General features: G+C 39.9%; 6 protein-coding genes, 1 long non-coding RNA gene and 1 pseudogene across 33 annotated transcripts; 5 read left to right on the top strand and 3 right to left on the bottom strand.

Moving 5' to 3' along the window:
- Positions 1 to 11,746: 11,746 nt before the first annotated feature.
- APBA1 (amyloid beta precursor protein binding family A member 1) lies at positions 11,747 to 252,615 on the bottom strand. Of its 6 annotated transcripts, none has more exons than XM_067744212.1 (14): positions 252,497 to 252,588; positions 97,635 to 97,739; positions 92,203 to 93,468; positions 53,400 to 53,495; positions 49,090 to 49,129; positions 45,037 to 45,182; positions 36,108 to 36,140; positions 35,018 to 35,104; positions 34,202 to 34,387; positions 30,307 to 30,486; positions 28,609 to 28,821; positions 18,459 to 18,578; positions 16,363 to 16,503; positions 11,747 to 15,579 (listed from the first exon to the last, which is right to left on the bottom strand). In XM_067744212.1, exons 3-14 carry the CDS (start codon positions 93,397 to 93,399, stop codon positions 15,508 to 15,510), a joined length of 2,511 nt encoding a protein of 836 aa, XP_067600313.1. In that variant the 5' UTR covers positions 93,400 to 93,468; positions 97,635 to 97,739; positions 252,497 to 252,588; the 3' UTR covers positions 11,747 to 15,507. The 6 variants fall into 6 exon arrangements, with proteins under 6 accessions (XP_067600313.1, XP_067600311.1, XP_067600314.1 ...); XM_067744210.1 differs by having other exon boundaries at positions 252,396 to 252,523; XM_067744213.1 differs by lacking the exon at positions 97,635 to 97,739 and having other exon boundaries at positions 252,497 to 252,615.
- Positions 252,616 to 268,582: 15,967 nt separating this feature from the next.
- PTAR1 (protein prenyltransferase alpha subunit repeat containing 1) lies at positions 268,583 to 316,718 on the bottom strand. Of its 2 annotated transcripts, XM_067744196.1 has the most exons (7): positions 316,560 to 316,718; positions 306,546 to 306,715; positions 296,749 to 296,815; positions 287,731 to 287,835; positions 285,462 to 285,675; positions 280,018 to 280,322; positions 268,583 to 277,873 (listed from the first exon to the last, which is right to left on the bottom strand). In XM_067744196.1, exons 1-7 carry the CDS (start codon positions 316,643 to 316,645, stop codon positions 277,531 to 277,533), a joined length of 1,290 nt encoding a protein of 429 aa, XP_067600297.1. In that variant the 5' UTR covers positions 316,646 to 316,718; the 3' UTR covers positions 268,583 to 277,530. The 2 variants fall into 2 exon arrangements, with proteins under 2 accessions (XP_067600297.1, XP_067600298.1); XM_067744197.1 differs by lacking the exons at positions 296,749 to 296,815; positions 306,546 to 306,715; positions 316,560 to 316,718 and adding an exon at positions 292,284 to 292,424.
- Positions 316,719 to 316,743: 25 nt separating this feature from the next.
- Positions 316,744 to 509,401, top strand: CFAP95 (cilia and flagella associated protein 95). 14 transcript variants are annotated; one of them, XR_010945002.1, is made up of 10 exons: positions 316,764 to 316,918; positions 322,220 to 322,326; positions 344,671 to 344,840; positions 376,900 to 377,008; positions 393,719 to 393,837; positions 394,708 to 394,767; positions 421,181 to 421,238; positions 439,840 to 440,063; positions 465,407 to 465,543; positions 509,076 to 509,401. XR_010945002.1 is itself a non-coding variant. In XM_067744200.1 (9 exons), exons 3-8 carry the CDS (start codon positions 344,830 to 344,832, stop codon positions 440,029 to 440,031), a joined length of 549 nt encoding a protein of 182 aa, XP_067600301.1. In that variant the 5' UTR covers positions 316,764 to 316,918; positions 322,220 to 322,326; positions 344,671 to 344,829; the 3' UTR covers positions 440,032 to 440,063; positions 441,967 to 444,745. The 14 variants fall into 14 exon arrangements, 10 of the variants coding, with proteins under 10 accessions (XP_067600302.1, XP_067600305.1, XP_067600301.1 ...); XR_010945001.1 differs by having other exon boundaries at positions 509,057 to 509,401; XR_010945003.1 differs by lacking the exon at positions 439,840 to 440,063 and having other exon boundaries at positions 509,057 to 509,401.
- A 41,738-nt stretch (positions 509,402 to 551,139) lies between these two features.
- On the top strand, positions 551,140 to 734,191 carry MAMDC2 (MAM domain containing 2). 6 transcript variants are annotated; one of them, XM_067744190.1, is made up of 16 exons: positions 551,145 to 551,321; positions 569,313 to 569,457; positions 571,063 to 571,186; positions 571,525 to 571,641; positions 648,979 to 649,250; positions 650,791 to 650,875; positions 653,988 to 654,125; positions 668,495 to 668,751; positions 672,541 to 672,634; positions 678,610 to 678,753; positions 681,795 to 682,060; positions 700,962 to 701,055; positions 702,740 to 702,892; positions 727,536 to 727,795; positions 732,938 to 733,022; positions 733,161 to 734,191. In XM_067744190.1, the coding sequence occupies exons 2-16, from the start codon at positions 569,455 to 569,457 to the stop codon at positions 733,223 to 733,225; spliced, it is 2,157 nt and encodes a 718-aa protein (XP_067600291.1). In that variant the 5' UTR covers positions 551,145 to 551,321; positions 569,313 to 569,454; the 3' UTR covers positions 733,226 to 734,191. The 6 variants fall into 6 exon arrangements, with proteins under 6 accessions (XP_067600295.1, XP_067600294.1, XP_067600291.1 ...); XM_067744192.1 differs by having other exon boundaries at positions 551,146 to 551,321; positions 571,528 to 571,641; XM_067744191.1 differs by lacking the exon at positions 551,145 to 551,321 and having other exon boundaries at positions 569,299 to 569,457.
- On the bottom strand, positions 654,549 to 670,051 carry LOC137227782 (uncharacterized). Of its 2 annotated transcripts, XR_010944999.1 has the most exons (4): positions 669,905 to 670,051; positions 661,394 to 661,662; positions 656,233 to 656,352; positions 654,549 to 654,803 (listed from the first exon to the last, which is right to left on the bottom strand). It is a non-coding gene; the product is annotated as an uncharacterized lncRNA (long non-coding RNA). The 2 variants fall into 2 exon arrangements; XR_010945000.1 differs by lacking the exon at positions 654,549 to 654,803 and having other exon boundaries at positions 655,852 to 656,352.
- Positions 734,192 to 743,928: 9,737 nt separating the features above from the next.
- SMC5 (structural maintenance of chromosomes 5) lies at positions 743,929 to 855,774 on the top strand. Of its 2 annotated transcripts, XM_067744187.1 has the most exons (25): positions 743,929 to 744,222; positions 749,193 to 749,334; positions 757,653 to 757,705; positions 782,916 to 783,078; positions 784,092 to 784,226; positions 785,784 to 785,924; positions 787,552 to 787,713; positions 788,514 to 788,585; positions 807,893 to 808,148; positions 811,070 to 811,224; positions 815,796 to 815,909; positions 824,927 to 825,021; positions 825,659 to 825,791; positions 828,453 to 828,626; positions 829,931 to 830,100; positions 832,493 to 832,616; positions 832,953 to 833,075; positions 846,194 to 846,319; positions 848,789 to 848,833; positions 849,279 to 849,374; positions 849,842 to 849,946; positions 850,162 to 850,281; positions 851,961 to 852,140; positions 852,217 to 852,312; positions 853,469 to 855,774. In XM_067744187.1, the coding sequence occupies exons 1-25, from the start codon at positions 744,026 to 744,028 to the stop codon at positions 853,610 to 853,612; spliced, it is 3,321 nt and encodes a 1,106-aa protein (XP_067600288.1). In that variant the 5' UTR covers positions 743,929 to 744,025; the 3' UTR covers positions 853,613 to 855,774. The 2 variants fall into 2 exon arrangements, with proteins under 2 accessions (XP_067600288.1, XP_067600289.1); XM_067744188.1 differs by lacking the exon at positions 848,789 to 848,833.
- LOC137228267 (ferritin heavy chain pseudogene) lies at positions 811,814 to 815,744 on the top strand (annotated as a pseudogene).
- Positions 855,775 to 873,990: 18,216 nt separating the features above from the next.
- LOC137228349 (small ribosomal subunit protein uS8-like) lies at positions 873,991 to 874,410 on the top strand. The gene has a single exon (XM_067745476.1). The coding sequence runs from the start codon at positions 874,003 to 874,005 to the stop codon at positions 874,408 to 874,410; it is 408 nt and encodes a 135-aa protein (XP_067601577.1). The 5' UTR covers positions 873,991 to 874,002.
- The last annotated feature ends 1,016 nt before the right edge of the window (positions 874,411 to 875,426 follow it).

Here is an 875,426-nt window from a genome sequence, read left to right as displayed (position 1 = left end):
TGATTTCCTCTTTTCTTTCTTCAGTGATCTCTTGGTTATTTAGTAACGTATTGCTTAACCTTCATGTGTTTGTGTTTTTTATGTTTTTTTCCCTGTAATTGATTTCTAATCTCATAGCATTGTGGTCAGAACAGCTGCTTGATATGATTTCAGTTTTCTTAAATTTACTGAGGCTTTATTTGTGACCCAAGATGTGATCTATCCCAGAGAATGTTCCATGTGCCATTGAGAAGAACATGTAATCTGCTGTTTTTGGATGGAATATCTATAAATATCCATTAAATCTATGTGGTCTATAGTGTCATTTAAAGCTTGTGTTTCCTTATTAATTTTCTGTCTGGATGATCTCCAATGGTATATGTGAGGTGTTAAAGTCCCCCGCTATTATTGTGTTACTGTCGATTTCCTCTTTTATAGCTGTTAGCAGTTGCCTTATATATTGAGGTGCTCCTATGTTGGGTACATATATAATTGTTATATCTTCTTGGATTGATCCCTTGATCATTATGTAGTGTCCTTCCTTGTCTCTTGTAACATTCTTTATTTTAAAATCTATTTTATCTGATATGAGTATTGCTACTCCAGCTTTCTTTTGATTTTCATTTTCATGGAACATATTTTTCCATCCCCTCACTTTAGTCTGTATGTGTCCCTAGGTCTGAAATGTGTCTCTTGTAGACAGCATATATATGGGTCTTGTTTTTGTATCCATTCAGCGAGCCTGTGTCTTTTGGTTGGAGCATTTAATCCATTCACGTTTAAGGTAATTACTGATATGTATGTTCCTATTACTGTTTTCTTAATTGTTGGGTTTGTCTTGGTGGGTCCTTTTCTTCTCTTGTGTTTCTCACTTAGAGAAGTTTCTTTAGCATTTGTTGTAGAGCTGGTTTTGTGGTGCTGAATTCTCTTAGCTTTTGCTTGTCTGTAAAGCTTTTGATTTCTCCGTCAAATCTGAATGAGATACTTGCTGGGTGGAGTACTCTTGGTGGTAGGTTCTTCCCTTTCATCACTTTAAATTTATCATGCCAGTCCCTTCTGGCTTGTAGATTTTCTGCTGAGAAATCAGCTGTTAACCTTATGGGAGTTCCATTGTATGTTATTTGTCATTTTTCCCTTGTTGCTTTCAGTAATTTTTCTTTGTCTTTAATTTTTGTCAATTTGATTACTGTGTGTCTCGGCATTTTTCTCCTTTGGTTTATCCTGCCTTGGACTCTCTGTGCTTCATGGACTTCTGTGGCTATTTCTTTTCCCATGCTAGGGAAGTTTTCGACTATAATCTCTTCAAATATTTTCTCGGGTCCTTTCTCTCTCTCTTCTCCATCTGGGACCCCTATAATGTGAATGTTGTTGCGTTTAAAGTTGTCCCAGAGGTCTCTTAGGGTGTCTTCATTTATTTTCATTCTTTTTCTTTATTCTGTTCCATGGCAGTGATTTCCACCTTTCTGTCTTCCAGGTCACTTATCCATTCTTCTGCCACAGTTATTCTGCTACTGATTCCTTTTAGTGTATTTTTCATTTCAGTTATTGTATTGTTCATCTCTGTTTGTTTGTTCTTTAATTCTTCTAGGTGTTTGTTCCTTAATTCTTCTAGGTCTTTGTTAAGCATTTCTTGCATCTTCTCTATCTTTGCGTCCATTCTTTTTCCAAGGTCTTGGATCATCTTCATTATCATTATTCCGAATTCTTTTACTGGAAGGTTGCCTATCCCCACCTTATTTCGTTGTTTTTCTGGGGATTTATCTTGTTCCTTGATCTGGTATAAAGTCCTCAGCCTTTTCATTTTCTCTCTCTTTCTGTGAATGTGGTTTTCCTTCCACAGGCTGCAGAATTGTAGTTCTTCTTGCTTCTGCTGTCTACTCTCCGGTGATTGAGTCTATCTTAGAGTCCTGTGCAAGCTTCCTTATGGGAGGGACTGGTGGTGGGTAGAGCTGCGTGTTGCTCTGCTGGGCAGACCTTTAATCTACACAAACCTCTGGTCGAGGGGACTAGTGCCTGTGTTCTGGTGGATGAGGCTGGATCTTGTCTTTCTGGTTGGCAGGTCCACGTCTGGTGGTGTGTTTTTGGGTGTCTGTGACGTTAGTACGATTTTAGGCAGCCTCTGTGCTAATGGATGGGGCTGTGTTCATGTCTTCCTAGTTGTTTGGCATAGGCTGTCCAGCACTGTAGCTTGCTGGTCATTGAGTGGAACTTGGTCTTGGCATTGAGATGGAGATCTCTGGGAGATTTTTGCCGTCTGTTTATTACATGTAGCTGGGAGGTCAGTGGTGGAGCAATGTTCTGAACTTGGCTCTTCCACCTCAGAGGCACGGCCCTGACACCTGGCTGGAGCACCAACAGCCTGTCATCCACACGGCTCAGAATAAAAGGTCAAAAGAAAGAAGATAAAATGAAATAAAATAAAATAAAAGTTATTAAGATAAAAAAATAAATAATAATTATTTTAAAAAGTTAAAAAGTAATAAAAAAGAGAAAAGGAAGAGATCAACCCAACCAAAAAAGAAATCCACCAATGATAAGAAGAGCTAAAAACTATACTTAAAAACAAAAAAAAAATCGGAGAGAAAGAACCCTAGGACAAATGGTAAAAAGAAAGCTATACAGAGAAAATCACACACAGAAGCATACACATACACACTCACAAAAAGAGAAAGAGAGAAAAAAAATATATATATATCGTTGCTTCCAAAGTTCACCTCCTCAATTTGGGATGATTCGTTGTCTATTCAGGTATTTCACAGATGCAGGGTACATCACGTTGATTGTCGAGATTTAATCCGCTCCTGAGGCTGCTCCTGAGGCTGTTGGTATAAATTTCCCTTTCTCTTCTTTGCACAGCTCCTGGGGTTCAGGTTTGGATTTGGCCTCGCCTCTGTGTGTAGGTCGCCTGAGGGCGTCTGTTCTTCGCTCAGACAGGACGGGGTTAAAGGAGCCGCTGATTCGGGGGCTCTGGCTCACTCAGGCGGGGTGGGAGGGAGGGGTACGGAGTGCGGGGCGAGCCTGCGGCGGCAGAGGCCACCATGACGTTGCAGCAGCCTGAGGTGCGCCATGCGTTCTTCCGGGGAAGTTGTCCCTGGATCCCGGGACCCTGGCAGTGGCGGGCTGCACAGGCTCCCGTGAGGGGCGGTGTGGATAGTGAGCTGTGCTTGCACACAGGCTTCTTGGTGGCGGCAGCAGCAGCCTTAGCTTCTCATGCCCGTCTCTGGGGTCCGCGCTGATAGCTGCGGTTTGCCCCACTCTCTGGAGCTCGCTTAGGTGGCGCTCTTAATCCCCTCTCCTTGCGCACCCCGAAACAATGGTTTCTTGCCTCTTAGGCAGCTCCAGACCTTTTCCCGGACTCTCTCCCGGCTAGCTGTGGCGCACTAGCCCCCTGCAGGCTGTGTTCACGCAGCCAACCCCAGTCCTCTCCCTGGGATCCGACCTCCGAAGCCCGAGCCTCAGCACCCAGCCCCCACCCACCCACGCGGGTGAGCATACAAGCGTCTCGGGCTGGTGAGTGCCGGTCGACACCGATCCTCTGTGCGGGAATCTCTCCGCTTTGCCCTCCGCACCCCTGTTGGCTGTGGTCTCCTCCGTGGCTCCAAAGCTTCCCCCTCCGCCACCCGCAGTCTCTGCCCGTGAAGGAGCTTCTAGTGTGTGGAAACCTTTCCTCCTTCACAGCTCCCTCCCACTGGTGCAGGTCCCATCCCTATTCTTTTGTCTCTGTTTTTTCTTTTTTCTTTTGCCCTACCCAGGTATGTGGGGAGTTTCTGGCCTTTTGGGAGGTCTGAGGTCTTCTGCCAGCGTTCAGTAGGTGTTCTGTAGGAGTTGTTCCACATGTAGATGTATTTCTGATGTATTTGTGGGGTGAAAGGTGATCTCTACGTCTTACTCTTCTGCCATCTTGAAGCTCCTAGATCTAACCATTTTTAAGTGTAAAGTTCTGTGGCATTAGGACATTCCCACTGTTGTGCAGCCATAACCACCACCCGTCTTCATGACTTTTCCCATCTTCTCAAATGGAAATTCCATACCCATTAAACAAAAACCCCCCATTCTGCCCTCCCCCAGCCTGTAGCAACTACCATTCTTCTTTCTGTCTCTATGAATTTGTCTTCTCTAGATATCTCCTTAAAGTGAGGTCATGAAGTATTTGTCCCTTTGTGACTGGCTTATTTCACTTGGCATAGTTGTATTAAGGCTTCTTCCATGTTGTAGCATGTGTCAGACTTTGCTTCCTTTTAAAGGCTGTATCATATTCCATTTTATATGTATACCACATTGTTTATTGACTAACCCTTTGTTAGGTACTTGTGTTGCTTCCATTCTGACTATTGTGTATAATGCTGCTATGAACATGGGTGCCCAAATATCTGTTCGAATCCCTGCTTTCAGTTCCTTTTCTGTGCTTTATTTTTCTGTATAGCATTTATTATCATCCAACAGTTCTCCTTCTACCCCCAACTAGAGATGCAAATGATTTTTGCTTAGAAAAGATAATCCCAAAGTTATAGTTGTAGGTCCTTAAAGGACATACCAATTATATCTAACCTAGTAATTTCATTCTAATTCCTTTTTTAAAAATCTGTAAATACTTAGTTCTTCAAAATACTCTTTTGAACAGCTTTACCATCTTACTTGTTTCATCATAAATAATTAATAAATCTTTAATGTGTTCATTCTATATTTGTATGAGTTAGATTTTTGTTTTTTAATTATTTATTGAATATAGTTGGTTTACAATGTTGTGTTAATTTCTGCTGTACAGCAAAGTGATTCAGTTATACATATATAGATATATATAGATATATAGATACATTCTTTTTTAATATTCTTTTCCATTATGGTTTATCACAGGATATTGAATAGAGTTCTCTGTGCTATACAGTAGGACCTTGTTGTTTATCCAATCTATATATAATAGTTTACATCTGCTAACCCCAACCTCACACTCCATCCCTCCCCCAACCCCTTCCCCCTTGGCAACCACCAGTCTGTTCTCTATGTCCATGATTCTGTTTCTCTTTCATAGTTAGGTTCATTTGTGTCATATTTTAGATTCCACATATAAGTGATATCATATGGTATGTTTCTTTCTTAGTATGATAATCTCTAGTTGCATCCATGTTGCTGCAAATGGCATTATTTCTTTCTTTTTTATGGCTCAGTAGTATTCCATTGTATATATACCACATTGTCTTTATCCATTCATCTGTTGATGGACATTTAGGTTGTTTGCATGTCTTGGCTATTGTGAATAGTGATGCTATGAACATAGGGGTGCATGTATCTTTTTGGATTATAGTTTTGTCTGCATATATGCCCAGTAGTGGGATTCCTAGATCATATGGTAGTTCTATCAATATTTTTAGTTTTCTGAGGAACCTCCATACTGTTTTCCACAGTGGCTGCACCAACAGTGCAGGAGGCTTCCCTTTTCCCTCTCCAGCATTTGTTACTTATAGAGCTTTTAATGATGGCCATTCTGACTAGTGTGAGGTAGTACCTCAGTGTAGTTTTGATTTGCACTTGAGAGTCAGATTTTTGACTTTTAAAATTATGCATTGACATTCCAGAAGTGTTTACTAGGAACTAAAATCTGCATTTATGGAAAATTAAATGAATTAGTAGTTCATAGTGCTCTACAAGCAAGCTAGGCTGGGGCTGCAGGTGTGCTGGTGTCCCCTGAACTAAGTGGAGACACCAACAGCATATACTCTCACAGGGTTGGGGGCCCTCCTGAGTCGTGGCCACTGCTTGTACAGTCCGGGGACATGCAAATCCTGGGGGAGCTTATGAAGACCTGGATCTCTGGGGCCCCTGATCCTCACATAGTCCCCACGAGGTAGATGCCATTTTGCAGATGAGGAAGCAAGCTCCGAGGGGTTAAGTAACTGAGATCGTGGTATAAGGGGAAATTAGAGACGAAAGACTAAAGTGAAAGTTCTGTGATGGTTCTCAATGAATGGTTCTGTGTGCATTGCAACGGTTGGGTGGATTTTTTCTCTCTTCTGCAGTTGCAGCAGAGATAAAAGCTGAGAGGGGAAAGCATGAGGTCTTATCTGTGGTAGAGGCAGCCTCAGCCACGGGGGCAGACACCACCCGCAGGGGACAGCACACCTCCAGGGGGCTTGCTTAGAGGTGCCAAAGAAGAGGATCCATCACCAGCTGCCGCTCCCACGTCATCCTGGCGACATGAGGATCGCGGCAGGGTGCTGCCATTCGGGGGAGGGCAGAATGTAGGAAAGGAGGTCGTCTTTACATCCCTTCTTCTCATGGGGTGAGGAAAGAAGTATTTCTCCTGCCCCAAGCCAAGGGAGGCGAACCCCAAGAGGATCACTTGTGAAGTTTGGGTGCCCCAGCCCTCCCCCCACACTGGTGACCATCTTATCTGAGGGACTGGCTGGTGGAAAGCATTGTTGGTGGAGACATGGTTCATGGGATGGCCAAGTGAGAGAGGTCAAGGGTCTCTGGCCACATGTCCTCTGAGGGATGAGGGAAATGGATGTCACACGAGTTTGCTGGCTGATGGGACTGGGGGCTGCAGACTTGCTGGGGACACAGATTGGGTTGAGGATGTGTAAACTTTAGAGTACTGTGGCCTGAGGGGCCAGTGGGAAGATGGGGTTGAGGGCTGGAGGGACCCCCAGTGCCTGGGGACTGCTCACCGTTTGTCTACGTGGAGTCCCTAGTCAATGAACTGGATCAGCAGAAGGACCCAGACAGGGAGAGGCCTGTGACCTTTCCAAGCCCAGCATCTAAAGTTGGGAGATCTCTGCCCAGCTCCCACCCATGACCTTTCCTTACAGGGGTCATGCAGAGAGGGAGGGAGACGGGGGAAAGCTAAGCCCCGCCCCCAGAACCTGGAGCCAAAGTCTAGCCTGGAGTTGGGGCAGCTCTTTTCTTTTTTTAATTGAAGTATAGTTGATTTACAGTGTTGTGATAATTAACTACTATACAGCAAAGTGATTCCATTATACACATATATACATTTTAAAAATATTCTTTTCCATTATGGTTTATCATAGGATACTGAATATAGTTCTCTGTGCTCTACAGTAGGATCTTGTTCTTTATCCATTCTATAATAGCTTACATCTGCTAACCCCAACCTCCCACTGCATCCTTCCCCAACCCCCTCCCGCTTGGCAAACACCAGTCTGTTCTCTATGTCCATGATTCTATTTCTGTTTCATAGATAGGTTCATTTGTGTCATATTTTAGATTCCATGTAGAAGTGATAGCATATGGTATTTGTCTTTCTCTTTCTGACTTACTTCACTTAGTATGATAATCTCTAGTTGCATCCATGTTTCTGAAAATGGCATTATTTTGTTCTTTTTCTAAAATAAATTTATTATTTTATTTTTTGGCTGCTTTGGGTCTTCATTGCTGCATGCAGGCTTTTCTCTGGTTGCGGTGAGCAGGGGCTACTCTTTGTTGCGGTGCGTGGGCTTCTCATTGTGGTGGCTTCTCTTGTTGCGGAGCACGGGCTCTAGGCGGGCAGGCTTTAGTAGTTGTGGCTCGTGGGCTCTAGAGTGCAGGCTCAGTAGTTGTGGCACACGGGCTTAGTTGCTCCAAGGCATGTGGGATCTTCCTGGACCAGGGCTCGAACCCATGACCCCTGCATTGGCAGGTGGATTTTTAACCACTGAGCCACCAGGGAAGCCCCATTTTGTTCTTTTTTTATGGCTGAGTAGTATTCCATTATATACATATACCACATCTTTATCCATTCATCTGTTGATGGACATTTAAGTTGTTTCCATGTCTACGCTATTGTGAATAATGCTGCTATGAACATAGGGGTGCATGTATCTTTTTGAATTATAGTTTTATCTGGATATATGCCCAGGAGTGGGATTGCTGGATCATATGGTAACTCTATTTTTAGTTTTCTGAGGAACCTCCATACTGTTTTCCACAGTGGCTGCACCAACTTACATTCCCACTAGCAGTTAGGAGGGTTGCCTTTTCTCTACACCCTCTGCAGCATTTGTTGTTTGTAGACTTTTTAATGATGGCCATTCTGACTGGTGTGAGGTGGTACCTCACTGCAGTTTTGATTTGCATTTCTCTAATAATTAGTGATGTTGAGCATCTTTTCATGTGCCTATTGGCCATCTGTATTGCTTCTTCAGAGAAATGTCTGTTTAGGTCTTCAGCCCATTTTTGGATAGGGTTGTTTGGTTTCTTGTTGTTGAGGTGTATGAGCTGTTTGTATATTTTGGAAATTAAGCCCTTGTTGGTCGCATTGTTTGCAAATATTTTCTCCCATTCTGTGGGTTGTCTTTTTGTTCTGTTTATGGTTTCCTTTGTCGTGCAAAAACTTGTAAGTTTGATTAGGTCCCATTTGTTTATTTTTGTTTTTATTTCTGTTGCCTTGGGTGACCAAATTAAGAGCACATTGGTACGATTTACATCAGAGAATGTTTTGCCTATGTTCTCTTCTAGGAGTTTTATTGTGTCATGTCTTACGTTTAAGTCTTTAAGAGGTGAGGCAGCTTTGATTGAGTAGGAATTGAGGTTTGCAAAAGATAGAAACCTGGAAAGAAAACAGTGTAAGAACCAAGAGACCAAAAAGTATAATGATGAGTTCATCAGCTGTGACAGAACGGGAAGTCCTAGCACAGTTGGGAGCCGTTGGAAAAATAAACATAAGTCTTTGAATTCTCTGTGCCTCAGTTTCCTCATCGACAAAATGGGCATACTAGTGGCATCTACCTCTTTCAGGTGCTGTGAGGATTAACTGAGTTAATCTGTGTAAAGTGCTGGAACAGTGTCTGGCACATAGAAGGTACTTAAAGACAGGCTGTTGGTCATTTTTCAAGTTGTAACTTCTCCACACATCAGTAAGATGTGTTTTCTTTCTGATTTCCTTGACAGCAGGCATCCTATGTGGTGAGATCTGCCTTCTGTGAGAGGGGAGAAAGGAGGGGAGGGAGCCCCTGGGGCCAGGCTGCATGACAGCCAGAATGGACACAGGCTGCAGGACAGCCAGAATGGCCACATTCTTTCAGCAGCCCTAACTCATGGACCCTCAGGAGCTGGGACTAGGCTTTATAGAGGGAAGACTGGGCAGTTGTGTCCATAGAGGAGAAGCATTAAGGGCATTTTGCTTTAGAAACATGGCTAGATACTCTGTGTTGGGGAACTGGGTGCCCCAAGCCCATCATTGGCAGCAGGGAAGTCATGCCCAGCAAGCTTAAAAAGCAGAATTGTAGAGAGCACCACAAGAGCCTTCAGCCAGGCCAAGCGGGGGAAACGGGACAGGGCAGAGCTTCCCTTCCACTATCCACTTAACCAAGGCTACCTCCCCTATTGGACATTTCTTGAGGGAGGTAATTAACCTCTATTTCTCTTCCTTCCCTTAGAAGTCCAGAGGGCTCCTCTCTCCCATTCAGAGTACTCCAGGGAGGCTGACAAGACTGTGGAGTATCGGCTTTAACAGGTGACACAGCCTATTAGGTTTTTTTTTTTCTCTTATACGTAAGTTTTCTGAGTTGTGGTATACAGATGAATTTATTTTTTATTGGGGTATAGTTCTTTTACAATGTTGTGTTAGTTTCTATACAGCAGGTTCTCATTAGTTATCTATTTTATATGTATTAGTGTATATACATTAATCCCAATCTCCCAGTTCATCCCATGCCCCCCTTTCCCCCCTTGGTGTCCATATGTTTGTCCTCTACATCTTTGTCTCTATTTCTGCCTTGCAAACCAGTGCATCTGTACCATTTTTCTAGATTCCACAAATATGCGTTAATATATTTGTTTTTCTCTTTCTGACTTACTTCACTATATATGACAGTCTCTAGGTCCATCCACATCTCTACAAATGACTCAACTTCGTTCCTTTTTATGGCTAATATTCCATTGTATATATGTACCACAACTTCTTTATCCATTCATCTGTCGATGGACATTTAGGTTGCTTCCATAACCTGCCTATTGTAAACAGTGTTACAGTAAACATTGGGGTGCATGTGTCTTTTTGAATTATGGTTTTCTCTGGATATATGCCATTATTACTCAACATAGTTTTGGAAGTCCTAGCCATGGCAATCAGAGAAGAAAAAGAAATAAAAGGAATCCAAATTGGAAAAGAAGAAGTAAAACTGTCACTGTTTGCAGATGACATGATACTATACACAGCCACCAGAAAACTACTAGAGCTAATCAATGAATTTGGTAAAGTTGCAGGATACAAAATTAATGCACAGAAATCTCTTGCATTCCTATACACTAACAACGAAAGATCAGAAAGAGAAATTAAGGAAACAATCCCATTCACCACTGCAACAAAAAGAATAAAAATGCCTAGGAATAAACCTACCTAAGGAGGTAAAAGACCTGTACTCAGAAAACTATAAAACACTGATGAAAGAAATCAAAGAAGACACAAACAGATGGAGAGATATACCACGTTCTTGGATTGGAAGAATCAATATTGTGAAAATGAGTATACTACCCAAAGCAATGTACAGATTCAATGCACTCCCTATCAAATTACCAATGGCATTTTTCACAGAACTAGAACAAAAAATCTTAAAATTCGTATGGAGACACAGAAGACCCTGAATGGTCAAAGCAATCTTGAGGAAAAAAAAAATGGAGCTGGAGGAGTCAAACTCCCTGACTTCAGAATATACTACAAAGCTAGCGCAATCAAGACAGTATTGTACTGGCGCAAAAACAGAAATATAGATCAATGGAATAGGATAGAAAGCCCAGAGATAAACCCACGCACCTACTGTCAACTAACCTATGACAAAGGAGGCAAGGATATACAATTGAGAAAGGACTGCCTCTTCAATAAGTGGTGCTGGGAAAACTGGACAGCTATATGTAAAAGAATGAAATTAGTACACTCCCTAACACCATACACAAAAATAAACTCCAAATGGATTAAGGACCTAAATATAAGGCCAGACACAATAAAACTCTTAGAGGAAAATATATGCAGAATACTCTTTGACATAAATTGCAGCAAGATCTTTTTTGACCCACCTCCTAGAGAAATAGAAATAAAAACAAAAAATAAATAAATGGGACCTAATGAAACTTAAAAGCTTTTGCACAGCAAAGGAAACTATAAACGAGATGAAAAGACAACCCTCAGAATGGGAGAAAATATTTGCAAATGAATCAACGGACAAAGGATTAATCTCCAAAATATACAAACAGCTCATGCAGCTCAATGTCCAAAAAACAAACAATCCAATCCAAAAAATGGGCAGAAGACCTATATAGACATTTCTCCAAAGAAGACATACAGATGGCCAAGAGGTAAGTGAAAAGATGCTCAACATCACTAATTATTAGAGAAAAGCAAACCAAAACTACAATGAGGTGTCACCTCACACCAGTTAGAATGGACATCATCAGAAAATCTACAAACAATAAGTGCTGGAGAGGGTGTGGAGAAAAGGGAACCCTCTTGCACTGTTGGTGGGAATGTAAATTGATACAGCCACTATGGAGAACAGTATGGAGGTTCCTTAAAAAACTAAAAATAGAAGTACCATACGAGCCAGCAATCCCACTACTGGGCACATACCCTGAGAAAACCGTAATTCAAAAAGACACAGCCTATTGTGTTTTACAGCTGTGTTGGTTTCACAGAACCTGTCCGTTTAGGAAATGGTTTCTGGGCTGTGAGCAGGTCCCACGGGATGGGTAGGAGGTGGCCTTTTGGGACGACGACATCTTTCCCCCACTTACAGTTTTGTCCCTCCCCCGAAACAGTTAAGACACTCAGCCCAGGCCAAGAGGTGAAGTTCTTGTTTATTGTTGCAGCAACTCTTACAGACATTAGCGTTCAGTTAAATAAAGGAAGAGAACACATTAAATACATCACAACCCCCAAAACGGTATGGAGGAGGGGAGGGAGGGCCAGCCCGGTGACCAGACTGTCAGAGGAAGTACATTCAGTGGGTGTGCGGCATCAACATTCCAGGCTCACGTGTATATAGATCTTATTTATATATTTATTTATATTTATATATAGAGATCATTGAGTTTTGTGTATACAAAGAACCATATTGTTACAAATACAATACTATACTTCTCCCAGCGCTTTACAATAAGCTCTATTTCACCCTCTTTACAGAACAATAGTACAAGTTCATACTCTAGGGACTGCTGAATATGTACACGGAATTTCCTTCCCACACGGTCCTCACGACTGCCTTGATGGAGGGTCGGGACGTAAGATCAGTGTCGTGTGCTCAAGTCGGACTCAACCAGGGAAGGAGCAGACAGACATGAAACTCAAACCAGCAAGTGGCCTTGTAAGTGGGAGAGTAAACACACCTAAGAGGAGGTGCCCTTGGTTGTAAACATTGTTAACAGCCTCACCGCTGGGCTGAGGGACCCAAGAAGGGCGGGTGGGTCTCTTCTGCATGCGGACGGGGTGACGGGTGTGAAAAGGGGTGGTGGGAGTGATGGGGAGGTAGTAGGTTACTCTGGGACTCTCTGAGGCCAGTGCTGATGGGCAATGTTCAGAAAGCAGACCCGGCTGCAGGGACTCGGAGTCCAGTGCCCCGTGATGGGCTCCAGGCCTGGAGGAGCCGCTCCAGTGAGGGGAGCAGGCTCCAGGCATTGGTCTCTGGGGGCTTCGTCCTCTCGTGAACCCAAGGCTGATGGTGGCTCCCTGAAATGCTCACATTTGAGAAGGCAGAGGCAGGGTGGGTTCTGGTGCATCCTGGCTGGACCAGGAGGGGTCGACGGATCTAGGAATCTGTCCCCAAAGCTGAGTCACCAGCATGTCCTAGCCAAGTGGCAAGAGTGGCTTTCTGCCCGGGGCCATGTTTGGGAAGGCTGTTCTGTACATAGTCTTCCCCATTACATGGGGTTTCAGATATTTACATATGTAACTATTTCAGATATTTACATATGTAACTATATATACTGGGATGTCAGAAGGGAAACAGACCACCACTTCCCGTGGGACTTTCAAAAACAGTTACTATTAAGATTCTGGCTCCTTGGTTAACTTCCAAAGGTGGGCTGATTCCCTCCATCCAGTGGGAGCAGGGAAAAGAATACACTACAGCCCTCTGAACCTGGACCAAGCTCCGGAAACATTCGCTATCTGGGCGTGAGGAGCCACTTTTACGAACACAGAGGTACGTGGTGGGTAATCTTATGCTGAAGTGTTAGCCTTCTAGGAGAGTTCACCACACTGGCCTTTTCAGCACCTGTCAAACTTCCCAAGATTTTTGTGCAGTAGCAATAGAAAGTATATTCTGTCTCTTCTCTCCTTTGGGTGAAGAGCCTTATATAATTATGTGGGAGGCTGCCCAGGGACATGCTGGTGGGGTTCCCGTCCCCTGGCCGATTGCGGGGGCTCGGAATGGGCCCTCGGGCAGGCGGCTCAAGCGGTCGCCCTGGGAGCGGATGGCATGAGCCTCTCTCCAGTGACTCCCCAAGGCTCCTCATGCCTGAAAATACCACCCAGAACGCTTCATTCCTACTTTACCCGCTCCTTCTGGCAAAGGAAAGATGAACTTAGGCCTCTTTAGTATTTAATTATATGTCATCAGACACTACGGTTTGGTAAATGGAGCTGAGGTTCCCGGCTCCTCACGTTTGCAGTGGGTCAGCCTTGGGGCTGGTCTCCCAGCAGCATTCAGCTAAGTGTCCTCAAAAGTCAACCAGGGGTCCCAGACTGCCCAGCCCGGAGAAGGGGCAGCCCCTTCCTAAAGGGGACATGCGGGCAGCACAGCCACTCTTCAGCAGGGCCTGTCCCACGGTCACACTGGGAGTCCAGCCACTGACGCCACTGAAACAACCGGCTTTCCTGACTCTAAGCAGAAAACTCAAGATGGCACAGAGATCCCAGGGGCACTGACCACACAGCTCTCTGGCACAAGTATCTTGTTCCCAACCTTTTCATATTCACTTTCTCCCTCCCTGAAATCCCTCCATTCGACATATAAACCCATACTGTCCAACACGTGCTCACCGGGTTCCTATTTCCATGGACACAACATAAATGACGCAGATGTTGAGAAGAGGGACTATATTAATATCACAAAATATATTAGTTTCTCTTCCCCTGTCTTTGCAGAGGTCACGAGCAAAACAAAACAAAAACCAATCCAAGCCACACCCCACCCACATGAAAACAAAATGCTCTTTGGACCAAGAGTAAGTGAAAACTGGCTCAGAATCATGATATTACTAAAACATCTGCACCAAACTGAGACAAAACCCATGGGCATGAGGCACCTGATAAAACACGTAATGTTCCACACCAAATAAAAGCTTTTTCAGGCCCAGGAGGCAGCAAGATGTTTCTGGAACACATTTGGGGCTTCTTAGGCATCGCTTGAGGTCATGATTGTCCCCTTAGTTTTGTGGTTTATATACTGTTCTGGGCCCTCAAATGTCACATCCTGCCTCATGGTCCTGAGTGGAGAACAAGGCTGGTCCCACCTTGGGCCAGGAAGCATAACATGATTCCACCGGGCCTCATCTTCAAGAGGAACAGTCCATCGCTCCCAGACTCCCAGTGTGGGATGTGTGTGTCGGGTGGAGGCACGAGGGGAGTCCACCAGAACACTTCTAGCCAAGGCGGTGCTGGCAGGGCCAGGCCTCAGCCTCAGAGGGGCGGTTCTCTCCAGACAGGGCTCACCAGTCCCTGCAGGCCTCACCTGCTGGGGGAAGGGGCCTCACATGGAGGTGACGTGGGTTTTCCAGGGGCTCTGGGTACCTCACTGGCGGAAGGGAGGAGGGAAGGCTGAAATATATGCAAGTGAGACCGTGTACGTACGTGTGATGTAGGAGGCAGGAAGCACCTGCCTGTGTTTAGCTAATGGTTGCTAACCTTGGGAAACCAGGGTGCCCTGGGAATCGCCCAGTTCTCTGCAACACGAAGGTATTCTTGTCCACGGCAGTTCCCCTTCTATCCTGGGTGAAAAGGTTTGCATTAGAAAACACAATTATGTTGAAACTAAAACTACAGAAGAGGCATAAGGTTGGCTCAGAAATTCTGGGCAGAAATAATGTATGATGCCCCATGTACATGGTGGGCAGGCATATCCGTAAAGACACGGGCTGGTCCTCCCTGTTACTACCATATTCCCAGAAATTGACTGGAAGAGAGCAGAGATCAGTGGTTGGATCATAGGCACTGCTGAATCAGCTTCTTCACCACCCCTAGGAGTTCCTTCTAAGAGGTCTGCACCTCTTGGGAAGGGAAGATCCTTCCTGAGCGGTGACAACCCTCTTCAGGACCCCCAAGGGCCCTTCAGGATGGTCCTGGGCAGATTCTGGGTGGATACTGACTGCTCTCCAGCCTCAAGGGAGTGCATACAAAACTTCCCTGGTGCTAAAAACAACAAAAAAACCAAACTAGAGAGAGACAGAGAAGGAGGTCTCTGTGGATTCTTTTCCTTCTGTGTCAAACCGAGTGCTGGGTATGAGAGGGGAATGTCTCAGTGGGCACACAGATGTAGCACGAGAAACACAACCACAAGTGAGGAGGGTCCTCCATGCATGCTGCCCGGGGGCGGGGGCGTGGCTTCAGATGTAGACGGGCTGTTCCTGGGCCGTCAGCAGTCTGTACATGGCAGCCGGCATCGTCTTCATGTGAATCTGAGGGCAGAAACGCACTTTAGCGGGGGGACCGAGGCTCTGAGAGCTGTGTGGGCACTGCCCCAGGGCTAGCGGGAAAGGCGGCACCTCTTGCCGTGGGACGCCTTTGAAGGTACACCCCTCATCCCCCCACCATTCCTAACAGGGGCCTGACCCAAGTGGCCTCCAGGAAGTACGGAATCCATGGGCTTCTAAAAAGTTAGGGTTGACAGAGAGTGGACAATGAAAACCAGGTAAGGTGGTTTATTTCCCAAAAGCTCTTGCTCTCACCAGGCCTGTTTTTTTGTTTTTGTTTTTTCAAAAGGACAAAACCCTTAAAACAGTAGGACTGCTGTGGGGTTTTGCTGCTCCTGCCTCCCTCCCTCCCCCCGGCAGGAAATCAGCCCCAGAAGAGCTGTTCTGACCCCTGCCCAGCCATACCAGGGAACTGTCTCTGGGGAGCTGTTGATTAGATTTGAATCTGACTTAAAATCTTCCAGGCATATTTGGCAGGATTAGCTGGGAAAAATGGAGAGAACTTGGGCAGCTATGGCAAGAAGATGCCCAGATTGGAGAACTAAAAAGAGGAGGTGGGCAAGTGATGCCAGAGGAGAAGGCTGAGGGTGACGTGACGGGATTTTGAGGAGCAGCTCTAAGATAACCACTCGTTACCAGGTTTAAATTCTGGTCCGAGACAGACTGTTCAGTGTGGAGGTGTGCTGAGGACAGGGAAGGACACTCAGGAGGGCTTCGTGGAGGCGGCGAGCGCACCAGGGGGACCCCCAGCCCCCGACTCTCCCTTACCTCCCCAACAGCATTGGAGAGGATGTGCACGATCTTCTCGTGTGGGGTGGCGACCACGCTCTGCCCGTTGATTTCAATGATGCGATGTCCCACGCGGACACCTCCTCTCTCCGCTATTCCCCCTCGCATGAGGCTGCAGATCTATCAGAGTCAAAGGCCAAGTTACCCACCCTGGCCTGCATCGCCTGCTAGGGAACTGGGTGGGGGTGGGAGACTATCTTTTCTAGAATCCCCCATCCCCAGCACTGTCATCTCTGAGGAGCTGCCATGGTCAGGCTGTGGACATTTACATCTCTTTGTTTCTTTTTATAAGAGCTAGGACTCTGGATGCCCAGATGGCCCCCTTGTTCTCGCACTCTGCACAGGGGACGCAGCACGTCACTGGATTTCGCGGCACAGTGAATTCTGAGTGCTTTTCATCCCAGCTCGGTCTTGGTAAAAAAAAGCTGTTTGGGCCTGTCACAGAGCTGCCAATGTTTTCAAACTGTCAGCCTGTGTAACACAGTTTAGTATTATCTGGGACTCAAACACTGAACTGTGTAATGCTAGCAGCCCACTTTTTAGGGTCACAGTTACCTGAGTTAAAATGGGGCTAGAACCTGCTAGAATCCCACTTCGTGTTCCAAAGTGTGGCCAGCTAGAAGGCAGAAGCTCCCTTTGGCTGTCCCAACTCAGTGGTTCTTGTTCAAACTGCCTCTGGCAGAAATGATAACATGGCTGGTTTTCGTCTCAGTGCAGCCAGGCACTGCGGTGGGCAGAGGCTGCAGGCTGGGGGAGGGCTCTGGGCTCAGTGCTGCAGGCTATAGCCACCCCTACCTCACACACAAAGCAATCGGAATTTCCCAAAAGAACGTGGTTTGAATTTACAGAGCTGACTTTTTCACTCCTGACTGTACCTTTCTTTAAAAGCCTATGCAGGGGACTACCCTGGCGGGGCAGTGGTTAAGAATCCGCCTGCCAATGCAGGGGACACAGGTTCGATCCCTGGTCGGGGAAGATCCCACATGACGCAGAGCAACTAAGCCCGTGCGCCACAACTGCTGAGCCTGCACTCTAGAGCCCGCGAGCCACAACTACTGAAGGCCGCACGCCTGGAACCCGTGCTCCGCAACGAGAAGCCACCGCATTGAGAAGCCCACGCACCGCAGCGAAGAGTAGCCCCCGCTCGCCGCAGCTAGAGAAAGCCCGTGCGTGGCAACGAAGACCCAACGCAGCCAAAAATAAATAAATAAAATAAATTTATAAAAAAAAAAATTAAGGGAGGAAAAAGAATAGGGCTTTTCTATCTGCAAAGATGAATGCAGAGAGAAGGAGGGCACATCCAAAATCTATAATATCAAGAAGGTTACAGATTTGTCACCAAAGCCCAGAACTACTATGAGTCCAGAACAAGGCAAACCAGGACAAAAAGGGAGTAGTCTTGACTATGGAGTTTGTGTTTGGGATGAAGAAAAAGTTCTGGAAATAGCACTGATGGACACAACCACTTTTGGAATGTACTTAAAGGCACTGAACTGTATGCTTAAAAATGGTTTAAATGGCAAACTTAATGTTGTGTATGTTTTATCACAATAAAGGGGAAAAAAAAAGGAAGTATTTGAAGGCAGACATCCAGGTGATGAAAATACTCTTTATCTCCCAAGTGCCAAATTCAGGTTAAAAAGGCAAGGCAGAGATCATTCAGGCATAACCCACAGGGCTGCGTTCTCAGTCTGGGCTGCACTGGTATCACCAAGGGTTTGGAAGCCCAGCCCCCAGGGTTCTTCGCCCACCGCCCTGGGAAGCTGCTGGCTGGGGGCGGTTGGGAAGGTGCGTACCTCAAACTGTCTCAAGCTGGCAGCTGGGAGGGTCACCCTGCGCATCACAGAGTCGCTGGGCTCTGGGGCACATGGATCTGGGAGGGTCCCTCTCTTCCCCCACAGAAGGCACAGAATTCTCTGCCCATGGAGGAAGTGAGTCTGCCTTCAACCATTCGTCCCTTCCTTGCTGGATTCTTTCTGGAAAATGACCAGCTTTCAAGAACAGCCCCAAAACCCAAACCCTGGGCCGCGGTTTCGTGTGTCAGACGTTTGGAAAAGGTGTGGGGTTGCACTTACGATTCCGTTCTGGACACTGAACCCCAGCTGGTAGCGAAGGTCTGGTCTCCTGATCAACACGGTGGTCACTGGGGGACACCTCACGATATTCAGCTTGACCCGGGCCTGATTCTTCAAGCCCTGAAATGTGAATAAAGCACAGGGGATTCGATGACCACTGATGCCAACAAGAGAGAAATGCAGACGGCACCAAAGGCAAAAGATGCTGCACGGAGCCTCGGTTTCTTCGTTGACTCCACAGTGCCCCGCGTCCAGCCTGATAGCGCCTGCGTCGGAGAGTCCAAGCTAGATTCTGTCAACCTAGGGGAGAAAACCATTAGGTTTACGTGGAGCCCTTTTAGCCCACGCAGAGACCAGTTTCTGTGGGCAATGTCTTCATTTGGGGAAACGGGCTGCATTCAAGGCATCTGAAAAAGGCGATCGTCTGTGCAGCTAAGAGGAAAACTGCCACATGTGCATTTTGGCTTGAAAGATGAAGGAGGCACAGTCTCTCTCCTGGTCAGGTGGGAGACAAGCACGAAAGGAACTTTTTCTCTGAAACGCATACTCGTAGCAATTCCTCCTTTTCTAACAAAGGACAACTAATTCACACAACAGCCCAGTTCATCAGGGCTTGCTGTCTCTCGCCCCTGGTGGTCCTGCTTCCCCATTCTCTCTGCCTGTTAGGGATTCTACAGTTTATCGACATTCCCACGAGCATCTGGGGGGAAGCAGGGCACAGAGGCAGGACTGCAGTCAGTGAAGGCCTCCTTGGGAGAATGAATAGGGTGGTAGGACCAGCGCTGGTGGAGAGGGAAGTAGGAGGAAATAGGGCTTAATGGTCATCTCCGATTTCATGCTCCCTGGTAACTCGTCCCTCCCTCTAACTTGGAATGGAGTACAGAGGCAAAATTGGTTTTTAAAGATAAAGAGGGACTCCATCTGGTTTCTGAGCCTATTTAGAGAGCTTCCTTCACCCCACTCTGATCTAAGCGGAGCTCAGGCCTGTCTTCCTGCCCCTTGAACACACGCTCAGCAGGAACCAGAGCCCGGGTCTGCACAGGAGAACCCCTAGAAAATCATCACAAAGCTACGCTTTCCCTCATTCAGGCGGTGGGAAGCTGCTTCTCCTGCTGGTCCCGCCACCGACTTGTGAGCCTCACCCAAGAGGAAGGTGCCAGACAAAGGTAATTCAGTCCCGAAATGAACTCTCCCCGCCCCCCGACATCTCCCCAGCCTGCGTGCTCTGCCTCAGGCAACTCCCACTTGCCAGATGGTCCAGACCAAATGGCCAACAGCAGGTGCTTTCCAGCCCGCTTCCATCATGGCACACAGGGAAAGGGCCAGCGTAGAGAGACCACACCGCTTGTGGCTGGAGGCCCTGCTTTGAGAGCTGAGGCGGGGAGAACTCAGCACTCCCGTCTGATGCCTGTCCCACTGCACTCCCAGCTCGCGAGGCCAGCTGATTGGGAAACAGCGCCAGGCCTGCCAAGGTCCACTCCTCCAAAGGGCCAGAGCTGAGGCGAGAAGCTCTTTCTAAAAGACGGTACTGTGGGGTGAGTGGACAGCCTCTCCACCAGCAGAGGAGGGACAGGCAAAGGTAGGCTCTATTCCACCAAGTCCGTCATATCCCCTGGAGATGCCCCCCTCACCCCCCTGCCCCATCAATTCACAGACCGGTCCAGTGTGTGCCCTCTATCGGCGAAGTGGAAAGAGAGGCCCGGGAGGACAATGACAAATCAGTTTCAGCCCGAAGGGTGATCGCCTCTTAGTCTATAAATAGAAATCTGTAAATTCCACAACCACTGTGGCCAACTGTCACCCTCCGACCAGTCTGCAAACACTCTCTCTGCGGGAGGTCAAGACCTCTGCTTCACATTTTACGGATGAGGACGCAGACGTGGACATTAAACCTGCCTCGTCTGAGGCTCAGTGGGGTCCGGACGGGGATAAGGGAGCCTCTGCCTTCCTCACAAGCACCTTGGCAAGCAGAGAGGTGAAAGTGGTGTTAGATGACTTTGGTGCCCACAGAATTTGTGGCAAGAGTGTAACTTGCCCCTCTGAGTGGCAGGAGGGACCCACACACCTTTCGCTTCTAAGTAATGAGGATACACTCTAGACTGAGGGATGGCTAGGGGCTTTTTTGGCCCCTATGCTCGGCCAACAGGTCCTCAAAGTGGGGACACCCCACACCAGCAGCACCAGGACACTTTTGTTAGAAATGCAGGGTGGGGGCAGGGGGTAAATTAGGAGGCTGGGATTAACATATACGCACTACTATACACATAACATAGATAACCAACAAGGACCTACTGTATAGCACAGGGTACTATACCCAATATTTTGTAATAGCCTATAAGGGAAAAGAATCCGAAAACGAATGTATACACACACACACACACACATATGGATAAATGAATCACTGTGCTGTACACCTAAAACTAACACAACATTGCAAATCAACTATACTTCAATTAAAAAAAAAAGCAAGAGTCTGGGGTCCACCCAGACCTACAGAATCAGAAACTCCAGGGGTAGGACTCAACAATCTGTGTGTTAATGAGTCTTTCCGATGACTTGATACACACTTCCTGGCGATACACTCCATTTTTGAGAACTGGTACAGACCACTGCCGCAGAACAATGAACTCACATGCACTCAGGGATGATCAGAGTCAAAGATGTCAGTTTACTACTCATACCTGTGGCCAGTGTGCTCCATGAGAGCATGGGCTAGCCATGCCAGGGGGAGGGTGACAGAGAGCCAGTTGGCCTGGTGCTCAGTCAGCCACCCCCATGTGTGTGAGCACCCCTAAGGTCACTGTCCATTAAAACCCATCCTGATGACGAAACTAGCCAAACCACCTGTCACTGCACGCTGACTCTTGCCGGGCACCGACCTGGAGTCACAGGAGCTGTCTCCTTTAATCTCCTTGACAAACTGGCAGCTCTAATTATGCCCATTTTATAGAGCAGGAAACTGCGGCTTCACCACTCACCCAAGTTCACCCGCAGCAAGATTCTGTCCCAGGTCTATTTGTATTCAAACCCAGAGCATTTTCGCCTACACCATGATTCCCCATATAGATAATGGGAGGGTGTGTGTTATTCATGAGTAAAGCCTACTGGACAGAGAAGCCAGGGAGAGTGACAGAAGGATGAAGCTGTGCCCCCAGCCTTTTCGCCCAGCCTTGCATGGGGCCGTGTTTTTAGTTTACTCGCCTACCTGGCGAGACTTCAGGGCTCTGGCTCCCTGGCTGCCCCACTTCCTTTGGGTGATTCCAGCTTGTGCTCTCAACGTGTGAGTTTTGAGGAGGTCAGTTTAATTCCCCACCCCCAGCTGTTTCCTCAGTCTCCTGAGTTGCTGTTTTCTGCAGGACTGGAGCCTCCCAGCGGCTGTGATTTGGCTTGTGGTGACGTGTGTGCACTCGCAGGCAGCTGTTACCAGCATCCCTCCGTGGTTTCTGAAACAGCTCTAGGAAACTTCTCCGGTTCAAGACATGTTTTCAAATGAGAGCGACAGAATGTGCCGAGGGCGATTCTCCTGGGGGGAAGGAAGTCTGCGGAGGTCCGGGCCTCCCGCACAGTAGCAGGTCCCGTCACCCATGCCCACGGGAATGTGCTGGAATTCTTCCCCTAACAGTGGGACCAGCGGGGCTGGGTGAAGAGGCCTCTGCTTGGTCAGGAGACCTGGGCTGCAGCTGTGTTTCCTCCACCACAGCCCGGAGGGCCTTAGACCCTCTATTCCACCTTCTACCTCAGTCTCCACATCTTCAAAACAAATGCTGAAACCTACTAAGAGCTCTTCCACTTCTAATTGCTACGATCTCAGCCCTTGTTATGCATTTTTATTCTTTCCTAAGCATGTCTGCTGACAACACCACATCTCAACCATCATGCATCAGAAACAGCTATTTCTAACATTACAAATCGGCTTCTCTTTTGGGGGTGTTGCTCAGATACCATTCGTGCATATATTTCTTTTTCCCTTGAGAGCCCCCTCTTTATCACTCAATCAGTAGCTATGTATGGATCACCTGCAATGTGCCAACACATGTGTTAGGCGCTGGGAGTTGGTGGAGCCAGGCCTCCGGGAGCTCAGGGGAGGGCTGCGGGCACAGGCAGGGCAGCCAGAGTCCATTCCCCTTTCTCTCCCCACATCACAAACTACAAGACCAGGAGTGTGTGGGAAACAAGAGCAAAGGATGATGAAAATAAGGAGCATGTTGTCAGAAACACAACCCTCCAGATAGAGCTACCCGCTTTAAATGTTTGCACCTATGAAACACTGGGGTTGTTCAGGTATGTCTGTGAGATACAGGAAGACCTTGGAGAGCTCCTGAAAAGCAAGAGAATGACTCTATTTTCTCTGTTACCTAAAAAGTCCACATCGCTCCGGTGGGTTCTTTTGTGTACATTGATTTAAGATGCTGATTTGTCCCTCAGTGAAAGAATTTCTAGACTGGGGATATCTGCTGCAAGACGAAGCCCAGAGAGATGGCAAATCTGAAACAACCAGACCACGCACTTGCTCTGCTGTTCCCCATCAATGCTTCAAGTTGGGTCCCATTAACTCGGATTTCTCAGCTGCCACTTTATTGGAGGTGCCAATTAAATAAATGGTCATTTCGTCCCCATGACAACAGTGGAATGGTGTAGCAAATTAAGAAATATGGTGGGAGGAAAGAGTAGGGAAGAGGGAACGGGAGAGGAGAGAAGCCAGAATGGTCTCTACAGCAACGGGAAAGCAGACCCGTGATGATCCTGTGGAAGGTAAGGAAGCGGTGCTCTAGTTTCAAAAAGAAAACAAATCTGGAGGGCAGGACCGTAGAGGCGATGGCACGAACAGGCGGTCTGCTAACATGCTTTGCCTACCAGTAATTATGCTTTAGGAACTATGACAGGAAATATAAGAGCTAGGGAAGAAAGAAAATAATTCAATACCTGTAATCTATTCTAGAAACATACTCTATTCCCTATAACCAGGGGAGAGAAAAGGTCAACATGCATTAAAGTGGCAAGATGCAGAACACTCGAAGCCCATTATTGGCGATGTCATCACCGGGGAGTTTGTTGAAAATGCAGAAGCCCACCCCAGACCTGCCGAATCAGAACCTGCAGTTTACTAAGATCCCTGGGTGATTCAATCAAAGTCTGCTAAGCACTGATTTTCCAGGATGAGAGCTGCTCGCTAAATTCATCGCAAGGAGCACTGACATAACACTGAAACAAGCGATACTGATGGGAAGCCTTGAAGAAGCCCAGAATGCCCCCCTGCGGGGGCCTAGGGGTGAGGGTAGGGCAGTGTGAGTACCTGCTCAGGGGCAGGCAAAAAAGATGTTTTTACAGAACTTAAAAACAAGGAGACAACCCATTAAACGTCTTCTTCGGTACTGGCAATTCTAGCTGGAATCAGTAGGAAGATTCTCGGGGTGGGGGGAGAAGGGGACAAGGCCAATCACCCTTTTCTATTCGACAAGGCAGCGCATCCTGCAGTGCTGAGAAAGGGCAGCTGTGTCCCGCCTGCTAAGTACTTCTCTGCCGAGGGTGGCCACAGAGGTGCTGGCTTTCTTCCTCTCCATCTTCATCAGTTACATCTCTTTCATCACCACATGGCCTTTTAATTTTCCGATTCCAGAGAGACTCCATTTATAGACATCAAAAGTCAGCTACTCGTGCAAACAAACCTTTTCCCCTTAGGAAACTGCTCAGACAGTGCGCCAGTTGCGCCCTGTGCTAGTCTGTTTCCACCTTGATGTGTGATGCACTGGGCAGAAGACCAGTCCCCGTGTGGTACCAGGGGAAGGCAGGCCATGGGTCTCACAGCCTCCCTCACCTCGTCTGCCTTCTTTGTGCAGAGGCAGGGAGGGGTGGACGCGGATCTGGACCCCGTCAGCTGGGGTGTCCTGGGCATGCCGTCTGCACCTTCTGAGTAGCTGATGACTCATCTGCGAACCGGGCATTTGCCATCACCCTCCCTCACAGGCTGTGTTTTATGAAGAGGAAGGGAGGTGACCAGTGCCAAGGGCTGGGCACTGCCGGGCAGGTGTGTAAATGGGCTCAGGCATGCAGCCTTGCCAGTCCTCAGGAAGGTCTGCTTATTCCCACCCAGGCCCCAGCCCCACCTGCGCTCAAGTTATCCTCTCTTCTGGCTCCTCCTCCCCAAGCCTTTCCAGATGTAGATCAACTCCCCCCCCACCCTCCCTCCCTCACCGACCTCCCTTTCTCCAGATTTCTCTCCCACACCTGAACTATCTCCCGCAGGCAGGCTTTCTCAATCTATTGACATTTGGGCTGGATAATCCTTAGTTGTGGGGACTGTCCTGTGCATTGTAGGGTATCTGGCAGCATCCCTGACCTCCACCCACTGGATGCCAGTAGCATCTCCTTCTCCCTAGTCGTGACAACCCAAACTGTCTTCAGACATTGCCAAATGACGCCCGGGGGGTCAAGGGGTCAAGATCCCCCAGGTTGAGAACCACTGCCCCAGGGTCTGACCACAGACACCGCTGGAACGATATCAGGGTGGCCGAGTGACCTGGCTGCACTACTGACACACTGTGTGACCTCGAATGATTATATCATCTTTCTGTGCCTGTTTCCTAACTTGCACAATAGTACCTACCCTACAGAAGGCTGCTGTAGGGTTCTGCGAGTGAACACACACATTCTCAGAATGGTCCAGGCGCACAGCACTCAGTCACTGTTATTATCAGTCCTTTCATTCCCTTCTCCCCATCGAGGCCAAGCTCCTTAGGGTGCGGATTGTGTCTGAGGCATCTCTGGCTCCCATGGCCCCTCGACAGTTCTCACACATGCATCGGTGTTTAATAAGTAACTTGCTCCCTGGTGTGAGAGGGCATCTGTGAACCTTGGCATGTGTGAGTGAGAAGCCAAACGTGGGTGGGTCCTTTCTCCCTACTCCTGGCCCTCCCTGGCTTCTGCACATTATCACACCATCAGATCAGCCTTCTCAGGCTGGCTCAGACCTGCCTCTCCCAACACAAAGCCAGTCCACCATCCATCAATTCCAGAAGAAACTCCCAAAGGCCACTTTCCTTTCTGCTATCCACCTGAGTCTAACTCCTCCTTCAAGGCCCACCTTAAAAATCAGGTAGGGCTTCCCTGGTGGCACAGTGGTTGAGAGTCCGCCTGCCGATGCAGGGGACACGGGTTCGTGCCCCGGTCTGGGAAGATCCCACATTCCGCGGAGCGGCTGGGCCCGTGAGCCATGGCCGCTGAGCCTGCGCGTCCGGAGACTGTGCTCCGCAACGGGAGAGGCCACAAGAGTGAGAGGCCCGCGTACCTCAAAAAAAAAAAAAAATCAGGTAAGATTTTCCGCTCCCCCACTCCAAATGCTCTTAGCATTTCACCTCTATGTTGCCATTAGGGCCCACTGAACCCTTTCAATTATAAATTATCCTCCATGTGCATACTGTCATTCTGGCTTTTTAAATTTTTATTTATTTTTTTCATTCTGGCTTCTTCACAGTTCAGCTCAGGCTAACAGAAGCCCAATTAAACATGTTTGAATGAATATACATGTTCAAACTAGGACCTTTAATCTTATCTTTAATGTATGTTAAGCAAGAGGTAGAATTTATTTATAACAAAAAGAAATGAGCCCAAAAAGGACTATTTCTTTCTGGGTGTGATTATCTTATGAGGATTTAGATTTGTTTCATTAAAAATAAACAGGCAGGGCTTCCCTGGTGGCGCAGTGGTTGGGAGTCCGCCTGCCAATGCGGGGGACAGGGGTTCGAGCCCTGGTCTGGGAGGATCCCACATGCCACGGAGCAACTCGGTCCGAGCGCCACAGCTACTGAGCCTGAACTCTAGAGCCCACAAGCCACAACTATTGAAGCCCGTGCACCTGGAGCCCGTGCTCTGCAGGGACAGAGGCCACTGCAATGAGAGGCCCTCATACCTCAACAAGGAGTGGCCCCCGCTCGCAGCAACTAGACAAAGCCCCCACGCAGCAGCGAAGACCCAACCCAGCCAAAAATATATAAATAAACTTAAAAAAAATAAACATGCAAAACAAAATGAAAAGACAACCTACAGAATGGGAGAAAATATTTGCAAACAATATGACTGACAAGGGCTTAATTTCCAAAATATACAAATAGCTCACACAGCTCAAAAACAAAAAAACCCAATCGAAAAATAGGCAGAAGACCTAAACAGACATTTCTCTAAAGAAGAAATACAGATGGCTAATAGGCACATGAAGAGATATTCAACATCACTAATTATTAGAGAAATGCAATCAAAACTACAATGAGGTACCACCTCATACCAGTCAGGTTGGCCATCATTAAAAATTCTACAAACAACAAATGCTGGAGAGGGTGTGGAGAAAAGGGAACACTCCTACACTGTTGGTCAGATAGCCACTGTGGAAGACAGTATGGAGGTTCCTCAGAAAACTAAAAATACATAGAATTACCGTATGATCCAGCAATCCTACGCCTGGGCATATATCCCAACAAAACTATAATTCAAAAAGATACATGCACCCCTATGTTCATAGAAGCACTATTCACTATAACCAAGACATAGAAACAACCTAAGTGTCCATTGACAGATGAATGGATAAAGAAGATGTGGTACATATACACAATGGAATACTACTAAGCCATAAAAAAGAACAAAGTAATGCCATCTGCAGCAACACGGATGCAACTAGAGATTATCGTACTAAGTGAAGTAAGTCAGAAAGAGAAAGACAAATACAAAGGATATCACTTATATGTGGAATCTAAAATGTGACACAAATGAACCTATCTATGAAACTTTAACAGAATCACAGACATAGAGAACAGACTGGTGGTTGCCAAGAGGGAGGGGGTTGGGGGAGGGATGGAGTGGGAGGTTGGGGTTAGCAGAGGTAAGCTTTTATATATGGGATGAATGAACAACAAGATTCTACTGTATAGTACAGAGAACTATATTCAATATCCTATGATAAACTATAATGGAAAAGGACGTATTAAAAAAAGAATGTATATATATTATAACTGAATCACTTTGCTGTATAGCAGAAATTAACACAACATTATAAATCAACCATACTTCAATAAAAAATACTGATAAAAAAACAGGAAAAGGAAAGAAAAAAAGATGAATTCCTATATAACATAAAAAACAAGCAAAAAACGCAACGAGGTAGACCTGTCTGGCCTATACACTCACCTTGACCTCCCCTCCATCCCAGGGCCCTTGGCCAAGGATGTTCTTTTGTGATTTTCTTCTGCTTAGAATAACTATTCTATAAATTCACATTTATTCTCTCTCTCTCTTTCTCACACACACACACACATACAGAGCTATATTCTAGTTAACAGTCTTTCAGGAAACCCCAAGGAACCAAAGAAAGTCATAGGATCCTAGTCTGCCTGTACCACACTGCTTGGTACAGAGCTGGCAGGGTCTACAGATACTGTAGTGAAGGAAAAATATACTTGTTCCTACTTCCCATGCAATCAGTGAGTTCCAATGCACTCAAGAGACTACACATGGATACTTCATTTCTAAGAAAATCTAATTTCTTGCCCTCAAATACTCATATTCAATTTTCCTTTAAGTAGCTCTTCTCAGCCTCACACAACAGTATCAATTCAGGCTGAACAAGAAGTAATTATGTTCAGGTTTTAGAAGGCGTATACAGACTGTACCAGTTTCCTTCCTTCTGCGTGGCATGTGTGGATCATGTTACGCAGGCTCTGGGGAGGATGCACTCACCTGGATCACAGTAAAGGAAAGTGCCCTGGGATCTGAAGCATTTCCATGATTTGTAACAGGGATGGCAAGTCATCTCAAGAACACCCAGCTGACTATAAGTGATTGTCTTGATTACTGAGCTGAGGAAAATTCTGTTGAGGCTGAGTGGGGACTTAATGGGACAGAATGCTGTGACTGATTAGTGATGTCTGCGAGGGCATGGTGTTAGGGAGTGATGCTATGTGAGCCAGATATACCATCCCTGAAAAAACAATTTCAGGGAGGAATTGGTAAATAGCAACTTGATGGTAAACAACCCAAGTGCAAGTCCATGCCTTTTGTATTTGTGTCCTTCTCAGTGCCTGACACTTAGAATACGCTCAAATGTTGATGACTTCATATCACTTCAGGTCTACAAGAGAGGTTGATTTTTCCCATCTCCAGTTACCTTAATAATGCTCTGGCAGGTCGACAGAGGCAGGCCCACCAGGCTGGTGCCATTTATGGACATGATCTGGTCCCCAATATTCAGCTTCCCCGATTTCTCCGCTGGGCCTCCGTGCATCATGTTGGCTATGATCACGGTTGGCAAGATGGATCCCCAGCCAGACTCCACAATCACCACACCTAGGATTTCCCCTTTCTGCTTCTCTATGAAGACCTGAAAGGAGGAAAACATGTAGAAAGCCTGAATCAGCAACCATCCAGGGTAGCAACAGAAATCAAAGCATTTTCCCTATTCCTGTCTTGACTAAACATGACAGACATTTCCCTGATGACTCCAACCCAAATGCGTCCTGTCCTCTCTATATTCCATGGCATATATTACCTTGTTTGGAGATAAGATCTTTTCACAGGCAGTCAAGCTAAAATAAAATAATTAGGGTGGGTCCTAGTTCAATATGATTGGTATCTTTACAAAAGGGGGAAATTTGGACACAGAGACATGCACAGAGTGAAGACACAGGGAGAAGATGACCATCTACAAGCAAATGAGCGGCCTGGAATGGATCTTCCCCCTCAGAAGGAACCAACCCTGCGGACACCTTGATCCCGGGCTTCCAGCCTCTAGAACTGTGACACAATACATTTCTGTTGTTGAAGCGCCCCCGTCTGGGGAACTTTGTTACGGCAGCCCAAGCACACTAACACACCTCCGTCTGACCTTGGTGTCAATAATTGATTAGTACAGCCTACAAAGGCCTGCCAGCTCTTTTGGCTCTAGGTGAGACAAGGTCCGTCCTGCGATGTGTGAGCTGGAGCTTCCCTTTGGATCAGGATGATGCTCGTCTCCAGCAAGGCCACATTCCTCCCTGGCATCCCCAACACCCTGCCGCCCACACTCACTTTTTCCTGGGTGCACCCTTCCCCCAAATCCCATGTATAAGAATTCCCATCTCAGGCTCTGCTTCCAGGGAGCCTAGGACACTTAACATTCATTAGTGGATAGAAGGATCACTTTCTCACACCTAGTGGATAAAGTCCAGGCCCCCCACCACAGCTGGACTCTCAAGCCCTCCAGTTCTGACCCAAAGCCTGTACTGGCCTCTTCACATCCTCTCCTATGCACAACCCCTGCTGCAGCCTGGCTGCCTCATTCGTGGCTCCCCAGACAATTCCTGAGCTTTCGGACCCTCATGCTTCTGTTACTTCGGCTCAGCCCTCTGCACTCCTCTACACTTTCCAAAGAATACTCAGACCTCAGACCAGATCAGATGGCCCCGTTTTCCTCCAGACACTCCTGCAGAGCTCGGTCCCTGGGGGAGCACGGCACTTATCATCTGAGACCTGAGAGCCGAGATCGGCTCCAATCCGCCAAGTACAGCTGTCTCTGATGAGTGCCTGTACCAGCACCATCATCTAAAATCTTCTGTGCCCTTTCCTAGACTGTGGGCTTGGTAAAGGGCAGGGTCCAGGTCCCGTCTGCCTCTGGAACCCACCCCAAAGTCAGCTCTGGATTGCAGGAAGCAGACGACGCCCTGTCTCACTGGCCACGGCCCTCGGCTGCAGTCTTTATCGGGCCTCATGTGAGGTGAGACAGAGATAGGCCTGAGCTCACTCTTCAGCCCAGCCACTCTGCCTTCACTTCTATCGCGGGTGGGCCCGGCTGGCCCAGCTCAGAGAACAGCTTCTGGAAAGTACCTACATCTTTGCAGTTTTCCGACTTGGAGAAGTGGATCAGGTCATCGTTGTACATGTCCTGGGTGTTGAGCAGGTCACTGTATTCCTTCTGGCTGAGATCTTCGGGGTTAATCCCGTTGGCCCTGAGGAACTCCTGGTATGCCACGCTGAATGCCTGCCCGATGGACTGTGCAATCAGCTGAGCCTGGAGCGGAGCCGGAAAGGGGAGACGGGGTCAACAGGGCAGCACTGCTGGTGGGCGACCTGGGTCCCTCAGGACTACAGAGCCCTAGGCAGCAGCTAGCCCAGTGGGTCGCCATGGGGCAGCAGTGCCTGCTAGAGGTCATTTTCAAAATTAGTGGGGACAATTTTGTCTATGACAATGGTCCTGATGGAGCTCCTGGCATTTGATGGACAGGAGTCAGAGATGCTGGACCTACTGCCGTGCAAAGGACAGTCCTACACGGGACGAGCTGTTTTACATCCTGCACAACTTTCAAATATCCCACTGGACCTTCATGTACATATAACAACTGTGTCTAAAGGCTGGGACTCAACTCTAATTTATATAAAAACACAGGACTTTAGTTGCACGCTCTAATACATACTGAACAGTCCCAGAATACAACTATTCCGTAAATTGAGAGAAGACGGTATTTTGTTTTGTCCAACACTTTACCACGAGTAAGCTTCATGACTTTGGAAAATCATCAGCATCAATGCTATTCGTGAGATGTGGGTTGCCAGTAAATCACATTCCCATCAGCCTGCACACTGGCCGTAGAGCATGGTGGTTCTGCATGTGTGTGTGAGTGTGTGTCTATCAACCTATTTTATTTTATTTAGCTTGCTTTCCTTTTATTTCTCCTTTGTGTTATATTTATGGCAATACTTTGGTTATTTTGTGAAAATTTTTTCAAAAAGGGAGGTTATATTATCTATGAATTTCATTTCATTCATATTATCTACGGATGGGACATCACAAATTATTATGCATTTTCCAGGTGAGGAGATTGCGGCCAGAGACGTGAAGGAACCTGTTCAAGGAAGGTCACACCGCTCACAGGACAGGAACTCTGCTTCTGTTGTTCTTTCTCCTGCACTGGGCTTTGATAACCTTTCCCTGCATTAATTAACCAACATTACAACCTGGGAGAGACACCAGCAACTGAGCCTGTGCTGTGTTAAATGCTGCAGAAGCACCGTCACATAAATCCTCACAGCAAGTCTAAGATTAAGTATGACTGGTCCATAAGCCCTCATCCTAAGCTCTGAAGGCAGTGTCTCAGAATTCAGAAATGTTCACATTTTAGAAAGGTAACAGGGTGCATTTATCATACATTGTGTAAAAACCCCATTAGAGCCTGGAGAAGTGCCTAAACACAGTAACGTTCCTGCAACAAATGTGTAAGATTCATGGTAAGCTGGACAAATCCTATAAAGTGTCTCATGGCAGCTCAAAGCAGGTTTATCAACCAATTGAGTACAAAAATCCCTTGTTTCTCAGAGCTCTGAGACTTCGGATCTGTTTTCTTTGCTCCCATTGGGCAGATCAGGAAAACGAGGTTGAGAGCTTAAGCTGGGGTGGGGATGGGGGCTGAGAATCCTGGCAGCCTGATTCCGGAGCCCACCTCCTGCCCACCACTGGGACTGCTGCTCTAATAGTAGTGGGTAGAAAGCCCGCAAAACAACAAAAAGCTCTAGGGCAATGTTTCAAACACACACAACTCTAATCTGCACTCCTCCTTTCCCTACCTTTGATAATTTTTGCTGAAAGCAGCTAATTAACTGTGTTATCAGAAATTTCTGTGTGGCTGGCAGTGGGGAAAGAAATGCTCAACTTTTCTCACTCTGAGGATCTGGTGACGTCACATGCCACAAGTCACATCAAGGACCACCATGCTGCCTCCTGCCGAGGCCTCACCGAGGGCATCAGAGGCTCGTGTGAACAGACGAACTAAAAAAAGTGTGTCTGAGAACACGGCCAGCGGTCCTCCCGACCGTCACGTGTGGATGCACCGGGCAAACACACACAGGCTACTTATATCTCTGCCGTGTCCACCTGAGCCGCACGGCAGCCCATTCTACAGAAGCTCAGCAGCTGCACAGCCTGAGCTTCTGCAGAACGGGAGACGGGATCCACAAACAGTCCTCCCAGTTCTGCAGGCCATGCTCTCCCCCTTCTGTCCTGGGCTTTGGAAGCAAAGCAGTAAGATTCCCAGGTCCACTCTTGCTTCCTCATTCTTCCCCTTCATCATCTTCCCCTACAGACCCAAAGGAGCCCCAAGGGAAAGAAAGCCCTCCTTAGGAGCACCAAGCCAGAGGGAGGTGGCAGAGGGTCGTACCGGGACCCTCACGTCTGGTGAGCAGAGCTAACGCCACCTTTTCACGGGCCTGCAGAACACATGAAACTTAAGATTCTAAATGTAACTCCTTTGGAACTTTCCGAGAACCTTCTAAACTCATTTTCTCCCAGTTTGCAGGTTTGGCCTCAGTTTTAAAGGAAAAGCAGGGAGAATGGCCAGGACAGGTGCTTCAAGCTCTCTGCCTTCTCAGTGACCGTGTCCCTGGGACTGCTTTCTAGAGAACCAGACAAGTAAAAGATGGTACAAAAGTGTAAGCGTCTCCTCCTGTCTGTGGCTACAGCCATGTCAGCTCTGTTTCCCTGGAGAAAAGCAGCTCGCCTCAGACTCCTAACTTCTCAGAGGAAGGCCATTTAAAGCAGCTGCATGAACACTCTTCTGGAGAAAAATGGCCCCTTTTAAGGAGCCAAGGCTACTGTAGGCAATTTTCTTTAAGTATATAAGGGTTCCCTGCTCAATATGAGAAATACAGCTTATTCCACTGTGGCAGGAGGAAAAGTTAGACCAGTCAACGGCACCAACACGGCCCTCTCGGGGAGGCTCTGTAGTTCAAAACCATCGTGGGGGGAATTCCCTCGTGGTTCCGTGGTTAGGACTCTGTGCTTTCACTGCCGAGGGCCCAGGTTCAATCCCTGGTTGGGGAACTAAGATCCCGCAAACCTCATGGCTTGGCCAGAAAAAAAAAAAAAAAAAAAAAAGCAAGGCCCAGAGCGAGTTTCCAAGGCCTGTTGAGCTTTGGGGGAAGCACGGTGCTAACACAGCTTGAAGCCTGGTGTTCTCGCCGGCAGTTCTAGGGACAACTGGGTGAGAAGGCTGAATGGAAGAATGGGCCCCACCTCTGTTGTACGCTGACTTCCTCTGCTGACCTTATCACCTGGAGAGATGGGCGTTAGGGATCACTAGCTTTGTGACTGGAGGAGCAGCTGGTTTTGCTAAGGAGTGGGTGGCTGGTGCTCTTGCCATTTGATGGGAAGGGTCAGGGATGCTAACTTTCCTGTTAGGAAAGGGCAGTCCTGCACATTCAAGAACTGTCCTCCCCAAATGCCCTAGTGGCCAGGTGAGACCTGTTCGGGCCCCTGTGGGTCTGGCTGAATTCTTCCCACCCTTCTGTCCTCTCTAGTGGCTTGTCTCCTTGCCTTTCCTCAACCTCTATCAGCAGGCCCCTGTCTCAGGGCCTTTGCACCTGCTCTTTCCTCACTCTCAACTCTACTCAGGTCTCTGCTCAAATGTCACCTCAGAAAGGACTTTGTTCATCACTCTACCTGAAATAGCCCCTGGCCCCTCTATCCCTTGACCTAGTTTTTCCTTATCAAACCTTCCACTACCTAACTTTGTATTAAGTATATTTATCTATCTATTTTCTGTCTCTCTACAAGCTTTACAATGAGTGTCTTGTCTATTTTACTCAGCCTTATATCCCTAGCACTAGAACAGTGCTTGACACATAATAAGTGCTCAATAAGTATCTGTCTTACATATGATTAAGGTTCTGAGAACTAGAGGGAACCTGGCCACCCAAGGGCAGCCCAGATCACATGGAAGGGAGGCCGCCCTTACGTCCTCAGATTCAAAGACGTGGCAGATCATCTTGTACTGCCTTTTTCCATCCTGGGATGGGTGGGAGGCTTCCACGTTCTCCTGGGAGTTGGAGCGGGGCATCCGCCTGCGGGCCATCAGCACAACGATGTTCCCGATGTCTGCAATGTAGGAAATGGTCCTCAGAGGGTGGTCCATCATCGTCTCCTGGAAGGCAGCAGGGAGAGGATGGTATGTCCAGTGCGGCATCGAATGACCCATGAGACAGCCTGCCACCCCACAGCCCAGCCAAGTGCGGTCCACACGTGGGAGCTCGCTGCAAACACCCTGTTGGCAGACTTACACGCGCCCACCCAGGCCTGGGAGCAATTCCCTTGGCTTGTGATAACCCAGAGCAGGAAGTGGTCTGTAGTATGTGAAAAGGAATTTCAGTCATTTTACAACCAGTAGAATCTCTGGTGGGGAAGTTAAAAAATAAAAAATCTGCATGTGATGACTGGATGATTGTATTGTGTGTGTGTGTGTGTGTGTGTGTGTGTGTGATTTTAAACAAAATTTCTTAAAAGGCTAGTTTGTTCATGAATCTTCTGATAAAAACTTATGAGAATTATTAGCCAACAATATCCAAGGCTTATTTTTTCCTTTGATCTTGAATAGCCCCAATCCTCCCTACCAAGTCCCCTCCCATCCCCCAGCCCGGCAGCAGGCACTGCATACACCACCTTCTAGCTTGTGTGGAAGCCAGCATCTGGGGACAGCTGCTCTACAGACAAGCGCACAGTCTCCTAGTTGTCATGCTAAGCTTCACCCCCGAGGAAGGTGGGAGCCAGCTAATACCTGCGTGTCAGCGTTCAATACTTTGATTCTCTGGGTAGAAATGAAGAGATCCACTTCGGTCATTGGCTGAGATTCACCTTCAGGGGCCTGAGAAGGAAAACGCACCGAGAGAAAGCTCAATACGTTACTCTGACCCAGGTGCGTGCAAGCAAGGTTAGCTCATACACAGAGGCATTGAGACACAGTCACCAGAACAGCGATGCAGACTTCAGAACTAGACCGCCAAAGCTGAAGGGACCACACAGAGGATGACACGGGGACGGGAGTGAGCATCTCCAGGTTACAGGGGGAAATGCGGACTCTTCCTTGCTTCTTCCGCCATGGAAGCAGTAACTGTAGTAGATCTGACTCCATGAACAATGATCGTGAATGGCACTGTCTGCAAGGGTTTCAGAGCCCAACAGATTGAAGGAACAAAGGGCAACTGACTCATACCCCCAGGACCTTGGAGAAGTCAGAGTTTGCTCCTGGGGGACAATGCTTACAGCAGGTGCAAACAAGGCAGCTGTGGTAAGAGGGTCTTCATGTTCCCACACACCACACACCACAGAAGCAGTACCTACTCCTGAAGCTACCCCAGTAAGAGTGAGCCCCAATGCCTCAGTGTCCCATGGGTAACTCATAAGCACCTAGAAGCTTCACAACCAAAAAAGCACATTAGTCTGATTCACTCAGGGCTTGACTCTGCACACGTGTGGTTATTAGCGAGTTTTCTTTTTTGCATCCAGCAATCTGACAGATCCACAAATCAAACATGACTAGAATTGAGCAGACCCAGGTCCCTGCCACGTGAATGCTCCTGAATGGTGGGCACTTGCACACTACTGCAGGATCCCTTCAGCATCCCCAATCTGCTCCCTGTCATTCCTCTGGAGTGAGATGACTAATGAGCAACAGAAAACAGCCACTTTGGGCAACTGAGTTTTGAGAAACGTTGGCTTATGGGGCGGTTCAAAAAGAAATCTGAACAAAAACTTGCTGGATGCAGAAAACAAAAACACGAAATAAGAAAAAAGGCAAAACGTAAGTAAATGGGAAAAAAAAAAAAAACAGGCATAACACCAAGCTGATGAAGTTGTTTGTACTGCACCTTCTTCCTGCTTTTGGCTAATTTCTGGGCCATCTGCTTAGCATGGAACAAACAGAGACAGGAGAACAGTTAGAAAAGAATTTGCAGAGACTCAGTTGAAAAGGGAATCAACAAACTAATACTGACAGTGGTATAAAGCATTTCTGTGGGAGGAGGACTGGCTTAAAAAAATCCCACTCTATAATCGATTTCCTAGATCAGAATTTAGTAGCTGCCAGGAGTAGTAGTAGGAAGGACACGTATTGAGGTGCTTCTTACACTTCACTGCAATTGATGTTTTCAAAGAACCAACTTTTGATTCTGTTGATTTCCTTTACTGTATGCCTGTGTTCTATTTCGCTGATTTCAGCCTGTACCTTTATTCCTTCTTTTTTCTTTGGCTTCAGTTTGCCAATTTTTTTTCTAGCTTAAGATGAAAACTTAACGTATGGATTTTCAAACTTTTTTCTTTCCTGATTTTATATAAAACTATGAGCCTCCTCTAATCTCTGCTTTAGCAGTATCCCACAAATTTTGATGTTGCAATTTAATTATTTCATTCAAAATACTTTCTAATTTCCACTGTGATTTCTTCTTTGAACATTATTTAGAACTGTGTTCTTCTTAATTTTAATATACTTGAAGATTTCCTAGTTATCTTTTTGTTACTGATTTCTGAATTGTTCTCCCTCTTTCTCTCTAGTAATACTTCTTGCCTTAAATTTGTGTAACATTAATAGAGCCTATACCTAACTAGAAATGGATGTAATATTTATTCAAGAGAGAATAGTTGATAAAAATAGAAACTCTGAGGCCAGACTGTCTAAAACTGAATTCTGGCTCTGCTACCTACTAGTTGTGTGACTCGGAACAAGCCACTTCATGTCTCTGTGCTGCAGTTTCCTCAACTGTAAAATGCGGGTAAAAACAGTATCGACTTCATAGGGCTGTTTTGAGGATAAAGTGAATACAGTTGACTCTTGAACAATGTGTGCGTTAGGGGTGCCAAAACCACCGCAGGGTCAAAAATCTGCATATAACTTACAGTCAGTTGGCCCTCTGTATATGCAGTTCGGTTCCTCTGTATCTACAGTTCCACATCCTCGGATTCAACCCATCACAGATTCAACCAGTCTTGGAACATACAGTACTGCAGTATTTACTACTGAAAAAAACCCACATGTAAGGGGACCTGTGCTGTTCAAGGGTCAACTGTATATACAATGCTCTCAGAACAGTTCCTGGTGCATTATAAGCACTCTATTTGTGTTTGCTCTTATATGATCATGACGTTAGATGATTATAATCTGCCTATGTCAGGGTGCAACCTCTTGGCTTTGGTAGGGCTTGGTACATATACACAGATCTTACTCAAATGATGGTGAGTCAATGGCCAAACCATGTAACTGCTGTGGGGATGGGGGTGGGGTACAGGGAGAGCTGCTCCCTCACATCCTTGGTACTCACCTGGTGGGAAAGCTCTTGCTCTCAGCAGCGTGTCATTATTTCATTAGTGACTACATGTGTTGTCTGTACTGCCTAAACTCGATGAGTCAGCTATCCAAACACCAAATGGCTAATCTTGGTGCACCAGGAAACTAGGGCAGCCCCACTCCCACAGAGCCCCCCCACAGCTTGTACTGCTGGTCATGAGTTCGAGGTGAACAGCCTACTCTGGAAAAGTCTGAAGGCAGCAACTGCAAGCATCATCCTAACCACTGTGCATGACGGTGGAAATACCCGCACATCTGAGGAGTGGCCCTGTGCTGATGCTGTGCCACAGAGATTACTGGGTGGAATCTCAGCGTTCTGCCAGGGATGCTCTGATCTGCACCAGTTATAATCCTCAAGATAAACAACTGCTGTGAGATCCTAACATCTGTTTGTCTTCTACTACCTCCCCTGAATGCTATGGCAGTAATATATAAATTTCCATGATTTTTGATACCAAAACTTAATAGCTATTGGTCAAAATTCTTCACTCTCAGGAAGAGTGATCTGAAAGGGCCCTTTTCAAAGGAAAGTAAGTCTGCCACCCATGGAATGCCCACATTCTGTTTTTTACTGGAATGGGTGATGAGGAAGAGAATCCAAAGGCAAACTGAGTTTCATGAAAGGCATTCTGAGACAATTTTTATGAAGCTAAAAATATTTTATGCACTTAGAGTGACACCACCTTTAAATCGCTTATGATATTCAAGTGCCCTGAAACAAAGTAAAAATTTAGACATAACATTGGAAATGATGATGGGGTTGGGGTCAGAATGAGAAGCTGGAACAGCAGAGAAAGGTCTAAGAGAGCCTTAAGGCCAGGATGCATCTTGAAGCAGGGAGTGACAACATCCATTTAAATCCTCGTGTTTCATGAGACTGATTATGGCTTACCACCAGCAGGCTGTGGTGCACAGGACATACTGCAGCACCGTCCATCCTATCACTCGATCTGCAATGCGTACTGGGTATCTGCTGTTCTTAAGACCCTTCAAGTTTAGTTATGCCGGGGATCCTCCTGGCTATTCTAGCTTTTCTTTCCCCAGCTGACATTTACTGAGCACTTGGTATATGCCAGTATCCTTCTAAGCATTTCATGTGTACCAGTGTAAAAGCTTACAACAACCCTGTGAGGTAGGCGCTACATTATCCTCATCTTTCAGGAGAGGGAACTGAGGCACAGAGAGGCTAATTAACTTGCCCGAGGTCACACAGCTATTAAGTGGCAGAAGAGATATTCAAACCCTGGAAACCTCACTCTATATTCCAAATTGCTACTGTGCCATCTGGACAAGTTTCTCATCTATAAACTTCTAAGGCTGTCTGTAAAATGGGGGTAATGATACCTACCTCACAGGATTCCCCACCCCCTCCATTTGGAGGAGTAAATGAGATCGTGTACGTGAAGGGTCTGCTACCAGTGTCAATATCGTCTTTATCAACCACAGACTTCAAGTCAGATGGGAAATCAGATGGCTTAGACAATGCTACACTGATAGAAATTTTCATTCTACAATTAAATCATAATTTTTAACGCTTAAGGAAAATCTCTCTATAAAAGAATGGGAAAATCTGATCTTTTGGGGCAGGCTAGTAAAGACAGAATAATATTTGATAATGCATGCTTCTTACAAAAATGCATGGACCAAAAAATATCAAAACGCCATTTGTGAGCTTCACAAATGGAGAAAGAAAATGGAGACAAACACCACACTCTGCATGGACATGAAGCAGTTTCTACGGCTCAGGCAGAATTTAGCACATCACCCCGTCTTCCCGCTGAGGAGCAGAGAATGAAGTGGGAATGAGGGTGGAACAAAGCACGGAGATGTAGTGAGAGGAAGGGAGGTGAGTGAGCTAGCTGCACTGGCTTCCCGTTTGGTTCTCTAGGTAGGGTTAAGGCAGGATTCCCACCCTGGGCTGGGGTGGGGGGCTGTCTCTGCATAGTGCACTTTTTTTTTTTTTCCGGTATGCGGGCCTCTCACTGTTGTGGCCTCTCCCGTTGCGGAGCACAGGCTCCGGACGCGCAGGCTCAGCGGCCATGGCTCACGGGCGCAGCCGCTCCGCGGCGTGTGGGATCTTCCCAGACCGGGGCACGAACCCGTGTCCCCTGCATCGGCAGGCGGACTCTCAACCACTGCGCCACCAGGGAAGCCCCATAGTGCACTTTTGATACTGATAGCATGTAGGGCAAAGCTCTCTCCAGAATATTTCCCTAAAACATGTTTAAAAGAATCCTCGCAACAAGACGTAACAGGTACCACCACAGCGATAATGTATTCTGCGTTCAAGTAATTGTGGAAGCTTCTGGTTAAACAAACTGAATTAAATTTCCTCAGTACAGGTCTTCTCAGAGCCTTTACTAGGAAAACACATGTGGCAAATACCCAAAAAGATCCGTTTGGCAGCGTTTCTTGCGCTTATTTGCCAATGGAACCCCATCAGCGAGAAGCATTCGGCTTGCCCGGAACGTGCAGAGCACAGCTGGAGAACAGAGGCTCCTTCAGGCTGGATGACCCACCCGTCTCTCAGGCAGTGACTCCCAAACTATAGCATACATCACAGTCTCCTGGAGGGCTTATGAAAACAGATTCCTGGTCTCTACCCCCATGAGTTTCTGACTGGGGTGGGGCCTGAGAATCTGCATTTCTAACAAATTCCCAGGTCCCACTTTGAGGACCATTGCTCTAATGCATTTCTAAATCATATGGGAAGCTTCCTGGAAGGATATTACTACTTCTCAAAAATTAGGAACAAAGGCAGAAAGAATATATTAGGGAGGGTGCAAAGATGAAAAAAAAAACTTAAAAAAAATGGCAGATGTCCTGTAATTCCGCTATTGCATTCAGATGCACCTTATTTCTTACATTTTGGTGGATGGAAATGTCTTTTAATTTCAGATTCCTCAGCCTGCCTTGTATTACTGTTACCTAAACACTCTTCTTGGCTCCCTTATTAAAATGCATGTTTCTCAAGGTCAAGGAATTGGTTGATTTTTATCTCCTAAGATGCCTATCACAGGATCCTGCACAGGGACAGTTTGCTTTTTGAGCCAAATTCATATCTAGCCAAACCACAACTCCAAATTCGCCTCCCATTTTGGCAAATAAACCTATAAATTCTTCGTTAAATTAGGAAAATCATAATTCTTAAGACTCCAAGTGTAAATTCAGTATCATTATTCAATTCCAGTGCACGGTTGCTGCTATGTGAGTGACAGGCACCATGTAATTGACGGACAGACCAGAAATTAAAGCCTGCTTTGAAATGGAAACCCAAACGTCAGGTTCAGTGCTTGCTCAGAAAGAAAGCACCAAAAACACACAGCCACGACTGGACTCCTGGTGAGGTAGGTCTCACTGGCATCCACGTCAGGTCAAACAAATAATGCAGGCAGAGGAAAGAGAGGGGCAAGATGGGATCCCTGCGGGGAGGAAGGGAAGAAGGAATCGGAAAAAGAAAGGAGGAAACTCCTCTGTCTCTGTGCAGGTGAGACCACCAAGCCAGGAATTACTCATCAGTTTGTGGTGAGGTTATTACTGAATGGACTTCCAAGTAAATTTTTCCCCCTTCCTTCCTGGATGGACGTGGCTATAAACCCTGCAGCCTCATTCTGTTCTGCGTGTCTCCAGAGGTGGCCCAGAGTAACTCACTCCTGAAAGGGCAGCCTCTCTTTAGGAAAAAGCGTGGTACCACCTCCCTCAGAGAAGGGAGCTTGTGTGGGCACCGCAGTGCACGCTCCCCTTGAGACCACCTGAGTGATCTGGAGAAATGCTCTCGGCCCCTCGGTTCCCTGTGCACGCAATGCAGTCTCTGTGCACGATTCTGACGGTAACTTTCTAGGGGGCGTGGAAATAAACCATGGGTTCTAGACGCAGCCTTCTCCACTTACAATTTGAAAAAGCGTCAGGCTGGGTGTAAAGGCAAACAATCTGACAGGCGTTTCAATGGTGTAAAAGGAACATGAGGCAGAAAATATTTAATGTTAGGCAACAGTTCCTTCAGATGCAAGAAGCACATTGTGAAACGATACTTATAAATGAAATGCAACCATTTAATCTTACTACTCTATAATGAATTCCTCACACTAGAGTAATTTGCTGTAAAAATAAATATACGTTTTCCAAATGCTTTCTCTGCTCTAGGCAGGTCTAAAATGGATTTATAATCAGAGAGCCTCTGTGTTGCCTGTTCTGATCGACAAAGCCATCTAATTTTTTGTTCAAATGACCTGTGGAACTTCTGGATACCAATCCTTTGAAGATTCAAAGTAAGCTTTCTGGTTTTTCACTAGGGAGCTGCACTTTAAAGAAGGGGAAAAAACACTGTCAGAAACCACTGTGGAAATCAGAAAATGCACAGAACACTTGGCACTGGGCAGGATCTGGTACTGGGACGCGGCGTCTTTCCTAAGCGCTGCTCTATGTTCAGGTGATGCGTCTGTGCCTGCTCTCCCCTCAAGGTCACTGAGTACACATACGTGTCACAGGGCAGGGGAAAGACAGAGAGACTCTAGCTGCAGGAGTCAAGGGCACCTGTCAGGAGGCCAGTAAACAGAACCTAGGAAAAACTCATCTAAAAGCAACGTGCAGTTTTTGGTCTCAGGGGTCTTCAGTACTATCTGGGGGTGGACTGTTGCTTTCTTCTGGAGGATTTATCTGAATGGGCCCTGGTAGTGTTCCTTGACAGGGAAGTGCTCTGGCATTCTGGAGGAGATAAATCTTTGTCATGTGGCTCCGTTCCGGACATTACAGGGTATCAAGTATCTCTGGTTCTGGCCACTAATGCCAATATAAATGTCCCAGACACTGTGACAACCAAAAGCACCACCCCATTTCCAAACACATGGTTCTCTGACCGGGGTCCCTGTCTGTCAGAGAACCACGCCGGGTCCTTGCATGCCCACTGACCCTGGGGGAGCTAACAGTACCACTAACCTGGGAAACTAAGTGCTGGGTTAAGAGTTCAGCTAAGTTACTCCACGGTATTACTGCCTCCGCGTCCATTTGGTTTGGCCAAGCAGCTGGCGTGGGCCTTAAAATGACATTGGCTCCTTCACGCAAGCAAATGCTGTGGAGAGCAGCCCGCAGAGTCACGTGCAAATGGAAGCTCCTGAAAGGACCCCCTCGACGGCCCTTGTGAACAAGTCTCCCCCAGCCTCCCAGGGCCTTCCCCGTTGGCGCCCCTTAGGTAAGACCCCCATGGAGCTCACCAAAACCCCATTTTGGTTTGAAGTGAACAATCCGGCCTTAGTCTGGCAACCTCAAAGCATTCCACCCACAGACCCCAATAAAGAAAGGCTTATGCCCAGGTCCTGCCTTGACCTCCCCACGTGGCCCCTCCAGGTGTGCAGGTACTTCCTCCAGGACCTGTGAGTCATAAACTTCTCTATCTCAATTTCTCTTGTGGCGTTTTGCTCACCATCTGGCGCCCTGGGGGTTTACCTAGCAAATGTTAATGTACCAAAATCATAACATGTTTGGAAACTGTGGGACAGGAGGGGTCAGAAGTACGTCCCTAAAGACTATGTTTTTAAAGTTCTCTGCTCTGTAGGAAATAAGGCAGGACAATGCCTGAAAAGCAGCTTGTTCTCTCAGAGAGGTTTGTGTGTTCTCGTTCTGAACGTTGTGCCTGGGAGATACTAAATTAAGATGGAGAAGGCTGTGGGGACATCTGTGGGTATTACTGTCACCTCTTTATGATAACGGAGACAGTGAAAAAGAATCAGGCCAAGCTTGGATGGGCAGCTCAACAGGAACCTGATGTTCTACCAGCAGCATTATTGAGTCTGAAAGATGCGGAGGGCAGGAAGGTCAGCTTGATACATTGTCAGGGAGTTGTCTTGTTGGGAGTCGCAGGATAAGATGCATCTCTGGGGGTAAGATGTAGCTGTAAATTACTCTCTGGCTTACACATCCTAATTCCTAAAAGGTCGATAATATTATCAAAAGTTGCAGTGTGGGCTTACTGTGCTGTGATGGGTAGTGAAGGGAAGGGCCAGCGCTGACCTTGTTTAATATTCAGGGCATGACACAGCCTGGGCATGTGAATAAGATGGGAATCAGCCCCGACCGGAGGACCAGAAGCACGGCCCCTGCTGTGTGACCTCTGTGACCTCCGTGGTTGCTGCTCTCCCCTCCCTTGGGCTTTCAGGCAGCATCTCATCTCTCAAGGTCTCTCCGCACTCCTGTGGCCCTCAGTACCTGACACCCCTCTCTCCTCCTCTGGCACCCCCTGCACGTGCGCTGGCTTGATTCACTTCTCATTTGTGCTGCTGAGCTTCAGGGTAAGGATCTCACTTTACAAATCGCTATTTTCCCTCCCTCAGGGGACCTCGCACAGCCTTGCACTCATAAGTGCTTGAGAAATATTCTTCCCTTGATGGAGACAGTAAAGGACTCTCACGTATGGCCTTCTACTCGTGCTTCTCATTCCACATGCCACACGAAGCCCAGGATGGAACTTGGGGATGTGTGAGAGAGAAGACATGAAAAAGGGACTGGTCCCTTGAGGAGGGAGTTGATTCTGGCCAGTGGACACCAGACAGAACCAAATCTGGGAAGTCATAACCTATCCCAAGTCACTCGAAACACCCGGCTCTGATTTCAACGGTGATGCGATGCCTGTGGCTCTACGTGGGAACAGCCTCAGGGGCTCTAGGTGCTGGTGGCCCTTAATGGCACTTGAACTACGTGATGGCACCATGAGGGCCGCTGTCGCCCTTGGCTTGTGCGTGGTTCTAGGTGGCACTAGCATCGTGGTGGAGAGTCTAGAGCTCTGCATTTCCATGGGATCAAACCAGCTCTGGCCGGTTCAAACTAGCTGTGAATGATTTAAACTAGACAAAAGTGCTTCTTCAGGGATCAAATAGGCTCGCTGCTTTTAAATCCTGATAAGGCAGATTCAAACAGGTTATGACTGGTTTGCACTGAGTTACCCTTGCACTGACTTGGTTCAGACTAGCCAGGGTAGATCTGATCAAATGGCTCGTTTTAGGTGAAGCAAGCCAGTTCAGTCTAGCTTGAACAGGATCAACCGGTTCGAATGCAACGACAGCTAGTTGGAACCACACTGTATCACGGACGTTTTAGTCACTGGTCTCTAACTGTACAAGGAAATACGGTGATATAGCTCTCACATATTATACTGGAAATATAATACTTACAATGTTATCCTTTCTCACCTTTTCAACTTTTCAAAGCTTATCACTTTTTCCTCAAGACGGGCCATTAAGAACAACCAAATTATGTAGCATTTATACATCAGGACTCCAGCATACTTTGGAAATCTTTTTTCCGTTTAGAACTGTTGGCAGGTACGTGTATAAGCACTGCCTGCCACGTCACCTCAATCTCCTCTCCTCTAAGCTCGGGTCGTGAGGTGTGGGGTGAGAACTACGGCCAGCTCAGGCGCCCACATCTGCCCGCCGCCCCCCTCGGAGCACACGGCGCCCCCTCACCTTGATCCTGCTGACTGCTTCCTGGGCCTGCATCATGCGCACGTTTTTGGAGGGGGTTTTGTCTGAGAGAAGCTGGGTGGAGCCCAGGTAATTGGCAGCAAAAATGATTCCATCGATCAAGTCCTCAGGGTCACAAGGTCCAGGAACTGTTAACACACAGAGCCACAGTGGTGAGTGAAGCCACGCTCTACCCCCCCGATCACACCACCTCTCCCCCGCCGCTCACCTCCAGCACAGGTGGGCCAGTTGCAGAGACCCCTGAGCAGGTGCAACCACCTGCGACTCTGGAGCATCTCTCTGGTCTACCTTCACTCAGCCCTCATTTGCAAATAGAAGGAACAATTTCTTCCTAGAGAAGCTTATTTCACCCAGTCCATTTATTGTGAGAAACAATGTGAATATTTACTTAAACATGAAACATAAAATTCAGTGATAAAGAATGTTGTTTTGCCTGTTAGACTGCGAGCTCTTTGGGACAAAGAGCTCGTCACAGTCATCTCTGGCTGTCCTGTGTCTAGTCAGTGTCTGTCACCGAGTGGGTATCAAATAAATGTTTGCTGGACAGATGGTTAGGTGAGCAGAAGGCCGTCTTATTAGAAAAACTCATTTTACAGCAGTTCCTTTACTCGCCACCCATGCATATCGCCCCCTTCCATCTTATCCATAATGGGGGAAACAAATTTTATAAATCAGAAAAATGAGTATTTGTTGCCAAATGTTTGGATTCCCAAAATAGCCTCTAACCTGAAATCTGCAAGACAGGTGACATTACCCTAAAGCCATGGTCTCATGCTGCTAACCTTGCTGACTCACAGGCTACAATGTTCCCGGCCTGCGTCTACATACGTATCAATTCCAAGGAAAATTGGAATTTTCTGTTCTCATTCACCAGCCTTTTAAATCAAACCTTAGTTTTAAATATTTAAAATGGGGGCATCTGATTCTAACCACAATCACCTGTAAACCCTACTGGAAATTAAAACATGTTTCAGAATAATATATAACTTTGCAACAGATGTGCTAAGAAAGGCATTTTAATTCTGCAATGAAAATATACGTATTTTCTTTGGCTTGAATGCCATATTTGGAAAGACTAAAATATACTTTTTAACCCACTGTTAAAACCTCAGCGTCGTAAATTAGATAACTTGAAATGGAAACAATTTGCTTTTTCCTTTTGGAGAGCTAATCTGAAATGGTTTTTATCTTTATCCTTACACATCCAGCTCATCTTGAGCTTAAACAGCTGCTTCCCACGATAAGCTACTTATCAGGGTACAGCCTTAAAGTAATCTATTCATTTTCCTAAAACCAAGTTGGTGGTGGAAAAAAAGAAATTTAACCATGTTTTAGGAAAGGCCTTCACAAAGCGTGTGTGTAGTAATTAAGTCAGGAAACCTGTTCGTTTTCTGATTCTCAGTCTTTCTGAGACTCTGGATAAACACTGAGTGATGCACAGCCACAGCTGCCTCCACCACATACCAGTCACTTACATGCTTCTCAACAGCTACACCCTTCCTACCCTGAAGCTTTTATAGATGCGAGAAGGATGCAGGTCATTTACAATGTACAGCTTTAGGTATACAGCAGGGAAGCGCTGTCAAACTGAAATAATACCTGGACAAGTTTGGATCCACACTCTGCCTTGTAAAAAGTAAGAGATTATCAGTCTTCTCTCAAATTCCAGCGATAGATTTATAATGTTACAGAAACATAATCATTTTTGACAACCCGGTATTGAGGAAAAAAAGGTCTCACTTGGAATAGCAACTTTTAAAAAGCTTCCATTTATTTTGTGAAAATAATGAATGTTAAAAGAAAAACAGGGCTTCCCTGGTGGCGCAGTGGTTGAGAGTCCGCCTGCCGATGCAGGGGACGCGGGTTCGTGCCCCGGTCCGGGAGGATCCCGCATGCCGCGGGGCGGCTGGGCCCGTGAGCCATGGCCGCTGAGCCTGCGCGTCCGGAGCCTGTGCTCCGCGATGGGAGAGGCCACAGCGGTGAGAGGCCCGCGTACCGCAAAAAAAAAAAGAAAAACAAAAATGCAACATCTTCTCTATGGAACTTCCTATATCATGTATTCGTAAGTGGATTTAGCTCTATTTACTGAAAAGGGTCCTTCTTTAACCATAATGAGTATGGATATGCAGATATACTTAAAAGCAATCCAGATAATATTTAAGTGACTGTATAAATATCAGGCAGCCAAGAGGCAGAAATATTGGACCTAAACAAATATATATTTGAGATATGATCTTATGTCAATTATCCTCTGGGGAAACTGACTAAAATCAAATGTCACGGTATTACACTCACAAAAAAACAGCCCGAATTTCCTAAGTTCATTTTAGGCTCAGTGCTACTGGATTTTTTAAAAGTTAAAAAAAAAAAGTTATAATGGTCCTAAGTCAAAGAATTGCAGGTTTTCCTTTTCAGTGATGCCTTTATGCTGCTCTGTGGGTGAATGAGCACACACGTTATATCTTCACACTCATGTTAATGCCGAGCTTGAAAATCTCTAGGCCTAGAGGAATGGATATGAAGAATAGTTTTGACTATTCTGAAACAGTCAACTTCTGAAAACCCCCCAAGGTACTCTTGTGGAGTTTTGGAGCTTTGCAAAGATGGTGGAAATAATTTCCAAGTTACTCAAGAAAGAAACCTGAGTAACAACCAAACCTATGAGCTTGTCCTGGGCTTCAGGCCCAAGGGTTCAGGTAGGTTTATGAATCCAGGTAATTCATTCTTGGGCAGTGGAACACATCAACAGTTCATGCACAGGATCCAACGCCCAGACACGATGTCTGGGCATCCTCTGGCCCCCGGAAAATCCTCCTTCAAGGGAATGACAATCTACTCTGCCCCCCAAATCATCTGCTGTCCTCCCTGGTAGAGGATCAGTAGCACGCTCCAGTTGTGTGGCCTGACCTCAAGCTGGGATGTCTAGCCTGGATTGAGTTGTGGCCCCACCAGGCTTGTTGACAGGATACATTTGTGCAGTGAACAACCTGCACAACCATGTGTGGCAGTACTGCATCAGATTTTTTATTTTAGGTTAATAAATTGTAATTTTATTATAAATGAATTGAGAAGTCAGAGGAGGGTGTTAGACAAACATTTACATAATTTGTTTAGCATTAAAAAACTACTTTGGAGGGTTCTAAGAAGATGGTAGTAGTAGCATAGTTTTTTATTCTCTCTTAATCACCACCTAAAACAAAGAAACTAGATAGGGAAACCAAAGACCACTGGAATATATTTACAACAAAACTAGGTGACAAGATATTGCCAGGAACACCAAACTACAAGCAAATTGCCAGAATCCATAGGACCTGCATAATATCAATATTTGTGTGGCAGAAAACAAAGGTACTGCATCGGATATTGATTACAGGGAGAATGGTGGAGTCAGACTTCTGGTTCCCAGCCTGTCTCTGCTACTTAACTGTGGGATCTTGGGAAGGTTGCTCATACCCCGCATGCCTCAGTTCTCTCGTGCATAACATGGGGATAATGATAAAACCCACTTCACAAGATCAACGTGAGGATTCAATTAGTTATTACATAGAAAGTGCTTAGAACAGTACCTGGCAGACAGTAAGAAAGAGCTTGATAAATGTTACTATCACTAGCTCATCCAAGCAAGAGACGGGAATTACTGGGAAGGTCTTTTTATTTATTTTTTAAATGAAGAGCAAAATTCTCCCTTAGTTAAACATCATTCCCATTTGAATGGGCCTTGATGGATGCAAGAGGTATATTGGACTAGAGATAAGGAGACTTGGGTTTTGGATCCAATATGGCCAGTTCTAGGCTGGGCAAAGCCCCCAGCCTCAGAGTCTCCTGGACAGAAACAGCAAAGGCAGGGAGGAGGGTCTTTGAGAGGTTCATGGCTACTGCTGTTTTAGTCTAAGATTCTAAGACTTAAGACTGAGAATAGGTGACTTTGTGGTCTCTTTTCCCCACTATCGTCTTACAGCCCAGGGCTTCCAATACCCAAAATGCTAGAAGATTCATGAATGACTCAGTGTTCAATATTTCCTTCTCAGCTCTTACCTTCGACGTAGGTTGGGAATGAAGCCAAGCTTTTTCTTGACTGCAATTAAGACAAAGAGGTTTCAAAAAGGGCAAAGCATGATGAAAAATGCATTAACACAGCCATCTGTGCAACAGGAAAAATAAATACATCACCAATGACAGATATTAACCAGTTGTCAACCATTTTTGGCTACAAAAAGTGAAGTGTGAATAAACATACGCATTTATTATTAAAGGTTACCCAAAGCCCAGAACCACCCATTCATATTTTAGATAATCTAAAAATCCTACATTCTGCAATCAGAGTGATGTCTGTCATCTTAAAAAATAACCCATGGACCAAAATTCATAATCATTGATAGCAATAAGAAGGACTCAATTTGTATTCTTAAGAATTTGGGTGTCTAAGTGAGAAACTGCTGATTAGTAAAGGCACCAATGAAATGATTATATGCTAAAATTAAGAATTCCCTTTGAGAATTTTATTCCACTTTATGTCTTTGCTGCACTGATCTCTAACTGTGCTAAAAATGATTGCTACAGTTTTTATCTCTTCCTTTCATCCCTTACTGATGTATTTTAGTGTAAAAAAAATCTATTACATAAGTTATTATTGTGTTACCTTAAAATAAGAACCCAATAAACAAAGAGGTAATTTAAAAACCCTGGAATTTCTTATACTAAGTAAAACCTCATAGCAAAGGTCAGTCTCCCAAAGCATCCTTGGAAGTGGATGTAATCAGCTAGAAACCTTCTAGAACCTGATTGGATGGCAGTTTAAATGCTAGCTCTCAGAGGAGCAGTACTTACCAGTTGGTTCCTTTCACAAGCAAATGTCCTAGAGTTAACTCTCAGTGGAATAAGAATAGGTAATTCATTCCTGCTCTAACCAGTGACAGAATTTGCAGCTGGTATGTCTAGGGCAGGGTGATGAGAGCATTACAGGAGAGTGGAGAGCTAACGTAAAAGACAAGAGTCCCTAAAATGGGCAAAATCAGGGTTTGCATGGCCAAGGGTTACCTTCAAAAAACCTAAAGATTTTCATTGCCAAGAATCTACCAGGTGTTAGGTGATCATTTCAGAACAAGACTACCTAGTACAACATAGCTACTCAGTAGGTTGACTTGAATTGATGGTATACTCTGAGGTGCCTAGTGGACTCGAAGACTGAAGGCCCCTAGATGATGGCTGGTATATCATGGGAAACAACTCCATATCATAGTACTTTATACAGTGCTCTTCACTTGGAAGATGGGAATGGCTAAGGAATGATTAATTAGTTAATATTTGCACAACATTCTAAAAAATATTAGTGTTAATTGTTATGTGAAAAATTGGAGGCAGTCGAAGAAACCATTTTAAGACTCTAAACTCAATCCAGGACAATGACAAGAATTCAACACTAATCACACAATACACAATGCAGATCAATCTCAGTAAACCTGCTGCAGACGTGCTCACTGGGATGAAACGGTTCCTCACACCAAAGAGGGTGGGTTTCTGGTTTCAGAAAGGATCACCTTTAAAGAAACTAAGGACACAAGATCACCAGGAATGAAAAGTTACTGGCTGCTAATGTATTTATGGAAAGAGGCACACCTACTGAAAGCCAAGATTATGTGGATAGGAGAAAAGAGGACTCCAATTTCAATGGTGCTTCACCTTAATTTTACTTTCCATTTACTCAAGTGAGACGACAGGCCCAGCTGAGTGCCTGTTGGCTTAAACTCTGTTGCTTTAAGGAAAAAAATCCGTAACTTCATGGTATGCAGATGAAAGCTAGCTTCTTCATAAGAGCCAAAGACTTTTAGATTATTATTCCCCAACCATTTCCCTGTCCTTGCCCTCAGCATCTAGGTAGGGGCAATGAGGGCTTTACTTCATCTAATCAAAATGGTTTAGCCTCCAGGTACAACCAAGAAGCCAATTTATATTTATATTTTCTTGGGCTATTAGATTTAGATTTTAGCAGATGCTACAAAAGAATTGCTTTAGTCTATGGCTCTAAAAGCTGCTGTTTTACTTAAGAGTCACAACGGAGGGCATTTGGTACATTCACTTATTCTCTATTCATGAACTCATGACTGGCTTTCTTTAATCTCTGGGGTAGTCAATTTTTCTTTAAAGAGTTTTGTGAAACGAAAGAGTCTCTAATCTCTAATTATTGCACACAAAGAGGATTTTCATCGTTATTTCTAAAGATATGCAGAAACGTGTGCCAAATTGAGAAACTTGCTTATTATATCTGATGAATAATCAAACGCTGAATATTCAGATGTCTGATTAGCCCTGTGTTTTCCCACATGTGGACAGAGATGAACATTAGTTGATCCTTAACATTCAAGAATTAATAAAGCCACATTCAAGAACTTAAAGGCCAAATCTTTGGGATGTTCCAGGAGGTCACATAAACCATGTGTAGAGCCCAGAGGCTTGAAAACTGCAATAATAACATACAAGCTACCCTGTCCATTCAGTGTGTGACCTGCAAGTACTCTTCATCGCAGGGATAGCAGATTCTGGTGTTAAGAGCCTGGGCTCTCTGGAGCTCTGGATTCAAAACTTGGCCCTACCACATGTGAGATCTGAGACCTCAGGTAAGTTACTTAACCTCTCAGCTTCCTCCACGAACAAATGAGGACATTAATTCCTACCTCGCAGAAGTATTTTAAGGACTGAATGAGATACTATGTGACTTGCTTGGCCTGGTGCCTGAATGCCATAAATGCTCAAGAAATGGTAACTCTCATTACTGTTATTATCACTGTGGCTTTTCTTCTTGCCATTTGTTCTTACCTATTCGTGTGCTATGAATAAAGTACAAGGTGACGTTGTAGGATGCAGGGCCAGCAGAAACCGTAAGCCCATTACTCCTGTTCCTGTGGCCTGATGAAGACCAGAGAAGGACAAAGCATATTTCAAATCTAAATTCTAATGTTGGTGCCGTTTCAGAGAAGGTCTCCTCATGTTTTTTGGTTTAATATGAATAGATTAATGAAAAAAATACTTCTCCCCTGCATGAATATTTAATGGCAAACGTATGTGAATTCAATGATATTTTAAGGGTAAATTTTAACTAAGACTCCTTTTAGAAGCGATCTGCCACTCAGGTTAAAATGGAGGTCACTTTCTTCCATTGAATTTAATGGAAAATTATTAGCAAAAGGAAGGAAAAATGAGACAATCATTCAATATGTGGTTTAGCTCTTTAACGCCTGTCCTCAGTGTTGATTAGGCAGCATCTATATTTAGAATGAGCTGAGCCCACACACAGATGATGGTGCAGGCCAGTGTTTACCTGTTGCTAGTTCATAAGTAGGTGAGGGTAGCAGTTAGTCAGGTGCCAAAAGACAACAGGTGCTGGAGAGAGCAATGGCTCCCTCTCAGGGGAAAAACACCTGCCCGTTTCTAGCCCCAGAACCCTTAGTGGGAGCAAAGCAGCATCTTCTCTCTTCAATATTCTCTGCCAGTGCTCAGCATGGCCTCCATCAGTAGGGTGACCATACGATTTGCTGTCCAAAGAGACACTTTAAGGCTGCACTGTCCAGCAGCCCCTAGCCACACACAGCTGTTTAAGTTAATTTAAATGGAATAAAATGCAAAATTCATTTCCTCAGTGCCACTAGCCACACCTCAAGGGCTTGCTAGGCACACGTCGTAGTGTCTACCATATGGGACAGTCCAGAAGTAAAACATTCCCTGCATCACAGAAAGTTCTCCTGGACAGCACTGCTGCTTTCAAACGTGAGACGGGGTGCTCACCAGGTGTACTGCTTGGACAACAGGTGTGAACCGGGACCACCCCAGGTAAGCCAGGACAAGCAGTCATCCTGTTGTCATGAAAGATATTTCACTTGGGCCTGAAATAAATTAGTATTTAAGAAACCAGCCCATTTCCCAAACCACAGAGCAACTGTAATGCCGTGGCACTGAGGCTCATAACAGCTCCAGGAAGGATGCTGCTAAACAGAGCTTTTGATGTCCCACGTCCAAGAGAACCTTCTGCCATCATGGCAATGTTCAGTAATCTCTGCTTCCAGTACAATAGCCACTAGTCGCGTGTGGCTGCCAAGCCCTTGAAGTGTGGCTAGTGTGCCTGAGGAGGTGACTTTTTCATTTTATTTATGAATTAAAATAGACACCTGTGGCTAGCGGCTGTCAAATTGGATGGCACGGCTTTATCACCGAATTCCACGCTGGAGAGATCAGAATTTTTCTCCGCAGGGTAATCTGGGTCAGCAGCTCTGTGGGAGGCTGGAGAAAGCATAAACCAGAAACGGAATAAGACATAACGGGCTGATGGCTTTTGAAACAAAATGGTACCCTACCTCTTTATTTGTGGAGGCTTCCGTGGGGTCACTGGGATGAAGGGGTGTGCTCGAAGACTCTGCACCCAGGGGTGAGGAACTGCCAGGAGACGGGGACTGGAACACAGACAGCAGAGGAAATCACAGTGAGCATCACAGAGTGAGGGACTGGGTGAACCGCCCAGCCCTGGGGGACACAGAGGTGCACATATCTGAAGCACATTTCAGCAGTGAGAAAACTTTCTTGGAAAGGAACTGCCAAATGTACATAGAAGGCTTGGATTTGTCGAGCTTTCGTTAGATTCCTGCCCTGTTTCCAAAGGAGCCCTTACAGTTCAGCCTCACCCGGCCCCCCACCTTAGGCCAAGGGTTCAAGCATTGTGAAAGCTGAATATCAAACTTAAAGCCCTAGATGAGTAAAGCTAATAGTGATACTCAAATGTTTCCATTTTTAAAACATTTTTCTTACTGAGGGAAACAAAAGACTTTGGGTGCTAAATGTCTTATAAAATCACCTGCCCAAGATTACCTGAAAGGAAAGGGAAAAATTAAAACATGAATTTTTAAAGAGGCAGCTGGGACTGATTCTGATGACTGGAAACCACACCCCCTGTGAAATATTCTGTCTGATATAATCCAGAGGCCACTGAAAACACAGAGATATTTCGGCATCCAAAAAACATTACCTTGATACTCTTAGAAGAGTTAAAAAATTCTTTGTTAAATGGTATGTTTAAAAATAAGGCACAGAAAAGGTTTGGAAAGCATAGTCCCCAACCTGGTGATGGGCTCAGGCTCCCTGTGCAGGTCCTGCTTGAATGGATTTGAAGCTCCAGGCCAGCGCCCTTTAAGCCCTGCTGACTGAATGACCAAAGAAAGAAAACAAGCACAGGGATGGGAATAGTGCAGGCGCTGAAAACCCTCCCCAGCTGATTCCCAAACAATTCTGCATGCTCCTGAAATCTGGGGGGATGAAGAGAACCTTCAGGTGGGCCACAGGGATGCTTACGAATTCTGTAGCCATGGTCCTCTGAGAGGAAGAACATGCAGCTTCACAGTCTGTTGGTGATGTTTGATAGAAGGCATAAAACCGAACCCAGTCAAGGACCTATTCTCTGAGGAAGCGTGGGGCTGTGAGTGAGGAGAGGTATGTTCTGGGTAAAGAAAGCAAAATCACACGAGCAATAGCTAGAACCTGCTTCTGACCTCTGGAGACTGAACCTCACGGGGAAGCGGAGGCACAGAGACATCAGTAATACACCTCTGCGTGGGAAGGGAGAATGTCCCACAGAGCAATGGTGCTCAGGAAGGGAGGGGGCACGTTCACATACAAGGGGGGCCCCAGCAAGCACTGTGTGAAATCATAAAAACAATAAATCCTTTCCAAAGAGTCTTAATGACAGGAAACACCAAATGAACTGAATGAAGCATGATATGGTGAAATGCAGTATTACGCACACAGATGTGGTACCATCCCAGTCTATTGCTGTGAAGCCTGGATTTGTTTCCCATGAGCCGATATACCTGATCCTGAGCAGGGAGGTGAGGACCAATGAGTCTCTTCAACAGTCACATGCAGAAATCAGCTGCTCCGCAGTTAAGTCAAGAGGATGAGCATTAGGGTAACATCAGACACGAAGTACCCAAGCCCCACGGTCCCTGGACACAAGAAAGGTGCCCCGTGTGCCTTTAAAAAGAACACACAGAATTTTTCATTCGGCACCCAAGAGAGTTGGTGGGGACTTGCTGAGTTAGCTCTGTGTCTGGCCTACTCAAAATTAATGTAGTCAAGTTTTCATGATAATTTAATGCCTTTAAATTTTCCCAGTTTTTCAAACTTGAAGAGCTTCCTTGGACATTTATGTCTATTTTTCCCCAAGTAATTTTCTCTGTCACAAAAATTTTAAAGGTCTAGTCCCTGGGGAAGCTAGAGCAGCTGCTTTTTCTTTAATTGCTTGGTTTGAGAGCCATGTATATCACCTTCGTTGAAAAAAATAAATGCTCCCAAAGTATCCCACAGTGCCTATTTCTCTAATTATTTTCTGTTGCAAATCTTCTGAAAATGGAGTCTTTGCAATGTTGTGAGCACCAGGTCATCGCCAGATGATGTGAGAAGACAGATTATCTGGAGAGCAGGCTGGGATGCAGAAGAGGCAGGTCAGACCCCACAGTAAGGCTCGATGACCAGTCCCAGGCGTCCACCATGGGACACTGGAGAAGAGGCACAAATGTGACTTTGGTGGGTACTGCTCTTACCGAGGTTCTCAGGGGACCCACACCAGCCTTTATCAGGCGGCGCTTCCCCTCAGACACTCATGCCCCAGCCTTCTGCATGCAAATGAGGCCCCTTGTGCTTCCTTCTGTTTGCATGTGCCGTTACTGACCTCCACCTAGAGAGTTCTCCCTCATTCTCTCCTTCGAAAGCACTCATCTTGCTGAAGCTTTCTCAGACTCTATTCAAGGTATCATTCTCCCCTGATGGCATGTTTCGGGTTTTGTAATTATCTGTTTATGTGTCTGCCTCCCCTCTCCCAAGAACTTTCCAGAGGGCTCTTGTCTTATTCATCTTTATAATCCAAGTTCCTAGCCTTGTGTCTTATAAACAGTAGACACCCAGTAAACATTTACTGAATAACTGATGTCAGTGGGGTGTCCAGCCTTACCATGTTTTCCAACTCGTACAGAAAGCAGTCAACCACTACTCTCTTGCATTTTTTTAGTGATCAGTGGTAAGCCTCTTTCTGATATAAGACCTCTACGCTGTTATGTGTAGAATGTTACATCTGCATTTTGAACTAGAGAAGTGGCCTTTGCCTGTGAAGACTCAGACCTTAGCTCCAGCTAAGCTCCTTTAAAGCAAAAACTGTCCCCAAACAAGAGAGTACCCTACCTGGTGGAAGCCCACTACCCACCACACCATTGCTGACAAAGTCAAGGTGGACAAACATCTTCAGAGAAGACACAGGCTCCATGGAGCCCAAATAAGGGTGTTAACATCAATTCAACTTCTGCCTTGTTATATGCTCAAGAGTGGAGAGAAAACCAGAAATTGGATAATACTTTTTATATTTCAAAGATGTACTGGAGGCAAAATTTAACCAACAAAATGATGCAAAAAATAAAAACTATCATTACATATTTCTGTCTGGAGTCTCATGCCTTCTGGGTTACCGAACAGATATTCAGTTTTAGGCAAATGAGACCAAGGGTGGGAAGCAAATGTGGGCTTGGAAATTCACAAAGGTAAGTGCCACACAGGGTGTCTCTAGGGAGGTAGTGTTCAAAGATGACTCAACAATTCCCTGTGTTGGTAATTACAGGAGGTCTCCTTAAGCTCAACAATATGTCTTCTGCAAATTATGTTCCAGCAGACTTCCCACAGCTCTGGGGTTCCACAAAGCAGAGCTGTCAGTCTTAAGACTTAGGCTCTTCAATGCCAGGACAAGAGATGGACAGTCCCGATCTTACGCCTAAGGATGCAATAGCATCCCAAGGGAAAGCCAATCATTCATTTTCATTCCAACTGGACATCTCCTTGGGGCAAACTAACGGCTGGTGGTAGAGGTGAGAGACAAACAGTTCCTGGAATTTTCAGGCTATGCACGAAGGGGAAAAAAACAGTGCACAAATAATTACTATTAATTTATTCCTGCAACAGACATTTCAGTGCCTCCTTGTGTTCCTAGCACTGGGCCAGGGAAACAAAGAGGAAAACGATGTTGTGGTTCTGTCCCCCACTCCTTTCCAGGTAGTGGGAGGAGACACGTAAAGTCAGCGTCGTGCCAGGTGGCTAGGATATGAATCCATACATAAAGACACAGGGTTGGGAGGGTGTCTCTCTGCAGAAGGGGAGGGGTGTCTATCAGCAATGCTATATTGGGAAGGAATTGCTTCAGTTGAATCCTGAAAACGGGATGGTATTCATGCAGCAGGATGGGATGGGATAGGGAAGAGGTGGAAGGTACTAGAAACAGAGGCAGGGAGGGAAGCACAGCTCTGCAGGGAAGGGAGAGAGGAGCTGAAGGGCAGGGACGAGTCACCGGAGCCCCACTTGGTGACAAACTGCCTACTCTCTGCCCAGAGGGTATTTTCTTTGTGAGCCACTGGCCTACTGTCCTCATGGAAGCAGCACAATGTAGGCACTTTAATAACTATTTCCTGAATTAAGGTGGAAAATCTAGAGGGTTGAGGGGTTTGCTCTTCCCTTTCCCTTAATCCTCTTTCATCCTTGGACATCAGCATGAAGAGAAGATTACCACCCAGAAAAGTTGACAGGATGGTAATAGGAACACCCCAAAACCATGGGTAAAGGGCCCCTGGCTCTTTCCAAACGGGCAGCATTCTTTTCAGAATGGCCTAAGGACTGAGGCAGGACTGAGAGTAAAGCTGTGATCTGGAGACGTGTACAGGGATCTTGAAAGATTTTTGGAGGAATTCCAGTCAAAAGACACAAAAAAGTGAGTCTGACCTGGGCCATTCACTCATTTATTTAACATGAAGTACAGACAGTGTCTGGGGAGCCCAAATCCCTGACTGTGCCCAAGGAGCTCCTGACCTAGCAGGGCAGACAGACCCACAAACAAACGCAGTGTGTCCTCCGTAGCAATGTCTCTGAGTCCCTGAGAAAAATAAAAGTCACCATAACATAAAAACAGCCGCTATGGAGCTGACTACTCGCAAGGTTAGTGTCCACCTTAACAGCCTCCCTCCAAAACACTAGCATCTACCTGGTCCATGTCTTTGTCAGCTGGTCTCTGTTGACTGTTGGGACCATCTGGCATTTCTAGGCAAAATCAAAACAAAACAGCAACTGCACTGCAGAGTAGAAGTGCAAATACTGCAAAAATAAATAAAGAACAAGCAGAATCTCAGAAAGCTGAAGGTGGCAAAGTTGGAGAACTGCTCAGACCCACTATGGACCATTGAAAAGTTGGTGGAGTTACACCAGTTAACAATTAAGAGAAAAATGGAAGGATGACAATGTTAGAGGTGCTTTAAAAGAGCATGATCTGAACATCTGATAATAAAGAGAGGCCCTTGGCAAAACAGTCTTTAAATATTTCTGCTGAAATGGTCCTCCTTATGATTGAAAGGACTGTTTCTGATCATGCTGTGCAAGTCATGTGTGAATTGAAGGCAGTTCTTCTATTGTACGATTCAATGACTTTTTTTGAGAAAAATTACAACTCCCCAAGTCAATACTTCTCTTCTAAGCTCATACAACTCAATGACAAAAAACCAAACAACCCAACTGAAAAATGGGCAGATCTAAATAGACATTTCTCCAAAGAAGACATACAGATGGCCAAGAGGCACATGAAAAGATGCTCATCATCGCTAATTATTAGAGAAATGCAAATCAGAACTACTGTGAGGTACCACCATCATTAAAAACTCTACAAATAACAAATGCTGAAGAGGGCGTGGAGAAAAGGGAACCCTCCTACACTGTTTGTGGGAATGTAAATTGGTGCAGTCACCATGGAAAACAGTATGGAGGTTCCTTAAAAAAATAAAAATAGAGTTACCATATGATCCAGCAATCCCACTCCTGGGCATATATCCAGACAAAACTATAATTCAAAAAGATACATGCACCCCTATGTTCATAGCAGCAATATTCACCATAGCCAAGACATGGAAACAACCTGAATGTCCACTGACAGATAAATGGCTAAAGAAGATGTGGTACATATATGTGGTATGTACCATACAATTCCATGTATATGGAATACTACTCAGCCACAAAAAAGAATGAAATAATGCCATTTGCAGTAACATGGATGGACCTAGAGATGATCATGCTAAGTGAAGTAAGTCAGAAAGATAAAGATAAATAACATATGATATCACATATGCGGAATGGAAAATATGACACAAGTGAACTTATCTACAAAACAGAAACAGACTTACCGACATAGAAAACAGATTTGTGGTTGCCGAAAGGGAGAGAGAGGGAGGGAGAGATGGACTGGGAGTTTGGGATTAGCAGATGCAAACTATTATATATAGGATGGACAAACAACAAGGTCCGACTGGGATCAGGGACAGGGAACCTATATACTCAATATCCTGTAATAAACCATAATGGAAGAGAATATGAAAAAGAATATATATGCATAAAAATCACTTTTCAGTGCAGCAGAAATTAACAGAACATTGTAAATCAACTATACTTCAATAAAATAAATGAAAAAATACTTCTTCTCTAAGAATTCACATATAGATGAAATTATAACCAACATGTTGTTAGTCAAAAGATAAACTAAGCTTATGTTTGTAAGTTTTTAGTACTGTCTTTCAAGGTAAAGTTCTAATCAAATCCCTTTCTCCCCATTCTTACTTGAAACTTTGGTCTTTGTTGTAAGTGAATTAATTTTAAGTAGGCCTTTGAAGGTACACTTAACATAGGGATCCTTGGGACACCCCTCCCTCTCCTCTGGTGGTTAAAATGTGACATGACAGCTGCCATAAGAGTCAAGAGCAGGAGGGAGGAGAGACCATCTGGGTCAAAGAAGGCTTCCAGTGGAGGAGACACAGCCTTTCCTGCCACAGTGTCTGGTACTTGGAAGGCCCTGAACAAAGCCTGTTGGTTGGCAGAAGTAAAAAAAAAAGAAAAAAAAGGGCTTCCCTGGTGGCGCAGTGGTTGAGAGTCTGCCTGCCGATGCAGGGGACACGGGTTCGTGTCCCGGTCCAGGAAGATCCCACATGCCGCGGAGCAGCTGGGCCCGTGAGCCATGGCCGCTGAGCCTGCACGTCCATAGCCTGTGCTCCGCAACAGGAGAGGCCACAACAGTGAGAGGCCCGCGTACCGCAAAAAAAAAAAAAAAAAAAAAAATCAATTCCTAAGACACTGTGTCTAGTCTTCAAAGCCATCATGACCTGGCTTTCCAATATTAGGGTCTATTTCCAAAAGTATAGGTGATTACAGGGAACACAAGTTAACATTTCTCCTTTGAAAAAGATTGGCGTTTTATTTTGTATTGTGGCAGAACAAGTAAAATTGCAGCTGAGGTTTCAGGATACCGAAGGGGTTAACTGTAACTGCTCAAGCCCTAGCATCTGGCAGAGCTGAGTGTGAATTCTGGCTTTACCACTCACAGCTGAGGCCCTGAGCAGGTTCCCAACCTCTCTGATTCTCCTGACAATTGAGGAAAACAGTAATTACCTGCCTCTTGGGATTGAGGTGAGGATTAATTGGTGACAAAGCACACAGAGGGTCAGCTCAGTGCCTGGGCACACACAATGCACTCGATCAATATTGAATAAGTCTTTTAAGATCCCAACAGTAACAAAAGTGATTTCACCCCTATGGGAGAGTGTTCACAAGGACAACACATACCCACTGGGATGTTTTCTTCATCTCGTTTCCTTCCTTATTAACATTTTATTCATGAATAATATTAAAAAGCACACAGAAGGCTCTATAAAAATCATACCACAAAGATTTTAAGTTAATTTGTAAGCCCCAAGACTCTTACTTATATACTGGCAAGAATAGCTCATTACTGGCTATGGTTGGGGGGTATACACGATGGCTGTATGCAATTTCTGTCATGCCCACAGTCTCCCATTCAAGGTCGGAATATGAGGAATATGAGGGCTGAGCATGAGGCTATTATGGTGATTGATTTACAAAACAGAATCGTGTGCATATGCATTGCTCTAGTGTTAGTTGAGAACACAGCTTATGTATAACCATGACACACCGAGATACTCCACTGTTTAGGACGCCTGGTGAAAGACCCCAGCCAGCTCTAGCCAAGTTTAACAAGTCTCAGTACCCGTGGATCCAAGTACACATTCCCTCCAAAGGAAAATTTCACTGCAACGAAGGCTAGATATGGAGCAACTCACAGAACCTGAGAATAAGTTTATTTTTAAGGTCACCAAGCAGTCGACATACTACATGTGACCCAAACACTAAGAACTCATGAACCTTCTTCACCAGTGTTACAGACTGTGTCTCCCTCAAACATATATTTTGAAACCCTAGCCCCCAGTGGGATGGTATTAGGAGGTGGGGCCTCTGGGAGTTAATTAGGTCATGAGGGTGGGGCCCTCATGAAAGTGATTAGTGCCTTTATAAGAGAGACAAGAGAACATGCTTCCTCTTTCCCTGCTCTCCACCCTGTGAGGACACAGCAAGACGACAGCCATCTGCAAACCAGGAAGAGAACCCTCACCAGAAGCTGACCATGCTGGTGCCCTGATCTCAGACTTCCCAGACTCCAGAACTGTGGGGAATAAATTTCTGTTGTTTAAGTCACTGGGTCTATGGTATCTTGTTACAGCAGCCCAAACTAAGACATCCAGAGGCTTCTCACTAAGCACCTATTTACTCTCATTTTTAAAGACAGTTTTAACAAGCTCTGAGCAATTCACTCCTCAATTCAAAAACTTTAGTGGTTCCTTTTTGCTTAAAGAATAAATCTTAGACTCTTTACCTTGGCACTCAAGGAATCCAAGGATTGGCCTTAATTTCTTTACCATTTTCTACCCTTCCAGTTCCTATTCTCTGTCGTCAAGCCAAACTGAACTCCTTTCTGTTCCCTGTATATAACCTGTGAGTTTCTGCTCAGAGCCTTTGTTGATGCTCTTGTCTGAACTCCACATGTCCACAACACACCAAAGGCCCATTTCAAATGTTAACTCTTTCATGAAGTCTTTCCAATTCTCTTAGGTGAAAGGAATCCCTCTCCTATGAGAGCTGCTTGTATTTTATCTGTGCCATTCTTATGGTGCATCACTTTCTCTCTTATATTTTATAAAATTCTAATGCTATTGAATAATATTTTAATTACAATATTTTAATAAGCACCATGAAGGCAGGATTTATGATTAATTTACATTTTCTTCTTCAAGTGCTTAATACGGGATTCCCCATGAAATATACAACGGGAGTTCAATAAGTGTGTTGAATACATGGAAGGATGCATGAACACCAATCCTCTAGTATCAGAGGAAAAAGGACACACAAAAAGGAAACAGGTTTATATACACAGTAGGTTCTGGACACATGCAGCATTGCACTTATGTGCTCATGTGGAAGTTTGTACCCACATATAGCTAGGGTTCTCGTCCATATTTTTTTTTAATTTTACTGAAGTACAGTTGATTTCCAATGCTGTGTTAATTTCTGCTGTACAGCAAAGTGATTCAGTTATACATATATAATTCTTTTTCATATTTTTTCCCATTATCATTTATCACAGGATATTGAATACAGTTCCCCGTGCTATACAGTAGGAGTTTGTCCATCCTATACATAAGTTTGCATCTGCTAATCCCAAACTCCAATTCATCCCTCTCCCCACCCTCCTACCCCTCATCAGCCACAAGTCTGTTCTCTATGTCTGCTCTTTACTCTTTTTTTTTTAAGGCTGATTTTATTTTATTTTTAACATCTTTATTGGAGTATAATTGCTTTACAATGTTGTGTTAGTTTTTGCTGTATAACAAAGTGAATCATCTAAACATATACATACATCCCCACATCCCCTCCCTCTTGCATCTCCCTCCCACCCTCCATATCCCACCCCTCTAGGTGTACACAAAGCACTGAGCTGATCTCCCTGTGCTATGCGGCTGCTTCCCACTAGCTATCTATTTTACATTTGGTAGTGTATATATATCCATGCCACTCTCTCACTTTGTCCCAGCTTACTCTTCCCCCTCCCCATGTCCTTAGGTCCGTTCTCTACGCCTGTGTCTTTATTCCTGTCCTGACCCTAGGTTCTTCATAACCAGTTTTTTTTTTTTTTAGATTCCATATACATGTGTTAGCATATGGTATTTGTTTTTCTCTTTCTGACTTACTTCACTCTGTATGACAGACTATAGGTCCATCCACCTCACTACAGATAACTCAATTTCGTTTCTTTTTATGGCTGAGTAATAGTCCATTGTATATATGTGCCACATCTTCTTTATCCATTCATCAGTCGATGGACACTTAGGTTGCTTCCATGTTCTGGCTATTGTAAACAGTGCTGCAATGAACATTGTGGTACATGACTCTTTTTGAATTATGGTTTTCTCAGGGTATATGCCCAGTAGTGGGATTGCTGGGTCATATGGTCGATGTATTTTAAGTTTTTTAAGGCACCTCCATACTGTTCTCCATAGTGGCTGTATCAATTTACATTACCACCAACAGTGTAGGAGGGTTTCCTTTTCTCCACACCCTCTCCAGCATTTGTTGTCTGTGGACTTTCTGATGATGGCCATTCTGACTGGTGTGAGGTGATGCCTCACCTTTACTAATTCTTGATCACGGTCTGTCTCCCTTCTTCGGCAGATTCTGCTTGCACGTCTGCACCCTCAGATGATTAGAGTAGTCTTGCAGACACAGCAGGAACAAGTGTGCTCAAAGGTGGTATTTCATAGACCGTAATCAAGCATTTGGCCATTCAAGTCCTGTCCAGCCTGAACATTCTGATTCCATTCCCTTTTCTATATGGACTTTCAAAGGTGGGGGCATTACTCAGGGCAGGCCACAGTACATGCTCTAGTTTTCCTGGGAAACTTCCATTTCGGGGGCTGTATGGAGCTTCTGTGCTTCCTGTGTCCTCACACAGCTTTTTCACTGTGCATATTGGTTTAAACAGCATAATCCTTTTTCTCAAGTAAATGTACATTGTTTTCCTCACTGATCTAAGGTGTTTTAAATTAACCTACTCCATGTTACAATTATTTAAAAAAAACAAATATATGATTAGTTTCTCCTTGCTCCAAGATATGTTTGTGCTTCTGAAAATTGAAACTGCTGAAGAAACCCATAATTATTCACTCTCAATTCAAACTATATTATCAATGCACGTTTGTATTTCCTTAATGTGGTGAAGCAGAAAAGTTAGCATAGGCATTGTAGGGGCAAAATTATGTCATTAAAATGATAATAGCCTGGGCCTAATGAAGTATTTTATATACACATTTATAATGGATTCAATTAATACCAATGGAACATTTTGAGATAACTGTCAGAATATTCTATTTCCATCCTCTTTTCCCACAGGGAAAATGCTCCCATTCCCATCTCCAAGTCTCTTAAACCCATGGCAAGGCTGTAGTGTGAAGTTCCGGCCCACCTCGTAGCTCAGAGAGAACCTTGCACTGCAGCAATCTCCTCAGATAGAGGCTGCTTTCATCTTGGGGGGACCACACAGATCACTCATTTTACCACCATCTAAAGGGCTCCAAGCTTCTGAAACCATGTTCTTAAAGGCAAAAAAGAAAAAAAAATCCACAAAACTGACTAGTTAACTATTAACTAGAGTCATCCCTGCAAGGTGGGATAACTTATCTGATAAAGTTGATCTATAAACCGATGTTATTTTTTCCCAAAAATAGCCTCACTGTATTTATTGGAAAGGTATTACAACTTGTGATGGACTCATTTATGGAGGAAGCCTGCTATTCATGTCTCCATCTAGGTCCATATTCCCTGATGGTTCTCCTACACTGGCTTCCTCAGGCCACATTGAACGGTGAGAGGAAAACCAAAGTGACTGTTAGTTTGTATTGAGAGATGCAGCTAAGAGCATACTATTTGCTGTAATAACACATTATCTGCTAAGAACAATAATAGCTACCATTTGCAGATGGATTACTATGTGCCAGGCACTGTACAGGGTTCACTGTGCCCATTAGTTCATTTATTAGCGAAACAGTTCCTAATGTGCAAGGCACTAATCTCCATTCAGTTTCATTAGCATCATGGAAGCAAAAGACACGACATAGGGCCAAGAATTAGAGGCTACAGTGCCCAAAGGAACTCATTTTCACAGCAAATAACAATGCCACGCTGTTGGAGAGGAAGCAAAGTGCACATCTTTCTAAGTGATCAAACAGCCTTTTCTCTTTTCAGGTCATCTTGGACTTGTGAGCAACAGGCAAACCTGATTACATTTCTTCCCGTCCTATTCCTATTCCAGCTCTGTTCACTTACTCCTACTATCAAGGGAAATGCAGAGAACGCACAATCTGACAGGACTAGGAGAAGAAAACCAAGAGCAAAGCAGCAAACATAATTTTGAAGCCCGAGGATCCACCTACCTCGTCTTCGTGACACTCAAATTGGTACATCCAAAAATTCTCCATCTTTACTGGTATTCTTTGGGTAGAAGGGCCAGCTCTTGTGTGTCCACTTGTGAGCTGAGGCTAACTCCTCACCTCAGTGTGTGTCTGATGGATTGTTTCTAGTGGTGTTAGATGTTCCCTAGTCAATAATGCAACTTGTAACAGGAGACGTGACCACATCCCAGGGTGTCTGACCTAGCTGCATTAACTAACCCCTGGGTGCCCAATGTCCCCGGCAGCCGTGCGTCACTGGTGTAGCATCATCACCTGATGTTTCTGAGAAGGGGCAGACGTACCCCTTCTGGCAGCAATGCCTACTATTTCTGGGGAAAAATAAACTCGGTTCTGAGGTGCTACCAGAAACTTTCACACACTCTATAAACTCTGCTGCGTTTACAGAACCTGTGAAAAAAGCATTTAGTTCATGTGGATGGAAGGAGTGGGAATTGGGAAAAAGACGCTCTCTTAAAAACCTGCGTCAGAATGCACCTGGGCATGTGGCCAGCTGAGGCCTGGGTCTCTGGGGGCACAGCATGCTGCAAGTGGACCCTCCCTACCTCTTCACACTTGCTGAACATTCTTGTGCTCTAACATCCTTGCACGTCAATCTGAATAAGGGGAAATGGCAAGCCAGATACACAAATACAAAAAGAAGCTGTCCCCAGGGTCGGCATGGTTTGACCCAAACCAATAGGTAATCCCAAACTGGGTTTGAGAGCTGGACCGGGTCTGTGGTTCTCAGAAAAAGTCAAGACAAATATGAGTGGAACTGAGCTGGAGGGAACTAATGGAAACAGAGGTGGGCAGGGTAGTTCTGAAGCCTGACGACAGGAAACAGAGAGACCTCCCAGAGCCAACGTACCTCTCAACCAGCCATGGCAATGGGGGAGCACGTGGGTGCACGAGACGTGAAAGGCACAGAACATTCAAGACACTCGTTGTAACAGATGGCTTCGGCCTTCCTTCTCACCTAACTCTTCATGAGACATGCTGACAGGTCTCTCTCCCTGAGTCTACCTGATGAATTGTAATAGAGTCAAAAGGTAGAAAAAAGAGAAGCAAAGGACCTGAACAATACACAGCTGGAAAACCCACCCATGCTAAGTGACAGTTTCCTGCGCTGTGGACAACTCTGCAGGCCAGACCAGAGAGAGAGGGTCCTCGGGGCTTCTCTGTCCCTCCTCTCTTGTTCTTGTGTTTCTGACCGCTCTGCGCGCAGCCAGACTGTACCTACTATAATCTGGGTCAGTGTGATGCGATTCCTGTGGCTGTCAGCCCCATTCAAGGAAGCTTTTTCAAAATGGTGGGCAGTGCAGGAGGTATTTCTTCTGAATTTACAGCACTGGGCATCTCTCAAGACACTGTCTTCTTTCCATGAATTAGTTAAAAGATAGAAAGCCTCTGGCTGTTGACTCTCAAGTGTCCAAATTAAATAGCCCCTACCACTGAACTCTCCCTGGCTCATGTGTGAAGCCATTTTCTCCATTAGCACTCTTAAAAATTGCTTTGGTTTGGACTCATGAGCCACTCAGGCCAGACTGAAGCCATCAGAATCTTCACTGCTGCTGTGGAAAGCTTGTCATTTTTTCAGTTATTAACCAGAGAACCACCATCACACATAAGACTGAAAATCACCAGAGAGACTGCAAAGAAAACAGACCTTCTGGAAAGTTACAGAAAGCATCTACACAGTGTTCTGTTTGTGCAACAGAATCCAGAATTCTTTCCCTGGCTCTCTTCATTCTTTCCTTCCTTTTAATGTTCAATCTGCACCTGAAACCTGCTTAATTATTCACCACGGCCTTCTCCAGACCTCATCCATAATGGATAACACCTGCGACTCAACCCGCACCCCCCCCCCCCCCCACCCCCCCGCTCCCGCCACGTACACAGCAAGACAGCGGTTGAGATGGGAGCATAAAGAACAGGTGCCACACCCCACAGCTGAGGGAGAAGTCAAGGCCCCAGGATGCCAGCCAGCCTCAAGGCCTGTTCTCTCAGCACCGCAAGACCCCCTAACTTGGTGCCTCTCTACCTCCTTTTGCGTCATGGCGTACAGAGAGATGACAGCGTTGGGACAGCACGGGGGGTCACCCGGAGAGGGTCTGGAGCCCCGAGTGAAGCTGCCGGAGTTGAAGGCAACATAGCCGGTGGTCCAGGTTGCCCCTGTCTCCAAAATCCAGCTGGATCATTGGCACAGCGGTTGAAAGCTCCGCCTTAGCTTATGAAGGACTCTTTACAGGAAATTCTCTGGGCTCTGGAAGTCCCTTGAGAATAAAGTTAAAATCCTTCTACTTAAGGATCCACGTGGTCGTGCGTGTTCCTTCAGGACAAAATCCTTCCTCTTTCCCATTTCCACAGGCCCTTCTGAGCCCTAACCTTCTCTGACACAGCCGCCCGCCTCACCTCGGTGCTGGCTCACACCCCGATTCCCTTTTCCACCACTTTGGCTTCATTCTCTGTCAGTCATGTCAGGATCTGTAGATCTGCCCATTCCCAGCCAGACAACAAAATTCATACAGCCTAGGAGCTGGGAATGGCTGACCAGGTCGGCTGGGGGTAGGAGGAGGCCAGCAGCTGCTGTGTCCTCAGGCTTTAAGCCCAGCAGCTCTTTGCTGGCACAAGGTAATGACGAGACACCAAATGCGGCAGGTGGACTTCTTGAGTGGCCCCTGTGACCCGCAGCTTCTGGTGTTCAGGCCCTTGTGTAATCCCCTTCCTGGGGAGGGAGTGTGGGCTAGTGACTTACTCTAAGCAACAATAAAATACAGCAAAGGATGTCACTCTGTGATGGGAAGTCACAGTCCTTTGTAACCCATCTTGCTATCAGACTCAGCCTTCTTGTCCGGCACACTTCATTAACACAAGCTGCCAGGGAGGAGAGCGCCCAAGCGGCAAAGAACCTAGGAGGCCTGTGGCCAGGAGTCACCTGGGAACTGAGGTCCTCAGTCCAACAGCCCAAGAAGAGCTGAATCCTGCCAACAAGTGCATGAGCTTGGGAACAGGGCTTTCCCCAGGTGAGCCTTAAGGTGACTACAGGCCACTGACACCTTGACTGCAGTCTCTGAGAGGCCCCAAAGCAGAGGACCCGTTAAGCCATGCCAGATTCTCGACCAAAGAAACTGTAAGATAATCAACATGGCTTGTTTTATGCCGCTAAGTTTTGGGGCAATTTTTTTACACAGCAGCAGATTTTACACAGCTGAGACACTAACGGCGGCTTCAGAGGGAAGCCTCAAGAACAGAGAAGACCTGAGGTCTGGCTGAGGGCTCAATAAAGAACTAGCCTCGAACAGATCATAAAGTCTGCACAGGTAGGCCCTGTGTCTGTTTTAGCCAGAGCCTGCATCTCCGTGGCTGCTGTATCCCTGGTGTCTTGCATGGTGCCTGAGCTATAGAAGGAACTCGGAAGTATTTGTTAAACGAGTGGATGATAAGTTGAGAGACTTTCAATTTGTGATGAGATAAAGTAGTCACAACTCTCTTTGGTTCACTGACAAAACTAAGAAGAGTGTGGCTATGTGGCCAAGCCCTATTTCTTACTCATAGACAGTGTCCTATATGTAGCCTGTACTCTATTAAACCCAAAAGTGTTAGCAAGGGAACAACTGTAACAGCTCAATCCAATCACTCTATGACAATTTGCATGGCAGATGGTTAAGAGCACATTTATTCCTCTGATATCATTCATTTGTCTAAGACGAGCTTTCCTATTGGCTTCTGAGTTCTATTTAGCAAAATATCCTGGGGCCCATTTTTGCTGTCCTGACATCAGATCCTTTGGTTCTAAAGTTATGCTTCTGGGTAAGTTTCTGGGATGTTAACCTAGAGGGTCTGCCAGCCCCCCTTTTCTAAACAGTATGAACCATATAACAGAACAAAGTTGGTTTTAGAGCCAATACTGGGATACTGGGATACTCTTCCACAGCAGGCTAGGAGAACACTCTGAGTTAAGGCTGCTTGGGGTCTAGTCCTTTTCAAGCCACAAAAGGACACAGAATGGAGCTGACTATCCTAGGAAAACACTCCTCCCTGCCCCCCCACCTGCCAAGAATCACATTCCAGCTAGGAACTGCTCTACTCAGGGAAATCAGGCCCCAACAGAATACATATTCATTCTAAAGTCTGTCTGCTTGACTGCAGATCTCATTTCAACTCCATCCTTTGCTATTCAGATCCTGGAAAAACTATGGCTGGCCAGAGCTCCCTAAGGAATGTGGATTGGCAAAAGGACCTCTCAGAGAAGGATACCTTAACAAGAATCCTTCATGAAAACAGAAGCCTTCAGCAGCAGAAACATTTTTTTTTTTTGGTCAAAAACGGTTCTTTTCACTCACCCCTGTAAGCTTGACAACACAACCATAACAGGATAAGATGCTGCCAACAAGCCTTAATGAATTAGCATGTATACTTGACCTTGGTCAAGAGTTTCCCAGCAACAACAACAATCCATGTAGGCTGATGTTGGATTCAGGATAGAGGGAAAGGGAGAGAGGATGGGGGGAGGTGACGTCAAGGAAACCAAGGCTCAGATGAAGCCAGGATGCTTCTCCACCCTCATTACATCATCTTTCTCCAAAAAAAATAAAAACTAAAAAAAAGAAGGTGGGCACAAAAGTGCACCTGATCAGGGCAGGTGTTAACATCAAGCCCTCACATTTCCCAGGATTTTAGCAATATCTTCCTCTCAGCAGGAAAGTGGCTGGTTTCTGTCTAAGAAGTGTTAGTGCCCAAATGGTTTCCTCCCTCAAAATACTTTCACCAATTGGTCTCTGGAACTGGGGATGCCAATAAAAGGTAAATGTTATGTTAAGGGGGTGGTGCATACTGCCATTATCACTAGTTAGCAGTTGAGTTTGACTTAATCAGACCAGCCCTGCAAAATAAAAGCTGATACTAAAGTGTTGCTCAGAGTGGAACTGGAGACCCTAGGTTATTCAGAGTGCCTGACCAGATGGGCAGTACCGTGAGGGCATGGGAGGGATGTGAGTGCTGGGGGAAGCAGAAGGGCAACACCAGGCTGGAGAAAGTGAGGAAGGGGTGCTAACAGCCAACTCCTCTAGTTCAGTTTGCCACTGACCAACCCTAAATGTTAAGTGAGTATTGACCTACTAAGGCAACTAATACACCAAACTTGTGATTCTGATTTCACATTTCCAGGGAGGACTCAATATCTGCAAAACCATTTTTGCTCAGCCATTCTGGGAAATAAACCTGATAACTTGTTTTACTGATGAGGAAACTGAATCTGAGGAAGAAAGGAGGTGAGCAACTCAACGTAGCTGCAGCAGGTCGACGATAGAGCTAAGATTTACATATAATGAATGCTTACTGAGCACCAGCGTTGTGACTTCCTCTGAGTTACAAGAGGAGGAAAAGACACTATGCCTTCAATAGACCTGACAGTGACTTACAGAGGCAAGAGGCGAATGCACGTGAGACAAGTAGAAAGACAGACAGTAAAGAATCAAGTTTTAAACTGTAGTTTGCAGTTTAAGTTGGTGGTTACCAATTCTGACTGGGCCTCAGAAATACTCATGATAAGACCCGACCTCCAGAGATTTTAATCAGGAAGTCTGGAATCTGGAATCTATCCGTTCAAAGACTGGGGCCCTGACTGCACTGAATACGAATGGGATCTGGTCAGAAGGGAGAGCCAGTGTGGTAAGGAGTGGGGTATGGAGGCAAGTCCGCATAAACAGAAGCAGATGTAGAATTTGTAAGTACAAGGCCAATGAGTAAGCCAATGCAGGGCGGGGGCGGGGGATCCTTACATGCCCAAAGCGCCATCTGGTCTCGGTCCAGTGGGGTCTGCCTAGTCATCCCTGAAATCCCATGAGGAAATTACTGCCTGGAGGAATCTGCCTTTGCCCAAGACAAAGGGTGTAGACATCTTGGATAATTTGTGCTCTAAAGCTGTGAAATGTGTCACGGACCATGATTGGTAGGTCAAGGCTGCTGGGTCACATGCCCCAGCTATTTTCAGGTATTCTGTCTGTGGAAACTGAGGCCAAAATGCCCAGCCTGGCTCCAAACCTCCTTCAATCCATTCCCAGACTTCGTCCGTTTCTGGTGTCCCACGGGCAGGATGTGACCAACTAAAGAGGTCAGCCAGGCACACCAAGTGGGCAGCTGAGTGCCCGTTGTCTTCCTGTGCAAAACACGGGAGAGAGAAATTGCCAGTGGGACTCTTCAGGAGAGTGAGGTGGCCTTTGTCAAAAAAACCCAACATCCTCGCCATGCCTGCTCTCCAGTGAAAACCTGTGTTTCAAAGAAAGTGGATTGATAAGCTACCTCTTTGGATTAAGGACATGTTGTCAGATACACCTGTAATGGGAGTATTTCCCATTTTGAAGATGATCCCATTTACAGATAAATCGCAATTCATAATTCCATGGGCCCAGGATTTAACTGGGTTACATATGGAATTCAATTAGCTATGATCTATCCGCTCCCCTCCCTGCACCTTCCCTTCCTCCCCTGTACAGCCCCAGTCCACTGACAGAAAATACCGAGAGCGTACAGTTGGGAGAACTAACACAATGGTTTCTAAAGACTCCTGGGAAGTTTCCTGAGCTCCAACTTATTAAGCGAGCATGTGAGATACCCAAACCATGGCCCTGCGTGCTGCGTTGCTACCTGGAAGGTGACAACAAAATGCTCTCTGGCAAAATCATGCAGTTCCTTCCCTGCAGTTCTCCCCACATTCCTTGACACAGCTTCACATACACACTGACTAGTGAGCCAATCCATTAAAAAGTTGAGAAAGATTCCTCTTGGGAGTGGGGTCAGGTCAAGAGAAAAAATTGGAGCCTGGGGGTTAAAAAAAATCAATCTTTCCCATCACGTAGCTTCATTCCACGCAGCACAGAGAATTGGAGACCTCGCGTTCTGCTGTGCAGATCATCAGACTGGTTTGTGCCAGTGATTCCAATATGGTGATGCTCTGATGACAGTGGGGAGATACCTGCCTTGCCCTGTAAACAGGGCTGGTCTGGAGCTGAACTGACAGGTGATACTCAAAAGGTGAGTTAAAATAATCAGGAATACTTCAAATCCAGGAGGAGAGAGCAAAAGCACACATGCTCCTACCTCCTTTGGCATTTTCACGATTGAAATAAATTACATATTTGCTCTCTGATAGGGACTTCCAGGTCAGGCCTTTTCATTTCCAAGTTGTAACAGTAAGACTATTACATGTTTAAAAACATTACCCTGGTCACATCAGGTCCTCACAGTTCACAGAAAAGTGAATTTTTTTAAATTGACAACACGGTTCTGTTATTTAGAGCATTACTCCCCATTGCCAAGGATATGGCCATTTACCGCTGACCCTAAGTTGCAGAAGGGGCCGTTATATGTACCCTACCATGGCTTATGGCACCTTGAAAACATTTCATTTTTAAAGTACAGACCATTAACCTAAGTGAGTATACAAACCTGAGGAGAAATCAATGCATCCACTTTGACCTCAGCAAACATCATTCTCACTGCAGCTATTCGTATTCTAGCTGCCATCCTTCCCATGTATGTTCAGCAGTTTCTAAACTCTAAGCCCATTAGCAAACCCACAGTTCCTGAACTCTTCAGGTTATTCAGTGTCAAGATGCAAATCCACTTACCAATTAGGGTTCTTCACCTTAAGCAGTACAGCCCTATCCTTGACCTACTTCTTACCTCCTTACTCTTATGTGTGTAATATAAGCCAAATGTAAGTGTGTGTGCTTAGTACATACACAAACACAGCATGAAATTAAAATGAAAAACTCAGAACACTCAGCTCACCATATAACAGTTAATAAAGCAGTCACTTTTAAATTGTGCACATAATATACAGAAGTGTTTGCCTTTCTCTGTTTTTTCAAGAATATGGATGATAACATTGAGACAATCCCTTTGTACAGTTAGTGATCTCTGAATAACGATTCCAACTCTTATTTTTTTTTTTTTTGCGGTACGCGGGCCTCTCACTGCTGTGGCCTCTCCCGTTGCGGAGCACAGGCTCCGGACGCGCAGGCTCAGCAGCCATGGCTCACGGGCCCAGCCACTCCGCGGCATGTGGGATCTTCCCGGACCGGGGCACGAACCCGTGTCTCCCCAATCGGCAGGCGGACTCTCAACCACTGTGCCACCAGGGAAGCCCCCAACTCTTGTTTTTTTAATAAGGCAAAGAGATACAGAAATCGAGTTTTAAAAGTCAAACAGTACTATATGGCTTATGGCAAAAACTGAAGTCCCTTTCCCTACTCCTCCCCACCCCCTTTTAGCATTTCTTCTGGTATTTACTTCCACATCATAAATAGGGTGTTTACACTGCCTCTCCTTGATTTTTCAATTGCAGACATTATTTCTTGGCTTCTACTATAAAAGACTAGGATTTACCTATTTTATACTATACCTTCCCTTATCCTCTCAATATTCCCATTTTTGGTTAATCAATATTCAGTGTTTGCATGCTGAGGACTACACACGTGGTACTCCCTGAGGCGCATGCATTACATTATCACATTTCGTGCCTGCATAACAATTGTTTTCAGTGAGGTAAATAGCTGCATTGTTTTTCCATTTGTTTAGTTTTCTGTGTACTGATCAATAATTTATGCCAAACTCTCTAAGACAATCTAAGATTCCTCTTAGTACAAACATATTAGAAAATCTCAGATGGAGACAAGATGGAGTAAAAGGACTTGAGCACACCTCTTCTTACAAAACACCAAAATCACAACTAACTGCTGAACAAACATCAACAACAACCCCCCCCACAGAACCTACTTAAAAAGATACCCTACATTCAAACACAAAGAAGCCACAAGAAGACATTAGGAGGGGCGCAATCACAATAAAATCAAATCCAATACCCACCAGGATGGTGACCCACAAACTGGGAAATAATTATACCACAGAAGTTCTCCAACAAGAGTGAAAGTTCTGAGCCCCACGTCAGGCTCTCCAGCCTGGGGGTCTGGCAGTGGGAGGAGGAGCCCCCAGAGAATCTGGCTTTGAAGGCCAGCGGGATTTGATCACAGGAATTCCCCAGGACTGGGGGAAACAGAAACTCCACTCTTGGAGGATGCACACAAGGTCTCGTGCATACCAGGACCCAGGGGAAAAAGCAGTGACCTCATAGAGACTGGGCCAGACCTACCTGCTAGCACTGGAGGGTTTCCTGCAGAGGTGGGGTGCAGCTATGGCTCACCATGGGGACAGACACTGGCGGCGACAGTTCTAGCGAGTACTCATTGGCGTGAGCCCACCAGGAGGCCACCATTTTCTCACCAAGACCTGGCCCCACCCAGCAGCCTGTAGGCTCCAGTGCTGGGACACCTCAGGCCAAACAACCAACAGGGTAGGAACACAGCCCCACCCATCAGCGGACAGGCTGCTTAAAGTCTTCCTAAGCACACAGCTTCCTGCTAAACACACTGCTTGACAGAGCCCTGCCCACCAAAGGGACAGGACCCAGCTCCAACCACCCGTGGGCAGGAACCAGTTCCTCCTACCAGGAAGCCTGCACAGCCTCTTAGAACCCGGGCAGACAGCAGAAGCAAGAAGAAATACAACCTGCAGCCTGCAGAACAGAAACCACAATCACAGAAAGACAAAATGAGACAGCAGAGGAGTATGTCCCAGATGAAGGAACAAGATTAAACCCCAGGAAGAACAACTAAATGAAGTGGAGATAGGCAATCTATCTGAAAGAATTCAGAGTAATGATAGTAAAGATGATTGAAGATCTCGGAAAAAGAACAGAGGCACAGATCTAAATGTTTAACAAAGACCTATGAAAACTAAAGGACAAACAGTGATGAGCAATATAATAACTGAAATGAAAAATACACTAGAAGAAATCAATAGCAGAATAATTGAGGCGGAAAAATGGATAAGGGAGCTGGAAAACAGAATGGTGAAAATGACTGCCACAGAACAGAATAAAGAAAAAAAATGAAAAGAAATGAGGACAGTCTAAGAGACATCTGGGGACAACATTAACTGCACCACTATTCATATTATAGGGGTCCCAGAAGGAAAAGAGAGAGAGAAAGACCTGAAAAAATATTTGAAGAGATAATAGCTGAAAACTTCCCTAACATGGGAAAGGAAACAGTCACCCAAGTCCAGAAAGTGCAGAGAGTCCCAGGCAGGATAAATCCAAGGAGGAACACGCCGAGACAAACAGTAATCAAATTGACAAAAATCAAAGACAAAAAATATTAAAAGCAACAAGGGAAAAGCAACAAATAACATACAAGGGAATTCACATAAAGTTATCAGCTGATTACTCAGGAGAAACTCTGCAGGCCAGAAGGGAGTGGAGTGATATATTTAAAGTGATGAAAGGGAAGAACCCAGAACCAAGAATACTTTACCCAGCAAGGTTCTCATTCAGATTTGATGAAGAAATCAAAAACTTTACAGACAAGCAAAAGCTAAGAGAATTCAGCACCACCAGATCAGCTTTGCAACAAATTCTAAAGGAACTTCTCTAGGCGGAAAAGAAAAGGCCACAACTAGAAACAAGAAAATTACGGATGGAAAACCTCACCACTAAAGGCAAATATAAAGGCAGGAAATCATTCGCACACAAATATGATATCAAAACTAGGAATTGTGAGAAAAGGAGGGCACAAATGCAGGATACTGGAAATGCATTTGAAATTAACAGACCAGCAACTTAAAACAATCTCGTTTATATACAGACTGCTTTATCAAAACCTCATGGAAGGGGCTTCCCTGGTGGCACAGTGGTTGAGAGTCCACCTGCTGGTGCAGGGGACGCGGGTTCGTGCCCCGGTCTGGGAGGATCCCACGTGCCGCGGAGCGGCTGGGCCCGTGAGCCGTGGCCGCTGGGCCTGCGTGTCCGGAGCCTGTGCTCCGCGACGGGAGAGGCCACAGCAGTGAGAGGCCCACATACCGCAAAAAAAAAAAAAAACCTCACGGAATATCTACGATACACACAAAAAGAAAAAGCAGTCCAAATACAACATTAAAGTTAGCCACCAAATCACAAGAGAACAGAAGAGGTAGGGAAGAAAAAAAGACTTTGAAAAACAAATCCAAAACAATTAACAAAATGGCAGTAAGAACATTCATATCGATAAAATTACCTTAAATGTAAATGGATTACATGCTCCAACCAGAAGATACAGACTGGCTGAATGGATACAAAAACAAGACCTGTGTATATGCTGTCTACAAGAGACCCACTTCAGATCTAGGGACGCATGCAGGCTGAAAGCGAGGGGATGGAAAAAGGTATTCCATGCAAATGGAAATCAAAACGAAGCTGGAGTAGCAATACTCATATCAGATAAAATACACTTTAATAAAGACTGTCACAAGAGACAAAGTAGAACATTACATAATGATCAAGGGATCAATCCAAGAAGAAAATATAACGATTGTAAATGTATCTGCGCCCAACACAGGAGCACCTCAGTATATAAGGCAAATACTAGCAGACATAAAAGGAGAAATTGACGGTAACACAATAATAGTGTGGGACTTTAACACCCCACTTTCATCCATGGACAGATCATTCAGACAGAAAATCAATAAAGAAACACAGGCCTTAAATGACACATTAGACCACATGGACTTAATTGATATTTATACAGCATTCCATCCAAAAGCAGCAGAATACACATTCTTTTCAAGGGCACATGGAACATTCTCCAGGATAGATCACATCTTGGGCTCAAATCAAGGCCTCAGTAAACTTAAAATTGAAATCATATCAAGCATCTTTTCTGACCACAATGCTGAGATTAGAAATCAACTACAAGAAAAAAACCCTAAAAAACACAAACACGTGGAGGCTAAACAATATGCTACTAAACAACCAATGGATCACTGAGAAATCAAAGAGGAAATTAAAATATACCTAGAGACAAATGAAACTGAAAGCATGACGGTCCAAAACCTACAGGGTACAGCAAAAGCAGTTCTAAGAGAAGTTTACAGCAATACAATCTTACCTCAGGAAAAAAGAAAAATCAAAACCAACCTATCCTTACACCTAAAGCAACAAAAGAACAAACAAAACCAAAAGTTAGTAGAAGGAAAGACATCATAAAGACCAGAGCAGAAATGAATGAAATAGAGAGGAAGAAAACAAAAGCAAAGATCAATGACACTAAAAGTTGGTTCTTTGAAAAGATAAACAGAGTTGATAAACCTTTAGCCAGACTCATCAAGAAAAAAAGGAAAAGGGCTCAAATCAATAAAACTATAAATGAAAAAGGAGTTACAACAGACACGACAGAAATTCAAAGGATCATAAGAGACTACTACAAGCAACTATATGCCAATAAAATGGACAACCTGGAAGAAATGGAAAAATTATTAGAAAGATACAACCTTCCAAGACTGAACCAGGAAAAAACAGAAAATATGAATAGACTGAAATTGACACCGATTTAAAAAAAAACTTTGAACACACAAAACTCCAGGAGCAGATGGCTGCGTGCACAAATTCTATCAAACATTTAGAGAAGAGTTAACATCTATCCTTCTGAAACTATTCCAAAATATTGCAAAGGAAGGAACACTGCCAAACTCATTCTATGAGGCCACCATCACCCTGATACTGAAACCAAAGATACCACACACAAAAAAGAAAAGTACAGGCCAATATCATGATGAACACTGATGCAAAAATCCTCAACAAAATACTAACAAACCAAATCCAGCAATACATTAAAAGGACCATACACCATAATCAAGTGGGATTTATCCCAGGGATGCAAGGATTTTTCAGTATCTGCAAATCATTCAGTGTGTACACCACCTCAACAAATTGAAGAATAAAAACCATATGATCATCTCAATAGATGCATAAAAAAATTCTGACAAAATGTGACACCCATGTATGATAAAAACTCTCCAGAAAGTGGGCACAGAGGGAACTTAATGTAATAAAGGCAATATATGAGAAACCTACAGCAAACATCATACTCAATGGTAAAAAGCTGAAAGCATTTCCTCTAAGATCAGGAACAAAACAAGGATGTCCACTCTTGCCACTTTTATTCAACATAATTTTGGAAGTCCCAGCCATAGCAATCAAAGAAGAAAAAGAAATAAGAGGAATCCAAATCGGAAAAGAAGAGTAAAATTGTCACTGTTTGCAGATGATATGATACTACTCATAGAAAATCCTAAAGATTCTACCAGAAAACTACTAGAGCTCATCAATGAATCTGGTAAAGTTGCAGGATGCAAAATTAATACACAGAAATCTGTTGCATTTCTATACACTAACAACAAAAGATGAGAAAGAGAAAGTAAAGAAACAATTCCATTTACCATTGTGTCAAAAAGAATAAAATACCTAGGAATAAACCTACCTGAGGAGGCAAAAGACCTGTACTCCTAAAACTATTCATATAAGATGCTGATGAATGAATCGAAAATGACACAAACAGATGGAAAGATATACCATGTTCTTGGACTGGAAGAATCAATATTGTCAAAATGACTATACTACCCAAGGAAGTCTACAGAGTCAATGAAATCCCTATCAAATTACCAATGGCATTTTCCATTGGAAAAATGAAACAAAAACAAAAAATCTTAGAATTTGTATGGAAGCACAAAAGACCCCAAATAGCCAAAGCAATCTTCAGAGAAAAATGGAGCTGGAGGAATCAGGCACCGTGACTTCAGACTATACTACAAAGCTACAGTCATTAAAACAGTATGGTACCGGCACAAAGATAAATATAGATTAATGGAAAAGGACAGAAAGCCCAGGAATAAACCCACACACTTATAGTCAATTACTCTATGACAAAGGAGGCAAGAATATACAATGGAGAAAAGACAGTCTCTTCAATAAGTGGTGATGGGAAAACTGGACAGCTACATGTAAAAGAATGAAACTAGAACACTGTCTAACACCATACACAAAAATAAACTCAAAATGGATTAAAGACCTAAAAGTAAGGCCAGATACTATAAAAACTCTTAAACAGAAACACAGGCAGAGCACTCTGACATAAATTGCAGCACTATCGTTTTTGATCCACCCCCTAGAGTTATGAAAATAAAAACAAAAATAAACAAATGGGACCTAATGAAACTTAAAAGCTTCTGAACAGCAAAGGAAACCATAAACAAAACAAAAAGACAACCCACAGAACGGGAGAAAATATTTGCAAATGATGTGACCAACAAGGGATTAATCTCCAAAATTTACAAACAGCTCATGTGGCTCAATATCAAAAAAAACCAAACAACCCAACCAAAAAAATGGGCAGAAGATCTAAATACATATTTCTCCAAAGAAGACATACAGATGGTCAAGAGGCACATGAAAAGATGCTCAACATTGCTAATTATTAGAGAAATGCAAATCAAAACTACAATGAGGTATCACCTCACACCGGTTAGAATGGCCATCATCAAAAAGTCTACAAACAATAAATGCTGGAGAGGGTGTGGAGAAAAGGGAACCCTCCTACACTGTTGGTGAGAATGTAAATTGGTACAGCCTCTATGGAGAACAATATGGAGGTTCCTTAAAAAACTAAAAAAAGAGAGCTACCATATGAACCAGCAGTCCCACTCCGAGGCATATATATGATGAAAAACATGGTTGGAAAGGATATATGCACCCCAATGTTCACTGCAGCTCTATTTACAACGGCCAAGCCATGGGAGCAACCTAAATGTCCATCAACAGAAGAATGGATAAAGAAGATGTAGTACATATATACAATGGAATACTACTCAACCATTAAAAAGAATGAAATAATGCCATTTGCAGTGACAGGGATGGTAAGTGAAGTAAGTCAAACAGAGAAAGACAAATATCGGATGATATCACTTATACGTGGAATCCAAAAAAATGACACAAATGAAATTATTTGCAAAACAGAAAAACTCACAGACTTAGAGAATGAATTTATGGTTACTGGGGGGAAGGGTGCAGGGGAGGGACAGATTAGGAGTTTGGGATTGACATGTACCCACTGCCATATTCAAAACAGATAACAAACAAGGATCTACTCTCCAGCACAGGGAACTCTGCTCAATGTTCTGTAAAAACCTAAATGGGAAAAGAATTGGAAAAAGAATATATACATGTATATGTATAACTGAATCACTTAGCTGTACACGTAAAACTAACACAACATTGTTAATCAACTATACTCCAATATAAACTAAAAAATTTAAAAAGTAGTATATCCTTCAAAGATAAAAAAAGTTCTAATTAAATACAGATTTAAAATATTAAAAAAAAACATATTAGGAAATCTCTCATTTCCACCATTTCTGGAAACCTTCTACCTGGAGCTCTCCAAGTTCTGGTCCACCCTAGACTGGCTGATGCCTTGTCCTGCTACATGGTTGTCATCTCCTCCCCCATCACCCTGGGCATTGCTTTGCCTGTTTCTCCTGTTAGATTCCATTTCCCAGATCCCATCTTCTTTCTTGAGTTTGATTTACACACGCATTTTGGGGAAGCAATCCTTTAGTAGCTTCCTGAGAAAAGGTGCTTGGGAGGTAAATTTTCTGGGACTCTGCGTAACTGAAAATATCTTTATTCCACCTTCACACTTAATTGGAAATTAGACTGGGTGTAGGCCTCCCAGTTTCCAGTGTTGCTTTTGAGGAGTCCATCACCATTTTGATTCCTGATCATTTGTAACCTGTTTTTACCTCTCTGAAAGCATGAAGGATGTTCTCCTTCTACCTTCTGTTCTGAAATTTATGTGGATCTTTTCTTTATTTCACTGTTCTAGGCACCCAATGGAATCTCATTTTCTTCCATTTTCTTTTTTTTTTTTTGCAGTACGCGGGCCTCTTACTGTTGTGGCCTCTCCCGTTGCGGAGCACAGGCTCTGGACGCGCAGGCTCAGTGGCCATGGGCCACAGGCCTAGCCGCTCCGCGGCATGTGGGATCTTCCCAGACCGGGGCACGAACCCGTGTCCCCTGCATCGGCAGGCGGACTCTCAACCACTGCGCCACCAGGGAAGCCCGGCCAATGGAATCTTTTAATCAGGCAACTCTCATGTCCTTTGCTTCCAGGAAACAGTCTTTCACAATATCTCAATTTTATCTATGTTCCTACTTCTTTCCATCCATTACCTTAATTATTCTACTTTCTTGAAGATCTCCTCTACTTTGTCTTCTAAGCTTCCTACTAAAGGATTTAAAAAATTCCTGCTGGCATTTTTTAATTAAAAATTTTTGGGGACTCTGGGAGGGCTCACGCCAGGGAGTGCTTCCCAGAACTTCTGTTGCTGTCCTTGTCCCCACTGTGAACCACAGCCACCGCCCACCTCTGCAGGAGACCCTCCACTGCTGGCAATTCCCTACACCAGGAAGCCTACACAACCCACTGAACCAACCTTAGCCACTGGGGACAGACACCAAAAACAACGGGAACTACGAACCTGCAGTCTGCAAAAAGGAGACCCCAAACACACTAAGATAAGCAAAATGAAAAGACAGAAAAACACACAGCAGATGAAGGAGCAAGATAAAAACCCACCAGACCTAACAAATGAAGAGGAAATAGGCAGTCTACCTGAAAACGAATTCAGAATAATGATAGTAAAGATGATCCAAAATCTTGGAAATAGAATAGAGAAACTGCAAGAAACATTTAACAAGGACCTAGAAGAACTAAAGATGAAACAAGCAACGAAGAACAACACAATAAATGAAGTTAAAAATACTCTAGATGGGATCAATAGCAGAATAACTGAGGCAGAAGAACGGATAAGTAACCTGGAAGATAAAATAGTGGAAATAACTACTGCAGAGCAGAATAAAGAAAAAAGAATGAAAAGAACTGAGGACAGTCACAGACCTCTGGGACAACATTAAATGCACCAACATTCGAATTATAGGGGTTCCAGAAGAAGAAGAGAAAAAGAAAGGGACTGAGAAAATATTTGAAGAGATTATAGGTGAAAACTTCCTTAATATGGGAAAGGAAATAGTTAATCAAGTCCAGGAAGCACAGAGAGTCCCATACAGGATAAATCCAAGGAGAAATACGCCAAGACACATATTAATCAAACTGTCAAAAATTAAATACAAAGAAAACATATTAAAAGCAGCAAGGGAAAAACAACAAATAACACACAAGGAAACCCCCATAAGGTTAACAGCTGATCTTTCAGCAGAAACTCTGCAAGCCAGAAGGGAGTGGCAGGACATATTTAAAGTGATGAAGGAGAAAAACCTGCAAACAAGATTACTCCACCCAGTAAGGACCTTATTCAGATTTGATGGAGAAATTAAAAACTTTACAGACAAGCAAAAGCTGACAGAGTTCAGCACCACCAAACCAGCTTTACAACAAATGCTAAAGGAACTTCTCTAGGCAAGAAAAACAAGAGAAGGAAAAGACCTACAATAACAAACCCAAAACAGTTAAGAAAGTGGGAATAGGAACATACATATCGATAATTACCTTAAATGTAAATGAACTGAATGCTCTGACCAAAAGACACAGATTGGCTGAATGGATACAAAAACAAGACCCATATATATGCTGTCTACAAGGGACCCACTTCAGACCTAGAGACACATACAGACTGAAAGTAAGGGGATGGAAAAAGATATTCCATGCAAATGGAGACCAAAAGAAAGCTGGAGTAGCAATTCTCATATTAGACAAAATAGACTTTAAAACAAAGACTATTAAAAGAGACAAAGAAGGACACTACATAATGATAAAGGAATTGATCCAAGAAGAAGATATAACAATTGTAAATATTTATGCACCCAACATAGGAGCACCTCAATACATAAGGCAAATACTAACAGCCATAAAAGGGGAAATCAACAGTAACACATTCATAGGAGGGGAGTTTAACACCCCACTTTCACCAATGGACAGATCATCCAAAATGAAAATAAATAAGGAAACACAAGCTTTAAATGATACATTAAACAAGATGGACTTAATTGATATTTATAGGACATTCCATCCAAAAACAACACAATACACATTTTTCTCAAGTGCTCATGGAACATTCTCCAGGATAGATCATATCTTGGGTCACAAAAAAAGCCTTGGTAAATTTAAGAAAACTGAAATCGTATCAAGTATCTTTTCCGACCACAACGCTATGAGACTAGATATCAATTACAGGAAAAGATCTGTAAAAATACAAACACATGGAGGCTAAACAATACACTACTTAATAACGAAGTGATCTCTGAAGAAATCAAAGAGGAAATCAAAAAATACCTAGAAACAAATGACAATGGAGACACGACGACCCAAAACCTATGGGATGCAGCAAAAGCAGTTCTAACAGGGAAGTTTATAGCAATACAATCCTACCTTAAGAAACAGGAAACATCTCGAATAAACAACCTAACCTTGCACCTAAAGCAATTAGAGAAAGAAGAACAAAAAAACCCCAAAGTTAGCAGAAGGAAAGAAATCATAAAAATCAGATCAGAAATAAATGAAACAGAAATGAAGGAAGCGATAGAGAAGATCAATAAAACTAAAAGCTGGTTCTTTGAGAAGATAAACAAAATTGATAAACCATTAGTCAGACTCATCAAGAAAAAAAGGGAGAAGACTCAAATCAATACAATTAGAAATGAAAAAGGAGAAGTAACAACAGACACTGCAGAAATACAAAAGATCATGAGAGATTACTACAAGCAACTCTATGCCAATAAAATGGACAACCTGGAAGAAATGGACAAATTCTTAGAAATGCACAACCTGCCAAGACTGAATCAGGAAGAAATAGAAAATATGAACAGACCAATCACAAGCACTGAAATTGAAACTGTGATTAAAAATCTTCCAACAAACAAAAGCCCAGGACCAGATGGCTTCACAGGCGAATTCTATCAAATATTTAGAGAAGAGCTAACACCTATCCTTCTCAAACTCTTACAAAATACCGCAGAGGGAGGAACACTCCCAAACTCATTCTACGAGGCCACCATCACTCTGATACCAAAACCAGACAAAGATGTCACAAAGAAAGAAAACTACAGGCCTATAACACTAATTAACATAGATGCAAAAATCCTCAACAAAATACCAGCAAACAGAATCCAACAGCACATTAAAAGAAACATACAGCATGATCAAGTGGGGATTATCCCAGGAATGCAAGGATTCTTCAATATACGTAAATCAATCAACGTGATAAACCATATTAAAAAATTGAAGGAGAAAAACCATACGATGATCTCAGTAGATGCAGAGAAAGCTTTCGACAAAATTCAACACCCATTTATGATAAAAACTCTGCAGAAAGTAGGCATAGAGGGAACTTTCCTCAACATAATAAAGGCCATATATGACAAACCCACAGCCAACATCATCCTCAATGGTGAAAAACTGAAACTATTTCCACTAAGACCAGGAACAAGACAAGGCTGCCCACTCTCACCACTCTTATTCAACATAGCTTTGGAAGTTTTAGCCACAGCAATCAGAGAAGAAAAGGAAATAAAAGGAATCCAAATTGGAAAAGAAGTACAACTGTCACTGTTTGCAGATGACATGATACTATACATAGAGAATCCTAAAGATGCTACCAGAAAACTACTAGAGCTAATCAATGAATTTGGTAAAGTAGCAGGATACAAAATTAATGCACAGAAATCTCTGGCATTCCTATATATTAATGATGAAAAACCTGAAAGTCAAATTAAGAAAACACTCCCATTTACCACTGCAACAAAAAGAATAAAATATCTAGGAATAAACCTACCTAAGGAGATAGAAGACCTGTATGCAGAAAATTATAAGACACTGATGAAAGAAATTAAAGATGATACAAATAGATGGAGAGATATATCATGTTCTTGGATTGGAAGAATCAACATTGTGAAAATGACTCTGCTACCCAAAGCAATCTACAGATTCAATGCAATCCCTATCAAACTACCATTGGCATTTTTCACAGAGCTAGAACAAAAAATTTCACAATTTGTATGGAAACACAAAAGACCCCGAATAGCCAAAGCAATCTTGAAAACGAAAAATGGAGCTGGAGGAATCAGGCTCCCTGACTTCAGACTATACTACAAAACTACAGTAATCAAGACAGTATGGTACTGGCACAAAAACAGAAATATAGATCAATGGAAGGAGATAGAAAGCCCAGAGATAAACCCACGCACATACGGTCACCTTATCTTTGATAAAGGAGGCAGGAATGTACAGTGGAGAAAGGACAGCCTCTTCAGTAAGTGGTGCTGGGAAAACTGGACAGGTACATGTAAAAGTATGAGATTAGATCACTCCCTAACACCATACACAAAAATAAGCTCAAAATGGATTAAAGACCTAAATGTAAGGCCAGAAACTATCACACTCTTAGAGGAAAACATAGGCAGAACACTCTATGACATAAATCACAGCAAGATCCTTTTTGACCCACCTCCTAGAGAAATGGAAATAAAAACAAAAATAAACAAATGGGACCTAATGAAACTTCAAAGCTTTTGCCCAGCAAAGGAAACCATAAACAAGACCAAAAGACAGCCCTCATCATGGGAGAAAATATTTGCAAATGAAGCAACTGACAAAGGATTAATCTCCAAAAATTTATAAGCAGCTCATGCAGCTCAATAACAAAAAAACAAACAACCCAATCCAAAAATGGGCAGAAGACCTAAACAGACATTTCTCCAAAGAAGATATACAGACTTCCAACAAACACATGAAAGAATGCTCAACATCATTAATCATTAGAGAAATGCAAATCAAAACTACAATGAGATATCATCTCACACCAGTCAGAATGGCCATCATCAAAAAATCTAGAAACAATAAATGCTGGGGAGGGTGTGGAGAAAAGGGAACACTCTTGCACTGCTGGTGGGAATGTGAATTGGTACAGCCACTGTGGAGAACAGTATGGATGTTCCTTAAAAAACTACAAATAGAACTACCATATGACCCAGCAATCCCACTACTGGGCATATACCCTGAGAAAACCATAATTCAAAAAGAGTCATGTACCAAAATGTTCATTGCAGCTCTATTTACAATAGCCCAGAGATGGAAACAACCTAAGTGTCCATCATCAGATGAATGGATAAAGAAGATGTAGCACATATATACAATGGAATATTACTCAGCCATAAAAAGAAATGAAATTGAGTTATTTGTAACGAGGTGGAAGGACCTAGAGTCTGTCATACAGAGTGAAGTAAGTCAGAAAGAGAAAGACAAATACCGTATGTGAACACACATATATGGAATTTAAGGGAAAAAAATGTCATGAAGAACCTGGGGTAAGACAGGAATAAACACACAGACCTACTACAGAATGGACTTGAGGATATGGGGAGGGGGAAGGGTAAGCTGTGACAAAGCGCGAGAGTGGCATGGACATATATACACTACCAAACGTAAAATAGATAGCTAGTGGGAAGAAGCCGCGTAGCACAGGGAGATCAGCTCGGTGCTTTGTGACCACCTAGAGGGGTGGGATAGGGAGGGTGGGAGGGAGAGAGACGCAAAAGGGAAGAGATATGGGAACATATGTATAACTGATTCACTTTGTTATAAAGCAGAAACTAACACACCATTTGTAAAGCAATTCTACTCCAATAAAGATGTAAAAAAAAATTTTTTTTGGAATGTTCTTTTTTTAAAATGGCATCCTAATTTAGTGGCTCCCCTATCTTCTCCTACCCTTCTGAGAATACTGATGAATGTTTTATAGTTTTTTCCTGCTCTGAGTACTGCCTTTATTTCTCCAAGTTCCTTTTCCATTTGCTTTTTTTGTGTCTTTGTCTTTCATGTTAAGAGATGTTCGTCAAATGTCCGGAGATCCTTGGATATCCACTCATATTTAACAGTGGGTCCCAAAAAGCCTGTTGGAAGGTCCATGAGCAGCAGTAACCTTCACTGCGTGGTGATCAGGTAGGGAACCAGATTTTATGCTGGAAAAGCCCCAAACATGAGTAACTGTAGGTACCTACTCTTGCGTCTTTCTGTTTCCTCAGAGAGGAATGTTCTAATCTCCGGCTGGGGCTGGGGGCTGCGAGGGGGTAGGTTCTAAGCCTGATGGCTAAGAATTCCAAGGCTTTCTCAGAGTCTCACTGCTTAGTGGGTCCTGTGTTCCATAAGGTACCCCTTAACCCCTTTTTCAGCTGTGGCTAGTTCCAGCACTTCTCTGGTTCACCCTCTCTTTACAGTAAACCTCCCACCTTCTGTGGGGGGTGGAGGAGAAGTGGAAACTTGGTGGCATGGGCTGGAGAAGGGATTTGGAGTCTAATTTCTCCTGTGACACACCTTCAAACAATCCTCTTTTGTTTTTCAGCCATACTCCTGCCATCGGCGGTATCTGGTGTCTCAAATTCCTTAGCCTTTCTTGGGGGTCCCCGGCACAAATCTTCACAGAGTAGGGAACACAGAAACCTCATCAGTGTATGAGTGAGAATCGATCAGGCTGTGCTGTGGCAACAAACCACCCCAAATCCCCAAGGCTTAAAACAACAAAGGTTGCTTCCTCTCTCACACTACATGTCCACAGGGGCAGGAGAGAGCCCGGCTCATCACGGTCACTTGGGACCCACACGGACAGAGGCTCTGCCATCCTGTGACACCGCCATCTTAACCTGAGGCTTCAGGGGAAGAAGGTGCTCTGAGCTGCTCCTGCCTAGAAGCAACATCACATTTCACTGCTCCCGTTTCACTGGCCTTGTCTTGCTCCTAGGGTATGAGGAGGTGCAGTGCAGTCATCCCTGGGCTTGAAAGCAGAGGACAACTGGCAATATGGGGGAGGGGCACTAATGTCTACCACAGCCAGTCACCACTATGGTGTTCCAAAATTTTGTTGTTCTCATCTGCTGCTGTTTCTTCTGTCTCCTGGTGATTGTGGCTTTACGTATTTTTATTATTTTACTGTCATTTTAGTGTAGCTTTTTTTTTTAATTTTGTTTTATTTATTTATTTTTAAACAGCAGGTTCTTGTTAGTTATCCATTTTATACATATTAGTGTATGTATGTTTAGTGTAGCTTTAAGAGGGAGCAGTGATAAAGACCAATTCAAACTGTGCAACACACTACTCCAAGTAGCCAAAACCCTCCCATTACGCTGTGTGCTTGCTCCCATCCATCCCTTTGATTCCACCCCCGCTCTGTTCTCTACTCAGAGTGAGTTTGTTGCCTAAAGAGAGACGGGTAGGCTGTGGAACTTTTCAGAACTGGTCATTCATTAACAATACTTTTCAAGAAGGGGGCTGGGTGGTAGTTTTCAAACATATATCTAGAAAAGAGCCTTTACTAGAAGCAAAGCATTTATAAATACTTTTTTCAAAAAACAATTATATTCACTCACTGCAGAGCATCTAGTCTATGTTCAATAAGTCCTTGCTAACGAGCAATCCTATTTTCGCATTCTGTAGGATTCACTTGCAAACAGATGCCAGTTTCCTCCAAGTATGAGAAAAATGCTAAAGGTCCGAGTGAATTAAAAGGAGTGTTTAGAACTAACAAACGTAAGGTAGATAGCTAGTGGGAAGCAGCCGCATGGCACAGGGATATCGGCTCGGTGCTTTGCGACCACCTGGAGGGGTGGGATAGGGAGGGTGGGAGGGAGGGAGACACAAGAGGGAAGAGATATGGGAACATATGTATATGTATAACTGATTCACTTTGTTATAAAGCAGAAACTAACACACCATTGTAAAGCAATTATACCCCAATAAAGATGTTTAAAAAAAAAGTAGTGTTTAGAGCAGATTTAGCTATCAGCAGATACCTCTGGCAAGTAGTAGTACAGGTGGTGTTTATTACCATCTATTTGCATAACTGTAGTTTCTGATGTTGCTATTTTGAGAACATGCTGCTTCTGTAACAAGAATTCCAGGGCCCCTTTTCCAGGCCAGTTGACCAAAACCACAGTGGGAGAGCCCCTTCCATGAAACCACACCTATGGTTTAGGTCTAGGTCTCTAATTAGCTAGGTCTCTAATCCATAGAGCTAACATGGGGAAACTACCCAGATGATACTTGTCCTTTAAATCAGTGGTTCTTAATTTTTTACATACTCAAGAATCACAGGGAGAATTTACAAAACAAAAACAAACAAGGAAAACAAACCTAATGAACAAAACCCCAGATCACTGGACCCCATCTTAGGTATTCTGGTTTGGAAAAGAAAGGTAGTAATTTGTATTTTTAACAAGTACCTTCCAGAAAGACTTCAGGCCACGTGGCTTTTAATAGTGCTTTTCCATTTTCTACAACAGTATACACGGAATGAGCATTCAGTAAATATTTTTTGATGCTGAGGAAGAAATCCACAGAATGTATGTATTTCCCCCATGATACCATCAAAGAGGTAGCAAATGAAGGTCTTTCCGATAAATGTGGCATGACCGATGAAATGCAACCCACAAATTCAAATGGCTTAAAGACAACTGGTGGAATATTTTAAAGCACAGGTCTTGGGGTTTGCTTTGTATTAACTATTCATAACCCAGAAAGCCCAACTAACCAATTTCTTAGTGTCAAGTTGAATTTCTGACTGGATGGGTTTCTAAAGCATCACCCAATATTCTGGAATCAATTCTACCTCCTGAATGAAACATCTTGCAAGAGGGTTAAGCTGTTTTCCTAGTTCCAATGGATAAAAGCAAGCCCCCAGCCCTAGTGGAGGCTGGGTGATGGGTTCATCGCGAGGCTGCAGGGAACAGGTGGTTAAGCTAGTAGTTTCATGGAGCTGGTGCAGGTGAGAGAGCTGAAGGAAGAGGCCAGCATCTGGACCGAATGCTCCCGCATCTTTTTCTCGGATGGCTTTCCAAGTTTCTAAAAAGGATGTAGAACCCGGCCTCTTGACAGCTCCCTACTTTTAAAAACCTGCTCCATTTCCACTACATTTGCAAAATACTTGCTGCACTCCATCCCTCCAAGCCACAAGGAACCTGGAGACAGCGGGAGGTCACCGACAATTCTGCACGTGAGTGCACCTATTTTTAACTGTTTGACTGTGAAGCCTGGAAAGCAGAGGGAGACACCAAGCATGCTAAACTAACTGACCCAATGCCGCCCCCTGGCTGGGAGGATGCAGATCCCTTCCCAACCCATTTCCAACCTTGCCTTAAAGGTGCCAGCGATTTAATCAGCTAACAGCCAATGCTGACTGTTACTAAAAGAGCAGGCGAGTGATACCTTTCTGACCTGCATAGCCCTTTACCTATTTAAGTAAAATGAACAAACAGCTTCCAATAATTGTTTCTCACTCCAACAGATATACCGAGAAATAGGCTGGTGCAATCATAAAATGCAGAATTAAATGAAACCGAATTTAACCACTTGACCCTTCTTTTACTCCAAGCTCGCATTTTAAACGAAAGTGCTTAAAAAAAATGAAAGTGCTTAAAAATTATTCAAGAGAATGGAAAAGTAAGAGTCAGAGGAGAAAGAGAACCTTTAGAGCCAGGTAGTGGGGGTAAAGGTTAGCCTTCTTGATTTATTTTGAATAGACTGTGGTGACACTCAAGCTTGCCGAGTTATCAAATTTCTTAGGTATTTCAAACACAGAAAATAAAATGCAGACAGGGCAGCAATAGCTTTCTGTAGCTCTTCACAAGAAAGTGTATTTCAGTTCAAAAACATGTCTTTTGTGAGGTGAGAAGGACACTCTGGTACCACCAGAGATGAAAACTAAGCCCTTCCTGAAAGTCACAGTGAAAAAACTGCAGACACCCCCAAAAGGCAGAAGGATTTCCTTGATTTCCTTCAAAGAGGCCACACTATCCATCCCAAACTTTTAAGGGTTGCTTTAAGGCAGTGGTTCTCAAATTATGGTCCTGGGACCAGCAGCATTAACATCACCTGGGAACTTATTAGTGACAACGTTGAGTTTCACCTGAGCCCTGAGATCCTGGAAAACAGCAAAGGTTAAGGGCTCCCCTCCCCTCGTTTTGTGTTCTGGAAATGGCTTAGGCAAAGAACCTACCTTCCCATTAGATTTGAGTAGCTCACAGGTGCCCCCTTGTTTACCTAGGACAAGGCCAGACACAGCCCCTCCAAATTTACATTCTTTGCCTGACAAATGGTTAGTTGAACTGCTGATTAATCAAGACAAAATTCTTATTAACCAGCCTTCGATGAAGCTCCTCGCCTTCTTCCAGGTCCTTGAACTTTGGCCAGCTTCCCACCCCTACTCAACAGCTCCTCCTGGGAATAGGCTGATGTCAGGTTAAAACACTCTTTCCTGGGCAATGCGTTCAAGCCGTGCTTCATCCCACTCCCTCACACTTTGTTCTTCCAAGCCTTGTTTACTCCTCCCTCCAAAAGAACCCCCTTTGTGCCTAACTCTAGAGACGCTTGCAGATCTTAGAGGTTCTGCTACTGCAACAGTCCCCCTTCCCCTGTTACAATAGGACCTTTCCCCTTTGCAATAATGCTTTCCAAGTCTCTCCTTACTCAATCCAGACCTGTTTTTTTATTTGACGTTAGAAATACAAATTCTCAGGCCCCACCCCATACCTTCTAAGTGGGAAACTAGGGGATGGGAAGCGGTACGCCTGGAAATCAATTTCTGAACAAGTGCTCCAGGAACAGTTTGAGAACCACTGATTTACGGCAACCTCTCAACACTTAACTCCCTCCCACCTGTGTTTCACTCAGGCGCGCTTAAGCACAAGCTGTTTCTGAGCATCCCCACAGATCGTTTCTCTCATCAAGTCATTTCCCAATGACAAACGATGCCACCGAGCGCCCGTCTCCCCTCCTGGCCGCGCGTGGAGCTGAGCGAGCCTGAACCCGCACACACTTACATCTCCATCCACCGGCCTCTGGTCGTCACAATCCCTGGTGGGACTAATGTCCTGGCGCATGACCCAGATGGGCTCTTTGGGCTCGTCGGGGGTATAAGGCGAGCGTATGGTCCTGGTTTTCACCTCCTCGATGGCCTCCTTGATGTCCTTGATGGCCAGCGAGATAGCATCCCTCTTCTCCTTGCTGTACCGCTGCACCGCCTCGCCGCCAGCCGCCCTCTGCTGCCCCGCCGGCGCCTGTAGCCCGGGGCTGTCCGGGCGGCCCCCGCCCGGGGTGGGGGCGCGCTCCAGGTCCTGCTCGGCCTCAGGCATGTCCTCGGCCGCCTTGTCGAGGCTCTGCGAGCTCATGCTCTGCTTGACCTCGGCCACGATCTGGTCGATGTCCTCTTCCTGCTCGTAGCTGTCCATGCGCGGGTAGGGCGCGAACTCGGCCTCCTTCTCGGGGCTGTCGGACTCGCCGTCGGAGCGCTCGTCGTAGTGGTGCAGCCGCGCGCCCAGGGCCTCCTGGCGGTAGGCGGCCGCCTCGTCTCGCTCCTGCTCGTACAGCCGCAGGCCGTCGCGCGCGTCCAGCTCCGGTGCGTCCCCGATTTCCTCGTACACGTGCTCCTGGAGGCCCCCGTAGTCGGCGTAGGGCTCGGCATAGGGCTCGTCCTCGCCGCGGTGGAAGAGCCGGTGCGTGTAGACGTAGCCCGAGTAGGCAGCGTTCATGGCCTCCTCGTGCTCCAGCGAGTGGAAGTGCAAGTGGTTGGGCAGCGCGCGGCGGTGCGTGGCCTCGGCGTGCTCGGCCTCCGCCTGCTCCGTGTACTCCTCGGCCTCGGGCCGGTACTGCACTGCGTACGCGCTCTCGTCCTCGGGGTCCTGCGCGCGCTCGGCGTCGTAGCCCTCGCGCGCTGCGGCGATCACGTCGCCCTCGGCCGTGTCCGTGTGGTTGTGGAAGCCACTCTCCGTGCTGGCGGAGCGCGCCAGGCACTCCCCGCGCTCTTCCTCCTCCTGCTGCTGCTGCTGCGGCTGCTGCGGCCCGGGCTGGGCGCGGAGGTCCTCGACGGCGCGCCCGCGCGGGGGGCGGCCCGCATGGTGCTGCTGCTGCTCCTCCTCCACCTCCGGGTGCTCCAGGTCGGCCTCCACCGACTCGTTCACCTCCCCGCCTGCCGCCTCGTCCGTCACCTCCACCTCCGCGGCCGCCTCCAAGTGGTTCATGGTGGGCGTCGGCGACGGCTGGGAGAGGGGCTGGGCCGGCTCACTGCGCTCTCATTCTGCCTCACCCGGCTGGAAAAACAAGAAGGGGGGAGGGGCTATTACGTGGTTCAGACTGTAGGCGGGAGCTGAGTACCAAGATACCATAAAAACAGCTGTTATTGATCCCATCTGAATCTCGGTCAATTCAAAAGTGATTGCAAATTAAGCTCAGCCTGAGAGCACATAGTTCATCTTCTTCGTAGCACGTGTCGTAATTTGTAATTACATATCTCCTTGTGTAATTGCTTACTGGCTTTCTCCCTTCCCCACCCCTCAGACTGAGAGCCTCTTGAGCCGTTAGTTCCCCACCATGCTTACTATTCAGGTTCTGTTTCTGATGCATATGAATAGAGAGTACTACCAAATTGAATGAGACAATTGACACATTTTCCATCTGCTAAGGGATAAATCTAAGTTATACTAGAAACGATTTTTAAAATAAGTTTCAAGGGAAAAAAATAATCTTGGAATGTTTTGGATCCGTTGCTGTCAATACAAATTCGCAGCCATTCTGGGGGAGGCTATCAACCATCAATGGGTTCTCGTCCTGGCACTGCTGGCTCTGTTGCCTCCGGTTAAGTGGCTCAATTTTCCGGACCTCCACCATGAGGCTGGACTCATTTCCTATAGCAGGATGTTAACACCTATTACCTAGATAAGAAAAGACTCCGTGGTCAAATAAGTCTGGGAAATGCTGACTTCGAGTTGACTTTTCATTGTGAATATTCAAGGGGAGGAAGATACAGGATGCTCGGTTCACAAACTTGTTTGACTGGGAAACACTTTTTTCCTACAGGCCAGTGTTCTGACAAATGCACTTAGAGAAATACAGACTAGCTAATTTCTAATACTCACTTCCCTCATACACCCTGGATCTACAATTCTTTGATTCTATGAATGAGCATTACAGCTGATATTGGATAACACGCTTATTTCTTTAAAATATGGCTAGGTCTCTTTCCCTATTTTCAGAGGGACTTGCAGCTAGAGACACAGCTTTGGTTTCAACCTCTCTCATTCTTATCACAAAATAGCTTTATAGCATAATCTGTGTGCAATGTATGGAAATAAACACAAAAGATGTAAAGAACAGCAAAAACAAGCAGGATCCCTATGATTTCAAGACATTTATGGTAAATAGGTTCAACATGTGTAAACTTTTAGGGACTTCCCTGGTGGTCCAGTGGGTAAGACTCCGAGCTCCCAAGGCAGAGGGCCCAGTTTCGATCCGTGGTCGGGGAACTAGATCCCACATGCATGCCACAACTAAGGAGCCCACATGCCACAACTAAAAAGATCTTGCATGCTGTAACTAAAGATCCCGTGTGCCGCAACTAAGACCCGGCATGGCCTAAATAAATAAATATATTTTTAAAATGTGTAAACTTTTCTCATAGTGTTCTTTTGGTGAGCTCATCTTACAAATGGACAAAAGTGGGAAGTGAACTCTTTAACGTAATAGCAGAGAGCTCCAGGAGGACCAGGAACATCTGATGGACTCTCTCATGTTTTGATGCATTATATTCTGCTCAACTCCCACCACAATGAAAGCAATTTCCTTCAGGCACTATGACAGTCCCAGCAGTAAAGGAGGCCATTTGGAGCTACCAAGTTCATCTTAAAGCAGAAGTATCATCTTTCTCCCATTCTCTGATGGATCCACCACTGACTAATACTCACTAGAAAGCAATTGTGGTTTAGCAGAGATGATCAATCCTTATTGCTTCCTTCCTTGATAAGAGTCCCACTTCATACAAATTAGACCCTGTCTTCTTTGAAAAACTGTGGCCTCCTCTCCTTTAACCCCTGAGAACAGTGACTGTGAACTAGGTATAAGAAAGTTTTCCAAGTACGAGTCTCCATTCAGACCAGATGGATGGTTAACGCACTGAACAGAAGAGGCAAATGCTGGTGCTGAGGGCCCCCAGGTTAGGTGGCCTCCAGCGGATCACGCAAAATACAAAACAAATATTCAGTTCAATACAACACATGGACGACAACAGTCTATCCAAGTTTCCTTTATAAGGACTCTCTGGAAAAGACAACAGATAAAAACCACACTCATGTACAAATCTAAGTCTGCTGAGCACAGAGAAAGCATTCACTGGGAGGGATACCAAACATGCCAGATACTTCCCGGGGTACTGTTGCCCTGCAGTGTGTCAGCTGTGTGTGCTTAGTGTTAGCAATGCAACAACCACCATCCAAAACACCTGAACCAGCCAAAACTTCATGATAACCATGTGCAGAACTGATCAAAGCACTGTCCTCAGTGAAAATGGCATTTTCCCTTTTCACTTTGATAAAAATCTATCGATATATGCATCAGAAAGAGATTTTAGTTTATTCTGGGTTAAAATTGCATTTGACCAGCACATGGTACCATCTCATAGAGCACTGATCCAAAGGAAATGAGATTTCCATGCATGTCCGTACACTGAGTTATGGTAAACAAAGTTACAAGAAACCACTACTTTAGGGAAAAGTACTGTCAAAATAATGCAGTTTTGCTACACTGGGTACATTGTCCTTATACCCCCTCCCCCGGCCTCAGGGGAGTATTCCCGCACGCATGGAGCATTTCTATTTCACTCACCACCGTGGTTTCAAGAATATAGTTTGGGTTGCGGTGTTTGCGGCATGTTAATTAATAACAGACATCGATTTGAGGGATTTCTCTAGGACAAAGGCAACTCCCAACTTTTAAAGATGGAGCTGACGTTGGTGGTCGGGTCCATCAGTAGCGCACGAGAGGATGGTTCCCTGTACCCTGGCAACTTTGGGGGTGATATTTATTTAAAAACCCCACTGAGGCTATTTTGAAAGAATCCAAGGTTATTGTGTGTATAGAGATTGGTACCACCTTTTTGAAAAGCAATTTGGCAAGATGAATTAAAATCTTAAAAAGGTAATATACCTTTGCCCCAGTAACTCTACTTATAGAAATCTCAAAGGAAAAACTCAGATGTGGACAAAGATGTTTCTCACGGTATTTGCTTAAAAAGTAAAGATTATAAACGCTAACTATTAAGCGCTAACATTAAGTACGAATAAGTACAGTGCTAATAAGCGTGTTAGCATCATATTGCAGTTCAGGAAGGTGTGGGGCTTCTCTGGCTGGCTAGCTCCACCTGGAGTTCCCACAGCACTCAATCTCAACCTGCCACAGCTGAACATCTCAGCTCCCAAACCTGGCCCCGCCTCCTGAATTTCCTGTATGGCTGAAAGGCACCACCAAGTCCCCAGTCCAGGAATCATTACTGAGTTGTCTCTTTCCCTAACTTCCTTCCCCAGACTGAGGACCAAGTCCATTGTCTTCATAGCTCTCGCATCATCCTCGCTGCCACTACCTTGTCTCGGTCCCTCTCGCCTACAAAATTTCCTTCACTAATTTCTCAGTCCCCTCCAGTCGATCCTCACCTCACTATGAGCCAACCTGCTCATCTTTCTAAATGCAAATCTGAATCCCATAGCCCTATTTCTCAAACTCTTCAGCGATCTCCCTCCAGTACATAGTACAGATGCTTAGCTGACTATCTACCAGACATTACTAGGCATTTGCCACATAACGACTCATTTAATCCTCACACTAGCCTATGAAGAGCATACTCTTCTATCGTCTTTAGAGAGATTATTGTCAGCTCTTTTAAAAATGAGGAAATGGAGGCGGGTGGTGTTAGATGATTGCCTAGGTCACACACCTGCTGGCGGAACTGGTGTCACCCCCCCCCCCCGCCCCTGCCCCCTGCCTCTAGGCTCTGGTGCTTGAGTCCTACTACTGACAAACAGGGCCCTTGGGCCACATCACTCCTCCTAGCCTCATCTTCACGCTTCACCTCCACCCTGTATTCTAACACCCCGAAGTCCTGACACTAGCCCTAACTGCCTTCCCTCTCCTCAGCACATTTTTTTTTTTTTTTTTTTTTTTTTTTTTTGCGGTACGTGGGCCTCTCACTGTTGGGGCCTCTCCCGTTGCGGAGCACAGGCTCCGGACGCGCAGGCTCAGTGGCCATGGCTCACGGGCCCAGCCGCTCCGTGGCATGTGGGATCTTCCCGGACCGGGGCACGAACCTGTGTCCCCTGCATCGGCAGGCAGACTCTCAACCACTGCGCCACCAGGGAAGCCCGACCTCAGCACATTTTTCACCTAACTTTTCTTTGGTGAATGTCTTATCTTCCCCAAAGCAAGTTCATACCTAATGAATGTCTATTACGTGCCAGCCTCCAGGCAATATTCTGGGCGTAGAGGCAGAGCAGTGGCCAAGCCAGACAGGCTGTTCTGTTCTCAGGAAGCCACCATTCTAGTTCATGGGAGTGGAGGGAAAAGAGAGGGGAAGAGACAATAATTATGTTAATAAACAGAATAACATCAGGGAACAAAAAGTCTTATGAAGAAAATGAAACAGGGTAATGGCAGAGAAACTGACCGAGGAGAGAGGGCCTCCTATAGTGGCCAGAGGAGATGATATGGGCACTGAGGTCTGAATGATAAAGAAAGAGGCAGCCAACTAAAGATCTGAGGGCAGGGCCTTGAGGTGAGAAAGGACTTGCTGTGTTCAAAGACAGAAATAGTGTCTGTGAACTGAGCAAGGGATGATGTGGTAGGAGATGAGGACGGAAAGTTGGGAAGGGGCTAGCAGGGCAGGGCCTGGTACATCATGGTAGAGTTATTTCAAGTGCACTGGCATGCTACTGGGGGGGTTTAAGCAGGGGAGTAATAAAGCCTGATTAACCCCTCCCATCATCCTCACTATCTATCTATCTATCATATTATGGCACCTGTCATTCTGAGTAGCAATTCTTTATAAATATGAAGTCCTTGAGAAAAGGGGACATGTCATTTATCTTTGATTCCCCAGTGCCAAGTACAGAGGGAACATAGTAGGTAGTCGGTAAATTCTTAGTGATTAGAAAGAAAATAATTATCCTCCCACTTCCCAATATCAGGGGCCTTCTGGACATTGGCATGCCCAGCCTTTGGAGAACTCATTTCTTCTTTCCACCTTGAATCTTTACCGATCTCATCTGCCCCTGCGAACTTCTCCACCTTCTTCTGATGCTTTAAGTGCCCAAAGAACTCCAGTGATTCAACCTCTGCCTATATTTGAGGGCGCTGATCCAGTTGGCATTTATTGGATATGTACCAGGCACTGTGCAAGGCAAGGGGGATGCAAGTTTCTAAACCATGATCCCAGCCTTCAAGGGCAGACAGCTTTGGCGATTATAATACCTGGTGATGAATGCAAAACAGAAATAGGTTCCAGCTACCAAAAGAAGCTAGAGTTAAAACAACAACTGCATCACCTTTGTGAATCATGTGAGGGCTACTGTTCTTATAGGTTCTGGATTTCATAGCTCGTAAGCATCCTAGGAACTGAGGCCTAGGAGAGGAGTGCCATCATCCAGCCAATGTTCTTGACTATGACCCATGTGTCACCGGAGGCTGGGAGAGTAGAAGGGAAGAGTTACAGCTGATTGAAGAAAATCCCTCCCCTTCTACAAAAAGGCTGGATGACCTGGAAGACACAGGCAAGAGGGTCTCCTCTGCAGGAGCAGCCACACGACATGAAAAGGAGGTGCTATGGCATCTTGGATGCAGAAGTGAGGGAATCCAGGTTGTGGTGAAGCACAGGTGGCTTTCTGGCTCTTGGTTCTGGAATGTTCCACAGCTGAGTTGGAAAAAGTGAACAGAGGGAGGGAACTCCACTGCAGTGCACCATTTAGAAATAAAAACATTTCATGATTCAGCAATTGAATCCAGGTAGCTCGTAATGTTAGCTGAGGCTCCTGTTGGTTTGGCATGGATAGAAGGGGAGGCTATCATTACTTTGGTTGATCTGTCCTTAAGAAGTTGTTAATAACAATTTCCAATAGACTGTTTCTTTTAACACATTCAGAAGTAGTTTTAGAAGGGCCTGACTGAAGACAAAATGAAATGTAAAAAAGAAAAAAAGAATGACACCAGATTATTAACCTGGAGAGTATTGTGTGAGTATGGGGAGGGGGTGGGGTAGTAATGCAGGTGTAGGGAAAACACATGAAGGTAGAGAGAAGTGGGAAAAGAAGAAGAAAGTCTGTACTAGCCATTCTCTCCTCTGAGAAAACTAGAATGAACAATATGATTCCATTTATATAAGTTTTTATATTTTTGCAAATATTTAAAGTAGTACAACTACCTCCTGTGGACTTAATGAATGTTACTTGTCTTGCCCTGCTGGAGTTGGAAGGGAAGTTCTATTTCTTCGGACTGCAGCCTATCCTAATCCACCTGCGCACATACTGTTCCAGTCAACATGACGTCTGCCACCAAGCCACTGGAGGGGCCGTCTATGACACTGAGACTATTAATTTCCATAACAAAAGCTGTGGTTGCCAAACAAGATTATGCCCTGGATGTAGTGGGCATGCAAATGTGCACACACACACACACACACACACACACACACACACACACACATGCAATCTGCATAGGCTGGGAGATTAGTGGTTCTCATTAAAAAAAAAAAAAAAGATGACAGAATAGGAATACCCAGGTATTCTTATCTACCTTCCCTAGCCTATAAATGTGTTTCCCTTCCATGAGTTAGATCAATCATAAAACATCTACTAGGGAATCCAAAGGACATCAAGAACCCTACTCAAATCATCAGCTCTTCTAAACACAATACATCTATTTATAAGAGTAACATATAAAAGACAGAAATAAAAAAGACTAGAGTTTATTAAAGCTTAATCTCCTTTGAATCATTTGGAAATTAAATTTAATGATACTGGGAGCCAAGATGGACACAGAACACATTGCACCTTCCTAAAATCATTACCAGTTTAAATAGGCTTACATGGTCAGAAAAAGCCTCCTCACACAGTTATCTTGCCTCAGCAAACTATCATTTTGTTTTCTCTGATATCCTTATGCCTGAAATTGTGAAGCATGGCCTGGCAGATAGTTTTGGTAATGGTTTCAGAATGAGTTGAGTACCAGATGTCAACCAGACTGAGGTCTCTGGTTGGACCTCAGGACTGTGTCCTTGACCCTGTCTAGCTTTGATGAAGACGTGGGGGCTGGACATCTTGTTTCCCTCTTCAGATCCACTCTGCACCTTCCCCACCCTGCTTGTGCCCTGCGAGGCTGGCCTCTTTGGGTTGCATCAACAGCTCCCTGTTGCTCTGGCTTCTGTTTGGGTTTGGCCAGTGGAAAGCTCTGGTGGATCTGTCCCTTGATCCAGTGATCTGGGTTCTTCACCTGTGGACAGACTGACCCAATGTTGGCTGCCTCACCACCTTGGATACCCTATTTTCTGGATCAAGAGTGCCAACGGCTTGTCTGGATGGCCACTTGTTGATCCCTTAGAGATAGTGGACTGCCTGCTGGACTACACTTTTGTCCATACTGCACCTGGATTTGCCTTCTAGCACCTGCTCAACACAGGTTGGTGGGTCCTGGTCCTTCTCAACTAGCCATTGTAGACTCTTTATTTGCATGTTTCAAGGCCACTGCCATTGCTCAAAACACTTTGGCCACTCCTTTATGGGAACAGCTTTCGAAGTTAATTTATGGGGTTTGAAGTTACCAGCAAATTGTTCTCAATATTCTATTCTCATATTTAGTCATATTTGACTTTTGACTCCAAAGGATTATCCTCTACCTTATTTACAAGAGTTGGCTATAAATGGTGCTTATTAGTTTTCAAATACCACATTTATCCCTAAGGGATCATCCTGTCATTCACTATCCTTAATGAGGTATTGTAGTAGTGTGGGGACAGGTGTGGGTGACATACTGCCTGAATTTGCATCGTGGTTTCATCACTTACTAGCTCTTTGACTCTGAATAATTTAATCACAGAAAATATTCCAATTCTACCATCTCTAAAGTGGGCATAGTAATATTGGGTTGACCAAAAATTTCGTTCGGGTTTTTTCGTAACATCTTACGAAAAACCCGAACGAACTTTTTGGTCAATCCAATAGTACTTACATCACATGGTTACTGGATGATACAAGTTAATAGATATACTACAAGTTAATATTTTATATATATGTATAAAACTTAGAATCATGTCTGATACATTTTAAGGGCTATTTAACATTCATTAGTGCATTTTCTGCACATACCATAGTTAGTATTTAACAGATCAATATACTGTTTTTAAAAAGCAAAAAAAAAAAAGTTAATATAATGACTAGAGCACATGGTACATTTATTATTACCCTTTCCTAAATAAGGCTACGTAGAGGTGGAAAACAAGCAGTTAAGCTACTTTTAATCCATTTTGAAGTAAGGCTCGGCATAAATAAATCCATCAAATAATCACAAACCCTGTACTATGTGTAGGCCAGTGATATACGTGGTGTTTTACATACTGTATTTCTAACCCTCACAGCAGTCTCAGTGGAAATTATTATCTCCAATTGCTAATTTTGAAGCAGAAGCTAAGACAGCTTAAATAACTTGTCCAAGGTCACTCAGAGCCAAAAGGAGTGGAAGTGGATCCCTCTGGCTTTCGCTATTCTTCCTATTACATTTCACTGTGCCCAGAAAGTGATGCGATTGATTTTTTAAACAAACATCTAAATTGGTGTAATCCGTTTTAGAATAGTCACCTTGGCAGACTCTATACTTCCATGTTCCAAGGGCACTGTCTTTGCTCAAAATACTTTGGCCACTCCTTTATTGGAACTGATTTCAAAGTTAATTTGAGGTATTTGAAGCTACTAGCAAACTGTTTTCAATATTCTATAGTCATATTTAGTCATATTTGATTTTTGACCTCAAAGGGTGCCATCCAAATTCATCATCCACCTCTTTTACAAGATTTAGCTGAGAATGCTGCTTGATGTTCTCCAAATATCAAATCTATCCCTAAAGGATGAAGATATGTGACAGCCAAGATTATTAAAAAGAGTCTATTCAGGCTCTGAAGTCAATTCCAAAAGAAGGCTTTAAATACTGTTTTGGCCAGTGGCCACATCTTTCACATATGCTTTTATCCTTGCAGAGTGAACAGAGGGACAGAGGCCATTTGGAAGAATACATTCTTGTGTGATGGCTACAAAGTCAGGTTCATTACTTTCGTCCACCTTGAAATCTGTATAATTGTGGCTAACACTGAACAGTCAGGAAAATTAATTCATCCACTTGGATTAATTCAGCCATTCCAACCTCAAAGCTCTATCACAACCCAGCCTTTGATTAAAGAGAAAATTCTGAATTTATGCAGACTACCTTATTGTCTGGCTCTTTGTCTAACACTTTAACAGTCAAATCATTCATTTATTACTCTGATTCCAATAAAATACATGAAATAAGCTTAAGGCAATCATGGAAACTCAGAGGGGAAATCTTGTAAATTTTATAAAAATTCAAGGCACATTCTCTGGAAATCAAAGCCGATTAAAAGTCTATCTGAGGACTTTCTGGGTGGCACAGGGTTAAGAATCCGCCTGCCAATGCAGGAGACACGGGTTAGATCCCTGGTCTGGGAAGATCCCACATGCTGCGGAGCAACTAAGCCCATGAGCCACAACTACTGAGCCTGCGCTCTAGAGCCCGCAAGCCAAAACTACTGAAGCCCGCGCCTAGAGCCCATGCTCCACAACAAGAGAAGCCACTGCAATGAGAAGCCCAGGCACCACAACGAAGAGAAGTCCCCGCTCGCTGCAAATAGAGAAAGCCCGCGCGCAGCAAGGAAGACCCAACGCAGCCAATAATAAAAAAACAAACAAACAAATAAATAAATCTTTTTTAAAAAATAAATAAAGTCTATCTGAATTTCTGTGAAATGCCCCTGGTTTAAAGTCAGACACACCTACAAAATCCATATTTACTGAGGGTTACACAAAATAGACATTTTTCCCCCATTTCAATCCCTTTTTTCATGCCCCTACATAACTTCCTTTCCTCACCCTCCACTACATTTACTATCTCTGTTGCTACACTACATTCAGGGGTACTAAATCACCCGTTATAATCAACCTGGACCATTTTCCTGATATTTCAGTTATTATATAGAAAGCCATGCACACGCCACATTTTAGTGTTAAAGACAGTAAATTTCTAAAATCAGTTGAGCCATGTTAGTTTTCAGAGGCTCATTACTTCATCCCGCAAAAGGAGATGGAAATGGGGGAAATACCAGGCTAAGGATGAGTTGAACAGTAATTCATTAGAATGTAGTCCTTCCTTTGAGACCACATCCCCTCAAATTTACCGCTACTGTTACTTTTACAAATTATTTGGCTCATTAGAAAGTCAGTTAACTTCCTTCTCTCTATTCCCTCAAGTTTTCTGTAACTTCCTTTAGCATTTTCCTTCCCAAAATTCACACCAGAATGTCAGCCACAATCCTAATTACAAAGCTTCAGATTAAGTTCCTGTTTCTGACATTCTTCTTATTCACAGGTCAAGAAAGCAGCGTCAGGTATGCTGGCCACTGTCCGCAAACATCTTTTCAGTTATGCCTCAAATCTGATATGCAAGATGATTAAAAACAGCTGTATCCCGGAAGGTTCACTCCCTGACAATTCAGCTTCACAGCTCCCAAAGTACAAAATTCATTAAGCAACTATTAGGTAGCAACATTGGGGATGACTTGAATTTGAAGTTGATGAGCCAGCAATCCCATATTGATTCAAAGCCTCCCTCGACAATCAACTCTCTCAATTTGGCCACATTAGCAAAAAGTTAACAGGGAAAAAAACATATGTGGGGAAAGAAGAAAACTACTTTCTCTTAAAAGTGACTCAAGGATAGTCTGGAAACTCTTGAGTTCATTGGACATGTTGACTAGAATATAAAGAGGTAGAGTATCTGTAACTCTTTTTCTAGTTAACTGATTTCATTTAGGCCCCAGATATACCAGTGAAATTCAAACACAGTTTTGCTAGGACCCAGAGGCTTTTAGTCACCTCAAGAGAAGACATGAGTTTCTCCAAAGGAAATTATTTTTAATTTGTTTTATTAAAAAATAATGTGGATTTTACTAAAGATCTCATAGGGAAGACTGGAGTGAGAGACTACATTGTGCATCACACCCATTACCCTCCCCCAACCTCATCGATTAATTTTTCCCACATCTTGCTTTCTGTCATCAGCTATAGGGCTTCCCTCTCTCATGAATTTTCCCCTACAGTCCTGAGTCTTCATGGTTCTTGTCCCTTCCTTCGGGATCACCACAGTCCAGTAGAAATATAATGCAAATCAAATACATAATTTAAAAAATTCTAGTAGTAACATTTAAAAAAAGGTAAAGAAAGTACAATTAATTTTAATATTTTATTTTACTTAATATACCCAAAATATTATTTCAACATATGTCCGATATAAACAATTATTACTGAGACAGTCTGCATTCTTTTTTCCCTACTAAGTCATCAAAATCCAATGTGAATTTTACACTTACAGACATCTCAGTTAGGACTCAATAGCCACATGTGGCCACCATACTGGACAGTGCAACTCTAGATCTTCCTTTTGGGCTTCCTAAACTCTCTCCTTTTCTTCTGCAGAACAATTTAGCTGTGTTCAAGCTCTTCCAAAAGCATGTAACGTCACCCTCCTCCATCACCCTTTTCAACAAACAAAAGACCCTTCAATTATCAGAATTTTCCCTCCAAATAACAGGAGATTATGAACAAATAAGTAAATGAGTGAAAAGCCTGATTGTTGCTGTGACCTAGAGCCAGAAGTCCCATACTGCCTGTTCTTTGGTCTCTCAAAGGGACTGGTCCCATATTCTTCCCTCCTCCAAATTTCACTGCTGTCCTTTAATCTCAGATCTCTTTGGACGCTGAGGCCAGTGTTGCTGTACTGCTCCTTTCCCCTCTCGACCACTCCCAGCCTCACTCTCCCTTTCCCCTTCTGTCCCCCTCACTGATAACACTCAGGGTCATGGCCACAGCACCCAGGAATCTGTGCTAACCTGTGCACCTGTGCTAACCCACAGCACCCCTGCTCTAGAGAACGACAGAAGTTGTGCGAAGATTCCTCAAACAGGCAGTGAGGCTCTGGGAAAGCCAGGTAAGTAAGAACAGAGGGAGCACTTTTCTCTCACCTGGAGGAGTAGTGGGAAGAGGAAAGAGAACCCCAGGTACTGGGGAATCAAGTTAGAGGCAGTAGAGCATAGCAGTTAAGAACACATGCTAAGTCACCCTGCCTAGGTTCAAATTCAGTTCCAACACTCACTAGATATGTGACCGTGGGCAAGTCACTTAACCTTACATGCCTCAGTTTCCTCTTCCCTAAATGGGGGTAATAACAGCACCGACCTCATAGTGTTACTAGTTAAATAAATGTGTTAATATAGCACTAAGAACAAGAATAAAAAATATACTTGTCGACCCACAGAATGTACAACACCAAAAGTGAACCCTAATGTGAACTGCAGACTTTGGGTGATAATGACGTTCAATGTACGTTCATCAGTTGTAATAAACGTACCACTCTGGTGCAGGATGTTGTTAATGGGAGAGACTACGCATGTGTGGGAGAGGAGGCATATGGCAACTCTCTGTACTTTCCACTTAATTTTTCTGTGAACCTAAAACTGCTCTAAAAAATAAAGTATATGAAAAAAATTCCATTATTTAAATATTTATGTAAATATGTATTTAAAATATAATTTATATATAAATATGTATAATTTATGTTTGTATAATGTATATGTTTATACGTATATATAATTTATATATGCATATATGTATTTAAAATATACTTTATATTATACATGTTATATATATTATATAAGTAAAATATATATAATTAAATATATATGTGACTACTGTATATAAATAATACAAATATATAAGATATTTAGATATATTATATATAATATAAATATTATATAAGAATATATAACGACACACATATATATCAATACATATTTTATTACTTAAAATATGCAAGCAAGGCTGCTCCACTTTAACAAAACTACCCCACTAGCCCTCACTGACGCTTAAGTGACATTGTGGTTGGCCACAACTCTGCCACTGCCCTATCACTGTCCCAAATCTAAGACCCAATGAACCCAGGTGTGGGTAGCAGGAACCTGACTGGCACAGAGAGCCACCTCCTGGCCACCTGGCTCAAAGGCTACCCTGTAATGTGTGTGTAACTGCTATTTCTGGAGCCTCCTACAAGCCGGTGCCCACACCCTGGGCTCCTGGCTCACAAAGTGCCTGCTCAGACATTGCAAGCACTCAGCTCACATCTGCCCTGTGACCTCCCAACACGCAGCGACCAAGCTTCACTCCTCCAGCTTGCACTCTGGTGAGCTGTCCTGCTTGCCCACCTCACGGCAGCTGGCGTCAGCTTACAGTACTAGACCTACTCACACCCGTGCAGCTCCAACTCAGGAAAATCATACCTGTGAGCACCAAGCTGTGTACTGCCCTTGATTTGCAACCGTAAGTTCTTACCACCTTTGCTCATCTATCAAATGGGTCATCGAAGGGCAATTTGAAAGTATCTATCAAAATTACCACTCTGAAGAATTTATGTATACATTCATACACAGGTGTGTGAAATGACTTACGTACAACTCTACTTAAATTACTAAAGCATGGTTTGCGTTCACAAAAGACTAGAAACAAATAAAACTGATAAAATAAATTATAGATAGATTTCTATAGAACCTAGGCTGATTCTTATGTACAGATAATAGAAAGAACTCTCTGATATATTAAATTAAAGCAAGGTCAGAACAGTGTATAATGAATATAAGAGGAGGGAAAAGAATACATATGTGTGAAAGTCTCTGAAATGACAAAAAACTAAGACAAGTACTTATTTCTTTCGGGGGTGGGGTGGGAGGATGAGGGGTGAGAACTGGGTAGATGGGGGACTTTTCAACACATGCATTTTTGTACTTTTTTTTTTTTATAGAAGATGTTGGGGGTAGGAGTTTATTTATTTATTTATTTTTGGCTGTATTGGGTCTTCGTTTCTGTGCGAGGGCTTTCTCTACTTGTGGCAAGCGGGGTCCACTCTTCATTGCGGTGCGCGGGCCTCTCACTGTCGCGGCCTCTCTTGTTGCGGAGCACAGGCTCCAGATGCGCACGCTCAGTAGTTCTGGCTCACGGGCCTAGTTGCTCCGCGGCATGTGGGATCCTCCCAGACCAGGGCTCGAACCCGTGTACCCTGCGTTAGCAGGCAGATTCTCAACCACTGCACCACCAGGGAAGCCCCTGTACTTTTTAATGTTTGAACCATGAACTTATTTCAAAAAACCCTAAATATGTAATGAAATTAATAACCTATTCTGCTTAGCTTGTGGGGATGGTGACTGCTTTATGAACTGTTAAGTGCCTGGGAAAATTTATCACCCTTTTTGTTGAGGAGGGCTTTGTGGTGGGGCTGATGAGCTGAATCCCTATAAAAGCTTTCTCTTCTGGTACTGATGGAGATTTCTCATCATGAGGCAGATTCCTTGCTACCACACTGTCTCTCAACCTCTGTTTTTCTTTAGAGTCTCACTATTCAAGTTTGATGTCTCTGTGACAGATTGCAGGGGTGGCTGTGGTGAAAAGGACTTTAAGAGTTGCTATACTTATGTGGGAACTTCTAGTCCAGGCTGTGGTCACTCTGACCGCACTCCAGAAACTCAATATGATCAGTTCACTGATGGAGAGAATTATAAAGTAATAAAAATTTAGAACAGAAAAGGTTGGCAAAGCCCAACAAGTCCCTTATTTTACAGATAAGGATACCAAGGAGTGGACAGGTTACATAACCAGTTTGAAGTCACACACGTGTTACTGAAGCTGCTACCAGGGAGCAGCATGTTGCCCGGTCTCTTTCCACACCTCCTTCCACTGTCCCATTATAACACTGATTTATTAATTTACAAAGAGGACACCCAGTTACAAGAGACAGATATACTAAGTAAAAGGAAATGATTATAAAAAGGTGCTTGGTTAAATGATATCAGAGCAAGGGAAAGGAATTAATATTCAAACAACTCAGAGCAAATCTGATCAACACACCATCCTTTCTATCTGCAGGGCACTTGACTTTGCAGTGTCTGGAACCCACATGCCCTTCTGAGGAGGTGCAAGGTGTACATGTCATTTATACATAACTATATGGATACAGAGTGTGGCAGAAACGGTTTGTTGCCCACCAAAAATTTGAGCTCACCCTTCATGACATAGAACTGTCACCAAGAACTACCTTTACAAGCCCTCCTGACATCTAGATGGGGCCATGACTAGTTCTCTCCAAGGGAGTGAAAGTGGAAGTGAGGATGTCCTTTGGGGGCCAGGTCATTTAGGAAGTGAGTCTGCCTTTTCCATACTCTCCTTCCCCATTCATGCTACATGCAAAAGAGTCCAAGACCTGCAGGATATCACAAGAAGGATAGAAGTGGCCTGGATCACAAGAAGAAAGTGGCCTGGATCCCTGAATTGGAGGAAAACTGCTTACTGACCAGAAATAGCCTTCATTGGACTGCAACTGTTAGTAAATTAACTTTTAATGTGTTACGACAATAAAATTTTGGAGCTTGTTTATGTTATTCTAATCTGTGCACAGGGACATTTCAGTGAGACCTCAAAATAAGTCATTACCTCTCAGCTTTAAAAAAGAATCATTGAGGGACTTCCCTAGTGGCTCAGTGGTTAAGACTCCACGCTACCAATGCAGGGGACCCAGGCTCGACCCCTGGGCAGGGAACTAGATCCCACATGCATGCCACAACTAAGAGTTCACATGCCGCAACTAAGGAGGCTGCCTGCTGCAACTAAGACCCGGCGCAACCTAGTAAATAAATAAATATTTTTAAAAAAAGAACCATTGAGTAACAAGAGGAAAAAAATATCCTGTTACTATTTTTAGTTCTTCTAAGGCTTACTTCCTTAACTCTACAAAATATATCACAATTTACTGACTTAATAATTTAGACAATATCTATTGACTTCCTGGTATGAAAGATGATGAAAGATGAGAATTTAGTTCACTTAATCTCTCCTTTTCTTGCTGTCTTCCAATGTGTAATAATTATATTTTTATTGGTTACATTTATAGCTTTAAATACCACCTTTTTAAAAAAGAAAGACTATTCTTAGAGCAGTTTTAGCTTTACAACAAAATTGAGAGGAAGGTAAAGAAATTTCCCATCTACTCTCTGCCTCCACACATTCATAGCCTCCCCCATTATCAACATCACTCACTAGAATGACAAAGTTTTTGTATTCGGCCTTAAAGTGCTTTGATTCTGCCCTTATACTTGACTATCATTGGGCATATGAATTCTTAGTTCATAATAATTTTTTTCTCATACCATGAAGTCATCATCCTATGTGCTCTAGCCTGTCCGTGTGCACATGAATCACCTGGGATCTTGTGAAAATGCAGATCCTGACTGGTGGGTCTGGGGTGGGCCTGAGACCTGCAATTCTTTTTGTTGTTTTAATAAATTTATTTATTCATTTTTGGCTGCATTGGGTCTTCGTTGCTGCGCGTGGGCTTTTTCTAGTTGCGGCGAGCGGGGGCTACTCTTCCTTGTGGTGCGCGGGCTTCTCATTGTGGTGACTTCTCTTGTTGCAGAGCACGGGCTCTAGGCGCACGGGCTTCAGCAGTTGTGGCACGCGGGCTCAGTAGTTGTGGCACGTGGGCTTAGCTGCTCTGCGGCATGTGGGATCTTCCCGGACCAGGGCTCGAACCCGTGTCCCCTGCACTGGCAGGCGGATTCTTAACCACTGCACCACCAGGGAAGTCCCTGAGACCTGCATTTCTAATAAGCCCCCAGATGATGATCTTGTCTGTGGTCGGAGGCCCGTGCTTGAGCAATGAGTTTCCAGCATTTAATGCTGCTGATGAGAAGGCTGGTATGAGCCCAATTCAATCCCTCTTCAGTTCTCTCTCTCGGGTATCTTTTAACATATTGTGCTTATTCTTAGTGTTTGTAAATTTCAGAGGATGAGGCTTTAAATTTTTTGTTAATCATTGTCCTCTGCTCTTGGTCGGCTGTTTCAATCTTAAGGTTTGTGTCTTTCTCCAGTTTTGGGGAATTTTCAATTATTTCCTTGAAAATGTCTTCCCTTTCCCCCTGGCATTCTCTCTGGATTTACTTTTTGAGACTCCTATTGGTTAGATGTTGGAGCCTTTTCTTTTTCCAGCTCTGTTGAGGTATAATTGAGATAAAACATTGTATAAGTTAAAGGCGTGCAACATGTTGATTTGTTAACACTTTGTATAGCAAAACGATGACCACTATAATATTAGCTAACACCTCCATCATGTCACATAATTAACATTTCTCTTTTTGTGGTGAGAATATTTAAGATCTACTCTCTTGGCAACTTTCAAGTATATAATACAGTATTATTAACTATAATAACCATGCTGTACATTAGATCTCCAGAACGTATTCATCTTATAACTGGAAGCTTGTTCCCTTTGGCCAACATCTTTCCATTTCCTTCCCCTGCCCCGCCCCTTCCCCCAGTCCTGGCAACCATCATTCTACTCTTTATTTCTACGAATTCAGCTTTTAAAGATTCAACTACATATGATGTCATACAATATTTGTCTGACTTATTTCATTTAGCACAATGCCCTCAAGGTCCATCCATGTTGTCACAAATGGCAGGATGTCCTTCTTTTCATGGTTGAATAATATTCCATGATATATATTATATGAAAACATAATAGATATAGAGAGACAGATATAGATACTTATCTGTATCTATCTAGATTTCTATATATCTTTATCTATCTATATCTATATCACATTTTCTTTATTCATTCATCCACTGATGGACAGGTAGGTTTTTTCTATATTTTGGCTATTGCGAATAATGCTGCAATGAACATGGGAGAGCAGAGATCTCTCCAAGATAGTGATTTCATTTCCTTTGGGCAAATACCCAGAAGTGGAATTGCTGGATCATATGGTAGTTTTATTTTTTGAGGAACCTCCACAGTGTTTTCCACAGTGGCTGTATCAGAGCTTTTGGACTACCTTGACTTCTCTTTTCTCTACTGTCTCTATTCTCTTTTCCTTTTTTTCTCTATGTCTTCATCTTATTTTCCTCAAGACCTTCTGTTGAATTTCTGGACAGCCTATCTTTAATCTCTAAAAGCGCTTTCTTTTTCTATTACCTGATTTCATGTCATTTTTAAATGGATATTATGAATTCTTGGATCGCTCTGAACATACTAATGAGAGCTGTTGTTTGTTTGTTTGAAGTTTCCTGTAGTGTCTTTGCTTCCTCTAGGGTCTGTTTTTCTGTTTACTGTGGCCTTTTCTCTTTCATGCTGCAATTTTTTCCCCTACATATTTGGTGATTCCTGTCTGTTCATACTTAAGAATAAAGGATGAAGTAGATGGTGCGAGTTTTCCTCGATGTTGCACAAAATTGTTTCCCCTTATTTACTCTCCTTAATAAGGTCAACATATATATTGTTTATATAACCATTTTCTTATTAATGATCATTATGTTATTTCCATATTTTTCCCATACAGTGTTTCAATAAACATCCTCATAGATATATATCCATAAGGGCTGATACAGTTATTTCTATGAAATAAATTCCTAAAAGTGAGATTGCTGGTTGGAAGTAATACACATTCTAAAACAACTTTTTATTATGGAAAATGTCAAACATGTGGAAAGCTAGAGATAATGGTATAATTATTCTCTTAATTTGATTGAGAGGATGCAAAAACTTGCAGACATGAAAAAGGCTGGTCTTAATGTATCTATACGTCTACCCACTTGCACCCCTCCTCTTGGACTATGTTGAAGTAAATGCCAGACACCAAATCATGTCATCCAAATGAATACAAGTTCACATTTTAATAGATACAGCTGTAACCAGGCAGGACCTTATGGGGCCTCCCAGGGACAGACGCCCCCTGCCCCGCCCACTCCTCCATCTGTTTCCTGCTTGTGGAAAAACTTTAGCCTCCTACACCTTCCCCAAATTCCAAAGAATAAACTTAATCAGAGAAGTGAGAAAATGCAGAAACAAAGGAAAATAGTCAAGCAAGACAAAATAATAATAGTTTAGCCATTAAGCAAAGTCAAGTACCTTTAGTTCTCCTCAAAGGCTATAGATAATACTCCGAGCCATGTCCTTTGAGCTGTTTTGCAGATACTGAAACCCCCACCAGGTGGAAGAAGTTAACTGCATGCTGACCACAAGCATGTAGAGCCCCAGACTGACTGGAACCAGAAGGCTGATGATATTGACTTCTAGTTACCTCACTACCAACCAATCAGAAGAATGTCCTTGAGCTGATCACATACGCTGAAACTCTCTCCCTCACAGTCTTTAAAAATCTTACCTGGAAAGCTATCAAGGAGTTCAGGACTTTTGAGCATTAGCTGCCCCATGCTCCTTGTTTGGCACCTGCAATAAACGCTGCACTTTCCATCACCACAACCCAGCAACAGTAGATTGGCTTTACTGTGCTTGGGTGAGTGGACCCAAGTTGGGTTTGATAACGCTGCCAGGTACTTCCCCCTGAACTTTAGTAATTCCCTTCCAACTCCAAGGAATTTCAATTTTTCTACATGTAGCCATGGATATATGTATTCTTTTTTTCTGTGGGGAGGGGCATACAGGAAACAGGAAACATTCCTCTCTTTTCTTCCCAAATTCTGAACCAGCAAAGGGATATAGGAGCCACACAAATGGAGATTTTAAAATGTCATCTGAAAAGCTGGATTGGATGATTTGCCTTTATATTTTCAGCCAAATTGTCTTACTAACACTTCACCTCTGCATTAAATAAATGGACCTCAGGGAGTCACTGGGATAGCGGTCAACCACAGGTGTCCCCCACAGGTGTCATGCCTGCCGGGGGAAGCTTGCCATATGGCTGGGAGCACATCAGAATACCCTATCATAGCAGGCAGGCAGGCAGAGCTGGAAAAGAGACCCAGATGGCACCAATCCAACACAGTTTCCTTTCCCAAATTCATGAAACAGTCCTCCTCTTCTGGAGAAAAGGGAATGAGGGGCAGGGAGAGGGGCCACCAGTGTTATTCTACAATGAATCACGAGGCAGGGAAATGGAGTTCCCCCCAAGATGTTATCAATATATTTCATTTTTGCCAATCTGATAGGTTGTGTTTTACCTTGAGTTTCCCTGACAACTAGCAGAATGGTCACTTTTTCATAGGCTTATTGGTCATTGCATTTCCTTTTCTGTGGACTGCCTGCTTTTCTATCAAGTCCTTTTCTTATGCACTTGGAGGAGGATTTTTTAAAATATTAAGAATATTAACCTTTTTACTGTCACACTGTTGCAAGTATCTTCTTCCAGTGTATCATTTGGCTTTTGACTGGACTTATAGGTTCTCTTTCCATAGAGAAACAAAATTTTTATTTAGTGATGCCACTCAGCAGAGATGAGGGCTGCTTTGCTGTGATGAAATACTACAAAAGAATCTCGGGCATTTCAGGCTTATTGACAATACTGTAAAAGCCCATTGAAAAAGCATGAAGCCCCCACCCCCACCCTTTTTTATTGATGCAGTAAAAAGACATGCTATAACAGCTTTTACCTTTTTTCCTTGCTTGACAAGGGTAAGCTCATTAAAATCTACTAGCAGTTCCCCAGCTATCCATATGTCATCTGGCCACTTACATGGGCAGAAAATTGTAAAATCAATTTAAACAGTTTGGGAAGTGAATGAGGTCACTTCAAAATGATTTTAATCTACTGCACTAATTGCACCTAAAGTGCCTGCACACACTTCTCCCAATTTATAATTCCAACTAAGGGTTGACATCTTTAAAATAACCTTGGCAATACACCCTGGAGGGGGTGGGAAGTTTGCTGATTTTCCCTTCCTCATCTGTAGGTGAAAAGATCTGCTTATATCCCCAGTCCGTGGAATTAAAGTATAAGAAAGGCGCTTAGAGCTTTTCTTAGCCAACCTCCCCACTTGTTTAAGAAATGAGAGGAAGAACTAAAATGTCTGTTCCACCTCTCTCTAGGAGCCATCCCTAACTTCCTTTCTCACCCCCTAGCTGGCTCAGGGGTCTGTGTTATTAATCTCTGTAGCCCTCACACCTTGCGCTGTGTCTGACATATAGTAGGACCTCAAAGGAGTTTGTTGAATGAGTTTCCAAGACTACACAGTTAGTGTCAAAGCCCCACTGGTTCCTGGTTCAGGACTCCTTCCCCTACTGTAAACTCTCCAGACTCTGGAGTAAGAAAGATCTGAGTTGGAATCCTGGCTCTGCCCCTTACAAGATGTGTTCCCATGAGCAGGGTTATTAACCTTTCTGAGACCATCTCTTGGTTTCTCCTTTCTCTTTTTTAGTTCTGTGGTAAGCCAACTCCAGTCAGGCTCTCATCCCTACTGCTCCACTGAACAAGCTTTTGTCCAGGTCACCCACAAGTTCCATGCTGCACAATCTGTCAGTGATTGGCCTTGACTGTTGGGCAGCACTTGAAACAGTGGATCACACCCTCGCTAAGCACTCTCCTCTCCTGGCTTCCAGGGGACCATTTTCTCCTGGTTCCCCTCCCTGGCTGCTCCTTCAGCATCTCATTGGCTGGTTCATCTCCCAGGTCTCTCCACATTGGAGAGCTTAGTCCTTGGACCCTTCTCTTCACCATCTACCGCAGGTGATCTCATGCAGACTCATAGCTTATAAACCATCTATACAATGACAATTTCCAAATTTATCTTTCCAGCTCAGACCATTCCCCTGGACTCCTTTCCACACCACCTACCTCCTTGACATCTCATCATGGGTATTTGGTAGGCATCCCAAAATTATGTCTAAGAACAAACTTCTGATTTCTACTTCTAAACCTCTTCCTTCCACCATCTTCCTCATTGCCCTTCTTTCAGTTGCTCAGGCAAAACCCTGGCATCATCCTTAAATCCTTTCTCTCATATCCTATATCAAATCTGTCAGCAACTCTGTCCTTCCTCCCTTCAAAACAGATCAAGAACCAACCAAGCACTTTCACTCTCTCCACTACAACCACTGCCAGTCTTATCCAGACCATTCAACAGCTTCCTCATTGGTGTCCAGGCTTCCACAATCCTGCCAAACTGTAAGCAAGATCACGTATCTCCTCCAATGATTTCCTGTCTTCTACCAAGTAACCCCCCAAATCTTTACAAAGACCTACCTTATTCTATCTGGTCCCCACTGCCACTCTGGCCTCAACTCTCAAGCTCCCCTCAGCTAATATCTGCTCAGCCATCCTAGCTTCCTTCCTATTCCATGAAATGCCAACATGTTCCTTTGCACTCTCTGTTCCCTCTGTCTAGAATGCTCTTCCCCCAGATAGTTGTATGGCTCATTCCTGTCATTTCCTCATGTTTCCTGCTCAAATGTCACCTGTTAAGAGCAGTTCTTCCCAACAATCTATATAAAATAGCAGTTCCCCCATCACTATCTGCTCACCTTACTTTCTTATTTCTTTCCCTTTTTATTATTATTTAATATTACTATATTTCTTACTTTTATTACTTTATTCTTGTTTCTTCATAGCACTTTTCATCTGACATATTACACATTTGTTTATTGGCTTTCTCCCCCACCACTACTATGTTCCCATTGTCTGGAAGAGTATGTGATAATTAACAAGTGCCCGATAGATTTCTGAGTGAATGAATGAACAAGCTTTTATTTAGTAAGGACTAAATTAATGTATGTAAAACATTTAATAGAGTATGGGCACAGGGTGAGTTGCTCAATAAATTAGTAATAAAAACATGGAAAAAAAGGAGAAAAGTTTGACAGCATATGTTTCCAGCAGAAGGGTAGATATGCTACAGAAAAGAAATTTATTAATAAGCATGCTATCTTTTATTTTCTTTTTAGTTCCAAATCAGAGTTTGTTGCTTGAGACTAAGATGACCACACATCTCTGATCCTTGCGACAATCCCAGTTTATACTCTTTTTTTAAAAAAACAGTTTTACTTTTATAAAAATAATTTTATTTTTGAAAATAGTCTAAAAATATAGCTATTTATAATAAAACTGATCAATACATATGTCCAAACATTATATAATTAATAAATAATAGATTTTATTTTTTTAGAGCAGTTTTAGGTTCACAACAAAATTGAGTAGAAAGTATGTAGAGTTCCTACATACCTCCCTCCTACTCACCTCCCCCCAACCAAGCCTCCTCCACCATTAACATCTCCCACCAGTGTTGTATATTTGTTACAATCAATGAATCTACATTGGTATGTTATTATTACCCAGCATTCATAGCTTACGTTAGGGTTCATTTTTAATATTGTTCATATTATGTGTTTTGATAAATGTATAATGACATGCATCCATCATTATAGTACCATACAGAATAATCCCCTAAAAATCCCCTATGCTCCACCCGTTCATCCTTCCCTCCCCCTTAACTGCTGGCAACAACTGATCTTTTTATTGTCTCCATAGTTTTGCTTTTTCCTTAATATCATACAGTTGGAATCATTCAGTAGGTAACCTTTACAGATTGGCTTCTTTCACTTAGTAATATACATTTAAGGTTCCTCCATATCTATTCATGGCTTCAGAGCTCGTTTCTTTTTAGTGCTGAATATTCTATTGTCTGCATGTACCACAGTTCATTTATCCATTCACCTACTGAAGGACATCTTGGTTGCTTCCAAGTTTGAGCAGTTATGAATAAAGCTGCTATAAACGTCCATGTTCATGTTTTTGTGTGGACAGAAGTTTTAGACTCCTTTGGGTAAATATCAAGGAGCGTGACTGCTGGATCATATGTATGGTAAGAGTGTGTTTAGTTTTGTCAAGAAACTGCTTAAGTGTCTTCCAAGAAAATCTATATAATTTTAATTATGCTTAGTGCTTCCTTTTATTCTCATGTCCAAGTTTTATTCAATTTAAATTGAATGGTCATTCTATTTAAGACAGATAATCTCTCCTGAATTATAGAAAAACAGTATTTCACCCCACTATAGTGTTTCTGTAGTTGTATTTCTTGGAACCAAATCAAAATGAATCACAAGTAGCAATTAATCCAAGGACTACTGGGGAGAGCAGAGAGGGCAAGTGAACTGGCTCTCATTTTCCTTGCGGGGGAATCAGGACAACGAGGTGAAGAGGCTTCTGCAGGCCCGAGCCAGCCAGCTGCGGAGCAGGAGTGCAGTCAGAATCTCTGCAAACTCCATTAAACGCACCGTCGTCTCTAGACCAAAATCTTCTTTTATTGTCCAATTAGTTAGGGTCCCTCAGCTCCTAAGGATGGCACTCGATGGATTTAAAATGGAAGTGTGGCAGCCCTGAGAGGGACAGTAGTCGCTAATTGGAGATAGGCCCCCGACAGGTCTCCGAGCCTGGGCTGCAGGCTGGGCTGGGATTGCCCCTCCTGGCCTGTCCTACACAGCCTGCACCATGCCTGGGCTCCTGACTGCTGTGTTGGTGCAAAGAGGTCTGGCAACCATTAGAAAGTGGAGAATCATGGGGCTGAAGAAGTACTTGATGCTGTACCCTGCTGCCTTTCCAGACTGCTCCACTGCTTTGGCCACTGGGCTTACAGAAGCAGCACCAGCAGCACCCCTCGGCTGTGCTAACACACCAAGTGCACAGGCCCCAGGCCAATCAACGGACGGTACTTCCTAGGTTCCAGGAACTCTTCTATGCACTTAAATATTATTTAACCCTCATACCAACTCTAAGAAGGAGTTATTACTCATCTTCAAATTAAAGAGGGGAAACCAAGGAACATGCGGGTTGAGTAACTTTTCCAAGGTAACAAGGCAGGTAAGCAGTGGGGCTAGGATCTGAAAGTGCACAGTCTGGTTTGTTCCAGGATCTAGTCTTTTTTTTTTTTTTCGGTACGCGGGCCTCTCACTGCCGTGGCCTCTCCCGTTGCGGAGCACAGGCTCTGGACGCACAGGCTCAGCGGCCATGGCTCACCGGCCCAGCCGCTCCACGGCATGTGGGATCTTCCCGGACCGGGGCACAAACCCGCGTCCCCTGCATCGGCAGGCGGACTCTCAACCACTGCGCCACCAGGGAAGCCCCCAGGATCTAGTCTTAATGACAAAGGTACGTGTCCCTTCAATGTGCCCGCAATGTCCTGAATTTTCCCCAGTTAACCTAATGGGTTAATTGGATCTCTCTGTCATCATTTCTTCCATTCAAGGGAGTATTTTACAAACAGTAAAAGCATATTAATTTGGATCCAAGTAATTTGACATAAATTGCAGGCTTCTCAAACTCAATTCCCTTCCCTATAAAACAGGGGTAGATACGGTATTGACATTTGTTGCAAGAATAAGATGAAGACATGTTTATAAAGTGCGGCGTCCTTGTATCAAGAAGCTGCCACAGTAATACTAGCTTCTACTATTATTTGATTGTTACTGTTATTTTTAGGCTGAAATGGAACTTTCCCTTTGCAATATATAGGAAGAGAGTTTGTTAAATGCGGCAAACAGTACTTTTAGAATTTAAGGTACCTTTAAGGGATATTTTAAAACACTTTAAAAGCATTTGCTCTTGTGTCAACCATCAGCAGGCAATTGCAAGCCAGGCTTAAATATTGCTCATGGCACATTACAAAGGACCTCTTCTTATTAACCCTTTGCTGGCCAAGTTCCTGTTACTAAACAGAGTTGAAAGTAACACAAGGTCAATTTAAATATTCTTTATCAATCAGAATGGACTTTCTACAAATTTACTATATCATGCATATAAAACACTTCCGTGCAGTAAGGTATCTATAGACAAATTCATGACGAGAAAAACAAAGGAGGACTAATAAAATAAAATTCATGTGTCGAGCTTCCTGTTGACCATCACAGCCAACACTCACAACTGCTCATATAGTCTCTCAGTCCAAACCTAACCTTATACACAGGGCTCCTCAACTATCTTCCATAAAGGGGACTCTCGCACAAGAACAGCTTTACTAACAGTGCCCAGTGATTGAAAAAGACACACAATGACCAAAAGACAGGATTAATTCACTAACACATAGAAAGGAATTTAAATTGTATTAATTGTAATAACATCTACACACAATTAAATACCATCTACACCCATATGCTCAGGATATACTATTTATTCAGTCTATGGAGAAGGCTTGTTATCTGGGTGGATGGTTTCAAGGAAGGACCCATCAATAAATATGAGTTTCTACCCTCCCACCTGCCGTTCCCCACCCAGGGCCTTGGCCCACAGGTTGTAAAGCGATGTTTTGTTCTTCAGTCAGACTAGAAGACACCTTTTGGGGTCTCTGTGCAGCTTATCACAGTTCTACCTTCTCTAAAACTGCTTTTTCATCATCCACATGTTCCTAGGGGTTGGCCTTTGTTTGTCTCATTTATTCCACTGGACCTTAGCCAAGTGACTAGGGGTGAGTCCCTTACCCATGATAGGTCAGAGTTCTTTCTGCAGAAATTTAGAAATGGGACCAAGACGTTCCAGTTCTAATCTGGGCTGGCTGCATGAATGGAAGAACAAAAACCAATTTAGTCATCTTGGACAAAAGGGGCTTCGTAGAAGATGTGCTAACTGGCACAGAGAGACTGAAACTGAGAATCAGTAGATGAGTGAGGCAAAAACAAAATGCAAAACAAACAATAAACACCTGGCTGGATTCTTGCTAGCTTTCCAGTCCCTCCTGTAGCCAGGCTGCATGTTCTTGGGATCCATAAGACACTATATGTTCTTGACATACAGATGGCCAATAGGCATATGAAAAGATGTTCAACATCGCTAATTATCACAGAAATGCAAATCAGAACTACCGTAAGGTATCACCCCATACCGGTCAGAATGGGCATCATTAAAAAGTCTACAAATAAACGCTGACAAGGGTGTGGAGAAAAAGGAACCTTCCTACACTGTTGGTGGGAATGTAAACTGGTGCAGCTACTATGGAAAACAGCATGGAGGTTCCTTAAAAAACTAAAAATAGAGCTACCATATGACCCAGCAATCCCAATCCCGGGCATATATCCAGGCAAAACTATAATTTAAAGAGATACATGCACCCCTACGTTCACAGCAGCAGTATTCACAATAGCCAAGACATGGAAACAACCTAAATGTCCATGGACAGATGAATGGATAAAGAAGATGTGGTACATATATACAATGGAATACTGCTCAGCCACAAAAAAGAATGAAATAATGCCATTTGCAGCAACATGGATGGACCTAGAGATTATCATACTGAGTGAAGTAAATCAGAAAGAAAAAGACAAATACCATATGATATCACTTATATGTGGAATCAAAAATATGATACAAATGAACTTATTTACAAAACAGAAACAGACTCACAGACATATTTACAGTTACCAAAGGGGAAAGGGAGTTGGGGAGGGATAAATTAGGAGTTTGGGATTAGCAGATACAAACTATTATATATAAAATAGATAAAAAACAAGGACCTACTGTATAGCACAGGGAACTATATTCAGTATCCTGTAATAAACCATAATGGAAAAGAATATGCAAAAGAATATACATATATATATCTGTATCTGAATCACTGTGCTGTACACCAGAAACTAAAACAACATTGTAAATCAATTATACTTTAATAATAAAAAAAGACACTACATATTCTTTAAATATATCTTCTCCCCACTTTCTTCCCTCCTTAATCTAGTTGCCTTGGTTTCTATTAGTTATGACCAATAGCTCTAACCAATACAAACAGGATCAAGTTGGGCAGGAGACATCTGCTAATTCAGGTAAGGTGCTTGCAAATAGTCATAAAGCATTGCATCTTGTTTTTAAAAAAAATTTATCTGGTGTTTAGTCTCTCTCTCCCTTTAGATTCTGAATGCTCTGATGGCAGAGACCAAGCCTCCACTACAATGAGGAACCCTCAGGGTGCCTTTTGTAATGTACAGTGTAGGAAGCCCTCTGTGAATTTGCATTCATGATGATGATTTTTCAGTGTCCTGAATCTTACCATTTGGACTCAGATGTGAATTTAGTTTCGATACTAAAAAACCCCAGAATTTGAAAACAAGATATTTAAGTCAATTAAGTTACCAATAAACGGCCTTCAACACAGGAGCTTTGTTTTTTTTTTTTTGCCACACCACGCAGCATGTGGGACCTTAGTTTCCTGACCAGCGACTGAACCCGCACTCCCTGCAGTGGACTGCCAGGGAAGTCCCCAACATAGGGGCTTTTAAATGTCATAGAAGATCCAGGTCAAAGTCATCACCTCTTCAAAGAAAAGGAAGGCATTTGAAGAGAGACCTCTGCTCTGCCTGGTGGAAACACTCTTTTTATTCCTCTTCAGTTTATAAATTTTCTAAAGCATGTTGATCTTTGAAATTATACAAGATACATTTACCTTTAAAAGTTCATAACTTGTACTGAGAATTCTTCAGTCCTTCAGATGGAGGAAGCAATCTGAAAACAAGGATGTCACTTATTTGTACTCTTTGGTCTAGATTCCATTTCATCATCATAAAAATCAGCATTTTGCTCTAAAGGTTAATCCACGAGACTTAGAAAATCTGAAATCGTTCTGACCAGATAGTTCACTACAGTAGCAGAGCAAGTTATTCTTATTCAGGGGTCAATCTACTTCAGTTCTGTGAAGCAACTGTTGACGACAGATTGTGGGCTGCCTTTCCTGTCCCCAATTCTATTTCTCTAGGAACTATTCCTACCCAGGGACTCTGCTGAAAGGACAGCCTGGGCCGCTATGATTTAACTAGAGGAGAAGGTGGAGAGAGCTGGAGGAGGTCAGAGAACCACAGGGCGACGCTTGCTAGTGGCGTCTGGAATCACAGATCATCCCCAGGGCCTGGCCACCCTCATCTCCGAGAGGTCCCTCAACTTCTCCTTCATTAGAACCAGCTTGAGTGACCTGCCCAATCTTAGGGGGAGGGAAGCCTTGAGAAGGATAATCTTACAGTTTTTCCATGTTAAATACACATCACAGGCAAAGGAAAACAATTTTTGTCCTTTTTTCGCATCATATATTAGGGGTTCTTTCAAAATATTAAGAAATAAACCTTACGAAGTGAGGAGCAAGAGAGAGCAAATGGCTTAGAGTCAAAAATATAAATAAGGGGGCTTCCCCGGTGGCGCAGTGGTTGAGAGTCCGCCTGCCGATGCAGGGGACGTGGGTTCGTGCCCCAGTCCGGGAAGATCCCACATGCCGCAGAGCGGCTGGGCCCGTGAGCCATGGCCGCTGAGCCTGCGCGTCCGGAGCCTGTGCTCCGCAACGGGAGAGGCCACAACAGTGAGAGGCCCGCGTACTGCAAAAAAAAAAAAAAAAAATATATATATATATATATATATATATATATATATATAAAAGGATTTGGGGTCTGTAAGAAGACTGCTAAACCACTTTGTGCCTCGGTTTCCTGAACTGCAAATGAAAACAATGCCAATGTCTGACCCACCTGCCTCATGGGGTTATTCTGATAATAAAATGAGATAAAAGTGAAAAAGATATTGCAATTAAAGGTATTAGATGTACATTTATACCTACTTTTGCTTTGAAATCATTTGATAGAGTTAAATATATTAAGAAAAGGTTATTTTTCACAGTTCATTTCCTATCGGTAGGGGACACTTCTGAATCTTGTGATAATCTTTAGAGTAATAATCAATTGTTAGAACACAGAGACTAGTGAGTAATTCAATTCAGCTGCTTAGAAACAAAGGACCTTTTACTTCCTCCCCCCTCTAACTCTGCCACTGGCATCTTTTTCTCTCATAGAAAAGAAATCTGGAAGTGGGCAGTCCAGGGCTGGTATGGGGGTTCTGCAATACTGTTGAGGACTTGACTCTTTCTCCCTTTCCAGTTTGTCTTCCTTAGGGCTTGTCTCTCATCTACAACTTTCAAGATGGCAGCCTGAGTGCCTGTCGTCATGTCTACATCCAGGCAGGTAGATGGGGCAGGGCATCGAGCAAGAGGGGGTGTGTATCAGCTAAGTTGGCTCCTTCTGTTTTTTTTTTTTTTTTTTTTGCAGTACGCGGGCCTCTCACTGTTGTGGCCTCTCCCACCGCGGAGCACAGGCTCCGGACGCGCAGGCTCAGTGGCCATGGCTCACGGGTCCAGCCGCTCCGCGGCATGTGGGATCCTCCCGGACCGGGGCACGAACCCGTGTCCCTTGCATCGGCAGGTGGACTCTCAAACCACTGCGCCACCAGGGAAGCCGTAAGTCGGCTCCTTCTAAAGAGCTTTCCTGGAATCCCTATCCAGTAATTTCCATTTATATCTCAACCAAAAATGTGTCACACTGACCACCTCTACCCGCCAGGAAAGCTCAGACCCACAGATTTTATTGTTGTTTGGTTTGGGGTTTTGGCTGTACCCCTTGCTACCCCCAATAAAACCTGGTTTCTCTTAGTAATTAAGAAGGAAAGCATATTGAGTAGGTCTCTGTTATACCAGTAATTGAGAATTCTGGTTACTAGAGTGTTAATTTTATTCATTTTCAATTTCTAAGAAAATTTAAAGCTGGTCATCTTGGCAATATCCTAAAAGAAACAAAGCTTCACAGCCTTGGCCAGGGTCATGACCACAGGGCTGGAATGAAATCTAAGCTTTCCCCATCCCTGGCCAAGTGCTTTACTCAGCAGGGCACCTCATGTCTGGCTTCAAATACAATTACCATGTGAGTTTCCTACCAATTTAAGAGCCAGGATCAGCAGTGTGGTCAGCAGAATAATGGCCCCCAAAGACGTCCATGCCCTAATCCCGGGAACTTGTGCAGATGTTACCTTATGTGATGAAGGGACTTATAGTTGTGATTAAAGGAATGGACCTTGAGATGGGAAGATTAACCTGGATTATCTGGGTGGGCCCAACCTAATCACTTGAGTCCTTAAAAACACAGAATCTTTTCCAGCTGTGTCACAGAGATGAGATAGAAGATTGGAAACTTGAGGGACTGGACCCCCACTGCTGACTCTGAAGATGGTGAAGGAGAGTCGGCATGAGCCAAGGAATGAAAGTGGCTTCTAGAAGCTGGAATGGGCGGCAGCTGCTGGCCAGTGCGGAAATGCAGACCTCAGTCCAACAACCTCGAAGAACTGAATTCTGCTGACAATCTGAATGAGCAAAGAAACGGATCCTCCCCCAGAGCCTCCAGCAAGGAACAGAGTCCTACAGACACCTTGATTTCAGCCCCGTGGGACTTGTGTCTGTGTCTGAATTACAGAACTGTAGATAATTTTTGTTGTTTTAAGTTGATAAATTTGTGATAATGTTACATCAGCAACAGGAAACTAGTACAAGTGGGCTGACAGTCTTCAGACAGAGGCTGCAAGCCCTCCTGTAATATTTTTCATATTTGTAAGCAAGCTTATAAATGTCTCCTTACCTGCACAGGAACAGCTTCTGACAAATTAACAGGTGGAAGCCATTAATGGGTAAAAGGTGGTGGGGACACCTGAGCTCTCAAGTATTAGAAGAGCCCCATCTTGGGCTTCCCTGGTGGCGCAGTGGTTGAGAGTCCGCCTGCTGATGCAGGGGACATGGGTTCGTGCCCCGGTCCGGGAAGATCCCACATGCCGTGGAGCAGCTGGGCCCGTAAGCCATGGCCGCTGAGCCTGCGCGTCCGGAGCCTCTGCTCCGCAAGGAAGAGGCCACAACAGTGAGAGGCCCGCGTACCGCAAAAAAAAAAGAAGAGCCCCATCTTAATAGTAATACAGGCAGCACACACCTTCATTCATTTAAATAACCTCTGGAGCACACAGATGCTGGGGCCAGGCAGGTAAATTAAATGAATGCAGCTGTAGGTGTGTTTGTTTGAGTGGAAGGGACTGTGGCATGAACTGGACAGCATACCATGTCCAAAGACCATCAAATGCAATTGAATTAAAACACGACACCAGCCAAACAACATCCACTTGAGGGCCAGATTCAGTCCCTGCATCACCATCAGTTTCTGTTAGGGCCACCAGAGGGAGCAGAAAGCAGTGAGAAGATAACATGGGAAGAAAGGGGTAAAATGGGAAAGATAAGGTAAGAAATAAGAAAAAGGAAAAGATGAAAAGAAGTAAAACCCTGGAAGGAAAGGGACAGGGTCATATGCCCTTGGAGGCAGCCTGGTGCCACCAACATTTGGCCACTGGTGTCCCCAGGGCCAGCCATGTTAGCACATCCTGCTCATTGGTTGGCCCCCCTCCTCCCCACAAAGCCTTTGGTCCTTCTCTTTGAGGCAAACAAGGTCATTTTACTTCAGATCTCATCTGGAGAAGAAGTAGCTGACGTCTCCTTTGTCACAGCAGCTGCTGAGGCAGCAAAGCAACTGAAGCCCTGAAATGCCCAGGGTGGTGGTAACCAAACCTCTCAAAAAAAAAAAAAAAAAAAAGCACAGAAGTAGACGGGGCTTGTCTTCACAGTGGGCAAGGTGAAGGAGAGCAAGGAAATCACAGGGACAAAACTCAAATGTCTACAGGAGCCAGGCAGGTAATGTAAAACGAATGGAGCCAGCCAGGTGTATGAAAAAGCAAAGCAAAATATGGGGCAGCGTGTGGGCCAACACCAAACACGGCCAGCTGCAGGCCATTGCAGGCTCTCCATTTGCAATCTTACCGTTAAAGCAAAACACGGAGATTAGTGGGAACAGGCTGTCAGTCACCCTGCTAGACGGGGGTTTGGAGGAAGAAGGGGCTATGTCCTTGCTGTCATTGTCCAAACACCCAGCGCCGTGCCTGAGACACTGTAGGTGCTTTGAGGAGTGTTTGCTTAAGACAATAACTATGTCAAGGGTAACTGTCACCAGCTGAGGCCTCTGCACTATTTGTCCTCTTGTATTCTGCCACTCTCTTGTCCAAGGGTGTCTAAAACCCACGGATATTTCACTTCTTGCCATCTTCATCCAATGAGTCATCAACTTCACACCTTGTCAGGAGTCATGACATGGTCTCTAAATTTTAATTCCCCCAATTCTTTTACAACTTCTCATAAACCCCTCAGTGGTCTTGGCCTCACTGGCCTGTAAGTGCCCTCTTGTGGTAAAAGAGGGTAACTGCAGAGTTAAGCACCTTTTAAATCCAAATAATTCAATTCACATCAATTCAATCTATTGTTACAAAGTGACTGTGGAAGAAGTGAGAGTAAAGAACTTTTAAAACAAGTTTGTAATAATAAAAAAAAGGAATACCTTTACTTGAATACCAACATGGAAAGGAGGCTGACATTAAGACAGAGGAGAAATAATTTTTTTTTAATAACTTGCTTCCCAGAATTGATGCAAAAACAGAGTTTTTCCATCATATGTTAGGCTTCAGATTCTAAATATCTGGCATCAAATTTGGAATCTGGTATGCATAAGATGTAAGATGCATGTCATTTAAAGTCTCTGAGACTCAGTTTCCACATCTGAAAAATGGGAATAATAAGTATACCTGTCTCACTGACTTGGTTGTTATGAGGTCCAAATTAGATGAGGCACATGCAGGATTTTCTATATTGGACCTTATACTCTTTGGCTCATGATATACTCTCATCATTACTCCTTACACGGCCTGTTTTTATTTATGTAGCCACTTAGTTATAAATAACATCATAAACTGTACTTGTAACCTTAAAGTGCTACACAGATATTAATTTCTCAGGGATTGAGGAATAAAAATAATAAACTCTGTGACAAATGATGCAGTTTATATCCACCAGCCATCTTTCCATAATACAAAATGGGTCAGACTGATTTCTTCTTCCCTTTTAAATGCTCTCTGAAATTTTCCTCCTCCTCTTTCTCAACTTGGGCCATTCGTTTGTTTTATTTTTACCTCTTCTGGACTCAGTTTGTTCCCATATTGTTTTATAAGTGCCCTTCGATTAATTTGCGACTGTAGATTCTTATTGGGAATGATACAGGGGGAATTCATGTGTTGGTAGAGGGTTGGTCAGATGACCATTTTCATTCATGCAACCATTCATTTTGCAAATATTTAATGAGCTCCTAGTATACGTGTGGCATTGTGCTAGGTACTAGGGATACAAAGTAAATAAAACAGACAAGATCCTTGCCCTCATGGATCCCATATTGAGGAGTTTACAAGTAATCAAATATACATACTGTGAGTTCCGAGAAGGACTGTAAAGGGAAAAAACAAGGATGAAGATACACATGAGAGAGTAAGCGCACAGTTACCTGGGAGGAAAGCATTCCAAACAGAGTGAACAGCAAGTTCAAAGGTCCTGAGACAAGAGCAAAGAGGAGCATACTGCCCCCCCCACCATGTGTAACTAACTTATTGGACACTTTCGGTGTATATGTGTAGGTACACTCTAGGTGTATATGTAAATATGTATAATATATGATATAGATATTATATATGCATATAGGTATATATATAATACATATATGAATAACTTAAAACTTTAACAGAAGTTATGTTAAATCATTGGCTATGAGGAAAAGTAGTGTTGACATATTCTACCTTTAAGTAATGTTCATTAGACACACAGTTTTTAAAAAGAAAAACGTTTGGAAAAATAATTCAATGGACATCTTTTGGATCTCTAACCAGCTATTAGGCCTTGGTGACAGATTCCAGGGGACGAGGTCACAGCTGCTCATAATGCTGCCGAACACTGTGGCTCATAGCAGATTGTGAGGTTTTAAAACTTAATATTTAAAAAATAAAATAATATAAATTTGTTTTTTAATTTTAGCATACAGAGTTTCAGAATCAATCTTTTTTTTTTTCCTGATTATTTTTTCCTGCAACCGTTAAACTATTTTGTTACAGAAATAAGTCTGGGTGACCTTTCATATTCCTGGAACAAAAATCTTAATTACTCGGTATTATGAAGTTCTGAATCAGGGAAAGACAAGGCTTTTGAAAGGTTCCATGAAATCTCTTTTAGTGCAAAACCTGTGTACCATGAAATGGTAAATCTGAAACATTTCATCGTTCCTTTTCATCTGTGCTGTTCAGATAGATGCAGGCTTTCTCTTTCTCCACTTCCCTTAATTCTGTAAACCTTTAATGCCTATTCTGTGTAAGGCATGGTGTCTGTGATTAATGTAGAAATGGGAAGCACATGGCAGAGGCCAAAACAGAATTGTTGAGAGAGATTTAAAGAATTACCACGTAGTTCCCTGTGGACAGAAAGCTAGGGGTGGGGATTCCTTCAGAAAAGTGGGGGAATGTCTAGAAAGATTGAGAAAAAAGATCATGAAAGGCTTTGAACACTACAACAGAAGAAGTTGCTTACAAATTTTTCAGTCAAGGTTTTTAAGGAAAAAAGTGAAATGACAGTGTTGACTTTGCCTTCCAGATGATCTTCATAAGTTGGGTGTTTATTCTATTTAGGTGACACCTGGATATGTCCCCACACCCCTTGCTTGATTCATTGCGTTTCTCTCTTCCAGTCTCAGAAAAAGCATACCACAGAGCAAAAGGAGAGTAATCAACTAATGGCTCACTCTTTATGCATAAAATGAAGATGTCCTGCATGAAAATCAATTTACTTTGAGTTCAAACACTCTCATATTCAACTCTGAGTAATTTATCCTCCTGCTTCTCCCATGGAATTTAACAAACCCAAGATGGGAGGATGAATCTCCAACATAACTTGTCCTTTTCTTTGAACTGAACTAGCGATTCATCCAAAGAAACATTTAAAAGCAATGTTCCTTCTAAATTTAAACTTCTGGCACTTCAGGGCTGGAACTCTCTGGGAAAGTGAGTACTGTTTATACTGTTTATTCTGTTTCAGAGCTAAAACTTTACATGAAAAGTAAAGGGATCCAATATATTCATCTACTGGGAGCTACCTTGACAAGTTTTATTTAGTTTTAAAATCAGAATTCAACAGTAGCTTCATTTTTATAGAAACAGAGCTTATAAAAATGTAAGCCCTAAAAAAATAGCGATTTTAAGAGTTAATCTCTTTCTAACCTCAGCTTACTTTCTCCAAACAAAATGGTGCTCTATCTCGGACAATTTTTTTCATGGAGGTATACCTTACATACTGTATATGCACAAATCTTAAGTGTACAGCTTGATGAACATGTATCTGTATGTGTGTGTGTGTACATACCTTGTATCTATAAGCTACAGAACATTTCCATCATCCTGGAAAATCTCTTTTTGCCCCCTTTGTACTCACTATCCCCAGAGATAACTGCTCCACCCCCAGAGAACTGCTATTCTGACTTCTGTCATCATAGATTGGAGTTTCCTCTTCACAAACTTCACAGAAATGAAGTCTTTCAGTATATACTGTTTTGTGTCTGGCTTCTTTGGCTCAACATAATGTATTTAAGATTCACCCACGTTGTTGCATCTCTTCATAACTCAGAATTTTTTACTGTTGAGTAGTATTACAATGTATGAATATGCAATTTGTTCGTTTATTCTCTTACTGATGGATATTTGGGTTGTTTCCAGTGTGAACACTGCTTTTGACAGCTTCATGAGTTTAAGAATGGGTGAGAGAGGCATGAGAAATGAACTAAGCTATAAGCACAGACCTTTTTTTAAAAAAAATTGTTCTGAATACTTTACACGTTCCTGGCAGAAATAGAACATATCTTTCTTGCAGCCTATAAAGTGTCTGAATCAGAATTATTAAGCATCCAATTAAATATATATGGTTCAGCATGGTGCTAGTGAATACAAAAGTGTGGATTGACTCCTATATGAGTATGTTGGTTTTTCTGGTGAAAAAAGCTTCACTCCCAGGTCTCAGAAAACAATAGAGACCCCCCCGACCATCTTACCAGTGCATGTCATGGAGCACGAAGGCAGTGGAAAGGGTCTTGTGCATCACTGGGAAAACCCCTCACCTAGACTAGAAATTGAACCCAAAATGCATTGGGTTAATTTGGGTAAATCATAAAGTCATTCAAAAAGCAGCTCACAGGGAGATCAGCTCGATGCTTTGTGACAACCTAGAGGGGTGGGATAGGGAGGGTGGGAGGGAGGCTCAAGAGGGAGGGGATATGGGGATATATGTATACTTATAGCTGATTTACTTTGTCGTACAGCAGAAACTAACACAACATTGTAAAGCAATTATACTCCAATAAGGATTTTTAAAAAAGCAGCTTGTTCAAGTACTTCCTTATACAATGTTAATAAAACACTAAGGAAGTATTAATGTTAATTAACACGTGTTGATTCTTATATACTACATATATTATCGTTATCCTCACAAGATTGCCAAGTGAGTGTTGTTATTCCCACGTGTCAGATGAAGGACCAAACTTCACCTGCCATAAGGGTGTGTAAAGTAAATTAAGGTCATGCAGTTAGTTTCTGGCAGAGCCAGTACTCAGCCCCAGGTTGGCACAGTCCAAAGCCCACCCAGATGCTTTACACTAAAACATATTTATAAAATTAGTGGGCTCCATAAATTCCATACTTGAAGAAGTGAGACATAGACGCAACTGGCTCACTTGAGATCCAACTGCAGTCTTTGATGAGGAGGAATCCAAACTTTTAACATCTCCACATCCAAAGAGTCAGCACACAAACACACCTCAAAGCTTCCATCAGCACTAAACACTTGCAGGGAGCTTATTATTATTTTGTTTTTTAGTTTTTATTATTTTATTTATTTTTTATACAGCAGATTCTTATTAGTTATCTATTTTATACATATTAGTGTATATATGTCAATCCCAATCTCCCAGTTCATCCCACCACTACCTCCTTCCACCCCGCTTTCCCCGCTTGGTGTCCATACGTTTGTTCTCTACATCTGTCTCTATTTCTGCCTTGCAAACCAGTTCGTCTGTACCATTTTTCTAGATTCCACATATATGCATTATTATACATATTTGTTTTTCTCTTTCTGACTTACTTCACTCTGTATGACAGCCTCTAGGTCCATCCACATCTCTACAAATGATCCAATTTCGTTCCTTTTTTTTCTTTGCTTTGTTTATTTATTTTTTACATCTGTATTGGAGTATAATTGCTTTACAATGGTGTGTTAGTTTCTGCTTTATAACAAAGTGAATCAGTTATACATATACATATGTTCCCATATCTCTTCCCTCTTGCATCTCCCTCCCTCCCACCCTCCCTATCCCACACCTCCAGGCGGTCACAAAGCACCAAGCTGATCTCCCTGTGCTACGTGGCTGCTTCCCACTAGCTATCTATTTTACGTTTGGTAGTGTATATATGTCCATGCCACTCTCGCGCTTTGTCACAGCTTACCCTTCCCCCTCCCCATATCCTCAAGTCCATTCTCTAGTAGGTCTGTGTCTTTATTCCTATCTTACCCCTAGGTTCTTCATGACATTTTTTTTCTTAAATTCCATATATATGTGTTAGCATACGGTATTTGTCTTTCTCTTTCTGACTTACTTCACTCTGTATGACAGACTCTAGGTCCATCCACCTCATTACAAATAGCTCAATTTCGTTGTTTTTTACGGCTGAGTAATATTCCATTGCATATATGTGCCGCATTTTCTTTATCCATTTGTATATCGATGGGCATTTAGGTTGCTTCATGACCTGGCTATTGTAAATAGTGCTGCAATGAACATTGGGGTGCATGTGTCTTTATAATACAACAAAGACTTATCTGATGTGCTTACAAGAACAGCTTTCATCAGGGATTCAGTGACACACCAGTCAAAACAGTTCATCATTTCTAATTTTTTTCTACCTTAAAAATAAAATTATGTTGAGTGTGAGACTTTGCTGCCGCCTCTCAAATGAGGCACACCCTTTAGAAATCGCAAAGAATGGCAGATATTTTTAGGTTAAAAGAAACACACGTGGTGATATCACAGATTCTGAAGATAAGTCTCTGAGAGCTTTCTCTATTCATTTTGGTTCAGTGGTAAGGACACCTGCAGAAAGGTCGGCTCTCTTCACAACATGGTTTCTAAAGAATTCGTCACAGACATAAACAGATGACAGGATAGGGATAAGCTAAGGGAGCTGAAGAATGACGGATGATTCTGACGTCTTGCACGTGTCCAAATATCTCCATAACTTAAGTATTCAAAACTAAGTGAGGCAAGAACGTTTCAACATCAGAAACTCATTTTGCTTGGAGATAATCCAGGTTTCTTCCAAACAGTAGTTGATTTAACCACGGAAATGAGTTTTAATATTTGCAAAACCATTTTCCAATACATGGAAGGAAGTGGGCTCTACCACCGGGCTCTTTCACCCAAGTTTTAAACATTCCTCAGGCTGTATGAAGTGGGAACAAAAGGAATGGAACCCTCCCTTAGACTCTATTTGACTATGTGAAGTGTAGGGCTGGGGCTACCCAAAGTGCCATTTGTCCTTTTCATAAGCATCTCTTCTGTGTTATATAAAATCTTCATAAGTATTCATTTAATGCCCAAAAGTATTATATAGTTATGCAGTAATTTGTTCTCTCATTGGCAGCATTTTAAAAATGGATCATCTCAATGCACCCAAGAGTGCAGAGAGACAGGCTTCTCCTCCCTATACTGGCATACCTGGGAGTATAATTGTTACAACAGTTTGGCAAACACTTTTGCAACATACGTTAAAATTTATTAATTTAACAGATATGTCAAAATCTTTAATGCCTTCTTCTAATTAAAACTTTAAGAAAAAGTTAAGTAACCTACCAAAGTAGAATTTTAAAGATAAGAAAGGATACTTGTGGTTGTTTTAACTGACATTTCTATGATTACCAGGGAGTTGAACAGTTTTTAAAATGCATACTGGCCATGTGGATTTTTACTTTAGGGAATTGTTCATGTCCTCTACTCACTTATCTGTTGTGGCCTTAGTGTTATTCGTAAAGATTATATAAGCTATTTATGTAACGAGGATACTGTCCATTTAACTGCCAAATTTTATGACTCAGGTGACTGTTCTAATCTAAGCTTAAAACTGATGGACCCAAAATGAGGAAGCAGTTAAGTGGCAAATAAAAAGAGAGAGAGAGAGAAAGAAAAAAAAAAAAAGAAAACAGCAAAACCAAATCCCTTTCATATTTATAGCTCAACATGAATTGCTACTTGAACCTAAATCAGAAAAGCATTTAGGTAATTCTTCAACTAGGACTCACGTGTGGTACATGAAGTTTTTCATAGGAACCGTTAAGGCACAGCAACACAAACATAATCCAGAGAAATCTGTCACTGTCACATCGATGTGTCCCCCACTTTATATCAAGTGGAAAATATCAAACCAGTTCAAATATATCTGGATCTGCAACCACACCAGCTCTTCTTTGGTCATCAAGGGCAAACCAAAGCATTTACATCTCTATTCAGTGCACACACTAAAGACTGAAATCTTAGGGATAGATATGGGAAATCAGAGAGATGCTGGACAGAGACGCCGAGACTGAAAGTTCATGAGCACAACTGTGCTGACAGCCTGTCAGAATTTACACAAATGCAGTCAATGATGACTTCTGCTGTGGTAAGAATTCTGATGCCTAGTGTGAGTTTGTGACCAAGTACAGTTGTAGTTTACTACTCTTTGCAAAGGGACCAATAGTTAGCACTCTTAGAAAATATAAACCTGAGCATTATTTATTCCTTAGACCTAGGGGTGATGCTAACCCTTAATAGTCGCTTTAGCTCTTCAATTACACTGTAAAATAAACTGGATGGGTTGTTTTATTCCTCTTCTGTCAACCAAAACCACTCATGGGATACATAATTTGGTGATAAATGCCTTAACTTAAAAAGTTAAGAAAGATTTTAGGAGATAGATTGATATCCAGTATTCAAAGGCGGAGCGGAGAATAAAATTAGCAAACATTCAGCTAATGTGTTCTCAAGGGCAGGGATTCATGGTAATAAATGGAATCATTTCAAGCTTGAAGGAAGTTACCTGTGGGAGACTGCACAGGTCGCTTCAGGGATCACTGCATCTCATCAACCTAAAAATGGAGCTGCCTGTAAAATTTCTAGGTCAGCAAGAAGAGATACTAAAATCTAACAAAATGAAAGGCTATCATGAATCATTAGTAAAGGGTTAAGAGTGCTATAGATTAACAAATTAAAAGGATACACACTAAATCTAGAGTATTATAAGTATGATATTGAACAATACTGAACAACATGATTCGTAAACCACGGAAGAGGAGATGAGACAATTAGATGTTTAAGTGAAGTCCTATAGCGTTCCTGATAAATCCGGCACTCACCCAGTTTGCAGAGAATCTATGTCCAGGATTTCTCAGGGTCACAAAATTCTTTCAGCCATGACAAAGTGCAAGCACTTATTAAATATGTTCAACACATAAATAAAGTCTTAACTGTATCCAAAAAGAAAATTATTTGATTAATTCTTCAACATCTTCAGAGAAAGATTTCATACAACCTCCCCTCTGAGGACCAGGGATAATGAATAATCCAAAACTCATCACAGAATCTTTACAACTAATTTAAGACAATAGCCTCTTTCTGTCCTTCCCCTGCCCCCCCATGCCATGTCACCCCCTATCAGAAGTGTTTACAACTCCAAAGATGACTGATTATGGGGGAGGGAGTCTTATTCACTGATAACCCCGTTCCCTTCTATGAATACAGCTGTCTGAATTGTCAAAAGATCAGAGAGTGGGCAACAAGATGTAAAGGCAGCAGCACACGTTTGTGCTTCGATGACTCCAGAATAGTGCAATCACTTAGAAGTTTCTAACCAAGGCTATATGCTACAGAGTATTTTTGTTTTGTTTTACTTTATTGTTAAGAAAGCCCACTCTCTCTGGTTTGCCACAAGCCTCAACACTCCCAGTTGTTTTATACTTTGTCTGATTTACCTTTACTGATATTTCTTTTGTATCAATAATACATGCTCAAATTTGTAAATGATGTATGTTGTGCTAGGAATGTACATTGCCTAACTCTTGGGGCAGGGATCTTTATATATTCAAAAGATCAAGTACATTAACAGCATTGTTCAACTCTTTGGTCATTTCTTTGGTCATTTCTATCTGCTTACGGTATCATTTTCTGTGCGAAATGATCTTTGGTCATTTCTATTTGCTTATGGTATCATTTTCCATCCATCAAACTCATTCCATATACAGGTATGGAGTCCAAATCTACTCCACATCTTTTGTCATTTCTATCTGCTTACGGTATCATTTTCTATGGATGTGTGTTAAAATCTCCCACTGTAGGGCTTCCCTGGTGGCGCAGTGGTTGAGAGTCTGCCTGCCGATGCAGGGGACACAGGTTCGTGCCCCGGTCTGGGAAGATCCCACATGCCGCAAAGTGGCTGGGCCTGTGAGCCATGGTTGCTGAGCCTGCGCGTCCGGAGCCTGTGCTCCGCAGCGGGAGAGGCCACAGCAGTGAGAGGCCCGCGTACCGCAAAAAAAACCCCAAACAAAACAACAACAACAAAAACAAACAAACAAAAAACAAACAAAAGTCTTCCACTGTAATTAAGAATTTGTATCTCCTTGTCATTCTATCAAATTTTGCTTGATTCACTTTGAGGATTCAAGCTCAGGATTTTTATATCTTCCTGGTGAATTATTCCTAAAAATACATTTTTGCCTTGAAGTTTATTTTGCAAGGTATTAAGTTGTTATATCAACTATCATTTTTTAAAACTCTTCCTAATTTATCACTTCTTTCCCTGTGGCTTTGTGTAATTTGGTTTGAGAATCTCTCTTATAAATAGTATGGTAGACTCTCTGTCTTCTAACATGTTAAAAAGTTACATCTGTTAATAAATTATATTTATAATTACTAACTTAATTGGACCTACTTCTTCTGTAATTTTTTCCTATTTGCTACATGTCTTTTCTTTGCCTCTGTTTTTCTATTTTCCTGATTACTATTAGATTGAATAACTTCTTAACTCTTATTTTACAATCAACTAATATGAAAGTTAGTCTGTCTTTACTGCTTTTGTGACTACCTTAAACTTTTAACATTGACTCAAAGTTAATTACATTTCTACCCTCCTCCAGAAAAAAGCTAGAATCTTAGAATGCTTTAACTCCAATTGCCACCTACCACCTTCACTGGTTGTTATCTAGTGTTTTAATCCCATCTTGCTTTTGACCCCCCACCCCACAAAGTCATTATTATTGTTGTTAGTCAATGTGTGTTTCGAAGAAAACTCTTATTTACCACTTTCTTTTCTTACTGTTCATTATTACAACTCACTCTGATCCTCTGGGTTCTATCTCATTCTCACAGAAATAAGTCTTTAGCAATTCTTTAGTGAGCACCTATAAAAAGCAAACTTAAAAAGTCTTTATTATGCCCTTCCTGTTTTAAAAATATATTCTTCTTTGTGACCACCTAGAGGGGCGGGATAGGGAGGGTGGGAGGGAGATGCAGAGGGAGGGGATATGGGGATATATGTATACATGTAGCTGATTCACTTTGTTACACAGCAGAAACTAACACAACAATGTAAAGCAATTATACTCCAATAAAGATGTTAAAAATATATATATATATATATATTCTTCTTGGGAGGGTAATAATATATACAGTGAAGGGAATTCCCTGGCGGTCGGTGGTTAAGACTCCAGCTTTCACTGCTGTGGGCCCAGGTTCGATCCCTGGTCGGGGAAATAAGATCCCACAAGCTGTGTTACACAGCCAAAAATGTAGATATATATACACTGAGGTATGTAATACATATGCATGCAAAGGACTTGGCTCAATTAATTTTTGCTTGGGTATACACCCAAGCAAATCCCACCCACATCAAGATTTATAATATTTTCATCACACCAGAGGGTCCTCTCATGCCCTTTCTCTGTCAATACTCACCCTGACTATCCAGACATTTTTCACTACTGATTAATTTAGCCTATTTCTTGAATTTCATATAAAGGGAATCATCCAGTACGTACTCTTTTTTGTTGGCTTGTATCACTCAACATGATGTTTGTGAGATTACTGTTTTTTTATCAGTAGTTTTTCCTATCACTCTGTATTCCATGTCATTATCACTCTTAAATGATGGATTGCAGGGTAGAAAATTCCAGGTTGATAGTTATTTTTTCTTAGATGTTATTTCAATGTCTTTTAGTCTTCATTGTTGCCAGGAAGAAGTACTGCTGCTAGTTGAACTGTTTTTCCTTTGATGGCAACTTTATCTTTGTTTCGATTTTTCCTTCTTGTGGTTATGTTTATGTTTAAGATGCCCCTTTCATCCTTGGTGTTCTAAAATTTCCATACTTTATATCAGAATGAGGATTTGCTTTTGGTAATGATAGAACAATGGACAGAAGCAATGTGCTTCATCAATCTGAGGGCTTATGACCCTTCAGGTATAAATAATCTCTCCAGACTTCTGCATCACTGGGGTAGATTTGGACTCCATACCTGTATATGGCACGAGTTTGATGGACGGAATTTTTCAAGCTCCCTTCTGGAAAAAAGGCTGACCCTTGAGGAGCTCAGCTTTACACGAAGTTTAAGTTTTAGCTTCCTGCTTGCACAGGTCCAGATTCTGCGTGCATGAGGGTTAACACGAGGGTCTATTTCCAGATCCAAGTTCTCCTAGGGCCCTAACTTCAGCCTTCTCATCTGGCTCCTTGGAGCCCCACTTCCTTTCTGAAACCTTGTGATTCTCTTTATTTCTTTCAATCTCAATTGTTATGACATTTTTAAAAAGCATATTTTAACCAACTTTTCTATTTGTCTGTTTTGCATGAGCTTTGTCCACCACGTTGCCAGAATTTGAATCTGATTCACTCATTTATCATTTATCTGGCTGGTCCTTATGGGCTTTTGCGTGGCTAAGAGCAAGGGTCCTGAAGCTAAGCCAACCTGATTTTGAAACGGGGTGAGTAGGTTATCTGACCTCTCTAAGCCTCAGGTTTCTCACCTCCAAAAAGAAGATGATCGATATCTCCCTGCAAAGGGTTGTTGTGAGGATAAAATATGCTAACGCATGTACAGTGCTCAGCAGAGTACCTTAGCAAGCACTCATCAATAACTATTAATGTTACGAAACACTGCATAATGATATTATTCAATTAATTAATTTGTCTACCGAGGAATCAAGTTGATGTACAAGCTGATGTTACATAGAAACAGAAATGTATCTTTCATGAAAAAGAAGTAAACCGAATAATAATTAGATACGGTAATATGGACTCTGTATATGTGGGATAGATAATGTTGCTCTTTATAAGTACTGCCCTACAAAAATCTCATGGTCTCTTTCTGTATACATTCTGAGCTGAACTTTCCAAGTTTGGAGAAAATCATTGAAAGTCAGAGAGAGAACGTTATAAGAGAGAACACTGGCACTTCGCTTCCCCCAGAATGTAAGTCAATGCACACGCTTCCTTCATTGAGGAAGTTGCCATAATGCACAGATGAACTAAACAGTGTGCTTAGTGATGTAGTTGGTTTACCTGGGGCTGTGAGCTCCTTTAACTCCCTGAAGACCAGTAATAAACAGTTCACTGACTGGATAAGAGGATCACACTCTGAATAGCATGGCTTTAGGGACACGTTAGCACTGTTGTAAAAAGTGTTATTATTGTTAGGTAGGAAGGAAAGTGCACGTTCCTCAGAAAAGGATGCTTGGGGTCTGAGTTAAGCAATAACCTCAGGTGGAGAACAAAACTAATTATGCTACATATTCAAAGAAAGTTCATTATTGGTTTTTAATGAACAAATCAATATCTGCTATAGAGTCCAGGGGTCCACTGGAGTCTTGACTGGAGCTGATTTGGGGATCCATATGGAACTGCCAATCCTACAATCTATCACTTGTGGGTCTAGGGGTTCTTTTAAGGCAGAGGTCCCCAACCCCCGGGCCATGGACCGCTACCGGTCTGTGGCCTGTTAGGAACTGGGTCGCACAGCAGGAGGTGAGCGGCAGGCAGGCGAGTGAAGTTTCATCTGCCGCTCCCCATCACTCGCATCGTCACCTGAACCATACCACCCTTCTTGTCAGCGGAAAAACTGTCTTCCACAAAACCGGTCCCTGGTGCCAAAAAGGTTGGGGACTGTTGTTTTAAGGGGCCTATGATGACCACAATATTCATTTCTGCTATTTGCCATCTAATAGTGTTTTTGGTAGGAGGTGATAATTTTTCTCAATTAGTTTTTCATTAATTTCCAATAAAAAAAGGCAGCAGGTGGAATGACTCATTGTACTTCCAAAGTAGATCTAATAATATTTTCCATGTACATTCAAAAGGAATTGGATTGCTACCGTAAGGTCAAATCAAACATTAAATCCCATTCAGAAACAATTTTTTAAAGTCTTATACTGGGACCTCAAGAGAAGCCTATAGTGTAAATATTACTGACACTCAAAATATCTCAGATTTTGTTGATTCTATTTGAATTTCTGCTTTACTTAAAACTTTTAAAGATCAATTTAAGGACTGAACAAGAAACAAACAAAACTCACAACCTATTGTGTGTGCTTGGCCTGTTGTAAAGAAAATATGCTAGATCTGTCCAAATACAAAATTCTAATTCTGGGCTTTAAAATACAATATATGATCTTTAAAAATATTTATTAAAGTAATAAAGTTAGAAACAATCTGATAAAGCAGTATTTGGTAGACTTGAATGCCGTAGAAAATAAGTATTTAAAAACTCACTATCACTATCAATTCCAAGAGGTGTGGTTCACAAAATTTACCTGGCTACTTTGGAGATGACTGTTTTCTAAATCTTGAACAGAATTTAAAGTCATCTCACAATACTTAAAAGCCTTCATTTAATCTTTGCTCTGGGCATCAGCAGGGCCCTCTCATCTGGGCCAGTCCATTTGTAAACTGAACCCTACCCCTACACAAGTCTCAATTCTTTTTTATTCTATACACATAAGGTTACCGAAATTTGGCAAAACTCTTAAAATCTGAATTATATACTCTTGTACTTTTGGGTACACATCATTTTTAATAAATTTAAGAAAACGTGTATCTCTATCCAACTTGTCATGTTCCAGTTTAAAATGACTTGTTTTCCCCATCCACTCAAAATGGACTTTGAAATTAAAAAGATTTAACTGTTAAATTTCTCCTCCACTAACATCAGCAAAGGAGATATCAACAAAATTCCTGTTCTTAAATGATTACAAGGGAAAAGCTATCCCAGGATTAGCACAATTTTCATCAAGATCCAACTTAAGGCCTACTTTCTATTTTCTGAAATAAAAAAGTCTTAAATTCAAAAGTAGCAAAGGTGGGCTTCCCTGGTGGCACAGTGGTTAAGGATCCGCCTACCAATGCAGAGGACATGGGTTTGAGCCCTGGCCCGGAAAGATCCCACAATGCCACCAAGCAACTAAGCCCGTGAGCCACAACTACTGAGCCTGTGCTCTAGAGCCCTTAAGCCACAACTACTGAGACTGCGTGCTAAAACTACTGAAGCCCGCGCACCTAGAGCCTGTGCTCCACAACAAGAGAAGCCACGACAATGAGAAGCCCGTGCACTGCAACGAAGAGTAGCCTCCACTCGCAGCAACTAGAGAAAAGCCTGCGTGCAGCAACAAAGACCCAATGCAGCCAAAAATAAAAAAAAATTAATTAATTAAAATTTTTTTTTCAAAAAACAAAGTAGCAAAGGTAAACATATTGGTTAGTACATGTGTTGCATGGCTACCAAATAAGCCACCAAGCAACTCCCTATATTAACCTTTTCTACTTCGCCTGACTCATATCGATAGTGAATATGTTGGGTCCTATCATTCCACATTTACTGCTTACTTGCTTTTAATTTATTAAAAAAATGCTAGAGAGACTTGTCTGTCCATCTATCAACCAAGATTCAGAGCACTCTGAAGAAACCAAATCCTTCTAGATGAACTGCTTTGGATCTTGGGGTTCCTGACACTCAGATGGACAGCTTTCTCCAAGATGTTTGCAACAACAGGAGGTCTTTGGCTTTGCCAAAGACTGATTATTTCCCTAGCACCCATTGGCTTTTGTTAATGTAAAAGTCACTGGGATAAAATGTCAAGAAATACAAGCTACTCTCTTTGAAAACAAATAGTGCAGCCTCTCCTCAATGTCAATTCTCAATCAAGTGTGTATGGCGGCATTCATGTGACAGCAAGAGACTGTTTCCTGGTGGTGGTGTTCTATTCCCAGTGACATTATCCTCATAAAGTGCACAAAAAACGCAACTCCACAAACTCTCTCCTGACTTCTGTATTTCTAATCACACTTCTAGGTTTCAGGAGCACAGGCCTGAAAACCAATGAGGGAACTCATACCAAATGCAGTTAATATGAAGAGCAGTGGAAGCACAGGGGCAATTTCATCTCTGTAGAAAGGCTTTGAAAACCGGTGAAACCTTAATGTCTCTAACACCTAATGACAATCTCCTTTCAAGAGTTTTATGAATATTAATACCCTGATCAAAGAGCAATGTTTAAAAACAAAAGGTATGTCTTCACTTTCGACTGCCACATCTCTGAATTGTCAAAGGCCAATTTCCCCATCACTTTTACAAGTTATGGATGTGCATTTCAATAAGGTGGTCTTGACATTGCTTCTGCTGTTGGGGTGGGAGGTCCAAAGTGTTTCTATAATCTTTATGCTCTTCTTGAATTGGCAAAAGTGAACTCATTATTTCAATCTTTCAGTTTTAAAATAAATATAAGTAAATAACTCCCATGTGTTTAGATCATGGCTAGAAGTTTTGGAAGTAAAGAAGTAGGAGACATCGTTCCTGCCTTCGAGGAGTCTACACTCAAACTAGGAAAAGACTACTAACATAATCAAGCAATTAGAATACAACATAAAATACTTCATTTCTACCCTGTACCAAGGACTAGGAATGTTAGTCCCAAGGGCATAAAAAGTTTCCTTAGTGACTGTCTGGGGGCAACGGACAAGCATTCAAGTACAAAAAAGTAATAATAACAAAACAACAGTAATAATGGTGAATAAGGATTCGTGAGGACTTACTATATATTAATGTGCCTGACATTGCATGGACCAGCACGAAAGTGCATACCTACTTCAGAAAGGGTAGAAATGGGGAGTGAATCAATTCTCATTCTGAACAATCAGAATAAACAATATCACTACAATCAAGTCTTACCAAGAATGATCAATTCTGCTTTGGCCAAATATGGTTCACTAGATGTTTGCTTTTTAATGGCCACACCTCTGGTTTAAGGAAATCTCAACTCTCTGTAACACTTAGTAACCCTTTTGAAGTTGTGTGAAATATTTCTTTTTTCCAGCTTTACTGAGATATAATTGACATATAATATTGTTTAAGTTAAAGGTGTACAACATACTGATTTGATAAATGCATGTACTGTGAAATGATTAGACCACAATAAGGTTAGTCAACGCATCTGTCACCTCAGAAAGTTGCAATTTCTGTGTGTGTGTGTGTGTGTGTGTGTATGTTGTGTGTGATGAGAACTTTTAAGAACTACTCTCACACAGAACCAAGATGGCAGAGTAGAAGGAAATGCTCTCACTCCCTCCTGCGAGAACACCAGAATCACAACTAGCTGCTGAACAATCATCGACAGGAAGACACTGGAACTCACCAAAAAAGATAACCCACATCCAAAGACAAAGGAGAAGCCACAATGAGATGGTAGGAGGGGCACAATCACAATAAAATCAAATCCCATAACTGCTGGGTGAGTGACTCACAAACTGGAGAACACTTATACCACAGAAGTCCACCCACTGGAGTGAAGGCTCTGAGTCCCATGTCAGGCTGCTGAACCTGGGGGTCTGGCAATGGGAGGAGGAATTCCTAGAGAATCAGACTTTGAAGGCTAGCAGGATTTGACTGCAGGACTCTGACAGGACTGGGGGAAACAGAGACTCCACTCTTGGAGGGCACACACAAAGTGGTGTGCACATCGGGACCCAGGGAAAGGAACAGTGACCCCACAGGAGACTGAACCAGACCTACCTCCTAGTGTTGGTGGGTCTCCTGAAGAGGCGGGGGGAGGCTGTGCCTCACTGTGAGGACAAGGACACTGGCAGCAGAAGTTCTGGGAAGTACTCCTTGGCGTGAGCCCTTCCAGAGTTCGCCATTAGACCCAGCAAAGAGCCCGGGTAGGCTCCAGTATTGGGTTGCTTCAGGCCAAACAACCAACAGGGAGGGAACCCAGCCCAGCACATCAGCAGTCAAGCAGATTAAGGTTTTACTGAGCTCTGTGCACCAGAGCAACAGCCAGCTCTACCCACCACCAGTCCCTCCCATCAGGAAACCTGCACAAGCCTCTTAGATAGCCTCATCCACCAGAGGGCAGACAACAGAAGCAAGAAGAACTACAATCCTGCAGCCTGTGGGACAAAACCACATTCACAGAAAGATAGATAAGATGAAAAGGCAGAGGGCTATGTATCAGATGAAGGAACAAGATAAAACCTCAGAAAAAAAACTAAATGAAGTGGAGATAGGCAACCTTCCAGAAAAAGAATTCAGAATAATGATAGTGAAGATGATCCAGGACCTCGGGAAAAGAATGGAGGCAAAGATCGAGAAGATGCAAGAAATGTTTAACAAAGACCTAGAAGAATTAAAGAACAAACAAACAGAGATAAACAATACAATAACTGAAATGAAAAATACACTAGAAATAATCAATAGCAGAATAACTGAGGCAGAAGAACGAATAAGTGACCTGGAAGACAGAATGGTGGAATTCACTGCTGCAGAACAGAATAAAGAAAAAAGAATGAAAAGAAATGAAGACAGCCTAAGAGATCTCTGGGACAACATTAAACGCAACAACATTTGCATTATAGGGGTCCCAGAAGAAGAAGGGAGAAAGAAAGGACCCGAGAAAATATGTGAAGAGATTATAGTCGAGAACTTCCCTAACATGGGAAAGGAAACAGCCACCCAAGTCCAGGAAGCACAGAGAGTCCTATACAGGATAAACCCAAGGAGAAACACACCGAGACATATAATAATCAAATTGGCAAAAGTTAAAGGCAAAGAAAAATTACTGAAAGCAGCAAGGGAAAAACGACAAATAACATACAAGGGAACTCCCATAAGTTTAACAGCTGATTTCTCAGCAGAACCTCTACAAGCCAGAAGAGAGTGGCATGATATACTTAAAGTGATGAAAGGGAAGAACCTACAAACCAAGATTACTCTACCTGGCAAGGATCTCTTTCAGATTCACTGGAGAAATCAAAAGCTTTACAAACAAGCAAAAGCTAAGAGAATTCAGCACCACTAAACCAGCTCTACAACAAATGCTAAAAGAACTTCTCTAAGTAGGAAACACAAGAGAAGAAAAGGACCTACAAAAACAAACCCAAAACAATTAAGAAAATGGTCATAGGAACATACATATCGATAATTACCTTAAACGTGAATGGATTAAATGCTCCAACCAAAAGACACAGGCTTGCTGAATGGACACAAAAACAAGACCCATCTATATGCTGTCTACAAGAGACCCACTTCAGACCTAGGATCACATACAGACTGAAAGTGAGGGGATGGAAGAAGATATTCCATGCAAATGGAAATCAAAAGAGAGCTGGAGTAGCAATACTTATATCAGATAAAATAGACTTTAAAAAAAAGAATGTTACCAGAGACAAGGAAGGATACTACATAATCATCAAGGGATCAATCCAAGAAGAAGATATAACAATTATAAATATATATGCACCCAACATAGGAGCACCTCAATACATAAGGCAACTGCTAACAGCTATAAAAGAGGAAATCGATAGTAACACAATAATAGTGGGGAACTTTAATGCCTCACTTACACCAATGGACAGATCATCCAAAATGAAAATAAATAAGGAAACAGAAGCTTTAAATGACATAATAGACCAAATAGCTTTAATTGATATTTATAGGTCATTCCATCCAAAAACAGCACATTACACTTTCTTCTCAAGTGCACATGGAACATTCTCCAGGATAGATCACATCTTGGGTCACAAATCAAGCCTCAGTAAATTTGAGAAAATTGAAGTCATATCAAGCATCTTTTCTGACCACAACACTATGACATTAGAAATGAATTACAGGGAAAAAAAAGGAAAAAACACAAACACATGGAGGCTAAACAATATGTTACTAAATAACCAAGAGATCACTGAAGAAATCAAAGAGGAAATCAAAAAATACCTAGAGACAAATGACAATGAAAACACGACGATCCAAAACCTATGGGATGCAGGAAAAGCACTTCTAAGAGGGAAGTTTATAGCTATACAAGCCTACCTCAAGAAACAAGAAACACCTTAAATAAACAATCTAACCTTACACCTAAAGGAACTAGAGAAAGAAGAACAAACAAAACCCAAAGTTAGCAGAAGGAAAGAAATCATAAAGGTCAGAGCAGAAATAAATGAAATAGAAACAAAGAAAACAATAGCAAAGATGAATAAAACTAAAAGCTGGTTCTTTGATAAGATAAACAAAGTTGATAAAACATTAGCCAGACGCATCAAGAAAAAGAGGGAGAGGACTCAAATAAATAAAATTAGAAACGAAACAGGAGAAGTTACAACAGACACCACAGAAATACAAAGCATACTATGAGACGACTACAAGCAACTCTATGCCAATAAAATGGACCACCTGGAAGAAATGGACAAATTCTAAGAAAGGTATAACCTTCCAAGACTGAACCAGGAAGAAATAGAAAATATGAACATGCCAATCACAAGTAATGAAATTGAAACTGTGATTAAAAATCTTCCAACAAACAAAAGTCCAGGACAAGATGGCTTCACAGGTGAATTCTATCAAACATTTAGAGAAGACCTAACACCCATCCTTCTCAAACTCTTCCAAAAAATTACAGAGGAAGGAACACTCCCAAACTCATGCTATGAGGCCACCATCACCCTAATACCAAAACCAGTCAAAGATATTACAAAAAAGAAAATTACAGACCAATATCACTGATGAATTTAGATGCAAAAATCCTCAACAAAATACTAGCTAACAGAATCCAACAACACATTAAAAGGATCATACACTATGAAAAAGTGGGATTTATCCTAGGGATGCAAGGATTCTCCAATATATGCAAATAAATCAATGTGATACACCATATTAACAAATTGAAGAATAAAAACCGTATGATCATCTCAGTAGATGCAGAAAAAGCTTTTGACAAAATTCAACACCACTTTTATGATAAAAACTCTCCAGAAAGTGTGCATAGAGGGAACCTACCTTGACATAATAAAAGCCATATATGACAAACCCACAGCAAACATCATTCTCTATGGTGAAAAACTGAAAGCATTTCCTCTAAGATCAGGTACAAGACAAGGATGTCCATTCGCATCACTATTATTCAACATAGTTTTGGAAGTCCTAGCTACAGCAAACAGAGAAGAAAAAGAAATAAAAGCAATCCAAATTAGAAAAGAAGAAGTAAAACTGTCACTGTTGCAGATGACATGATACTATACATAGAGAATGCTAAAGATGCCACCAGAAAACTACTAGAGCTAATCAATGAATTTGGTAACGTTGCAGGATACAAAATTAGTGCACAGAAATCTGTTGCATTCCTATATACTAATGATGAAAAATCTGAAAGAGAAATTAAGGAAACACTCCCATTTACCATTGCAACAAAAAGAATAAAATACCTAGGAATAAACCTACCTAGGGAGACAAAAGACCTGTACTCAGAAAAGTATAAGACACTGATGAAAGAAATTAAAGATGATACCAACAGATGGAGAGAAATACCATGTTTTTGGATTGGAAGAATCAATATTGTGAAAATGACATACTACCCAAAGCAATCTACAGATTCAATGCAATCCCTATCAAATTACCAGTGGCATCTTTTACAGAACTAGAACAAAAAAATCTTAAAATTTGTATGGAGACACAAAAGACCATGAATAGCCAAAGCAGTCTTGAGGGAAAAAAGCGGAGCTGGAGGAATCAGACTCCCTGACTTCAGACTATACGGCAAAGCTACAGTAATCAAGACAATATGGTACTGGCACAAAAACAGAAACATAGATCAATGGAAGGAGATAGAAAGCCCAGAGATAAACCCACGCACCTATGGTCAACTAATCTATGACAAAGGAGGCAAGGATATACAATGGATAAAAGACAGTCTCTTCAATAAGTGGTGCTGGGAAAACTGGACAGCTACATGTAAAAGAATGAAATTAGAACACTCCCTAACACCCTACACAAAAATAAACTCAAAATGGATTAGAGACCTCAATGTAAGACCGGACACTATAAAACTCTTAGAGGAAAACACAGGAGAACACTCTTTGACATAAACCACAGCAAGATATTTTTTATCCACCTCCTAGAGTAATGGAAGTAAAAACAAAACTAAACAAATGGGACCTAATGAAACTTCAAAGCTTTTGCACAACAAAGGAAACCATAAACAAGACGAAACGACAACCCTCAGAATGGGAGAAAATATTTGCAAACGAATCAACGGACAAAGGATTAATCTCCAAAATATATAAACAGCTCCGGCAGCTCAATATTAAGAAAAAAACAACACAATCCAAAAAATGGGCAGAAGCTCTAAGTAGACATTTCTCCAAAGAAGACATACAGATGGCCAAGAAGCACATGAAAAACTGCTCAACATCACTAATTATTAGAGAAATGCAAATCAAAACTACAATGAGGTATCACCTCATACCAGTTAGAATGGGCATCATCAGAAAATCTACAAACAACAAATGCTGGAGAGGGTGTGGAGAAAAGGGTATCCTCTTGCACTGTTGATGGGAATGTAAATTGATACAACCACTATGGAGAACAGTGTGGAGTTTCCTTAAAAAACAGAAAATAGAATTACCATATGACCCAGCGATCCCACTACTGGGCATATACCCAGAGAAAACCATAATTCAAAAAGACACATGCTCCCCAATGTTCATTGCAGCACTATTTACAGTAGCCAGGTCATGGAAGCAACCTAAATGCCCATCGACAGACGAATGGATAAAGAAGATTTGGTACATATATACAATGGAATATTACTCAGTCATAAAAAGGAACAAAATTGAGTAATTTGTTTAGATGTGGATGGATCTAGAGACTGTCATACAGAGTGAAGTAAGTCAGAAAGAGAAAAACAAAATATCATATATTAATGCATATATTTGGAACCTAGAAAAATGGTACAGATGAACCGGTCTGCAGGGCAGAAATTGAGACACAGATGTACAGAACAAACGTATGGACACCAAGGCGGAAAGTGGCGGGGGCGGGGGGTGGTGTGATGAATTGGGCGATTGGGATTGATGTGGATACACTGATGTGTATAAAATGGATAACTAATAAGAACCTGCTGTATAAAAAAATAAAGAAAATAAAATTGAAATATTAAAAAAAAAAGAACTACTCACTTAGCAACTTTCAAATATACAATATTGTTAATTATGGTCATTATGCTGTGCATTACATCCCCAGAACTTATGCATCTTGTAAATGTAAGTTTGTACTCTTGGACCACCTTCACCTATCCTGAAATATTGCTACTGTGAATTTAGTGAAAAGCCGCAGCTCAAGTCTGTAAGAAAGAAGAAAAGGCACATCTTCCTTTGTTGCTCTTCATACAGGATGGGCATAAGGCCAAGACAAGGAAATATTCTACAACACTCTTTCTAATCCTGAAGTAAGAAACAGAAAACAAGATTGATTATTCACCCACAAAAGCCTCCAAACAACTAAAATGTGAAGGTGATTGCAGGCACTTGTCAGGCAGAGACCTGAACTCATTTATCATCCCGAGGCCACCTTTACCAGGATTCTCCTGTCGCTGGGGTGCCTGCCCTGCTCCTCAGTCTCAGAATGCACATTGCTGCACAGCCTCCGCAGTGCCCACAGCCAGCGCTACTGTGAGAGCTGTGATGGGTCTGAGACTTAAACAGCCATCTGAGGAGAGTCCTTAGGCAGTCTCAAATATGGGTGTTCGTCAGTTACACACACACACACACATGCAAATTGTAACACTCCCTGAGCAATCCCATCCATTCCCACGACCTTAACTACCCGCGTGCTAATTCTCCCAAGGATGCTCTGTGGAGCTTCCTACCAGAATATCCAACTGCCCGCTGGATATCTCCCTGCAGCTGTCTCAGACTGCCCAAAGAGTAACTGATTGTCTTTCTTTCTGTCACATTTCTTCTTCCGTATCATATCATTTATCTCGATCAACAGTTCTGATGCCCAGCATTTCCAAAGCAGCACCTGGCAGTTGTGACGGTTCATCTTTCTTCCTCACCCTCCACATCCAATCATTTGTCCGGTCCTCTTGGTCCATCTCCTACCCGCTGTTCAAATCCAGCACTCTGCCCCATTCCCACATTGTCCAGTCTAGGCCACAACTTAGCTCCTAACTGTTCTCTTCCCTGTCCCTGCTCTTTTCTAGAACATTCTCCATCAGAATGATCTTTCTGAAATACAACTCTAATCACGCCCCTTCTTTCTTTAAAATGCTTCTTTCCCCACTGCTCTCCGAGTAATGACCTAAGCCCTGACTGTGGCCTCAAGACTCGCGCACTTGGACTGTCCCCACCCAGCCCAGCTTCATCTCCCCTGCTCCCGCTGCCATCCCACCTCTCCACTCCAGGGCCTGTGCTGGACTCTATCCCACCTCTTTGCCTGACCAGCTACTGCTTCAGAACAGCCTTCAGAACACAGCCTTCAGAACACAGTCTAAAAATCCTTTCCTCAAAGATTCTTCCCTTCCCTTCCCCAGACTGAGGTGGACCTTCCTGTTACATATCCCCATGCAACAGATACTCCTGCTTTTCTGACACAGATTAGGAACGTCATTGACAATGACCTCACCCGGAAAATCTCCTCTGCCCTTGCCCTGCATCTCTTCATCCTGGCTCCACAGCCCTCCACCGTGTTGACCATGACATTAACCCAGCGTGCTGAGCTGTCCATTTGCCTAGCGGTTTCCACACCAGACTGCATGCCTCTTGAAGGCATGCTCTGTGTCTTTTACCTGCCACCTCTCAGTATCTAGGGCAGTGCCTGGCACTATTGATAATTGCTGGTTGAATGAAAGGTCATGAAAATGCTCTGAAAGCGATGCTTAAAAATATAAATCTGTTCCTGTCACTTTCCTGCTCAACGGCTTTGCATCTCACTTAGAATAAAATTCAATGTCCTTTTCATGGTCAGTCAAGCTTTGCATGATTTTGCCCTTGGCTACTTATCTGACCTCATCTCCTAAAGGCCTCATCAGGGCCTTTGCACCTGCTGTTCCCTCCACCTGGAACCATCTTCCCCCAGAGATCCCTATGGCTGGCTCCACAGCTGCATTCAGGCCTCTGCTCAGATGTTTCCCTGCCCAGCCTGGCTTGAACAGCACCAGGCCCACTTCAGCCCCGCATCACTCACAACTCTCCTGCCCTGCTTTATATTTCTTCAAGGTGCATTATTATCTAACATATATTTGCTCTTTGTTTACTATCTGTCTCACCCTCGTTGAATGTCAAGTTTTAGAGGGCTGAGATTTTCTCTGTATTGCTCCCGCCTGTATTCCCAACTGTTGGAACAATGCTGGGCAGCCAGTAGGTGTGCAAGAAATATTCGTTGAATGAATAGTGGATGGATAAATGCTCAAAATTGAATGGTGTATACACATAAGTACTTCTTGAAATTTTTTTTTTACAGTGATCATTTATTATAATAATAAAAAGGTGTAGATTCCAGTATGGAATTACCCATTCATTCAATAAGTATTTACTGGATTCTATACAAGGCTGTAAAGCACAGAGGAGGGATCAACCGTTTCCACACAGAAGAAACAATACTGGAGGGGGGCTCTTGAAAGATGAGCAGACACCTGCCAGATAGGGAAGGAAAAGTCACACAGAAAAGTGCACTCGCAAAGGGAAGGCCAGGGCTGTGAAAGCTGCTCCCAACACTAAAAAAATTCCTGCCACTCCCACCCCTGCGCAACTTAACTCGTATTGTTAGACTGAGTTTTCAACGTTTTTCATTAACTTTGAATCCCAGGTTGCTGATTGAAAATGAGTGGGGGCTGGAGGAAGCAGAGCTGCTTTAGACAACGTGAGGGTCATGGATAGCCTGTGGGTGGGCGGGCCCTTCACCTAGAGCATCTCTGCCCCGGGAGCCTGCCTTGGGGGAGTACGGCGTCCCCCAGCTAGGAGGAGGTAAGAGAAATGATGGGGACCCTGGTCTTGTGCTGAGAATCCCGGGAAGGGCTGGCCTGCCTTGGATGAGCAACCAAACTGTCTAGGTGGGAAGGTGGGAAGGACAACGTAAGTCACCGGGATTTCCTGAGAATGTCTCACATGCCCTAAGTGAAAGTTTTCATTTCTCAAAGCTCTTAATCAGAGTCAGCCTGTGATACTTCAACAAAGGGGGGAAGAAACCTCATGGATGATCCAGAGCCTTCTCTTAGACTTCAGGTGAATCTCTCTCTCATTTGAAAATTTAAATTTGGGGAGAAATAGTCTGCCTGCACTCTGCATTTCAGGGCTTTAATATGTTATTCATTTAGAAGAAAACCAATTACATCTTCCAGTTAATTAACATAAAAATACAACCCGAATGCAGGCATTATATCACATGTAGTTAACAGAGAACCAGCCTCCCCAGCCATGATTCCGGTCTCCTCTACCAGAATTTTAAGTAGATCCTCACCTCCTCCAGATCCCTCTCATTTTCGACCAGCAACAGAAAAGATCATATAAAAATGTAAAAGGCGGGCTTCCCCGGCAGCGCAGTGGTTGAGAGTCTACCTGCCGATGCAGGGGACACGGGTTCGTGCCCCGGTCCGGGAAGATCCCACATGCCGCGGAGCGGCTGGGCCAGTGAGCCATGGCCGCTGAGCCTGCGCGTCCGGAGCCTGTGCTCCGCAACGGGAGAGGCCACAACAGTGAGAGGCCCGTGTACCAAAAAAAAAAGTAAAAGCCTCCTATAGGAATAGCTTATGATGGAGTCATTTGAGGTTCTTGATAAGCAAATCCACTAATCTTTTGGAAGGTAACACAATGCCGCGGTCGAGAGTAAGCTCTGCGTTCTGTGTTCAGTGTTCTATGCCTGTCTCCCCACGTGTCAGACTGGGATAGTCATAGTGCCTACATTATAAAATTACCGTAAAGACTAAAAGAAATAATACGGGTAAAGCATTTAGGATAGAGTCTGGGATGCAGTAAACAATGCAAAAGCAGTAGCTCTGTTACTTCCAGCTAAGTACGTCAGAGGTAAATGTGAGCCAGTGTATAAGACCCGGAGTTTTCAGGAAGGTTCGACCTTTACAATCCAGTAAGCTCCCAAAATCCAGCTATGAAAAAGCATGCTCAAAGCCAAGAGAGGGGAAACAGGAAGGAGCAAATATTGAACCATTCCCTTATTGTATTACTTAGTGACGGAACAGGCATCCTGTAGTGTTTCCGTTTACCTCCTATGGTGCTTTCCCCACAAAAGGAAAGTTAATTTGGTCACCTTTCTATGGAGACTAAGTTTTTCATTCAGGTGTGGCTTCACACACACACACACTACCCCCCACCACGTCATGCCCTTAAACTGGACAAGTATTTCTAAAAGAAGTGATTTTCATAAAAGAAATGAAAGCCAAGCAGAATTTGCCAAGTGCCAAGGGTATATGAGAGCGTGAGAAAGTGTGTTATATGTATACGTTTCTATATATTATTGTGTGTGGGTTTGTGTGTGTGTGCGTATCCATGGGTCTCAACTGGGGACGATTTTGTCCTCCCCCCTCTCCTTGTGACATTTGTCTATACCTGGAGACATTTTTGATTGTCACAAGTGTGTGTGTTGAGAGGTTACTGGCATCTAGTGGGCAGATCCCAGGGATGCTACTAAATATACCACAATGCACAGGACAGTCTCCCACACAAAGAATTAGCCAGCCCCAAATGCCAATAGTGCCAAGGTTGATAAACCCTGAAAAAAATATATTTACATATATTTCTGTTATTATTGAAGGTGACTGGGCGACAGCAGAAATTGCTGTTATCATGAAAAAACAAAGTTTGTCCACTAGACTTAACATTCTTCCTGTGAAATAAAACTCTACTGTAGAGGTGAATCCCAGGCTTAAAATGGAAAAAAAATTATCCCTTGCTTTCTTCTGTGATAGCACTGATTCAAAAGTGGCCAAGAAACTTACTAAAGTCCTTTTTCTTCCTAGGCAGATAAGAACAGTCTGAATCAAGCTCCAGAAATAATTAAATCAAATTGCCAAGCATGCAATCTTCACTGTGGGTGAGTGACACTGTAAATTCTTGTTCCCCTGCCAGGTAGGTCGGAATTGAGGGAGAGATTTGTATGTATTCTAAGACAGAGAATCAGAGAATATTAATCAGGGTTCTGAGAAGCTTGAGAAAGCATTTAACTCATTGCCTTTCCTTCTAGCAGAAAGGGGGCTGGTGCGGGTGTCATTCAGACCGGGGACCCTGACCAGGTTCTAGGACCTAAAGTCTCCTTAGCACAGTTTAATGAGTCACTTGTTTTCTGAAATGGAAGCGTTTACTTCAATATAAAATGTATTAAGTGCCTACTGTGTGCCAGGCAGTGAGGACACAAATGAAGGTGAGACCCACCCCTGACCTCCAGTGGCTCATGGTGGAGAGACCCACAACAAAGCCATCATGGGGTTGTGTCACAAGAGCAACAGTTTAATGTTCAAAGAATCCCAGAGAAAATGCAGAGGAGTCATGATCTGGGGTAGCTCAGGGAAGGCATGCTGGAAAAGGGGATACCTTCCCTGGGTTTTGAAGGAAGAAGAATATTTTCCAGATGTATATGATGGGTTGGGGTGGCTGTGCAAAGGCACTGAGGTGTCTGCTCAGGGGGCTGGGTTTCTGGAGCTGAAGGAGTGTCCTGGTGTGGGGGAAGGAGACACTCTGGGGGTTGTTGCTGGAAATATGGACCGGGGCCTAGCAAACAAATACAATTTTGATGGCATAAAGTTAGGTTTTCTCATTGTCATATTGAGACAGTTATAATATTATAATCTGTCTTTCATCTAAAATTCAAAGTGACTTCCCAAAGATATTTTGGCCCCCTTTAAGCACCTGTTTTTCTGACATTTAGAGATTTACAAACACATATAATAAATGATAGAATGGTTCCCTAAAAGGGGGCTAAGTAAATTCTTTGTAATAGAAAAGACCTACCTTCTAACAGTTTTGTAGCTCAAGGAACTTCTGGAGATGCTTTGACACAGTAGTTCCCTTTCACTTTTTTTCCCATCACCTCTTGCCCAACTAACAAATTATATCCTCACTGTTACAGACCAGATTCTATATTTCTCTCCCTGAATAATGTTGTAGATGCCATATACAAACTTGAACAGGCTATAAATTGAATTACATTTCACTCTCAGAGCCATGGATCACCAAAGCCTCTGACTAGAATCTCAATTTTCCCTCTTGGTTTGTTTGTGACCACGTTCTGAAGAGAAAAATATTAGACTTAATAAATCAACATGAACAATATCAGCTAATAAAGCAAGTCTCTTCTGGTTTTTATTACTTTTTATATTGACAAAGTAATTCTCCAGCTCTCAGATGGGAGTGGGATGGTGGGTGCTGTAAGGCACTCTTCTAGTTCCACACTGGGATTTCTACTGGAAAGCACAATTCCCCACTGTTTTTCAGCCACACTGTCATAGTAGCGACATTCAAAAGCAGCGACACTGAAAGGGCATTGTGGAGGATTTCTCTATCTCTTTCCCTCCTTTCTCTCACGATGTACATTTCCTACAAACCCAAACCCAGGGTGGGATGTCAAACAGAAGCACAATTTTATTATTAATTGGTGATTTTGGCAAATGTAAAATGATGCAAAAAATTTCATTGTTGAATAATTAATGCCAAGGGCTGAAAATATTTTAAAAACTAAGTCATGAAAATAACCACATTAGAGAAAATGAAAGGAGAGCAGTCCATAACCCCAGCATTATTAACTTGTTTCTTATGCCAATTTTACATTGCTATAACCACAAAGTCCCTGAAACTTTGTATTCTTGTCTTTTATCCATTTAAGTAACTATTTGTCCCTAAAACGGATTATGCAGGTGTTAAAATGTATGTTTTCTGAGAATACTTAATGGTATGCATGGGAAAATGCTTTTAATATAATGGGACGAGATACAAAACTATACAACTTACAAGCCTAATTTTTTGTGTGTATACACACACATAGGCACACAAGTAGATGGAAAGTGGTTATTTCTGGATGGTAGGATTATTTATTGTTTTATTATAGCTTTTCTGAAATTTTCACTTTCTACAATGAGCATTTATCAATTTTATACTGGAAAAAGTTCTAAATATTACATGGAACATTTCCCATATTCCTAGCGTCAATAACCATCATTTTAATGCTTGTACAATACGCCATTGAATGGACATAGCTTTTTCGCTTAATTCTTCTTCGTGGGGAATGGAGGCTATTATAGCTCATGTTTTGAATTTCTCCTGACTCCACATCCAAGCTGCTTTACATGGAAAATGAGGCCTTGATGATCTGACCTCTGCCAACTGCTCCAGACTCAGGGCAGAGCTAAGAACACAGGCATCGGAGTTGCATGTCCTGGTCACAGTTTTGCCTTGCCACTCCCTCATAGCGTGGTCATGGAATGGAACAGTATGTTACTCTACACGGAGGGCACTCAGAGAAGGGTGCTGCTATGGTTGTTCTCTCTCCCCACTCCCACCTCTTCCTCAGTCACCTGAAGCTCCAGCTAGAATGAATCATTCCAACTTGCCTGAAGAGCAACTCCCTAGCTTCCACTGCCTTTGTGTGTATGGCTCTCATTCCAGAAAGCTCCTCCACTTCGTCTCTACAGGGTCCAACTCATGCCCACCCAGTTCAAGTAACCATCGTCTTGTGATCTTTCTGGGACTGCTTGTCTGGGTTAGTTGCCCCACTTTGGGGAGGTGTCCCAGAGTCCCTAGTAAGCGCCTCCATTTGAGCATTCACCACATTATGTTTGCCTGTTTATTCCTCTCTCTCCTCCAGGCCAGAGAGCTGTGATTTTCATCACAAGCCTTTAGCACAGGGTTTAACACACAGCAGATCCTCCAAGATGGTGACTGCCTGAATGGCTTTTTGCCGTGTCACTCATCTTCAAAAATAGGATTTTAGTGGTTACGTAATATTTTATTGTGTTATAGGTTTTACAATTTATTTAACCATTCTCTTTCTACTGTAGTCCTCTTTTGGTGGGGGGTTGGGGAGGATGGGGCGGTATTATAAATAATTTACAGGGAACATCCTAATACATAAATCCTATGCTTTAAAAAAATAGTAAGATTTAAGGTAAAGAATTGTTGACTTGCTTGGCAATCGTAGTCTCTGACTACACGTTGCCGAAGTGGAGGGCTTCGTATCTTTAGATTCCAGTCTCCGTCTTACTTGTTTATGGCGCTGTCCTTTTAATGCATCAACTCAATTGCTTGTATTAACTTCTTGCCCTGTAAAATGGCCTTCCTGTTGAAGAACCTCAGCGTTTCGATGCTTCCCCAGATGCAGAGCCTGGGCCCCTGATGATACATGCACGTTCCACCCGGAGGGGCAGCCTCAGCCACCAGGCCTGGGGAAGGGAAAGAAACCGCTCAGTTTTCTTCTGCTTTCTGCCCGCGGAGGCCAGAGAGATGACTGACTCTGGAGCGTCTGCAACTCAGCGCAGCTGCTCAGAAACAGCACATTGATATCAGTGCCTTCACGTTCAGTGGTATTTCCTCTCCCCTGACCCAGAGATGACACTTTCTTTCAAACTCTGTTTTATCAGGCAATATGAAATTGGTGATATTCAAACATTTTTATCCTACACAAATACTAATTTCTGTATATAGGTATATATACACATATACACATATTTATGTATCTCCAAATAAATGTCTTATTGATAAAACAAAAATCTCCCCCGCCAAATATCTTTAAAATGGCAAACTTTTACATGCCGGTAAAGAACTTCAAAGTGTGGTCCATTCCCTGGACCTGTGTAAGGATCACCTGGGGCCACACCTACCTACTGAGTGGGCACAGGGATCTGTATTTAAAATGCTCCCAGGAAAGTTCTTTTCCCTCCCAGCTTTATTGGGATATAATTGACATATAACATTGTGTAAATTTAAGGTGTACAATGTGATGGCTTGATATGTGTATATATTGCAAAATGTTTACTACAATAAGGTTAGTTACACTCCATCACTTCACAAAATTATAATTCTGCTGCTGTTGTTATGGTACGAACATTAGAACTCTACTCACATGGCAACTTTCAAGGACATAAGTCAGTATTGTCAACTATAGTCCCCATGCTGTACATTAGATCCCTGGAACTTATTCATCTTATAATTGGAAGTTTGTATCCTTTGAGCAACATCTCCCCATTTCCCTTACCCCTCATCCCCTGGCAATCACCATTCTACTCGGTTTCTATGAGTTCGGCTTTTTTGTTTATTATCTCAAATATAAGTGAGATCATAGAGTACTAGTCTTTCACTAGCATAATGCCTTCAAGGTCCATCCATGTTGTTGCAAATGGTAGGATTTCCTTTTTTTTTTATGGCTGAATAAAATTCCATTATATATTTATGTGTGTGTGTGTATATATGTATACATATGCATATATAAAACATTTTCTTTATCCATTTATCTGTTGATAGATACTTATGTTGTTTCCATATCTTGGCTACTGTGAATAGTGCTGGAATGAGCATGGAGGATGGTGCAGGTATCTCTTTGAGAAAGTGATTTCATTTCCTTTGGATATATAGCTAGACCTAGGATTGGGGGATAAAATGGTAACTATTCTAAACTTTTTGAGGACCCCCATACTGTTTTTCATAGTGGCTACACCATTTTACATTCTCATCAACAGTGCACATGTGTTCCCTTTTCTCCACATCCTACCAACACTTATCTCTTGGGGGTTTTTTGAGAATAGCCAGGTGTGAGGTGATACTGTGGTTTTGATCTGCATTTCCCTTATGATTCGTGATGTTCAGCACCTTTTCATGTACTTGTTGGCTATTCATATGTATTTGGGAAAATGTCTGTTCAAGTCTTTTGCCCATTTTTAACTGGATTTCTTTTTTTGCCATTAAGTTGTAGAAAAGTTCTAAGCTTGCTGAAGTTTGTAAACCATTACATTAGAGCCTTATTTTGTTCTAACTATAATATAGTTATTGCCTCCCCAACCTCAAATTTTTCCTTCTTTCAATTTTAAGGGAACACATTTTGTTCTATACACCTTTTCTTCACTGACAACTTCACTTGTTTCAGTCTGAGTTGAAAATTTTGGACCTAAGTGAATAGGTCCGGATTAAGAAATTTAAAAAATTTAAAAGCCTCTATATAGATAACCTTCCACAAAAGCAATGAATTTATTGATCTCTTTTTGAAACTCTGGCAAAAGAGAGCCTGTGAAATTTCTGGAGAACTAAAGTTTAAAAAGTGTAAAGGGTCATGATCATTCCTTGTGTTCGGTATGCTGGTTTTACTCTTATTTCAGGTAAATGTGAAAAACATTTGTAAGAGCTTTACAGATAATTTTGAGTAAGAAGTAAACCCAGTTTATCTGAAGAAAACATCAAATCATTATTAGTAGACACGGCGCATAGACATGGCAACAGCTGTTAAGGTCACATGGGACTGAATGGAGGTTGGGAAGCCCTGGACGGACCAATCCCACATCATGTGAAACCCAAGTGGTTTTCTGACTTTTTAATGAGGGCCCATCCAGCACCCAACACACAAAGTGAACAGTTTCCCTCAAGACCATCATGAAACAAATGGCCAAGGAAGAAGACTTTGGAAAGGATATTGGACGGTTTACAATTCAGGGCCACGGGGACAAGGCAAATAAGGAGTCATGGTCCGCTTGTGAGTGAAATCACATGAGGAAAATAAATAAAATTATTTAGAAACGATGATCATTATTATAAAAACCTAGAATCCCTTAACATAAACAGAGTGGACCATGAAAATATATGGCTAGTAAATAAAGAATGCTCATCCTTTAGCCATTTTAAATTATCTGACTCACCACAGTTGAGAAATCTTTAATTTAGTCTCTTCATATTTCAGATGAGAAAAATAAGGTCCAGAGAGGTGAAGTGACCTACCCAAGGTCACACAGTTGGAATTCATGTCTCTGGACTTCTCCACCATGACACCCCCGGTGTGGCAGCAACCCAGGCAATCACCAGAACTGGCCCAGCTGGAGGAATACTTTTGTCCCAAGTGACTCTGCAAATACTGTCTTCTGAGCCCTTAGCTGATCTAAAGTGGAGTGCCTCAGATTTGCTGTGCTGAAGGTAAATGTTAAAGAAGTCTAGAGGCAAATTAGAAAACATCAATTGTATTTTTTCCCTCTAGAGTGAGAAATTAAATCAACCAAGCAAAATTAGAGCATCCCAGCAGCAGTGTCAAGGGAGCCCCCAGCAAGGCCCAACACAGCATAAGAAGCAGAGAGCCCAATTCTCTGGAACATGGAATCTAACCACTAAGGCTTTTCCTAGGTCCTCACAGACCCTACCACTCCATGCCAAGGCACACCCAGGAGCCTGGTGGTTTTCTTTATGAGTATGCGCTGATTGTGTATGGTAGCCTAGGGCATCTAGGGTCAAGATTTTAATCATCCTTTGAGGCTCAATCCACAGACCATTCCATGTCTGAGGCTCTCCAAGTCTTCTCACCTTTACTCACTTCTCCTTTCTCTAAATTCTATCCAGAATTTCTGGATAGAAGGGGCTTTGAAGTGGCAATCTGGTTGAAAGTAAGCACATTGTTTTACTTAGTTTATATCCTTTAAATAAAAAACTGCAAAGTTTCTAAAAATCCTCTTTTTCACACTTTATAAAGATTGAGAAATCAATTGTCTATAACTGGAAATGTTATCCTGTAGAAGGGGGAAGACATGGTAGATTTTATGGGAGCACGGAGTCCCCTCCCCTGGCCACCATTGATATCTTCTCTGCTCTTCCCCTTTTAGGCTTTAGAGTTGAGTTTAGCACATGCAGACTTTCTGCTACAATAGGATAATCTGCATGTTAGCAAATGTAATTTTATTAGAACTTTGCAAAAATTACATTGCTCCATGAGGACAGGGACTCTGTCTTTGTGTACACCATTGTACCCAGCACCTAGCACCATGTTAACACATATTAGGTACTAAATTTCTGTTGAATAGATGGATGGATACATAAATGGATACATGGATGGAAGGAAGGGGATGGATGAATCAACGAATCAATGAGAAACCTTGGGCTGTCAAAAACTACCTTACAGAAAACCATTCTTTCAATTGGTAAAAAGGGATTAGAGACTAGAGTTCTAGCAATAACTGAGCTCTATTTCCTATAGAAAATTCAATAAGCTTTTTTTAAAATTAAAAATATATATATTTTTAATTTATTTATTTGGCTGTGCTGGGTCTTTGTTGCGGTACTCGGATCTTCTAGCTGTGGCACACAGTCTCTTTTTAGTTGTAGCATGTGGGCTCTTAGTTGTGGCATGTGAACTCTTAGTTGCAGAATGTATGTGGGATCTAGTTCCCTGACCAGGGATCGAACCCAGGTCCCCTGCATTGGGAGCGCAGAGTCTTAACCACTGGACCACCAGGGAACTCCCTCAATAAGCTTTTTTTTTCTTTTCTTTTTTTTTGCCATACACGGGCCTCTCACTGTTGTGGCCTCTCCCGTTGTGGAGCACAGGCTCCGGACGTGCAGGCTCAGCAGCCATGGCTCACGGGCCCAGCCGCTCCGCGGCCTGTAGGATCTTCCTGGAGCAGGGCACGAACCCACGTCCCCTGCATCGTCAGGCAGACTCTCAACCACTGCACCACCAGGGAAGCCCTCAATAAGCTTTTTGTACATAAAAGGGTACAGCTAAAAACAACCGCAAGCATTACTAAGAAAACTCAGTGTTTGTTAATATGCACCTCAATATTAGGGTTTCCCCTATCTCCCACCCATCATATTGGGACCAACGTCAGCACAGCATAATCCACACACCGTGGTGATAATGTACAAAGCCACACAAAGAGCGCCACTGGGCTGCACTTGGAGCGGTATTTTTTTTCTAGGGATGGTACTAATTCCTGAGCAAGACTAGGTCATCAATGACAGAGGCCATGTGATGGACACTATGCTCCCCAGATTATGGGCATTCGTGTATCAGTTTGCTTTATGGGGACCTCCAACTATAGGAGGAATATCTGTATCTTTGTTTCGTTTATATTTTACCAATCTAATTCCTCAATTACAGTATAAGCAGGGGCTATATTTTATCTTCATCTTTGTAATAGTAAAATCACCTTTTGGCCTCACAATAAATTAACGCTGGTGTCGGCTCTGTACTACAGCTGAGATTTTGAGGTTTTAATAAGTTAATTTGGCTGAGGTCATATAGCTAGTAATGGAAGACGGTGGAGAAGCAAACCAAGACAGTTTGACTTTTCTTTTTTTCATTTTTTCTGAATTTTAATTTATTTTTTTATACAGCAGGTTCTTATTAGTTATCTATTTTATACATATTGGTATATATATGTCAATCCCAATCTCCCAATTCATCCCACCACCACCACCACCCACCACCCAGCCACTTACCCCCCTTGGTGCTCACACGTTTGTTCTCTACATCCACGTCTCTATTTCTTCCCTGCAAACCAGTTCATCTGTACCGTTTTTCTATGTTCCAGATACATGCGTTAATATACGATATTTGTTTTTCTCTTTCTGACTTACTTCACTCTACATGACAGTCTCTAGATCCATCTCTACAAATGACCCAATTTCATTCCTTTTTGTGGCTGAGTAATATTCCACTGTATATATGTACCATATCTTCTTTATCCATTCGTCTGTTGATTGGCATTTAGGGTGCTTCCATGACCTGGCTATTGTAAATAGTGCTGCAATGATCATTGCGGTGCATGTGTCTTTTTGAACTATGGTTTTCTCTGGGTATATGCCCAGTAGTGGGATTGCTGGGTCATATGGTAATTCTATTTTCCGTTGTTTTTTTTTTTTTTTTTTTTTTTTTTGCGGTACGCGGGCCTCCCACCGCCGTGGCCTCTCCCGTCGCGGAGCACAGGCTCCAGACGCGCAGGCCCAGCGGCCACGGCCCACGGGCCCAGCCGCTCCGCGGCACGTGGGATCCTCCCGGACCGGGGCACGAACCCGCGCCCCCCGCATCAGCAGGCGGACTCCCAACCACTGCACCACCAGGGAAGCCCTATTTTCCGTTTTTTAAGGAACCTCCCTACTGTTCTCCATAGTGGCTGTATCAATTTACATTCCCACCAACAGTGCAAGAGGGGTCCCTTTTCTCCACACCCTCTCCAGCATTTGTTGTTTGTAGATTTTCTGATGATGCCCATTCTAACTGGTGTGAGGTGATACCTCATTGTAGTTTTGATTTGCATTTCTCTAATAATTAGTGATGTTGAGCAGCTTTTCACGTGCTTCTTGACCATCTGTATGTCTTCTTTGGAGAAATGTCTATTTAGGGCTTCTGCCCATTTTTGGATTGGGTTGTTTGCTTTTTAAATATTGAGCTGCATAAGCTGTTTATATATTTTGGAGATTAATCCTTTGTCTGTTGATTCATTTGCAAAGATCTTCCCCCATTCTGAGGGTTGTCTTTTAGTCTTGTTTGTAGTTTCCTTTGCTTTGCAAAAGCTTTGAAGTTTCATTAGGTCCCATTTGTTTATTTTTGTTTTTACTTCCATTACTCTAGGAGGTGGATCAAAAAATATCTTGCTGTGATTTATGTCAAAGAGTGTTCTTCCCATGTTTTCCTCTAAGAGGTTTATAGTGTCCAGTCTTATATTTAGGTCTCTAATCCATTTTGAGTTTATTTTTGTGTAGAGTGTTAGGGAGTGTTCTAATTTCATTCTTTTACATGTAGCTGTCCAGTTTTCCCAGCACCACTTATTGAAGTGGTCTTTTCTCCACTGTATATCCTTGCCTCCTTTGTCATAGTTTAGTTGACCATAGGTGTGTGGGTTTATCTCTGGGCTATCTTCTTCCATTGATCTATATTTCTGGTTTTGTGCCAGTACCATATTGTCTTGATTATTGTAGCTTTGTAGTATAGTCTGAGGTCAGAGAGTCTGACTCCTCCAGCTCTGTTTTTTTCCCTCAAGACTGCTTTGGCTATTCAGGGTCTTCTGTGTCTCCATACAAAGTTTAAGATTTTTTGTTCCAGTTCTGTAAAAAAATGCCACTGGTAATTTGATACGGATTACATTGAATCTGTAGATTGCTTTGGGTAGTAGAGTCATTTTCACAATATTGATTCTTCCAATCCAAGAACATGGTATATCTCTCCATCTGTTGGTATCATCTTTGATTTCTTTCATCAGTGTCTTATAGTTTTCTGAGTACAGGTCTTTTACCTCCTTAGGTAGGTTTATTCCTAGGTATTTTATTCTTTTTGTTGCAATGGTGAATGGGATTGTTTCCTTAATTTCTCTTTCTAATCTTTTGTTGTTAGTGTATAGGAATGCAAGGGATTTTTGTGCATTAATTTTGTTTCCTGAAACTTTACCAAATTCATTGATTAGCTCTAGTAGTTTTCTGGTGGCATCTTTAGCATTCTCTATGTATAGTATCATGTCATCTGCAAACAGTGACAGTTTTACTTCTTCTCTAATTTGGATTCCTTTTCCTTCTCTGATTGCTGTGGCTAGGACTTCCAAAACTATGTTGAATAATAGTGATGAGAGTGGACATCCTTGTCTTGTTCCTGATCTTGGAAGAAATGCTTTCAGTGTTTCACCATTGAGAATCATGTTTGCTGTGGGTTTGTCATATATGGCTTTTATTATGTTGAGGTAGGTTCCCTCTATGCCCACTTTCTGGAGAGATTTTATCATAAGTGGGTGTTGAATTTTGTCAAAAGCTTTTTCCGCATCTACTGAGATGATCATATGGTTTTTATTTTTCAGTTTGTTAATATGGTGTATCACATTGATTGATTTGCATATATTGAAGAATGCTTATGTCCCTGGTATAAATCCCACTTGATCATGGTGTATGATCCTTTTAATGTGTTGTTGGATTCTGTTAGCTAGTATTTTGTTGAGGATTTTTGCATCTATATTCATCAGTGGTATTGGTCTGTAATTTTCTTTTTTTGTAGTATCTTTGTCTGATTTTGGTATCAGGGTGATGGTGGCCTCATAGCATGAGTTTGGGAGTGCTCCTTCCTCTGTAATATTTTGGAAGAGTTTCAGAAGAACGGATGTTAGCTCTTCTCTAAATGTTTGATAGAGTTCACCTGTGAAGCCATCTTGTCCTGGACTTTTGTTTGTTGGAAGATTTTTAATCACAGTTTCAATTTCATTACTTGTGATTGGTCTGTTCCTATTTTCTATTTCTTCCTGGTTCAGTCTTGGAAGGTCATACCTTTCTAAGAATTTGTCCATTTCTTCCAGGTTGTCCACTTTATTGGCATAGAGTTGCTTTTAGTAGAAACGGAGACAGTCTGACTTTTAACCCAATGCTCTTAAGCATCTTGTCAAACCTATTGTGGTGCTCACAGAAAAGTTGTATTATCTCAGTTAACGGATGTTACCTGATTCCCGTAAATATATCCTAACTGAAATAAGATGGAAAGGGAGAGGTAAGTGAGTGGGTGGAGAGGAAGAAGGAAAGGAGAAAAAAACAGAGAAAAGCCAGTTTTGGAGTAGATCTGATTTGATTCTTGCTTGTTCTATCCCATTTTCAAAAGCCAATTAACTGCAGAGTGGTTTTATAGGTGTGCCCACCTGACTATGTCAGCCAGACTGTGACCCAGAGTTGGGGCTATCTGTAGCCCCATATGGAGGTTTTATTTCCTCACTTCCTTAAAAAAACATAGCCACATCCGCCTGTGGGTACCATCCTCAAAATGCAAGTCTTAATTTAACATCAGACCTTTACCAGGCAGTGAATACAGTGGAGCATAAGTGAGGAGATGGGAAGCTGTGGTCTCTGTCCTTGAGGAAATCATTTTCAATAGCCGGATGGCACCCAGATGCTGTTTTGCCTGCCAACCCCAATTGATTGACTGTGGCTGCCAGAAGCCTTTGTGGAGGATTATAAGCCTGAATCCAGGCTGCATGGGTGAGTAGCACTCCACTAGCACATAGTGGAGAAGTTTCTAGCACAATGCCTACACTGAGTGTATACCCAACAAATAATGCATCTTTTACTGCTAATTAAGCCCTAGAAAGCTTCATACTGACCAGAGCACCACAGCACAACCTCTTCCTCCCCTGGCTTGACCTCAGGACAGAGACAGGCATTGAGAAAGGAAGATGAACTTTGTGTGAAGGGTAAAAATCAATCAGTGTGCCAGTGGTCACGGACAACGCTCCTGGCCTGTGTTAACAAATCCTTTTGGCAGTGATTAGGATCCTATTATTCCAGCAAAGCCCTAAATTCCTCCTCACGGTGGTATGACATTATCTGATTGGATAGGACTCTTAGTGAAGTTTGACTATGGCACAGTTATTTTTTGCCCTAGGAAACCTGCTGACAGGCGTCCTTTGAAAGACCAAAAGCATGAAATGCTTTTCAGTCCACTGAATGGTGTTCCACATGACACATACTGACTGAGTCTACAGAATCCTGTGGGCTATATAACGCACCTCCAGCTCCCCATGGCATCAACTTCACAGATCCCTCTCGGTGTCACCGTGGCAGCTTCATGGGGTTGCTATCAAGCAGTTAAATAAAATGAAGACCCATTAGGAGATGAATAGTTGTCCCTAAACTGAATGGCTGAATGGCTCTTCCAGATTCCTGATGGGTATCCTGACCTGGATCCATCTTTGACAAGCCTCTATGAGCCTCTGATAGCTTATATAATTGATAGTCACTCATTTCCTAGCCGCAGGTGACAAAGATCAAAGACAGCCCCGATCAGCAACACCACTGAAGTGCCCTGCGGATGGCGTCATCTCCAGGTGCCCTTTCCTGGCATTGGAATTTCCTGAGCCATCTGACAAAAATCAAATTCAGGCTCACAATAGGCCACATAAATGGTATCAGTCAAAGAAAGAGTGTCAAAATGCATTTTCCCCTCACCCTGCCCCGCAATTTCCTCACCTCGGGATTATATGTTAGCACGGCCACAGTTATTATTTTTGCTGCAAGTGAAAATAAGATCTGCCAGTAAGATTCACTGAGAAAACATCCCTGACATTTACCATAGTGCATCCAAAAGCTTAACTCATCATACTTCTCTGGGGGCAGAAAGAGTCCTGAGTCCTTCAAAGAAGTTCCATGATATAAGAGGTTAGGAAAATATACCATCTTCAGGTGTGTGTGTTTGATTGGGGGAAGGGGCTTGACTAACAGGACTTCCACACTTCAAGGACTCTCATATTTTGTCTTTTGCAATTTGGTTTCAAAACAAGAAGGCAGAGCTTCCCTGGTGGCGCAGTGGTTGAGAGTCTGCCTGCCGATGCAGGGGACACGGGTTCGTGCCCCGGTCCGGGAAGATCCCACATGCCGCGGAGCGGCTGGGCCCGTGAGCCATGGCCACTGAGCCTGCGCGTCCGGAGCCTGTGCTCCGCAACGGGAGAGGCCACAACAGTGAGAGGCCCGTGTACCGCAAAAACAAAAAAAAACAAAAACAAAAACAAGAAGGCAGAGGTATGATCAGCCTAGAACAGTTCCAGCACAGAGTAGGACCTCAATAAATATTTAATGAGCAGAGGAAAGCCTGTATAGTAAGACTATTCCTTACTGACAATGCCCTATGGAATGAGTAGAGTGCAGGGTGTATGTGGGACTGTTGCCCTGAGGAGAAGGAGATCTGAGTGCAAATCCTACTTCTTACTTCCCAGCTGTGTGACTGGGTCATGTCATCTCACTCACTGAGCCTTAGTTTTCTTGAGGGTAATTTGAGGATAAGGACAAGGGCCTGGCTTCTCTTTCAGAAGTGAAGTGAGGGGGACTTCCCTGGTGGCGCAGTGGTTAAGAATCCGCCTGCCAATGCAGGGGACACGGGTTCGATCCCTGGTCCAGGAAGATCCCACATGCCTTGGAGCAGCTAAGCTCGTGCGCCACAACTACTGAGCCCACTTGCAGCAATTACTGAAGCCCGCGAGCTCTAGGGCCTGTACTCCACAACAAAAGAAGCCACCGCAATGAGAAGCCCTCACACTGCAATGAGGAGTAGCCCCCGCTTGCCGCAACTAGAGAAAGCCCGAGCAGCAATGAAGACCCAACTCAGCCAAAAAATTAACAAATAAAATTTAAGAATAAACGCAACTATGTTAAAAAAAAAAAAGTCAGATAAACCAACAGTGTGAGGCTCTTTAATAGCTAAGATCTCCCAATCTCCCTTTTAGATACTGTAGGAGTCCGAACAAAGAAGTGAAATCTTTTTTGTGTGTGTGTGGTAAGAATATTTAATATGTTTTACCCTGTTAATAGATTTTTAAGTGTACAGTATAGAAGTGAAAGCTTGCACTTTCCAACCTGCTTCTAGTGCAGCTCAAACAGCTCTCCCACCATCAGGACTGATTGCTCTCCACCCTCGGTAATCAGACAATGAGATGGTGATGCATCAGCCCACCAAGCTAAACCATAGATTTTTGGATAAAGTAATATGTAAACTGGGTATTTTTGCAGATTCTAGGCACAATGCCTGTTACTCTCTCTGGCTTATGTTGCTTCCCATCCCACCTTCTGAGTCTCCTCTACGCAGTCTCCGCCCTGATAAAATGGGGGAGATACTACTGATGCATCCTGCTCTCTCCTTTGGAACCCTCTTGACTTCTACCCCACTGGCTTTTTCTTTCCATTCAAGCTGTTCCCATTTTGGCCTCACTTCACTAGCCCCACAACTGGGGGCTCCTTCTTCTAACTGGGGACTTACACCTCCCACCCCCATCCCTCTAATTTCCTGCCTTCGCTTGCCTTCCTGGTTCCTTCAGCTACGAAAGTGAGTTAAGACCCAGGCAAGCTGGAATCTGTCATGTTCACTTAGAACAGATCCTGTGTAGGCTCACAATATATATACTTGCTGAATAAATGAATGAATGAAGCAAATGAATGAAGACATATATAACCAGCCTATATAGAAACCCTGGGTGTTAATGGTTTTGACAACTGGGATTTACTTTAAATCTATTACTACAAAATTACCCTCCATCAATCTGACACTGTTCTTAAGAATTCTATCTTAAGCTCCTATATCTCAAGCAATTATAATAAAGTGGTGTTACTAGAGCTAGCTCAAGAAAATTATCCAACAAATGAATGGAATTTAAAAGAAAAAAATCATCTTAAAAGAGATTTCTAATCACACAGTTTTTAAAAAATAACCAGGGTTTCTGTCCTGACTACGTCCCACATTTCATAAAAAGTCTTAGATAGCAGCAGTTTTCATGCCTGACCTTCTCTTATTCAATGAATGTTGTAATGTGTGGTTTTGCAGAATCATTAAAAGCAGCAGCTCTGTTGTGTGTGCTAGCCAGCTGGGGACCGTAGGCAAGTACTTAACTTCTCCAGGATCCCATCTCTTCGTCTCCCAAATGTGGATAACAGTATCTAATTTGAAGGGATGTGGTGAAGATTCAAGGGTATAATCCATGTAAAGTACTTAGCACGGTGTCCAGCATTGGACACTGTCAGCCATTTTCTATCTACTAGTAAAATTCTTTTTTATCAGGTCAGTTGAAGAATGGCTAAGATCTGCAATCTCTCCAGCAGTGTGTCACATCCCCTTCCTGTGTGTTTGCTAAATAAACCTCATTTAATGTCACTGGCTCTTTTCTCCCAACTTTTGCCAGTAACAGAAAATATTGACCAACCCCAAATAAAAATCTAATAAAATATATATAAGTATATACATCCATAGGTGTGTATATCTAGATATTTATAAAGCACATATATCCATGTTTGTTACCTCTACAATACAATAAGCTTTTGGAGAGTGGTGGAGAATGAAAATGGCTAACATTTGTTCAGTGCTTACCATGAGGAAGACACTGTTTTAAGTGCTTTGCATGTATTAACTCATTTGATCTTCACAAGAAGCCTATGGTCAATATGTCTTATTCAGTCTCTATTCACTCAATAAATGAAGACTTACGGGATGGTTACCAATGTACCATGACAGGCTGTATAGTCTAGTGGTTAAGAATGCTCCTGGCTCCTCTACTTACTAGCAGTACAACTTTAGGCAAGTTACTGAACCTCTTTGTACCCTAATTTCTCCAATGTAAAGTAGGAATAATAATAATAATCACACATGCACCTATTATAAAGATCTGCTGATAAAGAGCAAAGTAAAGGGCTTAGAATAGTGCCAGGCACACAGCAATCACTCAGTAAATTTTAGCAAACTTTACCATGGGTCCATTCTAAAGAGGAAATAATACCTTTCTATGTAGTAAAATCCACCTCAGTTATTATAAATACAAACAAGAAAAGCTCACTTTTCTTCTCTTGCAGGAAAACGAGAAACAACGGTCAAAGTTTGAGTTAACATTAAAAACCTGAATTATGCTCAGAGTAGACAAGAAAACAAAGGAATATTCATTTATTGTCCAGGATGAAATAGTCATCATCTGCCTACGATATCCAGAGGAACCTTCTGACAACAAGCTTGAACCTGTAAATTATCTCATTTGGGTATAATGTGTCTATGGACAGAATAGAGCTATCCATACCCCTTAGAATGGAATGTTCTTTTGTCTATTCATTTATTCATATTCATTCACTCAGCAAACATGTTAAGCATCTACTCTGTGACAGATATTGATCTAGCCACTGAGGGACCCAGGAGTGAACAAAACAAAGTCCCTGCCCCCGAGGAGCTGGCCCTCTTTTAGGTGAGGTAGGCAGCAAACAGATAAGTACATAATAACATGTAGGTAGTGACAGTACCATGTCTAATTAGTAAATTTGCAGTTGCAAAATTACCTTTTCCTTAAAATACTACAAGCAGAGGGGAAAGATTTAAAGACTAAAACAGTTTCTGAACCATAATAATCTGTTAGGTCTCTAGCTCGGCTACTTGACTCCAAACCTCTGCTGGGATCTTCTGAATGAAAGCAGAAGAGATGAAGAGAAGAACCTGGGCCACGACGGAAGGGGTATGTGTTGACTTCCTCCACCCCTGCAGGGGCAGGAGGCTGGCCTAGGCCAAAGCACCCTGGAGAGAAGGGGAGCAATGCAGGGGCTGACCCAGCCCTGGCTTTGGTTCCCAGCTTCTGCCTCTCTCCCCAGGTCCCAGTGATACCATCTGACCTCCAGCCAGGCTCACCCCAGCCAGGTCCTCAAATCTCAGTCCTGACCAGCTGGTGGTGAGACTTCTGGAGCTCTGGTTTGACATCCAGGGCCCAGTATCCAGCTCCCCTTGACCATTTCTGACCTGTACTCATGCTCTGAAAAGCAGGCTTCCTCCCCGTACATGAGCCTTGGTTCAAAACTAATGACCCACTTCTGGTGACAGGATTCCTGGTTTAATCTCTGTACCGAAGCCCATTCTGGCCACCTACTGAGCACTCCAGTACTCCTTGGGCTGGGGGCTATGTGTCTTCTCTTGCTCATCATACATCCCTCATAAAGCCCTGGGGTGGGCCATGCTTTCCCAGCATTTTCAAATTGGGCCAGTTTCTGGACCATCCACTGATGTCTACGCCTACCTTGTCACTTCATGATGGAACCCTGCCACAGTGACTGATGGGCCCATGAATTTTGCTGTTCCCTTGGAGCTCCTGAACCCTTATTGAGGCTGCTCACCAGGATTTCTGCTGGGGCAAGCATCTGGGGACATCACGCAACACCCCACCCACACATCATAACCATTACAAAGACCAATCAATATACTTCTAGGACTTGGCCACTGCAGTAGTTAACTCCAAGCACCAAGTGGTTATATCCAGATTGACAACTGGAGTCTTCTTGCTACTGCCTGCTTAGAATTAGCCCAGAATCAGAACTCTCTATATGATGCTCTGAATGTTTGTACACCTCCATTATCAAAGTTTCTATTTGGATATTTATCTGATTATTTGACTAATGTCTATCTCCTCTACTTGACTGTACTCCCTTTGCTTTGAAACTCACCCTATCACACGATAAATTAGCCACTACACCTCACTGCTTCAGTCATTCAGAAGTCTCTGAGTCCCTTAGCTTCATTCCTTGGGTTCTGTGATGTCCCTGCCAGCACAATCCTGGGTGATTCCAATATACAGGCAGATGATCCTAATAATACCATGACTCCAAGTTCTTCTCCTCCAACGATCTTGTTCTCACATTCAGCCACTCAGTCTTACCCTCCATCTTATCATGAGCTTTAACTGCATCCTCTGCAACCTCAGCAGAGGTGGGGTGATATAGGGCAAGTCCTCACTGCTCATGATAACCTACAACTCAAAATACTTATTTTTTTTTAACTGGAATGAAGCCACGTAGGTTTATCCTTAGTCAACAAAAAATTCAGGCTAAAGTGAGACAAATCAAAGAACTAAGACCTTTCACATTCTTTCACAAATAGTTGTGGCTGTGAACAATATGCTTCTGGTAGAGGCCATTGCTGCCAGAGGTAATTTAAGAAGAAAAATCTTTCCAAAAACATGGCCCCTTAATCCTGAGATAGGTTAATCTGGGAAGTATTTAGAATAGTACAGTGTAGGTCAGTAAATCCTAGGAGCACTTGTAGTGGATGCTTTATTTTTTTGCCTTTGGCATCTATTCACCCTACATCCCTTAAGAGCCCTTTCATTTCCACCTCTCCCTCAGTCTTGATCAACTGAGGTTCAGCTGTCCCCCTGATCTCCCAAATCCAGGGATGGAGAACACAATATTCCTCTAAGATCACATTCCCCTGGTCACAGTAATTGGTTGCGTGATGGGAAGGTGACCCACTTGGAATTGGTGAGACTTCTGCTGGGGTTTCTAGGAAAGATTCTTACTCTTTACCACTGTAGGTGGCAAGATGTGGAGCTTCTGCATCCATCTCACTTCAGTGAGAGGACAGCCTATCTGAGAATGTGGCCAAACTGAAGGAGAGTCCAGAGATGAAGAAAGGACAAAAGGATGCTGGTGTCACTGAGTGTCCTGACAAAACCACACACTTGGATCCTCAGTTCCTGAGCTGTGGCAGTCAACAACATGTGTTCCCATACTGTTCCTCTTCCTGAGCACACGAGAAAACTATATTTCTCAGCCTCCCTTGAAGGGAGGTTGGGTCTATGAGACTGAACTCTGGTTAAAGGAATATGCACAGAAGTGACATAAGCCATCTCCAAGCCCTTTTCCTCCCAATCCTATAAGATCCTCCAGGACTTTTCCCCCTTCTGTAGCACTCTCGGAGATGTTGCAGGTGGTACGAAACAGAGCACTGTGATATAAGAAACTGGATGGGAGTGAGGTGGCAAGCACTGTCAGGGAAGACCTCTTTGTGGAAAAGATATTTGAACAGAGACCTGATATGCAAATGTAAGCAAGCAATGAAGCTACTCCGGGGAGGAGAGGAAGAAAGTACATTCCCAACAGGTAAAATAGCTAGTGCAAAGGCTCTAAGGCAAGAAATGACTTGCCATACTGGAGGAACAGAAAAGTGGTTAATGTCTTTGGAGCTTAGTGACAGCAAGAGAATGAAAGCATCCAATAGTCTAGGTTGGATAGGCAGGGCCCAGTGGTCAAGGCAAGAGATGACGGTGCCTTGGACCAGAGTGGTAGCAATGGAGCTAAAAAAGGAAATGGGCAAATTCATGATATTTTTTGGAAGTAACACACACAAAACTTGCTGGGTAGTTGGAAATGAAGGATGAGAAAAAGGGAGGTCTCCTAAGTCTTTGGCTTGAGCAACTGGTTAGATGGTGATGTCATTTAGTCAGATGGTGAGATAAGAAAAGAACCATTTTGGGGTGGAATGTAATCAGGATTTCCATTTTTGGACATGTTAAGTTTGATCTTCCTGTTAAAGATTCATGTGAAGATATCAATATAGACATCAGAGCTTAGATGTCAGAGCTTAGTTCCTCTAAACCACAATGATGATGATGATGGTGGTGGTACTGATAGCAGCTACTATTTACTAAGCATGTACTATATGCCAGGCATTATGTGAGGTGCTATACATAGACCATCTCTCATAATCTCACCACATCCCTCTAAGCTAGGACTTGCATTTTACAGACGAGGAAACTGAAGCTCAGACTTGGTAAAGCACCTTGTCAACAGTGACATGGCTACTAACTAAACCAGGAGTAGAGTTCTACCTTAGGTGGCCTGAGACCTTGTCACAAAGTGTGCTGTATCTCCTGAACTAGAATATAAGGTGCTTGGGGAAGGACAGTATCTTTTCATTCTTTACATTCCTGAAGCACTTTGTCCTCACAAGATGCTCAATCAATATTTGTTGCTCAATTCCATCCCTCATGGGAAAAGACCAAATGGCATAAGGCAAGGCCCAAACAAGAAGTCGTCCCCTCCTGTTCTCTTCTCTTTTACCTCCCTGTTCCTTAGCTCCCTGTAACAAGGGGCTTCTGACCCATTGGTCCATCTTCCTATTTCACAAGCATTTAGAACACTCCACAGAAGGGTGTGTACAGTACGCTGTGACAAGTTTGGAGCATGAAGTCACCCCAAACACGGGCTGGGGCGGGTGGCGCTTAGCACACAGCTTCCACTCAGTAGCTCATATAGGCCATGGTTTTCAATCGGGCCTTTCAAGCTGTTACAGCAGTCTTCAGTCCATTAAAACTAAAACTCATTCTGTACCCCCGCACCCCGCCAAACCCAGGTGGCTTCCAAAAGGCTGAAATCATAAGCAGGAAAGACTGAGATCCTGATTGAATCAGATTCAAGCAATTCAAACTAGGATTGGCTTTTCTACTTCTGCCTGGCCAAATGCTTTAGTTCAATCTTCCACTTGATGAAATAGGGAATGAATAATTTAATACACTTAGTACAGCCTCCACCTACAGTTTTAAGAGAAATGGGGTTACTGAACCCACAGTGAAGACCACACTTCTTCTCAGTAGAGGATCACAAGGAAGTGGTTTGTCAGGAAAGCCCAGCGGTGAGGCTCATGCTGTCTCTCCCCTGGATGGCCCTCTCACCTTTTCCTCCCTGGACTCACCCTTGCTGTAAGCCTCAGCTCTAATGGTACCCCCTGTAGCACTCCTAGGGTGGCTCAAGTCCTCTTCACTGTGTTCCTACCCCTGTGTTCATTCCTGTCTTAATTTCTGAAAAATGACAAGATGTGCTATCAAGCTCACTCTCCCTCCCAGACATGGACCACGTCTTACCCACCTTATAAACCCCAGTTCAGTGGGATACAGTGAGGTTCACGAAATAGCTGTTGAATTGAACGGTGAACAGACTGGCATTGTGTTGTCAGAGGAAGAGGAATCTGTGGACACAGGAGACCCTCGTGCTAGTCCTGGCCTTGGGTCAACTCTCTGTGTGCTGTGGGGTAAGTCCCTTACTCTCTCTGGGCCTGTCTGTTCCATCAGCCAAAATAATGGGGCTGGACCAGCTTAGCTCCAAAGGCCCCGACACTCTGGCACTGAGTGATCTGTGTGCACAGATGGGAAAGCAACTAAGGATAATGTATTCATGCAGGCTGGCTCTACAAGGCCCTCACCATTAATCACAATTCTCCAGTCTAACAAAATCCTCCCCAAATGATCTCTAAAGGATGTTGCACACAATGAAGGAGAAATAATCACCCTCAATTTCCACACAGAGAATCGTGTTTTAATATCTATTAATTGTGTCAGTCTTTTTCAGGCCAAGTGCAAACACTGCCCTTCTCCTGGCTTCTGCCCATCCCAAAGGCACACCCCCTGCTTCTCTAGGGTGGGGATGGGCAGGAGACACACCCAGATACCAATGCAAGCGGGGTCCTGCTCCCTGGCATGCACTGCGCACAGCTGAACAGCATATTTTAATCCCCAGATCTGGTTCCAAGCTCAATATTAAGACCAAAGTCCTAAAGGAATGCTGGGGGCTTTCAGCAGAAAGTTTTTGGCCGAGCAAATCTGAACAGATCCATGAAGAAAATTCTTTCCCATTGTTGCCATGACTCCAGGAGGGCCCCTGAACCCCTGTCCCAAATTGTGAGAGAAGATGAAAAATTGCATGTGATGCTTCCCCAGTGAGGCCAAGGCAGGGCTCTGGGCAGACAGAATGCACTGCCTATTAGGCTCCATTTTCCTAAATGCTTTCAAGATAGAGCTTCAGATTTGAAGTCCTGATGTTTCCCAATACTGCATTTCCCCCCTCCCTTCACACGCCTTTCTTCTTTCCTTCTCTTAATTCTATATCTTTTTTGTATTTTTATCCTGTGGATTCCTGAATCCACAGTTAATACAAAAACCTCCCAGTAAAATAACATTTTATATTTTCAAATATAAGTGACCCACAAATATTCTTAAATGTCTCGATGTATAAAATGTCCAGTCTCTTCAATTAAGTGCAACCCCTCAAAGCCAAGGGCCATGCCTGCCACTTATTTTGAATGCCTAACACACAAGCCATCAGCAATATTTGCCTAGTGGCCCAGTGTCAATAAGCCGGGTCCTCAGCCCATGCTCACGTTTCCTAACTGCCTTTGACAGGATAGGTGTTTTTTGTTTTTGTTTTTTTGCGGTACGCGGGCCTCTCACTGCTGTGGCTGCGGAGCACAGGCTCCGGACGCGCAGGCTCAGCGGCCATGGCTCACGGGCCCAGCCGCTCCGCGGCATCCTCCCGGACCTGGGCACGAACCCATGTCCCCTGCATCGGCAGGCGGACTCCCAACCACTGCGCCACCAGGGAAGCCCAGGATAGGTGTTTCTAATGATAGTGACCAGTCCTCACCTTAATTTATCATTGCTGATAGCAATTTCACAGAATGTGTTCTAAGTTACATTTTCTTGCTTGAAGAGTGATTTCTTTTTTTGTAGATACATTTATCATTTTCAATAATTACAAAGCCACTTATCTAAATTACCCCATTAGAATGCTGAACAGGAAACTAAAGCTCCTCCACATCCTGAAGTCACAATATTTTATGACAGCTTCATTCTTATGGATCCACAAAGCATATATCATTTTTGTGCCAAAGAACATGGTTTCTCATATAAGCTCTTCTTCATTTGTTAAGACTAAAATTGTCCTGAACCTGAAAACTGAACTGTAAATATGACTATAGTCCATCAATTTGGGCCTGAGGTCTTCTACATACATAGGAATGGTAGGTCAGTTTACCACATTGAATGAAGTAAAATGATAAAGTCTTCTGCAACCAAGAAGGGTTATAAAAAGCCATATGAGAAACTTAATAGTCATTCAAATACTGCAGAGTTATTATCACTGTTATAAGACCATAACTGTTGGCATTGCAGTGTCTCTCCCTCATAAGAAAGTATTTTCTGAAGATAATGCATTTAAAATACAAAGCCAAGAATCTGCATTTCTATTACATTTAAAAAAATTATCCATTGAAGTCAAACAGCAAACTATAGTTCTTTCTTCTTATCACAATATTTGGAGAATGATATAAATACACCTGCTCTTATCTTTGTCTAGTCATTTATAATCTCTGGGAAGCATGATCGTTTTTCTTCTAGAGTTGCTTTTTAAATCAGCAACAACACTGTCATGCATATATGATATGGGGTTGCTTTGATAGGAAAAACGCAGCGTGTGGTATCTCACTTGTTCAGTTCTCATCCAATTATCACAAGGAAAATATTCAAGTAATTATAACCGTGAGAATTATCAATCATCAGTGAGAGATGAGAAAGAACACAAAGGAGACCCTAAGAGAGTGAGGAGTAGAGGTTCATGTGTAATCAGAGAACAGATGTAATATGTGTTCCAGGAAATTACAGGAGGTTAACATTCCAAGCACACGCCTGAAGCAGAAGCATTATTTTTATGCACCAGTTTAGAAAACAGTGGAGCAGAATACAAAGGTTTGACCATTTGCTGAAAGGAAATTTCAAATGAGGTCAATTCTTTCACACTCCTATTGGCTCCAATGAAAGCCAAAGTAGATAAGAGGGTTAGGATTAAAGAAAAAAACATATTAACCAAGTAAATAAAATAACGAATTTACTTCTGAAAACGGAAACCTTTTGTTTCATCAGCTCTTTTCATCCTTGAAGGATTCATTACTTATGAAAAGAAATTTTGTTTAGTGAAGCTCTTTTAAATGACTTCCCTTAAATGACTTTCATGCCCTTGATTACCCAACTCTTATTTAACTTTCTATAGTTTCCAAGTTGGGCGGAATGTGTTTTTTTAATTAATTAATAATTAATTAATTAATGGCTGCATTGGGTCTTCATTGCTGCTCGTGGGCTTTCTCTAGTTGCAGAGAGCTGGGCTACTCTTCATTGCGGTGCACGGGCTTCTTGTTGTGGTGGCTTCTCTTGTTGCGGAGCACAGGCTCTAGGTGTGCAGGCTTCAGTAGTTGTGGCATGTGGGCTCAGCAGTTGTGGCTCGCGGGCTCTAGAGCGCAGGCTCAGTAGTTGCGGCACATGGGCTTAGTTGCTCCGTGGCATATGGGATCTTCCCGGACCAGGGCTCGAACTCGTGTCCCCTGAATTGGCAGGCGGATTCTTAACCACTGCGCTACCAGGGAAGCCCCAGAATGTGTTTTTATTGCATCTGTGCAAAACAGAGGTGTTGGCTCTTCTGGTGTTAGATTCCATAGATGTTCTTTATTTATGTAGAGGAAGTCTCTCCTCCCCTCGGCTTATCATACCCCTGAGCTGGGTCACAAGCTCTGGGTCTTCTCCCTGTTGGTTCTGCCCATCTTTTCCCATTGTAAACAGCCTCTGGGATTAGCTGTGCTGTATCATGACTGCAACAATGGACAAAGGTAGTGCTTCTCCAATTTTAACGTGCCTAAAATTACCTGGGGTCAGGGTGGGTAGGGGGTGGTCTTTAAAACACTGATTCTGATCCAGTAGGTTTGGGTGGGGCCCAAGACCCTACATTTGTTAAGTTCCCAGGTGATGCTACTGCTGATTCACACACAACACTGAGTCACAAGGAACCAGGGTGTACAATCAGGTTCTCAGGTTGATCTCGGAGAGGCAGCAGTGAATGGTGGCGTGAAGTGAGATCTTAATTCCCTGCCTAGGAATTGAACCTGGGTAGCGTGGATGAAAACCAGGAATCCTGGCCACCAGACCCCCTGGCTCTGGCTCCCAGTGAAAAATGCATTTCTCACGGAGGCAAAAACTGTAAAAACAGGTACAAAGTTTATTATTAGGGACATAGCACAACAACAAGTGGGAGAGCACACAGAGAAACAGTTTGTTTAGTTAAGATAGAAGCAGGGCAGAGATGCACACCCGGAGAGAAAGGGTGTGGGCATCCCCCTAACGAGGACGAGTGCAGTAAAGAGGCGGTTAAGTCATTTACATCGGGCAGTTCTTCCGGGTCTTTGTTTAATTATCTGGTTCCTTTTTCCACACCTGACCTGTCCTAGAACCCTCCCAAACATGCATGCGAAACTTTTTTCCAAGATGGATTTCAGCCTAGAGGCCTTTGGGACAGTCTTAGCATCCCATATCATGGGGTGGTGCCCCCTCCTTTTTGACCCCCCAAGGAGCCTTTCTGCGCTTGTGCAATGTTTTCCTTGCCCCCAGGATGGGAAATGTATGACCTCTTGATCTTTTAACAGGGTTAGCCCCTCTCTGTCCCTGCTATAAAAGGGTCCAATGTCCGGTTATCTACCCTATTCTGTTGTTGTTGTTGTTGTTTTTTTTTTTTTTTTGCGGTACGAGGGCCTCTCACTGTCGTGACCTCTCCCGTTGCGGAGCACAGGCTCCGGACGCGCAGGCTCAGCGGCCATGGCTCACGGGCCCAGCCGCTCCGCGGCATGTGGGATCTTCCCGGACTGGGGCACGAACCCGTGTCCCCTGCATCAGCAGGCAGACTCTCAACTACTGCGCCACCAGGGAAGCCCTGTTGTTTCTTATATTGAAGTGCTGATCTCAAAATATAGACAGGAGGCTGGTCATAAATATGTAGTCCAGAGCCCGTTTGTCTCTTGCCTCAGGAAATGTAAACAGGGGGCTGGTAATGAATGTCTGGCCTGGAGCCCATCTTCTTCTCGCCCCAGGAAGTGTGAACAGGAGGTCAACTGTAAATGTCTAGCTTGGAGCCCATCTATCTCCTGCCTCAAGGTGAGCCAAAATGTCAAACCAGCCGTTGGACAAACAGTCTTCCTTATCTATCTGTATTACTATTTAATCACCATGAAAGAGGTTATTAAATGAAAAGTAAACCAAGGAATGTGAGAGGAATCAGGGAGTGAGAGAAGAGAAGAAGAATGACATAAAATTATTTGGATGAGATCATGGAGGCAAGGGTGGTTGTGGTGAATATAATACAATTGGGCAGAGTACTATGGTAAGATATTACTATGATATGATTGGGAATTATAATAATACACAATAACAAAACAATTGGGGATTGCTGGTGAACAAAACACTAATAGGAAAGGCTTATCCAACTGACAGCACAAAAAGTTCTGAAATGCTTTCCAACCTAACATTTTCAGCTCTTTTCTGATGAATAGGCATTACCCCAAACCATCATAAAATACTTTCAGGTGGGGAAACAGAGCACTGCTTTAGAGCCTGACAAGAGGCCAGAATCACACTCTGCTGTTACTAGTTAGACAAGTTACCTCCCTGGACCTAAATTTCCTCATCTGTCAAATGGGATATTAACAGCTACGATTTAATTCTAAGAATTAAATGAGAAATGTGGTATGAAGTACTTAATACAAAGCCTGGCACAAAGTAAGCACTCAACTCATGACAACTAATATAAACATTATTAATAATACAATCTAGGTTCTACAATCACATATTGTTAGAGTTCACCCTTGAGGTGATGCTCTGGGCAATGAGGTGATGAACTTTGTACAAAACCTGCCACTGAGTGTCCAGGTAATGTCTGCAATGTTGCCTTTTGGCCTGAGGTCTAATACTAAACACCACACAGGCAGTAGGTCAAAGCAATACCTAATACAAAATATTTTCAATACATATTAAATATTTTCAGTAAGTACTTAAATAATTAAATACTTAATATTTTAAATCTCCTTTCTTTTCTCTTTTAGTTTGGTTTCCTTGGGAATCTGTACCTATGGGGAACTTCAAAGCGTACTAACAAAAATTGACTTTGTTCCCAACTTCTGCCTTCCTGCTTACTACTAGAATCATATTTTGTTAGAATGGCAAAGACCTCTGAGATTATCTAGTCCAACCTGTTCTCCAGTGCTTGGGGCTATGTCACTCTTTCAAGACATATTTAAGGGGACCTCTAATTCATATGCCATTTTATGTCCACTGGCAGCAGTCTGAGGGTAGCCCCATGTTTCCCAGGCAATAAAGGGTATGGGCTGGATAACTGCTTCCTTCATTATCAAGTGTAGTTTTTGTTTATTCATCAGTTCCCAGATTATTTCCAGACAGTTAAATTGCTAAAAGTTCACCAGCCTATGGCTAAATCCAGCCATATCCACACTGAGGTTAGACACTCTGGGTCCACTGGGCTGGTGTTACAGGGTGATAACAGGATGCCTCAGGAGATATCCTAAGGTGAGCTCAACAATTAGAGTGGTCTGAGGGATGGCTCTCTTTACCTCCCAGAATCTAAGCTTGGGAAGAGATCTTAAGGTCATGCATACCAGTTTTTAAACTATGTCAATTCATCATTGGAATTGCCTCAGAGCTCTGGTAGAGAGGAAGGAAAGCTCAGCCAGGGGGACTCTGGACACCTCCACCCAATCGGAACTACTTCCTTTTTATCTATTTATATGTTGGGGTTTTGCTGACAATTGTTTAAACTACTGATGTGGAACTTCTTTATTTTCCAAGCATCTAAATCCTTTCATCAAATTCATCTCTGTATTCGTTACAATGAGGTTTAGCTACAAGTAACTGAGACCCAGTGTAATAGTGCATGAACAAGGTATAAGTTTATTTCTTTCACCTAAAAATTCAGATTATGGATGGCAAGATAGCACCAGTTATGTGAAACTAGACAGCTTTAAGCTTTCTGAGCCACTTTCCAAATGTGTTTTCCTTATCCTCATGGTTCAAGCTGGAGTTCCAGCCATCACATCCACGTACCAAGCAGGTTAGAAAGAAGAGTACGTGCCATTGGTTAAGAACACCCCGCAGAAGATGCATTCTGTCTACATCTCGTTGGCTAGCACTGCCATGCTGGCTGTACATAGCTGCAAATGAGGCTGGGAAACATGGCCTTCCCTATTCTGGTGGCCATACGTCCAACTAAATATTGGGAATTCTATATGTCTAGAAGTAGAAAGAGAGTAGAAAGAGAGATTGAAGGAAAAAATCTCTCTTCCATCACAATCTATCTTCAGCCCAGTTAGCTGTTTCAAGCTTGAAATATCTGATTTTCTCCTTCGATCTTCCTAGAGCTAGCGGATTAGAAGGGGTTTTGAAGACACCTTGAAAAGTGACAGCTGAAATAGCAGTGGCTGCTGAATTACATGCAGCAGCTCAGACTCATTTAGTGGAGGAGCAAATCAATAATTACAGTGAAACATAGACCTGGTTATATAGAGGGAAAATTAAATTATGTTTGGCACATTCTGCTTGAAGCATGGAAGGACAGATACACAATGGAAAGATTCCCATTAACATGGTTAAAAGTTTTGAACGACATTTAAAGTCATGAGCTTCAGCACCTAGAAAATCTACCTGATGCAGCAGCATTTCTCACTCTCTGAGTGTCCCAGGCCTTAATGGAAGCTTTGGGGTGGAAAGGGCCCTGGGGAAGTGCAGGGAATCTGGCTCCCCTCGAGGTCCCTGCCCTTTGAACAGGGCCTGGCACCTAGTGTGTGCTGAATGAGTATCTGCTAAATTAATAAATGGATGGATGAGGCTGGGGGCCCAAGACTCAGCTCAGCTTTGGGTCCTTCAAGATGACAGGGTTCTTGTAAGAACTAGGAGCAAGAGTCAACGGGCAGGTGAGGGAAAGGAGTCCATGTATCCAGAGTGGCCCTGGACCTATAGTGCACTGAGAAACAGGTTTCAAGTCACAGTGGACAGTGAAGAAGGATTCTTAAAAGCCCAAAGATCAAGCTTTCTACCATGCTTTTATTTCAAGTTTGATTTTAGTTGATATTCCATTCATTGTTAGGGTTATTATTACTGCATTTTATAACTGTTTTAACACTTCTTCAAAAATTAGTCTAAACCAGTCACCAAAAGAAAATGTTACATGATTCCACTTATAGGAGGTACCTAGAGTACTCAAATTCACAGAGACAGAAGGTAGAACGGTGGCTGCCAACAGATGGGGTGGGAGGGAGAGGGGAAGAGTTGTTTAATGGGTACAGAGCTTCAGTTTGGTAACACGAAGTTCTGGAGATGGATGGTGGTGACAGTTGCACAACACTATGGATGTACTTAATGCCCCTCAACTGTACACTTAAAAATGGTTAAAATAGTGAATTTTATGTTATGTGTATTTTGTCGCAATTAAAAAATTAGTCTCAATATGAATTGCATATCTAGGAGAACTGCATTTCATTCCAAGTGTCAGTATTTTGAAAAGTATTTTAGCCATTGCCTATAACAACTTTGCAAACATTACAAATGGTCTTAAAGCATTTCCTAAAACTCACCCACCATAGGCAGGGTCCCCCCCAGGTCCCATGGAGCTCCTCTCACAACATCTTTGGTGCAGTTCCTAACTGACTCACCAAACCAACTTCACATCATTCAGCAGCTTACACCTTCACGTATTTCCTCCAACACCAGACCATCACCAGCACTCTTGAACCAGCTTGCCAGAGCTTGATAATCTGTAAACTCCCACTATCAACTTGGTATCTTCCTGAGGTGGAGAAGGTATAGAACTTTCACCAAATTCTCTAAGGTGGTGGTTCTCAACATGTGGTCCCCGGACAGCAGCATCAGCATCACCTGGGAATGTATTAGAAATGCAAATTCTCAGGCCCTGCCCAGATCTCCTGAATCAGAGACTCTGGGCATGAGGTCCACCCAAAGGTCTGTGTTTTCTTAAGTCTCTAGGGGATTCTGAAGCACGCTGAAGTTTGAGACCCACTGCTCTAAGGGGTCTGTGACCTCCAAAATGTTAAGAACCAGCATGTTCACTAGAAGGGTGATGAGCACACTCAGAAGGCCAAAGTGTTTCTTTTCTGGGGCTTCATGAGTTTTTTATAAGACTGACCCAATATAGGTCAGAGGTTCACTCTGCCTGTGGTATTTCTGCAAACATCTCATTGGATTACAGCCTTCACGTCCCCCAGGAAACAAGGACCAAATCTGCCCACACTGACCTGCTGGTTTTTGTCAGGGGAGCGGTAGCTGTGATCCCCCTTCCTATCTGATCTGTTGACTCCCTGGTAAGGACCAAGGAAAGGGAATATTTCACCACTGTGGCTACCACAGAAACCAGGACTTGTTTCCCCCAATTTTCTGCCTTCTTCACAGAAGCTCAAAGAAAGACAGGAAGAGTGCAGGCTGTGGTTACCTACAATTTCCACTGACTGTGGTTAGGGTGATTCTGTAGAGACAGTCCCAGGTTTGAGGGTTGGAAGACCTCAGTTTGGGTCTGTTTCTCTCTTACTAGCCATGTGACCCTGGGCCTTAGCTTCTTCATCTGTAACATGGGGGTGGCAGGGTTCTTCGGGAGTTTGAGAAGATGTAAGTGGAAGCCCCTTATGAGAAAGCAGCCCCAGGTCACAGTCTGAATCCAGCTCTACTACGTGTCAGCTCTGCATGACTTCAAAATAGGGATATCAACCCATCTTCCATCTCAGAGGGTTGTTGTGAAGATTCAATGAGACAACATAAATAAAGGGCACAGCATACTTCCTAAACATGGTAAAAAAAATGAAATGTTTAGTAAGAGTAATAGTACTAGTAGAAGTAAAGCCTAGAGTATATCAGGTATCCTTAGTATAATTTTAGAGCACAAAAAGAAACAATTGATAACAATATAACAGTATGTACAGCAGAGTCAGATATTTTAACAACAAAAGAGATGCAAGCTACTGAGCTCATTAGTTTAATATGAACAAGACAGAATATTCACCTTGCAGAAAATATTTCAAACGCAAAAAGTTAATGTATTCTAAACCCAAAGAGTCTTAAACTCCTGTTTTGATCAGGAGGTCAGTTTCTCTGAATGTAGTTCTTCAGACAGAATAAAGATGATACTACTTAATATTCATGTAACAGTAAACACTCTTTTAACTAATTTCATATCCGATACCTCAGAGAAAAGATGATACAAGAAAATCAGCTCAAGTACAGGAAGGTTTTTTTTTTTTTTAAGAATTTGACATGACCTTGTGCTAAAGAGGGTATAAAACCATCCTCACCTCCACAACCTGCATTTGCTGACTTGAATGATTCTATAACAACCCGTTGGCAACTAGTAAGTGGCTGAATTACATGAATTCTGATAAATCCTTCCTGATTAGTTGTTACCATACAGCCAAATGTTTTGGGTGATGACATTAATCTGTTTTGACAGATTTTGCTCTCTGAAGAGTAACAGATTCTCAGGGACGTTAAACTGACTTAACGAGAGCATAGAATAAAAGAGTTGGAAAGATTTGAACTGAAACTGCCCCTGACAGAGGTCTCTCTCCCCTAATATTAAAAAAGTATTTTAAAAACATCACACTGCAGTGCTCTTTGGTAGTGCTAGAATCAAACAATCTCAGCAGACAGGCAGTTACTCTTATCTCTGATTCTTCACAAACAAAACTACTTTCCCAGAGAGACCCTACTACATTTTCCAAAGTGTGTTCCAATTCCCTGTAATCCCAGATGATGCTCAGACACCACAGTAAGCCCTAAACTTCCTAAACTCAAATGTTTTTAGCCATATAACTACTAAGCCATATGACCAGTGACACACACAGACACACACACACCATGCTTAGAGAGAAACACTTACTTAGGCTATTTTGGTAGAGAAAAACAATCATTCATTCATCCAAAAGATACATTTATTAAGCACCTACTATGTGTAAAGCATATCATTCATTCACTCTCTTTGCAATATAAAAAACTGATATAGTTAACATGCTATAAATCAATCTTTTTAAAACGCACAATTCAGCGGTTTTTAGTGTGTTCACAAGGTTGTGCAACCATCACCACTATCTAATTCCAGCACATTTTCATCACCCCGAAAAGAAACCATACACCCATTAGCAGTCACTCCCATTTCTCTCCCCTGACCCCAGTCCCTGGCACAAACTAATCTAATTTCTGTCCCTGTGTCATTCATTCATTCATTACTATTTTTGAGCGCCTTCTCAGCACCAGGTGCTGTTTTAGGCATAAGGAGACAGATTGGTGAACAAAAACAGCCCACGAGTCTCCTCTAAATGGAGATTTTCTTCTAGTGACTACCTTCATTTCACCAAATTAAAAGCAATATATATTTAGTGAGAAGAAAATACATGCAAGAAAATAGAATATTCTCAGTCTGATAAACAAAAAAGATAATCCAAACACACACACACACCCCCAAGCATGCACACCGTGAAAATATGCAAAACAGATTCAAACATTTTTTTCTATCAATGACTTTTTCTAGGAAACGGATGTGTGGAAATTTCCCCTTCTTTCTTCCTCCTGGTCCTCTGGGAGGGTTGCAAGGATCAAACCAAATAGCTTAACAGCAAGCAGCAGGAAGTGAAGCACAGCCTTGGCCATGGCCAAGTTGGACAGCTGGTTCCAGAACACACAGAGGTCTCTCCTCATCTTGTGTCCATGTGCCTTACACCACAAACCACCATCTGAGCCCAGTCACTGGCTTGAGACCTCAAATAATAAGCTTCTGACAAAGGTAAGATTATCATCCAAAATAGCAGGTTCCAACCTTAATTTCGGAGCCCCACCCAGGCAATTAGACGTTTCTTTTTTTCTTTTTTTTTTTTTTTTAGGCAGGACACAATGAAGCAACTTCACTTTTCATTTTTGAAGAATATGTTTAGGTTCTAGAAGTTCACTGTAACAGGATTTGCAGGATTTGACTTCCTGGATGTGGAATGTCCTGATCAGCTCACATTTCAAAATGTTTTGCTGAAGCTCAGACAATCACTGCTCCAAACTGAACAATCACTACCATTTCTATGATAATTTTGCTGTTATCCGTAAGAGAGTTGCTACTAACAAGTACATGCATATCACCGTATCTTTCTACATAAACATTTCCCAATTGTGTAAACTCAAACATAGATCTATAGTTAGGAGTAAGTGAAGAAACAGAATTAGTGATTAAACTGAGTCTGTGAAGCAACTTCTTTGTTTGGATCTAGTAAGACCATAAAGGCAAAGTGTTTTGTGTAACTTTAGTGACCTTCCAATTTATCATCCAAATGAGACACTTTTGAGAGTGAAAGGGGGCACCTTTCATAAGCTGAGACAGGAGACACAAGCCTGGATAGTGCCAGACAACTGGGGAGAGACGTATGGCCACCCTGTGTATGGGCATCACGCCACATCCTAACAGAGAACCACCTCCCCAGTCCTGCCCTGGAGCCTAAAATCTGGAAGGGGAGATCAGATACTCTATATTACATAGCAGAAAATGCTAATTATTATGAAGATATAATCTCTCATGATTCCTCTTTAATGTTTCTCGAATAGGCTAAAGTCTTCCTGAATACGAAAACTGTTTTAAAACAAGTCTTGCAATGCTGTACAAGGGAATTTATAATGAGGACGGGTCCAAAATAAATGAGTGATGAATATAATTCAGAAGAAGGTTATAGGTCGACATTCCTGCATGTGTGTATACGTGTGTGCACAAACACGTGTACACGTGGGTAAGTGGAGAGGCATGGCAAGGAAAAAGAAGTCAGTGTAAACGTTTTCTTCTAAAATAATTAATGAGAAATACTTAGTCATGACAACCCAGTCCTAACTAACATAAAAACAATAGCTCACAACTCCAGAACAGAACACAGCATGATTTGGGGGTAAAAACAATAGCTACAGCCTTTCCTCATAGCCCTTTTCTTATTTTTCTGATAAATCAAGGATATAACTAGTTCCTGCTAAACTGTTCATGTTTCCAAAGGATTTTACCTGTAGAGACACTTTCTCTGAAACAACATTTCTGCACTTGACCTCCTTTACAATAAAAAACTTATCTCAGGCCCCCCTTGGGCTAACTAAAAAAATATATATTTTTATATTTATATTATAAAGCTATAAATTCCTTATGTTTTAAGCTCTTACATAGCTATAAAATCAGAACAAATTTATAACTGATAATACAAACAAACCCACAAGGCCAATAAAATCCAAATGAATCACATTCATCAATCTGATATGTAATATACTGTTGAAATTAGATTTCCACACTGTGGCCTGGTTCTTTCAAGTTTGACCTCCTTTTTCTATTGTATATGATGTGATGACTCAATTGTCTAACCACTTTTTCCTATTCAGGCTCTACATGCAGCTTCCATTGTCACGAACACTGCCTCATATTGTCATCTGGCCTTGTCTTGGTTGGAAGGCATCATCTGTAATCATATTCACCTCTGTCCTTTGAGCCACTATTAAAGGAAAACCACTTGATGACAGAGCACGAGGAACACATGCCATTGTGGGCACCGAGACCTTGCAGCAGCATTTAGTTTCAAGGTGGTCATCCACACAATCCAGGACAAGCTGCCATTGAATTTGTTTTTAAATTATCATCAAAATGAATTTCATTACAATTGGAAGCTCCGTGTGCTCAGGGATTGGGGTCTGCTTTTTTGACTATGGTGTGCCCAGCACTTAGCAGAATACCTAGCACAAGCTATTAGAGAAATGCAAATCAAAACTACAATGGGGTATCCACCTTGCACCAGTCAGAATGGCCATCATTAAAAAGGTCTACAAATGACAAATGCTGGAGAGGATGTGGAGAAAAGGGAACCCTCCTACGCTGTTGCTGGGAATGTAAGTTGGTGCAGCCACTGTGGAAAACAGTATGGAGGTTCCTCAAAAAGCTAAAAATAGAGTTGCCATATGATCCAGCAATCCCACTCATGGGCATATCCAGACAAAACTGTAATTTAAAGAGATACATGCACCCCTGTGTTCATAGCAGCACTATTCACAATAGCCAAAACATGGAAACAACCTTAATGTCCATGGACAGATGAATGGATAAAGAAGATGTGGTACATATATACAGTGAAATACTACTCGGGCATAAAAAAGAACAAAATAATGCCATTTGCAGCAACATGGATGCAACTAGAGATTATCATACTAAGTGAAGTAAGTCAGAAAGAGAAAGACAAATACCATATGATATCACTTATATGTGGAATCTAAAATATAACACAAATGAACTTATCTATGGAACAGAAATGGAGTCACAGACATAGAGAACAGACTTGTGGTTGCTGAGGAGGGGGTTGAGGGAGGGATGGAGTGGGAGTTTGGGATTAGCAGGTACAAACTATTATATATAGGATGGATAAACAAGTTCCTACTGTACAGCACAGGGAAATATATTCAATATCCTGTGATAAACCATAATGGAAAAGAATATTTTTAAAAAGTGTTTATATATGTACAACTGAATCACACTGCTGTACAGCAGAAATTAATACAACATTGTAAATCAACTATACTTCAATAAAAAAATTTTTAAAAAAGAATACCTAGCACATAGCTAGCACTCTCTATATACTTATTCAGTGAATGAATGATTGAGTGAATGAATGGAAAATTCTCAAAAAGAATTCACAAAACCACAGAAAATATCCATAGTCCTCAGTCTCCTAGAATCTGAAGAAAATAGACAAAGAGTCCTGCCAACAGGCTTAACAACTGTAAATATACACAAAAGAATCCACACATATATGCACTAAAGTTTATAGCCAACACTCTGAAAAAAAGGATTGGTATGCAAGCAAATGGATTGGTCTTTAGAATATCAGTGCAGCAAAGAGGGCTCCTTGCCCTCTGTCCATTAGCAGACACTTGCTTTTTTTTTTTTTTTTTTTTTTTTTGTGGTACGCGGTCCTCTCACTGTTGTGGCCTCTCCCGTTGCGGAGCACAGGCTCCTGACGCGCAGGCTCAGCGGCCATGGCTCATGGGCTCAGCCGCTCCGCGGCATGTGGGATCTTCCCGGACCGGGGCACGAACCCGTGTCCCCTGCATCGGCAGGCGAACTCTCAACCACTGCGCCACCAGGGAAGCCCCAGACACTTGCTTTTGATTAAAAAAACCCAGTACTAGCTAGAATTAAACCAACTAGAATGTTGGTTTAATGGAGCAGGGAGAGGAGAAGAGGGGAAGAGGCGGGACCTAGAGTGTATTATGGCAGTGCCCACCGCAGGCCGGCAGGCACTGTGATAGGGACTTGCTATCCTTCATTTAGTGTAAACTTCACAAGAACTCTATCAGTTAGGCTTTATTGTCATAGAAGTTAAACAATGTTCTCATAGGAGGTAAGTGGGAAGTTGGTTTTGAACCCAAGTCTGTCCAATTATAGTCCTTCCTCTGTTCTCAGGCCATGTTGCTTCCTAAAAGAAGTGAAACAAGGTGATGAGGGAGCAAGATGGCAAGTGGTAAAAAATGTAGATGAAGAGATTTCCTGTTCTGATGGGAAATGGATAAGTTAAAAATAAAATGATACTGCTCCATTTCTTTCTAAGAAACACAGTAGAAGTTCTTTAAAAGAAACCCCTCATGGGCTTCCCTGGTGGTGCAGTAGCTGGGAGTCCGCCTGCCAATGTAGGGGACACGGGTTCGTGTCCCAGTCCGGGAGGATCCCACATGCCGCGGAGCGGCTGGGCCCGTGAGCCATGGCCGCTGAGCCTGCGCGTCCGGAGCCTGTGCTCCGCAACGGGAGAGGCCACAACAGTGAGAGGACCGCGTACCGCCAAAAAAAAATGAGGAGTTCCGCCTTTAGTTGATTCTGTGATCATCTCCTTTGGAGTGAAAAAAGAAAAGTGGCAGCAGCATCCACAGTTACTTCTAGAACTGGTGAATGGGCACATTTATAGTTTTTAATTCAAGCTTCCTCTAACCTAAGCTTTACCCTATGTGCTTTGAATAATACACTGTAGTACTCATCTCTAAATAAAAGCACATATTTTTTTCTTCTGTTTCCCCAAAGTATTTTGTGATAACTTTTGACTTACTAAAGTAAAACATTAATGGGACAAAAACTGGTCTCCTTGTGCCAACCAATAGAGCATGGAAAGCAGTACTAACCAGAGGTTAGAGCTGTGCCTCCAGATGCAGACCACTTGGGTTGGAATCTCAGTGTTGTCTCTTACTGACAAAAATCATTTTAATTACCATGATGAAAACTGTTGGCTGCAAACTCAGTAGTAAGAAATAGAAATGTTTGTTCTTTGCTCAAAAAGATAAAAAGTTTTGTGAAGATGGAATTATGAAGTTGCCTGAAAAATGGAAGAAGGTAATGGAACAAAATGGTGAATATGTTGTTCAATAAAGGTCTTGGTGAAAATGAAAAAAAAAAAAAAGAAATGTTTACCTAGGTGGAAACTGCTACAGTGCTGAATTAGTACACCCACACAAGATCAGGTACATCTTAATCAATCTTATTTCCTCTTTTATTTTTTAATTGAAAGGATTTTTAAAAATCTATACCATCATCAAATTACTCAAAAGGAAGTGGGGGGAGGGTAGGTGGATCAGAGAGCAGAAGTATAACCAATACTCACAGCTAACTTCAGAATATCAAAAGGGCTAAAACGAAAACGCAGTGAGGAAGAATAATGACACCTTGGTAAGGGATCATGGCCCATTACATGCACACGTCTTCTTTAAGGCACTAGCCTCCGTAAGAACAGTATTTCCAACATACTACAACATACAAAGGGAAAAGAGGTCACAAAGGAATATCTAAATACCATTATCTTCAAGAGGTCCCCTTTGGTTTTCTTCTCCTTAGAATCAGTGATACAGACCCAGTAGATAATTACATGCAATTACCTAAAGCAAACTGAATTAAAGAGCACCCATGCTGAGAACTCAGGTTTAGGTCATATACCCATCAGGTATCCTTTCCCAACTTTGAGCCCTAATTATGCAATGTTTCCATCACCCTCTGTCCCTCCTCTAAAGATGTGGCTTTTTTCCACCCTTGTGCCACTGTGTTAGCTTTAATATTTTCTAGACATAATCTAATAACAACCACTAATATTTAATTAGCCCTTCTTATGTGCAAGTAGGTGATGCCCACTGTGGTATGGGATCTGCTTTTCATCTGAAACATCAGTTTAACCTATAAACATGTACTGTATGTGTGACAAACTAGGCTAGGCACTGAAATGAACATAAAACAAACCAGATGTCAATTCTATTCCTTAATGCAACGTTTTTAAAAATGCTTACACTTATTCCTTGCTGAACATTATACTGGGAAGTGGGAAAAAGAAATGATGTTGAATAAAAGTAATGACAATTCATGTCTTGGAGGGTTCATCTTCTAGTGGTTGACTTATTTCCTGTCTGTAGAGAGCCTAAAGCCAGATGGAGAAGACACACACTACCAAGATGGCATAGTGTAGAAACTGACTGAGCAATTATATTTATACTGGATAACCAATGATGGAATCTCAGCTAGTGAGTATGTATGTATTGCGCCTACATGTGGTCATTACCATCATCAACAAATATTTATTGACTATTCCCTATACACCCAACCCCACTTTAAGAGCCAGAAATATGGTTTAATAATAAATTTACCCCAGGTCATGATGCATGTTTGCTGTAGGCTTGGGAAATTGTTGAGAATATGGGAAGAAGTGGGGATTATACCTCCACTCTCCCCAAAACTGTATCCACCCCTAGTGCTAGGTCATGCAACTTTTAACACCAAATATTTGGGACTTATACCTCTTTTTTTAACTGTGGTAAGACAGATATAATATAAAATTTATCATTTTAACCATTTTGGGGGTGTAGAATTCAGTGGCATTAAGTACATTCACATTACCGTGAAACTATACTTCCCTTTAAATCCTGCTTTCTTGCCAATGAGAAGATCAAATCTGGGTGTTTCCTGACATACTTAAACAGGCAATGCTAAAGCTCCAGCATCTCAATGTTTTATTGATACTATCCAATATAAACACACACACACACACACACACACACACACACACACACACACACATACACCCTAGGTAGAGCAAAACAGGAGCAGCAACTACATTTTTTTAAATGTCAACTTTAATTGCTTGGTAACGCCTGCTGGAATGTGTGGGAGGTGGAATGGCAGCATGGATGCTCCAGATTTGTCATCCTCGGACTAGTCACTTTAGTGCAGGTTCAGAGCAACGGAACAGAGCTCAGACTCTGACAAACACACAGCCATGGACAACAGCTTCGTGCAGCACCCGCATGACTTCTCAGACTCTCCGACCACTGCAGATACAAGCAGCTGGGCTGGCACCAGCTCTTTTCTAGGAACCACTCAGTTTCTCTTGATTCAGTTTAATTCGCTCAACGTTTAGCGTATCCTTGCTATGTGCAAGAGACACTGTTCCAGATGCTGCAATGACTAAATGAAAAGTAGGATAAGTTCCAATCCCCTAAAGCTTACAGTGTGGAGGGAGGTCAAGGCAGGTACTAGAATAACTATTATGTGAGGAAGGATATGGTACTTTCCACAGAGAGACAAACAGAAGTGGAGGTATAAGGAAGTCAAGGTCACTTGTTACATTCAACTGAGATTGATCTGGGCTAAAAAAGATCAGAGGGTTGTGACAGAGAGAATCAGACAGGGGTGAGAGGTAGGGCAGACCCAGGTAGAAGGAGAAGTGTGATCTATGGCTCAGGGCAGAAAAGGACCTAGGCTGAAGGCAGATTCACTAACACAAAGACAGGTGAGGTCTCAAGTGTCATAAGAAATTCTTAGCAAATATTTTAGCCTTTATTTTTAAAGATATATAGAGGAAAGGTACAAACATGTTGGATCCAGAAAGATCTGGGTTCAAATCCTAACTTGCCACCTATTAGACTTACGTGGGGGACCTCAGGTAAGTCTCTCAACTTCTCTGAATGTCACACCTACAAAATAGGGACAATAATGTCTACCTCGATGGACTGTGTGAAAGTTAACTGAGATGCAGTTTGTAGAGCACTGAGCAAAGCATTCAGCATGCGGCAGGTACTAATACAGTTTGGTTCCCTTTTATTTAAAGGGCTTCTGAGGACTGCACTGGACCACAAAACTACATGGGTCAATATTTATTGAAATAAGCACAGTATTGTTGTTTTGAGGCAATTCAAAAGGAATTTAAGTCTTAGTTCCCACTCTCAAGGAATTCATCCAGTGGTGAAGAAAAAGAAATGTATATCTCCAAGAGCCATAAGAAAAGAAATTACATTCATAGAATGGAACCCATAATATGAACATTACTTTAGAAACATACTCTCTGAGTGATTACACAACAATCGTTTGTGAAGGCTGAGAGCACCGGTGAAGCTACTGGAGAGATCTCCGTAAATCAGGGAAGGAGATATGGGACTCATAAATACTACACTCATAAATACTACAAACACATTTGCTATTTTATCCCTACTGTTTACTAGTTGCGTGACCTTACAGAAATTGCTTAAATTCTCTGAATCTCTCCTTCGTCAACCATGAAGAGCAGATTGTATTCTCTCCTGTCTATCTCAATGGGTGTTGTGAGACTCAAAATAATGTATGTGGACAGGCCCTGCCAACCGCCAAGAGCCACATAAAGACAAGTCATCTTTATTACCGTCATGTCAAAGAGCACAACAAAATCTCTCAGTTATTAAAATACAGGCCCCCTCCCTGTGCTTAGATTCGGACAAACAGAAAAACCAAGATGAAATTTTACCTGCTTATAAAACAAAACCTGCTTTATGAGAAAGTTTGAACCTGACACTCACTCATTTCTTAAATTCTGGTTTTAATAGACGTTTCCTGACCTAATTATTCACATTGACAGAGGTACTTGGGCTGCCCCTGCATGTGCAACACACACACACACACACACACACACACACACACACACACTCTATGTTCTGCTTGATGACGTAAACAGCAAATTTTCCATTCCTTGTTTGTACAGCCAACAAAATTCTCTGACAAAAATAAAAATTCTTACTCTGGCTTTCTCTGTAAAAAGTTGCCTGAAATCTCTCAACTACTGGAAAAATAAAAAGTTTCCCAACACTCAAAAACAGGCAATTAAAACTGAACTGAAAACAGTCTTCCTTTGACGGCTCTGTCTGTCTTCTGGAAAACTAGGTCCCAGTTACCAGCATTGCCTCTCCCTCTTTTGCCCCAAATTAGATCTGGAAGTTAGTACTGGGGGCTTGCAACTTCTCCTGAGGATGGTCTAGTGGGTTTTAAAAAAAATTATTCTGTAAGCCAGGGCAAAGCCTGGCATAAATGCCAGTCCCTCTTTCCCCTGCAAAGTCCTCAGGAAGAACACGAGAGGCCGTAGGGTACATGCTAAGCTGAGGAAATGGGTAAGATGGAGAGACTGTCCCCAGAGACTGCAGGGAGGCGACACACCACGTCTTCCTTCTGTGGCTGGTCAGGAGGAGCCCCACGGGTCAGAGAGCAGCCACAGGGCCCTGTCCTGGCCCTTGACCCACTCACTCTGTCTCTGCATGGAAAGGCCCGGGTAAGAGGTTAAAGGAGGCAGGCTCTGGCCAGTCTGGCCACACCTGTGTTGTACACAGATGAACAATAATGAGGTTACGGAAAGGAAGAGGCGGCTGGAACAGCACAGGGCGCAGGTGGCAGAAGGAGGCAGTGCTGCTGGGGATGAATGTGTGAGCTGGGCTTGTATCCGAGTGCTGCTTGTACTGACAGAGATGTAGGGCAAAATATATAACCTCTCAGTGCGTCAGTCTCCTGACCTGTAAAATGGGGATGGGTTGGACTTTTGTTAAGGATGAGCATTCACCAAATGGTAGTTGTAATTACCAGCGAGGTGAGCTTAACTACAGATACTGAAACGTTAAAGGTGCTGACAGCCTGGTGAGCTGGTTGTCTTGATGCAGGTGGGATTTCCTTCAAGTACTAACTCCGCAGGTATTAATTCGCAGAGGATTACACAAAATAATTAAGTTAAATGTAGGACGTCAACACAGTTTCATCTAACATGATCTTGTTGTCTGGTACTTCAACACCCTGAAATTCCCTTCTGAAAGGTTACCAACGAGGTCCTAGTTTTCCATTTATTTGACACTGTACCACTCGATACTAGTTATCTTTCCTTCATTTGAGAAAATCTGTGTTCTCTTGGTTTTCTGAAACTGCAGCCCCCTGGTTCTCCTGTTACTTCTTTGACTGCTCCTTTGCCCTGAGTCAGCTCCCCGTTCATCTGGACCAGAAGGGAGGCAACCCTCATGGTGGCTGTTCTCTTTCGCTTTCTCAGCACTCTGTATCCCACTTTTCACCTATGTCATCCACGTCTCCTCTAGTATTTCCCCCACTCTGCTCTTCTACCCGTGTCTCCGCTTCAGAGAGTGAGACCCAACTTTTCCCAATATCCATGATACACCTCAAACTCAATTTGCCAAACAGATCTTTCCCTGCCAAACCCATGGCCCCTCCACCACCCTGTCTTGAGTAGTACCCGACCATCCTTCCAATCAACCAGCCTAGAAACCCAAAGTAAAAGCAGACAAGCCAGTGACAAACTCTCATCCATGGAGAGTCTGTATAGCACAGCAGCTCGGTGTATCACGCTTGAGTAGGCTGCTCAGGTTCAAGTCCTGGCCCCAGTACTAAGTAGCTGGAGGAAGTTATTTATTCTGTGTCTCAGTTTCCACATCTATAAAATAGGTATCACAATAGTCCCACAATATAGAGTGGTTATGAGGATCAAATGAGCGCATATATATATCTTAGAAAAGCACCTGGCACCAGCACTAAGCGAGTATTGGCCATGATTAGAACTGTGCTTCATGAATATAACAGGAAAACAGGAGTGAGTCAGGCTCAGCAGGCTTTGTAGGCAAATGTTTTGTGATCTTTAATCTACTTTCTACTAATGAATAAACCATGGCATTTGGCAGAAACGAAGCAATTAATTGGAACCCTATGTTGGCTATGATTAGCAATAAACCACGTCCTACTGTCCCAAATGGCAACCTGATAAACAGGATAGGTGTTTCCTCCTGGTCCATCCAAGCCAGAGGGTTCTGAAAGATCACCTGATGCAGTAGGCACCCAACCTGATGAGTACCCAAAACACCCCAAGAGCTTTTTTAAAAACGTAGATTCCCAGGGCCCAGACTCTGAGATTCCGTTTTAGTAGGTCTGGGACGGGTCCCAGGAATATGGGATGCCATCCACGTTTGGGATCCACTGATTCAATCCATTATCTTTCTGTCAATGATGATGAAACTAAGACTGAGCAGAATCAGCTCACCTCCCCTAAGTTTCAGAATCACTAAGAGGCAGAGCAAGGCTCACACATGGCACACATGTCTCCTCCAGAAAACCATCTCTAGAAAGTGAAACAAAGAAATGAATCATACACTGAGGCTTAATCTCCAAAGGTGATTAAACATGAGCACGTCTGTGTCGAGGTCATTACGAGAACAGGGAGGTTCTGGCTACGTTTCGTGGGTTCTTCCATTTGCAGAGACAAATGCCACTGACAGATGTTTCTGGCCTGTGAAGTCATTCAGTACCAATAGCATTTAAGGCCAGTGCAATGAAACAAACACCTGTTTTTATACCTTTTTACACCAAGAAGCCTTTTGGGATCTTCTTGAGATTACATATTCTTCTGTATGTCCCAGAACAGCTTATCCAGAGCCCAGGAACTAAATTCCTGCCCAAGCTAAAGACATCTCCCTGGAGGTGTCAGTAAGGATGGGGAATATGATTTCCCAACCACTCACAACGAACCCCTCTAACGTTTGGAGAGCAGCTCACGGTCAGCTGTAGTTTTGGCAATCACAGCCCATAGAAACGGCACGTGTTGCCTTTGTGATTTGCACAGGCAGCAACAGAATCTGCAACAATGACCTCATGACTCTAGTGTCTACACCCTTGGCAGAGCCAGGGGTCATTGCCAAAGATGCTCTAAGGGGGTCCCACTAGAAAGAGAAGACCCAAGCTTCATCCTTAAATGCCCAGGGTCTGACATGATCTTTGGCTCAAACAGCTAAGTTGTACTTGAAAAGTCTGGGAACCAGCAAGTTCAAGAGAGGCTCATAGGCACCCTGCCCTAAGAACCTCGATTAACAATCTATAGTTGTTTTGAAATGTGCAGCTGGTAGGTCAGCGCTGTACCCATACCTGACCTGAGATTGCAACAGAATAGGTGGCATGAGGGTGATTCTACAAGTTCAGGGAGGACCTCATTCTCCTTTATTCCTACATGCTTCCTCCACTGCTCCAATAGATTTTCTTTTCTTTCTTTTTCCTTTTTTTACTTAAGACTTGGTCTGTGTGTCACAAAGCAGAAATCCTATGGAGGAGTGGTACTTTTAGCTTTTGCACATCCTCTTCTCAGAGGGAGTTTGATAAAAGAAAGAGGTAAGTAAGCTTGATGGCTCCAAGGGAAGAACAAGATTTGGAGCAGGAGGTAGATGGGTCACAGAAAATCTTCCCCAAACTTGATTTTGCCAAGGGGTGACGTGACTAGACCTGTTAATTGCTCTTAATTTTACTACATATAAAACTCGGCTGGGCCACGGTGCTTGACGAATGCAGATTCTAGACTCCAAAACTAGAAAATCTGATTCAGGTTTGGGGTGGGGCCCAAACCTGGGCTCTTACAGGCTCCCTGGCCATTTGAACACAGCCCGACCCCCTGCACAATGTGAGCAACAGAACTGGTGGACAGTTGTGCTGTTTCTAGCTTTGTGACCTTGAGTAGGTCACCTTAATGTGTCTGATTTTCCCTTTGTGTGTTGTAATACCTCTCTCATGTGGATATGTTGAGAATTATACAAGGTAGGTGTGAATGTATTTTTAGAAATGTAAAGCAACATAAAATGTGAAACATAAATTATCATAATCCTTTTTTTTCATTTACTCATTTGTAACCCGTATTTAGAACATACTGGCAAACTGCTTCTGAGGGATTCTGGATTCGAAACTTAAAGTTCCTGGAGGCCCAAATTAGAATACTGTGTAGTCTGAGCCAGTTTCTGGTGAAAATCAAATGGTCTCTAAATTTAATAAAGAGCAGCATGAATTTATGATACATTGAATTTTAAAGGAGTACCCATACTGTGTAAGATCAGCATAGGGGTGGATGGGGGGTGCTTCAGATGAAAACATCCCACACGCTTACAGAGCATATAATCCTCATTCTTACCGTACCAAACAATTTTCTCAGAACTGGGCCAAGATCCCAAATGAAAAACACGTTCAATTTTGAAACAATTTTTATAGTTCAAATAATTTCTTTAATTCTCCTCTCTTATTATTATTAAGGAAAGTACCCACAAAATAGCATTTTTCTTTGCGAGTAGGAGAGTCTGTGTTCAGTTCCTGCTGCTGTCCTGTGGGCAGTTGAATAGGGCTGCCCCTCCCCCTACCCACAGAGCTCAGGTGAGGTGCCCAGCAGGTAAAAGACCTGGTTTTACATTCTCATCCAAGTCAGACCTTCCACCTTCAGTGGAAAGTGAAATTTGTTCTGAATTCTAGAGGGCAACACACCGAAGTCAAATTTCCAAGAAATTACATAAATCTTCGCAACAAAGTTAATAGGGTGTGCCCAAAACTTTGTTCTTGAGTGAGGGTTTGAAAACCAGGCATGGTTTATCGTTTAAGTTTTCATAAATACAGAGAAATCCAGATGTGAAGTTGAGTTTAAATAGATGTCAACAGTAAGTTTAAAATGCTTTAAATTCTTTCTCCACTGTCAAAATGGGACATATTTTTCCAGGTTTTTCTTCTTTTTTTTCAAAGGAAAAAATAGGTCATGGCCAGCCTTTGTTACAGATACGTAATTGCTGACAACCAAACCACAGCAATAGTCTCCCAAGAGTATGGAGGTCTCTTGTCTCCATACTGCCTTCGTGGAGCTTACATTCCAGGAATCTTTGGGCTCTATCTGTGTGTAATATAAATTCAAACTCCTTTCCCTACCATACAGGGCTCTGTACAACACGACCCCGACACTGGGCCACCTTTCCCTTTCCTAGCGCGCTCTAGCCCACAAGGGCTTTCTCTCCGGCCTTAAACACACCAGGCTTACACCAGCTGTCCCTTCCGCCTGGAATGCTTTCTCCCCTCATCTTTCCCGGGACTGCTCCTTTTTGACATTGGGATCTCCATTTACAGTCTGTATTTCTCACTGAGACCTTCCCTGAGTCTGATCACTCTTCATCACGAGGCCCTATTTAATTCTTTGCATAGGACTTATCTCCAGCTGATATTTCTCTTGAACATTTATATTTTTGCTAATTGTCTTCTTCCTCAAATGGAATGTAAGCTCCATAAAACAGGGATCTTGTCTGAATTGACCACTGTGGTATCCCCAGTGCCTAGAACCTTCCCTGGCACATAGTCAGCCCATCAATATTTACTGGACATGTGAATAGGAGAAACAGTGAGGTTGCATTAACTGGGTTTAGAGATATGTCACCCATAGACCCAAACAGTTTAAACTTCTGTTCTCTTCTGGAGCTAATTTAGTTAAAACATAATTCAAACTTTTCACTTGTTTTTTTATAAAACTTAACATTAACCATATTATTATTAGAGAAGTGCTACTAAAGTCTGAAACATATCCCAACGACTATAAGAGGTTTTGACTCAGTGCATGACCATGAACTTGAACATATAAGACAGCAACATATGTCACCAGGCTTCAGTTTCATCACCGTCTAAATTACTCTCTGGGAATAAATTCAGAAGATTAATTCTTAAGCACATTATTGGCACAGTATATCCAGTGCTACCCTGATCATCTGAAAAGGTTTTATCTGAGTTATTTGGTAAGGGGATTAACTTGGATACTGGGGGAAACTCAAACATTAACTACCATTTAAATATCATTCTAGGTCTAGAAAAAACAATTTGTTAAGTACAGGTTATGTCAAATTTTTGTTCAAGCCTTTAAATGAATTTGCTCTTTTTCTAGGCCCAATTGGTAGATTCTAAATATAGTTCACAAGCTTATAAGGTCAGTGAGGAGCAACCTGCATACTGGTGATGTGTGTGGCTATGCTGAGGATGAATTGAGCTTCAGCCATAGGCATCTACCAAAAAGTGAAGAGCAGCCATATTGGCTCATTTCTTGGCCACAGAGGTCTTTCTACTGCACAGGAGCAAACTGGTTTTGGACAAACATGCATTAGGAGTTGTTAGTACTTTAAAAGGATAATATAAAAACCAACAGTGGTGATCCAATAAATCAAATTCAAATCAGTATTTCTCCATTTTAATATGTTACCACACTTCCCATTAAGGATTAAGAGTCACAAGTTTTATGATAATACACAAGACAGTAAGAAAGTGCTGTAAGCTACACTGCATAAATCAGCATGTCCTCAAAAATGTGGAACAGGAAAAATGAAATGTGCTGCCCTCTTTATCTGTCAACCAATTTCTGAGACCTTTGGCTGTTTATATAAATTTACTCTTTGAGACATGGACAAACCTCCTTGAGAGAATGGAATAGGGACATAAGCTTCCAAAGCCTAAGAAAGAAATATGATTTTCTGTTCATGTCCTAAGGCGTACCAATATTCATAAAAGCCAATGGCATCTCTTCTCATATTTATTTACCCACTAACGCCAGCCATTAAGTCCTCAAAGTTTATAATCCTGAGGCCAGTGGGAGAAAAGCAGCACTTGGGGGGAAAAAAAACTTGGATAAATTCAGAAGTATTATTTTAAATAATGCTTTTGCTTTTTCAGATTTCTACCTCACTAATTCTGGCTGTCAGTGCTTAAAAGTGCCTTCTAGTCACTATTCAAATCCTTCCATGCAACGGTACACACAGCTGACCTATTCTTTATTCTGAATAAAGCTAAACCACTCTGTGGGCATTTCTTTTTTTTTTTTTTTTTTTTTTTTGCGGTACGCAGGCCTCTCACTGTTGTGGCCTCTCCCGCTGTGGAGCACAGGCTCCGAAGCACAGGCTCAGCGGCCATGGCTCACGGGCCCAGCCGCTCTGCGGCATGTGGGATCCTCCCGGACCGGGGCACGAACCCGTGTCCCCTGCATCGGCAGGCGGACTCTCAACCACTGCGCCACCAGGGAAGCCCTGTGGGCATTTCTTAAAGCACTGCAAGAGCAAGTTATTAGTAAGAATGTAAACAGAAACACACTACATCATATTTACCACAAATATGAACACTCTCAATGTGAGAGAGAATTTTTAAAATATCGCAAAATCACTATGCTTTTTAAACTGTGAAGAGTCCCTTTTTGTTTGGGTTTGGTTTAGGTTTTTTTCATTATCAAATAACACCATTTTTAGATTCATTATAGTTCAATGCAGTTAGAGTCACCCTAGGGTTTTTATTTTTCCTTCTCTCTCCCTCTCTCTCAGTCAGTGTGGAAAACAGCTCTCTTCTGTTAACTAGATCTCTGGGGAATAGATCCTTCCTTAACTGGCCTGCATGGGAGGGCAAACTTTCTAATTTTATAGCAAATACAAAATATTTGTGGGTGGGACATGCTCGTTGAGTTCATCTGGACCAGCTCCCAGCCTAACTGCAGAACTCCTTTGACAGCATGTGTGCCATCGGTGTCAATTCATTGTTATAACGCAAAGGACTTTCCCCAGTGACATAATGAGAAATCAAGTGGAAGTTGTGTTAATGCCACATGAAACACAGATGACGGCTACTCCAAAACTCTGGAGCCAACCTTCTCCTTCCTCAAAAGCAAGATCTTTGATTTCCTTCCATTATCCTCAATGACTCTCTATCACCCCCAAAGTAACCAAGAGAGATCCCACAACACAGAAAGAAGCTTGAGAAAAGAACTTGAATTAGGCTCCCAACTAGAAAAAAATAAGGTCCAAATTCCTCCATTTTATGTTACCACTCATTTTAGCAAAAGCTATGTATGATGTGATGGCTAAAAGGCAAAAGCATCAGTGTGGGAATGAGGTACCTGACCCTAAAGTGACCCCAATGATGCTACTTCCTCCTGTTCATGCCTTTGTGTGATCCCCTCCCCTTGAGGGCAGGCATGAACTGTAGACTTGCTCCTAACCAACAGAACATAGCAAGGGCGACAGGATGTCACTCCCACGACTAATATATAGTGAGAGATTCTCCTTGTTGGCCTGATGAAGTCAGTTCCCATGTTGAGAAGTCCACATGGCAAAGAGCTGTGGGTGGACTACCGTTCAAAGCTAGTAAAGGCTAGGTCCTCAGTCTTACAGCCTCAAGGAAATAAATTCTACCAATGACCTGAGTGAGCGTGGAAGTGGATTATTCCCTGGTCAAGCCTCCAGATGAGAACATAGCCTTGTGGACACCTTGAGTGCAGTCTTGTGAGTCTCTGAACAGAGGACCGAGCAAAGCTTTGCCCAGACTCTTGATCCATGGAAACCATGAGATAAGAAACGTGTGTTGTTTTAAGCTGCCAAGTTTGTAATACTCAGTATGCAGAAACAGAAAACTAATTCACTGAGAGAAGAAATAAGTCCCTCTCTGCCCACCCTGCAAAGGAATCAGGGTCATTCTAAGTCTGGCTACAGAGCTCTTTGCTAACCCCCTTCCTGTGCAGATAATCCCAGGAAGAAACATTCAGACAGAGCTGGACAGAGCCAGCTGAGCGCCGTATCAACTTTTCCAAAGGATACCTATTAGCTTCTTAGATGATCTGGGTCCTCCGACAGAAAGCTTATTAACCAGAGGAGCTTCTTAAGCAGACAATGAAAAATAATGGGTATAGTGACATGTTCTAAAATCTTATTATACTATACAGGGAACTTCTAAGTAGCTTTACTTAAAATTCCTGGAAATGCAGAACAATGACATATAACCAGTTTGTCTTTGTCTGCCTATAGCTCATGTTTTTGCAAATAAGTTTCCATTAAATCTCTATACCTGTGAGTTCTTAGCATAGTTCTGGAATAAAAGTCAATTATAAAAGAAAGAATGCCTAATGTGGCCTTCTGCTTTGAAGGTATTTTTACAGGGCTGTAAAACTTCCTGTGCTAATCTCTACCTATGTTAACTCAATTACATTTCTTAGACTTTCAATAATTTCTTTATAGCTTTTTTATAGGATGACAAGTTCAAAAATTAATCACATAAGGTTGCTTATATAAAACTATGCAAAAGGTATCTTTAGAATATGTAGCTCCTATAATAAGTGGAGCATAAATGGAAAAATTACAGCTAACGTCTGAATTGAAATGAATTATAACTGTTAAATATATCCATTATATGTTCAGGATTCCTCTCCTCCACTTGTTCAATGTCAGTGTCAAATATTTGGTTAATGACAAGGTTATTTAGCTAATATTTAGGATATTTAGTTCTCAGTTGAATTTTTTACTACACATTATAATTAGATAGCTGATGTTAATGTTAACCCAATTCCTGATATTAATCATGGTACATGATACAGGTTTAGATAACCTCTAAGAATCATTTTAGTGCTAATAGTTCATGATTAATCTTACTTTTTGAGTAATACTTATTCAGCATATGTATGTATTAAGAAGTAAAAACAGATATAATATCATCCATATAATGATGACAACAAGTTGCATTAAATGGAGCCAGAATTCATATTTTGTGTTACTGCAGATGTTGAAGTTCCAGAAATTTCCAGAGGGACAAAGCATGGCAAAGGTCTGAGAGTACAGGTTGAGAGTCTTAGTTCAGTTGTGCTCAAGGCAAATCAAGTCTCAAGTCTGGGAATTCAATCAAGTTAGGGAATGTAACCATCAATCACTCAACAAATATTTATTGAACATCTGCTATATACTGGCACAGTTTTAGTGCTGGGGTTACAGCAACAAATAAGACTGACAAGGTCCCTGCTTGCATTCTAGTTGGGGGACAAAGAGTTAACAAGCAAGCCAACAACTGATCAAAGTAATTTCAGATAGCGGAAAGTTAATTCAAGTGAACATATTAGGGAGGTCCTACTCCTGGCCAGGCAGTGCTCTGCCACTAGAGATGCATCACTGAACAAAACAGACATAGCTTCCCACCCTCATGGAGATCACACTCTACCAGGGGAGAGAAAGAAAAACACATCATAATAAGTAGGTAATTTATGCACTGTGTTAAAAGGTGATATACGCTATGTTAAAAAGAGAGAGAGGGACTTCCCTGGTGGCGCAGCGGTTAAGAATCCACCTGCCAGTGCAGGAGACATGGGTCCGATCCCTGGTCCGGGAAGATCCTACACGCTGCGGAACAACTAAGCCCGTGCACCACAACTACTGAGCCTGTGCTCTAGAGCCCGCGAGGCACAACTACTGAAGCCCGCACGCCTAGAGCCTGTGCTCCACAACTAGAGAAGCCACCGCAATGAGAAGCCCGTACACCGCATCGAAGAGTAGCCCCCGCTCGCTGCAACTAGAGAAAGCCTGTGTGCAGCAGCAAAGACCCAACGCAGCCAAAATATTAATTATTTTAAAAATATTAGGGCTTCCCTGGTGGCCCAGTGGTTGAGAGTCCGCCTGCCAATGCGGGGGACACGGGTTCGTGCCCCGGTCCGGGAAGATCCCACATGCCGCGGAGCGGCTAGGCCCGTGAACCGTGGCCGCTGAGCCTGCGCATCCGGAGCCTGTGCTCCGCAGCGGGAGAGGCCACAGCAGTGAGAGGCCCGCGTAGCAAAAAAAAAAAAAAAAATTCTTAAAAAAAGAGAGAGAGAGAGAGAGAGGGAACAGGCTAAAGGTAATTAGAAGCGTGTATGTGGCGGGGCAGTGGGTCACAATTCTAATTGGGGCAGTCAGGGTAGGCTCCACTAAGATGATGACTTCTGAGCAGACTTGAAGAGGAAATGTGCTACAAAGGAGGTAACACAGGGTTATGATGGAGTGACTGGAGAGAGGTGCAGGGGGGCCCTTTAGATGAGTGGCCAGGGGAGTCCTTTCTGAGGATATGGCATTTTAGCTGAGACCTCTATGTCAAGGAGGAGCCAGACATACAAAGATCTGGGAGCTGAGCGTACCAGGGAGAGGGAACCACAAGTGCCAAGGTACTAAGGCAGGACTGAGTTTAGCATGGAGAAACAGAAAGAAAGTGAGAGTGACTGGGCCTAACAACCAAGGAGATGGGGCCAGGGATGTGGACAGGGGCCAGGTCATGTAGAATTAAGTTAAAAAGGTCCATTTTGATCCTCAGTTGTTCTCCCTCTCTGCTACATTATTATCCTCTCACGGTCTGTGGATCCTGTTCATCGGTTTCAAACATATTCTATTGATATAATCTCCTATCTCTCAAGAACCATCCCACTCTCCTGGCTACCACTCAATTTCTTCATCTCTCCCAGCCACATTTCTCCAAGGAAAAGTCCAGACATGCTGCCTCCACTTCCTGGCCCTCCCATTTCCTCTTCAGTTCTCACTCTAATTGGATCTGTCTCCTAACACTGCTCTTGCTGAAGTTGCCAATGCTCTCCACATGTCCAAATCCAAGGGACACTTGTCCTTAACTTATCTGTCTGTTGCCTTTGGCATAGGTGACCACGCTCTCTTTCTAGAAGTACTCTTCTCTCTCCATGACCGCACAGCCATCCTCATTTTCTCCTAAATCTCAGGCCTCTCCTCAGTTTCTCTTCTTGGGAATGCCCCATAAATAAACACAGGTGTTCAGGTGGAAAAGTACTTAGGGGCTTTGGTCACATGAAAGCTTATTCATCAGCCCTGATGGCCTTGGCCTGGGGCAAGTGACTTAGTCTCTGAGAGACAGTATAGTGGAAAAGATGGAACTAGAGCAAGTGAGACCTGGACTTTCACTTCCTAACTGTGTGACCTTGGGCAAGAAACCATGTCCCCAGGACTCAGTCTTCTCACCTGTAAAATAGGGAGTTTAACAGCTGCCTTGCAGGGATATTATGATGATCAAATAATTTATCCTTCTCAAGTTCTCTGGCCAGTGCCTGGCACTTGGTAGATGCTATTCTGTTGGTACTGTCCTTCTGAGGCTCAAAAAGAGTACCTTCTGTCTGGATAACAGAGGAAAGAAAAATAACATAAAGGGGGGAGAGAGAAAATCCATCACTAAATTGTTCTAGGTGGGGGTCACAGCTAATGACCCACAAACAAATGAATTTTGCCCTTATAGACCTAAAATTCTCAAGTGTGGGAAGAGAATTCTAACATATAAAATCTCTTCCAATTACCGACTGGAAGCAAATAGTAATCATTACTGAACACTGCAGCCCCCTTCCCCCATCAGATGTATTCTACATACTTTGGCTTTAATGAGTAAGAGCAGTGCAGGGCAGGAGTGCAGCTCTCCACTTCCTAGCTCTGAGACTGGGCAGATACCTTAAGCTCCCTATGCTTCAGCTCTCTCAATAGTAATATGGGACTAATTACAGTACGTATCTCATAGGATTGTTTTGAAAATTAAACGAGTTAATATAGATGAAGTATTTAGAACACTACCTGGCACAAAGTAAGCTCCTAATAAATATTAAGATGAGAATGCTGATAACTACTATTTTTAGCCCAACTATTACTGGAGTTCTCACTTCCAATCCACAGAGTGATCTGAAATCAGACATCTGAATTTCTTGTTCATATTTGTCATTTTTCTGAATAAGACAATCTACATTTGTATACATTCTAAGAAATAGATGTTGTTGGATACTCTCCCAATGGCCTCTCTGGATCTACTCTCTATCTGCTCTGTGTTCCAAAGCTGACCTGCCTCAATGGGCTTCCTTATCCTCTAGCTTCTGGTTAGATTCAACCAATGGGAGGTATAGGCAGGATAGGACAGAGGAAGGAAAGTGAGTTCTGGGTGTCTGCTGCTATAGCTCCCTCTCTGCTAAGTCACCTCTCCCAAAGGTCACAGCTCCTGCCAGGCTGCCCTCACTTACAGCTCCAGCTACTTTCTCCAGGGTTTGGTAATCCTCCTTCTCCTGGCCCCTTCAGGCCTAGAGGGTGGTGAAGGGGTAACGGCTCCCTGCTGTTGCAAGCCCCAGAATGTTTCACGATCTCGTTTTCCTTAATCCTGAACATAAGGTTTTAAATAGTCCCTTCAATAAATTACTTGATTGTTTCCTGCTGGGACCTAGCCCGACAAGTAAGTCAAGCTTAGTGACATATGGCCATGCAAAACCTGAAGGCAAGATAGCACCTTGAACATTTTAGATATGTGAAAAAACACAGTGAAGCCAGAAGGCTGAGACTCACGCAAAGCACGCCACTTCAGACTCTTGCCATCTGAGCTGGTAACTTAGAGCGCAAAGTGGGAGACCCCAGTCCTCTCAGCATTTACTCTCCTCGCTGACCTTCTGGTCAGGTAAATGTTATTTCCTCTGACAACCTGCAGGATAAGAGGACTTGCTGGTATACTATCTCTCAAATGATCAAAGTTTCCTCTCCATCCGCATTCAATCCACCGAGGCACTTGCTACCATGTCCTTGAGAACAACTTCAAATACAAGTTTCTCTAACGCTACCACACCTTATCCAAGCTGGCTTAGAGGAACAGGAGTTGAAAGATACTTCCTGGAGCTCTCCCTGTTAACAATCAAGTCAGCAGTAATACTGAATGCCCCAAGGCTTTAGCTCTTAATTATAACCACGAGCTTAATTTTAGAAGGTGACACCAGCAGCAGTTTTCAGCTTCACCATATGAATTAATCATGAGTTGCATCTTTAGGTCATACTCTATACGAGAAAATTACTCAATAAATGTTTGTGGGCTGCTTTAGTGATAAACCGTTGGCCCAAGTAAATTAAATGGGTAAAGTACGTTTCAATACTCTGAAGCAGTAGGCCCAGGCTAAGAGATGGTTCTAATATGGAGAATTTCTCATGCAGAGAAGCTGTGTTTGTCTTGTATAACACGTTCTATCTGTTTAATGTGGACCCAAGAGCAAAATTGATATAAAGTATTAAGATCTTCAATATTGACATGATATTAAGAAAATCATGATTAATGAACATTAATGCTGAAATGACATTAGGAAAAATGGATAATGGGTCTAAAAATGGAGCTAAAGAAGAGGTATTTAACATAGGAAAAAGAGAGCCAGGACCCATGAGATAAAGAAAGAAAATTCAGGAACATCAGGCCAACTGCATTGTCCAAGTGCAGCACACATTTTATAAATCATGACGTCACCATGAGTGCCTTCCTGCAAAATCCACAACTGAACAGCATTAGCAGCCTCTGAAAATGATGTTGTTTCTTCCAAAACACAGCACAACTGATGAGCTGTAATTTTATTGACTCAAGAGAGATGCTGCTGAAGAGCTGCGTACAAATCGGATTTTTGTACAGAGAATCATATTTCAAATGCTCTAGGGGATCTAGCTTTACGGAACAAACACTCAAGTGAATACTTTGTAAAGTGAATAATAAAGCCCTTGACTCTGGCACTCTCTTCATTTATGTGTATGAGATTTTTAAAAAATTAATTAATTAATTTTTGGCTGCGTTGGGTCTTTGTTGTTGGGTGTGGGCTTTCTCTAGTTGTGGTGAACGGGAGGTACTCTTCGTTGCGGTGCGTGAGTTTCTCATCACAGTGGCTTGTCTTTGTTGCAGAGCACAGGCTCTAAGGTGCACAGGCTTCAGTAGCTGTGACGCCCAGGCTCAGTAGTTGTGGCCCACAGGCTCTAGAGCACAGGCTCAGTAGTTGTGGCACTCGGGCTTAGCTGTTCCGTGGCATGTGGGATCTTCCCAGAGCAAGGCTCAAATTCATGTCCGCTGCACTGGCAGACGGATTCTTAACCACTGCGCCACCAGGGAAATCCTATATGTATGAGATTAAACAGTTGGTTTGAGGGGTTTGGAGAAGATGGCGGCGGAGTAAGACGCGGAGATCACCTTCCTCCCCACAGATACATCAGAAATTCATATACACGTGGAACTGCTCCTATAGAACACCTACTGAACGCTGGCGGAAGACCTCAGACCTCCCCAAAGGCAGGAAACCCCCCCACGTACCTGGGTAGGGCAAAAGAAAAAACAAAGACAAAAGAATAGAGACGGGACCTGCACCAGTGGGAGAGAGCTGTGAAGGAGGAAAAGTTTCCACACACTAAGAAGCCCCTTCGCGGGCGGAGACTGCGGGTGGCGGAGGGGGAAAGCTTCAGAGCCATGGAGGATAGTGCAGCCACAGGGATGCGGAGGGCAAAGCGGAGAGATTCCCGCACAGAGGATCGGTGCTGACCAGCACTCACCAGCCCGAGACGCTTGTCTGCTCACCCCGGCGGGGCTGGGAGCTGAGGCTCGGGCTTCAGTCAGAGAGCAGGGAGAGGACTGGAGTTGGCGGCGTGAACACAGCCTGCAGGGGGTTAGCGCACCATGGCTAGCCGGGAGGGAGTCCGAGGAAAAGTCTGGACCTGCCGTAGAGTCAGGAGACTTTTTCTTCCCTCTTTGTTTCCGGCTGCGCAAGGAGAGGGGATTAAGAACGCTGCTTAAAGGAGCTCCAGAGACGGGCGCGAGCCGCTGCTATCAGAGCGGACCCCAGAGACGGGCATGAGACGCTAAGGCTGCTGCTGCCGCCACCAAGGGGCCTGTGTGCGAGCACAGGTCACTATCCACACCTCCCCTCCCAGGAGCCTGTGCAGCCCGCCACTGCCAGGTTCCTGGGATCCAGGGACAACTCCCCCGGGAGAACGCACGGCGAGCCTTAGGCTGGTGCAACGTCATGCCAGCCTCTGCCGCCACAGGCTCGCCCTGCATCCATACCCCTCCCTGCCCCCGGCCTGAGTGAGCCAGAGCCCCTGAAGCAGCTGCTCCTTTAACCCCGTCCTGTCCGAATGAAGAACAGACGCCCTCAGGCGACCTACACGCAGAGGCGGGTCCAAATCCAAAACTGAACACCCGGAGCTGTGCGAACAAGGAAGAGAAAGGGAAATTTCTCCCAGCAGCCTCAGGGGCAGCGGATTAAATCTCCACAATCAACTTGATGTACCCTGCATCTGTGGAATACCTGAATAGACAACGAATCATCCCAGATTGAGGAGGTGGATTTTGGGAGCAAGATAATTTTTTCCCCTTTTCCTCTTTTTGTGAGTGTGTATGTGTATGCTTCTGTGTGAGATTTTGTCTATATAGCTTTGCTTTCACCATTTGCCCTAGGGTTCTGACCGTCCGGTTTTTTTTTTCTTTTTACTTCTTAAAAATTTTTTTCTTAATAATCATTTTTTTATTTTAATAACTTTATTTTATTTTAACTTATTTTATTCTCTTTTTTTTCTTTCTTTCTATTTTTTCTCCCTTTTATTCTGAGCCGTGTGGATGAAAGACTCTTGGTTCTCCAGCCAGGCGTCAGGGCTCTGCCACTGAGGTGGGAGAGCCAAGTTCAGGACACTGGTCCACAAGAGACCTCCCAGCTCCACGTAATATCAAACGGCGAAAATCTCCCAGAGATCTCCATCTCAACACCAGCACCCAGCTTCACTCAACGACCAGCAAGCTACAGTGCTGGACACCCTATGCCAAACAACTAGCAAGACAGGAACACAGCCCCATCCATTAGCAGAGAGGCTGTCTAAAATCATAATAAGGCTACAGACACCCCAAAACACACCACCAGACGTGGACCTGCCCACCAGAAAGACAAGATCCAGCCTCATCTACCAGAACACAGGCACTAGTCACCTCCACCAGGAAACCTACACAACCCACTGAACCAACCTTAGCTGCTGGGGACAGACACCAAAGACAACGGGAACTACGAACCTGCAGCCTGTGAAGAGGAGACCCCAAACACAGTAAGATAAGCAAAATGAAAAGACAGAAAAACACACAGCAGATGAAGGAGCAAGATAAAAACCCACCAGACCTAACAAATGAAGAGGAAATAGGCAGTCTATCTGAAAAAGAATTCAGAATAATGATAGTAAAGATGATACAAAATCTTGGAAATAGAATAGAGAAACTGCAAGAAACATTTAACAAGGACCTAGAAGAACTAAAGAGGAAACAAGCAATGATAAGCAACACAATAAATGAAATTAAAAATACGCTAAGGGATCAATAGCAGAATAACTGAGGCAGAAGAACGGATAAGTGACCTGGAAGATAAAATAGTGGAAATAACTACTGCAGAGCAGAATAAAGAAAAAAGAATGAAAAGAACTGAGGACAGTCTCAGAGACCTCTGGGACAACGTTAAACGCACCAACATTTGAATTATAGGGGTCCCAGAAGAAGAAGAGAAAAAGAAAGGAACAGAGAAAATATTTGAAGAGATTATAGTTGAAAACTTCCCTATATGGGAAAGGAAATCGTTAATCAAGTCCAAGGAGCACAGAGAGTCCCATACAGGATAAATCCAAGGAGAAACACACCAAGACACATATTAATCAAGCTATAAAAAATTAAATACAAAGAAAACATATTAAAAGCAGCAAGGGAAAAACAACAAATAACACGCAAGGGAATCCCCATAAGGTTAACAGCTGATCTTTCAGCAGAAACCCTGCAAGCCAGAAGGGAGTGGCAGGACATATTTAAAGTGATGAAGGAGAAAAACCTACAACAAAGATTACTCTACCCAGCAAGGATCTCATTCAGATTTGATGAGAAATTAAAACCTTTACAGACAAGCAAAAGCTGAGAGAGTTCAGCACCACCAAACCAGTTTTACAACAAATGCTAAAGGAACTTCTCTAGGCAAGAAACACAAGAGAAGGAAAAGACCTATAATAACAAACCCAAAACAATTCAGTAAATGGGAATAGGAACATATATGTCGATAATTACCTTAAAAGTAAATGGATTAAATGCTCCCACCAAAAGACACAGACTGGCTGAATGGATACAAAAACAAGACCTGTATATATGCTGTCTACAAGAGACCCACTTCAGACCTAGGGACACATACAGACTGAAAGTGAGGGGATGGAAAAAGATATTCCATGCAAATGGAAATCACAAGAAAGCTGGAGTAGCAATTCTCATATTAGACAAAATAGACTTTAAAATAAAGAATATTACAACAAAGAAGGATACTACTAATGATCAAGGGATCGATCCAAGAAGAAGATATAACAATTGTAAATATTTATGCACCCATAGAAGCACCTCAATACATAAGGCAAATACTAGCAGCCATAAAAGAGGAAATTGACAGTAACACGTTCATAGTAGGGGACTTTAACAACCCACTTTCACCAATGGACAGATCATCCAAAATCAAAATAAATAAGGAAACACAAGCTTTAAATGATGCATTAAACAAGATGGACTTAATTGATATTTATAGGACATTCCATCCAAAAACAACACAATACACATTTTTCTCAAGTGCTCACGGAACATTCTCCAGGATAGATCATATCTTGGGTCACAAATCTAGCCTTGGTAAATTTAAGAAAATTGAAATTGTATCAAGTATCTTTTCCAACCACAACACTATGAGACTAGATATCAATTACAGGAAAAGATCTGTAAAAAATACAAACACATGGAGGCTAAACAATACACTACTTAATAACGAAGTGATCACTGAAAAAATCAAAGAGGAAAACAAAAAATACCTAGAAACAAATGACAATGGAGACACGACGACCCAAAACCTATGGGATGCAGCAAAAGCAGTTCTAAGAGGGAAGTTTATAGCAATACAGTCCTACCTTAAGAACAGGAAACATCTCAAATAAACAACTTCACCTTGCACCTAAAGCAATTAGAGAAAGAAGAACAAAAAAACCCCCAAATTTAGCAGAAGGAAAGAAATCATAAAGATCAGATCAGAAATAAATGAAAAAGAAATGAAGGAAATGATAGCAAAGATCAATAAAACTAAAAGCTGGTTCTTTGAGAAGATAAACAAAATAGATAAACCATTAGCCAGACTCATCAAGAAAAAAAGGGAGAAGACTCAAATCAATACAATTAGAAATGAAAAAGGAGAAGTAACAACTGACACTGCAGAAATAAAAAAGATCATGAGAGATTACTACAAGGAACTCTATGGCAATAAAATGGACAACCTGGAAGAAATGGACAAATTCTTAGAAATGCACAACGTGCCGAGACTGAACCAGGAAGAAATAGAAAATATGAACAGACCAATCACAAGCACTGAAATTGAAACTGTGATTAAAAATCTTCCAACAAACAAAAGCCCAGGACCAGATGGCTTCACAGGCGAATTCTGCCAACATTTAGAAAAGAGCTAACACCTATCCTTCTCAAACTCTTCCAAAATATAGCAGAGGCAGGAACACTCCCAAACTCATTCTATGAGGCCACCATCACCCTGATAACAAAACCAGACAAAGATGTCACAAAGAAAGAAAACTACAGGCCAATATCACTGATGAACACAGAAGCAAAAATCCTCAACTAAATACTAGCAAACAGAATCCAACAGCACATTAAAAGGATCATACATTATGACGAAGTGGGGTTTATCCCAGGAATGCAAGGATTCTTCAATATACTCAAATCAATCAACGTGATACACCATATTAACAAATTGAAGGAGAAAAACCATATGATCATCTCAATAGATGCAGAGAAAGCTTTCGACAAAATTCAACACCAATTTATGATAAAAAACCCTGCAGAAAGTAGGCATAGAGGGAACTTTTCTCAATATAATAAAGGCCATATATGACAAACGCACAGCCAACATTGTCCTCAATGGTGAAAAACTGAAACCATTTCCAGTAAGATCAGGAACAAGACAAGGTTGCCCACTCTCACCACTCTTATTCAACATAGTTTTGGAAGTTCTAGCTACAGCAATCAGAGAAGAAAAAGAAATAAAAGGAATCCAAATTGGAAAAGAAGTACAACTGTCACTGTTTGCAGATGACATGATACCATACCTAGGGAATCCTAAAGATGCTACCAGAAAACTACTAGAGCTAATCAATGAATTTGGTAGAGTAGCAGGATACAAAATTAACGCACAGAAATCTCTGGCATTCTTATACACTAATGATGAAAAATCTGAAAGTGAAATTAAGAAAACACTCCCATTTACCATTGCAACAAAAAGAATAAAATATCTAGCAATAAACCTACCTATGGAGACAAAAGACCTGTATACAGAAAATTATAAGACACTGATGAAAGAAATTAAAGATGAAACAAATAGATGGAGAGATATACCATGTTCTTGGATTGGAAGAATCACTATTGTGAAAATAACTCTACTACCCAAAGCAATCTACAGATTCAATGCAATCCCTATCAAACTACCACTGGCATTTTTCACAGAACTAGAACAAAAAATTTCACAATTTGTATGGAAACACAAAAGACCCTGAATAGCCAAAGCAATCTTGAGAAAGAAAAACAGAGCTGGAGGAATCAGGCTCCCTGACTTCAGACTACACTACAAAGCTACAGTAATCAAGACAGTATGGTACTGGCACAAAAACAGAAATATACATCAATGGAACAGTATGGAAAGCCCAGAGATAAACCCACGCACATACGGTCACCTTATCTTTGATAAGGAGGCAAGAATATACAGTGGAGAAAAGACAGCTTCTTCAATAGGTGGTGCTGGGAAAACTGGACAGGTACATGTAAAAGTATGAAATTAGAACACTCCCTAACACCATACACAAAAATAAACTCAAAATGGATGAAAGACCTAAATGTAAGGCCAGACACTATAAAACTCTTAGAGGAAAACATAGGCAGAACACTCTACGACATAAATCACAGCAAGATCCTTTTTGACCCACCTCCTAGAGAAATGGAAATAAAAACAAAAATAAACAAATGGGACCTAATGAAACTTCAAAGCTCTTGCACAGCAAAGGAAACCATAAACAAGACGAAAAGACAACCCTCATAATGGGAGAAAATATTTGCAAATGAATCAATGGACAAAGGATTAATCTCCAAAATTTACAAGCAGCTCATGCAGCTCAATAACAAAAAAACAAACAACCCAATCCAAAAATGGGCAGAAGACCTAAATAGACATTTCTCCAAAGCAGATATACAGATTGCCAACAAACACACGAAAGAATGCTCAACATCATTAATCAGTAGAGAAATGCAAATCAAAACTACAATGAGGTATCATCTCACACCGGTCAGAATGGCCATCATCAAAAAATCTAGAAACAATAAACGCAGGAGAGGGTGTGGAGAAAAGGGAACACTCCTGCACTGTTGGTGGGAATGTAAATTGATACAGCCACTATGGAGAACAGTATGGAGGTTCCTTAAAAAACTACAAATAGAACTACCATACGACCCAGCAATCCCACTACTGGGCATATACCCTGAGAAAACCACAATTCATAAAGAGTCATGTACCAAAATGTTCATTGCAGCTCTATTTACAATAGCCAGGAGATGGAAGCAACCTAAGTGTCCATCAGCAGATGAATGGATAAAGAAGATGTGGCACATATACACAATGGAATATTACTCAGCCATAAAAAGAAACGAAATTGAGTTATTTGGAGTGAAGTGGAATGACCTAGAGTCTGTCATACAGAGCGAAGTAAGTCAGAAGGAGAAAAACAAATACCGTATGGTAACACATATATATGGAATCTAAGAAAAAAAATGTCATGAAGAACCTAGGGGTAAGATGGGAATAAAGATACAGACCTACTAGAGCATGGACTTGAGGATATGGGGAGGGGGAAGGGTAAGCTGTGACAAAGTGAGAGAGTGGCATGGACATATATACACTACCAAATGTAAAATAGATAGCTAGTGGGAAGCAGCCGTATAGCACAAGGAGATCAGCTAGGTGGTTTGTGACCACCTAGAGGGGTGGGATAGGGAGGGTGGGAGGGAGGGAGGGAGATGCAAGAGGGAAGAGATATGGGGACATATGTATATGTATAACTGATTCGCTTTGTTCTAAAGCAGAAACTAACACACCATTGTAAAGCAATTATACTCCAATTAAGATGTTAAAAAAAAAAACAAAAAATGAAAAACTGTCAAGCAAAAAGAAAAAACGAAACAGTTGGTTTGTGTGTGTTATGCATGTGGGTATGCGTGCATATGGGTTTAAATAGTGTAAAGAATTCCCAGCTTTTAGTCAGCAAAAGATTCTGAAGTGATTAAAAGTCACATCAAATGTTTACTAAGAAAAGACCATCTTGGAGTCAGTCTAAGCTAAGATATGAAAAATCTTTTACTTCAGATGCCTCAGGGCCCATTCAGAAGGTTAACAGAAAAAAGATAAAAGGTTTAACCTTTAATGAAGTCACAAGAGAATAACGTAGAGATTTAGCCTAGGACAGGGCTTCTCAAACAGGAAGGTCCATGCTCTATGCTAGAACTGTAGAATTTACAGAGGTTTTCATTTCTATGATAATCCAATCTTCTGCTCCCACCACTTGCACTAAATCATTTTATTACTTATAAATGCAAAAAACCTCTACTTTGCAGGGACAGTTTGCAATTGAAATACATTTTTATGATATTATATTCATCGATTCTTTTTTTCAAAAGACTAAATGTTTATTTTTTATTATATTGTAGTTCATTCAATGGAATTCTGTACATCAATGACAATGAACGAATTAGAACTATAAAAAATGGATAAAACTTAGAAACATAATGTTAAGCAAATGGAGAAACAAAAATACATACAATGATTCCATTCACATAAAGTTCAAAAATATGAAAAACTAAACTACATTGTTTAAGAATGCTTACATAATGGTATAACTTCAAAGAAAAGGAAAGGATTATCAAAAGTTAGGATAGTGGTTACTCGTGGAGGGCGGGAGAGATTTATGATAAGGGAGAAGTACACTGGGGACTTCTGGAATATCAGCAACATTCTAGTTTCTAACGTTGCGACCGGTTACACAAACGTTTGTTTTACAATTATTTGTTAAACAATCATATATGATTTATGTACTTTTTTCTGTGTTGTTTCAGAATAAAAAAGAATCCACTCCCCACATATTTTAAATATCACATTTTCGTATCTATATCATAGATGGTATGTGAAAAACAAAGAACACCTGCACTATGACTAGTTTGTGGGGTTTTTTCTTACCCACACATGGTAAATTATGTGAACACAAGAAGTTCAACTCTTTAGTGATGCCATAAAAAAATACAAGTAAGAGCTATACTGTCCTTTTTCATTTGCCAATCTATAGGCTAAATTAAGGACACTGCCCTAACTCATTAAGGGATATGGGGAAAGCGTTAAGACTGTAAAAGAAAACAACAAACTATAAAATATGGTTTCTCAAATTTTCACCGTCTGTGAATCACTTAATAGGCATTGCACATAACATGATCAATTTATGTAAAAAAATATTCATTGCATTTAAAAACACAAGTAAAACATTTAAAACTGAATAGTAAGATGTTCCTATCAGTGACAGAGATGACTGCACACTCTCACCATTGTATGTATATCCAGTATATTTATTTTGCTTCTTATTTGAATTAAACTAGAAAATCTTAATTCAATTATAGCTTGTCAGGAAGTCAGCAATGTTTGGTAATGGCTCTATGACAGTGGTTCCCAACCTTTTTGGCACCAGGGACCAGTTTCATGGAAGACAATTTTTCCACAGATGGGGGTGGGGGGGTGGAGGGGGTAGGGAATGATTCAGGCAGTAATGCAAGCGATGGGGAGCAATGGAGAGCGGCAGATGAAGCTTCGCTCGTTTGCTCACCACTCACCTCCTGCTGTGCGGCCTGGCTCCTGACAAGCCGTGGACCAGTACCAGTCCGCAGCCTGGGGCTTGGGGACTCCTGCTCTTATTTTCATCTATTGTTAGCTGAGGTCCAAAGCTCATAGAAGCTACATGTTCCTATGCAAATTTTTCTCTTTTAAAAGGTAGTTATAATCCTGTAGTGTTAAATTTGAATGGGAAGGATCAGCATGAACTCATGATGTATTTTGTACTGTAAAAAAATATGCATTTCCCAACTCTTCCAATTAACCTGGCCTAGAAGTGATGAGCAACCCAGTCGCAATGAGTAGCCCCAGTGGACTGTGGTCTTTACCATTTCTCACTAAAAGGAATCAGGGTTCATTAGAGAAATGGTTGAGTCCAGGTATGGAGCAGGAAATGTAAGAGACGAACCTGGAATATCTTATCACACAAGAAGCAAGGGAGCTATCAAAGACTACTAGGATAATGTCCAAAGGATTCAGGAGCCAACTTTAACAGGTTCCTACTGGCCAAACTGTAATGGATCAAAACACATCAAATGTGTTTAAATTCAGGGCACTAAAGTCAACAATAACAATATAAACTTCTCTTCACTGGTTACCTCTGGAGGGTGTGAGAAAACCAACACTTTATTTTGAAAACTAGTAAACAAAGAAAAAGAACAAAGCAATTAGCCTGCCTTGCCAGTGTGAACTGTACTTCAAAGCAACCAGATAGATGACAAGGGGAAATTTCTCTTTATAGAAGACATCCATCTAATAAATGAGGAAATGATAAAATTAGAATGTCATCATTTTGTAATGCCCAATAAATCAATAGATTTAGAAAAAACATTTATGAAATGGTCTTGCAAAAAAAATCAAAACTGAATCTGATGAAGCCTCTAGATCTGACTACCAATTTATATAAAATGTGAAGACCAGAGAGGACGTTAAATGACACCACAGGGGATGGTCAATAAAATCCAGACTCTGGGACAGCCTACAGGAAAATTGACCTGTTTGTTTTTTCAACAAATAAATTATAAAGGGAAGAAAAAGAACAGAAAATATTAATGATAACAAAATTTATTCAGTTTTGATACCAGTCTATTTTGCACAGTATGTATATGTACAACTTTTTAAACCATTATACAAGCACACAGAGACAAACATGTCCTAGATGCATATGTAAACAAAAAATTGCTTTAAAATTACTAGAAAACTACAATTTTAGAATATCATATTTTTGATTGGGAAATCATAAAACTTAGTGTGAGCCCTCACACTTGGGAAATAAAGGAAATTGGGAAAGCTTACAACAGTAATCCTCAAATGAGGCACAGCACCCTTTGAGGGAAGTCTAGGATTGCTGGGAACTATATAATTTGCAAAAGCTTGCAAATTACATTAAAAATATAAGTTTATACTTGGAAAATTGAAAAGTATTTAATGTATATAATATTATGAAGAGTCAACATTTATTGCTTCCTTACCAAATTCCAGGTTCTATGCTGAATATTTTACATATATTATATAACAACCATTGAAACAAGTATTACTATCCTTATTTCTCAGCAAGAGGAAGTAACTTCCCCAACGCTATATAGCTAGTAACCGGTGGATCCAGTACATGATTCCAGAAATTGTGTGGGTTTTTTTTAACCACTTCACCATTCTGCTTCAAGAAAAGCTGCATCAACTTATCTTGGATTCTAGATATACATGGAAGATATGCGGCTTTTAACCAGGATTTGGTGTAGAGTGTCTGACGGATGAAAAAAAAATCCTTCAGAAGCATTTTGGGAATCTTTTCGGGAAAATGAGATTTTATGCTGATCATATTAGGGTATAGATTTTGAGTTGAGGAAACAGTATCTTCAAGCCTAACAGAATAGAGAAAATCAATTAAACCAAAAGTTGGTTCTTTAAAAAGATCAACAGAATAAGAACCAATGCCACAGAAACAAAAAATCATAAGAAAATACTATTAACAGTTATATGCCAACAAATTGGACAACCTAGAAAAAAATGTACAAGTTTCTAGAGACATACAGCCTGCCAAAACTGAGTCAAGAAGAAACAAATAATTTGAATAGACCAATGAGTAAAAGTGAAATAGAATCTGTAATCATAATTTTAAAAAACCTCCCTGCAAACAAAAATCCAGGACTGGATGGCTTCACTGGGGAATTCTACCAAACATACAAAGAACTTATACAATCCTTCTCAAACTCTTCCAAAAGACTGAAGTGGAGGGAACACTGTAAAAGTCATTCTATGAAGCCACCATCACCCTCATACCAAAACCAGACAAAGACACCATCAAAAAAGAAAATTACAGGCCAATATCTTTGATGAATATAGATGCAAAAATCCTCAACAAAATATTAGCAAACCGAATCCAACAGCTCATAAAAAGGATCATACACCATGATCAAGTTGGATTCATTCCAGGGTTGCAAGGATGGTTCAATGCAAATTAATCAATGTGATATACCACATCAACAAAAGAAAAGACAAAAACCATATGATCATCTCAATAGATGCAGAAAAAGCATTTGATAAAATTCAACATCCATTCATGATAAAAAGTCTCACCCACAGCCAATACTCAATGGTGAAAAGCTGAAAGCCTTCCCATTAAATTCTGGAACAAGACAAGGATGCCCACTCTCACCACTTCTATTTAACATAGTATTGGAAGTCCTAGCCACAGCAATCAGATGTGAAAAGGAAATAAAAGGTGTCCAAATTAGAAAAAAATAGGTAAAATTATGATTATATGCAGATAACATGATACTCTATACAGAAAACCCTAAAGACTCCACACAAAAACTATTAGAACTAATAAATGAATTCAGCAAGGTAGCAGGATATAAGATTAACATACATAAATCTGTTGCATTTCTTAGCACTAACAATGAAATATCAGAATGAGAAAGTAAAAAAACAATCTTGTTTAAAATCACTTCAAAAAAAAAATGTAGTAATAAACCTAACCAAGGAGGTGAAAGACCTATATGCTGAGAAATATAAGACACTGATAAAGGAAACTGAAGATGATTCAAAGAAATGGAAAGATATCCCATGCTCTTGGACTGGAATAATTAATATTGTTAAAGTGGCCATATTACCCCAAGCAATCTACAGATTAAATGCAATCCCTATCAAATTACCCATGACATTTTTCAGAGAACTAGAACAAATAATCCTAAAATTTACATGGAAGCACAAAAGACTCAGAATTGCCAAAGCAATCCTGTGGGAAAAAGAACAAAACTGGAGGCATAGCCCTCCCAGACTTCAAACAATACTACAAAGCTACAGTAATCAAAAGAGTGTGGTACTGGCACAAAAACGGACATATATCTCAGTGGAACAGAATAGAGAGCCCAGAAACAAATCCAGACATCTAAAGTCAATTAACCTTCAACAAAGGAGACAAGAGTATACAATGGAGAAAAGATAGTCTCTTTAGCAAGTGGTGCTGGGAAAGCTGGACAGCCTCATGTAAATCAATGAAGTTAGAACACTCCCTCACACCATATACAAAAATAAACTCAAAATGGTTTAAAGACCTAAATATAAGACATGACACCATAAAATATAAGACATGACACCAAAAATTAGGTTTAAAGACCTAAATATAAGACATGACACCATAAAATTCCTAGAAGAGAACATAGGCAAAACATTCTCTGACATAAATCATAGCAATATTTTCTTAGATCAGTCTCCCAAGGAAAAAGAAATAAAAGCAAAAATAAACAAACAGGACCTAATCAAACTTATAAGCTTTTGCACAGCAAAGGAAACCATAGACAAAATGAAAAGATAACCTCCAGACTGGGAGAAAATATTTGCAAACGATGTGATAAACAAGGGCTTAATTTCCAAAATATACAAACAGCTCATACAGCTCAGCATGAAAAAAAATCAAACAACCCAATCAAAAAATGGGCAGAAGACATGAATAGACTTTTCTCCAAAGAAGACATACAGATGGCCAACAGGCACATGAAAAGATGCTCAACATCAGTAACTATTAGAGAAATGTAAGTCAAAACTACAATGAGGTATCACCTCACATGGGTCAGAATGGCAATCATCAAAAAGTCTACAAATAATAAATGCTGGGGAGGTGTGGAGAAAGAAAACCTTCCTACACTGTTGGTGGTAATGTAAATTGGTGCAGCCACTGTGGAAAACAGTAGGGAGGTTCCTTGAAAAACTAAAAATAGAGCTACCATATGATCCAGCAATCCCACCGCTAGTCATACATTTAGAAAAGACAAAAACTCTAATCCTAAGAGATACATGAACCCCAATGCTCATAGCAGTACTGTTTACAATGACCAAGATGTGGAAGCAACCCAAATGCCCATCAACAGATGATTGGCTTAAGAAGATGTGGCATATATACATATACAATGGAATATTACTTGGGCATAAATGAAATATTGCCATTTGCAGCGACATGAATGGACCTAGAGATTATCATATAGAGTGATGTAAGTCAGATACAGAAAGATAAATACTATATGATATCACTTATATATGGAATCTAAAAAAAATAATACAAATGAATTTATTTACAAAACAGAAACAGACTCACAGACATAGAAAGCAAACTTATGGTTACCAAAGGAGAAGGGCTGGGGAGAAGGAATAAATTAGGAGTATGAGATTAATACATACACACCACTATATATAAAATAGATAAACAACAAGGATTTACTGTACAGCAGAGGGTACTATATTCAATATCTTGTAATAACCTATAATAAAAAGGAATCTGAAAATATATATTACTGAATCACTTTGCTGTACACCTGAAACTAACACAGTACTGTAAATCAACTATACTTCAATTTAAAAAAAAGATCAATAGAATTCACTAATGTCTAGCTAAACTGATCAGAATAAGAGAAAGAGAAAACACAAATTACCAATATCAGAAATGACATGAGACATCACCACAAATCCTACAGATATTACAAAGATAATAAAGGAATATTGTTACCAACTCTATGCCAATAAATTTGATAACATAAATAAAACAGATTGCTTGGAAGACATGCAATCTGCCAAACTTTACAGAAGAAGAAATAGATAACCTGAGCATCCCTCTGTCTATTAAAGAAATTGAAGCCACAGTCATAAACTTCCCTATAAATAAAACTCTAGACCCAAGTGGTTTCACTGGTTAATTTTACCAAACACTTAAAGAAAGAAGCAATACTGTTTTATACAAACTCCTCCACAAAATAGAAGAGGGGAGAACTCATCATATGAAGCCAGCGTTATCCTGATATCAAATGAGACAGAGATATCACCATCACCAAAAGCAACAACAAAAAAGTAAAAACCTACAAAACTACAGAGAAATATGCTTCATGAACAGATGTAAAAATACTTAACAAAATATTATCAAATCAAACGTAGCAATATGAAAGAAGACTAATATGTCATGACCAAGTGGGGTTTATCCCAGGAATGCAAGGCTGTTTCACCATTCACAAATCAATCAATTTAATTCACCATACCAAAGGACTAACAAAGAAAAGCCATACAATCATCTCAGTGCACACAGAAAAAGCATTTCACAAAATTCAACTCCCATTCATAATAAAAACTAGGAATAGAAGGAGAGTTGAAGAGGTCATATCTAAAAAACAAACAGCTAACATCATACTTAATGATGAATGACCACATCTCTCCCCATTTCTATTCAATACTGATGGTCGTAGCCAGTGTAATAAGGCAAGAAAAAGAAATAAAGAAGTAAAATTTCTTTACTCGCAGGTGACATAATCAACTATATAAAGAAAATCCCAAGGAACCTATCAAAGTTATAAAACTAATAACTGAGTTTGGCAAGGTCATAAGACACAAGGCCAATATACAAAAATCAACTGCATTTTTACATGTCAGCAATGAACAAATGGAAGCTGAAATTAAAAGGAAATCTCAAACACATGATATAGGGATAAATTTAACAAAATATGTTCATTGAAAATCAAAAAACATTGTGCATTGCCTAACCCTAACCCTAACCCTAACCTTAACCCTAACTGAACACATTGCCTTGTGTTCCTGGGATAAACCCCACTTGGTCATGACATATTAGTCTTCTTTCATATTGCTAGATTTGATTTGATAATATTTTGTTAAGTATTTTTACATCTGTTCATGAAGCATATTTGTCTATAGTTTTGTAGGTTTTTACTTTTTTGTTGCTGTTGTTGTTAGAAAAATTAAGGAAGAATTTAATAAATGGATAGATATACCATGTTCATGGGTTAGAAGACTCAATATGTCAATATTGAAATGAGATGTCATTATCCCTCAAATAATCTATTGCTTCAACATAATCCCAATCAAAATCCCAGCAGACTTTTCTGTAGAAATTGACAAGTGGTTCCTAAAAGTTGTATGGAAATGCCAAGGACCTGATTCTAAAATATATATGGAAATGCAAAGTTGGAGGATTCACACTATAGTTGACCCTTGAACAACACAAGTTTGAATTGCTCAGGTCCACTTATTTGCAGATATTTTTCTATAGTAAATACTACAGTACTATATGGTCCATGGTTGGCTGAATCTGTGGATTCAGAGGAACAGTGGATCTGGAGGGCTGACTATAAGTTATTCATGGATTAACCCCCATATTGTCAACTGTTCTTGATAAATTATAATAAAACATATTATATCTTAATATAACGCTACAGTAATGAAGACAATGTGGTACTGACATAAGGACAGACATATAGATCAATGGAACAAAACAGAGTCCAGAAATAGATCCACCCTATATAGTAAGTTGACCTTTGACAAAAGTTCTAAGATGATTCAATGGGGAACAAATAGTCTATTCTAAAAATGGCACCGGAAGAACTGCATAGTCATATATGAAAAAAAGAACCTCAATCCTTAAGTCTCACTATATAAAAAAAAATAACTTGAAAAAGATTGGAGACCTAAATATAAGAGCTAGAGCTATAAAACTTCTAGAAGAAAACATAGGAGAAAATCTTTGTGATCTAGGGCTAAGAGAAGATTTCTTAAACAGGACACACCAAAAGCACAAAGTATAAAAGAAAAATTTGATAATTTGAGCTTCATCAAAATTTAAAAATTCTGTCCTTTGAAAGACACTGTTAAGACAATAGGACAAGTCATAGACTGGGAGAGAATATTTGCAAAACAAATGTGCTAAAGGATTTGTACCTAGAATAAAAACAACTCTTACAGCTCAATAATAAGACAATCCACTAAAACTATAAGCAAAACATTTGAACAGACACTTTCCTAGAGACAACATATAAATGGCTAATAAGCACATGAAAAGATATTCAAACTAATTAGTCAGTCATTAAGGAAATGCAATGAATTAGCTCTATAACCCAATTAGAGTGACTAAAAATTTTTAAAAAACTGGAAATTCCAAGTGTTGACAAGGATGCAGAGCAACTGAAACTCTCATATGTTGCTGATGGAAAAATCACAATGGTGAAACAGCCATTTTGGTAAAACAGTTTGGCAGTGTGATGGTTAATTTTAGGTGTCAAACTGGATGGGCCACAGTATCCAGATATTTGGTCATACATTATTCTCAATGTTTCTGTAAAGATGTTTTCTGGGTGAGATTAACACTTAAATCAGTGGACTTGAAGTAAAACAGATCACCCTCCATAACATGGGTGAGCCTCTTCCAACCAGCTGAAGGCCTTAACAGAACAAAAACCAACCTCCCCTGAGCAAGAAAAAATTCCATCAGCAAACTTACTGCCTTTCAACTCAAACTGCAGCTCTTCCCCAGATCTCCAGACTGCTTGCCTATCCTGCAAATTTTAGACTTATTAAGACTCCCTAATCACATGAACCAAGTCCTTAAAATAAATCTCTGTCACTCTCTATATATACATATCCTGTTGGTTCTATTTCTCTGGAGAACTCTACTATAGGCAGTTTCTTATCAAATTATGCATATACATACATATGATCCAGCAGTCCCGTTCCTAAGGATTTACCCTCCTAAAAAAAAAGCAAATGCCTACACAAAGACCTTATATTTTGTGAAGATTCTTAATAGTTTTATTCATAATAATAGAAAAATGGGAAAAAGGCAAAATGCACATCAAGTGGTAAATGGATAAATGCACATCAAATGATGTGTCTATATGATAGGATAAAAATAAGATGACAGAAAAGGAACTGCTGATCCATGCAACAACATGGATTAATCCCAAATGTATTATGTTAAGTGAAAGAAGTAAAACATAAAAGATTATATGCTGTAATATTTCATTTATATGACATTCTTAAAAATAGCAAAACTATAGGGACAGAAAACAGACTGTAGTTGTCAGGGGCTGAAGGGGAGGGGAGGGGATTGATTACAGGGGTACGAGAAAACTCTTTTAGGTGACATAAATGTTCTGTAGCTTGATTGTGGTGGATGTTACAAAACTGCATATGTTAGTTAAAACGCATCAAACTGTATACTTTACAAAGATGAATTTTATTATACGTGCATTACACCTCAATCTTTATAAAAAGCGTAACAATCGGTTGTGAAGTAAGCATTATGAACACTGAAAATACTTCCATAGGTGCCTATAATATTTCTTTTTCATTTATTTATTTATTTGTTTATTTGGCTGTGCCGGCTCTTATTGGCGGCATGCGGGATCTGGTTCCCTGACCAGGGATCGAACCAGGGCCCCTTGCATGGGGAGCGTAGAGTCTTAACCACTGGACCACCACGGAAGTCCTAATATTTCATTTTTTTGAAGCCCATGAGCTCCTTCTTAGGTCTTCCTTCACCAGCCCAGACCCAATGACCTTGCCCTCCTCCATGTCAACAGCCCCTTTTCCATACCTGTCATGTGGCATAGAATGGTGTCTGCGTTAGCAATTATTAGGTTGAAAGAAATAGGAGCTCACTGGGCTTCCCTGGTGGCACAGTGGTTAAGAATCCGCCTTCCAGTGCAGGGGACACAGGTTTGAGCCCTGGTTGGGGAAGATCCCACATGCCGCGGAGCAACTAAGCCCATGTGCCACAACTACTGCACCCACGTGCCACAACTACTGAGCCCGCATGCCACAACTACTGAAGCCCGCGTGCTACAACTACTGAAGCCCGTGCACCTAGAGCCCGTGCTCCAAAACAAGAGAAGCCACCACAATGAGAAGCCCACGCACCACAATGAAGAGTAGCCCCCACTTGCCACAACTAGAGAAATCCCGCACACAGCAATGAAGACCCAACACAGCCAAAAATAAATAAATAAGTAAATTAAAAAAAAAAAAGAAATAGAAGCTCACTCAAGCTGGCTTACGTATACGTGAATTTACTAGCGAGGACATGGATATTTTATGGAATTTGAAAAAAGGAAACACAGCTGACCTCAGGAAGGTATGAGACCAGGAACTGGCATATCTCCTCTCCTCCTCAAGAGCAGGTGGTATCTCATAACTGTTTCTCTCCAGTCATATCTACCTCATGCTTCTTCTCTTTCTTGTTCCAGAAACAGGAGCCAAATGTGGCCAGCCCAACCCTGTCTGGTCTCCTATCACCTCATATAGTTTCATATCCAAATTCTCAGGAGAAAGAAATGAATTGATTCATCTTGAGGACTATTTGGCTAAATATACAGAGCTCATATCCCAAGCCCCAATGTCCAGTGAACAGGGGCTGGCCTAGGAGACAACTCTCTGGGAAAGGGATCAGCTTTCTGACCTGTGAGGCCCTACCTGAGCTGACACTGACCACCATTTTTCATACCATTGTTCTTTAGCTCCTTGTTATTCCCAAGGACTCCATCATGATCCTGGCCTCAGTGTCTTTGCATTTGCTGTCTCTTTGTCTAAAAGGCTCTTCCCACAGATATTAACAAGGGTGACTCCCTCACTTCATCAGGCCTCTGCTCAAATGGTCAGGTTTTCCCTGGTTGCCATATCTAAAACAGCAAACTCTATGCCATATTCTTCGCCATTACTCTGCTTTATCTGTCCTCAGATCACTGTAAAACACACACACACACACACACACACACACACACACACACACACCTGTTAATCTATTTTTCTCCATTAGAATGTAAGCTTCATGAGAGTGAGAACTGTTATGTTCCCTGCTGTATCAATAGGACTCTTGGGGGCTTCCCTGGTGGCGCAGTGGTTGAGAGTCCGCCTGCCGATGCAGGGGACACGGGTTCGTGCCCTGGTCCGGGAAGATCCCACATGCCGCGGAGCGGCTGGGCCCGTGAGCCATGGCCACTGGGCCTGCGCGTCCGGAGCCTGTGCTCCGCAACGGGAGAGGCCACAGCAGTGAGAGGCCCGCGTACTGCAAAAACAAACAAACAAACAAACAAACAAAAAAACAAAAAAATAGGACTCTTGGTATCGGGCACAGAGTAAATGTTCCATAAATATGTTTTATAAAGTATTAATTAATTTTTACATACTCATTTTAATTCAGTGACCATCATCACAGTCCATTTATCCCCACTGATAATACCCCATGGGGGGTGGGGTATTTCCTACCATGTCTATGCCCGTATTTTCTACTCTTTCAATGTTGACCTAGTTTTTTTCCATTCCCCCCCCACCCCGGCCAAATTCTGCTGTTAGTTCTTAATAAGAGGTTCAGGTCAATTCCTCTTTAGCCATTTAATCACATTCTGGCAGCTTCAGTTTGGCTTTCCCTATCCATAAGACCCAGATGCTCTCACTAGAGAGTTCTATTTCTAGAGGTCTAGCAACCTCGTTCTTCTTTCCAACTTGGCCACATCTTAGATGGGACCTCAACAGTTTAAGTTTCTTTAGACACAACTACAGGACTGGGCACAGTAACTTGTAAACAAAATATGCTTAGCAAGTGCTTGTGGATTGAGAGTTACTGATTGATCATTCAGTACATAGGAACCTAAAATAAAAACCTTTGTTCCAGACAATTTGATAATAGTGAGCACGTACTATTGTTGCCCTGTACCGGGGGCTGGAGCCAGAAGAGATGAACAATACAGAGTCCTTAGACACTGCCAAGGGACAGGCTGTTCACTGCAGGGATTAAAACACCACACAGAAAACTAATAAGGTAGATTATAAGACGGGTACTGAGAGGGGAAAATGTTCTCAAAGTCAAGGAGAGTAGAGGCGAAACAGACTCTGGATGTGTGATGCGGGAGGTATTAGAAAGGAGGTGGCATATAAAAAAACCTTCGAGAATGGAGAAAAGAAATACTTAGCACTGAATTAAAATGCAGATAAACATTACATGTGAAAAATATGGAGATGTGGCTAAAACAGTACTTCGAGGTAATTTTATAGTTTTTAAATACAATTATCAGGAAACAAGGAAAGTTTTTTTTTTTTTTTGTGGTACACGGGCCTCTCACTGTTGTGGCCTCTCCTGCTGCGAAGCACAGGCTCCGGATGCGTAGGCTCAGCGGCCATGGCTCACGGGCCCAGCCGCTCCGCGGCATGTGGGATCTTCCCGGACCGGGGCATGAACCCATGTCCCCTGCATTGGCAGGCGGACTCTAACCACTGCGCCACCAAGGAAGCCCAGGAAAGTTTTAAAATAAATAAGCTAGGCACTCAAATAAAAAAGTTGGGGAAAACCCCCCCAGAGCAAACCCAAATTAACAAAAAGAAGTAAATAATTAAGGTATTATTTTAAAAAAATTGAAAAATAACATTACCAAAAGATAGTTCTTTAAAAAGGTTGGATAAGATAGACATCTGCCAAGACTGCCAAGAAAAAAGAGGGAAGATTCAAATAAAACAGAATATAAAAGGAGAAATTAGTATAGATAAAACTGAGGTTTAGAAATAAAAGAGCGGAGAATGTCTAGAGAGAGGGAGATGGGGGAAGACACTCCAGGAATAGGACACAATGTGAGCAAAGCCTGGGGATGGGCATGTTTGGGAGACCACAAGTAATTGGTTTGAATAGAGGAAGTTGGGGATATCTGTTGAAACTACAAAATAATTGTGGATGGAGAGCCAGGGTCCTAATGGTGAAGCCTCTTAGAAGCCGACTTTATTCTGAGTAGGGCCTGAATAGGGCTCTGGAAATGGAACCCTAGAAAACAACAGCGGGGGAAGAATATATCTGGATTGGAAGGTGACTAGAAGTATGTGTGGGGATGGGACTAGGTTGGTGGGGATGGGAGAGGTGTCAGATGCTACCAAAGGGTCAAGCCTGAAGTTGCTGGACTGCTTATTAGGAGGTGCAAGGTAATCCTCAAGATACAGTGTCAGATGGGGTTTAGACTGCAAAAGAGATATAAAGAAATTGGTTGAGGGGTTGAATAATTACAGCTTATATGTTCTTTACTGTTCCCAAAGCATTTTTCACCTTATTTGTGGCAAGGCAGGTAAGAAAGAATGTAACTTGTCCAAGCCACATGAGCCAAAAGAATTGAAGCCAATTTCTCTAACATGATCAAGACAGAAATTTGGTCAGTTATCTGAAAATATCAGTTAAAGTAAGAACTCATAACAACGTGACTCATGCAAAACATTTTTCTTTCATTCAGCTACCCCTGCCTGAACTTCATTCTGTGTTTGGTGAGTTCATCATTATGAGTCCAAGTTAGGCAAGAAACATGAGAGAAAAAAAACTAGATACCTGCTTGCCCAGTTTCTCTTGCAGCTCAAGGAAAGGCATATGACCTGGACTCTGCCAGCCAGGCAAACCCGTACAGAGGCAGACTCAGGAGCTCGAGATGTGAAAGGGGAAGAGGGGAGCTCGCTTTCTCTTCAGTGGTGGCAGAAGAGGTCATGGCCACTTGGCTGAGTACATGACACAGAGATAGCTTCAATGCTCGTGGGACCAGTCATTGTGATAAAGTTAAGGTCCTGGGTGATCATTTTCTAATACACCTGGAACTAGCGTAGTGTTGTAGGTCAATTACACTTCAATTAAAAAAAAAAAAAAAAAAAAAAGCAAAGACCAAAAAGAAAGTTAAGGTCCTGGCAATGAAGTCATGTGTCATGAAGAGCTCAGAAGAGGTGGCATTTTTCTTGTCAGACCAGTTTGGAGGCTTGATATTGGGTGCTGTTCAGGAAGCTCAACCTTCATCCCAGGCCTCCAGGTCTCTGAACAATTCTGCGAGCTACCCAGTAACTTTCCTGCTTGGTCAGCCAGTCACTTTCTATTACTTGCGTCTAAGAACCCTGACTGATACACACTAATACCATAAATGTCACATATGTTACTCTAAATCCTACATGCGTATATTCATTCACTAATCTTACAACCAGTTGAAATCAAGTCCTCCAGCATATAAACAAGCTGAAAATAGGAAAAGTTTTAGTTTGATAAGCTCCTAGGCATCATTTTCTAGATTTATTAAAATTTATGATATTGTTAAGTGAAAAGCGGCGGACATAAAATAGCACACATGCTGTATTTTTGTTACACCATAATGTTAACAGTCATTACTTTGGGCTAGTGAGATAAAGAGTGATATTGATTTCCTTCATTTTGCTTATACACAGTTTATATGTTTTCTACCTTGCCTGTGTAACTCTCATATGATAAACAGTCATTTTAGAAGATATAGAAACATGTCTGATATTTTCTGCAGGTATGCTGATCATTACTTTCTCCATCTTAGGAGCAACTTCCTTCCCATGGTCTCATGTTCCCACGAGGGATATTGAGGAGTAACCCTCCCCAACTCTCAGCCACACCCCACTCCTAAACATTCATCCCTCCTCACAAGAGGGGGTGTGTCCCGTGGGACATGGGAGAGCTGGGAGGAAGCCCTGAGTGTGCCCAGTTTCAACCTTTCCTCTCTCTCACCTCTGCCTGCCCACAGGTGAGCTTACCAGCACGCGCTGACCCTGCTGTGGCAGGGCGGACAGTGTGAGTGAGACGGATTTCAGATAGTCCTTGGCGGCTGCAGACCGAAGGCACAGCTTCCAGCTGGCTTTATCAGTAACAGAGCTCCATTTGTCTCCTGCCTGATTTTCTCTCACTGGTTCCAGAGTTGGGAGGGGAATTGAGGGATGTGATCAAGTGGTCCCAGACACACCCAGGCACCCAGGGACCTGTGATTAACACTATTTCTCTAGGCTTCTCAGTGCCCTCCATGCCTAAGTCCCAGGACACAGGGGAACACAGGGTGGTGGACAGCTCCTCTAATCCCCTGTAACTAGGAAGACAGGCAGCCCCTGATGCACTGCCAGTCCAGCCTGCAGCCTCTCTCCCACTGCTTCGTTGGGAACTGTATCATTACTTAATATTCAGAAACCGCCCTCCCCCAAATAGGGCTCAATGCCTTAGTTACAGCAGTATATAACCTGTGCCGTCAAATAAAATATCCGAGGCCGGGCCCTGAGGTTTCATTAGCAGCCAGACATTTTAATGGGATTACAGCTCTTTTTGTTCAGAAAGCAGGCACCGTTGAAGCCTAGAAAGCTTATCTATTGATCTTAACCTTTTTGTTCACAAAGTATAAGAAAAAGAAGCAAATCATGGAATCTCAAATCTACAGTTCTACCCTGGCTATTTTACTATTCTTCGCTTCCCTCAGATAAAGTATCTAAGTTTCATAAATCATTACTCTTAACATCAAGCCATAAAAAACACACCCATCTTCCCGAGAGTTTATCAGTATTTTGCAAAGTAGCTAGATATGGCAAGTGCTTTAAAAAACCACAGTAAAGGAGCCAGCCAAATTCCAAATATTACATGTAATCTCGATCTGACAGCTTTCAGGGTAGACAATAACTTCTTTCTCAGGTTTCCTGACAATATTTTTCTCAAATTTATTCTTAAGTTATAACTCAAGGTCATGAAAGCAACAGTTTAAGATATGCATGTCATTAAACAGAAAAGCAAACCTCAAAATAACCAAGCTTTAAAAGTTGCTTCCTTAATGCACCAGAATGTATGCTATTAAAATATTAAGACTCAAGCACATAAAAATACACAAAAATGAAACAATACTATTGAGTATCTAAAAATCTTTAGGTAAAATGTTTCTAACAGTATTGTTTTCTAGAAATCAAGCTAAAGGTGCCAAATGACCAGTGAAGCTCGTGATAAGTCCTTTTTAATAGAGTGCAGACTGTTGAGCAGGGTTTTGGTGCTGGCCTCTCTGGGAGTAGGAACAGGGGGGTGACCAAGGCAGGGCTTGAAGGCTGAGCCACACTGCTGGCCCCAGCATGGGCCTGAATCCTGCACCAGCCCTCTGACTCTGGGTCAGGGCTCAAAGGCACTCGGATGTCCTCGTTTACGGTGTCTAGACAGGTGAAGGGCTAGTCACCTGCCTGGAAGAGCAGGGCATGGGTAAAAGTCCTCTATGTTGGCTTCCCACAGCCCGGCCGCTAGACCCTTGGCCTCACCATTTCTCACCGAGTGATGCCCTTGAGGCAAATCTAAAGGGAGGTGAGAACAAAGTTAGGAACAAAACTATACCAGAGTCTGGGTCAGAAAACATAAATGGGTTTAACTTCACAACAAAGTTACAAGGCGCATTTGAATAAGTGGCTCTAACACACCTAAAGCCCAGGACATGGAAGTAATTTTTCCAATTAATCAGTAGTTGATACTATAAACTTTACTATTAGCAAGTTTACATGTAAACATGTTTATAAACATTTTACACAAACCATGCACTTATTTTAAAGACGAACTGATCAAATACTTAACAAATTTTCAATTGAAGAGCAATTGAAGAGCTTGGACCACTGGTGCTATGATAGAGCTCTAATGGTTTTAGGACTCCAGATGCAGTCAGTTCAGAGCAGGTCTGAAGGATTGAGAAAGGGCAGTTCAACTAGGCTAACTCCTGGTTCTTTGCTCTAGCCCTCAACCACGCTCTTTTCACAATAGTACTTGATCTAACCAAACTCAAGGCATCCGTATGGATTAGAACCTCATTTCTAAAGCTATGATGCTTGATTAGCATAATCTCTAGTCCGGACCTCCCCTTAGGTTCTAGACGCCTATATCCAAGCACCCATCTTTCGCCCCTCCTTGTAGACTTCACAGACACCTTACAGTCAGTGTCTTCTCCACTCCCTGCCCACCCTCCCAATGAGTCACCTTCCATTTTCCGTCTCTTATTTCAGTGACTGGAGACCCCATGCCTCCAGCAGAACAAAAAACCTGGGCGTCAGCCGTGATGCCCCTTATTTCCTCGCCTCCTAAACCCAATCCATCCCTAGGGCTTGATGACTTTACCTGCTAAATATCTCTTCAGTCTGTCCATCTCCCAGCTCTTCCACCAGCATTTTCCAAACCATCACCTCCCCCTTGGAGTTCTATGATGGGCTCTAATGGGAATCACCTTCCCCTTTGCAAAATGTTTACAAATGTGCTTTCCATTTTGCCGTCTTTCCAATCTACTGTCTCAGAAAAGCACAAATCTGACCGTGTCTTTCCTTTGTTTGAAACATTTAAACGGCTCATTTTTGTCCTCAGTATCCAGCCAGCTGCCCCCACTGTCCCCTCCAGAAACCCCTTTCCCCTCCCAGGGCCTTGGTGCACCCTCTCCCTTCCGCTGGGTTATTTCCTCTACCTCATCTCAGTCACTTCCCCACACAGAGAAGCCCTTCCTGAGGGACCCCGGCAGGGTTGGCTCCCTGTCACACGTAAGCACCCTCACCTTTCCTTCACAGCACTTATCAGGTGTAATAACAGCAGTGACATTTCTGTGGTTAGTGTGAGTACCTGTCTCCTGGGCTCAACTCTAAATTAGTTCCCTGAGGGGAGGGGCTTCAGGGGCTCTGCACCCATCAATTCCCTGGGCCTCGCACAGGGTTGGCACATTGTCCATGAGTAGCAAACACGTGTAGGATGAATGTGTTGGAGGGTGAACACTGAGAAAGGAGTTAGTGCTCAGATCACGGTGGTTAAGGTGGTTAAGGCCCCTCTCATCATTCTCCTGCCATAAAGAGCCGGTTATACAGAAGCCGGTCTTTCAGGGCCTCAGAGGGTCTGTAGGAACATCCAGGCTCTCCCCTTAACAGATTTTCCCAATATAACCTCATGGCTTAAAAAGGGGGAGAGAGGTATTCTTTTTTTTTTTTTTATAATTTTTATTGGAGTATAGTTGATTTACAATGTTGTGTCAGTTTCAGGTGTATAGCAAATTGAATCAGTTATACATATACATATGTTCACTCTCTTTTAGATTCTTTTCCCATATAGGCCATTACAGAGTATTGAGTAGAGTTCCCTGGGCTATACAGTAGGTACTCATTAGTTATCTATTTTATATGTGGTAGTGTATATATGTTAATCCCAATCTCCCAATTTATCCTCCCCCCTTACCCCCCTGGTAACCATAGGTTTGTTTTCTACATCTGTAACACTATTTCTGTTGGTATTCTTTTAATGTGATTTTTTTAAGGCAGTGAGAGCAGGTTGGCATTCTTTAGGCATCTGATTAACAGAATCTGTTAAGTAACAATAAAGATTTTAACTGCTACAGCTTTAATCTAAACTGAGAAAATGTCTAGGAATTGAAAAAGCAGGAATGCTCTTTCCCTCAGCCCTCTCTCCCATGAGTAAACAGAAAGATGAAAGAATGAGTTAAAAGGCAGTGTTGTATAGTGGTTATATGTGTACGTACTCTGAATCCTGGCTACTTGCTGGCTGTGTGATCTTGGGCAAGTCACTTGACCTCTCTGTACTTCGGTGTCCTCATCTATAAAATGAGGTATATAATAATAGCAGACTTTATAGTGTTGTTGTGAGAATTAAATGAGTTAATGCATATTAAGTGCTTTGAGCAGTATCTTATGTTATTCAACAGTGTCTTATGTGACAATATGTAAATGTTTTCCCTTTTATTACTACTAGGTGTTTTTTAAAGCTGCTTTATGGTATTCTAGCGAAAACGAATATAATTTGGTTCGAATGGGGCTCAATTAATGTTTAAAACTAAGATGTTAAAAATTATAGTATGCACTGGCTTGTTTTGCTGTGCATAAAACTATTTTTAATGAAAATATTCTGAATGCATAAACTTGTTGATTCAGATAAAGCAAACAAAATGTGTTAGTGGATGGTTGCTGACTTCTTAACAGAGTGTGACAAAAACATTCCTCAAATATGTATGAATAACTTGCTTGGTATCACAAGCATATGCCTCATTTACCTTTGATATATAAAGTAACAAAATCTCATTCTGTTAACGGAGTTGGACAATAAAAGTAATCAGAAAAAAAATCAACAAAACACATCTCTGCCTTAAAGCAGAACATGTATACCTACATCTATCCTTGAGTTATGAAGAGGATATGTTAAGACATCAAACAGAAAGGTATTTACAAAAACAAATTATTAAAATGTTTCCAACTAGACACACCAATCCTTATGATCAAGGAATTCCACTCCTAAATACATATCCAAGAAACAGGAAAAAAGACAGAAAGACATATATAAGAACGTTCATAGCAGCTTTGTTCATATAGCCAAAAACTGCAAATAACTCAGATGTCCATCAGCAGAACAGATGAACAAATCATTGTGTATTTATACAACTGAACACTATACAGCAATGAGAAGAATGAACCATTGATGCCTGTAATAACATGCATGTAGCTCACAGATATTATGCCAAGTAAAAGAATCTGCATGAAAAAGAAGTACATATGTGATTCTTTTTATATGAAGTTCAAGAATCATCAAACCTGATAAATGATGATAGAAGTCACAACAGTGCTTACCTCCGAGGAGGGGGGAACAGGTAGAGGTTGGGGGAATCGATGGGGTGCTGGCAATGTTCTACACCCTGATTTGGGTGGTGGTTACACAGGTTTATACACATGGAAAATTCCTCAAACTGTACACTGAAGATGTACATACTTTTTGTACTTTACTGTATGTGTTTTACTCCTATTATAAAAAAAAATCTTCCCAACTAGTAATTTAAATCATGACCAATTGTACTCTGATTGAACAAAACTGACTGCCACGTGAGTACTTCATGTGTTGTTGCAGAGTTGGCAGAGAACTCTTCCCACGTACACACCAAACCAAGTGTTATGGACTGAATTGTGTGCCCCCCGCCCCGACACATTGAAGCCTCAACCCCCAGTGTGACTGTATTTGGAGAGAGGGCCGTTAAAGAGGTAAAGTTAAATGAGGTCATGAGGTTGGGGCCCTAATCCAACACGGCTGGTGTCCTGTTAAGAAAAGGAAGAGCCATCAAGTATGTGCACACATGAGAAAAGGACCATGTAAAGACACAGAGACTAGGTGTCTGTCTGCAAGCCGAGGAAAAAGGCCTGCCAACACCTTGATCTTGGACTTCCAGCCTCCAGAACGGTGAGACAGTTGATTTCTGTTGGACAAGCTGATCAGTCTGTGGTAGTCTGTTATGGCAGCCCTAGCAGACTAACACACCAAGCAAAGAGGCTTCAAGAAAAACTCCGGGAGCTTGACATAGGCCCTCTGGAGTTTGGGACCCAGGTGTTATTATCTGACTCTGGCTACGAGAAATCAAAAAGCTAGTCAGGGGCTTCCCTGGTGGCACAGTGGTAGAGAGTCCGCCTGCTGATGCAGGGGACATGGGTTCGTGCCCCGGTCCGGGAGGATCCCACATGCCGCGGAGCGGCTGGGCCCGTGAGCCATGGCCGCTGGGCCTGTGCGTTCGGAGCCTGTGCTCCACAATGGAAGAGGCCACAACAGTGAGAGGCCCGCGTCCGGCAAAAAAAAAAAAAAAAAAAATTTAGTCAGAACCGGCAGGGCAAAAGGAGAAGGGGCTGTGTTTGCAGCAAAAGGCACTTGTACTGCCTGTGGAACAGCGACATGTGTTTCCTTTGGGCTCCACAGAAGCAGCCTGCTTGAGCTGGAGGAGGTGAAGTTGAAAGCTCTACGTGTTTAACACCACTACACGCCTACCAGCACCGCTAGAGCTAAATGAATGGTGTGAAACCAGGTGCTGACGAGGACGGGGTCTAACCGCAGCTCTCATAGGCCACTGTTGGCGCAGTAAATGGGTCCAACCACTTTGGAAAACCTCTGGGGGACAGCTCAAAACCTAAATGTACACCCATTCTATGACTCAGCCATTCCACTCCTATAGAAATGAGTGCTTATGTGCGCCAAAATAAACATTCAAGGATGTTCACAGTGAGACAACCCAACTGTCCTTCAACAGAAGAATGGAAAATAAACTCAGTATATTCACACAATGGATTACCAAACAGCAATAAAAAGGAATGAACTACTGATACATACGACAACACAGATGAATCTTGAAAACAGTATTGAACAAAAAAGTAAGACACAAAAGGTTACATACTCTATGATTCCACGTATACGAAGTTAAAATGGGCAAAATGCTCTATGGTGATAGAGGTCAAATTAGTGGTTACCTTTGTGGTGCTGGTTGATATTAACTGGGAAGAGCCAAGAGGGAGCCTGAGGGGCGAGTGGGAGGGTTAGGATGTGTTCTGTATCTCACCTACGTGCTAGTTACATGGGTTTTAAGATACATGAAAATTCAACAGACTATACACTTGAGATTTCTATACTGTGTTCAGGTTACCGTGCAATTTTTAAAAGTCAGGAATGAGGCAGGAGTTTGGAATTTTTATCATTACACTGGACTATATTATGTGATCAATAGCCTGGATTTAACTTTTCACCACTCAAGAGAGGGAAATCTAAAGAACCTGTCCAAGACTGGATTCCAACAGGGAAGAGAAAACAAGTCTGTTAAGTGGACCTGAAGGAGCCATGTAAGGAGAACGGGAGAGGGTGGCTCTGTGCACCCTACGGAACCTAACCCGTGTTCCATAAACCTATTCTACACAGAGGGCAGTTTCTTTAATTCAAGATTCCCTAAATAACAAGACAGTGCTTTGGAGCCTGTCAAAGTTATTAGTACTTAGGTTTCTGTTTACTAGTTAACGGCCAAGATGAACTCTGATGTGATAACATGGGAACCAGGGTTCATGCTGACATCTGCAGTTTACCACGTCTGGTGGTACTATACAAAAATACTGGAGAAGACAGAAGTCCTCTTGCTTAGCCCAAAGATAGCAACAACAACCATTGACTCACAGTACCCAGCTAATGATTGTAACAGATTGTAACTATTCCTTTTGGCTAATATACCACTTTGCTAGGTGATACTAAGATTGGCTAATTCCCAACTATTAGTGTACTTCCATGGAGCTGCAGGAATATAAATGTTAAAGCATATATATGTACATATGTAGATGTGTGTATATATATTCAGATATATTTTTCAGTCCACAATTCTACTTTAGCTTTTATTTTGAGTGGCTTCTGGTTAAAGGTGACAACTTGACTGTGTACATTTTTATCCTTTTCCTCTCAAGATCCCACTTAAATGAGTATAAAGGCAGAGATAAGCCATAAAGCCACAAAGAGAATAGGAGAGAGAATATCTACAAACGAGATTTTAACACATTTCTTTGGAAGTGACTAGACTGTAGAACCGCAGGGATACAGGCCTGGCAAAGGATGGAGGTACAGAAGGCTATGGAAACAGGCGATTCACTGTAACCAGTTGGATCCCAGCCCTCTGCTCGATGTGACACACACATATCACCAGAAGCCAGCAGCCACTTCTCAGGAAAAGGACTGGCATTTGGGGATTCCCAGGGAAGCAGCTGAATTGGCTCCCTGGCCGACCACTCCAAGGAGAAGCCACTGGTCTGGTGGTGGACAATGTTGGTGTCACATCCAAATCCCCACCCGGTCCACAGCTAGCACCTATGACTCTTCTGGGGAGGGCTGCACTAGCTTTGCTTTTTCAAACAGAGAACCAGAAATACCTGAGAATGTACGTCCCCCTCCCCACCGTACCCCCTCACGCCCAGGGCCTTTACCCAATGACTGACAGGTATGGAGTCTGTACTGCCAACCCCACTGACTCTGGTGGGGACCGTCCTGAGGCCATATCATACCAGAGCTTCCCCACCCTCGTGCCTTTGAGATCATACCCTGTTTGACTGCCTCTCCCCTCCCTTCCCAGTCTCCTCTGGGAGCATCTCTTTAATAAGGCAGTGCCTGCACACACCAGCCCTCTTTTCAGTGTCTGCTCTGGGGAGCCCAACCTAAGACCTTTACAAACCCTGCCAACTAATACAGATGCCTGGCCATCTTTGGTGTCACAGCCTTAATATGAATGGACAATCCATGATGACCAGACATTAGCTGAAAACCTCTGGCATGAAAGGGAGCCATCCAAATAAGCCATGAGATGTAAAAGAGCCCACTGTAATTCCCCAAGCGGAAGAAAGAAGGAGGAGGGGGCTGCAAGGAAGGAAAAAATTTACTCAGTACAAGAAGAAAAGGTAAGATTCACGGTGCAGATAACATAATGAACAAAACCTTAATTATCCACCTTCATAAGCACAGTCTCTACTTCATCAAGGGGAGCCTCATGCCACACAAGAAACCGCAGACAGATGGGTAATTACCACGCCCCCACCTTGCAGTTCTCAGGTAAGCCTGGCCCCCTCCCTCGCCCCCTCTGCCTCTATCCACCTAGAGTAATTTTGAAAACAGTCTTTGCACTGCCAGTAAGTGGTATGTTGTGTCTCACCGGGAGCAGCTCAGACATAATAGGGAACAAAATCCTGAGCGCCTCAGGCTCCATTCTTCCCCAAGCAGGCTTCGTTCGAATACCTCACACGACTTAAATGTAATATGCACTTCTAACACTGGATTAACATTCTGTCTTCAAGGCTAGACAGCAGCTACCAGAGCAGTAACAACTTACGCCAAGTCGAAAGCACACTTGATAATTTCTTTTACACCAGCCACGGATCTTTTCTCCAGGTTAACATGGTTTGGCAGACTAAAAAAGGTAAGTGCTTATTTGAGAGCTGACCTAACTGTATTTATCCTTAACAAATTTTAATAAGGGGCATAGATTATTAATGATGTTGGTTCCAATTTTCTAGCATATTCCTTCCCCCTCCTTAAATACACACACACGTACACGCACATATATTTAATTTCCTCATGACAGAACACAGAGTAATATCTTCATCACAGACTATTTGGAAAAATAACACACATGCATGCTGTAATTCCACCATCCAGTTTCTGTCCATCTTATTTTGAGAAGAAAATTTTAGATTTATGTATTTCCTAATACTGCCACTCCCGAGCCTATATACCTACTAAGAAATAAAACGGGAGTTGTGTTCAAGGCTTTGCTCTTAAGAGATGTGACTCCTTGATACCTGTTGAGAAAATACAGATGAAAAGATAAAGTACATTCTATCATTCTGTCTTTATGTATAGCCAAATGCAGAGTTCTGGGCCCTGAGTTAAATTTTTGGGAAAGCACAGCAAAAAGCAGGGCTGCTGGCAGCTGAGGCACAAAAGCACGTCAGCCTCCAGAGCTCCTACAGCGACAGAAAGCCCCAGGGACCAAAGCTAAACGTTTGGCCACTTCGGTTATTCTCTAATAAGCCCTTTTTATGCTGAAATGTTGGTTTTGTTTTGTCTGTTTGCTTTCCCCTTCTTTCTTCCCTGACATTCTTTTCCTTTTTTGGTTAATAGCAGGGGCGAAAGCCATGATTCTTAAAGCCCTTAAATTTAATTACAAAATGTTAACTTAATCATTCCCAAAGGTTTACTAGAAAATAGACAGAATTCCTTTTAAAGATGGAAAAATAAGATACATAGAAAAGTAGCAGATTTTCTTATCATATAAATCATGTATTCAACAAATATGTATTCAGCATATACTATGTATGTGTGTATATGTGTGCAGAGTATCTACGTGCTATTAGCCTTCCCAGTGCTACAGATGAAAAAATGTCAGTGGTGGGTGTATATTTTGGAAGGACAAGAGAGGGATGGAATAGAGTGAGCACACATTGCTGCAGTCCAAAGTGAACTGGAGTTGCTCACTAACAAGTGGTACAAAGTGCTGTGAACATGTACACCAGGAGTCAGCAAGCTAAGTTCCATGCAACATATCTGGCCCAGTGCCTGGGAGCTGGGAGTGGTTTTACATTTTTAGATGGCTGGAAAAAAATCAAGGGAGGAATCAAAATTTTATGACAAGTGAAAGTGATACGAAATTCAAATTTCAGCATCCAGAAATAAAGTTTTATTGGAGCACCGCCCTGCTCATTGCTTTACACATTGCCCACCACCGAATTTGCACCACAACGGCAGAGCTGAGAAGTTGTGACAGAGACCGCGTGTGGCCCCTCGGAACCTATTTACTATCTGGCCATATGCAGAAACAGTTTGCCAACCCCTAGCCTAGAGGAGGGAGATGTCACTTTTGCCCAAGGTCATTATGAGGGAAGTGACACATCTACCTTACTTTCCTATAGCCCTTGATAGCCCATGTGACCCTCCCAGTGGCCCTTTGGGGGACGAGAAGGGAAGGGCAGCTTTCATCATTCCCCACTTTTACCGCTGGGGAAGCTGAGGCTCAGCCCAATCTAGAGACTTGTTCAATGTTGGTAGCTAATCAGTGGCAGTACCACATTACATCTGTCTTGAGCCTTTCTACCCCAGGGTGCAGAGATTGGAGAGATGCTGGTGCAACAGCTATGCATACACAGACATCCCAGATGGGACAAGGGCACCATAAACAAGGGAGTCCAGCTGGGCAGCTGGTGTGGAGGGCTTCCGCTGGGCCCTAGGACAAAGCAGACAGGAGCTGTTAGGGCCTGATCCCATCCCTGGACCCGAGGTGAGTCTCTCTGGCCCTGCCCTTTAGTCACTGAGAGAACCTCTGAGAGACCCAAGTTGTATCGGTAACATAAGTCCTCTCCTGATACAGTTATGAAGAGTAAGCGAGGTCAGTATGAGAAGCAAATGAGTTAACTGTGTATGTTGTATAGTGCTTAGCACAACACCTGGCACTTCATAGCTATGATGTTAACCTGCTTTCATTCACTGGACGGGGAGCCTACTGGGCTTTGAAAACAGGAATTGACATGTCCTTCCACTAGACAACAGGAGAGCCATAAAGAGTGCAATCACACCTGAACATCAGACTACGTTAGACTGTCATACCACCCAACACTATGGAAACATTCCACCTGTGGAACAAATTCTAGCTCCTTTAGGAAAAAAAACCCTCCTAGGTATTAGCTCAGGAAAAAAAGACTCTTGTACTTTCAAGCTATTTGGAAGAGAAGTGGGTGTAAAAACTAGTTTTACGTCTAGGAAGAAATGTTAGGTTGAAATTGAGAATTAAGTAATTGAACCGAACATCTAGAACTCCTAGGGTTTGGGGGCAGTGGTCTGAGAAAGAGACAGGAAGGGAGAAGGGCAGGAAAGAACCATGAGGAGAGATTGACCAGACCCATGAGTGATGATCAGTCCAGCAATGCAGTTGGGACCCAGGGCCCGAGCATGGTTCATACAGCCCAGGAAAGCCGCTAGATTTAAGAACCAATCCATTCATCTTGTTCCACTTTCCACACTAATATTTCTTCTTTGGGAAATAAAACATCTACTCAAAAATAAATTTCCCTTTAGTATTACTGTAACCTCCTACACTCATACTACCAAATATCCAAATATGCTAATAATTTGAAACAAATTTTAAAAACTCTCTGATGTGAAATTATTTCATAGTATAAGGAAATAAGCACTCTTCTGATGGATGTAATACAACAGAACACTGTTTCTTAAACCGCTTGTCAGGACCCATTAGAGCTGAAATCAGTTTACTGGGTTGACAACCATATAGAATAGAAGAGAAAATATCCAAGTGCATTACACATAATAAAGGACAAGTATTGTTAGGTGAATCTTTTGTTTCAGCTATATGTTTGTGTATGTGTGTGTTTACACACACTCATCTATGTTGCTAGGCTATGATGTAAATGGTATTCTCACTAGAGATCATGGTCAAACAAGTTTAAAGGCACGGAAATAGAGTGTGATCCATGTAGGTAAATCCAGTATAAAAATCCTAATTCATTGAATAGCCACATGAGAGGGTAATTATTATTCCTGATAAGTGGAATTTCTTTAAATGATAAGCTGTCCCTTTGCATTTAAGATATGCTACAATTTACAGGATAAAGGATTTATGCACACCTTGTCACGTATACCTCTTCTCTAAAATAAAGTGTATCTGTCAGTTAATACAGAATTGATCTTGAGATACAAAATTTATCAAAAGTCAGCAAGATAAATGGTTACATTGTTCAGAATTATGGCTGATCACCTGTTTCATGAAACAAAATCACTGAAGTATTTTTCACACTAATTAATCCACCATGGAGCAGAAGAGGAGGCTGGAGAGCAAAGAGTGGGCAGGGATGGCTTTTACCACCACTATACTTGAACAACCCCCATGATTACTTGGTGTATACAAAATAAGATGAGATTCCTAGTCCCCCCAAAATTAGATTTCAGAAAAGAGAAAGTCACCTTGTATTTAACTCCATATGAAGTCTCCCATCCTAAGAGGCATTCCCTCAATCACTCTCTTCTGAATGCCAAAAAGCAAAAAGCCTATTATCTCCAAGATAACAGGAACTGAAATCAAGCAATTCATTAATCCTGGAGGTGATGGTAACTGATTTTAAAGGGAGAAACCATGTCAAAAACATTTACCTGGTAAGACTGAAGATTTTATAAAAAGGAGATGTATGTTTCAGAGGTTACTTGAGAACTATTTGGAGAAGATAGCCAGAAACAACTGCAATCAATACTAGATAGGGATGCTTACGGAGGTCATAGGATTGAAATAGAATAGATGACTGAATGAATGAAGGGGGCCAAGATTTTAACACCAATTTAAGAATATACTCCTTCACAACTGCCTGTATTGGATGTCCTACGAGCCATGCAGAAGTGCTGGGTTGTGGAGAGTAGGAATATACGCGTATAGAAAGAAAGGAAAAAAACAATTGTTCTTACACAATGTGAATGGGCACACGGGGCTTAGAATTAAGTGTACAGGGGCAACATAATACGGAAATTCAAGAAGTACTACATTTCAAATGAGTTAGATAGAAATGAATATGCCGAAAGTGGCCTAATGATGAAAAAAACTCTGAAGTCAAAGCATTTGAAGAAATGATTTTGTGAAGTGCAAAAGTGGAAGAATGTCATGTTTTTATTTTATTTTATTTATTTATTTTTGGCTGCGTTGGGTCTTCGTTGCTGTGCACAGGCTTTCTCTAGTTGTGATGAGCGGGGGCTACTCTTCGTTGCGGTGCATGGGCTTTTCATTGTAGTGGTTTTTCTTCTTGTGGAGCATGGGCTCTAGGAGTGCGGGCTTCAGTAGTTGTGGCATGTGGGCTCAGTAGTTGTGGCTCTGAGGCTCTAGAGAGAAGGCTCAGTAGTCGTGGCACATGGGCTTAGTTGCTCCACGGCATGTGGGATCTTCCTGGACCTGGGCTTGAACCCGTGTCCCCTGCATTGGCAGGCAGATTCTTAACCACTGTGCCATCAGGGAAGCCCCAAAGAATGTCATATTTTTAAATTACTAATTTTATATAATGTGAGTTAAAATACATGCAAGTAGATTAATAAATATAAGTAGATATTTCATCCTTTATTTACATCCCTAACACGTGCTTATTCAAGTTGATGTAAAGCCATTTAAAAAACCACCTCGTTGGAAAATTGGGGACCACCTCATAATCAAGGGTACCTTATACATGGGCATATGTGGTAATCTCCATCCCAGATAATTGAGGATTGTCAATAGTTGGCTTGTGAGTGAACCTGAAGAGCAGGAAGCTGTTACAATACATTAAAATCCCTAAAATAAAGTACCAGTAACTGCTATCAAACAAATTCTTATCTGTTAAATATTCCCTATGATATCCCTGTGCCATGTGCAACAGAGGCTGTTGCTGTGCTGTCCCCTCAGCCCACCTGGGAGTTCACCTGTAGCTCTGATGGACAGTTCCCCTGCACACTGACAGCTTCCCGCCTCTAGCCCACTTTTACTCTCTGCTTAGCTACCCAACGGCTTTCTCTGGTGCCTCCAAAGGTTGCTCAGGCTAATACTGGCAGCACTAAAGTGCTGGGAACTTAATGCCCCCAGTATTAAATTGTGGATAAAATCCCAGTTTCCCCACTGCTTGGTGGACAATCATAAAGAACAGAGCCTCCATTGCCCACAATGTTAATCTGCTCACTAATCTGCCCCTTTTCTTACTGGTTTTCCTTCCTTCCCTGTCTCATTTTCTCCATTCTTTCACGTGTGCTTCTTGGGATCACCTCCCAAAGAGACTACTTGTACCCAAGTCCTCGTCTCAGGCCCTGCATGCATAAACTACTTAGCATCATGTGGTGATTTTGTGTCCTCTTTGAAAAACAGGTGTCTGCAGGAATCAAGGTAAAAGAGCTTTACCCTCATTCTTTACAACTGAATAGATCTTTGGAAATATCTCATCCATTCCTTTCAATAAATATTTGATGATCTCTTACTAATGCAAAGAGTTTTTCTATGAGTTGCAGGGTATGCCCAGATGAACAAAATATAGTTCTAGTTTCAAAGACCTTAGACTTGAGAATGAGACATGAAAGATGGAAGAAGGAACCCTATCACTGAAGAAGATTCAGGCCACAGAAAAGTGATGTGCAGTTCCAAGAGAAGGACTACTTCCAGCTGTCTAGTATTTCATCACTACTCAGACACAGCCACTCTTCAAATTTTCTAACTCAAACGTGTGATTGAGGACATCTATCTTTTTATAAACTCAGCACTGACTCACCCACAGGTCAGCCCAAACATGGTACGTGTGATACAGCCTTACAGGCAACTGATTCAATACCTGAAGGCAAGGCATCACATTGCAGGGTCCCTAAGTGACCGCTCCAGGTATCATGTGTGTGTGACACTACATGGCCAGGCGAAGCGAGGAAACCAACCAGTGAGGCTTCCTTGATCATGCCAAGCATGTTCCCATCTCAGGCCCTTTGCTCTTGACATTCTCTGCCTGGAAGGCCCTGCCCTCAAATACCTGCATGGCTCACTCTTTCAGCTCTTTAAGCTCTCTCTGCTCAAGGCCTTTCCTGATCACTCCATATAAAATAACAGCAACCCCTACATCACCACACTCTATTCATTCCTTGCTTTCTTCTTCATAGCATGCACTGCCACCTGACATATTATATATGTGCTTATTTATGTTTTAATCTCCTTCCTCTAAAAGTTCGGCGATGGTAGGGACTTTCTCCCCCCTGCTGTATCCCTTGCACCAAGAATAGTGAATGGAAGAGAGAAGGTGCTCAGTGAACATTTGTTGAAGGAATGAATAAATGATTTCATCATTAGAACCTCAAAATCATCACTCACCACAGTCGAATTTCTATATACTTGTCTGGAATCATGACATGACCCTATAACTCAAGGGTCTAAAGGGTACAAAATTATTTTGTGAAAAAAACTTTTGTAAAGCTTCAATGTGTATAGCAGGTATGAATAAATAAGAGTTTTAATTTTGTCATAAACTTGAACAGGCCATGGAATGCAACTCATTCAATGTCCACAGTGTAAATAGGATAGAAATCCTGAAATTTTAGATCTTAGATACTGTACCTACTTTACTAAAAAAAATAATTTATTCATGCAAAAAATACTTATTGTGTGCTTATGATGGGCATGGTGTTGAGTGAAGTGCTATACTTGATTTTTCTTTTGCAACATTCTGCCATTACAGATAGGGAAAGTTCATCTTTTTAAAAACACTTACATTTTCCCCCATTATTTATTGAAGTCGGCAATCCCTGAGAGAAAATAGTCACAGGAAATACTTCAGGTGGAGTCTTTTATTCAGCTAATTTTAAAGGCAAACATTTTTCTCTTTTCATTGAGTTTAAGGGAAGGAGGAACCACTGTATTTAACAACATTTAATGTTATTAATTTTAATAACAAAAATTACATAAATGGTTGTCAAACTAATTACATAGGGCTAACTGGTTCCACCACAAATTCATGCTCTCCAAACACATGAGGCCCTCATAGTTGCGTGATAATCTTTTATTCACCCCTGAATGAGTCACCACTACATTTCCACAGCACTTAGTCCAAGTCTTTATTATTCTACTCATGACCTCAACCTGCCCTCCTCTCTCTGACTTGACTTAGAAGACTATAGCCAAATTCCTTTCTTTCTACCACAAAGTTCCCATGCTTCTGTCTCAAAAGAGTCCCTCCTTTGAAGAGTCCCATCTTTTTAAAGATTCCGTCCCATCGGCTTCGCCTCTCCCTTACATTTCTGATCTCTTTTCCCTTCAATGGTTTCTTCTCCTCCGCTTATAAAGTAGGCTCAGGTCTTCTTATACTAAAAACTTACTTTCTCTATACTACACCCTACCTTTGATGTAGTAAACTCTCTCTCCTTCTCCTTCACCCCACTTATTAAAAAGGAAGTCTGTCCTCACTTCTTCCATGTGCATCACCCTCTCCTCTTTAACCCCTCACAGCCTGGCTACACTTCTACCTGCCTCAAGATAATCAAGGAATGCCAGGAGTCAAATCCAATGGCTCTTCCTTCACTGCACCTTCATCCCCCTGTGCCGTGCTATAGGAACGACGATGCTCCCCTCACCTTTCCCAGCCTCCATGACACCACACTACTGCCACCACATTCCTGCAACTGCCCCTTGTTTAACATTGTTCATATCTGCTTTTTTCTCTCTTCCTCTCCAACCCACAGACATCCCCCAAGGATCGCACCCTTAGCCTCTGCCTCTTCTTGCTCCATTTTCTTTATTGGCCATTCCTGAGACATTAAAATTGCTCCTAAGTAGATGATTTACAAACCTCTCTTTGTAGCTCTAACCTCTCTCCAAGACCTACCCCTGTATTGTAGTCCCTTCATCTGGACAAACCTGTCAGGCCCAAAATGGAACTTCCTTTTTCCCCTCTTCCTCATCCTTCTCTGAAGCTCCTTCTTGACAATGACCCAAGCATTCTCTCAGCTGAGCCTGACAATGACCTCTGACTTCCCTGCTCAGTGTTCAGGTTACTCTTGCGCCTTGTCTCTTGAGTCTGCCCTCTCCCCTTCACTCCCACTGTCTCATTTCCTCTTGCCCCTAATTTGACAATAGAGTCTATCTGGTCTAGCTACTGCCATTCTTTCCTCATTTCATACATCCAACACAATGCTTCAAGATTAGCACCCTGAAGCACAGTTCTGGTCCTGTCAACCTCCTCCTCAGAAACCTTCCAAGGCTCCCTGGCAGTTACTGAATACAATCCACATAAAAGTTGCCCCACAGCCTTGAGTGACCCTCTCTTTCTTACCTTACCTCTCACTTCATCTCTGGGCATCTCCTACGCTCCAGCCAAAGCACATCATTCTTTTTTTTCCCCCATTTTTACTGAGAAAGAATTTTTAAGCACACCATTCTGTTCCCTGAATGGGCACACAATTTCCACCTTTGCTACGCTGTTCCTCCCCCAGTATACCCTTCCTTCCCCGGCAGCCCAAACTCCACCTATGTAAATCAGAGCTCAAAGGCTCCCTTTTCCAAGAAATCTTTCTTGATTCTTCCTTCTGAAGTCATTGCTGTATCCTGTGAACTCCTACAGCTCTACAGGCATATAGCTTTCTCAGCACTTAACCATTTTCCACCATTCTTGTAGTTCGTTACATGCATGCCCTGTCTCTCCTTCCTGGCCATGAACTTCCTCTGGGCAGGATCTAAGTCTCCTTATTCTTCAAATCTCCAGCCCCCGTAACATTTCCCAAACTCTATCCAAAGGTATACACTACCTGAGATGTAGTAGGCAACTAACAAACGTTTGTAAATTAATCATTGTGACCCAAAGGGTTAACTTTGGATTTTAGTGCTTGAAATTCTCTCAACTGTAACAATTACTTTTTCCTTGCAGGATGTAAGTCCCACCTCCCGCACGGTACCCATAGTTTATTCCTTTTGGCCCCAAAGGTCAATTTTCAGACATCTTTTATTCCCAAGTCTTCCGAAAAACAAACTTCTTTAAAAGACCCAATAGTGGAAAAGAAAAGAATTAATGCTCCTTTAAGTGAAGAAGATGCATCCATGCAAAACAAATTACTTGCTGCAGGCTACAGCAAAAGGTACAACTGTTTACCAGACTGAATTACAGGATTCAAGCTGTATCATTAACCTTAATAGTCCAATCTTTAGAAAGCTGGGCATTGCATTTTAAAAATCATCACAGTTACGTTAGAAAGGAAATCACTAATTCCTGAGTCATCAATTGTGCTGTTGTATAATTATTCTTTTTCTAAACAGTTGATTTACCTTGATAATTGCTAACATTCTTAAACTTCCTTGTAAGACATTGATATCTCCGTATTTCACTTGCAAATATAAAGACAACTTTTTAAAAAAAAAAAGCTAAAACCTCTTAGAATGCCTTTTACATTCCAAAGTACTTTTCTCAGAAAGAAACTGGCAGAACTAATAAGAGAGTAAAGAACTAAGATTCCAAATTCATTTTTATAAATCTATCCTTACACCTTGGATGCGATCCAACAACCTCATATTAAAATTTTAGAAAGCTTGACTTGAAGGACATGAGGAAATTTACTTTAATGCTCACAGCTCCAAGAAAACCTGGTCTACGGATCAACATTAATTAAGAGAAGAAAAAAAAACATATGTGGACAGCCCTGGTTCTATTATTTTCAATGCAACCTCTGCGAAACAAAACAAAACAAAAATTTTTTAAAAGAGAAAGAAACGTCTGATGCCAACGTGTCGTACACTTACTTGTGTAGCTATGACTGCTACAGGCTCTTCAAGAGGACCGAGGCAGCCAGTTTGGATTCTGACAGCAATGCAGTAGAATCTAAGGTGTTACAATTAAAATAGGTTCTAAGCAGGTTAATCTAGTCCCACAACATTTTAATAAAGACGTATCAAGATGTTAAGTGTAAAGGTGCATTCATTCCTATAAATACCGCAGGAGAAATACAGGAGCTGGGGAGTCAAACTGCAGTGGGCTCACATATGAATATGCTATCTCCCTTCCTGTCTCTCTCTGCCCAACCCCACACAAGCCTATCTTTATCACACAGAAACAATTAAACAGCTATAGACTTTGGATTCAATTCTGTGTCCTGGCTCCCACTGGGTGACTTACTGCCAGCTTGACATTTTCCAAATTCCCTACTAGCAGGCTACATTGGCTTGGAAAGCAGACACACTGACCTGGGACCCCATCACCATGGGTCTTTGGGGATTTCAGTTCCCGAATAATACATGGTACCACCTAGTCATTGTGAAGGCTGGAAGAGTGGATGTCACCAGCAGTAGAAATAAAGTATCCCCTTTCCTAAGGAAAACGCCCTGCCTGTGTGACGCTGACCAAGGCTGGAGGTGGGGGGATACCAAACATTTCTCAGTATGATCTTTTTCTTCTTTTTAAATACTACCCCCCATCTCTTATACACACCTCCAGAGTTCATTCTACAAGAACCCACAAAAAAGACCATATTCTTCAGCCATAAGATTTCCAGCGTTTAAATGTGGAAGAAGGTCTAGTTGACATTCAAAGTTGTGGGGACAGAGAGAAGGTTGTGACCATTAAAGACCCTTTCCTTCAGGTCAGACAAGAGATAAACAATAGAAACTGCAGAGTCAGGGCATCTAAGACCCTTACAGAACAGGGGCTGAGGAGAGGAGAAGTGTCACAGGATGGAAGCTCCCTTCAAAACCTGGATGCCAGCAAGCCCAGAAAGGGTAACCATTATCCTGTTTCCCTTCCATGTGCCCAAAGCCATATGCACACTTCCACATCCCCATGTCAAGAGACATGTGAAAAAGGGGGGAAGTGAGGGGAAGCAAAGGGAAGTGAGAATCCCTACACCCGGGCATCCACGCGGCAGGAGCAGAACCGAGACTGTGCTCAGAGTTGCAGGGTCGAAATAACGAACACTGTCCTACAGTCAACGGGTGGCAGCAAGTCAGGGCACCCGCAGATCTCCGGGTTTGGAGAGCAGTATGCAATCACGCGAGTATACACACGTACACAGATTCACACACATGGGATTTTACAAATCCGCACCACCCCAATGCCTCCCTCCACACTCAGACACCAAGTGCATCCTGCACACTTCATCGTTGCCATCACCACACTCTTTCTCCCGGAGAAGTCAGCCGAGAGCTGAGGGATCCTAGCGGGGATTCCTGGAAATGTCATCTCCCAACACCTTCCCCCAACACCGTACGCCACCCCCATCCCTTCGGCTCTACCTTTTACACACACACACACACACACACACACACACACACACACAGACACAGACACACACACACACACACTCCTGCCATGACTGTCATCAGGCCCGCCGCTGCCCCCAAAGCACCGAATCTCAGCGCGCACCGGACACCACCTACCCTCAGCGCCCCCTTCCCCCGCCCCGTTAGCTCGATGGCTCAAGTCATTGCCCCCTGGATGTCGCCGGCTGTCCCCTCTCATTCGCACTATTGTTCCTTGCAGGCGCCCTTCGGCGAGGACCGGGTCTCTATCGGGGGCAGCATCAGCACCGGGGACCCCGCATTTACCCACCAGTCCCTGGCGGTGGTACCTTGCCTGACAGCTGGGTCCGCGGGCCCGCGGAAGCAGGCGACGCTAACGACAGCGTTGGTGCCGAGGCTGGGAATAAAGCTCCACTCCAGCCGCTCCTACCTCCAGCGCCACCATCTTCTCCCGCCGCCGCCGCCGCCGCCGCCGCGACCGCAGCCGCCCTCGCCCAGCTACAGCTGGGGCTCCGCAGCCGGCGCTCGGGCCCCTCCGGTCCCGCGGCCCCACCCCCTTCTCCCCACCCCTGGTGACGCGCGCCTGGGCTGAGCCGGCGGGCTGGCGAGGGAGGGCGCCGAGGGGAGCGCGCGCGCACGCCGCGTGCTAGGAGCGCCCTCGCCTCCCACGCCCACCTGCGCGCACGCGCGATGCGCGAGCCCGAAGCCGCGGGGCGGAGTCTTCCGTGCACCGCCCCTGAAGCTCCACTGTCCCGGCGCGGGTGGGCGTGAGGGGCCCTACTGCCTTTCCCAGCTCGTTTTGCCCCAGCTCGGGTGGGCGCGTCCTGGGGTGCGCGGGCCCCGCTGGAGCTCCCCGGACCCCCTCCGGCTCCCGGCCCGGCGCACGGAGCGGGAAATGCGGCTGCGGGACCTCCACCCTCCTTGGTAGAAGCCCAAAGGGGTCCCCGGCTTCCTCAGCAGGAGCTGTGGCCAACCTCTGCTCTCGGGACCACGAAGCCCGGCCGCCGCGTCGGCTCCTGAGGGGTGTTCCCTTTCCTGTGTTACTGCCGAGCTTTCCCGCTTCTGCCGGCCCCTTGAATGCTGCCTGCACTGCGCGGCCAGGCAGGCGCACAAGGCCCCCTGAGAAAATGGGGTTGCCGGTGTCTCTGGAGCGCGCTGCAGTTCTGCGTTTTCGCCGCTAGGCAGAGAGCTGCTCGGGTTTGGGCCGCGTTTGCAGCCCTTGAGGGGAACTGCCCAGTCCTGCGGGAAAGAGCAGGAAGCCTCTGGATTATGATGCCGGGAGAGTATTTGAGACTGGCTTAGGGCATCAGCCCCAGATATGCCTGGAAGGGAGTAAGGGAGGGGACCTTTGCAGCAGGGACCAGGTAACAGGAGCTCTGCGTTAATGAAAAGCAGTGGGACGGACAGGCCTCGGGAGACCTGGGTTCTGGCGCCTGCCTCACCTGTAATTGGCAGTGTAATATGGGCAAAATCATTTCCCCTCTTCACAGAAATGATATTTGCACAAAGCCTTATAGTTTGCAAAGCCATCTTCATACACGTATTCTCATCTAGTAAAATGAAGATAAGTTTTGGTTATCTAGAACGCTTGGGAAAGAGATCTTCTATCACATCGTGTTTCCATATTATTTTAGCACAGTGCCTCCAGAAAAATCTGGGTATGTAGCCTGAAGCATTCTTGAAGTTTTGTGTTTCAGTTTTAAAATTCACATGAATTTGCGTTCTACTCGACAATGAATCTCTCTGTCTCTTTTTCGCTTTAATAAAGCAAATAATAACTTCCCCTCCTCAGAAAGATCTTTTAGTAAAACTGAAATATTATATACTAGGAAGATGTAACATACTTGCCCTGTGACCTTACATTTCCATTTTTTTTCCAGCAAATATTTATTCGACATGTGCTCCAGACAAGGTCCTTGTTCTCCCAGAGCTCTCAGTACAGTGGAGGAAACAGGTATTAAACAATCAGACTAGTAAGTGCAACCACGATCAGTTCTCAAATGCAAAGGTGCTAAGGGTTCACAGGGAAACCTAATATATTCTCCAGGATTGGGTAAGTCTTTCTGGGGAAGTGACCTTTCAAGTTGTCCAGGAGAGGCAGCACTGAGACACTTACAGGTAGACAGATGGAAGGAAATGTGTAGAAGCCCACCCAGGTGGTGCTGAAGTGAGAGGGAAGGAAAGCCGGGTGGGAGAGGCAGGCAGCTGCAGCCAGAAACTGTGGGCCTTTTTTTTTTTTTTTTTTTTGCGGTACGCGGGCCTCTCACTGTTGTGGCCTCTCCCGTTGTGGAGCACAGGCTCCAGACGCGCAGGCTCAGCGGCCATGGCTCACGGGCCCAGCAGCTCCGCGGCATGTGGGATCTTCCCGGACCGGGGCACGAACCCGTGTCCCCTGCATCGGCAGGCGGACTCCCAACCACTGCGCCACCAGGGAAGCCCCTTGTGGGCCTTTTTGAATAAGGATTTTATCTTGTGAGCCTTGGAAGGTCACTGAAAGGCTGTAAGAGTTGGGAGTGAGTGATCATCATCACATTTTAGTTCTTGATGGGTGAGGTAGTGGTGTGAAGAAGTGATTCATGGAGGGTAGGGTCCAGGGCAAAGAGAATCTGAGCCCCATGACACATCCCTGCCTATATGCTTGGTGAGTATTTAGAGTTTTTAGTCTTTACACTGACTGCTCTTCCGTTTGCTTTTAGTTCTTCCCTCTGCTTTCATATGTAGCAGTTTGGGGGCCTTTCAGAGTGCCTCTCTGTAATAGTCCCTATTTTGTTACTTTTAATCTGAGGTTTAGGAAAGAAATTAACTAATCTTGTTAGAATTTCAGGTTTGGTAAGGAGATGTAGGTTCTGAGTGAGAGGCTTTTTCTGTGCATACGCTTGGTGCCATTTGGTTTGTTATCTCCGTGATCTTTCTGCTTATTTTCTGCTTTTGTGCTGTGCTTACAGTGAGGCAAAATTCCTTGATGCATGAATGAGAGATGCATTATTACTTTAATAATATAACATCTTTTCTTCAAATCTTGCATCACAGGATTTTTGTGCAGATTAAAAAAGTGAGTGAAATTACTCTGTGAAGTATTAAGTACCATATAAAAGAAAATAATCATTGTTATTATGGCAGCTTAGAGACCTCCGAAACTAATTAGTTACCAAATATTCACATCTCGGAAACTCACTCCCTCCTCTTCCCTCCACCCTCCCACGAAGAAAACACAGAGATGCCTATTTCTTTTGGAGAGCACAAACTGTCTGAAGTGCTTGTGTTACTCTTTGTGCCTTGGCTGGCAGGAAACTCAAGCCAAATTTGCAGGTCATTGTAGGAATTGGGTAGATCCATATGATATTAATATCTATGTCATAGTTCTCCCCTTGGTCTTGTTATTCTGTTCTATCTATAGTTTTCCTGTGCCTTGTTTATTGGTATTTTTCTACTTTATTATAGGTATTCTTATAAGCCACTTCAAATATTTGTATCCACCTATTTTAACAAGGGTCAGAACTACTGTTCAATGTTTCAGAAGCCAGGATATAAAATACTGGCACCCTGCCAGCCATTGTAGTGGGTACAATACTATAGACACTGTGCCAAGTGACTTGAGTTTAAATTCAGGCCTTGTCCACCATTGCATGTGGATCTGAAATCTCTGTGCATGCCAGTCTAGAGCCTCCTATTACAAGCACACTCAAGTTTGTCTCCCACTGGCTCATAGATAATTTCATAATTTCCTTTAGTGTGATCTCCAAGTTCCCTAACTCATCAGCCTGCCCTGTACTTACAAGTATATCTTAGTGGTATAAGCACGGTTTGTTCACTTGATAAGAGGGCAGGGATCCATGATCTTTTACTGATTTAGGTTTCTTTTTGTCAGCAAAGACCTGAAGATTCCAGGATTCACTAAATTCATTCACACTTCAAAAGAGTGTGACCATGTCTTTCAGCCTCTGTTATGATTCTGGACAGCCCAAACTGGACATGTCTCTTTGGGTAGTGGTAGATACTTTTGCTTGATTTCAGAAAGTTGCTTAGTGATTGCCTTCTTTCCATCTCAGTCCCTGAGTTCGTCTTATGAGCTGAGGTTGTATATAGGACAAACACTCAGCAACCTGCAGGTAATGAGGTTTTTCTTGAGGATTTCAGTTTTGCTAACATTTGATAATCTAGCAACCTTTCTAATCTACAGTATAGTTATTTTGTCACAGAATTTTAAATGTATGGACAAAATAAACAATTATGAAATGGACATATCCTAAATTTCAGTGAATTTACTTTTACACACTGATTCTTATTTCACCAGCTTTTTCTCTAGACATACATTCCGTCCTGGCTTGAGACAGATTCCCGTCTTTTCTATTCCCCAAACAGGTCAGGCTCCCTCTCTCTCTTCCTTGAATCACATTCACTGTGCCCTTTAATGATTCCCACCAGAATATTGTACTGTGGCTATGCTTATCTGACCCATTGGAAGATATTCTGGTTCCACACATAGTAAGTCTACAACTGAAAATGGAGTTTCTGAAAGAAGAATGTCATAGGAACATATTGTCTTGTTTAAATGGTTATGTGCCCGTCCCTGAACCAACCTCCATGGCCAGCGGCAAGACTCCCACCTGCGGAGCTGGGTCTATCCTCCTCAAACCACGTGGTTGATTAAGGATACAGCAGACCTAAGTATTACCACAAAGAGCGGGAAATGGACAGAGGAAAGCAACTATCTTGTTCATCTTACGCTTATACCAGAGAAAAATGAGAAAATTTAACATAAATGTACAATAATAGTGGAATTGGCACATATATTAATATGTCTTAACAGTACTATATTATGCAGCCATTAAAAATGTTATATCCCCCCAAAAAAAAAAAAAAAAAGGGCTTCCCTCGTGGCGCAGTGGTTGAGAGTCTGCCTGCTGATTCAGGGGACACGGGTTCGTGCCCCGGTCCAGGAAGATCCCACATGCCGTGGAGCAGCTGGGCCCAGGAGCCATGGCCGCTGAGCTTGCGCGTCCAGAGCCTGTGCTCTGCAACAGGAGAGGCCACAACAGTGAGAGGCCCGCATACCGCAAAAAAAAAAAAAAAAAAGTTATATCCACAGATTTTTTAATAACATGAAAAAAACACAAGCTTAAGTTCTCATCACAGTTTTTATTTTTTTAACATCTTTATTGGAGTATAATTGCTTTACAATGGTGTGTTAGTTTCTGCTTTATAACAAAGTGAATCACTTATACATATACATATGTCCCCATATCTCTTCCCTTTTCCATCTACCTCCCTCCCACCCTCCCTATCCCACCCCTCTAGGTGGTCAAAAAGCACCGAGCTGATCTCCCTCTGCTATGTGGCTGCTTCCCACTAGCTATCTATTTTACGTTTGGTAGTGTATATATGTCCATGCCACTCTCTCACTTTGTCACAGCTTACCCTTTCACCTCCCCGTATCCTCAAGTCCATTCTCTAGTAGGTCTGCATCTTTATTCTTTATTCTAGGTTCTTCATGACCATTTTTTTTTTTTTAGATTTCATATATGTGTGTTAGCATACGGTATTTGTTTTTCTCTTTCTGACTTACTTCACTCTGTATGACAGTCTCTAGGTCCATCCACCTCAGTACAAATAACTCAGTTTCATTCCTTTTTATGGCTAATATCCCACTGTATATATGTGCAACATCTTCTTTATCCATTCATCTGTTGATGGACACTTCGGTTGCTACCATGTCCCAGCTATTATAAATAGTACTGCAATGAACATTTTGGTACACGACTCTTTTTGAATTATGGTTTTCTCAGGGTATATGCCCAGTAGTGGGATTGCTGGGTCGTATGGTAGTTCTATTTTTAGTTTTTTAAGGAACCTCCATACTGTTCTCCATAGTGGCTGTATCAATTTACATTCCCACCAACAGGGCAAGAGGGTTCCCTTTTCTTCACACCCTCTCCAGCATTTATTGTTTGTAGATTTTTTGATGATGGCCATTCTGACCCGTGTGAGATGATATCTCATTGTCTTTTTGATTTGCATTTCTCTAATGATTAATGATGTTGAGCATTCTTTCATATGTCTGTTGGCAATCTATATATCTTCTTTGGAGAAATGTCTATTTAGGTCTTCTGCCCATTTTTGGATTGGGTTGTGTGTTTTTTTAATGTTGAGCTGCATGAGCTGCTTGTAAATTTTGGAGATTAATCCTTTGTCAGTTGCTTCATTTGAAAATGTTTTCTCCCATTCTGAAGGTTGTCTTTTCATCTTGTTTATGGTTTCCTTTGCTGTGCAAAAGCTTTGAAGTTTCATTAGGTCCCATTTGTTTATTTTTGTTTTTATTTCCATTTCTCTAGGAGGTACGTCAAGAAGGATCTTGCTGTGATTTATGTCATGGAGTGTTCTACCTATGTTTTCCTCTAAGACTTTGATGGTGTCTGGCCTTACATTTAGATCTTTAATCCATTTTGAGTTTATTTTTCTGTATGGTGTTAGGGAGTGTTCTAATTTCATTCTTTTACATGTAGTGGTCTAGTTTTTCCAGCACCACTTATTGAGGAGGCTGTCTCTTCTCCACTGTATATTCTTACCTCCTTTATCAAAGATAAGGTGACCATATGTGCATGGGTTTATCTCTGGGCTTTCTATCCTGTTCCATTGATCTATATTTCTGTTTTTGTGCCAGTACCATACTGTCTTGATTACTGTAGCTTTGTAGTATAGTCTGAAGTCAGGGAGCCTGATTCCTCCAGCTCCATTTTTCTTTCCCAATATTGCTTTGGCTATTCGGGGTCTTTTGTGTTTTCATACAAATTGTGAAATTTTTTGTTTTAGTTCTGTGAAAATGCCAGTGGTAGTTTGATAGGGATTGCATTGAATCTGTAGATTGCTTTGGGTAGTAGAGTCATTTTCACAATGTTGCTTCTTCCAGTCCAGGAACATGGTATATCTCTCCATCTATTTGTATCATCTTTAATTTCTTTCATCAGTGTCTTATAATTTTCTGCATACAGGGTTTTTGTCTCCTTAGGTAGGTTTACTCCTAGGTATTTTATTCTTTTTGTTGCAATGGTAAATGGCAGTGTTTTCTTAATTTGACTTTCAGATGTTTCATCATTAGTGTATAGGAATACAAGAAATTTCTGTGCATTAACTTTGTATCCTGCTACTTTACTAAATTCATTGATTAGCTCTAGTAGTTTTCTAGTAGCATCTTTAGGTTTCTCTATGTATAGTATCATGTCATCTGCAAACAGTGACAGCTTTACTTCTTCTTTTCCAGTTTGGATTCCTTTTATTTCTTTTTCTTCTCTGATTGCCATGGCTAGGACTTCCAAAACTATGTTGAATAATAGTGGTGAGAGTGGGTAACCTTGTCTTGTTCCTGATCTTAGTAGAAATGGTTTCAGTTTTTCACCATTGAGGATGATGTTGGCTGTGGGTTTGTCATATATGGCCTTTATTATATTGAGGAAAGTTCCCTCTATGCCTACTTTCTGCAGGGTTTTTATCATAAATAGGTGTTGAACTTTGTTGAAAGCTTTCTCTGCATCTATTGAGATGATCATATGGTTTTTCTCCTTCAGTTTGTTCATATGGTGTATCACGTTGATTGATTTGAGTATATTGAAGAATCCTTGCATCCCTGGGATAAATCCCACTTGATCATGGTGTATGATCCTTTTAATGTGTTGTTGGATTCTGTTTGCTAGTATTTCGTTGAGGATTTTTGCATCTATATTCATCAGTGGTATTGGTCTGTAATATCCTTTTATTGTAATATCTTTGTCTGGTTTTGGTATCAGGGTGATGGTGGCCTCATAGCATAAGTTTGGGAGTGTTCCTTTCTCTGCAATTTTTTGGAAGAGTTTGAGAAGGATGGGTGTTAGCTCTTCTCTAGATGTTTGATGGAATTCACCTGTGAAGCCATCTGGTCCTGGACTTTTGCTTGTTGGAAGATTTTTAATCACAGTTTCAATTTCATTACTTGCGATTGGTCTGTTCATATTTTCTATTTTTTCCTGGTTCAGAAGTCTCTGAATTTTTCTGTCAAACAGTAAACTGACTTTTTAAAAAGGACATTAGTCAACATAAAAAAAAAAAAACACATTTTCTACTTTTATTTCTCAGAGAAATTTATCCTTCTTTGGCCTTCCATGTCAAACTCTTATCTTTTTATTAAATCTAACTGTGGAGATGCTTCTAAGTTAGGTCAGTTTTGCTATGGATTGAATTTTGAAAGCACATTTTAATTTCAGCCTTCATGCAGCCGAGCACTGCTAAATTGAATAGGCTGTGGTTACGGGAACTGCAGGAACTGAGACGGAACCAAGAAATCTGTTACTGGAGAAACCTTTTGAGAGCTGACAGATTTTAAGTCACTCTTAATAAGGTCTGATAGGTTAAGGAATAACATGTTCTGGAATTCAGGAAAGCAGCTTTTCACCCTTCCTTGTCATTTGAGAATTATTTTCATTCTCACGCTACTGCAAGCCTATCAAGAAAACTGAATTGAAATGCATCTCAGTGAACTGTGTAGCATAAATCTACAACTTGTGCAACAATAAAATTCTCCTGCCAAGTGGATAGATAGAGCTGTGTTGTTACCATGCTGCTCAAAGAGAATCAGGTATGCATTTTAATTCTGTTTGCATAGAAGAGAGAATAATCCTTTAGGCTTCTGTATAGTTTGCTAAAATAATATATGGTTGAGAGATTTCAGCTATAGACTCTCTTGATCAATGTTGAATCTTAATGTAATAGAAAGTTAAGTATTTCCCAAATTCTTCTATGGATCACTAGTTCTGGTGGAAGGCAGCAGTTATTATGTGGAAGAAAAAAGTTCCAAGATTACACAAATCTGAACAACCTGAAGGAAGCTAAAATTTATAGTTTGTTTTTGTTTTGTTTCTTAATTTATTGCAAGGCTTCTATGAACCTTTAATTGTGAATTTCCAGGAGGAGAATAGAGATGCAAGATCTAAAATGTTTAGTATTCCCTTTGTAAGACATCTTTTGAGAGACAGACAAGGCTGTATCATGACTTTTGTGGGCCCTTTCCTTCATAAAAAATATTAAAGAATACATTTTATAACTATATTGGTACAAAGATGAATATATTAATATTATATAATGAAACATCTTCTTTGACTTAAAATTTTTTTTGCCTCTGATTTTAAAAGAAATTAAGACATTTTTATGGGCTCCTTAAAGTATTATGGACCTTAGACATCGTATCTGCTCTAATAGGTAAGTCGGCCATACAGAGTGCTACATAGGAGGAGTGAGTCACCACACAAAACCTACAGAATGGAATCGAGAGGCACAATATGGCATTCCATCTAAGGTACTGAGATGGTGGTCTACAGGGTCATTCCTTTCCTTCATGCTATGGGAACTGAAGAAACAAAAGGACACACACACTATGGCAAGAAAGCAGACTGTGGCAAATCTCCCTATCACTGATTCTATGTGAACTCTATTCAGAAATGTTCCCTTAAACTGAAATACTGTATCTATTTTTATGTGTTCAGTGTAAATCTACATAGGGTTAGGTTCAGTAGCTGGAAAAAGAGATTCTTAGTTTCTCATCTATGCATGTGAATCTAAACATCCACATTGGCTCATACTCAGAGCATCTTTGAGAGAGAAAGTTCCATAGCTTAGATTGACGTTACCAACCTTTATTGTAGACAATACTTTCAATTCGTGGTTCTATTATTTATCCACAGCAAACTCTCTGGCTAGAGATAAGAGATGAACTGTATTGATCCTTACTTGGCAAACAGAGTAGGGTAAGAAACTGTGGGTAAGGCTCATGGTGACTTGGGCATGATACCAAATTTGACTCTTTTAGCCATGTTGACCATATCACCCAAGACTGAAGATTCATCTTGAAAGATAAATTAGTAAAAGGGAATTTTCCATACAGTCAAGGGATGTTCAACTCCAGAACAGAAGTATTTTATTTTTCTACTGAGAGTGTGTTTACTCAAAGATAAATGGCCACTTTCTGGCTCAGGAGCAAAGGTAAATGGATCCCAGAAATACACAAGGTCTATATGAGAATTTAGGACATCATAAATGTGGCATTTCAAGTTAGTGCAGAAAGATGTATTATTTAATAAGTGTTATTAGGTTGGCTGACTAGACATTTCTGACGAAATAAACTGGATCTCCATCCCACTCTTTGGGATGCAGGGCATGTAAGATCTAAGCTCCTGGATCGGGGATCAAACCCTTGTCCCCTGCAGCGGAAGCATGGAGTCTTAACCACTGGACCACCAGGGAATTCCTGATCCCACTCCTTATATCAAAATAAATTCCACCTACTTCAAAAATAAAAATGTAAAATAATGAAGAGATTAAAATACTTGAAGAAAGCACAGTGAATATTATTTATAATCTTGGAGTGGAGAGGGCTTTTCTAAGCATGACACAAACCCAGAATTAGAAAGTACCAATGAAAGTACATTAACCTTAAAGAATTTCTGTACCAAAAAAATTGAAAACAAAGCATCAAAAGAAAACCTTAGAAAATTATGCATATAACATAATAAAGGGCTACTTTCCCTGATATAAAAACAGCTTTCACAAATCAACAAGAAAAAGGAAACAAATAGAAATACAAAGGACAATAAAGGCCAATTCCTAGAAGAAAAACAAATGACCAACAGATCTGTGAAAAGGTGCTCAACCTCTCTAATAATTAAAGAAATACAAAGGAACAATGGTAATATTTTGCATCTATTAGATTGGCCAAAACAAAACAAAACTTGATAATATACTACCTTGTTAAAGATGTAAGAAAACAGGCATTTTCATTATACACTCTTACTGTATAATGTGAGTATAAACAATATTTTTAAAGGACTGCTTAGCTAATAAACTTTGACCCTGAAATTTAGGAATCTATCACACAGAAATACTCAAGAGTGATGGATGCTTACTGTAAAATAGTCATACATTTCAGATATTTTTGCATTGTACAAGTATACAAAGACATGTACCTATTCAGTGTAGCATTGTTTATAATAATGATATGGTAACTGAAATGACTATCAATAGGGAACTGGTTAAATAAACTATAGTATACCAAAAAAGGAAGATTATAAATCATTAAAACAAGGGAGGCGGCCCATGAGTTCTTAAAAGGGAAATTGTCTGCAATATATTGTTAACTGAACATTCAAGTTACAAAACAGTATGTTTAGAATGATCCCATTATTTTTTAAATGTTAGATATTCATCCAAAAATTTGGAGTAACATATACCAAACTATAGTAAAGTTAGTCACTCTTTCTATCATAAATACCTATAACATTTGAAATGTTTATAACAAGGATTTATTATTCTTATACTCAGAATAAGTAGTTCAGAAAAAGAGCAAATAAAAAAATACTGTTAGTCCATTTTAATAGACTTGTATTTTTTCTAAAAATGCTTTTTCCTCCTCAGGCCCAACTAGTCATCAGGTGTCTTATAGCACTGAAGTGCCAAGCAAGAGAATTTCTGGTCACTTTTTTTTTACATCTTTATTAGAGTATAATTGCTTTACAACTGTACATCAGTTTCTGGTTTATAACAAAGTGAATCACTTATACATATACATATGTCCCCATATCTCTTCTCTCTTCCATCTCCCTCCCTCCCACCCTCCCTATCCCACCCCGCTAGGTGGTCACAAAGCACCGAGCTGATCTCCCTGTGCTATGCGGCTGCTTCCCACTAGCTATCTGTTTTACGTTTGGTAGTGTATATATGTCCATGCCACTCTCTCACTTTGTCCCAGCTTACACTTCCCCCTCCCCGTATCCTCACAGACAACTTTTTTTTTTATATACCTGACCTCTGTATGGCTGCTAGTGCCAGAGGAATTGGAAAAACTGTCACCATTGGCTTGAAAGTTCATATTGAATTTCTTTATTAAAGTTAGAAACCAGGAATCTGTAATGAGCACATGCTGTGAGATTTCCCTGCTGTTCCAGACATAGCAGTGATTGTTTATGCATATTATATATTATAAAAATATAAGCTAATATATTCTCCTCATAGAAAATTTGGTAAATATAAGAATTGAAAGAACAAAATTCCTCACAGCTTCTCCACTCAAAACAACTACTGTTAGCCTATACTTTTAAAAATCTTTTTTCCCCACTTCTTCATTTTTACAAGTATGTGATCATATTGTAAAAACAATTTTGTGGGACTTCCCTGGTGGTCCAGTGGTTGAGACTTTGCCTTCCAATGCAGGGGGTGTGGGTTCAATCCCTGCTCGGGGATTGAACCTGCACTGAACCCTGGTGTTTTGGCCGCATGCTTCGTGGCCAAAACACGAGAGCTTAAAACAGAAGCAATATTGTAACAAATTCAATAAAGACTTAAAAAAATTGTCCACATCAAAAAAAAGAGACAATTTTGCATCTTGCTTTCTTCACTTAGCACATCATTTTAAAAGCTTCTTTGTAAACATTTTAATAGCTAGTTGATATTTTATTATTTATCTAATAACCCCCCTGTATAGCTTGACATTTAAGTTGTTTTCAAATTTTCATTAATATAAATAATTCTTAGTGAACATCTTTATATATAAAGCTTTTTCTTTTGTTCAGGATTTCTCTTTAGGGTGATTCCTAGAAGTGGGATATCTGTATTCAAGGATGTCAAGAGTCCTTATACAAATGACGAAATTGCTTATTCTTATTTACACTCCCACCAGTAAAGAGAAAGGGTACATGTTTTATTATACTTTTGCAAATATCTGATATTATTACTAAAAACAGGGAAAACCAAAAACCTTTGCTAATTTGATAGGTATTGAAGTCTTATTTTAATTTGCCTTTCTTTGCTAAGACTGATATTTTTCTGCCCTGTTAAGGTAACTTTTTGTCTTTTTGTGAGTGTGTGTGTGTATGTGTGTGTTTGTGGGTATGTGTACTATCTGTTTATACCCTTTACCCATTCATCTACTGGGCTCTTGATGTTTTTCTTATCAAATTTCAGGAATTCTTCATATATCAAGGGTGCTTATAAATTTTTTTTGTTTTGAAATAACCCTAAGCTTACAAAAAATTTGGAGGTAAAGTATAAAGAACAACAACATTCATTTTTTCATTTGTGGCGTGCTTACAAATGTTGCCTCAAGTTCATAGTTTATCTTTCCATTGTTAGGATTTTGTTTTAATTTTAGACTTAAAATTTGAGTTTACTGGGCATTTATTGCGGTTGATCAGTTCTTTTTTTAATTGAAGTATAGTTAATTTACAATATTAGTTTTAGGTGTACAAAATAGTAATTCAATATTTTTATAGATTATACTCCATTTAGAGTTATTATAAAATATTGGCTCTATTCCCTAAGCTGTACATTACATCCTTATATCTTACTTAATTTATACCTAGTAATTTGTACCTCTTAATCCCCTTCTCCTATCTTGCCCTTCCCCCCCCACCCCTCTCCCCACTGGTAACCACTAGTTTGTTCTCTGCCTCTGTGAGTCAGTTTCATTTATATTCATGCATTTGTTTTATTTTTCAGATTACACATACAAGTGAAAACATACAGCATTTTTCTTTCTCTGTCTGACTTATTTCACTAAGCATAATACCCTCCAGGTCCATCCATGTTATTGCACATGGCAAAATTTTGTTCTTTGTTATGGCTGAGTGATATTTCATTGTATATATATACCACATCTGCTTTATCCATTCCTCTGTTGATAGACACTTAGGTTGCTTCCATACCTTGGCTATTGTAAATAGTGCTGCTATGAACACTGGGTGCATATATCTTTTCAAATTAGTGTTTTCGTTTTCTTCAGATATATTCCCAGCAGTGGAATTGCTGGATCATATGGTAGTTCTATTTTTAATTTTTTAAGGAAACTCCATACTGTTTTCCGTAGTGGCTGTACCAATTTATATTCCCACCAACAGTGTACAGAGTTCCCTTTTTTCCACATCCTTGCCAACATTTATTATTTGTTGTCTTTTTGATTATATCCATTCTGACAAGTATGAGGTGATATCTCATTGTTGTTTTGATTTGCTCATCCCTGATGAATAGTAACAGTGCAGAAAAACAAAGGATCATGAGAGATTACTACAGGTGACTATATGCCAATAAAGTGGACAACCTGGAAGAAATGGGCAAATTCGTAGAAAAGCACAACCTTCTGAGACTGAACCAGGATGAAATAGAAAATATAAACAAACCAATCACAAGCACTGAAACTGAAACTAATTAAAAATCTTCCAACAAACAGAAGCCCAGGACCAGATGGCTTCACAGGCGAATTCTATCAAACATTTAGAGAAGAGCTAACACCTATCCTTCTCACTCTTCCAAAATATAGCAGATGAACACTCCCAAACTCATTCTACAAAGCCACCATCACCCTGATACCAAAACCAGACAAGATATCACAAAGAAAGAAAACTACAGGCCAACATCACTGGTGAACAAAGATGCAAAAATCCTCAACAAAATACTAGCAAACAGAATCCAACAGCACATTAAAAGGATCATACATCATGATCAAGTGGGGTTTATCCCAGGAATGCAAGTATTCTTCAATATATGCAAATCAAACAATGTGATACACTATATTAACAAACTGAAGGAGAAAGACCATATGTTCATCTCAATAGATGCAGAAAAAGCTTTTGACAAAATTCAGCACCCATTTATGTTAAAAACTCTCCAGAAAGTAGGCATAGAGGGAACTTGCCTCAACATAATAGAGGCCCTATATGACAAACCGACAGCCAACATCGTTCTCAATGGTGAAAAGCTGAAACCATTTCCACTAAGATCAGGAACAAGACAAGGTTGCCCACTCTCACCACTATTATTCAACATAGTTTTGGAAGTTTTAGCCACAGCAATCAGAGAAGAAAAAGAAATAAAAGGAATCCAAATTGGAAAAGAAGTAAAGCTGTCACTGTTTGCAGATGACATGATACTATACACAGAGAATCCTAAAGATGCTACCAAAAAACTACTAGAGCTAATCAATGAATTTGGTAAAGTAGCAGGACACAAAATTAATGCACAGAAATCTCTTGCATTCCTATACACTAATAATGAAAAATCTGAAACAGAAATTAAGGAAACACTCCCATTTAACACTGCAACAAAAAGAATAAAATACCTAATAAAATAAAGTTACCTAAGGAGACAAAAGACCTGTATGCAGAAAACTGTAAGACACTGATGAAAGAAATTAAAGATGATACAAACAGCTGGAGAGATATACCGTGTTCTTGGGGAAGAATCAACATTGTGAAAATGACTCTACTACCCAAAGCAATCTACAGATTCAATGCAATCCCTATCAAACTACCACTGGCATTTTCACAGAACTAGAACAGAAAATTTCACAATTTGTGTGGAAACACAAAAAACCCAAATAGCCAAAGTAATCTTAAGAAAAATGGAGTTGGAGGAATCAGGCTCCCTGACTTCAGACTATACTACAAAGCTACAGTAATCAAGACAGTATGGTAATGGCACAAAAACAGATATATAGATCAATGGAACAGGATAGAAAGCCCAGAGATAAACCCACGCACATACGATCATATGATCACCTTATCTTTGATAAAGGAGGCAAGAATATACAATGGAGAAAAGACAGCCTCTTCAATAAGTGGTTCTGGGAAAACTGGACAACTACATGTAAAAGAATGAAATTAGAACACTTCCTAACACCACACTCAAAAATAAACTCAAAATGGATTAAAGACCCAAATGTAAGGCCAGACACTATGAAACTCTTAAGAGGAAGACATAGGAAGAACATTCCATGACATAAATCACAGCAAGATTCTTTTTGACCCACCTCCTAGAGAAATGGAAATAAAAACAAAAATAAACACATGGGACTTAAAAGCTTTTGCACAGCAAAGGAAACCATAAACAAGATGAAAAGACAACCCACAGAATGGGAGAAAATATTTGCAAACAAAGCAGCTGCAGAGCACAGGGAGATCAGCTCGGTGCTTTGTGACCACCTAGAGGGGTGGGATAGGGAGGGTGGGAGGGGGACGCAAGAGGGAGGGTATATGGGGATATATGTATACATGTAGCTGATTCACTTTGTTATACAGCAGAAACTAACATAATGTTGTAAAGCAATTATATTCCAATAAAGATATTTCAAACAAAAAAGAAAACATGGGGTATAACACTGAAATAACCAAGTAATTCCCTGCTTCCTACGTTCATCTGAAGTATATTGGAAAAAAGCATATGTAGTCATAATGATGATTTCACAAGTCAGCTAGTCATCGTTAATGCACCCTAAAGACAACTGCGCTCTAATTTGTTTTTGGCATTTTTTTTTAATGTCCTAGACACAAGTGATATGTTTAAATTCTTTTTACAAATGTAGGTAATCAAATCATTGGCTTCACACAGACAACAGTTCACACCTCCACCCAACTACCACTATCACAGCAATTAAACAGGACAAATTGGGAGACTGAAGTTGAGTTTAAAACACCACCACAAGTAAAAATAAAATCACACTTAACACTCATTTTAGGAGATGAAAAGTTTACTTAGAAATTGCAAACATTTAGCAAAGACAAGACATAAACACTATTTTCCATATTCTACAGAAATACAATAATTTATAGCTGGCTTGGTACATGGTCACATGATAAAAACAAATATAATGGAAAAAAAAGTTCATTCTACTTTTCTGCCACTTATTACAACTTAATATGTATACCAGTAAGTACTGGAGGACAGCTGCATAGGCAGATTAGAATCCGAGGGCTGTTTGTTAATACATATTATTGTATTATAACAATAATATAAAAACAAAATAGGTACAGATATATAATTAACATGCAATTTAAGCTATTATTTTGAAGAAACAGGACAGAATTTAGTGAACACATTGAAAAATGTGTTGTTAATAATATGTTGTTATAATCAGCATATCATGGTATTTTACATGCACAGAAATCCTTCCTTCTTAAATAATGCTTGGCAAATTGAAACTGGTTGACCCTACTTCTAGAGAAAATTTTAAACGAAGACAAAAAAACGAGTGGACAATTCTGTTCGATGCTTTTCTAAGTATACTAAATAATTTTTAAAGTACCATAATTTCATGCCTACCTCACCACCTCCAATTTAAAGTAAAGCCATACTTTGTATTCTATGAATCTACACTGTCCAGTATAGCAGCCCTCATCCACAAGTGGCTTTTTGAGTGTTTAAAATGTAGCTAGTCAGAACTGAGATGCACATGAGTGCAAAATACACGCTGAATTTTGAGGACTTACTATGGAGAAAAAAGAAGGTAAAACACCTCTATTTTGTATATTGATTACATACCTAAAAGATAACATTTTTAATATATTGGGTTAATTAAAATATTAATTTTATGTGTTTCTTTTTTTAATGTGGCTACTAGAGAATTTTAAATTACATATGTGGCTCACATTTATTTCTACTGGATAGCACTGATACAGATGTCTATAGTCATTATATCAGCCTTAGCACTTAGCATCACATTTAAAGCGCTCTGGAGTACTAACTCTCAGAACACCGTAAACACACTCTGTATGTACGTTATTGCAAAATTTATTTTTATGCCTCTGCAATTACACATTTTAAGTGTAAAAAGAATTCACAAAATATTTAATCCTTAAAAAACGTCAACTAGAATATGGTTAGAGCTAAAGGAAATTCAATGCAGACTGTTATATTGGGGGAAAATAGTTTAATAGTGAAGACAATTAGTATCTTCAGTAAAATAAGTTAGCCAAACTTATCTTTAATGCCCAGGATCTGACCTTGCACCACAGATCATACATGTAACTTGTCCATTTAACCATAACCTAAAAGAAAATCTTAAAACAACACTGATTGCAACCTACTTAAATGCTCCATTTTCTGGAGAATCTTCAAGCAATGTAAATTAACACACATAACGGATTCTAATAGCAGAATATAGTAGCTAAGAACTATCCCTTAAAGTCCCTCAGTGTTAAAGTAAGCAACTACCTAGTGTCCAAGAGACGTGGATTGAAAAAAAGGTTTTTAGAAGCTATTAAAAAAAAAAGATCATTGCTCTTTTATCATTTTCTTCCCCTCCTCCTTTTTTAGTTTTTTTGTAGTAGAGGATATAAATATTTGGTATATTCATAATACCTCATCTTTTATTTTGTCCAACTCAAAAAACAAGTTAACCTAGTACATACTCCATTATTTTCCTAGGAACAACAAGCACCAAAATACAATACCAACAGTGGTGACCTCAGTCAGAAGCCAGCGTCATAGCCATGCATCAAGAACCTCGCCAGGAGGCAATGCCTAAATACGCTTGTGCTGCACACGCTGCTTCTCACAGCTCAGGTTGGAATGCTTGTTTTTAAACTGTTTAAATCTGTTTGCATTAGGTAAAGTCTGTCAAAAATGCTCTGAAAGCCACAAATTAATAGACTCTGAAACGACTATATTATTCATAAAAATTTCTCCTTCATTTTGAACATGTTCTCAAAAAACAAGTAGAAGTTATTTAATATAACTTCATACCTTACCATGACTACTTTTTTTTCCCCCCCCCGGTATGCGGGCCTCTCACTGTTGTGGCCTCTCCCTTTGCGGAGCACAGGCTCTGGACGTGCAGGCTCAGCGGCCATGGCTCACGGGCCCAGCCGCTCCGCGGCATATGGGATCTTTCCAGACTCGGGCACGAACCCGTGTCCCCTGCATCGGCAGGCGGACTCTCAACCACTGCGCCACCAGGGAAGCCCATGACTACTTTTAAGACACTGGAAAGTAACCAAGATTTAGGGAGAAATAAACAGTACCTATACTAGATAATATTAGATATACCAATGATTGCAGAAGACTACAGCAGTTCTCTCTAGAGTTCAGCAGCCTATTAAGACATTTAATCACATTTATGAATGTGCCTTGCACAAAGAGATACTACTTAAACTTTTCACATCTCCTGTCTTCAGACCATTTCTACATAAACAGCATTTTTATTACACGTTACTAACTCCAACCTAAATAAGCCTAATAATTCATGTCAAATGAGAAAATTTTTCAGTTTCAAACATATATTACTCTAAAAATATACTCCTCAATGAAAAGATGACAACAGTCTCCTTTCTGAAAGCTGTTACTTTGATGTTAGATTAATAATCAACTAAATATTTATTAAGCACCTACTATGATTGCATTCAGCCTATACTCATTCTTCAACCAACAAGAAAAAAAATATCTGCTCCAAATGCAAAATGACATTTGTGAGGGAGGATAACATATTAGCATTTCTAACAGAATGCTGTATGAGTCAATAACTGGACATGTGAAATTGTTCATCCCTATGACACTGAAAAACCTCAAATTTATTACTGATCACTTTATAAAGATAAATAAACATTTGAAGTATGCTGCATAGTACTTTGAGGAAAGTGACTGCCATACTTTAAATTAAGGCTGATTCCCTAAAGGTATGGAAGAAAAGTCAAAATGTCATGGTTCGCAAGCAACCGAAGACTTACTATAAACAGTTTACAGCAACATCTGGTTAATTCAAGCAAATGGGCACTTGTGTTAGGTTTCCAACTTTGCTTGAGGGGGCTGGTCTAATAAAGAAAACTGCCTTTAAACAGAAGCACTTCAAGCAAGTATGAAAATAAAAGTCCTTTGGATAAAATTCTTTGTAAAACCAGTATATAAGTTGAAATTCCAAATCTCATTTAAATATATATACATATATGTGAATACGCACACATATGTATGCCTTAAAAGTATCTAAATTGCACTTACAATGCTGTACAGCTGTATATCTTTGCCTTGTATGTTTGAACCTGATTATGTATCTTCAGCACAATACTGTATTTCTCCTGAAGTTAAGAATGTGGACAACGATGATAAGACAGAGATAAATAAGCTAGTTTCAACTTTCTAGCCTTTAACAATTCTGACCTGTTGAATTCCTACAAGGTGCAAGGCTTTATGCAACATACGGAACGTGTACAAGATCTGACACAAAGCACTCTTTCAGGGAAACTGAAGTTTTAAGAAGCAAAAGAGTTGTCAGTTTGAAAACCAACAGTAATCACTTTCTCAATAGAATTTCTAAAAACTGAGATTGATGTCAACTAAAGCACTCCTACCTCTGCAAAACATGGAAAATAATGCAATACAGAAGCCATTTCCGTAGAAGACACGTGTAAGAGAACATTCATAATAGAACCACAGGGATTGAAGCAGTGAGATGAACAATGAGGCAGTCACAGAGCTACTGCACTGGTAGTAGTTTATAAAAAAATACTATCTATACTAAAATTTTAAGAGCTAGTAATATACTTAGCATATTTTTGCCTTTTTTTGGCCACTGAATATAAAATTTTATCCTAAATTTACTAAATCTCCTACACCCTGAGAAATAATAACAGATTAATAAAAAGAAATGCCAGGGTTAGCTTTGTGGACCATATTATTGTCCAGAAAGCACAAGCTATATATAGCTAATATTCTTGGAAGCACAAGATTTCATCAGCAGAGTAAGCTGCTGCTCTCTATTTTTTTTTTTCTTTTTTTAAGTAAAGGGTTGGTTTTACAGTGTTAACATGGCCTAGTGAGAATACAGAAGTCAAAGTTGGGAGCCTGAAGTCCCTACCCCCCAGATCCACAACTGACACAACAGTTTTCTGTTTCCACTATGAACATGACCTATTGCTGTCCGTTAGGAATACATTATTCGACAGTTCTCCGAAAAGCACTTTGGCATCTTAAGCTATATATTTTAATGAAATTACAATTAACAATTATTGGCTATCTGGAAATATGGAACTCCTATCCCTCCCCTCTCCATACCCAAATACATAAAAAGCCACATTTTAAATTTCATCTCAGTATTTGCCTCTTTTCCTCCAATATTTGAAAAGATTAAGGTTCCATTTTTCCCCCCACTCAACTATCTTACGTAGGACTAAATTTGGGATGGGGTTCTTAAAAGTCCTTAAGATGAGGCAAAGGATTCATTTAGGACAACTGTATGGCGCTTCTTTTAGGGCAGAGGGCCACTGTTTCCCTTTAAACATGGGCTGCACAGGGTTTTTGGCTGATCTTTATGCATATGCCGTCCTCTAAATGTGAGGCCTCCAACCCCAAAAACATTAGTTGTCACTGAGAAAGAACTAATTCTTCCTGGTAGGGTGCTTAAAAATGATAACTAATGACATGCAAACCAAAGCATCCTTCCTGCTCTTATCAGTAACTCACTTAAGGATAAAATATTCCATTGGGCCATGCCTAGCAAGTGGAATAAATAAAATAATGAGTCAATCAACTGTTTAATAAAATTTTCATCCTTTGTTTTCTACCTAAATGTTAGACTTAAATATAATCTTGCTCCCCCAAAAAGAAAGGCACTCGAATGAACACAGTATATACAGTTATTTTTTAAAAGACACTGTGTGATGGTAAGGAGAATTCTCAGGGTTGATTTTTCCTGCTCACTGCCTTTATAACACTGAATTTGCCTATGCTTTCCTGTGCCTCCATGAACTTCTCTAATAAAAAGGAGCACATTACAGAGTATACTCAAGTACAGGGAGGCGGCAGCACGTAAAGTGCTAGGGTTTGCACAGTTCTATTTGAGAAATTTACTTAGAAGACAAAAAGTTCAGTTGTTACAATGCTGCTCAAATTTTCTAGCATACTTTAGATATTTTAAAGTTTTAAAATATAATTTTCTAGTAACAAAATAACTAAGCTCACAAAAGCTTTTTGCAAAAACAAAAGTGTTTCTTACTTCCTTTGATAAACTAAATATTTAGCATCTTCTCTAATACAGGGGAACTAAGGTAGAAATGAGATTGCTGCATAGCAAGTGGTAGTTGCATTCCTAAATTATATTTAGCCCTCATGTCAGATACCATCTTGTGCTATTAAGAGAAAAATACTAGGCTGACAATTTGTTCTCAAAAATATTAAAAGTTTTTACACACATGTAGGTATGTGTCTAAACAAGCATGAATTCACATGACCTGAATATATCTAAATGACATAGCCTACCACCATATATGCTTTCCTACAAAATGCCACATGAAAATCCAAGAACTTTTGTTTGCACATCTTGTGTTACATAAGCCCTTATCTGAAGACTTAAGTGGCTTTGAGTGACCTCCTGTATATTTAATCCGATAAATAATGAAGCCTTTAATTTAAATTAGAATTGTACCATAGGAATAAGAGATATGACTCAAAAGTCTGGGCCCAGAGTTTTCAAAGAGGTAATAAAATGCTAAAACCTAGAAAAGAAAGGGTTTTGAGTCTAAAATGACTATTCATGCACAGATACAGATCAACACGTCTTTGAAATCAGTTTCCTCAGATACTCCAAGAGTGGCTATGGCTCTATTGGCAAGATCTGTCCTCCAACATCATAAGTGAATAGAAAGTAGTGTTCTTGCAAATGTTCTTCATTTTTCTATGAATTTTTAATATACATTATAGTACAGTTAATTGATATTATACAGCTGCATTTCTTGGCTGGGATTTAACAAGCATAAACAAAGTAGTTTAATGCAGGAAAAAAATCTAAATTAACTTATTCTATATGCAATAGCTCCCCCTAAGTATCATGAAGGCAGAGTACATCATTCATTCACAATCCATTGCTCTATTCCATCAATTTCTCAATCATAACTCACTCTATGTATCACTCATGATTGATCTTTCTCATCTTCAGTTAAATCATTCATAAATTTAATAAATATTTAATGAGTCCTTACAATGTGCAAGGCACACAGAATCTGGGAACACCATGTTACCAAAATAGGTACACTTAAAAAAAAAAAAAAAGTCAGGTTGGGGAGGGGTAGTGGTAGAGATATTTACAGATCTTATTGCTTTTTTGCTTGTCAGTAGTATTCTTGATCCACAGGATGGCCTACAATTCTTCCAGTGAAAGATGGATGACATTTGTGTCAATCTAAATCATCTTTTCCTTTAACAATGACATATTTATAGAAAAATAAGTGAAGACTAATGAGTCCCTAAAAATAGACACATCCTTTCCACTGCATGAGCTCATTCATTCCAAGAGATAATATCATGCTACAGCTAGTGAGTTTAGATGTGAACCATTTAGGGAAAAAATACAACCATCCAGGGCAATACTAGGTTTTTCAGTGAATGAACACTTGAAAACTGCAAATTTTAGAAATAAAGCAGCACACAAAAGTCAGATATAAACAGTATCCTTTGGATATTTGTATTTTTACTCCCTACTTAAAGCTATTAGGAAGACAGGAGACCAAGATATATTAAAGGACTGCATGGCTTCATGTAAGGGTGGGTTAAGAGACTTAAAACACATGAAGGCAGTTAACATCAAAGAAGGGCAAGAGACTCTGTGGAAGGTATAAAAAGATGTGGAGCATTATCAAATTTAGCTGATGTTTCACAGAGGATTGTCTGTATTCATGTCTCAACACTCTCACATCAAAGCATAAGAAGCCCTACTACTTAATACTTAAAATGATGATACTTAAAATGATGCTTGGAAGAATGGTAATACTGAGTGAGGCCAGAATTTGGCAACATATATTAGTGGAATGTGCTAAATCTTCCATGTCATCTGTGTGTAGTCTGCCCCCCAAGCCCCACAGGTGCTAAAAATCATAAATTAATAGTTTTATCCATAGAGGTCTAGGTAGACCTTGAGGTATTTGAATCAAAATATGCTTTGTACACAAAGGGTCATAGATTTATGCTCATAATGCCAATCACTTTCTCACCTAAATACTATAAAAAGCTAAAAAAGGGTAAATTTTGCCCTAAGAGAGAAGGACAGGCAGCTTCTGTCTACAAGGACCAGTCTAGACAATTTTTTTGGTGTTCTTAAGTCTCACTTGACAGTTTGCCACTCAACAAAATCATGACATACAAGTAAAGGACCTATTCTTTTCCCTTAAAGAAATGCTCCTCACTCAAGTCCAGAGTCTCCGTAACAGTGGTATAGGAGAGGTCTGCTTTTCCCTACATCTGTCTTCTCACCCTACAGGTGACCTAGCAAATAAAGAGGAAAACAGGCAAAGCATAGTGGTCACACTTGTTTCTGCCACTATTACATTTCAAACACACACAAGATAATAGACAACTTCCATCATTAGGGGAACTTTTAGAGGGGCAGTTCATATTCATATTGTGTGTGTGTGTATGTGTGCGTGTGTTTAATGGGGTATGGAATTAACTGGAAACAGAGAGGAGATTATGTTTAGTACACATCCATGAAATACAACAGATAAGGAAAAATATACAAAAGTGGAGATGACAAAAAAATCGAATGGGAAAATAAAGAGAAAGGTGTGTGGAAAGAAGAAATGCAAAGCATTCTTTCATATTAAGACATTAGACATTACCTGGAACTTTCCCCACACCTGCCTCACCTACCTAAAAAACCCAGCCCTTATTATTGAAAAGATAAGATACAGCTAAAAGGTGGATACTTTGGTACGTTGTCCCTGATAAATTTAGTATCAAAGTTTTTAAACTGTTTTATTTTTTAAAATAAAGACTGAAGAACTAACCTTCAAAACTATTCATCCCCCCTGGCTTTTGCCAGTAAACTTTTAATAATCACTTCACAAAAACTTTATAGTTTATCCAGTGTATCCTTAATAACTTAAATTTTAAAAAGGAAGATTTTTAATGGACACATTTCTATGCATAAGCTTCCCATTTTTCATGGTGAATCTGGAGGAAAGTAAGTAGTAATAACTAAAAACAGCATTCTAGGTTTTTTTAAAATTGATTTTAATTGAGGTAAAAACAACCTATCAAAGCTAGTAGTAAAAATAATTTTCTACTACAATTACATAAACTCTTAAAATTATTTTTTTTAAAAATAACCATTTTTAAAATGGACTATATTGGAAGCATGTTGTTCATATAAATTCCAATACTTCTGACTTTGGTTATGTTGGTCTATGACTTGAGTAGAACATACTAGAGAAAGAGAAATGGTGTGTATTTTCACACATCCATCCATCTGGCCATTTGATTCTCAAAACAACAATTAGATCAAGTAATTTTGAATTTGTATTGTTCTTAAGCTAAACTACAACATACATTTTTAATTAAAAAAAAAAAAAACTAGCCTATGCAGCAACCACACTGAGGTGGGTTGAGGTGTGTGTGAACCAATCTGGAGAACCAAATGAGAAAAGCCTCAAGTACAGGAATATAAAGGATGAGAAATTTAAAAGAAAAAAATTAAGACTCACTGTTCAGCAGGAAGGAACTACACAATTATTTTATCCCCAAAGGAATGCCAGTTCTTAACAAAATAAATAAAATGAAAGATTTACTATGGACTTTTAACCTAAAGATGAAGCACATATAGTTAGACAATAATAGCAAACAGTTCATGCAACTATGTAAATAAGAAAGGAAAGCAATATTGCACTAAAAGGGGAACCTTGCAGGACTAATCCACCTCTTTCATTGACTCAATGTAACCAGCCATTTCCTGTATGCATTGGCAAACCTGGCCTGCTCCACGTTCCGACAGGTGGACAATACTTGATCGATGAACCTGTGCTCCATTTCCAGGCCCAGGGAGTCTGGAGCAGGGGTCCGCTTCAGGCGTTTGGTTTCCTGGGAATAGCCTTGCTTGCTAGAGTCACTGAGTCCATCCACCTCCATTGCCTGAGATGTATGCGGTCCTGCTGGGATGAGGTGCAAGTCACTCAAAGTCCCCCCTGGGTTGTCTGCAGGTGACAACTGGACCACGCTGTGAGGAAACCTACCATTTAAGTGATGCTGAAGGTAGAAAACATGCCGCCTGTGAAAGAGGAGGGTAAGGAAGAGAATAGAAAAAGAAAAATCACATCACAAAGTCAAGCTTTTCAGAAAAGACAAAAAAGTTGATAATCTTAAAACATACAGTACTCAGTTCAGTGCCCCCTTCGTAACCCAGAGCTATCTGGGGGAAGGAGGAAGAATAGTTAAGATGTAGTCTCTGGGTATTTGGACAGAGCCTCACAAACCCAGATTACAGGTTTGTGAGAAAGAATACTACCCCGAAGGTGTTTAAAAAAAATGGACTGAGATGATGACAATCACTTGGTGTTGTTACACCTGTTACTATAATATGAAACTAGAAATGGGTCTTAGCTCAATCTCTGCTATAAGTTAAAATATAAAACAAAACCAAAAATTAACCTCATTGATATCCTAAAAGACAAGTGATTTTCAGAAACAAGAGAATTAAATATTAGCTCCTCTAGAGGCTTAGTGTATGGCCTCTATCCAATACTTTCTTTAATAAGAACAGAACTGCTGTGGTTGGACTTATTATCTTAGAAACCCTCTGAATTCTCCCCTAAATCCAGCACTATAGTCTTATTAAACACCGACATGCAGTAGAGATGTGCTGGGCTCTGAGAAAAGTATGTTAAAAGACACAGTTCCTGTTCTTCCTCTAAGGAGAGTTCTCCTGCCCTTAGAATCATCTGGAGTTATTTGTTAAAAATGAAGATCCATGTGCCTAATTTCCAAAATTTGTGACTCAAAGGGGTGCACATCTCTGTACAAAATAAGGTAAACTACCTTAGGTAGTTTCTAGGTTGTTACACTTCATCATTCATATTAATAACTCTAAGCCCTTGAAAGAGAATTCTATTCATTTTCCCAGCTTATTTGGGAGCAGACAAAGGAGCATATAACACCCATTTTACAGAGGACAAATCTTAAAAGGGCTGATAAACTGCTTAAGGGCACTGAATCAGTAGAAAATATAATTCATTCCTGTAATATACAGGTCATCCCAACTGTCTCTTCTCCCTACTCCAAACTCCAATTAATCTTTATATAAAAAAAGAAAGTTTCTGTTCTAATGATCTAGCTCTCTCTCAAACACAAATATAATTTTTAATATTCTTTGAGTCTTGCTATTAATGTGTCTAAATATAAAACAGCAATAAAAAATCGGTAACAACAAAACATGCAAGTCAAGATCTATCTTCTCTCCTAAAAATGTGTAATAAAAATGTTTTGTTTTTAAGGGAAAAAGAAAATTCTGTATTTATGAAGATGCCAAAGAGGGGGACTGTCTTCCATCTTCTAATATATCTTCCAAATATATTTAGACTGGAAAAAGGGAACAAATCACATTTAACTTAAAAAATACACAAATATTTAAAATGCCTACCTCCTGCCTAACACAGGCAACTCTTTTGTCTACAAACAGAATCCTGTAACTTGAAGTAAAATCTGTAGATATAATGCCAGAGATGCCTCCAACTAAATGATAATCCAAAATAAATCAATCGGGGGTTCCCATACCTGGATTTCATTTCAACATGAAAAGTACAGTCAAAGGTTCTTAAAACTCAAGTTATGAGGTTGCTAACCCTCTTTCACTCCTTCCTAATAATCCTGATTCACTCCCAAAGTACATATTACTTTAAAAAAGCAAAAAGTGTCAAGAGATTATACTTAAGGTAAAGTAATCTGCAGGCCATCACGGTTGGGAAGAACAATAAAAATGTCTAACTATTCTCAGGGTCTAATCAATGGTCTCAGCCCTGACTGTGCATCAAATTTACCTGTCAGGGTTTTTTCTTTATATTTTAAAAAACAGATGGCAGCACTCCATCCCAGATATGCTAAGTATCAGGATCTCCAAGGAGGGAGTCCAGAAACTTTCTTTAGTTTGAAAGTAACACACCTTATTCTGTGGCGCAGTCAAGGATGAACGCCACCACCTTGAGCCGTTGGCAAAGATCTGCATGAGGAACTTCATATTGATCATGACCATGAGCAGGAGTATATGGTAACACAAACTCCTCTGAAGCACTCAAGCAAAGTTCCACAATCAGATTACCATATTTACCCAAGTAGGCACGAGTCAGATGTAAGACCTTCTGTAGCTCTCATAAGGACACACACAGTTTTATGCAGGAAATAGATCTTCCTTTCTCTTACCTATGACACCAAAGGGTTTCATGTCCTGGGTAGGAATCAATAAGATCAGTGCTGAATTCAACTTCTTCTTCTAGAAGATGGGGAAGATTTATCCTTGATTCCTCTGCTGAAGCCACTGCTTCTTCATCTTTTGGAAGAACTATAGCTGGCTCACTTCTCAACGTATTTTGCTCCAATACAGAACCATCTGTCACAGTTTGGCTAACCAAAGACTTTAATAAAAACTGGCGGTAGTGAAATCCACTGTGGTCTGAAACATGCATGGACGCCCAGTGTTTAGTAGAAGATAGTTCATCAAGAAGAATCTTGTAGGAAGAAAAAAGGGAAGTGAAATAAGGAATTGCCAAAGGTTTTACTTTCTCCATTAATGCTTTGGATTTCTCTTCTGATTCATTTCTTGTTTTGACAACACCATTCCTACCAATATTTTGTATATAATGCCCAACACAGTGTTGTCATTTAGTGGAAGCTTGCACTTAGTGGAAGCTCAGTAAATTCTAATTTTCCCTTTCTTTTATAAAGTAATTGTTTTTTTTTTTTTTTTTTTTTTTTTTTTACTGCCGCAGAATTTACGGACCTTTCCCTAGACTTTGATCACATTCTGACTGGCACACACATAGAAAAGACAGATTCTAAAATAATGATAGACATTTGGGTGTTCATTTTCAAGTAATGCTTATATTGAAGGAAAAATATAAATTCAGAGATCACTTTGGTGGAAACTTTCTTTTGCATTTAATGAATCTGTATTATACCTAACTTACTATTTGTTCAACAATAGACTCAATGTAATTATTTCTTCTTCACTGTAAGTGTCATCAGGGCAGAGACCATGTCTGTTTTGTTCACTACTTAATTCTAAGGGTTTACTACAAAAACATGATGCAAGAATAACAGGAATTTTCAAGTGCTCATGACTTTCACTATCTGTCTCAAACTTACTTAACATCAATGATAAATGGCTTTTTTAAGTAGGTAAGACAAAATTCAGCAGTGAATTCTTTAAATCTGCAAACTAAAGAATTTCAAATGGAATGATAAAAAGAAAAGCAGCATTTATGAAAAAATAAGAGTGGGATTGCTGGATCATATGGTAGCTCTATTTTTAGTTCCTTGAGGAACCTCCATACTGTTTTCCATAGTGTCTGCACCAATGTACATCCCCACCAACAGTGTACTAGGGTTCCCTTTTTCCTACATCCTTGCCGACATTTGTTATTTTTGATGATAAACTTTTTGATGACAGCCACTCTGAGAGGAGTGAGGTGGTTTTCATTTGCCTATCTCTGATGATTATAATTTCAAAACATTTTCATCCTCTCCAAAACAACCCCTATTCCTATTAGGAGTCCTCTAATTCCCCATTCCCCCTATCCTCTGGCACCCACTAATCTGCTTTGCTTATTCTGAATATGTCATATAAATGGAATACTACTTTCAATCAGCATATTGTTTTCAAGGTTCACCATGTTATAGTATTTATCAGAACTTCATTCCTTTTTTATGGCTGAATAACAGACCACCGTATGGATATACCATATTTTGTTTGTCTATTCCTCAGATACTGGACATTTGGGGTATTACTTTTTTTTTTGGCTTTTATGAGTAATGCTGCTATGAACATTCTCATACACACTTTGGTATGAACATATGCTTTCGATATTTTTGGATATATACCTAGCAGTGGAATTGTAGGGTCATACATGGTGTTTCTATGTTTCATTTTTTGAGGAAATGCCAAACTTTTCCCCAGTGGCTGCACTGTTTCACATTCCTACCACCAATGTATAAGGGTTCCAATTTCTCTACATCCTTGTCAACACTTGTTATTGTCTTTTTTATTTTAGTCATCCTAGTTGTGTGAAATGGTATCTCACTGTGGTTTGATTGGCATTTCCCCAGTGGTTAATGCTGTTGAACATCTTTTCATGTCTTTCTTGGTCATTTGTATATCTTTTTTGGAGAAATGACCCTATGTGCTTTTTCAGGTGACACACGGTATCAGCTTTCAATTGGCTAGTAGTAATGAACTCTGTTCAACTGTGACTGTTTCCTTCCACCCCACCCTCAAATTAGACTATTTTAAAATTTTACTTCAGTGTATGTCCACTGAAACACACAAACATTACAGGGAACAAAAAATAGAAAATTAAGACCTCTCATAATTCTACTCCCTAGCACTGGTAAACATTCTTTATTCTCTAACCTTTTTTTTCTGACTAGAAAATGCATGCTTATAGAAAATATATCTGTAACACCACTGTGTTTGTGTGTATAAATATCTGTTGAGCATTTACAATACGCCAGGTACTGTTCTAAACATGTTAAATAGCATTCAGTGCTAATAACATAAAAAAAATTGTAGTAGGCCCATCTCTTATTTAGTTTTATATCCTTAACCTATAATGAACATTTTTCTTTAAATAATCTTCTAGAATATAATTTCTAGTAGCAATAAAATATTCCACTTTTTGATGGACTGTAATGTAACCAATCCCTTGTTACTAGAGGATTAGGCTGTTTCCAGTTTTTCACTATTATAAGTGGTATTTTTATATACCAAACTCCCATATTTAATATAACAGCCAGTGTTTATTGATCAATTAGTATGAGCACTTGTGATAGCCACGTTATGTAGATTCTCCCACTTAATTTACGTCCCTCGATGAGGTAGGAATTATCATCATCCCCAATTTACAGATGAGAAAACTGAAGGTTAGAGAGGCTAAGCAACGTTCTTAAGGCCACACAGCAAATTGGTGGGAGAGTCAAGATTCAAATTACGTCTGTATGACCACTGAGTGGAGCCTTTAATCACTATATCATACTGCACCTCCCATTTTTTCTTTAGGATGAACTCCTAGAAGCAGAACTGCTAGATTAGAGATAACACACATTTTGCGGGGGTAACATCTGGCAAATGCTGCCATGTTGCCCTTTGGTAAGATTATACCAATTTCTACAATGCTTGTTTTTATACCCTTATCAATGCTGAATATCAGCACTTTAAAAAATCATTTTCAGTTTTCTAAGTAAAAAAATGCCACTCAGTTCATATGTATTTTTAAGCTGCTCTAGACAACTGGTACTTTTGTGATTACTTCCTCTAACAGGCAAAGCATAGTACATGATCTCCTAGCTGGGCCCAATGGCTTACAAGAACAGAAAGGGGATTTTGTAAATTCAGTGCACTTCACTGAGAGTGAGAGACAGTGGCAGTGGTGACAGGAAGAGTGCCAAGTCCCCCCAAGGGCAGAGGAGGGCAGACTGACAACATGTGAGGCTAGCAGTGGACCAGGGCAGATAAGTCAACACATTACTAACGCGTTGTCATCTTCAACAATGGATGGTCTCAAGGAACCAAGAATTTCACCTTGGCCTCATGTTTCTGATTTATGGGAATGCCACTTTAAAAGGTTCACATAAAGGCAGGAAAGTTTCCAAAGACCTCTCAACTTACCTGGACTCTGCCTTCCTTTATCCTCAACCCTCCCCTTACCTCTTTCCACCTCCCACAGGATACCAAGTCGTGGAGCGGAGATGACTGGTTTTAAAGCACTCCATATCCGTCACAACCCACCAGATAACTTGAATTCATCCCTCCCGACACCCCCACAGTGTAGCATCCCTCCCTCTGGCAGCTGTTTCCAATGAGCCCAGTTTGGATGAGGAGCCATTTCTGTGATCCCACTGTACCCGGAGATTCCCTCAGTTCCTGCAAGCGTCACACTGCTTTGTAACTGTCGGTATGTGTTTCTTCAACTAGATTTTTCAATTTGTTGAGAGCAAGCTTTTTGTCTTTATGCCTCACCCAGTGTATACAACAGTGTCTGGGAATGATAGGGTTTCACTACTTTTTCATGAATGAATTGCACTGAGTTGACCTAGCAAATTGGTAGGCAAGTTTCATCTAAGTTTTCTATCTATGGGGAGCAGAGAAAGGAACTAAAATTTAGTGAGCCTCTATTAGGTGCCCAGTACTTTATACACATTACCCCAAGTAATTCTCAGTAATCCACTGAGGCAGGCAGTAGAGCCCCTATCTTACAGATGAAAACATTAAAGCCTTACTTTACACACACAGCTAATAGGGCCAGAATCTGAACTCAGGTTAATGTGATTCTGTCTTTTCTCTTTCCACTCCATTAGGTAGCCTCCCCTCCTGAAATGCAAAGCCATGTAAACTGGAGGGAAAGGCTTCTCTTCCAGACTGTTGGCTTAAAATCCCTCAGAAGTGAAGGCTCTCCTATTTATCCTGGAGGAATCTCTGGCTAGGACACAGAGAGGGGAGAAGGGAGAGGGGACTGAAGGGAGACGTAGGAAGGGAGTGGTGAGTAAAAATTAGAGAATGCTTCGCTATTAATCTGAAAGCACCACATGAGACATTCTGACCCCTTTAAATTGTCTCAAGCCTGGGAAGCTTTTAGAAGAGTACCCTAGATTCTTAAGGCACTGATACCACAAGAAGTGAAGAAAAAATAGAGAAGCTGTAGTATGTAAGAAGGAGCACAAGGATACCTGGCTCTCATTCTGATGAATAATAAATGATACAACCGTGGCTAAGTCCAAGCCATTAAAATTCTATGGAAACTTCCATCTCCTCATTTCTAAACTAAAAGGATTAGGCTGTGACAGTTCTCAACTGGCTCTGCATCCAAATAACCCCCTGAGCCTGTGAAAAATACTGATCTCTAAATCCTACCTTCACTTCAATTCAGTAGGCCTGGGGTGGGACACAGGAATTCTCAGGTAATTTACAGATTCAGCCAAGTTTGGGAACACCTGGGTGAGATCCTCTGTTCCCTCCCCAGCAGAGGAGATTGTGAAAAGGCAGCCAGCTGATTTAGCACTTTAAGTCACAAAACAAAAGACTACCAAGAAAGAACAATTTCAGTTCCATAAGGTTTAATAATCTCTTCCTGTTTCAGGGCAAAATGAGTTATGCTCAGTCTTCCTTACTGCTTAAACCTGCTTTGTTCTACCAATGGACTAGCCTTAAGAGTGTCAAGGGCTCCCCTGGTGGCGCAGTGGTTGGGAGTCCGCCTGCCGATGCAGGGGACACGGGTTCGTGCCCCGGTCTGGGAAGATCCCACATGCCGCGGAGCGGCTGGGCCCGTGAGCCATGGCCGCTGAGCCTGCGCGTCCGGAGCCTGTGCTCCGCAACAGGAGAGGCCACAGCACTGAGAGGCCCGCGTACGGCAAAAAAAAAAAAAAAAAAAAAAAAAGTGTCAAAACCATGCTGGTGAGGAATGCAAACTTTTTAAAAAAAATTACCAGGGTTTCTCGGGAGGTATCAGTTCTTACAATCCTCTCCGGCCTACTGGGTCATTAGTTCCTCTACTTCTCTCTTTTAAAGCTCCTCTGAGAAGGAACTACTATATACTACCAGAAGATTTAAATGGCAGGCAGGAAGTATGCCTAGGGACATAGAATAACAGCCCTACCTTGACATCTAGCTTGGCCAGGTGCTGTAAAACCCAGATGCGATGGGACCAGGCATTATAGTTGCTTGGGTATCTCCCTGCTGCTTCACCACAGACCTCCATCTCTTCTCGTATTAGTTGCTGTGTCCTTTCTGCAGGAATTATTCCCAAGTTTCCTTTGGTCACAAAGGAAGGCAAGGAGGTTTCCTGAATTAGCTGTTGTAGCACCCATCGCCTGTTAAGGTAACATGTGGGAAAGAAATGAGGAAAGAAAATAAACCACAGAGGAAAACAACCAGAGTTTTCTTTATTCTCAATTTAATTTCCATTCATAGACAATGCAAAATAAAGCCCAGTTTTCAAACTTTTTTTGGGGGGGGTTGTTTTTGTTTTTAAAGACATAATTAATTTGAGCAGCATGGATATGGGTGGTGGCGGGGAATAAAGGACAAAGATTAAACAAAAAGCTTTCCGAAATGTTAACATTTGTCAAAAAGAGAATGTCATCAGTTCCAAAATGACAACTTCAAAACTTCATTTGGCCAGGAAATGTAAAGGCAACGTGTGTGTGTGTGTGTGTGTGTGTGTGTGTGTGTGTGTGGTGGTACTGTGTGTGTGGGAGGGGGTGATATTAATTAATGGCTGGTAAATAATCAAGAGGAGCATAGTTCACTTTTATTTATTTTTTAAGATTTTTTTTTGATGTGGACCATTTCTGAAGTCTTTATTGGATTTGTTACAATATTGTTTCTGTTTTATGTTTTGGTTTCTTGGCCGGTGAGGCATGTGGGATCTTAGTTCCCTGACCAGGGACTGAACCTGCACCCCCTGCATTGGAAGGAGAAGTCTTAACCACTGGGATACCAGGGAAGTCCCGGTTCACTTTTCATTATATGTGCATGGCTCATCCTACGTGTATTTGTTTGTTTGCAAACAAGAAGCTGTATTAAGCTTTCATGAAGCAAAATTTCTATATTATAGCACAGAATCTGGAAGGAAACAAATACAATATGATTAGTTAAACCACCAAGGAGGTTTTAAAATGTCTTTATCCACAGATTTTCCCTTTGTCTATTTAAGATTTTCACTAGCATACATTTAAATGAAAAGCACTAAAAAAGTGTCTCTAACCACTTAATGTCTTCAGGTTTTACAAATATTTTCTCATAAGAAAGCATTCTTTTTAGATTAAAAATTTCCAACCCAGGGTACAGAAAATTGAGTAAGAAAACTCATTTTGTCGTTTTCAAATAATAGAAGTTATTTTTAACAACCAAAACTTGCTTTATAAAATAATAAGCCAATAAATTGATGGCTGCATATTTAATAACTCCCTTCCCCTGCCACCACCCCTTTCCTAACCTCTATTCACACAATCATATATCTCTCTGTAGTCTGCTATCCCTATTTCTAGTAGGAAGAAAATACAGCTAACTATATCATTTGGAAGTAGCTGCTCTGCAAGGCTAGCCAAAGGCAAGATTACAGTTAAGAAACCTTAAACTGACTTTAAGATCCTAAAAATACTCAGGATGTAAGAAAAGTTATAAGGGGCTTAAGAACAGATTTCTTCAGAGATTCTCCTCACTGACCCCAACCAGTAAGCCTAAACCATCTCATTTTAGTCAAAAGAGAGTAGTTACATGGGATCCAAGAGTAGGATGCTTCCAGATAGCCAGGATTTTGAAAAGAGTTCTTACATGCACTTTGGATATCTGCTTCAGGCCTTTAACCTAAAAATATTCTTTGCATTTACGGTCTTAGCAACTCTAGTTCAGCCCACACACCATTCACCTCAGTTGCCCTTACTTGGTTAATTTTAATAACCATAACCATCACCACCACCATCTTTACCAGGAACACACTTGAATGAATTAAATCCAAGTTTAATAAAACAAGTTGCTCATTACAGTTGAATATCTAAATGCAATTTCCATGATTGCTTCAGATAGTTAATAATAATAGCTAAAATTTACTGAGTATTTCATATATGCCAGGCACTATGGTAGTGTTTACATGCATTATCTGATGTAAACTCAACCATTTACTCTGAGATAGGTATAATTATTATTCCCATTTTACAAATGATAAAACCAAAGCTTGAAGAGGTTAAACAATTTCTGAAGATCACATAAAGTGATGGCATCTAGACTTAAATGTAGATATAATTTGACTTTAGAATTCATACTCTGAATCACTGTGTGACCTGCTTCACATTCTGTGTTTGTTTTTTTTTTCTCCAGCCATTCTAAATTCTAAGTAAGAATCCTATGGTGTAAATTAACCAAACCTGTGAATCCATGTTTCTGGACTCTTTGGAAACTTAGTTAAGGCCAGTTTTCCCAGATGTAAGTCCTTAATTGGATTTAAAGTGCCAGAGAGGATCAGCTCTTTTCTGTAAAAGAAAAATAAAAAAAACCATTACTTTGCCTTTCTACAGAAACATACTGCATGACTATTAATATAACCTCATTGTGAAGCAAATTTCCAAGAATAAAAAAAAGAAAACATAAAACTCTCATAAATGTCACACAGTAATCAAGAATGTATTCTCATAATCTTGAAATAACAAATTAAAAAACAGAAGCTCTTAAATCAACAGTGGAACTTTAGTTATCTATTTGGTAGAAGGCAAAGGGGTTTTCTGGCTTGTATCATTTCCAAAACTTACAAGGCCTGACTTCAGTATCTGTAGGGCAAATCCAATACAAGTCAAGAATTGTAGCTTCCTAAGTAGGACTTGATATGGTCTAGTTTGTTACCAAAAAACACACATACAGCAACACACTGGACTGAGATGTAGGAAAAAAATCGTTCATTCAATAACTACCCTAACAAAATTATTATTTTTTTTTTGGATTTTCCCTTCTACCTTTCCTCATATGCATATGTATTTTAAAATATAATATAAATTTATAAAATATAATTTTATATTCTGCTCTTATATCTTAAGAATTACCCCACAGTTCTATATAATCTTTAAAATGAACATTTTAAATGGTCAAATAGTTTTCATTCAGTAGCTATCCTGTAATTTAATGACCGTTCCCCCTGTAATTAGACATTTTAGGTTGCTTCCAAGTTTTTGCTATTCTAAAAGAATTCTGAAACAAAAATCTTTGTGCTTATAAGTTCTTTTGTTTGTACTACTACTTAGGATAAGTTTCCAAAAGACATATTACCAGGTGAAATACTTGGATGGCTCTTGATACACTAGACCATTCCTTTTTGAAATATAAACAGAAGTAAAAGGAATATGAGCTTTTTGTTGTTGTTTTAAAACTGTTCAAAGCTTCAGTGCAATTATAAACTATGTCACGCAAGAGTTCCACCTATTTCTCAGGTTACTCTAATTTAAGTTTAGATTTTCTCAGGTAAGTTTTTAATAATAAGCTCTGATATTACTGATTACACTCCTATTTTTCAATTTATCTACTGTTTTATAATAAAATTAGGTCACTTGCTAGTTTTTATTAACTTTAAAATGTCTTTCCTGTGGTAGGGCTGACCATTCATTTACTTTAGAGATGTTAATCTCAACAAAACCAGAGCCCAGCTCATATGTCTCAACTACTTAGATGGATTTAGTTCCTAAATACCACAATACATTTTCTTTCCAACAGCAATGTACTATTTCTAAAATTTTATTTGATAAGGAAAATAAATTCCTTTTTAATGAAAATACTATACAGTGATAATAAATACTTGCATTTTACAATCAATTTTATTTCAGACCAGTAACTTCACTCTGTAAAATAATCTGAAGTGATACCAAGGTTTATGACTGCTTTAAAAAATGATTTATTGACTATTTTCTTTCAATGTGCAGGAAATCTATGTCATTAAAAGAATATTTTAATGCAACAGCCAGTTATTTCTGCAGTTCTAGATCCCTTCTCTTCTGAAATCAGTAACGTTTTGTTCATACAATAAGTCAGGATACCTGTAGTGTAAAAGAAGGCAAAATATTGCTCTATGTAATTTAAACTACTTTGTAGAGCGCTTGTTTCTCAGAGTAGGGTCCCTAACTGCAACATCATCATCATTTGGAACTTGTGAGAAATATAGATTCTTAAGTCTCACCCCAGACCCACTGAATCAAAAACTCCAGTGGGGCAAAGCAATGTGTTTTAACAAGCCCTCCAGGGCACACTATAGTTTAAAAACCACTACTGTAGAGAACTTATTGTATTAAGCCAAATTTTCATTTACTAAATTTAAAACCTCTCCTTATTTAAAACTGCCTACCTATATTCCCATATATGTCTGTATATAAGGGGAATTAAAATTCTTCAGAAAAGAGGAAGTTACCTTACAACTGAATCTTGACAAAGTTTCTTAAATAAGGGCCATCTCTTAATCTCTTTATTTTGAACAACAAAGTCATATTTGTGAAGATATCTTAGTCTGAAACAACCTCAATCAAAGGTATATATGGATGCTTAAAAAGATCGTCTGATAGAATCATTAAAAAAGGTAGCAAAATTTTACTATCAATTTAATAAACATTCCTAGGAAAGGACTGAACATTGCAGGCATTGGATCATTATAAAGCAAATTTTCAAAAGATCACTTGAAAAAGAAATATGGTAACTGGTTAAGTTATGGCTATCATATAACCTAGAGATCCAACAAAAAACCACCTGCTTTAATATATTCAAGTAGGAATCTCGTCTGAGATAAAACTTCCAGTCACACATGGATTTGGAAAGTGCTGTATCTGAAACAACTAAAATGTAAGTAAACACGATGTGCTCTGGAAAACTGTGCTAGATAACTCAAAAAATAGTTCTCGTGATGACAAAAAGTCACTGATGTCAATAAGCCATGTGAGAAGTTTGAACTGTCTAATGAAATGTGAGAGCAAAATGAAGAATTTATAAATTAAAATATTTCAGGTAACATGTTATTTTAAAGGTGTGTAACTATATTGAAAAATTAAATATCCTAAGAAGAAATTTGCTTATTTCATGTACTTACCTTAAAGTTTACAAATTGATATTAGCCTAAAAAAATCTTTTTTTTTTGGACTGTTATTGAGGAAATGGAGTATTGTCTTAAATTTGAGGTGACTTTATTTTCTGGCATACTGAATAAGCTGGGCTTCTATATTCATCCTAAAAGCCTTAGGTGGTCCATTGCTAACAGATGAAGAAGGCATTAAGTGAGGGTCATCAAATAAATATGGAAAAAACTAATTAGGAAAGGACAAGGCAGCTGTGTCATTTGGGATAGAGAGCAGGGTGGTAAGAAACAGTGCTATGCTACACATGCAACCTTGTTATGGGATTAAATTATGTGAGGGCTGACTTTTTTTTAAATGTGGGTGAAGGGAGGAGACTAAAGAAGTTTTAAGAAATAATAAAAAGTAGAATGATAAAAAGGAATGAGGTTTCTCACATAGCAGATTTTTCAAACAATAAAAGTTACTCCTTTAAAATTTTTGCTACACATTTCACTTACTAATTAAACAGTATATGAAAAACCTCATTACTTTCCCTTGAAGACTGTAGTTCATCACTATGAAAATCAGCTAGTGTTGGTTAAAACACACCCACAGGAGCCTCCAGGCCACTACTACATAGTACTTAGTACTACTACTAAGGTTAAGTAGTATGTTTTCTTTCTCTATATGAGTTCCTGTGCTTTTATATTTCTGCAAAGTTTATCTTATTTTATAAAGTTTTTATGTCTTCTCTACCATCTCAAACTATGGCTTCTCTCTGCTGTCACTCTATCCAAAATTTGTAGGAGACCAGGGGCCATGTGTATCATGTCCATGGCTAAATTTCAACTGGTTAGCCTCAGTACCTGGCATATAGTAAATACTGAATAAACATATGCCACCGTTTTTTCACCCCTTAATCTTCAGTTATTTTGTGTGAAATAACAATAATGATAATAATAAAAGTCATCCTCATAAAAACTACCATTTATTGAACACTTCTTCTGAATCAGGCAGTGTGTTAAGTGAATTACATATATTTTCTACTTCAATTCTCACAAAGATCCTGTATTATGTTAAATAATATGAAACTGCCAATATTCAATGTTTTGTTGTTTTTTTAAAATAAACCTTTTATTTTAGAATTCTTTTAAATTTACAGAAAAGTTCTTAAGAATAGTACAGAGAATTTCTGTATGGCCTGTACCCAGTTTCTCTTATTATTAACATCTTATATTATTACGGTACATTTGTCACAACTGATGAAGCATTGATAGATTAGTATTGGAAGTCCATACTTTATTCAGAATCACTTCATTTTTACCAATCATCCTTTCTGTATATCAGGGTCCCACCAGGATATCACATTATATTTGGTTGTTATATCTCTGTAGGCTCCTCTCGGTCCCTTAGATATACCTTGTTTTTGATGGCCTTGACAGTTGTGAGAGTACTTATTGGGTATTTTGTATGATATTTTTCTCATGGTTAGACTAGGGTTATGGGTTTTGAGGGGACCACAGAGGTAAAGTGCCATTTTCATCATATATCATGGGTACATAATATCAGCATGACTTGTCACTGTTTATGTTGACCTTGAATACCTGGCTTAGGCAGTATACGCTAGATTCCTCCACTGTTCTTTTTGGGAAAAGGTTACACTTTAAGGAGTGAAGATATATGCTCCATCTCTTTGAGGGGAGTTACCTAGATAAATTATTTGGAATTTTTCTGTATGGGAGAGTTGTCTATTATCTCTTATTTGTTTGTTTATTTGAGCATTTCTTTTATCAGTATGGACTTATGGATATCATTTTCTACTTTGGGGTATAATCCAATACTATGTTATTTTATTGTTCAAACTGTTCCAGCTTTGGCCAATGGAAGCACTTCCTTACTTTCTGTCTCTCAAAGATGTTCCAGGCTCATTTGGTGTATTTCCCGGCTTGGTCCTAGAATCAGCCATTTCTCCAAAAAGCCCAGCTCCTTTTATTAGAGAATGGTGTTAGAAACCAGGATCTGAAAGTTTGGATTTAATCATTTCTGATTTACAAAAAGAACAATTTTATATGGTACAACCCAATGTTACCTCAGTTTTACAGATGAGGAAACAAAAGCTGGGAGAGATTCAGTAACCTGCTCAAGGTCTCCAAGCTCAAAGTGTCTGAACCAAACATCAAATCTGCATAAAGTAAAGTTACCAATTAAATTTAAATCAATCTTTACTTTGAGTAAAGAATATGAATCATTGGAGCTTGGTGTCAGCTCTTCTAGCTGCTCAAAGATGTTTTGCTTACTCTATGTTCACAGACTGAGGGAAAAATAGGACATTATTATGAAGTCAACCTCTTTCATCAATTAATTCACCAATTTTCAAAGCAAATTCAAAGCAAAAAAAAAAAAAAAGTACCAGTCATTTTTTTTCTAGAATCAGCCGGGTTTTTAAACTATATGCATCACATACTTTAATCACAGATCAGCTCAAAAACTTATTCTTGCCCTTGTTTTTCTTCTTAAGACTGCGACACCTATAAAGTGAACTACTGATATGTTACAACATCTTTTAGCAGTTTATAAATTCAGCCAAAGATCATTCAACGATTCCCAAAGTTACTGCAGAAGAAATGTACCAACAATTAAACATAAAATGTTGAGTATTTGATTTGTGAGAACTTACAGCATTATATCAGTTTATTTCCAAAGTTGTTTGTTTTTTGCTCAAAATGGACTCATGACTCTGTCTTTATATGTCAATCTTACCAATACAAATTAAAATTTACTAGAACACATATCTACAATGGGTTTCTTAAAAATCAAGATTTCCTTTCTACTCATCTAGCACAAAACTTACTAAATCATCTTACTAGAATAGCTTCAAGATTAACTATTAACATCACTGAAGTCAGATTTATGGAGCAATTTCCCTTCATAGGACCAAACCACACACAATCAAAACACAGTTTAAACAGAATCATTAAAAAAAAAAAATCATCTAATTCAGATTTTTTTTTTTTTTTTTGGCGGTACATGGGCCTCTCACTGTTGTGGCCTCTCCCGTTGCGGAGCACAGGCCTCGGACGCACAAGCTCAGCGGCTATGGCTCACGGGCCCAGCCGCTCCGCGGCATGTGGGATCTTCCCAGACCAGGGCACGAACCCGCGTCCCCTACATCGGCAGGCGGACTCTCAACCACTGCGCCGCCAGGGAAGACCTAATTCAGATCTTTTATTTCACAGCTATGGAAACTAAAACTCCTGAGAAGTTAAAGGTCTTGTCCAAGGCAACTGCTAGTTAATTGATGAAACAGGACTAAGATTCATATATCTTAAGAACTAGGTTCTCTCTTCACCACTAAACTGCCATATAGAATATACAATGAATTATATGTGTTTGCGTATACACATTATGCTAGTAAGAATCTTTTTTTGTGGCAGGATTTTAAATTCCTCTGTAATGATGAGGAATCTATGAACATAAATAAAAATGGTACTCCCACTTCTCTATTACACTCATTTCTTTTTCACTGAATTTAATTATTTTCAGTGCCCAGTCTGCAAACTGAGTATCTATTGTATACCAGGCACTAAAGTGTTAGAGGCTAGGGAAACAAGGAAAAAAAAAAAAAAAAAAGACATGGTCTCTACCCTTAAGAAAGCGCTCAGTTTTAAGTTTATAGTACCTTCCTAAAAGTCTCCTTTGTTGATTCTTCCTCATCTCGCAAACTCTAGAACAGCACTGTCCAATAGAAATATAATGTGAGTCATACATGTGAGCCATATATGTAATTAAAAATTTTCTAACAGCTACATTAAAAACAAGTACAAAGTAATATATTGTATTTAATTAATATACCCCAAATATAATTTCAACATGTAATCAATATAAAAATTACTAATAAGAAAGATATTTTACTTTTGGGGTACCCAGTCTTCAAAATCTGATGTGTAGTTTACACTTACAGCACATCTCAATGGAGACTATCATATCATATCTCAAGGGCTCAATAGCCACTTGTGGCTAGTGGCTACTATACTGAACTGTGCAGCTCTAGAAACCTGTAGTGTCCCAGTGCTTAGTCTTTGGACTGGTTCTCTTCTAATATCTACACCCACTACTTCGGATATCTCAAACAATCTCATGGCTTTAAATACCATACATTTTCCAGTGATTCCCAAATTATATCTGGCCTAGAACTCTCGCCTGAACTTTAGATTCATACACAACTGCTTGGACACAAACCTAACATGTCCCAAACTGAACTCTTGACTTCCAACCACCTGCCCCCTCACGCACTTAAATCTGCTCCTCTTCCAGACATCCCCATTTCAGTAAATAGCAACTCCAACCTTTCAGTTGCTCAGGCCAAAAACCAGAGTCAATCTTGACCTTCATTCTCTCACATCCAATTTATCATCTGTGTCTTTAAAATCAGTTTATTAAATACAGTCAAAGCTTACATAGTTTATAAAATACAGTGAGAATCTTACCTGCTTCACACCACTTCTAGTGCTGAGCTTTATCTACCTCAGTCACCATCATCACTCACCTAAACTACTGCAACCACTTCTTAACTTCCTAACCGCTCCCTGCACTCCTACAGTCTACTTTCCACACAGGAACCAGAGTTTTAAAACATAAGATATTGTCCCTCCTAACCTTGAAAACCTTCAATGACTTTCTATCTCACCCCAAGTAAAAGTCAAAATTTCTTATTGCTGTCTTATTGACAGCAGCTTATGAAGATCTACAAAGCCCAGTGAGATCTGGCCCATCACTCTCTGGCCTCATCTCCTGTTGCTCTCTCCCTCATTCATGCTACTCCAGCTACCCTGGCTTCCTTGCTGTTCCAGAATAACCAGGAACACTTCAGTCATGACTGAGGGCTTTTCCACTTGCTGTTCTCTCTACGTGGAATGTTCTTAGCCCAAAACTGACAGAGATTGATCCCTGGCTTCATGGCAGTCTTTGCTCAAATGTAGCCTATTAAAACTGCAATACCATTCCTTCCATTCTCTTACTGGTCTTCCCTACCTTCCTTTCCCACTTTTTCTCCATAGGATTAAGCAACACTTGATCTACCATATATTTCACTTATTAATGTCCTTATTGCTTTTCTTCCTCTACTAGAATAAAAGTTCCACAAGGACAGAGATTTTTGTTTGTTTTGCTCATGGTTCTATTCCCAGTGCCTAGGACCTAGCATAGAGTATACAGTTGATCAATAAATATTTGATGAATGAATGAACAAATGTTGTCAAGTATTGTTTGGGTTAAATGAGATAACATATAAAGTTGTAGTATGGTCCCTGGAATAGAGTAGCCACTCATAAACATTAGTCTACTCCCTAACCACTGTGGAGATTTCCATGAAAGAAAATCAGAATTCTAAAATTTGTAAATTTTTAAAGCCTTCTATCTCATTCTATCCTTTCTCACTCTTTACTCTAAATATCTGATCATTATCAGTCAAAAGACAATTTAAAACAAATAATAGAGGTTACCTAAATTTAATAAAACTAGCTACAAATTTAAAATTCAGTGGGTATTATAAAACACTAACGTGGAATTAAAATTCACAGAAAATTGAAGTATTGTTTAAGTCATCTTTAAAGATAAAGAGCTATAATTTATGGCTCTTTCCTATAGGAAATTTCAAATGAATTCACAATGTTCAACAGGACTTCACTTTTATTTATCTACAATTTGTATCCTGCTTTCCTCCAGGAAAATTTGTGTTAGTCTAAAGAACCACCAATTTTTAAAAACCATACATACTGTTTAAATGAAAATTTTAAGAAATGAACCTGGCCTGACTTTTAATATTTCTATAAAGTATTCTGTGTTTAAGGCGACAACAATCAGAATTAAAGAACTTAAGATACTAATAAGATGTGGTCCTTCTCCAAAATACTGAGTGCCAGAGACTTCAAATGATTTGCCCACAGAGGTCACAAGGTGACTAAACTAACAGTCTGTGACCTTGAATGCTCACTTTTACACTTTCTACTGCACTGCAATGCTTCTCAAATATACTAACCAATACTTTACAATACAACCAATTATGCTGATTCCTTCTACCCCCCTAAAAAAGGAAGATAAAAGCATGTATCAAATGGTATACTGTAATTCAACATGAAAATTTATATTTCAGGCAAGAAGTTTAGGGAGAACAAACATAAACATGCAAAAAGGGGCAAAGTGTATATCAGAATTGTCATGGAGATATTATAAAGAAGAAATAAGTTTAAGATGCCATGAATATGTGATTTATATATCACTTTTCAAAAAGCTAACAATTCATGTGGCTTATATGTCTTCAGAAATTTGGGCAATTTCATTTTATCACTGATGAGAATGACGTACCTCACGTTCCACGCAGTGGTAAAGTCTGGGTTTAGAAGTAGCAGGGTGCATGTGACATCTATCAATTCTAAAATAAAGAGAAGTCATATTAAAAACAAACAGTCCTACCCTTGAAGGTGTGGCTTCTCTTTCTTTTAAGGTCCTCTTTATTTTATATATATATATCACATTATACTTATATCTCATGTCATAGTAATTTTAACGATAACTTTGTTCTAAGCTGTCAGAGACACAAAGATTATCCTCAGATACAAAGACATGAAGATTTTCTTCTACTTATAGTAAGTATAACTTTTTAAAAGTTGACACTGAAACCACTTTACAATACGTCTATAAAGAATAATCAAACTAACCTATTCATTCTTTTAGCGGTTTTTGGCACAAAAAAACACAATTTCTCTACCACTACTCATTTAATTTCACAAATATTTCAAGAATTGACTACGTGCAAATTTTCAAAAAGAAAATCACATATAATCCAACTTAGTTAACAATTCATTTACATTCCCCTGCAAAGATTATTTCTTACACACATTTTTACAGTTACAGCAATGATAAATGCACAATTTTGTTCTATGTTTTTCACTCAACATTATTACATATGCATTCTCCTATATTGCTACAGTATGCATTTTTTTTTTTTGCGGTACATGGGCCTCTCACTGCTGTGGCCTCTCCCGTTGCGGAACACAGGCTCCGGATGTGCAGGCCCAGAGGCCATGGCTCACAGGCCCAGCCGCTCCACGGCATGTGGGATCCTCCCAGACCGGGGCACGCACCCGCTTCCCCTGCATCTGCAGGTGGACTCTCAACCACTGCGCCACCAGGGAAGCCCTATAGTATGCATTTTTAAGAACTGCATAACAATCCTTCAGTTTAATATATTATCATTTATCTTCTTCTTTAGGCTGTTTCCTGTTTTGTTTTTACTGTTATGGATAATACTACTACAAACACTTTTAAGCATACTTTTTGTCTCATAGATTATTTTCTTTGGATATTTTTCCAGGAGTAGAACTACTATGTCAAACAATACAAATATCAGTATGGCTCCCACTAAGCACTTCTAAATTGTTCTCCAAATGGACTGTATCTATTTACATCGCCAAGAGTAACGTGAGTGTACTTATGTCCCTGTAACTTTGACCTATGTAAGTATATTTTTGAAAATGAATGTGGCAGATAAAAAAATTGTACTTTGTTTCTGTTTTAATTTACATCTTTAATTACAATTATTAATACAAACATTTTTTGATTTTGTTTACTATTTTCTATTTTCATTGTATAGTCTATTCATATTCATTAGCTATGTATCTATCATGGTCTTGAATAAGCTCCATAAGGCTATATTTAATAAAACAGTCAGTAATATTTAGATATATCGTCTTCATTTTATTAAAACTGAAAAAAAGAATTTTAGGATTAAGATGATCAGCCTAGGGCATAAAACTAAATTACAGTAACCTCTACCAAGCTCATATTAAATGCTAAGTAAATAAAATAATAAAAACTGTTATAATTATTTGGCATTATTATGTATCAGGCACATTATTATTTTATTTACATTATTTCATTGAATTCTCACAATCATAATCCAAGATATTTGGAAATGGACATCTAGAGAGTTCAAGGAATTTGCCCAGTCACCCAATTAGTATGTGCAATGACAGCGTCTGACTGCTTTTAATAACTCAGTTATACTGCAGTTGAAATGTCTGTCAACAATAAATAATTGAGACACTCTCTGTTTAAGTAAAAGATAAACTTTTAAAAATCTAAGAGTAAATACACATAAGTGCATCCCTATAGTCATCTTAAAATATTTTAGTGAACATGAAAATCAATTATTCAATTCTCAACCATCTCAATAAGAGATTAACATTTATTGTGAGCCTATGATTTCATTACTACTGAATATATTATAACATTTGATAAATGAGCAACAAAAGGTAGGATTAGCACACATTTATTTTTTAACTTTATCGTCCTCATTACAAGCATCATGAAATGTCTAGATTACAAACATACTATATAATATCAATGTATATATTATATAATGTCAATATGTCTATAAGGAACAATCTAATAAACCTCTTCCTTCTTTTACTTTTAGTAGTTTTGGGCACTAATTTAACATTTACCAGGGAAATTAAATACAATTTTCTATACCATTATTCCTTTAATTCCAAAATATACCAAGTACTGACTATGTGCAGAGATTAAACTGGGCCCACAGGACTGAGAGAATGGATATTATGAGAAATGCAAGATCTGATCTTGCCTTCTAAAAGATTAACCTTTAGTTGGAGAGAATATGTAAACAATTATAAGGCAAACTAAAATAATTGTGAAGTAGAAACATATACCACATTTTGGGGACCACCAAAGCAGCTGCAATTAATTCTTACTGGAGTACCCAGGGAAGACTATAAATGAGTAAGACAGTAAAGGGCACTACAGACTGTGGAAAAAACTATGAGGAAAGGTAGAGAGGCAGGGAACTTCACACACAGTATGCTCTCAAAAGATTATGGGTACCCTGAGCGTGACTAAAGCTGAGGGTGCTGGAGAAATGTACCTGGAAAACAGAATCTGGTCCCAATGTCCTTGTCAGCCTGGCTTTCCATTACTTTCCCTTCAGGTGCTACATTCCACCTGAACCAAACACCCCCCATTCCCTAAACATACTGCCCATCTGCCTACCTTTTCTTCTCTGGCTATAACTCAGATTTACCTGCTTCCTATTCTCTCTGCCAGAAATGTCCTCCTATCCCTGAATTTAAAAGAAAAAAAAAAAAGCATCTTTCTCTATAAAGGCCTTCCTGACCTACATGGTTGAAAGCAATCTTTCATCTCTATGTTCTGTGTATATCTTACTTTGTTACTGAACTTATATAAATATTATCCTCTTGATGAGACTGTATATATTTTGGATGCAGGTCCTCTCTAATACACCTTCAAATTAGCCATTCATTCATCAAAGATGAAAAAAATATGGCCTCTGCCCAAAAGAAATTCCAAGTCTGCCCACATCACAGAGAAGTGGTAAGAGCACAGGCCTTAAAGCCATTCTGCCTGGGTTCAAATCTCAACTTCTCCACTTACTGCCTACATAACTTAATGTCTTTGAACTTCAGTTTCCTTATCTATGAAATGGGGATCATAACATCAACCTTAGTGTTGTAAGCAATGAGATTCATCCCATTTCTCCATAGCTGTTTGACACACAGTTTGACTTAATAAATACTTGTTCAACTAAACACCATTACTACTTATCAAGAAATGAATATTCTCAACATCAATTAATCAAAGAAGTCAGAAAAAATGAGGCAGTTGTTCTTATTGCAAAGCTGTCTAAATTTCTAAACTTGTGTAATGAACAATAACAAAAAACCACTTGGTTATTAAGTGGCTGTATGAAAATGTTTGTGCATGATGGGAAGGCCTCTGGAATTTTTTTTTTAAGTCCACAATTTTTCAAAATCCATTACACTTCCCAGATAATGAGATAAACTGGTATTTAGTTTCTTGGACTCTCCCTTTCTGCATTAAAAAAAATGTGTATTTGACCAATCATAGTTGCTATTTGTTTGTACTTCTAATGCAACTCTCCTTCCCCACCCATAAATGCAGAGGAGTTCATCCTCCACAAGATACTTGTGTATAGCAGCACAAGGCAAAAACTAACACAGAAAATACCGAAGTCCCCACTTTTCACTTTGTGGATGTGTGAAGAGCACTTCTTTTACTGGAGGGTCTCCCCCTAGCAAGGCAACAGCAGCTGTTGGGTCAGAGCCCAGCTCTACTACTGACTGGGAAGTTCCGAGGCACATCAATCTTTCTGTGCCTTAGTGTCCGCCTCATACGTAAAACTGAGCTAATAATAGTACTACCTCATGGGTGTATTAAATGATTCATACCCGTGAATTGTTAGGACAATACCTGACACACAGCAAGCACGCAGTGATAACTCCTGTTACAAAGCCTGTATCTCCTAGCCCAGTTACAAATGATACTGGGATTGGATGCCACCAGAGGGAGGAAAAGAATCTCTTGAGCTGGCTGAGCAGCGACTGCTGAGTGGAGGGATCCTTCTCAAACCCCCCCTGTTCTCTAAACACACTTAAAACTTATCAACAGCCTTGGCCAACCACCAGTAATGCCTAGTAACACAGACAGTCACATGCCCTTCCCCCTTCCTCTTTGATAAACTGCTAACTCTTCCTGATTCAGGACTTAAGTTCAGATGGGACCTCCTTTAAGAAGCATTCCAGTCAGATCCAAGAGGTGGGGGTGAAGTAGAATATCAGAAATGGAAAAGGGCCAATGAAGGAGAAGTAACTAGGTTATAAATATTGGACATAATTAAAGAATCCTTACTGAATTATATATATTTTTCTGCTCTTCTTCCTCACTGGCTCTGGATAAATGAGAGAAAGGAAACTAGTGTTTCTTGAGAGTCAATGACATGCCAGTCTCTGCGTTGGGTGCTTTACATACACTAATTCATGTGATCCTCATAACAACCCTCTGAGACCTGTGAGAATTCTCTTCTTTTGGTGTGGAACTAGGAAAAGGTTAAGTAATTTGCCTAAAATCACTGCTAAATGACTTCAGTGTGCTGATAAATTGAGTCTAAATCCAGCTCTGTTTTTCTTGCAAAGAAGATGCTCTTTCCAACCTAGCACACTGTCTACAATTACTTTGCTGTCTTCAAGTGAGTGTTGAACCAAAGATCTAAAGATAAACATGTATAATCAACAGTTGACTATTTCACTCTCTCCATCTCATCAACTATATACCATTTTTCTTTGCAGTTTTACCAAGATGTGAGCTATTGATATCCCTACAGTCTCTTGAAATTAAACAGATGTCTCTCCAAACACCAGAACATATACCAGCAAATAACCATTCCTTTGTTACACTCCAATATATGACTAGCTCATCATCACATCACAAGGAGAAAATGAATCAGGGCACATTATACACAGGAAAAAAAAGTACCTAAATTTCAGCTGTAACAAAGAGAACATTTAAGGATGTTACAGAAAAGTCAGAGAAAGACCAATATGCTTTCTTGGCTTCAATGCATTCTAGAAATGGCCCAAGGTGAGCAGTCACCTGGTACTGGACACTGGGTTTGACACATGTCTCTAACAGAGATATGTTTTCATGCATCTAAAAATAAATCCAAGGTCAACTTGGATTAATTAATCTCTTCCTCTAAAATACATTCAGGTTACCACAACAAGAGAGGCTTGAGGTGAGGCTAGTGGTAAATATCAGAAAGGTCCTGTTTATTACAGAATACAGTCACTGAATCAATAGCCAGACTAAGCTAAAAGCTCTTGCTTACCAAACTCTTGTTACTTATTTGACAAATGTCTATTGAACACATAAAAGTGCTGAGTAAATAAAGACAAGCTATAACCCCTCTTTCTTACAAACCCACAATCTAGCTGGGATAAATGTTGTTTAAATAATCAACTACAGTAAAGTCTGGTAAGTTCTACTATGCATGCAGTATGAATAAGGACTCCCACAGGAGTGCAAAGGAGTAACTGTTGCTTCCTGGAGCAGTCAAGAGGCTTCACATGTGTGTGTGTTGGCAAACACAACAATAATGACAACATTAGACCTGAACCTGACCTCAGCAAAGGCATGGAATTAAGGCAGTAGTACACAGCAAAGTCCAAGAATGGAACAGTGTTTGTTGTGGCTGGAATGTACATCAAACAGCTGCAAACTCAAATGCTTCCAGGGCTCAAATAAATGGCAAAAAAGAGGCAAAGCAAACCTGGTAAGTAGCAAATGACACTGCCTCAGTGTCTGAAGGACATGAGGAGGTTGCAGTCAACTGGAATAGGCTTGCCTAGTCAAGAAAAGCAGAGGCTATGATCCTCAGCCAATTGCTGCTGCACAGAAACGGATGCATCCAAGGCTTCTGATTTTTCAAGTGAAGGCAGAAATCCATATTTCCATCCTAATTTTAGAAGTTCATCCTGATTTGAAATGTTTAACCAACAACAAAGTTGTTTTAAAAACAATTTTTAAAACATTATACAAGCCAAAATGAAATAAACATGTGGGCTGGCTTCAGCCTGGTGGCTGAGAGTCTACAACCTCTGATGCTAAATATAAAAATAGAGGAGGGCTTCCCTGGTGGCGCAGTGGTTGAGAGTCTGCCTGCCGCCTGCCAATGCAGGGGACACGGGTTCGTGCCCCGGTCCGGGAAGATCCCACATGCCGCGGAGCGGCTGCGCCGGTGAGCCATGGCCTCTGAGCCTGCGCGTCCGGAGCCTGTGCTCCGCAATGGGAGAGGCCACAACAGTGAGAGGCCCGCGTACAGCAAAAAAAAAAAAAAAAAAAAGTAGAGGAAAAAGCTGGTAATACAGCCTGCGGACAGATCGTGAAGGCCCTTGAATACCATGCCAAGGATAATGACTCTACCTTGTCCCTCTAGGCATCATGAGACAAGAGGATACATATTTCAGAAAAGCATCTTTCAAACTGTGTTTCTAAGAAGTGTTTGAAACGACTGACTAGTGGCATGACGGACATGGATTACAGAAGAGAGGCCGAAAATGGAGTAGACCAACTATGAGGTAATAATATTTATCCAGATGAGAAATAAGAAATGAAGAGATAAGAGAGAGCTCAGTGATGGACTGAGAGCAAGCATTGTGAGAAAGAGGGAAGAACAACAACAACAAAAAGATGGAAGCGCTGACTTGGAGATAGAGTGCGGGACAGAGCACTACTCAGTCAGGACTCCACTGCTATGGACTTCTCTCTTGCTTTTTGTTTCTGCCATGGATTTTTCATAAATCAGAATTACAGTATCACCCCTCTCCCAAACCAAATATGGCTATTACTGCAGCACACTTTTAAAAAATATTAGTTTCTCTCTAAGTAAATAAACAGGGAGGCTGTGATGGTTACTTTTGGTTAAACTTGACTGGTTACAGGGTGCACAGATTAAACATTACTAAACATGATTTCTGAGTGTATTAGTGAGGGTGTTTTCAGATGAGATTAACATTTGAATCTGAAGACTCAGTAGACTGCCCTCCCCAATGTGGGTGAACATCAATCTGTTGAGGACCTGAACAGAACAAAAGGAGGAAAACAGGAGAATTGACTCCTTTTTTGCTTCCTCTGTCTGCTTGAGTTGGGACACCTCATCTTATCTTCTCCAGCTTCCAGACTGGGATTTAAACCACTGGCTCCCCTGCTTCTCAATCCTTCAGACTCAAACTGAATTAAATCACTGGCTTCTCTGGGTCCCCAGCTTGCAGAAAGTAGATTGTGGGACTTCTCAGCCTCCATAATCATGTGAGCCAATTCATCATAATGAATCTCGTTTTATGTATATATATACATAAAATCTCTATTGGTTGTTGCTGTGGAGAACCCTGACTAATACAGATGATTTTCAAACATCTAAGGAATTCAGCACACTAATGAGAGCATGAATTCAGTTTGGTTAAAAAGAAAAAAAATATATGCCCAGAATAAAGGTCACCTGCAGTTACAGAATACATTCTTAAGGGAATGCCGAGGATTTTGGCATGATCTATCACAAAGACACTGGCATTTCTGAAATTGTTCTTAAACTGCCAGCTTTCTTCATTTGGCTCTTATATGTATACTTTCTACAAAAACAATTTAAAAAGTATAGCATTTTCATGAAATGACTTCTTTTTTCCTAATACTTTTAACTTTCTTTCCTTAGCAAAATTCACCACTGTGTTCTTCAGTTCACAAGTTTAGCAGAACACTCTTATGTTAGTCAGTCTGCATTTTCAGGTATCTTTTTTTTATCACATCAGAAACTCACTTCCATATTTTTACCAATAATACAATATACAACCTGAGTAATATATGACACCGCATTGAACTATACTGTCGCTGCCCCCAAAAAGTGAAATTGAAAACTACTTCCATGAAGATATAGGTTAAGATAAAATCAAGTTGCTTCTGTATACACGCACAGTTGCATCAGAATTCAAACCTTAGATGTCAGCAATTCATGTGAGTGAGCTTAACCATTTGATCTTCTGCCTGGGTTCTCCTGGGTCTATCAAGATAAAATTATATGATGAGGAGATTTAGCAAAGCCTACAGTGCACTGCCCAGAAAGACAAGAAACAGGGAAATGGAGAGAAGAACTTGGAAGACCACAGGAAGAAGGCAGGTTGGGCTAGCATACATGAAAGGGCAAAAGCTGATGATCTGAAATGACAGCCTTTGACACTTTCAAATTCATACTGTTTCTTCTCTACAAGAGCATCATTTGTCTCCCCCTGCAGAGTTAGTTACGTATTGGCTCAATTATACATTTCTGTGTGCCAGAACATACACAATATAGCTCTGTTAGGCAAAAAAATAACTTGATGGATTCACATGGTGCTACTTTGTACCTTAATGTTGATGAAAACTACTATAGGGTAATGGAATGGAGAATGAAAGGGGGCTAACAACAGATAAATGCCCTTAACTTTAAGTTTATGCCTAAACTTATGCCTTTAAGTTTCTGCCACAAACTTAAGTTATGCCATAAACTTAGACATAGCCTTATAATTAAGAAATATATATATCAGTGGACTGAGTGAAACAGAAAATAGAAACTATTTCACATTAAATCTTCAAATCAGATTACCTTTTCTACTGGTCTAAACGGGAAAGTTCTATTAACCTATTATGAAAGTATATTAAGGACAATGCCAAGAGGAACACAAGGAAATTGGCATGTCCCCTTTGGCAACACTATTCTCCATGAAGAGATTGTTTCTCACTCAACTGTAAGCTTCCTGAGTAAAGGAAACAGGTATTATTCATCTTTTTATCCCCCTCAGTACTTAGAACAGCTTCAGGTAGGAGTAGGCCCTCGGTAATGGCTACTGAACTTATAATTAAAATTCTCTAAGAAACAAAGTTCTTATTCAAAATTAGCTACCAGATATACTGAGCACTTTTGAAGGTACTGCTGTATGTGGGAAGGGGAAGGAGCTTTACAGAAACAGTCAAGAATATAGTCTTGGATGAGCACTCTCCAAAAAAGTGAGAACTCAGATCCTACGTTTACCTAAAAAGTAAACTGAATTTGTGTACATGGATGCTTAACATCACATACAGGGGGAAAACAAGGAAAAGACACCAGGTGGGATGAATAGGGATTGTCTGATGCAGCAAAGAACTACCTCGGAGAAGCAGAAAAAATGAAGAAATAGGATGGTTTTCTTTTGCTCATTTCAGCATAGGAACAGAACACAGTGGGCCAGAGCTTACTTGGGAGTCAAAGTACAACAGCACCATCATAAACCACTGACCTGGTTCACAGTATAACTACCACCATCACACCTTGGTTATCTCATTTGGACTGTTACTAAATGAGTTCTATTACTCATAACCTACTAAAGGATTAGAAACCAGAGAATCAGAGCTTGTAGGGACTAGAGTTCACTTCACAGATTTTCAAACTGTTTTTAGCCTTGAGATGCTTTCTTCAAATATCTTACAAATGACCTCAATACATTAAAAAAAAAAATCTGTTTGCAGTAGAGGGCCTGGCACCCTGCTTGAGGCACCTTCCACAGAATCATCATGGATGCAAAATTAGAAAACGAGTGATGAGTCCAAACTCCTCAGTTGACAGAAACGTTAAACGCCTGCCCAGGCAGTGAATGAAAAAGCCAGAACTAGAATCCAGGAATGGCAACATCAGAGAGGGTTCTTCCCACTATATTTCATGCTGCTTCTAAAAGTCAAAGAAAGAGGATAGACTCCATACTTACCATCTTTGTTCAGCCACTGCTTTCTTGTTCTGTACAAAAGGAGTTTGTTGTGGACATACGGTAAAAGGAACTTGACACACCAGCTCTCCACGCCAAGTTTGTTTTCAACCAGGACTATGGGACTCCGATTATACCTAGCTTCAGGACATGGGATCAGGCCAATTTCATCTCTTAATATGTAAAACATAAAAAAGAATTAAAGATAAGAATACTAGCCTTTTCAAAAATTTTCATATCCTACAGAATATTAAAAAAACTGTACATATTTCCCTTTCTTAAAAATATTTAGCTCACCACTGGATTGGTAGAAATAATAATCTTTTAAAAGTTTGATAATACTGACAAGAGTATGGAAAAATTAGTATGCTGTACTTGCTGTTACAGGAATGAAAACTGGTCTAATCTTTGAATAGAAATTTGAAAATGTCTGTCAATTTTTAAAGTACATATACCCTTTGACCCAGTGATTCTACTGTTCAGAAATTATCCTGTGCCAAAATATATGAATTCATTGGATATTCATGGCAACAGTGCAACAATCTGGAAATACTCTGAATGTGTATCAAACAATATAAGACTGGTAAAATAAATGTGGTTCATCCATGTTATAGAGCTGAAAAAAAAATAATGAGGTAAATCTGCATATGCTGGTATGGAAAGGGTGCCAACATACATAAAACAAAAAAAGCAAAATGCCAAATACAGTGTACAGCACAAAGCCCTTTGTATAATCTTTTTTTTTTTTTAAGGGCAAAGTCCTAGTCTTTTTCTTTTCTCTTTTTTTTTTTTTTTTTTGGCTATTCTGGGTCTTCATTGCGGTGTGTGGGCTCTTAGTTGTGGGCTTCTCTATAGTTGTTGTGTGTGGGCTCTAGAGCGCATGGGTTTAGTTGTTTAGTTGCCCCACAGCATGTGGGATCTTAGTTCCCCCACCAGGGATCAAACCCACGTCCCCTGCATTGGAAGGCAGATTCTTAACCACTGGACCACCAGGGAAGTCCCTGTATAATCTTTTAAAAAGATATATAGATGCACTAAAAAATTTCTTGAAAGGATACCAAGAACCTTTTGGGGATTTATTTTTATACAGTTTAAATTTTCTAGTTACTTGTACATATTATTTATGATTATAAAAATGTCAAAAATGTATTTATGTTTGCCTGCTAATAAATATATGTAGACCAGATTATTAATAAACTTATATTATCAGTGAGACTGTGGGCCATATTTTCTTTTCTTTTTTATAATTCTTTATACATTTCTAAAATAAAAAACATGTTAATATGTAAATATTGTTAAAATACAAAATACACTTCAGGATTTGACCATTTTCATCTGTGGTGGCTTCTATATCCCTTAATCCACCTCAACTTAAGTTGAAAATTTACATTACAGGCAAAAAATAGAACTACCATATGACCCAGCAATCCCACTACTAGGCATATATCCTGAGAAAACTGCAATTCAAAAAGATACATGTACCACAATGTTCATTGCAGCACTATTTACAATAGCCGGAACATGGAAGCAACCTAAATGTCCATCGACAGATGAATGGATAAAGACAATGTGGTACATATATACAAGGAATATTACTCAGCCATAAAAAAGAATAAAATTAGGTCATTTGTAGAGATGTGGATGGACCTAGAGTCTGTCATACAGAGTGAAGTAAGTCAAAAAGAGAAAAACAAATATTGTATATTAATGCATACATGTGGAATCTAGAAAAAGGGTACAGATGAACCTATTTGCAGGGCAGGAATAGAAATGCAGATGTAGAGAATGGACATGTGGACACAGTGGGGGAAGGGAAGGGTGGGATGAATTGGGAGATTAGGATTGACATATATACGCTACCATGTGTACAACAGATAGCTAGTGGGAACCTGCTGTATAGCACAGGGAGCTCAGCTCGGTGCTCTCTGATGACCTAGATGGGTGGGATGGGGGTGGGGTGGGAGGGAGGTCCAAGAGGGAGGGGATATATGTACACATATAGCTGATCCACTTCGTTGTATCCACTCCAATAAAAAAAAAAAGAAAATTTACATTACAGGCAGAGATTTAATAAACAATACATAGGGCAGTTGACTTACACAGTAAATGAACCAGCAAACACAAAAATATTTTTGTAAAACCTGCATTCATTCCTTTCAACTACAAAGAATTTACAGTTCTTGTCTATGTGAAACATCCTTTCTCAAATAGTATGTTCTTCCATTAATTAATGAATAACTTACAAGAAACCTTTTAACAAGAGCAGTTGACATAAATATTTTTAGAGCGTCTAAGCAGATTTTTTTTAATGTGTTTTTAAAAAACAGAATAAAGAACTGGTTTTCAGAGCTTGTGTGTGACAGCATCTATTATGCCCTTGAATTCCCCTGCCAAGACAGTATGCTGGCTGACAAATGCAAAGAGGAAAACTGTTCAATTACAGGTTATAAGAAAAGCACTCTTTATCTGTTAGGCCACCATCACAAACTGGTGGGAGGCTGTGGAACTAAAATAAAATCCGTCCTGGAAACTCTAAACTGGATAGCTCAGAAGTAACCTACTTTCTACTGATTGCTTCATTAGTGACACAGGGATATATCAATAAAAGAGGGTATTCTAGGGGTTGCAAGTCACTAACTGTTCTTTTGAGCTGATTTAACGCCCAAGTAGACTTTGGGACCTAAGGCTTTTTGCCCCGACAACTGACTCAGTTGACTCAGGGGTGTTTTGATACACCATGCCAGTACTATCTAAACATTTCCTGAGTACTACAATGAATGGGATACTGTGTTAGGTTCTGAAAATGCAAAAATGAATAAAACAAGGTGGTCCCAGACTACACAAAGCTGATGGTTTTGCTGGGGAGTTGCGTCAATATCTAAAACAAAATGTTAACACTTTGCCACTCTAGTAAAATAAATGAAGTTCTTAGGAAGAATGGGTCAATGCTGAGAGAGCATCTGAGTCCAATGTCCAGTATTTCAAAATATATTTTTGTATTTGGTGATATGAATTCTAATCTAATTTAACACACTATTAGGACAACTAGCCACATCTAGATCTATAACTGACTAAATACATGTCTGAATTGCTGGTATTTTCTGGTGTTCAGGTATTACTATGTAAAACAATATTTTAAGAAAACTAGAATTATAGTTAAAAAATAATAAACTCAGTGTAATTATTTCAAGAAAGTCTGTTTTCTGAGATCTAACAACCACCTACAACACTACAAAGAACTGCAAAAGTCAACAATATGAATGTTAGAGTAACAAGAATAAAAGAATCCTAGCTTCTGAGTATAGTCCATTGTGGGGGGAGGACTTTTTACTTAAATTCACAATGTAAAAACCTGCCTTGCTCACTATTTACACCACACATAAAATGCCCAACTAATAATCTGGTACCTAAATGAAAGTACAGAACCATCTGCACAAATAAAAACACACTGCGTTAGTTGGCTATTATCCTTCCAAGAAATAATTTTAAAAAACAAGAATGCCTTGGATATAGCAGGTGCTCAATAACTGCTACTGGAACGCTGATTATCAATGCACTTCAGTGATAATATTCAAATAGTTTTCAAAGAATATCACTTCTTGACTCTCCAAAAGAACATTACCTCTGATTTCCTTCTAATGCAGTGGGTCCAAATCCTAGCTTTGTCAATATGATATAGATTATCTCTCTATATATGTATCGATATCTCTATCTCCTGCCACTTGGCCTCTGTAGACCTCAATTTCTTCATTTGTAAAATAGAGGAATTGCATTACATTTCTAAATAAGGGAAATGGGCTGCTAGGTCTCATCCAGCTTTCAAATTTTATGACTGAGAAACCCAAAAGCTATTCTCATGTAAAGAGAATGAAAATGGTCATATCAGGGAATATGAAGCACTATGAAAAAAAAAGAAACATTAAAAGAGAGGTAGGAGGATGTAGAGACAAAAGCACTCAACCTTCTAAGGTCCAGGGTTCTAGTTAGTCTCTGTTCTACCAATGATCAATGTGAATTTGACTAGGCACTTGCCATCAGTATCCTCATCTGAAATGCAGAAATGACAATGCCTTCCCTGCCAGTCATGAAAAGCAAATAATACAATGTAAAGACCGTGGTAAGCTACAAAGTACCAGGCAGAGATGAAGTATATTACCATTAATTCAGTTAAGAGCCTGCGGTCAACCAGAAAAGTTCCTTGGTTAACAGATAATGGGAAGCTAAAGCGAAGAAAGTTAAGCCTTTGTCGAGTTATTTGACCCTAAGATACAATGCTTTGCTGCTTCCTAAAAATATAACATGTACTTCATAAAGGTAGGTCAGTAAGATTCCAAATAACAGTGTGTTTGACTTCAGATTTCTCCTATGCCTAGTCCCTTAGGTCATAGTCCACTTTTTTTCAGACAATTTAGAACAGAATTCCAGAATCATTTTGAAATTGGAAGGGACTTCATTCCTCCAGTCTCTCATTTTGTCAGATGAGGGAACTGAGATCCACTGAGGTTAAGGTGATTACTCAAGGTCATAGTGCTAGTGGCTTAATTCAAAATCTGGATCTCCTACTATTTAGCCCAAAACCCTTGACACTAATGAAAATAAAGACATCAGTGAAAGCAAGCAGGCTTTAGATTAACTCCTTTTAGAGTTCTAGCAAGATTTCTGGCTATTTAAATTCTAATTTCATACCCAAAGTTGGAAAATTCAGGGAAAAAAAACTAAAAGTCATTTGTCATCCCTCTACCACCACTAATGTTGGGTATGCATCCTTTTTTTCTAAGTAGTTTACAAAAGTGGGATTATGTTGGACATACTCTTCTATAATCCTTTTTAAAATTTTATTTATTTATTTATTTGGCTGTGCCCCATGGCATGTAGGATCTTAGTTTCCCGACCAGGGATGGAACCCGTGCCCCCTGTGCTAGAAGCACGCAATCTTAACCACTGGACTGCCAGGGAAGCCCCTATAATTCTTTTTTTTTTTTAATTTAACAATTCACATTAAACATTTTCTTATATAATTTTTGTATCATTCATGGGTACAATGAATGTGCTATAAACATCAAATACATCTCCAGTTATTTCCTTATGAAATAGTCTCATAAGAGAAATTTCTGACTCTTTCACTACCACCACATTCCATTCTTCTTTATTTTTAGGTTTCTGGCAAATTTAGATTCCTGGTGCTTAACCAGGATACTCAAGTAAATATCAGCATTAACAAGGTCATGGGTTTTTACAAACATGAAAATTTGAGACAGCGATCAAGTTCCAATCTTTTCAACGAGAAACCACAGTGCTCACTTTGTAGGTTACCTTTGAAGGCTGCTCCAAAGGAATAGCAACATGGAATGAACCTACATATTTACTTAAAAAGATCATCCACAGCATGGTATATCTCCCTTAGCGCTTCACTTCACAATGGGGATCCACTAACTTCTAGATGAAGTTCAAGGTTCATACAGCACTGATACTGACCTTGTTCCTCATGTTTAGACAGCTTCTCTTGTCTGTACTTTCCAGAAACATCAGTCTAACTGGAGTCGGTCCACTTATTTACAAAAGTAATATTGACCAGCTTCCTGTCGGGGAGGTAAGGATGGTCCCCAAATATTAAAACTGAACCCTGTAATGTGGAGTGACTGAAGAGAAAACAGCCCAAGATTCGGCAAATGGTACAAATCTTTTTAATCTAACAGTTATTTTTTTCCTTCAAACTGGAATTCTTTCCAGAATGACCAAAAAGTTAGAAAAGTATCTAAAAGAACTGACCCTTGCATATTGTTAACTAAAACTTTACCGGTGATTAAGAAATTTTAGAGACCTCATAAGCTTTCTCAATTCTAAAGATTACTATCACTGAAATTATATTACTGACCCTATTTAGAAAACAGATACACAAATTACTATTGTTTACTGAGTGTTTATTATATGCAATGCTCTGTTTTAGGTTTTACATACACTATTTCATTTATTCCACACATTAATCTTATAAAGTAGGAATTTTAATTCCATTTTATAGATGAGGAAAAAGTCTTGTCTGAGACTACTCAGCTAGTAAATAACAAGCCAAGGTTCAAATCCAGTACTGTGAGACTGCAAACCCAAACTTTTACAAGTATACTATTGTTCAAATAAATAGATAAAAATCAAGTGTAAGAAGTCAATTAAGATTCTATGCTTTCCTATTCTTCAGTTCAACTTGCAGACGATCTGAAACTGCCTTTCATTACTACTGCCTTACTCAAAAATTCTCACTGGGGCCTACCCACTGCCTAAGAAGTATATTTTCCCTGAGCCAACTCTTATCCAAGCCTCATGTCTCAATTTAATTGCTATTTCCTCAGGAAAACTATCTTGACCTTCCATCCTAAATTAGTCCTCTCTGTTATTATTCTTTCAAACTATCCTTCTTATCCTTTGGGGCTCTTTTCATAATTTGTGTGTTGATTTGTTTAAAGTTCCACTGGGCAGGGACCAAGTGTGGTGTGTTCATCAATCTATACCCCAATCCTAGCCCCATATACCTAGAGACCAGCATTGTATCTATCAAATAGAAACATTCTTTTGCTGAATGCACCGATGGAATGAATGAAATTAAGTCAGATAGTCAAGGACTTCCATAATCTGTCCCTACTTTATCTTTTCAATCACATTTTGTGAATTTAGTCCATTCACTGCTTCTTGTAGAGGTCTCCAAGACTGTAAATCCTACCTTGCCTTCAAAGTGCCACTCAAAAACCCACCTCCCCTAAAAGCACTAGCCCAGACATACCCAGCTTCCCTTTCAACTACTAATAGACTCACGTACGACTTGCTTACCATACTGCTAGTCCAGCCCTTATTATAAACGGCTTTGCAGGGTAAATGCACTGTTCATACATACAAGTCTTAGGTCTCCACCTAGACCTGCACTGTGCAATACAGTGGTCACCAGGCATATGTGTCCATTATGTATAAATCAATTAAAATTAAATAAAACTTCAAATTTAGATCTTCTTTCGCACTAGCCACATTTCAAGCACTCAATAGCTATATATGGCTAGTGGTTACCATTTGGACAGGACAGATAAAGAACATTTCCAACATCACAGATATTTCTGAGGGCCTTGAGTACAAGAACTGTATTTTATACTTCTTCCTATTCCATACTGTGAAGATGGTAGCTACATAAACAGTGAGAGTTCAATAAATATTACAGAGTAATAAAAAATAATAACTTTCTGGATAAGAGAACTTTGACATGACCCTAATTACACTGTAAACAGCTGTCTTCCACACTAGCACAGCATCTGTACATTAAGCTAATACCTGTCGCTGGGTCAAGCCTTCAGTTATTTTTCCAAAGTATTCTCTAGGAGCCAACCACACAAACAACATTTGCATGGTATTTTTCAGTTTATAAAGTGCTTCACATTCATCATTCAGTTGGCCAATATATTTCCTAAGGAACACAGGGATTCAGGTTAAGTCTACTATTTACCTAGTGGCAACTAAGTGCAAGACACTGTGTGAGGTGATTTTCCTATGTTTTCATCAGCCTCTAGAGCCCATGCTCTGCAACAAGAGAAGCCACCGCAACGAGAAGCCCGCGCACTGCAACAAAGCATAGCCCCTGCTCACCACAACTAGAGAAAGCCTGCGCGCAGCAACGAAGACCCAACGCAGTCAAAAATAAATAAATTAAATAAATTAATTTAAAAAAAAAAAGAGAGAGAAAGCAGAAACAGGCTGAGAAAGGGTAACCTATCCATACCCACCAGTAACAAAATCCACATTTCACCCATTATATCTTCAACTCCTACTGGCTAGAAATTTCCAGAGACAAAGTCAATATATTTACTGTAGTAGATGCTGGCTAATAAAATTATGATCTATCTTGTATTTGTAGAAAAGAGGAAAACAAAAAGAATAAAAAACTTTCTTTTATAATACTGAAAAGTGTAATTAGGTACTAACTTTGAAGGTAAATGATGCCTTTTTCTTTTAACTAGAAATAGAGCATATGTATTTTGGAAGTAAAAGGGTTAGATGAGGGGAGGAAGTATGAGCGATTTTGAAAAGTCCAAATTATAAGACATTTTAAAAGACGCATTGTAATATTACTGGAGATATTGCTACTGTAGGGAATATGTACTAAAATATAGCTGAAGATTAATATTAAACAATGAGTTAAACTATTTAAAATTTTCAGATCTATATCATTATTTCATATTTTTTCAAATGCTCAAATTATTTCAAACTTTAAAAAATACTGAATGACCCAAATGTTTATTAATAATTATAAGTTATGCACTGGCACAGAGCACATTGATGAGATCTCATAAAAAATGCGATTGGGGGGGCATTAAAGTCCTTTATGAGTTTCAATAAATATGATCCAGAAGAACTGGGATGTGTTCCAAACTGCACTGTGTCAACCTGCCAGGCCAATGAACACTCAAACTTAAGTTTTTTCAAATATGAAATACTGATGCTTTTCTAGTCTACTTCAAAGAAGACAAACTAAGATGATTACTGTACTTATTAGACTTCTAACCTCCTCAATTTCTTTAAGAAAAATAACCCCAAATGATGAGAAAATAGTCATTTCATTTGTCCAACTTTTTTTTTTTTTTTGAGAATGTCTCTTATTTGCACTAAAGCTCTCATTCTCAAAAGGGGACTGAAAGACTGATATACAACAAGGCATCAAAGCATTCTTTAGAAGGCCCAGTGCCCACTATGGTTACTGCCAGGAAATCATTCCAAACACTCTCATTCTGAAAAAGGCAGCAGTCACAAGGGGAAAGGAAGTGGACGCTGTCAGAGGTGGCAGGTGTGTTTTGAGGCCAGCAGTGTCTTGTTTTTAATGAGGCACAGTTGCAGGTCTCCAACTGTGTGCCACGAGGGAGCAAGACATCTGAGGGCATCACCTTGAAGGAAAAGAACACTTCATTTAGATGAAGGTTTGGCACCTCTTTTCAGCGGAAAAGCTTAAGGAGTTAGAATGCTTAAAAAGAATAATTCATGCGTTCCAGTTTAAAGAATAAAATATTTTTTAAAAAAACAAAACTCCATAAGCAATTAGGTAAAGTGAAAACAATGTAAAACTGGATTCCATGTTTCTTTCTCTTGAGGGAAGGAAGGATGAAGGGAGGATGGATAGGAAAATAGCTACACTCTTGCTTCTTCCTTACTCTTTTGTACAATGTGTAGATATATCTCTTCTTTAATAGCTTCTTTTTCGTTACATAAAAGCAGAAGTATCAGACAGAATACAGTCTCTTACCGGATCTTCCCGGAGTACTCCAAGTAAAATGGAAAGGAAGGAGGGAAAGATACATGTGTCAGTTCTGTGGTGTCCTACTTAAAGAGGGCAGCAGCGTTTGAATAAAAAAACAATTAATATGCTCCCTGTAACTATGAATCAGCTAATGCTAAAAAGTGTCGAGGTTTCATCTGCTTCCCACCAGACCCAACCTGTGTCTACAGAAGCTACTCTCTTGAGAATGCCCTGTTCACCTTCAAAACAAAATGTTTCATCGAAGTTCCTCTACAATTTTCGGACAGATGAGGCGAAAGTCAAAAGCAGCCTCAAGCTACCTTCGGCTAGTAAACTAAGGGGGTTTTGGCCCATGGAGAATAAGATGATCAGTAACCCCTTCTTACCAAGGTCCGGGATGAACCTCAAAAGAGTTGTGTTAACAAAGCACATACAGACCCACACCGTGTACCTTAAACGGATGTGGGACGTGGACACACGGGTGAAGTCTTTCGAGTTTCGTGAACTCCTGGGAAGGGGGTGGGAGGGAGGTCACTTCTAAGGACTCGCCCGAGAGCTTGTTCCGGTAGCGGAAAGCTGGCCCCGCGGCGTCCGACAACTATCGGGCCCCGACCCAGCTGCGTCGGCTCTTGTGAGCAGCGCAGCGGGTCAAGACCTGCAGTCCGAGGTCGGCTCGAGGCTTGGCCCCGCCCCCTCCCGCCCCCGACGACCCCCGGAGGCGGCGGAGGCGGGGGCACCGCCGGCGCGCGACTCACATGTGCGGGTTCCTCCTGAAGGCGTTGGTGATGTCCTTCACCACCCGCTGCACCAGCACCGCCACCTCCTCGCTCGTCTCGGCCATGTTGGCGGCGTCCGCGGCGGCTCGGGAGCGCCTCCGGGAGAGCGCCGAGCCACCCGCGGGAGTTCCCGGGGAGCGCGCGCGTGAGCGCCGGTTTGGCCGCGCCCCTGCCCCCGCCGTGGAGGGCGCCGCCGAGCACTTCCGGGTCAGCCCGCGGTCGGCTGGTGTGTGGTCCCTGACGAGGCTGAGGCTGGCAGCTTGGTCCCTGACTTCCTCTCGTAAGCGAGTTTCTAAGCGCCCGAGAAGATGCTGCAGACTCATTTGCAGTTACCTCAGGTTGCTGTATTACACTTTTTATTTTAGTTTCTGGTCTATTGGGGACCGAGGAGGGAGGGGTCCTAAGGTCACTCCCAGAGCCAGGGTCTGGCCTGAATACCCTGCCCAGAGCACCCGTCCTCAGCTGTTCTGGAAAGGAGCCAGTCCCAGAATGCTCCTGGAGGAAAGTTTAACCGAGAGTGAAGATCCTCTTAAGCAGTTAGTCCCTTGGCGTTCTGAGAGCTTGTTCCCTGTATTTTCTTAGTTGGAGGGATGAGGCCGTCCAGAGACACCCTTGGCGGAATGAGGCCCAGTCGGACCGTATTGGTGACTTCAAGCTTTTGTACCTGCGTGCCAATTTCGGCCACTAAGCAGATGCTTTCAAAAAGTTAATTTAAAAAATTTAATAAATGGATTAAAGGAAGAAAAAGGAAAGGAAAGGAAAAGTTATTTGCTCTCTCCATATAGGGAGTAGAAGTACAGAGGTATTTTTTAGATTTTCTACATCGAGTGTACCTTGCTTTGCACGTCATTTGGTGTCCTATGAACGTTGCGTGTTAGTTTTGGAGTTAAAAAACCAAGTCCCTGGCAAGGTTTGCTCTTAATAGCTATTTGCCTTGCTACAAATAATTTTTATAAGAAAAACTGGCTTTCTAGTCCATTTGGATTTTGAAATGCTGTTATTCAAATTTTCATGTATCAGATTTTCTTTCAACCTCTGTGTTAGAAAAAATCCAGCTGCTTTTGTTTCTTTTTACTTAATCCTTGAAGTCTTTTAGAAACTTTTTTTTTAAAGCAAACTCAATGTTTAATGTAAACATATGTAGAACATTTGAAGTAGGGTTGATGATTGTGAGAGTAAAAACCATCCACTGGATGCAAAATTATAAAGCAGTGAATGAGAAATATAAATTATATTCAGTGGTCGATACTCCTATGGGCACGTTTAGAAAGGCTACACCTGCTGTATGGACTTTGGCCTTCTGGTTTTAAAAGAAATGAGCTAGAAGTTTCATAAAATTATAGAAAAGTAAGATGGACAGGTTTGATTTAGTAAAGTCAAACAAACCTTAACATATTGACAAGTTCTCAAATGAGTCAGTGGAGTGAATTTGTGTTTAGATTCCAGGGCCAAAGACAACTTCAAATGTCCTAATTACTCTTAAAATGTAGTCAGTTCTGAAATGGTTTGAATTCACTGATAAGTCTTCTTCCTATTCTATTAATCAGAGCCTTACATCCTTTCCTGATAAAAGTGGGAAATAAATCCTGACTTCTGGGGCAGAGCTTAAAGGACACACTCAGAAATATGACATTTTTTTCAAAGAATTTATTTTTATCTTAAAAATTAGTGTGATTTTTGTATTTCACTCTAATATATTTAACAGGAAAAACAACAGCAACAGCAAACTTTATTCCCAAATCTTGAAGTGAAATTGATATTCCAGGAAGATAACATCCTATATGATTCGGTGTGTCCCCTTCCAACACACACACACACACACAGACACACACACACACACACACACACACACACTACCTTCATTTGAAAGGTGTGAATTATATGTCTCATGTTTCTTCTAAGAATTCACAAATTGTTTCACCCAATTATTAAAGATCTGCTATGTTTAGAACTTGAATTTTTTATAGTTAGAGCATACTAGGACTGTGACCCAATCCCCTTATTTTGCTGATAAGGAAGCTGAGGTTCAAAGGAGAATTGAAATTCATGTGACTTTAATAATGATATGTTTATAAGAATAGGATATGATGAATTTAGCATGATTTTGTTGAAGAATTCAAAGATTTATGTTCAGGGATCTGCAAAATACACTTACTAATAATGAAATATTTTAAATAGCTTAAATGCCCAACTTTGGGGATTGATTAAATTACAGTAAATCTATATGATAAAATACTGTTTAGTCATTTAAAAGCTCATTGTAACTAGGAGAATATGTAGCAAATGCTTAGGAGGAAGTATATTTATAGGAGAATTTTATTTTCTAAGTAACGCGAAGAACAAAATAAAATTTTTGTAATATAAGAAGTTTTTTAAAGTATATGTTAATAAAAACATGGATATATTTATTTGTTAATTAGCCAACTCTTATGCATAATAATTTTCTTACAGATTGATTTTTAAGCAACCATAACTCGCTTAAAATTTAATCTCCCCAAAATTATTCCTTTCATATTTTAGAAGACTATTTGATGATGGAGGTAAAGGTAGATATATAATGACAAAAACAAGTACCAAAACAGCATACAAGACAATTATATATGTAATCGAGAAGGACCCCATGGGGCCTTCCCAGGACAGGCCTTCCCCCATATCCTCTGCTTTAGCTCCTCTATGAAGTACCTAGATAGTAGTATTTGATGCAAATTTCCTGAGTTGTTTTCCAGATGTGAACATCCCCCCACCCCCCTCACCAAATGGAAGAAACTACTTGACCTTGAGCACATAGCCCCAGGCCTCCTGGAGCTTAAGGACTGATAATGTTAACCCTTGTGACACCACCCTGCTACCTCACCGTCAGCCAGTCAGAGAACTATGCATAAGCTGATCACATACCCTGCAACCCCCCCTCCCTCACCTGGCTTTTAAAAGTGCTTTGCAGAAACCCTTTGGGGAGCTCAGGGCTTTTTAGGGCCTGAGCCACCTCATCTCCTTGCATGGCCTTGCAGTAAACCTTTCTCTGCTCCACACTCCGAAGTTTCAGTTTGTTTGGCCTCACTATGCATTGAGCACACGAACTTGCATTAACATATATATATGTTGACAAAAAATTATTCAATAGTTGATCTAAGAAAGAAATGGAAAATTTTATTCAAGCCAACCTGAGGATTATAACCCAGGAGATAGTCTTTCAGGAAGCTCTGAGAACTGTTCCACTTATTAGAGTTCAATGCACAGTTATATAAGTTTTTGAGACAAGGTGTCTCAAAATGTATATAATCAATGATACATTATTTGAGATACGTCAAATAATGTATCATTGACAGTTTACACAATCCAGATCTACACATACAAAGCGAGTAGTGGTCATGGGTTATCATGGCCCCTTACAATATTAAGAAGGAAGGTTATTTTCTTTCTGAAGGAGTTGTGACTGTTTGTGAGGTTAAGAAGGAACATTATCTCCTAAGGAGGTCTGGCTAACACAAATTCACAACACATGCTAAAGGGGAGGGAGGAAGCCCAACCAGGCAAAGAAAAATTTTATGTTTAAACTTTTCTCATCTTGCCATAAAAAATGAATTTTATTTCATCATATACAAAACAAATTGTACATAATATAAATATAATTATATATATAAGTATTAGACTGGGATGGTATAAACTAAAATGTTAACAATGGTTATCTCCATATGATAGAACTACTAGAGATAATTAAGACCTATAAATATACATTCTTTATATTACTCTGGTTGTTCCAGACTTTCTACAATGAAAAACCTAATGTATGTGTTGAGGGCGCTGGTGGTTTTAATGACAGACCTAGTACAGCTGACTCTTGAACAACATGAGAATTTGGGGAGCTGACCCTCCACACAGTCAAAAATCTGAGTATAATTTACAGTAAGCCCTCCATATCCCTGGTTCCAATTCCTCCTTTTCTGTGGTTCAGTATCTGGGGATTCAGCCAAACCTGGATCACAGTACTGTAGTATTTACTATTGAAAAAAAAATTTGTGTATAAGTGGACCTGTACAGTTTAAACTCTTGTTGTAAAATGGTACAGATGAACCTGTTTGCAGGCTGAAATAGAGACACAGATGTTGAGAAAAAACGTATGGACACCAAGGGGGGAAAGCGGGGTGGGGTGGTGGGATGAATTGGGAGGTTGAGATTGATATCTATACACTAATATGTATAAAATAGATAACTAATAAGAACCTGCTGTATAAAAAATAAAATAAAATTCAAATAAAATCAATAAACGGCAAAAAAAAACTTATTTTTCAAGGGTCAACTGTAATTACCTTTGTGCAGAGTTGTAGATGACCTTATAATCTGTTTTCATCTTTGCTCTGTATTATCACTTTTATCACTATGATGTGTCATTTATTTACTCCATTATTTGGATTGAAGTCCATTTTACTATGGTAACATTATGCAAGATAGAGTGTAAATAGTACTAAACATGTTTTTACCATGTGCTATTATTACAAAAACAAGTTTATTTCCTCCATTAAAATAATTAAGTGCTCAATTTTAAGTGCTTCATTATAATATTACCATTGTGACTAAATATATACTTATAGTATACCAAACCTCAACCTTAATCACTCCTAAAATTTAAAATCAAAGAACTTACAAAGAAATAGGAGAAGGGAAATATAATACTAGTCAAGAAGTCACAATATCAATGTCTTTTTATGAATTCTTAAGAAAAATCAGTAGGAGTAATGTTATCTGTAAAGTTTTTATTAAAAACCATTTCAAGAAAAGGAATAGAAATTAATAAATGAATTTAAAAAGACATGTACATTAAACTTAGGGGAGTTTTGGTATACATCTTGCCTCAGTGTGTGTAGGTTTATTTTCCCAAATACAAAACTTCATGTATGATCAAGAACTATTTTTTTTAAAGTCACAAAATCATGAATTGCAAATGACATCTATTCTTGTACTTAGTTGATATATCTAGTACTTCATTATTCTTTTCTATTGTTACTATTTATTTATAATTAAAGTATCATTGATTTACAATATTGTGTTAGTTTTGGGTGTACAGGAAAGTGATTCAGTTATATATATACACACACATATATATATTTTTTTCAGATTATTTTCCAGTATAGGTTATTATAAGATATTGAATATTGTTCCCTGTAATACTTCACTATTATAATTGTTGAGATAAAGATAAGAAAATGCATGTGATAGCACCTTTAAACTGGGAAGCACTATACAAATTATTACTTATTTCTATGAGTTGACACAACATCATTACAGGTAAATCAGTATTAAAACACAATAGTAAAATAAGATGAAGCTTAATACTAACTTTCAAAATGAAACTCTATTGTTTAATATTCTAAAGAGAATTATACTGCTATTACAATTAATTTCCCAATCAAAACATGAACTTTTTTTAACCAGACAAAGTAGGTAAATGTTATAAAGATGCTTATCATGACAGTGACTTTAAATGATCAGTTAGTACTGATGTTGGAATCCATGATGATAGAGGAATGAAGATACTAGTTGCATAATATGGTTTTTGTTGCTGAGTAACTGGTTTATTTTTCTTGACATTTGATAGTTCCAAACTGTCATCCTTTTCCTTTATCCTCTTCTCCCTACCACAGAGGCCCAGGAAACCCATGATGTAATCTTCAGAAAAGAACAGGAGAAAATGTCTGGAGAGAAAAAGAGCCAATCCAGGCCTTGCATGTGGAAACAGCTAGGGAGATGGGTATGTCTCTATGATGGATTCAATGTTTCTCATGTACTGAAGATGTCAAATTTTTCTAGGAATTTCTTAGTAATATGCAATTTAGTGGATGACTAAGGGAAAGAAGTATCCTAATATGAGTACATTCTTAAGGAGTTATTTTTTTGCTTTGCGTTTTTCTTATTCTTCAGTGTAAATATGACAATCATGTAATAGACTTAGGTTAAAAAATCATAACTGAAAATTTAGGAAAGTAGTAAAAGCTTCATTTTTACTACCAAAGAAGTTTAGTTGAGACTTCTTCGGTAACTGCCTAAAAGTAAGACAGAGCTATATCTCCTCTTCTTTCATCTCACTTCTTAAGCTAATTTTTCAACTCAGAAATTTTATAATAAAAATATACCATATTTCTTAGTTTATTCCTATTTCCATGTTTTAAGCCACCTCTGACACTTATCAAAATTAACAACAGGCCAAAATCACCCATAGGAAATGATGAACTTTCTTTGTTAAATGTTGAATTATGCCCTAACTTGTAGTATAGTATTTATAGAGACTGACAGTCTGAGTTTTAGGAAGGAATGCCAAAGAGGAACTCCCCAATTAACATCTTCTGGCTTTAGGCACTTGAATTTCTATGGTAAGTCTGCAAAATCACCATTAGTGTGCAAAAAAGAACAGTGCAAAATGTTGTGTATTGGGTTCATAGGAGGAGAAGGTTAAATACCACCTCTGAGGGATGAAACTCCAAGTAATTGTACTTATTTATTCCACAAATTTTAATGAATGTTACTGTGTTTAAGACATTGTGCTTGCTGCTAGGTATACGGTGGTGAGAAAAACAGACATTATTCTTGCCTTCTTGTAGGACTTACCATCTAGTGGAAGAGATACACAATATTCAAGTAAACAGAAAAATGTATAATGAAAAATTGTAATACATGGCACAAAAGGTAAAAGCAAGGCACCATGCTAGATGATAACAGTGTGGAGTAAGAGCAGAGCTTTAGACAGTGTGGTCAGGGAAACCTATTCCAGGTGGTGATATTTACGTTGAGACCTGAAAGATAAGAAGGAACCAGCCCTGTGAAAAGCAGGGGAAGAGCCTCATCACTAGTGGAAACAGTATGTGTGAAGTCCTTAAGAAGAAGAGAGTTTACATAGCATGTCTCAGAAATTGAAAGAAGGCCAAGCTAATAACTTTTACTGACCTGAAAGTGTTTGTAAAGTGATTTCAGATTTAGTATTGCTTTCACCTGGATGTCAGCTATGAGCATGATTGCTTAGTTCCAATTTTTCTTACTTTCTGTATCCTCTTTTTTCTTTTTTGTACCACACTGAACAGCTCACCAAGGACAGCTCATGTCACATGGTTACATGGTGTCCCATGGTCAGGTATTTAGTCATGAAGCCCAGTAGCAAACCCAGAACTGTTTCTCAAAAGGCTAATATTTATCAATAGTAGAGGACAGGCTTTTTTCCAAAACCCTAAGAGTGTTGCCATGACATTTAAAAAAAAATTTTTGCTACCACTGGATCTTCTCGGTCATATGGCCCCAAATCAGCTTGCATGGAAGCTCTGGGATCCACTCAGAACTATGAGTTACTCAGTCAATTATTCCAACTAGAACATTTGAATAGACTACATATTGCCTCCTGAATCTAAAGTGGCCCATGTGTCTCTCAGTGGTAGAGTGTACAAGATGAAGCAACTTGTCCTTCACGTTGATAGAAATATTGTGACATGCCTGACATGCCCCAGACTACTGTACTCTTAGAAGTTTCACTATCATGACAGGCCCCTGAATGTTTTAAGAACTTATCTAGCAACCTCTGTCATGTATGTGTTTTGCCAAGGCATGTAGCATATTTGTTACTACACATGAAGTCAAATACCTAAAAGGAAAAAAGGACTAAAGCTCTCATTATATACTCAAGACTCTTGTATTTTTTCCTTGTAGCATATATTAAATGCAATTAACAGTTGTCTAATTAGTTCAATATCTTTATCATTCTATAGAATGTAACTCCACAAGGGCTAGAACCCTATTTTTCCTGTTCAGTGTTGTGTATCTGTACCTTGCCTTGCATATAATGGGCTCTCAATTAATATGTAAATGTATGGATAGATGAATGAAAGAAAAGAAATGGAAAAAAATAAGAAAGGATAGAGTAGCCAACATGTAGCATAGATAAAGAAGCTGTAGAGGAACTCACCTAGGAATTTAGTTAGAGGCTGAATCGTGAGGAAACTTGAGACCATATTTTGGCAGTTGAAATTTTTCTGAAAGGGTTGCAGGGAGCCGTTGAAGGGGTTTATGCTTCTCTGTTGAAATCCACCCATTTTTCAAGGGTGCTCTCCTTACTTTATACTATGTTTAGTTATGCATACCTACGTAAATTGAGCACACACATGTATCTATACATACACAGTTCTTAGTTTTATCACATAATAAAATGAGGGAATCCATTTCATCTTTGTTTTCCTAGTACCTGGCATATTACCTGAACATAGTAAGCACTTCAGCATTTGTCAAATGAACAAATAAAGGCCCAGTTCAAATGCCACTTCTCTACTTTAATTAAATTACCTCTTAGAATTAACTCATTTACAGGAACAGTTATGCTATCTGACCCCCTTAAAAATCTCAGTGTGCTGTGGACCTGCACTTAGGGTAAAGAGGTCTATGGCATAGGTTTGCATAATTACTTTTATTTAAACAGGTTATTTTATTAAAGAGTTTATTTTATTTACACAGTAAGTTATTAAACAGTATTAATTATTTACCAGTATTTTATTTAAACAATACATTTATGTCTTGTTACTTTAAAGTGGTGACAAAACAAGTTTCTTTCAGATTTTACTTTTGCATTATATACAAAGGAACTATTAACTTTTTACTTGTTTTTAAGGGACCATATATTTTATAGATAGGATTAATGTGGGTTTTTTTGTTTCTGGTCTTTACTTGTACATTTGCCAAGTTTATGAAGTCTATTGTCATTCGGCACAATCATTCATTTGAAGTGTACATAAAAAAGAAATTTGGCGTAAAGCCACAAATCATTAGTTGATGGATTTTTAACTAATAAAGAAAGTAAGGTGTTTAACTCTAAGAAATTTCAACATACAACCACACTGACAGCAGAGATTTCTATCTAGATTCATACAACAGTCTTACTGAGATGTTTTTGGATTTGTTACATGTAAGTCACTAATCACAAATAAAGCAAAAGTTGATTTTTGTGTGTGTATTATGACAACATATTTTATTTGCAGGTAAGATTTTTAAAAATATTTTTTCATTTTTTTATTGAGATATAATTGACATATAGCACTGTATAAGTTTAAGGTGTACAACATAATGATTTGACCTACATACATCATGAAATGATTACTACAGTAGGTTTAGTGAACATCCATCATCTCAGATAGACACAAAATTAAAGAAATAGAAAAAAAAAGTCTTTTTCCTTTTGATGAGAACACTTTGGATTTACTCTTTTAACAACTTTCATTTGTAACATACAGCAGTGTTAATTATCTTTATCAAATTGTACATTACATCCCAAGTACTTATTTATTTTATAATTGGAACTTTGTACTTTTGATTGCCTTCATCTAACTCTCCCTCCCTCCCACCCCTCACCTCTGTTGGCTGCAAATATGATCTCTTTTTTAATGAGTTTGTTTGTTTGTGTTTGAAGTATAATTGACCTGTAACACTACGTTAGTTCCTGGTACACAACATAGTGATTCGATATTTCTCTACATTTTAAAATGATCACCACTAGTTGTCATCTGTCACCCTACAAAGATATTATATAACTATTGACTATACTCCCCACATTGTACATTTCATACTCGTGACTTTTTTTTTTTCAGTTCATGGCAGTTTATTTAATTTAAAAATAAAAACAGAAACAATAAAACAAAACAAAAATCAGTTTCCAATGAAAATACAAACACTTTGGGTGGTTATCCAGCTTTTTTTTTTCCCTGTAGGCTATCCTGGGCTCAAACCAATCGAATGAATGAAAACCAGTTTTGATTGGAGCCATAAAGCATGTTGCACCAATTAAATTACACCAATATATTATTATAATATGTTTGAAATGCCTTTCAGACCAATAAATAAAAAAGACAAATTCAAATTAAAAAGTCAACTTTTTATTACCAAAAAAAAAAAGAAATTAAAGTCACAACACAGATTTAAAAAAAAAGTGCAGTCAGGTTTCTCTTTTTTTCTTCATTTATTTTGTAACTGCAAGTTTGTACTTCTTAATGTCCCTCACTTATTTCCCTCCTCCCCCCACCCTTCTCCCCTCTGGTAAACACCTGTTTGTTCTCTGTATCTATGACATTGATTCTGTTTGGTTATGTTTGTTCATTTGTTTTTTAAATTCCACATGTAAGTGAAATCATATGGTATTTGTCTTTCTCTGTCTGACTTATTTCACTTAGCACAATACCTCTAGGGCTATCCATGTCGTCACAAGTGGCAAGATTTCATTCTTTTTTATGGCTGAGTAATATTCCATTGTGAATATATACCACATCTTCTTTATCCATTCATCTATTGTTGGGCAGTTGGGTTGCTTCCATATCTTGGCTATTGTAAATAAGGCTGCAATGAACATAGAAGTACATATATCCTTTCTAATTAGTGTTTTTGTTTTCTTTGGATAAATACCCAGGAGTAGAATTGCTGCATTGTATGGTAGTTCTATTTTTAGTTTTTTGAGGAATCTCCATACTGTTCTCCATAGTGGCTGCACCAGTTTACATTCCCACCAACAGTGCATGAGGGTTCCCTGTTTTCCACATCCTTGCCAACACTTATTTGTTGTCTTTTTGACAATAGCCATTCTGACAGGTGTGAGGTAGTATCTCATTGTAGTTTTGATTTGCACTTGGGGGTGGGGCTGGGTCCTGCGTCCTCTGGTGGATGGTGCCAAGTCCCAGGGTGGCTGGAACCTTGGGGGGTCCTATAGCAGCCAGCCTACTGGTTGGTGGGGTTGTGTTCCCACCCAGCTAGCTTCCTGGCCCGGGGTGTCCCAGGACTGGTGCCCACCAGCTAGTGGGCAGGACTAGGTCCCAGCACTAATAAGCTAGAGGGAGGGTTCCAAAATGGCACTTACCAGCACCAGTGTACTTGTGGTGGGATGAGCTCCCTAAAAATGGCTGCTGCCAGCATCCATGTCCCTAGAGTGAGTTTCAGCTGCCTTCTTCCTCTCCCAGAGGCTCTCCAAGATCAAGAAGTGGGTCTGACCCAGGCTGCCTTCAAATTACTGCTTATGCCCTTGGTCTTGAAGCATGTGAGATTTGTGTGTGCCCTTTAAGAGTGGAGTCTAGGGCTTCCCTGGTGGCGCGGTGGTTGAGAGTCCGCCTGCCGATGCAGGGGACACGGATTCGTGCCCCGGTCCGGGAAGATCCCACATGCCGCAGAGCAGCTGGGCCCGTGAGCCATGGCCGCTGAGCCTGCGCTTCCGGAGCCTGTGCTCCGCAACGGGAGAGGCCACAACAGTGAGAGGCCCGCTTACCGCAAAAAAAAAAAAAAAAAAGAGTGGAGTCTATTTCTCATAGTCTTCTGGCTCTCCCCAAATCAAGCCTCACCGGCCTTCAAAGCCAAATGTTCTGGGGGCTCATCTTGCTATGTAGGACCTTGGGTCTGGGGAGCTCCTGATGTAGGGCTCAGACCCCTCACTCCTTGGGGAGAACCTCTGCAATTGTAATTATTCTCACATTTACGGGTTGCTCACCTGGGGCGTCTGGGTCTTGATTATACCATGTCTTTGCCCCTCCTACCCATTTCATGTGGTTCCTTCTTTATATTCTTAGAGAGATCTTCTTTATATTCTTGAGAAATCTTTTCTGATGGTTTTCAGGTCCCTCTCATGGATAATTGCTCGGTAAATAGTTGCAATTTTGGTGTGCCTGTGAGAGGAGATGAGCTCAGGGTCTTCCTACTCCACCACCTTGGTCACTCCCCCAAGATGTTTCATTCTTAACATGGGATCATGCAAAAATCTTGGGCAATAAATTAATAGAGATAATGTTTCTTTGCTTTATAATTTAATAAATAAAAGCAATGATTTAGCAACTGTAGAGTTTTTAACTGGACTAACCATTTATTAGCTATTAATGAGGTATTATAAGAAGGAATGTTAGTTGACTTTTATTCTTAACATGTGTTGAAGTATTTTATTAAAGTTAAAATGCCTCATTGTAAGGAAAATTGTAATGTAGAATTCTGAGGTTCTTATTCCGTTATTCCATTTTAGACTGAATGGCAAAAATTACCATCAATACATGCAGTATTGTCAGATATTTTAAATTACATTTTGTTTCATTATTCACTTAAATTTGTTTATTTTATAGGAAGCTAATTCACATGAAATTTATTATAAGATAGACTTACAAGGACATTCTTACCTTTCTATTTTCTCTTTTAGAAAAGCCTACATTTTCACCATGTTTAAATTGCATTATGCAATTGTGATTTCTTAGTGTTATGAAGAATGTAGTGAGGCTTAGCTGTCACATCGTGGACTGGTAAAAATGGCATCATGTAAATGCTGTTAACGTGGTTGTCAAAAGAATGAAAGATAAAAGGAACAGACAGAAAACTAATAACAGTTTAAACAGTTAAAACTGGATAACAGTTTACTGGAAAAAATTTATAGTTTCTATAGTTTAGTCATAATGAACAGGAATTACAAATATTGAACATAGTATAACTTTTCAAAAATTTTCCTTCCATTTCTTTTGCCACTTGACAGCAAGGAAATGAATTTTGAATTAAATACATAAGCTGTTGTATTCATGTGTATCTTATATTTTTAATGTAAGATGGAAAGCTGGCTTACAGCCACTTTTTTAATGCATAAAAGCAGTCTTAATGAATGCTAACAAAGTCATACAGTCTTATGAATATTATTTGCTTGAAAACCTTCCTGTATTTCATAAACTCTAGCCAAAATGACTTTATGTGTTACTTGAGCAAATTTAATCCTGTGCTAATGAATATGTTCTTTATACAAAATTTCAAATAAAATATAAAAAATGTATTTCAGTTAAAATGATTTTATATTTTCCCCCCAATTTTTTGATAAGATTTAATTTTGACCAAGAGCAGGTCTAATCATATTGTACTTCAGGGCCCACAAAAGTCCACATCCATTTATAACTGTGTCAGAGTGAATTAGGTTTTTCATTGCCATTGATGACATACATTTGAGCCAACAGACCATACTTCAATAATAGAACCAACTAATATAAGCTATCTTTTAATCACTTTTTTCATTGTTAAAATCCTTAGGTAAGTCCATGAAACAGTGCCAACTCAATACCAACATCTAGAAAGGATTGGCTCTTTATTACTGGCTCTAACAGAGCTGACAGTTCTCTTTTATTTCAACAAGAAAAGTGTTTTTTCATAAATGCTTTTTTCTTTCAAGAAAAATGAGTGAATCCATTTTAGAAATTTATTTTATACTCTTCTTTAAAACTTAAAGAAATAATTATCTAAGGAGAGTCAGTCTGACTAGTGATAAACCTAAATTATAGAATTTTTTTTTTTTGTGTGGTACGCGGGCCTCTCACTGTTGTGGCCTCTCCCATTGCGGAGCACAGGCTCCGGACGCACAGGCTCAGCGGCCATGGCTCACGGGCCCAGCCGCTCCGCGGCATGTGGGATCTTCCCAGACCGGGGCACGAACCCGCCTCCCCTGCATCGGCATACAGACTCTCAACCACCGCGCCACCAGGGAAGCCCCTAGATTGTAGAATTTTAATGTGATTTTTTTAAATAACTAGAACTAGTAAGTAAATACTTTTAACTTGATGCAATAAAAAGAGGTTCACCCTGAGAAAACCATAATTCAAAAAGTGTCATGTACCACAATGTTCATTGCAGCACTATTTACAACAGCCAGGACATGGAAGCAACCTGTGTCCATCGACAGATGAATGGATAAAGAAGATGTGGCACATACATACAATGGAATATTACTAAGCCATAAAAAGAAACGAAATTGAGTTATTTGCTGTGAGGTGGATGGACCTAGAGTCTGTCATACAGAGTGAAGTAAGTCAGAGAAAAACAAATACTGTATGCTAACACATATATATGGAATCTAAAAAAAAAAAAAAACAATAATGGTTCTGAAGAACCTAGGGGCAGGACAGGAATAAAGACGCAGATGTAGAAATTGGACTTGAAGACATGGGGAGGGGGAAGGGTAAGCTGGGAGGAAGTGAGAGTAGCATGGGCATATATACACTATCAAATGTAAAACAGATAGCTAGTGGGAAGCAGCCGCATATCACAGGGAGATCAGCTAGGTGCTTTGTGACCACCTAGAGGGCTGGGATAGGGAGGGTGGGAGGGAGATGCAAGAGGGAGGAGATATGGGGATGTATGTATATGTATAGCTGATTCACTTTGTTATAAAGCAGAAACTAACACACCATTGTAAAGCAATTATACCCCAATAAAGATGTTTTAAGGAAAAAAAAGGTTCATTTATGGTTAGCAGCATCCATCTTCACACAAAACATTCTATTTAATGAAGTATTTCAGTTGAGCAAACATTTGCTGGGTATCTGCTATATGCATGGCATGTCCACAGAGGTGACAAAGATGACCAAAACTAGACCCTGCTCCCAAGAAACTTCTTTTCTAAAGCAGATTATCCTATTCACCTATAGTCTTGTTTAGTTGCAAATCTACTTTGCATACCAAGACTTTCTTTTCAAATAGTGCAAATGAAAACTTCTGAGTATCCACTGATTGGAAGATCAGAAACTCTCAATCAGTATATGGAGATGTAACTTGTTTAAACAAAATATAATCAGGCTTTTATTTCAGAAATTATATTTGGAAAAATCTAAACTGCTCCCTGATACCTTTTTGACTATGTAAATAAGACTTTTTCAGTTTAAATTATAAACCAGAATTGAAACTCAATGTCATACAATTTAATTCCTTTGTTTTTAAGAGGGAGTTAATTGTATATTATTAGCAGCCAAGTGTAGATTTTAAAATTAAGTTGGTTTTTTAAAAATCAGATTTGTCCTTTTGAATTCTAGCACGGGGTTATACAAGCAAGCTGTCAGTTCATTCCTATATATATTTTGACCTTAAGACAAGAACTTACATCACTAGGAAGTAATTTTCTAGCCTAGTATATTTTTAAGCTTTCGAGAACTCATAGAGGAGAAAGTTTCAAAAACAATTTACATTATTTTCAATAGCTATTTGCTAGTAGATATGATATTGGAAACCCATGAATTATCTGGATGGGGAAAACTGGTTTTCTTTAATTCCTAGATTTTTCCCGTTTTCAACCAGCACTTAGATTGACTCTGCTGCAAGAAAAAGACTGGAACTAAAAAGCTCCATGTTGCATTTTGAGGCATCATTGTTGTGTGTGTGTGTGTGTGTGTGTGTGTGTGTGTGTGTGCGCGCGTGTGTGCGTGTGTGTGTGTGTGTGTGTGTATTTTAAGATCACTCATGTCAGAGAAAAGTTTGTTTCATGACACTGGCCTCCACTCTATGTACTTGAACATTATTAAATTGAAATGTTAAGGATATTGATAGAAATACTTTAAAGATTCTTTTCAATACTTGCCTTCCTTATTAGGCAGAATTCTTAGCATATTTCCTCTTCTCTTGATGGTATTGATTATGCAGGTCATACCTCCAGACCAAGCCTCCTGCTAACCTCCACACAACTTCCAAAGTGATTTTTCTAATACACAAAAATGACCATGTCATTTCTGTGCTTCACAGCTTTCAGCTACTCTTTACCAACCACCAAAGAAAAATCCAGATTTTTGTTTATGATACAAAAGGCTTCCATAATCTGAACCAACCTACTGTTTCTGGACTTAATTCTCAGTGTTAGACTCTGTGCTTGGATTGAAGAGAGAGATGAGAAGTGAATCTTATAACCTTTAAGAGTTCACAGATTGTGAACTGGTGCTGCTACTCAGTAACTGTAATGGTCTGGTTAATGCATAAAGCAGGAGTCACCATGGCATTTCAGAATCCCGGGTGATTATATCCAATGAACAAGTCTGTTTTGGTCATAATAAAGAAGCCTAGAACTGCCCTGGGAAGAGGAGATGGCTGTCAGGTAAATGAGCCTTGAAAAATTGTAGTAATAGCAGGAGAAGGAGGCTCTGCTGATAGTAATACCACTCATATGTCTGCAGGTAAATAATTATAACCCATGTTTTATGCAAAAATACCATCTCTTTTCCCTCTATTTTATGTAGCCCTCAAAACAACTCATTGAGATCTTATCAGTATCCTCAATTCACAGGTAAGGAATGAGATGAAATTACTGTATTCAAGATTAAACAGCAAATTAAGTCAGACTTCCCTCTGTCGCCAAATTATGTGATCACCATGGATAAAACTTCTGGGTTTACTCTCTGATCCAAGATCAAGGAAGTAGAAAGGAATGGGATTCCAGGTTCTTGAGCTGAGCCTTTCCCCTGCCATCATGGAGCAGCCTCATGGAACTATCTGTACTCTTTAGTGTGACTAAACCAAAACAAGGGATCATCACTGTGTTTACCTTGTGCCTGGCACTGTGTTAAATGCTTTACATATATTGCATTTAATCCTTAACAACCCTATAACGTAACTGCTTTATTTTTCTCCATTGTCTAGATGAGGAAAATAGGGCTTAGAAAATCAGCTTAACCAAAGGTACATAATGAGTTAGTGACAGAGCTAGATCTTGAACCCAGATCAGCTTTGTGACAGAGCCCATGTTCTTCTGTTGAGCCTTCCTCTAAGAGAATGGTTAGAAGTTTGGGAGTTTTTTTCTTTTTAAAATCGAGGATAGCTAACTCTAGAATTTTGAATGTCACACACCAGCTTTTTACAGGGTCCTTCCTCTTTTCTCTTTGATTCAAAGCCATACTGATTAAATGAAAGGGTATGATGACAACTTATTTCTTCTTTGATCTTCTCATATCCTCAACCTTAGTTCTTAGTGCTCCAGTATTACTAAGCCATTAAAATTGCTAAAAGTCAGATTATTTATTATTGCCTTAGTATAAAAATCCTATAAAATAAGGATTTTATAGTAAAAGAAATGTAGAGTAGAAATAACACCAAGATTAGAATCTGAAAACCTCATTTTCCAGTCCTGATTCTGCCCCTTTCTAGCTATGTATCCTTAGTCCAGCCTTTTCAACTATTTTGAGGTGTCTATTTTCTTAAGTTTAAATTGTCAATAACGTTTCCCCTGTGCCTCCCCTCATAGAACATATGGAATATTAAACCAATCAGTTTAGTCAGTAATTCAGTAAAAACAAAACAACCTCAAACATCTGTATCCTGAATTCTCTGACTTTTAAATTAATTTCTATAAAAACCCTCAGAGTACCATGTGAGAATAGTTGAAGAATTTCATTGATTTATCTCTGGAAAATTAAGCCTAACTGATCTCTCTATTTTGATTTGCAGGTTTTAATTTAGAATAGAGAATAGTTTTTTAAATACTATCAGTGTACCAATCACTTTATGTAAAAAATAGATATTTAAGACATATACTCAGAGGGAAAAGACTCTTGAAAACCTCTTTCCTCCCTTTCAGTTCATGAATTGTAATTATGGCAGTTAAGTAGGTGTGTATTCTTTAGTTATCATGAGATCCCTGATTGCTGGTTTCTCCACCAATGCACATTTTGAGAAAAAGTCATGAATAATATTTTCCTTCTTCAGCCTCCCCACAATTCTTTATTTTCTGATTCTAAATAGTTTTTTTTTTTTTTTTTTTTGCTGTGGCAGACTGGCTGGAATCACTTTGACCTTGGCCAGAACAAATAGAAGATTAATGAAACAGAGCTAACCCCTAGCTTCCGAATGACAGAGCTAGCTCACCATCCACAAGAGTCACCTTTCCTTTAATCCTTTTGCCCCTGAGTCTCAGTTCTTTCCTCCTAACTCTAATGTTCTCCTACTTCTCATGGGCTGGGGGAATTCCTTTGTATGTTGATTTAGTGGTCATTGGTGTGGATGCAGTACCTGTGAGGGATGATGTTGTCATCCAGGGAGAGCAAATGAATGTGAAAGAAAGGAACAATATCAATAGGACAATGCTGTGCATGGAAGACCTCATTTATTATTACAATTTAAATGTATTGCACCAAGTAATTTTCTTGTTGGTATTTGAAAGGTTTTCATTAGCTAAATATATAATTATACACATAAATAAAGTCTGACATTTACTGCAAAATCAGAAGGCTTAAGATCTTTGAAAAGAAAGGTGGATATACCTGATCTCAGAGTGGAAAGTCTTCCTAAACATGTTACCCAAGTCAGAAAACATAAAGAAACAAGATTGATAGATTATATATATATATATATATATATATATATAAAATCACATTAATCAAGTTTGAAAGACAAAAATAAAATAAGAAAAAGACATATAGTCAATATTCTTAACATATAAATAGCCCATATAGAAATCAGCAAATGATAAGCAAACCAATAACTGTCCAATGAACATGTTGTTATTGTTCAAAAGGTAAATCTTTTCAAAAGAAGGAAATGTATTATTATTTAATTATTATAATTTAAATGTACTTAACTAGTAACATGGAAATGTTAGCAGAAAACGGGTTAAGATAAGGAGACATTGCAGAGGATTTATTGTTGCAATGGAGTTCAAATTAATGGAGCTAATAGTCTAATTAGAATATACTGTGTGGGTTCCACTATCAGTGGCATCAGTTACTCCCTAAGTTAATGATATTATAATAGAAAACCCATAATAAAATAAGCCAAAGGGTAACTGGAGTTGAAGCTATGTGTGCTCTAACTTGTTCTACTTTTAGGGAAGTTCTAGGCACAAGTTTGGGAGAGGTCTAGAACACGTTATAATAGGAAATTAAAAGGGAGTAGTATTGAGCTGTCAGCAAAACTTAAGAAACTTCTTGGGAAACTTCTTAGTCCTATTGGCATCAACCTGCCAATGAAGATATGGTTAGTGCAAATAATGTTTTGTGGATTCATATTGCCTCACCTGTTCTACTGAGCAGTCAGCAGTGCTTGGATGAAACTCGTGGATTTGGCAACTATAAAGAGACTTCTGACGTGATGGCTCTTGTAAACTACCTTGAGATTTTAATATTGATGTCAGTCTGCAGATTGGATTCCTTTCTTTTTTCTCTTCTGTTTTACTGCCACTAAAAAGGGCTGTGCCCTCCCAAAGGAGTTTAAAAAGATAGAATAGAGAGCAGAACATATGAGGAAATGTTAAAGCAAACTAGTAGTCAAATAAATGCAATTTTAAATAATAACTCTTCATCAAAAATTTTTTCAAAGTTCTTTTTTTAATGTTAATACTCTGTATTATCAGATACCACTGATTTCTTACCAAGATTCATCCCACCTCAACTTTTTTTTTTTTTTTTTTTTTTACTGACAGAATCCTTATGTTTACTCTACGATAGAATCCAGATAGGCTTAAGGTTTAGCTATAAAGTCTTTCTGGTAGTCCCATTCTTCTTATCAGCGACTGGTTTAGGAGAGGGCATGTCACCCATTTCCAGCCAGTGAGACCTGAGGGAAGTTTGCTATTGGGCTCCTGGGAAAGAGTTCCTCTTCTTAGGAAGGAGACACAAGGAGATATGATCCATTTTTATTTCTGGTTCTGGTCTTGCTGGGATGTTCAGCCCAGAACTGCTTCAACTATCTTGTAATCCTGAGGGCAAAGTAGAGAGAAGAAGAATGATTTTATTGAGCCATTTAATCAAGCAGTACTAAAAACTGCCTCCCTCCCTCCTTCCCTCAGTATTTCTTTCCTTCTTTCATTTCTCTTTCTTATTTTCTACGATGCATATATATAGGATAGAAAAATCTTGAGATTAAAAAAAGAAAATTGCTGCTACTTGAATGATATGTTGCAAATTGACAGAAGTGGGAACTCTATTAGATGATGACATGAATATTAGCAACTGTGATTAATACCAGAGAGGGAATTGGCAATGCAAAGAGAGAAGTAGACATTCGTATTTAGCACATAATTGTTTTCCCTAATGTTCCCTTTGAAAATATTTGTTGACAAATTTAGGTCTCAAATGATTGAAAATGAACATCTGGACTGTGTCACGGTCCCACTTAGAGTCAAATGTGATGGTGATCCTTGTGCAGTGAGAATGAAGGAGAACAGCAGATGGGGATGTCTTGGGAGTTTAGTGGCACCTACCTGGTTATAAAACTGAAAATTCCGTCCCTGTCCCTGATGCTGAATGAGAATAACGAGGACAAAGTTTTGAGGATAAAGGAAAGAGAAATTTAGTAATTTGCCAGCAAATGAGGAGGGCAGCAGACTAACATCTTGAAAATTAGTGTCCTGCTCTCTGAAAGAGGGTAGGTCTATTTAAGGAGAAATTTGAGGGTGGGGTTGGCAGGACTACATGACTGAGACTTCTCTGGGCTGGCGCTACTTCTTTTGATATTTCCGTGATTCTTGGCCATTACGGTTGTCTGCTTCCAGTCAAGATGTGCTGACTGTTTTTCTGCTGACTGCTTGGTCCTATGCACCTGTGACTCAAGAAGAGCTATTCAAACAATATAGCACTTATCAGCATAGTTAGCAGAGAGAAACAGCATGTGTACATTATTTGATTTAATGCATAAGTTAAAAGAGAAAGTTGTTAAATTTTTAACTCTATATTTGGCTATAGATGTTGCTTGTCCTCTTAGTGCAAGAAAACCCAGAAATAAATGGTGTTAAAAAAACTCTCCTCATGGCAAAGTTTGCTTCAGAGCATTTCCTTCCCCTATTCCCTCAGCTTGTAGAAGTTGGAAGTCTGCATTTGAAGTTTGATGTAAACCATATGGCATATTTTGGAGGCTCCTGAGATGTACAACATTGCTCTATATGTTCCTGCCTCCTCACCTTTCTTGTGCTGCTCTCTCTGCCTTTATTGCCCTTTCTTCCCCAAATGGTACCTGGCTCTAGGTTAAGAAATACTACCATTAGCAGTTATCTATAAATTCTAGCCTTGGACAGAAGACAAAAATCTTTATATTCCTCTCCAAAATATACAAGCCCTACCTATCTAATCTGAGAAGCAGAATGTGCATGATCATTGTATTGACAGTGTTACTTGTAAGCTCAGACTGGTGGAAAGACCAGATACACGCTCCTTGGGTAGATCGAGAAGGGTTTAATTATCATAAAAGGAAATCAGCACAATCATGATACACATTGCAGAGGTCAGCAACATATTTCAGGACAGATGGGGGTTCCTGCTTCTGAAATCCTCACCACTGGGTGCATAGTTACACATAATAACATCTGAATAAGAGTAATATTATTCTTAGTAGTCTTTCACTTTGCATTTAGACTTAAGTACACAGGACTGGATCAGTTCTCTAAGTAGACTGCCTGGATATGTGCTGGGGACCACTTCTTTGGAGCCAGGAACACCTCTTTAAACTCAGATTTATACTGTGGAAATAAATGAAGACTAACCAAATGAAAGCAAGCAGAGGCTATTTATTCAGAGCTTGCTATAGTAAGGGAGTCAGCCACTGTCACTTGTGTTTTAGCAGAGACTCAAAGGCAGGCAGAGGAGCGGAAAAAAGAGAAGGTTTCGTGTATGCCCTGATTGGAAGCTGTTGGCATGAGGAAGCTGTAGGCAGGCTGGGGACAAATATTAGTAAAGCTGTCAGTTATTAATCAGGTCCTGGCCATTTGAGATCAGTTGTTACAGGGGTTACTGTTTGGCTTCCTGGACCATCACTGGAGATAGAAGTTTGACTTCCTGCAAGTCTGACTTATAGCAGGCTGGCTTCCTGGGGCTGGTTGATTTCCTGGCCAAGTTGTTGCAGGTTGTGGGTCAGAGATCTATTTTTATATATGATTTGGTCATTGTTATTTTTACATTAAACCTCTCAATACAGAACACAATATGATTATAGGAGGCGGTACAGTACAGTACACTACAGTGAAGCTAAGCCTAAACAGCCCCTATTCATCACTCTTGGTGCATGCAAACTATTGTATCCTGATCCTAGTATAATCATTTTTTGTTTGTTTGTTTTGTTTTTTATACTGCAGGTTCTTATTACTCGTCAATTTTATACACATCAGTGTATACATGTCAATCCCAATCGCCCAATTCAGCACACCACCATCTCCACCCCACAGCGGATTTCCCCCCTTGGTGTCCATACATTTGTTCTCTACATCTGTGTCTCAACTTCTGCCCTGCAAACCGATTCATCTGTACCATTTTTCTAGGTTCCACATACATGCATTAATGTACGATATTTTTCTCTTTCTGACTTACTTCACTCTGTATGACAGTCTCTAGATCCATCAACGTCTCAACAAATGACTCAATTTCTTTCCTTTTTATCGCTGAGTAATATTCCATTGTATATATGTACCACATCTTCTTTATCCATTCGTATGCTGATGGGCATCTAGGTTGCTTCCGTGACCTGGCTATTGTAGACAGTGCTGCAATGAACATTGGGGTGCATGTGTCTTTTTGAATTACGGTTTTCTCTGGGTAAATGCCCAGTAGTGGGACTGCTGGATCATATGATAATTCTCTTTTTAGTTTTTTAAGGAACCTCCATACTGTTCTCCATAGTGGCTGTATCAATTAACATTCCCACCAACAGTGCAAGAGGGTTGCCTTTTCTCCACACCCTTTCCAGCATTTGTTGTTTATAGATTTTCTGATGATGCCCATTCTAACTGGTGTGAGGTGATACCTCATTGCAGTTTTGATTTGCATTTCTCTAATAATTAGTGGTGTTGAGCAGCTTTTCATGTGCTTCTTGGCCATCTGTATGTCTTCTTTGGAGAAATGTCTATTTAGGGCTTCTGCCCATTTTTGGATTGGGTTGTTTGTTTCTTTAATATTGAGTTGCATGACTGTTTATATATTTTGGAGATTAATTCTTTGTCCATTGATTTGTTTGCAAATATTTTCTCCCATTCTGAGGGTTGTCTTTTCATCTTGTTTATGGTTTCCTTTGCCGTGCAAAAGCTTTGACATTTCATTAGGTCCCATTTGTTTATTTTTGTTTTTATTTCCATTACTCTAGGAGGTGGATCAAAAAATATCTCGCTGTGATTTATGTCAAAGAGTGTTCTTCCTATGTTTTCCTCTAAGAGTTTTATAGTGTCCGGTCTTACATTTACATCTCAAGTCCATTTTGAGTTTATTTTTGTGTATGGTGTTAGGGAGTGTTCTAATTTCATTCTTTTACATGTAGCTGTCCAGTTTTCGAGCACCACTTATTGTAGAGACTGTCTTTTCTCTATTGTATATCCTTGCCTCCTTTGTCATAGATTAGTTGACCATAGGTGCGTGGGATTATCTCTGGGCTTGCTATCTTGTTCCATTGGTCTATGTTTCTGTTTTTGTGCCAGTACCATATTGTCTTGATTACTGTAGCTTTGTAGTATAGTCTGAAGTCAGGGAGTCTCATTCCTCCAGCTCCATTTTTCTTCTTCAAGACTGTTTTGGCTATTTGGGTTCTTTTGTGTCTCCATACAAATTTTAAGATGATTTGTTCTAGTTCCGTAAAAAATGCCATTGGTAATTTGATAGGGATTGCATTGAATCTGTAGATTGCTTTGGGTAGTAGAATCATTTTCACAATACTGATTCTTCCAGTCCACGAACATGGTATATAGATGGGTCTTGTTTTTGTATCCATTCAGCCAATCTGTGTCTTTTGGTTGGAGTATTTAGTCCATTCACATTTAAGGTAATTATTGATATGTATGTTCCTAGGACCATTTTCTTAATTGTTTTGGGTTTGTTTTTGTAGGCCATTTTCTTCTCTTGTGTTTCCCACTTAGAGAAGTTCCTTTAGCATTTGTTGTAGAGGTGGTTTGGTGGTGCTAAATTCTCTTAGCTTTTGCTTGTCTGTAAAGCTTTTGATTTCTCCATCAAATCTGAATGAGATCCTTGCTGGGTAGAGTAATCTTGGTTGTAGGTTCTTCCCTTTCATCACTTTAAGCATATCATGCCACTCCCTTCTGGCTTGTAGAGTTTCTGCTGAGAAATCAGCTGTTAGTTAGCCTTATGGAAGTTCCCTTGTATGTTATTTGTCGTTTTTCCCTTGCTGCTTTCAATAATTTTTCTTTGCCTTTAATTTTTGCCAATTTGATTACTATGTGTCTTGGTGTGTTTCTCCTTGGGTTTATCCTATATGGGAGTAGCTGCGCTTCCTGGACTTGGGTAGCTATTTCCTTTCCCATGTTAGGGAAGTTTTTGACTATAATCTCTTCAAATATTTTCTCGGGTCCTTTCTCTCTCTGTTCTCCTTCTGGGACCCCTATATTGCGAATGATGTTGCGTTTAATGTTGTCCCAGAGGTCTCTTAGGCTGTCTTCATTTCTTTACATTCTTTTTTCTTTATTCTGTTCTGCAGCAGTGAATTCCACCATTCTGTCTTCCAGGTCACTTATCCATTCTTCTGCCTCAGTTATTCTGCTATTGATTCCTTTTAGTGTAGTTTTCATTTCAGTAATTGTATTGTTCATCTCTGTTTGTTTGTTCTTTAATTCTTCTAGGTCTTTGTTAAACATTTCTTGCATCTTCTTGATCTTTGCCTCCATTCTTTTTCTGAGGTCCTGAATCATCTTCACTATCATTATTCTGAATTCTTTTTCTGGAAGGTTGCCTACCTCCACTTCATTTAGTTGTTTTTCTGGGGTTTTATCTTGTTCCTTCATCTGGTACATAGCTCTCTGCCTTTTCATCTTATCTATCTTTCTGTGAATGTGGCTTTTTTTCCCCACAGGCTGCAAGATTGTAGTTCTTCTTGCTTCTACTGTCTGCCCTCTGGTGGATGAGGCTATCTGAGAGGCTTGATGGGAGGGACTGGTGATGGGTAGAGCTCTCTCTCTCTCTTTTTTTAATATTTATTTATTTATTTATTTATTTGTCTGTGCCAGGTCTTAGCTGCGGCACGTAAGATGTTCGTTGCCATGTGCAGGATCTTTAGTTGTGACATGCGGGAACTTTTGTTGCAGCATGCGAACTCTTAGTTGCAGTATGTAGGATCCAACCAGGGATTGAACCTGGGCCTCCTGCATTGCGATCGTGGAGTCTTAACTTCTGGAGCACCAGGGAAGTCCCAATCCTGGTATATTCTTAAACTTAGCAATGCAGAGCCAGAATGGGGTCACTTTGCCAGAAGCCTCCGGGAGTCATGCTAACAAACGCTTAGATCAGCTGTAAAGTTTATCCTGAAATTAGAAAAGTAATATGAACAAGAAATGGAAAGCAAACAGAAGTGATGACTGGTTGTTCTCCCAAAACACCTTCATGGCCATCATGTTTCATCCACAAATCTTAATGCAACCACTGTGTAAGCCTTTGCAGTAGCTCTCCACTGCTGTCTCTCAGGTTTAAATGATTTAGGACTGTGTCATCTGATAAAGCTACTCATGGAGCTGTAATGATAAGTTGGGAAACTTGCTGAAGGATTTGATGATATATTCTGACAGCTAAATCGCCCTTGGACAGGATACCACATGCATGTGCTCAGAGACTCTTTCTAGGAATTGTAGAGGTACTGCTACGTCCTTGGCATGGGAGTTTAGATTGGAAGGAAGCAAAAGACACTGAAAAGTAAATGAGCCAATCTTTCTCCCTTGGGTTTTGTTTGAACAGGAAGAGAGATTAATTGTCAATTACTGAACTTATTTTTATACATGCATTTAAAAATATAGTGCTTCAGTGGCTAACAATGAGTAGTAACAGTAATGAAACTTTGACAGTGTTTTCGTACCATTCATTTAGAAACACTTCTGCTTGCATTACCAGAGGCCGTATTACTTAAGCTTCCCCAACCCCCAGCTGTCTGAGATGTTGTATGAATCCTGTGTCTCAAGTAATTTCAAGTGAGATTGAAGAACAAACTAATTTCAACTCAATCTAATCGAATAAGCATTTGATGACGGCATACCTTGTTCTGAGCACTGTCATCTTATATATTATCAAGGCATGATATTTTATTCCTGATCTTGAAACATAAAGAAGTGCAAGTTAAAGAATACATTGGGCCTTCCCTGGTGGCGCAGTGGTTGAGAGTCCGCCTGCCGATGCAGGGGACACGGGTTTGTGCCTGGGTCCGGGAAGATCCCACGTGCCGCGGAGTGGCTGGGCCCCTGAGCCATGGCCGCCGAGCCTGTGCGTCTGGAGCCTGTGCTCCACAACGGGAGAGGCCACAACAGTGAGAGGCCCGCGTACCGCAAAAAAAAAAAAAAAAAAAAAAAAAATAATATGTTGGAAAAGCTTCATAAGAACCAGTAGTTTCACTTTTGAAGTCAATGGGAAATATAGTAGCAAATAAAGCATACTCCATAGAGTAGACAGAAATAAAAGGAAAGCAAGAAAATATTGAAAAAAAAAAAGATAATATAACTAGACAAAAAATAAGTTATAACAAAGAAAATGGTTTAAATTTCCTTTGTGAAAAGGAAAGATTAACTATATTCTATCTATAAATGAACCCTATCCTAAATGATGCTAGATGACTAAGAATAAAAAGTGAGGTGAGATGCACCAGGAAAACACAAATAACCACAGAGTAGATGTTTCAATATTAATCTCAAACAAGTGTAATTCAAAGTCAAAATAATTAAAATGGAATGAAGGACACAATTTTACATTGATGAAAATAGCAATCAAAATATCCTCTTTTAGCAAAGATTATAAGAACTAGGCTCATTGGAGAGTATAAACTAGCAGACTTTTTTCAGCCCTCTTCTACTTAATGTCAGTCATCAGTCATATGACTGATAGGGCCATCTGACACCATTCACTTCACCTTCCCAATCCACTTGCTGCTCATTAGGGATACTTTCTGTACATCAAGATGTGGCTTATCATCTTTGGGCATTTTTTAGTATAACTTTCTGAAATATCACTTCTTTTAGTTTTCTTTTGCTGCATAACAAATTACCACAAATTTAATGGCTTAAGACAACACTCATATAATAGCTCACGGTTCTATAGGTCAGAAGTCTGGGCAGACTTCACTTGTTCCCTAAAGAGGGTTTCACATGGCCAAGATCAGGTGTCAGCTGGACTGGGCTCTTTATGGAGTATCGGGGAAAGAAATCACTTCCAAGCTTATTCCGGTTGTTGACAGAACTCACTTCCCTACAATTGTAGGACTGGAGTGTCCATTTTCCTACTAGCTGTCAGATATGGACCACTCTTATAGCTCCTAGAGGCCACTCTCCCATCGTTTAAATGGCTCCTCCATCTTCAAAACTAGCAACAGTGCCTTGAATCCTTCTGTTTCAGATCTCTCTGAGCTTCCCTTCTGCCAATGGACAGAGAAAACTCTCTGCATTCAAAGGACTTGTGTGATTAGATTAAGTTCACCTGGATAATCTCCCTTTTGGTTAACCCAAAATCAACTGATTAGTACTTTAAATTGCATCTACAAAATCCCATTTGCCATGTAATATAACATAATCACAGATGTAATATTGTATTCATCATATTCGTACCCAGATTAGAGCAGGAAATCTTGGTTGGGGTGGAGGGGAGCATAGATTTTAGGATTCTGCCTACCACACTGCTCTTAGGTCCTTCTGCACTTACTACCTTGTGAATCCTAAAGGCTCAGCAGCCTTTGTATATTTTGTAGTCTCTCTCTTAATTTTAACAAAATTAAAATTTTTGTTTTCCACATACTTGTGGCTTTCATAAGATTTCCATGATGAGGGGGGAAACTACTGATTAATGCATCCATGTTCACATTGAAAGTTTCTCTATTTTTGAGAGTGATTTATCCCTTAATCAAATTGTTTTCTGATTCCGAGATTTGTTTCTTTAGAATTTTGGTTCAGAGTTATCTCACATGCTGCATATAATAATTTGAATATCTGATTTAGGGAGTGGTAGGGGACCTAAATCTGTTCTTTGTTGCTTTTGCTCACCCTAGCTTATTTCCTTCTATATTTGCCAGTACTTTTTGTGAGCTCACATTTGTTGAATTTAATCTGGGGGAATCCTGAGAGTCTAAATTGGGGATAGTTTGCTTCAGAGAGGATTTGTATTTTCATAGACTCCTTCAATTGTTGTTTTAAAGGCCCTAGGCTTCATGCAGGAGGCTTGCTATAAGCTTTCCAACCTTGCCAGAGGTCCAAAAGCTTTGTCTCCAGATGGTAGTTCTGATCCTAGGATTCGCCTTGGGACATACTTACATTTTGAATTTGTTTATTTCTCCCTGATCTGGTTTCAGTTCACCTATTTTCTGTTTCTTCCTCCCTCCTTCCCTCTCTCTCTTCTTTCCTTTTTCATATCCTCTCTTACTTACTTCCTCTCCTGCTTAGGTTGTGCTAATAAAAGCACAGAATCAAATGTATGGGACACAGTAGCTCCACTGTACTCAGCACTGGTAAGAGTAAAATATTGTGCTCTATTCTGAGAACACTTTTTTAAGGAGATCATGATCAAAGTGATGTACATCCAGAGGTTCAGCCATAATAAAGATGAAGAACAGGTAAGTTTGTTTACTTTGTTTACCTGGGAAAAGAGAAGCCATGTTATAACTCTTCAAATCTCTGAAAGGATCTTGTGCTCAAGAGAAATAAGGCTTATCTTCCATTTTCAAGAAGCAGAAGCAACAGGTGCATCAAGCAAGGAGGTTCACATTAGCTCAGCATAAGATGGAACCTATGATTATACTTGTACAGTATTGGAATGGGCCGCCTTTGTGAATTGTGTGCTCTAGACTCTGAGCTTATGTGGAGGTAAGATAACTATTCTCAGCAGTAGTTTAGAGGCCAGGAGTACATTTCTACTTTGACTATGATGCTGTACCAAATAACATTTACTCTCCCTTCCTATGAGCCCAGATTCTAGGCTTCTTTATTCCATGACCCTTATACATTTAGATAAAAAATAAGAAATGATACCCATCTGGAAGAAACATTTATCCCACATTCTGACTATAATGGAAGGAAATTTTGTGTCACAGTTTTGAAGAAAACTTTCAAATTGGTAAATAAGAGTAATCGTTAATATATTTTACTTCCAAATTAATTCTCATAATGTGCCAAGAAAAAAAGGCAGTTAATTATTACACAAAATATTCTCCTCATGCATATCAACAGTGGGAGAAAATATGACATATTTTTCAAGAATAATGATAAGGTTCACTCAAAAATAGAAATTTAGTTCATCTTAAACTAAATAGAACAGACACTAAATGAGAAGAGATGACACAGCATGAGCTATATGATTACATTTAAAATACTCTGCAGGCCAGAAGGGAGCGGCATGATTATTTAAAGTGATGAAAGGGAAAAACCTACAACCAACATTACTCTACCCAGCAAGGCTCTCATTCAGATTTGACAGAGAAATCAAAAGCTTTACAGACAAACAAAAGCTAAGAGAATTCAGCGCCACCAGAGCACCTTTGCAACAAATGCTAAAGGAACTTCTCTAGTCAGGAAACACAAGGGAAGAAGAAGACCCACAAAAACAAACCTAAAATAATTAAGAAAATGGTAATAGGAACATACACATCAATAATTACCTTAAATGTAAATGGATTAAATGCCCCAACCAAAATACACAGACTGGCTGAATGGATACAAAAATAAGACCCATCTATACGCTGTCTACAAGAGACCCACCTCAGAACAAGGGACGCATACAGACTGAAACTGAGGGGATGGAAGAAGATATTCCATGCAAATGGAAGTCAAAAGAAAGCTGAAGTTGCAATATTCATATCAGATAAAATAGACTTTAAAATAAAGACTGTTGCAAGAGATAAGGAAGGACACTACGTAATGATCAAGGGATCAGTCCAAGAAGAAGATATAACAATTATAAATATTGAAGCACCCAACATAGGAACACCTCAATACATAAGGCAAATGCTAACAACCATAAAAGGGGGAATCGACAGTAACACAATAATAGTGGGGGACTTTAACACCCCACTTACACCAATGGACAGATCATCCAAACAGAAAATAAATAAAGAAACACAAGCTTTAAATGACACAATAGACCAGATAGATTCAGTTGGTATTTATAGGACATTCCACCCGGAAGTGACAGAATACACTTTCTTCTCAAATGCACATGGAACATTCTCCAGGATAGATCACATCTTGGGTCCGAAATCAAGCCTCAGTAAATTTAAGAAAATTGAAATTGTATGAAGCATCTTTTCTGACCACAACACTATGAGATTAGAAATCAACTACAGGAAAAAAAAAGAGCTGTAAAAAACAGAAATACATGGAGGCTAAACAGTGCACTACTAGATAACCAAGAGATCACTGAAGAAATAAAAGAGGAAATTAAAAAATAAATAGAAACAAATGACAATGAAAACACAACAACCCAAAGCCTATGGGACACAGCAAAAGCGTTCTAAGAGGGAAGTTTATAGCAATTCAATCTCACCTCAAGAAACAAGAAAAATCACAAATAAACTATCTAACCTTACACCTAAAGCAACTAGAGAAAGAAGAACAAAGAAAACCCAAAGTCAGTAGAAGGAAAGAAAGCATAAATATCAGAGCAGAAATAAATGAAATAGAAATGAAAACAATATCAAATATCAATAAAATTAGAAGTTGGTTCTGGGCTTCCCTGGTGGCGCAGTGGTTGAGAGTCTGCCTGCCGATGCAGGGGACACGGGTTCGTGCCCCGGTCCGGGAAGATCCCACGTGCTGCAGAATGGCTAGACCCGTGAGCCTGTGTGTCCGGAGCCTGTGCTCCGCAACGGGAGAGGCCACAACAGCGAAAGACCCACGTACCGCAAAAACAAAAAAAGTTGGGTCTTTGAGAAGATAAACAAAATTGATAAACCTTTAGCCAGATACATCAAGAAAAAAGGGAGAGGACTCAGATCAATAAAATTAAAATGAAAAAGGAGAAATTACAACTGACATCACAGAAATACAAAGGATTATAAGAGACTACTACAAGCAACTATATGCCAATAAAATAGACAACCTTGAAGAAATGGACAAATTCTTGGAAAGGTACAACTTTCCAAGACTGAACCAGGAAGAATTAGAAAATATAAACAGACCTATCACAAGTAATGAAATTGAAACAATACACTACTTAATAACAAAGTGATCACTGAAGAAATCAAAGAGGAAATAAAAAAATACCTAGAAACAAATGACAATGGAGACACAACGAGCCAAAACCTATGGGATGCAGCAAAAGCAGTTCTAAGGGGGAAGTTTATAGCAATACAAGCCCACCTTAAGAAGCAGGAAACATCTCGAATAAACAACCTAACCTTGCACCTCAAGCAATTAGAGAAAGAAGAACAAAAAAACCCCAAAGCTAGCAGAAGGAAAGAAATCATAAAAATCAGATCAGAAATAAATGAAAAAGAAATGAAGGAAACAATAGCAAAGATCAATAAAACTAAAAGCTGGTTCTTTGAGAAGTTAAACAAAATAGATAAACCACTAGCCAGACTCATCAAGAAAAAAAGGGAGAAGACCCACATCAATAGAATTAGAAATGAAAAAGGAGAAGTAACAACTGACACTGCAGAAATACAAAAGATCATGAGAGATTACTACAAGCAACTCTATGCAAATAAAATGAACAATCTGGAAGAAATGGACAAATTCTTAGAAATGCACAACCTGCCAAGACTGAATCAGGAAGAAATAGAAAATATGAACAGACCAATCACAAGCACTAAAATTGAAACTGTGATTAAAAATCTTCCAACCAACAAAAGCCCAGGCCCAGATGGCTTCACAGGCGAATTCTATCAAACATTTAGGGAAGAGCTAACACCTATCCCCCTTCTCAGAGGGAGGAACACTCCCAAATTCCTTCTACGAGGCCACCATCACCTTGATACCAAAACCAGACAAGGATGACACAAAGAAAGAAAACTACAGGCCAATATCATTGATGAACATAGATGCAAAAATCCTCAACAAAATACTAGCAAACAGAATCCAACAGCACATTAAAAGGATCATACACCATGATCAAGTGGGGTTTATTCCAGGAATGCAAGGATTCTTCAATATACGCAAATCTATCAATGTGATTAACCATATTAACAAATTGAAGGAGAAAAACCATTTGATCATCTCAATAGATGCAGAGAAAGCTTTTGACAAAATTCAACACCCATTTATGATAAAAACCCTGCAGAAAGTAGGCATAGAGGGAACTTTCCTCAACATAATAAAGGCCATATATGACAAGCCCACAGCCAACATTATCCTCAATGGTGAAAAACTGAAAGCATTTCCACTAAGATCAGGAAAAAGACAAGGTTGCCCACTCTCACCACTCTTATTCAACATAGTTTTGGAAGTTTTAGCCACAGCAATCAGAGAAGAAAAGTAAATTAAAGGAATTCAAATCAGAAAAGAAGAAGTAAACCTGTCACTGTTTGCAGATGACCTGATACTATACATAGAGAATCCTAAAGATGCTACCAGAAAACTACTAGAGCTAATCAATGAATTTGGTAAAGTGGCAGGATACAAAATTAATGCACAGAAATCTCTGGCATTCCTATATACTAATGATGAAAAATCTGAAATTGAAATCAAGAAAACACTCCCATTTACCATTGCAACAAAAAGAATAAAATATCTAGGAATAAACCTACCTAAGGAGACAAAAGACCTGTATGCAGAAAATTATAAGACACTGATGAAAGAAATTAAAGATGATACAAATAGATGGAGAGATATACCATGTTCTTGGATTGGAAGAATCAACATTGTGAAAATGACTCTGCTACCCAAAGCAATCTACAGATTCAATGTAATCCCTATCAAACTACCACTGACATTTTTCACAGAACTAGAACAAAAAATTTTGCAATTTGTATGGAAACACAAAAGACCCCGAATAGCCAAAGCAATCTTGAGAACGAAAAAAGGAGCCGAAGGAATCAGGCTCCCTGACTTCAGACTCTACTACAAAGCTACAGTAATCAAGACAGTATGGTACTGGCACAAAAACAGAAAGATAGATCAATGGAACAGGATAGAAAGCCCAGAGATAAACCCACGCACATATGGACACCTTATCTTTGATAAAGGTGGCAGGAATGTACAGTGGAAAAAGGACAGCCTCTTCAATAAGTGGTGCTGGGAAAACTGGACAGGTACATGTAAAAGTATGAGATTAGATCACTCCCTAACACCATACACAAAAGTAAGCTCAAAATGGATTAAAGACCTAAATGTAAGGCCAGAAACTATCAAACTCTTAGAGGAAAACATAGGCAGAACACTCTATGACATAAATCACAGCAAGATCCTTTCTGTCCCACCTCCAAGAGAAATGGAAATAAAAACAAAAATAAACAAATGGGACCTAATGAAACTTCAAAGCTTTTGCCCAACAAAGGAAACCATAAACAAGACCAAAAGACAACCCTCAGAATGGGGGAAAATATTTGCAAATGAAGCAACTGACAGAGGATTAATCTCCAAAATTTACAAGCAGCTCATGCAGCTCTATAACAAGAAAACAAACAACCCAGTCCAAAAATGGGCGGAAGACCAAAATAGACATTTCTCCAAAGAAGATATACAGACTGCCAACAAACACATGAAAGAATGCTCAACATCATTAATCATTAGAGAAATGCAAATCAAAACTACAATGAGATATCATCTCACACCAGTCAGAATGGCCATCATCAAAAAATCTAGAAACAATAAATGCTGGAGAGAGTGTGGAGAAAAGGGAACACTCTTGCACTGCTGGTGGGAATGTGAATTGGTTCAGCCACTATGGAGAACAGTATGGAGGTTCCTTAAAAAACTACAAATAGAACTACCATATGACCCAGCAATCCCACTACTGGGCATATACCCTGAGAAAAGCAAAATTCAAAAAGAGTCATGTACCAAAATGTTCATTGCAGCTCTATTTACAATAGCCCGGAGATGGAAACAACGTACGTGTCCATCATCGGATGAATGGATAAAGAAGATGTGACACATATATACAATGGAATATTACTCAGCCATAAAAAGAAACGAAATTGAGCTATTTGTAATGAGGTGGATAGACCTAGAGTCTGTCATACAGAGTGAAGTAAGTCAGAAAGAAAAAGACAAATACCATATGCTAACACATATATATGGAATTTAAGAAGAAAAAAAAATGTCATGAAGAACGTACAGTAAGACAGGAATAAAGACACAGACCTACTGGAGAACGGACTTGCAGATATGGGGAGGGGGAAGGGTGAGCTGTGACAGGGCGAGAGAGAGTCATGGACATATACACACTAACAAACGTAACGTAGATAGCTAGTGGGAAGTAGCTGCATGGCACAGGGATATCAGCTCGGTGCTTTGTGACCGCCTGGAGGGGTGGGATAGGGAGGTTGGGAGGGAGGGAGACACAAGAGGGAAGAGATATGGGAACATATGTATATATATAACTGATTCACTTTGTTATAAAGCAGAAACTAACACACCATTGTAAAGCAATTATACCCCAATAAAGATGTTAAAAAAAAAAAAATCTTCCAACAAACAACAGTCCAAGACCAGATGGCTTTTCAGGCAAATTCTATCAAACATTTAGAGGAGAGCTAACACCTGTTCTCTCAAACTCTTTCAAAAAATTGCAGAGGGAGGAACAATCACAAATTTGTCCTACGAGGCCACCATCACCCTGATACCAAAACCAGACAAAGATATCACAAAAAAACAAAATTACAGGCCAATATCACTGATGAATATAGGTACAAAATTCTCAACAAAATACTAGCAAATGGAATCCAACAACACATTATAAGGATTATACACCATGATCAAATGGGATTTATCTCATGGATGCAAGGATTCTTCAATATATGCAAATCAATCAATGTGATATACCACATTAACAAATTAAGGAATAAAAACCATATTTTCATCTCAATAGATGCAGAAAAAGCTTTTGACAAAATTCAACACCCATTTATGACAAAGACTGTCCAGAAAATGGGCATAGAGGGAACCTACCTCAACATAATAAAGGCCATATATGAAAAACCCACAGCCAACATCATTCTCAATGGTGAAAAACTGAAAGCATTTCCTCTAAGATCAGGAACAAGACAAGAATGTACACTCTTGCCACTCTTATTCAACATAGTTGAATAAGGAAGTCCTAGCCATGGCAATCAGAGAAGAAAAAGAAATAAAAGGAAACCAAACTGGAAAAGAAGCAGTAAAACTGTCACTGTTTGCAGGTGACATGATACTATACATGGAGAATCCTAAAGATGCCACCAGAAAACTACTAGAGCTAATCAATGAATTTGGTAAAGTAGCAGGATAAAAAATTAATGCACAGAAATCTCTTGCATTCCTGTACACTAACAATGAAAGATCAGAAAGAATAATTAAGGAAGCAATCACATTTAGCATCACAACAAAAAGAATAAAATACCTTGGAATAAAGCTACCTAAGGGGGTAAAAACCTGTACTCAGAAAACTATAAGACACTGATGAAAGAAATCAAAGATGACATAAACAGATGGAGAAATATACCATGTTCTTGGATTGGAAGAATCACTATTGTGAAAATGACTATACTACCCAAAGCAATCTACAGATTCAATGCAGTCCCTATCAAATTACCAATGGCATTCTTCACAGAATTAGAACAAAAAATTTTACAATTTGTATGGAAACACAAAAGATCCCAAATAGCCAAAGCAATCTTGAGAAAGAAAAACAGAGCTGGAGGAATCAGGCTCCCCAACTTCAAACTATACTACAAAGCTACAGGAATCAAGACAGTATGGTACTAGCACAAAAACAGAAATATAGATCAATGGAACAGGATAGAAAGCCCAGAGATAAACCCACACACATATGATAACCTAATTTATGACAAAGGAGGCAGGAACATACAATGGAGAAAAGACAGCCTCTTCAATAAATGGTGCTGGGAAAACTGGACAGCTACATGTAAAAGAATGAAATTAGAACACTGCCTAACACCATACAGAAAAACAAACTCAAAATCGATTAAAGACCTAAATGTGAGACCAGACACTATAAAACCCTTAGAAGAAAACATAGGAAAAACACTCTTTGACATAAATGGCAGTAAGATCTTTTTTGACCAACCTCCTAGAGTAATGAAAATAAAAACAAAAATAAACAAATGGGACCTAATGAATCTTAAAAGCTTTTGCACAGCAGAGGAAACTGTAAACAAGATGAAAAGACAATCCTCAGAATGGGAGAAAATACGTGCAAACGAAGCAACTGACAAAGGGTTAATCTCCAAAATATACAAGCAGCTCATGCAGCTCAATATCAAAAAAACAAACAACCCAATCCAAAAATGGACAGAAAGCCTAAATAGACATTTCTCCAAAGAATATATACAGATGGTCAACAAACACATGAAAGGATGTTCAACATCACTGATCATTAGAAAAATGCAAATCAAAACTACAGTGAGGTATCACCTCACACCAGTCAGAATGGTCATCATCAAAAAATCCCCAAAGAATAGATGATGGAGAGGGTGTGGAGAAAAGGGAACGCTCTTGCACTGTTGGTGGGAATGTAAATTGATACAGTCACTATGGAGAACAGTATGGAGGTTCCTTAGAAAACTAACAATAGAACGAACTAACATATGGCCAGCAATCCCACTACTGGGCATATACCCTGAGAAAAGCATAATTCAAAAAGAGACATGTACCACAATGTTCACTGCGGCACTATTTACAGTAGCCAAGACATGGAAGAAAACTAAGTGTCCATTGACAGATGAATGGATAAAGAAATGTGGCACATATATACAATGGAATATTAGTCAGCCATAAAAAGAAACGAAATTGAGTTATTTGTAGGGAGGTAGATGGACCTAGAGTCTGTCATACAGAGTGAAGTAAGTCAGAAGGAAAAAAACAAATACTGTATGCTAACACCTATATATGGAATCTAAAAAAAAAAAAAAAAAATGGTTCCAATGAACCTAGGAGCAGGACAGGAATAAAGACGCAGACGTAGAGAATGGACTTGAGGACACGGGGAGAGGGAAGCGGAAGCTGGGACGAAGTGAGAGAGTAGCATTGACATATAGACACTACCAAACGTAAAATAGATAGCTAGTGGGAAGCAGTTGCATAGCACAGGGTCATCAGCTCAGTGCTTTGTGACCACCTAGAGGGTTGGGATAGGGAGGGTGGGAGGGAGACGCAAGAGGGAGGGGATATGGGGATATATGTGTACATATAGCTGATTCACTTTGTTATACAGCAGAAACTAACACAACATTGTAAAGCAATTATACTTCAATAAAGACATTAAAAAATAAGGGAAATGCTGAATTGAATATTTAATAAATTAATCCCCATGCTGAGAGTTGCAGTTCCAGAAGTAATGCCTCTTGCATGACAGTACTTAATCAGTACTAGTTAATAATGGTTTGAGGGCAGATCAATGCCTAATATGTTTGCAATACAAATTAGAAGCACAGAGGAATCATACTCAAGGTTAAATTCTTCTGGAAAAGACTGTTGGTAGTTATGAATAGTTAAAGGAAAGGAAAGAAGATTGAAGCTTTCATTGGTGTTGATTCCTTTGAGAGTTCCTGGGTCGTTAAACATGAGCTTATTCATATAAACTTTAGTCCTGATTTCTAGGTTTTACTATTTTTCTTTCATATTTTTCATGTAACTGAATTGTACCAGATTGTCTTGGGTGCTCAGCAGTAGATTCTGGTTCTAATATCCATACCGCTTCTCACAGAAGGAAGAAGAGGAACAGGAAGCAGGGAGAGGGAAGGCAGAAGAGAGGAGAGGAAAGAAGGCAAGAAGATGAGTAGAGATGGAAGAGGAAGGGATAAGTGGAGGAAAAGTGGGGAAAAGGAAAAGAAGAAGGGAGAGGTGGGAGAGAGGTCAGGAGATAGGGGGGACAGAGGGAGCGGGGAGGACCAGACACCTCTCATTCATTTTGACAAACTGGTGAACTCTAACTTTTTTATACAAAATATTTGAAAGTGGGCCCCTAGATGTATATATGGAGGTCCTTATTTCTGGGGAACTAAAAAATTACTATGCAACCCTTGATTAGGACATAAATACTCAGTTTTAAGCTTCTAAGTTTTATACAATTTAAATACAAGTTTTCAATAGACTTAAACTAGATTCAACATGGAGATGGTACAAATTAATTTTCTTACATAATTAAAATTTTTCTCTCAGGTAATTGCATGACATTTGGTAGAAGAATTTTAATGCTGGGAGAGGATACAATGATGGTGACTTTGGAAGGTCCTGAGCAGGGGCTTTTCCAAGAACTGAGCAGACTATTAAGACAGGAAGGAAAGGAGATGGTAAAGAGGTTAACCTCTGTAGGCATTTACATCTGGCTGGGTTACATCTGTTTTAGGTTTGCTGTTCTTGTCAGGTCTTCTTGGCAACCTCTTTAAGGATCTGATAAAGCTAATAAAGAAATATACTAGAGTAGGCTCAGATGAAGGGATTCCCACTTCCCGAGTTGGTCTGCCTGCAATTATCTTACAGAGAAGTCCTGTTTCAGCCACCTGAGCTGTGATTTTCTAACCCCAAGGATGTTACGGTGAAAAGAGATTAATATAATAGAAGGCATTGCATTAAGCCCTACACTACATTGGTTTGATGAAGCTTGAGGAAAATAGGAATAACTCAAGTATGTTGAGGATCAGTGATTTTATAAAGAATAAAGCTTATTAATAATGGTCTTGAAAAGATTCCATATGAATACGAAACCATTGTTATCACTGATAACATCAAAATATCTTGCCAACATTTTTCTGATTCAGACTATTAAATTTCATATTAAAATATGATTAAAAGATATTCATTAAATAGACCTTGTAGACAGACAAAGCTTGAAGAACAGTGAAGTATAGTTAGGAAACTCTACACAAACAACAAGCACATTTTAGAATACTTTTCCAAAATGATAAGGACAAAGTTGGGATGTAGTAATAGCATTAGTAATTGAAATTTAATTGAGGGCTGAGCATGTATTAGGAACTGTTCCTTCTGCTTTCAATATATTTATCATCTTATGTAATTCTCACAAAACCCCTCTGCAATAAATACTGTTCTATTACTGGTAAGGACGGAATCAGGAACGAAAAATTCCACAGAATGTACTGATGTATACAAAGAGAATAGAATACGTCTGAACTTGAGGGTATCAGAGAGTTAATTTCCTACATCTCAGCTCGAGGATGTTGAAAAGTATTTAGTAGACACAGAAGACAGTAAAGTTTATAAAGCTGATATAAAGAGGAAAGAGGAAAGAGCTGATATAAAGAGGGAAAAAGCATTTTCTTAGACTTCAAAAGGCTGTCACCTTGGCTTAAGGAACTCTAAAATAACAAATTATGTTTGTTTTGTTTGTTTTCATACTATATTGCTACTTGATGTGCTAAAGAGCTTTTAAATCTCAGCAGCACCAGAGAAAGGGCTTGGCTCTGAGTCAGATTGGCTACAGAGACCTGACATCTTGGTTGCACATATATTATGTTGCTATCACTTAAAGCATAAGTAAAATAAATACACTTTAAGCTTAAATAAAATAAAATAAACTGAAAGATAGTATGATGGTAATAATTTTGGAGTGACAGCAATGTGCTATGCTTTGGACAGAATTGAGCTTAACTTGGATCTTGTTTACCGTTTTAATTTCTATTTTTCTTTTCATTCTTTCAAGAAGAAAAGGGCAAAAATAGCTGTCAGCGCTCTACTAGCACTAAGCTGGTGACAGTGGACTATTTATTTGGTTCTAAAAAACATGGCTTAACTGTAGCTGTCAGTAAAATAGGGGCCTAAGCATACCACAGGTGCCCACACTGGGTACCACAGGTGCCCACACTGAGTACCACAGGCCACAAAAAAGCACTTAGTAGTTGTGTGTAATCAAATTTGTGAAATCTGATCCAGAAGAGCACTTCGCTATCTATAGGAGTGCCATAATAAATCTTCTGTGAACTATAAAATCTATTTGTAATGTAAAATATCTCTTAATTTGTGTTTTTACATTTGAATTTTTTGTGTAATGTGGCCTTCTTAAAGTAAGAAACTTCTGTAATTTATGGAAGCCCGGATAAATCTAAGGTAATCAAACATAATATTCCTTCATTAGTTCACTGATGGTATGTATATATGGTATGTATATATTAAGCGCTATGCCAGGTCCGAGGGATGGCCATGATTAAGTTCATTAATGCCCTTAAGGTGCTCAGCTGAGGTTGGGGAGGAGAATTCTGATGTGCTAAATACTCTTTTCTTGGAAACTCAAAAGTGGAATAAGCACAAGATTTCCTGACGGCAATGCTGTAGATAATCTTTTTAAAATCTCCTTCTTGCATATAACTTACAAAACAATAATGTGATGAGTTTGTATTGTCACCACATATTAACTGTTAAATGTTAAGGCGAGAAGAATTTGGCAAATCTTGGGGAGCTGAATGCCCTAGAGCCCTAAACTGTACCTAGAGATTGAGTCTTTCAGCCATTACAGCCTGAAGGGACCTCTGATTCTTGTGTCCTTCTCAGCCCCCTCCACGATCCCATTCCCTCCCTCGTTTTTCAGAGGAAGAAATTCGTGCTCAGAAAGGTTGAGAGAACAGCTGAAACTGGGACCAGCCAAGCCTTTTTCATCCTCAAACTTTTTAGCTGATTTGCTAAACAATTCTGCTCCTCTTTCTTATTTAGAAAAGCTATATAGAAAAGACATATTTTATGATTTGAGGGGTGTTCTCTTGCTCCCTTTTAGTTAAATTTACATAACTTGTAAGCAGAAGGTGTGGTGGCAACAGATGATGAATGGTAAAAAGAAACTTCCGCAAGGACAGCCCCAATAGACCAGCTCCGGGCTCAGGTCCACTTAGTCCTCCTTAAGTGACCCAGCGCTCCCCCTTAACTCCGCCCACTCTGAGGAGTAGACTGTTAGGAGAGCGAAACTACAGATCCCAGGATGCAGGTGTCCCTCTCAACCTCTATATAGCCCGCTCGCTCCCCTCATTGCATTCTGGGAAGTGTAGTTTCTAAGCAGTATCTGCGTTCACTGTCTAGGAAACCAGGGCTTTTAGGCTTGAGAGATACGTCTTTCTACTGGCCCCGCCCTTTACATTGACCCCGCCCCAGGTTGCTTAGGAGATGAGAGAAGCCGAATCTTGGGCTGTGTCGGCACAGGCAACAGGATAGGTGCAGAGAGAAATCCTCTGAGATCTGTAACAGGAGGGCAGCCATGGGGAGCTGTGACAGCTCCTGCCAGGGTTGGTGTAGCGGTAGTCAACACTGGTTTGAACTTGGACCCACGGACTTGATGGAGCGCAAGGGCTCCCTAACCCTCCGCTCCCATCACAAGAAATACTCGAAGCCAGTGCTGGTGTATTCCTGGTGAGCGAGCTCTCTTGCAGTTTCTAGGTGCTGGGAGAGGGAGAAGAAGGGAAGGGATGGGGGAGGAGAGGAAAGGAGAGTAAGAGAGAGAGGACAAGGGTGGAGAGGATAAAATAAACAGAGAAGAATGAGAAAAGAGGAAAAGAAAAGCAGAGAAAGAAAGAAAAAGATCATACAAGAGAGAGAACTGGGAGAGAAGAAAGAGAAAGGAAAGGGAAACATCTTCAAAGGAGAGATGGCGAGGGTCAGAGTGAGAGTAGGGGCAGGGAGGATGAGATAGGAAAGCCCTCCAAGAGCAGGTCCCTAGCACACACGGAGACCTGCTGCAGCCAGACCCTGTCTACCAGAGGTCATAGATCACCCACACAGTGTAGGCGGAGGGTGTCTGCAGAGGCCTGGAAATCATGTTCTGAGACAAGTGCTTACTTACAAAAGGCAGGGTCTGTTAGGAGACCGAGGGCACAGGAGGAGGAGATGTCTGTTCAGAGGATGGCCTCCAGAACTGCCGTTTCTTGGGGGCAGTGAGGCACAATGAATGATTTGAAAGAGGTCGTTAAAATATTCCCTAGGCTACTAGGACTATTCTGGCCAGAGACTGCAGACCGGCATCCCTCACTGGGTAAACCAACAGACATAGTTTATTTGACATGCACTGTGTTTACATTTTTCTTTTAAATTAATTGCCCACATTTAAAACCAGGAGATTTCACGTGGAAATCTAGGATTGTGTCTTCTCTTGAAAATCTGAAAGGCTTGGCAACAGAGGATTTTATTCTTTCTGCCAACTATGAATGTACTGGAGCTGAACACTGGCTACTCCTTAAGATGAGTCTACTCCTTCTTTCTGTGGTAATTTCAGGTTCTTTCCTGGCTTCAGGAAACATTTACTTCCTCTGCATTAGGCTTTGGGTTTGGAATTCACTTAGAGATTCTCCTGTTTATTAAATATTACAGTGACTGATAGTGAAACCATGACATTTAATTGGCAGAACAGTGGGGCCTTTTAGGGTATTTAGAATTCTATCCTTTGGGTCAATTTTCCTGGCTGTACTATTGACAGTAATTGTTTTTGGACTATTTGGAATATTCTGGGAAAGAGGAAGATTTGAAATGAAATCTCAAATCTTGTCTTCTTTATACTTTCACCTTTGAAAGAAGATGATTTTGACTCTAGCCCTAAGGCTAAGTCCTCTTGATCCCATTCATTCATGTAATGTATAATATGTGAATCCCGTTGTTTCTGTCTTGCAAACTTGCTACAGCCTACTCACTTTCCCATGAACTCTCTCCCTTTTACTTCTCATCCCTAAAACCAACTCTCTGCCTATATTGAGCTCACTGTGAGAGGCTATATTAATTTAGAATAAAAATCTACATTGGGAAGCAGAAAATCCTCCTTTAACCTCATACAGGGCTTACCTCACAGCCCTCAAGCAAAACACTTAGCTCTTTCATGATTTTGTTACTCCATAAGGATTTAGGTCATAATATAAATCACTGCCAGAAATTACTGTTAAAGAGAAAGACCTTTTTCAAGTGGACAGTGCTTCTGCTCCCTTCTATACTACCTTTGCTTTGAAAAGTTGCCTTGTGGACATCATAGACATCAATAGCAAAACCACAGAAGAATATAGATGAGAAGGAGATGAGGAACTTGGTAGGAGAGAAGGGTGGTGTAACACAAAGTCATTCTGGAAATGTAGAGAGTTCTCATGCTGTTGGTTTTAGAAAGGTTTGGGGGCAGTAAGAAATAAATTTAACCCAACAAACATTTTTGTGTCATGCACTGTGCCGTGTGTTGGAGACACAGAGATGGATAAAGTGGATTCAGTGAGATAATTTGTATAAAGCATTTAATACCATGCCTTGCACATAGTAAGCAGTCAATAATATATGGTAACTAATATTTATTTAGGATAACATAATGGTTAAAAGCTTGAGCTTTAGGTTTGAATACCAACTCTGCAGCTTTTGATATAACAAGTGACATGACTGTTCTAGGCCTCTGTTTCTGCAACTGTAAAATGGGGGTGATAGGATTCTTGTAAGACTAAACAAGGTATTGTATGTGAAGTATCTTCTGACATATAGCCTGGCACATAGTAAGCACAGTAAAGGTTATATACATGTACTAGGACATGGTCACTGACCTCAACTAATTTCATAGGCCAGTAAAGAAAAACGTCAGTAAATTCAGTATAATCTGATTTGTGCAAAATAGAGATGAGTATAAGAGGCAAAAGTAACAGGAGGGGGAGGTTAGTGTGTATATGGTTTTCTGAGCAAGGTTTAGAAGGAAGAATAGGAGTTCCATAGGTATACAAAAGAGAACAGGCAAGTACAATGTAATAGTAAGAAGCAGCATCATAGGGAAATAGAAAGAGTTCTTTATAGTTGGTAAATACACTTGATCTCATTATCTGTAAATTCTGTATTTGCAAATTCATCTACTTGCAAAAATTTATATGGAACCCTACATCAATATTTGCAGCACTTTCATAGTCATTTATGGACATGTGCAGAGAGGCAAAAAATTTGAATCATCCCACACACATATTCTCAGTTGATGTCAGACACTCTGCCTTCTTGTTTCAGCTCCTCTTACTGTAAACAAGTATTCTTTTCATGGTCTATTTAGTGCCATGTTTTTTGCATTTTTTTACTTTTTGTTGGTGATATCATTGTTCAGATGGCCCCCAAACATAGTGCTGAAGTGCTGTCTAGTGTTCCTAAGTGCAAGAAGGCTGTGATGTGCCTTATGGAGAAAATATGTGCATTACATAATTTTCATTCAGACATGAGTTACAGTGCTGTTGGCTGTGAATTCAGTGTTAGTGAGTCAACAAGATATATTAAACAAGATGTCTTTAAACAAAAGCGCACATAAAACCGGGTCATGTATTAATTGGTTGTTGAAAGTGTGACCAGAGGCTCACAGGAACCTAATCTTGTATTTCCCCTAGGAGCAATGATTCAGTATTTGCTAATTGTTTGTGACTTTATAGAACATAACAACCTTGAATAATGAGAATCAGTTGTAAGATTTGAGAAGCACTTGCATTTCTCTGAGCTGGCTGTGCTACTGGCATCCTTGTTTTCCTTCTGTATTCAACCAGTCACCAAGGTCTGTCCTAGAAAACTGCGTAAAGTTCAAATTGTGTAAACTTCCAAATGAATAAATGTCATTGACCATTTTGTTTTTATGCATTCTGGTCATAATTTTTTGCTTTCTATTGAGTTATTTTATTATATATTAAAAATTTATTGAATTTTAACCTTTTATTAGTGGTTATTTAATCAATGAATGCCTACTATCTAAAATACACCATTTGGGTGGCCTCCCAACTGAGTATTTGATCAGCTAAGGGACTGTGCCTATAGGTTTGCAAAATAGAATTTAACTGGGAGAAATTCTGAGGTACCTCTGCTTATACAGTAAACATTTGGATAATTCCTGTGTTACTCTTTATGTGGAATGTAATACCACATTGAAGTCTGTTTGACTTCACTATACATATTAAAAACAGTTGTGTATAATAGACATGATAAAGTGAAATACCCAGAATGGTTGTTAGAGATATTTCTGGTCCATTATTGGATAAGAGGTTGCCTAGGAACCATGTCTTCCTTGTAGCTGGAGTGGTGGATAGAGAGCCATATTACCTGCATCACACCTTGATGCTTCTGAGTGAGAAAGACCTTTTCTAGAAATTATCTTTCTCTATTCATTCCTACAGCATTTATGGAGCTATATCATCAGATGTTTCCATCGGGAATTATGAGTCAAGGGGAAATTTTCTCTTAGGATATTTTCCCACTCACTGGAATAATGGAATACTAAGAACCAGAACAACTACATTTGCCCTTAATAAATTCTCTGGTGTAAGGCTAGTTCTTATTTATTTATTTATTTATTTATTCTCATCTCTTCTACCTTGGCCAAATTGACATCTGTTAATAACTGATGAGCCAGAAAATTCGTTCGAGTTTCCATGAAACAGTTCACGCTCTGGTCTCCATGGTGACACTTAAGAGTTTTAAGGACTTAGCTTAATTTTATATATTTGTAATTTCAATTACTTCTCTCTCCTACCTAAGCCCAAAGTTAAAGAGCCTGGGCATTTTACTGTCCTCCCCCAACGCTGTCTGCATTATAGGAAGAAAACAGAAAGAGAAAGGGGAAAAAGGAAGTAAAATTAAAATCCGGTGATAATTGTGGGGTAGGGAACTTGATAGTTTTAAAGATTTTTACAGAAAATCATTTGGGCTGGAGAAAGAAATTAAAGAGCTTTCTATGATGCTCTTCAGACTTATACCCTATTGTGCTCTTTGAACAGGGAGTTCATATGTATTCAAGGTACTCCACATTCAGAGGAGAATCCAGTTTCAAGGCACTAGGCTATCATTAGTATACTTATTAGAAAACAGAGATGAATTTTCTGATTTGCTGTATGTTCGTCCTGTAAATACAGCAGTTTTCTCAGGGACTAACCTGGAAGTATTTAGAGTCCTTCACACCACTAAGGACCAAGCTACAGTTACATAGATCTTCTCTAGCCAGCAATCCCATCTTCTCACATCTCCAACGCACAATCAGGATAAAAAGGCAAAGAAAATAAGAAAGCCCTTTAGTAACCGCATGTTGCAGCCTGCCTCTGTTGAAATCCATACATGCTTCCCCTTCCAGCAAGCCTCCATCCTTCTATTTTAACAACTTAAGCCCTCAATCGAAAGCTTTTAACTCTTATTTTGTGCATTTTAAATATTTGGTTATGTGGAAAGGAGAGAGAAGAGACTTTAAAGAAGCTTTTTTGGTTAGTAATGAGAAGTGAGAAGAGCAAGCCTTGGGGCAAGGGATAAGAACACCGTGGGTGCTCAAATAATGTTTATCAAAGAAATTAACAAATGAATGGAGAGAAAGGACACACACACAAACACAAAAGGCACTGCAGGCTGGGTGCCTCTTTTTTCATGCTTTAAGAAGACCTTGAGGTAAGGACTACAGGATAATGCAAATCTGTAATAAAGCCAGAGCTGATTTTCACAGCCCTGATCCTTTTTTAAAAAAATTTTATTGAAGTATAGTTGATTTACAATGTTGTGTTAATTTCTGCTGTACAGCAAAATGACTCGGTTATACATATATATATTCTTTTTCAAATTCTTTTCCATTATAATTTATTACAGGATATTGAATATAGTTCCCTGTGCTACACAGTAGGACCTTGTTGTTTATCCATCCTATATATATTAGTTTGCATCTGCTAATCCCAAACTCCCAATCCTTCCTTCTCCCAGTGTCCTCTCCCTTGGCAACCACAAGTCTGTACTCTGTCTGTGAGTCCGTTTCTGTTTCGTAGATATGTTCATTTGCGTCATATTTTAGAGTCCATGTATAAGAGATATCATATGGTATTTGTCTTTCTTTTTCTGACTTACTTGGCTTGGTATGATAATCTCTAGGTCCATCCATGTTTCTGCAAATACACAGCCCTGATCCTGATACAACAGGATGACATTGAAGCATGTTTGGTCACCTCTGTATAGGTGAATTTAGAGGGGTATAAATCATTAGGCTTCCGATTAGAATGGTAAAGAATTTAAAAATGGGAGCTAAGCTCATGTTCTTCCTAGATGCGGTACATGACTTACTAGAGACTGACGGGTACTTAGGAAATTTTGAGTTAAATAGGGACAAATGGTATTCACACTTTAAAGAGACATCTTAATTTCTTAACTCATACTTTAAAAAACATTGTAAATTATAATACTGTGTGACCATTTAAGATGATGTGATAGTAGACCAAAGACATGGAAATATATTTACTATCTGGTCAGTAGCAGAATTAGAAATTTGCATTCAAGTCAGATGCATATATAAAATTTGTTTTCTAAAACTGATCCTCATGGTTTTTCAACTGTTAATTACCAGAGAAAAGTTCAAACATGCCAATTGAAGGGTTTCTCTGTCTCTTTGAGTTTAAACAGTTTGTTTTGGGTTAAAATAGTCTCTTTCAGAACAGTGCCCACTCTTCTGAATCCTACCTCATCCACCCTCTCCTTTTCCTAGTGGTGTGTGTGTGCATAAGGGACTGAAGTTATATGACATTTGGGGGATGGGGGAGTGAGGCTCCCAGATCTGCATGTGGGTCCTTATTCTTGTTCACCTTATCCTTTATCCAACTTCTGTGCCTGCTGCTGGTGAACTTTTGACTAATCCACTTGGTTTGTTAAAGACCTGAGGTCCTGCTTTCAGACTCATTTCCATTTTGGCTCTCCTTAGGACTGTAGATCCTTAAGTCATGCTCATCCTCTCCTGGCCCCTGACTTAGGCTGGTGGTAGCCACTGTGGTAGGGGCACCTCATCCCTGAACATGGTGGCCCCGTGGCTGGCCCACTGACACTCAATTCAGCTTTCATCAAATGCCCCGCAGAGAGGGTGTGCGTATGCTGTGGTTTGCCCAGTGGAGTTTACTCCCATTGGCCTGAGATTTATTAAAAGCCCTTCTCTCATTTTTTAAAGTGATCTTCTTTACAAAATAAATGATAGGGTCACCCTACTTATGCCGTGTTTGGGAGCTTCTGGATCTGGTTGTTAATAGAAGTTTGAGAAATTTAGACATTTTACTTCTTAGCAGGTCCTGACTTTCAAGAAAAACATCACTCAGGACTAAAAAATTTTATTGTTAGTCAGAAGTTAATCACCAGCACTTTATTTTTCTTCATATTCCTGGCAAAACAGTCCTATATCTTCCCAAGGCAAATGTAGATGCCTCTGATTTATTAGAACAAAGGTTATTTTAAAGAGTTAAGCAAAGAAAAGTGCAAAGATTAATATTTGAAAATATAATCTCACTTTAAGTAAGTAAAAAAAGGAACAGCATGTTATGAATTCTTTTGATAAAAATATATGTCTGTATGTATTGAAAAGAGACTGAAAGGATATTTACCATGTAACACAAAATATTTATTACTGGATGGTGGATTTATGGACTATTTGTCATTTTCTTTTTTCCTCTTTGCCACTTTTACATTTTCCATAATGAATGTGTATTATTTCAAGTAAAATTACTTGAAAACTTTGATATCACTTTCTACAGCTCTTCCCCTGAAGCAAACATTCTCTAAATGATCAGGATTTAAACAGAATACTTCATCTCTTTCAGAGTCTGAGTCATTCTTCATGGTTTATTATGAGTCTTTTTTAAATATCTTTTTAATTGCTAGTTTATGTTGGGTAAAAAGGATGATGCTATTCACATTCATTTGGTTTAACCACGCTTTCATTCTTGTCTATGTTCTATAATGGTAGATCCTATGCCATGGTTATTTTTAATCTAGTGCTACATTCTTATTCCTCAACATACACACATATCCACAAATGCTTTTGAATGTAGTAGTTTTGCGGGGGGGAGCACCTTATTTTCTATTTTTCAGGATGATGCAGGACATTCTACATCCTTTTGTCATGACTGTGTTTTTCTTTCAATGCTATTCTCTTTAATGAAATCCCAACCAAATTCATTTTCTGAAAACCAGTGGTTATAAAATTGTGCCTTGACCTTTTCGTGAGGTTTTGCTCAATTTAACTGGTGGCCAAAATAAAACAGCTTTACTTGCAAGATAACCCTTGCTCTGCAAGGCAGAGTATTGTAGGACAGGCATTTCCTCATGTGGGTGCACTTGGGTTAGGAAAGATCATTGCTGTATACAAGTACCTCTGCCTGAGCCAACTCCCTATGTGTCCTTGAGACCATCTCTCTCCTGGGCAACAGGAGTCACCAGAGGCTTGTCATAATGCTACTGTAGTCTTCCTCACAGATAGTCACAAGTGCTTTTTCATCAGCTTTCTTTCTCTTACTGATGATCCTTTTCTAGGTAAGGATGTAAGGAGTGAAGGAGGAGGTAAGAAGAATGTGGGGCTTGGTGACATTTTGATAAGGAGAGTTTCAGTCTATGGACACAGGATACCCAGGCTCAGGGCTCAAGGTTTTCAATAGCACTAGAATTAGCACTGTCAGATAAACTTCTCTTAGTTGGCCTTGGAAGCCACCCCATCGGTACTATTTTCTGTGTGTACTGATCAGGCTTCTTTTGATTGCAGTTGACAGATACTCGGCTTGCACTAGCCTAAGGAAGCAAGAAAATGAATTAGTTCATGATATTCATGGAATGGTTGATCACTAGATAAGAAGGAGGGCACAGGTGCAGCTTGACCTCAGGAACAACAGGCATAAGGGATGCTAGTGCATCTGGGTCTTGCTTCATTTCTTCTCTCTCTTCCTCATTGTGTTTGCCTCATCTTATCATTGAAGACTATAGGAAACATGGCTGCTGTGGTTCAGGAATTTATAACTTACATCTTCATCCACCAAAAATGTTGTTTTTAAGGTATTTTCAGTTCTGAATTTAAAAATTCCAGGTCAGATGTCCATTTCTGGGCCAAGTATTTGTTTGGGGTCATCTGACTGGGCAAGGTTTGGTGGAAAATGACAGCTTTCCAATAGCCATGGGGCAAAATGGACATATCCAGGAGAAAGAAGGAGAGCTAGGCTGATAATCCTATAGACATCTACTATATCCCATCCTATCCTATAGATATCTGCTATATCCTATAAAGAGCTACTACAGTGTAGAATGAATTCCAATTTCCAAATACCCAATTTTATAGCAAAAGTTTAAAATACGGAGTTGAGGAGACGGGAGTTGAGGAGACTTGCTGGGCAATTACTATGCACTGTGATACGTGCTAGGATTGGGGTAAGCAGAGCTCTCTGGGGACATCCAAGAGGAGCACACAGACTATTAGACCAGGAAAAGTTTTCTAGAGGAGGTTGTCCTAGCTCCTACGATTCACATGAAGAACTAAAGATGGCACATTAGTTAGTTTTCAACTGAGGGCATTACTGTTCCTTCCCCCAGAGTGTTTGAAAATATGTGTGCATTTTTGATTGCACAATGACTGATAACTAGTGATGTCAAGTGTGTGATTGCAAGAATTGTGACTCCTATTCCTGGGGTGGCCACAGCATCTTAATAGCATTTATCCATCTATCTATATGATGCCCAAGTTACATATCCATAAACCTACAGTCATATGGGTAGGGACAACAGATATACGTTAGCTAGTTTGCATATGGCCATTCAGAGCAAGGGTGTGATCAGCAAAGTCTCTGAAAGATCTTCACAGAAAAGGAATTCCCTACTCGTATAAGAATCCTGAGCTTTCAGAGCTCATTGGCACCTGCTCTCTTTGTAGGGGTGCATGCCAACAAAGCAACCAAATTTTCATTGCAGGCAATCTAGAGGTTAAGATATTGTGGGCTTCTACCTAGACCTTAAAATAATAAGTATGTGTGTTGTATGAATTAGAAGAATTTCATCTAGATAAATTACATTTTACTTACGGGAATTTTTTGGTATTTTAAAACAATCCTGTAATAAATATAAATAGTTGGGAAAGACCCCTTCAGCTTGGTTTACACTTATGTCAAAGTGAGTATAGTGAATGTAATGTGATTTATTATAGGTGTTATTGACACCACCAATGCCTGTGTACCTCTGACAAGTGAGCAGCTCAAGGCAGTTCAAATGTCCTGCTAGACATTCAGGCACAGATAAGAAATTTCCTCCCACAGTAAAACCATCTGGACCTAGTACTGTTTCAGGTGGTAGCTCTTTTTTCCTTTGACAGCTTCTCTATTTCTTCTTTGGAAATTGTGTGTTTAGACTTTTTGTCTCTACTGAGAACAATTGTAAATTGTTTTTTTTAGAAAGTTGTGTGTGCTGTCTAGTTTTCCAAATATATTTACATCGAGTTATGGAAAGTAGTCTTTAATGATTTAAAATGTTTTCTTCTTTTGATGGTTATATCCTATTTTTATTAAGATATAGTTTACATTCTATACTATCACCCTTTTAAAGTGTATAATTCAAAGGCTTTTAGCATATTCATGGAGTTGTACATCCATCAACACAATTGATTTTAGAACAGTTTTATTAACCTTAAAAGAAATCCTCCTCCCTTTGCCCTCGAGCCCTAGACAACCACTAATCTACTTCCTGTCTCTACAGATTGGCCTATTCTGGACATTTCATGTGAATGGAGTCATATAATATATGTTCCTATGTATGGAATATTATTCTGTTTGTATCTCCCCCTGCCCTTTTCCTTGATTTTTTTAGATAGGAGTTTGTCTATTTTGCTTACTTATTCGTTTATTCTGTTTTCTAACTTATTTAATTTTGCTTTTATTTTGAATTATTCTATCATTCTGATTTCTTTTGGCTTACTTGTGCTTTTTAATATTTTTGAATTAGATATTTCACTTATTTATTTTCATTGTTTCTGTTCTATTGATATAAGTACTTAAAACTTGAATTTTTCTCTGGGTTCTACTTTAGCTATATCCTATGGATTCTTATAAGTGGTATTTCTATTTATTGGTATTTTTGAGAAATTCAACAATTTGTATTGATCTTTGATTAAAGAGTTGTTTGATAAAATGCTTACATATTTCCAGATTGAAGAAGGATCTCTTTTTAAATGTGTTATGAATTTCTAGTTTTATTGTATTACCATTTATATCTTTCAAACATATTGAAATATTTTTTCTTAATTTTTATGAAAGTTCCACGTGCACTTGAAGTTGTGTTCTTTAGGCAGGTCACCAAATATTGGTTTTACTCTTTCCACATGCAGACCAATTATGTTTACCCATTTACCCAAGGAAAATGACCCAAATTCTATCTAGTCATAGGTCAGAAGTCCAAGATCTCCATATGTTATGCTATTGTTTTTCTACCAAGTCTAGTGTGGCTCTACTTGGTTCAAAAATCTATAAAGCAGGAAATTTTTCTGCTTGGTCTCCATATAACCAATATAAAGTGGCGGGACAGAGACAAGGTAACTGTAATAAGCACTCCGATTCAGAAAGAGGAAGGATGGAAAGGGCAGTCATTTGTCTATGGTCCTTAAATCCTGTCAGGCAGACATTGTTAGGGAGTCCTACATTGGTGTCAGAAATGTTCTTTGCTTAGACCCTGATTCTGTTTTCTGGCAGCATACTTTTCCCATTGTTCTTTATGGCCCTTGGCTCTGCCCTGTGTATCATCTTTTCTTTTCCAATATTCTCTTTGACCACACCTGCAATGAATGTTGTAGAATATGCCCTTCTATGGGTTGTTTTGCTTTTTCAGTTCACCTTTTGTTCCCAGAAGTTTGGGGGCCAAAAATTATTTTAAGTATTGAACAGTTAAAGGATTTTTAAATGCACACCCCTGGCTTACTTGGAAGTACAATTCTTTAAAGCTTAGGAAGTTTCTTACATGTTTGAATCCAGTTAGTTCCAGCTGCTGGTAACCTCATTCTCAATTCTTTCTAGACAAAGTGCTCAGACTTGCTATATTTCTTTACTTTTTATCCTTGTAATACCTTGACTGTCACTTTGATACTATTGTAGTTACAGAAATCAGAGACCCTGGGAATTTTTTTTTGACTCTCTCCTTAAGCATATGCTTGCTCCAATGCAACTTAACTCACTGGGAGGGTCTAACAATAGGATGAACTTTGCTGCCAGGCAAAGCTTTAATGGAATTTTGTCTTGAAAAAGTCTTTTTCAGTTTTCTCTCTTTTTGAGATCTCTCTGTTTGAGATCTAAAAGTTGTTGGCCCTTTTAACATTTCAAGGCTCAAAATTTCTGGAATCTCTCATTTCCTTCTATCTTCTTGTAAACTAGACAATTTCCTGAATTTATCTCTCTCTCTTTTTAGAATACTTTGGCAAAACCAATTATCAGTAGCTATTTGCATGTAGAACTAACAACTGTCTTCCAGTCTTTTCCCAATCTCACTAGATACCTGGTTTGACTCTTAACCTACTGAGGCTATCAAATGTTTGACCTCTCCAGCCTCTGATACCACCTTCCTATTGTCTTTGCCTGGTCTTTAGCCAGTGCCATGTATTTTAGATTTTTGCTATAATAACACCTACCCCACTTCTGGTACTTATTTTTGTGTTAGAATAGGCTAGGCTTAATCTGTGTTAACAAACAGCTCCAAAAATCTCAGTGGCCTAACACATAAAGATTTGCTTCCTGCTCACACAGAGTCTGCTTTAGGTTTTTGGTGGAGGGTAGGCACTCCTCCACATAGATACTCTGGGACTCAGGTTGACTGAGGCTCCACCATCTAGAAAGTCATCAATTGCTCTGGCAGGGGAAAAAAAGAGTTGAGAATTACATGAGAGCTTTCACTGTCTTAGCCCAGAAATGACATATATCATTTCTGCTCATTTTTATTTTATTGGCCAGAGCTAGTCACATGGCTTCACTAAATGCAAGGGAGCTGGGAATTTAACCTCTTATATTCCCAGTAAAAAGGAGAAATTGTATTGGCAAGCATAATATCTATCACATATGGAAGACTTCCTTGTAAAACTCCCCTCCTAGGTTAGCTCCAGGGCTAGACTTCAGTCCCTCTAGCCCCTGAAGCCATTGCTCCTGTGCAACATTAGCAAATATCCCAAGGGCATCAGCAGAGTTGGTGTTTTAAAGTTCTATTTACCCCTTTGGTTACAGGCTTTCATCCAAAAATTGGCCTGGAAATTCCCCACTGGATTTTCAGCTCTTAAATACTTATAATGTGTCAAAATGTAAATATATATATATTCTAGCATTTTCCATTGTTTTCAGTGAAAGAGTTTATCTGCATAACTGTGGGAATGTAGTTTGGCTGGTGCTCTGAGAGCTCCTGCTTCTGGGCAATCTCACTACTGAGATTTCTTCCTATATCCTCTTTCTTGTCTCTGCTTCTTCCACTTGTCTTCAGCTGGATTTTGGCTGCTTAAAGTAACACTTGCACATGATGTAATCTAGGGATTATACAATAACTTCGCTAAAAATTAGTTTTCTTTTAATTTTTCCATTTCCTTTGCTGCTTTTGAATGATTTCTAGGAAGAAATGGAAAAAGTGCTCATTTGTGTAGCTATGTTCATAATGGAAGACTGTTTTAACCATAGATACTATTTATGAAGAAAGGCTTTTTCATTTGTTTCTAGTGTGAATGAAATGAATTGCTTTGAAACTACAGAACCTTGTATTATCTACTCAGTATGCATTGCCCATGGATTCATGGAAATGTGCATTAAAATGTCCTTAAGCTCACATAATATAATCATTTGATGTTATTCTAGAGTAATTAATTCAAATTATCTAAGCTGGTAATATTAAGACTATAGGGATAGGCGTTTATGCAGGTAATCAGGCATTTGTTTCTTGTTTTGCAGGGGCCAAATTGGTCTCCATGCCATTCATGCCAATATACTGTCAAGGTGTTCTTTGGATAACAGTAATTACTGTTATATAATACACTTTAAAAACTCGGTCTCTTTTTAGTCCTACTGTTCCACCACCCAGAGTGTCTATGCCCAGCCAATGTAAGCTGTTTCTGGAGCGGAGATCAAAGGAACCATAAGAAGTTTCCTAGGATCTTAAGATAATTGAGATCCAGTAATCAAAACATAGGGTAACAGAATGTCCCAATCCTGATTTGACCAGGACAATCCTGGTTTCACCACTCCCAGTGTACCTAGTACCTAATTCCCCTCTCACAGTGTCCCAGGTGGGATAATCAATTATAGTGTCACCCCATTTAATACATGTTCCTCCAGCTGTTTTCAAAGTCATGTGTTTGGCAGTTAATCATACTGACAACATTTATTTAACGTTTCAACTGTTAAGATAGACAGGCTCCTATGCTGTATTCCTCTTGTTTACTCCCAATATTCTCCATAGGGCTTCCTGTTTTTGAAGAGTTTCTTATGAAAAAAAATTCATAATAATGATGGGTCTTATTTACATGCCGTTCAATATATGTTGAGTGAAGAAAATAACTTCACTTACCTGTTTCGGTCGAATATTTTTCTTTTGAGTGCAGTTTAGGTTTCAAATTGTGTGGTTTCATAGTTGTAGATGCACAGATTGCATACAGCATGAAACACATTGAAAAACAGTGTCCCTCTTCATAAGTCTGAAATGTCACCATTTCTCCCAAAGACGTAAGATTTTCTTTATGACTCTTGCAAATACACCCGAAAGTCTTCATTTGTCAGTTTGATAAATGTGCCGCCAAATAGCACTATCTTGGCATATAAATCATTTGCCTGTGAAATTTTTAAAGAGGATTGTCAAATATTTCTTTGTAGTCTTTGATTCTATTGGTTTTAATGCTTCTAATGTGTCAGGAAATATAGCTGACTCTCTGGGGTAATTTTCTCTTAAAGTCCTAGATAGCAGACGATTATAAAACCTAATGGAAAAGGTATCTTTCTCTTCTCATTTGGCTTAGATTTACATCAGAAAATAACAATAGCTGACACAGTAGTTTTGAACTACATTAATAATTCTAAAATTTAATATATTCTGTCATCTGGAGTCTTAACTAAACATAATTTTTTTTTTTTTTTTTTGCGGTACGCGTGCTTCTGACTGTTGTGGCCTCTCCTGTTGCGGAGCACAGGCTCCGGACGCACAGGCTCAGCCACCATGGCTCACGGGCCCAGCCGCTCCGCGGCATGTGGGATCTTCCCAGACCGGGACACAAACCCGTGTCCCCTGCATCAGCAGGCAGACTCTCAACCGCTGCGCCACCAGGGAAGCCCAACTAAACATAATTTTAACATCTTTGAAATTCACAAAGAAAATGTGTCTCTTGTCAAGTAACCAGAAACCAGAATTCAGCTCGATTTTCATTGTTCACATATCAGATATTGCTTGGATCCACACCCCCTTTGCAATCAGTGTCATGCATATGTATGCTGAGAGTTTTCCCATTCAGCAAGCAGATTTATAATTCCTCTAGAGACAAGTTTTTGTTGCAAAGAACTAGCATCTCTATATGCATAATCACTCCTTTTTCATGTGTGCTTTTGTAGAGTACGCTGGGATGCTCTTTATTTTTATGGACACATTTGAAAGCCATTGCTTTCAGCATTTATATTAAGGTGACAGTAACAAAACGTAAGAAATTCAATCAATCAATCATTTAAGATTTAATGAGCATTTACAACGTGTTAGTCTTTGTTAGGCACTGAGATCACAAAGATGAGTAAAAAGTGATCCCTGTGTCTAAACATTCTTAGTCTAATGAAAAGGAAGATTCATTAATGGACAATTATTTTAAAATGTGAAAGGTGGAGAAGTGATAAAGATAATGGTTTCTTTGCAAATCCCCACTTTGCTTCCCCCACTTAGTCTTGGGACCACAGAAACTGTAGAGAGTAGCTTGGTCTCCTCTTCTGCAAGGATAACCCTGTCGTCTAACCGCACCTGTCCTCCTCTGGGAACTGGACCACGATGGCTTGGGGCAGCCTGAGGGGAGCTGCAGATCCCTATCTGAGTATGCTCTGGAGTTGTTTGTTTAGTCCTCCAACTCACTTAAGGATTTATATGTGTTCAGTCAAGGGGAACTTACAGATTTGATTTGATGTGAAATCATCCAACTCTTATGGTAGGAAACTCAAGCTCCCAAAGGACCCCAGATACAGATCCAGAAAGTGCTTTTCACAAGGCTTTACGTGGGACTATGTTAGGCTGGAGGAGACAGGAAATTCAGGATCTAGAGTGTTCAGGTGATTGTAGGATGGGTGGTGGGGAGTTGTCTAGAATGGGACCTGCCCATGCTATCTTTGCCCTACTAGATTCTATTGACCTTAATCCTCTCTGAATCAGTCCAAGTGGCATTTTTGACAGCAGGGTCCTGGTTCCAAGCTCCTTTTTATACAATTGACAGGTCTGATCCTGTCCTGTCAGCCTTTGCCCCATTTGTAATTCTATTCATATTCATACTATTTCTCCCACAGTAGAGTAGAGAAAGCAAATTTCCTTTCTTGTAATTAAGGATGTCTTACGTAAAGATTTCTCGTATAAAGAAATAGCCACAGCATTTAGCTTTGGGCTTGATAGAGCAAAGTCCTCAGCAGAAGCAAGGCTGATTGTCAAGGAAGATTCTGGCCCTGCTGGTAGGAGGCCCTGGAGGCTCTCCTCCCAGCAAGAATGTCAGCCTGTGTCTGCACACCTGACATCAAAAACACAGCTCTCCCTTCAGTTAGTAGCACAGAATACCTATATTCAAGCTGCTTTAGCCTTGAACTGACTGCTGCTGTCAAATTCATATCTGGGGAAAATTAATATCTGCAGATCCAGTCTGTAGACTAGACCAGTGCTGGTCAATAATGACCTTTTTTACTAATCCAAAGTGATGTACAAACTGTAAAGACAGCGTAGCAATGTAGCAAGGTTTTCATATAGCTAAATTTATTCAGCTTAAAAGACTCTAAGATTGTTTTTACTTATCTTTGGTGTTAAAAGTCTCCTTATTAAAGGTGATAGATGGTTATTTTATTTTTAATGTTCCTGTCAAGACAAAATGTTGGCAATTTTAGGTTGGTTTTACAAATTTCAGTGTAAAGTTTTGCTACTCCATGAAATGCTAAGGTTTGGGGACCACTGATCTAAGAATCTGGTACACAGTCATTCTCTAGAGCTTTCTCAACCTTGGTACTTTTGACATTTTGCATCAGATATTTCTTTGTTGTGGTGGGCTGTCCTGTGCACTGTAGGATGTTCAGCAGCATTGCTGGCCTCCACCCACTAGATGCCAGCAACAACCCACCCCACCCAGATGCAACAACTAAAAATGTCTCCAGACACTGGCAAACTCTCAGGGTGGATTGTAATGGTATATAGGTGGGGTCTGTTATCAATAAGTTTGAAAGTTACTGTTCTAGAGACATTGTAAATTTTATATCATTATATTCATTATTTTCCCGTAAAGAATTTTTATTGCAGTAAATGAGAAGTCATGGCAACCATAAATAAATGCAGGTAGCAAGGCAAACAAGGCTATATAAAGTGTATGTATGTGTATATATATATATATATATATATATATATATATAAATAACACCTAGATTATTTTTATTTTTGTGTGTATATATATATATATATATATATTTGTCTTACAAAGATGCTATAAAACTTAATTGGTATTGACAAAGTATTTAAGAATACCCAACAAAGCATATTTTAGATAGACACAATATTATTACATATAATAATATTTGCATTTTTATGTCACTTTTCACTTGAGACTCTCAATCAATTGATTTGTCCTCAGTGTATGATTCTCAGTTCATCTCGGGGAAACTGAGGCACAAGCCAATGTTCAACTGACATAATAAAGTCAGGGAATAATTAGGCCTCCCGTTTCCTTTATAATATGCGAATCATTTTTACTGTTATTATATGTAGCAAATACATATTTAGGATATAGTAAATATATATTTTAACATTTTTTATATATTTTATAATTTTTTAAACATGTATGTTTATTTTTGCTAGGCTGGCAGCCTCTGTGAAGTAGGGACAGGTCTTCAGCTGTGTATCTCTCAGAGCCTGCAGGCTGTGGGCACATCATTTGTGGGCAGCTAGCAGGCATTAGGGAATGCCAACTGCATTAGCTCAGTCCTCCAAAGTTTCATTATAGATTCATGTTTTAATGCTGGGCTTTTGGCTGTTATCTGAGATTGCGGTGAGAAAAGGAACATAACTGAATTTTTTGTAATAATCTAGTTATAATACAACTTAAAATACATGATGGTATAATCAGGCTGCATTCTGACTTTCATGGACACTAATTATCTTTGCCTCCAATTCCTCCAATAAAAAAAAGTTTAAAATGATAGTTTATGACTGCTTTGGTATAAAGATGGATATAATTCAAACTGGATTATATTCTTTTTTTCTGATTTAAAAATGATTAAAACACTCTCCTGGGCCCCTAAAAGTATCACAAGCCCTGGGCACTGTGCCTACAGTGCCTAAAAAAGAGGTGGGGGAGTAGCATGGACATATATACACTACCAAATGTAAAATAGATAGCTAGTGGGAAGCAGCCGCATAGCACAGGGAGATCAGCTTGGTGCTTTGTGACCACCTAGAGGGGTGGGATAGGGAGGGTGGGAGGGAGACTCAAGAGAGAGGAGATATGGAGATATATGTATATGTACAGCTGATTCACTTTGTTATACAGCAGAAACTAACACACCACTGTAAAGCAATTATACTCCAATAAAGATGTTTAAAAAAAAAAAAAAAAGAGGTGGGCCCTGGAAATAATACATTGAAATGTTAACTGGTGCTTTGCCCCTTCATTCCTATGCTCCTAGGGAGGTGTTCTGGTTTTATTACCTCAGGGAAGAATGACCCAGCAGGCAGCAAAAGAGCCAAATTCTTGGCTTTGGAGTTCAAAAGCTTAGGTTTTAGGATTACACCATAGATTTGGAAGAACAGATGAAGAGCTGGGCTGCCCTCTCCCACAGTAGATGAAGAGTTCATGGACTGAAGATGGAGGAGGCCAGAGAAGTTGAGAGCATGTGGATTTGTCTGGTATTTAAGAATACCCAACAAAGCATATTTTAGATAGACACAATAATATTACACATATGTCTTATTTTAGACATGTCTTATTTTAGAATTTATTCCGAAAATAGCTACTTCGGTTGTGGGCCACTTCATCTCCTTTTTCCTTTCCTATCCCCAAATCCCTCCTTTATTATTATCCAACCACCCTTTCAGTCAAGACGTTCAGAATATTTTTTTACTCTTTCTTCTACATGTTTTAAGAACTGTTTTTCCTTTAGACCCTCTTTCGGAGCAGGAAGCACTGTTATAAATCCATATGAGTAAATATTTTGCTCTCGTTTTGAAAAAAAACTGTAATTAAAATTCATGGTAGAAAAATTTCTAAAGTGGTAAGTTGCCTTTCTAATATACTACATGTCTTATTTTAGAATTTATTTCAGTAACTAATCTACATTATTAAATAAGATTCACTTCATTGAAGTCACTGAATAATTACTGTGTTGGATAAGTATTGTTTTCGTGATACTATTAGTTTTATCACATGTGCTAAATTGTTTTTAGGAAGTAGCCTCAGCATTACTTGAAAAGAGATGGGAAATACATGTCCCAAATCCAGTAAATTTATTATTAGAACAAGGTCACAAATATAGTAAATTTTCATTGCATAATTTTTACAATGTTCAAATGCAATACCTGATAAATAAGCTTTATCCCTTAACAGATTCTCATTTTTTTCTTAAGGCACTGTGACAGAGAAACTTATCCCAAAGATTATGATATAGAGGGTCCTGAAGAAGTGAAAAAACTGTGTAATTCAACATATTGGCGACTTGGAACCAACGTACCCCCAGTAAGTAGTAGCTACTAATTTCTTTAAGTCCGGAATATTCCTCCTAGTAAAACATGAAAAAGTAGAGGGAGGAGCACTTTGTCAGTGCTCCTCATAGCTGTGTTAGTAACTTAGGCAGGTGACCTAGCCACTGTGTGCTTCAGTGACCTTACCTGTAAAATGGGTGCACTTCATAAGGTTATTGGAAAATTAAGTAAAATAAAGCAAAAAAGTGCTTAACTCAATGCCTGGCACATAGAAAGTACTCAAGAAATTATTATTATTGCTATGATGCTGTTGCTGCAGCTGCAACATCTTGCTAGATGTCTCCTCTAACCTTCACCATCACCCTGTGAAGTAGGTATTATTATCTCTATTTTACAACTGGGGAGAATCTCCTAGAGGTTAAGTGATTTACTCAAAGTCACCCAGCCAGGGAGTGGAAGAGTGAGAATCTGAACCCATCTCTTTGGGTTTCAGGTCTTTTGTACTTGTCTTAAGGGGATGGAATTGTGAGTAATTTAAACATGCTGTTATTATTCTCATAACATTTGTACAGCTAAGTTACAAAAGGAGTATCCATTGCATAGATACTTCCTATTTGAATTGCTGTGGGTTACTCCTTGGCTATTTAGGTGTCTGCTCAATCAGTGTGCAGGAACTCAACTCCCTAAAGAGTCTCAAATTGTGTCCTACAATGTCAAGAGTTTTGGGACTAGTTGAAGATTCAATTCAACCTTATAGGATGGCCTGGGGGCCTGAAGAGCTGATAATTTGACAAAGATGGATGTGAATGTGTTGAGAAGACTGTGTTTGTATATCATATTCTGCCCCAAAAGGCTGGGCTACTTTGAAAAAGGGTAAGCCTAGGAAGATCCATAATTCTACTTTGGGAATAGTTCTAGAAAATTCTGTGTTCTCCAGGGTGATGGGAATGAATTAGCTTAGCAGAGCCCATGCTGTTTCCTCCCTTCCTGTTATAGTTTACCATAGACAGAGAACAATAAGGATAGCCTGAAAAATGGGAATATATTATAAAAATACGGCTGCCTGGATGTGGAACGAGGACACTTACAGGAACCAAGATGGCTCTAAAGCAAGGCATTCTCTCTGTCTCTCTCTCTTCTCTCTATCTGACACACACACAGTCTCTCTTGGCGTCTCTGTTTCTCTCTGCTCTGTTCTCCTCTTGTCCCACAGCTTAAATCTCAGGGGCATTCTGATGGTTTCCTCAGTTTCAACCCTGCCCTGTTGCCTTTGCACCAGGCTGCCTAATTGGTCATTAGCCAGCACATTGATGGAGCTCTAGAGGCCAATGCCCAACTCAGAAAATAACCACTCTGCCCTGCTCTCCCAAACCCAGCTTACCCTTGCTTTCTTGAGCATGGTGAGGACAAGAACAAGTTGGGCAAGGCAGGCATTGCCTGGCATGCACTTAGCATCTTTGACTCTTAAAAACATTTATTTTTGATAAGTGAAAATCTTCTTGGTCTCTGGATTGTGGGAGGAAGTGAGATGAAGTGAAATATGAGGTGTAGGAACCTCAAATATTCATTCCTTATATTCCATGCATTGTAGCAGTTAAGCCTTAGTTTAATAGAGGATGTACAAATAATATTCACCTTCTTTATGACTTTCGTTCATAGTCATTGAAACCTTGTCGTTCCTCTACCAGGTTTACAGTGTGTATTAGATAGGAATGTTACTGAACCAAACTTGGGTCTGCTTCCCAACATTCAGCAAAGCCAAAATTCAGTTTGAAAATAGAGACAGGATTTTGAAAAAGGTGTGCTGTAAGTCTCATCTGCAAACCCCCTTGGGTTCCTCGTGAAGTTATAGATAAGAGGCTCTGGTGATCTGTCTGAAGCAGCAGAGCAGAAAGAGAGGAACTAGCTACATATACATGAGTGGTGGGGCAAGGATAAGTGAGTATTCAGGCCCAGATGTGGCTTTGGGGGATCAGATATGGGCCATGTAAAAGAGAAGGATGACAGGGAGCCATTTTAGAGCCTGCCCAAGAGCACCTCATGTAGGGATGGAAGAGGGATCGACTGTATTCCTATGGGCTAAGACAGGACATTTAAGTGCAGAAATTGGCATCCTGCATCACAGAACATACCATTGAATGTTCCCAGAAAGGCTCTCAGCTTCTATTAGAACACCCTAAGAAAGTCAGCTTTGAACGTCCTTCAGTGCCAGACAGGGTCAGACACAGACTCGTCCAGAGGAAACCAAAACAAGATTACATGTCCACTTTTCCTGCATTTGCTTCTGTCCTTCCTCATGTCCCCTCACCCTCATCTTAAACGCTCAAGGAGCCAGAATGAGTTGGTGTATAAGGAAGAAGTCCAAGGGGGACAATTGAGAAGAAGCCAACTGAAGCAGACCAGACTAAAACATGTCCAAGGTGGAGGAATGAGAATCTTTCATTTTAAATGAAGTTTTGGCTAGTACATGGGACTGGGTATTTTACTTACCTCAAAAAGGCTCTTCTTGAGACAGAAGTAGCAAGAAGGTTTTTATCAATATATTATCTGAGAGTGACCAGAAAAGTCCTGGAGCCTGTCCTATATTTCATCAAAGAGCATAGAAAAGAATAAGTCCCTCCAAGTAACTATGAATGGGCAGCGATGGAAGAAGAATAAATTTGTTTTCTAATTGTACCTACTTACAAGTCCCACTTGTTCAATGAGCCAGTTGCCCATTTGTGTGTAAAATAGAAGTCTGTTCACATCTCTCTATCCCCTTTCCTTTACTTTAGTTTCCTTCATAATACTTCAATGACTGGACATACTTAAGACTTTTTAGTTGTTAATTGTCTTTCTCCCCCTACTAGAATACAAGCTTCATGAGAGAAGGGACTTTGGTCTGTTTTGTTCTCTGCTGTATCTCCCGTTCCCAGAATGGTGTCTGACACATAGTTGGTGCTCAATAAATATTTGTGGAAGGAAGAAGGGAAAGAAGACTGTATTTAACAAACATGTATTGAGGTCCTGTTATTTTGTTAAGTGCTGGGATAAGAAATGTATGCCAAGTTACCATGCTGAGTGCTGGGGTAAGAAACATAATTCAAAGCAAGGTCGCTGTACATCAGGAATTCACAGGCTTATGTGGTTAATGGGTACCTACAACCACAGTGGCAGTGTGCATGATGGATGATGTGATACGGAGAAATAAGGATGCTGTGAGGGGCACTTGAACTGAAATGGATTGATGGGAGGGTCAAGGATGACTTCCTAGGGAATTCCCTGGTGGTCCAGTGGTTAGGACTCTGTGCTTTCACTGCCGAGGACCTGGGTTCACTCCCTGGTTGAGGAACTAAGATCCCACAAGCTGAGCGGTGGTACAGCCAAAAAAAAAAAAAAAGATGGCTTCCTAGTGGAGGTGACCACCGTGAAGCTCCTGAGGTGAATGCTTAAAGGAACCATCTGTTGGTGGAATCTGGAAACATACTACCTAATTTTCAGTAGTGGCATAATCGAATTCCTACTCCAGTGGCCTCTCTGGCTTCAGGAGGCTGAGTGGGGCCATGGATTCACAGCAGAGCAGTAATTTAATTCAAGCCACTGGAGTTTCTCTGATTGTCTTATTAGTCCAAGTGATTATAGGAAATAGTGTTTTAAATTCCAATATTTTGTTTCGGTATTTTATTTGGACTTTATTGAGGTACTTGTTAGCTATAACAGAGTGAGTCCCATGCAAAATAAATGATCAAGAGTACTTCTATCATTGTTTCTTCATTTGTAAAGTTCCTCACCCAAGGACCCTCACGGCACTACCAAAGGCCCTGTCACAATGACTTATGTAAGACCACTTCTGAGGAAGTGCTGCATGTTGAATCCCATAAACTCAGAAGGACTAAATACAGGGCAGATTTGATGCTGTGACATAGAAGGTGAGAAATTTTAGATATAAAGGAACAAAGAGGAACTTGAGAAATTTCATTAAACAAATTCTTCTTATACAGCTAATGGATCAATGCCAAGGCATTTTTGGAACTAACAGGACAACACTGATGAGCAAATTAAGCTAGTATTAGTTTTAACAGCATCACAGTCACTTTGGACTTAAAAATGACAAATAAATGAAAAAAGTGTGCTAAAAGTGTACAAATGTGTGCTAACATTCATTTTATGAATAGATGAATACCTAAGTAGGTCTCAAATATGAGCTGTTCTAGTGGATGAAAATACAACATTTAAAAATTAGTGAGCCTAGCAGGACAGGAATATAGACACAGACATAGAAAATGGACGTGAGGACACGGGGAGGGGGAAGGGTAAGCTGGGACGAAGTGAGAGAGTGGCATTGACATATATACACTACCAAATGTAAAATAGATAGCTAGTGGGAAGCAGCCCAATAGCACAGGGAGATCAGCTCGGTGCTTTGTGACCACCTAGAGGGGTGGGAGGGAGGGAGACGCAAGAGGGAAGAGATATGGGAACATATGTATATGTATAACTGATTCACTTTGTTATAAAGCAGCAACTAACACACCATTGTAAAGCAATTATACTCCAACAGAGATGTTAAAAAAATAAAAAAGGAAAAATAGATAGCTAGTGGGAAGCAGCCACATAGCACAGGGAGATCAGCTCGGTGCTTTGTGACCACCTAGAAGGGTGGGATAGGGAGGGTGGGAGGGAGACACAAGAGGGAGGGGATATGGTGATATATGTATATGTATAGCTGATTCACTTTGTTATAAAGCAGAAACTAACACACCACTGTAAGGCAATTATACTCCAATAAAGATGTTAAAAAATAATAAGAAAAAATAAAAAAAATAAAAATTAGTGACCCTAAAAGGGATATAATTATAATGGATCTGAGAAATTCAATTATCATTTACTTAATTGGTTCAGGTATGTTTTTCTTTGATTAACATAGTAGAATAGTGTTTTGAGCACTGCAATCTTACAGATGCTTCTAGCATTCAGATCTAAGTACCTGAAAGAGGCATATGGATCAAATTGTTGTAAATGGAGTAATTTTAAATGTCAGTGCAGGAGAACCACTTACACCAGGGAAAAGGAAGATATTTAGGGAGAGTGGGCTGTTGAGTCAGGGCTCCCTCTTGCTTCGTATCTCCATAATCTCTGAGTTTGGAGTTGATGCCACAGGTTCCAGCATTCTCTCCTGGGTCTACTTTGGATTGTCTATTCCAATATCAGCACAATTGCATCTGCCTTTCCTGTTTTGGGAATTCTGTATAAATTTTGGCCAACTTGAGTGTACTTTCCTTATGCTGTAACTATGGGCTTATTAATTCTATCAAGTATCTTCTTTGTCATTTCTAGGGATTTGGAACATGAATGAAATGAGACATCTGCCATTTTGATCCCATTACCCTCCTTTGCAACTCTTTTTCTATATCAATAATCATGCCCTAATTTAACTTTTAGAGAAACTAGATTTTAATATTTCATGTATATCAATTTGCTTAAGCAAGAATAACTGTTAGGTTGAACAAATGGCACTCAAAAGGTGCAATCACACACACACACACATAGACACAGACACATTCTTTGCCTCCGTTGTCTATTCACCCTACTTTGTGGAATTAGTTCTTTCTCTACCCCTGGATAAGATCTTGTGCAATTTCCATAATTTTTATGGTCACTCTCAGATAATTAAAAGTCTTTTGGTCACATTTCAATAATTAAAATATCTCATCAAAATGATGAATTTTATTTAAGGTTAAAGATTTTCTTCTCCTCCAGCTAGAGTCTGCTCCAGGCCAGGGAAGTCGGCAGAGGAATGTGTGTGTAGAAGGAGGGTTAGCTGATTTTCTATTTCTTTGTTTAGTCTGCTCTGTCCTTCCCTCAGACAACTAGACAAATAAAAGGCCCTCTTGTGATTATTCTACTAATATTAATTACTTAACTGAGACTGCTTCTGTGACAAGCAGTGGTTTTGTTATCTGAAAGTGACCAGAAGAAAATATGGCACTTGTCCATAATTTATCTCTTCTAGGTGCAGGGAAAGAGCCATCCCATAAAGGCTAACTTGAACTGGCAGTAAAGAAAAATAATGAAATTATTTTTTGCACCCCGTAAGTCTCAGTTGTTCAAAATAATGATGGGAAGAGGGACTCTCTGCTTCTCTTGGATCCTTTAAATAATCTGTATGTGGTACTACTGTGTTCACTTAGACATGAAAGTAGAGCCACGAAAACAGAAAACAGGACAAAACTACTGCTGAGAAATAAGAATAGCCTTTTGGATGATTTTTAAAGGTAAAGACTTTTAACAAAGTATCTGTATTACTTTTTGATGATGACTTTTTTGGCAGTGGTAGGGGGAGTGCTGTTTAACAGGATAAAATAAGACTCTTCCTCAATTATGACTGAAGATCTAAGATAAAAAATGCCAACTTCTCCATTTCATAATGAGAGCATGCAGAGCATTTGGGCGGTAACTGGTTTTGAAACTCTTGATCTCTCATCCACGTTGAAGGTTAAAAAAAAAAGGAAAAAAGAAAGAAAATGTTGAAATTGAAGAGACCTGGATGAGAGTATTTGGAATTTGGGGGAGTCATTTGGAGGGGTGTACATGCTGGGTCCCATCCCTCTTGTCCCCACTGGCGGGGGGGTGGAAGCATGTCCTGCTCATCAAGCTATAGTGTGGGGCCTGAACATTATCAGACAGGCAATTTGATAAATGTTCCCCTGAAGTCAGGGGACTAGGTGGATTGGGATCTGACTTGTTCCTGAAGCAGCCTGTGGCATCAGAGGGGAGACTTGACTTGAGAATTACCTGCACTTCTGTCAGTATGGGTCAGAGGAGCATGCTTTCAGGGAACCCTATAGGGAAGCCAAAAAAGAAATGTCAATTGGGCATCATTTGAAATGAATCTTTCCAAGAGAGATTCTGCCAGGGGGTAAGTCATCCTCAGCACAAAGAGACTGGTTACACTCAAATGTGGAAATTGAGGGGAAGCTCTAAGTGACTTGCTCTTTTCCTGTACCTGTTACCCAGGTTATATGTTTACTGGGTTTTCTTTTTTTTTTAAATAAATTTATTTATTTTTGGCTGCATTGGTTCTTCATTGCTGCACCCGGGTTTTCTCTAGTTGCGTTGAGCGGGGGGCTACTCTTCGTTGTGCTGCATGGGCTTCTCATTGTAGTGGCTTCTCTTGTTGTGGAGCACGAGCTCTAGGTGCACGGGCTTCGGTAGTTGTGGTGCACGGGCTTAGTTGCTCCGCGGCATGTGGGATCTTCCTAGACCAGAGCTCGAAGCCATGTACCCTGCATTGGAAGGCAGATTCCTAACCACTGTGTCACCAGGGAAGTCCCTGGGTTTTCTTAAGTGTAGCACATATAGGAAGAGTTCATCTTGGAAGATTAGAAATTGGGACTTAAAAAAATTGATACTCAGGAAAATGGGGAAAAGAATGATATCATGAAGTGCACATCCTGTACACACATTAGATATCTTTTATATTACCATTTGACTCAAACTAGATTTTATTATGCAAATTAAATGGAAATTTTAGTGATTAGCCTGTGAGTTGGTGCTGTGTTAATTTAGCTATCTCACATATCAAATTGCCAATCTCCAGTTTGTGATATATATATAAAGCCCCAAAGACTTTTAAACATATGGAAGTGCTTTTATATATTATCCACCCTATGTCAGGTTATGAACATTTCTAGACCAAAGTGATTTTTTACATTAAGATGGTGTAGGATTAGGTTTGCCTATGTGCAACAGAAACCAAAAATCAACAGTGGCTCTGCACATAAGGTTTTATTATTTTATGTAAAAAGTCTAGAGGACAGCAGGCCAGGACTGGTATGAAATTTCCATAAATTGTCAGAGACCTACTGCTTCTAGCTTCTTGCTCTGCCATCCCTTGTGTAGGGCCCAATATGGCTGCTGGAAACCTGTCATTATGTCCACATTCAATGCAGCAAGAAGAGAAACAGAAGCAGGACCTTTCCTGGAGGTTGTATATATTTATTCCATTTATGCCCTGCTGTCCAGAACCAGTCACTGGTCATATCTGTGTATAAGGGAGACTAGAAAATGTAGTCTGAAACTTCACGGGCCCAGCTAAAATTTGGGTGTTCTATTATTGATGAAGATGGGAAGTCTAATATTGGGGGATAACATTTACCTCTGATACAGGAAACACAGAGGTTAAGAGTGGGCTCTGGTCTTGTTTATGGTTTCCTTTGCTGTGCAAAAGCTTTTAAGTTTCATTAGGTCCCAGTTGTTTATTTTTGTTTTTATCTCCATTTCTCTAGGAGGTGGGTCAAAAAGGATCTTGCTGTGATTTATGTCATAGAGTGTTCTGCCTATGTTTTCCTCTAAGAGTTTGATAGTGTTTGGCCTTACATTTAGGTCTTTAATCCATTTTGATTTTATTTTTGTGTATGGTGTTAGGGAGTGTTCTAATTTCATACTTTTACATGTACCTGTCCAGTTTTCCCAGCACCACTTATTGAAGAGGCTGTCTTTTCTCCACTGTATATTCTTGCCTCCTTTATCAAAGATAAGGTGACCATATGTGCGTGGGTTTATCTCTGGGCTTTCTATCCTGTTCCATTGATCTATATTTCTGTTTTTGTGCCAGTACCATACTGTCTTGATTACTGTAGCTTTGCAGTATGGTCTGAAGTCAGGGAGCCTGATTCCTTCAGCTCCATTTTTTGTTCTCAAGATTGCTTTGGCTATTCGGGGTCTTTTGTGTTTCCATACAAATTGGAATCTAAGGAAAAAAAAAAAAGGTCATGAAGAACCTAGGGGTAAGATGGGAATAAAGACACAGACCTACTAGAGCATGGACTTGAGGATATGGGGAGCAGGAAGGGTAAGCTGGGATGAAGTGAGAGAGTGGCATGGACATATATACACTACCAAACGTAAAATAGATAGCTAGTGGGAAGCAACCACATAGCACAGTGAGATCAGCTCGGTGGTTTGTGACCGCCTGGAGGGGTGGGATGTGGAGGGTGAGAGGGAAGGAGACGCAAGAGGGAAGAGATATGGGAATATATGTGTATGTATAACTGATTCACTTTGTTATAAAGCAGAAACTAACACACCATTGTAAAGCAATTGTACTCAAATAAAGATGTTAAAAAAAAAAAAGAGTGGGCTCTGGAGTCAGATGGCTTCTTACTGATTCTTGGCTCCACCACTTACTAGGTTGTAACTTTGGTCAAGAGTTTACAGTTTTCCATGTCTTTATTTCCTTGGGTGTAAAGTGGGGATAGAGTTTTCATGAGCATTTAATGTGAAGACATTTAGAATGGTGTCTGGCCATGTGCTCTTGTTATTACCATTATCCCCATGATTTATTGCAACTCAACTAAGCTACAGCCAGGATAGCCTCTGGGTTTTATTTAATACTCTAGCTCTAGAACTTAGTAGGATGCCTGGCACTTCACAGATATGGATGGATGAATGAATGAAAGAGTCAGACTGCATGTTTTGAATTGTGGAACTTCTACTTTTCTCTCTGGTTTAGCTGGGCATTACTTTATCCCTTTCAGCCTCAGTTTTCCCTTCTTTAAAATGAAGATAAACTATGCCAAAGGTCCTTCCTTTCTCCCTCCAGATCCACTCTCCACCCATCTCAACCCTGCTCTGTGCCAAGCAGGCTGACCTTTATGGATTGCATCAGTGAGCTTTTTTGCCCTCTGACCTCCTGTGAATTGCCAGGAATTGGCCTTTGGAAGGCACTGACAGTTGATCAGCAGTGGGAGGAGAGTTGGCTTGGACATTTATTCCTGTGATTTCCTCCCTGCAGGGCCATGGTTTGGCAGTGGCTGTATGCTATGGATTGAATATTTGTATCCTTCCCAAATTCAAATGTTAAAATTCTAACTCCTAGTGTGATAGACTTAGGAGATGGGGCATTTGGGAGGTGATTAATTCATGAGGGTGGAGTCCTCATGAATGAGATTAATGCCCTTATAAAAGAGACACCAGAGAGCTCCTTCCCCACTTCTGCCATTGTGAGGACACTGTGAAAAGATGGCTGTCTATCAGCTAGGAAGTAGGCACTCACCAGTCACTGCTAGTGCCTTGATCTTGGCTTTCCCAGCCTTCAGAACTGTGAGAAATAAATTTCTGTGTTCATAAGCCACTTAGTCTGTGATATTTGTAACATAGCCAGAACAGACTAAAACACTGTGTCTGTTCTGAAAGCCACAAGTATCAAGTGACCCTCTCTTTACAGCTGTAGATCATTCTGGGTTCCATAACTGCCCTACCCTATGCCTCCCCAATATTGCTGTCTTCAGGGTGCTTCATCATTGTTTGTTTATTTTCTGAATTCTGGCCACACTTTTATAAATAGATTCTTTATTAAACTCTATTCATTCCCCATTTGATTTTTCTTTTCCTTCTGCCATGATGATTGACATACAACACTCAGGGTTGCTTTAAGTATTTAGGGGAATAACATATATAAAGTGCTTAATATGGTGTCTGATACAGAATATGCAGTCAATAAACTTAAGAACCACTAGTGCTATTATCTATTTCCTTTTCATACGCATTATTTCAGTTTGGCAATATCTTTGTTTCATATAATTTTCAATGGTATTGATTGATTTACTGAAATATTTTACTGTCAAAAATGATGAGATTCACAGAAAGAGAGACAAAATGAAAAGGCAGAGGACTATGTACCAGATGAAGGAACAACATAAAACCCCAGAAAATCAACTAAATGAACTGGAGATAGGCAACCTTCCAGCAAAAGAATTCAGAATAATGATGGTGAAGATGATCCAGGACCTCAGAAAAAGAATGGAGGCAAAGATCGAGAAGATGCAAGAAATGTTTAACAAAGACCTAGAAGAATTAAAGAACAAACAAACAGAGACGAAAAATACAATAACTGAAATGAAAAATACACTAGAAACAATCAATAGCAGAATAACTGAGGCAGAAGAATGGATAAGTGACCTGGAAGACAGAATGATGGAAATCACTGCCAAGGAACAGAATAAAGAAAAAAGAATGAAAAGAAATGAGGACAGCCTAAGAGACCTCTGGGACAACATTAAACACACCAACATTCACATTAAAGGGGTCCCAAAAGGAGAAGAGAGAGAGAAAGGACCCAAGAAAATATTTGAAGAGATTATAGTCGAAAACTTCCCTAACATGGGAAAGGAAATAGCCACCCAGTCCAGCAATTGCAGAGAGTCCCAAGCAGGATAAACCCAAGGAGAAACATGCCGAGACACATAGTAATCAAACTGACAAAAATTAAAGACAAAGAAAAATTATTAAAAGCAACAAGGGAAAAATGAAAAATAATATACAAGGGAACTCGCATAAGGTTAACAGCTGATTTCTCAGCAGAAACCCTATAGGCCAGAAGGGAGTGGCACGATATATTTAAAGTGATGAAAGGGAAGAACCTACAACCAAGATTACTCTACCCAGCAAGGATCTCATTCAGATTCAATGGAGAAATCAAAAGCTTTACAGACAGGCAAAAGCTAAGAGAATTCAACACCACCAAACCAGCTCTACAGCAAATGCTAAAGGAACTTCTTTAAGTGGGAAACAAAAGAGAAAAAGAGGACCTACAAAAACAAACCCAAAACAATTAAAATGGTAATAGGAACATACATATTGATAATTACCTTAAAAGTGAATGGATTAAATGCTCCAACCAGAAGACACAGGCTGGCTGAAACAAGACCCTTATATATGCTGTCTATAGGAGACCCACTTCAGACAGAGGGATACATACAGACTGAGTGTGAGGAGATGGAAAAGATATTCCATGCAAATGGAAATCAAAAGAAAGCTGGAGTAGCAATACTCATATTAGATGAAACAGACTTTAAAATAAAGAATGTTACAAGAGACAAGGAAGGACACTACATAATGATCAAGGGATCAATCCAAGAAGAAGATGTAACAATTATAAATATATATACACCCAACATAGGAGCACCTCAATACATAAGGCAAATGCTAACAGCTATAAAAGAGGAAATCGACAGTAACACAATAATAGTGGGGGACTTTAACACCTCAGTTACACTACTGGACAGATCATCCAGAGAGAAAATAAGGAAACAGAAGCTTTAAATGACACAATAAACCAGATAGATTTAATTGATATTTATAGGACATTCCATCCAAAAACAGCAGATTACAGTTTCTTCTCAAGTGCACATGGAACATTCTCCAAGATTGTTCACATCTTGGGTCACAAATCAAGCCTCAGTAAATATAAGAAAATTGAGATCATATCAAGCATCTTTTCTGACCACAACACTATGAGGTTAGAAATCAATTACAGGGAAATAAAACATAAAAAACACAAACACATGGAGGCTAAACAGTACGTTACTAAACAACCAAGAGATCACTGAAGAAATCAAAAAATAACTAGAGACAAATGACAATGAAAACATGATGATCCAAAGCCTATGGGATACAGCAAAAGCAGTTCTAAGAGGGAAGTTTATAGCAATACAATCTTACCTCAAGATATAAGAAAAATCTCAAATAAACAATCTAACCTTACACCTAAAGGAAATAAAGAAAGAAGAACGAATAAAACCCAAAGTTAGTAGAAGGAAAGAAATCATAAGGATCGGAGCAGAAATAAATACAGTAGCAAAGATCAATAAAACTAAAAGCTGGTTCCTTGAGAAGATAAATAAAATTGATAAACCTTTAGCCAGACTCATCAAGAAAAAGGGGGAGAGGACTCAAATCAATAAGATTAGAAATGAAAAAGGGGAAGTTACAATGGACATCACAGAAATACAAAGCATTGTAAGGGACTATTACAAGCAACTCTATGCCAATAAACTGGACAACCTGGAAGAAATGGAAAAATTCTTAGAAAGGTATAACCTTCCAAGACTGAACCAGGAAGAAATAGAAAATATGAACAGACCAATCACAAGTAATGAAATTGAAACTGTGATTAAAAATCTTCCAAGAAACAAAAGTCCAGGACAAGATGGCTTCACAGGTGAATTCTATCAAATATTTAGAGAAGAACTAACACCCATCCTTCTCAATCTATTCCAAAAAGTTGCACAGGAAGGAACACTCCCAAATTCATTCTAGAAGGCTACCATCACCCTGATACCCAAACCAGACAAAGATACTACAAAAAGAGAAAATTACAGACCAGTATCACTAATGAGTATAGATGCGAAAATCCTCAACAAAATACTAGCAAACAGAATCCAGCAACACATTAAAAGGATCATACACCATGATCAAGTGGGATTTATCCCAGGGATGCAAGGATTCTTCAATATATGCAAATCAATCAATGTGATAAACCATATTAACAAATTGAAGAATAAAAACCATATGATCATCTCAATAGATGCAGAAAAAGCTTCTGACAAAATTCAACACACATTTATGACAAAAACTCTACAGAAAATAGGCATAGAGGGAACCTACCTCAACATAATAAAGGCCATATATGACAAAACCACAGCTAATATCATTCTCAATGGTGAAAAACTGAAATAATTTCCTCTAAGATCAGGAACAAGACAAGGATGTCCACTCTTGCCACTCTTATTCAACATAGTTTTGGAAGTCCTAGCCATGGCAATCAGAGAAGAAAAAGAAATAAAGGGAATACAAATTGGAAAAGAAGAAGTAAAACTGTCACTGTTTGCAGATGACATGATACTATATGTAGAAAAATCCTAAAGATGCCAACAGAAAACTACTAGAGCTAATCAATGAATTAGGTAAAGTTGCAGGATACAAAATTAATGCACAGAAATCTCTTGTGTTCCTGTACACTAACAAAAAACCAGAAAGAGAAATTAAGGAAACAATCCCATTCACCATTGCAGCAAAAAGAATATAGTACCTAGGAATAAAGCTACCTATGGAGGTAAAATACCTGTACTCAGAAAACTATAAGACACAGATGAAAAAATCAAAGATGACACAATCAGATGGAGAAATATACCATGTTTTTGGATTGGAAGAATCAATATTGTAAAATATTGATAAAATATTGACTATACTACCCAAACAATCTACAGATTCAATGCAATCCCTATCAAATTACCAATGGCATTTTTTACAGAAGTAGAACAAAAAATCTTAAAATTTGTATGGAGACACAAAAGACCCTGAATAGCCAAAGCAATCTTGAGGGAAGAAAACAGAGCCGGAGGAATCATACTCCCTGACTTCAGACTATACTACAAAGCTACAGTAATCAAGGCAATATGGTACTGGCACAAAACCAGAAATATAGATCAATGGAACAGCATGGAAAGCCCAGAGATAAACCCACGCACCTGTGGTCAGCTGATCTATGGCAAAGGAGGCAAGGATGCACAATGGAGAAAAGACAATCTCTTCAATAAGTGGTGCTGGGAAAACTGGACAGCTACATGTAAATGAATGAAATTAGAACACTCCCTAACACCATACACAAAAATAAACTCAGAATGGATTAAAGACCTGAATGTTAGACCAGACACCATAAAACTCTTAGAGGAAAACATACAACACTCTTTGACATAAAACATAGCAAGATCTTTTTTGACCCACCTCCTAGAGTAATGGAAATAAAAACAAAAAGAAACAACTGGGACCTAATGAAACTTCAAAACTTTTGCACAGCAAAGGAAACTATAAATAAGATGAAAAGACAACCCTCAGAATGGGAGAAAATATTTGCAAATGAATCAATGAACAAAGAATTAATCTCCAAAATATATAAACAGCTCATGCAGCCCAATATTTAGAAAACAAACAATCCAATCCAAAAATTGGCCAAAGGCCTAAATAGACATTTCTCCAAAGAAGACATACAGATGGCCAAGAGGCACATGGAAAGATGCTCAGCGTCACTAATTATTAGAGAAATGCAAATCAAACTACAATGAGGTATCACCTCACACCAGTTAGAATGGGCATTATAAGAAAACCTACAAACAACAAATGCTGGAGAGGTTGTGGAGAAAAGGCAACCCTCTTGCACTGTTGGTGGGAATGTAAATTGATACAGCCACTATGGAGAACAGTATTGAGGTTCTTTAAAAAACTAAAAATAGAATTACCATATGACCCAGCAATCCCACTACTGGGCATATACCCAGAGAAAACCATAGTTCAAAAAGACACATGCTCCCCAATGTTCATTGCAGCACTAGTTACAATAGCCAGATCATGGAAGCAAACTAAATGCCCATCGACAGATGAATGGATAAAGAAGATTTGGTACATATATACAATGGAATATTACTCAGCCATAAAAGGAATGAAATTGGGTCATTTGTAGAGACGTGGATGGACCTAGAGATTGTCATACAGAGTGAAGTAAATCAGAAAGAGAAAAACAAATATTGTATATTTACACATATATGTGGAATCTAGAAAAATGGTACAGGTGAACCGGTTTGCAAGGCAGAAATAGAGACACAGATGTAGAGAACAAATGGATGGACACCAAGGAGGGAAAGTGGGGGTGGTGGTGGTGGCGGTGGGATGAATTGGGAGATTGGGATTGACATATATACTCTGATATGTATAAAATAGATAACTAGTAAGAACCTGCTGTATAAAAGTAAATAAATCAATAAAATTTAAAAAAATGATGAGAGTATATCTAAGGTTAATTTTGGGGTCAACCTTATACCTTAAAACAAAATGATACCTAGTAATTTTTTCCCTAAAAGATAATGTCTTATTTTTCGTTAAAGTATAAAATATGAAGCCCAATACAGTGTCCCCTGCCATTGACTTGTGAACTTTGGAATCTGTGAGGAAGAGTAGTTGAGCTAAGAGTACAGGAGTCAGAGCTAGGAAATTAGGCTTGGAGGCTGGTGATTTAGAAGGTTGAGGTCTTAGCGGGCAGTGGTCATAGAAGCCTAGGAGGAGACCAGGGAGCCAGGATCAGAGACTACAGTTAAAATTGCTTTGTGTAGGATGGGTTCTTAGTTTTACAGAGCCTTTTTATACTTAACAAAAATGGACCAAAGGAATTTGACTCTAGCTATGATACTCTTGCAGCTGAAGTCTCCAAATTTCTAAACAGTAGTTTCTCTTTTCTGAACAAATCTAGTGGAATTAATGTGATCTTGGGCTTCATTGGGTGTCTTAGGGAAGCTAGTCTTCAGATTTGGAGAAAGTAGTTGGTTTCTCGGTGGTGGTGAGTTCTGAATCTCTGCTGTGAACCTCCACATTTGTGATCTTCTAGAGTTTTGTATGGGAAGAATATTGAATCCTCAGCACCCATTTTTTTCTGAGATCCTCTAGATATTACCATGATGCTTCTGCAATTGACTTTAGTACACCCTGTAATTATCAGGTTTTTCTCGTAGTGATAATTGCTTGATAATTCATTGAATTATCCTCTGTGATAGAGAATGGATAATGATGATGGTATCTGAAGTCCTATGTGATTTACAAAGTGATTGGTACATTTTCTTACTTAGAGAAGTTAAAATATACTAATCTTGAGAAGGAAATAGAAAGCAAATAAGCATTGGAATGTAGTTGAATGCGGTACTTTCCATTTCATGGAAACACCAACTTGATTTTTATTTTCCAACAAAACATAGTAAAGAATTGCCACTTTCACATATTTATGATGTAATCGTTGACTGCTTTGGGACATTTCTTATTTTTTAATGTTAATGGAGTCAACAATTAAAATCAGAATGTACTTCAGAAATATATTTTAGTAACTGAGCATTTGTGGCAACTTATTTATTTTCCTTGTATGCGGCTTTTATTTTTCCAGATTTGGATATCAGAAACACATGAGAAAATGGCACAAGTTTGTTTAAACACAGAATTGGCTGAAATAAAGAGCAAGGCTTTATTGAATGAGGAAACGATGAGCTCTGGAATTATTGAAAGGTATGCTTCATACTGTCTTTTGCTTAGAACAGGCACATTCAGGAAAGGGTTTATATAAGTAGTGAAGAGGTATAGTGGCCCCAGGTACATATTACAGGACCACATCAAGCACAATCAACACATCTCAAGCTTCCACGCTTTCTGTTCATGCTGTTCCCTCTGTTTGGAATTCCTTTCCCTTGTTTGTTTGCCAATCAGCACTACGCATTCTAGGTCCCGCTAAAATGTCATTTCCCGTTTACACATTGTTTTCTGGTCCTGGTTCTGACGACTTAGGTTTGAACCCCATCTCCACAATTTACTTGTGAAAATTATGCAGTATCTATAATCCTCAGTTCATAAAATGGGCATTATGAAAGTATCTACTTTATAGGGTTGTTTTAAGTTTAGATGAAAAGTATGAAATGTGCATAAAAATACTGCCTGACATGCAGTAAGAATTAGGTAAGCTGTCATTAATCAGAATTAATTGCTCTCATATTCTGGCTCTCTGAGCATTTTATGTTCTACATAGCAGTTGGACTTACATTCAAGTTATTTATATGAAAGTGTTTCCTCTGAGATTGTTCCTTGAGGGTAGGAACTGTTTCTTAGTCACATCTGTAGTCCTGCAGCCTGGCATAGCGCCTTTCCATGGAAATGTGTGACAGAGACTTCATCTTGTATTGTAGTTATTGGACAAAATGCTGAAATTTCTTTCCATTTACTTGCTGGGACATTTTATTTTGCAAAGTGCATTAAAGTTGCAAACATGGAAATCCTTTAAAAAATTATAATAAAAATTCAGCTCCCAAATTAGTTTTATATAGCTCTGAAAGTTTATAAATATCAACTTGACATGTTTTCTAAAAATTGTTATCTTGTTTCCAGGGACACTGGATTGCCTGCCACAGGTTTTGGAGCTCTCTTTCCTAGACACCCATCAGATTGGTACGAAATGTTCAAAATGTTTGTAGTCCCTAAACTGCTGCAGATTGCACAAAATGTTTCTTAATGGTTCAGGAGGTTTGTTTGCAGGGGTGAAGGAGTGAGGGGTGAACCAAGGTCAACAAAGTGCCCTTTATGTGCCATCTTACAGACTTCTTTCCTTTTTTTAAAAAAATTGTGTTTATTTTTTTCCAACTTATTAATACCAACAAACCTGTTAGAAGAAAAATAGATTATCATTTAAAAACAATTATAAACAGTGATATGTGTGTGTGTGTGTGTGTGTGTACAAAAAAATCAGCATTAGACTTCTTTCCTTTAACAAAAGTTTTTTCCCATCAATATGCAAGCAATAATAATAATATAGTAGTCAATACTCATTATTTGTAGATTCTATATTTACAAATTCTCTTACTTGCTAAAATTTATTTGTAACCCCCAAATCAATACTAAGGGTGCTGTTGCAGTCATTAATGGATATACATAAAGTGGCAAAAAATTTGAGCCACCCAATGCACACATTCTCAGCTGAGGTGGAACAAGGCAAGACTCTGCCTTCTTGGTCCAACTCTCATACTGTATGCAAGTGTCCTTTTCATGGTCATGTATTTTTTTTTGCATTTTTTTGTGTTTTTTGTTGGTGATTTTGCTTTTTGAAATGGCTTCCAAGTGTAGTGCTAAAGTGCTATCTAGTGTTTCCAAGGGCAAGAAGGCTGTGATGTGCCTTATGAAGAAAATGGGTGTGTTAGATAAGCTTCATTCAGGCATGAGTTACAGTGTGGTTGGTCATATTCAACATTAATGAGGCAACTATATAATGAATAAAATGTCTCAAACAGAAACACACATAAAACCAAGGTATGTATTGATTGGTTGATGAAAATGTTGTGACCAGAGGCTTGAAGGAACCTAGCTCTGTATTTCCTACAGAGCTAGGAAGGGGTTCAGGATTTGCTAATTCACAGTGCCTTTATAGAATATTACTGTGAATAATGAGAATTGAGTGTATAGCAAGAAACTACTATTCTTTACTGATACATAAATTTCTTTTGGGGGCAGCATGACTTGTTACTACAGAAAAGAAATTTCCACTCATCTTTCTAAAGAAGACAAACTTTCATAATTTCTGTAATGATAAATAGATAAGTGATGAAATATAGGTACTTACAAGCATGAAAAAATTCTAAGTGTTGGATTGTGTATTATGAAGATATGAGTACATATCATCAGTGGAAATTTAGATGTTTTTGCTTCCTTTGAGAGCTATCTGGCATTAGAGCTAACCTGTTTTGCAGAGTCTGCCTAGGGTGGGGGTGGAGAGTACCCTAAATAATAATGCCCCACCCCATTTCTTAGTCATCTGTTATAATTTTGGCCAGGTGTTTTAAACTGTGGGTTCTAATCTTCATTACTCCTGCAAGGCTGGCCTGGTCTGTGTCCCCTACAGCCTGCTGTAGCATCTCTAAGTAGGCTGGAGGATCCACAGGGAGTATTCCCAGAATGATCGTTGAGGAGGTGGGCTTCTGGATTCTAACAAGGTGATGAACTAAAAACATCCTACTGGCTCCATTTCTTGCACTGAAATCTAGAAATTCCAATAAAGACATGGGTAGACAGAATGAATCCAGAGGCAGACTTTGACAGCTATATCAAAACTCTGAGAAAATCTTTAGAAAATGATGGGCTAGAGCAGAAGATTGCTGAGGGATGGGATGACAGGAGAAGAGAGAAGGCAGGGTTGAGGTCTCTACATGGAGACTTGGGCCAACCCAGGGTGAGAGCTGTAATCTCAGTGGGCCAGGCTTGGATAGGAGCTGAAAAAGGCTTATCTATTGCATTTTCAAACTTGGATTATATGCTCCAAGTTGGATTTTTCTGCATTGATTTTGACTGCTGTTTTCAGCCCAGGACAGAAAATGAGACACCCAGGGCTTTACACAATAGAAATTTTGATGCCAGCAACCTACCTCCCTGCAGCTCTGACCTCAGCATTGAGATCTATAATGCCAGTACAGATAGCCAGGAGGACCCTGAGTTGTCTTCCCCAACTCCAATTAGGGAAAGCAATCTCGGATATAGAGGAACTAGACAGTATATCTTGAGGAGAAAGAAATGCCAGGGAAAATAAGTGCAGTTAAGCCCAGAGAAGTGCAGTAGAGGCACTCAACTCATATCTCCTATGCATACACTGAAGACACCAGCTAAGCCTCCCTTTTCAGTGGACCACTTATGTAGTCATCAAAAGCAGAGGCACACATTAAAAAAAAAAAAAAAAAAAGCAGAGGCAACTGATCGTCTTAGTAATAATACAGATGAATTCCAGATCTTAAAAAAATATCATGACACATGTAAAGAACAAAAGCATCATGAAGAATGAAAAGATATAGGCAACCTATACCAGATGAAGTAGACCTGATGGAACAAATGTAACAGGAATTTAAAACCAATGGATCCGAAATTTAAAGCTTTATTACTTAGAGAAATAAAGACAGTTACAAAATAAGGCAAAATAATAAAAATCAGGTTGACATTAACTTACCAACAGCAACACTGGATGCAAGAGCATAATATTAAAATATTGAAGGAAAAGAATTTTGAACCCAGAATTATTTAAATGTGAGAGTCAAATAAAGATATCTTCAGGCATATGAGGACTGGTTTCAGACTTACTGTCCTGCCACAAATAGCTACAGGACTGAGCAAAACATATTAGGCAACTGTTGTCAAGGGTTGGATAGCAACCAGTGTGGTTCTGTGCTCCTGAAGATGAGATGTGAGCATCACTTATGCACTGAAGTCACTTTTCCTGGCTGCAGCGCAGTGGGGTGAGCCCATGAGTAGAGCAGTGTTATTGTTGAGCTGGGAGGCGGGAATAGGAATTTAGAGCTTCTGATGTAACTGGAATTTGTAGGATACAGTATTGGACAGAAGGAAGTTGTGTTTGGAGATAGGAACAGTAGTCTGCATGGGATTTCCCTCAGGTTCTTAGTCAAGGGCTGGGCTCTGCATGCACTATCAAAATAGTACATACTCCTGCTTTTAAAAAATCAAAAAGAACTGTCTATAGTGTATTCTAAAATTTCACAATGGTACTCCCTCCTGCATGGTAGTATTGTGTAGTGGGCTTTAGGGCTCCATTACCTGCTTTCAAATCCTGGCCCTGCCACTTACTAGCTGTGTGAACTTGGGCTAATTGCCTAACAATTTTGTACCTCATTTTTCTTCATCTGTAAAATGGGGATGATAATTATAAAGCTAGGGTTGTTGTGACAATTAAGCAAGTTAATACATGTAAAACAGTTAAAATAGTAATATGTACATACATGGTAAATGCTATGTAGATCAGCTGGGCTAGACACTTGGCAAACCCTTTTCATCTAGAAACACATATCTATCAGTTCAGGAAAATATTCTTTTTTTTTTTTTTTTTTGCGGTACGCGGGCCTCTCACTGTTGTGGCCTCTCCTGTTGCAGAGCACAGGCTCCGGACGTGCAGGCTCAGCGGCCATGGCTCATGGGCCCAGCCGCTACGCAGCATGTGGGATCTTCCCGGACCGGGGCACGAACCTGTGTCCCCTGCATCGGCAGGCGGACTCAACCACTGCGCCACCAGGGAAGCCCTCAGGAAAATATTCTTGATTTATTTCATTGATGATTTATACCCTCCATTTTCTCTGTTGTCACTTTTTGGAAATCCTTTATGTGGATGTTGGTTTGCCTGGCCTGGTTCTCTAATTTCCTCATCTTCTCTCTATTTTATATTTATCTTTATTGTCTACTTTACTCTCTGTGTCTTCAACCCTACTATTGAGTTCTCTTTTTGTTTTCTGAATCCTTCTGTTTTTATAGAATCCTTTTTTGTTGTTTGTTTCATGACTGAACTATCTTATCTGTGTGGGGATGTTAATAGTTTGTTTTCCTTAATTTTTTTCTTCATGCATCGTATCTATTTCCTCCAAGATACTTTTTATTAATTTGCCTTTTATTTGTTTGCTTGGTCTCTACCTTCCATACTAGAAGCTTTCCTCAGATGTTTGGTAATTAATTCTTGGTTCTCTGTGCATGATTAAGAGATGAGGGTCAGAACCTGTGTGTGAAGCTTGTTGATTTGGAGCTTCACTGGAGGAATCTAGGTGGGCCATTTTTTTTTGTAGAAGCCCTGGTATCAGTATTTTAAGTCTTTCCTCACGGACTAGTCACATTCCCCAGAGGAAGTTCCCCAAATTGCCCATCTGAATGGCAAAGGGCTGGTTCCTGTGTTCTTGAAGTGAGTAGGGCAGTTGGCTAGGACATCAATAGTAATCCTTCGTCGTGTATGGTCACCGAACTGTGTTGTTGGTCAAGAACTTTCTCTTTCACCCTTCCTAGTGAATAAATTTCTAGTTTCCTGCTGGAGTAGGGGAGGGGCCGTTATCCAGCAGTAGGATGTGGAGGAGGAGCCCAGAGCTCATATGCTTCTCAAACAGCTCTCCCCCAATCCTCCTTTGCTGATTTAGGATTTATTCAGCTTTCTGCTAAGTCAGAGACCACTCGTCCATCTCTTGAGGTTCCAAAATTTATTTCTCTTGTCCCTTTGCTGTTCTCCTTGTTCTTGTGAGTTTATTTTTACTTTTTTGAGTAACTTTGATTTTAGTGGAGCTTTTTGAGGAAGCAAGATTTGATGTGTACATTCAATCTTAACCCTGAAGTTGTTCAGTCTCATCTGAAATGTCACCTCCTCCAGAGGATGTTCTCCTTGTTCTTGTGGGTTTATTTTTATTTTTTTGAGTATCTTTGATTTTAGTGGAGCTTTTTGAGAAAGCAAGAATCGATGTGTACATTCAATCTTAACCCTGAAGTCATTCAGTTTCATCTGAAATGTCACCTCCTCCAGAGGACCTTCCCTTCCTACTGCCAGCCTATCTGGTAGGTCCCTTGTGGGTGTTCATAGCACCATGTACTTCTTTTATCCTTACACTATTCATTTAGCTTGCTGTTACTTATATTCTTATTTGTCTTTCTTTCTGAATTCAGTGCTCTGAAGTCGCAACTCTCCCACAGTCTTAACAGAGAGCCTGACCTGCAGCAGATATAATTAATTTCTTGAATGAACCAGTTAGTTATTTCTGATGTTGAACAGCAAATTATAATGGAAAAGGGGTATGACTAATTCCTATTTTACTTGATTTAGGACTTTAAGGCCTGAAGAGCCAAAGTTGCTCTCAATTCTATTCTGGTAAATACATTAAATGACATGGTCTTTTAGAAAATCAGCCCTTATTAGTTTGAAATGCTAGAATTACTTGTTTGTTTTACTTGATTCACAAGTATTAGCAAGGAAATAAATACATTAGCACCATCAACCATCCTCCACTAATTCCATATATAATTCTTTCTTTCAGTTAATGTACACTGATTATAGGATGTTCCATACCATAGAATGCTGTGGTGTTTTATTTCTTATTTATTTTTTTAAAAATAAATTTATTTTATTTATTTTTGGCTACGTTGGGTCTTCATTGCTGCACGCGGGCTTTCTCTAGTTGCAGTGAGCGGGGGCTACTCTTCATTGCGGTGTGCAGGCTTCTCATTGTGGTGGCTTCTCTCTGTTGCGGAGCACGGGCTCTAGGTGCACGGGCTCAGTATTTGTGGTGCATGGGCTTAGTTGCTCTGTGGCATATGGGATTTTCCAGGACCAGGGCTTGAACCCGTGTCCCCTGCATTGGCAGGTGGATTCTTAACCACTGCGCCACCAGGGAAGCCCAATGTGGTGTTTCAGAATCTGCTGTCTTGAATATTAAATATTCTTTTGCTTCTTGCCAACTGTACAGCTGTAGGAGTTAAATGTCAACTTTAAAAGGCAATGAATAAAAATGAGTTTGCTCAATGGATCAAAATAATGTGCTTCAACTTATAAAAGAAAAGCTGTAATCATAATGTAAATTTAAACTTCAGGTTACCTCAGTGGAAAAAATCAGAATATAGGTATAGCTTTGTTATTAAGGAGACATTAATCAGATGCATTTATCTTAATTTTAGATAACATCCATTATGTAGTGATGGCATTTGACAGTCTGTTTCTTTTCTCACAACTCAAGCAATAGCCCACCTACTTTATTTTGAACCAATGTGATGGAGATGCAACACTGTTCTTCCTTAAATTGGCAGCAAACATCTCAGTGGAACATACTGAAAATCAGAACAACTAGAATGTTTGACACCACTGGACTTTTCACTTCTCACCTAAACTAGAGAAAAGGGCTTGGTGGATAATTCCTTCCACATATGTCACAGATGGAGATAAATTTTAAACAAATCCAATATATGGAACAGTCAGGTTGAGACCAAAAGTGATATTGATGACTTACACTTTAAAAATGAGATCAGTATGCTTTGAGGCTAGATTGAGCTCATCCAGAACTAGAGTTATTGCTTCTCTTCACAGTCGATCGCATCAGTGAGTTACCAAGAAATTGGCGTTGGCCAGTGATGGAAGGGGTGAAATCAAGGAGGCTCAAAGACCTCTTAGACATTAACAGTGCTCTTATGGTCTCAAATGGATACAGCTGCATGTTTAGGGGTCTCTAACACACATTACTTTTATGACATGGATAGAGACTTTAAAGTTGTAGAAAAGTAGTGAGGCACATTGCCTTTAAGGCACATAGGAAAAGTGGATGGGAACACGAAGATGTAAGTTAATTTAAGAGTCTGTCTTTGCCCTCCTACCTTGTTCTCAAGAATCCTCAAGGAACGTTCACTTAATTTGGAAGTACTCTTTATGAGGCATGGAAAACTCACTCACTAATTATCAGAAGCCTCCTCGATGCCTGATTATCTAATACAAAATCACATGATTCGTCTGTAGAACCAGACAGTTGTAGCTGATTTATTCTAAGAAGTAAGGTTTTCCGCATATAATATCTCGACTGTGTCTGTGACCATTTAACAAACAAAAAACCAGAAAGCAAAATGATAGAACAACAGAACAAAAACTATATAAAGCAAATCCAATTTTGAAAGAGATATAGTATAAATATAATTTTAAGATCATATTTCTCAGAAACCCTTATTTAAATATACATATATAACTGTATGTGGTCCTGGGATAATGGTTCACAGGAGAAGTTCTTTTTTTTTTTTTACGGGAAAAAGCCAATTCTGGCATAGAATATTTGCTGGGTGAGAAGCAGGTCCATGGGCTCCTGGGTCAGTTTGAGGTCAGCCCAGAAGTACTGACCACCTACTAGAGGATAGAGAAGAAGCAAGGTAGACCTCTCATAAGGTCAGCTCTAACTAATGTGTCCTGTCATTTTTGCTAAATTTCATTGCCGTCTGGTGGTAGTGATTAGTGTTTATTGTTGAAATTTTATGATAAATGTCTAGTTTCCAGAATCATCCAAACATTTATGTGATCCACATGACGGGAGAAGAAAGAAATTAGTAGTGTTTTAGATCACTGGGTAGCTTTTTGGACATAGTGTGGTTTTTAAGAAAGGGTGTAGGAAAATAGGAGACCTGGATTCTACTTTGGGACCTATACTAAACCTGCTATGTGACTTTGTGCTGGCTAATAACCCTCTCTGGGCTCCAGTTGTTTCCATCTGGAAAATGAGAGGATTGAACCAATTAATCTGTAAAGTCCTTTCCTGCTCTAAAATTTTATGGTTCTAAAGAAGAAAGGCATCTGTAGTCACATAAATGGAAAAGTTAAATGCGGCCAAAAAGTAGGTGAGGGGCTTCCCTGGTGACGCAGTGGTTGAGAGTCTGTCTGCGAATGCAGGGGACGCGGGTTCGTGCCCCGGTCCGGGAAGATCCCACATGCCGCAGAGCGGCTGGGCCCGTAAGCCATGGCCACTGAGCCTGCGCATCCGGAGCCTGTGCTCCGCAACAGGAGAGGCCACAACAGTGAGAGGCCCACGTACCGCAAAAAAAAAAAAAAAAAAAAGTAGTTCAGACGGTTAAGTTTTCATTGTTGGCAGAGAGCACTTATCGATATGTGTGTAGAGTGATTGCCTCACAGCAGCAGTAGCAAGCTTAGGCCACAGTTTAAACTCTCTCAATTTACTCCTCTCACTGGAGCATTTAACATTTACAAAACCTTTAGCCCTCTTCAGAGGAAAGGGACTGAATATGAATAGCAGGAGGTTTTTTTTGTTGTTGTTTGTTTTTTCTCAAAGTGCAAGGCATTTACTTTCTTTTCTACTCAGGCGCTTGTGTTGTGGCTTGTCTCTTGGTAAAATACCACCCAGTTGTTGGACATTTGTCCATAAGAAAAAGAGTTTAGAAATTGCCCTATGGTGATGGTGATGAGGATAACAACAAAGAAAATGTGGACAGGAGAATGGTGTGGTGAAAAGACTATGGAATGAGAATGAGACAGACCTGAATTCAATTCTATTTTTTTTTTAATTTATTTATTTTTGGCTGTGTTGGGTCTTCGTTGCTGTGCGCGGGCTTCCTCTAGTTGTGGCGAGTGGGGGCTACTCTTCGCAGTGGTGCGGGGGCTTCTCATTGTGGTGGCTTCCCTTGTTGTGGAGCACGGGCTCTAGGTGCGTGGGCTCAGTAGTTGTGGTGTGTGAGCGCTGGAATGCAGGCTCAGTAGTTGTGGCACAGGGGCTTAGTTGCTCCGTGGCATGTGGGATCTTCCTGGACCAGGGATTGAACCCGTGTCCCCTGAATTGTCAGGGGGATTCTTAACCACTGCGCCACCAGGGAAGTCCTTTGAATTCAATTCTTGATACCCTTTCTTTTTTAAAAAAAATTATTTTATTGAAGTATAGTTGATTTACAATGTTGTGTTAATTTCTGTTGTACAGCAAAGTGATTCAGATATATATATATCATACACATATATGGGTATATATATATACACTTATGTATATTCTTTTGCATATTCTTTTCCATTATGGTTTATCACAGAATATTGAGTATAGTTCCCTGTGCTATACAGTAGGACCTTGTTTTTTAATCCATTCTATATATAATAGTTTGCATCTGCTAAACCCAAACTCCCAATCCATCCCTCCTCCTTGGCAAACCACAAATCTGTTCTCTATGTCTGTGAGTCTGTTTCTGTTTTGTAGATAAGTTCATTTGTGTCACATTTTAGATTCCGCATATAAGTGATATCATATAGTATTTGTCTTTCTCTTTCTGATTTACTTCACTTAGTATGATAATCTCTGTGTCCATCCATGTTGCTGCAAATGGTGTTATTTCATTCATTTTTATGGCTAATATTCCATTGTGTATAGATACCACATCTTTTTTATCCATTCATCTGTCGATGGATATTTAGGTTGTCTCCATGTCTTGGCTATTATGAATAGTGCTGCTATGAACATATGGGTGCATGTATCTTTTTGTTGATTCCCCTTCTTATTTGTTGTAGGACCTTTTATTTCTGTGTGTCCAGCTTTCTTCTTTCGGATAACATTCTCTCTCCCATTCAGTGCAGTCCAGTTAGTCTGTATGATAAATGGGCTGATTCTGTTCTCCACTCCCACCTCCCCACAAACCCAAGTGTTGGGCATATGACCCAGGCCAGGCCAATCAGAAAGCACTCTAGGATAGTAATCAGAGTTTTGAGCAAGGTGCCCTCTAGTGCTCCAGGTGACAAGTTACAGAGGGCGTCTTGCTGCTAGTGGAGCATCTATCTGTAAATGAAGCTAAGCAGAGGTGTGGAAAAAGAGTTCCGATTATATTCTTTTTATGTGAGCTGGTATTTCCCCTTTTTTTTCTCGTCATCAAGCTTGAATAACTTATAACTTGAGTAATACTAATAATAGCAAATACTTACATGGTGTTTATTATGTGCCAGGCACCATTATAAGAGTTTTACATGTGCTGACTTATTTACTCCTTATAAAAACTCTGTGAGTTGGTTCCATCATCATCTACATTCTATGGAGGGGGGAAAAAAGGTACAGAGAAGTCAAGTAACATGTTCAGACTCTCACAGCTGGTAAGTAATAATGAGCCAGGATTTTAACTGAGACAGTCATACCTCAAAGTTCATGGTCTTAGCTACTCTACTAAGCTGCTTCTCTGAATGATAGATCAACTAAGACTCTGAATATCACTTTCCTTTGTAAACCCAGAGCTGATAATTGCTACATTTAGCCTTGAGCACCAAACTCTTGAAGGAAGTACTGGTGAAAGTGTGGTCACTTGTCTCCCGAGGTGGCCGCCAACAGTTCCTTCCCTCTCTGTACATGCATGCTACAGCTCCATTGAAGAGGCAGAGGTTATTCTGAGCTGGCCTTATGACTGGCTTTGATCAATAGAAGGTAGCAGAACTGATATCCTCAGACTTCTGAGTGCAGACCTTAAAGGGACTGGTAGTTGTTGCTTTCTGATTCTTGGACTCTAGCTAACATGCTATAAGTAACCCAAGCCACATGGTGGAGAACTAAGACACTGTATTTGACAGCTCCAACTGAGCTCCCAGACAACAGACAAAACCAGCTGCCAGCCATGTGAGTGAACTATCTTGGATATTACAGTCTAGTCAAATACCTGGATGACTGTAGCTCTAACTGACATCACATGGAGCAGAAAAACCACCCAGCTGAGCCCATCATCTTACATAATAATCAGAGGTAATAACATGGTTGTTATTTTAAGTCAGGAACATTTAAGCCACAGCAATAGGTAATTAAAACAAACTTCATGTCTCTAACTACCATGATTACATGGCTACTTCTACCGTTATTTGGCCTATTGGTATAGTTTTGTCATTGCTAATCCATCAGGCATGCAAGCAGTTCAAACTTTTGAAACTGATGAGCTAATAAAACAAATGAGTGGTAAAGGTTTTCAAAATGTCAATGTTGTGTAATTTATATTTAATCCCATTTCCTTTTATCCCATGGCCATTAATGATGAGCCTCTATTACTAGTATTACTCTTTATAATATTGGAAGTTTATGTGATTGTCATAAATTTATCATTATTTATAATTACTTAAAATAAGTCTTTAGTGGGTCCCAGTGGATAGTACTATGTTATGCATCTTTGAGCCACAGAGGTGGTTTCACAGGAATAAGAACTTTCCAGAATTACAGAAATCTTTGCTGCTATCCATATTTAATTTGGTCCCATATTTGCTACTTACATAGTTAAATTATTACCCTAACATGTAAGAACAATATATTGTTTTCAAATGGCTTCCAAAAGTTATTAGGCCTGAAGAAATTATATTTGTGCCACATATCTGAGTTTATTCTTTCAACATAAACATTTAATGAGTGCCTATTATGTATTAGGAGTATAGAGACAAAAGACACCCCCATTCCTGAAGTAGCTCATTATCTCATATATGAAACAGAAAATTAACCAGTCAATACTCATGTATTAGTAAGGAATATACTTGACTGAAAGTAACAGAAAACCTAACTAGTAGCAACTTGAATAATTAAGGAATTTGTTCATCTAGCATGAAATATAAGGGAGTTCAAGACTGATGTGGCACCTAAACAATGTCATCAAGGATACAAGGTCTTTTTGTCTTTCTTCTCTACCAGCTTTGCTAGGTAGCTTTCATCCCCATACTCTCAAGATGGTTACTATGTCTCCCAACAGCAATCTGTTCTAGAAAGGAAGACGTGGGAAAACAAAGAGATAAAGGAAACCCTCTTCAGGATCTTCATTTTACATCTATTGGATAGATTGTGAGATGGCCACCCTTGGCTACAAGAGTCTTCTAATTAGAGAAAGACAAGGGAGAAGGGAGGTTGGAATAGGGGTCAAATAAGCCAACTTATACCCTACAACATGCTAGGGTAAACATAGTGATACCTGAGTTGAATCATGAAGTAGGAGTTGGAGTTAGCCAGACCAACAGGAGAGAAGGACACCCCGGGCAGAGGATATAGGCCATATAAAGGCAGGGAGGAGTGGGACCTATGATGGGCATACCTGGTTCACAGAGTACATGTTTGCACTGATGACAGCTAAAGTTGGAGAGGGATGCTGGGGACAAAGCAAGCAGGGCCTGAAAGCTATGTTAAGGAATTTGGACTTTATCTTGCAGGCAGGAGTGAAAGGTTTTCAAATGTGGTGTAGGAATGATCAGATTTGTGTTCATAAAGCAGACAACAGATTAGTAGGCACCTGAGACTACAGTCAGAAGACTGTTGAACTAATCAAGGCAAGACATAATAAGGGCCTGAGCTTTAGTGATGGTAGTGTGGAGGGAAAAAAGGTTCAGATTTTAGATGTATTAAAAGAGAGGAATAGACATTTACTGGATGATTGGTTAGTTATGAGGGTAAAGAAGACTCGAGGTAGAATACCAGGCTTCTGGCTTAGGCAACCGGGGGTTAATGGGGCCATTCATTGAGGCAGTGAAGATGGGAAGAAGAGCAAATGTCAGATAGCAAGTGGATATTTGAGACTGGAGCATAAGAGAGGTCACTGACCCAGACCCAGCTGCTAATATAAATATCTTAACTAGTTCCTCTGCCTCCAGTCTTGTCCGTTTCAAACCATTCTCCATCCAGCAGCTTGAATAATCCAATTAAAATGCAAAGTAAGTCATGTTCTTCTACTGTTACTTAATATCATTGCAGTATTGTTTTTTTCTTCTAGTGTTAATGAGCACATACTATGTGTCTGGCACTGAGCTAAGGGCTTTCGTACCTTATTTCATTTAATTCTCATTCTTTGAAATGGAGGCTGCACCTATCTCCATTACAAAGGGGTTCAGAGAGGTAAAGTAACTTTCCAAAAGTTCCTTACCTAGTAAGCACCAGAGCTGGGCTTTAAATTCATGTCTGGTCTGTCTGACTGCAGAGGCTGTGTTGCTCTTAACCACTATAGTACGCTGTCTTTCATGCTTAAGCGGATAGAGTGCTCCGTATCCTTCAAAGTACTTTCACACGCATTGTCCACTATCCCTTTCCTCCTAACATTCATTACAAGGTCATTTGGGTAAGTATTTTATTAATTGTATAGATGAGTAAATCAAAGCACAGAGGCAATAAAGGACTCCAACTCCTCATTAATTAATCCATCCCTTCTATAAATATATATAGATTGGATACTAATAAGGGAAATTAAGATGCACAGGGTTTAAATTACTTGCTCAAGGCCCCATGACCACTTGGTTGTAAAGCAGAGACTAGAATCTCTGGGTTCAGAGCTCTGTGTTCTTGATGGGAGGGGAATACTGCTTCTAAACTGCTAGGGAACTAAGTCAGGGCTTGGCTTGGATCAGGAGTAAAAGCAGATTCAAATTATCCTCCACTTCATCTTTCCTCCCCACCTCTTTCCCACTGGCTTCTTCAATGTTGTTTTCTGAAAAATAGTCCTGGCATTCAGCAGTTGTGGAAGAACTGTCGGATTTGGTCTTCATGGCTTCCTTAGTAAATAGAAGGAGGAAATGACAGGGATATCCATTTTAGCTCAATATGAGATTTTTTTTTTTTAATGATGGTTGCTTGTCGAGAATGAGACAGAATTTCCCAGAGTGGCTGTAAGATCCCCCTTCCCTAGTACCACACAGAGTCAAGTAGAATTCGTGGCCCTCTGTGGCTGTACTCATTCTAAATAATGGATGCTGCTTCTACTGCTGCCAGTAATCGGATTAATTCCAAATTAATTCTCTGCTTCTTTGAGTTACTAACTTAGATGCAGATTTTTAGGTGGGACCATCTGATTTGTTGAATAGATGTCACATGCCATTATTCTGGCTGCTGGGAAGGTGGGTAAGAAAATATCTGCCCCTTCTCTTGACAAAACAGAAAAGAATCAGTTGACCTTTAAAGTTCTTCCAGATTTAAGAAACCGTGATTCCAGGGTACATCATCTTGTCCTAGATTTTGGTACATCATCTTGTCACAGAATCACACGTTACCACTGGTGTTATTGCAGCTCTAGGTATTTTAAATAATACCATGGCTTTAATGATAACTTCAATATCAGACTCCTTTTCCTTTCTCATCTTACAAAACACCTTTAGTTGTTCTCTACCTTACAACTGTTAAAGGTTGAAGAGGGCATATGTGGCAAACTGTGGGTGGTGCTGGGTGAAAGCCAGCTGGCGAACTTCCAAGCGTCCTTTCATGGTGGCATTATCTTGGTGAATTTACCAGCATCTGGTCTTTAGTTTTACATTTCCAGGAAGACAATTTTATCTGTGCTTCAGAATTTATCTGACTCATGGAAACTGACTTGTGCTCATTAAACTCACAAGAAAAGCCAGAATTCTAATTAGTTAATTTATAATGAGAAATAAAATCTTCAAGCACACTAGTCATGTCAGCCTAATAAAAGCATTCTCTCTCAGTAAAAAAAAAAAAAACTGTATAGAAAGCCAAACTGTAATCAAATGGTTGCCAGTTTGCTTGGAATCAGAGTGAAGGGAGTTAGTTATATGTTTACAATGATCAATGGCCTCAGACTTTGACTGACTGATTGTAATAAGACTCTTTTGGTAGTAAGTGAGAGAAGGCACAATTAAAATTATCTTCGACCAAAAAGGGAGTTAATTAAAAACAGTATTGGAATACCTCATGGAACTCTGGGAAGGTCCATTGAAGAGCTGGGCTTCAGAGACTGCTGGAATCAGGACTAGAAAACGTCCAGGATTCTCTTCCTGTTGGCTTCATTTGCTCCCTCTGAGTGTAGGGACATTACATCCCATGGTTCTCATCACAGGAGAGTGACTGACCCTTTCCCATTGGTGTCTATTAAGAAATCCCATGGGAGATCTCTGACTGACATGGGCTGGAGGCTGACATTTGGACCTATCAGCTATGGATAGTGATGGAGTGGTAGAGGAGGGCCACATGGCATAGGCTTGCTCCTGTGGCTCCAGACGTGAATTAAACTCATTGTTGGCTGCCATAAGTTGGATTGGAGCCCTGACATTGATATACTCCAGCTCTCTTCCTATAACCAGAGAGGTCTATTTATGAGCCAGAGCACCTCTTCCCCAGGATATGCCTAGAACCAATGCCTCTCTTATCTTTCTCCCCTTTTGCTCTCCTGAGTTTCTCTGAAGGCCATTTCTCTTCTAATGGACTTGATCTTTCCTTCCTTATATTATTTATTTGGCTACAACTTTAAGCTGATATCTAAGAGGAAGATCCATGTTGGTTTTTCATATTTTTATTCTCAAAAGACAAATTTGATTAAATATATCACTTAAAGATTGTTACCACCTTCTTCAAATTTATAAAAAAAGGAAGGGGGAATCACAAAGAGTTTATAAGTAACTGTAACTGACTGAAATTCATCATTCAGTGCTGTAAAGGTTTCCATTTGGTCAAACTACATTGCCTTTTCAAAAAGATAATTGAATAATCTTCTGCCTCTATTTACTTTGAATTCTCATTGTGGTAAATCGATATCTCTTTATATTTTAATTTTATTTTTATTGCTTTATTCATTTAGTAAATATTTTTCAGTGCTACCTTGTATCAGACTCTGTGCTGGGAGGTGAAAATAAAGAGAGGGAGAAGAGCCTGAACATGGGGAATGGGTTTCTGCCTGTGAAAAACGCCTGATGAGTGAGTTGAGAGATGCCAGATGCTGGCTTGCAAGGTCAGCCTGCCTAAAGCAAACTCTGATATTTGCCTGATAATTATATCATTTGAGTCATAACTTTAGATGAGAATAAAGCAGGGAAACAAGTTCGTTGTCATCTATTCACACTTAAACATTTTAAGATGGAATATTTCCATATAAAATACTTTCAAACACCCATCTACTCATTAGCCAGTTATAATGTAACTTAATATTTTTACCATATTTGCTTCATAATTTTTTTGAGAAATGATTTATCTAGCCATCCATATATCCACCCTATTGATGAACATTAATTTCCAAAATTTCACTATTACAAATAAGGCTTCATTGAGTGTCTGTATACTTGTCTCCTTGAGTATATATGCAAGGGTTTCTTTATACTCAGAAATAGAATTGCTGGGTATTACGATATGTGCACCTTCAATTTTGAAAAATATTGCCACCAGTAGTGTATGAATATGTTTATTGTTTCATATCCTTATCAACATTGTAGAAAATTTTTCCTTTTTAACAGTCTAATGGATATAAAATGGTACATCATTGTTGTTTTACTTTGCATTTCACTAATTACTGAATTTAAGACTGAAATTTAAGCCTGAATTTATTTTCAAATAATAATTAGCCATTCTAATTTCTTCTACTGTGAATTGGCTAGTTATTTAAAAAATCCATTTTTATGGGATTTTGTCTTTTATTGATTTATAATAATTTTTTATTCTCGGTACTAATCTTGTGTTGGTTAATTTTGTAATACCTTCTTCTAGTCTATACCTTCTCTTGTAACTCTGTTTATACTGTCTTTTTAGCAATAGGACTTTTAAATTATAATTTAATCAAGACCTATATATAAAATGTCAGACAGTAAACCTTTTAGAAATTATATATGTATATATATATATACATATACATATGTAACATACATTGAGTCATCCATCATAAATAAAGGAGTTATTTTATGTCCTTTAAACATTTTAATAAATTTTCTCCATAAATGTCAATCTTACATTAGTTGTATTCCTATTGGAAGCTTAGAGATTTTATTGCAATTATAAGTGGGATTTTACTACTTTAATTACACTTTCTAATTTCTTGTTGCTGGTGTATTGCTATGATACTTTTGTATATTGATCTTGTATCCAACAACCTTCCTGGAACTTGCCTCCTTTTATGATTTGTAGATTCTCATGGGTATTCTAACATACAACCTTATCATCTGTTGGAAAATGAAAATATTGTTCTTCCATTGCAGTTTTCTTCTTTTCTTCTTTTTCTTATATTACGGTATTTGCTAGAATCTCTAGTACATCATTGAATAGAAATGCTGATGGACTTCTGTGACTATTTGGGAAAATGTTTCTGGGGAGGATTTTCATCAGCTTAGTTTTGATTTTCATTTACTGTTTTCTTCTCATAGTAATGTTGCCCTTTGCTGTTTAAGTATGTTGAATTTTCTTGGACTAGTAGCAATCAGGTAATTGTACAGCGGGGGAATGAGAAGGTTGGACAGTTTCCTCAATATCTTGGTTCAAGAGTGCCTTCTTCTGTAGAATCAGTGAAGTGAACTTTATTTCATTAATGGCATCTTTTTTAGAAGAGTGGTGGTTCTAGGACCCTTAATTCCTGGGCTTGATTTCTTATTTTTCTTTACCTCGTTAGTCGCCAGAGCAGTGCCTTCCCAAGACTGCTGTTATAGTCTTGCATACTTTCCAAGTCTTTTTCTTGGAAAGTCAATGTTCAAATCCTCTAGTCTTAGACTTGTTCTTAGTATTTTCCCATTAGGGAAGGATGCTGTCTTTTTTTTTTTTCCCCATGTTATTTTATTGATTGATTGATTAACATCTTTATTGGAGTATAATTACTTTACAATGGTGTGTTAGTTTCTGCTTTACAACAAAGTGAATCAGCTATACGTATACATATATCCCCATATCTTCTCCCTCTTGTGTCTCCCACCCACCCTACCTATCCCACCCCTCTAGGTGGTCACAAAGCACCGAGCTAATCTCCCTGTGCTATTCGACTGCTTCCCACTAGCTACCTATTTTATGTTTGGTAGTATATATAAGTCCACGCCACTCTCTTACTTTCTCCCAGCTTACTCTTCCCTTTCCCTGTGTCCTCAAGTCCATTCTCAACATCTGCGTCTTTATTCCTGTCCTGCCCCTAGGTTCTTCAGAACTATGTGTTTTTTGTTTTTTGGGTTTTTTTAGATTACATATATGTATGTTAGCATACAGTATTTGTTTTTCTCTTTCTGACTTAGTTCACTCTGTATGACAGACTCTAGGTCCATCAACCTCACTACAAATAACTCAATTTTGTTTCTTTTTATGGCTGAGTAATATTCCATTGTATATATGTGCCACATCTTCTTTATCCATTAATCTGTCGATGGAAACTTAGGTTGCTTCCATGTCCTGGCTGTTGTAAATAGAGCTGCAATGAACATTGTGGTACATGACTCTTTTTGAATTTTGGTTTTCTCAGGGTATATGCCCAGTAGTGGGATTGCTGTATCGTATGGTAGTTCCATTTTTAGTTTTTAAGGAACCTCCATACTGTTCTCCATAGTGGCTGTATCAATTTACATCCCCAACAACAATGCAAGAGCATTCCCTTTTCTCCACACCCTTTCCAGCATTTATTGTTTGTAGATTTTTTGATGATGGCCTTTCTGACTGGTGTGAGGTGATACCTCATTGTGGTTTTGATTTGCAGTTCTCTAATAATTAGTGATGATGAGCATCTTTTCATGTGCCTCATGGCCATCTGTATGCCTTCCTTAGAGAAATGTCTATTTAGGTTGTCCACCCATTTTTGGATTGGGTTGTTTGTTTTTTTGATATTGAGATGCATGAGCTGCTTATAAATTTTGGAGATTAATCCTTTGGCAGTTGCTTTGTTTGCAAATATTTTCTCCCATTCTGAGGGTTGTCTTTTGGTCTTGTGTATGGTTTCCTTTGCTGTGCAAAAGCTTTTAAGTTTCACTAGGTCCCATTTGTTTATTTTTGTTTTTATTTCCATTTCTCTAGGAGGTGGGTCAATAGGATCTTGCTGTGATTTATGTCATAGAGTGTTCTGCCTATGTTTCCTCTAAGAGTTTTGTAGTGTCTGGCCTTACATTTAGGTCTTTAATCCATTTTGAGTTTATTTTTGTGTATGGTGTTAGGGAGTGTTCTAATTTCATACTTTTACATGTAGCTGTCCAGTTTTCTCAGCACCACTTATTGAATCGGCCATCTTTTCTCCATTGTATGTTCTTGCCTCCTTTATCAAAAATAAGGTGACCATATGTGCATGGGTTTATCTCTGGGATTTCTATTCTGTTCCATTGATGTATATTTCTGTTTTTGTGCCAGTACCATACTGTCTTGATTACTGTAGCTTTGTAGTATAGTCAGAAATCCAGGAGACTGATTCCTCCAGCTCCATTTTTCTTTCTCAAGATTGCTTTGGCGGGCTTCCCTGGTGGTGCAGTGGTTGAGAGTCCACCTGCCAATGCAGGGGACACGGGTTCATGCCCCAGTCCAGGAAGATCCCACATGCTGCGGAGTGGCTGGGCCCGTGAGTCATGGCCACTGAGCCTGCGCGTCCAGAGCCTGTGCTCCGTGACAGGAGAGGCCACAACAGTGAGAGGCCCGCGTACTGAAAAAAAAAAAAGAAAAAAGATTGCTTTGGCTATTTAGGATCTTTTGTGTTTCCATACAAATTGTGAAGTATTTTGTTCTAGTTCTGTGAAAAATGCCATTGGTAGTTTGATAGGGATTGCATTGAGCCTGTAGATTGCTTTGGGTAGTAGAATCATTTTCACAATGTTGATTCTTCCAATCCAAGAACATGGTATATCTCTCCATATGTTTGTATTATCTTTAGTTTCTTTCATCAGTGTCTTACAGTTTTCTGCATTACAGGTCTTTTATCTCCTTAAGTAGTTTTATTCCTAGGTATTTTATTCTTTTTGTTGCAATGGTAAATGGGAGTGTTTCCGTAATTTCTCTTTCAGATTTTTCATCATTAGTGTATAGGAATGCCAGAGATTTCTGTGCATTAATTTTGTATCCTGCTACTTTACCAAATTCACTGATTAGCTCTAGTAGTTTTCTGGTAGCATCGTTAGGATTCTCTATGTATAGTATCATGTCATCTGCAAACAGTGACAGTTTTACTTCTTCTGTTCCAATTTGGATTCCTTTTATTTCTTTTTCTTTTCTGATTGCTGTGGCTAAAACTTGCAAAACTATGTTGAATAATAGTGGTGAGAGTGGGCAACTTTGTCTCGTTCCCGATCTTAGTGGAAATGGTTTCAGTTTTTCACCATTGAGAACAATGTTGGCTGTCGGTTTGTCATATAGGACCTCTCTTACATTGAGGTAAGTTCCCTCTATGCCTGCTTTCTGGAGAGTTTTTAACATAAATGGATGTTGAATTTTGTCAAAAGCTTTTTCTGCATCTATTGAGATGATCATATGGCCTTTCTCCTTCAGTTTGTTAATATGGTATATCACATTGATTGATTTGCATATATTGAAGAATCTTTGCATTCCTGGGATAAACCCCACTTGATCATGAGGTATGATCCTTTTAATGTGCTGTTGGGTTCTGTTTGCTAGTATTTTGTTGAGGATTTTTGCATCTGTGTTCATCAGTGATATTGATCTGTAGTTTTCTTTTTTTGTGATATCTTTGTCTGGTTTTGGTATCAGGGAAATGGTGGCCTTGTAGAATGAGTTTGGGAGTGTTCCTCCCTCTGCTATATTTTGGAAGAGTTTGAGAAGGATAGGTGTTAGTTCTTCTCTAAATGTTTGATAGAATTCGCCAGTGAATCCATCTGGTCCTGGGCTTTTGTTTTCAATCACAGTTTAAATTTCAGTGCTTGTGATTGGTCTGTTCATGTTTTCTATTTCTTCCTGGTTCAGTCTCTGGAGGTTGTGCTTTTCTAAGAATTTGTCCATTTCTTCCAGGTTGTCCATTTTATTGGCATAGAGTTACTTGTAGTAATCTCTCATGATCCTTTGTATTTCTGCAGTGTCAGTTGTTGCTTCTCCTATTTCATTTCTAATTCTATTGATTTGAGTGTTCTCCCATTTTTTCTTGATGAGTCTGGCTAGTGGTTTATCAATTTTGTTTATCTTCTCAAAGAACTAGCTTTTAGTGTTATTGATCTTTGCTATTGTTTCCTTCATTTCTTTTTCATTTATTTCTGATCTGATCTTTATGATTTCTTTCCTTCTGCCAACTTTGGGGTTTTTTTGTTCTTCTTTCTCTACTTGCTTTAGGTGTAAGGTTAGGTTGTTTATTTGAGATGTTTCTTGTTTCTTGAGGTAGGATTGTATTGCTATAAACTTCCCTCCTAGAACTGCTTTTGCTGCATCCCATAGGTTTTGGGCTGTTGTGTTTTCATTGTCATTTGTTTCTAGGTATTTTTGGATTTCCTCTTTGATTTCTTCAGTGTTCTCTTGGTTATTTATTAGCGTATTGTTTAGCGTCCATGTGTTTGTATTTTTTATAGTATTTTTTTCTTGTAATTTATATCTAGTCTCATAGCGTTATGGTTGGAAAAGACACTTGATATGATTTCAATTTTCTTAAATTTACCAAGGCTTGATTTGTGACACAAGATATGATCTGTCCTGGAGAATGTTCCATGAGCACTTGAGAGGAAAGTTTATTCTGTTGTTTTTGGATGGAATGTCCTGTAAATATCAATTAAGTCCATCTTGCTTAATGTATCATTTAAAGCTTGTGTTTCCTTATTTATTTTCATTTTGGATGATCTGTCCATTGGTGAAAGTGGGGTGTTAAATCCCCTACTATGATTGCGTTACTGTCGATTTCCCCTTTTATGGCTGTTAGCATTTGCCTTAAGTATTGAGGTGCTCCTATGTCGGGTGCATAAGTATTTACAATTGTTATATCTTCTTCTTGGATTGATCCCTTGATCATTATGTAGTGTCCTTCTTTGTCTCTTGTAATAGTCTTTATTTTAAAGTCTATTTTGTCTCGTATGAGAATTGCTACTCCAACTTTCTTTTGATTTCCATTTGCATGGAATATCTTTTTCCATCCCCTCACTTTCAGTCTGTTTGTGTCCCTAGGTCTGAAGTGGGTCTCTTGTAGACAGCATATATACGGGTCTTGTTTTTGTATCCCTTCTGCCAGTCTATGTCTTTTGGTCGGAGCATTTAATCTATTTACATTTATAATATTTATCGATATGTGTGTTCCTATTACCACTTTTTAAATTGTTTTGGGTTTGTTATTGTAGGTCTTTTCCTTCTCTTGTGTTTCCTGCCTAGAGAAGTTCCTTTAGCATTTGTTGTAAAGCTGGTATGGTGGTGCTGCATTCTCTCACCTTTTGCTTGTCTGTAAAGGTTTTAATTTCTCCGTCGAATCTGAATGAGATCTTTGCTGAATAGAGTGATCTTGGTTGTAGGTTTTCTCTTTCATCACTTTAAATATGTCCTGCCACTCCCTTCTGGCTTGCAGAGTTTCTGCTGAATGATCAGCTCTTAACCTTATGGGGATTCCTTTGTATGTTATTTGTTGCTTTTCCCTTGGTGCTTTTAGTATTTTTTGTTAGTATTTAATTTTTGATAGTTTCATTAATATGTGTCTTGGCATGTTTCTCCTTGGATTTATCCTGTATGGGACTCTCTGTGCTTCCCAGACTTGATTGACTATTTCCTGTCCCATATTAGGGACGTTTTCAACTATAATCTCTTCAGATATTTTCTCAGTCCCTTTCTTTTTCTCCTCTTCTTCTGGGGCCCCTATAATTCGAATGTTGGTGCGTTTAATGTTGTCCCAGAGGTCTGTGAGACTGTCCTCAATTCTTTTCATTCTTTTGTTTTTATTCTGCTCTGCAGTAGTTATTTCTGCTATTTTATCTTCCAGGTCACTTACCCTTTCTTCTGCCTCAGTTATTCTGGTATTGATTCCTTCTAGAGAATTTTTAATTTCATTTATTGTGCTGTTTCATCATTGTTTGTTTCCTCTTTAGTTCTTCTAGGTCCTTGTTAAACGTTTCTTTTATTTTCTCCATTCTATTTCCAAGATTTGGGATCATCTTTACTATCATTACTCTGAATTCTTTTTCAGGTTGACTGCCTATTTCCTCTTCATTTGTTTGGTCTGGTGGGTTTTTACCTTGCTCCTTCATCTGCTGTGTATTTCTCTGTCTTCTCATTTTGTTTAACTTACTGTGTTTGGGGTCTCCTTTCTTCAGGCTGTAGGTTCATAGTTCCCATTGTTTTTGATGTCTGCCCCCAGTGGGTAAGGTTGCTTCAGTGGGTTTTGTAGGCCTCCTGGTGGAGGGGACTAGTGCCTGTGTTCTGGTGGTTGAGGTTGAATCTTGTCTTTCTGGTGGGCAGGACCACATCTGGTATTGTGTTTTGGGGTATCTGTGAACTTATGATTTTAGGCAGCCTCTCTGCTAATGGGTGGTGTTGTGTTCCTGTCTTGCTAGTTGTTTGTCATAGGGTGTCCAGCACTGTAGCTTACTGGTCATTGAATGGAGCTGGGTCTTAGTGTTGAGATGCAGAGCTCTGAGAGAGCTTTTGCTGTTTGATATTATGCGGGGCCAGGAGGTCTCTGGTGGACCTATGTCCTGAACTCGGCTCTCACACCTCAGAGGCTCAGGCCTGACACTCGGCTGGAGCACCAAGACCCCATCAGCCACATGGCTCAGAAGAAAAGGGAGGGAAAAAAAAGAAAGGAAAAAATAAAATTAGTAAATTAAAAAATAAAAGAAATTATTAAAACTTAAAAAAATTAAAAAGTAATAAAGAAAAAGAAAGAAAGAGAGAGCAACTAAACCAAAAAACAAATCCACCAATAATAACAAGCGTTAAAAACTATACTAAAAAAAAAAAAAAAACTCTGGACAGACAGAACTCTAGGACAAATAGTAAAAGCAAAGCTATACAGACAAAATCACACAAAGAAGCATACACATACACACTCACAAAAGGAGAAAAAGGAAAAATATATATATGTATATTAAAAAAAGGAAGAAAGCAACAGAATCAATAAACAAATCTACCAATGATAGGAAGCTCTAAATACTAAACTAAGATAAACCTAAAACCAGAAACAACTTAGATGCAGAAAGCAAACCCCAAGTCTACAGTTGCTTCCAAAGTCCACTGCCTCAATTTTGGGATGATTTGTTGTCTATTCAGCTATTCCAGAGGTGCAGGGTACATCAATCTGATTGTGGAGATTTAATCCGCTGTTCCTGAGGCTGCTGGGAGAAATTTCCTTTCTCTTCTTTGTTCTCACAGCTCCCGGGGTTCAGCTTTGGATTTGGCCTCGCCTCTGCGTGTAGGTCACCTGAGGGCGTCTGTTCTTCGCTCAGAGAGGACGGGGTTAAAGAAGCAGCTAATTCGGGGGCTCTGGCTCACTCAGGCCAGGGGGAGGGAGGGGTACGGAATGTGGGGCGAGCCTGCGGCGGCAGAGGCCAGTGTGACGTTGCACCAGCCTGAGGTTCACCGTGTGTTCTCCTGGGGAAGTTGTCCCTGGATCCCGGGACCCTGGCAGTGGCAGGCTGCACAGGCTTCCGGGAGGGTAGGTGTGGATTGTGACCTGTGCTCGCACACAGGCTTCTTAGTGGCAACAGCAGCCTTAGCGTCTCATGCCCGTCTCTGGGGTCCGCGCTGATAGCCGTGGCTCGCGCTTGTCTCTGGAGCTCGTTTAGGCGGTGCTCTGAATCCCCTCTCCTCACACAACCCGAAACAATGGTCTCTTGCCTCTTAGGCAGTTCCAGAGTTTCTCCCGGACTCCCTCCCGGCTAGCTGTGACGCACTAACCCCCTTTAGGCTGTGTTCACGCCAACAACCCCAGTCCTGTCCCTGGGGTCTGACCTCCGAAGCCCGAGCCTCAGCTCCCAACCCCCGCCCGCCCCAGCGGGTGAGCAGACAATCCTCTCGGGCTGGTGAGTGCTGGTCGGCACCGATCCTCTGTGCGGGAGTCTCTCCGCTTTGCCCTCTGCATCCCTATTGCTGCGCTCTCCTCCATGGCTCTGAAGCTTCCCTCCCACCACCCTCGTCTCTGCCAGTGAAGGGGCTTCCTTGTGTGTTGAAGCTTTTCCTCCTTCACAGCTGCCTCTCAGAGGTGCAGGTCCCGTCCCTATTCTTTGTCTCTGTTTTTTCTTTTTTCTTTTGCCCTACCCAGGTACATGGGGAGTTTCTTGCCTTTTGGGAAGTCTGAGGTCTTCTGCCAGCGTTCAGTAGGTGCTCTGTAGGAGCTGTTCCACATGTAGATGTATTTTTGATGTATTTGTGGGGAGGAAGGTGATCTCCATGTCTTACTCCTCCACCTTCTTGGAACTCTCCCCCTGTAATAACTGTTAATAAAGTATAATCTATAAAAATACTGAATCACTATGCTGTACCTGAAACTAATATAATATTATAAATCAACTATACTTGAAAAGCAAAAACCAAAAAAAAAAAAAAAGCATAGAGTTGGGCTGTATCATACAACTTGATGTTCAATTTAAGTTCGAGAAAATACTTTCACTGATGGATTTAGTCCCTTTACTTTCATTGTGATTGGCAAGATATTTAATTTTTTATGATTTTAATTTGTTCTTCTGATTTTTCTCTTTTATTCTCCTCTCCTGCTTTTTATTAGATTGTTATTTGAAAATAATATCCTATTTGCTGGTTTGAAAGTTACACTTCTAATTTTTATTCTTTTAATTGCCAATACTCAGACTTTTAGAATCACCTAGAGTACTTGTTAGAACATAGATTGCTGGGCCCACCCCCAGAGTTTCTAATTCAGAGCTGGGTTAGCCTCCAAGTATTTGCGTTTCTTACAAGTCCCCAGATAATGCTAATGCTGCCCTTCTGGAAATCACACCTTGAAAGACCGGCAGCAATTGGTGCTTACCAGCAGATAAATATTAGCACCTGTACCCAATAACCATTCCTAGTTGACTTCCTAATTATTTTTGAATTCTTTTACTTGTTGAGTTCTCTGCTTTCCCACCAGGTCAGCCATGCGTTAAAATGTTTAAATTTCATTGTATCCGATATTTTTAGGAGTGTAGTTCTCAGAGGAGTTTCTTTGACCATCTAATCCCATAATATTGCCAGGAACAGAAGCAGGACTGTAATTTCTCATAGGAGAATAATTTTTTCCCCCATTCTGAATGCTGAAAGAGAGAAACTTCCTTGCAAGTTTCTGGTCTGATGGCTGGAGTTTCTTTGGTCTCTTTGATATGAGGTACAGCCTTTACAGACTCCTGGCTGTAAGTAGCAGTTTAGCTCTGTGCCGTCTGTGAACCCAAGGCCATGTCTCCTGCCCTTGATAGGCAGTTCAAACTCCAGCTTTGAGTCTTGGGACATCAGCTTATGGCCTCCCGTTCTAATGAATATCCTCTTCATTACTAGCACTGCGTGGTTTCCCTTGGCTGTGTTTGTAGACTTGGGAGAGGAGGATGTATTTCATTCACCCGTTCTATGTGTGTCATGGGGTGGAGGTTGGGGAAGCTATGTAATCTCAGTCCACCTGGTTGTCTTCTCTTATTTTTCAGTTGTCATCTAACAGAGAACACGGGGCATAGGGTCAAAAAGGTTTGAGAAGCAGAAAGTGAGTGGAAAAGAGAATGCTTTGTCTGGAATGCACCTGAGCTTAGGGACTTGGAGTTGGTAGCATATCATTAGTACTGGAGAATAGTAGGTGGTGCTGAATTGGAAGTAATTGAAGGAAGGCACCTTGCTGGTGTTAGTTAACACTATAAATGAGACCTGGGAATTTTAAAAGTTTTAAATTTTTACTAGGGCCAATCTTCCTTGAAATGTTTTTATTGCATATAAAACATATGCTACTAAAATTTTTAAATATTTTTCTTTTGGAGTCATTCTTTTCTTAAATACTGACTTACCCTTCTTAGGTGTGCATTGACAACATATGCTGAAGAATATGCTCCACCATATGAATATCAGCCACGTGTGAGTATAAGAGGGCTGAAAAGCCATATTCTAAACATTTATGTACTTAATATGATTCTTTACATGTAGTGTAAATAGTCATGCTTGAGAAGAAAGGACGAATGCTGAGATTTATGATGTTTTATATTTATTCAGAGATATTAGCTATTTGTGGGAGTTAATGGAATATTTTATGGTTATGATTTATTTTGGGAATAAGTTTATAGATTTCAGGGAGAAAATATTGCAGTGTCCAAAATATATTACTTTCTTCCTCATCTTATTTTATTGTCCCCCTCCCTAAATTCAATTTATCTGGAATAAGAACCTACCTTTCTATTCATTTGTATTGTATTAGCATATGAAAATAAGTGGTTTAATTTAGCTCTGGGAAATATGTATGTTGATAAAATATGTCCAGCTTACAACTTCAATAAACTTGTACTTAAAAATTATACAACAATTATACAAAAGCAAAACAAGGCTGCTTCCTATTAGTCTTTTTTAGGAAGTCTTAACTGGTGCAATAGATAAGAGACTTAACTATTGAAAAAGAGGAGAAAAAAATCTTTATTTTCAGATAGTATGATTATCTTCTCAGGAGAACCAAGATGTTAAAATAAGTAACTAGAATGAATAAGACCAGTTAGTAAGGTGATTACTAAATAAATAAATGTATCAAAGACAATATCTTTCCTTCATATTAGCAATAACTGCTTAGTAGGCTATAAAAGAAAAAACATGCAAACTACTATAACAACACAAATTTTAAATACTTTTATGAAGAAAATTCTAGATCAAATAAAGATCAATAAAGAATATGTGGTAGTTCGTCTCCAAAGATGATGGACAGACCACTTCCCCAGCAAGAGGTAAATGTTCCTCCACCTTTTGAATTTAGGTTGTCACATGACAGATTTGATCAATAGAACGTGGCAAAAGGAATCCTATGCCAAATCTAGGCTATCTTTAATAAGAGTAATTATTACTCTTTAATCTAGAGTAGCCTAGATTTCTTACATGGTGGCTCAGGGCTTCCAACTCTTGGAACCCTGAGCCACCATGTAAGAAATCTAGGCTACTCTGCTGGAGGGAGAGGCCATGAGAAGGAACACTGATGAGCTTGACTTATGAGCGACAAAGCCATCTTGGACATCCACCCTAATAAGCTTGGACTGCAGCTCCAGCTGCCATCTGACTGCAAACCATGAGAGATTCCAAGAAGATAATAATAAATTGTTACTGAAGGCATTAAGATTTTTTTTTTTTTTTTAATAAATATACACCGGGCTTCCCTGGTGGTGCAGTGGTTGGGAGTCCGCCTGCCGATGCAGGGGACACAGGTTCTTGCCCCGGTCCAGGAAGATCCCATATGCCATGGAGCGGCTAGGCCCATGAGCCATGGCTGCTGAGCCTGTGCGTCCGGAGCCTGTGCTCCGCAACGGGAGAGGCCACAACAGTGAGAGGCACGCGTACTGCAAAAAAAAAAAATTAAAAAATAAATAAATAAATAAATATACACCAAAGGTAACTAAGACAGAAATCTCAAATACAAGGGAATAACTACCATTTGAGGGGACTGGAAAACTAAATTATAAGTTAAATTTATAAATTTAATATAATTACATTAAAAATTCCAATGGATTTTGTTTTCTATCAGAACTCTAAGATTCTGAAAATTATTTGAAAGTATAAACATGAGAATAATCACAAGTTTTTTGAAACAGTGGCATAACCAATTTAGGGAAGTAAACTGTTCATGATACTACTTTCGTTATGTTTAATCTTATTTATTTCTTCTCATTAAAAAATAGCATTCAAGCCATAAGAAAAGCATATATGATGGCTCATGGATTAATATGCTTAATACCTAAAGAACTCAAACCTATTGGCCGCAAAAATGTTAAAACCCTAGGGAAATGAGCAAAGGTCATATAAAGACAGTTCACAAAGTAGGAAATTATTATTATTAACTAGCTGATAAATACAGGGAAAATCCCAATCTACAAATAATAAAATATATGAATTAAAGCAATAAATTTTTTTGCTAATAAAATTGGCAATATTTTTTAAAATAATAATACTCAATTGAGTAAAGGTGGGGTGAGATGGGTACTTTTTTCTATTGCCAGGAATATCGTAAATTATTTTAATCTTTCTGTAAAGGAATTTGGCGATATGAATTGAGATACTATTTGATCTAATAATTCTCCTAAGGATTTCCCCAAAGAAAAATAGTTCATACCAGGGATAAAATTTATATCCAAAGATACTCATCATTGAATTATGTATTACAGCAAAACTTGGAAATTACCTAATGTTTTAGTATTAGGTGTAGTGCTCTAGGGATTCAGATTGAGCCTCCCCAAAATTTGTCACTCCTGCATGAGGATTTTTTTGAGTTAAAGACATGAGACCCTGTGTGTTCAAGATAACCTACTGTTCCTCCCTTAACTACCTAGAAGAATTTAAACTGGGAATTTTTCCCAGAAAAAAAAAAAGTTATTACAGAGATAAATTTGAGCTAAGTAGCCCCATCTGTATGGTAGGGCAAATGTCTAATTGCCAAACATCTGCTTTTCTTATTGTCTTGTGAAACCTCCTTTTCTTGGAAGCTCCAGGCCCCTATCCCATTCCTTAGCTCAGGATGACGTGTATACCTTATTTTACCTTTCTGTCTTTGAACCTCTTATGTATGTAGGGACTCTGACCTTCTCATGTATGTGGGGTTCCTGTATGTATGAAATTAAATTAGACTTTTTCCTGTTAATCTGTCTCATGTCAGTTTAATTCTTAGACCAGTCAGAAGAACCTAGAACTGTAAAGGAAAGTTTTTTTCTTCTCTGACAGTACTAATTAAATAGGTTATAATCACATGATGAGATATTTTATAGCCTTTAGAAAGTCCATGGATAGTTCTTACTGTCTTGATAAATCTTCTTATTTAAGGTCAAGAAAAACATTAAGATACAAAATTGTATGTGTATTTTATCCAAACTATGTAAAAGTATAGAGGAAAAAAGCCTGAAGAAACTGTCAAAATGCTAGTAAAGTTGACTAGTGAATGGTGAAATTCTAAGTGATTTTCTTCATCTTTAGCATTTTCTAATGTAGTAAGCATGGTGGTTTATAATCAGAAAACCCACAAGGAAACAAATATATTATTTTAAAATGCAATTCAGGCTCATTTCCTTATATACATGGGCTTTGGCTCCATCTCCAAACAAAAGGAAGTTGTAAGGCACGTAATTAAAAACTCACAAAATTCAAAGGACTGGTTTCCCCAAGAGCATAAATATAAAGAATGTGCGATGTGTTCTCAGGGTGCATGAATCTTTAGCTATTGTGTTGTATATTTGTGCTTTATTTTTTTCAGCATTATTTCTAGTATTTCTCATGTTGCTTGTTTCCACATTAACAGCACAGCATGCAGCATGCGCTGGCAGTTCTTTGGCTTTATTTAGAGTTTTGTTCATTCACTTCTAAGTTCTTTATCAAAGGAATTGATTTTGAGGCATGTTTTTAGCCCTGCTTCTAGCACCCCATTAATGAATGCTTGCATTACATTGTTATAGAATACAAAAAATCTTTTAAATTGTAATGACAATGAATGGTTAAGTAACAGCAGAATAGTGACTGAACTCTGACTTAGAAGTTACTGTGCACATAAACAAATGTATGATTCATAAAATACTGACAAAATAAGGAGAATATTTTTTACTTGCTAGAGACTTCACCATGTGGCCTTAGCATAAACATAGCTCACCATTCACTCAGGCTACCACCTTTGCAATTATGCAATTCCTGAAGAAATCTTAAAATATTTTGATTCGTATTATTTTAAATTTTGTGCATGAATTGAGACTTTATAAATTTTTATATTATGGTCTCTTACATTTGCTTAATTCATAATTGCATAAAGTGGGATAGCATCATAAGAAGTCTTAAGGAGAATGCAAATTATCTCCCCATAGCTCTAGATGTGAATGAATAAATACAGAATATTAGGAAGCTATGAAATCATTTCCAAGGAGAGAAATGAAAGAGAATTGCAAGCTACTTCTTCAGAACTCCACCTCTTAAAGCTGGGTACAGTAAGTCACCTACATACAAACAAGTTCTGTTCCAAGAGCGTGTTCATGGTCCAATTGTTAAGTCCAACAAAGTTAGCCTAGGTACCCAACTAACATAATTGCCTATATAGTACTGTAATAGGTTTATAATACTTTTCACACAAATAATACATAAAAAACAAATGCAAAAAATAAAGAAAACATTTAAAATCTTACAGTACAGTACCTTGAAAAGTACAGCAGTACAGTACAACAGCCGGCATACAGGGGCTGGCATCGAGTGAACTGGCAAGAAGAGTTACTGACTGGAGGAGGGAGAGGAGGTGGGAGATGGTAGAGCTGGAGGATAGTCAGCAATAGGAGATGGAGGGCAAGCTGCAGTTTCACTCATGCCTGACATTGATGGCACAGGTTCTGGCTCCTTGCTAGATTCAATTCTATCTTCCCTCTTGAAAAACGATCCAGTGATGTCTGGGTAGTAGCTCTTTTTTTCTCATCATAGATGACACGGTAGCACTGGATTGCATTCTGAATGGCTGCTGCAAACTTCATGTACTGTTCTATGTTCGAGTCCTGTGCCTCAAAAACTAACAGTGCCTCCTCAAATAAAGAAAATCCCCTTGCCACTTCCTGTGTCGTGAATCTCTTCAGTTCTTCAGTTACTTCTTCTTCCTCTTGTCTCTCTTCGTCCTTTCTCTGGGCCTCCAATTTCATCAGGTACGTCTTCATTAGTAAGCTCCTCATGTTGCACAGCAACAGTGCTGGACAGTAAAGCACACAAAAGCACAACCACTTGTAGAGGATGCACACACGTGACAATGTACACCAGGCACGTGAACTAATTTACATGAATGGTCATGCAAACACACGTTCATATCTTTGAAAGTTTGCAACTTGAAGGTTCGTATGTAGGGGACTTACTGAACTTATTATGACTCACCCAATTTCAATGAAAGATACCTTCTCTTAAAAGCTTCCCTATCATTCTCCCAAAGAACCAAAATAAAGGAAAAGTTACAGAGAAGTTACATCAGAAGATTGGTCTAAAGCTGGCTATTTGTAGGGTATGTGAGCCTTTGAGACAAAGGACAAGTGAGCTGAGGGTAATGGTAAGGAAACTAAGGATTAGTAAGGAAAATAATTAGTTCAGGCACAGACTAGCAAACTCAGGAAGTTGAAGGGTCCAGGAAATTAAAAAAAGAACAAGCACGACAGTAGTGAAGGAGTGAGAGAGCGAGAAGATTTAGAAGTAGTGAGCAAAGGGAATGTCCTGGAATTTTTTGATATTTCAGATGTAGAACAATTTTGGGGAATGACAGATCCCAAGATGTGGTCATGGGAATGAGTTTCTATAATGGAATCCGAGCCATTGACTTGAGAAGGTGAAAAAATGGTAAGCCAGAGTGTTGGCTAGATTCTAAATATGGGTGTTAGAAGTCAACCTACAATATATCAGGATAGAAAGGTAGGGCCAAAGATTGATTCAAGTGACCAGTCCCTCAGTGGGAGCACTTTGGAGGTACATGGCTCCTCTCAGCCCTGCAGCTGCCATTTGAGTACATCTGATTGATCATTTTGTGTGAAGTACCATTTTGTTTTCCTAAATATAGGTGCCTATTGAATTATCTTTCCAGACGTATAAGTAGCTTTAAAGCAAAAAGTGTTGCATATCCTAGTTGTTTCAGAGATAAAAAGCTGAGGAAGTTTTTAATAGAATTATGTTTTAAAGCTGGCATGCATTCCAAATTGATTACAAGGGATCCAAGCAGTGTTTCATAGTAGGTAAGAAACAGATACAGTGTTTCATAGTAGGTAAGAAACAGATATCTGTTTCTGTTTAAAATATTACCAACAGTGGTAGGATTGGCCTATCCTATCACTGGGGTTCTATGCCCTGGTACAGATATAGCATTGTTAAAATATTGATATTTCTGTGCTATTTGGAAATTTACTGTGGCCTTGAGTTTCTTCCATTGAAAGAAAAAAAATTAATACATTTTACAGCTGCATTGCTATAAAGACAAATATAATCCAGGTTGGATTATATTCATTTTTTTTTGGATTTAAAGGCTTATTAAAGAGATATATTTATTATTATTTTATTATTATTATTATTTTTTGCGGTACACGGGCCTCTCACTGCTGTGGCCTCTCCTGTTGCGGAGCACAGGCTCCAGACGCGCAGGCTCAGCGGACATGGCTCACGGGCCCAGCCGCTCCACGGCATGTGGGATCTTCCCGGACCGGGACATGAACCCATGTCCCCTGCATCGGCAGGCGGACTCTCAACCACTGCGCCACCAGGGAAGCCCAAGGGATATATTTCTTAGGCTGTACCTCTCGTTGGCATTTTGTAAAGATTACCTATCCTTTTTCCTTTTATACTTTTAGACTGTTTTGTCTTCTTGCCTATTTATGACTATTTGTGACTATATTATGGTATTTTATGGCCATGTTATGTGACCACGTTATTGTTAAGCCTCCTGAAATTATTACCAATATACTAATGAGTGTTATTACACAAAACTAAATCGTACAATACTCATTTTTTTCTGAGAAGTACTTTTGGACTTTTGTACCCTATTTTAAGCAAAATTTTCTGTATAATAGCTGCCATTGTTTACTGCCCTAAGATGTTTATGGATATTAAATTACTGACATCATTTCCTGGCTTCAGTATCAGTTTCTATCACTTAATAGAGTTGGTTTTTCAAAATGGCATTTGCATTTTTTATTATGGTAAAATATACATAATATAAAATTTACCATTTTAACCCTTTTTTAGTGTACAATTTAGTGGCACAAAGTACATTCACATTATTGTTATATTCATTTTGAAAATTCTGATTTATAAAAAATGAAAACATTTTTGTGGGCCCTTTAAAATACTATGGGCCATAGGCACTGGGCTTTCTGTGCCTCATGGCCGAGTGGGCCCAGCCTGGACCTTCTGGTAGTTTAACACCTGCCTGACCAGGGGTATCCAGAACTTGCCTAATCTGACTGCCTGGTGTGTACTGATTTATAAATACTTTGAGTATCATCCCAGACCAAGTTACACCTTGGCTAGGAGTCAGGTGAGCATCATCAAAAGCCTTTTATTGGGCTTCCCTGGTGGCGCAGTGGTTGAGAGTCTGCCTGCCGATGCAGGGGACACGGGTTCGTGCCCCGGGAAGATCCCACATGCCGCGGAGCGACTGGGCCCATGAACCATGGCCACTGAGCTTGCACGTCCGGAGCCTGTGCTCCGCAACGGGAGAGGCCACAACAGTGAAAGGCCCGCGTACTGAGAAAAAAAAAAAAAAAGCCTTTTATTGTTCTTTTAGGCTCAGTCACATGAAAGAAACTCCCCAAAGGCTAGAATTGTCTTTAGTTTCCTGCTTCCTGGGAAGGGATGTCTAACAGTGGCTTTAAAAAGAAGATAAGGGAAAGAGTGACTTGCTGAAAACCACCAACAGCTGGGTCAGAAAGTTAATCTAGAAAGGTTGGTGGTTCTATAGGAAGTATCACCTGTCAATTAAATTAGCTTTCATTCCCACTTCTTTTTAAGGCCCTCTCTTTGTATCTTTGCTCCATTCTGTGTCCGCATGATCTTCCATAATTTCATTCCAGTATAGGCAGTCTTTTTCCTTTTTTCTTGTTCTTTTGTTGTTTTTGTTGTTCTGTTTTAAAAAGGTAATAGCACAAAAAGTTGTGCGATGTAATTCTGGCCACAGGGAATAATCATGTGTAAGCCTTGTAGTCTAGATTAAAGTGTGGTTTTGCCAAACTTTTATTCAGAAAATTAAGGCTGAACTTTAATTAGGTAATGTTTCAGAGTTAATGATGTGTCTTCATGACTTTTATTTTAGTACTACTTTGCTTTGTGTACTGCATCTTAATATATCTACTATTTAATTTTCTCTTTTTTGTCCTGTTAAGGTTCTGAATCACTATCTATTAACAAAAGAATCATGGCCATTTGCTGATTATGCTTGTTTATCTTATTATGTGCTATTGACTGAAATGAAATTAGAATTTTAGATTCTTCTGCAAAAGAGGTGCTGGTGGGGGAGTGAAATTGGAGAAGAGGGAAGGGGGTCACATGATTGTACCTAGTATTTTTTGATTAATGTCAAGGTGTTCCAAAATGCTGCTGCTAGTTAACCAGAGAAACAGCCCTCTATTACTTGGGTTCAGAAGGAGATGGTGGCCTTCCTCCGCCTAAATTCATGCCTCCACCTAAATTCCTCCACCTAAATTCAATGTGTGTTGCACATATGTGTGCTGACCTTATATGTATACATATAGGCATGATTTTGTAGTTTATAGGCAAACAATTCTGAATCTGAGTCTCATGGCATTCTGCCAGCACTAAGGGACTGCATTTCCTAGGCCCCAGCTTCAACTTTAGGATCTGCTGGCCGCTGCTCATATAGCTCCACAGGGCTTCCCCAGAGACAGATAGATACATAGATAAGATAGAGAGATAGATAAGATAGGTAGATAGTCTATCATATCTCTCTATGGTCTCTTTCTCTCTTTCTATCTGTCTCCTATTGGTCCTGATTCTCTGGAGAACTCTCACTGATATAGACAGAAAGATCTTTATGAGTTCTCTGGCTCTCAAATTCTGTGATTTGATTTGATTTGATTCTCATTGATCCTTTCTCATCCTAATAGTTATTTATGACCAAGTAATCTTTTTGAATAAGTACCTTGGCAGATGTTTAATTCAAGTCTACTTGAAAATTAAAAAATAAATATTTTAACTCCTGCTCACCTGATGTATCACCAACAGCTGAGAAATTTGGGGTTTTGATTATCAGGAAACTCAGATCCCCAAGTATTTTTTAGCATGTGTCCTTTTAGTGGAAAGAACCCTGTTTCCTTTGATAGTATACCTTCATCTTATGTTGCTTTCTGAAGTTAAGTAACCATGACCTCCTTTTGTTTCTGAGTCAAGTCATAAAAGCTCAGTTCTACTTCAGGGAACTTGGGATTCTGGGAGATTTTATTTTCCTCCTTTTGGTTATCTTTAAATTTCTACAGTGAGCATATTTGACTTTTGTAAAGAAGAAAGAAAAGAATTGAAAAATCAAGAACCCTGGGCCTCAAATTTATATCTAACCACACCACTATAAATATAAAACAGTGGCAAGTGTCCTCATAGAATATAGACTGAGAAATAAGAAAGGTGATGTTTATTTTTTATATTAAAATGATAGGAACAATCAAAATTTGTGCATAAGAAAGAAAAACGTGTCAATAACTAAGGTTTAATAGTGTATTGCTTAGTTTTTGATGCTGGCCATTACTAAAGTTTGAATGATATTAGTCTTTAAAAGTCAGCTTAGGGGCTTCACTGGTGGCACAGTGGTTAAGAATCCGCCTGCCAATGCAGGAGACACGGGTTCGAGCCCTGGCCTGGGCAGATCCCACATGCCACGGAGCAACTAAGCCTGTGCGCCGCAACTACTGAGTCTGTGCTCTAGAGCCCGCATGCCACAACGAGTGAGCCCGCACACCACAACTACTGAAGCCCGCATGCCGTGCTCTGCAATAAGAGAAGCCACTGCAATGAGAAGCCCGTGCACTGCAGTGAAGACCCAACGCAGCCAAAAATAAATAAATTTATATAAAGAAAAAGAACCAGAGTTCCTCGGAGACCCACTTAACCACGTCTTTGGGTTTTCATTTACATACATGTAAAAATCTGTATTTTTTTTTTTTAAAAAGTCAGCTTATTTTGTGATGTGATTGTTCATGTAGATCTCCATATTCTTCTTTGTGATGACCAGACTCATTAATGATATAGATGTTTATACTGATATTCACAGCCTACAATTCCTTGCATTTCCCATAACTATTTTTTCTTTAGTTGAATACCTGTATTTCTTACAAATGCTTTTTCTTTGTAAAATTTTATCAAATAAAAAGAGATAGTAAAGGTTTCTTAAATAGGTAACAATAATATATCCAACTAATTACATGTTCTTTATAGCTGCATTTGCCAATTACTCTTATCTGTAATTCAATCACTGGGAGAAAAAATATCCAATAGGAATGAAATCATTTTAAAAGTAGTGAAGGGATGTGTCTAAGATGCCTATCCCATGTGATCCCCAGGGTTAGTAAAGTAATTTTGGCTGTACAGGAATTGTTCTTTTCTCCCACATCACTCTGCATGTGTGCTTAGAAGACAACCTTACTAGGGGAAGGTGGGTCTTCAGTCAAGTGCACGTAAGTGGGGAAGAATTTTATACATAATGTATACTGAAAATAATCAAACAAAACATCACAGCAATCTACTTTAATATCTATTTTCATTCCATCCAATGTGACATTCAAATAAATAAGCTTGTTGCCTCAATACCTTTTTAAGAGTAAGTGGAGTACACCAAATGAGGATACTTATAGGCATGCTAGGGAAGAATGACCTTTGCTGTATGAATGCCAGGTAGCTAATAGCTATCCGTAATGGTGGACACAAGGTTAGTTTGCAGTGACTGATTTGGCCGGGAAACATAACCCATTATATAGTTTAATGGATGAGCTATCTAGATGAAGGAATTGAGACTGTGCTTTCAAATTATCTTGTAATATTAAATTAGGCAGAGTTACTGATGTTCTAGAAGGCAGGCCTAAAATTGAAAATAACCTTGAAAAATAAAACTATGAAAAATAAAAGGTCCTAAATAAAAAGGATGAAATCAAATAAGAATAAGTGTAACCACAGAACAACCCCTTGGAAGACTGGGAAAAAATGGGTAAGGACTGGGTATATGGTTGTCTAAGAAACAGTAATGTCATCTTATTCTAAAAAAAGAGAGGTTTGGGAGATATTGATGCTTAGAGGCTATGGGAATGAGGGTGGGAAGGGGATAGGAATCTAAGAATTGGATACCCATCACTTAAAGATACACTGATACATTTTCCTGATATAAGTGGTATAACTGTGTTCTATTTGTCTTTCACAATGAGGGAAGGTCGACTGGGGACTCAAGAGGACCCTTCTGTAATATCCTAACCTGTCTTTCTATGATCTGTTAAAAAGAAGAAGGAAGAGAAAAAGAAGAAAAGGAAGAAGAAAGCTTTATTAACCTTAACGCAGATTTTCCCTAGAGTGATTGTCTTGCTGGGTCTTTAGTGGTTCCTGTTTCTACAGGGCCTGTTTGCCCTTAGCATTCTTTTCTCTGACACTTTTTTCCGTCTTCTATCAGGATGTTTCACTCAACTTCCTCAACCCTTCTCTGAAACAGCACACTCAAAGGTGAAAAGAGATTGACTCTTACTGTTGGTTGTGTTTTGTCAGGTCTTGACCTCTGTGATGCTTCTTTGGAAGTGAGCAGTTGGCTACCACAGCATTCTTTGCCCTCCCTTTCCTCAGAATTCATGACATTGCAACACTCTCTCCATACCTTTTCTTCTCTGTCTTTCATGGCTTCTTTATGAACCCAGCCATGAATGTCCCAAAGATTTGGGTCCTAGAACCCTGCTCCTCTCATTTTACATAATCTCAGAGAATTCATCCACTCCCATGACTCTATAACCATCACTTTTTGGGGGTAACTTATTTTTTATATGATTTCAAACTTACAGAAAAGTTACAAGACTAGCAAGAGGAGCTCCCATATAATCTTTACCTGGAGTCAGCAATTGTTTACCATTTGAGAATAGGCTGGAGACTTTGTGCCCCTTTACCTCTGAACAGTTCAATGTGTATTTCTTAATAACAAAGACACATAGCTATGGTAAAGTTTTCAACCTAGGGGAAGATTGATACAGTATAATTATTTAAGCCACAGTCCATATTCAAATATAGTCCATTATCCCAGTAATGTTCTTTATAGCTCTTTCCCCAGCCAATGATCACTGCTGTGCACAGGGCACTGACTTCTCTCCAGGCCATCTGTCCCACAACACTGCCTTTAAAATAAACATTTTGTACTGATGTCATCTCTAATTAAAAATGTCTGAGAAGTGACTCATTTCCCTCCTTAAACAAGTCCTCTCCATCTCCATGTCTTTTTTATTCTTTTTAGTGGTATTAGAGCTCTCTCAGACATCTGGGTTTGAAGTTATGGAACATCTTTGGTTCTTTATCCCCAGTTAGGCTGGTAAGTCCTCTAAATTCTTTCTGTGAAATGTCTCCTCTAGTCCCCTCTTAAGCTGCTGTGCTCTGATGCCCACCCATTCCACACTTCAGACAAATGCTTTCAGTTACCGTCATCTATCTGGAGGACTCAGAAAAAGCTTGCAGTGATTGTCCTATCTTAAGTAAACTTTGTCAGAACTCAGGGTCTGTGTGGCGCCAGAATAGTGGATCAGCCAATAATGTGTGATAATTCACGAATCTCTTTCTATACACAGTTTCTAAATATTTCTTCCCAGCCCCACTAAATAGTTGTTGAATAAACATTTAAATAGTATGTTAGGGTGTTGAAACCATAACGACTATCTGCAACTCACATATGCAGAGGAAGTATGTCTAACTGATAACTGGCCCTCTTCCCGAGCCCATAACCAGTGGGAAAACACTAACTCTTCAATACTCTTAAAGCTTAGTCTGATTCCATAATTCAAATAGTTCCTATAGGAGATATTTAACCTTCCTTGAAAAAACTCTCACTTTCTCAGAGATCCTCTCCCATCCCCTATGTGTAGAAAAGCAGATCTGAGACTGTTATCTGTTAAAAGTCCTGCTTACAAGGTTAGCCTTTGGTTGGCATCTAGAGATAAGAATTCCTGAATAAGAGTAGCTCACTGTGTCTAAACTGTTTGCACAAACAATGTGGTTTATGTTGAACACCTGTTTTCCTTCTGCAAGTCTGGAATTTTGGTATGTGCTAGGCAGAGGGTGCCTGTGTGACCGGCCCCCAAGAAAAATCTTGGGCTTGGAGTCTCTGATGAGCTTCCCGAGTAGATAGCATTTCACAACACATGGCAGGGGGAATTAAGTGCATCTTGTGTGACTCACTGAGGGGGGGCTCTTGGTCTCAGAATTTCGCACCTGGTTTTTTCTGGACTTTAGCCCATGTGCCTTTTCCCTTTGCTGACTTTGCTTTGAATCAACTTGCTGTAATCAATCATAGCCACAAGTACAATTATATATTGAGTTTTATGAGCCCTCCTGGCAAGTCACTGTATCTAGGGGTGGTCTTAGGAATCCCAACACACCCTGCTTTTCTCCCTGTGGCAGATTGTTATTTTCCCAAAATGGTTGCAACATGTGCTGGCATCGCACATGCTCTTACAATGTGATTTTGACACTCTTCACATTGAGAGGCAGAGTCCATGTTACCTCCCCTAGAATTTGGGTGAACTGTGACTATGATGGAAGTGATGCTATGCGATTTCCAGAGTAGTTGATTAAAAGTAACGCAACTTCCTCCTGGTTCTCTTTTTGCCATCCTTATCCTCAGAACCCAGTCACCATGCTGTGAGGAACCCCATGCAGGCACAAGGAGTTGTTGTACAGTTGTTCCATCAAATGTCCTAGCTAAAGTCCCAGCAGATAGCCAGCATCAACTACCAATTGGAATGAGAGACGTTTCCAACCCCAGCACTTAAGTCACTCTCAGCTTTCAGGTCTTCCCAACTGAGGCCTCAGACATTGTGAAGCAATAAGATGGCTTTGCTGTACCTTTCCAAATTCCTGACCCAAAGAATCTGGAAATGACTACTGTTTTACACTGCTATGTATGGGTTGGCCAGTTATGCAGCAATAGCAACTGTATCTTTCTCTGAGATGGCATCCAGGTATATGGAAAGAGGGATGCAACTTAGCATCCTGATGCCAGAGGGGAAGAGCAGCATTTTCTGTGTGGTGTTCTCTGGGATGATATCTCAAGTCCAGCTTGTTGCTCTTTCCCTTGCCAGCATAAGTGGCTATAGTCTGTGGCTGTTGTTAACTGTCAGTCTTTTTCTATTTCTCACTCTTTTTCTCTGGGCTTGGTTGGAGCCCTCATGGCATGTTTGAGATGGCATGTTTGAGATGACTCAGCCTCATTTCCACTTCCATAGATACTGTGGACCCCACAGAAGCCTTCTGTGACTCCCATTCAGTACCTAGCTCCAATGCTCAGCTCTGCAGCTAACAGTTGAACTCCCTCTGCAGACTTACAACTACTTCAGGGTCTTGTTTATGCCACAGGATACAAACGTCGTTCAGAATTGATGATTCTCAGAGCCTCCCTCTGCCTGACCATGCTGTTCTGCCAGTTTGGGTTTGGCTGTGCCCCAGGCAAATGAAAGAACAGCCTGAGTGGTGGTCTGTTCTGAGTTCTCATGAGAGATGGGGGGCCAGGAGACCCCTTATACCTTTGTGCCATTATTTTCATTTATCCAGTGCACTTCCCTCTGTCCACATCAATGAGACTCTGTCTATGTCAATGAGACTGTCTGATTTAAGTCAACAGTTGGGAAAATTGGGAAATGCTTCGACTATTTCTGCTGTCCTGCTTTACTTTTCCCTTATTTTCGTCTTCCTACAATGCCCCAGACTTCTTCCCTATCTTCCTACTCTCCATTCCAACTCTTGTTTAAGCCTTCATGGCAAAGGATGTTTTCTCTACATGCTTGGAGAAATCTATGATCTGAGTCTTCCAGGTATGGTCATTGATATTCTGAAATCCTCAAGACTGAACTGGATTGCAAGGCTGTTGTCTTTCGGAAGAACCCTATTTTGCATTAGAAGGTGATATTACTTTGCATTTTGGTTGCCATTTTTTTTCTAAAATAAATTTTGATCTCCCCTTGGGAAAATGGGTGGTTACACACCCCGAAAAGGGAAAACTACTAATAATTTTGAATGATTACGCCCTCCCTGTATACTTGGTTTGAGAGGTACACCAAATTACTCACTTGTCCAAAACTCCCACCATCTCAATTTAGCCTTGGGTATGAATTGCAGTCAATATAAAGGTCCTCTGAGGTAGGACCTTCTTGGTGAAGCTGCTTTTTTCTATTCTGTTTTGTGCCTTTTGTATTAAACTTTGGAAAACATACTCTGTTCTGCTTCCTTATAACAATTATACCCTCCTGGTTCCTAATAGTTTGTTCTTATTTTTGAAAACCTTCTTTATTCACCTATTCCATGTTTACATCCTTCTAATTCCTGAGTATATGCTTAGGCACAAATTTACTGCTTGCCTTGACTCCTACTTTTTTATATATGCCCAGCTGCTCCCTTGTTTTTGCTCCATTTCCTTGCTCTAACTCTCAGAACCTCGGTGTTTCAATATTGCAGATTATTCAGTATGTATTAGGATGCTTTTAGTAGGTTGTACAAAAACCAACTCAAACCAGATCAGACAGTAAAAGTAATTTATTGGCTCATATTTATTTGAAAAGTCTGGCTTCAGGAAAGGATTGATATGGCAATGTCATTGGTACTTTTTACTGATTCTCAAGCCTGCCTTTTATGGTGTTGGTTTCATGCTATACTGATAGTAGGCAGGCTGCCAACAGCAACCTGGGCTAGATGCTTCCTTACTTATGTGCAATAGTGGAAAAAGAATGTTTTTCCCCCAAACTCTTTTTTTTTTTTTTTTGCGGTACGCGAGCCTCTCATGATTGTGGCCTCTCCCGTTGCGGAGCACAGGCTCCGGACGCGCAGGCCCAGCGGCCGTGGCTCACGGGCCCAGCCGCTCCGCGGCATGTGGGACCCTCCCGCACTGGGGCACGAACCCGTATCCCCTGCATCGGCAGGCGGACTCTCAACCACTGCGCCACCAGGGAAGCCCTCCCCCAAACTCTTGAACAAAATCTCAGGCTTTAAGCTGTTTGGACAAACTCAAGTCACATGCCTAACATTGAACCAATCACTGTCTTTGAGAGTGGAGTGAGATTGTCCTTATTTTCTTAGGCCAATTAGATTCTACCCCTAGACTGGGAGGGGGGTTAATCTACTCAAACTGCATGGTTACTACACAATGTGAAATGGGAGAAGTGGATTCAGGGTGAGCTGAATCCTCACCCTGAATCCTCACCACAACTTTAAGTGAACCTCTTAAAGTTTGCATGAGATGAGCATGCTCACGTCTTCCCAACTCAATGTTCACTACTGACTTCACTTGGTAGCTTGAAGTCAACCATGGCAGGAGTATTTATACCACAGGAATTGTCAAATATTACAAATCAGTTGTGTGGGCTTTTTTTTTTTGGTGGGGGGAGCTGGTTTACCAATACATCTCTGATAATGGGAGGCACTCAGTTTTATGTGTTAACAGGCAACAAACATTCTCTTAATTAGTTTTCCTAACTTCAGAATTGCACACCCCTACTTACCACTTTTTAAAAATAATGGCTTTACTGAGATTTAATTCACCTGCCATAAAATTCACCCTTTTAAAACATACAATTCAGTGATTTTTGGTGTATCTCCAGTGTCATACCATCATCACCACAGTCAATTTCAGTATATTTTCATCACCCCCAAAAGAAACCCCATACCCACTGTAGTAGTTAGGTTTCTCTACAGAAACAAAACCAAAGCTGAAAACCCCGGAAAGCCAGTGATGTAATTCACTTCGCGTTTGAAGGCTTGAGAACCAGGAGTACCAAGGAGCAGGATAAGATTAATGTCTCAGCTTGAGCAATCAGGCAGGAAGGGGCCAATTCTTACTTTGTCTGCCTTTCTCTTCTATTCAGGCCCTCAACAGATTGGATGATGCCCACCCACATTGGGGAAGGCAAACTACTGAGTCCATCAATTTAAATGCTAATTTCATCTGGAAACACTTTCACAGACACAACCCACAAATAATGTTTAGCCACATATCTTGGTGCCTCGTGATCCAGTCACACCCATTAATAGTCACTCCTCATTCCTTCCCTCCCACTATCCCCTGGCAAAACTACTTTCTGTCTCTGTGGACTTGCCCATTTTGGACATTTCATATAAGGAATCATACAATCTGTCTTTTGGCTTAGTTTCTTTCACCTCGCCTAATGTTTTCAAGGTTCATCTATGCTATACAACTATCAGTATTTTTTTCCTTTTATTGCCAAATAATATTTCATCGTGTGAATAGACCACATCGTGAATTGTTTATACATCCATCAGTTAATGACATGTGAGTTGTTGAGATCCAGTTCTAATCATAGTTCTGGAATCCGGTCCTTTTCACCTTCAGTCTTTAGTACCTTCTGCGGCTGGAATACTTTTCCTAAAACATCACATTTATTCTTGTCACTCATCACATCAAAATATATTGTCCACTCTGTCTGGGAGATGCTAAAGGAAGGCGCTGACCTCGCATGTGAAGCTGTCCTCAGTTCCACTGCAACTGGGGTAGAAATCAGCAGATCCTGCCACCTACTTAGAGGGCAGTTTGGCAAGCGATGCTCTAATCTCATTTAAAGGGCCTCTAGCTGACCAAAAACAAACAAACAAACCCCAAAGAAATAGACCCCCAACAACACAAAGCAAAAGCCCAAAACTATATAGAAAGTGACATGGATATTATGTAGCTTTTGGATTTTATTGTTTATATATTTTATCTCTTAAATATTAAGAATTTCATGAGGGTGCTGGTGGGATGATGTGTCTTACAGGTAGATAGCTTGAAGCCCTGGCTGAATCAGTAGCGTTCTTTAGATTCTCTCCTGAGATTTTAAGCAAATGGTCTTATATGTGAAGTGGGAGTAATAATTCTTACTTCAGAGCCTGTTGTGGATTAAAAGTTATAAATACTCAACTACCGTGTTCAACTCGTAATAGGCACTCAGTAAATAGACACTATAATGATTATTATATGGTTAGAATTTTCATTTATTTTCAATAAAGCCAATCTAAGGTTAGAACTATTTTGGTGTTCTTTCATTGTTTTATCGTTTTGGTGATTTAATTTCAATATTGTCCTAGTGCTTTAAAATTAGTACCAGTTTGAAGCAGAAATTAGATAATCAGTGCAAGGGCTTTATGTTTCTTGTCTACCATTACCCTTGATATAATCTGAGAGAATCAATATTTCCTTTGGGAAATGGTCAATGATAGTGTCTTGTTTTATTACTATAGAAGCTTTTATGAAGTGCTCTAAGGATAAATACCTTAAATATTATACTGGGTTATACTGATATAAATTTCTCATAGGAATGAATCTTCCAGCTTGGCAGTTACTGGCAAGTATGACTTGGTAGCAATTATTAAAAATATAACCCAAGATATTATTCTTTGGAATGATTATAACATATTAGTAAAAAAGATATTGAATGGTAGTTAAATTGTAATTGTTTTTGTCTTTTTGCAGATGGTCATACAATTTAAATGGTTCTTTATGTTGTATATTTATGGTTTAGAAAAATTCACATATATGATAATTTATAATTTTAATTTTATAAATAAAACAGCCATGAACTAGATTCTTCTTTCAGAATTAGAAGTACTTATAAATGCAATAGCCAAATACAAGAGGTGTTAGTAATTTGAGAGATTAAATTAATCAATTTTTTGAAAATTAACCTGTGATCATAATACAACTAACACATTAAAGATCAACTTTTGGAAATCACTCCTTTTTATATATTTTAGTCATTTAATATTATCTTTCTCCCTCCCCCCATAGGGTTATCCTTGTCAAGATGATGATTATTCAGTTGTCTACAGAAAATGCCGTTCTCAGTTCACAGATCTAAATGGTTCCAAAAGATTTGGCATCAACACCTGGCATGATGAGAGTGGGACTTATGCCAATTCATATGTAAAACGAAAACTCTACCCATTTACCAGTGGCCTTGTTGTTCCCTTTTTAAAATAATATATGGAATCAGATTCTATAACTAATGAAAGGTAATGGATGTAGCAGTTGATGATTTTCTATCCTAATAAATGCAGTGGAAATATTACGATAATAGATTCCTTTAACACAAAATCTTATATTCTAGACCAGTGTGTATATCTTTCTTTTTATAAGCTACTCTGGTATTTTCCAAAGTTTAGTATGTTTTTCACTGAAGGTATATAACCCAATTCTAGATGGTACTTGGAGGAATTTTATTTTATGTTACTTTATTTTGTTTTATTTTATTGACTGAATTTATTTTAAATTTTATTAGGAAAAAATGCATAAAGCTAACACAATCAAGCTCATGATTGCTTAGGGTGTGTCTGATTTAAAAAAAAGAGATAACTTAAATTCCACTTTTGAGTGAATAAAAATTTAGGTGGTACTCAAATTCTACATGAAACTCAACTGGCTTAAGTTTGAGCAACATGAGCCCTATAATAATGTTGAGTGTGTGTGTGTGTGTGTTTATTGGGGAGGAGTGTGTCTGTTTCTACACTTTAACATATCTGTGGTGGCTAGCTGCTCTGTGGATTATCATTCAGCATGGTGTTTTTCCTTATACAATATAACACTTTTTATTGTATGAAGTAGCAGAGATGCAGACAGAATCTTAGTGAAACTTTAGGGGTTTAATGGAAAATCCAATCATCTAGTGTTAGATTTAGAATAAATCTTAGCAGTTGTTTTGACTCGCACTCCTGTTTTCCAGATGAGCAGAGACTCACAGAGGTTCAAGTAGCTTGCCCAGGGTTACATAAATAAATTCTAGTTGATCTTTGAGGTACATTTGAACTTTTGTTTTTTCTGAGGATGGGTTTATTTATTTTGGCCTAGGTTAAATTTACTTGCATTGTTTTTCTTTAAGAAAGAAATTCATGAAATAGTATTTCATGATAAATGCTAATTTGATTAGCAAAATATGGGGAAAACTATAAGCCTTGTGAGGAGAGAAATGATAATAAATAAAATATGGATATGCCAAGGAAGCATTCACCAGCAGAGTTTTACTATAATTTATAGCTGCTTTAAAGTGTGTCTGTACATATACACAAATATATGTGTATAAATATGTATAACATATATAAATACGTAATGTTAATTCTTTTTTTAAAAATTAATTATTTTATTATTTTTTTAACATCTTTATTGGAGTATAATTGCTTTACAATGGTGTGTTAGTTTCTGCTTTATAACAAAGTGAATCAGTTATACATATACATATGTCCCCATATCTCTTCCCTCTTGCGTCTCCCTCCTACCTTCCCTATCCCACCCCTCTAGGCAGTCACAAAGCACCGAGCTGATCTCCCTGTGCTATGTGGCTGCTTCCCACTAGCTATCTGTTTTACATTTGGTAGTGTATATATGTACATGCCATCTTTATTGGAGTATAATTGCTTCACAATGGTGCATTAGTTTGTTAATTCTTTATATATTACCTATTCTAGGGGATACCTGCCTAGGATTACCTTTCTTTCCACGGACTACAAATTCAAGTTTAATCACTCCGAACATTCATTAACATATCTAGGGTGGACAGATGTTTGAAGTATGCAAATCTGTATGTCAAGCTACTCATCATTTGATTTTTTTTTTCCTTTTGGAAGGAGAAAAAGTCCTAATGGCCATATCACTACCTTTGAACAATGCCTTTTACTTAGAAAAAAATTCACCTACTTTAGCAGGAATTCTATATCGTCACAATGATTAACATTGCATTTTACATAAATGACCTGGGTCTGCCATGAGGGATCAATTTAGAAATCAGTTTTTGTTTGGTTAGAAGGAGAATGAAATTAGAGGGATTTTATTTAAACTAGTAGAATAAAATGATGCCTTGAAAAAAATAGAGATTACCTAGATCTTTCAGGTATAATTATTTTGTGTTGATTTGGATTTCTTTAGATAACTTCTTTAATGGTTCACCTCACCAGTATCAAAGACCATTTCAAACAATAAAAAGTGGAACTCAGATATGATCATCGGAGAGTGTCTTCCTTAGGAAATGACCACACTGACTTCTGATGGTTCCACATGTATACTTCATAGGATTCCACCTGAGACACCAAAATAACACTGTATCTTGTGTGTTTATACAGTTAGCATTCATATTTGGTCAGTATTTTTCTTTTGGCCTTTATGTGTTATTATGTCAGAACTGTTGGTGTGAGCTCACTATGGCAGAATGCAGACTGCTGCTGGGAGAATGGGTAATTGGTTGGGCAAATCCCAAGTAGATGTATGGCAGTGGTGGTCCTTGATTAAATTTGGCCTACAGATAAGTTTTATTTAGTCTTCAGAGTGTTTTTTTTTCATTAATCTTAAAAAATTGAGCCCCATTTTATAGACTAGGACATTTTACTTTAAAATTCGAATTTTTATGTCCTTGGCACATTTGCAGATCTGGCAGCACTGGTCTGATTTTGATACAGCAACAATCAGCAGGGATATGATAGGAGACCCTCTTTGGATGGGGGTGAGTTCATCATTTTGCTGTTATTCTCACCTGGTATACTTATTTATGGAAGCATTGTGACCCTTTACCTAAGGAGAGGTCAGACAAATATGAAATAACAAGTTGTAGAGGGAAGGGGTTGGTAGAAAAATGGCAAAATTGGCAGCTTCTTGGTGACTGAGATTAGGACGATAAAGGCAGAAGCCACATCCTAATAGTAGAGACAGCAAGTTTGGTTAAGTTCAAGTAGGCATCAAGATCCCAGAGTATATGATGTAGAAAATAGAGATGGAGAGTGGGCCAAGCGCTTTACCTTAGAAATATAGAGTAATCTCAGATCCACTGGTTTACACTAGGAGTCCATTTGTGCTGAGGCAGGAAGTGAAGGTACCAGACCCAACCCCTAGAATATGGAGCTGGCAGATGAAGACAAGAAGCAGGGCCCAGCCAGCTCACTGGTCTATTTACAGAGGAAAATCACCCCCTGGATTCCAGTGCTCCTTTTTCTAGAGGTACAGAGAAACTCCAGATTCACCAAGACTCTAGGCAGAAATAGTGAAGTCCTTCCTATGGGACACAGAGTAGAGGTGGCAGGCTGGTAGAGACAGAAGTGCCTGGCACAGCCACCGTCAAGAATAGAGCAGCAGGGCTTCCCTGGTGGTGCAGTGGTTGAGAGTCCGCCTGCCGATGCAGGGGACGTGGGTTCGTGCCCTGGTCCGGGAAGATCCCACATGCTGTGGAGCGGCTGGGCCTGTGAGCCATGTCCGCTGAGCCTGCGCGTCCGGAGCCTGTGCTCCGCAACAGGAGAGGCCACAACAGTGAGAGGCCCACGTACCGAAAAAAAAAAAAAAAAAAAATAGAGCAGCAGATTCTTTCTCAAATCTATGTTGACCAAAAGCTAACTTTAGAGTCAGGAACAGTGCAGTTTGCCAGTAGCTGAAAGCCCACTCCAAATAGCTATGGTAGGGTAAGCATGAGGCAAATATTGTAAATCAAAGTGGAAAACCCTAACAAAATCTCACAGTAAATCAGTGTCCCAAATATTAAGATCATAAGCTTTATAAAAAAATTTAACAGCTTTATTGAGATATGATTCACAAACCATAACGTTCACCCTTTTAAAGTATGTAATTCAATGATTTTTGGTAGATTCACAGAGGTGTGCTACCATCACTGTAATCAATTTAGAACATTCTCACCACCCCCAAAGTGAACCCCATATCCATTAACTGTCATTCCCCATTCCCTCCCGATCTCTCAGTTCTAAGCAACCACTAATCTACTTTCTGTCTCTATAGATTTGCCTTTTCTGGATATTTTATATAGGTGGAATCATACGATGCGTGGTCTTTTGTGACTAGTTTCTTTCACTTAACATAATGTTTTCAAGGTTTCGTGTTGAATGAAGTATCAGTGCTTCATTCTTTTTTGGCTGAATAATATTCCATTTTACAGCTATACCACAATTTATCCATTCATCAGTTGATGGACGTTGGGTTACTTCTGCCTTTTGGCTATTTTAAATAATGCTGCTATGAATATTTATGTATGAGTTTTTGTGTGGACATATGTTTTCATTTCTCTTGGGCATATATGTAGAAATGCAACTGCTGGGTCATATGGTAACTCTATGTTTAACCTTTTGATGAACTGCCAAACTATTTTCTACGGTATTTTACATTCCCACCAGCAATGCATGAGAGTTCCAATTTCTTAATATACTTGCCAACATCTGTTATTTTCCATTGTTTTGTTTATAGCCATCCTAGTGGGTGTGAAGTGGTGTCTAGTGGTGGTTTCGATTTGTATTTTCCTGATGGCTAGTGATGTTGATCTTTCTATGTGCTTATTGGCCATTTGTGTATTTTCCTTGGAGAAATCTTTATTCAGATCCATTTTCCATTTTTAAATTGGGTTATTTAGCTTTTATGATCATAACCTTTTGTAACATAATTTTCAAAAAAACTGGAACACATAATCTGAAAAAAAAGATTCTCGTTTGGGCTTGAGAAGTAGCTTAGAAGCTTTCATTTAGAATCAAATACTGGAATTTCTGTTCCAATGCCACAGAATATTTGAAAATGAATAGAACTTGGAAGATCTTGTAGGCAGGCACTGTCAAGTGAAAATTTATAATGCATGTATGTGTTTTAATCAATATTTTTGATAATGGTAGTGATAATGATGGTACAGTAAGTCAATAAAGTAATATTGAAATTATTCATAAAATTCTGGGGGAATGTGTTCTTTAGTTTTTCATCACATAGTTCTACTTTTCATTTGTCAGGGTAATAACTAGGGCTTGCTCTGCAGGAATCAAACTCGTCTCATTCTCTAACACTCTTCCCTAGTACTAGAATTTCCCCTTTAAGCGTGAATCTCAACCTGCTGTGCTTATAAACTCCTTTGATGATCTAATGAAATCCAGACCTTTTGCCCTGGAAAAGTTACAAATATTCCTGTTAAGAACATTGGGAAACATTCTAACATCACCAAGTAATGAAGTTTTCCTCTCCTTTGGAAGTAGATTAACTAAATTGTGAATATTTAACAAGTTCATATTAGGTTTGTGTGTCCACTTCCAGAAGACAAAGTATACATGCGTATATGTATATATGTACACACACACACACACACACACACACACAAACACACATAATGTGTTTATATTTGGCAACCATGAAAGAGAATGCGTAATTTTATCAATTAGCTTTTGCTAACCACCTGAAAACATACTGACTTAACAAATGTTATTTCTTATTGTTCTGTGGTCCACTGGGTGGTTCCTGTGTTCTGGGGCTGGACAGTTCTAGGATGGCCTCTCCTGGTTGGCACTTGGTTCAAAGACAACTGGGATGTCAGGGACGCCCTGGCCATGAGTTGTTCATCATGTGGCATAACAGACTGGGTTTGTTCATTTGGTAGTAGTGGCAGGGATCCCAAGGGCAAATGGGGATGCTTCTGTGCACAAGGACTTGTCAGACATCTGCCTGTGTCATGTTTACTAAAGCCTGTCTGGAGCAAGTCAAGAGGCCAGCCTGGAGTCTGTGTGGGTGGGCTCTACCAAAGAGTGTGGGTAGAAGGAAGGGGTAATTTGTGTCCATTTTTACAATCTACCACAGTCTTTACTGTTGCATGCTTCTTACGAAAAGTCCTTTGTACAGAAATTATGCCTCCTCCTGTCCAGTACTTCTACTAGAGAATAGAGAGGGAGTTTTCCCCATTTGTGTTAAACTGATAACATAATTTGGTGCTTTTTTGTCACTTGAGGCCCTTTGCTCATGTAGTTGTTGGTCTTCATGGAGCCTAGTTATGCGCTAGGATAACCCCTCTGGATCCATTCCTAAGACAAAGTGAACCCCTCCACTCAGGTGTCCTGGATAGCTGAAAATTGTGAAGAGTTCCTCCTTTGTCAGAGATCTGGAAATAGTGCAAATAGAGAATGAAGGAATAAGAAAAAAATAATATGTTGACTTCTCTCTATCTCTTGGTATCCTACAACTGTCTCATTGCAGTTAAAGGATTAAAGCAGTTTCTAGTTCAGGGAGGCAGCCAGCCCTTAAATTTGGCACACTGTAGGACAGTACCACCCATCCAATGCTACATACCATTTCGGGAGGTTTGCTGATACCCTGAAGCCAAGTCATCCAGGCTTAGAAGTTGGAGGAGGCAACAGTTACATAGGTGAGGAGACTAAACTGAGTTTCTTTAAAGTGGTTAGGGGCTAGAGTACAGAACGTACAAATTTAGAGTCAGTTACCAGAGCTGAGAACCAACATGTGCCAGCACTTTTAGTATACTACAACATTTCATCATCACAACAACTTCAATGGATATTGGATGCGTATATGTGCGTGTGTGCGTATGTACGTGTGTGTGTGTGTGTGTGTGTGTGTGTGTTTGTGTGATTATCATTAGTACTTCACTTTGGCACTTAAGCCTCTGGTTGGTGAAGGGACTTGTTGGAATGCAGACCAAGATCGCCTGAAAATGAGCTCAGAACTCCATATCCTCACTGTTGAGGCAAGTATGATTCAACTCTTGGAGATTAAGGAGATACTGTTCATTTAGCCTGTGACTTTCCAGTGTCCTGTGTTGTGGCCAGTTTGTCAAATGGCCGCACAAGCCATGGCCCACCTGATCCTCCTAATAGAAAGCTAGCTCTTTACTTCTTTAGCCCGACCACCTTCTGCCTGATGTTATGTGTATGTGAAATCCTTGTTTTTCCATGTAATTTATCAGCCATTGTTTTTAAGAACTAGAAGATAAAGGATGCTATGGACTTAGAGGCTCAAAACATAGATTTGTGACCATTTCTGACTGTTTGAGAAACATTCCCCCCTCTAAAATATTCCCTAATTCTCCTTAAGTCTGGGATTGGTTGCTCCCCAGTCATTTGTGCTTTTTGTGTGTCTCTCTATTATGGCACTCACCTGCTTTTCTTACTACCATTTAACAGTTTTTGGAGAGCAGGCATCATGTCTACTCATTGGGGTTCACTTGTGTCTAAAACACAGTGGGCACTCAGAAATGCTGAGGGAATTGGCATAAAGACATCTCTCATAATCATATGCTGGTATAGTGAATGCATGGGTAATTGATCATAATTGCAATCCATATGATCAGAATGGTTTTAGCTAAAAAGACTCAGATAATTAACAGGTTTATATTACCAAGAGCTTCAGTGGTAATCTTGGGAAATGGGAGGAGTGGCAAAATTGGCCTAAGAACATTTTATGTCCTGTATGGCAAGACAGTTTGCCTGAGCATCCATTAATGTGACTGAAATCCTCCTTAAAGTAAAAAAAAAAAATTTGCTCACAAACCAGAGCGCCAATTTGAACAAATAATGCTCATGTCCCAAAGATGCTGAAAGTTGATTGATGTAGCACAATAGGTGTGATGAAGGCAGCTGGTGAGACAGAGCTGAAAAGCTGGCGTGGAAGAGGAGCTGAGAGGAAAGCTGTTTTGAAGAAATGCTGCACCGAAAGTAAATCAGTATGCACACTACCTTTCTCAGGTCCACAGTCATTGTACAGACTTGGTTATCTAAAGTGTAACAGACCATGGCAGCTGTAAACTTGGAGAATGACAGTCATGAATTGGATGTTTGAGGATAAATATTTAATGTGCTATAGTTTGCCTTTTTGTGTTTGTCTCAGCCCTCCTCACTCAAAATTCTTATTGTAGAAAATGAAATTGTTTCATAAGTACTCTGAAGGTCACTCGTGATGGCTTATTTTATCTCTACTCATGCCTTCTGTTTGTGTTATGGGCTTGAGGAATATTTAATGAGTAAGTGACAGAATTTTGTCATTTTTTTTGTTGTCTGTACACAAACTACCTAACTCTTATGTCACCTTCCTATCATATACTAGGAGTGGATGGTAGCTGTCCCAGCGAAGTAAAACAAGTAAACAAACCAAAAGGCTGAAATAAGTAACCAAAATATCAAAATGAATGACATTCAAATTTGACTTCTCCATGGTATACCTATTTACAGCACCACAGATGACCAAGAATTAACCATGGAAGTAGGTACTCTACAGAGCTGCAATTAAAAGAAAAAGACAAACAACATTGATGGTGGGTACCAATTCCCATCTTCCAGATAAAAATATTATTTTAAAATTTATATTCTCTTTATGAAAGCTCAATTTATATTAACAGTACCTGGGTCTTAAAAATATAGAGGTTGACCAAATAGTAAAATTTGTAACAAGAGAAGGCAGGCAGTCTGCAGTCTTGGTATACAGCAATGTAATGAAGAGATGTACTTGAAGAAAAAAATTATAATAATTCAACTCTGAGGAGTCTTGAGAAAAAGTAGGTTATTCTATTCTCCTGAGTTTGTTAATACTAATGAGCAATCTGGTTAAAAGTTAAATATGAAATCTTAAAAGTATTGCCTATCCACAAATTTCATTTTCTAGATCTTTATCCTTCAAGAATGTTTTCTAGAGAGCACCCAGTGCACCAACTAGAGAAACATAGGTGACTTCCTTTGGAGGAGAAGCATTAAAGCAGTCCCACAAATTGGAAGGAAAAGGGCCCTGGCCTCTCCAATTGGGCTTTTGAGAGGCTGTCCCTTCTGCACCTTGTTACATCAGTTATGCACCCCACCCCTTAATCCTGCTACTCTTTCAAACCACTGTGTCATTCTCAAAAAATGGACAATACTTAGTTGTCTGCACCTTCTGCCCACCCACTCCTTCCTGTCTGGCTTCTGCATTCATCTGTGCTGCATATCAACTATTGCCCTTCGGATCCACTCCCCACACTTCTTCCTATTCTGGACCCTGAGAGGCTGTACTTTAGAGATGCTTCAGTAGACTCCATTGCCCTCTGGCTTAGGGTTGACCGGTTTAGTAAATGAAAACACAGGTCACCTGGTTAAATTAGAATTTCCAGTAAATCGATAATTTTTTAGTGTATGTCCCATGCCATATGAATATAAACACTTAGATTTACCAGAAATTCAAATTTAACTGTGTGTCTTGTATTTTATCTGGCTTCCCATTGGTTTAGTCAATGGGAGTACTAACAGGTAACGGAGGAAATGAGAGTGAGGTCATAGTATTTCCCTGCCCTGTTCCCTCTTGGCTGGGTTGATACAGGCTGATTTTATCCCTTGACAGATGGTCACAGCTCCTGTCAGGCAGTCATTGTGTTCCAGGAACCTTTCCTTTCCCAAGTGCCTTCTGACCTAGGGAAGGTAAATACTTCTCCAATGTTCACATTCTTTGTTCCTCCTTAATAGTACCTGGGTACTTCGTTAACCCTTGTCATTTCCCTACTTCCTTCTCACACTGCCCATACCTTTTAAAAAAAATTATTTATTTGGCTGTGTCGGTCTTAGTTGCAGCATGTGGGATCTTTTAGTTGCAGCATGCGGGATCTTTAGCTGCAGCATGCAAACTCTTAGTTGCTGTATGTGGGATCTAGTTCCCTGACCAGGTATCGAACCCAGGTCCCCTGCATTGGGAGCGCGGAGTCTTAGCCACTGGACCACCAGGGAAGTCCCCCATACCTTTTTAATACTATCTTTATTAAATGCTTCTTAAATAGCCCAGATTGAGCATGTTATCTATTTCCTGCTTGGATCCCTAAACAGATGAGCTCTTACAGATCTAGTGCCAACACTGTCTTTTGGACCCTGGCACCCTCTGTTTCTCACAGCAGTGGCAATGTTGACCCTAGACTCCTTTTGTGAACTGTGGATGCACTGCCCCTCCCTTCTTCAACTCCTCTTTGCTGGATGTCTTCCTTTTCCTACCTCTAATATCCAGGTATTTCCCTGGTTTGACTTTTACCCTGTTTTCTGTATACAATATCTTGGATTCAACTATTACCTTTATGTAGAACTGATTTTATTCTTTTATTTATCATGATGCCAATGACAGAAAATATTCACCTGTATGACATAATGCCTTGAATTTGCCCAAAGTGCGATGAGGTCTGAAGAAATTGGTTTGGAACTAAAAAAAATCGTTGTAATGGTTAATTTTATGTGTCAACTTGGCTGAGCCATGGTGCCCAGATATTTCATCAAACATTATTCTGGATGTGTTCTGTGAGGGTGTTTTTGTATGAGATTTACAATTAAATTGGCGGACTTTGAGTAAAGCAGATTGCCCTTTATAATGTGGTGAGCCTCATCCAGTCATTTGATGGATAGAACAAAAATGCTGACCTCCCCTAAGGAAGAAGGAATATTGCAGTAGACTTCAACAGCAACGTCAGCTCTTCCTGGGTCTCCAGCCTGCCAGCCCACCATGCAGATTTTGGATTTGGCAGCCTCCATAATCACAAGAGACAATTCCTTGACATCTATCTCCTATCTATCTACCTATCTATCTATTTATCTATCTACACACACACACACACACACCCTATTGGTTTTGTTTCTCTGGAGAACCCTGACTAATGTAATAGTGCATAGAATGCTTTCAGGTGGGGGAAGAGGGTGGGCATGACAGTCATGCACTAAAGCAGTTTCCAAAGGTATGATATGGATTAGATTGACTGCAGATTATAAAATATTTAGGTCGGGCTGGGTTTAACTGTGTTGCTTTCTCTCCCACCTGGGAAAGCTTTTCAGAATGCGGGTCAGTGAGAGCGAATTTATTATTGGCACATGTAGTTCATATACTTTTGCCTGCAAGAAACAAAGTTCTTAGACTGGCTTAAACAATAAGCACATTTATGATCTCATGGAACAGGAAGTTCAAAGGTAGGACAGGCCCTTGGTCTGCTGTGTCTAGGCTCTTGAGTTCTCTTGCCTCCTCAGACTGGCTACATAACGGGTGAAGCTTTTCCAGGCCTCATGTCCAGGCATAAAAATGTTCAGAGGAAAGAGAATGATTGTCTCTTCTTTGATGCATTTCTCAGAAGCTAGGACAACTTTCCTGAAAGTCTCCTTCATGTAATCTCAGTGGCCAGAATTGGGTCATATGCACATTCCTAAAACTATCCCTGGCAAGGGGGATACCATGATTGGCTTAGACAAACTGGAATCTCCTCCTGAGCTGCAAATGGGGTTGGCTTCCACTGGATCCTGTTGCATGGTTACCTGAAGCAAAGCAGGGTGTCAAGAAGAAAGAAGGAGCAAGCAGATGTTGGGCACGTAGCCAACAAAGTCCATCCAGTGAGTCACCTGGATCTTGGCTGTCCCTTTTTTTCATGCAACTGGGTGTTGTCTTGGTACTCTGCTAAACAAATGATTGCTTTCTTTAAAAAAAGAATCAAACCACACTCATTATATGGTTTCTTGAAAACTTACTTCAGTTACTGGGACGTGAGGATGTTAAATCATATAGCATGTGACAGTTTAATAGAAAACCCCCATTAAGTGTCTCTGCTCTCATGTCTCTTCCTCCTCCCCCTTCTCTTGCATCCCTCCATTCATCAAATCCTCATATAGTTTCTCTCCCCTTTTCTATTTCAGGAATTGAACTCACACCCTTTTCCTTGTCTCATGCAGGGAATCTCTGCTTACTACTATTGATTTGTGGCCCTGAAAGCCCAGCTGCAACCCTCAGATTTATCAAAGTACCCATTTCCTCAGCAGTTGCTGAGAAAAGAAATTTTCTTCATACCATTATGTAGAGAAAAGTCTATAATACTCTATTTTCTTTGAAAGTGTAAAGCTTTTGCAAACTTGGTATTTTAAGCAATATTAGTAAAAGTTTACTTGTGACCTATCTCACAGCAATTGCAATGGATCAGAGTGCTGAGACTGTGTAGTAGAGGACTTCTAATCAATAATAACTGATAACCTGACCTCTCTCCTGAGCTTGAGTCTCATATATGCTGCTCATCTCCACCAGACAGGAAAGGAACCTCATTATGTTCAAAATGAAATAGTCTTCCATTGCAAACTTATCTCTCCTGTTTCCTATTGCTATTAACAGCATCACTGTCCTCCCAGCAGTCATTTTAATTTCTTTCTCCATTGCTCTTTCTATTAATCTAGCACTTCCCAAAATTTGGTCTGGGGATTTAATAGGTGTTGCTTGAAGAAAGTGTTCTGTTGGCCAAATGCCGTTGGGGAATACTATATACCATATCCCTGTCTTGGAGCGTTACAATGCACATTCAAATATTAAAGACCCTGAGAAATTCTGTAGAACAGAAGGCAGTTAACCCCTATTTGATCTAACATTTCCTGGATTTATTTCATCACAGAATCATTTTTGCTGGGAATATGTTTTCATATATCCTGGGATATTAGTATTTCATGGAAAATAGGGAAAACATCACTCTAAGCATTTTCTAAATAAGGATGGGGAACAAAATTAATATTTATTGAGTGTCTAGTAAGAACCATATTCATAGGTGAAGTAGATTTTTTAAAAAATTCCAATACTGGGGCCTGCCAGCCACAAGTGCCATGCTGCAGGCCTTCTGTGGGTGGCCTGCCTTTGAGACAGAGGGCTGCCTCTGAGACAGAGGCCAGCCTCAGTGAGCCACAGATGTGTGTGGGCTGAGCCTCCCTCACAGGGCTCACAGGTTTCTGGGACTCAGCCTGGGCTTTAAATGTGCCGGAAAAGCCTCGGGCTGCTTAAGGCAGCCCTGGTTCTACCTGCTGTATTCTCTGTCCCTCCTTCCTGCCCTGTGTCAGCTATCATGGAGCCCTGTCTAATTTAGGGCGGGGGGTGGGGGGGAATTCTGTAAAGAAGGTGGAAAGTCATTTTTCTATAATTTGTGAAGTTGTGAAAAAACCATTATCATGGCTTTTACCCTGAATATTGGAACATTTCAGAAATAATAAAGGTATTTTCCTAATTTCCAAAAAAAAAGAATTTCCAATACCACTAATAAGGAAAAAAAGCCCAAGTACTTCTTTTAGTAAACAGACTTAGACAGAAACCCAACTTCATGATGACAAAGTGTAGATTTACCTTAAATATTACGGTAATTGGCATTTACATGTTCTACTCTTTCTCCCTTATCTTTCTAAATGAAGGGTAATGGCTAACTCTGCTTTACCTTCTGAAAACTGCTTGTGTCACATTTCACTCTGAGATTTTCATTAAAAGCCACTAGAATTTGTGGCCTAGGGTTTCAATTATCATTTTATTATAGGCAGAATCAAGTATTCATAGGTCATAAATATTTTATTCTATATTGTACTAACAGACCAAGGACTTAACAAGTCTTTTTATACCTTAAAACTTTTTTTTTTTGCAGTACGAGGGCCTCTCACTGTTGTGGCCTCTTCCGTTGCGGAGCACAGGCTCCGGACGCGCAGGCTCAGCGGCCATGGCTCACGGGCCCAGCCGCTCCGTGGCATGTGGGATCTTCCCGGACCGGGGCACGAACCTGTGTCCCCTGCATCGGCAGGCGGACTCTCAACCACTGCACCACCAGGGAAGCCCCCCTTAAAACTTAAAAAAAAATTATTTTGGTTGGAATTTTTTAAAATTTTATTTATTTATTTATTTTTAGGCTGCATTGGGTCTCCGTTGCTGTGCACGGGCTTTCTCTAGTTGTGGCGAGTGGGGGCTACTCTTTGTTGCGGTGCGCAGGCTTCTCATTGCGGTGACTTCTCTTGTTGTGGAGCACAGGCTCTAGGTGCACTAGCTTCGGTAGTTGTGGTGCGCAGGCCCTAGAGCACAGGCTCAGTAGTGGCGCATGGGCTTAGTTGCTTTGCGGCGTGCGGCATCTTCCCGGATGACGGATTGAACCTGTGTCCCCTGTATTGGCAGGCGGATTCTTAACCAGTGCACCACCAGGGAAGTCCTACCTTAAAATTTAATGTGTTGAATTCATGTAGATGCCTAATAAATGTCCATTTATTTATTGAACATGAGAATGTAAGATTCTATAGGTTCTTAGCCTAACCTTAAGAACTATCAGAAAAAAATTGCATTTAATTAAACTTAAGTCTATACAAATGGATAGAGTTGCCAGGTAAGAAAACAAACTGAAAGGGATAATCTGAAGCAAATTTAGAAATATTTGGGAGAGGAGAAATTCAAGTAGTAATTGGAAAGTGAGAAGAGAAAAAATGGATTAAAAGTAGCATATTTTTCAATATTGTACACTTTTGATTATTTAATTCACATTTTTATTAAAAAAAATATACAAACTCTGAGTAGACATTTCAGATAGTATATTGATAAGCTAATTGATATAACACTGGCCATTAAAGAGTTGATTGGGCTTTTTTTTTTTAATGAGACCCAAGAATTGGCCACATGAAAGCCCTTAGTCAATGCTTGAAAAACAAATTGCATAGTGTAAATAATGGCTTTTTAAAAACTGAAGTACATCAAACAAACATTTCTAAAAGGCTCCAGCAAATATAGGAATCTGAAAACACTTTTCTGTTCAAGCCAGCTGAAGAAAAGAAAAGAACATAGGGAAATCATAAAGCAAAGAGCATTTCTTTTCAGAATGCCTCTTTCTCATAAGTAGTTTAAAGTCCAGTGGAGTATGCAAAAAGCTCTTTCATAAAGCAGGAAGATAGGGAAAAAAGCTGTTGGCATTTCTGATTTTATTGAATAACTGCAAAACAGTAGCTATGAAAGACAAAAATAACCTCAAGGAAATGGGTAATTGAGAGGCACGATAAGACGGTTTAAAAAAAAGTAGATGAAGTAAGTGTGGAGGCAAATTTAATGCCTCTCACTTCAGAGAAATCAGGCAGAGAAAAGTATCTCAAGAGATTGCCAGACAGATGGCATGCTAAAGAACCTTCGATTTCTCTGAAGATGAGCTTGCCTCAGTTGAAGTCCTGGAGTAGGGGAAGGAGTTTTTCTGAGTAGAGGATAAGTGGATCATCTCACCTTTCAGTTGCTGCTGATGTGGAGTGAAGGTGATGATTATTCATGGGAAAATATCAATGATGAAATTTTTAAATATTTCTAGACTTTTAGAACTAAACAGTAGAAAATATTTCTAGAATTTTAGTTCTAAACAGAAGAACTAAACAATAGAACAGTAGGGCATGTGAGCATAACGTCCAATTTATTCAGTGTATGCGGCACATAGTGACTTTCTTCCAAACTGTACCATATGTAAGTGCAGAAATAAGAGTAACTTTGTAGTGGAGACTCCTGATAAACATTACCTCAGCCAGGTGATCAAGGTCAACCTCAGCAGTGATAAGTAATGTTGACAGTATATACCCTTGATACTATATGAAGAAAATGGCACTTGACCTCTGTGGTCTTCCTGTAAAATCCCCTAACTCCAGTTGAATCATGGGAAAAAATCAGATAAATCCCAATTAAGTGACACTGTATGAAATATCTGACCAGTATTAATCAAAGTTGTCAAGGTCATCAAAAACAAGGAAAGTCTGAGAAACTGTAATAGCCAAGAGGAGCCTAAGGACACGTGATTACTAAATGTAATGTGACATCGTGCATGGGATCGTACAACAGAAGAAGAACATTACATAAAAACTAAGGAGAGCTGAATGAAGTAGGGACTTAATCATAATGCACCAACATTAGTTCTTTAATTGTGACAAATGTACCATTCTAATGCTAATAATAGGGAAAACTGAGTGAGAGATATATGGGAACTCTGTACTATCTTCACAACTTTTGTGTAAATCTAAAACTATTCTAAAATGAAAATTTTATTTAAACATTTTTTAAAAAGCATTTATGATGAATGCTGGCACCTGAAGATGTTGGCTGAGAAATTGTCACAAAGATGTGATATTTAATATTTGATAGCCAAGGCTTGTGATGTGAAACTTGTTTTTTCCATAAACTGATTTGCTTGGATGAAATACCTTATTTTTTAAATGGCTAAAATACTTCTACATGCATTCAGCAAAACTAGCTCCAAAAAAGAAATCTGGTAGGCAAAAAAAAAAAAAAAAAAAAAAAAAAAAAAGTGAAAAGGGTCCACAGATGAAAAAAAGCACTCTGTAATTTTATTTATAAAAAGTTCAACATATAATTAAGGGAAAATTAATCTAGAATGTTAGAAGTTGAAATGGTGATTATTTGGGGGGATATGACTAGGAGGGGCATTAGGGCTGCTTCAGGGAGCATAATGCTCCTTTTCTTGATTTGTATGGTAGTTACCACACTATATTCACTTTGTGAAAATTCACTGGGCTGTAAGCTTTTGTATGCTTATTTTTGATATGTATATTATACTTCAATTTAAAACTTTATTGAAGAAAACAGCTGAACTTGAGAAGTTTGCCAAATTGCTTTTCAACATTTAAAAAAATGTGGACTATAAATGGTTTCTGAATAGTAAACACATTTCAAAGCAGAAGACCTAGTAGTGCTGTGTTGTTAGAAATGTATGTTGTCCATACACTTACTCACTCATTCCACAAATATTTATTAAACACCTAGGACTGGCTTGTATCTAAAACCATAGATTATATGGGAAATAAATCTATAAATAGACAGTAATATGATAATTGCTATAATGGATATGTGTGCAAATGTAATGGAATTCTAGAGACGTTCTTTGTTCTGTTAGGGGAAAGTCAGAGAAGGCTACTCAATAAGGAGGGACACATGAGTTGAAACATGATGAAAGAGCACACATTTGCCTAAAAGAGAGTGAGTATTGTTAACATTGAACAACGTGAGATGAGGAGAGAATTCTAGACAGAGGTAACAGCTAGAGTAAAGTCACAGAGGCAGGATGAATTTTGGAAAATTCTTTGATTGGGAGAGTGGCAGGAAGTGATGGAAGCTAAGTGTTATTGACTAAATGTTTATGTCCTCCCTGAAATTCGTAAGTTGAAGCTCTGGCCTCCAGTGTGGTGGTATTATCAGGTGGGGTGTTTGGGAGGTAATTAGGTTTAGATGAGGTCATGAGGGTGGGGTCCTTATTTTGGGATTAGTGCCCTTATAAGAAGAGACCAGAGCTTGCCCCCCACCACCCACTTCTCTCCCCACCTGTGAGGACACAGTTAGAAGATGGCTGTCTGCAAGCCAGGAAGAGAGACTTCATCAGACACTGAATTTGTCTGCATCTTAATCTTCGACTTCCAGCCTCCAGAACTGTGAGAAATAAATGTTCATTGTTTAAGCCACCCAGTCTATGGTATTTTGTTATGGTAGTCAAAACTGACTAAGACACTGAGGCAATAGAGGAAGACAGGAGCCAGATCATAAAAAGCCATATATATCATGGAGAAGAAAAGACTTTATCCAGGAGATTAGGAGCTTTAAGCAGTGAGTAATATGATAAGAAATATGATTAGAAAGATAACTCAAAGGCAGTGTGGAGGAATGCTTGGAAGGAGCATGACTAGAAGCAGAATGACCAGTGAAGAAGCTACTGTAAGGGTGAGGAGAGAGATGATGTCATTGTGGACAGAGAGCAGCACACAGAGAAGGTTAAGATTTACAGTTGGCAGGTCTTAGTGATTAATTAGTTAGGGAGGGCGACAGGCAGGAGTCCAAGATGACATGGTGGTGCCACTGATGAGGATAGAGAGCACCAAAGGAAAAGTGGAAATGTGGAAGAAGATGAGTTCGGTCTGGGACATGTTGAATTTGGGACCTCCAGGTGGGGACGTCTAGCAGGTAGTTGGATATAATGGGAATGGGGCCCAGAAGAATGATCTGGAGCTATGAGAGTTTTCTGTGGTGGATACATAGTTAGTAATTAAAACTGAGTTTACTTGTGAAGAGTAAGAAGATCATCATGGATGAGGGTGTGTAGATAAAAGGGTTAAACAGTTGAAACTGTTAAGAGTGTTGCTGAAGTGCTGTACTATATGTATGGGTCCAAACACTTTAAGAAGGAAAGCGTGGTCAAGTGTGGATGTATGGAGTGGCCAAGAGACCGGAGGACCTTGTGGGATGGAATTATGGGATTTGGAAGAGTGAGGGGATGAGAAAATGAAAAGGGTGTGAGCTTGTGATGAGAGAGTATATTACCAGAGGTTAAGATATTCAGGCTGGGCTAGTTCTGAGTATAAATAGAATGTGAGTTCCATGAGAACAGGAGTATTTCAATTCTGTATGCCCAGTATGTAGGACAGAGTATGGCACATAATTAGTGCTCAATAAATATTTGTTGAATAGATGAATGGGGCATCACTAAAGTAGACTGAGGGGGAAGTTAATGGATTGGATGAGATCGAAGAAGTCTGTTGAAATTCTTAGAAAACTTGTATATGACTCTCTGTTTTTCTCTTGCTGCTTTTAGAATCCTCTCTTTTACTTTTGCCATTTTAATTAAGATATGTTTTGCTGTGGGTCTGTTTGGGTTCATCTTGTTTGGGATCCTCTGTGCTTCCTGTACCTAGATATCCATTTTCTTTAGGTTCAGGAAATTTTCAGCTATAATTTCTTCAATATATTTTCGATCCCCTTCTCTCTTTCTCCTCCTTCTGGAACCACTATTATGCATAAGTTGGCACATTTTATATTATCCCCCATAGACCTTGTATGTTGCTTTCATTTTTTAAAAATTTGTCTTTCTGTCTGCTGTTCTGATTGGGTGATTTCCCTTATTCTATATTCCATGACACTTATTTGTTCTTCTGTGTCATTTAGTCGGCTATTCATTGCTTCTAGATTGCTTTTTATCTTGGAAGTTGAATTATCTATTTTTTATTGGTTCATCTTTATAGTTTCTAGTTCCTTGTTACAGTGATCTGCATTTCTATTGATGATCTTTCTTAACCCAATTGGCGTTTTTATTACCTTTTTGAACTCATTATCTGGTAGAGTAGTGAGTTCTGTTTCATTATTTGTTCTTTCAGGGGATTTCTCTTGCTCTTTTAATCAGGAGTAGTTCCTCTGCTTTTTCATTTTACCTAACTTTCTCAGACTCTATGAATTTAGGAGAAACAGTTATCTATTGTGGTCTTGAAGGAGTGCTTTTATGTGGGAGCATCCCTCTGTAGACTGTGTGTGTCCAGTGTCTTTGGTGTGAGGGCTATTTTTGATATGGACACCAGCCACGTCTTTCCTCAAGGTTTGCTGGACATTATCACCTTGATAGGGTGTGTGGTTGGTGTTGAGGGATCTAAAGCCTGTGCAGAGTGTGAGGTGGGACTTCTCTGCTCTGTGGCTGTCACCACCTTGTCAGGAGTGTGGTCTGCTCCCCAGTTGTTGGAATAGAAGCCCTGAGGGCCAATCTCAGTCAGTCTCCATTCCCCTTGAGTGCATGCTGTGCCCTAAAGGAGGCGATTGCTAAAGCAAGTGGGGCTTGTGTGCTCACAGAGGACTGATGTGCTACCTGTGTGGGTGTCTGTGGCTCTGTTTAGGCACAGCCCAAGATAGCATCCCTTCCCTTGTTGCAGTCATCCCAGATCTAGTGCAAGGCTGTGGTATGGAGTGGGTGGGGCCAGAATATTCGCTAGGTTGGTACTGGGAGTCAGGGTGTTGGGGCTGTAGGAATTGAGGTGGCTGTGCTGCTGCTAGAGATGTAGGCTGCCTCTGTGGCAGTCTTCTCCCAGGACCTGTCTGCCCCAGATGTAGCACTAAGCTGTGGTATGCAGTGGGCAGGGCCAGAGTGCTCTGGGAGATGACCTGCTGTACACTCCTGCAGCACTACCGCCCCATGCCTGCTCTGCCAATGGCCACCTCTGCCCCACCCAGATCACACCCCAGGCCCCCCAGTCTGTCTCTGCATAGCTAGACTGAATCTTTTCCCAGGGCTCAGTTGGCCCAGATCTCACACCAGGCTGTGGTATAGAATGAGCAGGGCTGGTGTGCTTTCCCCTTCGGATTGAGGAGTGCGGCAAGGCGGCAGCCATCAGTGCAAGGCTTTCTCCGCCCTGACTGTTGGCAAGCCAGCACGCATACACTCCTCGCGAGTAGCGTCCAGGCTTCTCCAGCCCTTCTGTCTGTCCCAGCAGTTCTCCCAACAGCCATGGAGGGGGGGTTGTCTCCTCTGCACAGAACCCCAGGACTGGGATGCCCAGACTGTGGCTCAACCTGCTCGCTCCCCCGGGCAAGGGTCCACCCATATGGACCTTCTCTTCCTTTCAGAACCCTTCTGGGGCGCAGGTCCCAACCTGATGCCTTTTTTTCCAACCTACTCAGTTACATGGAGATCTTTCTTATATCTTTGATTGTGCAGTTCTTCTGCCAGTTCCTGTTAGTTTTTCACGAGAATTGTTCCACATGTAGATGTATTTTTGATGTGTTTGTGGAGGGAGGTGAGCTCCACATCCTCCTACTCTGCCATCTTGACCTCTTCACCCAAAATACTGTAATGAAGACTTTGCAGCTAAGAATTTACAATGGGGAGGTGATAATCTCTTCAATAAATGGTGTTGGGAAAACTGGAGAGTCACATGCAAAAGAATGAAACTGAACCCCTATCTTACACCATACACAAAAATCAACTGAAAATGGATTAAAGAGCCAAATGTAAGACTCCAAACCATGAAACCATAAAAATCCTAGAAAAAAGCACCTCCTTTTTTAAAAAAATTTATTCATTTTACTTTTGGCTGCATTGGGTCTTCGTTGTTGCATGTGGGCTTTCTCTAGTTGCGGCGAGTGGGGGCTACTCTTTGTTGCAGTGCACGGGCTTCTCATTGCGGTGGCTTCTCTTGTTGCGGAGTATGGGCTCTAGGTGCGAGGGTTTCAGTTGTTGTGGTGTGTGGGCTCAGTAGTTGTGGTGCGCGGGCTCAGTAGTTGTGGTGCGCGGGCTCAGTAGTTGTGGCACATGGGCTTAGTTGCTCCACGGCATGTGGGATCTTCCTGGACCAGGGCTTGAACCCATGTCCCCTGCATTAGCAGGTGGATTCTTAACCACTGTGCCACCAGGGAAACCCGAAAGCAGCTCCTTGACATTGGTCTTGGCAATGACCTTTTGGATCTGATACCAAAAGCAAAGGCAACAAAAGCAAAAATAAACAGGTGGGACTACATCAAACTAAAAAGCTTTAGTTTTTTTTAACATATTTATTGAAGTATAATTGCTTTACAATGGTGTGTTAGTTTCTGCTTTATAATAAAGTGAATCATCTATACAAATACATATATCCCCATATCTCCTCCCTCATGCGTCTGCCTCCCACCCTCCCTATCCCACCCCTCTAGGTGGTCACAAAGCACCAAGCTGATCTCCCTGTGCTATGTGGCAGCTTCCCACTAGCTATCTATTTTACATTTGGTAGTATATATAAGTCCATGCACTCTCTCACTTCATCCCAGCTTACCCTTCCCGCTCCCCGTGTCCTCAAGTCCATTCTCTACATCTGCGTCTTTATTTCTGTCCTGCCCCTAGGTTCTTCAGAACCTTTTTTTTTTTTAGATTCCATATATATGTGTTAAAATCTTTAGTTTTTGACAGCAAAGGAAATCATCAATAAAATTAAAAAGCAACTTACATATGGGAGAAAATATATGCAAATCATATATCTGATAAAGGGTTAATATCCAAAATATATAAAGAACTCATACAACTCAGCAGAAAAAGAAAACAATCCGATTAAAAAATGGGCAGGAGAAGTGAATGGATATTGTTCCAAAGAAGACATACAGGTGGCCAACAGGTACATGAAAAGATGCTCAACATAACTAATCAGGAAAATGCAAATCAGAACCACAATGAGATATTACATCACACCTGTTAGAACGGCTATAATAAAAAACAATAGATAACAAATGTTGGAGAGGATGTGAAGAAAAGAGAACACTTGTAACGCTGTTCTTGGGAATTTAAATTGGTGCTGCAAATTTGGGAAGCAGTATGGAGTTTCCTCAAAAAATTAAGTATAGAACTACCATATTATCCAGCAATTCAACTTCTAAGTATTTATCCAAGGGAAATGAAATCACTATCTCGAAAAGATATCTGTACCATTATAGCATTATTTACAATAACCAAGACATGGAAACAACCTAACTGTCCACTGATGAATGAATGGATAAAACATATTTTATATATATATATATATGTATATATAAAATGAACTATTTTTTAGCCATAAAATGAGAAAGAAATCCTGCCATTTGTAACAACATGGATGGATCTTGAGGGCATTATGCTAAGTGAAATAAATCAGAGAAAGACAAATACAAATATGATATGACAAATATGATCTCACTGATATGTGGAATCTAAAACAAAGAAAGAAACAAACAAAAAACACCAAACTCATAGATACAGAGAACAGATTGGTGGTTGCCAGAGGCAGGGATGGGGAGTGGAGGAAATGGTGGTCAAAATGTATGAATTTCCAGTTATAAGATAAGTAAGTCCTGAGGATGTAATGTACAACATGAGAAGTATAGTTAATAATACTGTATTATATATTTGAAAGTTGCTAAGAAAATAAATCTTGATTTACTTGAAGAAAAATCTTAATTTTTCTTTTTTTCTTAAAAATTAAGAAAAATCTTAATTTTTTCTTGTGTTCTCATTACAAGAAAAAATTGTAACTATGTGTAGTGATGGATGTTAACCAACTTTATTGTGGTAATCATTTCACAATATATACATGTATCAAATCATTATGTTGTATGCCTAAAATGAATACAATGTTATATGTCAATTATATCTCAATAAAAAACAAAAAGACTTTTCTCTTTACCTGTAAATGAAAAAGTTCCCACTTAAAAAAAATGACCAAACTGTAGTGACACCTTTATATATCTAAGTTTTACTTGAACTTGAACTCACAAGCTGAGTAAATGTTTGTAAAACTCCTACCACTTCTGATGAAATTGATAGAGAATGGTTAAAACAGAAGAAACAATTACTATTTATTGCTAGGAAAAATCTTGTATTTAGTGTCAGTCTCTATGATACCATTTTTACTGTGTTATTTAAGACCCAGAAATGAAGATTATGTATCAAAATGCTTATTTTCTCTTTCTAGATCTGGCACACAGTACTATGGAATAAATTGTGATCTGGTTAACGCTTAAAGTCTGGCTCCCTCTACTGGAGGATATGATACTTTCCCTCCCTTCCGTTTAACTGAGGTCCAAAAAGCATATGCAGGACAGGGGTTCATAGCTCAGGTTTTTCCAATCTTCATGCATATGGAAATTGCCTGATTGACCAACTGTGCATGTATAATAAATTATGTATGATGCATGTCTCTAACATTTTATAGCAATTACTGCATCAAAATAAGTTAATAAATATTTCTTGATGGCCTACTACGTGTCAGAAAAAGAGAGATATACAAAAATGTGTGAGACATGATCTTTGCTCCTCAAAGAGCTTGTAGTTCATTAAGTTGTATGAATGATGATTCCAGGTTAAACACAGCTACCTGGTCTGCAACTCCAAATGGCCAAATGAAGTGACCTTTTTCACAGTAAGAAACACTAATTCTTGACAGACGATTGATAATTTCTTTGCATAGCCACTTAATCTCCTTGATTGGGCGTTGGTTCCTATATAGCTAGCTGTGAGGATTGACTGGCTTTCTGAACTGGAAATTAGTGATTTTAATGAGAGGGTGATATTTGTGTTGGGATGGGTTATAAAATTTTGGTTTCATTATTACTGTAGAAGATGATTTTGGATTCTCTCAGTGAATAATCTAAAGTTGTTTTTTAATGGAAATATTAGACTCTTCATAAGTTGATTCCTTAGAAAGCACATCTGCATATCTGGTTCTATTTATTGGTCCAGCAGTCTCAACCTTAAGCTCATCTTGTAGTGCTAAAATGCCTATGTAAATCTTTTGTAATCAGTTCAGTATGTTACTTTTATCTGCCCACTGGAACTTCCACATCCATTATAGTAAAACCATTCCTACATACCTGTATGTGTGTATACAGACCCTCACCTAATAGTGAACTAGTAAGCAGAGAGAATAGAGCCCTAAAGCCATTCTGACTTTGTTTGGACCACTCTACTGCTCACTTATTCTGCTGCCTCAAGAAGCAATGTTAAGTTATTATTCATATGGAGGCAGTCCACTGTAGTGATTGCCAGAGCTTCAAGCCCCAGCTCTGCCTTTTGCCAGCTGTTTCACCTTGGGAAATTTACTTAACCTCTTTATGCCTCACATCCCTCCTGAGGTTGTGGTGGTGAATAGTAAACTAATATACACGAAGCCATTAGAACAGATTCTGGTATATAGTAAGCACATATATGTATCCACTTACATTATTATCACTCGATTTGTAAGTGCAAGGAAAACTAATATGGTATATATAAATTCTAAGAAAGGATTAAAAAGACAACTTACAAAATGAGACCCAACTAAATAAATACCACCTCATGCTGGTGCTGGACACACAGATGTGGGGGAGAGGTTATTCTCTGGGGAGAGTGTGCATTTTCAGTACCCAGAGGCATCAGTGTGGGAAACCTCAGTTCCAACCTAATGAACTAAATGTCAGTCCCCTGCTGTTCCCATATTTTCCGCTTAGAAGATATAAAATCATTATGGGAATGATTTTTTTTTTTAAGTCCACTGGGAAATAGCAACCCCTAGAGTCAAAAGTCAAATAATTATATCTGAGCACAATACATCTCTCTTCCTCCTGAAACATCTTTTTTTTTTTTGCGATACGCAGGCCTCTCACTGTTGTGGCCTCTCCCGTTGTGGAGCACAGGCTCCAGACATGCAGGCTCAGCGGCCATGGCTCACGGGCCCAGCCGCTCCGTGGCATGTGGGATCTTCCCGGACTGGGGCACGAACCCATGTCCACTGCATCGGCAGGCAGACTCTCAACCACTGCGCCACCAGGGAAGCCCCTGAAACATCTTTAGAAAACATAGACTCTTCTATTTCAAACTCATTGGTAGTTCTTGGGTGCTAGGTTTTAGCATCAAAGGAAAGGCGCAACTGGAAACAAAAGGACTCTGTGTTCTTAATATTCACAAAGTAACATCAGGTGCTTCCTCGGCACCTCTCTGAAGACTTTAGACAACATGAAATGCCTTCCAGAGCTGAGAATGATTCTGAGGTTTAGCAGTACCTCATTTTCATCAAGGTAGATGTAAATGTGATTATTGCAAATGACTAGAGCTTTTCCAAGCATTTAGCTTTTAAAATTCAGATGAGATTTAATCAACTGTTCCCTGTTTTATATCACTGACATCTCTTATTTTAAGCCCAGAAATCAAGCTGAGCAGGAATTAAGAACCTGTTTTCCAGGCTGTTTCTGAAAGATAAAAAGACTAATTGGTTCACAGCTTCTTCAAAGCCTGTACAACAGGTTGAGTTTTAGAAGTTTAATCATTTGTGTTAGTGTACGGTGTCTATCTGATTACTGACAAACCGACAACTTCTATGAGCTGTTTTCTCTTAGTGCCTGTGATCTCACCAGCGCAAAGCATGGTTTCACCATAAGCATCTTGCCGCTATTAATTGAGGACCTCACATCATGTTACTAGTTGATACAAATCCATTTGGCATTAATGAATGGACAGCATGTACTTCATAGCCATTCTGCTATAAGTTAGCAATGAATAAACCCATTAAAATGAAGGTTTGCTGGACTTCTTGCATTACAGTGTGAGGAGATCTGATGACTTGCTTCACAGAGAAACTGCTGAAAACTACTTTAAAAAATATTAAAGCCTCTGGAAATGGTCCTAAGAACAAACAGCAAGTGAAGAAACATCTATTCAAGAAAATCTACAAAAATTTGGTAAGAAAGGTGAACAAGGAGCACTCTCTCCTTCTCTTCTCCCAGCTCAGTGAGGCAGACTTCATGCCAGACTGCTGCAGACAACAGGACAGGGATCTCTCTCCTCCCCGTTCCCAGTTGGAGGGCTTTCTTCCCAGGAGAAACAGGACTTCAGCATTTCTTTCTTATTTTTAAAATTTCCTTTATTCAAGTATAGTTGATTAACAATGTTGTATTAATTTCTGCTGTGCAGCAAAGTGATTCAGTTATACACACACACACACACACACACACATATATATATATATATACATTATTTTTCATAGTCTTTTCCATTATGGTTTATCACAGGATATTGAATATAGTTCCCTGTGCTATACAGTAGGACCTTGTTGTTTATCCATTCTATATATAATAGTTTGTACCTGCTAATCCCAAACTCCCAGTCCATCCCTCCCCGACTCCCTCTTTCCTTTGGCAACCACAAGTTTGTTCTCTATGCCTGTGAGTCTATTTCTCTTTCGTAGATAAATTCATTTGTGTCATATTTTAGATTCCGCATATAAGTGATATCATATAGTATTTGTCTTTCTCTTTCTGACTTACTTCACTTAGTATGATAATCTCTAGGTCCATCCATGTTGCTACAAATGGCATTATTTTATCCTTTTTTATGGCTGAATAGTATTCCATTGTATATATGTACCACATCTTCTTTATTCATTCATCTGTTGATGGACATTTAGGTTGCTTCCATGTATTGGCTATTGTAAATAGTGCTGCAATGAACACTGGGGTTCATGTATCTTTTTGAATTATGGTTTTCTCCATATATATGCCCAGGAGTGGAATTGCTGGATTATATGGTAGTTCTATTTTTGGCTTTTTGAGGACCCTCCATACTGTTTCCACAGTGACTGTACCAACTCACATTCCTACCAACAGTGTAGGAGGGTTCCCTTTTCTCCACACCCTCTCCAGCATTTGTTATTTGTAGACTTGTTAATGATGGCTATTATGACTGGTGTGAGGTGGTACCTCATTGTAGTTTTGATTTGCATTTCTTAATAATTAGCGATGTTGACCACCTTTTCCTGTGCCTATTGGCCATGTGTATGTCTTCTTTGGAGAAATGTCTATTTAGGTCTTCTGTCCATTTTTTGGTTGTGGTTTCTTTCTTTCTTTCTTTCTTTCTTTCTTTCTTTCTTTCTTTCTTTCTCTCTCTCTCTCTCTCTCTCTCTCCCCCTCTTCCTCCCTCCCTCCCTCCCTCCTTCCCTCCTTCCCTCCCTCCCTCCCTCTCTCTCTTTCCTTCTTTCTTTCTTTCTTTCTTTCTTTCTTTCTCTCTCTCTCTCCCCCTCTTCCTCCCTCCCTCCCTCCCTCCTTCCCTCCTTCCCTCCCTCCCTCCCTCTCTCTCTTTCCTTCTTTCTTTCTTTCTTTCTTTCTTTCTTTCTTTCTGTTACTGAGTTGTATGAGCTGTTTGTATATTTTGGAAATTAAGTCCTTGTTGGTTGCATCATTTGCAAATATTTTCTCCCAGTCCATAGGTTGTCTTTTCATTTTGTTTATGGTTTCCATTACTGTACAAAAGCTTGTAAGCTTGATTAGGTCCCATTTGTTTGTTTTTGCTTTTATTTCTATTGCCTTGAGAGACTGATTTAAGAAAACATTGGTATGATTTATGTCAGAGAATGTTTTGTCTATGTTCTCTTCTAGGAGTTTTATGGTGTCATGTCTTATATTTAAGTATTTAAGCCATTTTGAGTTTATTTTTGTGTATGGTATGAGGGTGGGTTCTAACTTTATTGATTTACATGTGGCTGTCCAACTTTCCAAATACCACTTTCTGAAGAGACTATCTTTTCTCCATTGTATATTCTTGCCTCCTTTGTCAAAGATAAATTGACCGTAGGTGTGTGGGCTTATTTCTGGGCTCTCTCTTCTGTTCCATTGATCCATATGTCTGCTTTTGTGCCAATACCATGCTGTTTTGATTACTGAAGCTTTGTAGTATTGTCTGAAGTCTGGGAGGGTTATGCCTTTTGCTTTGTTCTTTTTCCTCAGAATTGCTTTGGCAATTCTGGGTCTTTTATGGTTCCGTAGGACTTCAGCATTTCTCATCCTGCTCTCCAGCTCTCTGTTAGTGAGGCTAAGGCCTGGGTCAGTACAATCAATAAATGAGGGCACCCTTCCCATCAGGCCCACTCACGGAATGGTGACTTACCTTGCGTGTGACATGCTGAGAGTACTGGGGCTCCATCACCCTTACCCCAGCTTATGACATAGTGGCTTCATGCCAGGATAAGCAAACTCAGGCTCCTGCCTCCCCCATCCACCAAGTTCGCAGCTCCTAGAGCACAGGTGTCACTCAGAGAGAAATTTGCCTTTGTTCCCACCCCCAGCTTCAGAGCCCTGGCTCAGAGATTTTCACCTGGGCAAAGAAGCAAGCCATAAAATAGACAGCAATCAATCTCTTCCCCCCCAAACTGACTTCATTCACAATAAACCATGCAGAAATACAAGCCAAAGGGCACTCTTAAGAACAGTGGAAATAGTGGTGAAATGCCGTTGTGAGGCAAATTTGTGGATTTAATAAAATAGAGCTTAGATGGAGGTTGGCTACATCTTGGCTACTTTGCAAGAGAGCACCAGAATAAGACAGTTGGAAGGAACCCTCCTGGGGTGAGAACAAATACCAAATGCTGATATCAGAAACCATTCCTTCAAAGGAGCCATAATTTGATAGGATTAATTTATGGAGCTGTTTATGGGTGTTATACAAAACAATAGTACAACTAGCTAGCAATTAGTGGATTTTAACAGCTGGGTGTGGTCAGAGAAAGAAAAAAAAAAGAGGGCCCTACCAATATCACTGTCATCCCAGGATTACTGAGGGCATACCCAAAGTTTGAAGGATACAAATCAATTGTATTTTTATATACTTTGCAACATGTAAACCAAAAACGAATTTAAGAAAACTATTTATGGTAGCATCAAAACAAATGAAATCTTAGTAACAAATTTAACAAAAGAAGTTCAGCATTATACTCTGAAAACTACAAAACAATTTTGAAAGAAATTAAGATCTAAGTAAATGGAAAACCTTCCCAGATCTATGGATTGGAAAAATTACGCTGTTAAGATGGCAATACTCCCCAGGTTGGTCTGCAGATTCAACACAATTTCTACCTGAATCTGAGCTGATTTCTTTGTAGAAATTGCCAACTGTGGAAATTGACTTATGTTAAAATTCATATGGAACTGAAGGGGCCAAAAATAGCCAAAAAATCCTGCAAACAGAATAAATAAGAAGACTCATACTTCCTGACTTCAAAGTTTACTACAAAACAATGGTAATGAAGACAGCATGGTACTGGCACAATAATAGACATATACAGACTTATCCCTGTTTTCACTTTCTGTAGTTTTAGTTACCTGCAGTCAACCATAGTCTGAAAATATGAAATGGAAAATTCCGTAAATAATTCATAAGTTTAAAATTGTGAACCGTTCTGAGTAGCATAATCAAATCTCACAATATTTCATTCCATCCCACCTGAGATGTGAACCATCCCCTTGTCCAGTTTATCCCACCTGTTAGTCACTTAGTAACTGCCTTGGTTATCAGATTGACTGTTGTGGTATCACAGTGCTTATATTCAGGTAACCCTTACTTTACTTAATAATGGCCTCAAAGAGCAAGAGTAGTGATGCTGGCTGTTTGGATATGCCAAAGATATGCTTCCTTTAAGTGGAAAGGTGAAAGTTCTCAACTTAATAAGGAAAGAAAAGAAATTGTATGCTGAAGTTGCTAAGTTCTACAGTAAAAACAAATCTTCTGTCCATGAAATTGTGAGGAAGAAAAAGGAAATTCATGCTAGTTTTGCTGTTGTACCTCAAACTACAAAAGTTATGGCCATAGTGCATGATACGTACTTAGTTAAGATGAAAAGGGCATTAAATTTGTACAATAAAATACTTTGAGAGACCACATTGACATAAATTTATTATAGTATATTGTTATATTCTCTTGTTCTATTTTATTATTATTGTTGTTAATCTCTTACTGTGCCTAATTTATAAATTAAACTTTACCATAGGTATTATGTATAGGAAAAAACATAGTATATAGAGGATTTGGTACTATCCACGGTTTCAGGTATCCACTGGGGATCTTGGAACAAATGTACCCCCTTTAAGGAGGGCTACCACAGATCAATGGAGTAGAATTGAGAGTCCATAAATAAATAAATACCTCTATGGTTAACTGATTTATAACACAGATGCCAATGATCACTCAATGGGGAAAGAATAGTCTTTTCAACAAATGGTGCTAGGACAATGGGATAACCACATACAAAGGAATGAATTTGGAACCTTACCTCACACCATAAATAACAGTCAGCTCAAAATGGACCAAAGGTCTAAGTGTAAGAGCTAAAACTGTGAAATTTTTGGAATAAAATATAGGGTAAATCTTCATGACCTTGAATTTGGCAAAGGATTCTTATATATGATACCAAAACCAGGAGCAACAATAGAAAAAACAGAAATTGAATTTCATCAAAATTAAAAACTTTTGTGCTTCACAGGACACAATCAAGAAAATAGAAAGACAAGCTACAGAATAGGAGAAAATATTTGCAAATCACACATCTGATAAAGAACTTGTACCTAGAATATATAGAGAATTCTTATGACTTAATAAGAAAAAGTCAAATGAGCCAACTAGAAAATGGGTAAATGGTCTGAATAGACATTTCTCCAAGAAAGATATACAAATCATGGAAAGATGATTGACATTATTAGTCATTAGGGACATGCAAATCAAAACCACAGTGAGATACCACTACACTAACTAAGATGGCTAGAATTAAAAAGTCAGATAATAACAAGTGTTGCTGAAGATGTGGAGAAATTAGAACCCTCATAAGCTGCCAGTGGGAATGTAAAATGTGGCTGCTTTGGAAACAGTTCCTCAAATGATTAAACATAGTTACCACATGCCCCAGCAATTCTATTCCTAGGTATATATCCAAGAGAAAAGAAAACATATGTTCACACAAAAACTTGCCTATAAATGTGTATAGCAACATTATTCATAATAGCCTAAAGGTGGGAACAACCCAAATATCCATGAACAGATGAATGGATAAACAAAAGGTGGTATATCCATACAATGAAATATTATTTGGCCAAAAGGTAAAAATAAAACAGTGAAACATGCTGTAACTTGAATGAACCTTGATAACATCCTAAGTGAAAGGAGCCAGTCACAAAAGACCACATATTTATGCTTCTACTCAGAAGTAAAATCCAGAATAGGGAAATCTATGGAGACAAAAAGTAGATTAATGTTTGCTTAAGGCTGGGGAGGGAATTTTGTTTGTTTATTTGGCTGTGCTGCAGGGCTTGCGGGATGTTACTTTCCCAACCAGGGATCGAACCCATGCCCCCTGCATTGGAAGGGCGGAGTCCTAACCACTGGACCACCAGGGAATTCCCCCAAATCTTTAAAAGATAAAGGGTTGCTGAAAGAAGGAAGACAAATAAATATAGGGATAAAATACGTAAAATAGTGAGGATGTTGGCCAGCGTGGGGTTTTGAGCATCTGTGAGGTCAGGATGCCTGGTCATTGCATCACCTGTAACATTTATTGATATGCTGGAGTAACACTGAAAATAATAAATACACATTCAGATTTATCTCCCTAATACTTTAAAATAGAAGGCATTTAGAAACAGAAACTATAAAGCTTTCTTGTATGTTAGGGACCACAATCTTTCCTGGGTTCCAAAGTGTTCGCACATCTAGCTTAAAACTTACAATGTCCTTCCAAATCCAATAGTAATTAAGAGTTATCTCTGCTGTATTTTAGAGAAATGAGGCACAGGAAATTTATGATCTTACCTGGCACATAATTCCTAAGTATTATTTCATTCTAAAAACCTACATTATCTCCCACTAAAAAGTAAACTCCATGATTCATTCATTCAACAAATGTTTATTACAGTGTTCCAAGCACTGTTCTAAGGACAGTTTTTCTCAGGGAGCAAAACACAAAATTTTGTGTCCTCATGGAATGTACATTCTGTTAAGAGGAGACAATAAGCTTAATAAATAAGTAAATCATAGGTGTGTTTGAAGGTAGCCAATCCTGTGGAGAAAAGAGACCATGAGAGCAATGGTTTAAAGTGTTTATACATGAAAACCACAGTGCTCAGAATAATGCCTGGCTCAGGGAGGCACAATGAATATTTGTTGAATAAATGAATGAATGAATAGATGTAATTCAAACTGTATGTTTGGCTCCTAAAGGTTTGCAGTTTGCACTTTTGGACTGGTTTTATTTTATTTTTTTAATTACTGCAGCTGTAGAAAGAATTTAACATCCGTCCTCCTTTTCTGTTCTGCTTTGCTCTAAAAGGTGGCATAGTACAGTGGTTAAGCACAGAAATCTCTGGAGGGACTTCCCTGGCGGTCCAGTGGTTAGGACTCCGAGCTTCCACTGCAGGAGGCACAGGTTCCGTCCCTGGTTGGGGAAGATCCCACATGCTGTGTGGCCAAAAAAAAAAAAAAAAGAAATCTCTGGAGCCAGGCTGCATAGATTCAAATCCCAGCTTTATCATGAATTTCTGAAAACTTTAATTTTATTTATCTTTATTTATAACAATTTTTAAACTGCATTCCTTTCATTAACTAAAACTTGAGGTTTTGTGTTTTGAAGATCTCCCTCTTACAGATAATTTCAACGTTGTTTGTTAGCTTCATCCTGATCATACCCTTGAGTTCTTATATGCAGTCAACATTTATTTTGTGTCAGTTGTTTGCAAAAAACTGTCCTGGGTACTAAGGATATTATATAATGATGTGCCCATCATAGATGGATGTTAATGAGTCTCTTCTGCTCTTAGTAGAAAATTTGATATATCTAGGTTCCACACGAGATGTGAACCTCTTGTCAGCTGGGACTGCCTTGTTCACATCTAACATCCTTAGCACCTTACACACACAGTGACTGGTACATATAGACATACAGCAAATGTTTAATTAATGAAAAAAGTTATTCTGTAACTACAATCAATTATATATGCAAAAGGCACACCTCTGTCAGTGGTTGGACATTCTGTTTAAAATATCTTTGGTCTTTCTGAGGTTGGCCTGACTGGGTCTGGACTCCCTTTCAAACCAAGCGAGTCTGCATGGTCAGAGGACCAGGTGACCCGTAGCTTGGCAGGAGCCCAGAATATGCTTCTCTGCCTTGGACATCAGCCAGCATGGGGCCAAGTTCAGAGAGTAACTCCTTCCCTCTTTAGATGTGCTGTTGCAACTCTCCCTTGTGAGCTGATTTTTCATTCCTGTGTTTTGGTTACATTTTCTTATTTCTTCTCTTTTTTTGCGGGGGGGGTCCAGTTTTTAAAGTAAAACAACAGTAGGGTTTGTTAAAGGGTCTCATCAAATAGTGATTTATTAGCTATGATATAATGACATCAGGAAATAGCAAGCTCTTTGGCTATTTATTTCCCTTGTTATGGATAGAAAAAGTAAGTATAGAGATGTCTCAGTTGCTATGGATACCAAGTCTTCGAGATAATAGAATTCTTTTAACATAATCCAGTTCAGTTAGGTTGGCTTTTTTCTTAACTATTATGTCTACCCAACATACTCTTTTTATTTATTTAATTTATTTTTTTAACATCTTTATTGGAGTATAATTGCTTTACAATGGTGTGTTAGTTTCTGCTTTATAACAAAGTGAATCAGCTATACATATACATATCCTCTCCCTCTTGCGTCTCCCTCCCACCCCCTATCCCACCCCTCTAGGTGTTCACAAAGCACCAAGCTGGTCTCCCTGTGCTATGTGGCTGCTTCCCACTAGCTATCAGTTTTACATTTGGTAGTGTATATATGTCCATGCCACTCTCTCACTTTGTCCCAGCTTACCTTTCCCCCTCCCTGTGTCCTCAAGTCCGTTCTCTAGTAGGTCTGCGTCTTAATTCCCGTCCTGCCCCTAGGTTCTTCGTGACCTTTTTTTTTTTTTAGATTCCATATATATGTGTTAGCATACAGTATTTATTTTTCTCTTTCTGACTTACTTCACTCTGTATGACAGACTCTAGGTCCATCCACCTCACTACAAATAATTCAATTTCGTTTCTTTTTATGGCTGAGTAATATTCCATTGTATATATGTGCCACATCTTCTTTATCCATTCATCTGTCGATGGACACTTAGGTTGCTTCCATGTCCTGGCTATTGTAAATAGAGCTACAATGAACATTGTGGTATATGACTCTTTTTGAATTATGGTTTTCTCGGGGCAACATACTCTTTTTAAATACAAAAAATTACACCCTTTTCTCCCAACATCAGAAAGTGTATTTTAATTTTTTCTCCAATTTTGCCCTGAAATTTTTCATTTTCTTATAGCTCCTCTTTTTTTTCACTAGAAAAGATGATTTGGAGAAATAAATATCTCTGGCTTTAATTATATCTAAGCAGGAAAACTGATTTCATTGGTTCCACATAATTACACACAAATATCACAACAAGATTGACTCAGTTGTAATGTTCAGATTTTTTTAACTCAATCTTTGAAAACCAGGTTGATTATTAAAAGGTATGTAACCATTTTATTGGTTTATTGAGTCAGAATTCTTTAAAATAGAATCTCTTGGGCTTCCCTGGTGGCACAGTGGTTGGGAGTCCGCCTGCCAATGCAGGGGACACGGGTTTGTGCCCTGGTCCGGGAAGATCCCACATGCCGTGGAGCAGCTGGGCCCGTGAGCTGTGGCCGCTGAGCCTGCGCGTCCGGAGCCTGTGCTCCGCAACAGGAGAGGCCACAACAGTGAGAGGCCCAAATACTGCAAAAATAAATAAATAAATAAAATAAAATAAAATAAAATAAAATAAAATAGAATCTCTTTAGGATGAATACTTTTGAACACAGCATTAATTCATTGCTGCAGAGGACAAAAAAAATCACCAAATCTACAAAATAAAACTCCAAAAATGACAATTCATAGTTCAGGAGTGTGAGAAAAGTCTATTCCCATATGTAAAAGTAGTCAGACACCTCGTTAAGAACATACATTTAAAAATTTTTAAATGCCAGTTAAATCCTCATTCATCTATTTTTCTTTTTTCTTTTTTACATCTTTATTGGAGTATAATTGCTTTACTAACTAACTAAATGGTGTTAGTTTCTGCTTTATAACAAAGTGAATCAGTTATACATATACATATGTTCCCATATCTCTTCCCTCTTGCGTCTCCCTCCCTCCCACCCTCCCTATCCCACCCCTCCAGGTGGTCACAAAGCACCGAGCTGATCTCCCTGTGCTATGCGGCTCCTTCCCACTATCTACCTTACGTTTGGTAGCATTCACCTATTTTTCAAACGAAGTTGTTAGAGTGAATTTATCAAAATCCAGTATGTTTTGTTTTGTTTTTTGCGGTACGCAGGCCTCTTACTGTTGTGGCCTCTCTCGTTGCGGAGCACAGGCTCCGGACGCGCAGGCTCAGCGGCCATGGCTCACGGGCCCAGCTGCTCCACGGCATGTGGGATCTTCCCGGACCGGGGCACGAACCCGTGTCTCCTGCATCGGCAGGCGGACTCTCAACCACTGCGCCACCAGGGAAGCTCTCCAGTATGTTTTTGAACTCCTACTTTGGTGCCTCGTTCTTCATTTTAACTGATATATATACTTTTTTAGAGTAGCGTTGTGTTCATCATATAAATTTAAAATTTGTGCAATAAACATTTTTCTGGACTTTTTTTTTTTAAACAATAGAAATTTATTTTCTCACAGTTTTGGAGGCTGGGAATTCCAAGATCAAGGACTGACATGGTTCTGTTTTCAGTGATAGCTCTCTTCCCGGCTTGTAGATGGGTGCCTTCTTTCTGGACTGTTTTGCTGGAGGCTGCCATGTTAGAGATGAAAGGGCCAGTTTATGAGTCCCAAGGCCTGGATTTTAGTCCCAACTCTGCCTCTAGTTGTGTGACCTCAGATGAGTCATTTAACCTCTCAGATCTTAAGTTCCTCATCCAAGAATTAGACATCAGACTACATAATTTTCCAAAGCCCCCTTGACATCCTAGAATATCTACATTGCTTTGAAATTTATCCAAATCTCCAATGGATATCCAGCATCAAGGTTAGTAACTGTTTTAAATAGGCATACTGAGTTCAAAATGAAATAGAAAAGAGAAAGCTTTAGAAGTACAAGCCTGCTAGCAACTTTTTTCTTTTTTCCAGTCCTGCAGTACATTTAAAATAGTTTTAAATTTGCAGTGGAAAATAGGAATTATTTCCTATTTCCTAAATCCAACGTTCAGGTGGATCATTTCAAAACCTTTATTTTTGGTGATACTTTCCCCAGATGGAAATTAAGTGTGTAAGAGTAATACTGGCTAATACTAGCACTTCTTGCCCTTACTAAATGTCAAGCACTTTGCTAAGTGCTGTATATGGCTCTTCTCATTAATCCTCACAACAACACTATGACACAGATATTGTGATGTTTATTTTACAGATAAAAATGGACATGATAAGGTCCTAGGTGGCTCAAATAATAAGGTGGCAGGGCCAGAATTTGAATCCAAATTGACTGACTTTATATGTCCAGAGCATATAAACTCTGTCATGCACAGACATTCATGTTTTTTTTTTTGTGGGTTATGCATTCTTCATATGTCATAACATATGTTATCTCCTGTGCAGTGGTCCTTCTATGCATGCCTGATCTCAGTGAAAGGTACCACACCCATCAATAAACAACAAGACAGAAACTTGGGAATTATACCTGATATTTCCCATTCTCTTATTTCCACTCCCTACCCATGCAGCCCATCACCAAGTCCATCCCATTTTATTTATTAAATAGCTCTCAAAATGGATTTATGAGTCAGGGTCCCAGAGCAACACTGGCACACTTGAAGGGTTTCACCGAAGAGACTTTAATGAAGGGACCATTTATAGTGGTGTGGAAAAGCCCCAGCTAACGTACAAGAAATGGTGGAGCACCATGGTGGAGCATCAAGGGACTGGCAACAGTGGAATGCTGTTAGCATGTGTTATGAGTTGAATTGTGTCCCCCCACAAAAGATATGTTGGAGTCCTAACCCCCAATGCCTCACCCTCTTGCTTAAGACTTTAACTGGGTCCTCATTGCTCTTAAGGTAAAACACAAATTTAAAACTGAGCTATAAGGGCATGTGGGGTCTAGCCCCTCACCTAGGACTTCTTTCTCACTCTTGCTGTGTGTGTGTATGTGTCTAGCCTCACTTGCTTTCTCTCATTACCTCTAATGCATTGTGCTCCCTCTCACCAGGGAAACTTGGTATGTGGATGCTTTTCCTTCTGCCTGGGTACAGTCCCCACCTTTGTTCCTATTGTGTTAGCCGAGGTTTCTTTCAGGAAATAGAGCAGTCCAGTCAACAGTCCTAATTTTCGAGTCATCTGAGGCTCCAGAATGTAAGTGATCAAATCTTCAGTTGGTTTCAGTCTCCAGCATCAAGTGAGAGAGTCTTCCTGAATAATCAGCTGAACCCAAAACACTGTGAGGTGGGACAAGTCATTCTTATCATTCCCTATCTAAAGTCCCAAACTATAGAATCCCTGTGCTGAAAGAAAAAAAGATTTTTTTCAGCCACAGAATTTTGAGATAACTTTTAAAAATCAGTGATGCGTATATACATAGAAAACGTTTTAGATATATATTTTTTAAAATATTAAGGATGAAAAAAAATAAATAAAATATTAAGGATGGGTTTGTTTGGGGGGTATGATTGGGAGAAGGTACATAGTAGGAAAAGGGAGGAAATGTTTACATGTTAAAGGGAATATGTTCTTTTACAGTGACATGAAGTAGTAGAAGCTTTGTGTATTTGAATGAACCAAGAGTTCTAGAGAGAAATTGACATGGTGGAGGGAACAGTGTTGGAGATGGAGTGGGAGTGGTCCATGCGGCCTCAGAGAAGGTTTTTGCAGAAGAAATCTCAGCTCTCCCTTCCTTTCCCACTACCACCTTTGATATTTTGGTTTGTGTCAACCAAATGTCACTCCAGAGAGTCAAGGGGAGGAAACAAGCTAGCAGAGTCTTCTATTTGGGGGCTCTCCACAAGAAGACCCTCTTTATTACCGTCAATTTCTACAATAGCTACTGCAACTACAAACCAAAAATCTTTACATGTGGCTGTTGAAAAGCTATGAATAGATTTAATGAGTGAGATCTCATCCCTGCTCTGTAAAAATTCACAGTGAAAGAATGAGTCCTAGTTGACACTCCACTGGCTTTTGTTTTTAGTTACACTACAGTTCCCAGAGACTAAAAAGGACCCTGAGGTGGGAATAAGCCTGATATGTTCAAGTGACTGGGAGAAGGTTAAAGCATCATAAATAAGAGGAAGAGAGAAATGAAATCTGAGGCTTAAGTAGAGGGCAGAATATATAGGGCCTTTTAGGCTAAGATAAGTTTGGATTTTATTCTTAACGCAACAGACAAACATTGGAGGGTTGTAAACTGGAAGGTGATATGATCTGATTTACACATTGTACAGAACTCTCTGAGGTGCCATTTGCAGAATGTGAGCAAAGGGACACCACTCAGGAGATTGTTGCAGCTGTCCAGGTGAAGGTTTATGGTGCAGAAACCCAGACTCGAGTTTGGGCAGGGAAAATGGAGAGAGGTGGTTGGATAAAGGGTGTCCTTTTGGGGTAGTGCTGTCAAGACTTCCTGATGGATCAAATGTTGGGGTAGGAGTAGGGGAGAAGTCCAATGTGACGTCTAGTTTCTGATTGGAGGGACTAGATCGATGGTGGTACCATTTATTGAGATGGGGCAGATTAAGGGAGGAGTATATTTGGTGGGAAAAAAAATGAAGAGTTCTGTCTTGGTGATCTTAGGTTTGAGATGCCTGGGACCATCGAAGTGGAAATGTTGTAATGGCTCTAATGGGGCCCCCTGATTCCAATCCTGACTCCGTTTCCCTGCCCTCCCCTGACTGCTCTATTCTGTTCTGCAAGCCACTGCTCTGTTAATCTTCCTAAAGCCTGGCTCGAATCAAGCAAGGTCCATGCTTAAAAATATTCAGCATGCCCTTATTGCCCTCAGAATCATGTACAGATACTTCAGTCTGGTTTTCAACCCTTGATTTATATTCTGAGTGTCTTCTTTCAGCCTTATCTCTTGCTCTGCTTTATTATCTACTGTATGACTTAGCCAAACTGGACAGTTTTCTATTCCTCAAATGTACCTTGCATATTCCTGTTTCCAAATCCTGGCTCAAGTTTTCCCCTTGACCTGGACTCTCTTCAAACTCAATAGTCATAATCAATTAGGACTCAATTGAAATTATAAACATATGACTCTAGACCTTTATGGATGTTGGTATAACACTGACACTGAATTATTGCTTTAGTTATTCTTCTTATGTGTGCCTACCATCTTTCTGGCATTTAAAATGCATTAATGTCAAGTAATAGTTTCAAGTGCATTTTATTAAACAGTGAAGGGGTCATGTGGTTCCAAATGAATAGAATGAGAGGTACACATCTTTGAAGTCTCATTAGTCGTTACTGAGGAGCCATGAGAGCAAAACTCACCACTCAGAAGTTCAAAATAATTTTTGAAAAGTTAAAAGCCTAGGGGATGATTTATGGAAAAATCCAGTGGAAACCCCCTCTCATAAAATAAAATAAGGGCATCAATATTATTAAAGGGAAGCAGGGTGAGAGTAGGATTTTAATAGTAATAATACCCTTGAATAGCAACTTAAATGCTAGCACCAACATTCTTACTGATGTTGGTGTGTTACTATTCCTACTTTAGTGAGAGGCCCTGTGTTGCCTTTTGAAAAAGTTTACAAAGCCCTGGTACCTTTAACAGAGTTTTGTGCTCTGTGGGCTCACATCATTACATCCATCAGAAAACACATCTACTAATGAGAAAGAAGAAGTAACATGGTGGTTAGGTGCCATCCAGAATATAAAAAAAGCCACTTCATGCTCGTTGGAATTTGCATATTTATATTCTGTTGGAAAAAAAATGTCACAAGTATAATAACTGTAGGTTAGTAAATTTTGCCATCAATTACAAAATATTTTTAAATTCAGTGTTATGTAGAGTACTTACCTAGTCTCTACAAATTGTTTTTTAATGAAGTGTTTTTATCGGTTGTATCATACGTGACTAAAATAGTGGTTATTATTTTTGAGTCTGTGGCTAAGGTGACATAGAATAAATTGTATCTATTGATCATCAACTTGAATCCCATTAAGATTCATAGTTCAACACAGATTGAGCTATATAGTGAATACCGGATCGGATCTTCTTTTAGCCTGAGGTTCATAATTCCAACCCCAGGCATTTAAAAATTGCCCTTTGAATAGCTCTCCTGTCCACTGGTGCTATTTGAGGCCTTAAAATTTCATTACCCCCTTGAACATGTTAATTTAGTTTAGAACAGATGTGTGTGACATCTGTGCACATATGTTTCCTGCAGAATTCTTGGGAGTGGAGGATCAGTCCTCCAAATTTGAAGCAGATCCCTTATGATGAACACACTTGAAATCACTATTTCTGGATCTGAGAAATTACACTACCTCCCTATCTCTAAAACTACCAGTGTTCTATGTGGCAGGCAGTCATGCAATTTAATGAGTTGCCTTTTTCTTCCTCCCAGATTTTTCCCCTAGCACATTACAGTTTTCCAGCTGGGATTGGGCTTGGGACTCACTCATTCCTGGGCCTGGAAGTCAGTCTGGCAGGCCCAGTCCCAGAGCTATGGCCTCCTTACAAAGCCAGCTTTCTAAGGGAGCTCCTTGACTACAGAGAAACCCATCAGAGCATGAAGTTTCTTTCAGCAACTTTTGAGAGCTCTGACAAATGTTCTGCACATTTTCACCAGGTGTTCTGACTTCCCAATGAGGTTTCTATGGCTCCACAGTCAACATTTTCTAATGCTGACTTTGGAGCTTAGGAGAGAGCTCCAAGATATAATGTCATTTTACATTTAAAAAAAAAGTCATTTCAAAAATGATAGGAATGTCAGTTATAGTTGAGAATGGCACTGAAACGTCTTCTGCCAGGGCAGGCATACCCTCCAAGAGAGGAGCCCCCCACAGTCCAGTGTTCATACTTAATCATGCAGGTGGTCTGGGGGTGAGTGATGCTCACCACACCAGAGTCCACAGTCAAAGTGCTCCTGCCATCTGGCAGATGACCATGGAAAGGTAGGTATAGGAAACCAGAATATGCCGCCCCAAAATATAACTTTGGGAGACCAGAATATGCCATTTTAAATAGGCCTCTTTGGCATAAGGATTATTTTGAGAAACAGCAGACAAGGGAAAAGCTCTGAAAACAGAGTAGAAGTTACCCTTTGGGAAGGGAAATTTACATTTATAAAGGAAACTACCATTTGTAAGGGTGTCTCTTTCTCTGTACCAGGAAAAGAAAGATGACTCTAAATCCTAAAAGACTCTTATTAGTGGAGGAGACACTTACATCTGCATAACAAATCTTACCCTTCTTTACTGTACTTTTCTGGTCATTTTCCCATAACTGGCCTCCCCTGTACCCGTCTTCCTTTTTTTTTTAGCTGAAGATGGTTTCTAAGCTCAAGTTCTAGCCACCTCTTTGAATTTACTCATCCCTGAGTTTCTCCCATGTATATGAGAGATATACATGTTAATAAACTTCTGTTTGTTTTTCTCTTGTTAATCTGTCTTTCATAACATTGGTCCCAGCCAAAAAACTAGAAAAGCAAAAGGAAAAATGTTTTCTTCCTCTTCATAGGGATGTAACAAACTCGAGCCCATTGTCACCCACAAACTGGCCTTTTTTGGGTGCAGATTTTATAACACATAAATATTTTTCTGTTGCTCCCATCTGGGGAATCAATCAGCTTTAAAAAAAGTCTCCCAAAGTGATTCTGTCAAAATCCCAGTCCATAATCCTCAGCGTCTGTCCTAAATCTCTCCTGCTATGTCTACTATGACCTAGTGTGATTTATTGCAGGGCCAGGTAATCTTGGAAACACATCAAATCATTGGGTTACAGTTCAACAACCATTAGTTTCTAGAGGTAGTTCAGCACTCATTTAAAGATAATTCAGATTTTTTTTTTTTTTTTTCCGGTACGCAGGCCTCTCACTGCTGTGGCCTCTCCCACTGCGGAGCACAGGCTCCAGACACGCAGGCTCAGTGGCCATGGCTCACGGGCCCAGCCGCTCCACGGCATGTGGGATCTTCCCGGACCAGGGCACCAACCCGTGTCCCCTGCATCGGCAGGTGGACTCTCAACCACTGCGCCACCAGGGAAGCCCAATAATTCAGATTTTTATAATAACATCTAGAAGTTATTATAAATACTAAGGTTATACATTGTGAATAATTAAGAATTATGGAGCTCGGCCCATGTAGGAGGCATGGACTAAGTGCTTTGACTGCATTATCTTACCCTCGTGAAATCTCACTATCATAGGTGCTAGTTATGCCAATTTTACAGATGAAAATAGAGATTTAGAGAAGGGTACCTTGCCTAGCTAGTCAGTGGTAAAACTAGATCTGGAACCTAAGGGTATCTAAGACCAAAATACGTCATTTTAGCTACCGTGCTATGTTTTTCCTCACAGTCCTTATCTGGTTTGTTTTTACTTTCCAGTCAAAATTTGAGCTAATGTTTTCCATTTCCCTGGCCTTTGGGAAAGAACTTGGACCCAAAATATCATCCTTTTCTTTGGGTTTCAAGCAGTTGTTGGGAAAACATAATTAAAAGCCAAATCTCTCAATCCAGAAAATCTTGCCACAAAGATGGAAGAGAAAGAGACAATTTTAATGTTGAAGAAGCATTAAACCAGAATATGATGAGCATCACAGGCAACCCACTGAAGGGACTGCAAGACAGAGGGAAATCTCGCTCTTTTATGTAGCTGAGTGGCAATTACATTAGATAGGTTTTGCAATTTGCAGTCAGGTGACAAGTTAGACCCATCTCCTCCCAGGATGCTGGGGGATGGGCCTTACTTTTCTTAATGATTACATTCCAAAGAGATGGCTGCTGGGTCCTTGAGGAAATTTTTCCGAGTTGTGAGACTGGCAATTAAAGTCATTAAGAAGATTTACATACCTCTGAGAAGGACAGAGAAAGAAATTCTGAAGGAAAGCAGAGAGGAGGGAGGAAAATCTTCTCCCTGATTTTCAACAGGGAGAATTAAGCCTCTTATTTCTAATTTGCACTTGCCTCTTACACTACCTAAATCTTAATTCTTCAGGATTACATTAAGCTTGATCCACCCTTCTCCATACACCCGGCTTTTGGGGTCAGTAACTCTTTACTGCCCCTTCTCCAAAAATTTCCTGACGAGTTCTCACCACACCACTCCACCTAGGATTTCCCTTCTTTGGTCTCTCAGCTGTCTCTAAAGCAGCTACCACTCTGAGACACAAGTTTCCTTAGGAATAGCATTAGAGTGATCATTAGCTTCTCTTCAAATGAATTTACATTTCACTCACTCTGGGGGCTGGACTGGGAAAACTCCCAAATACACATCCTATGGAGGACTCTGCCTGCCCCCAGCATTCAGTGACTCAGATTATACTTTCTGGAAGAGGTCAGCCTCCAGGAAGAATCTCTCCAGGAGAAATATCAAAGTGGCCTGTCAGACAGAGATCCAGTTTCCAGTTAAGTGACCAGAAAAAACAGTTCACTGCCTGAGCTTTATATAAATCAAGCCTCAGTGGAATCCCAAGATTTTGTAGGGGAGGAAAAAGTTTTCCTCCAGCCGCTTAAGGTTCCTGGCTGGGTCTGAAAGTTAAATTGACAAAGACAGTAACAAGGGGAAAGCATACAAGCTTATTTAATACACATTTGACATGACATAGGAGCCTTCATTAAGGAAATGAAGACCTGCAGAAACCATTAAACCTGAGTATTTTATGCTAGGTTTGATGACGGGTGCACATTTGAGAAGGAATATGATAAGTTAAGGACTATGAGGTAAGTGTAGTAAACTGAGGGAAACTTAGCAAGGCCTGTTTCAGTCTGATTCCTCTCTGTGTCCCTTTGTCTTGGAGATCAGGATGCTCCTTTCCTCTGGGAGTAGGGAGGACACCTCTCACATGAGGGTCTTATGACCTGCTTGCGGGGAGAGGGGTGGGAGGTCAGAGAGACCAACTTGTTTCTACTGTTTTCTCAACCTCCTTCAGTCAAGGTGCCATATTTTAGGGTGGTGTGTTCTGAACCCCATCACTTACCATGAATTGCATTGTCCAACACGGGAGTGCAGCTCCTGAGGGTGCCTCCCCTCCGATTCTCCTTTTGACAATTCTTGTCCCCCTAGCATCTCTTTTACACACAGAGCTGTTTTTTAAAAACAACGAATTTCATCTATGGATGAAGTGATATGATGCTGAAGGGGATCAGGATATGCCATCTCAAAATATGTCACTTTAGCTTAAGAATTATTTTCAGCTGAAAGCATTTGAGTTGCTGAAATCCCTTATCTGCCTCAAAGCAGTGCCTCAAATTTCATCACTCCTTTGGGTATCCGCTTCCTTCTGTGATGTCTCTGTGCAAGTAAATTTAAAAATTAATAAACTTATATGCCTTCTCTCCTGTTAATCTGTCTTTTGTCTTTTAAGTTTAATTTACAGGCCTCCCCAGCCACTGAACCTAAGATGGCAGAAGAAAAGTTTTTCTTCTTCTATGTCTAGGATTTGCTTTAAAATAATGTGGAAGGGGAGAATGGGTGGGAAAGAACTGGCAATAGGTGGATGGTTGTTTAGGCTGGTGATACCTCATTTTGTATATATTTAACATTCTCCATACTGAAAAGGTTAAAAAAAATAGTTGAGTTCTTTTGTTGCCAAGAATTTGCTGATTCGGTTTCCTTTCTTTGGTTATGATTTTGATTATTAGGATAATAACAAGGAAGAATTTATGGTTGAAAATTCACCACCAGATTTTTGCAGGAGATAGTTGGTTGTCTCTATGGCTAGTGTAAGTGATCACCTGCACGTACACTAATACCTATTATGTATTGAAGGCCTACGATATGCTAGACACCATGTGCAGTACTTCATAAACACTATTTTGAATCTTCACCAAAACCTGCCAGGTAGGTATTATTATCTCCGTCTTCCAAGCATGGGAACTGAGACTCTGATATTAAGTTAGCCAGGGTCACCCAGACAGTAAATGACAGAGCTGGTATTCAAACACAAGCGTGTCCCCCTCAACTCTCTGCTCCTTCATTTATATATTTGACAAATGTTTATTGAATGCCTGTCGCGTACTAGGCATTATTCAGAGCCATGAACTTGGAAAATGCCATCTTTGCCCAAATCAGCAGAACCTGCAATCTCCTTCTTCTACCCTGAACCACTTCCAACTCATGGATTTGACTCTGGGCAGGAAAGCAGGTTCTGACGCTTATCTTCTCCCAACTATATGGAAAGCCAAGGTACAGCAAAGTTATTGTCAGGAAGAATTATCCAAGACTTGGAAATATGCTAAAAAGATTATTGAATGTCCTTTCAGTGAAGTGCTGGGCACTGTGTAGTGGATGCTTTGGGGATTAGCTGATTACATAGAGGTGACACTTTTGGTTGTCTTTTGATTGATGGATATTGTCCCATTTGATAAGGATAGAAGTTCTTTTATGGAAAACTGATAGCAATGTAAATGATTCCGGCCAATAGCAAGAATATAGAGACAACTGATTTTTGCCCTGCAGAAAGAATCATCCTAAACATTACACTTTATTACTTGATAGGACATTAACCAGACTTGTTCCTATTAGCAAAACTGTGTCAGCCTTCTTTATTGCCAGTGTCTGGCTGGTTTGGAGAAGTCAGGGGCCAAATCATGGTAGGTCTTGCAGACTGTGAGGAGGAGTCTGGATTTTACTGAAAGTGTGATGTGAAGCCATTGGAAAGGTTTAAGCAAAGGAGTGACATAATGTGAATTATGCTCTCTAAGGACCATTGAGGCTGCAAGGTGTTCTGAAGTCAGATAGACATGGGGCTTTGGGAAAGCTATTCCATCTCTCTTGACTACAGATCCCTCACAGTAAGTAAAATGATAACTGTATGCAAGATTGTTGTGAAGATGACATGAGGCTAGAGACATGCATACCTACCCCTCCTGACATAAATCATGGGTCACTTACACGAGTCTGTCTGCACTAAGCTAGGCTGGGCTGACTTAGCCATTAGAAGCATCCAGGTGGCATCTTCTGGATGATCCTTACTTCCTCTATAAAGGGAGAGGGGGTCATGGAGGTAGTTAGCCTAGGTAGGGGACAGGGGTGAAGGTGAGAATAAGAATTTAAACTCATGCTTTATGAGCCCTGGCAAATCTGCAAATCTAGATTGAATAAGGAACAGCTGAATAGGGGTTTTGTTTTGTTTTGTTTTTGTAGACAAATGTGAAATATTCCTTATTGTTATTCTTGTGAAAGCCAGAAAGGAAGGAGGGAAGGAAGGAGGGAAGGGAAGGGAAGGGAAGGATGGAAAGAAGATGCCCTACATTGCAGATAGGTTTGAGTTGAAGAAATTCTCTCATGCATAGGTTTCTTGATCTTCCTTTTTGAAGGTCCCTGAGTACTGACTTTCTATCCCTTTTGCTTGGGGCAGTTCTTTAGGCCTAATTATAGGAAAGGGAAACCTGGCCTGAAAAAACTCTGAGAAGAAAGAAGAAAAGAAAGAACCTTTGGTTCCCCAGAATGTCTGAGGATTCTCCTTACCCTTTACTGGTGGGGTATCACCAAGGGTGTCTTATACCTGGTAGAGCACCTGGTGCAGCAACACCACCATGAGGTTAATATCATCTCCCCCACTGAACAGTTGTTGAAACTGAGGTCCAGAGAGCTTGAGTAATGCATAGCTAGTCAGTAGTGTGGCTAGTACAGAAAACAAATTCTACCTGACTCCAAATCTCACACTCTAAACCTCATGGTAGGTGTGTATCAGCATTTTCATATGGTTTGTTTTCTATTTGAGACATTGCCAGAAACCAGCAGTTAATAAGGCACATCTTGGCTTTATGCCCTGTATTAGCTCAGGTCATATTTTGTATCATTGAATCTGATGGCTATTTCTCTGCCATGTGATCATTTCTGTGATCTTAGGAGAGTCTGTCTTCCTACCCCTGAATTGACAGAGTGGGATATGAAGCATTAAGACTGAGGAAGGAATATGTGTGTGTGTGCGTGCGAGAGGGAGAGAGAGAGAGAGAGAGAGAGAGAGAGAGGCAGAGAGGCTCTGTGTGTTTTGGGGGCAGGGAGAATATGCTTATTTTAATTTTTGGAGACAATGCAGTAATTCATCATCACATAAATTCTGGTCTGTGGTAGCCCTTTGTGGTATTTAGCTCACTAGTAAAACTTTCTGCTTTCATTTGTTCCAATCGTAGCCATTTTTGTAAATGACTAAAGCAATTGGCTCCTTGGTTTATTTCTCCTCCTGAGATGTATGTAGGAGAAAGTAGAGTAAAACAGAGTTGTTTTTGAAACTAGCAAGAGAATCTCTGACACTCCTCCTTACATTTTTAAAAGAGGCATTTAAAAGCAACTTTCTTCTTTGGTTAGTTCTTGCATATTTGCCTACAGAAGTGAGGCACTAATGGTGGTGGGTGAGACAGTGGGCTGCCAAGGCCATGTTCCACCCAAAAGCCATGTCATCACAATTCGGACTCACTCCTCAGCACTGGGCCTTATTCGTCATGACTCATTGGTTGTATGTGGACAAAACCCACCCAAACCAACTTAAGCAAAAGAATTTATTAAAAGGGCAAAGAGATGTTTTAGAATATTCCAAGGCAGGGATGCAGCTAAGCCAGGAGCAGATGGGAACCACAAGAGTGTGTCTCTGTGTCTGCTTCATTTTTCTGTCTTTCTGCAGTCTAGCTTCCTCTGATTTTTTGATTTTGTTGGAAAAAACTAGTTTTCAAACAGCTTTTGAGCTTAAATGTTATAGTTGTGATTCTCCAGAAATATTTATCTTTGTCTCTTTCTGTGCCACACCTCCCACCCCTTTCTCTCTTTCTCCAGTGAGAAAAGAAAAGACTCTGATTTATTAATCTCGGTCAGTTGCCCACCCCCAGGCCAATCACCCATGGCCATGGTATTGCAGAACTTTATACTACAGAGCAAGGCTGCATAGAGCTCGGTGGCTATGACCATGTGTATGGGGCTGGGGTGGGGGGTGTCCACTGTACATGTGTTGGTTTGCAAAGGTATATTTAACTGTGCTTCTTGGGATTTTCCAGGAACGATGGAAGCTGATGGCTATGTAGTGGTTGGTCTGATCAGACAGGCTGACCCTCATAACTGGAGTCATATCTCTCATGATTGTGATGTATTCTGTTTTATTTCCTGTAACTTTAATAGTGGTTCCATGTCATCTCATGAGAAATTTATTCACTGTAGCTTTAAGGAGGCAAAATGGAGCAGCAACAGCTTCCAAAGATGAGCTTAAGAAAGAAAAACAGTTCTGGGAAAAGGAGTATATAGTTTCCCATGATTTTCTTTTAATTCAAAGATCCAGAAGCCTCTAATATTAAGATGCAAATTGAATAAAATTTGTGTCCTCCATGGCCAGCACTGGAGAACAATTCTCCAAAGGTGAAGGGGCTGGACCACATGGTCCTGACTCTTGTCTTCTATTATCATCCGACTTTTAAGAATCTCCTATCATTTTCCACTGTTACCATCATTTTATTTGGGCTGTAGGTGATCTTTAATATTTCTTATGGATGGACACTTGATTGCCCTGAAACCCCAAAACTCAGTGGTGACAAGGTTGGCACGTTCAAACAAGATTTTACTTAAGGTCAAGAGAAATGAGATAACATAGCTTACGAAATAGAGTCACCCTTTATGAACATTTGGAAGAGGGTGCTTTCAATTTCTTTCTATTTGTATTTCCATCTTTGCTTTTCACAGTACTGAGGAGTGTGATGAGCACGTGCAAAAAAGCACTGAGTTCCATCCACAAGTGAGTGTTACTAGGCAGTGGGGGAGAGGATTTGTTGTCAAAGAATGGTTGGGTAGAATATTCCTACTTCACTCCCGTGGTTTCTGTCATCACGTATTTTTAAAAAATCTTCTCTGCAAAGTTCACTTTTGTCATTGTATTTGTTTTCTAATACTGTTGTAACAAATTACCACAAACTTAGTGACTTAACACAAATTTATTATTATATACCTCTGGAGGTCAGAAGTCCAACATGGGTCTCACTGGGCTAAAATTAAGGTGTTGACAGTCTTTCTTTCTGGAGACTCCAGAGGAGAAGTCTATGTATGTATTTTACCTTTTCTAGCTTCTAGAGGCCACCCATATGGATTGGATTTTTGACTCATTTCTTCCATCTTCAAAGCCAGCAATGTCACATATCTCTGACCCTTCTGTGGTCATGTCTCCCTCTGACCACAGCTGGGAAAGGGTCTCAGATTTTAAGAACCCATGTGATTGGGCCCACCTGGGTAATCCAGGGTAAATGCCTGATCTCAAGGCCCTTAACTTAATCCAATCAGCAAAATCTCGTTTGCCATGTAAAGTTACATATTCCCAGTTTCTGGGGATTAGGACACAGACATCTTTGGAGTGCCATTATCTGGCCTATCATGGTCATGCAAACCACTTTTGATTAGAAGAAAAGAATTCTATCATGAACATGAAATAACTGAAACCTCTTCTGCCTTCCAGGGAGATGATATAGTTCTTCTCCATAGTAGATTAAAATTTTTTTTACTTCTATTAGGAAAACACAGTCATCACTTGGTCTTCACAGGCCTTTTTGGCTATGAAAGACCTTCCTAGACTTGGATAAGATGGGAAAGGTTCGGAAGAGGAAGAAAGTTGCTCCAAATAATAAAGTAACATGGACTTTGGGAAACTGCACATATGCACATATACCCAATATTTATCAAGAATACTTGCAACCCATTTACACAGCCAAATTAATAAACCTCTAGTTTAGACTCTCCAATGTGACTGAAATTCCAAATTTTCCTCTGTTTTGTAAATTTTTTAAAAAGAGAACATTGCTTTTGACCTCACATTATGTTACACACAAGGAAGCTTGGAGAGCTTCCTTTGCCTTAGTTGGAGTTTATAGGGATTTTTCCTTATTCCCTGTTCCAGGGAGAAATGTCTACCCATGAGGCCTTGCTGCCTTTGAAATCACACACAGGCGCATGTAATAGTGGGGGTGTGGGGAAGGGGAAGATCTCTGGAACTTTGTCAACTTGCAAGACTAAAACGCTATACTTGTTAAAAAGCAACTCCCCATTTTCCCCTCTCCCCAGCCCCTGACCACCACGATTCTACTTTCTGTCTCTCTGATTTTGGCTATGCTAAATATTTCATATAGGTGGACTCATGCAGTATTTGTCTTTTTATGATAAGCTTATTTTATTATACTTAGCATAATATCCTCAAGGGGTATCTGTGTTGTAGCATGTGACAGGATTTAGTTCTTTTTTAAGGTTGAATAATATTCTATTGCATGTGTATACCACATTTAAAAAATCCATTCATTTATCAATGGACACTTAGGTTGCTTCGAACTTTTGGCTGTTGTGAATAATTCTGCAATGTACACAGGTGTACAGATATCTCTTTAAGATCCTGTTTTAAATTTTAATTGGATATATACCCAAAAATGGGATTGCTGGATCCTATCGCCATCCTATTTTTAACTTTTTTGAGGAAACTCCATACTGTTTTCCACAGTGGCTGCACCATTTTACATTCCCACCAACAGTGCACAAGGGTTCCAATTTTTGCACGTCCTTACCCAGACTCTTTTATAGCTGGGTTTTTCACGTGGCTTAACTGATACCAAGCACATGCCACTGAGAGATGTGGAAGGCAGAAGTTCACATTGTGAAGCTGTTCCTGGGCAAGCGAGGTGTGAGGTGTTTGGTTTCCTGTGACAGAAGTAGCTGAGGTCCCAGTGGCTGGTACTTAGCTTTGGGGATGTCAAGAAGCAGAACATGGGACATCGATTTCTCTTGCATGGAGATCAGCAGAGGCAGTGGGCAGCCTTCTGACTGTGGCAGCAAACTCCTCAGTATTGTTCTGGAAGTTGTTCCTGGAATCTCAGCCTGGTGCCTGCATCTCCAGCTCTTCCAGTGATTTTGTAAACACCTAATTCTAGGAGTGATGGAGGGAGTGGGGATCACATGGTAAAACCTGACTCCCAGTTGTCTGCCTTCTGCTTAAACTTGTTGGAGGGGTTCCTGTTATCTGTGACTGAACCCTGACTGACATAGACCCTCCCTGGTAGGAGCCACAACGTGAAATAGGGGAGCTTTCAATGCTTATGTCTCAGCTATGAGAGAATGCTTATTTCTCTAAGAGAGAATGGAGATAGCACAGACAGAGACAGAGAGTTTAAGTGAGACTGAATTTAGGTTCCCACTGTCCAGGAGGCCCCTCAATGCATATTACCAGTTCATAATTTGGTTATACAACCTGCTTGTGATTACAAGAGATACCCCCAAATCTTTACTATGAATTCTGCCTTTTGCTTAAGCTCATTCGAGATGGATTTCTGCCACTAGCCAATCAAAAGTTGCATTGGGGTGTAGAGTACCTTGGAGATGTTATTACTGGATTATAACTTTAAATAATTAGCCTATTAATTGAGTCCTCCTCTCTACTCTGCCAAATTTACTGTTACTTATTCTGATCATTCAGAGTTTGGAGTGAGAAGGTCAAACCCAAGGCCAGGGCTTGCGTCTGCTTTGGTTCACAACTACAGCTGTCATCCTAACAGATCTTTCACTGCTGGAAAATCACGTCAAATTAAGGGGCCTACTGTTGGCAGCTTAAAAATCTATAAAGTGGGGCTTCCCTGGTGGCGCAGTGGTTGACAGTCCGCCTGCCGATGCAGGGTACACGGGTTCGTGACCCGGTCCGGGAAGATCCCACATGCCACGGAGCGGCTGGGCCCGTGAGCCATGGCCGCTGAGCCTGCGCGTCCGGAGCCTGTGCTCCACAATGGGAGAGGCCACAACAGTGAGAGGCCCGCGTACCGCAAAAAAAAAAAAAAAAAAAAATCTATAAAGTGTACAAGTAGCGTATAACTGGGCCACAAGTGGGCCACCAAGCAAACTGCTCCGCCTAAGACAGTGCCGCCTTCCAACTGGGAGGTGGTGCTCTGCCTTATAAGTGGCTCTCCAGGGTGGCAGTTTCAAATTTAGGAAGATGAGCCTGTCTTTCACTCAAATCCAGTGGAGCAATTAGCAACCCCACAGCCAAATACATCCTGTCCCGAAGAGTGGCCTATTTGAAATTTCAAGCAAAATGTTTCTGTTAGCAACTTAACTAGTAACTGTAAACTAGTACTCCTAAGCCTTGCCCATAACCACCACTGGGTGGCAGCCAGCTGCCAAGTGTCAGATCAGCTATAGGAGACAATTTTCGGGCATGTGTGACCACCCTGTGTGTGCTTTTTTGTTTGGAACGATCCCTTACCCCTACCCCTTGCTGAAAGCATACCCCTGGGGGTCATGTTTCTCCATGTGATCCCTGCTCCCTTTGTTACTCCTGCTTTTCAAATCCTTTGACCTGCCCTTGGAGGAGCCAATCTTTGATTAGCCAGTGATCCACCAGACTTGTTCTCCAGAAAGTGAAGTAAGGAAGATACGACCTCACTGGTAGTGAGGACTGGAGTTCAAAGAGCCTATGGACTAAAAGCACAAGCAGTGAAGGAAAAAAATTAATTGGATTTCATCGAAATTAATAACTTTAGTGTATCAAAGAATACTGTCAAGAAAGTGAAAAGACAACCCATAGAATGGGAGAAAATATTTGCAAATCATATATCTAAGGGACTAATATCCAGAATATATAAAGAATTCTTACAACCCAATAACAAAAGACAACCCAATTTAGAAAATGAGCAAAGGATATGAATAGACATTTCTCCAGATAAAGTGTACAAATGGCAAATATGCACATGAAAAGATGCTTAACATCACTAGCCATTAGGGAAACACTAATAAAACCAACAGTGAGATACCATTTCACACCCACTATGGTGGCTATAATAAATTTTTTAAAAAGGAAAATAACGAGTGTTAGGGGTTGGAGAAATGGAACCCTTATACATTCCTGGTGGGAATGTAAAATGGTACAGCTGCTGTGGAAAATAGTCTGGCAGTTCACCAAATAGTTAAACATAATGTTAACATATATGACCCAGCAATTCCACTCCTAGGTATATGCCCAAGAGAGTTGAAAACATGTTCATACAAAAACTCGTATATGAATGTTTGTAGCAGCATTGCTCATAATAGCCAAAAATAGTGAAATCAACCCTGCCCGTAGTGGCTTACAGTCCTGGGGTGGGGTAGGGAATTAGACTGGGTTATATGTGCAGAGAAAGATGTGAGAGGCAGAGAGGTGGTCCCTGCCTGGGGGTGCTTACACTCTGCTGGGGCAAAGAGACTAAAATCAATAGAAACAAACACACATGTAAACCCTATACATAATCAGGAACTGGGTTGAAACAAGGATAAATTTTGGTAAAAAAGCTGGACCTTAAGCAAGGTTTAGTTTGGCGGGGAAGTGGGCTGAGGAGAGACCCTCATGATGTGGAGGAACAAACCAGGGCCAGGGCTCAGGCACTGCAATGCTAATGCAAATGTCAGCTTGGCCACTAGCTGTATGAGTATTTGTAATTTTCTGGGCCTCAACTTCCCAGATTGCAGAAGGGGGAGGTAGATTAGTTAATCTCTATGGTTCTTTAAGGGTTTTTACAAGTTGTTTTTTACAGGTATAGTGAAATGGAATTGGTTTAATAAGGGAGGAAAGTCTTGGGAAAAGAACTATAAAACTTATTAGCAAAAGCTAATTCTTCTGATTAGGGGCCACTATTGGGATCTGAAAAGGGATGTTTTGTAGGTTTATTCTTATGGATGTGTGTAGGATTCAGGGATATTTATGTACATGACTGAAGGGGAGGAGGAATGGAATTCCATGTACATCACTGACATTTGACTAAATGATCTAGTTGATTCTACCAACTGCCCAGATATGGCATATTTGTGCATAAGATTGAAACTGAGACTGTGGAAGCAAAAAGCTGTGGGGAAATATGGCATTTTGAAAGAATAACTCCTTGTACTTTTTGTAGTGTGCATAGAGGCAAGACAGAAAGTAGAAGATGAAGATGCCCTTATGTGGCTAGAACTCAGGGCTCACTCACTGACCACAGCTGTCCCCCGCAACTCTCCACTCCTTCATCCCTGCCAGACAACCTTTTCTCCACATCACTTCTCATCCCTCTGTCATTCTTTATTCTTTCAGTCCGTCAGTCCTCTTTTGACTCCTCTTGACTCCTTATAAACTCTGAACTCCAAATCAGTTGTTGCCTTACCCCCAACAATTCTCAAATTAGTTGTCGCTTTGCCCTCCCACCCTGTCTTCCACATCAGTGGGAGCTCCCTCAATCCCCCTCTTCCCTGACAAAGTTCGCCCATGCTTCCTTTTGGGACTTATACCCTGGGAATTTCTCTATATCTTTTCAAACCTCCTTCTCATCTCAGCCAAAATTCTACCATGCCCCCTAACAAGACTAGTTCCTGATACCTGTCCCTTTAATAATGCTGTATATCTGTATATTTTGTCCCTTCCCACTGGCATTTTCCAGTTTACAAAAACAAACCACTTCTTTTTGTCCAGCTTTAATACTCAGAAATATTGGTAATAAACAAAGTAAACTTAATATTTTAACCCGATCTGTTAGCTGTTGTTGAAATTTGAGGGAACAGAGCTTCAGATCAGGTTATGAAGTAGAAGGACACACATTTTGAATAGAAACCCCAACTCAAAGGGGCTTCAACACTGAATGAAAATTCTAAAGAGGGGCTGGCCACAGGGAAAACTTGATTTTGTGACTCACTGATGTCATCAAGAACCTGGTTTCTTTCATTTTGTCTGTTTCCCCTTCCATGGTGTCAATTTCATTTAAAATAAGCTCTTCTTGTGGTCCCAAGATGCCTGCAAGCACTCCCTGAGCCATGGGCTTTCAATACAGGCAAGAGAAACTTCATTGCAACCTCCCCAGCCAAAGCCCTGATGTTTATTCTGATTCGTCTGACTCAGGTTGTGTGCTCACCTCTGATCGCTGTGGTTATGAAGGGAAGTGTAATGATTGCCATAGCCTCAGTCACATGCTCTACTCCTATAGCTGGAGTGGAGTTTTCTTTCCTGAAACTATATGACTCCCTTAAACTAAATCATAGTGCTTGCCCTTTGCTCATTTACCTACAGGACATGCAGATAGGTTTGGACCACTTACTGACTGCTCTCTGATCCTACGTCTAGTTGGTGCTCTAACTTTTCTTAGCTCCAGCCCTCGCACTCAAGTCAGAGCACTAGATGTTAACAAAGTACCACGTGGAAAGCTCCAGAACCGTGTGTGGAAGCCTCTGGGCAGAGATGAAAGGATGCAGGGAAGTGATGGGGTGTGGGGTAAGGACTGCTTAGCCATATAATAGTCATGTGGTGATGCCATGACTTTAACTCTCCAAACATCTGCTGGGAGGCTCCTATTGCTAAAAGTGGAACAGCTGATTAGAGGACAAAATGAATTCTGACCAGAAAGGAAAAGCCAGTTGGTGAAACAGAAGGTATGGGAAACATGGGAGGAAGTGTGAGTCACCTTGAAATTCATCATGGCAGAGAAGGGGAACAAATGGGTATGTTCAGACACATCCGTTGGCTTTTTTTTTTTTTTTTTTTTGCGGTACGCGGGCCTCTCACTGTTGTGGCCTCTCCCGTTGCGGAGCACAGGCTCCGGACGCGCAGGCTCAGCGGCCATGGCTCACGGGCCCAGCCGCTCTGCGGCATGTGGGATCTTCCCGGACCGGGGCACGAACCCGTGTTCCCTGCATCGGCAGGCGGACCCTCAACAACTGCGCCACCAGGGAAGCCCTTTTTTTTTTTTTTTTAATCAGAGAAAGGTAAAATGAGTCCATAGTCAGTTTCTAAAAGGGACTATCGCTTAAGAAGAATAAGTAGCTTTTAAAAAAGGAATGCTTACTCTGTAATTTTGGGTTAGCCTAATGAGAAGGACACTGAGAAGACATTAAAGAAATAAAACATGCTCAAGGAACAACCCAAGCTTAGATTTAGAAAGAACAAAAACAACCTCAGAAGCAGGCCACATGGTTAAGGATGCATATAAGACCACAGACATGGCACAAATCTATACAGATGCTACATCCTGAACGCTAACTGTGAATATGTTTATGTAACAATCCAATGTTACATCAATAATAATAAATAAAAATTCTTTTAAAAAAAGTTTGGTGTTTTCACTTATTTTTTAAAGCAAAAAAAAAAAAAGCCCATAAAAAAGGAAGAGATTATTGTTTGGGGAAGATGTATAAAGAGAAAGCAGAACCCTTCAGCTGCCTCTTTTGCCTACCTTTCCCCTCTTAAGGAAACGTTTTTTTTTTAACATAGAAATGCTAGTATGTCAGAGAGAACTGTAGTCCGAGAGAATAAAGATGATAGTAAGAGTATTAGCCCATTAAAATGCATTTCAGTACTTAAGCCAAATGAATTATAGCCAAAGATGTTGAAGCAACTTGCTTATGTGTTTATCTTGGGATCTGTAATAGGCAGAATAATGGCTTCCTCCAAAGATGTCCTCATCCTAATCACTGAAATCTGTGACGATGCCACCTGACACGGCAAAAGGGACTTTGCTGATGTGATTAAATTAAAGATCTTGAGATGGAAAGATTACCTGGTTTTCTGGATGGGCATAATGTAATCACAAGGATCCTTATAAAAAGGAGGCAGGAAAACCAGAGAAGATGATCTGATCATGGAAACAAAGGTCAGAGTGATGCGATTGCTGGCTCCTGGCCATGAACCAAGCAAGTAACGTGGGGGCCTTTAGAAGCTGGAAAAGACAAGGGACTGGGTTCTGCCTTCAGAGACTCCAGAAGGAATGCAGCCCTGATGATACCTTGATTTTAGCCTGGTGATACTGATTTCAGACTTCTGAACTTCAGAACTGTAATATGACAAATCTGTGTTTTTTTAAGCCAATAAACATATGGTAATTTGTTACAGCAGCAATAGGAAACTAATACAGGATCATTACTTCAGACTTGGAAAACCACTGCAAAAAGAAAAGTTACCCAAGGCTGGTGGTGGGCATGTTCCAATTTTATAAGGAGAATTCACAAACTTGATACTAATTATTGGTGAAATTTTGAACTAAATTACTAAATAAGTAGTTTGCAAGCACTTAGAAAGGTAGGAAATCATCAGGAACAAGTATAAATTAACTAAGACTCAATTATCTCCAAATAGGTGACTGAAGTTTTCAACCTATTAGAGTTATTATTAGGGATATGTCTCTGTGGAGCAAACAAAAGATTCAGCAAACCTTTTGATAAAGTGCCCTATGATAATTATGCAGACAAAATAAATAAATGTAGACTAAACCACGGAAAATTTAGATGAATTCATAGTTGACTGAACAAATGTACCTGAAGTATGTTGATTTAATGGATCAAAGCCAATTTGGAAAAAAAAAGTCTTCCTTACTTTTTTTGACCAAATCCTATTAAGAGTTTTTAAAATCAACAACATGGATGGCTGTAAATGTATCCTACTGAGACAATATTAATAGGTGGGTGGAAAGAATTAGTATTTTAGAAATCTCAGGGTGGAAAAGTTGGACATAAGCTAGCAAGATAAAATTGAAAAGGGATGTATGTAATATCTGGCACTAGTTTTAAAAGAAACATTTGCAAAATTACAGTGTAGGAGAGATCTGGAATGGCAGAAATTCTTATTTCAGAACAAAATGATTCTTGGCGATTTTAGTCGATGATGAATGAACTTTGAATCAAGTAGAGTGTGGTCTAACTACGAGTTAATCTTGGGTTGCATTTTTGGAAGCTAGGCCTTCAGAGCTGCCGTGGTCTAACTGCTGCTGGAGTAGGGACCTCGTTTTGCCACCACACAAGCAGGCTGTGATCTAAAGGACTCTGGAAGCCATATCTGTGATCGTGGGTCCTGAAGATATAAATATGCAGGTGTCTTATGGGGCCAATGCATAGACCAGCTTGGTTAGAGTGGAGGGCTCTCGTTGGAGAAGAGATGAGAAGAATCAGGTTGGCAGGGTAGGTTAAGGCAGATTGCGGAGGCTAAGCTCTTGAATTCCCAGCCTAAAGAGTGTAAGTCATCTTTTAGGCAATAAGGAGGTTTCAAACATTCTTAAGGGATAGAGGGCAGATGAGAATTGTGTTTTTGAGGTTAGATCTGACATTTTGAATGACACAGAGGCAATGTGATGGAAAAGTAAGGGTGGGGTGGTATTCTGGTCTTCAATTTGCTCGATATTTAACTCTGAGCAAGATTCTTTACCTCTCTGTCTCCTTTACCTTCCTGTCTCCTTACCTGTGATATGGGAATAATAATAGAATTTACCTTATAAAGTTGTTTGAGGATTAAAGACTTAAAATGTATGAATTGCTTGGAACAGTTCCTTGTATAAAATAGCGCTCAACAAATTCTAGCAAGTCACTACTATTAGAGTTCAAACTGGAATGTGTGGGCACTAAAAACTACAGAAAGGGAGGGACAGCTGCATGGAGCATGATGAAGGCAAAATCCAGAGACTTTGTTGCTTTCCTGGACCTTAGCCTGTTCTTAGCTGTCTCTCTTGCGTGTTCTCGCCTTTGCTCTCATCATGGCTGCAGGGCTGGGTCTGCATGGTGTTCCACCTGGTTGCCTTGCAGCCTGAAGTCTTCCCCTCACCCATGCCCAGAGTGATCTCCATAGCCATTTAACTCTTACATTATATTTCCTTAATTATCTTTTCATGTTTGCACATGTCTCACTCTGCTCAGTTCAGCCTTATTGAGGTCAGGGACTGTTTTACATATTCCTTTTTATCTCCCACAACATCTGGCGCAGTGTCTTGCACATGCTCCAAAACTGAATATTATTAATTAAGGCACAGGTTAAGTTAGTGATGATTCCAAGCTTCCAAGCATTTGTTATGGGGAAAATGGTGGTGCTGAGGATGAAAGAGTGAAGCACAATGAGAAGCAATTAGCTTTAAAAGTCAATGTGTTCCGCTTGGGGTATAGTGAGGTCATAAATTACTTGGGGCTAGTTTCCAAAAACACTAAAGCAGAAATCTAATGGAGACAAAATTACCATTTAAATCCCTTAAATCTCCAAGTCTCTCTCTAAGTGATTTCAGTTGCATTGGAACTGGTCATTCTCTCTTCAGTTGAACACAGATAAAGTTATTGGGTTATGTCTGGAGGACACGCTGCACCAAAGATTATGCTTTCCTGGGTGTGTATGTGGTGAGAGTTCTGTCTGCATCTTTCCAAAGTGGGTCTTGTGAATTATGCATATTCACAGTGTATATGATTGGACTCCATTGTAATTATGTGGCTTTCAGGTAGAGAGGATGAATTCCCTCCACTCTTTTGACTCTTCCCTCCTTCTCTCCATAGTTGTGCCTCCACTTTCTACACTATCCCAAATACCCATACAGGGTAAGAAAGCAAAGAATATTCAGGAAATGCTCTTCATTCCTTTAGCAGATGTGGACTATTGCATCAATCAGCAGATTAGTAGACCGTTTGGGATAAAAAAACTATCAGCCTAATACTGTGTGTAACTATTCACAGTTACAATTCAGAGGGGACATTTTTAAAACATCAGTTAACTTTGGAAGGAAAGGTGCAAATCCAAGTGCAATGTTTCACTAAGCTAGACTTAAGAAACAATTTTAACAATCCTGATGAATGTGGAAGCCAGCAATTGAATAAAACAACCCTTTAGGCATCTCATCCTGGGAACAATCTAGCCATGCAGTGATGGTCAATAGACAAGAGTTGACTGATAGAAATTAGCCATGAGCTAAGCCTAAATATGAGCAACATGAGTTCTTCACCTCCAATGCCTGAGAAGGGTTACCTTGTTTTGTTGATATTGCTGTTAAGGAAAAATAAAATCATGAATCTGGATATCCTTCCCCTTAATATTAACCATCTGCCCAAATGTAACCTACTTATTTCCTAGCTGACATTCGACTTTTGTGGTTCTTTCTTTTCATAGGGATTATATGAAAAGTCCCTAATGGTGACTGGTGTTCACTAATGTAAAGTGGAACCATCGTTTGGAGGCTGGCTTCAAGTTCTTCTTCAACTACAAGCCCCCTTCTCCAAAATTCCTTAAATTCAAATATTAAAACTCTAAGAGGATGGCAAGGCAAACCCATGTTCCTTGTGAAAACCTCCCAAAGGAAATCTGTTTTGAAAATTCTTTTAGAAGGTGAGAAGGAAGAGTTGAGCAAAAGGATGCAAGGCCAAGGTCAATGAGCACTGACTGAAGGGAAAAGGGATGTCAGCCTGTTTTTTAGGATCCCCCCAGGTGCAGAGAGGAATAGTTACTTTGCTAATGGTGAGCAGCTGTTCAAACAGAGGGGCTAACTTCAACTGTCTTAACTAAAAGTGGTTGAAAAAATAATGTTTAAAACAAGTGACAAGAAGCTATCTCTAAATTTGAAGGATTATGCAGCAAAGGTGGGATTAGAAGATACTCCTTAAACTAAAGCTACTGAATATTTTGCTCAAACTTTGACTTTTGTTTGGTTTATTGCCTGCATGCGGTTAGTCCCATTAGAGAGAGAAGTACTTGCTTCCATGAGCCCAAGTGTTTAGTGCGTGGGTAACACTGGGGAGACTCCAAAAAAATTTGGAGTGATAGCCATAACTAGTCACACCCTTGGAAGTTTTCTCATCAGCCTGAAATATGACTGAGTCTTAAAATGTTAAACAGAAGGGAGAGTTAATTTTTGTTGAGCCTTATTTCCATTGGTAAGAGAATTACAAATAACTGCAATGAGATGCCTGGTGAGGGTCCTTGTTACATTGCTCCCTAGATGGAGATGCATTCAGTGTACCCCTATTTATCAATCAGTATTTTCCACTTCCCCGTAAGCCTTTTAAATAACTAATTCAATGTGCTCTTCTGGAGGCTTCCTGGGTCAGAGGCTGTGTGGCATCTGCTTTTGTGTTTTTCCAGCCCCTACCTTTTCTGCAGTAGGTTTGATTCACAGTGACCCAGGAGGATCTCATGAACATTTAAAGCCCAAATGTAGGCGGAGGAAGTGGAGAGACTGGCTTGTTTCTCACTTGGTGGGTGATGACGTGTTGGAGATGGATGTGAATGCCAAGAGTCCAAAGGAGAGAAAGACGCAACTTGAACTGGAATTCTAAACTCTTTCCCAGCAACTGCTGTGTGATGGACACAGTTGCTCTTGAAGGTAGAAATCTGTTCTGTTCCAGATTCTCTGGTTTTTATTCTCAGATGTTGACCAGAATTTCAATCCAGTTGAGATGGATACTGTGTTAGTGGAATTTACATTGCACCACTTAGAAAATGTTTCCCTTTCACTTGGCCCTGACCTATGTGTTTCTCCCTCTTACGTCTTCCTCTTGCAGAGATAAAATGCTCTGCGAGGACTTAATGGTTTTACAGCCATGCAGCTGGCAGCAGTAGATCACAGAGCTCAGTGCAGAAATCCAATTATTTCCTTTGTCTGAGATGAAAACCAATACTTTGGGGGTGGTGGGGGAAGGGCCTCTGCTGCAGGGTTGCTTTTTTTTTTTTTTAACATCTTTATTGGGGTATAATTGCTTTACAATGGTGTGTTAGTTTCTGCTTTATAACAAAGTGAATCAGTTATACACATACATATGTTCCCATACCTCTTCCCTCTTGTGTCTCCCTCCCTCCAGGCGGTCACAAAGCACCGAGCCAATATCCCTGTGCCATGCGGCTGCTTCCCACTAGCTACCTACCTTACATTTGTTAGTGTATATATGTCCATGCCTCTCTCTCGCCCTGTCACAGCTCACCCTTCCCCCTCCCCATATCCTCAAGTCCGTTCTCCAGTAGGTCTGTGTCTTTATTTCTGTCTTACCCCTAGGTTCTTCATGACATTTTTTTTCCCTTAAATTCCATATATATGTGTTAGCATACGGTAGGGTTGCTTGATGTTAAGATTTTGTTCTAGAAAGGACAGGTTCTCTGATGCAGCTTGATTCCTGGGTCACAGAAGCTTACTTTTCTCTCCAGTTGGTGCTGGCCACCTGAACACACTTGGGATCCAGAAAATAGGATAAAAGAACCCCTTAGTCTACTGACTCCTTTAGGGCTTAAGATGAGTGGTTGAACTAGCATTAAATAGCCTAGGCCAATGATGATGGTGATTCCAACAACTTACTGTCATTGTAGGAGATATTTGGGGAGTAATTTGAAAAGAAAAGCTGCCACTGAGAACACCTAAGCCTTGGAAAGCAAATGTAGAAAGAAATTCATTCACAAAGAGGTTAAGATAGCCAGAAACACCACTCTCTGGGGTTTTTCATTTGCTTAGGGTAGGTAGGAGAATTTCCAACTCCAAAACAAAGAAAGAATATTTATGTCTCAGTTTTGAAAAGAAGTAGCCATTGAAAAATGCAAAAAGAATAGAAACAGCTACATAGTTCCATAGTTATCAGAAACCACTCTGTCACCCTACCTGATACTCTCATATGTTCCTTCTCCATTTTGTCCTAACAATCTTGTAAAACGATATGATTATGAGCTTCTTCACAAAGGAGCCCGGAGAAGTGACTTATTCAAAGAATTAAATAATTAAAATTAGAGCTGGGATCAAAAATTGGGCAAGATAGGATAGGGCAGGAGTGTGGACCTTGAAGTTAAAGAGATCTGGGTTTGAATTCCTGTTCTGCAGCATAAGAGCTCAGATCTCTTATCCAAGCATTCATTCCTTTATCTATAAAATGGTGAAATAGTTCTTACCTTGGTGATATGTTATGAGGATTACTGATAATGTACATAACTGTATTTTCCCCATAATAATCCTGTAGAGTAGGTGAAAGGCAACAGTGAGTAATAAGACAGAAAGGAAATTGGACTCATTATGGAGGAACTAAAATCCATCAGCTCTGCCTGTCAAGATGCTTGGCCACAAGGGATAGAGATGGGCTTTGACCAACAGTGATATGGCATGGCTGAGCCTATTATAGGCTTAGTGGAAGCTTATAGGAAATATAGCACTGTAGAATAACAAAGCTTTTCCTATATGGCCATAGTTAGACTTTTTTATTTTTTTAAATTTATTTTATTGATGTAGAGTCGATTTACAATGTTGTGTTAATTTCTACTATACAGCAAAGTGATTCAGTTATATATACATTCTTTTTCATATGCTTTTCTATTATGGTTTATCAGAGGATATTGAATATATTGTAGTTCCCTGTGTTATACAGTAGGACCTTGTTGTTTATGCATTCTCTATGTAATAGTTTGCATCTGCTAATCCCAAACTCCCAATCCATCCCTCCCCCACCCACCCCTCCCTCTTGGAAACCACAAGTCTGTTCTCTATGTCTATGAGTCTATTTCTGTTTCACAGATAAGTTCATTTGTGTCATATTTTAGATTCCACATATAAGTGATATCATATGGTATTTGTCTTTCTGACTTACTTCACTTAGTATGATAATCTCTAGGTCCATCCATGTTGCTGCCAATGGCATTAGCTCATTCTCTTTTAGGCCATAGTTAGACTCTTGAATACAAACTCCAGCCTAAAAGTATAAAAAGCAGGAGTCTTACTTTACATGGGATGCTTTGTCTTCTGAACCTCAGCCATGCCCCTATGAAGAGCTAGGACCCACTCACTCAAGTATCCTCTCCTGTTGTCTACAATTTGCTTATTGGCTGGTTTGGGAATAAACTGAAGTTAAAGCATTGTTAAAACTTCATCCAAGTCATCATGCTTGTCAGTCCTCAAACTTGGACCATCCCTTTATGGTCTGGCCTAGCTAACTAATTTATGCCAAAGAATAATGAATTTAAAAGATACAGAGTAGTAGGTCAGGGGATGAAAAGAAATGCTGAGCAACCAGACCTCCATAGAAGGGAGTCTGGGCTAATTTGAGATCTACTGGAGGCAGAAATGACTGAGCAGTCTTTCAGGGGTTCCACTGATGGGTTGATTAGTTTCAATGATTTTCCCAAACTTGGGTCACTCCCCTGAAGATTCAAAGTCCTAGGGGAAAAAATCTGACTGGTCCAGTTCAGGTCACATGTTCACTGTCTCACCCAGACCCTATCCAATGAAGGAGGGGCATTTTTTTCAAGGAAGCTAAGGTAGAAGGGAAGCTGAGTAGGTCAAAACATCTGGCTGTCTCTCCTCCTGTTAGGACACTCAGTAGAAAAGTTACAGTCTCCTGATGTTGTAGCCCCACAGTCTTTCTCTGAGGAAAGCTGCCTCTGCAGAGTACAGTGAAAGAATGATTAACTAAAGCCTGTCCACGTTTTGCATATCATTCCTGGGCATCTATGCCTGTTAGTGAGTGAACAAGCTTCAGTATAATCTAATATGAAAACTGCTACTGAGTACCTCACAGTTCAAACACTGCAGGGTTGCATTTTGAACAAGAAGTCAGTATTTTGGCATCTATGCACATATCTGGAAATACGCCTCCTGATACGTGAATAAGAAGCTTATTCGGTTCTAGATTTTTTTGCTTAGAAAGGTATCTCTCCTAAGCCGCTGGAAAACAGGAGCTGTTTGGGATTGCAGCAGGAAGCGTCATGGAAGGGCTAATGTCTTGGCCACCTCAGTTTTCTGGGGAATGGCAGATGAGTCTCATCTGTTCTGTCCCTGCAGCCTAATATTCTGGTTCATCCTGGGTCAAAGCATTCCGAAACAGCTCTTCAACACCCAATCCACTCCCTAAGCAAAGTGGCTTCACTCTGAGGCCTGATTCTCTATCCCTGCCCCCTCTCCCTACATTCTCAGGGGCCAAGGACTTTCTCCCCACACAGCCCTCTCAGAATCTGTTTTTAGCAAAGGATGTGAAGTACTCATTCATAAAAAGAGTAAACAATAGCTAATATTTGTGTAACACTTCATATGCTTTTAAATGTTATCTCTTTCAATCTTTGCAATGATCCCAAGAGCTGGAATGCTCATTTTCCCCTTCATATCCTCTCTGTACCTTTCTCTATCCTTCTGACTGTCCCCAGGAGACTGACTTTCTATGGACTATGTCACAGGCTGCCTTGCCCATTGGTTTTTTCTTGGGTTTGGCCAGTGGGAGGCTCCAGCAGGATAGAGGTGGGTGAGAGGAGAAGGAAATCAAGGTATGTTTTCCCCTGGCTCCCTCCGTGCTGGACCAGGGATTAATACCATCTGTATTTCCCTTGAAAGGCCACAGCTCCTGCTGTGTAGCCCTTTTCTCTAGCTACAGCCATAGCTCTCTCCTCTCATGGTAACTGTCCTCTCTCCTTGTCCCTTCACATCTAGGAGTGATAAGGGCTCCCTTCCCGCAGTGCTTCGATACATCTTGTTGGTTTCTCTGAACCCTTAACTGAGCTTTGTAAATAGTCCCCCATTTAACCCTCCTCCGTTACCCTGTTTGAGTGTATTATCTATTTGCTGCTGGGATTCTCCCTGTTCCAGCTGAGTATTACTGTCCCTATTTTATAGGCAAAAAAACTGTGGCCCAACAGTGTTGAACACAGGTTGTCCATCTACAAAACCCAGTCTCCCTCTTCTAACCTTGTCTATGCAACCGTCTTCATATTTAAGAGAGCTCATTGTCTTTAGCTAAAGTATTACTCTGGCCTTTCAGGCCTTAATTCATATGTGGGGATGTATTTTTGGAAGAGAAACTCTTTCTTCTTCCCACCAGGAATAGGTTCCACTCTGTCCCACCCACCACATGTGATCTGGGACCTTATTTTCAGTTTGTGAAGAACCTTTCCTTCTTTAGTTTAAAAAGAATTATTGTGAATTCCCTCTTTTCACTAAGGAATACCTCCTGAGATTTTGATATTTTCAATCCTATTAAGCAGAACTCTTAAACTTAATTATTTGAAAACAACATTAACAAAATCTGATTCAAGGCAAGTCCTGAAATGCCAGATCAAAAAGGAAACTTATTAGCTATCTTTTTTTCTACTCTAGATGCTACAAAACACATTAGAGCTGGAAATGCCTTTAGAGATTATCCAGATTCTTAACCTCATTTTGAGTAACATAGACCCTCTTAAAATTTGAAAATCTATGAACTCTTTTCCCTTAGAAATGCAAATTCTCTCTCTCTCTCTCTCTCTCCCCCCCCCACACACACACATGCATGCACACAAAATATTACCTATAATTTGAAGGTTCATTGTCATCCTGAAGCCCACTCATTGGCCCCCATATTAAACCTCCCTATCCTAGGCTAATTCCTTAGTTTTACAGATATGGAAGCTTATACTCAGTCAGTAAAATGCAGTAAATGACTGGCCCAAGGTCACACACGTCATTAGTTGGTGTATCAATCAGGTTGGGCTAAGTTATGCTACAGTAACAAACAACAAAATGTCCATGTCGTAAAACAACATATTTATTTCTCATTCATGCTGTGTTTCCACTGTAGGTTAGCTAGGTGCTCTGCTCCATATAATTTTTACTTTGGAATACAAGATGACAGACAGATGTCATCTAGAACATCATCTGTCAACATGACAGAAGAAGAGAGAACATTGCAAACGATGTGCTGATTCTAAAGCTTCCACCTGAAAGGGACACATCGCTGCTATTCATATTTCATTGGCCAAAGCAAATCATATGGTCATACCTAACCTCAAGGGTGGCAGAGAAACATTGGTGGGTAGTGCAATTGATGAAGAAAGCTGGAAAACCCAGAAGTAGAACCAAGGCATTTTAATTTTTTGTCTAGCACTCTGTACACTCCCAAGGTTTCCACAGTATAATCTAATTCTTCTGGGTGTATCCCACAGGTTTGTCATTAGCTTGGGAAGGCTGTATTTCTGAAATGCAATCAAGACAAAGTTGGAGGCTTCTGTTTATCTTATTCGTAAATGCTGATTTTCTGGCACAGTTCATTTAAGATGCTACAGTAATAACGGAGGCCTGTTCACACTGGGTGTGTTGTCTTTAATTTTATAGAACACTCATTTTTCAAACTAAAAATTCTTTCTACTGTCTGAATTGTTCTTATGCTTCCAATACTCATTTGCTGACCCTTCATAGCTTGGGACCCATGGTGTTACCAATGCAAACACAGAGGAGTTTCTGGATTTTTCTACTTTAACAATGAGTGATAGTTGTGGCTCTATTTTTTATCTTCAGTTCTTCATTCATTCCCCGATTTACTGAATACCTGCTTTGCCCTGAGGGCTGTGATGAGAACTAAGTTAGAAAATTCACAAAGCCTGGTGGTGCAAAGTAGTTCCTCAAAACATGTTGGCTGGTTTGTTTGTATGTGTTTATTTTTTATTTTGAAATCAATGTAGGATTAATGCTTGAAAGCACACACTTACTATAAGATTTAGATGATTTTATTAACTTCTCTGTGCCTCAGTTTTCTCATTTATTAAACAGGAACAATAATACTACCGAACCCTTGGGCTGTGATAAGGATTAATTGTAATAATACATGGAAAGCATCTACCCTAGGACACCTGGCTTGGAGAAAGTCCTTGATGGCATTAGCTATTGTTCCTGTTATCAGCAAGATTACTGGCAAATATGACGGCTATTTACCAAGTGGCACTGTAGCAAGCAGAAAAAAGTATAGGCTTTGGAATTAGGTAGCTTTGAGTTCCAATCTCAATTCTGTCGTGGTGTGAATTTAGGCAAGTTACTGTTCTGAGGTTTGGCCTCTTCTACAGCATTCGTACTAGCCCTACTCCCCTTGCAGGGTGCTTGGCAGTCCCTAGGGGGATACAGTATCATAATGTATCACCCAGTGCATGGCATGTTGGAGACAGTGAATAAATATTAGTTCTCTGGATGCTGTGGGGCATACAAAGATGAACAGAGGAAACAAACCCTCTCTTTCCCGACTTCCAGGGGTTTTTAATCTTGCTGTGGAGATAAGACATGTCCACAAATAACTATAGATACCCTAAAATAACTATAGATACCCTATAGATGCTGTGAAAGAGCTACAGCTAATGGGCTGTGGGTGTTTGCAGTCAGTGGGTTACTAAAAGAGGGTCATTTGAGCTGGGCTGTTGGCTTTGGCTGAGAAAAGGAGCTCTTTACTAAGGAGCTACTTTAATTTACAAACCCCGCTTGTTTTCCTTTTTCTCTCCCTCCTCATTACCACCTCCTCACCCCCAAACCCCAGAATACCCTATTATGCACCACTGGTAATTTTTGTGTGGAGGGGAGAAATTCATTATCCTCACTGCCAGTAGAGTTTGCTGATGCACTCTGTTTTCGGGCTGTGATATTTACAGCATCTCAGTTAAGATTTAATTTTCTATTATTCTCTGAACTTTGCAGCCCTCATTTTTCATTTGCTGTCTGAGATGTGTTGCTCCAGCACCCTGGAACCACTGCTGGAAAGACTTATTTAACATTCAGAATCGATGAACAAACAGGAGAAATATTTTCCCAGAGACAGGCCACAAGGGATGTGAGCTTTAGCTTTGATTCTTAGTAATAGTTTTATACTCTTCTTTCTGCTTTCTGTGGCTAACTGCACTTCTCTACCTAATTATCAGATAAGATGCCTTGGAGGTACCTGAACTTGGGTGTTCTTGCCTGAAAATGTTATAGTCCAGGATCTCTCTGGTGTTGTTATTATTTCCTTTTAATCTTGGCCTCTGGATTTGTTTGATACCACAGGAAATCTTTTTTTTTTTTTTCCTTTTTCTCTCATGAGTCTCTTGCTAGAATTGCCCTATGACACAAAAACTTGTCTAAAGAGATCTCAGGGCTAGCAGACCTTTTTCCTGCCTCATTATTTTTGGATTCATTTAGTTGCTGAAACAGAATTGTGATTAAAGTGTTTATCCACTCCGGGGCTCATTGCTTCCTACACAGCACCTTCCTCTTGACTCCATGAGAGTGTTCATCAGGGATGGAGGTGGTTGAATATTTTCTCATTCCATTGCTTTCACTCTCAGCCCATCTACTAAGGTGTTAGCAGACTTACTGTTATTCTTGACCTGTGACATTTTGGTAACTGCCTGCTCTTCTCCAATGTATATATCCACATCACTGCACTGGAAGCAGCCATTTTATACAACTTGACTATGCCTTCCTAGCCATACTTTATCAGTGGGTGGGAACTTAACAAAAACAGTCTTCCCTGGGATATTGGATTTGGGACTGAGAGAGAGTTAGGCCAGTCTCTTTATAGGGGCTGGAGCCATGAATGTGAAAGTGAGGGTGAAACGGAGCAGGACCCTATGGTCCTTACCCCCATGTCCTCAGCCTGCCTGCCATCTGCGGAAAATTTTAGCCAAAGAATAAGTTTAATCAGAGAAGTGAGAAAATGCAGAAGCAAAGGAAAACAGTCAAAGGAGACTGAATAATAATAGTTCAGTCATTAATCAAAGTCAAGGACCTTTAGTTCCTCCTCAAGGGCTGTAGATAATATCCTGAGCCACATCCTGCGAGCTGTCTTATAGATACGGAAACCCCCACCAGGTGGAAGAAGTGAACTACATGATGACCAGGCTGCAGCCATGACATAAGCTGCCACAATTCCGAGAATTGGCCTCAAAGAAATGGGAACAAATGGACCATGGAACTGAAGATTAACTGTACTTAAAACATCAAGATGATGCTGGTCAGACCACTGATGACCAGTTTCAGAGCTGACTGTGCTGTTTCTGCATGTGGCCCCCTCCCTCTGTCTACAAAAGCTCTTGTCCACTGATTGTGTGGGGGGGAGTCAGCCTTTGGACAGGAGTCCACTCTCCGCCCTGCCCCCTCCACTGGTTGCCGGCCTCAAAAATAAAGCAAACTTTCCTTTCCACCAACCTGGCCTCTTTATTTGCTTTTGAGCAGCGAGCAGCCAGACCCCACTTTTGGTTACAAGGGGAGTTAGATGCCATTTTTCTTCCAGGTGGAACCAGAGCTCAGTGAGAAAAAAAATAGAGCAGGCATGCAGAAAGGCGAGAGTGGAGACATAGAGATGGAGGGTCCCGAGGGCAACTTGGAGCTCTGGTACTATTTGTTCCTACAGCCAAGTAGTGTCTTTCTTTGAGTGAGATTGATTCTTCATTGGGTACCACAGATACCCTCAAACCTTTCCAATAAATCTCCTCATTGGCTTAGACTAGTGAAAGTTGGTTTCTTCATAGTTAATCAAAGAGTCCTATTTGTCACATGTTTTTCTATACCAAATTGCTGGTTTCATGTTTCTGGTGATAGCTAACAAGAGAAAGTTTACACCATTATTCAGTACCTTTCTGACCACAAAGGAAAATGTTGAAACTTAAATGTGCTCAAAAAAGAACCATTAGATAGACTCAAAAAATTGAAATCAAGGTCCTAAAGAGATATCTATACACCCATGTTCATAGCAGGATTATTAACAATAGCAAAAAATGGGAAGCAACCAAAGCAACCATCAGTGACGGAATGGATAAACAGAACATGGTCTATACATACAAGGGAATATTATTCAGCCTTAAAAAGGAAAGAAATTCTGTCACATGCTACAACATGGATGAAACTAGAGGACATTATGCAAACTTAAATAAGCCAGTCACAAAAAGACAAATACAGTATAATTCCATTTATACAAGGTACCTAGAGTAGTCACATTCATAGAGACAGAAAGTATCAATAGAATGGTGGTTGCCAGGGGCTGGGGGGAGGGATGAATGGGAAGTTATTGTTTAATGGGTACAGAATTTCAGTTTTGAAAGATGAAAAGAGAGATCTGGAGATTAATTGCCCAACAATGTGAATGTACATAACACTACTGAACTATACGGTAAAAATGGTTGACAAGGTAAATTTTACACTATGTATTTTTTATCACAATTTTAAAAAATAATAAAATTCCCTGAAGAATATCACTGATTTCTGGAATGTGGACAGAGGTAGTGGGATGAGCCTGGGCTATGAGTGAGAAGCCCTTATTCTATTCCTGGCTTTGGACTCAAAGAAGCATGACTTGTCCAGCATCATTTAACTTCCTTATGCCTCACTTCACTCATATGTTCCTTGAATTCATTCATACAAGTCTCTGCTATGTAGTTTCTAGGTCCCCTGCAAAATGCTGGGAACATGAAGATGAATAAGATGTAGGTTGCTGGAGAAGCTTATCCATAGGGAGTGATCTCTGAGCATGTCTAGAAAGATGAACTGAGGAATTCACCAGGTGGGAAAGTGAGAGATTGGCATTCCAGGCAGAGAAGCAGCATGCCCAAAAACCCAGAGTCATGAACAGGCCTGATACGTTTAGAGAAATCTGAGAAACACTTTTGTGTTGAAGTCTGGGCAGCAGATGGGGACAGATAAGACAGTGGTGGGAGATGGTGCTGAGTAGGGAGACCAAGACTGGACTGTGGAAGGGCTTCCTACCGATTATTTTAGAAACAGGCAATGTTTCCCTCTACATGTTCTGTGGACCTCTGGCCCCTCAAGAGGCTCTTAGGGAAATAATCTGGGAGATGTTCCACACTCTACCTCCTTCTTGGATATTTTGGATATCCCTTAGCATACAAAAAGTTAGAAGAATTCCTGTTATAAAAATCCTGACTGACTTTGTTTAACACAGCATTTCCCAAATTTATATCCATGGAATTTTTTTGTATATATCCTTTAGTGGCAGACCTACATTTTAAAAAATCACTTTGGAAAATCTGTGTTAAGTCTGGGACCCTGGAATATAGGGCACACTTAATTTTCGTTTCATCTTTTAAAACCTGAGGGAGTTTTACTGGGAGATGATCTCTCATTCTGTATTTTCAAGACTCTGGTTCCTTAACTGCCTTCTTCTGCTAACTTTCCCAGATGGGGAGATGTCATATAGGAGAAAGCTACAATGTAAGAGGCAGCTGGATTAGGCATCTGTGTACATGTTCTGCCCCAAAGGCATGCCCTACTTCTTCCCTCTACCTCCAGAAGCAGGTCTCTGAGACAAAGATTTAAGTGCAAGTAATTTATTTGGGAAGTGATCCCAGGAAACATTCGTGGTGGACTGAGAAAGTGAAGCAAGGGAGGTAAGGCAGTGGATAAATAATGTGTTATCAAGCAATTTTTTTACTGGGGACAACTGGGGCTTTGGGGAGCTCTGAGAGGTAGTGTAGACTTTGCACCTCCAAGTTATTCTACTGGAGTGGCGAGGGATCTGGGGCACCTGTCCACCAGCTCCTGCCAGTGGGTAGTTTAGGGTTGATCCTTTTAATTCCCTGGCACTTCTCATCTCTCAGCCACGTGGACAGAGCAGACTCCAGGGGCTAGAGAAAGCTGGCAGAGGCATGCAGGGGCTGGCATCTGGAAGTCAGACTGACTGGTATGGACCAAGGGGATAAGGATGGGGCACTTGAAAGTGTCCGCTACAGTTTGGAAGCTGGAGAAGCTGGAGAGAACATTGTTACTACTTTAATCTGTTTATCGTGAAGGAAGAGTCTGATAGAGTGGTACCTTTCTGTTCACTGCTTCAAGATTCTAGAATTTTACCTGTAGCTCTCTTCTTTTACACAATATCCCAATGATCTCATTTCCAATTATTTGCTGATTTAACTCTCATTTTCACCTTTTGTACTCACCTTTTGTATTCACCTAAATTTAGGTCCCAGATTTTTTATTTATCTTTTACTCTAAACCATATCTTAGCCCTTCTGAAGAGGCGCTGTTGTTACCATCAAGTTCCTGCTTTTGTTTTGGGCTGGAATATCCTTTCTAAATTGCCTTTAATTTTTTATGGAGAAAGGTTCCTTGTCCTCACGTCTTCTGACTATTGAATAGGAGAAAATTAGATGGGCCACTTTGAACTATGTCCCTAAATCTATCCTTTCAATTCCCTCTCAGCAGCCCTCAGACCAAGCCACTTGGACATCCCAATCTCAGGGCTTATTTTTTCATCATTAATCAACTCACACTTCATTTTTATCCATGTTTCATTTATTCATTCAACAATAATTCATTGAGGTTCTGCCACGTACACGAGGCACTGCTGCCAATGATCTTGGAGTAGGAGGTGAGAGGTGAGGATGCAGGGGAACAGTGGTTCCACAGAACAGATTCTGGAGAGATAGGCTTGAGTGAAAGGTTCATTTCTGCCTTGGGCAAGTCATTTTGTCTTTCTGAGGCTCAGATAACTCATCTATACAATGAGAATAATCATAATACCTCTATGATGGGCAGAATTATTATTCATATCCATATGTTAAATTACCAATCCCCGGTACCTCATATTTGGAGATAAGTTCTTTTTATTTTAATACATCTTTATTGGAGTATAATTGCTTTACAATGTTGTGTTAGTTTCTGCTGGACAATAAAGTGAATCAGCTATACATATAAATATATCCCCATATCCCCTCCCTCTTGCGTCTCCCTCCCACCCTCCCTATCCCACCCCTCTAGGTGGTCACAGAGCACCAAGCTGATCTCCCTGTGCTATGCAGTAGCTTCCCACTAGCTATCTATTTTACATTTGGTAGTGTATATATGTCAATGCTACTCTCTCACTACGTCCCAGCCTCCCCTTCCCCTGCTGTGTCCTCAAGTCCGTTCTCAACATCTGCATCTTTATTCCTGCCCTACCACTAGGTTCATCACTACCATTTTTCTAGATTCCATATATATGCGTTAGCATCTTTTCATGTGCCTCTTAGCCATCTGTATGTCTTCTTTGGAGAAATGTCTGTTTAGGTCTTCTGCCCATTTTTTGATTGGGCTGTGTTTTTTTTTGATATTGAGCTCCATGAGCTGCTTGTATATTTTGGAGATTAATCCTTTGTCAGTTGCTTCGTTTGTAAATATTTTCTCCCATTCTGAGGCTTATCTTTTTGTCTTATTTACTGTTTCCTTCGTTGTGCAAAAGCTTTTAAGTTTCATTAGGTCCCATTTTTTAGTTTTGTTTTTATTTCCATTACTCTAGGAGGTGGGTCAAAAAGGATCTTGCTGTGATTTATGTCATAGAGTGTTCTGCCTATGTTTTCCTCTAAGAGTTTTATAGTGTCTGACCTTACATTTAGGTCTTTAATCCATTTTGAGTTTATTTTTGTGTATGGTGTTAGGGAATGTTCTAATTTCATTCTTTTAGATGTAGCTGTCCAGTTTTCCCAGCACCACTTATTGAAGAGGCTGTCTTTCCCCCATTGTATATTCTTGCCTCCTTTATCAAAGATAAGGTGACCATATATGCGTGGGTTTATTTCTGGGCTTTCTATCCTGTTCCATTGATCTATATTTCTGTTTTTGTGGCAGTACCATACTCTCTTGATTAGGGAGATAAGGTCCTTGAAGACGTAATTAAGCTAAAATTGGCCATTGAGGTGGGGCCTTAATCCAACATAACTAGTGTCCTTTTAAGAAGAGGAAGAGACACAGGGGTGCATGTATGTATAGAAATGACCATGTGAAAAAGCAACAAGAGGGTGGCCATGTGCAAGCCAGAGGAATTCAGCACTGCCAGCACCTTAATCTTGGACTTCTAAGCCTCCGAAACTGTAAGAAAATAAATTTCTGTTGTTTAAGCTAGCCAGTTTGTGGTATTTTGTTATGGCAGTCCTAGCAAACTAATACACCTACTTTCTGTGATTATTAAGAATGCACACATAACAGTACAGTCCCCGACACACATAAAATGATGAATACATGCATAGAATTATTTTTGCTATTATTATTACAGAGATAAACTAGACTTAGATGCCATACTGAAACTACGCTTCATTCAGATGGAGAAACACAGACTGAAATATCTATAAAACAAGATGGAAAATGCTAAGTGCCAAAAAGAGGTAGAGAACAACCCATGGCAGTCAGAGGAGGAAGAGCTGGGAGGAAAAAGCCAGGGGAGGCTGAGGTGGGTTTGACAGAGGTAGCATTTGACCTGGGGCAGATAGGATTAGTGCATACAGATGGCAGAGCTGGGATGTTAATTGTATACATATTTTAAATTATCTATATTATATGTTAATATGCTGCATGCATAAATATCTATACTTGATTGACCTGTAACAATATACATGCACTATTCATTCAGTCAATAGATATTTATTGGATGCCCACCTGAAGGTACTGTTCTAGATGCTAAGGAAACAGCAATGAACAAGCAAAATCTCTACCATTATCAAACTTATATTTCAGGGAGTAATGTTCATGATTGTTAAGAATAAAAAGATTCTGAAATGGTATGTGCAGTATGATCCTATTTTTAACATATATTTGAATATATAAATTAATATATTAGAACAGTGATATCATGTGTGTACAATTACACATAAATAGAAAGTGCGAGAGCTAGAACAACAGAAATTTGGAAAGATAGATACAAAAGTGTTAACTGTGATTATATTTCAGTGCTGGAATTATCTTTTCTCATTTTTGTTTATCTGTATTTACCAAATTTGGGTGCAGTAAACTTATGTTTTATACATAATGTTTAAAAAGTTGTGTATAGTGTGTGCAATTAAACAACTAAGCTATAAAAGTTAGAACTTTAACAGAAGTTGCAAAGAGCCCTTGCCTACTTTCCTTATTCCCATCTCCTAGATAGTTGTCACTTCTCCCACCCGAAGGCTTGTTTTTGTTATTCTTCTCGTTTCCACCTGAGGGACTCTTGGTGTTCGACTTTCCCCTACAGCTGCTACCACCACCTTGTTTGTAGTCAATAAATCCTTTTATTTCATAAAATAAAATCTTCAGTGGAGGGGATTGCTTTTCCCAGACAACATTGTGCTCAAATTCTGAATTTTCAGGCTTTTAGAAAGAAAAATACTCAATAGTAATAATAAATGCAGATGACTGCTATTTCTATTTGCTTTACAGTTCTCAAGCGTGTAGAAGATGTTCAGATAAAGCTGGCTAGAAAGTAGCTCATGGATTTTGTCAAGACAGGCAAAGCCCACAGAATTTAGGATCCCCTTGACAGTGCCAGTCTCCCATTCACAAAAGGGCTTCTGATATAAAAGCATGGTGCCCTTCCAGGCCCCCAAATGCACAGGAGGTGGACCCTGACTCACCAGCTCTTGGCCCAGGACCTCAGCCATTGATTGCATTGGCAGAGCCAATTTCTAGGCTGAGGTTCAGGAAAAGTTGGTCATGGCATCACTTCTGGCAAACACAAGTATGTTTTTTTTTCCACTGAGGACCCAATTTCCTTGGCATGACCTGGTTTATCTGGCAAAGTTAGTTAGTGTTGTTGTAGCTTTCCAGAGCTGCCCTCATCCCGTAAATAGGGTGGGTATGGTGATTTTAATAAGCTTACAGCTTCGAGTGTATTTTCACATTTCCTTCTGTTTATTTACACTGGTTTTTTACCCTAGTCGTTCCTGTCTTTTCTCCTTAAATCAAATGCTGGAAATTTTAACTACAACTTTGCAGTGCATGTATTTATCCCATAAATATTTCTTTAACCTGATTGGTCACTTATGATTGTGGGCCCTGCTGTCATTTTTTTTTTTTAATTTTATTTTTGGCTGTGTTGGGTCTTTGTTGCTGCGTGCGGGCTTTTCTCTAGTTGCGGCGAGCGGGGGCTACTCTTCATTGCAGTGCGTGGGTTTCTCATTGCGGTGGCTTCTCTTGTTGCAGAGCACGGGCTCTAAGCACGTGGGCTTCAGTAGTTGTGGCTTGAGGGCTCGTAGTTGTGGCGCACGGACTTAGTTGCTCCACGGCATGTGGGATCTTCTTGGACCAGGGCTCAAACCTGTGTTCCCTGCATTGGCAGGCGGATTCTTTTTTTCTTTTTTCTTTTTTCTTTTTTTTTTTTTTGCGGTTCGCGGGCCTCTCACTGTTGTGGCCTCTCCCGCTGCGGAGCACAGGCTCCGGACGCGCAGGCCCAGCGGCCACGGCTCACGGGCCCAGCCGCTCCGCGGCACGTGGGATCCTCCCGGACCGGAGCACAAACCCGTGTCCCCTACATCGGCAGGCGGACTCTCAACCACTGTGCCACCATGGAAGCCCCCTGCTGTCATTTTAAGTAAAATTAATCAATTCGCCTCTGTAAGTTTTAAAAAGATGTAGGTCTGGTGGGGGTGGTTATTATTTGAGTAATGATTTATATGGATTCTGGGCAAAAGAGAATGAGCTATTTAAATATTGAAGTGAACACACATAGGTATATTCATGCCACTGGGGAAAAAACCCTCAAAGTTGAAAAAAATTTTTTATTCCTCATCAAGAAAGCCATTTATGTGATTGTTTCACTTTGTTACTTAAAAAATTTCAGTTTTCTATCGCCTTTAAGATAAGTACATTAAACTGGCCTATCGGATCTGGATGCACTGGCCACTGTCTCTTCTGCAGCCTCAAGCCTCACACTTTAACCAGAGTATAATCAGTTTCTTTCATTTCCGCTAGAACATGAAACTATTTCACCTCCAGTTCTTCACGTTATATTTTTTTCTTCCTGGAATGCTCTACCCATTACTCTTGGTCTAGGTAATTCCTTCTTATTTGTCAGGTCTCATCTCACAAGTGGCTTCCCCTGGCGAGCCTTCCGAAATCCCCTTGGCCTAAATTAAGGTCCATTCCTCTGTGCTGTGTCATCATAGCAAGTCATTGCTTGTCTCCTCCCTTAGTCTGTAAAATTGCTGAAAATAGAGACCATGCCTTTATGTTACCATTTTACCCCTTGTACCTAGCACAGTGCCTGACTGGCACATAGTAGGCACTCAATAAATATTTCTTGACTGAATGGATACCTTGGAATAATTTGTCCAAAGAATCAGGTTTAAAGTGATTTTATGAGTCCCATGCTGCCATTTATTTGGTTGACTGACTTATTCAATCAATCCAGATTGGACAGTTATTACTGAACACCATTATGTGTCAGCTGCTTCCACCTACACTATTTCATTGATCATCCCATTACCTTTCTATTTCACTGCTGAGGACATGCAAGCGCAGTGAGGCTGAAGTACTTGATCATGGTGACTGATGAATAAAAAGAATCCTGAACTTCAGATATCTAACTTATCCCTCTAGACTCTGTGTCAGGGTGCTGCCTCTTTAAACTTCTGACTGTTACCATGTTTTGTTGCTACAACATTTGCTAAGCTATCATGTGAGAATTTAGGAATCTTTGAATTGCCTACATAAAAGATACAACTGAGACAAAAGTCAAAATGGAATCCTGGAGGGGAATTGAGGAAAGAAGCACTGGTCTAGGGATCCAGACACTTGGGTTCTCTTCTTACTTGTGTTACTGACCATCTGTGTGACATTGGGCATGTCACTTAGTCCCTCTGGGCCTTAGCCTTCTCATCTATACAATCAGTGAGAGTTACTGGATGATTTTTTAGGGGCCTTCCAACTTTAAATTCTATGATCCTAAGCATGAAAGCTGGTGTGAGGCATCAGACTCTCACAATGATTACTGCTCAGGGTATCATCAAGTCTACCTGAAAGAGTTCACCTCTCGAGGACTGTTCTGAAATTGCATTCTGAAGGTAAGAAGTGAAGAGAATCAACACAATTTCATATCACCTTCTTATTTACTTTTTTGTATGTACATAGGTAACAAAATAATAACCATGAGTCATGGGGGGAATTGAATGAAAAGAATGAATTACTGGCAATCAATATGCCACCTTTTCATCAGCTGTCATTATGGGCCTTTGAATAAGCCCCAGTGAATGCTGGCCCTCTTCTGTATGCCTTCCTGTATTCATCGAACAGGCTCCTTCTAATCCAGACTTATTCTATGAAAATTGTTTGTAGCTCTGTGCTTCTTGAAGCTACCTTACGTATTTAAGCAATTAGTAATCATACTTCACATCTTATTGCTGCACAAGCATATCTGAAATGTAAAAATGCAAATTGTAAGGAATGAAAATAGACTTTATTTGCACATAAATTGATTTCCATGAACAATTAAAACTTACCATATTTGTAATGATTTTTAGAGGTTCTAAAGTAAATAGAGTAATTACATTACCCACATGTGAACATAGTAAAATAACAGAAAAACTGTCATTCTGAATTAAAAACGAGAGCTAATTTTGGCTTTATTGTAGTTGAAAACAACAGAGTAAATTTAAAATATATGTAACTTTAAAACTTGAGGTTATCATAGAACGTATATCAGTGAGTACCTTAAAACTCCCTTTGAAAATTGTAGAAAGGGAAACAGAAGGAAATTAAAATTAACAAGACTGAATTTGAAGATTAGTCTGAGCTAAAACAGTAGGCATGGCCAAAATGATAGAAACTGGAATAGAAAATGAGAGTATGTATTTTTCCTGTTTTCTCTGTTTGTGTGACTTTGAAACTACATCAAAAAATCAGAAAGTTCATTTTTTCCTGTCACCAGCTGTGTCAATTTAGGCAAGTCACTTTAACTCTTTGGAGAGAAATTTTGCTCTGCATGGAATTAATATTTTATAAAAAGCTTTAAGCCTTAGTAACTTTAGGAAAATGCTAAAAGGTCCTACCCGGAATGACACCATAGATTTCAGCCTTATTCTAAGTTAAGTAAATTCTGGAAGTAGGTGTCCACTTTTTATGGAAACAATGATGCATTTTGTTCCCGTATTGGATCAACTTCCTGTCTTAAAATGGGATTTCTGTTAAGAAGTGGCCTGATCATTGACACTGTGGTATAGGAATGTAAAGGACAAATCCCACAGAGCATAGATGGGAAAATTCCTGAGGTTCTTAACCTATATGTTAAAATGTAGAATATGCTCCATTAAAAGACAGACTTAGAATCAGAGATATATTTCTAGCAGTGTTTTTGTAGTACTGAGACATCTCATGAAAAGTGGATCTCTTTTCTCTTTTAAGATTGTTGCACATTTTAAAAAAGAAGTTAATTAAGAAGAGCATTGCTTCCTTGTTGACCAAAAATCAATAATAACATCGCAGAGTTTTATGGCACCTTTCTCAAAAGAACTTAATATATTCAAGTGAGAAATTCTATTTTTCTTATTCATAAAATTTCTAATTTGATTTTTCTCAGTGATAATGTAAAAAAAATATATAACCTATGGATCATAGAGAGTGTTTATTTTAATTGGTTGAAATTCAGAGAGAAGCAGGAAATGGGGTGAGCTTCAGTGTTAAAATGTGGAAGGGAACTTCACTTAAGTTTCAAAACAACCATAACTGCAACAACGTAGATTTAGGAAGCAGGGCTCATTTTGATGTTGAACTTGAACCAAGCATTCAGGAGTGAACTCTGGGTGAACTATAAGAGTTAGCTGAAGCAGGATGAACTACAATAGTCAGCTGAAGCAGGAGAAGCGGGAGAAAAAGATGATGAGCATGAGAAAAGGATTCAGTTAGTGCAAGAGAGAATGGTGCTGAGCTATGTGGCTCAGATGGGAGAACAGGGATGGAGGGTGTATGAGGCATTGTGGATAATATGGAAGTTATGGCAAGAGATTGCTAAGGCTATAAACATGAAGTCAGAGGGAGAGGGACATAGTAAACATGAGGGTGGTGATTATTGGAGGGTACATCTGACTTTTCATCAAATATGCATTACTGAAAAGTGTGAAAATCTAATTGTCATAAAGTAAAAATGTATGTAATAGTTAGCTATTTAAAGGAAATTTGTGGCTCTAAGGGAGAGGGTACTTTTGTAATATGAATGCCAATCTCCTAACTTCTTTGAAAATTCATTTTTTTGTGTATATTGAGTTTTCTTAGAGCAATGGGCAACCGAATTAGGCAGTTGAGAGGGAAATACACATTACTTAAGCTTTGGGTGTGGCATCAAGAAAGGACAGAATATTCCCAACTGAAAGAGGCTCTTGCAATTTTCTAATTCAGCTCCATTCTCTGATGAATAAAACTAAAGATTAAATGCTTTGCTCCAGGTCAACCTGGGGTTCACTGAGAGTTAACCAACTGTTAAGTGATTTGTTCATGGCCCTCAGATGGCTGGCTGAAAAATGAGTGCTATAACTCAGTAGCCCGGCTTCCCACACAGGCCTCATTCTCCGCATCTCACTTGGACTGGATGGTTTGTTATGTACAGAGAATGAAACAAAGTCACAGAGCAGCTGTGAAATTTTGTCCTCAGGGGCCCTTTCCAGCTTCAAAATTCTATGATTCTATATCATCCGTGCATCTCTCGTTTTTTGAGACTGTTACCTAAAAAGATCCATTGTAAGATCAGGAGTCAGCCAAAAAAAGAAATAACTGTATTGGCTCCCAAATGGCCAGGTAGTATAGTAATATATCTCATAGAAGGAGATAGATAATGTTCAAAGAAGAAATTTATCTTCCAGAAAGCAATAAAGCTTTAAAAAACAACAGCCTAGTTTCCCTTCAGTTCTGCCAGAATCTATCAAATATGGCACCTTAAATTGGTCCAAGTTTCACAGATACCAGGAAACCACAAGTGTGATGTTTTCGACGATGCCATACATCTCCCAAAACACATCATTTTGTTCCAACTTTCTCTTCTGCACATGCCATTTAACTTAGCTTCTTGTCATTTCTTCTCAGAGATCACATGTATGTCTAGCTCCCCAGAAATGGAACCCTTTATTTGTAACTGCAGAAAATACATTATTTGAGAATTCAGAAGAGAGACAGAGACAGAGAGAGAGACAGAGATACACACAGAGAGATTAAACACCATTCTCAGGCACCCACTTTTCTATTCTCTGCAAAGTGCCATAGAGATGATCCACGAATAAGGGCTCCAATTTTAACCTCAGGGTTTGGAAATTATTTTATTTCTAAGTAGCAGCCTTACATCACCTATTTCTCATTTTGATCTCTTTTTTCCCTTATCTCACATACATATTTCTTGATAAAAATATTTTAGGTTGGGACTTCCCTGGCAGTCCAGTGGTTAAGACTCCACACTTCCACTGCAGGGGGCAGAAGTTTGATCCCTGGTGGGGAACTAGGATCCCACATGCCACACAGCATGGCCAAAAAACAAACAACAACAACAAAAAGCTGCTCTAAAAAATATTTTAGGTCATTATGCATTCATGTGAAATTTTTAATGTAGCAACATTTTGTTGGGTTATCCAAAGAAGAATAGGAATGACTGTTCTGAAAAAGTGTTCCAAAACTAAACTACCTTTAAATAGAAATCATGTTCTGTGACAAGAACATTGTCTAAGTTTTAAATTGTATGTAAAATATCAAAACATTTAATAATTAGCCATTCTATGCTTCAATATAAAGAGAACCATAGAATCAAAGAATGCTAGAGCTGGAAGAAACATTAGAATTTCTAGGGGATTTTTCTCATATTACAGATGAGGAAACTGAAGTCCACCACAAGCAGATTAGGAGGAGGGCTAGCTAGCCCTGCCTCAGCTGCCAGTCTATAAAGAACACTAAACCATCACTAGGATAAATGAGAAATCAGAGCCAGATAACTCAACTGTTCATATACAGCTCCTTATTTGTACAGTCAGCTGAAAGTTGACAGCCTGCTAAAATGTCTGGAATTAGAGAATGCATGGCGTAGTATGTTAACCGAGTGTAAATGACTTATTTTATTATCTGAATTTCAGTTTCCTCAATTTGCCTGCAAACACACTAATTTTTAAATTCACAAAAGAAAGGAGAACAAGAAATACAGAAGAATAGGTGACATATTCTTAGAGCTTTTAGAAACAGTGATCCTACTTTGGCCAATAGAAAATACATTGTTAATTAAATTTACTTCTGAAAGCGAACACTTTAAATTTCAAATTCTCTCTAATCTTACAAAGTAACAAGCATGAAAAAATAATGGTTGACCAAGTGCCAAATCATTAGCTTTCCTCAGATTCCCACAATTCCTAGGAGAGGCTTTTCCAAGATCATGGAGCCATTGCTACATTCATATCAACCAATATAATTAAACAAATATTGGTGCTGTGCCTGCACTAGAATGCTGGGGCTACACAAATCAAGTAGTGATCCAGTTTCTTCCCCCAGGATCTTACATTCTAATCATGACAGACACACACAGACATGAAAATACCACAGACTAAATCTTTGCAGAGATAGCTGGAGGTCCCTAGGATCACAGGAAGTGGAAAGCCTGTGTCTACTGGTGGAAACTGAGAGGCTTCACAGAGGAGGCCACATTAGACTGATAACTGAATGATAAGTAGGAGTTTGTCAGGTGGAAGAGGGCAGGAAAGGGGAGCCAAAAGGTCATGGGGTCAATGGAAACATCAGCATAAGCAACCATAGCCTAGAAGACTGAGAAACTTATTCTGATGAAATGTTCAGCTAAAATATTAATATTATTCTTCAAAAACATCAGCAAAAGAAAGTGAGGACGTGTAGTGGTTATAATGATTCACCACCCAGATCCCCCTTTGGACCTTATGGACTTATTCCTCCAGTTGCTGAGAGTGATGCTGAGACCATCCTCAACCATCAGCCTTCTCCAGGAAGACTCATCTGAAAGGAGTTCCATTTCCTAAGGTGTCATCCTTTCTCTGAGGCATGTGTGATAACAGGTCAAGGTGGAGGTGCCCCAACTTGAGACAATTCTGAAAGGCTCACTCCTATCTCAGAGCTCCCCCAGGGACTGGATGAATCTATTTGCATCCCAGCCTAACTTGTTTCTCTGCCCAGTCCTGCTTCCATCTCTTTCCATGACTGTTGATCCCAGGAGCACTCTTTAATAAATTTCCTGCATGCTAATCTCCATGTCAGTGCTTTCTCCTGAGGTATAGAGGGATAACTAAATAGTATAGGATCAAGGAAGATATAGAATATCACATCTCAACAATCAGGAGCCCACCAAGTCCTGTACTCACTGAAGGGTGGTAGGATTGAGAAGCCAGGATCAGTCACCAGCTTAAGGCAATCACATCTGAACCTTTCCTTCTAGCACTTTCCACTTAGAACAATTTTGCCCTTTTAGTCCTCTTTCTGACAATCTCCAAACCCTTTCCCCCATTCCTACCTTCAGGGGCTTCTAGGAGTTTCTTGGGCTCCTGCTTCCAGATGACTTTCCTGTGAGCCTTTAGCTGAGTTCTACTCCTGGAGCTCCTCCAGATATTTCCTCCAGTAGTTCAATGTAGTAATTCTCAAAATGTGGTCCTCAGACTGCCTGAATCAGGTGCTTCTTTAAAATTCAGATAACAGGCTCCAGTCTACTGATTCAGCTGGGGAAGTAGAGTCATGGGGGGCAGAATCTGTATTATAAACAATCGCCCACTAAAGTTTGAGAATCTTTTCCTCAGAATCTGGGGAATGTACTAAAGAGAAACAATGACAAGTGTGTTGGAATTGCCTGTGGAATCAATTGTTATATAATTGTTAGAGATCTTTATAATTCAGTGACAAAACCAGTGTAGATAATGCATTACTCCTGTTGGTGAAGATACTGGGGCTTCAACTTGCTGTCAGTGGCTGGGATAGAGGCCCTCTGAATCTAACCAGGCTTCAGAAATCAGAGAAGTCTGACCACATCTGCATCTGGGATGGTTCTGGGTATTTTTTTTTTTTTTTTTTTTTTGCGGTACGCGGGCCTCTCATTGTTGTGGCCTCTCCCATTGCAGAGCACTGGCTCCAGACGCGCAGGCTCAGTGGCCATGGCTCATGGGCCTAGCTGCTCCGCGGCATGTGGGATCTTCCCAGACCAGGGCACGAACCTGTGTCCCCTGCACCGGCAGGCGGACTCTCAACCACTGCGCCACCAGGGAAGCCCGGTTCTGGGTATTGTTTGGATCTATGGTGGGGTGCTGGGGGACTATTTTTCAGAGAGTGTAGTGTCTTGCTGAAAGACGGAGTTGGGTAACTGTCAGGCAACTTTCAAAGGCTTAGCTCCAGCTCATTCACAAGTATCTATTCAGCTGGAAGATAAAGAGCTGAGTTTTAACTAGGGTAGAGCAACCAAGGATTTGCCAAGGGGCACTGAAATATCGACAGTGTTGTTGTAAATAGTTGTTGTTTAAATAATTGAAAATATTTGTTGTTGAAAATAATTTTTTAAAAAATCAACTTGAGGTAAAAATTAATTAAATTTAATTAAACACACCTCTTTTGAGTGTATAGTTCAATAATTTTGGACAAATATACAACCATGCAACCATTGCCATAATCAGATAATGAACATTAATATCATACCACAAGTTCTCTCGTGCGCCATTTGCAGTCAATCCCCACCCACCATTCCTTGTGTAAGCCAACCATTGGGCTACTTTCTGTCACAGTAGATAAGCGTGGACTTTTCTAGAACATAGAAGGCTATCTCCGCTAGATATATAATTCTAACAGTTTTTTCTTTTAGCATTTTAAAGACGGTGTTTTATTATTACCTCACTTGCATAGTTTCTGATAATTTCTGTAATCATTTTTATCTTCGTTTCTATGAACTGTATCTTCCTCCTCTGGTTGCTTTTAAGATTTTCTCTCACTGATGTTGTTCAATTTGATTATAATATGCTTTGGTGTGTGTGGGGTGTGTGTGTGTGTGTGTGTGTGTGTGTGTGTGTGTGTGTGTGTGTGTGTGTAGTGATACTGCTTGGGATTCACTGAGCCTTGGATCCGTAGGTTTATGGTTTTTATCAAATTTCAACATCTTTTTGACCATTATATCTTCAGATATTTTTTTAATGCCTTAGTTTCTCATCTATGAGATGGGGATAATGACAGTATCTATTTTATAAAGTTATTATTGAAGATAATAAAAGTCTGCTTCAAATAGGATGTCATATAATGAATTGTACGAAACTGATCAAGTTTGAGATTGAAAAGGGATACTATTTTTTCCAGTTTTATTGAAATATAATTGATGTATAATTTTGTATTGGTTTAAAGTGTACAACATAATGATTGATATATGTAAATTTTGCAAAATGATTACCGTAGTAAGTTTAGTTAACATCCATCACTTCACATAGTTACAGTGTTTTTCCTTGTAGTGGGAGTTTTTAAGATCTACTCTCTTAGCAACTTTCAAATGTATAATACAGTATTGTTAACTAAAATCATTGTGTTGTACCTTTCATCCCCAGGTTTTATTTATCTTATATATGGAAGTTTGTACCTTTTGACAACCTTCCCCCATTTCGCCCACCTCTCACTTCCTGCCCCCACTTCTGGCAACCACCAGTCTGTTCTTTTCTATGAATTCACTTTTTAAGATTCCATATATAAATGAGATTATACAGTATTCATCTTTCTATGTCTGACTTATTTCACTTAGCATAATGCCCTTGAAGTCCATCCATGTTGTTTCAAATGGCAGGATTTCCTTCTTTTTTAAGGCTGAAATATCTGTCTTACTAGCTAGCTAGCTACCACATCTTCTTTATCCATTGATGTGTTGATGAACACTTAGGTTGTTTCCATGTCAAGAGGGGCACTATTAATGTTTATGCTGGCCACGGGCATGAGCCAAGACTATTCCAGGCAAACCAGTATGCATGGTCACCCTAGCTATGAGAATAAAGCTTCTGGTATAGCTTCCATCTGTAACTTGAGGGACAGCTCTGGTGTAGAGGAAGATTCCTCCCCACTCCACCTCCCCCTCACCTTCCCGGAAATGAATGTATTTGCCCTGAATTGGGGTGAAGGCACCAGGACTGTAGCTTGGACTGTAACACTAATCAGCTGTGTGGTGCTGAACAGCCCTTGCTGACCCCCAGGGTTTTGTTTTATTGTGTTTTAATTGACTGTTTTTTTAGAGCAGTTTTTTGTTTACATAAAACTGTGCAGACATACAGAGAGTTTCTGTATATTCTCTCTCTCACCCTTACAGTTCCCCTATCATTAACATCTTGCATTAGTGATGCACTTGTTATAATTGATGGCCAATACTGATACATTATTATTAATTAAAGTCCATAGTTTACATTAGGATTCACTCTGTATTGTACAGTTCTATGGATTTTACCAAATGCATAATGTCCTATATTCACCATTACAGCATCATACAGAAAGAATAGTTTCACTGCCCTATAAATCCCTTGTGCAACACATATTCACCCATCTCCCCTACCCACTCCCAGTCCCTGGCAACTACTGATCTTTTTACTGTCACTATAGTTTTGCCTTTCTCAGAATGCATATAGTTAGAATCATACAGTACATAGCCTTTTACAAATGGGTTCTTTCAGAGAGCAATATGCATTTAAGATTCCCCCATATTTTTTAGTAGCTTTTTTTCAGAATAAAATTCCACTGTATGAATGAACCATAATTTATTTATCCATTTGCCTTTTGAAGAACATCATGGTTGTTTCCAGTTACTGAAAATTGTGAATAAACTGCTATAAATATTTGTGTGTAGGTTTTTGTTTCTCATCTCATTTGGGTAAATACCTAGGAACATGATTGCTGGATTATATGGTAAGACTATAATTAATTTTTAAGAAATTGCAAAACTGTCTTCCAAAGTGGCTGTACCATTTTGCATTCCCTCCAGCAATAAATGAGAGTTCCTGTTACTCCACATCATTGGTATTGTCATTTTTCTAGATTTTAGTCATTCTAATAGGTGTGTAGTGATATCACATTTTTGTTGTAATTTCCTATTGACATGATGTTAAGCATCTTTTCTACACTTATTTGCCATTTGCAAATCTTTGTTGGTGAGATGTCTGTTAAAGTCTTAGGCCCACTTTAATATCAGGTTGTTTGTTTTCTTATTGTTGAGCTTTAAAAAGTTTTTTTTTTTTTAATATATTTTGGGTAGTAGTCCTTTATCAAATAAATGTGCCTTTTGCAAGTATTTTTTCCCAGTCCATGCCTTGTCTTTTTATTCTCTTAGTCTTCAAATATTTTAATAGTCCCCTGCCCTTCTGGGAATACAGTTATATATATATTAGAATGCTTCACACTTTCCAGAGATTACTGAAGCTCTGTTCATTGTTTCAGTCTTTTTTTCTCTCTTTGTTTCAGTTTGGATAGTTTCAATTGTTCTATCTTCAAGTTCACTGATCTTCTCTTTTGCAGTATCCAATCTGCTATTAATCCCACTCAGTGAAATTTTTCTTTCTACACGGTGAATATTTTTACCTCTAGAATTTCTTTGGGTTCTTTTTTTATTTTCAATTTCTCTTCTCATTATATTTCCTTTACATACTTGAAAGTGTTTATAATAGCTATTTTAATATCTTTGTTAATTCCATTATTTTTGTCATTTTGGGGTCCATTTCAATTGACTGATTTTCTCTCCAAGTTGTGGGTCACATTTTGCTGCTTTTTGTGCCTTGTAATTTTTATTGAATGCTGGATATTGTAAATTTTAGGATATTGAATATTGGATTTTGTTTTTTCTCCTTAAAGAATATTAGACTTTGTTCTGGTAGGTAGTAATACTTGCTGACCAGCTTTATCCTTTCAAGGCTTGTCTAAACCTCTGTTAGGGCAGGTTTGGGGTAAATTTTAATCTAGGACTAGTTTATCTGATTATTAAGTGTGACCCTTCTGGAGTTTCTACTGAATGCCCTGAGTATTCTCCTCTTTGGCTGATCAGAACTTCAGTATTTCCCAGTCCTGTGTGAGCTCTGGGAATTTTTCAGTGTGCAGTTCCCCAGTCATTCTTTGCCTGACATAAAGGAATTTCATCCTATACACTCATGGCTTAATATTAGCAATGGACTCTAAAGGAACTCTGTGCAAATTTCTGGAGCTCTTTCTCTGCCACATGGATTCCAGCTGCCTTCACCTCCCTGAACTCAGTGATTTTATTGTACTTGCTGTGAACCTCCTCCCTGCACTGCTTTCCTGAAGGTGACTCCAGACAGAAAGCCAGGGCAATCATTAAGACTCACGTCATGTTTTTTCCTTTCTCTCAAAACAATTATAGTCATATCCTGCCTGTTGTTCAATATCTAAAAATGTTATTTAGTATATTTTTCTAAGTTCAAATTATTTCATCATGGTTGGAAACAGAATTTCCAGTATTAAATATTTTTAAATTATTCAATCTTTCTCCAGCTGTGGTTGAGAGCTTATTCTAGCTCTGAACCAGCCCCTTTGATAACTGGTGAAAGACCTAGGCAAGAGAGGTCTCTCCTCTGGACCCCACCCTTTAGAGGAATATACAAGCACATACACAAATGAATTTATTAGGAACATCTGGGCAGTGGTGCCTTTGTCAGTTGAGATCTGATTTCAGGTGACTTACACTGTTCAGGCCCAAGGGGACTGCTTCTTTACATCTCTGCCCCTGTGTCCTTGAATCAAAATGTTTCCAAAAGTGACTACATTTGAATGCCAGGAAGGTTTGTGGGTGGTGCCACTGATGATTTCAGAGGCAGACACTGCTTTAGGGAGCTGGGAAGATTCGAATGGCAGAAGCACTTAGTGAGAGAAAAGACAAATTGTCAAATTCTTCTTCTTAGACAGCATGAATGCAAAAAATTCGTATTTATCATTTGCCAATAATGTCAAATGTTCATTTTCTCTTGCTTCTCTTTGTGTTACAATTTACTGTACCAAAGATACTCACAAATTATTGTAGTATCTGCAACAGTTGCACATGACAACTGAAGAATGCTTGGAAATAGTAAAATATTAATATTTATGTTAAATTTGTATGTATGTAGATGTGGATGTAGATATAGCATGTGTGAAGTGTGATACTGATTTTTTTAAATTAATTAATTAATTTTTGGCTGCGTTGCACGGCACGCGGGATCTTAGTTCCCCAACCAGGGATCAAACCCGTGCCCCCTGCAGTGGAAGCATGGAGTCTTAACCACTGGACTGCCAGGGAAGTCCCTGATACTGATTTTTTACCTCACCAGCTAAACCAATGTTGAATTCTAGAATTTTGAATAGGTTAAATTTTGCTAAAATATTAAGATTTAAATAAATTTCCAAAAGAGCAGTTTTTATAATTTCAACATTATTTAAAACTTTTTAAAATTTAACATTTGCTATTCATTTAGTTATCATTTGCCTTTTAATTTTAATATATAATTTTGAATATGTCAGAAGAAATAAAATTCCAAAAACATGAAAAAATTTATTTTTTAACATTTAATTTAAATTTTTGGTAAAAATATATTCAAGATTTTTGTACTTTGAATAAATTATATTTTAATATTTTATACTATTGGGAGTGACTACAGGTTGCAATCATGATAAATGAGTATAAGTTACAATCATTATCATAATAATGCAATCATGACAAAATAAAAGTAATCATAATAACCATACCAAAATGTAGTTCAATTAAGTAGCTGAAGAGGAAAAACTAACCCTCGTTATGAAGATGTATTTGTCAAGGCAGGAGGGTAGGATGTATTTTATTTAATGGTTAGTTAACTTGATTTGTAACTTTTAAATAGTTGCGAGGTGAGAGCCATCAATTGTATTCCTGCTCTGAACCCCATGAACATTAGGGGTGGGCCTGGTTGAGAGGGATGGAGAAAAAATCTCCTCCCCAGTTGGGAGAGGGTCTCGTTGTGTGTGTTGTGTCCAGACTGGGCAGGGTGACGTGAGAAGTGTAGGAAGACTGACTGGAAAATATTTGTCCCCAGGATTGCTGGCTATGCCTCTGGTCTGGGGTTTGCTTTCACTAGCCAGTGGTTCTGTGATGGAGGTCAAGGGTAAGCAGGCTTGGCTTGGGGGCAGAATTCTAGCCAGCAAAGGACATAAGGGTAAACAGGGACACTAAGGCAGACATCTGTCCGTTTAGACAAGGTTGGGGGTAGTGATGGTGGTGGTTGGCGGGGAGGAGAGGACAGACAGGAGATGCCTGCCCTATCTCCCCTCTCTCCCCTTTGGAGAGAGGTCCAGTGGGACACCAGCACCCCTTGGATACAGGCTCCCATTGGCCAGTTGTGCCAAGACTCCTGGAATACCTCCTACACTGGTCACAATCGGCCAGACTCTGAGCTGGTGGAAAACATGACTGACTCCTGCTCAAAAGGATGAAAGACAAAAAATAATAGGAGATATTTTCATCTCTCCCATGTGATTAAGAATAGTATTTGCAGTAATGTTTGATAAACAGTTTAGTCATAAGCACTTCACTAGGCATGTCTCCTGTGACAAAATTGATGTTCTGTCTGTGATTGGCTCTGCTGGGTGACTTTGGCTGAACCAGGACTGATGGTGTGTTGTCTTTGTGCCAGTTCCTGTGCTAGGCACTGGGAGACCTTTGAGCAGGAGAGAGCAGGTATCAGTGTTTAATGGACTGCTCTAGCTGCCAGAGGAAATTGTGCCTGTGAGAGACAGTCACTGAAATAAATCAGAGACGTTTTGAAATAACCATGCGGCCCATTCATTTGGCTAGCAGATGGTGCGTATTTCTCCCCAAAGTGATCCATGTCCTGTGCACATAATGTCAATAAAGCCCAAACTGATGATTGTCTTACCCAAGGTGAAACGCTAGTGCCAGTTACAAATTAGCCAAAGACACATGATCTGTTAGAAGGGAGGGACTGTGCCACCTTGGTTTCTGTATCTCTAGTTCCTAGCTCGGGGGTTAGCTCTGGCTGCACATTACAAACACCAGGGAGCCTTGAAAGTACTGCTGCCCAAGTCTCCAGACCAATTATATCAGAATCTCTTAGAGATTGGGTACTGGCACATTATGTTTTTTAAAGCTTCCCAGGTGATTGCAATGCTTGGTTAAGGCTGGTGTTTGCTAAGCTAGCTCTCAAGCTGGACACATAGTAATTACTCCATAAACGTGCAATAAACTCAATGGGGAGCATTTAGCTTTTGCAGATACCACTTTAAGGGAGAGACAGAAACTGATGAGGGAAGGGCTGTATTCTTCCAGTTAGCAAACTGCAGAAGTAGAGAAGGGTTTATCTAGAGGTGTGACCTCCTGGCTGTTAACAAGGTATGTGCGTAAGGGGGAGGGGTGGCGATTTTAGGCCCTTTTGGGAAACAGTGAGGCAACAGCCTTTCTAAGGTGAGGAGTATACCTCTTCGGGGCAGAAGTCCAGGGCTGTGGTGGAGTCATTAGAATTTTAAAGTTGTACCACATCTGCTGCTTTTTGTGGAACAAATAACCTCTGTTCAGATTTTCCAATTTGCTCATGTTTCTGAGATACATCAGCTTCCTCTAGTACTGGGGGAAAGCTTGGCCCGCTGACCCTGGCAAAGGGACAGGAATGGCCGTTCTTGGTGTGTATGAAATGCACAACCCCAGACTGCTCAGTCCTGTGAGCTTTGTATTTGTACCAAAATGTGAGTCTGGGCTTAAAGGGGGTCCTTAAAGGGGTATTTGAGAATTTCCCAAGTCCACAGAACAATGTACAAGTTTGTGTACAAGAAAAACATTAAAAACAGTGAACTAACTGTTCTAATGAGAGGATTATGAATATACTGTACTGAGAGGCCAACTTAATGGCTCTTACTCTTCCTTTTTCTTCTTCCCTGGGAAGGGGAATTAGTGCACAGCCACGCACAGATGACTACTTTAGACAGTATTTGCACTTAGAACTTGTTCTTCATGGGAATTTCCCTCATTTTGATTATCGGCTGTGTATGGCTGAGTTCCAAGAGTGGGCCGAGTGATGACTCTCCAAAAGGAAAGAATGTCACACCTCGTGTTGCAATGTTTTTCATTGTTATTCTGTATCCTCTAGTAACATGTCTTAATAGCAGAGACACGTCTGAGCATTTTGAGGGTTTGCTTAATACCTTAGATATTCTACTTTATCAAAAAAATAAAAATAAAAGAATGAATGCAAAGATGAATAGACAGATGGATGAAGGGCCAACAACAGTAACCTCCAACATCTGTGATTGAACCATGACTTGTTCCGTCATGCAAATCTGACCCATCTTGGTTTTAGTTTCAGTTGGGTTTTGTCTAGGTACAAGGAGCATATCTGCTGATTGATAGTGAACCCAACATTGATTTCACTTTGTGTCAGATTTTGCTCTCTTCTGATTATTGACTCATAATCTCAGATGTTTATTGTGTCCTTATGTCTGTACTTGATGGTGAGGGTAGAATAAGATGAAATGTTTAGGGTACATCGCAAGAACAGAACTGACTTTTTAAAAATATGTAACTTTATCTTTCATTCTATTTACAACTTTACACATCTAATAAACAAATGACAAGCTTTTTGGAAGCTGGCTGCCACTTGTAATATCAGAAAAATGTTATGAAATCTTGGGAATTTTACAGCTAGGAACCTGGAGTTACCTAGTCCATTTTATAGATGAAGAAACCGAGACTTGGCGATAGATCCTGCAACAGCACATTGCAGCTTAGGGTGCCTCAATTCTGTCCTTTTGACCAATTGACCCCTTGGCCATGACAATCACACTCCTCTTGCTGTGGTATTAACTCCCGCAATCCCTAGTTGCATGTGGCCCCCATCACAGTGTATCACTTGCATCAATTTAGTTTTGCAGCTGTCTCTAGGGCTCAACTCCCAGCCCAGACATTTTAGGGATAAAATAAGAGTAAGTATGTTAAATGAAACCTTAAGTATCACAGCAGTGAATGACAATAGCGTTCCTCAGACAAAGAGTCTGCTGAGGAAGGAAGGAGTGAATTAATCAGTACCAGTTAGTGTTATTACTTAGATTGACTTGAATGGGGGGATGTGGTCCATGAGTTGCTCAACCTTGGCCAAGTCACTTTCCCTCTTTGGGTCTCATTTCCTCATCTGTGTAATGAGATAGTGAGACTAGCAAGCCTCTAGATATTCTTTTGGTTCTAACATTCTAACTAGTATTTTATTAGCCTATTTATTTCTTTTACCCTTTTTCCTCCATACATGGTTCACTGCAGGCAGTAGGTGGAGAGGTGGACTGTATGCTGGCCAGTGCTTGAGGGTTAAGCACTGGCCCATTTACAACTGGTTCACCAACTGTGACATCCTGTACTGTCTCTTCAACAGGTCACTTCCTCTCTGGGACCTGCCACCTATAAACTGATCATGCTCATCATTGCTCTTTTCCCTTGCAAAATCCATTCATTTCTAAGAAACTTCAGTCTTTCTCCCCAGCCATAGCCTCTCTGCCCTTTAGTAAGACAGAGTCTGGTACGATGATTCCCCCTTTTCTGTGCATCAAGAAAACAGTCCACTTGGAGACCTGTTAATATAGCCTGATGAGACAAGCTATATTTCGATTTGGTGACTTGGGGATTTGAAACACAGAGCCTACTTGAAAATTAATTTTGAACATTAGATTTCATTTTTGGTTCCAAAAAGCACCCATCATATACAAATCTTTACTTGTAGATGTATCCTACATATGATCGGCTATGCTTTCTGTCGATTTTTACTCTTCTATAGTTCCTTGAGCTTTCTTTGTAACAGGAATTAATACATGGACATTCTTTGGTCCCAGAGGAAGCATTTTTCCCAGGAAATGAAAGTCTGCTGTTTCCTCTGACAACCTTTATTTTGTGTTTCTTTGAGGTGGATTCCTGAGTCATGTAACCAGTGAACTATGCCAAGTTCTTTTATTAAAATCTCACTGAAGCCTGTGAGATCAGTGAAGAACCACAGCATTACAACATTATTTGACCTGAGAGAAACTTTGAAGATTATAAAATCCAATCCGCTCTCTTCACAGATAAAGAAGTAAAGCTCAGAGAGGTGCAACTTGTCTGAGGTCACACAGCTTACAAGTAACACAGAATGAGAGCTAGAATCCAGTTCTCCTAATTTTTAGCATACATACTTTAGCAGGCATGGGGGGTGCCGGAGGGCGGTAGAGTAAATGCAACAAATACAGTCACCTCTGTGGTAACTTTATGTTCTAAGGAAGCCCGTTTTCCAGTTGTGTATTTTAAAGTTTTGTCACCAAATTTGATATTTAACAAATGTCCGAGATTATAAAATAATCTTAGTACTACTATGTATTACAAGAATATCTTCCTAGTCCAGGTAGTAAACTCTGGAGACAGGAAGGTAATGGGGAACAAAGCCAATAGGGTGGAGGGGTACGCCTTGCCTATAGGCCTTCGAGTCCCTTCCTGCCCACCCTCATCTTTCAGCTCCTCCTCCATAATCTCCTCCTCCTGCTTTTCCTCTGATATTTACAAAGCGTTGGACCAAGAAGACAGTGCATGCTGGGTGACCTATTTACTCCCCTAGTGGAAGCTGTACATTCTTTGACTGTAATATTAGCAAGGATTTCTCCTCACTCACCAGTTAACCCCCAGCACAGTATCTGTCAGTCAATAAATATTTTCTTCAGTGGGTCAGTGATTAAATATGTATTGAAAGCAGGATCTTGAATTCAATGTAATGATCTGCTTTTGTGAAGATAAACTGGTTCAGAGCTTGATGAAAATTTTTCTAAAACTTACCATATAGAGTATACCAATTCTTAAACCATGAGTACCTTGGGAAGGCCATCAGTCATTCACAGCTTGATACGGATTCATCTCCCTGGGTTTGCTTTCCTCCTTGCCGTGAGTTGAGATCAATCACATTTGGAGGGAGAATGAGGCAAAGGTAAAGAATTGTATGTGGGCGTGGTGGGTGGCGGGCTTGGGGAGGCTGGCCTCACTGCACAGTGATGACAGGGAGAAGGGGCTTCAGAAGACAGAACAAGAAGCTAAAAGGTTGACGAGACTAGCAAACAAAGCCTATTTCACAATTTTGTTTGAGGCTGATACTGCTAGATTCCAGTATGAGGGAAGTGAGCTTACTTTTAGATGCAGATGATTCATTAACAAGCTCATTATAAATTCTCAGGAAGAAATTTGACCCTGTGTTCTGTTTTTTGTCTGAGAATCCTTTCCCTTCTGCAGTCTCCACCCCCCTCTTACCTCCCTCCCTCTGTCTCTGTCTCTCTGTCCTTCTTTCTCCCCCACCTCCTTTTCCCTCTTTCCCTCTCCCTCTCTCCCTCCCTCTCCAAACCTTCATACTGGATAGAAACAGATTCTCCCAATTGTCGCTGGGGCCAGGTATCATCAGTTAAATCCTGATCATTTCAACAACAACATAGCCTGCAGTTCACACACCGTCAGGCCTTCTGGCAGCACTCCAAACACATGCCCTTGTTCAGGGGAAATCAGGACCAGCAGTGCTCTGAGCTGCACTTTTCAAAAACTGTTGTTTTTGAACAGAATGGGGAAACAGAATGGGGAAAATTTCCTTTCAACGCTGCCATGAAGAGCATCCAGATGTTTTCGCTGAGCTAAAGTGCACCTTCACCAGAGGCTGCTTCTTACCGCAGCTGCCAGGATCCCTTGGGAAGGCAAGCCATACTTAGCTCCACGAAGTGGTGTCATGGGCAACTTGGGGCCAGGAAGTCTCAGGGGAAAGCATGCTGGGTTTTGCACCAGGTGATCTGAGTTTAACTCCTCACCTTTTCTTGGCAGGTGGCGTTGGGTAAAAGCCCCTGAGCTCCACCCCGCTTGTCTGCAAATAGACCCCAAGCCCTGCCCTGCCCGTCAATAGAGCTGTCGTCGTTTCTTTAGCTTACACTCTATGCTGGGCACACTTGTGCCTCCAGTAACGCACTTATTCCTCACGGCATCCCTGTGGGTGGTTAGACACCATCGCTATTCTCATATTACAGATGGTCAAGCCCCAGCTCAGAGTGTTTAGGAGAACCAAGGGAGCACAACTGGGAAGGGGAAAACTGAGGTTTGCAACCAGGCCTGTTTTCGAGTTGTTGAAAAGACCATTGTATTGCATGTGGAAGGGCTTTGAAAACCATAATCTAGAGACTGCAAACCAGAGTGATTCAAAAGCACAGGATTTTATAGTCTGAGAGGGCTCTGGCTGTGGGTGTTAGGCGAGTTATTCATCCTCTCCAGCCTCAGATTTTCCCTCTGGAGATGATAAGAGTAACTACCTCCTGGGGTTACCATTGGGATGAATGAAATTGTACATTTAAAGCATGGGGCACAGTGCCTGGCACGGTAGTCCCCCATAAGTGTTTGCCTCTGCTAGTATTGTTGGGAGGATGATTTAAGTTTGTGGTTCTAAATTAAAGGAAATAATGTTCACAGCCCTTTCCTCATCTTACACATGCCATCATCTGTTTACTTCTTATTCCCACTGAAAAGCAAAAGCCAGAAGGAAAGCTGATTACTGATATCAATTTTTAACAACATTTTTTGGTATGAGTAACACATGTACTTAAGCTTCTTTGTTCCTCAGACTGAATGAGTGAAATGCAACACACAGTACATCAATAAATCATGGCCAGTGCCCCTTCCTGTCACATCCATCCCCTGCTGGCCCTCAACCAGGGTTCTCAGCATCCACCCCTCCTGCCTTTCATCCCAATCTGCTTTTGCTTTTTGCCTGTTTCTTGACTCTGAACTCCTCTCTCACCTCTGCTCCTCTGGGTTAGTATTCACCCCTTTCTTTCATTATTGGGTCCCAGTAGTCCATTATCACCTCTGTTTTAGTGGAACCTCTGGCCCTCACCATCACTTTGGTCTCAGGCCCAAACTTCAGGTCCCAGCCAAGGTCCATGGGGCCCCACTCCATTGTAACTGATGGTGGAGACACACTGGTTTTCCTCAGGCTTGTGCTGCTTTGCCTTCTACTGCTCTCTATTTTTAACTCTCATTTTTTTTGTGGAGGGAATTATTTTATTTTTTTATCGAGGTATACTTGATGTACATTTTTTAATTTTATACAGCAGGTCCTTATTAGCCATCAGTCTTATACACATTAGTGTATACATGTCACTCGCAATCTCCCAATTCATCCCACCACCACCACCCACCCCACGCGGCTTTCCCCCTTGGTGCCCATACGTTTGTTCTCTACATCTGTGTCTCAATTTATGCCCTGCAAACCAGTTCATCTGTACCATTTTTCTAGGTTCCACATATATGTATTAATATACAATATTTGTTTTTCTCTTTCTGACTTACTTCACTCTGTATGACAGTCTCTAGATCCATCCACGTCTCTACAAATGACCTAATTTCGTTCCTTTTTTTGGCTGAGTAATATTCCATTGTATATATGTACCACTTCTTTATCCATTCATCTGTCGATGGGCATTAAGTTGCTCCATGGCCTGGCTACTTTAAATAGTGGTACAATGAACATTGGGGTGCATGGGTCTTTTTGAATTATGGTTTTCTCTAGGTATATGCCCAGTAGTGGGATTGCTGGGTCATAAGGTAATTCTATTTTTAGTTTTTTAAGGAACATCCATACTGTTCTCCATAGTGGCTGTATCAATTTACATTCCCACCAACAGTGCAGAGGGTTCCCTTTTCTCCACACCCTCTCCAGCATTTGTTGTTTGTAGATTTTCTGATGATGCCCATTCTAACTGGTGTGAGGTGATACCTCATTGTAGTTTTGATTTGCGTTTCTCTAATAATTAGTGATGTTGAGCAGCTTTTCATGTGCCTCTTGACCATCTGTATGTCTTCTTTGGAGAAATGTCTATTTAGGTCTTCTGCCCATTTTTGGATTGCTTTGTTTGTTTTTTTAAATATTGAGCTGCATGAGCTGTTTATATATTGTGGAGATTAATCCTTTGTCTGTTGATTCATTTGCAAATATTTTCTCCCATTCTGAGGGTTGTCTTTTCATCTTGTGTATGGTTTCCTTTGCTGTGCAAAAGCTTTGACGTTTCATTAGGTCCCATTTGTTTATTTTTGTTTTTATTTCCATTACTTTTGGAGGTGGATCAAAAAGAATCTTGCTGTGATATATGTCAAAGAGTGTTCTTCCTATGTTTTCCTCTAAGAGTTTTATAGTGTCTGGTTTTACATTTAGGTCTCTAATCCATTTTGAGTTTATTTTTGTGTATGGTGTTAGGGAGTGTTCTAATTTCATTCATTTACATGTAGCTGTCCAGTTTTCCCAGCGCCACGTATTGAAGAGACTGTCTTTTCTCCATTGTGTATCCTTGCCTCCTTTGTCATAGATAGTTGACCATAGGTGCGTGGGTTTATCTCTGGGCTTTCTATCTTGTTCCATTGATCTATGTTTCTGTTTTTGTGCCAGTACCATATTGTCTTGATTACTGTAGCTTTGTAGTATAGCCTGAAGTCAGGGAGCCTGATTCCTCCAGCTCCGTTGTTTTCCCTCAAGACTGCGTTGGCTCTTCAGGGCCTTTTGTGTCTCCATACAAATTTTAAGACTTTTTGTTCTAGTTCTGTAAAAAATGCCATTGGTAATTTGATAGGGATTGCCTTGAATCTGTAGATTGCTTTGGGTAGTATAGTCATTTTCACAATATTGATTCTTCCAATTCAAGAACATGGTATATCTCTCCATCTGTTGGTATCATCTTTAATTTCTTTCATCAGTGTCTTATAGTTTTCTGCATATAGGTCTTTTGTCTCCCTAGGTAGATTTATTTCTAGGTATTTTATTCTTTTTGTTGCAATGGTAAATGGTAGTGTTTCCTTAATTTCTCTTTCAGATTTTTCATCATTAGTGTATAGGAATGCAAGAATTTCTGTGCATTAATTTTGTATCCTGCAACTTTACCAGATTCATTGATTAGGTCTAGTAGTTCTCTGGTGGCATCTTTAGGATTCTCCATGTATAGTATCATGTCATCTGCAAGCAGTGACAGTTTTACTTCTTCTTTTCCAGTTTGGATTCATTTTATTTCTTTTTGTTCTCTGATTGCCATGGCTAGGACTTCCAAAAGTATGTTGAATGATAGTGGTGAGAGTGGACATCCTTGTCTTGTTCCTGATCTGAGAGGAAATGCTTTCAATTTTTCACCATTGAGAATGATGTTTGCTGTGGGTTTGTCGTATATGACCTTTATTATGTTGAGGTAGGTTCCCTCTATGCCCACTTTCTGGAGAGTTTTTATCATAAATGGGTGTTGAATTTTGTCAAAAGCTTTTTCTGCATCTATTGAGATGATCATATGGTTTTTATTCTTCAATTTGTTAATATGGTTTATCACATTGATTGATTTGTGTATATTGAAGAATCCTTGCATCCCTGGGATAAATCCCACTTGATCATGGTGTATGATCCTTTTAATGTGCTGTTGGATTCTGTTTGCTAGTATTTTGTTGAGGATTTTTGCATCTATATTCATCAGTGATATTGGTCTGTAATTTCCTTTTTTTGTAGTATCTTTGTGTGGTTTTGCTATCGGGGTAATGGTGGCCTCATAGAATGAGTTTGGGAGTGTTCCTTCCTCTGCAATTTTTTGGAAGAATTTGAGAAGAATAGGTGTTAGCTCTTCTCTAAATGTTTGATAGAATTCACCTTTGAGGCTATCTGGTCCTGGACTTCTGTTTGTTGGAAGATTTTTAATCACAGTTTCAATTTCATTACTTGTGATTTGTCTGTTCATATTTTCTATTTCTTCCTGGTTCAGTCTTGGAAGGTTATGCCTTTCTAAGAATTTGTCCATTTCTTCCAGGTTGTCCATTTTATTGGCATAGAGTTGCTTGTAGTAGTCTCTTAGGATGCTTTGTATTTCTGCGGTGTCTGTTGTAACTTCTCCTTTTTCATTTCTAATTTTATTGACGTGGGTCCTCTCCCTCTTTTTCTTGATGCATCTGGCTAATGGTTTACCAATTTTGTTTATCTTCTCAAAGAACCAGCTTTTAGTTTTATTGATCTTTGCTGTTGTTTTCTTTGTTTCTATTTCATTTATTTCTGCTCTGATCTTTATAATTTCTTTCCTTCTGCTAACTTTGGGTTTTGTTTGTTCTTCTTTCTCTAGTTCCTTTAGGTGTAAGGTTAGATTGTTTATTTGAGATTTTTCTTGTTTCTTGAGGTAGGCTTGTATAGCTATTAACTTCCCTGTTAGAACTGCTTTTTCTGCATCCCATAGGTTTTGGATTGTCATGTTTTCATTGTCATTTGTCTCTAGGTATTTTTTGTTTTCCTCAGTGATATCTTGGTTATTTAGTAATGTATTTTTTAACCTCCATGTGTTTGTGGTTTTTATGTTTTTTTCCCTGTAAGTCAGTTCTAATCTCATAGTGTTGTGGTCAGAAAAGATGTTTGCTATGATTTTAATTTTCTTAAATTTACTGTGGCTTGATTTGTGACCCAAGATGTGATCTATCCTGGAGAATGTTCTGTGCACACTTGAGAAGAAAGTGTAATCTGCTGTTTCTGGATGGAATGTCCTATAAATATCAATTAAATCTGTCTGGCCTATTGTGTCATTTAAAGCTTCTGTTTCCTTATTTATTTTCATTTTGGATGATCTGTCCATTGGTGTAAGTGAGGCATTAAAGTTCCCCACTATTATTGTGTTACTATCGATTTCCTTTTTTATAGCTGTTAGCAGTTGCCTTATGTATTGAGGTGCTCCTATGTTGGGTGCATATATATTTATAATTGTTATATCTTCTTCTTGGATTGATCCCTTGATGATTATGTAGTATCCTTCCTTGTCTCTGGTAACATTCTTTTTTTTAAAGTCTATTTTATCTGATATAAGTATTGCTACTCCAGCTTTCTTTTGATTTCCATGGAATACCTTCCTCCATCCCCTCACTTTCAGTCTGTATGTGTCCCTAGGTCTGAAGTGGGTCTCTTGTAGACAGCATATAGATGGGTCTTGTTTTTGTATCCATTCAGCAAGCCTGTGTCTTTTGGTTGGAGCATTTAATCCATTCACATTTAAGGTAATTATTGATATGTATGTTCCTGTGACCATTTTCTTAATTGTTTTGGGTTTGTTTTTGTAGGTCCTTTTCTTCTCTTGTGTTTCCCACTTAGAGAATCTCCTTTAGCATTTGTTGTAGAGCTGGTTTGGTGGTGCTGAATTCTCTTAGCTTTTGCTTGTTTGTAGATCTTTTGATTTCTCTATTGAATCTGAATGAGATCCTTGCTGGGTAGAGTAATCTTGGTTGTAGGTTCTTCCCTTTCATTACTTTAAGTATATCATGCCACTCCCTTCTGGCTTATAGAGTTTCTACTGAGAAATCAGCTGTTAACCTTATGGGAGTTCCCTTGTATGTTATTTGTCGTTTTTCCCTTGCTGCTTTCAATAATTTTTCTTTGTCTTTAATTTTTGCCAGTTTGATTACTATGTGTCTTGGTGTGTTTCTCCTTGGGTTTATCCTGTATGGGACTCTCTGCGCTTCCTGGACTTGGGTGGCTATTTCCTTTCCCACGTTAGGGAACTTTTCAACTGTAATCTCTTCTAATATTTTCTTGGGTCCTTTCTCTCTCTCTTCTCCTTCTGGGACCCCTATAATGTGAATGTTGTTGTGTTTAATGTTGTCGCAGAGGTCTCTTAGGCTATCTTCATTTCTTTTCATTGTTTTTTCTTTATTCTGTTCCGCAGCTGTGAATTCCACCATTGCGTCTTCCAGGTCACTTATCCGTTCTTCTGCCTCAGTTATTCTGCTATTGGTTCCTTCTAGTGTAGTTTTCATTTCAGTTATTGTATTGTTTATGTCCGTTTGTTTGTTCTTTAATTCTTCTAGATCTTTGTTAAACATTTCTTGCATCCTCTTGATCTTTGCCTCCATTCTTTTTCTGAGGTCCTAGATCCTCTTCACTCTCATTATTCTGAATTCTTTTTCTGGAAGGTTGCCTGTCTCTGCTTCATTTAGTTGTTTTTCTGGGGTTTTATCTTGTTCCTTCATCTGGTACATTGCCCTCTGTCTTTTCATCTTGTCTATCTTTCTGTGAATGTGGTTTCTGTTCCACAGGCTCCAGGATTGTAGTTCTGCTTGCTTCTGCTTTCTGCCCTCTGGTGGATGAGGCTATCTAAGAGGCTTGTGCAAGTTCCTTGATGGGAGGGACTGGTGGTGGGTCTGATGTACAATATTATGTTTCAGGTGTACAATATAGTAATTCACAATTTTTAAAGATTATACTCCATTTGTAGTTATCATAAAATACTGGCTATATTCCTCATGTTGTACAATATATCCTTATAGCTTGTTTTTAAAAAATTATTTTTTGGCCACACTGCACAGCATGCAGGATCTTAGTTCCCTGACCAGGAATTGAACCCATGCCCCTGCAGTGGAAGCGCAGAGTCTTAACCACTGGACCACCAGGGAAGTCCCTCCTTGTAGCTTATTTTATACATAATAGTTTGTACCTCTTAACCCCCTACCTCTATATTGCCCCATCCTGCCTTCCCTTTCCCCACTGGTAACCACTAGTTTTTTCTATCTGTGAGTCTGCTTCTTTTTTGTTAATATTCACCAGTTTGTTGTATTTTTTTAGATTCTACATATAAGTTATATCATACAGTATTTATCTTTCTCTGTCTGACTTATGTCACTTAGCATAATACCCTCCAAGTCTATCCATGTTGCTGCAAATGGCAAAATTTCATTCTTTTTATGGCTGAGTAGTACTCCACTGTATATATATGTATATATATGTGTGTGTATATATATATATATATTATATATATATTATATACATATGCCACATCTTCTTTATTCATTCATCTGTTGATGGACACTGAGGTTGCTTCCATATCTTGGCAATTGTAAATAATGCTGCTATGAACATTGGGGTGCAAGTATCTTTTTGAATTAGTGGTTTTGTTTTCTTCGGATGCACCAATTTACATTCCCACTAATAGTGCCCAAGGGTTCCCTTTTCTCCACTTCCTTGCCAACATTTGTTATTTTTGTTCTTTTTGATGATAGCCATTCTGACAGTTGTGAGGTGTTATCTCATTGTGGTTTTGATTTTCATTTCCCTGATGATGAGTGATGTTGAGCATCTTTTCATGTGCCTGTTTGCCATCTGCATTTCCTCTTTGGAAAAATGTGTATTCAGTTTCTCTGCCCATTTTAAAATCAGGTTTTTTTTTTAATGTTTTTGTATGAGCTGTTTATATATGTTGGATATTAACCCCTTATCATTTGCAAATATTTTCTTTTATTCAGTAGGCTGTCTTTTCCTTTTGCTGATGGTTTCCTTTGCTGTGCAAAAGCTTTTGAGTTTAATTAGGTCCCATTTGTTTATTTTTGCTTTTATTTCCTTTGCTTTAGGATACAGATCCAAAAAACTATGATTTATGTCAGAAAATGTTCTGCCTATGTTTTCCTCTAGGATTTTTATGATTTCCAGTCTTACATTTAGGTCTTTAACCCATTTTGAGTTTATTTTTGTATATGGTTTTTAGCTCTCTTATGATTCATACAGGGGTATGTACCAAGCAAAATAGCAATTGAGGCTCAGACTGTGTCTCTCAATGTCAGACCTCCAGATGTTTCCCCAAACCCAGAAGTTTGGATCATGTAGCTAAATTCCTGTTCCTGAGTGAATTGTTAACTTTTCCTCCTCATGTGGCATCATGTAGGCACAGCCTGTGACTCATGAAAGTTAAGAGCAGGATCTCTCAGAGCACAGACACTGGAATCATCTCTGATGAAATATGCCTTTTCTAAATAAGCAGCCAAAGAGGTCTTTTCAGGCTAGTGGCAAAACTGGAACATGTAAAGTTTTCATAAAGGTCTTATGTAAGTTTTAGTAATAGGGAAAGACAGTGTAGCATTAATCTCTTTCATGTGAGCAAAGAAGCATGCATGCTCTTTCAAATAACTTTTTCCTCAGTGTCCTCCAAGGAATCTCCAAGTCTTCCTTCTACCCACACCTCCCTGGTTCACATGGTGGAATGGAAATTGCATGATTTACAGAGGAGTTACCCAGACCTGGGATGGAAGTCCAGCTCAAACACTGATACACTGCGTGTGTGCCGAGCAAAGTTTGTTCATTTCTACAGCTCCTGACAACAGAGGTGTAAGACCTAAAACCTACCTCTTAGGAGAGTTAAAAGAGTTAATATATGTAACATACTAGCACAAAGTCGAGCTATAAGTGTGTGATGTTCGTCCAGGTAGCTACATGAATGGTATGTGTCCTTGTGTCTATATAGGTCTACATAATGCTGTCACTTTATATCCTTCTCATTTTGGTGGGCCGTTTGATACAAATATCATTCTCTAATCATAGGGATCATTTGAAATTTCATGTTGATCCCAGTGGTAACTCTAGAGTGAGTTGTCCATTAAAAAATTTTTTTAATAGCCTTCTTTTTAGACACTATCAGGTTGTTGGGTTTGTTTTGATTGTGTGTGTGTGTATGTGTGTGTGTGTGTGTGTGTGTGTGTGTGTCTCCTAATTTTTCAGTTCTTTCCACTGTCAGTTTGTCTCCTGCAAGTCTCTGTTAGAAGCGGTCCTGGTGACTATCCAGTTGGTCTGGCCCGTGGGGCTCTTCCAACTCGCTGATTTCAGAATTTCCATTGCCCTCTAACAGCCACTGTCCTTCAAATGTGTCCTTAGCTAGTTTAGTGCTAGGTGGCCTGTTTGCTCTAGCAAATACATCTGAATGCTTTCTTTTGCCAGAAAAAGTTTTACTAAGGTGCTCTTTTTTTCCCCTGAAAAATATCCGCCTGGTGTTTGATGGTTTGGAACTTTATGCTTGATCTGTTGTCAATGAGTAAATTTCCCGGGGGTTAATAAAGCCCTTAGGCAGGGTGTTAACTCTTTAAGGGTACCACTTTATTACTTAGTTATAATTTGAGAGTTCTAAAAACGTATTATTTTCCTTCTCATTGAGAGAGGACTTGAATTTGTCTCAAAAATACATGCCATACAAATTAAATAAATTGCAAAGATGTCAGATATTGGTAAGAATTCAAAACAAGAGGAAAGAGTAGCACTTGGCCCCGTATAGTTGAAGTTGTCAGATAGCCAGTTTGTCTCCAAGTTTCCCAGTAACCAAAGCAAAGAGGAAAACTCCCTCAGTTTTAACTGATACAGTTTGATAATATAAATCTAAACTTTTTCTCAAGCCAAGAGGGAATTCTTTGTGACCCTTCCCCAAGAAAAGCCATTGCAATAATTCTTAAAGCTCTAGTTTGACCTGAATTGCTGGACAACTCAAAACCTTTGGGACAGTTTTCAGCTGACCTGGGCCTAGGAAAACACTGTGGCAGTTTTCATGGGTGTATAAACGGAACAAAGCTGTAATGTGTAATCTCCTATGCATGGACATAAGAATGAGGGTATTTAAAAAATTTTTTTATTGAACTATAGTTGATTTACAATGCTTTGTTAATTTCTACTGTACAGTAAAGTGATTCAGTTATACATATATATATTCTTTTTCATATTTTTTTCTATTATGGTTTATCACAGGATATTGACTATAGTTCCCTGTACTGTACAGTAGGACCTTGTTGTTTATCCATTCTATATATAATAGTTTATTATCTGCTGATCCCAAACTCCCAGTCCTTCCCTCTGCCTCCCCCGACCTTGGCAACTGCAAGTCTGTTCTCTATGTCTGTGAGTCTATTTCTGTTTTGTAGTTAGGTTCATTTGTGCCGTATTTTAAATTCCACATATAAATGATATCATATGGTATTTTTCTTTCTCTTTCTGACTTACTTCGCTTAGTATGATAATCTCTAGGTCCATCCATGCTGCTGCAAATGGCATTATTTCATTCTTTTTTTTGACTGAGTAATATTCCATTGTATATATGTACCACATCTTCTTTATCCAGAAAGAGGGTTTTAGAGAGCAATGCAAGCATGTTCCTGGCTCTTCCATGTAGCAGCATTATGCAGTGTGGTGTAACTGAAAATAATACTAAATTACTGAATGTGTATAATTTCAGAACATTCAACTCAAGGGAAAGGTTTATTCATCTTTCAAGGGCCTGCTGAAGTGTCTGTATCCTGTGAAGTTCTGAGACATTTCAGGGGCCCTGGCATAATCTACAGCGAATTAGGGAGGACTGTCTATGTCCTCTATGTCTCAATTATAATATTATAATGATTTACTTCCATGTCTGCTCCTCAGCTAGATTGTGAGATCACTGAGAGGAAACTGTCTTATTCATCACTGGATACCAGTGCCTAGCATGGCGCCTTCTATAGTAAATGCTGAGTGTAAGAGGAGTAGATATTATGTGCTCATCAGAGTTCTAAGTGCTTTACATGGTTTTCCTCATTTTGTCCTTCTCACAGCTCTGTGAGGTAGTTACTATTATTACTTCCATTTTACAAATGAAGAAACCATGGCCTAAAGAGTGATTTGCTTGTTTAATTGAAGTAAATGGTAGAAGAGAATTTAAGCCCATTCTCTCAACTAGTATACTAGTATGAAGACCAAGTCTTAAGTGTTTTGAGTAGGTAAACCAGTTGTGGGTTTGGGAGTCACTGCACATGTCAGCGGGTTGTGTCACAGGAAAAGAGTAAGATACAGTGTTTATTGAGACGTTTGAATCTGAATTCCCTTTCATTATCCCAGGAGTGGAGAGCCCTCTCTGACTTATGGCAAACACTTTATAGATCCTCATTTCTTAAATTAAAATTTGGTAATATAGCTAAACAGGTTTGTGGATGGTACTATATTAACTGATTGGAAGCTACCAGATAGAAAAATAGAGACAATAATCTCTGCTTCTAATTTCTCCTAAATGTGTACTCTCTCTCAATGCAAAGTACTATTTACAACTTCGCATTACTCTAAACTCAGCACTTTTTTAGCTGGCCTGACATCTTCTATTGTTGTCTGGGGGAAAGAATGAAACAGTTGCACTAATCTAATCTTGGTATTTACTCTAAGATTTTGATAAATAAATCCCTGTTCTGAAAGGGAACAATGCCCTTTTGATATGCTTCACATATTTCTTTTCCAAGGGCATCCCGAATGGGTTGACTACAAATATTTCTGCTAATGAGATGACCTTGAAATATCACTGCTGTGATTATAGGCATAAATAGTGAATTTCATTAGGTTACTTGAGTCCCACTTTTGATGGCATAGTAAATCTCAGAACAGCAGTGGGCGGTAGATAGATGAAGGGCTTTTTTGGATATAATTAACTTATTTGAGTGCAACTACTAGCTCTCTTAGCATAGCAATTCTAACTCAGTCTCAGGCTACTTTAAGTACATAAAACAATTCAGCACTGTTATAGGAATTCTACATGAACCCAAAGCATTAATACGTTTAAAAAACAAAGACTCTAGTTTGAGAGAGGCGTGAAGATATTGATTGAACTCTCCCTTTACTTCATAATATTCACTGTAATTTGGTTATAATCTAGGCATTAATACCTGGTACCTCAAGTGATATTACAAAGTATACTCACAATAAATTTAATTTAATCAAATCCTTAATGTTTTGTCCTAAATGATACTCTTCTTTGTCAGTTCTTAGATGATTATTCCTCTTGTTGTATATTCTGATGAACTCAAATTTTATTTGTGAGTGTGTGTTGGCATTCAGGGTGAATAAAGGGATTTTTCTAAGCCAGGAATGTGCATGGTCTTGGAGATACATCTAGAGTTACAACAATAATGCATGAAAATGCCTGTTTCCCCACCTCTTCACCAATGCTGTTTTGAAGAGACCAGGCCAATTATCTTGTAGAGTGTTCCATATTCTGAATTTTTCTGATTGTTTTCTCATGGTGGTGTTTAATTTGTTTCTCTATCACTTGCACTTCCTGTAAACTTGAAGTTAGATCTAAAAGCCTGAGTAGTTTCTGGTTCAATGTTTTTGGAGCAAATTGTTCATAGGTGATGCTGTATACTTCATGTTGCATTGCATCCTGGGGCATATCATGTCACATTAGCCCTCTATTCACAATGCTCGGTTATGATGGTACCCTCTATTGTGAAGGTACACTTCTCACTTCACAATTAGAAAGTAGTTGATGGAATGCATTTATTTAATGTTAAGAATATTGATCATATTTTCATATGTTATTGGCTAAGGAAGTAATTTCCATTGTTGAGGAAGCAAAGATTTTTGTTTGTTTGTTTGGAGCCGGGGCAGGGGTATTCCAGGATTTCTCAATTCACACCAGGCAGATTCCTACTTATCAGTAAGTCCTTGAGGATAATCAGGCCAAGGAAACCTTAGACAATTCTGTTACTGAACCCATTTTAAGGGTTAAAGATAGATAAAAGATTAAGCCAGGGAATTTGGAGGATAATTTTAGCTTTATTTACTTTTTTAATAGGAAATACATTCATGTGATTCAAAATTCAAAATGTATAAAGGGTAAACAGTGAAGGGCTCTGTTCTAGTTATCTCTTACTGCCTAGCAAACCACTCCAAAATAGTGGCTTAAAACAGTAATGATGTCATTAGTTGCTAATGAAGCTGGGGGTCAATGGGTCAGTTCTCCTTCAGGGTCTCTTATGCAGTTACTGTCAGAAAGTGGCTAGAGTTGGGGTCATCTCAAAGGTGTTTTCACTTGCACGTTTGGTGCTGGAGCTGGGAAGACTCGAGCAGCTGGGGCTTCTAGGGCATTTCTATTCTCTCTCTCCTGGAGTGACTGTCCCAAGGGGAACCTGCAGACGCTGCTGAGACTTTTCAAACGCTGCCTTGGGCACCACCACTTCTACTGCATTCTGTTCATCAGGGCAGTTGCAAAGGCCCACCAAACTCCAAGGGAAGGGTCCTGTACTCCACCTCCTGATGGGAGGAGGGTCAAAGGATTTGCAGCTCTGCTTCAAAACCATCATGTACCCTCTCATGCTTTTTTTTCCCCAGCCACTCAGTTTACTTTTACCAATGCAACCAATGTCACCAGTTTCTTTCGTGTTTTTTTTTCACAAAGAGCATTTAATTAACTAATTCATTTCTTTACACATAACTGAAGTGATGTTACAGTACATAAGTTATTTACAACTGTGCAGTAACATGTTGCAAAATAAGTTATCTAGAAGGCAGCAAAAGTACATTGTGAACGTGTATAAAACTGTACAGCGTTTACCGGTACACTTTTTATATGATTATTGGCTCTGTAGTGTTTCAAGTTATGTTCTCAGAAAGAGAAACAAAATGCCCAAGATTAAAGGAAAAAATATACAAACCACGTGGATTTGACTCCATTAAGAACACAGCCGAAAGTCCTGCCTCTGTGTCCCTGTGAGGCGGGCGGCGCAGCCAGACCCTCACCCGGCCCGGCGTCCCAGCCCAGGTGCGAGGCCGGCACAGTCCGCAGGCAGGTTCGTGGCAACAGGACAGCAGCCGGTCCGAAGCTCTCCCCACCCTCCGCCCCGGAGGCCGCTGTTGGTGAGGGGTGGACGCCTTAATTTTATTCTCTTTAGTGGATCAGAAATGGAACAAGGAATTTTAAAAACGCTCTTCGTCCTGCAGCTCCTGAGATGCCCGTGCAGCCGCCGGAAAAGAGCCTGAGGCTACCGTGTCCGTGCACGCGACCCCGGCTCCGCGTCCTCCCGCGGCGGCGGGTGTGAAAGAGGCGCGTGCCAGGGGCCCAGCGCGGGGTTCTCCCTGGGTGTCCCCACCGGGGACGTGGTCTCCTTCCACCTCCCGGACTCGGCGGCAGACGTAGGGGGCTCGCCTGTGTCCCGGGCAGCTGTCTCACCGCGTCAGGCCGGAAGGAGCACGAAGTCATCGTTGACGTCGACCATGGGCACGTAGAAGGACGGCACCTCGTTCACACACCGGGACTTGCGCCCGGCGGGGCCCAGCTCCTGCACCTTCACCTGCCACTCCATCCTCTGCACGCAGCCTCGTGCTGCTGCCGCATCAGGAGACACTGTCACCAGTTTCTTGCGACGCATTTAAGAGCTGCTCTATAGACAAGATGAGCATACATATTCTTCCCACTTAGCATGATGTATGCGGTGTACTGTACCTTGTTTTTTTCTTAACAATATTTCATGGAGATTATTCAAATCAGTCCATAAAAAGAATCTTAATTTTGAAAATACTCCTACAGTGTTGCATTATATAGATATACCATGATGATTTAACCATTCCCTTGTTAATGCATATTCAGGTCATTTCTAATCTTTTAATATTACAAAAAACAATAATATGAATAACTTTGGACATACATACATCATTTTGGATATATATAAGCCTATTTGATTTATAAATTCCTATATATAGAATTACAGGGTTAAAATGATATGAATATTTAAAATTTTGATACATATTTCCACATTGCCCTTCATATAGGATGCAAACATTTTTACTTCCACTATGCATGAGAGGGTCCACTGCCTTACACCCTTACAAAGCAAAATTTTCTCAAATGTTTTGAGTTTTGGTACGTAAAAAATTACTTTTAATTCAATGTGGTTTTAATGTGCATTCTTTTTTTTTTTTTTTTTTTTTTTTTTTTTGCGGTACGCGGGCCTCTCACTGTTGTGGCCTTTCCCGTTGCGGAGTACAGGCTCCGGACGCACAGGCTCAGCGGCCATGGCTCACGGGCCCAGCCGCTCCGCTGCATGTGGGATCTTCCCGGACCGGGACACGAACCCGCGTCCCCTGCATCGGCAGGCGGACTCTCAACCACTGCGCCACCAGGGAAGCCCTTAATGTGCATTCTTTTAATGAGTGAGTTTGAGCACTTCTTTTCCTATGTTTAAGAGCCAAGGGCTTCCCTGGTGGCGCAGTGGTTAAGAATCCACCTGTCAGTGCGGGGGACACGGGTTGGAGCCTGGGAAGATCCCACATACCGCAGAGCAGCTAAGCCCGTGTGCCACAACTACTGAGCCCGCGTGCCTAGAGCCCGTGCTCCGCAACAAGAGAAGCCACAGCAATGAGAAACCTGCTCGCTGCAACTAGAGAAAGCCCACTCTCAGCAATGAAGACCCAACACAGCCAAAAATAAAAGAAATTATTTTTTAAAAAAAACTTGTATTTTTCTCAATTCCTGAAAAAAGTTAAAAGATCATTTTAACAAAATGTTTGAGATGAGTGAAAAGTGAGATAATCCACATTTCTGATAAACCTAAAGACCTTTTAATCATTCAAAAAGTGCTCTTTTCCTGACTTCTATAAATGAGTAAGTGATGAAGATTTATTACCTTTGTGATTCTTTTACCTTTTTTTTTTTTTTCAGCTGCACTGCACAGCATGTGGGATCTCAGTTCCCTGACCAGGGATTGAAGCCGGGTTCCCTGCAGTGGAAGCTAGGAGTCTCAACCACTGGACCACCAGGGAAGCCCCCCTTTGTGATTCTTAGACTCTGTCAAACCCAGCCTTCAATTCCCAGGTGGGCAGTAATGGATTTGAGATATTATAATTAGATGATAACCACTCTTTATCAGTAAAATTATTAATTTAAGAAAGGTTTCCTCTCTATCCCTTAGGGCTTACTACAAAACTTTCATTATTTCTGTGAACCGTTCTCTAACATCCTGATTTGAGATGAATGATCTGCCTTTGGATTTTGTGTGCTTTTCCTTGACTTCCTCCATACACACCACTTTTACTGTCTCTTCCTCTCCCTCCTCAGCTAATATTTTATTTTTTGGATTCATGGGATTCATGGCAGTTTAGTCAGGTACAGTGACAATGTAGTAAGTAACAAACAGAATTTTGGTAAAACTCTGTAAGCAAGAGAGAGGACAAATTGGTATGGTTGAGAAGATACTAGTACTGGAGCCAAAAAACCTGCCATTCACTCACCTGGCTGTGGGCTGGTTGGTCAACTTTTCAGGGAATCCATTTATTCATAGGAAAGTGAGGATAATACTTAACTTGCTGGGTTGTTGTGAAGATGAAGAGAAAGAATGTTTTCAGCGAACGTTTATCGAATGCCTCTCATGTGCCGGTGTCTTTGTATTCTTGATCTCATTAGTCCTCAGAGAGGTCCACTAACTTTCCAACTTACTGATTGTATTACTTTCTTAGGGCTGCCATAACAAATTACCATAAAATGGGTGGCTTAAAACAACAGAAATATATATTTACACAGTTCTGGAGACCAGAAGTCTAAAACTAAGGTGTCAGCAGGGTTGATTCCTTCTAAAGGAGCTGAGGGAGAATCCATTCCGTGCCTCTCACCGAGCTTCTGGTGGCTGCCCACAGTTCTTGGAATCCCTTGGCTTATTGATACATCACTCCAACTCTGCCTACATCTTCATGTGGACTTCCCCTCTGTGTGTGTCTGTCTTCTTTTCTGTCTCTTATAAGGACACTTGTCATTGGACAAGTGTCTAAAGTCCCTAAATCTGGGATGATCTCATCTCAAGATTTTTAACTTAATTACATCTATTAAGACCCTATTTCCAAATAAGGATCACATTCACAGGTACCAAAGGTTAGGAACTGGACATATCTTTTGAAGGCCAGCATTCAACCCACTATAGTGACCAAGCTAAGAACTGAATCCAGGTTCTTTCTGATTCCAAGATCAATGTACTATGGACTCTACCATGCTCTCTCCTTCCTTGAGACTTCTTTGCCAATGTTAAGGACCACATCACGGTTTCTTCTCCTTCTTGTTCTGCAATTATATAGTTCCCTGTACTTCTAATTCATACCAGAAAGTAACCTTGGCCCCTGAAAGAAATCACTGAATTCTACTAATTTAGGCAGGTATTCCCTGCCTAAATAATTTTTGAATAATAAGTTGAGTTGTGCATTTGGGAGTTGTTAAATTATCCAAGTTTGTAGCAAAAAACAAGAAGATAGTTAACATTTATTAACCGCTTATTATGTGTCAGGCCTGTGCTGAGTGCTTCACATGCATCATCTCATTTCATCTTAGAACAGTGACTGTTACTATCTCTCATTTACAGTAGAAAATGAGGTTCAGAGAGGTTAAGGACCTTAAGCAGCTTTTAAGTCACAGAGTTGCTAAGTGGTGGAGCTGAGATTCAAACCCAGGCATCTGACACCAAACCTTATGCTCTTGAAACTAGAGTACAGTAACATTACCAGTGGAGCTCCTGACATGGAATTCATATCTCCCTACCACCAGGCTGGGCAGGAGGCAGTGGGGCTTAATGAAAGAAGACTTGTTAATCATGAAAATTAACCATGTATTTCTAATGGGAAGAGATCGGGCGTTCAGATGTCTCTTTCTTTTCCCTCATTTCATTTTTGTAGTGACACTGTTGAAAGATATTTGGAACCACTGAGTGAAAAGCACTTGGAGCTTCAGCTCAGTTTTTAGGGAAAAAAAAATCAGGGTATTTCCTTTCTGTCATTACTGTTCCAATCCCTTCAGTCTGGAGTTTCCCTATGCATTCATTACTCAGAACAGTTGTTTTGAATTTGTCAGCACATTATAATGTAATTTTGCTGAAGAAATATAGCATTCTTCCCCCGCCACAAAGGCCAAATTTGTTTTCATTTGCTATTAATGTAAAACAAATTTCCCTTCACCAAGGTACTATAGTAAAAAGCCACCTAATTACAAGAAAGGATGTTGTTAAGTCAGATGTAGTCAGCCTACAATTCTTTCTTTCTGACTAATATTTTTAAATTATCTTTAGTTGACACAGAAAGATGAATCATTAATATGATCCCAAAGTCTAAGCAAAAGTTTATTGCTTTACAGTATATTCATTTATTTTTAATGCTTACGTCTATTTTTAACGAACGGCTTTGTAAAAATATCTTAACTACTCAAAACATTAACTACACTGTCTGCCATTCCATCAACTTAAGTAACTGCTGAACTTAACCAGAACTGCTCTTTGTCTTCTCTTGCCTGTAATGCAATTCGTTAATGATGGCATGTTTATAGCTTATACGAAAAAGGTCATCTTCTTTTGTATATTGTCCTCTTTAATTAACTTAGGATCCTTGAAAAAGAATTTAAGCCTAAAAGTCCTTCTGATAGATTTCTTATTTTCCTCCTAAGGTAACAATGTCACTTGTATTTAAAGGATCAAGGTAGCTTGCTTCAACTCCAAAGCAGTCTTTGTAAATCACGCGCTTGAGAGGTTCTTGGGAACACACGCCTGGATTCAGGGTTGCACCATTACTGCGCTAGGATGAGTGAGATTAGGGAAAAAAAACAAAACAAAACAAAACAAGAGAGCTGGCAAGAAAGGAGAAGATTGGCACTTCTGCCCCTTTGCTCAACTACTTTTTCTTCTCAGTATTTGATACAGTAAGTCACCAGGACGACAAAAGGCAAAGAGACAGAAGGTGGAATTGCATTGCAACTGGCAACCAATGTGTGTTGACTTCTGAGAGTCATAAAAAAGAAAACTAACAGTTGTATATAAAGCATCTATTTTCTTGTTTGGAGCATTACGTGCCCAAAATGAACACTTGATGATTCTAGCTCAATATACTGTTTTTAGATTTTCTATAAATTTGAAAGAAACAGAATATCTCCCCTGGGTTTCTGCAGGCCATGGATTTGCTTGACAACAGTGAATTCAGGGAATTTCCTAACACCTCTGTGGGGAAGCTGTGTTTTTCATTGTGGAGTCAGGGAAGCTGAAGAGCAGAGAGTTTAAGTGATTCACTCAAGGTCAACTGGAGATCAGGGAATATTTGGCTCCAAAGTTCCTGGGCTAATTATTATTTGGTTATTCTCTCTCTCTGATTTATACATATATTAATAATTGGTTTTTATTTAAAGCTGGAGAGAATGAGTCTGAAGACCTTTTAGAAAAGAAAACCAGCTTTTGGGACTTCCCTGGTGGGCCAGTGTTTAAGACTTCGCCTTCCAATGCAGGGGGTGTGGGTCCAATCCCTGGTCAGGGAGCTAAGATCCCACATGCCTCACAGCCAAAAACCCAAAACACAAAACAGAAGCAATATTGTAACAAATTCAATAAAGACTTTAAAAATAGTCCACAAAAAAAAAAAATCTTAAAAAGAAAAAACCAGCTTCTGATATTTTTCTTATCAATAAAGCACATTCTCCTCTTCTTGATTCAAGGCCTTTTAAATCTTCTTTCATTGCTCAAGGACTGTCCCTGTTAACCGCTATTCTGTTTTTGTTTCTATGAATTTGACTGTTCTAGGTACCTCACGTAAGTGGAATCGTGTACTATTTGTCCTTTTACGTCTGGTTTATTTCACTTAGCTTAATGTTTTTAAGGTTCATCCACGTTGTAACATGTACCAGAATTTCATTTGTTTTTGAGGCTGAATAATATTCCATTACATACACACACACACACACACACACACACACACACACACACACACATATACCATGTTTAATTTATTCATTCATCTATTGATGGACATTTGGGCTGCTTCTTTCTACCTCTTGGCTATCATGATAATGCTTCTTTGAACACTGATGTACAAATATCTATTTGAGTACCTACTTTCAATTCTTTTTTTTTAATTAATTAATTTATTTATTATTTTTGGCTGTGTTGGGTCTTCGTTTCTGTGCGAGGGCCTTCTCTAGTTGCGGCGAGCGGGGACCACTCTTCATTGTGGTGCGCGAACCTCTCACTATCGCGGCGTCTCTTGTTGCGGAGCACAGGCCCCAGACGCGCAGGCTCAGTAGTTGTGGCTCACGGGCCTGGTTGCTCCGCAGCATGTGGGATCTTCCCAGACCAGAGTTCGAACCCGTGTCCCCTGCATTGGCAGGCAGACTCCCAACCACTGCGCCACCAGGGAAGCCCAATTCTTTTGAGTATATATATCTAGAAGTAGAATTGCTAGATCACATGGTAATTCTATGTTTAAAATTTGAGGAACTACCATACTGTTTTCCACAGCAGCTACACCATTTTATATTCCTGGCAGCAAATGCACAATGGTTCCAGTTTCTCCACATCCTCTCCAACATTCGTTATTTTGTTTTTTTGGTAACAGCCATCCTAATGAGTATGAAGTGGATAATCAATTTGATTTTAAACAATATTAGCTATAGTGGACATGTGTCACATTTGCAGTGACCCATCTTCTGAATAGCTTTTCTAACTATGGAGAATTTCCATAAATTCTACTGCTCCAATGTAGATCTCAGAGTTCAAATCCCCAGCTTCTTTCACAGCTAAATGGACCTTGCATGATCCATTAATCAGATGCACCTATGCAAGATTTTAATTTCTAAATGACTAATAAAAAATATAAGCTCAGTTCAGTGCTTCCATTTGTTGGCTTGAGTGGTGGCAATGGAGCCTGGCTTTGGGGGGCATTCACAGTGGCAACAGGTCCAATGCTGTCAAGTTCCTGAAGTCTAGGGTGACAGTGGAATTTCCTCATCAAGCTATTTCTGTGGCATGATTTTGGGCATTGTTCCTGGAAACCCAGCCTCAAGCCTATTTCTCCAGCCAAAAAAGTCCACTACAATCTAATTTAGTTGCATATCCAATTGATTACTTGTCTTCACCCTGCCCCATACTACCAGCTATGCTTCTGCCTGGGGGCCTTTGAGTGGGGAAAGGGCATTTTCTACATGTTCACGCTTCCTTCTGTCTTTTTCCTGTAGTCTAAGTTCTTGCATTACAGGAGCAGGGAGGATGGATAAAGATAAAAAAGAATGTTCACCTAACTGATGCTTTTGTGGTTCCCTCTCAGAGAGCATTACCCTCTCTGTGGCCTGGATCTAAATGCTTGTCCTCTGGTGGTAGACTTTTCTATATATGCAAGTGACCAGAGAGCTGTGGAATCTGCACAAGATGTCATTAAAGAATAGGGAGATTCAGTAAAGCATGGTTGAAGGCAGTAAATGGAAAAAAAATCCAACCAGTTTATATTTATGCCTCTGTGAATTCAGGTTGTCTAACATGCTAGTTACTGAAGATGCCTCCATTTGAGAGCCCTGTTTGTATATGCGAGTCTCGCTTCCAGCTCCTCACATCCCCCGAACCCATCTGCTGACCTGAGAGGTCCACTCAGACTTGACTTTACCACCCCACCCCCGACGCCAACATAGTCCATGATAGAACACCCCACAGACTCCAGCTACTGGAGTCCTTGCTTGATGGCTCACCCTCTTGGTTGGGGTGCTAGCAAGGCAGCTCAAGCCTGGCTACTTGTGAACCCACAGGAAACTGACACAGCTTTGCCCCCACCAAATAGTGAGAGTACAGACTGCTACACACTTGCATCCTCTCTGCCCTGCCATCTTTTTCCATTTATTTATATAGGTACAGGGCACAGATCAGCAAGCACACTGTATAAACAGAAGCCAAGCTAAGGAATAAGATGTCAAAAAGACACTTTAGATCTGAGAGTTTCATATTTGGAGCCCTTTTCACATTGTGGGGATTTGGAAAAAAGCAGCTTCCCTTTCCTCTCCCAAGGGGAGAGGAGGGAAAAGCCACAGTACTCTCATCCTTCACCAGCAACACCCCACTCTCAGGATTCTCCTTTCTCGCCCTGATCTTCTCTTATATAAACTAGAGTTGGAAGGGCATGTGGGGCAGAGGCTGAGAGTTCCAGAGCCCATTTAACCACTTCTTAATAATCCCTGGAAGAAGTGCCACTTGGTTTCATTTCTCTTTCAAATCTGGGGCATTTCATACCTCTTTTATCTCTGAGCACTAGGTCATGTCCCACCAACATTCTGTTACATCCATTCCCTGGATATTTGTTCTTGTGGTCTCTGGACAATAGCTCATGTCCCACTCAGCAGTCTATTACATCCAGTCCCTGGATAGTTTTCCTCAAATTATTTCTTTCATTTTTTTCTCATTCCTTTTCTCTGTTTTCTCTTTCTGAAACTCTCATTATTCAGATATTGGCCTTCCTAGATTGTTTTATACAATGTTTTATAATATAATGTAAGGGTTTATACTTTCTATATAAAATACACGCAAATATAAATTTATGTAACATAATATAATATTTTATATATTTCTCATATTTCCCTTTCTTTGGTTTATGCTCTGCTTTTGGGGAGATTGACTCACCTGAATTTCCAAACTTTCTATTGAGTGTTTTAGTTCTGCTATCATGTTATTAATTTCTAAGGGCTCTTTTATGTTCTCTGAATGTTCCTTTTTAAATAGCATTCTGACCCTGTTTCTAGGATTTAGTATCATTGCTTATCTCTTTGAAGATATTAATAATAGTTTTATTTTGAAGTTTTCTCTTCCCTTCATAGTTTAATTTTCCTCCAAGTTGTTTTTCTCTCTTTGTGGTTTGTTTGTTTGATCTTTTTCTTATTTATTAGAGGCATTCTGCAGCTGTCTGGTAATATTTAGGTGTCTGCTTATGTTTAATTGTGGGTGAGTAAAAAAGCTGATTGGAAGGTCTGAGTGCGTTTCATTGGAGGGTGATATGGCTGGACTATTTGTTGGGGGAAACCTCAATATCAGTATCTTAAGTTCTTCCTCTGGGTCAGATATCCCAGAGGTAACTCTTCTTCTAATTCTTCCACCTGGAGAGAAAACGTTTGGTCATAACCATTTCTGGAAGGTAGGTGGGTGAACAGGGTTTGGAGGTGGGGTCCCACTCAGCTTTCAGTGTCTGCGTATTCATCTACTCACCCTGGTTTCAGTATGGTACTCTTGCTCTTAACCGGGTCTGTGTCATCCAAGTCCAATATACTTCTGTTTTTCCCTTTTCACAGAATAAACATCCATACTTTTGCTAGGGTGGTGTGATGGTTAATTTCATGATGTAACTTGACTGGACTAAGAGATGTTCAGATAGCTGGTAAAACATTACTTCTAGATGTGTCTGTAAGGGTGTCCCTGAAAGAGGTTAGCATTTGAATTGGTGGACTGAGTAAAAAAGATCACCCTCACCAATGCAGGTGGGCATCATCCAATCTGCTGAGGGCCTGAATGAAAAGAAAATGTAGAGAAAGGGTGAATTTACTCTTTGCTTGAGCTGGGACATCCATCTTCTCCTGCTCTTGGACATCCGTATCCTGGTTCTTAGGCCTTTGGACTTGGACCAGGTGGATCCTTTGGCTCCCCTCGTTCTCAGGTTTAGGTTTGGACTGGAACTCTACCACTGGCTCTCTCGGGCCTCCAGCTTGCAGACAGCAGATCATGGGACTTCTCATCTTCCATAATTGCATGAGCCAATCCCTCATAATAAATCTCTTTCTGTATATGTATATATACTTTTGGTTCTGTTTCTCTGGAGAACTGACTAATACAGGTGGGGAGGACAAGTCATCCATAACATGGGGTATGGAGGGGATCGAGGAAGGTAGTGCTTCCCAAATGGCTTTCTAACCCTCCTTATTTTAAGCCACCCTCTTCATGCCCATTTCTAATGTTACCTGGTGTCACCATCTCCTGGACTGTTGATGGTGTTGCAGAATTAACCAAGCCAGCTTCAAATCTGACTTCCTTTGATCTGCTTAGTCAGTTTTTATTTTTCCATCTTCTTTCTAGCTTCTAAAACCTTGTTGTTGTCTCCTCTCCCATTTTCCATATTCTTAAATGTTCATACATTTCTAAATAATATCTATCTACTCATTGTGGTTTTTATGTGGTTTCTGGAGAAGCAAAATTTGGATGAATATGTTCAATCCACCATCTTTACCCAGAACTTTAATCTAGAAGCCTACATCCAACTGAACTATTTTTTATGACAGATGTTTTCAAAGGTTTGGAGAATAGACCTCTCTAGATCTTTGCTGGAAAAGGTTACTAAAGGATATATTTCAAAAATCAGGAAAATGAACCTTGAAGGAAAGCATGGACTACAAGAATCAATAGACTTGGTGGCCTGGTGGAGATCCAGGCGGATGCCACCTATGGGGAAGTTATTCCCTTCTGGAAGAATGTGGGGATGTCTTTGTTTTTTATTATTTATTTTTTTATTGAAGTATCGTTGATTTACAATGTTGTGCTAATTTCTGCTGTACAGCAAAGTGACTCAGTTATACACATATATAAGTCTTTTTAAATATTTTTTCCATTATGGTTTATCCCAGGAGATTGGATATAGTTCCCTGTGTTATACATTAGGACCTTGTCGTTTATCCATTCTAAATATAATAGTTTGCATCTGCTATCCCCAAACTCAGTCCATCCCTCTCCCTCTCCCCTGCTTGGCAACCACAAGTCTGTTCTCTATGTCTATGAGTCTGTTTCTGTTTTGTAGATAAGTTCATTTGTGCCATATTTTAGATTCCACATATAAGTGATATCATATGGTATTTGTCTATCTCTTTCTGACTTACTTCACTTAGTATGATAATCTCTAGGTCCATCCATGTTGCTGCAAATGGCATTATTTCGTTCTTTTTTTAATGACTGAGTAGTATTCCATTGTATATATGTACCACATCTTCTGGAAGAATGTGGGGATGTCTTTGGCCCAGTATGGAAACTTAGCAAAGAGACAGAAGGCAGCCCCCACTATAAAGCATTTCCAAAGCTAGAGTGAAGGAAGCCACCCCGGTCCACTGCCTGGTTCTGGAATGAAGCCTAGAGGTGAGGGAATCAGTTTCCCCAGTTCTCTGCCAAGCCTAGAGGTGAGGGAATCAGTTTCCCCACGGAACATCCCCATTCCCCACCACCATGAGAGAAATTCTGCATCCAATGAGTTAGATATCCAGAAGTCTAATTTGAACCTGGGTGAGTGAATAAATAAAACCTCCTCATAACAAAATTAGTTTAAAATGTGCATATAAAGTTGTCAAATGGGTCATGAAAAAAACCACCTTTTCACTTTGGGAGGAGTTACGAGGGCTCCAGCAATTCAGAAACAATATGTCTCACTTAAAAGTTTCTCTCTGTTTCTTTTTCTTGGAACACACATTTACTGGGCACAGACAGACTTGCCCCTCAGGCTATGTTATAACCAGGGCCCAAGATAACTTCCTTTAGCCTCTAGAAACACAGTCCTGTAAGATGCCTCTTGATATATTCCATCCCATTTTGTTTGCTCCACCTCAAGTATTGTCAAATAAAGATTTCTATTTTAATCCTAAAACTATCTTCTTTGTTTTAAATTTAAGTATATAGTTGATTTTAAATATTATATTAGTTTCAGGTACAGCATAGTGATTCAGTATTTTTACAGATTATACTCCATTAAAGGTTATTACAACATAATGGCTATAATTCCCTGTGCTATATAATATATCCTTCTTTCTTATCTATTTTATACATAGTAGTTTGTATCTCTTAATTCCATACCCCTAATTTGCCCCTCCCCCTTCCCTCTCCCCGTTGGTAACCACCAGCTGGTTTTCTATATCTGTGAGTCTGTTTCTGTTTTACATATACATTCATTTGTATCATTTTTTTAGATTCTACATATAAGTGATATCATACAGTATTTGTCTTTGACTTATTTCACTAAGCATAATATTCTCTATCTCCATCCATGTTGCTGCAAATGGCAGAATTTCATTTTTTTAATGGATGAGTAATAGTCCATTTATATAAATATAAATATATATATATCTCACCACATCTTCTTTATCTATTCTTCTGTTGATGGGCCTTTGGGTTGCTTCCTTATCTTGGCTATTGTAAGTTGTCCTGTTATGAACATTAGGGTACATGTATCTTTTCAAATTAGTGTTTTAATTTTTTTCCAGATATGTACCCAGGAGTGGCATTGCTGGATCATATGGTAGTTCTATTTTTAGTTTTTTGAGGAACATCCATACTGTTTTCCATAGTGGCTGCATGAATTTACATTCCTACCAACAGTGTACAAGATTCCCTTTTCTCCACATCTTCTCCAACAATTTGTTATTTTTATGCTTTTTGATGATAGCCATTCTGACAGGTGTGATATCTCATTCGTGTTTTTATTTGCATTTCTCTAATAATTAGCAATGTTAAGCATCTTTTCATGTGCCTGTTAGCCATCTGTATATCTTCTTTGGAAAAATGTCTCTTCAGGTCTTTTGCCCATTTTGAGTTTTTTTGCTTAAAACAACAGAAATTTATTCTTCCACAGTTCTAGAGGCTAGAAGTCCAAAACTAGTAACATAGGACCAAAACTCCCTTCTGAGGGACTAGGAAAGAATCCATTCTTTGCCTCTTCCAGTTTCTGGTGGCTGAGGGCATTCCTTGGCTTATGGCCACATCACTCCTATCTCTGCCTTCATAGTCACATATCATTCTCCCTTTTGCCCGTATTTTGACTGGGTTGTTTGTTTTTTTAATATTGAGTTGTATGAGCTGTTTATATTTTTTGGATATTAACCCCATGTCGATCATATTATTTGCAAATATTTTCTCCCATTCTGTAGGTTGTCTTTTCATCTTGTCGATGGTTTCCCTTGCTGTGCAAAAGCTTTTAAGTTTAATTAGTCCTATTTGTTTATTTTATTTTTTTTAACATCTTTGTTGGAATATAATTGCTTTACAATGGTGTGTTAGTTTCTGCTTTATAACAAAGTGAATCAGCTATACATATACATATATCCTCATATCTCCTCCCTCTTGCATATTTGTTTATTTCTGATCTTATTTCTTTTACCATAGGAGACAGATCCATAAAAAGATTGCTATGATTTATGTCAAAGAGTGTTCTGCCTATGTTGTCTTCTATGAGTTTTATGGTTTCAGGTCTTAACATTTAGAAATTTAATACATTTTGAGTTTATTTTTGTATATGGTGTGAGGAAATGTTCTAATCTCATTCTTTACATGTAGCTATCCGGTTTTCCCAGATCCACTTGTTGAAGAGACTGTCTTTTCTCCATTGTATATTCTTCCCTTCCTAGACTAAAACTATTTTCTTCATTACTATTTTTAATGTTCTAGTTGTTGGTAATTATAATGGAATTCACTCAATACTTTACATTTTTCTTCTCTTCTGATAGAAGATCAAAGCTACAGTTTACCAATAGTCCAATTTGTATTTCTAGTTTCTGTACCCCCGGTACTCGACCTCCAAAGGCAGGACACTATGTGAAAGGCTATTTTGATGACTAGACTACATCTTCAGTTTCAACTACAAGCCTAGACCCGTGAAAAACTTAGGTGGGTAGAAAATTAATAGTAAATATTTATATGGTGCTTACAGAGTGCCAGGTACTCTTTTAAGTATTCTAACAATATAAACTCATCTCGTATTCACAACCACCCAGTGAGATAGGTACTATTATTATTTTCATCTTACAGAAGAGGAAACTGAGGCATAGAGAGACCAAACGATGTACTGTAGGTTCACAGGTAATAAGTGACAGAAGACAAGTTGAACCTTAGTGGTTTGGCTCCAGAGTCCACAGTCTCAGTGACAAAATCATGTTCCCTGTTCTGATACAATACTCTCTTATTCTTTTAAAACAGCTTTTCCCCCCCTGTTAACACTAAAATTATTTAATTTTGCTGCTGATGAAAAGATTAAGTCAGTGCCTTCTTAACCTTGGCTCAATAGAATCACCTTGGAGAGCTTTAAAGAAATAGCAATGCTTTGGTCCTATCTCACAAATTATGATTTAATTGGTCGGTGGAGCCCAAACTTTGTATTAAAAGAAGCAACTCCCCAGATGGTTCTATTGTGCATCCGGAATCATGATGCACTGGATTAGCTCATTGAAGCATCTTGCAATACCTGGTGGTAGAATTTCTTCATTATCACCAATTACTTGGGCCTTTAAATCCCCAGTGTTTCAGCCCTTTGCATTTCAGTCTTCCAGATTAGTAGTAATAGTGTGAATTGGCTTCTCATGGATAATGTGTCTTTGCACAGCATGCACTCGTGCATGCATGCACACACCTCATATGCCTGTTCAGAGCTGATATTCGCTGTCTGTCACCTTCCCAGTTGGTGTCCATTCTGTGTCTCAGTGCCCAGGACTTACTGGTTGTGAATATCATCTTGTCCCTCTTCAGTTTGTTTGTTTGTTTGTTTTAAAAAATATTTATTTATTTGGCTGCACTGGGTCTTAATTGCGGCACATGGGGTCTTCGTTGCCACATGCGGGATCTTTTTTAGTGGTGGCATGTGGGATCTAGTTGCCTAACCAGGGATTGAACCCAGGCCCCCTGCCTTGGGAGCCCAGTCTTAGCCACTGGACCACCAGGGAAGTCCCCCCTACTCAGTTTAGACCAAATCACGTAATGTGTAGATCCCCAGTCTAACACATTAATAACGTCAGAGGCTAAGCTGGGATTTCACTCCTCTTTTCGGAAATATTTTTGGCTGCAGAATGCTTTTTCTTCCTCTTTTTTCCCCATGCCACAGCACTCAGACAAATCTTGAGGAGAAAGCATACCACCTGGGTTTAGCCCAACTTGCCCACGGGCCTCACTGGTCTCTGGAGCCACCATTAACTGTAATAAATCAAATTCCAATGTCCTTCAGCTCCCTCTTAGCCCCAACAGGTGACATAGAGCCTCAACTCCCAGGACTGGGAGGAATGTCCCAAGGGAGCACATACACCCTCACAAACTAACCTGTACCCATTCTCACTGCCCTGAACCCTGAAATGCTAAAGGGCTGGAGGTCTGTGGCGAAGTGCATTGTGACACTGCTCACCTGCTCTTTTCTTAATATGGCCACGGGGGTCTAGAGCTCTTTGTGGCCCAGCGTTTTGTAGAGAAGAGAGCTTCCTGGCTTTCCCAACAGCCTAGCCTTCCTCCTGGACCCAGACAAGAGCCCACAGGGTGGGGCTGGGACAACCCAGGAGGCAGGATGCAGGCTGTTGCATCATCTCTATTTCCCTGCAACAGCCAAGGCTTGCTGCCTCCTTCCAGGGGCCGAGCCCTCTCCCTGGAGCTTCCTCTGCCTCTCATGAAAGTAGGCTTCCGAGAGCCTTCCCCGCTCCCCCCTCCCCAGTCCCAGCTGTGTTGCTCTGACACCAGAAAGCCTGCTCTGACTCCCTGTTCACACTGCACATCTGTGTAGCTCATTCGTTTCTATAAACATCCCCAAGGATGACCTACAGTTTACATTTAGCTCTTTTTCTTCCAACCACAGGGATGAAGCTTAGGCAGGCCTCCGGGCTGTGTGGACCAGTGAGCTATGCCGGTCCTTAGCCTTTCCTTCAACAAGCATTTATTGAGTGCCTACAATCAGCTGTGCACAGACATGGCACAGGAGCAGACACTAAGATAAAGCAGATGTGTTCTCTGCCCTTGAAATCTCAGCCTCCATTGCAGAACAGAGACATAAGTAAAGTCATTGCGATACAGCGCAACACACGCTGCAGCTTGGGTGGGGGGGGACAGTGAAGAACAGGCTTGGAGAGGGGGACGTTTGAAGTGGGTCTTGAGAAATGAATAGGAGTACATGAGTTTCCTAGGGTTGCATACAAAGTACCACAAATTGGGTGGCTTAAACAACAGAAATTTCAGTTCTGGGGCCCAGAAATCCAAGATCAAAGTGTCAGCAGGGTTGGTTCCTTCTAAGGGCTGTGAGAGAGAATCAGTTCCAGGCCTGTCACCTAGCTTTAGTTTGTTGGTTGCTGGCAGTGTTTCTCTTACCTTGGCTTGTAGAAGCATCGCCCTGATCTCTGCCGTTGTCCTCATTCACATGGCGTTCTCCTTGTGTGTGACTGTGTCCAAATTTCCCCTTTTATAAGGACAACAATCATATTGGATTAGGACCCACACTACTCCAATGTGGCCTCATCTTAACTAATTACATCTGCAATGACCCTATTCCCAAATAAGGTCACATTCTGAGGTGCTGGGGGCTAGGACTTGAACAGATCAACGTGGGTGTGAGGAGATGATTCAACCCATAACAAGGACTTTACCAACTAGGGAAGGGGAGGAAGGCGTTCTGATTCTCAACAAAAAGGAGCACGTGTGAACACGTGAGAGGGATAAGAGGATGCAGTCTGAGAAAGGGAAGTGGGCACACAGGTATTAGTGTGGGATGGACGTGGGATGGAGAGGTAGGGCCTCTGATTACAAAGGGCTTTTCCAGCAGGACTCCGGGTATCAACACTTCACTGGGACAGAGAGAAATTTGCCTCTCTGGCCTCAGCCCAGCCTAGGGTGGAGGAAGGAGGTGAGGGATCCAGGAACAGGACATTTCAAAGTGTCTGCTCACACCTCCCCTGTGTTGGAAGATTAGAGAGATCGAGAGGGCTTTGCTGGTAGCTAGATCTGGGTTTACGTCCAGCCCCCCTACCCTTGGGCGAATCGCTTCAATGCTTTGGCTGTAGTTTCTTCCTCCATAAATTGAGCATGAAACCACCTGGCACATCATAAACACTCAGCAAAAGGTGGTATCATCACTGTGATGAGTCAGCCTAGAGAACTTTGACCAAAAAAAAAAAAAATTAAAAGGTTTCATTCAAATCATAACGAAGGATGTCTGACACCAAGCTAGGATTCGGAGTAAGCTGATGAAGAAGAGATTAATGATGGAGAGAAAGTATCTATTCAATATCTATTTCCTTTTAAATACTCACTCTGAAAGAAATATCTACTTTCCCAGTTCAGGTCATTTGAGTGCAGCAATTTAAACAGTGGGGTATATATTTTGTAATAAAAGGATATTTGTAATAACTGGTTAACCTTGGGCCTTGTTCCCTCACGGGGGATGATTCTGACCCACAGCAGGCATGTGACTGCTCCTCAGGGGTGAGAGGCAGCTGGTGCTGGGCAGGAAGCAAGGGACAATGCCAGCCGGCCTCGGGGCAGAGCCCCCAGACACCTCCTGCTGGAATGCGACGAAGGTCACTGGCAGGACAAGCCACAGAGCCTGGAATTCTTTTACCAGCTCATTTTCAGCCTGATGGTGTACATGTTCGTGTGTATGTGCGGAGAGAGAGACAATGCGAAAGGAAGGTAGCAAAACACTGAGGCTAGAGTGGGCATGAGAGGTAGAGGCGAGCCCAGACAGAGACCTACAAAGAGACAGAGACAAAACAGCGACGAGCAGTGGGATGTGCCAGGTTCTGTGAGAGGCGAGCCTCGTGCCCACAGAGACAGCAGGTTGCTCTGCCTGCCTGTGGTGTAGGCGGCCCTTGTGAGGAGAGACAGGTCTTCGCAAAGAGGAAGATTTTAGGGGCACTGCAGCATATGCCATCAAATTCCAGCTTCACACTGGCTGGACATGTGACCTTGAACAAGTTAAATGACCCTTCTGGTCCCGTTTCCTTGTCTGTAAGTGAAGATAACAGGGGTCTTCACCTGATAGGAACGTTGCATGGATTAAATGAGATAACACACATAGAGTGCCAGGCATGTGCTCGCTTGATGTATAACACTCTGTATGAGTTTCCTACGGCTGCTACAACACACTACCACAGACTGGCTGCTTTAAAACAACAGGATGTTATTCTCTCACAGTGGAGGCCAGAAGTCTGAAATCCAGGTGTCTGCAGGGCTACACTCCTCCAGGGCTCTAGGAGAGAATCTGTTCTTTGCCTCTTCCAGCTTCATTCTTTGCCTTGGGTCTGCATCACTCCAATCTCAGCCTCCCTCTTTACATTGCCTGTTACTTCTCTTCTCTCTCTTATAAGGACACTTGCCATTAATTTAGGACCCACCCCATAATCCAGGATGAACTCATCTAAAGATTCCTAATTTAATTACATCTGCATAGCCCTCTTTCCAAATAAGGTCACATCCACAAGTTCTGGGATATAAACATATCTTTTTGGGGGGCTACCATTTAACCCACTATACTACCTAATGTTTATTGAGTGCTTTCTAAAATCAGAACTTTATGTGCATTATTTGATTATTCAATTAAGCTACATCTTACGGAGAGAGGCCCAGGTAGTTCTTACCTTGGGGCCTCATGCTGTTTTCCCAAATGATGTGGCAGCGAACAGCCATGTGGCTTTGTGAAGTGTGTTGACACACATCATTTCTAGATTTTCCAGATTCCTTCCTTGGCCCTCTCCACATACAATATCCTTTCCCTTCCCTGTAAAATGTCTTCAGGAAAGAACTTGTCCCAGCTGCTGGGAGCGTTGTCATCAAACAGCCTTCAGCTGTTCGCCCCTTTGGGTTGGCCTCCGTGTAGAGAGCCACCTCATTGGAGCTCACTGTTCCAGTGTGGGCCACATCCAGTGACAGATGGAGGCAGCTGTACAAAGAGCCAGGCCATTTTAACCTAACATGGGGCAAGTTAAGTGGGCCATTTAAACTCCAGAGTTTCCTGTGGGGTCAGAAGGGGCTTCAAGGGACCTGACTGCATTGTCACTTCTCCCTGGACCCAATCCTGCTTCTTCCCACTCCCTTCCACAGGAGCTGATCCCAAGGGTGCCCCCTAGTGAACATTCTGTGCGCTAAACTCCAAGTCAGAGTCTGCTCTCCAGAGTCCCCAGTCTGTGCCAATGTGGAACGGTCATCTGTTCTTGGGATCATGCAATTATATGTGAAATAGAAATTTTACTCCAACTAATTCTTCACTTACATGTAATGATCCAGTTTCCCATAGGTGGCAATAAACGATGTCACCTTTAAGTATTAAATCGTATTTTTAAATTTTTGGAGATCTCTTTAGGGCTTTGAAGTTTTTCATTTTCCTAACACCTGGAACATGCAAATGAATCTAAGGCAACCCTAAAGCTTTGAAATACTCCATAGGTACCTGGGAAGAGGAGAACCGGTTCGATAGTTGCTGAAAATTTGTTTGGTTGAAAATAGTGTTTTGAAGTTTCAACTGGATTCATATCCATCTTTAAATTTTTAATTAAGTAATTTGATGAAATTCATCAGATATGTAGCACCATCTGTGAGCAAGAAATCAAAAAAGAAAGACAAAGGAGATAGGCTACTGTATCAGTTGGGAAAATAGGCTTTTGGAATAAAGCCAATCTGAGTTTGAATCTTGTCTCTACCACGTGCTGTCACTGAACTCTGCACTTCAGTTTCCCCATCTAATTAAATGGGGATAATAATGGTGCATACCCCATAGAGTCTTTGAGAAAATTAAATGAGATTATCTATCTAAAATGTTTATAATAGTAAACATGATCAATGTTTTTATTATTATTAGCTACTCCCTGAGGCAAAGCATATAAACACACACACTAAACAAATTTTAGATCATTTGAGCCACTGCCTACAGAAAACTCCTGAAACCTTGTCTAAACTTATTTTAAAAGGATCCAGGAGCTTTATTCTTATTAGAGAGAAGGCTTTCAAGTTTTCTCATCATGAAGATGACATCTGAGTCAAGACCTAGAGGTAGTGCCAGCATGAGTCCTGTGGCTCTCCCGGCAAGAGCATTTCAAACAGAGAGAACAGCCAGTGCGAAGTTCTGAGAGGACAGCTAGACTGTGTCTGAGGACCAGCCAGGAGGTCCATGTAGCTGGAGGGAAGTAAGCAGGGCAGAATAGGTCAGAGATATAAGTGGGTGGGGATAGGTTTTGTAGGACCTGGTAGGCCATTGTGAAGAGTCTGGATTCTGCTAAATGATTGATGGAGTTGTTAGGAGTCTGGAACCAAGGAGTGACATAGTCCGACTTCTCTGTCAAAAGGACGCCCTGACAACTGTGCTAAGAATGGAATGGAGGTGTGCAAGGCAGAAGCAGCAAGGAGACCACCTTTCGGAAACTACTGCAACATCCCCAGCAAACAGCAGTGGCGACTGGGATCAGGGCAGTCCTGTGGGCTTGGAGCATGGTCAGTACCTGCTATGTTTTGAATCCTGAACTGACAGAACTTGGTAATGTCCTGAGACGAAGAAAAGGGTCAAGGATAACACTTAAGTATTTTGTCCTGAGCAACTGGAAGGGAAAGGTTCCTTTAACTGAGATGAGGAAGATGCAGGGGAGAGACAGGTTTGGGACGGAATATGAGGTGTTCATGCTGGGACCTGTTAAGTATGAGATAGCTCTTAAGCATCCAAGTGAAAATGCTGAGGTGGCAGTGAGACAGAAGAGTCTGGAGGCAGCGGACCGTCTGGACTAGAAAAATATTTGGGAGATATCAGGTTTTAGCTGGTGTTTCAAACTATGAGACTGGATGAAATCACTGAGGAAGTGAGGAGAAAGGGAAACAGGAGCTGAAAGGATAGAACCTGGAGGCACCCTAGTATCCGGGGGTCAGAGACAGAAAAAGAAACAGCAAGGAGAAGAATGAAAGACAAGGAAAACACAGAGTCTGGAAACCAAGTGAAGGCATGTGAGCAGGGCTTTGATGGTTGAACAAGAGTTTGTTAGGCCAGTGGTCCTCAAAATGTGGTCCCAGACTAGCAGCATCAGCACCTGGAAACTTGTTAGGAATGTGCAGAATCTTGGACCACAGACCAGAACTACTGAATCAGAAACTCTGATCGTGGGCTTCTGATGTACCCTAAAATTTGAGAATCATTGCCCTAGGCATAACATTGCCTGCCCAATATAATAAAGAGCATTAAGAAGAACCCCCACCCCTATCACCACTTTCTTTACTGGAGGAGACTATTTTTAAAGACCCACTTAGTGCTCAAAGCAAATTTGTAGCCAATGGGTACTTCACCATAACCCCCTCCCTGACATCACTACCCCCATCCCAATTTAGAAACCTTCTACTAATTTATCATGGCTCTTTGGAGAGGAGGAATGCCCCCATTTCACCGGACAGAGGGAATGCTGAGCACCAGACATGCCAAACATTCCACTGCTAAATAAGGCGGGGGGGGGGGGGGGGGTGTTCCAAGGTTAGCGTTAACGGGCCATAAACGCTGAAACTCTTAGATGTAAAGCTTATTCCACCCAACCGTTCCCAAAATTTCCTCTAGGTTTTCCTAAGAGAATTCCACCCTCTTCCATTCTGGGGAGAAAAGGTTAAAATTAGGGCAAGCCCCGCAGGACTGGCATTCCAGATAGAGGGAGGCTGTCCCCAGAAATAAGCTGGTTCCCACTAGGATGGGCGGGGTGGGGCGGGGCGCCTCCAGTCCCAGTTCAGCCGAGGGGCTCCCGGGAGGCCTGCCCTCTCCAGTATCTGCCAGGGGTCTGGTCTCAAGCTTTAAAAATCTGAGCCGTGGCACTGCATCCCGACCTCTCCTCTCCCAGCCAGTTCTGGCTGGCTTTTCAAAAGTGTGCAGTTGTCTCCTCCCTGCCCAGCCCCATCCTCGCCCAGGACCAGCTGTGCGGCCGGCCGGCTTCACTTAGGACGCGAGCGCACCGAGCGGCGCTCACAGTTCAGGCACCTTCGGCTTTCCGCTCTGCTCGCGGGGCCGTTTTGCAAAGTTGGGCAGCTCCAAGCGCACGCTTTGCCTCCGACTTCTCCCTCCCCCGATTCCAGGCGCCCCCGCTTCCCACACTCCTTCCACCCGGAGCAGCCTGTCTCAGCGGGCTGGCGGCTCGCATCCCTGTCCAGTCTTCCTCCCCGACCATGCTGTTCGGCGGCGTCCTGCTGGCGGTGCAAGGTAAGGCCTGGATCCGGGGTGGGGGGGTTCCTCCGAGGGGCGCTCTCGTGACCCTCTCCCAATCCCGCAGCCCTGCTGATCGGGCTCGCGGTCCTAGGCTGGGCCATCCGAGGACGCCTACGGATCCATCTCCACAGCCGCTAACCTCCCTCCCCGAGCCCAGCGACCGCGCACGGGTCGCGCAGTGCAAGCGCCCTGGGCGGAGGCGGCAATACTGCCTCCCTCTCCCGTCCCCTCCCGCACCCCTTCTCACTATCACCAGGTGGTTCCCCAGGGTGCCCTGAGTTGGTGTAAACGCTCCTGAGACCGAGCCTGAACTGAAACCCGCTTTGTGCCAGCAGCCCTGCAGCTTGCCGGTGCCCTGGACCTGCCCGCGGGATCCTGCGCGTTCGAAGAGAGCACCTGCGACTTTGACTCGGTGTTCGAGTTCCTGCCATGGATTTTAAACGAGGAAGGTAAGGGGGTCAGGGCACAGGGGCCCAAGGTGAACTTTCCTTTTTTTCTGGTTGGCTCTTTCGCATGGGCAATGTTATCATCTTGGAGTTAAGTACTCTCAGGAGGAGAAGTGTGAGTCATGGATCATCTTTCCAACTCTCAGCTGTGCTGCATGGATGGCCAATGAAGAGATGGAGGCCTTTGTTTACCTGGCCTGTGGGTAGAGGCTCTGCGATTTTGCCCGCCCCCTCCCCCCACGGAAGGGAGAAAGGGGGCACAGCTGATGATTGTCTCGCACCAGCTGCGTGCCCTCTGCAGGTCAACAGCCTCTCTGGTCCGCAGTAGACACCTTGGTGAGCTGGGAAAGTTGGGTGAGGTTAGTTTTCTTCTCGTCCTGCAGAAATGGTGCCCTAACTCTGTGATGGGACCTCCGTGCTAAACCTCACATTTATGTTGTGCTTGACAGCGTTTTGTTGCATGACATCACCCTCATGTTATTGTTGTATTTATAATCCAGTACTTGGCGAAAGAGGATACCAAGTCCATGGCCATGTGCCTGAGGTCTCTCAGCTGGCTGGCATTGGTCATTGTCTTACTACTCATACCGTTCGGGTTCGAGTGACAGAGTTTAAATGTGGGCTCTTCAGATATAGCTTCTTGCCCTTCATTTATTTAGTAAAAAATAAGTAGTTCTCTAACTCCCAAGAGGAGGCACTTCTTTCCCTTATCTCTCACTTGTGCCACCCCATTAAGAAGCTTGATGCCCCAGGCCACTGGGACTGGGAAATAGCCTCCTTTAAAAAACACTGCAGCATAAAAGAGACCAGCTAACCTCCTTCCCAGGAATCTCAGTTGTCCTCAGGCCCCCAGATTATCTAAGCTCCCTGGAGAAGGTAGAGGTTCAGAACCCCTGCTTAGGATGTATGAACTGACATCACAGCTTTTCTGCCTTGGGCTTCTGTTTGGGGCTTTGCATATACTAGCTTCTCTGACATTGGCAGGGAGGTGATGTTAGCCCCATTTTACAGAGGAGGGACTCTCAGTCTTACAATATTCAAATGGCTGGCCCATGTCCCAAGCTACCAGTCAGTGGCCAGCTCTGAGCTGACTAGATCAGGGAAAAAACAGGAGGGAACTACTCAGTGGTAAGCTTTATTTATTGCCAACAATTGCCAAGTCTTTCCTACAGAGTACTTAGGGGTAGCTGGGAAAAATCAATTCATGATTTATCGTTTGAAGGATTCCTACCTTGCTGATTGCCTTAGGGAAGTCTCTTTCATCTCACCACCTTACCCCTTTCCCTGTTCTGGTTGTGTTTGAAGCATTTTGAGCAGTGGCCTGACCTGGACCACATGACTGGCTTTGGAGAGCATTATTCTCTAGCACAGTGCTTTAGCTGCATCAAAATTACCTGGTGGGTATGTCAGGACACAGGTTGCTGGGCCCCACCTCTGAGTTTCAGAGTCAGTGGGTCTGGGATGGGCCTGAAAATTTGCATATCTAACAAGTTCCCAGGTGATGCTGCTGGTCTGGAGATCACATTTTGAGAACCATTGACCTTTGAGAACCCCTACCTCTGCTGGTGGCCCTGTGCAGGGCTAGGACTAAGGTGAAAGAGCCCCTTGCATGACCCTGAGAGTGAAAACCTCCTTAAATCTTGTGCCCTAGACACCCCTCTTGCCTCGCCCTAGCCTGGCTCTGAGAAAAGGAAATCAACATCACCCCTTAATCCAGGAGCCTCAGTCCTGTGCCCCCATTGCCAGGCCTCTGTCAGGATGGTGGCCCCCTGGCAGCCTGCTCCTGGGTCAGTGGGCAGGCCACAGCTCGCTGCACTCAACTGCCACCCAGACCCGCAGGAAGTGCTCTCTGCTGAGTTGGCACCTCTGCACCAGTGGCAGTTAAACTGTGCCCCTCCAGGAAAACAGGACGATGCTTATAGGGAAAGGTGATTGTGGTTTATAGCAAAATGAAGACACTGTTGCTTTCCTCTTTGCTTTCTTTTTAACTTCTAACAGCCACAGCTTTCTGGCTCAGGGTTGGGGAAAGTTCATTCATTCTCCTCTGAGCATTCCCCGGGGAGCAGGCTGGTTAGGCTTCCATCCTTATGTATCACGTTTTTCGGAGGCCAGAACTTGGACATAACAGTCCACTCCAGAGGCACAGCGAGGTAGGGGTGTGGCAGCCACTGCTGCTGCCTGCTGAGAAGCCATCACTAAGAATTTCCGGCATAAACCCATTCCTAGGTTGGTAGATTAAAGACAATACAAGTGTCCCAGGCTGAAATCTGTTCACAAGCCTTTCTGCAAATTTACTTCATCTGGCTGCAAAAACCCTTTGAAACTGGTTCCATCCACCTCCGTGTATTGTATGGCGGCATAGAAAATTATAGGTTTCAGTGACTTTTGCCCACAAGTATTTGGAACGCAAATAGCACTTTCTAGATGTCCTTGGTCAGTAGGTTAATTTACAGTGGAGAGATCAATGCTAAAGCCCAGTGACGAGAGTTAAGTAGAGAAAAAAATCTGCCAATTAGAATTCCATTACAGGAGATTCAAATCGGGAGTCATTGTCTCAAAATATCTCCCAGCTGCCCCAAGTTGTATTTGAGGTCCACCCCTTTGGTTTACTTAGAGTATTAGGTCTCTAAGCCTCTCCAATTACAATTCCAATGTCCCTAGCTCATGGCCATTTTGAAATATGCTTGATTTCCACTGGGCACAAAATGGATGAGTTTTGACAAGGCGATGCATTGACTTGGGTTGCATACCATAGGGAGGGTACCCCCAGGGACAGAGGGTGGCACCAGAGCAGGTGACTGGGCACGGCAACCTAGCCTCGTCTACTTTCCAGTTTCTTGTTTTCTTGATTTACCTCCATGTTTTCGGTAGGATATTTTAATTTTCTCTCACTTGTCAAGGCAAGTGAGATTGTGTCAGAATCAAACTTTGAACTTGCATCTAAATTTTAGGTTTGAATTAAACCCTGGAAAGAAGAGATCTATTTTATCCTATAAAAATCTCCCTTATTCATTCATTTATCATCTAAAAAAATCTTTATTCATTCGCAGTTCAGAGAATATTGGAACCCCTTTGAAGTCGAGATTGTTGGTTCCATTTCCCCACTGCCAGCTGTGGGGGGCAGAAGCCCTCCGGCTGAGCATCCTTGGACACTGTAAAGTTGGCCTCACATCAGAATGGTCACGACGAGTCATCGGCTGGGTGTTGGCTTCATTCCAATCTTTGGACCCCTTGGTTTAGCATCTTTAAGCTGGCTCTATGAGGAAGTCATTGGAGGAACTGAGGGAGGGAGGGGGTAAAATCCAAACCCAGGTACTGCTCCTTAACTAGAACTTTGGAACCCTAAGCCACCCCAGAGAGAGAGGTGGATGTGGACGTGTCAGGTTAAGAGGAGGTAAAAAAGGAAATTCAAAGCACTTGTAGAGAAAGTATTTTTTTTTCTACAACAGTGGGGGTCAGTGTTTGAGGAATTGCCTAATACAGGAAGAATTTGGATGGTATTTGTACCCAGGAGCAAGTGATGGTATCTGAGGCAGGCTGGCCAGCTAGAAGTTCGGCATAACCAATGGGGGGCGGGTGGTAGAGTAGGCCGATATTTCAGTGTACGTACATGTGTGTGTCTCTTCCTGTCAACCTCCTTTCTTTACCCAAACCCCTTCCTTCTCTCTTAAGGACACTTTCAGTTACTTGGTCAGCTGAGTTTCACTTCTTCACTCAGTCATGTGCTAGTTATTAATACTGATAAATCCTGCCTGATATTTCTTGAGGCCCGGCTGGAGCCAGAAGTCTGGCCAGCATCCCCGGGGGCCTTCCTAGAGGAGGAGGACCAGTCCCCCCTTTCTGTGGGTTACAGCTCTCTTTCTGACTCAGCATCCCACCCTGACATCAGGAGTTCATCAGGCAATTCCCACCCTCTGGATCTGCTTAAACCTGCATCGCCTCTGCTTGTCGGTCTCTTGATGCCCTTTATGCAGAAACACAGCCCCCGTGTTGTGGAGAGGCTGAGAGCAGCACGAGTCTGGGGTGTTCCTCAGATGCCTCTCGGAGTAACAGTCGACCCCAGGAACTGGCCGAGTTCTTCCTGCAATGCCCTGTGGCGTTCCCCGGCCCGCCCTGGCTACTACTGATGTCAGGTTGAACCTGGCTCTTGTGAGCTGTGCCTGAGCGTGGCCTTGGTTCTGCCCTGGCTCTGCCTGGGATCCTAGATCCTAGAGCTGGGCCTTGGAGTTCATCCAGTGCAACCTCCTCATTTTACGGAGGCGTGCACTGGGGGCCAGACAGGCTCCCAGTCAGGGTCAATGACCAAGTCAGTGGCAGCCCTGGGGCAGGGCCTCATTTCCTCAGCTCCTCACCTTTCTTTCTTCTAGCATTGCTGCCTCTCCCAATGTCCCTGTCTTCACCAGCTCCTGGACCTTGACACTTTGGTGTGTTAGTTAAACTCTGCAACGTGTTAGAAACTCTTCATCAGACATCTAATTATATTTCATACATGTGGAAGAACATGGGTTCCAAAGGTGCAGTGCTTTGGGCCTACCAAACCCACAAAACACTATATTTTATGCCAGACCATGCATTTATTCACTCAGATGTGTAGGGATCTCACCTGCCTGCAATCTTTAGCATATAAAAGAGTGCCTGGCACATAGTAGATGCTCAACAAATATTTGTTGGATGAATGAATTTGCTGAAGGAATAACTTCAATATTGGATGATTAAAAAGTCCTTATGCGTTTCGTGTGTGCCCCTGGTTCATTCTGCCCTTTCAAAGGTAGTTCCTTAGCATAAGAAACAATGTAAGCCTAGTGGTTAATATGAACTCTAGAGTTGGACAGCTTGGATTAGAATCCAGGCTCTACCCTTATATGCTGTGTGGCTTTGGGCACATTATTTAACCCCTCTGTGTCTCAGTTTCCTTGGCTGTAAAATGGAGATAATTAAAGCACCTATCTCCTAAGATTGTTATGAAGACTAAATACATTAATATATTTAACACATAGTGAGCACTTTATACATGTAGCCTATTATTATTGTTACTCTTATTATTACTAGTTTTGTATTTTATCAAACATTATTTCTTCAATTCAGACAGCTTTCCAACACAGCTTCTGGATTGCTCAGGAGAAGGTATTTTTCTTTTCATTATAGTTTTGCCATTTGTTCTCTATTCCAACCAGAGGAAGAGCTTTCCTTTTCTTATTGTTTGGCTCTATCTTATTTATTTATTTAATAATTTAATCATCCGTTAGCCTCCTGGGCCATCTAAGTTTTGTGTGGCTGACTGAAGTGTGGATATAAAACAATAAGACTAAGTTTTGCACTTGGTTTACAGTCTCTCCCTATGACTTAGACCTTTTTCTCTATAAATTCTTAGTTTTTGTCAGGAATGCTTTGGTCCCTGCCCCAGCCTGTTCTTCCCTACTGATCTGTCCCACGGAGCTGGTGCCTCAGCATCTATCAAGTTCCATGCTGGTCCCTTCTAGCAGACCTCTGAACTCTCATCTCCTAAGCTCTTAGGCAGGTCCCTAACCCATGGCCTCCCCGTCAATCAATCTGAGTTCTTGGGTTCTCTTACCTGGCCCCTCCACTTGGGACTTAACCTACCTGGACTGGTAATCTCTGCCTGCTCCTCTCTGCTGTGACTCACTTCTCTGGATGTAGGCTCTGTCTGGCCTTCCTATCAAGGCCAACACCCAGTCTGGGTTCCTCCCTACTCAAATTAGAGTTGCTGAATGGGAAGTTGCTACCCAGCTCCTGGTCTGATCCCTGACAAGGCGCCCAGGATTTTTGGGATGTTTTCCTTCCCATAATTGCAGAAGTCAGCTGTGGTCACAATATATTGGGAGGAAAAAGTAATTTCTTGTCATAGGACTTTCTGCTTTCACTGTCATCTTCAAATCTCTTAGCATGCAGTCCCCAGGTTTTATGACTTACATTTTGGGATATGCTATTTATAAAAAATCCTGGTTCTTAAAATAGCAGAACCTATTTGGTAGGTCACCCCAGCAATAGTCCTACTTCTGTCTCTTGTTAAACAATGTTTGATTTTTAAGAATTTGAGTGAAACCTTTTTATGTTAATAGAAGTGATGGTCTTGATATATAAGCCCAGCAGGTAGCTGAACATGTGTTGGGCGTCTTTGCTTGTCAATCCTGATTTTTACTTCTACCAGTTATCCCACACACTCTTCCTCAATTTCTCTTATGCTTGTCTTAATCAATTCAGTCATATAAATGTATTCATGCATTCAGATCTAGGCTCTTGCAGCATTTGATTATATGTTTAATTTCATATATATGTAGGTATGTATATGAAATACCTACAGGAAGACGGTAGTACTTAACACAGAAGAACATATGGCTGGTGATAAACGAGGAAGTTTTAAGACCAAAGAACTTTCACAGTGTATCAGAAATTTCTATCATATCCGTTAGGCCATACCTAATTAAGGAAAGCATAATGTCATACCTAATATCAATAAAACATTCCTGACAAAAAATAGGAATTTATAGAGAAATTCTCACACCTGTGCATTAGGCCAATGGTTCTCAACCCTGACTGGACATTAAAATCACCTAAAAGTTTCTTTAAAAATAGTTGTGTCCAGCCCTACCCCAAGAGACTCTGATTTACTTGGCCAGACATGGGGCCAGACTTGGTGCTGTTAACAAATAGACATTAAGAAATGAACAGACCTGGTGTCGTTAACAAAGAGACACTAAGAAATGAACCAACTCCCTAGGCGATTCCAACATGCAGCCAGGGTTGAGGGCAGTGATTAGAAGAATGGCCAACTGCCCTCATCTCCCCGCAACCAGATGTAAAAAGAAGGAACGTCCTCTTATTAAGGATCCTTTAATGATTACCAATTGCCAACATGGTAAAGTGCAAACTGCCTAGCTTGGCACACAAGGTCCTTCGTGATTTGCCCCCAGCTGTATTTCTACTCTTCCCTCCCATTAATCCCCAGCGTGCTGTTCATTCAACATGCTCTTTACTTTCTTGCCTCCCCGCTCTATTTGTGCTGTTCTCTACGTCTGTATTATCCTGCTTTTCCATTCCCCTGCCCCATCCCAGCCTATTTAAATCTATCCGTGCTTTAACGTAGGGCTCTTTTTTGAAACATTCCCTGATTTTCCCAAGTAAATGAACCTCTCCCTTTCCTCTTTGTCCTCCCTTCCCATGGCTCTCTTCACGTTCCACCATGTAAATCTTCTTAGTGTCTCCTTATCGGCGTCGCCACCTCTTCACCTCATCAGAGTGTTACGCTGTAAGAACAGGGATCACATGCTTCCCGCAACACCTGACAGACAGTGTGTGGTACAAACAAACATTCTGGATTTAATCAATCTCTAAAGCCCTTATTGAGATTGATTTAAAAAGAAAAAAAACAAAACAAAACTTGACATTTTCCCCTGTAGTGAAAGAGGTTGTGTTTAAAAATCCTTCCTACCATAGGACTTCAAAGACTTTGGAGGCTTCTGTTGTAATTTTCAGATATAACAGTGAAGCCGTAGTTCAGCTTGCCTCACCAATGTGTGATTTGTTTCATCCCCGACATACCCATGGGCAAATAGCCCTTGGATTATTTACCCATCAGGGCTGCCCGAATCCCTTGATCCTCTGCCATCACAAACAATCATAAAGCAGCCTTGAGAGTGACACTGATGGGTCTAAAAAGTATTTTTTGCAAAAGATGAACAGACTTTGAACTAGCTGTTGAGAGCTGTTGTTTCTAAGGAACTCAAGTGCGAGACATCAGTATAGTACCCACCCTGATGGGATATTTGTCTGCTCCTGGAAGCAGCTCTTGCATACTGTGGTGACTTATGGAGAAACCAAAGGATTAGGTTTATGATTCAGTGTTATCTGCCAGAATATTTGCTTTTTCTACTTTCTGAGACATTTATCTGTGTTTTGGGGGATCCTAAGGTTTAGAATAAAATAATAAACCAAAACAAGTGGTATCATGCCATAATGTCATAGTATCATGAATGAATCATATGTTTTACAGAAAAAGTTTCTAAAGAATATTAAAGCAGAAACTAACACACCATTGTAAAGCAATTATATTCCAATAAAGATGTTTAAAAAAAAAAGAATATTCATTCTATCAACACACATTTGAGTTCCCACTACCCATCAGGCACTATATTAGTTGTTGGAGTACAGAGAGTGCATGAAATACATACACAGTCATGGTCCCTGACCTTTGTAGTCACCATAGACCAACAGGAAGAAACATAAATCTGTAATTATGGTAGAGAGAAAAGGAATTGTATACTAGCCCAGGAGTTTCATTGCAAACTGCATAAGTAGGCTGTTTAAATTAAGCAGAAAAGAAATTTATTGGAAGGGTATTAATTAGCTCTCAGAATCAGAAGGAAGTCTAGAGAGCTATATTTGGGCAAGGGTAAAGAGATACATATTGTAGGCAAAATCCTACTGGAGGAGCCATTTGTGGACTTTACCACTAGATATTTGTTACTGCGCTTCTGGGCCTGCCTGTTCGTTATTCTGTAGACAATGAGTAGTGATATTGCTTGCTCTCCAGTCCAGTAGCTGAGAAGAGGATTGATTTGAGGAAGATTGGCAATGGAGAGGCTAGTTAGGGAACTGTGCAGTGGTCTAGCTAAGAGATGATGAGGGCTTGAAATAGGACAAGGGGAGTAAGGTAAAAGGGAGAGAGTAAATAAAACACCAGAAAGGGGACTAAATTGACAGGACTTGCTAATTGATTGGGCGGGAGTAACGAGTCAGGGAAAGTGACTCCCAGATTTCTAGTTTGGACAGCTGTTTGTTTGAGGGTGTCAACAGTTGAGAGAATTTCAAACTGAAAATTATGTTAGGGTAGAAGAAGTTGTGTTCAGTTCTGAGTTACCTGGGAAACATCCAGGTGGAGGTTTCCAGCAGGACTTTGATGTAGGAAGCTGAAGGTCAGGTACAGTCTGGGTAGTACTATGGCTGTGGGAATCCTTAGCATAAAGACAGTGGTTGAAATCTTGAGAAGAGGTAAGATCACCCAAAGAGAATGTATAAAGTGGTAACAGCAGGAAGCTGAGGGTGGAGCCTTAAATTTATGTTTAAGGATTAGGCATAGGAAGGAGATGGTGGAATAAATGAAATAGAAGGAACTAGACATAGAGGAGGAGGAGAATTAGGAAAGTGCAGGGCCTCAGAAGCCAAAGGACTTAGGAGTTTCTAAAGCAGAGAGGTGGGCACAGTATGTTTGAAATGACAATTAGGTGCTTGAATGAGCGCAGTGTCAGTGAAATGATGAGGACAGACCCCGAATGCCCTGGTGGAAGAATGAAGGGAGAATGTAAACAGTTAGCAGAGTTCTCAGTAAGTTCAGATGTTCTCTCTTTCTCAGAGAGAGGTTCGACCATACCTCTAAAGAAACTTGAGATGAAAGAGTTTTTGTTTTGTTGGTTTTTTGTTTTTTTTTTTTTAGGAAGGGGAGACTTGAGCTTGTTTTTGAAGTGAGAGGAAGGGATCAGTAAAGAAAGAAGATTCAGGAGACAGGGGGGCTCTAGCTCTGCACTAGAACCAATTTCCACTTTGACGATTCAGAAACCTCAAGAAAATACCGATTTCTTGGACTCACATAACCCAAGATCCCTCCATTGAGTGGCTCAATAACACTTGTGTCAACTTCAAAATGTGTGAAATTTTATTTCTACTGTAAATGCAGAGGATGTAGGAGATTGGGCTGAATCTGTGGTAATTAGGATGCATCCTAGAATATACTTACCAAAAAGCAAAACCAAACCTTTTATAGGCTACAGGAGAATGTTTAGGTATAAGGAAACTTTAACAGCATAGCATATTCTGTTTCTGTTATAGGAATAGTTCCCAGCGAGAACTGTGAAGTAAAACCTAGTGAAATAGTTACACAATATAGCTTCCTGTGCAGCCATGGTGTGTGACCCATAGGTGGCCTTTCATGGTACCTGTCGAGTACATTTATCGTCATTGTCTGTAACCTTCACAACAGTCAACAGTCCTGGAGGTGGTTTTTATCAACATCAACACAAAGAGTCAGGATATGGACTGAAGCATATGTGGCTCCAAAGATTTGAGCTTCACTGGGCCCTAGGCTCCTTCCCATCAGAGAGTAAGTTGTCACCTTCATACTTCCAGAGGTCATCACCGAGGAAGACAGACCTGCAAGATTTATGCTTCCCTAGAGGTGGTGGGAAACCTCTGCAAAATACTGATGGTGTCCCAATATTCCAACTCCTGCCCCGGGGTTCCAGGCCCCAGATACAACCAGCATGCCTGCCATGTGGTGGAAAGCCTTTGGAACCACGCAAGCATCAAGCCAAGATAGGGAAATATACTTCTACTTATTTTTTCCATAACAGATTAAAGTTTACTCTTGGAACCATTTGAAGGATTCTCTTCTCAGTCCTCAGCATTATCTTGGCAGAGAACTTTAGGGAAAATTTACAGCTTGACCTAAAATGCTTTGGCAGTCTTAAGGAATACTCCTAAACTTCGAATTCATCCATTCGTACTGTGAACGAATTAAAAGAGTACACAGATAAATGTGTTTTTGCAAACCAGTTGCCCTACTACACGAGCAGTTTGGTACTCACTCATTCCATTACTCCTAACAGAATGGCAGTGTTGCTATCCAGCAACATTATATAATATTGTGATATATAACTTAGCTCTATGCTCAGAGAAATTTCCATTCCTTATTTGAAAAACTTTTGCCTCACTGCCAAAGAGAGCTGAAGTGTTATTTGGGGCCACATTTGTAAGGAAGATGACTTTAATATGCTTTAACTTCACCAAGAAGATGCCTTCTTTGCTCACCAATATTTTATGACTAAGACCATATTGTCTGATACCATAACTTAATAAGTTTTCTTTTTTAAGCTTCTGCAGATTTCTTTTAATTTTGTGACTTTATGAAAAATGGGTAATAGACTAGAGTGTGTTTAAAGTGTATTGTGACTCTGCATTAGCCCATTTTAAAATATAAGCTTTATGGAAAGCTTTTGATTTTCCACTACAAATCCTGAAAATTGGGAATACGCATCTGAAAACATTTTCCCTTTTCCACAAATTCGGATGAGGAAAATGTGAGTTACACATTAGTACCGTTTTTGTTTTTTTTTGAGAATCAGCACTGAAGAGCAGACCCTTTTGTTTTTTGTTTGTTTTTTTTTAAATCTGTAGCCTTTGTTTAATTCACAGTTTCTTATATTTAAAGGATCATGGGTATTTTAGGTAAAATCTATTAATGTCCTGAAAACATTTTGGCTTTTTGAGAAATCCTGTCTTACAGAGGAGTATTCATCAGACACAATCCCTTCTACAGGAATAACCTACCGTAGGAGACCAAAATATAGGTAATAAAATATTATGCCCTTTTGTTAGTGCACTCAGATCCAAGAAGCAGGATTAAAAAGTCTCTAAAACCCATGTGTATATACTTGGAATTTTATCTCTTCATTCTGCCTCTATCTGCACACCTATTCCAAGAAATAACCGAGTTCTTCACAGTTTGATGTTTGTCTGGGACTCGTTAATTAGATATAACAATTGCTGATATTCTTGTTTTACTCATTGTCTTTTTTCTGAGTTATGATCTGTCCATTCAGTTCAAAGCGCATCTACTTCTTTGGTCCTCTGAACCAAAATTCACATTACCATACACTAATTCCATGTTAAATTCCATGGTCAATATCCCTGCTGGTATAATTTCAGTCACATTGATAAGAAATCATTCATTCAGGAGGTAGAAGCAGTTTGCAGGTATATACATTGCCAGAGTTAATCAGGTGATAATTTTGTATATCAAGTTATTATATACAAACGTTATTATTAACAGTAAGGGACAGAGCTGGAACTCAAAGCTAAACTGTCCAACCCTATTTTCCAAGTGACACTGATCTATTTTTATAAAACATCACTCTGCATTACAGAGTACTTATTATTAGAAACTGAGTTTCTTGGGAAAAAAAGTCAGCCAAATCTTCCAACAAAAGTCATTATAACATACAAGCATTTACTAAAGAAGTGACTTCTCAAAAATTTCTTGTCACTTACTACTAGCTTAGAGCATATACTTTCTAATGGTGGTAAAATATTTATTAGTTTCACGTATCTTTGTCTTGTAAATACAGTTCTATACATAGAAAAGTGAACAAATTATTTTAAAATATTCAGTATTCTATTTGGTGATTTTAGAATAGATTTTTTAACATCTTTATTGGAGTATAATTGCTTTACAATGGTGTGTTAGTTTCTGCTTTATAACAAAGTAAATCAGTTATACATATACATATGTCCCCATATCTCTTCCCTCTTGCATCTCCCTCCCTCCCTCCCACCCTCCCTATCCCACCCCACTAGGTAGTCAAAAAGCACTGAGCTGATTTCCCTGTGCTATGCGGCTGCTTGCCACTAGCTATCTATTTTACGTTTGGTAGTGTATATATGTCCATGCCATTCTCTCACTTTGTCCCAGCTTACCCTTCCCCCTCTCTGTATCCTCAAGTCCATTCTCTAGTAGGTCTGCATCTTTATTCCCGTCTTGCCCCTAGGTTCTTCTGAACAAATTTTTTTCTTTTTTTTTTTTATAGATCCCATATATATGTGTTAGCGTACAGTATTTGTTTTTCTCTTTCTGACTTACTTCACTCTGTATCACAGTCTCTGGGTCCATCCGCCTCACTACAAATAATTCAGTTTCATTCCTTTTTATGGCTGAGTAATATTCCATTGTATATATGTGCCACATCTTCTTCATCCATTAATCTGTCGATGGACACTTAGGTTGCTTCCATGTCCTGGCTATTGTAAATAGAGCTGCAATGAACATTGTGGTACATGACTCTTTTTGAATTATGGTTTTCCCAGGGTATATGCCCAGTAGTGGGATTGCTGGATCATATGATAATTCTCTTTTCAGTTTTTTAAGGAACCTCCATACTGTTCTCCATAGTGGCTGTATCAATTTACATTCCCACCAACAGTGCAAGAGGGTTCCCTTTTCTCCACACCCTCTCCAGCATTTATTGTTTGTAGATTTTTTTTTTTTCTGCAGTATGTGGGCCTCTCACTGCTGCGGCCTCTCCCGCTGCGGAGCACAGGCTCAAGACGCGCAGGCCCAGCGGCCACGGCCCACGGGCCCAGCAGCTCCGTGGCACGCGGGATCCTCCCAGACCGGGGCACGAACCCGCGTCCCCCGCACCAGCAGGCGGACTCTCAACCACTGCGCCACCAGGGAAGCCCATTTGTAGATTTTTTGATGATGGCCATTCTGACCGGTGTGAGATGATATCTCATTGGAGTTTTGATTTGCATTTTTCTAATGATTTACATTGTTGAGCATTCTTTCATGTGTTTGTTGGCAATCTGTATATCTTCTTTGGAGAAATGTCTATTTAGGTATTCTGCCCATTTTTGGATTGGGTTGTTCGTTTTTTTGATATTGAGCTGCATGAGTTGCTTATATGTTTTGGAGATTAATCCTTTGTCAGTTGCTTAATTTGCAAATATATTCTCCCATTCTGAGTGTTGTCTTTTCACCTTGTTTATGGTTTCCTTTGCTGTGCAAAAGCTTTTAAGTTTCATTAGGTCCCAGTTGTTTGTTTTTATTTCCATTTCTCTAGGAGGTGGGTCAAAAAGGATCTTGCTGTGATTTATGTCATAGAGTGTTCTGCCTATGTTTTCCTCTAAGAGTTTGATGGTGTCTGGCCTTACATTTAGGTCTTTAATCCATTTTGAGTTTATTTTTGTGTTTGGTGTTAGGGAGTGTTGTAATTTCATTCTTTTAAATGTACCTGTCTAGTTTTCCCAGCACCACTTATTGAAGAAGCTGTCTTTTCTCCACTGTATATTGTTGCCTCCTTTATCAAAGATAAGGTGACCATATGTGCGTGGGTTTATCTCTGGACTTTCTATCCTGTTCCATTGATCTATATTTCTGTTTTTGTGCCAGTACCATACTGTCTTGATTACTGTAGCTTTGTAGTATAGTGTGGAGTCAGGGAGCCTGATTCCTTCGGCTCCATTTTTCATTCTCAAATTGCTTTGGCTATTCGGGGTCTTTTGTGTTTCCATACAAATTGTGAAATTTTTTGTTCTAGTTCTGTGAAAAATGTCAGTGGTAGTTTGATAGGGATTGCATTGAATCTGTTGATTGCTTTGGGTAGTACAGTCATTTTCACATTGTTGATTGTTCCAATCCAAGAACATGGTATATCTCTCCATCTATTTGTATCATCTTTAATTTCTTTCATCAGTGTCTTATAATTTTCTGCATAAAGGTCTTTTATCTCCTTAGGTAGGTTTATTCCTAGATATTTTATTCTTTTTGTTACAATGGTAAATGGGAGTGTTTTCTTAATTTCACTTTAAGATGTTTCATCATTAGTGTGTAGGAATGCAAGAGATTTCTGTGCATTAATTTTGTATCCTGCTACTTTACCAAATTCATTGATTAGCTCTAGTAGTTTTCTGGTAGCATCTTTAGGATTCTCTATGTATAGTATCATGTCACCTGCAAACAGTGACACCTTTACTTCTTCTTTTCCAATCTGGATTCCTTTTATTTCTTTCTCTTCTCTGATTGCTGTGGCTAAAACTTCCAAAACTATGTTGAACAATAGTCGTGAGAGTGGGCAACCTTGTCTTGTTCCTGATCTTAGTGGAAATGGTTTCAGTTTTTCACCATTGAGGACGATGTTTGTTGTGGGTTTGTCATATATGGCCTTCATTAAGTTTAGGAAAATTCCCTCTATGCCTACTTTCTGCAGGGTTTTTATCATAAACAGGTGTTGAATTTTGTCAAAAGTTTTCTCTGCATCTATTGAGATGATCATTTGATTTTTCTCCTTCAGTTTGTCAATATGGTATATCACATTGATTGATTTGCATATATTGAAGAATCCTTGCATTCCTGGGATAAACCCCACTTGATCATAGTGTATGATCCTTTTAATGTGCTGTTGGATTCTGTTTGCTAGTATTTTGTTGAGGATTTTTTTTTTTTTTTTTTTTTTTGGTATGCGGCCCTCTGACTGTTGTGGCATCTGCCATTGTGGAGCACAGGCTCCAGACTTGCAGGCTCAACGGCCATGGCTCACGGGTGTAGCCACTCCGCAGCATGTGGGATCTTCCCAGACCGGGGCGGCAGGCAGACTCTCAACCACTGCGCCACCAGGGAAGCCCTTGTTGAGAATTTTTGCATATATGTTCATCAGTGATATTGGCCTGTAGTTTTCTTTCTTTGTGACGTCTTTGTCTGGTTTTGGTATCCGGGTGATGGTGGACTTGTAGAATGAGTTTGGGAGTGTTCCTCCCTCTGCTATATTTTAGAAGCGTTAGAGAAGGATAGGTGTTAGCTCTTCTCTAAATGCTTTGCCTGTGAAGCCATCTGGTCCTGGGCTTTTGTTGGTTGTAAGATTTTTTTTGTGTGTGTGTGGTATGCGGGCCTCTCACTGTCGTGGCCTCTCCCCTTGCGGAGCACAGGCTCCGGAAGCGCAGGCTCAGCAGCCATGGCTCATGGACCCAGCCGCTCCGTGGCATGTGGGATCCTCCCGGACTGGGGCACAAACCCGCGTCCCCTGCATCAGCAGGTTGACTCTCAACCACTGCACCACCAGGGAAGCCCTGTTGTAAGATTTTTAATCACAGTTTCAATTTCAGTGCTTTTGATTGCTCTGTTCATATTTCCTGTTTCTTCCTGGTTCAGTCTTGGAAGGTTGTGCATTTCTAAGGATTTGTCCATTTCTTCCAGGTTGTCCATTTTATTGGCATATAACAGTGCCAGTTGTTACTTCTCCTTTTTTATTTCAAATTCTATTGATTTGAGTCTTCTCCCTTTTTTTCTTGATGAGTCTGGCTAATGGTTTATCAATTTTGTTTATATTCTCAAAGAACCAGCTTTTAGTTTCATTGATCTTTGCTACCATTTCCTTCATTTCTTTTTCATTTCTTTCTGATCTGATCTTTATTATTTCTTTCCTTCTGCTAAGTTTGGGTTTTTTTTCTTCTTCTTTCTCTAATTGCTTTAGGTGTAAGGTTAGGTTGTTTATTTGAGATGTTTCTTGTTTCTTGAGGTAGGATTGTATTGCTATAGCCTCCCTCTTAGAACTGCTTTTGCTGCATCCCATAGGTTTTGGGTCATTGTGTTTTCATTGTCATTTGTTTCTAGGTATTTTTTGATTTCCTCTTTGCTTTCTTCAGTGATCTCTTGGTTACTAAGTGGTGTGTTGTTTAGCCTCCCTGTGTTTGTATTTCTTACAGATTTTTTCCTGTAATTGATATCTAGTCTCATAGCGTTGTGGTCAGAAAAGATACTTGATACGTATTCAATTTTCTTAAATTTACCAACGCTTGATTTGTGACCCAAGATTTGATCTATCCTGGAGAATGTTCCATGAGCACTTGAGAAGAATGCGTGTTCTGTTGTTTTAGGATGGAATGTCCTATAAATATCAATTAAGTTCATCTCGTTTAATGTATCATTTAAAGCTTGTGTTTCCTTATTTGTTTTCATTTTGGATGATCTGTCCATTGGTGAAAGTGGGGTGTTAAAGTCCCCTACTATGATTGTGTTACAGTCAATTTCCCCTTTTATGGCTGTTAGTATTTGCCTTATGTATTGAGATGCTCCTGTGTTGGGTGCATAAATATTTACAATTGTTATATCTTCTTCTTGGATTGATCCCTTGATCATTATATAGTGTCCTTCTTTGTCTCTTGTATTAGTCTTTGTTTTAAAGTCTATTTTGTCTGATATGAGAATTGCTATTCCAACTTTCTTTTGATTTCCATTTGCATGGAATATCTTTTTCCATCCCCTCACTTTCAGTCTGTATGTTCCCTAGGTCTGAAGTGGGTCTTTTGTAGACAGTGTATATACAGGTCTTGCTTTTGTATCCATTCTGCCAGTCTGTGTCTTTTGGTTGGAGCATTTAATCCATTTACATTTAAGGTAATTATTGATATGTATGTTCCTATTACCATTTTCTTAATTGTTTTGGGTTTATTATTGTAGGTCTTTTCCTTCTCTTGTGTTTCCTGCCTAGAGAAGTTCCTTTAGCATTTGTTGTAAAGCTGGTTTGGTGGTGCTGAATTCTCTTAGCTTTTGCTTGTCTGTAAAAGTTTTAATTTCTTCGTCAAACCTGAAAGAGATCCTTGCTGGGTAGAGTAATCTTGGTTGTAGGTTTTTCTCCTTCATCATTTTAATTATGTCCTGCCACTTCCTTCTGGCTTGCAGAGTTTCTGCTGAAAGATCAGCTGTTAACCTTATGGGGATTCCCTTTTGTGTTATTTGTTGTTTTTCCCTTGCTGCTTTTAATAATATTTGTTCTTTGTATTTAATTTTTGATAGTTTGATTACTATGTGTCTTGACATGTTTCTCCTTGGATTGATCCATATGGGACTCTCTGTGCTTCCTGGACTTGATTAACTATATTCTTTCCCATATTAGGGGAGTTTTCAACTATAATCTCTTCAGATATTTTCTCAGTTCCTTTCTTTTTCTCTTCTTCTTCTGGGACCCCTATAATTCGAATGTTGGTGCATTTAGTGTTGTCCCAGAGGTCTCTGAGACTGTCCTCAATTCTTTTCATTCTTCTTTCTTTATTCGAGCAGATCCTTTTGAACTCACATTTTAAAAGCCCTAATATATCATAGGTTATATATTTTATCTGAAGATTTTCATCTTTGTTGTCAACATGAAATAGTTAATAACCTACCTACAGGTGGTTCTCTACTGAATATTGTGTAATAAAGGAGAAGTGATATTGAAGATGATGTATCTGAAGATGCATAGTATTCACATGAGTTATAATTCATGTTTTTTCTTCTAGTGTCATTGAGATGTAGTTGACATACAGCACTGTATAAATTTAAGGTGTACAGCATAATGTTTTGACTTATATATATCATGAAATGATTACTGCAGTAAGTTTAGTGAACATCCATCATCTCATGTGGATGCAAAATAACAGAAAAAGGAAAAGATATTTTTTCCTTGTGATGAGTACTCTTAGGATTTGCTCTCTTAACAAGTTTCGTATGTAACGTACCGCAGCACTAATTGTATTTATCATGTAGTACGTTATGTCCCTAGTATGTATTTATCTTATAACTGGAAGTGGTACCTTTTGACCACCTTCACCCAATTCCCTTTCCCTCCAAATCCCACCTCTGGTAACTGCAGATCTAATCTCTTTTTCTATGTGTTTGTTTTTTTGAAGTATAAATGACCTACAACACCTTGTGAGTTCCTTTTGTACAACATAGTGATTTGTTATTTTTGTACATTACAAAATGATCACCACAGTAAGTCTAGTTACCATCTGTCACCATACATGGATATTACATTATTATTTCCTCTATTCCCCACACTGTACATTTCATCCCCATGACTCATTTATTTTGTAACTGGAAGCTTGTACCTCTTAATCTCCCTCACCTATTTCACTCATTCCTCCACCCCCCATCCTCCGTGGCAACCACCTGTTTGTTCTATATATCTATAAGTCTCTTTCTGATTTGTTAGGTTTATTCATTTGTTTTGTTTTTTAGATTCCACATATAAGTGAAATCGTATGATATTTGTCTTTGTCTGACTTATTTCACTTAGCATAATATCCTCCAGGTCCATCCATGTTGTCACAAATGGCTATATTTCATTCTTTTTTTATGGCTGAGTAATATTCCATTGTATATATACACCACATCTCCTTTATCTATTCGTCTATTGCTGGGCACTTAGGTTGCTTCCATATCTTGGCCATTAGGCATGCATGATTCATTTTTAATCTTGGGCTTGTGAAGTAGGACTTATTTGCTTTCCATACATGTATGCTCTAAAGAGTATTGAATGTAAAAGGAAACTAGAGTAGCTATAGAGAATAAATCCCAGGTTTTTAGACCACCCTCCATTTAAAGAACACATCAATAATTACCAATGATTTCATGCTCAATTTTGATCCACGTGGGCCTCTTGTCTGTCAAGTATGTCGTTAAGCAACTTTTGAGAGAAGTTGAGGGCAACCTGTTTGTGTAACAGCTGAAAATGGACAGCTTAGTTGTTAATAAAATTTCTCTGTCCCTCAGAATATCCCTCAAGCCTCTTGCCTCTCCACAAACTCAGCTACTCACAATAAAAATTTCTGGGAGATGAAAAGGGTGTGAAATTGTTTATATTTTTAATTAACTCTGTTCATTTGTCATTTTGGTGATCAGGAAGTCATTCATAATTTTGTGACAATATTCTGTCATAAAATAAGTTTTGATACATTAATGGATGATCTCTTGCTGAACGTAATATTAGCCTAGTAGTCTAAGATTTCTTAGAAAATTAATGGGTCTTGGAAAAATAGATAATATTCACCATCATTCTATCCAAATGTGCAGTGAAACATGGTCATGCACAGTAGACACTGCATTTGAGGCTCAGATGATTTAAGAACTTTTCCTTAGAAACACTCAACAAAGGAAAAATCCTGAAGAATAAACTGCAGGGATTCAGAGTTCTGATCTCCTTTCAGTCTTGATCACCAACCACCAGCTGCATTGCAGAATGACTTGCCATCAAGGTACTCTCAGCTGGGAGCTGAGGATGATACCTGGCATATTTTATTTAAATATTTTGAGAATGGACACATCAGTGATCATTTTTTATGTTTATCCTTAGATCTTTTTTCAGAGTTTCTAAAACTCAAAGACCATTTACAAGCATTTACTGAGCACTGGGTGAATGTGTTGGCATTGAACTAGAAGACCCAGTAGATAAATAATGATAATTATTTTATCTAGCATTTATCGGGCAATTCTAATATGCCAAGCACTGTGCTAGATGCCTTGCATGTATAATCTCATTGAATTCTTACAATAACCCAATGAGGAGATACTCATTACAGATGAAGAAACTGGGATTTAGAGGGGTTTTTTTAACATTCCCAAAGTCATGGAACAAGTAATTGATGGAGCCTGGATTTTAACCTACATTTGTCTCCAAAGACTAAGAAAAGAATCATTCTGCTATTTTATCTCTGTTTCCCCATTCTCCCCTAACATGGGGTCTCAAAGGATCTTTGTGATAGAAATATTAATGATAGCTATAATAATAACTAACTTGTAAATACTCATCTATATATTATTCTGTATTTGATGTTATTAACTAATTTAATTCTCCCAACAGCTTAGTGAGTTGAGTTTTATTTTCATCCTCATTTTAGGGTTAAGGGAAGTGAGGCATACAGAGGTAATATAACTTGCAGGTCACAGGGATCCCAGGTGGCAAGGCTGTATTTTGTAACAGGTCTTCTGGTTCCAGTCTGTGTTCTGTGAAGGAAATAGCAATTATAATACTCATTTTTTTCCAGTGCACTTTGATGTGAGAAACTTTTCTACTTAAGTTCTGATGTGAATGACTAAGAGAACCATGAAAGGGCGTTGTTTCTTCCAGATTCTTCCATACACAAGGGTGGTATCACCAAATAAATTCTAATTTGAGGAAATTTTAAATCAATCTTTTCCTTTAGAAATGGCATGGAACCCTGGGGCAACAGAAGAATTCCTGCTTGGTTCCAAGTTCTAAATGAGATTACATTGGGAACTCCTATGAGAGTCTCGCAGTCAAAGCATCCCCACGACTGCCCCGCATTCTCTGGACAAATTCCAGTAGAACTTATGTTCCTTGATAATCTTATGGTCTTGTTTTAGAAATATGTCAAGTATCCTCATGCAAAAAAAAAAAAGAAAGAAAGAAAAATGTAATATCTGTCTGCTTGGGTTATGGAAAAAGACATTAGGCACTCAAATCAGTAGGGATATAAGCAGGAGACACCAAACAAGCAGAAGGACAATGAAAATCCCTCAACCTTGGAGCAAAAGCAACAAATGACCCCTTAGTGAAACTTACATTTTAGCTTAGCTAAAGAAAGACATGCATTTCGGTCTTGAGGTTTTTTTTTTTCTTTTCAATCATGACTATGTATGTATTTGTTTACTTTTGAATGTCTAATTTCTTTCTTTAAAAATTTTATTGATGATGGCTATTCTTACAGCAGAAACTAACACAACATTGTAAAGCAATTATACTCCAATAAGGATGTTAAAAAAATTTTTTACTGAAGTATAGTTGATTTACCATGTGTTAATTTCTTCTGTACAGCAAAGTGACTCGGTTATACATATATATAGATTCTTTTCCATATTCTTTTCCATTATGGTTTGTCACAGGGTATTGAATATAGTTCCCTGTGCTATACAGTAGGACACTGTTGTTTATCCATTCTATATATAATAGTTTGCCTCTGCTAATCCCAAACTGCCATTCCTTCCTTCCCCTCCCTGCCCTTGGCAACCACAAGTCTCTTCTCTATATCTGTGAGTCTGTTTTTCGTAGATATGTTGATTTGTATTGTATTTTAGATTCCACATATAAGTGATATTTGGTCTTGAGTTTTGACTAAAAATATAAACTTATGAGTAGTCAACAGTGAAAACGTAGCCCTAGGCAGTTGATCAGTGAGTTTGCATCTGTCAACAAAATGCAAGGGCCTGGTGGACAATATGCTAAGAGGCTCAGTATTCAACTCTTATATGACTGGTCAGTTATTTCTGTGGAGCTGTAATATATAGTATGGAAAATTACTTGTCAGTGAGATCCTCAGCCATGATATAATAATAATGACCGCTTGTCACTATGTTGCAGATACCATGCCCATATTATTTCTAAACCCTATTATAACCTTGTATGATCTGTGTGGCTATATCCATTTTAAAGATATAGCAACTGAGACCCAGCAAGGTGACTCAGCTTGCCCCAGGTCACACAGCCAGAGCAGGATGGGGTCCAGGTCTGTCTGCTCCAAAGCCTGTGTCTGTTCCACTATCTTGCCATTGGGTGTCTGGCGCTGGATTTGATGCTGAAGGGGCTTCCAAAGAAGGGCAGAACTTAACTTCTGCCCTCTAGTAGTGAATAGGATTCCAACCTCTCAGATGTTGACCATTTTGACAACCTTTTCTCCCAAACCAGACTCTTTACCTCTTTGCCTTTGCCAGGAGCTGTTGGCCTTTGCCATCATCCATCATAAACATCTCTCCCAAACTCCACTCGGGCTGGGGATTGCTTTGTGTCCCCAGCACCTGGCCTCATCATGGTAGGCATTTAAGGAGGGCTTATTGGACTCAATTCAACTCATCTTCCTCCCTCCCTTCCTGTTAAGCTCAGCTTTCATGATCCCCTCCCCTCTTTGTTTCTCCCACTGGCTCTCAGTCCCTTATGACTGGCTCTTCCAAGCCTAAAACTAGTTCTTTCTTCAATCATTCAGGGGACCTAGTGTTTCTATCATAAAACTGCCATCATGTCCCACTTCCCAAAGCCAGCTTTGGTAAAGTTCAAGTGGAGAGAAAACTTTTGCCCACTAGTTCTTTTGGTCCTCAATCCTTGAAGAATAGATTTCTTCATCCTTTCCCCAGGGACGGCGTGATGACTCATAGCTCTGTTAGCTAGAAGAGATGCTTACAAGGCTCAACGGTTCTGTCCCCATGAAGCCTGCCCTCCCACACTTAATACCAATTCACAAGATCCATTTACTGGAGCTCAGGACATGCTTAATTCACTGATAAATGAAATAGGCGAGAATGTTCAGTAGTGCCATTTCCTATCCTAGAACCCTCTTCCCCCAGACCCTCATGTAGCTGTCTCCTTCTCATCATCTCAGCCTGAGCTGAGATGTTACCCTCTTCCTGGGGCACCCCATACCCCAGATATGACCTCCCTCATGGTCACTATCACATCGCCCAATTTTAATTCTCTCTGTAGCACATTAGCTCTGATATTTTTCTTGTTTATTTAATTATGTATTTATTGTCTGCCAACCCTGTTAAACTGTAAGCTTTGCGATAGCAAGGAACCTGTCTCACTTGTGTCACTGTGGATTCTCCCATGCCCAACACAGTGTTTACCACCAGAAAGGTACTCAATAAATATTTGACAAGTGGATGAACAAATCTTAGTCACTGCGGTGCTGCTGCCTTGGAAATGTATGAAGGCCAACACATTATCAGGATCTGCTGAATGAAAAGAAATACCAGGTGAGCCTGGGCATCACAGAGACATTCTGTATAAGTAATGCGTTTCCCTCAAGAATGTGTCTAGGCAGAAGCATCAGATAGAAAAGGTGAATTTTTCAGTTACATTTTGGTCCTGCCATTATGGTGCCACCAACTCTCCCATTGTCTGCCAGTTTGAGCAAGTGTTTTACTAGAGAACAGAGATTTATCACACAGACACAGGATAGTATTTTCTTCCTTTTTTTTTTTTTTTTTTTGCGGTACGTGGGCCTCTCACTGTTGTGGCCTCTCCCATTGCGGAGCACGGGCTCCAGACGCGCAGGCTCAGCGGCTGTGGCTCACGGGCCCAGCCGCTCCGCGGCATGTGGGATCCTCCCGGACCGGGGCACGAACCCGCGTCCCCTGCATCGGCCGGCGGACTCTCAACCACTGTGCCTCCAGGGAAGCCCAGTATTTTCTTCTTTTGACAAATGTAGAAAGCAATTTGTGGAACAAAGAAAGATATAGAACATTTAAAAACTAAATTCTAAGACATTGCCCAGACATGAATTAGAAGGGGCGTGTGTGTGTGTGCGCGTGCCTCTGTGTGTGTGTGTGTGTGTGCGTGTGTGCCTGTGTGTGTGTGTATGTGTGTGTGCCTGTGTGTGAAGAATAAATCCTTAGGTAGTCTGTGGTGTGAGAGTGATTTTTCAGAAAACTGGCTAGTTCCTTGTAGTACAGATTGTGTGCAAATTATTCAAGCAACTGTTGTAATTTTCTTCTCTTCCCCTAAGATCAGCCAAGCTGATACCTGAAATCCATCATGGTAATCAGATTCCAGACCATGTGGAAAACATTCTCCCTTATCACAGATGTTTCTTTTATGATCCCAATAACACAGACCTCCATGTGGAGCCCTTGAAGCAGTTTGAAAAGAAATTCCCAAATAATGGATGTGATTGTCTGGCTGTAGCTCTCATGCATTCTTGTAAAAATGCACACAGCGTGTTGCGTCTCTCCACCCTTCTCTCTCTGGAGGCACGTGATAACCAGTATCACAACCAAGGTCTTAGATCTGTGTTCCCCAGGCGCATTTAGAACCATGACTACTCATCGCTGTCATTTATTTTGGGCCCCTGTGTGCTTCACCTCATTTCATCTCACAATCACCCTCTGAAGTGGGTGACATTCCCTCTAGTTCACAAGTGAGGAAACGGAAGTCTCTAGTGGCTAAGTGGTCTGCCTGACCTCACACAGCTAGAAGTGGCAGAGCTGGGGCAAGAAGGCTTATCATGGTATCTGTCCTGCCACAGCACTCCCAAAGCACTAGCAGTATTATTGAACCTCTCTTAAAGCATTTATCGCTCTTTCATTTTATTGGCCTTATTTAAGAACATATCTTTTCCCTCCTATTATGCTATGATTCTAGAAGTTAGCACCCATGTCTCTTCCTTCTCTTAATCTCCTGTATACCTTACCAAATGCCCTGCACATAATAAATCAGGGCCGGGACTGGGGTGAGGTAAGTGAGGCACTCACCATGGCTGTAAAAGTTCAGGGGACCCCATAAAAACTCAGTCATCAAAATACATAATAATAATATTTATTTATGTTTTTACCTTTTGACCCTCTTTACCCATTTCTCCCATCCCCCATCTCCCACTTTTGGCAATCACCAATCTGTTCTTTATGTCTATGAGCTTGTTTTTTTCCCTTTACATTCTACATATAAGAGCGATCACATGGTATGGTATTTGTCTTTCTCTGTCTGACTTACTTCACTTAGCACAATACCCTTAAGGTCTATTCATGTTGTTGCAAATGGCAAGATTTTGTTCTTTTTTATGGCTGAATAATATTCCATTTTTTGTGTATATATATACCACATCTTCTTTATCCATTAATCCATTGATGGACACTTAGGTTTTTTCCAGATCTTGGCTTTTGTAAAGAGTGCTGCAATGAACATGGGGGTGAATATATCTTTTCAAGTTACTGTCTTCATTTTTCTTTATATAAATACCCAGAAGTGGAATTGCTGGATCATATGGGTCATAGTTCTATTTTTAATTTTTTGAGGAACCTCCATACTGTTTTGTTACATTCCCACCAATAGTGCACAAGCGTTCCCTTTTCTCCACACCCTTGCCAGCACTTGTTATTTGTGGTCTTTTTGGTTATAGCCACTCTGACAGGTGTGAGATGGCATCTCATTGTGGTTTTGATTTGCATTTCCCTGATAACTAATGCCGCTGAGCATCTTTTCATGTACCTGTTAGCCATCTGTATGTCTTCTTTTGAAAAATGTCTATTTTAAAAATGCAAAACTAATGCAAAAATTCCATGATGAAGAAAATATTAAAATTTAAATAAAGACAGACTCCGACCCTGGACTTGGCCTCCCTTGCCTAGTCCCAGCCCTGTAAAAGCACTTAAAATATATTAAATGAATGGACTATAGAATTGGTGTTTGGCTCACGTGAGCTAAATGTGCCATTAATGATCTAGTGAAGTGTTACCATTCAGAACTCATTGATGAATCAGATGGACTAAAGCTCTTGGACTTTCTTGCTGTCAGTCTGTTCATAAAGATGTTGATTCAGCTGTACTGGTCACACTCACCCAAGCCTGGAAGAGCCACCAGAGTCCAGCTTCCCTACCAGTCTGAGCAGCAGTCTACCCAACAGGGGGAGTTTTCTTAGCAATTCTAAATTAAAAACTGCCCTTGGTTGTCTAAGATTCTGAAGTTCCTGGAATTTCTATTTCATTTTGTTATTTTCCCACTTTCCTTATTCTTGTTATTTAAAGAAATCAGAATAGTTATTTTGGAAGAACACACTGTAAGATATATAAATATATGAGTTATATAAATATGTGTGTGTGTGTGTGTGTGTGTGTGTGTGTGTGTGTGTGTGTGTGTGTGTATCGACATCTCTCCCACTGTTCCCATCCCTCCACCAGGGCTCAGTAGATTATAATAAGTTCAGTAAATATTTGTGAATTTACTAATTGGACTGTAAGAGATGGACTGGAGGAAAAAGAATAGTTTAATTTTGAGGATATTAAATTAATATCTGAAGTCACCATTTTACAGCTGGCAAAAAGCTTTATACCAAAAAGGTCAGCAGGCTTAATTTGTTTTCACTTAAGCCTATTTTTTCATGCTGTTTTCATTATTTGTATTAGGAACATTGAAGACTTAGCCAAGTGAGGAATCTGTAAGTGGAATGCAGTTGCTTTGTCATTCACAGTAGCAATTAATAAGACAGAAATCTGGGGTCTAAGTGTCCATTGGGCAGCTTCTCATCTCAGCAAACATGCTCATTACAGAATGAATCACCACTTTCAGGGGGAACTTTAGTCTCTCTTCAGAGACATGTCTCTCTAAGTCATAGAATTAAAATGTTGAAAACAAGCTTCAAGTCCACAAATGGTAAGACCAACTAGAAATGGAAACTTCAGGGAAAAGAGGTGCCCTTGGTGCTGTGCCAGTGAGGGATTGGGTAGAGGCACCTCTGTTCTTTCCCTCAGGTGTAGCTGTCCTATCTGGAGCTTGGGTGTTGTTGCTCTGGGCCTAGACCATTGAAAAGAAGAACAATTGCCATTAGGATAAATCTTTCTATGCTTATGTATAATCTACTTAGACAGGCACAATTTAGAAAGACTTAGCAATTTTCAGAAGACCAGATTATTCATGCATTCAACAAATACCTACTGAAGACCTACGTATGCCCAGTGCTGGGGATTCAGGAGTGAACAAAATAATAGTTCATGTCACATAGAGCATGCATCCTGGCGGGGAGAGCTTGAGATAAATGATGCAACTAACAACAGTACAACATGGCAGAAGGTGTAAGTTTCATGGAGAGAAATGGGACAGGGTAAGTGTGGGCTCAGGTGGGCAGGGAAAGACTCTCTGGAGAGGAAACGTTTGATCTGAGGCTGGAATGCTATGTTGGGGGAAGGCAAGGAGGTCAGTGTAGCTGCTAGTGAGAGAGGGGGCTAGGGAGAGGAGATGAGGCCACACAGGAATCTGGGGGCCAGATCATGTCAGCCTAGTGCAGGCCATGGAGACTTACGACTTTATTCTGAGAGAGATGGAAGCCTCTGGAGGTTTTTAGCAAGTAATGACCTGATATGACTTTTGTTTTATAAAGGTCACTCTGACTTCTAGGTGGAGAAGGGCTAGTGCCTTGACCCTGGATACCCAGAAGCCAGGCATAATCCTGCCCTTGTGGAGTTTATAATTTGGTGGGGAATTTTGGCAATGGGCACATAAACAAAGAAATAAAGTCAGTTCAGGTACATTATGAATAAAATGAAAGAGGGTGATGGGAAATCATGAAGGATGGGACTGCCTGCTACAGTTAATTGTTAGGAGAGCTTCTCTGGTGACGTTGAACTGAGAGCAGAGTGAGGAGAAAGAGCAGCCATGCACCAGGGAGGGAGGGCGAGGAGTATACCAGGTGGATGGTCAGCAGTGCAAAGGCCCTGAGGTAGGAGTGAACTGCGTGTGATGGAGGAACAGAAAGGAGGCCCGTGTGACCAGAGCACAGTGAGCTAAGGAGAGAGGTCGAGAGGTAGGCAGGGCTCGATCTTGGGGAGATATGTTCAGGCAATGGTGAGAAATTTGGATTCTAATCTATAATAATTGAAGTGGACATCCATTGAAGGGATTTAAGTATGAATTCTATTTTAAAAGGGTCACACTTCTGCTTTGTGGAGAATAAATACGCAGTGAGAATGGAAGTTAGGACACCAACCTTTGCAGTAATGTATACAAGAGATAATAGTGGTTTCGATACTGGTAGAGTTTGTAGAGTTGAAGAGTAGGTTTGGGACATATTTTGGAGGTAAGCCAACAGGATTCATTAATGCAGTGGATGTGGGAAGTAAGGAGAATCAAGAATAATCTCTAGGTAATTGACTTGAGCAACTGGATAGATGGTGTGCCATTTACAGAGATGGAGAAGAATGGGAGAGGGACAGATGGGAGAGGGCCAAAGTGAGGAGAGGGAAAATCAAGAGTTCTGATTTGACATGTGACATTTGAGGCCCTTGCTGGAGCTTTAAATGAAGATGTCCAGCAGACAATTCGATATGGGTGTCTGGAGTTCAGAGTAGAGGTCTGATGGTGAGACAAAAATTTGGGAATTATCTGCATGCAACTAGTATTTAATGCCCAGGACTACATGATCAGCTAGCAAAATAATATAGGTAAGAAGAGAGAGAGGGTAGAAGACTAAGCCCTGAGGATGTTCCAAAGTTTAGAGTGGAGACATAGAGAAGGTGCCAACCAGGAGGACTAAGAAGAGGTGGCCAGGTAAGCAGAAGACAAGTCAACACAAGGGGATGCTGTAGAAGCTAAAGGAAGAGAGTGTTTCTAGCGGGAGTATCCAACTGTGTTGAATGCAGCAGAGAAGTGAGATGAAGACAAAGAGAAAATATTGGATTTGGAACAACACTGAAGGTTTCTGGTGATCTTGGCAAGAACAGTTTGAGTAGAATAGAGAAAGCAGTTTTGAGCAGTTTCCCTTTGGCTGGGGGAGCCAAGTTTCATGACCCCTCCTGAAGTCATCTGTAAATTTTTATCTCTTGGAGCACAGAGAAATATACAAATTTCCTTCCACTGTCGAGCAGACTGAAAATGGTTGCATTCTCTGGCGTAGAATTAACCAGTTTTTGTTTTCTTCCGTTTCATTAAAAAACAAACCAGGGTCTGATTTCTTCACTTGTACTTATTGCTTTTTTTGCCTATTAATTTTGAAATTATTGGGATCGTGGAATGGCACAGATGGAGGGGTGTTTGTAATCCCTTTATTTTATGGATGAGGAAACAGAAGCCTGGAAAAGTAGAATGATAGAGGCAGGTTAGAATCCAGGAATCTTTTAACTACTTTATATTTAGGCTTTATGATCCATGTAACTCTCCCCCTCATTCCCAAATGCACCCAGTTGAATCAGATTAGAACAGTGGTCCCAGGTAGCTTGAGATAAAGGCATTCTGCCTCCAAGATTGCTTCTGATCCGAGACTGTACTTGTAAACTGGAATCAGCTTCATTGATTTGGTCATTTTTTAGGATATTACAGAAGATACTGTTGATGAGGGTCTGGAAAACACTCAGTGTCCTGTATCTATGGCATGCACACTCTCATAGTTCTCTACTTGCTCAGATACAGCCCCCTGCAGATTTCCAGGCAGATACCAGTAAACGTTTCACATGGCTGTGCAGTGAAACCTGTTTGACTTACACTTTTTGGGTGGAAGTTGCCCGTGCTCCTAGCCTCAGCAAGCTTAGAGTGTACAAGGGTGAAAACCATACACAGAGCAAACGAGTAATGAATTCAGAGGTCTTTTATCTGACAAGGTGCTCAGGTGGTCCTCGGGACCAGTCATTGGCTGGTATGGCCTTTATACGAGTTTATTATTTAAAGATAGGATCCTTCTCTTTGGTGATACAAGTGGAAAACTCAAGTGGGAGATGCAGCGCTTTTGGATAAATTAAGAAAATCACTTTGTATATGAGGAAGACACCTCTTAGCCTTTCTTTGTGGCTCTAATAGACTGCCTAACTATATGGATCACCAGTATGGTATCACTGTGATGAGAGCTCCTCACCAGAACTTGCATCAGAACCAGATCTCAACCTACCACCATGCACGCCCCACCCAGGGTCTGAGTGTGCTCAGCCATGTGGTCTTATACAAGGCATTTATCCTAAGTCTTATTTTCAACATCTGCAGAAGGAGGAGAATTCCCATAAAGAGTACTGTGAGGCTCATGTGAACTGATTTGAGTGGATGAACATTACAAACTGTAAAGCTTTATACAATTGTGAGCTGTTAAAAGACTTACAAAGAGAATCCAGAGCTGAATTAAGCTTGACAGTTTGACAACTCAAAAGTATAAGACACTATAAAAGTAAGGAAAATATTTATTTTAGTTAAATTGTAAATTAGGCAAAAGGCTGTTTTATGAATATTCAGGGCACATGTGCTACTTTTTAAAAGGCACACTAATGACTCTGAATCTAGCACAGCCTGTATTCCGAGGTACCACCTGGAGCTGGGGACAAGGGAAATAGCATTTATTGTGTGTCTCTTCTGCAGGGGTGTGGGGCTTTGGGCTAGGCAGGATTCAGCAATGATGGAGACAGGGATCTTTCCTGTGAAAGATTATAAGCCAATAGGGAATAGGAGGCAAACATCCAGGTTCCAGGACGGAATGTGGTATGTGTAACAGAAGAGGTACAAAGGTTCACAGAGTCCAAAGAGTGGAGAAGTTTTGTTAGGGAAGGGAAGGCAGCAGAGAAGTTTTCTGAAAGAGGTGAAATTTCTGATGTGCTGTGATGGATGAATAGGATTCTGAAAGTTGGGTAAGGCAAGCCAGGTACACGGCAAAGACACAAAGATAGGTTGCAAAGTTTATGCCAGTATAAGAGTGGTCCAACATGAATGGAGCAAAGGTCAAAATGGGAGAATTATCATAGCTAACACTTATTGAGTGCTTACTGCATGTCAACCTGTCCTAAAGGTATTAAGCATATTTCTTCAGGGATCATCATAGTGACCCTATGGGACAGGTATTATTGATGCCATTGAGTTGATGAGCAAAGTGGGGCACAGGCAGGTTGAGTAAATTGCCCATGGTCACCCTGCTAGTAAGTGACTGAGGCAAGACTTGAACTCAAAACAGTGTTATTCAAAGGTCTAAACTTTAGACCACTGTGCTATGCTGCACTCCCATATTCTAAGAGATGAAAAGCTGAAATGAGACTGAATATCTCCTCTGGGGTTACACTACCACGGAATTATTAGGAGCAGGTACAAGTGTGCTCTTATTTCGGTAGACCAGTGTTCCCCCAAATTGGCACATGGACTACTAACGAGACATTGCCCACCAGTTTTGAAAAGTTTTATATTTATCTTAATATGTATTTAGCATGTCAAAACCTTGATTGTGGAAATTTTTACTTAGAATGCTACTTTTTTTTTTTTTTTTGCGGTACGCGGGACTGTCACTGTTGTGGCCTCTCCCGTTGCGGAGCACAGGCTCTGGACGCGCAGGCTCAGCGTTCGTGGCTCACGGGCCCAGCCGCTCCGCGGCATGTGGGATCTTCCCGGACCGGGGCACGAACCCGTGTCCCCTGTATCGGCAGGCGGACTCTCAACCACTGCGTCACCAGGGAAGGCCTACCCACAGGTATTTTTAATGTGTTTTTCTAATCATAGCACAAGTTTCTTGTGCAGCCTGCTTTCTGGGATGATAGGCTAACATAAGCCTCAGGATCCTCCGTACTTTTGTGAGTCAAATAACCAGGGCTTGTCTTTGTAAACATTTCATAGATACAACATTTCAGAAGCAAATTGTGAATTTACACAGCCTTCTGATAATTAGTTTAGAATAGGATACCTGACAAGTTTGTATAAATCGAATGCTACTTTGTTCCTTAGTGACTAGCACAATGTTTCTTACTGCTGAGATGGGGAACTCTTTGAAGATGATCGAGAATATTTAGCATTCACACTGATCCACACTGGAGTAACCTGGAAGGGAACTGCTTTGCTTTCTGGAACTTCTTGTTCCTAAAGAGTTTCAGGAAAAGTTGGAGAAGAATTTTAGCCAGACGTATATACAATGGAATATTACTCGGCCATAAAAAGAAACGAAATTGAATTATTTGTAGTGAGGTGGATGGACCTAGAGTCTGTCATATAGAGTGAAGTAAGTCAGAAAGAGAAAAATAAATACCATATGCTAACACATATATATGGAATCTTAAAAAAATAATGGTTCTCGTGAACCTAGGGGCAGGCCATGAATAAAGACACAGACGTAGAGAATGGACTTGAAGACACGGGAAGGGGGAAGGGTAAGCTGGGATGCAGTGAGAGAGTGGCACTGACATATAGACACTACCAAATGTAAAATAGATAGCTAGTGGGAAGCAGCCACATAGCACAGGGAGATCAGCTTGGTGCTTTGTGACCACCTAGAGGGGTGGGATAGGGAGGGTGGGAGGGAGACTCAAGAGGGAGGGGATATGGGGCTATACGTATGCATACAGCTGACTCACTTTGTTATACAGCAGAAACTAACACAACATTGTGAAGCAATTATGCTCCAATAAAGATGTTAAATTAAAAAAAAAAGAATTTTAACCAGAAACATTTGTCCTTTTGGTTGCTCTCCCCTTGTTTCCTAGGACGTCATTTTTATGTCAGCATGATGTTGGCTGAAGAATTTATTCCTCTTAACAATTTCCTCAACTAAGATTAATGGTCTTAATGTGCCTTTTTTTTTTTTTTTTTTTGTGTGTGGTACGTGGGCCTCTCACTGTTGTGGCCTCTCCCGTTGCGGAGCACAGGCTCCGGACACGCAGGCTCAGCGGCCATGGCTCACGGGCCCAGCCGCTCTGCAGCACGTGGGATCTTCCCAGACCAGGGCACGAACCCGTGTCCCCTGCATCGGCAGGCGGACTCCCAACCACTGCGCCACCAGGGAAGCCCTTAATGTGCCTTTTTGAAGTCATGTCCCTACCACGTCCCTCATGGGGGAGGTGGTTTCAAAAGGGATAAGCTGACTTTTGGAAATGGTGTAGGGTGAGAGAAGGCTGCTGGTGGGTCATCGTTTCACTGTGTGTTGTTAGAAACAGGCATGCTCTTTGGGAGATCCCATATCCTTCCTTGCCCAGTGACCGCTTGATTTCTTTAGGTTCCTGAGAAACACATAGGTACAAAGTGGGCATGGGCCTGACTGCTTCTTGGGAGGAAAGGAAACGAAATCTAGACTCACCCTATGCATGTCTGGGCCCAGACCTTTACTAGTAGAAGCATATGGAAGAAGGAGAAGGAAGACTAAACCAACATGAGCTTGTGGACTTCAGAAAGCTCCACTACTTCAAAATTGTGGCTCAGTCCTTATCATAAATTCTAGGAGCTTCCCTCTTTTTTTGGAGAGTGGACTTTCTTTCTCTTAATTTTAATTAATCCTTTGGAATAAGGAAGGTGAGAGGTAGGGAGTTTGTACCTTCAACTCTACCCCCTGCCCCCATATGGCTAGTGTTGTATAAATCGCTACAAGTATTGAGCGATGTCCAGGACTTGAGTCACTGAAAGCACAGGGCTGAACACATCATCGGTGTCCAGTAACTTCCTATTGACTGCATGTTTGATTGATTTGGGAGACAAGAAGATCTTATAACAATATATTTTACATATGATGTGGTCTTTGGGCCTGGAACTTGAGTAGTAAATTATATTCAAACTCCAGGCCATTTCTAGACTCTTTATAGGCATTTTTTTGCCATAGATCCTTGGCTGATACACTCACTGTCTTATCCCTTTTCTCTTTTTCCCATTTCAGCAGAATATATTCTTCTCCCATTTCCACACTCAATTGTCTCCTCCCTGCTTTTTATGGTAAATATTCTGAGATTTAATATATAATGTCAGTAAAATATTTTTTCAATAAATAGTGTGGAAAGGTGTTCAAAAATCATGACCAATTAAATATTTGCATATCAATGGTCAATGAATCTCTTAACACCAGATATCCCAAGTCTAGAACACTGTAAAACTGAGGAAATAAAAAAGAACCTAACGGAATCCTTCCGTTAACAGTGATTTTCAGAGGTTCAGAAGGAGATCACTGGTCTACCAGGGTGGGAGACACTTACTGACACTAGTTTTGATGGTTAACTTGGGTTACATTGGGTTAATAGTGTGTATTTTACCATACACTGTGACCCATTCCTCCTCATAAAGGAGACCAACTGTGAGATGAAGGAAAACTTGAAAGCAGTACTTGATTTACCCAAGATGTCATAGTTTCTTTTCATGAATCAGGAAATTCCCTGATGGGGACCATGCTACATCCCAGGGGTTCCAGAATTAAGAGATTGCTCTATTTTTCTTTCCATTCGAGTAGGAATAATTAGCTAACGAACATAACAGGAGTCATAAGTCTAGGGTTTTTGGTGAAAATTTTATGATCCTCAAATTTTATAAGGTCAAAATGCCTGCTTGTTTTTGTTTTAACATCTTTATTGGAGTATAATTGCTTTACAATGGTGTGTTAGTTTCTGTTTTATGACAAAGTGAATCAGCTATACATATACATATATCCCCATATCTCTTTCCTCTTGCGTCTCCCTCCCTCCCACCCTCCCTATCCCACCCCTCTAGGTGGTCACAAAGCACCGAGCTGCTTGTTTAATTTCTCTGAATTATCATATACCCTCCCTTCCTCCCAGGATTATTGTGAGATCAATGGAGACAGGGGAGATATAAAATGTTTTATAAAACTTAATATTCTGTAGACACTTGAGGTATATTTTTTTTTTATTTTTTACTTATCGATAAGATAAAGGCAAAGAAAGAAAATGCAGCACACAATATTTGGGTAATTTTTTGCTTCAGCACTGTTTGAAATCATTTCCATTGGGGAGTTGCCGATAGGGGAAGAAATCAAGAGTCAGCAATTATAGAAAGAAAGCAAAGTGATGATATATTAAAGAAACTAAGTTGGGGAGCAGAAGGGGAGCACCTGGGCTTAGAGAAGACTGTTTATAAATAGATGAACAAAGAGGCTGAAAGAAGGACCAAAATGAAATTGATGTTTTTCTTTACTTGCCAAAAATTCCTGGGAATATATTACAAAGTAAACTTATGCAATATGAAGGAGGCACATTGCAAGTCTGAATTTAAAATATAAATGTGGAATATTTAAAAGAGCCCTCATTTCAACTATTTCAGGAACCACTCAGATTAAAACCTCATAGAGCTTATTAAAGATTGGCTGCCCATTAAGTAGGTGCCATCAATATTGTGACTGATAATAATAATTTAAGAATCATTTATTATTAGGAAGTTTTTAGTGTTATGGTAATTTGGAGAGGGCAGAAGATGCTGACCCTCATCTAGTTTATCTTGTCTTTAATTCTCTCAACAAGAGCAAGGTATGGAGATTTCCTGCCCAGCAGCACCATCTCCATATAAAACCAATCTCAAAGAAATTTGGTTCCCAATCGTACTGATCCCACCATTGTGTGACTCATCTGCCTGGATCCCAAGTTCCCAAGGGGTAAACGTCCGGTTCTAGCTGAGGCCCCCTTTCCTCAGGATAAGTTCTCAATAAGTGACCCTGAATTCTAGTCCCTTCCAAAGTAGATTATAAATTCTTTTCATTTTAGAATAATGATAGTGTGTGTGCTAGGATAATAGTGGTAGCTTCATACTTATCAAATATTTTCTGCATACCAGCCATAACTCATTTAATCCTCACAACAGATCCATGAGCTGGATATTAGTACTGTTATTATTCCCACTTTACAGAAGAGGAAATTGAGGCACAATGAAAAAGTTAAGTAACTTGCCCAGATTATACTGAACTAGATTTGAATCTAGGCAACTGAGTTTTTAACTGATAGACTGTATTGTCTCTCTAAATACTTGCATTCCCAAACTTCTGAACTATTGGAAGATTAAAAAATAGTACTTGTTTCTATCTCTGCCATATTAAAATGGAAAAGTGAGATAAAAAGAGTACACCAAAAATTAAAGACGAGAGAGGCACATTTTAAGAGGAAAGATGAAAACATATTTTTATTACTTCTGTTTAAGATGCAACAGAAATTTGTGTAAGGGAATGAAAAATTGGCTACAAAAGAGTAAAGCTCTCATTTCCAAGCTTAAGTATGTGCAGATATGTGATTTAGAAGGGAGAAGGCTTGCACTTTTGACAAGCCAAGTTTGTTTTAATTTGTGGTACTTGTACATCTTGTACCTGAGCAGCACTGAGTATTTGTAATAAATTGTCCTAGTTGGTTTAAAACCAAAATAAAACCAAGAGCTGGTGTCAGGGCTGATTCATTCCAAAGGGAAGACTTCCATCCAGGCAACAGAAAATTCTGTGGGAGTGGACCACTGACTTTGTCTTGTCTAGATGCCGGGCTGGCCACTGCAAATGTCAGTATGCTCCCTGTAGCTCAGATGCCTCCCCTGAAGTTACGGAAGGGATTCTTAAACTCTGGCCTTTAGCCAAGGACATTGAAGACTTGCTGGAAAGAGCCACTACTTTGCAGTGATTTATAGACAGTGTGCAGCAGCTTTTGAATAATAAATTGTATCCAGGGACCTGGCAACTTTCAGATCATGATCAAGTAGAAGTCCTTTATATTTCTGGTGTAAACCATGAATCTCATCTCACCAAAACAGTGCTGGGCACAAAGGGTTTAGAACCTCTCTCCTGGCCTGGCCACAATCCCCTTCTTTCATCATTCCAGTCCTGTTGATGTCTTATCCATGTTGCTCACTTCAACATTTTACATGGCTCTGGTTAGTGCCTTGGTATTACTTCAACAGGTAAACAGCTAAAGAAAACTATGTCTGCAGCTGCTCAAAGCTCAGTCCTTAAATGCTTAGGGTCATGGGCCTCTTTGAGAATCTGATGAGAGCCATGGATTCTCTCCCAGCAAAATATTCAGACACATAATGGTTTGTCTACAATGTCATGAACCTCTGAAACCATCCCTGTACCCAGGGTAGGAACCGTGGCCCTAATAACTTTAAATGAAAGGCTCTATTTTGAAATCCAGGCTCCTTCTAGCTCACACTTTGCCATCCCCAGGTGTAGCCCTTATCCTCATGGCCTCAGATAGTGGCAAATGTTCCAGCCATTGTAAATGCATCCAAGGCAGGAAGATGGATGGGAAAGATAATTTTAAGGGCATCTCCCGAAAGTTGCCCATACGACATATACTTATGTGCAGGACTAGCTCCGTGGGCATGCAACCAGTACAGTTACATGAGGCCTCTTGGTTTGGGTTTAGGGCTCTGTAGCCACCATCTTGAATTTCTTAATAAATTCATGTTTGTGTTTCGTAAGTGAAGTTCAGTGGAACAGTGGAGAACGCGCTGGGGGCTTGAGGCCTCAGCTCAGGCAGGGTTCCACCCACTGCCTCCTCTTACTTCCCCAGGACTAGTTCTCCACAGCTGACCCCTTTCCCCCTGGCACCCTGGGCCTTCCCAGTCTCCCCATCTCCATCTCCACCTCGCAGTTGCTGTGGCCCTCTGCACCCAGTTGCAGTTGCCTATGCGTCTAGGGAGGATTTGTGTCAGGTGAAGTGTCCCAAGGCAACTTGGAGCAGGGCATGGCGACTGTGGTCCCCACCCTGAGGCACCAGTGTCAGAGCACACAAAGCAGGACTCATTGGGGGCTTAGCAACGCACTCACCTTCACCACAGACACCAAGACCATCCCAGCACGTAGAGGTCGTAACACACTTGGGGGTCCCCCATCTGCAGTGGGCGGGGGCAGCGGGACTGTGGGAAGAGTAGATGCCTAGCCTGACTTCCCAGCCCCCAGTGTTGAACAAGATGGGGAACCCAGTATCCTCTGGGCTGTCCTCCTGGTGCCTTTGAGTGTCTCCACTTCCCCCCCAGAATCTGCGTGCCCCAGGGAGCAACATCAAACAGCAAATAAAAATCATCCTGACAGGTCAAGTGAGAAATTTCAGAAGAAATGTAAAAGCTTTATATTTAATACCTTTAATAGCACCCTTTTCCTGCCTTTTCAGCAAAAGGCTCTTCATTTTCATTTTGCACCAAACCCTTCAAATTATGTAGTCAGTCCTGCTCTGTCTCACTTGCCAGCCACAAAGAGCTGCAAGAGAGACTGATAAATACAATCTTTGTTCTGGGTGGCTATGCCCAGCCCCAAATCAGGAGTTCAGTTACCATGGAAGATGGGGGATAATGGATATTGGGGTAGATAACTAGCAGTTTCCACCTTGTAAGATAACACTAAAAATAATTACCAGGGATCAAGCATTATTGAAAGTGTTAACAACTTTTAGCTCATTTAATCTTGAAGGCAATAGTACTATTAGCCCCAGTTTACAGTTAAAACAGCAGCACCCAGATATGAAATCACTTGCCCCAGAACACGTGTCTAGCAAGTGATGGAGCCAGGATTCAAACTTGGGCAGTTTGGATTTTAAGTCCAGGATCCCTGTGTGGCACTGCCCTTGCAGTTTAGCCAGCAAAAACCACCCTCTGTGGCTCAACAGGGATGCTCCAGTTTACTAAGACAGTGAAGATCTTATAAAAAGTTAGGTCATGGGATCACCTGTACCAGAATTGCTACAGTGCTTGTTTAAAATGTGGCTTCCTGGGCTCTAATCCAGGCTACTGAATCAGAATATCTCAGGATAGATCACAAGAATCTTCGTTTTAAACAAATTCCTCCAGGTGATTCTTAGGACCTTTAAGAAATGTTGCTCGAAAGTTTATGTTTACAGTAAACTTCCCGAGATGAGTGTTGTCTGGGAATTTGTGAGGAACGGGATACTCGTATTAATACATTGCGTCAGGAAAGCAAAAGGTGACAACCCAGTGAAAGGGAATTTGGCAATATCTACCGGGACTCCAGATGCTTTGGCCCTGTGATATAGCAGTCCCACTTCCTGACATTTATCCTACAAATAGACCTACACATGTATGAAATGGCAGAGGTACAAGATTGTTCATGGCGGCATAGCTCATCATAGCAAAATATTGGAAGCAGCCCAGGCATCCAGCAGTGGAGAGCTGGCCAAGTCGCTCCACACACTGGCACAGAATGAGGAAGAACGCTAAGTTCTGAGGTAGGGAAAGCTCTAGGACATCTTGAGAGGTGAAGAAAACACAGTGCCCATAGTGTGCATAGTACAGCCAGGCCAGAGAATCACCTCCCGCAAACGATTCTCTCTTTATGAACTCTGATCTCAGGGCTGGCACGGCAGGTGTGGGCAGTAGAGTCAGCTGTGGCCCCTCTTAGTAAGCCCTAGGTTGCTGAAGGCTCCCTGACAGCTGTCTTTAGAATTAATGGAGGTACTTAGGGCCTCTCTGCCCTAGGCAAGGTGGGTCCTATTCATCAGTTCCACGACAAAGGAAACCATTCTATTACATCTCTTGGAAACAGTAAACCTAGCTCTTGAGTGTAGAATGATTCCAAGACTGCACAAACTTTTTCATCATTTCCCATTGGAAAGGCTGCTGCCTCAGACCTGGACTGGATCTGGGGGGAACAAACTTTATGTATTTATTTTTTAAGTGGTTTGGATGATTGGTCCTCTTCTTCTAGCTCTGTATGATGCCTATCTCCTCTTGAATTTGGATTGCTCTCTCCTGGTAGGGTGTTTTCTTTTGTACCTAAGAGAATGCTTACACTCTTGACTGGAAATATGAGGGAGTTTCAATAACAGATTGTTCTCTAAAAATAGTCCTCTCAGTTTTTCCCATTAAATTAGGTGTCAAATCTCAGAGCTAGTAGAGCAGTTTATTAGAGCAAAAGCAGCACAGAGTGTTCCCTTGGAGATCGTCATATATGGCCGTGAAACCCCAAGAAGGCAGAACTTGGAATTCTTCATGAGTTAGAGAAACCCAAATAACAAGTCAATTTTTTTTTCTTTATTTAAAAAATAAGGGTTAAAAAACACTCTGGCAACAAGAAGTAGATAAATAGTACATGATCCATTAGCATAATAAAAATTCTGTTGCTTCCTGTGTTTGGGGCCTGAATTAATTTATTCTGAGTTCTGTCATGACCAGTAGTGGTTCCAGAATGTGGGGTGGGGAGAGCTTGAAGCTACATTTTCATGGTCATTTATGTAAGATCAAAGAAGTATAAATTGACCGTGTCAAGGAGTGAAGGCGTAGCCGATGGACAGTAGAGGTAAAGCTCTCCTTCACCATCCCCTCAGGCTTCACCTTGGCACTTTAATTGCTCTAATTGGTAGATGATTCTCATCACAAAGGCCCAAAGTTATATCCAAGGTTAATCTGAACCAGCCAAGTCCAGTAGAACCTTCTGTGATGATGAGAATATTGTGAACCTGTTCTGTCCAATAGCCACTGGTCATTGAACAGTTGATATGTAGCTAGTATAACTGAGGAACCAAATTTTTAATTGTATTTCATTTCAACTACTTTAAATTCATTTTTATTTATTTATTTATTTTTTGTGGTATGCGGGCATCTCACTGCTGTGGCCTCTCCCGTTGCAGAGCACAGGCTCCGGACGCGCAGGCTCAGCGGCCATGGCTCATGGGCCCAGCTGCTCCGCGGCTTGTGGGATCTTCCCGGACTGGGGCACGAACCCACGTCCCCTGCATCGGCAGGCGGACTCTCAACCACTGTGCCACCAGGGAAGCCCTCAACTACTTTAAATTTAAATAGTCACATTTAAATGGCTAGCAGCTACCATTTGGATAGCGTAGCTCCCAGAGCTTGGAAGAGGAGTCAGGAATTATGATTTCTGAACTCTTCCTTTATGGCAAATTAAGATGATGGTAATGTCATATTAGTGCTGTGTGCATTCATTGTCCATCTTATAGAATAGATATAACTGACCCTTGCCTCCCCCTTTTGGACGTTCTGAGAGGGGTGGGCCATCCCAACTTCCTTATTGGGTTCCGTGAGCCAGAGATGTCAATGCCAAGCTGTTCTTTGATTGTGTTTGTCCATTTGCAAGAATCAAACCAGGGATTCAGTCCCTGGAGGGGCAGATGGGTATGAAAGCGCTGCTCAAACAATAGAGGTGTGAAATCACAACACTGCACCTGATATTCACAAGTGAGAACACCTCTCTTGTGTATGTGTATTCCTTTAAAGTCAATCAATTCATTAATATCAGGGACTTGCCTTGACTTACATAAAACCCAAGCCCACCAATTCCTGCTTATAATTTTTACCAGAAAATAGAAAAAAACTAATTGCTGTAGCACACAGTGTGTGTGGTTATAACAATTAGGGGCTAATTTATTGTTATAAAACAGTCTTGTGTGTAGTGTAGATATCCAAGGTGGCTTTGCAAAAGCAAACATCATTCAATCTTGTGTATTTTACGAACCCTAAGTCAATCTGATCACTCTCTCCTACCTCCAGTTTCTCCCTTCAGAGTATTCATGTTTTATCGTAGTCCATTCAGTGGTATTTTCCAAATCACCTGGTACCTAATTTTTTTTTTTATGCTGCTGATTAAGAGACAATGCATAGTCGAGCCTCCCATCATGTAACCCACCAGGTCCTGCCAACAAAAGTCCTCATCTCCAACCCTCACACACTTACATCTCTAGGCCTAGGCTCCAGAATTTTTATGATATAGGTCTAGTCATTTTTTCCTTAGGAATTCTATCTCCTTAGGAAGTGGGGAGGTTCGATGGCCCAGAGCAAGCCCAGCCTGCTTCAGATCCTCAGCTCCTGCTGACCTGTACTCCTAAGACTGTCCATCTGGAAGGCCCAAGACCTCCAGCGTTAGCACAGAGGGAGCCATCCTCCAGAACTAGTCTTCACTCCAGCCTCCACTTAGCCTGTGTGCTTTGTGGTCAAGGCCTAGTGTTGGGCCACCATCTCTTGGCTTCTGATGCATGCCCATTGGTAATAACATGCTTTACTTGACCCCCTAAGGGGAAGCCCTAAAATGCCATAGACCGGTAACTACTGTAGTTGTTAGAACTCCTGAAAGAGTTGAATCCTCTTGGCATAGATTCATGAGTTTTACATAATAGTCTAAGATGTTTTTGTGACATTAGGACATAGAAGCTCTCCAAAGGGCTTATTCAAGGAACAAATTTATAACACTTACAAGCTGCTATAATGACATTAACTACTCTCATCTCCTACTGAGCAAGACACCCAGCAGAGTGCCGTGAATATAAACAGGCCTAGAATTTCAGATCTTATTGTTCTGTTAATGAGCACATATGGTCCTTGAGCATACAGTGTGGGTGGTCCGATGGGGGTTATGAATCAAAGCCAAGAGGTTTTGTTCTCTGGTCAACCTCTGCATGTTATTTGTGAGCACTTGACTAATTGATCCTAAACTGCACGTTTAATGGCCACTTTTGGATTTTTGGCAGGAAAATGGCTACTTTTTTATTCTCAGATGTCATAATATATCCACCCTTTACAAACCAGAGCCCCAGCATGGACATGTGAATGGTCTCTTGGGTGAGATTAGAGGCCCTCCCTTTGATCCACAGCCCACGGCACGACCTTGAGGAAGTCTTGGCCAGGTGTGCCTTCAGCCTTCCCCAACGCAAGCAAAACACACCTGCTCTTTATCTGGCTGAGTGGGAACGTGTGCAGCTGCAGTAGATTAAAACCAATGAACGTTTATCTGCAAACAGAGCTCCTTGGTGGTTAGATGTTATGCAATTACAAGTGCTATTGCTAAATATTACCCTGATTTACTTTGTATATGTTGAAACATTTAAAATTGATCACGCATTTTGTAGAAAATAGAATATTTTCCCAGTCTCCTGTTTTTGCTTTAAGTGATCAGAACAATTCAAATAATACAGAAGTGTATAAATGACTAAGTCTTCTTGAGGTAACGAATGTTAACGTAGAGCATTGCAGGTAACTTTTCACAATCCCTCTATGTGTGTAGAAATAGAAATTCTTATTTTTATAGTTTATAAAAGCACAAATATGCCTTTCATATGCTATGGCTATATACACACACAAATATATATATATTTTACACATACTTACATATATATATTTACATTTACATATATTTACATATACAGTACTTATACATATAATATATCTCCAAGTCAATACAGAGATACCTCATTCTTTTTAGTAATTCCCTAGTAGTCTATAATACGGTCCATAATCTATTTAATCATTTCCCCAGTGCTGGCCACTGTAGTGTTTCCTCTGTTCTTAAGTGTTAAGGACAAAAGCAAAGGTTGTTACCTTGGCTTTATGATTTTTTTCATGTACTTCATTTTGACCTTCAGTTTGTTTTAATCTCCTCTTAATTAGGTTTTCTGTCCTTCACATGCCCGGTGATTTTTTTAAAAAATATGTATTTTTTAATCTTAAGGCCCCTTATTAAGAAAAAAGGAAGAGAAAAGTGCCTTGCTCTACAGTGATAGAGCTTGCAGGGATGGTTGGTTGCGTGAGCATTTGGGAGTATTGCTTGTTTACAAGGTCTGTTTCCTAGGTTTCCGTGTGTCATTGCCAATCTGTGTGACTTGGCAGCCAACAGCTCTTCCTAAACCATGTCTTGTGGCCAAATGCAAACTGAATGTCAAGGAACGGAAAATATTGCAAAATTTTTAAATGGTCAGGAAGGTTTTAATTGCAAGACAGGTCTAGTTTTTATTTTGTGAAAAATAGTGTGGAAACACCTAATTTTTAAAAATTCCCTTGAGCATTTACGTTGCACACAAGGACTGAGAATATTTTTTAACATAGTACTTCTGTACTAGGCTGTTAGCTCACTGAGGTAGGCCTCTTTATATATTTTTGTATTATGTGTGGCTTAAAGTAGGTACTCAGTAAATGTCTTTTGAGCTAAATGGACCATTAAAAAAAAAAGTCTTGCTGAAGAGGGACTCTTGGATGTTTGTCTGATGCAGAGAAGAGGGCTCGGTGAGACAGTGGGGAAAGGACAGCCCAGGCATAAGATTCAATTTGAGATTAGGAGGAGACCAGGAAAGTGAGGTAATTCCATTTGCTCTAGTGATTGGTGCTAAATCAGATCTTGAGGATGTTTATCTTGGGCCTGAGAGCAATGGAAAGCCACAAGAACCTTTCTGGTGGAATGGGGGCAGGGAGGGAATGCCCAGATCAGTGAGTGGAGAAGCTGACTGGGGCTTTTATGCGTCATTGTGATTGATGAACTGGGAGGGACCGTCCTCTCCTGCCCGTTGCATGGAATGAGTTTGTTGTACCTTGTTTTTATAGTTTGTTCTGCCAGGTTTCCATGCATCAAAGAATATTCAGAACAATAGAAACAAAACTCTAATTTTTCATACTGTGAGTTGGTCTGTAGTCTGATTTTTGTGTATGTGTATACATACCACATATTTCCACAGATCCATCAAGAAAAATATAATTGGGGAACAATTCAAAAACCCTTCAAGAACAATGAAACTTCCTCCCTAGTCCTCAGTCTTCCTGAGTTTCTTGGTGGCCTCCAAAACGTTAGCCAGTCTCTCAAATGCTATCGAAGCTTGTGGATAGATTCAGCACTCTGGAGGTCCTATAATTCATTGTATGAGCCAGCCCAAGACCCAGTCCACTAACAAGCTTCAAAATATCATCTTTATTTTGGAAGTCTTTGTAGTCGGCCAGAACTTCCTCCCAGGAATATCTAAGTAAGCTGACCGAATAAAATTGATTTACCTAATACTTGCCTCTGTCCTACTGTGCCTGTTCTGGATGTTCTCACTTGTGATGACCTCATTTCTAGGCAAAATAAAAGATATCCTGCCTGGACATTCCAGGCTATCCCAGTTCTGGCGAGACCCATGAGTTGGGTGTGGCTTAAGCCTAACAAGCAGGGGAAAATGCCAAGAGAAGGATAAATAGTACTTTCCATCTTGCTTCTTGATACAGACCATGAAGTGTTAAGATATAAAGAACATGGAGTAATGACAGCAACTTCAAATGATTATTGCAAAACTCAAATAAAAGAGTATGGGTAGAAGCTCTATGTAAACTTCAGAAAGCTCTGTGAATTATAGTTATTACTTGTTCCGGAATGCAAAATTCATTAGGTAAAAAAATTCTAAAACTAGCTGTCTTGAAAAGCCTAGCTTCAGTCTACTGTAATTTCCCCATGAAAGTCTGTTATCCACCTATTAGAAAAGTTGGTGAAAAGTATGTTCTCTCATCTAATGTCACTAGTTTTTTATGATTTTGCCTCAATTATTTCTGATTTGGAGTGTTTTCTTTTAATCTCTGCAAAAATATTGGGGTATACTTTTTTCTGTATATGTAAATCCTTCGTCTTTTAATCCAAGAATTCAAAGATGTGGCTGGGCTTCCCTTTAAAAGGCAAGTCAAGAGTTCTTGCAGCCTTACATCTAAAGAGCCTGCTACAAGTGACCTAGTCCAGATTTGGGTCTGTCTTTGGCATGATTCCTGTTTAGAAAACAGTGCCAATCATGGAAGTTACTTTTCTTTGAAGAGAGGCAATTCCCTCTTTCAGACCTGCAAGCTTAAGAAGCAATTTCCTCTACCTGGCTTACTCTTGGCGCTTAATACAGCACCACCTGCAAATCGGAACTTTCTAATAAATGCCAACCCTTCTGCACCAGAGGAATGTTGAAAATATTAAAATATATATATATATATATTTTTTTAACTACCATAGGAATATTCTAGGAGACATTATCATCGCGAAATTTCAAAACATGGGTTATTTTTTTTTTTTTTACGCCCTAGCATCTCCCACCAAGGATTGAATTAACAGAAAGGAAACATAGGGCATTTTATTTTGTGAGTAAAATCAGCGTCCAGAATAGCCAGTGTGACCAAGTTTTGAAAACCATGGAAGTGAGCAGTGGCTGTGATTGTCTTTTCCCAAGAATGAGAACAGTTTCAGATATGAATGGGTGGTTTGTTTGTTATTGTCCTCACCTCTCTATACTCATGTTGCACCATTGGTTTAGCAGTAAAGAATCTAGTCTAATATGTTCATTTAAAAGCGTATATCTGGGCTTCCCTGGTGGCACAGTGGTTGAGAGTCCGCCTGCCAATGCAGGGGACACGGGTTCGTGCCCCGGTCCGGGAGGATCCCACATGTCGCCAAGCGGCTGGGCCCGTGAGCCATGGCCACTGAGCCTGCGCGTCCGGAGCCTGTGCTCCACAACGGGAGAGGCCACAATAGTGAGAGGCCCGCATACTGCAAAAAAAAAAAAAAAAAAAAAAAAGCGTATATCTAAGGGATTCTCCAATTTTAGTTTCACAAAGTTATATTTGTTTTGGACTGAATTTTTGGAAAATAGAGCACATTTCAGTTTTTGATTTTAAGTATTGTTTGTTCTATAATCAAAGCAGTGAAGGACTCCGAGTCCAGTGACAATTTTTCTGCATGGATATACATAATATGTCTTCTAAGCCAAAGCAAGTCCTGTCTGATGGATCACTTATGACAATCTCTTCTGTTAAAGAGTAGTAACAATCACCAGGCCAGAGGGAGTTGTAACTGAATACAAGGATGATCTTTCTCAATGAGGGAAGCCAGCCAGCTCCAGGTCAAGCCTTGCATTCCATTCCCTTGGCTTCATTCCTCTTCTCCTCGTTACCCATGATTTCTTCTTTCTTATACCCCTCATCACAAGCCAAAGCCCAGTCTCTCAGGGACCTGAGGAAGCAACAGAGACAACTGCCTTGTAGTCCCTCAAGTTTATATTTATTAATGTGGATTCTGTTACTTATTGTTAGTGAGAAGATTCTTTAGCCAGACACAATTAAAATGTAAAAATCATACAGAGAAACATCTTGCTTCCATTGCAGTAAAGATGAGCATGTTCTGGCTTTAACACTAATTAGCTGAGAGACTTAAGAAGAGTTCACAGAGGGGGTTGGACTCAATGACATCTCAAGTCTTTTCTAATGTTAATATTTTGTGATCTCCAAGAAACCATACAAAGAAACCCAACTAGATATTACCAATATCTCCTTTAATATGTCAAGTCCTCTTGGGCTTCAAAATACCAACTAGAACCCACTTCCCTTCTTCTGCACACTCTCAACTTACATAATGTGGGGCTGGTTTTTGTGAGGGACTTACAACTCCCACATTTCTTATCCAGGTCTCTCACATCCCCCACTGCCAGATCTGACATCTCCACCTCTTATTTTGCCACCTCCTTATGTTGTATCTTGGCTATAGTCTTTGAAGAGTTGCCACTCAGCTCTCACTCAAGGTGACCTGACTTAAGCTCACCAGGGAGGAGTAAATAATGCCATGAGCATCTATTTTGTTTATAGCTATATCTCCAGGACCTTAGAACAGTGCCTGGTACAGAGTAGATGCTCAATAAGTATTGTTGAGCTCAGAGCTGGCACCACATCATGATGTCTTGGGCCCCACATAGTCACAATCACACACTGGATAGGTATCACCAGTCATTCTCTTCTCTGTTACCACCCCACCCCATGCCCAACTATTATTCCACTTGCAACCTGTTTTTTTATTTTTTCTTCCTTCTGCCTGATTCATTTCCTAGGTTAATCTATAAAAATTTCCTATCCACTTAATTAATAATCTAAATGTCATGTTTTCATTTAGTGAATAAGCCATTTGGAATGAGTTTGGTTTCCCAATTATTGTTATGATCCACTGACTCAATAAGGCGAATACAGCCAAAGAACTTTGAGATAAATGACACTGCTTGTCCTTGAACCCAAGAGACTTTGGGCTCTACTACTGAGGAGTCAACTGAAGAGACTTTGGGCTCTACTACTGAGGAGTCAACTGAAGCAAACTTTTCTACACTATTAATAGTACTTGGTCAGAGGGCAATAGAGTCTAACAGTTGCCTGCATAAAGGTCACACCCAGGGATTGTTATTATTATGAACTATCAGTGAAGTTGTAGTAATGGGAAAAATTAAACTTGTTTTAATATAAGACTTTCTAACATCTAATAAATACTATATCCCATTTCCTCTAATCTACAAGTGTAGGTGCCCAGAAGAGCCAATATGAAGTCAAAGGTGAACATTAACACATTAAAACTGCACCACAGGGCCCCTTGTTGTTCACAGCAACGTTGGTCCTGGGACGAACTTCTGTTCCCAAATTAAGTGGGATAGACTCTTGAAAAACAAATTATATGAACTTTGAGAGGACAATATTTCCTGTCACAACCTCATCCACTCCCCACCCCTCCAGCCTTCCTGGCCCATCACCAAAGAGGCTATTACCACAGGCTGTAGACATCATCCCTAGAGCTTTAAGTCAAACCTTCCAGTAGAGTGTTGCAATTGGTTCCCTAAGCCTCCAGGGACCAAGTTCATTCCATCAGGGATGGTACCAGTTGGGAATTCTGGGCCGTAGAAGATGAGATCCTTCATTTCTTAGGGTCTTAGCTTTGTCAGAGCACCTGTTGCCCAGGGAGCTATCCAAGGTGCTGTCTGAAACTCTTGTCTTCTGGTAGATCTGAATATTTTGTCCCAGTATTGTCATATATTTCTGCCTCTCTTAAGCCTCACCCTTCTGCATTTGTCTAATCCTGAAACAATCTGTCTTTCTCAATTTGGATCCTTCCTGACCACTACTTGCTTCCAAATCCTGAGATGTGTTGTGACACATTCATAGCTCGCCCTCAACTAACCCTTTGCCTGCGTCTTGTCTTGACTCTGCCTAGTCTGACTTAACTCTTGTCCTCTCTCACCCTGTTGCCCATCTGGGCCTTCTGTATCTATAACACATGTAAGCACAGTAATATAAATCAGAAGTTAATCAATAAGAGAAAGTACACCTCAAGTTATATATGATTTTATTTTTGTATTAATATAAACTGCCTAAGTTATTGATATATATGGTTGACAAAAAGCTCTCTAATGAGAAAACTTCTAGGTATACAGACTAGAAGGACACACTGAGAAATAATTTTCATTCTTAATTTATTGTCTTTCAGCATGTTTGCTAGAGTAAATTCAATATTCAGCTACTGTGGGCAAGATCAACATTATTCTAGGAACATATATTTGTCATACAGACTCTAGTCACATTGGCAATTATGTGAAATAGAACAAAGAGAATTGTTTTGACTATAGTAGTAGACAACCCATTCTGGCAATTGGTGCTAAAATGTATTTTTAAGATACATTTTAAAAATATTTGGAACACTCCAAATTTATATACAGTGTCAAATTTGCCTAGAAGTTAATATATTTTTAATGTAAGATTAGTAATTTATGTTCCCATAAAAGTGCTTTTACGTACTTTCATAAAAATTGTCTCATTTGATTTCCTCTACATGTGTACGTTGTCTCTATAAGGAAAAGCAAATATTAACTTATAGCACTGTGGATACACATCAGGTGTTGTGCAATTGATTGTGTAGCAAGTACTCTGCTGTTTTCAGCTTCTTCTGCAATGATTGCACTGTCTTGAGAAAGAAAAACAAACAAACCTCCAAGCACAACAGCCTCTGTTTTCTAGCTATGAAGAGATTGTCTGCCTTGAGTATTACCAGTGGTGTTTGTATTGGCATTTATGGCAAGGCTAATGACTGCATGGAACTATGTCCATTCCTTTTCCCAGTCCCTGTGTGACCAATGACCCACATCTCTAAGATAGTTCTCAAGATTAGAGGTACAGATCATTGCCCTTAACAATTTTTTATGTCTGTATGAAGCTAATAAGCCTTCCAGGGACTGAGCTCTTGACCTTGGCTTCTGACCAACTCTTAGCATAGAGGGACCACATCCCAGATTAGCCTTGACTCATTTTATTTATTTATTTATTTTTAGTTATTTTTGGCTGCATCATGTCTTAGTTGTGGCACGTGGGATCTTCGTTGAGGCATGCAGATCTTTCGTTGCGGCGCCCGGGCTTCTCTCTAGTTGTGGTGTGCAGGCTCCGGGGCGCGTGGGCTCTGTAGTTGTGGTGCACAGGTTCCAGAGTGCATGGGCTCTGTAGTTTGTGGCACACAGGCTCTCTAGTTGAGGCCCATGAGCTCAGTAGTTGTGGTGCACAGGCTTAGTTGACCCCCGGCATGTGGGATCTTAGTTCCCTGACCAGGGAATGAACCCGCGTCCCCTGCATTGTAAGGCAGATTTTTACCACTGGAAGTCCCAAGCCTTGACTCATTTTAGACTTCAATATAAATAGAACTGGAATGGTCAAATAATCCGTTGTAGCAGTAGAGCCCACTCTTCCAATAAAACCTTATTAGAGATCCTGGTGAATAATATAGATAAAAGGAGATTGAGTTCCACGAAGGAAAGTCTGGGAACTTGGGTCCCCATTACCCTCCCATCGCTTGAGACACTACAGGGCTCCACAAAGCTCTGTCTGAGGACTACTGATTGTTCAGTTCCTTTACTTTATAGATGGGTACACTCAGGCTTGGAGAGATGAACTCACAGTTCGAGGCCACATAGCTAAGAAGGAGTAAAGCTGAGACAAAAGACTCGTCTCCTGACCACCTTCTGCTGCCCACTTCACATCCTCTGCCTCCTCCCTTCCCATTCCCTGGTGCCTCATGGTTGAAACCATACATCATGCACTAACTCTGGATTCTGTATTGATAGGGCTTTTTTGTCCTCAACCAAAAACTACTCTAATTTAAACTAGCTTCAATTAAAGGACTTTGTCACCTAACATAAATTAGAAGTTCAGGGATATCTGACTTCAGGTGCAACTAGAAGCTTAAAAATTCCATCCGTTTCAATCTTTGTCTCTTTATAGCTCTTGGTTCTGGCTTCTGTTGTGCTAGCTTCATTTCCAAGGGGCCTTTCATCATGGACTCCAGCAGGTGGAGGCATCCAATGTTCTTATAACTGATAGTTCCTGTGAAAAGGAAGTTTCTCCTAACTTCTTCAGAATTCTCATGATTGAGCCTCATTTACCTGAGTTGGTCTATGTGCTCATTCCTGAACCAACCTCTGTGGCCAAAAGGGTTTAAATGATCTGATTGGTCAAGCCTGGGTCAAGTGGCCACCCCTGCAACGGGAGGTTGAAGTCAGTCGCAATCGAACCATTTAGGTTGAAGATAAGGAAGGGCTGGTTTCTCAGGGAAGAAACAGGTTGCTGTTAACCAGAACTAGGAGGGAATGGATGCTGGGAAGGTAAAAACAACACGGATCTACTGAAACACCCTCAACTCTTAGGTGGCTTTTCAGACTGATACTTAGGAACAGAGGTGAGAGGGCTCGCCACAGAGCTAGCTGCCTGCACAGTTGCTACTTCTGTAGGACCCCAGACCCACCTCTATTATGAACTCTTTATTTATTACACAGTTGGAGAACATACAGGGATTTCTTGATTTTTTTTAAAAAAGCACAGGGCCTTCCCTGGTGGCACAGTGGTTGAGAGTCCACCTGCCGACGCAGGGGACACGGGTTCGTGCCCCGGTCTGGGAAGATCCCACATGCCGCGGAGCGGCTGGGCCCGTGAGCCATGGCCGCTGAGCCTGCGCGTCTGGAGCCTGTGCTCTGCAACGGGAGAGGCCACAACAGTGAGAGGCCCGCGTACCGCAACAACAACAACAACAAAAAGCACAGAGTTTAAACGTACCCTATATGTTTGGAGACAGTTGGTAGAGATGTCCAGATAATCCATTAGAAGGCTTGATACGTTTGAGAGTGTTTGGTTGGGAGAGGACGGAACAAGGTCAGAAAACTTCCAGAAAAGTCTCTAAACAGTACGTAGTATTGATAACCGCAGATTGCTCTGCTCTCCTCTGTCTATAGCCCCACCCCCACCCCACCACCTGCTGGGATGGAGTATGTTCCCATACCAAACAAAGCTATGAACTGAGCAAGGCTCATAGCTAGGTCAGCTCAGGTGTACACACTCTGGGAGGGAAAGGCTGCCTTTCAGGTTTCCTAGGTGACAAAATAATAACAGTGGTGGAAGAACAAGATTGCTTTAGGATATTACAGTGTTAATCCTGTAGTTTTACAGCAGGATTCTAATTTAGGTTTCAACTAGAGGTATTTTAGGAGACTGATTAATGGAGATGTGGACCTGGAAATGCAGACACTTGGGTTCGTCTCAATTCTGCAATAGATTATCAGGTTGACTTTGATCAAATTTCTCACCCTCTTTGGGTCTTAGTTTCCTTTCCAAAAGGAAAGGTTGAAAATATAATAAAAACTAACTTTGATAAAAATTAGTGTTTTCCAAAGTGGAGTATGCATGCCATAGTAGTTTATAAGGTTATTTTAGGTGGCACATGGCCATATTTTACAATTTTGATAATTATGTATTTTCCCAGTTTTATTGAGATATAATTGACATATAATTTATGTATGTATACTAGATTAACCAGCACAGCAACTCCCCAGTTTCATGAACAGTATTGCTAAGGAACCAGATAAAATAAGTATTATATTTTTTCAAAGATGAGTACAGTTAAAGAAAAACATAATATAACATTAGAACCTGTGGTACACAGATGTGGAAAAACCCCAAGCATGGTGCATGAATTATACAATTTAAGAAAACTCTGATATACATAACCTCAAAATTTTAAAAATTTTGTTAGAGTAGTATAATAATGATTTGACAAATATGAAATCTGAGACCACTCTTTATTGAGAACCTACACTACACCAGTTGCTATGCTAGGCACTTCCCATGCATGAGATTTTTGAATTTTTACAAACATCCTTCAAGGTACATATTTTTATCCCCATTTTACCCCTGAGGAACTAAAGCTTAGAGGAGGTTAATTAACTTTTCTGAAGTCAGGCAGTTATTGGCTGAGTTGTTATTTTAAGTAAGAACTACCTGATTCTAAAACCATGCTCTTTCCACCAACAACACTATCACTCCAGGACTCGTGGCTGACAGAAAAGTAAAACCAGGACAGGACCTCATATCTTCTGACTTCAACTCCTGGCAGGTTTTTCTCTAAAATTCACAGTGCTTCAAATTCCAGAGGGGCTTTCTGATGCTTTTCACAGTCTAAACAGGGCTGGACACATGAGCAGACAGGACATGAAGCTTCCTACTTTGTCTGACTCTGTGAGTACTCCCCTTCCTCTATCCTATAAATTCATCATTATAGCTCTAATTTCATATATGTTTGAATTTTTGCATCTCAAGAAGATTGTCTTCCCGCTCTGCAAGTTTGAGATTACCGTATAGTTTACACCCTAGTAGGGAATGGGTGAGAGCTGGCAGAAAAACGCAGTGAATTATAAACAGGCTGTTCCTCAGAGTGTACACAGGAGGATGTGTCAGGAGGGGAGTAAGGATGGTGGGGGAAGATAGAAGAATGAAGAAGTGCCACGGTGAAGGATGAAGGTTGACTAAAAACTTGGGAAGACACCAAAGACAAAGCCCCCATGGTTTTGTAATTTTCTCTCAGTCTACCTCTAGGCCCAAAATAAATCTTAGGAACCATTGGTACAATGACTCAATTGTGCCTTCCTCATAGGTCTGCTGTTATGATTTAAAGAGATAAACATTTAAATGATTAGGGCTTGACCCATAATTAGCCCTCCTGAAAATGGTAGCTATTATAGTTATGGTGGTAATTATGTGTGCTGTTGAAAATGATCATTTTCTAACCTTGACATGTCTTATGCTCCTGTAAATATAAGATGTTTTGAAAACTCATTAAGGGGCTCCCTGGTGGCTCAGTGGTTAAGAATCCACCTGCCAATGCAGGGGACCCAGGTTTGAGCCCTGGTCCGAGTGGATCCCACATGCCGCAGAGCAACTAAGCCCATGTACCACAACTACTGAGCCTGCGCTCTAGAGCTCGTGAGCCACAATTACTGAAGCCCGTACGCCACAACTACTGAAGCCCACGAGCCCTGAAGCCTGTGCTCCGCAACAAGAGAAGCCACCGCGATGAGAAGCCTGTGCACCGCAACGAAGACCCAACACAGCCAAAATAAATAAATTAAATTATTTAGAAAAAAGAAAACTCATTAAATTCCATGCTAAAAAAGTCATAAATCAAAGGACAAATGATAAACTGGGGAGCGTTGCAACAAGTGACAGATATTAGGCTAATCTCCTTATTATGTAAAGAATTTCTGTAAATTAATAATGAAAGACTAAAAACTGAATAGAAACATGGGCCAAAGACAACACAAAAAGGAAAATCAATGACTTTAAAACATGTAAAAAGTTGTTTAACTTCACTCATAATGAGAGAAATTCAAATTACAACTACAAGGACATACTATTATACATTTGTATAAAAACTCAAAAGCTATGTTTAAATATACATATATGTATTAGTATATGAATAAAGTATTTGTGGAAGGATGTCCCAGAAATTGAGAGTAAGAGAGAGGCTTACCTTCACTGTGTTATATCTTTCAGTTTTGCATAATTCAGTACCACCTATTCAAAAATAATCATAATAAAATTAAAAAACACTGAAACCACATGGAGTGTGTGGCCCTGGAGTCCTGAGACTCATGGCTCGTGTCCTTCTTTGCCACCCCTTTCCCTGCCTGGCTTGGCTCTCTGCTGTGCTGGAGTAAGGCACACGTCACAGGCCAGCAGGTGCAGAACCTTCAGGAAGGGTCAGAAGGGGAGGGGAAAAGAGCCACAGCATCAGCCCTTTTATCTGAAAGGGTCCCCAGTGACCCTCAAATCTAATATTCTCTTTTCACAGAAAAAGAATGGGCCTGGAGCCTAGAGTTGCCAAGTAAATAGAGGAAGTCCAGTTCAGTTTGAATTTCAGATAAACAGGCAATTTTTAGCATAAGTATGCCCCACGCAATATTTGGGACATACATCAGTATTTTTAATTGCTTAATCTGGCAATCCAAGTGGGATCCTGAACCTGGCTTCTCACCAGGCTGCATGTATTCTCCGAGCCTGGCTTTCCTGATCTACGAAATGAAGGGTAATAACTCTCCAGCTTTATCGTGGGGTTGCTGTGAGGATTAAACATGCCCCGGTGCTTAGTGAATAACTAAGTCTTCTAAAATCGTAAAGAATGAACACAGCTTCTCTCGGCATCATTGTTATCAAAACCCTAGTCTCCATGGCAGACAACTTATTGAAACCCACTGTCTTGTTTTCTACCAACTTTGCTGTGATTTCTTATAAGCTGTAGGCACATAGTCATACATTTATTTTCATGTTTAAGGAGGATTCTAAAATATTTTAACTGGGACTTCATTATTGTTTTCGGACTTAAACTTGTTGCCTTTATTTTAACCATATTTATCGTAAGTTGAGTGGCAGAATGTCCTGCTTAATTCAATTAGCATATATTTATTGAACACCTAGTATGTGGCAGGCGTTGGAAGGAAGGGGTGAGTAAAACAGACACAGATCCTGACTTCCCTGAATGCGTGGTCTGGCTGAGATTCAGCAGTGGTAGGGCCAAAGGAAGAGGTAGACAGGCAAGATGAGTGTTTCTCAAGCCTGGCTTGACTTTAGATCATCTGGGGAGATTCTGAAAATTCTACTGTTAGTAGGGTGAACAACCGGGCCAATTTGTCCAGGATGCAGGGGTTCCTCAGGACATGGACTGATGTCTAGACTACACTGCAGACCCAGGTCTCCCTGGGTGATTGCAAGGTGCACCCAGGGTTAAGAACTCCTGGCTTAGAAGGAGCGTAGAGCATGTTGGCTCTCAAACTCAATAGAGTCTATTTGACAAATGAGAAGCTCTCAGCCAGCGTGAATGTGGTTACTTACATAGACATGTAGAGAGTGAATGTGTGCACTAGACCCAACGCCCAGCTAACTGGATAAAACAGACATGAAAGGAGCAGGAATCCAGCTTGGAGTGGGCAGTGTGGGGAGTGGCTCTGGTCAGTAGTGTACTAGACTGCTGTGCTGTGGAGACCCAAGACTGTCTAAGTCCAGGGTGTCCACACCTGGTCCTGAGGACAAGTTTTAGGGCCCCTGGAAAGGAGGTTGATTGGAAGGGAACAGAGTTGGTAGGTAAAATTGCCCTGGACCACAAATGACTGTATCAAACTCTTGAGCCCACCTGACAGTCACAGCCACTTTTCTTTGTTCTGTTAATAGGTGGACATCTGTGTTCAGTTATGTTAGAGAAACAAAAAGAAGCCACAAATCTAGATGAGATCACTCATTTTACAGATATTACAGGGTTTACTTTCATCTAACCTCCTCTTTCTATTATTATGCTCACACCAGTGAAAGTTGTATCTTCTCTGTAAGGCAACAAAATAAAATGTGTTTACCTCTAGAGCTATAATTTCAAGTTGAACATTCTTGTTCCTACTTGCTTTAATACTTTATAATAGGTGTAAAATGCAGAATTTGAAATGAGGAAGTGCAAATAAAAGTGATGTGTATATCTATACACATATATATATATACACATATGTATAAATATTTGTTTAAATTCAGATTTATTTATTTACCTGTACTGTGGTGAAATTTTCATAGGCACTCCTATTTTATTCTGGTTTGAATGAAGCTAGAATGTGTATAACTCCTTTTGTTTGACAAAATTGCCTTGCATAATGCATAAGCAAAAATATTCAGCTGTGCTCTCGGTGGTTATTATTAGCAAAACTGTAAGATAGAGAGTCAGAGTCTCTTGTAAGTCAAAATAAGAAAACTTCCTTATAAATCAATGTATATTCCATGGAAGAAGAATACTTTCTTCCTTCCAGGTACACTCAGGGAAACTGAAGAGAGAATCCAGTTACCTATGCATACCCATCCCCTGATGTCATCGCTCTCTGCATTTCCTTTATCTTAAATAGAGGGACACTTCCAAGTTTCCAAGGAATATCTTACCTACTTGGCAATTCATGTAGTGGAAAACGTGTTCTGAGAACTGGTCTTTGGTAGAACAAACACTATCTGGTAACGCAGCCTTTTCTTATACTTTCGTACTTCTTTATTAAATACTACGTAAAGTGTAGCTCCCTTTCCAAATACCCCATGACCTTTCACTGTGGGCTCATCTCTTGGTTTTCTGTTGGTAGTTGCTAAGGTAAACTTCTCTTCTAAAACTGCCACTGGGGCCAAAAGTGTTCAAAGCTACGCCCTTCCCAGACCCTGTGAAAAAGAGTGAAGCAAACATCTGTGGTAGTGGCTTCAAATGTTGGCGTACTGTTTACACTGGAGATTGCCTCCTGGCATTTGTTTTACTTTTGCTAGGCTTAATGTTTCGTAATCTTTTAAGACTACTTTTGCGGTGTTAGCCAGGATATAAGAGTAATTTTCCTGTTGCCAGGGGGAACGAAAATGACATTTGAGACATCTGAGCAATGCTGACCTCATCACTTCCTGATGTATTGCTGATCCCTGCACTTCGGAACTCCTTGAAATTTGAAGCTGATAAAACTATAGCTCTCTTTAATCCAGAAATGTCACACACTGAAACATTTCCTGAATTCTTCTCACAGACTCTGCGTTCCAGGAAGGCAAAGAATTATACACTTTAACAATCCTTTATGTATCTTGACATAATGAGAATTTGTGTTTCAGAAAGTATTAACAGTGGGAGCATATGTGAAAATATTAAGTGTGGTGTGAGTTGCCAGTGAAGTTACAGCTCTCATTAAATATCATTTTTCCAGAATAATAGTAAATTGAGTAATTTATGAAGTTCAAACCGAATGAGAAATCTCCATAATAAAAAACTTTTAATGCGTCCTTTATGTGTAAACATAACTATATCTATCATTAGGAAGGAGTTTACCCATTTATTTTATTTTATTTTATAAATTTATTTATTTTTGGCTGCGTTGGGTCTTTGTTGCTGTGCATGGGCTTTGTCTAGTTGTGGCGAGCAGGGGCTACTCTTCGTTACGGTGTGTGAGCTTCTCATTGCGGTGGCTTCTCTTATAGCGGAGCATGGGCTCTAGGTGCGCGGGCTTCAGTTGTTGTGGCACGCAGGCTCAGTAGTTGTGGCGCACTGGCTTAGTTGCTCGGTGGCATTACCCATTTATTTTAAAATATAGAAAGTATCTACAAGGAAGCAGGTAGATGTGGTATATGCCCTTATATGCTTAAAGCCTGTGAGGAATACAGATAATCAAAAAAGTAAGAATAAAAATTTTAATACTGGGGCTTCCCTGGTGGCGCAGTGGTTGAGAGTCTGCCTGCCGATGCAGGGGACACGGGTTTGTGCCCTGGTCCGGGAAGATCCCACATAAATTTTAATACTGATACTAAAAGAGACTTAGAAGAGACATTTAACCAGGTTTAGAGGTGGAGGTTAGCAAAGGCTGCTGGAAAAGACAGTATTTAAACAGGACCACCGTGTACAGTTGTCTAGGTTGTACATTGCACAACTGTACTTTTTGGCTCTGTTAAGTTAAGACCTTAATGACGTGTGGTGGTGAGTGACCTAGGAAAGGAGGCAGGAAGTAGTGGAGTGGAACGTATGAAGGAAAGCCAATGAAAGAGCATCCCAAGTAAAGTAATATGATGAGTTAGGCACAGTAGAAGTAACACTCTGGACACAGTGTGGAGATCAGATTCGAGTAGGGCAAGACTGAAGCAGTAAGACCTATTGGGAGTCCCTGGCGACAATATAGACAAAAGATGGTGTTCCAGACTGGAGCAGTGGAGGGAACTTGGTGGAATGGATGGCTGTGAGAGAAATTTAGGAAGTTAAGTCATCAAGATTGATACAATTTTGGAGAAGGAAGGAGGTGGAGGAATCAATGAAAATACTGAGATTTCTCAATTGGTCATTGGATAGTCAGGGCTCCATTCACTTGGATTTGGAGCACAGAGGAAGAGCAGGATTTTGAGGAAAGAGAGGAGTTTGTGTCTATGACGTGTCCAAATGGAGACACCCAGCAGGAAGTTAGATGTATGGGTTTGGAGGATAATAAGGGACCCAGTTTGTGAACTAGACTTGGGAATCACCTGTATAAAAATTACGCTGGAAGACATAGGAGTGGTGAATCAGGTAGTTTGGAAGCCTGAAGCAGAAAAAAACCTAAATAACGGTGGTTTAAACTGAGATTTGTTTTTCTCTTTCATAATGAATAGTGCAGAGGTAGGAAGTCAGAATGTTTAGAAGACTCGACAATATAAGTAAGAATAGCCAGCTCCTTCTGGGTTTCTGCCCTACACACAGCAATGGCTTCCATCCTCAGGGTTGCCTGCTAGGTTGACCAACTGTGTTGGTTTGCCTGGGACTGAAGGGGTTCCCCAGACATGAGACTTTCCATTTTAAAACCAGGGAAGTCCCAGGCTACCTGGAATGAGTCGGTTACCTCTGCACATCTTAGTTTTGTGATGGCCACTCAGCTCCAACCTGCTGCATCCACACCTCAGACAGGAAGAAGAAGGAAGGGAGAAGGACAAAAGAGACAGACCAGCTGACTGAGGCCCTCTTTAAGGAGCTTTCTTGGAAGCCCCATCCAACAACTTTCTCTTACATCTCTGTCTAGAACTCAGTCATTGGCCACCTCCACGTACAGGGGTGGCATGGCAACAGCAATGTTGTGGCTGGGTACATTGGCAGCCCCATCAAATTATGGTTCTTTAGAGAGAAAGCAGAGATACTGGGTGTGCAGTTAGCAGTTCCTGCCACAATGAAGAAGACTCATCAGGGCAGAGAAACCAGACCCAGACCCAGTGAAGTACAAACCCTGAAGAGACAAACAAAGATGGAAATCCCCACAGAGAAGAGCCAGAAGTAGAAGGTAGGAGCAAAACTACTACAAAGGGTAGAGCCTCTTTGCTGCACCATGGAAGGTTTCATTCTGGGAGGGGTTTCTTACCGCTTGGGACCAAAATAAAACTGCAAATGCTACTCACTTCTCAATTATAGATTATTCCATAAGTTGCATTTCAGAAGCGGGTCCTGTCTATAAAGTTGTGCTACAAATCAACCACCCTTGGTATATTGATTTCTGGGAGGATTTAGATTTAAGCTCATGCCTCTTAAACCTCATTCATCTCCTTATCCACTGAAGCTAACCAAAAGCCAGGTGGTTCGTGCAGTTCCATTGAATGGGAACGAGAAGTTTCTTGAAACTGTGTCATTATTAAGGACCTCATATGGCAAAAAGAAAGAAGAAAGGAAGCTATTCCCATTAAAAACATTGACTGAAAACAGATGTGACTTGCAAAATTTGTAGAGTGATCCTTTCTAACCCAGCAGGGAGATTGGGAGCCTGATGGACTTGTTTTATGTTAGACAGTACAGAGCACCCTGTCGTCTGGCACCTAGGGGTCCAAATACAGCATGGAAATGGATTACCCATGAGAAGCACACATGGTGCCTTCTGCTCTGTATAAGTTAGTAAATACTTATTAAGACACTGGGTTGAAATTCTGGGCTGTGCCTTTTACTTACAGGTCTCTGGTCTGTCAATGTTGCCCTCACTCTGAGTGGCTTGAAAACCCTTCATTTCCATGTTGCCCTGCTCCCCACTTCCCAGCAATATTTATAGGTGAAATTGGCTAGGGTTCTCTGAGCCCAAGACTGTGGGGTCTCTCTGTCCACTGTCACTAACCAGAGTGCAGGTGCAAAAACTTATCCTGTATGCATTGATTCTAACCATCGATTTGTTAACATCCTTTTGGTGGGGGAAAGGTGCCCTACTGTGGGTCAGTTATAAGGCATACCCTAATTTTAGAAAACTATGTATTTAAAACCCTTTTAGATGTGAGGCAATGTGATAGAAAAGTTCATCTGCTTACTGTGTTATGGAAAGGAATAGCATTTGTAGAAAAGTCTATACGGGCTACCATATAAAACTATCCATCCCTTCAGGATCCCAGTGTAAGGAAAAGGAGGAAAACTTTGCTCTCCTGACATAGGAAGGTTAGTACACTCATGAAAAGGTAAATTAATAAAGAGACATACAGGGAAATATTTGGAAGCAGCATAGAGCAGAGGGAAATGCATGGACTCGGAGCCAAACCTTCACTTACTAGCTGTGACCTTGGACTGCTGAATTAGCCTTCGTGAAGCTCTGTTTCCTCCCTTGTAAAGTGATAATTCCCACCTGACAGGATCATTCGTCAGGATTAAGAGAGGAGAATGTATGTCGAGAACCTAGTGCCTGCAGTGCAATGAATGCTAGTCCCCTTTGAACTTTGTTTCTTAACAGATGATTTGAGATGAATTCTGTTTTTTTAAAATTAATTAATTTATTTTTGGTTGTGTTGGGTCTTTCGTTACTGCGCGCGGGCTTTCTCTAGTTGCGGCGAGCGGGTGCTGCTCTTTGTTGTGGTGCGCGGGCTTCTCATTGCGGTGGCTTCTCTTGTTGTGGAGCATGTGGGCTTCAGTAGTTATGGCTCACGGTCTCTAGAGCTCAGCCTCAGTAGTTGTGGCACACGGGCTTATTTGCTACGTGGCATGTGGGATCTTCCCAGACCAGGGATCAAACCCGTGTCTCCTGCATTGGCAGGCAGATTCTTAACCACTGTGCTACCAGGAAGTCCGAGATGAATTCTTGAAAGCTGTCTTCATTTTCATATGATCAAAATTATACTCATATAGTGATTCACTAAACAACTACAGAGGATAATAGTAAAGTTGGAAACTTCAAACAGAAGGTGAGAATAGTTTATGTAAGTCAGAGACATTTGTGATTTTTCTTAGATATTTTCAGAACAGAACATTCTTCTGCCAGAGGTAACCAGTACATTTATAAATAATTGTCAATCTGACTGATTAACAAATATTTAATACAGTTTTTACATTTGGGGAATGCTATACCATTTGTTTTCTAATAACACAATCAACTGTTTTTGAGAACCCCTGTACCCATTGCATTTTCTATACTTTTTAATTTTTGCAAAGTCTTTGATGTGCAAGGAAAGCAAGACTCCTTCAAAATGTAAGCTGATGGCTGACACATAATTCAGGATGCAGTTGCATGGAAGCCTCCTCTCACCATGAAAGGAATCTGGTTCTTTGCAAAATACTTTATGAGCATTTGCCAGATGCTTTGCATGTATTATTGTCCAGGCTGATTTGATCAGCTGGTGGAGCCTAAAGATGATAGCCAACAGGAAATATAGTTGGGCAATGGGACGGGACAGACCGGGAGGGGCTGGAACCTAGAAAAAGATGTGCCCAGAGTAGTAGAGCAGGCACTAGGAAGAATGGATGCAGCTGCACATCGATCTTCCATACAGTGGGCAGAAGTCGGTGTCAGAAGGGCAAGACAATAGGCAGCAGGCAGAACTAGTAGCAGTTAATATCAGGGAGGTCCGGTATGAGAAGATGAGATGGGCTAGACATCAGGAAAATCATGCTGATCAGATCTTTGGAAAAATAAGACCTAACATTCATTAAGAGCTTACCACATGCGCTTGGACACTGTGCTAAGAGCTAATCTTATTTAATCTTCTTTAAAACTCTGCAAAGTCGGTATTTAGCATCCTCATTTTACCTGTGAAGAAAGTGAGTCTCAGCATATGTGACTGGCTGAAAGTGACATGATTTGTAAGTAGTGTGTTTGGGATTTCAACCAATATCTGGCTGGAGTGATAGCCACAGAGTTTTAACCACTCTGCTTCCACAGACAGGGCCCAATCCAGACAGGCAGGCAGTAGGGCATTCAGGAAATCTGGCAAGAAGATCCTTGCCTGAGTTCAGGGACTGGACTTCAGCCCTGGGAAGGAAGCTGCCAAAAAGAAGGCAGTGTCCTTGTCTTACACATGCGAGACACTAAGAACTAAACAAACAGAGATGTAGGCAGCATTATCAGACCTGGGTCACAAGGTTTCAGCCAGAACGATATCAGGGGTAAATATATTGAATTCTACTTCAGATGGTGGTTAATCCTGGGTGAGAGCCATGGGGCTTAGCTGTGAGGATGGGAACTGCTGAGGATGGGCAGCCAGGAGAGCCCTAGTACTCAAGAGGACAAACGTGTAGATTTCAACAGCAGAGTCAATTAGGTTGAAAAGAATGAAGACTGTTCTCATGTCAGCATTGTGAATGTGCTGCTGGTCTGTTACCTGAACGAATATCACCTCTGAACCATAGTGGAAAAAAAGTAAGAAGACAATATAAATTTCTTTCTGTTGAACAACTAAAGGACTCCCCCCACCCCTGCCGCCATGATGAGAAGAGAAATAATTAACGATTAACATTACACTTTACAAGGCATTTTTATATATATCATTTTCATCAGGTTTCCACAACAACTCTGTAGATATGAAATCATTTCTCACTTGAGCTTTACATTCTAAAGTCAGCATGAAAAGTGAAAATTGGATACCGTCAAAATTGCCCTTGAAATTTCCTTAAATTACACAGAGTATAGCATACATGGTTTTCTATATGTTATACCATTTCTATGTACAACACAGCCGATTTTCCTTTTTGTGTTGAAATACATAAAATAAATTTCATTTAGTGGCTATTCGTATGAAAAACCTATTTCATACAAGTATGTATGTATTGCACTGGTTGGAGTACTTTAGTTGGTTTGTCATTTTCTAAGTATACTGAGTGATTTCTCAAATATTGAATGTATATGTAATAGGACTCCACTGTTTATTATTCCCATTTTGCAGGTAAAGAGACTGATGATGCATTTAGCATATGCACGATGAAGTTTTAAGCCAAGGTTATGCTTTGCAACCACTGTTCCATATGGCCACCCCAGCATGATTATCACACCTGAATGCCAGTACATTCATTAGCAAAAAGAATTGCAGGGATACCAAGAAGTTCCTCGTGATTTATGCCCTGGCCATACCACCATAGTGATGGCCTGGGATTTAGTCCCATCACACTGTGGCTTGGCTAATAGAAGTCATTAATACATTGAGCTCGAGCTGTGCAGATATGTGTAGCATTTGAGGATGACCTCAAGACTCAGTTTTTATGTCTGCCTTCACTGGAACAGAAAAGCCTTTTCTGTTGTTTTCTGATGCCTGCATGTGACTAGAAGACACCTTCAGACCCTGAGGCATGTGGAGCCTGTCCATTCTGGCAGGATGGTTTAATTATTGGTTTTGACTGCTGACTTTAAAAAAAAATCTGTTTGGAAGTTTATGGCCCTTTTCTGACCCCTTATAAAGATTTTATCATTTCCAATAACTATCTCATAAATTAGTTCAAATTACCTAAGCAGTAGTATTTAAAAAGGGTCCTTCCCTCCCCTCCTGTCATCATGTTTCCAACACTGTGGCTAATAAATCTCCCCCAGACCCTTGGCCCCATGCGTCATAGTCAACAACCCAGTCCACATGTGATTTCTGCCATCCTTTGCCTTTTTCTTGTTTGTGTTTAACATCTCTGAAGCATTGTTTTCTATTCTTACTGGTTAAAAAGTTGGGAAATGGAGTGATGTCTGCAGGAATGGTAGAGTAAGGACTTCAGAAAATCCTCTCCCCATAAACATTTATTCAAGGAAAAGGATTGAGTATCAGTAAGAACAGTGAACTTTGTGGTATTTTAACTTACCCTATCCTATCCTGATCTTTAGGTGCATATGGAAATGCAAGGGACCCAGAATAGTCAAAACAGTCTTGAAAAATAAGAATGAAGTCAGAAGGCTCACACTTCTCAATTTCAAAGTTACTACAAAGCTATAGTAAGCAAGACTGTGTGGTAGTGGCATAAGGATAGACATAGATCAATGGACTAGAACTGACAGTTCAGAAATAAACCTTTATATCTATGCTTAATTGATTTTCAACGGAAGTGTCCAGACAATTTAATGGGCAAAAATTAACTCAAAATATATCAAAGACCTAAATGTAAGAGCTAAAACTATAAACTCTTAGAGGAAAACATAGGTGTAAACCTTCATGACCTTAAATTAAACAATTAATTCCTAGTTATGACACCAAAAGTACACACAACCAAAGAAAAAATAGAAAATTGGACTTCATCAAAATTAAAAACTTCTGTACTTCAAAGAAGACCATTAAGAAAGCGAAAAGACAACCTACAGAATGGGAAAAAAATATTTGCAAATCATGTGTCTGATAAAATCTAGTATCCAGATTATGTAGAATCTCTTATAACAATAAAAAGATAAATAACCCAATTTTTTTAAATGAGCAAAGGACTTAAATAGACATTTCTCCAAAGAAGATACATAAATGGCCTATAGGCACATGAAAAGATGTTCTACATCATTAGCCATTAGAAAAATGCAAATCAAAAGCACTATTAGATACCACTTCACATCTACTAGGATGGCTGTAATAATTTTTTTAAAGATGGACAGTAACAAGTGTTGGTGAACATGTAGAGAAGTTGAACTCTCATACGCTGTTAGTAGACATGTAAATGGTGTTGCCACTTCAGAAAACAGTTTGGCAGCTCCTCAAAGGGTTAAATGTAGAGTTACCATATGACCTAACAATTTCACTCCTAAGCATATACCTAAGGGAATTGAAACTTATGTCTACATAAAAAGTTGCACAAAAATGTTCATATTAGCATTGTTAATATTAATCAAAAGTAGAAACAACACAAATGTCCAACTGATGAGGGGATAAATAATAGTGATATATCCATAAAATAGAATATTATTCAGCTTCAAAAAAGAATGAGGGGCTTCCCTGGTGGCGCAGTGGTTGAGAATCCGCCTGCCGATGCAGGGGACACTGGTTCGTGCCCCGGTCCGGGAAGATCCCACATGCCGCGGAGCGGCTGGGCCCGTGAGCCATGGCCGCTGAGCCTGTGCGTCTGGAGCCTGTGCTCCGCAATGGGAGAGGCCACAGCAGTGAGAGGCCCACGTACCACAAAAAAAAAAAAAAAAAAAAAAAAAATGAAATTTTGATATATGCTACAACATAATAAACCTCAAAAACACTGTGCTAAGTGAAAGAAGTCAGTCACAAAAGACCACGTATTATATAATTCCATTCATATGAAATTTCCAGTATAGGTAAATCCATATACACAGAAAGTAGATTCGTGGTTTCCAGAGCCTAGGGGGAGGGAAAAATGAGGAATGACTATTAATGGGTATGGAATTTCCTTTGGGGGGGATGAAAAGATTCTGAAAATAGATAGTGGTAATGGTTGCACAACTTTGTGAGTATACTAAAAAACACTGAACTGCATTAAAAGGGTGAATTTTATTGTATGTAAATTATGTCCAAGATTAAATTCCAGCTGTCAATCTCATTAGGATGGAATAAATGAAATATTTCATACACAGAGGAAACTTCATTAACTAAGTGGTGAAATGATTTTTTTCTTTTTTTTTCTTTAATTGAAGTATAGTTGATTACAATGTTGTGTTAATTTCTGCTGAACAACAAAATGATTGTTATACATATATACACATTTTAAAATATTCTTTTCCATTATGATTTATCTCAGGATATTGAATATAGTTCCCTGTGCTATACAGTAGGTCCTTGTTGTTTATCCATTCTATATGTAATAGTTTGTATCGGCTAACCCCTGACTCCCAGTCAATCCCTCCCCCTTGACAACCACAAGTCTGTTCTCTATGTCTGTGAATCTGTTTCGATTTCATAGATACGTTCATTTGTATCATATTTTAGATTCCACATATAAGTGATATCATATGGTAGTTGTCTTTCTCTGTCTGTCTTACTTCACTTAGTATGATAATCTCTAGTTGCATCCATGTTGCTGCAAAGTAGCCATACTACATATGGCTGAGTAGTATTCCATTGTATATAAATAACACATTTTCTTTATCCACTCATCTATCAATGGACATTTAGCTTGATTCCATGTCGTGGCTATTGTGAATAGTCCTGCTATGAACATAGGGGTGCATATATCTTTCTGAATTATAGTTTTGTCCATATATATGCCCAGGAGTGGCACTGCTGGATCATATGGTAATTCTATTTTTAGTTTTTTGAGGAAACTTCATACTTTTTTCCATAGTGGCTTCATCAACTTAGATTCCCACCAACAATGTAGGAGGGTTCCCTTTTCTCTACACCCTCTCCAGCATTACTTATTTATAGACATTTTTTTAACGTCTTTATTGGAGTATAATTGCTTTACAATGGTGTGATAGTTTCTGCTTTATAAAAAAGTGAATCAGTTATACGTATACATATGTCCCCCTATCTCTTCCCTATTGCATCTTCCTCCCTCCCACCCTCCCTATCCCACCCCTCTAGGTGGTCACAAAGCACCGAGCTGATCTCCCTGTGCTATGTGGCTGCTTCCCACTAGCTATCTATTTTAGGTTTGGTAGTGTATATATGTCCATGCCACTCTCTCACTTTATCCCAGCTTACCCTTACCCCTCCCTGTATCCTCAAGTCCATTCTCTAGTAGGTCTGTGTCTTTATTCCCATCTTGCCCCTAGGTTCTTCAGAACTTTTCTTTTTTTTTTTTTTAATTCTATATATGTGTGTTAGCATATGGTATTTGTTTTTCTCTTTCTGACTTACTTCACTCTGTATGACAGACTCTAGGTCCATCCACCTCAATACAAATAACTCAATTTCGTTTATTTTTATGGCTGAGTAATATTCCATTGTATATATGTGCCACATCTTCTTTGTCCATTCATCTATTGATGGACACTTAGGTAGGTTCCATGTCCTGGCTATTATAAATAGAGCTGCAATGAACATTTTGGTACATGACTCTTTTTGAATTATGGTTTTCTCAGGGTATATGTGCAGTAGTGGGATTGCTGGGTCGTATGGTAGTTCTATTTTTAGTTTTTAAGGAACCTCCATACTGTTCTCCATAGTGGCTGTATCAATTTACATTCCCACCCAAGGAATACTTCCCAAGTGCAAGAGGGTTCCCTTTTCTCCACACCCTCTCCAGCATTTATTGTTTGTAGATTTTTTGATGATGGCCATTCTGACTGGTGTGAGATGATATCTCATTGTAGTTTTGATTTGCATTTCTCTAATGAATAACGATGTTGAGAATTCTTTCATGTGTTTGCTGGCAATCTGTATATCTTCTTTGGAGAAATGTCTATTTAGGTATTCTGCCCATTTTTGGATTGGGTTGTTTGTTTTTTTGATATTGAGCTGCATGAGCAGCTTGCAAATTTTGGAGATTAATCCTTTGTCAGTTGCTTCAGTTGCAAATACTTTCTCCCATTCGGAGGGTTTCGTTTCATCTTGTTTATGGTTTCCTTTGCTGTGCAAAAGCTTTTAAGTTTCATTAGGTTCCAGTTGTTTGTTTTTATTTCCATTTCTCTAGGAGGTGGGTCAAAAAGGATCTTGCTGTGATTTATGTCATAGAGTGTTCTGCCTATGTTTTCCTCTAAGAGTTTGATAGTGTCTGGCCTTACATTTAGGTCTTTAATCCATTTTAAGTTTATTTTTGTGTATGGTGTTAGGGAGTGTTGTAATTTCATTCTTTTAGATGTAGCTGTCCAGTTTTCCCAGCACCATTTATTGAAGAGGCTGTCTTTTCCCCATTGTATATTCTTGCCTCCTTTATCAAAGATAAAGTGGCCATATGTGCATGGGTTTATCTCTGGGCTTTCTATCCTTTTCTGTTGATCTATATTTCTGTTTTTGTGTCAGTACCATACTGTTTTGATTACTGTAGCTTTGTAGTATACTCTGAAGTCAGGGAGCCTGATTCCTCCAGCTCCGATTTTCTTTCTCAAGATTGCTTTGGCTATTTGGGGTCTTTTGTGCTTCCATACAAATTGTGAAATTTTTAGCTGTGGTTCTGTGAAAAATGCCAGTGGTAGTTTGATAGGGATTGCATTGAATCTGTTGATTGCTTTGGGTAGTAGAGTCATTTTCACAATGTTGATTCTTCCAATCCAAGAACATGGTATATCTCTCCATCTACTTGTATCATCTTTAATTTCTTTCATCAGTGTCTTATAATTTTCTGCATACAGGTGTTTTGTCTCCTTAGGTAGGTTTATTCCTAGGTATTTTATTCTTTTTGTTGCAGTGGTAAATGGGAGTGTTTTCTTAATTTCATTTTCAGATGTTTCATCATTAGTGTATAGGAATGTAAGAGATTTCTGTGCATTAATTTTGTATCCTGCTACTTACCAAATTCACTGATTAGCTCTAGTAGTTTTCTGGTAGCATCTTTAGGATTCTCTATGTATAGTATCATGTCATCCGCAAACAGTGACAGCTTTACTTCTTCTTTTCCAATCTGGATTCCTTTTATTTCTTTCTCTTCTCTGATTGCTTTGCCAGAACTTCCAAAACTATGTTGAACAATAGTTGTGAGAGTGGGCAAACTTGTCTTGTTCCTGATCTTAGTGGAAATGGTTTCAGTTTTTCACCATTGAGGATGATGTTGGCTGTGGGTTTGTCATATATGGCCTTCATTATGTTCAGGAAAATTCCCTCTATTCCTACTTTCTGGAGGGTTTTTTATCATAAATGGGTGCTGAATTTTGTCAAAAGCTTTCTCTGCATATATTGAGTTGACCATTTGGTTTTTCTCCTTGAATTGTTAATATTGTGTATCACATTGATTGATTTGCATATATTGAAGAATCCTTGCATTCCTGGAATAAACCCCACTTGATCATGGTGTATGATCCTTTACATGTGCTGTTGGATTCTGTTTGCTAGTATTTTGTTGAGGATTTTTGCATCTATGTTCATCAATGATATTGGCCTGTAGTTTTCTTTCTTTGTGACATCTTTGTCTGGTTTTGGTATCAGGGTGATGGTGGCCTCGTAGAATGAGTTTGGGAGTGTTCCTCCCTCTGCTATATTTTGGAAGAGTTTGAGAAGGATAGGTGTTAGCTCTTCTCTAAATGCTTGATAGAATTCGCCTGTGAAGCCATCTGGTCCTGGGCTTTTGATTGTTGGAATATTTTTAATCACAGTTTAAATTTCAGTGCTTGTGATTGGTCTGTTCATATTTTCTATTTCTTCCTGGTTCAGTCTCGGAACGTTTTGCATTTCTAAGAATTTGTCCATTTCTTCCAGGTTGTCCATTTTATTGGCATAGAGTTGCTTGTAGTAATCTCTCGTGATCCTTTGTATTTCTACAGTGTCAGTTGTTATTTCTCCTTTTTCATTTCTAATTCTGTTGATTTGAGTCTTCTCCCTTTTTTTCTTGATGAGTCTGGCTAATGGTTTATCAATTTTATCTTCTCGAAGAACCAGCTTTTAGTTTTATTGATCTTTGCTACCATTTCCTTCATTTCATTTTCATTTATTTCTGATCCGATCTTTATGATTTTTTTCCTTCTGCTAACTTTGGGGGTTTTTGTTCTTCTTTCTCTAATTGCTTTAGGTGTAAGATTAGGTTGTTTATTTGAGATGTTTCTTGTTTCTTAAGGTAGGATTGTATTGCTATAAACTTCCCTCCTAGAACTCCTTTTGCTGCATCCCATAGATTTTGGGTCATCGTGTTTTCATTGTCATTTTTTTCTAGTTATTTTTTTATTTCCTCTTTGACTTCTTCAGTGACCTCTTGGTTATTAAGTAGTGTATTGTTTAGCCTCCATGTGTTTGTATTTCTTACGGATTTTTTCCTGTAATTGATATCTAGTCTCATAGCATTGTGGTTGGAAAAGACACTTGATACAATTTCAATTTTCTTAAATTTACCAAGGCTTGATTTGTGACCCAAGATTTGATCTATCCTGGAGACTGTTCCATAAGCAGTTGAGAAGTATGTGTATTCTGTTGTTTTAGGCTGGAATGTCCTATAAATATCAATTAAGTCCATCTTGTTTAAAATGTCATTTAAAGCTTGTGTTTCCTTATTTATTTTCATTTGGATGATGTGTCCATTGGTGAAAGTGGGGTGTTAAAGTCCCCTACTGTGATTGTGTTACTGTCAATTTCCTCTTTTATGGCTGTTAGTATTTGCCTTATGTATTGAGATGCTCCAATGTTGGGTGCATAAATATTTACAATTGTTATATCTCCTTCTTGGATTGATCCCTTGATCATTATGTAATGTCCTTCTTTGTCTCTTGTAATAAATAGTCTTTGTTTTAAAGTCTATTTTGTCTGATATGAGAATTGCTATTCCAGCTTTCTTTTGATTTCCATTTGCATGGAATATCTCTTTCCATCCCCTCACTTTCAGTCTGTATGTGTCCCTAGGTCTGAAGTGGGTCTCTTGTAGACAGTGTATATACGGGTGTTGTTTTTGTATCCATTCTCCCAGTCTGTGTCTTTTGGTTGGAGCATTTAATCCATTTACCTTTAAGGTAATTATCGATATGTATGTTCCTATTACCATTTTCTTAATTGTTTGAGTTTGTTATTGTAGGTCTTTTCTTTCTCTTGTGTTTCCTGACTAGAGAAGTTCCTTTAGCATTTCTTGTAAAGCTGGTGGTGGTATTAAATTCTCTTAGCTTTTGCTTGTCTGTAAAGGTTTTAACTTCTCCGTCAAATCTGAATGAGATCCTTGCTGGGTAGAGTAATCTTGGTTGTAGGTTTTTCTCCTTCATCACTTTAAATATGTCCTTCCACTCCCTTCTGGCTTGCAGAGTTTCTGCTGAAAGATCAGCTGTTAACCTTATGGGGATTCCCTTGTGTGTTATTTGTTGTTTTTCCCTTGCTGCTTTTAATATGTTTTCTTTGTACTTAATTTTTGATAGTTTGATTACTATGTGTCTTGGCGTATTTCTCCTTGGATTTATCCTGTATGGGACTCTCTGTGCTTCCTGGACTTGATTAACTATTTCCTTTCCCATATTAGGGAAGTTTTCAACTATAATCTCTTCAAATATTTTCTCAGTCCCTTTCTTTTTCTCTTCTTCTTCTGGAACCCCTATAATTTGAATGTTGGTGTGTTTAATGTTGTCCCAGAGGTCTCTGGGACTGTCCTCAATTCTCTTCATTCTTTTTTCTTTATTCTGCTTTGCAGTAGTTATTTCCACTATTTTATCTTCCAGGTCACTTATCCGTTCTTCTTCCTCAATTATTCTGTGATTGATTCCTTCTAGAGAATTTTAAATTTCATTTATCGTGTTGTTCATCCCTGTTTGTTTGCTCTTTAGTTCTTCTAGTTCCTTGTTAAATGTTTCTTATATTTTCTCCATTCTATTTCCAAGATTTTGGATCATTTTGACCACCTTTATTCTGAATTATTTTTCAGGTAGACTGCCTATTTCTTCTTCATTTGTTACGTCTGTTGGGTTTTTACCTTTCTCCTTCATCTGCTGTGTGTTTCTCTCTCTTCCCATTTTGCTTAACTTACTGTGTTTGGGGTGTCCTTTTCGCAGGCTGCAGGTTTGTAGTTCCCATTGTTTTTGTTGTCTGTGCCCAGTGGCTAAGGTTGGTTCAGTAGGTTTTGGAGGCTTCCTAGTGGAGGGGACTGGTGCCTGTGTTCTGGTGGATAAGGCTGGATCTTGTCTTTCTGGTGGGCAGGTCCACGTCTGGTGGTGTGTTTTGGGGTGTCTGTGGCCTTATTATGATTTTAGGCAGCCTCTGTGCTAATGGATGGGGTTGTGTTGCTGTCTTGCTAGTTGTTTGTCATGGGGTGTTCAGCACTGTAGATTGCTGGCCGTTGAGTGGAGCTGGGTCTTGGCGTTAAGATGGAGATCTCTGGGAGATTTTTGCCGTTTGATATTACGTGAAGCTGGGAGGTCTCTTGTGGACCAGTGTCCTGAACTTGTCTCTTCCACCTCAGTGGCACAGCCCTGACGCCTGGCTAGGGCACCAAGAGCCTTTCATCCACATGGCTCAGAATAAAAGGGAGAAAAAAAAGAAAGAAGAAGATAATATAAAATAAATAAAATTAAGTAAAATAAAATAAAATTAGTAAAATAAAAAATAATTTTAAAAAACTTTTTAAGTAATAAAAAAAAAGAAAGAAAGAAGAGAGTAACCAAACCAAAAAACAAATCCACCAATGATAACAAGTGCTAAAAACTATACACAAAAAAAGGACAGACATAACCCTAGAACAAATGGTAAAAGCAAAGCTATACATACAAAATCACACACAGAAGCATACACATACACACTCACAAAAAGAGAAAAAGGGGAAAATATATATATACATTCTTGCTCCCAAAGTCCACCTCCTCAATTTGGGATGATTCATTGTGTATTCAGGTATTCCACAGATACAGGGTACATCAAGTTGATTGTGGAGCTTTAATCCGCTGCTCCTGAGGCTGCTGGGAGAGATTTCCCTTTCTCTTCTTTGTTCGCACAGGTCTGGGGGTTCAGCTTTGGATTTGGACTCATCTCTGCGTGTAGGTCGCCTGAGGGCATCTGTTCTTCGTCCAGACAGGACGGGGTTAAAGGAGTCGCTGATTCGGGGGCTCTGGCTCACTCAGGCCAGGGGGAAGGGAGGGGCACGGAGTGCGGGGCGGGCCTGCGGCGGCAGAGGCCAGCGTGACATTGCACCAGCCTGAGGCGTGCTGTGCGTTCTCCCGGGGAAGTTGTCCCTGGATCCCAGGAACCTGGCAGTGGCGGGCTACACAGGCTCCCAGGAGGGGAGCTGTGGATAGTGACCTGTGCTTGCACATAAGCTTCTTGGTGGCGGCAGCAGCAGCCTTAGCGTCTCACGCCCGTCTCTGGGGTCTGCACCGTTAGCCGCGGCTCGCGCCCGTTTCTGGAGCTCCTTTAAGCAGCGCTCTGAATCCCCTCTCCTCGCGCACCAGGAAACAATAAAGCAAGAAAAAGTCTCTTGCCTCTTCAGCAGGTCCAGACTCTTCCCCGGACTCCCTCCCGGCTAGCTGTGGCGCACTAGCCCCCTTCAGGCTGTGTTCACACCGCCAACCCCAGTCATCTCCCTGCGCTCCGACCGAAGCCCGAGCCTCAGCTCCCAGCCCCGCCCGCCCCGGCGGGTGAGCAGACAAGCCTCTCGGGCTGGTGAGTGCCGGTTGGCACCGATCCTCTGTGCGGGAATCTCTCCGCTTTGCCCTCCGCACCCCTGTTGCTGCGCTCTCCTCCGCGGCTCCGAAGCTTCCCTCCCGCTACCCGCAGTCTCCGCCCGCAAAGGGGCTTCTAGTGTGTGGAAACCTTTCCTCCTTCACAGCTCCCTCCCACTGGTGCAGGTCCCGTCCCTATTCTTTTGCCTCTGTTTTTTCTTTTTTCTTTTGCCGTACCCAGGTACGTGGGGAGTTTCTTGCCTTTTGGGAGGTCTGAGGTCTTCTGCCAGCGTTCAGCAGGTGTTCTGTAGGAGCTGTTCCACATGTAGATGTATTTCTGATATATCTGTGGAGAGGAAGGTGATCTCCACGTCTTACTCTTCCACCATCTTGAAGGTCCTCTCTATTTGTAGACTTTCTGATCGGTGGCAGGTGGTACCTCATTGTAGTTTTGATTTGCGTTTCTCTAATTAGTGATGTTGAACAGCTTTTCATGTGCCTACTGGCCATCTGTATGTTTCTTTGGAGAAATGTCCTTTTAGGTCTTCTGCCCATTTTTTGATTGGGTTGTTTAGGTTTTTTTGTTGTTATTGAGTTGTATGAGTTGTTTGTATATTTTGGAAATTAAGTCCTTGTCAGTCGCATTGTTTGCAAATATTTTCTCCCATTCTGTAGGTTGTCTTTTCATTTTGTTTATGGTTTCTTTTGCTGTGCAAAAGCTTGTAAGTTTGATTAGGTCCCATTTGTTTATTGAAATGATTATTTTTAATAAAGTAAGAGAAATAAACAGCTCACCAAAAACATTATCATTTTTTTCTAGAATAGCAATTTTATTAGTGGCAGTCCAGGGAAAGTCACCATCCCTGACATCAGTATCTTCCTCATTCTTTCTTAATTTTCTAAAAGCCCTTCAAAATGTGCCACATTCCTTTTAGTTCAGTTTGGCTCTAATATGACCACAAGATGTAATCTGACCACAAGCAAGGATAAGAAATAGTTCCAGCTTAGGTGCCAGTTCAGATTAATTGGTAGTGATTACATGGAACACTGTATTTAGAAGGATTCTGAGGCTATATGCAGGCTGAGCAAAAAAAAAAAACTGTAGTGATTAACTAAGAAAATCTGTTTTGAGATTGGCAGTGGTAGTGGAGGTGGGTAGCTCTTGAGCTAGTTATTTGATCTAGGAAAATGCATTATTCAGCTAAGTGGATGCAAAATCACTTGGGTGGATAAATCTTTGGATGGACTGTAATGCAGCTAATAGGCATATCCACACAGCATGACCTAAGAGCGATTTTGAGTTCTGTAATTTGCATGCAGAATCTCAATAATTTGAAACAGCCAATATTTATGGCCAAGATGTCAAAATCACTCAATAAATAGCATTAACTTTCATACTGTATAACATCATGGTATTTAAAATAATACATTTTATATACTGTGTGTTCTCAAAGGCTTTTAACATAAGAGCATTAGCATATGCTTATAATAAAATCTGATATAATAAAAGATTATGTCAAGAAAGATTGTTTTATGGCATTCACTGAAAAATCAAGATAATCACCAGTAGATGTACTCATTGAGCCTACTATAACACACATTTACTTAAGTTTGAGTTCTACCTCCATGTAAAACTATTTCCTCCCTCCTTTGCATACTATCAGTACTTACATGCCTGACCTTTCTTTGATAGATAAGAAGTGTCCTGAGAATGAGTCCTATTTCTCTGTCAGATGTGTAAATCAGTGGTTCTCAAATTGTGACCCACAGACCAGCAGCATCGGCATTACCTGGAACTTTTCAGAAATGCGGTCTGTTAGATGTGCAGCATCACCCCAGACCTACTGGATCGGAAACTCTAGGAGTGGGCCCAGTAATCTGGGTTTGAACAAGCCCTCCAGGTGAATCTGGGCTCAAGTTTGAGAGGCCCTGCTGTGAGTTGTTCCTTTCTAGAATGGAGAAAGGAAGGAGGGAAAGAAATTGGGCAAGTGCCCCAGGGAGAAGTGGGCCTCGTACGGCAACCAAGTTGGCAAGCAATGTAAACATCCATAGGACACAGCACGGACTTTCTTTGTTTCTTTCTTCTTTTATATCCCATGTACCAACCCTCTACTTCCTCAGAAAAGGTTCGAAGTGCTCTCAGGAATCTCCATCAATTCCCATCTCCACCCCACCCCACTACCAGTCTGCTTAGAGTCCCTTCTTTTGGGGTAGTAGCAGGGTGGGACAAGGAGGATGGTGCTTATTCATTCCCTCGTGTCATAATGAAGCAACATTATGTTTCAAAAAAGGGTTGGCATCAAGAACCCCAGCTAGCGGCTTCCCTGGTGGTGCAGCAGTTGAGAGTCCGCCAGCCCATGCAGGGGACACGGGTTCGTGCCCCAGTCCAGGAGGATCCCACACGCCGCGGAGCGGCTGGGCCCGTGAGCCATGGCCGCTGAGCCTGCGCGTCTGGAGCCTGTGCTCCGCAACGGGAGAGGCCACAGCAGTGAGAGGCCCGCGTACCGCAAAAAAAAAAAAAAAGAACCCCAGCTTAGTTAGTGCTTCAAAACCCAACAAACCCCACAGCTAGTAAATATATGTGAAGCACTTAAAGCGGCACCTGGTTCATGAGTGTTCGCTGTACCTAGGCGGTAATGGTGTTGCTGGTGATTACTGCAAGGGCCAGGTTTATCCACAGAGGGTGCCTGGGTTGGCATCTAGAAGCAGTTGTATTTGCACCCAGTGGGTAGTTGCTATGTTGAGAAGACTGCCAGCTGGAGATAGATCTTGATCTTGAAAGCTTCCACAGGCAAGTGAGGCTCCTTGAAGTCAACGCCCTAACTGTTCCTTAACTGTGAGGGAGGTCATCAGCTGAGCTGCCACTGGCCTGTCTGCACTTGCCACAGGATGGGGCTGGGATGAGCATTTGGGGCAGCAAGTGTGGGAAGAGGGGCTGAAGAACATCAAGCAAAGAGGCCTTTTAGGGCCTTTCCAGTAAGAATTTAGTGTTGGGAAGCCCCAAATGCAAGGGGTAGGGTGGGTGGTCACATGACAGAAGACTGCCTATTAGATGCTGGCCACGAATGTGGGAACCTCTGAGCAAGCATGAGGGTTCAGGTCAGAAAGGCAGAGGGTCCCCAAGACCCACAGGCAGATCAGATCAGTGTTAAGGAAGCCAACGACCAGAGTTAGACTTGGAAGGCTCAAGTGAGAATTCTCGGTTCCAACCCCTTTTTTTGGTCATAGAAATGCTGTTTTACAGCCTGCTGTAGCCAGCAGAGCACCCCTTGTCCATATTAGGAGGATGAGGGGAGAGGGGGCAGGAGGAGGGAGGGGGAGTGAAAGAGGGAAAGGAAAGGAGGAGGGAGTGGAGAGGGATGGGAGAAAAGGGAAGGGGAGGACAGAAGGGAAGGGGAGGAAGGAGGGAGCGAGGAAGGGGACAACGGAGGAGAGGGAAATAATGCTTGCTGGGCCCAGTGTGTCTACTGATTTCCAAGCCCTGTCCTACATGTTTTGCACGTACTTTCTCACTTAGTTATCAGAACTATGAGATTCGGTCGTGGAAGAGTCTAGAGGAGGAGAGTCTTATGCCTAATGAACTTGCAATGAACGTTTTCTGCCTAGGCTCTAAGATCTAAGGTAATCAAATCAATTTAATCTACAATAATGAGGCAATTCAAATGCAGATTGAGTCATTAGGGATGAGGGGAGCTATGGAAAGGGAAGGGAGACTTTCTGACTCCAGTAGAGGAATGCTGCTCCTCCAGATTCTGAAGCCCCTTAGCCTGGGTTCTCAAACTCATATGCCTATGGGGACCAGGAAGATGAATGCAATGTACTAAATGGGCCTGTTAGAAGGTGATAATAGGCAACAGATACTTGGCTTCAATGTCAGAAGGTTATAGGGAGTAGTGGGGATTATGGCAAAATGGAGCCCGCATACCACCTCTGAAGAGGCAGCACTACTCAGCTCTGGATTGTTATTGTCATGTGTCATGTGCAAGTAGCCTCAGTGTTACTGGACCTTCTAATTTTTCACCAGAAGCAGAGACCCCATGTTCAGGCAACATTCAGTGGCCCCACAAAATGCATCTGCAGGCAGTATCTGCCCTCAGATTTACTGGACCACAGTTGTGTATTTTCCTGAGTTGTGAGCAGAAGATTGATCTCTTCTCTGTGTCCCTTTCTCCTTCCAGGCCATTACATTTACGTGGACACCTCCTTTGCCAAGCAGGGGGAGAAAGCCGTGCTGCTGAGTTCTGATGTACAGACTGAGGAATGGAGCTGCCTTCGACTGGTCTACCAGATAGCCACATCTTCGGGGTCTCCATCAGAGCCCAGCCGGCTGAACCTCTATGTGAGATTTGATGATGAAAGCTTTGATCGCTTGCTTTGGTCAGCCAAGGAACCTTCGGACAGCTGGCTCATAGCCAGCTTGGACTTGCAAAACAGTTCCAAGAAATTCAAGGTAGGTAGAGTTTATGTGCAGGGCTTCTTATTTGGCATTATGCTATTCTAAGATCTTATGAAAACTTCTGCTATTGAAGTTAGTTATCTCCTGAGTTAGGATGTGATATCTTATGGGAGCTGCATCATAGAAAAATATCAGTAGCGTAAATTAGTATTTTGTTGATTCCTTAAAAGAGCTTCTTCCCAGATTTGTTTTGTGTGTATTTAAGTGGGATTTCTGTAAGACTCTAAAAGGGGCTCAAACCAACCTCTTCAATGGGAATTTATTTTCCAGTGGGCTTTAGGGAGCATTCTCATTTCTTATAATTTTTTTTCCTATAATTTTGTTTCATCCTCCTAAGTTATGTGTGGTATGTGTTTATGTTGTCTTCCTGATGGTTTGTTTGCTATAAATTTTGAACAAGACATTAACTGTAATAAAAAATGAAAATACATTGAAAGAGGAAAGATACTTAAAGGACATGCTCTGATTCCTTTTCAGAGATGGAAGTTGTTCCATCAGAAGTAATGGGAAAATAAGGTAGAGAAAGTAAGATAAAGTTGGTTGTGTATTGGAGCAGGGAAGGAAGATGTAATCTGAACTCGGCCATGAAGTGTGATATTTAGTGAGAACATGTCATGGGGGACAAAGCGGAGCCTTCAAGAAAACGTTCTCCATTCCTAGTCCGCTTTTCAATTCCCTATGCCATATCTCTTCTTCCTCAACAAGCTTTGAAATACGGTATTCTTCTACATTCCCTGTCTACTTGTAGTCCCTCCCATCAGGCAGCAGGGTGGATTAAGGGACGGAGCATTGAAGGTCTGAGCTCCCTATTTCACAGCATCCTCCGGACAGTGTATCACACCCTAGGTCTACCAGCATAGCTGCAAAATATTGGACTAAAATCACATAAGGAGAAGCAAATATTTTCAGAAGCAGGGCCTACTGTGAACAGTGCTTGAAATCAGCCACATAAGTTGTTATGCTTCTCTCTGTTCTTTATGTAAAATTTTCAAATTTTCAGTAATATAGAAACTACAAGATGAGTTTTGAGCGTCTTCCATCTCATGCAGAAATCCCCCACCACTAGTCAAATGGTACTCCCTACCTCCTCCTGCAAGGGATTTTTTTTTTCCCCACTGAGGCCTCTGCCTTCAGTTCCTGGCTAGTCTCAGAATGGATTTCGCCAGGGACACAAGCTCTCCTGTCCATCTGCAGCCAACTGGTGCCACCACAAGCACCGGAGAAGGTGGTGACTGTGCTTACGATGGAAGACAGCTGACTCTGAGCTCTTATTGGACACCTTGATCACCTCAAAGTTCTGAGAATATGTGTATGAGCTTGTGTACACACACGCGCACACACACACACAAACACACACACACGCCTTCTTTCAGTAAAGTCCATCATGAGATTGATATCCTATAGCAATGAGCCGAGACAAACAATCTCGTTTTGCCTTGAATCGCTGAACAGCTCCTGACAAGTAGCTGAAATACTAATAAAGGACACGTGGTGTTTTGAAGTCTAACTCCCTTCTCCCGCATGTGTTGTACAGATTTTAATAGAAGGTGTGCTAGGACATGGAAATACAGCCAGCATCGCACTCTTTGAAATCAAGATAACAACTGGCTACTGTATCGGTAAGTGGGTTTCCTTTTCATTGCATCCGAACATGCATCTTTTTCTAAAATCTCCTGTTGCCAGGGGAATTGAATCAATCTGAAAAGCAGGGCATTTTATAAACGACACCATGCAGTGCATTTTGAATTTTGCATCACTTGCGTGTTGTATGATGTTTCTCTGTCTTTAGCAGAGGAAGGCTCATTAGAGTTTGCCTCGATTGACTGGGTTGATGAAAGAAAAGTAGATGCAGCGACTGTAACCTGAGTTGCTGCCTTAAGCTCAACATATTCTAATAAACGTGACATCCAGTTTGCTGCATATTCAGCTTTTTGTAGCTTTTGCCAGAAAGCAGGCATCCTGTTACCTCTTTATTACCTCTTTCCTCACTTTCCTCCATTTCTCTTTTACACACCATTGCTCTGTCTTTATACTCACAGTTGTCACTTAGATTCCACTTGAGCAGGGTTGGTAGGTGCCTCTTCTGTGCCAGCTTCTGAGAGGGCATCAAAAGCAGACATACTCTATGTCCTGAGGTCACTCACCTTCCATTCGCCTCCTACTGAAGCCGTTTCTGTATATGACAAATTCTGCTGGAGAAGGACAAGCCGTGCTGTGGAGGTGTCGGGAGGAGGGGAGAAAATTGGACAGGACTGAATCCAGGAGATGCATTTGAGCCGTAGTTTCAAGAAGGAGTAGAATTTAGTCAGGTAGAGGAGCAGGGTAGGAAGGAAAGCACTCTTTCTGGGCAGACCCCATAGCGGGTGGACAGCACCGAGTGTGTCCAGGCAAAGGCGAGAGGCTGGGTAGTGTTTGAGGTGAGAATCAGCACTGTTAAGGGAGTCTGTTAAGGAAGAGTCTGGAGCCCAGCTGTGGAGCTTGGGTTCCGGGATTATGTGGTTGGGAGGCGTTAGAAGTCAGTCATCAGGGGAGGGGCCTGCAGCTGTGTTTTCAGATGATGACTGGCTGCCGCATGGAAAATGAGTTGGAAACAAAGAAAATAGGTCAGAGGTAGAAAAACCCTTAGGAAGTGATTGTGACCTTACAGAGGGGACATACGAGGGTCTAAAATTGGGGTGGGCAGTGGAATGGGATAAAGGTGGTAGATCTGAGGGATTTTTCAGCACTGACCGTACTTGGAGGCTGAATGGCTGTGGAAAGGAAAGAGGCAAGAGAGTCAAGGGCAGTTCTGAAAGAAAACCGACCTAGATTGCGACCATTTTCTGAAGATTGTGACCATTTTCTGAGTTAAGACTGTATCTTCCTTGGAGCTCCTTAGTGGCAGCTGCGGGGATCTTAACACCCTACCGACTTGAGTCGTACCTACCTAGTGGAGCGCCACCTGCTGGCTTAGTCAATGCACTGCTGCCCTCAGCCTCTGTTTCATTACCGGCAAAATGGGGATAAAATATTTCCCTCGTAGGATTGTTGTGGGGACTAATAAGATCAGGGATGTGAAGGTTATTGTCACAGTGCTTGGCACTCAAAAATGTTCATTGCTTTTCTCCAAATCACTTGATGGCTTCTAGTTTGTTTAAAACACAAAAGGAGCGCTGATATTTCTTCTTGTTGAACTGTATGATCGTACTCTCACCTTACCTTCCTATCTGTGCACTCTTCTTGCTCCCCTTGTTTGTAAAATGAGGTTAATAATAGTACATACCTTGTAGGGTTGTTTTGAGGATTAGGTAATTTAATTTGTATAAAGTGCTCAGAATACTGCCTGGCACATTGAGGAATATTTTGCTTTTCCTTTACTCTGCGGCAGCCTTTGGCACCGACTCTTGGGCATGGGTTAGCGGATGCTGTAGTGGAAAAGTTGAAAATGAAAATCTTAAAAATGTTCAGTGCTTGTTAATACAAAAGCACACTGATAACTGTATCAGTCAGGACCCTGGCAGGGAAGTGGAAACAGAATACATTCAACCTGAGTAATTTGAGGAAAACTCACTAAAGGGACTACAAAGGTGTGGGTAGGTGAAGGAAGCCAGTCAAAGCTAGTGCAGTAATCCAGGACTAGTCAGAGTGATGACTCATGAGTCATCAATATCTTTAGGTCTGAAGGGGCAAGGGAGAAGGGGTTACCAGAACCTGGAGACAGTAGCTGTATGGTCCCTCAGTAGAGAGACACAGCCAGCCCATGGCAACCTGGCAGAGAGGGAGCTGGAGGAATAAACACCCGCAACCTTACTCTCCTCCTACCTTCCATTGGTTGAATCCAATGAGAAGCCAGAAGGCAGGGAAGTCCATACAAGGCCGTACACGTCAGCCTCTGGAGAATGGAGCCCCGTGGAAGAAAGGTGGGTGGGACTGGAGGGGCCAATAAGAGATGATCAGCACAATCACACTTCATATTTTTAATTGATAATTATGGGGGTCAATGAAAGAACTGGCTTGTGAGTTTCTTGTTCCCCGTAAAGGAGTCTGTTGACTGGGAACAATTTATCTGTGCAAACATGTCAGTGCTATTGAAAAGGGGAAAGAGAGTCTCTTTGTCTTCTCTTTTATCTCCACTCCGGAGCTGCAGAAGGACCCAGTGCCGAAGATATTCCTGTCCCGACTACGCTGACCTGGTTCTTGTTTATAAGCAAAGCAGATGATTTTAGCATCTAGGAAACATGCCCCTTAGCCCTTAGCTTAGCACCTTGTCTACTATCAAGAGAGAAGGGGATGGGGGAATGGGCTACCAGAAAGGTGGTGGATAAACTTTCTGGAGCTAAAAGCATAACTCTAAATAGTGCTTTGACACAGAGTTGGCTGATTGACCAAGCACTAACCATGTGTCTGGCACTGTGCTGGCAGCTGTCCACACTTACCACAGCCCTGTGCAGGGGGAGTGTCCCCCTATTTCTCCTAGGAACAAATAGAGGCTAGGAGAGGTCACACAGCAAGCCACATGGCAAGTAGGCAGAAGGGCCACAATCCAAAGAAGCAATGATGAATTATAATCTCTGTTCATTACAGGATCTCTCTTCTTGACCGACATTATCCAGGGGTCCTGGTACGAAGATCCCAGTGGTCAAAGGGAGTGAGAAACATATCTGAGTATCTAATAGCAAACTGCAGTAAGCCTGGGTGTACCCAGGCATAACTACATCTACATGAAGTCTGTTTTTATTTCTCTCTTGCCAGAATGTGACTTTGAAGAAAATCATCTCTGTGGCTTTGTGAACCGCTGGAACCCCAACGTGAACTGGTTTGTTGGAGGAGGCAATATGCGGAACTCCCACTCCATTCTTCCGCAGGACCACACCTTCAGGAGTGAACTGGGTGAGCTGGGGACAAATGGAGTCCTTGTTCCAGGATAACTGTTTCTGCCATCTCTCTCTACATTGACCTGACTGTGGCTTGTCGACAGAGAAGGAGACAGAGAGAGGAGGGTGAGTAGGGACCGAGAGACCTGGTGGAAGAGAAGAGTAAGCCGTGAGAGAGAGGCAAACTGCAGACATGAGCTCTGTAACTAAGGAGAAGGCCACCCAGATAACAGCTTTTCTTCCCCTGTGACCTGGTCTTGCTATTTTCTTTTTCTTTTTTTTTTAACATCTTTATTGGAGTGTAATTGCTTTACGATGGTGTGTTAGTTTCTGCTTTACAACAAAATGAATCAGTTATATATATACATATGTTCCCATATCTCTTCCCTCTTGCATCTCTCTCCCTCCCACCCTCCCTATCCCACCCCTCCAGGCGGTCACAAAGCACCGAGGTCTTGCTATTTTCACATTTCCATATTATGCTTGACTTTCTTCTGTTTGCTGTTCAACATTTCTTATTTCTAAAGACAAGGCTGGAATAATCCTAGGTTACTTTTCACTAAAAATACATGGAGTGATGGGAATAAGTTTTTAAGAACTTCCCTGGTGGCAGGGAGGGGAGCCAATAGTACTGATGGTCAGTCCTGAATGCGGTGAGCCATAGGGCCCCCTAGTGGCCAAGCGGGCTGGTTCTCTGCAGGGAAAATAGAGAGGAGAGGTCATCAGTGAGCAGTGGGCTGGAGGAGAAAGTCCCCACAGAGACAGGGCAAGGGCTTGCGTCCTTGTGAGTTATGGCAGCTCTCACCGGGACCTTGGTAGGCTTCATAAAAGCCTAGGTCTCCCTGCAGTTGCAAAACATTCCAGTCATCAACTGTAAGTTCTTGTTGACCAACGAGAAGATTCTGGTGACTGGCTTTCCATCAAGGACAGAATAGGAATGTTGGTTCCGCTGCAAAGGGTAACATTTTCCCTTTCATTCCTTGGCCATGCAGATATTGAGGTGATCTGCTCAGTCACAAAAAATTGCTGATGATGACAGTGTGTCCCCTTCAGCTGCCTGAAGACATGGCAACTTTTTATGGTTCTTTACTTCATTCCTCATTCAGTGTAGTTTCTCTTCATGTGAATATTTTTAACCACGTCTCCAACTTTTTTTAAGTGTCCATCCTATGGCTTATCTTGGCTTTGGACAGTCTTCATTCTGTCCTTATTGTTATCTTTGCTCCTGTTCTGTCTCCTTTATATCCAGAGTCTCAGATTCAGTTTCCCAAAGGGGCCAGGCAGATGGTATAAAGAGAGTGACATATAGGCTGGGTGAGGACGGTGGCAAACTAGAGAGCATGGACCACGTACAAAGAGTACTCAACTTCAATTAGTTGCCACCATGCGAGAATGCAAGCCCAGGGAACCAGGTCTTTCAGTTTTGCAAGACAATCAGCAAGGCATGGGTTTTATGTGAAATTTCCCCAATTTTTAACTTGGTGAATATTCTCTTAAAAAACACCACAAGGCCAACCAAACACATCTTCAGGTCAGACCCAGTTAGCCAACTTCTACTTTGCAACCTTTTTTGTAAGTTCCTTTTCTTTTTTAACATGCCCAGGCTTCTTAGAACAACATATTTATAAGTAACCATATATAAGAAATGTTGGAGTCTCCTGTCTCCTGTGGTTTACCTGGTTAAGACAAAGCCAACTTTTTTTTTTGCGGTACTCGGGCCTCTCACCATTGCGGCCCCTCTCGCTGCGGAGCACAGGCTCCGGCGCAGGCTCAGCGGCCATGGCTCACGGGCCCAGCCGCTCCGCGGCATGTGGGATCTTCCCGGACTGGGGCACGAACCCGTGTCCCCTGCATCGGCAGGCGGACTCTCAACCACTGCACCACCAGGGAAGCCCTGGATCTAGCATTTTCATTCATTCAACACTGTATTAGGTATGATTGGAAAAATGACAATTAAAATGACAGGTCCTCTATGGCCCCTGCCTGGTTTCAAGGAACATACATTTGAGAAAGAGGAAAAGATTTCTACCACAAATGGACGTAAGACAAAGTAGTATGTGTCGAGTGCTTCCAAAAAAAAAAAGAAAGGTGCTTGGTATTCAGCGACAAGAGGGATCACTTACTGTTTGGATGTTCTAGAAGACATGATGCGAGAAGTCAAGTGTATTTGAAGGATGGGCATGATTTGGACAGGCAGAGACAAGAGAGGCAGGAGCCATGATGCCTCTGGCAAGCGGTAGCAGCTGAGAAAGAGAGATAAGTGAGAAAACAGTATGGGGGCAGTTCTAAAAGGCTTTGAATGCCAGGAAAGAGATTTTAACTTTATTCCATTGATGATGGGAGGCCATTGGAGGTCTTTGAGAAGAGAGAGTTGCAATCACAGCACTGTGTTAGTTTGATTAACCAGATGGTGATTATCTCAGTAGATACAGGACTGAAAGGTAGAACAAGAGAACGAAAAATGCCCCAGAAACCATTTCTTTAGATACATCTATGGTCACTTACATAAGGAATTGAAATTAGAAAAAGACCAAAACTGTATTCACTTCCTTCTTTTAAAAGTAAGGTTTAGCACTCTTGGAGATGACAAAAGATTTGGGTTTCCATATGTATATCCATATTTTGGTCCTAAAGACACACAGCCCATCACTACTTGTGGCCATTGTAGGAACCACACGTCTAATGAGTGTTGTGTGTAGAGTGAATGATAAGCTGTTATGACAGATTAATCCATGAATCTGAATGAGTATTTTAAATGACAGTTGGGTTAACTCAAAACAATAAAATGTTACTACCTCTTGAAACCTTTGTTTAAATGAATAAAACAACTAACAATGTCTTGGGGTTTCAAAAAGAAATGCCAGATGACATTTTCTTAATTTATGGAAGTTGGCTGATTTTGAGATTGTTTTTCTGCCATATTTAAAAATTCTAGTGCAAGGAATAGAGAGAATCTTGAAAGACTAATGCATTAAAATTGCAATAATCCTTGGTGTCATTATCACAGATGTACAATCTTCAGTGTTAGATAACTGTTCCCAAATTACTTAAAAATTAGTTCCAAAGTCAGATCCTCTGGGTAACCAATATCATGACCTAATAATTACTTGTTCAGTGCATCATTTTTCATTCTCAATGATGGCAAGGACCAGGTGGCTTGGAGAACACGTATTTCTTGGGAGAGACAGCAGACCTGTGGACTAGTGTCAAATCATCCACTTGACTATGTTACCTGAGTATCATCTATTCTTTGAAGAATGCATCACCACTAGTTCTTGCTCACTCTCATTTGTGAGCACAGAACATTCTGACCATATTTGCATCAACAAGAGATAGAGAAGGAGGACTAGGCTAGAGGTCAGAAGGCTTGTGCTCCAGACCCAGTTAGTTATCAGAGCCCTCTACTACTTTGGGTGATCAGTGGACATTTGGTCCTGTCTAGAACGTCCAGTAAGACATTTGGCCCATGCCATAAGGTCCTTGAAATTTGGTCCTCTCCAAAACATCCATAAGCATATTTGGTCCATGCCATGGTTTTGGACAGGACCAAATATCAAGGACCTTTGGCATCTACCAAATGTCATATGGACCAGATATCTTGTGGATATCTTATGGACTTGAGGATATGGGGAAGGGGAAGGGTAAGCTGTGAAAAAGCGAGAGGGTGGCATGGACATATATACACTACCAAATGTAAAATAGATAGTTAGTGGGAAGCAGCCGCACAGCACAGGGAAATCAGCTCGGTGCTTTGTGAACACCTAGAGGGGTGGGATAGTGAGGGTGGGAGGGAGGGAGATGCAAGAGGGAAGAGATATGGGAACATATGTATATGTATAGCTGATTCACTTTGTTATAAAGCAGAAACTAACACACCATTGTAAAGCAATTATACTCTAATAAAGATGTTAAAAGGAAAATTACTGAAAATATGGAAGACTCACAATGACTGAGAAACAATATTATTAGACTATGTAACAAAAATAGACAATAAATAATGCCAAACTAATCATTTTTTAAAAAAAAGCAATCTATAGATTCAATGCAATCCCTATCAAACTGCCAATGGCATTCTTCACGGACTTAGAACAAAAAATTTTACAATTCATATGGAAACACAAAAGACCCCGAATAGCCAAAGCAATCTTGAAAAAGAAAAATGGAGTTGGAGGAATCAGGCTCCCTGACTTCAAACTATACCACAAAGCTACAGTAATCAAGACAGTATGGTGCTGCCCCAAAAACAGAAATATAGATCAGTGGTACAAGATAGAATGCCCAGAGATAAACCCACGCACTATGGGCACCTAATTTATGACAAAGGAGGCGAGAACATACAATGGACAAAAGACAGCCTCTTCAATAAGTGGTGCTGGGAAAACTGGACAGCTACATGTAAAAGAATGAAATTAGAACACCACCTAACACCATACACAAAAATAAACTCCAAATGGGTTAAAGACTTAAATGTAAGACCATACACTATAAAACTCTTATAGGAGGAAAACATAAACCATAACAAATCTTTGACATAAACCACAGCAAGATCCTTTTTGACCCATCTCCTAGAGTAATGGAAGTAAAAACAAAAATAAACAAATGGGACCTAATGAAACTTAAAAGCTTTTGCACAGCAAAGGAAACCATAAACAAGACAAAAAGACAACTCTCAGAATGGGAGAAAATATTTGCAAATGAAACAACAGACAAAGGATTAATCTCCAAAATATACAAACAGCTCATGGGGCTCAATATCAAAAAAACAAACAATCCAGTTAAAAAATGGGTGGAAGACCTAAATAGACATTTCACCAAGGAAGACATACAGATGGCCAAGAGGCATATGAAAGATGCTCAATGTCACTAATTATTAGAGAAACGCAAATCAAAACTACCATGAGGTATCACCTCACACCAGTCAGAATGGTCATTATCAAAAAATCTAGAAACAATAAATGCTGGAAAGGGTGTGGTGAAAAGGGAACCCTCCTGCACTGTTGGTGGGAATGTAAATTGATACAACCAGTATGGAAAACAGTACGGAAGTTCCTTAAAAAACTAAAAATAGAACTACCATATGACCCAGCAATCCCACTACTGGGCATATACCCTGAGAAAACCATAATTCAAAAAGAGACATGTACCACAATGTTCATTGAAGCTCTATTTACAATAGCCAGGACGTGGAACCAACCTAAGTGTCCATCAACAGATGAATGGATAAAGAAGATGTGGCACATATATACAATGGAATATTACTCAGCCATAAAAAGAAATGAAATTGAGTTATCTGTAGTGAGGGGGATGGACCTAGAGTCTGTCATACAGAGTGAAGTAAGTCAGAAAGAGAAAAACAAATACCGTATGCTAACACATGTATATGGAATCTAAAAAAAAAAAAATGGTACTGATGAACCTAGTTGCAGGCAGGAATAAAGAGGTAGACATAGAAAATGGACTTGAGGACGTGGGGTGGGAGGGCAAAGCTGGGGCAAAGTAAGAGTAGCATTGACATATATATACTACCAAATGGAAAATAGTTGGCTGGTGGGAAGCAGCAGCATAGCACAGGGAGATCGGCTCGGTGCTTTGTGATGACCCAGGGGGTGGGATAGGGAGAATGGGAGGGGGGCTCAAGAGGGAGAAGATATGTGGACATATGTATGCATGTGGCTGATTCACTTTGTTGTGCAACAGAAACTAACACAGTATTGTGAGGCAATTATACTCCAATAGAGATCTATTTAAAAAAAAACAAGAGTGCTTTGGGTCCCTCTTGAGTACATATAAATACATTGCATTTGACATTAGAAAAAAAGAAAAAGGGAGACTAAAGGGACTAAGGAATGGGAAAAAGAGGACCTGGCCTTTCTAATATCTTGACCAGGAGATTTTCTAATATCTATATCAAGAGATAGGCATGATGACATGGTCATCCCTGAGGAGCACAGAGACTTGGTAGTAGGGTGTATTACCCCTGCTGTAGGCACTCGCCTCTCTCCTCTCCCCTCCCTCTCTCCATCCCATCTCCTCCTCTTCATCTTTTCTATCTTTTCTCTTCTTCCTTGGCTATTCTAAAACACCTGACAAAGGCAGGCAGCTTTGCCCTCTAGCATTGTTTAGTCCCCTGACATCAATACCGAGGCCTAAAGAAGTCGTTGATCCTGAGCCTGAAGGGAAGGAATCCAGGAAGACTTTTATCTCCCTTCCAGCAAAGCATCTGATTATAGTCATCCTAGTCAGAGCCTGAACATCAGAATGACGCTTCTTCATTGATCACTCATTCATTCAACAAACACATAATAAGCACTCTTTATAGGTCAGGTATTCTTGCATATCCTGGTGATACAAAAACTGTCACTGACCTCAAAGAGATCACAGGAACCAATTCTTCCAAAGTGCTATTCCCTAGAATACCAGTACTTGAGTATAAAAGTCTTTATATGAGAGAAGAAGGGCTATATATGTGATCAAATAAACTGTGGAAACCCAGAGCTAAAGAAAGCTAAACAGATTTATTTCAGGACTTCTCAGTGCCTTTAATATAGTTCTGTGTTAATGTATATTATGGCATTTCTCAAAATGTTCAAATACTGAAATGCTATGTAAACATGCATAGTGATGTATGATCAATAGAGGTATGAAATAAATGATATGGGATCATAGAGAAGTGAAAGACCACCTTGGTTTTGGGGTTCAGGGGAGGCTTTCTACAGGAAGTCATATCAGAACTGGAATTTGGCCTGATGGATAAGGAGAAGATAAGTTTAACATATGCAGAGGTGTACAGGCATGAGAGTGAATGGTTTCTTTGATGTCTAGGGAGTATTTGAGAATGCCAGTATGGAAGATGATGGCAGAGTAGGCCCTAGATTCTAGGTTATGTTTCTGCTTATGATCATCAGGAATCTTGAATACTTACTTTCCACTCACTTCTTCCAGCTTTTCTCTGCTATTTCACTTCGACTTCTCTTCAACTTTTGGAGTGAGGTTTTGCCCAATCAGTAGCCAAAGAGCCTTCTCATTCCCACCAAATACACACATACACACACACACACACACACACTCATTCATACTCCTCACACGTAGACTCCTATGTTAAGACTTCCCTGCTGCATAAGACAGGGCTAAAAAAGATGGGTTCTAAAAATTCTAAAATGTTTTACTTGAAAAGCTCTGTGCTCATATGACTCAAAGGTTTGACCAAGATCACTCTTGGGAAAAAAAAAAAAAACACCTCCAATGCTCTAAACAAGAGAGAGGTTGCCTTCTTATTACATTTACCTTCTACCAGGTATATTGATTTTCCCTGAGCTCCATCAATTTTGGTGGCAAAGGAAAGATTAAATGGTTCAGATGTCTGCCCGCAGCAGCAGATTTGCCTCTATATAAACTCATCTCCTGTTCATTCGTTTCCTGGAAGCAGCTTATGCTTTTGCTTTCAGATGAAAACTGGAGAAACAAACAGCAGGGGTGAGGGCAGCTGTGTGCCTGCTCAGAAACTTCAGAGCTGCCGAGCTGCCTAAGGAAGTCTTCCCCGGAGGCTCTGGCTTCTGTGTTATAGAAAAGGGAACAGTGAATGTAATATCTGAAAAATATTATGTGGATATAAGTTTTCCTTCATTTGGCTGTGTGTTTTTAACAGCCCCAAACAGTGAGTCAGATTTTTCAAATGAGCACCATGTCTCCAAATTCCTGTCTTATGGTGGAAATGACTACCACAGTAAGATTGTGGTGGAATACTGAAGGGGATGGAATATTATGTTGCTTTTTCTTACTCAGTTTGGATTCATCACATATGGATTTTTTTTCCTTTTTTAATATTTTATGAAGTGAAACAAAATCCTTCAGGGGGTAACCTACTGACAGCTCAGATCATTACTGTCTCCTACCTGCCTTAGCAAAGAGAAGATAATTGCTGGAAAGATAATGAGGGAAATCTGTTTCTTTGCTGAGATTTTAGAAATCAGGTCTGCATAGGGTGCCACCGTAGAAGGAGCTGAACAAAGTTTCAAAATGTAAAATAAGGTCAGAACTGTTTTTTTCCATCAGAGACCGTGAGATGGATGGATCGTCTTTCCATAACTCATGACATTCTTTTCCCATTTCAGTTTGGATTGAGTTCAAGCATCATCTTAACAGCACCTGTTCATTCTCTCTCTGCATTGATCCATTTGGTTCATTGCATAAGCACCCAGTAGGGGAGCAGCTTTATTAATTTTCTTACCATTGCCTTTGTGCAAGCTCTGCTGGATCTCCTTTCTCTGTCCTTGGGTGACTTTACCATGGCTTTCCAGGCACTTTCAAGTATTAACAAATAGCTTCATTTTTAAGGATTAAGTTCAGTCAAGTCAAAACTCCATTTTCTCATCCAGTTCAAATTTTCCCCCAGACCAGACCACAGAGCAGCATCAGAGAAGGGATTGGGCTTTATTTCTTCATACTTCTTCCCTTTGCTCTTTTCTTCCTCTTTCCCCACTCACATGGCTGCTTCTAGTTCCTCCAGGGTTGGGAAAGGTGGGATGTGGGTGGAACAGAAATGGAAGGGAAGGCGACAAAAGGTTGTATGTGACCAGTGCTGTTTAATCTGGGGTCGATGCCCTTCACACTGCAGGTGGCCAGATGTTGGCCATTTCTCTCACAGCCAATGACAAAAATGATACACTCTCTGACTGGCCATCTGTGAATCCCCCTTAGTGCCTGTCACTAGGTACACCACACCAGCCCCTTTCTTTTTTAACATCACCAGCCCCTTTCCGTTGGGGTTAACACCCTGCATGCAGTCTCTTTGAGAAGAGTTGTTTAAGGCGCTCTAGCCCAGCTACCTTCTGAGTTGCCCACTTAGGCTTAGGGAAAACTCAAATCTTTGCCCCATCAACCTCTGGAAGTACAGCTCCCTGGCAACAAAAATCCTTTCTCTCCATTCTGCCCTCACAGGTCCCTACAACCTCTAGCTGCATGCAGCCAAGAGTTAGGCCCCAGCCTCTGTACCCCACAAACTCCAGTTACCACTGATCAAATTCTCCCATTAACTCTGCCACCCTCCTCTCAAGGCCCAAGGCAGTCACAGAACCCAGGAACTTGCAAGCATGGGTGGGGATGAAATTAGATGGTAGTTTCCCTCCCCCATCCTCTCTACAAGTGGTTCCCTGAAGCCCCCTCCCTTGGATCAAGGTAAGAAAGGGGAAGCAATCTCCTCCTGTTCCCTTGGGGGCTCAAAAAGAAACACATGGCAGGTCAGCTCTGTGACAATTCTCTTCAAAGAAACTCTGTCTCCAGTCTCTCTGATCCCTCCTTGGCCTTCTCATATATACAGGCTGGCAGGGTTGGTGGAGAGATGGGCTACTCTGGTAGAGCTGGCTTAGATTCCATGTCTGCCACAAGGTAGCACATCCAACAGGGATGGTCTAGCACCACTCTGTAGAAAGTAGAGGGACTTGTCCCCCATCATTCTTGGCACTGAGGTCTTAGCAGAAACTAGGAGAAGTTCCATTCAATCTGACTCTACTATAGAGTCAGACTCTATTATAGTAAAACTTACCCAAACCCTTAGAACTAAAGGTTCAGCAGATGACTCTCAGATCCATAGACTGGAGAGCGGGCATGATAACTTGCTGTCTTTGGGTACTGTCTCCTCACGACGGCAGCAGACCAGCTGGCATATGTTCCTTCAAGTTTTCTCCCTTACCTGGGAGACGGCTTGTCCAGACCACCACGACACAGATGCAGACGTTGCAACTGGAGCACAAATGTGGCCAATGGGACCAAATCATAGATGAGTCAGAGGACGCCATTGGCATCGCAGCCAAGGCAATCTCTGTGGAATGCTGGTTAGCCAGACTGTTTGAAAATAAAAGTTCAGGAGCTGCCCTCAAAGTTCTTTGCCTAAGTCAAGGGAAAATGGCTGACTACCAGTGGGCCACTGGTTCCACAACAAAAGTTGAGCTAGTACAGAGGACTGCTGCAAGAAAGTCCTCTTCAGAAGCAAGTGTACATGTGCCGTTATCGCAGGCATTATGCCAGAGGGGCCTGAGCTTTGGCTGGCATCACCGAGAGTTTTGATCTTTCAACAGGATCCCCAGTGATTTGGTTGATTATAGGATCCTTTCCACCTAAGATCTATCTATACCTAGCTTCATCTACTCAGACTTAAAGAATCTGATAAAAGTTGCTTCTTCTAGAGATTCTACCAGCTCTAGAACCCTGGACCAGATAGCAGGGTTGGCCTCATTGAGCTGGGCAGGAATGTTCTCATAATATCAGACACTAGACATAATTTCCCGAGGACTCCAGGCTACCTTTTTCATTCCCCTTGGAAGTGTACACAAAACAGTGCCTGCACACGCCCCCCCAACCACTGGCTCCTCTTCCTCAGAGCAGATTGTACCCGATGCCACACACCCAGCCTGGGCTGGTGGTCATTTCTCTGGCCCAGCCCCCTGGGGTAGACACCTGGTGATTTCTGAATCATCTCCACCCTTTCAACTGAGATGATAAACTTCTGATGAGCTACCTTTTATTTCCCAGTGAAAAACAGTCTTAGTAAATAATACCCAACTTGGCAACAAAGGAATGATGGAGAGGAAAGGGAGGGGCAACAGAATGTGGTCTAGTCTAGTGGTTCCATATGAGACTTGGTGTCAGCAGTCCTGGTCTGATTCCCAGCAGGCTCTCTGACTCACTCTGAGCAGGTCACATTGTGTTTGCTGTTTTTTTGCATCAGGAATGGGACTGTGGCTCACTTGGCCTAGTGTCTTGTGCATGGGCACAAGGCACTTAACTGCAAATTCAGGGGTTAAACTATTGTCCACCCAGGAGGTGAGTAAGTAGCCTTTAAAGAACACTGTCAGATATCTGTGAACTGTGAGGAAGATACATTCATAATGGGTTAGAGTGTGAGACGTTGCCCCTAAACACAGTTATCGTGCACGCCGGAAGTAGAATGAATAATTTCTAGTGGATTTGTGAGGTCTCCTAGATTTACTGAGAGTCTCGTGGAGCCTTTGGAGGTGCCCATCACCCCAGGTAGACTGATTTCCTGCTTCATGGCTGTGGCAGTTTGGGTCCTCCGAGAAGCAGTCACTAAGCTGGGATTAGGTGGAAAGAGACTTATTGGGGGAAATGGCTGGGAAGCATAAGTGGGGAGAGAGCTGGAGCAGCTGGAGGCCAGGACCATGTGTCCATTAGGCATAGAAGTCCCAGTGCCTAGGAGACCTGACATTTTTAGGAATCCATGAGCATGTTTTAATTTGATTTATTTTAAAATCAGAGGGAAAAAATGAATGTCATAATAACAAATATTATAATAGGTCCAGCCTAGATCATATTCATCTTTATATGAATGCAGTTATAAAATAAAAATTTTATATATTTTGTGGAGAAAGGGGTCCAGCGCAGCAAAAGTGCCTAGGGCCCCAACAAAAGTCCTAACATGGCCTGGGTGGGGAGAGCCTTCAGCACAGGATGGAAGGCTAACACCTGTGAAAGAGGGGGGCCAGGCCGATGGGGAGTTGCTGAAGAGCCCCTGTCAGGCAGAATGGCCTTGCCCTGGTACCCCTGCTCTGCTTGGTCATCAGCTGAGGACACCCGATGTGGCATGGCCTTGGCACACATTGCTGTTGTGGATCCAAAGATGAAGCAGCTGGACACTGAATGGAGAGTATGTCAGGAGCCCGCCAGCATGGCCCCGCAATGAGGTACCAAGGAAACAAAGTATGACAGCTCCTCTACCCTTTCTCCCTGGCTGGATATCTTGGAAAGAGATTGTTTCACCGGTTAGACAAATTACAAAGGGCATAAAAACCTCCTCTCTGCCTTTGACACTCACATGCATTCTCAGTGAGCAAAGGCGTGTTACAGGGCTAGCTGGTCACACCCATTCTGCATTAGTCGGAGCTACCTGGCCACCAGCAGTGCTTTAGAGGACACCCGAGCTTAGGAGGGGGGCTCATGGCCCTGCTTCCTTATCAGAGGTTCTTGGATTCTGCTCGGTCTGACATTCTGATTCTTCCTTTAAAATCCCTCCCCAGGGGTGGCCAATTGGGAGCCCATCAGCTGTTTCCAGTCTTGCAGATATGTTTATTTGGCACACACAAAATTTAAAAAATTATGGTGGGAGGTGTTATGGGTTGAATTATATTTCCTCAAAATTCATATGTTGAAGTCCTAACCCACAGAAATTCAGAATGTGACCTATTTGGAAATGTGGTCATTACAGATGTAATTGGTTAAGATGAGGTCATACTAAAGTAGGGTGGGCCCCAAGTCCAATATGACTGGTGTCTTTATAAAAAGGGGAAATTTGGACACAGAGAGATACATGCACAGAAAGGAGAATACCATGTGAACATGAAGGCAGAGATCAATCCGTCAGTGTCAACGAGTGCCAATGCCAAAGAAGCTAGGAGAGAGAGAGGCATAGAATAGGGTCTCCCTCACAGTCATCAGAGGGAACTAATTTTTCTTGTACATTGACCTTGGACTTCTAGCCTCCTGAAGTGTGGAACAACAAGTCTCTTTAGTTTCAGCAACTCATTTGTGGTGCTGTTATGGTAACCCTAGCAAACTAATAGAGGTATCATTTTTAAATGAATGGATTTGCCAGAAAATTCTGGATTTTGAGTTTCAATGGGAAAAGCTTGCAGCACCTGGCTGGATGTCAGGGCATCAGCTGGAAGTAGAAGGATGGGCTCTCAGGGAAGAGCACAGGTCCATGCACGGGGCTGGCGCCCCTTACCACCAGCTGGTTGTTGCAGCCCGAGAATATGGACCCAGCACTATCAGATTTTCTGATTTTTTCAGAGAAGCCTAATTTCTACTTCTCGTTGCTGGTAAAATGTGATTTTCAATGTTGGCAGCTAATCCATCACTCTATTTTCTCCCTGACCCACTCCACTTCAATCATATACTTGATCTGGCTGGCTGCTCTGATCATCTGAGTTTGTGATTTCTGGTTATTCACAGTTGCATGGCTTGGCAAGATGATCAGACAATTCTGTTTAAGCAAGGGAGATTTTTCAGAGGGGTTGAACAATTTGCTACCAGGAGAAAATGAGTTTTAATTTATTCACCTTTCCCCTCTGCCATGTTGCAGTGAGGATCTTTCTGAGACCCTGTATGTGTTTTGAATCACCATTTGTTGAGGACCTACCACATACTAGGCAGTGTGCTAGATGCAAAGTAAGTCTCCAGTGTGTGAATTCATATATTCTTCCTAATATCCTTACTGCTATTTTGCTGAGGATAAAAGGAATGATTATAAACCTGTCACCAGGTAATAAAAGCAAAGACATTAAGCTGTAATTGTTCTGAGCTTGTAAATAGAAAGGCCGTTCTATCAAAGCTTCATTGCTATTACTCCTCTGTCACTGCAGCTCAAATAAATTTAGACAAAATTGCTGGTAATAATAGTACCATACTGGCGAAAGCATGGTACTAAAAACATTAATGGCATTGCTTTACTTCATTATAATCATGTTAGGCAATTACAATGTGCCAGGCACATGCTAACCACTTCACATACATAATCTCATTTAATACTCAGATCAACCATATGAGAGAAATATTTGATTCCTATTCTAGAGATCACAAATTGAAGCCCAGAGATATTGAGTGACTTACTCAAAGTCCCAGGGATGCTAAGATATAGAGCAGGATTCAAAGTCAGTTCTTTTAATGTCCAATCCAAGCTCTCCCCATTCTGCCTCACAGTTTCTCTCTTTCACCAAAATGCCTCTAATGCAGTCAGCCTTTGGGTCCGGAGCCCACCAAAGCCTTGCCACGGGTGGGGTCCCAAGTTCAACTTCCCCAATCCTAACCCTGTCAACAGTGTTGACTGACCTACACATTCTATTAAAGAGGTACAAATTGTCATCTAGTTTGAATTCATATCAGTTTCACTCAAAGAACACACAGCGACATTTTGTGTACATGGGAAAGATGTACAGGAGGGTCACTGCAATTTTAAGAACAGATGGTATGTTTGGTATGCTCTTAGAAACCGTACAACTCAAAGAAGGCTTGTTGGAGGGGGACTTCTGGGGTAATGTCCTGCTTTTTTTTTTCACAGCTGTGTTCAGCTTGTAAAAATTCAAACACTTTACAGATGACACATCGACGTTTCTCTATGTATGTTTTACTTCAATCAAAATTAAGGGGAAGAAAAAGAATGGTGCTTATCTAGTATTAAACAGAGCACAGTGAACTCCACTATTTATCTCCAAGCTGCAACATTCATCAACCCGTGGCCAAACTTCTTTCCTCAATAACTCATTCGCTTCCTCTCCTCCACTCCCGCTGGATTATTGTGAAGTAAATCCCAGATCATGTAGTTGTGTCTGAGACTCCGCCCGCCTGTCTTAGGCTGTTTTCTCTGTGTGATTTCAGGCCACTACATGTATGTGGACTCGGTTTACGTCACGCATTACCAGGAGGTGGCACAGCTCATCTCCCCAGTGACCACGGCCCCCATGTCTGGCTGCTTGTTGTTTTATTACCAACTCCAGCAGGGGAATGACAGCATCTTCTCCGTGTATACGAGGGATGCGGCTGGCCTGTACGAGGAGATCTGGAAAATGGGCAATCCAGGGAATGCTGACTGGAACCTCGCTGAGGTGGAGTTCAGCGCCCCGTACCCCATGGAGGTAGGTGTGCCAGGTGTGCCCTGGCCTGGCCGCTCTACAGGGATGCCACCCACACCCAGGCGTGGAATTCGAGAGATACTACAGTCTCACACTCATTCCTTCTTTTCCGTGGTGTCTGTCTTAATCTTCCTTTTCCCTTCCTTGGCCTTCTCCACTTTTCTCCCTCTTTATTCCCTCTACCTTCATCCCTTATCACTTCATTTTCTAGAGAGAGTATTCTCTAATAAGGACAACTATGGGAAAGCCAGTCAACCCACTAGATTTCTTGGGCACACGCTCCCTCTGAGCCTTGCACTGTGGTCACGTGAGTTCAGAAGAGGAGATCAGTGAAACGCCTTCTACGTGAAACTCCCCCTTGAACTTCCATTCCTGACAGCAACTGAAGGTTTCCCTTACTTGAGGGAATACTCTCTCTAAATTTAAAAAAAAAAAAAAAGACTTCTTTTCTCCTTTACAGTATAAATAATGTCATAAAAGTCAGAAATAAACTTACGATTGTGGCCCTAATTTGAAACAAGCCTTGGGGGCCTATAAAGTTTTTTAACTTTTTATGGTTTAAAACTCTTTATAGCTACATGAGTGGTAAATGTCCAGTGCAGAAGAATTTGAAAACTTAGAGAGGCAAATCAAACGAAAACACCCTATGCCAGCCCTGCAAAGATAAGAGCTACTAACATTTTGGTGTTTATCCGTGCACACCCGCAGACCTGTTTTCAAAGCACATATATTAATACATATCTATGTATGTGTCTGTTGGATGGTCCAGTACTAATGACCATCCAACCAAGTAGATAAAATTATCCCCATATTACAGATGAAAGAGGGGGAGATGGAGAGTGCAAGAAGTCTGACGTTTTGTTCTGGGTCACACTGCTGGTGCGTGCCAGGGCACTCAGAAAAGTTCCTGCGTTAAATCTGACTTAAATTTGAAGCAAGATGGTCAGCTCTGTCCGGGGACCCCTAGGACCTCTAGAGTCAGTGGGTGCAACATTGTGGTTGCAGATCTGGAGCTCTAAGCACAGTCTTAGTCCCCACAGGTTTTAACGTCTCCTGCTTTCGCTTTGCGCTTTTGCAATATCTTCCCTAGTTCCGTTTAGAGTGCAAAAGAAGCAGATTACCCTCTGGATGCTTTTCAGCGGTACCATCTGCTCACCTGATGTGGAGCTTCAGTGAGCGTTGGGCTTGAGTCTCAGTTTCTGATGGGTCCTGTCCAGTGCCTGCCACTCCCCTTCCCATCCTTCTCCTTCCCCCAGACAGCCCCGGAGAGGGGCCTGTGGCAGTATGTGTGCTATTTCCTATCCCAAAGTCTAACCAGGGCTTGATTGGCTCTTGCAGCCCAGTGGAAAATTTTCTGTGAGTTTGGGTTACAAGGAGGAAAAGAAATACACATACTGCTTCAGAAAATTTTCCTTCTATTAAAGTCAAATGAGTCACACACACAGTGAAGGCGTCGTCTTCGCAAATTCCTTTTATCCAACCGTAAACTCCCGGGGCAACGTTTAGATGAGTGAGACTTTGCTGAATTTTCTTTTTAACCAATGCTTGAAAAGTTACAGTGTCTGTTTACTGCTTAAGTTCACTACTAAACTTCAATACCTATCCTTTTGGGTCACACATGTGTGATTTTGCTCTAGCAGTCGGGACTCATTACGCCGGGATTATTTGCTCTTGGTAATTGCGGGGGGAAAGAAATTTATCCTGTGGAAATCAGAGAATTTAAGGTCCCCATATTCTCAAGTGAATTTTTAAAAGGAAAACAAACATTTGAGACCCTCATTCTGAACAAGAGAGAACATAATGGCACAGAGGCTGTGATTTGCCAATTATGATCGGAAATATTCTTATTCTCCCTTACTGTTCAGTAAGATCACATTCTGTCGTTGGCTTTATCAGCTGGAACCTTGAAAACGAGATGTCACAGACCTGTGTTGAGTCTGTAAACTTAATTAGCCCCTCTTCATTCGTCCACATCTGTTTCCTTGGTTCTCAGCCCTTCCTGTATTGCCAGAGACAAGCTTCCAGGGCCCCTCTTAGATTTTGCAGAGGCCAGGTGTCTAAGGACCATAGTCATTAAGCCGAAAGGGATCGTCTTGTCCAAACTCTTTTTTAAAAAATTAAGAAATTGAGACCTAGAGTGGAGAAGGGACAAGCTGGAGTTACTTAGTGGCTGACTAGCCTCAAACATGAATGTGAGTTCAGGAGGGGGTGTCACCCAGGAGGAAAAGGCATGGATTTAGTTCAGAGCTCGTTATGCACCTGACTCCATGCTAGGATCTGTATATACAGCATCTCATTTAATGGCATCTACAGTCCTACAAGGTAGGTGTTATAATGCCTATTTTATAACTAAGAAAAGCGAGGTCCCAAGAAGGTTAGCTATGTCCCCAAGGTCACCTAGGTAAGTGACAGAAATGGGATTTGAACTCTGGTCTATCTGCTGTCAAGACACCATTCTATTTAGAAGAGGTTGAAGACTAGACGCCTATGGGTCAAATCTAGCCTATGATGATTTGCCTAGCTGCTGTAGTGGTATATGTTTGTTTCTTTGTTTTTGTTTTGCATGTTTGTTTTCGTTTTTGAATTAATTGCTAACATTGAAAAGTCCAAAGATTTCAAATAAAAATCTAGAGATCCAGGTCCTCTTGACAGTTTGGTAAATCCAGGCATGTTAGTCCTAAATTCCCACACGTCAGCAATTGACGAAGCTGGGTACCAGTTGCCCCCTTTAGATGAGACTTGCTCCCCATTTCACACCCTTTCCTGCTGCATCAGACCAAACCCATGTGACACATTTACCTGCCTGGCCCGGGTAGGCACTTGAGTTTCCACCCCTGCTCAACACTGTATCTTCTCATGTTATCAATTCAGCAGAGTAGACTGCACACTGGGGTAGTTTTCCCAACACAGGTGAGCGCTGGGCTCACCACACCTGATCCCCATGGTCACAAGCAGAAAGTCGTCCACTGACCTCAAAGTTACAGTTGGTGGCAGAGAAGAGAGTATAACTAAAGGGAGCTGAACTCATTAACAACCCTGTGTTCTCTTTAACCATTTGAGCATGCCAGGATATGCTGAAATCCTAATATCCGTACATAGGATTTCTGGGCCTGATTCTGACTTAGGCATCAGGAAATCATCTCTGCATCTTTGTCCAGATGGACATGGAATTTTAAGTACTTGATTTTTTTTTTTTTTTTTGGTACACGGGCCTCTCACTGTTGTGGCCTCTCCCGTTGCGGAGCACAGGCTCCAGACGCACAGGCTCAGCGGCCATGGCTCATGGGCCCAGCCGCTCCGCGGCATGTGGGATCTTCCCGGACCAGAGCATGAACCCGTGTCCCCTGCATTGGCAGGCGGACTCTCAACCACTGCGCCACCAGGGAAGCCCTGGACATGGAATTTTATGTATGAAAAAGGGAAAGGACCTTGGAGGGGCCTAGGTCTCTGTGAAGGGCAGCGGCAAAATTAGCCTGCCTTCTGCAAGCAGGCTGTTGTTTCTTTAATTGAAGTTCATAATGCAAATTGTCAATTCTGTAGTTCTATCAGAAAATGATATAGGTACTTTGACACTCAAGGGGCAGGATGGGGCGGGGGGCGGAGTCCACCAATAAAATGCAACTTAGGGCTTAGTATTCACTCTCCCCAAAAGAAAACTGTGAGTTAAGGAGGGAGCTGCCCAAATGCCTGTACACCTGGCTGGATTGACACACCATTTTAAATCATAGTTACAAGCACTTAAGCCTAAAAGAAAATATAAACATGTAGCAATATTGTCATTCTCCTCTGCAGGTTATTTTTGAAGTTGCCTTCAATGGTCCCAAAGGAGGGTATGTTGCCCTGGATGATATTTCTTTCTCTCCTGTTCCCTGCCAGAATCAGACAGGTAAGCATTCTCTTTTCCTCCTTCCTCACATCTGGAATTTTCCTTTCTCAACAGATGCCTGTGGTCAAGACTTGCTTTAATTCCTTCTAATTTCCCTACCTTTTCCTCTTATCCTTACAAATTATTTAACCGAATAGTCATTTTTCTGGCATATTACTCTTTTTTTCTCTCACAGAGTGAATCTAATTTTTCTGATACCAGAGGTCAATTGTCATGGGTTAAGAAGCTTCTATCTTCTCTACCTACTAAGAAATTAAAATTAAATAATGCTAACTCACTCCCACTCCATCTTTCTCTTTAAAGGGTATCTTGGGTCCATAGACAGGTGGCTGAGTAGGTGGAAAAAACTCTCAAAATCTACTGAGTAGAATTATAAAAACTTATAAAAAACTAATTTTATGAATCTAATTTTTAAATGTCCTCCTGTTTAAAGATGTTAGTATTTGGTATACATTTCTATGATGGCTTTTGGCCTCAGAATATATACTCAATTTAATCTCTCTAAGTGAACCCTCACATTATTTTATCATGGCCAATTTTGTTTCCATAAACTTGGTGTTTGGGAAAAAGAGGAAATTTTTACTTTCTGGGAAATTAGGGAAACAAACTGATTCAAAGTGAATTAGAAAACAAATGTTTTAGAATAAGAAGGGTGACACTATATTAACGATAACCCAGATACATGCAGTCGACCTTAACTTTTAGTGAATTTGTTTCCTTAAGAGGCCCCAGGGAGACACTGTGGTCATCCGACTTATTAAGGAGCCCTCATTCTGGGTTTTGGAGTGTGGGAAGTAAATTTTTGAACTTGGCCTTGGTAGTCCAACTTTCACTTAAGGTAGAGTTAGTCTCTAATATGGTTTCAAATATATATTCTATAGGCAAGGGAACTGAGAAAGAATGTTTTCTACTCAAGCTAAACTGTTACCCTCAAATTACAGAGAAACTTGCTAATTAGCTAAAACCAAATATTATTTTTGACTAATTTTTTTTTAAAAAACTAGTGAAACAGGTAGAACCAGACTGGATTTACATACTTATATTTTTTCATTAAAATGCTTTAATCCAGCTGTAATCAAAAATTAAAAGAGTCTCTAAATTTGACAGAACACAGAAAGCAAAATTGTTTTACTTCTCTAAATCTGATTACTCCCTAATTCCATCAGTTAATATTTCAGTGATGTTAATAGTAGTTTTACAACATCTTTGTGATTACTTTCAGAAAGTTCGTCTTCTCAGTCACTGGGCACTTACACTGAACTTTTTTCTATATTTCCAAGTTATACATATGGGAGAAGAGGTATTTATTCAGCATCTCTACTGGGTAGCAGGTGGGGTGAAGCGGCAGCTGGAAGGTGATAGAATCTACTAGGCCACCTTAGAAGGAATGTTTAGAAACGTTCTCCCCTTTAAAAATATATAGAATATATGTGAGCTCTTTCCCACTGACTGGTGAAAAGAAAAGAAAGATTCCAGCAAAATAAGGACCGCTTATTAAGAGAGTTGGTGACCCTTCAGTCTGTAAAATCCAGCCCAGATCCTCCCTCCGTAAGGACCACCGGGGATTCACATTCTTATATAAAGTTAACCAAGGTCCTGTATTGGTCTTCAGAACTTCCCAACATACCAACTTTGCTTTAAAATGGTTTAATTACATGATCAAAGTGTTATGCTTGAGAGCCAGCCTTTTGGACTCACATCCCTACTCTGCCATTTACAAGCTGTGTAACCTTTGTTAATTAACCTCTTTGAGGCTCTGTTTTCACCTTTATGGGACAGGGATGGAAGAATCTGTTTCATAGAGGTGTCGGGGTGAATGATGAGTTAATAGTGTCTGTGACAGCCTTAGCAGAGTATGGCACACAGAAAATGCTTAGTCATTAGACCTAATATTTACTTAATTTTCAAAATATTCCCATCCATTCCCCTAGAGAACAGGGGGTCAGATTGAAACCAAAGAGAACCAGCAAAGGGCACTGCTTTGATGAATGTGTAAGCTGGAGCCTGCTTTATGCCCTTCATTAAGCAGCTGTGGGCCAGATTCTGAGTCTTAGAAGCTGAACCCTCTGGTTTTCTTACTTCCTCTTGCATTTCACAAATAGTTTATGGCCTTCTGTTTCGAAACAGGTGCCAACATTTTTTTCTTTATCTTGGTTAGCTTCAGACTTGTTGTCTCTGCTTTTCCCAGATGGATCTGGTGGTTTCTTCCCTCATCTCCCTAGTAAGCTGAGACAGGAATTATTTCAACATATGAAGCATCTTGTTCCCACCATCTGGTTGCTCTTAGAGTTAATCCAGTTTCCCAGACCTGAGACCTATCTCAGAGTAGCAGGTATTAAGCACCAGTGGCTTGCTACCGTGCCAACACCCCCGCCCCAAATAGTCCCCCAGGATGCTTCCAGAGGACAGTGAGACCTTACCCCATCCCCCCAACTTGAGTTACCACACTTCCCTTTCCAAGCCTTTTCCACCCACAAACTCCCCATCTACCGCCACATTTAGCCTAGAATCTAGATCATAGGGATAAGCTCTCCTCTTAGTCTGTAAGTCCTTGAATGCCTAACAGCTGATTCCATTCGCTTCTAGGAATCCTGCCTCAATGCCCAACTCCCAAACTGAGCGCTCTAGGCTGTGCCACATGTAGACCTAACTTCCTCTCTGGGCTTGGGTTCACCCCACACCCAGACCAGGGTCTGGGAGGATCCTGACACTCATGGATATACATCTGAAAGGATGTCTACCTGGGCCTAAGTCCCAATAATGACCATTCATCAACAACACACTGCCCAGACCTCTTGTCTAATTGGAAGCCTGGCTCCAGTTGTTGTGTAGGTTACAGCCGAAGGTGTGACAGTCTTCCTCAGCTCAGAGGCCCTCAAAGATCTCCACAGCCTGATCAGTGGCCCAGTCTGCTCCATCATGATTCCTCAGTCTGGTGGTAGTTCCCACTCACTCTCTTCCCTCGCCAGCCTTGAGCTGTCCCAGCTTGCTTTTGGACTGGCTTGTGCTAAGATAAGAACTACTATGCAAGTTTAGCAGCCTAAAGAGCACCACGCCCAAAGTCTCTCTAGCACTACAGGGGCTGATAAGCCTCTTAGATCTCGAGGACTGATACTGAGTTCATCTCCATGAGCTCTATGAAGCAGAGGAAAAGATGAGAAATACTCCTAACCATTCTTCTCAAACCACAACACCCTCTACCTGAGTAGTATACCTTCAGAGCCTCCTGATTCTAAAAAGTTCGAATGTCAGAAATCAAGTAATTAACTAAATCGTACATTAGGATGCTCAGAGAGACTTTATTTCTTTTTTTGGATGGGGCGGGGATGATCAGCTGATGCTCAGGGACTTCCAGTTGCCTCTGATTCCTCCCTATGCTTCAAATATGTCATTAACACTCCCCAAATACAATTGTGATTGCCACTTGACTCATGCGTCTGAAACAAGCCTGAAGCAAAGGCTCTTCATTCACCCCAGATCTTTGGGGAGCTTATTTTAGGTCACACATAGGCCCTCTGGCCTCATCTTCAGTAATTAGATACTATCTCACGCTAGAAGAAGCATTCTGGGTGAAAAAGATTTAGGCTTTGAGTTATGCTTTTGAGGTTTTCTTTTTATCAGACCTTCTTAGGACCCCAGAAAAATCCATTGCTCAGACTAAGTGTTTAGCAAAATAATATAATTGCATCCTCAGAAAAATCTTCTCTGTGTGACTCAGCTTGTCACTATGGAGACAACAGAGGCTTGCTTACTTTCAAGCTTTAATACCACCTCTCACCCCCTCCCACACACCTAGGAAATGGGTTATGGTTCTCTTGTGGATGCCCAGGTGTATATTCCTTAGGATGTATTCCTGATGAATAATTTCACTGACCTTCTGTTCTCTTTATGCATGGCTTTTGGGAGTGCCACACCATTTTCTGAGCTGGATGGCCAGCTGTAGATCTGAATTCCCATCTGCTTTTTCATTACCAGGTGGCAGAGGGGTGACCAAGACTGGAGACCATAGTGGGGTTTCCCATGGGCTCAGATCTCCACAGGGGGATGTCAAAGGATCCTTGTTTGTATGACGTTATATTCATTTTCAAATGAATACCTTCATGACTTTATCTTCGCAGCTTAAAGAGTTACCATGATGCTGACAGAGTCAGACAGAGCAGTGTGTGGGTTAACCCACCAGTCTCAGAGCACTGAGAATTCTCTTCCTTTCCTATCTGGCTCATCAGGGTCCTCTCCTTGTACACTTGCTATAGGAGCATTTTCTTTCTGTTCTCTCTTTGTAACGTGGTGCTAGTCACTTTTCTTTTTAATTTAGCATTTTAAAACTCTTCAGTATCATTTTAAACTCAGACAAAATTTGCAAGAATATGTTAAAAAACTCCCGTATACTCTCTACCCAGACCTACAAACGTTTAACATTTTGCCACGTTTGTTTTATTAACCATTTAAGAGTAGGTTGCAGGGCTTCCCTGGTGGCGCAGTGGTTGAGAGTCCGCCTGCCGATCCCGGGGATGTGGGTTCGTGCCCCTGTCCGGGAAGATCCCACATGCCGCGGAGCGGCTGGGCCCGTGAGCCATGGCCACTGAGCCTGCGCATCCGGAGCCTGTGCTCCGCAGCGGGAGAGGCCAAAGCAGTGAGAGGCCCGCGTACCGCAAAAAAAAAAAAAAGGAAAAAAAAAAGGGTAGGTTGCAGATATTATGTCCTTTCACCACTAAATACGTCAGTGGGTATTTTCTAAAACCAAAGACATCCTCCAACATGCTATGGAATAATTATAAAGTTCAGGAAACTTAACACTGATACAATATTATCAATTAACCTATAGTCCATATACTAATTTCACCAATTGCGCCAATAAAGTCTTCTATAGGTATTTGTTTTTCTGGACCAAGATGGAATCTTAGACCCCTTGTAGCATTTGGTTGTCATGTGTCTCTCATCCCCTTTATCCAGGCCGGCTCATCAGCCCACTGGAATGTTTTCTTACTTTGAAAATTAACAAATTGAGTCTCTGTCCCTAAACAGCTTTTTGTTTCATCACATCTCTGCACCTAGAACTCAAGTGTTTCTCTAAAAGTGATTTTCTGCTTATTCAAAATAGTGCTGTCTCTGGCCCTAAAAGGTTAGACCAGTGTATGTCAGTGTGCAGAACAAGATTACACTTGGCTGCACTGAATGTGTCCCAACCCGCTGCAGTCACGTCTCCTCTGGACACAGAGGGCAATCTGAACAGTGATGTTTACAGTTACTTGTTGCTAGGACCACATCATTCTTGAAAGAGCAGAAATCTTTTATGTTCCCTTTCCTCCAGGCAATCTGGGATGAGGTGATGTTTATAGACCAGAGTAAGTGACACCAGAACTCAGCAAAAGCCAAAATAATATCAGAACGGGTGACAGAATTGGTGTGACTGTTTGAGCAGTGTGATTTATTCTGAGTAATGATCCTCTTCCAGCAGATCAGATGTTACTACTAATGTCAATTATAAATGGACAGTGGCTGTGCTTCTGACACAGAGATTGATCAACAAAGGAAAACTATTTCTAGAAAATATTATTTCTGAAATATCTGTCAGAAAGAAATTAAGAATTCTATAAAATCCTTACTTTTTCTCTGTATTTTTAATTTTGTGTTAATGAATTTCAAATTGTGAAGAAGTATGTGAATAAATGCTTTCAGTCTTTAATCAAGAAAGGAAATTTCTTTTGAAGTCTGGTACTTCATTTTTGTAGAGAATGTGAACAGAGCTCCTTCTTTCCATCCGTTTAGGGAGGAAAAGAACAATTTTACTGTCATGCTGAAAAGTGGATTTGATGCTAACCTGTCAGCATGCCACTAGGGTAAAAATATTTTTGTTGTGTGTTACTTCTCTGAGCTCCCCTGGTACAAATGTATACATATTTGTCAATCAGTTAATGTAGTCCTTTGAGATCCTTGGGTTTGGCTCACTTTAACTTTGATTCTCCTTTGCTCAGAGCGTCCTTTTAGTGCCGTAGAAGCAAGCTGCAATTTTGAGGAAGATCTCTGCAACTTTTACCAAGACAAAGAAGGTCCAGGCTGGACCCGAGTGAAAGTAAAACCAAACATGCATCGGGCGGGAGACCACACTTCAGGCTTAGGTAAATCAGAGTCTGTTGTGTGGGATGTCATGTTGGGGGTTGGGAGCCGGTAGTATTCATCTCCATTCGCCAGCCGTTCTCATCAGGACACCAGCTTGAAAAAGGGAGGTGGGTGTGGGAGCAGCTGTAAAGAAGCAAAGACAATAGGTAACCTTGTGTCTGGCCATTTTTCAAAACTGGAATTCAAGCTGCTGTGCTAGCAGGAGTATTTACCAGTTTATTAAATAGTCAAACCTTTGGAAATTATCTTGCTCTTCACTTTAGATGGAGAAGTACCTTTAAAAAGCTATTAGATTACAATTATATGAAACATCCAGAAGAGGCAAAGCCATAGAAACAGAAAGCAGATTAGTGGTTGCCAGGAGCTGGGGAGGGGGATGGGAAGTGACTGTTTAATGGGTATAACGTTTCCCTTTGAGGTGATGAAAATATTCTGGAAGTAGATAGTGGTGGCTGTGCAGCATTGTGAAAGTACTAAATGCCACTGAATTGTATGCTTTAAATGGTTAAAATGGTAAATTTTATGTTATGTGTGTTTTATTGCAATAAATAATATATAGTGGGGCATGAAAGCTATCACAGCTGTTGGACAATTTTGGATGGACCTACACGGAACTCTTAGAAATCAGTTTGAGCTCCCCTTATGTAAGGATTACCTATCTCATTAAAGGGAGCCCTTGTGAAGCCCACTCCAGTAGAGACTGGTGGAAAGAGCTTATTCTCAAGGGGTTAGTGTCTAATTCATTTATTCAACAATTATTTATATACTGGGCACGGGGGTGACTTACCAGAAAGCTGATGAAGCTTGTTTCAGGGCCCCTCACTTTCGAGGGGCCCTTGCAATTTCATACTTGTAATTTTGTATTCTTTGCTTAGGGGTTGGCTAACTTGTAGAATTACAGAATAAAAACCTATTCTGACCCTGGCCAGCCTAACCCCTGGGGGATACAATAGTGAACAAATCAGGTATGTATCCCACCCTTGCTGGCTGACCGTCATTTCAAGGGGCAAGAGAAACCCTAAACAAACATATACGCAAATAGACTCAAGATTACCAGTTGTGGAGTGTGCTGAGAGACGCGAAGAGTGACCTCTGAGAGAGAATAAGGAACCACATTTTGGGTGGGGAGTTTATCTTTGTGGCTTTTATGTGTGGAAGCAGGAGCAGCCCAGGCAGAGGAATCAGCATCTGTGAGGGCTTTGAGTTTGGAAAGAACTGGATACTCCCAGGAATTAGAAGATTAGAGTGGCTGCACCGTGGGGAGGAGAGTGAAGGAAAATGAAGGTAGAGAGGAAGATCTTGGGCGTGGCAGGCCAGAGTAAGCAACTGGGATTTTATTACAAAGGAAATGAGAAGCCATTGAAAGAGTCTAAGTAAAGAAGAGAGGGATTAAATTTAGGTTTAAAAAAAGATTGCTCTGGCTGTTGTATTGGCCACCTGTGTTAGTCTGCTTGAGCTGCCATAACAAATACCATAGACTGGCGGACTTAAACAACAGAAATTTATTTTCTCACAGTTCTGGAGGCTAGAAGTCCCCAAATCAAGGCACCATTGGGGTTGGTTTCTGGTGAGATCTCTCTTCCTGCCTTTTCCAAAGCGCCTTCTCATTGTGTCTTCACATGGCCTTTCCTATGTGTGTACACATGGAGAGAGAGAGAGAAAGAGAGCGATCTCTGCTGTCTCTTCTTCTTATGACACCAGTCACATGGGAGTTAAAGCTTCACCCTTGTCACCTCATTTAACCTTAATTGCCTCCTTAAAGGCCCCGTCTCCAAATACAGTCACATTGGGGGTTAGAGCTTTAACATATGAATTTGGGGGGACATAATTCAGTCCGTAACACAACTCATGAAATAACCAAAGAATCTTTTGCTGGATTAAATAAAACTAAACTGTATAGCAAAGAATGAGGCACCCAGAAGAAAACTGATGAAGGAGGATCAAAAACGGAAAAGGAAAAAGAGTAAGGTATTATTCTTTTTCTTTCTGCCCCAGCTTTATAGGACATGTAATTTAACATGGTAAACTGTTTTAAGTTTACCATGGGGTTGGTGGAGCATGTGGGAGGGGAGGTTCTTGATCTTATTTTTTCATGTTATTTAGGAGAAATTGGGGAAGCTCAGATCTTCAGCACCTGGGAGGGTCTATCTGATTTAAAATCTGCTTTTTCGGAGCAGGCTTAACATATGAACAAGAGAGTAAGCTCTGCCCAGATACACAAACCACTCTCCACCCATCACCCCCCAAGGACTGCCAGGCCCTGTAACCTCTCCCCCTCCACTGGTCACTGCAGGGGTAAGACGGAAAATCTGCTCTGGGCCTTGTGTTCTCTATGACTCAGTACTACTCAGTCTAGTTGTCAGTTGGTTGTCCAAAAAGTGGGGAACCCCAAGATGATTTCATCCTTTTTGTTTCATGAAAAGTGTAAATCCTAGGAATTCCCTGGTGGTCCAGTGGTTAGGGTTCCATGTTTTTACTGCTGAGGGCTGGGGTTCAATCTCTGGTCGGGGAACTAAGATCCTGCAAGCCACGGCACGGCCAAAAGAAAAAGAAATATAAATCCTGATTGATGACTAGAATCTGGACATATGCAGTGGGAAATCTGTACAGGTTTACTTAAAAATGGAGAAGGTTTGGGCTTCCCTAGTGGCGCAGTGGTTGAGAGTCCACCTGCCGATGCAGGGTACACGGGTTCGTGCCCCAGTCCGGAAAGATCCCACATGCCGCAGAGCGGCTGGGCCTGTGAGCCATGGCCGCTGAGCCTGCGCGTCCGGAGCCTGTGCTCCACAACGGGAGAGGCCACAACAGTGAGAGGCCCGCATACAGCAAAAAAAAAAAAAAAAAAAGGAGAAGGTTTATTAGCAATAGAATCACACAGATATTTTCAATATTTTAAATGCTTTCTATCATTTAAAGCCTGTAGAAATAGTCTCTGTTGGCAAACTCCACTGCTTGAACCAAATTTTCCCACTTGATAATCTGGGCTGAATTATTTAGGTTTTTCATTGCTGATGCACTGAATGTTTTGTCCTATTTGCAGGGTATTTCTTGATGGCCAACACAAAGTTTACGTCTCAGCCTGGCTACATTGGAAGGCTCTACGGTCCCTCCCTGCCAGGAAACTTGCAGTATTGTTTGCGTTTTTACTATGCCATCTATGGGTTTTTAAAAATGAGTGACACCTTAGCAGTTTATATGTTTGAAGAGAACCACATGGTTCAAGACAAGATCTGGTCTGTGCTGGAGTCCCCAAGGGGCGTTTGGATGCAAGCTGAAATCACCTTTAAGAAGCCCATGCCTACCAAGGTACAGTAGAACCTTTCTGCAATTTTCAGTTGCTAAACTGGGTTAGTGAATTTCTGTTTAATTATTTTCAGCTGGTGATGCGTTGTTTTTCTTCTGTTCAAGCTGAGAGCCCCACTCCCACACCCTGTCCACAGCCATGCGAGTTATATCCTTCAGTTCTTTTCAGTTTTCTGTCTCTGAGTCATGGTCACCTAGGGAGTTTGCTTGTTTAGTCTGTAGATTCCTTGAGGATAGTCCAAAGACAGAGAATATGTGAATAATCCAAGTTCAACAGCTATACGTTTGTTCGAAGCCACAATTCACACACACACACACACATGCACACGCACACGCACGTGCGCGCACACACACACACACATATGCTAGTACTTTCAAAATGTGAAATCAGTGAGCCTGGTTCTACATTGAGGCTTTAAGGTCAACAACCTAAACCTCTAGCTGAACACAGGATGGGGAAACTCAGTAAAATATGAGAGCCAACGCAGACAGAGAGAATTTAAATAATGGAACCATCAGCAGAGTATTTGATAGCAATAAGAAAACAGAGATCTTCATTGCGGGGAAAATACAAAAGAAAACTGTGATCTCCTGAATTTTACAACTCATAAACTTAAACTTAAGCTTTACAGGTGCAATAAATTCTGTCAACTAACCCAGATGAAATTAGAATGGGAAAATCCATTTTGTTTCATCTGTCAGTTGGTCAGAAGATCTCTCTCATGTACCCTCTGTGCAAAAAAGAAGCTAAAAGAAGGTCCCTTCCTACAAACAGATGCCTCATACAATGGGAGCTCAATAGATATCACTGAAGAATGGATGGGTCAGTTGATCATGTTCATTAACTAGGAATTACCCAAAGTCCAGGCTCCCCAGGGGAAGATACATGCCTAGCAGAGCTGTAGAACCTTCTTCATAAACATTAATGGCCCAAACTTCTCTTAGCTATAACCATCTGGACAGAACCATAGCTTTGTCTATAACTTCCTGTTAAATTTTGTACACCATTCCCATCATAATGTTGCTTGGTTACTCTTAGTATATTGGAATACCCACCAAAGCATGATTAAATCTTTACAATGATTAATCAAAGATCTTTGAAAATATTTACAAAGTTCTTTTTCATTGCTAGGCAAGAAGAAATTATGATTATAATGACATGGCAGCCTCCTTGACTTACTGATTTCTAAAAGGGTCAAACCAATTTATGATACCTGTAGCAGAATATAAGCACACAAGTTTTATCACAATCTTATAAGCACTGATGGTATTGTTTTCCTGCTGACTAAATAGGTTGTTGTAGGCATCCCCTTCTTAATCCCATCATATTTTGGTCACCTGACTAAACTGAGCTATTTGGCTCATCCTCCTGAGCAACAGAGGAAACAAATTGATGTTTCTGTTGCCAAGTTCCAACTCCTAGCCTAGGCTTATGTTTTTTAAGCCTATTTCCTAGCCAGTTCCAAACATTTCCTGAATGAGACTATCTTTCTATAAATGTCATCTCACATTTGCAGCATTTTTGCATTTCCTCTTTGATCTCCTAGTCCTTCCCTGCACCTCTTAGGGATCCCAAAGGCTTACATTCTTTCCCCATTACTATTTATTTAACTCTCTCAAGTAGTTATGGCAACACACACACACACAGAGCAAACATGCACCAGACCCACATAATCAGGGATGCACCAGAAAATAAGAGAATTTTTGTTGTACTCCACACCCTCTGTTGCTAACGTTTTAAAAAAAGGAGAACATAATAAACATTTTATTCATTTATTTGACTTTATTCATTCATTTATTTATTCCTTAATTCAACCATAATTTATTAGGTATATGCTCAGTGCAGGGCATATAAAGATGAATGAGGCTCAGATCCTACTTCTGAGAATGAGATCACAGATGATAGAACATTAAGATACAGATACGTAAAATAACTACCAACAGCACAATCTCACTGTCTCATAGAAGGGCTATATAGAAAAGTAGAGGAGTAGTTCTACCAATTGGACATATAAAAAACAGTGATTAATAGAGGCCCAGCTGAGCTGGTGTTCGGAGGGTTAACGTTCAGGCCATGCTGGATTCTAACTCCTGCTCATGCCTCCCCCGACTCCTCCCTTCTCCCCAACGCTTAGCCCTCCCTCTCTGCCTCCAACCCTCCCCCTATCCGCTACTCACAAAACATGGGTGTTAGTAATCTTCCGGCTCGTCAGAGTGAGTCTCTGCTCTTACCTGACTTCCATGGAATGGGAGCAAGCCCCCCAGCAAATAAGGGTGCCCCAGAGAATTTGCCCTTTCTTCTTTGGCTGACTTCCAGCCCTCCCAGCGACCACAGAGACCCTCCCCAGCCACTTCAGGAAAACTGGATCTAGACCCAGTGGGGGCAGAGAAGTTCTTATAGCCTATTCAGGGATTTGGCCCCAGTGCAGGTGAGGAGACGGTAGGTACAGTTCAATGCCAGGAAACTCTGGACACGTATCTGAAGGTGGCCAGTAGTTTTTGGCGGGTCCCTTCTAAACAGAACCAGCTCAGAGAGTGAGAGAACCATCTAACATCCATAGAGGCAGCATTGAGTAAGGCAGGAAACTAAAGTTCACTGACTTATGGAACACATACAGGTGGAAACAAACATACAAACAGTATCTCAGAGAAGGGACAAGATGAGAAGCCAGAGTTTCCCTTAAGCACCCCTGAACTCAAACTCCACTTCTACTTCTTTTTCTAAAGGGTTTTTCCTGATTTTCTGATACCTTCCTCTATACTTCTAAATATTCTATTTCCACCTCATTGCTTGCTTCACTAACCTTAGCAGTATCTGCTGACTCCCTGCTATGAAAGATAAGAAATTTAGCTTATTTACGCTATTTCCTTTTGTTTTCTCTCTCCTCCTCCCAATTTTTAGTTATATTTTTAACTTTTCTCTTGGTTCCCTTTGTAACTTTAATACACCTAGCCATCTATTTTTGGTTCCATAAACTTTAGATAGTGTCCCTTGACATCCCACTATGTGCAGTGAGTGCATTTTCACCCCTCTATTTCCCCTCACCTTGCTTGCCCGCTTCACCCCTCAATTCTCTCAGCTGTACAATTGCTTTTACACGGTCATGGCTGAAAACATTTATATTCCTCCAGTGAAGCCTTCAGTGCCTTGCCAATGGCAGGATTTCCCAGTATGGGCCCCCTTGGCGTTTAGAAGAGGACAGTTCTGCCTTTGTGAGGGGCCATGCCTCACACGGTTGGGGTTTTGACATCTGCAGTGACAGCAACAACCCAAATTATTTCCACACATTTCCAAACGGCCCCAGAGGTGCGTGCAATTCTCAGATGAGAACTGTTGCTCTCTAAGCTGATTCTGAAAATTGAAATTAAGAGCCGACCCCACCTGCAGTCCATGCCTGCCACCTCCGATCTGCGCTCTGCCCAGAGGCAGAGTGATGATGAGGAAGCCTCCCGTGCAGTGACCCCCTGGCTTCCCGTTGCTCTGAGGGAAAAGGCTCTCATGCTCTGACACGATCCCCTCCCCAGCTTGGCCGCTTTTCCCTGCATTCTAATCCCATTGTACTCAGTTCCTGGAACATGCTGCCCTCTCCCACTTTGAGCCCTTGCACACATCTCCTCTGCCTAGACTCTTGTTAATTCAGTCACTGCTGAATGTCCCTTCCACAGACACCCCTCCTCTGGCTCACTGCCCAGAATAGGTTAGGGTGCCCTGGGCCTCCTAGGCCTCTCCTGCGTCGTCTTGGAGACAGGATAGCACAGCGATTAGGGATAATGAGACAGGAGTCTCTCTGGCTTCAAATCTCCACTCTACTACTGAAATGGCTTTGCAATCTTAGTTTCTTTCCTTAATTGAGGTATAATTGACATATACCACTATATTAGTTTGAGATGTACAACATAATGATTTGGTATATGTATATACTGTGAAATGATCACCGCAATGTTTACTTTACATCTGTCACCTCACACAGTTACAAATTTTGTCTCTTGTGATGAGCACTTTTAAGATCTACTCCCTGAGCAACTTTCAAATACACAGTACAGTGTTGTTAACTATACTCACCATGCTGCATGTTTATAAGTTTACAGTTGAAGAGTGAAGTTTCAAAAAGTTAAAATAGTCCTATTCTTGCTGTCGCATTGCCACTGTCCCTCAAATTCCAGACAAAATCCTTAACAGTTATACCTCAAAACTACATCTCGAATATGCCCACTTGTGTCTCCCCAGCCACCTAAACTGCTTCGTATCTTTCTATCTGGTTTTTCTGCTCCCACCTTGCTCTCTCTACGCTCTCATGCAGCCACCAGAATCATCATATTGAAACAGAAATAGGATCAGGCCACTCTCCCGCATGAAACTGTCCTATTGTCTTTAGAATAAACCTCCATTCCCTCCTGTGGCTTATGAGGCCATGCACGATCTGGTCCCCGCCTCCTTCACCGACTTCGTCTCCCTTCACTCTGCCCATGATCACATAGTCACACAGTCCCCATAGTCACACCGGCCTTCTCTCTGTCCCCTGAGTCCCAAGGCCTTTCCTTCACCAGGGCCATTGCACTTGCCATCCCCTCTGCCTGCGATGCCCTGCCCCCATCTATCCTACGTCAAGCCCGGTTCCCATTCTACTGTCCCAGTCAAATGTCTCCTCTTAGAAAGGAACTTCCCTGACCACCCAGTCTGTAACTGCTTTTCCCATCCCCAAGTTATTCCCCATGATATTTCCTATTTTATTTTGTGCATAGCATTTACCTCAATATGAAATTTTCTGATTTGTTTGTCTACTTGTTCACTGTCCATTTCTCTTTTCCCATAAAAATATAACAATGAAAAGGAATAAGTAAAAGAATGAAAGAGTGGACTTTCTAAGGATGGTAAGTGGCAGAGCTGGGGTTTGAACCGCGGTCTATAGACTGTTTGAAGCCTGCCCTTTGCCGCAGGTATCTTTGGGTGCTCAAGGTTTCCATCCAGTCTTGGGGAAAGCCTGTTCTTGTGCAGCTGGAAAAAGTGAGGCTCCCAATATGTCTTGGGGCATAGGCACCGTCTGTTATTTTATTTCATTCTCACAGCATTCCCGTAAGGGAGGTAAAGTATCTCCTTTTAGTGCTCTTGGCATTCTAGAATACAGTTAGACTAACCCAAGGTCATGTTCTAGCAATGAATGCCTAAACTCAGAGCTCACTGAATGTGCGTCACTGTTGTGGGGAAGACCCTTCCCTGTCTCTGCTTTGCGTCCTCGCCACGCCATTCCTAAAGCCGGTCAGGTGTGAGTGGTCAAGGCCCAACTCAACGAGAGTAAATGGCTGCCTTTTCACACCTGTTCCCTGGCTGGGAGCCTTGTATTTGAATCTTGACTACACCTGGCCTAACCCTAATCCCGGTGTGAGTTTCACCGGTGGAGATGTTTGGTAGATATGTTTGAGTATCTGTGCTGCACAAAATAATAACAATAATCTCTTCCCTTCACATTGCTTCTTAGTATAGCCTGCTTTCATGAACATTATTTTCACCTCTCAGTGAGTTGTCATGTGAGATCAGAGCTGAGTGGAGTGACGGGCAGCCTGGACAGAACTGTAAAGTCAAAACTGTCGGCCTCTTTCCCTTTGTTTCTCCTCCTGCCTCAATCCTAATCCCTGCACACTAGCTCACCTGTGCCTTCCCGGGTACCTCCCACTCTGGATGTTTCTTTACCTTTATTTCCATATTAGTTCTTACCCAGACCATTTTAAGGACAATGGGCTGATTCGATTAACAAGTCCCTGCTCTCTCCCCTATACAGTCTAATGTTTGATGGAAACTATAATATATATTTCTACTTAAGGAATGATAGCAATGGTAAGAATTTCCCAGAGACCATTCTAACAAAATAGCCGTATGGATGGCTGTGTAATGTCACAGCTGCCAACAGCAACAGGAACTTTTATTGAACACTTTCCACGCGCCAGACACCGTGCTAAGCACTCAACGTGCATTACTTCATTTGATGCTGCAGCACGCTAGGAAGGAAAGCTGTGTAGCCCTATTTAACAGACAAAGAAAGCTTGTGCAGAACATTAAGGACGTTCAACAGCACACAGCTATTAAGAGGCAGAGCAGAGAGGTAAATCCAAGTCTTATTCAATCCAGAATCCATGCTTTTTATACCATACCTTAATGCCCCCACCCCAGCCCTCTCCTGGCTAATGTGGAAAGTGTAGGATCAGATAAGAAGGGGAAGCCAGCCCTAACTCAAGACTTCAAAAAATCTCTAGGGCTTCATTATTAACTCTCTGTTGTTCTATTTTAGAAATCACTTTGGCTCCTAGGAGGGGGTCAAAATTCAAGGTGGTTCAGCACAGACAAAGGAGATCTGTGGGGTAGAGGGAAGTACAGCATAATGCTCAAGAGACTTGGCTGTGGGCTCTCTGGCGCTTACGCCTTTATAATTGGGGCTAGTTATGTGAATATTGCTGAGCCTTGCTTTTCTTCATATGCAAAATGAGTGTATTAGTAGTACGTGCCTCATAGGATTACGGTGCATCATGTAAAACCCTTAGCATAGTACCTGGCACATAGCTGACATTAATGTAGCTGGAGAGAGAATGACAAAGAGACTAAAGAATTTTTTTCCTAGGTCCTGATCCTTATAAGGTTTCATAGGTGACATCTCTTCAGTACCTGGGTAATTCTGTCCCTGAACTTTTGCTGTGAAGTATTCTTTAAATTAAAATCAGGTCGGAGTTAAATCTTTATTTTAATAGTACTAGACTACTGCACTTACACAATCATGAACTGCTGACAATATATTTGTTAACGTTTTAGAAACATTTTGTAAGGGCATGAATCATGAAATGGTTTTCTTGATCTGTTTTTCCTCAGCATGTTACTAAATAGAGAGCAGGTAATCAAGAGTTACCTTGAGACTTTCACACACTAGAGATGGTAATGCGGAGAGGGAACAATTCACTCCAAAGTGCTTTTCTTGAAAGCTAAATGTCAGGAGAGACTAAAGAGTCGCTGTCAGAAAGTCTGTAATGATGAAGTGCAAACATTAGCCTTTTTTTTTTTTTTTTTGGGTGGCTTGATGTTCTTTTAATGTATGAAAAAAATGTTTGAGCCTAGTGTAAACATGCTTTTGGTCCCTGAATTTTTTTTTAACATCTTTATTGGAGCATAATTGCTTTACAATGGTGTGTTAGTTTCTGCTTTATAACAAAGTGAATCAGTTATACATATACATATGTTCCCATATCTCTTATGTTCAAATCCTTGGGCTGACATTACGCTTGGTCACTATAGCACCTATATCAGGTCCCGCAATATCTTTTGACTTGAAGCAAGTTTTCCCTGTAACAAAAGACCATTAAGTGGTCTGTTAATTAGAGGCACTGGGAGGAACTCAATATCATGTTCATCAAATATTTCTTTTGGAAAAAATGTTAAATGTCCCATAAATGAGAGCATGACCAGGCATTCTCTTTCATCTGGGTCTGGCTTAATGATCAGCTCAGCAGTCATTAAAGTCTGCATGGTAAACCCTTCTAAGTCTGCATCTTTATTCTGTTGTAAGATTAAAGAACAAACTTCAAAAGTCATTTATGGAGATGGAGAAAACCCCCATCTGGCCAGTCTGAAAAAAATATAAATACGTTTTTTTTGACCAGGCAAGAACCTTATGTCAGCACTTCTCAGAGTATGTCCCGTGGAGTACAAATCCCTTCAGTTATTCCATTGAAAAGGGGTTCTGTGGTCAAATGAGTTGGGGAAGTTTTGTATGCTAGATCTCTACTTCCACATACACACATGAAGATTCACCCTGCACAGTAACATGTTAGAAACTCTGGTAAGTTCTACATTAAGGAATCCTGTTCAACCTTGTGTAAGGTGGCAGTTTCCTCAGAGTACTTGACATAGAACCCTTGTGTTGTGCATCATACTACTATCATAGCATTATGTATTGTATGGAAATTGTCCATTTACCTGCCTACCTACATTAGCTTACATCAGACTGTAAGCTTCTGGAGAACAGAGATCCATATCTTATTTATTTTTTATTTCTTATGTGAACACAATTTCTGGAACAGAGTGGGTACTCAATAAATAGTTGGAAAGAGAACCGAACTCTCAATGAATATGTGTTGATGGCAAGGAAGAACAATGTAAATACATCAAAGGAAGAAGAAAGGTGAACTGTTTCTGCCTTTGAATCATATAAACCATAATCTCTTATAACGTAGCACCTGTGCAATTGGTCCTGCAAGGAATTTGAATGTGAACACTTAAAAGCAGGAACATCCTGCTGGAGTGGATACAAGGATGCACATAAACACATATATGCCAAGTCTGGTTTGGGGCTTTTTATGATGATATTTATTAAAACCAAAAGCTGTAACTCTTTTCTTTGGAACAACTTACATTGCACCATTTCCCTATTCCCAAAGACTGATATGAGGTTTTCCCAGCTCTCTTGATTTTCGTGATCCCTTTCCTGTCCCCCAACACAGCTTCTCCAGCCTCCATTCTGTGCTGTGGTCCATGGAGCACCCACTTCCACATCATAGTCTCCCCACCCACAGGTCCTTCTGGCTTCTCCTACCTTGGTCCTCTTAACCCCTGGGAACCCTCAGCAGGTATTTTCATCTTCTTTTCCCTAAGCTTCTCAGCACAGCTGGAGAAAATGAGATTAATCGCCACTGTCCCCTCCAGGCTGCTGGGATCCATGCTGCTGGGAAAGCCTTTTATTCAGATCATCTCTCACTGACTTCCACGCTCGTTCCCCACCCCAGATATTCAGATCCATTTTCACTCGCAAGTTTCCAACTCGATCCTACCTGCCTCATTCTTAGGATGTGACCTCATGGGTTCAACTGCCAAAAGAATGAAGACATTGAACACAAGCCCCTTCAATTCTGTTCCTCTCTGAATCCTCACTTGCCTCTCTTTGAATCTGACAGTTGGTTTCTCAGTCAAAACCAACCGGTCATCTATACGTTTGATTTCGTCGTCCTGCCTCCTCTGGGACCTTATTTCATAAATTGTTCCCTCTCTCATAAATTTTCAATTTCCATTAGTCCTTTGCATGCTGCCAACATATGTTGGTCATACAAATGAACAGCAAACCTTCCTTTCACCTTTTTACCCATTTAAGTTGCCACCCTATTCCATTCCTTTAGTCTGCAAACTCCCTGGAACACGTGTCTTCAATTACTGTCTAGGAACCAGTGCAGTTTCTCCTTCTTCAAATCCTTGCCTTCCTCCCCCACTGCTCCCTCAAGGGTTTATCAACAGCAAATATTTCCCATTGATCTTGCTGCAGGAATCATCATACCTGAGAAAATCCTACGCTTCTCTCAAAGTCCATCTCAAGAGCCCCTTCCTCTCTGAATCTTGTATAAGTCATTAATTTGTGTTTTGTTGGGATGAGATTGTATGATAAAAGATCCTAGGTCAGGGCTAGGAAGACTTGGCTTGAAGTCTTGACTCTGGCATGAAATGACACAAATCAGAATGTCATGTCACCTCTCCATGAAATAAAAACTTGTTTTAAGATGTCCACTCAGTCTCTTCTAATTCTTATTATATTTTTAGACATCTTAATGTCAGGAACTGTCTTTTAATGTTGTGCAGCACAGTCCTTGTGGATAGCTTTCTCTATTTCTTTATTTCCTCTTGCAATAATCTTCTCATTTTAGCAAAAAGTGAATGAAATTTGTCTGTGATTTGGATTTCTGCTTTTCACTTTGCCCTTTAATAATGAAAATGAAACTAGTTGTAAAATATCTAGGGTTCTAAAATTTTTAAAGACAACACTTAGCAGTTTGCTTGGATAGAAGAACAGGTCTAGTAAGTTTCTGGAGAGATTTTATAAATAGGTGGCTATTTAATAACAAGACACTCTGCTATAAAGGGACTAAGGAATCAGAAAACCAATGTGTAGATAAGATACATGAGAAAAGGTGAATTTCCTGTCACATTTCATGATGTCTGAGAACATTGGGAAATGGCTGCTCCAGGATATTAATGTTCCAGCATAAGTAAAGCAGGGCAGCTGAGTGCAAAGCAGAAACTGCAAGATCATTAATTTCTGACACAATAATCAACACATTATAGAACAAATTAGGGTGTTTCCATACACAGAGCCAGGAAAATTATACTGTCAAGTGGAATATGTCTTAATGTGAAATTGGATAGAGGAGCTAAGTATGGAAAAGGAGCCTACTGTTGAGTTTTTCCAAGCAAAACTCAGTGTCAGCTGTCAGTCCAGGAATTCTAAATTACTTTAAATATGCATAAGGCAGAGTTGAGATACTCTGATTTTCCTTCTCTTTCATTTCCTTTCAGATATTTGTTGTTGGGTTTCTGTGTTTCATGTCAATTTATAGGGAAATGACTGGAAAGACTGATTAGCACAACTGGTAGTTGCTAACACACAGCTTACATGAGTGTGGTGTTTATGTCAGTGCATTCTTTCATGACTTTCCCAAGGAATTAATTTCATAGAATATGGCTGGATTACCACGTTTGTTCTCTCAGCACCATGGAGATATCTGGGACATTCTTTCCCCATAGTCTTATTAGTAAGCTTAATTAAGCAAAAATGTATTCCAAAGATTGTTTATAAACCTAAAAACACTACCTCCCTCCACACTTCCAGATTCCTAATCTTGTATTTCACAGTCTCACGATGGCTGCCTTTATAGGGAATCTTTTCCCGGGTTTTTTGGATGAGGCAACACTGACTAATTTGCACTTTGAGATTCTCTGGTGATCCTCTGGTTTCCTGAGCTCATAGACCAGGTAAGTATTTGCTGGACACTCTAGGTATAAGCTCAATTCACTTACTTGGAAATCGGCAATTCACATATTAGTAAAGACTCGCTACTTTCTCCCACAGAAGAATACCTTATTTTCTTTTGCATAGATATCCCCACCTTTTTCTCCCTCCCTTGTGTGGCTTTCTCTGGGCATTCTGTGCTCTGTCTTTGCAGTACCTACATCTAGTAGAAGTCTCTCTCCAGGTGGTCAACAAGCTACCTCCCTATGCATCTCCCACCACACCCTGAAGGGTCATGAGCTCCTATTTTCTCTTCAACATTGGCTTACATGTGAACGTAGGCAATGCTCAAAGACGCATTACTATTTGTGGCCTGCCTATTTCATCTCAGTCTCTGAACCAAGACATTTAGTTCTCCCTTAGTGTCTTTCTCCAAATAAAGATTGCCTAATAAACATATCTGAAAGGCAAATGTCAAGCCAGAAAAAACAGTTTGCAACGTATATGACAAACTCCTAATACATTTAAGCTTTAAATTTAATATATCAATAAGCAAAACATGAACTAAGAAGTAGGAAGGTGGGCAATGAATATATATAGGCTAATCAGAAAAAAAGAAATATGACTAGAAAATAAATGCACAAACATGTCCAACTTCATTTATAATCAAAGAAATTTAAAAAGTAATAAAATAGCACATTTGTCTATCAAATGGATCAAGATATTTTTAAAACATAATACTCTGGAGTATGATATTTATATTAATAGCTGCATTCATACTGCCTATATTGTTCAGTTTATCAATTAAAAAATCTTTCACTTTAGGCCAAAAATATATAGATGTATATATAATATAGGAGTTATTTATATACTTAAATTTCATTTATTAAATATTTATATATATATATAATTACATATTTAAGTATATTATATATAAATCATTGCCCTGGAGAGGTGAGTATTCAAGGAAATAGGATTCTCATAAGCTCTAGCGTGAAGGTAAATTGATATAATATTACTAGATGACAATTCAATTACCTGTATCAAAAAGAAAGATCCCAAACATGCATATCCTTTGACATAATAATTCTAATTCTAGGATTTTATCATCAGGAAATAATCATGGTTATGCACAAAGGTTTATCTACCAATATTCATCACAGCAGTATTTGTAATATTGCAAAATTGGAAACTGCCCAATTATCCATCAGTAGGGGTTGATTAAATAAGTTGTAACACAGCTAAAAAGGGCTTAGCATTATACAAGCTTTTAGCCACAGCTCTGCCTCAAGTCAGGATCTCCACTTTGCCCTGGGAGTTAATGAAAATAAGACCCACACTGTCTCTATGTCTCATACATGAGCAGAGGGAAGTCATTATTCCTGTTTGGCTATTAGCTAAGGTCACTGTCTTCTCCTGACCCAGAGAAATTCATCCAGAGCAGCGGTGAGCCCTTGAGAGTCAAGACAAAGACGTAGATTCCGCCTTTTTTGCAATTGATTGTGTTCTCCAAGTCTCCTGGTAGGACTGACGTTTTATATCTCCATCCACGTGTCACAATAGGACCGTATTATGATGTTCATCCTTGGGCATGACAATTAAATTGATGATTACATTACATTGCTCAGGGAAGTGTTTGACCAGGGGTCCTCCCTAAGGGAGGTGGGCCGGAGATGAACCACATTGTATGTCCAGGAAGGCATTCACACCTATTTCCTTTAGTGACGATGAAAGGCTTATAGGAAAATTTTATATAATAATGTTCTCGTTATTAGGGTGTGAGATTAGATCCTAAAACTCTAAAAATGATACCATCTCACCTTTAGTTCTAATGTTCATTTTTTCAGAGGCTTTTCATGTTTATTTTCCATTTAGACCCTCAATACTAATTGTACAGGATTGTGCAGGATCTATGTCCCACAAAAAAGAGAGCATGAATTTTGGAGTCAGACAGACCTCACTCCCAAAACAAAGGAAAGGAAGTGAAAATGGGTGCAAATGAAGATAAGATTGAAGGTGTGGATGTGGGGAGTTGAGGGGATTCTTTCCTATGGGCTAAATTTTCCGTGTGGAGCAGACATAAGGTCATCGGCTAAGAGAGAGAAGGACATCAGTGAAGTTAGGGAACACCTGCTGTGGAGAGGCGGGGTTACTGCCTGCGAGGAGAGGTTTCAACACTCACCAGCCCTGAAATTCAGTCACGATCTATGTAAGATTCAGGTTCTGGTGCCAGGTGATGGAGAACTCTTTATAAACATACATAAGGCAAAATGACAGGAAGCTAGTTGTAATATAAATACAGGTCAAAGACATACTTGTCCTCTGCTATTAATTGGGGAGTTTCAAGCCTTTCAGAATCATATTCTAAAATACCTAAAGCAAAAAGGAGAAAATGAGCAGATTGGTATAATGAAATATGTTCTATCAGATATTCGGAGTGTCATGTTTCATGGCCGGGTCTACAGCTAGCTGTTATATGACCTTGAGCTCATATCATAGGGTCTCTGGGCCTTTTCCTCATTCTAAAAAAATATCTGATTCTGAGGTCTCTTCTGGAAACTCCTTTTCCTTTTCAGTGACCAAATGATTTGAAAATAATGCAGATTTCTGAAATCAGTGAGTCGAGAGATCTGGGTATTTACCACACAAATAACAATGAAAAACTTTGCTGCTGATCTGCAAATCTACCACAGGGTGCCCTCTACCCTAAAATGGAAGGCTCTTACAAGCAGACGGACTCATGCTGGGTAAAGCTGGAAGCTGTTCACTCTTTGTTGCTTGTGAAAGCCAAGAGCTGAATTAAATCAGATGGGTCTTTAAGAAAAAAAGAAACAAAACAGATGGATCTTTTAAGAAAAAAGTGTTGGTCAGCTAAAGACTTATTTAAAAACACATGGTCATTCTGCCTTTTGTGGGATCTGAAGACCAAATATAGTATCTGCAGGAGGCATGCTGTTACGGTTTAGCAACTATTTCCCCAAACATGGCTGGAATTCTAAAAATACTAAAGTCTTATACTCATTTTTCTAGATAAAGCTCCACTCAGCCTGTCTTTAGGGATTTGTGAAAATTCCACCCTTTTAGCCAAGTGTCTAATGTCAGAATTTTTGTTTTGCTTTATGTTTTTTTTTTTAATTCTCTTAACAACTTATTGTCAAACAGTTAAATGAATGCAGTTGCATTACATAGTATAGTATATCCTGCAATTGTGTCAAAAGCATCTTAATGAAGGGCTCTGGAATTCCACTGACTGGATTATAGTAATTTTGTGAGTAATTATTCCACCAGCTCTGCAGTCGCCATATCCAAATTTATCTGTGCAGATGATTCCAGAAGATTTCAAACCTCGTCAGAATAGAAGTTAAATTTAACCCAGAATCAAACTCTCTGGTAAATTGTTGAGGTCCACTGCTTATAACAAGAACGTAACTAGGTTTGTTTTCGAACATGGGTAATTTATGGTGTTGTTGGCATAGGATTGAAATGTTTCTATGTGAAGATAGGAGGCCATTTCTGGAAACTATCATTCACATACTAATTATAGGCCCAACTGGGGCTCTTCAATTGGTAAAGTAGGTGGTGGATTAACCCAACAACCTGGCCAGCGATGTCTCTCTGGAAGGCCATGAAACTACTTTAAAAGTCAGTGAAAAACCAGTCAGTTCAGCCAGTGTTGAGCTCTTTAATACCAACGATGCTTTTTTAACTACACAACAAAGGTTTGTGGTTCCCTGCAAAAGCTTTCATTACTTCCCTCCCTCAGCAAAGCCCTATTCATTGTGTTAGGTACCACTTAAACTATGACACTTCATAAAGTTATAATTAGTAACCCTAATGTTTTTTCTTTCCTGCATGCTTTAATCAAGAACTTTTCTGGACTTTTACAGGTTTAGGGGCAGTCTAGCCCCTCTGAGTAACCCAGCCTTGTGGCTGCGTTTCTGTACAGACTCTCTCTCCACCCCACTGTCCCCACCCCCTGGGAGGGAAAAACTTTAGGAGAGAATTAAAATTTGTATACTATGAGGAAAGTTTTCTCAGTTACCCTTAGGATTTGCTCCCTGTCATTATGTTATTTTGAGGGAGTAGATCATTCTTTTTTGAAAGGGAGGCAAGTGAAAACAAAGAAGATACTCCATTGCCCTTTGACAATTTGCAGTTTTCTGAAGAAGGAAATTGGAAGAGTGAACCCCTGATCATCTCCAGGATGATTATTCAGCTGGAGTGTCAGTCCATCTCCCTTGCTTTTTTGCTCCTTTGCCTTTTCTTTCCAGAGCTTGAGGGTATTTCATTGCTCCTTAGAACTACCACCTGGTGATGTGCAGAGGCGAAGAAAACTAATTCAATCTAGCCTGCTTTTAACATGTAAACAACTGTCCTGCTCTGCCTGGGAAGAATTAACAGGTTGAAATTGACAGAGAATCCAAAAAGGAGGTAACAGATCTGAAAGTTCCTCACATAGGGACTACACGTAATAGAAATTTAGCAAGTGGGGTTTGATAATCCACATAGCAGTTTTCTACCACCTTTGACTGGTGGTTCTCAGCCAGAAAAGATTTTGCCCTGGCCCCCCTCCCCAAAGGGACATTTGGCAGTGTCTGGAGACATTTTTGATTGTTATAACTTGGGGGTGATATTGATATCTAGTGAGTAGAGACCAGGAATGCTTAACATCCTGCAATGCACAGGGAAGTCCCCTACAACAAACAATTATCTGGCCCCAAATGTCAATAGGGCTGAGATCAGAACACCCTGCTGTAGATAAATGAGCATATGCAATGTCTAATTTTAATATGATAAGAAGTAAGTTAAATCATGTTTTTGATCCTTACTTGACTATATTTAAAATTATTTGTTTGCAAATATGTATTTATCACTCTCTCCATTCACTGCCTATTTGTATTTCCAAAGTTAGTCTAGCTAAGTTTTCTCAACAATTAATATTCTCTATCAAAAAAAATTTTAAGTATCACTAGTCCCTAAGGACTGGAACCTTTAGTGCACTGAAACAAATTCATTTACACAAATCTAATTTGCCCTAACTTTTAAGAGATTTGCATAAAATCAAGAACACTGTCTAAGGGACAGCAATTTACTTTGTCCCTCTTCTCCCCTCTTAAATAGATATTAGTATCTATTCAAGTTGCCTAAGATTTTTTTCCCAGTCTTTAGAGATATTCTGTTTACTTTGAAATACTGCCAAAAATGAAATAAACACTGTTTTTTTAAAAAAAAGATCTATAAATAAACAAGAGGTTAATCCCCTTAAGAATTTAGACTATGGACAATTTCCTTCTTGTCACATTCTTAATGGGACCCAGGGAGAGAGTTCTTAAGAACAGACCAAAATGTTTGGCTTTCTCTTCGCCTGTGTCATCCAGGCCCAATCCTCAGCTTACCCAGTCACCAACTACCCTAAAATAACCTCTCCACCTCAAGAGGCCCTCAAAATGCAAGATGGCGGCACAAGAATAGGAGACGACATTATCAGCATTATTTATAGCAGGGTGGAAATCCAATGTGTTAGACCAAACAAGCTGATCTTGTCACGTTTCTTTTGTGTGTTGGAATGCTGATAGACAACTGCCAAACAGATCTGAGGTTTGAGGCCATAGTTTCAATCTAGTACATAGCTGACTGACTTTGTGGCTCTTTTATCAGAACAACATGTGGTCTGGCCGGTATTCAAAGTGTAGAAAGAGTTCTAAGATAGGAATAACCTAGTGGCCTGCTGTTGTCCAGAACATCTTTAGCATTTCACTTAACCCACTGTGGCAGTTCACAGATTTGTTTGGAATGTCCAAAAGGAGCCAGGAAGCTCTATCCAGTGGAACTTTCTGCAATGAGGAAATGTTACATATCTTCCATAACCAGCTCACTTGATCACTGGCTCTATGTGGCTGTTACGCACTTGAAATGTGATTAGTGCACCTAAGGAAATGAATTTTAAATTTTATTTAGTTTTCATTTAAATAGCCACATGTCCTCGTGGCTACTATAATAAACAGTGCCAATCTGAAAAACAGTAACTCACTATTCCACATCTTCATTATAGATATTTTGATTCCTTCTTCTTTTCTCTCAATTATAAATATAGCAAAATTAAAGAATGTTTAGAAAATGAAATTCTATTCAATACCCGTAATTTCATGAACCTAACAAAACTGTTATACATTTGGTAAATTTTCAAGGTTTTTTTCTATGTATTTTTAGATGAGTTCGATATAATTTACCTTATTTTATTTTGCTTTATTTTATCTATTATAACCAGCTTTTTTTCACTTAACATTATGAGAGGAATATATTTCTCTACTACTAAATAATATTCACAAGCTGTCAGAGTGAATGATTGCCTATTTCTTAGATTGTAGCACCATGATTTGTGTATTTCCTCTGTTTTTGAAATCTTGGGTTCTTTCATTTGCTTCCTTGCTTGCTTGGTTTTATGGTCATTATAAAATAATGCTGTAGTAAACATGTGAAAGCATGTTTACATTTCTCCTCTTTAAGATATGTTTACCTGCCAAATGTTTGAGTCTTATTTAGGTAATACTTTACATGGTGAATCATTTCACTACCACAGAATCATTTTGAAAAAGTACTTTTTCACCATTCATGTCAAAAACAGACTTTAAAGAAGTGAAAGGAAAAGAAAGCCAAATCTTTTCTAGGGGCAGCACTATTAATTCAGTAAATTACGAGACAGATTACTACTCCTTCCCATAGAACAGGAAGAATTGCTGATAAAATGTAACTGTACTCAGGGCTGATGCCATAGACCTCTGCTTTGCAAACGGGGAACAAGTTCCCACGCATAAATCCTACAAGTAAAATATTTTACATAGTCAGATCATCTCTAGAATTTATAAAGATAAGAAAATTAATGGAAGTTAAATTAAAAAACCCAAAACGCCCCTTTTATTTTGTTCCTTGTAAATACATATAGTTATATATTATCACATCTCCAAACTATCCTTTTTATAATTTAAAGTAATATGAATACAGTCCAAGTAAACTTTCACACATCTTACGATTAGGAGTTATTCTGAAGATATTGGCCTAAGACATTTTATATTTTGCATAGTGATAAACTGTCATGAGATTTTTCAATTTCTTTTTAAATAAATTCTATATTCTGGTGGCTCTGATCATCAAAGAGCAGTTAGATCCTATTGATAACACAGATAAATTGAAGACATAGCATACTGTATATTAGAACCTAAAAAGAATCAAATGTTCTCATTATTCATAATTTGGGTTGTACTTTCTGTAATATCTCTTTGTCTTTTTTGAATTAAGATTTGTATTTGAGGGATTGACCATGGACTGAATGACCTTGTGCTCATTAAGCATTAGGTTATACCTGTGAAGCAGCTTTGTAAACTGCAAAGTACAGTGAAAATCTAGTATAAATGTTTTGAAAAGTGCTCTTTGCTCATCCTATACATGAAAAGGAGACTTTTAAATTGGCTTAATGGAAAGAAATCCAAGACTTTTCTCTCTGTCTTTGGCACATGAATTTAATAATTTATAGTAGAGATTTATTTTTCCTTCACATACAACAGTAAAAATGTTTGGCCTGATAAAATAACTGCATTTAGGGCTTTTATTAGTGATAACACTCAAGGACATAGATCTTTACTTTGGAAATGGAACTTGGGTCTCCAGATAGCAAATCACTGGGACTTTGTTCACTCTATGAACGAAGCACATTGCCAGAAAGTCAATTCCAAAGAATCAATAGTGTGTTTACACTGGAAATGTTTGTAAAAAAGCTTGGACTGCCATCCACCCTGTACGTGCTTTGTGGATTATCTGGGGAAAATATTTAAAAGTTGACTGGTTTTCCTCTGCCACCTAGTTAACTTCTTGCTTTCCTCTCCCAGTGTTTTAAAGAATGTAAACTAAGTTCAGCATTAGTGTACACAACATATCATTGTGAGCTTGATTCTACTGAAAAAAATAAGAGAAGTAGTCCCAGGGTCATATATAAATGGTTAACCATCACTCATGCCACTGTGATCTGTGGTTCACAGACAATGAAGAGGTGCCTGTAGTTTGCTTCTGCACATCTGTTGTGTCAAGTACATCCCAGGTCGTAAGTGTTTCCAATTTTTGGTTGACAGAACTCACAGTTTTACTTTTCTGAACTGCAGGTGGTTTTCATGAGCCTGTGCAAAAGTTTTTGGGACTGTGGACTTGTAGCCCTGGATGACATCACAATAGAATTGGGAAGCTGCTCGTCTCCAGGTAAGACGGCGGTCATTTCAGCTTTCTTTTGTCTCCCTGGCCATTTCATAGCATGTCCTGTTTCTCTAAGAACATACCACGTACATTTAATCTGTGCTAGTCTGTCCTTTGCCTTTCTTGTCAGAAGTGCCTCTCTCATTTAGAAATGATGCCTTGAATGCAATGTGTGACTTTGTACATATGACTTGACCCCTGTATCTTCATCTATAAGAGAGGTGGTAATACCTACCTGAAAAGTGGGGATAATACACTTAAATTCCCTAGTGTAGGACCTGGCACAAAACAGTGCTTTAAAAACAAATACCTTCTATTATAATTCCTTTTGTTATTATTATTGTTGTTGCCTCATACGCATGCAGGTTTTCAAGAAATATTGGTGAAATTATTATACATAGACTAGGTAAACATATCATATCTAAATGATAATAAATAAATATTTTCCAAGTGAATTAAATGACAGTGGAGCAATGGAGCAAGCATTGATGATAGTGACAAATATTGTGGCTGTGTGTTGGACCTTATGTCTAATGAGAAAATTGTGCATACCTCAACCCAAATCATTGGTTTCTATCTACTAATTACCACTGCATCCTAAGTCTCAGGGTATCAATTTCTTTAACAAACAGGCAAATTGTGGCATCAATTTGGCACCAGAGAATAATCTCCGTGTTTATTTAATTAAAAGATAATTTGTTTGTAGTCGATTTGTGTGGCATTGCAAGAACAACATAAAACAAGATAAAAATCTCTACACTCAAGACGTAGAAAAGGGAATGAGCCTTCATTAGCTTGTAGTGTATATAAAATAAAATGAAGTAAAATAATTATCATGCAAGAGATGGAAAAGATAAGCTATTTATTAGAGAATCTAGAGGTAGGGAGGTACAACCAAAGAAGTCCCCAGGAAGTTGGGAGGTGACACCACTCTAATAATAATCATTATTACAGTTATTGAAGATAGCACCCAAAGACATAAACATTTGTTTTTGGAAATGGAAAATAAACCTCCAGGCAGCAAAACACCAAGTTCTAATTTATATTTAGCTAATATTTATTGAGAACTTCATGTTCTAAATATTTTACATACATCATCTTATTTAATCCTCACAACCCCCTGAGGTGGATACCACTAATATTCCCACATTACAAATAAGAATGCTGAGGCACAGAAAAATTCAGTAACCTGCTCCTCACATATTAAGCTATGTCTCCAAAATCACATTTAATTCTTTCACATTCTCCCCCTCCTCCAAAGCAGCTATAGAGTTGCTCTGAGGATTCCCTTCACTCATTCTGGATTTCTGAAGAATGCTCCTGCATGCCGTTTTATTATTTTTATGTTTCCATAGAGGCAACATACCTCCAATTTTCAGAGCTTTATAAGCTCATTCACACAAATAAATTCACAAGTCAGAGAAAGTTTCTTTCTCAAAGTATTCCCATACTTTTGGATCTAGATTTCTGATTGTTCTCTGCCTCTCTGGCAGAACCTAGGGTGGAGTCCAGCCTCTAGCTGGAAGCACCAGCGTGGCTTAGGTGGGCTTCTGGTGAGGGAGGCTGCCTCTTCATGTGGGGCATGTGGCCAGGCGACACCCATACGTGCAGCACGTGCTTCCAGTGAGCCTTGGAATACATATTCATTGAAAGAGCCTCAGCAATTGCATCACCTGCTGTTTCCTTGCAGAGAAGCTTCCAACTCTACCTGGAGAGTGTACTTTCGAACAAGATGAATGTGCATTTACTCAGGAGAGAAGGAACCGGAGCAGCTGGCACAGGAGGAGGGGAGAAACTCCTACCTCCTACACAGGACCAAAGGGAGATCACACTACTGGGGTAGGTGAGTTATGCCACATGGTGCTGTTTCCTAAGGAAACCAGAAATAGCATTCTAGGGGTCATTTACTGCATTTTGAAATGGGAAAAATGATGTGTCTAGAATGAACTGCGTGTGGGATGCTACACATGTGGGGTAGGTAATTCAGTATGTGCATTTAAAATCATTCTTTCTGTTTATTACATTGCTTATATATCTTGCTGGAAAAAGGATTTAAAGAGCTTACAAAAATATGCACACAAAGACAATTTAATTAGAGGTAGGTTTAAAAATAAAAGAGAGATGGACAAAAATGAAAAAAAAGTATATGATGATGTAAACTTAAGCCCAGGACTCAGACCTAGTATAGAAATATGCTGGCAGACAGGGGAGGAGATATATCAGTTTGAGTCCTCACTTTCTAGAAACTGAAAAAGATGGAAAACTCATCTGTAAAACATGACTTACAGTGTTCTTAGGATAGAAACAGATGAAGCAGTCCATCAATGGGTGGAGGCAATAAGGAGGTGCATTTTCTGTAGAAAATGTATAAACTACAATAAACTAGGCTAAAAGTTGATCTACTTCTTATTATCACCATGTGTCAGCAATTGTAAACAATGTCAGTGATAAAAATACTCCCTAAAGAATAGACCTTGGGGCTTCCCTGGTGGCGCAGTGGTTGAGAGTCCGCCTGCCGATGCAGGGGACACGGGTTCGTGCCCCGGTCTGGGAACATCCCACATGCCGCGGAGCGGCTGGGCCCATGAGCCATGGCCGCTGAGCCTGCGCGTCCGGAGCCTGTGTTCCACAACGGGAGAGGCCACAACAGTGAGAGGCCCGCGTACCGCAAAAAAAAAAAAAACAAAAAAAAAACAAAAAACAAAGAATAGACCTTTCTCACTGATCCTCTCAATTTTACTTGGTATACCAATTGGATAACAGCACATCATTTGGCCCAGAAAAAAAGAACTATCCCTGATACTAAGATTATAGAGATATTTCCTGAAGGGTCCTTACAGAGAGTTGCATAGTGCTGTTTCTTATGGTCTACCTTAAGATAAGTCTAGGGAATAACACCACAGAGCAACCTATAGCATAACCTATTTGTTGAATTGGCTTAATTTGGTAGGGTGCAATCAGGAACAGCTTTGTTTTTTCTTTCCAACACTCTCTTCAAACATACCCTAGAGAATTCTCCCTTCCCCACCCCTTGGCAGATCCCATAGCTTCTCAGTCTGGTTGAGGTATAGGAGCCGCCACACATTCAGGTATGTTAAAAAGTCCAATTCAAATTAAAACTTCAGTTTCTCATTCAAGCAAATCATCTTTCTCCCTCAGCATGGGCCTGATTCATAGTTTGGAGATGATAAAAGGGAAGACTCTCTGTGCTTTAACTGTGTTTAACTTTCAAACAGCTGAGAAACCATGTTGAAGTATGTCTCAGAGCCATCACCCGGGGGAAGAAAGGGAGAAGCATTTGTCCACAGGTTCCCTTCCTGCACTGGCCAGGGATAACTGTCCATTCAGCATTGGCTACTCTCTCTTCCCTTATTTCTAGGTTACATTTGCATGGGTGCTGAGTGATTCTGCCGAGGGCCAAGCCCAAAATGACTGCACAAAACTTAGCATCAAATATAGGAAGTAACAGGCAGTTGGCATGGGCCCAAGACAAGGCATCTATCAGGTGCATCTGAGTGAAACTGTTTAAAGCCTGTGTAGAATTAGTTGTAGTAATAGTGACTAGAATAAGAGACCAGTGAGACAGAAAATCTGTAGTAGTGAACAGAAGCATCTCATATGGCCACATCTAGGAAAGTGGTGGGAGATGACAGTGGACAGTCAGATGAGAACCAGATCACCAAGAGCCTCGTCTACATGCTAAGGGATTTGCATATTCACTCTTTGTAGAAAAAGCATTCATTGAAAGGCTTTAAATGGACCATTTTAGTGGTCCCAAAGCAAAATGATGAAGCTTTACTTGATAGTTTTCCCAATAGACATCATACTAGGCACCACTTTCTTAGCCATCCTGCTTAGGGGCTTTACATCTAACACTATCCTCAACATCTGTCTAAGTCATCACAAAGGTCTGGGAAAATGAGAAGCAGTTCAATCTCAGAAAAGGCTTGAAACCCTTCTCTAGTGGCTCTCTCATAAAGATGAGGGTAGACAGAGGCAAATTGGGTATGAGAGCCAGGACTCAAACACAGTTCTCTTGATTCCGCCTTCATCTCAGGTGATACGTAAGGTGAGGTCTTGGGCATTTATATTCAGATCAGCTTGAAAAGAAACAGGCCAAAACGTGAATGAATGACTTTTGTTGAATGTTGTACAATATGAAAGAGTATCAGCTTCATAAATCAGAGACCAGTTGTCAAAAACATTATAAGAAAAAGGATTATCACATCTAACTCCTTTATTAGGATTAGAATTGGTTCTATATCAGGTAGCTTTTAGTGTATAGCAAACACCCCAAAGCTTAGTGGCTTAAGATAATAACCACTTATTTCACTCACTATTCTGCAAGGTGGCAATTTGATCTGGGCTGAGCTGGGCAGTTCAGTTCTTGGTTGGTCTCATTCATGCACCTGAAGCCATCTGCCAGGTTAGTGAGGAGCTGGCTAGTTTAGGGGGGCCTCAACTGGGATAACTTGTTCTGCTAGCTCAGATTCAAAGAGTGAGGAAATGGACTCTATATCTTGATGGGAGGAACTACTGGATATAGGGAAGGAATAATTATGGCTATTTTTGCAAACAATCTACCATAGATTATATCAGCCTTCAAAATGGTCCCTCCTGAACGGGTTATTATTGTGGAATCTTGTAAAATCACTTGCATTGATGGTAGAAGTGCTAAATTTAGCAAGTAAAAGTACGTGACACCCAGTTAAATGTGAATTTCAGATAAACAATGAATAATATTTAGTAGAAGTATATCCAGATTTTGGACATAGTTTTGAGTGCAAGTCATGGAAACAAAGAACATTAAAACCAGAAAGGACCTTAGAAAACACATGGCCCGGAGGTTGCAAATTCAGATGCAGTCGTGTGTTAGGAAACCATGTCTTTAGCAGGAGGGCTGTTATGTACCAGAGTGCGGTGGGGACTGTGGTTTGCTGAGGTATGTGCATCATCTAAAGGTACAAAATCAAGTTTTAAAATTATTGTGATACCTAGATAAGTATCTGCAACCAAGTTTAGCTCAGATGCTCCCAGGTTTTACCTCCTAACTGAGGTTATTTGATTCAACAAACTGACATAGTTAAAGGGGGGTCTAGGACTGGAACCAGACGATCATGACACCCAGTTCTGCACTCTTTTCCTACACTGAGATGCTTTTCCTTTAGCCTTACTTTGACAACTACTCAGTATTAGTTTAGAACTTGGGTTGTAATCCAGGACCCCTAAATACCCAGCCAGGGATCTCCTAGATACCGCTAGAAAAGTACATTGCTCTTCATTTTTTTAAAGTAAAATACTTACTGAAGTATAACATGTACATAGAAAAGTGCTGCAAATTTCCCTCTAAATGCAGTTTTAGCTGTAACCCACATGTTTTAATAAGTTGTGTTTTCCCTCTCATTCAGTTCAAAGTATTTTCTCATTTCCATTTTGCTTTTTTCTTTTATGCATAGATTATTTATAAGTGTATTGCTTAATTTCTAAATATTTGGGAATTTTCTAGTTACTGTTTTTAACTTGTTTCTAGATAATCCGACTATGCTCAGAGAACATACCCTTAATGATTTCAATCCTTTGCAATTTGTTGAAATGCCCAAAAAAGAGTCAATTTAGGTAAATGTTCTATGTGTGTTAGAAAATAATGTATATTTTGTTGTTGTTGTATGAAGTGGTCTGTATATGTTGACTGAATCAAGCTTGTAATCCTGTTCCTATTTTCTATATTTTTACTGATTTTTATCTGTTCAGTTGAGAGGTGTATTAATTTCCTATTATGATTGTGAATTTATTTCTCCTTTCAGTTCTATCAATTCTTGCTTGTATATATTTTGAACCTATGTTATTAGGCATATAGAAACTGTATTTTTTAAGCCCCAAAAGATATGACTGGTTTGGTTGCTTCTATATTTATTCACATATTTCTCCATTCCATTAGTATTCATTCCTTCCTGAATTTCCATGTTTCTCTCTTGAATTTTTTTTTTTTTTTTTAGGAAATATTTCTCTTCTGCCAGAAGTATTTTCTTCTGCATCTAGTGTTTTGTTTGGTTTTGGTTTTGGTTTGGGGTTGTGTGTGTGTGTGTGTGTGTGTGTGTGTGTGTGTGTGTGTGTGTGTGTGTAAGTCCACTGCTAATGAATTCTCTCAGTTTTTGTTTGTCTGAGAATGTCTTTATTTTTCCTTTACATTTGAAGGATGTTTTTGCTGAGAATAGAATTCTAAGTTGACAATCATTTTTTTAATCAGACCTTTAAAGATGTCATTCAGTTGTCTTCTGGCTTCCATCATTTCTATTGAGTCAGTTTTCAGTCATATAGTTCCTTTGAAAGGGTACTTTTATTCTCTGGATACTTTTAATATTTTCTTCTCATGTTTTGTTTCCAGCATTTTAAACTGATTTGCATGTGTGTAGTCTTCTTGGTAGTTATTCTGTTTGGGGTTCATTAAACTTCCTTAATCTTTATGTTGAGTTTTCAAAAATGCTTGACCTTTATCTTGTCAAATATTGCTTCTGCCCCACTTTATCTCCTCTCTTCCTGAGATTCCAATTACATGTACATTAAAAGATCTCACCATGTATTATATATCCTGTATGCTCTTTTACAAAGATTTTCTTTCTTTTTGTTCTTTCTTCAGCTTGGATATTTTCTATTGACCTATTTTTTTTTTAGTTTGCAAGTCTTTTTTGCTATGTCCAGTATGCTGTTAAATTCAATGATTGAGTACTTAATTTTAGTAATTCTATTTTTCAGTTACAAAATTTCCATTTTTTTTACTATTAGCTTTATTAAGATAGAATACACACACTATACAATTCACTCTTTTAAAGTATACAATTCTGTGGTGCTTAGCATATTCACACAGTTGTACAACCATCACCACTATCTAATTCCAGAACATCATTATCACCTCAGAAAGGAACCTTGTATACATTAGCACTCACTCCCATTCCCTCCCCAACTCTTGCCACCCCCATCCCTAGATAATTACTAATCTACTTTCTGTCCCTATGTATTTGCCTATTCTGGATCTTTAATATAAATGCAATTATACAACATGTAGTTTTTTGATTGGCTTCTTTCACTTAGCATAATGTTTTTAAGGTTCATCCTAGTAGCATGAATCAGCACTTCATTTGGTTTTATTGTGATTATATTCCAATGCATGGAAATACCACATTTTGCTTATCCATTATTTAGCTGATGAACATTTTGTTTATTTCTACTTTTTGGCTATTATGAATAATGATGCTACGGTATTTGTGAACAGGATTTTGTGTGAATATAAGTTTTCATTTCTTTTGGTTGTGTTGGGTCATATGGTAACTTTATATTTAAACATTGAGGAATTGCCAGACTATTTTGCAAAGTGATTGCACAATTTTACATTTCCACAAGCAGTGTGTGAAAGTTTCTCCTTCACACATATTTCTCCATATACTTATCATACTTGTTGGTTTCTGCTTTTGATTATACCCATCTTAATGGATATGAGGTGGTATCTCATTGTTTAATGTCTGTTTTGTCAAATATTACTATAGCCACTCCATTTCTATTTTAGGTACTGTGAGTGACATATCTTTTTCCAACCTTTCACTTTCAACTTATTTGTGTCTTTTTTTTTTTTTTTTTTTTTGCGGTACATGGGCCTCTCACTGTTGTGGCCTCTCCCGTTGCAGAGCACAGGCTCCGGACACGCAGGCTCAGTGGCCATGGCTCACGGGCCCAGCCGCTCCGCGGCATGTGGGATCTTCCCAGACCAGGGCACGAACCCGTGTCCCCTGCATCGGCAGGCGGACTCTCAACCACTGCGCCACCAGGGAAGCCCCTTATTTGTGTCTTTGAATCTAACGTGTGTCTCTTGGAGGTAGCATATAACTGAATCTTTTGAAATCCATTTTACCCGTCTCTACTTTTTGATTAGAGTGTTTAGTACATTTACATTTAATGTGATTACTAATAAGGTAGAATTTATGTCTGCTTTTTTCCTATTTGTTTTCTGTATTGTATGTATTACAGGGTTTTTTTTGTTCCTTTATTCCTCTATTACTGCCTTCTTTTGTGTTTAATAGATACTTTCTAAGATAACATTTTAATCTCCTTATTGTTTGTTTTACTATATATTTTAAAGGTGATTTTCTTAGTATTGCCCTAAAGATTAACATTAACATCTTAAGACAATCTAGTTTATATTTAATATTGACTTAATTTTTTCATGGTATACAAAACCTCCTCCTTCCTTTGTACTATGATTGTCATGTACATGATATCTTTTACATTATAAGCCCATAGACATGATTTTTAAGTTATTGCCTTATGCAGTTGTCTTTTAAATCAGATATTTTAAAAAGAGAAACAAAAATACATTTATTCTGTCTTCTATATATACCTATATAGTTACCTTTATCAGTGCTCTTTCTTTCTTCATGTGGATTGCGTTATTGTCTAGTATCCTTTCATTTCAGCTTGAAGGATTCCCTTTAGTAGGTAGTGATGAATTCAGTATTTGTTTGTCTGGGAATGTCTTAAATTCTCCTTTGCTTTTAAAGGATACTTTTTCTTGATATAGAATTCTTGGTTTTCTTTCAACACTTTTGAATTATGTCATCTCACTGCTTTCTGGTCTCATGTTTTCTGAGGAGGAGTCAGATGTTAATCTTATTGAGGATCCCTTGTACATGATGAGTTACTTGAGTCACTTTTCTCTTGCTTTCAAAGTTTTCTTTGTCTTTGTCTTTCAGTAGTTAACTGTGATTTTTCCAGGTGCATGTCTCCTTGAGTTTATCCACTTAGAGTTGTTTGACCTTCTTGGATGTGTAGATTAATATTTTTCATCAGGTTTGGAATATTTTTGGCCATTATATTTTTTAAATGTTCTTTTTGCCCCTTCCTCTCTTTCCTTCCTTCTGAGACTCCCATTGTGCATATGGTAATACACTTGATGCTGTCCCACCAACCTCTGAAGCTCTGTTCATTTTTCTTCATTCCTTTTCCTTTGTTCCTCAGATTGGATAATCTCAGTTTACCTGTCTTCAAGTTTACTGCTTCTTTCAACTGCTAGTTCCAATCTGTTGTTGAGCCTCTCTTGTGAATGTTTCATTTCAGTTATTGTGCTTTTCAAACCCATAATTCCTAGTTGGTTTTTTGTAAATTCTCTTTTTAATGATACTCTCTATGTGGTGAGACATCACTCCCATACTTTCTTTTAATTCTTCAGGCAGAGTTTCTTTTAATTCCTTGCACATATGTATAATAGCTGACTTAAAGTCTTTGTCTAGTAAGTTCAATTATAGGCTTCCTTAGAGACAGTTTCTATTGACAGCTTTTTATCTTGTGTATGAGCCACAGTTTCCTGTTCCTTTGTGTGTCTCATAATTTTTGTTAAAAACTGGTTATTTTTAATACTACAATGTGACAGCTTCCCCTCCTCCCAACATTTTGTTGTTGTTGTTGTTATTGCTGTTGTTCCTGCTAGTTGCTTGTTTATTGACTTTCCTGAACTAATTATATAGAGTCTGTATTCTTTGTTGTGTGTGGCCACTGAAAAATATGCTCAGCTTAACCATCAGCTAACGACTGAAGAGAGATTTTTCTTAAATGACTTGAACCAATACATCTCCCAGCCCTTGCAAAGGTGCTCTGTGTTTGTATTGGGGCATGGTTTCAATGCTCAAGTAGACAATTTACATCTCTGCTAGCCTTCACTTTTTTCTTGTTCAGAGACTCAAAGTCAGCCAGGTTAGGACCTTCTCAGTTCTCTCCTGGGTATGTGTATATCTCTGCACATGTGCATCGTTTTCTAGATTGACAAGAATATTTTGGAGTTTTGCAAAGCCCCCCACAGACATATCATTCCCTAATTTTTTCCTGAAAATTTTTTTGTCAGCCTTTTGTTAGCTTCCATTATTAATAGCACCTTAGGCAATTGCAATGTTAAACAATTGTTTGATTGTTCTTGGCAAATGCCCGTGAGATAAGGCTGTTCATACAGAATAAGGTTTACCTCAGTCAGGTTAAATAAAGACAAGGTGTGGGAATGAAACTTGCGAAGCAGGTCAAGTAATGACAGTTTTCTGTATGTATGTATGTTATGTGTGAATATTTATCTATATAGTATATAGATATATAGATATGGCACTGGAATGCTGTTCAGGAATAAAAAAGAATGAAATCTTGCCATTTGCAACAACATGGGTGGACCTTGATTGCATTTTGCAAAGTGAAATAAGTTAGAGAAAGAGAGACAAATGCCATATGTGCTCACTTATATGTGGAATCCAAAAACAAAACAAAACACCAAATTCATAGATATATAGATAGATTGATGTTTGCCAGAGGTAGGGTGTGGGGAGTGGGTGAAATGGGTGAAGTGGTCAAAAGCTATCAACTTCCAGCTATAAAATAAAGTCATGGGTATGTAATGTACAGTATGGTGACTATAGTTAGTAACACTGTATTGCATGTTTGAAAGTTGTTAAGAGAATAGGTCTTAAAAGTCCTCATCACAAAACACACATACACAATTTGTAACTGTGTGTGGTGATGGATGTTAACTAGACTTGCTGGAGTGATCATTTTTAAATATATACAAATATCGAATCATTATGTTGTACACCTGAAACTGATATAATGTTTATTGACAATTGTATCTCAATTTTAAAAAAAGGAAAAAAAGAATTTGGGTAGTCTTAGTCTTGGGAAGGCAGAGGAGAGGAAGGGTATTGCTTTGCTAAATGTGGATAACTTTAAATGTTTTGCCTTATCTTTTCAATCTATCCTCTATTGTTGAGGCCAGTAAGGAAATGTAAAACCTCAAAATGAAATTTTAAACAGCGTTTCCAATGGAGTAAAAAAGACTTTGTTGCATAGTCACAACTTAGCTCACCATTTCCTTGGAGGGAGGACTACTGGCTGCTCTATTTCTGAAGAGGAGAGAGTGGAAGGTACACAGCAGAGTCCAGAAGAAATTCCATCCTGGTGGATGAGAGACTCCCTCTTGCAAGAGCACCGGAATCACAACCAACTGCTGAACAATCATCGTCAGGGAGACACTGGAACTCACCAAAAAAGATACCCCACATCCAAAGACAAAGGAGAAGCAGCAATGAGACGGTAGGAGGGGTGCAATCACAATGAAATCAAATCCTATAACCACTGGGGGGGGGGGTGATTCACAAACTGGAGAATACTTATACCACAGAAGTCCACCCACTGGAGTGAAGGTTCTGAGCCCCACTGTCAGGCTTCCCAACCTGGGGGACCAGCAACAGGAGGAGGAATTCCTAGAGAATCAGACTTTGAAGGCTAGACGGATTTGATTGCAGGAATTTGGCAGGACTGAGAAAAACAGAGACTCCACTCTTGGAGGGCACACACAAAGTAGTGTTCGCATCAGGACCCAAAGGAAGGAGCAGTGAACCCATAGGAGACTGAACCACACCTACCTGCTAGTGTTAGAGGGCCTCCTGCAGAAGTGGGAGGCAGCTGTGGCTCACCACGGGAACAAGGACACTGGCAGCAGAAGTTCTGGGAAGTACTCCTTGGTGGGAGCCCTCCCAGAGTCCGCCATTAGCCCCACCAAAGAGCCCGGTAGGCTCCAGTGCTGGGTTGCCTCAGGCCAAACAACCAACAGGAAGGGAACCCAGCCCCACCCATCATCAGACAAGCAGATTAAAGTTTTACTGAGCTCTGCCCACCGGAGCAACACCCAGCTCTATCCACCACCAGTCCCTCCCCTCAGGAAGCTTGCACAAGCCTCTTAGATAGCCTCATCCACCAGAGGGCAGAAAGCAGAAACAAGAAGAAATACAATTCTGCAGCCTGTGGAACAAAAACCACATTCACAGAAAAATAGACAAAATGAAAAGGCAGAGGACTATGCACGAGATGAAGGAACAAGATAAAATCCCAGAAAAACAACTAAATGAAGTGGATATAGGCAACCTTCCAGAAAAAGAATTCAGAATAATGATAGTGAAGATGATCCAGGACCTCGGAAAAAGAATGGAGGCAAGATCGAGAAGATGCAAGAAATGTTTAACAAACACCCAGAAGAATTAAAGAATAAAAAATCAGAGATGAACAGTACAATAACTGAAATGAAAAAAACACTAGAAGGAATCAATAGCAGAATAACTGAGGCAGAAGAATGGATAAGTGATCTGGAAGACAGAATGGTGGAATTCACTGCCATGGAACAGAATAAAGAAAAAAGAATGAAAAGAAATGAAGACAGCCTAAGAGACCTCTGGGACATTAAACGCAACAACATTTGCATTATAGGCGTCCCAGAAGGAGGAGAGAGAAAGAACCTGAGAAAATATTTGAAGAGATTATAATTGAAAACTTCCCTAACATGGAAAGGAAATAGCCACCAAGTCCAAGAAGCACAGAGAGTCCCAGGCAGTATAAACCCAAGGAGGAACATGCTGAGACACATAGTAAGCAAACTGACAAAAATTAAAGACAAAGAAAAATTATTGAAAGCAACAAGGGAAAAATGACAAATAATATACAAGGGAACTCCCATAAGGTTAACAGCTGATTTCCCAGCAGAAGCTCTACAAGCCAGAAGGCAGTGGGACGATATATTTAAAGTGATGAAAGGGAAGAACCTACAACCAGGATTACTCTACCTGGCAAGGATCTCATTCAGATTCAAGGGAGAAATCAAAAGCTTTACAGACAAGCAAAAGCTAAGAGAATTCAGCACCACCAAACCAGCTCTACAACAAATGCTAACAGAACTTCTCTAAGTAGGAAACACAAGATAAAAAAAGGACCTACAAAAAGAAACACATAACAATTAAGAAAATGGTAATAGGAAAATACATATCCATAATTACCTTAAATGTGGATGGATTAAATGCTCCAACCAAAAGACACAGGCTTGCTGAATGGATACAAAAATGAGACCCATATATATACTGTCTACAGGAGACCCACTTCAGACCTAGGGACACATACAGACTGAAAGTGAGGGGATGGAAAAAATATTCCATGCAAATGAAAATCAAAAGAAAGCTGGAGTAGCAAGACTCATATCAGACAAAATAGACATTAAAATAAAGAATGTTACCAGAGACAAGGATATTACATAATGATCATGGGATAAATCCAAGAATAAAGATATAACAATTTATAAATATGTATGCACTCAACATAGGAGCAACTGAATACATAAGGCGAATGCTAACAGCTATGAAAGAGGAAATTGATAGTAACACAATAATAGGAACTTTAACACCTCACTTACGCCAAGGGGCAGATCACCCAGACAGAAAATTAATAAGGAAACACAAGCTTTAAATGACACAAAAGACCAGATATAGATAATTGATATTTACAGGACATTCCATCCAAAAACAGCAGATTACACTTTCTTCTCAAGTGCACATGGAACATTCTCCAGGATAGATCACATCTTGGGTCACAAATCAAGCCTTGATAAATTTAAGAAAATTGAAATCATATCAAGCATCTTTTCCAACCACAATGCTATGAGATTAGAAATCAATTACAGGGGGAAAAAACGTAAAAAACACAAAGATATGGAGGCTAAACAATACATTACTAAATAACCAAGAGATCACTGAAGAAATCAAAGAGGAAACCAAAAAGTACCTAGAAACAAATGACAATGAAAACATGATGATCCAAAACCTATGGGATGCAGCAAAAACAGTTCTAAGAGGGAGGTTTATAGCAATACAATCCTACCTCAAGAAACAAGAAAAATCTCAAATAAACAATCTAACCTTACACCTAAAGGAACTACAGAAAGAAGTACAAACAAAACCCAAAGTTAGTAGAAGGAAAGAAATCATAAACATCAGAGCAGAAATAAATGAAATAGAAACAAAGAAAACAATGGCAAAGATCAATAAAACTAAAAGCTGGTTCTTTGAGAAGATAAACAAAATTGATAAACCTTAGCCAGACTCATCAAGAAAAAGAGGGAGAGTACTCAAATCAATAAAATTAGAAATGAAAAAGGAGAAGTTAAAATGGACACTGCAGAAATACAAAGCATCGTGAAAGATTACTACAGGCAACTCTATGCCAATAAAATGGACAACCTGGAAGAAATGGACAAATTCTTAGAAAGGTATAAGGAAGAAATACCTTTTCCAAGGTATCTGGAAGACTGAACCAGGAAGAAATAGAAAATAGGAACAGACCAATCACAAGTAATGAAATTGAAACTGTGATTAAAAATCTTCCAACAAACAAAAGTCCAGGACCAGACGGCTTCACAGGTGAATTGTATCAAACATTTAGAGAAGAGCTAACACGCATCCTTCTCAAACTCTTCCAAAAAATTGTAGAGGAAGGAACACTCCCAAAATCTTTCTACGAGGCCACCATCACCCTGATACCAAAACCAGATAGAGATACTACAAAAAGGAAAATTACAGACCAATATCACTGATGAATATAGGTGCAAAAATCCTCAACAAAATACTAGCAAACAGAATCCAACAACACATTAAAAGGATCATACACCATCATCAAGTGGGATTTATCCCAGGGATGCAAGGATTCTTCAATATACGCAAATCAATCAATGTGATACACCATATTAACAAATTAAGTAATAAAACCATATGATCATCTCAATAGATGCAGTAAAAATTTTTGACAATATTCAACACCGATTTATGATAAAAACTCTCCAGAAAGTGGGCATCAAGGGAAACTACCTCAACATAATAAAGGCCATATACCACAAGCCCAAAGCAAACATCATTCTCAATGGTGAAAAACTGAAAGCGTTTCCTCTAAGATCAGGAACAAGTAAAGGATGTCCACTCTTGCCACTCTTATTCAACATAGTTTTGGAAGTCCTAGCCATGGCAATCAGAGAAGAAAAAGAAATAAAAGGAATCCAAATTGGAAAAGAAGAAGTAAAACTGTCACTGTTTGCAGATGACATGATACTATACATGGAGAATCCTAAAGATGCCACCAGAAAACTACTAGAGCTGATCAATGAATTTGGTAAAGTTGCAGGATACAAAATTAATGCACAGAAATCTCTCTCATTCCTATATGCTAACAACGAAAGATCAGAAAGAGAAATTAAGGAAACAATCCCATTCACCATTGCAACAAAAAGAATAAAATACCTAGGAATAAACCTACCTAAGGAGGTAAAAGACCTATACTCAGAAAACTATAAGACACTGATGAAAGAAATCAAAGAAGACACAAACAGATGGAGAGGTATACCATGTTTTTGGATTGGAAGAATCAATATTGTGAAAATGACTATACTACCCAAAGCATTTTTGGACTACAGATTCAATGCAATCTCTATCAAATTACCAGTGGCGTTTTTTACATAACTAGAACAAAAAATCTTAAAATTTGTATGGAGTCACAAAAGACCCCGAATAGCCAAAGCAGTCTTGAGGGAAAAAAATGGAGCTGGAGGAATCAGACTCCCTGACTTCAGATTATACTACAAAGCTACAGTAATCAAGACAATATGGTACTGGCACAAAAACAGAAACATAGATCAATAGAATAGGATAGAAAGCCCAAAGATAAACCCACACACCTATGGTCAACTAATCTATGACAAAGGAGGCAAGGATATACAATGAAGAAAAGACAGTCTCTTCAATAAATGGTGCTGGGAAAACTGGACAGCTACATATAAAAGAATGAAATTAGAACACTCCCTAACACCATACACAAAAATGAACTCCAAATGGATTAAAGACCTAAATGTAAGATCAGACACTATAAAACTCTTAGAGGAAAAAATAGGAAGAGCACTCTTTGACATAAACCACAGCAAGATATTTTTTGACCCACCTCCTAGAGTAACAGATAAACAAACAAAAATAAACAAATGGGACCTAATGAAACGTAAAAGCTTTTGTACAGCAAAGAAAACTATAAACAACATGAAAAGACAACCCTCAGAATGGGAGAAAATATTTGCAAATGAATCAACAGACAAAGGATTAATCTCCCAAATATATAAACAGCTCATGCAGCTCAATATTAAAAAAACAAACAACCCAATCCAAAAATGGGCAGAAGACCTAAATAGACATCTCTCCAAAGAAGACATACAGATGGCCAAGAGGCACATGAAAGACTGCTCAACATCACTAATTATTAGAGAAATGCAAATCAAAACTGCAATGAGGTATCACCTCACACTGGTCAGAATGGCCATCATCAGAAAATCTACAAACAATAAATGCTGGAGAGGGTGTGGAGAAAAGGGAACCCTCTTGCACTGTTGGTGGGAATGTAAATTGATACAGCCACTATGGAGAACAGTATGGAGGTTCCTTCGAAAACTACAAATAGAATTACTATATGATCCAGCAATCCCACTACTGGGCATATACCCAGAGAAAACCATAATTCAAAAAGACACATGCACCCCAATGTTCATTGCAGCACTATTTACAATAGCCAGGTCATGGAAGCAACCTAAATTCCCATCGACAGATGAATGGATAAAGAAGATGTGGTACATATACACAACGGAATATTACTCAACCATAAAAAGGAACAAAACTGGGTCATTTGTAGAGACGTGGATGAACCTAGAGACTGTCATACAGAGTGAAGTAAGTCAGAAAGAGAAAAGCAAATATTGTATATTAATGCATATATGTGGAACCTAAAAAAATGGTACAGATGAACTGGTTTGCAGGGCAGAAATAGAGACACAGATGTTGAGAACAAACGTATGGACACCAAAGGGAGAAAGTGGCGGTGGGGGGATGAATTGGGAGATTGGGATTGACATGTATACACTAATATGTATAAAGTAGATAACTAATAAGAACCTGCTGTATAAGAAATAAATAAATAAAATAATTTGGCACATGCCTCAAGGGAAGATTGCTCACTCTGCTGTGTGTATCATTTCTCACAAAACTTGATCCTCAAGCCCCAGCTGCTTTTGCAGCCCTGAACTCCAGTTTTTATCATCCCACAGTGAGAACTGTTGGTTTCTCTGCCTCTTAGCTGCCCTCTGCTTAACTTCTAAACTGAATAGGCAAATGCCCCAGTGGGGAAAGCAGCTTGAAGAATGTTGAGTTCACTTCACTGACCTTCCCTTGTCTCAGGGATCTTGGCCCCTCAAGTTCTTGCTGCTTGGGAAGCTCTCTGACAACTTCAAAACAGATGTTTTCTAAAAAAAATTTATCCATTTTAAAAATAATTTTTCTCAGTGGAAGCGTAGGTCAGCTACAAGTTACTCAACATATCCACAAGGGGATGTCCCTGGTATTTCATTTTTTTAGCATCATATATTTAAGAGCATGATTGTTATACTCAAAATTTGAAGGCATTTGCTGTTTTCTTCTGCACTACAAACCAACCCGTCATAATGTTTTTGAATGAGCTCTATGTGTCTCTGGTCTCTTTCAACTGTATTCTTTTGTTGATATTTCCTGGCTGTTCTACCAAAGATCTTGCTGTATCTGGTATTACGTTATTGCACGGTGTTCTGTCTTTGGCAAGGAGTAGTAGAAGCAGAATATTAAAATTTACATTTATACTGCCTTTGGCTATGAACTGTCTGAGAGACTATTCTACTTTTTTCCCTTTATAACTCTCAATCTTGAGTAATAAATATTGGGGACAACTATCATAGTAAAAAAAATACTGCAAATGCCTTTTAAATTTAATTATGGTAGAAACCACTTAACAATTACCTCCTATTTTTTATTTCATTTTATTTATTTTTGGCTGTGTTGGGTCTTCGTTGCCGCATGCAGGCTTTCTCTAATTGCAGTGAGCGGGGGCTACTCTTCATTGCGCTGTGCAGGCTTCTCACTGCGGTGGCTTCTCTTGTTGTGGAGCATGGGCTCTAGGTGCATGGGCTTCAGTAGTTGCAGCACGCAAGCTCAGTAGTTGTGGCTTGTGGGCTCTGGAGCACAGGCTCAGTAGTTGTGGCGCACGGGCTTAGTTTCTCCGCATGTGGGATCTTCCCGGACCAGGGCTCGAACCCATGTCCCCTGCATTGTCAGGCGGATTCTTAACCACTGCGCCACCAGGGAAGTCCACCTCCTATTTTTTTTAAAGAAGTGACTTACATAGTAAATGTACTTACAGTTGCTTAGATGAATGTCACTAGAATTTCTCTTCAACAGGGATATGGTCTGAAGTAATAAGAAAATGTAATTGGCTTAGTAACAGTTCATAGATTTATAGGATGCTGGAGGTAGACAAGATCTTATAGATCAGTTAAGACAACATACACATTTTAAATATTAAAGCACTGAAACTCATTCAAAGTAATTTTAATTATTGTCTGCTTGGATCCTGGGAGAGCAATAGCAAACCTGCCTGTGATTAGATGTACAATTTAAACAATAATGAAATTACATCCAAAAATGTCTTCTATTGCCTGCATTGTTGAATTTTTGCTATTTTTACATTTAGTCCTAACAATCTTTTCTATGTCTCTTTTTTCAAATACAGGCTGTAAAATAATGGCAGGGTACAAAATTGGCTGAATTTCTTATTCCATACTTTAATAAAGTGACAGGCTCAAATGCTGGACCAGCAACAGTATCTTTCTCTTTGATGACTGGAGGGTATTTGTTAGGTGTTAGTGACAGCAGAATCTTTTTTGAATGCAATGCATTCTGGGACTTTCAGAGGATATACCTGTACTCATATACTGCATTCTGCCTTTTTACTTCCCATCCTTAAAGCCTGTCAATTTACACTTGGAAGAACATATACAAGAGAAAATAGAGGAGAGGCATACAAAGCTATTTTACAGACAACTACATTAGATGGTCAGTAAATATAGGTTCATTAAATTAAAAAAGGAAGTTCAGAAAGGCTATGATATAGTTTATTGTGTGTCTATCAGAATCAATACATCATCCTACATAGCAATTCCAAGGGAGCCGTAGTTCCTGACTCACTAACTGCTGATGCAGTTTCCAGTTCTAGGGCGTAGCATAGTGTATGTGGTCTAGTGGAAAGACCAATGGGTACACAGTGAGCTGACTCTTCCACTTGCTACCTGCATAACTTGGAAAATGGTCACATAACTTCTCTGAGCCTCAGTTTCCTCATGTGTAAAATAAATACAACAGTGGATGCCCTGCTAATCTCTTAGGGCTGCTGTGATAATTAACTGAGGTTATATTTCTGAAAGGCTTGATACTATATAAACTCCACTGAAGTGAACAGTATTACTATTTTTATAATGAGTGACTAGTTTACAAAATCTGATGCTCATCTCTGGGATACTTTCTTGGACTCGGTGTTTTGTGTCACTTGTGCCTTTATAAATAGAAAATCATGGCCTATGCTTACAAATAAAATGACTTAGTAGAAACCAGAAGGTTTGGTAGACCTTAAACCAATGTTTTCCAGAGTACCACTGGGTAATTTAAGGGGTAAGTGGATGAATATTTTTGATAGTAATATTTATGTATAAGAAAAATATACAATCAGTACAGCAAAGCCATTATTTCACAGATTTATAGCTTGTTTTCTGTTTTCATGCTAACATGCATTTCCTATTTGAATAAATGGATTTAAGTAGCAAAACTGGAATCTATTTAAAGAAAAATATTAAATGAATAACAGTGCAGGTAGTATGTGGATAAGTAAATATATATATCATGATGGTAGTATTTGTGTGACTAAAGTTGGGGAAACATTTTCAATGTTTAAGTCAGTCATCTCATAGAATATGTCATTCTACTAGAACAACAACAAAGACAAAAAAAATTCTAGCTCCACCATTCGGTTCCTTATTTAATAAAATAATAAAGGCACTTGTGACAGATAAATCTTGACTTGCATTGAGCTAGAATGGACTCTGGTGGATTTGTCTATCCATTTCTTGTCACCATCTACTTGAGTAGCTCTATCCTCGCAGAATCAGAAAGTTCCCTGACACTAATGCTACTTCTTTACAAGATAATGAAGACAAGTCTTAACAAAATTCCAAGGGTTTTATTGGCTATTGAAATTTTATTAACATTTATATGATGCCATGCTGTCAGAATTCTTTTTTTTTTTTTTTTTTTTTTTTTTTTGGTACACGGGCCTCTCACTGCTGCGGCCTCTCCCGTTGCGGAGCACAGGCTCCGGACGCGCAGGCTCAGCGGCCATGGCTCACGGGCCCAGCCGCTTCGCGGCATGTGGGATCTTCCCAGACCGGGGCACGAACCCGTGTCCCCTGCATCGGCAGGCAGACTCTCAACCACTGTGCCACCAGGGAAGCCCCAGAATTCTTTTTAAACAATTGTTTTAGTTGCCCTGGAGTTTACATGGATTTTTGTGGCCAAAAGATAGTAGAATAAATAAAGGAACAGATAGCTATCCAGTTTAGTGAGAAAATGCCTTCAACTGTAGCATTTCCTAGCTCACTGAGTCCACCAGTGAATAGATTAAAAGTCATCCAGTCCTCCCTCTCTTCTCCCTACCACCAAATCCTAGAAAAGTAGCTATTCATCATTTTCTTAACAATTTCCAAAGAAAGAGACACCATCAGTTTCTTTTGTGGTACTGTTCAGTGTTTCAATACATCTTCTGTACTTCTGACAATTAAATTCTCTTCCGACATGCTACTTACTAAACGTAGGAGTCTTATGCACTTCTAAGAACACCCCCTTCTTGTGTGGTAGAAATATCAATGATACATTAAAATACCAAATAATGACATTTATTTATAAAAGTGTGCTGTCAGACAAAAGAAATTCAAAATTATATCTTTAATGTGTTGGTTATATAGCTGAAATTTAATAGCAGTCTCATTCAAGTCCTTGTCTTTTAAGAATTTTGGTACTAATATCCAGACATGTAATGATGCTACCCAACTAGGCTGTAACTATTGGGGCAGTTGGCTCCAGATTATTAAAATCTCCAATCTCCCTCAATCTTTTCATAACTTGTCACACTAGTTTCTGATATTGTCAGACTCTGCTTACACAAGAGAAGGCTTCTATGACAGGCTTTTAAAAAAAATAATGGTAAAATATACATAACATAAAATTTACCATTTTAGGCATTTTTACATACGTAATTCAGTGGCATTAAATACATACACCTTGTTGTGTAACCATCACCACCATCCATCTCCAGAAATTTTTTTCATTTTCCCAAACTGAAACTCTGTACCCAATAAATAATAACTCCTCATTTATGACAGAGCTTTAAAAATCATTTAAAAGATATAGCAAAGAGCAATTTTAGAGAGACGCATTTAGCAGTTGTTCTTCCCAAAGCATTGGTATCTTTTTTCCCTGATTGTTAAGAATCCTCTTTCAGCTTAATGAAGCAGCTAGCTATTCATTCCACACGGCCCCCCACTCCTTCCTGGCCCTGGTGAGAGGAGGCTGCTAGACTAGAGGAACAGCTGCTTCACTGCTCCAAATTACAAATATGGTGTGTGTCTCAACACATCACAGCTGCTGAGCAAAGAACAGATGGGACCCTCATCTCCCAGTAGACCCATTGGAATCCCCGTCTTGAATGTTAAACAGTGATCCACAGAGAGAAAGTGATTTGTTTTCTCTAGTTAATAATCCCTTCTGCAGACTGGAATCCTTCATGTGCAGGAACACGTAAGCCAGTCTGAGGTTTCAGCACTGGGGCTCCTGGCTCCAATCCATAGCTTTTGTTTGCTGAGACAGACAGCATTTGGAGTTGGAATGTGGCAAAGCTTGTCAACACACAGGGCTTTTCTCTGCTTTCCAAACACATGTGAGGCAGACTGGTTCTCCGTGAAGCTGTGATCTTTTCTGGGGAAAGGAAGTGTCACATGCAAGTCAAGAAGCAAAACATATTTGGAATCAAGAGGAATAATTGGTCTGGGCATCAAAGGGACAAATTCTGATCAGTTGACAAATATGTTACAATTATTTTTAGGTATAGATGTTGATCTAGATTAGTCTAAATCAGTATTGCCTTATGGAATATGCATATGTGCTTAAAATAGAAACCATTTTAAAAAAAACAAAAAAAAAACCTGAAGGATTTTTGGAACGGTCAGCATTACTCAAGAAAAGCAGACTGGTGCCAGTGCCCCAGAGAGGCACAGTTATACTGACACTCCCCTGGATGTTACCCCTCTCTTCCAAAAGCAGCACAATTACACATGTCAAACACCTTAGGAGCTTTCATTTCATCTTTCATGGTGCTAAACACAACAATCTCTGGAACTGGAAGCCTTAGGTAATGGCTTCAGTCAGATACCCAAGACCCAGAGACGCATGAGCTGAAAGCATTACCAGAGTAATGCTTCATCCAGTTGAGGCTAAATGATTAGTGCACAGTACTCACGAAAGAAAGAATTCAGTTAGATAATCCTGGAGGTGATTAGAGGTTTACCTCTCTTCCAGGACCTCAGACTATTTTGGCCAGGACTCATGTCGTTATCACTGGGATGCACTATCATCACTAGACGGAAGATACTTCTTGAGTCATCTCTCACTTATGATGGATCTATTGCTTCCTTTCCACTCTGAAAAGACTTCATGTTTTAGACCCACAATAGTCTCTACTTTCCAGTTTCCCAGTGACAGCATCTTTCAGAGGAGCCCTACCCACCCCACAATTGAGTGTTTCATCTTTAGCCAAGGTCCTTTTCTTAGGATTCAAGTAGGCTTTTGAGTGCCCCAAAGCCAGGCACCAAAGTTATTTTTCTTTGACTTTCTTCTTATTTACCTAAGAATTATTTCTGGAGGAAATATTTTTTAATTTAAACATGCATTAAAGTAGGGTTTCAGTTCACTGTGCTATACTAACTTATGTATAGGATAGTATGGAATACCTTTGTGCATAGTAGGTGAGAAACCGTGGTCATTTCATGCTTTGACTTTATTTTCCATGGAATTAAATTAAATACACCCTTCTGTAAGGATTTTGTGTATCTGTATTTGTTTATATCTAGTCTTGCTTAAGTTAGGAAATATTAGAGAAAAGAACAACAAAATTTCCTCTCATTGCTAAAGGTATAAAAACCCCAGTGCTTCTTGTGTAGCAATTTTATTGCCAGTGAAAGAACGAAGATAATGAAGTTAAAAATGTGTGTTTGGTTAAAAAATACATCAGATGGTGTGGAACTAGCTTGAGAACACTTGCTTTGATATGACTTTAATTTTATCAAAACTTGGACTTGTTCCAGCTTTGCCTTGGCGCATCCTATTCAAGTACATGTCTCATTGCCAAGATCCTCATGCAACTGGAGGGACCTTGGTAGAGCCATGTGCTTTGGAAATGGTCAAACTGGTCTGTGGCTTAGAGCTGTGGAAAAAATTCATTTGTTCATTCAACAAATATTTATTGAGCATCTACTATGTTCCAGGCACTGTTCTAGGACCTGGAGGCATAGTGAAGTAAACAAGGAAATATCTCTGCCTTTGTGTGTTCCAGAGGAAGGAGACAAACATAAAAAATAGGAAAATCATACAGTATGTTAAGAGGCAATTAAATGGTGTGGAAAATAATAAATTAGGGTATAGAGAAAGAGGGGTGCCAGAGGAAGGGAATTGCTATTTGAAAATGGTGTAGTCAGAATAGGCCTAATAGAAAAGGTAATATCTGAGCAGAGTTAGAGGTGAGAGAGTGAGACCTGAGATTATATGAGAGAAAAGCCATTCTAAGCAGAGTTTAGCACACACAAAGGCCCTGAGGTGGTAGTATACCTACTGTATTCCAGGAACACTAGGGAACTCAGTGTGACCACACAACCCAGAGTGAGTGAGGAGAAAGGTGGTAGAATCAGAGAGCTAAGAGAATGAGCAGGAGATCGTATGGGGCCCTAAACATTTTCAGGCATTCAGCTCTCACTCTGAGTGAAATGCTGAGCCAATGGAAGGTTTTGAACAGAGGAATGGTAAAAGCTAGCTTTTGTTTTAGAAGGTTTACTGTGGATGCTATGTTGAGATTAGATTGCAGAGAACAAGGGTAAAAGCAAGCAGACTAGTTGGGAAGTGTTGTATTAATCCACCTGAGAAATGATACTGGCTCAGACCAGGGGGTAGCAATGCAGGTGGTGAGGAGAAAAATGACTGGATTCTGGACATATTTTGAAGGTAGAACCAACAGGAATTCCTGACCATCTGGATGTGAAGAGAGAGAGGAGGCGAAGAGTGGCATATGATGGCCAGGTTTGGGGCCTGGTCAACTAGAAAGGGTAGGATAGGCTTTAGGGCAAGGCTGTTAGGAGCCTCGTTTTGACCATGTTCAGTCTGAGATGTCTACTTGACAATATGTGGAGATGTCTACTAGGCACTTTAAATAAACAAGTCTGGATTTCAGAAAAGAGGTTGGAAATTTAAATTTGAGATATGACAACACAGAGCATTTAAAGCCATGAAACAAGATGAGATCACCAAAGGAGTGAGTGAGAATAGAGAAGTTCAAAAACTGGGCCTTGGAGCATTCCAGGGTCAAGAAGTCAGAGAAGAAAGGGTGAACTAGCAAAGGAGTAAGCAGTGAGGTGGCGGAAAAACCGGGAGAGGTCAGCTTCCCACAGACCAAGATAAGAAAGTCCTTCTAGGAGGCAGGAGTGATCTACTCTGTCCAATGCTACTGATGACAAGAATGACCAGGACTGAAAATTGACCACTGGTTTTAGTAATGAGGATGTCATTGGCGAGCACGCCAGAAACATGACAATATTTTCCCAATATTTTAGAGCAGGTCGTGGGGATGACTGGTTGACAAAGCCCACACCCCATGACTCTGATCGCCCAGTTTTTCAGGGTGATAACTTTACTGAGTGAAACGCTGGGGGAAGGGGTTGCACAGTGCACACTATTTGATAAGACCAAATTGGGTAGGACTCTTTCTCCCACCCTTTTAATAGCATGTAGGATTCTCAGGTCTTTAAGGAAATGAGGGAAAGGAAGAGGAGGAGTGCCTTGAAGGAGCGTAGGTGGAACTTCTGATCAGTTCTGGTTGGGGTATCTCACGTACTGCCTTTTGGGAAATGAATGGACCTCATTGATTAAACTTCAAACTATAAAGATGCTCTAGAAGCCATTTCATTTGCATGCATTATTTGGGATCTCTTTTTTTCCCTCAATGCAGCCATTAATTTCTGTGTGAAATAATAGATAACACTATGGAAAAATTATTTTTAGATTGTGTATGTAAAAAAAATCAATATTGGCAAAGAAGACAATGAAATCACATACAAAAACCTGTGCATATTTTTTCAGGTAGAAGAGATATAAAGTTTTCATCAAATGAGCAAAGATTAAGAGCTACTTATGTAGAGTGCAAGGCTTTTTTAAAATGAGCCACAGGTGCACAGAATTATATTATGGCTGTATTATTCTAGAAATTACTATTAATATATTGCTTGTTTCAGTAGCTTCATGGTAATTATTTAATACCAACCAGCTCAATTTTGCGGGGAAGGCTGATCTGTAGTTAGGTCCCATTTCTGTGGTGTAAATACTTCCATCATGGCCCATTTCAAACTACCAATGTGAAGCCATTTGGACCTACCAACAGAAATCACACAATTGATGGTTGGGAGCCAGTGGAAACAGGCTCCAACACACCACTGCCTTATTTACATGTGAACTAATTCCGCTTCTGCCTGAAACCAGTAAATTAAAAAGCAAACTAAAGTTAGGAAAGGAAAATGGAAATGTAAAGTGTTATATAATTAACATGTATATGATGTACAGTATATAGTATAAGATATATAATATATAAAATGTCATATATAATTATATTAAATATTATATAATTATATTTTCAAGAAGTGTCACAGAAAACCTCAGGAAAGAGGGCAGGACAGGAAACTCATATTTGAATATGTATTAGATGTGAGCATATGTCGCACACATTATTTAATTCTCACACCTCTGTAGCACAGGTTTATTAATCCTTATTTTTAAATTGAAAATAGGTTCAGAGAGGATAATCCATTAGACCACAGTCACACAGACAACAAATGTTAGAGCCAAGACTTGAACCCAGATCTACCTGACTATTCCCCTAAACCAGTGTCTAGAAGCTCAGAGTATTGTCCACGAATTAGTAGGATAAGTTCTGATATGTTAATTGCCACCTCAGTGGCACAATACTAGTATATTTATTACCTCCTGTATATTAAACTGAATTATAAATTATTACATGAAAACACTTATTTTGATGGTCTAAGTTTTGTAGCATATTTATCCTCCTTGGATTATACATATTCTCCAAAATTATAAATCCTTTATCAGTACTGTAGTCAGGTCATCCATTGACTCTGATTTGTTTCCAAGAACACTACTCAAAAGAGAAAGAAGAGGGGAGGGATAACTTAGGAGTATGGGATTAAGAGATACAAACTTCTATACATAAAATAGATAAGCAACAAGGATTTACTGTACAACACAGGGAACGATATTTAATATCTTGTAATAACCTATAATGGAAAATAATCTGGAAAAATATACATGTATATATAAGAGAAAGAAGCGAATATAATTAGTGTCCTTTTTAACAATACCTGACGTTGCATTGCTGTCAAGGCTACTACATGTACATCGAGGCTTCCCACATGGTGTATGGACAAAAAGCACGACTCTTGTCCAGGCCTCTACGAGGAGTCACTGGAAAACACTGCTTGACTTTTTTCTACCACATGTATGGAGCAGGGACTGGCCTCCTGAATGTTTATTTGAAAAAGGAAGGTGACAGTGAAGAGTCCCTCTTATGGAGAAGAAAAGGTGAGCAGAGCATCTCCTGGCTACGAGTGCTGATTGAATACACCTGTGAGAGGCGACACCAGGTAAGCCAAAAGAGATAAGAATCAAGTGATGGGAAATGTTCCTTTAACCTTCTGATGCTCTTTCTTTTTCTTGCTACCATCAAGAATGTTTTGTTCTTTTTCAGGGTCATAGATAAAGGCAGTACTTGTTTAAGAGTAAAAATAATTAGTCTATATTGACTGAACCTAAGCAGTGAATGGGAAATTAGGCAGAAAGGGAAAGCTTTGGGTATTTATGCATAAAGTGATTTTTGCAACTCAGTGATGAAAGTGTATCTATTTTTGTCTTGGTGCATTCTGAGTGTCAGGTATATTCTGTGTATCCTGCAAACTTCCAAAACAGAGTCTCTCTTTCTTCTAAACATGGTGTTACCTAATTAGTTGTTGCAGCTGCATCTTTCACTCATCATTAGCCACACACAAGGGCTTTTGTTGTAAGCGTCTATTTAACAGAGTATGTGGTCCAGAGTAAATTTTTAAGCCTCTGTCCGCACTGATGCAGAAGAAACTAGTCTTGATCCTATGTCCTGGGTCTCCCCTTGGGTCTTCTCACGGGCGGTAGAAGACCTCCATCCTACAGGATCCCAATTATAAGGGAATCTGGACAGCAATAAGAAAGAGGCTTTTCAATTCCAATGGGTGAGATTAAGCAGCCAGTTAGTCTAGAAATCAGCAGCAGCCTCCTGAAAACCACTGACTTCACCTGCCTGCCGTGAGCCAAGGCTCCAGAAAGCTTTGGGGAGATATCATCAGACCCCTGACTATTCCTGAAATTGCTCTATAGAATTCCAGGTGTGACCTTCAGCTAAAAGCCCTACTTCCTCCTCATCCTTACTTCTGGACCAGCACCCCTCAACTTCAACCACTGGCCGCTTGGTTTAAGCAAATCTTAAAGGAAGATTTAAGGAAGAAGTATCCAAAAGAAAGACATTATTTTACACCAGCCCTTAACCAAAATTAATTTTCTGCAGATCTAAATGGGAATGAATTGCAGAAGCTCAGGTGACCAGGTTACAGTGCCATCTAGGGTGCTGGATTGCTAAGAACAAATGACAGAGGGAAGATGTGCCATTCTTTACTGTTGGCCCATTATCTCAGCATGGATAAAATTATCTAAAACTTTAGCAAAGAAAAAAAGCCCCAGGAATAATTTTGATAGTGATTTAATATCTGCTTACAGAAGGAAAATGGATCACTCAGGAACTTATTGATATCATTGATCATCATTCAGAGATGATGAATTAATTTTTTAGGCTATCAGGGCACTCATACTCCTACCCTATTCAAATGTCCTCAAAGTGTGGTCCTGAGACCAGCAGCAACACCTGAAATGCATATGCACCTAATATGAAATTCACCTGAAATGCACATTCTCAGACCCCACCTCAGAACTACTGAACCAGAAACTCTGGGGATTAGGGCCCTGAAATCTATGTTTTAACAAGCCTCCTGGTGATTCTGATGCACTCTAAAGATGAAGAATCTCTGTTATTGGGAGAAAGGAATCTGAGTCTCTCAGGTGGAGCCTGAGCACAGATGTTTTTTAAAAGCCCCAAATGATGCTGATGCAGAAGAGCTCTAGAATTTGAGTTCTATGGAACAGGTGACTTCCCAGCATCTAACCTGGGGGCCAGGTACAGGTCCTTGCATATACTAGACTTGCTAGGTGGCTTGTTGTTTGAAAATATTTTTGAGCACAAAGTAGTGAGGCACCTGGGGTGGCATCTTGGGGTGTTCAAGTTCAAAGGTGAGGAATGACCTGAGAGACTTTCAGCTCTCAATTTGGAAAGAAGATTCCAGACCATTCCCTTTGGCTCAGAATGGAACAGATGTGAACCTGCCATGAGGAATTTTCTTCTTGATTTTGTGATTCCCTCAGGACTGTCTGGAGACCACGATGAACTAGGTTCTCCAAAACATCCTAGTGTCTAATAAAACACAGAGACACTCATGTGCAAATGGCCATCTTCTATGTGCCAGGTACTTACAGTGCTGAGAGCTGTGCATGAGTTCTTCCAATTGATATTATAGCTCCTCTTTAAAGATGGGGAAAACTAAATCTCCAGCTGGTCAGTGGCAGAGTGAGAACTCAATCCCAGATCTGACTGGTTCCAAAGTTTGTATCTCTAAGCCACTGTTCTACGTTCCCTCCCACCATAGAAGTCCCAAAATACACTCATTGCCCTGGGTGCCACAAGCACTGAGTGATCCTGGAGAAATGTTATCCTCTCTGAGACTGTTTATACATTTTCAAAATGGGGTAATAATGCCTGCCATGCTGATATCACCAGAGTTAGAGTGAGGGTCCAATGAGATTATGCTTGTGAAAGGGTTTATAAACTTTAAAGTACCAAACTATAAAAAGATACTATTATTGTTTCTAAAAATATATTCTCTCCCAAATATCTCTGGTCTTTATAACCATGGCAGACTTGGTAATCTCAATAGCTACATCAGGCATCCAGACTGAGATCCTATAGTATAAGGCCAAAATATCTCCTTTTAATAAATATTTATTGACCATTTACTATTTTTAAGTGCCGGGGATACTGCAATGCACATAGCATAGAGTTCCTACTCTTTTTTAGTTTACATTTTAGTGGTGGAGAGGTAGAAAATGTGAAACAAAAATATACAATGTAACATCAGGTGTTAATAAGTGATATGGAAAAGAATAAGTCAAGCTGATCAGGTAATGAGGTCAAAGAAGTATCAGGGAATACTCATGTAAGGCCTTGGGTGACATGGTAGAGTTTGAAATTTATTCCAAAAGCAATGAGAAACCATCAGATGGCTTTAAGGTAATACAGTCTGATTTATATTTTAAAACGATCACTCCAGGTACTACATGGACGGTAGGCTGCAGTGGAGTAGACTCTGGGGGCTCCTGCAAGAGGAGTAGGAGTGGTGGGTTGGGCTGTGCAGCAGAAGTGAGATGTCATCAGAAGCCCACAGGACTTCCTTCCGTGTGGAATGTGGGGTTTGAGAGAAAGAGTCCAGATGACCTCAAAGTTTTTGACCTGAGCAACTGCTAGAGTGGAGTCACTCTTTGTTGAGATGAGGAAGACCTTAGGTGGAGCAGATCTGGAGGAGTGAGGGCGGTATGTGCAGGAGGGAAATTAACAGTTGGTTTGGTCTGGTTTGGTTTTTGATGTGCAAAGCTTTTGATGTCTATCAGACATCCAAGTGGGTGTGTCAAGTAAAAAATAGGCTATGAGACTGGAGATCAGGAAAATGCACAGAACTAGAGAAGTAAATGTGTACATCACTAGTGGTGGTGGGCAGGTGTAGGTGATTTTTAGAATGCTGTAGTACTGCCGTCATTTGAGATTTATCCTATAGGGGAAATACCTGGGTGGCCTCTGGATGATATTCCAGTCATCAGACTTTTTTCTTTGTAGAAAAAAATGCATTAAGTGGCAAAATTTTAATCATGTCCTTTCCGAAGGGATTTATTAAAGTGCTAAGCAGAACCTGACTCACCATTGATCAAAAACACAAAATGATTTTATTTCCTTTGGATTCCTTGCTTACCTTTCCTCCTCTGCTCTCAGGTATTTTCCTCCCTGATTTCTTATATTTTGATACCATTGAAAGAGAGTGTTAGACAAATTCTCAGCTCAATGAAATATTTATATCATTCATATTGTTCATTACACTGCCTAACATTTAGTAGGAATTATTATGTGCTGGGTACTGAGCTAAGAGCAGGTCTTCAAATTTTCTTATTCATGGTACCCTTAATCTCAGTAATTTTTTTCCTGGTGTCCCTAGACCAAAATATAGCTAATGTTCCATTTATCAAGTAGTGGAGTCCCAACAATTAGTATTTATGTGCTAATGACTTAGTAACCTTTTGAAAAAAATAATATACTTAAACTGAAAGAAAAAATAATATTTCTATCTAATTCTAAAATAACCACAATTATTTAATAGAATTTCTACAGATACAAATAGGGGAATAATACAAAGGGGCAATCATGATGTTATAAAACGGTGATCACTCAAATATGAAGGAAATTCAAAGGAGAGGATGGTATGAAATCAAGTGTTTGGCCCAACTGAAGACAATTCAGGGTATAATTCCATCAGGTGATTTTCCTATTATACTTCCATTGCAGAGGTGGAGGTCAAAAAACCGATTTTACTGTTGTCCAGAAAACCAAAACACTTATTAACTACACTCATATGTCTTCCTATCAAGATGTGTTAGGACATTTTTTCCTCTTTTTGCCATTTATTTGGATTCTTGTTTAGGGTCATATCTTTAGAATTTCTATTAATGTTATTTTGCAACATTTCCGTCGTTAAAGCTTCTTTGAGTCATTAATTTCAAGATAGTTTCATATGCTTATTAATTATCCACTTTATAGTCTCTGATTTAGTTTAAATCATAAACTAGTTCAATGGGGAGTCATTTGCTCATAAAATGAGTAGAGCAAATGTGTCTTCTGGACGATTTTCATTACCTATAAGCCTCCCTGGAGTATTCGGTGGTTTATTAACCATTATCAGAGCAGCCTTAGAGCTGGTAATATGATCTATTTTCCTTAGAACCTGAATATTTGATCAGTTATTTTCTTCTAGGATCTAAAGTCATGAAACTGGTTTCCTCTTTTTCTTGGGCTGTGTCTTGGTTGTTATGGTATTTAACATGATAAGTGACCCATTGTCTTTTTGGTAAATTTAATTGTTATATGTTGCTGTTCATACTTGGGTCTCATCCGTCATTTTAATTCTCCCACCTAGTACTAGTATGAAGGTAGCTTTAGGGAGAGCCTAAGGAACCTTAGGCTTCTGGGCCCCTCACTCTCATAGGCCCTGTGAGTACCGGGAGTAGAATGTTCTAGGTGGGGACGGAAACCAGGTCACCACCAGGAGGCATTTCTAGGTGGGCATTTCTGGGAAATTGCCTAAAAATGTCTCAGAAGAAAGGAACTTGAATCTCCAAGGCTCCAGTAATTTTTGTGAATTTCTTTAAATTTCAAATAAATATTCCCTTTTGTACCTAAATTTGAATTGGTGATTTTGTATTATTTTCCTGAAAGGGGGCCCCTGAGAACAATCTAGGCTTCCAGACCCATACAGCCTGGATTTGCCCTTGACCAGCATTGTTTCACCAGGATGACTCTATTTCTAAATTCAAACTTCATTATTTTTCAGATAATTTTTGAAGCCATTCGGGGAGTGTCAATAAGAAGTGATATTGCCATTGATGATGTTAAATTTCAAGCAGGATCCTGTGCGGGTAACAATATTTTTACAATTATATAAGTTTGACTGAAAAGGGATTTTGCAATAGTCTCAAATCATAAGAATGCAAATTAAGTATTTTCTGCAGTAAAAATAGAGAAAACTATTATTGTCTATTTGTCTTTCCTGACAGAAATGGAAGATATAACTCAGCACTCATCAGGATATTCTGAGGACTTAAATGAAATTGAGTATTAAGGAATGATCTGAATTGGATTAACTAAACAAAGCCATACCTCTCTTCAATCAAAATGAAAAAAAAAAAAGACAAATGAATACTGGACAGTCTTAACCATTTCATAAGTTATAAAATGACTTCAGAGCACTCCTTTTCATTACTTTTGCAAAAAATACTGACTCAGGGCTTTTTTTTTTTTTTTTTTTTTTTTTTTGCATATGACAACTGTTACTAGAAGTACAGGCTGCTGGTTTTGCCTAGATCATTCATCTTAATTTTGGTACCAGTTAAAAATACAAATGTACTATATTGTAGTCATTTTAAAGTATGCAAATAAAGGGCACAATCAAAATGAGATGTGCTCACTTAAATCTGCATTCAGTGAATGTACTGGGAGGAGAATAGGTCTTGTGGGTTTTCTTTTGAAGTTCAAGTATCATAAATATTTTTGAAATAATAATGTGAGGTGTCAGTAATGTCTGCAGAATGAATGCAGCTTTTCACAGTAACAAGTTAATCTAAGAAAATAAAGTCTTATTTTCTATGTTTTATTCATAGAAATGGGGTATTAATTTTTAAATATTTTTACCATATGTGATAACAAAGGATCTTTCATGAATGTCCCAAGGTATAAGTCAGTATTAATTAATGCTGTATTACAAGGCAATGCTACCTTCTTTTTTCCCCCTTTAAACTACTTTTGAAAGTCACTCTGAACACTTGGATAGAAATTGCACTCTTTTTTTGTAAAGCAAGCTTAAAAATGTTTATGTACACATACCCCCAGATTTTTATAATGGGTTAAACAATTTTACTGATTTTTAAAATAAATGTTTTAGTAATATTTTGAGTAATATGAATTCAAGCAGATATACTAGACTACTGCCTTTTATTTACATGTTTAGAAAATTGTATATACATATTTGTATACCCAAACAACTGTTATGAAATTACGATTACCTAATAAAAAATAATTTGAAAATCTCTTCACTAGCAATTAACTTTTTTCAACATTATTTTTCTTTATCAGAATATCTTCACTGTATAACTGCCAATTCTAATTTGAATCTCTCCTCTGCCACACTTAAATGCTTCTTAAGCCTTTTTATGTGTGACATAAGCATTGCAAACATGGATGCAATAATTAATTTTTAAGGAGTGTTTTATTTCACATAATCTCAATTTTCTCCCAAATTTTATCTTATTAGAATGTAAACTCTGTGAAGACAACAACTCTTTCTTGTTTTATTTGCTATTGTAGTTTCAGTACCCAGAAGAATGTCTTGGTATATAGTAGGTACTCAACAAATAAATACTTGAATGAATGAATGAATGAATTTAACCCACCAAACATCCCCCAAAGTGGATCTATTATTATCCCTTTTTATAGATAAGGAAGCCAAGGTGCAGAAAAGTGAAAAAATTACTTAAGATTTTACCACTATTAAGTGGAGAAATTTAACAGTCAGGTCTCTCTGACCCTAAAGCCCAAACCTCTTAATTGCTTTGTGTGGCCAAAAATCCACTGTGCTCATGGATTTGGGAGGTTTTCCCACTCAAGAATGTCAAAACCCGTAAATTAATCTGTAAAAAGCATTATAGCTCCTCAAATGCCACATTACTTAGAAAACAAAAAATACTCCACTATACAAAATAAACATCCTGAAGTTCATGGAGAAAATAAAATAAACTTTTATAGTAAAGCAAAATTTTGTAACTCAAATCCTTTCTATTTATGATGATTAATTACCTATGGGGGGACATCCCTAAACAGAGTTGAAACACTGGGGAAGGAAGATTTCAAGATGTTGACTAATTCATCAGCATATTAGACATTATAATTTCTTCAAAGCATTATTCCTGTCCAGAGCTTAGTTATATTTGCTGAATAAAGAACTGAAGATTGTGTCAGGACCTAACACAGTATGTAGTGCATAATAAGGGATTTATAATATGTGGTGAAGGAATGAAGTCATTCACCAGACTCCTTGCTTACAGATTACATAAATCCATGGTAATGATCATTGCTAACATTTATTGAATACCTATTATTTTCAGACATCGTTCAAAGACCTTTACATGTATTTGCTCATTTAATCCTACAACAATCCATGAGGTAGAGCTAGTGATATTTCCATTTTGTAAGTAGGAAAACTAAATCTGTCCAAGTTCAGCAGCTAGTGTAGGGCTTGGCTTTGTACCTTGATCTGCTTCACTGTTCTTGAAAAAAAGAAACAACAAGCCCAAAACAGAGTCACTCGTGCTAAGCCCCACATCAGCAAACCAAGACTTAGTAGGTAACCTAACTGCAGTTATAACCTCCCCTAGGACTGTAGTCTTAACAGGTCAGTCTGGAATTTTCTGGTCAGCACCAATGAGGTAATCAGCCACATAGGCCCTTCCCATCCCTCACGGGAAGATGAAGTAATCCACTCTCTCCTTTTGCCTTTCCCCTCCTGTCTATAAAAGGCTTCCACTTTATACAACTCCTTGGAGCTCTTCTCTACTTGCTAGATGGGCTGCTGCCCAATTCATGAATTGTTCAATAAAGCCAATTAGATCTTTACAATCGGCTCGTTTGAATTTTTACTCAACACTGCCAAACCTGTGCTGTAATCCTCACAAGACTGTCTCCTGAACTTCCTAACTCTCCTACCAACTCCATCCCCAATACCAAAGGTTCCAAGTTTCCCTCACTCAAGAGGATTTATTGGCTACCAAAATTGCTCTGAAGGTTGCCAAACCAGAGATACTACTTGGAGCACTAGCTTTGGGAAGTGGAGTGGGGAGCAGGGGTTGGGGGCTAATTATTGACTTAGGGCAAAAAGGCAGGAGGTAACTATTACCAATTGTTGCTGAGAAACAACCTGAAGTTCATAGAAGAGAAGAGAGGAAGTGGAAGGTGAGCAGATGAACTTACCCTCCCTTACTCATGCCCCTTTTGCAGGATTCGCTGATTGGATACTTCTCTTCCTTTTCCAGGTTGCCTTGGCCTTCATTTTAACTGTACTTCACCTGGATGAAAATATGGAAGAACGGTAAGCACAGTATCATTTTCTCAGGTTTAGAAATGCCCCAGGGGAAGGCATACTAGCTAATAAATACTGCTTAACCATTTAAACCCAGGCTTAGCATTTATTCCAATTCTCACCTAAACACATAAGTCCTTCAGATGGAAACTACTTTTTCACACAAATTGCCTTCTCTCCTATAAGTTGCTGTCTGGGTTGGAGATTATGTATAGTAGGGAGCAAAGGAGATGCTACTGGGAAAATAGCGACTCTGATGCAAGGTCTGGCTTAACGTGGAAGAAGAAAATGTTTAGCAAAGATTTGTTGAGAAATTTATGCTCCGGGCATTATACTAAGCATGGAGATTGCATGTTAGTGAGGAAAATAGAGATGTAAACCTGTCAGCACAATCAGAGCGCTAAGTTCGATGAGACCAGATGCCCAGGGAGGGTTTAGGAGGGGCATCTGCCAAGGGAGGGCAGGACAAACCTCCAACTGCAGTCTGGGCAGAGCAGTGAGAACCAGCTCTAACACAGTGTTCCGGGTGCCCAATGTCTTCTGTCACTCTCTGGGGGCTAAGGCATGGGTTCTTTGACTTCTTCTCATGCAAGGGACTTGTTTTCCTGTGTGATTTAGCCAGAACGGGGGCTGGTGGAGGTGGGGGGAGGGTTTTTGTACCGGTCATTCTAATATTGTGGCATTTTCAACGTGGATTACTATAAAGAGGGGAAACATAGTGATTAAGTGCACGGTTTCCAGATTCAGGCTGTCTCAGTTTAAATCCTGGCTTTGCCACTTATAGGCTTTGTGACTGAAAGCAAGTCACACCATCTCTGACTCCTATTACTAATCTGAAAAATGGGGCAAATACTTGTCTCTACTTCTTAAGGGTGCTGTAAAGATTAAATGAAAATAATACATACAAGCCCTTAGTGTCTGACACACAAAAGCCTTTCTAGTTTATATTATAAGGGTTGAGTGAAATTTTTGGATAAATCACAGTTATTTTTATGTATCCTTTCTCTACAAAGGAATTGTGAGTTTATAGTGCCATCTTAAGGATAAAGCAACCATATGATTCCAAAAATCACGAAGGATATAAAGATTCTCTTTGGTCCATCAAAATTTCATGGTCTGGAAATCCACACACTAAAAATTTAACTTAAAAATATGTCACTGGCCACTTGGGGCACCTGGTAAAAACAAATATAAAGCTTCTTTGGAAGGCCATGCATTCAACCCAGGCTGTACAAGTTTCCCAGGTATAAAACTGCATGGAAGGACTCACAATCCAAAAGCACAAAACGTTTAGTGAAACAGTCCACTAGAAGCACAAGTCAGCTGCCAACAAACAGCATAATTAGATACCCAAGACTCATGGCCCCCATCCAGCTGTGCCATCACTCTAACATCTCTGACCCTCTTGTCTCCCTCTTATAAGGACCTTTGTGATTATATTGGGCCTACCTGGATGGTCCATGATGATCACCCCATTTCAAGACCTTTAATTTAATCACATCTGAAAATTCCCTTTTGCCATGGAAGGTAATATATTCACAAATTCCAGAGATTAGGCTGTGGGCATTTGGGGGGAGCCATTATTCTGCCTACCACAATTTTCTTTTGCTATTAGGTCAGCTCTCTTTAAAAGGCCAATTTTGGTTTTTCCTTTTCAACTCCTCTATCTGCTTTATTTTCTTATCTGGCAGGCTAAGACATCCAATATAGTGCTAAATAGAAGCAGTGATAGTATCATCCTTGACTTGTTCCAGAACCTGAGAACATTTCTAAACATTTCATCATTAAATATGAGTTTGCTGAAGGTTTCTGGTGTTGCCTTTTATTGGTTAAATGAAGTTTTCTTCTACTCATAGTTTCCTAGAAATTTTAACCATGAATGTGTGTTGAAAATATTTTTTTTCCTGCTTCAATCTTTCTCCTGAAATCTTTCAATATGAAGAATCATATTAATTGATTTGATTGGCTAATATTTAATCACCCTTGAATTCCTGTAATAAACCCAATTAAATAATGACATTTACTTTTTTGAACATTGCTACATATGTGCAAATATGTTCATGAAAAAGAATGACAGAAAATTTTCTTTAATTTCCTTAGAAATTAGGGGATTTAGACAAGGTTAGACTCATAAGATGAGCTGAATGAAAAATCTTCCTTTTTTTTCTATTCTCTGAAAGAGTGGGTAGGATTAGAGCAGTGGCTCTCAACTGAGGGCAATTTTATCCCTTACAGGACATTTGCCAATGTCTGGAGACATTTTTGGTTATCAAAACTGGGGAGATGTTACTGGCATCTAGTGGGTAGAGGCCAAGGATGCTGCTGACCATCCTGCAATGCACAGGACAGCTGCCTCCTCTCCCGCCAGCAAAGAATTGTACCCAGAATGTCAATGGTCAGTGGTGCTGAGGCTGTGGTTTATTTTCTCATTCTGAAGAAATAATCACTCTCCTCATTTTGTATGTGTAATTTGGTATTTTTTCAGAGAGGGCTTCAAAATTTATATAAGCTTCAGGCCCCATAGAACCTGGACCTGGTGGGAGAAAGAGAGGGCACCATATAGAGGAGGTGTGTGTGTGTGTGACAGAGAGAGAGAGAGATCATTGAGTCAAAGCCAATGCTAGAGAGAGGGGGAAAAAGAGAGAAATTTTGTTTAGACATAATTTTCAAATAATCACAGTGACTAAGAAATTGGCCACAAGCAACAATTCCAAGAAACTGAAGGAAAATAATTAGTGTGGTATATGGTCTAGCAATTCTAATTTTTGGTATCTATCCTAGAGACATGCTAGTACACATACATAAAGACATGTCTGAGGATGTTCCCTGAAGCAATGTTTGTAAAACTGAAAAACTGGAAGCAATCTACATTTCAAATCAGTAAAGTAATGGATGAAGTGTGATATATTCATACAAAAACTCTACAGCAGTTAAAAGGGAGCCAGATTTATATCTGTCAACATGGATATATCACAGGAATATATTTTTTAAATAAAAAAGCCGTTGCATAACTATTCTTACCACATTTTTATGTTAATACATTTACATATGTATGCATGTACTACATTGTGTGTTTATATAATACATTTTCAAAATGCACTCACACTCAAAATATTATTACATATTTTCTGTAGATAAAATGCACGTAAATATTGAAATGGCCTTAAAAGGCATTACATTACACACTGAACAAGTGTATAAGAGTAGTTAACGCTGAGGGATAAGGAGTACAGCAACATGATTGAAGAAAAAAATGTCAAGTGTATACTAATTTTATCTGTATTGTTCTAATTTTTAAGAGAAGAATGTGTTCAAATGTTTCATATGTAATTTTTTTAAATAGATTAAAAAAAGATAATGAAATCATGCCAAATTGTTCAGGGTTAATTTCTTTTTTTCTTCCAGTTTTATTGAGATATAATTGCCATACAGCACTGTATAAGTTTAAGGTGTATAGCATAATGATCTGACTTACATACATCATGAAATGATGACCACAGAAAGTGTAGTGAACACCCATCATCTCATATAAATACAAAATATAAAAGAAAGAAAAAAAATTTTTTTCCTTGTGATGAGAACTCGACTCACTCTTAAAAACTTTCACATATAACACACGGCAGTGTTAATTATATTTATCATGTTGTACCTTACATCCCTACTACTTATTTATCTTATAACCAGAAGTTTGTATCTTTTGATCACCTTCATCCAATTCCCCCTCTCCCCACTCCCTGCCTCTGGTAACCACAAATTTGAATTTTTTTCTCTATGAGTTTATTGTTTTTGAAATATAATTGAACTTAAAACTAACAAGTTATGGGAGAGTTCAGCACCCCAGCTTGTGGACATATTGGGATGAAATGTCACTCTCGGTTCCTGATACCAAAGGACTCACTTATTTTATAATTTATGAAGCTGATTTCAGCAGATTTAGCACCATGCTGACAATTACCAACTTTCTTTCCTTTAGGAAGTAACAGGGTGTTAGGGGAAATGTTTGCTCTCCCCCCAGAGGCTCCCAACCCAGCCTGTGCAAGGAGGACCATCAACTTGAAGTTGAGCGTAAATTCCTTCTGGAGTGGTTTAATATTGTTTTCCCAATTTATATCCTCCAAAGAAATGAAGGCCCGTTTAGCTCTAGGCTTTCTATCATGACACATCACAAAGAACACCTGAAACCTAATATTAATTCCTAATTACTTTTTTAATCTTTCAGTTGGTTTTTGTATCCAATAAATGGAAATTTGAGAAAGAGACAAATCTGTTGAGACATTGATCCAGAATATAAAAATGAGTTATGAAAGAGTGCTTAGAGCAGCAGCTGGTATATGGTAAATGCTGTTAGTATTAGCAATTACTACTAATATGATAGCTATTATTACAACCAATTCTAATACTAATATTGCTACACCAAGAAGAAGCAGATATTTTGATTGTTTGCAACTTTTGTATGATGTTAGAAACAAATTTTTAAAAATTAAGAACTGTAGATATAAGGTATTCTTACCGCTAGTAGAACTTGTTTTATGGGGTTTCAGTTCCCTGTGGGAAGGGTGTTCATTCTCTTCAGAAACCCTCATCCCTGCCTAGATCTTCCCCATCAGTTCCTTAACTAGGTTGATGAGAAAGTGTGTATATATGTGTGTGCGTATGTGCTGGGAGCGGGGAGAGGGGGGAGGGTTGTTCCTGGGAGCCAAGGACTTAGGTTTTAGCATCTGATTTCTTCCCTCCCTTTCAAGCCAGGATGGTTCACTTTTCTACTTTATGAATTTACCAAAAGCAAAAGAAATATTCCCTCTCACTTGGTATATAAACCAGAGGAGAGTATTCCTGTTAACCTGTGAAGGTTCTTGTTAGAACTGGAAGAGAAAACTGTCTCAGTCAGAGATGGCCTCAGCGGTGTCCCATTCCAGGCATTGTGCCCCCACCTTCTTGCTATTGCGGCATCATTATCCAAAGCTTGGAGTGAAGCCAAGAAAGAGAACATAGAATATGATATTCTACTGGTGAGGTGAAATATATTTATAATCCTTGACCCTACCCCTGTCTGCCAGGTTTTTGTTTGTGTCAGTTTTAAAGTTTCTGCAGAATTGGAAGGCCATCACTTAAAATGGCCCCTGGTCACTTATTCCTCGGTCAATAAAAAGTTAAATACAGTTGCCTTGCCACATCTATTACCTAGCAAGGATGGCACGATGAATTGAGCTCACGACTGGACTTTAAATCATGGATGTGTAGGATTAACCGTTTTGGCTCACTCATTCATTCATTAGCATCAGATTCTGGTTAATTGATATTCTATTTCCAAAGACCTCCTTCTGCCTCTTTAACACAACCCCTTTCAAGACAGTTTTCACCAGTGGAATTAAAGAAACCAGACGTGGCTGGTTAATAAATAAATGTGTATACCTTTGTGGGTGTATGAAATTGTTAATATTAGGAAGCACTGAGCTAGTATAACCTGCCAGTGTCTCTCTGGTTCATGCTAACTTCCAGTCATAGAGTCCAACAAAAGAGGATTATTTAAATCTGTTTGATGGAATACTATATACTACCCTATACTATATAGTTACCTAAAACTGTGTTACAGAAAAATATTTAATGGCATAGAAAGATAATAAGTGAGAAAAAGGGGGTTAAATAACAGTATATATAATTTGTGCAGTATAATCCTTTTTTTTTTTTTTTAACAAAAGGGCCATAACATACATATACAAGGAAAAAAGATATCAAAACATACACCAAAATCTTAACAATGATTAGTCTGGGTAAAGGAATTATGAGTAATTTTCCCCTTTGTGTATGTTTTTCTCTGTGTTCCCCAAATTTCGGCATTTAACACAAATTGTGTTTGCGAAACCCAGTAACATTTTCCTTTTCAAAGGATGATGGTAGAGTATGACTGGCTGACTGTCTAGACAAGAACTCATAGTGTGTGTGCATTCATGGGGTCATCACAAGTTCAGGGGCTCTTTCCCAACTTTCAAGTTTATGAGCACAATTTGAGTAGTTCACTAAAGAACTAATGATGATATAAAATGATTAGATATGTTCCTTGCTCTCAACTCTCATTACACCTACATTATTTTTCCATTAGGATAGGTTTCCCTAAATGTAATCATTTCTTCAAAGAATTTGACTCTTCTAAGGCTCTTGAAGCAGGGTACCAAGTCACTTTTCAAAAAATTTGTACTAGTAATGTAGCAAATGACAGGATAGTGCCCTCCTAAACACTATTTTTTAAATTATTTCCTGCCTTTTGAACAGTTATAAAGGTATTCTACTTTATTTTAATTTGTATTAAAATTTTCTAATAACAAGTTCACTTTTTTTAAAAAAACTTATTCTACTTTTCTTTGGTTACAACTTTTAGAGAGCACAGATTTCAGTTGTGTGAGAGGAAGAAGCAGGAGCCTGGGAAAGGAGCATTTGTCCAGGAGTCAGGAATCAGGGTTCTACTGCAATAGCTTCCTCAATGGCCTCCCCACTCCCATGCTTGACCCTGTCGAATCAGCAGAGTGCTCACTTAAAAACTTTAATCAGATCACGTCTCTCTCCTGCTTAAAACCATCCAATGGCTTCCCATTGCTTTTAAAATAAAATGCATGATGGGCAAGGCTCCCCTAAGCAACCTTGCTCACTTCACTGCAACCACGCTGCCTTCCCTTCGTTCCTCATTCCAGTTTCCCACCTCAGAGTCTCTGTCCTTGCCTGGAATGCTCCTTTCTCATTTCCACACCTGGCTCGTGTTCCTTCAGGGTTTAGCTTAAATATCACTTCCTCTGACAGGCCTTTCCTGACTCTCCATCACATTCATTCTGTTTTTTCTTCCTGGGACCTATCACCGCCTGAAATTATCCTGATCATATGTAGGTTATCTTGTTCTGTTCCTGTCTCACACACCAGAACGTAAGCTCTGAGACATGCAGCATTGACTGGATCCCTTAGTACCACAGCCCAGCCTCTCGTAGATTAGACATTATTAGTTGAGTGAGCGAAGACCTATGTAGACCTCAGGGAACCTCATCTTTAGTAAGGGAGTTAACTAGATAAATGTGAGTAGGTTTAAGTGGAAGCACCCGCTCAATGACGCCAGCGGGGATTTCTAGAAACCTCAGGCGAGGAAGTCTTAATAGAGAATTAGGGAGCGAGGGGGTGGAGAGTCAATGAGGAGAACCTTTGCGGTGTAGTCGTTCCATCTGTTGGAGAGCGCAGGAGACCCTAGCGCGATGTTTTAGGGGAGAAGCAAGCACAGAGCCATTTGAAAAAGTCTTTTTTTTCTTTTGTGGTTTTTTTTTTTTTTTGGACACGGAGACCTGATTGAAAGCAAAGTAAGAAGACTCGCCGGACTCCAAACCGGCGAGTCCCGGCGCACTCGGGACCCCGGCCCACCCAGGTACCACCGCAAACGCCGCCCTCCGTCCCCTCCCGGATCTGTTTCCTCGGAGCGCTGAAAAGTCTTTCAAAATACTAAATGCAACTGACATCTTTTTCTGAGTTAAAAACAAACAAAACCTCTGAAAATACAGAGCAGAAAATCCCGTATCCGCTTTCCGCGAGTTCCCAAACCCCGCCGCTCTATTCTCGCCGGCTCAGGTTAGGCCCTGCACAGGGCGGTGGGAGGGGCGGGGTATGCCCGCTGACGCTACGGGCCTGGACTGCGCAGGCGCGGGGCGGGCTCGCGGGGGAGTCGCGCGCCGCTCACTTCGCGCGGGAGTGGGGCGCTGGAGCGTCGGAGCTGCGGGTCTGTGGGAACGGAAGCCACGGCCAGGAAGAGAGGCAGCCAGGATGGCGACTCCGAGCAGGAAAACGTCCACCCCAAGTCCCCTGGCCCCCAAGAGGGCTTTCCCGAGAGATCCCTCGTCGGAAGTCCCGAACAAGAAAAAGAGTTCGGCCCCACCGGCGGCGCTGCCGCCACTGCCGCTGCAGTCGTCCGGGCCTTTCGTTGAAGGCTCTATCGTCCGCATCGCTATGGAGAACTTCCTGTGAGTGGCCGGAGGCCGTGCCGCGGCGGGGGAGGCGAGCGGGCCCGCACACTGGGGGCGCGGGCTGAGTGCGTGCGGGGCCGGGTGGGTGGATGTGTGCCTGGCTTGTGCGTCTGACAGTAAATTCTTGCCGGGATTGCCGTGAGGATATTTACTTGTGGGCCGTGGAGATCGACGTGTGTGTTGATGCGGTAGTCGTGTGTGTAGTGTGTTACGGTTTTTAAATTCTTAATGCCAACGTTGCTTGAAGGCGTCATATGGCGGGCCTTGGAAGTAGTAGGAATTAGATCTCCGCCCGCTGGGAGTAACGGCCTAGAAAGGTAGGACATAATCTGTAATTCACAAAACTATGCGTTCTGGGAACTTAGAGGCTGCAACAGTTAAATCAGAGTGGCAATGATGCTGCGGCAGATACGTGAGGACTAGGCAGTTGCCAGGTGTACAAAGATGGTGAAGGTTGTTCTGGATGGAGGTTGAAATGTACAGGAACACTGAGCCTTACTTTCAGTTGTTGCGCCTCCCAACAGACCCTTGACTCCTTTAAATCTGGCTTTCTTCCCTGGTTCCTTTCTTACCCTTCAGACAACTAACCATAATACTCACTTTAGAATTGAGTAAGCATGTTCTAACACAAATACCGTGTATCCGTTTAGCACCTTGGAGTTCGTTTGATCAAGGCCTTTTTTTTTTTTTCTTTTTTTTTAAGCTTTCACAGAGCGGTGTAGGGAAAACAGAATTGCAGTAACAATAGGAACATTTTTTTTCCCAAGCATCTATCATGTGCCAGGTATAGAAGTAGGTGCTTTATTTACACAGTGCCCTCATTCATTCCTCATAACAACTCTTTATATCACCTCCATTGATAAGCTTAGAGAGGTTAATTTGCCGACGTTTACACAGCTAATAAGTAGGTGAATTGCTGTTTGAATCCAAATCAGGAAAGATAAATATAATTAAATGAAGTACCTACCATAATAATGTATATGCGTCATGATGCCGTGCGGGCACAAAGGATGAAATGATTAATTTCGTCCACAGTTGTGAGAAGGGCTTTGTACTGAGGGTTATGAAAGTCTTAAGGGAAGAGCAAGGAACTGCCTGAAACAGTTTGCTATATTGGGGAGATTTCCAATATTTTAGTATGGCTAGAACATAGGATGTGAGCTAGTATGTGGACAGAGTAGATACTGAAGATGTAGACAGATGTTGAGGGTCTGTGTTTCCTTTGCTGAGGAATTCCAACTTTATCCTGTAGGCAGCCAGGATGCATTTTAAGCAGGGCATGACATATGATTTATATTACTTTGGAAGCAGTGTGAAGGATGATTTAGAAAGGGTGCAAGATTGTAGGCAAGAAGGCTTTTACAATATGAAGGCAGAGATGATTAGGGTTTGAACCTAGCAGTGGGAAGTAGGATCAGAAAGAAGAGATTTGACAGGATTTGGCTGCAGATTAATTGTGAGGCATGAGAGTAAGGGAGGAATGGAGCATTTTTCTCAAGTCTCTGCCTTGGCAAGTTGGTCATATATAGTGCTATGCAGAAGGAGCAATTGGGGAGGATAATAATAAATGCCTTTTGGATCCTGTGAATTGAAGTTTCCTGTGGGGCATCTTAAAGATCTTTTATAGTCAGTAGTTTTAAGGGTTTGGAGCTTACAGGAAAATGTGAGAGGTGAGAGACTTGAGAATCATGCATATAGGTGATTGTTGAAATTGCAGAAATGGTTGAGATTGCCCAAAAGGGAATATAAATAGGAATAGAAGGCTGAGTACGGTGTCCTGGAGGAATGACAACATTTAAAGGTGAGCAGAAGAACTCACAGACTAAGAAAGAACTGTTCAGGAAAGTAAGAGGAGAACCGTGGGAGAGTATTATCAAAGAAGCCAAGGAAAAAGAGCGCTTCAAAAATATCATCTGCTACATTGAAGTCAGATAACAGGACAGAAAAGAACCTGCTGCATTTAGCAGTTAGGAAATCTTTGACACTTTGAAGTAGTGGAAGCAGAAAACTTTGCAGTCATTGAAGAATGAATGAGTGTGAGGAAGTAAAGCTTGGATGTGAAGAGGAGAAAGAAAAGGTAGCTGGAAAGTGCAGAGCTAGGGGAGGTTTTGTTTATTTTTACAATGAGAGGACTTTGAGTTTTAGGAATGAAGTAGGAAGAGTAGGCTTAGAGAACCGAAATGGCCTGGAAGAGGGTAGTCAAAGGAAGGATTCCTGGTAGTTAACCAAGTCGAATGGGATCGAGAATGGGGGGAGAGATTTCTAGGCAGAAGGAATAGCATGTGCAAAGGCTTGGAGAAAGAAGGAAGCATAAGATAGTCAAGAAACTGAAAAATTCATTATAGTTAGAATATAGAGGTCTTATTAGAGAATAGGGGAAGGAGATAGAAAGTAGAAAACAATGAGCTAGAGCTAAGTTATGAAGGGTCCTATTTTTTCTTTTTCTTTTTTTAAAAAAACTTTATGTATGTATGTATGTATGTATGAACGTATGGCTGGGCTTGGTCTTCGTTGCTGCGCGCGGGCTTTCTTTAGTTGTGGCGAGTGGGGGCTACTCTTCGTTGCAGTGCACGTGCTTCTCATTGTGGTGGCTTGTCTTTGTTATGGAGCACGGGCTCTAGGCGTGTGGGCTTCAGTAGTTGTGGCACATGGGCTCAGTACTTGTGGCTCGCGGGCTCTAGAGCACAGGCTCAGTACTTGTGGCGCACGGGCTTTGTTGCTCTACGGCATGTGAGATCTTCCCGGACCAGGGCTCAAACCCATGTCCCCTGCATTGGCAGGTGGAATCTTAACCACTGCGCCACCAGGGAAGTCCTTCTTTTTCTTTAAAACAAGTTATTTCAGATTTGCTTGTCTACCAACATGATTTGGTGATTGATTGGATGATGGGCGGGTGGGTAGTGTGGATAGAGGTGAAGGAGATGGTAAGAATCAAAGATGATGCAAAACTAATGCCTAGGTTTCTGACTTGGGCAGTGAGATGAATGATGATATCCTTCACTAAGAGACTATAAGAGTGGTTTTAGATGGAAAAGATGGTGGGTTTAATTTTGAATGTGTTAAGTTTGAGGTGACTCTATCCAAATAGAGTTCTTGAGGTGGGAATTCCATCTATATAGGTCATCTGGACTGACTTTCAGCATATAGATGCTACCTGAGGCCATGGAGAATACATGAAGTACTAGGCAAAGTATGTAGACTGAGAAGAGGGTGGGCCTCTGACATTAGCTCTTTCAGGGCGAGCTCAGAGCAAAGGGAACTCACAAAAAGGGAATTCCCAGTAAACATATTTTAGAGTCAGAAAGGTTTTTTAAAATGCAGAGGCTTGGGCTTCCCTGGTGGCGCAGTGGTTGAGAGTCCGCCTGCCGATGCAGGGGACATGGGTTTGTGCCCCGGTCCGGGAAGATCCCACATGCTGCGGAGCAGCTGGGCCCGTGAGCCATGGCCGCTGAGCCTGCGCATCCAGAGCCTGTGCTCTGCAACGGGAGAGACCGCAACAATGAGAGGCCCGTGTACCGCAAAAAAAAAAAAAAAAAAAAAAATGCAGAGGCTTTATTTTGTTTTGGGCAGTTTTTCCTGTTTATAATATTTGTGTGTATAGTATAGGCCAGAAATTCTCATGCTTCTTCCTGTTGTATTTATTGTTTGCTTAAATACCAGTTGCATTACTATTTTAGTAAGACAGTCACACAGAGATTTCACATCAGGAAATTCCAGTATTAATAGAATGGGGCTTCATGTGTTGGGTTAAGAAGTTCCATGTCAGATACTTTTCCAGATGTCTGAAATTCCCAAACTAGTTTTATTTTAGCCGTTGTAAAGGATTGCTTTAAGACTCAGCTGTTACTAGAATAAAGCTTCTGAAAAGATAGATAGATAGGTGCTGTACAGAGATGTGGGGTTGGAAACCTGCCAGAAAATACCTCTCTTTACCACCTGTATTTATTTTATTACCACATGGCATTTCAGAATTGTTAATTTGTTTGAGTGTTAAAGTTAAAGTGTGCTTGGTTAAATTATTTAAATACTTAGCAGTAACAGGCTAAGGTTTTTTTTACTCTTGGGGAATTAGTTGGCAGCTAACTGAAACCCTGTGGGAACAGGACATTATTTATGGGTTCCAATTCAGAATATTCAAAGACAAGGTAGAAGGATATCTGAGTCAGAGTTCACTTCACATTTTGCCATAGCTGTCCCGGAGTACTAATATGGATTAGATGCTACTGTTGCATGTAGAGTGCTGGACAGCATGCTGCCTTCTAGTATGAGGGAGTGTTACAAAAGTGCTTGGTGATGATGCACTCTTGTTTCCTCCCATAGGAATAAAATTTACTTGAATTTGTACTAAAAATAGATCCTTTGGTGAATGTCTGGCAGCATATTAAAGGAATTGGATGTTACTTTTTAAGTAATAATAAAAATTAAACTATTGGCTTGATATATCTTCAGTTTTCTAATTAGAATAGAAATAATTTGGTTGACTATGAGAAGTTGCTAGTAAGCATTTTAATTCAAGAGAAATATAAATGTAAAATCCACAGATTCAGGATGAGCCATGGCTTCACTTACGTATAATTTGGTTAAAAATTATCTTATTTGTATAGTAGCTTTGATGTACTCTCTCATGTATTGTAATTATTAAAGAGTAAATAATATGAAACTTTGCTTTATTCAGCAGACTTAATATTTGAAAAAAAGCACATGAAGTCTTATTTTCCCATGAATGTTCTTATTTTAGATACACATTATCACTTTTTCATTTCTCCCACTGACAGATTTTTTTCCCTCTAGTTTATTAACAACCTATAAATTAACCTTACATTAAATTTGTAAGGTTAGGTGGTTTTTAAAAGAATTTGAGGAAGCCTGTAGGTAATGATAAGGGTAAAGGAAGAAAAAGTGCTTTGGTAAGAAAATATTCTTCACTTCTTATCTCTGCTTAGTAATATCACCTCTTTATAATTTAGAACATATGATATCTGTGAAGTATCTCCTGGGCCCCACTTGAATATGATTATTGGAGCTAATGGAACAGGGAAGTCCAGCATCGTGTGTGCCATTTGCCTTGGATTAGCAGGCAAACCTGCTTTCATGGGACGGGCAGATAAGGTGAGTTGACATACGTACTTTTTAACAGAATTCAAAGCCATGAATTGCTTTTAGTAACAAATCAATTTCTATATCTCCATTCCTTGAGTATAGCAAATGTGTTGTGCTTGAATATAAATAATGAAGTTGGCAGGGCCACTGTGGGGAGATTTCCATTTCCAGAAGTAGTGTGCACTATATACCTAGAGAATTCTCCAAGTATGTAACACCTGCAACCTTAGAAATAATGTAAAATATATCTTTTTAAATGTATTTCTGGGCTTGTGGAAAGGTGAAGTAAGTTTACAAAGGGCACAAACAAAGTAGTTTGGATCTAAAGATTTCTACAAGCTCTGGGGTTGTTTACCCAGGGGCATTTGCTTTACCTTGCACCCTAAAGCCTGGCTTTGAATTGGTTGCATAGGATTGGGGGTCCTGAAGGTGCAGAAGGGTTAGAAGATAAAACTAGAAGCCAAGCACTGCATGTAGCAGAAGAAAAAAAAAAATCACAAAGTGGGACAGTGAGGTTACTTATCTCATTGTTAGCTCTGAATACAGTAGATAAAAAAAAGAAGATCTTCCAAACGAGTCTTATCACATACATTGTAATTTTAGTTTAAAGTGGTCCCAGTTAGTAACATCTCTCTTCAGGCAGAAGCAAATGCAAATCCTCTGAAGGAAAATATCCTCAATCCAGTCCTCAACATAAAGCTCTAAGAAATTCATGAATCCATACCTAAAAAAATCACAAAGCATAGGAGGAAATGAATCACCAAAAATGAGAGCTAACAAAAACAACAGACTATACAATCAGACCTGCAAAGCTTGTAGACACAGAATGTAAACTAGGAATACTTAATTTATTTAAGGAAGTGAAAGAAGATTGCAAGTATAACAAAAGAATAAGTAACAAAAAAGATCAGGTAAATTTGAAAAATTTGATCAGGTAAATTTGAATCAAATAGAACATAAAAAAATAACAGTACATGGGAGGGAAACTTCATGGACAGGTAAAACAACAAAGCAGACATATTTGAGAATTTGTGAACCAAAATACTTGACAGTTTTTCTAAAAATGCAATATAGAGATAAAGTGAGAAAAAAGTGTGAAATAAAGATTGTGACCTGATAGTTAATGGACTAAGGAAGAGGCAATATTCAAGAAAGAATGACTAAGAATTTTCCAGAAATGTTGAAAAACTTGAATCCTCAGATTCAAGATACCTAATGTATCCCAGACAGGGTAAATGAAAGAAATACACAAATAGACACATTGTAGTAAATTCCAGAATACCAAACATAGTAGTAATATTGTCTCAGAATGGAAACAGGGGGCAAAGAAAAGAACAGTTTGAGATGCTCATAAAGGAACTTTGAAAGTATATAATTTAGGAAGAAGGAAAATGATCCCAGAAGGAAGTCTGAGAGGTAAGAAGAAATGGTGAGCAAAAAAATGGTAAACATGTAGGGAAGTAAACTGTGTAAAATAATACTAATGTCTCATTTGTCAAGTTTTTAAATCAAAGAAGATAGTACTACATGTCCTTCCTGGACAACAGGAAGGAAGTGATCAGAGTTGAAGTATTCTTTGAATTTGTATTGTTGGGAGGAAGTTAAGATAATTGGTTAGCTTCAGAGTTTATTAAGCTAAATATGCATGTTAAAATTTCTAGGGTAAGCCAGTAAAAAAATTGAAATATATAATCTCCAAACAAGAAAGGTTAAAGTAGGAAGAGAGAAGTAGAGAAAAAATAACCACTGCCCAAACAACCCAGGAGTCTCAAGAAAGGAGGAGGAAGAGAAAAGAAAGAGAAATATAGAAAAGGATATTATTAAAAAACATAAAAAAGATAGTGGAAATACATTCACAATAATAATAAATGCTCTACATTCTTGTTAAATGAGAAAGTCAGAGTACATAAATAAAACAAAGTTCCATTCTGTTTTGTTTACAATAAGCATATCTAAAATAAAGAACTACAGAGAAGTTGAAAGTAAAAGGATGAAAAAATACATACCAGGCAAATATTATACAAAAGAAAGTAGGTGTAGCTGAATTTATACCAGGCAAAATAGAATTTAAAGGAAAAAAGAACTTTTAGAGATAAAGATGGTCGTTAAATATTGAAGAAAGTTTCAGTTCAGCAAGAAGATAATTCAGCTCCCAACTTAAATTCACATTATCTAGTTCCAAAATATATAAGCACAATCACAGAGTTCTTAAAGACAAGTTAACAGCTCCAGAATTATAGTGGAAGAGCTAGTGGTAATCAGTAGATCCAATCAGATAAAAAATTAGTAAGAGTATAGAAGGTATGAACAACAGTTAGATTGAACTAATGGACATGTTGTAAACACTGCACTCAACAATTGGTAGAGCATACATTCTTTTTAAGCAGAAATGGAATATTTCTTAAAATTAACCATAAACTGAGCCATAAAGCAATATCAAAAAATATCAAAGAATTGCTACCACATAACTATGTTCTCTGACCACAGTGCTATTAAGATAGAAATAATAAAGAAGATAACTAAAATTTTCCCATTTGTTTAGAATGAAACATGTACTTCTATATTATCCACAGGTCAAAGAAGAAATTTTAATAGAAACTGAAAAGTAAGAGCAGAAATTAATAAAATAATAGACAATGATTCAGTAGGAACCACAAAACTAAAAATTGCTTTTCAAAAATACTATTTAAATCAGTAACTTCTGGGGGCAGGGAGAGAAAGGAAGAAAAAAATATAAGGAATGGCAAAAAGTAATAGTTAAGATATGTTAAATTGTGATCCAGAAAACCCCCAAATTTAAGTGGTTTAAATATACAAAAGATTAATTCTTGCTGCTTATCCAGTGTAGGCCCTTTGTGGTCACTTAGGTACTTTAGCCTTATAGAATCTTCATTTCAGTATATATAGTTTACCCTTGAAGAATGCAGGTTTGAACTGCACAGGTCCACTTATATGTGAATATTTTTCAATAGTAAATATATATGTTGCGCTCATATTTCATTGGACAAAGCATGTCGTGAAGCCATAACTTGGATCAGAGAGAAAGAGCAAGTGCAGTCGTTTGCTTGAAAGGAGAATCAGAATATTCACGAACTGCCCTGATGACTACCATGAGGGTGTTACAAGAATGCAGCAGAGGTTTGAAAGATTATATAAGAATATTATGAGAATCATTATGCCACTCAAGTTTAAATTTTTAAAAAGTTGTAACTATAAATGTTTCTACAACTACTTAAATTATCAAAACTGACTAAGTAGAAAAGATAAATTAGCTGGTAAATTTTTTCTCATAGAGAAAGACAAAGACAATTGTGGATTAGTCCTAATAGCAGTAAGTTTCTATTTTACACAGAGAATGTGACCCTAGGTACCCAAATCAATCAAGGATAGAATGAAAAAATTACAAGCCTGTCTCACTCATGAATCTAGAAGCAAAAATCACACACAAAAAAGAAACTGTAGCATTTTGAATTTAATAGTACATAACACATCATGACCAAATTGAATTTATTCAAGGAGTGAGAGATGTATTATGTTAATTTTTTCCTAAGAATCAACCACATTTTAAAGGAGAAGAACTCTATGGTCATCTTAATAGATAGAGAAAAAGCATTCAGTTAAATTCCACAGTAATGTATGATTAAAAGCTCTTAGCAAACTAGGAATAGAAGGGACCTTTATTAATTTCACAAAAGATATCTATGAAAATGTACAGCAAGTTCAGGAGCAAGTCAAGGTTGCCTACTACCATTACTATTGAACATTGTACTGGCAGTTCTAGGTAGAACAGAAAAGATACATGTTGGAAAGAAAGAAAACTGTCATTCACAGATTATGTGAGTGTCTGCATAAAAACCACAAAGAAACTCCAGATAAGCCTCCTGATGGATCAATATGCAAATTTATCAGGATTACTAGATATAAGATTGTATAACCCAGACACTGACTCTGTAGGCACCTTGATCTTGGACTTCCTAACCTTCAGATTTGTGAGAAATAAATGTTAAAGCCACCCAGCCTGTGGTATTTTTTTTTATAGAAGCCCAGACTAAGGCAAGGACCTTTTTACATTCTTTAACTTACTGAGGACTCCAAAACCTTTTGTTTCTGTGAGTTATATCTATTGATTAGAATTAATAATAAACTTAGGGTTTCCCTGGTGGCGCAGTGGTTGAGAGTCCGCCTGCCGATGCAGGGGACACAGGTTCGTGCCCCGGTCTGGGAAGATACCACATGCCGTGGAGCGGCTGGGCCCGTGAGCCATGGCCACTGAGCCTGTGCGTCCGGAGCCTGTGCTCCGCAACGGGAGAGGCCACGGCAGTGAGAGGCCCGTGTACCGCAAGAACGAAAACGAAAACAATAATAAACTTAAAAATAATTATCAGATTAGAAATAAAAACTGAGACCCTGCCAAAAAAAGTTGTATAACAAAAATCAATTGCATTTCTATATACTAACAAAGACCAGAAAATGCAATTAAAAATGGACATTACAGCCACAAAAGTACAAGTTTCATAGCAGTAAATTAATAAAAGACATGTAAAACCTATATGCAGAAATTACAATTTTTATTTAAAAACATTGAAGTTTAGAGAGATGCACTGTATTAATGGACAAGAAGATCTAATATAAAAATGTCATTCCAGTCAAAATCCCTATATTGTCTATATAAATTACAAGCTGACTCTAAATTTTAGGTGGAAGAATAAAGGGCCAGAAATAGCTAAGATACTTCTAAAGAAATAGGACAAAATGGAAAAACTTGCCTATCAGATATCAAGACAATACAAAATTATAGTAAATTAAGACATTGTGGTATTGGTGTAGGATAGACTAGTGTGATGTGACAGAATAAAGAGCCCAGATACAAAGCCATGATTAGTAAAAACTTGATTTATGACAGAACTGACACTGTGGATGAGTGGGGAAGAGATGAATAAATACTACTGAGACAGTTGCTTATTGGTATAGGAAAAAATGAAATTGAGTCCTTTCTTCACACTACAACAAAAATCAGTTCCAGGTATATTAAAGATCTAAATGTGATTGAACAGAAAGTTTCTGGAAAAGATTGGTAGTCGAAGAAAATATCCTTGTGACTTCAGATTAAAGAAGAATTTCTTAAATAAAAATATAGACTGCAAAGGAAAGGTTGATAAATTCAACTACAGTAAAATTAAGGAACTTTTGTTCATCAAAAGACACCTTGTAGAGAAAAGACTAGTTACAAATGAGAGAAGCTATATATATAGCACATATAACAAGATTGGTATCCAGACTACATAATCAAAATAATGGCAACTGAGAAGATAAATGAGCAAAAGATATGCTCAGATGTCTCACAGAAGAGGCACCCCAAACAGCCAGTAAATACATGAAAATATGCTCAGCTTCATTAATTATCAGAGAAACGAATTAACCCTGGCATGGTGCATCCATTAGACCCACAAAAATTCTTGTGGTGCCATGTGGCTTATAAGGATATAAAGCAGTGGGAACTCTGATACATTCTTGGTGGGAATATGAATTTGTACAACCCCCTTGGAAAATATGGCATTACCTAGTAAATCTGTAAATGCCTATATCCAGTCCCTCAAAAATTCTACTTCTAGGTACCTTAGTAAGCTTGTGTCCATTTATACTACGTGAAATTATGGAAATATTTATAGAAACATTGTTTGCAATAAAATTTAGTATAGTCAAATAAAATTGAATATTATATGACAGTAAAAGCAAACTTTGGCTCATTGGTTAAATCTCAAAAACAGAATTTTAAGGAAAAATGCCATCACAGAAAAATACATGTAATGTGAATTTGTTTCTGGAATGGTCAAATATATATATAATATATATTTAATATTTGGAGATTTATACAGTAAAAATAAAAGCAAAAGAATTATCAGCAAATCAATTTAGAGATTACATCTGTCGAGAGAGAAGGACATAGCTGGTGTGAATTAAGGAATGTCAGATACACTGGTAGTGATCAGTTCCTTAAATAGGTAGATACATGGTTGTTTTGTTATTTCTTAAACAGTGCATAAAGTTCATATTTACTGTGTGGTATGTATTTCACATAAAAACATGTTTTAAAAAGAAAGTCTAGGGGCTTCCCTGGTGGCATGGTAGTTAAGAATCCGCCTGCCAATGCAAGGGACATGGGTTCGAGCCCTGGTCCGGGAAGATCCCACATGCCGCGGAGCAACTAAGCCCGTGCGCCACAACTACTGAGCTTACATGCCACAACTACTGAAGCCCGTGCGCCTAGAGCCCGTGCTCCACAACGAGAGAAGCCACCGCAATGAGAAGCCCACACACCGCAACAAAGAGTAGCCCCTGCTCACCGCAACTAGAGAAAGCCCATGCGCAGCAACAAAGACCCAAAGCAACCAAAAATAAATAAAATAATTTTTTTAAAAAAGTCTAAAAGTTGAGTTGTTACTTCACTGTAAAATATTTTTACAACTTGAAGTGATTCATTTTTCTAAAACTGTTGTAAATATTACGATATTATCAAAATGATATTACAGGTTTCTTAGCCAGGCTTAAAATTTAATGTAGGTTACAAGATTGAGTTTTACACCCCTTATGATTATAAATAACGTATTCAAAATATGATTTTTTTAATGCTCTGTGGGAGGCATTTATGAGGTAGAAAAGATACTGCTTTATTAATGATTGGCTTTGTAACCTTAGTCATTTGTCTGGAACTCAGTTTTTCTTTATTTCAAAGAACGGGTTGGGGTAGATAATTTCCAAGGACCCACTCAGATTTTTATAAATATTGATACGTAGTTTTGTCTGTTTTGTGGCCGCACTGCCCACTGCTCGGCTTGTGGGATTTTAGTTCCCTGACCAGGGATCGAACCCCGGCTGTTGGCAGTGAAAGCACGGAGTCCTAACCACTGGACCGCCAGGGAATTCCTGATATGTAATTTTCAGAAATCATTTATTGAATCCTTATCTCTGTGTAATGGTCTGCTGGATTGTGCTCCAAGGGCTGTATGGTCAGAATGGATTGGGCTGTAACAATGTTCACCAATCTTCCTATTTATTTGTGTCATAAAGAAGACACATCTCACCCTTGAGTGGTAGGCTTTTTAAAGGAAGCTGTGGAGTGCAGTGCAGTGTTTCTTAGATGACAGATTGCAGACCTTGTGTTTAGGGGATGTCCAAGTTCTTAGCAAAAATACCATTTTAATGTTGTATTTCTATTTAAATGCTAACATAAAAATTTAGTACAAGCATGTTCTGTACCACCTGTACAGATACTTTATAATAAAAACTTCCTCCTGATCTTTTCTTCCATTTGGTACGAAGTATTTTAATTGTTGCAAGCTAATGAGTAGATGACCCACTCCTACAAAAATGCCACTGTTTTCCCTATCTATGAAGAAACTGAAACAAGAGGCTAAGTAACCTGGTTAAGGTCAAACAGCTTATATATGGCAGACTTGAGATTTGAACTAGACACGGTAAAGCCTGTACTCTTGATCATTAAGCTGTACTTTCTTGTTACAGGAACAGGCTTTTTCATATTTCTGGGTTTCACTTTCATAATCTATAAAATGGATATAACATATAGCTCATAACTTTGCTCATGAGTATTAAATGAGAAAATTGTATATAAAGTGCTTAGCACAGAAACATTTAGTAATGCTTAATAAATGTTAACTGTTGTGGTTATAATTGTCATCATCACTATTAAAAAGACAATTGTTTGCAAGGTGCAGTTTTTGCCTTTTTTTAAGTATTACTTACTTACAGCCTAATTTAAGATCCAATCTGATTTTTTTAGGCCCAGGGTCTTTTTTCATACTTATGCTCAAATATATAGAAACTAGCTTAAATATGTCTATTATACTATATAAATTGTACTTACTTAAATTGTATTTACTACGTTTATTGCTCTTTTTTTTAAGTGCTGGGTGGTAGGTGTATCCTAATTAATAACAGGATGAGTACTTTTAGAGTGATTGTTAATAATATTTAATCTGTGCAACTCCATAGAAGTACCCAGGGTCTGGAGCTGGGCTACCTGGGCTCAGATCCTTGCTCTGCACTACCTACTGGCTCTGTCATGAACTTTGTAAGAGGCTATTAGGCACATAGAAGGTTCAATAAATGGTAACTTAGATGATGACTATCTGTGAGTGGAACCAATGGAGGAGTCTAAATCTGGGAAGGGTGCAATTAGAAGGTGATGGGAATGAATGTACAGAGTAGTTATTGAAAGAATCTGACAAATAATGATGACTTTGCTAAGTCGCTCATTGTTAACCTGGGAATGTCATCACACAGCTCACTTTGTCTTTCTTATATCTTAGGTTGGCTTTTTTGTGAAGAGAGGATGTTCCAGAGGCATGGTTGAAATTGAATTGTAAGTGTTAAAAGTGCTAAAACCACATTTCCCTACATAATTTCTTAGTTTATGTTCATGCTTTCCTGATGACTCTAGTCAAGAGTAATAATACAGTATTGTGGCAGAGATACTGGAAATAATATTTAAGGGATACTTTATCTAGAGAGGTAAGGTGTTTTTTGTTTTGTTTTTTTTTAATGCATCTTTTTTTAAAAAATATTTATTTATTATTTATTTGGGTTGTGCCGGGTCTTAGTTGCGGCAGGCGGGTTCCTTAGTTGTGGCATTTGGACTCTTAGTTGCGGCGTGCATGTGGGATCTAGTTCCCCGACCGGTGGTTGAATCCTCGCCCCCTGCATTGGGAGCATAGAGTCTTAGCCACTGCGTCACCAGGGAAGTCCCTTAATGCATCTTTTAAAACCTGAATTGTAAGAACTTTCTTCTGGAAAAATTCTTAAGGAAATTAGAAATTTATGGGAGATAATGAAATAGAAATATACCACTATTAAATATTCATTAAGAAGTTGCAGTATTTTTTACAAACTTAAGCTTTCTTTTTTCTGATTTTGAAAGCAAAATATTTGTTTGTTTAAAAAAATGCAAACAATGTAGGAGTGTAAAAAGATGAAAGCCTTCTTGCCATAATTCCACTTCCAGAAACGACCACTGTTAGTAGTTTGGTGAACTTCATGTATGGCAGATACTTGGCATTTATGTCACCATTTTCCATTCCCTCCCTCATGGTAGAAATCGATAATTCATTATGGTGTTCTTTTCCCTTAAACCTAGATGTTCTGAGTTTACCACTCTTGGCAGCCATTTCTGATGGATGAGAGTTACTCTTCAAGATGAAACCAGTTGACCATCCTTGGTGCAGATACTTTGTCTTTTATATATGAACATGTACATCCTTTAGGTGATTTTTAGAGTGTTGTTTTTTGGAGTGTTTATAGAAAGTTATTGAATTTTCTTAGCTGAAATAGCTCTTAAAGATTATCTAATACTTTATAGGAAATGAGGAAGTGATCTTTATTCAAAAATTGTTGAAAATTTTAGAATTTATGTAGAGATGAGAAATAGGCACACATGGAAGAAAACAGTTAAAGAGGTTATGCTCAACTTATTAAAATATAATGGTGGTATTTTACTGAAGGATACAAAACCAAGACCTGAATAAATGGAGAAGCATATTATGTTCTAAAAATATAAATTTGTAGTCACCATTAACATGTCAGTCCTTTCCAAGCTAATGTATAAATCTGATATAATTCCAATAAGAGTCTCAACAGGTAAATTTATAAGTTGATTATAAAGTTCATCGGGAAGAATAAACCCAAGAGGTCTTGAAAAGTAGAATCATGAATAAGACATTTATGTAACAGATGTTAAAGTGTAAAATAAGCCTTTTCTTAAAATTTAATTTTTCTTTTATATTGGAGTATAGTTGATTTACAGTGTTGTGTTAGTTTCAGGTATATAGCTAAGTCATTGTTATACATATACATATATCCATTTTTTTTCAGATTCTTTTCCCATATAGGTTATTACAGAATATTGAGTAGAGTTCCCTGTGCTATAGAGTAGGTCCCTGTTGATTATCTGTTTTATATATAGTAGTGTATATATGTTAATCCCAAACTCCTAATTTATCTCTTTCCAAGTCCCCCCCCCCCACAATCCCAAGTCTGCTTTCGAAATCTGAGTCTGTTTCTGTTTTGCAAATAAGTTCATTTGTATCATTTTTTTTAGATTCCACGTGAAAGTGATATATGATATTTGTCTTTCTCTGTCTGACTTACTTCACTTAGTATGATTATCTCTAGGTGCATCCATGTTGCTGCAAATGGTATTATTTTATTCTTTTTTATGGCTGAGTAATGTTCCATTGCATATATGTACCACATCTTCTTTATCCATTTCTCTGTCAATGGACATTTAGGTTGCTTCCATGTCTTGGCTGTTGTAAATAGTGCTGCAGTGAACATTGGGGTGCATGTATCTTTTCAAATATGCATGTGTGGTTTTCTCTGGATATATGCCCAAGAGTGGGATGTATGGTAATTGTTGGAACATATGGTAATTCTATTTTTAGTTTCTTAAGGAACCTCCGTACTGTTCTCCATAGTGGTTGTACCAATTTACATTCCCACCAACAGTGTAGGAGGGTTCCCTATTCTCCACACCCTCTCCAGCATTTATTGTTTGTAGACTTTTTGATGACGGCCATTCTGACCCATGTGAAGTGATAGATACCTCATTGTAGTTTTGATTTGCATTTCTCTAATAATTAGTGATGTTGGGCTCTTTTCATATGCTTTTTGACTATCTGTATGTCTTCTTTGGAGAAATGTGTATTTGGACCTTCTGCCCATATTTTGATTGGGTTGGTTGTTTTTTTGATGTAGAACTGCATGAGCTGTTCGTGTATTTTGGAGATTAATCCCTTGTTGGTCGCTTTGTTTGCAGATATTTTCTTCCATTCTGGGGGTTGTCCTTTCGTTTTGTTTATGGTTTCCTTTGCTGTGCAAAAGCTTTTAAGTTTAATTAGGTCCCATTTGTTTATTTTTGGTTTTATTTTCATTACTCTAGGAGGTGGGTCCAGAAAAGATACTCCTGTGATTTATGTCATAGAGTGTTCTGCCTGTGTTTTCCTCTAAGAATTTTATAGTATCCGGCCTTACATTTAGGTCTTTAATCCATTTTGAGTTTATTTTCGTGTATGGTGTTAGAGAATGTCCTGATTTCATTCTTTCACATGTGGCTGTCTAGTTAATAAAGCTGTTAATAGTATGGAATTCGTACAGAAAATTAGAGGAGCAGAATGGAGAAAATAGGAACAGTTCTAAATGTATATAAGAATTTTTTTTTGAATTTTATTTATTTTTTTATACAGCAGGTTATTAGTTATCCATTTTATACATATTAGCATATATATGTCAATCCCAATCTCCCAATCCATCCCACCCCCACCACCACCACCACCACTTTCCCCCCTTGGTGTCCATACGTTTGTTCTCTGCATCTGTGTCTCAATGTCTGCCCTGCAAACTGGTTCATCTGTACCATTTTCTAGGTTCCACATATATGCATTAATATACGATATTTGTTTTTCTCTTTCTGACTTACTTCACTCTGTATGACAGTCTCTAGATCCATCCACGTCTCTACAAATGACCCAATTTTGTTCCTTTTTATGGCTGAGTAATATTCCATTGTGTATATGTACCACATCTTCTTTATCCATTCATCTGTCGATGGGCATTTAGGTTGCTTCCATGTTCTGGCTATTGTAAATAGTGCTGCAATGAACATTGGGGTGCATGTGTCTTTTTGAGTTACGGTTTTCTCTGGGTTTATGCCCAGTAGTGGGATTGCTGGGTCGTATGGTAGTTCTATTTTTAGTTTTTTAAGGAACTTCCATACTGTTTTCCATACTGGTTGTATCAATTTACATTCCCACCAGCAGTGCAGGAGGGTTCCCTTTTCACCACACCCTTTCCAGCATTTATTGTTTCTAGGTTTTTTGATCATGACCATTCTTACCGGTGTGAGGTGATACCTCATTGTAGTGTTGATTTGTATTTCTCTAATAATTAGTGATGTTGAGCAGCTTTTCATGTGCTTCTTGGCTATCTATATGACTTCTTTGGAGAAATGTCTGTTTAGGTCTTCTGCCCATTTTTGGATTGGGTTGTTTGTTTTTTTAATATTGAGCTGCATGAGCTGTTTATATATTTTGGAGATTAATCCTTTGTCCGTTCATTCATTTGCAAATATTTTCTCCCATTCTGAGGGTTGTCTTTTTGTCTTGTTTGTAGTTTCCTTTGCTGCACAGAAACTTTTAAGTTTCATTAGGTCCCATTTGTTTATTTTTGCTTTTATTTCCATTACTCTAGGAGGTGGATCAAAAAAGATCTTGCTGTGATTTATGTCAAAGAGTGTTCTTCCTATGTTTTCCTCATAAAAATTTAATTTATTGTAAAGGTGGCAATTTAAGCATTGGGTATAAATTACTCAAATTGAGTTGAAATAATTAGCTGTTAATTTTTAAAATGGATAAATATAGAGCTTTATCAGCCACCCTGTACATCAATAAAATCTCGATGTGTTAAAGGCTGAGTGAAAAAAATATGTAACTTTGAAAATGATAGGAAAAATGTAGAATATTTTTTAAATCTCAGGAAAGGGAGGGGCCTTTCTAAGTAGAACAGGATAGCCAATAACAATATAAAGGAAGATAGGAAGAGCTCTAAGGAAGAGAAGGCTTTGATGACTGGAACTACACGGCCTCTGCCAAATCACGAGGAAAGCTAGGCTGAGAACAGCAGGTCTCCACTTGAGATAGGCTGGGTACCTGGGACCCTTTACCAGAGCACTTGAACCTGGACAAACTTCCCCTGAAGCGACAGAATACAAAGTAACTGTAAGGGACTAAAAATAACTGCACACATGGCAGTTGGGGCAGTTATGAACAATAAGATTAAAAAAAAGCCACAAACCAGTTGTGGTGCCAGGAGCAAAAGCAGGGCATTGTGCATAATCCCTGCACAAAGCACCACCACGGCAGTGGACAGGTTACCTAAGCTGTACCTCCTGCCCAACCCACGTACCTGCCCCTGTTGTTACCCATTTTAAGGACCCAAGCAGCTCCTCTTGTGGAGTGAGCATGGGCACCTGACTCTTGTTTTCACCCCCTTATGCTGCAGCATTAGACGCAATAAAGCCTTGCCTCGAAAAAAATAAACAAATAAAGGAAAATAAGAAATTTAGGCTCCATAGAAATCTAGCTAAATATAATGGTGCCATAGTTAAAAATGAGTGACAGATGGGAGGAAACATTCTCAGTACAGATAGCATGTACATGTCTCAAAATTATCAAAATACCAATGTTTCATCAAGTCAGTAAAAATTATAAACCACTTAATAGAAAATAAGCAAAGAAATTTAATGCAAAGTAAATGGCCAGTAAATATATAAAGAGGCTACACCTCACTAGTTATCAAGGAAATCAAGGTGAGGATTCTTTTCTTCTCAGCTTAGAAAATTTTTAAAATAAAATTCAATCATATGAAGGTATAGGAAAGTGAATCCTGTTGTGCACTGTTTGTGGGAGTACAGGCACTATATCCTATTCGGCAGCATCTGTCAAATATTAAATACAAATATTCTTTGGTCAGTCACTATTCTAGAGATTGATTGCTCATTGACACAAAAGTAGCTTTTTCCTAATTTTAATAATGAAAATTATGAATAACTCAAATGTATATCACCTGATAAATGGGTAAACAGAATGTGATATATCCATACAATGACATTTTATTGAGCCGTAAAAAGGATTGAAGTACTGATAGATCCTATAACATGGGTAAACCTTGCAGAGATAATGCTTGGTGAAAGAAGCCAGACACAAAAGAATACATGTTGCATGATTCCATTTATATGAAATGTCCAGAATAAGCAAATCCATAGACAGAAAATAGATTAGTGGTAGCTGGGGTATGAGGAGAGGAAAGAATGGGGAGTGATTGGTTTAACAGGTATGGGCTCCTCTTTTGGGAGATGAAAATATTCTGGAATTAGATGGTGGTGATTGTTGCACAACCTTGTGAATGTATTTAAAAACCGTTGTTGCTACACACAGTCTTTCAACTGTATACCTGAAAATGGTTAAACTAGTAAATTTTATACATTTTACCACCATTTTTTTAAAAACCATCAAATTGTAGACTTTAAAATGGTGGATTGTATGATATGTGAATTATATCTCAATTTTAAAAAATACAAGCATACCTCGTTTCATTGTGCTTTGCAGATACATTGTTTTTGTTTTTTTACAAATTGAAGGTTTGTGGCAACCCCGCATTGTCAAATGATGGTTAGCATTTTTTAGGAATAAAGTATTTTTAATTAAGGTAGGTACATTGTTGTTTTAGATGTAATGCTGTTGCACACTTAGTAGACTACAGTATAGTGTAAACAACTTTTATAAGTACTGGGAAACCGAAAAATTCGTGTGACACACTTTATTGCAGTATTCACTTTATTGTGGTGGTCTGGAACCAAACTCGCAATGTCTCCGAGGTATGCCTGTTGCCAAAGATACTCCTGGGTTAGCCTTGGTACCATTGATTGATCACAATGGTTTCTTAGATATTGAAACTGAAAAAATATACTAAGCCAGGTATATTTATAAAATACAGAGGAAGTATTAATATTTAAGTTTCAAAAGTCCATTATGGATGGCTGCAGGTCTTAAGCACTCCTGACTTTCTACCCTGAATCACCAAAGCCCAGTTGTCTTCTTAGTTATCTAAATAGGTTAACTACTTGGTGTGCAGTAGCTGCTTGCTCTAATAATCTAACCAGTGACTATTAACCAGAGTTCTGTTACCAAGTCTGGCACAAGGGGAGATTTCCCTTTCCCCATACTCAACATGGTTATGTTGTGCTCTCTTGTTCCATTAGGGTCCATGTGGCTTTGAGAGTACCAGACACAAAATGGCTCATTTTTAGTTGTTGGAATTGTCATTGCTGTTGAACGGCTGCATTAACTGACCACATATCCATTGAAGGCAACAGTGGATAGAATAGTCTCTGACATGCATTTATGCAATCATTTTTCAAATATTTATTAGTTCATTGGGGGATACAGCATTCTGCCATCATGGAATTTATGGTTAGAGGCGAAGAGGAGACATAAACAAATAGGTAATAAAATATGTTAGATGGTGATAAGCACTGTGTAGAAAAATAGAGGCAGGAAGAGAATATAGGGAATGCCAGAGTGGAAATTACAGTATTGAATAAGGTGATCAGGAAAGTTCTCCCTGAGAAAGTATTATTTGAACAAAGACTTGAAGAGAATAAGGGGATGAGCATGGAGATATTTGGAGAAACAGCATTTCAGGCAGAAGAATCTGTTAATGCTAAGCCTCTGAAGTGGTACCTAGAGTCACTGGATTGCATTGAACAGGAAAAGGTAAGTTCTGAAAATATCAGGGAGGGAGCCAGCTCATAAGGCCTTGTAGACCTGTAAGGAATTTGCATTTATTTTGAATAAGATGGGAAGCCACCAGGATTTGAGCAGAGAGGTGACATAATCTAACTTAAATTTTAACCAGACCATTAAAGTTGCTGTGTGAAAAATAGGAAACAGAGGCAAAAGCAAGGATACCAATGTAGTGATGAATAATAATAACCCTAAGAGAAAATTAAAATAGTTTGGGATTTGCTCACAAATTGAATATAGGGTGTGAAAGAGAGGCATCGAAGAGGACATGTACATATATAGATAATCTGGCATGCTTAAGAGTGGAGTTTCTGTTAGCTGAGGTAATGAAACGTGCGTCAGGATGTTTTAGAGTAAGATCAGAAGGTCATTTTGGAGTAAATTATATTTCATCAAATTAAGATGGCACCATTTGTAAAATGCAGCTTCCAACTGAACTATGACACAGTTTGAAATGTGCAACCCAGTTTCAGAAATGTTAAGATGGAAAAGAACAATAACAAAAACAGATGCTTCTCAGGGTCAGTAAAATACAGAGTAAAGTTTGAGATGCCTATATAGCCATTCAGGTAGAAATGTTGAATGGGCAATTGGATTTTTTAACCTATCGTTTGGTGAGAAGTCTGGGCCAAAGATAATACGTTTGGGGAGTTGGCAGTAGGGTGATTGAAATCTCCAAGGGAGAAGATACAAAGCAAAGAAGTCTAAGAGCTAGACCCTGTTGTACTGCAGCATTTAGAGGCTGAATATAGGGAAAGGAAACTGGGAAGAATGCTAGTGAGTCCGAAGAATATAGTACCTGGAAAGCAGTACTTTGAATGGCTCGAATGGCTTGAGGAGGAGGGATTGATATGTGTCCAGTGTTGCCGATAGGTCGAGTAAAATGAAGACAAAGAACTTAGATTAGATTTAGCTCATTGTAGGCCTTGGCAAGGTTTAGGGGAGGTGGTGCTTTTATTTATTTCTGTTGAATGTTCAGGAAAGGCTTGTTGAGAATATTCATGAGTTGAGAACTAAATAAGAACTATAAGAACTGGGAGTAGAGTGTTCCAGGCAGATGGAAGAGTTTGTGCTCAGCATCTAGGGCAGAATTAAATTTGTTGTTTCTGAGGAACAGAAAAATGGTAGTGTGGCTTCAGTGAAATGAGGTATTTGTTGTAGGACTTTGGAAGATAGCATTTATTTGGTTCCTTGATACCATTTACTTTTTGTTCCTGATTTGGTGTTCTTTTAATTATGGCTAGCTAATGAATTTTATCAGCATCTATTGAATTGATCATATTATTTTAATTGTTAAATTCAGTTAATTTCCTGATATTCACCCAGTTTTGCATTTTTAGAATAAATGCAGTATAGTCATAATTTTTGCATTGCTAGATTTGCTTTTCTAATGTTTTATTTAGGATTTTTACATCTGTATTTTGTTTGTGAAATATTTGTTGTTTGAATGTTTGGTTAAACTTACTGATAAAATCATCTGGGCCTCGAGTTTTTTTGTTTTTTAATTTTTTAACTATTTAATTAATGATAGTGGATTATTTAGTTTTTCTATTTCTTGAATCATCATGGTAGTTTATACTTTTCTAAAAAAATTTTTCATCTTAGCTTTTAATTTTATTGGGCTAAATAATAGCTTCTTATGTAACTTTATTATATTTGTATTATGTTGTCTCATATATAATATATATTATCTAAGTGTCTTCTGTAGTTGTATTCCCCTCTTTCATTCATGTTTTTTTCATGATTTGGAAAAAATTGATTTGTTAGTTTTATTAGTCTTTTTTAGTGAATTAACTTTTTGCATTGTTATTTCTGTTTTAACATCATTGCTTTCTATTTCATTAATTTTTACTCTTACCTTTACTAATTCTTCTTTAAACTTTTGGTTTCTTTTATTCTAATTTCTTGAAATGGATATTTATTGTACTAGTTTTCAGTCTTTTGTTTTTTCCCTGATATAAATAGTTAAGGTTAAAAATTTCCCTCTCAGTATTGCTTTAGTTCCATCTCCCAAATTTTGGTATATTGTATTTTCGTACTTTTCAGTTGTGAATGTTTTCTTCATTTTCTTTTTGAGTTCATAAATTAAAAGTTGTTTCAGATTCTAATGTAGTGATTTTCCTGTTACATTTTAGTATTGATTTCCACCTTGACAGTAGTGTGGTAAAAGAAAGAGAGAGAGAGAGAGAGAGAGAGAGAGAGATGGTCTTTATGTTCCCATTCCTTTGAAATTTGTTGAGACTTACTTGTACTGAGCTTTTGTAATTGTTACTTGTTTGGTTGAAAGAATGAGAATTCTGCTGTTGTATGTGCAATGTTCAGTATTTGTCCATTAGTTCAAGCTTATTAGTTATATTGCTAAATCTTCTGTATTTTAGCTGATTGCAGTTGTCAGATCAATTCCTTAATTACTGAGAAAAGTGTATTACACTATTCCTTTATGTAGATTTGTCAATTACCCTTGTTCTGTCAATTTTTGCCTTATATATTTTCAGGACATTATTGAATTCTTTATTGTTATGTGCTGATTTCTTCATCTTTCGAGACTTTTTGCTCTAGAATCTGTTTAACTTGCTATTAATGAATGTAGTTAGCAGCTTTCTCTTTAAATATTTTCCTGGTTATCTTTCTTTCATTCATTTCAAGTTTTTAATATCTTTTTTATCTTATTTAAACAAGGATAGTGGGGTGGTGTTTTTCATATAGTCTTTTAAATAATACATACAGTTCATTTACTGTAATTACTTATACGTTTGGACTTATTTTTACTGCCTTATTCTGTGCCTTTAATTTGGCCCACTTTTCAGTATTTGTTTCCTCTCTTGCCTTCATTTGGATTTTTTTGTTTGGTTAATTTTTCCTTTTTTATTGTTTTGGAAATTATGCATTCTTCTCTTGTTTTAATGGTTATTAGAATTTTTAACAAATACTTTAATAGAGTCTAGACTTAAATTTTCATCTTCCTACTGAATAAATATCTTAGAGTGCTTTTTATAACTTTTTCTCTGAATTTATATGCTACTTTAATTCTGTCTTGTTTCTTAAACTCTTCAAGATATAATAACTATTATTAATTTAAACTGTAATGTTTGTTTAGAATTACGCCACATATTTTCTGTTTGCCTTGCTTTTCATTCTTTCTTGCATTTGTTTTCTTCCCTCTGGGATCACTTTCTGCCAGAGGACATTCTTTAAAGTTTCCTTTAATGAAGCTCTTCTAACACTCGGTTTTTGTCTGTAAATATTTTGCTCTAAATCTTGAAAGATGTACTTGCTTTATATAAAATTCTACACTGATAGATATTTTCTCAGCACATGCAAAGTATTCCATTGTCTTCTGTTGTGAATCTAATCTTAGTTTCTTTGTTGGTAATTGTTTTTGGTGTTTTATAGTTTCACATCATATATTTATGTGTGGATTTATTTTTTATTAATACTGTGATTTATTCTTAAATCTGTAGTTTGGAAAATTCTTATCTGTTATTTCTCCAAATACTGCCACTGACCCATTCTTAGCCTCCCTTCCTTCCAGAACTCTTACAAGACAGATGTTAGGCTTTCTCAGTCATCCAAGTCTCTTAAGATCTTTCATATTTTTCATCTTTTTATGTCTATGTTGCATTCTAGATCCATTTCTCTTTGGTTCTTTTTCAGATCTATTGTTTATTTATATTTTCAATCTTTTATTTCTTAAAATATAATAAACGTACTTATACTTGAGTCCTTTGATTCCAATACGATTTTACTTTCGATTTCTGCTAGTTCTTACTATTGAAGCTTTGTTTTCTTGCATGTGTGTTTCCAGCGAGCTTCTCCTTTCTCTTGGAACTTTATCTGTGTTAAACTCTTTGATGATAAAGGTAGATTCCTGCAGAGAGAATTTTTGTTAACTTCTGTTAAAGATCATTGGATACTATTAAACCAGTATCTCAATATACAGAATTCTCAGTTTGAGGGTTTTTGAACCTCCTTACGTCTGTCATGTAACTTCAAGATACAAATCTGTTTGAGAGTGACTTGGGGTTAGTAACTCTCAGGGTAAAATTTTTCTTCATTTCACAGTTCGAGTCATAGTTTGATACAGGCAAGTTGGCCTTGCTGTGGCTGAGGGTGGTGGTGGAGGTAATGGTGTAATTCTAGTTTACCCTCACAGTGACAGTATAGCCTTTTGGGGATGGTTTCTTTTCTCCTTTTTTTTTTTTTTAATTAAAGTATAGTTGATTTACAGTGTTGTGCTAATTTCTGCTGTACAGCAAAGTGACTCAGTTATACACATATATACCTTCCTTTTTATATTCTTTTCCATTATGGATTATCCCAGGAGATTGCATATAGTTCCATCCCCAAATTCCCAGCCTATCCTTCTCCCACCTCTTCTCCCCCTTGGCAACCACAGGTCTGTTCTCTATGACTGTGAGCCTGTTTCTATTTTGTAGATAGGTTCATTTGTGCCATATTTTAGATTCCACATATAAGTGATATCATATGGTATTTGTCTTTCTCTTTCTGACTTACTTAGTGTGATGATTTCTGGTTACATCCATGTTGCTGCAAATGACATTATTCTGTTCTTTTTATGGCTGAGTAGTATTCCATTGTGTGTGTGTGTGTGTGTGTGTGTATATATATACCACATCTTTATCCATTCATCTGTTGATGGACATTTAGGTTGTTTCCATGTCTTAGCTATTGTGAATGGTAGTGCTCTGAACATTGGGGTGCAAATATCTTTTTGAATTATAGTTTTCTCCAGATATATGCCCAGCAGTGGGACTGCTGGATCATATGGTAATTCTATTTTTAGTTTTCTGAGGAACCTCCATACTGTTTTCCTTAGTGGCTGTACCAAATTACATTCCCACCAACAGTGAAGGAGGGTTCCCTTTTCTTCACACCCTCTCCAGCATTTATTTGTAGACTTTTTAATGGTGGCCATTGTGATCGGCATGAGGTGGTACCTTGTTGTGGTTTTGGTTTTCATTTACTCTAATAATTGCTGATGTTGAACATCTTTTCATGTGCCTACTGGTCATCTGTATGTCTTCTTTGGAGAAATATCTATTTAGGTCTCCTGTCCATTTTTCAATTGGGTTGTTTGTCTTTTTGTTATTGAGCTGTATGAGTTGTTTGTATATTTTGGAAGTTAAGCCTTTGTCAGTCACATTGTTTGCAAATATTTTCTCATTCTGTGGGTTGTCTTTTCATTTTGTTTATGGTTTCCTTCGTTGTGCAAAAGCTTGTAGGTTTGATTAGGTCCCATTTGTTTATTTTTGTTTTTATTTTTATTCCCTTGGGAGATTAACCTAAGAAAACACTTATACGATTTATGTCAGAGAATGTTTTGCCTTTGCTCTCTTCTAGTAGTTTTATGGTGTCATGTCTTACGTTTAAGTCTTTAAGCTATTTTGAGTTTGTTTTTGTGCATAGTGTGAGGGTGTGTTCTAACTTCATTGATATACATGCAACTGTCCAACTTTCCCAGTACCACTTGCTGAAGAGATTGTCTTTTTCCCATTTTATATTCTTGCCTCCTTTGTCAAAGATTGACCGTAGGTGTGTGGGTTGATTTCTGGGCTCTATTTTATTCCATTGATCCATATGTCTGTTTTTGTACCAGTACCCCACACTGTTTTGATTATTGTAGCTTTGTAGTATTGTCTGAAGTCTGGGAGGGTTATACCTCCTGCTTTTTTTTTTTTTCCTCAGGACTCCCTTAGCAATTCTGGGTCTTCTATCGTTCCGTATAAATTTTTGTATTATTTGTTCTAGTTATGTGAAAAATGTCATGGGTGACTTGCTAGGGATCACATTAAATCTGTAGATTGCTTTGGATAGTATGGCCGTTTTAACAGTATTAATTCTTCCTGTCCAAGAGCATGGGATATCTTTTCATTTCTTTGAATCCTCTTTGATTTCCTTTATTAATGTTTTATAGTTCTCAGCATATAAGTCTTTCACCTCCTTGGTCAGGTTTATTCCTAGGGGTTTTTTTGGTGCAATTTTTTTTTTTTTTTTTTTTTTTGCAGTACACGGGCCTCTCACTGTTGTGGCCTCTCCCGTTGTGGAGCATGGATGCGCAGGCCCAGCGGCCATGGCTCACGGGCCTAGCCGCTCCACGGCATGTGGGATCTTCCCGGACCGGGGCACAAACCCATGTCCCCTGCATTGGCAGGCGGACTCAACCACTCCGCCACCAGGGAAGCCCTTGGTGCAATTTTTAAAGGGATTGTTTTTTTACATTCCCTTTCTAATATTTCATTGTTAGTGTAAAGAAATGCAACTGATTTCTGAATGTTAATCTTGTATTCTGCTACTTTGCTGAATTCATTTATCACTAGTGGCTTTTGTGTGGTGCCCTAGGGTTTTCTATGTATACTATCATGTCATCTACATATAGTAAATATTTTACCTCTTCCCTTCCAATTTGGATACTTTCTATTTTTCTTTTCTGAGTGCTGTGGCTAGGACTTGCAATACTATGTTGAATAGAAGAGTTGAGAGTGGTGATCCTTGTCTTGTTCCAAGTTTTAGCGAGAAGGCTTTCCGCTTTTCACCACTGAGTATTATATTGGCTGTGGGTTTGTCATAAATGACTTTTATTATGTTGAGATATGTGCCCTCTATACCCACTTTGGTAAGAGTTTTCATCATGAAAAAATGTTGAATTTCGTCAAATCCTTTTTCTGTATCTATTGAGATGATGATGTGGTTTTTGACTTTAGTTAATGTGTATTAACATTGATTGATTTGCATATATTGAGTCATCCTTGTGAACTTGAGATGAATCCCACTTGGTCATGTTGTATAATCTTTTTTATGTATTGTTGGATTTGGTTTGCTAATATTTTGTTGAGAACTTTTGCATCTATACTAATCAAAGATGTTATAATTTTCTTTTTTGGTGATGTCTTTGTCTGGTTTTGGTATCAGGGTGATGGTGGCTTCATAGAATGTTTTTGAGAGTGTTCCCTCCTCTTCAGTCTTTTGAAAGAGTTTTAGAAGGATCAGTATAAGTATGATCTTCGTATGTTTGGTAGAATTCGCCCGTGAAGCCATCTGGTCCTGGACTTTTATTTGTAGGGAGTTTTTTTGCTTTGTTTTATTTTTTAATTACAGATTCTATTTCACCTATAGTGATTGATCTGTTCAAATTATCTTTCTTCTTGATTCAGTTTTGGTGGGCTCTGTGTTTCTAGAAAGTTGTCCATTTCTTACAGGTTGTCAACTTTGTTGGCATATAATTATTCATAGTATTCTTTTATGGTTTTTTGTATTTCTGCAGTATTGGTTGAGATTTCTCCTTTTTCATTTCTTATTTTATTTATTTGGATTCTCTCTTTTTTCTTCTTGGTGAGCCTGGCCAGAGGCATGTCAATTTTGTTTACCCTTTCAAAGAACCAGCTCTTGGCTTTACTAATTTTTTTCTGTTGTGTTTTTAATGTCTATTTTATTTATTTCCTCTCTGTTCTTTATTATTTCCTTCCTTCTGCTGACTTTAGGTTTTGTTTATTTTTCTTTTTCTAATTCTTTTAGGTGGTAGGTTAGGTTGTTTATTTGAGGTTTTTCTTATTTTTTGAGGAAGGCCTGTATTGCTGTCAATTTCTCTCTAAGAACTGCTTTTGCTGCATCTCATAGATTTTGTATGGTTGTGTTTTCATTGCCATTTGTCTCCAGGTATTTTTAATTTCCTTTTTGATTTCCTCGTTGACCCATTGATTTTTTAGTAGCATGTTGTTTAGTCTCCGTGTAATTATTTTTTTCTCATTTCTTTTCCTGTGGCTGATTTCTTGTTTCATGCCATTGTGGTTGGAGAAGATCCTTGAAATAATTTCTGTACTCTTAAATTTGTTGAGGTTAGTTTTGTGCCCTAGTATGTGGTCAGTCCTAGAGAATATTCCATGTACACTTGAAAAGAATGTGTTTTCTGGGTTTTTTTTGGATGTAATGTTCTGAAAATACCAATTAAGTCTAACTGTTCTATTGTATCATTCAGGATCTCTGCTACCTTATTGATTTTCTGTCTAGAAGATTTGTTTGTTGACGTGAGTGGGGTGTTAAAGTCTCCTATTATTGTATTCCCATCAATTTCTGCCTTTATGTCTGCTAGTATGTTTTATGTATTTGTATTCTCCTATATTAGGTGCATATATGTTGATGAGTGTAAAGTCCTCTTCTTGTATTGACCTTTTTATCATTATATAGTATCCTTCTTTATCTTTCTTTGTGGCGTCTGTTTTAAAATCTATTTTGTCTAATACACGTATTGTGACTTCCGCATTCTTGTCATTTCCGTTTGCATGAAATATCTTTTTCCATCCCCTTGCTTTCAGTCTGTGTGTGTCCTTTGTCCTAAGGTGGATCTCTCGTAGGCAGCATATTGTAGGCTCTTGTTTTTTCATCCAGTCGGCCACTCTGTCTTTTGTTGGAGCATTTAGTCCATTGACATTTAAGGTAATTATTGATACCTATACATTTATTGCCATTTTAAACCTTGTTTTCCAGTTGATTGTATGTTTCTTCTTTGTTCCTTTCCTTTTTTGTTTTTCTTTTTGTGACTTGATTACTTTCTTTTATTTTATGCTTGTGTCCTCTTCTTTTTGGTTTTTGTGAATCTATTGTATGTTTTTGATTTATGGTTGCCCTGTTTTTCAAGTATGTTAACCCCTTCTTATATCTGCTTGCTTTAGACTGATAGTCATACAGCCTTAAACACAGTCTAAAAAAAAAAAGAATCTACATTTTCTTAACTCTTCTTCCCCAACTTTTATGATTTTGATATCCTTTTTTTACATCTTCATGTTTATTCTTTTGCTGTTCCTTGTCTTTATCGTCGCTTTCACAAATAGGTTTTTTATTTTTTTTTCTTTTTGATCTGTATAATGGCTTATTTAAGTAGTTTACTTTCCAATTGTGATTTCCTCATTCTTATATCTTCTTGCTTTTTTCTGTTTAGAGAAGACCTTTCAATATTTCTTTTAGGATAGGTTTAGTATTGCTGTATTCTTTTAGTTTTTGCTTGTCTGAGAAATTCTTTATCTCTCCTCCTATTCTAAACGATAATCTTGCTAGGTAGAGTATTCTAGGTTGCACAATTTTCCCTTTTAAGACTTTGAATATACTTTGCCACTCCCTTCTGGCCTGCAGTGTTTCTGTGGAGAAATCAGCTGATAGTCTTATGGGGGTTCCCTTGAATTTAACTCTTTGTTTTTCTCTTGCTGCCTTTAGAATCTTCTCTTTATTTTTAACTTCTGCCATTTTTATTTTTTTTTATTAGAGTATAATTGCTTTACAATAGTGTGTTAGTTTCTGCTTTATAACAAAGTGAATCATCAGTTATACATATACATATGTTCCCATATCTCTTCCCTCTTGTGTCTCCCTCCCTCCCACCCTCTCTATCTCACCCCTCCAGGTGGTCACAAAGCGTCGAGCTGATCTCCCTGTGCTATGCAGCTGCTTCCCACTAGCTATCTACCTTACATTTGGTAGTGTATATATGTCCATGCCTCTCTCTCGCTTTGTCACAGCTTACCCTTCCCCCTCCCCATATCCTCAAGTCCATTCTCTAGTAGGTCTGTGTCTTTATTCCTGTCTTACCCCTAGGTTCTTCCTGACATTTTTTTTTCTTGAATTCCATATATATGAGTTAGCATACGGTATTTGTCTTTCTCTTTCTGACTTACTTCACTCTGTATGACAGACTCTAGGTCTATCCACCTCATTACAAATAGGTCAATTTCGTTTCCTTTTATGGCTGAGTAATATTCCATTGTATATATGTGCCACCTCATCTTTTTTTTTAACATCTTTATTGCAGTGTAATTGCTTTAAAATGGTGTGCTACTTTCTGCTTTATAACAAAGTGAATCAGTTATACATATACATATGTTCCCATAACTCTTCCCTCTTGTGTCTCCCTCCCTCCCGCCCTCCCTATCCCACTGCTCCAGGCGGTCACAAAGCACCGAGCTGATCTCCCTGTGCTATGCAGCTGCTTCCCACTAGCAATCTACCTTACGTTTGGTAGTGTATATATGTCCATGCCTCTCTCTCGCTTTGTCACAGCTCACCCTTCCTCCTCCCCATATTCTCAAGTCCGTTCTCTAGTAGGTCTGTGTCTTTATTCCTGTCTTACCGCTAGGTTCTTCATGACATTTTTTTCCCTTAAATTGCATATATATATGTGTTAGCATACGGTATTTGTCTTTCTCTTTCTGACTTACTTCACTCTGTATGACAGACTCCAGGTCCATCCACCTCATTACAAATAGCTCAATTTCGTTTCTTTTTACAGCTGAGTAATATTCCATTGTATATATGTGCCACATCTTCTTTATCCATTCATCCGAAGATGGACACTTAGGTTGTTTCCATCTCTGGGCTATTGTAAATAGAGCTGCAATGAACATTTTGGTACATGACTCTTTTTGAATTATGGTTTTCTCAGGGTATATGCCCAGTAGTGGGATTGCTGGGTCATATGGTAGTTCTATTTGTAGTTTTTTAAGGAACCTCCATACTGTTCTCCATAGTGGCTGAACCAATTCACATTCCCACCAGCAGTGCAAGAGTGTTCCCTTTTCTCCACACCCTCTCCAGCATTTATTGTTTCTAGATTTTTTGATGATGGCCATTCTGACTGGTGTGAGATGATATCTCATTGTAGTTTTGATTTGCATTTCTCTAATGATTAATGATGTTGAGCATTCTTTTATGTGTTTGTTGGCAGTCTGTATATCTTCTTTGGAGAAATGTTTATTTAGGTCTTCTGCCCATTTTTGGATTGGGTTGTTTTTTTGTTATTGAGCTGCATGAGTTGCTTATAAATTTTGGAGATTAATCCTTTGTCAATTGCTTCATTAGCAAATATTTTCTCCCATTCTGAGGGTTGTCTTTTGGTCTTGTGTATGGTTTCCTTTGCTGTGCAAAACCTTTGAAGTTTCATTAGGTCCCATTTGTTTATTTTTGTTTTTATTTCCATTTCTCTAGGAGGTGGGTCAAAAAGGATCTTGCTGTGATTTATGTCATAGAGTGTTCTGCCTATGTTTTCCTCTAAGAGTTTGATAGTGTCTGGCCTTACATTTAGGTCTTTAATCCATTTTGAGCTTACTTTTGTGTATGGTGTTAGGGAGTGATCTAATCTCATACTTTTACATGTACCTGTCCAGTTTTCCCAGCACCACTTATTGAAGAGGCTGTCCTTTCTCCACTGTACATTCCTGCCTCCTTTATCAAAGATAAGGTAACCACATGTGCATGGGTTTATCTCTGGGCTTTCTATCCTGTTCTGTTTTTGTGCCAGTACCATACTGTCTTGATTACTGTAGCTTTGTAGTATAGTCTGAAGTCAGGGAGTCTGATTCCTCCAGCTCTGTTTTTCGTTCTCAACATTGCTTTGGCTATTAGGGGTCTTTTGTGTTTCCATATAAATTGTGAAATTTTTAGCTCTTGTGCTGTGAAAAATGCCAGTGGTAGTTTGATGGGGATTGCATTGAATCTGTAGATTGCTTTGGATAGTAGAGTCATTTTCACAATGTTGATTCTTCCAATCCAAGAACATGGTATATCTCTCCATCTATTTGTATCATCTTTAATTTCTTTCATCAGTGTCTGCATACAGGTCTTTTGTCTCAGGTAGGTTTATTCCTAGATGTTTTATTCTTTTTGTTGCAGTGGTAAATGGGAGTGTTTTCTTGATTTCACTTTCAGATTTTTCATCATTAGTGTATAGGAATGCCAGAGATTTCTGTGCATTAATTTTGTATCCTGCTACTTTACCAAATTCATTGATTAGCTCTAGTAGTTTTCTGATAGCATCTTTAGGATTCTCTATGTATAGGATCATGTCATCTGCAAACAGTGACAGCTTTACTTCTTCTTTTCCGGTTTGGATTCCTTTTATTTCTTTTTCTTCTCTGATTGCTGTGGCTAAAACTTCCAAAACTATGTTGAATAAGAGTGGTGAGAGTGGGCAACCTTGTCCTGTTCCTGATCTTAGTGGAAATGGTCTCAGTTTTTCACCATTGAGGACGATGTTGGCTGTGGGTTTGTCATATATGGCCTTTATTATGTTGAGGAAATTTCCCTCTATGCCTGCATTCTGCAGCGTTTTTATCATAAATGGGTGTTGAATTTTGTCGAAAGCTTTCTCTCCATCTATTGAGATGATCATATGGTTTTTCTCCTTCAATTTGTTAATATGGTTTATCACATTGATTTTTTGCATATATTGAAGAATCCTTGCATTCCTGGAATAAATCCCACTTGATCATGGTGTATGATCCTTTTAATGTGCTATTGGATTCTGTTTGCTAGTATTTTGTTGAGGATTTTTGCATCTGTGTTCATCAGTGATACTGGCCTGTAATTTTCTTTCTTTGTGACATCCCTTTCTGGTTTTGGTATCAAGTTGAAGGTAGCCTCGTAGAATGAGTTTGGGAGTGTTCCTCCCTCTGCTATATTTTGGAAGAGTTTGAGAAGGATAGGTGTTAGCTCTTCTCTAAATGTTTGATAGAATTCCCCTGTGAAGCCATCTAGTCCAGGGCTTTTGTTTGTGGGCAGATTTTTAATCACAGTTTCAATTTCAGTGCTTGTGATTGGTCTGTTCATATTTTCTATTCCTGGTTCGGTCTCAGAAGGTTGTGCATTTCTAAGAATTTGTCCATTTCTTCCAGGTTGTCCATTTTATTGGCATAGAGTTGCTTGTAGTAATCTCTCATGATCCTTTGTATTTCTGCAGTGTCAGTTGTTACTTCTCCTTTTTCATTTCTAATTGTATTGATTTGAGTCTTCTCCCTTTTTTTCTTGATGAGTCTGGCTAATGGTTTATCAATTTCATTTATCTTCTCAAAGAACCAGGTTTTAGTTTTATTGATCTTTGCTATCGTTTCCTTCATTTTTTTTTCATTTTTTTCTGATCTGATTTTTATGATTTCTTTCCTTCTGCTAACTTTGGGGTTTTTTTTGTTCTTCTTTGTCTGATTGCTTTAGGTGCAAGGTTAGGTTGTTTATTCGAGATGCTTCCTGTTTCTTAAGGTAGGATTGTATTGCTATAAACTTCCCTCTTAGAACTGCTTTTGCTGCATCCCATAGGTTTTGGGTCGTTGTGTCTCCATTGTCATTTGTTTCTAGGTATTTTTTGATTTCCTCTTTGATTTCTTCAGTGATCACTGTGTTATTAAGTAGTGTATTGTTTAGCCTCCATGTGTTTTTTTTTTTTACAGATCTTTTCCTGTAATTGATATCTAGTCTCATAGCATTGTGGTCGGAAAAGATACTTGATACAATTTCAATTTTCTTAAAGTTACCAGGGCTTGATTTGTGACTCAAGATATGATCTATCCTGGAGAATGTTCCATGAGCACTTGAGAAAAATGTGTATTCTGTTGTTTTTGGATGGAATGTCCTATAAATATCAATTAAGTCCATCTTGTTTAATGTATCATTTAAAGCTTGTGTTTCCTTATTTATTTTCATTTTGGATGATCTGTCCATTGGTGAAAGTGGGTTGTTAAAGTCCCCTACTATGAACGTGTTACTGTCAATTTCCCCTTTTATGGCTGTTAGTATTTGCCTTATGTATTGAGATGCTCCTATGTTGGTTCATAAATATTTACAATTGTTATATCTTCTTCTTGGATCGATCCCTTGATCATTATGTAGTGTCCTTTTTGTCTCTTCTAATAGTCTTTATTTTAACATCTGTTTTGTCTGATATGAGAATTGCTACTCCACCTTTCTTTTGGTCTCCATTTGCATGGAATATCTTTTTCCATCCCCTTACTTTCAGTCTGTATGTGTCTCTAGGTCTGAAGTGGGTCTCTTGTAGACAGCATATATAAGGGTCTTGTTTTTGTATCCATTCAGTCAATCTGTGTCTTTTGGTGGGAGCATTTAGTCCATTTACATTTAAGGTAATTATCGATATGTATGTTCCTATTCCCATTTTCTTAATTGTTTTGTGTTTGTTATTGTAGGTCTTATCCTTCTCTTGTGTTTCTTGCCTAGAGAAGTTCCTTTAGCATTTGTTGTAAAGCTGGTTTGGTGGTGCTGAACTCTCTCAGCTTTTGCTTGTCTGTAAAGGTTTTAATTTCTTCATCAAATCCGAATGAGATCCTTGCTGGGCAGAGTAATCTTGGTTGCAGGTTTTTCTCCTTCATCACTTTAAATATGTCCTGCCACTCCCTTCTGGCTTGCAGAGTTTCTGCTGAAAGATCAGCTGTTAACCTTATGGGGATTCCCTTGTGTGTTATTTGTTGTTTTTCCCTTGCTGCTTTTAATATGTTTTCTTTGTATTTAATTTTTGACAGTTTGACTAATATGTGTCTTGGCGTATTTCTCCTTGGATTTATCCTGTATGGGACTCTCTGTGCTTCCTGGACTTGATTAACTAATTCCTTTCCCATATTAGGGAAGTTTTCACCTATAATCTCTTCAAATATTTTCTCAGTCCCTTTCTTTTTCTCTCCTTCTTTTGGAACCCCTATAATTTGAATGTTGGTGCGTTTAATGTTGTCCAGAGGTCTCTGAGACTGTCCTCAGTTCTTTTCATTCTTTTTTCTTTATTCTGCTCTGCAGTAGTTATTTCCACTATTTTATTTTCCAGGTCACTTATTCGTTCTTCTGCCTCAGTTATTCTGCTGTTGATCCCATCTAAAGTATTTTTAATTTCATTTATTGTGTTGTTCATCATTACTTGTTTCATCTTTAGTTCTTCTAGGTCCTTGTTAAACGTTTCTTGCCTTTTCTCCATTGTATTTCCAAGATTTTGTATCATCTTTACTATCATTATTCTGAATTCTCTTTCAGGTAGACTGCCCATTTCCTCTTCATTTGTTAGGTCTGGTGGGTTTTTATCTTACTCCTTCATCTGCTGTGTGTTTTTCTGTCTTCTCATTTTGCTTATCTTACTGTGTTTGGGGTCTCCTTTTTGCAGGCTGCAGGTTCGTAGTTCCCGTTGTTTTTGGTGTCTGTCCCTAGTGGCTAAGGTTGGTTCAGTGGGTTGTGTAGGCTTCCTGGTGGAGGTGACTAGTGCCTGTGTTGTGGTGGATGAGGCTGGATCTTGTCTTTCTGGTGGGCAGGTCACGTCTGGTGGTGTGTTTTGGGGTGTCTGTGGCCTTATTATGATTTTAGGCAGCCTCTCTGCTAATGGGTGGGGTTGTGTTCCTGTCTTGCTAGTTGTTTGGCATAGGGTGTCCAGCACTTTATCTTGCTGGTCGTTGAGTGAAGCTGGGTGCTGGTGTTAAGATGGATATCTCTGGGAGATTTTCACCGTTTGATATTATGTGGAGCTGGAAGGTCTCTTGTGGACCAGTGTCCTGAAGTCGGCTCTCCCACCTCAGAGGCACAGCACTGACTCTTGGCTGCAGCACCAAGAGCCTTTCATCCACACGGCTCAGAATAAAAGGGAGAAAAAGTAGAAAGAAAGAATTAGTAAAAGAGAGAGAGAGAGAAAGAAAAAGTAAGATAAAATAAAGTTATTAAAATAATTATTAAGAAAAAAAATTTTTTTAAGAAAAAAAAAAGACCGATAGAACCCTAGCACAAATGGTGAAAGCAAAGCTATACAGACAAAATCTTACACAGAAACATACACATACACACTCACAAAAAGAGGAAAAGGGGAAAAAATCATAAAGCTTGCTCTCAAATTCCACCTCCTCAATTTGGGATGATTTTTGTCTAAAGGGGGGGGAGGGAGGGAGGGAAGGAAGGTAGGAAGGAAGGAAGGAGGATAAAGTAAAATAAAATAAAGTTATTAAAATAAAAAATAATTATTAAGAAAAAAAAGTTTTTTAAAACAAAAAAACAACAACAAAAAACGGATGGATAGAACCCTAGGACAAATGGTGGAAGCAAAACTATACCAACAAAATCTCACACAGAAGCATACACATACACACTCACAAAAAGACGAAAAGGGGGAAACGTCATAAATCTTGCTCTCAAAGTCCACCTCCTCAATTTGAGATGATTTGTTGTCTATTCAGGTATTCCACAGATGCAAGGTGCATCAAGTTGATTGTGGAGCTTTAATCTGCTGCTTCTGAGGCTGCTGGAGAGATTTCCCTTTCTCTTCTTTGTTCGCACAGCTCCCAGGGCTCAGCTTTGGATTTGGCCCTGCCTCTGTGTGTAGGTTGCTGGAGGGCGTCTGTTCTTTGCTTAGACAGGACGGGGTTAAAGGAGCCGCTGATTCAGGGGCTGTGGCTCACTCAGGCCAGGGGGGAGGGAGGGGCACAGAGTGCGGGACAGGCCTGCGACGGCAGAGGCCAGCGGGACGTTGCACCAGCCTGAGACGCGCTGTGCGTTCTCCCGGAGAAGTTGTCCCTGGATCCTGGGACCCTGGCAGTGGCAGGCTGCATAGGCTCCTGGAAGGGAGGTGTGGAGAGTGACCTATGCTCACACACAGGCTTCTTGGTGGCCGCAGCAGCGGCCTTAGTGTCTCATGCCTGTCTCTGGGGTCCGTGCTTTTAACCGCGGCTCACACCCGTCTCTGGAACTCCTTTAAGCGGTGCTTTTCTGCCATTTTTATTATAATATTTCTTGATGTAGGTCTGTTTGGGTTCATCTTTTTTGGGACCTTCTTTTTCCTGTATCTGGATATCTGTTTCCTTCTTTAGGTTTGGTAAGTTTTCAGCCATAGTTTCTTCAAATACATTTTCAATCCCCTTTTCTCTTTCTTCTCCTTCTGGAATCCTTGTTATCCGTAGATTGGCATGCTTTGTATTATCCCATAGGTCTCTTATATTGCTTTCTTTTTTTTTTTTTTCATTTGGCTTTCTGTCTGCTGTTTTGATCGGGTAATTTCCATTATTCTGTCTTCCAGATCGCTTACTCTTTCTTCTGCATTATTCATTCTGCTCTTCATTGCCTTTAGCTCAGCTTTTGTCTCGGCAAATGAATTTTCTAATTTTTCTTGTCTCTTCCTTATAGTTTCTACTTCCTTTTTACAGTAATTTGCATTTCTGTTGATAGCCTTTCTTAATTCCTTCAGTATTTTTGTTACCTTCTTTTTGAACTTGGTGTCTGTTAGACTGAAGAGGTCTGTTTCATTGTTCCTTCAGGGGAATTCTCTTGGTCTTTTCACTGGGAATGGTTCCCTTATATCCCTCTTACTCTGTGTAAATACACAATTATATACTGTAGTCTTGGAGGGCTATTAATAGGCAGAAGTGTCCCTGTGTAGCTTGTGTGGGTTTAATATGTTTTTGGTGTGAGGGTTGCTTTTGGTTTGGATGCTTGCCGTTTCTTTCCTCAGCGTGTGCTGGCTGTTATCCCTTGATAGGGGCTATGCAGGTGCACTGCCTGCGCATGTTTCCAGGAGGTGGGGGAAACAACCAACATCCACTCATGGGACCCTTGGTAGCGGCAGCAGTCCACGCCCATCTCTGGAGTCCTAGATGGCAGTGGTGGCTCGCACCCATCCCTGGAGCTCTTGTAGGTGGTGCCCTGCCGCCTGAAAACGCGTGCAGAGAAAGGAGCTTCTATGGTGGTCCCACCCCTCTCCTCACACACACCCAAACAATGGCACCTTGTCTCTCTGGTGGTCCCAGGTCTTCTTCCATGCTGCTGATTGCCAGTGAAGAAGATGGATGAGTAGATAGGAGATGTGAAGCAGTAGTACTTTTAAATCAAGAAATAAGTAAATACCCTTCTTTCAGATTTTCTATTTTTTAATGTTCCTTATAGTCATGTGGTACAGTCTCCTCTGAATTTAGAGTTGGTGGAGTGTAAGATGAGGAAACCATGGGCCACCTGTATGGGCAGGCTGGTTTTGATGTCTGGAAATACATATGTAAGAGTTAGTTTTCATTCATACATTTTCCAAGTAGAGAGAGTTTCGAGGTTTAACTGTTGTATGCTTTTATATACCAACCCATTTAAAATTGTAGTCAACACGTGATTGGAGTGTAGCATAATGATTAAAGGATAAATAACTCCTCTGGCAGTGTTTGGGAATTAGTATTGGCATTTGTTTTAATTTTATTTTAACAGTTTAAATAATTTCAAATGTTGAAAGAGTAATAACCTACAGGTGGTCAGTTACGTATTATCACTAATGTCAGGCTTTTCTTCTTTGGAGGGGCCAAAATGTCAAAAGGAGTAAAAATTATAATAATAATCCTATGTGGCAACCTTTGATGCAAGAGAATTTTAGAAATTTTATTTCTAAAATTATGTATTTTGAGTATAAATATTTTTAATTTATTTTTTAACTAGGTTCAGGACTTCTGGAAATCTTGTAATCACTCGTGAGATTGATGTGGCAAAAAATCAGTCCTTTTGGTTCATCAACAAAAAATCTACAACTCAGAAAGTAGTAGAAGAGCAGGTTGCAGCCTTAAATATTCAAGTGGGCAATCTTTGCCAGTTTCTACCTCAGGTATGAGAGAATTAAATGTAAATGTGGGGAAATTTTGTGTATGTTTCCTCTTTATGTCATATAAGAATGTAAATACTTTTTAAGAGTATTGTAATGGTTACTATTTAAAATGAGCATAGTGGTCTTAATACTTACAGTTCTTTGTAAAAGGTAGCATCTCATCTCTTACAGTATAATCTTACTAATTTGTAGTAATTTGTAAATATTCAATTAATGAGCCTGTTAAAGTATTGTAAAGGAAATAAAGGTATTATTTTTAAGTACAGAGAGTAGCTTGAACAGCTGTGTGCTCCCATTCATAGACTCATAAAATTTTGTTAATAAACAACTTCTCAATCAATGTGTTTATATAAAATATTTTATATACTAAGACTTTTAAATCTATAGGTGTGCCTTCTAAAAACCTTTCATATTTTAAGTTTGTTTAGTAAAAATAAAACATCCTGATATTGCATGTTATATGTTAAAATCAGATCTTTTAAATTTGTCTTTGAATGCAGTCTAGTGACCGAATTATAGTTCATTTTTTTCTTCAGAAACTGATGATTTGATTACTATGTCCAAGTGAAAGAAAAGTTAAAATTTTAAAGTATTTATCAGCTGTTATAAGACTATCTGCAGAAGTAGATGTTTTAAATTGCTCTGTGTGTTTTTTTTTTAACTTCTAGTATTTCATTCCAAATTATGTGTAGTAGATAATCATTTCAGTCCAGGGGAGTATTTTTTCTTTTCTTTCCTAACTATTTGTTAAATGTGTATAAAACTTAAAACCTGGAAATGTTGACATTGAAATTTTTTTTAGGTTCTCAAAAAGATGACAGTTTATACCCTAAGTTTATTATTTTAAAGAATGATATATGAAGGACAGGGTTTATATTAAGATTCACATCTCAAAATAAAGGGGATTTTTTCTTTTAAATGAGTTTCTTCTTGACAAATATCATTGAATGAAAAATGTTTTGAAGATATTTATAAACGATAATATTAACTGATATTTAAGTTTTTTGCTCTAGGATAAAGTTGGAGAATTTGCTAAACTCAGTAAAATTGAACTCCTTGAAGCTACTGAGAAGTCAATTGGTCCTCCAGAAATGCACAAATACCACTGTGAACTCAAAAACTTCAGGGAGAAAGAAAAACAACTAGAGGTATTTATAAATAGACAACTCATTTTATGTCTCTCATTGATTTCTGTGTCTCAAAATGTGGGAAAGTAAATAGTAGTTTTGATTCATTGAGTGCATTCATATATTTGTGATTTTTTTTCACCTAGGATTTTGTTGCTAACATTAATTAAGTTAGGTGACAAAAAGTGGGAATGGATTTTATATAAAGTTTGAAAATTTTGACTATCATTTCATCAAATATATGTTATTAATTGAATTTCTAAAGCAGCAGTCCCCAACCTTTTCGGCACCAGGGACCGGTTTCATGGAAGGCAGTTTTTCTACGGACGGGGGAGGGGTGGGAGATGGTTCAGGCAGTAATGCGAGCAATGGGGAGCAGCAGATGAAGCTTCACTCGCCTGCCTCCTGCTGTGCGGCCTGGTTCTTAACAGGACACGGACCAGTACCGGTCTACAGACTGGGGGTTGGGGACCCCTGTTCTAAAGAACCGATAATAGTATTATAAAGTATTTTTTTTTCTCTCAGGAAGTTTCAGTGTTATTCTTTTATTCATTCAGTATTTACTAAACACCTACTATATGCCAGGCACTCTGTAAGGCTTTGGGAAATACAGCAGATATGTAGCTTTTAATATAGTCTCTGTTGAGCCAGTTCTCATATTGTTTTCAGTTGTGTGAGGATGGACTTTGTAAAAGAACTGTACATTTAGTTGCACTGTTTGATTTTTATTTTCACCTTTAATAAATAAATTAAAATGTTCTTTTTAGCATATCATTCGAAAAGGTGCTTTATTTAATGAACCATTTTCCATATCTCAGCAGCTAAAATAAATTCAGTAAATTTTTGTAATGAGAAATCTTGTAAACAAATGCTTTCTCTTAAACTGTAACTGTCTGTACTTGATAATGAGCTTTATTATAATTTAATACTATTTTTATTGTTATACTTATTCAGAGCGAATGGCCAAAGGAGTTGTAATTATTTTATCCTACTTTATATACTCTGTCGGTCCTTTTACTTTTTGCCACATCAAACAATCTTAATACTCCCCTCTGAAACACTCACTGAAACTACCTACCGAACTCTGAAAGAAAACAAACGTATTTTACTAAGCTCTGAGTACATTTTTGGCATTTGTTAAATCACAATATAAAGGCTGAATTTTAGCTTTCCTTTATCTCATTTCTAAGTCCTTCAGTCATTGGTATTTATAACATAGTAATCATAATAATACCACTCTTCATTTGTATGTCATGTTACAGCTTTTGTTGAGCTTTCACCTGTAGTAGGTTGAGTTGCTTCTACCGTTGAGGTGAATGGGGCAGATACCCCTCTTCTCTTTAGGCAAGAAGAATCCAGGCTTAGAGATGTGGCAGGGCTTCCTCACAGTCCCATAATTAATAAATAGTAGAACCTAGACCAGAATTCAGGTGTGCACATTAGTTGCACACAGTTAAGAACTCCTATGGAATCATTTATTGTGAAATTTTGTTAGCACGGTACATTTTTCATTATTAAAAGCTTTGACCTTTTGTCTTTCTTCAGTTAAACTAATTGTTAAATAAATATTTATTTTAGACCTCATGCAAAGAGAAAACTGAATATCTAGAGAAGATGATTCAGAGGAATGAAAGATATAAACAAGATGTGGAGAGGTTCTATGAACGTAAGCGACATTTAGATTTGATTGAGATGCTTGAAGCAAAAAGGCCATGGGTGGTAAGTGTGAGTTATTAAAGGTGAAAATAGTGATTCTTTAATTAGCAGAAAAGTTATAAAGAAGGCACTAATTGCTGTGTATTCAAATTAGGTGCTTTTGTTCATTTTTGCTTTGTATATCATACATAGTAACATTTTTCTCTTTCTTTGTGTTATTATATAACTGTGTGCTATGTTGTTATTGCATGTTGATTAAGTCTGTGTCCTTAATTTTTCCAGATTTGAGTCAACGGATAGTTTTGTTTTATAAAATGTTAATCAGCTAAAATGTTTACATATGTAAAAATCAAATCTTTGAGTGTCCTCAGGTCACTGAGAATTTACTTTGAGTGTGCTACTAATATCAGCTTCAGCTACAGACAAAGCTGAAGGATATTAATTGTAATCTTCTACTCATTATGCTTCATAAGCTTACTGAAACTACTGTTTTTAGTCACTCTGTAATGTATACTGTTTAAAACCACAGTTTGGGCCAAAGATTCATTTCCCTCAATACATTACTTTTCAGTGGGTGAAACAAAATAAGAAAGTTTAGTAATGTTTTTTTTTTGGTTTTTTTTTTTTTTTTTTTTTTTGCGGTATGCGGGCCTCTCACCGCTGTGGCCTCTCCCGTTGCGGAGCACAGGCTCTGGATGCTCAGGCTCAGCGGCCATGGCTCACGGGCCCAGCCGCTCCGTGGCATGTGGGATCCTCCCGGACAGGGGCACGAACCCGTGTCCCCTGCATCGGCAGGCGGACTCTCAACCACGGCGCCACCAGGGAAGCCCTAATAATGTTTTTAAGGCTAGGATGGAAATAATTATTAGATTGGAGAAATATGTGGCTTTATTTGTGAACTTCTCCCACCCACCCTAACCCCACCACCCCTGCTTCACCCTATCCTTTCCCATAATTCCATTTTCTTAAACTTTTTTCTTCCTTCAGCTCACTTTGATTAGGTTTATCCTATGTCCATTATTATTCTTGCACCTGCTTTATGTTTGTCTTTTGAAGTCTTTTGATTTCTCCCTTTTCTTTCAAGATTGATTTCAATCTTTTTTCATTTTTTCCTTTTTTTGGTTTACTCTAATTTTATTTGTATTCTTTTCTTACCTTTCTTCATCCCATTCATTCTTACTATATGCTCTCTTAGCACTCCCCTTAATTTTTTTTAGCAAATATTTATTAATTCCTGTGATGTGACAAGCATCATTTTCACCTGCATGCTACATTTTGCTTTTCTCTTGAGCCATTTTACTTTTTGTTTTTTCATTTTTATTTTTCATAACTGAGTTTCTTTTGGTTCTTTATATGTTTTTGAATGCCTTCTTTATTGAGAGACTAGAGGAGGGCCTACTGTTAGAAGCCATTAGGATGTAAATTTCAATAACAGGAAGGGATGGAAGACAGAGAGTCTGGCCTAGTGATAGAGATAAGTGCTCAGTGAGTATCACTGAGTTAATCATTATGTTGGTATTTACTATTTCTGAAGTTGTTTCAGAGGGCAAATTTTTTATTAATAGACCTGCTAAAGGGATTCAAAACCATCTTTTTCATAGATTTGGTTTCTGCCTGTACCTTGATTTTTGTATTTGTGTTACTTTAAGCTAGGAGTGCATTAACTTCTCTTTCTTGAATTCATTACAAGGAATATGAAAATGTTCGTCAGGACTATGAAGAAGTAAAACTAGCTCGGGACCGAGCGAAGGAAGAGGTCAGGAAACTTAAAGAAGGGCAGATTCCTATAACACAACGCATTGAAGAAATTGAAAGGCAGCGTCACAATTTGGAGGCTCGAATCAAAGAGAAGGTACTTTTCTGGCTCAATTTTGGATTTCCTGTATTTTATTTTAGCAAATACAAAAAATATTTTGCAGGTCTTCTAAAATGCTTTGTAGATTTACTTGTTAACTTTAGTTCCTTAAGTTCTTTTACTAGGAATTCTACTACCACAGATCTTTCAAGGTCCTAATCATCACTTGCTACTTTATAGGAGCTTGCTACTCTATAGAAATTCCAAGACATAAAAAGAGAAAAATGAAATGTTATTGTTTTAATAACAGGAGGATTCAGAGTAGTATTCCTAGAAACGTTTAACTCCTTTTGTGAATTTATTATACATGCTTTGTAACTGTATACCCTTTTGGAGGAATGTAATATAAAAATCCTGATGTTTCTTGGAATAAATAATATAATGGCCTATGGAATATTCTTGATATTTTGAAAATGTAAATTGAAATTTTTTGTGATCATGGCTTTTAACCTTTAGGTGAGATTTTGGCATCAGATATTGTTTTGAGAATGGACCCTGCAATTCTGTGTAATCGTTTCTAGGATAAAATAACATGAGAAAATAAATGTGAAGAGATACAGAAACATATGTATACATATTGCTGCAGCTATTTTTAATATCTATAGGAATAACCTTTCATAGATTTTCAAATAATTGTTGGTATTTTGGGTGATAATTATGAATTTAGTTGGAAAGAAACCATAGAAAATCATTGTGGGTAAACTTACATAGCAACTTAATATTTGGGTGAGTGGGGTCACATAATTGCCTTGCTTGAATTTTTAACTAACTTCCCCTCTTCTGGTTCAATCTTACAGGCAACAGATATTAAGGAGACATCTCAAAAATGCAAACAAAAGCAAGATGTTATAGAAAGGAAAGATAAACATGTAAGATCTTGTATTGAAATTTTTGTTATGTTAATTTGCCCTAACTTTTGTGTTCAGGGGTAGATTATGAGACACCTTCTTGTTTGGGAATTGTCTGAGATCCTCCTCATTCTCTATTTCTTATCTTAATCTGTGAGGGGAACTAAGCTTTGGAAGTATAGCACTTGCATGGAGGATAAATGGGGAAAATGGCTCTAAACTACTCATAGATATGCATTATAGGGTGCAATAGATATGTATTTAATAGGGTGATGGTAAAGTTGGATTTAGTTATCTTAATAGCAGAAATTAAATTATAAGGGATTTATTCTGTTGTTTGTTTATATTAAGAGTTGGGTATTAAAAAAGCTGATTATAAATCCATTGTGCATGGATGGGACTTGATGACAAAATTATTTTAGGATAATTGGGCAAGAAAGTGGGCTTTTTAGCTAACAGATCCCAAAATGTATTTGGGGTTCTGTTCTCCAGGACCATTCAGAAACTAAAGTTTGTATTACCTTTCTTAGGGATAGATGCATGTCTTGAAGCATTCCTGGTGTTTAAAGCATGACGTTAATCTCTCAGTTTTCAGCCTTACCCCTTTTCCTATGCCTTTATCTTCAAGTTCCAATCCTCTCTCATTTAACTTCTCCAGAGAATAAACCTCACATTTTCATGACAGAAGCTTGCTTGCTAGCGTTAGTGCTCAAGGTGTGTGCATAGAGGTGGTGTGAAGGCATTGGGGTAGGAGGGTAGTGTAGGGTTGGTAGGGGTAATTCTCTATGTGGGGTGTGTGTGTCTTTCTCTCTCTCTTTTTTTTTAATTTACTTTGGAAGGCTCAACAATAATGTATTTATAGCAAAATCTCCTTTCTCTAAATCCCTCTAAAGTATGTACAGGGCAGTCACCATTGTGTCCAAATACCTGGTAGAGAAATAGAGACTCAACAAAATTAAACAACTTGCAGAACTCAGAAGTAGCTCCCAGTGCTGCACTCTACTTTCCCCAATGTAAAATAACATTTTCCATAAAAATCTTACTTAATATGTAATGTCTTTTTACTTGATATTTCCTAGTTCTAAGAGTCTCCAGGATATTTTTTTTTTAAGAAGAGTCAGTTCTTTTCTTGTTTCTTTCTCTTTCACTCACCCTTTACACTGTGGTTCCTATAATAGGCTGCTAAATTAGTTGTCCCTCTACTACATTTACTCTTCTGAGTATTTATTGAAATCTCCAGTTATTGATGTCTCCTCCCTTACTCCTTTTGTTCTTGTGAGATTGAGCCCTTTTTGCTCCGTTTCTGTTATTTAGTTAGAGTTTAGAAGGAAAAAGGCACAAAGATTCACCTTTAAAACCCCAAACGGGAATACTAGGTTGATAGGTTGTCTAACATTGAACCGTCCTTGCATTTTGTCATAAATCTTACTTGGTATTTTAATATGTTCCTGGATTCAAATAGAAAATCTTCTTTTTAGGATTGTTTTGCACCATCTGAGATTGACCTAAAATTTTATTTTATTCCATCCTTAACTGTTTTTTTTTTAGTGTTATGCCAACCTTTTAAGTAGTTTAGTACTCCTAAAACCAATGTTTTCTTTTTTTCCCTTATCATAATTGCCAGTTTGTCACTTTCGTAAGTTCTTGAATTTTTAGCCTTTCTTAATTTTTAATACATTTTAGGGTATAAATTTTTTTCTGGTTATCATTTGGTTATACATTTCATATGTGTGATATGTACTGCTTTTCTGTTTAAGATTTTATAATTCTCATTTAAATATTTTTGTTTAAGCTTACATAGGAGTTCTTACTGTTTCAATTTACTTGGATATGGAATTTTTAAGCTTTTTAAAAAATGTGTAGTTCCAGTTATATTGCTTTATGAGTAATAAATGTGGCCTTTATGACTTTATTTTAGAATTTTTGGAAACCTCTTTTGGACTTTTATATTTGGTTTTGTATGTGTTCTTCATACATTCATAAAGAATGTATTCTGTCTTTAGGGGTGGTTTTTTATACATATAAATATAGATATATAGCTATATATATATCAAGCTTACTATAATTATGCAAATGTTCTACTTATTTTTTTTTCTTACCAACCTGACATCCATTTTAAAGTATCAGTACCTTCTGTGAATGTAGATTTGTCTATTTTTCCTTGTAATTGTATTAGTTCTTGCTTTCTAGATTTTAAAGCTTTATTGTTTGTTCTTTCTGCATCATGTTTTTATTTTATCTGCTGTAAATAACATATACTGGGTTTTGCTTTGTAATTTTTTCAGTTTGGTGTGAGAGACACTTTTTCATACAGTAAAGGAGTTTAACCAGTTCACATTTACCATTGTTTTCTACTTCCTATGCTTTTTGTTTGATTCTTCGTATTCCCCTTTCTACTTTCTGTTGCTGTTGATCAAGGTTTTCTTATTCCATTTTTTTTCCTAAAGTTATATATTCTAAGCCTATTCTACTGATTACTCTTGAAGTTTAAATAACATATTTTTCTTAATAAAAAAAGTTAATCAGTATTTTCATTCTACTTAAGATCAGAATCTTAGCAAGCTTCTATTTCTTTTTCCTCCTCTTCATGCCAGTGTCATCAGAAATTTTACTTGTCAGTTATTTAAGATGTTATTTTCTACTATCTGTATTTATTTAGACTTAATATATTTATTGGCTTATTTGATCATGTTTCTGCTTATATTACACTTCTTATGATTCTTTCTTTTGAAGAGGTAGGAATTTTGGGGTTTTTTTTCTTACTGGCTATCTTCTGTAGGTGTTTTAGAGACGTTCTTTGGGTGATAAACTTTCTGAGTCCCTGTATGTTGCAAACTATCTTCTTTGCAGTCACTATGGAATATTAATATGGCTGGATATTGGATTCTAAATTACAAATTTTTTTTTCCTTAGCACTTTGACAGTCTGCCTCAGTGTCTTGGGTCTAATGTAGTTGGCCCTCCATGTCCATGGATTTTGCATTTGTGGATTCAACCAACCACTAAGCAAAAATATTTGGGGAAAAAAATATTCCAGAAAGTTCCAAAAACCAAACTTGAATTTGTTATACACCAGCAACTTTTTACATAGCATTTACATTGTACTAGAGATGATTTTTTTTTTATTTTTTACATTTAATGTAATTTTTTTTCATGTTTGCTTTGGGATGGGGAATAGATCACTCAGTAAAAGCATACAATAAAAACAAAGTATGTCTTACGTACAGCTTTAAAACTACAATAATGATGTACCTTTGCATCCCATAATAATGATGTGTGTAGGTTGTATGCAAATACTATGCCATTTTATGTAAGAGACTTGAGCATCTGTGGATATTGGTAGCTGTAGACGAGGGGGGAATGGAGAGGTGCTGGAACTAACCCTCTGAGGATACCAGGGGACAAGTGTATTGTTCCTGAAAAGTAGCAGATATGAGAAGTAGCCAGAGACTATGTTAGGTAGACCCTTGAAGAAAAAAGAAAGCAATTTGAATTTGATTGTAAATGCAGTGAGAAACTATAAGAAGGCTTTGAAAGTTTTTAAGCCATAGAGAAACAGTATTTCATATATTCTATTTATTTGTGCATTTATTTATTTTTGGCTGTGTTGGGTCTTCATTGCTGTGTGTAGGCTTTCTCTAATTGCGGCGAGCAGAGGCTACTCTTGTGTTAAATATTTTCTATTGTACCATTTTAATTCCCTTGTTCTTTTGCTGTGTATTTTTTGAGCTATTTTTTTAGTGACTGCCTTTAGAATTATAAATAACATCTTAATTTATGATAATCTATTTCATATTAATATGAACTTGAGTAGTATACAAACTTTGTTCCCATATAGCTCCATTCCCTTCTCCTTCCTTTGTGTTATTATCATACCAGTTACATTTTTAATCATTATAAGCCTATCAACATAGTTTTATAATTATTTATATAGTTTCATTTTTGTGGCAATAATTGTGTGATTCTCTGACACCAACTTTGTGTCCTAAAGTTCAATCCAGTTCTGATACTAACTACTTGGAATTAAAGCAGATTCTACAATTTCATGGCTCAGTCTCACAAGATAGTCCTGGCTTTACATGCCAGTCTCAATTCCCCAGACCTCAGATTTCCTACTCTTCTCTCTGACTTTGCTACAGATTCAGGGATTCCCACAACCCCCCTCCACCGCCAACTTCAGGTTCAGTATTTGCTAGAACGACTCACAGAATACAGAAAGATGTTACACTTAACAATTACCTGTTTATTATAAAGGATACAACTCAGGAACAGCCAAATGAAAGAGGTGCATAGCACAAGGTATGGGGATTAGAGTGGTGCAGAGCTTCTAATCCCTTTCTGGGTGCACCACCTTCCCAGCATATGGACATGTTCACTAACCCAGAAGCTCCATAACCATGTTGTTCAAGAGTTTTATTGAGTTTCATTACCTGGATATGATTGATTAAATTATTGGCTGTTGGTGAGTGAGGTCAATCTCCAGCCTCTCTCTACTCCTTGAGGGCAGGGGGTGAGGCTGAAAGTTCCAACCCCTTAATCATGTGGTTGGTTCTTCTGGTAATCAGTCTCTATTCTGAAGCTGTATAGGGACCCTGCCAAGATTCGTCTTATTAGCATAAAATCAGGTATCTGCAAAAGGGGCTTAGTGTGAATAACAAAAGACACTTCTGTCACTCAGGGAATTCTAAGGTTTTTAAGACCTCTGAGCCAGGAACTGGGGACAAAAAACCAAATATATATTTTTTATTATACCACAACAGTTGTCTTTTATATCAGATAGGAGAAAAGAAGAGTTACAAACAACAGATACATTTTTACTATCTCTTATTTACATATGTAGTTACCTTTACTGGTGCTCTTTATTTCTTTGTGTAGTTTCAAGTTACTGTCTAGTGTCCTTTCATTTCATTCTGAAAGACTTGCATTAGTATTTCTTGTAGGGCAGGTCTACTAATGATGAATTCTACCAATATTTGTTTATCTGAGAATGTCTTAAGTTTTCTTTCTTTTGGAGGGATAGTTTTGCTGGGTATAGAATTCTTGGTTTTCTTTCAGTACTTTGAATATAACATCCACTGCCTTCTGACCTCCATGGTTTTTGATGAGGAATCAGCTATTAATCTTATTGAGGATCCCTTGTACATGATGAGTTACTTCTTGCTTTCAAAATTCTCTCCTTTTCTTTTCAGCAGTTAACTATGTAATTTCTAGATGTGAGTCGCCTTTGGTTTATCCTGCTTGGAATTAATGGAGCTTCTTGGATGTGTAGATTAATGTTCTTCATCACAATTGGGAAGCTTAGGGTCATTATTCTTCGGATATTCTTCCTGCTTTCTTTTTCTTCTCTCCTTCTGAGACTCCTTTTACACATATTTTGATATATTTAATGGTGTCCTACATTCTATTTATTTTTCTTTTTCTTTTTTCTGTTCCTCAGACTGAATACTTTCAATTGACTTACCTTCAAGCTCACTTAATCTTTGCTTTGCATGTTCAAATCTGCCATTGAGCTCCACTAGTGAATCTTTTATTTCAGTTACTGAACTTTTCAACTGAGGATTTCTACTTGACTCTTTTTTTATAATTTCTCTCTCTATTGATATTCTCTATTCAATAAGACATTGTTCTCTTACTTTCTTTTCCTTAGACATGTTTTCCTTTAGTTCATTGAACATATTTAAAATAGCTATCTTAAAGTCATTTGTAACTATTTCTGGGCTTCCTCAGGGACATTTTTTGTTGACTGCTGTTTTTTCCTGTGTATGGGTTATACTTTCTTGTTTTGTTGACTGTGTTTTAATTTTTTGTTGAAACTATAAAGTTTAAATAGCAGGATGTGGCAACTCTGAAATCAGGTGTCCTCCTTTAACCCAGGCTTGTGTTATTTTTGTTTGCTGATGATGTTGTTACTGTTTGTTTTTTTTTAATTACTTTCCTAACTCTGTGAATTCTGTATTCTTTGTCATATGTGACTACTGAAGTCTCTGCTCAGTTAGTTAATGGTCAGCTAATTATTGGACAGGTATTTTCTCAAATGACTATAATGTCTCCCAATCTAGTATATCTCCCAGTGTTTGTTGAGGGTCTCTGAATGTATGTTGGTTCACACCTTCAACACTCAGCCAGGCATTGTTTTCACTTTCCACCAAGATTCTGTCCTCAAATACTCCCTGAATTGTTGAAAGTGTTGGTTAAGTTCCACTGCTAGTTTACAACTCTGTTTCAGCTTTCACTTCCTATTTGCACAGAATGTTGTGAGAGATAAGGGCCTCCTCAGCTCTTTCTAGGGCATGCATACAGCCTTGGGCATGCACAGTCCTAACTCAAGCATGCATTTGACCTTCTAGATTCCCAGGAGCTACCAAAACTTCCTATGGGCATCGTATTCTCCAGCTTTTTCTTTTAAATTTTTTGGTTAGCTTATTGTTTGCCACACTTTTATCTCACACCAGGCAGCTCTGTCGTTAAACAATTGCCACTGATTGTTTTGACAGCTTCCTCCAAGGAAAAGGGTCTTTTGCAGTGTGCAAGCTATGGAGTCAGGTCAAATGGAGATAAGCTTTGCAAGTAAGGTTTTCCTGGAAACTGCCAGACAGATCAGATAATGATAGTTCTCTGAGATTGAGAATGTGAAAGTTCTCCAGCTTTGTGATCTCTCCCGTAGCTCCTAGGCTGCTGATTTCACTATGACTGTGGGCTGTTGGTTTTCAAGGCTGCCAAGGAACTGAGAAGAGGGGAATAGGAATAGGGCATATTCAAAACACCACAAAGCTTGTTGCTTTTACCAAGATTCGAGCATTTTTCTTGAGTAAATGCTCTCTGGCTTGTTGAAAAGCCTTTGGTTAAATTCCAGAGTTCTGAAAGAGTTAATTTTGATAATTTTTGTCAATGTTTTCATTACTTTTCTGGAGGAGAGGATTTTCAGAGTTCCTTTGCCATTCCTGTTGACAGCCAAATCTTTTCTATATCTACAGAAAAATGTTGCTAGGATTTTAATGGGACTTGCATTAAACATATGTCAATTTGGGGAGAATTGAAATCTTTACTATGTTGAATCTTCCAAACTCTGAAAACGGTATGTCTCCATTTATTTAGATCTTTGATTTTTTTTCCATCAGTGTTTTATAGTTTTCAGCGTATAAGTTCTCTATGTTTTGTTGGATTATACCCAAGATTTTCTTTTGATTTTTCTTTTTCTCTGTTCCTTATTCTTTTTTTTTTTTTTAACATCTTTACTGGGGTATAATTGCTTTACAATGGTGTGTTAGTTTCTACTTTATAACAAAGTGAATCAGTTATACATATACATATGTTCCCATATGTCTTCCCTCTTGCGTCTCCCTCCCTCCCACCCTCCCTATCCCACCCCTCAAGGCTGTCACAAAGCACCGAGCCAATATCCCTGTGCCATGCGGCTGCTTCCCACTAGCTGTCTACCTTACTACGTTTGTTAGTGTGTATATGTCCATGACTCTCTCTCGCCCTGTCACAGCTCACCCTTCCCCCTCCCCATAACCTCAAGTCCGTTCTCTAGGAGGTCTGCGTCTTTATTCCTGCCTTACCCCTAGGTTTTTCATGACATTTTTTTTCTTAAATTCCATATATATGTGTTAGCATACGGTATTTGTCTTTTTCTTTCTGACTTACTTCACTCTGTATGACAGACTCTAGGTCTATCCACCTCATTACAAATAGCTCAATTTCGTTTCTTTTTATGTCTGAGTAATATTCCATTGTATATATGTGCCACATCTTCTTTATCCATTCATCCGATGATGGGCACTTAGGTTGTTTCCATCTCCGGGCTATTGTAAATAGAGCTGCAATGAACATTTTGGTACATGACTCTTTTTGAATTTTGGTTTTCTCAGGGTATATGCCCAGTAGTGGGATTGCTGGGTCATATGGTAGTTCTATTTGTAGTTTTTTAAGGAACCTCCATACTGTTCTCCATAGTGGCTGAACCAATTCACATTCCCACCAGCAGTGCAAGAAGGTTCCCTTTTCTCCACACCCTCTCCAGCATTTATTGTTTCTAGATTTTTTGATGATGGCCATTCTGACTGGTGTGAGATGATATCTCATTGTCGTTTTGATTTTCATTTCTCTAATGATTAATGATGTTGAGCATTCTTTTATGTGTTTGTTGGCAGTCTGTATATCTTCTTTGGAGAAATGTCTATTTAGGTCTTCTGCCCATTTTTGGATTGGGTTGTTTGTTTTTTTGTTATTGAGCTGCATGAGCTGCTTGTAAATTTTGGAGATTAATCCTTTGTCGGTTGCTTCATTTGCAAATATTTTCTCCCATTCTGAGGGTTGTCTTTTGGTCTTGTTTATGGCTTCCTTTGCTGTGTAAAAGCTTTGAAGTTTCATTAGGTCCCATTTGTTTATTTTTGTTTTTATTTCCATTACTCTAGGAGGTGGGTCAGAAAGGATCTTGCTGTGATTTATGTCATAGAGTGTTCTGCCTATGTTTTCATCTAAGAGTTTGATAGTGTCTGGCCTTACATTTAGGTCTTTAATCCATTTTGAGCTTACTTTTGTGTATGGTGTTAGGGAGTGATCTAATCTCATACTTTTACATGTACCTGTCCAGTTTTCCCAGCACCACTTATTGAAGAGGCTGTCCTTTTTCCACTGTACATTCCTGCCACCTTTATCAAAGATAAGGTGTCCATATGTGCGTGGGTTTATCTCTGGGCTTTCTATCCTGTTCCATTGATCTTTCTGTTTTTGTGCCAGTACCATACTGTCTTGATTACTGTAGCTTTGTAGTATAGTCTGAAGTCAGGGAGCCTGATTCCTCTAGCTCCTTTTTTTGTTCTCAAGATTACTTTGGCTATTCGGGGTCTTTTGTGTTTCCATACAAATTGCGAAATTTTTTGTTCTAGTTCTGTGAAAAATGCCAGTGGTAGTTTGATAGGGATTGCATTGAATCTATAGATTGCTTTGGGTAGTAGAGTCATTTTCACAATGTTGATTCTTCCAATCCAAGAACATGGTATATCTCTCCATTTATTTGTATCATCTTTAATTTCTTTCATCAGTGTCTTATAATTTTCTGCATACAGGTCTTTTGTCTCCTTAGGTAGGTTTATTCCTAGATATTTTATTCTTTTTGTTGCAGTGGTAAATGGGAGTGTTTTCTTGATTTCACTTTCAGATTTTTCATCATTAGTATATAGGAATGCCAGAGATTTCTGTGCATTAATTTTGTATCCTGCCACTTTACCAAATTCATTGATTAGCTCTAGTAGTTTTCTGGTAGCATCTTTAGGTTTCTCTATGTATAGGATCATGTCATCTGCAAACAGTGACAGCTTTACTTCTTCTTTTCCGATTTGGATTCCTTTTATTTCGTTTTCTTTTGTGATTGCTGTGGCTAAAACTTCCAAAACTATGTTGAATAAGAGTGGTGAGTGTGGGCAACCTTGTCTTATTCCTGATCTTAGTGGAAATGCTTTCAGTTTTTCACCATTGAGGATGATGTTGGCTGGGTTTGTCATATATGGCCTTTATTATGTTGAGGAAAGTTCCCTCTATGCCTACTTTCCGCAGGGTTTTTATCATAAATGGGTGTTGAATTTTGTCAAAAGCTTTCTCTGCATCTATTGAGATGATCGTATGGTTTTTCTCCTTCAATTTGTTAATATGATGTATCACATTGATAGATTTGCATATATTCAAGAATCCTTGCATTCCTGGAATAAACCCCACTTGATCATGGTGTATGTTCCTTTCAATGTGCTGTTGGATTCTGTTTGCTAGTATTTAGTTGAGGATTTTTGCTTCTGTGTTCATCAGTGATATTGGCCTGTAGTTTTCTTTCTTTGTGACATCCTTGTCTGGTTTTGGTATCAAGGTGATGGTGGCCTCGTAGAAGGAATTTGGGAGTGTTCCTCCCTCTGCTATATTTTGGAAGAGTTTGAGAAGGATAGGTGTTAGCTCTTCCCTAAATGTTTGATAGAATTTGCCTGTGAAGCCATCTGGTCCTGGGCTTTTGTTTGTTGGAAGATTTTTAATCACAGTTTCAATTTCAGTGCTTGTGATTGGTCTGTTCATATTTTCTATTTCTTCCTGATTCAGTCTTGGCAGGTTGTGTATTTCTAAGAATTTGTGCATTTCTTCCAGATTGTCCATTTTATTGGCATAGAGTTGCTTGTAGTAATCTCTCATGATCTTTTTTATTTCTGCAGTGTCAGTTGTTACCTCTCCTTTTTCATTTCTAATTCTATTGATGTGGGTCTTCTCCCTTTTTTTCTTGATGAGTCTGGCTAGTGGTTTATCTATTTTGTTTATCTTCTCAAAGAACCAGCTTTTAGTTTTATTGATCTTTGCTATTGTTTCCTTCATTTCTTTTTCATTTTTTTCTGATCTGATTTTTATGATTTCTTTCCTTCTGCTAGCTTTGGGGGTTTTTTGTTCTTCTTTCTCTAATTGCTTGAGGTGCAAGGTTAGGTTATTTATTCGAGATGTTTCCTGCTTCTTAAGGTGGGCTTGTATTGCTATAAACTTCCCCCTTAGAACTGCTTTTGCTGCATCCCATAGGTTTTGGGTCGTTGTGTCTCCATTGTCATTTGTTTCTGGGTATTTTTTGATTTCCTCTTTGATTTCTTCAGTGATCACTTCGTTATTAAGTAGTGTATTGTTTAGCCTCCATGTGTTTGTATTTTTTACAGATCTTTTCCTGTAATTGATATCTAGTCTCATGGCGTTGTGGGCAGAAAAGATACTTGATACAATTTCAATTTTCTTAAATTTACCAAGGCTTGATTTGTGACCCAAGATATGATCTATCCTGGAGAATGTTCCATGAGCACTTGAGAAAAATGTGTATTCTGTTGTTTTTGGATGGAGTGTCCTATAAATATCAATTAAGTCCATCTTGTTTGATGTATCATTTAAAGCTTGTGTTTCCTTATTTATTTTCATTTTGGATGATCTGTCCATGGGTGAAAGTGGGGTGTTTAAGTCCCCTACTATGAATGTGTTACTGTTGATTTCCCCTTTTATGGCTGTTAGTATTTGCCTTATGTATTGAGGTGCTCCTATGTTGGGTGCATAAATATTTACAATTGTTATATCTTCTTCTTGGATCGATCCCTTGATCATTATGTAGTGTCCTTCTTTGTCTCTTTTAATAGTCCTTATTTTAAAGTCTATTTTGTCTTATATGAGAATTGCTACTCCAGATTTCTTTTGATTTCCATTTGCATGGAATATCTTTTTCCATCCCCTTACTTTCAGTCTGTATGTGTCTCTAGGTCTGAAGTGGGTCTCTTGTAGACAGCATATATAAGGGTCTTGTTTTTGTATCCATTTAGCCAATCTGTGTCTTTTGGTGGGAGCATTTAGTCCATTTACATTTAAGGTAATTATCGATATGTATGTTCCTATTCCCATTTTCTAAATTGTTTTGGGTTCGTTATTATAGGTCTTTTCCTTCTCTTGTTTTTCTTGCCTAGAGAAGTTCCTTTAGCATTTGTTGTAAAGCTGGTTTGGTGGTGCTGAACTCTCTCAGCTTTTGCTTGTCTGTAAAGGTTTCAATTTCTTCATCAAATCTGAATGAGATCCTTGCTGGGTAGAGTAGTCTTGGCTGCAGGTTTTTCTCCTTCATCACTTTCAGTATGTCCTGCCACTCCCTTCTGGCTTGTAGGGTTTCTGCTGAGAGATCAGCTGTTAACCTTATGGGGATTCCCTTATGTGTTATTTGTTGTTTTTCCCTTGCTGCTTTTAATATGCTTTCTTTGTATTTAATTTTTGACAGTTTGACTAATATGTGTCTTGGCGTATTTCTCCTTGTATTTATCCTGTAAGGGACTCCCTGTGCTTCCTGGACTTGATTAACTATTTCCTTTCCCATATTAGGGAAGTTTTCACCTATAATCTCTTCAAATATTTTCTCAGTCCCTTTCTTTTTCTCTTCTTCTTCTGGAACCCCTATAATTCGAATGTTGGTGCATTTAATGTTGTCCCAGAGGTCTCTGAGACTGTCCTCAGTTCTTTTCATTCTTTATTCTGCTCTGCAGTAGTTATTTCCACTATTTTATCTTCCAGGTCACTTATCCGTTCTTCTGCCTCAGTTATTCTGCTATTGATCCCATCTAGAGCACTTTTAATTTCATTTATTGTGTTGTTCATCGTTGCTTGTTTCATCTTTATTTCTTCTAGATCCTTGTTAACTGTTTCTTGCATTTTGTCCATTCTGTTTCCAAGATTTCGGATCATCCTTACTATCATTATTCTGAATTCTTTTTCAGGTAGACTGCCTATTTCCTCTTCATTAGGTCTGGTGTATTTTTATCTTGCTCCTTTATCTGCTGTGTGTTTTTCTGTCTTCTCATTTTGCTTATCTTACTGTGTTTGGGGTCTCCTTTTTGCAGACTGCAGGTTCGTAGTTCCTGCTGTTTTTGATGTCTATCTCCAGTGGCTAAGGTTGGTTCAGTGGGTTGTGTAGGCTTCCTGGTGGAGGTGACTAGTGCCTGTGTTGTGGTGGATGAGGCTGGATCTTGTCTCTCTAGTGGGCAGGTTCACGTCTGGTGGTGTGTTTTGGGGTGTCTGTGGCCTTATTATGATTTTAGGCAGCCTCTCTGCTAATGGGTGGGGTTGTGTTCCTGTTTTGCTAGTTGTTTGGCATAGGTTGTCCAGCACTGTGGCTTGCTGGTCATTGAGTGAAGCTGGGTGCTGGTGTTAAGATGGAGGTCTCTGGGAGATTTTCGCCGTTTGATATTATGTGGAGCTGGGAGGTCTCTTGTTGACCAGTGTCCTGAAGTTGGCTCTCCTACCTCAGAGGCAGAGCCCTGACTCCTGGCTGGAGCACCAAGAGCCTTTCATCCACACGGCTCAGAATAAAAGGGAGAAAAAGTAGAGAGAATTAGTAGAAGTATGAGGAAAGAAAGAAGGAAAGGAGGGAAGGAAGGAAGGAAGAAAGAAAGAAGCAAAAAAGGAAAGGCAAGAAGGAAAGAAAGGAGGGAGGGAGGAAGGAAGGAAGGAAGGAGGGAAAGAAGGAAAAAAGACAGAAAGAAAGAAGATACAGTAAAAATAAAATAAAGTATAATAAAGTTATTGAATTAAAAAATTCTTATTTAGAAAAAAAAAGGGACGGGTAGAACCTTAGGACAAATGTTGGAAGCAAAGCTATACAGACAAAATCTTACACAGAAGCATACACATACAACCTCACTAAAAGAGGTAAAGGGGGAAAAATCATAAATCTTGCTGTCAGAGACCACCTCCTCAATTTGGGATGATTCGTTGTCTAAAGGAGGGAAGGAAGGAAGGAAAGAAAGAAAGAACGAAGGTAAAGTATAATAACGTTATTAAAATTAATTATTAAGAAAAAAAATTTTTAAAAAACCATGGACGGATAGAACCCTAGGACAAATGGTGGAAGCAAGACTATACAGACAAGATCTCACACAGAAGCATACACATACACATTCACAAAAAGAGGAAAAGGGGAAAAAAATCATAGATCTTGCTCCTAAAGTCCACTTCCTTAATTTGGGATGATTCGTTGTCTATTCAGGTATTCCACAGATGCAGGGTATATCAAGTTGATTGTGGAGCTTTAATCCGCTGCTTCTGAGGCTGCTGGGAGAGATTTCCCTTTCTCTTCTTTGTTCTCACAGCTCACCGGGGCTCAGCTTTGGATTTGGCCCTGCATCTGCGTGTAGGTCACTGGAGGGCGTCTGTTTTTTGCTCAGACAGGACGGGGTTAAAGGAGCCGCTGATTCGGGGGCTCTGGAGCACTCAGGCGGGCGGGGAGGGAGGGGAGGGAGGGGCACAGAGTGCGGGGCGGGCCTGCGGCGGCAAAGGCCAACGTGACTTTGCACCAGCCTGAGGCGCGCTGTGCGTTCTCCCGGGGAAGTTGTCCCTGGATCCCGGGAACCTGGCAGTGGCGGGCTGCACAGGCTCCGCGGAAGAGGGGTGTGGAGAGTGACCTGTGCTCGCACACAGGCCCCTTGGTGGCGGCAGCAGCAGCCTTAGCGTCTCCCGCCCGTCTCTGGGGTCCGCGCTTTTAGCCGTGGCTCGCGCCCGTCTCTGGGGTTCGCCCTTTTAGCCGCGGCTCGCGCCCGTCTCTGGAGTTCCTTTAAGCAGCGTTTTTAAACCCCTCTCCTCACGCACCAGGAAACAAAGAGGGAAGAAAAAGTCTCTTGCCTCTTCGGCAGGTGCAGACTTTTCCCCGGACTCCCTCCCGGCTAGCCGTGGTGCACTAACCCCTTCAGGCTATGTTCAAGCCGCCAACCCCAGTCCTCTCCCTGCGCTCCGTCGGAAACCGAAACCCGAGCCTCAGAGCCTCAGCTCGCAGCCCCGCCCGCCCCCGCGGGTGAGTGGACAAGCCTCTCGGGCTGGTGAGTGCCCGATCCTCTGTGCGGGAATCTGCCCGCTTTGCCCTCCGCACCCGTTGCTGTGCACTCCTCCGCGGCTTCGAAGCTCCCCCCTCCGCCTCCCTCAGTCTCCGCCCGCGAAGGGGCTTCCTAGTGTGTGGAAACTTTTCCAACTTCACAGCTCCCTCCCACTGGTGCAGGTGCCGTCCCTATTCTTTTGTCTCTATTTTTTTTTTTTTTCTTTTGCCCTATCCAGGTACGTGGGGAGTTTCTTGCCTTTTGGGAGGTCTGAGATCTTCTGCCAGCCTTCAGTAGGTGTTCTGTAGGAGTTGTTCCACGTGTAGATGTATTTCTGGTGTATCTGTGGGGAGGAAGGTGATCTTCGCGTCTTACTCTTCCGCCATCTTCAAGGTCCCCCCCCTTATTCTTTTAATGGTTTACTTGGGGTGTTTCTTTATAAGCAGTCATGTCATCTACAGATGGAGACAGCTTTATTTCTTCTGTTCTGATTTTTATGCCCTTTATTTCTTTTCTTGCCTGTTGCACCGGCTAGAAGTTCCAGCACTGTGTTGAATAAGAATGGTTAGAGTGGACATCCTTGCCTTGTTCCTGGTCTTAGGAGGAAAGCATTCATTTTTTCACTATCGAGTATAATGTTAGCTGTAGGGTTTTTTATGGATCAGGAAGTTCTCTATTCCTGCGTTTCTGAGAATATCATGAGTGAGTGTTGGATTTTGTCAGATGCTTTTTCTGCATATCTATTGATACGATCATGCACACGTTCATTTTTAGCTTGTGAAAATGATGGATTACATTGATTTTTGAATATCAAATCAACCTTGCATTTCTGAAATAAACCCTACTTGGTTATGGTGTATAAATTTATAACTCCTTTTCTGTATTGTTGAATTCTGTTAGCGAACATTTAAAGGATTTTTGTGTCTATCTTCAGAAGCAATATTCTGTGGTTTTCTTTTCATACTTGCCTGCTTTTGGTATCAAGATAATAACTAGCTTCTTAAAATGAACTGGGAAGTGTTCCCTCCTATTCTCGGTTTTGGAAGAAATTGTGTAGAATTTGTGTTAATTCTTCTTTATATATTCTGAATAATTCTCAAATAACACTATCATGGTCTGGAGATTTGTTTTTGGAGTTTTAAAATTATGGATTCAATTTACTTAATAGTTACAGGGCAATTCAAATAATCTATTTCATATTGGTTGAGTTGTGGTAATTAGTGGGGTTTTTTAGGAATTGGTCCATTTTGTCTAAATTGTTAAATTTATGTGTGCATAAATTCTCTTATTATCCTTTGGATGTCAGTAGGTTCTGTAGTGATACTGTTAACCCTGTTTCATTCCTGATGTTGGTAATTTGTATCTACTTTGTCTTTTTTTTTTTTTTTTTTTGGTAGGGTATGAGGGTGGGGATCATTCTTGCTAGAGGTGTGTTAATTTTATTGTTTTTTACAAAGAACTAGCTCTTTGTTTCATTGGCTTTTCTCTGTTATTTTTCTGATTTCATTAAAGTCATTCATATTTTTATTACTTCCTTTCTGCTGCTTGATGTGGGTTTGTTTTGCTCTTTTTCCAGGTTCTGCTCAGATTATTGATTTGAGACTTTTCCTCTTTTCTTGTGTGTATGCACTTAATGCTATAAGTTTTCCTCTCATCACTGCTTTACCTGTGTCCTGCAAATTCGGATATGTTGTATTTTTATCTTTGTTCACTTTGATTTTTTTTTCCACCTTTCTTGAGATCATAGTTTGTTTATCCATTCATCTGTTGATGGACATTTAGGTTGTTTCTGGTTTAGGGCTATTACCAAAGAATGCCGTGAGTATTCTTGTACAAGTTCTTATGTAATATAACATATGCTCTCATTTCTTTTGGATAATTTCCTAGAAGTGACTATCATAAGTGTACATATAACTTTTGAAGGAATTGCCAAACTGTTTTATTAGCAATTGATTATTGCTAATTGACCAAAATGATTATTAGCAATTTTTTGTAGCTGTAATTGATAAAAGTTGACTTGTGATTACTTAGAATTATTTTAATGATTCTTCACCATAAATAATTTGAGAAACACTGCTTGGAGTAGCCCTGGAGGGGTAGATTTAGGTAGCTACAAGAACTCTCCTTACATTGTATAAGATAAAGCAGAGTGAGTACAGATGGAGGTAGGTTGAAGGTTTTGAAAGGAGGAAAAGTACTCTGATCAGAGTACTCTGACTTTAACACTGCTGTTAATGAAATATGAGACAGGGTCATTAGCTGGGTGAGTAGAGAGCCTTTAGCAATATAAGATTGAGGAAGGAGGAAAAGATGTGAATTCATCTCAGAATGAGAACATACATTTATTAGAAAAATGTAGTAGGTTTTTCTGAGAGTTCTGAGTGCCTCTTTAAGTTTTGTGGCCATAAATTTGAAGTAAGACCTGTTTTCAAGAGTTTCTCCAATTAGTTTAGTTGTTTAGATACAGATAAATAGAAAATATTTATTTAGGTTTAATAAGGACTAAGCTTTTTCCTTTGCTAATGTGAGATAGGAATGGTGGAGGGTCAAGAGGCTTTTGCAAGGGAGTGATTCTAGAGTTGTGGAACCTCAGCCAGTTAAGGAAAGGAATGAGGGGGATGGTGGATTGTGAAAAGATAGTAGGGTCAGTGGATTACAGGACCCTGTGCAGTCAAAGGATAGTTGCAGTAGGAAGACCATAGTAAGTAAAAATGTAAGGAAAGGAGATGGTGATCAAAGAGTAGGATTGTGGAAATAGTTTTCAGAGGTGGTATGATTTTTGGTGATCTACATGATCTAGTCAGAGATATAACTATAGATATAATCTAATATAACTGTAGGAGAAGGTGGCTGAGGTGGTGTTTAGGAAAAGACAGTTGAAGAAGTCAAGGAGCACAGAGGCCAAAGAGTTAGACTGATTTTCTGTATGTATGTTGGAGTTCCAGTATGGCCAGCATAATGATGGAGAGAAAGACAGTGAGTCATGTGCTAAAGGCATCAATGAATGAAGAGGGTGAGGAAAGACTTTGAGGGGGGTAGTTAACATAGCAAAGATAATGGGTGTTAAAGTCTGATCATATGATCTTCAAAGATCTGAAGTGGGGCTCAATTAACGGAGGAAGTAGTACAGTGGAGATTGATGAGGACACCCTCCCCACTTCTGAGTCCTGAAGTGCTCTGAAGAATTATGGGAGGAAAAGGTCACCATTTGAAAGGTCTCTAGGGAGAAGTATCTTCCAGGAATAGCCAAGTTTTAGCTAGAACAAGAAGAGAGAGCATTCAGAGAAATTGAAGATAGAGAGCAGTAATGGGGATGGTATCCTAGCGAACATGCATGATCCAGGAGGCTTGGACTTACTGTGCCTGAGCTAAACATGGTGTGATGGAATTAGTTAGTTATGGTAGTTTTTTGGATGAAGGTGGCAAATGAGTTAAAGTTAGAACTCAGAAAATTTAGCTAGGACATGGGACCATCAAGCTGATTTTCAGTTTTTCAGGTCAACGTCAGACAAAGACCTCTTGATATAAAATTTATTCAGCAGCCCAGTGATTTTTGGTAGCTTGGTGGTCTCTATTTTTCTGGGATTGTAGCGGTTATATTTGTTAAATTTCTTGTCCCTTTTTGATGGACTTGGACTTCCTCATGTGTTTGGTGATTCTTAATTCTCTGTCTCCCGTGACATGCCAGTTTATTCTTCTAAAAGCCTTGGACTCCATGGGTTTCCTGGCTGAACACTGTGGCTTCTTGTCTGCTTCCTTCTTTTGGGCTCATTGAACATTGTTAATTTTCAGTCACACACACACAGTGTTAATTCTTTCAAACATAATATTTTATCTTTCACTTCTGCATGTTTGTTATAGGAGAGGAGATTTTGGCATGTATTCAGTTCATTATCTTGACACTGTCAAAGCTAAACTTTTAGAAAAGAAAATTGATTATAACCCAAATTTCCAACCGTAGGGAATGGGATAGAATGTGGTATATCTATATAAAAGAACATTATGCAGGTATTAAATTTTTGTTTTGCAAGGACATGGAGGTAATGAGAAACTGCTCTCGATAAATTTTTAGTGATGCCATTTGCTAAAACGTATATGCTCTATTGATGGATATAGGCTGGCATTAAAATGTAAATGTTTAAGGACCTCAAGATTTTAGGTGTTTTTTATTTGTTTTAAGTTTCTATATTTTTCATATTTTCTATATTGAATATGTCATAATATACATTTATAATGGAGAGGAAGAGGGAGTAAATTTGACTTGGAAAGAAAGGTAACTAATAAGCAAATTATATGATACGATAACCTTATCTAATTTAACACAAAATTCTATTTTTGCAAAAAATACATTGGGTGTATGCATCTGTGTCTTGAAGAAAATCATAACTCTGTCTTAGGTAGACCATGTATGGTTTTGATAAAAATTCCACTGGTAAGTTGCATGATCTGGTTTTTTTTAATGACTTACCCTGAATATAAACATACAGATTGAGGATTAAAATCTCAAAATACTAATTTGAAGTGCTAGTAGAAAATAATTTAATGGAAAGAAAATAGTTTATTGTGGTTTTAAACTAGTAGGGTGACATAATCTTCACCATCATTTCTATTGCTGGTTTATTGAAAGTCTGTGGTATACCATGTGACTGTTTTCAGTTTTATGATATATAGTATGTGAAATCTTCCTATAAATATTTAGAAATCTGCTGATTGGCTTTATAAATATTTCGTTTATTTAGCAAATATTTACTGAATGCTAACTATATGCTAACCACTGCCCTAGGTACTTGGAATGTATTGCTGAACAAATAAAGAGACAGGTGGTCTGGTAGGAGTAACAGTTTAATTCTAATAGGATACCTTTTAGTGAGAAAAAAACCCATGTTCTTAGGTTGTTTGCATTTTTAAAACTGTTTTACTAAAGCCTAATAAACCAGGAGAAAAAACAATCTCCAGTGCTAACCTGCTTTTGTTTTATTAGATTGAGGACCTTCAGCAGGCCTTAACAGTAAAACAAAATGAAGAGCATGATCGACAGAGGAGAATAAGTAATACCCGCAAAATGATAGAAGATTTGCAAAATGAACTGAAGACCACAGAAAACTGTGAGAACCTTCAACCCCAAATTGATGCCATTACAAATGATCTGAGACGAGTTCAAGATGAAAAGGCATTATGTGAAGGCGAGATAATTGATAAGCGTAGAGAGAGGGAAACTCTAGAGAAGGAGAAGAGGAGTAAGTTTTTTGTTTTTTTTTAACATCTTTATTGGGGTATAATTGCTTTACAATGGTGTGTTAGTTTCTGCTTTATAACAAAGTGAATCAGTCATACATAAACATATGTTCCCATATGTCTTCCCTCTTGCGTCTCCCTCCTTCCCACCCTCCCTATCCCACCCCTCCAGGCTGTCACAAAGCACCGAGCCAATATCCCTGTGCCATGCGGCTGCTTCCCACTAGCTATCTACCTTACTACGTTTGTTAGTGTGTATATGTCCATGACTCTCTCTCGCTCTGTCACAGCTCACCCTTCCCCCTCCCCATAACCTCAAGTCCGTTCTCTAGGAGGTCTGCGTCTTTATTCCTGCCTTACCCCTAGGTTCTTCATGACATTTTTTTTCTTAAATTCCATATATATGTGTTAGCATACGGTATTTGTCTTTTTCTTTCTGACTTACTTCACTCTGTATGACAGACTCTAGGTCTATCCACCTCATTACAAATAGCTCAATTTCGTTTCTTTTTATGGCTGAGTAATATTCCATTGTATATATGTGCCACATCTTCTTTATCCATTCATCCGATGATGGGCACTTAGGTTGTTTCCATCTCCGGGCTATTGTAAATAGAGCTGCAATGAACATTTTGGTACATGACTCTTTTTGAATTTTGGTTTTCTCAGGGTATATGCCCAGTAGTGGGATTGCTGGGTCATATGGTAGTCCTATTTGTAGTTTTTTAAGGAACCTCCATACTGTTCTCCATAGTGGCTGAACCAATTCACATTCCCACTAGCAGTGCAAGAAGGTTCCCTTTTCTCCACACCCTCTCCAGCATTTATTGTTTCTAGATTTTTTGATGATGGCCATTCTGACTGGTGTGAGATGATATCTCATTGTCGTTTTGATTTTCATTTCTCTAATGATTAATGATGTTGAGCATTCTTTCATGTGTTTGTTGGCAGTCTGTATATCTTCTTTGGAGAAATGTCTATTTAGGTCTTCTGCCCATTTTTGGATTGGGTTGTTTGTTTTTTTGTTATTGAGCTGCATGAGCTGCTTGTAAATTTTGGAGATTAATCCTTTGTCGGTTGCTTCATTTGCAAATATTTTCTCCCATTCTGAGTTTTTTTAAACTTACAGTGAAGACATGTTTATAAAATGGAGATATGTCTCTGTTGATGGGCTTTCTTCTTCCCCTGATCATGTCTCTAAATGTTCATGTCTGCTTGTTGAGGAAGCTCAGTTCAGTTCTTCCATTTTAGTGTCTTAATTACCTATATCTATTGTGTAATGATTTGCCGCAAGCAGACCGTTGTCTTATGTCAGATTTTGGCAGTTGATTTAATTCTCTAAAAATACTTTGCTTTATTTTCTTTACAGTCACTCACTTGTCTGTTTTTTCTCAGGTCAAATTTAAGCTCTTCATTCTAGCCTTCATAATCTTCCATTAGCTTTGCTCCTTGAAGCCTGTCCAATTTCATCTTTTTTTTTCTTTGCTATAGACCATGTGGCTAGATCTGTAGCATTATTCAGTTAGAGGAGATCTTACATTCTGTCTGCTCAGTATATATGACTAAGGTCAGTTAGTAAAAAAATTTGTTTATATGTTTAGCAAAATGCTAGGTGTATGGTTTAAAAAAAATAATAACACTAGACAAGAAGGGTGGCCCAGTGCCTTTCCAACTTCCAGACCCACTGTCAAGAGTAAGCACTCTTAACTATTTCAGTAACTTTTTCTAATAGTCTTTCATATATCTTAATCATATTTTTATTTTACCATGTCTTGGTTAATCAACTTTAGATATCATCTTTTAATATTTTGTTGCTTCAGATGTGGATTTCAACTCATGACACCTCCCCTACCTATTATTGTAATTGCCCAAATGGGATTATTATATTAATATTAGTAATCATTAACATTTATTAATGTTTATTACCAATAATATTCTTTTTTTTGTCATTTAATATTTGTTGATAATGCTTGAATGCACATTTATAAGCTAAAAATACTGATACTCCTAGCCTTTCTTTTTACTTTCCTCCCTTTAATTCTTTAATATGTACTCTGGTTTTTATAGTTTAAAGGCTGAAAACATACTTTATTGAGAACCATAATTAAGTTTTATATGGTCTGTTTATGGGTTGATTCTACTAGCTAGAAATATTAAGTATTATTTATGTTATTACAACAAGAAAACTTGCTCACAGCAGAGCCAAGTAGTGCATTATGATCTAATTTCTGTTCATTGATAATTTTTTTTTAGGATTTTAATTTACCATTTTTTAGAAACACCATTTACTTTAGCATTTCCTTAAATTGGGAAAAAAATTATCAAGCATTCTCTTGAGTTCTGAGACCTTCCATCCTCCTCCCAGCTAAACTGATTGTTCTCAAGGTCTCCTTATGGCTGTTACCTAGGACTTCTCTCACACCTTTTCTGTGTTGAATAAAAAGCTATTCCTGAATTCTGTGTCTTCATTTTTCTTAAATTACTTCCTTGTTTTGTAAGAGTACATCTTCACATAACCTGCTAAGAAGAGATATTTGGGAATTAATTTGAGTCTTTGCATCCCTGAAAAATCTTTACTTCATTATCCCCTTTTTTATTTTGATGTTATAAAAATCTAGCTTGAAAATAGTTTTTCTTTCAGAATCCTGAAGGCCTGTTGCCATTGTCTTTTGATAGGAAATCTAGTGTTTTCTCATTATTTTGTATGTGACCTATTTATTTTTGGTAGTTTAAAGATCATCTTTTATCCCAGGTGTTTAGAAACTTAAGAATGATTTGTCCAGGGTGGGTCTTTTTCACTGTGTTGGGTACTTGCTGAGTGGTGTTTATAACCTTTAGATCTAAGATACTCTTTTATGTTATTAATAGATTATTTCACTAATTAAAGTGTTCAGAGGAATAATGCTTTATTTTCCAATTTTAGGTGTGGCTGATCATATTGTGCGTTTTGACAACCTTTTGAATCAAAAGGAAGATAAGCTGAGACAGAGATACCGTGACACATATGATGCTGTTTTATGGCTGAGAAATAACAGAGACAAATTTAAGCAAAGAGTCTGTGAACCCATAATGCTCACGGTAAGAAATTTGTTCATCTTAGTAGTATCTGTTATTTTTATTATTGTAATCATTGTAGGTTTTGTTGTTTTAATAATTCTTAGTCTTGTTAACACCCTGCTTTTCCATTAGTAGACTTGTGGCATCTGGTATGCTGCTGAATCCATACATGAGCTTTTTAAAGGGTCCTTGATAATAAACCTATGAACTTTTTCTTGATAGAAGTATGAAACTGGCAACTTATTGACCAAGAATCATGTGTAAACTTGGTTAGCTGGTTTCCTTCTGGCAATTGCTATTCTTCGGTTATAACAGGCAATATATTAAATGCTGCCAAAGGGGTAGAAAACTGCTATAAATAAATACAGTTGATATGGAACACCTGACAGGATAGACAACAAAATCATCTGCTACAAAAATAAAGCATTCTGAGGATTCTGAGAATGAAACCAACAATTTATTGACCTTATAAACATTTGATAAGTCTTATTAGTGATCATGAGTCATCAAGAATAGGGCAAGCTGTATTTAGTAAATCATTTAATGAAATGTGGGTGTGGATTTACTAGGAAAATTTCCATCTAAAATATTTTAAATGGTAAGTTGGGCCATGAGAAGGAATGAAAAAGTAAAACCCACATTCTTTGCTAATGACATGTTTTATACACACACACACACACACACACACACACACTTAAAACTTCAAAATGATAAAAGGATTATTTTTGCTAGATGATTTTTTTTTTTTGGAAAGAATTCACTGTAGATCCTTGTAGGATTCATGAAAAGTTCTATATTCTGTAACTCCTGTTTATATTATGCTTTATTCAAAGTCATTTCATATAGTTTGCATTATATTAGCAAAATTAGTGTGCATAATACTGTATTCTCTTCTTGCTCAGGTATGAATCATTAGAATATTTTTGCTCGATCAAGAAGGGAATACCTATTTTGGATGCAGACATTACTGTTTTGATTAATCCAGTAAGGATTGAAAGAAAACACAAGAAGAAATACTGTGACCCTTAGTATTATAAATTAGAATGCAAGTGTAATTTTCAACAGATTCTTATTAAAGTGCCAAACTCAAAACAATACCTCTGGACTTTATTAGATTTGTCATCCTCTTGTCACTTGATTTCCTGATAGTAGCCTATCACCAAGTCAGATTACTAGCTGGCATATATTTACTTTTTAAATTACATTTGAGTCTGAGATAAAGGGAGATACTCTGTTATCTTACCCTTCCTGGAACAACCTTTTACTTTTACTACCACCTTCTTCCAACTGTATCCTGCCCATACACTTACCTAACCCTTCAAAATCTAGTTGAAATGCATTGTACCACCTCCATAGGCCTTTAAAATGTTGCCATAGGTCTCTATTTACTAATATAAAGGGACATTTATGATATGTTAATGACTTATAAAACAGATTACAGGATAGGGTATATAGAAAGATTTCATTTTTAAAAATTGTGAAACAGGAGTCTGCCATCAACCACCAGAACATCTTGGAAAGCTACACCTCCTATGTCTACCTGTCCATGTCTTACTACTTTGTAAAGATGTGGCTCTGAAGAACTTTGCCAGATATTTTCTTCACCAATCTCATGAGGAGAAGGAGCTCGCTAAGAAGCTGATGAAGGTTCAGAACCAACAAGGGGCCAAATCTTCCTTCAGGATATCAGGAAACCAGACAATGAATGCAATGGAGTGTGTATTACACTTGGAAAAAATTGTGAATCAGTCACTACTGTAAATGCACAAACTGACCAGTGACAAAAATGACCCCTACTTGTGTGACTTCTCTGAGACTCATTACCTAAACGAGCAGGTGAAATTCATCAAAAAAATAGATGACTGTGTAACCAACTTATACAAGATATGGGCCCCAGAATCTGATATGGCAGAATGTCTCTGATAAATGCACCCTGGGGGAGAGTGATAACGAGAGCTAAGTCCTATGCTGGCTTATCCATAACTATAAAAAAAGATGACTTCCTATGGTGATATTGGGATTACTTTACCCTTTCTGTAAGTTGTAGCAAACACCCACTTTATTTTTTTTTTCATTTGTACCATTCCTTACAACAAAGTATTGAGTTGGCCAAAAAGTTCCTTTGAGTTTTAAGTAAAAACACATTTTTCATTTTCACCAATAACATTATTGAACAACGTATTCACCCTTTTGTTCCACTACCTTTTATCATTTTTCAGGCGACTTCATAATTCCGTCTTCCAAAAACTTTCTATCTTTTTGAGCAAAGAACTGTTCTAGGTGCCTTTTACAGTCTCCCAGGGAATTGAAAATTTTTCCATTAAGAGAATTTTGTAAAGACTGAAATAAATGGAAATCCAAAGGTGCAATGTCTGGTGAATATGGCAGATGAATCAGAACTTCCCAGCCAAGCAATAAGCATTTTTGCCTGGTCATCAAAGAAACATGCCATCTTGCATTATCCTGATGGAAGATTATGCATTTTCTGTTGACTAACTCCGGACGCTTTTCGCCAAGTGCCGCTTTCAGTTGGTTGAATTCGGGGCAGTACTTGTTGGAATTAATCGTGCGGTTTTCCGGAAGGAGCTCGTAATAGAGGACTCCCTTCCAATCCCACCATATACACAACATCACCTTCTTTGGATGAAGACCGGCCTTTTGTGTGGTTGGTGGTGGTTCATTTCACTTGCCGCACAGTCTCTCCTGTTCCACATTATTGTACAGTATCCACTTTTCATGGCCCATCACAATTTTTTTAAAAAACAGAACGTTTTCATCACGTTTAAGTAGAGAATCACATGCAGAAATACGGTCAACAAGGTTTTTTTCACTTAACTTATGTGGAACCCAAACATCAAAGCGATGAACATAACCAAGCTGATGCAAATGATTTTCAACACTTGATTTGGATACTATGAGTATGTCGGCTATCTCCTGCTTGGTATAAAGTCAGTTGTTCTCAATTAATGTCTCGATTTGATAGCTGTCAACTTCAACTGGTCTACCCGACTGTGGAGCATTGTCCAGCAAGAAATCTCCAGCACGAAACTTCGCACACCACTTTTGACACAGTCAGTCAGTCATAGCACCTTCTCCATATGCTGCACAAATCTTTTTTTTGCATTTCAGTTGCGTTTTTACCTTTCTTAAAATAATAAAGAATAATATGCCGAAAATGTTGCTTTTTTCTTCCATCTTCAATACTAAAATGGCTACACAAAAATTCACCAATTTTGATTTTTTTTTTAAATACACGCTGATATGACAGCTGTCACAATATAGTCTAACAAAGTTGTTTTGAACAAAGTTAAAGACAACTAAGCACTAGAGCCATCTTTTGGAAAAACCAAATGAACTTTCTGGCCAACCCAATAACTTGGTACCAAAAAAATTGTGAAACAGGGGCTTCCCTGGTGGCGCAGTGGTTGAGAGTCCACCTGCTGATGCAGGGGACACGGGTTCGTGCCCCAGTCCAGGAGGATCCCACATGCCGTGGAGTGGCTGGGCCCGTAAGCCATGGCCGCTGAGCCTGCGCGTCGGGAGCCTGTGCTCTGCAACGGGAGAGGCCACAACAGTGAGAGGCCCGCGTAACGCAAAAAAAAAAAAAAAAGTGAAACAGTAGACATCTAATGTTTGTAGTATTTATGTCTGGGTGATGGTATTTTATATGGCTTTGATTTTTTTCATTTGTTTGCTTGTTTTTTTAGTTTTCCCATCTTTCTATACTGATCAATATTCTGTAATTTAAAATAATACCAACATTTATGTGACAAGCAGTCTACTAATTTTTTTTGTTGTATTATTTCTTTTAATCCACATTTAGTCCCTTGAGATATAGACTGTTTTACTCTACCCATTTTAGGATGAAGTAACTAAAGCTTTCAGAGATTTAGGTGGTACTTGATTAAGGTCATACATAGGAATGGAAGTGACATCTGTCTGATCCCAGAGCCCTAGATCTTGAACTATCTTAGTATCTTCCATAGCACTGAGCCTCAAGTGCAAAAATGTCTAACTAGTTAGTATTTTTTGAGTGAGTAATTAAGTTTATGCTCTAGTAGTACAAACCTAGGGTTTCTCTTGAAAGCACCAATAGTTATAATTAATCCATAGCAAGTTTTTTCATTAGTTTCATAAAGTTTTATTTAGGCCTTTGTATTTTTATACTAATTAGTTTTTGCCATAGATAGCATGAATTCCTCTTAAAGATTAAGAAGAAAAATATTAAAAGTTGGGGGACAGATGAGAAATGTTTATACTCAGGTTACAATCTAACCCTATTTCAAATGTTTTCAGTGAGTTGGCCAGAAGGGAACTTTTTATTTCTTAGATGGTATCAAAATCAATATGCATTAGGTGCTGTTAAAGTCTTGGCTTTTGTTTTACTATGTCTTGGACAGTAAATTAAATAGATGTTTAAAAATGTTGACTCTTCAATACCAAACTGTTCTTTTTTGGTCTACTTTTTTCTCGAGGATTTATTTAACCTAATTAAATAAATCTAAGTTAAGTATATGTTCTGGTAGTTATGTTCTGGTAGTCACTTTGGGTTTCATGAAAATCAACTTTTATTTTCTTTTTGTTTTGTTTAGATCAATATGAAAGATAACAAAAATGCCAAATATATTGAAAATCATATTCCATCAAATGACTTGAGAGCTTTTGTGTTTGAAAGTCAAGAAGATATGGAGGTTTTCCTCAAAGAGGCAAGTACTGTAATATTTTAATTCACTTCACACTTAGCTTCCAGTGCTTGAGTTTTCAACCTCAACCTAGAGCAAAAAACGATAACGACCTATTTTACCATCAGTAACTCTTGTGTAAAATTATTCAAATTTGCTAATTTCTTTTGTCTATACCACTGAGGATTGAATTAGTTTTATAAGAGGAACAAGAGCCCATAATTCCATCTTTAACATTTTTTGAAATTACCATTGGGAATTAATATGAAGAGTAATTCTGTCACATTGTTTTAAGAGAAACATCATAATGATGAGACTTTGGTCTTGGACATCCTTTTAGGAAATGTATTGGAATGAACTCCGTTTTTCTTTGGAGGGGAATATAAGGTTGCTCATTATAAATAAAAAACTTTAAAAAGAATGAGAATTCTGTATCTGACTAGAAAAACACTACTGACAAAGAATATAAGCCACTGGAAGACATCATGGCTTAGTTAAGAGTATAGACTCTACAGATAGGTACCAGGCTTTGAATTCAGACTTTACTGCTGATTTCAGCAAGTTGACTAAATGTTCTGTGTCTTAATTTCTTCACTATAAAGTGGAGATAATATCTACTTCAAAAGATGGTTGTGATGATTAAATAATTTATTAAATGAAAAAGTTTAGAACAGTTTGTTGGGTACTATTGTTTTTATTATATATTGTTATATATCTGTATAATACATATTGTTAGCTATGTATGTTACTATCCTTGCCAGTAAGATTTCTTTTTCCTTTTGCAATACGCCGTCTACTTTTTAAAAAGCCCTGGAAAGCTGAGGTTTAGATTTTGTTTTGTTTAAACTTTTTCTAGTAAGTCTAAGTGAGGACAGGACCATGAATCGGCTTAAGTAGTCCTCTATTTCTCTGGTACACAAGTGATTGGAAAGAATCTTTACTTTCTTTGGCTTTTACGTATTGCCCTCCTTCTGGTTTGGAGTTGACAGGGAATGTGAATAAAAGATGACTGGATAAAAAAGTTGAATCTACAGAATTATAAAATGGTCTCCAAAAAATTAAGCATTTGTGTTATTTAGAACTATTTAAGCCTAAACAGTGAGTTCTTGAACTGATGTCACTGAAGAAGTAGGTTACTTGGATTACAAGTCTGTGAGACATGACACAGTGTGAAGGGTCTGTCTGGAGTCAGGTGTAATTAGATGATTTCTATTTTGCAAATGGCCAGCTTAGCCTACACTGAGTAACTGGATTTGCCTCAAAAACTCATGCTTCTTCCCCTGTGCTAAGAATTTGAACCATATATTAATAATATGTCAGGTTCCTGGAAATTTGACCTTTTTTTTTTTTTTCCTTGTACTGTGACAACTTTCCATAGGGGCTCATCATTAGGACTAGAACTTCCTCTTACATGTATCACTTTTTGTATGTATATTTTAAATTTTGAAATATATTGTATATAACCTCCTCCTGTAATTATATCTACTAGAGTACCATTTCCCATCCTTCAGTAACTTACAAACCTTCTTCATGGTGTTTGCCATTTCTGCATACTACCGTGTACTACCATCACAATTTTTTGCCATATCTGGGTACTAACTATATTATTATTTAAAATTTTTCTTTAAATCACTTCACTTGTTACTGAAATGAAATATTCTGAAAGGAAGTATAATGTCATTACCAACTTAGAAAAACAAATAATTTACATTACAGTAAAGACTGTAAAGGCAGTGTTAGTAAATCCTAGATCTGTACTGTTGCTTCTCAAAAGCAGATGATAGGATTTTTTTAAAAGGAGGTAATAAGGAGTTAAAGACATAATGACACTGTATGTAACTTACTCATTGGTATGATTGAAAGGGAATTGAAAAGGAAATTACTTTCTCATTGTATAATTCAATTTTATTTAGTGTAGCCACTAAAACAATAGATTTTTAAAACTTAAATGAATTCTGCATACTAGTATCATTGATACATTGACTCATGGCCAATATTGTTTCATTATACCTCCACTCTATTTTTTTTAATAATTTATTTTGATATAACTTCAAACTTATAGAAAAGTTGCAAGAGTCATACATATGCTCCTATATACCTTTTACCCAGATTTACAATAATTATTCACATTTTGCCCTATTTGCTTTATTGATTTTTTCGTTTTTTTAATTTATGGAGTATAGTTGATTAACAGTGTTGTGTTAGTTTCAGGTATACTGCAAAAGTGATTCGGTTATGCACATACATGTATCTATTCTTTTTCGAATTCTTTTCCCATTTAGGTTATCACAGAGTATTGAGTAGAGTTCCCTGGGCTATACAGTAGGTTCTTGTTGGTTGTGTATTTTAAATATAGCAGTGTGTACATGTCAATCCCAAACTGCTAATCTATCCCTCCCCCCCACCCTTCCCCCTTGGTAACCATAAATTCATTCTCTAAGTCTGTAAGTCTGTTTCTGTTTTGTAAATAAGTTCATATGTATCAATTTTTTTTAGATTCTACATAAAGCCATATCATATGATATTTGTCTTTCTCTGTCTGACTGACTTCACTTAGTATGATAATCTCCAGGTCCATCCATGTTGCTGCAAATGGCATTATTTCATTCTTTTTAATGGCTGAGTAATATTCTATTGTATATATGTACCACATCTTCTTTATCCATTCATCTGTTGATGGACATTTAGGTTGCTTCCATGTCTTGGCTATTGTAAGTAGTGCTGCAGTGAACATTGGGGTGCATGTATCCTTTCGAACCATGGTTTCCTCTGGATATATGCCCAGGAGTGGGATTGCTGAATCATATGATAGCTCTAATTTTAGTTTCTTAAGGAACCTCCGTACTGTTCTCCATAGTGGCTGTACCAATTTACATTCCCACCAACAGTGCAAAAGGGTTCCCTTTTTTCCACACCCTCTCCAGCATTTATTGTTTGTTGACTTTCTGATGATGGCCATACTGACTGGTGTGAGGTGATGTTTCTTTTTTTAAAATATATGTATTTGTTTATTTATTTATTTTTGGCTGCATTGGGTCTTTGTTGCTGTGTGCGGGCTTTTCTCTAGTTGGGGCAAGCAGGGGCTACTCTTCGTTGCGGTGCACAGGCTTCTCGTTGCGATGGCTTCTCTTGTTGTGGAGCATGGGCTCTAGGCACGCAGGCTTCAGTACTTACGGCACGTGGGCTCTAGAGTGCAGGTTTAGTAGTTGTGGCACATGGGCTTAGTTGCTCCACAGCATGTGGGATCTTCCTGGACCAGGGCTTGAACCCAGGTTCCCTGCATTGGCAGGCGGATTCTTAACCACTGTGGCACCAGGGATGTCCTTTTTTTTTTTTTTTGAGGTGATATTTCATTTTAGTTTCTAAATGCAAGTCTTCTTTGGAGAAATGTCTGTTTAGGTCTTCTGCCCATTTTTTGATTGGGTTGTTTGTTTTTTTGGTTTTGAGCCGCATGAGCTGTTTGTAAATTTTGGAAATTAATCCCTTGTTAATCTCTTTGTTTGCAAATATTTTCTCCCATTCTGTGGGTTATCTTTTCGTTTTGTTTATGGTTTCATTTGCTATGCAAAAGCTTTTGAGTTTGATTAGGTCCCATGCTTATTTTTGTTTTTATTTCCATTACTCTAGGAGACAGCTTGAAAAAGATATTGCTGCGATTTATGTCAAAGAGTGATCTGCCTATATTTTCCTCTAAGAGTTTTATAGTATCTGGTCTTATATTTAGGTCTTTAATCCATTTTGAGTTTATTTATATGTATCTTGTTAAAGAATGTTCTAATTTCATTTTTTCATGTGTAGCTGTCCAGTTTTCCCAGCCCCATTTATTGAAGAGACTGTCTTTTCTCCATTGTATAGTCTTGCCTCCTTTGTTGTAGATTCATTGACCATATGTGTGTGGGTTTATTTCTGGGCTTTCTATCCTGTTCCATTGATCTGTATTTCTGTTTTTGTGCCAGTACCATACTGTTTTGATGACTGTAGCTTCTTATTGCCATTTTGTTAATTGTTTTGGATTTGTTTTTGTAGGTGTTTTTTCTTCCCTTCCTCTTTTTTTCTCTTGTGATTTGATGACTAACTGTAGTGTTGTGTTTGGATTCCTTATTCTTTTCTGCATGTGTATCTATTGTAGATTTTCAGTGTGCAGTTACCATGAGGTTTTGGTATAGCATTCTATATATAAACAAGATTGTTTTCAGTTGCTGATCTTTTAATTTAAAATGCATTTCCAATATCCTGCCTTTATGCTCTCCTCATAATTGCTGGTTTTGATATCATATTTGTTTAGCAGATGATTTCCTACCTTTACTGTATGTTTGCCTTTACCAGTGAGCTTTTCCATTCATAATTTTCTTGTTTCTAGTTGTGGCCTTTTCTTTTCCACCTAGAGAAGTTCCTTTAGCATTTGTTGCAAAGCTGGTCTGGTGGTGCTGAATTCTCTTAGCTTTTTCTTGTCTGGAAAGCTTTTGATTTCTCCATCAAATCTGAATGAGAGCCTTGCTGGGTAGAGTATCCTTGGTTGTAGGTTCTTCCTTTTCATCACTGCCTTCTGGCCTGCAGAGTTTCTGCTGAGAAGTTAGCTGATAACCTCATGGGAGTTCCCTTGTACATTATTTGTTACTTTTCCCTTATTGCTTTTAATATTTTTAACCTTATGGGAGTTCCCTTGTACATTATTTGTTACTTTTCCCTTACTGCTTTTAATATTTTGTGTCTTTAATTTTTGTCATTTTGATACCATGTATCTTGGCATGTTCCTTCTTGGGTTTATCCTGCCTGGGACTCTGCTTCCTCTGTGCTTCCTGGACTTGGGTGACTGTTTCCTTTCACATATTAGGGAAGTTTTCAGCCATTATCTCTTCTAATATTTTCTCAGGTCCTTTCCATCTCTCTCCTCCTTCTGGGACCCCTATAATGTGACTGTTGGTATGTTTAGTGTTGCCCCAGAGGTCTCGTAGACTGTCCTCATTTCTTTTCATTCTTTTTTCTTTATTCTGTTCCACAGCAGTGATTTCCACCATTCTGTCTTCCAGCTCACTTACCAGTTCTGCCGCAGTTACTCTGCTATTGATTCCTTCTAGTGTATTTTTCATTTCAGTTATTGTATTGTTCATCTCTGTTTGTTGTTTAGTTCTTCTAGGTCTTTGTTAAACATTTCTTGTGTCTTCTTGATCTGTGCCTCCATTCTTTTTCCAAGATCTTGGGTCGTCTTTATTGTCATTACTCTGAATTCTTTTTCAGGTAGATTGCCTATCTCTACTTTCCTTAGTTGTTCTTCTGGGGTTTTATCTTGTTCCTTCATCTGGAACATATTCCTCTGCTCTCTCATTTTGCCTAACTTTCTGTGATTAGAGTTTCCATTCTGCGGGCTGCAGGCTTATAGTTCTTCTTGCTTCTGCCGTCTGCCCCTGGTGGATGAGGCTGTCTAAGAGGCTTGTGCAGGCTTCCTGGTGGGAGGGACTGGTACCTGCCCACTGGTGGGTAGAGCTGGCTCTTGCCCCTCTGGTGGGCAGGGCTGTGTCAAGGGGTGTGTTTATCAGGCAGCTGTTTACTCAGGAAGGCTTTAGGCAGCTGGTCTGCTGATTGATGGGGCTGTGTTCGCACCCTGTTGTTTGTTTGGCCTGAGGCATCCCAGCACTGGAGCCTACAGGCTGTTGGGTGGAGCCAGGTCTTGATGAGAAAATGGCAGCCTCCAAGAGGGCTCATGCCAATGAGTACTCCCCAGAACTACCATCACCAGTGTCCTCGTCTGCACAGTGAGCCACAGACACCCCCCCCCCCAACCTCTGCAGGAGACCCTCCAATACTAGCAGGTAAGTTTCTTATGAGGTCATCGCTTTTTTACCTGGGTCCTGGTGCACGCAAGACCCTGTGTGTGCCCTCCAAAAATGGAGTTTGTTTCCCCCAGTGCTGTGGAATTCCTGCAATCAAATCCCGCTGGCCTTCAAAGCCACATTCTCTGGGGGCTCCTCCTCCTGTTGCCAGACCCCCAGGCTGGGGAGCCTGACGTGGGGCTCAGAACTTTCACTCCTGTGGGAGAACTTCTGTAGTATAATTATTTTCCAGTTTGTGGGTCGCCCACCCAGCAATAATGGGATTTGATTTTATCGCCATTGCACTGCTCCTACCATCTTGTTGTGGCTTCTTCTTTGTCTTTGCATACAGGGTATCTTTTTTGGTAGGTTCCAGCATTTTTTTGTCAGAGGTAGTTCAGCAGTTAGTTGTGATTTTGGTGTTTCCGTAAGAGGGGGTGAGCTCACTCCTTCTACTCCGTCTTGTCTTCTCCTGCTTTATTATTTCTCCATAGCAAAGTACAGGTGGTTTTGCTATAAGCAATATATAATTCCTAAATATTACTGTACTGCAGAATTGTATAATAAAAACCCACAGGGGCTATGGTGTGGAGGGGGGGAAGCACAGCTTTACATATGTTAAATTATTAAGAAATATGCAGATACAATAAATGTGCTTTTTCTTTTTTATTTGTTTATTGAAGTATGGTTGACTTATAAGTTTCAGGTGTACAGCATAGTAATTTGATGTTTTACGGATTACACAATGTGCAAAATTAGTATGAAATATTGACTGTATTCCTTGTACTGTATGTTACAACCCTGTGCCTTATTGAAAGACCTGAAGTTGGCTTGTGGAAGTAGGCATTGGAAGGGTTCCGTATGTGAATTATGTAGTAGGTAAAATAATTATAAAGCACTTACCTGAAATTGGATGGAAAGTTGTAACACCAGATGTGGTTGAGGGGTGGCTCATAATATGTAGTGAACTCAGGCAGCTGGTAGATGTTTGAGAGGGATGTGTGTGTGTCTGTGTATTTGTGCACAAATTACATCTATTCCTACACAGCTCCATTCAGTTGGGTGCCATTTTTTGCATTCACCTAGAGAAAAGCTTATATTTGTTATGGATATAATTGTACCTAAGCAAATGTGAGAATCACATAATGTTTAAGTTGTCCCCTAATATATAAATTGCTTGGAATAAATTTGTCCTCAAAACAAGCATTACAGTAAAACTATTTTTCTGTTTGTAATTATGTGTGAGGAAATACTTTGAGCCTTTAAAAATATCCTGTTGCTCATGTAACTGCCTAGTAGGTTTAAGAACCATTAATGATTCTCATCATTCTTTCTATATTTATTAGTTGGTATTCTATAAGGAAGAGCTCTTTCTTCTCCATTTATTTAGTCATTATATCATATAAAACTCATAGAATTTTGTTTTATAGATTTTAATCCATTACTATCATTATTTATTTTAATGCTCAAAATTGTCCCACATTTGGCCAGTGAGACCTTCAGCTTGACCGCTGTATGTTATTTTACCGTTTTTTTTTTTTGCGGTACACGGGCCTCTCACTGTTGTGGCCTCTCCTGTTGCGGAGCACAGGCTCTGGACGCGCAGGCTCAGCGGCCATGGCTCACGGGCCCAGCTGCTCCGCGGCATGTGGGATCTTCCCGGACCGGGGCACGAACCCGTGTTCCCTGCATCGGAAGGCGGACTCAACCACTGTGCCACCAGGGAAGCCCTTACCAACATATTTTGAGCAGTACTTACTTTTGGGGAGAGCAAGGTGTTCACTTATACCTTTACCTTGCTGTGTCTGGGCCTTACAATCAGCCTTTTCCCCAAAGAACCCTAGTTTTTAGAAACCAAGATCTGTGTGTTAGATGTGTGCATTGCTGCTAGTGTCTCATTGCTTCTTAGCCCTTGCATGCAAACCCTTAATTTATATTTATCTGGAGAACAAGAGTGCATAAGGGCACCATGAATTCACACTGATGCTTCCAATTACAGTCGAACACAACAGGGTACCTTCTACTCTTTCTCCTTTGCATATCTGTAATTTCCTACTGTAGCAGTGAAAAACACCTCCTTCTCCCCCTTATCATCAATTTATTTACTAATTTGTTCAAGTGTAGAGTGCTGTGAAAGTAGTCACAGCATTCTAGGCTGTGAAAGTAGTTTGAACATTGCTAATCTGTGCCACCATGAAATTCCTCCATTCCACCATCCCATCTTGTCTCTCAGCAGTGTTTTATTTTTTTGTGTTTATGTCTTGCACATCTTTTGTTAAATGTGTTCCTAAGTATTTTATGGATTTTTGACACTCTTAGAAATGGATTTCTCAAATTCATTTTTCAGCTGTTAACTGCTAGTACATAGATATAATTTGATACTTTTTCATTTGATCTGTATCTTGTGACACTATTGAATTCACTTCCTGAATTCTAGTAGTTGCTTTATAGATTCCACAGGACTTTCTGTGTAGAAAATCATACCCTTGCAAATAGATCTTTTTACTTGTTCCTTTTTAATCTTTTACCTCTTTATTGTGCTTCACCTCATTGTCTAGTACCTCTAGGACAATGTTGAAAAGAAGTGGTGTGATTTGATACCCCTGCTTATTCCCAGACTTAGGGGGAAAGCACTCAATATTCCACAATTAAGTATTATGTCTGCTGTATACTTATCATAGATGCCCTTTACCAGGTGGAGGAAATTTCTTTCTATTCCTAGTTTGCTGAAAATCATATGGCTTTTGTACTTTATTCTGATAATACAATAACTTGGATTGATGTAGCATTCAAAATCAACCAATCTCACATCCCTGGGATAAATTCTACTTGGTCATGTATATGGCTGGATTCTGTTTACTAATATTTTGTTAAGGATTTTTGTATATGTGTTCATGAGGGATATTGTAATACTTTTGTCAGGATTATACGGGAATCATAAAATGACTTGTCCCTTCCTTTTTGTTCTGAAAAGGTTTTTGGTATTACTGCTTCCTTATCTGTTTGATAGAATTTATCGGTGGAAATAAAAAAAGAAATGTACGCTTTGTGAAAACACATAACTACAATATCATCACACTAAAAAATTTTCTTATAAGTACCATTAAATAGCTAGTCAGTGTTCAAATTTCTGATCATCCCATGAATGCCAGTAAGAATACCATAACTTTAAAAATTCTTTTGATTGAGTATATGGTAATTAAGGTAATATTTTCTTTTCCTTATATTAAGGTTCGTGACCATAAAAAATTAAGAGTGAATGCTGTTATTGCTCCTAAGAGTTCATATGCAGACAAAGCACCTTCACGACCATTGAATGAACTTAAGTAAGTCTTGAAAATATTATTAGAACTAAGCTGTTACTTTGAATATTGAATAATCATTTCTCTCAAATATATTTTAATTATTTCTTTGTCACATAAATATGTTTTTTATAGGCTGTATTAATCCCTTTTAGTATCTCTTCCTAAGTCTAAAATAAGGAAAAATCTAGGCCCAGGAACAGACCATGGTATCAGTTAGTATATGATGGTGATTTTTTAAATCAGTGGAATAATATTGGACTACTTAGTAAAAGCTACTAAAATAGTTGGTTAGTTATTGGGAAAATAAAAGGGTAAATCATCACTTCATAATATAAAAATAATTTCCAGAAGGATTAAATGGAAAAACTGCAATTATAAAACAGCTATAAGTAAATAAAGTCTTAATTCTGTATAAAAGCAATGGTAGAAGCAACAAGAGATTAATGGTTTGTAATTATAAATATTAAACTTTTCTGACAAGGAAATAAATCTGAATATTAATCACTTAATATTAAGTGACTAAACTATACAAAGAAAATACTTTCTGTACCATTGTTAATTTATTTTTTATTTATTGTTTAGTCACCACATGTCAACTAGGATTTTTTTTTAAATGATATTTTAAGAAGAAAAACCTAATAGTTGCTTTTCCTTTCAGACAATATGGATTTTTCTCTTATTTGCGAGAGTTATTTGATGCACCTGATCCTGTCATGAGTTACCTCTGCTGCCAGTATCACATTCATGAAGTTCCTGTAGGAACTGAAAGAACCAGAGAAAGAATTGAACGGGTAAGAAAGTACTGAATCAGTACCAAAAATGTAGTTTTGTTAAAACTTCTTAGCTTAAAGTCAAGGAAAACTTGTAATTTAAAGAAACATGCCATTGTTTTTAACCATACAGAAATTATCTTGGTATTTTCCATTTTTAATATGACATAGGACAGTGAATGTTGACTAATACTTGACGACAGGAGTGGTGTGGAGTTACCTAGAGCAGGGGTCCCCGACCCCCAGGCCGCACACACAGCAGGAGGTGAGCGGTGGGCAACCGAGCGAAGCTTCATCTGCCGCTCCCCATTTCTCCCCATCGCTTGCATTACTGCCTGAATCATCCCCCCCACCCACCCAGCCCAGGTCTGTGAAAAATTGTCTTCCATGAAACTGATCGCTGGTGCCAAAAAGGTTGGGGACCACTGACCTAGAGTAAATAAATAACTTAATACATGTAGGGTAGTTAAGTTAAAACCTGAAGAGACACGTGGCTCTCTTATGTGATTCTGCCTTGCTTGACAAACATTTGTTCAAACATTAACGGTTTAGTCATTTAAATTCTTGTATTATGTTTTTCAGACAAATTATACTTTAGGATGGTAGGCTAGGATATGTAACTGCTTTGGTAAGCCCTCCCCTTAAAGTTTCCATTTAAGATTATCTCATGTGAATGACCACCCCTTAATAGGATTTCATCTTCCTGTCTAGTACAGCTACATAAACTCTTAAGTTCCTATATTCTGCTAATGCTGCTTGGAGTTTTCTTCTCCTTACAAGTAATCTCTAAGACTCCAAACCACCTTCATTGCTTTTATCAAAGGGAGAAACAGGGAAGAAGTCTCCTCTAGAAAAGATTTTTCCTTAGTACCAAGTTGCCATATTAATACTGCTTGTAGGACCCAATTACAGACCTAACTGCTATTTATAATAGTGAACTTATTAGAGAATGTGTTTTAAATTTTTTAACAACCATTCTACAAGTATCCCTAGGATATTCATTTGTAATTTCGGGGCCTCTATATACCTCATTAACAGAAGATAGAAATGGGGGCTCATTACTAACCCATTTTGCACAGACAAGCCATTATTACTTGTGGTAAGTTGCCTGTGTCTTTGATTAAAAATTATATTATGGTGACCATTTTGGGAAACCAAAAATACAACTCTCCATGTGGGTATACCTCTCTCTTTGGTCTTCATAGATGGGGTTTAAAAAAAGAGGACAAGACTATATACATAGACCAATCCAATTTCTGTCATAACTTCAGAGGTAGGTAGGGTGCTATCTCTGAAGCTTAGGATAGTAGGTATTCTTTACTATTGCAGAAAGACTATAGAAAATTTGGTAAGGGCTTTCATAGCTTTACTTTGGGGCAGAAAGGAGCAATACTGCACTTGGAAAATCCTTTCACTTTTTGAACAGTGCTTCAAGTTGATTTTTATGCACTTTTTAACATTTTGGTTAAGTCATCTAGAGAGCTTTAACTCTATTGTCTGTACTAGAAAAATAACATTGTATATAGTAAAGCAAAGTCAGACACCTAATAAAGCCCTTGACATTGTCTTAGCCATCTTTCAGAAGATACAAACCTTCACTGAGGAAATTCACTGTCTTAATGTTTCATGTCTACCTAATGACAAATAATGGCTATATTTCTTCCTTAGAATAAAAATAACATTCTTTAGTGTAAGTTTTGCTTTATTATCAAGTCCTGACATTTTAGATTCTGTAAATGATTATACTCTATTTATGCAGTTGTTCTCGTTAATTTCCAAGGCTGGTCTCTGGTTAAATTGTCTGCTGACCTCCTTAGCTTAACAATGTTCTTTTTGCTGAGAGCACTCCCACCATCTCTGTCAGTTTCAATTTGCTTAAAACTTATTTTCATGAAATGTGGGTAGGCTAACCTCATCTAGGCTTTCCCTTCATTTCAAATTATTCAGCATTTGTGGATACCAGTTTATACCCTATTAAACTAAGTATGCTTAAATATGTCTTATCTCTTCACTTAAACTTCTAGAGAGAAACAAGCCACAGGAATACTGGTAGTAAACCTTTAGAGATTGGAAAAAACTACAGCAGCCTATTCTTTATAAATAACAGTAACAGATCCAATGTTAGGGTGTTTAGAATGTGCATTAGTTTATGAAACTCCTTAAATAAATTCTTGAGAGAAAAGATCTCCAAAAAATGCAAAGTCTTTGAAGTCCTTGAAAAGTGTGTGCATTAAGTATTCCCCAAATATACAGGAATTAAATATAAGATTATGTATCTTTGAACAATATAACTGAGGGGAGGGGAGAGTAAATGTGTTAGTTAAGATAACACAGTTCAGTCTACAGGGAAGTTGACTCCTGGTATCTCTTCTGTAGATAAAGTCCCAAAAGTACACTTACTTGGGAGAGATTGTATAGTGAAGTAGAAGTATAGCCAACTTTGGTTGTTGTTTTGGTTTTCTCCCAGTTCTCTCTTTCTTAGTGTTGTTTTCCCATATAATAACCTGAATTTTATCACTCACCTTTTTAGAGATGTTGGGTACATTTTTTAAAAAATAAAGTATATCCTAGTATATTTTGATCTTCTAAAATTCATGAGATCTGTATTTTTAATTCTTTAGTCCTTTTAAAAATGTCATAGTTATTCTTAGATGTGCACTGAATGCGTATTTTACATTATAGGTAATACAAGAAACCCGATTAAAACAAATTTATACAGCAGAAGAAAAGTTTGTGGTGAAAACTTCTTTTTATTCAAACCAAGTTATTTCTAGTAACACATCACTAAAAGTAGCCCAGTTTCTCACAGTCACTGTGGATCTAGAGCAAAGACGACACTTAGAAGAACAGCTAAAGGTTGGTCATTTAAAAAAAAATTTTTTTTTAATTGAAGTACAGTTGATTTACAGTGTTGCATTAGTTTCTGGGGTACAGCAAAGTGATTCAGCTATAGATATATACTTTTTCATATTCTTTTCCATTGTGGTTTATTACAGGATATTGAATATAGTTCCCTGTGCTATATAGTAGGACCTTGTTGTTTATACATTCTACCTATAATAGTTTGCATCTGTTAATCTCAAACTCCCAATCCATCCATCCCCTGCCTCCCCCTTTCCCTTGGCAATCGCATATCTGTTCTCTGTGTCTATGAGTGTGTTTTGTAAATAAATTTGTGTCATATTTTAGTTTCCACGTATAAGTGATATATGGTATTTATCTTTCTCTTTCTGACTTCACTTATAATCTCTAGGTCCATCCATGTTGCTGCAAATGGCATTATTTTGTTCTTTTTTATGGCTGAGTAGTGTTCCATTTTGTATGTATGTACCACATCTTCCTTATCCATTCAGCTGTTGATGGACATTTAGGTTGTTTCCATGTCTTGGCCATTGTAAATAGTGCTCCTATGAACACTGGGGTGCATGTATTTTTCAAATTATAGTTTTGTCTGGATATATGCCCAGGAGTGGGATTGCTGGATCATATGGTAACTCTGTTTTTAGTTTTTTGAAGAACCTCCATACTGTTTTCCATGGTGGCTGCACCAAGTTGCATTCCCACCAACAGTGTAGGAGGGTTCCCTTTTCTCCACACCCTCTCCAGCATTTTTGATGACCATTCTGACTGGTATGTGGTGGTACCTCGTTGTGGTTTCACTTTGCAGTTCTCTAATAATTAGCAATGTTGAACATCTTTTCATGTGCCTATTGGCCATCTGTTTATCTTCTTTGGAGAATACCTATCTAGGTCTTCTGCCCAATTTTTGATTGGATTATTTTTGAGTTATATGAGCTGTTTGTATATTTTGGAAATTAAGCTTTTGTCAGTTGCATCCTTTGCAGATGTTTTCCCCTAGTCCGTAGGTTGTCTTTTCCCCTAGTCCGTAGGTTGTCTTTTCATTTTGTTTATGGTTTCCTTTCATGTGCAAAAGCTTGTAAGTTTAAGTCCCGTTTGTTTATTTTTGCTTTTATTTCTTATTGCCTTGGGAGACTGACTTAAGAAAACATTGGTATGATTTATGTCAGAGAATGTATGGTGTTATGTCTTATATCTAAGTTAAAGATTGGTTGTTTTGAGTATTAATAAAGAATATTAACTGGAGTTATAATACGTTAGCCTGTTTTTTAAATATACTAACAATATTGCATATTCCATAGGAAATTAATAGAAAATTGCAAGCAGTAGAATCAGGGTTGATTGCCTTACGTGAGACAAACAAACATCTAGAACACAAAGATAATGAACTTAGACAAAAGAAGAAGGAGCTTCTTGAAAGGAAAACCAAGAAAAGACAACTGGAACAAAAAATTAGTTCCAAACTAGGAAGGTATCTTTCAGCCTATTTGGGGGTAAGGGGGCTGGGTGGGTGGTACAAAAGCACTATAAGGATATTGTTAGTTATACGTTGTAATGACACAATTCCCACCAGCACTCTGCGTACAATTTCTCTCTCAAACTTACACCCTCCTACCCAAAACATGGGACAAAGGGAGGTGAATCTTAAGTGTTGTGAGTTTTTCTGTTCCCTGATCTGCTGTTCTCATCCCTGGACCCCTTTCTGTTCTTAAAAATTATTGAGGACCTTGAGGAAGTTTTGTTTCTATGGATTATATCTATTGATATTTACCAAATTAATTAGAAATTAAATTCATTAAAATGATAATAAAGCCATACATTAACATATTTATGAAAAAGTTTTCCAAACAAAATACATTTAGCAAGAAGAATGACATTGTTTTTACATTTTTGTAAATCTCTTTAGATGAAGTTAGTTGTTTTTCATATGTGCTTCTGCATTCACTGGGTTGTGAGATGTTTTGGTTGAAGTATATGAAGAAAATCTGGCCTCACATAGATATGCAGCTGGAAAAGGGAGAAGTGCTTTAATAGACTTTTCAGTGTATGTATTATCAAAACTTGCCAAGGTGTGGTTTGTGAAAGTTTAATTGCAACATGGAATGTGACCTCATCAGTGAAGTTGTGCACTCCTACATTACGTTAAGTGCATCATTCACCCATGAATACTTTGTTACTTTATGCTAGCTTACTGTGAGAGCCCAGGCAATTGTTCTCAGAACTTATTGTTTATTTTGAATTTAGATATTTTATAGAAACTTGGAATATATAAGATGGGATAAAAGCTATTAGGGTGTTCAGTCTAGGGGAAAGGAACTGTGGCTTCCAGTTTCAAGGCTTTTCCCATGTCCTGTCATGACACAGCACAGACCTTTCTGTTGTGATTGTTCTTTTATGCTTCTTTGCTATAGAATAAAAATATAGATATCAATAACATAATAAATGACAGCTCAGTCTTGAATAAGGTACAAGTTTACCTTGATCTAATATAATAATGTTTCTAAACACATTCATAAATTAAATATTTAAAATGCTTTAAGAAAAAAAATTTTAAGCAAACAATTGCCCATTAACTTTTGTTTAAAAAGTCAGTAATGTACCTTGGTTGCTTAAAGCAAGATATAGCTATTTAGTCTAACTGACTGCCTAGAATTTTTTTCTACTTTAACCCTTCACTTCTGTCTTCAGTCATCTATAAGACATTTACTGTTGGACTGCTGTATTGAACTCATTGTCTAAAGCGAAACTTTCTCCTCATAAAGTAATGTTGATTTTTGTAGTGCAGTAACCTTTCATAATCATTGTCATCCTGCTGTCTCATACCTCCAGTTACTCACTTTGGAATACTGCAGTGGTGACATGGTTAGTGGTCTCTACTTGACTAGTCTCCTTCTCTGTTCAGTGCGTCCAGAATACTGTCATCCAGTTTATCTTCTTTTCACGTTCCTACCCCCTTCAAGAATATCTTATAGCTCCCTACCTTTACTACATGAAATTTAATTAAATACTGCTTTCTTTTAGATTGGCTTTCACGTTTTTCAAAATCTTATTTCACTCCACCCATTCTAATTTCCTCCCTGTCTTCACCAAAGTCTCTTCATGTACCATTCAGTCCACTCTCTGCAGCATCCACTGAACTTATTCATTCTTGTTTATTATTGCTTCCATCGTTTGTTCTTGATTTTTCCCTTGAGGCAACATGATGTAGTGGAAAGACTTGGACTTTGATGTCAAACAAACACATCTTACAATTTAGTATCTGGGATCTTAGGTAACAACTTCTGAGCCTTAGTTTCTTCATCTTAAAGAGCAAAGTATTAACCTTTAGGATTGTTGTATTGCCTTTTCATTATATATATTTTTTACCTGTTAATCAGATCTCCACAGTTAAGCTCCATAAGGGAAGGGACTATATTTATAAACAATGTTTATCAGTTATGGGCCAGACACTATACTAAGTGTGTTGCATAATTTGCCTTTTTTTAGTATTCACCAGAGCCCAGTGGAGAAGTACTATTATTATTTACAGTTTATAGATGAGGAAACTGAAGCTCAGAGAAGGAAGTTGTTCAGTTATATCGCTCATTAGTGGCAAAGAGGAAATTTAAATCCATCTTTCTGATTCCAGATCCTATACCATTAGCCACTAGCATTACCTAGACTATGCTGGGCACATACTCTATCTCAAAAAATATTTTCAGTCTTGAGTGGTTACACAAAATGATTGTTTAACCTAGAAGCTAGCAGTTAACATCTGAGTAGCATTGCTAAATAGCCCACCCATAAAGCAGCAGGGGGCCTAAGAATTTGGGCTCAATCCTTGTGTTTTCTCTGATTTCCACATCATTATGCATTTCATACAGTTTAAAGCTGATGGAACAGGATACTTGCAACCTTGAAGAGGAAGAACGAAAAGCAAGCACCAAAATCAAAGAAATAAATGTTCAAAAAGCCAAACTTGTTACTGAATTAACAAACCTGATAAAGGTAAGCCATGTTCTTAATTTTAGTCATATTTTTTTTGTTGCAGGTCGACAGCAAAATCTTAGCAAGAGATTGTATTGTTGGACATTTCTCATTATAGATCAGTAAATTGGTTTAAAGCACTCATTAAGCTAAATTATTTTATTCCAGATGACTCAAATATACAAGAAAACTTTAAAATTCTCTTAGAATAAAATTATAAAAAGAACTATTTGAGAGAGGTATCAGTCACATTAGAAAAATGTTATTTTTTTCATGGTTTATAATTTTGTTTTTTAAAAGAAACTGTATTGTTTTTCTTAGTTGTAAAACAAACTCATAGGGGTTTTTTATTCCTAGATTTGTACTTCTTTGCATATACAAAAAGTAGATTTAATTCTTCAAAATACTACAGTGATCTCTGAGAAGAACAAATTAGAATCAGATTATATGGCTGCTTCATCACAGCTACGTCTCACAGAGGTAAAATGTTTGCTTTTATTTTTTATTTTGGGGCTTCAGACCAGTTTGAAAATGTGTGTGTGTGGGGGGGGGTGTATGTATATACACACACACACACACACACACATATATATATATATATATATATATATCATGCCTTGCAATATGCAGTTTTTTTATGCTCTTTAATTTACAAATTTAATGCATCCTGCTGATGAGGAAGCAATATTTGAAACCCTTTGTACGTATTCTGCATTTTATGTTATTTGATTGGGGGAGGTGTGGTAATAATCAAAAAAGAGAATTAGAGTCCCTGATTTAGTCACTTGAAGACCAAAGTCTCATGTCTGCTTTCTTAACCAATATAAATTATAGTTGTTACTGTTACCAAGCAGCAACTAGTAGCTTTTATTGCAGTTTGTATCCCATAAAGTAAACTGCAGATCAGTTCTAATCAACACTGAGAGTGGCCTTAGTGTGTAATCTTGGTGATTTAACCTTCTGTTAATACCTGTGAAACGATGATAAATATCGAAATAGTGGGGGGGTTGGGGGTGCTGTACTAAGTTAACATAAATTCCAAAGAAGAACTAGCAACAAAATGAGTTAGTATAACAGTGGGATAGTTTTTGAGTCTTTCAAATCCTTTCCCAAAAACAGAAGAGCAACTAGGATAACATAACAGTTAACAAACAACCCATGGACAACATATACAACAAACCAAGCTTTAAGGTATCCCTATAGGTGTACTGCAGTATATTCTCACACTTAACCACCCAGGGTTAACATCAGGCTAGTTAAGGGCTTAGTCCCCAATAAAACTACCCTTACTTCAAATGCTAGCTGCAAGTTCAGAGGTCCCCAGGCCACCTGCACTTCTGACTAACTGGCTACAAATTCAAGAGCTCTTATGACTCCCCCAGGTTCTGTAATTAACTAGAGTGACTCACAGAACTGAAGAAAAGGCTATATTTAACAATTACAGTTTTATTATAAATGATACAAATCCCTACTAGTCAAATGAAGAGACATGTAGGGTGAGGTCTGGGAGGGTCCTGAACACAGTTTCTGTACACTTTTCTGGTGAAATCAGGATGTGTCACCCTCCTACCATCAGTGTGTTCACTAACCAAGAAGCTCTATGGAGCTTCAGTGTTCAGGACATTTATTGGGGTTGCATTACCTAGGCATGATTGATTGGATCATTGGCCATGTGGTTGAACTCAATCTCCAGCCCTTCTCCCTGGAATTCAAGAGATTGGGAGGACAATAATAAGACTCAAAGCCCCAGCCCTCCCCTCTAGTCACATGATTTGTCTTTCTGGCGTTGCCTTCGCCCATCCTGAGTCACTCCTTAGCATAGTAAAGTCAGGTGTGATCCTAGTAGGGGCCCATGAAAAACAAAGACAGACACTCCTATCACTCAGAAAATTCCTAGGGTTTTAGAGTCTTCCTCCCAAGAACCAGGGACAAACATCAGTCAAATTCTATATTTTACAACACCTGTGAACTCCAAACTATAGGTGGGTAAGATCAAATCAGCAGCAGCATCAAGACTGGTGTGGTATCAGAAAGTATGTGGTAAGAAGCAGAGGGAAGGCTCCAAGAATCCAAAAATCAAGTCACCAACAGGTACTCATCTCTAAAGAACCAACAGGTACTCATCTCTAAAGAAAAGAGGCCCCATTTGGTGTGGAAAGTTCAGCAGACCAATTTGAGAGCAGCTGAAACTGGGAGGTGACCATAGACTCAAGAAAGGTCAGGTGGCGCTGGGGTGGTGGTTTAGGCCCTGTGAGCTCTCAAATTAACCGAAACTGCTTTGCAGAACAAAGCTGCTTACTGAGGAGAACTAGAACTACAGGATAGACTAAGGAGATAGTAAGCATGTATCATGTGATTATAAGGCTGACACAGCTAAAGGCACAACAGTCTAAACATGGGAGAAGGGAGACAGTGTAAGTAAAATGGAATATATTTGCTGATTGTCCTATAGGTACTATCAGGAAATAAAAGGATACTACTTCAGATTAGATGCTTTGGGAGAGGGAAATGAGGGAGAATTTCAATATTGTTTATAGTAGGAACCAGTATCTCAAAAAAGATATTAAGGCCGTAAGGATATTGTATAAGATATTTTGCTCATAAATAATCTTTCAAATAAAAATAGCTTTCCTGGGCTTCCCTGGTGGTGCAGTGGTTGAGAGTCCGCCGGCCGATGCAGGGGACGCAGGTTGATGCCCCGGGAAGATCCCACATGCTGCGGAGTGGCTGGGCCCGTGAGCCATGGCCGCTGAGCCTGCGCGCCCGGAGCCTGTGCTCCACAACTGGAGAGGCCACAGCAGTGAGAGGCCCGCGTACCGCAAAAAAAAAAAAAAAATAGCTTTCCTTAAATGCCAACAATAGATGAAAAAGGGAGAAGGGGACAATATAAAACAGATTACATCACTGAAGATTAGATATTTAACTTATATACATATTAAGACAACACAATGGCAGAACTTAGGCCAAACATCAATCATATCATTAAATATAAATGGAGACAATTTATCTTTTTAAAAAATTTTTTGAAGTAAATTCCAATACTATGCATAATATGAGAGGCACATCTAAAAGAAAGAGATTCAAAAAGGTTTAAAATGAAAGGACAATGAGCACAAGGGATCTTTTGGGGTCAAAAAGGCTCAAAATATTAATCAAAAATATATGATAAACCTATTGATTTCATAATTGAATACTTAAAATATTAATGGTCACCTTTGGAGGATATTAGGGAACAAGCTCATGATTTTCAAAAATGGCAAAGAAAGAATCTAGCATTTATGCTGTCTTTTTTATGTGAACTATTTAGGATCAACAAATGAGATGGGGAAGTTTTTCTTTACAGAAGTATTTCAGTTAATAAATGCAGAAGGAAAAAAAAGAAAAGATGCAAATGGAATTATAGTGTTAGAATATCACCACCTTGTAGCTGCTAATGAATCAGTGGATCACATTAGCTGCTAACATCACAAAAAGATAGCCAGATATTTATTTATGTGTATCCTGATGGAAGGACATAACACAATACCATCTATGAACTAATGTTGTGAAAAAAATCAAATTTCAACCCGATTAAGCCTCTAGAACAAGGTTTCTCAATCTCAGCACTATGAATATTTTGAACTGGATAATTCTTTTTGTGGGGGGCTGTCTTTACCAGCATCCCTGGCCTCTATTTGCTAGATGCCAGTAGTACACCATTCCCTCAGCTGTGACAACCAAAAATATTTCCAGACACTGCCCTGGGGAGCAGAATTGCCCCCATTCAGAACCATTGCTCTAAAACTACCAGTTTACAGGAAATACAGGAGAGCAAAAAATATGCTAAATGACTCCACAGGAATACAGTCAGCAAAATCTAGAACGTAAGGGACTATATAGGGACAAATCATTTACTTTAGCGCTGTCCAATAGGAATATAGTGCAAGCTGTATGTCATTATAAAGTCTCTAGTGACCAAATTTTAAGAAGTAAAAAGAAATAGGTAAAATTATCTATCCATTTAATAGTATATTTAACTCAGTAAATTAAAATGTTATTTCAACATGTAATCAATACTGGAAAATTATTGAGATATTTTACAATTTTATAATAAGCCCTCAAAATACTGTAATAAATACTTACATCTGAATTTAGATGATAAATTTTCATCACAAATATTAGATTTTATAAAACTTAAGAGTTGCAAAAGTAAATTCATATACTCAGATTATTCTAAACATTTTCTGGTGGCTAAAGTGAGTATTGATTTTAAATTATTTTAAATTAAAAATTTAGTCTCTCAGAACTCTAGTCACATATGACTTGTGCCTTACTTTATTGGGCAGTGCAGTACTGTAACTAAGATAAAAAGGGGAGAGGAAATGTATAAGCTAAAAGGGACTTAAAAAACGTACTAACCAAATACTATGTATGGACATTATTTTGATCCTGATTTGAGCAAAGCAACTACTTAAAGAAGAAGTTCTAAGAAATGGAATTTTGAATATTGACTTAATATCTGATAATATTAGAGTTTACTGACAGTATTTTTTAAGTTTGATAATGTGGTTATGGATTTTTTTATCTTTTAGAAATACATTGCCGTAATATTTACAAAGAAAATAATGTTTGGAATTGCTTCAAAATAATCCAGGGAGGGGGCCACATGGGGAGCGAGTGGGGATGGTCATGAGTTGAAAATTGTTGAAGAAGCTGGATGGTAGATACATAAAGGTTTATTATACTGTTCTCTCTCCTGTTTCATATATTTCTACATTTCCCATAATAAAAAGTAAATGTTTCCATTCTTGGCCATGATGAAACAGGGGCTCAGTTTACCCTCTTATTTTAAACCACTAAAAGATGGGACAAAGTATATGAAACAAAGATTTTCAGACATTGAATAACAGGCAGCACAGGACAGTGATTCCGTAAGAGAAGGGAAAACAGAACCAGGTGAGCTCTACAATTGCCTTAATTAGCTTATTGCCTGGAGAGTTTCCAGGCCACGATGTAGGGAAGAGGGATTTAATAGGAGAGAGCATAACAGTACAAATCCTACAGACATTAAAAGGATTTGTTCATTGAAATGAACAAATTTCTTAAAAGATACAAGCTATCAAAGATCACTGAAGAAGGAGCTAATTAGAATAGCCCTATGTTTACTGAAGAAATCATATTTGTAGTTAAAAGTCTTCCCATAAAGAAAACTACAGGCCCAGTGGCTTCACTGTTGAATTCTACCAAGCATTTAAAATAATATCAGTTCTACCTAAAGTCTAGAAAAGGTGAAAAGGAAGGGAATACTTGACACATTATATGAGGCCAGCCTTAGATATCAAAACCAGACAAAAGAAAACTACAGACCAATACCTCTCATGAACATAGATGAAGAAATTCTTAATAAAATGTTAGCAAATCAAATTCAGCAGTATATAAGAGTAGTATATCCTAACTAAATGAGTTTATCCCAGAAATACAAGGTTGATTCACTTTAAATCTTTAAATCTCTACTAGAAATGTGCAACAAGGCAAGAAAAAGAGAAGGCTTACATATTGAAAAGGGAGAAGAAACTTGCCCATTTCAGACAAGTATGATCATTTCTGTGGAAAATATTAAGGAATGTACAGAAATGCTTCTAGTTGAATTTAGCAAGGTTGCAGGATACAAGTTTCAATATGTAGAAATCAGTTGTGGTTCCGTCTGCTAGCAGTGAACAATTTGAAACTGAAATTTAAAAATACTGTGTACAATAGCATCAAAAATATTAAGTACATAGGGATGTATATATTTTGGCCAAAAAGTTCATTCGGGTTTATTTGTAAGATGCTACAAAAACCCGAACGAACTTTTTGGCCAGCCCGATATATATGACCTATACACTAAAAACTATAAAACTATAAAAGTAAACGGAATTGATTGTGTTCATGGATCAGTGATTCAAGATTTGTTAGAATGTCAGTGCTCCTCCAAATCTGTAGATTCGGTAAAATTCCTAGCAGGGTTTTTGGAAGGGTTTTAGTTTTTGGAAGTTGACAAGCTTATTCTAGAATGCAGTGGGCTTAGAAGAACTTTGAGAAAGAACAAATTGTATGACAGAAACTACCTAATTTTAAGACTTATTACAAAGCTACAGTAATGAAGACGCCATTGTATTGGTGTAAAAATAGACATGGATCAGTGGAACAGAGAATCCAGAAATAGATACACATATATACAGTCAGTTGTTTTTTGGCAAAGATACTGAGGCAATTTAATGTAGAAAGAATAGTTTAACAAATAGTGCTGGGACAATTGAATAGTCACATACAAAAAATGAACCACAACCCTTACCTCATACCATATACAAATGGATCATAGACTTAAATGTAAGAACTAAAGCTATAAAACTTCTTGAAGAAAACATAAGAGAAAATCTTAGTGACCTTAGTTTTGACAAAATAGAATAAATAGAACACTAAAAGCATGAATTATAAAGGGAAAGAAATCAGAAGTTGTACTTCCTCAAAATTAAAAATTTTTCAGTAGACACTGCTAAGGCAGGCTACACACTGGAGAAATGTATTTGCAAAACATACATCTGACAGAGGACTTGTATTTAGATGAAGGGCTCTTACTATGGGCCAGATCTAGCCTAAGGTCTGTTTATGTAAAGTCCCTGCAAGCTAAGAATAGTTTTTGCATTTTTAAAAGCCTCCACCCAAAAAAAGAAGAACATGTAACAGACTGTATGTGGCCCTCAAAACCTAAAATATTTACTTAGTGGCTCTGTATAGAAAAAGTTTGCTGACCCCCGATAGATACTATAACAAGAACTCTTAACAATCATCAATATAAGCAAGACAATTCAGTCAAAAAAACAGGCCAAAGATTTAAACATAGTCTTCACTAAAGTATACAGAGAGCAAATGATCACATGAAAAGGTGCCCAACCTTATTAGTCAGTAGGGAAATGTGAATTAAAGCCATAATGAGCTATCACCACAGACCTTCTAGAATGATTTAAAATTTTAAGACTGACCAAACCAAAGTGCTGGTGAGGGTGTGGAGCATCTGGCACTTGCATACATTTCTAGTAGAGATTTAAAGTGAATAACCACTTTGGAAGACCACTTGAGAGATTCTTAAATGCTAAACATATACCTGCCGTGTGAGCCAGCCATTCCTCTCCCAGTATTTACCCAAGAGAAATAAAAGTATATGTCCATGGAAGACTAGTACACAAATGTGTAGCAACTTTCTTTGTAATAGCTAAAAAATACGAAATTCTACAAAATGCAGAATGCTTAGTGACTGAAATAAATCAGTGGTTACCTGCGAAGGGTACAGTGGGATGGATTACAGATGGATACACAGTTGTTGAAGGCGATAGACATGTTCATTATTAGTGGTGATGGTTTCACTGATGTACATATTTGTCAAAATTCATCAAGTTGTACACTTTATATATGTGCAGGTTATTTATCCATTAGTTACACTTCAGAACTGAAAAATTTAAGGAAAAAACTTATGAAATCTTTTTTCAAGTATGAAATTTTATATACAAAAGTAAAACGAGTAATATAACATCCATGTGTCCACTGTCTCTTCTAACAGATGTAACACTTCGCCATATTTGTTGCAGGGTTTTAAGACTATTCATGTATTCAGAGTCCCCTTGTACCCTTTCCTATCTATTCTTCTGCTTTGCTAGAATATACTCCTTTCTGGCAGTGGTCTGTACATGATTCACTTTACACTTACCAGAAACAAACGTGTTGTGTAAAAGTGAACTATAGTAGTATCTTTCAGTGGAAAGAGTCTTTAGAGGCTGGGTAGCCATAGGATTGCATAGATGAATGGAAAGATTAAATCAGAGTAGAAGAAGAGCTTTATTATTCTGAAGCCAGCTTCTTCAAACTCTCTGGCTTCTTGAAAAAGCTTATGGCTAGGAGAAATGGGAAAAAACCAAGAATTTTGCTAGCAGGTAAGCATCTTAAAGTATGCAAGCACAAACACACCTAGCCAAAAGGAGCTGAAGGTCAGGTTCCATATCCTAGGGTTGTGGGTAGTTCAGTTTGAGCAAAAACCGGAGGGTTGGAAGAGGGGAAAGTTCCACCCCACCCAAAGAAAAGGGGTGGAGGAAGACAGGAAGGCAGCGGGTGTAGCAGTAGTCACTCTGAATATGTAGAAGAGATCCGGCAAAGAAACTTGGGTGGGGGGTGTGGGGGTGGGTGCTGGATGTGAAACAAGTTTCCAACGGAGAGCTCATCAGTGTTTACGTCGTGGGAGCATAAGGGAAGTCATCTGCAGATCGTGTGTTCTCTTGGTAAATAATGATAGAGCCCATGCCAAAGTTTCTTCATTGATTGAGCCTGTGAACATGGTTGTTGAGTATGGTGTTATAGAAGAGATTTCATGAAGGAATTGACCCCTTATGCAGATATATGGAGCTTTCCGTCCGGGCACACGAGACAGTATTTGATCCTGCTGCCTGAAGTTTTGTTTTTGAATTAACTGTCAATGAGAACTTAAGAAAACTATGGGTGTCATGTTACATAAGTATCACAAAATCATGTTCACTTTGGAGTAAGCCCTCTCCCAGACTTCAGCCCCTGTTGACATGGTTAGAGATACTCTTCAGCAGCCTTAGTTCACATAGATGTACTAAGATTAGGTGCAAACTGTGACTGATCCATTTTGTTAGTAGTAGCAGAAATAGTAATATTTTGAGTTGAGCTAATTACTCTGGAGAGTAGGAAAGTACTTGTGAGGAGGTTTTGTTTTCAATCTTTGAGTCACTAATTTTTTACAAAGATGGCCACATTATACTGTCTAGAGAAATAATCTGATTAGCTGTGTGTCACTCTAGATTTTGTTACCTGGAAATAATACCCACTCAGTTTTCAGCCTCTTACCATACTCACACACACATCTTGTCAGGTTTTTCCATACTAATCTTACTTGATACTACCCCTGGCTTTATTTTATATTTCCTCAACATATTTTGCAGCATGGTTTCCCTTTTTTATATGTTGATCTGAAAGTTATTAAATGCTTTTTATTCATAATTGTCTTAACCAACCCTTTTGTAAGGTTCTTTTATTTCTTACACTATGTTTTGATAAGTTTTGTTACTGACTGATCATAGTCACCAACCACACATTTTAAACAGTCAAGAATGATGAGTAAAAGATACAGAGAATAAGTGTTTGGTAGTTCATTTTCTCTTTCATTTGCTCTTTTTCCTTCTCATGTTTGCTGTCACTTACCCATATTTGCTCTTACCTATTCTTCTGCTGTCCTACTGCATTTGAAACAAAAAGAAATCATTTCCTTCCTTCCTTCCTTCCCTCCTCTCCTCCTTTGGACACACTGCAGGTTGTACTAAGGAACCATTACTGCCACTTCAGGGTTTGTCTTTTACCCTGATCATGAAAACAAGTTCACAAAAGAAGACTGACACAAAAATTCAGTAGGGATTGTATCCGTGAAGGAACTTAGGGATAGGGATAACTAACCACCACTGAGTTTCAAACTTCCTCAAATTATTGGAAGGCAAATAGGGGAAAAAGGGTTCCAGACCCATAAAACATCTCCAGAAGTATGTCATTACCTTCTGGAATATTTTTATGACAAGTTAATAAGCTGACTGAATCCAGATATGGAGGGGACAGATGGATGTACAGGTTACTTGGTTTTTTACTTTGGGCAGCGTTCCTAACCACTCCAAGCCTACTGTCTTCAGCCATAGGTATTATGGTACCTAACTTGCAGGGCTATTTGTGATAGTAAATTCAATAATATATATCATGATGCTTAGTGTGTATCTAGCATGAAGCCCATATTTCCTTAAGAAGTATAGATTTACATCAGGTTTAATATTACAAGAATTGGAAGTTGTTAAATTTATTTATCCTAATACTAAATTTAGAAATTCTGTGCTTTCATCTAATGTTCTTTCCTCTGCCTGCCTGCTTACTACTCTCCCACAAAAAACAACTTCAGAGGACTTTTTTTTCCAATTTAAATGAGATATATGTATTTGGCGGGAAAAAATCCTTTCCCAAGTAAATAGTATTATTGTCACTGTTTACTATTAGATTGATTGAAATAGAATTTGTAAGCTTGTATATTAAAACGTCAGTGAAGACCACTGATTTCTAAACTTCAAATTCGACGTTAAAATTTTAAGCTGCTTAAAGAAAAGATTAAATACTTTTCATATTTCTAAAATATATATGCAGTCCAATATGAACGAAAACTTATGGTTAACATTTGAATTTGCAATCAATTAAATTGGAATGAAGTTTGATTCTTTTCTTTATATGAAAGGAAAATTGAGAAAGAAATGTTTTGATCTACAACCAGTTTTTAAGCATAAGTTTATGCTACCTAGAACATAGTTTAATTCCTTTCACACCAAAATGGCTTTCATTTTGTTTCACTCTTATTTTAATAAATTAAGTAGAATATTTACTGTGTTAAGTTTATGTGCAACATATATTCAGTAAGAAATTCTGTGAACAATCTGATTTTTTCCACTAGAGGGCCCTCTTAGAGAAGGTTTTTCTTGTTTAGTGTCAAGGTATTTCTGTACAACTTTCATAACAATTGAACTTTATCAAAATACTTTCAGAGAAAAGATAATACTTATTCATTTCTTTCAGGGTATGTACCTACAGAGTAATCTTTTCTGAAATGTTGGTGGGGGATATTTTGTAAGTTTGCCATTTTCTCCCCTTATGTTTTACACAGATGAACTGTTTCTGTGGCCTTTTAACTGTTAAAGGCTAGATTCTATGAAGAAATGTAAATAAGCCCTTTTCACTAGCCTGAATTTACAGTGTTATCTTATATAATTGGACTTTTTCTGCACCCCACCCCCGCAGAAAAACTCAGTAAGAATTATGGGGTGGGGGAAGAACAGGTGCTATGTGAATAGTGTCACAAACATGTATGTATAGAAACAACATTGTCTCTCTTTTTTTTTTTTTGGCTGCATTGGGTCTTCATTGCTGCGCGCAGGCTTTTCTCTCATTGCGGCAAGCAGGGTCTACTCTTCGTTGTGGTCCATGGGCTTCTCACTGCGGTGGCTCCTCTTGTTGCGAAGCATGGGCTCTAGGCACAAGGGCTTCAGTAGTTGTGGCTCGCGGGCTTTAGAGCGCAGGCTTAGTAGATGTGGCGCATGGGCTTACTTGCTCTGCGGCATGTGGGATCTTCCCGGACCAGGGTTCGAACCCGTGTCCCCTGCATTGGCAGGTGGATTCTTAACCACTGCACCACCAGGGAAGCCCTCTGATAAAGATTTTATCAGACATGCCACCAAACAGAAGGAAACTATTGAATGAGCTTTTGTCCTAAGCCCAGAGCCCCAAATATTCAGCTTGGGAATATTTCTTTCCCATAATGTTCTAATACTTCACTTTAGCAAGATCCAGAGGAATAGGAAGTAGGAAGAGAAGACTTGAGGAGTGTTTAGTTCTGTCTAGCTGTCCCATGTTTTGCATTTGCCTGAGTATAATAGGCTCTAGAGAGCAGAGTAAGGGTGACTGGGAGCCTTTAATTTTCTTTTATTTCTCTTGCTGTGTAGGAGCCAAGGAATCCATTCAAGGAAACTTTATATTGATACTAACTGATCAGTATAAAGGCTTGCTTGCATTTTCAGATCAGTCCAGTATATATATACTTTTACTAACTTTTGTCTTAGTTTACTTTCTTTGCTGTCAAACTTGTGTGCATAAAAATTACCTCAGGACATTATTAATAATGCAAATGTCCAAGCCTTGGCCCCAGAGGTCTTAATTGTTAGATCTGGCTTGTGGCTGGGACATCAATACTGTTTAACAAATCTTCCCTCTATCTCACCCCTGCTCTGGTACTTTTTGTGCAGACCAAAGTTTGATGGAAAGAGCAAGCTAAGACCTGTTTTCTTTTTCATTTGCTATTTCCAACTTAATTATCTCTGAACCACATATAAAAAAGGAGATAATACATTTCTTTAAGATGGTAATGAGGATTATATTAATTACCGTATAGGATGGGGGTGATAACCATGGTTGGCACACAGAAGGCATCCCATGATGCCCTTTGTTTTTTTCTCTTTTTTAACATCTTCATTGGAGTATAATTGCTTTACAATGGTATGTTAGTTTCCGCTTTATAACAAAGTGAATCAGCTATACATATACATATATCCCCATATCTCTTCCCTCTTGCGTCTCCCTCCCTCCCACCTTCCCTATCCCACCCCTCTAGGTGGGCACAAAGCAGCGAGCTGATCTCCCTGTGCTATGCGGCTGCTTCCCACTAGCTATCTATTTTACACTTGGTAGTGTATATATGTCCATGCCACTCTCTCACGTCATCCCAGCTTGCCCTTCCCCCTCCCTGTGTCCTCAAGTCCATTCTCTACATCTGTGTCTTTATTCCTGTCCTGCCCCTAGGTTCTTCATGACCATTTTTTTTTTTTTAGATTCTATATATATGTGTTAGCATACGGTATTTGTTTTTCTCTTTCTGACTTATTACTTCACTCTGTATGACAGACTCTAGGTCCATCCACCTCACTACAAATAACTCAGTTTTGTTTCTTTTTATGGCTGAGTAATATTCCATTGTATATATGTGCCACATCTTTATCCATTCATCCGACGATGGACACTTAGGTTGCTTCCATGTCCTCCACAATGCCCTTCTTGTTACACATGAAACTTTTGCCACCTGGCTCTTGCCCACCTTGCCACTCTCATCTTTTACACGCTTACCTCTTCTCCAGCCACGTTGAATTTCTTGTTCCCTAAATAAGCAGGCCCTGGAGGCTTCCATGGCCTGTACGTTTTAAATCACCTATCCTGGGAATACCTTCTGCTGCTCCCTCTTAGTAATTTCTTATTTGTCCTTTAAGATCATTCACTTGACATAGCTTCTGTGGCCACTCTGACCTTCCTCCATCCCTTGCCCACACCACACACATACTCTCTTTGTGTAATTCCTCTTTTTTAATGTGCAAAATGGGGATAATAATACTATACAGTGCTGTGAAGCACCTAGCACATAAGCTTTCAGTAAATAGTAGCTGTTTCTTGTATGGTAATTAATGACTTTGTGTATCTTCCTTCTTATTCACCTTTCTGTATGCTCAGTGCATAATAAAATACTGACATTTGATAGGTTCTCAGTAATTATTTGGTGAAGGAACGAATGGGTCCATGAATAAATGATAGCTACCTGAAAGGTGCTTGGAAAACTATCAAACATTATTTAAAGGTTCTGCTTACATTTGAATGCTGAGTATTTGGATATGAAGCCTACATACTGTATATATCAAATTTTATTAGAGTATAATTATACATAGCTAAATTAAACTTTCAGAAAAAGGCAGTTAAATTTAAATTTCAGAGCTCTTACAGATTCAAGAAATGCCATATTATTAATGTCCTGATATATTGTGAAGTTTAAGTTCAAATTTAACCTTTACAATAAAATCAATCATGGTTTGAGATATGTTTTCGGATGATTTGCTTATCACAATCAAAATTCAATAATATATTTGATATAATGTGGTGGTTTAATAAAATAGCCCTCTGACTTAACAGTAACATACAAATTTTCAAAATATTTCTTTTTCTTGTATTAGCAACATTTCATCGAGTTGGATGAAAGTAGACAGAGATTATTGCAGAAATGCAGGGAACTTATGAAGAGAGCCAGGCAAGTATGTAACCTGGGTGCAGAGCAGACCATTCCTCAAGAATATCAGACAGTAAGTATAAAAAGTATATAACGCTACAAGCTAACATATTTCAGACAGCTATTTGTAAGCTTAAAGTGTGTTAGGCATTGTACTGGGCCATGAAAAACACGATGTGCCATAAAATATGAGATCTCCCCACCCCCCCGCCACCATTTTTAAACTGAGTATGTATGTAAAGTAATTTTGCTCAACGAATTTTCTTCACTATACTCAGACTTGGACACCAGTCAGTCTTAGTGCTTCATACTAAAGTTGTTAAAACATGGGTATTATTTTGCAAAATTATTAATGCCATAACATTCATTCTTCCAGTAAAAAGTTTTTTTCCCCAAGCACCCTTTTAATAGGTAGGGTCAGGAGACGGGTTATAGCTTTTCATGGAAACATAGTACCAGTAATTGATATATAAGGAACAGTAAAGAGAGGTGATATTTAGACAAACGAAGGCAAAATGAAAATGTTTTCCTGGAAATTAGGGTGTTTATTTACGGTTGAGTGGGAGCTGAATCTTTATGGCTGACATCTGTTGCTAAGGAAAGGAAAAAAAGAGCCTTTCTTTCTTTACATTATGTGTATTTTATATTCTGACATATCATTCAGTTAGTAAAATGAGAAGATGCTGCCCTTTCTTCCAAGTTCTACCACTAATTAGGTAGCCCTGTGACCCAAAGCTTTATCTGACAGGTAGGAATAATACCTTGCCTACATTCTTACTCTCTCAGAATAATGTCAAAGTAAAATTAGAAATAAAATTTTAAATATCTGGTATTTGTGTGGCTTTTTTAATTTCAAATGTTATCTATTTCACTAGATAATGAAATGTCTGCTAAAGATATAAATAGAACTGGAAATAAAACTTATTTGGATTATAATTTTCATATCCTCAAAGATTGTGCTTTATGCTGTCAGACCCAGATACTAGGGAGAATGGATCTGTTTGGATACATAATAGGAATTTAGTAGATATTTGTAAGAAAATTGAGGGGCTATTGTTTCTAAAAATAAACCTTCTCCAGAATACATTGTGTTTATAAAATAAGTAAATACTAGTACAATATCTGTACTAACGTTTTCTTCCAGAAAGTAGCATGATTCTGTCCTTGATACATGGTACTGTTTTTGAAAGAAACAAGATTAGAACATAGTTCATGTGTTCATTAAAAATGTATTGATTACCTTCTATATATCACATGCACTGAACAAAACACACATACTTTCTTCTCTCTTGAAATTTATATTCTAGTCTGGAGGGTGGGGAAGACAAATCAAAAAGCAAACAGATTATTTCGGGGATAGTAAGAGGTACTAAGAAGAAGAATAAAACAAGGTAAGGGGCTAGAGTGTCAGGGAAGGCTCCTTTGAGAAGATACTATTTTAGACGAGTCTTGAATGAAGAGAAGAAATCAGTCAAGTGAAGGTTTGAGGGAAAAGCATTCCAGGCAGAGGAAACAGCTCATACAAAGCTCCTGAGGCAGAAGTATACTTGGCCTGTTTCAGCATAGAAAGAATCTCAGTGGGGCTACAATTTATAATCCAAGCAGAAAGGGGGGCAGAAGCCAGATCCTGTAGGGCCTTATACACCATAGAAGGAATTTTGGCTCTATTTTGAGATGGAACCCACTGGAGAATTTTAAACAGAAGAGTTATAGAGGTAGGACAACTTCCGTTTGTAAAAGAGCACTCCAACTGCTGTATGGAAAATAAAGTAGGGATACCAGAATGGAAGCACAAAGACCATTTAGAAGATTATTGCTTTGGACCAGCCAAGAGATTTTCGTGGCATGGATTAGGGTGGAAGCATTAGACACAGAGCAGTTTACAGACTTGAGGTATCTTTTAATGACAGAACCAGCAGGACTTGGTAATGGATTTGAGTTGAAGGGTAAGAGAGAGAACCCCTTAATTTGTTCATTTACTGAGATGGAAAAGATTGAAGGACAAATCAGTTTGCTCAAATTGGTGGGGAAGGTGAGGAAGTTGAAGATTTGTGTTTCACCATCTTAAATTTGTCTATTAAAGAGTCAAATGAAGATAACAAGTGTTTGGCACGTGAGTTCAAATCTCAATGGACAGGTCAGATTCAGAAAAATATACTTAACAAATATCTGAAGGCCTATAGAAGTTGAACTGCTTTCCAAAAGGTTAGGGAAAAAAAGACAGGTTAAGATATTAGATTAATGCAGTGTGTTAGGATCTTTTTCAAGGTTTCAATATTCATTTTGTACATTGTAGTACATAAACTTTAGCAGGTTGTGGTGAAAAAGCAATGTACTGCTTTGCCTCGCCCCACAATAAAGTATCTCCTCTAATTTGTCTCTGTGGCATGGTCTCAGAAGATAGTACTGTGGTGAAATTCTACTGTCAAAGTAATTGGATTCTTAGGATGCTTTTGTAGTTCTTCACAAGTACAGTATAAAGTTCTAACTTCTTGCTCTCTTTCAATGCCCCACATATTCTGGACCCATTCTACCAATTCAGCAAGTACCCACCATTCCAAATGGACACAACTCCTCACCCCCCATGGTATGCAGTGCTCATTCTTTTTTCCAAGCTCCTGTCTCCCCTCTGCCTTACTTTTCCCTAGCCATTTGCTTTAAGGCCCAGAGATGGAATCTGGGCCTGAATTCTCTTACTCTCTTGTAGCTCCTGTAGCATGAACTGATACTTCCTTTCTCTGAATTCCATAACCTGTATGATATGTACTGCTTATTTTAATACTCAGCATTAATACATTGCCTTAAGGTGTTAGCCCGTGTTTTTAAGTATATACATTTTGTTTTCTTTTAAAGTATAAGCTTTTTGAAAGCAAAAAGCCGTGTTTATAATTCCTTTGATTCCTTATTGTGTGCTAGCATGCTGTTCAACACATAGTAGATACTTACTAACTCAGCAGAATATTTTTCTTTTAACTATTTGAACTATTTTCACTGTACTATCTATAATAATGGACAATTTTTTTCTTCTTTAGGCTTTCCAAGATCTTCCAAACACCTTGGATGAAATTGATGCTTTATTAACTGAAGAAAGATCAAGAGCTTCTTGCTTCACAGGACTGAATCCTACAGTATGCCTCTTTCCCTAATGCCCACTGCAGCCACCACCGTCACCACACCCTCCCCCAAACAGAAACGCACGTGTGCGCGCGCGCGCGCGCACACACACACTTCCCTCCAGTACTTGCCTCCCACTCTGTACTGGAGCTCTTGGTAATAATAAGCTAGACAGCAGGAACAATGTGCTTTTAAATGCCAGATTCTGAATCTATTAGAATTTTAAATAGATTCTTCCTAAGGAACACAGTGTTCTGTGCCTTTTCTTTATAAAAAGAATACTTGGGCTAACCTGAAATACTGCAATGTCTATTTTTTCAAAGATAAAAAATGGCATTTTCAGTATGTTACAAGAACATAAATTAACTGCATACAAACAATGCAACAAAAGTGGCATTTTCAGTTAATGTTTTAATTGATGCAAAATTTTCTATAATTTTATCCTTTGGTAGATTAATCTTAAAGATTTTTTTTCTGCCAGGTTGTTGAGGAGTACACAAAAAGAGAAGAAGAAATAGAGCAATTAACTGAGGAACTAAAGATAAAGAATGTTGAACTGGATAAATATAGGGAAAACATTTCACAGGTAATTATTCAACCGTTTTCTTTTTCTCATGTGCTTACCATTAATCATATGGGAATGTAGGATAATGCAAAATGAAATGATACATTGCATTTTTTCTTAGAAGCGTATGTTCTCATGACCAGATTGATATTGATATTAAATTTGTTTTATATAAAGTTTTGTATCAATGCAAGGACACTTTTTAAATTGTGTTTTTATATTGCCTTTACTTGCAGGTAAAAGAAAGGTGGCTGAATCCTTTAAAAGAGCTGGTAGAAAAAATTAATGAAAAATTTAGCAATTTTTTTAGTTCCATGCAGTGTGCTGGTGAAATTGATCTCCATACAGAAAATGAGGTAAAATTGCATTTGAAATGTTTCCTGGCAAGTAATTTTAATTATATGCTAAAAGTACATGTAAATTGTTTATTTACTCTAAAGTTATATCTGTGAAAATTTTGCTTACAAAAAAATTGTCCTAAGGAAGGAAAAGACCATATATGGGATTCCATCAGACTCACTTTTTTTTTTTTTTTTTTTTTGGTGACATTGGAGATTAGTGACTAATACCTTACAAAGTCTTTTCATATCCAGTCTAAGTAATGGTTATTCAGGTGTGGTAAGCAAATGCATTGCTTTTTGAATCTACTACTCGTTTGAAGAGTCATAAACAAATTGGTAAACATAACTGAAACATAGTATAGTATCAGTGGTTTCCTTTTGATCAAAAATTTGAGTTCACAAGAATAAAAATATTTAGAAATTTGATACTAATTTCTTGAGCTACGTTCATGCATTGCAGTTGTGGGTAAAATAAGATTTCCATTAAGAAATGTGTAGGGGCTTCCCTGGTGGCGCTGTGGTTGAGGGTCTGCCTGCCGATGCAGGGGACACGGGTTCAAACCCCAGTCTGGGAGGATCCCACATGCCGCGGAGCGGCTGAGCCTGTGTGCCACAACTGCTGAGCCTGCGCATCTGGAGCCTGTGCACCGCAACAAGAGAGGTCGCGATAGTGAGAGGCCTGTGCACCGCGATGAAGAGTGGCCCCAGCTTGCCACAACTAGAGAAGGCCCTCGCACAGAGACGAAGGCCCAACACAGCCATAAATTAATTAATTAATTAATTTGGGAAAAAAAAGAAATGTGTAAAGAGGGACTTCCCTGGTGGTCCAGTGGTTAAGACTTTGCCTTACAGTATAGGGGGGTGTGGGTTCAGTCCCTGGGTCGGGGAGCTGAGATCCCACATGCCTCTCAGCCAAAAAGCCAAAACATAGAATAGAAGCAATATTGTAACAGACTCAATAAAGACTTCAGAAATGGTCCACATCAAAAAAATATACATATTAAAAAAGAAATGTGTAAAGAGATGAACTGGGATGTGCTTCAAAATAATTGGGAAAGAGGAGTGGGTGGAGTTATAGATGAAACAAGATTGGTCAAGTATTGATCATAGTTGAGACTAGTTGATGGTAGATACATTAAGCTTATTTTAGGGTTCTAATTTGGTAAATGTTGAAATTTTTCCCTTATAAAGCAAGGTAGCACCTTTATTTCCCCTTAGGAACTTTGCCCCATGACTCCTTTATCTGCTTAGTGTGAGACATAAGGATAGCAAACATCATTTCACTTTAAGTTTTAGTAAGATATTAGACCTGCCATGAGAATTGTCATCTACATAGTGTGGGCTTGTTAGAAGGAAGGGATGTGTTATAACATATAATTTATAATATACTTTCTATGTACCAGACACTGTGCCAAGCACTTCTAGGCTTATCTTGTTTAATCCTCAGAACCATTCTATAAAGCAGAATGGTTTAAAACCGTATTTTATAAATAAACTGAAACAGTAAAATATTAGAACCACTTACTCTCTGCAAGCTCTAGAGGTCTCTCAAGGATCTATTTAGATAAAACTAATATCATGAGGTTTTAAGTTCTTTACTCTTATAATTGATTGATTCAGTCTATTTTCAAAAAATTGTATGGAATTACCAGAGAAAACTCTCACCTTTCATCAACTTTTTAAATGTTTTATAGGAAGACTATGATAAATATGGAATTCGAATCAGAGTCAAATTTCGCAGTAGCACTCAACTACATGAATTAACTCCTCATCATCAAAGTGGAGGTGAAAGAAGCGTTTCTACCATGTTATACTTGATGGCACTTCAGGAGCTTAATAGATGTCCATTCAGAGTAGTTGATGAAATCAATCAGGTATAGCTTATTCTTTTATTGGGTTTCACTGTATCTTGTAATAGATTTAAATCTAATCATTATTGTCATTGTTTAGGGAATGGACCCAATCAATGAACGGAGAGTGTTTGAAATGGTTGTAAATACTGCTTGTAAAGAAAACACATCTCAGTATTTCTTTATTACACCAAAGGTAGGTAATAAGTAACCTAAAAATACTCATACTCAGAAGTCCCTCGTGGCTAAAACATGTAGCAGATTTTGGCCCAGTATGTAAATATGAGCAGGAACACTCCCAAAATAGAACTAAAAAGATTATAGTAATATTTATATTATTAAAGGGGACAAGTTCCAGTGACATACTTAATCAGAAACCTTGTTATCAGAGGAAGAAACATAGGAGGCATAGTATTATGTTCTAGAACTGAGATTTCCTCCATGCTTTTGGCACTTATTCTTCCTCTAAAGAAGTTCCTCTTTTAGCACTAAAAAATGACAGGAGAATATAAACCCTAGAACGCTGGTCCTTCTCATTTCTCCAGAAAGGTCTGTTTTGGTGCTGTGCTCTGCCCTTTTTTAATTCACCACTGCCACTGACTTGGCCCAGAGGCAATCCTAAGTACCCCGTGATCTTCTGTTCATATATTAACTTTGGAGAAAGAAAAAGAATTATCTTCACAGAGAATTTTCCATAAGCTAGGACCATTACAATGGGAAATTTTCTTTTGTGGGTCAATTATAAAACTGATGTACAGTAATCAAAGATGTATTTATTAATGTAATCAGGTTTTTTTTTTAACTAAATTGTTCAATGAAAAATTTCATTGGAAATCCTATCTTCAATTTTTTATTGAATAGTATAATCTGTCTTCTTTTTCCAGCAGATACCCTGTGGAGTAGCTAGATCTGTTAATTCCCTATTGTTTACCAAACATGTTGGCCTATAAACCAAACCTCCCTGTTACATACACTTTTCAGGCTACGAATCTATCACAGTGCCTCACCATAGAAGTTGCTTGAGAAGTGTTTTGTGGATAAAAGAGTGGAAGTATCCTAGGAAAAGTCTGGAGGACACACTTTTTCAGGGTCAACCTAAGAAGTTGTATGATCCCATTTGGCCTATGAATATAGAGGGCTCCCAAGGCATGTTGATGATTCCTTAGGCCGCGCTTCAGATGCGCTAATTCAAATGAGGATCACAGTCGGGCAGGGTGTATATTGAATTGAGAACTTAAGAGTTTCATTCATATTACAAATAAAATAATATATTTGACTATACACATGTAAGGTTGGAAAGTTGTGCTTCGTAACGGAAAGCATTATATGACGGTTTGTTTTAACACTTACAGCTCCTGCAAAATCTTCCTTATAATGAAAAGATGACGGTGTTATTTGTCTACAATGGTCCTCATATGCTAGAACCAAACAGATGGAATTTAAAGGCTTTCCAAAGGAGGCGGCGCCGTATTACATTCACTCAGCCTTCTCAATAAAAGTAAAGGGCAAGAACTTTGGGACTTTTCTGTTAAATCCTGTATATAAGTGTGGCTCAACTGAATAAAAGTTAGGAGATTCATTAAGACTAAAAGATCAGTTATTTTTGGAAACCCACTATTAGATACAAATGGGTCGATGAAAAGAGACCGTAGGGCTTCCCTGGTGGCGCAGTGGTTGGGAGTCCGCCTGCCGATGCAGGGGACACGGGTTCGTGCCCCGGTCCGGGAGGATCCCACGTGCCACGGAGCGGCTGGGCCCGTGAGCCATGGCCACTGGGCCTGCACGTCCGGAGCCAGTGCTCCGCAACGGAAAGGCCACAACAGTGAGAGGCCCGCGTACTGCCAAAAAAAAAAAAAAAAAAAAAAAAAAAAAAAATCTTAAAAAAAAAAAAAGAAAAGAGACCGTAATAACTTCTTTTTGTGGAACATCATCTGGTAGTAAAAATTAAGTCTTCTTGAGTCCTTAGCACTCTGACCATAAGTCATTGGGTCCCCATTTTTAAAAGTATTTGCTACTCAAATCAAAGGTACAGTGGAAGGGCTTATCAATTACAAGAAGTTTAGTTGGCATGGTAACCCTGAGCTTTACTTGCAAAGTAGTTTTAACTACTTTTAGAGTCTAAAGATGACTCTACAGCTTAAGCCACAGTTTCTCCCAGTGTTATATTTAATTTTTAAAATTTGATATGGAAATGTCTAGTCTAATGTATAGTAATTTATGGCAAATCTATTCATTTCTTCCTATTAAAAAGATACCTTATCTCCACTAGGAAATGGAATTTTATGAGCCTTTAAAAAAAGTTTTATGAAACTTGATACTATATTGGTATCTCAAAGAAGGGAAAAGTATTGGGGTTCAAAAATGGTAGCAGGACTTCTTTGAAATGCCACAAGGTGGCCACTAGATGATGCAAAAAATGCAACCAAAAGATTGACAGAGAATAAAATCAAGTGCCAAGGGTTTTTAAAGAATAACCCTGTAAAATGTGGGTGAGGTTTTTTGGGTTTTGGTGGTTTTTTCCTTTTTTTAATTTAAAGTCAATTGTATTTTACATCTTAAATTTCTAAAGCATTTTCTTAATTATTTTTAGTAAGATTTTTCTTAAGATTTCATATACTGGTTTCTACAGTTTATATTTGAAATTTCTCAGTGTTAATGTAAAGAGTGAGGAAAAGTATTGATTTGTTTAAAACCATAATGTTTTTAGAATCTAAGCTTATGTAGGTCCTAAAACTTAGTGTTGATCCTACCCCATTATCTTAGAAAATCTAGTTTAAACTGTTCTTTCAACGTGAAAGAATTAGATGAGAAAATCATTTGTTTATCTCTGCGTTATATTAATTAACAGTGCCAAAACAAATTCTATTCTTTTAAATATTGTAAAATAACGGACTAGATCAAGGACATATCTTTGAACAATGGACTGGATCTGTGCCGGTAATAACAATTATTGTTTTGACTTGGCAGCTTGACTCAGTTGAAGAATTGCAGTCCGTTTGGGTTTTGTATGTTCTTAAATAGCCACTGAAATTATTCTTGTTAGGTCAAAAAATAAACCTCTTACTTGGACATTTTCTCTTTAAAAAGCTATTTTTTTCTTCATAAAATTTTTAAAAGAGCCTTCCCCTCTTAAACTAAGTCTAATGCATATACTATGAAAATATTTTAAAATAACATTTTTACTAGTGCAAACAGCTCATGTAAACCTTGAAAACCTTGGTAACATATTAGTAAATGGATGTTGTTACCAAATGTTTTTGTTGTTTAATACTTCGTTTTCCACCAAAGTATCTTTACTAATATGTGCTTGGTGTAGTTTGTTTATTGTCTGAGTTAGTGCCAGTCATCTTATTTCTGCAAAATGATTATCAATGTGAAAAAGAAGTTTGAAGATTAGGTGTGTTTGAAAATAAAATGGTCAACTACCTTTCAGTTTACTTATTCCATACCTTGTTTATAAGCATTTCTCTCTTTCTAGTGGACAAATATTTGGTTTTTACATTGAATGTTGACCTATGAAGAATAGTAAGTCTAGCGCATTAGTCTCAGCCACTTGAAGCTTCACATATTTTCTGTAAAAGTTGATTTTAATTACATACAAATTGTGAAAACTTCAAGTAACAGTCTGATTTGATGAATAAAATATTTAAAACCCTAAGGTGACAAGCAAGTATTTTTAATGACAAAATCTTCATTGATTTGCATCAGGAGAGAAATTAAAAGGTTTTTAGCATTAAGTAAAAGGAAAGATTTCTTGCTGCTTTCTAACTGTCTTTTGGACATGTGCTTATTTTCTTTGGAGTATGAATCTTTAGTGTGTAAAAAAATATAATTTGAGGGAATTCCCTGGTGGTCCAGTGATTAGGACTCCACGCTTTCACTGCCGAGGGCCCGGGTTCAATCCCTGGTCAGGGAAGTAAGATCCTGCAAGCTGTGCAGTGCAGTGAAAAAAAAAAGTGTAATTTTGTCCTGCTGTTGTGTGTGTGTGTGTGTGTGTGTGTGTGTGTGTGTGTGTGTAATTGGAAAAAAACTCTGTGAGAAATGCTACTTTGTTGGTAATAAATGCATATTTTCATATTCTTTTGGTGTATGTCATTTTAAATGAGAACTGTTTTTATATACTTTGAACCTTCGTAAGAGTCATTTTGGTTTTCAGATTTGCTGAAAAGTTTATTGAATGCCTACCATATACAGAACAGTGTTTGGCTGTCCATGTTCAAAAGGATAGAAAATGTAGTCCCTTGTCTGCCCGCAAGGAAATTAGTCTAAATGAGTCAAGAAATGAAAGAAAAAAAGGTTTAAACCACCTAAAGAAACCAGTTATAAGGCAAGTATAAATATTTTTAGGTTGAAACCTTAGATGGCCTGCAAGAGAGCCTCGAATATGTCATCTTTACTTATGTGTCTATGTAACTAGTTAAACTTCAGCCACTGTTACTCAAGAGGGGGAGGGTGAATACTGGGGACAAGCAGGAGTCTCTGCCACAGACCCAAGGAGATAACTGATTACCCTATGGCCTATTGACATTGTTTTCAGAGAAAAGACTTGGTAGGTTTTCCATCACACTCATAAAAATCCAGTTGTCACAGCCTTCAAGATTTCTACATATCTCCCCACTCTACCCTGATCTAAAATAGCATCCCTAAGCTGCTCTACTGTGCTCTTACCCTGGTTTCTCATCATAGCATTTATCACTACTTATCATTATGTATTTTGTTCCTTGTCTGTCTTCTTTACTAGACTCTGAGTTCTCTGAAGACACAGACTTTTTTGTGTTGATTGCTACCTCCCCAGGACATAGAAAAATGCTTATCAGTACATAGTAAGCACTCAGTAACTGTAGCATGAATGAATGCCCTTTCTCACAACACTGACAGATATTTGAGCATATTTATTCCATTATTCACGTAGTCAATCCTTATTTACGTGTACCACTGGGAAAGCACTATGCTGTGTATTTTGAATAAAAAATAGAGCCTGCATATGATTCCACTATCAAGAAACTTAGTTTAGGGTGGAGATTCCAGTTCAAGATGGCGAACCCCATCTTGAAGATCTTGAACTCACCTTTTCCCACAGACACACTGAGTCTACAGCTACATATGGAAAATTCCTCTTAAAAAAAACCTAAAGGCTGGCCGAGTGATGACTACACATCAGGCAAGCAAGAAAATCACATCGAAGAGGGCAGGAGACGCTGGAACACAAACTCACCATAAACCCCACCCTTGGTGGGCCCCAAATTGCAAGAGAACTCAAAACCTGGAGCTTCTTGATGAGAAGTGAAGGGTTGGAACCCCACATCAGGCACCCCAACTTTTAAGACCTACACCTGAAAGACAAGCCACAATCTAATTTTGATAACCACTGGGGCTTATGTCCAAGACCCAAACAGTAGTGATCTGAAAAATGGCTCTTAAAAGGCTGGTGTGCTCAAACTCACCAACCCCAGGGCCCAGCTTAGAAGCAACATATCACACCCAGACATAAAGGGAAGAAGGCTCACCTGCTTGAATTGAAGCATCAGCCTTCCTGAGGGCAGGCATCTACTTTGACATGCACATCTGGGAGCTGGCTAGGACATTCCGGGGACAGAGACTGGCAAGTGCTATTTTCATACTCTCCCTTTGCCATGCTCCAGAGCACAACTGTCCCTCGGGTGAGAGCTTTCACATGCATCTGTGCCCTTATTTTGCTGGCCACTGCCTGGAGAACACCTCTTGATCGCCTAGCTCTGGAGGCCACGGTAGCTTGTGTTCCTGGTCCCATAGGACTATAAGAATCAGTGTCACCAGAAAAATCCGGTGCCCCAATTTTTGTGGCTGCTGCCAGCAAGCACCTCTACACTGCCTGACTCTGGTAGCCATGGGGCCTATGCCAGTGGGTCCCACAGGACAATAATCAATGGAGAAAGAGTTCTTAAATAGCTACCATCCCCAGAGAACAGCAAGAGGCAACAGACCCAGGAGTTCAGTCTGTGCAGAAGGCCTATAAAAAATGGCTGCAGCCTGAGGGACAGGCTTCTGATTAATCACACTTCTGGGGGCTGTCAATATTTTCCAGAGGTCTGGGAGAGGGGTACTATCTTCAAGTTCTCTCATTGCCATGCTCCAGAGTGCCAGTGTCTCCCAGAGGGGAGCTTTACACGTCTGGTACCCTGGTTTTTATATCCGGTCCTCACTTTTTGCAGCTTCTGCCCAAGAGACGGCCCTTGATTGGCTGGCTGTGAAGGCCAGGGGGGCTTGCATTCCTGGGCCCCACAGGACTGTGGCTATCACAGAGACGGTTCTTGGCAGAACACTGCACACAGAGCAGACTGAAATATACCCTCACCCCAGTCTTTCTGTGAAGTTGGCCTCTTTACTTGTCCTGGAGCTTTGGCCTGAGAAGCAGGCTTCAAATTTGGCACACAGCGAGTGGCCTACGAAGTTCTCAAGGGATACAGGCCATGGATGCCATCCTGGTGCTCTCCCTCTGCCTTGCTCCAGCTGGCTGGTATCTCCCAAAAAACAGCTTATACACTTGTCTGGAGCCACAGCTTTTTTGCCACCCAGGGATACCTCCAGATTTCCTGGCTCTGGGAGCCAACAGGGTTTACACTTGGAGTCCCACAGGACTCCATATATTTCCATAGTATTAAAAGCTGCTGCCTGAGGATCTGGCTTCCTATCAGCCTGAATCTAGGTAGTGAGAACCTCCCCCTGGGACATGGACAGGTCTTGGCACACCCTCAACTACTGGGAGCTATTAACAATATAATAGGTGCTTGGACAATCACAAAGGTTTGAGAGGAAACCAAAGGCTAAGGCAGGGTTGAACAACTTTCATCTGATACACAAGGCCATTCCTTTAGGACTGAGAGAAGTGGTGGCTTTATCTACTGCACATAGGGAGTCAAGAAAACGAAGGAACAGAGGAATATGTTCCAAACAAAATTACAAGATAAGAGGTCAGGGGGAAAAAAGGCTTAATAAAATGGAGATAACTAATTTATGTGATAAAGGGTTAAAAGTAATGATTATGAAGATGCTCAACAAACAGGGGAGTAAAATAAATGAACACAGAACTTCAACAAAGAGTTGGAAAACATAAGGTATCAAACAGAAGTCACAGAGCTGAAGAATATAATAACAACTGAAAAGTACACTAGAGGGTTCAGCAAGAGACTAAATAAAGTAGAAGAAATAATCAGCTAACCTGAAGACAAGGCAGTGGAATTCTCCCTATCAGAGCAGCATGAGGGGAAAAAAATGAAAAAGATAGTTTAAGGACTTAGGGAACCATCAAATAGGGTAACATTCACATTATAGGGCTCCCAGAAGGAGAAGAGAGAAAGGGGCAGAAAAATTGTTTGAGGAAACAATAGCTGAAAAGTTCCCTAAATTGAGGAAGAAAACAGCAATCAGATACAAGAAGCCTAGAGAGTTCCAAATAAGAGGAACCCAAAGAGATCCACACCAAGACACATTTTCTTAAAATGTCAAAGCTTAAAGATAAGGAGAGAGTCTTAAAAGCAGTAAGAGAAAGCCAACTTGCTACATACAAGAGAATCCTCATAAGATTATCAGCAGATTTTACAGCAGAAATTTTGTAGGCCAGAAGGGAATGGCACTCTTTCAAAGTGCTGAAAGAAAAGAAAAAAAAAAAAACTTCCAACAAAGAATACTCTACCTGACAGTGTTATCATTCAGAATTAAAGGAGAGATAAAGAGTTTTCCAGAGAAGCAAAAACTAAAGGAGTGTATCACCACTAAACTGGTCTTATAAAAATGTTAGTGGGACTTCTTTAAGCTGAAAAGAAACTGTATTAATTAGTAACAAGAAAATATATGAAAGAATAAATCTCACTGGAAAGATAAATATAGAAAAGGGTTAATCAATTTTAAAGCTAGTATGAAGGTTAAAAGACAAAAGTAAAAATAACTGATTACAATAATTAACACAAGATAAAAAATATAAATGTAATATCAAAAACATAGAAGTTGGTTGGTTGGAATAGAGTAAAAATGTAGAGCTTTAAAATGAGATTAGTCTTAAATTGTTATTGACTTAAGACTCCTACAGATATAAGTTGTTATATGTAAGCCTCATGGTAACACAAGGCAAAATTTTGTAGTAGATATATAAAAGATAAAGGAATTTAAGTCTACCAGTAAAGAAAGTCATCAAACCACAAAGGAGGAGAGGAAGAGAAGATGAGAACAGAGGGGAACTACAGAACAACCAGAAAACAATGAACAAGTGGCCATAAGTTCCTACTTATCACTAATTACTTTAAGTGTAAATGAACTAAATTCTCCAATCAAAGACATGGAGTGGACGAATGGATTAAGAAAAACAAGACCCATCTATATACTGTCTACAAGAGACTCACTTCAGATTTATAGACACACAGAGACTGAAAATGAATCAGTGGAAAAAGATATTCCATGCAAATGAAAACAACAACAAAAGCAGGGGTAGCTATACTTATATCAGGCAAAATAGACTTTAAAACAAAGAATATTATGAGAGACAAAGAAGGGCATTCCAAAATGATAAAGCGGTCAATCCAACTAGGGGACATAATATTTGTACACCCAACATAGTAGCACCTAAATGTAAAAAGCATATATTAAAGACCTAAAGGGAGAAATAGACAACAATACAATAATAGTAGGAGGCTTTAATACCCCACTTATGTCAATGGATAGATCATCTAGGCAGAAAATCAATGAAGAAACCACAGCCTTAAATGACAAATTAGATCAGGTGAACTTAACAGATATATACAGAACATTCCATCCCAAAGCAGCACTATATACATTCTTCTCAAGTACACATGGAACATTCTCCAGGATAAATCATATGTTAGGCCACTAAACAAGTCTTAGTAAATTTAGGAGAAGTCATATCAAGCATCCCTTCTGACCACAGCAGTATAAAACTAGAAATCAGTTGCACAAAGAAAACTGGAAAATGCAAAAATATGTAGAGATTAAACAAGATACTACTGAACAATCAATGGGTCAAAGAAGTCAAAAGAAAAAAAATACCTTAAGGGACTTTCCTGGTGGCACAGTGGTTAAGAATCTGCCTGCCAATGAAGGGGACATTGGTTCGATCCCTGGTCCAGGAAGATCCCACATGCCGTGGAGTAACTAAGCTTATGTGCCACAACTACTGAAGCCCATGCACTCTAGAGCCCACGTGCTGCAACTACTGAGTGCACGTGCTGCAACTACTGAAGCCTGCACGCTCCAGGGCCTGTGTGCCACAACTACTGAGCCCATGTGCTGCAACTACTGAAGCTCATGCACCTAGAGCCTGTGATCTGCAACAAAAGAAGCCACTGCAATGAGAAGCCCGTGAACCACAATGAAGAGTAGCTCCTACGTGGCACAACTAGAGAGAGCCTGCGTGCAGCAATGAAGACCCAATGCAGCCAAAAATAAAGATTACAATTGAAAAAATTTTTAAAAATACATTGAGACCAAAAAAAAGAGAAAGAAACAGAACATACCAAAATTTATGGGTTGCAGCAAAAGCAGTTAAAGGGGGAAGTTCATAGCTATAAATGCATACCTCACACAACAAGAAAAGTCTCAAACAACCTAACTATATACCTCAAGGAACTAGAAAAAGCAGAACAAACAAAGACCAAAGTTAGTAAAAGGAAATAACAAAGATCAGAGCAAAAATAAATGAAATAGAGACTAAAAAGACAATAAAAAAGATCAAGGAAACTAAGGGCTGCTTTTTGGAAAGATAGACAAAATTGACAAAACTTTAGCTAGACACACCAAGAGAAAAAAGAGGACTCAAATAAATAAAATCAGAAATGAAAGTGGTATCAATTATAAAATATAATCAATTATAATTGATACCACCGAAATACAAAAGATTAGAAGAGACCAATACGAACAATTATACACCAACAGATTGGATGATCTAGAAGAAATGGATAAATTACTAGAAACATACAACCTTTCAAGGCAGCTGTGAAGAAATAGAAAATCTTAACAGACTGATTACTAGTAACAAGATTGTATCAGTAATCAAAAACTCCCCAACAAACAGAAGTTCAGGATTAAGTGGCTTCATTGGTGAATTTTACCAAACATTCTAAGAAGACATAATACCAACCCTTTTTCAAACTCTTCCAAAAAACAGAAGAGGAGGGAACTCTTCCAAACTCAATGTATGAAGCCAGCATTACCCTGATACCAAAACCAGACAAGGATGCCACAAGAAAAGAAAATGTCAGGCCAATGTCCCTAATGAACACAGATGTAAAAATCCTCAACTAAATATTAGCAAACCAAATTCAACAATACATTAAAAGGATCCAGTGGGATTTATATCAGGTATGCAAGGATGTTTCAATGTCCATATTAACAAAATGAGTGGTAAAAATCATACGATCATCTCATTAGATGCAGAAAAACATCTGACTGAATTCAACGTCCATTCATGATAAAAACTCTCAACAAAGTGGGGATAGAGGAAACATACCTCAACATAACAAAGACCATACATATATGACAGACCTACAGCTAACATCATATTCAACAGTATAATGCTAAAAGCTTTTTCTCTAAGATCAGGAACAAGACAACGATGCCCACTTCCACCACTTTTATTCTACATAGTATCGAAAGCCCTAACTAGAGCAATTAAGCAAGAAAATGGAATAAAAGGCATCCAAATTGGAAAGAAAGAACTGAAACTCACTATTTACAGATGACATAATACAATATGTAGAAAACCCTTAAGACTCTACCAAAAAACTGATAGAACTAATAAATGAATTCAGTAACGTTTCAGGATACAGGATCAATGCAAAAACTCTCTTACATTTTTATATGCTAATAATGAACTATCAGAAAAAGAAACTAAGAAAACAATCCTTTTTACAATTACATCAAATAAAATAAAATACCTAGCAATAAATTTAACCAAGGAGGTGAAAGACATGTATACTGAAAAGTACAAAATGTTAATGAAAGAAACTGAACACAACACAAATAAAAAGATGCCCTGTGCTAATGGATTGGAAGAATATTGTTAAAATGTCCGTACTACCCAAAGCAATCTACTAACTCAATAAAATTCTTAACAAAATTCCAATGACATTTTTCACAGAAATAGAACAAACAATCCTAAAATTTGTATAGAACCACAAAAGACACTGAATAGCCAAAGCAAATTTGAGAAAGAAGAACAAAGCTGGAGGCATCACATTCCCTGATTTCAAACTAGAGTTGGCTCTTCAACAATGGAGGGGTTAAGGGCACCAACCTGCCACACAGTCATCTGTGTGTATAACTTAACAGTCAGCCCTCCATATCTGCAGTTCCACACTGCGTAGTACTGTAGTGTGTATTTAGTGGAAAATCCAGGTATAAGTGAATCCATGCAGTTCAAACCCATGTTGTTCAAGGGCCCACTTATACTACAAAGTTATAGTAATTAACACAGGACATTATTGGCATAAAAACAATCACACAAGTCAATGGAACAGAAGTAAGAGCCCAGAAATAAATCCACACATATATGATCAATTAATTTATGACAAAGGAGCCAAGAATACACAGTGGGGAAAGGACAATCTCTTTAAGAAATGACGTTAGGAAAAGTGGACAGTCACATGCAAAATAATGAAACTGGACCGCTATCTTACACCATACACAAAAATTAACTCAAATGGATTAAAGACTTAAACATAAGACCTGAAACCACAAAACTCCTAGAAGAAAGATATGTGGTAAGCTCCTTGACACAGGTTTTAGTAATGATGTTTTTAATCTGACACCAAAAGCAAAAACAACAAAAGCAAAAGTAAACATGTTGGACTAGATCAAACTAAAAAGCTTCTGCACAGGACAGGAAACCAGTAACAAAATGGAAAGGTAACCTACTGAATGGGAGAAAATATTTGCAAATAATATATCTGATAAGGGATTAATATCCAAAATATATAAAGCATTCATATGACTTAATAGGAAAAAATACATATACCTACTTAAAAATGGGCAGAAGATCTGAATAGGCATTCTTCCAAAGAAGACATACAGATGGCCAACAGATACATGAAAAAGATAAACAAAGTTGATAAATTTTTAGCCAGACTCATCAAGAAAAACATGGAGAGGGCCCAAATCAATAAAATTAGAAATGAAAAAGGATAAGTTATAACAAACACCACGGAAATACAAAAGACATTAAGAGACTACGAAAAGCCACTATGTGCCAATAAAATGGACATCCAAACAGAAATGGACTAATCCTTAGAAAGGTACAATCTCCCAAGACTGAACCAGGAAATGGAAAACATGAACAGACCAATCGCAACTACTGAAATTGAAACAATCATTTAAAAACTCCCAACAAACAGAAGTCTAGGACCAGATGCCTTCACAGACGAATTACATCAAACATTTAGAGAAGAGTTACCACCTATCTTTCTGAAAATATTCCCAAAAATTGCAGAGGAAGGAACACTCCCAAACTCATTCTGAGGGCACCATCACCCTGGTACCAAAACCAGACAAAGATACCACAAAAAAAGAAAATTACAGGCCAATACCACTGATGAACATAGATGCAAAAATCCTCAACAAAATACTAGCAAACCAAATCCAACAATACATTAAAAGGATCATACACCATGGTCAAGTGGGATTTAACCCAGGGATACAAGTATTCTTCAGTATCTGAAAATCAATCAGTGTGATACACCACATTAACAAATTGAAGAATAAAAACCATATGATCATCTCAATAGATGCAGAAAAAGCTTTTGACAAAATTCAACATCCATCTATGATAAATAAAAAACAAAGAAACAAATGTCTCCAGAAAGTGGGCAAAGAGGAAACCTATCTCAACATAATAAAGGTCATATATGAGAAACCCACAGCTAACATTCTCAACAGTGAAAGGCTGAAAGCATTTCCTCTAAGATCAGGAATGAGACAAGGATGCCCACTCTCACCCCTTTTATTCAACATAGTTTTGAAAGTCTAGCCATGGTAATCAGAGAAGAAAAAGAAATAAAAGGAATGCAAATTGGAAAAGAAGAAGTAAAACTGTCACTGTTTGCAGATAACATGATACTATAAACAGAATATTCTAAGGATGCTGCCAGAAAACTACTAGAGCTCATCAATGAATTCAGTAAAGTTGCAGGATACAAAATTAATACACAAAAATCTCTTGCATTCCTATACATTAACAACAAAATATCAGAAACAAATTAAGGAGACAATCCCATTTACTACTGCATCAAAAAGAATAAAATACCTAGGAATAAACCTATCTAAAGAGGCAAAAGACCTGTACTCTGAAAACCATAAGATGTTGATGAAAGAAATCGAAGATGATACAAATAGAGGGAAAGATGTACTGTGTGCTTGGATAGAAAAAAATCAATATTGTCAAGATGACTATACTACCCAAGGCAATCTACAGTCAGTGCAATTTCTATCAAATTACCAATGGCATTTTTCACAGAACTAGAACAAAAAAAAAATTTTAATTTGTATGGAAACACAAAAGACCCTGAATAGCCAAAGCAATCTTGAGAAAGCAAAATGGAGCTGGAGGAATCAGACTCCTTGACTTCAGACTATACCACAAAGCTACAGTCATCAAAACAGTATGGTACTGGCACAAAAACAGACATAGATCAATGGAACAGGACAGAAGGCTCAGAAATAAACCCACGCACCTATGACCAATTAGTCTAAGACAAAGGAGGCAGGAATATACAATGGAGAAAAGACAGTCTCTTCTATAAGTGGTGCTGGGAAAACTGGGCAGCTATGTGTAAAAGAATGAAATTAGAACACTCTCTAATACCATATACAAAAATAAATTCAAAATGGATTAAAGACCTAAATGTAAAACCAGATATTTTAAAACTCCTAGAGGAAAACATAGGCAGATCACTGTTTGAAACATATCGCAGATATCTTTTTGGATCTGTCTCCTCCTAGAGTAATGACAATAAAAACAAAAGTAAACAAATGGGACCTAGTTAAACTTAAAAGCTTTTGCAAAGCAAAGGAAATCATAAACAAAATGAAAAGACAACCTACAGAATGGGAGAAAATATTTGCCAACAATGTGACCCACAAGGGATTAATCTCCAAAATATACAAATAGCTCATACAGCTCAATATCAAAACAACCCAATAATAAAATGGGCAGAAGATCTAAACAGACATTTCTAGGGACTCCCCTGGTGGTCCAGTGGTAAAGAATCTGCCTTCCAATGCAGGGGACACAGGTTCAATCCCTGGTCAGGGAACTAAGATCCCACATGCCATGGGGCAACTAAGCCCGCATGCCGCAACTACTGAGCTCGTGTGCCTCAACGAGAGAGCCCGTGTGACAGAACTACAGAGCGCACGCACCACAACTGGAGAAAACCCGCACACCACAACTAGAGAGAAGGCTGCAAGCCACAACAAAGACCTGATGCAGCCAAAAAAAATAATAGACGTTTCTCCAAAGAAGACATACAGATGGCCAAAAAGCACATGCAAATATGCTCAACATCACTAATCATTAGAGAAATGCAAATCAAAACTCCAATGAGGTATCACCTCACACCGGTCAGAATGGCCATCATCAAAAAGTCTAGGGACTTCCCTGGCAGTCCAGTGGTTAAGAATCCACACTACCATCGCAGGCGGCACAGGTTTGGTCCCTGGTCAGAAAACTAAGATCCCGCAGCCTGCTCAGTGCAGTGCAAAAAAAAAAAAAAAAAAAAAGTCTACAGATAATAAATGCTGGAGAGGATGTGGAGAAAAGAGAACCCTCCTACACTGTTTGTGGGAATGTAAATTGATACAGCCACTACAAAGAACAGTATGGAGGTTCCTTAAAAACTAAAAATAGAGCTACCAGGACTTTCCTGGTGGTCCAGCGGTTGAGACTCTGTGCTTCCAGTGCAGGAGGCATGGGTTCGATCCCTGGTCGGGGAACAGGGATCCCGCATGCTGCGTGGTGCAGTAAGTAAGTAAAGAAGTAAAATAAATAAATAAATAGCTACCATATAATCCTGCAATCCCACTCCTGGGCATATATTTGGAGAAAACCATAATCTGAAATGATACATGCACCCCAATATTCATTGCAGCACTATTTACAATAGCAAGACATGGAAGCAACCTAAGTGTCCATCAACAGATGAATGGATAAAGAAGATGTGGTTATATATATATATATATATATATATATACACAATGGACTATTAGCCATAAAAAAGAATGAAATAATGCCACTTGCACCAACATGGATGGACCTAGAGATTGCTATACTAAGTGAAGTAAGTCAGAAAGAGAAAAATACCATATGATATCACTTATATGTGGAATCTAAAATATCACACAGATGAACTTATTTACAAAACAGAAATAGACTCACAGATATAGAAAGCAAACTATGGTTACCAAAGGGGAGGGAAGGGATAAATTAAGAGTTTGGGATTAAAATATACACCCTACTATATATAAAATAGATAACCAACAGGGACCTGCTGTATAGTAGGGACTCCCTGTATAGTACAGGGAATTATACTCAATATCGGTAATAACTTATAATGGAAGAGAATGTAAAAATATATATATATATACACACACACACACACACTCATATATATAACTAGATTACTTTGCTGTACACCTGAAACTAGCACAACATTGTAAATCAACTATGTTTCAATAAAAAAAATTTTAAAAAAAGAATCTCAACATCACTAATGATCTGGAAAATGCAAATCAAAACCACAATGAGTTATTACCTCAAACCTGTTAGAATGGCTATTACTAAAAAGACAAAAATAGCAAGTGTTGGCAAAGATGTGGATAACAGGGAATACTTGTGCACAGTTGGTGGCAATGTAAACTGGTGCAGCCACTATTAAAAACAGTATGGAGGTTTCTCAAAAAATTAAAAATAGAACTACCATATGATCCAGCAATTCCACTTTTGGGTATTTATCTGAAGAAAATAAAAACACTAACTCAAAAAGATAAACGTATCCCCATATTCATTGCAGCATTATTTCCAATATCCAAAATACGGAAGCAACCTAAGTGTGTCCATCAATAGTTGTATGGATAAAGAAAATGTGAATATATATATATATATATATATGGAATAATGGAATATTATTCAGTTATAAAAAAGACTGAAATCTTGCCATTTGTGACAACATGATGGACCTCGAGGGAATTATGTCAAGTGAAATACTGCATGATCTCTCTTAAATACTGACTCTAACAACAAACAAACAAAAAACCGACCTCATAGATACAGAGAATGAATTGATGGTTGCCAGGGGTAGTTGGGGGAAGAGGTAGCAGAAATGGGTGAAGGGGGTCAAAAGGTAAACAATTTTTTTTAAATTTTTTTAAGAAACTTAGTCTACCAGTGGTATAAAGTGGACCACAAAGACAAATTTTGAAATGCACTAAGTGATATGCAGATTTAATACTGTTGGAATTGAGAGGGGAGTTCACGATGTTATAAATGTACATCCAATTATTCCCAACTGATCCAAGACAATGTCGTCATGTACAACTCTTAGGGATTTTACTGGCAAAAAAAAGTTTAGCATGGATGAGAGTTAGCTATTCCCCCGCACCCTTGTTTAACAGGATATGATGAAAGTCAGTCTTAGATCAAATTCTGCCTCTCACACCTTTGCTGAGCATTACTACAAGCAAGCACAAAACTGTCATACAACTTGTTTGGTAACTCTGATGAAGTCCTGCTCTTCACCAGTTTGGGTGATTTGATCACACTTTGCATGACAGGTTCACTCATACCAGATGTGATAATATTCCTTTAAATGGACATGAAACAACCAGAAATGCGTTAGACCCGAAGTCTGACCATGGAACTGCTGGGTGTTCAAAATTTGGGAACCACCTCTAAGGGTAAAGCACATAGAACTTACACCCAGTTCACAAAATAATGGGGAGTGTCTGAACATTTTAGCCAATCTATTAATACATATCTTGAATATCTGTAATTTCTCAGTGAGAGTCCATTTCTAACATTCATCATGCTAATGACAAGCCATCAATTTAATAAAAACCCATTTCTGACATTTGCTGTACTAATTAGCAAAGCATCTGTCTGGTATTAATCAATATATGGATAGCAGATGCACTTGTGATAGCACCTTTCTAATCACTTAGGAAGGTAGAGTGGGGCTAGATAATGGAGAATACGGTACAGAATTTCCACTTAGTTACACAGGTTTGGCTTTGGCTTTGTTTTTGTTTTTTAAGGCAGGGGAGTAACAACTAGAACTTGAATTCAGGAAGATTCATTTGACCATCAGATATGAGGGAAGGGGGGACGACATGTGAAAAAGATACTGAAAGCAAGTAGGTGAATAATAAAGCCACAACAGTTGCTGAAGTGGAGAAGTGGAAGAAAAGTACAAGAGCTATTTATATGTAGAATATATAAAATACTGATTCTGCCTACCATGTGTGTAATGTTTGGTCTCTCACATATCACCTTTAACTTTGATAGAAACTATGGAAAATGGATATTATCTTCATTAAGGGTGAAGGTTCAGAGACATTAAATTGACTTCCAAAAGTCACAAACCTAGTAAATGCTAGAATTGGGACTCAGAGCCAGGCAGTGTGCTACACTAAAAGGAGCATGGGAAATGGCAAAGTTTAGGAAGTAGGCAAGCTTGGGGTGAAAGATATACATGCTTTTTTTGGTGAAAGTGTAAAACTAGGACTACCTCTGAAGTGAGTAATTTAGCAATATACTTTAAATAAGTATCCCCTTTGACTTAGCAAATCCACTTATAGCAATTTATCCCACCTATATACTCTCACATGTATTTCTAAGCATATGTGTGAGAATATTATTAAGTTCAATATTCTTTGAAATAGCAGTAGGTTGAGGATGAGTTAATAAATCATGGTGCAAATATCCATTTAATATAATAATGTACAGTTGTCTGTTTTCTATATACTGACATGATCAGATCTCCAGGATGTATCAATGAAAAGAGCAAAGTACTGAAGAGTGTGTGTGTGTGTATTTGTCATTTGTGTTTAAAAAGAAAACACACACACACACACACACATTTTCTGTCTCTTGAAGGATACAAAGAAACTAACAGTGGCTGCCTCTGAGGAAAAGAACTAGATAATTGAACAACAGATTGGGAGGAAGATTTATTTCTCACTAGTCCTTTTGTATGTTTTGAATTATATACCTTTTATTACTTTTTAAATTGTTTTAAGAGAAAAAAAGAGTATGGCCTCTGAACTCAAGGAGAATTTGTTTCTTCTACTTAATTAGCTATGTGGCCATGTCCAAGTTATTATTTTCTAGTTTATTGTGACCACATTATAGAACATATAAAAAAGAAACCAAAAAGTCTCTTAAGAAGCCAACACTCAAGACACAATCACTATAAAACTTTGGTGTAATTCTTCCTAGTCTTTTAAAAAACCTGTACTTCTTTCTGGTTACAAAGTAAACAATTTAACTTTTAAATGTATTACAAAATTTATTGGTCCATGTAAGGTACAGAGATTTATTGATGAAGATTTAGAATAATGAGTAGAAAGTACTTAAATATTTGTTTATTGTTTAATAAATGCATCATATTTTCCTGTTCAGGTCCAGGAACTAGCTCTTCTTTATTGACAAATCACCCTTTCTGGCTAATATTATATCCCACCTGGAGAAAAAAGTAGCAACTGTGTTATTACTTTAAATACCATAACTCTTGGGAATTTATACTGAAACAATATAGGTCATCTCACCTATGCAGTCCCCCAGTACCAATTATTTAATGCTGGTTACATTATTGCTCCCTAGAGTGCAGCATCCAGCCACTTCCAGTGACTGTCAGAGAGGGACACTGTGCTCTTTGATGATGAGAGCAAGTCTTACCCTGAGTATGCAGGAAAACAAGAACCATCATTCATTTTCTAGTCATGTAAAATTTACCATTCGGAATTTTATAGCATGAAAATAGAACAACAGATTTTCCAACAGTGACTTCTCTTGAGCTCTTTAGGCCAGAATCACTGCATTCCTAGACCAGGTTCTCACTCTCTGTTGACCACACGCCTGCCTTCCACACAGTACTGCCAGGAGAGGAGGAGAAGCAAGGGGCCCATGTGCAACATGAGAACAGCAGCCCCATTCAGACAAGAAACGTCTGACCCTTGTTGGGCATGACTTAAGACCAGTCTGGGAGAGCACAATGTAGCCACATCAATCCAAGGCAAGACAGGACATAAATTGGAAGGGGCTGTTGGCATTACGGAGCAAAAGTTGCAAAAGCCCTGAGAGCAGGAAGACAGATCATCTTTGAGCATCTTTGTTAAACCACTTTGTTTTGTCTCTGTTACAGTAGTACAGAATTATCACACTCCCATATACAACTGTCCCTCGGTATTTCAGGGGGATTGTTTCCAGGAACCCTATGGATACCAAAATCCTTGGATGTTCAAGTCCCTTACATAGAACAGTGTAGTATTAGCATATAAGCTATGCACATCCTCCCTGATACTTTAAGTCATCTCTAGATTACTTACAATACATAATACAATGCAAATACTGAATACATAGTTGTAAATACAATGTAAATGTTATGTAAAGAGTTGCCAGTCCTTGGGGCTTCCCTGGTGGCGCAGTGGTTGAGAGTCCGCCTGCCGATGCAGGGTACATGGGTTTGTGCCCCGGTCCGGGAAGATCCCACATGCCACGGAGCGGCTGGGCCCGTGAGCCATGGACGCTGAGCCTGCGCATCCGGAGCCTGTGCTCCGCAACGGGAGAGGCCACAAACAGTGAGAGGCCCGCGTACCACACACACAAAAAAAGAGTTGCCAGCCCATCGCAAATTCAAGTTTTGCTTTTTGGAACTTTCTGGGACTTTTTTTTCCTGAGTTTTTGTGATCCATGGTTGGATGAATCTGTAGATGCAGAACCCAAGTATATGAAGGGCTGACTTTATTGGATATTGAAAATCTTTTTAATATTCATAAATCCGGTAGGCAAGAAAAATAGTATTTTATTTTTGCTCTAATTTAAACCATCATTATATTACTGGGGTTGAGCCTATATTTATGTTTCTCAATCATTTGTATTTCTTCTTTAAATTATCTGTTCACGTTCTGTGCCCATTATTTTCTACTAGGGACTTTTTCATTCTGATTTTTAGGAGATCTATCTATATCTATCTATAAATATATATATATATATAAAATCTCCATTTTCCCATGATATAAGTTATAAATAGTTTTCCCAATATACCTTTTGATTTTGTTTATGGTGTTTTTAGTTGTTCTAGATAAGACTTGTTGGCTTTGTGGGGGTTTTTTTCAATTTTGTTTTAATCAGATTTTTCAATTGGTATTTTATGTCATTTCAGAAAGGTCTTTCCTACTCTTAGATGATATCAATAATTTACTCATATTTTCTTATGTTTATACTTTTGCTTTTAAATTTTTGTTTTGTCTATAGTTGACTTTGATATAAGAATGAGGGAGGGATCAAGCCCGACCCCTACCCCCCCAAAAAAAAGCCCAATCAGTCGTGCCAATACCATATACTAAATAGTCTACCTTTCCTCCATTAGTTTGAAATTCCATCTTTATCATCTATTAAACCCCAATCTGTATTGGGTTACATTGGTCTATTACCATATTTTTTAAATGACTAATTCTCGACAAAATATTAGCAAACCGAATCCAACAACACATAAAGAAGACCATACACCATGACCACATGGGATTCATCCCAAGTTCACAAGAATGGTTCAACGTATGCAAATCAATGGGATACACCACATAAACAAAAGACAAAAACCACACCATCATCTCAGTAGATGCAGAAAAAGCATTTGACAAAATTCAACATCCATTCATGATAAAAACTCTTACCAAAGTGGGTAAAGAGGGAACATTTCTCAACATAATAAAAGCCATTTATGACAAACCCACAGCCAACATAATACTCAGGGGTGAAAAGCTGAAAGCCTTCCTGTTAAAATCTGGAACAAGACAAGGATGCCCACTCTCACCTCTTCTATTCAACACAGTATTGGAAGTCCTAGCCAACGCACTCAGGTAAGAAAAAAGAAATAAAAACTATCCAAATTAGAAGGGAAGAGGTAAAAGTGTCATTATATCCAGATGACATGATACTATAGATAGAAAACCCTAGAACTGATCAATGAATTCAGCAAGGTAGCAGGATACAAGATTAACATACAGAAATCGGTTGCATTTCTTTACACTAAAAATGAAATATCAGAAAGGAATGTAAAAAAAGAATCCCTTTTAAAATCACACCCCCCAGGCTTCCCTCGTGGCGCAGTGGTTAGGAATCTGACTGCCAATGCAGGGGACAGGGGTTCGAGCCCTGTTCCAGGAGGATCCCACATGCTGCGGAACAGCTAGGCCCGTGTGCCACAAATGCTGAGCCTGCACTCTGGAGCCCACAAGCCACAGCTGCTGAGGCCTGCGTGCCTGGAGCCTGTGCTCCACAACAGGAGGGGCCACCGCAATGAGAGGCCCGTGCACTGCAAGGAGGAATGGCCCCCACTCACTGCAAGTAGAGAAAGCCCACATGCAGCAATGAAGACCCAATGCAGCCAAGAATAAATAAAATAAATTTATATTAAAAAAAATTGCATCCCCCAAAAATAAAATACTTAGGAATAAAACTAACCAAAGAGGTGAAACACTTATATACTGAGAACTATAAAACATTAATAAAGGAAATTGAAGATGATTCAAAGAAATGGAAAGATATCCCATGCTCTTGGATTGGAAGAATATTGTTAAAATGGCCATCCTGCTCTTTCCACCATCTTTCTGTGCCGCCATATTGGTGTGCATGAATGTCCTGGCTGATACGCTCAACAGTATCAACAATGCCAAAAAAAGAGGCAAACGCCAGGTTCTTATTAGGCCATGCTCCAAAGTCATCGTCAGGTTTCTAACTGTGATGATGAATCATGGTTACATTGGCAAATTTGAAATCATCGATGATCACGGGGCTGGGGAAATTGTTGTGAGCCTCATAGGCAGGCTAAATAACTGTGGAGTGATCAGCCCCAGACTTGATGTGCAACTCAAAGATCTAGAAAAATGTCAGAATAACGTGCTCCCATCCCATCACTTTCTTTTCATTGTACTGACAACCTCAGCTGGCATCATGGACCATGAAGAAGCAAGACGAAAACACACTGGAGGGAAAATACTTGGATCTTTTTCTAGGGATGTAATACACACATGCAAATAAAATGCCTCAGAGGACATCCAAAGCAATCTACAGATTTAATGTGATCCCTATCAAATTACCCATGAGATTTTTCACATAAGTGTAATAATAATAATCTGGGAAAATATTATGAACAACCTTATGCTAGTAAATCCAACAACTTAGATAAAATGGGCAAATTTCTTGAAAGACACAGATTACCCAAGCTTACCAAGGAAGAAATATATATAACCCGAAGAGCCTATCTATTAAAGAAATTGAATTTGTAGTTTAAAACATTCCCACAAAACTGCAGGCCCATAGGGCAGCACAGGTGAATGCCACTGAACATTTACAAATTCTTCATAAACTCTTTCAAAAAATTAAAAAGGTGAGAATACTTCCCAACTCATTTTATGATTACAGAATTACTCTGACACCAAAACCAGACAAAGATATTACAGAGAAATGGCAAACCAATATTCCTATGTTATAAACACAGATATCAAAAATCCTAAACAGAGGGCTTCCCTGGTGGCGCAGTGGTTGAGAGTCCGCCTGCTGATGCAGGGGACGCGCGTTCGTGCCCCGGTCCGGGAAGATCCCACATGCTGCGTAGCGGCTGGGCCCGTGAGCCATGGCCGCTAAGCCTGCGCGTCCGGAGCCTGTGCTCCGCAATGGGAGAGGCCGCAACAGTGAGAGGCCCATGTAACACACACACACACACACAAATCCTAAACAAAATTTTAGCAAATTGAATCCAAAATTTATAAAAAGGGTAATACATTTGACCAAGTGAAGTTTATCTCAAGAATGCAAGATTGTTTTGACACTTGAAAATCCACCAGTGTATAATTCATCATATTAACAAACTAAAGAATATTCATCTATAAATATATAAATAATTATTTCTGATTATGTCAATAGATGCAGAAAATCATTTGAGAAAATCCAACATCCATTCCTGACAAAAACTCTCAGAAAAGTAGGAATAGAAGGAAAAGTCTTCAATGCATTAAAGGGCATTTACTTAAAATCCTACAATTAGCATCATACTA

Source organism: Pseudorca crassidens, chromosome 7 (genome assembly GCF_039906515.1).
Source record: "Pseudorca crassidens isolate mPseCra1 chromosome 7, mPseCra1.hap1, whole genome shotgun sequence".
Classification (NCBI taxonomy): Eukaryota; Metazoa; Chordata; class Mammalia; order Artiodactyla; family Delphinidae; genus Pseudorca; species Pseudorca crassidens.
The sequence above is the reverse complement of the archived record's forward strand: the minus strand, read 5'-3'. Positions and strand labels throughout refer to the sequence as shown.

Excerpts from the sequence above, each read along its gene's own strand:
- CFAP95 (XM_067744200.1), top strand. Across the intron at positions 377,009-393,718 it reads TTGGAACCAACGTACCCCCA|ATTTGGATATCAGAAACACA; the intron begins GTAAGTAGTAGC and ends TTATTTTTCCAG. Across the intron at positions 394,768-421,180 it reads CCTAGACACCCATCAGATTG|GTGTGCATTGACAACATATG; the intron begins GTACGAAATGTT and ends TACCCTTCTTAG.
- LOC137228349 (XM_067745476.1), top strand. The coding sequence starts at position 874,003 with ATGAATGTCCTGGCTGATACGCTCAACAGTATCAACAATGCCAAAAAA.
- PTAR1 (XM_067744196.1), bottom strand. The coding sequence starts at position 316,645 with ATGGCCGAGACGAGCGAGGAGGTGGCGGTGCTGGTGCAGCGGGTGGTG. Across the intron at positions 285,676-287,730 it reads CCAGAAACATGGATTCACAG|GCGATGGGTGCTACAACAGC; the intron begins GTTTGGTTAATT and ends TTACCTTAACAG. Across the intron at positions 277,874-280,017 it reads GAAACCCTTTGGTGTCATAG|GCGGCATGTTTTCTACCTTC; the intron begins GTAAGAGAAAGG and ends CCTCTTTCACAG.
- MAMDC2 (XM_067744190.1), top strand. Across the intron at positions 571,187-571,524 it reads CGTCCTGCTGGCGGTGCAAG|CAGCCCTGCAGCTTGCCGGT; the intron begins GTAAGGCCTGGA and ends GCTTTGTGCCAG. Across the intron at positions 701,056-702,739 it reads GGGAAGCTGCTCGTCTCCAG|AGAAGCTTCCAACTCTACCT; the intron begins GTAAGACGGCGG and ends GTTTCCTTGCAG.
- SMC5 (XM_067744187.1), top strand. The coding sequence starts at position 744,026 with ATGGCGACTCCGAGCAGGAAAACGTCCACCCCAAGTCCCCTGGCCCCC. Across the intron at positions 788,586-807,892 it reads TAGAAAGGAAAGATAAACAT|ATTGAGGACCTTCAGCAGGC; the intron begins GTAAGATCTTGT and ends TTGTTTTATTAG. Across the intron at positions 832,617-832,952 it reads AATTAACAAACCTGATAAAG|ATTTGTACTTCTTTGCATAT; the intron begins GTAAGCCATGTT and ends TTTTATTCCTAG.
- APBA1 (XM_067744213.1), bottom strand. The coding sequence starts at position 93,399 with ATGAACCACTTGGAGGCGGCCGCGGAGGTGGAGGTGACGGACGAGGCG. Across the intron at positions 53,496-92,202 it reads AGAGGCCGGTGGATGGAGAT|TCCCCGTCTCCTGGCAGTTC; the intron begins GTAAGTGTGTGC and ends TCTGTGTTCCAG. Across the intron at positions 36,141-45,036 it reads AAGCAGTCAGCAGGATCAAG|ATGGCCCAGAAATTAGCCAA; the intron begins GTGAGGGGGCGC and ends CATGCTAAGCAG.